Source organism: Camelus dromedarius, chromosome 19 (assembly GCF_036321535.1).
Source record: "Camelus dromedarius isolate mCamDro1 chromosome 19, mCamDro1.pat, whole genome shotgun sequence".
Classification (NCBI taxonomy): Eukaryota; Metazoa; Chordata; class Mammalia; order Artiodactyla; family Camelidae; genus Camelus; species Camelus dromedarius.
In genome coordinates this window covers 14,593,556-15,746,988 of record NC_087454.1, presented here as the reverse complement: position 1 = coordinate 15,746,988, position 1,153,433 = coordinate 14,593,556, and the positions used below count along the sequence as shown (strand labels likewise).

General features: G+C 37.4%; 2 protein-coding genes, 4 long non-coding RNA genes and 1 other non-coding gene across 9 annotated transcripts; 5 read left to right on the top strand and 2 right to left on the bottom strand.

Moving 5' to 3' along the window:
* The first annotated feature begins 471,405 nt into the window (after nt 1-471,405).
* On the top strand, nt 471,406-473,831 carry LOC116147681 (uncharacterized). The gene is made up of 3 exons (XR_010376823.1): nt 471,406-472,114; nt 472,851-472,980; nt 473,573-473,831. It is a non-coding gene; the product is annotated as an uncharacterized LOC116147681 (long non-coding RNA).
* Nucleotides 473,832-478,515: 4,684 nt separating this feature from the next.
* LOC105089123 (uncharacterized) lies at nt 478,516-993,655 on the bottom strand. The gene is made up of 6 exons (XR_010376824.1): nt 993,575-993,655; nt 970,228-970,388; nt 879,119-879,209; nt 707,803-707,868; nt 635,398-635,495; nt 478,516-478,715 (listed from the first exon to the last, which is right to left on the bottom strand). It is a non-coding gene; the product is annotated as an uncharacterized LOC105089123 (long non-coding RNA).
* On the top strand, nt 478,708-506,180 carry LOC135318608 (uncharacterized). Of its 2 annotated transcripts, XR_010376826.1 has the most exons (4): nt 478,708-482,523; nt 482,655-483,107; nt 485,447-485,606; nt 505,816-506,180. It is a non-coding gene; the product is annotated as an uncharacterized LOC135318608 (long non-coding RNA). The 2 variants fall into 2 exon arrangements; XR_010376825.1 differs by having other exon boundaries at nt 478,708-483,107.
* On the top strand, nt 521,913-534,691 carry LOC135318607 (uncharacterized). The gene is made up of 4 exons (XR_010376822.1): nt 521,913-523,774; nt 530,196-530,292; nt 532,096-532,186; nt 533,341-534,691. It is a non-coding gene; the product is annotated as an uncharacterized LOC135318607 (long non-coding RNA).
* HDGFL1 (HDGF like 1) lies at nt 744,216-745,009 on the bottom strand. Its single transcript, XM_031435127.2, is given in 4 exon segments — nt 744,216-744,581; nt 744,583-744,660; nt 744,711-744,895; nt 744,898-745,009. Coding segments are annotated over 4 exon segments (741 nt in total).
* On the top strand, nt 853,608-853,684 carry TRNAI-AAU (transfer RNA isoleucine (anticodon AAU)). Its single transcript is given in 2 exon segments — nt 853,608-853,644; nt 853,649-853,684. It is a non-coding gene; the product is annotated as a tRNA-Ile (tRNA).
* On the top strand, nt 944,385-952,856 carry PRL (prolactin). Of its 2 annotated transcripts, none has more exons than XM_031435129.2 (5): nt 944,385-944,468; nt 946,744-946,928; nt 948,002-948,109; nt 950,159-950,338; nt 952,503-952,856. In XM_031435129.2, exons 1-5 carry the CDS (start codon nt 944,441-944,443, stop codon nt 952,692-952,694), a joined length of 693 nt encoding a protein of 230 aa, XP_031290989.1. In that variant the 5' UTR covers nt 944,385-944,440; the 3' UTR covers nt 952,695-952,856. The 2 variants fall into 2 exon arrangements, with proteins under 2 accessions (XP_031290989.1, XP_010978421.1); XM_010980119.3 differs by having other exon boundaries at nt 944,426-944,468; nt 946,747-946,928.
* Nucleotides 993,656-1,153,433: the final 159,778 nt, after the last annotated feature.

The following is a 1,153,433-nucleotide window of genomic DNA, read 5'->3' as shown; positions in this document are numbered from 1 at the left end:
CGTGATATCACATGATCTGCTGAATCTGTCCCAAAATAGGTGTTTGAAGCAATACAGCCATATACTAGGGAGGTCCTGAAAGACAGTGAAGAAGGTCAGTTCTTCCAGTGGACAAAATTTCTAGCATTTCACATGGTTTCTCACTTCACTTGTAAGGGGAGGTGTCCAGACGTGCACATCCACATTAGCTCGTGGGCACTAGTTAACAATTTGGCCGAAGGGTAAAAAAATTTGGATGGGAATGTGATTGGAAAATGAGTGACAAGAGGTCTCGGGAAGAAGTATATGACTAAATCTCTTCAAATGTATATAGATTGTGAAGATTCGTACCCTTGTAATTGCTCTTAAAGACAAACATCAGCAGTTGTTTGAACATCCTGGACAAGGCAACTCATTCTGTGAATGTCAGTTAGCATCCTTCTTCAGTTACCCCTATATCTGTACAATGAGCTTGTGAAAAAAGTGGCCATGGAAGCAGGGATGAACACTGTATCAACTTAGCAACATAACCATCTATTTAACTATGCTGCTCTGGTTACAGGCACTGGTGAGTTCCCCAAATGCCAACAGCAAAGATCAGCCCTGAGCCCCCAATATGGCACACAGAGTGTAAGCCAGCCATCTGTTTGCAGGTTGGTTGTGTTGGATGATTTCTATCATGGAAAGAGCAGCATTTGTTCTCACTAGAATAGATTTTTACTGTGGATATGGATTTGCCTCTCCTGTTCAAAACACTGCTTCTAAAGAAACTGTCTGTGGACTTAGAAAATACCTTATTTGCTGTCATGATATTCCACATAGCTTGATTCTGACCAGCCACAAGACTCAAGGGCTGCAGTGGGTTTATGCTGATGGAAAGCATCAATTTTTCCATGTCGTCCATCACCTGGATCAACTGAATAGTCAGAATTATGAAATAGCCTTTTAAAGACTAGGTTACAGTGCCAGCTGTTTTGGTTAATGTCCTCAAGGCTGCAGTGCGTGTTCTGAATCAGCAACCTATTTACGGTGCCTTGTCTCCCATAGCCAGCCAGTAGGCACTGGTCTGGGAATCAAGAAATGGAATGTGAATGACTCTTCTCACTGTTACTGATAATCGACCACTAGAAAAATTTCTGCCTCCTGTTCCCACAATTTGGGGCCGTGCTGATTTAAAGATCTTGATTTTCAAGGAAGAAATGCTTTCACCAGAGGGCACATACTGTTCCCATTAGGCTGGAAGCTAAATCTGCCACCTGGCTATTTTGGACTCCTCATACCACTTAACTATGAGGCACGAGGCTGGGAAGATTGATCTTGTTATGGGGAAATTCAGTTGCTACTACACATAGACATGGGAAGTAATATGTTTGCAAGAGAGGACTAATTTTGGCACACCTCTGGTTACTACTATGTTTTGTGATGAAAGTTAAGCATAAACTATAATCCACTGCAGGCTGTACTGCAAATGGCCAGATACGTTAGCAATGAAGGTTTAGATCATACCACCTAGGAAAGAAGGCACAGCCAGCTAAGTTGTTTTCTGAGGCCAAAGAAAATAAGGAGTGGGTGTTGGAAGAAGAGCATCTTAAATACTAAATCCAACCACATGATGAATTGCAGAAATGATGACAATGTTAGCAATTAACGTATTTCTTAATATTTAACTTACAAGATATCAAAACTAGTGTGTGAGCCAGCTAGAAGAGAAATGAATACATATATGGATAAATCAACTTTGTCTATCCTTTCATGTAGAAGGTAGATGTGTTTTGGTTCTAATAGGAATGACATCATGTTAGATGCATTTTGCTATTCTCTTTATTTGTAAGTCAAATATAATAAAAAGAGGTGTGTATGAGTGTCATACGGACAGGGAATGGACTCAGCCAGATGGTGGTGGTATGCCAGTGTGGTTAAGCTGTGAACTATATTTTCTAGAGTCCTTCTTCCTGCCTGGTTCTATATTAGAAGTAAAAAGGGAATATTACTCCTGGTGTGGAAGGAGCTAGCACTCAAGCAAGGTTATTTCACTGAGATACTGTGGTGAGGAGATAGGCGGTAGACAGCAGATCCCAGTTTGTCTTCCATCTCCTCTGCCTCACATCTGGATCATCTTCCCGTCTGCAGGTTCAACTGTGTAAGAGCAGCCCTAGGCCCAGCCCCAGATCCCTGCGCAGATCCATGCATAGGCCACCCCATGAATCCCCTTTCATGATTCCATCTGGTGACTAGATAATGCTTCATTCCCTGGCTTTCCCTGCATGTGCCATCTTGCTTCACAGATGCACACATTTATATCCAGATCCCCTGATTCTGAGGTGCTTCAAATGAACAGAGTTATTTTAGAATGTTCCTTGAGCTGAGTCCTACAGCGTTGGCCCCGGGTAATTCTTTTCCTCAACTTCTTACCATCATTTATGCCTTCTGTACCCAGGCTGGGCAGACACTTAGCCAGGAAGCCTGAAACTGTTACTGAATTCAAGTTTCTGATTTAAATGGGTGACTTGAGGGTGGCTAAATACCTCTAAAAATCCTCATCCATCTTGTTTCAAAGTCCAGCCGTCTCTTTGTCTGCCTGCCAGCTGTTTCCAGTCTGAGACTCACTCCCAGATCCAGTTCACCCTAGTGATAAGGGTTGAAATAATTTAACAACACCATTCCTTCTGTAGGAAGCTTTCTGAAGCTCCCTCACTCTAGTTCCAAGGTTGAGATAAATGCTTTACAGAGACTCTAAATAAAGTGATCACAGTTCATGATATTTAAATATTAAGCATATCAAATTCTTTCCACTAGAATAAGACAGGGCTCATTCTGTCAAAGCTTTCTTTTTCCTTTTGAAAGCATTCATAAATATTTTATACTTTATATAAGCACAGATAAGCCATGCATATTGCAATCATAGGTACCAGACTTTCTTACATCTGACCAAGGCTGCAGGTACATTTAGGGTAAAATTAATAACAGAAATTGCCCTATCTTTAAACCCTTCTAGATTAACTGCTAGAACTTTAAGTCTAACCTTTCCAGAAAAAAACCCTATTGTGGCTAGCCCTTCTGAATCCAGTGTCTGATATCTTCGTCTCTGTTGCTACTCGAGTTTTTCACGGGGCTTCTCCAAGCTTTGTGTGGATTGACCTTTCAGCAGTCTTGGCTGCTGCTCCCATCACACTGTCTTAAGATTTCACTCTTCTCTTCATCACTGCTATTAACCTCATCACAGATGGCCTGGTCCAGCTCCCAAAATGGCGTCACTAAAACAGCAGAAGGAATCTCTCCCAACATCATTACAATGTTTTGTTAGGCCTCAAACAGAGCTGCCTTTTACCCCGTTTCTTTTGGAACTCCACGTGGCTGATGAGCTCTATCATTTGAATCATTTCAATTTTATTGCATAGAGTGCTTCTTAGAATCCTGGTACAAAATCTCCTGGGAGCTAATGTGAAAAACAATTTCCTTCTTGATAATCTCTTCTCTGTCTCCATCTCTTCCCACTGATACCCAGTTAGTATCCCCGAATAGAATCAGTACATTCTAACAGTTTCCTCAGAGTGAATTTTTTCTCCTTTCAGTTTATTTTAGAAGTGCAAAGATACCCTTAATTTACTCTATATTCTCAGATCCAAAAAGGTCTACCTTTAGTCAGTAACCTCAAAAAAACGCTTCAATCCTTCAGAGATTTGGTCTCATTTTCTTTAGTCTGCTCTGATATATTCTGAGATACTAAAGTGCTAACAATTGGCCCAGATTAAGACCCACTCCTGGTGTCCTAAATATATATGTTCATCAAACTATAAATTCTAACATTACCATTGGGCATAAGGCAGCCAAATACCCTGTTTTCATGTAATTTACAATGTTCTAGATGACATATAAAGAGGAAAAGACTGTACCTGGGTGTCTATATGAAATGTATAATTAGACAATAAAGTCATTTTATAATTTTATACATTAAAAAATCAATCCTTTGATTTCAATTTTCCTAGCTGACAGAATAGAAAATACCAAAACTGGTATTTTGCTTATATAAGAAAGAAACAGTAGCCAATGACCTGTTGGAAAAATAACTTCATTCCCTCAGCTTTATTATTACAATTTGGCATACTCACATTCAAGAATTCCTCCAAGGTCTGAAAAAAATTGTAACCAGCTTTAAAAATAGGGCTTTCTTCTTCTTCTTGAAGTCTACCAAAAAACTTTCTTTTCTCTCAAGACCCATTGAAATAATTTATCAGTCACTATTAAAGTTCTTCTCCATTCATTGAGTTTAGAAAGCACACAGTCATAAGAACTAAAATCTCCCAGTTCCTCTCTCATTCTGTAAATGCTAGGGAGCTGTGGGTACAACCAGATAAAAGTGGCATTATCTTAGAAGTTTCAGTAAATAATGGCTCTCAAATGCAGAGTCCAGACAGAGTCACAGTGGCTTCGATGAGTCAGCCTGGAATGGGAAGCTGCCCTTGCACAGCAGGGGGCGAGGGGCTGAGAGCGCCAAGGTTTGTGTCTCCTTTATAGAGTCCAGGTGTTCTCTTAGTTGAAGAAGGACCTTTTTGTCCATATTTCTTTCAGTGCTTTCTTTCTCCCTCCAGTAGAATCACGGGGCAGACCCTCCACATGGAGAGAGAAAACCACTTTTCTATGGGATCATAGAATTTTCTGCACAATAGGAATACACTAGCTGCAGAGGTCAATCCAAAACTGAAAAAACTAAATGAAGGGGTTCAGAAATATAAACTAGAAGTTGTGGTGCTTTGTCACCTGCTGCCGCTCTTCCATTTAATAATAGAGTAATTGCTAATTCATGATGATAAGCCAGAAGGAGGATGATTATGCATGTGCCTGTACAATGGTAAGAAGTGGCACTTTGTTTCCCGAGGCTGCCACCCAACAAAGGCAGCAGTGAGAAGCGGGGTCTGGTTACCCTGGTAGCCGTGGTGCTGAAGCTGGCCATCTTGGCATCACTCCGACTGGGTTGTCTTTGTACTCACAGACTGCCAGTGCCCTCCCTGTTCAAAGGATGAATATGTGGGCCTTTCCACAACATCGTGGCTTAAATTAGTTGGATACATGGGGCCTCTTGCAGCACCTGCTCCCATTCTCAAATTCCAGCTCTGTTGGGAATTATTATCTAGCTCTCTTCTTCTCTCACCCTCTCCCTTTGTAATTATGTTTAATCCCACAGACACCTGCTTTGGCTTTTGGGGACTCCTGATAAAAAGAGATGAAAAGGCCTTTTTTCCATTTGTATCCAAATCTACCAAATAAACACAACAGGCCCTGGCTAATTAAACATGTCTAAGGGGAAGGTGTGAGAAACCTCCCCTGAATCAGACTGAGTGCATACTCTCCTTTGGTGCTGTGGGGTCATCTTTGCCTGGCTTCAAATTCAGAAAAAAATGTAAACCGTATTTAAAATCTTCTGTCCCTGCAGCTTCTGATAGCAATTCTCCTTAGATCTTCTGTGATGATTGGATTTTCAGCAGTTTTATTTGAAAAGCATTGTATTCCTCGCTTTCTTGACTGTGGATGAGACAAGTGAATAACAGACTAGATAATCTGTTAATGAAAAATTAACTTGAAAATTTCATTATCTCAAAAGAAGGAGGTTTTCTTTTTCACATCTTCACCCCTACCTTGTCACCCAGATTTTAAAATAATTTTATTAAAATTATTTAAAAATAACTTTTTTCATTACAAATTACTTTTACTTTGAAAATGCAGCATAAATCTTCATCTATCATCCTCTGAAATACCTGTATTTGAAGTAAAACATTTTAGAAAACAGGAGAGTTTGTTCTGAATATTCATCGGCATGCTATACAGAAACAAATAGTGTTTTTTATCTTTAAACATTTATGAAAGGATCCTGGGACATTTGTGCTTTGGTGAAATTTAACAGAAAATTTGAGGGGAAAAAACAATTCAGCGAAACTGGTTGGTGGATGTGAAAAGATTATAAATAGTTTAAAATAATATCTTTATATATAAAATAACTACCGAACAGTAGAAATTTCCTTTCCCTTTTCACACGGAGTTTTGATGTAATCAGTAGAAACCTTGACAGATGTCTGAAGCATGATGCTTTAAGTTGCATAGGACGTGGTTCTTGATTGTGTTGAAGGTCTTACTGAGAAGCGGGCTCTCTTTAGTCTCAGAGTTTGCAGATAGATGTGCTCATCAGTTTGGATTATTCTCTTGTGTGGGTGAAATGACTTTTTTTTCTCGCTTAGGACCAAAGGTAAAGGAAGAACAATCTAAATATAGAAACAAGTTTACAGTAAAAATACAAAATCATACGGGCTAAAAAACATCCTGCTTAAAAAACAAGCAACCTATTGAAGTCTCCTGGTGTATAACCAATAATTGTCACATAACTTTTCGAGTTCAAACCTAGATTGAAAAGCCACACAAATGTATGCATTTATGCATTTGAGTTTTCCTTTTCATTTTATTTGGCTAAAGTCTTAAAATCTGCATAAATCTACATAAATTACATAAATAACCAAACTCTACATAAATCTGCCATAATAATGCTTATGTTTTTTGGGTGTATGTTGTTTCTAATGTGTATTAAATAGTTCAGGAATATGTCATTAAGCATCATGTGACATTTTGGATTATTTTGGGAGAGTAACTGGAACATGTTGGGAAACAAGAATATTTTCTTGGGAAAGGCAGAGCATCAGATACAGACACGAGGCATTATATTAAGGACTGTGAATGTCTTGATGGTGTTAAGGCATTGAGCTAGTTTGTGATCCAAAATGATAATCTTTATAGTTCAGTGTGAGAAAAAAAAAATGAACTTCTGTGTGTTTATTTGTATCTAAAGATAAGAAAGGAATGAGGTGTAATAAGGGAAGTATACACAATATATGAAATTATTTACTCTGGAACCCTCATTCCTTTCATCTGCTAAGCACTTCGTGTGTTTCAGAGTGGGTGAGGTATCAGAAGGAAGCATTCACCCTGGTAGAAGACTACCAGTGGTTCCTTCATGCAGGTGTCTGTTGGCTCAAAATTGTGTGATATATTGCAATCTGCATGCCTTTAGTTAACTGGGATTTTAAATGATATTATCTTATTTTAACTAAACTAAATCTTCATGAAATGGGCAAGTGGCTTAAAAAGGGTCCTGAGGAGTAAGTATGGGTCAAAAATAATATGGATCCTGTAACTGCAGTAAAGCATAAGAGATGGTGGAGCTGACACTTGTTTGTTTCCTATGAGCTCTTTCATCAACTGCTTTAGGAGAAAACGATGATATAATCAGACCTGACAAGAAATTGGTACTCTAGAATTAATACTATAGAGAAGGTTGTTTGAAATATGCTTATCCACCACGGTTAACGATGAGCCTCACGTTAACTATATATTTTGCTTCCCGATTTTAGCTAGGAATAGTGAAGCTGTAACACTTAGTAGATATTTTTTAATGTTATTCATTTCATTCTAATTCATGCTTTAATTTTTTTCTATTTTTGTGTGCAGATCATAATGCATAGATCTATTAGCACCTTATTAGTTCTGCACCATACATATGTACATTATAACATTATCTGGTCTAGGAGATGTGCATTTGATTGTTGGTTCTCCTCTATGCTCTGTGTGTTGTTGGCCGAATCATATAAACCTCCCTGGGCATCAGCTACCTCAACTAGGAAATGATGCTCAGTTACCATGTCCAAGTTAATTGTTTGGGTTGGTAAAGATTTAATGATGCCTAGCCTCAGGAATCTTCTGCCAGGGTTTTAATGAAAAGTGAAAAAGTCCCATATGCCCTTCTCCAGAATCCTTAACCAATAGCCTGTCTGTTAGACTTTGCTTCACAAAAAGAAATCTGTCGGTTGAGATCTTACCACTTAAAGGAAGCATGAAGTTATCTCCAGGCTCTGCCTGAAAAAGAAAATGAATACATGTATAGTTTCCAAGGTAGTGTTGCTACCAAAAACATATGTATATTTAGGAAATCTGCTTGAACTTTGGGTGACCTGGAATCTACCAGCACACATTACAGGCTGGGACATCTGGTGGTCGATAAACGTATTTATTTATTTATTTATTTTACACGAAGCAGCTGTACTTGAGCAGATGACCAGGGGCTGTGAAATCAGAGTGTGAATAGCTGAATTAGTAAATCATATTAGGCTTCTTAGGCACTTGTGTAAGGGCTGCATGTGCCTTTTTAATTTTCCTGTATTAAGGTCGGCCCCAAACATAGCAGTGTTAGCAGTAGGGTTATTAGTGACTTATTTGCTTCATTAAAATTTATGGCACATTTTACATCCACCATCTGGGGCAATGTCTCCCCACTTCACTGTTAAAATGTAACTTAAAACCATGCCTGGCACTGATAAATCCTGAAAAAACTACTCTATAGATGGAATTCTTTTTTTCTAATGCCAGGATTATCCTGCCAGGAACTCAGTACACAAACACCATAAGAGCAGAGGCAATATTTCCAGTCCAACCACACTCAATCACTGCTAGGACACAAAGTCTTATGCTCAAGTGTTTTGCTGTAAGTTTCTTATTTTTTGGTAAAGCAAAGAAAAAAATAGAGGGGAGTTGTTATTTTAAAGTTGTAAACTCTGTGGAAAAAAAATCTTTTCTTTTTTTAATTGAAGTACAGTCAGTTACAATGTGTCAATCTCTGGTGTACAGCATAATGTCCCAGTCATGCATATACGTACATATATTTGAAAAAATCTTAAAATGCCTTTGATAGAATAGTGAATATCTTGATCTCCTGTGGTTTAATTCAAGGATATTTGGGTTTAGGAAGTTGCAAATTATAAATAACAGTATGGATTTAAAGTTATAGACTGAGATATTGAAGAGGTGATGGACTTTCAGGGCCTGCCTGATTAACCACATTGATTAAGTTCTGAGGAAAAGTATTAGCGATGGTGGTATAAATACTACTTCCAAGCTTAACCTCTGATCTCTTGTTCAGATGTATGGGATAGAAATCTGTGTTTGGAATGGAAGACTCTTGAAGACAGAATCTGAGATACATTTCACAGTGGAGCCCATGAGATGGAAAAGATATTTGGGATAATACTTTGTAGATCCACATTCACTTGGGGGTATACATTCTGTCTATTAAACAATATTTGTTTTGTCACCAACAAATACACAGACTCTCTGTCTCGGTCTCTCTCTCTCTCATACACACACACACACACACACTACTAGAATTCTCATTATAGATATTCTCTTTGGTTTCCAAGATTTAATATCAAACTGTAAATGCACTACGGTAAAAGACTGAATCAAGGTTGTTGTGTTGAAAGAGAACATATTATGGTCCTATTTGTGTCACCTACTGGCTGTATTATCTCTGTGTTTGTTTTCTTATCTGCAAAGGGGGAAAAGAAATATTTTTTAGACTTCTTATCTAAAGTTTGTAATAATCAAATCAGAACATGAATGTTTAAAATTTTGGAAAAAGCTTAAAGCATTATTAAAAAGCAAGCTATATATTATTACTTTTCCCATGAGAAAATAAAATATTTGAATAAAAAAGTCCTTATAAGGTTAGAATCCACCCTTCCAGACAATATTTTTTTAAAAAAATCAGACAGATGAGATAATATCTGAGTATTAAAAACTCCAGAAATGAGATTGAAAAACTTCTTTGGAAATTCACTGCAAAGATTAAGTGTCCTGCTGACAGATTTTTCTTACTTTCAACCTAAATTTCTGATCCTTTATTAGAAGCTCATTTTATTTTTCCACAGAATAAAGTCTCTTTAATAAGAAATAGGAGAACTAATGGGTAAAGACCCTTCTGATCCTGAAGTGACTTTTACTAAATCTCTCCTCAGTTTTTTCTTTTCTAAGTAAAATAATGAAGTTTAATTCTTTTCCAAAAGTTCTGTTTTACACCCCAAGAATCTTCTTGACTCTTATGATTTCCCTAATCAACTCTATCCTCAGAGAAAAGAACTGAACCTAATATAACCAACTGAGTATTGGCTAAAACACCATCTTATTAGAACTAGAGTCTGTATTCTCCTTAGTAAACTCAATAATATAGTGGGTTTGCAACACACACCCAAACATAAATGAGTCTTGATTTTAGACCAAGTTCTGTAAGAAGTGATGTTAATCTAGTTTAATCCTTTCTAAGTACCAAAACCTTGACTATGATTTTTAGCTATAGTTTCAGAAGAACTTGGAGATTAATGAAGATTATAACAGGATCTATGAAAAAATGATTGAGTCCATTCTCTAGTGATGAAAATTATGTTCATTTTACTATTCATATTCAATTCAAGTTTCTCTGTCACAATAAATTTTAAAAATTCCAGATGACTCCGACAGCCTAGATCCCAGCGTGAAAATGATTTTGAGCCTATCTGTTGCCCTCCTAAAATGGACAGGTAGTGTTACTGTTATTTAAAGACAGTGATATTTTTGGTGATACAGCCTATTCTTACTGATATAGCTCTGGATTACTTTTGATGCAAACAAAAAATATATAAGCTTAAATGGGTATGTTTAATATTTACAGATTCCCACTTACAGTAAGGATGTAGAAAGCCACGTAAGAGCCACTCTCATCTTAATGATAAGAAAAAGCTGTTTAATCTTAAACATTCATATTTTTTAGCCCATCACAGAGCTCAAATTACAAGGCAACCAGGTAAACTAAATACTCCAAGGTGTTAGACCCTCCAAGGAGAGATGGGTCACATGAATATTTTACCTTTGGCAAGTATGGGAAGATGAGGAAGCTGCCATAAAAGTGAGCAAGGAAACTACAAATAAAATTTCAACTAATTATTAAAGATTGAGTAGGGGTTAAAATATTAGTTTAAAATCTTCAGAAACAGCGCTCAAAAGGGGAGTCTACACCCATTGTCAGCCACTAACCACTGGCTTCCACTGGGTGATCATATAAAATATTGGGATAAAGTCAAGAGACTTGAGAGAAACATCCTTTATAGCACAAGTGTGCAGGTCCTGTCTAGGTTTAAGGATGTAGAAGTATTACCCAGAGAAGTTTGTCTATGCTTATATGATTACAAAATGATGATTGACTGCTGCTACTCATCCCTGGACCCTGCTTGAACATGAGAACAAAAGCTATCTGATGTTGGAGAAAGGGAAAGTTTCTTCTTACTGTCTCAATCTCTACCTTGGTTTGAAGCATAGGTATGCTATCACTGAGGGGAATGTAGAAAAATAACCTCCACAATGTGCTAATGTGATTGCAAAAACATGTGCTACTGTGGAGGAACAGGACACAGCTGGTATCCAGGATCCTGCAGTGGTATAAGATGGAGACCTTCTGTTGCTAGGAGAGGGCAGGAAAATCACTATCATTATAGGTTCCCACCAATATAGAGAAGAGTTTGACTGACATGGGGTGTAAGTAGAATGCCCACTTTCTAGACCCTACTTTTGAGGAAGAGGTCATTTGCCAGTAAGGAAGGAACAGAAGTGGTGAGAAAGCTCCCCCCTTTGATGCTTTGATGCTCAGGTGTATATGGCATGCCAAAGACTGAAGGTAGAACAGAAGAATGGAGAAGTACCCTATTCCTATCACAGCTCTGCACCAAGTAAAAATCAACAGGACTATATCCTGAAGAAACAGCAAGAGTGTGGAGACAAGACTTTGCCAAAATCTGACAGTGGAGAAGGAATACAAAGAAAATTCTTTAGCTCTCCATGCCTCACAGTAAGCAAAAGTAGCAGTGGTTTATCACCGGAGGAATTAAAAGTCTGTGGAGGAATAAAAGTAACTAGAGCAATAACAAAACAATACCTAGTCCAACTACAGACTAGAATGACTGAACCAAGTACACTAATGGCTTGGCAGAAGAGGCATGCTCATTTCCAATAATAAATGCTGTATTTCTCAGTCTTTGCTGTTGTTTTACACATCAAATCTAGCATCCAATTAAAACTTATGAGAAACAGAACAAAAATAAAAGACAAGAAAAAACTCACTTTCAAAAGGCTAAAAAAAAGCAATCAACAGAAACATACTTAGAAATGACCCAGTTGTTGGAACAGTGATTTAAAACATAATTAATATGTTAAATGACATAGTAGAAAAGATAAACAGTATACATAACAGGTAAGGAATTTCACAGAGGGATTACAATTATACAAAGGAGTCAAATGGAAATACTAGAAATGAAAAAAAAAAATCAGAGATGAATAATTTCATCAGTTAGCTTACAAGTAGGCTAGACACAACACAGCCAAACAAATCAGTGAACTCAAAGACAGTTATAGGATTATAACAACTGTAACACACACACACACACACCCCAAACACAAAGAAATGGTTAAAAAAATAAATCAGATCTTACAGAGCTGTAGAAAGCTGTAGAATAGTGGGTGAATATAAAGTTGAAGTTGCAAAAGAAGAAGATAAAGAGAATGGGGAAGAAGAAAACAAAAGATAAAGAGAAAATCATGAAAGTGGCCAAAAAAAGAGAGAGATTACACACACAATTTAAAAGACAAGAACCACAATAGTCTTCTTAAGCCAGAAGACAATAGAACAATATAATGAAATTACTAAAGAAGAAATAAAAATTATGTCCAGATAAAATATGTTTCATAAATTAGGATAAAAGAAAATCTTTTTGGAAAACATAACCTGAGAAGATTTATTGCCAGTAGGCTTAACCTGCAAAAAATGTTAAAGAAATTTATTCAGTAGAAGAATGATATCCAGGTGTAACTTTGACACACAGTAAATTGAAGTGCACTAGAAATAGCAAAAAGTGTGAGTAAATATAAAGGAATTAGTTTTAATTTTTAATCTTTTTAGAAAAGACTTAATAATCCATATTTAAATTAGTAACAGTGGAACTTTATAAGATATAAAGAAATGAACTGTGACAAAAATCTCACAAAGAATGGAAGTCAGTAATGGTTCTGACATCATATGTGAAATAATATAACATCTGAAAGTAAACTGTAAAAAATTAAAATATGTCACACATGTCTAGAGCAACTACTGAAGAGAATGAAACAAAGGAATATAGTTTACAAACAAGAGGTAGAGAAAAAAATAGAATTGTGAAACGATTCTATCTAAAGAAAGGCATGGAAGAGGAAAACTAGGATACAGAATCAATGGAACAAATAGAACACAGATAGCATATAGTACATTTAACCCAACTATATATGTGATTACATTAAATATAAATGTCCTAAATAACACAATTAAAATCAGGAATAGATGAATAATAAAGAAAGATCTTACTCTACGCTACTTAGTGGAAACCCAGGTTTTTTTTTTTAAAGGGACATAGATTACAAGTAAAATGAAAGATGATATACTATGTCTATTAGCTCCCTGTGGCTGCTAAAGCAAATTGCCACAAACTTGGTGGCTTAAAACAATAGAAATTTATTGTTTCACAGTTTTGGAGGCCAAAAGTCTGAAATCAGTGTCATATCGCTGAACCAAAATCAATGTCAGCACTGGTGCCGTCCCTCCAGAGGATCTAGAAGAAAATCTGTTTCTTGCCTTTTTCAGCTTAAGATGACTTCCAGCACTCATTGATTTGTGGCTGCATCACTCTAACCACTGCCTTCAGGTCATATTGCCTTCATCTCTTCTGTCTGTGTAAAATCTCCCTCTGTTTCTCTCTCATAAGGACAACTGTGATTGCATTTAGGACTCACTCAGATAATCCAGGATAATCTCTCTCTTATTCTTAACTTAATTACATCTGCAAAGTCTTTGCCATATAAGGTGACATTTACTGTTTCCAGAGATTAGTTTATAATATCTCTGGAGGCTTAGTTTAGGACATCATGTAATTATTAATTGAAAGAAAACTGGAATGGCTATATTAGTATCAAAAAAGTAGATTTGATAAGAAGGAAAATTGCCAAAGTTAATTAGGGACATTACACAATGATGAAGAGATCAATAGTTAGAAGTTATAATAATAAAAAATGTGTACGGCTCTAATAAAAGTGCCTTAAAGTACACAGAACAAAGTTTAACAGAGATGAAATAAGAAATAGAAAAATCAACAAGTATAGGTAGAGATTTGAACAAACCTATCTCAGTAATTGATAAAATCAGTAGGGAAAAAATCAGCAAGAATATAAACTTCAAAAACACCATCAACAAACTTGACCTTTTTAACATTTATAAAACACTGACCCAACAATAGCTGAATACAAATTCATTTTAAATGCAATGGAATATTTATCAAGTTGTATGATAAAACAAAATTCAATAAATTAAACAAATTGAAATCATACTTTTGTTTTCTGACTCCAGAGAAATAAAATTAAAAAGAAAAATCATAATGATGTTAAAACAATACATAGGCTACACACACACACACACACACACACACACACACATACACATACACAATAAAGGAAAATAGAAAATACTTTGAACTAAAAGAAAATTAAACATGTTCAAATTTGTGGAATATAACTAACTCAGTCACTAGAGAGAAATTTGTAAGATTAAATGTTTGCATGAGAAAAGAATATTTCAAAGCAATTAACTTCAAGTAATACTTTTAGAAATCAGCAAAGGAAGAGCAATTAAATTCAAATTAAGCAGAAAGAAGCTAATAATAAAGGTAACAGCAAACAAACAAACAACACAATGAAGTGGAATACAGAAAAACAGAGAAAAATCAAAGTAAGCCAAGTTGGTTCTGTGAAAATATCGATACAATTGGAAACCTTTATCTGGATTAATGAAGGAAAAAAGGGAGAAACCAAAATAACCAATATGAGAAATGAAAAGAATAATTATAAAAAATGCAAATATTAAAATGGTGACATTGGAGTATTATAAACAATCTTTTGCCAATAAATTCCACAATTTAGATGCAAAAGACAAATTAATTGTAAGTCGCATACCAAAAGAGTTTACTGAAGAAGAAATAGATAGCCCAGATAACTCTATATCAGTTAAGTGAACTAAACTAGTAATATAAAACTTTTTCAAAAAGAAAATTTCAGGACAATATAATTTCACTATTGAATTATACTAAATACTTTAAAAATTTTAAAAATTATAATTCTACACAAATTTTTCCAGAATGTAAAAAAGATAATGGCAAACTTTCCAACTCACTTTATGAAGCTAGAATTACCCAGAAAACAAAATGAGACCAAGACATTACTAGAAAACTAGACTGATATCCCACAAGCAGAAAGATTAAAAATTATTTTCAAATTATAAAATTATAATCAACCATATATAAAAGTTATAACTCTTTATGTCCAAACAGGATTTATCCTAGAAATGCAAAGTTAGTTTAACATGTGAAAATCAATTTAATTCATCACATTCAGAGACTAAAAGAGAAAAAAATAAATATTTATATCAGTAGAGACAGCAAAAGTATTTGACAACATTTAATATACATTTGTGTTAAAAAAAAGAATAACTCTCAGCAAACAAGAAATAGAAGAGAACTTCCTTAACCTGAGAGAGTGCATGTATGAAAACCTAGAACTAACATCGTACATAATGGTGAAAGAGTGCTTTCTCCCGAATATCAGGAACAAAGCCAGGATATTTCACTCACCACTTGTGTTCAACTTTGTGTTGGAGGTCCTATCTAGTTCTATAAAGCAAGAAAAAAAATAAAAGTCACCCATTTTGGAAAAGAGAAATAAAACATTTTATTTGCAGCAATATTATTCTCTAACTATAAAAATCCTAAAATATCTACAAAAACTTTCTGGGTGTAATACAGGATTTTAGCAAGGATACCAGTTCAGCACACAAGCCTTAATCATATTTCTATGCTAGCAATGTCCAACTGGAAATTGAAATGAAAATGAAAACTTTGAAACATATCAAATCATGAAGTATTTAAGAGTAAATTTAACAAAACACAGGAAAGACCTATAAACTGAAAACTCCAAAATTTTGCTGAGAGAAATTAAAGAAAATCTAAATAAATGAATTGTGTACTTTTTTAATGTGTTAAGAATCTCAAAATTGTTACAATTTCTTCTTAATTATCTCTAAAGATTCAAAGAAACCACAATCAAAATCTAAGCAGATTATTTCGTAGAAAGTGAAATATTTATTTTAACATTTATATGAAAATATAGCAGTTTGACTGTCATGTGTCTAAGTGGGATTTTCTTTGTGTTAATTCTGCTCAGTGTTTGCTGAGCTTTTTGAATCGGTAAATTAATGGCTTTCATTTAATTTGGTAAATATTCAGTCATTATTTCTTTTAACTTTTTTTTTTTTTGCTTCATTATTTCTCTCTTCTCTTCTTTTGAATCATCTCACAAGTCCCTTAGTTGCTTTTACGTCTTTTTTTTTTTTTAATGTTCTTCATTTTTATTGAGCTGACTTCAAATTTATGAAATCTTTCCTATGTAATCTCCATTTTGCTGTTAATCCCATCTGGTGAACTTTTTATTTTGAATATTACAGTCCTCAGTTATAGAATTTCCATTAGATTCTTTTTTATAGTTTCTATATCTCTACTGAGATTCTCTACCAATTTTCTTTTATAGACTTGAGCATGCTAATAATAACTGCTTATGTGCTAATTTTAACATCTATGAATAGAGCTGGTTTCTATTCATTGTCTTTTCTGTGCAGAATGACTTATGTTTTCCTATTTCTTCTTATGTTGAGCTTTTTTGGGTTGTATCCTGTATATTATGAATGACATATCATTGAAACTTTGGGCGTATTACATGTTCCTCTAAAGAGTTCTGTGTTTGTTTTTGCAGACTCTTAACTTGGCTTAACTCAAACTGAAAATTCTATTTTGTTTTCCTTGCAGTTGTTTTTTCAGTTTTGCCAGGGCTGCTTTTTGCTTGCACAATGCATATAATTTGAATCATGCAACAGTCAGCCAGAGACTTAGGGAGAGATTATATGTAGAAACTGAGGCTCCTCTTCTCTGACTTTTTCCTTTCTGGAATTTATGTCCTCACTTTCAAGGGATGTGGTTGCCTCAAACTCTGTTCTGAGTCATCAATCCACAATGCTGAGATTTTTCTACTGGAATTAGAGCTATCTGACATCAAGTACTGGGGACTACTCTCAGAATAAAAGATGTAAAATAAGAAATTCAGACAGCATCATTCCTGCATTAGTTACCTAGTGTTGCCATATAAATGACCTTAAACATGGTATCTTAAAAAAGAGACTTATTTTCTCATAGTTCTGGAGGCCAGAATTACGAAATCTAGATGTCAGTGGGGCCTTGCTCGCTCTGAAAGTTCTAGGGGAAGATTCTTTTTTTTTTCCCTAGCTTCTGGTGGTTGCCAGCAATTCTTGATATTTCTTGGCTTGTAAATGTATCCCTCCAATCTCTACCTCCATCATCACATGCCATTCTCCCTGTAAACTTCATATCCAAATTTTCCTCTTTCAAAGAAACAGTCACTGTGGTATGACGTCATCTTAACTTGGTTACAACTCCAAAGACCCTATTTCTAAATCAGGTCACGTTCGTAGGTGTGAAGATAGGGGCCTGAACATATCTTCTGGTGGGGTGGATACTATTCTACTGACTGTAATTCCCTTTCTTTCAAATGTTCCTCCTCCACTCTTTGTCTCTTTTTGTTCACTAACTGCTACCTTCAAGCAGTTGGTTTCTATTTTTCCAGAATTTATAATTGCTATCTCTAGCAGGGTTGGTCTTATAGAAGCAATTGAGCAATACTTATAGTGGAATTCTCCTTTCTTACTGCTATGCCTGTCTGTCTGTCTATCTATCTATCTAATATCTATCTATCTGTCTATCTAGTGTCTCTATCTATCTAATATCTATCTATTGATCGATCGAGCGATCAATCTTTCTATTGATCTATCTATCCATCCATCTATCTATCAGTCCACCTACTATCTAGAAAGCTAGCTACCTACCTACCTACCAACCTCTATATCTGTCTACTTTCTGTCTCAGTTGCCTTGTGTCTGTCCATCCTTCGCCACCACACAAATACAAAATCTAGGCCCTTATGATTTCGGATAGAAGATTTATGATTCTGTTGGATTTAAGCCCGGATAAGTCTTAGCTGCTTATTATACACTTCCTCAATCAGAAGTTTGCTCCTTCCTTTAAAAAAAAAAAAAATAAAGCAAGCAGACAAAAAATGAGATGGAAAAGTGGGGAACCTTCCTTTTTGTCTTATATTTTTGTAGCATTTTTACCTCAAATTTTATGGAATATAACTAAAAACACATGTTTCTTAATGACTACATGCCACTCCACTGAGGTAAAAAAACAAAACAAAACAAAACAAAAAACCTTTGAAAATTTTGTTTGATTTGGAAGACAGAAAGAAAATTAGGCAAAAACCTTCTCTGTCTATAAATACTCATGCTTTTAAAGAATTATTTGACCATTTGAACCTCAATTTCTACATCCATTAAGGTTATTTGTGGGGATGAAATATATTATTTAAGTTATAATGGGTGGCACATCCAAGTCAAAATAGACCTTGTTCACCAGAATTCAGCCTTATGTTGTCATTTATATTTTTTCCATGCTTTCATTTCTCCTTAATACATTTTAATGGGACTTTAAAAATATAACTTTATATATACAACAAAATGACTAGTTGAGATGATTGGAATCCATCCGTTGGTTTTGATTTTGTTTTTTCTGAAGGCTGCCTTCAGAACCTCTCAGATCCTTGTACTACAGATAGTGAGCCGGTGTCATGCATACAATTCTAGACAACTCTCTTCAAAAATGTGAGATTTTAAAATTTTCCTTTCATAAATCTAGGATTACGTGTAGCTACCTTCTTTGTAAATTCAGCCTTAGTAGAAGGGTACAGCAAGTCTTGTTAATTTGAGTATCCAAGCTTTATAAGTGTAGATTCACTCTATTTTTTTTATCCCTAGGCACTTAACTTTGCTGTGCCTACAAAGTGAATAATAACATATGCCTTATGCATGCTTCTGAGAAATGCAAGGAAAGTTAATTAGAAAATGTCAGGAAAGCTCTCCTAGATCCTTAGAGGGAAGAACATCATGTGACTATGACATATCATTAATATAAAAATGAAATCATTCCCAATCCCATAGCTCTTAAAGGGTCTTTGCACACTGCTAGAGCATTTAAGAAATAAAATTATAGACTCCCTGAACTGGAAAGAATCTCGAGTAGTTAGATGATCCACTCAGAATAATATATATACACTGACTAAATGGATTTTATTTAAAGAGAGGGTATGTTTATGCACAGTTTAGTTTACAAGTACGCATTATTTCAGGCAATCTATACCTGTAGACTGTATACAATTTGAATTCTTTTTCATAACTTTTGAAGAAACTAGAGTTGTTCACTAGTCAAGGAATTCATTGAACACTTCTGCAAAGCAGATAATGGCCTCCCTCCCTCCTTTTACAAGATGCTTGGTGTGTCCCTGTATTATGTGTGACCAGTTCACTTGGAGCTAATCTCCTTTCTACTTCTTATTTCTTTTTTCTTTAGCCATTTTCATAATGCCTCTGGGCTCCATTTGCCCTTCCTTGGACCTGTTGAGTTTGAGAATTCCATAATTTAAACTAACAGAGATGTTAGACAGACAGTCATGAAGTGCTTCAAAATTTATTAATTCAACGAAAAGTATAGACCTCCTTACAGTACTATACCAATAACTTACAGTTTGGGCTATCGGAATCTTGTTACAACAAACGCCATTATCACACATATTTACCTAAGAAACTATACTCAAGACTTAGTAATAGCAATTGCTTTTGAGCAATTTGATACAAAAAACTAACTACAATTTTACAATATGTTACAAAATACAGAAGTTTCTTGGAGTTTACACAAGCCAGATATGACCTTAAATGTGACATTTGATCACAACTCTACTTTCTCTACCTAGTTAAGGACATTTATTCAGAGGATCCAGACATTTATTTGATTATTTCCATGCATCCCAATCCTTTAGACAAAGCACATATTAGAGAAAAAACAAAATGCAATAATTAGAAACAGCAGATCAACAGAATATTATGTGATTTTTTTTTTTTTTTTTTTTGGTGATCTGGAATTGAATTTTTGCCCAAAAGGACATCAAAATGAAAGTCAAGCTTTATCCCGTAGCACTGATTTAAACAAACATGTGCTGGGACTTATTTTTAGACATCAAGGTACACAGCCAGAGGTTTTATTCAGGATTGCTATTAAATAAACTCCCCTCAGGGCCTTGTAAAAGATGGTATTTGAATTATAAGTAGACATATCCCATTTTCCACATTCTGCAAGCCGCTGAAGATTTTTCATTGCTTAGATTGTGGCAAGGGAACTGCCCCCTTTTGTATTTCTATTGAGCCCTGTCTCTACAGTAATTATGAGTTTAGGGGATCATTAAAAGTCTGAACTTTTTCTTTTTGGTACCCAAGACTGCTTTTTTAGCTCTGTGGCTGATCAACACCATGTTCTAAAAGGCTTTTGATGCATACATGGCTCATTAAGTAAAGGTCAAAATTGGACATTGTCCTGTTAATTTCCTTTTGCTAGAGAAATCAATATGTGCATCAACATTCATTAAATTTGACAGAAGCTAGGAAAGTTAGATGTGAAATGTAAATCAATACTTATTCCTGATAGGATTAACTTGCTGTACTAAGAGTATAAAACATCAATTCTTCATACATATTGTTCAACCCAATTCTCCACTCTGGCTTTAGGGCGCCTGCATTTTGCCTCTTTGGCCTTCAACTCTAATCCGACTTTAGATTTTTGTTGGCTGGAGCTGAATGTTCTATATCTGAACAAATTTTGTATCTTGTTAATATATATTCAATGTGATCTTTCCTGTTGTATTGTTAAGTGTGCCACTTATTAAGACTAAATCATGCTCCTTCACTACCACCCCCAAATTTAGATACTTTAAGGTTTCAGAATCTATTTTATTTCCATATGAAAATTGCAGATGAAAAGTTTCATTTTTCCCCCTTGCAGTTAACAGCAGAACTCTTGATTTCCTACAAATCCCAGAAGGGTCAGTTTGGAGAAGTTCAGTTTATTTATACACCTGTCTAAGAGTTGTTGGGTTTATCATCCTAATTGTGATCTCTGAGATCGTGAACTCTACAACGAAGCCTTTCCATGAACCCAGTCTTGTTCTAGTTGACACCAATGTTCATAATGATAACTATGTGCTATTGCAAGATTCTGAGACATCTTTTGAAGTGAAGAATATGAAATGATGTGTATTGTAGTCGCAGCATTCTGTGAATTTTGTTACATTTTGGTTTTTTTAATAGAAAATTTACATATGGAAGCCATTGCCCCTCTGACTCTAGTCTTAAATAAGGATCTATGGGTATGACCCATTTGTCTGGAAGTCTGAACAAGACATTACTTGTTCAAGATTCTTTCCCTCCAAACAAATTTGGGTTTGCCAAAATTCTTGATGGGGAACAGATGCCAGCCAGCACTGCATCCTGCCATGTCCTTTTTCATCCACTGGTTCTCTGGCTGCCCAGAATTTTCTCTGTAGTGTCAGAAGTGGGCCTTGTTTGCAATGGGACAAAATCCAAATGAGCCAGAGAGAACTGGACTCCGGGGGCTGAGTGGGCTCACTCGGTTGAAGGAGGTTATCTAGAAAGGTTATAATAGAAATCAAGGGGGAACAGCCAGACCCGGGAAGTAGATGCCTTGATGTTTTTCATGGAGAAGTTAGGACATCATTTTGAAGAATAAATAAGTTTGCATCACATTCCTGCTTGAAACATTCAATAATTTCTTGGGCAATTAAAATAAAGTGCCTAATTCTTAACTTGGCTGCTAAAGTTCTAGGAAATTTGATGCCACACCTCCTTCTCTACAATTTTCTTCGACCCTTTCATGCATCACTTGCTATGTATTTAGTCTCCTTTAGTCCCTGAAGCATGCCAAGGACCAGATTTTGCATTTGTTGTTTCTCCTGCCTGAAACACTGTTCCCTTAGACCATTGCATGGTAGACTCATTACTCAGGTCTTAAGTCTTAACTCCTTAGAGACATCTTTCCTGACCATCACCTTCAAGAAAGTAATCTCCCCACAATGAGAATGTGTCTTATACTAATTGCTATTATTTTCTTCACAGCCCTTGTCACCATCTGAAATGATTTATTATGTTTATTCCTATTTTTATGCCTTTTCATTGGATTATAAACTCCAAGTGTTAGGGATTTCATATCTAGAATAGAACCTGGCATAACAAGCAGTTAAATACCTTATTGATTAATAAACAAATTAACAGGTGAAGTCAGAACCTCTGCCCAGGGGAGCCATGGAAATGGGATGCTTCGTGGGGTCATCAGGCAGAACTCCAGATACAGGAGACTCAAACAGGGAGCTAGTGACTGAACTTGGAGTAAACCTGAGTTCCACATTTAGGTTTTAATTCCTGTCTACTTCCCTGTGGCAGACTTCTTGTCTTGGAAGGAAAATCTTTGGGAACAGAGGCTACACTTTCTACAAATTCCAGCTTCATACCTTTAATTATTTTTTCTTGCAATAGACCTATCTGATTCCACATTCTGTTGGGGTGCCCAGACACCAACAACTCACTCATAGGCCTCTGAGACCCCCAGATGCCATTCCATCTTTGTGGACGTCTGCCTACTGCTGGCTGGCTTCTAAATGTTGACAAATCTCCACTGGCAATATCTGCCTCCTTCTATATACCTTTCCTATAACTTTCCCACAAGATGCCCTAAAAGATATTATCTAGCTTCCAGAGTTACAGGTCAGCCTGCCTTTGTCCATGTAGTAATGACACATGGCTTCCCAAATTCCCACTGATAGAATTGGTCTAAGAAGCCTATTTTTTTGAGTCTTGGCATTAATACCTCCACAAATATCAATTTTTAAAATGAGCAATGAGTACTTATCAACAAGTCTACTTGGCATACCTGAAAAGTCAACAGATCTGTTACATTTGGATTGAAATTTCTGGAGTGACCTCAGTATAGAACTTCCAAATATGTTATAAAACCAGAAGCAAATCTGCTGTAAAATTGAAACATTTGAGCTTTAGGGCCTTCTCTGACATCAGATCCTTCTTGTAGCCTTGAGAGGGCCCTAGAAATTTAATACAGTTACAAATTCCTATAAAATTTGAAAAAGTATGATATTCCATTCTGAATCCCCTTCCATCACATTTCCCATCATGTTGGCTGATGTAGGGGTGGTTATAAGTGTTTTAGGAGGATCTAGCTAAGGAGAAACTAATTTAGGAATACATTTATAGTGGATTTCTTGGTATATATTTATGTGGTTTGCAATCAGTTTCCTGTACACTGAGGTATTGCTAGCCATCCTGATACAGCCTTGGGCTTTCTTCCAAATGAGATCTGCTCCTTGGTTATTTAATGTTAATAACAATATTTTCACTCTAAGGAAACAAGGGTGATGCCAAACTTGGTCTTGCTTTGGTAAGATGGCTGCTGCTGCCCTGTATGGCTTTGCTGGTGGTGCAATCCACACTGTAGTAGAACAAAGATCTCGTATCTGACTGTCCTTGTGTGTCTTTTCTATTGGCTTTTCATGGACGTTCAGATAGATACATGAGATGCAGGGGCTTTTAATACATTTTCTGTAAAGATTAATTATTTTCTATAGACTACTGTCTAATATGTGAATTAAGAAACCACAGGGCATTGATTTCTTCATAATCTTTGTATAAAACCATCTCTGTTTATTAGAGAAAGTTGTCTCCTTCCAAAATAAAATTTGAACTCTGAAGTATAAGAGCACAAGGAATCTTTTTTTTTTTTTTTTTTTTTTTGGCTTGATCAAAGTAGCACACTGGGCAGACTTGATTTGTGGGTTCATCATTGATGTTGGGCAAAAGAGATGAGAAAGAAGTAAGTGATGTGCTGCTGGGTGTATCTTTGATTGGGGCTTGATTAGGGCGGTGGGAGTGCAGAGATTTTATAGCCTAATGGTGCTTCGTGGCAGCAGGCTAGGGAGTTGGTGCAGCTTTGAGCTGAGCCATCTCTCCGCCAGAAAGCTCGCCCTCACAGCTGGTACCAATCGGGGGGCACAGCCCCGGCCCAGCAGCCGGGTGAAGTGACAGACTGACTGCACTTTCACTCAGGCCGATTTGCCCCAAGCCAGAGAAGTAAGCCTGGTGTCCTGCCGCTGACCCATGTGATGCTCACCCTTTGGCTAATCAGAATATCTCTGTCTCTTGAGCTGTCAGGCTCACATCTTCCAAGATCGTTATTTCATTTAAAAACATTCCACAGGAAAATATAGTGAGTCCTTTCTACTGCACTGCCTGGCTTAAGTGGCTTTGAGCCTTCAGCAAAATGCTGAAACTCTCAACTCTGGTAAGAAAGAGGATCACTCAGGACTAAGTATTTTACAAAATGAAAGTCTTTGTTCTTAACGCTAAGAAATCTTTGACTCACAGTTGTTCAACCCTCCAGGAAATAAGATTTTATACTTGAAAGTGGTGTAATGGCCTTACATCTTGGAGGAGAAGTTGGGAGTAGTCAGGAATTAAAAAAAAAAGGAAGAGATTGGAAGGAAAGGACTTTCATAAAAAGGGAAAGGAAGCAGAAAGCATGCAAGGGTGAAGAGTATTCGAGGGATGACAGGAGTTGACAAGGAATACAGAGTGTTTTTCTGACTCAAGTACAGATGAAACGGAGGTAGAAAAATTATTCTTTGACGACTCCGGTACATGTTTAACAGGAACATTTATATCTGGACCATTGTTAGAAGATACATCTTTTTAAACAAAATGAGAGAACATACTCTAGAGTAATAAGTAGTTCTGCAGTTGAAGTATAAACTGAATGAAACAGAGATTCTAGGCTTATTATCATTAGAGTTTTATTTCATTTCCAATGGAAAGCAAAGCATAGTTTTTCCCTGTTCTACCCTCTCACATATCCTGTGGGATGAAAAAAACAATCAGAAGATTAATGAGTTCTTAATGACCTAGTTACCTCTTAATTACTGAGGCAACATGTGTTAATAATCAACAGCCTCTCTCGATAAAAGTTTCAAACATCTGCAAATATGCATTTCATTCACCCTACCAAATATGGTTCCGGCATTTTTTAAAAATGGCAACAGTAAAATATGGCACAACAAACCCATTTGCTTCTATCTGGAAGCTTCAAGAAAAATGTCTTGCTACCTTTGTGGGAAATTTAGAGAATCCAAGGCAAAAGCAGTGGATTCTTCCCATAAGCTGTGTGATATAGTGGTGTGCTCTGCAGGACAAAGACAAAAATAATACGTACTTTTTAATGGCGCACTTTTAATCCCACATGGTATTTCAGTAACTAACAGTGAACCCTAGAACGATTGTTTTTGACATTGCAAAAGATAGCATACACCTTTTTGTGTTTCTAACTTCTTATTCTTTGCTTTAGGGCATTTGAAATTGGATATGGGGGGAAACTGTGATGTTCTTTCCATTATTGTAAAAATGAATTCTTGGAAAGCTTGAGGGGCTCTGCTAGCAATTGTTAATGAGGCTCTATTAACCTAGGACACCACCCTATGGAATAATGGTGTGGTAAAATAGATGTCCTCCTAGGACTCACTTGTTTTATTAACAGTGCAGCAGGGAGGTATGCAAGGCTCTGGGGGATGAAAACGGCCCGGTGACTGAGGTATGCGGGTTTTCCTTCTAGATCAGCAACTCACCTGTGGCTCAAGTCAGACATGGCCCCAAATGTACATCTCAGTCATTAAATCGATCCTCATAGATTGTTTTCTGCTGGAACTGACAGCCTTTCTTTATAATCTAATTAGTTAACTTTAATTCTGTACCTATGTATGTTCATGGACTTTTACTTTGGAAGAAGGAATTTCTACCTTTAGGAATTCAAGATTTGGACAAAAGGGACAAAATAAGTATCCATTATGATACGTTTTGCCAGTTTTTGTGGCTTTCAATTTGAGACCCAGTTTTGTGTGTTTCCTATCTTTGGAAATTTAATAAGATCAGAGAAAGCCCGGGAAAAGAGAAATGAGTACTAAAAGGTGTTTAAGCACTAGTGTTGATGAAGACTAGATTCACCCTGGAAGCAAGTAGAGAAATGCAAGCACATGAGACAAAGGTGGGCAAGGGTGAGCAAAGAGGCACAGCCTGAGGGGAGCTAGTGCAATGTGCACATGCATGTTCTCTCAGCGGTCTGTGAGTCCTCACAGAAGAGGCTGGAGGTTTTCTGGGAGAAGAGCAGCCCCCTCCCTTAAACCAGCTAAATTAAAAACTACAAAAATGACAAACAGACAGCTGCCATTCTGGTCCTGGTACTGTTTCCTCCCAGACTGAATTTTCAGTGTTGCTCCATATTGTTGGTGTTTGGGTCTGTCTTGCCTGTTGATGACTTGGGTTTTAACTACAGCCCTGGGCTACTCTGAAGAAGCATTAACTCACAATTGCTCATTAACTCACAATTGTTTGCTGGGAAACAAACAGACATTGGAGGAGTGTGTACCAATTTGCAGTCACTGCCATCTAGTAAGAATTTGAATTGGTGACCAATTTGGATGCAGGGATTTTTCTCTGTGTTTAAATATCATTTATCCTGAGAAGTGCCCATTACTGAAATGAACAGGAGACCCCATTGGGACTTAATTAGAGAAGGCAGAACTGGGGAAGTGACAGTTTCCATGCTGTTTTGGAGCTGAGCTCCAGCCCTTGTTTCTATCTCCTGTAGTAATACAATTAATATCTTGTATCTCGTTTTAATAGAGGCAGTAACTCTAGTAAGACACATTATTGCTTCTTGGCCCAAAGAGAAATGTTCCTATATTTCTCTCCTTGCTGTTATCTGTCAAGCCGACTGGCTTCGTCTGTACCCTGAGACATTACACATTCAGGAAAGCAGTTGTTTCCATATGTCTTGGGGGGAAAGCTATCATTTTTCAGAAAGGCATGAGGTGCATGGAACATTTTTTGTACTTGCTTTCCTTCTGCATGTATCAGGTGGTAGCCATTATAGCATTCCCAGTACATACCACTGATGTGAGAACTGGAACTTCTATAACCTACACTTTGTATTTATTTCACTGGGAGACAGAGTTATAAAGCTGCTTCCTGACAGGCACCAACAGCTGCTGAGCATCTGTCCACTGTCTTATGAAAGAATTCAATGGAAGTAAGAAAAAAGCTGGGTGAAGGCTGCTACTAGGAAACTAAACAGTCATCTGGAAGGTAAATTAATGACCAAATTCTCAGTATCCTATCTTTAATTTACTTATCAACAGTAGAGAATGAAACATTTTGCTTTTATTTTTAACCAACTTTTTTATGACACTGTTTTCCCACATCCATTGTTCGTAATTCTAGCTCTATACACTACTAATTTTAAAAGCCATTTGGAACACAGCAATCATAGTGCTAGATGCTAAAGATTCTTTTTTTTTTATTTTAACTACAGACTACTTACAATATGAGAGTTTCCTATATATATATTTTTTTAATTAATAGGCAACTTTTTAGAGCAACTTTAGGTTTACAGAAAAATTGAGCTGCAAGTAGAGAGTTTCTGTATACCCTCTCAACTGCCACCCTCACACACAGTTTTCCTTATTATAAGCATCTTATGTGGTACATTTATTACAATTGAAGAGCCAATACAGATACATTATTACCAACTGAAGTTCATAATTTACATAAGATCTTGCTCAGTGTTGTATTCTGCAGGTCTTAACAAGTGTATAAATGCATATATCCAACATTACAATATAATACAGAATAAATTCACCACCCTGAAAATCCTCTATGCTTCACAAAACCTTTCCCTTCCCCCTTCCCAAAAACCTGTGGCAATCACTGATCTTTTTACTGTTTTTATAGTTTGGTCTTTCCAGATGTCATATAGTTGGAATCATATAGGATGCAGCTTTTTCAGATTAGAGCTTCTTTCACTTAACTGTATGCATTTGGGTTTTATCCATTTCTTTCCATGGCTTGATAGCACATTCGTTTTTATCACTAAATAATATTCCATTTTATGGATGCACCACAGTTTGTTTATCCATTTGTCCATTGAAGGCTTCCAAGTTTTGACGATTATGAATAAAGCTTCTATAAATGTTTGTGTGCAAGTTTTTGTGTGGATGTAATTTTTGAACTTATTTGGGTAAATACTAAGTAGCAGGATTGCTGGATTGGATGGTAAACATACACTTAGTTTCATTTTAAAAAATTGCCACTGTCTTCCGAAGTGGCTGTATCATTTTACATTCCCAACAGCAGTAAATGAGAGTTTTTGTTGCTCCATATCCTTACCTACATGTGCTACTGTCAGTGTTTTGAATTTTGGCCATTCTAATAGGTATGTAGTGGTAGCTCATTGTTTTAATTTGAAATCCCTTGATGACATATGCTATTGAACATCTTTTTATATGCTTATTTTCCACCTGTATATCTTCTTTGGTGAGGTGTCTTTTCAGGTCTTTCATCCATTTTTTTTAAATTGGGTTGTTCATTTTCTTGTTATTGAATTTTAAGTGTTCTTTGTATATTGCAGGTGCCAGTCCTTTATCAGTTGTGTGTTTTGCAAATATTTTTCTCCCCATCTATATCTTGTATTTTGATTCTCATAGTGATATTACTTTTTCAATTACTTTATGTAGCACTGCTACTCTAAGACATAAGGTTTTATGCTTATAATGTTGATTTTAACTTTTATGTTCTAAGGAAGCATGGGTTTCAATTTTCTATAGATAGCATGGACAAAAAACATTAAAAAGCAGTGGTTCTGGTCTCTAAGTGTGCAGAAACTAACTGATTTAATGGCGTTGGAAACTTTCTTTAATTTCCCTGGAATTAAGTGGAGGAAGGATTCACCACTGAGAACTCAGGCATAAGGCTGAAGGTTAAAAGAGATTACTTTAGGGTCATCTCAAGGATCATTTTAACACAAATGTTCAGTGATAATCTAGGATTTATTCACTTATTTGATAAATCAATAAATACTCATTGATTATTTATTAAATACCAGGAACTAGGTGCTAAAGTTATAGAAAATGAACAAGATAGACATGGTCTTTGCTCCATGAGGCTTACATTCTATTTCTGGAAGAAGGGTAAAGGTGGGTAGGGGTATAATAGACACCACAATTGGTAATTTAGTCACATTTCCTAAGAGTCTTGAAGAAGTACAGAATGCTGAGATGACACAGGAAGTAGAATGACTTATGAGATGATCTATGAAGGATGAACAAACAGCCGAGTAAAACAGGAAAGAACAGTCATTCTAAAAGATGAAATGGTATGGATGAAGGCCCTGAACAAGAAGAAACATGAGCTTTTTGAGAAATAGAAGAAAATTAGTAAGGCTGGAACACAAAGTAAAACACAGGAGGGGGCACAAGACAAGGCTGTGGAAGTTATTGAAGAGATTTGAGTGTGTGTGTATGTACGTGTGTGTATATGGATGGTCAGTGGGCAGGATCAATGAAAGTATGTCTTGTTTGAAAAAATATCAGGGTACATTGTTGAGAGTGGATTTGAATTTGGGGAGACAAAGTTGATGTGGGGTTGAACAGTGAGGAAGCTATTGTAGTAGTACAGGCAAGAGGTGATAGTATCTTTATAGTATGTGGTATCTGGAGATTTTTTTTTAAAAAAAGCTATTTCAGGTTAAAATGAACGTAAATTTTTGATTAATTATATTTTCTTGGGAGTACTTAAGAAAAAGTATATATATATAGGTATGTATGTATATATATATATAGCCAAATCACTACATTATACACCAGAAACTAACACAACATCATAAATCAACTTAAAAAAAAAAGAAGGTGTTAAAGATACTCATGGTTGCCTGGATCATACAACTTGGTGAGTCAGGGTGCTATTCATTGAGCTAGGAAATTATGAAGGAAGATACAATCAGACAAGGAAGATAATGAATTTTGAATATGTTAATGTTGAAGTATCTGTGAAAAACCAGTTGAAGATGTCAAGTAGACAGCTCCATATACAGGTCTAGAATTAAGGGGAAATTCTGAGCTGAAGACAGACATATTGAGAGTCATTAGTCATAAATATATGATTAATATAGGAGATTAAATCACTATTCATAAAACATCTACTTCCTCCCCTCCACACCACCATGAAAGGCATTTACGTCCCTGTTCCCAGACTTAGGGCTTACCACGTGACTTGCTTTGGACAATGGCGTGCTAACAAATGTAACAGAGTTGGAGGCGTGAAATGTGCTTATGCAGTTGGGCTTGTCCTGTTGTGCTGTATAGCCTTTCACTAGCCTTGGGGAGCTGCTGGTACAAGTAGTGTGCAAGACATGAGCTGACCTGGACCTAACTTGCCACTCGAAGACAAACCAAGTCCAGTCCAAATTAGCTGGAATCAAACTGATCTACAGATTCATTACAAGATGTATGCCACTAATATTTTATTGTGATGTTTTATGCAGCAATTGCTATCTGAGACAATGAGGTCACTTAGAGAGATAATAAAAGGTAAGATGGGAAAAGAGGCTAGTGATAAATTTTGGGGAATGCCAACACTTAAATTTAGGGTAGAGGAGGGGTGGCCAGAGAAGAAAGGGAACGATCAAGAGCTCATGAAGACATGAAAGTCAAAGAGGTAAGGATTAGTCAATGGGGGGAAAGTCTACTATAAATTCAGAAAGATAACTTAGCAACATTGAAATTATTGGTAAGATTAGCAAGTCTTTTCAGTGGTGAGAAAGGAAACTTTATGACTGTAAGCTGTAGAGTCTAATTTAAGACGAAAATATAAAAGCAGTTAGCACAGGGCAAATAACCTTGCTGATTGAAAGGTTCCAATGGAGAGAGAAATAAAAAGAGCACAGGAAAGAAAAGGCATACTCTCTAGGAGAAAGTTTCTGAGAATTTTGTAAGGGATGGGATAGGATCACAGGATGAACGATGGGTATTATATAGCTGAAGGAGCTCTCCTTTATTATAACAGGTGGGAAAGAGATTTAGCAACAAGAAGTTGGGGAAATTCCAGTCAGCAGCTTCATTTTTCTCCCCTTAAAATTGCTATATAAGCTTGACATCATTTTCTGAGAGGGAGAAAGGAAGCACGGGATTCAGAAGCTTCAGGAATGGGAAGACCATGGCCTTCCATTGTACATTGTACAAGAGGGTGAACCCTGATTGCGGTGAATGAGAAAAACCCATCTGTGCTTGAGAGTTTTCACTTAAAGTCTTGAAACTTTTTGTTTGTGTGTGTGTGTTTTAATCAGGGAAGTAGACTTTTACATGAGTGAAAATATCTGCATTAAGTCTAAGTGGGATATTTTTTTTCTCTTCACTTCTCTGTCTTCTGTTATCGGTTATTTTGCATTGCAAATGAGCACATATCAACCTTGGGTTGAAAACTTGGCTTTTCTTTTTCTTTCCTTATGGGGTACTCTTTCCAAATTTCAAACTTTAAACTCACAGAACAGACGTATAAAGCTTTCGTAGATTCACAAAGGAAGAATAAAAGGTGGCAGAAAAGGAAGAGAAAAATTTCAACATTAATGCTCTGGATCACCTTTGCAACACTGAGTTTTAACATTGAAACTCTTCCAGGACTTTCTTTTCATGAGCGTTATGGCCATTTGCCTCCTGATAGGCACACTTCTTTCTACAAATATCCTTTTAAATTTGACACCCAGGCCATATGTTATGCTGTTACACTCTGATTTTCAAGCAGAACTCTCCCCACTCTACATTTAATTATGTGGAGCACTTGGCTTGCTAAAGGCTTACAACTCTACCAGACCCCCCTGGAATTCATTATGTCTCCCAGATCAGAGAAAGCATGGATGTTAACTAGTACTGCAGTATACTGGGTAGTTACTCATAACATATGAAGATGTGTTCAGAACCATTGCTTGGAGATGATTTATGCCATGCTGACTCTAATTATTGTGGAAGACCCTGGCTACAGGACAAAATATACCCTGATCTGGCAAGTTATTGGCAAGTTTTTTTCCTATGAAAAGGTGTCAGGGTAGCTCTGCCTTACTGAATGGCTCAGAGGGATCTCAGATAGGATTTGAATGGGAAAGCTCTTTGGGCTACAGCCATCAGTCTGGGGAACAGTTTGCACCAATTACCTAGTTTTCTTTAATGCAGGAAGTCACCTGTCGCTTTGATGCCATAGTGGATACCCTGTTCTGCTTCCAAGGTCTACTCTTGAGGTATGAGACACTCATTTCCCCTGTGTCTAAAGAATGGTTTTGCTCTAAAACTACCCACCTTTTCCCACCCCACCCAAGACAGTAAATATAAAGCTGCATCACATATTGGCAGAGATTATTGCCACACTTAGTGACCTAAAGAATTTGAAGGTTACCTCCATCATGTCCACATTTAATTCACCATTCTGACCCTTAAAAAAATCCAAAAGATCTTAGAAGATCACAGTAGACTATCACCACTCAAACGATTGGTCCATTTGCAGCTGGCCAAATGTGGTATATATGTTAAGTATACATCACATCTGTCCCCACCAAGCACAAAAGATAATACTCGATAGACCTCATTAAGTTATAGATGCTGCATATTCACACTGGAGGGTACTTCCCCAATCTCCAGTAAATTTACCAAGTGGCACAAAATTCTCAACTTGAGTGGCACATAGAATATGAATGGGCATAAGTACAAGCTATGATATAAACAGCTTTACCATATTGGCAATAAGACCCAGTAAATCCCATGGCACTAGAGATATCTGTGCCAGGAGAAAAATAAATGTCATGGAATGGAGTTCCCAGGAGGCTTATTTCAGAAAAATCACATTGTGGGCTTCTAGATCCACCAAATCATAAGATGAGATGGGCCCAGCAATCCATCTGAATGTGGAAGATATTAAGATTCCCCTAGTGCAGATATCTCTAATTCAAGATTGTGCACAAACAGGCAAACAGGGTACAAGCTATACCAGTAGGTAATGCATGCCCCCATGCCACCCCCCCAGTACTGCATGGGCACCTCTCCCTCAGCAATACCTATGGGACATATCATCTGATAACCAGCTGATGGAGGAGAAGGCCAAGTTTGAGTGACAAACAGATTGACTTGGTATGTGGGTCCAAGCCAGAAACAGACTGCTTCTACACTAAAGCTCCACTCAGAGGTGGCCCTGAGAGATGATGGCTATGGACAGTTTATCTGGCCACATCCACTTCTTGTAGAAAGAGAAGTGGTGTGAGGGAAGTGCATACCCGAATTCATAAGTAATGGTAAATGGTTTTGTCAGTTGGTTAGAAGCTTTTAAAGAGAAAGACTAGGGACAAGAAAGCATGGGGAAAAGGCATGTGTGTGCATCTATGGAAGGGCAGGGTGTATGGAAATGTGTGTATCATATGCTGGCATCCAGTCATCCGGTGAAAGGCAATATACAAACAGTAAACAAAGTGACTCAGCCATCTGATATCAGCCGGGCTTTCTCTGTGGCTGTGCATATGCTGACATATGCGTGCATGAACACAGTACTTCCGGGCAGCAGGGAGTCAGGCTGTGCTTGAGCCCTACAGCATGTGTGTCCACTCATGTAGATCTAGTTAATCCTGTTGCTGAATGTTCCACAGTTTAGTACCTTCGAGCGCCTCATCTACTGAAGACACTAACCAGCCACTTGGTGGCAAGTTGATTACCTAGACGCCTTTCACCTTAGGAGGGGAAGTGTTTCATCTTGACAGGAATTGACACATATTCTAAATATGAGTTTTTGTTGACTACTGGTAGGGGCTCAGCACGACTCTTGAAGAGCTTATCAAGTGTTCCTTCCACTAACATGGGATCCCAACATTATATTGGACCAAGGAACTCACTTTACAGAAAAGGAAGTGGGGCACTGGCCACATGATCATGGGACCTACTGGTTCTATCACATACCACACCAACTAGTAGCCATTAGCCTGGGTGGGGGGAGGAACACCTATTTGGATGTGCAGTTAGATGAGATGATGCCCTAAAAAAATGGAGTGTGACCTGGACACAGTATACAAATTAAATGAACAATTGTTATGTAGTGCTGTGTCCTCACCAGGTAGAATACATGGGTCCAGAAACCAACAGCTGGAAGTAGGAGTGGCCTCACTTGACATCAGCCTTGGTGAGCCTCCTGGGTAATTTGTGCTTCCTGCCCTGCAGTTGTGCTTTGAGGGAAAGGTCCTGGTTTTGAGGAACAGAGCTTCTACCAGGATGCATCAACAGTTCCATTAAATTCTAAGCTAGACTGACTCCTTTCACTTAGAGCCCCGCTGAGAGGCCAGCAGGTGAGAGAATGAGTTACCACCCTGGCAGGGGTAGTTGACCCCAACCATCAGGAAGAGACAGGGCTGCCACTGTACAGTGGAGGCACAAGGAAATAAGTTTGGCATCAAAGCAATCTACAGGAGCATCTCAGTGTAGCCCCCTGGGCAATTCTGACAGAAAATGGACAGTGCAGCAGCCACACCGAGGACATAGTGATAAGAGTCATAGACCTCCCAGGGATGACAGGATAACAGTCTGGATCATCAAGCAACCTTAGGTCAACAGAGGTGTCAGAGAATCTAGAAGAAGCAGTAGAAGAGGGAGATGATGTGTATTAATATATTAATTATGGCCCCTAGTGCAGCAGCAAGGACTTTTTTAGTTCTACTAAACTCCCCCTTGTAAGAATCTCTAGGAAGAGAGACTAACAAAAATTTTAGGGGAGCAATTTCAAGATGTATTGAATGTATACAAAGCAAGTTGGTCACAGAAGCACCCGGGTGGACTAAGTGAACATTACTGTCTGCCAGTGAATGTAGGACAAAGCACCCATTTCCTTGGCGGCTGGGAGTGTTGTCTGCAGACCGTTCACATCTGAGTCCCTCTGAGGAATTGCCTTAGGTCCAAAAAGAGCTGCCTTGTCCCTCCCAGGAACACTGTACATCCAATGACTGCTCCATGAAGGCATTCAAAGTTCCTACCCCTCAATTCAGGCCATATTTAAAGAGCTGTGTCAGGTTTAAAGTTCCCCTAGGATTAAGTGAAGAATAGGATTCAACTGCATCATGATTATCCTTTCCTTCTGTTGAATTCTCTTCTCTCTCCCTTGTAGGTGCTATTCCTGACTGCATGCCCCAAAAGCCTATCATCCCATCTCCAAGTCTATTTCTTGAGGAAACCAACTTCAAAGAAACACTGGCTCTACATTGGCCACTGATGTTTTTCTTTTTCTAATTGCCCTTTTAATATTGTGATTTATACTATGGTTTTCCTGCAACAGTAGTTTGCTCTTGATGGGTGGAGGCACTGTTGTTTTTTCAAGGCTTTGTCCAGTAAATTTTTCTAATATTATTTCTATTTTTTGATTGTGTGCTAGTATATAACTTTCAAAATAGGAATTCCTAGGTACAGTTCTTGTTACTTGGTTACTTCTTTCTGAAAATCTGTGCCTAAAATTTGGAAACTATCACCAGGTAGTATTGGTGGTAGCCAAGTGCTTGAGCACAGTAGGAACTTAATTCAGAAGTAAATAACTAAGGTCATGGAGATAAAAAAGAAATCAGCAAAACCCAAACCAGAAAAATTATGGGAAAAAAAAAAACCCTACCTTTTTCTGCACATCAGTGTCCTTTTTTTAATCCAATATTATGCTGCTAAAACATCAGAACACTCCTTTGGGTTGTTTATTGCACTGAAGAAAATACTAAATGGCTCACTGATAATGAAGAGTGAGCTATAAAATAATGTATTAATAAGGCATAAAATAAATACCATTTCCCTTGTCATCAGTTACCATGTGAGTTAATCTAACTCTGATTTTCATTTTCATACCTATATTGTTTCTAAGCTTGACTAGTTAGGACAGTTCACTTAAGTCAGTTTAGTAGTTCTGTGGTTTTAAACTTTAATCTCTCTAAATATTTTCAGTACTTTACCTCAAAACTGACAAAACACTGAAAGGTTGTGAAATACATTGAAACTATGTCTTTTCTACCTTATAGTGTCCTTCCTACGGAGTTCAATATTCAGTATCTTTTTTGCCTTTTTTGATGATCAGAAAAGGAAAACACCATATATTCTGCAGGCAATGTCATTTTTTTCTCCCCCTTTCTTTGTTCTCTTAGGTGGTAGTTCCTCAGATGACCTCACCATTTTATCTCCACTGCTATCTGAGTGCCTAAATCACTAGTTTCATGAAGTGATTGAAATTCTTTTTTCTTTTTTACTTTTTATACCCCTCACTACTCTGCCCTTTTATAAAGAGCTAATTCATGTTCTTCCCATTACATATGTGAAGGGTTTTTTCTTTTTTTTTTAACATCTGTGATAGTTCTCTGTTTAAATAGGCTAAACCTTTCCCGTCTTTAATTTATAATTTTAATACATTTTTATTCCATGGGTTTACAAATGGAGATTTTCAGATTTGTCATTTCCATTTATAGGAGAAAACCCAGTGTGCAGAGTGAAGTCACGACAGATGGAACAGGGTCAGGCTACAGTCAATGTCTGTAATGTGAAGAGCCTTTCAGTGAGTTGACCTTTGGATCATGGGCATAAGGCCACCTATCCATTGTTTCAAGTTGTAGTAATGGCAGCTTACTTTGTTTATGAGGCAGGCTATTGGTTTGATGTGAATAGCTCCTGTTCCATGCTCATAGGCTCATAGAAATCAAAGTATTGAGCATAGTGTCCCTGACCATCTACACGGATTATAATTTATTCTAACCTGGATTGACCTTCCTTTGTATAAATCATCTATTTCTCTGCCCTCATCATCCTTACTCTTTGGGGTGCTGTTAATTAAGAACCATTGATTTTTACCTAATGTCAAGCCTCCCATTCTTCCAATTATCCTGCAAATCCCATTCATTCCTATTTAGTAGTTGCATTCATTACGGATGAATTCATTACGGATGCTACCTCTTTCCAAATCTTTCTTCTTCTTTCAGAAAAGTCTGTCCTTGACCCACTAGCTTCCTTCCCTTTCACCACATATCTTAGTGGCCTCTTTTGGCTGAATGCTTTAGTGACAATGACTACATTGACAATTCTGAAACCTCTTAGTCCACCTTTAACCTCTGTCCCAATATATATCTTCTCTGTCAATCAGAGTTAGCCTCTAGGCATTCAGATGCATACTCAGTCTATTTAAGAATGAAAGAATCTTTCATTTTGTCCCTCTTCCATCCCATCATTTAGAATCACCTTAGGCATCACTCTTCTAAAGCCTGAATATGCATTTTGATGCATGTCAAGATCAAGATGTATCTTTAAAGACAGACAGTTCCATGGTCAGAGGCCTTTCGCTGTGAGGCAATGCAGCTCACAGATGTCAAATTGTGGGAGGAAGGCTGGGTATAGGACAAGGCCTGGGAGGTGACACAGGAATGAAATTATCTCTTCTCTGCAAGTCCAGAATCTCCATTAATCAGCTTACTTGGAGGTGATTAAACTTTGGAGCACAAATTCAGGCCTAACAAACTCAAGAGGAAAAAAAAAAAAGATTTGGGAACCAGAATGTCAAAAGTATGAATATGAAGTGGAAGATAGGTCCCACAAAACGAGCCGAATCAGTCATTTCCTCTGGTCCAGAGAAAACTGCTACCTAGGTGAGTTCAGTAGGAAAAAAAATAGAGCTCTGAAGGTTGCTCACTTGAATGAGAATGTGAGGTAGGCAGGTCCCCTATGGGAAGAACTTGGACTCTGCATAGTAAACTAGAGTTGATTGGAATGTGGACATAAAGCCCCAGGTTCTTTTCTTGTAAGTCATTTCTTGTGATACTTACACAGGTTGATTTTTACTAATTTCAATTTCAGACAGTGATATTTCCTTCACATTGGTCCTTCCCCATCAAATGGAGGGTAAGATATTATAGACTCCTGCACTTACAATGAGAAGTTTCTTTCATTCTGGCCAAAAGGACCTTTTAGATAATCCATATTTCACTGTAGAAGAGAATCACATCTAAAAAGCACTTGTAACAAGTAGTCAGTCTCTTCTATCAACAGCTCTTGAAATGAGATCTTGATACTTAGATTTTTTTTTGATGACTATTGGGACCAAGATCATTTTAGGTGTAACTGATACAATCTAGGAGGAGGTAAATCCTTTCAGAACAGAAGTCACAAGTTGCAAAGTCATATTAACTCATATTAAATATAGTTAAATATAAAACTTAAAGATGCAATCCATTCCAAATAAAAGAAATGATCAGTCTGATTTAGTAAAATGCACCATTTAAAAACAATATTATCCCATTAATTACCACTTTGTGTGTGCATTTTTAAAAATTACTTTTTATTTCTTTTCTTTATGCACTGCAGATACCCTAAGAGGCATTATAGCATATGGTTAAGAATATGGTCCCTGGAGCCAGACTGTCTGGGTTCAAATTCAAACCGCCACTTTGTCACTGTGTGACTTCAGCTTGTCTCTTACTTTCCCTATGCTTCGATTTCATCATCTGTAAAAATGAGGTTTAAAACAGTATCTCTCTCATGGAGTTGGTGGAAGATTAAATCAATTTAAAATATCTGGCACTAAAACAGTGCATAGTAAACAGTAGGAACTATCAAAATACTTGCTATTATTTTTATAGAAGTGGATGAATGTGAACATTTATGTGCTTTTAAAAAATCAGTCTTTTTTTTGTGGAGAGGACTTGGTTCCCTTCCTCCTGTCCCTTTCTTCCTCTGCTCACATCAGTGCCACTGTTCACAAGTGTCCACTCACACCCCAGGTAACCCCCTGCTTCAATGTTCACATCTAATAAGAGTTTATCTGTACTCTTCTCTGTACTCGTGTAATTCAATTAAAATATGCACATATGTGTATATATGGAAGAGTTGATTGTTGTTTCATTTACAGAAGTGATAGCATCCTATGCAAGCTTTTCTACAGATTGCTTCTCTTATTCAATAACCCCTTCAAATAATCTGCTATAGGGCGAATTCATGGTCATACTATGATGTGGATATATGGTGATCATGCATTAAATCATTTGTCCTCTGATGGGCATTTATTTCCAGTGTTCTAAGCCATGATAAGCAGTGCTACAATAAATACCCTTTTCTAAAGGCTTTGGATGTATTGCCACTTTTATTGCTATGGCAGAGATTCCCACATTGAAGCTGCTGGTTTGAGGATATATGTTTTTAAATTTTAATTGATGCTGTCCCCCTGTTTTCGATAGCAATAACACTACACATTTCCACCAGTCATGCAAGAAATCATCCCTTTCCTGACATCCCCAGTAGCAATAGGTGCAGCTTTTCTAATTATTTCCAGTCTTACTGACAGAGAAGCAGCTTTGAAGGGGAATTAGAGGAGCTCACAGGATGAAGCCATCCATGCTGAACATGGGGAACAAAAGTAGAAATGAAACAAAGAAAGGAGAATAAGCAAGATGTTAGCTGAAGCTTAGTGAAGCCGAGAATGACGTACTGCTTTCTAGGGGTGAGCTGAAAAACAAACGAAATTCCAACAGAAATACGGCAGCATTGTTTTAGTGCATTCATTCCTTTATTCAGTCATTTAGAACCGTCTATTTGGCCAGATAGAAGTGATGCAAAGGGGATATAGCCATGAGGAAGATAGTCAAGTTCCATGTACTCAAGGAACATGTAGTTGGAGATTCAAATGTGTACAGGCATCTAATGTCAAAGAGATCCAATCTGGGGAAATACTTAGTGGACACCGATTCAGAATTAGTGTAACAGTCAGTTGCATACTGAGTAGGGTAGTGGAATCCACTTGACATGTGAAAGCCAGAAGGGGAATAGAACCCAGTTCTACAGCAAACAGGGGCCAGTTGAAACAAAACAGGAAGCAGGGCCCAAATAGATGGGACCCAGGCTTATTACTAGACATCAGTGTTTCTGATATGGGGACAGAGTAACTCCAAAACCCCTGAAGACTTGAACTAGAGGGATCAATTAGCTCAGTCTTTACCACAGGGCTGCTTAGTTAGAAATGGGAACATTTGCTGCTTATATAGTTCTGTTTAAGTACCTGAAATTTGTCCTTCTGGGTATAGCTCAGACTAGAACTATTTCCAAATTCCATGGTATCATGGGTCAAATGGTTTTCATTTATGATTAGCTAGATTCTCCTACTTTTCCACAGGAGTGAATGGACCTGCAAATACTCATTTCAGAGAGAGTAGGGTGTGGTGAGGTTCATTCAGTAGTGTGAGGCCAGAGGAGGATTGTCATAGTAATTATTTTTAGGTGCTCATCAGAGATCTGGGAAATTATATTGGAAAAGCTTTTGGGTTTATCAAGTAGAAAGTAACTGCTGAACTCGGAAAACAGTTTTATTGGAATCCTATGCACAGAAGGCAGAATTTAAGGGAATTTATGGAGCAATTGAGCTGTGGGAAAGAGGGGACGAAAAATGTAAGATACACAGTCTTAATTTCTTCTGGTTATATGAGGAAAAGTGATAAAATAGCAGAGAGGAGAAGTAATTTGAGGAAAAATTTATTTTTTTATTAAAAATAAGGTCTAAGCATTTCAACAGGAAGTAGAAAAGAAACATGAATATTGACAAAGTTGAATATCAAGAGGAGATGGAGCAGGTCTGAAGGAAGATGACAGATGAAAGTTAGGATCCTGAGCAGAAATAGAAGACTTAGTCTGAAATGACCGAAGGAGGCTTGGGGATCCTGCTCCTGGAAGCCTGAGTAAAAAGAGTGTTTGAAGATACACATGCATAAACACAGAAATTCTGAAAGTAAAGTCATTGGAAACATTTGTTTCTGAAAAATAGTTTGCTTGCATATAGGAGGTATCTGGAAGTTTCTACCCTACAGTGTTCATAGTGGTTACTTATGTGGAGTGAGTTTCATTCAGTCAATAATCCATGCCTCCTCTTATAAGACTCTGGGTAGTCCAGTGCTGGGAATATAGTTGTAAACAAGTCCTGACCCTTATAGAATTCATATTCTAGGAAGAGGCAAATAACTAGCCAGTATGAGATACAGTCTCTATAATAAATGCTATGAGGAGAACGTTAAGCAAGACAGGAGGAGTGGGAGTGACGGGGATTGCTATCTTGGATAAGCCAACATCTTTGAGCAGGGACCTGAATGCAGTGAGAGGATGTCATCTATCTGTGGGAAGATCTTCCAGCCGAAGGGTTAGCAAGGGTGGTGACCCTGGGCCGGGAGAGTGTGGGTGAGCTCAAGGAAGGACAAGAAGGTGAGTGAGACCAAAGTAAAGTGAGCAGAGAGAGAGTAGGAGGGGGCTGTTCATGTAAGAATTGGTTGATAACAGGAAGGACTTTAGATTCCACCTCAGTGAAGTGGGAAGCCATGGGGCTGTCTGAGCATGAAAGTAGCATGATCTGACTTATATTTAACAGATCACTCTGGCTGCTGGGTGGAAAATAAAAAGCTTTGGGTCTGAGAGGCCCCAGGGAGATAAGCAGGAAGCTGTTGCAGCAGTCCATGGGAGAGATGGTGGCACTAGTGGTAGAGGGGTTAAAATGGGATGGAAATCAACATAACAAAGATTTGCTGTTTGGGGATTTGACTTTTTTGGATGGTTGGATTATTTTCTTTGCAGTGGGAATGTATTATTTTTATAATTTAGGTAAAAAAGACCTGAGTAATATTTTAACATTGCTAAATACCAAGTTGGGACCAGCAAAGTCAGGTTAATAGCACATGAAATAACAGCAGCAACAACAACAGCACAAACATGTTGGCCACGACAGAATTCTAATAATAGGCGGACGGGGGAGGCGCAGCTCTCTTCAGCAGGGTTAAAGTTGAAAGTTAAGTCAATTCAAATTCTAGGAACCAGAGGTGGTTCTCAGAGTACTAAACCGTTTCCCTTCTAATTCTCCCAAAGTGTTGAATTGAAATGGCGGTTGTATTTTCCAAAGACCTATGGATTCTTAATCAAATCAAGTGGTTAGCTATAAAGTTAGCTTTGTGTAAGCAATTCTGGGCTTTGTTTTTGTATGCAAATCATTTGGGTTGTTTTTTAACTTAGGACTCATTAAAATCAACATCTGGGTCGTCGTTGCTAGTGAGTTTCCTGGTGTCTAAGTGTACATTCAGTTTCCCAATTTTCCATATATTTTGAGATCAGAGAGAGAAAAAGGGACATTAAAAAACATTAAAGGTCTAATGTTGCTAACATTAAAAACTGACATAAAAAAACTTATGTCATCAACAAAACAATTACAAAGCTGTCTGCTGACCAATCAGAAAAAAAACACAAAAAAGCAAAACAAGTTGACTTTTTTTTTTTGTCCTGACTTAAACTTTCCATTTGAAGATTGCTAACGGACTGATTTTCTCCCTGCTTGTGAGATGAACCCAGGGAGTGTTCCATCCTTGACAAGCCAACTGCTGCTTAAATTACAATCTGACCTTTGGCTTGCTGGTGGAACAACATTTCCCTGACATGGCTTTGTCAAACTGTCCTTTCAGACCTTTTGCAGACCTCAATATAGGACACGATGTGCCAGCAAACTCTTCCAAGAATCTCACAGAGAGTAAGCTAGTAACTTTTCTAGTGCTTTGTGGTTGTGAAAGACGAATACTAGGCATTTCAGGGAAGGGAAACATCCCAGGGCTTCGTGCACTGAATCACTTCTGAAGTGGAAATCTCCGTCTTGAGGGGTGTGTGGATTTAGTTCAAATCTTAGTTTGATGACTTGAACTCTGAAATTAGTCATTTCAAGTGGAATAATTTAGATGCCTTTCATACTTCTGTTTATAGGTTGGAAAATGGGACTAGAACTGTCGCCCATCCTAGCTCTAGAGATTTGTGCTATTATTTTCTTATTTGCATCTGCCACCAAATAGGAATGCTAATCCCATAGCTAAACCTTAAAGCTGACTCTAAAAATATGTGTGCTTACCAGTGCCAGCCCACTTATTCCCCTTACTTTAAGGGAAAAATTTTTATTTTTGTGGTCAGAACTTCTTTTTGAGCTTCCCAATGCATTTCATAGAGCCTGAACCCATATTTATTTTTAAACAGAAGGGGCTAAGCCACCTTGTATGTCAGAGATGAGCGTGCCTAACACTCCACCCTCTTGTAAATGGGGATATTTTAATTCTGGGTGGGGTTTTTTTTTTTTGCCAATATTTCTTTCCGTTTCCTTTCTTTTCTTAGACACTGTCTTGACAATTAGCATTACTGAATGCTTTTATGTGACACATACCATGAAAATAGCTTTGTTTGCATTATCTCATTTAAACCTTGCAACGACCTAAGGAGAGCTGGTGAAGGTATCATTATCCTCAATTTCTCTCTGAAGAAACTGAAGAGATACTGGTGAGACAGCAGAGTAGGAATTTAAACCCAACCTGTTTCTAATGCTGTTTTTCTATTATTGAACAAATCCACTTGGATTTAGCACATTTTTTCTAGAGCTAATTTTGTTAGTTTATTCTAAGGTTATTTTAATTTCTCAGCCTCTAGAGGGGTGAAGTGGTTTTTGTTTGTTTGCTTTTTGTTTTTTTTTTAATATATATTTTTAAGCGCATATGTGGGACATAACATAGGTCATAAAATAAAACCTAAGAAATGTAAAAGAAACTTAAGTCATACCAACTCTGTTCTCAGGCTCTAATGGAATTAAAACAATAACAGAAAAGCACAACCACTCAAAACCTATGGGACACAGCAAAGGCAGTGCTAAGAGGGAAGTTTATAGCGATACAGGCCTTCCTCAAAAAAGAAGAACAATCTCAAATAAACAATTTAACCCACCACCTGAATGAATTAGAAAAAGAAGAACAAAAGGCCCCAAAAAGCAGCAGAAGGAAGGAAATAATAAAGATCAGAGGGGAATTAAATACAATAGAGATTAACAAGACCATAGAAAAAATCAACCAAACCAAAAGCTGGTTTTTTGAAAAAGTAAATAAAATCGACAAACCTCTGGCCAAACTCACAAAGAAGAAAAAAGAGAGAGCACAAATTAGCAAAATAAGAAAGGAAAATGGAGAAATTACAACAAACAAAATAGAAATACAGAATATCATACGAGAATATTATGAAAAACTATATGGAACCAAACTGGATAACCTAGAGGAGATGGACAAGTTTCTGGAAACATACTGTCCACCAAAACTGAATCAAGAAGAATCTGAACACTTGAACAATCCGATCACTAGAAAGGAAATAGAAATAGCAATTAAAAACCTCCCTACAAATAAAAGTCCAGGACCGGACAGCTTCACCGGGGAATTCTACCAAACATACAAAGAAGAACTCATACCAGTCCTTCTCAAACTCTTCCAGACGATTGAAAAGGAGGCAATACTCCCAAACTCATTCTATGAAGCCACCATCACCCTGATACCAAAACCAGGCAAAGACACTACAAAAAAAGAGAATTATAGGCCAATATCACTGATGAACATAGACGCCAAAATCCTCACCAAAATTTTAGCAAATAGAATCCAACAACACATAAAAAAGATTATACATCATGACCAAGTGGGGTTCATCCCAGGGACACAAGGCTGGTTCAACATACGCAAATCAATCAGTGTAATACATCACATCAACAAGAGAAAGGACAAAAAACACATGATCATCTCAATCGATGCAGAAAAAGCATTTGATAAAATTCAACACCCATTTATGATAAAAACTCTCGCCAAAGTGGGTATAGAGGGAACATATCTCAACATAATAAAAGCTATATATGACAAACCTACAGCCAGCATAGTACTCAACGGTGAAAAACTCAAAAGCTTCCCACTAAAATCTGGGACAAGACAAGGATGCCCACTATCACCACTCCTATTCAACATAGTCCTGGAAGTCCTAGCCACAACAGTCAGGCAAGAGAAAGAAATAAAAGGGATCCAAATTGGAAAAGAAGAGGTAAAAGTGTCATTATATGCTGATGACATGCTACTATATATAGAAAACCCTAAAAGGTCCACACAAAAGCTACTAGAGCTGATTGAAGAATTCAGCAAGGTAGCAGGTTACAAAATTAACGTTCAAAAATCAGTTGCATTTCTTTACACTAACGATGAATCAACAGAAGAAGAAAGTAAAGAAACAATCCCCTTTAAAATAGCACCCAAAGTAACAAAATATCTGGGAATAAATCTAACCAAGGAGGTGAAAGAATTATACACAGAAAACTATAAACCATTGATGAAGGAAATTAAAGAAGACTTTAAAAAATGGAAAGATATTCCATGCTCTTGGATTGGAAGAATCAATATTGTTAAAATGGTCACACTGCCCAAGGCAATCTACAGATTTAATGCAATCCCTATCTAATTACCCAGGACATATTTCACAGAACTAGAAAAAATCATAATAAAATTTATATGGAACCATCAAAGACCTAGAATTGCCAAAGCATTACTGAAGAGAAAGAAAGAGGCTGGAGGAATAACTCCCAGACTTCAGACAATACTATAGAGCTACAGTCATCAAGACAGCATGGTATTGGTACCAAAACAGACATATAGACCAATGGAACAGAATAGAGAGCCCAGAAGTGAACCCACAAACTTTTGGTCAACTCATCTTCGACAAAGGAGGCAAGAATATACATTGGAATAAAGACAGTCTCTTCAGCAAATGGTGTTGGGAAAACTGGACAGCAGCATGTAAAACAATGAAGCTAGAATACTCCCTTACACCATATACAAAAATCAACTCAAAATGGATTAAAGACTTAAACATAAGACAAGATACAATAAACCTCCTAGAGGAAAACATAGGCAAAACATTATCTGACATACATCTCAAAAATTTTCTCCTAGAAGAAATAAAAGCAAGAATAAACAAATGGGACCTAATGAAACTTACAAGCTTCTGCACAGCAAAGGAAACCAGAAGTAAAACAAGAAGAAAACCTACGGAATGGGAGAAAATTTTTGCAAGTGAAACCGACAAAGGCTTGATCTCCAGAATATATAAGCAGCTCATACGACTCAATAAGAAAAAAATAAACAACCCAATCCAAAAATGGGCAGAAGACCTAAACAAGCAATTCTCCAAGGAAGACATACAAATGATCAAAAAGCACATGAAAAAATGCTCAATATCACTAATTATCAGAGAAATGCAAATCAAAACTACAATGAGGTATCACCTCACACCAGTCAGAATGGCCGTCATTCAAAAATCCACAAATGACAAATGCTGGAGAGGCTGTGGGGAAAGGGGAACCCTCCTACACTGCTGGTGGGAGTGCAGTTTGGTGCAGCCACTATGGAAAACAGTGTGGAGATTCCTCAAAAGACTAGGAATAGACTTACCATATGACCCAGGAATCCCACTCCTGGGCTTGTATCCAGAAGGAAATCTACTTCAGGATGACACCTGCACCCCAATGTTCATAGCAGCACTATTTACAATAGCCAAAACATGGAAACAGCCTAAATGTCCATCAACAGGTGACTGGATAAAGAAGAGGTGGTATATTTATACAATGGAATACTACTCAGCCATAAAAACCGACAACATAATGCCATTTGCAGCAACATGGATGCTCCTGGAGAATGTCATTCTAAGTGAAGTAAGCCAGAAAGAGAAAGAAAAATACCATATGAGATCGCTCATATGTGGAATCTAAAAAACAAAAACAAAAACAAATAAACAAAAACAAAGCGTAAATACAGGACAGAAATAGACTCACAGACAGAGAATACAGACTTGTGGTTACCAGGGGGGTGGAGGGTGGGAAGGGATAGACTGGGATTTCAAAATTGTAGAATAGACTACACTGTATAGCACAGGGAAATATACACAAAATGTTATGATAACTCACAGAGAAAAAAATGTGACAATGAGTGTGTATATGTTCATGAATGACTGAAAAATTGTGCTGAACACTGGAATTTGACACAACATTGTAAAATGATTATAAATCAATAAAAAATGTTAAAAAAAAAACAATAACAGAAAGGTAACAGAGAAATCTCCAAACACATGAAAATTAAATAATACACTTCAGAATAATCCAAGTGTGAAAGAAGTTTCAAGGGAAATTATAAAAAATTGCAAAGTGTATTAAAATGAAAATACTGAAATTTGTAAGATGCAGCTAAAGTAGTACTGAAAGGGAAATTTAGAACATTAAATGCTTATAATACAAAGAGAGCTGTCTTAAGTAAACATTCTAAACTTCCAACTTTAGAGAAAGAAGAGTGAATTAAATGCAGAAAGATTTTTGATAGATATAGATAAGCTGATTCTAAAATTCATAAGAAAGGACAAACAATTTTGGAAAAAGAGAATATAGTTGGTGGAATCATATCATCCAATTTTAATACTTACTGTGAGGCCACAGTAGTGAAGACAGAATGGTATTACTGACCTATAATATAGTACCATTTTGACTTTATTATATTTGATGGAAGTGCTCTTTACATGTTCACTAGCATACAAACCACACATACACATACAGTGCGAAAGTAGGAAGGTGACACAAAGTGTTATTCATTGAACATTATTGTCAAACTCTGATAGTCTGTGGGGTTTTTTAAAATATATGAGTAAGAAGACCTAGGGTCTAGTTTTGCATCTGTTGCAGACTCTGTGACTTTGAGAAACAAAGACCTCTGGTTGTGGTAGTGATCAAAGGGGTGGGAGGAGGGGGCTCTGAGAGAGGCTGATCTAGTGTCCTAATTTGCCTGGGACTAGGGGGGTTCCCAGGATTTGGGACTTTCAAGACTAAAATTGGGAAAATCCCAGGAAGCAGAGATGGATCACTCCACAAGAATTTTAGGAAGATTTTTAGGCATGCATGGCTTAAAAAGCCTATTCAGAAACATAGTGTTTTCATTTTAAGAATCAGAAAACTATGCACAAAGAAAAATTTTTGAATAGAGGAAATATGCATATAATCAGCATAACAACAAGCATTTTTACTGAATATGGTAGTTGTTGTTTTAAACAGTAAATGTGTATCAGCTTATTTAATGTTTAAGGCAACCCTCTTCTAGTTCTCCAGACTTTAAAAAATATATTTTTATTCAGTCTACTACTGAAAAACCCACATATACAAGGTCACATTATTATGACTCAGGTAGTCTTGTAATATTAAAGATTATCAGAATGTCAAAAACCCTGTGAATTAAAAACAATTTAGAAATAATTGAGGAACACAGAATCAAGTACTTACTAAAGTTCTTTCTAGGTCAATGATTCCAGGAATATTTTCAAAATCTGATGGACATAAATTAGGTAATAGTCTAAAAAAATACAATAACTTTTCCTTATATACATTTATTGAAATAAATTAGCTAAGTAAATCATATAGAGAGTAAAAATAAACTTGAAACTATAAAATGTCAAGCCCAAGCATCCAACTTCTTGAAAAAAATAAGAATGCACTTGATCACAATCCTCAAAAAAAACTATTTAGTTTTTCTGTGGAAAGAAATTAGAATGAAAATACATGTGCTCTTTATTATATGAAAAGCTTTCAGAAAAGTATAAAGCAGGACATTAATAAATAAAACAGGTAATTTTGTATCCATAAATTTTTGAACCTTTTCTTCAATTCTAGGAAATATCTGAATGATATGTTTAAGTGGAGGTCAATCTCCTGAGGTTTCAGTATTTTATTTTTGAATTTTTTTTTGTTCATTTAAAATTCATCATTAAGGAAACTAGCTTACCAAAGAAAAATGAAACTTACAAACTTCAAATAGGAAGAGGTGACATATACTGAGAACCCTGGTCCATAGTTCAATAAAATAATGTATAGAAAATTGTTTTATAAACTACAACACTATTGAGGAGTTGTGATTATTAGAAGGTAATGTATAGTAAAGAGCACAGTTGAACATTTTTTCAATTTTCCTTGACTTCTCTTTCTCTCTCTCTCTCTCTCCAGTATCCAGTTTATCAGCAAACTCTACTGGCTCTGTCTTCAAGTGTGTCTAAGTCATTGTCATGGTTACGCTTCCATACTGATCTCTCCGCTTTCATCCTTGCCCCTCAAGAGTCCATTCTAAGCACACATCTAGATTGATCCTGTTTCGATGGAAATGAGATTCTGTCACTGCTTTGCTGGAAACCTCTAGTGGCTTCTTACTGAGCTTATGGTAGAAGGCAAAGTCCTAACAATGGTCTAATGTGTGTCTCGCTCATTCCTTTTCGCTCCCTGACCTTGCCTCCTCTCTTTCTTGTTATGCACTTCTTTCTAGCAAAACTAACTCCCTTGCTGTTACTCAGACATTCAAAGTGAAATCCTCAATGGATATTTCCATCAGGATTTTAGCTCTGCTTTTTTCGGCATGGCAAGCTCTAACCTGATGTAGTTTACGCCTCTCCTCCTGCAGCTCTTCATTCAAGTATCAACCAATTGTTATAATACTCCTTGCTCGCCTTATTTAAATAGCAAGCCTTCTACCCCCAGGCTGCACTCTTTCCCTCTTCCCTGATTTATCTCCATAACATCTGTCAACACCTGACATACCAGATTATTTACTTACTAATTTATTTATTATCTTTCCTGTTGGAATAAAATACCCACAGCCGTATCCCTAGTATCTAAAATGATAATTGCCAAACAGTAGGTACTCAAAAATAAGTATTGAATGTGTTGCATTTTTATTAAAAATCGATTTGATCAATATTTCAGAAAGTAGGAATTCAAAAGCAAAGGAAATAGACAAGGTTATTCTGATGGACTTTACCTTCAAGAATTCAGATTCAGAACCTTAGGATTCACATCCAGTCCCCATTAATTCTTGCAAAAATCTGAATAGTCACAGAAACTCCCAGGTTCTCACCTTCCTCATTTGTAAAATGGGGCTCCTAATCATACTTACCTCACAGATGGCTGAAAAGAAGAAAGGAGAGAATAATGAATAACTCTGCAGACAGTGAACTACTGGGATGAAGAGAATGCTTTTAATACGTGCTTTACTACAATTTTATGTTCTCCTTAGAGAGACAACAATGACTTTTTAACTTGAGGAGGCAAAAAGTGGGTGGCAAAATATGACTTCAAAGTAGAAATAACATTGAAAGCACATGGCTAGGTTATGAGTGAGATAGACCCACCCATCAAGAGACTAGCATTTTTAAGTACATAAGGACGATGCCTATTGCGGGAAAGAAAGAGGAATTTGGAAAAAAAAAACAAATTTTAATCAAGGGAAAGCATTAAGTGCTTTTCAGGCACACAATTCTTCTCTTCCCAGAGGCGCCATATGTAGTTGTTCAGGGTGTTTACTGATCAAGACTGTCTACACAAAGGTGTGGAAAGGAGCTGAAATCCAGCCTATGCTTTGTTTGGCAAACCGCACAGTCTTGGATTGTATCTGCCCAGAGGAAGCTGACTTTTCCAAATGAGCCCAGAGACACTGTATGGGCTATCATAGCACTTCACCTTTGAGCCCCGGTGACTTTGGATAAGGTCAGCCTATAGACATCTCTCTCCCTGTTTTGAAAGCCTACAGTTCTTAAGGTCTGTACTGCTCCTGAGACATTTATCATAGGATGCATTTTTTCCTTAGTATTAATTTATTGCTGCCATTATCTGTCAATAAAATTTCTATTATGCAATAGACATTTATTGAGCATCTGCAGTGCGTGGGCTGGGATGCTAGATGTGAATGTGTTTATAACTTATCTTTCAAAGAACCTAAAATACATCTTGAGCGTAGGAGTAGTTAGAGTTTCTTGGATCTACTTGGGCCTTTTGTGTGGTGCCCTGTTTAGCTGTTGAGATTTTTTTTTAAAGACGTTGAATGATTGATTGATTAACTGAGGTCGAAATAGTCTGAGGAAAGCCAAATGGCAATGATAGCAGACAGTGAAAAATAAGAATGTAAAAAAAAAAATAACTAAAATTGGAAATGTAAATGTGGTTTGTAGCAGGTGAAAACTAAAGTCAAATCATGAAAGCTTAGGATGTGTTACTTCCACCTCCTCATCTGCTGATCATCATATTTTTAGTTTTAGTATTTTTATCTTCTGACTTTTCCTGGGATGTTAACATTTATTTTTAAAATTGGTTTTGCATTAGAAATACACTTTGAGTGACTTTGACATATTATTGAATGTGACTATATTTTTTCAAATAAATGAACAAGAAAATGGGCGTATATTATCCTAAAGTTTAGTTTACAGTCCATTTTTAGGAATACATTTACTTGATATACAGAAATATCATGCCAATTAAGACTCTTTAACAATATGAACATTTAGGACTAAATTCTTCTACTCAAAGTTCCCCTTTATTAAGACTTCCGCCCAGCAGCAGTAATTTTAAGATGCCATCCATTGTCAGGCAGATTCTGATTTCAAAAAATTTTAAATGAGAAAGTTGGATATCTTTGACTTGATGAAATAAGATAGCAGTTGAGAAATAGGAGGGGTCGTACGGTGGGAGTGGTGGATGGAAGGATGTACTCAGTCTGCAGATGTTGAATTTAGGGTACCAGGGGAGACCAAAGTGTAAGATCTCACTCTGGACCTGAACTAGGTTCAGGTGTGAGTGAGAATGACAGCAGGTCAGGAATATCAAAGGAGTGACTTACAGCTCAGAAGGTGCTACCAAAGGGGAGGGAGGAGTGTCTCTGAGGATGCAGATGTGTAAGGTGCTTACGTGAGTTAGGTATAGTGAAGTCTAATGTCACACACATGTGAATTCATTAAGACGCCTCAAGCAACCAAAGTAGACTTGGTTATTCTCCTCACAAAACCTCCACAGGAACTTAACTATTTCTCCTTAAAGGACAAAACAGAATTCAAGGTTACATTCAACATTCCCTATAGCAGTATGTGTAAAGAAGGATAGAAATGGAAAATACACTGTGCTTTAATAAAAAATAATGAGAGAGAATAAGCCAATCTCATTCTGCAGCCCTCTTCCCTAAATAGATAAGGGAAAGATTAAAAGATAACACAACAAAACAAAAACACCTTGATGGTTCTACAACAGAGTATTTATTTTCATTCTACTGCTTTTCACTTTGCCCTCTGATTTTATACAGCATAATTTGTTCCCGCTTTCATAGCCCTATCAAAAGCAGGGGTTGTATTGTTTGCCTATAGCCCTAGGGAAATGCATTAAAATAGGTTTTATGAGAATGCAGCTAGAAGCAAGGGTATTTACAAAGGAAGCTTACTGCTCAGATTATGAATATCAACTTTATATGGATGTATCAAAAAGAATACACTTTATACTGAGATATTAGATAATCATTATCATTCAAAGTGAAGTTCCAGCAGGACTGGATTTACTTCTTTCCCTACTTGGCATCAAATGATATGGATTCTTCTTCAACAGAGAGAAGTGTAGAGCTGTAAGTGAGAAAATAGGCAGATTTCCTCTCATAGGGGCCGAATGATACGAAGATGATTTACCTGTGTGCAATGTGACCTAAGGCTAATGAGGTATCATGAGCGCGTAGGAGACCTGAACAATGATATTGTCATATCATCGTGTGAAGGTGAAAGAAATTGTGTTCCCTTCTGGGATAGAGGCGGTCTGACACCTATATACATCTCTCCGGTGTCTTCAAGTTAAATCTTGACTGCATGGTTATAAGGTTATAGGTGCTATAAAGTCCCTTATAATCTAGCTTCTCAATCTTATTTGATGCCATTTCCCCATGCTCTCTCCAGTTCAGCAATTCATTCTTTAAAGATAGTGTTATGTATTAGTCATGTGATACTCTTTGTGGTTTTCCCACAGTGCTCGCCATGTCTTGTCTTCAGTTCTTTTTATCTTCCAGTTCTGCCCTGTTTCTTGGGAAATGTTATTTACTTCGCTATCGTAGATATACAGAGGGTGTCCACCCAGATCTGTGGAGTCAGGTTTCTCTAGGTAGAATACTTGCATCCTCCTATGTGCTGTCATTGTATTTGCTCATAGCTCCATGGAACCAGGGGAAGCCTCCGTTCACCAACATTTCTGTAACTAGCTCCTAGCGCAGTGCCTGGGTATTTAGTGTATATGAATAAAGCAAGCATATACGAATGAATGTTTCTCTACATATACATGTGTTGTAAGTTAGCTTTCAGTGCAGGCATTTTTGGTAGCAATTTAAAGCAATCCATAAGTCTCACTAGTGAATCTATGCATCTTTCAGAAACACACTTGTTTAGTTCCCTCGCCCCCTAGCCCTTCTCCAATAAATGGTTTTCTATTCAATTTGTTTAAGAAAAAATACCTGCTTAAAGCTATAGTTACTACAACAGGCCCCAACACTGAACACTTGTCTTAGGACAATAAAGGAAACAGTTAAATACTACAAAAGCAGTTTTCTAGAAAAAGTAATCGAGCTAATAGCAATGCCCTCTCTCATATTCATTTTAAATATTCAGTGCATTCATGGGGTAGTGAAGAAGTCATCAGTTTGGTGTAAGTTTTTGGTCCCAGTAACAACTACATTTTGTTTTTATATACTGACATCACAAAAAAGTTACAACTAAAACTGATCTAAAAATTGAAGAATGATTGATTGAATACAGGACACAAAGATCTCAGAATGGAAGCTGCCCTTTTACTAACTTACACTGCAGTTGTAATTTGTTTACCATCATGAATACACCAGTAGCCCACTTATGTTAATACTAACATTTCAAAATATCATAGGATTATTACCATGTCATTCGCAAGAGTCAGTTGTTGACTTTTCCCCAAGAATAATAGATATTTTCATCCTAAGGGGGATTCAAGAGATCATCTTGTCCACTTCTCTGCATTTAGAGAGGTAAGGTGTTAATATTCTCATCTTAGGAAGAAACCCACTGTTGAAGTCCTAAAAAAATGAATGACTTGACCAAAGTTCATAGTTAGTTAGTGGTGGAATTCTAGGTTTTACATTTTCCTAATGCAGTGCACTTGTTACTATTCTGTACTGCTGATTTCTCTCTGCAGCATTTATTACACTGAATTAACCTCATAAAAATGCTATTAAGTTGTGGTATATTAAGATATTTATTGTAGAGAGACTTGATAAGGGAGGATACATCATGACCTGACAGGACAGAAAGAAAGAAAAGAAGCAATAATTTTTAGACTCAACCTTTACACTCTAAAGATTTTGGACACCAAACACATTGACCTCTAATTTTAAAGAAAATTATGATTGTGATCTTAAATGATCATATCTGAAAAGTAAAATAGGGATCGGAGCAACGTCAATAGGTTTTCTTTATCTTTTTTCCCACCCAGAATGCTGTGAATAACCCGTAGAATCTTGTTATTCAATTTGAGTCCAGAAAGAAAGATGTAAGGAGAGATGTGCATATTTTGCTACTTGTCTTCCACTACTGATATCTTTGAGCAAGAGGTTTGCAGAAAGTATCCGTAGATTATTGCCTTTGTGCAATTTAAAAAAAAAACACAATGCATGCCCTTGTCTACTCTCTTTCTGAAACTCTCTCAACTAACAGCAACTATTTACCCTTCTTCTGTCCCTGAGAGATTTATTAATCCAGCACTACAGAACTCCCATTTTAGAGTCCAATTATATCCATCCTCTTCAGGTACCACTCCATACTCAGAACTTACTATCTTTTCTCCTGTTCACCCATCCATCATGAAAACCCCTCTCTCTTTACAACATCTAGTACTGTGCACCCTGTGGGTGTCATAGCAGCAAACATCCATCTCTGCCCCCATGTAGTTACAACACCTGTTTTAGGTATTGGTCACAATTGATTCTAGCCAGTCAGAAAAGTCCACCCTCCAGGGCAACAGGAACTGGTTTAGGGATGGTCATATATTGGAATTTGTTCAGTAAGACTCAATCTCATGACTCTGTTTCGGGGTAGAACCGGAAACAGAATGCTTACTTGCCCTCTTCACCTTTCAGTTACAAAGGCCAAAATCTGAGATGAATACAGAGGTAAGAAGCCAGTTTAAGGTAGATATCCTTTAACTTACAACAACTGAAAGCATCTGAAGAGTTATCAGGGACAATGAATGGTGGATTATAATGTATTATGCAATGTGGAAATCACTGAGCTGGGGATGTCAGGCCCAGAGCAACAAGAAACCCACTCTACCAATGAGAGAATTGGCAATTTTGTTTTGTGCCATCTCATTAAACGTGCACTCAGTTATAAACTACTGATGGTATACTTATGTGATTTTATGACATAACTCTTCGAAATTATTTGCACTTCTAAGGTCAGCCTTTTAAGTCCAAGGGAGGGATTTTCTTATGCTGTAATTTGTACAAGTTAGTTTGGGGGCCAGCAGATTTTCCTATTTGCTTCTCAAATCATACAAACTACTCCATTTGTATGTGATACATGTTGGGTGAACAAAAACAATACAACCTCACCAGTAATTTAGATAACAAAGGAAATACCATTCATTAACATACACAATAATTATTCTTATTGCTCTTTTGTACCATTGCTCTCTTTTTTCCCAAGAGTCCCACTGTGTTAAAACTTGTGCTGATTTTATAATTAAGGAATGTCTCACATGGGTTCAGTAACATCTTGATGCTCCCAAACCTCAAGTTTTTGTCAGAGTTGTTATTTTGAAAAATTTTCTTTTGGTGGGCACGAAACACAACTGAATTGCTACATAGGACATGGCCACACAGAATTTCAGTTTCAGTTGTTGCATAACCAAGGCAGATAGAAAGACGCAGCATCTGCTATACATTCTGGGTAAACATCCTGTAGCCTCTTAAGCAAATATAAATTCAAGGTGCCCTGTCCTTCTGCCAAGAACTTTGGCTGGCATCCAGGAATCATGGTGAACGATCTGTCCCTTCATGTTTATGGTGAATTGTTGAGGACATTTATGATGTTACCTTACTTTGTCTTGTTTACAAACGTGGTTCATATTGTGCACTGGGAAGATCCCTGAGCTGGGAATAAAGAAGAACAAGTTCTAGTCATTGTTTTGTGTCTATCCAGCAATGTAACCTCAAGTAGAACATTTCACCTTTCATGGTTCCTTTTCTCATCTATAAATCATGCAGTTGAACTGGATGTTCTCTGAGATGTCTTCCAGATTCTGCGAAGAGTTTTTCTTCATGGCAAAACATCCTTGTGACCTGGCACAGAGCCTGAGTACTCTGCTTAGACAAAATCCTTCAAAACCTTAAGAAATAAGTTTGGACTTATGAGGAAGCCACGTGGACTAAATAAGCCGTGATAGTGACTTCAGTAAAGTACCAGTCTAGTAGACGTTCTCCCAGGGCACTACTGGGCATCCACCCACCCATCCCTCTACCTGTCCACTCCATCCAACCTGTCTGGAGCTCTCACAGTGATGGAGACTCCTGCATTTGCTGTGTGAGAGGGAGGAATGTCAGGGATGGGCCGGGACGGTACATGGAAGGTCGTTTCTCTGTTCTCGAGATCAGAGCTCATCATCTCGTGAGGGGATAGACAGAAATAAGGGACTGACTGACAAACTTCCTGTTGTTGAGTTAAGAACCTAGGATCAGAAAGTGAAGGAGAGTAATGAAACTAAAGTAAGAAGACTCAAAAGAAGAGTAGGCTCAGAATGCTAGGGAAAGATTCTTTTCAGTTGTTCACTTCCCCCACCACAGTTAGAAAACTGCCTGAAATAAATTCATTTCATAATTGCAAGAAACTCATTAAGAAACATAGATGAATAAATAGGTACTTTATAAATCAATTTACAATGTAAACGTGAGCTCTTTAAGTACTGGATTATGACTGTTTTATTCACTGCTGCGTCCCCTACAATAGGGACACTCAGTAAAGTAGTGGGCACTCAGTAACTACTTACTGAATGGCTGTTGGATGAAATTACTTGAACTAATACTGATTGAAGTGATGTAGTTTTCTTTATCAACTGTTAAATATAAGACCTAATATGCTAAGGTGTGTGAAAGGAATGAGGCTGATTCGTGAATAGCAAGACATTACAAGCTCACTCTTAGGAAGGGAATGATGAATGAGTTCAGGCTTTGACACTTTGCATGGTCATGGAGATCTAACATTCCTATCTAAAACAGAATCTGCTAATCCTTGACCATGAGTACATTTACCAAAAAGCCCCTGCTACCCTATAAAAGCCCAGAGCAGTTGAAGGAGCTCTCTCAGTAGATGGCAGTCAGAGCCAGTGTGGCCAATTTTGAGCAAAAATCTAAGCAGCCTGAGAAATGAAGACATAGCACTTCACCCTATGGTAGGCCTTGGAAATTGCAGCAGTAGCCACAGAGCAAAGGGTGCTGAGTGTGTGGCTCTGTGACTGTCCATATTCCCAGCAATGAACCTTATGCTGTCACCCAGAGAGTAACAGCAGTAATGCGATAAAGATTGTCCCAAGTACTGTAGCTTTTATTTTTTGCAAACAATGGAGACCAATATACATTAGAGGTCCTTACATTTTACTTATATACAATAAGACATATTTTGGATGCAAACTATTACTTTTATGTAATTTTTACTGATGGGCCCTATTCTTTTGGCGAAGAAAATCACAGGCCTGGACCTTCTCAAGTGAAAATAATTTCAGCTTTTATAGGTGCAGTAGAGTCATTTGAAGCAATAGGAATGTCTTAATGACTCAAGACATACTTTTTAGTGCATTGGGGGCTGATGGAATGGCAGCCTGGTGAGATCTATGCGCGATAGAGTCAAGTGCTCAGAAGCTTTCAGAACATTTTGTGGCTTGAAGGGAAAAGCTTTCAAATCTTTTAAAATTGCTCTGCACTAAGACATTTCAGAACCTACTTCCCTTTCAAATTCAGCCATTACAAAAAATGGGAAGTATTGCAATTGTTCCAAATGGGCAGGGTGTGCAGAAGGTAAGACGAGAATTAGGGATATATTAGAGTACTTTATACTGGTATGTGCTCCCTGGGGCAGTCACTCAGCTAATCTACTGGCAATGATTCTAAAACTCTTCAGTTCCATGGTGTTAGCCAGGAATTGTGTGAGATCTCTTCATAGAAAAAAAAAATCTGAAGGAAATTATCTAGGAGAAAGAATGATTGAAGTACGATCAGATTCAAGCACTAATGCATCTGCTATGTTCATAGACAATTCACTAGTGAGCCTCTGAGTGAAGTTTGCTGAGGGAAGATGCAGCTCAGCCATCAGGAGTTAACGCTTCACCACACCACTTCACCACACCCACTCCCACATAAACTGACACTTGCTCAAGTTGCTGAATATGAACCTTTTCTTTCCTTCCAAGAGTGGACCAGTCCAACAAGCTAGGGACTAGTGTTTCACCTTGGTACATTTCTGTAGCTGACACTTCTAGTTGTCAGTCCAGAGCTGCATCATCTGCATGGACAGAGCTTGGGTCCCCTCGTGGATGGACAGAGCCTGGGTGGCTGAAGGGCCTGCACCATAGATAATAAGTTATTCCAGTGTGCCCCCAAAATAATATCATTTTTATGCTCACATGACCTTCATTTCTTTTAGGAATTACTGACCTCCCAGATATCTATTCTCCCCTTCTTTCTTAAGATCATTCTGATTTTCCCTGAGGAAGTACTGTGCTCAATGAAAATATTTAATATCTTGGTTCCCTTGTGGCCAGTGATGTCCAGGTGACATAGTCATTGCCAATAAAATGTAGGCAGAAGAAGTGTGTCTAAGTGGACCTTCTGGGAAACAAAATTTCCTAGGGTATTAGGTTGCAAAATCCCTGGACCATCAGTATCAATATATCCTGAGCAGGGGGGTGAGTATAGTTCAGTGGTAGAGCGCACGCCTAGCATGCTCCAGGTCCTAGGTTCAATCCCCAGTACATCTATTAAAAATAAATAAATAAATAAAAATAAATAAATAAATAAATAAATAAATAAATGTAGTGATGGACACACACACACGTATCTCCTGAGTATGTGTTAGAAATGCAAATTCTTTACATAGATATTTAACCAGAAATGGGGGGTGAGTCCCAGCAATCTTTGTATTATTAAGTGTTCAGATGATTTTTATGCCTGATAAAGTTTGTGAACAAATGTCTTAGACCTAGAGTAATGGATCTTAAAATGTGGTGAGAAAATTAGAGTCACCTGGGGTGACTGATGCTTGGGTACTATCCCCAGAAATTCTCCTTTAATTGGTCTGGGATTGTGGGTTGAACCAATGCCAATCTCCTGGTTACCCTCTAGTTTTGCAAATTGTCATCTTCTGCTCCGTGGGTGATTCTATAGCTTGTAAAGTTTGAAAGAGCCTGGTCCCCTAATGGTACATTCCACACTGTTCAGTCACTCAGTGATGGAGAAGACTGAAACTGTGTCTGCATTTCTGCTTCTATTGACTTATTTGTTGAAAGCCTCACTTTAAAAGTAACAAGGAGAGCAAAGCCAAGAATCTTGTGTGTTTCCTTTTATCCATATCCCCACCCCAAGTTGTCATAGAAAATGAAAAGTGGGTTAGATCCCAAAGGTACTGAAGAACTTTAAGGATGGTAGCAATGATAATACAGCGATGGAGCAATAAAAGAAACTTTGCCTTATGTTCACTGCAGGATCCTTGAGTAAAGGAGGCTATAGTTTTTACATATGTTAATGTGGTCCCTTCCCAGCATTCTCAGGAGGTTCTTAGGAAGCCTCCAGCCAAGGCTGGCAATGGATTTGCCCCAGCTTGAGGTATGCTAAGTAAGCAAAGTCAGTAGTTTAGACTTGGGGCACTGTGGTTTGTGGCTGTCCAAGTTTACTTGTTTATGGCCTCGAGGCTGTCCTAAATTGTTGGAGAAGGCAGCCAAAATGGGCACACATGGTTGAAGTAGGAATCTGAGCAGTGTTTAAAAACTAGGTTGTGGTGAATGAGCAAGACTGGGTGGAGTGGATGCGTTTAGTAAAAACACACATTAACAGTTGATGGTGGTTTTGCTTCCTAGTCGGGGTGAGCAGGCACAACTCAGGATAATGCTCAGAGAGAGAATTCAGGACATACACAGCTCAGTCTCTGGAGGTAACATAGCTGAACTGAAAAGCAATTTACTTGAATTCAGTTTGGTAAACGTGTGGAAGTTTACTCACCCTAAGTCCCCTTGGCTACAGAGAATTGTAGCAAGTTAATGTTTAGTTAGGGCAACTTTTCAAACTTGAAAGGCATACACACCAGTTTTAAAGGACAAACAAAACCCTTTATTATTTTCAGTAGTGACATAAGAGAGTTTTAAAGTATTTTTACTTATAAACAAAGAAAATCAACAACCTGACATTAAAATTGTCACCAGATTAATACGATAAATGATGTTTGCAGGAGGAAAGAAAATCATTTTCAACCACCAAGCTATATTGTATTGATTCATGTGTTAATCTGGGTCTTCTGAAAAGCAGAAGCCAAGATGAGCATGAAAGAATTTTATTAAGAGAAACACCTGTGAGAAAAAACGGGGAGAGAGCCAGGAAGCATGATGGAAGTTTGAAGGAAGAATGGAAGTTCTAGTTTGCTGGGAGGTGAAGGAAGTGTTTTCGAAGCCATTGGAGATTCTATGAGCTAAGGTCAGTCATCAGAGAATTCCTGATGTTTCAGGAAAGAACACGCTCTACTATCCCTGCTAGGATTTTTCTTGCATACTTTTGCACTCACTAGTAACAGACACTAACAAGTTAGTACATAGCTGGGTTACATTCAATAGAACTAATAACTGCTAACAGACAGGATCTTTTGAGATAGAGGTGACTGTTTAACCATGAAATGTTCAATGATTCAATTCTCCTCCACTTTCATATATTGTGAAATATTATTGGTACAACATGTTCATAAGGTCATGTGGACTTCACTTGGCAAAATTTCTTCATTTTCATATTAAATCTTTCTCTGTTTCTTTCTCAGTTGCCAGGAACGATTAAAGAGCAATATATTTACTGTGTTGCTGTTCTTGTGATTACAAGTCTAATTTTTTTTAAAAAGTCATTTGTTAAACTACAGTGTTGTTTCCATGAAAACTTTCTTTTTTTTTAAGTTGTGAATGACTAACTCAAAAGAAGTTTCATTTCTGCAACTGGAAAAGTAACTCAACATAAGTAAAGGGCTGTATTTATACAATTGTCATTTTTATAACAGAACAGAGCAGCCTAATGACAGCCAGTTACACTTACCAGTGCACGAGAAGTTAAATATCATCTTGTTCATAGATCATTTGTCACAAATAGAAGTATAAATATAGATACAACGGCAGTGCTGCATTCATGCCGTGCTGTGGGATGATTCACAGCGAGGATTCTCACTCCTGGCTGCCGAATAGAATCAAGGAACTTCTAATACATCTGTCAGCGCCTGGATGTCACCCTTCAAAGATTCTGATCCAACTGGAGCTGGGTATTTATGTGTTTTAAATGAAAACAACCCATACATTTATAGTGAGTTTTTGGATTATCTTAAAAATGAGAAAATGATTATCATAGGGAGCTTTTGTATATTTTAAAATCCGATCGTGGGAATACAGCCACCTTGGAAGACACGTTAGCAATGTCTTACAAAACTAAACATGCTCTTAACGTATGATCTAGGAATAGTGCTCCCTGGTGTTTACCTAAAGTGAATTGAAAACTTAATGTCCACACGAAAGCCTGCATGCAGACATTTTTAGCTGCATTATTCATAATTCCCAAAACTTAGAAATAACTAAGATGTCCTACAGTAGAAGAGTGGATAAATAAACTGTGGTACATCCAGACAATAGACTATTATTCAGTGCTAAAAAGAAATGAGCTATTAAGCCACAAAAAGACATGAAGAAATCTTAAATGTATATTACTAAGTGAAAGAAGTCAACCTGAAAAAGCTACATACTGTATAATTCCAACTATATTGCATTCTGAAGGGCAAAACTGCAGAGACAGTAAAAACATTAGTGGTCATTAGTGGTTAGGGGAGGAATGAATAGGCGTAACACAGAGGATTTTTAGGCAGTGAACCTCTTCTGCACTGTACTATAGTGGTGGATATATTTCCTTATGCATTGGTTCAAACTCATAGAATGTATAACACCAAGAAAGAACCTTAATGTAAAGTATGACTTTAGGTGATAATGATGTGTCATTGTAGACTCATTGATTGTAGCAAATGTACCACTGTGGTATGGGATGGCCACAGCTGGGGAGGTTTGCATGTATGGGGGAAATCTCTATACATTCTGCTCAATTTTGCTGTGAACCTAAAACTACTCTAAAAGGTAAAGTTAGTTAGTCAAAAAAATATGATCATGAATCTAACACTGCATTAGGGTAAATGAATGATGGCTTAATTTAGGAATAAAAATTTGTTGTAAATACTTTTATTTCTAGTTTTTCTTTCTAATCTAAAATTTAGATTTATTTTTAGAATGTTTAAAGTGTTTAAGGCAATTCACTGTGGCTAAAACTTCATAATGACGCAGTAGAAGAATTTGTTTGAATTCAAGAACACAACACGTCTTAGGCAAAAGAATGCCAGGGCTTCAGTGGTATTGGCAATTGGTCAGCCTGTCCCCAAGCAGATTAGTAGCTGATATCAAGTAGTTACATCAATGGAATTTGTACAACAGAAAAATTTAGGTAGCAAAGGATTGGTCATCATTTCAGCCAAGGAAGCTGGAAAATTTGTAAACCTGAAAACTGGTTAGTTTCCTTCAAGACTGGCTGTTGAAATACATTTGTTCATTCACACCTACCAGGCAAATAGACAACTTCCCCAAATTAATTAGAACCACTGAAAAATAAAACTTTAACAGTATAAAGTTGGATTTGTAGTTTTCTTTTTATTTAAATAGAATTTTGATTAAACGTTATCTCAAAGAATAGCTTGCTAGATTAAACTGATAGCTTGATAGGATTTAAAAGTCAGTGGCTTTGGAATCTTATAGACCTGGTTGCTAATTGTGGCTTTACCTGTTATTAGCTTTGTAGTCCAGGAATGAAATTAACCTCTTTTGACCTCAGGTTTTCAAACTGAAATGCAGAAGACAGTTACAACGCAAAGACTTTTATCGAAGTTAGGAGATACAATGTTGTAAAGCAACTGGCATAAAAGTCTGTATTTCATGACCTTGATTCCTTTGAAGAGGACTTGACAAGTTATTTTTTCAAATGTCCCTCAATTTAGGTAAGATTGATATTTTCTTCTGATTGGTCTGAGCTTATGCAGTTTTCTCAAAAAAAGAGCACAAAAATGATAATGGTGTCCTTTGCCGTACATCTTATCAAGGGATACATGATGTCTACATACACTGCTGATGATGTTTACAACTAAATACAATATGGGATATGGGAACAGAAAAAGGACATTAGGGGAAAATTAGTGAAATTTGAATAAGATTTATAATTAGTTAAATATGTTATATTAGCATTAATTTCCTTTTCTTAACAATTTGATATGGTTATATAAGATTTTAACATAAGGTGAAATAGATTGAAGGATGTACAAGATCTAATTGTACTATTTTTGCAATTTTTCTGAATTCTAAAATGATTTCAAAATAAAAAATTTTAAACAATGCAAAAAAAATAACAAGATGAAGAAGGAAGATGATTGAGGGGCCTGATAATCTATCAGAGAGCAATAAATTTCTATCTAACCAAATGTTGGTTGAAATTTCTCAACATACATGCTTAGCATTTTCCACTACACTAGATAAAAGCTGGCCATATGAAATATAGGAATACAACATTTGCTATCTCTGGGTAAAATGTTTAAAAAACAGTTTGATAAATAACTAAACATATTCCATTCCCATCTCCAAAACTAAAAATTTGATTACAGTAGGATTTCTTTTTTTCAGGTTTTCAAATATACTGTGAGATTACTTGTTCAGAGTTTAATGCTATGACAGTTTCAAAGTCTATATGGCTGTCCTCCAAATGAACTAAAAAATAATTTTAAACAGTTCATCTCCCTTTACCAACATTCTCTTAAGAGATTTTCTTTTGTAATATGATTCTTCTTTTGTAATGTGACTCTGGACCAACTCAATTCCATCTTAAAATCAGCAGAGTTTCAAGCAAATAGTGTAAGATTAAATCACTTTTTTTTTTTTTTTAAGGCAGCTGGAGTTTATTAAGTTGAAAGATCCTGAAGGCTTGCCTCAGTGTTTTTAGAGATTTGCATTTGAAAATAACTTAGGGAAAAAAGAGTATTTTTTTGTTTAAAAAATGTGTTGCCATTGATATTAAAACAAATGTTAAAAATAGACAAAGAGCCTTGTTTACCATTTGTGAGTTGTTTGTGGCTTTTTTTTTTTTTTTTTTGATGCTATTACTAAGTTTATGTTGCTGCTTTTTATATGAACTGTTTGAATTAAAGCAGCTGTTTTTGCTGGGACAATATGCCAATTTTGCTAGAAACTTTGAGGACATGATTTAAATAAATTCATCTAAGATGTTGCAGAAGATCTATCTAGGCTAAATTAAATAGGCCCTGTAGTACCCAAGATCCTCCTGTAGCTTCAATAAATGTCATTTATGGATAGATAGCATAAACATTTGTATATTCAAAATACAGTCCTGTCCATGTGGATGAATGTGATTAAAAAGCACTAAACAGGAAGCCCAGAGTTTCTTTTTTCTTTTCTTCACATAGACATACTTGATTTATCTCATTTTTTCAGACCACACTTCAATGATTTTTCAAGTTTTAAAGAATGTACTATTTTGTTATCTCTATGATTGTCCATTTGTCATTAAATTAATTATGGCCCTCATCGTTCATTAATTCATTCAAAGACTATTTATTCAGTACCAATTATTGTTCAGCCTTTTCTAGAGGAATTCTTTCTAAAGTGGAAGATTGTTCCTGCCTCTCTCTCATTAACGTCTTTCAATGAGTCTCTAATTTTCAAGAGAAAGCCCAACCTCTAATACAGCAGTACGGCTCCTAACAGCCTCATGTTGCTGGTAATCAATACATACCCTCCCCGCTCCCTGCCACACACACACATTCACATACAGCATTGCTATGGTTCAAGACATATCAGATTCCCTGCCTTTCATGTGACCATATTCTGTATGAAATTCTTCACCACAAAAGCCAGATGTCTTTTGCACATTCTTCAATATCAGCTTAAGGGCCACTTTCTCTGGGAATTGCTGCCCAGTAAATGCTTGTAGAATAGAAGAATAAATAAAAGAAGAGATAAAGTAATAAATGAGTTCCAGATTCTGTTTCTGATCTGGTCTGGAGGGCTTTCTAGAGACTTGGATCCTGAGGGGAATGTCTAGAGCAAGAATGGTAGATGGAGTAGTGTGTTGAAACTTCTGGTTTCTATCATTAATTTGGTAAGTTTCTAGAATGCCAAGAGACATGTGGTTTTGGTTTTGTTTTTGTTTTTGTTGTTTTCTCTCTTTGGGGCAGTGAAGATGCTAGCTTTCTCAAACTCAAGAAAGCTGCTAACTGAGAGCAAGCCATATTGGACTTGCTTTGAGATATTCTGGAATCCTTATTCAATCAAGAGTCTATTCCCTATTCTTACCTCACTAACATGCATACCTTCACCAAAGTGAAGGAAAATCATTAAAAAGATAGAATACTCTGTCCAATCAAGAATATTTCAGGACTAAAGAAGAAATCCTTCTAGAGAATTTTTAACGAAGAGCTCAGAATAATTCTTGAGCATTGAGTGAGCTCTTCATTGAGGCGAGTCTTTTTCCATTATCACATGCTGAGTTTTAATAAAGACCATTGGAGGCTTCCCTCAGACCTATAGGAGAATCGACCCATGGTTATTCTCAAGAATTACCAGTCCTTGGCAGCGGAGGTTAGATACCCTCTTACTTACCTGAATGTATTGTTGTCAAGTAGGTTTCACTACATTCTGTCTCAAACTTACTCCCCTACAAATGTTTCCTTTTTTTTTTTTTTAATGGTAACAATTTCTTTTCCCCTAAAAAAAGTAAAAACATCCTTTTCCCTTCAGCAGCAATGAGGAAGCCCATTCTGTACTCAGTAACTGATAGCCCCTGGCAGTTATAACATAACATAGTTATGTTAGTATAATTATAACATAGTTGTTACCATTGATTTTTTGCTGTTTACATAGTAATGGGGTCCCAAGTATGCTCCTATCTTAATTTACATATATTTTCTACTTTTGCTAATAATCTCTAAATATCTTGAAGGAAATACTTATATTTGAGGCAATAATTTATCCTGCACAGCACCTTGCCCTGTATTTTACAAGTAGAAATAAATAAATATGGGCTAAGCTATTGTTGGAATGAAATAAAACTCATGTTCATGTTTTAGGGAGTAGAGAGTACAATATGACTTTCTGTAGCTTTTTTCTATAGTAAAACTTCACTCCATGTTGGTCTCAACATTATATCAGCATTGAGAAAAATGTTAGTTCCCTCCCTTGGTCATAGCCATAAACTACAACAGAATAAAGAAATAATCTTAGGTTCTATTGGAGAGTATCACTAAAATACATTTTAGTATTAATCATTTATTAATTTATTAAGAAATCAATATCCTTACATTAAAAAGTTTCAGCATTCGTAATTATTTTTATTTCAGTAACTTTGTGTATTTATTTGGGGAATGGAGTACTTAGGAACATTATCAGGGTTGAAGTTGGTCTTTTGAACTTGTGTTAGCTTTCAAATGGTGTTGGAAACACACTTTGCAGTTAACTCTATTTCCTTTTGTGGTTTGATCATTTAATTCAAATTAATAGCTTCCATTTGGTCTGTGGAAAAAAATGTTATTTCTTATTGTGCAGTAGAATATATAGAGCATTTGCTATTTATCCAACATTTTAAAAACAACAATTAGCATCTTAAGCAGTTTTCTGAAACTTAATAATACAAACCCCCAGAATTAATGGAAATGGTAAGAAATGATTACATGGGAGGAAATAACTGCTTTTTTTTTCTGCATCAAGGATATTTGAAACCCTAGAAGTATTCACTAAAAGCCAAATCATTGCCTTTTCCTGTGTTGCTTTTGAAAGGTAATACTAATGTTTGACTGAGATGGTAAAAGCAAATCAAATCCTATCAGATAGCATTGTGTGGAAAGCTTTGGATACCCATTTGTTTAGCTTAGCCACTTTCATTCTGGAGAAAGCCTTGGACTAGACACCCACAGATCTGAATTCTCAGCATATCTCTGTGTTATTCTCTGAATTCATCTTTTACTTTTTCCAATTATTCACAGTCTAACATATATGATTATATATGTCTGGCGCATAATTGAACCTTAGCCAATGTTTGTTGAATAGATTAATTAATCCTTAATGCGACTTTGACCAAAATTTCCTCATCTCTAAAATCAAATCTAGTGATGTTCAAATTCCCTTGTAGCTCTGATTCTAAAGTAAGCCCTTTCCCAAGTTGCTACGAGTATAAATCTCGAAGTATTTCAAAGTAGAGAGAAGTAGGCTACTTTTTTGTTATTATTTAAGGTGTACGTTCACTTTACATCAGCGGCAATTCATCTTTCTAATTTTGTTCTAAACTTGTTTCCTGCCCACCACTAGACACTACAAACTACCAGGAACATTCTGTCTATAACAGCTCTTTTACAACAAGATTTTGTTGAGGTTTAAACAATTCTTCTTTTGGTTTAAGGGAAAAAACTAGTGAACTAATTAATGTTCATGTAAAGTAAGATCATGATGGTAGAAGTGATCTTTAAAAACTTTCTGATTTTCTTTTTAACTGTTGACAAGCCCTTTATCCCACCATCAGGGAAATACAGGGACATGCACAGAGCCTGTATTTCCCAATTCTCTTTGTCTCAAATTAGTGTCTTCAGTGAACTTAAGGAGGGGGATCTTTAAATTGTCAAATTGTGCTGGAAACAATGTGAGTTAAACTTCCTTTTACTGAGATTAGATGTTTAATCACTTGCTAGGAAAATATCAGGGCAACGTAAGCTGTCAGTTAAATACAGACCCTGTCAATACAGCCAACCTGAGTGTAAATTTCTGCTTCTCTCCTACCCAGTGATCTTGGGCCTGGGCTCTCTATACTTCAGTTTTCTCATCTCTAAAATTGAGTCAATAATAGTATATGCCTATTTGTGATATTATTTGTGGATTCGATAAATTGATACATATAAAGCATTTAGAACACTACCCAACAAATTGAAGTACACAATGGGAATTAACTGTCATTATTATTGTCATTATTTTGAAAGGAGGGTTTTGAAATAATCTTTATTAGGCACAATACCAATACACTAACCTATCCAGCATTGCCCAGCATTGAGTTTTAAATATTTGTTCTTTGATATTATATTACAATATTGATAGCATGTAAAAATCAATAAAGTACCCTTCTTTAGGAAATGGCCAGATAACTTTCATTGGTCCAATTCTCTCACAGATATTTTTAATAGTAACCCAAAGAATAAATATTTAAAACTCAGTAGTGGGCAGGCAGTGCTTGGCAGGAAAGTGTATTGATGTTGTTGGTATTGGTATGTTGAAAGACATAAATTTAAACATTCAAGGAGTTCAGCAAAGCCCAAGCAGGATCAATACAAAGAAAACAATATCCCGGTAAGCTCTGTCAACTGCTAAAATCTAAAGATAGAGAGGAAATCTTGAAAGATTCCAGAGAACGTTACAGAACGGAAAGCAAAGATTCAAAAGAGCTCTGATTTATTCTTAAAACAGTGGAGACCTGAAGCTAGTAGAATGCCATCTTTAGAGTGAGAACATCTCTAAAGAATGAAGACAAAAAATAAGGGCACTTTCATATAAAAGAAAACCACAAGAATTTGTTACCACGAGATTTGCACTACGTGAAATTCTAAAGGAAGTTTTTTAGATTTAAGGAAAAGGATGCCAGATGGAAACTCCGATTCTCAGGAAGGAATAAAGAACCCCCCAAAATGTTTTTAAAACCCACAATAATGCAGTATTTGAAAAACCTGTATAACTAGATACTAAAATGAAATGTTTTAATTTTTTCCACATCACTGTTTTCAACTATGCTTGTAAAAGTTCTACCTAATTGACCTTAAGACATCTCAGCCGACCACCCTGGCTCTTCAACTTTCTCAGCAGTTGAAAAAGTTATTTCAATCTACTTGACTTCTTAATCTCAGATCTAATTAACACTCACTTTCCCCTTTCCATTCCTGCCAGGAAAATTTTGGCTGTCAACTAGGAGTAGGGGAATACTTGTGGCCTGTTCCATCACTCCTCTTCTTTCTCTTTTCTGTGTCCCTTTCTCTTATGTTGCTGGAGGAAATGAGCAAAATGAAATAAAGGCATAAAATATTCTTTTATTAGCAAGTACTGTGATTGTCTTTTTAGGTTGCTCATCTCTGGGCCTATGTCACAGGTATTCAGACTCCAGTCATGTGCTGGGACCTATGTCACAAGGATTCAGAACCTGACCATTTCTTTGGGCCTGTGACCCATCTCATGGTTCATCTCATAGGCTGGATCTGTGATGAGTTTTTAAGGAAACTCTTCATTTTGACATTCATCAGTACCTCCTCAGCTACATTTTCTGGCCAGGTATTCTACAGCTACCTACTTCTGGGAAACCCTTTTTGCCCAGGTTTTGTAAAATACAGGACTGTACGTATCTAGACTTGGCTGGGCTGCTCAAGACTGTCTTCCTTCTTCTATGTATATTTAGCCACAGAAAATCTCTCAATCTGACTACTCAAAACTTGTAAAATTGCAGGTAATTTCGCTGCAGTCTCCTTTCTCTGCTCAGCCCTTTATCCTCACCCCTTATCTCTTCCTCTTTTTAAAAGGACAGAAGGCAGATCAGAAGTCTCCTCCCAAGTGGATGAACAATCAGGAATGAGATGACAATCTTTCTTTTAAACCTTCTTACTTGACTGTAAGGAGAGGATAAAAATACATCTCCATCTTACTACCAGGCAGGAAAAGAGAAAAACCACAGGATTTTCCCTCTAAGCCAGTATCTCACCACTCCACATGTATCCTTGAGTTTCCTCATATTTTAGAACTTTCGCTAGAAGAGATTAATGAGAAAATGACACTAAAGAATAATTTAGGCATTTAGGTGGCTATTGTTTCAGTTAAAAGTATAGAATTACAGAGTTTTTTTTGGTAACTAATATACATAGTTTATGGAAAAAACAGACTTTAGATAAATTGCATATAATAACAGCTCACAGCTAGTAAATGGCAGAGCCTGAAATAGAAGGCACATTTCAAGACTCAGTTTCCACCTATCACTAAAGATGTAAGTGTAAACTAGTCTACAAAATCAGTGTAAGTCCATATGGCTGTCTATGTAAGTTACTACCTAGTAATCCAACCTGTATTGGAGTAAAACAAGCACATCTGATTGCAAATCTGGATCAATTTAATTATCATAGGTCAACTCTAGCCCCTTAAAAAAGAACAGATTCTGGAACAGATGTGATTTAATATCTTCTAATCAACAAGTATTATGGTTATAATATGCCTTTTCCAGCCATATGCCTGAGTAGTCATCCTAAAAATATCTCCTAACTCAAAACAAATACCAAAGTATATCAAATATCTTATCTAATGTGTAGCTGAGGTCCCATGAAATAATGCAACTTGATACTCCTAATTAAAAATGTGTTTTAAAAGAAGTCATAACCTACTAGGATAAGGAAAATGAGAGAGGGAGCAACAGCATGCACATTTTGGAAGACAGGAAGCATTACACTTTGTGATAATGGAATTAACAGCCCTCTAGAAGCTGAATTCTAAGCTGGCAGTGGGGAAAGCCAAGAAGTCACTCTATTTATACCATAGAATCCTGCCCCTAAAAGGCTCAGGACTTAGCTATACCAGGTACCTAGTGAATGGGATAAAGTAGGGAATATATAAAAATACAGAGGTTCATTGAAATCTGCATGAGAAGCAGAAGTCCCAAACTTCTTCCCACACTTTGGCAGTAGGCAGGAGGTTTACACTGTGGAGTTTTAAGTCTCTGGTTTGGCCAACACTAGGCTAAGCCATAGTTAGGATGTGTGTTGAAAAACACTAAATGCTGAGAACCCAACAATTTTCTCTTAGTCAGCACTCAAAATGCTGGTAGCCAGGCCCATACATTCCCAGCAGGGTATTATGGTACTTTGTACAACCTAACCAGGCAAAGGGGAACCATGTAGAGATACCAACATGTAGAATTTTCCACTTGCATTTTTTTCTTGCACTGCCATAACAATGCAGTTTACATAACCATAACTGGGTGGTTTAAACAAAAAACATCTATTGTCTCACATTTCTGGGGTCCAAGGGTCTGAACTCATGGTCTTGGCAGGGTTGGTTTCTTCTGAGGGCTGTGAGGGGAGGGCCTATTCCAGGTCTCTCTCCATGGCTTATGCATAGTCCTGCATCTTTGCACATCTTCTTCTATACATGTCTCTGTGTCCATATTTTTCCTGTTTTATAAGGAAATCAGTCATATTGAGTTAGATCCCACCCTAACAACCTCATTTTAACTTTATTACCTCTCTAAAGGCCCTATCTCCAAATGGCGTCACATTGTGAGGTACTGGATGTTAGAACATCCACATACCTATGTTGGCGTAAACACAGTACAACTCATTACACCAACAAAACTGCTAAGCTCCATGAATATGCACAAAACTTCTGATCTTCTTATTAATGTCTCACTTTTAAATATAAGTAGACAAAAAGATCGAGAAAATAACTTTGAGGAAATAGATATACACAATGAAGGATAGCAAGAAAAAATATTTGGACAGATACAAGAAGACATTAGCAAGCAAGAGCAGGTGTTCTAATTAAGCCAGGGTTTAGCCACAATTCTCTTCCTATGTGCGTTTTTTTCCCTTCTTCTTCTTTTTCATTTTTGTAGATCTAAGAACTGAGAAACTTTGTTCACGTAAATAAGCAGATGAGCATGGAAGAGATTTTCTTGTTGCTCTTGATTGCTTGAGTTCCCTCTGTTGCATACCAAAAGCCACAGAGATCTATCACAAAATTTTTTAGACAAAAGTGAACTAACCAAAGGATTAGATCCCACTACAATTTTGTTGAAAGTAAAGCATTATGAACCACATTCCCTGCATACAGTTATGTAATGCAGTCTTTAGAGCTGTTGGTTTTCTCTAAATAAAGTATAATGTTTCAAACTGTCCTTTTGGTACTCAAGGAACTTTTATATTTTGGAGCAGTGTTCCATGGTGAGATTCTGAATGAATATACAGGTTTTTATTCTATTTTATTTTTTATTTTGCTTTAAATTAACATACAGAAACATTTATTTATCTGTGCCTACAGCTCTGTGAACTTGAACACCATGTCATGTAAACACCATGATAGTGAGGAAACAGAACAATCAGCCTCTTCCGCCTCAAAAGCATCTTTGTGTTACCTTGATGCCTTGTAGTCACACTCTCCCACACCTTACCTCGTCTTTGGCAAATAGTGATCTGGTCTCCAAACTACATATTTGTATTTTGCATAATGTTATATAAATGGATTCATATAATATGTAACATTTTGAGTATTTTTTCACTTAGCATAATGCCTTTGCGATCTACATAAGATCATTCTTTTTTGTTGCTGAGTGGTATTTGACTCTTTGAATGTACCACAGTTGTTGACCCATTCATCCATTAGAGGACATATGGGTTGTTTCCAGTTGGGGGCAATCATGAGTAAAACAGCTATCAACTCCTGTTTGTAGGTTTTTGTGTAAACATATGTTTTTATTTCTCTAAGATGAATACACAGGAGTGGGATTGCTGGGTCATATGTCAAGTATATGTTTGATGATTTTAAAAAGTGCCAAAACCGTTTTCAGAGTGACTATACAGTTTCACATTTTTTCAGCAATTTATGAGAGTTCCCATTGTTTCACTTCTCATTAGCACTTGATAATGTCTGCATTGTCTATCTTACTCATTCTAATATGTTCATGTGAAATGAGAAAAAAGGTGATTTTGAAAGGGGAAATTGGAACGGAGAAACAGCATGACACCTCAACCATAAGCACCTTCTCAGGCAGGTCACCTTAGGAAAAAAATAATGTGGAAGTTGAAATTAATTGCTTCTATTTAAAATACTTATGCTCACATGCCCTATGGAGACATTATATCTAACCCTAAGGGTACCTTTACCAAAGTCTAAAGAGCTGCTCTCAGAAAAAAAAATGTTCACATTTCTATATAAAGGTATTTGGACAGGAATGGTCATTGCAGTATTGTTAGAGCAAAAAACTAGAAATAACCTGAATTTTATGAACATCACAATGACTGAAATTGACAAACAGAATGGTTGTTTAGGTACAGAATGGTTGTAAGTGTATCAGTTGTTTACCCTCCTGATCACAAGGCTGCCTGAGAGCTATTGTACCACATATCATTAGCACAGGAAAACATCAAAATTCAGAATTGAAGTACAGTTTATACTGAATTCATATCACTTTTGCACCATTAAAAAGTCAAAAAACAATCATAAGTTGTACCATCGTATGTCAGGGACCATCTGTAAATGTATGTTGCTAACTCCAGAGAAGCCACTAAAAAAGTCAAAAAGAAGTATTTAGAACTGACATATTAAGAAAGGAGGGAAATGAAATCATGTAAAATTCTCAATTAAAATTACAAAAGGCAGAAAGAGTGCATAAGACTGCCACAAATGCAGAGGGTGAATAAACATATATATATATATATTTATCCAGGGAACTGAAACTACTCTGTGTGAAACTACAGTGGTAGAGACATGTCATTATATGTTTGTCAAAACACTTAGAATGTATGAATTCAAGAGTGAAAACTAATGTAAGTTATGGACTTTAGAGGATAATGGTGTGTCAGTGCAGGTTTATCAATTGTAACAAATGTCCCACTTTGGTAGGGGTGGGGAAATGTTGTGCATGTGTGGGGATAGGGGATATATGAAAACTCTCTCTACTTCCCGCCCAGTGTTTCTGCAAACCTAAAACTGCTCTAGAAATAAAATTTGTTCACTTAACAAAAGTAAAGAAATGTTAGTGATTGATGGGAAAGTATGAAAATGCAATCAGAGACTATTATACCTGGAATTTCTACAATTGTAATATTTCTTAAGCTCAGTGGTAAATACACAAATATTTATTACATAATTCTTTATGCCTTTTTGCTTATCTGAAATATTTAGTAAGAGATATTCAAAATGTAATCTTATCCTTTTCTTGCACTATCAGCTTTTTTTCATGTACAAATGGAATGATGCAATCCATTTCAACTTCATGTTCTTATATCATACTCCATTTAAGTCTCTAAATCTTAGAATTGATTTTCAAAAAAGGAAGCATTAAATATTGATTACAGTTTTCAAGACTGATGATATTCTTTATTTCCAGAGATTTATTTTTGGATTTAGGAAGCAACAAACAATAATTCTAAGAAATCAACTTTTGAAGCTAATCTTGATGAAATTCAAATGATAAGTCCAGTGTGAAAAGCAACTTTTCAATAACAAATTCATTATAAATATTCTTAAATTCTTAGTTGGCTAGTTCTTTATTAGTGAGCTAGGCCATGAAAACAGTTGCTCTAATTAACACAATGGTATAGTGAATTAATTGCAGCATAATATTCTTATCATTTTATCCATGTGCTATACTTTCTATGTGACTTGGATTTCTCTGAGCATTGTTACTCAATAGAAAAATTAATATAAATTGATTAGCTATGGAAAGGGTGAAGTTCCATTTCATCCTAGAATATTAATTGCTACTATGTTTACCTTTTGTATATGTTTACTGAGAAGCTAATCTTTGAGATTCCTGAGGACAGAATATCTAGTTCAGCCATGTAGCCAGCACTTTTTAGGGTTTCCCCTCTTTCCCCAAAGTAAATGGTCATTTGTTGAATGACTGAATGAATAATCAAGTGAATGAAGCTTATTGAAGCTTTTTTTAAAAAAAATCATTTGCCTTGTTTTTAACTGCAACCACAGTCACTTCTTGACCTGCTATTTTTGACGTGGATGACCCATCCCTAGGCAGCCTACTGGTCCCTCTCTCCAGGGAGGTCACAGATTGACGCCAAACTTAGCATGGACACCTGATCAGTGGAGCAGCACTACAGCCCAGATTCTTGGGCTCAAGCATCCTTCTTCCTCAGCCTCCAGAGTAGCAGGGACTATAGGCAAGCACCATTTACACCCCTAATCACATGTATAGCTCAGTATGTTACTCGTTTAATTATTTTATACCTTTGAGCATTTCTTTGTACTATTTTGGATGATCTTTCTCATTCACATTTCCCAGCTGACTTGTTTCTGAACAATTACATCAAGGTCTTGATGTCAGTTTACCCATTTGAGACATCATTTTAGACATGGGTGAGCTTCAGCTAACTTCTAGGGCTCTGCCAATCACAACCAAAAATGGCCCGAGACAGCACTGTGTAAATGCCAATAATATTATCCTAGTTTTGCAGATGTTTAGATTTATCTGTATCAAATTTGACTATGGATACGTGTCTCCATGTATAATGATCCAGAGCAAAAGCATGAAAGCTGTTCTTAAAAGAAAAAAGAGAGAGAGAAGACATTCTGAATCTGTACTGTAAATTATACACTATACAAAATCAGTCCAAATTGTTCAAACCCTTGGACACTCACAGTGTTATTATGCTCACTGCTCAGAGAACTGTATAATTATCCCAGTTAACAGCAATTTGCTAGTGCTGATCTTCTAAGAAGAGATGCAAGACTTACAGAACTAAAATAAGTACAGATGTGGGTCCCTGTTTTTGTTCTCTGACGCTGCATGTGAAAAACAACCACTTAATTCCAGGCTCTTTTCATTTCCCTAGTTAAGATGTTAAGCTAGATGGATCAAGGGGCTGCTTGGTAAATTTCAACAGTGAGCTTGAAGACAAAGTGTCTCAGCAGCTTTATGTGTCTCAAAAGCTAAATTCTCTTAATGGGACATGAATTTTCCTTACGTAATGAAGAAAATTTATTTATTCCATTGTATCTTTTTCCTTGCTCAGCATCAAAAAATCTTTTTGAAAATGCTTCAGTTTCTGGTGATGCTTTATTAGAATTTATTATAGTGTCAGAAAATAATGAGGGAAAAAACAAACTAATGGGAAAGTGGATGAGAATTAGGCAGGTCTAAAACCACATCCCTTCTTCTAAAAGGGAACCAGACCTAAAATGGTGCTTGATTGAAATAAATACAAGTAATATGAGTGAAACCAAATTGTAGCACTAATATTATTCATTATCCCCCTTTACCCTGGCTTTTTCACTGATCAGAGAAGAATTGGGGTATCCAGAAGGAAGTCATTGCAAAGTCTATAAAACCTTCTCCTGAGTACATAAACCTCACTCTCCCAGCGGCTCCTCTGGGTCCTGTAAATCAGTCTTCACTCTTAATTGTGTCAATTAACAGTGCCCTGAGTAAGCCACAGGGGCAAAGCTGAGAAGTCGGAGGAGGAGGTAAGTATCCGGCAATTCTCCTGACATAATGGAGACGAACCTAAATTACACACTTTATCATAATGGCATTACTAACCTAAATATCACTGCAGATGATTCGTTCCTGTCATAATCATGGGGGAACCCTGCAAGGCAGCCTGAAAGAGAATCGGCTCCTCAATTTTTATCGTTTAATTTGACACATTCTGTCTTAGATATAATAGCAAGTTAGGTGTGTGTGGCATTGGTCATCCACCTCCAAAGGTTGCTCTTTTAAATCTAGCCTGGATCGATGTGACCAAAAATCATGGACCTTTAAGCATAGTTAACAGGGGGTTGTCGGGAATGAGGCTGTTTTTACCCTGAGCTTATTTCTCAGTTAGTTACTCTGTGGTAACTGGAGCTAATAGGACAGTTCTCCACGGGCAAAAAGAATCTGAGAGTTTGAAGCAGTGACCTAGATAATCCAGGCAAACTGCCCACTGTTGCCTGGAGTGTCAGGAAAATTGCTCTAATTCCCCACTTCACTTTGATAGTGGAAGCCTAGTTGGTTTTCTGCAGTGTCCTATTAAGCTCTGAGCTCCTCTTCTTAGCCTGTAGGATGGAGCTGAGTGTGTCACTTGGAGCTGACTCTATGTAGCTCTGGCTTTGATTGTTATTGAACTGGATGGGACTGAAATAATAATTCTGTTGAACTCAGGGGAGCTGTACAGTCATGCTCTACAGTCCAATCACTTTTATGTCATTTAAAACGATGCTTTGTGAATAGCAATAACTGGATGCTTCAATCCTGGTCACTCTTAGTTATTTCATCCATTCTACAGATATTTATCAAGTGTCTATTACATCCCTGTTGTAGTCAGCAGTAGCCGTATGTACATGGCTAGTAATTGCTCTTTTTTTTTTTTTTTTTTTTTTGACCACCAGCCCCTGAACATCTTTCATGTGTTTGGGAAATTCCCCCCATTGTTTGCTTCCTGCTGCTCTCTCAGGAAGGCATTTTCTTGCTTTTCCAGCCTCACATTTCAGGGATGATATAGGCTAAATGTTGAAGAGGAAGCTGGTAAAGCAAAGAGTCGCATTTTGTGGGTGGTGGCAGCTCTCGGCTCTGGAGTAGCAGAGGGTCGAGGAAGTATCTTTAAGTGCTCAGCATTCTCAGTGTCGGTGGTAGAAGCTGAAGGCTTGGTGCTCAGGGTAGCTGCAGTGATATCTCTATTGAACTAGTTCTACCATGTGATTTGGGGCTTTGGTCTTGGCTGTGCAGCCATGATAACTGTTCTCTCAAATGATCCACAGTCTACATGATATTTTTTTTAATTGAAGTATAGTCAGTTTACAATGTTGTGTCAGTTTCTGGTGTACAGCATGTTTTAGTCATCCATATACATACATAGATTCCTTTTCATATTCTTTTTCATTATAGGCTCCTACAAGATATTGACTATAGTTCCCTGTGCTATACAGTAGAAACTTGTTGTTTATCTATTTTATTTTTCTGAATAAATTAGCTAGAGTTGGTTTTTCTTATTTGAGATTACATGTTCAATGGGGAACCCAAGACAGAGTGGTCATATTTCCTGAGGGAAGAAGGGTGTCAGGGATGGAATCATGCAGCTGAGGTTCAAGTGCAGTTTGACCAAGATTGTGTGGACACAGTAGAAATTTGGTCTTTGAATGTCTGATTGAAATGCAGATGCAGAGAAGAATGGATAGATGGATGACAGGTGTCAAAAGTTGTAATTTCAATTATGAATTGTGATGCTTTGCTGTTCCTGAAAAATTAGGAGATTTCAAGTTAAAAATTTGGAGGGCTGAGTGCCCTTATAGTATTAGTCAGGGTAGTTAATGCAATAGACATGCCCTCAAATTTCAGCAGCTTGACAAAATAAAAGTTTCTCAGTCATGTCAGAACCCAATGCCGGTGCAGCCCCTCCCTAGGATAGTTCTCACCCAAGAGGGAACTTGAGTCACATCAGCCAGAACACCTAGCCTCCAAAGCCACTAACGGTGCCCCTAACTGTGGCAGGGGGAGACAGGGAGGAAGGGACAAACTATGAAGATCCCTTCCCTGTGGGTATGCTAGGTATCTTGATTATGTCCTAGTCCTCTCTCTTGGAAGAGCTCCGTCCCATGTCCATTTCTTTCCAGGAACCCTGGCACATCACTTATTATTGCAACAAGAAGGTTTTTTTTGTGCAAAGAAACAGGTGCATTTCAATCTCTACGGGTAAGATTCACGCTTACAACTAGATATAGGGGAGTTACTTCTGTGTATCTTTCACTTATTCTATTCTGTGATGAACAATAACTTATGGTCAAGACACCAACACAGATTTCCTTTCCCACTGAATCAGACCAGAATTAAAAAGGTCATCCTGTCCTCAGTTTACCATAGCCCCCTGAGCTGTACAGATATTAGTTTAATTATCAATATTTGTGTTGGTGGCGATATTTAGTAGTGATCTAATTCTGTCCATTAATTCAAAATACTTTATATCAACAGTCACTGAATGTTCAATAGGCTGGCTAAAAATGTGAAAAGAAGAAAGGCTATCATGTTATTCTCTTTTCAACTCCTAGTTAAGGTATTTGGACAACACACAAAAGGAGTTTTCAGATAAAAACACTTTGGGGGAGTAGAAAATGCCATTAATTGTAACACACTGAATCTCTCCTTTTGCAGCTATGCTGCTCCCGGAAGACATCCTCACTTAGAATTGTTTTGTGTGATAAAGAAAGGTGGGGGCGGGAGAGAGTATGTTTTCACTCAATCACCACGTATACATATCTGTAGATGAATGCAAGAGGACCACACGCAGTATGTACAAAGAAATTTGATGTGGTACAGGATATTTACATCTGAGTACAGTAATTAATCACTCAGGACGGCCAAATTAACCTAACTAGGGGATGTTAAGAATAAACTGGACCTTAAAAAAAAAAAGAAAAGAAAAGCAGAGGAAAGAGACTGGAAAGCTTTGTGACTTCCTGGCATAAAATGAAATACTTTAACCGAAAGTAGGACCTGTATAGAATGTTAGAACTGCCCACTTCCTCTCAGAGCCATTCCCATCTTTACACTGGCTTGGAGTACAGTTAAGATAGTGCATGACTATGATCAGTTCTCAGTGAACACAGAATGAGACATCAGATTAAATGTTCTTTTAGAATTTGCCAAAATATTAAGTCATTTGTTTATGGTATATACTACCATATAGATTACTCAATGAGCAATTACCCAATGACAACATGGGTGCCATACTTCCTTCGCTTCTCGTGAGAGGCATAGTGAGAGGCGTATCATTCATCTGCAATAATCAGGTTGTCATTTAGGAAGAACTACTGTTTTTATTTCACAGCAGACTCCTCCGTGTTTATTTGAATCTTGATTTTTAAAATGTCCTCTCAATAACTGATTATTCTATGTTGACACTGAGTTTTCTGCTTCTTTCTTTTCCCCCTACAACCTTTGTTTAGGTATCACATCCAAGAGTTTCTAAAATAGTTTAATTTAATTTTCAACCATTAATAAATTCTAATATATTGTTAATTATTATTTTCTAAAGGTTAGCTATACTTATCTAAGATTTTGGATTGTTTACCTGAAGAACTAGATTCAGCAACTCTTATTTACTTTAGAAAAGATTTCCTATTGGTCATTCATAATAATAATTTTTATTATGTGGAATTCCTTGTTTTTTTTTCCACTTTTACATGGATTTTATTGAGAGTACAATAGATTGATACAATTTTAAATAAAGTAGTTTTGTTTCTGATAAAGCCTCCTAAGAAAATTATGTCAGTTTTTCTAACTTAATGTTCTGGTTAAGAAACGAAACAGGCAAACAAAATCTTAACACATTTTCCACTTAATGAGGCAATGTTTAAATTCTCCTGTCAACTTTTGTTTCTAGATTTTGTTCCAGTAATCATTGCCCTCAATTAACAATGAGATAGATGTGAAAATAAATTTGCCTGAGGATTTCTGAGTCCTAATCTAGAAAATGTTAGTCAGCAGTTAAAACGTATTGAGTGAAATCTTGAAGTGGTTCAACTTAATTCTTATCACAAAGATTATTTTTAATGATGGTAATTTTTATACAGCAAACATCTTACAAGACTTTAAAATTGAAATGGAATAATTGTAAATAATTATCATCCTTCTGAGCCCTTCGATTAAAAGTAATGAAGGAAGAGAAATATATTTTGCATTTTAAAATTATTTAGGAACAAGGTTTCTTTTTGTGTGATCAGTTTTTATACACTTTAAGTATCTTTAATTAATTCCTTTTCAAAATATCATCCATGAAAAATGTTAGAGGGCACAAATTATCTTAAATTAATGGAGCCCTTAAAGGGAATACGCAAATGTATTGGGTGTCTGGGAAGTGTCCAGGTAAGGGCTAGATGTTCAGTCATACTTCAGACAAACCCATCTATTCTACACCTTGTTGGAAGGACTCTCAGTTTATAACCTGGGGGGTACAATATTTTTGATGTACCCATGTACCCAGTTTAATTGCATGCCTTCCAAAATGCACTAATTTCTTCTTGCCATTTTCCAGATTGAAGTTTAACTGGCTTGTAGGACTTCCTTTGGAAATGCTGAGAGGTTAGGATAGCACAAATGGAATGAACATGAAATGTTCAAGCTGCAGAGTCTCACTGAGGAGTAATTTTTCTTAAAAATTGTTTTAATAGCCACTACCATAACAAAGGGATGCTAGAAAATGAGGAAAGGAAACAATCCTAGAATAAGGGGTTTTGACTAATGAGGGTGAATCATCAGGCAACAGTTTACCCAGGATCTAGCCTTTTCTTTACTTAAAGCCACGCAGACTAAGAAAACATCTCTTGCTCTAGCATTTTAGAGAAAAGTTCCAGGATTCCATGACATTTGAAATAAATTACACACACACACCACACACACATAGTCACATACACATACATGTACACAATACACATAGGCAGGCACCAGGAAATTGAAAGCTATTTAATAAGTTTTCAGGAGATTAAAAATGTCTTTCAGGAACTCGTCATGTATTGAAAAGAGCCCCATATTGGACATTACAAAACTTAGACTGATTTGGGCATTGTCATTTGCTAGGTGTATAACCTTAGTTATTTCATGACTCAGTAACCTCCTGATTTCCATTTCCTCAGCAGTCAAACAAAGAACTTGGACTAATTTGCTTGAATAGTCTCTCCAATTATGTACTGAAATCTGGTACTTATCCCATTTGGGTCGGCCCCTTATCTGAGAAAAATCTGCATAAATGTGAGCAAATTCAAATCAATTGAAGATCTACGCATAAACAAGTAAAAACCCACTAACATTTCCATATGTCTTAGTATTTTTCTTCATTGTGAAATGTTATAACAATAATTTAGAATCTTTTGAGACAAATTTTCATGAAATTTATTCAAAATGTAAAACTCAATGCAGAATTAAGCAAGACAACTTTGCTAAAGGACGAAGGTAGTTGCAGAGAGATTAGCAATTGATATCAAGCAATAATAATAGTTATTTATTCCATTTGAAGCTAACTACAAGGAGCACTAGTAACTACTGTTGCTTGTATGATCTAGAAAGCATGGAAAAATAAATTAAAAGGAAGGGTTTGAGAATCAGGGTGACACATTTTTGAAGTGTTTAATTCATATTTTTAAATGCCATTTCTATTAAAAATGGAGCTATCTTGAATAATTGGCAAACATCAGGACTAGTCCCTTGAGCATTATTCTGAGCTGAAATTTGCTTTGACATCAAAGAGCAGATTTTTTTTTTTTCAAGTACGTGAAAAACATTATGCACAGGGCTGACATGGAATTAATCAAGCTAGGAGGTCTGGAATATTTCCATCACCAATAAGAGCATTTATAATTTCTTTTTGCAGCTGAGGGCTAGGAATATATATGTCCAGGTCCCTCACTTGTACTCTTTGCTTGAGGGAAGCTAATTCCAGTCTATCCTTTCTTGTGTGCTGGAGGAATTCTCTCATCTCTCACTCAGAATATGAGTGTTTGGTATGTGGCTTTATGCAACAGGCCTCAGACCAGAAGAGAGAGATCATCATCTCAGTGCCTTGCTGTCACAGCCTTTCTGGTTCCCTCTGTATTTGCACTTGTTGAGTTTTGAGCTCTTTCAGGAAGAAATCTTAATCGGTCTCCATTTTGGTTTCTTAATTCAAGTGATTGGGATTTGCCTGAAAAAGTAAAATTTTGAAAATAAAATCATAAACTTAGCACTATATGTTCTGCAAGCTTTCTTAATCATCTCAGCAGATGAAAAGTATTTCCTGTGTATCTCTCTCTTCAGGATATAATGCATGGGTTTGGTAATGTTGGCAAATCTAGTTAGGCCTATACTGAGATCTCAAAACTTTCTTCCTTTGGGTGCTCTAATGTAGAGAAAATTCAATTTTCTGTACATAACTATTAAATGATAATCAAGACAAGATTTTTTTCTCCATTCATTTAAATGAAAGCTACAAAAATCGAATCTTCAAATGTTTTTCTTTTAGCTAAATGTTTAGTCTTACGTAGAAATAAAATCTCTAAGTTTTAATTTTGTTTTGTTTTGTCTTTTCAGGGGAGAGGTAATTAGGTTTATTTGTTTATTTTTTTAACTGGAGGTTATGGGGATCGAACCCTTGACCTCGTGCATGCTAAGCATGCACTCTACAGCTGAGCTATACCCTCCCCTAAGTTTTAAAATATCTTTAGTGTGTAATTATTTTAACAGAGCCAAATATCATAATGCTATGGAAAACAATTACATTTTCTTGTATGATTAACCTTCTTCATGAGTTTAACATTAACACCTAACTAACTCTCGAATAGCATGTTACTGCAGAAAAATCTGTTGATTTTCCCATAAACAACAAGGAAGAGTGTTTCTTCTCAAATGTTTTCTTAGGGTTTTGGAATATAAGCATTTTACTTTGGTTGTATTACAATTAGAAGAAATATACATAGTTTTATTTAATTTTATTTCTTAATATAATGATTCTCTAACAAACACTTTAAAGTGAGTTGTTTTCTGACTAAATAAGTATTTGATTAAGTTATTTAAAAGCAGTAAAGAATTAAAAACAATAAGTATGTACAATAATGTTTCTTAGGCATGAGCTTAAAATTATATAATCAATAATAATTTAATTGTTGTCTTATTACTACAGATTAAGTGTATAAAGTATGTCATCAATGTAGTAATTTAACATAACTCAAGATAAACAGATATTAATTATTTAAGTAAGCACTGATAATTGTTACATAAATTAACACACAATTTAAAGTGATTAAAATTGTATGCTTTTGATATAGTATCATCAAATTTGAGAAATAAAACCAGAAGGGAATTATGAGCACAAGAGGTTTTGTGGCTTTGAGATTATCTGTTATTGGTATGTGTGAATGAGTTTCCAGTGTTAGATTTTCTTTCAGTTCCCTGTGTAGTTACTCCTCATCCTCTTTTAGAGACACATCGATTTGCACCAGCTTACTGGACATTATGAAATTCTCCAGGGTTAGTTTTTTGTAAGAGTATATGCTGAATAGCCTTTCTTTTCATGTGGTGGAGGTGAAGACACAGGAGAAAGCAATCACCAAAGTGAAAGCAGCATCAGGGTTGCCTATGCTTAGAGGTGATGCGAGCTGACATTAGGAGCAGAACCAGGAAAAGCCAGGGGAACAGGAGGCAGAGTTAATCAGCAATAAGAAAGTCTTTCTTCAGGTGAAAATGCTCAGTGAGGAAGCTTGTAGTGGAAAAAAGAAAAAAAATATGCCCAATGAGGATGGCAATGTCTGAGATGAATCATTTATATCCTGGAGACCTGCTCCTGAGATGCTCACTTCACCAAATTAGGCCTTACAAATACATCTGTGGCTAATGTAGTGAAAAATCTCAATGCAGAGATGAAAACATAGTCAAAACTTACCAAATATTAATGAAAAGCCAGAAGAAAGAGAATGTCAAGCTTACTAAAAATAATGGCTTACACCCAAAGAAATAATTATTAGGAAAGTAAGAAAAAGATTTTAAAACATTAAGGAGAAGTCTAATTTTCAACAAATATGCATTCAATAAAAAAGAAATAACAAATGGCACTAGACAGATTTGAAAATCACATTGAAAAGTATACTCCATTCATATTTTGCATCACATAAGAATGGGTAACTCAAAGTAGATCATAGACTTAAATGTAAAATCTAAAGCCATAAGAATACAGAGGAGAAAACTGTGTGATTTGGGGCTTTGCAACTACTTCTTAAGTGTGGCACCACAAGCAGAACAAATAAATTGCTAATTTGAATTTTGTCAAATATATGAATGGCTCCTCTTTGAAGTACTCTAAGATAACTAAAGACAAGTTATAGAAAAAGCAAATCACATATATACAAACCACAAGTTGATTAAAGGACTAGTATTTAGAATACATACAGGAGTCTCAAACCTCAGTAAGAAAAACAACCCAATAATGGACAAAAGATTTGAACAATCACTTACTGAGAAAGATCTCTGGATGATAAGTAAATGCACACAAAAAAGATGCTGAACATCGTTAGTCATTAGGAAAATACAAATTAAAACCACATTTGAGAAACCAACATTGCCAAGCACTAACAAGGATGTGGAGCAACTGAAACTCTTACATATTGCTGATGGGAATGTAAAATGGTACAAACACTTTGGAAAACGTTAAGCATTTCTTAGAAAGTTAAGCATACACTTACCACACAACCCATCAATCTCAATCCTATGTATTTACCCAAGAGAAATTAAGATTTATGTTCACACAGACACCTGCAGCTTTAATCATATGACACAAACTGGAAACAACTCCAGTGTCTCTTAACTGGGGACGGAGTAAACAAACTGTGGTATAGCCATACAATGAACTGCTACTCAGCAATAAAAAGCAACAAATCTTTGATACATTAAACAACCGTAGATGGATCTTAAATGCATCATGCTAAGTGAAGGAAGTCAGACTCACAGGGTACATATTGTATGATTTCACTTACATGATGCTTTGCAAAGGCAGAACTGTCAGTGGTCATCAGGGAACAGGAGGGAGGATAAGAGTTTGAAACAGACAAGGGGGAATGTTTTTAGGTGACGGGTGTATTAACTGAGGTGATGAGCATCTTACATGACTAAATATTTGTCAAAACTTGTAGAACTGCTCTCTAAAAAAGGAACAGTTTTACTAAATGTAAATTACATTTTAATAAAACAAAGAACAAAAAGCCCCAAACCTTAGGGATATAAGAAAGAGTATTGGAAATATAATATAGCATATAAATAAGTGAATAAAATTAAGTAAAAAATATGGCTCTAAGAACAAGCAGTTCTTAGAGATCTTAGAATAAAAACAGTAATTGTTGATTTGTAAAATCAGGACATAGACTGACTAGAAGAATGACAAAGATAAAAGAAAATTAATGTCAGGTATAATTCAAATAAATCATCAGGGACTATATCATATTTATAAAAATACATTCTTGACAGACAAATGACTCAATAACTATGAAAATGAAAGTAAGGGGAGAGTTATATTAGTATAGATTAAATTAAACCAGATTAGGTTATTAAAATTGTGAAAAAAAAGTCATGTAGAACAGTGAGTAATGTTAAACACCGAATGAAGTTATGTGTGACGTACATGTGAAAAAAAAAAGATAAGAACATGAAAATTTCCATTGGCTTGTTACCCTGGAAATCAGTGGTTCACTCATATGACTCTATCCCCACCATGTTCAGGAATAAGGCAAAGAGAATGGCATTCCATTTTTGTTACCAGTTCCGGAAAACAGGCCACATCAATAAGAGAGCTGGCCAACGCCCTGACTCTTGATGATTATGAAATGGTTGCTTAGTATTGAGATCTCTGCTAAAGCTGCCAAGAAAAACCAAAGGCCTCCACGACTCTGCTCTGCAGCAGCAAACACAAAGGCATAAAAGCTTCACCTCCGCCTCATTTTCTCCTTGGAAATCTCACCCCACTGCATCATTCTCATAGGGAACAAAACACATCTGGACTACTAGTTCTAGGAAATGTAAGCTTTCACTGTCTAGCTTCTGCACATCTGCACATCAGGAGTTTAAAGTGGATGTTGAACAATCTGCCACACTCATCAAAAACATCGTCTGATTTGTTCTATATTTATGCACACATACACAGAGAGATAACATACATATATACATAAACGTATACATGATTATGTTGTGTTTAAACAGAACATTTCTGTGCCTTCACAGAAATGGACTGGGCATCTGATGTGGAAGGAATATTTACTTTTTATTATAATACTTGTTTGTATTGTTTACACATATGCAGGTACTTTTTACCATATGCAGGAACTCTGTTTTAATTAAAAGATTGGGCTTTGAAATAAAAACTTACACAAGATGTTTTCATGCAGAATATTTTATTTGGTCTTTATAGCAATGTTGTGAAACAGATTTGGCAAACATGTTTACTCCCATATTATAATTCAGGATGAGCTGCCAAATTGTTTGGTGTTCAAGTTCACAGGATTTGAAGCATGTGAAAACTTACTTAAAAGTTTAATATTAATGGGACAGGCTAGCCTTTTCTTAGGGTGATTTTAAAATATTTATAAAAATTAAAAATATTTGTACCCTCATTTTTAGCATTTCTACTTTTTGGATTTTATTCTGTATAAACGTTCCCACAAGTGTTTGGGGAGACATCTACAAGAAAGTTTATTGTAGTTTTCTTTGTAAAACAACCAATGAGAAGAATCTAAATACACATCAATATGAAACTGGTTGAATAATGAAAATCTACACAGTCCTTGAAAATAAAGAAGTAGATAACGTATGGACAAGTAAAATACACCATAGACATATTAACTGAAAAAAAAATAAAGTTGAAAAATAATGTTTTTGATTCCTGTATAACAGATGATAGTAATATTAATGATAAATATGTTAATACTCATGAAAAGCATTGTAGTTATATGCACCAAGTTACTTAGAGTGCTTATTTCTGATCAGGGGAATTTTCAGAGGCTTTTGTTTTTAAGCTATGTTTATGTGACATCTGTATTTAATTAAGCTTTGTGTAATATTTGCAATCTGAAAGTAAAGATATAAAAGTAAGATGATAAAATACTAGATGGTTAAAATACATGATTTGAGTGATTCTCACTATATATAATATTGTATGAGTTTGGCCTGTGAGTCTCCTAAAAGCCCAAGCAGATGTAACAGTTTGTTATCCCTGACCCTTAAGAAGAGTGGTCTAGTATAAGAGAATTTCTAGATAACTGAATGTTAGAAGATCTGCATTTGAATCAAAACTCAAGTCATTTCTTCTGCAAGTCATGTAATATAGCTGAGTAACAGTTTTTTCATTTATAAAATGGTGGTGATAAAAATACAGAGAATGCTGCTTGGAGGGTTAGATACGATGATTTAAAGATCAAATTGAAAACTAAAAGCCAGTATATTGTTAATGAGAGAGATTAAAAACTACTTTCTAAAGAGCTGTAACTATACTTTTTCAAGACCAATCCTTGAAAGTTTCCAAGAAAATAAAAATGCATAGATTCCCTGAAATAACCCTTGTGGAATGCCACTGGCCAGGCTGACCCCCAACTCCAAGGCTGAGGACAAAGAGAAGACATCCACATCATAGAAGAAAAATCCAGAGCTCCTGGGTGAAATACAAATATAGGATAGTTAAGAGACTAGCAGCACAATGTGAATCCTAAGAATTGTTATGAATATTTTGATAGTTGTTTCCAATTTATCAACTCAAGTTTTGGGATATAGGTGGTATGTTGGTTGCCTTTTACGACAATTGGGTTTTGTCTGGAGTATTGTAAGCCGTGGACACTCCATTAATTTGCATGTTGACATTCCTACATCAAGTTAACAAAAATTTCTCTCTAGAAACAAAATAACCATATATTAATGTAATTCAAATTTACACAATGCATTTCCTCGTGAAATATTTAGGGATTGGACAGGCATAGTACAATTTAGATACTTTAATAATATAAAAGAGTTTTCTATTTTATTGTGATGTTAATTCAGTTTATTTTATATTTTAAACCTTTATTCCATTTATATTAGGAGTTATTTCATATGTATGAAAAGTATAGAGAATGACAAAATGACATCTACATACCCACTACCCAGATCTATCAAATTCTGATGTTGTGCTATGGTTGTGCCAGTCATTTTTAAGAAATAAAATACTTCAGGAACACTTGAAGATCCCTATATATCCAGTAAGAATTTTCTTCCCTACTCGGAGATGATGACCACCTTGAATTTGGTGCATTACCATTATCATCATACATTTCTCCACACTACTACTACATAAATAGGTATCCACATACAATATGCACTATTGGTTGGCAAATGTTGACTTTATTTATAAAAACAAATATGCCCTGTATAGATTCTTGTGCAGTTTGGCTTTTTTACACAACATTATATTTTTATCATTATTCATATTAATTGCCGTAGTTTTTTTTCAATCATTTAAACTTTACTTAGCATCCTACTGTGTGTATGTATCAGAAATTTTTAAATTATCATTGATTATTTTAAATTATTTCCATTACTTTTCCTATTACAAGCCATGCTGCTGTAGATATTCTTTTACACGTCTCTTTGTGCATATATACATGTTTCTCTAAGATATATATGAAGATGCAGAATTATAGGACCAAAAAGTATTTGTTTCATTAACTTGACTAAATACTGCAAAATTGTTCTCCAAGGAAGTTGACCTAATGTATAATCCCACTATCAGAGTATGAAACTTCCCTTGCGCTATATCTTTTTCAACATATTTTAAATGTGCCATTCTGATAGATGCTAAATTATGTTTCAGTATTTTAATTAGCATTTCTGATTAATAGAATGCAGCATGTTCTTGTTTCTTTTGGCCATTTGAGTTTCCTCACCCAGGTATTCCTTATTCTTACTGATTTCCCATTTCCAGTTGGAATAACTCTATTTAATATAGATTTGGGGAAGATAATTATATAATCTGAATGCTAATCCTTGTCGATTAGGTAGACGCAGATACAATTTTCTGAATAGTAGCTTATCTTTTCTACTTTTCAAAATGTTCCAATGTTTTTACTCTTAATGCAGTCAAATGTGTTTATCTTTTTTTTTCCTAGTTTAAAATTTTTATGTCTTGTTTTAACAGAAAATCATCTCCTGGCCATATACATACAATATTTTTCCTATTTTTTGATAAAAGCTGAATGACTTTGCTCTTTATGTTTAGTTTTAACTCTTTCTGTATTACAGTTTTTGTATGGTGTGAGGTAGGAATCAAATTTTAATTGTTCCGTCTGCAAGACCAGTTGTCCTAGCAACATGTATCTTTTTCCTGCTGCTTTCTAATTTCACTTACATTAGACATAAATTTTCACATAATGCATGACTATGTTTCTTTGCCTCGTGTATTGTTTCACTTGTTTTTTTCCCCTCTCCCCACACTTAATTTTATATTTACTATGGTCTACTAATCTTGATATCTGACTGGAGTTAAAAATATGTTAGGAAACACAATTCTCAGGCTGACTTTTATTTTATAGTTTATTTTATTTTATAGATTTATAGTCCAATCTTTTTTTACTTCTCAGTTTTGATAAGGGTTGGAAGGGACTCCATGGATTGAGGGTTTGGGTTCTTAGCCAGAATCTTTGACACTCTTCAATGATTAACTCTGTAACAATACTCTGAAATGGTGTAATCACTTTACCTTAACTCCCTTCTCTGAACTAACCACTGCTCTCTTCTCATTATTATCCGCCATCTGCTGGCACGATTTCTGCTACACAGTGAACATGCCTTTGGGTGGGCATCATTGGTCTCTGTCTGCCCTCCTGCTCTCGCTTTTGGGAATGGTTCCACTCTATGTGAAAGTGAATAGTATCTTGCTTTCTCTTTGATATATCATCGTTAATGAATGAGAATTAGAATAACTTTTCAATTGGGTGTGCAATTTTGTTTGACTAAACAAGAGAAAAAGTAGATGAGAGGGTCTCTCTGGGAATGTGTTCAAACTGTGTTCTTTGTTACAGTGTATGTGGCATTTAGTAATGGAAAATAAGAACACCCCCCAGACACACGCACCATTTATATAAAGTAAAGAAAATGAAGCTATTTGTGCATGACAGTTTGGTATGTGTCCTATGATTCTAATGCTGTTTACATAAAGAGTGTTTACAGAGAGCCACAGTTTATGTTGAGCAGAATACAGAAAAAGGAGATATTCCATATCCTTTAGAATAAAAATAAATGTGATAGGAACCACCAACATTCTTGTCTATTTTTACATATTTAATTTATTATTGTTAATTTTTTATTTTTATTTGTTTCTTGTTTATGTTTATTTTTGTGGCTTTTTGAATTTTATATATACACACTTTCTCTCTCTCCCTTCTCCATATATATATATATATATATATATATATATATATATATATATATATACAGGAAAACTATTAAGTAAAGTATATAAAAATATTTTAGTAGTTTTTGAATGATAATATAATATTAAACACACAAAAGCAACAGTAACCAAAGTTTTAATAATTGGATACTTGAAATGTACTTTGTCCAAAACACAATAAAATGCAATTTTTTCCCCTAAACTTCCGTATAATATACTCAGGCACTCAGACACTGTAGTAAGCCTTTCAGACTATATGTTAGAACTAAGTGTTACCCTGAATTATACACCAATGACCTGGGTCAGTGAGCTTGTTGATTTGGCAAACATTCGTGGAGGGCCAGCTATATGCCAGGCACTGTGCTGGGCACTGGGGCTGCAGTGGTGCCCAGAGTAGCAAGTCCTGGATTTCCTGGAACTTAGATGCTGACAGGATACTTACATATTTTTTTAAAAGACTATAAAATTACATGTATTTGTACGTACTGATAAATACTGGGATGTGTGATGAGAGCCTGTGGCTGGGAGAATCAAGACTTTGGTGGGGAAGTGACATTTAGATGAGAATTGAAGGAGGATCAGCTTTCCAGAGATGAATGGCAGGAACTGGTCTGGGGAGAAGAACAGAACTATGCAAAGACCCTAACATGGAGAAAGAAGTTGTTATGCCAAAGAAACAGAAAAAAAAAAAAAAAAACTAGTATTGAGGGAGAGTGCAAGGTATGTGGGGTACCAGGCATGAAGGGACTTATTATTAAGGATTTGGGATATTTCTCAAGTATAATATCAAATTACTGAAGTGTTTCATGTGATGAAATATCATAATCGAAGGTAGTTTTGGTACTAATAGCTATCATTCTTAAGTCCATATTATAGATCAGGCTTTGGGCTAAGGGTTTTATCTGTATTTAATTCATATTCACAACAACCCTAAAATGACTTCCTAAATGGGGGAAAAGTGAATCTGAGAACTTGTGCTACTTTCACCGAAATCAGTGTGCTGAAATTGGCAGAGCTGAAATCAGAATTTAAGGCTCTATCTCTGAAGCTCAAGTTCTTAAGCATTCTACTAACTGACTTTCTAATGTATTAATGTATTTCTAATGTATTAATCAGGCCGCTAGTAAATATCTCAGGAGGCAGAAGAATCAGGCACTATTTACTTTCATCTAGGACTTTTCTAGAGTGGTGGCTAGTGACTGTTCCTTGAGCAATCTGCTCTAGTGTATTTAAAGACTAAGTAAAAGGATTCCTCCTGGATGACAGTCACCTTCCAGCTGTGCCCACCGTTTGGTTTAGTCAACATGAGAAAAAAATGAAATGTTAAGTTCCCTCCAGTTTGCGTGTATTTGTGTAATGAGCTGTAATTAAGTGGCACCTCTAGGGCTACTGTGAAATGGGACTGCCCCAGCTGGTTCTCAGCTTGTTGGCTTGTTTTAGGCCATTGTTCACAGCCACCATCTCTCCTCCCCAGATTGAAAAAAGGTGGGGGGTGGGGGTATGCTCATGTAGAAGCCTTTCCTCATGGCATTTACCTTCTTTATCAGCAAACTTCCTCCACATTATCCACTATTACTCTGCTTATCCAAGAGCACAACTATTTTTACATACAGTAGGGATCTTATTGTAGATAATTCACCCACAATATATGATATGGGCTCAAGTTACTCTGGCTTACTAAGTATTTAAAATACTAACCCCTCTGGTTTGGGCTTTATACCATGTATTCAGTGCCTTCCTCTGCATCTTGCTCTGCTCTCATACCTTAGCTCTTTCTCTTCCCAGAGTTTCATCACTTCCTAAATCCATGTCCACTTACCTAAGTTGACTTGACTTTCCTTCCACTAAGAAAGCGTGAAGAGGACCCAATTGCTACTTCTTTCTTGAAAACTTTTCCCTGACCTGTTATAACGACCAAAGCTTGATGAAATTTTTCTTGTCCTTAAAATAGAAGTATGAGAATTACTGCCAACCTTGTGGTCCCCAAACACAACTCTTCATCTCAGATAAGGATGGCAATAGAGAAATGTTGACCATGTAACTGTATAGGAGTGGGCGGGCTCTTTCTCAGTGTTAATATTACCTGAAATGAACTGTGAGGGTTAGAGACTTACCATCCTCTTCATCCTTCCTAATTATGTCCTGTCTCCCTGGGACACAAAGACAGTGACTGAACCCCTTTGACTAATACTTGCTTCATCTAATACGCACTCCACTGGAATTCACTCAGAATAAGAAGAGTAACCATATAATCCATCGACCAAACCAATAAACTCTGAGAATTAAGTAGCATGTTATTAATAACTATTCCAAGATAATGTATGTAAAAGATACTTTCCTGAGACAAAGAAAATATAGTTCACCTGAAAAATAACATGTCAAGAGTTCAGGGGGTAAACTGACATTTAGTTTATTCAACAGTTTAGTTTTCTTTTACTCTTTCTCCTCACTCTTCCTACTTCTCCCTGCTTTGCTTTTCCCTAGACAATACTTAAAAATTCAAATATTAACCCATACTAGCTTCACCCATCTGCTCATGGGATATCTTTTATTTTTATTAAATATATATATACTTAAATATATATTTAAAATAAATATATATTTATTTTATTTTGTATTCTCCCAAATAGCTGTCTGGATCCCTTTTCTGGGGGAAAACAGAGTAAGAAGATTTTCTTCAACTGGGCTTCTGTTTCAAAAGGGAGGAGGTGTTATGACCATTATAATTTCCTTCCCTCATCCAGGTACTATTATTAATCACATCATCCAATCATAATTTAGTTTTCTCACTTAAGGCAAATTCACTAGGCTATTCTCACTATTTTTAATTATAAATGTTAAACATTAAACTAGAAAAATATGTCTTAATTTTATAATCTGTGTCATTTCTCCCTTTTTGGAAAAGGCATCCAGATCTTAATGTGATTTATTTAATAAATACAGATAATAACAAGTATTATTAATTGTATGGGGAGAGACAACATCACTTTGTTAGACTATAAAAGTGATTTTGATGAAGGGATCCTAACAACATTGATGTACTCTGTAATTTTCAACTGGAAAAACAGCAAAAGATAAAATGAAAAATAAGAGAGAGGAGAAATATTTCTAAAATGATATTTTGGGTCTACATATAAACAATGAAAAGAATATTAGATTGGAAGCCTGGAGGTTGGTATTGTATTCTTGTCTTGGCCAATAATGTAGACAGTTAAATTCTTTGGACCTTGGTTTTCTTATTTATAAAAGAAGTTACATTTTAGCATGTGATTGCCAAAGTTTTCTAAAATTCTCTTCATTAGTATTATTTAATAAATCTATAAACTCCAATGTTTTGACAACCATGTCTCCATCTCTTAGATGTAGCTCTCAAAAGTCAACTCACATTGTGAGGCAGTACGATATGGCGGGTAAGCATAGTGACATGCTCTCTATGTGATCCTGATTGAGATGTTAATTTATGAGCCTTAGTCTCCTCAACTGTCAAATACATATAATAGTATTATCTTTTGTCATTATTGTGAAGATTATATGAAATGGTGCATTTGCTTATTGTACTAATTGGCAAAGAGTATATTGCAACTATTACTGCTATCATCATTTTTGTTTTTATTCATCTCTGTCATTTACAATTGATGGTGCATTAACATAACATTAAAATAATCCTAGAATTATAGGTCCCCATTATATTGATTCCAAAATGGAATCCTTCCCTCCACAAAGATATGCTGCTGACCACTGCTATGCCCATTCCCATATCTCTGAGTCTGCCTATGCAGATCCACGTACCTTTAGTCCCCTTGACTTTTTTCTGCCTATTCAAATCCCATCCACTTTTTGTAGTTCACCTCAAACCCCACCTCTTCACGTAAAATCTATCCCCAGTGTGTCAGCCCACCCTGGTTGCTTTCTGTGAAAAACAGTTTTTTTGCTATACAAAATAATGTCACATCTAATGAAGGGACACCTTGTGTTGTTATCAGCAAATGTGAGGGAAAGAGCTTGAGCTCTGTAGTTCATATACCTAGTTGCCATCCAAGTTTCTTTTTTTAAACTAGTAAATGAACTAAGAGATTTTGGAAAATTATTTAACTTCTCTGATTCTGTTTCCTAACTTTTAAAATGGAAACCATATTATATCCCTCCAAGGGTTGCTCTGAATTCTAAATGAAATAAACATGTCAAGTACCTGACATATGTCCCAAGCTTAGTAAATGTTTATTTCTCCCTATTGCCTGCTAGAGTAATCTGTAAGAAATGTCTGTTGAGTTGAATATGTATAGAGAAACGTCTTATCCCCCTTCAAAGAGAATATGTCATTTACAATAGGGATGATTCTTTTTAATTTTTTATTACTAAGAATAAGTTTTGAATATATCATAAGAATTAAGTAAACAATTGTAATAAAATATTGTCAGTTAGACAAAGTCTATTTGAATATAGAACAACCAAAATAGAGCAAAGCCTTGTGCGAAGAAGGGTACTTATTTCCCTAATTATGTTAAGGATATGAGATGCTTGATAACAATCTTGATATAATATAATAACAATCTTGATATAATAATGAAATAAACTTAATCATCAAAATGAATAACAGGAAATTTTATATAATTATTAATTATAATTAGACTCTTTTACTTATATTTCCACTTACAAGTTTTCTGTTGGTTTTGGAAGACTTCCTTAGGGTGCTAGGAAAAAAACGTCCTGGCATTTAAAAATCAATGATTTTTGCCCAGGCATACCTATGTGTAATGAGCACCATCTATCACGTCCCTTTGGAGTTTATCTGTCTGCTCTACTTTACAAGATTAGATCAGTCAGTAGCATTCAAGTGTGCAAAGTTTCCATGAACAGGGATCCAGGAATATACATCAAGTTTTCTGAAATAGCACTTCCGAACCCTCATGGAAAAGAGTCAAGACGCTAAACTTGTGTGAAGATAGGCAGTTCTAGAAGAAGACAACTTAACTTTCTGCCAGGATATACCAGCAAAAATCAGCAATGTCCCATTGTTACTGATCTTACTGGCTATTTTTGAAACAAGTATTGAAACAAGTATATCCAATGTGTATAGGATATGTCATTGTTTCCTTATGAATACCTGTCTCAGACTTTTTCTTCAATTAAGAAGGGTCTTTTCTCGAGAGTCATGGTTGTTCTCACTTGAAGATTCAAAGCTGTGTAGATATGACTTGGAAATAAGACTGATTAGCTAGACACAGTGATCTTATACATGCGTCTAAGAAGCCTTAGAGAAGATACAGTCAAGTTAATCAGACTCTGTTCAATTATAAGATGATAAGAATCAGAGGATAGTGGTGATTTTGAAGTGATTCAGCCCAGAATCTTTCATTTCTTCCAAACCAGCCCATAAGAATTCTGGCCTGAATTTTAAGAAATGCCATCTTAGTCTATTCAGGCTGCTCTTATAAATATCATAGACTAGATGGCTTACAAACAACAGAAATCTGTTTCTCACAGTTCTGGAGGCTAGAAGAAGTCTGAGGGTGAAGTGCCAGCATGCTCTGGTGGGGACTCTTTTTTGGTTGCAGACTTCTCATATCCTCACAAGACATGAGAGACTACGGAGCGCTGGTCTCTGTGAAGCCTCTTTTATGAGGCACTGATCCCGTTCATCAGGGCCCCTCACTCATGGCCTAATCCACCTCCCAAAGGTCTCGGCTCCTAATACCATCACCTTGGGCATTAGGTTTTCAACATGAATTTTGAAGGGATACAAATATTCAGACAATATCAAGGGCTAAGGGAAAGTGTTGCAATATAAGTAAAACCTTAACTGTTTCATCGAATTTTCTCTGTAAAACTGAAGACAAATATGTGGCCTAGTAACAAGGATGATCGATGAGTATTATCTTCACTTGGGATTTTGGGTCCCCGTATTAGACCATGGATGGACACAGCAGCCCAAATCGTGATTCAAAAGGGCTTACACATGCCCTGGAGAAGTAGTAAGGGAATGGCTTCAGGATAAAGTTTCAGAACACCAATTAAATTTCCTTGGATTTTCTTTGTAGTTGATGCTTTGACCCAGAGGTTGTTATAAATAGAATCAAAAGTAATATTATGCAGCAACTTGAGGCTTATTAATCTAAGTGGCTTTATTGTTCCTTTCTCTCCCTCCTACTTCTTAGATCTGAAGAACAGAAAGGAGAGAAGGGAGGAATGGGAGACAATTTTTACTGATCTGCCTGTAACTGGCTAGTGGAGTCCTCAGTGGGCGGAGGACGGACTCTTGCAGCTCAGGACTCAAGTCATCAAGTGAGTGGCAGGGGAATCCTTGTTGATTCCATCATGTATTCACTCATTCAACAAATACAAAATATGAATCCTGATTTTGAGTAGGCAACGGGCGATGGCTTTTGCAAGTCTAAAGAGAGATCAGTGTCTTCAGAACAGATGAGGAAAAGAGAAAAAGGATTTAGAGTCCCAATACATTCCATAAAAGGAGAAAGCTAGAAACAAATGTTGCCTATTACTTAAGCCCTTTCTCTCTCCATTTATTTCCCACATCCTGAGTCTGTGGCTTTGTATAGTCTTCCATGGTTATTAAGCATCTCAGAAATCTACTGTTCCCAAAGTTATTAATCTTTCCCAAATCATTTCCCAAGTCATTTGGTTTGCAGGGCTTTCTAAATATGGAAGTGTAAAATGGTTGTTTATTTACTTCACTTCAGGCATTTTGTTATTGGGTCATCCTTTGCTAATTCTAAATTTGTCTAAAAGAGACTTCAAACTTAATTCACTTTTCCTTTTTAGGAAGAGAGTTATAAAAAATAAGAAAACTCTCATTCTAACAAGAGAGAAACATGCTCAACCTAGAAATCAATGCAGAAAAAGGATAGTTTCTCTTTAAATAACATGGAGCATTATCTTCAGAGTTGGACCCAAATCTCTTGACTTGTTATCCATGTGCCCAGATCCTCCCTTTTGGTACCCTTTGATTCCTTAGAGAAGCCTCTTTTCCTGCTCTCACAGAGCCTTAATGCTATTTTGGTCTCTACTTTCTCCAATCTCAGAATTGCAGTAAAGAATTTAATAAATCAGAATTGCTACCTACAAATGCCAAGTAAGGTGTAATCAGCTATCTTTCTCATGGGCACTTCAGTTGGCTAGTACATCTTACATCAAAATAATGTTTCTCTAAATTGTAGAATTCTCAGTGCCAGGAAGCCATTGAGGACGTGCTTGGACTATGTGGAGGAAACTGAAATGACTGACCTCACACCATGTATTTTTAAATTTTATTTATAGGCTGGACTGATTGTCGCATTTGGCTTGGGGGTGATGCATTGAGTCTCTTTCTGAGAAACTGAAAGACAAACATACTTTTAATTTAAAAACATGTATGAGATAATTAAGTCAGTTAACAGCATTAAATAGGGCAGGATTGTAAAATGGGAAAAGTGTTGGACTGAAAATTGGAAGAACAGTGTTCTAAGCTGAACTTTCTGTGGTAAACTCTAAGACTGTAAGATAATCTTTCAGCACCCCAAATGTATTTCCCCATTCTTCAATGGAAGGCGCTAGACTGAATGATCTCAAATGCCCTGCTTATTTTCTTGTTCTTTAACTTATGCTATTTCAGAAACCAGTACTCTGTAGGGAAAAAAGAAGAAGAAATGGGGTCAAAATATATGAGTCATTCTATGTTGTTGAGAAATTTGCAAACTGGTTGGAGAGACACAATTAGAGAACAATGAAAACCCATGTATAATCAAAAGCAAATTGTATGGTACCAACACAAACTACTCTAATAACACACTGTCAAAGAGAGTCAGTGTAGTAGAAATAGGGAAGATGCAGGAAAAGATGAAGGAAAAAGAAGGACAATGAAAGATGGACAAAAGATATGCAGCCATGGAGGAGGTAAAGGGATATTCCAGTGTGTGCAAATGAAGTGCAGACCTACAGATGACACAAGCTGGGATGGAGATCCGAAAAGGCATAATCACAGGGTTTTATATCAGGGTGTGGAGTAGATAAATTAGAATGGGTTTGGAAGAACCTGATTATGAATTTCCTCACAAATAGAGGGACCATAAATTTTATCCTCTTAACTGAGATACTCTTAGAGTAAAAAGAGGCACCATTAATAATTACTCTAAAACAAGTTATCACTGGAACTATCCCAGGAAGCTTGGACTATCCACATTAAATTAGGGCATATGCTCACCTGCTTGTAAGGAGTGCACATCTTTTCCTTGAAAATGTGGAAGCTGATGAATCATAGGTTGAAGTTGCAAAGCCTTTATTTAGGTTGTGAAAGTGGAGCCTGCTTGGATATGGTCTGCTCTAAATTTTAGTTCTCTCAGTCAACTCCCTACAGACACAGACATATGATATGGCATTTGTTTTGGAGCAGATATTTCCTTTGTGGGCTTGCTAATTATACCTAAGGGAGCAGAAGACCTCCCTGAGAGTAGAAACATGATGTGCGAAAAGCGATAAACTATTGAGCGAGAACGACACACAGAGAAGAAAGATGGAAGAAATCAAGGACTGTAAACAATTCCAAAAATTGTCTTAAAAAATATACACTGACACTTCCAGATGGATCTCTTAACTCCAATTTCCTTGACATTTATGTGCTTAGTTTATTCTTCTGAAATCTCTGCATTTTGCTCTTAGGGGAAGATGTACAGCAATTCCCAGCGAGGCCGACACTCATGGTGAACACTGCTTCATTCTATGGCTCATTTGATGGACATACGGCAGCTGGCATTCTTTTATGCCCTGATCGCAGCTCTGAAAATCAGCCAGTCAGATATGCAATCATTTTTCAGCACCCGAGTGTGCAAGATGGGCACTGGGGATACGATAGAGAGATAAATACAGTCCCTGCCCATTTGGAGCTTTTCTTCTAAACAAGGAACTCATTTATACGTATGATCCTATGGAAGGGAAGTTCAGCTTCTGTGGCAGCATGTAATTAGGTGATTCCTTTAGCAAGGGCACCAGTACCCCTGGCTTATGTATTAATGGTTATAATAATGCAACAATAAAAATAACTACCATTTATTGAGAGGCTGTTATACACTGGAGCACTGTTCAAAGACCCATACAAGCACCTTGAATTCCTACAAAATTCTGTGGTAGAAGTGGTGTTATTGACAAACTACAAATGAAAAATTTGTGGCTCTGAAAGGTCATTTGATCTTCATACCATCACAGGACTGCTAAACAGTAGAGCTAGGATTAAAACTTGTGTCTGCCTGGATAGAAAGCCCTCATGTTTTCTATTATGCCGTATCTATTTTTTCCTGAACCTCAGTCTATTCATGTGTGAAATAAGGGTGTGAAGCTCTACTTTATGGGCTTGGTGTGAGGATTGTGTGTGATAATGTATTTTTTTTAAAAGCCTAGAATAGGGCTATTCACATGATTAGGTTAGATATCCTAAATGTCTTTGATGTCTACATCTCAGAACCAAGGTATCCTGGGCTATTTTCCTTCATACCTTTCGTGAATTTTCCATCTTTCAAATTGTCGCCCTGATCATGTTTAAACTTACCTCTTCCCATCACCACCCATGGTTCTCATCCTAATTCTTAATAATAGTAGTAATGATAATAAGGAAAGAAGAATATCACCTTAGATAACATTAATTAAACACTGTGTTCTACATATTATGTAAATATTATCTAGCTAAATCTGAGCAACCTATGTGACAGGTACTTTAATTACCCTATTTAGAGGTAAGAAAACTAGGACAGAGAGGGCTTAATGAGTTGTCTGCTATTCTATGGCAAGTAAATGTCAGAGCTGGGTTGGAATCCAGCATAGTCTATCTGCAGACTCCATATTCTTCATAACTTCATAACTTCATTACTTCTCTTGTCATTACTCAAGGATAACTCAAGGATCTCACAGCATCCCATGAGTTTAAAAGTCTTACACTTACATGTACAAATGATCCACAAAGTTAGACAATTAAAATCGATTGGGTGTTGGATGCTGGAAGAAAAACATTCTCTCCCTTAAACACACTCTTACCTAAATAAGCCCTGGTCCATAGTCACCAAAGTCATTTAAAATGGAAATAAGAGCTTGGGGGAATTTAAAGATGCAAGGCAAAGTTAATAATTAGAAGAACATCTCAGAGCAGAGGCAAAGATTCCTGACACGAAAGCATAAAAAGCATTTTCCATGTGTGGACATGGTAATATAAAGGAAAATAAAGGGAACCCCAGTGGTGGGAAAAGTAAGGTGATTTGATACAGGCTGAAGGGACTGTATGGGGAACAAAAAGGCAATGATAGGCATCAAGTTCCAAAGCCGTGAAGTCAGGCAGGCACCCAGGCCAGGGATTGGGTGTGCAGGAAAAGAAAGTCCATTTGTTTTTAGAGTAATTTTTTGAAAAGAGTATCATAAGTATGCCGTGCTCTAAACACCATAGTCAGAATGTTCTGAGGTGGTGGGGAATGTACTTTGATCTGAGCTTTGGAAAGTACCTGGAGAAATTAGGGTAAAACAAAGATATATTTTATTCTTACCTACTGGGGTATTTAGAAGGAGGGACAAAGAAAAAAATACTGTATTTGAAAATTTTTATTATAATAATGTATTCTATGTCAAGTCAACTGAAAGGGTATGTAACTGCGTAAGTTTCCCTAGAGTTTGTCCTTTTAAAATAAGGCCAGCACATCTCCTCCATGGCTTCAGGATTGCTGTATGCCTGCTTGAGGCAGGTACATTTAGCCCCTGGGCTCCAGAAAATTCTCAGTAATTTTCTTTCCCCTTCATCTCTCCAGTCTGGTGTGGTAGTGGCTTCCAACTACTGCTAATCTAGTTAGCTCACTGCATTCTGTTGACTCTCAGCAACTCTCACTATCTGTGTAAAGAATTTCCTGCATTTGATTCCCTCTGTTGCAACTGTAGCATCCTCAAAATGTTCCTTTGTTATGAGAAGGGTAGTTGCATTAGTTTTCTAGGGCTGCTATAACAAATTGTCATAAACTTGGTGGTTTTGAACAACAGATGTTTATTCTCTGGCATTTAAGGACATTTCAAGTCTGAAGCCAAGAAGTCAGTAGGGTTGGTTCCTCCTGGAATCTCTGAACAAGAATCTGTTCCCTGCTTCACTCCTAGTGATTCTAGTGATTGCCCACAATCCTTGGCATTCTTCAGTTTGGAGGTGCACTCCAACCTCTGCCTCCATCATCACATGGTCTCCTCTTCTGTGTTTCTGTGTCTCTGCTCTTCCTCTCCTGTTTTTTTAGTAAAGACATTAGTCATTGGATTATGAGACTGTCATAAATCCAGAATGACCTCCTCTTGAAATCCTTAACTTAATTACATCTGCAAAGACCCTATTTTCAAAGCAGGTCAGATCCATAAAAAATGAGGAGTTAGAAATTGGATATTTTTGGGGGGAGTGTCATTATTCAACCCACTACAGGTTTTCCCCTGCTTTTCTGTTTAGACAGTAAGAGACACAGAATGGTCCCCATGCTCGCATTCTAAAATGGTATTGTCCATTAGAACTTCTATGACAATGAAAATGTTTTCTGTCTGCACTGTCCAATTTGGTAGACATTAGACATGTGTGCCTATGGAATACTTGAAATGTGGTTAGTGCAACTGAAAAACTGAATTTGAAAATTTTTTTGTCTTAATTAAATTTATATAGTTATATGTGTCTGGAGGCTAATACAAATCAAAACCACAATGAGCTATAATCTCATACCTATGAAAAAGAACACAAATAACATGTTGGCAAGGATGTGGAGAAAAGGGAATCCTTTTACACTGTTGGTGGGGGTAAATTGGAGGGTTCTCAAGAAACTAAAAATAAAACTACCATATGACCCAGCAATTTCATTCCTGGGTATATATCTGAAAAAAACAAAAATACTAATTCAGAAAGGTACATGCACCCCAATGTTCATAGCAGCATTATTTACAACTGTTAAGCTATGAAAGCAATCTAAGTGACCATCAACAGATGAATGGAAAAATGAAGTTGTGGTGTATATATATACACAATGGAATACTACTCAGCCATAAAAAAGTGTGAAATTTTGCCATTTGCAGCAACATGGATAGATTTGGAGGGCATTATGTTAAGTGAAATAAGTCAGACATGAAAACACAAATACTGTATAATATTGCTTATATGTAGAATCTAAACAATAAAACAATTAGTGAATATAACAAAAAAGAAGCAGACTTACAGACATAGAGAACAAACTAGTGGCTAATAGTGGGAGGGGGGCAATATAACAGTGGGGGCAGGCACAAACTACTGAGTGTAAGATAGGCTCAAAGATACAACACGAGGAACATAGCCAATATTTTGTAATAACTGTAAATGGAAAGTAACCTTTAAAATTGTATAATAAAAATTTAAACAAATAATTGTTTTAAATGGGAGAATCAGATACACGTTTCAACTCTATATGTGCAAGCTAGTTAGTGAAAACATTGTATCCTGTAGAGGATTAAAGTCATAAAAAAAAAAACTTTTTGCCAACTCCCTAGGGAGTCTAAGGTATTACATACAATACGTAAAAAATAAATTAAAAAAATCCCCCATTGTAGTTCCCCTTCTACCCAGAATCACTTTGAAAGATGGCAGAGCTGTCCATCTTCCGGTTGTGGGCCCATTTGGATTTGGCGACAGCAGTAATTCCTCTTGTAATTCTTGACTAAAGCATTAACATTCACAGTAATTTCTGCCATTAGACAGGCTCTACCATGCACCATGACGGTTTCTACTCGGTAATTGTAAAGATCCTCATTAATCTGAAAGACTATTTTGACATTGTGAGCTTACAGGAGAGACAATTCATGACTGACACAATAAAGGCTTAAATTATGCTGCTTTTGATGATAAGAGATGCAGAGCTGCATTTTTTTTTTTTTTTAGCTTTTGCAAAATTAGGATTTAGCAGCCGTAAGACAATTTCTTGTATGATGAAAGTGGATGGCGTTCAGACACAATCAATTCCAGGCCTGCCTTGAGGACATCTTTTATTTCAGGAAGAGATTAAAATTTCAAAGCTGTTTTCTGGTGGCATTTTTATTGATAAACCTGCATTTAAAGCAGAGCTTTAAAAAATGCATGAGATGCACACAGCCAGAACATACCATGTCAGAAGCCTCTGCCTGGAGTCTGAAAACTCACAGAATTTTACAGACTGCTCTGGACAGTCTCCAAGACATGTTTTGACATATGTTAAATTTTTTACGCTCAGCTCTGCTTGATGAGAAAGAGTTGTCTTTGGAGGGTAGGTGTTCCTTTGTTATTAAGCATCTAAGCACTGTTTACTTTGTCTTTTTACTGTGCAAAAGAAGATACAGTTTTACCTTTAGAGAAAGTAGATACCAAAATAACTTCCCTCTAGTATCTTTGCTCTGTTTATAAGCTATCATCTATATAGTTCCCATAGAAGATTTGCTCTGTCTACAATCTTAAAAATTTAGATATCCTTTATTTATTTATTTTCCTTGAAGTATAGTCCATTTACAATGCTGTGTTAATTTCTGGTGTACAGCATAGTGATTCAGTTTTACATATATATATTCCTTTTCATGTTCTTTTTCATTATAGGTTATTACAAAATATTGAATACAGCTCCCTGTGCTATACAATAGGTCCTTGTTGTTTATCTATTTTTTATATAGTAGTTAGTATCTGCAAATTCCAAATTCACAATTTATCCCTCCATCCCCACCTTTCCTTCTTGGTAACTGTAAGTTTGTTTTCTATGTCTGTAAATCTTTTTTGTAAATAAGTTGATTTGTATCATTTTTTTAGGTTTCACATATAAGTGATATCATATGGTATTTTTCTTTCTCTCTCTGACTTACTTCACTTAGTATGACAATCTCCAGGTCCATCCATATTGCTGCAAATGGCTTTATTTCATTCTTTTTAATGGCTGAGTAGTATTCTATTGTGTGTATGTATATGTATATGTGTATATGTGTATATGTATATATGTATCTAATCATCCATAGTGGACACTTAGGTTGTTTCCATATCTTGGCTATTATAAATAGTGCTGCTATGAACATTGGGGTGCATGTGTCTTTTTGAATTAGAGTTTCCTCCAGATATATGCCCAGGAGTGGGATTGCTGGATCATACGGTATAGACTTCCTTTATTTTTATCAGTGATGACACTGAAGGCCCAAAAGGCAGTGACTCTTTTAAGAGCACTGTTCCTTGCCACTGATTGGTAGCAATCTAGGGGGGAAATAAGCCTGGTTTTCTCTTTTCTGGTCCAGCACTTTTTGGGGAAACATCAGACTGAAATAAATGAATCAATATTTATTTAATAGCTACTCAGTGCCTATTATCATGCTAGACATCAGAAATGGCTTTGACACCAGGAAGTTTGCAATCCTTTCTGGAAAACTAAGCTGGCACACATTAGTGATTAGTGATGTTGAAATTATGCTCAACATCACTAATCATCAGAGAAATGCAGATCAAAACCCACAAGATATCACCTCACACCTTTTAGAATTGTTATTATCAGAAAGACAAGAGATTACAAGTGTTAACGAGGATGTGGAAAAAGGGAACCCTCCTACACATTGATGGGAATGTAAATTGTTGCATCCACTATGGAAAACAGTAGGGAGGTTCTTCAAAAATGAAAAATCCAGCAATCTACTTTTGAAGTATATATCCAAGGGAAATAAAAACAGGATCTTAAAAAGATGTCTGCACTCCCATGTATTTATTCACTATAGCCAAGATATGGAAACAGCCTAAGTATCCACCAATGGATAAATGGATAAAGAAGATGTGGTACACACACACACACACACACACGCACGCACACACACACAATGGAATATTATTCAGCCATGAGAAAGAAGGGAATCCTGCATTTGCAACAACACGGACAGACCTTGAGGACATTATACTGAGTGACATACATCAGACAGAGAAAGACAAATACTCTATGATCACTTATATGTGGAATCAAAAAAGCTGACCCTGTAGAAACAGAGTAGAATGGTGGTTACTGGGGATAGGGGAGTGTGAGAATTGGGGAAATCTTTAAGGGTACAAACTTGCAACTAGTAGATAAATAAGATCTGGAAACCTAATGCACAGCATAGTGATTATAGTTAATAATACTCTATTATAAATTTCAAAGTTGCTAAGAGACTAGCTCTTAATTGTTCTCACTCCCAAAATGGAATGATAATTATGTGATGTGATGGAGGTATTAGCTAATCATATTGTAATATATAAATGTATCAAATCAACATGTTGTACATGTTAAACTTAGACAATGTTGCATGTCAATTATCTCAATTTGAAAATGGCAGTAACAACAGCAATGCTTTGCAGATATAATCTCATTTAATTGTGACAATTCTGGGCTACATTTTACAGATGAGGAAACAAAAACAAAGATATTAAATAACCTGATGAAACTCGCAAGATGGTAAATATGGTGCTAGGCCATCTAACAGCAGAGCCCAAACACTTAACCCATACTGTCTCTTGACAGCTGATGTAACGTGGGATCAGAAAGGGGAAGGTATCAGTCTAAGGTGGAATTGGGAAATGGCACAATTGCATAAGATAAGCAAAGCCTTGAAAGTGGAAAGAATTTAGATAGACAGCAGAGAGGAGGAGTATATTCCATGTTGGGAGAATGGAATGATGCTATCTGAGCCACATATTACAGGTAGAAAAGAGAATGCAGTGGGTGGGTTTATAAAACAGACTCTAGGCAAGGTAAATAAGCTAAGGCATTATATCTCAACTGTATAAACAATGCATTGATAACTGAAAATAAGGCCCTATCAGACCCACTAATAATGCATTTCTGCTTAGGGATGTGTGATTCTGTTCAACTTCTCCCATTACTTGTCAACACGAGTGCAATTTGTTTCAAATTAATGACATGTAGGGATTTCAGTGGTTGTTGGTCAACTTTCTCTCTCTCCCCGAAGGAACATATGGAAATGAGGGTCTGTGTCTCTTATCTGCATGGCTGATATGACCTCACCATATGGACACACTTACTCAGAATAAAGTCTTGAGGAACTTTGCTGGGTTCACATATTCTCAACGCTGTCAGAGTAGGACTCTAATTGACAGGACTTCTCTAAGAATAGATGCCCTCTTGCTATTCCAGAAATGTTTCATTCTCTATAGAGAAGGTCAGAAGTATTCTCCCTCACTAGTGAGTAAGTTTTGTGTTGACAGCTCCTGATGCCAGTGGGGACCTATTAAATTAGTTTCCATCAAACTCTGAATATTTCAAAACAGAGCTTAAGGTGGGCATTCCACATATACTCCAGAGATGCACGCTTGGAGAAAAGTTAATATGCTAACCCAGGCTGTATACTTATTTTCAAGTCCTACCAAATTATTTCCTTTCCAAGATGATCAGTTTCATTGAAGCTTTGTATTGTCTGCTCCTTGTCATGTGTCACACAGCTTTTATCACTGTTCCAAAGAATGGACTATATGAGCTTTCTGCTTTCTTTAACTTTTAAGAGGTCATTTTTTACCCTATATTCTGTAAGCTGAGACTTACAAATTAAAATTTTTAAATAGTGGCTTAATTTTTTATGACAGTGACCCATGATCCCTGTATTAAACATGTAAAAACACAAAGAAAGTAATATATTTTCTTACATTTCTAAAAGTAACCAATGTTAACACATGATTTCAGAGAGTTTTGCTACCTAAATAAATAGAAATAACTCCATAAAAACGAATGATACACACATGCTTTAAAAAAATAAAAAGTGGTATATATTAGTTTGCTTGCATTTAACAGAAGAAAAATAAGATAAAATGAAAGTCTAGAATCTTCAAGTTAAAAATTTTTAACTTTTTTTTTCCTGCAAGAGATATTATTGCAATAAAATCTAAAGGTAAAAGATCATGAAAAACATTAAGAAACTGAAGTCATTTTTTAAACATTATTTAATTCCAGTTAGTAGGAATGAAAGAAATTAAGGAATGGGACATCCACACTCTTACATTCGGTGTTTTAAAATTACTTTTCTACTTGTGTTTGTAATCATAATTCTTGCACTTGTTTATTACAATTGTATAATTAAAAGTTTCAGTGTTCCCTACCAGCTTCTCAATTCCTATGTTCTTTATGTTTTTATTTACCTATTTCTTGGATGAATTTCATCATCTCCCCCTTTCCAACTGTCTGCAAAGTGCTTACATATGCTATATTCTCTAAGAGTTTTTCTTATTTGAGAAAATTTGCCTATTGCCTTTCTATACTTAGAGTGATAATTATTCTAAGATCAACTGCTTGGTAGACACTAAACCATTGTCTTTTGATACTGTGTTGCTGTATATTTTCTCACAGCTTAGCCTCTCACTATAATTTACCACACTATTAATAATACCAGTTAGGCTATAATTTTATATTTTTATTGAAAATATCTTTCCTGAAAACATCAATTATCCTTTTATTTGGGCTGGTTGCTCTTCAGGACTACTGCAGAGCAATGTCTTAAGACTGCTTTTGCTGTCATCCTTCACCATACTTTGTGTTGGCGTCCCTAATGAAGGATTCTCACACCATCCTCTTTATTGGTCCAGTTTTGTATATTGGCCAAACCCATTCTGCAGTAGTGTTAGCAGGCTAAATAGACTGCATGACAAGTAGAGGACATCATGATCTTTTGGGTTATACTGCTCCAGTTTCAATTGGTTGTCCTCTGCACCTGGTGTTCGGTGCTCACCCTAGGCTCTTCCATCTTTACCAACCTGAATATCCTCGTCTCTTTTTGTCTTGGATGAATCTCTCTCCTTTTGTTGTTGTTGTTCCATTTTATATTAGTTCTTGGTTGATTCCCTCATTTTGGTAAAGTTTTCTTGCTTTCAGTGGTGCCAATAAAATCAAGTCATTCTGATTCTTTTTTTTTTCTTTTTTTTTTTTTTACTTATAGGAAAATATTTATTTGTAATACAAGAGAGATAGGAGGGATAACTATATTCAATTTCTTATTATAAAATACAATGGAAAAGAATCTGAAAAGATATATGTATGTACATGTATAATTGAATCACCATGCTGCACACCTGAAACTAACATTGCAAATCAACTACACTTCAATAATTTAAAAAAAAAATAGCATGCAGAAGGATTATTTAGAAAAAGAAACACATTAATGTACTTTATTCTGATTCTTGATCATGAGATCATGACCTAGTTTTAAGAACTTTATGAAATCTACTCCTGTTATTGGAAATCTAAAATTTCATGATGATGTGCTATTGGTGAGAAAAGTTCTTGAATTATTTTTCCACTTTTTTTCTTTTGTTTTCTCTTAGGGAACCATTATAATTCAGATATTAGACATTCTGGACTGGTTTATTATTACCGAAGTCTAATGACTTATTTTTTCTAATTTTGCAGAATGTAAGTCTTTGCTTAGCTGAATCATTGAGTATTTAATTTTTTTTTTTTTTTTTACTCTTAAGAGGTCTGTTAAATTTTAAAATAATTTTAACTGGTCATTTGATTTTTAGTGAAATGAATATACTTTCAAATAGCATTTTAGTTAGCATAATTAGACCATCTTACTCAAGAATCAATATTGGGATATACAAGGAAAATATCTTTAAATAAAAATTTAAAATATTGTTTCTCCATTTGTTCTTATAAATACTGAACACTGATTCTTTTTTTTAATACTTAATAGAATTAGGAATCCAGGAAACATGATGTACTACCATATTTTCTGTGTAATTTTAAGAAGTCCATAATATTAAAACTATCTTTATTTTTATTATCAGATATCAATTTATCTGTCTTCATTTTGTCTTTTATATACATTTTTAAAAACACATTGCTCCTTACAGAATATCTTTTTTAGAAACATCCAGCTTGAGGAGATGACAGTTTACCTAAGGAGAGAATAAGAAAGGCAATGCTTGGGATACTGGGTCAAGGAATTTATTGTTGGCAAGAATATTGGGTCATTTACCTAGTAACATAGCTTAAGATAAACAGCAGATTTAGTTACTCTCCAAAGAGATAAATACATGGTAACTGACGCCTGTAGTTTAAAATACATGATTGAATGTATTTAATAAATAAATAAGTACATTATTGTGGGATTTTTCTTAAACCTGATTACTTTTTACATGGAGAATTTTTCTTTATTTTTTTCTAAAAGGGATTCTTAAATCATAGGATTATGTTTTGAGAGGATTTTAGGGTCCAGTATAACACCCTGTTCTGCAATTCTTGTTTGTGTCCTACACATGAACTGTTTTCTCAGCATTCTTCTCACTCTCCATACATCCTCTAAGAGGGAGAAACTTGGGTACTGTTGGTTTAGCATAAAGTGTAATACATATTAATAAGCAGAGCTTTGTTTGCTCTGTAGAAGCTGTAAAATTGTCTAAAAGTAGAACCAGAAAATAAAGGGGGAAAAACATATAAGGTAAAAAAAATAGTTGAACTTGACTTACCAGGAAAAACTGCTTCTCTATTAGGAACAAAATTGCTACATAACTTTTATTTTTGCAAGCCCGGATCTGTGTCATCCTGGAATTTTTCGAATTCATTTAAGCTTAGTTCAGGAAACAAACTATAGATAGGAGTCAGTAAGATTTAGATGTGTAACAGTCCTGCCCTTAAGAAGATTAAGGGAAGTGGTTTAGGGGTGGAAAGCATGTTTACTACACATTAGGGGAATTGCAATTTAAAAAATACGAAACCATGAAGTAGTAGAGAGGAAAATGGTGGGATGTTTTCAAAAGAAATTAATGCCTGAGCTGGTTTTGAAGGAAATTTAAATAAAAGAACATGCTAAACTGATGTTTAGCGGGAGTAGGGGACATTTTAAAAAACGCAGGCAGAAGGGATAGCAGTAGAGAGGTACAAAATAACATGTTTTTTTTTTTAAATGACAACAGAAGTATTTAACTATTGAGCATAAAGTACAAAAAGAAAGTCAGTTGAAAATAAGACTGGGAAAAAATAATTACATATGTTACCACAAAAGGACACGGGTGTTATGCTAAGCAGCTCAGGCTTGCCCTGGAGGTAATGAGGAGCCACTAAATATGACAAGTAACGACATAACCAAGTTCACATCCCATGGAAAAGGAAGGAGAGAGACCTTTGACAAGGTTATGCAATAAGAGTCAGACTGATAGATTAAAGATCATGAATTGGAAGCAGTGTGCAGAATCAAAAAAATATTTAAAAGGTAAAGACAGAAGGGATTGATGATTGCTCATACATATAAGGAAGATTGAAAAGGTAATGCTGTCTTCCAGATTTATGATTTGAGTGATTGGGTGCATAATGATGACAACAATCAAAGCAGGGAAGAGAGGACAAAGCTCAGGTTTAGAGGGCATGGATGACAACTTCAACTGTGAATTCTTGGCATTGAGGTATTCAATAGATATGTAATAGGCATACACATATATATATACGTAGAGAGAGCGAGCTTGCAGAATCTAGTGAAGTCGAGATTTGAGAGATGAATATGTGTTAAAAAAATTTTTTTTAAATTGAAGTAGACAGGATTGCAGTGTTCTAACTGTGCTTTCTTAGATTCTATATTTGTCTATCTGGTGCCCATTAATTACAGAGCTAAACTAATAGTCAAAGTTGTTTACATCCCCTGCCTTTTATAGCCCATATTATGAACCTCTTTCTTAGCTAACCCACCCACCAAGGCAGTACTTCCCCTGACCTAAATCAACCCAGGGCCATGTGTGACAGATCCTCATGCCCAAAAGCCCACCTGAATTATTGAAACTAGCCAATCCTAAGTCATTTATCCTATGGATAACCCCAATAAAACTCTAACCTCCTGACTCTTGCCTCTCCCTCTTGGCAAAATCTGGTGACTGACCATCTGGTCCTGCACGAGGTGACATGTCCCTTTCTCGGAAAGTAATGAATTCTTCCTTCAAAGGCAGTTTTCTCCATATTTGTCATCTGATTAAAACAAACTCTAGGTATAAATTTTGAAATAAGTGGTCCATGAGAAAGTGAAAAGCAACCATGGATCAAAAATAGAAGCCTGGGGAACAGGGGGCATCAGAGCATCAGGGAATAGAATCAATGATAAGAGAAGGACCAGGAGAGCTCAGCCTTATTAACACCATCATTTTCAAATAAAGTTATTTTCTAAACACGTCAGTTCAAATAAGGGCTGAAAAAGTGTCCACCGGTTTGCAAAATGAAGTTGTTATGAGTAACATTAACAAGTATGTCATGGATATGGTAGAATCCAAAGCCAGATTAGAGATTATTTATGGATGTAAATTTTCCCTGCTGATCTTTCCTTTCATTAGATAAAACTCCTCAAAAGCTATGATTTCTGATGTTTAAGAACAGAACTCCAAGCATAAAATTTGTACCCTTGAAAATACTTAGGTAAGTGCACTATATATAATGCTTGCTCTTTCTATATTTAGAAACAGAATTTCTCAATTACAGTGTGATGATTAGAAAAAGAAAAAATATATATAAATTGAATCATAGGCACAAGAAAGCCTTTGGGGAGGGGAAGAATCGAGTAAATGAGTAAACTATGACAAAACATGAAGTCAAATTCAACAGATTTATTGAAATTGCCCAAATTTGCAGGTCTGGATGAAATTTAGCAATGTAATTATACTTCCTAATTTTAGAGGGGGAAGTGAAATTTGAAAAAGTTAACTTGTCTAAGGACCTACTACCCCCAGGTGTCCTAGTTATTTGTACAGTGTTTCCCCTTCACTACACAGCACATGACCTTGGAATCATTTTTCATTAATTCTTTTATCCAGTTTGCTCCCCTTCATGAAAAATGCCTGACATTACCCTGTAATTATATGATATGATAGATTAGTTCTTACTTAATATTCCATTTGGCAATAGATTCTTCTTTTCTTCTGAATAAAAATGTCTCTTCTTTTCTTTAATGACCATGGCATTGTCCTGCTTATCTGATTGTGGTTAGAGCAGCATGAGTGATGAGGTAGTGACATGTGTAGAATTGTTTTAGGATAGTAGCGGTGATGGTGAGGTAGCTGGAAAATTTTACAAGGGGTAGGAATACAATGATAATTGACCTCGGTATTTTCCACAAAACACAAATCCACCCACAGACAAAAAGGAATAAAGGATAATGTTCTAAATTTTGTAAGTAAAATAAGGCAAAAAGTGTTAGTAATATTTATTTCAGAGATTGTACATTTTTAAGACCTCACATAATAAAAAAAAATCTATGATAATTATTGCAAATGGTCCATTTTGTGCTAAGCAAATACTCAAACAAAAACACTTCTGAAATAAATTTCATTGGCCTTATCTCTTTCCTTCCCTGCTTGAGAACCTGTCCCCATGTCAACATTCTCTATTTTTATGCTCCTTTCTTGTTTTCCTCTCCATAGTGGAAGTAAATAGCTATTGATTATAGTTGCCCAAACCGTCTGAGCAGCAGAGCTAAACCAGGCTTAGAGAAAAACGATTGTTCGCCCAGTGGAAAAAAATTACTTCCAGGCTTGATTTTAATCAGACAGTTGTTTCTAGAACCCTTAGAACCTTTGTAATGAGGCCTTCAAAAGGCTTCTGAAACCACAAGATTGAACAAACGTCCTGCTATAGGATGTGTTTATTCATCAAGCACAAAAGAAAAGAGAGAGACATAATCATAGCACAATGATCAGAACCATGAAGTTGACAGTACAACACTATTACTAAACTATTTGAACCTCATCAGTTTCTCTTAGAATGCTCTTTGTTTTCTGTTCCAAGTTTCTACCCAGGATTTTACCTCATGATTAGTTATTTCATCTTTGTCTCCTGCAGTCTGTAGAGTTCCTCAGTTTCCCCTTGTCTTTCGTGACCGTGGTACCTTTGTAGACTATTGATCAGTTATTTTTCAAATGTTCCTTAATTTGGGGTTAAGCTAATTTAAACAAACTTAAACACATTTCCTAATGTGTGGCTGAAATATACAGTATCCTTTCCCTCTGCTTCCTAAATTGGGTTTGTTCAATGTTTTCTAAGCTGAGATTATGTATCTTTGGCAAGACCGTCACAGAAATGATGCTATGTCTTTCTCACTGCACCATATCATCAGACTCATGATGTTCAAATGCCTTATTACTAGTGACAATGACTTTGATTACTTGGTTAAGGTGGTTCTATTGATTTTCCCATTGTAAAGTTACTATCTTATGCTTATGCTTTGTAGTTAATAAGTAACTTGGGGAAGATCCTTTGAAACTATACGAATTGTTTCTTCTCAAACTTTTGCCCATGGAATCTAGCACTCATTAGTAGACCTTCTCTACAACAATTACTGTTGTGACGCTTGACTAATGGTTTGTGTTTCCTCTTTTTTCTATATTTATTAATTGGAATTCTGCATAAAGAAGAATTACTTTTCTCCTACATATTTATTATTTATAATAATAAATAATTTTATTTGTTATTTATAATAATTTTATTTGTTATTTATAATAATAAATTATTTTATTTGTTAATTATTTTAAATATAGTTTATGGATTAAGTTCTAACACTACTGTTATTTCTTTTGTTGCTCAGATTATTCCAGTTTGGTCTATTGGGAGCTCCTTCTGGTTGGTTCCTTTTTCTTAAACAAGCATCCTTGAATACATCCTCACTTTCTGATACCATCAAACGTCCCAAACTCATCTTGTATTGTCTTAGCCTTGGCGGTCAATCATTTCTTCCAAGCATCGTAGTTCCTTTATTGGGAGAATGGTACTTAGAAGCCTAGAACTCAGTGTTACTGCAGTGTAAATGTTTTAGGCCCTCACAGCAGGCAGAAATGGGAAATACTTATTTGCATACTCACTGCAACAATTTACCCCAAATCGCGTAGCTTAAAATGGCAGAAATTTATTCTCTCATAGTTCTGGAAGCCAGAAGTCTGAAATATTAAACATACTTTGTATTCTTGGCATGAAGGACACTTGGTCATAGTGTATTATTATTAATGTGGTATTGACTGTGTTTGCTAATATTTTCTTTAGAATTACTAAATTAATATTTGATTCTGTTTGCTGACATTTTCTTTAGAGTGTTTGAATTAACATTAAGTCTGCAGTTTTTTGTCTTTGTACTGTCTTTATCTGGTTTACATATCAGTTTTATTCTTGCTTCAAAAAAATTAGGTAGTTTTCCTTTTTTCCAGTGTTCTGGAATAACTTATAGACTATTGGGAATATCTGTTTTTTGAAGGATTTGGTAGAATTCCCCTGTGAAACCATTTGGTCTTTTTTTTAAAGGGTGGTTTCTTAACAACCTTTTATCTTTTTACTCATTTGCTTTGAATTTTGCTGTCTTATATTGAGAGTGGTATATTACAATCTCCTATTAGCAAGACTGAGACCAAGGGGAGGCGGCTGAGGTACCTTAGACAGAGTTTAATAGAACACCAAAAAGCTTAGTAATCAAGATAACTAATGTTTAATGCAATACTTTAAAAGATCAAATCAGCAACATAAGCCTATGGGACAGCCTTCTGTTTTTATCAATAAAGTTTTATTAGAATCAGGGCCAGGATCATGGTGATGAGTGAGGCAGCGTTGTATAAATGAAGAATCAGATCTTGTCTTTATTTAGCATTTTATATTTAGTCATCATGGATTTTTTAAATCCATTCTGATTATATTAGTGTAGATCTTATAGACATTTATTGAACTTTACCACACTCTCACTTTCCTTACTCTGGTCTAGCTAGATCTCCTAGTCTTTCTACACCTACTGAAATTTTTGCTTCATGAAGATGATAACTATAAAATTCAATTTTGGGTATCTCACCCTTTAAGACTCTCATACTTTGAAATGCCTTCTGTGCAGTTTTTGCTCTGATATCCCCATTTACCTTTTTCCCCCAGAGTTAGAATGGATTTACTTTTTCTGGTGATCATACCAGCTCACACCCAGGCCCCACAGCTAGTGTCTCTGCTCTGATCTCCTCAGGCTTTTTTTCTCAATCTGTGCTGCTCACCATATGGAGGGCAGAGCTGTGCAACTTTATTTTTCTATTTTTACATGCAATTATTTTGCTGTTTCTGCTTTCTCTGTCTTCAAATAATTTTGAGAGTGTAGTTTTGTTTTGAACGTTCATATATGTGAAATTACTTCATATTGTTGGAAAGGATATTTGGGGAAGTTGTTTATAATACATCTACTATGGTCTGAAGCTACCTGGAAGACTTCTGGTCATCATTATTAAGAATATAATTATATTTATAATCCTTTATATTTATAGTTCTTTATAATGGGACATGTTCCCAAGTGATATACAAACAAACTAATAAACCACTTCAGAAATATCAAGAATTGTTCATCTGAAACAGCTAAGGCTAACTGAAAAATGCAGGTAAGATCCTGGTGTCTGAAACTAGGCAGAACAGGTACAGTTTATCTGTAACAGAATAGTGACAAGACATGCAGGCTGATGTTTTTCTGGTTAGGGCATATGTTTTGAGGTTGAACATACCTCTGTTTGAATTGCCAGATGCAAAATCCTGAACAAGCGTCTTAACTCTCCCAAGTTTCATTTTCTTTCTCTATAAAATCACCAGGTCATTGGGAGAAATAATCAAATCATGTGTTAAAAGTATCTAACAAGGATGCCTGGCATAGGACGTGTTCAAAAATGTTCCATAATTTACCAGTTTCTGTTTCCCTCCCTCCAGTTTTTGTTGCTATAGTACATAGCCTGGAGCATTGCTTTTTTCTCATAGTCTTGTTTTGGAACTAAAGTCTTTCCTCCCTTTTGACACAAATTTCTCATCACTTTCCCACTCTGCCAGATATTAAGGTACCAATATTACCACATTCTGAGATCCATAATGCTCACTGCACAGAATGAACTCGTTGTGAGGTTTTTATTGCTTAAACATTACACGCAAATATGCAACCATCAGCTCAAACTATTAACACTGAATCCAGCTAAGCACAAGTTGGGATTTGTATTTAAGATCCTATCCATTTTCTCCTATCATCTAAGTGCTTCATTACTGGACTGTAGAAATCCAGAAACCTCCCTCACTGCAGTTCTGCACTGCTTCTGCTCTCGCTGAGCTTATGCCCTTTCTTAGGCAAATCATTTTTTGTTTTCTGGTTCTTCTCTATATTCTGTTCCAGTCAGTCAACTCAATCCTATGCAGTGTAACTCAAGTCAATTCAAATCAATTCAGTTAAGTTTCAGACATTCCAGTTCCCACTTACAGAGCTACAGACTGGACACTGTGCTTGTCACTGAGCAAGTTGATAAAGGAGCTAAGTCTATTAGACAACAGACAGATACACAAAGCAATACTGTCATACTAGTGAGGCAGGCCCACTTGGTGCAATAGGATCACAGAGGAAGAGTGGTAAATTCCACCTGGATTTTAGAGCTGGATCAGACAGGGAGTGATCTTAGAGCTGGTCCTTATTAAGGGAGTAGGATCTTACCAAAAATACAATAATTGGTGGTGGACATAGGTATTCTAAGAAGGGCATTATTTACAGAGATGACCTCAGGTTACATACCAGTCAGTGGTTTTTAAACAGAGCCCTTGAAGGCTTATATTTTTCCCTAAGGACTTCAGAGGCCACCAAAAGGGCTTTGCCTAAAGGGAAAGAGATTTTAAAAAAGTTTGAAGACTGAACATAGGTGAGATAGGCCAACTATTTTACATTAAAAAAAAACAAAAAACTTGACCAAATCTTAAGTTTCAAAGACCTAGCTGATCTTTACCCTAATGAAAGAGCCTCCTTTCTCTAAAATCTTACTGTTATTTAATATATTCATGCTTTATTTTCTCTTTTATCACTTTTATTATTTGTCTTCATATCCGAGACCTGGTCAAGTTTGTCTTTCATTTATTGCTTCGCTCATGTTATGCCCTTCATTTTAATCATTCTGGCTTCCCCATGTCCATCAACTATTTGCTTACCTCATATATATGAGTACTTTCAATTATGTAGACTAATTGGATTGAGAAAGCATTGTTGGTATTAAAAAAGGATATGAATGAGATGGATTATTATGGAAATTCTGGCCTAGAGCAGCTTATAAAACTTGACTTTCTCAGTCATTTATAACAAACCTTCCCCATGCCTTTTTTTTTTTTTTTTCTATTCTTTATCTTACTCTCTTCAAAAAATTCATGACTTTGTGGAGACTTTAGAGGAAGAACAACTTAGATTTCATCAGGTTATTTTCCAGCTGGATGTGAAGGCTAAATGTGACCTTAGAAGCTTCTATTTGAAGAAGAGAGAGTCCTTGTTCCCTTGTTCCTGAATGATTCAGTATATCTTCCCTATCCCAACCAACTGGGCTTAAGTGACTACGTAATAAAGTTGTGTTGTGTTAAGGCATGGAAACTTAAGGCCTTGTTTATTATAGCAGCCAGCATTATAAGCCACCAGATACTAGAGACATATACCCCTGTGTTTTTTTAAATCTATCTTTTCTTTTAAAGTCCGTTTAAAAAAGCCTTGAAACACTTCTGAGAAGACGATATTGCTAAAAAAAACTTAAACAAACAAACATATATAGCTTTAAGTAGAAATGCTATTTGTTTGCCTGTCTGTTTGTCTTATTGGGAATTATTGCCAAGCAAACATCAATATGACTTGGGTCTAGGAATGGGCCTTTTATTAAAAAAAAAAAAAAAAAAAGAAGAGTTTTTTTAAACTGCAGACTGCTACTTCTGGCAGTATGGGCTGTACAGATAAGCAGAAAGGCCGTCCTGTGAAATAGAAGTTTATTCATAATAATCATAATATGAGTAAACTATGACAAATACGCATTTTTTTAAGTGAGGAAAACAATAATGCCTTATATTTATCCACACGCTTATTATTTCCAGTGCTCTTCATTCTTTTAGGCAGATCTGTTACTATTTTGCTTCAGCCTGGAGAACTCCCTTTATCACATCTTGTTTTGCAGATCTATTGGTCACAAATTCTCTTAGTTTTAATATTTGAAAATATCTATCTTATCTTAATATTTGAAGAATTTTTTTCTGGGTGTAGAATTCTGGATTGCCAGGGTTTTCTTTTTTCTTTGTCGTTCTGCTCTTCAAAGATGTCTGGTCTTCAGTGCTTCAGTTAGGAAGCCTGTGGTTATTTACAACATTGTTCACCTGTTGTTATGTGTTTCTGGCAACTTTATTGTCTTTCTTTTATTTTGACTGCAGCTGTTTGGGGCAAATATATTTAAGTGTGTTCTATTTGTAATTTGATGGGCATCTTAAACCTGTAAATCTATGTGTCTCCCCAAATTTGGAAGTTTTGGGCCATTATTGCTTTAAATATTTAGTGCCCCTTTCTCTTATTTCTTCTTGGGACTCCATTCACTCAGACATTAGATGTTTTGCCATTCTACAGGTCCTAAGATTTCATTCTTTTTAAAAAAATTTTTCCAACTTCCTTGGAAGTTGATGCCTTTTCTTTCTTATTCTTGCCTTATTGAACTGGCTGGAACCTTCAGTACAATGTAGAATGGAAGTGGATACTCGTGTCTTTTTCCTAATGATAAGGGAAAATTAGATCTTTTGTCATTAAATATGGTATTAGCTGTAGGTTTTTCATAGCTGTCCTTTTTCAGATTAAGAATATTCATTTCTATTCCTGGTTTTCTGATAGGTTTTTTCTAATCAAAATTGTTAGATTTTGTCAAATGATTTATTTTAGTGATTATATGCTTTCTCTTTAGTTTTTAAATATTGTGAATTACAGGGACCTTTAGTTTTATTCGTAGACCTTTTATTCTAGATGAAATAACCAGGCATCTAATAAACACAATGCAGAATTAATTATATAATATGCCAGCAGGTTAGAAAAGCTATGGAAAAACAGAAAACAATGTTGATGATGTTTGGAATTGACTGAGAGCATGGTCCTTGGGATGGAGATTGCAGTGCTCAGTTTAGGGATCACTGATGGCTTGAAGGAGGAGAGAGAATTAGAGAGTTAGGCCTGCACATTTCTGGGGAAAGAAATTTCCAGGAAGATGGAAGAACCAATGCAAAGGTTCTAAAATGACATAAGAGTGTTTGAGTAAGAGTAAGGAGGCCAATATGACTGGAGGAACCAGAGGAGTAGGGGAAGAGGTCAAAGAGTAAAGGGGAAGGGTCCTCTTACAGTATAGAACATGTATTTCCCACATTAATAATATTCTAACTGGTACTAAAATAATCATTTTTTGGATATACCCTTGAAGGATATAACCATTGTCTTTAGAGCTGACCTTGTAATCCAAACTTAAAATGGGAGGAAAATGTAAATGCAATGTACAAAATTGAAAAAAAAAAAGCCAAATATCTCTATTGACATTAACCACAATATGTTTATAATTTTACCACTCAACCTATTTCCTCTCATTTTTACTATTCCTTCTGACTGAACCATAACCTTCATGTGGCATTAAGTTTTGGCTTTCTAGGGTAAATAATCAATTTCTCCATTTGAAAGAAAAGAAGAAATCAAGTTTGCCCAGATTCTGCTGAAAGATACATGGGTGTTTTTCATGGATAAAATGGAAAAGTTGGTACTTGGATGATTGCATTAATAATTTCTTTTCAAGGATCACATGAACATTTTGGAAGCAATACATTTTGTTTTCTGAAAGAATGTAAAGATTTTTGTCATTGACCTTACAAAAATGGATGCCACATAAAAATATTTTCATGGTACACCTGAGCATTGTCTTTCTAGTATTTTCTCTTTTATACAGTTTAGACCTTTTTCAGAGTTTTTGATTACTGCCAAATAAGTTGCTAAATAGAACATGATTTGTGGTGCTTTAATTATGACAAAGAATGCTGTTTAATTTCTTGCTTCTGAAAGCTGCATGTCCTTTTTAGTTTATGCCTCTATATACCCACTTCTATTCTGGAGGAGAAATAACCACGACAACAAAAACAAACACATGGAAAAGCAAGCAAACTTCTAATGATTTTTTTTTTAATTCCACACTTAAGGCAGGGTCTTCCACAGGTGGTCTTCCAAACGAATAGCTTAAGCAGACAAATAGAAACAAGACACTTCTGGGATACAAGAAGGAGAACATTTGGGCTTGCATGCTGTTTGTCTTATCCTGCTTACATCTCCCATAGTGCTAGTTTGCCAACTTTGTGCTTTTCATGTAGATATTCTGCCTTTGGACAGAGTTTTTAAAAATGGATTAAATCAATGTAAGAAATACTATATGCACAATTATTAACGTTTATCACTAAACCACCCTCCACATTGCTCTTTCCCCATAGTACTAGAAATCATGACATATTGAGTCTAGAGAAAAGTGAGCAAGTGAAAAGAGCATTCATTCACCTGAATCCATAACTATAATAGTAGTGATGGTGGCAACCACAAGGAAAAAAACATGATTAGGTTCAGTGTGGTTAAATTTGGGGAAAAACTGACATATTGTTATAACGACATTAGTAATTAATTAATGCTAGTTACATCTTACATTAAAATTTTAAAATTGTGCAAATCTCTCCAAATTAAAAATCCAGTAAACATCGGAAAGTTCCACATCTTTGGATCAAGCGAATTTTAAACAGTATGTTGTACTATTGCCACATCAGGTCAGCACTCTAGTAGGTAACTCAAAATAGAGATCACTATTGTCAGCATTAGTCTTATATGATGTGAGAGATGAAGGACGCAAGGTCCCTCTGGAATGCACGTATTGCATGGAATGCTATCCCCTCATCATGCTATCTCACCTATCATTGAAACAATGCTAAAATGTTGGTGCTACTCTTGTTTTCATCTTGTAAATAAGGACTTTGAAATTCAGAGTGAAAATGACTTGTAAATTGTCATTCAGCCATTATGTGTTGACATTAGGACGTGAACCGATGTGGTTAAATCCCGTGCGACTTCTGTTGCATCAAGACAACTTAAAGAGGGGAGGATATAGCTCAGTGGTAGAGTGTGTGCCTAGCACGTACGAGTTCCTGGGTTCAATCCCCAGTATTTCCATTAAAAAATAAATAAATAAAAATAAACCTAATTACCCCCCAACTTTTTAGCCCACTCAGATACTGGATATAACGATTGTCTTCTCTTCTTCTGTTTCATCTGAATTTTCTGACCCAAATATTCACTATTGAGTCCCAATCATATATAAATTATGGATGGCAGAGCTCCAGGCAGGAAGTTAGCTACAGACATCGGACATATCTGAGTATCTACATTGGTATACAGCTGTTTGAAGAATCTTATTTTAGGATTTCAGCATCTTTTAACATCCAAACAAAATGCTTTAGGACCAGAACTAAATATTTTGGGATGTATTTGTTTGTTCAGTTAAAAAAATTTTTTTTTAATTTCGGGTTGGGGAGGTAATTAAGTTAACTTATTTACTTGTTTTTTAGGGGAGGTGCTGGGGATTGAACTCAGGACTTTGTGTATGCTAAACTTGCACTCTACTACTTGAGCTATACCCTCCCCCTTGGGATGTATTTGGATCTTGTCACTGTACCTTGCTCTATAGGCTGTACACAGCAAGAGATGTGGCACCAGTGTAGGTGTCAATTTCCAGCAGGAAGTGGAAAGGTAGAGGTGTGTTGCTAGGATGGAACTGGGAGGTGATTTTCAAATATACTCCTACTAGTCTCCAGATCTTAAGAAGCATCTGCTCACCTCCACACTTCATCCCATCCTCCAAACATTCCATTCTACCTTAAATCAAATGAATTTCTTATTTATCTGTTCTATATGGCAAGCTTCCAGGAAGATTTATTTTTAATAAAGTCTCCAACAAAATGAAAGTTTATACACCATGAGAGGATTAAGGAGGGGATTGAGTGATCGTTCAAGAATTCCTAATATCTTCCTGATTGGGCTTTTTCTTTTGCACTTGATTGATTCATGCTCTAATACTAGATTCCTTCTTACTTCTCCCTCTAATTTCTAGGGAGGTGAGACAATGTGGAACTAATTTGTCAAAATGAGGGCTTTTAATCCAGAATTGTATATAACAGCTTTTCAAAGGGTGATCATCCAGCACTGAAAGCAATTTGATTTGGAGAATTTCGTAAGTATCTGGCTTAAGTAATGAGAGTGGTCGTTCTGCCCTTTTGAAGTACGCTATTGCTTTCAAACAACTGCATAACTTTAAAAAGCATGATTTTCCAGCATTCAAGTATACTATGAAGAGAAACAATTTGTCAACGCTCGGCAAGAATATCACTGCCCAACATGATAATGGAGGTCATTACTACACAGTTGTTGTATGAGACCTCGAGTCTATTAACATCCTACATTAGTCACCCTGAGTAAAGACAGAATCTGGCCTTTTTTTCCCCAAGTAATGCCAAGGGTCACAGAGTGAGGTGCAAAATTTGTTTGGTGGCTCTGGTGCTCTGTGAGTGTGCAAGGGCATTGCTTCTACTCTTTATTATCCACCATATCAGCTTTCTGAGCATCACCTTCAAGTTTATCATCATTCGGAAGTGATGTAAGCCATTCTGATTTAACCTTATAGGGTTGCCTTCTTGTTTCCTCCTCTTTGCATCCCAAGTTCTTTCTAGTTCCTGGTTGTAAGCTTGACATGCTGCATTTGATATTGATGATAGCAATTTCTGTTATAAGGTTTTTCTACCCTCTTTCTCTAAGCTGGCTTGATGCCAAATGTCAGTTAGGAAGAAATATGATTCCTCGTCAACAGCTAATTCTTTTTTTAAAAATGATATTACTTCCATGGATACACACTGGCAAGCATATTTAGACTTTTACCCTTTCGTTTTTTATAAAACTACACTTCCTTAACTCATTTTCTCTGTGAACATATATATAGTGCCAGAAATTATATTTAAACTACTTGCTTATTGAAGTAGTTACTGCAATTTTCATGTTTTCATTGTGAAGACATCTTAGATGTGATGTATTCAAGGGTTTAAAATCAGCAACAACGAACTTTCTTCACATCTGAACTCCCAGTAGCTATCTCAAAATTTGAAAACCACCTTCCTTCTTATGTAGAAGGACAAAGAGGTAGGGTCACCTGCCTGTGCCTTGTGCTTAAATTGAGGTAGGATAATTTATGTCTTTTTCTTTTTCTTTCTTTTTTTTTTTTCTTGAAGATAACTGCTGTTTTCACCACAGAGAAGAAAAAAAGGTTTTACTGTACATTTCTATAATGGAGCTAAGAGAGTTCAGCAGCCTGTCTAAATTGAAAGATCTAATTAGAATCTCCTTTAATGTAAGATCTTGGCTTCAAGGTACTTAACCACTAAAAAGAGAGGGCTTTAAAAGAGGAAGCTATAAAATGTTTAAATACAAGCATCTTAAGTGTATAACTAGGAAATGAAAATACAATGTATCATGTAAACTGGGATTTTTCTAATCCATTCTGAAAACTACCTTTTATGCATGTTTCCACTCAGTGCATATCCTAGTCTCATAAAGGAAACAGTGATAAAAGGAAGGAAGTTATGGAGAGAGAAGATGCCAGTGAGATCTCCAAGTTTAAAATAGAAGCAAGCTGTTCCAATATCATTAGTGATACAAAGAGATTCATGACTTCTTTCCCTGTCCCTTCCAAAGGACAGTATTCCCACATTTTACTGTAGATGAAAGATAGAGAAGTTCATTTTCCTTTTGGTTTTCTATTTTTTCCAGACTGGCCAAATAGAAACTCTTCATGAAGTTATTATTGTTAAGTAATACTTAGCCATAGATTATTATTCTATTGTCCATGTGAAATCTGGGGACAAATGTTCCTGAAATGGATCTGCATATTGAGCTTTGCACCTTGAGTTAGTCAATGATTCTGTAACTGTGTGCCCTAAAATTCTAATGCTTTGAGACGCCTCAAGAACTGGGACTTGGTTGATGCAGGTGAAACCTACAACTCCTTTGTTTACCTCCGCCACTTGAAGCCACTTAGAACAGTTGTCTTTTGATGACAGAGTTATGCCCCAGGGAAAATTAAGTGTCTCAGTCATGAGCTCTGGAATCTGGAATAATTTTCTGCCCCAGGGTTAATTTTGTAATGGAAAGGCCATCAAGAACACTTCCACTCAGCAAAATTTTAAACTCACATTTCTTGATTGATTGATTGATTGCTTTGCTCTCTTTCCTTTTAAAATATCCCATGCCTATTTTGTTTTCTTCTGTTCTGATAAGACAAAGACAAGAAAAGTTTTTTGAAAGAACATGGTTTCTGGCCTTTATGCTGTTTTTCTTTAATAGAGCTTAATTTTGTTCTTTCTCTGTTTTTAAATAAGCAGAAACTTTTAAAAAAAATTGCTTTTAAATGAATGCGTAATGATGAAGAAGTTTCATTTTATTGATGCTTGTAGCTTTTTTCCTTAACAAAATATTTTCATCTGGGAGCTTAAAGAAGGACAATCTGCTAGCATTCAGGAAATAATTATTGAGTGAATACTAGGTGCCCAGCACTCAGGAAAGAATAAATGTAATGTGAAATAAAGTCTGCTACATTGACACACTAGAACAAAAATACCTGGATAAATTGAGGCAGATTAGTGTGAGGCAGGCTAATATTTTCTGGGGAAAAAAAAATGAACTGAGTCAGGCAATTGGCCATCTTTTTTTTTTTTTTTTTTTTTTTTGTAATATTGCAGAAATATCACAGAGTGTACACCTAGCTGCCAGTTTTCTCTTTTTAATAGTACAATGTTACATTTATTGTAGCTAATGTACCAATGTTGCTATATTATTATAACTAAAATCCATACTTTATTCCAATACTACTATTTTTTCTTAAATGTCCCTTCTTCTGTCCCAGGATACCAAATTATCTTTAGGCATCATGTTACTTGAACTCCAAGAGACTGAGAATTTGTCAGACTTACCTTGTTTTTGAACAGTTCTGGGAATTACTGGTCAGGTATTTTGTGGAATATCCCTCAAGGTTTTTTTCTGATATTTTTCTCATGGTTAAACAGGAGCTGTGCATTTGAGGGAGAAGGATCACAGAGGAAGGTGGTTCTTCTTACAGCGCATCAGTGGTACCTGTTATCAACATGACTTGTTGCTGTTGATGTTTATCTTGATCACTTGGCTAAAGGTGTTTGTCAGGTTTCTCCAGTGTAAGTCCTTTCTTCTCCCCTTTTAGTGTTGTACTCTTTGGAAGGAAGTCACTACATGCATTGCACACTAAGGGGTGGAGTGTTATGTGACAACATTTTGAACGGTGAGCATTTACCAAAATTATTTCGAATGTTTCTGTATGAAAAATTTGTTTATGCCCCTCCATTTATTTATTCTACCATTGATCTCTATCCATATGGACTCATCCATATTGCTGCTTATTTAGGTTATAATTCAATCCAGTATTATTTATTTTGTGGCTCAAATTGTTCCAACTTTAGTCACTGCGAGATCTTTTAGTTGGCTCCCATATCCCTAGGTCATATAACCACTTTTTTAATGACTCCTGCTTTTGGTGTTGTATCTAAAAACTGATTACCAAGCCCAAGGTTACACAACTTTTCTCCTGTTTTATTCTGGAATTTTTATATTTTGTATTTTATGTTTATATCTTTGATACTTTTGGAGTTAAGTTTTGTGTAAGTTGTGGGTGAGACTTGTGTTTATGTTAATATTTTTTTGCATATGGACATACAAATGTTCTAGCACCACTTGTTGAAGAGACTATCTTTTCTTCACTACATTGACTTTGTACCTTTGTCAAAAATCAATTGACTGTGTGTGGATCTGTCTCTGAGCTCTATATTCTGTTCCTTTCACCAATATGTCTTTTCTTTTGCCAATACCATGCTATCTTGTTTCTGGTAGCTTTATAAGAAGTCATGAAGTTGGGAAGTGTGAGTTCTCCAACTTTGTTCTTTTTCAGAAGAACAAGAGACCTAAACAAAACTATTGTAGGTCCTTGAAAGCTTTTATTGAAGGTCAAAAGACAAAAGAGTAAAAATATCTAGAACTATGATAACTTGTTAATGGATACTAAAGGTAAAAAGATATAAATTGTGACATCAAAAACATATAACACGGTGAGGAGAGTGAAAATACAGTCAGCCCTTCATGTCTGCAAATTCCACATCCACAGATTCAATGAACCGTGGATCAAAAATATTTGAAAAAAAATTTCTCGAAGTTCTCAAAAGCAAAACTTAAATTTGCAGCACATCCGCACCTGTTTCCATAGCATCTACATTTTATCTACACAGCATTTACATTGTATTAGGTATTATAAGTAGTCTAGAGATGACTTAAGGTATTAGGAGGATATATGTAGGTTATATACAAATACTACATTATTTTATATAAGGGACTTGAGCAACTACAGATTTTGGATATCTGTGGGAGTTTCTGGAACCAGTCCCTGATGATACTGAGGGAGGACTGCATAGAACTTTAGTATACATTTGAACTTAAATTGTTTCAGAAATTTTAAAAAATAGATTCTTTAGGGATTATTCTATAGACAGTCATGCAGCCTGCAAGAGAAGAGTTTTATTTCACTGTGTGTTTTGCGGCTATAATTTACTGTTACTATGTTAGAGCCTTGGTGGTGGTGTTGTAGGATGTGGAGCAGAGAGGGGGATTCCAGAATCTTAATTAAGTCTCAACGTTTTAGTGGGCCAGTGTCTCCAAAGTGAAACTTTCACAAGTGCTTCTCTTCCTCCTCCAAGAGTGTAGTTTTTTTTATCCCCCACACTCCTACTCCCTTTCCTGACTGCAGCATACATAATCAACTTACTTGACTTCTGGTAGTCTGGTACCCTGTTGACATTTTTTGTTCCCTGAATGAGACAGGAAGTCTGGAATTGGGGCAAGATTCCCTTTCCTGAACTGGGATATGATTTTAAGTGTGCCCTCTGATGAATTCCTTCTCTCTGGAACCTAACTTTGTTAGGGTGTAGAATCTGTGTGGATTTGAAAATTACTGCTCTTCCCTTCCCCCAGCCTGCGCCGCAGGGGGCTCTTTCTCAGATCTTCACCATGAAATCGTGATGGTGTTTTTGGAATGAAGCTCACATAAATGTAGGACCTCCCTAAGACCCCAGAGATTTCTCACTCTCTCAGTAGTCTGAACTCAATGTCTATCAATCTAACAAAATAGTCATTCAAGTGTTCCTACCAGCTCTGGATTCCAGTGGCTTCTTCTCCAGAGAAGCAAACCTCAGAAGCTGTATTTCTCTGGATGTATCTGCCTTGTTAGATTTTTAGAGTGGTCATTTGTCCTGGAACCACAGTTCTTGGATCTGTTCAAGAAAAGTCATTGACTTTCAGTTAGTTCAGCTTTTTTTCTTTTTGTAAGGTTGGAAGTGACAACTTGAAAGCATTTTAAATGCTGGTACTTAAATGGAAAGCCCTGATCTGTGCTTTTAATTAGCCACGTTATCCCAGACTTGTTATTTAGCCTCTGAGCATCAGTTTTATCATCTCTTTAAAAAAAATAAGATTGGATTATGCACTCTAAATTCCCTTCAGGCAAACACAGTAGGACTTCAAAGGATAAATGGACATGGAAACCTAAAGATTGGCCTCAGCAACACTGGTGTTTAAGAGCCCCTGACAAGATATAGAGATTTAACCCAACACAGGTAAGCTACTGTCAGTATTAAAATGTCACTAACTCCTGAGCAGTCTCTTTTTCATGCTCTACCTACTGGAGGCCTGAAATCTACTGATCAAATAATTAGAATTCAAAACAGAGGTTAAAAGCTTACACCAATAATTAAAATTTACCAACCAGCCATGAATTCACTCTTTCTCCCTTACCTGCTCACTCTCAACCAATATGATACATTTAATTAATCAGTTAAAAGGTTATGCTACTCTCATGATAAAAATGATCAAAGATACTGAAGAAAAAAAAACAAAATAAAAAAGGCAAAGAAGTTTTTTCTTGCTCATTTGTATGTCAGAGGGTTCAGTGACTTGGCTTGATTACCTAAGATGATCACTCTTCCTCACAAGTGTCTAAGATTGGAGATTAATACCTCTAGGATAATGAAAGAGAAACCAAACCAAAAAACACTATCATAAACCAGATACGATACATTGGTCTACATGATTGTTTTATTTAATATTACATCATCAGATTAGACAGGGGCTTGGGAATGTTTGAATTAATCATGGACAAGTCATAATTATATGTTTTGGTTAGCCATGTCCACACAGTAATGACCTCTTCTATCCCATCATTAGACTAAAATAGAATTTGGGATGTCCTACCTTTAGTCTTTGGGACCATTTAATGCTACTTAGTGATCTCTTCAAGCTAAACAGGGCTCCAATGTAACTTTTCTACTCTGGTCCTTTGTCCCGTCTCAATTCTGGAGACAGTTCCACTGTTTTGACCAGCTAAAAACCTTTGATCTATCTTTGACTTTGTAATCTTCTCCACCTTTTATTTTATTCTATCACAAAGCCTGTTATAACTTCTGTCCAAATGTCTCTGATTCTCCCTTGCTTCTCCGTTCAGACTTGTTACCACCTTCAAGGCCAAGTACAATGAAAACATACTAATCCTCTTTCTTCCAATGTGAAAACAAATAACATTAAACTACAAAGCACAAAATCTATGGGGCAACATAAAATTAGCTTTATTTTAGATGGCAAAAACTTCAACAAATTAATCAAAACTGAAATTTACCCCATTTTTTGGTTGCTGCTGTTGTTGTTAACCCATGTGTTGCTGGTGCCCAACATATGTTTTGCCTCTATGGGCACATAATACAAATTTGTTAAGGGCTCATAGTTAACAGAGGGAAAGATAGCAAGACAGCTGGGGACATGGGAAGAGGATGAGGATACTTGCTGTGTAATCACCTCAATACAGAAGAGACAGGACACTCTTCCCATTCTCTCCCGTTCTAAGTCCTAGGCAGTGAGCAACTTTTTGTTGTTGAAAAAAGTATTTCATAGGAATATGCAAAGAGGTTTATAAGTGTAAATGAATGCACAAATGAGTGTTTGTTTCTATGTTTGAGATGTTATTACTCTATATTTCTTCCTAGACTAGTTTCAAAACAATGGCACAGCAGAGCCAAAATGAGCTGCTTTTTTAGGAAGGCTCATTAGCACATCACCAAAGTCTCATTTTAAAAATTTCTGTGGCATTTTCCCACATTAACCTTATCTGCCATAATAGATTTGTGTTTTATTCAATTGTGAAAATGGCACTTTTTCCAGTAAGAGATTGGTTAATTTTCTCTTTTACTGAAATGGCTAATTGGGAAGCTTTTCATATTGAATTAGCATGATCACACCATAGATTTAAAAACATAACTGACTCTCCATAATGCGACTGGAATTACTAGTTTATTCTTTAACTGTTTTTGTGGCAAAGTGGACCATTTCTCTCCAGGTCTGATGATTCTATAGAGATGTTCATGTTCTTTCTTTATCACTTTGTCCTTTGGTTTCAAGAACAAGTTTAGACATTTTTATTCTTACCATTCGGTTCTGATGTGTGGGGCATTTAAACCCTTCTCACTTGTGGACTCCTATGAAACATTTTGTTGCTCTTGCAGTTTAAGGAGATGTTTAAAATCAATTGCATTAACAGTTCCTTTAAGTGAGCTTTTCTGAAGGTTGAAAATAAAATCATCCAGAAACCAGTAAATTGAAACCCATTAACACTACTTTATACTTAAAAATACATATATAGATAATATTATATATATAATATAAATGATATATCATTAATATATAATTTACTTTTGCTTTTTTAAGGAAAGGAATGAATATTTAAAATAATTAACACATGGTAAGAAAAACTGGAAATATTGAAAAGCAGAATGAAGAAAATAGAAATGATACAGTTTTAACAACTTAGCACAACTGAGGCAGTTCTGGTGTATTTTTAGGTATTTTCCTTGCCTAAGATGTTTCTATAGTTATAATAATCATTTATGCAGGTGACCATAATTTTCTCTTTCACTTAGTATTAAATCAAAGGCTTCTTCTCATGATACTATTTTCTCTTAAATCCCTTTGGAGCCTCAGCAGCCCAGTCCAAGGTCATCCCAATTTAATAACAAGGTAGCTTATGAAGTGATTACATACCTATAAATGTGGAGCAACACTTACAAAGTAACATTTGTGAGTGTTCTAATTAATGCTTGAAAGTGGTCTCTCGTACATCTAAAATAACACATTTATGTAAGTAAGAGCAGAGGGTAAATGAAAGATTAATAACCCCAGGTCAGAGTCAAGTAATGGCCAAAGCAAATAATTACTGCTATTGTTGTATTATCTGGACATGGAAAATGGTCTTTGAATTTTTGACTTGTGCCTTTAATAGAAAATGATTATAATCATGTTCCTGGTCTTATAACATTATGAATTTCATACAGATAGTTATTATTACTTCCCATAATGTGTTACTAAGGATGATATGTTTTCTTAATGACTATGATGCTAGAGTGAGTTGAATAGACTATTTCAGTACAATCTCAGGGTTCATAGAATCATATTTTATGAGTGTGAATGAACTTCAACCAAAACCATGTAATATTTGCTTATTGTAGTGGACAGTCTGAGATCAAACATTTTGTAAATTTCAAACTGTTTACATGGATTGTTGTTGCTTCTAGTTAAACTTTTATATCTTACATGAGGGATGGTTTATTTTTAATATGGATAAATAAGTTTATACTCAAATTCATATGTTGTTAGAAGGAAGTATTGACTCAATTAAAATGGTACTTTGCCTTATGATTATTTGCTTTGCTCTTTTTCATAAGATTTTATTAATCGGAATCACTTCAACAAAAGTACAGTAGAAATGTATGGAATCTGCTGGAGACTTAATAAAACTAAAGAGGCAGGTAGGGGAGCAATAGCACATTCTTTTCAAGAATATGTTTTTACTCGTAAGTCAAAACTAAGTATTTGATACTCCTAATTGTCTGTTCTGAGTTCCTAGAAAGTAATGTACTTCTCACCTGGATAAACAATTTTTATTAATGACTTTTAAAAATTTGTGTCAGTAACAGAAGGCCACTGAGCTATTCAGTTAACCTAAAGTGCACTTTTTTTTCCTGGTTAATTTTCAAATAATATTATTGAGATAGATTTATGTAAGTTTAGTAAATATATATATTGCTTGGACATTAAATTATTGGCTCATCAGACATGTACCTGAGTATCAAGTGATTCTGAAGCATTTTGGCATAATGTTGTTTTTAAGGCTTAGTGTAGGTGTTCTGGGTACTTAATTTGGGTGTTTAATGACTCTAAATTGAGTTTGATGAGCTTTATAATACTTCTCTAATAAATTTCTCATAAAAATCTGATACAATGCCCTGAAGATACCACAGATTCATTTTTGGAAATAGAGTCTTCGTAGGCCATCTTACTGACTTTTTAAAGGCAGAGTCCTATAAATTATGTGATGAGTTTCATCTTTTCTGGATTGTGAGGAATAAAATGTTATTCTGAGAAGACAGTACTCCTTGTTTAATTTTCAAGATAAGTCTCCTTTTTTTCAGAAACTCATAAAACCAAGTCTGACTTGGGGAGCACCATGAACTTTTTTCCCACAGAAGTTTCATATGAGTATCTATCTATCTATATACCTATCTATCTAACTACTCTATATATAATTATGTATATAAGTTAATATAAATTTTATACATATTTAGAAAATACTATATATTTTAAATATGTTTTTTCCCAAGATTTTTCCTCCCCCTTGCATGAAGTCAGTATGGTCTGTTTTTCCCAGCAAAAACTATCTCTGGAAAGAGTTCGAAGATGGAAAGCTCTGGAAAGAATTCAGTTACCTGTTGTCTACTTTGATCAAAACTCAACAATATCTGGCTCTAGAAATTGTAATAATTGCAAATATACTGCATCAGATCTTGGTTTATGTTGACTTAAGTAGCCAATTGGCTGTTCCATTGGCTGCTTAGAACAGATATATAAAGTAGCACACACATATATCCTTTGAGGTTTGTAGCTTTAATGCTGGCAAATGTTGACCTCAGTGTCAAAGAAAAATAATTATTAAATTAACAGTTTATCAGTGGCTAATATTTATATTATTACAAAATGTTCTGTAAAACCTATTACTTTAAGATTATACTGTAAGTTTCAGAATAGCATGCAGTTATACTTTTTGTACCTTATGGCATATTTGTGATTTTCCCATGAAAAAAAAAATTATAGGAAATCAGGTTACATTTCTTATTAGCTTCCTACAAGGCCAACATTTTGAAAGAAAATGGATGCATGTTATTCACTAGGCTACATTATTTTCAACCGAGGTAAATTTGATAAGATTGTGGCCATGATCCCTTTATGAGAAAATAAGGAAAAAGATCTGGGATTTCTAATTCCCTGTAAAGATCTAGTTGCTGGCTGATTTGTGTGTGTTGAGAGGAAAGGAGAGACTGGTTTTGTTTTTTTTTTAAGTTCAATATTCCTGATGGTGCCTGAGAGTCTAGTTCCCAGTATTCGGTCTGTCTTTATCCATTTATATCTCAACCCATCTCATTTTGCTGTAAGAAATTGATTAAATTGCCTAGGTCATAATTTCATTTGAGTTTAACAGTTTAAGCTATCTTGTCACTAGTGTCATTTCCATCTAGATAGTTTCCGAACTATTTAACTGTGTATGGTTCCACGTTTTGGGGTCTAAAATTAAGCAAAGTGTTATGGTCTCTGCCCTCTAGGAGATTATAATCTTAGAAAAAAAGTGGTTAAGGCAAACTTGAAGACCTCTGTAATTTTTTCTGTGATTTAGCCTGTGATTTTTTTCCTGAATGCCCTCTTCCAAGCCTCTATCTCCAGATATATTGCCTTTAATTGAAAGAGCAGAAGGTTAGTAGCAGTGTACGTGTGTGTGTGTGTGTATGTGCACATGTACACATACAGTCATAGGTCCCTATCTTAATTAGGTGGAAATATTTTATTAGGCCATAGACCTGGCGTGCCTGATTGACTTAAGAAAAAAGATGGTAGAAACATTTTCACAATTTTTCCATTCAAATCTAACTCTATTGAAAAGACATACACCTCAATGTTCACAACAGCACTATTTACAATAGCAGACATAGAGGCAACCTAAATGTCCATTGACAGATGAATGGGTGAAAAAGATGTGATATATATATATACAATGGAGTATTACTCCCACCATAAAAAAGAATGAAATAACGCCATTTGCAACAGTATGGATATACCTAGAGATTATCATAATAAATGACATAAGTCAGACAGAGAAAGACAAATATATGATGTCACTTACATGTGAAATCTGAAAAAAAATGATACAAATGAACTTATTTACAAACCAGAAATAGACTCACAGACATAGAAAATGAACTATGGTTACCAAAAGGGAAAGGAGTCGGGGAGGGGATATATAAATTAGGAGTTTGGGATTAACAGATACACATTACTACGTATAAAATAGACAAACAACAAGGACCCACTGTATAGCACAGGGAACTATATTCAATATCTTGTAATAACTTATAATGGAAAAGAATCTGATAAAGAATATATATGTATATGTATAACTGAATCACTTTGCAATACACCTGAAACTAACAGAACATTGTAAATCAACTATACTTCAATAAAAATTTAAAAATTTAAAAAATCTAACTCTAAACTCAGTGTTTTTGCCCAGCAAACCACTCCTGACCAGAGAGAAGTGGAAACAGAGAAAGACACCTATTCCCAATGTCAACTTTGTGCTCCTGGACTAGCCTGATATTAACTTAATCCAGTTGCTTCTGTATGGGAGGCAGCTATTCCTCTTCGTCCGCAGCAGGGCGGTGTAGATCACAAGGCACTAGTGATTTCTGTAACCCCAGATCAAACAGAGAAAAGCTGAGAGTGGGCTGAGGGGCACAGGATTTCTGCTCCTTATCTCCCTGTCTTCCCAAACACAGCCACCTCCAGACTGTGCACATTATTAATAGCTGTCATTTTTCTTTCTGAACAAATCACCTCCATGCAGTTTGCACTCGAGGGTACTGGAGAGTGTCCTGCCTATCTCTGTACATTAAATAACCTTATTGTGGTGCTGAGCTTGGCCATGTCTCTCCCTTTCTCTGTGGCAGGTGTATTTATCATTTTCCCCACTCTGACATTCCTAGCTCCAGCTGCCAGACCATGCCTGGCACCTTTCTCTCTGTAGATTAGTTTGCATTCTACAGGATTAAAAAGGTTTAGAGAGCAACTGGGAGTTGGCAGGAAGAGCCTGAGTTGTTTAGAAATGTCAGAAAAGTATCAAGACTGCCAGTTTTCTAGGGGCTGGGATAGGGGGAGAAACAGAAGCACTTTTCAATCAGATTGTAGCACACAAAATACCAGGAAAAAGAGGTAGCAAGGGTCCCTAATATAACAACAAATTCTCATATTCTGAGAAGAGTAGAAAGGGAAGAGAGGGAGGAGGATGGTGCAAGGGACAAAGAACTCAGCTTTTCCACCAGGCAACTGGAAACTGACAAATCGGACAGCCCAGTACATCACACGACAATATCACTATTCAGTGTCAGCCAGCCTTGTGGGAAGCAGCCATTGGGAAGAAGACAAAGCAGGAGATGGGATGCTTGGAAAACAGACACGTGACTAACACATTTAGCAGCATCTCACTTCCCATTCCACTTTCTGCTTATATTTGAATTTGATTATTTGTGGAGGAGGGGGCTTTCGTCTTTGATGTGTTTCCTTGTAGAGAGGAGACGTTCCCCAGGGCTCAGGCAGACGCCTTGATCTCCCAAAGCATCTGTGCAGGTGACACAGGAAATGTATGAGTGATATTTTTTAATGCGGGATCTATCAGAGGCACAATCACAACTCCTGAGAACAAAGAGGAATGGTTGTATCTGAACACCCTAAAAGCTGGATTAAGCATGAAAAATGAATCAGGGGTTGTTATTACTGCACTGTATATATGGATAGATTGGCTACCCCATCCTGCCAATGTTTTGTGCCTTCACCAGGGGATGTATTCTGAGCAACCTTGAAAAGTGTATGACTCAGTGCAGCAACATAAAGGCACTAAGGCAAAGACACTTGGCAGAGAATTTCCTTGGGTTTGGCTGAATTTGGAGTGAAACACCCAAGTCAGTTGGCAGACCTCCATGGATTTCTACCATGCCATGTGGAGCTTAGCTCACCCTTTGGGACCTTCTCAGGTAGAGAAGGAGGAAGAGCAAAGTTTTTGGCTTTTTCTTCATGGAATGAAGTATGGGAACAGTCTTAAATTAGGAGGCAGAAAGTAGAGTTTTAGTCAACCTCTCGGGCTTTTTTCCTCATTTGGATTATGGGTTGGTTGATTTATTTGTAGTGTGGGTCATGGTTGGCCATATGGTTTCTAAGATTCCTTCTAAAATGAAATCCTATAATTCACGTATTAAATTCACACCCCTAGCCTTAACAGCTGGATTAGTCTAGTGAACTCACCCCTGGCCCAGCTGTTCTCTGTGCTTGGGTCCTATTTGAAGGTATTATCAAGGAAGAGGTAAAATTATCTTCCCTGCTATGATTTGCTCTTAACCAGACATTGAGAATTCAGGGGCCAAGGTCAGGGCCATCTAAACATACCAGTCAATAAGAAGCTTCCTTTTGGTTAAAGTGTTATTTTCAAGTGCAGCAAAATTTAATCACTTCTTCTTATGAAAAGCAGATTCTGAAGAGGATCTATGAGAAAAAACTGGATCTTGCCCTTTCTGGATAAATCCCTATTCCTATTAATTTCTTTACCTCCTTACATGTATGAAGACTTATTCCATCAATGTACCCCCATTCTCTTCTACACAGGATTTCTCCCCTTGGTCTCTCTTTCTTGGGTCTCCTCTTGGCTACATCTTTACCCAGGTTGCTCTACTCAGATCTCTCCATCTTATATTCTTCTTTTTTTAATTGAAGTATAGTCAGTTTACAATGTTGTGTCAATTTCTGGTGTAGAGCACAATGTTTCAGTTATACAAATACATACATAATTTGTTTTCATATTTTTTAGGCTACTAAAAGATATTGAATATAGTTCTCTGAGTTCTACAGTAGAAACTTGTTGTTTATCTATTTACATTGGTCTTTCCATTTATGCATCAGCATATCAGGAGCAAGACAGGAGACAGGAAAGCAAAGGACCTTGTTCTTGTGCAACTTAATTTCTAGTATGCTGCAGGGGTGGGGAGGGGATTTAATGAGGAGAATGATAAATGATAAGCATCTTCATAAACAAGAAACTTTAACCTAATAAGAACTTTAAAGATAATAAAATTAAATGATATAATAGAGACTGAATGAGAGTTGGGACAGGGGACTACTTGAGATCATGAGGAAGGTCTTTCTGAGGAAATGGCTTTTGAGCTGAAACTAGAAATCACAGGAAAGATCCCATCTCATAAAGATGCATGAAGGAAAAAAGCATTTAAAGCAAAGGGAATAGGAAGTCCAGGACCCATAAGGCCAGCAGGAGGTTGGGTCTGAAAGGACAAAGGAGGCCAGTGTGGCTGTATCACTGTGAGTAATAAGCAAAGATAGGCAGGGCTTTATCATGAGCCACTGAGGGCTTGGCGAGCTGTGGTTATGATCTGGAGGCTGCCTTTGCAGATTTTAAGAAGGAGGTGACATAATCTGATGTATATTTTAAAAAATCTTCCTTGCTGTTGTGTGGTGAACTGCTCCTAGAGAGGCAAGAGTAGGACCAAAAAGTCAGTTAAGAGGCTACTTCAGCAGTTCAGGTGAGACATGATGGTGGCTTGGACGTAGACCACAACAGTGGCTTGGAGATGGACAGCAGGAGATAGACAAAGACATGATTTTGAGATTAAATCAACAGCTTGGAGAGAGATACACTAAACCTGTCAGGTAAAGGAGGAGAGAGTGCTGAGAAGCACTTTGAGATCTCTGGCTTGAGTAATTGAGTATAAGAGGTTACAATGACCAAGAAGGGGAAAGCTGGGCAAGGAACAGCTTTGAGTGTTAATGAAGGATTTGTCTTTGGCCATTTTCTTTACATTCCATCCATTTCAAATAAATATTATGGTTTCTATCTTGGGGCAGAGGACACACCTCACCTTTCCTGTTCATGTGGTGGAATATCCAATCAGGTTGATACTACTGTCTTCCCTCTGTCTGGTACTTACACCTTCCCTGGGAGGAGCAGTGATGTCAAGTAACAGGTATTCTTGAATGTATAAAACACTGGTGAGTTGTTTTCTGTTTTGTTTTTGTTTTTGATAAATATGGAGCTTTCTGGTACTTACCGAAAGCTACTGATCCCCTCCCTCCTGAATAGAATGGAGCACTCTACGTATCAAGATCATGCTTTTTTTTATTTCACTTCTTGACATTTCTTGAAGAACACAGAGCTGAGCACAAACAATGGTTCTGATACCATCAAGAAGAAGGATATTGAAATGCACAGCTCCTTGAAAATGGAAACTAGCAGCATTTTTTAATACACATCTAAAGGAGAGTGACCCTGTGACTTGCTATCAATATCGCAGTATTGCTATTACTCAATGCTTTCAATGACAGAATACCATCTCGATCTCACAATAAACTTTTAGGATAAGCAGGATGGGGATTTTAAATTCATACTTATACAGATGAAGTAACTGAGATTCAGAAGAAAAGAACTAGCTCCAAATCACATTGTTAGTGACTGTACAGTGAGAACTCGAGTTACCATGTTTGAGTCTTACACGAATGCTCTCTCACCTCATGGTGCAGCAGAGTTACAAACTGGGAACTGATAGTGTCACAGACAAAGTTAATCAGACCAGGGAAAATTAGTGCAGGTTTACACACACACACACACACACACAGTGCACATGCACACACAGAGACATAGGCAATTTGCAGGACCAAAAGAGTACAGTATTCTTCTAGTTTTGAAAATTTGCTACATTTAATATTTATGTCAACTTTTGTTTCTTGATGAAATGCCAAAACAGAGGGAGCAGCTTAATGAAATAAAATACTGCCTATTTTACGGAATTTCCCATTTTTTATTTTGAAGCTTGGCATTAACTACATCTAGCCAAATGCCATATATAAGGGGAGGAAGAAACCTTTGCAGAAATATCTCATCCGTTTCTTTTTTCACTTTTGTTTTTGTCTGTGTCCCAAACTATTTTAAATGCCAAATTTGAATGTGTGTGTGTATGTGGCAGGGAGAAGGGGCGGCACTTTCCAGTGGGAAACAATTTGGGATTGAAGGTTTTCTGTCTCGTGTGAAATCAGGATTAAAGCCACAGGAGGGGCAACTTTGGGATATAGAAATGACACGGGTAGCATTTCTGGTTATCTTGAGTTCTCACAAGTCCTCCACAACTTCCTACCTAATACTGTTGCTCATCCTATCCCAGACTCCTGAAACACCTTTCCCCAGGTGACTGGTATGGTCTTAGTCTGTATTCCATGCATCAAATACCAGGTCCAATCTAAGGCTGCTGTAATGGAGTTCTACAGAATAAGTGGCTTGAACAGCACAAATGTAACATCTTGCAGTTCTGGGACTAGAAGTTCGAGATCAGGGTATCAGCAGTGCTGGTTTCTTCTAAAGGCTGGCAGGAAAGAACCTGGTCCAGGCCTCTCTCTTTGCCTAGTAGATGGCTGTCTTCCCCATCTGCCTTGGGGCATCATCTTCCCATCTTGCCTTCTTGCCTTGGTCTCTGTTGCCTCGGGGTCTTTTCCAATGCTATCTCATGTATTCTTTATCCCTGCAACTTTTATGAGAGCTGGGACACGGTCTATTTTCTTCACTCCTTCATGACCCCGTCTAGAAGGGTGCCCTCCATGTAAAAAAGGGTTCCAAGGAATCGATTAGTGAATACCCACTATGAAACTCTTTTGTAGGGTCCTTGAAAGAAGAAATGGAACCTCCTGGGTGTTTTACTGCAACTCTTAAATACTGAATTGGGCACCCTAACGTTTGAAAGCCTTTCATCAGCTAAGAGCACATCAGTATTATTTAGGTATACATGCATAGAATCAAAGGTAAGCCTTGCAAAAATATATGAGTTTGTAGCAAGGGTTGGGACTCTAGCCTGGTTTCTTTTAATTCATACTCTTGTCTTTAATTCTGATTTACCTTCAGTCAGTGCATGGACTCACCTTTTTTTTAAAGTCTTCTCTCACTTTGTTCTTTATAAGCACTTTGTTGCCTTTCTAAAAGTTATTGCCACTGAATTAGATTTTAATGGAGTTAATATATCAGCATGTTATTTAAGGTTTTAGTCTGTGATTAATCCTAGAAAAGCTAGGTGAGTGCCTTACCAGAGGGCTGTGTATTCTCCAGGTTGCAGCATTATTCATGTCAGTTACACACGGACAAATACAGAACAGCAGGAAAAATGAGGCAAGGAAACAGGGAATCTGGGCTTTGGCACTAGCAGACAAGGGCTAGATTTTTTCCAGGGAATCTCAGATTTCAATTAGAGGGTCTCTGATGAAACAGGTAGACTTTAACCCCGTGGTAACTAGGAGTAAGATGTTATGGATTTCTGATCTATGCTTAATGTTGAATTTACAGATTTACCTTCATATTGAACTATATATTATAGTTGAATCTAAACAAGGGACAGATTGTTAGGTTACATGGACCCAAGATGCATGGTTCTATTTTTACCTCTCTCTCCTTGTCAGATGAAAGGGAACTTAATCTTTTAATTTGTCTGTTTTTTATTTTATTTATTTTTTTAATTAAAGTATAGTCAGTTACAATGTGTCCATTTCTGGTATACAGCATAATGTCCCAGTCATGCATAAATCTTGATATCAGTTCTATAAATAATATTCAGAACTAGTTAAATCTGATCCCTGATTTTTACGCATGTTATCAAATACGCATTAATCTCACTCCCCAATATGTATATATTCCCTTTCACTAGGTAGCTCCCCCTCCCTCTACTTTCCTGTTTCAAAGGCAGAGAACACCGACAGAAAATTTATCTGAATTCCCCTCTGAAACATAGGTGGCTACAAAAACTTGAAAACAATCCCATTTTTCTGTCTTTTAGACATTTTTCTGTCTAAAAGATGGCCTGAGAAGTCAGAGATTCTGCCAGTCTCGGCTATGATGTCAGCATGTCCTCCTGGAAACATTTTCTCTCCCAGGAGTGTGGCTGGCAATGTTATATCCTGCTTCAGCATTTCTGGGCCCAGTATGGAATACAAGTGGGTTTTTTGGGTTTTTTTAAATTGAAGATACCTGGAGCTACAGATCACTTTTTCAACTAGTAAAAATACCCTGCAGTCCCAGGTAATTTTGACATAGGTAATGACTTAAAATTGCTCTGAGCTTAGCTTGCACACTTGTGATTCTCCATATTAGCCCTCGTATCTCTGCAGATTCCTGCCTTTTGAGCTTTTAGAGTCGTAAGTTTCTAATATAACCAGGGGAACAAAGTCCTTAGCTTATAAGGTCACAGACCGCTATAGGATAGGGTGGGGAGATGTGAGTGTATGTTAGTGGGGTTGGGGGGCGTTATAGTTAGTAAAATAAAGAATGGAAGAATTGTCCTATGATGAGTAGAATTGGTTCTGGGGACCAGCCACAAAGGCACCAGCTAATGCCTGATTGGATCTGTATCAGAACTGGACAAAATTTTATAAAGGAAGGAGAATTATAACAGGTTACAGAAGGACAGTGTTTCTTCCCTCATCTTTCTGTCTTTTTGTGTATATTCTTGTACCATGGGCAGCAAAAATAAATAAAAATATTTAGCCAGGGTTTCGTGTATCCTGTCCTATGTCTTGTGGTTAGGTTTAACTTTTAGAATCCTATACAGTGAGTCTTCACCAATATCATATACCTGTTAGCAAAAAATATATTATGAATCTCTTAGGGGTGTGAATGACAAGCATTATTTTCATTTCATATAATCAGAGGGCTTGAAAGGAAACTAGCGTGCCATCAGAACTGTCTGCCTGGCTGTGTGCAAAAGTGAGCACCCTTACAAAAAGCTGTGGACCTATGAGTATCTGGACTGTTTTCAAAGGATGTGAACCTTTCTCCCTTGAATAAGTCATTCCTGCAGTTTAACAATCTTTACAGTTGGGATGTGCCTTCTCATAAAGAACTTGCTTTTAAAATGGACCAGAGTTTTTCCATTTTGCTGGAAGAAATGGACTACTTTGTATTGTTTGATCACATACTAATGCTTTGGTAGCAAAGGGATTCATTACATGGTGAATGCGCTGGTGAGGGGGAGGATATTTCTTCCCTCCCTCTCCCTAAACTCTGCAGTTTCAGATAAGACTGTCTCACAGATACCCTTCTCCTTCCCTTTCAGGTTACAGTACATCACACTAGATGGCAGTAATACCCCAGTTTGGGAGTCCATTTTCCATCTCCCCTGCCCCCACACACAACCTTTTCTTGTCCAAAATAATATGGAATAAAACATGCAAATAAAAAATCCGTTCATTTTGTACAAGGTTCATTCAGAAAAGCTGATATACAATTAAAGCTGGTAAGGAAAAAAAATACGTTAAATGATATTGAAAACTCAGGCGCTGTGGGTTTTTTTCAAGGAGGGTGGGGGTAGATCCTATGGTTTGTTTCTTTGTTTGTTACTGTTTTTCAGATATAGTTTAATTACAAAAGGAAATTTGTTGGACCAAAAATCTAAGCTTTGGTGGGAAGGTAAAAGTATATCTCTAAGGAAAAAAAAACGAATTCAGCCCTGCCAGTGGCTTGTGCTTTTTCAAATCCTATGCTTCTTCCAGCAGATTGACTATGCTTTTATGCAACATTAACCTGGATTTTCTAGACAGAAACCATCAGATGCAAGCTCAGAGCCCTATGTGTGTATTGGCCATTAACAGCGAGTAGAGTGATTGGAAGGAAAACAAAACCAAAGCAAAAGCTCCTGGTACAATGAAGACCCCTTTTCATTGTGTGTGTAAACCTGGAGATCTACTGAGGATTTGGAGGGAGACAAATCCAGTTTCTGTAAAATATTCTTGGCCAGCTAATCCAGAGCCCGAGAGTGCCCTACTAAGGGGGAGCCATCCGAGAAAAAAATATGCCAGAAATGGCCCTACTCTGATTCCACAAATTCACTTTGCACACAAAGTAGTAAAAAGGTAAAAATGTTTTTATGGAAACAAACTTGTGAAACATTTAACTTGCTGTTACAGGAACATTATTTTTTCCCTCTCACAGTTCACAGCCCTAGGCTTTATACTGGAATTCTTAGGTACTCTGCTCTCATTTTAAAGAAAGCATGTAATCTCCTTTTAAAGGTTACTGCATAGAAAACTGAAGCAGCATCATAAGGAGCAGCGTGAATTCATAAGCAAATATGCAGAATGTTACTCAGCCTGCATGTGAAAATGCTTAATGCATTATTTATAGATGTTGTTTTACCACGGAGATGAAGGTTATGCATTGGACTCCCGGGCAATGGGTCAAGTCTTGAGAGGCCATCCTGATAATCCTGGCTGACAGTTTCTTGGATGGAGTTAGTGAACTTTAAGTAGATGTGTTTTCCAACTTGGAACAGTGAAAAAAAAAATTTTTTTAATTAGCTAACTACTCATTTATCCAACTTGATCACAACTCATTAATTTTGATCAGAAACAGTGCGTGGGGTTGGGAGGTGTTGCCATGTTCACATTCTCTCTCCCTAAATTCTATGAATCATTCTAATAAGAGAAATATGCAATTACCCTTGTCTTGTACCCTTCACCAATGATGTTTCCATATATTCTAGTGTCTGGAGTCAAGTGGACTCAGTAATAGTGTGACTTATAAAGAAATACTGGCCTTCTAGGACATTTATGTTAGAATTTCCAATGGAAAATTATTTCTAAATATTTCTAAATGATTTTCAAAATTTATGTATGTAATATTACGGAATATATTATACCTAATATTACAGAATTCCATACCTTTAAGTCGTTACCTATACTGGGCCCTTTTGTTGTATGTGCCTCCCTTGAGATCTCCTGTATAACACAGAAGATCTAGTTCTGCCTGTTCAAGTAATCTTGGACATGATATTGAGGTCCTGACCTCTTCCAGCATTAAACAGGCAGTGGCATATGGTGGGAAGATTAGGGGGAGTGGGCTACCCCTGTGCAGGCAATAAGGGGGTACGTTGTTCTGCAAAGAATTTGGAAACAATAGGAAACCTTGCTAAAAATAGGTCTGTTTTTTTATCATCATCATGCACCAACAGCTCTAAACAATGTCAGTAATAAAATAGTCCTCCTCACCAAGCAGATCCTGCCTTCTCCTTGTCTCCCCTTGGAGGTGGCTGAAAAAGGGAAGGTTTTTGATGCTATCATATGAACTCAAGGGGACTATATTTTCTACTTAGGCATATAGATAAAACAAAGCAAAACAAAAGCACAGAAGTCCTTTCATCCTTCCTTTTCATAATCTTTCCCAGTTCTAGCCTCCCTCTCTTTCCTTCAGTGTTGATTTGAAAGTTTCACCAAATTGAAGGATTCATATATTATTCTTGTGAGCATGAAGCATTTTTTGGCAATTAGTATTTTCCATGAATACTGAATATTTTTGGATTGATCTGGGCCATCCTCGAAAATCTTTCCTCTTTTCCATCTTTCCTTACATCCAGGAGCAGTAGACTGGAAAATAGTCAACATAACAGAAATCCTTCATATTAACAAAATATTACAAAATCAAGCCATTCAGAAGTGTCCCTATTTAATAGGCAGTAGAATCCAGGATAATAAGAGGTGGCAGAAGGGCTTTCTGTGGGAGGACAACTGGCAAGAGCGTATCTCCAAAGCCCATGGGACTCAGGATAGTCCTCAGCAAGCATCTTAGGACATCTCGGTTTAGATGGAACACCTCTGCATCAGGATGTTTCTAGACCAATTTAAAAGATCACTGTTTGAATTATAGTAAAACCAGTGTATGAATGGAAAGCAGTTTTGCCATCATTTGTCCATCCTGGAAAGGTATATGAGTAAAATCCATGATTAAAAGCATAGATTTTCAAGTCAGAAAACCTAGAGTTTTAGTCCTGGCCCCACCACTTACTGAATGTATGACATTGCTTAAGTTCTTTAGGACTTGGTTCTCTCATCTGCTAAACTGGTATAAAAATAGTAATAATAATGGCGTATTATGGGGTTACCATGAGGTTTAAATGATACAATGTAAGTAATATGTTTACCTCAGCTCTTGGCACAGAGAATACTTTCAGTGCTTCTCCACTATTTGATTCCACGTAGAGTGTTATGTGCACAGTGGATAATAGAATAATACTTCTCTTTGGCCTAAAACTAGCTACCAGTTAAGTCAGTTGTGGGTTCATAAGCAAATGATCACTCCTGCTCCTCATCTTACCTTTTATATTTACTTCCTTTCTCACTTATCAGTCCCAATTATTTAGTCCCACTCTGGCAAGGTATCCCATGCCCTCTCACCAGTGTATAAATAATAGTATTATACTCCTAACATGAGTGGTGAATTTTCACCAGAGAAAGAAAAAAAAGAAAGATCAGTATCGCCTAAAGTAAGAGAAGTTTCTATGAGAAGGGAAAACCTTGATGTCACTCTCACAGAAGAGACTGGGTTTGAAGAGAGGGGAGAAGAAAGATGGTTCTACTCAGGGTTGGAGGAAAGGCATGAGCAAAGAAATGGAGACAGGGAGAGACTGGGCACCAAATGAGGAAGGAACCAGCATCACTGGTGGTGGGGAGAAGTGTCATGAGTAGATCAGGTTGGATAGGGAGTCAGGGCTGATCATACAGATGATGGACAAAAATCTACGACTTAAAGCAGGAAGACACTTGGGATTTGAGATTCAGGGTTGGGGCTGAAATGCAGGGTGAAAGCTGGGGCTAGAGTCAGAGCTAGAAGTGCTGATTAGGGTTTGAAACTGCAGCTGTGGTTGGGGTTAGGTTTGGGGGCCACTCATGCAGGAAAGTGAAAATGTATATGTGGATAGATGCACACATTTCAGAGGGTGCAAAGCCCTTGGAGCTAATCAGTGGGTTTCTGTTTAAGAGTCTCAGTCTGTCTGTCTGTCAGTCTGTCTCTCTCTCCAATATACGTGTGTGTGTGTATAAATATAAACATATGAAATATAATATATGTACTCATATACTTAAAGTCAAAGCAATGACTGGTCCTATTATAGGAAATGCTGTCTATTTGTTTGCTAAACTGAATAATAAAAGTAACTAACACTTACTAAACTCAGGCACAGTGGTGAACATTTCATATATGTTATCTAGTTGAATTTAAATCTAGTGGAAAGGAAAGAGAGCGTTTATAGTTGGGATAGAAAGGAGACTGGGATCAAGGAAACCAGCTAACAATCTGTTGCCGAAATCCAAATTTGAATTGATAAAGCTCTGGAGTACGGTAAATAGAAGTAGAAATGGAAAGGAAGAAGGAAAATGTGAAAATATTAGGAAAGGAGACATGATATCACTTTGAAAGAGACCAGGTAGAAGAGTTTTTAGAGAGGGAACTTTGGAAGATGTTTGTAAATTTAATACCTTGGCAGGGTGGGCTACAGGAATAAGAGAGGTAACAAAATGTTGTAAACTACAATATGTTTAATCAAGGGCGGGGGGTGGTGGTGGTGAGAGAGTGGATTGGAGGATGTCATTGTGAGAAACTGTGATGTTGGCTCTGACGCTGGGGGAAAATGTCTGCTAAAAGCCACTGCATATAAGTTACCAGAATTGTATCATTCACATCCTTAGACTTAGATCTACAGCAGAGGTGATATTTCTCTTCGTAAAGAACTAGATAAATATTTTAGGCCCATGGGCCATAGGTTATCTGTTGCAACTGAACTCTGCTGTGGTAGCAAAAAATACAGCCATAGGTAATACATGTAAAATGGGTGTAGCTGTGTCTCAATAAAACTTTATTTACAAAAACAGGCAAGCAGCCCCTAGGCTATAGTTTGCTAATCTGTAATCTAGGGGGTTACTCTGATCTCTTTATATTTATTTCCAGGAGAATTAAGCTAAGGGGAAATAGAGAAGAAACTAACATTGATTGACTATGTATTATGTTCCAGAATGTGTTCTAGGCATTATATATTCACAGAGTTATCTATTACCCTCCCTAGTATTAGCAACTTATCCAAGACAGTTTTATCTCTCAGGAAAATAACTTCAATATCCTTGTCCCTGATTCTGCTTTGCTTGTACACCTCCTCAATTCATTCTGCCAGAATGGTTTTTAAAAACATAGTCATGCCAAATTTTTTTTCTACTAATGTTGAACATACAAGACCACTCTGGCAGAGTGAATTGAGGAGGTATACAGGCAAAGCAGAATCAGGCATGAGGCTGTTGAAGTCATTTTGATGCCAAATGTTTAAAGAAAGAATAACACTAATTCCATTAAATTTCTTCCAGAAGACAGAAGAGAAGGGGTCAGTTTCTAATTCATGTTATAAGGTCTACATTACTCTGATATCAAAACCAGACCAAGACAGTAGGAAAACAACAGAACAATATCCCTCATTAGCATAGACACAAAAATTAGCAACAAAATCTTAGCAAATTGAATCTAATAACATATAACACGGATAATACACTAATATCAAGTGGAACTTATTCCAAGAATGCAATGGTGTATCAATATGTTAAAAATCATACAAAGTAATCTACAAATTAAGATTCAAAAGAAGCAAAAGCACATGACCATATCCCTTGATGCAGAAAAACATTTTACAGAACTCAACACTCATTCATTATACAATCTCTCAGAAAATTTGGAATGGAAGGGGACACCCTCAGTCCAATAAAAGGCATCTACAGAAACCCTATGGCTAAAATCATGCTTATTGGTGGAAGCTTGAATGCTGTCTTTCTTAGATAGAGAACAAGTTAAGGATGTCCATTCCTCCCATTCATGTTTATATTAGTGGAATCCTAGCCAGAACAACAAGGCAATAAAACAAAATAAAATTCATACAGATCAGAAAGAAAAAGGTTTTGGTCACTATTTGAAGATGGCAATCGTATTTCCATATTCTAGCAATGCACAATTGTCAACTGATATTAAAATATTATTCAGAATTCCTTCTCTTATGCTTCAAATTAGCCAATAAGTGACCTTAAGAAACCCCAGACTTCTCATCCTCCCAGCCTAATTAAGGCAGAGCCCCAGGTTTGCAATCCCTCTCTCTGCCTGTGAGTTCACTACATGACTTTCAGGCATGCCAGGTATCCTCCAGAACCTGTGAGTAATAAGACTGTTCCTCTAAGTTCCCAGATGAATTTTTGCTGAAGTGCTTCTCACGATCAGAACAAGAACCACAACACTGGCCCCAGGGGGGGAAATGTCTGTGAGGGCTCACCATGTGTAATATGGGCCCGGGCATTCCTAGCTGAGAACATTACCATCCATAGGCTGAGACTGACATGCCATTGGTCAAGCCCAAAACTAGAGTCATCCTTGGTTTTTCTCTTTCTCTCCCACCTTTGCCTAATCGGTTAGAAAAACCTATCGAATCACACCCAGAATCTGACTACTTCTCACCTCCTTTGCTGTTATCACCACAGGCACCATCATCTCTTGTCTCAACTGTTACAAAAGACTTTTGAGCTGGCCCCCATACTTCTACACTTTCTTGCTCTATCGTCTCTAATCCATACTGTTACCAACAGCATTAATTTGACAGTTAAAATAGATTGTATTGATCCTTGACTCAAACTCTTCAAATGAGCTTCTCATCTCACTTAGAGTAGAAACCAAAATCATGACCATGAGGTTAAAAGGTCCTGCATGATCTGATCTGGCCTCCACCCTCACTCTGCTCTCAAATCCTCTCTCTCTCTCTCTCCTCGACTCCTTTCCAGTCCCATGTCATTTCTTGATATTTTTGAACATGCCAGATATGCTCTAGCCTCCCAGTTTTTGCACTGCTGTTTCTAGTGCTAGAAACTGTTTTCCACCAGAGCTCAAAAAATTCCTTTCTTCACTTCCTTCTGGTCTCTGCTAATACAATATCATAGCAGAGAGACTTCTTCTAACCACCTTATATTAAAAAACATCCTGCCCATCCCTGGCATTCCCAACTCCTCCTGCCTGCTTTATGTTTTCCTTTCTTTTTGGCACATACAGCCTACTAATGAATTATAGATTTTCTCCTTTATTAAGTTATTACATGAGTAGAAATCAACTTTCATGATGGCAGAGATTTTGTCTGTTTTGTTGATGGCTCTATCTCCAAAATCTAGAACAGTCCCTGCCATATCATAGGTACTCAATACATAAATGTTTAATGAATACATTTTATATAGGCATAGCCTCGATATCCAACTCAGAGTCTATAAATATACTTGAAAATCAATGAAGTTCTGCTTTCTATGAATATAAGTTTTAGAAAGGACTTTTTATAAATAATTTAGATTGTATAAAGGATTACTATTATTATTCCTTTCATGTCTTTAAGACAAGCCAATATTTTTTTGTCCATCCCTCCAAAGTTCTTTCTAGGGTAAATTCTTTATGAAACTCCAAAATGCATTGTTCATCATTTTATCTTGTATGATTTATCATGATTATACTTAGAGTCTAGATTCCATGCTCAACATGCCATCTATTTTTTTCTTAGTCCTATTCCAAAAATAAATAAATTCTACTTAAAGATTGTACTGGGTTTTGCCATATGTTCCAACTAGCCAGTTTTGATGCAAGTATGCATAATTCAAGGAGAAAACAATATTTTGGATTTTTTTTCCCATTTAACTGTCCTATTGTAGCTTGGATTGCCAAGATCATGCATTTCCTTTTTAAAAAGGAGTTGCCAAGTATTTACTACAAACACCTGTTTCTTTTTTAATAAATTCAAAGACAATTATAAAACTTAAAGTCATAATTGACAATTGTTATATTATAAAGAACTTGTGTTGAGAGTTTATAACAGCCTGGGTAGCCTTTTACTTTTATATAGCAAATCAAAATAAGACAGGGGATTAGAGTACCTAAGTAAGTTTATGTAAGAGCCATGATAGGGTTCATCTCTTATTGATAATGAGACTACTACAGTAAATAAAGACCAAAAAATCCCCAAATGTTAGCATCCATGATACATCTAATTCTGTAGGAAATTACTATCAGCAAAAATGCTTCTTAAGCAAAGAACCATACTGTTTACCCATAAGTTGTCTACAATCTAGGTCATAGGGGAAGCCAAACCCACAATTCCTACCACATGACAACAGATGAAAGAGAGACAAATTATTACTGAGTTTGGGGTTCCAAAGCCTTGTAGGGACATTGGGAACTTGCAGGGAATCCAGAGAAGAGCCACAGAGATGATTAAAGAGTGTAAAATGGGACCTTTGAGGATAGGTTAAAAGAATTGGGATTATTTAGTTTGGAAGCAAGGATATTTAAAAAGTGGTTTTATAATAGCTTTAAATAACACACAGTGTTAGCTAATTGATGATGATAACTAACTACCCTCCAGCATGAGAAGAAATGGACAAAATATACTACCTGAGAGATTTGGGTTAAACATATCTATCAGAAGGGGGAGTTTTCAAAGCTCGAAGATAGATGGTCAAAGTATGATACTGTTTTTGGCGGGGGGTATTTCATTTTTTAAAAATAGAGAAGAGATTCATATAGCTAACATGCAAAGGCAGGAAGTGAAAATAAGTAATTTTTAAGGGCTGAGCACTAGATGACTTCTCGAAACAACTTACAGGTATGTGACCCTTGGACCTTATTCAACATTTGCCAAGTTTTATAATAGGTTTAGTGCCAATTTTGAATGGAAAATCCTGCACCCTTTCCTCTCATCTTTAATTTTTATAACACTAATTATCTCTGCAGATTGAAAGTTTAAGTGCTTGGTACTTTGTATCCACTTATAATCAGGCACACCAAACTATCACGAAAGAATGCATTGTTTGTTTTCTTTAGGAAGTATTTCAAAGATCATTGGTAGATGATGTATAATCTTCTAGCATATGAAACAGACTGGCAATAAAAATTACTTCCTCAGGGATACCAATTTACCATGCATTTAGTATCTCCAAATACTTTTTGTAGAAAAAAAAAAAACTGAAGTAACCAGGCTGAATTTCACTTTTTTACTTCTTAAATACTAGTCAAAATAAAAGGAATTGTTAATGCAATGATTATGAAAATGAATCTTTCCAGTCCAAAGGCAATAATAATTCAATTGAAAAGCTCACAACAAGGGATACTCTGACACAGTTCATCTCTCTCAAAGCTTGAATGATGTTTGATTTGTTCCAAACCAAATTTAAAATAGCCTAAGCAAACCCAAATTTATTTTAAAACCCAAGTCTCATTGTTTGCCATTTCAGTGGGTTTTCTTCTTGGCAACAAAGAGCCTGAAGTCTTAATAAAGTTGGGAACTTACTTAAATGCAATGACAAAGAAATTGGGCCAATGCTTAGGAAAACTGTTTGCCAAGAAATTTTGGAACAATTGCATTTTAAGTATTCCATTTAAGAGGTAGAATTGAACTTCTGTGGAGCAAAACTGCTGTATACGCCTTATCGTTGGAGTGTGCTTTTTCACAGTCTTAAATGGAATTTGGTTTCTCATTAATGAAGCAAATAAATCTGAATTTATTTCCTGAAAAGACAAGATATGGATTCCAGTAATAGTGTTTTAAAACACTCTTGTGTACTTACCTACATTACAGTATTTCAAAGTAATAGGAATCTTGGCCATCAAACGTATCTTCATTAATTTCACACTGTGCGAATACAAATAAATAGCTAAGCTTAGTGCAGACTTTTTAAGTCTTTCAACCCCATGCATTTACCTATTATTTTAGCTTCATTTACTGTGATGTTGGAACCAGCTATTTGACCACCGTTTGGGGGCATGAATCAAGGCATGTTAGAGATAAAATTGGTATTAATGCATGAAATTGCCTTCATTTAAGCTGGAAGACAATTTTAAAAAAAAAAAAGGAAGAAAGAAAATGAAGCACCGTCACTCTCCTTTTACCTGTTTCATATTCATATATCTTATGCTTGGATGTAAAGGATAAGTAAAAGGCCACCCAGTGTTAGGGGAGTGAGCTAGTCATGGTGGTCATGGGACGGATGATGCTCCAAGGAGGAAAGTTTAACTGACTCCTATACTTCTTGTTTACAACCTTCTTTTCTGTAGTCTCCTGTTGCCAAGTTGCAAAAAGAATATTTCTAAGAAAATCGGAAGGTTTATTCAACAATACAGATCAATATTGGAGAAGTGGGACACTTTCTGGATGGAACACCTGCAGTGAAAATAACCCATTTAAAGCTACTTTACTATACATTAGTTGGGACACAAAATAAAAAGACCATATGGGTAAAATTATGATCACCAGCTTTTTACCTCTGAAGTTTTCAGAGATATGCTCTCCCCACTAAGGCTCCATTCAGGTAGAAATTAAATTTCCACCCTTATCAGCTGTGCAGGCTTCCATGGAGTCCTGCCCACAGAGCTTAATCCAGACAGCAGTGTTTTGTCATCCAGAAATCTCTTCTATTCTAATCTTTGAATGTGTTTAGAAATATGAATGTGGCATTTTCATAGGCCAGGCTGCAAACTGGAGGCATACCATGCAGCAAAAAAATATGAGCTCATAGGGGAGAAAAAGAGCTTAGGTATTTTATTCTAAATTGACAAATAGGATGTTTCTGATCTCAAAGGAATTCTCTGGCTCACTATTGAATTATTACTTTTAAAAATGTTTAACTGAGGAGACAGACCTATATTCAGATCCCCTAGGAAAAAGAATTCCAGTATATTTTCTAATATTCACAGTAAGAATTAGCACCACTGAATTCAATGTAACACAAAATGAATTAAGTAAAAAGCCTCTATCCTTGGGAAACTTCTGACAAAGGACATTGATGCAAAATGAAACACGAAGGATAGAATGTCACTTGTTCTGTAAGATACTCAGGAGAGACAGCAAGTTGCAGTAATGTGTTTAGACTGAAGGGTTCCTGAAAAAATGCCAAATATCTTTTTGATAAGATTTGATTTGGAAGTAATTCAGGTGATACCTAGATGTACAAGGATAGGAATTTAATGCATAGAGAAGAGTGGGGGCACTGCAGGATTATGGTGAAAACAGGAAGCTTGGAAGATGTATTGAAAGGACTGGAAAATGAGTAAAGGGAAGAAAACGAATGGGCACATAAAAGACAAAAGTATCCAGTCTTCTTCATTACTTCTCTTAAAATAATGCTTGTATTGTGTGTTTAATCAATGTTTTATGGAGAAGTACAAGGTGGTCATTGATATGTAGAAAATATGTGTTTTGGAGCAAGTCCTGATGGAAAGATTAGAAGTAAAACTTTCATGCTCTCATTAAAGTCACTTGGGTGGAAAAGTACACTTTAAACCATCACTATCTCCTGGATGCTTTGGGTTTCTCAATTCACTTGGCATTACCACGTTACAACATCATGAATCTTTTCAGAAGAGCAGTGTTTGTAAGTGTCCAAGGAAGTATAAGTGAGATGCACACACACACACATTTTCTATAGTCTAAGAGTTCCTTTTATGTCTATGCCACTTTCAATCACTATTTTTTATTTTCTTTAGAGTAGTTGTGTTAGTTTTTTATTGTTGTATATGAATTGAGTTATGAAGATGTAATAGTATATTTATAAGGATGGTGTGAGTATAGCTGTATGTAAAAATCTTGGAAATAATTTCTTTGGGAATGTGGTAGTTACAACATATTAAGCCTTTCAAATGCATTTACTTTATTTTTAAAGATTTCCTGTTCTATTAAATTCCTTAGGTAAGTTTGTAAAACCATTTATAATGAAGTAAGTGCATTTTAGTGGTTGTTGATGGGTGGCAACAACCATTTAATTTAATTTAATAAGCTATGCCTATTTAATCTTTTCTGTATCTATTTGATATCATTGATAACAATTCATTCTGGAAGTTCAGAAATAGAAATGAATCATTAGGGTAACTTGTCCTTTTCTGCTTTCTTTATGCCCAATACATATGCTTTGTCCACTCTTGGTTTCAAGAACTTTAGTGTTGGTTCATCCATCATATTCTGTGGGAAAGTAGTCCATGCACTAATAGCTCTCAGGGTCTAGATAATTTCTTTTCTAATAACATTAGAAATTAGTAGTTAATGTATACAACAAAATATGTTGGTTGAAGTTTGGGCAAAATATTGTCTAGGGGAATAAATATAAAGTACATTTTTGGACTTGTAAGATATTTCTGAATACCTAAAAGAACTATGGCAGTATACTTTAAATTATTTCATTAACATGATGTCTTATTGAGAATTAGATCCTTAAACTCAATTTTATTGTATATATTTGCTTTTTTGCTCAGAGTATCATATCTCTTATCAGTCACCTGGTGAGGTATAAATTTAAAAGATCACATTAGGGACCCTGCATCATTCTGCCTTCTTACATCTCTCTTTACACATGTGGCACTTTTGGATAGAAATATTGGCTTTTTTTTTTTCTATGTATTTATTTGTATTTGTCCTATCTTTGACATCAAACATTAATCACTACAAGGGTCACCCTCTCATGTTAAATAGCACAATTAGGAAAATTTTTCTTTCTCATACAAATGTAACTCACCTTAATAAAATCTAAATGGAAACAAGTACACTGAACCAAAAATAAATTTGGGACATTCAAGATGATTTATTGTCTTGCATGCTGCTTTGCATTCTTTTTGGAAAGCAATTGTACTGTAGGGTTAAAAAGTTCTACGTCTGCAGCTAGAGTCCTTAGGTTCAAGTCCACTCATGTATCCTTTGGAAAGCTAAGTACTGTGTCCAAGTTTCCTTATCTATAAACTGGAGCAAAAATTTCTGGTAAACCATAGAGTTTTTAATAAGTATTATATGAGATATTGCACTTAGAACCCTTATTAGAGTATCTTGCTCATAGTTGGCATTCAATAATTTTTTTGAAAAACCAAGAAAGAATAATGAAATAATGAATTGTTTGTAATAGACATGGAGGTGTGCCCTTCAAGGCAGGACTTTCTGGCCTCTGTAATTGTGGTCAGAAGTCTGCATTTGGCTGTCAGTGTCTGCTGAGATTGCTTTACTGCAGAGAAATACCTCCTTCAAGATCACACCCTTTGGGATGTTACTGTCTTGATTAGATGCATGGATTAACCAAGGACATGGAAAGGGTTGCAGAGCATCTTAGGGCATGTGAGTGTCCTACATTATGATATGGTCATACTGGGCCAAGTGCTATGATATAGATTGCTGTAAAATTAAATCACTGAATAATTATTTATGAAAAGAAGGGGGAAACCCTATGTTATCCATGGTCTTTGTTGGTCCTATCTTAACATTTGTCATGTCTTCTGTGAATCAAAGTCACTTTTTGTTGATTAACGTTTGAAAAATACATCTATATACTGTGATGAACTGAGCTGAAAACAGTTTCTGGTTTCCCTGCCACTGATTTGCATTAGCAATTTTCAGCTGTTGTTCTAGACATGGCTTTTTAAATTGCTTTCATATTGAATGACAGCATTAAGAAAAAGAGGCTAAGAATCAAGAAACAAAATATTTGTGGTTCAATCTCAATCATGTAACCAATTTGTGTCTCCTTTTTCCTAGCCCTTGCATTCTAGAAGAGAATAGGTAAAAATATTGTTTTCTAAATCTCTAGATCAGTTTGTAATATGAATGAAGAAAATTATTGTTGGCTACAAGCCTTCACTCATGCATTTAAATATACTGTTTGCTTTATTATAAGTGAATTTTGGGTCCAAATCTATCAAAGTGATGTTCATAGAAAATAGAGTTGTAGCATATCTAGAGTTTTATGAATATTGTTTCAACAGAACTAATGCCTATGGATTCTGTTCATTTTTTGGAGTGCATTCTCACTCTTTAATTTAAAATGCTAACTAAGAAGGAGCACAGTAATTCAGTTACCATGGATGAAATGTGTGTGTCTGGAATGAGCTTATTGGTAACTTAAGAGACAAAATTAAAAAAAAAAATGAGAGACAAAATTGATCCAACTTTTAATCACCTAAGGCATTTCTTAGATGTGAAAACGTATTTCAGAAATACCTGCACATCTTCCAGTTTCAAACAGAAGTTTTGTGGTCAATGAGACTTCCTGCCCATCAAATGTTATTTACCTTACATCTTTAAAAACTTTAACTCTGACCAAGATAGCAACATAGGTCATTCTTGACTTTGCTACCCCTCACAAGAAGAACAACTAACAACTATTTAAGAATAAGATACCACTGAGAGAATCCTAGAGCATGGGGGCGAGGCTGAAGCAACCCCCCTGCAGGGCAGAGACCACAGCAGGCTGCATTAGAGGGTAAGAGAAGCAGCTGCATGTTGACCACACTGCCCCTCCTCCAGCCCAGTTCAGCATCACATGGAGGGCTCCGCCAAAACTCCTGTTCCTCCTGTGGAGGTTGTGCCCCCTGTGGGGACAGCCAGCTCCCCCACCATCATTGTGGGTTTTTTGTGAGAGCCCCTACTATGATCTCATCCCACAAGAATTTCAGGGAGATTTGTGGGGTTCAATCACTGGGAATCTGACTGTGAAAGAGAAGAGGGTAGGGGCTTGCAACCACCTGCACACGGTCTTGGCAGACTGAGTTCCTATCTGCAGTGCCCAAGTAGTAATCCAAACCAGTGGCTTTTCTCATCTACAGAACCAAATTTGTTGTGTGCTTTGACCAGGGAATTCCGTAGGGTGCAGATCTGCCTAAATTGGACCCTCAGAGAAGGAGTTTTGCCAGTCCTAGAGCCTGGTTTGCTCACGCCTAGGCAAAGAGCTGAGTCACAGTCCTGACCACTGTGGAAAGTGGCTAAAAACTTTCCAAATCTGTGAAAAGAAATGGACATCCAGATTCATGAGGCTCAAAGTATCCCAAATAGGGCTGTACTGAAACACATTATAATGAAATTGCCATAAGTCAAATACAAAGAAAGAATTTTAAAAGCATCAAGAGAAAAGAAAGAAGTTACATAAACAGAAATCCCTAAAATTATTGATGGAATTCTCAACACAAATGTTTCCAGTTATTAAAGAATAGGATAACATATTTAAAATATTGAAAAAAGTCTCAAGCAATAAAGAAAAAAATTATTTTTGAAACTCAATTTAGAGAAAATTGGGGTATTAATTTCTTGAGGTATCATTGTTATAGTCATTGGAATTTTATATTCAATGTGCATTTACTTCCCTTTATTTATTTATTTATGTGTCATTTATTATTTAATTAATTAGTTAATTTTTTAATTTCTAAATTTCAAGCATTTCTCATCTGGATGGGTAACTCTAAAATTTCTGTATGTTAGAAGTGAAATACAGTAAATTCATATGCTAAACCTACTAGTATCATTTAGTTTAAAACTATAGGAATATGGATAAATTGGTAGAATTTCTACTGATTATGAAAGTATTCTTTGAGACAGATCCCTTCCTTTGTGATAGGTGGGAACCATAAATTAAGAATGTTCATAAATAATCAATGATGTCAAAACTTTCGACCTCAAAAATATTTTAAACTACAAACCACAAATAGATTTGAAAAACTTATTTTGCAAGCTGTTGGATTTTGCGTGTGTTGAGAGGGGAGTTGGGGGAGGGAGTATGTGTGCGCATGCCTCTGGTAAGGAAAGAAAGATGAGTCAGTTGCTCAAGCTGAAAAACATATGCTCCTCCCTTCTGCATGGAGGGCTATGTTTGGGAACAATGAAAATCTGTCACAACCGGGAAAACTAAGTAAGTGCATTAACCTGCTAAAGATCCCTTCTTAGTCCTTGATCAATTTAAAACATCAAGCTTCATTTCCACCCACTCCAGCATTCTCGTAGGTGCAAATGGCAACAAATGTCACATTGCTTGAAGGTCCCTGGCAGTGTTTATTAGGAAGCTTGGAAAAAAAAGATGCTGAAATGCATTTGTGAATCCAAATACATCATCTAATATCTGCCATAATTTATTTTTCGAGGAAAGCTGTAATTCACTTGTGAAACACAGCATTGACTTTGTCCGTGATAAAATAAATATATCCCATAGGTAACCCACATACTTTGTGAACTCATTTCAGCAGATACTGAGACTTTGATCACGTTGTATGATGACAATTTCCACCTTTCAATTTTTATTGTTACTTTTATTGGAAAATAACATAATTTGGGCTATTTTTCTATATTAAGTAGATATAACCTTCACAAATAGATCTCTGGGGTGGGGGAGGAAATGAAATGCTTAATTGGTGGTAGTTTCCCATGAAATCTGGGCTATTGAGTATAACTTTTATTAATACTTTCACAAGTAAAAATGTTTGACTGTAGTCACAGTTCTGTAGCAATAGTCTCTAAACTGTAGTTAGCTTTATAATTACCCAGAAAACTTGTGGTTATTTTAGGCATTCTAAAGATCTTAGATGTTCTCCATTAGAAAATAAAGTGTTTTATGTTTCAGAGTAGAAGCAGTGTGGGCAATTACTGTATTTCACAAGAATGGGAACTTAGGAACACACTGTCTCTGGTGTTTGTAGACTCACCTAAATACACTCATTTTTTTTTTTTTTTCATTTGAAAACGTTCATTGATTGTGCTGCATGCTGCACAGGACACAAAATTGTTCAGAAATAAATCAGTCTTTTCTCCAATGTGTAAACAATCTAGAAGGAGAGGAAAATAACGCAAACAAAACGTTATATTCCTATGCAAGGAAAACCGTCATAGGAGTGCTGCAGAAACAGGTGCGGATTAGAGAGGGGTCCCGCTAACCTCCCCTCTGAGCCTTAGACTTTTCTGTACACCCGCAACTGTGACATCTCCAATTGATGTCTAACAGACGTCTCACTCTTACCATGTGGAAAACTGAGCCCCTGATATTTTTCAAACCTACTCCTTCTCTAGTCTTCAATTCAGTAAATACCAGCTTCACCCAGTACACAATATATGGAGTCATCTTAAGCTTCTTTCTTTTTCTCGTGCACCCCATCAATCCTTCAGCAATTCCTGTGGGCTCTACCTTATCCATTGCTGAGAGTTTATTCCAACTCTTCATCATCTTTCCCTTGAATGATTTCAACAGTCTCCTAACTAGTCTCTCACTTCCGCCATAGATCCCCTTTTCGTAAAGTATTTGCAATACAGCAGCCAGAGTGAAACTGTTAAAACAGGGGACTTTTAATGTCACTACTCAACTTGAAACCCTCTAATGGCTTCCCATTTTTCTCTGAGTAAAAAACCAAGCTATTTATACATGAGGACCTACGAAATCCAGTAGCCTCTTTCTTCTGTGACCTCGTACCTTAATATTTTTCCCGTTTGAACATTTGAGAGCAAACTCACATCCTTTCTGCTTCTCATACTCTAGAGATGTGCTCCTGACTCGGGGCTTCTTCTTGGAATGCTCTTCTGGTTAGCAGGTATTTCCAAAATGCTTGTAAGACATTTGGTTCACACCAAAAGACATGTGGTCCTGTCCAAAATGTTCATGAATGTGTCTGGCCCACGCCAAATGGTTCTGGACAGGGCCAAATATCAAGGACCTTCTGGCATGAATGAAACATCTTATGAACATTTTAGACAGGACCAAACGTCCTGCAAGTCTTCTCCCAAATATCTGAATGGCTTTCTTTCCTTCAGATCTACGTTTAACTGTCACTTTTTGGGAAGTGTTGCCTTAGCTGCCCTTTCTATATTACTTAGGGTAAGCTAGTTACTGTACTACATAGACCTAAACATGCATCCTGGCTCAAATATGGTAGAGATTTATTTCTCAGTCCATAATGGTCCAAGGCAGGTGATCCCAGGGGGAAGAATTCTTGGTTAATGGAGTACTTTTCTCCCTGTGGTGATTCAGTTTCCATCCCTTCTTATGGGTCAACCATCCACTAGGTCAGGGGCCTGCCTGGTGGCCAAATCTGGGACATAAATGTAATTTCTAATTTTGTATGGCCTCCTAGAAAAATTGTTGTTTATTTGTTTACATTTTAAGCAACTGTGGAAAAAACAAGAAGAATATGCAAATGTATATTGCCTATGAAATCTAAAATATTCCATATCTAGCCCTTTATTTAAAAAAGAAAATATGACAATCCTTGGTCGAATCTAGGTGATAGGTTAGAGCCAGATTAAATGTAGTCATCTAAAAGTTTAAAGTAGCATTTTTTTTTTCAATTTCTTTAGTAAACCCTTTAAAAATTAAAAGGAAAAAAAACCCTAGTCTGTGAGCCATTAAAAGAAGGTGGAGGGCTGGATTTAGCCCAAATCCATAGTTTGTTGATGCCTGCTCTTGGTCATTCACTCACATTGGGGATAAAGTCATTTTCTAGACTACAATCTCAACAGACAGTGAATTTTTTTTTTCATTAGTAAGTATAAAAACTATCAGCTCAATACCTTCCTCTTATGTTAAAATAGTGAAGTTTGCTTAGCTAAGGGGAAGTGGAGAAGAGGTAATTATTCTTCCATGTATTTCTGTTGCTCTGACTTCTCTGCTATCCAGCCACAGTCCAGTGGCCAGTGGAACAGGAGAATTGTAGTACTCGGAGGTCCTAGGCAGGTCTTGGTGATCATTTTCACTCAAACTGAAGTTTTACTTTAATAGACTACAGGGGTAGCTATAGGGAAAATAATTATTGTACAAGTCAGGATAATGAACTTGGTTAAAAGGGGACTTTTCCTGGTATGTCCTGATAAAGTTTAAAGCACAAAGCACCTGTCACTTTAAATATATGTCTTTCTACTGTGGTCTCTGTACTCATGCCAGCAACATTCACTGTGAATTGTAACATTTCCCTACATGTATGACTAGGATGATAAAAATAACAACCTCATGCTAATAGAATTTATTTACTTTGTGTTGAATTTCAGGCATACTAGCACACAGTGAAGATACAAAATTGTAACAAGCCAAATCAGTGATGGCCATTGTTTTGAAAACAGGAGAAATAAAAATTTCCTGAGGGTTGGGGGAAAAAAATGTGTAGACAAAAGACATGGAAATTGCACTTGCCAAAATAAGTCATGAGGTGAAATTTCCCTTTGTTCTCCTGTGAATTGAGTTAATATCATGTGATATTTAACTTAACAATGAAAACATTGGAAAAGAATTGGCCACGCAGTATTAGGTCAGTTCATACCAATCTGCCTTTCCATTTTACTATATTGTACAAAATGGAGATAGTTGGAATATCTGGGATTATAATGTAGTTAAATCAGTGCAGGTAGCAAGTTTTCAGTTCAATTCAACACTCATTTGTTGAGGGCCTTCTATGTGCCAGGCATGTTTCTAGCGAATATGGATTTAATAAATATGTTACAACCCCTGCAATTAGGTACCTACAGTTTATTGGAGAGGACAGTACCCAGGAAGCCCATTGTGATGCTATGTGCTCATCTCTGCAAATAAAGCCATCATCATGGAAGATCCCTTAGGTGGTATTAGCCTGGGAATCAGCTACTGTGGGTTCAAGCTTCCAATCTGCTCTGGTGGCCCTAGGCAAGATATGATGGTTGCTCTGGTGGCCTTGGGAAGGGTATGATGGTTGCTTTGGTGGCCCTCAGCAAAGTATGACGGACTTTCTCTGCTGTATCTTCATCTATAATATTGGGGGAAAAAACACCTATCTTATAGGTGAGAGAATAAATAGGTAATAGATGTATAATAAATAGATTACTAGGGAGATGATAGGTAGGTAGATAGATAGATAGGTAGATAGACAGACAGACAGATCGATCAATCTTCTATGTGATAACATTTGGCATAGGGAGCACGCTGTAAAGAAGTGTTTCTTCTTTCCTTCACCTAATCTACAGCGGGGTTAACCTAAAATACTTCAACATATCAAAGAAAAGATTAAAAATATTCAGTAATATTTTCCCACAGATAGTATAGTTGTTTGTTTTTAACACTATTCCATGTTTTTATAGCTACTTTGTAAATTTCAAGACTATCTCACTTTTGGTACTACATACTTTCACCAACTTACCTTGTTTGACATTTCAGTAACCAGAAGGGCCCCCACATTTGTGAATTAAAGACAGTTTCCCACATTAGATTCCAATATTATTAGTCACAGGCTCATGAAATGTAATAAAAAACACATTTTGTTTTATTGTTTCATAGGAAACCTATGTCTTGAGTTCATTTATTAAAGTAATGGGAGTGTGATTATTTTCTGTCTCATCCTTTGGCTATTGGGGTTTTTTTTTAATTCTTTGGTTGATTATGTATTTGTACAGATTTAACATCTGCAAAATACCTTTTAATCAATTATTGGCTATTCCTAGTACAATAATTAGCATATGTGTGAAAATACATGGTTTGAACAACCGCTTGTTAAAATTCTGGCAAATATGGATCTTTTGTTTATTTGAAATGTCAAGGGGTTCTTGCAATGTATATCTTATTATAAATGTTTTAATTTCTATTACAGGTGTATTTTATTATACAATATTAGAATACTTGGAAATGAATGCATTATGCAATCCCACATGACTTGAATTAGCAGAAGCCTTCTAGTAGCTTGTGTAAATGTTTTCTCCCAGCTGTGTGTTTTACTGTGACAGGACTAGATGTGAGAATATACTTCACAATTATCATGAATTCAAAAGGGAAATATGAGTTGCATCTGAGTGCAAAAATAAATATAAAAGAATTTTTTAAAAACTTGTTTTATCCCATCCTTTAGACAAGTATATGCCTAAACCACCAACAAGATAATTTTCTTCCTCTCATTGTTATTTTATTTTCCTCTGCACAGTTTTAGTAAGTCTTCAATGCAATTATCCAGCATATCCTGGCTATAAAAGAGGCTGCATGGTGTGTGTGTGTGTGTGTGTGTGTGTGTGTGTGTGTGTGTGTGTTTCTATCTAATTACTCTCTTGAATAGAGTAAGACTGCTAAAACTTTCTCAAGGCTTGAGTTTTATAGGATGAGAAAATACAAAAGAATGTTACCATCTTGAAATGGGAAAGGAATGCTTGAATGCTTGTGTGCCTAGAAAGGAAAGAGCAGTTATTTCTAGCTGGAGAAGTCAGTAGCACGGCCCTAAATAATGCACCCCTGGAACCACAAGACTAGGAATTTGTGTTTAATCTTTGGGATAATTAGTGGCTGTAAGAGCTTCTTCCATAAAGGTTGAAAGGGCAGATATTTCTGCAGCATCTTCACTGTTTTTGATGCCTATAAGCCAGATAGCAAAAGGAGAATTGAATAAAGGAAATCAGGGAAAAAAATATGAAGGTTTTGCTAAAAAAGAAAGTGTCAGAAATTAGCAAGACAGCATCTCCTACATTGTGGAGAATGGGAAGTGGTGTTCCTGATAGAGGAGAAAATTGGGGAAAACAAATGGACCAGGCTGAAAGCTTCCTACTGAATTGTTATCAGTGATGCAGATTCCAGAGATCATTTGTATGGGGATATAGTTCCTCAATTTTTATCAATGAAGCCAACATACTAGTTTGAAGTCTGATTAGTGCTACTGGAAAAGGTAAACTTAGGATGCTGTGTTAACACACAGAAAAGCATCTTAGCAAGCTGAAGCTGTCAGTGAAGGTTTCCAGGAAGAGGCAAAGCCAGGACTGAGTAATGAAGGAAAAATGGGTGGAGAGGGAGGAGAAAGGAGGGGAGGGGAGGAGGGGCATGGGGGAGGAGCATGCAGGAGACAGTAAGATGTCTCAAAGACAGGAAATTTCAGCAAGTCAATTTCATGCAGCTCCATCCTGAATCCTTTTATAATAGAGGAGCAGAGGTAGAAAGAATGGAAAGGGTAGAGGGATGGAGGAAGAAATGGAAATTAAATCAAAGTAGTAAGCAAATGCTTAGCAGACTATATTAGTTCTTTTCCACTGAATGAATGATAAATTGAATGTTTTCATGCAAAAAATTATCATCACTTTCAGCACACCATTACTTTAAATTATGTTTTTTAAATATCAGAATATTCAGCATTTCTCAGTCATCAGTAGGATGATTTTTGAGTGCCTGACTCTGAATTTACCCATCAGGAGATACAGATAACAAAATTATTTTTATGCCTTTAAAGAGGAGCCTGTAATCTAGTTTCATGAGGAATCACTACTTTAACTGGATATATTTTTTAATGTATTTCCTATTTTTAAAAACATTACTAACACAATTCTTTCCAGTCCCCTGCCTCACTAGCAACAACTTACAGAATGATGCAACAGAATTTAGCAGTAAAGAACTAGAATCTTTTCAAAGCACCAGAGAATTTTCCAGACTTCTGTCAGCCATAGCAGATGGCAACCCAACGATTCTGGAAACATAAGATTTTGGAAATGTGGTTCCTAGGTGATGGTGCTTACAAGGGCTATGGATAATTTAGATTTTTTTCCCCTGTACATTTCTGTGGCAAAATCAGAGCCTCTCTATTCCAATTCGTTCAGGTCAGAAAAAACGTCAATCAGCCCCTGTAATGAAGCTGTGTTGGTAGAACCCCTGTCGGCACCTTTCTCCCACGGAGAGTGGGGGTGGCTTTCCTACAAAAGATGGGGTCCAGTCCCTTTCTACTCCTGAGATAAGGTTTTTTATTTGTAAATGTAAAATAATTGGAAGGGGTATTACAGATTATCTAATACAAACTCCTAATTTTGTAAGAAAAGAAATAGAGATGTAGAAGTTTCAGTGATTTACTTAATATCACACAGTTCGTGACAGAGTTTAGATTATAACCTACATCTTCTGACACTTGACAGAATGTTCTTTCTTACCATGCCCCACTACCTCAAGTTATTTAGTGAAGATTTGGGGGGGAAAAAACCCTAATAGTTGTCAGAATTTATTTCTTTGGTTATCAGAGACAAGTTCAAGAAAAATAGTAATTGTGAATAAAATTTGATTTAACTATTTTTAAACAGGTGCTTCCATTTTTAACAAGAAAAAAGAACCTTTCTCTAGTCAATTGAACAAGACTATTATGTGAACAGAAATGCAAATTGGAGCATCAATCAGTTGCCTCTTTCTCCCCATTCTCTGAAAAACCTTTTGTTTCCAAGTAGAAATTAGCTAAGAAAGGAGCCCCTGCGCCTGAGAGGTCAGGCTCTCACATTATCAGACTTGCTGTGCTGCCTTCCTCTCTCCTCTGCTCCTTCTTTTAGTATCTGGAAGGTACTTTTTTTTTTCCCTATTGGCATTACATTCTTAATTATGCAATTCTGCCTTTATTCTGAATAGCTGAAGGATAGTCCCAGAAAAGGGGGAAGAGGAAGAAAGGGTAAAAGACGGAGAAAGCAAGAGAAAAAAGAAAACAAGAAAAAATTGCTACCTTTTGCAAACTGCTAATCATGGTGAGAAAAAAAAACCAGAAAGGACATGGGAAAACATGGAAAATAATGATGAAGGCTAGAGGGGGAAAAAAACCCCACAAAACTCCAGACTATACTGTGTATGGGGCATCAGATAAAAAAAGCTACCAGGTTGTAAGGCAAGTAGACTGGAAAGAGTCATGGAAATGAAACTCAGGGAGGCATCTCGGCAAGTTCCACGAGGAGAGGGGAAAAAACAGATTTGGTCATTTCAGGCTGAGTGTATTGGATGAGCCAATATCAAACACAAAGTGCATGTGGCCATTTTCAGCCTCTCCCTCTGATTTCCTTCTATAATTCGGGAACTGTTCTTAGTGTTGCAACCATTCTTTTTCTTCCTCTTCTCCCCGCGACCTTCTGCAATAGCTTCATCACAACTCGAGTCCCTGAAGATCTTGTTTTCCAAATGGACTCTTCAACAAGCACCACCCTAATTAGTACAAAGGACTGCAATAGCGGCCCCTGCACTTATAGGCAGGCACGTTATGGTGACTTTTGTTTCCAACTTTAATCTCAGGTACAAACATAAAGTCGATAGCTACAATCTCAGGAGTAGATCAATGTCAAAGGTAGCAAAGGAGGTCAAACTGAATGCAAGGAGTGCTTGAGGCACTGGAAATCATATCAAGGTAGCAGGTCATCGTAATTCCACTTCATGAATATTTTACAAGGCAGGGACCGATGGTCCCCAAACCATTTAAGGCTTTTATTGCTGTCAAACATTAGCACCTTGAGGGCTCTCCAAGGTTGGTGGAGTTTTCGGTTCATTTGTTGTTCTGTCCATATAAGAGAAGCTGAGTTTATAATAGAGACTGGTGCAGTGATAACATTCATTCCTGATATCAGAGTCATGTCTGCAATGCTGCTGAAATCAGCACCTGCCTCCAGGTAGCAGAGGAAGCCACAAGGTGTGCACACAGAGTTAGCATTAGATGCATTTCGATTCATTTTACAAAGTCAACGTGTGCAATTAAGTTAATTGCCTAAAGGTACAAAAAAATGGAAAGAGAAAAGGGATAAACGAAAAATGAAGGAAAAAAGGCAGTGGGTATGAAAAAGGTAGGAGGGCTAAGGATGGCAGAAAAAAGTAAGGAAGTAAACTAGAGAACTAAATAAGAGGGTGGGAGCAATGGATTTTCTATGGAGGAGTTGAACCTATAGCAGATTCAACGATAATGACACTGAGTTGTAGAATTCGCATTTTCAACAGTAAAGTTATTTTTATAGTTATTCATGAAATGGATGTAATTGTTGGAAAAGATATGGCTAAGAAATTAATATTAATAGTCCATTTTTGTTTTTAGGATAAGCAACTTGAGCTTCAGCTTGTAAGGAAAATCAAGAGCTAATTTTCTATACTTAAAAATTTGATATGGGAGATTACAGAATAAGGAGGTGGGGCTGCCTAGGTGGGGAAAAAGACACATAATCCTGTGCAAAAAGGATTTTATAGATGTTAACAATATGGAAAAATGTTTGCTATACTAGTTCTAATTTAGATGTAATATTTTATAATAGTGAAATGGACTGTTATGGGATCTCTGTTTATAAAAGTATTATCCTATACTCCAGGTGACTAACGTCTATGGTCTTAAATCTATTTTTGAGTTAATTCTGACATTCTTTCAAAAACAAAATGCAAGATTCACACAATGAGTGCTTTAAGTATGACACTTTCCCTAAACATCACACAGACACACACACACACACAAAATTCACTACTTAATGAAGCAGTGCCCTTAATCACTTCTCTGTCTATATATACTTTATTTTTGAGATTCACCCTTTAACTGTCTAATTTTCAGTGGCATGGGAAATGCTTCCATAATAATTCTAGTAACAGAGCAGAGTATAGCCTTCTATAGTTTTTAGAATGCTGTGGAAATTAAGCATAGAAACACTGGAAGCTGATATAGAATGTATAATATTCACATTGGCTGTCTGGTAGCTGATGGATGATGGATTAGAGGTGATTTTAATTTTTTTCTTAATGCTTCTATGCATGTTGGAAAGTTCTAAAATTTGGAAATTACCTTTATAATATATTATTATTATTTAATGAGAATGTATTGCTGGTGTTGTTACTCTTAGCCAAGTGGAAAGGAAAGTAAAACCTGCATGTCATGCCACAGTGACTACTTCTTAGGGCTCTCTGACCTTAGTGCTCAGTGTGGGTTCTCCATTTTTTTTAAATTTTATATTTGCTATGCCCAGTCCAAGATTTTATCAACAATGCCTCCAAGACAGATCAGTACTCTCTAACAGCCTTCAAGAAGCTTAAGCTTCAGTACTAATTTCACTTACAAAATGTGTACAGATTCAGAAACACCTATTGTTCTCTTGCAGCCACCATTCTACTATAGTTTTAAAAATAAACCAACTCAATTTAAAGTATATGAACAGGCTGGACCAAATTAAAAATCCATAGTCACAATAATTTAATTATATACATTGCTTCCTGAAAAAAACAAAAATGAGTTTCACACCCTATGTGTCCAAAAATTGAGAATGGAAGACCTTGGGTCAGCTGTGTAGCTGAATTTTAAAATAATAAAAATGTGCCTGATAGCTAACCCATATGAACAGTGCTTCATTTAGGAAGCTATCATCTTTTAAAGTATTTATAATATTCATTAAGGTGAAAGGGACAAGGAGAGAGAGAGAAAAATCTTAAAGCATCTAAACATTCAAACAATTATTTTACTTTGAAATATTATTTATTAATGAATTTAGGATTAACTAATAGTCCTGTGAGTTGGTAAAACCAAGTAAGATACACCCATTTCTTTCTCTTTTTTTTTTTCTATTTTTTCTCTTTAAAAACTTCTATTTGTAAGAATAGTTTCTAGCTCTCAACTTATCTCAGAGCTTTTAAAAGAGACCTTATATATTTGTGTTTGGAAAAGAGTTTCTGCTATTAATCAGAAATGATCCTTTCTACTTCTTTCTGGCTTCCACCTTGGAATAAGCCAAAAATAAAACTAAAGCATCCATTTCTTGATAGGTAGATGAGAAAACAATAGATGAGATATCCTGAATTCTAGGGTTGCCTCTTGCTGGTGAAGGACATCTTCAGCTTTGTCCATTCTCCCAACCAAAGCCTGGAGGAGAACTCTAACATCTAGTCCTTTGTGGAAAAATGACCAACTAGCCACTTTGCAGGTTATAGAAAAAATTAAAAGGAAGACTCCTTTTCTCCTTCTGTCCTGGGATCGGGGGTGCCATTAGTCAAGGGAGAATGCTACAAGGCATCGCTATGAAAGATTCGCCCTCCCTCTGTCCTCACACTTGCAGCAGTGTCTTCTTGTTAAATTTTCCCCTAAGGAAGATCTCAAATTTCATTTCAGCTGGATTTCATCTATATAGTATTAGAGAGATTAAGGAGAAGGTACATCCCATGTAGTTTTCCTTTAGAATATCCTTGGCTAAAAGTCCTGTGTTAAGTTACAGAATCAGAATACCATCCTTGTAGCTCAACTATATTCAATATCTTGTAATAACCTTTAATGAAAAAGAATATGAGAAGGAATATATGTATGTATATGCATGACTGGGACATTGTGCTGTGCACCAGAATTTGACACATTGTAACTGACTGTACTTCAATTAAAAAAAAAAAAAGAAAAATCCCATCCCTGTAGCTCAGACTCTGTACACTCCTGAGAACAATGTCCACTCCCACAGTGAGCCACACCCTCGTCTGTTTAGGCGCCAGTGGTTGAGAAAGAGCTGATTAGAATCATGATACGAATTGAGATAAACAGCTAATGAGGTGAACATGCTAATCTCCTGTATTCGTATCATCCCTTGCTCACTTAAGGGAGGTGGTCCTTGTAGCCACCAGCAGAGTCTGTGTGTTAGCCTTCTCAGGGGACTGTTCCATCCCAGATAATCCTAGATAATCCCAGAAGAGTGACGATTCGGTGATTTCACTTTTTAGCCTAACTTAGTTGCATAAGATGACGTGATGTTGACAAACAGGAATCACTGGCAAATTCATTATGTAAAAACATCCTATTCTTCTCTACTTGTCTCTATAACTACTGCTATAGTTATATTAACAACCAGTAAAGGAAGATAAAAGGGGTGAATTCTTTTATAACCAGAGAGACATGAGATAAGGGTTTTTATTTTTTCCTGAAGTGTCTAAAAGCATGAGTTAAAAGCAATAAAAGTGACATACCAATAGGTGATATTCTGTTGCCACTGTAAAGTCCTTCTTGTCCCTGAACTGGCCTGTTGTTTTACTATTGTGGGAAAGAAAAATCACCAGGCAAATTTGGAAATGAATTACTCCTCCAGGTGGCTATGTCAGGATGATCTAGACATTATGCATGTCTTTCCCTTTTAAAAGGAAAAAAAAAAAAAAAACCAACATGAAAATACCATCCTCTAGCATAAGGAAGAGATTTGGGTCAGTAAGTTCCTACCTGGGCATTCTAGCCCTGGGTTTCCTAAGCCTTTCTTCAGAAACCAAGAGGATGCCATGCTTCCGCAGAGGTGGAGTGTATGCAGGACATGGGCTTTGCATTGTTATATCTGCTCTGATAGCAGCCTTCACTCCAAATCTGCCTCAGGAAGTTTTCCTCTGGAATAGATGCAAAAGTCGTTTCACGCAGATGGGAGTTTCGCAGGTCCTCAGACTCTCTTAAGGTGAATTCCAACATTCTAAGAGGGCAAGTGGGCAGTGACACTTCATTCGGCCTGCCAACCATTACCAGAGGACACACTCTATCACACGTGAATGTGTGTGTGTGTGTGTACGTGGTTTGTGTGTGGAGGTGTGTACACACCCACGTGTACCCGTGCACACGTATCCCCACCTACTCCGGGGTGGTTCCCAATAAAATATGAACATACAAACCTTGCCACCTTAGTTTTCACACATCTCTTTTAATAAATACATATTTTTTTTATTTTGGGAGGAAGGTAATTGGGTTTATTTATTTATTTACTTAATGGAGTTTCTAGGGGTTGAACCGAGGACCTCGCACATGGTAGCATGCTCTCTACCTTCCCCCTAAAATAAATATTAAGTCCCACATACAGAAAGAGGCCTACAAATAACTCATCATTATACGGAGAGAAGAGGAACAGAAGAATGTAGGTCTCCAAATGTAGTTTTGCGATTATAAGAAAAATAAGCAGAAATAGAAATGATTCTTCCTCGTGGTATCAAGCAAACAGGAATTGAGAGAGTGTGAGTCTCCAAATGAATTCTTGTAATTATTTGGCCTCCACAAATCATTATTTGAGCACAGGTTTGTCTTTAATGTTGACAAGGATTCCTTCGCTAAGTCAAATAGGGTCAGGAAGGGATTGGTACCTTACAAACCTCTGCAGTTTTTTTGTTTGTTTGTTTTATTTGTTTGTTTGTTTTTTAAGTTCATGATTTAGTACCTTGGAAAGTAGGAGGTTGCTGTCCTAGCAGGTTCCAAGACTGATTTCTTCAAGTTCTTCCTTGCCAGCCTCATTTGACGTGTACAAACACAATCGATATAGTTATACCACAGGTAATCACTCATTAGAAGGACTCCATCCATTCCAAACGCTACATGTATCAATTTATCATTTCATTTTTGTGCACATCAGAATGGTGTGTTTACCTTGCTGTGGCATCATTTGAATAGACAGGGTTAATACCAACTTAATTTTACTTTAATGGTAATTTAAATGAAAGCCTTCAATGAACATGAAGACCTGAACAGTCTGCTGAGGAAATTCAATCAAAATTTGTCTCCTAACAGAACTGTGGTTTTGATGGATGGTTGTTCATACTATTTCATTTGGTCTCCTCCCTTTTATGGAGTATAGCAGAAGACTAACACCCGTGGGGCCTGAGGCATGTCGATAATACTGACATTCACCACTGAATTGCCTTTTCTTTTGGGCCAAGACTGTTGCAAGGGATGTCAGTTTTATCACCAAGGACTTTTAATGTCCTTTCTTTGCATAATAATATTGTGGAAATGGAACATATGAATTGTTATTCCTAACGTCTTTTTGCTTACCTCTCTGGGAAACTCCTTCCATTTTTTAAACATCAGCCTCTGTTTTATTAGTTATAAGGCCTTCACCAGCTCTCCTCGGGAGAACAAATCGCCCCTCTGTGGCCCCAATAGCACTTTCTCTGGATTCCTCCCAAAATACTTTACAAGTAGTGCTAAATGGTCTGCTCAATTACCTATATCCCCGATTAGACTCTGGTCCGCCCATGCCATGATAGCTGAGTTACAGTCATTCCTCTTTCAGCACATAGAAAGCTTAGTGGGCACACAAAAATCACTCTGTTGATATTAACACTCATTCATAATTTAAGTTCAATACATTTTTATTCTATATTGAAAAAAGCATTTTTCTCCTTCTATTATTTTTCTTGTGTCCCTGTGTTGCCTTCATCAACACACCATTTGTTTTCAAGATCTGGGTCATGGGTCATCATTTGTGGAACCCTTTATCATTTAAAAAGTGCATTTGCAATAAATTAGGTCACTTAGAGCTAACATCAACCTGTGAAGATAGAAACTGTGAGCCCCATTCAGAAAAAGCCAGAAAAAATAAGGGCAGAATAGTATAGAGTTTACTTACATATTCTGTTTCTCATTTACTCCTCCACCTCCATGCGATTGACAATTTCTGGTTTTATTCATTGCTCATCCTTTAACACCCAGACAATCCCTGGGCATAGCAGATGCTCAGTCAATGCTTGTTGAGTAAGTTAATGTATAAATGAATGAACAGACAGCACTATACTTTCATTAAGGCAAATCTCAGTCAGGCCTCCAGTGCTCCCTCGATTAATTTTCCCTGTGATGTCGCTCAGTGGTTGTTCTACACATTAACCATTCTGATCAAACATTTTCCTCCCACACCTCCCTCCAGCTGATAACCTGGAATGCACCTTCACAGAGAACAGAGGCCTTGAGGTGAGAACTCTGTCACCTTCTTGCGTCCACACCTCAAGGGAGCATCGTAACTTCATCTTCATCTTCATCCTCTCCCCCGCTCTCTTCAAAGCCAGTCCTTCAACTACACTGTATTTCACTCCTGTCCATCTTCTCCTGGACTTTTTCTCATTAAGTATTCCATCTCCCCATCTTAATCTATTACCTCTCTTCTGACTTTTCTTCTTAAATGCTGAACATGATGAAGTCAGTCTCACTGTCTAAATCATATTTCTCTTCTCAGTACCAGCCTCCTTCTCCTCCACAGACAAGATTCTCCTGCTTTTATCCTTGCTCTCTTCTCATGTTTAAATCTCATATACTTCCCCCATCATTTGAGCTGGTTTCTATTCTCACCAATGCTGCTAACTCAATAATCTATGCTCTCTTAATTGCCAAAACTAGTGGACACATTTCAATTCTTGTCTTTATTAGTTTTGTGGGTTTTTTTTTTTTTAAGCCTTGGATTTTTTTTTTCACCTTTTACCAAATTTTTGAACAGGTTTTCTTTAATGATTCTCCTCTCGCTGGTTCTACCTCTATTTTGCTGACCATTTTTCTTCCTCCTTGATATGTCCTTTAAAATGGTAGCTCTTCTTATGTTTGTCCTTGGTTCTCTGATTTTTTTTGTATGATTCCTTGACAATATTATCTATTCCAGTGACTTGGTCACCACATAAATGCTAATGACTCATATGTCTAACTCCGATGACTTGCTTTATTTTTCAATTATGAATCTCAAATTATACATTTTCCAAAACTGAATTCATTATTTTCCCTGGAATCTGTTTACATTCTAAAATATTATGTCCTTTCTCAATGAGTAGGACCAGCAACACAGTGACCTAAAGCAGTTAATTCAGCCATTATTAATCTTTCTCCCTTTTTCATGATCTATATATAATTGGTTATTAATTCCTCTCAAATTATACTACTAAATAATTCTGATTTCTTTCTCTTTCTCTCCATCTGTCCTCCTGCTACTTTCATGGAAGCCTTTATGATCTCTGGTCTGGACCATTGCAAAGGTTAATTGAGGGGTACCCCTAAATCTGGTCTTTTTTGCCATCCATCTACCCTTCATATTACTGCTATAATTTTAGTACTGATACAAAAGCCTTATTGTAATATACCTCTGTTTTAATCTTTCAGTGCCTTTCTTCACCATGGAATAAATATTAAATTCCTTGGCCTTCCTTACAAAACTAAGATCTAGCATGTCCCTATCAGCCTCATCACTTAGGAGACATTGCTGTGGGTTCTCTCACCCTCATTTCCTGCTGTCTCAGTTACACCTGTTCCAATAATACTGAATCATATGAAGTCCCCTACTCATCTCATATCTTCAAGCCTTTAAAAGTATGTTTAGTTATTCTAGAAATTTCTTTACTTGCCAGTTCTTTCATCTGATAAGCTAGCTATTCTTTATTCTTTATAAAGACTCAATTGTGAACAACTCCATTATCTTTCCCTGACTCCAACCCAAGAATAATTGATGATTTAATTCCTTAAATATCTACTGTGATTTGTATATGAACTTAAACTAATGACTATAATTTTAATCTTCATATTTCTAGGGTCTTAAAAAGAACATGTGTTTCCCCCTCCTCTCAGCTCCTAGAAACACAGTTTTCTTTTTTACTTCCACCAGTTTGTTTACTTTAGTCACTTCACATTAGTAGAATCATGCAATATTTGTCCTTTGGTTACTGACATTTCATTTAGCACAGTGTCCTCCAGGTTCACACATGTTTTGATATATTATATGATTCACTTTTTTTTTAATAGAAATATCAAAAAATACTAGCATTTGAATGTTGATTCCACCACTATTCACAATAGCCAAAACGTGAAAATAACCTAAATGTCCATTGACAAATGAATGGATTAAAAATGCGGTCTTTACATACAATGGAATATTATTCAGCCTTAAAAAAGAAGGAAACCCTGCACCATAAAAATCTTCTAAAAGGGAGCACCATGAAAAATTATGGATTTGAATATGTAAAATTATGTTTTGAGGCATTAGGTAACTTGTTATTTCTCCAGACAAAATGAGTTCTTAGAAATTATAAATAAACCAACAGAATTGAGATGAATAAAGTAAAAAAGAACCAGCAACACAGATTCATTTTTCACTGAAGTTCAGAAGGACATAAAAGAGCAAAAGGGAAATTGGTAAACATCTTTCTCTCTGGGTTGAACTCCTAGTGTTTGAAAAATGGCTGTGGGTATTTTGACCAACACCCTGCAGCCTACTTTACCCACCCTTGGTTTGATTTATTGTAATATACACCTGAAAGCTGGGACCCAGCATGTCTGTGATCCCTCATATTATCGTTACATGAAATTAAACTGGTGTAAGCTCTAAATGAAGAGTTCTTAGAACCACAGCATTACATGTATATTATAAAACAATAATTCTGCAAATAAACCCCTAAGACTTCCAGAATCATGAAAGCATATTTAAATAAATTATAAGGCATAGTCAAATTTCACCTGGCTTATGTTCTATTGATGACTGAAGTGGTGAGAGAAACCTTGATACCACCTACACATGTTCCTGACATAATGATAATATTACTCTCATATTTTACCTAAAGCTTCAACTTCTGTACTGAACGAAGAGGGAAGCAATACTTACCCTTATATACGTTGCTAGAACAGTGCTATCACACAAATCTGGTGTACTTTTCTTGATAGGTAAGCAACAAGGACATATTGTGTCACTCTCAAAGATGGGGTCATATTCCTACATCTTCTACTTGTTCACATGTGGCCTCTGTCTCCTCATACACATGGCAATGGAGTGAAACCTGTTTCTCATATTTCAAGGTCTCAAGGTGGAGGTAGGGTAGGGAGCAAATGTATTTGTTGGAAATATGATAGGGCTATCAAAAAGATATGCAAGCAGCTACATAAACTATGAAATTTAAGTTCATTCTGCCACAGTGTAAAAATAAGACTTTCATGAAGAGGGAAAAATAAACACTTTGAGAAATTTGATATATAACTCAGCTAATCCTAACAACCTCAATTTTGAATTGTTCTCTCTTGATCCCTTGAGATTATTTATCAGGAATAAAAGAGGTAGAGCTTAATATTGCTTAGCACACACAATTTTAGTAGCCTTAAAATTTAGTGGTTCAGAACATACGACTTAACAGTGAAAGAATCAAGGGTTTGAGTTCTAGTCCACACCTGCTTTTGTGGGATTGCGGACAATTTATAGTTTGAGTTCAAAGTCTCTTTAAGCTGAAAAATGCATGTAATAAAAATACTGACCTCGTAAGGATTTCATATGGTAGTGAATGTAAAATAATGTTTAGTACATTTCAAAACACATGGTAAACGCAACATGGGCTTTAGATTACATATAATTATCATAGAGATTCGGTTGTTAAGATAATTAATTCCACCATTCTTTAAAGGCCAAAGTCAAGGCAGAAGCACTTCTGAGTATAACATCATGTACAGGCAGATGTTCCTTTGCTGCAGCCAAACTTCCATGGTCAGTTGGTGAGGGAGTAGCAATATAAACATATAGAATTTTAAAAGAGTTAGTTCTTCAATAGAATATCAATAAGACTTGAATTTGCAAGGAATCAACATGAAAAAGACAACTGCCGTGGATTTGCACAAATAGTGGAGACAAAATTAAGATGGTCTGGATTTCCTTCTGAGCTGGTGGAGACAGAGCTTGAGATGAACCATTCAGTAACAGCTATTGCTTGGAAGTTGGTTACAGACAAAGGGACTCAAAACTACAGGACAATCTGCTATATGGAAGTGGGAGAGAGTGAGGAGAAGAGAGCCAGAAAGTTTATTTACTTGAAGACTTTGTATTCAGTTTAGGGAGTTACTTAGAAAATTTAGTTACTGAAGAACTAGAGGCAAAAGAACTCCCAGTGCAGGGGGAACAAACTGATAGTTTCGGGAAAGAACAATTTCCCTGCAGCCATCCTCCTTCCCCCAAAGGCAGAAAGCCAGCCAATCCCGGCTCCTCTCAAGACTCACCAGCCTTCGTGCTTCCACATATGCACATTAGTTATACTATTGTCTAATAATATCTGCTTGCTTCCTATCTCACAGGGATAGAGGAAGAATTAATGGTATGAATTTTGTCAAGCACTCCAGGATCCCTAGAGATATGCAACATAAATGTCTTATGACTGTATACATTATTCCTTTGACTTGTTCTATACCTGGTATGGGAAAGGAAGATATATGCATTTATCTAGCAAACACTGGTATTTCTTTTAAAAATAAAATCAGATTTTATTGATTCCATTCTTTGGATTTTGAGAAAAGATAATTTTTTAAAATGGTTTTTACTTTTTTCATTTCCTCATCAGTGATTTATACAATATCTGTATTCTTATGACATATTCCCGTAGCTAATATATTTTAATCCTTGGAAAGAGCCGTTACAACCACTCTGTCTCAACATTAGTTTTTAATTCAAGCACATGTGTTCTCTCTCTATATTCTATAGTCTCCCATCTCTTTAAAGAAAATATAAGAAAACTATCTGAAATAAAAGATTGGAAATACGTAAGCCCTATGAATTGCTATCGGTTCTTACTTAGAAAAATCATTGTATTTTTCTAACATAAAAGAATATATTTTATGCCCAGCTAATTAAGCCAATGTAATGCCATTTACCTCAGTCAAAGACCAACAGAAGCAAAATATTTTAATAAGATGAATAGATTGCTGACCGGGAGGTCCATCTCCTTCCTAATGTAAGCCCTCCATCCTGATTCATTTCAAAGGCGCCTGTACACAGAGAGGATTTGCTTCTGCATATCTGTGTTCAGCTGTGCTGTTCATGAGGAAGGAAAACTTTCTGTAGCAGTATGCTGTGGATATACTCAGAACACCAATGAATTATTTAGTACTTGATTTGTCAAAGAAAGCTTGGCTACACTACAGTGACAGAATTATACTGTAGAAATAGAATATTGTTTAAGAAATTATTGGTGCAAAAAAAGGCAACCAAAGCAGAGGCACAGTTGGTTTTCCAAATATACATACACAGCACTCACATTTATCATAATTCAAGGGCTTTCCGGGAAAACTTCTAGCATGCTTTTCCTTTATAAAACTGTCTTTCTGTTCTGTGTGCATCTGTTGGCTGGGTTTTCCTCCCGTCCCTTTCTCTGTAGCCTTCTGTATTGATTTCTTTAAGGATCTCTTTTTACAACTTTTATTTAAGAAAAGAAGAATATTTCTTTTACATTATCTCTTCCTTTGTAGTACTTCTCAATCCCATATTGAATAGAATTACCTATATGTGTCCAATGACAAGTTTACTTTCTTTAATTTTTTTTAAAAAACTTTGTTTTTTAAATCATTTCTCCTCTTCCTCACACCTTTTTATTATTTTTAATGTATTTTTAATATATTTTTATTGAAGTATAGTCAGTTTACAATGTTCTGTCAATTTCTGGTGTACAGATAATACTTCACTTATATAGGAACATACTTTTTTATTTTCATGTTCTTTTTCACCATAAGTTACTATAAGATATTGAATATAGTTCCCTTTGCTATACAGTATAAACTTGTTGTTTACCCATTGTGTATATATATATATACATATATATATATATTAGTTAGTATCTGCAAATCTTGAACTCCCAACTTATCCCTTCCCATCTCCTTCCCCTCTAGTAACCATAGTTTGTTTTCTATGTCTGTGAGTTTGTTTCTATTTTATAAATAAGTTTGTTTGTCTTGTTTTTTTTAGAGTCCACATATAAGTGATATCATATGATATTTTTCTTTCTCTTTCTGGCTTACTTCACTTAGAATATCAATCTCCAGGGCCATCCATGTTGCTGCAAATGGCATTATTTTATTATTTTTTATGGCTGAGTAGTGTTCTATTGTATAAATATACCACAACTTCTGTATCCAATCATTAGTTGGTGGACATTTACGTTGTTTCTATGTCTTGGCTATTGTAAATAGTGCTACTGTGAACATTGGGGTGCATGTGTCTTTTTGAATTAAAGTTTCCTCTGGATATATGACCAGGAGTGAGATTGCTGGATTATATGGTAAGTCTATTTTTGTTTTTTTGGTAATCTCCATACTGTTTTCCATAATGGCTACACTAAACTACATTCCCACCAACAGTGTAGGAGGATTCCCTTTTCTCCACACCCCCTCCAGCATTTATTGTTCATGGACTTTTAAATGATGGCCATTCTGACTAGTGTGAGGTGATACCACATTGTAGTTTTGATTTGTATTTCTCTGATAATTAGCAATATTGAGTATTTTTTCATGTGCCTATTGGCCATTTGTATGTCTTCATTGGAGAATTGCTTGTTTAGGTATTCTGCCCGTTTTTGGATTGGGTTTGTTTTTTTCTTAATAAGTTGCATTAGATGTTTATATATTCTGGAAATTAAGCCCTTGTCAGTCTCGTCTTTTGCAAATATTTTCTCCCATTCCTCTATGTCATCCTTTTGTTCTGCTTATGGTTTCCTTTGCTGTGCAAAAGCTTATAAGTTTAATTAGGTCCCATTTATTTATTTTTGCTTTTATTTCTATTGCTTGGGTAGATTGTCCCAGAAGAACATTGCTGAGATTTATGTCAGATAATGTTTTGCCTGTGTTTTCTTCTAAGAGGTTTGTAGTGTCTTGTCTTATGTTTATATCTTTAAGCCATTTTGAGTTTATTTTTGTGTATGGTGTGAGGGAGTATTCTAACTTCATTGATCTACATGCAGCTGTCCAGTTTTCCCTACACCATTTGCTGAAGAGACTATCTTTACTCCATCGTATGTTCTTGCCTCCTTTGTCAAAGAATAATTTGCCAAAAGTTTGTGGGTTTATTTCTGGTCTCTCTGTTCTGTTCCATTGCTCCATATGTCTGTTTTTGTACCAATATCATGCTGTTTTGATTACTGTAGCTCTGTAGTATTGTCTGAAGTCTGGAAAGTTTATTCCTACAACTTCATTTTGTTTCTTCAATAATGCTTTGGCAATTCTGAGTCTTTTGTGATTCCATATAAATTTTAGGATTATTTGTTCTAATTCTGTGAAAAATGTCTTGGATAATTTGGTAGGGATGGCATTAAATCTGTAGATTGCTTTAGGTTGTATAGCCATTATAACAATATTAATTTTTCTAATCCAAGAACCTGAGATATCTTTCCATTTCTTTAAGTCATCTTTAAATGAATCCCCTCATGCCTTTTAAAAACTGACAGTTTTCATTGTTCAACTTCTTTGTGTCCTCAGATCCCAAAACAGAATATCCTTGCTTTGCCTGCTTATGATATTCATGGATTTCGGTCATCTCAGTTTAGTTAAGTAAGACCAGTCCTCAAAGGGCACATTCAAGTTTTAACTACCACGGTATATTAACCACAAGTGACTGCATGAAGTACAAATTTTGCTGTTAGCTCTTCAGCCCACAAATCCCTCATACATAAATAACAGATGAGCATCATCAGCAGTGACCAATAACATCATTTCTTTCAAAGTCTGTTGATGATTGGTCCTGTTGTTCAGTTCATGCACAAACAGCAAACCGTATAGTTGTGTTTCCTTCATATCTCAGTGCTAAAACCAGATGATATTGTACATAAATAGATACTTGAATTTAGAAATTTGCCAACAAAAATGAAAATTCAGTTAGGAAACAAAACATGACATCACTGAGAGTGAAATTTGAATTGAACATAGATGAAGTGCTAGAAGACAGCTGATCCCAGGGATGTTGACCTTGCAGCCCTAGACTCTAGACTGTAGATAAGCTGCCTAGACTGTAAATATTCTACCAGAGAAGCTGGTTGAAGGCAAACCTATTGACATAAATAAGAAAAGTGACTGTGATCAAAAGGATGAAGATGTTCTAGAGCAAATGACGCTGACATGAAACTTCACATAAAAGGAACTCTCAGAGGTTTTTCATGTCTTTTAAAAGATAAAATGTTAAAAGCTGATGAAGACTTAAAAATGGGTATGAAAATTCAATAAAGCATAGAAGAGATAGTCACTCCTTCCTCCTTACTGTAATTTATCCTATGAGAAAAAAGCACGCACTGTTAAAATGACCTTTGATAAGCTTCTTACAAAGAACTAAAGCACTAATTTTCAATATTTCTAATGTGTGAAATTATGATGTACTGAACAAATATTAGTTTTACTGTTTCTTGTTCCTCTAAACATTTATAACTGACATTGCAGTTTTAATGTTTTGACACAATTTTTAGAGGAAACAGAACAATAGTATTTTTTTCCATTGCTTATTCTGATCACATTGCACGATTTCAGCTTGTACAGCCGTTTCAACACAACCACACTCTTGTGCAAAATGAGGGCTGCCTGCACTTAAAAGTTTAAAAAATAAAAAAGTTGTAGTTCTGTCAATTCTGTCAAGATATTTACAATACTTAATATATCTTAGTGTCACATATACTTAATGGCACACTGACTGATTAAAATCTGGGGCTGCTTTGTTCTGAAGTAATTTTGTAGGTGTGTTCTTCATATTTGATGTTCCAGAGAATTCAAATCAAAAAGGTCACTGTCCAGGTGCTAAAATCATCATCCTTGTGAAGAGTACAGTGCTCCCATCATTTTTTGATCATTTTTATTGTAATAAATGAATGGCATTTTACTATGTAGTTTTCTTGTTTTGTTTTATTTTTAGAGTTAGAGTTGTGTTAACTATTTGTTCCTAAAGATTCTCCAGGTTTCATCTGTGAACCAAATCCCTCTTTCTTCCTACTATTTGTTTTTTTTTTTTTAAAGCTATTTGTTGTGAAATAAAATATTTTGATGAATATATTGGGATCAGTTAGGCATGTCTGATGTAATGAATATCCAATGAGTGCCTGTTAGGTGCCATATTCAGAACTGGATCCTGGAGCTATAAAGACAAATAAGATGCGGTTCCTTATAAGATGTGGGGGAGTATTTTTTTCTGCAAGATAAATAAACACATATCCTGCTTTAGGTCAGAAAAAAGAAACTTCCCTCCACTGGTCATTTCTTCTGCTGAATAAACTTTCAGTCTGTGGTGGCTTTCCATGTTAATAAAGCTTGCATATACGGGGGCTATTTTTATGATCATTTGGATCTGTCTAATTTTAGTTTGACTTCTTATTTAAATAAAGTGGGATGAGCAGAGTAAAGGAGTGATGGGAGTGTGGTGAATTTAATCAGAAGGATTTCTCCTCGAGGATGATTTAGAAGAGTTCCATGAAATCCAGTTATACCTAGCTTTGAGAAATAAAAATATATTTCAGAGGAAAGACCATCTGAAGTAATTATGCTGTTTTCTCTGCCTTTGCCTTCTTGTTGAAGAATAGCATGCTGGTTAGCAGCTGAATCTCCTAGGACTTACAGGTTTTTAATTCTGGTCCTACCCTTTCTTACTGAATGGTTTCAGCTAACTTTTTTACTTGCTTCTGTCTCCTTGTTTTTTTAAAAAAAAAAAAGATATAATAGTATTATCCATATAGTCATTTTGAAAATTAAATAAGATAAAAAATACAGAACTTTTAACACAGTACCTGGTATATATTAGGTGTTAGAAACATAATAGATGCCATTATTAGTCTCTTTAAATACATACACAGAAATGCACAGCACAGCTGTGCACACACATATGCAAACACACTCAACCCAAGTAGACAGTATCTTGAGAGTCTGAACTCATTATATTCTTTAAGACCTCTTTTAAGAATAGACCAAAGATGATCAGAAATAAATGTACATATAGTGATTAACTTACATTGGGTATCTTGGGATGAATTATGCAAGCCATCACTCAAAAAAATGAAAACAAAATTTTTATTCTTCCTTTATCCAGCTTTCCATTTGGCGAAATTCAGTTTGATTGTTTTTTACTTGAACATTCACTTCCTCTGGTGCAATAATTAATGGCAAAGAAATGTTTATGGCTTACCTTTTATTCATCAGGAAAAAAAAGATGACTGGAATAGAGTGAGTAAATACAGATTTATTTCTGACAATAGTAGTTTAGGTAGAAAAGTTATATGCTAAGTATTCCTTCCCTGTAAAAGTTATACAAATATAACTGAATTTGTTTGATAGATTCAGGTTAAGTGAATGTGATATAAATATTTATAAAACATAATTGTATTATATACATAATTTATATATTTATACACATACATATTCCATATATATATAATGGAAAATGTACTGAGGAATAAATTTTGCACATAAATCATGCTATGAGGTTTAAGTACCTTCTTCACAAAAAATTAAAAATAAGGACCAGAATGTATCCCTCAAGAATCAAAGCTAAACAAACCTAAGTTGTGCCTCTAGGATTATTGAAAGTATTTAGTTTATGAGAAGAGTCGGAACATTTCAGCTACTAAATTATATACAAATATGATCATCCTTATAATGATCAACAAAACCTTAACCCTGATACAATTTTATAGTGTTACTATCTTGTATTGTCCAAGGAAATACACCAAGTGTTATCTTAACTTTCTCTCCTTGTATTAATCAAGGGTTGATGACCATGACTTAAGGCCTGAAAATACTGTGGTCGAAAGCCTTGGCAGAGAGAAAGCCAAGGCGTATGTGCACAGGGTTATTTATCATGCTGTCACAGACCCCTTAGGGAAGTGCAGTTCCAACTAATTTATTACAATGTTGTTTTCATTTTTACTGGGCGCGGGAAGGACTGACACAGGGGCCATCGCACTGTGATCTGCACTAGAGCAGTAGCAGTGACAACGCTACTTGGCTTGCACATTTTTTATGGCATCTGCTTTTTCCTGACTCTGCTCTCTTTCCCATAACATTTAAGAGCATTCATTAAACTCAGTAGAAGCCCAGGACTGTGTACGTGTGGTGAGGACAGAGAGTGGAAGGTGAGGAGGTTGGAACCAATGAATGCTACCCCAAAACTCTATGCAGGGTACTTGCAAATGTGACTTATTTGAGCCTTATGTAGGGCAATTCAATAAACGAGACCTCCAAATGCTGTCTCTCTACCAAGATGAAAGATGGCTAAATGTGATATTGAACTGCAGAAATCACTAACTCTCTCTTTCTAATATAAAGCACACAAAAAACAGAATTCAGGGTAGTGAAAAGTGTTGTGTTGAAAGTCACAAAACCGAAGGAAGTGAAGAATTTCTTTTAATCTTCTGCAAACATGTGACTCCCCATTTCTTTTTCTCTCACATGGTCAGAAAGTAGCTCATTTCAAATATTCATTTATGATAAATCCTCCTTGAAATAATTGCAAACCAGGAATCAGTTAATCAGTTACTACAAGTTGTGGATATTTCCTGAGTGTGTGTGTGTGTGTGTATAAAGGCAACATCAAAGAGAAATGCATGCTGAATTTTGAGCTCAGTTGTATGAAGAAAGCAAAACACAGTAAAATCCTTTATCCCCAAAGTGTGGTATATACCTTATGTCAGTGCTTTCTCTCTTTACTACCCATGCACCGTTACAGACTTTATCCAAATGAGTGAGCATTTACGTGGGAGAGTGATGTTTTTGTGCATCAAATATTCATCTTCTAAGAACTTGAAAAACTATTAATAATACATGTTGTGCGAATATAAGATATATTTATACATTTAGAAGTTGTTTTCACATCTGCTATTCTATTTAATCTGTCCAAAAGTGCCTTGAAACTTAATAAGGGAGCTTATCTTTTAACAGCTAAAAGTAACTGAGAACAGAGAAGTTAAATGACCACTTCAAGTTACTACTTGATTAGCCACAGTCACAACTAGTACCCAGGACTAACATTACTAAATTGTATATTGTGCAGATATTGTAACAGGAAATTAGATCTGTACAGACTTTGGTTTCTTTTCTAACATTTCTAAATCAAATATGTTAGCAAAGACAGAGACCTAAGACAGGAACAGAAAACCATCCTGCTAGGATTATGTTGTCTAACATGGTAACCCATGGCCACGTGTTCCTTTTGAGCACTTAAAATGGGTTAAACCAAATTAAGATGTGTTGTAAGGATAAAATACACACCAAATTTGAAAAACTTAGTAAAAAAATGTAAAATATCTTGTTAATAATTTTATATTGATTACATGTTGAAACGATTTGTGTTGGACATATCGAGTTAAATAAAACATATCACTAAATTTAATTTTATTTGTTTTGTTTGAACATTTTATGTGGATATTTGAAATTTTTAAGTTGTACCTGTGGCTCACAATACATTTCTATTGTATCATACTGATGCAGATGATTTCCAAATATTTGGAAATTAAGCAAAATTACTTCTAAATGAATTTATGGTCAGGAAAGAAATCACAAGAAATATTCAGAACTATTTCAAATGGAATGAGTAGGATAATACAACATATCTAAAATTGTAGAACAATAAGAAAACAATTCTTTGAAAGAAATTTATAGAAAAGAACAAAAATGTAAAAACAAATATCTCAGTTTCTATTTTAAGAGGTGAGAAATGATACCAATTTTAGGAGGAGATAGGAAAACTTCCCAACGCATTTTTGTGAGATTTGTGTAACTGTGAAACAAAGCCTGACAACAACAATTCAGCAAAGAAAAGAATTTCAGAGTTTCAGATCAGAAACTCTCATGATACAGATGCAAAATTCTATCAGAAATGACAGCAAATAAAATCTACCAATACAGGAAAAAAAAATAATGTATTATTTTCAGGGTGTGTTTGCCCCAGAAATACATGACTTGTTCAAGATTAGAAAAATAAATTAATGTAATTCGCCATATGAGACTAGAAGGGAAAAGTCCTATGACTATCTCAACTGATGCTTTAAAAAGCCCTTGATATAATCCAACACCCATTGATAATAAAATCTCTCAGCAAATTCCAAAATTAGGAAAACTTCCTTAATGGAATGAAAGGACACCTATGAAAACCCTACAGCTAACTTTGTAATAGTGAAATATCAAAGTGTTTTCCCAAATTTGGTAACAAGAATGGATGTTTATTCTTAGACTTAAATAATGGAGAGAAATACTATATCCATGGATCTGTAGATGCAGTACTTTCAATATACCCTTTCTCCCCACATTTCTTTATAGAAGCAATGCAATCTGAATCAAAACTTCAACATGATTTTGGTAGACATTGACAAGCTGATTCTAAAATTTACATCAAAATGTAAACAAACTAGAATAACTAGAACAATTTTTCACACCTGATTTCAAAACTTACTGCAATGCTGCAATAATCAGGAGAGTGTTGTGATGGAGTTAGCATAGACATAGACAAATAGATAAATGTGACAGACCTGCATATCACAAACAGACCTACAGAACTAAATTATGGCCATAGCACCAATTCAATTTAGTGTTGCTATCTTTTAACAAACAATACTGAAACAACTAAAGACAAAGACTATGACCACTATATCACATGATACACTAATTTAAGAAGAATTATAAACTTAACCATAAAAGCTGGAAATAATAAAGCTCCTAGAAATATAGGAGAATATCCTTACAATATTGGAGTAAGTAAATATTTTTATAGGAGGCAAAAAGTACAAAAATGAAAGGGGCATATAAGGAAAATGATAAAGTGAACTTCATCAAAATCAAAATTGTTTACTCACCAAAAGAGACTACAGACTAGGAAAAATTGTGTCTGTATGTCCAGAAAATACAAAAAACTCCTACAGATCAATAATAAGAAAACAAGTTACTTGTGTCAGGCAGAATAATAGGCATGTAGCTCCCCTCAAAAGATATCCATATCCTAATTTCTGGAGCCTGTGTATACATTACTTTACAAAATGAATTTGCAGGTGTGATTAAATCAAGCATTTTGAGATGAAGAGATAATTCTGGGTTATCTGGGCAGGCTCAATCTAATCACCCAGGTTCTTGAAATCAGAGAATCTTTTCAGTACTGAGTTCAGAGAGAAAGGGAGATGTGACTTCAAAGAATGGTTAGAGGGATGGAACATTCCTGCTTTTGAAGATGGAGGAAACTTGTATTGTTTTAAGCCACTAAGCTTGTGGTAATTTGTTACAGAAGCAATAGAAAAGTAATACACAACCCACATAAAATTGCACAAAGACTTGAACAGATAATGAGGCAAAAGATAAAGGGATGACCTAAGCATCTACGAAGGTGCTTGACTTTGTTGTTCTTTAGGGAAATGCAAACTAATCCCAGAATGAGATATCATTCTAAGCCCACTAGAATGAGTGTTGTTACAAAATGAAATCAAACTTAATATACAATATCTATGTTATGGATTAAATATTCATGTTCCACCAAAATGTCTGTGTTGAAGCCCCAATCCCTAGTGTGATGATATTTCGAGGTGGAACCTAAGGGAGGTAATTAGGTCATGAAGGTGGAGCCCTCATGAATGGGATTAGTGCCCTTATAAGAAAAGGCAGGAAACTGACAACTTCTCTTTCTGCCATGTGAAAACATAGCAAGAAGGTGACAGTCTGCAAACCAGGAAGAGAGTCCTCACCATAAATTAAATCAGCTGGCACCTTGATCTTGGACTCCCCAGCCTCCAGAACTGTGAGAAATAAATGTTTGTTGTTTAATCCTCCCAGTCTATTGTATTTTCTATAGCAGCCTGCACTAAAATAATTGGCAAGAATGTAGAGCAACTAGTAGGACTATAAAGTGCCACCATCACGTGTAGAACTGTTCATATCTCCACAAGGAGACTTGTACAGGATTTTCATAGCAACTTTATTCACTAATTCATAAAAACTGGAATATGCAATGCCATGAATGAGGGAATAAACAAACAAATCGTGGCATATTCCAACCAAAAATACATTACCCAACAAGAAAAAGAAATGTACAACTGATAAAAATAACAACAGGATAAACTTCAAAAACATGTTGCATGAAAACGTCATACAATGAAATACATAATTTTATTACATATATTGTTATAAATCAGACTAACTTAAATTTGAGTTAAATTAATCTCTTGATTTAATGTGATAGAAATTAGAGAGTAGTTGCCTTGAGTTTGAGAGAATTGATGAGAAAGAGACTTGAAATTTTTAAGATGATGATACCTATCATTTCTTGTTTAGAGTGATGATTTTATTTGCAGATAAAACAGCCAACAATACTTGAACTGAAAATGATCTTAAGATCTGTACATTTCATTTTGTATCAATCACACTTTAATACTCTAGTCTTGCGTAGGTATATTTGGACTGCACATTGCCTCATTCCTCTGCTGTATCCCTTTCACTCCCTGCCCTGTGGCTCCTCTGAAATGAGGAGGTGGGACCCTGTGGGAACTTGCTCTGTTCTTAACATGTGCAACGCAGGAGTGGGTGCCGTTTGAGCATCATTGTCCTCAGGGCAGTAGGCTTTCATTCTCCAGGCATAGAGACTACGATCCATGCTGGTAGTGTCCTCAGAAGTTCCTGTTGAGATTGGGTAACTAATGCAGAAACTCACCCATGTGTTGTTGTTTTTGCCTGCTATTTATTTAATCTTACTCTCTGCACCCTTGCTCCCTTAGAACACATTCCTACATAAAATAAATGAATACAAGAATCTGACTCTCCCGCTGCTTGGGGAAAAGCCAGGCTGAGATGTCATTATGTTAAATGTATCTCTTTCTTCCTGGTAATATGTATATATTTTTTCTTAATACTCTTTCTTTGGCTCTGGTATTTTTAATAAAGTGATTGCCCTTATAGTATAATATTTATGTATAATAACTTGATTAAAACTTTTATATGTCTTTCAGCATATATAATATTAACAGTTATAATCACTAACTAATATTAATAGTTATAATCACTAACAGTTTTTTAAAGGTCAAATTTGATTCAGCATGCTTTATATTTTAGCTTGCTAGAGTAACAGCAGAAATGTTTGTTCTGTCAAATGGCATTCCTTTAATACCAGCAGATAGCTCATATCACATTATATTGTTTAGGTCCTGATTTGTTATTATAGATAACTTGAATATTCCTCTCATATTTCCATATTAAAATCAGTAGTGCAATTTACACCTTCAGATACTTTAGCTATAATAGTTATCAATTTAATACTCAAGAGATTTAAAGTTGAAAGCTTCTTCATGGCTAAAATTTACTTGACACAAACACGTTCAAATAATGTTTAATTCCTTCAGGCCAGGCTGGTGTAATGCCAATTTTGTGAAGTAGCTCAGTGTTTACATTTTTGTCTCTCTATGAACATTTATTTCCCTGAAGATGTCAAACCCCCCCCCCCCATTGAGGACAACTTCCATTCAGCTGGGGTTAATATTCTCCCACTGTTGTGTATTTTAAAGAAGGATGGTTTTGGAGTATGAGAAAGAGAAATTGGTTCTCTGCCCCACCACCTGCCAGATACGGATCTGTTAGGTAAATCTCTTGAATACTCTGGACTTTAGTTTCCTCAATGAAGCAGATTGTGTCTCCTAAAAATGTCACAGCAATATTTCTGGTCCCTCCTGCTCCTCCAGAACCTTGCTACTCCCTTTCAATAGGTGAAAAGTCCTTTCACCTTCCCCTTCTCGAAACTGGGCAAGTTTCTGACTTTTCCAATAAATAGAGCATGGTACAAATAACAATACAGGACTTCCATGGCTAGATTCAAAAGGGCAATACAACTTCCTCTTGGCTCTCTGTCCTTCTCTTGGAATGCTTGCCCTTGGAATCCAGCCATCATGCTGATAGGAAGCCCAGACTAGTTCACTTAGAGAAGTCAAATGGAGAGGCCCACAGGGAGAAGAACTCAGGCTCCTAGCCCACATTCAAAGTTAACAGCCAGATATTGAGTGAATGAGCTTTCTGCTGATTCAACTCCAGCCTTCGAGTCTTCCAGTGAGGCCCCACAACACATCACGGAGCAGAGGAAGTTATCACTGCTACATCTTACCTGAACTCTTGAACCACAAATCCATGAGCATAAGAAATGGTTACTTTATGTCATTAAAGTTGGGGATACTTTGTTATGCAGCCACAGTAACAGGAAGAGATTTGGGCACAGGCAAGTACTGAGAGGTCTGCCATTACAAAACCTAAAAGTGTGGCCATGGTTTGGGAACCAAATGGCATCCTGAAGTTAGAAGGACCTTGGAGAGTCTCCCCGGTCTTTTCCTACTCACAGCCCAGAATAATAACCAAGAACTAGTAAGAGTCCTGGTTGTGATCATGTCTGAAGTGCTTCCTGATTTGAAGGGGAATAAGAAGATGGAAGTTGGACATCCTGCAATGGTTACTGGGAGAAATAGAATTCTCATGGGCAGCATTAGTGCTAGGTTCCCACTTTGATGTAGTCCCCATTCTGCTGTTCCCTGATGTGTCTGCTTTTGGTACAGAGGTGTAGTGTCCAGCAAAGGTGAGAGAAATGATATTAATTCTCTAAACTAATCTTTATTTTGGAAAAAATGAACATGATCTTTTGAATGTTTTCTCAAATGAAAAGAGATCTCTCCCTATAGCTGATTCTACCACTTTCCCAATAAATATTTTCATCTCGCTAAAGTCTCTTTTGTTCACTCATCCTTTAAGCAAATCTACTTTAATCCAAGAGTTTATAGTGAAAAAGTAGCTGACAGGGATATAATATAATTTATCAGCTTTACCATTTTTGGCAGTTTTAAATATTTCATTTTTCTTTCTATTTTGGTAGTACTCAGCTTGACTGTTCCATCTCTAAAAGTTGAAGAAGCAATGGATACAAAATTCCCATAAGAGTCTTAGTTTCTAGACCCTAGCCTGGTGAAAAGTTTAGCTGAAAGGGACATTATTATTATGTTAGCAATAACTCAATTTTGTGAGCACTGTCTCTTTTTTTATTGCCCTCTTCTGTTTCAATTTTTTTCCCATCCTTTTCTCTGTCCCCAAAGTAAAAAATGCAATTGCTGAACTGAGGACTGGGAAAGATAACATGGCTTAAGAAGCACCCAAAGGCCTCCTGTTTTCCAAATAAACACAACGACAGCAGTCTAGAGAGATTTATCATTGCACGTGGTAAAAAAACCCCTTTGGCTGACTGATTGATTGATTGATTGATTGATTTATATTATGCCTACCTCACCCCCTTATCCTCTTCTTTACACTCTGTGGCTGCTGGTTCCTGTTTATCAGTTATTTAGGGGGTACATTTTCATCCATTCCACAAAGGTGACACCACATCTATTTCAAGTGACAGTTTCCAAATAGGCTAGTCTAGCCTGATTAAGTGAGTAAGGAGTTTCTTTTCTTTTTCCTTAAAAAATAATTATTCACATAGACTAGCAGGTAGGTGGGCGTCAGAACATATTAGTCTTCCTTGTCACAGTTAAAATTTAGTTAACGTTCAAAGCCTTATTGATTGGGGAAATTCTATATTTCCGAAAAATCTTTGCTTAATTGTCTGAAAAGTGGCAGTTGCCTTTACCAAGGCAATTATTCAGTAAACAAATGTCACAATAAGCTATTTGGAGATTTATAATCTTACCGCAAGAGATTATTGGCCAACTTATGACCAGTAACATGTGAATAAGTCAAGTGAAGATTCAGAATTAACAGGGTACATATTTTGGCAAATAAGTTATCTGCGTTCAGACAGATTTGAAGAGCATAATGGTCATGATGACAAAGAGTATGATAGTAATAATTGCTTAAGCCCCTAAAACTGGAATGTAAGACCTTCCTCCTCATATGGAATTGTATAATTTAGTTAACAATGCTAAGAAAGCAAAATTAAAAGACAGCCTTATCTTCTGTGCATTTAATGGTTAAACTTCTATTCTAAAAAATATCAATATTAAAATAATGGAAATTACCAGCTGGAGAATGGGTGCATCTTTCATGATGTCAAATGGTTCTACCTGGTTAGCTTTCTCTATACTGGGAACAATCGTAACTTGGACAAAGGCTACTGTTTAGGGCCATTGGCCTCTTGGCTCTCCACCACGCCTGGGGAGAATCATGTAATCTGCATCACTGGATATATCACTACTAAAGTTCAAAGGGATTATTTTGTTTGTTTGAACTGTTTGCTTTTACTTTTCCACCCTAAATAATTGATTGTTATAGAAGACAGTCCAAGATGCCTCTCTCAAGCCTCTCAATCCGAAGTATCTAAAAACTCATGGAGTCACACTCAGTTTAAAGGCCTGTTTTCAAAGGAGGAAATGAAATTAAAATCAATAGTAGTGGACTTGCTTACATAGCTCCCATCCTGGTGCTGTGTGTCGGGCAGTGTACACTGCAGTGCCCTTGGCAACCCAGATCTCTTCACAGGTTCTGGTGGTGCTGTAGAATTGGATGTGACAGAAACAGGTCTTTTTTTTTTTTTTTCAGTTTACATGCCCTGTTTGGCTGATATCTCCCAAACATGGTATTGCAGTAGTATAGCTGAGACCTGAGTTGGTACCAGTTTCAGACACACACTGTTATCAAGCTTTAACCATGAAATTCCAGAGCCTGGTGGAAAACCCAGATAGCTCTGCTCTCCTCACAGTGAGTTCTTCTCTGGGAACTTTATTGTTCTTTCCTGCCCCCCGATTTCAGTCATGGCCACCCAGATGCATTCACTAATTCTCAGGCTCAGTTTTGAAGCTTCCCTCCCAGAAAATCCCCTGACTCCAAATAGAATAATTACCTTGTACCTGCTGAGAGCTATGCCAACTAAGGAGAGTTAGGAATGATTACATTGGCTAAACTATACAGTTTCATTAGGGCAAATGATGCTTTCCAGATTTGCATCAATTAAAAAGGATCATTCAGGAGGTTTAGAATGAATCAGAAAAGTCTTGCACACAGATGACCTTCTGTCTGTAAAGCTAAAGAGACAAGCATTGGCAGGATTTTGAAAGCTTACCTTGTGAGACCTATTTTACTGGCCTAGTGAAGTTTGTTTCATTATTTTATTTTACTATCAAGAGCCTAACTATGTGATTTAGACAGATGCTCCTCTTCTTATAGACTCCAACTTCATAAATTAAAAAAAAAATCAATATATAAGACTACGGTATATAACTACACATACAGTAAATACCATGTGAACCAAAGATAAAAGTAAATACTTAGAAAAAGAAAAATTTTAAATACACTAAATGTTAGTAGCAACCACTTAGTTGTGAGATAATGTACAACTAATTAATCCTCTTTATTATCGTTCTCAGAAATGAATGTATATTATTTTTGTATTAGAGAAAAATACTAATAATTTGGAAATCAACACACAAGACGATAATTGTGATTTCTCTTTATTGTTTTCATAAGTAAGAAATTACATGGCCTAAAATATAGAACTGTAGATTTTTTTTGTATGGCTCCCTGGTGTTACTGTTTTAGGAGCCTAATCTCTGAAAATAGATGAAAATTTTTATTTTAATGGGAGAAAAATGTAGTTGCTCTCCCCACAATTCTCAAATATTCTTAGCTTATATTTACCTTCAGATATGAATATGTCATCCATTAATTTTATGTCAAACGTCTAAAATTTATATTTTCAGCCTATAGGTCTTTAGATGGAAACATGTTCCAGGTTTTTAACTCACAACTCTGTATAATTTTACAAACCCTAAAATTACCTCCTTTGCTGTGTCCCAAATGTTTTTAGTATTCTTGGATTTGGTAGCTTCCATAATGTTTTGTGCTGCTCGTATAATTTCACTTCATCTTTGACTTTCCAAAGTGAAAAGTGTCATTTTCTGTAGAATAGATAAACAAGATTATACTGTGTAACACAGGGAAATATATGTAAGATCTTATGGTAGCTCACAGAGAAAAAAATGTGACAATGAATATATATATATGTTTATGTATAACTGAAAAATTGTGCTCTACACTGGAATTTGACACATTGTAAAATGATTATAACTCAATAAAAATGTTTTTTAAAAAAGCAACATAATTATAATTAGCAGTAAAAAAAATAATAATAATTCTAAAACTATATGGACTCTTCTAGCTTGACTGATAACAGCAGAGAAAGCTGTTAGAGGGAGGAAAGCTTTCTTGCTTTTGGATCGTTACCTACAATGTAAAAAGATGTATGACTCCAATAAACACAGGAAAAAGAATTCACAAAAAAAAAAAGAAAAAGAAAAGTGTCATTTTCATTTTCAGTATAATTTCCTATTGCTCCAATCTCTACATAATTTTTTTTTTTTTTTTTTTGGCTTTCTCTAGGACAATCCCTGGAGGAGTGCTGAGCAGACTTGCGTAAGAAGTGTTTGCTGTGTTTTTCTCAGTTTTTCAAATTTAGGTAAGAGACTGCATCTCCTGTTATTTCTAGTGCTTTTCTTAAAAATGCCTCAATGAAAAAAATGAAAGTAGATTGTTTCCCAGGTACTTCCTGTCCCATGACCATCTACAGACTGAAATGGAGGCATATAATGCATTGCCATGGCAGGTAGGGGCAAGGGGTGGGGCCAGGGCAGCTACAGTGACTCTGGCAGCTTGGGACTGAGTACAGGTAACAGAATCATTGTGGGTCCTCAGAGCCTCTTCAAGTTGTCATTCCCTTGGCATTCTCAGTCCATTTGCAGAGTAACATTGGTGGTAGAGCAGTGGCATTTAATCAGGAACTTGATTCTACGTAGATACACTTCATGGACTGGATTACAGAATATAAACCAAAGTGATAGGCTTGTGAAGGACCTATTGATATTGGCCCAGAGTATGTGCAGGACCTGGAGAAGGGGCTTTTTTAAGCTTAAGCAAGTGCACAGTAAGGGAGATATGTGCTTACGCTATATCCTAACTTCATATTTGAAGATCATGGAAAAACCCCAGTATTGAATAAATAATGTAGTTAATCTGGTAATTTGTCCTACATAAGTTATACGATGAATCAGAAGTACCAGCATAAACATACATTTCACAACTGTCAAATGTTCTTTTAATTCTGACTCCAAATAAATTATTGAGTGATACTGGGTGTAACAAAAAAAAAAAAAAAAGAAAGAAAGAAAGAAAGAAAATAAAAGATTTATAGAAGGTTTTGTCATCATAACTCTGTTTCCCAAATGCCTTCCTCTGCTTTCATTTGCTACCCAAATAAATAATTTGGACAGGACTTGAGGAAGTGAGAGAGACAGGAAAACTATCCAGGTGATTTTTGAGCAATTTCAATGTTAGCAGTATTTTCCCATTAATATATTGATATTTACAGATGCTTTATTACTAATTAGTGCTGGTCCATAAACAATACAGCTTTCATCCCCAAGGCTTTACCCATTCCTGTCTTTGTCTATAAGCCAAAAAACAACCAAATATGTTGTTGTTGGCCTCTATAGTTTGGGTGATCCTGCAGTGGATAATTTTATGGAGAGATAAGGAATTTTATATTTAATCATTTTATTTGGCATATATATATAAATAATAAGTATTTACATATAAATATATAAATAATAAGTATTTACATATAAATAAATAAAATGAAATATATATATGTATCTGCTCAGTTATATACGTATATATAGTTGTTAAACTGTGGCAAATGAATTAACTTCGTAACTTGAACATTCTTTTGATAAAGACAACCACCAGTTACCAGTTGATGCTAAAACCGTTGGGTAAATGATGTTAGGATACTGCATATTCACTGGATTTAAAAATATCACTCACTCATACATTATTTATTATAAACTGAATGGATACCTTTATAATGGACAGACCTTTAAACACTCTAAACAAGTGACCAAATTTATCTTCACCAATAGTGAAATAAAACTAGCGCCATTTGATGTGAGGCAGTAGAAAAAATACACAACATCCCCTGTGTGGTGTTTTTGCCAAAAAAAAAAAATAATGTTAAAATAAATGCAGTCAGTCATGAGAAAACAGTCAAGGAGGGCCAGACTATGGGACAATCCCAACATGAAAACTGGCCTGAAGTCTTCAAAAATTCATATCATGTCTCAGCACTGTGGAATAACATAGGTATAATTAAATTAATTTTAATGATGTTTTCCTTGCATTGTGGGTTTGTAGGAAAATGTTCTTATTCTCAAAAAAATGCATAATAAAGTATTTGGAGGTGAATTGCCATTTTGTCTGCAAATGACTTCCAAATAGTTGACCACCACCATTAACAACCAAGGTATTAAAACATCCAAACAGAAGGAAAGCAACAGGGGCAAAATATTCATTAGTAGTGAAAATAGTGAAGGGTAGATGAATGTTCATTGTACTGTGTTTCAACTTTTCTGTTTAGCAGATGCTGAGTGATACCTTCTACCCATAGCTAAAAGATTTGAAAACAGATGAGTGCTTAGGGAAACTTATTTCCTTACAGGGTTTCTCAGGGAGCTGTGTGTGCAATTCGTTCGTAGCCAGGTGTCTATTAATGGCTTTAGATTGTTTAGAGGGTAAGCATCAAATAGATATGGCAGTGAGACATCTGGGCGTGAAATTTGTGGCATATGTGACTATAAAACTATGAATATAAATGTGCATTCATGGATAAGAGAGAGAATATATATGTATATATCAGTATATGATGTTTATAGCTGTAGTAAATTTAGAAAGAGCTATTTATAATTAAGAGCATATTGAATAGCTTTAGATCATCCATATTAGTGTGCACATTTGTAACTGTACCTGATTTCCAAAGGTACAAGAATGATAGGAAGATCAATACCACTCTCGTTGATTATAAGAGTCTGGAAAGATTAGCTTGGACATTTTCACAGACTAAATGACAATATAACAAATCAAAAACGTTGAGGTCAAATAAAAGGCAACCCTAATCCCCACACCTTTGTGAGCATTGGTGAGATCATCCCTCACACGTGGCCTAGAACCGGCAAACACGGATGCTTGCTTGCATATTTCACCTCTTTCGGCCACAGGAAGCTCTTGTCTTCTTTACCTCAAACCCTCTCTGAGTCTTTTATTTTCCAGTTCATTTCCTGTTTCAATTTATTTTCTAAGAAAAACCTTGATATTACAAAGAACCAGCACAGGAATTAAAATCAACTTGAAATTTCTTTGGATAGAGAAAGAAGCATTGCCTTGGCCATCTGTTAAATATATTTGAACAGGTCTGGCAGACTATTGCATCTGCTCTTGTCTTTCCTTATAGCTTTATCAGTTTTAAAGGTCAATTGTGATGGTGTTTATTAAAGAAAAGGACAAAGGAATTGGCTTCACCTTCAAATCTTTCACATACTTTGCATTAAGCTATCTTATCAAGACATATAACCCATTAGAGCAAATATGGCTACATTTGTGGATTATAAAGCATGTAGAGTGTTTCTTCATTACAGAAGGATTTGTTTTCCTTTTAATTACTACAGGTCAAATTAAAGTATGAGTATAATGGAAAATTGAGGAAAAAAATTAAGTACATGTATCTCTAATCTGTTTAAATCATTATAGCCATCAATGATATCCTTCTTAAAGCATCAGTTAGCCAAAGCAAACACTTCAAAATTTTGCAGATTAAGTGTCTCTCGACCAAGTCCAACAACAAACATAGAAAATGAAATCATCGGTTGATTTTTTTGCTTACATATATTTTTTTATTAAAAAGAATATGCATCCTAATTAATGTTACCCTTTAAAGTGGGAAAGGGGATTATTTTAATTTATTGAGCACTTTCTATGTCCCATGCCCAGTACTAATACTTTTCTGAGTAAATTACTTCTAACCCCAAAGAAAACTTAAACATTTAGGTACATATTTTGGGTGGTACAAACTGGAAATTATTTGGGGGGGAATTAAGGTGGATACATTGGCAAAGGAGACTGATAAGCAATGCCCAGAGACATAGGCAAACATCCAGGAGAAAGTGGCAGAGTGAGAGTGAAAAATAGAGGGTGCCTTCCAGAAATCAAGAATGCCAACTGGGTTAAATGCTGCTGAGAGAATAAGATGATCCTGGCATAGATCCACTGAGTTGACTATCATAAAAGTCATAGGTGGCCAGTTTGGAGGAATGGTGAGGACAAGAGCCAGACTAGATTGCTTGAAGAATGAGGAGACAGAGTTTGTCTCAATACTGAGCACTTCCTACCCCTCAGAACTGTCTGACAATGAAATGGATGACCTAGGAGATAACGTGTTTCCAGTCAATCAAAATGCTCAACGTGATATTCAGTTTTCAATAAAGTTATAACATTGGTTTAAACTCCTGTTGGGAGGTGAGAAAAAAGATGCTCTATTTAATATCTGAACTCTTTGGGGAAAAAGCCACTTTCTGTGAACTAGAGAAGATTTGGGAATTATGTTTAGATTTCTATACATTTCCATACAGAACATCTTGTTCTTTAAATACTAAATTAGCAGTTGTAGGTGAAGATTGAGATATACATATCCTGAGAACCTCCTATGAGATTCAATAACTAAACTCTCAGGTAATTAGAAGGCAAAAAAAAAAAAAAAAACGAAATAGCTGGAAAGTGATAACAGAAACATTATCTCCTCAAAATTATTGGGAAAAATGAGATTTTTGACTGACAAGAGATATTCTTCTAAATACAATATGGAATAATAATGCCTTCACGCTAAAGGAAATAAAAGTAAGAACAAAACAAACAGAGAAAGCAGTAAAGACTTTTGCCTTGAAGAAATTAAGGCATATCAGTAAATAAATACTGTATTTGCAGTTGTAAAATTAAACATATGTCTATATAGCCAAAAGACGGGTTGTAACAGCTTGAAGTTGGATAGCAAAGGTGTTAAGGTCATTCTGAATAATAACACATCTCACAATAGGAGAGATCCAATTTGAAACCAAAAAAATTGGAATCCCTTGTCCAAAGTTCCCCGTATCAAAGATGACACCTATTGCTAGTAGGTATATGATTATAGAATTAACTAAAAAGACTTTGTATGAGTATCTGCTGTGTCCATGACATTTTTCTGAGTACTAGAGAAATAGTGAATAAACAGACACAAGTCCCTGACTTAACAGAGCCAGTGTTCTACTGCAAGAGACCAACAATGCCAGATTATTAAGTAAAGTGTATAGTATGCTCAACAGTGATAAGCACCAAGGAGAAAGAAAGTAAAAATAAATGGGGGTATGCAGTGTCAGGGGACAGGACCAACCATTCTCTTTGAAAATAATTTCAGTGCCAAGAAATGCCATCAGAGCAGGATGGGCAGCTTTAGACAACAGAGTTTCTATCAGTCCTTCTGCAAATTTCTCCAAGTAGAAATACAATCAGTTTCTTACTGACATGCACATTATGTAAGCCCAGCCCGAGTCTCCTCTTTCAATTCCATACTTTCAACTATTTCCTACCCCTAATAACTTCCCATATAGAAATTTTGAAGCTGATGATGAGGTAGGTGTGTATGAGAAGTCAAAATATAATGAAAATGTTGCTCAGTGAGCATATATTTGGAACAAAGAGACCTGAGTATATGAAATATTTCATATATAGTCTGAGTGTATCAGGCTAAGATAGCCAGATATGCTCATTTTGCAATAGAAAGAATCTTATCAGTGACACCAAAAGAAGATTAATCTTGATTAAGGTTTTCTATAAAGGAGACAGTCCTTAGATGGGGACTGTCGTCAATTCATTTTGAGAGTTTTTCCATGCTTACATCAGGCTGACCATCCCTGTTTTGATTAAAGTTTTCTTTATTTACACACAGGTAATAACTTCACCAAAGTTACTATGATGTCTCATTGTTTCAGGAGACTTGGTTCAAACTGATTTTTCTTTGGTTTTACATTTTAATTGAGGGTAAATTGTTTTCTAAGTTCTTGGGGGAAATGGATGATCTTCTTGTATAGACAAAAAGCTTAAGCTAATAATCTTTTGTCTCTCTGAGGTCTTTTGGAAGGTCTTCCCATAATGCCCAAAGAGTAATGATGCAAGCTTCTACCCCATAGATTTTGGAAGCCCATTTTTCTACTGAGTCCTCCAGAGAAGTAACTACAGTGAACACTCAAAGTCCATGATGCTGGTCAATTGTCACTTCAGTCTCCTAATTTGTGAGAGCATTTCATTTTGAACCCTAGTAGATTAACTTCTTTGTATTTCTGCCACTTACTCTGCCAGGAATTGTTTTACCCTAGATATGGACAAAACTAGTCCCTTAATTCCCCAAAGCAGAGCTTCTGCTAATCTTTCTGCAAGACCTCTTGGTGGCTGGTGAATAACAAAAGTAAAATATAGAGAGTGATTACAACTGTTGGGACGTGATTTTGGGGTCTAGCTAGAGCAGGAGGCAATCCTTCTAGCCACCACTTCAAACTTCCCTCCCTCCTTTCCTGCCTAAAATGATTGATATGAGACTAGCCATTACCCTCAGGGGGAATTACCCCAAAACAAAGAGTTTGGAGGTAGCTTTAAATAGAAACGTGTGTATTTTCAAACATCTGCCCTTGTTCTGTCTTCAGTTACACCACACACCTGATGCCAACATTTCAGTACATCTTGTGCTGTGCTATGTCCTGTCGAGTTTCTTTTTGCAATTCTCCTCCAAGATGAGGTTTTAAAAGTTCAAGTCATCAAGATTTTTATGCACTGTACTTTTCTTCCAATTCCACCACCTAATTCTTCAGAAAAGAGTATTTAAATATAAATTTCTTCTTTAGCCTCCAGTGTTGTCACTTCCCTACAGCTGGCAAACTTCCATGTTGCTCTGACCCTCTCCCACTGTTAATCTAAGAGTGTTGCTTGGGGTCAGTCCTATATTAGCAAGAAGTCTGTCCCCTATCTATGACTATCCCTGTCTCTCACAGTCTAAATATTCCAATCCATGGCTCTAAGAATGAAGTTTGTTTGAGGGGAATCAAAAGTTATTAGGAAGACCACAGACAGCTGAAATGCCCATATGTTTTAAGCACCACTATCAAAAATGCATGTGTTGTGTGCCTGCAAGACAGAGTATAATTTAATATTTCTTTAAAAGGAAAGGCAAGGAAAATATTTTAATATCATTATACTTTACTGATGGAGAAATCATGGTTCCCTGAAATGTGACATAGCGTTTTGTGTAAAATGGGGAAATTTACCAGAAAAGTACTATGGTAATTTGGAGGCTACATACTCATAGGTTCTTCTAATTGTAATTTGTCCTTTCCTGGTAGTCAGCAAGATCCTAATGCTTTGCTTGACTACTCAAAGAGGTGATTTCTTTTCAGTAAATTAAATCAATTTCCATTTGTTCTTGGTCTAGGAAATTTTATTTTCTCTTGTCTTTATTCAATTTTCAATTCATTCTTCCCAGAGCATAAATCAATGTCTTCCTTTGATTTCATGGCAGGTATTCCTATTGCTTTTGCATTATAGTAGAGCCAGGAAAAAAATCATTATATTAAGCACCATTCCAAGCTTTGAAGCTATAGTGGTATAAAGTAATCAACATCAGGACATTTCTAACTCTATGGAAAATACCAAAAGCTTAATATTCAAGGAGATGTACACTTTAGAAGCAATAACTTGAGATTCTTGATTAGGTTTACCATTTCAGCACAATATCAGAGAGAAGATATAGCATAAACCAAGAAGAAAAATAATTATCCATATCTTAACTCTCAGAAAAACTTAGGTCATAGTGCTGATTTTAAGATTCTGTTCTTTTCCTGTGGAAGTCTCCTTGCCTTGGTTTAGATTTGGAATTGGTAGTATATTAGTTTACTAGAGCTATCAGAACAAAGTATGAGATGAGGTAGCTTAAACAACAGAGTTTTTCTCACAATCCTGGAGGCTTGAAGTCCAAAGACCAAAGTGTAATCAGGGTTGGTTTCTTCGGAGCCCTCGCTTCTTGGCTTATAAATAACCATGTTCTCCTCCCTGTGTCTTTACAAGGTCTCCCCTCTGTGAATCTGTCTCCTAATATCCTCTTCTTTAAAAACATTAGTGATACTGGATGGGGGCCCACCCTAGAGACCTCACTTAATTTAATTACCACTGTAAATACTCTATCTCTAAATTGAGTCACATTCTGAAATACTGGGGGTTTGAACTTCAACATATTAATTTGGGGGTGGGGTTGCAATTCAGCCTGTTACAGGTACAAGCATCCCTAAAGAGCGTTCTAGGTGGCCCGGCAGAGATCACAGAGATATTTTGCCAAGAAACCAAACACTGAGATGAATTTCAGATTCATCTTTTGAACCTGCCCTGATGAAAGGTAAACATATAGAAAATAGAAATACATCCTTGTAACCGTATGTATCAAAGCACTAAATGAAAACTTTAGTTTTGAACTTTTCCCCTTACATGATATACAAGTGGTTCAATCCTCTCTCCAGACCCTGATTCTCTCACAGACTCACACTCCCCTTTCAACATCTAGAACTATTTTCACGGACATTATGAACATACAGCCTTGACGTTTGTTCTATTATTAAAATGTGTGGTTTATTTTTACTAATTCAATCAATAGCCTATCAATTCCAAGTATTCTTTTCTCATTGTTTAATTTACAATTTAGTTGTTATGGTGTATAAATAAATTTTCATCTCTCTTAGAATTATTTACCCTATGCAAAAATAGTAGAGTAAAAATTACAAAATTTGTTTAAAATTATTAGTTAGCATCAAACAGAGCTCATGATTAAATGGGGTTTTTAAATCAAAATTCATTTATACCAATTGATACGTTCCTTGAGTTCTTAAAAAAGAAAAAAAACAACTAGAGTCATCACTTGTCAGAGTCTTCTGTCTGTGGGTATAATAAATTTACAAGTTTAATGCAGGTGACAGAGAGTAGTGATGAGAGGGACCAAGAGCTAAGATGTTTAGACATGTACTTCAGTAGTTTGAAAGCCACTTTAAAAGTTCTCTTAAGTAAATTTATAAATGCAGTTTTTAACTGAGACCCTCTTAGAGAAATGGCATTAAAGCACTTTACATTCACTGCAGTGAAATTAGTGGAAAGTGTAACAGTACAAAAATACTTACTAAACTCCAATCTATTTAGGTATAAAGAATATTACATGTTTATATAATATCAAATATCCACATATTTAAGAAGATCCAATGATAATTTAATTAATGCTCAATAATTCGATTGTCATTCCAGCTAGTGACAAACTTACCGATACTTAGTATTACACCAAAATATAGATGATGGATATTTTCACTTTATATCAGCAATTTCAGATGCCTTTTAAACTCACTTTTTCTTGTTTTTTAGTTTACTTCTGCAGTTGTTCTTGATTTACTTTGTGTTTGGTCTTTTTAACTTCAGATACTTGAAATGGAGAGAAACATAAACTAACGTCTAGGGAAATCTCCAAGACATTTGATTCTATGGCTTTACCAAAACATGAAAGCCAAGGACAATTATGGCTTAATTCATTTCAGTCATATAGAGTACTGTTTATATAGCTGTTGATATTTTAAAAGTACAGCAATCAAAAATTTTCTTGTGAAGCACGCTTCTAAGATGCCAGGATATTTTAAAAGAAAGATAATTTCAATAGAACTTTCATTCAGATGAAGGACAGTGTCAGACTTTAAAAACAGAAAGTAAATAGAGTAAACCAAATGGTTCTAAGCTTCTAAGTTTTCACAGCTCAATTATTAGACCTACTTGAGTGAAATAAACATGTCAGATCAAAACATTTGTTTTATTCCAATTTATGTAGATGAGAACCTGGTTGACTAATAACAGTTTTACAGTGCAGATTCTTACAAATATTTCATTTAAAGACTTTTTTAAAGTGTTATTTTTCAATATTTTGTTAAACTCATATGTATACAGAAGTATATATATTTATATATAAAATATGTTTATCTTATATATAAGATACCTTCTATACATGAGTATATATCTGTACATATAATTGTAAATACATATATAAATGAATATATCTATGTATATATATGTAATCCTACTCCTAAGAATTTATAGTCTTGACACATGTCACAAACCACAAATAACAGAGCTTATATAAAACATAAAGGATCATAATCTCTTCTTTTAACTGGTCTATTTTTTTTTAAATACAGTATTTGCTAAAAGTATACATTTCCTATAACTATAAAAGTATCCAGAATATTGTTGTATATCTATTAGCCATATACAATATATACTTGTTTATTAAGTTTAATTTGAACATATATACATACTTTGCAAAGTGACAGAAGATACTTTATTGTTTTTTTTTTTTCTTAAAATCTTTCTGACCAAAAAAAAAAAAAAAAAAATCCTTGGATAAGGACCTAAAAAACAAGAAATAGCTTCATCTTTTGTTTTATATAAATGGATGGAGCTTATTTAAGTTAGTTTGGTAGTTTTTAGTGGAAATAAAGAAGACTCATTGAGGCCTATACTTGGCTTTTTTTAAAGCTTTTTCATAAAAAAGTGAAAATGTGGAATAGCATGTAATTATTGAGCATAAGGTACAAGGTGTTGTTCAAGGTAGTATAAAAACAAAACATAAAATTCTGAAAGAAAAATAAGCAATTATACAATGTACAATACAAAGCATTCTTTTAAAAATAAGAGCTGTGGTATGTAACAAATTATCTTTGGATTTACTAAAAAATAGACATTTTCAGGTTTTCTTTTACAATTGAAATGCTAATAAATGATATTCTATTATTTTAATCTTTGTATCACATTCAAGAAACACAGCTCATCAGTTTAAAAGGTAATTTCAAAATAAAGAAGATTCTTGAATTTCTTCAACGTATAGACCATGACAATATCTAAAGTTTCTTTCCCCGTTTCATCACTGCCTTGTGAGTTTTACCATCAATCGTCTATTTACTGACTAGAAGTGCACGCCATCTTGCAGGACCTGCCCTGGAAAGTGAAATTCATACACTTTTCTTCTGCCTTTCTGAAAAGCATCTGTCCATCTATGCAAATGACCTTTTCTTTCTACCTCCACTCCTCTCTTCTTCTCTCCTCTAAATAGGGTCAAGAATTGAGAATGAAGGTGCATGGCCAGGAAGGGAGACAGGCAGGGTGACGGGACCCCATAATGTAGCATATGAATAGGAATCCAGTGAAAATATCTGCTCTTGCTAGGAGTCCTTCTTTTAAAAAGATAACAGCAACAGAAGAAAGAAACAAAAAGAAGGATCTTTTTTTGAGAACCTCGCTTAAGAAATTCCACATTAATACCACCGCTTGTCATCAGATTAATGAAGCTGATTAAGAAGAAGAAACAAATCAATCCATTCTTTCTTAACTATGACATATTTCTTCAGTGTCCAGGCAACAGCTTGACTTATTGACCTGGTTGATTTATTTTGTCAGAAAACTTCTCAAAGCAAAGCATGGGAGATTGGTCACATTTTAGAGTGAGGGTGGTTTTTTTTTAATCTGATGAATAACCCTGAATATCTTTTTACTTCAACTGTATTTAGGCGTCTTAGGTAGAACTTTGATTTTATCCTTCTGTCTCTGAAAATAAATAGAGTATGACTTGGGAATGATGTTTTTGCTCTGGATGTTCTTGAATTTCTGAAAGTCTTTGTTTATATTCAATATTTATTACTGATGATTATTTGAATGATTAGGATTATTGTGTTACTGCATTATAGTTTGAAATGTCAGGTCATAGTTTAAAAAACCCCTTCTATTTTGGTTGATCATCTAAAAGATTTTGGGACATTTCAGCTGTCCAAATACACAATAACAGGATTGTGCAACAACCAAAATTGAAACAGCATTGCAGGTTGCATATGGACATAAGGAATCACTTATTGGAAACTCAATATCTGAATTCCAACTGATGGTTAAAACGAACTCACATGTACTTAACAAGTTCAAATTTTAATATTATTTCTTAAGAAGGAGAATCAGAAAGACTGTATGATGAGAAACATTACTTTTGGAAATAGCTATTTTTTTTTAGAACTTCTTAAAATAAAAGAAAATAGTAACCTATGGTTTCATTAACTCCTGAATCTGAATGAATAAATGAACCTTTTCAACCAGACACACCCACATATGTCCAATCTCTCTGCAATAGAGAAGATACATAAATAGAGAAAGGGATTGATGTCATTCAGTTCGGCTTCTATTGCAAGTGGTGATAATCAAATGATAGTCATAATTGTCTAACAATCTCATGCACTTAGAATAAATATTGCCACAGTTTAAAGAGACAAAAGCCTTGCTCAGAATTTTACTCCTTCTCTTTTGCACTCCATCCCTTCTGTTACTTCCCTATCTCACTCTTCAAAATCAAAGCAGACTTTTTAGCAGGTCTTCACATTTGTCCAATTAATTTAGTATCAGAATGAGTGAAGAATAACATTTATTCCAAAATGGATGGGGTGAAGAAAAAACAGAAAGATTAACTTGATCTGGTAGTATAGCATATGTATTCTTTCTTCTCAATTAAAGACAAATGTTAGGTTGGAAATTAAGAAGCCACGTATTATGGGTGAATGTGATGCTTAGATAAATTCTTCTGATTTCATTTTTAGCTCCTTCCTCTTTTTTAAAATAAATAAATTATTCCAATCAGCATACAGGGAGACAAAACAAAACAGATCTGCTTTGTCTTGGATGCTTTGTGAATTTCTGGAGTGGGCAGGAAGGTTTACAGCAGAGTAAAAGTGGAGGTTATTGAAAGAAGATATATTCCAAACATAATATATAGCATAATGTTGGTAGGATATGACATTCAGGGCTACCTGTGGTGAAAAGTGGACTTCCTGGTCATGCTCTATTCTTGGGAAGAGAACAAGAAGTTGATAATTAAGCACTGTTTTCCATTTCCACAAGAATTTCAGGTTAATCTAGAACAGGTTCAATTTGAGCCCCACCATTTTTAATAGCAGTGAAGTGCTGAGTCTGTGACAAGAAATGACCTGTGACATTCTTCCAAATGTTGGTGATTCCATGTTAAGGACAACACTCATTAAAGTCTGATATCTGAAATACAAGTTTTTCTTGGATACTGGTCTTACTCTGCTAACAGCCATGATAGTATTATTTCAGTCCACATGGTCTTCACAGCTTAAAAAGTCCATTGATGTGGCAGTTACTGGAATTCGCCAAGCACCTAAGAGTAGGGGAAGGAATACTATTTAACACACTGCCACTTCATAAATCGTTGATCTCTGTAATAGGAGTGTATCGTGAAAGTCTGCCTGAAACCATCTCATAAAGCAGACTTGTCCGTCTTTGGCTTCCTCTTGTCCTCTCTTCTTTACTTCTAGTGTATGTTGTGTTTCCATCTGCTAGACCCACAGACAACCACTGAGTCTGGTGTTACTTCCTCATAGTAAATAGCAGCACAGAATCCCTTTTAAGGTGAAGCCTTCTCTGCAATGTCACATTTCCAGAGAAAAGGTTATCTTATCTGGTCTGGAAGGACAGCAATCTGAACAAATGAAAGGTTTTCATATAGTATAAGGGAGATTTCATGAAATGTTATCTTGGCAAGCAGAAGCTCCAGCTAGGCTATGGGCAGGATGAATAAATAACATGAAATTACTCTCCCTAAAGGGCTAATTTACATTAGGTAAAATTAGATCAGACCTAGTTCCTTCTTTCCAAACAGCTTACACTTTCATCTCTGTTTCAACTTTACTTACCCCAAATGCAAATCAGGTCAAATCAAAACATTTGCTTTTCGGAAGCCAGCAACATATGTCAGTTCATGGCTTCTGTGTACACTAGTGTGGATTCAGTCTACCCAATAACCTCAACATGCATTTTAAATTCAGTGCCCTTTTGGTCTATGATAGCCCCCAAAATTTGTCTTAATGAACTAAAATGAAGCAAAGTGATTTTTCCTCCAGGGAGACACCAATCAAGCTAGGAATATTGGTGATTTGGGCCACTCTTTTAAGTCCAGAGAGTACTCTGGTTTTGGCATTAGGCACTAATTCAGTTTGTTTGACTGTTAGAGTTGATCCTCCAGGCATAAAAGGATGTTTGGTCATCAAACAAACAGGATTACTGTATCTTGGATTTCTGCCACTGGAACCCATTAGCGAGGTGTATAGTGGGAGGAGGGAGCGGACGTACAGAGAGGGAAACTCAGGTTACTCTCCAAACACCCATTGCAGTGAAATAGACTTAAACTTACTAATAAACTTTGACTGCTAGCCCTCCCTTTTCTCCCCTCTCCATTAATTGGAAAGGGCCTTACAGATGTCCTATACAACTTCCCACCCAGCACAGAAAACTGCTCTACAAAATATTTATGACAAATGCTTATCACAGACTCAAATTAAAATATAAAAACAATCTTATATTGAGTAAAAATTTGCTTCTCAACATCTTTGACCTTTTGGAGATGGTTTGCAATGAAGGCCAATAAATCAAAGGCCAATATCTTTTTGACATACCTGGCAGGTGATGGAGGACAATAGTGACACCCTCTAAGTTCGCCTTTTCTAAGATTAATATGTACGGCTGTGTTATTTGCAGTTCCTTTGCGTGAACCAAATCACTTCATTTCACATATCTGTGGGACAGACTGTATTTGGAAATCCACTTTCCTGGAGAGACACTCTCAAGCACTGTGATTTAGGAGGTCACCAAGGGGGTTGTGGTAGGGCTTGAACCATGCTTCCTGGTTTCAAAGGAAACTGCTCCGACACCATTTCATGTTCTTTCTAACACACCCAACTGCCTTATTAAAGATAGCTCCTTCCCCAAACTATATCAGCCAAAAAAGAAATGAAGACTTTTCTGTAACAGTGTCTATGAAAGAAAAGAAAGTTACCAAAATAGATAAACAGTGAATGAGTCAAATGCCGAAAGCCCTGAAGCAGTTCACTGCCCAGCACTTCACTCTCCTCTCTCTGGTCCCTCAGTATGTGTTTACTTTCATTTTAACACATCATTGATAGCAGTTGTACTCTGAAGCCCTCTTCACGTGTGATAATTATATCGTTTTCCAGATTTTAAATCAGAATCCATGCCAAGAGGTACCAAGCTATGGATGGACAGCATGTTTGCTGCTAGATGTGAATTTGTAGGAAGGGCAATGGCCAGGCTGTGTTGTTATATCATCAAATTTAATAATTAAAATTATTTTCCCCATGTGTACACGCCATTTTCTTTATGGTTAATAATTATAATAATGCACTTAGATACAGGAAAGGATATTGTTAGATAATGCCTGAAACTGGAAATGGCCTCATCAACCACCCATGGTGAAGCATCGTTGTCCCGTTTCTGTGCAGTGTCAGAGAGCAGACAATGTTACTGGATGTTATTACTTAAGTGTTTTAATGTTTCATTGGATGAAGAAATTAATTCCAGCTCTCTGAGAGAGCACTCTTTCATGGGCTGATGTGTCTGGGCAGGGATGGGTCGCCGTGCTGAGGGGACCTGGGTACCTTGCTGGAAAAGGTGAGGACTTGCATTTAGAAGACATGCATTTTTCTTTTTTCCTGACATACAGAGATGTTCCTAAGTCCACATCTTCTAAGGAAAGCAAAGCTGTTTCTTTATTTCACTGAGGACGAAGCTGTAACAAAGAACTTGTGGAGAATTTGTAAAGTGGTTGTTTTACTTTTGGTAGCCGAGAACTATCCTCCTTCACTGGAAGACAAAAACACGAAGCATCTGACATGGCCACAAGTCATGAAGACACAGATGCTCTTGGCCCAGGGTGCACTTTGCTGATGCCAGACTTGTGACCAAGCATAAATTATTAAATTTATTTTCATTTTCAAAGTCCTTAGAACTTTGTCCTATTGGAAATTAGGCCCTATATATTTCTCCCAATTATGTTTCAAAAAATTAAAAATTATGCTACAAGAATTCCTTTTTACGTATAGTAAACAAAGGCCGTGACAGAAAGCAAATTTTCCAGGGCTATTGTCACCTGAATTAATTAAGCAGCGTCTGGAGTCAATACTGGAGTCCTTTTTGCAGTTAAAAATATAGTTTATGCCTTAAATGATGAACTATTAGACTAAAAGTTCAGATTGAGCTATTTGAAGTTACATGTTGCCCTTAGAAAAATTCTAAGTGATGAATTTGGGCTAATAGCTGTTGTTTTCCTAAAGATGTGTCAAATGGCCCTATAATCATTTTTTCTGAACCTGCTACTGTACAGTTGATTTTTGCTAATTAGTTTGAGCCTAGGTTTTAGTCAGATGTAAGCTTAGAAATGTTCCATTGCTAACCATGTGTACTCAGCCTCAAGGAGCTCAGAGAAGATAAATCTTAAAACATGCACTGCTGGAGGGCCATCTTTTGCTACATTTTGCAGCCTGTAATTTTATAAAGATATTCTGAGGATTCAATGGAAAGAGAAGAGAAGCAAACACCATATAGCAAATTATTTTTGGGGGAGATGCAGGGATCATTTCATGATTAGTGAAACGATCTCACTCTTTTCTTAGTTCATAAAAATGCATACTTCTTTTTTATTGACAAAAAAAATTTCTTTTAAAGTTAAGAAAGCCAGAGGTCCTAACTCAATGGATAGTAAATGTTGACTGACTACACCTAGTCCTTCTAAGGGTATGAACCAACAGTACTGACATTTCTTATGAGAACTGATTTAAAATGTCATGCCATGGTTGGTTTTGTTCTTTGTTTTTAGTCCCTATTGATAATTGAATTGCCATATATAAAAATCTGATTTGCCACCTAGTGTGGTGTTTTGATCTTGAAAGGCATTCAGTGTAGCACATTTGATCAAAACCATCTGTGGTGGAGACTGTCAGTGAATTCCCTGTTTTGGTCCCTTCCTCCTTACTGGGCACAGTTAGTAACCCTTCTTTTTGAACTGGATGGAAAGACTGGATGATATTTGTGTTAGCTCCTTGGAGGGAGGTCAGTATATTACGTATATAGAAAGATAATACACTTAATGGGTGGTGTGACCAGACAGGATGATTTGGCAGAGACTGGCTAGGACAGGGTCCGGCAGGCCCTTATGAGTAGTTTTAGCCAAATAAGGGGAAACAAAAATGACATATAATTTTGATCCAAGGGGATTAATAGCTGGTGTGGCATCTATACAGTTTGCTTGCATAGTCATATCCATGCTGAAGGATGCATGTTGGATCAAAGCCTGAAATGGATAAAGGCCCCTGCCAAATACATCAGATTCATGTAAACCAGAAATAAACTTTTGGTACGATAAGTGACTTACTGATATTTAATTGTTATCCAGACTAATGTATCACCACTAAATCACACTAGGGTCTGACTTCTCAGTCTTGTAAACATGAACTGAGCCCTGAAATCTCAAATGTGTTCTAGTTTATTTCTACATCTTCTCTTTGGAGTGAATGAAATGAACTAATGCTCTAGCTATCTTTCCTGTGTGCATAAACAATGATCAATCTAAGTAAGTTTCATTAGCATTTTTTTAAGTATTAGATGCATTCTAAGGTACCTTTAAATGGTAGGCTTTTATAATGTTTTGGATGTAATTTAATTAATTTCCACCAAGATTAGTTGTTGAGATTTAAAGAGTATCTTAAAAATGACTAGGTAGAAATTAGAAAAAAATTGACATTTTATTCATAGCTTTCTTTGAAAAGACTATTAAGTAATACAGAAACAAATGTTTTGAATACAAAAAAATAAACAATACAGTGAAACTGGTTCTAAACTTTGAATACTGGTCTAAGGATGAATTTATTGTCACTTTTTTGTTGATGCAGTTATTTGGAAATGAACTGAAAAAAATGAGATTGAGTAAAGACAATGATGGCAATAATTAAAATTTTATCCTTGACTATGAATAAAAATTAGCTGATATTTATTTATTTATAATCAATATTTATTGAATTAATTATAGTCACTCACAATGTTATGTGCTGGAAGTACAGTTGAGTAAGATCTATGCCCTCAAGGAATTCTCGGTTACTATGGACAACAGATTAGAAATACACATAGTTACAATACAAGCTGAAAAGGAATGCTGTAACTTGAGTACATTCAATAAGCCAGGGGATTATGGATATGAGAAGGTTTTCATAGTAGTGGTGTGCCCTTTGAGTGTGTAAGAGATATATAAAAAAGATCAATGTACATTAGAATTTCTTTCCCTTCAAAGTAATTAAAATAACCAAAGTAAATAGTTTTACATAAACTAGACAAATAAAGGAAAGGTTAAGATTATAAGAGAGAAAATGCCAGACCGACATGCAACTTGATAAAATAATGTAGGAATACAGGAGCATTCTTATAAAATCATTTACTTGAAAATATGTCAGGAAACACAAGATCATCTTTCACAGACAATGCATAAGAAAAAGATAAATTACATATAGAGGCTGTCTATTGATTATAGACACGTGGTTCTTTATCTGTAAGCAAATATGGAAAGTCATTTTTTTCACAGGTTCACTCCCCAAAGCTCTAAAAGTCTGAATAATACTCTACGCTTCTCCTTTAATGAAAAATTTAATTTTAACTCTGAAAAGCTAGACAGTGAGTGGAATGTTTCCATCTAAAATTTCTACTAAGGACTCCAGGCATGAGAAGTAAAGGAAGGGAAAGGGATTAAAAATGTATTCCAGTAATAACTGAAAAGGTTAAGGAGAGGGAAGGGAGGAGAGGAATGAGAACATTTCCCTGGATGTTTTAAGGACAGATGATGGAGCAGTGGTCACATTAGGGCAGCTTTGACTTGACCTCAGAAGCTAACGCATTGTAGAAATAGGTACTTAGTTTATTTACAAATGCTAAATTTGGCAAATGTATTTTGTAGGTAAGAAAACTGGAAAAATGCATACCACGTAGACTGCATGTGACATTCCTTTGCACTCTGCTGATAAATAATCTCAAGGATGGCTTCACCATTGTTAGTCAGTGAGGACAGCATGTCAAGAAAGAAAAAGGAACAGCTTCATAATGAGGAATGGATGTAACTATAGTTATTATCTCAGAGAAAATGAGGCCAAAAAGTTTAAAAGAATGAAAATATGATCCAGGATCAATTTAAAATACATTCTTATCTCGCTGTAAATACCACACGATATATCTCTGAAAAATTGTAATCACACATTAAATAGGCCTGTGTAATTTTTTAAATAGCCCTAATCCACTGCTGACCTCAAAATGCTCAAAACAGAGATTCAAATTTGCCTCACTTAGTCCTCGTATGCAGGTAGATGTTAATATTTATGCCCTGTTTTTCTTATCAGTGAAATGAGAACGATAAGCCACTGGTCCACTTCACAGTCTTAATAGTTGACAAAACTGGAATTCCAATTCAGATGCTTTCCATGTTACTGGGTTACTTTTCAAACAATTTCCTCTTATTGTAGCAGACTTAACACAATCCTTTCCAGTTTCCTAATCCTCTTCCAACACTTCAGATTGAAATAAATTTCAATTTAGTAAAAATGTGTTGTCAAAAATTATATATTCAAGAAAAAGTTAAGCTGTTACAAAATCAAATATGATTATAGACTCCCACCTCCATTCTGCTTCCACAGTAGAAATTGTTTTGATATCCTCACTCAATAAATCTGCCCCTTGTTTACAGGGGATAAAAGTGCATAAGAAATTCACCCATGAATTACCTTGTATATAGAAGAGTTTAGAAAATATTCTGGTTGAGAGCCAGTAGTCTTCTCCACCAGATAAATCCAAAGTGTCATTATTTACAAAACAGATTTCAGAGAGGGTCAAGTGGACAGAGTAAAAAGATATCAGGACCTAAGTCTGTGTGACTAAACTGGTCTGGATTTGTTTCTTTTGATCATCTGACTTGCCATGTTTCATTGGCACCATGAAGCCCAACCCAATCAAACAACAGTCACCCTGTTAAGAAAAAGTGAATGAGGTGGTCCTGATAAGCTGGAAGAGTCTTGTGTCTGAGTCAACTACAGAATGTATTTCTGGAAGAAATGGTTACTCAGGTCTTAATGACATTGAGGACATTGCTAAAATCTACTAATTATCCTGAAAGCGTTTAGTTCTCTTAGGCTGTATCCTCACGTCATAACATGCTTCATAGAGTACTGTCTTGTATTTATAGAGTGCTTTTGTTGGATTTTTATTAGCCATTTGTCACAAGAGTTCTATAAGCCATGTCAGCATCATCTTTCTATTTTTACAAGGCAGGGAGGCAACAGAGACATGGATGCATTTGGAGCTCCGATTCCTTGCTGGCCTGTTACAGTACAATGTCATTGTGATGGAGTGGGAGTGGAGGTCGTGCTGAGCCCTGCTCCAATGTGCTTACAGCCATTCTCCTGGATTACGTATCCGTGCTCAGGGCAAATGAACACATGTAACAAGGTGTTCGAACAAGGTTTGGTGAGGCCGTTCTTTTGCTTCAAGTCAGTTAGAAAGTTAAATGACAAAATCTCCTCATAGATGAGATTCAGAACTGATCTCAGACTTCCCGGGATGGTCTTTAAGTCTTCTTAAAGTTAGTGGAGAAAAATAAGTGGAGAAGGTTCCTGTGGGTCTGGAAGGCATTAGTGGTAAATCCTGAGTATACAGCTCATCTACACCACTTTCCCTTAATGAACATCTAATCCAGAAATACAACACAGTCCCTCATGTCAGGGCTGCACATCTGCTATCCCCATCCCAGCAGGGTTTCCGGTATTTTTGGAGGAAGACTAAAAGTCTCTGTAATATCCATTATGCCCTTGAATTCATGCATGGGCATTTGGAACAAACATAGCCTACTGACTTGGCTGAAGTGAAAACCTATCTGGACTTTTAGCTCTCCCTAAAATACTTCAAAACAAATCTAAAAAATATGTAAGCCAATATATATACACTTCTCTTCTTATTGTCAATAAATCTTTATTGAGCTTAATTATAGTGAAGGCACTCAGGTAAGAATAGTGAGAGTATAAAGAGTTTGAGGTGAACGAGGCATCTTTATTATGAGGGAAATCCCAGTAGGCAAAGCAGATATATGAACACATAGTCTAAAACTACTTAAATACACAACAATATCTCTCTATATATCAGTTCTATAAAACTCTGAATTTCCATGACAGTCAAGAGGACCCCTAGCAAATTTCAGGTCCTGGTATTGATGCCTTTGTGGAATCCTCTTCCATACTGAATAAGGCCATTCTGGGTAACTAATAAATATTGCACAAAAGATGAGGTGTGACCTCAAGCTAAACATAAGAGATGTTGAGGCTTCTGCCTTTCTTTCTTGTACCACACACTCCAGGATCTCCAACAGTCTCATGGGGAGGTCCACATTGGGAGGAGTGGAGGCCTCTTTCCACCAACAGGCACCAACTCACCAGGCGTGAGAGTGAGCCACTGGAAAGCACATCTTCAGCCCCTGTCAACTCTTTAGATGACCACAGTCCTAAACGACCTCTTAACTAAAACTTCATTTTAACTAAAACCCTGAGTTTTTCCTGGATTCCTCTGGATACACAGAAACTGGGCAAAACAATGATAATAAACTGATGTAAATGTCTATGTCTTAGGGTAATTTATTATGCAATAATAGGTAACTCATACAATGTCCATAGAGTAAATCAACATTATCCACACTACTTCAGTCAAGAAAAAGGCATGAGCTTTGAATTGCTATTCTGGGATTGGTGATAAATTTAGTCTAAATTCTCTCTTTGCTAGAAATCTTGTATAAATCCCCTCAATGCTAGGAATTCAAATAGATAAGATGGTCAGGCAGGATTTAGGATTTAGTCTACAGCCACACAGGGTAAAGTTGTCTGTCCTTTCAAATATTTGTCTGCTTTAATTGTGCTCTAAATGTTGGTGTGGTTTTTCAAAAGTATTTTTTATTAATAGTTACGTTGAAGCTTATGAAATTATTAAATTAGGGATAATTTAGTGTTATCTGCATAGCGTAATTCTTATTCACATCCATTATGAGTGGGAGAATAAGGGAGAAGTTACCGCAAGTGTTTGAGCAAATGGTCAGCACTCCCAGGTGTACCCTTGAGGAGTATGTCTGCTAGTAAATGTCATCATCCTATGTGTCTCCATGGAAAAACAATTTGGAGTTAATCCACTCATAAAAACAGCAGATGAGTTATACCATTGAGTGTGTGTTTTGTGAGGCATCTTTGATAACTTCATAAAGGAGGGTGAGGCTTTCACATGAGTTTACATGAGACAGGGAGCAGGTTTGATTGCAAAACAACAAGAAAGGTTGCCTAGAAATCTCAGATAATCCATCCAATGCTCCAAAGTGGGATAGAGAGGCTGGAGGAGTGTGGGTAAGTTTGTCTTGCTAGAGCTAAGGATGTTCACATGCAAGTAAAATAAAATGAGTGATGCAAAGCCTGGTGGAGCCAAGTGGAACTGAAGAAATTAAGCTGGAGGAGAGGGAAAGTGGAAACAGATGTGTGTCCACATGGTCTGATTTTATGTAAAAAGGGAAGGACACCAAAGGTATGAGTTTGGGACAAGAGAGGGAGATCAGGGCTCAAAAAGCCATTATCCCCTTCAAATCCAAAAAAGAGCAAATGTATGTGGGAGTCAAGCCATGATGACCTGGGGAAAGTAAGACAAAGAGACACACTAGCCTCCTTCCTACTCGAGAGCTATTCTTTCCTGATCCTGATCCTTGTATATTCACTGATTTCATCATTATCTCATTCAATGTAAATTCATTTAATTAATAAGGATTAATAGAGTGTTTTCTATGTAGCCAATGCTTGCAGGGAACTCAGGATACAGCCAGCACCAAGACAGACCTGTTCCATAGATTTTACTCCTCTAGTGACCACTCTGTCCTATCTTCAATCTCTACTTCACTATTAAGCCTTTAACCATAACTAAACAGCTCCCAATAAAAATGTAAATATGTAGACATGAAACTCTTCCTTGGCCCAACATTTCTGGGCAGCTATTGCTCAGTCAATTCTCCATCTCATGTGTTGGACAGGAGTAATGTTACTTTCACCTCATTTAGTTACTCAGTTCTCAGCATTCAGGCTCTATCTCCACCTATGCACTGGAGCCACACTGGACCACTTTAGGTCACTAATAAATTCCTTCTTAATGCTCTGTGACATTGAGAACAGTTTTCCACAATCTCTTTTATTGGCCTCTATAACACCATCATCGCCTAATTCTCCTAATTCCTTGGTGCTCATCCAATGCTTGAGTTAGAATTCCGTTCTACATCCTCTTTCATTTCCACTCCATGTAAGATGTGGTCTTAGCCAAACACATCCTCTTCAGCTACAATTCTGAATAATTAATCTTTTCAGAAAACATTCCCTGAATACCCACTATGATTCAAGCATGGTTCTAGATGCTGAGAATCCAGAAACTAATAAGCAAAGTCCTTGTCCTCATGGAATTTATGTCTAGTAGGGGAAGTCAGGAAATAAAGAATGTGTCAGGAAGCTAAATGTGCTGTGATGACGTGCTTCATGACCTCAACTCTTCCTCACGTTTTTCTCTCTCTCATAAGCTTACACTCTATCTTTCCAACTCTACTACACAGCCCTCAGTACTGGACTCAGTATAACCCAGACTGGATTCAGCATCAGTTTGCTTCTACTTACCATCCCCTCGGAAGTAGTCTCTCTTTAGTTCTCTTTCTCAGTGAATTAAGTCGTCATGCATCCGGCTGCTTGCATTTTTGGTATTGTCAGTGGTATTATTTTCTGAAAGAGCACTTGTTGCATCTTCTTTTGGATAGCAGAGAAAATCTTCCACAGTCTGTTGCCTGCCTCTTGTCCCTTACGTGTACTTTCTAGCTTGACCTTTCTTGCCCTCATCCCTTTGCTCAAGCTTCTCCTTTTGCTAATCAAGTCCTCTCCCACTCAATCCCCTTTCCATCTAGCTAACCCCAGTTTAGGCATTTCTCAAGACTTTGCTGACCCATTACCATCCTCTTGGAAGTGTTTACCATCTTCACCTTCCCACTTAAGATTGGCGCCCACAGTATCTTTTTATGTTCCCTCAGCATTCAAGGACTTACCTTTTCATTGACTGCAAACACATTACAATTGACCCTTGAACAACTATGGGGCAGGGTTAGGAGCATCAACCTTCTGTACAGTTGAAAATTCGAGTAAAACTTATTGTTGGCCTTCTATATTCAGGGTTCCTCTGTACCTGGGGTTCGGCATCCAAGGATTCAACCAACTGCAGATCGTGTAGTGCTGTAGTATTTACTACTCAAAAAAAAATACACATATAAGTGGACCTGCACATTCAATCCAGTGTCATTCAAGGATCGAGTGTATATGGTAAATCATTACATTCCTTGTCTTTCTCCCACATTCAGTTGCAACTTCCTTAATGGCAAGGACTGTTTTCTTCATCCTTCCCCCTACTTGAGCACAGTGCCAATTACAGAGGAAGCTCAATAAGGAATGTGCAATAATGAATGGGTTCAGTGTGTTATTTAGTCACACAGCTGACATGCCAGTCACTGAGCTGTACCTATTATATGCATACTTATATCCCGACTGACTTACAGAAATTATCCTATTGAACTAATTTCATATATTGTTATTTATACACAGTCCTGTTCTCTTCCATGATTTTAAACTTGGTAAAGTGGTAACGTAGAGGGCTATCCTTTCCAACCCAGTTGCTGGGTAAGGTGTTTTTGCTTATTCCTCAATTTTACACAAGAGCAGAGTTATGTAGATTGAATGCACAGTGATCTATTTTTGATCCCATAGAAGCTTATGAGAATATTGTACATCATTCTTCAGCAACCATACCTCTCCTTCACGTGCTGTGGTGTGAGCTTCTCTCATCTTGCTTGCCCAAATGAAAACAAAGTGACTATTGTTCACATTTTCTCTCTGAGACCATCTGTCATCTCCCGCAATGTAATTTATACTCTTTGTATTTATGGGATAAAGAAAGAGGAGAGAGGTAAATTATAGAATTTTATTTAGGAGAAATTACTCTTTAAAGCCTTCACTATTTACCCCATGCTCCACCATGCTTTGCATGTCCAAATACATTTGGAGAATTTTTTGTGTGACCATGATGTGACTCGTCTCATTAGCAGTTAAGCTGGACTTGGTCCATCAGAGGCTCTTCTTACAGACAATGGTTATGGTATCTGATGGAGACACAGGGACCCAGGTACTGTCAGCTATGGCTGAAAAGTGGATCTTGAACTGGCTTTATATTTCAGGGCATGAAATGGAGGGAAATTGTGGCACTTGGCAAAACTGAGTTTTGTTGAGATTTTTTTTCCCCCTGCTGTGAGACAAAGAAAGCAGTGTTCTTTGGAAGCCTCATGAATGCTCACTCAAAGGCATACTGCTGTGCGGCTATTTTGTAATTGCAGATAAATGGGGGATGATTATATTCCAAGGTAGCTGGAGGCTACCTGGACTCCTGACCAACCTGCTCCAACTTGGGAAGAATGATTAACCTGCCATATGCCACCTCATGGAAAAAAATGGTTGAGGCAATGGCAGTGAACCAAGTCATAAAATAAGCCAAATAATAATGTGAAAACTCACTACCACTTATTCATTATTTACTCATTCATCAAATATTTTTTGAATACTTCATGCTGAGCACTATTCCAGGTGTAAGGAATGAACTGGTATACAGAGCTAAAAAACAAAAAACAAACAAACAAAAAAAAACCGTGATGATTCAAGTGGGGGAAATACAACAGGTTATAAACATAATAAATCAATTATGCAGTGGGTTATAGAGTATCAAGTATCACAGAAACAAACAGAATAAGATAAAGGGAATCAAGAGGGTTATGGGTGAGTTTGTTCTTTGAAATAGAACCACAGAGACGGTAACAACTGAGACAGGGGTTGAAGGAGAAAAGGAAGTTGAGCTATGTGGCTGTTTGGAAGAAGATTATCCCAAGAAGGGGAACAGGTAGTGCAAAGGCCCTGAGGCAGGAGCATGGATGTAATGTTTGTGAAGAATCAAGAACAGGGTGTCTAAAGTAGCTCGAGCCAAAAGAGAGTTGCGAGAAATGAAGATAAAGAAGTGACAGAGCAGGAATGAGGACAGATTGTATAGGGTCTTGTGGGCTGCTTTAAGGACTTTACATTTTACTCTAAAGGTAATGGAGTGCCTTTGGGGAATCTTGAGTGTAATGAGATGAGATGACTTAGGTTCAACAGCAGCTATGTGCTTGTCATGTTGAGAATAGTCTATAGAAAGATTGTATTAGATCAGTCACTAAGGCACTGAAGAACATTACTTCATTTAATGCTATGAGCAAAATGGGTATCTTCATCCATTTTATAGATGAGGAAACTGAGGTACAGAGAAATGTAGTAGTTGAGCAAGGCCACATAGGGGACAAATGATGGATCCAAGATTTAAACCAGGAAGCAAGCAAAAGTGTGTATCACCCAAGCCCTATAGCAATATTGATTTGGGTTTACTAATATGTTTCAAGAAACAGTCCATAGACCTTTGGGAATTACTACTTGGACTGATTTTCAGACCATATATGACTAATGTTATTGAAAGCTTTGACCACAATTGCTGGCCCTTTAAATAGTTAATCAACTAGTTTCCATATTTAAAGAAGAAAGAATTCGCTGTCTTTTCTCACAGATACATCTTCAGGTTGCTTTGCACCTTCCATGAGGACTCCTTTACCATTGAAGAAGTACAACCCTTGTTAGGTTACTAACAGTTGCTGAGTATATATCTTACCAATTTCTTAGTAATAACTCCATCCTTTTCTAAAACATTTAAGTATTTTTCCAAAGTAAAATTCAGAAAAAATGATCAAACTGAATAAAGCAAATACCACAGTGATGATCAATGGTTTTCAGTGAAGACTTCTCATAGAAATAAACCCTCTTGGTTCTTTACTGCATCAATTTTAACATATGATACCTCTGCCGTTAGTAAAGAAATATACAGAAAGCCGTGTAGCAATAAAATCAATAAAGGTCAAACATATACAGTAATAACTGGAATCTTAAACCTTTGATACCTACCCTTAAACCAAACAGTTGAAAAGAACTAATAGACTATGAGGAGTTTCCACTTGTGAATGCAATTGGCCCTTGGTTTAGGGATAGACATCAAAGAACAAATGTAAGAAAATCTCCTCATCAAATTTAATTGATTATAAATATTATAATTACTTTGGGAGGTAATTTAGAGGATATCGTTAATTTGCCAAATTATCTAATTATTTGATTGCAAACATTAGTTTTAAAACTGTTTAAATACCAGACTTCCTGAATATAATCATAGGTAGTTGGAAATGACTTTCTTGTGTTAGGTTTGCCAGTAATATTGCCTTGTCATTTACCTAGAGGCAAATGACTCAAAATAGAGGCTCACACCATTCTCTTCAGGTAAAAGTCATATTTCAAAGGTTGTCATAACATTCAAATTAACTGAATTTGAGAAATGTTAAAGCTTTGCTTGAGGGAAGAAAATCCAAAGTTTTTTTTTTTAACCCATATAAGGCTAACAATCTATATCCACACACCATCACTATAAATGTTTTGTTTATGTGATGTAAAGCATTAAAAAAAAAAAGCAGCATCCAAATATTTGACCTTATGTGGAGAACAACATCTGGATAATTGATTAATTAAAAACATGAATCTGAATGTCTGGGTATAAAGAATAGTTCCTGCTCTTTGGTTAGAAAAGTGGCCTTGACGTCTTGAGGGAGAAGTTCTTCATGAGAAGAAATCTCATTAAACTTTCAGTGTGACCTATTTTAAGCTTGACTGGAAAATACATAATTGTTCCATTTGAAACCAGGAAGTAGAGCAAGTCAACATCCTTTATAGTCAAGTCAATATAAAAAGTGCCTGTTTGTAAATGGGTGCCATAATGGTCCATAGAGAAACTGACAGTTTTCAATTTATAGCATCCGAATGGAAAAGCACTTGTATGTGAGATTGCTTAAATCAGTCTCATTACTTTATAGTCACACTCTTCCTGGGTTTGTGTGTATATGCATTCCACTCAATTATTTTTACCAAATCATTTGATAAATTTCAAAAATCTGTATTTTGTCCTGATTCTGTCGATTTTCAGGGAAACTTTCTGTGGTTTTATTTGTATTGCCCCCTGGAAATGGCTGTCAGCAATTTACCCACCCTAGTTTATGGTATATATTTCCTCCTCATTTCTTATTGATTCAAAGCTACGTGCAGTTGTTTTCAGGTGTGCTTCTATGCTAAGAAATCTGACCCACCTTTCAAAACTATTGTACAAGGACCAGTGCTGTTGGGCGCCTGAGTTTTGATGGTATTTTGCCAGCACAGAGACACTAGCTATTTAAATTAATTGAGATTATGGCAAACACTTCTTTGTTTGATCTACTCCCGTCAAATTCCAATGAGAAGCCATAATGAGTGAGTGGCTTGGCTTTCAAGGACTGAGGTGACTAATTCATTTTATTATTCAGAAGCAGGTTTTAACCCTAGAGAAATAAAATTGTTTTCCTTGTTTCACTACACACACACCCAATACACATATAGACATATACATCCTTGTAGCCTAGGTATGCCCCGTGTGTAAGGGAATTAATTATGTTTTTTAAGAAGCACCTGTGTTTATTCTATCTATGTATCTATATATCTAAATATTATCTCTAATTACCTACTTAGCTCTAATTTATCTCTGTGTAAATTGGGACTATATAATCGTATCTAGATCTAGGTATATTATCTAGATATAGATAAATAAATTAGAGATAAATAGACCATTTCTTTTTCTCCAAGAAAAGAAAAAGATGTGAACTTTTAATAATATTAGAAATAAATTTCTATCCCTCTAAGCTAATGTGCTCATCTCATTTTGCCTGTTAGATCCAGGTGCCAGGTGACTAATAGAAATCTGTCCGTCCCAGAGACTATGGTGTAAAGCGTCCTTCAGAAAGAAAGACATATTTAAACACACCTCATCTTATTTCTATGGGTTAGCTTAAAACTGAGGCAGCATTTGTCAACAACTTTTCTTCTTCCCTCTGTTCCTATTGTGTGACAGTATCTGTGAATCACAATTTCCCCAAAAGGTCCGGGGGTGGAAAAGGAAATAAATTCTTATTATATCCATTTTACTACCTACACCTAGAAGCTCTCGTAAAGAGTATGGTAGCAAATGAAACATAGGCTCTCCATTAATTTTAATTATAATTGGCTTGAGTTTTTGCAAATAGTTCTAAAACGTGTGTACCTTTCAATACACCATGTGTCTGAATAGGCATATAAAACAAGGATCATTGGCAACCTGTTAGCTTTTTATACATGTAGCCTCTAATTTTCCATAGTGTTAAACTGTAGGAATTCAACATATATTATGTCCTGGTGACATCCTTTCAACACTGTGATTATTAAACCATCTGATTTTCCTTTACAATTCCAATCTGAAAACAATGGAATTGATTAATTTTTATTTATAGTTAATTAATAAAATTTTACATATTAAGTATAACAAATATTTTGATAATTCATAAATGTGTCTATAAATATGTGTACATGTGCTAGGGGATATGGAATAGGCATGGTGAATAAAAAGTATAAACACTAAATAGCCCCATACACATTAAAACAGTAATAACAGAAAACATACTAGTCCATAACCAAATCAAGTTGTGATGGGTATAAATGTATAACTGATTACCTTATCATAAAACAGCAGAAAATCAGTTGTCCTGTTGGGCTGTAATAGAGAAGCCAGATGACAGCTGGCAGTCACAGTGGCACTCCTGGGACACACAGAACCACATGAGGCAGTGAGCCATTGGGTCCTAATTCTATTTGCATATGGCCAGAATTGCACTTACAAGTAAGAACAGATTTCCCAATCAATGTATGTCCCAGCAAACATATTTTCCTCTGGTAGACAGCAAACAACAGCCTCTGTTAGACACTCTAGTTTTTATGAACTCTTCTAATTATTTCACTCTAAGGAAAGGTGAGTCCAAACACATAAATGAGATGAACAAACTGTGGGAAAGGAACTATTTTTCCACTATTTCTATATGGGTTGCATAAACATGCTCATTTAGGATATTAATATAGTTTCCATGAGTTACAACATTGTACGTACTCTGTCTACAGAACAAAAATACTACAAATTAGTTAGTTCTTGCCCATATGGAGGAGAATTACTGACTATTGGGCAGATTATGGAGGTAGGGGAAGGGTGAGACATTGTGGAAGATTTTTGACTGGTCTTCCACATTTAGAAAACATTTCAAAGAAGTACTTCATGAAGATAATCTAAATGTAGAGTGTGCTGGTCCCATTCCCTGAGATCTTCTAGATATTTCTCTTTCAGTGCCTTCTCCTATTGCAAAACGATACCTAGGAGAAGAAGAGAATAGGAGAGCCACAGAAGCCAGGGGATTAAGCAGAGTTTATCGGGACAGAGCCTCTTGTTGGGTAGGCTGCGTCCACAGCCTTTCCTCGTGGCGGGCTTTTCAGCAGCCCAGCTGCATTTCCCTAGCATGCCTGTAATAGGGTTGCTCTTCTCCATCACAGTTCCTCCTTTTTTATTTCCACATGAAGTCTTATGTCAGGGGCACCTATGGCCAAAGGACCTCGGAATTCATTTCAACCTGTCCCGTTTTGCTTTCTTTGACATCGCGTTCAATTACAATCCAAGGAATTTCATTTGCTTAACTGACTTTCACATTCCTGTGTGGAGACACAGATTTGACAACAAACCAGATTTAGAAGCAACGTTTAAAAACCCTCTGTATTGTGAAAAAATACAAAAAGTGCATGGCAGGAAGAATAACAGCCTCTCCAAACATGCTCATTTCCTAATCTGTGGAACGTGTGCATGTGATGGCAAAGAGACTTTGCAGACATGAGTAAGCGAAGAATTTTGAGACAAGGTAATTATCCCGGATTCTCTGAGTACCCCCAATATAAATCACGGGAGTTCTTAAAAGTGGAGAACCTTTCCTGGCTGTGGTCAGAAGGACATGTAACTATGGAAGAAGGATGATCAAAGAGATGTTATGTTTTGTGGCTTAAAGGTGGAGAAATGGAGCCACAAACCAAAGCACATTGGCAAGGAAACATACTCTCCCCTAGAGCCTCCAGGAAAGAGCATAGCCCTGCTGACACTTTGATTTTCACCCTGCAAGACCCAAGTCAGACTTTTAACCTATAGAACTGTGAGATAATACATTATGTTGTTTTAAATAACCAAAGTATGATAATTTTTTACATTACCAATAGAAAACTAAGGCAGTGTTTAATAAAACTACTTTTATATGTTATCAATCACAATTTCCAGTGCCTTTCCACCAAGCCTTCTTTCATACATCTCCCTCCTGCTATACACAGGGGTGAAAAATATCCCCATTTACCCACCTAACTTTCAGTCAGGAGATTGCCATTTTAAATTAGCCAGTGAGTTTTTTTTTTTAACAATACATCAGCTGCCATTTTAACATTATAGGATTCTTCTTTCGCCAAAATACTCCATCCCTTTTTAATGTTTCAGTCAGCATCAGGGAAGGGAAAAATAGGTCTCAAAAACTAAAACTCAAATACTAACACTCATTTAAAAAGGCACATATATTTCAAGTGCACATGGAACATTTTCTAAAACAAACCATACACTTGGCCATAAAACAAGTGCCAGTCTATTTTAAAAGATGGTAGTGACACAAACACAAAAATGATGCTTTCTGGTCACAATGGGAATTAAATTAGAAATCAATAACAGAAAAGATATCTAGAAAATCATCTAATATTTGAAAATCAACTACTTCATTTTAAATAACCAATGATTCAAAGTGAAAATTACAGGATAATTAACAAAAAATTTGAACCAAATAAAAATATACAAAGCATATCAGCATTTATGAAATATAGTTAATGCAGTCTTTTGAGAAATTTACATCATCGAATGTTTCCTTAGAACGTAAAATAATACTCTGAAACTAATTACCTAAGACACTACCTTAAGAACCTAGAAATAAATGAACAAATTTAACGCAAAGCAAGCAGAATGGAGAAAACAATTAAGATAAAATGAGAAAAACTTCTGCTTTCTAGACTTAATAGAATAAATCAGTGAAAGCAAAACTGATGTTTGAAAAGATCAGTGGATCTGATAAACTTCTGGCTAGGCAGATCAAGAGAAAAAGAGAAGACAAAAAATGACTAATATCAGGAAGGAAATGAAAGAGATCACTATAGATTCTACAGACATTAAAAATACAGTAAAGGAATATTATGAAAACTTTGAGACAATAAACTCAGTAGTTTAGATAAAATGGACAGATTCTGTAAAAGAAACAAACTACCAAATTTCAGTCAAGAAGAAATAGATAATCTGAACAGTCCTATAGCTACAAAAGGAGTATCATTCATAATCCAAGCAAACAAATGCCTCCTACAAAAAACATGCAGGAGAATTAACAAGATGAACAAACTTGGTTTCAGGACTCATGATAAAGCTACTGTAATCATGACCATATGGTATTGACATAAGGATAGATACATAGATCAAAGGAATAAAATAGTTCAAAAACACCCAAACACATATGATCATTTGATTTTTGGCAATGTTGCCCAGGTAAATCAATAGGGAAGGAATAGCTTTTCAACAAATGGTGCTGGAACAATTAAATATTCATGCTTACTCTATATTATATGCAAAAATTAAATCAAATGGATCATTTTACTAAACATTAAATTAAAAACTATAAAACTTTGAATGCGCTGGAAAAAAATTGGCATTTGGTGAAGCAAAAACTTCTTTTATAGCACAAACCAAGAGAGAAAAATTGATTTTGTGGATAGTGTAGGGACTTTGATTATTTCCATGTTTCCCACATTGAAGAAAAGATAAATATCAAAACTAATTCAGATTTTGGAGAATATCCCATTTCAAAATAATCAACCCGAAGCACCCATTTGGGATTTAATCATCAATCTCATGGTTTTTGTTTTTACTTTTATCTATATTATAACTTCATTCTCAACTAGATATAAACTCCTTGAGGCATCTTTGGTACATCTTACTGACATGATTTATTAGATGGAGGGATGTACAAGTGGACTACCTGGCATTTGTCCATTTTTTTATTACATAATATATCTTGAAAAAGAGTGGATCACTGAAAAGATAGGAAGATAAGGATGGGGGTCTTATCAATGGATAGGAGATGTGCAGAAAAAACAGAACACACTGTTCTACCTCCTTTTCCGTATATATATATATATTTTTTTTTTTGAACAGTGTACAATGCTTGGGCTCTATCTGAACTACCTGGCTCCTTTCGCTTCAGCAACCTAGGGTTATAAAACATTCTCAAAGGGACACTGAAACTTTTTAAGATGGTGATGGTGACTTGTCTTTTTGTTCATATGCATGTTGATCTGCTGCTACTTTCCTTCTTCTGATTTCTGTCATAATCCTTTACCATTATCTTCAAATGTTAGTTGCTTATACAAAGACATTTTGTCAGAGATCTTAGGACTGACAAAATGTCTTTATATCAGCAATTGATTATTAACTTTGGGTTTTATAATGACAATCGAGAGAACACCAGATTAGAAAAAAGAACTAATATTTTCTGAATTTCAAGTTTATGCAAAGCCCTTTATAAGCTTTATCTTGCTGGTTTTCAAAAATCTCATAAAATACTGATGATTTGGGTATTATTTCAAGTTTAAGGACAAGGAAATTGAGCCTCAGTGATATTAAGGGAACTTTACCAAACTCAAAAAGAAAATAGGCAGCAGAGTTTTTATTTCAACTTTAAGATCTGTCTGCATTCAGAGTCTATGTTTCTTTTGCTATTTTACCCTACATCTGGGAGAATCAAGAACCTGGACTTTCTTCTCTGGCTCTGCTAATGAACAGTGGCGAAGATGGTGTATTAGTTGTCCATTGCTGTGGAACCAGTTACCCCTTAGCAGCTTAAAATAGAAGTAAATATTGATTATCTCACATAATTGTTGTGGATTAGAAATTAGGGAGCTGCCATGTTTAAAATAAGTACTCATGGGGTATTAATTTATGTCGGCGATTCAGAGACAACACAGAGAGGTTAATTGAGAGGAGGATGTATTACCTAGATTTCCCAGGATAAACGAGTATGTCATTCCATGCAGGGTCACATGGAGAAGCTCCAGAGTCAGTCAGGAAGCAGAAGCAGGACAAGGAGAATGTATGGCACGGAGACTTTATTGTGTTTCCTGTGGGAAAGGCAAGGCAGGGCAAGGGACACAGCTTAGGGCTGACTAGTGGAATAATGTCAGTGGGCTCTGGGCTATAGAGGGTAGTCTCCAGTTGTCTGGTACTTAGCCCTGGGTTGATATAGGGCAGTGGAAATGTTGACTTGGTGTTTGGGAGAGTTACACTAAGGAGGTGGTTAAGGAGGAGGTGGTTAGAGATATGGACTCAGGATTGCTTGGTTTGCATATGAAATGTGTTTTTGTGCTTGCAGGCATGTTGTTCAATACCTCTAGGAATTAGCTAGCCCTGGGAGGGGTAGTCTCTCTCCAGCCAAATGCCCTCAAGATGTCAAAACATCATAAAATGTAAAAATAAAAAACATGGCTAGCAGAGCAGCCCAGCCTGGCTGCTTCTAGCTTAAGGCCTCTCATGAGGTTCCAGTTAAGGTGTCAGCCAGGGTTGCAGTCTTCTGAGAGCTTGACTGGGGTTGGAGGATGCACTTCCAAGATGGTTCACGCACATGATACCAGTTATTGGCAGGAGACCTCAGTTCCTTCTGTATTAGTTTTCTATTGGTATGTAACAGATTACTACAAACTTAATGGCTTAAATCAACAAAAAAGTATTATCTCATAGTTTCCTGGGGCCAGGATTCAGGGTACAGGTTAGATTGGGTCCACAGCTCGAGGTCTCTTCCAAGGCTGAAAATCAAGATGTTGGCTGGGCTGTGTTCTCATCTAGAGCTCAGGGTTCTTCTCCAGGCACATACTTATTGTTTCTCAAATCCAGCTCCTATGGCTGTAGGAATGAGGTTGCTGTCTTCTTGCTGGATGTCAGCCAGAGAGCTCTCTGAGCTCCTACAGGCAGTCCTCATGCCCTAGTCACCTGGGCCTCTCATAACATGGCAACTTACTTTTTCAAAGACATCAGAAGAATCTCTCCACTGTCTACAATGACAGTCTTAAATAACATAACGTAATCATCGTGGTAACTATCCCTTCACTTTTCCATATATCTTGGGTCATGAGAGTAATATCCAAGCACATTGCTACGTCCTGCCCACACACCAGTGGAGGGGATCACCCAGGATACGCGCACTGGCAGGTGGGAAGCTGGGGATCCATCTTAGAATTCTGCTTATCACATTCCATTGACTTTTCACTGATAAAGACTAAGAGCTTGGCCTCTTCCAGAGCAGGCAATCCAGGAGGGCAGGCACAGAGGAAATTTCACCGCCATTTCTGACCTGATCTCAAAATTCCTGTAATGTTACTCCAGCCACATTCTATTCTTTTAGAAGTAAGTCACTAAATTTTTCTCTCTCTCAATAACAGAACAATTAGGCTCCATCTTTTGAGGGGATCATACAAAAAAATAAATTATGGATTTATTTCAAAATCACCACAGATGGCACTTAAAATTTTTAGCTCTTTGTCTCATCATCTATAAAATGAAGGGTTTAAACCAGTTGGTTACTAAGATTCTTGAATATGTGTTTATGCATGTTTATAGATTTGCGTCTAAAGTAGCTTCATTCTTTTGCCTCCAGAAAGACTGTTCATTGGTAAGGGAGTGACTCTTTCTAAGGAAAAATATATGTGTTTTGAAATCAATTGTCTTGAGTTTATGTTAATGCTTTTTCAAAGTGCAAAATTTTTCTCATTTCTGCAATTGAATTAAGAGGTAGGAACTCATATTAAATGTGTGCCTGTGGGGTGGGGGGTATTGTCACAACATACTTTGTGCCATATTTCAAATTGTCATATTGTTATTTCTCCCTTCTTTGCAGGAAGAGTTTTTATAAATAACTTGTTTCTTCTGAAATAATTGGAAGTGTTAATTTTGTCTATCTTTGTGAAAGAAAATGGGAAAAGAGAAAAAAATAGTTTCAGTCTTCCTGAATCTTGACTGCTCTGACATGCAGAGAAATATAATAATCCACGTCCAGTTTTCCCATCAGGAAATTTCTGTGGTTTATGGCATGTATTTCAGACCCATTACCTCATGGATTTAGTGGATCATGGATTACCCAGCACGTATTTCAGGAACATTACCTCATGAAGAAAACGTCTTTATTATAAGACACCCATGTTTCTGAAACATAATCTTACTTTGTAGTGGCTACATGAGGCTGCCTAGGAATATACATTAATAAAAAGCCTTAATCATTAAGTCACCTGATCTTAGACCAAATAGTTTCTTGTGGAGGGCCAAATGAGCTAACACCATTTCTCTCTGACATTTTCTGAAATTAACTGGTGTTATGCAATTCAAGAGTGTATTTGCCAGAGGGAAATATTTCCTTTAGAGAAAGCAATAGCCACTTTTTTCCTCCTTTGCAGAGTTTCTAAAGCAGCAGCAATTCAAAATTAACTTCAGAGATTACGGTTTCTCAAGAGTCCATCTAACGATTACTAGATTTTAGCATTATTTATTAAATGTTTCAATTATCAAGGATTTCGAGGCTCTTACATGTCAACCAAAATTGAAGGGTGGAAATCCTGGCACTTCTCAGGGTTCCAGCATCCCAGGGATACTAAAAGTCATGGTGGTCCAAAAATATCACAAGAAATATAATGGACTCAAGAAGAAATTTGGATGACATATTCTAAAAATTTCACTTGAGGTAGAGGTGGAGGAATTATAATCATGTAATGATGTCTAATTTTTAAACAATTTACTATTTGTCAGAAAATATATGAAATGCTTTATTTATATTATCAAAATCTTTATCATCCTATGCAGAAAATACCATTGTTATGTGAAAATTAAAAAAAATAAAAAGATAAGTCTAGAAAAGTCAAGTAATTTACCCAAGATAATCTGGCTGGGAAGTGGCAGAATTAAGGCACAACTCCAAGAAAGTCTGACTCCAAAGCCTCTGCTTTTAAACACTTTTCTAAGTCTGATGACTCTTATTGGCCAAAGCGAGTCATGGCCAAGATCAAAGACGAGGGGGCAGGTAATGGCAAGGGTTGGGAGTGAACAAAAAAGTTGTAAACAAGCAATACCATTCACCATGGTTGTTGGCTTTCTTGTGATGTTTAAGTGACTTTTTGGGACTTGCTTCCAGAATAGACAGCCAGTCTTTCTTCAAATGGCATATATTACCTATTACCTAAAACTTCAACTTTTTGTTTACTAGAGCTTCTCTTATTCATTCATTCATTCACTCATTTGCTCACTGATTGGTTATTTATTTAATTCATAGAGGACACATTCTGTCCATACGAAGCCATACCATTTACTGCCAGTCCTGGGCATTCTCTATTTCTCAACCACACACGCGCGCGCGCGCACGCGCACACGCACACGCACACACACACACACACACACACACACACACACACACACACGATTCCTCTTCTTCCTCTAATGATCTAATAACCATTTGTCTGGGCAGAGTGTGCCATCGGCTTCAAATGCTGAGACTTTTCATCTTCCATTCAAATGTTCAGAAGGTAAGGGCATCTCTTTCCCACGAGTATGTCACACCAATGCCATCTTCTCTAAGAAATCTTCTTGCTCCTCCCAAGCTCTGAGGATCTGCCCCTTAAGCCCTTGAGCCAACTCTCTCTCAGCCCTCATCATACTGTACTACATCTGCTAATTTCCTCATCTGTATCTCTACCAAATTGTAAGTCCCCAGAAAGCAGGGACTTAATACATGTTGAATGTTTCGATTAGTCGTTACCACTCTTCAGTAAATGTTAATTCTTCTTACTGTTATTTCTTCCAGTTATATCCCTAGCACCTGGCACATTTCTAGCACAAAGTGTGTACTCAACATTTGCCTTGCCAAACTGTTTCTTTTTTTGTGCTTTGAATGCATTATTAATTTCCTTTTTCAAAATGTGAAATCAGTGTTTTTATACATTTGTTTTCTTTTTTCCCCAGCCATACTGAGATATGACAATTGTGTATGTTTAAGGTATACAATGTGATGACTTGATGCACATATACATTGTGAAATTATTGCCACAATAGGGTTAGATAACACATCCATCCCCTCACATAATTACAATTTCTAATCAGAGTGTAAGAACTAACAGTGACTGATGGTCCACACTGGGTCAGGACATCACATACTGCATCACATTCAACAACCACCAAAATCATGCTGGTAAGTTGCATACTTCATGAGTCAAGAGAATAATAACTTCCTCAGGATTTGACAGCATTGTGTTTGAACCAAGATGTACCCCCTAAGTCTCAGCTTCCACCAAAGAGTCTACATATATTTGATGGTTGTGAGGGTAAAGGCAGTTATAATAGTAAAAATAGGCATGCGTCCCTCAACTCAGGAATGTGAAGCAATCTTCACTCTTGGTTTATGGTATGTATCCTGCAGGACTTTCACTTTCTTTCCCTTATAGTATTGGTATACTCCTGATTTTAAAAGAAATAATCATAGGGATATACGCCTAAGTTATTTCCAACCCTAAGATTGGGTAATTCCCAAACCCTACTTACCGGCCAGGAGGTTTGCCAATTTGATTTTCTAGTAAAGACAGAAAAATCTATTGCAAATTCATCCTGAGGTTTATAACCAGTAACTATTGGCAAGATTTAGGGAGACAAACACATAAAATACACGCTCTGCAGCAAAGTACCCTCCTGAATTGCCTCTATATTTCCTAGCAAATGTACTGAGGGCTTTTATACCTGCAGTATATAGAACCGTGAGCCCAGTTCACATGGTTCAGCACACCAGAACAACATGTGTTAAGATGGATTGCCTTTGCATTGTATCATGTTTGCAATTTTCCATTGGACTAGCATTTATTTTCAATAACTCAGAGAGAAAATCTCTAATGCTTACAGAGTGATTTTTTGGCGTGCTGATGAAATGAAATAAAAACTAAATGCACAATATTTTTAGCAGTATCACTGAAAAATAATCTGAAATGCTTTGTGAAGACTGCAGTTTCAAAACCGTCTGTATTGTTTTCTTTTCTGAGATAGAGAGATAGAGATAGAAGGAGAAAGTGAGAGAGAGAGAAGGAAAAAAGAGGAAAGAAAATATAAACTTTGAGATTTGAGTTTTAAGCTTGTGCTATAGTCACAAGATCTCCCATAACAGTTTTTCTTAGTAGAACCTTGATTATGTTCAAATAGATCTTTAATAGTTTATTCTTACGTTCAGTGTTATTCTTTACATATGTTTTAGGTTATGTTCTTTTACTCTAAATACAAAATGACTTCTTCTACTAGAAAGCTTTATGAACAAAGAAAACGTTATTGTTCTGTTTCAGCACCAACTTTCTTTGCATTGTACAGCATTATGTTAAACATTTATTGACATACATATTTATTTGTAGTATAGTCTTGGTACAAAGCACGAATTCAGTCACTGTTAGTAAGACTGAATTAGATTTAATTAAGCTTTGAAGCAATAATTCTTTCTTTTCCCCATGCAAACTCATCTCTTGGTTCTTGAAACAAAGAATATCACAAGTCTGGGAAGGCTTCTTGGGCTCTGAGTGGCCCAGTATGACACGGAGAATTCAAGGTCAGATCTGAGGAAGACTTTTCTTACCCTGAGGTAGAGTAGATATTCTGTAAACACAGTATGAAGATTTCAACACATTGTCTAACAAGGGCTAGTCACCTGTCTCTGCCACAGCCCCTCACTTTTCTCTTAGTTTTGTCCAGAAAGAAACATGCTTCCCAATATTCAGGTTGGATTCATTCAGTTTTGATTGAACAATCATTTATTGAAAGCTTACTCTACCCCAAGCTATTGTTAGGCACTTTATGATGCTAAAGCAAATTAATCCTCACAAAACCACTCTGAGATAGGTAAAATTACACCGTTTCACATCCGGGAGTACTGGAGTTCAGAGAGGTTATGTGAGTTACTCAAAATAAAGCATCTAATAAGTGAACCAAACTTAAAATTCACATCTAAGTCTGCTGATTCCATGCCCAACATTCTTTTTATTTTAAATCACAACTGCTGATCAAAACAGATCGAGTTGTGTCCAGTCTGATTTGATTACTCCCATCTGTTTATCATTTTCCAAAAGTTTGGCATTAAAGATTCGGATGAAATCTATCTAGCTCAGGTTTGAAGTGCTGCTTACCACACTCTGAACAAATCATTCTAAGAAACGTAGCCCAGTTCAATGAATGGACCCCAATACACTAGATTTCAGTTCTGACTCTGGTCAGGTATACACCTGTTGAAAACCACAGGACAGTCAAGATCTCAAAATATAACTAGAGTGAAATATTTCAGGATAGTTTTCTAAAAGAGAGGTGCTACGATCCTGAATGAGGTAAGAGAAACATTTTATTTCAACCTGTTTTTTAAACTCATGAGTATGTCCTGGAATGATGCCAATGTAATATCATCTTTATCTGACTAATTAAACCCCAATGCAAGTCCAGGCATATCTGTATATTTGTTTCTTTTGGGAAAAAAAAAAAAAAAAAAAAAAAACCTCTTTTCCTACATTATTTGCAAATAAGTTTACTTGAGACAGGGCAGAAACCAGAGACGAATCTTAGACTTTTGACCCCACATGAGAGAATAACACAGTATATTTAGCAATGAAATTGGGCAGGGGGAGCAGCAGTGGTAAAATACAGTGCTGACAGCTTGTCTGGATCAAGAATATTCTCCATGTGTGCCTTGCTGAAACGTTTCAAAGCATTTTTTAACTCTATTCTGAAAGGTGTTAAGTATCTCAGAGTGCCAGAAACACATCATTCCCAGCCAATTCTAGTGAATTTTTTTGCCAATATTGCATTTCTTCCTTCCTGCCTGAAGGTACGAGGCTAACTGAGAGTTAAGGAAGTGATACATATCAAGACGGAAAGCTTGTATTTTATTTTTTTAATGTAGTTTATATGCTTTTAAAAATTGCAAGAATTCCCCAGATACCTCTGCTCCTCATTGTTCACTCATGAAGGCATGCCACTATAACCTTCAGGAAGTAGTTTGATCACAGGCATGCCCTACATCCATTTGGTAGACGGTCAAGGGTCTTGTGTATGTGCTCTGTAGCCAATAAAGTTCTCAGGGGTGGTTCTTTGCAGGAGTATTTGGAAATACAATGGAAGACTATCAGGTGTTCTGTGGACAAATTAGGAATGGGAAATTAGCATTCAGAGGGGATAAAGAAATGCAAGAAGGTTTGCTGAATATTCTCTCACCCCATAACTCTTTCAAAGCTCCAGAGAGTTCTGGGTTTTGAAAGAAGAATAGAAGCTAATTAAGTTGAGAAGATGGAGTGGGGAAAGGCATAGAGAGGAGGATAGAGAAGGCAGAGTAAGACATGCAAAGGCTCTGAAGCTCCCAGAGCAAAGAAGTAAAAGTGTGTCCTAAGTACAGCAATTTTGCCTAAAGGGACAGAAAGTTATACTATCCATGTCGTTTCCTGTTTCATCTGATCACCTAGCTTGTCCTGCCTCTTCCTTCCAACTGTGTTTCTTCAACAGTGCTTTGTTTTTGTTTTTGTTTTTGCTTGTTGGCTTGTTTTAGGAAAGTTTTCATGCTATTGGCATGCCGAGGTACAACTCTAGCCTCATCTGCTGTCATCCTCTGTCCTCGTGCTCTTGAAATACCAGGTTACTTACAGCCACCTCCCAACTCCCGCACACATACACATCATGCTGCTCTGTACACTCGTTCCTTTGCTCATGCTGTTCCCTTGCCTGCATCAGCCTCTCTGTCTGGAAAAAAGCCCTGTTGATTTTTCAAAGCCCTCCCAAGAGATCAGGTGCTCAGAGTAGTCACGAAACTTGCAGTCTTAGATGTCATCTTTCCTGTTAATTTGGAATTTTACATGTGCTTTTATTATTACAAATACACACAAATATTATGATTTTATATATATGTTTCCATGTCTTGCACATGCGTGGGAGCTTCTGTAAATCAGGGGCCATGTTTGGTCACATTTTTATCTCTTGTGCACCACATAGGAGGTGGCACAATGAAAACTTGAAATGTTTTACCGTCTTAACTTTATTAAGCAGATCTTTATTGTGGATAAGTTTTCATTCTTGTGATCATATTTATATGAAGACGTGGCTTTAACAGCTTGTCATTGCTTTGAGGATAAAGGACCAAATTCTTACCATTGTACAAGGGCCTGCCTCGTGGGTTCCCTTCCTTCTTCTCCACAGTCCTCACCATGCTTGTCCTCATCCCACCTCCTCAATCTAGTCAACTCCTACTCTTCCCTTGAAACTCATTAACCACTACTTCCTAATGGATGCTTTCCTGCCATCCTTGAATAGGCCTAGAAAACGGTTACAAATTACAACCAAGCTTGGCAATATCTAAGTTGCTCCTGGCAATGAATGCCAGATACTCCATTACCATCACCTTTTCCATTGGTAGCTGGACCTCTGGCCTAAGCCTGGACATAGAGACCATGAACTTAAGCCAAGTCTCTGGAAGCTTATACACTCATAGGACACCCCTTCTTCAAATGAAACATTTTTAAGTTAGTCTATTATGAATTATCCTCAACAGCTCTGTGCTGGGGTCACTTTCAACCCTGGGGACAGCCATCATAGGTGGCTCGGAAATGATCTAACCTGCTCATCTCACCTGCCTAACTTGGATATCAGGGTGGACAAGTCATGGGCAATAGGATGCTTCTGGCTCTACTCTCTCTTGTCCAGTGGAGATTGGGCCTTAGAGAGTAGATGATAAAGGACAGCAGGGAACACTGAGAGTGTGGGACAGGACAGGGTCCAGTCACGCCCCTGCAATCACTAGTGAGTGTGTTAGAGCATCGTCTCCTATATGTGTACGTGGCCATGAGGGCCAGAGCAGGTTTATGCAAGAGAAGCATCTCTCCTTCCGTTCCAGGACTTGGCTGGGAGGCTTAAAATCACTCTATGTCTACAATATGACTGGCGCTCTCCCTCTCACTGTCTGTCTGTCTGTCTCTCTCTCTCTCTCTGTGTGTGTGTGTGTGTGTGTGTGTGTGTGTGTGTCTCGTGTGGTAGACGCTGGGAACAAACATTTGTTGTGGCCTAGACTTGACTCTGGTCACTGCTTTCACTGTCTACTTTCTGGGATAAAGCTCCCTTTGCTTTCATCTCTTTGATAATTGCTGTCTTGATTTCCTGCCTGTTAGATCTTTAATTCACTTCTGATCACTCTCCCTCAAACTGTAGAAGTTTTTACCACCACTATCTGGCTAACTGATTCCAAACACAGATATCTGATCAGTCCTCCCCTTCTGGTGCCTGGCACTTGAGGCTGAGCAATCTGACCAGAGAGGCACCCATCAAGCAAATACACATTCATTTTTATGCCAGTGTGAATAGCTTTGGTTTTATCTTTCTTTGAAGCTGATAGTTAATATGTTTGAAGACATTTTGTTTGGGGTATAAGAAGTATTGTAATACTGTATTTTGATCGTTGGTCTTCCAACTCTTTTACTTCCTGGATATCCGTGTCTGAGGTACACTGGAATAAATTCCCAATGCCAGCTGCTGAAAAATCACAAACTGCATTTTACAATTCCTTGAAAATGAAAAATGCATGGGTGTGTGAATGTGCCAAACCTATACTTCATCATTTTCAACCGTTAAGCATTTGCTGCAGAGGTTTTTCCTAGGCAGATCGGTAGAGTTTTAACTTTCTACTCAAGAATATTGATTTAGTAAAGGGGGAGCAAGCTTGGCATTTTTTGTCAGCTCTTTCCACCTGAAGACTGATCACTTATGGGCGGTGACCCCCTAGAGCCCAGCATGTATGAACTTATTTATATAAACCAATCCATTGTCAGAGGGTTACGGCAGTAAATATAGTCGACTGTTTTGTTAATACAACTCCTCCTGCCATCTCACCACAATCAAAATTGAGAAGCAAGTTTAGATAGTAACTGAAGTTCAATAATATATCATTTAAAACAAAGGACTTTTACCTAAGTTACATACAAGATAGTATCATTGATCAACTTTATCTAAATGTTTATCAAGCTCTGCGTGGCCTATTCTGATTTAAACTAAATGTGCTTTTAATAATACTTACCCATCAGAGGTTCTAAAAAAAAACTGACAGTCAGAGGTCAGCATGAGAAAATGATTGTACTAAGTTGTAAGTCATACTATGTAGTAATGTGTGTTGTTTTGGTTTTAAGAACAGTAATCATTTTAATGAAATATTCATAAAGATTTCCCAATTGATCTTTTGGGAAATGATTTGTTTCCAGGGTATTTTTCTTCCTAGCATCAAACCTATATGCAACAAACAGAAAATACAATACAGCAAAACAAATATAATACCCAATATGGAAAGAGACAAGTGTCTCAAAAACCCTTTTGAATTGGCTGAGTGATTCTGATAAGGCATACAAATGCCCACCACATTTTTTCCTTCAGGTTAAGATTAAAAACAAGCTGGGAATGAACAATGGTGCACCATTTACAACGAAGTGCATCAAAACAATAAGAAACCGAGACAAGTAGTAAAACATAATACTGCTTAATGTCACTTTCAGAAGAAAGATAAGCCACACTGGGAACTGGGCTCCTTGCTTGTGTATATCATGTTGTATCACACAAGAAGAAATCTGCTGTGAATGCAATAACAGAGAAAAGGCACTTAAATCTATCCATTGTTGCAGGAATATAACAAATGAACCTTTACTGTATCCTCCCTTCAAGGTGGTCCAGGAATAATGGTCTAGAGGAACAGCATGTCGATACTGATGGCACATCATTTTTCTCCACTTGGAGTGGGAGGAGGGAAAAAAATCTATTTCACAAATGTATTTTAACAATGTAGTAATTTTATATCATAAGCCTCTTAAGCCAGATTGTCCCAGCACAACACAAATAGAAATTAGTTGGCAACTCTCCCGTGAATTTTGATTTCAAAAAAAGCTGATGTGGATTAATCGGGATAAAAAGTGAATTTGCCCTAAGAGAATGGAAGGATAGGGAAATTGATGAAGAGAGTTATCTCTCCATTCCTCTGGTTCAGGTCAGGCTGTCCCTTGTGGAAGGAAGACTACTTTCAACATGTCTCCGGATGAGCATCTGAATCATGGGACTTATTATCTGTGTGGCCTTTGGCGAGTTGTTTATTTACCTGGAGACTCAGTTTCCTGTGAATGAGGAGAGAACTATCTTACAAAATTGTTGTGAAGCTCCAATATAACTTATGATATGAAGTTATAAACTAATCTACTAAAAGCACAGAATCTAGGAGCAAGTAAGCATTAGCAAGCTGAAATAGACATAGAAGATACAGAGAAGAGAGAAGAAAGGAATAGAGTCCAGTGACTGTAGCATTTTTGTTACTGAAATTTCAAATATTTAATTCAATTCGGAAGTTCAACCATAACTTACACACGTAATTCAAGGGTATTTTTCTATTAATGTGCACGCATAGTGTTTTCCATCTCCAGTTCCCTACTTTTTCAACCTACGTTTGCATATGTGAGATATCCTTCCAGGAAAGTGCACTTATATTTCAGGAAAGATAGGAGGTGTGAAAGGCAGCCCTCCCTCTGTTTCAATGAAAGAATAATTTTTAGCAAGGCATACTCTGTTCAGAACCTGAGGATTCATGAGCAAAGCTGTCCAGGGCAAGGTATGGCTTAAAGTTTATAGGCATTTGTGCAGTTAACTCCTCAAGACATTTTTTTTTTCTTATGACTTAATACATTGATAGGGACTGGTTGAATGCACTAAGTTAGGTAGCATCTACTCAGGCTGTGCAAACAGCCAAATTATCCAAGTTCGTTGCATACACTTTAAAATAACTTAAAAACTGACATTTGCATCAGTATTTTTTTCTGTCTCACTTTCCCTTTATGTTAACCTCCTCTGCTCCCCAATATCTCAAAACTAGAACATGGCAATGCTGTCCCTTATTACTTTGCCAAGGGATCTCCAATAAACACACTCATCTGACTGGCAGGAACTCAGCCCAAATTCAGTAAGTGGAATTTACCGACTAAAGTGACCCTGAAACTTGGACCATGATTCTTACCCCCGTACTTAACACAATCAGACGGTCTCTTGAGCAAGAGTTTGGGTTGTATCTGCCTTTCACCATTTCATTTTTGGCCCAGTCTAAGGCCTTGACCCTTTAGTTTGTATGGACTCACTGTCATGGACTAGACCTTCCCTAGGTAATAAATGTCTTATATGCCCAAGATGTGTGCTCTTTCCAACACAGAATGGTGAGTGAGGTGGACAAGATCAAGGTCCACACAGTTTCTTTAACTATATCCTGAATTTGCTGCAAGGGAGGAAAGTAATGAGTAATTTGCAATGAAAAGGAAGGGACATCCAGAGGTTATCTTGGCCCTTTGTTGATTTTCACTACTGTTCAATACATCTTTTCTGACAACGAGGTGGGTTTTTGTTTAGCTGGTGAGATACATTCTCGAAATGCAAAGCCCCCCTCTCAGGAAATGCAGAAAGCTCCTGAGTACAGACTTCACTCCAGAGCTTTATGCAGATGCTAAATCTTAAATAACTTCTTGAAAGCATTTTTATTTTATCAATCTGTCTTAGATTTAAGTGCAAGACATTTTTATTATATATGAAAGAAAATCGAAGTGAAATTATGTAAACATGAGTTTGCTATGTTTTGCTACGTTCCTGAGAGTCCGTGCCCCCAACTATTTTCCACATGAAAAAAAAACACTGACATCCTTCTTTACCTGAGAACATGTCATGGGATGAATGTGTGGAATTGATGAAGGCATACTGTTCACCAGATTTTACTGTTTGTTCTAGAATTTAAACTTTCCAAACTGAAATAGGAGTCTTGTACAAAAGTTACTGATCAGAGTACAGATGTGTGGCTTTTGCCTCAGCCCTGTAGTGGTCACTGTTTATTAAGATTGTACATCAATATCACTATGACCATTAGTTTTTTGATGTTCTTCATTAAGAGCTCATGTATTTAAAAAATAATCTGCATCGTACATAGCCCCGAATAGAGTTCAACAAGTTAAGCAAAATGGGAGAAATGTACACCATGAAATATCTGTAAACAGTTTTAGAAATATCAACTCCTCTGGAGATTGTAAAGGAGAACATCTTCTAAGCCATTGGGCATAACTATACCTTTCTTCGGATATGGAAAAAAAAAAAAAAAAGCCCTGATCATGAATCTATTTGATTCTATAGATAATTCAAAAATTTCTTGATTGCTATAGAATTTTCAGAGGAAACTGACAATGGGTCTGCATTGAGATTTAGGAATGCTGGGGCTGGTGCCCAGAATGCTAAAGAATGGTACTATCCAAGATGTTCTGATGTGGACTATAAAAAGATTACTTACTATGCAGCATGACATTCTATCTTGCCCATTAAAGCCAGTCTTAGTAAATTACTCATAGAACCATCCATGTCTTAATATTTGGTCAAACCCTCTCTGTTTAGAGAATTTGCTAGATAATTTAATGAATGTCCCCCAATCATAAAAGGTCCAAATTTCACATCATCCCAGGTGATGTGACATGTTAGTCAACTAAAATGCAACTATGAGAGCATTAAAGCTTTTTCACAGACACTTAAAAAGCATTTCCTTTTAATCCATGTGGTAGCCTGCATGGGACTGACTCCTGGGGAATCACCAGTGAAACCAACAAGAAAACCACAATGTGAAAGTGGATCAGCTATTTTTATGTCCATCAAAAATACTTATTTCTTTACAGCTCTCTTCCAATGTTAGCTCACACAAGGACTCCCTCTCTAGGTAGCACAGCCTAGCACTGTAATTGAACATAGATGTTCATTTTTTTCTTTCTTCTTGTTTCCTTTTCATGGCTAGGTAATTAATTCAGTGAGACTCTTGCCCTTGAACTTCATGTATAAAAAATTTGACAACACATTTACTTGTATAGAAGTCTTTCACTTTTACAACCATATTACTTGTTTGGAATTTCTTCCATACCGTCCATGTCCACAGTATTATCTTTCTAGTGCATTTTAAAGTCAGTAAACAAAAGGAAAAAATCAATGTTCACAAAAGGGTCATCTTCAGGATGTATGTAAATTTCCTCTTTTCTTTCACTCGGGGTTTGTCCTTTAAAGAATGACTTAAGATGGAGGATCTAGCTAAAATGCAAGTAAGTCAGCTGCCCTAGTTTTGACCAAAGAAAGTACTGCAAATAGGAACTCTTATTTTATCTAAAGTTGAGGCAAAGAAAAGTCTCCAAGTTTATCTACAGATACTGTAATTTAATTTTCTGTGTGTGTGTGTGTGTGTGTGTGTGTGTGTGTGTGTGGCGTTTTGACTCTGTAGTAGGTGGAAGAATGTACTTCCCCCCTACCAAAGATGCCTAAATCCTATTTCCCGTACCTGAGAATATGTTATATTACATTACAGAGAGCTTTTAAGGTTTCAAGTAGAGTTAAGATTTCTAATCACTGACCTTGAGATGGGAGATAATCCTAGATTATCCAGCTAGGTCTAATATAATCACAAGGGTACTTAACAGTGAAAGAGAGAGGCAGAAGAAAATGTCAGAGTAATATGATGTGAGAAGAAACCAGCCCATCATTGCTGGCATTGAAGAGGGGCCACAAGCCAAGGAATATGGGCAGCCTCCAGAATATGGAAATAGCCAGAAAGTGGATTCTTCTCTAGAACCTCTAGAAAGGAATGCAGCCTTAATGATATCTTGATTTTAACCCCATGAGAACAATTTCAGACTTCTGACTTCCAGAACTATAAAATAATAAATTCATATTGTTTTAAGCCACTAAGATTGTGAACCTTTTCATCATCAACAGGAAAATAATACAGATTTCAGGGCATTCCATATGGTAATGTTGTTATATAATTTTGTCCTACTCCACTGGAGCAGGAGCTCCCAAACAAGGGAGAGGACATTGGGGTGGGAGTGAAGAGAGAGGAAACAAAATCCTAATTTAGCCCAGAAAAGCTTCATGCCATCAAAGAACTGTCTCGGTGAAATTTTTCTAGTTCTAATGCCCCTTTGCAATGTTAACTATGACAACAGATTGGTATCATATAAAATATGATCTATGTTTAGTTTAAGCTAAAAAAAATTAGAGTCTCATTTCAAAGGCCTTATTTTAATAAGATTTTCTTTTTGCAAAACAGAAGAATGTACTTCAATATCTCATCTAACTAAAATAAGATTAAAAGCCATCCCCAACTCTTTCTTTGTTACAAATCCATCTACTAACTGTGTGTATGTGTGTATTGTACAAATCTGCATTTATATGCCGTAAGTCATTTTCCTTGTCACTGTCACATAAATTCTTTTCCATTTTTTGTTTTAAGCAATTTCTGAAAGAGTAGAGATCACTCTGTTTCTATTTTCGAGTTAAAAGACTTTGTATCAGATTCTGCTTATGATTTATTGCTCTTGATTTAAATATGTGAAGTATTAAGAGAGATGTGTTTAGCCTGGAGATTTTGCATTTTAAGTCATTGATAATCTGAATTCTAAGATTGGAAGAGAGTTCAGAATTCACTAACTTCTCTTTATGTAGACATCTACATTAGTGTTCTAGACAAATAGTGACTTTTTTTTCCCTTTTGCTTTTTCCATCTCTCCTAGGAAGACATTTCCATAAAATAACATGAAATTGTGTTTCAAATACATTACACTGTGTTTTACAGTGTCTGACCTAAGTCCCTCCTGATCTATTTCAAATTTGCTTCCTGGTCTTAATAGTAATATGTCACAACTTTACATCTTCTGAATCATCCTCTTTTATATATTTGAAATTTTCTTATGTAATCACCATCCTCCAATAATAGTTTTGTCCTCTCCAGGCTTAACAGAGGCTAAAATGTTTTCCTGAAAGATAAGAAAAAAAAATCAACAATTACACTCATTCTTCTCCCTTGGCTGTACTTCATAGGTCAATTTTGGAACCCAAACAAGGTACTATATATTAATTCAATTGTGATCATTAATGAACTGAATATTAAGACATTCCATTTGACATCAAATTTCTTACAATATTATATTAAAGACTCACTGTAGAATTTCTTACAATATTACTGTATTATACTCATCTTTAATATAAGGCCTTCACAGCCTGGTTTTTTAACCACAATTAAAAACCAAAGTTTATTGTACCCCCAAATTTTGTAGTTTATTTTCCTTTTATTAAAGAAAAAAAATATAGTTATAATCCAAAGCCTGCTGGGCTGGGAATAAGGAAACAGATTCTACACAAATCCCTTCTCTTAGCTGGGCCTTAGTTTATTCTGTAAAATTAGAACTATATAGATTTATTGTCCCATGTTCCTCCAGCTCCTACTCCTTAGATATTTTTAGATTAATTGATGTGCATTTATGGGATTCATAGAAGAAAAATATCCCCCAGCTTGCTTTGAAGTGCTTCTTGATTTTTTTCTCATACAGGAAATGTCTCTTGTCTGTTCAAACTAGTGAATCTAGTGAAAGAATCCAAAAAGTTTATTGTTCTCTAAACTATCATCTTCTAATGATTTGACAGCTTTTTCTAATATGTTTTTGGGGGTGGTGGTTGAGTTAGCCAGCCCCTAATTTCCAAGGCTATTGTTTCTGTAACTTGTAACTTAAAGATTTTAAATGTGTTAGTTTTTATCTGGAGATATTTACCAAAAGTTCCAGAAGTTGTTCAAGAAGCTAAGTAATGCATATGTACAAATGTTCTCTTTGAAAAATTATCTGTACTTAATGAAAAAATGGAAATTAACATATTGTCAGACAAAATGAAATGCTAGGCTAGGTACTCTTTAACATAATTTTGGGAAACCCTTAGGAATACATAGAAATGTTTAAGAAACAAGTTTAAAATGAACTAAAGTAAGATAGAAGTGTCTAAATATTTTAACTGCAAATTTATAAACATATTAAACATATTTGCTGAATATATAAAAAGAGAAAAGAACAAATGAACTAAAATGAAGAACAACACTTTTCTAATTGCAAATTTGTCTTTCCTTATGCCATCTATTTAAAATTACTGTACATCATTTTCTGGAGATACCTAAACAAATTTCTGAAGAACTATAATGAGAAAATATTGCATGATAGGAAATCAAGAAATCTCAATATATTAAGCTAAATAAAGACAGCTTCTTCCCCCTCACAATGTCCTCTTGGCTGTATTCTAATTACTGGAAAATTGCTAAGTTTGGGGTTAATTAATATGTTGTGAAATAATTGAAGTTCTATCCCTTTAATGTTTTTGATTATAATTTTTTCTTCCTTTCATATTCCTTTTACGTATATCTTGCAGTCTCTAGAGATGGGGATGGAGTGGTGGTTTTCAAGCAGTAGTTAGTATTTGGCTGCAATTATTACCCAGAATAGAATTCCCTTCAAGGAAAGCTGTCTCTCTCAGCAAAGCACTCTTTCAAAGAGAAGACCCTGAAGGCTGAGTAGGTGTAATTGAAGAGGAATGAAATGGTTTTAACTATTAGAATTTACTTCTGGCTGACAAGATTTAATTAAATGTTTTTGTACCTCTTCAGTAATTTGTTTCCAACATTCAAATTGTCAGCATTTATTCTACTAACAATCAGCAGCCTCATTGTCCTAAGGTGGACAAACAGAAAACGTGTATATTCTCCTCCACGCTGAAGAATCAAAGCATAAAGCGAACATATGCACACACAAAACAGGCAGAATCGTTTGCTTCCTTTGACCAATGGTGGCTGTATATCCTTTATTCTCTTCTAAGACCTGATATCTTAAGAGCTTCTTTTTGTTGTGGTTGTTCTCAAAGCGCATTTGTCACAGAAAATTGGCCAGTGCAATATATTAACATCTCCGTGATGAAGCAGCTACTGACAAATTCAGAAGAGTTCCTTCCAGGAAATGTTGTTGAGTAATTGAAAGATGTGATAATCTTTTCTCGCTCCCAGTTTGCATGAAAATTGTTCCAGGAAAAATGGGTTCAGCTGTAATAGCGCCTGTCAGAGTCTTCCCATGGGGAGCGCGGATTCTCAGTGACACTGATACGTAGGTAGATCGCCGTCAGACCTTGAACTTCAAATTAGTGGATAGTGGCTCTGTGGAGAAACCAACTAATTTTCTCCCTACAGGAATAGTCTGCAGCCTGACAGGCCAAGAGCATCCATTATTTTTAATTGGAGAGAAAAATGACACAGGTAGAGTGACATACCACATATCCGTGGCCTAACTTTGTGATGGGTGGGAAATTTGCTAGCAAAGTGGACTTTCATTTTGTATTCAGTTCCTTTTCACACCACCAGGAAGAGGTGAGGGGAGAATGTCTAAATGTCAGAGTTAGTGAGAAGGAGACTGCTGTTTCTCAGCAGAGGTAATTAGGTGGACCTTTCTCTACCCTAGACTAGGGTGTGAAGGCTCCTTCCAGGTACAGTGCCCTTTGTTCTGTTTTCAAGAGCCACAGACCAATGTATGTTCTCAAAAAGCAGCTTCCGCCTCTGTGATTAAATATTTATCACAGCAAGAAGCTAGCAGTGGGACCAAGTGCCTCCAATTAGCCACAACAGAGGGTTGTAAGTGACTACAGAACAAGAATCAATATTTTAAAAGGGAGGAGCAGGTCAGAGCAGTGAGGACACAAATCTTCATTTCTCCCCAAAAGTCCATTACAAAGGATATTGTTTCTTAGTAAACACCAACACTCGCTAATCTTCTGATCTATTAACAAGCTTCTGGTGGTGAGTGTCAATTAAAATACAACTTACTTTTCAACTTTCTTGGTTTCCAGGTGGTCTTATGCATAAAGTGCAAAAAAAAAAAAAGTCTTCTAAGATGAGACTGATCAATTTCAATGCTACAGTATTTAGAGTTGTTTCTAAGAAAAAAGTTGGCTTAATATTCAGGCAAAGATAAGCTCCTTGAAGGCAGCTATTCTACTTTTTTGGGTTCCATCAGTTCTCAGATGGACAGGAGTTTTAATTGTAGGTATAATGGCAACATTAACACTTAGCCATCCCAAGTCAAAAAAAAGGCAATACTCATTTTCATGAAAGCACCATCTTTATATTCGTTGAGGATACAAAAATAATATAAACAGGACAAAATGACCAGATAGTGCCCAGAACAAAAGGACAGCTTCACCACCCAGAAAAGAACTGGCAGTTTGGTCATATTACATTTCAGAGTTAGAGTCCAAGTGCATTTCTGTGATACAAAGTCAATAAAAAACTTGTATTTTAAGGGAGAAATTCAGATATTTCATACTCCACCTGTCAAAAGATTTTTAATTTAATTTTATAGTGTAATTGTTTGGTCCACATAAGTCACTCCATCTAGCATAAGTCACAATGTATTATCATCCATGAACAGGAGAATAATATCCCCTACCTCACAGAGAGAGTCTAAATAATAAAGGAGACTGTGTGTGATCACAGCTAGTGCTGTGCCTGAAACTCAGACAACCGATGAATGTTTATTTATTCCCTGCCCTCCTTCCCTTAGCACAGATCTGCTTGCTTGGATGGTTAGTTTTTCACAACTATGTTTCTATAAAGATAGGTAACATAAAAGATCTAGCCTGCCCTCTAATTGCCAAAAATCTGGCATATCAGTTTATACCAATGCAATAACTGGGCAAGGATTTTCTCAATTTTTTTGAATTTTGCATATAATATTGGGCCTAGCTGTGACCAATTCAGCTATAAAAAGTTACATGTTGATGATAATAATAATAATAATAATAATAATAATAATAATAATATCAAATTCACTACTTTCAGGTCCTAGTTCCCAATAATCACTAACACTAGAATTGTGTTCTACATTTTGTTTCCCCATGTTATAATTCAAGGTTAATTCTGTGAAGTCTCAGAAAACAGTAAAGTGCATTTCCACTGTCACACAGAGAACATGTAGAAGACTGTCCCAGAGTCTTGAGAAGTTTATTTCTATTTATTTTCATTTTAGTATGCTTCTCACAAGATAGATGGTAACTTTTGGCTATGTTGTCAAACTATGCCCCCAAATGAAAAATGTCAACCAGGAGCTATTATGTCTATCTGGTCATTTATATTAAAATAATTTAGTGTTGTTTATATATGTTACTAAATATGTTACTATCAATAAACATGAAATACGTGTCTTAAATATATGTGCTAGTTAACATTAATCTCCACTAGCCAATTATTAGTTATTCTTAGCTGTTATTGTTGTATCTGAGGACTGGCTGTTCACTCAGGGAGCAGTTCCAGATGCTGAAGGCAAAGGCTTCCCCAAAGTACAGACTAGTGTGTTTGATTCCTCTGTACCTATTTACCAATAAATGTTACTGCATTTGGTAAAATTTGTAATGAGAGCTCCTTTTTAAAAAAATATACAGTACTGCTCTCTTTCTTTTAACCTTGGAGTTTACCAACATCTACCAAAAAGTAAAATAAGATTTAAAAACTGATACTGGCTAAGCAGTCGCACTGACTTAGGTTAATGCATATCAGAGACAGAGACATAGTTCCTACTTCTTTTGCTTTGCTGCCTCGTCAACATTTTTTCCTGTTTATTTTGTGTATAAAGCAGCACACATATTATGATGATGAGGATAAGGCGGCATTTGTCCTGTTTAATTGGCATCACAATGGCTACCATGTTTCCAGCAAGCATCCCTATAAATGTCTATTTGGCAGCTTTGTCCATCAGCCAGTAAGTCAGTGAGACAAGGAGGTGGCAGTGGAGCTGAACGGCTGCATCTGGTAAACAGTCAGGGGGACAGTACATGCATTGTAGAATCTGAAATGGCTCTGGTTACCAGTCCTGACTTCATGTGATTCTTGGAACAGTAGGTGAGATGCCTTTCAAGAAAGAGTGTACAACTGAAATAAATTTAAATAAAAATAGTCTTCTTGAGGTCGCAATGCATTCCCCTTAAATCACAAGTCACTACTGATGGGGAAAAAAAATTCTGTATGTAGTCTCTCACAGAGGATATAAATTGAAACTGAACTGGAAATATTTATCATCCTGAAATGCTGCAGGTTGGAATAAACCTCTAATATTTCACACATTCTCTGGTTATTTGAAAATGTGAAAATGAGTTACAAGATGAGCTCTCAGGCCCTTCCCTTAGGAACAGACTACTGTGACTGTCAGAAGATCATTTATATGGCCGCCCTCTCCTGTTACTGCATCTGTCTGCTCTTTCCAGTCACAGTATCTAAACAAAGTTTTTAAGATGAGTGGCAGTGCTTGAAGTTAGGGACATTGTCAAAGTTATATGAACAAAAGAATAGCTGGAAGACTCTGCTAGAATGTAAAATGTGGCATTGTTGTGTATCTGTGCATCCTCTGAGTGGGTGGCCCCGTAATAAGCCATGCAAGACCCGTGTGAGCCCGTTCCCAGAGATCAATGCCATGACTGCGGTCATCCATCATCTCTAACACAGGCAGGATGCAATCAATGGTAATCCATCTCCTTCCCATTGGATAATTGATTTTTTAAAAAATTTGTGGGATTGATCTTTTTTCATTTTAAGAAACTGTCATTGCATAATACAGTAGTTTTAAGGATTGAGGGGAAAAGGGTTTAGTTGTTTCAATAAAACTCTAATGTCACTGGGTTTAAATATACTCTCGTTCACGAGTAGCCCTGGGAAAAATTATGAAGCTTTGGTCTTGGGTATTTTCCTGTGTTCCCTTTTGGCTATTTTCGCCTCCTATGAAACCATGCACAAACCGTTTTAGGTGGTTAATAAGTTTCCGTTTGTGCCAATTAACTTGCATTAAGTTATTTGCTATTAATGATGCTCCCAATCCTGGTGTCTTTCACCTTCAGAGAGGTCTTTTATAAAATACTATTCCTCAAGAACCGCACCTTGGGGACAATGGCAGCTAATACAATTTTTTTTTTTTTGAGTAAGGGTTTTAAAAAGATACAAATATTACACTACCTAGCCAGACTTCCAATTTTCTCTTTCAACTTTATATTTCTCATACTTAATAGCATATGTCACATGTATTTATCCACTTGTCAAAAGGTATTAGTTTTGTATCTTCAACATGTTAGGTACTGTTCAATGCACTGAGTATACATTAATTTAAAAAGAAAAAGTAAAACGATGTCTCTTAGAGACTCTAGATTGCAATAGAAAGAAAAAAAAAGAGAAATACATAAATATCTTCTAGAATTGATAGGTTCTATAGAATATAAAATAGTCTGATCCCAGTAACTGGAGGCTGCTCTTGTTAGGGTCACCCTGGAAGGTCTCTTGGTGAGGGTGACATTCTATAAAGGGAACTAAATGTTCCAAGGTTCTACAAAGGAAATAGAAAGGGCAATTTGAAAAAGAGAAAGATTATGGGGGAGTGGGTGGGAAGCTGCCATTTTGGACAGAGTGTCAGGAGAGCGCTGTACAGGGGTGATGTTTAACTGACAGATGAATGGTAACAAGAGTGCCAGACAAAACTAAGGGAGCAACCACTTCTGAGTGGCTTGTTAGTTCAAAGATGTTAGGGTGAAACAGTTAGGCACATTCTGAAAGAATTTGATGTGTAAGATGGAAAGAAAGCCAGGGTACCCTGTGTGTAGTGAGTGGCACTCGGTTGGTACCCCCAATAGACAAATACCACTTTCCCCTATCTAAGAATACCTCTCGTGAGGAAGTGACACAATTCACAAAGCCACGCTTACAGAATATCCCCAGCCTGATGTCTCTAGTAGGATCTTACTTTGAGCTTAACATAATAAACACTGACTTCTATAAAATTCAATTGTCAGAGTGTTAATTGTGTTACTTCTAATTTTATATTAAACCTATTCAAGGAATTTTTTATTTCAGATATTATATATTCTCCAGTCCTAGAATTTTAATTTGGTTCTTTTTTAGTTTCCAGTTCTCTGATGAGATCATCATTTGTTCACTTATGTTTACCTTTTTCTTTAAATCCTTGAATATATCTATAATAGTTATTTTGTAGTATTTGTTTATTAATTCCAAAGTCTGGGTCATCCTGGGATCTGTTTTTATTAAATGCATTTTGTCTTGATTAGTGGTCGTATTTTCCAGCCTTTTAACATTGTAAGTAATGTTTTTGTTTTATGCTAGATGTTGTAGACATTAAATTATGAGAAATCTGGATTATGTTGTCTTCCTCTCTAAGGGTTGACTTTTCCTCTGACAAACAGTTAAATTACTAGTGGATTTTTCTTGATTCAGTCAGGCTGGGTTTGATCCCTTCTTTGGCCACATCTATCTTTATCTTCTTTAGCTCTGTAGTACAGATAACTACCCTAGGCAATAATCCTTACTTATAAATTTTGCCTTTCTAGGATCTCAACTCTAGCTCAGTGTGGCATTTCACTCTGACTGGGCTGAACATTCCAACATATTCCAGCACTGTGTGACTTCAGGAATTTCATTTCAATTTCCAGTCCTAAAGCCTCTAGTTTCTGTTAGACTTTGCAAACTAATCTAGGACTCAGCCAAAGACCCAAAGGGTACCACCGCATAGACACTGTCCTCTTCCTCACAGTTCCGTTTTCTCTGGTACCATGTCCTACAAATTCCATGGACCTCCGCAGTCCAGAACTCAGATTTCTGCCTGCTTAGCTTAAGTAGCCTTTGCTTAGTCACCTTAGTTAGGTTCCTGATTTCTGCTTGGGATCCATCTTCCTGTGCTATGGTTGAGAAAGTTCCCTGAGGCAGAAAGTCCTATATTCCTGTACTAGTTAACTGTGCTTTTGGAGAAAGACTGCAACATAACTGTAGTAACTGTAGTTAGGGACCATGAGGTATAAAATGCTGAAGGTTCAATGGGCTTTGCTTCCTTTAGCAGTAGATTTTAAGGAGAAATCTTGTTACCACTTTGGGGCTGGATACACACACACACACACACAGGGACATATAAATCATACACACACACACACACACACACACGTATATATACATATGTATATATATCTTAGTTACCTAAATTATAATATTGTGTTTGTAAGTAATTAGTAAAGATAATACAGGTATATAAGTTAGGTGATCTTGAATTATCTCAAAGGTATCTCCTTCCTTAGCATAAAACAAAAGTTCTAATGGCTATGTTGATATCATCAAGCTGAACCTAGAATATTGGTCAGGGATACCACATTACCCACAATAAGCTGGACCAATCAGGAACAAACCCCTGGTGCTGAGGGTGGGGCGCACTTTCCCTGAAGTATATGTATTTCGTGAATGAGAATGATATCTGCAGGAGAGTTGGAATACTGGATGTTGGCTTGGCAATAATGGTTAGTGCAAAGTAGTATGTATCTCTTCACACTAAAAAACTAAAGAAGTAGGAATTGTTTTCCTGATCTACAAATGAAGGAGCAAGCATATTATTGTTACTTTATGTATTAAAAAATAAACACAGTGGTACTTAATAATAAATATCAAATGTCATTAGATTGAATACTTGAGTTGACATATATAAATGCCCATTTATAACTATGATGTATCACAGAAGAGAGAATAATTGTTAATTAAGATGACACTGTTAAAGGTGTTCCTAAATTCTAGCAAACATGTTTAATGTTTGTGCTATTACAAAGACAATATAAGGGCATTTATGTTTTTTCTCATTAGGGAATCAATTTTTAATTTTTTTCTTCTTCAAGAAATTACAGCCAAAAATTTGAAATCTACATCAATTTTAACTTTGGAAGTAGAACAGATTTATCAGGTAAAAGAAGAAGAGATAGACATAAAGCATTGAAATAAGACAGATAAGATTTGCAGCATCAAGAAAAGAAACATGGAAATTATTCCTAAGGCACTAACCAAAGCACGCAGCCAACAAATTACAGACCGTTCTAGACAGAAAAGAAAAACTTTCTAGGAAATGAAATGATGATACGTACATAAACTTTAAACATACTCATTATCAAAGATTAAGAGTTTTATGTAAATAAAGTAAGGATTGTGACCTGGAAAATGACAGGCCCCAAGGATAAGAGCAAACTTAGATAGAATAGTCATGGTCTTGGGACCCCCCAAAGGAGCAAATATTATAGACTGTTGTTTTAACAAATGATTTCATTTTCAATGCTACTCATTAAAATTGAACTGAATTTTTATTCTTTTCTAAGGTTCATTTGACATGACAAGATTATTCATAGATATGGGTATATGTAAATTTACTCAGTAGCAAAAATCATCCATAAAGAATGTATTGAGTACTTATGAGCACAGATCTCATGAGTAGATTCATTGGGGTCAGTGACTGCATCCTAGAGGAATTACCACCACTACTATCTTACACATAGCCATAGGTTCATTTAGGTTAATTAACAGCCACCCAGAAGAGTGTGGACATTAACATTTCTTTTTATAAGATAAATTATTCCGAAGTAGTTATATTTCTACCCGATTCTGAACGCTTCCCTAAATCCAAGTACCTGCAGGATACTGGAGATCTGTAAGACACTCTCTAGTATATTAAGAAGCAGGGCAAGTTTATGTTGGTGGGCTCTAGAGATTATTTTAATGATACCTAGATCTACTCTGGTCCAGCTTTCAAATCCCCTCTTCCTGAGTCTTTGCGGTCTTCCTGTGAGACTATCAAAGATACCTTTGTTTAGAAAACATTGGGTGTCATTTATTTAAATATTTAGATCTGCTTAACTCTGGGAAAAATTCTGTGGGCACTCTCTAAGTCCCTTAATAAGTGTTTAGCATTAATTTTATCTTTATTCTCAAAAATTCTGTTTTGAATTCAGCAAAATCTATTCTAATTTTCAAGCTGGTGCCCTATCCAGTTGCCTTAACCTCCAAAGTTGTGTGATCATTTGAAAGATAATTCTTGGGCTTCTGTATCTTCATTTAGAAATTAAAAATAATTTTACTACCTTACAAGGCTGTTGTACTGTTCAAAGAATTTACTTCATAGAGAATTCAAAATATTACTCATCATGTAATAAGTGCTCAACAGGGTTTAATAAAGTAGTCACATTACTTATCATCCAAATAGAAACAGCTTTGAGCTTAAAGGGGTACTATTCATAACATACAAGGACAACAGGTATAAACTGAAACCATGCAGAGCAAATGGGGATGTATTGTCATCCTGATTATTCGCTATGATTATCTAAGAAATCATGTCCTTCAATGTAGGGCTTATCATTCAGTGCTCCCGATTCAACTTGTTTGAATCTAATACTTATTTTCTTTCCCAGAATGAATGTCCATTAACAGTAGTCAATGCCAACAAATAATCACCTACTACTTAATGAAACCCAGTACTGTTCTTGTGGTAGGAGGCTTCAGGCAGGAGATCACCGAGGTTTGAAGTAGCTATGGAAGAAATTGGGCATAGACTGGGCTTCCAAGTCTGGGCACAATTTGAACATATTAAAGGAAAAAATAGGGCATTCCTACGGAAACAGTGTCTAGGAGTCCCGATAACAGCGCACATTGTGTACACTGGACAGGAGACTGATGGGAGTAAGTTCTGTGCTAGCAGAGGGATATGTTTATCCAGTCTGACTGAAAAGGGTCTTAACAATGAAACAGAAAGGTGGGGATTTAGTGCAATAAGGAGCATAGAGTTAGGTGTCTCGATCTGGAGAGCCATATCATGACTGTGTTCTAAGAAAGTTGCAGCACTCTGCAAGAAGACAATGATTTAAACAAGAAGTCTTTCTCATTAAAAAGGCATTTTGTTATCTCAGATCTTGAATCAAGGACATTGAAATTATTCTTCTTTTGTGCATTTTCTCATAATCTACTTTCTGTTTGTTTTTGGCCAACTATTTTGGAGATTGTTCTTACTGCTTATTTTCACATGTCCTGTTAAATTATACAGCACACACTTTGTCCCTAGATTCTCAGTGCTGCACATTCATGCCACTGCGAAGAACGCTGAAAACAAAGACATTAATTTTATAAGTTCTCCATCAGCATTTCTTCAATATTCAATGTAGGGAGAGAATTTTACACAAAAATTCTGATTGAATATCCATCTGGTAAGTCTTTAGCATTATCTAATTTCTTTCCACTGCGTATGGAGCAGCTGAGACACCTTGGGGACTGTTTGTATAAGATCGTTGCTGCAGGCCATGGAAAATTCTGTGCACTGCTTTCCATACATGTTTGGTTACAGCTGGTTCTGGTTTGTGTGTTTTGGGGTTTTCCAATGCAATTACTGACGGCTTCATGTGTACCAGATAGATCCGCCTCTTCCTGTTTCAGCTAAAGTCTTTTCAACCAGAGTTTACAGTGTGAATGCACTGATTAAAAAATAAAATTACCCAGATAGACTGAAAGAAACTCAGAAAGACAAGACATGGGGAACCTCAGTCTAATGTTTTCCCAGGCAGAAATGACTACTAATACTACTACTAATAATAATAATAAAGAAAAAGGAAAAAAAGCAATTTCTGTTTCATGTCCAAGGTTGTTAGGCTCCTTTGTATGTGTACTTTTGTCCCAAGTGTTTCATTGGAGGGAATAATTATTTCCCTTTTCTGCAGAAAGAACTCTCCTACCAGGAGCATGATGTATTCTGCCTGGACCTGACAGTTCCATCCTATTCCTCCTAGATCAATACGGGCCTCAGTCTTGCGGTCACTCTGCTTTCGTTCAGTCTCAGTAATTCTCAGATTGACTGCTCGTAGATGCAGTGAGGAGAAGCCAGTGATCCCACGCAGCCACTGGCCCGCTACTGGCATGCACAATTATTGGGAGAGAGGTGTGCAGCATAAATCCAGGGATGGCACCGAAAGAAATGGCTTTTTTTCATCATTATAGTCTCAATAAAATCAGATGGTACTCTATCCACGGGCTTTTTAAATGAAAGTTTCTATCATCTTATAGAAAATACACACAAAATGCATGGACATTGACAGTCTGTGCCTTCCGTGTATACAAGCAAGATATTCCATACATGAGCTCTCTTCTTCTCTGTGAAGAAGATACTGCTGACAGCAAGTGAAATACTCTTCAAACGTATTGGCCCTTTCAATGCTCTTGAAAGAGCACCTGCAGACACAATGATGGATTTGTGTTTGGGACACGCTCTGTACTGTTTTCTGACATGCATGCTTGGAGCACAAGTGAATGCTAAACAGTTACCCATGACTGACATGGTTGGTATGTCAGTGATATTATCTTTCTGTTAATAATATAACTGTGTAGCAGGCATTTAATGTGCTTACTTCCAGATTTCCAAATAAATAGACCAATTGACTATAAACATAGAAAGAAAAAAAAAAACTTTGAAAAGAAAAAAGAGAAGTCCAAATGCCAAGAACTTTAGGACATTTCTGCTGGATCCATTTTGTTCAAGACAGTGTTGAATTGAGGAGTGTGTCATGGCTTTTCTCCTGAGAAGGACATGTGTACCAGGGAAACAAGAGGAGGAAATGCACAGAATGCGACTGGTATTTCTGAGCAATGATACTTGAAGGCTCCAGTTGTAGGGGTATGTGTCTATGTGGAGTGTGATGTCAGGAAGAGCCCGTGGCTTGGGAACACAAGGAAGTGAGTATTCAGAAGAGAAACATCTGGGTCTCGTAAGGGACTCAGGAAAGTAATTCTGGTTCTACATACATCAAGCCTGGAGGCTACAGAGACATTGAGCACAGGTTTACACATGCCATAGCTGTTTATTCTTAGCCAAACATAATGATTTACCAAGGCTGGCTATGTATGAAGGAAGCCATGCCAGGGGAAGAAAGGGGGGGAAAAAAAAGACATGGCACCAGAGAAGAAACGTTTCCACACAAGAAAGTAAAATAGGCAGCCTTTTGCTTATCACTGGTCTCCTTCCCTCCCTGCTTCTCCACTTGCTGGGTCCCTGACCAAGTCCAGGAAATACTGTATTAATTTTAAACCTCACACTACTGGCATCAGTGGGGACTGAGTTAAGAAAATAATTACACTGGCTTTATGCAAAACCTAGCTCAAAACTGTATAAGAAAATAAAATAACTGGGGTTTTTTTTGGATATATATTTTTATTGAAGTATAGTCAGTTTACAATGTTCTGTCAATTTCTGGTGTAAAGCAAAATGCTTCAGTCTTACACGAAAATACGTATATTCATTTTCATATTCTTTTTCACCGTAAGTTACTGCAAGATATTGAATATAGTTCCCTGCGCTATACAGCATGAACTTGCTTATCTATTCTATATATTTATCAGTTAGTATCTCCAAATCTCTAACGCCCAATTTATCCCCTCACACTTCCCTCCCCCCACGTAAACACAAGTTAGTTCTCTATGTCTGAGAGTCTGTTTCTGTTTTGCAACTAAGTTCGTTTGTCTTTTTTTTTTTTTTTTTTAAGATTCCACATATAAGTGATATCATATGATATTTTTCTTTCTCTTTCTGGCTTATTTCACTTAGAATGACAATCTCCAGAGCCTTCCACGTTGCTGCAAATGGCATTATTTTATTATTTTTATGGCTGAGTAGTATTCCACTGTATAAATATACTATAACTTCTTTATCCAGTCATCTGTTGATGGACATTTAGATTGTTTCCATGTCTTGGCTATTGTAAATAGTGCTACTGTGAACATTGGGGTGCATGTATCTTTTTGAATTAAGGTTCTCTCTTGATATATGCCCAGGAGTGGGATGGCTGGAGCATATGGTAAGTCTATTTTTAGTCTTTTGAGGAATCTCCATCTGTTTTACATAATGGCTACACCAAACTACATTCCCACCAACAGTGTAGGAGGGTTCCCTTTTCTCCACACCCTCTCCGGCATTTATTGTTTGGAGACTTTTGAATGATGGCCATTCTGACTGGTGTGAAGTGATACCTCATTGTAGTTTTGATTTGCATTTCTCTGATAATTAGTGATATTGAGTATTTTTTCATTTGCCTGTTGGCCATTTGTATGTCTTCACTGGAGAATTGCTTGTTTAGATATTCTGCCCATTTTTGGATTGGGTTGTTTGTTTTTTTCTTATTAAGTTGTATGAGCTATTTATATATTCTGGAAATTAAGCCCTTGTCAGTCTCATGTTTTGCAAATATTTTCTCCCATTCCTCTATGTCACCCTTTTGTTTTGCTTATGGTTTCCTTTGCTGTGCAAAAGCTTATAAGTTTAATTAGGTCCCATTTGTTTTCTTGGGGTTTTTTTGTTTTTGTTTTTGTTTTTTGGGTTTTTTTTTTGGTTTTATTTCTATTGCCTGGGTAGACTGCCCTTGGAGAACATTGCTGAGATTTATGTCAGATAAAGTTTTGCCTATGTTTTCTTCTAAGAGGTTTATAGTGTCTTGTCTTATGTTTATGTCTTTAAGCCATTTTGAGTTTATTTTTGTGTATGGTGTGAGGGAGTATTCTAACTTCACTGATTTACATGCAGCTGTCCAGTTTTCCCAACACCACTTGCTGAAGAGACTATCTTTACTCCATTGTATGTTCTTGCCTCCATTGTCAAAGAATAATTTGCCAAAAGTTTGTGGGTTTATTTCTGGGATTTCTTTTCTGTTCCATTGATCCATATGTCTGTTTTTTGTACCAATACCATGCTGTTTTGATTATTGTAGCTCTGTAGTATTGTCTGAAGTCTGAGAGGGTTATTCCTACAATTTCATTCTGTTTCTTCAGTAATGCTTTGGCAATTCTGAGTCTTTTGTGATTCCATATAAATTTTAGGATCATTTGTTCTAGTTCTATGAAAAATATCCTGAATAATTTGATAGGGATGGTATTAAATCTGTAGATTGCTTTGGGCAGTATGGCCATTTTAACAATATTAATTTTTCCAATCCAAGAACATGGGATATCTTTCCATATCTTTAAATCATCTTTAATTTCCTTAATCAATGTTTTGTAGTTCTCCATGTATAAGTCTTTCACTTCCTTGGTCAGATTTTTCCCTAGGTATTTTATTTTTTGGATGCATAAAATAACTGTTTTTTAAGTTGACTGAATACCTAATTCTGTGCATCTAAAAGCTTCTGCAATTAACAAATATTAAGGTACTTGGTGGAGTCAGCTGATAATTTTAAAAAGTTAAAGTTACATTTCACTTACATACTTTCTCAAAAAATAACTTCCATACAGGTTGAGACATTAAACAAAGAAAGAAATCATAAAATAGCAGGGAGAAAATGTACATTAACATTTAATTTGGGGGAGAGAAAATCCTTTATAAATTTGAAAGTGAAAGGGTAGACCAATTGGAAAATATTGGTAGATACATCTACATAATTGGAAATTCCAAAAATCATCTCAATATCTTCTTCAACTAAGAAATGTTTGCACATATCTAATGAAAAAAATTCAATCCCCTCAATTTATAAAGAACTTGTCCAAGATCAAAAACAGGAAATGTGTGAGAAGAAATATTAATGACTTCTAAACACACACACACACACACAGTCCCAATCTGTAATTAAAGAAACACAAACTAGAAGAAAGAAAACAATATATCATCTCTTAAAGTGGCAAAGATATTTCCTAAATTTCACTAGAGTTGGGCAGAGTGCTAAAGGAGCACTTCTGCTGGTTACAATTGACCCTATCATGGAGGTCATTACAAATGTGTATGTCTAGTCAGATATGAGCACAAACATTTTTGAGGCAGGGCTTCATCAAGGCCTTGTTGATATATAAAAAAATTATACCAAATGCCAATGGTCAGAACTTTTCCTTTAAAAATTGGTCAAAAATCCTGACAGAATATTGAATTATTAAGATCATTTCTTAACATAGTGTTTGATGGAATAAAATTATGCTCAAACAAATTCTGAAATAAAAAAGTCAGAATAAAAACATTATGTAATTTAACCCGAGTTTTTTAAAAGAAAAATATGAACAACAAAATTGCACAAACTTTAGAGGGAAATAGATTGGTAAAGTGTTTTAACAATGATGATATTATAGATTACTCCTTTGATATTAGACACACTTAGTGATTTACCTTCCTTATTTATATACAAACTTGTTTTTTTTTTAATTAGGCACTCAAAAGTCTTTAGAACCATGTTGTGCGATGCACCAATATGTGGCATCACCTACAGTCGCTGAGCACTGGAACAGTGACTAGTCAGAATGAAATGTGCTATAACTTAAAAACATACATCAATTTCAAGGACAAAGCATAAACAATGCAAAGTATCTCTTTAATACAATTTAACACTGACTATATTAAAATAACATTTTTTACATGGCAGGTTAAATAAAATATATGATTGCAATGAACTTTACCTGCTTCTTATTTCTGTTTTCAATCTGGCTGACAATGGACAATTACCTACGTGGCGCAATTTGTATTTCCAGTGGATGGCACTGTTACAGAAATTGATGATGTTTTCTGCTGACCTTCCACTTCTATCCCACACCATCTCCAACATGTTGGCATTCTTTGTTAAAGCAGCTTTCACCTCGGGGCAGGGTTCTGCAGCTAAGGAGATAGACACAGGGAGTTGGACAGGCAAGAATTTGTTAATTAAAATTACTTTTGAGAAGTTGTTACCCCTGACCTCACTGTTAGGAAGTGTTGTTTCATAGAGTTAGTTGCTCAAGAGAGTGCCAAGTAGAAAATACTGGAACGGAAGCATCACGCTTTATTTCCCTCCACGGGACCATGCCTACTAGGTTGTTTTTATTAATTTTTACTCTTTCATGTGTAACTTTTTGTCTGATGCTGGGCAAGTTATATGCCTCTGGGACTCTGGGTTTGTTTTGGTTTTTTTTCCATCTCTAAAAGAGGTAAAACAATTCTTCATTTGTAAAACAAAACAATGAAAATTTACATAGTTTTTAAGACTAAATAAGCAAATGAATGTGGATGCTTTAGAAGAGTGACTAGCAAACAGTTAAAGACATTCCAGTTGGGGTGGGGTATATAGCTCAGTGGTAGTGCTTAGCGTGCACAAGGTTTAATCCCCAGTACCTCCATTAAAAAAAGAATTACCTTTTAAACTTTGTTAAATATACTGACATAAGTTGGGAACAAGCAGAAAACATTAAATAAACTGATCAAAATTTAAGAAGATATTTATCTTCTTAAAGAGATAACCTAGGAGAGTTTAATATTTGCAGGCCAAGGAATCAGATTTCCTGGTTCCACAACCAACCCTGAATCTTAATGGCTTTCATCCAGAGCATGTGATGTAAAGTCTCTGTGTTTCTCCTGTGCAATGGCATAATGCAATCAGGGGAGGTGGAAAGATGAAATGGATAAATGCGCCTAAAACGCTTAGGACACTGCCTTGGACAGTTAGCTTAATCATTGTTCTCTATTAATATCACCATCACGGGGACAACAAATTCCCACTCCTTCAGATAAAACAAACAAACAAAAAAACCCAGAAAATATATGTAAATATCATATAGTCTACACCAAAAGTAAAACTCTTCCTGGGGATTAATGATCCTCACAGGGTTTCTGAAGGCAGGAAGATCAGTAACCTAAAGCAGTATTTTTTACGCTTTACAATGTGCAGATGGATGTCCTGGGACCTTGTTAAAATGTAGACTCTGATTCAGAAGGTCTGGGGTGGAGTCTGATTGAGATTCTGCATATTTAATCAGCTCCCCTGCGATGCTGGTGCTGCCTGTCCTCCCACCACATTCAGAATACCAGGGCTAGAGCAATATTATCTACTTTGACAGCAGGAGTAATTGAGGTGCAAGATCACAGAACCAATATCAACATAAGTACATGAAAAAACAATTCTTTTTGTTTTTCACATTGACTATGAGCACAGGGATAGATTAGCTTCTTTCTCCTTTAATTGAATTCATCTCATTAAGTTAGACAGGGGGTCAGGCAACATCCCCTTTATAGAGATTATGATTCTGTAGCACTGACAATTTATGCCATTTGCTCTGAGTTTTATGACAAATACATCATAAAGAATAAACAGGCCTTTCAAAATGTAGATTTCTGGAATAAATAATTGTCCTAACACTATATTATGAATGTTTCCTTCCTTACTGAGGTGCCTATAGGTACCAGTTACTTGGTTAAGAAAATTCCCTTTTAATGTTAGTGTGCAAATAATTCAAATTACAAGTGAGTGTTAAATAATATCAGATGCTTTTAAAGTATCTGCATGTTTTCTCCTTTAGTCTTTTAATATGGAAAGTCAGATTTATAGATTTTTATACTACTAAGCCTCCTTTGCATTCTTTGGAAAAACTCAACCTGGTCACCACATATATAAACTGCTGGAATCACCTTGACAATATTTTGTTTGGCCTGCAATGTACTTTTTTGGTTTTGATATCAAGGCTACAAAGGCCTTACAGAATTATGTGGAGGTATTTCCACAATTCTCATTCTCTGGATGAGTTTGTAAAGGATTAATCTCTAGAGCATCACCTTTTTTTCCCCTTTTGCCATCATAGGAATTTCTTCGGTGCCCTAGAATACTCTGAAGTTCATAGACTTTTGTTAAATTCTCTACTTTTTGAAAATTTGCATTTCTAATAAATTTCAGTTGCTACTATGTGTCAGGTACAATAAAACTTCATAGCAGGAGTTAGCATGACCTCATGGACAGTGAACACATATGAATGAATATGTAGTAAATATACATTTTGTAATTGCATTAAATTATAGTCATACAGAGTTTTATTTCCCATTATTGCATTAATTTAGCATTACAAAATACATGCATGATTGATCTCTGCCTTTGTGGATGTTACATATCAGCTCTCTTAAACATACCAGAGAAACCATCACAGAAGCAGAATCCTTTTATCTCAAAAGGGTAAGAAGTCAGCTGCTGAAGGGAGAAATATCCCAGGATTCCAGGCTCTCAGACCTTTTATAACACTTATATTTGCCATTATTTATTAAATTGGTCATGTTCTACAGACTTAATGCTCTTTAAATCTTATTTAATCCTCACAATAACCCTGAAAGAAACTATTGTCAGTCTCATTCTACATGAACCTGAACTTCTGAATGGTAATTTCCTAGGATCAGATAATGTATGAATGAAGGAGTCATGTTTCCAACTCAGATCTGGCTGACTCCAAAATACAGATACATTTCACACTGGTGTATTCTCCCTTACAATTTTAGTTTCCAATTCAGTGTAGACAGTGTCTCAGTATTCTCTCAGAAGCCCAGGAATCTATCTTGTCCCAGCTTACGGGGCAAAGGATCATGAACTGGAATTTTTCATCAAGTCCCACTGCCCAGCCTCACTACTCTTCTTATAAGTATTGTTTCTTGATTGCTATAAACCCACAATCAAATAAGTGAATAGATTGTTTACAATCAGGACAGTTTGCTCATTCACTGATTCAAGTACTTGGTTGTCCACTAAACACACGTTTCTATCTGACAAATGCTCCATGTTGAAATCCTACAGTCCTCTCTCCTTTATCACACTTAAGATATTGAAAGCTGAAAAGTACATTTCTCTGAGATGAATAACAGCTACATACAAAATGACAAAAGAAGCAGCATTAGAGAACTAAAGTGATTTCAATATCTAAAACTCATTTAGAATATAAGCTTGATCAAAATGAACAAAGGTATTGGTTCTACCAAGAAAAATAGCTTGAAACCCCGCAAATATTTAACCTGCCTCCTCAGTAATTTGTTTTCTAATTTCAAACGCCATTGCATTTGTATTCCAGCCAATTTCCATACTATAAATGTCAGTCAACATAGGCTGATTATGCCAAAGAATGATTTAAAAAGAACCTTAACAACAGTAAAAGTCATGTCCGTATTTTCATTGTGCATCTGAGCCTTTGGATTGTAAATATTCCCTCTGAGCTAATATTTTAGAATTCAAGGTCATATACAGGGGATTTTTTCCTTGCTAATTAGAAAATAGATTACTCCACTTGAAATTATGTAGGTGGAAATTCTTCCCTGAGGAATTTATCTCTTTCAGATGTGTTTGAGCATGTTCAATATTTTTTAACTATATTATATTTGCTTTTCCCCTAACACCTACCAAATATGATGCACAGAATGCTTAAGGATTTGACTTATTATTCTGACATTAGTAATAAAGTTATATTAAAAATAATGTACTAGAAGTCTTTCACCTGCATTCAATTTTCCTTATTAGATTTGCTTGTTATTTCACTTGTCAAATTTCATGACGTCTAATGTTCTCTTTGTATATTTATAAAAATACCTTTTTGCAGATGAGTCTAATCACTATGTAAATTAGGTAATTATTTGGTGAATATTAACATTCTTTCCCATACAAAATAATACATATATTTTGAATCTTCTTCCCTTGCTTTTGGGAGAATATAGCAATTAAAATAGTTATTGAACCCTTATTTGCATGCAAATGAGGCAAGCACAGTAGCATAACAGGATATGCAAAAGTATATTTAATTTTCAATTTCAAGTGTATTTCTTATTAGTTAGACTACATCATTTTCAATGCAATTTTCTTCTGACATGTTAGAATCATGTATCATAAAAAGCTTTTCTAGTAACTACTTGCTAGCATACATGGGCTTTCAATCTTCTGGATTCTTCTATGGCAAGACAAAATAAATATCCTTTAAAAAAGAGGAAAAATCAACATGGTGCTGAATTACATGAGTAATAGATGGCATACAGTAGGTATTTAACATTATATTGAATGGATGATTTGAACGGTAACTTTAAAGTAATAATAAAGTCAGTGCAAAGTAATTATAAAGAAATACACTGATGATTCTTCTATAAAACAATCATAAAAATATTACTGAACATAGAACTGTATCTGAAAGAAAACAATAGATGTGATCCTGGGTAAATTGTGAGGCCATTGAATAAGCTAAGGCTTTTCTTGTACAAATGAAAACTGATGTTACCGGTACTTCCCATAAAAAAAATGAGGTAGAGACAACAAATAAGTACTTAGGTTCCAAGTGTTACAACTGCATAGGAATGAAGGTAACGCTTGATATTTAAAGAAAATATTTACAACAGGAAATACACAAAAGTAGTATAATAATAAATGAGTAATAAATTGAGGAATATTATATATACCCCAAGGTGTAGTGAATATAAATATATTCAAGATGGGTGTGGTGTTTAGATCTAACTCTCGATAATTAGCTACTAAGGGGAAGTGTAGTGTGTGTCTTTCACTCTTCAAGGCTGGTGGCATGGAGTAAGTACACACACTCACACACACATTCTGCAGCTTTAAACCAGACATCAAAATCTGGCTATTGAAGTTCACTGTCTGGATCTATGTCTGTGCAGCATTCCATAGATTCTTAGACTGAGACAAAAGAGTAAGAGTTAATAAAAAATTAAAATATGTTTTAAATTATAAACTTTTTTTTTTCAAAATTGGGTGTGTGTTATGATGAACTCTCATTGTAATGACACTTACTAAGAAAGATAAGAAGTTATTTCCAATAAACTTCAGACTCTGTTTTGTCTCTGTTATTTGCCTCAAACTGGACAGCTCATTCATTCATTCATTTTACTTCTTACACCATTCTCTGGTCCTCCTCTGTGAATGGAGTGCTTTTTTCTGCCTGAGCTACTGGTCCTCCATATGACATTATTTCTGAACGCTGACTTAATTTCTGTGGCCAGTTAAAGCCTGATAGAAATCCCTGTTGGTCAGGTTAAATGTGTCTGTCTTTCCACCAGCAGGGTCATATCAGAGCTCTGCCTCTTTTTGCTCACCGTTATATTACCAGAGTCTGGCATGCACTCAATGTTGACTGAATTAATTACTCAATTTCAGTTTAAATCAATTATGTTCAAGTTTAGTATGTTCAAGTGATATTAGTTGTGTGATCTTAGTTAAGTCATATAACTACCTAATGTCTGTTTATTGCTTCACAAAATTATTGTGAGGAGCGATAAAAAATGCACAACTGAAAACACTATGGAGACGTTAGTTATTTTACTTACATAGCAATAATACACAATGTAAAGGTTAGTATGAAAGTAATCAAATACAACTTACTTATTTTTGGTTGGTCTGTATGTTACTTACTACCATGAATTTGAAACAGAGCCAGCATTCCCCCAACACATACCATACTTGCAGCCTTGCATTAACTAGGAGAATATTATGTCAAGTTCACATCAATGCAACCCTACTTATTTCTTTTGTGCATATAAGATACCGTTCTAAAGAAAGATTCAATAAATGGATACTACTAGTGTGCTGGAACAAATAAAAAGTTTTGTCTCCTAGATGGGATATTGCCTAAGAGCCCAACCTACAAAGCTACAATCAATGATCTAATTAATGTGGAAGGACCACGGGCTTGTCAGACAAGTGCAAGGACAGTAGACTCTGCCTTGAGGCAGGATTCCCAGACTGAGAGCCTGGAGAGAGATTGGTCTGTGCAGGAAAATAAGGTCTATGAAAGTTGAAGACAAAGAAAATCTTCAAGACTGCTATTGGGACTATCCTCAGAACTTTAGAGTTTTTCGGTTCTAAAATATGTGTGGAAAGTTTAGGGACAAGAAAGAAAGAGCTAACCAGGGGCAAACTGAGAGATTAGGGATGAAATAGGAATGTTTTCTGGAACAACAAATGATAGCAGAAAATAACAAATAAGAATGGAAATATATTTTGGTCTGAAATTTGTCCCCTCAAAAGTCATCTATTGAAGCCCTAATGCCCAGCGTGACTGTGCTTGGAGATAAGGCCTTTGAAGAGGTAAGGAGTACTCACTGGTTTTCATCGTTATTCTCATCATAGAGGTATAATGTGCAACAGTCAAGTGCTTCCTTAGGATTGACACCATGCAGTGTCATACAGCTCACTTCATCTCATCTACGTTCAAGGGCACACAGTTTGCTAGGTTTTCTTAGGCCTTCTTTTCTCGGCCTTAGTAGAATCCACCTCAGATGGACTTACTGACTGTCGATCATAAATCAGCCCTTTATTGGTGAAGAGGTGAAGTGGGTTAACAATGGATTTACTTGTAAATTGAGAAGAGATAAATCTCTGCTCCCTCAAGGGTAGCAGTGTATTTATAGGTTGGAAGGCAGTACTACTTTTCAAAAAGCACTTTATTGGAAGGTAAAGTCTTCAAGACTTTGGGTGTTTACTATCTCTGAAGCTTGTGTACCCGCAGAATTGTGGTAAAATACACTAATAAAATAATACAGGATGTTGCTTTATATTTGCCTATGTTACCACTTGAAGTACTTGTATATGTAGAATAGAGGCTCCGTAAAATAAACTCATAAGCTGAAATTTAATTCTTTGGGGAAATCTGCCACTTTTATTTACAGGTCTATAAGCCTAGTAGATAAAAATAACTAAGAGAAAATATTGCAAATATATTTCGTATCACCCTACAGTCAAGGTCCCAGAGTGGTCTGTAAGCATTTCCACCCCATAAACCTGCCTAGCAATCACTGTTGACTTGCATATGGAAATTAACCACCTCATCAGCCATAATCTAATCCTACTTACAGAATAAGAGAAACATGGGCTAGGCCTAGTCTTTAGCTGGTTTATGATTATATTATGACACACTGAAATGTTCTTCTTGATTGCAAAATGACAGAATAATTATTTTGGAAATCTGCAATATAGGAAGCAAATAAATTTTGGATATAAAATGTTGATAGAGATTTCAGAGCAATATTAAAATCTAAATTACATTGAAGAAAAAACATGGAGAGCTTCTTCTGACAAGACTCAAGCACCTTAAACATTTTGAAAGAACTGACTTAATCAAGTTTGGATATTCTACTCTATTTCCATTCCATCTAAGTCAGCTTTTTTGATATTGTAAGGTATTTCTATTCCATCATAAAGCATTCAAACAAATAAAAACAAGATTGGTAGAATATCAAGAATTTGAACATCAATCAGTCACTAATTATACATGTTCTGCACAAATACACTATACTGAATCATTTCTTCACATACTAATGAGATGAAGTGTGATATCAGGTGAAAGATTGACAATATGGTCCATGCTGGCAACCCTCTAGAACATCTCCTTGATATATCAAACTTAAACCATTTAGGGCTGACTTCTTGGTCTACATACTCTCTTTGACACCTACTCTCCCCAGAGTCTCCCCATCTCGGCTGATGATCTCAGCAGTTCCACTTTTCTAGTTACTCAGGCCCAATACCTTGAAGTTGTTCTTGACTTTGCTTTCTCCCTCACACCCACATTTGATTTGTCAGCAAATCCTGTTTCCGGAACCATAATGTGCTACCTTCTTAGTTCAGCCACCGTCATCTCTTACCTTAACTATCATCTTTTTTTCTTGGACTCCTTGCCCTCCAGCCTCACCCATAGATAGAGTAACCCTTTCAACGTAATAGCTGGAGTGATCTTTCTAACGCCTAAGTCAGCTTGCCTCTCTTCTTCTTAAAATACCCGTGTCTCCATCTCACTTAGACGAAGCAGCCAATGAACTGTTACCCCTTTATCTCTTTGACCTCATCACCTACTACTCTTCCTTGGTCCCTCTGATTTTCGTTCTATGCCATGTTTTTTCTGGTATTTGCACCAGCTGTTCCCTTTTCCCTCAAATATTTAAATGGTTAAATCCCTCAATCTCTGCTAAGCTGTTACCTTCTTAATGTGGCCCATGCTGATAATCATATTTTGATCACAATATAACTGCTAATCTTCATGCCTGACCTCCTTCATTGCTCTTTTTATCTTTGCATAATAATTACTATCTTCACACATACTATCCTCATTTATTTATTACTTACTTATTATGTTTACAGTTTCTGATGTTTTTCTTCTCATTAGAACATAAGCCTCTCAAAGGTTCAGGTTTTTTCCAGGGGTTGGAGGACCTTCACTTACTTGTGCTAAATGTTTCAGACTGCACGTTGAATACATTTTTTATTGAATGATAAAATAAATACTGAAATTATTTAAACCAAAGAGCTATGTTCCAAAAACAATTGATTTTTTTTTTTTACCACTATCTTGCCAGGTTCAAACCAAAAAATACCATATACTTCTAGAAGAAAAATCAGAAGCTTGGATTTTTTTTTTTTGCCTTTTTTTTTGAAGTGTAGTTAATTTACAATACTGTGTTAGTTTCTGGTGTATAGCAAAAGATTCAGTTTATATAAATATATATATTCTTTTTCATATTCTCTTCCATAATAGGTTATTATAAGATATTACAAGATATGAAATATAATTCCCTGTGCTATACAGTAGGACCTTGTTGTTTATATATTTTATATGTAGCAGTTTGTATCCACTAATCTCAAATTAATTTATCCCTCTCCCTATTTAGAAGCTTAGATTTTTAAAGATGTTCTCAAACATAATCTCTCAGTAGGCTTATAAAAATATTATGAAGGAACAAAAATTGATAAGGTCTAAAAAAGACAGTGAGATCACCCAGGGTGTACACAGATCAATGTAATGTAATGGTGCAACCAGACAGAATTCACATCTCCCAACTCTGGGATCTTTTCATCATTCCATCACACTAGCTATGCTGTAGTCACAGTGTGCTTGTCCTGATCTGTGTTTCCAGGAGAATTTTTGTGCAGGTTTGAACCCCGGTTGTGATTAGTGTCTAACTTACACATTTTCCTAGATCTCAATAATAACAAATAGCATTATACTTCACTCACCTTTTCAAGCCCAAAGTCCAGCTACTCCTGTATTCTTCTTTTATCTGCAAATACTGCCCCACCTCCAAAGAAAATATTTAAGCAGTTACAAAGCCCTATTAGTAGTTAATAAATTTTTCTTGATTGCATTCACCTTTTCCATTCTGTTTGCTATTTCTCTAATTCAAAAAGCAGGCATCTCTCTCCTAGCTTCCTGGAGAGAATGCACATTCTTTTCTTCTTCCTGTTACAATAAAGAGGCTGTGTATTCTCCAATCCAAGGTGACTTCCTCTGTGTACGAAATGGATTCCACTCCTGCCTTCTTCTCAAGTACCCTTTGCTCCTGCGTATTCCTTCCTCTCTTTGGTATCCTCTCCCTCTCAACTGATCTTCCCCATTGGCTTTGAAACAGGTATCAATCCCCCTTTTACTACAAACTAAAATAAAGTCAAATAAACACCTTTTTCTAAACTACATCCTCTTCCACTTACCACCATATCTCCTTTCTTGAAAAAGTTGTTGCTGCACATAGAATGTCTTCATTCTATGACTCCCTGCTCTTTTCTCAACCATCTCCAATCTGGCTTCTACCCGCATCACTTCTCTGAAGCAGCTCCTGCTATACTGTCACTCACAATTTATACATCAAAAATCAAACCGATATTTTCCAGTTTTTAACTTAATGGATTTCTCCTTTTTACAGTTTTGTTAGATGCTAAAGAAATTTTAAAATATGCATAAAAGATATTTGATAACTATATACCCAACACAGAGGTTAAGAAACACGATTCTACCATGGTATTAGAAGTCCCTATTGCTTCTCCCCTGAGATGCTTATCAAATAAATTAAACAAAGCAGATAAATATTATTTTATAAAGGCTCAATTCCACTGGACAATTGTAAAGAATTTCTGGTGATTATGATTTTCGGTTAAGTAATCTTACAGTATTCTTACTTTGTAACAATAATATGTTCATCCTGCTTTTTTTTTAATTTAGTAATACTAAGTGTTGCAAAAGCCTCAAAATATGTATTTTTATTGGCTGTTATTATATAACTAGTATTTCAAAAAATCTATCTACTTAAATTTGCTTGAGACAAGCTGAATAAACTTAGACTAGATGACAAATAAGAAGCTTCTTAATACATGAATGAGGTGCTGCCCTCAGGAAGAAAATTCGTATTCCTCCTATTTTAAAATACATTTTTTTTTTCTGATGAGACTAACATTCTACACTAAATTCGTTTCAAAACCATTAACATTCTATTCTGTCTGTATGTTGCCAAACATCTGGGATGAAAATTGGAAAAAAAACTTACTCATTCACATTTTCCCCCTTGAATCCAGAAAGAAGATTAGCACTTTAAAAATAAAATTGCCAAATAAAATGCACAACATTCAACCATATATTTGGCAGGATTTGTAGACACTGCTGCCATGGAAATAAGTAGCAAGACAATGCACAAAAAAACACATGTAGTTCACTGTATTAATCAGCTTTTACTAGGTTATTCTATAGTAAAAAAAAAAAAAGAAAGAAAGAAAGAAAGAAAGAAGAAAATAAAAGTTTATTTTTTGTGGTAATACAAATCCTGAAAATTCAGTAGTTTACAACAACAGTTTATTTCTTGACTACAATATGTCTTCATCATGGGTTAGTTGAGATTCTGCTCCAAAATTCTTGATTCTGAATCCATAAGTCTCAGCCCCTACCCGGTTATGTTGGCCTCATGGCAAAAGAAAAGAAAAAAGAAGAACCTGCACAATTGCTCTTAAGACATTTTGTAAAAAGTGATATGTGTCAGGTTCATTCCCATTTCACTGGTCAAAGTCCGTCTGACCACCATGTCCCAGGGGTGTAATTCACTCACAAGAAGGGAAAGCATGTAACAGGGAACAGTAATAAAATCTGACACACATCACCCAGTATAGAAGATTAGGATCATTACTTCATGTACACAAAAAGATTTGAAGTCAGTTTTTTTTTCTTGAGGCTGAATCAAAAAAGTGGGCTCCAGTAAGGCTGCTGCTGGTAATATTTAGCTCATTATTAGTAAGTGATGTTTGTTTACTCTTTGTTGAGCTAGTGCATTCCATTTACTCTCAGTACTAGAAAATTATATCCCTATTTTTTTGGTGAAGACATTGAGACTCAGAGACTTAATTTACAAAGTCAGTTTTCTGAGGAAATAACGAAAATAAATGATAAAGTCTTAGATTATACCCAGGCAGCCTAACTGTACAGGCTATTTTTCTTAATGCATCTGAACCTTAGCAGGTTATAAAGCTGAAAAAATAAAGGAATAGAACAAAATAATTTCTTTTTGTTGTTGTTGCTGGGTTTTTTTGTGGTTTGGGGGGGTTTTGCACATACATATTATATTATATATAAATACATATAAACAGTATACTGTACACTTTTTTAGTTTTCATATATGTACTAATTATTATTTCTAAGAACAGATTATACCTTTAGTTTTTTAAACTTACATAGTTATCAAAGGAATAAAGCCAACCACTTTAGTGTAATATATAATATAGTAATATAATAAATGTAATATAATAAAATAGTAATCAACAGAATGTGGTAATCCAATCATAAAGGACAGTCAAATGTGCTTACACATATTCAAGAAATCAAAATTAGTTCATTTGTGTCCTTATTATTATTGTTATTATTTTTTAGATTCTTCACATAAATGATGTCTTATGGCATTTTTCTTTCTCTTTCCAGCCCACTTCACTTTGAATGACAGTCTTCAGGTCCATCCATATTGCTACAAATGGCATTATTTTATTCTTTTTTATGGCTGAGTAGTGTTCCATTGTATATATGTACCACATGTTCTTTATCCAGTCATCTGTTTGTGGACATTTGGGTTGCTTCCATATCTTGGCCATTGTAAATAGTGCTGTTATGAACATTGGGGTGCATGTGTCTTTTTGAATTTTATTTTTCTCTGGATATATGCACAGGAATGGGATTGCTGGATCATGTGGTAAGTCTATTTTCAGTTTTTTAAGGAACCTCCATACTGTCCTCCATAGTGGTTGCACCCATCTACATTCCCACCAACAGTGTAGGAGCATTCCCTTTTCTCCACACCCTCTCCAGCATCTATCATTTGTAGACTTTTCAATGATGGCCATTATGGCTGGTGTGAAGTGATATCTCATTGTAGTTTTGATCTGCATTTCTCTGACAATTAGTGATGCTGAGCATTTTTTCATGTGCCTATTGGCCATTTGTTTGTCTTTATTGGAGAATTGCTTGTTTAGGTCTTCTGCCCTTTTTTTGGATTGGGTTGCTTGTTTCTTTGATATTAAGGTGTATGACCTGTTTGTATACTTTGGAAATTATTCCCTTGTCAGTCACATCATTTGCAAATATTTTCTCCCATTCTGTAAGTTGTCTTTTTGTTTTGTTGATGGTATCCTTAGTTGTGTAAAAACTTTTAAGTTTAATTAGATCCCATTTGTTTATTTTTGCTTTTAATTCCAATACTCCAGGAGCTGGTTCAAAAAATATATTCCTGTAATATATGTCTGCGAGTGTTCTGCCTATGTTTTCCTCTAGGAGTTTTATAGTATCTGGTTTTACATTTAGGTCTTTAATCTATTTTGAGTTTATTTTTGTACATGGTGTTAAGGAATGTTCTAATTTCAGTCTTTTACAGGTAGCTGTCCAGTTTTCTCAGCACTACTTATTGACAGGACTGTCTTTTCTCCATTATATTTCTTGCCTCCTCTGTCATAGATTAATTGACCATACGTGCATGGGTTTATTTCTGGACTTTCTATCCAAACAAGATAATTTCTAAGTTATCTTTGGTTCTAAAAATCTACATTACTGTCACACATAATACATATTTCCTTTTAAATGAATGAATTTTGAATTTATATGGTAAATATGACAAGTTATGAAAACACAAGCCATCTCTTTTGAATCTGCTTTGATGTCCAGAAATAAACTTAGTAGGAGCTGGTGAGAAAGCAACATTGATTTACCAAGTCTAGTGCATCTTTCATACACTTCACTCTCTGGCACATTTGTAGGCAAAAAGAGAAACTCGATCAATCTTTATGGAACAGAATGAGAATATGAATTAATAAATGAATGCATAATGGAATAAGTGTCTCTTTCATGTCCCAGATCTGTTTCCTTAACTCAATAGTTATTGGTGACTTAATCACTACTTAATGACTTCATTATTTTTCTGGTTTAGATGTCTTTATTATATTCAGTTTTCTAGGCCAAACCAATACTATTCAACACCAATATATGCATGCTCAGAAAAGAACTGAATTATCAGTTATGAGAGGTTTGCCAAATACACACAAAATTACTTTTTTCTTATATCCAAATACATATATACCAATGTACTATATTTATTACCATAAAACACAAAAATATATTGAAGAATTAATAGCCATTAAGAGCAATATCGCCATAGTAATTATTCTTTATCATTTTCTAGAAAATAACTGAACACTAAAAGGCTGAGAAGTAGGTCTGAAAAAGAGAATCTTTCATGAAAGGTATGTCCTAATAGTTGTAATTATTGGAAAATGAAGAGTCAGGTGGCAGAAATGTATAAAAGTAAATTAAAATTTTTATCTACAAGGTAGATGGATATAAAACATATAAAAATTAAAGTAATATAATTTATTTACTATTTAATATAAATTATATTTTGTATATTGATATATATGTATACCTAATTTTTATGTTGTATGTATTCGGATATGTATTACATAGGTGATATGTATTATATAGAGAAAAATATAAAGTATATAGGAACAAATGGAAAATGTAATTAAAGAAATGATATCTATTTATAATAGTATCCAAGGGTAACAAATATTTAGGAATATATAAAGAGTTTTGAAATGGTTCTGTAAATGAAATAATAAAATATATTAAGATATGTTAAAAATAATTGCAGAGATAAATCATGTTTAAGAAGAGAACAATATATTAAAAAGTTTGGTCCTTCTGAAAGTCAATGAAATGCAAATCAAGACCAAAATGCAATGCCATTTTATACCAATTCAACTGGTAAAAATGAAAAAGTGTGACAAGACTACCCACAGCTAAAAGCATACTCAAGAGTGAAAAGCTAAAAGCTTTTCCTTCAGAATCAGGAAAAAGGCAAAGATGCCCACTCTTGCCAGTTTTATTTACCACAGTATTGGAAGTCATAGCCATAGGAGTCAGAAAAGAAAAAGAAAGAAAAGGCATATAAATTGAAAGGAAAGAAGAAAAATTATCACTATCAGCAGATGACATGATACTATATATAGGAAACCCTAAAGTTTCCCCCAAAAAACTATTAGAATAAGTAAATTCAGTAAAATTGCAGGATACAAGATTAACAAACAAATCTGTTGCTTTTCTATACACTCTGTCTCAGAAAGAGAAAACAAACAAACAAACAAAATCTCATTTAAAATTGCATCAAAAAGAATAAAGTACCTAGGAATAAATTTAACCAAGGAGGTGAAGACCTATACTCTGAAAACTATAAAACACTGATGAAGGAACTTGAAGATGATACAAAGAAATGAAAAGATATCATGTGCTCATGGATTGGAAGAATTAATATTGTTAAAACTTACATAGTACCCAAAATAATCTATAGATTTAATGTAATCCCTATAAAAATGTTCATGACATTTTTCACAGAACTAGAACAAATAATCCTAAAATTTATGTGGACCCACAAAAGACCTCAAATTGCCAAAGCAATCTTGAGAAAAAAGAACAGAGCTAGAGATATCACTCTCCCTGACTTCAGGCTACAGTATTTTATCAAATATTTAAAGATAAAAATAGCATTAATAAAACCAGAGATAGTATAAGAAAACTGCAGTTTTTATTTTTAACAAAATTCTTGCAGATGGAATCACAAAGAAAGAGAAATGCAGGGCTGATTTAACATTTGACAATTAATCAATATAATTCACCATATGAAGACTCAAAAAGAAAATTCACCTGATCATTACAGTAGATGCAGGAAAAATATTTCACAAAATCTAACATCCATTCCTGATGAAAAAAATGTTAGAAAACCAGGAGTATAAGGAATTGCTTCAATCTGACAAAGGATATCTAGGAAAAACCCATAGCTAACATCGTACTTAACGGAGAAATATTCAGTGCTTTCTCCTTAAGAAAACTAATAACCAAAAATCAAAACTTGAATTTAAAAAACACCATTTAAAATAGCAAAAAAATTAAATACGTAGGAATAAGTCTGGAAACAAAGCACATATCTTCTAAGAGGTTCATATCCAAAATATATAAGGAATTCATACAACTCAATAGCAAAAAAAAAAACCCCAAAACCAAAAACCAAATAATCTGGTTGAAAATGGGCAAAGGACCCAAATAGACATTTTTCCAAAGAAGATATTCGAACAGCCCAGAGGCGCATGAAAAGTTTTCTCAACATCACTGATCATCAGGGAAATGCAAACCAAAACCACAAAGAGATACCACACCTGTTAGAATGACCATTATCAAAAAGACAAGAGAGAGCAAATGTTGGCAAGGATGTAGAGAAAAGAGACCGCTTGTACACTGTTGGTGGGAATATAAATTGGTGCAGCCACTATGGAAAAAAGTATGGAGGGTCCTTAAAATATTAATAGTAGAACTACCATATGATCCAACAATTCCATTTCTGGATATATATCCAAAGAAATAAAGTCACCGTCTTGAAGAGATATCTGCTTCCCCATGTTCACTGCAGCCTTATTTGCAGTAGCTGATACATGGAAACAACTTAAGTGTCCATCGGGGGATGAATGGATAAAGAAAATATAGTATATACATATAATGAAATATTATTTGGCCATCAAAAAGAAGGCAGTCTCGCCATTTGTGACCACATGAATGAATCTTGAGAACACTACGCTAAGTGAAATAAATTAGACAGGAAAAGACAAATACTATATGATCTTGCATATGGAATCTAAAAAAGAAAACAAACTTACAGAAATATAGAACAGAGTGGTGACTGCCAGAGAAGTTGGGGGCAGGTATGTATGGAGGAAGGTGGTTAAAAATTAAAAACTTCTAGTTATAAGATAAGTAAGTTCTGGGGATGTAATGTACAGTCTGTTAACTATAGTTAACAATACTGTATTGTGCATTTGAAAGTTGCTAATAGAGTAGATCTTAAAGTTCTCATCACAAGAGAAGAAATTGTAACTATCTGAGGTGATGAATGTTAACTAAATTTACTATGGTAATAATTTTACAACATATACATATATTAAATCATTATTTTGTACACATTAAAGGTACATAGTGCTATCTGTCAGTTGCATCTAAATAAAACTTGGGGGGAAAAACATGCTTTTTATATTATTAAAAATAATATAATGATTAGAAAATACCAGAGTGGAATGATTCAATGATGAGATTACATTTTAAACAATGGTTGTAATGTTTAATCTGGTTCTCTACATGTCTTCCTCAAAGTTAATAAAAATAATAACAATAATAATAATTTCCAGAGTCTATTCAAATGTTAAACCTTCACAGTAAATTACAGCAACAAATTAAGTTCTACATTGTCTTGGAGTAGAAGACAATTTTTAATTCTGTTTCGAGTTTTGTTCTAGAGAGAAATAATAATGCACTCAGTTTCCTCAAGGATATGCTTTTAAGTATTTTGGCAGATATACTTTAGGATGTTCTGGAGTTTAATAATGGTCAAGTCTAGCACAAGGAGAATGCCACATGAAAAATTGCTTTTTAAAATGGGTTGCAGGATGCTGTATCTCACCTGTGACCTATGCCATTTCTTTGTGCATTCAGACATGAAACTTAACAATCTAGTCTGCAAAGGGTGGCTTTTAATGCCCTGACTTTTGGGAAAGGTGAAAAGATATTAGTCTTGTATTGCCTTATTTTTTCTTGTAAAGGGTAAAGTGATGTGTAGATATGTGATGTTTTTCTGAGGTTTCTGGCAAGTATCACACCTCTGACCATGATCTCAACTGGAGGACTTGAGCCAAATATTCCCCTACTGGTTTTTCTCCTCTAATATATAGGCTTATAGCAGACCTTAAATCATGGGTTGGTAATATATTTAAAGCTATAACTTTAATATTCCTGAAATGTTCAGTTTTTGCTGGAAAGATAATGAAATAAACTGACTAATAGCTGCAAATTCTTCAAAACAGATGTTGGTGGCAGGCTTTTCTCATTGCACAAATCCAGGCAGAAATTTCACATAGAATATAGTCTGGAAGATGGCCCTGGAGTTGTACAACCACTCAGCCCTCAATGGCTAGAGAAAAGCTTCAGATATAACAGAAGTCAGTGTGTAATCTTTTATGTTGATGACTAAATTTTATTCTCTAGGAGTAAAATCAGTTGGTAGTTATTCGAGAGACTATTACATAGGTTTTCTGATTTTATGAATCTTTATATTTGACATTTTTAGTAAAATGACTCAGTAAAATAATTTCCTAGTAAGTTTTGAACACATACAAATAATTGGATATCTGTAATTTTCAAAATACTCAAAATCTTGCACAAGAAATCATGGCAATAAATTGCCATTTTGTATCCATCAGTGTTGTCACTTCTTCCTACCATTTTCCAAATAACAAGTGACTTAAGCTATGTTTTCCAAAATAAGGAAACAAACAAACAAGCAAAACAAAACAGAACAAAAAAACCCAGCAGCTGAGAACAGAGCTACGAGATGGGTTCTCAATGCACTCCAACTTTGCTGCTCTCTCCTTGTATCATGTATCTCCCCGTCTATCAGATGGCCTTCTGGCTGGAAGAGTGCCTAGATCTTTAAAAAGTCACAGAAAACTGTTAGTGGAGCAGATATAGTCCCCTCTGATTCAACTGGCCCTGTGCCATTCCTGACATTCACCTGCGTATCTAATGTCTCATCATATTTTTTATGATTTTATTGGGTTAAGCAAGGAAATGCTTGTTTCTATGGGCAGAATGACTATAATGACATGTATAATTTTTGTGGCATCATCTTTATATTGTCTAATTGCCCATCAGAAAAGTTATACCCATTTATACTTCATTGGTGGTAAACGAAAAATCAGTTGTCTTCAATCTAACCAGCACTAAACCTCATCCTTTTTGCCACTTCGATTTAATTTATAGAAAATAAAAACCAGAGAATTAAGTTATTAGGTAGCTTGGTTATGTATCTTCTACTACAGCTTTCATGAAAAACTCTCTAATTGACTAGTCTTTGAAGCTGAAGTTCAGTATTTATATACCAAAGTGTAATGGAAATATTTACCCAGAGTGTTCTAACACTTAGCAGAAATTCTTAGTCTAGGAGATCAAGAATTCAGCTCCTTTCTCTCTTTGTCAACTTGGCTTCTCTTATCCTTTAACATAATACTTTCTATTTTCCTTAAGAAATAATTTTTAGTATTGAGTGATACTGCATAAGTTATATGCATTATTTATAGAAGTCTAATAACTGACATGTGCTCCACTTACTAATCTGATAGCAACACACAGAGTCCCACAGTGATGAAAACTCATTAGGATATTGCAGAGAAACTGGTATTAAAATTCAGCAAGTCTAATAAAAATTCATATTGGATTAAACAATGAAAATGAAAATGATATTCAGTAAGAAACTAAACCTTAGTCTTTAAGCTTCTCAGCATGATTGATAAATTAGAATGACATGGGTAAGGAAGAAGCTACAGAAAAGAGAGACATCAGATTCCCTTTATACTAGAATTCTTACTTTAAAAATATTCAGTGAAAAATTTATGCACATGTACACAAGCATGTGCACACACATAAACTTTCTCAAAAGTCCAAATATTTTCTACGTAAGTTTTTTATCTTTTATTTGACAGAACACATATCCATCTCTTTTCAATTCAGTTCTAAGTCTTGGGTAGCTTATATACTTGATTAGCATTTTATATACTAGATAAGCTTAAATATTTATGTATCTCCATATGATTTATTCTCCCATGTATTTCACATAAATTTTATTCTTGAAATTAATTCCTTTTTTTCCACCTACCTCTTTTTATCCCCTGTGATTGTATGTTCAGTGTCTAGTTTTAGAAATCAATTCTGTGAATTCTATTTATGAGTGAAATTGCTAAGTTAGGTGCTAAATATGATTGGCTTAGAAGTCTCAGAAGTATTAACACTATCAGAAAGTGTGGCTTTAATTATATTCCTACTGACCAATCTTTATGTAAGAGAGGCTATATCATATCTTCTATGATATAGGACCTTGAAATATTTACTAAACAATTTAGGTGGATAGATAAGAAGCAGTTTAATTCAGAAATACCCCCCAAAATTTTCTCACTTCATTGCTCATATTTCTAAAGGGTTTATTATTGTTAGAATTAAAGCAAGAGTGTACATTGCAACTTCTCTGGTTCCTGGGGTACTTAAATATGCCTATAGTATTTGTCCTGCCCCAGGGTGACTTCATTTCTCAGGCTCCATTTATTGGTAGAAATTTGGGGAAAAGATAATTAGACAGCTTATAATTATTTAGAGAGCTAGGCAATCAGCCCCCAAAGATGAAATATTCTTGGACCGTTGGAGTTTCTTATGTCTCAAGAAGTAATGATTTGTGTCCTACTTCTGGAACAACCAAGAAATCTCCTACAGAGTCCAAACCTACTGCAGATAAGAATTATAAGCCCTAGACAATTAAAAAAAAATAGTGACACTAAAAATGAACAACAGAAGACAGATTCTTTCAGGAGTAAAAATCTGGGGGGAAAATGGATAGCTCAGATGATTTTCTTTTTCTAAGGCATTTAGTAAAAGTTAGCTGCACACATAGCAGCTAAAATTTTGATAAAAAACGTAAGAACTTTGTTCCTTGATAAGCCAGAGAACAGAATTTGAGGCAACAAACAGCTGTTAGGGGGATTCAATAAAAGTGAAAGAAATCCCTATATATTGTGTATACACTCTGCCCAAATTGGTTTCACTCCTGAACCACACATGCTTCTCATTGCCTCCAGCAAAGGATAAGGAGACAAAACTAAACTGAGATTTGAGATACAGAATTTTGGATTGAATTCCTACAAGTTAATTGCCTGCTAAAATAACAAATTTTGAAACAGAGTTAATAAAACAGAGTCCTCAACCTCCCCAGCAGATCAGAGCACAAAATACAAACCAAAATTATTCTACATATGAAGAACTACAAAGATTTGACCCAGTTTGAATAGAAAAGACAATCTAAGTTTGTCCATATGTTACAATTAGCATATCATATTTTTAATTGCAGTTGTAAAAATATTAAAGGACATAGTATACTCCCAAATCATGAATAAATAAATAGGTAGGAAATAGAAAAGAAATAGAAAATACAAAAAGAACCAAATGATCATTATTTACATGAAAAATACAATATCCGAAATTTTAAAAAGCAGCAAATACTATGGGTAAGAGAAAGCAAATTTGGTGAGAAAAAAATGTTTTAAATAGAACCTCAAGGCAGGGTGCATTAAGGCAGTGGTAGAGTGCATGCTTAGCATGAAGGAGTTCCTGGGTTCAATCCCCAGTGTCTCCAATAAAAGAAAAATTAAAAAGAATCAATAAACTTAATTACCTCCTCCCAAATAAATAAGTAAAATAAATGAATAAATAAAACAGAGCCTCAAGAATATGTGGAACTATATCAAAAGATCTAACATACACATAATTGGAGTCCCAGCAGAAGATAAGAGAGAGAATCAAGCAGACAACATATCTGAAGAAATAATGTCCAGCATCGTCTTCATTTGGTAAAATACATAAATTTAAAGATAAATAAAATTTTGTAAACATCAAGCAGGATGAATATGAAGAAAACCATGCCTAAGTCACATCAATGCCAAAATACTAAATGCTAAAGATAGAAAAAAAACCTTGGAAGCAAAGAAAAACAGCACATTACCTACAGAGGAATAATAACAAAGATTTCTTACCAGAAAATATGAGTGAGGAAGCAATGAACCAACATCTTGAAAGTAACTAAAGAAAAAAGGAATTCTATATTCAGAAAAATTATCCTTTGAGAAAAAATGTAAAATAAAACCATTTTTAAATAAAGAAAAACTAAGATAATTTATCAGCAGACCAGCACTACAAGAAATGCTAAAGTAATTCTTCAGAAAAGTTTAAAGAAAACATCACTACATTGTCCTGTGTGGCTTATAATTTCATATATATATGATACATATGACAACTATAGAATACAAGATGGCTGCACAATTTCTACATTTTATGTGAAAAGGTATAATATTAACATTAAGTAGAATAAAAAATAAAGAATGGTTACTGTAATCCTTAGAGTAACCACTAAAAATAATGTAAAAGGTCAAGCTAAAAAAGCCAAAAGATACATTAAAATGAAATTATAATGATACTTAAACAATCCAAAAGAATGCAGAAAAGAAAGAATAAAGAAATAGAATAACAAACAGAAAACAAATAGCAAAAGGATATATATAAATCACAACTATGTCAATAATTACATTAACTATTAATGAACTAAGCACTCCAGTTAAGTCAGTGATTATCAGAATGGACTAAAAACCAAACACAATTCAATTATCTGTTATCTACAAGTGTTTCCCTTTAAATATAAAGACATAGATAATTTGAAAGCAAATGAATAGAAAAAGGGTATGCCATGCTTACAGTATGCCTACGAAGGCTGGAGTGGCTATGGTAATATCAGATGACCTAGTCTTTAAGAGAAAAATACTTACAGAGGTAAACAGGGATATATCATAATGATAAAATGCTCAATTTATCAGGAATACATATAATCATACATGTTTATGTGCATAGTAACAGGACTTCAAAACATGAAGAAATTGACAGAATTAAAGAGAATTTCACACTTATAGTTGGAGATTTTAACACCACTCTCCCAGCAATTAATAGAACACCTAAACAAACAAACAAAAATCAATAGATTGTTTTACTAACAGTATCAGCTACCTTGCCCTAATTGATATTTATAAACACAGTACCCAACAACTAGAGAAAACATTTTTTTTCATAAGCATGTGGTATGTTCACCGAGACAGAAATTATATAAGAACATTAAGAAATCTCAGTTAATTTAATAGAATTAAATCAGGCAGAGTATGTTTTCTGGCCACAAGGGGTGTAATTATAAATTAAAAACCATAAAACATCTAGGAACACAAATAATTTCAAATTAAACAAGACACTTCTAAATAATCCACTGGTCAAAGAAGAAATCACAAATGAAATTGAATAATATTTCAAACTGAATGATAATAATGATTATGCAAATGAAAATTTGTGGTATACAGCTTAGTCAGTGCTAAAGGAAATTCTCATGTTAGAGATGAATTCTTATACTGGATGATACATGATTCTTATATTAGAGACAGCATAAAATTTTTATATTAGATATGAAATAATGATCTCTCTATCAGAAAGGAGAAATTCAACACAATGAGATGGATTTTAAATTCTCCCAAGGCTAAAATAGGTTATTTGATATTTTGGGGGAAAGGTTAACTTCTTAAATTTGGACTTTTTATCCTATCAGTATCTCTTTTCCCTCAAACCAGAAAGTCCCAATATTTAGTTAACTAGATAAATTTGGATTGAGTGTAACTGCTTCTTCCATTTCTTTGTTCTTTACCCCTCATCGCCTGATCTCAGGTCCTTGCCTGATGGTTCCTAAATAAACAAGGATGAATTGGAAGTAGGTAATATTGGCCTCCTAATTTTACATATGAGGAAACTGAGGTAGAAAGAGATTTACAAGTGATTTGCCAAGAATACATAAATATTAGTTGGTACAGTTGAAGTTTGCTCTTGGACAGTTTAGTTCAGAGACTGTATCTTAACCACAATAATATTATATTAAGGGACAGTCCTTCATAAGTTAAGTATTGATAGTCTGTGGAGAGCATGACAGTAACATTCAACTATCAGCCTCGCTAAACCGGACCCCAGATTCCTTTGTTCAGAAAATCTCCGTTACCAGGTTGTAAATCCTAGGATGAGTCACCCCACCTCTACATTGATTATTTTTCCCCTGAAAAGAATCAAGTTCTTTGAGTAAATGATTATTATTTTTAAAATTTTATTTTCTATTGAGATGTAGTTGATTTATAATGCTATCTTCAGATATATATAACAAAATGATTCAGAGATATATATATACACACATATTTTTTCTTTTCAGATTCTTTTCCATTGTATGTTATTACAAAAATTTGAATATAGTTCCCTGTGCTATACAGTAGAACGTTGTTGTTTATCTATCTTACATAAGTAATGTGTGTCTGTTAATCCCAGACTCCTAATTTATGCCTCCCCTGCCCTTTTCCCTATGGTAACCATAGTTTGTTTTCTATGAGTAAATGATTATTAAATATTTGAGTGCATAAAATTCTATAATTCTAAAAATCATCATGTATCATTTATCTAGATTTTCTTTTGATTATTATTTAACTATTTTGCATTTCTGATTTTGCATTAATACACAGAGTGAACCATGATAATAAATAAATGTACAGAGTTTTCGTCTTATAATGGGCTCACAAACATTTTGTGGGAAAGGAAGCTGATATTAAAAAAAAATTATGGCTGTAATACCACTGGTTAATTTATTCAGTTAATCCTATAGTTCTAAATAACAGTTTTAATATATAAAGGACAATGATAACAACATAAATTGAAACATTCACAAGAAGCATTTATAATAGTGACATTGAATAATATGCATTATTTTATTTATGACCAGTGTGAATTTTTTTAGTGGTTATTTCACACTGATTCTTACTGTGTACAGAGAAAAATCTACCAGAAGCAAATGAAGACAAATTACAGAAGCACATATATTTTAAATGCCAAAGCCTACCACAAAGTTATTTTCCTAAAATGAAAATCTATAACATTTTCACAATGTATGCACTTTTAAATTGTCTGTTTTAATATGAAATAGTGGATTATTTTGACTTATGTGTTTTATTAAGTCCAGTTGCCTTTGATATTTCAGATTGCAAGATGTCACTTAGAAATAGTCAACCTTGTACTATTTTATGCTCCTAAACATATTTATACATACTGAATCATGGTAAACTAATTTGACAATCTGCATTTTTTTTTCTGTCAGAAACCCCTCAAAAATTTTATTAACCATAGCAAACCTTCTTTGCTTTTTTCGTACATAGTTTATTCATACACTTCTGAAGCAACTTCTTCTTTCTACGTAGCATTCAAAAGCATGTGGCAAAGTAATGATAGGCAAATATTTTGGAAATTGCTTGCTAAGGTTAGGGGAGTTCCCTGACTAATAAAAGAACTTTTGAAGACATTCCAATAGCCAAGTTCAATTTCAGTTAAAGTGACTGAAATGCCCCAAATACCAAAACATTTCATTCGAGGTTGTCCTGATACTGATTTTAGAGTGGGATTCACCTGCTACTTTTTCTGTTCTCAGTATCCAACCATCTTCCCTCCCATTTCCTCTCTGGGCAGTTTGCTGGCCCAGCTCAATTAAAGGACAAATCCATTGCCGTCTGTAGCGTAGGAATTATAATGAAGTCAGCTGTCAAACTCCTATCTCGCAGCTGCCCCTCTGTGGGTAATCTGATGGCCACTTGTCAGCTGTTTCACCCAGTCAAGCACAGACAAAGGGCCTCTGATGGCCTGCTTTATTCTAATCAATCTACACGGAGGCAGATGTTGAAATCCCAACAGGAAAAGGTGTAATTTGATTTAGTATTCAGAACTGCCTTCTCCTATTGATAGATCCGATCTCTCTAAACTCGATATCCTTTTGCAACCATGGGGCAAATAACTTTGTGTTTATTTTCCTCATTCTGTCATTAAAAATAATGCTTTAGAATGATATTTCAGAGCATAGGACATTGCCTAATGGAACATAGCAGAATACCATAAATTAACGGGTCTTTCAAGGTGGAGGGAATCTAGATTTTGAAGAAGTCTGTAATTTTCAAAATACTCTAAAGTGATAAAGTGAGCTGGAAGAACCCGTGAGCTATTGATTCATTCTTTTTTTTTTTTATTCTCTGCCAACCAGAGTGGATATTAGAAAGAAAAAAAAATAGATCTTTTTCTTAGAGTAATTAGGCATAAGACAAAAAGCAAAATTGGATTAAGAGAAGTAAAACGAATTAACATCAATTATAATCTGTCTTCCGGGGAGAGGGTATAGCTTAGTGGTAGAATACGTGCCTAGCAAGCCCAAGGTCCTGGATTCAAAACCTAATACTTCTGTGTAAATAAATAAAGCGTAATTATCCACCCCAAAGATGTATACAGCGCTTCTGTATGTCAATTATAGCTCAATAAAACTGGAAAGAAAAAAAAATTTTTTTAACTTACAAAACATTAATAATAATCTGTTTTCCATTCTCCCACCACAAAGATTGTAGTGAGGTTACCTGTTTTCTTAATGAAGGATTTCTCTTTTTAAAACAATAACTTAAATCAACATACATACTGTTAATTATACTCAAATCTTTAAAAAAAGAACATGTGATTTTGATTATACAGATAATAGTCTGTCACTCTCTGACTACAGCAGTTTTATTTCCTAACTTCTCGAATAAGACACACATATGCAGGAAAATCTAGCTTCACACAAAATGGTTTGTCTTTGTGTTACTGAATATCTATAATTTCCATTTCTAATGCCTTTCTGGAGATGATAAATTCTCCTTGATGTTACTCAAATATTGAGTACATGGAAGTAATTATTTCTTAAAGATGTGATCATAAAATAGACTGGGGTAGCCAGATCATTTATCTTAACATCTGCTTAAAAATGGGAACAGAAATATTTGTGATTGCATATTTGGGGTTTTTTTATATTGAGAATTAGTGCCTTCCCCAACCCAAGTTCTGCTATTAATTTATTGAATCATCTTCACTTCAAGCATTTTGTTTAGATTAATTTTGACTCAAGTTGTCAAAAATATAAACTTTATTTTTATTAGGTCTTTAAAAATCAACACAATACTGAAATTCTGATGTCCAAAAGTAGTATATGTTTTTCCCACATATCAAATTGCTGAAAGATATTTTTCAGTGGCTTGGTACTAACTTTGCAGTGGTTATTATAATTGTTTAAAATATCAGTATCTTTCTAAGAGCAGAATAACATTCTAGAATGAAGCTCTGCCCTGAGTATTTCAACTGCAGATATTGGAGGAAATACAGAGAGATAATATAAAATTGTAAAATTGTAAAATCTTTGGTGACAAAACATTCAGTGACATTTAATGAGAAAAATCATAGCCAGTACTAGACAAAATGAGCTATTATAGAAAACAGTGTGTTTTTAAAAATTTCGAATTCAGTGCTACAGTGGTCTTCTCATATTAGTTTCTACAAATGCTTTACTATATTTGAAGATCAAGATAGTGTGTGTATGTGTTTACGTCAAACTTTAAGAATGACAAAAGTTTGATGTAAGAAGAAAAAATGAGAATATATAGTAATATGTATCTGTTAATCCCGAACTCCTAATTTATCCTTTTCTCCCCAGCCCCTGACTCTTTTCTCCTTTGGTAACCATAGTTTGTTTTCTATGTCCGTGAGTCTATTTCTGGTTTGCAAATAAAATTTGTATTATTTTTAAGGAAAACTCTTAATTCTGTGTTCAAAACCCTATGCTTTGGGGCCTCTATCTACCCATCCAACAGTATCCTCTAATATCCCTCAGCATTAAACCTCTTCTTTAGAAAGTAAATCTCAAATTCCCTTGAGTGCACATTACTCTTTCTAGTCTCTGCCCCGTGCTCATAAAATATTCTCACTCTATATTTCAGATCTTATCCTTCAGTTTAAAGAACTTTCTTCACTACCATGCATTATGTGGTAGCCACAAGCTTTCTTCTGAGGAACTCAGGAGTCCAGGCACTAAGCCTGGACAGGAGACATCATCTTCCATTTTTCAAGAGAGTCCAGTAGATACTATTTTGGGGGAAAAAAGAATCTGAGAAGATCCATCTTTCTTTTTTTTTTTTTACCAATTTACTATGTACTATACAGCGCTTTCAAAGGACTACTCCCTATAATCTAAAATACGTTCTCACAGAAGTACACAAGTATAATTGGGAAATTTTTTCAAAATATATGCTTTTCATCTGTGACCTCTATCTCCCTCCAGCTCACCAGTATCTCCCAGAAAAGAGCTTCTACCCTTGTCTGGCTCCGTGGCCAGTGGAGCTTATACTCATGGTTCCCACAGGACTGTAGACAATGGAGAAAGAATTCTTAAATGACTCCCACCCCGAGGGCCCAGCAAGAGGCAACAGATCAAGGAACTCAGTCTTTCTGTGAAGGTAGCCTACCAGCCTACCATAGCTGCAGCCTGTGGGGCTGGCTCCTAGTTCAATTCCAGTCAAGGGGCTGACTGTGGTCCTTTCAAAGAGATCTCAGGACGAGGACTATCTCTGTGCTCTCCCGCAGCCACACTCCAGAGCACCTGTATCTCCTGGAGATCTTTTACACAGTCTGGTACCCCAGTTTTTGTGGCTGCCGCTCAGGGGACACCTCCAGATCACCTGGCTCTGGTGGCCCGCAGGGCTTATACTTACAGTCTCACAGGATGTATATTTGCATACTTTACAAGTTGCTGCCTGAGGGTCCTGCATCCAGTCAGCCTAAATCTAGGTGCGGACTGAGATCCTCCCCTTTGGGATAGTGATGGGTCTTGGCACACTCTCAACTACTTATTAAAAATAATTATTAAAAATAAAATAGGCTGCTTCGACAATCAAAAAGTTTCGAGCAACAACCAAGTGCCAGGGCCAGGTTGAATCACAAGTTTCATCTCCTACATGAGGCCACTCCTCCAAAACTGGGAGACATGCTTCTTTTATCTCAGGTATAAAAGCCAACACAGAGTCCAGAAAAATGAGAAAACAGAAGAATATGCTCCAAAAGAAAAATCAAGATAAAACCTCAGAGGAGGGAAACCTTAACGAAACAAGGATAAGTGATTTAAGAAACACTGTGAGAAAAGATATTAGCTAAGGAGATGGAGGAGCTGCTGAGACATAAGAGGAAAACCCAGAAAAAAATGTTTTCATAGAATACAGAAGTGTGTCATGAAAAAGGGGTCAGCTCCCATAGCAAAGGCTGCTGAGAGACCATGCCCAACAAGTATAATAAAATAGATACTTTAATTACTAACCTTAATGGTCCTTGATAACCATGAGAATAGTGAACATTTAAAGTACTAAAGAGAGAATGGAAGATAAGGAAATGAATTCAGAAATTCTCTGTGAATAGAGAATTGGCTTTGGGAGGAGGATGCCCAGTCCAGTCAAGGTTTGTATATCTTGTGATGGGAAATGCTGGAGCATGTGTATATAATGATGAGAATGACCCAGTAGAGAAAGGAAAATTAATGATGCAGACGAGCAGATCCCAGGGCAGAGACTAGATGTAGAAATAGTGGTATGGCATAAATATAGAATAAGCTACATTTAGAACACAGCTTAAAAAAAACTTGTATGCTATTTTAAATTTTAATGATATTTCAAAATTTGGGATGAGTGAGAGAAAGGAGAATCAGAAGAAGAAAAATGGTCGATTTGTACAATATTGACAAATAAATACTATTAAGGTTCAAACCAGGGACTAATGGAGTACTAGCCAAGAGAAAAACAGCCATGCATGCCTGAATGAGAAAATAAAAATAATTTGTTACTAACATAACACATACTGCAACATTATATTACCTGCCAAGTAGTTGTTTAAAGTACTATAAAATCAGTTTGTTTTCTGAATAAGCTAGACATCATCTTCCTTCCCAAACACAAATTGTGTTTATACTTTTAATTTATTTTTTATATCATGGCATAGATAAACGCAGGTCACATCTGTACTTGAATTAGGACCAATCAGAGGAAAATATTCAGAGCCATTTAAATTCTTCATAAAGAGGACATTATGCCAATATAAATTACAATTATGGGGATGATCAATATTTATGTTGTCTCTGCCAGGCGCCTGAGCACATCCTGTGGCATTCTGAATGAGGGGGCTTATTTATAAGAATTGCTGTCTGCAGCAGGCTACTGAGTGAATCACAATCATAATATCATGACATTAATGCAGGCTGAGTGATGATTGGTTTCCACTTCAGTGATGATATAGTTGTGGATGGCCTGGTTTCAACAAAGAGGGGGAAACTCATTATCTTTATTTATCAGATACTGTACATTGTTGTCACCTTTCTGTGTGAACACTTTGCTTTCCTGGTGAACTGGATAAGAGGACGATTATGAAATTGACAGGTAATGCCTTTTTTTAAATTGTTGCTGCTGCTGTTGTTTTATTTTTAATTAACCAGACAAGATACTGTGAGTTTCTGTTATTTGCTAAAAAATTTATTTTGATTTGTTTGGTATAAAATTAGATCAGATCTATTAGATCAAGACCTAAGAACTTGAGGGTGAGGAAGATCTAGAACCCAAGATGACACCATCTTGTAGCCCTGGAGATGACACGGAAGTAGGGTTGAAAGGAGAAATCAGGCAGGAATTTGCACTAAGCCTAAATGGATGAAATCAGGCTTTCAGAGCCTCAGGGCAAACCAACCCCAAGCACATTTACTTGCTAAAGTTACGAAGTTAGGAAAGCTGATAGGGAAATCAAGGGGAACGTTGTTTCCCTCAGGCATTTCCCTGGTGCTTTGCTTATGCTGAAAATTCATCCATCGCTGGTAACTGAAAGGGCATTGTATCCCACACATACAGACATAATGTAGCTGTAGCTTTATTAGATACATGACATTGTATGTTGGATGTGGTCACTCGGTTTATTCATGATTAAGAATCTCAGTTTCTTCATAATTAAGATGGGAATCATTGTAATGCTAAAGCATAAAGTCACACCTAGGAGATATCACAGGCTGGGTTCCAGACCACCACAATAAGACAAATACCATAATAAAGCAAGTCACCCAAATTTTTTGGTTTTGCAGGCATATTAAAGTTATGCTTACACTATAGTATAGTCTTTTAAGTGTGCAATAGCATTATGTCTAAAAAAAAAAGTACATGCCTTAATTAAAAAATGTTTTGCAAAAAAATATATTTTGCTAAAAAATGCTTGCCATCTTCTAGGCTTAAGTGAGTCGTAATTTTTTCTTCAAGGTAACATCAAAAATCACTGATCACAGATCACCATAACAAATATGCTAACAATGAAAAAGTTTAAAATATTATGAGTGTTAGAAAAATGTGACACAGAGACATTGAAGTGAGCAGATGCTGCTGGAAAAATGGCACCATGAGACTTTCTTGGCTTAGAGTTGCCACAAACCTTCAATTTATTTAAAAAAAAAAAAAGGCATTATCTGTGAAGTCTGGTAAAGCACAATAAAATGAGATATGCCTGTACTCTATATAACAGTTTAGTTCCAGCTCTGTCACAGACAAGCTGCCTCGCTTTGGGAGAGTAGCTTGGTATTTCTGTATTTCAGCTTGTTCAGTGTAAAAAGAGGATTTATATCACCTTGCTCACAGAGCTGCTGTTGTTGCAAGGGACTAAATAATGGTTGTAAATTGGTGAACTCTGTATCTTCCAGATACTTAAATACTCAATACATATTCCACATTCATTTTTTCCTCAATTCTATAGATTTCTACCACTCTAGAAACTACCAACATAGCCATTATTTTCTCGAGTTTGTGAAGTGGACTCAAGGAGATATTGCAAGTTACTTTGATTAGTTAGAATATTAGGGAAGTGGGTGTAGCTCCCAAATATACAGAATGATCTGGTACAAATAGTGTATTTGTGTTTTAAAAATAAATAAAATTTTAATGTCCATCAGGAGATGAATGGATAAAGAAGATATGGAATATATATCTATACAGTGGAATATTACTTAGCCATCATTAAGAATAAAATCTTGCCATTTGAGAAGACATGGATGAACATAGAGGGTATTATACACAGTGAAATAAAGCAGACAAATACTCTATGTTTTCACTTATATGTGGATCTAAAAAAATGAAACAAATGAACAAATATAACAAATAGACTCACAGATGTAGTTACCAGAAGGAAGAAGGGGAGGGAGAGGGGCAAAATAGATGAAGGGGATTGAGGTACAAATTAGCAGTTATAAAATAAGTTGTAAGGATGTAATATATAGCATAGAGAATATAGTCAATATTTTATCATAGCTTTGGAGTGTAACCTATAGAAAACTAAAATTACTATGTTGTAACCTGAAACTTATATAATATTGTAAGTCAACTATACATCAATAAAAAAATAAATACAATTTTTAAAATTATATTATTTTTTCTTAGTTTTTAAATAATACATATTCATTGTAAAAAAAGCTTTGTCTTATTTCATCTGGGTTTTCTTTTTTGCATTATCTCTACTGATTTTCTGAGCTTAGCATTTTTAATTTTGTGTATCCTGATTATTTATTTTTGTTCCCCCATTATTGAGTTTTCTCCCAACATTTGCTATTATAGTAAATATTACTGAGCATAATTTCTGTTTTTATATAGATCTATCTATCTATCTGTGTACCTGAAAGGATGAATTCCTAGAATGGATATATTAGATCATATATATAAACACTTTGAACATCATCAATTTGTTTTTTAGAAAATGGCCAATGTTGTTCCCCTACTGACCTCAAACACTGTTGTCTTTCAGGTTCAGATGCAGGCCTCCAGAGTCAACTGCAGTCTAAAGGTACAGATTGAAGAGGAGAACAAGTGGAACTGATGTATGTGAATGTCACCTTTCCCCTTACTATCACTTCAGGTTAATTTTAGCCCCTTTTGTATACATAGACATAGCTTTTCTTCCATGCGATCCTGTTCACTTAGGTTATATCTGATTGTACATACAGGAGTCAGTGTTTCAGAACAGTTGTTAAAAGTGATGGTACCAGTTACTACTCACTTCTCTGCCCCAGCCATAACTACTCCTACTCCAGGTCTTAACCAAGAGATCTTCAGGAAACCTTCCCTAGATCCCTAGTGAGCCAGTTGTCCCTTTTCATGCTCCCACGGTGCCCTGTTTTCCCTTACCATTCATACTGTTTTATAATTGTTTTCAGGGTTGGATTTTCCTATCAGTAGGTAAGTTTTGAGAAGGCAGATACTGTGCTTTTCCTGTTCACTGTTTTATCTTCAGGGTCTGTCATGAACACAGTCTCTAAAATGACTGTGGAGTGAAGGGCAGAATAAATGAATATCTGGATGAATGAATATGTGCGATTATATTTAAGCCCCTTTCATGATTGGAAATTTGGAATTGCAGATGTTGAAAGTCACATGGATAGTTAAGTGGTGATAGTCATCTGACAAGAGTAAATACATAATTCCTTTCATTGGCAAAATAAAATTTGATTATTAATAGCAATTCAACTTTGAGAGAAGAAAGTCCCTTTCTATGGAAAAAAAAAACACATTAAAGTCTAGTTATATCAGATGCTTTCTTAAACTATCTATCTGATCCATACTGCTTAAAATCTTCTTGGAAAAGTATTAAATATTTGAATGCTGTTAGCTTAAACTTAGGTTCTTTTAAGAAATATTGAAGTTTGTCTTCCTTAGATAAATTCCTGCATCTCTATTATTAGTTATAGAAAAGCCTGACTTCTCTAAATGGTTTTTATTTATATGTATCATAAACTTTTATTTATATTTATTTTGGTGGTTTAAAAAAGGGAAATAATGATATTCTTGAAGAGATATAGAAATCATTATTTTCTAAGTTCTTTATAATTACTTTATACATTTAAAGTTTATTTTCTTCTGAGAATGACTGAAAAAAATGAAAACAAACTAAAGCCATTAAAGAAACCCCAGATTCAATCTGTACTTTGATTCTTTAAAAGAGCAAGAGGGGAACTCTTTCTAAGCTCAATGACCGTGAGTTTATGTTAAAAGAAATCTTTTTGTTGGTTGAGCAACTGAAGTAAACACAGACACTTTTCAAAGAAAAGATGGAAAACTGATAAAGATTATTACCAAAAAACTAATCAAAATAAAGTAAAATTCTAAATTTAGCAAAGCACTCAGTGGAACTGGCGTACTGTCGTAGTTATCATAGAAGACTGGACATTGATTATATTTCACAGCAGGGAAGAACAATGTGAAAATTACTGAACTGGGGTTTGATTTGCCTGTGTATTCTAACCTAAGATTCTTTGCAGTGGTTGGGCCAGATAATGCTAAAAACTTTTGAATTAATACCTCTTATTAGAAATCCAAATATAATTGTGAAATGAATTTCCTTATTTTCAAGGTCATTAGCAAAGTCAGATTGCCTGCCTTCATCTCTTAATGCTAACAAAAGTCAATAAGAAATGTAAATAGTATTTAATAATTAAAACGCCAAAGGTTTATTGCTAAATTTATGATCTTAGAATTTCTAAGGTTCTTCTTTGTAGACAATGAAGTTATTATAAAGATAATATGGAAAATTTAGGAAAAGCTGGAATATGAGTATTTAGAAAAAGAAAATGAGAAGTGAAAACTTTTTTTGTGATTATAATGGTGAATTTTTAAAATCCGTGTTGCCTTTTTTTATCTTTTTATTTCAGCAGTGATAGGTGTAGGGAAAACCAAAACTCAAGTATCCTGTGACCGTTCCAGTCGAACATAAAATAGGGTAGAACTGAGAGTGAAGAGAGCCGCAGAGGAAGAGCGATTCTGAAGACAGGAAACCAGTGTAGAAATGGAGTCAGGATTTAATTTACAGCTGAAGAGGAGGTTTGATCTCTACTTTAGATACTCTAAAATATTCAATCAACAACTTTAAGGGGGGACATGCATTTGTTATTTAATTTTTAATTACACAAATACAGATAAGCAGAAATCAGAAAATTGGTATCACCTGTTTCACATCTTGCAGTATAGACTTCTCTTGTATAAAATGCATTTGAATACTTTTGTGCAAAAGTGAGATAATACTCTAGATACTGTTTTTTAACTTTTCTTGCAATTGAACTACTTCTTTCTCTACTTCTTTCTGAGTCAGTACATGTACTTCTATAATAATATTCCTAATAATTTTAGAGAATTTGATTGTTTTTATGTTGTCCTTTAAATTTAATTAACTACTGTTATTTCTAATGTTTTGCTACTATAAACAAAGCTACAATGATCTGTGAACCTGGGATCTGTACAACCCTACTTTAGGAAAAATTCTTCCATGTAGAATTGTTAGATAAAAAATTCTTGTGAATGTTTTAATGCTTTTGATACTATATTCCACATTGTTCTCCAGAAAGGTGGAAATAATCTATACCCCTGCAAAAGTATGTATTAGCATCATATCTTCATTCCCATCTCCAAAACCTAAGCACACTGGGCATACAGTATTTTTTAAATTTCCAAATTGATATGCAACATGGGTACTTTCAGGGATTTAACTTGCAATGTTCGACATCTATTGAATTTGAACATGTGAGTATCTTTAAAGACACATTCATAACACGTACTCATTTGTATACTGCCTCCTCCTAAGACTAGTAATTAGCCCAGTCATATTATTATCATAGCAATAATGGAAGTACAAGAGAGCCAGCCAAACCACTCAAGGTTTCTTGAGGTTTAGGCTTAAGGTTAGCACAACATCACTACTGCCTCTTTCTATTTGGGAGGGCATGTACCCTGGCCATATCTGAACACAAGAGCAATGTAGCCTACTCACAGAGGGGGGTCATCAAGACATTTCTTAGAAGGCAGATGACATGGTTGCTGGGAAAGAAGAGTTAGAGCTAACAATCTCATCTACCTCATTAATTGTCGTGCTTATGTGTTTCTTGGAGTTTCAGTGCTCTTACCACTGTCCTTCTGAACAGATCCCACACCTAAACAGGAGGTGGGACACCCACATATCAGGGGTCAGAAACTGGCAGAAACCACAAAGTACTTTGGAAGCAGTACTGCCCACAGTCCACTGAGATGTCAGGTCTGTCTAAGGACAAACCAAACTTAATTTTAATAAAACCAGTGCTGCCCAAATTAAACATCTTTGTGGGTGGATTTGATTTGGTCCCTAGGCTGAGACCCTGATCAAGTTAAATATCTTATTTTCCTGTACTCTCATTTGCCTACATTGGTGTTTCTTGGCAGGAATAAAGTAGAATTCACTTGTTTTTACCCCAAACTCAGTGATTTTTCTTAAGTATCTTATTAAAATGTAGTGAATTTTACTGTATGCCCTTTGCAAATGTAGTAAAAATTGATTTAAGGCTCATTACCTCTTGGATTCCAATATATTTTAATATGATCTTTGATAAGAATCCAACATTCAATGTAACTTTTAAAAATTACTGAAACTTTTAGTGCCTCCTTTTAGAAACTTGAAAGTATGTAGGTAAAACTCCCCTACTGGGATCAGATTAGATTCAAGGGGAAAATGGAGTTGACTTTCAAAGTCAAAGATGCCCAGAGACCTCTCATGCTTCTATCAACCTCCCTAGGGCTTTTGTGTGGAGAGTTTCCTTTTCTCCCTATTTGTTTGCTGTCATTCTTTTTTGGCCCACATTTGTGCATTTCCAGCTGACTCTCATCCCTGGAATATATTGTAGAGCAGTTAGGTTTCTTTTTTCTTTTTTCTTTTTTTTTTAAATCCAGCCACCTAGATGAAATCTCAGCTTTCATCTACTTAATTCTCTCTTAGGACCTTTCCAAAACTGGAGGGGATCTAAAGCTTATTTTTAACTCTTGCTCATTCAATAAACACCAGGAAAAGAAAAAGTCAAGATAAAACCAATCCTCATTGCATTTAAAGCCAAGAATTTTCCTTAAAAATTTGCTCCCAGTTTGATTAAGTTAATGCATAAAGTAGCAGGATTAGGTGTTGGGTAAGAGTTCAGTTTCCTGAGTCTGACTAATGGGTTTGCAGCCATGCCATCCACCAACAGTATAGATTTGGGTGAGTTCCTTAACCCTTCTGGGCCTCAATATGCTTACCTGTAGAAATGGATCAACAACAGTAACTATCTCATGAGTAGGCTGAGAATCCAGTGATATGATAAGTTAGCTGTTTTCTCATCCGTCAGTAAGCTAAGATTATTGGTTGCTTAGTAGCTCCTGAAAGAACAGAAGCAGGCTTGTGTCATGAAAGAAGTAAGTTCTATTATTGACAGACCAAAAGCTAACAGGCTTTGCAGCCTCTCACTCATTTGCATCATTACTCTGAAGCTAAATTTCCTTCCCAAAGAATGAGCGGTTTAAATAACATGATTTCTAAAATCCCTTGCAGTCTTACACTTTGTTTAATCAGAGGTAGGATGATAGGGGCTGTTTATCCATCACAGAAAAAGTATAAAAGAAATTATTCATTTGACTCAAAGTTTTTTTGGTTTGGCCTAACTGAAGGGTTGCACTTGGAGAGTTTAAAAGTTCTCTTGATTATAAATCTATCATGAAAATTTTTAGTTTCATTTATCAGTAATAAACCTGATAGTAAAAAAAAATATTCTTTGGGAAAAAAATTGACTGGCTTTGAACTCAGGAAAAATCATCACTGATCACTCTTAGCGGACACATGCTTCTGTCATTTGTAATTGATTATTCATTTCAGTCTCAAAGTAATACTTAAGTGTCTTATGATGAACTATCAGAGTTCCAGTGCATTACAGAAAAGGAATTAAATGAAACTATGTGTAAGATGAGGAACTATCTCAAGGCTTTTCAGTTAAGATTACAATTAGTGCAGACTTTTTTCCAAGAAATATACCACTTGTGTCACATATCATGTGGTTAGTTAACTTCCTTAAATAAGATGAGAAAATAATAAATATTATAGTATCAGAAATCCAGGATCGATGACATTACCTATATATACCTATTAGTCTCTCAAACTACTAATTTTATTTAAAAATAAGAATTGACCTCCAAAATTACCTCCCTGTATTATGAAATATATTCTGTGGCAAGGTAATAATTTTATGAAAATTACTAATATTTAAAATGCACACAAGTTTAATATAATAAAGTTATAAGCAGCCAGCAGAGAAGATAGTGAAAACAAAATCCCACAGCTATTTCATTAATGAATAACAGATTAGTAACTTTAATATCAACTTTATGTCAACAAACAAATATTTTTGTATTGTCCATCATGATAGAGCAAAATAAAGACATTTTAAGACAAAACCAGAAGTGACACGTTACCACCGAAATGCTTTTAAGAAAGTGCTTTAACAGGAATTTAAAAAATGACCTAAAGCAGAAGGAATAAAATACAAGAAGAAATAATGAGCAAATAAAATAGTAGAAAATGTATGTTAAACTACATAAAAACTGCCTATACAGTAATACTCAATGAATCCCCCCCAAATGAGAGAATAAATGAAAATGGTATTAAAATTGATATGTGATAATCTTAAGTGTTGAAAAGTCCTTATATTTTTTCATAGTGGGAGTGGTGGGGTGGAGTGTTTTAAGATTGGACAATTATAGGTTCTGATAAGTATTATAGCTAAGCAATTATAGTAAATTTTCAAGAATAAATCGTAAATGATTAAAAATAGATCATTTATCTGATATATATTAGTGGTGTAGAGACCTCTCTACACCAGGAATCAAACTAGGCAAGCGATAAATTTTTAAAAATTTAAACAAAAGGAGAGATCAAAAAAAGAGATGGGGGGGAGCAGAACAGAAGAAAAACATAAAGAAAGCTGGTTAAAATAAGTTTACTTTTTGAATTATCACATGATTATATATGTGATTATTTTAAAAATTTGACTTGTTTTAGCCAGCTTTGTGTTTTCCTGTTCTTCATATATGATACATACAAATATTTTAACATTTAAATGTTAAATTTAAGATATATAAGACCATAGTATGATTGAAAATGTGGAACAAATATGAAAAACACTAGCCAAAAGAAAATCAGAACTGTATTTATATTAGAAAAAGTAGACTTCAAGGCAAAATGGTTTCTAGAGTAGAGAAACTCACCATGTGACAAAATGTTCCACACATCAGAAAAATATATGCACCTAAAAATCACTTTAAAATATATAAAGCAAAAAATGTATCAGATTATAGGGATAAGTTAAAAAATATTCTGTCAGTTATTCAGAGGTCCTGCATTTCAAAGCTCAATACAGATATGGGAAACTCAGCATTATTAACAACCTTGATTTAACTTTTTATGTTTATCATCTTCTTTCTCAACAACTTTGTTAAGATACAACTTACATACCATAAAATTCAACTGTTTCATAGGAGGAAATTATAATAGAAATTTTTAAATACTTGGACATTGTTATATGGTTTGAAATGACAAGAAATAACCTACCTGTCTGTCAGTAAGAGGATTGCTTGCATAACTATGGAATATAAAACAAAATGTCACATTAGAAATAGCTTTCTATATAAGTAATGTTCTATTTATAAATCTGGTGCCAGGCTTTTAGGTAGATTTAAAGGTATTAACGTAATTCCTTGGACAAAATGGAGTTTGTAACTATTTTTTCATCTGCATGACCAGTCTTTATAGTTAAAATGACATATCTACCTGAAGAGAGATTATGCTTTACAGATTTTTCTGGCAAATTTTAAACAAAGATTTCCAGACTAAGAAATGAAAATAATTTGACAACTGATTTATTTAACAAGGAATTGCAATTAAAACATTTTTTTGATTATTCAAAGATGAGAGCTAAATAATTTCTCTATGTAGAATTGTATAACTGGAATACTTATCCTACTGTATTAGCCATCAAGGTAACGATTATACAAAAGACCTTTAGTGCTTATTGAATAAATCATAAGAACTCATTAGAATTGGGTTATTAGAACACTAAAATCCTAACAGCATGATCCACAGATATAAAAGCACTTCAAGTCAGTTGTTTTCTTAAGAGAGGATTTACATTTTGTAACAGCCAAGAGCTTCCTCTGCTTACATGGGGCGATTTTATTGGCATATATAAGCAATCCCAGTACCCCTGGCTTAAACAGGATTTACATGTGCAGAGACCTCGTGTCCCATGTCTCCCAGTCTCACTTTGGGATTACTGTGGGACTGTGTATAATTTCACAGTAATTATCAAAAATGAGAATAAATATTGAATGCTGCATTCTATTTATATGCTACCTCAGTGAAGGCAGAAATTCCTGAAAAAAAGACATCGTTAGGTTTAACTGGCCAGTCACTGAATTTTTCAGTGGATTCTAAATTACTTTGTGTTCCATACTCTATAGAAACTATTAGGAAAACTGTACAGTTACCATTTTGGAGGAGAAATAATATGCTCTGAGTGTGTCTAACTTGGTTATCTTTTCTACTCATCAACATGTACAACAGCTGCCCATTATTTATTTACTTATCACTTTTACCCCTTTAAGAGCAGATTGGGATCTTTAGCAAAATTTAAGGTTATCAACTCAATTCAGTACATCATTTATGTCACTATAGAACACCTGTGTAAGTATCAGGACTGTTTAAGGTTATTAAACAAGAGTAAGACACAGAATAGACTTCTAATGCAATTGCTTTATAAATGTAGCAGCAGAAAGACAGTCTACACCAACACCGTAAAATCTTGATTATGTTGCATTCAAGCATGGCAGACTTCCTTAATCACCTGGCGTTTTGGGGAACCCAGGAGGAACAGGGTAGCTTTTGAATGCTGACAAAACCACGAGATCCAAAGACTGGAGAGTGAAAAACAGACAGCATTTGATTGGTCTGTTTTTATCAAATAATGATATATTGATGATGGTTACAGAAGATAAGTACATAGCTGGAAGAAGAGTGCTGTGGTTTGAAACCACTTATTTTGAAAAGACAGATACCACAATATGTATCATTAGACTTAAAACCATTGAACTTCATGGTAATAATCTATAAATGGAAAATTGTGGCTTGCTATGAAATATGCTAATACAAAAAGAATGATAGCGCCTAAAACCAGAAGCAGGAGAGTCAACATTTTAGCCTGAAAATAATGACTAAGAATTTATCCAAATTTGCCCATGTGGCAGATAGTCAAATACTATAGCTCAAAAAGTTAGTTAGGTGTTTCAATCTTGGGATATGGCCACTTCTAGTATTTCATGCATCCTAGCAAACTATAATGTGTTCACTCAGATATGTGTTTTTCCTTTCTTCCCATTCCTCCCTTTCTTCCTCCTTTTCTTTGCCTTTTTTTTTGCAGGGTGGGGGGGTGGGCAGATACATTGATTGACTTCTTAGGCTCCACTTTGTCTTTCCCCAGATTTGCACATGCAATTAAAAACAGAGAACTTGTTAGTTCAAAGGTGACTATCTACAGGGAAGGTAATTGTCTATCATACATTCCTACTTGTGTATTATACATGCTGTGCTAAGATTTTGATTGTTTAAAAGCTCTGAGAATTTCCCACTCTATACGAATATCCCAGATGCCTACCCCTCCAACAGTGCCTAACCTACAAATCCATTCAGAATTCAAAGAAGGATTTTTTAAAAAAGCATGATGTATGCAGTGCCTGATTATATTATTCAGGATAGAAGAATGAAAGAACAAATGCTATTTTGTAAGCCTCCTTGAGGCAGAACACTATGTCTAATATCCCTTTAAGAGCAGGCTGTGATATTTAGAAAGTTTAAGGTTATCAGTTCAATTAGTTGGATCATCTATGTAGCTGGGGAGCATTTGTGTAAGTATTAGCACTGTTTAAAGGTCATAAAACAAGAGTTAAAAAATATTCTAGTTCACAGATGCATTTTACATACCTGGTATAGTGTCAGACAACTAAGTATGCTCATGATAAATATCAATTGAATAAATTTATTAATCATGTCTTTGTTTCTGAGAGCAGATAATGATACTTAATATGTTAAAGTTAATTGGGATTATGTTTGAAAATACTAAATAGATATTTAAATTTTCCCTTAAATTATATACCTTTACTTACGTCAGACAAATATAAAGTAGAATATATGTGTGCAAGTGAAGATAGAAAGAGATGGAAAGACAAAGTAAATATTGATGATATGCCAAATACACAGGAAGTTCATGGAGTACTTAATGCGCGTGAAGTCTTAAATCAGAACCCATTGGTGGTACTCCTACTGCTCTTATGTGTCCTTTTTTTCAGACACTCCAGTGAAAATCATGGCAGCTCAGCAGGTCTTGGTAAACTAGCTATGTGATATGATTAGATGTATCTGCCCCTGAAATCTGTCTCTGATAGAGCAAGTTTCTGTGTTCTAGTGCCTTCATCCACTGGGATCCCTTGTGAAGTCTCAAGTCTGGTCCTCATAGTCACACCCATCGTTGTGGAAGTTTTATACAGCAGAGAAGGAGATTGAAGACCTGAACACTGTGTAAGCTAAAATTCAGGTAATGTGGGCTAACTGACTCTATTTTATTTCTCCCTTTGTGTTCTCCTTTGTGTTCCAAATTAAACAGACCATGTGAATTATTCATTTCAATTTGGCCAGCGTGCTTTCCTCTGGTTACGTGACTCAAGTGTAACTTGCCTGGTTGTGTACTCAGAAGTTACTGTGGCATCCAAGCAATATCCCACATGACAGAAGGTCAGTCCTTCTGCCAAGGTGAAATAGGAGGGATTCATATATGGTATTTGAGGGCTGAGGGGTCAGACATGTGGTCCTCACTTTTCCTTTGTTGGGGGAAACCTCAAACTGGGGGAGAGAGTAGTAATGGCATAACTCACAAAGGCTGTTAAGTCAAGTTTTGCCAGAAGCCACTTCAAAAGTAAACACCTGGATGGATGAGAGGATAATTGTGGTTCATCTGGCTTCCCAGGGTCCACATGGGTCCTGGAGGTAGATGAGGATGGTAAACTGCAGGAAAGCTGTGGGGTTAGACAAAGACGCCAACAGTTCAGGGACCTTCATGACCTAAGAGCAATGGCAAAACAGTGGTCTCCACTTCATATCACAAATGCTGCAAAAGCCACATGGGACTATTCATACCTCTGCAGGTGAGACCCAGGGACCTCAAAGACAAGGTACCAGAGCAACATATTACAAAGAATACTCTTACCCAGATTCCATAAAGAAGTTCAGGCAGTTGGGGGATTTGAAAGATTGAACACTTAAACAAGAGAGACAAAATCATTCAAGAGTCTATTAAATCCCCTGGAAATTAAAATCATATTGATTGGGCAAGTTAAAATTTTTTGTTTGTTTTTGTTCTGGCTACTCTATGATATGGGAGCTAGTAAAGAAAATAATATTGAAAAAAATGTTCTTTGTACATCTGTGTAATAGTAAATGTTTAGCCTCTTTTACATGGTTTATAAATATAAAACTTGCTCTTTCTGCAATAAAACAGAATCATTAAATTATAAATATCTAACTAATCATCTAAAGATAAGCATTCAGCCAGTACATACACCACTATTTATACCCTAAAATCTTTACTTAAACACTTGCAGTAACTTGGAATTTACTACTTCACAAGTAAGCCTGCATGACTTTTGGTTAGCTATATTGCCTAAATAGTACATTTTAATATTACCCAAAATTTACCTTTTTATGACTTCATTCCTTGCTTCTAGCTCTGCTGTACTCTGGTGCGAAGTAGAATAAATTTGCTTGCTTCCTTATCCATATTTATTCAGCAAACATTTATTGAGTGCCTATTTTATAGCACTGCATATTAGGTGCTGGAGGTTGCTAAAAAGACTTGAAAATCATTATGGGTGCTTCTGGTTCATATGCTGCTATCTCAAAAGATCATTGTTCTCATCCTTATAATTAAAACAAGCCAGACAGATTACATAAGCATAGCAAGCATATCTTTAAAACACCTTAGAGAGAGTAAGACCCATGCAAGTCCAAAGAACTAAATTCTAGAAAGTGATAAGGCCTTAATAAAAGAGAAAAAAAAAATCTTATCTGCTCTTTTTCTTTTATTAGAAAAATATCTTTTGAACTTTATTGAAATGTAATTGACATATAACACTGTATAACTTTAAGGGGTACAGTGTGTTGATTTGATACACACAAAATGCATGATTATCTCTGTGGTGTAAGCTAACTCCACCACATCACATAATGACCATTTCGTTTTTGTGATGAGAACATTTAAGCAACGTTCAACAGCTTAGACATTAGACATTAGATCTTTGGAATGTATTCCTTGCCTACCTGGAAGTTTGTACCCTTTGACTAACATCTCCCTATTTCCCCATTTTCCACCTCCCAGCACCTGGTAACTGTCATTCTAACTCCTTGCTTCTGCGGAGTTTGGCTTTTTTAGATTCCACATATAAGTGATATCACAAATACCCCACTGGTAATTACAGTGGTAATTATTAAGTTATAATGAATCACAACTGAGCATATAACACTGAACAGGCAGACTGTCTCTTTTTGTTCAACAATCTCTGCTTCTAGAAGAATGTACTTAAAGGGGCACAGTAAACCAAATGTCTTGTTTTGGATGTAATTATCTAATTAATGAGAGAACCAGTCAAATGTTACAACCAGTTTGAAAGAGAATTCAAGGAACTACACTTAAAGAGATCCATCAGGAATGCTGAAATTAACTTACAAATAGATATAGAGGTTTTTCCGTAAAGAGAAGGAAAAACAATTGTCCCTGCGCTGAGAAGAATTCATTTGCAAATGGAAAATTATTATTTACATCACTATGGGTTATCTACAACTTAGAGAGTTGGAAAACAGTTTAAACAGTGAAAGGTGCAAACTCCACAACACGTAGTAGTTTTCTGTTGAAGATACCCAGTCATCATTTTGATCCATGTCAGTTTTTTACATTTTTTTTCTGATACTCTCAATGACCACTCATCTCCTTAACTTCTCCTTATTGGTTATTTAAGATGATTATAGGTATCAGTGGAGGCAGGAATAGGGAAAACAGGTAAAGAGGGAAAGTAAAGCCAGATGAGACCATCCATGCTGGTAGAATGAGTAAAGGAGGTGGCAAGAGAAGCCTTTTTAAGTTCCAATCAACGTATCCTTCTTTCCCAATCATATATCCATCTTGCTCTCTCCATACCAGAGGCTCAGTATAGCTCTCACAAGACAAAGATCAGTGTAGTAGAGGAAATTCATACAGACTAAAAGACTATAATTCTGCTTTCCAGAAGTGACTGCAGTTCATGAAATGGCATTGAGAAAGGAAAAAAAAAAAAGACTAATTGGGTAATTAAACAACATGGCAAATAATTTTGAGGCATAAAAACGGTAGGATACCTCACCAATCACAGAATGCCAACACATGCCTGATGTAGTTTTCCAGACTGACAATGAAATGGAGATTCTTTCTGGCAGCATAATTCTTCACATCAAGACAGAACAATGACACCGGAGGAAAAAGAACCTTGGCGTATTTCTCAAGCCCCTTTCTTCCTCTCACTATATTCCCAGACTAAGCAATGCCTAGGTATTTTTCTTTCCTTTCTCCCCCTGTAGCCTGATTCATCAGAATGAGGGAAGAAGAAAGACATAATATGTGTGAGTGTTAATAAATATCTTATATGTCAACACCAGGCTACTTACATATATGGAAATAATGTGGAGAAATTACCTAAGTGGAACTTTTAATCCCTAAGATTTTGAGTTTTCCACATTCTCTCTCATGAGGTAAGGTAGACCCTGAAATGTACACTGTTCTGAAAATCAGAAGAGTGTTTTCTAACCCAGGCTGTGCCACTAAACCACGTGGCATGGCCGACCCTCAGTTTCTTATTCTATAAAATGAGCCATTCAGATTTTATTATTTATGAAGTCTCTTTCATCTTTAAAATCTAGTTATAGAAGGACATTCTATTTAATATTGTCCTGAGAATGTCATCAATGTTTTTTTTAAGAGAGTATGTCAAGGATAAGTCTAAGGAAAATAAATTATAAGCAATATGAAGAAACAGCTTATTGGAGAATTTCTAGAAACAAACAGAAGTTGCTTTTCCTAACTGGATGCATCTAAAGTCATGGAATATTGTATTTCTGTATATGTACGTGAGTGTGTGATGTTTGTGTTTGTGTGTGTGAGATGGATTTTATTTGATCAATTTAGCCTCTTTGTAAAATTTAGTTTCAATGAATTGTATTACAAACATAAAATTATATCCTTAGTATTGAGATGACAGAAATCTCCAGTGCCTTAATCAGTGAGGGCATATTTAAAACATAAAGCAGTAAACTCTGCCATCAGTACAATAAAAGCAATATCAAATGATTCAATATCAAATGAATTTCAAGGCTATAAAATTAACACAGTGGGCATAAAATCTGAACAGATGAATTATTCCTACATAGATACCACACTCAGCAGCCAAACCAAAAAGTCCCTATTACCAAATATATTTTCTCATAATGTGTGCCACTCTGTATTACTTAACAGAAGGGCTATATTAGACTAAATTAGCCAGAAATATAAGGGGCTTTAATATTGGTTCCTAATGCAAAAACTTCCCAAATGTCCTTTTTAACCACAAAATGAATACTGTAAATTAAAAAAGAAGACATGTTTTCTAGTAGCCTCTTTTATCACTAAATAGTTTTACACTACTTTTTAAACTTCTCAAAATTTTGAAATGATTATAGACTCACAAGCAATTGCAAAAATTTTGCAGAGAAGTCCCTTGTGCCCATCACCCAACTTCCCCCAGTAGTGACTTGGAAAACTAAAGTGAATTATCAACTCAGGAAATTGACTGGCTCAGCAAAAGTAACCGGTCTCCAGCTGTTCCTCAGATTTCACCAGTTTTTATATCTGTATAATGTATATCTTTGTATATTTTAATAATGTATAATGTATATCTTTTGTATATCTTTTTAATTTTTACTTTCAGAGATGGTGCACCAATTTGAAATCCTAATGGTTAAAAATTATACTTTCATTTCCATGCTATGAATAATCAGTGTGCTTTATGGACTTAAAATGAACATCTAGGCAGAGAGTGAGCTATCTGGGAAGCAATGGCTAATATGAAGCTTACTAAAATAGATTCCTAAGATGCTATAACTATCTGTGCTGTATATGGTGAGGGACTCAAGCGTTAAATTAAATCCCATTTCACATTAGAGACCATTAAGATATTCATTGATTTAAGAGATGTTTATTGAACAGCTTATTCTGAGCAAACATCACACTAGACAATATAAGGGGTAAAATATGCATAGAAGCAATTCCCCAGGCATCAAGGAGCTTGTATGATACGGCAGGAAAATACGATTGTGGGGAAAGAGAACAACAGTAGAGATCCAAAAACAGCCCAGATGGGGGAGGGGTATGAGTGGCCTTACATTTGTGGAGAGTTTGACAATCTTCCCCAGCCAAGACTACGAAGTTTGGAATTATAAACCTAATTTAATATCTCGACCCAAATACTCTCTGGTCATCCACTCTTGACTTGCAATCCCATCTACATTAATTTTATTATAGCAATTTAGAAACCTACTCTACTTTTTTTTTTTTGGTTAGTTTTCAGACCAAAGAGAAACACTGCATTGAAATTTTTTGTTGTTTTCTTCTTTTGTTGGCTGGTTCATTTCTAAGTGTTCTAACTCACAAAATGTATACTGCCTTGCAAACAGCAGAGCTGATACTTCATGGGGAACACTAACTTTGCATCTACCTTTCCTTACCCCAAGATCCATCCTTTAGTTGGTAAGACTGAATATGCTCCCGAAATTAAAACCAGCAGAAAACATAAGCACAAGGATCTAAAGAAACAAAGGAAAACAAACTTTTTAAAAAAACCTAGCTGCTGTTTAAAATTTAACTTGGCTCAGAGAGCTTGCATACACTAAAGAGTGTGTAGTGAATATTTTTCACAGTGTCATTAACTGAGTTTTAGCCAGAAGTGTAACTAATGTCACATCTAAGAAGAAAGTTATAAGTTAAGTTCCAACTTAGCATAGTAGATAATGTTTGGGTTCTGGAATCCAGTCTCCTGGTTTAAAATCTTCGTTCCTCATAAGATCCTGGCCAAGTTACTTAACCTCTGTGAGTCTCAGTTTCTCAACTGTAGAATGGGAGAAATAGTAAGTAATGTCTATTTTATGGTAGGTTTGATGACATAATGAGTACATCTCAAACGTCAGAGGCTTAATCAATTAAAACAGTACCATTCCCAGTATAGCCTAATGTACATCCCTGGTTAGATGGCTCTTCTGCAAGTGGGCTCTTTTTATTTTGTGATGTCATCCTCTTTAATATGTAGATCCCAAAGATGCCACCCTGTGTGTTTATGTGTGTGTGTGCGCATGCGTGTGTGCATGCATACATGTATGTTGGGGAAAGGGGATTGAGGATCACCGTTTCAGCCACCCAGAAGCAGAAAAGAGCATGGAAGGTGTACATGGTCCTGGACTGAAAATACAAAATTTCACAGCTGTTTACATTACATTGATCTAAAGTCAGTCACAAAGCCATAGGTAACTACAAGATCAACTAGAAAATATAGTCAGAAGACAAGAAACGAGGCTTTGGTGAATGCCTAGTAGCTCTGCCAGAATTCTGTACCTCAAAGTTTCTTGTGAGATTTAAAATAGATGAAAATTTGTGAAATCTTTGGAATTACACCTTGCAACACAATAAATATGAATCTTTCTTTACATTGTTTATTACTACTTTTTCATAATCTCAAGTGTTAGCTATCTTTCACAATCAATTCTAAAACTTGAGGTTTCTACAAACCAGCTGGCAATCCATTACTACTCAGGAGAACAAGATGCCTGCGTCATTGGAAATTCAATTAGCAAGGTATTCATTCAGCAGCTTAACTCTTCCTGTTTTAGACCTATACACCCAGATCAATTTAAAGAAGATATGACATATTAAATATTTATATGAAAAAAATAGCCAGAGTAATGTGAACCTTTCAACTCAACAAAATGGAACCTCCACTGTTATCTCTGCTCTTAGATCATAAAGGATTTCCCTTAATGGCTAGCATGTAAATTACATACATCATTCACTGGCATTTCATGAGAACTGCTTTGTGGTTTGGGGGAAATCTTTATTGCCCCCTCCAATTTTTTTAATGTTACTTGAGTTTTTTTTAATCATATCGCTCTTGTCTTGAGTCTAGCATTTTGAGGGCAGGGACCATCTAGTTTCTCACATCCAGGAGAAAAGACACTAGGTTTTGGCAAATGCCTAGTAGCTCTGCTAGGATTTTGAGGGCAGGATCTGTATTTTTTTTTTTTTTTTAACATCTAACACATTGCATTAAACATTCCAAGTGTCCTCTAAATCCTGGCTTATTTGATTCTTTGTATCCCTGCTGCATGATGGGCAAGGACAGACTTGGAGTCTGACTAACACATGGTAGCTTCTGGGACCCTGGGCAAATTACCTACACTTTCTAAGCCTCAATCTCTTCCTCAGTGAGTGAAGGAAATAGTAGTGCCCACCTGTGAATTTGCAGGTAAGTATAAAGCGAGATCAGAACTGAGCAGGTAAAAGCTGCTCACAGTATTACTTATTGTTATTATTAATGTTAAACGGCTGAGGGTGCTTGGAATAAGCAGGGTGATGAATAAAAATAGGTGGAAAAGAGTTGATATTGGAATTAAGTAACTCAAGAATGCCTGAATCACTAGCCCTGATAAAGTTAAGTCCATTAGCGAATTAAGGCAAACCATCACTTTTTATCTTTCCAGAGTCCTTTCACTTCCAAGATGCCAGATCACGGTTACAGCACATTTGAAAACTGCTAATGGGCAGGTGAACACCTGGGAGATTTTGGAAGCGTTAGGATGATTCATTTCCCTTCCCAGAGAGAGAGACAGAGTGCAGATGAAAGAATCACTTCTTTCCTTAACCCGGTTTTAAATAATCCCATGGAAAGAACAGGCAGTGTCTCTATTTGCGCTATTTTTTGGTAAAGGTAATCATTATTTCTCAGTACTATCTCAGGATATGAAACAGATCTTACATAAGTAGCCTGACTGAATCACACTGCCCTCTGTCATCCTGACCTGTCCCTGTGGATAACCTGCTGTATGAGTGGCCGTTAGGAGTCTGAGTATTATTGAATTGGTAAAAAGCATTAAAACCAGCATAAGAGTCCTGAGCCCACTGGGGAGAACGAGAAAGATAAGCAAAGTTTTCACTCTAAGCTTCGAGACTCCTTAAACTTCAACATTAAAGGCAGCCCTGAAAGGAATAATGCTTTCCTCAAAGGAAGCCACCCTTTGAATAAATCATGATTTACTCCTCCTGTTTCCCCCAAGCTGCTTTCCCCATCACATAATTTTTGATCTGGTAAAATTCAGCCAAAGAAAGCATTGTGAGCAGGGCTCGAGCTTGTCCTGGAGTAGAAATAGAAAGAGATGTGAAAACTAGTTCTAAGGCAGGGTCTGCTGGACAGGGCAGGTCTAGGATGGGAGGCTGTTCCTTTTCATAACTTGTCCTATAGGCATCTTCTGAGGCTGACTTGTCCAGCTGACTTGAAAATCCGGAGAAGCCTTTTTTGGCTAACTTATGTAGAAAACAAAATGAAGACACAAATATGATGGATAAAGGTAAATTGAGAAGATATAAAATGAGAACAGTGTGGCTTCCTTATAATAATATTTGGACCTTCCTGAATGTCCTGGTACTCTTGAAATACACAAAGCCTAGTTTATGCCTCATGCCTGTGGCCCAGGTATAGAAGACATAGGTTCTGTACCAGCTTACTTTAGGAGTCCAGAGGCATACTCTTGTGTTATAATTGCATAATGAGCATGAGAGGAAGGAGAGCAGTGTTTGCCTCCGTTGGCCCTGTGAACAGAGAAAGGCAGGTGGCTCCCACCGAGCCTAATCACGCAGGTTTAAAAACGTTTGGCTCCTGCCATCCCACGGTGAGGGAGGGTGGGGGGGCTAGTTAAATGTTGGTCATTTTTCATTCTCTCCAGAGGGGATCCTCCCGGTGCCAATCTCTGAAAAGGCTGGAAGACCCTGAAACAGATCTCCCCGGAAACCCAGCCAAAAAAAGAAAGTAAGATGTGGCATTTATCCCTTTCTGGATCTGCTTTCTATCTGTGCCTCAGCCATCTAGGCACAGGTATTGTACATCTGACTCACAATGCCCCAAGTTTGTATTGGCCCTTTCCTCCAGCCCCCATCCAAACTGCCTAAGGGCATTCTAAAAGCACCGGGTCACGCAAAGATGTAAATAATTAATACCTCTTCACAGATTTCCATTTTAATTGGTTTTCTTTACTGAATAAATGCCCAAGGAGTGGTAAACAAAATGGAGAAAAGTCAAGGACATGATATGGGGTTGTTCTGGGGATGTTGCTGAACTAAGGACCCTTCTCAATATCACCAATCCTGTTTTTATCTTTTTCATCCCAGCAAGCAGATAATGAAACCCACATATTCGTTTAAAAAAAAAAAAAGAAGAAAAAAATGCTTGTCTCTTCCCAAAATGGCATTTTCCCTGCAGGAAAGGACTGATCTCATGGATGGCATTTAAATAGGTGACATGTTGAGAATTTAAGGGCGGCAACTATAATCGGTTCCAAACCCCACAAAATTAGAGAGAAGAAAGAGACCCTGGAAGGCAAGACCCAAAGTCAAGGGCAGTGAAAGACCTGTAAATAAGCCCCAGATCACCAGACTCACAGGTCTGCGTTCTTCCCATCACATAAATGCTGGATTCTATTCTATAGGAAGCAGAGTACCCCAGGGCTCAAGAACTCTGGTTCTTCAGCTGGGAAAAAAACAAGGTTGGGAATCCAGGTCAGCCATTGTGCAAGGCGCTTCATCTTTAAAGCCTTGCTTACTCAAAAGAAGGTTCAGAGACCAGCACTGCGCCTAGCATCACCGGGGGCTTATTAGAGTGTTAGAGCTACAGGATTTCTGGCCTCACTACAAACCTACCTACTGGGAAGCCTCATTTTAGTAAGACCCCCAGGAGACTGGCATGCACATCAGAGTTTGAAAAATATGACTTAAAAATCAGTGGCTCTCATTTCTGGACTCTCATTAGAGTCACTGGGGAAGTAATTTGTTTTAAAAAATACTGATGCCTTGGCTTCACCCCAGAGGTTCTCCTTGATGATGGTTGGGCATCCGTTAGAACTCGCTTTATGGGGTTATCAGGTGATTTCAATTATAGAATGAGTAGAGGGACACCTGTGTACGCTAGCAGACTAGCAGCCCTTCCCACTCATGGGTTCTATTGAAGATTACATGGGACAATGCTTATAAAGAACTTGTTATGTACCCAGCATAGACCATGTGCTCCAAAAATGTGGTTTCTTTCTCTCTTCCTCCTTTTCCTCTCCCTTTCTTTCTCTTTCTTTATAACATAATGTATAAGTTAAAGCAAGCATTACCTCGGAAATGTCAAAAATTTTGCTATTTATTTATTCATTATTTTGAATTTTTTTAGTAAATAAAATTTAATGAGTTCATAGGATGTATCTGGCAGTGTCCTATGCACTGGCCCAACAACCCAAACCCCTCCTGTGCCAAAAGCTCTATGAAAACAGAAAATTTTGTTTCTGTTTCCACTACACACCCAGCCCTGTGTTCCAGAGTCCAATGCCTGCTTTATGACAGGAAGTAAAACAAATAAATGCTGAAATACATATCCCCAAAAAGCAATCAGTACTTCAGTCAACTATTTCTGGAGGGAGGACAAAATCTTTTTCTTTGAATATCTACAACAAAGGAAGAGTTCAACAATTTTTTCTTAGTTGGATTTCTTAAATTTTGAAAATCTGTTATGTTCCCCTTGAAATCAATAATCATAACAATATCAAATTATCACTCCCCCTCCAAAAAATAGTATTCAGAGCACTTAAGAAATCATTAAGTGGAGACCAAGCAATGTCTGGTCAGAGACCCTGCTCTTTGAGCTACCCCTCATCTCTGCACCGTCGATGTGAAGCACAGAGCAGTAAAGATACAGGAAGGGCTGCTTCAGGGTGATTATGATCAAGGGTTTACATTTTAATATCTCCACTTTTTTGTCTGATCAGAAGATTATTACTCACTGTTTCTAATTGTTCCATTTCTGGATTCGTTCATAAATACACATCACAGGAACATTTTCAAAAGATCTGTCACAGAACTGTCTCTATTTTTTTGTGCTTTTACATGTAAAAGCCCCCAAAAGAATTGTCAGCAACTCAAAATAGTGATTATGTAAATGAAAAAAAAATCCTGCTTTTAAACCAAAGAAAGGCAAAGCTATTTAGAGCAAGGACCCTCCTCTCCCCACCAGGCAGGCAAAGCAGCCCGGCTCCTCCCTCTTCTCAAATCTGGGGGAACATTCTCTCCAGAGCACACCAACTGCACCTTTCAGTGGATTAGGTGCCAGTGGCCAACCTGCACCTTCCCCCTTTATCATAAAAGGCAAACTCTTCTTGATTTTCTGGTACTTGTGTCAGGCCATTGAACGTTTGTTTCATCTTTTGTGGTTGACTATACATTTTGGTTGGAAGAGAAAAAAGCCCTCCAGATATTACAATAAACACACACACACACACATACACAGAGGCAGAAAAAAAAATTCTATCTCCATTGAGCTTAACCATCAGCAGGGCCCAAATTACCTCTTATTAACATTTATTTTACAAAAGAGGCAGGGTATAATTTGGTGATAGATTCAGATTTGGAGAGGAGCTATAATCAGCCTCCTGAAGGGCTCTGCCTGGAGTCCATGGCTGCTATTTTTTGTAATTATATTTCTCTGCCTCCCCCACCCCCCTCTTCAGGCTGTAGAGTCTTTACTCCCATCTCTGGTGCTAGAATTTCTCCCTCCTCCCTCCTCCTCTTCTTTCTTTCCTCCAGAGGGGGAAGGGCCCTTCTCTCTCCCTTTCTCTCTTTGGGCCTCTTTGAATAATGCAGACTCTTTCAACAACCCAGGCAGGCTTGAAGATTAGGAAGCCTGTTTGTGGAGACGGGGGCTGGCTGAATAGGAGCAGGAGAGGCCCCACTCCCCTGGCAAACAAGGCCCTGGGAACCCATCCAACTGTGGAGAGCATGTGCCGGGGGGGTTGAATAGGCAAGCAGCAGGCTGGCCCATATGTCGGCCTGGGCCACAAAGACTCCTCTGCATATCTACCATGACAAACAGGATTACCGAAGACAATTAATCTGGCACGCTTTATCAAAATCAAGCACTGACCCCCGACCTCTCCCCTCGGTGTGCGGCAGATGCCACGCTCCAATTCAATAGACCTTGAGTGTTCCCTTTTTCACTTCTGAAAAGAATCCAAGGCCTGAATAAGCCTGGCATGGACTAATTACAACTACTGTGTGATGGTGACAGTCCTCATCAAATAGGGTGAGTCTACCTTTTCTCCCACTTTTAATGGAGAGGCTGGCCAGAGCTCCCAGTCTGCAGCAGAAAGAAAGAGAAATGCATCAATTTTACTTTTATTCTTCGTGTCTGGGGCCAGCAGCTCGCTAGGGCTGGGAGAAAGAGACAGAGAAGTGGGTAGCTGCTATTCTGCTGCTAATTGCCTGATGTTTCAGAGTTCATTCTAGTGGGAGAAGGCCCGCTAATGACTGAAGATCATAATGGTTTTCATGAATTGGTTCATCCTTCCGTGGTACTTTCTGAGAGAGGTACTAAGGCAGCAGAAAAGTCACGGGGGCCTCTGGAATCACAAAATCTCAAATCTTGACTCCATCTAGCCCATTCCTGTAATTTAATCCAGTTTATCTGACTCTCCACAGCTGTACTCTTTTCGGATCCAGATAAGAGAAACCCCGAATTTGTTCCTGTTAAGGATATTCACAAAACTGCTTGGATCAGTTTATAAATGAGAGTCCTGTGTAGAAAGGAAATAGTTATCATTTTTCTTGAAGCTTTTAAGGTTTGAGAGACTAATGCAAGAAGGGAAGGCTTTGGCCCTATCTTTTCTTACTGGGAAGGGCCTGTGGGAGAATACGGAGGTCAGAATTGAGCAGTGTTGACATTTAAACACTTTTCTGGGCCTCTCAATTTCCTCTTACCCAGAAATTAGCCCAAATACTCTAAGAACTCAGAAGCAGAGTAGCTGTTGGTTTGACTTTGGCAATCCCTTGGGTAGATACTTGAATAATTTCTTGATTTTGATTCCACCAGTTTTTCTCTAATAATAAATGAGACATTACTGCATGAACTAATGCAGCTTTTCTTAAAAAGAAAACCTATTAAAAATACAGATTGTTTGACTTCATGGTGAGACAGGAGAGAAGTGGGCAGGGCACAACCATTAAAAGAAAGACAGGCCAGTAAGCACACAACAAAAACTGGCGGATTAGAACCAAAATGGCAGAAGCTTCGACTTCCAGTAGATCTTGAGGCTCGTTACACACTCACTGTACTAGATTAGCATGCTCAGTAACACACTCAGGAGGTGGGAGTTTCCCAGGCTGACCAGAAAAGGCCAAAAAGTGGGCGGTGGCCTAATTCCCCAAAACCCCCACCCCTTCCCCAAAGTAGTTACAGCATTCCTCCCACCTGTTAGCATGTGAAATCAGCCAGTAAAAGCTAACCACCCTCCACACCCCAGGGCCAACATCGCCTTCTGAGACGCTCTGCCTAGGGAATGTGTCTCTCTAAATAAACTCGCTTTCACTTTATTTGGCTCCTTTTGAATTCTTTCCTGCATGAAGCCAAGGACCCTCCTTGGCGGTGGACTGGCCCAAGAACTGGGATGTGACCATTCTCTCGGTCCCCTGTCTTCTGCAACTATGGGACCTAATGCCTCAGATGCTCTTACTGTGAGCCTCTGCCTACCTTGTCACCATATTCCCTAGATGATCTTAGTGAACACAAACGTGAAATAAAAATCAGAATGGTGGCTGGGACCCATTTTTTGCCTCTGAAGAAACAGCCCACATCCAGCTTAGCAAAACGTCTAACGATCTGTTTACCAGCGACACCCACTTAACCTGCAGAAGCTTGACCCTTCCTTCTCAGCTGTGGCTCCCCTGTTGTAGCCAATCAGCAGCGGCCTAAGTAACCCGCTGGCGCTGACCAATGAGAATCAAGCTCCTTGAAGTGCCTGGTGGGGCCTCATAAGCCTCAGTGTTACCTTCCTGAGAGGAGCGTCTGTCTGCTATCAGTTTTGAAGTCCTCAGTTGGTGAGTTCTTTGATTATTACTCTATAAAATATTCATAGCAAATAAGCTCTCTGAATTTTCTGATGTCTGAGAATTAATGTTATGGTGAAAAAGTCGTGGAGTGCCAGCGTTTGAAATTACCCCGCCCCTAAAAACTAACCCCCATCCGCGTCCCAGGGCAGCCCTGGCGTCTGAGGGGCTCGGTTCTGCCTGTGAAACGTGTCTCTAAATAAACGCGCTTCCACTTTACTTTGGCTCTCTCTTAACTTCGCTCTAGGTGTGTTTGTAACTAAACTACCTGTGTCATCATGGCTGAATCATTCTCTGTACTTCAGTTTCTTCATTGTAATGTCGGCACTGGGTCATCTTCCCTGCCCAGGTCTAGCTTTGAAACACCTGTTTCTCTTGATCTCGTTTTCTGAGAGTTCCCTCCTTCCTGCCTTGCAGTCTGATGAGTTACGTGTCTTCCTAGTTCCCTTTCAGTCATATAATTTAGATTCTGTGCAAGGTTGCTGAGAAGGTACTGGAGTTGCAGGCTGTATGATTCTGGGCACAGTTGCGGTATGGTTTTCTTTCTGGGCTAGTCAGTAAAATTGAGTGGAAGTGATCAAAGCTCAATTATCAAGACCGATTGTTGTTAAACAGCGTTTGAATAAAGTCAGAGCACCACCGGGAAGTAGGGCTTGTAGTCACTCAACTTGAAGAAATTGAAGATGAATTTTACTAAAAGGCCTGGGGTCTAAAAGTGGGTTGGGAAATTATATTCCCCTGAATTGTTGTGACCTTAGATCCATCTGAGATTTCCTACTTGGTGTTCCAGTATAGGTGCCTGACTCTGGGGAGGGACATTAACCCTTGAAGCGTACAAGGACTCTACCCTCAAGGAAGTTCTCTGCTGACATTTCAACCAAGGCTGGAGGGAGATTCCTCTCTGTATGCATGTCCACCATGGGATTACATAGCACCCTTGTACTGAGGTGCATTTTTCTTGAAAACAGACGTCTCCCCTAAAAATATGAAAACCTTGTTTTACTGCATTTATATGGGAAAATATTCACAATTAAGTTATTAATAAGCTTAGGGATTTGCAAGGTCCAAGATCACCAAGGTTGTCTCCAACTAATGTTAAGCATCCTAGTATATGTAAGACTCAACATACAGAGAAGCATTTCTAGGAAAATGATGCATAAGTGTGGTAAAAGTAAGGACATTAAAATATTTATTTTAGAAGGAAAAATTGGGAGAGTAGGTGATTTTTTTTTCCTATACGTCTTCAGGAAGAAAATATGTATTTGTTTTGTTATATCTTGTAACGAGACAAAACTAGATAGGTAGATAGATAATTTGAAACTGAAGAGAAGATAAGAGAGTAATCATAGATGTATAAGGTATAGGGTTCTTAGTCAATAAAAATATGGTTAGTAAGCACTTAACTAGATAGTCCTGGCGTTTCGAACTATTTTGCATTCCTGACTTTCCAGCTTTACTAAACAATTCTGGTATTTTAATGATACAGAGACCCAACTCACCCAGACCTAAGTGTATACACGTGGATGGAGGTAGTCATGTGCTAGTTATTAAGATGATTCTGGGCAAAGCTAATTTGCTGGGCTGTGTTACTGAGATAAAATGAAGCCCCGCCCTCATGATGTGGGGAGGAGTCAGGGATGGGATTTCAGGCTGGCAGAACTCAATTGACGACTCATTATACGAAGTCAGTGACCGCTATAGGGTTCTTGTCCTGGAGTAAAAAATGTCTTAATGCTGATGAAGCAAGGAGTGATTGTCCTTGAGAAGCCAGCTGGTGGACTCGCAACTTGCTGGGGGCAGGCACTCAGTATCTCTCATACCACCTTTCAATTGGTGCTGTTCCCTCGCTTAAAAATCTACACTTCTGCCCATGTGATGTTTCATTTCTTGTGAGCGTCTCAGCAGAAAATGCACCTGACTATAAACCTGGAGCCCTTGTAACATCTAGAAAACCCTGGAGTAACCCACTACCACTGGATGGATAGGAAATATCTGTACCCCCACCCTCTTTATCTCCCCTCTTTTGACTGTTTAAATGGTGAACCCCCTGCTCCCACCCCATGAATGCTGAGATAAACTGCTGCTAAGATAATTCACTGTCAAAAATACTGAGCACACTTTAGCGGGATGGCAGGCGTAATGGTCTTTTCAAGTGCTGCAGCACAAAAGCTGAGCCTATCAAGATTTTTTGGCAGGCTTGGCGTTTAACTTGTCATGTTATATATTGCAGAAGTGCAATTCGGGATCAGTATAAATCAGCTTAGAGGACGTGGGGAAGCTGTGGGAAAGCGTTGCATCAGCAAGCCTTGGGCTAAACAGAAGGTGGCAGCATTTTAACATCGTCAGGCACCTGCACATCCAGGGCACACACAGATGCCATCGCCATGATCCTTGAGTTCTTCTCTAAATCCCCGACAGGTAGTTTACAGCGTTATGCTTATTGCAGCAAGGAAACTGAACAGAATGAGGAGAGGTTTATTTGGAGCTCTAGACACTTAGAGGCTCAACTGGCAAAATATACAGCAAATAGGAAACCATGGCATTGGGCGGAAAACATTAGTGTCGGAAAGTTGCCTTTTTTTCATTCTTAGTGAAAACACCAGTGTTAAATGTAAATAATACATCAAATTAAGCCCAGAAAAGGATAGGCAGTTTCCATTGTCTGTTTCCAAGTGGAACTAATTTGTAACAGTGGGAAAACCCTGTGAATAAGAAAATGGCGGTCCAGTATGGACTCCAGTGTGAATCCTCAGGTGATAAGTAAAACCTATGAGCTTATGTTTAATGTTTGACGCCCTAGGTTAACTTCTAGCTTCTCTACTAGCTAGCTTATGACCGAGGGCAAATCTCCAAGCCTCAGTTTCTTCATTTTTAAGTTGGAGTAATAAATGCACCTCTATGATAAGATTGTGATGATTTGTGGGAGCATATATGTAATCACAGTGCCTGGTTCATACCAGGTGTTCAATAAATTTTATCTTTATGATCATTACTATTACTGTTATTTTTACTGTTCTCAACACTGTTGTGTACATTATCTAATTTTATTCTTATAGTGATTCTGAGAAGCGGGTGAGAAAGGACTTCTTCAGTTTACAATTAGGGTTAATGAGGGTTGGTTAAGTGGCATGCTATGTTGCAAGCCCTACCCTTTTTCTGGGACTCCATTTTCTCATCATTTAAGTGAAGAAACAGGGCTAGGGAAGGGGAGTTTAAAGTTCTTTCCAGTTTTAACATTTGCAACTACTTTGTTTGGGTGAACTTACAGCGTAGTAAGGAGAGAGCCAGAGAGGAAATTAATTGCATCTTAATCTTAATGGCAATTTGCTATGAATAAAGACAATACCTGTTTGTTATGGGCACACAGAGCTCTTCTGCATTATGAGGAGTAAAAGAAATGTTGGAACACAGGGCTCCTGTGAAACCCAATGACAAAAATCAACTCAGAGTATGAGCACGTCATAAAAGAAACCCTGCTTAATTTTATACACAGCCAGGCGCTTGACTGTATTCTGTAGTCAACTCTAGTCTCCACCCATTAGCTCCTTCTCTGAGGGAGTGCTTCTCCTGAAATTAACCTGACCTAAATTCATCATACATGTTCCATAGTGACTGCAGTTATCACTACACTATTTGAAAGAATGACCTTCCAGGGAGAACAAGCAAACATTAGCAGAAAAGACTCAACACAGCTTGCTCAGAAGTGGGGTGTTTTCTTTATGACTTTTGTTTTGGTAAAATGTTTAAAGTCTCCTAAGTGTCTCCTGTTAACAACAGCCACATTTAGGTTTTTTTTTTCCATAGTACTGTTATAAGATTACACCACACATGAACAATTAAGCTTCACGCATGACCTCAGCTGTCGTTAAGATTCTTGTGAATGTTTCATTCCATCACCCAGATGTGTTTTAATTGCCACATCTGATGCAATGCTATAGCTGTAATTTACAGATCTAAATTAAACCTTTTGTTATAATGGCAATATCTGCCAGAGTTCCATTATTTTGGATGTGGGGAATAAAGAAAAGTCTGTCATTCTAAGATTGTCAAAATAGAAGATAGCAAAATGGGTTTGTGAGAAAAACCCTTCTTTCTCACCAGCGCACCTATTCATGGTAAACATTGGAGCTGCTTCTCTTCTCTTCCTCTTTGTAATAGACCCTTGCTATGTAAGAGATACACCCCCGAGATTTCTGCAAATCCTAAAATTTCTAAATATTTTTGTGACAGAATTCTGCAAGTATTACTGTGGATCAGTGAGGACTAAGGTGCCAGAGACACTGGTTGTGGAGTATCGATGTGCTCCCTCCACGTTTTTTAACCACCTAAATTTTGGGATGATATGAATACATTATCTAGCCAAAGGGCCATAATTGAAACTGATGTGCTTCTCTAATGGGTGGGACAATTTAAGAACCACATTGAAATTCTCCTTTCTCTTTCACTGTCCTAGAGAAAAAGATCACAGGAAAGAAATAGCCCAGATCCCTAAGTCATTGAAAATAGCTTCCCTATGGAGCTACTAACCCCATGATAAACATTGTGTGAGTGATAAATAAACTTGTATGTTTCTTACTGCTTCAGAGCTGGCCTATCCTGACTAATACAAGTACCAAAAACAAAAAAACTAGCCTATCCTCAACATTTCATTTACTATTTCATAGTAAATAACACAAGTTCATAATCATGTTTCTGAAATTACACCTGTATATCTACTTATGTCATTTCAGCAAAATAGTAATTCTTGGGATACCCAGGTCTCTCTCAGATTTGACTAATGCAAGGAGAAAACTTGGACAATAAATCTCAATTCTATGCATGTTGTCCAAAGTACATAATTTAAACTGACTTTCTATTACACTTCTCTCAACTTCATTGAGAATCACCAGTATAGGTTAACTGGAGGAATATTACTTTAAATTGAGAATAAAGAGAGAACCCTGAGAAGTGGGTAGCTGATGGTCAACAAAGTTTATTCACTCCCAAATGAACTGTTTCCATCAGCCTTGTAATGCACACATATTCAAAAGAAGATGTAGTCTGAATCTCTGTGAATTTAGCTATTTCTTAGACTCTACCTAATACCTGTTTTTGCTTGACTTGAAAATATCTCAGCTTGCTTATAATTCTCAGATATAATCTGATACTAGATACCAAATGTGTGGGATTATCTGTTCTCTAATTTCTTCCCATCCTACCAGTCAGTGTCCGATCAAGGCATCAGGAACCATGCTTGTTGTCAATATAAGAATTGTTAGCTGAGCGTAAAGGGGTTTAATAGAGAATTCAAAACGCAAGAAAAGAGTATTAGATATAACAAAGGTACTATTTCAGGAAGCAGCCTCCATCCCTAGGGCTAGGGAACAGAAGGAAGCGGTTGGAATTAATGGACATAGAAGCTTAGAGGAAGACCCATGGAGTGGAAACACAGACTTCTGAGGAGGAGGAAGTACTGCTGATCTTGAGCTGGTGTCTCTGAGCTCAGAGGAAGGGCCATAGGACAGAGACCCAGACTTTCTCCCCTCCTAGGAGGAGGAGGCTCTGGCGGGCTCTTGCTGCTAGGAGGTGGGGGTAGGGCTATGTGGCTGGTTCTACAGGAATCCTAGAAAGTGCAGTCCTGACTCAGGATGTGCCAGGAACCCCTGCTGTTGGAGGGAAGAAGTGCTGGGCTGACACAGGGACAGGGAACAAGTGAGAAGAAAGCAGAAGACTTGGAGGAAACAAACAAGATGGTGCAGTCTCTTCTCCTTCCTCCAATTGTATAGACACCTCCTGCTGCTGCCTCCTCCTGACAAAGCCCATGGGGAGCTGGTGGCAGAGCAGAAGTGGGTTTTGATTCCCATTTCCATTATAAAAAGTTAGAAGGGTAGATTTGGGGCTGAGAAACAATAACTAAAATTTGGCAGACATATTCCTATGGAATTTATTTCCTAATTTACTTCAGAAATAGCTGTCTCCCAGTAATTAAAAAAAATTAAGTGATTCTGACAGTTGTTTTTCCTTCCTCACCTGTAGGTTAGCCATATTAAAATTTCTCTAAATTCTATGCTTTAATTCAACTTTCTTTGTACAATAAAAATGGTTCTAGCTTTAGAAATAATAAATCCCAGCATAAGAATGAGAAGACCTGGGTCCTAATTGTCTACTTATTATGTGATCACTGGAAAATTATATAACATGTCTGAGATTTGATTACCTCATGGGGATATTATTAGATTATAAAAATATACCATGATAGAATTATTTCTCTGGTCCTGTGACAATCATGGGCACAACGACAGTTGTACACACACAACTACAGATGCTCTGCTCTGCAATCCATCACAGCATTTGCACTGAAGTCATACTTCCCATGGGTTGCTCCAAATTAAAGATTATACTTGAGTAGTACCCTAAGGTTGGCCTGTTTCTGGAGGACAAGGGACTTCTATGACAGCCTACTTGATCTGAAGGATTCTCCAACAACCTGGTTGAATGTTCCTTAGACTGGATGATGTCTGGGGTGCTTCCACCCAAATCCCCTTTTCTCTCTCTTTCACTGGTAATTAAACTTGCATGTTGTCCTGATGTCTCTCCCAAACTCAATGCTCCCTGTCTCTTGGCTTTTCCCCTTTTACAACCCTTGCATGTCTGATCCTGTCTTGACATTTGCTTTGCAACATGCTTTGTGTTTCTTAAAATGTGATCCATCAACCATCGGGGCCAGAATCACCTGGAGTTAATGTCTGAAATTGACCATCCAGATCTCTCATCAGAGCTCCTTGGTCAGAATTTTCTGAGATTAGGGGAAACTTTCTGTATTTTTAAGTAGTTCCCCAGGTTATTATTGTTAATATTAAATTTTTAGCTGCACTGTCATACCAACATCTCTTTCAACACTCTAATGATTTCCCATCCCTCTTTTCTTGCTTGTTTGAAGTTCACCATAATTTTTATCCCTGTTCCTCTAGACGTAGGGTATCCCCGCCCTTTTTTTTGTCTTTAGTGTTCTGCAGTTTGAATATGATATGTTTAGGTGTATGGGATTTTATCATTGCTGTTTGGTATTCATCCTGCTTGTTGTTTTCTAAGCTTCCTAGATCTGTGGTTTGACAGTCAATAATTTTGGAAAATCCTTGGCCATTGCCATTCCAAACATTTCTTCTTCTCTATCCTTTCTTCTTCTTTTATTGCAATTATGTCTGTTACACCTTTTGAAATTGTCCCACAGTTCTTCTACATTCTAGTTTTTTTACTTGTTTTTTCCATTATTTTTTCTCTGCATTTCTGATTAAGAATTTTCTGTTGAGCTTTCATCAAGAACAGTGATTCTTTCTTTAGCTGTGTCTAGTCAACTGATGAGCCCATCAAAGGCACTCTATTTCAATCAGTGTTTTTGATTTCTAGTATTTCCTTTTCAGTCTTAGAATTTTCATGTCTCTGCTTACCTTCTTTTGCCTATTTCTCTTTCATGTTGACTCCTTTTTCCATTAAAACTTTAAAGATTTAAATTTATCATACCTATTTGAAAATCATGGTCTGATAATCCCCAAATCTGTGTCATATCTGAGTCTAATTATGATGCTGTATCTCTTTATATTGTGTTTCTTTCTTACTATTTGGAATGTCTTTTTTAATTTCATGCCAAAGGCTAAATGTTGTATCAAGTAATAGGAACTGAGATAAATAGGCCTTTAGTTTGAGGATATGTTAATATGGCAAAGAGTTGTGCTGTGTTTAATGTTTGCTGTAGATCCCTGGGGCTTCAAATTCCTCTAGTGTCCATGTTTTTTGTCTTCCCTCTTTACTGCAGTCTTCCCTAAGTGCTCCTTCTCAGAGAGAGCCTATAGTTTGCAGTCCTTTCGATAGAATCTATTTTATTAAACTAGAGTTGTGTTAGTATGGTGGGAAGGTGTGGAAAGAGTATATTCTATAATCTTGGATTAAATCTGTCTTTTCATGGGCTTGTGTCTCAGGACCATTACCTTCACATATATTTATATCTCTCTGCCTCCTACTCAGTTTCCTGGCTCCAACATTGTCAGTTAATTTCCTGACCTGTTGCCTCTGGTTTTTGTTTTCCCCTTAGTTGAGACAAGAAGGCTGGAAGGGGGCTGATTTGGAAGAAATTTTCTTCCTCTCACTGAGAATAAAGCTTTAGCAGAATCCTTTCCCCTGAAGAATAGGCTTTTGTTATGGAGAAGGCTGTGGGTGTATTTTACAATGTTTATTCATCCCCTTTCCCTGCCAGAGCCAGAGGGGATATTCCATGTATCTTCCTGGAAATAAATCCCATGCAACTGTGGACCACCCCCAAAGATCACAAGCTATACCTCTGACTCAGCCTTTGGCAGTTCGTCAAAATCACCCTGTGAGTGTTCCTACCAGTTTACAGCTCCAGCTGCTTCTGCTCCAGGTAAGAAAATCTCAGCTCTACCTCCAGATGCACTTCTCTCTCTTTCTAGATATTAAGAGAGGGGTTCTCTGTTGGGTTTAAGAAAAGTCATTGATTTTTCACTTTAACGTTTTCTTATTGTAAGGATGAGAGTGATGATTTCCAGAATCTTTACATGCTGGAGATGAAAGCAAAAGTCATAGCCACATCTCTGGTTTCAAAAATAAACAAATAGGGATTCAGTAGTTATAAAAAAATTACCATAGGTGATAGGGTAATGAACTTAGGACTCTATCTCTGCTGTCAGCATCACAGGAAACATGAGGCACCCACCACCCTCAAATCGCTATGATTTTCCCATATCTTCAGGTCCAAATTGTACTATTCCCACCAGCTCTCTGGTTTCATGACCTTGGAATGTATAACATCTCAACTCACGTTTAGACAAATCTATGAAGGCAGGAAATCTATTTAGTTTGAAATTCTAAGATAGTTTAAGATCTGGGCTGCTGCTTTATTGGAAGTGTAGCTACTTGTAAAACTTTTCCCAGAACTCTGTTAATTGTTAATATAGCATTTGTTACATTTATTATATATATGTTTGTATCTTCCCACTAACTAGTAAGCGCTTTGAAGAAAGGAACTCATTTTATTTATATTTGTATCTATAGAATATGGCAAATTCTGTCAAATAGAAGCCCAAGAAGTAATACATACATAAATCCAAGATTACTGTTATCAGGAAGTTTCTGTTTGTAAATTTCTCAAAGTATTTTTAAACTTCTTCAATTTCATATTTGACCCACTGATTTTTTTAGTAGCATGTTGTTTAGTCTCCATGGCATCGTTTTTTTATTTGTTTTTCTGTGGTTGATTTCTAGTTTCATGGCATTATGGTCAGAATAGATGCTTGAAATAATTTCTGTTCTCTTAAATTTGTTGAGGCTTCTTTTGTGCCTGAGTATGTGATCTATTCTAGAGAATGTTCCATGCGCACTTAAAGAATGTATATTTTGTTATTTGGGGATGTAATGTCCTAAGAATATCAACCAAGTCCAGCTGTTCCATGGTGTCATTTAGTATCTGTTGCCTTATTGATTTTTCTGTCTGAAAGATCTGTCCAATGATGTTAATGGGATGTTAAAGTCTCCTACTATGATTGTGTTCTGATCAGTTTCTCCCTGTATGTCTGTTAGTATTTGCTTTATATATATAGGTACTTCTATATATATAAAACATATATTAGGTGCATATATGTTAACGAGTGTAATATCCTTATCTTGTATTGCTCCTTTACTATTTGTAAATTTCTACGTGTGATTTGCTCACATCTCCTGGACAGAGAGTCCTTTATAATGAAATATAGGAAAAAGATAAATTATAGGTAAGAAGCCTCCATAATTTTCAACTTCAAAGTTAATTTAAAATTTGTGGGGTATGAAATAATGGTAATCAGTACCTACATGCTAACTAGACATTTTCATATAAGTTAAGGAATCGCCTCACCATCTTCTTTAAGATCTTAATTGTCAGCAATTTTTAATTGTCTTTCTTGGTACTTGTATTTTGATCATGCAAATCTTATGTATTTGTCATTTAATTATTCTGTCATTGGTAATTGATTAGGCATTGGTTAATAACAGTCCTCTTTTGGTTGCTGGTGATAAAAAACAACAAAAAAAATATGATCTCTTACTTTTAACCAACCTTAATATTGTCAGTATAGGAAAACTAGAAAAAGGAGAGTCACCTAAGATGGAAAAGGTATTGCAGGAAAAGCTTCACAGAGGAGGTGATGTGAATTGACGTTTTGAAAAATGTAAATGTTCCTGAAATAAGTCATACATACAGGAAAATGCACAAATAATGCTTGCACAGCTCAATGAATGTGTATAGTAAAGTGGAAACCAGTATAACAGGCATACAGAACAAAGCAAAATTTAACTGTAATCCAGAAAATAACTGCCTGTGTTTTCAATCACTACCTCCCCAAATTTACCATTATCCTGTTCTTTAATACTATAGATTAGTTTTTTTCTATTTTGAATTGTATACAAATGAAATATAGACATTTTTAAAGGTAAATCTATGCAGGTATGAAATAGAAAAGTGGGAAATTCCAACCATAGATACTAGCCTGAAAGGAGATACAGGAATCAGAAGCCTGTTTCATCCAATCATTGCATCCCAGTTCTGTGCCTGCTCTGGGTCTCTTTCTACACTTGGAAGGCCGAGAAACTTACTCTTACCTAGCTTTCTGCTCCATCCACTATCTTCTTTGGATGCTTCTCTCTTGAAAGGGAATTGAGGTAGTAATTTTCCCTCCCCTTCCTCTGTTTGTTTTCTATACATATTGTATTTATTTTATAACAACATCAGCATTTCTCATCTTGGAGTGTAAATTCCTGTAGAGCAGGCTGCAGCTATTTAAACTGACTTTTAAAGAATTTAGTAAATTACAGGCCTATGAGGTTGCTTTAAGTTTAGTAATATATTTTTCAATTATGTGATAACTTTTTATAGGGAAGTATAAATGATGAATTAAGGTTATAGCAAAAATCTCAATGTGGTGTGTGTGTATATCTGACAAGAGTCATAGTTATAGAACTTTTAACTGTTCTTCTCATAAAACTGAACTACTATCTTACACTGTACACAAAAATTAACTCAAAGTGAATGCTGAACATAAGACCCCAAACCATAAAACTTCTAGAAGAAAACATAGGCGATTAGCTCCTTCACATAGGTCTTGGTGGTAATTTTTTAATGACACCAAAACCAAAGGCAACAAAAGCAAAAACAAACAAGTGGAACTAGATAAACTACAAAGCTTCTGCATAGCAAAGGAAATCATCAACAAAAGGAAAAAGCAACCTACTGAATGGGAGAAAATATTTGTAAATTGTATCTGATAAGAGGTTAATATCCAAAATATGTAAAGAACTCATTCAATTTAGTGGCAAAAAAAAAAAAAATAATAATCTGATTAAAATTTGGGCAGAAGATCTGAATAGACATTATTCCAAAGGAGACATGTGGGTGACCAACAGGTACATGAAAAGATGCTCAATATCACTAATCTATAGGGAAATGCAAATCAAATCTACAATGAGATATCACCTCACTTCTGTTAGAATGATTGTTATCAAAGAGACAAGAAATGACAATTGTTGGTGAGGACATGGAGAAAAGGGAACACTTGTGCACTGTTGGTGAGAGTGCAAATTGGTGCAGCCACTATGAATACAGTATGGAGTTTCCTCAAAAAAAAAAAAAAAAAAAAATAGAACTACTGTATGATCCAGTAGTTCCACGCCTGGGTATTTATCCAAAGTAAAGGAAACCACTATTCCAAAAAGATATCTGCACCCCTGTGCACCCTTATGCTCACTGCATGTACAATAGCCAAGACATGGAAACACAGAAACAACTTAAGATTCCATCAATCAATGGATGAACGGATAAAGAAAATGTGATATATATGTAAAATTTTACAATGAAACGTTTTCAGCAATAAAAAAGAATAGATTCTTGCCATTTGTGACAACATGGATGGATCTTGAGGGCATTGTGCTAAGTGAAATAAGTTAGAGAAATATAAAGGAGATCATACATACTGTACTTGTCTGTGGAACCTAGAAAAGAAAAACAAACAGAAATAAGCTCATCGATACAGAGAATAGATTGGTCATTGCCAGAGGCTGGGGGTGAGGGTTGGGAGAAATGGGTGAAGGAGCAAAAAATACACATTTATTTTATAAATGATTCACGTGGATGTAATGTACAGCATGGTGACTATAGGTAATGATACTGTATTGCATATTTGGAAGTTGCTAGGAGAGTTCATCTCAAAAGTTTTCACAAGAAAAAAATTTTGTAACTATATGTAAAAACAAAAAAAGTACTAGAAGAGAAAATTCAGTCAACTGAAAAGTGAACCAAAAGAAATTACTTTGAAAAGGAAAAAAATATATATTTCCTAGAAACGTATAATAAGGCTTTATTTTTCTAATGATACAACTTTTATTCCTTTCTCCTTGTTTCAATTACATTTATGGTGCTTACATTTTTACTTCAGGCTCCGTTTTTCCTTTTCTGGGATACACTTTCCCATAATATTTACTAGTTTTAGTGAATACCAGAAGCAGTAGACCATCATATACTTCAGACTTTGCAAGGGCCTTATGTTAGTCAGAAATCCCTTCCCTCTCTCTTCCTAAAGGAATTGGGTGATTTCTGTGGATTTTCTGACCACTGATCTTGCCTGGCAAAAATGCATGTTAAAAGGTCTACATTGTTTTATAGTATGTTTAATTTAGCCAAGGAAATGGAGTTCAGGCTTATCCCATATAAAATGCCTCACTCAGTGAAGGGTTTGGGTTCTTTATTATTAGTTCCTACTTCAGCTTCTAAGGCTGAATCCAGCACTGTGATGTGTTACAGTATTGTGGTGATTTCATTATCTACATGTTAAAGAGCTATTTAGGAGTGACAATAAATGTTTTCATGAATACGAATCATCATTATAATATTTTTTTTGAGTGCCTGCATGGCTCTGGCTTTGTTCTAATTGTCTTCTTAATTCGTTTAACATTCACAGCAGTACCGTGAGGTGGGTTTTATTATAGTCCTCATTTTGTACATAAAGAAACTGAAGTACAGAAATGCTAACCTGCCAGCTTTTACATGGGAGAATTGGAACTCAGAGCCAGGCAGTCTGGTTCTCAAGTCTGTGTCTTCCACAGTGAGGCCAGGCTGTGATCAACACATCAGATTGGAGACTGTCACCTAGAAGCCATATTCAATTTTTGAAAAATCATAAATATCTTAAAGGAAATACTACCCATAGTTAAGTCCTTCTTGAGCTGCTATCATGTACCCCCGCTCTGCCAATGGAAGAAGGGCTTCATGGAATTTAAGAACAGAGCAAGGAGGCCAATGCCCCAGTGCTAAACTTTGATGTAAAAACAAAACAAAAAATTCATTGCTGTGATTACACGAAAGAGCAGAGAATTCCATACAAACACAAATCAGTAAGGGCAGTGGATTAGAAAAGGTAGCTGTTTGATCAGGCTTGAAATACTGGAAGAGTTTAAATAGGCTAAGGAGAGAGAAAGAGAGCATTTCAAAAAGACAAATACTGATGAACAGCAGTATAGCCATGATAATACTACTGGGTGTACAGATTCCCACAGCTCTGGAGCTGAGCAGGAGGGGGACATAAAGATGAATATGTACAGGATAACCAGGATAGATGCAAGATGAAGCCTCCAAGTGGCAATCACTAATTGTAGAAGTGCCAAGTTGTCTTTTTTATATAGTTAGGCAGTTGTCACATATTGAGAGCTTGAGAAGAATGCATGTAGCTAGCCTAACTCACAGCCTTTCATGAGTCAAGGGACACCACCAGGAGCCCTAGGAGAGATCCTCAAGGCTGTGTATATATCTGTTTCTAAGGGCATTTTTCCAATGTTTCTCTATTTTATTTCCCTAAATTTTGTGGTCCTTGACTTTTCTATGTTGCCTGTTGAACTTACTGAATCTATTCAGAATTCATTAATAATGAAGGTACTGTAAAGCCCTAAATTATACAACTTGCAGATTGTGGAATAAATAGGCTTTTTTCCCTTTATGCTTTTTCCTCCACCCGTCCCCACCCCTTCACTGGCTGGCAGTTGTGATGACAGTGTTTCTTCAATGGGAGCTTTCATTTTTGGTGGAGTTGGAGTAGGGGCTGGGGATAGAGAGATGATGAAAGGTGGTGCAAAGCCTTCACACATACGAATAGACCAGCGCTTGTGAATCTGCCTTCGTGAGCTACTCCAGCCTCTCACAAGCCCGGCAGCAGTGGGGGTGAGACTGCCTGTGGAGGGGTGCTGATGACCTGCTTGGCTCAGCAGATGAAAGGCCGGAGGCCTGTGAGGGAGTTACACCTGCAGTTGGAGATACAGGCAGACCTAGGGCAGGTTTCAGACAGCAGTCTAACTGGAGAAGACTAGACATGGCTGCTTACCTGGTATTTAAATCCGTGGTCTGTAATAGGGGGAAAAATTCTCTTGTTTATAGTGATATTAATACATGATTATTCAACCTAGAGCTTCTTAATATAACAGAAAGAAGTTCCAACATGGATTTCAGATATCCCTCTTCACAAAGAAAAACAGCGGACACTTCAATTTGGGTGAAAATCTCCCCCTGTCTTTTCCTCCTTTTCTTCATCTATTACTAATACTGTTACAACCCAAGGCCCTAAGACCTCCTTATTGTGGTTATTTAGTTTCCAAGATAGAGTGAATGCAGCTTAGAAGGCATTTTATGTCACTATCTATTATTCTTGGAGTTAAATTCTCATCAGTGAAGGACATCTGGTAGACTGGCCACACATTACTTTAGAATTGAGAAGGTACACATTTCTGTCCTGGTTGTCCCCTTGGGCCAGTTCCTTGGGCCATTGGCTCACCAGAGTGGTCTGGTGAGCAGTAGCATCAGCACCACCTGGGGAGCTTGTTAGAAAAAGATACTCTCCAACACCATCCAGAACCACTGAGTTAAACACTGTAGGGATGGGGCCCACAGAGGCTTCCAGGTGTTTCTGAAGCACACCAAAATTTGAAAGTTTTCGGCAGTCTCTTTAAGTTTCCTTTTAATTATTTTTTTTACTTAAAAAAAAATTGAGATATAGTTGATATACAATATTATGTAAGTTACAGGTGTGCAACATAGTGATTTGCAATTTTTAAAGGTTATACTCCATTTATAGTTATAAAATATTTACTATATTCCTTGTGTTAATACAATATACCCTTATAGCTTATTTATTATTTATTATATTCTCTATGTAGCTCTTAAGTAACATAAAGAAGATTCAACTGACTCACTTGCCAAGTTCATCTAACTCAACAACCTAAGATTTTAACCTTTTCTAAGGTCCTCTCTACTGCTGACCAAAATAGCTTTGGCTGATTTAGCTGTGTTCTTGGGGAAGCAAGCAGGGATCCTGAAAGGGCTTAACCATGAAGTCTGACTACTGAGTTGATAGATAGCACCCAGTAAATTTCATGCTAAATATTAAGACTTCTCAAGTGTTACTCATAATTTCTTTATTCCAATTATAATAAACAGACTCAGTGCTACAAAAAAGTCACCTCGTCAGTAACACTTAGGATTATGTATGCTGTTCATAATAATTCCTCTTGTGGTTGTTGTTTCATCAGAAAAAAAAAAAAAAAAGAAGAAGCAGCAATTGGCCTGCTAGTTTTTAATGATCTGGAGACCCACAGAGTTCAGGATTGTATTTGGCAACTTCTGGATAAGAATCATTGCGTATTTAACAAGCACTTAAGACACAGCAAAAAGTAGAATTAAACAATTCTGAGTATAACCATTAGAAGACCATGAAAAATATGAACAGAGAAATGACTGAAGAGAAACACCACCTTTGCACTAGTTGGAAACTACCACGTGATTTAAAAGTGGGCATTGGAGACATAAACACTTTCAGTAATGACTAAAAGCAGCTGCAAAAATAATCAGTCTCTTTATAAGCCAGTATTCAGAGGAGTTGTCAGTTTCTGTTGTCTTTGCCAGGGGAAGAGCCCATCCACCCTCTCATCAGTCCTGGGCCAGCCCAGGGTGGGGCCAGTTGGGGCCCAATGAGGGAAGGAGGCTCCAGGCAGCTGGGGAATAAATGGAAGGAAACACACAGCACATGAGGCAATCTCAGACGTACAAGCCAGTTTGCACTGAAGAAGTTCCCTATAGTCATTCTTCATCTGTACTCCTGCAAAATTACAAGCTCAGCTATTCACGCTGTCCTTTAAGCTACTTGTGGCTGTCGAAACTTACTCCGGGTGCTTCTGACCCTGTTTTTAAGCAGCAGTGAAGTTTTACTTGGATTTCTGTTTTCCATGGACTATTAATAGGTAGAGCTAATTAAACTTGGTTTCTTTACATTGATGTTTATTGAAAAAGAAATGGAAAGTGACAGGCTTATCTTTGCTTATGTTTTATATGAGCACTGATTTGAACTTGATTTTGTGTGTTGGCCAAAATATTAACTGGAGGGTGAGTCAGAATAATTCACTAGGCTTGGACCTAAGCCTTTATCGGTAAGAAAAGGTCAACACACTTGTAAAGGAATCTGCTCAAAAACTGCTTCCATTTAAGTGAGTTTACTGAGAAAAATTAAAAATCAGCATCCTTGGAAAGTAAGCGTACATTCCTATATGCATTTCTAGATTTTCATAACCACAGTTCCTTAAGATCATGGTGAAAATCATATGTAAATGAGTAAAAGGCTAAATCCTTAGTTTACTTTTGTTAAGAAAACACATGTGATGGAAAGAATGGGCTTTTAATTCAGATGGGGTCCCAGCACCATTGTGTCCCAGTCCAGAAATGGTCTGTAAGATACTTAACCTCTCTATGCATCATTGAATTCAGGTACAAAATAGCAAATAGAGCTGCTATAAGAACTAAGTAATAGTAGAGAGGGAATATTTCCTATGTGATATCTACTTAAAACATGCTCAGAACATATTAATCTTCTTTTTCATAAATAGAATTTCTTTTACACCATCTCCATGTAAGGTCTTTAGTTCAACAGAATTGTTGTAGCCATTTTTCCTCCTCCTGTTCCTCTTCTTTCTTACCCCCTCTCCCTCCCCCTCCTTCTTTTCTCTCTCTATAGAAACTTGAATGGAATACAGCTGGACACTGTTCTAGATAACAGATATCACTGATGTGAGTGATGTGAATCTGGTTTTCAAAGAGTTCAGGGACTTTTTGATTCTGATAAGTAATAAATCAGTTATTCCAAGGAGGGATGGGTGCTCTGATTGAGAAAGTGGCAGGAGACCTGGGTTAGGAGTTGACCTGGAAGAGAGATGGGGAAGAGTGTGCCAGAAACAGGAAAGAATTGATGAACAGGATAGAATAAGCAGTTTAGGACTTTGGGGAGTTTTGAATATGACTGAAGCTCATGATGCATGTTGGGAACTTAAAAAAAAACAGCAAAATGAAGAAGTAGCGTGGGATTAATGGTAATGGCCCTTTTAATTCCAAACTAAATATTTAGGCTTTATCTTGAAGATTAGCAGTAATGGAAGAACTTTAACTAGAGAAAGGACATGATTAGATCTGCATTAAAAAAAAAAAAAACAAAACTGCCTCTTTGGATAGGAGGGGTTAGAGCAAAGGTTTTTAACTGGCTCCACAACCCTTACAGGTCATTGGGTCATTGTGTAGGCTTCAGAGATCTGTAGGCCCCGTGTAATATGTGCATGACTTTGTGTGTACGTGTATTTACACTTTTTTTGGAGGATCAGTTTCACTTGAGGAGTCCCTGATATAAAAAAGTAATTTTTTAAAAAAACCTACTCACTTTAACAAAAAAGTCGGGGGTGGGGATATAGCTCAAGCGGTAGAGCGCATGCTTAATATGAACTAGGTCCTGGGTTCAACCCCCAGTACCTCCTCTAGAAATAAATAATTAATAAATACACCAGCCCCCCACCCCTGCTCCTGCCCCCAACAAAGACACTAGCAATGAGAAGATCATTTAAGAAGCTATTGTACTCATTTGGGGGTGAGAGATAATGGAACAAAATAAAGTCAATGGAAGTGGTCATCTAAGACTGCTCTAAAGAGTATTAACTTAAAATAAGGGGTTAAAATAACCTTTAGCCCATTAACCAGAGCTAACCACTGGAAAAAAAAAGTAATTGAGAAAAGTATAAATTAGAGGGATATTTCATAGAAGCATAAATCTGTGGTGTTTGGTGACCTTTTAGATGTGGAGGATAAAAGAAATGGAGGGTTCTGAAAAGACTCTCAAATTCCTGAATGGTTATTGTGTGGTGAGGAAGGAAAGGTCCCCCCCCCCCCCCCCCCGCATACACATATACATATATATATATGGTGAAATCAGTTCAGGGATATTTGATTTGAAAAAGTTAGTGTTCTATCCAGAAGATATACACATGGAAGCAAGATATAAGGATCTGGAGCAGATAAGAAGCCACATCTTAGAGACAGTAGAAACTTTTAAGAGTTTAAGAAAGAGAGATCAGAAATGAAACAAAGGAGTCATCACACAGATGTAGAGAAAATACAGTAGAGAGAAAATGTCTCTAAATGTTCTTGAGTCCGCTTACCCTTCACCCACACGGAGTAGAAGAAAAGAGAAAAAAGGAGGATGGTGGGTCTGAGGTCATGACTTTCAGAAAGTGTAAACCAGCGTGTCAAGAGCAGTGTCCTAATCAGTTGCCTTGTTTTCCGACTAACGGATTGGGCAGCTTCTTCATCGGGAGAGATCTAGGAAGTAGTAGTGTAAAAAGGCTGGAATTATCCTTCTTCCTACCTTCCCTTGCTTTCAGTCCCCACCTTTTTGAACATTTTAATCACTAAGCTTATTGTCTATGATTGTGGCTGGTTGCTCAGATGTGCAGCTGCCTCCCTTAGAGCTAGTTGCTAAAGAAGCACCTTTCTTTCACTCTCACCTACTGTAGGTCCCTTTCCATTCCAGGTAAAAATGATTTCTCTATTTTCATAATGTCTGTAAGTTTTTTTTTATGCCTACCCATATTGCATACTGGCTTAAGTCATATTTCACTGACAGTCAGGAACTTGAGTGGCTCTGGAACTGCACAGCAAGAATGGGAACCTCAGTGCTACAACTCACTAGCTGTGCCACACTGAACAAATTCTTACCTCTGTTCCTTAGTCTCCTTTGCAGTAAAATGGGAATACTGATTGCAACAATCACAGAATTACAGTGGAGATGAAATACACTGTTAAATGTGAAGTTCGTGACTGGTATCTGGCACATAGTAAGCTATCAATAAATGTTAGCTCTTATCTCAGTCAGTGTTTCTGTGTAACGTACAGTAAAAGATGGCATGCAATAAGCTCTTATTTCTCATGCATCTGTGGACTCTGAAGGAGCACTGTTAGTCTCTGCTGGGGTCCCTCACTTGTCTAGGCAGTGGCTGGTAGCTCTCTGGCCCAGGTGGGTGCCTCCAGGCAGCCCTGCTTCAAGCTGTAGGTCTCTAAATTGGCAATTTGTTACTCATCTTCCTTTGGAAGGTAGGCAAGCTGGAGTCTGTTCTTCAGAGAGTGATTTGAAGAGGCAAAAGAGGGCAAGTACAACCAAGCAGTAAACCTGTGAAGTCCTTGCTTGTGTTATGACTCTTATATTCCATTAGCCAAAGCAGCGAATATGGCTGAACCCAAAGGCAAGGAGCAGGGAAATATATCCCTTCATTAAAGTGAAGGGGAGGGTGGGCATGGATAATTTTGATTAGTAATTTAACCTACCCCAGCTGTAAGTACCACATACATCTTTAAAGTGAAATTTTTTTCTCTTTGTGCTTTATAAAAAGAACTTTCAAACCATCAAAGCATGGTTGAATCTTGCCCATAGTATAATAAGATTTGGAATTTTGAAGCTGGAAGAGATAAACAGTTTTATTAATCACATATATTTGTTGATAGTGTGATTGATTGAGCTATTTGTCATAGAAAAAAGAATGTGCTTCTACATTATCACTAGACGAACAGTCATGATTCATTTATTATCATTGTTAGTTGCTACCAAATATTAAACTAATTTGCATTTTTGGGAGAGAAAGAGAGATTTATATGAAGTGAAAATAGTATTTTTCCCTTAGATAAGACTGACATTCATTTCAGTTCTATTTGAAATAAAAAAATACCTTTCACGTATTGATGTTACTTTTCAGGTCATAAAAGAAATGTGAGATGGTATTAGAGCTGCAAGAATCAAACGGTCTAACTTTAAACTCTACTTTGCATACTTTAAAAATAATTAGAGTATAATAAGAGAAGGGAACTCAGTAACCTTTAAAAGTGGTGAGAGATAAAATAAATGATCTTGTGAAGGAAAGGGGAGTATTTTCCTTAATTAAGCCAAATCCTGGCTTCCAGAGGATTGAGTCTATCTGCACTCAGAATAGCTGATACTATTATAGTTTTTATGCTAAGAGAATTCATCTCCTTCTGATTTTAGGCAAAATTTTCACAGTTGCAGTCATTATAATGAATTAAATAATGTGTCATGATACACTATTTTAGACATCCTACTAATAAGGAAACATTTGTCCACCTTCAGCCAATATATAACTGAAACCCATTCAGCAGTCCACCAGACAGGATTTTATAAAAGTAATCTCACCTGAACTTGTATCAGTACATATTCATAGGATGCATGTGAAATGTCAAAGGATAATGCCGGGTAAAATTCTTCAAATAAAGATGGTCATATTCCTATAGCAATTCTCTTGTCCATCACTCCTTCCTCTTTGTCTGCAGTAGATCCAAAATGTAGTTTCTAATACCTATGATAAGGTAATTCAGTTCTATGAAAGTCATAATTTAGCATTATTTAGAATTGATTTTATATGCTTTTATTTACATTAAGTTTATAATCAATTTCAAAAAAATAGTTTAATATAAATCAAGTTTTTGTTTTGCTTTGGTCTTTCTGTTTTAGAAATTTTGAGTGAAGAGTGAATATGTTTTTGACAGTGAGATATCAAAACATATATTGGGACATCACCCCAAAACAATGGCAGCCTTCTAAATGTTAGAAACGTGCATATATTTATAAGACCTGTTGGATTTTAATGGTATCTATAGATTCAAATCATGGAAATAGCCACCATACATAGAGATGAGAGGTTACAATTCATAAAATTAGAGTAATTCCCTGGCTGACTTTTTCTGACTTTTGCCTTTTATTTTGTAAAACATTTTGTTGCAAATCACCTCTTCTTTTTGTTTCCTATAACTGAATCATGATTATTATTGGTGTCAGCAGGATAAAAAGGATGTGATACGTACACCTAGTGAAAGGCATTTCTGATGTTCAGTTTACATCCATTTTAGGGCTCCTTTCTAATTAGGAATATTCAGTTGATTTTTTAAATCAATCCTTCTGGATTATATTGACATGAATAGTTTTTGTGTTGGAAATTGGGGCAGTTTTTCTGTATACATACATCTTTAAAATCTGTTGCTCTTGCGGTGGGCCAAATCCCCTCAGGATTCCCAAGATTTCAGTCCCTGAGCTCCTGGAGCCCAACCTGCGTGCTTTACCTGAAGAAGAAAACCCAAGCAGATTCCCGTTCAGTCTGCTTTGTACATGTGATAAAAGAGCACTGAACAAAATAACTTTTAGCGGGTAGGTTGGTGAGTCAAGAGAGAATGCAGCTGACAAAGGGGAAGAAAGAAACAAAGTGGAGATGCTAAAATAATTATATATCTGTCAGTTCCTTTCTTTTCCCCTGTTAAACACTCACCTATTTTTTTCCCCTGTGAAAAGTTCATTTAAAGCTGTCTCCCTCCTGCTATATGAAAAAATTCACACTGCATTCAATAGTATAATACAAATCCAGAATGTTTTCAAATTTCCCTCTTTTGTGGGTTTTGAGATTGACAGCTCTATAATTAGGGATAACAAAGAAGAAGGGAATTAATAAGATTCAAATACAGGGCCGCAGTCAGAAATCTGGAATGGGAAATAAGGAGAAAAAGGAAATCAAGGGGTGTAAATCATATAATCTTGTTGCAGACTGGAAAGCTAGATGTTCAGATTTTATACAACTACTTATTTGTTTAGATTGAATACAACTAGTTAGATGTTCAGATTTTATACAAAAGCTAGTAGGTCATAGGAACCTTAAAACTGATCCTCAGACTCCAGTTTATATTTGTTGATCTGAAATACAACTTTGGTGAAATGTTCCACCAAATGCTTGGTACATTAAAATGTCTCCATTGCTAAACCTTTGCCTGGACCCCAGCTAAGTTAAAGTATAACTCTCATCATCAGAACAAGAGAGAGACTGTAACTGCTGTATATTGGGAGGGAAATATTCACAATTTTTTAAAGCAAAAATCACGGGCTTTCATCCTAGGGAGCTCTCCACATTCGTCAGGACATGCTTTTTCACTCTACTTGTTGTTTGTTTGATTAAATCACCCTGTTTGACGTTCTACAGGATATCAGTCCTATAGGATATGTTCATGTCTTTTGAGGTTTTTTTTCCCAGTATCTGCCATCCTTCTATTGTATTGTATTGATTTCTACTTGCTTCATTTATTTATTTACATCTTCTCTTAGACATCTCTGATTTAGAATAAAAGATTTCCATGTTTGCAAGTAAACCAATGGTGATAATAGCACTAAAAATTATTTAGATGTTTATTTAGTCATTCATTACATGTTAATACGAATTTACATTATGTGGGGCCTCTCTTTAAGGGAGCCTGTGCAAAACTAAAATGAGTGGTTATGGCGAAACTTGGGTTTTGGTTATCAACTCTGACACTTTTTTATACATTCTTACCAATTCATTTCAAGTATTTGTTGATAATTAAAATCTGTCATTAAGATACACACAATTTGGTGGAGGAAATTAACAACCAAGAATCTAGTAATATGCTACAAGCTCCAAGAATTCTAACAGATGTGTACATACATAATGGGCTGTGGAGGTACAGATATAAAAAAACCATTACTAATTCTATCTGTAAAAACCATTACTAATTCTATCTGGAATGATTAGGAAAAATATCAAAGAGGGAAGACCTTTACCTCAGGATTCTATAAGACAGAAATTCCTCAGATGATTAAAATTAAAATGGGTACTGCCTTCGTGCAGAGGAGTCAGCCTGGCCAAAGGCAGGACTGACAAGGAAGTACAAGGTAAGAGGCTAAGGGGGCTGGTACTTTGGGTCTAGATAACGATGCGGTTACAGAGGAAGACATCCCCGAGGATACAGAGGTATCAATGAAGATGACACTGGGAAAGCCTTGCCTAATGGGAAAGGCTTCAGCACGGAGACCGGTGGTTTTCAAACTTTAGTGTCATAAATTCACAAAGATAAATTGTGCGCTTAAAGCTATATATAGCTTCATGATTTAGGAAAGTTATTTTATTTATTGTGTTTTGCATTATTTTTTTAAATCCGTGTTTACTCTGTATTTGCAGCTTTCATATTAAGCTACCCCCTCAAATTTTGGGGAAGTAATAAACACTGAAAAATTCATGAATAATCAAATGTATGGGTCACTTCTAAGAAGCATCAGTAGCACTTTTGCTATTTTCTCTGGCTTCAAAAAATTATGAGAGAAAAGTATTTACATGTTTTCTTTCCAGTAGCTATCCAGGAGCTCTGGCTAATGAGTAAATCAATTAAGTTGCATTGACAGTGGGTAAATTAAAATAAGAGTTAGGATTGGGTTATTGACTTGTTATGGATCTGTGACCTAGTCTTCATTAAAGAATAATAAATTAAGAATCTAAATGTTCACTCACATAGATCATTCAAATGAACCCAGTTTCGTGTTCAACTCACAACACAAAACCATGAGAGGTCAAAATCTTCACCACTAGTCTTTTAGTTACTGTAACTCAAGCTAAATGTATTTATTGCTAATAGCATGTCTTTTTTAAAGTAGGATTTTTTCTGCCTCAATTACTTCTATTTTTTTTTATTGAATTCTTTCTCCTTATCAATTTCTCATTTGCAGGCTGCAACATTCTAAATCTTATTTATTTTTCAAACTCTCCTGTACTTTGTTTTTCTTTTCTTCTTCTTTTAATCCTGGATAGTTCTTTCTGCCCCTTTTATTGCCTTCTTCTTCTTTTTTTAAAATTTGGTCTTCTGAGAATTTTTAACTTATTTTTTTAGTCTATGCCTGAATAGTTCTTTTCTTTGTAGTACATTAAAAAAAATCATTTACCTCTTTTTCCTCTTGCTGCTTTATATCATCTTCAACATTCAAGCCAGCTTTTATTTTTATTTGAGGGTTTTAAAATATTTTTATGTTTATTGCTTACCATTCTTTAGTCTCTCATTTTCTCTGTCATTTAGTAACACATTGACTGAAATGATTTATTTTATGATCTTGACTCTAAATGTGAGTATTTACAAAATGTATAGGCTGAGTTTACAGGTAACTGTATTACCACACCTTCAAAGTCAGGGGCCTCTAGGCATTAGCTATGTGGTCGTTGCTTTCGCTCCCTCAACAGTAGGTCATGAGTTTATATAAAAGCTCCTTTGAGAGACACAATCAATACTAATCCCAATAAATAAGATGTAAATTACTAGAATTTAATAGAAACTAGTTGTGATTTTAATGGCTTAGGGATATTTGCTTGCTACTTGATAAGGCTACATAATGGAAAATAATGTAGCTAAGACTTTTTTTAAATTCCCTTAGCTGAGTACACAAAGTTACCTTGAACCAGTCCATCTCAGAAATCAAATTTCTGTAAATACGGGTGGAAGGCCAACGCTGCAATTCAGGCTATAAATTTGCACACAGAAATGAGGATCTTCTAAGGTTCTATCAATCAATCAATCAATTAAATGAAGGTGAACTTTCCAGAATTTTTTTGAAATTAAAGAGAATTCATTAAACAAGGGGGAATTTAACATCCTAAAAGCTAAAGTTTATAAGCAGAATATTTCTACCTACAGCAGTAAAGTAATTTATAGAATAAAATCCTACTGCATCCCAGTGAATAATATATTTTACCTAAAAACATTGTCCATATTTCTGATACCCCAACTCCTAAAACATTTGGTATATTTTTATTTTAAAGATTGAATTAATCTTCACCATATCCTAAGAAGAGGATATAGAGAATGTCATCATTTCCATTTTAAAGTCTGAGAAAAAGTAGAGTTAATGATTATTCAAATTATTTTGAGTGTATGTAGATTTTCCTTACATTAATTCAAGAGTGTCAGCAAGCCCATTTTCATCATTGGATCTCAGAAATTTCACTTTCTTACAGATATAAAGCTGCTTGAGCAAAATGCTTTGCAAATCATAAAGCTCTACTTGATTTCTCTCTTTGCAGAGCTGTTAAAAGTAATAATCTATTCCAATAAATTTTAAAGATAAGGCCAGAAAATACAACTGAATAAAAATACACTTGTAAAAGTGATATACCTGGTAATCACAAGAGTAATTCGCCTGTTGCTGAAATATCATTGCTAGCTCTTAATTCAGTTATATTTATTACTATAGGATTCATAAAACTCCTTCAAGTTTTTATGGATCTTTTAACACACCAATCCTTTGAATAGTAATGGGAATGGTTAATTTTTTTAATGGGTTACGTTTTTTGTTGTTGTTGTTTTTGAGATCAAATTTTATAATGTGCTATAATGCACCCATATTTAGGGTCTAACACGAGACATGTAATGCCTGTCATTGTCTTCCATCTGCGTTATGATCTTTCTCCCTTGGGATGTTTTACTTACCAATATAGGGTTTGCAGACATATCCCAAGGAGATTGTCTAGTTCTTTCTGTTACTTTCCCCTTGCTTCCTAAGTTGCTGCTGCTGTACAATCAATGGTGATTTTTTCATATGTATCATAGGATATGTTTAAATATCTGAGGTTTTCCTAAGAGTTGAAAAACTTTGGAATTAGAACACTACAAAACAACAAACAACAAGCTACCCATTTGCTATTTCATCAAAAGATCAAAAGTTGAACGTGTTTTAGTAAAGTACAAAAAGTAAATCAATAATTTTCTAGTAAACATAGAGACCTAACACAAAAATTAGTTAAGAAATGAGATGATCTAACAAGAAACAATAAAACATTTCATGACTAAGGAACCCATTTTAAGACAAAGCTAAAGTTTCAACATGACTACATTTCTGGGCTTCTATTTTATCCACTGCTTATTCATGTAGCTGATTCTGAAATCATAAGTTCAAGTACTCAGATCCACAGAACAGCTTACAAGGAGTTACACAGACTCAAATTACTCACACTCATACATATACCTTTCTTTTCCCCATATTTTCTTTTAGAAAAATTACACTGTCCTGAGTTTGTAACACATCTCTGCTCGTGGTTACAATCTCTACATCAGGCTTTTTCTGTTACTTTCTCCCCTTTCCTTCTGTGTGAATGATTCACTATGACAGAAAAATCAGACTATTAAAATACAGGTTATATACAGTTAAGTAATAAATACAGTATTTACATCTTCTATTACTATTCAAGTTTATCCACAAATTGATAAACTGATAAGTTTTCATTGTGTGCTGTGTGAAGGGTGGCAGGATATAACATCCCCAAATATGCTACTTTGGCATAAGGATTATTTTGAGCCAAAGTCACTTGAAAAATAGCAAATACAAGAAGAGTGTTCTGACCTCCCCCTTTGTCTTCCTGAAAGCAGGAGATAAAACTCACATGTGAAAGGTATCCTCCCTGTACCAGGAAGAAAGAGATATTCTTAATACCAGAGGTGGGAGTTGAGGCCGAGAGAAATCTGTACAAACAGACCTTGTTAAAGTAACTTTATCTTCCATTGGTTTCCCCATATCTTTTAGTTATTTTTCCACAGCAGTCTTTCCTTGTTCAACTTAATATCAAAGCATTTAGGTTTGGCACTTCCCAATTCTGTGATTTCTGTTTCGTACTTTTAATAATTTCTCTTTGTTGAAACGCTGGCTTTGTTCACGTGTTGTTCTCCTGACCTTGGTGAGCATTTTTGTGATCATTGCTTTGAATCACGTATCTCCTTTTCATTAAGATCTATTTCTGGACTTTTAACTTGCTCTTTTGTTTGTAACATCTACTACTGTGTCTTCATTTTCCTTTACTCTCTGTGTGGGTTTCTGCGCATGAAATGAAACAGCCATACCTGACAGTCTTGACAGCACTCTCAAGTCTCATACAGAAGATAAACACTACCACTGAGCCCATCCCAACCTCTTGGTCATCTCTCAAAGCTTTGATTATCTAAGCCTCCTTCTTTGTTCTTGGTGTCTCCAAGTATATGAGGGTGTGCCATGACCTTTCAGTGACCCAGAGAGGAGATCTCAGCACCTTGATGCAGACTGATTAGAAGTTGGACATGCAGGCAGCATTTTTAAAGTACGCAAAGTCAACCTCTTTCAGGGACAGACTTGGAGATAGCTGCTTCTGTCTGCTCTCTGCCCTGAACCATGTTTTGATGTGGATTATTTTTTCCCTCATTCATCTTATCTGGAGTCACTCAGCCAGTTTCTGAATTTCTTTCAGAGGAAATTGATCTGTATGTAGCTATATATTCAGTTGGTCTGTGGGAGGATGTAAGTCCAGGATTCTCCTATGTCCCTATCTTGAACCAGAATTTAGATGATTCAACTTAAAATAGGGAAACAAATATATATATATATATATATATATATATATATATATATATATATAACTGAATATATATATAACTGAATCACTCTGCTGTACACCTGAAACATTGTAAATCAACTATACTTTAATTTAAAAAAAGTCATCTAACCTGTAAAAAAAAAAAAAGAATATAAATAGATAAATACATAAATCAGTCCTCAAAATAAATAAATTTCAGTGGCCCCGAACAGGGGAAAATATAGGGAGATTATTTTTGATTATCTAGATGGGCCCAGCGTAATCACAAGGATTTGTGTGGGTGGGGTGATGGATGAGTCAAGCTGCTAGGGGGCTATAGGTAGCCCCTGACTGCTGAGGGTGATTCTCAGAAAGTGCAGCTGAGAGTGTTAGTAGCCAACACTCAAAACAGCTGGAGAAAAGTGTTACCCCCACAATGGTGGGGCTGTCTAGGACAGTCCAGAATCCCCAGGGTCGTTTAAGAGGGGGCAGTCTAGAAATCTTAGGCTGGTGATGAACCTTCTGTCCACTGATGGAACAAGTTTTGGAACTAATGTACAGAAGTGTGACTATAGTTAATAATACTGTACTGTATACTTGAAATTTGCTGAGAGTAGATATTCAGTGTTCTCATCACCAAAAAAAGAAATGGTAACTATTTTTAGTTTTTAAAATTTGTTTTAACTAACTTGATTGTGGTAATCATCTTACAGTGTGTACGTGTATCAAATCATCGCACTGTATACTTTAAATGCATACAATTTTATTTGCTAATTATACCCCAGTAAAGCTGGGGAAAATACAAATAACTGAGCAATGCCATTGTTGGTAAGAAAGAAATAAACCTTATATTTTAGTAAAGGTGTATAACTTGATTTCTACACTAGGGAGATGACTCCTATTTTTTGTCTTTTGTGTGGAATGCAAACAATATTAATGTGGAAAAAAATAACCAACCAAACAAAAAACAATCATTTGAAAATTGTTCTCATAAAAATAGAATCTTTCGTGAAGTGCAAGCAAATTTCGGTTTTTATATTAATTTCAAACTGAAACACAATACAGGAAATATTAGTTGATATTGTGCCTTCTAAACATCAGTTTCTCTATTTTTAAACAAAGTTTAAGACTGAGAAGCTGTCTATTTTAACATGGGACAGTGAGAGAGAGGATGTATATTATCTACCATACAGTCCTGGTAATAGAGTTTTAATACCCAGGTTCTTAGCTTAACCATGTGGCCTTGACATGTTGTTGTGCTGGGCATTTATCTCAGCTTTCTCTCTAGATAACTAAAGTTAATGGCAAAATCTACCCTTGTCCCTTCGGTGTTGTGATCAAATAAGGTAATTCATGGAGATTATATAACTATATACACAACTATGTTATTGGTGTTGTTAATATCATCATCATCATCATCCAAGTAGGAAGTTAAATACTATTTCTAGTATCTGGAAAGGAAATATATTGACTTTTTGAATAGATATCAAGATACAAGTGGCAAAATCTTATTCACCAAACTGTGCAGTTCCTAAAGGGAAATTATTTCAGCGACAATATAGAATTTAAAACCTCTATGCTCAGCAATACTCTTTTGATTTAAGATGCTTAACTGTGTTACTCTGTTAAACCTTTATAGTCTCGCTTATTTCTGTCTTTATCACCTTGCTCCTAAGCTCATGTATCAGATTTGCTCGTTTGGTTGCTTTTTATTTTTGACAACTCTAGAAGGAGGGTCAAAGATGAAGGGTATAATTCTTAATGCACTCCCCACTTTGCATGTTATACATCCAGCATTTCCAAATCCCAAGTCAGAGGTGAACTAGAGATTTGTTTGGGTAACATAGATCTGTCAACTTCTTGAAAGTAAGTGCCATAACTCAAGCACCATTTAGATTAAGTTATGGGGAATCTTGGAGATTTTAAATTATTTGGCAATAGATTTGAATTAAACCCATCTATTTTTCACATAAAGCCTTTTGAAAGGAAATAATTTCAGAAATACCATGTTTATTCTTTTTAAGCAAAATTCTAAATTAACCATCTAGGAATAAGATACTTCATTAATCCATAGTTGTAGATTATTATTACCTTAGTTGCTATTGTGGTTCCATCTTCAAAAGGAAATAGAACAAGACTATATTTAATGTTAACCATGGCATGTGATATAATTGTGAATCTGAAAACTTTTAGGTAAATGCTCCTTCTTAACAGACGTGCATAACATTTTTTAAAACATCACTGACCTAATGAAAGAGTTGGTTCCCCTAAACAGCTTCCAAATTGAATATCTAATTTGGATTTAGTGCCTTTTTTTCCCCCCTGAAATAATGGATTCATTTACAGTTTTTTTCTGCAATGAAAATTTTTATGAATGGTTTAGCATTGATCTTTAGGATCTAATACAGGATCAGTCCTGTCCAAGGTCTGCAAATATATGCAGGACTGTTTTTGCTCCATGAATCATTATACCACTATATACTTTCCATTCTGTTTTATTTTGTTTGTAGCATATAGATTTTAAATTCATGAGTGATATAAAATCATATTCCTAGAAGAGAAATTTTTCTGTCTCTTGCTCATGCCTTGCCAGATTCCCACATTTCCCTGAATGTTATATTACCTACTCGGTGCTAGTTTTGAGTGATATGATAATAATAGAGTGTTATTCCTGATTGTAATTCATTTTGCTTGCATATCAATCTTGCTGTATTTGAGTGTGTACAAGGAATACTAATCACTATTCTGTATGTCTTTAATCTGTGTCATAAGGAAGCATCTTTATTTGCATATGCATGATTTTCAATAGTATTTGCATAAAGAGAAAGTCAGACACTTTGATTACTAGTAATCTTTTCACAGTTTCAGGTTTTACACTTAGGAGTGATTTTTTTCCTCCCTTAATTTTTTTTTCTTGCCAAGTTGAGTTTTTCTCTCATTTTTTATGCCCATTTTGGAGGATGTATTAATAATAGCTACTACTTAAGGCAAAATAGTGAGAGAAATGTTCATTAATAAACTTTTAATTTAGGAATAAACTTCAAAGAATTCTCAGTCTAGAGAGGTAAAAACTGAATTCTTTACCCTTTTAACTGTACTAATTTTCTCATCTCCATTCCTAGATCATAAAAAATAAACTATCAAAAATCTAATGCTTAACATTCAGTACATACAGTTTTTCAAATCTTGCTTAATGAAGAATTGGAACAAAGTTTTTTTAAAAAAAAAACAAGCTACAAAACAAGTTACATTTTTAGAAAAATTCTGATTGAGTAGCAAGTCTGCATTCTGTCCCTCTTCAATTCTCTCAGAATTAACCTTATTCTGATATGTGTGAAAAGTTGCAATCACTTCATGTCTATGAAAAATGCTGTGAAACTTCTGCGTTCTAAGGCATGAAACAGTCTAAACCAAACTGTGGCTGAATTTTATTAAGGTTTTTAGCTCTCGTTATCAATCTCTACCACAGTGACGTCTTTTGAATATCATACTGCTGGAAATCTACCTGCTATTTAATTTTTCTCCTTATCACACTAAATCTCGAGATTATATGCTAGCTGTCTTTCCATCTATTTCAATCTAGCCAATAAAGTTCTGTGATCATCAGTACTATCCTTTCTCCATTTTGGTGATGGTTGTGTATCAGATTTTCATTTTTTTTCTTTTGTGTGTATATTTATTGAAGTATTGTCAGTTTACAATGTTGTGTCAATTTCTAGTGTGCAGCATAATGCTTCAGTCATACATGGACATAAATTCATTTTCATATTCTTTTTCACCAAAGTTACTACAAGATATTGAATACAGTTCCCTGTGCTATACAGTAGGGATTTGTTGTTTACCTGTTTTATATATATTAGTTAATATCTGCAAATCTCAAACTCTCAATTAATCCCTTCCCATCCCCTTCCCCCCTTAGTAACCATAAGTTTGTTTTCTATGTCTGTAAGTCTGTTTCTGGTTTTGTAAATAAGTTCTTCATAGTTAAAGACTTTGTTTAAATAGATTGCAAACTAATTTTCGGTTTAATAGGATGTTGGCAACAATAAGATACAGAAGGATTGAGGCAACTAAATGAGTAACACAGCCTACTAACACATGTAAACTACAGAGTTTGCCACTTTTTATTTTCCAAAATAACTTGGTTTTGCCTCCCTCCCGTTTTGTTGTCTCTCACGGTTTAGACACATTTCAGACTTGTGGAAGTGTGGAGGTTCTACCACTATTTTATATTGCAAGAAACCATTATCACAGCAGCATTACTCTGAAGTCCCAAAGTCAGTATTTCTGAAATGTTTTGCATTATCTTAGAAGTGTGAGAGAACAAGTTGAATACAGTGATTATCTCTATTTTGCACACGAACAAATTAAGACTTGTGAAGGTTAAATAGCTTGCCCAAGGTAAGACACCTGGGAAGCCAGGACCTGTAGCAAACCAGCCACATTCCGAATCTCACGTTATCCATTTTCTCAGTAAAGGTGCCATTCTGGCCTGCCTTAAATGGAATAGAATGATAATAACGTGTAACATTTTCTTATTTAATCCTGTTAACTCTGTTAAATGGACAGAGAAAATATTATTAGTCTCTTCTTACATATCACGATTTTGTGTTTAGAAAATTTGTGAGTAGACCAAGGCCACAAAGTTGGTTTTATGGTAGAATGGAGACCAGAATCTGGGTCCCCTGAGCAGAAATCCAGTGTCCAGAGTGTTTTCCGTAGTTATCCTGTGACATCACTGTTTCCATGCCCTGCATTTGACTTGGCACATGTTTTCAAAGTGTGATTATCATAGGATGTGTTAATATCACAAAGAATTTGCTACAATCACCTATGGGAAAAAATGAATTGAGTTTCTTATTCTGAATTGCAGGACAGTTATTTTTCAAAAATGTATTACAAAATGACAAAATCAATATTGGGGAATATATGTTGCTATTTAGTTTGATGCATTTTGAAATTAGATTTTTCCAAGTTTCAGATGTTCTTAAATCATACATAAGGGGCTCATATAATTTATCGTCCAAACTAGAACTATTAATAATTTTGCCAGGACAGGCAAACTGGGATCTATTTCATTCTAATTGTAAGGGGCACTGACAACATTCTTTGGTTTTTTTTTTTCCCCTGGAAATAATTGTCTGTCTTTAGGTCCTTATGTGTTTATCTATAAAAACTCATCATATTATCTGGGATTGGTTCTGTTATACTTTCTGCCTTTGAAGTGCCTATGATTCTGTGTAACTCATTCCAGACTGGTGGTAATGAGTATATATAACAGTTTTTTAAAAGCTGGTATTTTATAAGTGTAGACAGTTCTAATGGAAACTTCTGTAGTCTTATGAATAGATGTAAATTGTAATTTGGGAACATAAAAATTACTGAACAAATCTTGTGGCCTAATACTGGAAAAAAAAAAAGTCCCATTTTTTTTCCCTTTGAGATGAAATTGTGTAATTCCTGAATCTACATGGCTGAATACAGTAGAGTGGGATAATTTGTGAGGGGATGAGAAGCAAATTGATCTGAATTTTGAAACAACACATTTAAAAATATTTTATATGTGTATCAAAAGTTTCAGCTTGCAATGAATTTAACTGCTCTGTGTTGGGATTGAAAGGAATGAAAAACATCCAAGATTCTCTTATATGGTGGCTACCTGGAAAATTGTATCGCAGTAACCTGTCATTACCCACATATCTTCTTTTCATTTAGCATAGAAAGACATGTAGGAAATAAAGAACACTCTCCTGGAAGATCAAGTGCTTTGGCTTCTATCTCATAAACACTTGAAAGTGTGCAAGAATCAAAATCTGATTAAAAAATCAAATTAATTTTACTAAACGCTACTTATCAACTATGCTGAAAGTGTGACATGCTCTCAGGTGTTCTTAATGGGAAGGATTAATAAACTTTCTTGTATTCTGTTTCCAAGGGAGAAAAACACATAACTAAACAAAAATGCATACAAATCTCCTCACCTGTGCCCTGTGCATCTGTCATGATCATCTATCAATGCAGTGAATTTGTCTTTCAAGAAATATATTTTGAGCACCTGCTGTGTCAGAAGTACAAACTTAACGCTGCAAAGCTTACATTACAGACCTTATATTAGTAATAAACCAACAAGTAAACACCAAATTGTGGAAACTGCTATCTGGGTGAGATAATAGAGAATGAAGGGGAGGCACTAACTTAAACCTGAGGGAGGGGTCAGATGTCAGTGTGAATAGAGTTTTCTGGTTTTTAAGCCAGAAAAAGCTTGGAGGCCAGTAAGACAATCACTTTTTGCATCACAAATGTCATGTCTCAGTATAAAGAAGCCCAAACTGTTGTTTTCATCTATAAATAAGTTTTTTTGTTTTTAATATACCCTAGGCAAGTTTCAGTTATGCAGGATGAACAAGTTCTAGGGGTCGTCTGTATAACATAGTGCCTGTAGTTAACGATTCAGTATCATACACTTAAAAATACGTTAGCGGGTAGATCTCATGTTAAGTGTTCTTAACACGCACACACATATACAACGGTGGGGAACTTTTAGGGGTGGTGGATGTGTTTATTACCTTGATTGCTGTGATAGTTTCACAGATGAATGCATATCTCTAAACTCATCAAATTGTGTACATTAAATATGTCCAGATTTTTTTGTATATCAATTATGCCTAAATAAAGCTGTTAAAAAAAATCCTAGGCAATTGGAAAAGAGAATCCGAAATGTATACTGTCCAGAAATACTTATAGTACTCTGCCAACTCTTGGTCCTCAATGATTGTAATACTTTTATACTCTGTGTGTGTGTATGTGTGTGTGAGTGATGTTGCACTGAACCTGTAAAGATTCAGTGCTGGGCAGATGATTTTAACTGTAATTCTCAAGACAAGAAAAGGCGTGGGCAAGGGGTATAAAATAGCAAGTTATCATTCCCTTTTACTTTGATTGTATTTACCTCCTGACTGATTGAGAGCCTATGAATTTGAAAAGTACACTTGCAGAGATTTTAGATGTTTCTGTAGAATGCAAAATGCTGTTAGAATTCAGTCTTCCCTACCTCTCCCCGTAGGAAATTGACTGCTTAGAGTTCTTAAATGAAGACAGCAAATTGGTGGTGGAGGGATATAAATATTCACACATTAATGTCATCTAAGAGTTACTTTTACTCTAAGCTAAATAATTTGAGACTATAACTTAATTTTTTTTTAATTTGTCATTTTGTTGAAAAATACATCAGTAGTCTCCGGGAGCAGGTTTTAGTTGTCTGTGGGTTCGAATTCTGTTACAACTGTTTAGAGCACCAGGGACAAGTTCCCTGAGTTTCCTGATAATGAGGATAAACAAGACAAAGGGTAGATGTGCTAAAGATGCCTCAGTGCACTGAATGATGTCCCCCCAAACTCGTGTATTGAATCCCTAGGCCCTGATATGATGGTATTTGGAGAAAGGGCCTTTGGGGAGGTAAGTAGGGTTAGAAGAGGTCATGGGGGTAGAGCCCTGGTCCAGCAGGAATAGTGCTTTTATGCGAAGAGACCCCAGAGAGCTTGCTCGCTCTTTTTGTGCACTTGAACCCAGGAAAAGATTCAGCTGCATGTGAAAAATATTGATTCAGATGTTGAAAGAAATATATTTTATTCAGTTTACTAGGAAGGGATGCTTTTATTTTTGTTGCTTGTTCAATTTTATGGTGGAAGAGGATATATGTTGATGGAGGAATGATCATAATCTAGGGACACGAGGGCGTGTTTGTGGGACGTAGAAATGGAATGAGATGTAAATACGTACAACCCCCCTAGGTTGCCACACGAAGCCAGATCTGTATGCTGTTGTCTGCTGCAGAATGGGAAAAAAAAAAATAAGACTAACATCAATCATTTTGTATCTCCACTGCATTCAACAATTCTTTTTTTATGTATGTAGATTTGTCATTTTTTTAATTGAAGTATCCTTTACCTACAACATTACATTAGTTTCGGGTGGACAACATACTGACTGGATATTTTTATTGGTCATACTCCATTTAAAGTTATTTTGAAATATTGGCTATATTCCCTGTGCTGTACTTTATGTCCTTGTATCTTATTTTATGTATACCTAGTAGTCTATACCTCTTAAACCATCCCACCACTTGGCTGTGGGAGAATCAGTAAATGTTCCCTAAACCAACTCTACTATTTCATCACCATGCCTTCCCCACTTCTGTTCATCCTCTTGAGTCCAGAGGTTTGAAGTAAAATAAGGAAAACTTGGGAGAACAGTGAGGGGATGAACTGAATCACGGACCAGGCGTGGGCTGCTGTAAGGTGAAGAGTGGAGACCAAGGCTTTTTTGTGCAGTTGTCCTTTCTGTGAGAACTTCCTGCCTGCTGCAAGAAACAGAGAGGAAATACTGGGGCCCCTGGTATTCTCAGAAAGCCTCCAGGCAGATTGGGAGGAAAATATCATTTCCAGATACCTTGCAGCAAGAAACAGTAGTAAGATTAATTTTGTTTGGAGAAAATTGAACAGAATAAAAACTCATTTGTTTACTTTAGAGATAGGTTACCATTTGATTATATTTAGTACAAACATGGACTGTTAGCAGTTTATAGAACTGATCTATTACTGTAGCAGTAGGAGAGCTTTAAATGAGCCTACTAAAAGCCATTACTAAATGAAATACTTTGCAATTGAGCAGGAAATCTGTATTCCCTCTAATCCTGAGGAAAAGGTGGTTACACACAGGGCATGTTACTGGTGGTGATGGATTACTGCATGTAAACAAGGAGCACTTGTAAGCAAAGAGCTTTCAAAGTGATGCTGGCCAGCATCTCCAGGAGCCTACCTGGCCAGCCCCTTGGCACTGCCCTTTCTAGGACAGGGGTCCAGTTTATTTTCTCTCCATTGGCTTCCTCCATATCTCAGTCTTTTTATCACCAATCCTTCAGCTCCAGAAACACACAGACACATACACGTACACCCCTTACCTGAATTTCAAATAGAGACCTCTCATTAAAATTTACGTACCTTTAAAACAAGTAGTTCTTGAGGCTATTCTTAGTTATTGATCTCTGGAGAGAGCCTTCAGGTTTGGGATCTACTGTGTAGAAATTATCTTTTCTTTATTCTTTGTATGATTGTGTTGCCAACTGATACTTTACAATATTTTTTTCTACAGTTTTGGAACTGTATAATTTTGAATCAGCATTACTGAACAATGATTCGTATATAATAAAAGTCACCAATTTTAAGGGTACATTTAGATGAGTTTGGACAAATGCATATGATCAAGTACCCAACAACACGAGAATAATGATATGGAACATTTCCATCACCCCAAAAGGTATCCTGTGCCCCTTTGGAGTCAATTTGCTACTCCCACCTTCAGCCACTTGCAAACAAATCTACCTTCTGTCAGTATAGCTTTACAATTTCTACAATCTTATTCAGTAGTATCATTGTGTAATCAGTTATGTCGGGCTTCTTTCTCTGAGCATAATGCCTTTGACATGCATCCATTCAGTCTCATAGAGTCAGTAGCTTGTTCTTTGTATTGCTAAATAGTATCTCATTATTTGTACATACCTTACTTTATTTGTCCATTCACCAGTTGATAGCCATTTGAGTTCTTTCCACTTTTTGGCTATTATGAAGAAAGCTGCTATGAAAATTAGATTGCAAGTCTTCATGTAAATATTTCATTTCTCTCTAAGAGTGGGATTGTTGGGTCCTATGGTGTGTGTATAACTTTATAAGAAACAACCAAAGTGATTTGTACATTTCATATTTCTGCCAACAAGAGACAGTGGTTCTAATTGCTCTATAATTCTGGATGTAGTCAGGCTTTTTAATTTTATTTATTCTAACAGGTCTGTAGTGGTATCTTATTGTAGTTTTAATTCACTTTTTCCTAATGGGTAATGATGCTGCACATCTTTTCGTGTACTCATTGGCAATGCTGTGTCTTTTGAGGGAGGGGGAATGTCTATTCAAATCTTTGTTTCATTTTAGAAACTTTTTTTTCTTATTGATTTGTAAATGCTCTTTACATGTCTTGGAAATGAGTCCTTTATCAGATACGTTTTGCCAATATTTTCTCCCACTCTGCGGCTTGTCTTTATAGTCTTAATAGTTTTAAGTTCAGTAAAGTCCAGTTTATCAATTTTTTTCTTTTGTGGTTAACATTCTCTCTGTTCTAATTAATATTACTCTAAGTTTGCAAAGATTTTTCTTCTAAGTTAATGTTTACAAGTTTTATAGTTTTGGCTCTTACATTAACTCTATGATCCAATTAGAAGTAATGTGTACATGTTTGAAGTAAGGTTTGACTTTGTTTTGTTTTTTAATTTTTTTCCTTTGGATGTCCACTTATTTTAGCACTGTGTGTTGGAAAGACTATATGCTCCCTATTAAATTACTTCAGAATTTTGTTGAATATTAATTACTGCATATGTGTGAGTCTCTTTCTAAACTCTATTCTGCTCCATTAATCTTTATTTCTTTATTTCTATACTCAAACCAACGCCACACACTCATGATAATTGTATCAATATAATCAGTATTGCAATCAGGCAGTTCGTCCAACTCTGTTCTTAATCAGAATTCCTTTAATTTTCCCATAAATTTTAGAATAAGTTTATCAATTTCTACCAAAAAAAAAAAAGAGGCAGCCAATATTTTGATTGGAATTGCAATGAATCTATAGATCAATTTAAAGAATTTGTATTGCATCAGTATTTAGCATTTTGATCCATGAATATGGTATATTTCTACATTTATTTGTCTTCTTGATTTTTATCAGCAATGTTTTGTGGGTTTTACAGACCTTGAATTTACTTAAAAAATGTACCACCAAGTATTTCAAATCAAGATATGTGTGTCAGAGAAACAGCAATTCAAAAGCTCTGAAGCCATCTGAAGCTTAGAGGTGAATCTCAGCATCCCCAGGTGCCCGTGGACTGCTTCTGGGCACAGGGTTACGTGCAGAGCTCGGCGTCTTAAGTCTCTCCCCATGCAGGGCATGAGGATTACGTAAGCATTCAGGTGTTTCATGCACCACAGGCTTTATGTACAACAGAGGAAGATTATTTTTGCAAGATAGCAGCCTATATTATGGCACACATGCGTTTATATTGTTTTTGGCATCCAGGGGCCCTTTTTACTAGATTTTGTCAACCAAGTTTCCTTTCTGAACAGAGGCTGCATACAACAATTGGATGAATAATTTTGCAGAATCTCTCAGGGGGCCTCTCTTGAGGCTGAGCCCATATGAGATCACAATATGAGAATATGGCTTGGCTGGATTTTTATTTCAGTAAGTGATCTCATTCACTTAAAGCACTAATCATTTTAACAGGAGAAAAGTACAGCCTTCCAAAATCACAGCAGGAAAAAATAAGAGAAAAAACCTGTCAGAGTGATCTTGTGGAGGTTCCCATGTGCTTTTGCACTGAAAATTTTCCATTTATACATCATCAGAATGGATATACAGTCTGATATTACTGGTGAAAGATAGATGAGAAAAGTCAACCTAATGCAAACAAATGGGATTCCAGGCTGCAAAGCTGACTTACCTGGTTTGGGTTTATTAAATTTGACACAAAGAAAACCACTTTCCCCCTTTGGCAGTCTTTCCATCATAAGACACGTAACATCTGCATGAACATAATTTGCAGATGAGAGAGATTGTAATATGCTTTTAGCAGGTTTGATACTAGTTACCGGGTCTAGTTGATTACAGTATCTGGATGAAAACTGGAAATTTAAACATGGCCGTTCTTACCAGGCATCCTGATTTTACTTCATTTCTATATTCAGATTTGCTAAGTAGAGTTCTTTCATTTATATTCTCCATCTTCTCAACTTTGTATCTGTTCCTTTGCTTATTTCCAATCAGCTATGGTGAAAAGTTTTGCTCTGTAGATGCAGCAAAGCACTTTAAAACATTTCACAGTGTATGGAGTAAGATTACTTCCAGCTAAACCTAACAAGTCTGCAAAGCACATCAAACCCAGAAATAAAGTTGGCCTAATTCTGTTCTCCATCAGTAAATGTGTCAGGAAGAGATTCAGTAAGTTCATGGAATGGTTGTATTTTAAACAAAAATCTGCATCTACTGGGGGAAAAAAAGAGTGATGATCAGCATTTCTATAATTGCATATGCAGCAATCATAACACATTGTGTGACATGTCAGTTAATACAAAACTGGGGACTGTTACTGGAGACGCTCATGATCAGTGGCCCCTGTGGGTTTATAAAGCTTAGATTAATGGTGAGCTTCTCTCAGCTTCTATGATTAGGCCTCTGACCATTCGATCTCCACCTTCACTCTCCAGCACACACACTACCTTGGAGGGAGTTTCTCTGTAGGAACCTCTCACCCAGAGCCTGTCATCAGAGCCAAAGCAATCAACTCAAGTCAGAATTTCCTCACTGAGTATCCCTCCCTTCAGAATTATAGTTACCCAAGCCATGGCCGGTCTTTCCCAAATGAACAGGAAACTGTGATGGCAAATCTCGGGAGTTTGCGGCCAGTTTAGTCTGCCATGACTGGAGTCTGTTATCCTTGCTCGTTGCTCAAGATCTGAGCCTTTCTACTCATCCAAATTCTAGATTCTGATCCATGGAAATGCTTCAGGCTCCTTTTTCCTTGATCTGCCCTCACTGCTCAGTATTCACTGTCTGTGTCCCCTTGGGTGACCCTGATTCACAGGTATAAATTTCTCCCTCCTTTGTGACTTCTCCATTGAAAATCCCCACTCTTCTCTACCTTACTTGGATATTGATTCTGCCATGAAAAGCCATTTTCCCCTGCAGGACTTTCATTTGTATTCTGCTCTTTCCCCGACATCCCATGGACCTCACATCTGGGAATTGAAGTTGGCATCCTGACCTCCATTCTGGAATCTACACTGTTTCTCCTTCTCCATGGAGTAAAACTCCTGCTCCTTGGAGGCTTATGCTAAACTCTGTTCATCTCCCTCATAGATCATCCACAGACATTCTGATCACTCTTGCTTATTTACTAATATTTTGGCCCCTGGTCATAGTCTTTTTCTTGGGCCATTAAGTTGGGCCATTATTTTTGGTGACTTCAGACTTCACTTTGGCAACCTGTCTAACATAACAGCTTTTGGGTTTCTTTCCCTTTCTTGTCCTGTTCATTCACCTCCACCCTACTTCATATTCCAGTCCCCATGGTTACACCCCAGGACTTGACTTCTTCTGAAACTGTTCTACCATTGGACTAATCTTTCAGAAGTCGGGGTGAGATGGACCAAAAAAGAGAAAATGTAAAGAAAAGTTTAGGAATTATTTTACTTCTTTATTTTTACAAAGAATACCTTTAAGTACATATTCAGAAAGGGTTTAGTGGAGAGTAAGTGGATAAAAATTATGAATTTCATCCATTACTGATGGAGAAACGTGTTTAAGAAGGGTAAGGAAAAAATACAATGGAGTAGGTGGAAGAATTAAACTTGATTAGAGGAAGCACAGCTTTTCCTTTGAAAGAGATGGAAATAAGATAAGGATGAATGTTTATATTAGTGGCAAGTTTAGAGAATGCATACCTTGTGGTTTCTATTTTCCTTGTAAGAAACAGGGAGAAATTTCCTGCTGAGACTGAAAGAATGGGAGAAAGAATGAGGCGAAAGAATTAAAGAAAATTGTGAAAATTTGGAAGAGTGTTGCATATCCAGGTGAAGATCCAAACCATAAATATGTCAGAGTAGATGATATTGAAATGGTGACTTGGGAGACATTTATGGCAGAAGACAAAGAAGCTGAAATTGTCAATGAGTGTGTAATTGATGGACAAACAGGTCAACATTTGGTAGGAAGGAAGTGAAGCCACGCAAGAGAGCTAAGACATTAAGAGTAAATTGAAGGAATCAAAAGCCTCAGAAAGATCAAAGACAAAGTGTAATGAGAACAGGTGAGAAAAACTGAAATGATAAGAGATTTGAAAGAGCAAAAAACCTGAAATACCCCCCACTATTCCTTTCTCACGTAAAGGATATCGTGAGAGGAGGCTTACGTTAACAGGTCTAGGAGTATCATTTCTATGGAAAAAAGTTATTAGGGATTCATAAAACCAGAAAGGTAACAAAACACATTTTAGTGACAATCTATTTGTGATTTGGAGACTGACTCCTTGTTCAGTTTTGTCACAGCTTAAGTGAAGTGGGATTGCTAATCCAACAGTTTATTTAAAGAGGAAAAAAAGGCTAGAAAAGCTCCTTCAGTGGGAACAATAAAGACAGGAATCCATACCTAATTTATTTAACCCCAAATTGTTTCAGTCCCCTACCTTCATAGCAGACAAACAGATGACATTCATTCCTTTTAAGCAATGCATAAAGATTGCAGATTGAATCATCACACTTAAAAAAAAAAAAAAAAAAAAAAAAAAAAAAAAAAAAGGAACGTTATCACAAAAAACCACAATCAGGTTTCTACTTCATGCAGTATTTTACTTAAAAATCAAAAAGATCTTTTGACATAGACAAAATGAAGCCAACTCCAGGTAACGGTAAGAATCAATGCAAAAATTAGAGACAACCACAAGAGTAAATCGAACAAAAGTATTTTGACTTTTTTTTTTTTTTAAGGAGAATGAGAAGACAGGCCATAACAGCATTTTTAAGCATTAAGAAAAGATGTATTTATTTTGTGGGACTTAGACATTCAGGGTAAATGCACTGGATCTTCTAAGAAGGGCTTCTTTGATAAAGCCTGGAAATTCAGCATTTGGGAATGTTATCTAACTGATAAAGTATTTTTTGCAGTCATATTTTATCCCAGGAAATTGGTAAATAGCAGGTGTTTGCCCTGCATTTTCCAGTAGGTTGTGAATTCCAGGCAAATAGTTTTTAGCCAAAGGAGATAGTAGATTATATTACTGCTCTACACTGGACTATTGTTGTTCACTGGGGACTGTAACTCAAGTTTGACTTATGTTCCAAAGAGAAATATACTTGCTGGCATCAATGAAGTCTCTGGTAGACTATAATCTGCACAAAATTCAGTTGTAGTGACAAAATCATTGGCCAAAGCTATCAAAGAAAATGAAATACAGCCAAAGTTAGTCCCTTTGGGTCAACCTGGAGGCCAGTTGTTTCTGGAGTATATTTAATGACAGAGATTGAGTAGAGCAGTGATGTGTGTTCTGTCCAGATCTACTGAGAGATAATCAGAGGTGAGGGAGTCACAAATGCATTCCCTGCCCTTGAACTAGTTAGGTAGAATGAGTGACAAGGAAAGATTTCTCATACTGGAAGTATGCAATCTTAGCACTCTCTTACAAAGTCATAATTCAGATGTAAACAAGCAGATTATTTCATCTTCCAGATCTCCTCTGCAGTGGCAGTTATCATGATCAGTCTTACCTTGTTAAATAACCTCTTCCTCTGGGAGGGCAGGGAGGAGAGCAAGCAACCCAAATGCTTGTGCGTATTTATTCATTCATTCAACAAATATTTTTTGGTACCTACCATGAACCAGGTGTTGTTTTAGGTGCTTGGAATACATCAGTGTACAAAATAGACAGAGCTCCTGGACCTTACATTCTACCTGAGGGAGATAAGCAATAATAGTAAACCTTAGGAATAAAAGAAAGAGTATGTTAGGAAGTGATTGCTTTAAGAAGAATCAGGAGGACCAAGTTAGCAGAGGAAGAAGATGCTTTTAATTAACAGTGTGGTTGAAATTGAGGGTGGCTAGGAAGATGTGTAAGCCAAGTCTTGAAAGAGGTGAGGCCGTGAGTCTTGTAGATATCAGGGGTGGGAGGACTGACATAAGTACATGAGGGAGGATGAGCTTTGAAACGGAGGGACTCCAGTCTTCTGTTTCTCTGGAGAGCAGGAACCAAGGTCATCTACTGAGATTAAGGCAGGCTTGGAATAAGGAACTAATGAAAGTAATTAGAGTTTGGAAGAAACACTATGAGACATGCAAGAGGAAGGTAACTAGGGAGAGTACAAGTAAATTCTCAGCAGTCTTAGGACACTAAATCTTTGTAATGATACAGTTGGGATGGTTGCATGGTTTTCTGGACAGAGTTGGACAGAGCAAGTAATGATTAGATGGATTCTAAATTGGGAGTTGATTTGGTGGGACAGAGGGATGAGGGAGCAAACTTTGCTGACAGGAGCACATGCGGAGACAGGTCAGTGGATTCAAGTACAGTAGAAATGAAAGTGAAGCCACATGTGGGCATAGATGGAAAGAACACAAGGAGTTTCAAGGAGCTGGGCGATCGTAGAAGTGTGTAGGAAGATTAAGAAAACATGAGGCGTAAACAAAATGCTGTGGTTTCATTGGAACTTCAGATTCAAATTTTGAGGATTAGATGATTTCAGGCAATGAAAATGTATAATCTTGGGAGTGAATTATAGGCCGCTAGAGAATATGGTTGGATTGTAGAAGTCATCTAAACTGTCCCATCCAGTGTTCCTTGAGGCTAGTAGGTAGGACTCGTCATCTATCACAGCTCCAGGAGAGGACACATGAGCTTGGTGTTGAGTTTAAAGAACAGAACTTTCACTTACTGGCTCAGCAATCTTGAGCAAGTTCATTATGTATAAAAAACTCAGTTTTCTCATCTGAGAAATGGATAAAATTGAATACAACACAGGACTATTAAGAACAAATGAGATAATGCATGTAATATGTGCCTGGCACAGTGCTTGACCCAGTAAAACATAACAGACAAGCTACAGATGTTACATTTTGTCCATTCTAAGATATTTTTTCACATTGAAAACATCTGCTTTAAAGATGTCTTATAAGCACCCCCCAATAAAACTAATATTAAGTCAGTACTGCTCTCCATTGTCTACAATTGATCATGTTTTAGGATTGAAGCATATGGCCATTCTCTTTTCTTTCCTCCATCATTTATTTACCAGTGAATTATAAACTAGAAAAATGATAGTTGTAAGTGCAAGCAGAGCCTGAAAAACTGGCCGGCAGGAATCTGAAAAGAAACAGTGACTTTTCTGGAAGGTATGAAATCAAATGATCAGAAATGTCATTGTGATGATATTGACACTAGCATCTGCTAGTGAGAAATGACTTGATTTCCCCACACTTAACTTTTGCCTCTCATCTTAACCTCAGGGAGGTATTCTAAAAAGTTTCAAGAATATAATGCTGAGGGATCCAACAGTGATTGACTATAATACCAAGAAAAGATTGAGATGTAGTAAAAAGTACCCTTTCCTATGGTCTAGAAAGAAGCCATCAAACAGAAACATTCTTATTTACCCACTAAACATCTTTCCCATCCATATACAACAAGGAGGGGAATGTTAGGTTATAGTTTGAATAAAAGGAGCAAAATGATTATGGATAATGCATTAATTTGAAGGGTTAAGTGGACTTTGGACCCTCTTGTGAGAGCAGAAATGGCGGTGCTTTTATCAAAAGGAAAAGTAAGGATAGTAAAAGGAGTTTTTTTCATAACCTTACAAATATAATAAATGCAGGGCTCAGGTTTGAAGGTAGAAGTTCTATCCAGCAATTGTCTTGGATTTGAGGGTTCTCTCATCATAATGTGGTTTCTCTGAAAATGTTGTGCACATCTGTCTTGAAGGGTGGGTAGTGAGCTGCAAGGTCACAAATCCTGGCTGGATCATTCAGGTTATTTACAGAGTAACTCATGGCAGCTGAGACAAAGAAGAATTCCATCTTCTGGTAAAGGACAAAACAAAGGATAGCATTAGCCATGATGCTGAGGTTCAATCTGGAGACAGATGCACTGATAATTGGAAAGGAAGTAACAAGTTCAGAGCTCAGAAGCTTTAGGAACAGAACAGGAAATCGAAGCAGTATTGGGTCAGTGTAAGGACTCAGGGCAAAACTAAGAACAGAGGGAGTCAGTGGCCACTTTTTAATATGGTATTGGCATGAAGGCCATTCTGCTGACTGAGACAAAACTAGGTAATTGTGACACTTCTACAGGACCTGGAAGTGGTAGGTATAACCCATAGAACCTCAACGTTATTATTTTAACCTGATCATAACAATCCCTATGCGTATTTGTGTAGGTAGCTTAGCCATCATTTTATACTATTTTCAGCATTCATTCATGGAAATCCCCTTAAATCCTCTGTGTATGGTTTGGGATCAGCAATTCTGATGTTCTCATTTCCTGGTTCTCTAGCTGGTTTGCCCCTGGCCAGCTAATAGTTTTCATTTTGATATCCTGTGTAACTATGCTATTCTAGCCCTAATAAAATTATCCTGCTTTCAGATCTCCAAACAATTTACTTATCTCATTATCCCTGTCATCCTCTTTGCGCACATTTCTGGGCCCTCACGTAGAAGACACAAACCAGTCAGTCCTGGTTAGGTCACCTGGCCATCCGTCCTTGTGTGATACAAGCATCAGTAAGGATAAACCTGGCGTAGGCCCATGATGACGCCTCCCTTTAGCAGATCATTACTCATCATTAAATGTACATCTGCTTTGGAAATGGATTTTCTTTACAGAGATTATTTTCCCTCAGTTGCGTCCTGTGAAATTTATAAACAGTGATTTCCGTGCTTTAAATAGGAGAATCTATGGAGGTATTTAGCTTTAACCTTCCCCCTTTGTCCCTCAAAATGAAAACATTTTAGGTCAAAGCAAACGAACAGTAGCATTACTGGAACAATAACTTTTGTCATCCTTCTGAATTCAGTCAGAATTAAGTGACTCACCTTACAGTATACTCTTAGTAAATAAGAGGTCTAATTTATAAAATTAATAAATGGATATTGCCTCTAAGTGTCATCAAAGTGAATGTCTTATTCTGTCACTAGCAAATATTTAAATCTTGAGTTAGTGGAGAGTGGAGGGGAATACTGGGTTCCATTTCAAAATTTTAAAGCTGTTTAATATTAACAGTCTGGAAGCAATTAAGATATTTGGAAACAGAGTTGCTGACATCATCAATCCATTCATTTTTTCCCCTAAAATTTACAAAATATCTATTCAACACCCACTTTATAGTAGGCTTTAAGGCATAATGCTAAATTATACAGACAAGACACTAGCCTTTATTTCTCTTAAAGGGGAAGTCAGATGAATGAATGATTGTAATACAGTGTGTGGTGTTTTAATAGAGGCAGAACTGTTCTTGATGAGTTATTTAATATGAAGGAACCTTTTATTCAGAATCACATGACCCAGAAGGCATGCTTAAGCTTCAGTTTGAACAGATGTAGTAAAACAAAATGCAAGGTGAAATTTAACATTTGACTCAAATAATGTAATGCATTCATTTACAAATATGTGTAAAATATCACTATTTACAATCATTATATATAAATTTATTTATTTGTGTATATCTTTATATCTTCAATTATTGTAATAAGGTTTATGTTTAATTATGCTTTTTAAGACAGTCTCTCCAACTTATTTTGTGTCTAAAGAGAGGACAGGCAATCTCTCATTCAACAGAACTAGAGAGTAGTAGAGAAGAAATCATAACAGTAAAGTAGGGGATTTATCACGTCGGTTTACAATACTAACAATGCCTGGTGTATCATATAATGATATAGCTCCTTTGCATTTTCCTCTTTTGCCATTTCCCCCAGGGAGGGCAATACAGAATAGATTCATTTCTCCTTGTAGAACTGAGAATCTAGGTGGTGCTGCTACATTTTTAAAACCTATTTTCCCTTACAAATTCACCAGTATTTGAAAGGCATGCTTTGTAGTCTCACAAGTTATAAAGAGAGACTGTAAACACAAGTCATGATGAAAAAGTAGTCAATGTGCAGGCTTTATTTTAGGCAATACTTTTCTGTTCAGTTTGATTAGAAAATATATCCATTTCCCTATGAAAATTGTTTCTATATATTGGTACTTTGAAATTATTAAATATATTTATATATTAAATGCTAATTATTAATTGTGTTTGGGGAAGTTAATTATTAAACCTGAATTAGACAAATTCAACACTCATCACAGACTCCAGTAGATGACCATGTGGCAGAGAACAGACTAGAATGTCTGTTTCTTGCAGGCAGACCTCAGTCCAAAAAGAGATATGATAGAGCTGCTTCCCAGGGTTGACGTAACAAATTACCACAAACCTGACGGCTTAAAACAAGAAATCTTTCTTCCCACGCAGCTCTGAAGAGTAGAGGTCTGAAATTAGTGTGTCAGGTAGGCTGTGCTTCTCTGAAGACTCAAGAGTAGAGTCTTTCTTGCTTCCACCTAGCTTTTGGCATTTTCTGACAATTCTTACTCTTCCTTGGCTTGTAGCTGTGCCTCTTTCTATGTATGGTTTTCTTCCCTGATGTCTCAGTGTGCCCTCTCTTCTTATTATAAGGACAGTAGTCATTGGATTTAGTTCTCACCCTAATCCAGGATGACCTCATTTTAACTTGATTATATATGAAATAACTGTATCAAAAAAAGCTTTCATTGTTAGATTCTGGGTGGACATGAATCGGGAGGGAAATGGTACTATTCAATTCACTACAAGCTGGGCTAGTCATGCCCAAATATTTCTTTTGTACCTCCCTAATTATACATTTCTCTAATGAAAGATAACACGTGAGAGTGGACAGATATACCAGGTGTCTTACTTTAGTGGAAGCCCTCCTACATCAAAAAATGAGGTCAGAAAACTTGAAATTCTTCCAATTGCATTTCAGCTTGTTATTTTCTTAGTCAATAGTACTTAACTCTCGGGTCTGTGTTCCACTGGCTGGGTGGACATTCCTCCCAGAAGAGGCAAGCAACATTCTATGAAGACCATTCCATTCGTCCTTTCTGAGTCCATGCCCCAAATACCCTCTACTGCTGTTTGGGTTTCCTTTTGCTCCCAGGAGAAGTTTAGCTTTTGCCTCACAGGGTCAGTACCATATATTAAGTGAAGACCCTGCTTTTCCTTAGAGCAGAAAAGTATTCCTTATTTTCATTTTACTTATTCTTAAAGTATGCCCAGCCACACTGTATGACTCCACCATAAGTTATTCCATTAAATCAAGTGCCAGCACAAAAACATTCTAATACCAAGATTCTAATACAGAGGTATCCCAAATTTAAATATAAACACCACTCATTATCATATACCTGGGAGAAATGAAAATGCTAAAATAAGATCCTACAAATCTAAGTCCACAGAAATCAAAGATCAGAATTTTCAAGCTAATAAATATGTAAGTAAAACAAATTCCAAAACAAAATTATCTTGCCTTTAAATATTAAGTTCAAAGAAAAGTCCGAAGTCTATATTTTAGTCCGGAAATCATTTTTGCCAGTTTTTAAAAATCCTAATTCTCAGCCAGAGAGCAGAATTCTAAAGCTGATGCCAGAGTGAAGTTGAAGAATTTCAACAGCTTCAACCTATCTGTCTCCCTGGAAAGGATGTAGCTCTGCAGTGCCTCTGAGACTGGCTCATCCCTGCCAAGTCTCTATGTGCCCCAATTGGTGAAAAGTCTAAAGTATACCTTGAGAACAAAGGAGTATCTTAGCATTAAGCCACACACTAACAAAATGAAGACAGTAAGCCAATCCCTAGGCCTGAGAGCAGTTGCCCCAAACAAAAGAAAGTTTCCAAACAAAATTAAACCATACCCATATTACTCTTGCCTAAAACTTAATGATATCTGAGCAATGGAGGATAGATAAAATCAAGAACAGTCTTTATTTCAGGCTTACCACTTTGCCAATTATTCTATCCCAGGGGTCTAGCCTTCAAGACTTGTGGATTAAAATTCAATAAGGAGAAATATCTCACCATGGAATAAATTATGGCGCTATTTCAGTTCTCTGTCTTGAAGAACAATTCTTTTCTCTCAGTGGGTAGCATTAGAATAATCCTGCTATCTTGGGGAGTTCAAAATTTCCCGTGGTGGTAGGCTCATTCTTCAGGGTTGATCTTCATCTAGCACATTCAAAATATCTTAATTTTTAGTTTTTCTTTGTATGTTGACTAGCGTGTGTCCTGCTGCTGTACTGGATGTGGAATTTATGTGGTAACAACCCACCCTCCCACCACCACCTCCTCTCAACACTTTCTTGATGAGAAGGCTTTTTTCTCCAGTTTCATCATAGCTTCTTGCATCCACTGTTGCTTGCAGTGTAATTGCTTTGGGCCTCCAAGGCAGAGTCCCCGATCCCCCAGCTGGAGAAGCATCCTCAGCAAATTACTTAAAGGAAGCTGCTGTTCACGGTTATGAAACCCACACCCCTAGAGCCCTGATAACTACCAGTAAGTCAGCTATCTGCTCTTTAAGGCACTGTCTTTACTTAATTTTCTTTAATGCTTTAGGTTTTGAGCAGGATTTGGCGAGGGATACATACTTTTATGCAGTAGTGAAATGTGGCTCCAACTGTCTGCATCCCTCATAGAGCCCTTACTCCTTTGAGGAAAGCTCAGCTGCATTTTAGATAGTTAAACCTACTTTTTTAGTTTTAACCCACAAACCAGCCTCGTGTAGGGCTGACTTTTTTTTTTTTAACTAGATCTCAGTGTCTCCTATCTTTTCCTTTCTTCTTGTCTTCTGGCCCTGACATTTCTTTTGCTAACATACTCTTTTAACTTTGTCTTCTGTGATCATTCATATTGAGAGATGTAGAATAAGTGAGTCCTAATTTTGCTAAAAGCAATAATTGTTCACACAATTTTTACTGTAACATAATATCTGTTATTTCCATCTTGTTAATAGAACCTCAATTTTGCTAAACTACTTACTTCTCAGACTCTTTCACAGAAAGACTGGCCATGAGAACCAATTCTGGCTAAAGAGATGTATGCAGATATTGTAGAGTGGGGGTTCAAAGAGCTTTTAAAAGAAGTCAGACATAACACGCCTGCTCTACCTGTCCTTTGCCCATCACTATTTCACCATTTTTCTTCCTGGAATGTAGACTCAATTCCTACATATAAAGCATTCATCTTGATCAACATTTTAAATCTCCCACCACACAAGGACCAACATGGATAACCAACATCCTATAAATGCAGTAGCCATTAGACTAATACCCAAAGAGGGCTAGACTCAATCTAACATTGACGATACTCATCACTGTCCACAAACGTGTCTAATCTTCTCTATGCCTTTATAATCTTGATTCCATACATTTTTAGGGTGTATTCCTCTAGGCAATAGCTGTATCCCCATATACAATATTTGAAGCTCACAAACTAATGCTTTAATAATTGCATGCTGGTATTTGTCTTTACATCTCAAATCATCCCAGACTTTATGTAACCACTTGGAATAGGTCCCCAGTCTTAAAGAGGTAGTTTCTTGATAGCTTTTATTTTGAGTTGCCTTAAGAGACTATCCCTAAGGGGGTGAGGGTATAGCTCAGTGGTAGAACGCATGCCTAGCATGCCTGAGGTCCTGGGTTCAATAGGAATGAATAACCTAATTACCTACCCGCAGAAAAGATGAAAAAATAATAAATAAAAAGCAAATTAAAAAAAACTTAAAAATAGTTAGACAAAACAATTTTAAAAAGACTATCACTCAACTGTTTCCTGTATTTGGATTACCTCTGAGGAGTAATTCCAGGTTATCAATGGAGATTTTTTTTCTCCCTCTTGATAAATGTCTTCGGGGGCCCAGTCTCTATTCTGGATTTAATATCCACTAAATCAGCTTACCCCTGCCTGATACTCTCTTCAAGAGGAATTAAGACTTGCCTGCACTCAATCTCTACTCTGCTTTTTTTTCTGCACAGTTTTGTGTTCAAGGTCTCCTTTTTCTTTACATACCTGTTCTGCAAATATTCCCAAATCTCAAACTTTTTTCTATAGACATAGCTTTCTCCACCTTCATCAGTCTAACTTTATTTTTCTTTTATTTCGCACTTTGCTTGTGATAGTAAGACAAAAGTGTAATTTTCAAACCTCACCAACTTCTCCTTGATTTCCTTATTCTTAAAGGCAGGATGTCCAATGATCTGCATTTTAAATTGTCTTCCTAACTTCTGAATTTCCAGTGATTTCTATGAGTCATTCAGGTTATTCAGAGAGGGAATTTGCTTGGCCTTTCCTTTCTTTTTTTCTTCTAGTCTCTATCTTCAGTCTCTGGTCAGCTCATCAATTGACTGCTCTTTGAGTTGGTGGCCTTCCCTAATTTAATCAGATGTGAAAAGGAAGCTCAGGGATTCTATTAAGTTTTGCTTTATTGCAAAAATGTGGGGATCATGATTTTCTAAGTAGGATTTGGGGGCTGGCAGACACTTGACTGTTGCTCTAGTTTTAAAAAGTGAAGATCTGAAAGGGGTCTCAGGGTCCAGGTGGACACTGAACCAAGCTCTGAAACCGGGTGTTTATGGGGGTAAAGGAAGCATGTGCCGCTGCTCGAGAGAAACTGCTTTCCACAGTCATGTGTCAGTTAAGCTAGGAGATGTGAGATGTACATTTTGAATAGATTAACAATGGCAGTGGTACTCATTTACAAGGAAACAGGAATTCTAGAAGAAAGGTATTAAGTAAGAAGAAAGCAATGAAACATAAAGTCAGGAGAGACTTGGGTTAGGTCACTATGGGGATAAGAGAAAAGGAGAACATTGGTGACCCAGTACTGAGCTTACCTTTTAGACGGTGATCAAGGTTGTTAGAGGTATGAGGCTGATCAAACACATCATGGGATCATAACCTCCTATGTATCCTTAATAAGTTCAGTTTTCATTCTAGAACCTACAATCAATCCTTGAACAAATTTAATATGAGCACCTTTCTTAATTCAATATGCTGCCAGAAACTGCACCAAACTTACTATGTAGATGTTGGCCAGCATGTACATACAAGACTGATTTTAGATCAAAGGGGAAGAGAATTCAGTTGTCAGTTTCTGTAGGTACTTTATAATAATGTAGGTACTTGATGATAAACACCAGAAGTAAATAACCAAAAGCAACATAGTACTTACAATGTGCACAAAAGATTATGTTGGTGAGTGACCTACCTAGAATGCACAGTCAAGCTCTGTACAAGTGGCACTGTGGGTCAGCAATAGATTGCCTTCTGTTTACACAAAATTTATGTAAGTGTATTTGCAGTGTTAGTAATGTGAAAGCATGAAAACCAACACCAGACTTCCATTTCTAAACAGCTCAAGAAGTCTGCTTGCCTGCATGTATCTTTTAATAGATAAAATATTAGTATCAAGCTAGAAGACCAATGGGCTTATTAAGCACCTACTACTGACACGCCATTTCCCTGGCTATAATCATTTCTTCATTTAAACCATTCTGCTTAATAACAGAGCGTACTGGGAGCATAATGAGGCAGAAAACTACCAAAGTGATTGCTGCTATGAATGCTGAGATTGAATAATTGTTCCCATTTCCACAAAGCGTTGCTATAACCATAGGCAAAGGCTGAGTCAGGACAAACATTTACATTTAAACAGCCTGCTAGGAAGGAACAGCCAGACCTGCCTACAATTAGCTCTGCCCAGAATGGAGATTTTTAGATAATGCATGCAATGAAATGTCAGGAGGCAGTGCCTGTTTTTTTTTTTTTTTTTTTTTTTTTAAATAAAGTCTTACAAAAGACTTGATATATGATAGAAATAAAGGGAGATTGTTCATGGCTGGTATTAGGTGGGAGGGCAAAACCCTGTTAATTTCTTCTCCCCTTGCCCATCTGAGATGGTATGATGGTATCTCAGGAAGTTTGCAAGACTCTGGGTCTCTGGAGAAAGAGGGTTGATAAGTATTATTCAAAGTTGACAATTTGAATGGCTCCAAGTGGTTAAACGCACCATCACAATAGAAAACCCTTCTTTGATAAAGTATATTAAGGGAACAAATAGAACTGTGAAACTGAAGCATTGAAGAGGACTTAGAACTTCTGGCCAACTAACCACACATCCCAAGAATCCCATTTAAACTATTTCTGATAGATAAGTAATCCAGTTTGGGGGATGAATAGCTGTTCTCCCAGACATTCTCTTTGGTTCTCATTTTCATTCCTCTGATACAAGAGCATCCAGTTCTGGTTTCTCTCCTGTCCATCAAATTTACGTGTATTTCTTAGAACACACATCTTTGACCTTATGGCTGAGAAGGAAGAAGCAGCCCAGACATCTGGGAGCTGGCCCGGTACTATTGCTAGATCTTGGTGTTGCTGGATGCTGCTCTGGCACTCACAGCTAGATCTTGATGTTCTCCTGTTGAACAAACACAACTTCATAGAGCATTGATATCAGACAACCAGACAAGGCTGATCAGACAGGCTACTCTGGACCCTGATGGAGGAAGACAAAATCCAGACCACTTGGCAGTCTTGGCTCAACACAGAGAAAAACACTAGCATTGTCCAAACTGCAGAAATTACCAACAGCCCATATACTGGCTTAAATGTGTGACTGCTGCTTCTTTACCTATTACAGCTTTATCTTTGTTGTAATTCTGTCCTCCTAGATTGTGTTTATAAAGATACCCAATTTTACCCCGCTTCCTGACAACATTTAATCCAGAGAAAAAGCCCAACCCCCTCTCCCAAATTAACCTAGCTCACACTCAAATCTTATAAATTCTAACATTCTCTTACTGAAATGCCTCATTGTCACTCACGGCAAAAAGCTATAAATCAAAGCTATGTTCCTGGTAGTCTTTGGCTGAGATCAAGGTAATATTCTCAACTCATAAACTTTCAGCACATCAACATCACCTGTGGTGTAACATCTAGTCTGGATATTTATCATGATTTTGAAGTCCTGCCCTGATTTCATTCCAAACTTTACATCAAACCTCATTTCCGTGACTGTTTCTCATGTAGCATTTATGAAGACCCTCTTGGCACTAAGTTATATATATATATACGTATATATATATATGTGTGTCTAAATTGTCTCATTTAGTTCTAACAGCAATCTTGAAAGATAATTTAAAATTATTTTTGTTTCTTTCTTAGGGAGACAAAGGTGCAGAGGTTAACTATCTCTGGTAGGTTCTTGCAGAGAATAAATGAAAGAAGCAGGATTTGTATGAAAGTCTGTTTACAAGTCCTGTGGTCTTCCAATGCCCTTGTGCAAATAGCAGACAACTTGATATTATTCCCACTTGCCCCATTCTTTCTAGTTCCGCTGACCTTCCTGCTGCTGTGGATGTGTTTCATTCATTGCTATTTATTATCCTTCAGCGTCTAGCTCAAAATGCTAACTTTTCCATTAGATCTTCTCCAAAGCATCCCTTCAGTTGTTCTTCTACCTAATTAAAATCCATTAGACTCTACCTACGTTTACAGTAGAATAAAAGCTCCATGTTACTAACAGTGCTCCTGGCTGAGCCTCAAGTAGGCTCCTGCTGGCTGCACCACAGACCCTCTGCTTAGTCCCTCATCCAGCCCATTAGCCAGTGCTGACCAGCCTCTGCTAGAAAATCCCCTTCCACAGCCACACGGTCCTGTGGATGTTCTACTTGTTCCCAAAGAGGTGCCCACGCCCAGAGGAACCCTGCAGTGGTTCAGTGAGGCTAATTTAACTTCCCTCTGCTTTCTACTAATTTGTGACCTTGCTCCAGGTAGATGTGGTGCAGCCTGGGGAGTGGTACTACCCAGAGTTCTAAATGGGAGATGAGGAGAAGGCGCAGCCCTCACCCCTGTGACTCCCAGCTCTGTAGTACAGCTGAAGTGCAGACTGCCCTCCCATGGTCATTCCTACCTACATGTGCACGTTGCGCAAAGTCATCCTTACATTCGGGGCATGTGACAATCTAGGAGAGCAGGGACGGCACAGGAGGAAGGAGAGAACTCAGCTGAAGGACACACATCTTCTCTACTACCCTGAGATCAAATAAGCTACACCCTATACACCAGGCCATTTCAGGAAGACATGCAGCGGGGAAACCATCTGAGAGGCATTTTATCCCATGCAACCTTCACCGTCTAAAGGGATTGCTAACTATTTGGAAGGGACAGAATCATCTTAACTGAATAGGAAGATAGGTTATTCTTACTCCTTGCTTTAAGGAGTATGAGCTCTGACAAAAGGCCACATTAAATATTAGAAAAATAAGGATCACAAAATTCTTTGCACATTTTGTTTATTCTATGCCTGAACATGGCCCGAGACAAACCTTGCAGGCTGATTGAACGTTGAATTCACGACCAGTGGTCTCAGGTGGGCCTTATTGGTCCAGTGCTCACTCTGTATTTCAGTTTTGTTGACTTTTGGCCTCTTCTAAATGACTGTTTTACACTTTCTCCTCCTTTCTGAAATCTCCCCTGTCATCCTTTTTCTCAGCTGATGATCTTGCTTCCTCCTTTACTGTTGAACTAAAGCAGTCAGAGGAGAACTTCCATGACCTTTCAACACAACATCCACCCCACCCGGCAGCGTCTTCACCCAGATAAATCTGGTGCATTCACTTCAGGTAACACAGATGAACTCTTTGTGCTTCTATCTAAAGTCAGCCTCTATGTATTCACTAAGCCCTGCTCATCTACTCCAAGACATCATCCCCCCCAATCTCTTCTCTCCTTCCTTGTGCATTGAATTACTCTCATTGGCATATAAAATAGTATTATTTCACCTATATTTTAAAAAATTTAGAAACCTTCTTTTGACTCTACTTATCCCTCCAGGTAGCTCCCATTTTGAGTCATTTTGTAAAAATTCTCTTCAAAATGGTTGTCATTATTTGCTATCACCAGTTCTCTTTTCCCATTTTTTCTTAAGCCTGCTCCAGTCAAAGATTTCCTCCTCCTGTCCTCTAAAATTTTTTCATAGAGGTCACTGATGATCTCTACTACACTTAAATCCAGTGTTCAAATCTCGATTCTCATCTTATTAAACTATCAGCACCATTTCATAGAGTTCACCACATTATTCTCCTTGAAATACTTATCTTGGTGTTCTGGGCAGTGTGTTCCACTGCATTTCCTCTTATCTCACTTGTGGTTTATTTTCAGTCTCTCTCAGAATCCTCCTGTTCTCCTCCACCTCTTATCTTCATAGTGACTCAAGACTTAATCCATGGCTTTCTTCCTCTTTATAGCTCTCCTCCCTCTTTGGCTATCTCATCCAGGTTCATGGTACCATTTTATTTTATTTTATTTTATTTTTGTATTTATAACTTCAGCTCAGACCTCACTTCTGCATTCCAGGCTTATGAATCCAATGAATTGTTTGACATCACCAACAGAATGTCTAGTGAGGATCTCAAATATAATACACTAAAAAATTGAGCCTCAGTTTTTGTCAAACTTGTCCCTTTATCTCAGTAAATAGTTTAAAAAAAAAAAAAGTCCCTCCAATTGCTGGGGACAAGAACTTTAAAGTCATTCTTGATGTCTCCATTTATCCCCCACTCCTAACGTGCATTTGATCAGGAAATCCTGTTGTCTTGATCTTCAGAATGGAACCAGAATCCAACCACTTCATACCATTTCCACCACTAATATCCTGGTTGAAGTCACCGTAAACTCTCATCTGAGTGTTTTCAAAAGCTTCTGAATAATCAGTGTTGCTCTTTCTGCCCTTCCCCCTTTCCAGCCTATTTTTCACAGAAAAGCCTTTCAAACAGGTCAGATCACGCGACTCCTCTGCTGAAAACAGGCTAATAGTTTCCTATTTTCTTCAGAATAAACCCCACAATTCTTACAGTGGTCTACAAAATCTCGTGTGACATGGACCCTATTTCATTCCGATCTCATCCCCTGCTCTCTGCCCCCTCCCCACTTAATCTATCCAATCCACCCAGTTCTCCCGGCAGTATCTCCGTATTCCTAGGCAAAGTCTCTCCTAAGAGCCTTTGCACTCTGTTACCTCTGAAATATTCTCCCCTTTAACAGCCATATGGATAGTCCATCACCTCCTTCATGCCTTTGCTCAAATACTGCCTTCTTGAGGCTGCCTCCTGTGACACTCTATTTGAAACTGCCATTTCTCTACCTTGATTCCCTTAAGGCTATTTTTGTTTTTGTTTTTCCTTTTCCTGTAGCACTTCTTGGCTTTTAACATACTATTTAGATTAGTTATGTATTTTATTTATTGCTTTGTCTATCTTCTCTTCATGAAACAAATTCTATCAGGGTCAGAATTTTTTTTTTGACTGTTTATCTCAATATTATATCACAAACACTAGAATAGGAGCTGAGATAAGAATGGATGATTAAATTAAAATCTGAGCTTGTCATTTCACATATAAAATGTCTTGAATGCTGCAAATTTTTAATAGATAGTCATTTTATTCTCTCCCCTGCCTTTCTGTTTACTTCCAGCAAACATTTTATATTGTCTGTGTTATTGATGAATTACCTTCTACCTGTATAAGTATCATTTGGCTACAAAGTCCACGATTTTGTCCTCATCACAATTAGGACACACAGAACCATCTATGTACAATCCAGGCTTGAAGAATTAGGAGGAATTATCCCAGATTTGAAAGATCAGCATTCTGTTTCTTATTTTAAAGTGGAATTGATTGCAGAGTACAGAGTGTCTGTGCAGGGAGTCAGTCTTTTGATTAATTCAAAATTGTTTATCAAACTCTGCCATGGAAACATTGCAGTTTTTAACTACCCTGAGCACATTTTCAACTAAAGATAGTGTCTTAGGAATGACTAATAGTTTCATCTTAATTTGAGCCTCACCCCGACTCCCTGACTCCCTTCTTTCCATCCCTACCTTAATCAGTAGCTTTTCAATAAAATATCGTAGGCCAGTGAATGACTAAAATAACAGATAAATAGCTCTCTATACCCCAATGCTGGTTCTGAGGGCCAGAAGTAAGTCTGCTCTAGGATGTCGGACTGAATTAGTAACATTAGCATATTTGAATTTCATTGTACGTGCTTTTGACACAATTTCTTAGCAACAGCGAGAATGTTTCCACCAGTCACAGTGATTTGTAGGCTGCCAGTCCCCTGATAACAAATTTTATTTGGTTTTTGGCACAAGTGTTCTTTTATACAGTAGTGTGGGCAACATGATATAACTGACTTGTCCAAGAAATTTATAGAAAATATCGAAAGACAGTGGGGCAACAGGAAAAGAAAATGTTAGATGAATTAACTAGACAGCATCCGCCAAAGTGTAGATTATAGAACATGTTTCATCACCTCTGTTGTAATTATAACCTTGATTATCTGAGCGATGTTTCCTGGAGACAGCATGATATTTCACTCTGAAATTTTTGTAGTTTTGAAATTTGCAGTTCAAAGGGAATGTTTGACAAATTGGCCCCCAAATTAACTTGGCATCTGTTTTAGGTCATTGGCAGCTATTTGCCTGGCATGGTTTTTCTCTTGCCTTGCATTTTACCCTAATTCCTCATACAGCCCATCCTTATGTGTTTTTAAGCAAATAAACCATGTGACATTTTTGTGGCAGAAAGAGGGGTTTTATTCATAGCTTCCTGTGATCTATTCCTTACTCTGAAAACAATATAATTTGCAGACTTCCAGATTTTAGATATTTTTCTCCTTAAATTTACAGAGACTAGAGAAATGATTTTTCAGGAAGGTCCTGGATGTGATGTGTTTAATAAAAGACTAGCCTACTGCCCCACTTCTCTGCCCGCTCCAAAAACCCTCTGAATAATCTTCTTTGTTGGAAACACTAATTCATTATCTCTTCTTACCTCCTATAGAGTGGGGATTAAACTTAAACCTGCAACTTTGCACAGATTTATGCAGAGGAGAAAAAACTACCCACGCCAGCCACCACACATACACATAGACCTGCACAGAGGATCTCTTTTAAGGGGCTGCTGCAGGGGTATAATTAATGTGAGACAAATTAGGACTGCAGGGAAGATAACAGGACTCTTTTCCTGTTTAAGTTGAAAAATTTGCAGCCTCCTACTATTCCAGAAATTTCTGGCCCTCCCCGAATATCTCAAAACAGCCTTACTTCATCAATTGATAGCCAATATCCAAGAAAAATAAGCATTTAATTTGGTTAATATTAGGGTTATGATTTAAAAAACAGACCTTGAATATACAATCACTGATTTATATAGATTTCCTTTATTTATGCAGTTGAACCATTTCTAGATTAAGGCAGAGAATAGATACATAGATGACAGATGATTGATATTAGTTTTAATAATATCTAATCTTTTCAGAGTTCATTTTTATGGGAGGAATGTGGAGTTAACAAGTTACAATTGCCTAAAGGGGAAGAAGAAAAGGATTTCCACATAAAAGAAGGCAGAGCAATGAAAGAATAAGGATCAAAAATGAATTTCGGTTTATCACACTAAATTTTAAAGGCCAAGTCTTAATTATGTCAGTATTTCTGGATACCAGAACTACTTTAACATTGCCATATCTGATTTGAGTTCAGATTTGGAAATCAGAAAACTTTGCCGTAATAATAGAAGAATTGGCTAAAGGGAAAGAGAAGACTGGCTAGAAAAATAATAGAGTTTTAGATATAAAAGTGACTTTAGAAGCTATTCTTTACAGAGAAGGAAACAAGACCCAGAGTGATTAAGCTGATTGGTTTCAGGTTATCTGAAAAATTTTAAGTAATATATAGGTTTCCTGAATCCCAAACCTCACAAATGAGGGATTGTAGGGTTAAATAAAAACATGTTAATAAGTTAATAAATCATATTAGTTTAAAATTTGACCTTAAATTTAACTGATGAAAGGGCTAAAGAAGGGCCAGTGTTGAAATTCAAAGACCTACAGTATCCTGACTTTCTCTCTGTCTGGATTTTAGTTTCCGAAAGACCTTTGGAATCTATTGATTTATTTTGATAAAATTCTGTTTTCAACTAAGGGTTTAAGTGTGAGATTGAATCACTCTGACAGTTACTCCAGGACCCTTCTCTATGTATCTGTCATATTAGTAACGTCAATCTGGCTATAAAAATATATGCATGTTTGGAACTTCATTCAAGTGATCAAAAGTCCATTCTGTGAAGAAGCCCAGGCCACATGGAAGTGTTCTGACTGAAGCCTCCGAGGGGCCATATGAACCATCAGTTACAAGATGTGTTAGATGAAACCTTCAGGATGGCTGCAGCTCCAGCCACTGTCTGATGACAAGAGAAACCCTGAGCGAAGATTGCCTGGCTGAGCCCAGTCAACTCTCCAAACCATGAGGCATACCGATAAGACGATTGAAATGATTTATTACATGGGATCACGAGGCAGATGGAACTTCCTCCAGCCTCACTGGCTGCCTCGAGTCAGTCTCTTCGGCTTGCTTCTCCATTTCTGCCTGAGCTCTTAGTGTAGGAGTGCTCCTGAGTTCTGTGCTCTCTGCTCTTTTCTGGCTACATGTTCTGCTTAACTGATCCATGGCTTTAAATATCTATAAAGAGAGAACTCCCCGAAAGGTGTATCTTGCCCTGATGTCTTTAATGAGTTCTAGTTTGTAGAATCGGCTGCCTTTGAGATATTACTGACTGCATGTCTAAAATGTACCTTCAGTCGGAATATTCTTCCTCAGTCCTTCCTCAATGGTATGATCACCCACCTAGTTGCTAATGATTGCTGAATCTAGAAATAAGTTTTAATTTTGTCTTTTCCCTCAATATCCATGCTATCCAATGTATTGATACTCTCTTAACTCTACCTTCAAAATATATCCCAAGTCCTGTCACTTTTCTTTATCTCTACTACTACCAGTCTTGCTCTGTTGCATTGGCATTGTCATATTTGCCCTGCCATGAACCCTGCTATCCATTCTCCCCAAGGCAATGAGTGTGCTCCTTAGGAAAAAAAAAAAGGTAAATGATATTATGTACATCCACTTAAAATCTTTCCTTGGTTTGCAAGTGTAGTTAACATAGAATCAAGGTTGAGAGTGATCTCCCCTGAATGAATACTCAGTTTAAAGGCACAATCTTCTAATCACCCACTTGTACAATTTTTTGTTCTTCATAGCTGTTTTCACAATCTGAAACTATCTATTTAACTTACTTGTTTGCTTATTATTGTTTTTCCTCGTTACCTCCTGAAGAGCAAGGACCTTGTTCACCCTGTTCCCCACTGTATTCTACCACATAGAAGACTGACTGGCACTGAGTACGTATTCATAAATTTTGCTGAATCTAAGAATGAATACATTTGTATTTTCCAGGAGATAAATTGTCCCTGATGTGTCAGAGTTATTTCAGATTTTAGATCTTAAAAAAGAGTCGTCACATGCCCAGTTTCACCTCTTTACTGCATACATGAGAATAATATGAACCAGAAATACTAGATTTATTGGTGCTGGCAATCTTTAGTTTTAAAATAACACCAAATAGTACCATGAACATAGACAATAATATTAGGGTTATTTTCACATCTCTAATGTGAGATCTTCCATTAGATTATCTCTACTTGTAAATGGGTACATTGATTCAAACTCAGTTTGACTTTGCAGTTGGACTCTTGGTGTTAGAACAAAGATAATCAGAAATGTTTCTTGTCACGAGCTTGTTTAAATGTCACTATCTCCTTTTTGGAGAAGCTATGCAGTTTTATGTTATACAGATCATATATTGTCTGCTGATCCTCTTGGTATTCTTTCATAATTTTATAGATTTTTACCAAACATTGAATGTTTCTGTAGCTTCTGGCTTTGGGGAGCTGACAATCGCTGCAGAGTTTAAGATTCGAAGGACTGTTGACTACTAGCATCAGTCTCCAGTGAAAACAGAATTGAACTCTAAAATTCTACTTGGACATAGAAAACATAATGCTCTAAGATAGCCAGCAGTCTCTAATTCAAATTTCATTGTTCAGTAAAGGAATAGGTCATTATTGGGGCATGTAAATTTTCTGTTAAAGAATTATCTAGAGACCCAAGAAATGTCAGAGATTTCTGAAAATTAAAGGGAGGACTTAGAGACTACTCCAGCTTAATTTCTTTTAGCATAAATGGTTGATAGCTTTAGGTTAAGAATTATGGGAAAAACAAATAAGTAATGAAAGAGTGTTTTCATAAAAAGCAGATAAGTACTTGAATGAAAACAATTTTAAAAATTACAAAACTTAAAACATTTTCAAGGAACATAATTATATATATGTAAATATAAAAATACATATATAGTGATTATGCTATAGATATGCTGTAGAACTTTTAAATGCCCAACTGTATATTCCAATACAGATAATTATGCATTATGTGGCAGATTATTTAAAACAGGTTTAGTAATTTCTACCACTATAATAATGCAATGAAATGCATGACTCTCTATTCCTTGCACTGACTAGGAGAAAATTTATAGCCAGAGCTCCCTTACTCATGGGACTAAGTCAAACTGGAGATTCCAGAGTAATCATTGATATTGTCCAGAGCAGAGAGTTAGTAAGAGTTTCTTAACAATAAGTCTGAAACCATCACTACGGAAAATATATGAAAACGTTAATGAGATTAAATGTGCTAGGATTTTTCTTTCCTCTTCCCTGTTTGACCAACCAATGAGAATTTTTCTACATGAGGAAACACTCGTCACTCACATCTTATTGGTTGAATAAGGACTGTCCTGTGTCTGAGTGGAGAGGCTCCATGAAGCTCTCCAGCTGCTACAGACCTTTCTCCCTATAGCCAGCGTGGTCAGTTACATTACACTTTTTTTTATAGAGTCAATTATTTTTTCTACTTTGCCTCTTGACTTTTAAATAATTCGATGCCAAAGACAAATGCCTTTTCTTGTTTAGCATAAGTATTACAAAATGGAATTTTTACTGACACTTCAGTATCTCCTTGTCTTTTGCACTACAGTTTAGAGCACTAAGGATCACTGGGTTGTCAACTCAGGTAGCTTAATGCGTCTTCACTTACTGTGTAGTTTACTATATAAGGTCATTTCATTCTTGGCTTGTACTCATTTTGGTAAGTTCTGTTGTTGTTTGAAGTGGTTTGTAGGTTGTGTACAAGTTTTTTCTTTAATATGAGTTTTAATTCAAAGAGATCAACTTCTCATACGCTTGTTAACAGAAGTCACAGAAAATATATAACTCCTGCTCCTTTAAGCATCATATTTTTCATAAAAATGGATAATATATGTCTATAGTTTGTTACAGTTGTGTGTTGTATTAAATTCACGAACCAGAGAGAAAAATTGGCTTTGGATATTAAATGAGATTGTGGATTCATTACATGTCCTAGTTACATTCCAGGAAAAAGCATTGATTTGGTTATCAGTAGTGCATGGAAATACAAAGTTGCACATTTTACATCATTACAGGCCATTTTTAAAAATCAAAGCTCATACTGAGATAATTTTTAATACCTACTGTTTTTTGGAAGGCTTTTAAATACCTTTCACCTTAAATAAAAAATAAACTTAATAACTAAGAAATTACACAATAAATAGATTTTCTTATAAATCATGAAGACACAGGATGGACAATGAAAATAAGAGCTTACAAATTAAGGAAAGACTTGGAAATTAAAATAATTCTTTATCTTTCCCAAGTATTACATCACAAAGAGAAGGAAATTATCATTTAGTTTCATAACTACATTCCTACATTTCCGTAGACCAGAGTCTAAAAGATTAGAAGGCTACTCTGTCTAAGAAATACGCATTTTGAGTATCACATTAAAGCATTTCAGTACGTAGAATACCATACATGACAATTCAGAGCTTGAAAACATCACATCATTTTCCAGCATGTGCTGCACAAACTCCGGGAATAGTTTTTTGTTTTTCTTTTAATGTTCTATTTTTAATGTTCTGTTTAATCTTGAAGGTGATTCTTACAAAGCAAACTATATAATAAAACAGATTATCAAGTAATAATGTAATACTATTGGATATATTATTACTGGAATTAGGAATTAAAAATCCTAAAATTTTGCTAATATAAACTTCGCAAAGTTATTTTAGATCAAGTTCTAAGGTAAATTTTCCAGCTAAGATTAAGTTCCAGATTTAAGTGTTGTTCTTCCAACCAAATGAAACATGCTGTACATCTTCTGATTCTTAATCTGAAGATTATGTTTGTTCTTTCCAGTGATTTTGTTAATAAATGATTTCAGTTACATCAATAGTGTTTTTATAGTATTTACTCTTTGATATCCTTGGAAACATAATTATTTATATGCAAGATGATGATTCAGGACATCTAATCATCCAGAAAGGAAAAGACAGACTAACCTTTGTGAATTGAAAATTCGACCAGAAAAGGATTCCTTTTGAGATGGCCTTACCCAGGCAAAATTGCTATGAGAGGGGAGTATTTTACATATGCTTTTTAAAATGTATGAATTCTGGATGAGAGAGCAAAGATTCATTGCATTTGAGACACTCCTTTAGAAGTTCGTATTTTCCATTTGTGCTCAGGTTAAAGCTGGTTAACTTGATACATTCAAAGGAAGAAGCAACTTAGCATAGCTCTTGGGCAAAAATCGAACAGACATAGGTTAGCGTTATTCTGAGATAAACCAAAGTCTGCATCCTAGGTCCCACTTCAACTTGCCCTTGTTGTTCTAACTTGGTCCCTAGATTCTGTGAACAGGAGCCTGAGTGAAATGTAAGATAATTATTCCAGTTAGACTAATTTATTCAATAATCTATTTATAAAGATCCTTGAACAGACAACCAACCACGATAGCGGTCAACATGGAAACCTAAAACCTATTTATAAAGATCCTTGAGAACTTAACTGACTGGGCTGGGACTCAGTATGAAAATAGGTCCGGGTCTGTTTTAGTTGGAATTCACAGTAAAATGCAATCTTAATTTTTTTAAACTTAGAAAGAATGAATCATTCAGAATGAGAACTCAATCACAAACAGGGAGGGAAAAAAAAGGAAGACAAGCTTTTCTTGATTTCCATTATGTCTGAAATTATTTGCACAGCTTCAGCTGTACTTTGAACACCTTATTTCTGAGTAACTGCCTTCCTATATGAGAGGAAAATGAGGAGACATATGGAAACCCAAATGAAGCCTTATAAGTGTGTTTATGCCGCCACCCCCAACCTTTAATTAAGCTTATTCAGGCACTTGAGATGTCAAGCCCAGGGAAAGTTTCTTTTTGTTTGTTTGCCTAAAAGCTTTATCCTGATTTTTGTAATAACATATATCACATGGGCTAATTAGTTGCAGTGCTTTGTCATTTATAAATAGCTTGCACTATCTGGGCTGGAAATCTGTAAGTTGAACAGTAGCACAAATTTATCAGTGTGAAGGCATTGGAATATTAAGTTTTCAAATTAAAAAATAAAACATTTCTCAGAAACTACACTGAAAAATGCTATCTTTGGATGACAGTAAATCAGGCTAATTTCTGAAGTTGGTGATTATATCATGAGTTACTGAAGAAGGACAAAAAACCAATGCATCAGCATGAGAAAGTATTTCAGGATTACAAAATCCAATTAGTTCAGTCCATTGTAGGGGAAAACGCAAGTGAATTAAACACACAAAACGAGTGTTAATGATCAGTATAATGGGGAAATAACTCTATGTGTATTGTCAACCAAAAAAATAAAACATCAGGGAAATTTACCAAAACTATATAGAAAAATATATGAAGAAACTATAGAATTTATTGATATATTAAAAGTCTTAATTTAAAAAAGAGCTGTATCATGTTTAGATAGGAATGCTAAATACTTTATTAACTGTCATTCATGTCATCCTTAAAATAGTTTTTAAATAATTCTGAATAAATTCCTAAGACAGTCTTTCTTACGAAGTTGCAAAGTGTTTTACAAGTTTAATGGAAATTACAAATGGGCAGGGTTAGTAATGGTAATTTTTAAAAAAGGAATAAAGAGGTATGACCAGATATTGAAATATATAGTAATAGTTGGCAATTAAAAATTGGAAATGAGTGAAAAATATGTGAAGTAATACAAGTGAAGGGGTATCTCCGATACAGATACATATTAAAATAATGTAATAATAGTCATTTTAAGTCAGTAGGGAAAGGGAGAACTATTCAATTAAAAGACATTGACAATTAGTTCAATATTAGAAGAGATAAAAACGTTAGAAATAATTTCATAACATATCAATATACTTCTTGTGGTAAAATTGACTAAAATATCTATATAAAAAATCATAAAATAAATATATGTAGGGAACATCTTTGTAAGCATCACTACCTAATTCAGAAACCATCCTGGCAAAAGATGATTGGGTTAAAACTACATATATTTAATTAAGTTTACAAATATAGTAAATGACGCAATTAACTTGGCTAAATATTAATGTATTAATAAAAGTATCAATAGAAAATCAAGTAATTTGATTAAACATTTATTGAAATACAAGCTTTAAGAAGGCAGAAATGTTTGTTTTATTTGCTCAATAAATATTATATAAATTCAGTGATAAAGAAGTACAAATGTCCAACAGACACATGAAAAAGAAGTATTTAGCCTCACTAATATCAAACAAAAGAAAATTAAATGAAACACTAAGTTAGATCATTAAAGCAACAAACAGACAAAAGTAAAATCATAGTTATTTAATGATTGCAAGAATGTAATGACCATACAGACCATGCAGTCCTAGAACTGTGGATGTCAATTAATAATTCTCCAACTAGAAATTAATGCAGATAACTGTTTTCCCAAAATGTACATCTTGGCCCCACTGGTTTGGAAATTCTGACTAATTGTCCTTTGACTGACACCTTATCTTGCTTAACAGTCATCTTCTGTCTCAGTTGTGTTCATTTGAATTATTTTAGGAGCCTACAATTTTACTTTTGCATATTGATGAGAGTGCAGTTTCTTAAATTATTTTATTTTGATTTTATTTCCTTACATCATTTAAAAAATTTAGATTTTCAAAGAAAAAATTTAAATTTTTGTTTCAATATTTAAAGGATTTAATGCATTAAATAAAGGTGCCCAAGTTACTGTCAAATGAGAAAAAGCACTTAAATGATATAAAATGTTAATGATGCCAAGTGACCTTCTAATGCCCCATACAAATGATGCTTTGCACTAGTTCTGAAGGAGAAAAGTGATGGAGGAAAATTGAATCATCAAAGACAAAAAACAGGCAAGAGCACAAAAAGTATCATTTACTAGCAGGTAGTAACATATTCATAGTACAAATGGATGCATTGCTTGAGTTCAGTCTTGGTATATGTGAAGACCCTGTCAATATAAATAGAGCTCTTGTACTAAAGTTAAATATGGGGATTGTTTTCCAATAATAATTCTAGGGTCTTCAAGTGGTAGAGTGCATGCTTAGCATTCATGAGGTCCTGGGTTCAATCCCCAGTACCTCCTCGAAATATAAAATAAACAAATAAGCCTAATTACCTCCTCCTGCTAATAATAATAATAATAATTAGGATCTGAAATATGGGGGGAAAAGTCCAAAGACTAAGCTTAAGAGCTTCCTCTGGAAAAAAAAAGAAAACATGTGATTACTATTTTCATTTAGATTAGAAAGTTAAACACAAGTCAATTATTTCAGTTGTGTTACTCAAGATTGTTAATATATTTTGAAGCAGGAGGGTGTATATTTGTTGTTGTTCCAAGCTATATTATTGTGTACATTGTGTAAAAAAATATTACTTGTTCCCTTTTGACTGCAGCCTGGTTGTAGTTTTGTAGGTTTTAATAGACAGGTAATGACAAAATCATATGTTCAGTCAGCTTAATTTAGGTATAATTTACATACAAATAAATGCACCTATTTTAAGTGTTCATGAAATTTGAAGATGTATGCATCCATCCATCCATCTTTATACCTTTAATATGTATTTTATAGTGTCTTCTGTGTATACAGTTCTGAGTTTAAGGGTTCATGTAGATTCAGGTAGTCACCACCACAATCATGACAGTGAACAGTTCCATAGCCTGAAAAAATTTCCTCATGTTGTCTTTTTGTAGTCAGACCCTCCCTTTTTGATCCAATTTCATGATTAACCCAGTCTATCAATCTGCAGTTCATTGTATGTCATGTTTATAGTTGCAGGCACAGTTCCCAGTACTAAGGAACAAAATTTACACATTCTCTTTCCCCATTTACAAAACTATTCTTTCTAAAATAGATAAATGTCAGCCCTTAACATTTATTTTAATTACGCAACAAAATTGCACAGTATCCAGCACACAAGTAATTCTGTTATTGAACATAAGAAACAAATACCTTTGGAAAAAAGTCCTATACTTGAAAACATATGGTAGACAATCTGTAGAGCTACGTTCTGGAAACCACAATGCCAAATGAAAAGACAAATAATCAAACATTGAGCTTTACTCAGCATTTTATCCAAGGGCTTCAAACAATTTTACCAATAGAGACTATTAATCTTGACAAAACACAATATAAAGATACCAATGCATTATAAAAATCACTGGACACAGATTAAATCACATGGATTCTTTTGAAGCAACCCATTCAGATTTTTTCTCTTAGCAGGATGAGATTTCTCTGAAGTAGAGTAGGCTTTCCAGTTTGTTTTTGTGTGGGGGTGTTTGATTTTTAACAGAAGGGAAACATCAAATGAATTCTTCATTAGGATGATCTCTTAAACTTTAAAGAATGTATGCTATAGTGCTGGTTCCCCTTCACTGAGATTATATGTCTCTGGTTCAGTGATTTGAAATAAACTAGGAGCTTCTATTGGTGTCTTGTTTTGCATTTCAGTTCATTATGGTCACTGGAAGATATTAGTCTAATAGCTCTTTTGAATTGATTGCTTCCTCCATTTGCAGGAACTTTCCTGTAAATTCTTGCATTAAACAATTCCCATTTATGTTCATTAGATGATAAAATGAAATCTTACTGCAGACATGCCCTGAACTTAAGTTTAGCTCTTATAGTGAAAATGACTGGATGCAGGGAATTTTTTTTTTTAATTGTAATAGGTCACTTATTATCCCTCTGTTGTCATACCCTTTGGCTCTCCAGTAAGTAAACTGCCATGTAAGGATAGACCTAAATATCTAACATGGTGGATCCTAGTTTTATCTGCCTTTGTCACAGATCCTCTGTGACTCTCAGAGATTTCTAGCAAGTGGTAAGAAAAGGCCAGCAAAACCATGTCCTTCTTAGAGCGTTCTCTTAGCATGACATCTTTGCCTGCTGCCAAATCTTCCCTCTAGCTTGGAGAAAGTATAAAGAGACCTCGAACATTCACTGATGTCTGGTAGAGAGATTCAGCAAACAGAATTCTGGGTTTACTTTTACACCAGACAGATAGATGGATATAATTATATAGTAGAGACACAGATAGATGGATATAAGTATATAGTAGAGACACTAAATATGCTTTTTCTAACTTCCAGATAGGTATTTTTCACATAGCCATCACTGCCCTTTTATTATTCCTTGAGTATTTCCCCATTAGTCACTTACCAATATGACAGTAGATATTTAAAGGAAGGTAGACCTTGAAGGTGCAGGGTAAATACAAACCTAATTCTCCTTTCAATCTACCTAAATATTCAATAGTTCTTAATAAAAATACAGGTTAAATTTTGTATTGTTGTTATTGTCATTACTCAATATTATCATTAGCATTTACTGTTATTTGTTTAAAACAATTGTCTCTAACAGTTAATTCACTTTTTATTATAGCGTGGCCCACTGGGAATTATGAACTTGATAGTGATAGGAATAGGAAAAATATCCAGGAAGCACCTGAAAATTGCAAAGAGATGCTGAATATTTACTTCCCCATAGAGTTTATTTTTATTACCTTATCTTTCTTCTCTGTAAAATTTTAATAAAAATATATATGTAATGTGCTGTGGTTTCTTGGAACACATAAATTAGGGTGTCTATTCCTATTAGTTCCTGTTTGCGTTACCTTCATTTTGGCAAATCAGCCTGTCAGTTCTGTGGGATTGTATTGTGCACATACACCTCCAAAGTCTTCATGACTGTATCCAAATGTTTTGACTCACCCCTGAATATAATATTTTTATTTTTTCTAATTCTGTTCAGTTTTCATGATTATGTAATAATTAATGATATTCTCTAATACAGTATATTTTTATCTAAATTCCCTTGTAATTTTAATGCATAAGTGACCTAACTGGGAGCCCCCTATAATGATTTTATCCAACAAGATCTGCTCTAAATTTAATTGAAGTATGTTATGTTGGGAGACTGACAGGGGTCATGAAGATGTGATGCTAATCTGTTTTCTGCTTCACTGCTTCACCAATGATCTTGATGTAAACCATACAAGGACATATTTTCAGGCCTGATGTTGCCCTACCATCATTCCCTCTTGCATGAGACTCTTGGCCTGTGGCTTCTTTGATCTTTCTCAGGTGACTTTGCCAGTGTCTTCTCCTCTGCCAGATCCTTTACTGTTCATATTGCTTTGTCTCTGTGCTTTGGCTTTCTTCTCTTACCCTGAATTATCTCAGCCAGTCCCATAATCTTTCCATTGCTGTATCCATGTCAGTCTATCTCATATCTGTCCCTTTGAATTGTCACCTTACTCCTGAGCTCCATTATCTACAGGTAGGTATGGATTCATCTTAGAAGTTAAGAAGAAACTTGGTAGAGTCAACTGTCTAGCTGATTTTTTTTGGTAGCCATTTGTGGGTTGAGGGATAATGGTGGTTGGGACTAAGCAATGAGCCTAACGATTAATATAGTTAAGTTGAAATAAAAGAGACAAGCGCAATTCCTGATTTTACTGCCTTAGAACTTTGTTATATTATGAAAGATTGTAACCTTCCTGAGCCTTGATTTCCTCATTTAAAAATGATATTAATAACAGCAAATATTTGTTCTAACTAGAAAATGAAGTCATGCTTGGTCTGTAGTAATTATTTAATACAAATAATAACTTTTGTAATAGAGAATTTTTCCATCATGAATTCTCTACAAATTTGCTCATAAGAAAACCAGTGAGAGGGAGAGGGGGGTGTTGTCCCATCTAGGAAGATGAGAAAGAGGTCAGGGGACAGAGAGCACCTTCAAGTGCCCGGGCAGCTATTTTTAGGACGGGAACAGTGTCTGGGAAAGCGGTGGTTAAGATGTGTGGGTGGTGGTAACTGTAAGAGCTGAATAAAGCATTGTGATAATGAGAGCAGGAGAAGCCATAGAATTGGACGTCCAAGAGAATTTCTCCCGCTGTTTATAATCTCCAGCTTTGTTGAGATATGAACGGCATGTAACATTGTGTCAGCTTAAGGTGCACAATGCAATGACTTGATACAGGTATATATAGGGAATGTTTGACACTATAAGGTTAGTTAACACATCCTTCCCCTCACATAGTTACCATTTGTTGTTATGGTGAGAATGTTTAAAATCTACTCTCATAACAACTTTCGAGTATACAACGCAGTATTGTTCACTGTTGTCACCATGCTATACATTATATTCCTGGAAATTACTTCTCTTATAACTGGAAGTTTATATGCTTTTGACGAGTATCTATTCACTTCCCCCACCTCCCAGCTTACACTGTGCTACCTTGCTTCAGTTCAGCTTTTTTAGATTCCACATGTAAGTATTTGTCTTTCTCTACCTGACACTTAGCGTGTTTCCCTCAAGGTCCATCCATGTCATCCCAAGAGGCACAGTTTCTTCTTTTTTTATGGCTGGTTATGCCTTTGTGTATATGTATATACATATTTATACTACATTTTCTTTATCCATTTCTCCATCCATGGACACTTAATTTGTTTCAGTAGCTTGGCAGGTGTGCATATATTGCCAGGAACATGTAAGTGTAGTTATCTCCCCAGGTTAGTGATTTTATTTCCTTTGGCTGTATGTACACCCAGGAGTGGAATTGCTAGATTATATGGCAGTTCTATTTTTAATATTTTGAGGAAATTCCATACTGTTTTCTATAGTGGCTGTACCAATTTACATTCCCATCAACAATACACAAGGGTTCCCTTTTCCTGATTAGATGAAATAAATTTAACATTTTAATTTCCTGTTTAGATAAAATGAATTTTTCTTCATGGTATTTGGTATGAATAATTCTTCTATGTACTTATGTTACCATTTTAATGTAAGTTTTAGTCATTTTATTTTACTTTATATTTTGCATTTTTAAAATAATTTTCAGTGATTTAAAAAATAGATTATGTATTTTTATTACTCAAAGTTCAAAACTATATAGAAAAAAATTTACATAGAAGTCTTGCTTCCACTCCTGAGCCTTTTCCACATTGCATTTATCCATCCAAATATAACTCCTTGTGGGAGTGAGAAACTACACCTTATGTCTCCCTCCCAACACACACATTCCCTATAAATAATTACTTTCATTAGTTCTTTCTGTTCTTCTTTAGTTTCCTTTTCCAAATACTACCAAATCCATCCTTTCTTTTTCTTCCACAAAACATGTAAGCATATTGCATAATATGTACTATTGTGCTCTTAAGTTTTTTTTTAAATTGAAGTATAGTTGATTTATATATTGTGTTAGTTTTTGGTGTACAGCATAGTGATTCAGTGATACATATATTCTTTTTTATTATAGGTTATTGCAAGATCTTCCATTATAGGTTACTAAGGTATAAGCATAGCTTATAGTAATAAGATATTAATGTAATTCCCTGTGCTCTACAGTAGGACCTTGTTGTTTACCTATTTTATATATAGTAGTTTGTATCTGCCAATCCCAAACTCTTAATACCAGTCAGAATGGCCTTCATGAAAAAGTCCACAAACAATAAATGCTGGAGAGGGAGTGGAGAAAAGGGAACCCTCCTACACTGCTGGTGGGAATGTACTTTGGTGCAGCTGTTCTGGAGAACAGTATGGAAGTGCCTTGTGCCCTTTGTTTTTATCACTTAAGAATGCAGCTGACCCTTAAGATGCAGGGGTTAGGAGCACCGAACCTCCGCCCAGTCGAAGATTCATGTGTAACTTTACAGTCCATCCTCCATATCCATGGTTCTGCTTCTGTGGATTCAGTCAACCACAGATCCTGTAGTCCTGTACTGAATATTGAAAAAACTCAGTGTATAAGTGCACCTGCCTAGTTCAAATCCATGTTGTTCAAGGGCCAGCTATATGTACTGGAAGTGTATGCATATCATTTCATAGACATCATCATTATTTTTTAAACAAAACTAATGTGATCCATATGCAGTATGCTAAAGCATTCAGGCTTTAGCTCATTTACTTCTCACCGACGCTCTGCAGGGAGGCTGCATTGAGCCATGCCATACAGATCCGCTTCCATGATTGAAGTACTCATTCCCCCGGCTGTTTGTAGTGTTGGCAGCCTACACTTCTCAGTTAAGACCATCTTGAGGACTTGCCTTTGTGTGAAGGGATGACCCCATGTCACAGTCCTTTCCAGTACTTGGTGGCTGCACAAGTTCAAATGCAAACCCTGATGTCCTAATTTGAAAGGATTCCCGTGGGAGGGGAACCAGTCTGCTCCAGCACTCCCATTAAAATTGGCTGAGACCTTTGTTGTGACTTTATCACTCTTAAACCTGTCCCCCGTCCAGTCGTGCTTCTTTTACCCACACCTTCCTCAGAACAACACTCTCCAAGAAACCTCCGCACACAGTTCCCTTAGAGCTTCTGTTTCCCAAGGAGCCTAACCTGTGACATCTTATGGAGTACACTATTATGATCTTAATTTTACAGATGAAAAACTTGATACATACATTAGACAGTAATTGCCCCAAAACATCAGCTAGTTAAGTGTAGAGCCTGAATTCATATCCAAGTTTTTCTGTGTTGTTTGTAGCCACCTCACAGTGCTAGCTGATCCATCTAATTTAAGCAACGTTTCCCTCGCTCTGTCCTGAAACACTTCGACTTCCTCCTGATAGATCTCCTGGCCTTGACTCTTCCACCCTCTCCAGGCTGCGAACAGTGGTCTTTCAAAACCTCAAGAGATCACTACCACACCTAAAAGCCTTAAGCACATTCTTCTTGGACATAAAGACAGAGTAAAAAATACTTCACGTGGCACACAGAGTTCTCCATTTGCTAGGGACTGAATTGTCTGCTCCCAGAATTCATATGTTGAAGCCCTACCCCGCAGTGTAACTGTGTTTGGAGATAGGGCTTTGAGGAGGAAATTACCCTAAACTGAGATCTTAAGGGTAGGATCACAGTCTAGTACGCGCAAAGCAAAGTCCACATGAGCACACAGTGAGAAGGCGGCCACCTGCAAGCCAGGAGGAGGGCTCATACTAGAATCTGACCGTGCTAGTATCCTGATCTCAGACTTCTAGTTTCAAGAACTATGAGGAAATAAATTTCTGTTTAAGCCACTCGGCCATGGTATTTTTTATGGCAGCCCTAGCTGACTGAGACATCATTATTTGCTCTCTGCATCTGCTTCAAGCCTCATTTCTCTCTCCCCTCCCACTGTTCTCAGCTCAGCTGGGCTCGTGGTGCACTTTCCCTCTTCATCAGAGTAACTCTCTACCACCTTCATCTGAACAGCTGACTCAAGCGTCAGTCTCATCTTTAAAGTTAACCAGATAGAGTAGTGTTTCCTGAGCCCCTAATTAGGTCAGCCCTGTTTATTTATTGGCCCTCATAGTATCTGTCCTTACTCATGCATAACGCTCATTGCATTTGTGATTATTGGGATTTTTTGTCTTTTGTGTACTTTTTGTCAAAGTACCACCTACACAGAGAAAATGCCAGGGCACCCCCTCAAAGAATGTTCACAAAATGAACACACGTGTGTAATCAGCATCCAGATTTTTTTTTTTTAAACGGGACAGACCAGCATCCCAGAAGCTTCCTTGGGTTCCGTCCCTTTTACCATCTTCTCTCACCTGCGGTGACCATGAACCTGCTTTTTAACATTACTGTGTGGCTTTGTAATGTGTTTTTAATTGAACTGTGCTAAGCTTTGTATCCTTGGATTCTTTCTCTTAAAAGTTTTCGATTAGAGTGAGGCACAAAAGAGGTTCTTATAGGAGGCTGGGGCTGCAGAAGTGAAGTGCAGCTATTTTGTTGCTCACGTGCGTTGTTGCTGGTGAGGGAGCAGCCATTCTGTACCAGGATCCAGCTTCCCCAGCACCCCCTTCCACTTCTCGAACTTCCAGGTCAGGTGTGTGTACAGGAGCCCTGGATTCTGCAAGACCCCTGTACCACCGATGTCAGAGGCAACCAGAAAGTGACGTGGATCGCAGTCTACCTCCTGGGCTCTGACTCATCCTTCCAGCTTGTTCCCTCCCACTTTACATCCATCTTCCCTTTTCAGCTGCCTGCCCTGCGGACCTCAAGCTCCAGCATCAGACTTACAGAAGTTGCTTAAGTCTGCTCCCACAATTAGGTAAATTCATGTCCCTGTGAGAAATACCTATTTATCTATGTATGTATATATACATACAGGCACATATACACACATGTGTGTATGCCTTTATATGTATATAAAGGTTCGTCTCCCTTGATTGAAATTTGCAGTCACTCATTTAAAATTCATATTTCATCCCAGTCTGTAAGCTCCGTGATGTCAGGGATTATTCTTCATTCTCTCCTGCCTAAAATTGGCCCAAATAAGTGGCAGGGAATGCCATACTCTCCTGTTGTGAGGAAGACATGATGCCTCCATGGCCTGCCAATATTACATAACCTTTCTTCTCTGATCACATCAGCATTCAATGTTAGGTCCTCTCTCTCTTCCCTTCTCTCCCCCTGCCCACCCCTCCCAACACACACTCCAGTATAGAGAATGAACAATTGCTTTTGCAATGGAATTATTCACTAGAAGCCAGCATTGGCCAGGGATTTTCTCTTTAGAAGAACAGAAATTTTTTTGAAAATTCTGAAAAACAGCATTCTCTTCAGAGATTTTTTGGTTATCTATTCTTTAACCCTTATAATAAGATACTGTGGAAAATTAGATCAATTATATCCTTACCAAATACTTGCTTAGATTGACTTCATAAAAGTAAAACTGTGAATTTTTCTGCCCATGAATCTCTCCCAAGTCTCCCTCTCCCAATTCTGCTTTCATCTCCTTTGACTAATTCAAAGTTTTCTTGTGTTTATTGGTCTAAACCTTACCTACTTTCCCAAAGAATCTCTTTTACTCTTTTCCCTAAACTACAATAGATGGTTAACTAGATTAAATTATCATATGCCCAGAGCACTCCTATTGCATTACCACACTGCATAGTTATAGCTATTGCTTGTTCAGTGGTCTGATTCCCCACTTGTCCTTAGAGATGAACAAATTTCCTACTCTTTTTAGTATTCTCAGTGCCCAGCACATTTCTTAGAGCATTTACTTTCTAGATAACAAAAGTAAATAAACTCTAATCCAGAAAACCATCCTTAGACTCAAGTGAACATCAAGTATTCCGTATCCTCATCACCTTGAAAGAATTTCCAAGAACAAGATAAAGTAACCTTACATTTCATAGAAGTTATCCGTTAAAGAATATCCCAATATTTCCACCCACTTCTTCCCTCTTGACCTCAGTGGGGTTTTTCTGACCACTCCTACCTAATTTTTCCCTATGTTCTGGCACCCTACAAACACTGGAAGCATCCATGTCATATGAGCTATATGCTGATGATACTACTTGTTGATGTCACCTTTCGGTGTAGACAATGTCATCATTGCCAGTGACATAATGTTTCCATGTTGTGAGGTCTTTCTGAAGTCAAGCTTGTATGGTTTCTGGGGCATGCAGAATCTTAATAGCCACAGGGGTTGAGTTTGTCCTGGTAATCTCATAGTCCACTTCTAATAGTCTTCTAAGCCACTCTCCTTGTCCTCACTCCAGAAGTGGAAACCCTTGTAGAAAATAAAATTGTTCATGGTGAAGCTCTAGTCATGCTGCCCCCTCATTCCTCATGAGTCAAGATTTCTCAGGACCCCTGTTGTATTACTCTCATTATGGACACCCTACCAGTCTCCTCCCACAAAATCCAAGATGGAAATCCTCGTGTTTCTCATTAAGGTAATCATGAAGTTTATTTTCAGAATTTTGGCAAAGCCAACTTTACTTTTGAGTGAGGGTTGGATGTGGTGTAAGGATTGGTTATTCGGTTCAGACTGAGAGACAACGTAATCATGACTAAACATCAGGCTAACGTTTGCAGGTAGGGAGAATCAGTGCCTGAATAGACTGCTCCAGCGTAGAAGAACTCAAGCAGAGAAAAAGATCAGTTGAGAAAGTGTGCTCTTCAATGACAGAAGAGAAATTTTTGGAGCCTCATTATGTGGATAGTCATTAGTACATACTGTGTATAGGGCTGGGCATCCCTCTGGTCCAGCCATGTGGCCTGTTTGTCCTTTTTTGCATCTTGCTTATCTCATCCTTATAATGGGTAGGTAGAATAAACTAATATTTTAAAATAATTTTGTTGTAGAGCTAAATTCTACAGTTTTTTGGGGCAGGGGTCGTTGAGATTAGAAGCAAGAAAATTAAACTCGGAGTTGAAGCTCATTGCTGTAAAGGGTCCCAACCTCCAATAGGAAAAATACAGACATGTCTGTTTTTAACCAAAGCAGAAGAGGTGAGAGAGTGAGTAGACTGTGGGTTGCAGCAGTTTGTGTCTCACTTTCAGATGAACTGTGCATTTTACGTGCCTGTGACTCACTAGGCTAACAAAAACCACCTCACAAGCAAAATCTTAAATACAATTAGATGTTTTCCAATAGATACATCTACCCATTTTATTTTGTTTTTGTAGTGACATAGGTTATATATAGTAAAATTTGTCCTATTAACCACTTACAGCTGTACAATTTAGTGGTGCTAATTACATTCCTAGTGTTATACAACCATCGCCAACTGCCTAGTTCCAAAACTTTTCATCACCACAGAGAGAAATTCTTCACCTGTCATGCAGTAATTCCTCATCCTCTCCAAACCCCTGTCCCTGGTAACTTCTTTCTGTTTCTATTAATTTGCCTTTTTTTTTTCCCTAGGTACTTTGCATAAGTAGAACCATCCAAACAAAATTAACTATTTGTTTTTTTGTGTCTGGGTTTTTTTTTACTTAGCATAATATTTTAAAGTTCATCTGTGTTAACAGCATGATTCAGAACTTCATTCCTTTTATGGCCAAATAATATTCTATTGTATCTATATACCACATGTTGTTAATCCATTCCTCTGTTGATGGATACTTGGATTGTTTCCACCTTTTTTCTATTGTGAATAATGCTGCCATGAACATTGGCATACAAATATCAGAGTCCCTATTTTCATTTCTTTTGGATACCGAGGAGTGGATTGAATATATTTTAATTGCATGATGTTAAAGACACCTTAAAATAATTAGCACTCTGCTAGATATATTTCTAGAATTTGAAAAATAATTTTTTCATTCCTATGTATATTTTAACTTAGAAGAGTATGACATGTTTATGAAATAAAACAAGGCATTCAGAAACTTATTCTATTAAAACTTGATGCCATTAGACATGAATGCTCTATTTTTAAGGACTTCTCAGTAGTTCTACTTAGCTGCTAATTTTAACTATTGATAACTAAAAAATAATTTATGGTTACTAAAACACCCTTAGATGCGCATCTCCTTGAACTGTCATGATAAGCTAGATTTTTTTTTACAATCTTTGTTATGATCAACCCCATTATTGAGAATGCTATTGTGTAAGAGGAGAGAATGAATTTAAAATACAAACAGTAGAAATAGTTATATTAGCAAAGGAGGGTATGTGCAAATCAGTCAGTCATTGAGATAGAGAGTGAGGTTTTATGAACAATAAAGAGACAAACTTGAGACAGAAAAAATAATAAAACTGGAATTTCTTGTATTCTTTTAGCCACAAAAATAAGTAAAGACAGGAACACAGAAGGAATCTGAGCAAAGTTAGCTGCACATATTCCACTCTTGGCTGTCCTGGTGATAAAATCCCAATTAAAACAACAACAACAATAACAACAACCAATGACCATAAAATAACAGCAAATCAAATGTGGATTCCAAAAAGTCTAGCTCCCTCTAACTTATGAGACAATCTGAGAAGTATTTGAGAGGCATTTTGTTGCAGACAACTAATGATGTTATTGAATGGGGTGTGACTGGCTTGCTTAAGAAAAAGTGAACAACAACAAAAAAAGAATACAGTTGGTTCTCCCTTGTCCGTATGGATGGCTCCAGCACACAACTGGAAAAAAAATGTGATGTACAAGAAGCCTAACTTGAGCCTGTATGTTTGAAAGATATTCCAGACACGATTGGGTCTTACTTCTCCCACTGAATGCTGGGAATCCGTCTTGAAAAATGAACTTGGTTATACTGTTCAGCATCACTACTTGGAAGAGAACCCAGAAATCAGGGATCTTAGGCTGGGTGATGCACACATACTCACACTCTTCACAGCTCTGCTTCCTTCATTGCTTTGTGTGCTGTTCTCATCACCCTGGAGGACCATAGAACTGCAGGCACAATATGGAGCCAGTGTGTGTGGCCTGACTTACTATTGACAGAGTAAACAAATGAATGGAATTAAGTTCTCCAGGTTAGAAACTTATAGTAAGAATTCAAACTCAGGTCTTAGGCTTCTAAATTCTATTTATATCCACTGAATCACAGTATTGCTACTGTGTCAGATTGTACCAGACTGTTTTAATATAATGAGGAAAAATATTAAAGTGCAGGTAATCTAAAAATCTGTCAACAGAAAACCCATTATCACCAGTTCTCATAAAAAGAACTGCAGATCATTTCAGGAGTCACTGAAGTCAACTGGGGCCATTTAAGGATGGGTCACTTCAACTGCTAGGTCACATAGTGGGAACTCAAGTTCTTTCCATCTTTCTGCTCAGCTAGTCTTAGCGTGCTGATTTATCCCATGGCTGTAATTCAGCTGCAGCAGCTCCAGCCATCACTGCAAAAAGGCAGAAAATAGGGAGGAGAATTTGTCCTTGACTTAAAGACAAATTATTTTAAAGAGCAAGAATAAATTTCCTAGAAACCCCCAGCCAAGGGGCTTCAGATCATTGGCCAGAACTGTATCACTTTCCTCTCCCTAAATAACTCAGTGACAATCAGGGAAACAAATTATTGGGATTTTGTTAGATTAATCAAGATTCAGTCCTGAGGTGACAAAATGTAGGCCCCTATATTATAACCTTCTGCTATCTGAACAAATCAGGCAGTCTGTAGTTTGTGCCGCTTCAATCTTCCAACTTTGCACCCTGCCAGAGTGGGTAAGAAGTAAGCACTAGAGCAATTTTGAATTGTTTAGTCTAATTTCTTCGTAACTTTCTACTAGAAGAGTCAAAGAAGATGAACTCAAAAGGCAGGATAACTCATTGGCTTGACAGACTACACCCAGGGCATTTGAGCTTCACCTACAGTATTTAGTTTATGAGTTTGTGGTAAAGTGTTCCGCATCAAGACATCAACTTTCCCTAAGTGCAAAACGTAAGTTTACTTTGAGAAGGAAAGAAAGTTGCGCTTCCTTTTTGATTGTGTTTGTGATATTTGACACACATTAAAGAATACACAAGAATGGGAAAAATAGTGCTGGTAGTCTCTTGTCTTATGTATATAAATGTGGCTGTATTGTAATTAAACAGTAACAATAAAATGTCCTATCGTTGATTCAAAACTATGTTTCCCATTCTCACTTGTGGCCCTTTCAGTTCTTCATGTGTAAGCAACATTTCCTTCCGATGTTTTTCCAATCTCAAATGATTCTGTAATTTAGACAATAGCAAGCAGAGCACGTGATTAATGAAGCTGTGGATTAAGGATGGGGCAGCTGTTAAATCACAAAGAGATGCTTTGTGGGCATGTTTCTACCTGTAGAAAGAACTCTACGACTCAATGATTTGTTAAGCTAATTGAATCTTTGAGTGTTATTGTAACTTTTGGTTAGGCTAGGATGTAACCAAATGTTTACACCAATTTAGGACAGCTGAAGGCAAAATCATCACATGCTATTGCTAAGATGGCATTCACAGCATTCAGCAAGGCTGAACCTTAGCAAAATGATCAGGCTGGTGTACATGTCCTGTCATCCTCAGTGCCCAACTTCCTTTCCTCCGTTCCCTCTATGGAGGAGCCAGTGCCCTTTTAGAAATGTTCAGTGGTTCATGCTGCCCTCCTTATGCAGTTCCGGTCCAGCCTGCCTGATACCAGTGATCGAGGTTTGTTTTTTTGTTCCCAAATTTCTGTTCATTGGAGAAATATCTTTTCAATCAGATTCTTCACCCATTTCTTACATTGAGCTGTTAATATTTATATTATTGAGTTCAAAGAATTCTTTATTTATCTTAGATGCAAATTCCTTACTAGAAATGTGATTTGTAAATATTTTCTCCCATTCTGTTGGTTGTTTTTTCATTCTCTTGATAGTATCTTTTGAAGCATAGAAGTTTTAAATTTTGTTCGACTTATTTTTTCTACTGTTGCTCATGCTTTTAATGTCAAATCTAAGAATTCATTGCCAAATCTGAGCTAGGAAGATTTATCCTTATGTTCTCTTCTAAGAGTTTTATAGTTTAACTCTTGGATTTTGGTATTTGATCCATTTTCTGTTAATTTTTGTTTATGGTGTGACATAAGGGTCCAATTTTATTTTTATACATGTGGCTATCCAGTTGTGCCAGAACCTTTCTAAAAAGACTATTCTTTCCGCATTGAACAGCCTTGATACTCTTGTGGCAAATCAGTTGACCACAGACACATGGGCTTATTTCTGGAATCTCAATTCTATTCTGTAGGTTTATATATCCATACTTAGGCTAGCACCACACTGTCTTGATTACTGTTGCTTTGTAGTAAGTTTTGAAATAAGGAAGTGTGAGTCCTACAACTTTGTTCTTTATCAAGATTGTTTTGGCTATACTGGATCCCTTGCAATTCCAAATGATTTTAGGGTTAGTTTGTCAATTTCTACAAATAAACCAGCTGGGAACTATGTTATGAATTGCACTAAAGCTACAGACCATTTTGGGTATTCTTGCCATTTTAGCAGTATTACGTTTTCATGAACATAGGATGTTTTCCCATGTATTTGGATCTCATTTAATTTCTTTCAACAACGTCTCATGATTTTTCAGGGTCTAATTTTGTACTTCTTTTGTTAAACTTATTCCTAAGTATTTTGTTATTTTTGTTGCTAATGTAAATGGAATTGTTTATTTAATTTTATTTCTGTATTGTTTGTTTTAAATGTATAGAAATACAATTGATTTTTGTGTATTAATCTAACCCTGCAACCTTGCTGAGCTGGTACATTAGTTTTAATGCTTTATTAGTAGATTTCTTAGGATTTTCAATATGTAAGATCATGTAATCTGCACGTAGAGATAGTCTGAATTTGTCTTTTCCAGTCTTAATATACTTTTATTTCTTTTTCTTTTCTAATTGCCCTGACTAGAACCTAAAGCACAGGCTAAATTGAAGTAGTGAGAGTGACGTCCTTGTCTTGTTACTGATCTTAGAAGGAAATCATAAAGTGTTTCACCATTAACTGTGATGTTAGCTGTGGGACTTTTGTAGCTTCCCTTCATTAGGTTGAGAAAGAATATCAATGTATTATTGAGATGTCTCAGTAAAACATTAAAGTGTTGATGGAAACCATTAGACACTTAATTGATTTACATTAATTTAATAATAAATTATTTAGAAAAGAATATAAAATACAGAAAAGTACTGAAGATGCTCTAAGAGATAACCATCTATTCACCACTCTAAAACAATATTCATATTGTCATCTTTTATTCTGAAACTGATTTTGTAATATAAAATATTAAAGAAGTTGGGAGTTCCTTAGTCTTTTGTATGGTCCTATTTCTTTATCTCCCCTCCTCTCTAGATAGAGGCAACTGCTATCATAAATTTTATGTTTCCCTCCAGACTATGTTTTTACACGTGTACTACATACATGTGTAATTATTTATAAACTATAGCATTTGTTTTAATAAATTAATTTATACTTTCAAATTTTTTACAACCTGCTTTTTTCATACATTGTTTTTAAGATCTTTTCTACTTATTATGACCTAAACTTGATTCTACTTGAATCTAGTTTACTCATAAAACCTGCTTTCTGCTTTATAGTATCTCTAGTAGAACTGAAGTCCTTTTTTTAAAAAAAAAAAATTCTGTTAGAACTTATTTATGTACATTTAGGCTATTGCTAGGTTTTGTTTTTAGTTGTTTCTTTTTTGTGCTTATTATTAACAATAGTGCAGTTACTATCCCTATACAGAGCTGTCTCCTCATATTTATGTGAAAGAATTTCTTGCCCATATTTGTGTAAAGGAGAAATTACTAGATTGTTATCTAGACATATTTTTACCTTTCCCAGAGAATGCCAAATGGCTCCAAAATATTATCCCTGCTGTTTTCTTTAAGTAATTACATTCTTGCCAGATTCCTACAAGACTTATTACAGTAAAGCGCTTTAATCATTACCAATTTGGGCATGAGGTGGACTCAGTGTTCTAATTTTGTTCCCTTAATTTTAGATTCCAATAAAAGTAGAACTTGTTCAAATTTTATTGTTTATTGTTTCTGTCAATCACATTTTCTTCATGCATTGTTCTGTTGATGGACATTTTGGTTGTTTCCACATGTTGGCTATTGTGAGTAATGCTACAGTGGACATAGGAGGGCTAATGTCTCTTCAAGATCTGGATTTCAGTTCTTTAGAAGTAGGACTCGTGGATTATATGGTAGTTCTATTTTAAATGTATGAAGGAGCTTCCGAACTGTTTTCCATAGCAGCAGCATCATTTTGCATTCTCACTAAGTGTGTAAGGGTACAGTTTCCCCACATCCTCACCAACATTATTCAAGTCCTTAGCCCATTTTAAAATTATGTTATTAGTTTACTGTTGAGTTGTAGAAGTTCTTTAAACTTTGTTCAGTTTAACCCATTTTTGGAGATATGGTTTGCAAATATTTTCTCCCCTCCTATAGGCTGTCTTTTCACTCTATTTGCTAGGCAGAAGATTTTAGTTTGACATAATCCCAATTGTTTGTGCTTTTGTTACCTGTACTTTGGTGTCATACACATGAAATCATTGCCAAAACCATTGTCATGAAGCTTTTCCCCTGTTTTTTCCCCCAGAAGTTTTACAGTTTGGGATCTCATGTTTAAGTCTTCAATCACTTTGACTTTATTTTTGTACATGGTATAATAAAAGCAGTGTCCAATTTCATTCTTTAGCATATGGATATGTTTTCCCAAAACCCTTTGTTGAAGAGACTGTCCTTTCCTCAGTGTGTATTCTTGGCACCCTTGTCGAGTATCAGTTGTGTTCCATTGGCCCATATATCTGTCTTTAGGTCGGTATCAGACTGTTTTGTTCTTTGAGGCTTTATAATATAGTCTGAAATCAGAAAGTGTGAGTCTCAAGATTGATTTGGCTATTCATGCTCTTTTGTGGTTCCATATGAATTGTAGATTTTTTTTTTCAATTTCTGTGTCAGGTGTCATTGGGATTTTGAAAGTGTTGACCAAAATCAAATCATACAATGTAAGAGTTGTGAGTTAAGTTTTATTTGGGGCAAAATGAGGACCATAGCCTGGGAAGCAGCATTTCAATAGCTCCGAGTAACTGCTCTGAAGAGGCATTTGGGGGGCAAACATCAGTATTATATGTTAGTGAAGGGGGTTACATGCAATCAAGGACACATTTTGGCAAGGACTTGCGGCTAGTCATGAGGAGCAGATATAATTGTTTATTATTTTAGTGCTTATCTAGATAATAGGAGACACAAGAATTTGGGCTCATAAAATCTCCTGAAAATGGTATTTAACTATCTGAAGGCCTTTTCTGCCAGTTTTTCCTAGAGCACAGAGTGCCTCATTCCTGATCTCTACCCTGAGCTCCTTTCAGGGAGTGTTGGAGGTCGGTGGCTGCAGCAGTTCGTGATTTAATCCAAGCAGAGGTAGATGGCAAGTGCCAATTTTTAGTTGGCAACAGGGATTACACTGAATCTGTAGATCACTTTGGGTAGTGTAGACATTGTGACGATATTACTTCTTCCAATTTATGAGCACAGAATTTTCCCATTTGTTTGTGTCTTGCTTAATACACAATAGGGAAAGGCTAGGTTTTAGGTTAGTTATTCAGTATCCCTACTAGTTATAGGTCTGTTCAGACTTTGTTGGTAGATTGTATGAAATCATTTTTAACTCCCCCAAATTACTTCCTCATCAATAATGGGTATTTTCAGTCTTTTAATAAGATGGTCTGGAAAAACTTACTTGAACAAAATTTGAGGAAAAACAAAGTATATGAGGATGGTTTTATGTGACTATCAAAGGGAAAAGCTCTTTAGGCAAAGGGAACAGCCATTGCAAAGACCTTAGAACAAAGAATGCCTGGGATGTATGGAAGAGTCTGGTGTGGCTGCAGTGGAGGGAGCACAGCGAAGGAAAGTGCGGGAATGGAAGAGTCCTACTTTGTAGGGTGCTGTGGCTTTGTGAGGGCTTTGGCTTCAGAGTGAAGACAGTAACTATTATAAGTTTTGAGAATAAACAAAAGGTTGGTACTGGCTGACCTGTTGAGAAGAAATTATAATAGTGCAGAGTCGAGCAGGGTGACAGTTAAGAGGCTATTGCAGTTATCTGTGCGAGAAAAAAATGCTGCCTGGAACTAAGGTGGAGTCAGTGGAGATGGTGAGAAATAGTAGGGTTTTGGATATATCCTAATGGAACTGCAGTGTCCTGGGAGGAAAAAGAGAAACAAGACCGACCCAAGCTTTTTACCTAAACAACTGATTTTCCTATTGACTGAGACCAGGAAGAGTGCGGTTCTAGAAATTTTGGGGAGAATATCGGGAAATATGTTTTTAGAGAAGAGATGTGTTTTAGAAAGATAGTCAAGGGAGTTGTGTTGAGTAGGCACTGAATCTGAAGCTCAGAGCAGAGGTTCCAGCCAGTGGGATCATTAGTGCATAGATAGTGCTTAAAACAGTAAAATAGTTTCACGGTTTTATTCTATACTCAGGCTAAGTTTCGGGGTTTTTTTTTTTCCTTTTATGTTACATTTTGGAACCTCTCCAGTTTTCACGTCACTTCATAGAAATATACACCCTGTTTAGTAATTTATCAGCAATTACATGTTGACATTCCAGCTGTTACTTATGGTATCTTCCTCTCTCTCTCAGAATCAGACAACCAAGGATAAAATGACACCTGACAACCCTGCCAGCTCAGCACATCTGGAAGCACTAAGCATCTGACTCAGGGACTGCGCATCCAGCTTGTGGGGTAAGTACTTGTGACATCAAATGACCATAATATTTTTTTAAAGTTTTTAAGAATAATAGAAGAAATGAATTTAAAAGAATTACATTTTTAAAGGATTAAATATTCCCTTCAACCATAGACCTTTTGAAGCCTCTTTAGAAACCATGTTGTGCCCTGGCGAACACTTGAATGCATCGAAAACATCACATAGTCTAAAATGTGTATAAGGCATAGACACAGAACAGTACTGGTGCCGAGTCTGGAGCAGTCATTATAATGAAAGCTAAGTTTAGTTAACCATCCAACATAAACAAAGAAAACCTTTTCTGTCACACTCTAGGAGATTTGAATTTTAAAATCATCCTACATCAGCTGCTCATTAGTGTGTATTTATTATACTAGGCTTGCGTGTGTACAGTTGATGATGCAGAGATGAAGTCTTGCTGATAGGACTCTCTCAGCTTTCTTGACTTCATTTGTTTAGAACGGGGGGGAACTGACTGTAGCAAGATGGGTCGAGATTTCTTTGTTGTTTAGTTATATCCTGCTGGGCTTTTCTCACGTTTGAAAATACAAATTGTAGTTATTAATCGATAGTTGTTCCTGGTATTCAGGCAACAATTTGTATGTTCTTTTGTACCTCGTGTACTTGAAATAACATTCTTAACACTGTTCTAATCAATGAAAGGTGGTTGCAGGCCCTTGTTACGTGATTTGTGATGAATAAAGCAAACTTCTTTTAATGAAAGTGGGGTGGTGTACTACCCTCTGGAACAGCTGTAGATGGCTATCGACAGGAAGCCTGGTACCGTATTTTTAACATGGAACTTAGAGTTCTCATTTTCAATATCATTGAAGTAGTTGTTTTTATAGTGGCTGATGCAAAGCTTGGAAACAGATGCTTATTTATAGTTTTACCTCAAGTATGATCAGCTCTGTGAAGAGGAGTGTATTTCTGTTTTGTTTCATTTTTCTTATTATTTGATAATAATTACAGATTCACAGGAAGTTGCAGTGGTAGTACCAGTAGCCCTTACCCATTTCACTCAATAGTTGATATCCTACAGAAGTATGGTAACGGTGTAAAACCAGGAATTTGATATGATTGGTACAATGTGTGTGATAGTTCTGTTCTGTGTCATTTTATTGTACATATGGGTTCATGTAACCATCAGAGTCTGTGAATAATCTAGTTTTTTTAATTAAGAGAGTCAATGCTCATACATATAAATAAGATAATTATAAGATAATTACCTTAAAAGACTATACACTGCTTTCAAATATGGACATTGTGCTCAAAATATTTCTGAAGCTCTCTTCTCTTGCAATTGTGCTTCTAACTCATTTGCAAAACACAAAAGAAACTCACGAGAGTGTTAATCCTGTCCTGCAGTTTTACAGTATTTCCTCTTAAGGTTACTGTCTTGTTCTGCTTTGGTGGTGCTAAACCCTCAATTCTTAAATCTATGACTTTCCGATTGCCTGCTTCACTCTCAGCTAATGCTTGCTTCCAAATTCTCTGAGGAATTAAGACTCTTAGAAATGAAATCCTTTGACTGACTGTGAGCCCTGATACAATGGAAGAAGTAGCCTTCTTCTGATCCAAAACCACTTCTGATCCTGTTACGTTTGTAAGTGACAGGTGACCAGCGAGGGCTTTTCTGCTGGAGCAAGGTCCCTGATGCCCTCTCCTCCCCTTGCAAGGCTCATCTCCTCTGCAAATTATGCCAGCCTGCCCATGCCCCACTCGAACCCAAGGCATCCTGTTCTTGGTTGGCCAAAAAGCACTTCCTCTGCTGGACGTTAAAAGATGTAACTCTTTTCATTGTAAAAGGGATGTATATCATAGTAGGAGTTCATATGGGAGTTTGTGTAGGGGCCTGTTTTCACTAGTTACATGGCTTGGAGCTCTGGCCATGTGTGTCTTGGCACATGAGAGCCTGGCTTCAGAGGTGGAATTCACAAATCATGTTCTTCTGGGGAGTGACACAAGCTTAATCAAGAAAAAGTTGTCCTGGAGTCCCTCTTCATCAAATCACCTGGGTAATATAGTCACAAAATCACTTGCCTGTAATATAGTATAGGAGCAAAAGTGTTCAATGGATAGTTTATGGCTAGTAATATACCTTGAAAAAGCTTCTGAGACATAATATAGAAGATCCAGTTAGCCTTATTAACATTTGAATGCGTATGTTTATGTGCAGTGTGTAAAGACGTCTTCAGCCGTATTTGTGCTTCACCTTGCAGTCTGCATCTTTCCATTGTGTCATGAGTATGGCATATTTCAATATTTTGAATAACAAGTCAGAAAGTAGAATCTTTAATTTGTGCGAGCCCGCTATGTGTATGTATTGCTTTCTCAGAGGAAGTATGCCTATTTTGGTGACCCAATTAGAAATACGCTGAAATAAACCACAGTAATTTGGAGAGTCAGTGAACCAAGGGGTCTGTAAGTCATGGCAAAGCTGATTCAATACTAGTGTTCGCCTCAAGATTGCCCCCATTTTCTAGGCAGGTGCCGTTCAAAATTGTAAACTACCTCAGGCTAAAACCTTTTAAATCCATTGTCAGTTCATTTGCAAATTCTTCTCTCTCCCTAACCTGAAAATGTTTGAATTTGTTAATCCATTTAGTCAGCAGTTGACTGTGGAATTTTTGCTTACCCCAGGCAAACTGGAAATTGCTGACTCTTTCCAAATCCCATTCTTTGACTCACACACTGGTCATTTTGCATTTTGTTCCCAGTAATGTTTTGCGTGTGTGGGGGTGGCCACCTGCTCTGTGTGGTAAAGTCAGACTTGCTTTTAGAACATGTACTGATTTAATAGCAGTAACCATTCTGTCCAAATCTGCTGTAAGACTACGATGAAATTCTGGTTCAAATTAGTCAGGGAACCACTTATTTAGAGGTTGTTAGAGTGCTGATGCTGTGACAAAAGTCATTTCTTCTTCAAGCTCCTCAGAGACACCATAATGAAGTTTCCTTGTTGGAGTAGTGTTGAAAATCTATTTTGTGGTGTTTAGAAAAGATAATGTTGCAGGTGCCAACATGCACAAATAGAATTCTGATCATATTGTGTCTGAATAGGCAAAAAAATGAGAGAGTAAATTGTATTAAAGTGACTCCCTCATTCACAGTCATCTATTGCACCTGCTGAGTTCATATGGTCAATTAGCATCCCAAAGTAATTAGTATTTTAATAAAGGCCTGATACGTGGTATAGTTAACACTAACTTGGTTGGTAAATGCTGTTTATTTATTTTTTGAGCGTCTATCATCATCATCATCAAAGCTGTTGTTCTCTGTTGCCTGTGGTCTTATTATTCTCCTGAATGTCCTGACTTAATCTAAGAATTCAGAAAAAAATGGTCATTGCTCTTGTGTACTCATGAGAGTGAATTTTGCATAGTTTATGAAGAGAGGATTTTAAATATACTCTAAGTTGAGCAGTAGGGAGCAAATACTCCAGTAATACATCTTTTTAAAACAGGATTACCTTATGATAATCTAAGTATATCTAGGTAAACAATATAGTAAAGTACAAATATCACCTAGATTGACTCTCTGCTTTTACCATTGCTTCTTATAGTGTAGTCTCAGCAGAGCAGTGAACGTGAGTCTTTAAACATGTAAGTCAAATCATCTTACTCTCCTACTCAACAATGACTCTCCATTGCACTCAGAAGTAAAACTAAAGTCTTCAAATGCCCTACAGACTTTCTGAGGTGGATCCGACTATTTCTCTGACCTTGCCACCCTGATTCCCACCCACCTCCTCCTTACCGACTACACTCTGGCCTTACAGCACTTACAGTGACATTTTTTTTTCTCAGTTCGGGATATAATTCTGCTCTGTATTTTCAAAGCAAGTCCTTGCTCACCTCTTAATATGAGATACTTCACCACCCTGTTTAAAATTAGAATCTTCAATCAGAATGCCTGTTCCCCCTCATACAGTTCCCTTTCTTCTTTTTCCCTATAGCCTTATCCTCCTCCAGCATGGTCTGTAAGTACTTAGCATACCATATAATCCTCAAGAATTTTCAAGCTTTTATGCTATTTGCAAGCTAACAAGGCCAGCCTCCTGTCATTGCATGGTTGCTGGCAGAAGACATTAGACTGAGTCGCAGAGAAAGGATTGTTACTTACAATATACAAGCCACATGAACAGCAGCATATTTGCATCAGTTCTGCCTGCCTCCAGTCCCATGGGGGCGATATAGATGGGCCCAGATGGAGGCCTGCACACCCATGAGTTGTGTTATAGGCGATGAACTGAGAGCTTAGGGAATCCAAATTCTTTTATAATGTGCAGTAAGCCTACTTAATCTTTATTCCAGAAGGAGACACTATCTCTGTCTTCCAAATTGTTCACAGTATACATACTCTTACTAATGATGTCCAGAAAAAGGACAATCAAAGCCTCACTAGCAAAATGTATAGAAACAAGAGATCCATGAAGAATTATCTCCCAACTATAATATTTACACTTTGTTATACTTTCCCCCAATGTAAATTCCCTGAAAGATTTTATTTCTTCCCTGATATACTCAGAAGACATAGAAAAGGAATCTATACCTTGTTTTTTCAATCCCCAACCCCCAAATCTGCTACTTCCTCCCTTGGTGACTTTAGTTACTCTCTGTTAGTACTCATTTTCTCAGCCACAAAACAGGAGTAGTAAGTAATGCTTTTCTTAACACCTCATGGTAAGAATTTACTGTTAAATGTCTATAAGTGTTGGAATTCTCCAAGGGTCAGGTGTAGATAGGAAGTAGAATCTCATCTCAGGCCTCACTTTGGTCTTATGTGACTTCCAAATTTACTTTGCTAGCCCAGACCTTTTCTCTGATGCTTAGTCCCATTTTTCTATCTAATCTCATAGACATGTGCACCAAAACTGACTTCATGTTGACCTCCCCAAGCTCTGCCATCTTTTAGGTTTCATCAACATGGTAAATGCACCTCCATACATTTATTTGTGCAAGCTGTAATCCATGGCTCATTGTTAACTCTTCCTTCTCTCTCAGCCTGTCTCACCCTCATATTCAATCACTCATCACTTTTTGTTAATTTCACCTCTTAAATATTTTTGGACTCTCTCCACTTTTTCCATCTCTACTAGTAGAAACATGAATCCAAGTTCAGTGATTCCCAGCTATCTCAGATCAATGCCTCCTGTTTAGAGAAATATTTTAAAATATTTATTTAATATATTGAAATGAATTCATATATAACAAAACTTATACATAAAATTTTAAAACAAAAATCAAAATATTTTTAACTGAAATATGAAGTTTAACTAGAAGAAATTATATTAAAATAATTCCAACGTGTGACAATCAGACATGGCTAGACTAGAAAACCTAAAAATGTTGTCAGACTTTTGCACCTACATAAAGATTCATTCTGGATTTGAAACCTACAAAGACAGACAGGGACAAGACCATTGTATTGAACTCAAAGACCAGGAGCAGCATTACCGTCAGTGATAGGATTTTGCGAAATGGCAAAAACTTAGTGACTTCCCAAACAAACTAAAGTACAATGATGTCTCCATTTACATAGTAGATGCATTCCTGGAAGATTCAGTGTACCCTTAAATCATGCAAAAATACCATGTGTTTATATGTAAAATGTAATTACATTCTAGGCAGGTTTTTCATTTATATGAGTCTACACTTTTTAGTGGGCCATTCTAAACTTTCATGAGACACAGACAATTGTCCCTTTAAGTTAAAAAATCCTGCTCATTGCAAAATATGCCTAGTAGACCTGGACCCCACTTATAAGTGCCAGTAGCCAGCACTCTGCAAAAATAAAAGCAGAATATAAACATTTTTATTACTTTTCAATTGTCCCTAAAAGTGCATAGCACTTCCATTGAGGATTGCTGCTAAAGACTTAAGTTATCTTTATCCTTAATTCATTATCCTCCTAACAGATTTTGTAGTTTCACTCCTGTCCCCTCTACTTAATCATTGCCTTAGCTAGAGCTGATTATCAAAGACAGATTTGATTATTTTATCTGTATTTGCCTGGTTTTCCAGAGACACAGACCAACAAGGTATGGAGATGTATAAAAATTCATTACAAGAATTGCTTCATGCAGTTATGGAACCTGAGAAGTCCTAAGAGCTGCAGTCAGTAAGTTAATGTCCCAGGAGAGCTGGGTCCCATCTGAGTCCAAAGGCCTGGGAACTAGAAGAACTGATGATAGAAGTTCAAGTTCAGTGAGCAGACTGAGTCAAGAAGGGCCAATGTCTCGTTAAAGTCTGAAGTCAGGAAAAGATCAATATCTGAGCTTGAAGCAGCCAGGCAGGAGGAGTTCCCTCTTACTCAGGGGAAGGTCATCTTTTTACGTCCTATTCAGGCCTCCAAGTGATGGAATGAGGCCCACTCAGTATTGAGGAGGGCAGTCTGTTTCACTCGGTCTATGGATGCAAATGTTGATTTCATCCAAAACACCCTCACAGACACACCCAGAGATATGTTTGACCAGTTATCTGAACACCCAGTGATATCGATGATACTGTCAAGTTGACACATAAAATTTGCCATCACACTGCCTATTACATAAATGCCTTAGTGGCCATTTCCTTCTCTGAAGGGACAAAAGTTTGGCATGACTTCTAAGGCTTTATGTTATCTAACTCACTGTTTTGCATATTCTTCTCTGCTTGAGACACACTAACTTTTCTATTCTACGTGTAAGCAATCATCCTTCACAGCACAGGATCTGTGCACATCTGTTCTGTGTACTCCTTTTACCACACACATTTCCCAAGTTAACTTCTACTTATAGCTTAGAAGCTGTAGCTTTTTGTTTAGAACTTGTAATAAACGTTCAAAAATTATTTTATAAATTTTCAGTGGGGCTTGGGGGTAACATTAAAAATATTTAATAAGTAAGACATGGGAATTAATCAGTCAAAATACATGCCAGCTACTGGAGAAGCATTTTAGGGACACTGATCTATAAGATGTCAACCCATTAATTTTTTAATTGTGTTTTGGTCTGGGTTTGGATAATCCAGGATATTCCTGGGAGGAGAGTATAATAGTCAGGGAAGGTAGGCACTGAGAGATTTGGAGAATCAATTATTTGTCAACCCTTAACTATTTTGATATTTTAATACCAATATGGCTGTTGAAAGTAACCCACATTATTGTATTAGGATTATTATTATTTCCCAACAGTTGCATGCCAGTATTTAGACTTAGATGGAGTTTACCTATAGATTTTGGCAACATTTTCAATCAGTTCCATTCCTGTAAGTTCTTCTTATAGGACATATAGACCCGAGTCTATTCCTTTATTACACTTTGCACAATTATAATTTTACTTTAATTTGTAAAATGATTTAATTGACCTTTCTAGCACTAGACTGTAATTTCAGTGAAGGCAAACACTATATCTGTTTTGGCACAACATATTATACTACATGCCCTCAAAAAACTGTGGTGCATATTGAAGTCCATAAATACATACTGAAAGGATGAATGTAAATGTCTTTCATATAGTTAGTACTCAACACATCTTAATTTCCTTTCCCCCTCCTTCTTACCTCTAAGGATGACATAATACATGTATTTATTTTAATCAACACATAATAGCAAACTAACAGATACACAGCTACCCAAAGTTTAAGGAGCAAAAATTGAAATTACATAGTAAATTGTGGAATTTCCCTCTCATACTCGTGCCAAAAATAGGCCATGGAATGGGAGGCTTATTTTCTTGATATAATTGCTTCTATTTCTTACCTTCTGAGCTTTGGTAAACTCAGCCCCAGATCTCAACTTTTGTTTTCCCTCTCACACCAGGCCACTGTGCCTTCTGTTATACTGAACACATTGCCAAGCTGTATACTCACCCTTGAGAGATTCATCATGGAGAAACTGGACCTCTAGGCTTCCAAGGCCGAGGGGACTTAGATTTAAATAAAAGCCAGTGTAAAGGCAATTAATGACCCTAATTATCAGCTTCCAAAAAAAAAAAAAATACTTGTACAAAGAGGGAAATGTTTCTAAAGAAAATAAAAAGAAATTATTATGCCTAGGACCAAAGTGAATTAGGACACCACAAACTAAGACAAATGCTCATGATTAAGAGTCATGGCTCGTCTTCGAGTGTCATTTATATACTTGCAGACCTTGAAATTTCCAAAACAAAAGAGATCTGCACTTTTTCTTGTACTCATTATCTAGACTGTTCAATGTCCCATGTAGTTTATGCCTCTGTGAAATTGAATATAATTGGTTTATGGAAACTAAACAAAAGCTTAAATTCAAAGCACATTTAGAAATCCAAATTCATTAATTTGGTCCACATACTCATTGACCCTCATCTGGCCAACTCTACCATCCTTTGTACTTTTCTGTGATTAAACCTAAAAATATGTTTAGATGAGATTGCAAGTAAGTGTGGTGAGAAGATATTTTGATTTATTAGCCATATAATTTCCCCACTACTTCTGTACCTGTGTTCTGACCCCTCATCCCTACCATAGCCTCAAACAAATTAGATTAAGGCATTCTGCCAGAATTGTTTGCTGAAGACTGCAGTGAACAGAAGAAAAATCTCAGCTTTTGACAAATAAAAAGCCAAGACCCAAAAAGAAACTAGATTTGAAAGAATACAAGATACAAAACCAGAGCGATGTTTTTAACCCCTAGAGTCTAGATAAAATTTGCCACCAAGGAAGAAAATGATTTTTTTTTAATGGGAGTAAAAAGAGAAATAGCGAAAACTTTGTGAGAAGGTCCTTGCACCATACCCTTTTTCCCCAAGCTCGTTTGGGGTAGGAAGAATGTTGGAATTCTTGAATTTGGTTTAGAAATCTAAGAGCACAGAAGTGTATCCTCCAGCCACAGAGAATGTTCTGGAAACTGGTAAGATCTTATCTTATCGGGAAAAAAAAAAAAGTCCTGTGCACACTAGAAGAGCAAAGAAGTATTAAAGGGGTTTTCATTGCCACAGAGAGTTCACAGAGTTTTCCACGCCCCGGTCCAGTAGATGAAAGCGGCTAAACATTTCCAGTGCTGGACAGGTGGATGGTGGCAGGTGGTGGAGGGCTGAGCCTAGAAGTTTCCTGTAGTCAGAAGTGTGGGACATTCCCACAGCTCCCTGCATGGGTCTGAGTCTACAGAGCAGGGCACATGAAATACGGCTCAAGAGATGTCAGTCTGCAATGATAATAAGCAAGAATCAGATGTTCCCCATCCCCAAGCATGGCATCGTGCAGTCCTGGAAGTAGGAAAACTAATTTGACTGCGCTTCACTTTTTCCACCCAAGAAGAACCTCAGGCACAAAGTTGGAATCAAGGTGATGTAAAATATATATATATATATATATATATATATATATTAAATAGACATTGTTTCTTAAGCCTCAGAGCTTTGGGGATTTTGAATGAAAGGCTTTGGAGAGTGATATCAAGTAATTCTTGCCTCTGTTACAGACTTTGGTCTTGTCTTAGTTTGGGGTGTTTGGGGTGCTGTAATAAAGTACCATAGATTAGATGGCTTATAAACATTAAAAAAATAATTTCTCATACTTTAGAAGACTGAGATCAGGGTGCCAGCATGATTAGGTTCTGGTGAGAGCCCTCTTCCGGGTTGCAGACTACTGACTTCTGGTTTCCTCACATAGTTAAAAGAGAGCTAGTAAGCTTTCTGGCCTTGTCTTTAAAAAACACATTAATACCATTCTTAAAGCTCCACTCTCATGATCTAATCACCTCCCCAAAGCCCCACCTCCAAATACCATCACATTAGGATTAGGGCTATAATATATGAATTTTGAGGGGACACAAACATTCAGTCCATTGCATATCTGGACAGATTTATTAAGATTTAGGTTTTCCTGTGATATGCCATGATAATAGCTGACAGGACATTTTCAGGAAAAACGAAAAGCTGAAGCAGGGGAAATTTAAAGGGACACCTCATGTTGCTCTGTGACTACCATGCTCTATTTGCCGTGGCTTCAGTCAGTTTTGTGTGGACATAGACAAGCACAGACAAAGGCACCCAGGGTGTCTTCCCCATAATCACTATTTAGGCAAGTCTATAGGATTGAAGACTGAAGAGTAAAGAGGATTGAGAGTGCACATTGGTGCAGCCACTATGGAGAAAAGTATAAAGGTTTCTTAGAAAACTAGAAGTAGAGTTACCGTATGATCCAGTAATCCCACTTCTGGGCAGGTATCTGGAAAACACAAAAACTCTTAATTTGAAAAGACTTCTACACCCCAGTGTTCATAACAGCGCTACTTACAATAGCCAAGATGTGGAAACAACCTAAATGTCTATTGACAGATGAATGGATAAAGAAATTTTGGTGTATGTGTATATATATATACACATATATATATATATATGGATACTACTCAGCCATAAAAAAAGAATCTAATAACACTATTTGTAGCAACATGGATAGACTTAAGAGATTATCATTCTAGGTGAAGTAAGTCAGACAGAGAAAGACAAATATCATATATCACTTATATGTGGAATCTAAAAAACATGATACAAAGGAACTTATTTACAAAACAGAAATAGACACAGAGACACAGAAAACAAACATGGTTACCAAAGGGGACAGTAGGGGATAGGGACAAATTAGGAATTTAAGAATAACAGATACACACTACTCTATATAAAATAGATAAACAACAAGGACCTACTGTATAGCACAAGGAACTGTATTTAATATCTGATAATAACCTATAATGGGAAAGAATCTGAAAAAATATACGTGTGTGTATACATGTGTATAACTGAATTACTTTGCTATTCCCTGAAACATTATAAATCAACTATATTTCAATTAAAATTAAAAAAGAGTAAAGGAGACAGAATGCCACTAAGTAGGCAATGTCTGCTATTCAAAACAATACATGCCAGGTACATTAGAGGGACATTACATGAAAAGGAACAGTTTTTAACTAAAAAATTAAACCAGAAGTTATTGAAGAATAAAGCCACGATCAGAACATAAACTGTGTAAAAATACAGGGCATTCCTTTGCTTCTGTATTTTCTTTGCTTCCATGGGTGCATCAGTTTTGACTTTTCTTGGGAAGGAGCAAGGAAGTATGCATCCTCCCCCAGGTACTTCCTGCCCTTCTGTGTTCTTTGCCAGCAAGGACCACAGACTCACTGATCTAGCCTGGTGGATTTCCAGAAGCCTCTTATTTCCCCCACCTTGTGCTCCAACATGCAAACAACTTTACATAGACCTTGAGTTTTAAAATGAGTGATCTGGAAGAGAATGTTGAGGTAATTTGCATGAAGTCAGGTATCCAACTAACTCACCCTGGGTCTGGGTCCCTCATGGTCCTGCTGTTTTGCTGCTTCTTAAATCAGTCAAAACAGAGAGAAGTGATCCTGGATATTAACATACATACAACTCATCTGCATGGAAGCTACAGGTCAGGGGTGCAGAGGTGAAGCGGGCACATGAAGTGTAAGAAATTGGTCACTGAAAATCCCTTTCATGCCTAGTGTTTTTTTAAGGCATATAATGGTTTGCAGTACATTACTGGGGGTGTTCCAGTTGAAGCAGTTAGTTACAGTCTATCACACTTGTATTAAACTCCTCTGGAATGGGGGACAGTTTCCTTCCTGAATAAGGTTGAAAGAGTGGCTCGTTTATGCTCAGAAATGCAGGTACCTAATCATTTACTTGTTCAGTGTTTCACTGAAGGTGTCTTCTGGAGCCCTTGCCCTTGAAGAACTTGTTAAAAGGTGAATGCAGAGCCCTAGTCAAAAATCTCCTGAATCAATAGAGATGGGCTGAGCTTGAGAACTGGGAGGGGGACCCTTAGAATCTTTGCTTTTTTAAATTACCTGCTTTTTTTTCCCACTAAAGTTTGAGAAGAGCTTTTCTAGCTCTTTAGAAACCAGACTGCCTCAAACATGGTTTCCCAGGGCAAGCGTGGGCCAAGTCAAAGTGAGCCATGGTTTCTTTGGTGTGAAATGCCTCTGAGTTTCATTAGGGTGAATTGGTCCACTGGGATTCTGCCCCGTTGGGTGAGCTGAGATTACAGAGTTGATTAGTAGCCAAGAGAACAGACTGTAGCCCCCGGATACCGCTGAATAAGCCACAGCCGTGTGTGCAACGCTGAGTGTATGGTCCCATCAAATTTATGGACAACTCTTGTTTATAATCTCGTGGCATATGCTGCCGTACTATTTGTTTATAAAAGGCCAAGGCTGGGTGTATTGTGCATCACAAATGATATACTGTAGAGTTTCCCAGGATAAATGAAATATGTCCATTTTGCCCCATCTGGATCTTGTTATATTTTTTTTCCATGATTAGCATTTTGGCAGTTTTCACTCTTCTCTTCTGCTGTTCTGTGTACCCAGGGGAGGTGAAGAGTTGAGCTCTTTCCAAAATCAGGGTAGTGCTGTGTGGGGAAAAACTACAGCTGAAGGGCACTTTCTTCATGTAGATTCTCCACACTTGGGCGGAGGATGCAGAGGTTGTGATTATGATTAGTGGGAAGTGAAAGCACTGTGAGATCAAGGCTCATGTGAGTCACAAAGCGTGGAAATGTCCTTACCAGATGATAGTCAGGATACAGGAGATTTTCTGTCCCCTAGAAACAGCTGAGCTTGTGAATTCACCACGATACAGTTTCGCTGAACTGCAGAAGGAGGCCCTGTTCTCAGTGATGAATTTAGTCTGCTTGAGATAAAAACGGGGTCACGATGTTCATTTGACACCTTGTTAATTTATGCTGCAACCAAACCAAACCAAACCAGATTCGCTTGCTGCAGTAACACGACTTACTCTTTTTTAAATAATGCTAGAACAGAACCAAAGTCTGTTTTTCATTTGGGGCAAGTTACGGGAGTAGAACGCAGAAACCAAACAGCCCACAAGGGCAAAGGTCTCTTTTTCACTTGTGAAATAGACATAAGCAACTCAGAATTCAGAGTCTTTCTAGGCTGATGGCTTTGTGCTTTAAAGAGAATTATCTCTGGTTCTTTTCAGTTTTCTACTTAAACAATAATGGCCTATACCTGATATTTTTAGGTGAGACCTTATGTCTCAGATTTAAAATAGCTCGCTGTTCTATTTCACAAAACATATTTCTATTCATATTTTTATTCACATGTACAGGCTAAATTTTTACTTGCATTATACAGATTCATTTTAAATGTGTAGAATCAGGAAATGAGAGGTCAACTTATGATAAATAGGCAGCATGTAATACCCAAAGTAAGAAAATCAAGAAATAGTTTTTAGGAGTTTTGATTAAGAATTAATGCACATAGCCATCTACACTCAAAAGACTTCCCAGATTTCAGGTACCAAAATACCTTTATTTTCATATTACTGCAATTAAGTATTATACATAAAATGCCTAATATATTTTAGATATATCGTTAGAGATGATGCTGCCACTTCAAATGGTGAAAAACAGTTTTATTCAAAACAAAAAACCAAAATTTTCCAATTAAAATATTGTTCTGCTTATATTTATGTATTTCCATAATTAACTGAAACTTCTATTGGTACAAATTATTCTGCCTATATTATGTCTCTTTGTAACACATATTACATATTATATAGTATATCACCAATTGACATGTGAACTCAAAATATTAGCTCTCCCTTTCCATTTTCTGCCTCTGCAGAAACACTACTGATTTTTCTTACTTCTAGGATCAGGCGCAGGGCCAGCTCCAGAGACAACCTATTCAAAATTAGGAACCTGTGTAAAAACGTGCAGCTGCTTCTCCTCACATCCCCCTCTACTCCAGCCCTTTGGTGTTTAGTATTTGTTATACCCAAGTCAGCGGAGTTTTTTTTAGCTGTCTCCTGGAAAGCTTATAAAAAGTCCAGAGCCTTACTGGCCATCCTCCAAATACTTCTGATTCAACAAGCCCGAGATGGGGCCTGGGAATCTGCATAAGAAATGAACTCCCATGTGGTTCTGATGCAGATGGCCCTGGAATCACACTTTGAAAAACAGTTCTTTAAGACCTGTGATCTTGTAATAAAGAACGAATCGCAGGCTTTTGTATTTCATCTCAACACTCCTGGAGTGAAACTTCCCCACAACATAGTTAGGAACTTGTGATTTCTGATCTGCTCTCAGAAATGAGTATCGTCATGTTATAAAATGAAATAACCGTCGTGTCAACTTTATTTCCAACACCAGGGGGCACAATTCCTGAGTAATGACATTCCAACTACATTGATTATCAAAGTCCTCACTCCATTTCCAGCCACCTGTCCTCTGATTCCTTGTTGTTGACAATTCCCTGGGTCACATAGGAACTTGCTCTGCCTTTTTGGACACTGTGTCTCTGTGTCTGTTTACTCCTAGATAGTCACTCTGTGGGCTGGTCAGCTCAATCGTGTTCTCTCTTGGTCTAACAGGTGACATGGGCCAAATTCCAGAGCCTGCTGTACACACACGATCACCATGCCTTACAAACTAACCTCAGAGCATCGAATGTTAACTTTTCCTAGCCCTTTGAGATCTTGGGTTAGGCAAAGATTAAAGTTCTTTTAGGAGACAGAACATAGGAATTAGAAAAGCTTGCTAAATTGGACATTATAAAAATTGAAAGTTTTTATTCTTTGGAAGATACTATAAAAATGAAAAGAAAATCAAACTGGCAAAAAAATTTTACAAAACTCGTGTGGTAAATATATGATAACTAAGTGGTTTCCAGTTGTATAAAGAACTCTTAGTAATTAATTCATATTTCATTAATAAGAAAATAAACCACCACTATTTTAAAACAGACAAAAGACTTGAACAAATGCTTCATCAAAGATGACTCTATGAGTGGTTAAAAACCTGTCAAAAGATGCTCAACCTCATTTGTCATTAGAAAAATTCAAATTAAAACTTTGATATCACTTCACCTCTAAGAATGGTTAAAAAAAAAAACAAGTAGCAATATCAGGTATTGCTAAAATATGGAACAACAGAAACTTCATAAATGCCTGGTGGAAATGAAAACTGGCACAACCACTTTGGAAAGCAGTTTGGCAGTTTCTTACCAACTTAAACACACACTGTACATCCCAGCAGTCCCACTTACCCAGAAGAAATGAGGATATACGTACACACAAAAACCTGTATTCATATGTTTATGGCAACTTTACTCGTAATTATCAAAAGCTGGAAGTAAATGTCCATCACTTGTAGAATGGATCAACAAATAATGTTACGTTCAAATAATGAAATATTACTCAGCAGTAAAGCAAAATTCATGCATGTAAAGAGATTGATGAATTTCAGATGCACTAGGATTTGTGAGAGAAGCCAGACCCCCAAAACTAAATACTGTATAAATCTTTTTTGTATAGTATTCTAGTAATAGCAAAACATTAGGGACACAAAGTAGACCACTGGTTGCCAGGGTCAGGAGTAGAAAGAGAAAACTTGCATCAGGAAACTATTTAATATGATGGACATTATCCATGTTTTTATTATGATGACAGTGATATGACTGTATGCATTCGTCAAAATTCATGGAAATGTGCACCTAAAAGGTGAATTTTATTGTATATCATTTATATCAAAAAAAAGCTAACTTCAAAAAAGTGAAATTTTATCAAAGATGGCAAGAGCAAGATCTCTTCATGGAACACTCCCTGTGACTTCGCAGCATACTAGCAAGCACTCTTTTTCCTTCTACACTCTTTGAAGATAGAAGCCTAAATTTTTGCAAATACATTTCTTCCAACCAAAGTCCCATAATCTTTAAAATTAGACTTCTCCTGACCTCATAGTAATAGACTGTGAAGGAGTTGAAAATATCTTCTCTTAATAGGTTTTAAGGATCTGAAATGGAGAATGGGAATAAAGGTTGTGATAATCATACCACTTAAAAATTTTTAATTCTGTGCAATCTAATGACATCTAAAATTACTAGTTTCTACTAGAGTCGCTGTGTTTGCCTGGCAGTACAGTACAGACATGCACGTGAGACAGAGGGAATAGATTGTGACCCCAACGTACAACAGCAACAACGACCCTATCAATTTGGGTTATTTTAACGTTGAAGTCATGGCTGGTCAATATTCAACTTGCTAAAATCCTTTCAGAATCCATATCCTATTTCCAGATCCTGTTCCAGCCACCTGTGGGGTCACTGGAGGATTACTGGTGACACAGGTAATCCAGCCGTGGTGTCTAGCGCATCACGGACCTTTAGCTATCGTGAGTGTTGGAGAGACCAGCACCTGAGAACAAAACACCGTGCAGATGGGCTTTTTGAAAATCCACCATGTTCTGGCTTTTTCAATCTTCAAAACAGATGAAGTGCTTGGGCGGGGGGTACCCCTGCTGCAAGATAATGGAGCCTGACTGCAGGGGTACAGTTTTCCATGACTCCCTGTGTGAAACACAGCATCTTACCAGAAGGGCACATTTATGAAAATGAACCACTGTGGATTCTATAGCTGACACTCTTCAGTACTGTGCAGTGTAATGATTTTGTTTATTTAAATAACATCTCTAACTAATGCACTAATTTCCAACTGAAGGGATGTGGTAGTCTTATCACCCTCTGAGTTTCTCAATAAGAAGGGGTGCTTTGAGCATCGCTGAGGCTTCATTGAAAATTAAATATTCACAACTGTTAATTAAAAATGGATTTAAGGAGTGAGTGGGTTATGGATCTATCTGCTTGAGTACAGCCATGTAGGTGAGGACAGTTGCATTTTCAAGCACAGAAGAAATACACCATTTCCGGTAACTTAATGGAAGGCCGGATGGCAACCAAAGGGTAGGAAAGGTTTGACAGTCTTAATGGCTATGATCATGACTCACTAATCCAGCGGTCATTTATAGGGTGCTTACTATATGCAAGGTACTGACTTAACCTCCCAGGAAATAATAAGAACAATCCATGATTTCTAATATCTCCATAAAAACTTGTGTGACCTCACTGAAGACTAAGTGCTAGATACTTAAAATATAAAAATGCCAGGCTAGCCTCATTAAGATAATAGCTCCAATCCAACATTTGAACATTTTCACTTTAATCTTTAATAGTTAAAATATCACTGAACTGGAGAGGGAATGGGAGCAACATCCCTTTAATTAAAGGAAAAATAATGTGGCAAACATGTCATTGGGTTAAAACAAAACCAAACTTCTGAAATTTATGCCATTTTTAAGTTTTTAAAACAAGCTATAACCCATTAATAATGGCGTTTAATTAGAACAAACATAAACATGTCAGTAGAATTTGTTTAATGAGGAAATCCTTGAAGACTACTATTAGAATGTGCCTAATATATTTAATTTACAGTATGATAGAGGGCATCTTTACATCTTTTTAATGATAATAAATAAAACAATTGGAAATAAAGCTCACAGCGAGAGTAGATAGGTATATTTATGTCATTCTGTGGAAAACAAACACCGGTTTTATACATGTTGTTCTACATTAGTTGCTGTTAACTCATAATTGTCGCCAGAAAATGATCAATTTTTAGCTGGCATGACTAATAAGGGAAAAGATCCAAAAATATGTATTTATTTATTTATTGCTTTCAAAACAAATATGATGTAGTAGTAGTAGTAGTAGTAGTAGTAGTAGTAATAACAATAATAATAATAATAATAATAATAATTGGGAGAGACTTCATTTGTTTGTGATGAAAACAAACCGTAGTCGGTGTTCTATTTATGTGGAGTTCCAGAGGGACCTACTGTTTGTGGATTTGTTAGCTGCAGGAGCAGAACAGGGATAGAGCTGGGTTGCTTTTATCGGTTCAAACTCTGGCTTTTTACTGTGTTTCTTGTGACTGGATGTGATTGGGGGAGCTCTGAGAACACTACCCTGGCTGACACTGGGTGCCTAATAATGCTTGTTGAAGTCAAAATGTATATGCAGAGAATGCTAGATTTACCGCAAACTAAAAATGTCAACCAGAACCAGCTAGTTTCTGGGAAGAGCCAGAGAAAAATGTTATATTCATGCAAAGCAGTAGGCCACATATCGGAATGCCATTTATGGAAATGAATAATTAAATCTTTAATTACACTACACAATGAAAAAAATATGTAACTAGATTCACAGCATAACATTATTTCCATATCTATGAATGGTACACAGCAGGGAAAACCAAAATGTCTATATCGCCTTGATTTCATAAAGTTATTCCCTTCATTGCCATCAAACCTCTTGAAATGCTATTTGGAGGTATGAAAGTGTTGCCCCCAAAGCATATTCTTTCAACAAAAACAGAGCAGTTTTGAGTTCAAGGATTGTTTTAGAAATCTTTAAGTGAGCATAAACAAAAGTTGGGAATGAGCTAAATAAATATATATACACACACACACACTTTTTTTTTTATAGTATTTTAACATAGTAGATAGACAGATTTTTCTCCCTTCATGAGAGGTGGTTTGCACCATCCTTAAGAAATAAGCCACTGTCTTGACTTATGGTTTCACATTCAAGTCAATGATAATGTATCACTTGAGATTACAACTCAGAACTCAGTAAATGATTTCATCCTCTCCTTGAATGACTTAATTTACACCCAAGAAGGAAATACTTTTGCAGATTAATCCACTGGTCCAGTCCTTAGTGTAGAGATCCTAGGGAAAGAAATCGCCAAAGAACCAAGGATACAAAGGCATTAGCTCCAGAGCCTACAGTTTAATTCTAAATTAAAAAGAAAAGTAAACTAAAATTCTTAAACATTAAAAAGGTTAAGAAAATATTTAGTAGGAAAGCATTGTTACGCAAGCATTTTTAGAAGAAAGGTGAATGCTATCTGAGATTTGGCTGGGTACCATCAACTCAAAGAGTTACAAAATGTCTGATCAAGGCTTATTTATTTGAGTATATTAATGTCGGAAGCAGTTACGTCCAATGTTTAAAGGAAGAATTTGAAAATATATTACAGGTATTTTTTCAATTAAAAATTGTTCACAAAGTGTTCTTTCTTTGACTGAAATAATGACCTTTTTTAGATATAAAAGCTGAAGAATGTTGGCTGGTTTTTAACCTTTGTTCTCCAAGTGAAAAATGCATCCAGCTTTATTTAGATGTTTGTATGTTCCAGTAAAATGTATATGAATCCTCTTTAACAAGCCAAAGCTCAGGCATTAAATGGAAGTCTATTTGTGAGATGACAAAATGGGATTTTTTTCTTTTTTTACATAGGGGCAGCATCATTTGGACCTTGAAAAAATATGAAAAAGCAAATTGCCTTCAATGTCCATCTCAGAATTAAATTGCTTTTCAGAAAGCACTTAAAAATGTTTACACTTGGTAAAAATACTCCAGATTAGAACTACATGTAAATTCTATGAACTCACTGACAAAATAGTTACTCACATTAATGTTTCCAGGAATGCAATTAATCTTATCTTCCCCCAAATCTTTATATCAAGCTCAAAGTAATAGTACCCAGCAAAATAGGGAAACTCATTCTTACTATCTACTTAAATATAGTGAGGTTAGCAGGGGAAGGGATTCCATACATTTTATGGGATGTTTTTGTTCCTCAAGCAAGTACCTATTTTTTAAAATTTTGAGTATGATTCTAGTTGAATTTTAAAAATAAAATAAACCAAGGAAAAGAGAGAAAGGTTTCTTAGATGTTAGATTCTGTAGGATTTTCCCTTCTCAATTTTTTTTTTTACTTTCTGCTAAAAAATAGAAATTTTAGTTTTGAATTTGTGAAAAATAGAAGAGAGAAATTAGACAAGCTCATTTACATTTTCTTTTTATATAGCATTAATGTGATACTGTCAATTTTTATTAAAAAAGTAGTATGGTATAGAGTATATTGACTTTGGAAAGAGTTAGGAGTTCATTTCCCAGTCTCGGCACTTTTTATAGCCAGCTATGTGATTATAGACAAGTTACGGGGAAAACAGCATCAACTTTTTCACTTTGCAATAGAGATAATAATACTATGATTGTAGGTGTGTTATGTTGATAAAGTTGAATAATATACTTAAGGCAACAAATACATATCAGGTGGTCAGGAAAAATAATTAGAATTTTCTGGTCCTTAAACAAGCTTCACTCTGTATTTCCAACCAAATCAAAATTTAGAACACAATAAATACAATAGAATAAATTAATATATACTACATATAATGTGCAGATGAAGTAATAGTTTAGATACTGAATGTTCAGTTTGTTGATGATGATTCTTGGATGTCATTTATTACAGTTAGAAATGGACAGTTAGAATAGAAAAAAGATCCTTTAATTCATCTGCATGCTGTTTTTTGCATTCCTATAGGCAGATATCCAAGAGGAAGTTTTAAGGGGGCACCAGACAGACTAAAAAGATTAAACCTAGTCAGCATTTTATATTTAAAATTCTAATTTATTTTTAAAATATCTAAATAACAAAAGGGTATGTAAATCATATTTGTACAGTTTATAAGATAATAAGGATACTTCCAGTCTGGACAGGGTATGTAGACTCATTTTTTCTTGCTGCTCTTCACTAAGAATGATTATAAAACCTGGAAATGGCACAAGAGTCAATCAAAGGGGATTTATAAAAAGTAGTAAAAAGATTTGGAACACCACCCTTGGATGAAACTGGTTTCGGTGCTCTGCCAACCTCTTTGTGGTCCCACATTTACTCACCCCCTCACTTGGGTATTTCTTAATCACTTGCCGTGTCACCAACACTTTTAAGATAATGCTTTACATGTTTTTCCAGTATTTTTAGCTACTTTCAGTAGAAGATTGCTACTTAGACACTAACCTATTACTGGATATGGAAATCCTTTTCTTTTCACAAATAAAACATTTTCATTGTCTTGGATCTTGATGGGATTTTATTCTTTAGACTTTGACCATACTAGAGTTAGCTAATAGAAACTGAAAAGAGAGAATGTGTGTGTGTATATATGTATATGTTTTCTATATGGCTGGTACCTCAGACTGGATTAGGAGTGTTTATTGCTGATTTTTGCTGTTGATTGACTTAGTTGTGTCCAATCGTGTGCAAAAGTGAGTGAAAGATTTCAATGTAATTCTAATGGTGTATTAGGGATAATATGGTTAAATTATAACAGTTAAAAATCACTTCCCTTAATTCTACCTGTTATATCTAACCAATCTCCAACGCCTGTGTATTCTATTCCAAATTATATCTCAATACTTATTTCCACCACAGCTCATATTTGTATTCTAAGTACCAATCACCTCTCCCCTAAATAATACAATAATATCCCACTGAATTTTTTCATATGCTCTAATTAATTTGGTTTTCTGTATAGCAAATCAAAGGCTTTTAATGTTATAAATTGGTATTTCTAGTTAAATATTTTTAAATGGTGTTTCTAATGCACTATTCTCCCTGTAACTAATAAAAAAAAAAAAACAGAAAAAGAGAGAAAAATGAAAGTAATTTGGAAGCCGCAGAAATTCAAAAGACATGACAGAAAACAATATTAGTAGTATAGAAAGCAGCATGAATGAAATTAATTTTTAAGTGGAAAATGACAGCTATACAAGTTATCTAGCACACACATAATTCTTCTTTCAGAATAAGTGGAATTGCATTATATTCCCTACCATAATAGAAGCAGCCAACTTTTCAAAAGTAAATAATACCTGAATCTACAATTTGGAACATCGCACTATGTGCTAGGAAAAATTGATGCAAGGCAATTACTATGAGGTCATGTTCTTAAAGTAACTGGATTTAAGATGAAACAAATATTTTCTTGGTTATCCAGGCATTAAAAAAAAAATGATATGGAGAAGCAGAATCAATAGCCTGGCACTCAGCCTTCTCCATAGGAATAGTAAATGATAGAGAAAAGAGAAAAAATCTGTAGATACAAAGTTTCATTTTTTCCTCTAGAAATACTATAATTTTCATTATTTTTGTTTTTAATCCATAAGTCACTTATGCATTGCTGGTATGGTTGGCTATCTTTTGTTGGTTGATTTTTAATGTTATTGCCATATGAATAATATATTATTGTACTATGAACACAAAATTTACTTCATAACACCATACTATGAGAGTGCTGTAGTATACCAAATTAGTGTATTATGAACAATGCTAAGAATCAGGAGGTGGAGAGGTGAGAGGTTATATAGTTATATATGGTTTTTCTGTTACAGATAGTTATAATTTTATTTTTCAGCCTTATTGAAGTATAATCGACAAAAAATCATAAGATATTTAAATTGTATAACGTGATGATTTGATGTATATACACTCTGTGAAAGTATTTCCCCCGAAGTTAATTAACACATCCATCTTCTCATGTTTATTATCTTTGTGTGGCTGTGTGTGCGAGAACATCTGAGTTCTACTCTGTTAGCAAATTTCAGTTAATACAATACAGTGTCTGTGAGCATCATCATGTTCTGAATATATTTTAGTATATTTTCTATAAAGTTTTAGTTTTCTGTGAATTCTTTAGTTATATTTTGAATCCAATTTCTGTTGAACTGTTTGGTTTTCTATTTGTAAAAACTCATTCTTTATAAATATTAACTCTTTGTATGTCATTAGAAATTAGACTGGTTTTACAGATCAGTCATTGTCTATTGACTATATATATTTTCCATATAAAATTTTTTATATAAAATTGACTATATTTATGATACCTTCCAATATTCCAGAACTGATTTTAATGATCACCCAACCACTAATTTCTAGGTATATATAGTCTTCTTATTTATGAAGTTTTTATGGTTTTTTTGTTTGTCCATTTGTTTTTTTCATTTAAGGATTTGGTCCATCTGGAATATATTTTTGTATGTCAGGTAAGATGAAGTTCCATTTTTATTCCTTTCCAGATGGTTGGCCAGTTGTGCCTGTGTTGTTTAAAAATTTATCTTTTTCCCACTGAATTAACCACTGCTTTGTCCTGTTTTAAAGCCCTACAAACTGAAATTTTCTATTTCTGTTTCACTAATCTATTTTTCTTTTCCTACAATGATACTGTCTTTATTTCATTAAAGTGACATTATAACATATGTGATACCTAATAAGGCTATTTTTCTCTCCTCCATATATAAATAAATTGTATATTTTACAATGTAACATGAAGTCTTCCCATCCAAGAAAATGTGATATAATAAACTCTGAAGTTATTTATTAAGATTCAATTTTTTTTCTTCCTCTAGATATTATAGTGTTTTTATTAAATTTCATTCTTTGGCATTTTGTTGTTTTTGATATGATTTTATTTTTTAAATTTAATTTAATTTAATTTAATTTAATTTAATTTAATTTAATTTAATTTAATTGATTTTTCCGCAGAGGGAGGTAATTAGGTTTATTTAATTTTGGAGGCGATACTGGGGATTGAACCCAGGGCCTTGTGTATGCTAAGCATGTGGTCTACCACTGGAGCTATACCCTCCCCTGATATTATTTTAAATTGAATAGTTTTTGCCATTTACATCTGTGCTAGCTATGTCTAGGTTAGAAAAAAAGCCATTGATGAAGGTGTCCAGATAATCATATTAATTATAAAAATTTTAAACAAAAATCTCTTGCTTTTCTCCATCTTCAGTTATATCCTCAGCAAAGTAACTTTGTTTACCAGATGCTTATGTTGTTGATTTCATTGCTCATATTTATGATGAGATCAGGTGCGTTCTGGGTAGTATGGCCATAGACTTTATTGCTTATGTTTAAAATTTGAAGAACAACTAATTATAGTGATAGTGAAGATCTTTTTCTAGTCCTTTATCTTCAATAAAATGTTTTCAATTTTCACAATTTGTGTTAAGCTTTACTATTTTTGTAAATAGCCTTTGTTACACTTAAGTACTTTTCCTTTCATTCTCAATATTTTAGAATTTTAAATTGAATTGACTGCTGAATTTTATTAAAATAATTTTTAGCATCTATTAATAGTAATCAAACTTTTTCCCCTTCATCAGCTTATAATAAATTATGTTGATAGATGTCCTGATATAAAGGCCCCGTAAGTTCTTTAAATGCGAACTAGAAATAGTGAATTATTCTCTTCATGCACTGCTGAATTCTATTATTATGTGATTTAGAATTTTTGCCTCTTTATTCGTTGAGATTTGTCTGTAATAATAGTCTTTATATCAGGTAGTAGTATCAAAATAATGCTAATTTCACAAAAGAAATGAGAGTGAATTCCATTATTTTCTATAGCCTTGCATAATCTAAACAGTATCAAACTTACTTAACTGTTCTTCAAAGATTACATAATGTTTGGCTGCAAGCTCTTGTTCAGGTCCATTTTTCAGTGTTGATGCTTCTCCTCTCAATCTCTTCTCTGGTAATTGGCTCTGTTCAGTTTTCTACTCTGTCATTTTTGGCAAATTGTTCAAATAGCATTCTCTTTTTTGTCTAGCTTTTCTTTCTTTGTGGTTTTGTCTCTTTTCTCATACTTAATATTATCCGTTTTGGCTATCCACTTTTATTCTTTAAGCAGACTTCTAAGGGGGTTACCTATTTTACTGCTTCCTGCCCAGAGAATAGATATAGTTATTTATCCTTTGAATGTTTTTTTTTTCTATTTCATCAGTTTACATTTATCTCTACTAATTCCTACATCTTGTGTTTTTATTTTCTAACTTCTTAAATGGATATTTAATTTCTTCTCTTCTGTAACATCAAAGACATTTAAGGCTGTTCATTTCCCTCTGGGAAAAGAGAAATATTACAAAGATATTATTTTGCTATGTCACAGATATTCTTCTGAAATGTTCTTTTTCTTGCTTTCTAGACAGTTTTCATTTCAGTTTAGATTTTTTTCTTAAATTCAAGATTTTAAAATTATTTATATATACCTTAAAAACCAGTAAATTTGATTTCATTCCTTCTATTTTATTTTTCCTTCATTATACATTGTTAATTGTCTTTTTTTCCTTATTTTGTTACTCAGTTAATCAAGTTACTATTCGTTTCATGTTTGTCTTGTTAACTGGGAATTCTAATGAAATTTTCCAATCAAGATAGTTGCTGTTCTTATAATTAGACACTTACGAATATACAATTCATTGAAATTAAGATAGTTACTATTTTTCCCACCAAGCTGCACTTACATCTCTGCAGAGAAACCAGGGCCAGTATCTCTTTTCTATTTCAAAAGTCCTTCTTAAAAATTTCCAGGAATTATAAATATAACCCTTTATATTGCAAGGGAAATATTCAAAATGTGACAACCTGTATGGCATAGAAACCAGCCCAATTAGTTGGGACACCAAACTTTCAGAGAAGATGTCATTGTAAACTGCAAGTCTGGTTATGCAGTTACCTATTCAGTGTAGCCCTGCAGATTGCTGTACAGATGTATATTTCTGTACCCACCTGTATCTAGCTAGTGAGCTAGGTAACTAGTTATGTAGCCTACGTAACAATTTTTCATACTATATTTTCCTCGTTATTACAATTTTCGTGTTTCTTTTCTGATTCATGCTGTCACTGATGTAAATGAGAAGACTCTCAGAATTCCTGCACAACCTCAATTACCTTTCATTTTCACTGGTGAATAAGGTCTTGGCTGGTTCAGGACTCAAGACAGCAGCCCTTTATGCTTTCCCTGCTCTGTATTGCTATCTCATTCTTCTGTAGTTGCCAGTATTCGAGATAAAAAGCCTGATGATGGTCTGAAATTTTTTTTTCTTTTGGGGTTATTTTATTTCTACTTGGAAAATAAATGGTTAGTATTTTTTTTTAATCAGTTCTTAGAGTCAGAAATTTTATCAGAATTTTCCAAGGTATGTCTTTTTTTTTCATAATTGTAGTCTGGTGCAAAATCAGAACTTTTTTTATTCAAGGAAATTTTATTTTCATATTTATTTCAGTGATACCTCTCTTCCATAATTGTTGGGTTTTTTCCTTCTGGAACTTCTGCTTTTTAAAATTTCCTATTCTCCAATTTTCATCTCACTGCGTTTTTGTCTTATGCTTTAAGATGGTTGAGCATTGGGCCTTCCAGGCCTCCAATAAATAATAACGAATCTCAATTTAGAGTTATTTAATAAATTACTATGGTTGTGGCATTGCTGTTGGCCAGTATTTATTCCCCATTCTTTGTAAGAGGAAAATCCGTTCCTGCCCCATAGAATTCAGGTCTGGCTGTGTGACATGTTTGCCTAACAAAACGTGAGTTCATGTAGCCAAAGGTATGTTTGAGCCTAGACCATGAGGGGATGGGCTCACCCCTTACCAGGAGAAGGGCATTTTCCAGATCAGGACTGCTCCTTCTGCCTGGGGTACAAGATGAAAAGACAGGAGGAGTGCAGCTGCAGCTCCTTGGCAGAGATCACCACATATTATGAGCCAGAAATAAATCTTTATAACTTGTAAGTCACAGAGATTTTCAGATTTGCAAACACGATCCTGGTGGATACCTTCCTCTAGCATCTCAAATTCCCGTACCACTTACACATACACCTTCATTATGGAAATACCTGCTTCTGCAGGTCCAGCTGTAACCAGAGAGAGATCTTCAGAGGTTGTTAGAGACCCTCAGGAGCTCCAGTTCATCCCTGTGGATTCCAGCTTGTCCTCACAAGGTGAACCAAGGCGTAAGTGACACAGTGCCCTGAAGCACCCTGGCTATGGCTCATTTCTGGCTTCCAGGTCTCACACAAAATGCCTCATAGTTTCAGCTCAGCTAAAAGTGGACAAAAATAAAATGTCAAATTAGTGTTTGATAAGTGAGTGTACAAATGAACAATGAAATTTAAAAAATATTTTTCTTGATTTATTCAAATAGATAACCTTTCAGTTGCCAATCAAATGCAGATTGTTATTCTGAAGAAGAGTTTTTTTTTAATGTCTTTCTTCCAAATAACATTCTTTTTCTGGTTGTAATTATTTTATTTTACTTATTTTATTTTTTTATTGAAGTGTAGCTGATTTACAATGTTAGTTCCAGGTGTACAGCAAAGCGATTCAGTTATATGTATACATACATAAACTTTTTTTCAGATTCTTTCCCACTATATGTTATTACAAGTGAATTGAATTCCCTGCAGTGAATTTCAAGATATCTAAACTATCGGGGCTCTTATTTTCCCTAGAGAAATTAATACTTCTTTTGTTGGAAAATTCGTATATTCCCATTTTGTTTGTTTATTCGTTAGCATCAAGTCTCTCACTCTATTCCTTCCCGTAAAACATCTTCTCAGCCCGTCCAATAGAACTTGTGTTTGCATCGGCCTCAGCCCATTTATCTGTGTCATGGAAGCTGCACTGCCCTGATTAACCAAGCATCACTTTCTCGATGTTTTGATTATTCTAAATGTCTATCTCAACATGCAAGAGTAATCAAGTAGCATTTATAGAAGGGGTTCAGGAAGAGATAAAAGATAATAAAAGCTGCATCTTGTGTAATGGAGCATGCGATGTTAACTTCTTTAGATAATGAAAACGAGGAGGCAAGGAGAGATAAAGAAAACAAAGATTAGCTGCTTTCCCTCACTGCAAACCTCAATCCTAATACATTTATTATAAGCCACCATCTATCAGGGTAAGGATAAATATTCAAAAATTAAGAGATAACTGATAATTTTTCATTAATGTTAAATGATTTTCCAGCATTTGCTAATTTGGGTATAGAAGGTTAATTCATTAAGAGTAATGATAAAAATGATTCACGCTGATTTATTTGGTGCCAGAATATAGCAGCACTGCATGTCAGGGATTCTCTTATACTAGAGGCTCTCAAACTAGCATGGGAAGAATCACCAGGAAGGCTTGTTAAAGCAGATTCCTGGGCCCCACCCCCAGAGAATCTGATTCAGCTGGTCTGGGGTGGGGCCAAGAATTTGCATTTCTCACATGTTCCCTGATGATGCTGATCCTGCTGTTCTGAGGACTGAGCTTTCAGAAACATTGTTAGAATAAAGCCACTCTCACAAATGAGGGTCTGTATCTCATTTGTCAGGATCACTTAAAGGTATGTCTTGCAGGTACCTACAATTAACTCCACAATTAAAGTGCTTATTATCACAAATGGCTAAACACTAAGCTATGTGTCAAATCACTGCTCAGCACAACCTTAAGTTAAAGCATCTACTGTATGTCTTGTTATCCAGCCAATACAGAGAGTCGAGCCAAGCATTTAAAACCATGTTTAAATAGACACAGTTACTATATCTAATCAACACAGCAGCAGGGCTTGCCAAAAACCTATAAAACTAATGGATGTGCAAGAAAATTACATCACCTTCAAATCAATGCTGGTAACACAGGTGGCATTTATAAAAAGTAAAGAAATTGACATTAACATAGCCCATCTCTGCTGCCTGGCAATGAGCACTCCAGCTTTGTTAAGGAAAGATCTTTCTTCCAAGAATTATATTTAAATACGCTAACTTAAATCATTCTAAAATAATGTAGTAGAAAGGACCAGAGAATATTCTAAAATATGTTAATTGATAAGATTATTTGGGTCTAAATTGTAAAGGGCTATACTTTTCCAGCAATGGGCAAATGGTCATTAAAATCATGTTTTCTCTTCCTATTGAAAAAATTAAAGGATTAACCATTTAACTCAGACTTGCCTTGCTTCACCAGAGGCCCACAGAAACAGCAGTGCAGGTGCCATGAGAAAGCAGTGAGGGATCCAGCCCATGGCTGCATGCCCAGCCTCTGCTCTTGGGCCCTGCATTACTTAGCAGATGGAATTAAAATTCTGATAAGTGATGTAAAAGGTTTATAAGGGAGGAAACTGTTGTGTGGTCCCATTGTCCATCTTAATCTCTTTCAGTGTGTGCTACCCAGCCTGCTGTTAAGACCAACCCATGAGGAGTCATTTTCACCTTGAGAACTCCAGATGTTCATGTGAAGCTTAGAAATAAAACTCTCTGGAAAAGGCTCTCCTGGATAATCCTGAAGAAATCAGGAGGTATGTGTTGAAAGTGTGCACACACATGCACACACATACACACACACACGTGCATACATACACAGCACCTTCATAAAACACTTATATGAAATCAACATATTTCCTGGGAAGAGGTATTATGTTCTACAAATGTAATCAGCTACAAATCTCTTCAAGCATAGAAATAGTGTACATTTCACTGACTGAGCTGCAAAAATGTTCCATCTACACAATATATAGACATAGAATATTTAGATCATTTGGGTTTAGAGGTATCTGTACTGTCTACTGAGAACATTTTGTTATCTCCTCTCAGAACATAGTAATTACAGAGAGAAACTTGGAAGCATGAGTTGTATAAATGGAGGGACCAAAGGGGAAATGGTCCGTTTGACTTTTAGCTTTGGTATCTTACATAGTTTATTTGGTACATGAGGACTATAATCACCAAGGGAATGTGTGAGCAGTAATCATAATACAGACACTAAATATATGATAATTCTTCAATGAGTTGTTCTAGAAAGGGAGGTTTTAAGAAAGGACATCCATAAATAAAATTAGCTACACAATTATTTTTTTAAAATAGGAGATCATTCAAGATAGCAGAGTAGAAGGACATATTCATGAACATATTCAAAATACATCTACATTGGGGGAAGGATATAGCTCAGTGGTAGAGTGTCTGTCTAGCATGCACAAGGTCCTGGGTTCAATCCCCAGTACCTCCATTAAAAAAGTAATTACCCACCCCCCCAAAAAAGAATAGATGAACCCAGTGAGGATTTTAACAAGGAACTAGAAATTATAAAACCCAACCAGAAATAAAGAATTCAATAACTGAAAAAACAATAATGTGAATGGTGTCCTGTAGAGCAGTACTTGGTTACCATGGTAGCCTTGTGAGAAGAACGTGTAAATGCGTGAGAGAAGTACGGGTAAATGCGTGAGAGAAGTGAAAACACTTTATTGGAGGAAAAAAATACCAAGAACCAATATTTGCTAAAGTAGCATATTCTTTTGCTTTCATTAATTTACTAGAGCCTTTACATTTAATATTACTTTTACATTTAATAATGTTTAATATTTAAAAGAACCCAACACAACTTTCACAGCGATCAATCCTATGGATAATATGTCTGCATGCGTGTGGGTAGATATTCTCCATAACAATAAGAATGAGTAAAGCAGTTTGAAGTACAGAGAGAAACTCTGAACATGGGACATAAAGCATATATAACATCGTGTGTGACTGAGCTAACGCTTGTCTGGTTGTGAGTGTGTCAACACAAAGCAGATCGGAGACTAAAAGAGCGATAGTGGTTTTCATCAGCTATGTTTGCACAATTCAAGTAAAGGCACAGATGGAAAGCATTCCAATCGCAAAATTTTAACAGGCAGCATTGAGAGGAGAAAGAACAATTAAGTTGAGCCATGAGCTATTTATGACTTCAGTTGTCTTGAATCTTGAATTTTCTTTACCACCATGTAGCTGGGATTCTTTTTCTTTTTTTAAAAAATTTTATTGAAATATAGTCAATTTACAATGTTATGTCAATTTCTGGTATACAATAGTTCAGTCATACATACAAATACATATATTTGTTTTCATATTCCTTTTCATTATAGTTTACTATAAGATAGTGAATATAATTCCCTGTGCTATACAGTATAAACTTGTTTATTTATTTTATATATAGTAGTATCTACAAATTTCAAACTCCCAATTTATCCCTTTCCATCCCCTTCCCTCACTGGTAACCATAAGTTTGTTTTCTATGTCTGTGATTTGGGGTTATTTCTTGAATAAGTTTTGGCCTGAAGTATCCTGAAACGAGATTTCAATCTGATGGGGGAAAAAAAGGCTTTATTAATAACAATAATAATATAATAATAATAATAAGGTGCTATCAGTATAAATAATAGATGACTTTTTGTTATCCTTTCTTGTGTGTAGTGTCTTTTTCTCCACCTTTTTTGTTGCACAATGGCTATGAATCCATCATCTTAGTCAAATGTGACAGTCATTGGCCAGAGAGAGGTGACAAAACAAACAAAAAGTTGTAGTTTTAATATACTAGATTTTAATCTTCCTGAGGGTAGGGACCAATCCATTTATTTATAACCATAGTATCTAGCATGCTGCCCTCAAATAGAAAGTAAAAGTTTTTTTTGGAGGGGGGATTAGTTAGGTTTCTTTCTTTATTTTTAATGGAGGTACTGGGGATTGAATCCAGAACCTCGGGCATGCTAAGCACGTGCTCTACCACAGAGCTACACCCTTCCCCGCCATAAATGCTTTTTTGAATGCATGAATAAACGTGTAACATTTATATGATAGACCAATATTCAGATGAACAGAATATTATCAAATATACATCGTAATACAGTTACTCTAAATTTAATTCTGTGATTCAGGAAGAACTAGGATGTTATTTCTAGTCATAAACCGAAAGTATGAATAATAGTAGTTACAACATCAAATTTGGATTATTTTAGCTTTTGGTTATTTGGAGTCTTGGTAAGTATTGTATAATTTAGGTTAATTTCTGACGGTTTTTTAAAAAGCCTTGAAAACTTTTAAATTCTTTCCTATAAAATGGCTTAAAATCCCTTTCTTCATTGTCTAACATGGTCTGGGCTTTAAGAAACGTCTCTATCAGTAATTAACAAAGATAGAGGCACATGAAGCAACTTTTTCCACCAGAGCCATCATAGATATGTCACTCATGACAGCTTTTTGGGTTCCACATAAACTCTTGACTCACCGAAAGAGTTATCAATCTGACACGTGCCATGAGAATCTACCAAACTCAGATTGTTTTTTTTCCCTCAATTTAAGTGATATTTATAGAAAGGTAAGAACTGTAGATTAAAAAGGAGGCTAGCCTACAAAGAGGATCTGTCAAACTGAAGAACCCTCCTTTCAGCATTACTTTCTGTGGTTTATTGAACTAGAATAACTCAGCAGTAGCTGCACATGTTTGGTACATCCTTTCCCTTCTAAGACCTTTATTTAGCAACAGTAGAAGGGATTCTTTTAACATGCGCTTTATAATAACTAATAAAGGATTAATATGGGGGAAAGAAAACTACTTGTGTTGTGGCATGAACAATTTACAGTGTACACATTCCTTCCGTAAATATTTATGGAGAGCTGCCCACATGCCAGGAAATGTGCAGCTAAACAATGCACCATTCATCTTTGGGCCATACATAACAAGAAAAGTAGGTAAGGTTCAGGTATAGTTGCAACCTATTAAATGGGATTACCTCCTCACCGTAGTATTTGTGACCTCATCCAGAAGCAGTGGGACAAGGGGTCTCAGTGGGGGTCTTCATTCAGATCTTTCCTCATCTTTAAAATTCTGTGGCTCTGGCTTCTCTCACTGTCTCTGAAAGACCGGCTGTACTGTGGTGTGAAATCCTCCACGGTAACAGTGGAGCATGGTCAGTTTCTGTAATGGCAGTTCTTCACATTTCATCCGTATGTTCTCTGTGCCTCTATTAATCACAGCCCTACGCTTGTATCATTTTGATGTCTTCTGATTGCTGATTGCTGTTACCTAAATCTAAGGGATGTTTGCAACCATTACAAGGAACAAAATCTTGGTAGTGTTTTGAAATGTTTGCAAATGCATTCAAGCTTCAAGTCTGTGGTGGGGAGAGATTTATGCAGCTCCTCAAATTAAGATGTAGTTAAAGTAACTTCTGAGATGAAAGCCCAAGGCCATTTACCGCCAGGTTTTCCCTTTGGTCCTGTAAAAAGGTCACTGTCTTCTTCAATACCATAGTCACCCCCCCACTGCAGCTGCAGGAGTTGAAAGATAGATCAGACCATTCTGCTACAATGTTTTTGCACTAGAATGTAAAGCAAACCCCCCTTTCAGGTGAGCTTCTATTCATTAATTAAGGCAAAGATTTCTTCTCTATAAGGCTATCACCTAACCATCCCCAAAAGATTTCTTCTCTATAAGGCTATCAGCTAAAACCAAAAATTTTTGTTGCTGGTATGTTTTCCAGAGCAAATATTCATATTACTGCTGAAGCACTCATCATATTCCACTGTAACCTAATTTTGTGTGTCTTCTCTAAGACATTATAACCTTCTTGAAAGCAAAGGAGGTATCTTTGTATTTGCATTTCTATTGCCTCGTTCAGTGACAGATACATTGTAGATATCAGTAACAAATGCTTATAAAAGAAGTAAGTGAGTTAATTAAAAACATGACTCTGCAAAAAAAGTCTGTATTAGTGGGTTTTGCTACTTAACTCTTTCATGCCTTTTACATAAGGGATAAGTAGCAACTAAAAGAGAAAAGACAAACATTTAATTTTAATTTAAAAATCATGCTGTGATGAGAATTAAGCAGAAGTAATTTGACTTAATATCATGATACAGCTCAGGACACCATCACTGTTCAGACAATAAAACATCTTCATAGTTTCAACTTGGCATTCAAGCAAATGTGAAGACTGGTGCCCCACTTCCCTCAGCTTTTGACATATTTGGCCAGACCACGCTGTCATGGACCCACACTGAAAACTCCTGGTTAACCAGTGGGTTCCTGCAAAATGACCATCTACTCGGTCAAACATTGGTAAGTGCAGGCTAGGCTGCTATCCTGCTGATGTCCATTACAAATTGGTTAAATAGATGCAGCCCTTCTAAGAATGTACAGTCCTTACCACCACATTCCTCATTCTTATAATGTGTTGAAAGACACTTGACGTGGCATTTGTAACCTACCTAAATATGGCGATTTAGAAGTCTGAGATAGAGTCAATGTCATATTGCTTGCAGCCCCTGGGATAAATATTTTCTGCAAATATGAAATCCTGCCTCATGTGGGAGGAGGGTATTTTAGAATAATGCCAACTGAATTGTGTGGGCTGATACTCACTTTGTTTCCAACTGTGGGCATAAACAAAGGAACAGATTTATTCCTTCTGTCACCATTACCCTGACGCAAGTCCTAATACTCTAGGAAGAACTTGGCACTTAGAAGTGTGTTTTAGACTAGGAGTATTACATTTTATTTTTAAAAGAGTTTATAATAGTTGGAAGTTTGTGGATTGTGTGACTCTGGAGGTATATGAACATATGGAGAGCTCCTCATGTTTTGGGCAATGACTGGGATATATTTCACTCATAATTCAGTCAACAAATACAAAAAAATGCGACAGGAATCTCTGTCACCATTAGATATCTTTTATGGCACTCTTTGGATGGATGTACTAAATGTATTTTAATTATCTTTTACTATCTGTGGATTCTGAAGGGAATGTTTAAGCACTTTTAGACCTTAATAGTTTCTGCCACTCATTCATGGCTGTGTTTTGTAATCCTCTCTTTACACTATGTACGTATTACAGACTGCTAGAAACAAGAAGTGTCATCTTCAAGTCGGAAAATGTATTGCTATTGATTCTTGAAATTATAAAAATTAAGTTCTAATGAGTGTATTTAAAGAAAGAATGAATGGAAGGGAAACCTAGGATGAAGCACAACCCCAAGGCTGCGGAACACTGATACTTGGGCAGGATGTCAGCGCAGTTAAAAAGGGGGGCTCTGGACCCGCATCTTCAAGCTCCACTCTGCTCCTCTCCCTGCATCAATTTTCTCATACATAAAGCAGAGATAGTAATAATAACTCCATGTAGTTTTTGAAGAAATTAAATAAGTAAATTAAGGCAAGGTAATAAAAACATGCTTGGGAGAAAATAATAAGTCCTCAATTAATATGTTTATTATTAGCTTAAAGACCAAGGTAAGAACTGAGGGGGGGGATGCAATCTGCCATTTGATGTTTTGTAAGTGCATATAATGAAACAAAAAGATAAAAATACATGAAAGCATATGCTTGAGAATATATGACCATGATTATAATAATGTACTTTAGATACATGGCCATCTAGTTGCTTGAGAAATATTACTGAGTATTTAGTATGAACCAGGCCTCCTGAGGTGTTGAGAGACCTGGTCCCAGTCTCCCACCTTGGGGCTTATGGAGAAGGGAGAAGGTGAACACCAAGAGCAGTGCTCTGTATAAGCACCACGACAGAGATGAGAGAGGACAGGCTTCTCAGGCCATTTAGCACATGCTCCAGACTGTAGGGTAAAGAAGCAAGAAATGTCAGAGAGCCTTTAGTGTCATGTGAAGCAGTTTGGCTTTTATCCTTAGTCATGTGGAGCATCTGAAGAATGTTTTTCATCTCACTATCTACATGGGAGGAGGAAACGGAGGAAGGCATGGGGGGAGGCAGGGAAACCACTGGGCTTGCTATTTCAATAATCCATAATCTGGGAGGGCGCCAGTTGGTCTGAACCAAGGCAGTGGAGCTGGAGGAGTGAAGAGGCAGACGATTTGAGAGACATTAAGATGAAAGAATATATATAGCATCGTGGCCACTAATTGGATTGAAAAGTTAAGGAAGCGAGAGAAAGAGAGTGATGGGTTGCCTGATTTAGTCGGCTGGGTGGATGAATATATCACTCAGGTGAAGAACATGGAAGGATGAGGTGGAGGTAAGTAAGAAGGGGCTGGCTCCAGATTTGCATCTACTTAGAAATGTATGTCAATTCCTGCAAATGAAGTTCAGTTGATAGTAGAACATATTTTTCTGTTACACAGAAGAGAGGTCTGGATTGGAAATGCAGACTTGGGAGCTACCACGTGGAAATGGCAGTTGCGGCCAGGAGAGCTGCATTTTCACCCAAAGAGAGTGGGTGAAATGGGACAAAAAGCAAAGGCTGATGATGTGATCCTGAGGAACACCAACATGTAAGAGATAGAAATGGAAACCAGCCAAGAATTGTCAAGAACAGTCACAGGAAAATCAGGACAAAGTAGTGTCACTGATGCCAAAGGAAGCGGGGTTGTAAGAAGGAACAGATTCAGCAGAGAATCTTAGTAGGTTGAAGAATTAAACATGTTATTTGACATTAGCATCTGGAAAGCCTTGGACAGGCTTGGTAAAATGTGTCTGGGTTGGGGGGCAGAGGTGCCTGTTCGTAGGAAAGTTGTAGAGGTAAGGAAGTGCTGGGAGGGCAGGTTACTCTTTAAAGAAAGGTGAGCAGAGTAATAGCTAAAGGGAGATGGGTGGCCAAATAAATTTTTTGTTTCTGCTTTTCTTCTGGCTCTTGGATTGAAGATATTTAAACATGTTTGCCTGCTGAAAGTAAAAGGCTATATGAAAAGAGTGGACAACTTTTGGAGCAAAATGTGATAGGGTCCAGACAATAGAAGGACAAGTGTAGGAAAGGAGAGGGTGATGGTCTGGGGTACAGTTTGATGGCGATGGGTGCCAGTTTGAGGTATTCTTGATGGACTTTGTAGAAATGGAAAAGGATGCTTATCTATAAAGAACGATGATGAAGAAATCAAGTAGAGGATTTGAAAAGAGCGTTGACTAAAACAGTGGATGTAAAGAAGAGGAAAAGGAACCAATGAGCAAAGGATTGCTGGTTGACATCCAAGCCCAGATGGAATGGCTTTGTAATGGTGGCACCAATCTTCATGCTAGACTAGAACTCAGATTGTGCCTATAGGCTTAGGGTTAGAAGCCTATAATGAATGAAGAAGGTGCAGTAAAGCAACACTGCTGCCAGCTGTATGAACCGTGGGATGCTTAAGGAAGGTTGTAGAAATGGAACTGCTTTGAGGGGCGGAGTCCGTACTGTGTAGCAGAGTAAACACCCTGGGAAGAGTGGCTAAGAATTTGGGCATCATTCTTGTGGAGGAAACCACATGTCCCCCACAGAATAGACACCCCTGAATGGTCTCAGAAGAGCTGTGGCTGAGTGTACCCAGGCTACACCTTCCTGAGCCACGTGGCACACAAGCCTTTCTTAGGAAATTTCAATTGTTTCTGACTCAAAGGTATTTCTTCACTTTTGAAGGCGAGTAAGGACCATTGGTCATAACCTCAGCAAGTTGTTTTTAGGCATCATACTAACTCTTCAGTCACATTCAATCTAGTAATATCATTAATTTTGAGGATGAAGCCTTGTGAAAAATCATACTCAGTTGTAGACTTCTCACTGCATGTCTGTCTCTCAGTCAGAGAAGTCTGAATGATCAGATACACCAGCGTATGCTTTGTCTTCTGTTATTATACTGCAGATTCATATTTTTGTCCAGTTTTCTTGAACACAGTTATAAAATTTATTGCATCCAACTTTTTTTTGAGCAAGAGGCAGCATCATAAAGAGAGACAGGAACAGAGCACGAATAGAGGGGTCCTGGGTTGGCATCCTAGTCCTGCCACTTACTAATGGGTACCATCTAACCAGCCTCAGATTTCTTTCTTGTATAGAAAAGAAGGCTTGGCTTGATATTATTATAATTTCCAGTTCTGAAATCCTGTATAAAATAGAAATCTTACTTTGCCATGGTCAATTTCAAGTGTAACATTAAAAGTCAAACAGCCGAGAACATCTGCAGTCGGGGTAGGGAGCAGGCTGTGCCCGTGTATTCTAGAAGCCTAATACTGACACCAGAGTTTTACACTGCAATGGCATAATCATTCCTACCAGCGTGTTCCATTAGAGCTTGACTTACTGCCAGGGAATTCACCTGCTGACACAGTAAAACTCCTAACTGGAAGCATTAACATTGCAATGTCAGATGGGGAAAAAAATTGTTCATAAATTCCATGAACGTGCACTGCTTTATTTAGGGTCCTGGTTGCAAACTCATTATTTATTCTGTGTACAGTAGGCCATCAACATATCCCACTGGGAAATTAGTTTGCAATTTAGAATCGTTTCAAAGTACAAGTGATTCTCAAGTCATTTTCTGAGGTTAAATGAGAACTCTTATTGCTTTCTGTAGGCTCAGAGGGAATTTTTACTCCGTGTGTTCCCTCCTCCCCCAGCTTCTGCTAGACTGTCTTGATTTTTCTTTCTTAAATGCACTCTGGTGCTAAATCTTTTTTTTTTTTTCTTTTTCAATTTTTGAAAGCCAGTAAATAGAATGGTGTTTGTTGCATTTTCTTGCTTGCTGGGACTGCTTAAGTACCTCACTTTCGATTGCTGCTTTTATTCTTCGAAGACTCCTGAGAGGTTTCCTGTTCCCTCTGAAGGACATTGCTTAGCTAACATAGGAGTGATGTGGGAAGATTGGGTGGCATCCACTTCAGGGTGCAGTGACTCACAGTCATCACTCCACTTCCATTCCAGCCTTCTCACTCCAGGGGCCGTGCCATGGGACAGGGATCCAGGCAGACTGCCTCCTAACTCCAGGTGATGGAAACTGGAGGTTGAACCTTGCTTACGGGCTTCTGAGCCCATAAGTATAGAACAAGTTATTAAGATAAAAAGTATTCCACTGATCTTTTCCACTTTCATACACCCCTTTATTTGAGTCTTTCCTTTAGAACCTCCTTAAGCATTTGTTTAACTTTATTTCACATACCCTCTCAATCTCACCCCATCCCAGGAGAACTGACCTCAAACCATCTGGTAGATAATTTGTAACTCGATATTGTCCTTGGGGAATAAGTAACAGTGTTTTAAGTGTACCATTTTACCCTTAATCATTCCCCCAAAGTAGCAAATAATCCATAGTGTGAAGGTCTTACAGAAATTTTTTTCTTTTCCTCCTTTCTCAGTAAGTTGTTGAAATGCCGAAGTCTGATATTATTAGCTATAGTAAACAAAAATCAAACAGAAAATAAGTTAGAGTTGCTAAGCCCCATCAGGTAACTCCTCTCCTCCAACAGGAAGCACCAGAGTTTATCTGAAGCTGTGATTTCAACATCTATCTGGTGGATTAGGAGGGTGCTTCCACAGCTAGAGACCAGAAAGTATACAGACCAAGGAGATTGAGTGTTTAGTTTCAAAATACATGAAATCACCAGTTTAAACATAGAAACTACACACAAAGAGTGCAAAGGAACAATGAAAGCAAGAGATCAACAGAGTAAATATCACCTAGAAATACTAACAGTCCTAAAGGTCAGAAATCCTTAGTTAAACAGAAAGACCCATCCATTAAAAACAATCAATTACAAGATAACGTGAGATTACGACACTGAATTCCCTTTAAAAGCAGAAGTTATTTAGCTAAAAGCTATTAGCTAGGTGCTTTAGAGGTAAATACACAGAGCAGGTAACAAACAGACTGAAACGGAGAGAAAAGAAACCAAAAATTAAGTGCATTGGGAACTGCTTAATATCAAATTTCTAAGGCATTGAGGAAAGGCTTTTGTTTCCTGGCTATCCAGCCCTGTGGGTCAGTGTGTACAAGCTCTTTGTTGGTATTGCATGGGGGGAAAATCTATTTACTAGTTACTGTATTCTGGCGTAGTCTTTTTGGCTGAAATCAGCCTAAAATGTTTTCCTTGATTATGGATAATACAAGTCTTTTTCTACTGCTGTTTAAATGTAAACATGCTTCAAAAATAATCCTCTTTTCCTTCAGGCTCTGAAAGAAGCAGGTGTTGGTTTGATTTTCTAGTGTTTTTTGGTGCTTCTTTTCTTTCTAAAAGCTATATACACTTTATAATTTGTTAACACCTATATTCAACTCACCTTGGCATCTGCTTGGTAAGGTCATAGGTCAGGCAGGTAGGTATGCTGCTTGGCATATGGAAGCTTAACATCTCTTAACCTGTAAGAATTCTCACGTAGAGGGTGTTTATAAAGACATTGTTCATGTCTCCAGTAATTCTTTTTCCTCAACTTTCATATTGCTGTTTCCACTTTGAAATAGCATGCTCATTATTTATCATTAAAGCGCCAAATCTTCTCATATGCACAGAGACGGGCTGAGCCCATTGAACCTTCCCAGCTCTTAAGGACAGTGTCTTATTATTACAGCAACTTCAGAAATTCCTGCATTTTTAACGTTTAAGTAGTTTATTAACAACAATTTCCTACAATGTGGGGAAAAAAAAACCACAACCCAGTAGGATACGCTCTCGTGACTTTTCCATTTTCATAAACACGGTCTGAGCAAGAGAAGAGCTGGTTCTCTAGAAGCCAAGAGTCCACCTCTAGCTTCTCAAGCTGTGACCTACTTTGAGTCCGTGACAGAGACTTCCTGGAAGGCCTATAACGATTACCGAAAAAAAAAAAAAACAAAAACAGAAGATGAATATATTTTCCCTCTCTCCTCAAAGTGTTAAGTTTTGCTTGAAAGTCTTTTTTGAAACCATATGCCAAAAGGATGCTTCCCTATCTAAATTAGGATCTGAATGATTGTGTAACCGAGTCCTTGAAAATAATTCCGTGGAGGCAAAATCCACAGTAAGTCAGCGTTGTCTGGATCACTGAGACCTGCTGTTGACGCTGTGCTTGCAGATGAACTTTTCCAAAATGCAAGCGTACTGTTGAAACCAATCAAAACCCAGTGACTGCAGGGCAGCAAGAGGGCTCCAGGTGAGAGTGGCCGCACGTCAGCAGTCTGGGTGGGGGGCTGACGATGCTGGTGGTCGTCAGGAATCGTCTTCCTTCACTGAGTATCTGTCTAAATCCAGTCCTGAGTGTAAACCAGGGTCTGACTTCTCTGTTCATTAGCATTATTACAATGTACCTCTAACCTCTCGGACATTCTTTCCTCAAGTATGAATGTGTAATCCCTGGGGATTCTTTATTTTCACATTAGATGTAATCATACCTTCTGAAAGTTGGCTTAATTGTCCTGAAATTTCCACCAAAAGGAGAGAAGAGCACAGCACACACACCTCCTCCACCTACAACACACGTCTCCATGGGCCATGCATTCTTTCTCTAGTCAGTCCCGTGGTCAGGCCTCTGGAGCAGAGACGTTGTACACAAACCACCTAATTATGAAGTTCTCAATAATCAAAGTGATATTTTGAAAAGACAACATAATCAGCCTCCAAACCTGCTGTTCTGGACACATAAACACAGGGCCTTGGATCTGGAAGGAACAATGAGGTTGTAACATCTTTCGCAGCAAATTGTTGAAGCCAAGAGTCAAAAGAACACAGAGTGTCCCTGTCTTCAGCTGGTGTTCACAAGTCTGTCCGTGTCAGCAGCTCCGTCTCAGGGCAGTCAAAACAGAACCCTGGAGTTGACCTCATTCCCTCCAAAGCTTGACACTCTGCTGCGCAGAGATCAACGATTTTGCTTTTTTTTTTTAAAGTTCTATTTCTGAGGGCAGAGAGCAGAGTGGAGACGTAAACGCACTGCCACAATGATTAGTGTGACTTTCTAAGTTTCTTACAAACGTGGTGGTCCTCCCTGTGCAGATTTTTTAAGATCTTCTGTCTGAACACCCTGGGAAAATTGGAAAATATATATATCACAAAACAAAACAAAACAACAACAAAAACCAAAGTCTTAAGTGGCACATAGCCAGATTTGACTTGAGAAAGTTGCTAATTTTGGACTCACTTCCCTCCATTAGGGCAGTGTAAGAATTATGCAGACAAGGCTGAGGCTTTTCTCTGCTGAAAAAACATCTGCAGTCAATTAGAAATAAGCCTGAGTGTCGTGTTAATTCTGCAGAACCAAACAAAGTCATTTTTGTTTAAACTCTTCAGCGCTGTAAGAATGAGAGGTTACAGGAGGGGGAAGAAAAAAAAGCAATAGAACAAAACTGCCGTGTGGTCCTCGAAGGGGGCTGAGGAGGCAAATAAGAAATTACTTTTCCTTGAGAATTAGAGCTGGAAATTTTTTCCAGGAGAATTCTGTTCTCTACATTGCTCTCTTGGGGTGTGGGGGTGGGGAGCAAGCCTCCTCTTCTAAAAAGGCAACTTTTGAAGTAATGGAACATTCTCCAGATTCCCTCAAAATGAATTTGACCAAATAGTTGATGTGTTTGGCAAACGAGTGGTAGCATTTCATTTTTAATTTTGTGGAAAGCCAAACAAATCAAAACTATATTTATAGACCATTGTGTGCATTTCAGATCACTTTCATAGTTACCAAATGTGATCAGTGTTCTGACTTCACATGTACGAGAAACTATTTCTGTTGAAACACACTTCTTGCCATGAATATCAGTGTTCATGTCCACCTTTTGTTAACATCAGTAGCACGGATTCTACTAGAATTTGAGTTTATTTCTCTCAGAGAAGTCTGTGGCTAGCCAGAGATAGTTTCCACACAAGTGTGTTAGAACTACATGTTTTTTAAGACTGATAGTTCCTAAATTTGAAAAAGGGGGGATTTCAGTTATTCCTTTGGGCTGATGTATTATTTCTTCTTTATACCTTTTCTTAAGACCAGGTCCTACTGTTATCTTAGATAAGAAAGGCAGTTGAAGACTGTTTTGGTTTAATTGAGTTTTGAGGGATATGATTGAACACTTAATCTGCGTGCCAAGTAGTGCCACTGCAGGTCCTCTCAGGCAGGTGAAAATGTTTAAGTCTCTGCCATTTAATCCTTATCAAAACACGGGCTGTGGAGAATTGTTTGTACCCGTAGGCTTGATGGGCATGTTAAATATTTATTTTCGTATATATTTTGACTCTATCTTTGGGTCAAACCAAAGAGCTGGGCATTGAACCAGACTGTTTTGCAATGTTTTTATTGGTTTTCACTAAATTATCCAGTAGCTTTATGCCAGTTGCCTGTATTGAGAAGCCCCATAAGCAACAGTCCAATAAAATTGGGCCATTATACTTCCTATAGGAATATTTCTATTACATTATCCAATACCTGTTTATGAGAAGCTATGAGGGAAATTTCTCAGGTTTTTACTTTTGGATATTTTTTCCTAAATCATGGTTTTCTATTTTGTTTTCATTCTTAAGTCTTAGAAATATTGTGATTCTTGTAATTAATACTGGTTCCCTTTTTACTTTCACTGCTGAAAGCTTTGAGAGCAAATTTGTGACCTGCCTTTCTTTAACTTCAGTGTAACTTTCATATATATACTTCTTATATCCAGGGGTTTATTAGAGTATAACCCTTATGTTCCCTTTACTCTCTCTCAGGTATTTGTTTTATCTTTATTATGTTTATTTTTTTAAAATCTCTGACAGCCCCTTTGTGATAAAAGTCAGGTGTTTATAAGTAAACAAGTAAGTCTAAGTTAAGCCCTGCTGTTGAAGTATAAGCCTGTTTAACCTAAGCTTTCTCTGTGAGTGCTTGCTATGTGATAGTTTTTCTAAAATATTTAATTTTCGTATTATTTTTCTATCATCTCACTTTTCATTTTGTGTTCAGAATTCTTTAAAGAGTGAATAAGATGAATGATTTTGAATATGTGTAAGGACACTAAAGTAGAGCATTGGAAATGATTACATAATTGGCGATGAGGACATAAAAGAATGTAAAAGAAATTAAGGTTACTTGACTTTAAGGGGGAAAATGACTACAATGAAATTAAAATATAATATTCAAAGAATATGAAAATGAATATATGTATATTCATGTATGAAGCATTGTGCTGTACACCAGAAATTGACACAGCATTGTAAATTAACTGTACCTCAGTAAAAAAAAATTCAAAATGTCAACCATCTTAACAACTTTTTTTTAAATCTCTTTAGAAACCAATTCCTAAGTAAAAATAAGAGGAATTAAGTTTAAAAATCTGAAAAGAACACTGGGAGATGGTGCTATGTCCTTAAATAATATTTTACTTGAGTTTGTGCTGGAATTTCTCTGTTACCTTCTGTGTTACTCTGAGAGTAATCAAAGAATCCAAATCAATTGAAACAATGCCTTCCTCCCATAATTAAAGAAAATACAAATTTGCGAAATTGAAATTAATTTTAACACCAAAATAAAATGATTGATAATTTATATTAACCTCATTTTTATTTTTTCTCACGTTAGCGTTGATAATTGAAAGGCAAGGATGTGTTTTGCTACCATTATCACCATATTTATAAGCACAAATGAAGCAGAAAACTGAGGCACAAGAAAGTTAAAGTGTTAAAAACAATTTCACTGTCATCAGATATGAAAAGACCTATCTCCTGACCACTGGTTTTAAATTGATTGATTGATTGGTTTTCAGGGAGATGAAGATGTAAGGTTTAGTCTAAATAGAAAAAAAAAAAAAAGAAGAAAAATGGCTCCATTGTTTATATAGTGTCTTTAGATTTTAGAGTGGCGAGATAGCTTCATATTATTTTAAAAAAAGGAAGTAAGGGCAGAGAGGGAGCTAAAACTCCGGTCCACCTTGCCAAACTCTAACCCTCTCTGAAATGAGATATATTTTCATCTAGTGGCACATGGAGAGCCCAAGTGGAACTGGCCGAGCCTACGTAGCTGATGGGGAAAGGCCAGGGAGTTCCCACTATCTTGTCGGATCACAACGGATTATTCTCACTAAAAACTCCTTCTGTCTTACCACTCTCTCAATATTTCATTAAATACTGAAATGAAAAACTAAAGCAAAATATCATTTAGCTCTTTTCAAAGTCCAGAAGTGCTGGTCCTAGGCCACCCCAACTCCATTTCTATATAAAGGAGTTTTGGGATAAAGAAATAATTAGTGTATAAGAGTCATTGCACATCTTAACATGGGAAGTGGTTTTTGGCAGACAATTATTTAGATTTTCCTGGAGACGTAGATCCTCACAATAAGCTATCATGAAAATGATTTATCCCACTTTATCTCAATCACCAGTGCGGGTAACACTACCTGGTAGTTGTATATGTCCCTTTATATTTTTAAAGAAATACTTATATTTCATCATGAATCCATATTAACACAAAAGATTTTCCAGCCATGGAGAAAGGGTAGGAATAGTAGTGGGAAAAAAGTTGAGAGCCAAGAGGACATCAAATCTTTCATCTTTTTCCTAAGTGGATTTCTTTGTCATGAGTTGCTCTTAAATTTGTCATTATTTCCCACATGCGTACTACCTGGATAAATTATGGCTTACATCACCCTCCACTTGAAATGAAAAGCAGACTGCATTGCGGACTTGAATTATCCTCCAATATTGCTTGATATATGATCCATCTTGATGGGAAACTATTGTTATATATTTCAGAGTTATGATTTCCAAGGTATCAAACTCCTCATTATCTTCCCATGCTAGCCAGCTATAAATGCCAAACACTCCAGCTTCCAGTATGTGCCTTTTGAAACTTATAGTCCTGTGTTCAGTGTATGTTTAGCATTTTATGGTGCTGCATAATATGGAAATGTCATAATACTTTATCAAAAGCCCCAGCTAGGCTATTGACAGTATAGGTTTCATTTAATTCCTGATGCAGCGGACGTTCTTTGATATTTCCTATAGAATATAACAAACACAAAATGCAGGGCTTAAAATGAATATTTAAAAAAATCAATCAGGCTTGAAATTTAATTTTCTCTAATTGGCTTGCTATAGTCTAACAAAATTGAATGACATAAAATGTCACCTACCCTGTATAATTTTGTATTTTCTCTAATCATAAAAATAGATTTTTTTCTTCTCTTTTAACTTCCTTTAATTTACTAAGTTAATTTAACTCTTACACAGGTTGACAAAAGTGTGTTTCATCATCCAGGGTAATAATCATATGTGCAATATAATGTTATCGGCCTCTCTTTCCTGCTTTGCTTCTACCACGAATCCAAGATGATTAAAGTGCTTGAAGCAGCCTCTGGTCTAGACTGAAAGGACTGAGTCGTTTTTGTGTATATATTTCTGGAATGGACTGAGCTGGAAGACGATAGACACTGACCATCTCTTCTCCTCCCCTAGACCCCTCTGGAATTAGGCATCCCACACTGATTCATCCTCTGACGGGAAGGAGCCATCCGTATGACTCACACCACGGTGAACATTTTCAGTGCCTCTGGGGAAGAACAAGTAAGTCTTAATGGCAACTATTAAAGCAACAACAACAGCTGGCTTATAAGCAGACGACGGTAGGGAAATATATTTTTTATATACAGTCAGTGTGTCTGATTGAAAAATGAATATATATAAATGGAAGAATACCCATGTACAAACTCCAAAGGAATACGAAGCACATGTTTGTTTCTGATTAACTGACATTACTAAGTTAGTGGATACTGATTGGCTGTGTTTCCATACACAGTTGGGTTTATTCAATTTTCTCTTAAAGTGGAAAAAAAAGAAATCATATTTACTGAAACAATTTTATTGTTGCTATTTTACCATAATACCAAATAATTACTTTCCAGGTCTTTTCCTGCTTTTCATTTTCCTCTGATAGTTACATTACCAGAGACTTATATCCAGAAATAACAAAGTAATAAAAACTCAAACTTACTGATTCTGACCAATTATCAGATTTTGCAAACAAAGTGAACATGTTCATGACAGGTAAGAAGTGAATCAACCTGACAATCCTAAATGCAGGGAACTTTCAGAATGCTCTTTCTTAATTTGGGAACTAAGTTTTCAAGTGTCATTACTCAAAGCTCTGTTTAAGACCCTGATTAAGTGTTTTTATGTATATTAGGGATGAATCAAAATGGGGCTCAAAACTCTTCCAACCAGTTTTCAGTCATTGTCTAATACGGTCCAGCCAGTTAATTGGCTGCCACAGGGAAGAACGGGTCGTAATGTTCTTCCAAAATTGGAAACTTCTATGATGAGCCGGACAAACTAAACACAGTGAGTTTATGGTGTGAAAACAATGGCCTTAAGGTGTGCTGGTTCTCGAAGCTTTTAACATATGACTAGATAAAACACTCTGAGAAACAAAATACAGACCCCCCCCCCCCAAAGATTTTGTCCTGCCTAGCATCAACAGCTATCCTAAGTGCCGTTGTTTCTGATTTATTTAATTAAGGAAAATTCCTATTTAAGTATAAGGACCAATTTCTTCCATTGAAAATTATTAGATAAAATGGAAAGGATTGTGCATAGACCTGTGTATGAAAATTATTGTTTTCTTTTCCACTAACTGCGTGGAGCTGTTTCTGGACTAACTGGGAATGTCTCAGCTTTACCCATGTATCTGATTCACATTCAGTTTAATCCTACTGTTATGATTTACGATGCCCTCGGTTTCATATTTACTGCTCGCTCAAACTAATAAGCTCTCCCTGGACCGGTGCCATGACATAAGGTCAACGCCTAGTTAATCACGCCATTGTTTTTCCATACATGTTGCCCTCTGAATTATCTAAGTGATAATTGATTAAAAACACACTTGGATGATGTCATTTTTTAAAAAAGAACAAATTTAATTTTTCAAAGAAAGCTTGTTTTAGGTTTGTACAAGACACTCTGAACAACTTAAATCTTTTTATTAAATAGATTTTGCATTCATCAAAATATATATATATTTAGAATTAGCGTTAATCACCTTAAAGTCTCTTTTGAGTCTCCACTGGTAAAGCCACAGTGCTCAGAGTTCCATATGTGAGCAAGAACTAGATCATACCATGCCATAAAGAGAAATGGAAGTACACTCATGATTTTATTTTGATGTATTATTTCATACTACACAAATCCATTGTTCTCTACATTTATTGTAGAGTAACAGTTTTTTTTTGTAAATCACATTAAAATGCTCAAGATAACAGTATTAAAACATAAGACATTATATACACTACTGATTTTGCAGTGCTAGGACTAATTTATATTAAGTCTTTCCATATGTAGCATGTAGAGAACACTTTATTTTACAGTTTTTTCTATCCACATAGGACCATATCCAGCAGACCTTAAAAGGAGAGAGTCAGTTTTGGACTCATCTTTTCCAAGTAATCTGGATAATACCAAATGTTGCAGATATTTTTTTTAAAGTTAAACATAATGCCAAAATATTAAACCAGGAAGCAAAGGAAGCAAAAGTTTTTATATCTATTTATGATTTTATGCATCCTGACCTTAAAAGAGTTGGTTTGCTATTCCCTCTTACGTTCTTTGGAGTAAATATAATCTCTGTGTACTGACAACCACAAATACGTTACATTATGAAGTTTTAGCCACTGGCTGCCAGAAACAATCAGATCCACGAATATTGTGTGGTTTGTTTACTAAATTTATATTGGTTACATGGCACATAATTAAAAGGGCAAAAAGAACACATCCGTATTCTCTTGGCTTAGGGGTCTTCAAGAGAGCCTTGAGCAAATAGTTTTTAAATCTAAGTAAAGAAATTCTTTTTGGAAAGGAAACCAAGCATGGGGAAGATGCGAGAGAAATTGAAAAGTACGAATACAGAAGCAGATCTATCAAGGCAGTTCTGGAAAATTCCATTAGTAATGCAATGGTAGCTTCAGTATTTGCCCTCATTCTTTACTTGTTCTGCATTTTGTCCATGTTCCTATCCCCCCTGCTTATCTTTGTAGAAGCAGTAGCTGAAGTAGTCACTATTAGCATTGGGCATGCACAATGTAATCATGGGTCAGTTTTAATTACTAGTATCAATGGCTGCTTTCTCCTATTTGATTTTGTAGTATCTGCATAAGAAAAGTTAAAATGACTATAAGGGGTTGATGACTAAAAACACTGTGTGAATGGCTCCATGTCCTATCCATTGCCATTTCCATAGCAAATCTGTTTCACATTATAAAACCATTTAATTGGAGTTTCATGATATATTACCACATATACCACCGTCTACTCTCCAGGCTTCTTCCACTTTCTGTTAAGTTCTTGGTTAGCTCCTCATCCTCACTGAGAAGGAGGCAAATACCTCTCCATTTGGTTCATCCAGTCAAGACCCTAGTTATGTCATCTCTGAGAAATATTATCTCGGGACTTAAGTTTTAGTAAGTCTGAGTTCTCAGATTTGCTTTTCTGCTAATTCTATTGATTACTTGCTATTTGGAGACTTCAGTTATGTCTTAATACAGAGAACAAGCTGGGTTAAATGGCTGCTAAAATCTAGTCAATTTAAAATTATTCTGGTAATCTTCCTTGCCAAAACTTTTCTTCCTCTCTGTCTGTTTTGGAACATGGCCATACCACTCATATCCGTCCCCACCCATATTAACAATGTAGTGTCTTCCTTTCTCATTCTCTACAACCAGTCTATCACTGATTTGGTTGCATTTACTTCCAAATGTAGCTGGTACCTATGCCTAAAATAATTATGGTTGACTCTTTCACACTAGGATCAAATGAAGGGACAGAGCCCCATTTGATCTGAGGAATACACTAATACCTGTTGACCAACTGACCTACTCTCCACCAACAGCACCCTGCTCCCTGAGAGGGTCCAACTTTAAGAGTCAGAGGCATGCCAGCTTAACTTCTGAGTTTCAAGGTTGCCCCAGCATCTCACAACTAAATGTCATTACTCAGTCCAACTTCCAGAGGGCACCTGGAATAACTTTTTTCTCCTGAGCCTTGATGAATTATCAACAGTGAATATTCCAATTATCCCTTGGGTTTTGTTATAAAATTCAAGAAGTTTTTAGCAAACATGGCTCAAATATCACTCTCTTTATGAATCTTGTCCAACTCTAGGAATCTCTAAGCTTTATACTTAACTGGTCCTAGGCAGATCTTTTCAGCAGAACCTGCATGTTAATATAAACATGAATAATGTTTTTCTTCTTTAGTGAAGAATCATTTTAAATTCAAGTCATCAGTTCTTATACTTGCTCTAAAGCACTGGAGACCCCAGCACAGAATTGGACATAAGGATGGCTTAATCCACTGATAAGGCCTCAGGCCAGACTGCAGAATAAGTTAGTCAGCAGAACATCCCACCCTCCAAGACTTTCTATTTTTTTTTGCCGTTACAAATCTTGCTCAAACCAAATATTTTTCACCAGTCATTGGTGTGTTTCTTTCTGCCAGCTTCTCAAGTTTCTGTTAGCAATTAGCTTGTATCAGTGGTTCCAAAGCCTGTTTATTTGAAAATCCCACAGCAATTTCCAAGTCCCCAAGGATCCAGTTTCACTCATGGAACTAGAAGCTTTGAATTAATGCAAGCTTGGCTGCCATCAATCTTCACCACACTTCAAGAAGTGACTCTCACTCCCTAAGAGACAGGGCCTCCCTAGAGGTCGGGTTAAACACTCCCAGGCAGCAAATGCAAGAAGGAGGTTTTAAAATTTCTTTCCTCTGATGAACACATCTACAAATTTGTAAGATCTGTTCTCAGAAAAATACAGTCCCCAAAAGCACACCCTCACTTGTACAGCGATTTCGACCTCATTGTAAAGTCCATCGTGTGTTTTTTTCCCTCATCTGTGTGTTTCTGTTTTCATATGTGTGTCAAGAGGAGTCTGTGTGTATATGTATATATGTGTGTACATCCTTTCTTCTTATTTCTATTTTTTGAAGACTGCCATGGCTCAAGAAGTTGTCACCCCACTCACTCCTTTTTCTCTATGATATTTTCCCACTAATCTAAAAGTCTGATATCCTTTGCTGAAGTCTAATGTAATCATTTGAACTGGGGGTAAAATGAGAATTTAACCTCAAGTTTACTTTCCCAGAAGTTAGGCCTCATTATCTACCCAAATATAACTGAAGGGTCATGGTTATTTTTAAAGGAATACACTCTGGAAAACAAAAATTAAAACTAGGGAGGTGGGAATAGCTCAGTGGTAGAACACATGTTTAGCATGCACAAGGTCATGGCTTCAATCCCCAGTACCTCCATTAAAAAAAAAAAAAAAAAAAAAAAACTAAACACATCAAATCTTTACATAAATCTCAAGAAAATAATAAGGGATGAATGAAGTACATGTGTGTGCAACAATAACACACAGAATACCATCTCTCTCCATCACTGTGTGAAATTCATAATAAATGATTTATAGCACAAAATTTTATAAGTATACCAATGGTGTAGCATATACTTCACAAATATAAAATTAAGCCATATGTTCTATTTATTAATTTTTCTTGAATCACATTAATTTCTTGTGTCAATAGTAATATTGTCACTTCTGCTTTATTTAGGGGTGGTTATGACTGATACATCTTTGCTAGTATTTTATTTTTATTATATTTTGTTATTTGAATTGATTGTTTAAAAACTTAATGGAGGGGTGTCTGATTTCCACAGTTACCACACTGTATTTTAATTAAAATGTCAAGATTCAACAAAAAATTATAAGATGACACAAAGAAATAGGAAAGTATAGAGCCTGCCTAGGAGAAGAAGCAGTTAGTAGCATCTGTTCTAAAGAAGCCCAGACATACCAGACAGAGACTTAAAATCAGATGTTGTAAGTTCAAAAAGCAAGACAACATTTCCAGAGATTTAAAGGAAGGCTTGAAAAATATTCTCACCAAAATAAAGAACACTGATAAAGGAAAATAAGTTATAAAAAATAACTAAATAGAAATTTTGAAAAGAATTTGCTGTAGGGGCCCAGCAGCATATTTGAACTGTTAGAGGAAATAATAAGTAGACTTGGGGATAGGTTAAGTGAGATTATGCACTTGGAGGAACAGAGAGAAAAAATAATGATGATAAAAAAATTAGTAGAACTTGAGAGACCGATGGAACACCAGTATGCTAACATACGTATAATGAGATTCTCAGGAGAGAAAGAGGCAGAAGACTGATGAAATAAAGATGAAAAGTTCCAAAATGATGAAAAGCATTATTCTGAACACTCAAGAAATTCAGTGAACTCCAGTCAGGATAAACTCAATGAGATCCATACCTACACTCATCAAAAAACTAAATCTTGGAAATCAGTGAAAAAAATGACTTATCACAAAGGATCCTTAGTAAGGTTAAGAGGTGACTTCTTATCAGGAACCATGAAGTCCAGAAGGCAATGGGATGACTATGCAAAGTGCTGAGAGAAAACACTGTAAAATTTTCCATGTTCCGTGAAAATACCATCACAAATAAAGGAGGAATTAAGACATTGCTAGATGAAAAACAAACAAACAAAAAAAGAGAGACTGTGTCACTATCAGACTGTTTTATAAGAAATACTAAACGGAGTACATCAGGCTCAAATGAAGGATATTTTATAGTAACTTGAATCCACATAAAAAAATAAAGAGCACCGGTAAAGGTAACTGACTGTATAGGTAAATATAAGAGACAATATAAATGCATAAATAACTTTTATTCCCCTTTTTGATTTAAAACACAGTTGCATAAAGTGACAGTTATAAGGCTGTATTGACTTTATAATGTATAAAGATTTAATTTGTGTGACAATAATAGTACAAAGGTACAGGAAGGGAGTGGTGTTACACAGTTGCAAAGTTTTTGTATGTTATTGAAATTAAGTTTCTGTTATTCTGGACTAGATTATTTTAAATTATGATGTTAACTGTAATCCCCAGGGCAACCACTAGGAAATACCTTTCAAATATAGTAAAAGAACCAGTAGGAGAATTAAAGTGATAAAATAAAATATATCTAGGAAAGAAGGCACAAAGGAAGGCAGTAATGGAGGAACAGAGGAACAAAAGACTAAGTTATATGGAAACTTAATGGGAAAATGGCAGCTATAAATCCTGCCTTATCAGTAATTACATTAAATGTAAATAGATCGGAACTAAAATGAAAAGTCATAGATAAGAAGGATGGATTTTTTAAAAAATGACCAAACTTGTATGCTGTCTGTGAGACACAATTCAAATTCAAACACATAGTTAGGCTGACTGAAAGTAAAAGGAGAAAAAAAAAATATGCCACGCAAAAATGTACTCAAAAGAGAGTTGAAATGATTATGCTAATATCACAAAAACAGACCCTAAGACAAAAATTGTTACTATTGATAGAGTTTTCAAATGATAAAATGATGAATTAATAATTAAGATGTAACAGTTGTATACTTAACCTGTTCTGTCACAGAGCCCCAAAACACACAAAGCAAAAACTGAAGAACTGAAGTGAGACACACAATTTAATGACAGTAGTTGTAATATTTCAAAACTTTACCCCAAGTCAATAATGGATAGAATAATCAGGCAGATGCTGAACTAAGAAATAAAAAAGTATAAACCAACTAGACCTAACAGACTTCTTTAGAGTCCTCCACTCAGCAACACCACAATACACATTCTTCTCAAGTGCACATGGACCGTTTCCTAAGATACACCATATGTTAGGCCATAAAATAAAGCTTAATAAATTTTAAATGCTTGAAATCATATGAAGTATGTTCTCTGACCACAATAAAATGAAATTAGAAATCAATAATAGAAAGAAATTTGATAATATCACATGTGGAAATTAAAAAGCACTCCCCTAAATAACCAGTGGAACCAAGAAATAGTACATAAGGGAAATTAGAAAATATTTGAGATGAATGAAAATGAAAAAATATACCAAAATGTGGAATACAGCTGTATTAGTTTCCTTTTGCTGCTGTAACAAATTAGGATAAACTTAGTGGCTTGAAATAATATAGATCCATTATCTTAGAGTTCTGGAGGTCTTAAGTCCGAAATGGGTCTCACTGGGCAAAAGTCAAGGTATCAGCAGTGCTGTAATCCTTTTGGAGCTTCTATGGGACCATGGGTTTCTTTGCATTTTTCAGTTTCTAGAGTCTGCCTGCATTTCTTTTTTACCCTTTTTTTTTTTAATTTCTTTTACTCTTCTTTACTTCTTTACTCATGACTATTTCTTCAAACTAGCCGTGTAGTGTCTTCAAATCTCCCTATAACTCTGACTTTTCTTTCTCCCATCTTCCACTTTTAAAGATCCTTGTGATTACAACTGAGCTCACCCAAATAGTCCAAAATGTCTCCCCTTCTTAAAATCAACAGATGAGCAACCTCAGTTCCATCCGCAACCTTAAATGCCATGCGTCGTAACTTCTTTGCAGGTTCCAGGGATTAGGATGTGAACATCATTTGGGAAGGGGTAGGCATTATTCTTTTTGTTTAAGTTGAAGTAAAATTTATGTACAGTGTTATGTTAGTTTCAGGTGTACAACATGATGATTCAGTATTTGTATACACCTGACCCTTAACTGCACTGGTCCACCTATATACTATCTTTTCTCAACAAATAGGCACCATAGTACTGCAGAGTCCATGGTTGGTTGAACCTAAGGATGCAGAACCATGGATTTGTAGGACCGACTATAAAGTTATACGTGAATTTTCAACTGCATGGGGTGAAGGTCAATGCTCCAACCCCTTATTATTGCTAAGATGACAATTCTCCCCAAATTGATACATGGGTTAAGTATAATCCCTACTAAAATCCCAGCTGTTTTTTTTTTTTAAGCAGTTGACAAACATCCTAAAATTCATACTTGCAGCCTGGAACTCCAGAATAGCCAAACTATCTTGAAAAAAAATTTGGAGGATTCATATTTCTTGATTTCAGAACTTTCTAGCTATAGGGATCAAGACAGTGTAGTACAGATAAAATGATAGCTGGTAGGTAGGTAGGTAGGTAGATAGGTAGATAGACAGGTAGGTAGGTAGATCGATTGTTCGATCCATCAGTGGAATAGAACTGAAAGTCTAGAAATAAAGTTATACACTAATTATTAATTCATTTTTACAAAAGCCCCAGAACAATTTAAGGGAGAAGTCTTCTCAACAAATGGTGCTGGGACAGCTGGATATCCATATGCAAAAGAATGAAGTTGAGACTTTTATTTTAGACTATATGCATAAATTAACTCAAATTGGACCATAGACTGAAATTAAAGAGGTAAAACTATAATTCTTAGAAGAAAATACAGGAATAAATCTTCATGACTTTGGATTAGACATCATTAGACATAGATAGGGCAATCTAAAGCACATAATATGAAAGAAAAATTTAGGAAAATTAGACTTTATCTAAATTAAAAATTTTGCTTTAGAGGACACCATCTAAGAGTGAAAAAAAAAACCCAATAGAATGGGAGAAAATATTTTCAAATCACATATCTTATCAGGGACTTGTAACCACAATATATGAAGAACTTTTAAAGCACAAAAATGAAAGATTAACCCAGTTTTTAAAAGGACAAAAGACTTGAACAGAGATGTTTCCCAAAAACAAATGGTCAAGACACACATGAAAAGATACACAATTTTAGTCATAAATGAAAGTCAAAACCACATGAGGTACATCTTCACGCTCACTAAGATGGCAAAAGTTTAAAAAAGACAAATAATAACAAGCATTGGCAAGGATGTGGAGAAATTGGAAACCTTGTGCATTGCTAGAAGAATGTAAATGGTATAGCTCTTTGGAAACTTTTTGTTGGCTCCTCAAAATGTTAAACATAGAGATACCATATGACCCAGTAATGCCACTCTAGATATTTACACAAGAGAACTGGAAACATACTTCCACACAAAAACTTGCACATGTAAATCCATTGCAGCATTATGCATAATAGTCAAAAAGGGGAAACAGTGAAATGTTCATCAACTGAAGAAGGGAAAAACAAAATGTGATATATTTATACAATGGAATGTTATTCAGCCATAAAAAGGAATGAGGTAGTGGACACACCTTGTAAACTTTATGCTAAGTTATAAAGTCAGACAAAAAAAAAAAGAGAAAACCACGCATTATATGATTTCATGTATAGCACATGTCCAGAACAGGCAAATCCCTAGAGAAAGAAAGTAGGTTAGTGTTTGCCAGGGATTGGGTGAAGGGGCAAACAGGAGAGTAACTGCTAGTAGGCACGGGGTTTCATTTGCGGGTGATGAAAATGTTAAAAAATTATACATATACTGATGTTGTATAACTCTGAATGTACTAATAATAAGTGCAGAATTGTATAGGTTAAAAGTGAATTCTATGGCATGTGAGTTTCTCTCAGTGAAGCAATTTTTGAAACACGCAATTGTAGATCACTGCTCTTTCTAAAAACCATTATGCCAAGTTACGATTATTTCTGTAACTGTTGTAGGCATCTGGGTGTCTTCTTTTTGCTCCTCTAGATCAACTCCACCACTTCTACTGCTCTGTGCTGTAGGAGGCTGAACTGCATGGATCACATCAAAGATGTCCTTGTCCTCAGGCTTTCTGTCGAGTTCATCAGTGGAAGGCTCGGACGGGGTGATGGCAGAAAAGGAAGAGAGGGAGGTAAGGAGCGATGATCCTTGTTCATCCCAGCTGGGCCCCAGGGATTGCTCTGTCTTTGCCCCAAATGCCACCACCTACCTGCCAAAGGCGTTCTTTCCAGACCCACTGTCTGGGTTCTGCTAACCGTTTCCTGCTGTTGCCCTTTAGGCTTATGAGTGGAAAAGGTCCCTGATGTTGCTGGCTCCACAGTACTGACTTAACTTACTGATGTCCATAAACTTGCCCATACATTTTAAACAGCACTGTTTACTAAATTACCCACTTCCATCTCTCTGCTGCCAATCCCTTATTGATGTACTGTGTTTGGTTTAAATTTTTTTCATCCTGATATGTTTTAATTCTGACTCTTTGCTCTTTTTCTTCTATTTTGCTGTAGGATCTCTATCAGTTTTGTTTTCAGAAGAGACCTTCAAGGTAAGCAGTCTATTTTTAGTTCTACTTGAGAACTAAAAATACTTAGTGTCTTAATACCATTCTTAGAACCATGTTAAACTACTAAAATCTATTAAAAAATAATTTTTGATCCCTCTTTCTTCAAGATAAGGGATTTGGCCCTTTTCTCACCTCTTCTACTCTCTCTGTGTTAGTTAATTTACTCCGGGGTTGTAAAGTCTTTCTTCATTTAAAAATATTTCATTTGTTTATTTACTTTATACTGGGTTTCATGGCTATTTATTTTTCTTTCTTTAAAGTCTTTTGATGTAATAACAACAACTGAATATCAAGAGAAGCTAGTTCATGGACATCAGAGGTAGTCTTGGTGACTTCAGGTCAAAGAGAATGGGGACATGCTTAACTGACCTTAGTTTAAATAATTTCTGATTTTCTTAATAGTCATAATTAGCAAAAGTAAGAAAGAAGCAAGGAGTGGAAACTGCTACAAAGCTTGGCCTTTCAGTGATTTTTGAAGGAGGGGAAGATCTGGTAGATAATTCAGGGAAGTCTTGCAAGTTAAATAGAAACTTTAGTTTTTGTGTCATGTGTTGGTATTTTCAAGAGTGTGGGCCCATTTTTTTTTTCCTACCCTGCAATTCCATGACTTGACCATAGTGTTTTTGTTTTGTTTTGTTTTGTTTTCTCTTTTTAATGATGTAGTTTTAACTTCATTCCATGAGCGCCATTGGCTGTAGCCATTTTGGCCATCCGCCCCCATTGCAAACACATCAAACAGGGAAGTGCAGGATTCAGCCAAAGCATGGCATGTCTGAAGAAGTATAAATAGCTGTGTCTTGAAACCCAACAGTATTTCCCACAGCAACATTTTCATGAAGTTGCCTGTTTAGCCTAAAACTTTAAGTAAGAAGTGTTTTTTTTAATGTCTTTGGTTTGATTAGTTTTCATTATTTATGACATTTCTTGAGTCATTTATTTGAATTGCTCTTCAAATTCTGCATTATTATTTATTTTCTGCGCAATTATCTTATCGCTCCAAATTCATTTAAGCTTTTTGAGACCACAGACCTTTTCATTTATATTTTATATTTATCACACACCTAACATCTCAATGCTGGAGATGCAGAGATGTTCAATAAATATTTCTTAACTTGATTTATTACTGCTCTTATTAGTTCTGTCTGCTTAGTCTGGTAGTACATTCCCTTCTGCTTGGTATAAGGCAGACAGCCCTTGATACACTTTGAAATGCAGTCCAGAGTTAATAATCTCTGGGAAACCTGATATGCTTTTAAACTTCCCAGATCTCTTGTTAGGAAACTCAAGAGACTTTCACCATCGACTTTTCATAATCTGTTGGCTCGTTTGGTGTACATTCATATCTACAGCAACATCACGAAGTGAACAAGGGCTCCGCAAATCTTTGCATTTGTTTAAAATTGGCGTTTAATATATATATATTTTTTTCTTCTTTCTTTTTAAAAGCTTTTGGGGAGAGTTCAGCTGCCAGGTCCCTTGAGCAAAATGGTTTTCTTGACACTGCTTCTGTGTTGCCTCACAGCCATATATCTGGCCCTGGAACTTGAAAACAGGAAAAGGAGGGGGGAGGGAGAGCAAGCTTCTGTTTACTCCCAGTGGCAATCCGTTGGGATTCTAAGTACTTGAATATTTCCAATTCACTAGGAGGCTTGAAGCCATAATGGAAGAAAACAATATATAGAAACTCTAAAACAGTAAACCAATTTCATATAAATCATAATGTGTTCCAAATGACAGAGGTTTAAATCACAGTCTCTCTTGATAGAGGCTTAATTGTATAAATAGCTCTTTGGAATCCTGTCAAGCCGTCTTGCCCACAATCTGAGGCTGCATCTACACAATTCATATAAAATCACTGAAACTTATTTTATCTGGGTATGTTTAAATATCCAGATGTTTTGCAGTGAGTGAAACAAACATCCAGGTGACTGACAGGATTTTTAAATATTTCTCATAAGTCCTGACAAGGACAGTAAGGATGATTCCATGTCTGATCAGCTTGATTAAAGAACCATATTCATGAAGGAAAAGACCTTATGATTTTGCCTCCCATATTATTTCTAAATATACTAAAATTGTAGAGATGCTGTTCTGCTCTCCTCTTTCTGCCCCAGCATGGAGGATGCGCTAGAAAGCCAGTCTGATATATAGACGGGTAAAGAGGTGTTTCTTCTATAATTGCTGCGGGTGTACTTGTGCTAGAGTGACATCCTATAGATGCCGTGCTGATACGTGCTGTGGGATTGCACCTGGACACCCAGAGATAAGACGACTGAAAGGATATGAATTCCAAGTGGTAGCAACTCTGAGGTCATTTTGCTAGACGTCCTTTTAAATGATTGGATGATTAATAGATATAGCAATCCTAGGAACCACAGAAAGTCCATTTAGAAGCCATTTTTGTTTGGAAGGAATTCTTTCCTTTTATGAGCATTACATTTTCTATTGCTTTTTATGTATGGTGTAGCCCACTGACTTATACGATAATTGAAAGTATTAATTGATGGCATTGATAGGACTGTCGTAAAGTCTAATGGCGACAGGCAGTCAAGACTGAATGTTATTCCTATCATGAACTTTCTCAGGTTTGTCACCATTCTTTCTCCACTTCAAACTGTAATTTTCCAGTGACCTTTACACAGACTAGCCCATTGTTTCATAGCTGTCACTAAAAAGGCCCTCGTTTAGTTTGATTATTTAGGGAATTAAGGCAGGTAACTGTGAAATAACAAAAGAATGGATACCATTGATCACAGTAAATTTTTTTCCACTGTTTTTCGGCCACATGATAAAAACAGGATGCTTCACTCTCAGGGCCCAGTGGCCGGCATAACTTATCAAAGCTGCTTTTTCCCTTTCCTCTGACTTTCCCCTTTGTTTCCTTGAGGGATGTAGAAATGACATCAAACTGTTCAAAATAGCTCTGCCCTATTATAGATGACCAAAGACTTATTTGCTTTATTTTGAAAAAAAAATAGCCCTAACCTTTTGTTTTGCACAGAAAACAAACAGGACATATTTTTTTCATTGTCTCCAGGTTTTATCTCATTCTTTCCTGTTCTTTTGAAAAAGAAAATCATTTTTTAAAAGCGAAAAAGAATAATAAATAAATTTTAAAAAGAGAAAATGCATTACAGATTTCCCAGTAAGGTTCCAGTGACATCTTACACACGGTGACTGCTGATCTCATTATCCCAATAAAAACTGGATCTAAATCAGAACTATTTTAAAGACATAGGAAGAGAAAATGGAAATACCTCACACTTGTAAGTCAGGTGGGTTTCTTCCCCCCCCCCCCAAATGTTAACATTTAGCAGTGAGTTCAGTTTGCACCACGTCAAGTCCTTACTTGGCCTCTTTCAAGATTCTCTTTCAGCTTTTCTGAGGCAGTCAGGTCTAGGTGGAGTGATACTAAGATAATTTCCCACCAGCGATAAGCCTGTAACTGAGCAGAGCCAGTGCTGTAATACACTGCCCAACTTGACATCTTCCCAAATCATATCATCAAGACAAGCTGCCCCCAAAAAGGCATCTAATCATTTGTGTGGGGAAAACCCTCAACCCTGCCTTAGACGGCCCATCCTGAACAATTCTAGAACATTCCTCTGCTTCTCTGACAGGAAGAGTGTGATTCCACGTGTCTGGGTTTCATTGTGGCATCTGTCTTTAGAGCTGTGCTATTCAATTGAAATGTCTACAATGGTGCAATTTTTAAAAAAAATTTGATGGTCTAATATGCTAGTCTCTAGCCAGTTATGACTCCTGGGTACTTGAAATGAGGCTAGTGCACCTAAGAATTAGAAGCTTTAATTTTATATAAGCTAATTAATTTAAATTTAAATTTATATAGCTACATGTGTCTAGTGACTACCAGACTAAATGCAGCTTCAGAATTCCCCCAAATGTACTTCCTAGTTGTGAATCCCTTAATGTATATTTAAAGAACCAACAGCATTTCTCATCTTTATTTTGTTAAATGTGAAAAATACTAAGCCCCCCCACCCCCAGGCTGGGGTGATGAGCTCGCTACTAGTTTCTGAGCACAGTACGTGAGAAGTCTAATGCAGGGCGTTTCAATCTGGAATTCTAAGTTCCACCTGTGGATAATCATGCTACATTCCAATTATTTTCATTTTGCATCATTATAAACCATATACAATGTTATAATAGGATATTGGTAGACATATAATGTTTCAAAGGGTTATTTTTATAAATTCTCGGAAACAAACCACCAAACACATTTATCTGTATGTAAATAAGGGTGGGTACAGAGGAACATTTCACAGTGTTATTTACGTAAGAGGATGCTTAAGTGAAAGTCTCAGGTGGAGCACATTTTAAAGACAGTGCTAGTGCAGGATTGGGAAAAAAATTTTTTGATAGCAGTAAGAATAAATTAGACAATCTGAAACTTCTCATGTATGGAGAGTAGAAAAGGACTTGGATCTGGGGAATTGGGAGTACTTTTGAGGACATTTTCTTAGGACAGAGTGGTGCTTCAAATCGCTCCCAAAGGGAAGGGAAGAAATGAGAGTATATTCTCCTTATCTCGTGTCGAGGAGATCAAGGCTTTAAAGAAATCACCAAAATGGCCCCTGCATCCTCTGTAGTTCCCCGCCAGCCAAAGGAAGTTACAGAAGAGTGAAGACTGCGTCATCCTAAAGACACATAAAGGACTGGCAGAGAGAGGGCAGAGGTCGGTGAGCTGACTGTACCCCCAGCGACTGGCACAGTGAAGGATGTATAAAAGCTTCCCCCAGATAAACTCATGACCCCAAAAGGGCCGCCTGGCACAGGGACACTGGGACTGTCGCTGGATTTCTAGGACATTTACCATACCCAAGGGAACTAGATTTGAAACTTCTTAGATGAGTAGAAGCGAGGTGTGGAGGGGACACACAGAGGTCTCCAAAGATTTCACAAATCTCAGGGCAAAATAAGTTTTAAACTCCTGCCATGATCCTAGAGCGCTGACATTAGTTCAGGAGAGTTTTTGTTCAATTAAAGGCTTCCTGCCCTTCCTTCGCAGCTTCCCCTGCGCCCTAACCCCAAGGGTCAGACACTGCAGAACCATCTGAAGGCGGGAACGCTCAGGGGATGGTGGAAAGAAGGAAGGTCTTGCCCACCCCTTCTTTCCTTCATGGCAGTCTTCCCCATCTGTGGGGTCTGAGCTGAGGGCAGGGCAGACACCTTCATACCAAGTCAAGTTTGCAGTTTTGATTCTCATAGTGGGCAGGATATTTTATTCCAGAAGTGAAGTTTTATTTTGCAACTGAAAGCAGCCAGTAAGGTTCTAGAACTTCTGCCAGTTTCCATGCAGGGACAAGAGAAGAACTAGAATCTTGAATAAAATTAAAAGGATGGTAAGAAACAAAAACAAAAGAGCTTTAAGATTTTGCTCCAAGTATTGTGTCAGTTCAGCATAATAATGGCTACACATTATTGTGGCATAGAAACTGAAAGAAAAAAGACAATCGAGACTATATAAACAGCACTGTCTTCTACTTCTGTGAATAATACAAAGATTGTTAGGTTTATTAGCCTAGCGCATATTTATCATCCTGTTCAAAACTGACATCCTAAAAGTCACAGCAAGCCTGAGGTGAAGGTTTTACTATGACAGAGTTTCAGTGGATGGACATTTCAGTTTTCTGACTCAGTGCTTTTTGAGGGGAATTATAGAAGTAAAAAGTATCTTTCTTCTCATCCACATGAATAAAGACAGTTTAAAGTTAAATAGAGTTAAAACTTTAGACAAGGGGACTGGTTTTGCTAACCAACACAGTACAGTTTAAGAATGCCTTAAATAGTAAGTATTAGAGGATTAAATTAATAATGTTCAAGATTCAGATGAGTTATTACTGCATGTATTTTCCCTATTCTTAGTCATTAATTCAATGGCTTTAGTTAATGAATATTAATGCCTATAGTATTCTATGTGGAAAATGTTGTTCTAGAGCTATGTGATGCTAGGCTAAACATATCCTATAGTATGTTCCTGATGGAAAACCAGAAAACTACTCATACATATTAAATGATCTGCCTCAGACAGAAGTCTGTCTGACAAATGCAAATTGCATCCTGAACCTTAGATAAAGGATGCAGATTTCTTTATTTTTAATTTTATTTATTTATTTTTACTATATGTTTTTTCTTGAAGTACAGCCAGTTTCTGGTGTACAGCACAATAGTTCAGTCATACATGAACATACATATATTTGTTTTCATATTCTCTTTCACCATAAGTTATTATGAGATATTGAATATGGCTCTCTGTGCTATACCATATAAACTTGTTTACCTATTTTTTATGTATTAGTCAGTATCTGCAAATCTCGAACTTCCAGTTTATCCCTTCCTACCCTCTTCTCCCTCTGGTAACCATAAGTTTGTTTTCTATGTCTGTGAGCCTGTTTCTGTTTTGTAAATAAGTTCATTTGTCTTTTTTTTTTTTTTTTGGTTCCACATATAAGTGCTATCATATGGTATTTTTCTTTCTCTTTCTGGCTTACTTCACTTAGAATGATGATCTCTAGGTCCATCCTTATTGCTGCAAGTGGCATTATTTTATTTTTATGGCTGAGTAGTATTCCATTGTATAAATATACCACAGCTTCTTCTTTATCTAGTCATCTGTTGGTGGACATTTACGTTGTTTCCATGTCTTGGCTATTGAAAATAATGCTTCTATGAATACTGGGGTGCATATGTCTTTTTGAATTAAGATTCCCTCTGGATATATGCCCAGGAGTGGGATTGCTGGATCATATGGTAAATCTAGTTTTAGTTTTTTGAGGGATTTCCATACTGTTTTCCATAATGGCTACACCAAACTACATTCCCACCAATGGTGTAGGAGGGTTCCCTTTTCTCCACACCCTCTCCGGCATTTATTGTTCATGAACTTTTGAATGATGGCCATTCTGAATGGTGTGAGGTGATAACCTCATTGTAGTTTTGATTTGCACTTCTCTGGTAATTAGTGATATTGAGGATTTTTTCATGTGTCTGTTGGCCATTTGTATGCCTTCATTGAATTGCTTGTTTAGGTCTTCTGCCCATTTTTGGATTGGGTTGTTTGGTTTTTTTTCCTTATTAAGTTGTATGAGCTGTTTATATATTTTGGAGATTAAGCCTTTGTCAGTCTCATCCTTTGCAAATGTTTTCTCACATTCTGTAGGTTGTCTTTTTGTTTTGCTTATGGTTTCTTTTGCTGTGAAAAGCTTATAGGTTTAATTAGGTCTCATTTGTTTAGGTTTCTTTAAATGTAAATCATTTGTACAGACTTAATTAGGCTTTAGTTAACAGCTGATTGAAGAATCACCAAGCTTGAATGAACCTTAAAACTTATTTCAAACAACTTATACATTGTAAGGATTACTGGACTTGTTAAATTTAGTTCAATGCAATAAAAATATATTAAAGAAACAGAGTTTAAATGACTTAACTAAGTTCACAGTACTGAGAAACTGAGTAAGGAACTAAACTCAGGGCTTTGTAACTTCCTGTCCTGGATGTATGTGTCTGTCTATTAGAAAATGGTCTTTGTCATCTAATTTTACCCAATGGTTTCTTTAACTGTAATTTTTTCAGACTTGACTTTGGTTCTAATGAATATGTGTGTCAACTTTTGTGTCCATTTTAAATACATATTCAGATTTCTTTCCACTAGAATTACTCTACAGAAATAATTCATTAAAATTACTGAAAATGTTGAACTGAAAAACTATACAGTTGAACATTCCCTTCCAATTTCTTGAAAAGCCAGTATTTAAAATACCCGAGAAAACAAACTGGTATAATACTGTGAGTGAGTTTTGAATCTTTGGTTTCTTATTATTGGTCTTAGCCCACAAGCTAGGTCAAAGTTGACAGCTGTCAGTCATATAAGATTAGTATGAATTACTCCAGGTCACAAAGTACATAAATACATAGACCATTAGTTATCTTGATTAGCTGCTGGTGAAATGTTTTGACTAGTAACTTCTTTCAGAGGGGCCAGACTGGTTGGGAACTAATGTGTTGTTGAAATGGTTTCTTAAACAGCTCTACTTAGCCTTAAAGAAGACCAGAATGTGTCTGTTTTTTCCTTCTGAAAACATTTACCTTATCTCACCTACATATAGAGCAAAACATTCGGAATGCTGAATTTCTAAAAATATTAGTATCCCTCTAATTTCTTTTCTTCCAGCTACATCCTTTCTTATTTCATATTATTAAGCTTTTTCCCCCTACATTTATTTTGGTAAATTTCAGTTTTTAAGGGAAATAACTGAAAGTCTGTTTTTCTTAATTCTAAATTTTGCTGAATCTGGTTATTTCCTATTGTCACATTCCTTGACTAAATCACTAGGGGTAGTTCTAGAGGAGGAAAATACTTCACTTCAAAATTATTTCAATAGTGAGGATAGAATCTTTTTTTTTTTTTTTTTGCTTTCATAAATGCTATAGTTGCTGATAAACTTTCTCAGAAAAATCCATAAACTATCTAGACTTTCTCTGCAGTGGGCAGAAATTTTCTGTCTTCTTAACATTTGATTAAACATATTTTTGGCTCATAGACTATAGAAAAGAATGATAAAAGTTACTTTATATGAAGGGCTGTCTTGAAGCCCTTCATTGTTTATCATCTTTCTGATTATAAATTCATTTGTGCCCAAGAACTAAAAATCATTGGGACATAATGTCATGACATGTTCTTCATCACTGACACTGGTTTCTAAACTTCATAATACAAATCCACTACCTTCTGGTTTAAGAAACTGTTTTATTCTGTAAAGATGTACTACTGCATTTTATTAAAAGGACCACTAAAATACAAAACATTTTCAGTAGATAGACCAAGGGAATTCTGCATAAAAACACAGGCAACAGTATATTCCGGGTTTTCTAAGATGAGTCTACTCTTAACTATGTGGTTCTTTTTCTATGCTTATAACTAATTTCACCACCTGGAAAAATAAGATAGCTTGTCATATCTAGTGTGTGTTTATTTTATTTTATTTTATTTTTATTGGAGAAGTTTAATATAATGGTCAGGATATACTCTGAAATACAGGTTCATTCTCTTCGTAAGACCCAGTGTCCTCAGTAAATGTGCAGCAAAATTTGCTCCATCTTACATGATAGCAGTGCAAGATCTCTCAGGATGGAGAAACCTCGATTCTTGGTTGTTTCCATCTGCCAAAGGGAAAAAAAAATGCTTATATGTCCAATGTTCATTCAGTAGAGATTTTCTGATAGCTTATTTTTTGATAGTGCTTGTGCAGACACAGTGAATTTAAGAAATTTTGTTACTTTAACAATTGACTTTGCTATTATATGTCTTATACCTTGGTCTGCTAGAAAGCAGCATGCTGGCACCAAGGTAGCTTTGAGCACAAGATCTGGATTTTTGTGTCCATCCATTCTGATTTTGCATTGCTTTAATAATTTGTACATTTCCCCCGTCAAGCCCAGCCAGAACCACTGACAGCAACACAAGGGGCTCAATCCGCATAGACTGTATGTAAACAATGCCCACTGGAGTGGTAGCCTGTACAACCATTGCAACAACACTGCAGGGAGAACACCCATCTGCCACTAGACTACTCAGATACGGCCCAGTTCTGTCACTTCACTCAGATCTGTCCCTTTTCTCCATCCCCCAAGATTTGAAAAAAATTTTCACCCTCATTTTCTTCATTACCTACATTCAAAATTATCCCCTTTACCAATATTATCTCAAGTCTTTAATATGAGGAAACTATTCTGGTTTTCAGTAGACACAAATGAATTAATGACTGATGTAAGCTAAAAGTGATCGTTAATTGGTGGAACTTCCAAAGCACAGTAAGTAATTGATTTCAGGATATGTGGGGAAATATTTGGGGACCAGAAGGTCCTTGGACTCTACCTCCTGCCATTCTTTCTACTCTGGCTTCAGCCTTCTTGTTGATCAAGAATAAAATCATTTCAGGGGAGATCACTGACTTTACAAAAACTCACTGAATACTGCTCATGACAGTAAATGTTAGATTTAGAAAATTCTTACGACTTCATATTTTCCTAAAGTTTTGACCTATTCATTTTTTAAAAATATTCTGTGATTACAGAGACCATGCTTAATTTTTTTTTTTTTTTACAACAGACACTTGCTAGGAACTTCACATGATACATCCTAGGAATTCAGGATGTATTCTGAATAATAGGAGAATCTTGCTTTTGAGGAGCTTATGTCTAACTGGAGAGGCAGAAATAATTCAAGAGTTATGACAGAGCTTTGCAGTGCAATGAAGTACAGAGTTATGCAACTGTCCCAGCCAATGAAAGAGTTACGGAAGCAAAGAAAATCTCACAGAATGAGGGTGAGTCGTGACATGAGAAAAACAAGTGGAAAGGAAGATTCCACACACTCAGGATATTAAGATCAAAGGCAAGGAGATACAAAAATCTCTCTGAGTTTTGCCCAAATGTAAAATACAAGTCAGGGAGGAGTGGGAGATGGAGGCCAGTCTGACTGTAGTGGCCATTTATGCCTAGCTGACTTTTAAGCAGGGACATGCAAAACCAGCTTCCCCTTTCAGATAAGCCATGTGTTGAGAGATGTTGGCACTGGACAAGGAGAAAACAAGAGAGTTTGGGAAACTAGCCAGCAGGTTGTTTTAGATATCTAGGGGAGAGACAGTGACATTCTGAGCTGAGGAAGTAGCAACAGGGGAGCAGATGAGGGGAGAAAGTACAAAAAAAACTAAGAAGAAGACTCAGCAAGAGTTGCTTGAATCTGGATGGTAAGGGAGGGAGGATTTACATTTACAGGATCTCACAAGTTGGCTAGAGATAACCTTACCTGAGATGGAAAGTCCAAGAATGACAATAGTTTTAGGGATGGGAGTAGATAGAGACTAGAAGCTCAGGTCTGGAAATGCTGATTTCCTATCATTTGCATTTCCAAGTCTGAAGCTCATGAGATAATAAAGGATTGAAGATTTTTTTTCTTTCAGTTGAGAATTTTCAGTGTATAGGTAGTAATTAAAATTGTAAGATTGCATGGGATTGTGAGGGTTCATTTATAGAGTAAGATGGTTGGAAGGACCTGAAGGATAATCAGGGTCTATGTTTAGAAAGGTGAAAAAGCAGGCAGTACAATAAGGAGTGATCCTGAGGAAAATTCTGAAGAGGAGATGATGATATATAAGCACATTGGAGATTCCTGAAGCCATATTGTTTTTTGGTTTTTGGGGGTTTTTTTTGCTTTGTTTTGCTTCTTTATTGAAGTATAGTTGGTTTACAGTGTTGTGTTAGTTTCAGGTGTACAGCAAAGTGATTCATATCTATATAGCTATATACACTTTTCCTTTTTCAGATTCTTTTCCACTATAGGTTATTACAAGATATTGAATATAGTTCCCTGTGCATTATAGTAGGTCCTTGTTGTTTGTCTGTTTTATATATAGTAATGTGTATCTGCTAATCCCAAACTGCTAATTTATTCCCCTTTGGTAACCATAAGTTTGTTTTCGATGTCTGTGAGTCTGGTTCTGTTTTATAAATAAGTTCATTTGTGTTATTTTTTTAGATTCCACAAATAAGCAATATCATATGATTTTTGTCTTTCTGTCTGACTTCACATAGTATGATCATCTCTAGGTCCATCCATGTTGCTGCAAATGGCATTATTTCATTCTTTTTTATGGCTGAGTAATAACCATCATATCTGTATATACCACATCTTTATCCATTCATCTGTCAGTGGACACTTAGGTTGCTTCTGTGTCTTTAGTATTATAAACAGTGCTGCTATAAACCTTGGGGTGCATGTATCTTTTCAAATTAGAGTTTTTGTACTGATGCCATATTGTCAATATGCGTGAGTGCTTTATTCAGATAAATGATGAAGTCTTGATTATCACATAAAAACTTGGAAAAGCCTGGGTTAGAAACAGCTAATTGCCACTATTAATTGGAGATACCATCCTTACTATTGCATTTTAATCTTTTCAACAACTGAGAGTTTACACAGTTTACAGAAGAGAAAAAAATGGAAGCTCATGGAAATAAGTGATTTTCTTGGGGTCTCAAAGATAAGAAATTTATGAAACTGAGTTTTGAGTTTTGGTCTTTGTCACTCCAAAATACGAGTTATTAACTGATAGGGTGTTTGTCTCCCTTTCCTAGTTTTTACCAACATAGCTCCCATTTCATGTAATGATAATCAGTTCAGACATGTGTAATACCAATTAGCTGTTGAGAGATCTACTAAATTCCTTTCATTGGAGTTTAGAAAATGCCTCTGCTATCATAAACAGTTCCATGGCCTTGTGGCATGGTATCGTAAACCACTTCTTTCCTTTGAATTGCCCTTGGCTCCCTGTCTTTCTTTAAACAGACTGTGGATGAGAAAAGCACTGTCACCCTTGAGAAAGTTCTCTGTGACATAGAGCAGAAGGTGCTGGGGAAGATTAAAAAGTAAACCTGAGCTGAATAAGAGCCACAAACTGCACTTGAAGATCCAAAATCCCAGGCTAAAGTCTCCAAGAAGTCTTGATTTGGAGGTATTTCCTGTATATTAACAAGAAATCTGTTGAATCCAGGGGGCACATGAATGGACTTCAGGGTGAGGTTAAGGGAGAAGAGAGAGCTATGAACTGCAAAGGTATGTATACAGATATTTTTGAATGCATGCATATTTCTGTACAGACTATCAGCTGCCTTCATTAGCTATTCAAAGTGGTCCACCCCCCCCAAATTTAAGAAATGCCAATATTATGTATTTATTTATATTATTACAGAAAAAATTTAAATACAGAGAAGGAGAAACTCCCAAGTAGCTAACATTCAATTTCAAAAGTATAGCAACATTTTGTCAATTTTATTTTGTTATCTATTCTTTACCACTTTTTGATTTTATATTGTGTTTTAAAGGAAATCATACATGCTATTCTTGGCACACAATGACTAGTTCTTTAGCACGTATTTCTAGTTTGCCCTTGCATCCATTCAGTGCATCCTTGCTGAGTTTTCTGAATGCATCATTCTCATCACAACAAAAACTTTGAAGATGCCTGGGTTACTGGGCATCTGAGATTTCAAAAACCACTTCCAAATAATCTTTCCATTTTTCTCTCATAGGAAATCTCTAGAACCTTCTGCTCCAAACAACTTGGCCTATCCCTGCAATAGGTCTTAAATGTTTGCATGTTTAGGACTAGAATTACCCAGGGCCCCTTAGGGTTTCTTTAGTCTGTGCTTCCCATCTGTCTTAATTTAACCACCCCTGAAAGTGTAGCTGAACTCTCATTGTTCCTCTCCAGAATATCTCAGCCTAAGGGACCCAATTCCTGTGGGTTCTCAGATTCTCATTTATCTTATGTATACATTTGTCATTCTGACAGTACAACCGTACAGGGTTAATTCTGCATTTTAGATGAACTTTTAAACACCTTAGAAAATATCTTCCAAGGGTTTATCCCAGCAAGTCAAAAAGTAGCTAACTTGTCTGTCCACTCTCTGCTTTCTGGCAAGGTGTATACAGGCTAACTCTGGTACATAGTAGCCAAATACCACTCCACGGGCTCTTTGCCCATATGTTGGTCGCCCTGAACAGCCTAAATAAGTTCTAGAGATTTACCTGAGCCGCTTATTCACCCCAGGCCCCAAGGACGAGTAAACAGGAAAAAAATATGGCTATTCAAGGCAGAAATAATTTCAGACCTTGTTTCTGATACATTTTGTTACTACTCATCACAGTGCAATAAAGCAAGTATTACTTTTATCATCATTATTATTTTTCCATGTTTGATGTTACGAGAGTTTTTACATCAAGAGAAGAAAAGTCTTAAAGTTACATAGCTTATAAGAGGAATATGTAGACTTTAAAATAAGCTCTATCAGATTTCACAAAGTCTTGCTTACTGCACTTTAACACCATGAGTCTTCAGAGATTCCATGATGACACCATGCATCTCTCCTAAACTTCATCCAAACCACCGTGGTCCCTTCATTCTATCCTAGACCCACCAGCTTCCCAGGTCAGTAACAACCAATCAATCAATATTTTAATTAGTTCGTGCATTTAACCAGGTGACAGTGATCAAAGAATCAGTTCTGGTGCCTGCTTTGTAGATGACTAAGTCACTGATGTGACACCTAAGTCATAGGATTCTCTCTCTCTCTCTGGATGCTGAATAGGTTTCTCAGTGACCTATGGGTAATTACAATCTATTACAGGGTCTGTTCCGAGGACTTCTTTTGCATAGTCAAATTGAAAACAACCAGAAGAAGGTCTAAATCAGTTACAAGTTTAGTTCTAGATGGAAATATATTCCAGATAGTATGTCGCTGTCTAATACAAAGAGAATAAACAGGTAAGCACCCCCTACTTCTTTTAGTAATAAACTTGATAACTGGTATTTTAACTATTTTTTCATAACGATTGGGGTCAGGATGGTTTACATATTAATTTGCAGAAAGCTGAGTCCAGTTCCAAATGAACAGTGCAAAGTAATTTTTGGTAACTTATTAAAAATTTAAATATGATTCCAAACCCTTAGGCTACTTGATTTTTAAAGTTAAATTTTCTTCTGAAATAGCAGTACATGATGCCTGTCAAAAACCCAGAGCCGTAATAGCTGTAGGCTACATTCCAAAAATAAAGTAGCAGGCTGTCTCAGTCACCGAAGTGCCAGTGCCTGACTGTACGTGGCCTCCTTTAATGGCTGATAACCCCTGCAGTTGAAATTTGCCTGCAGTTTGACTGGAAAAGACTGGCTCTTGTGTGAAGAATATGAAACAAAGTATGCCTTCTCCATCGAGGTGACAAAACAAGAGTGGACAACCTGCTTTTGATAAGCAAATGGGTAAGAAAACAACTTACCCCTTCTGGGGGAGCAATAAAGTCATAACCAAAAGATTTCAACATGAAATGTTTCCTTACTTCCTCCTCTTGGAAAAAGGACGTAAGGAAGGAAACCTGGTGTTGATTCAACACCTACTTTGTGCCAGATGTTATTCTTGAGAATTGTCTTTCCTGTTTCAAGAAAATATGCTTTTTTATTCTAGATCTGTGCCTCTAAACTGGAGTAGTACCATCTGTGCAGGGAAGGCTTGTGAATGTGTGCATGTGTGTGGCGGGGCGTGTTCTTGGTATTCCTAATGTTGGGGGGAAGGATGCTCCAGGCACTTAGTGAGCAGGAGCCAGGGATGCTGGTTTCACTGCGTTTTGCCAGACTGTCCAGCTCCACACGTCAAAAGTACCAACCCCCTCCCCGGTGAGAAATACTGATCTCTACCATTGGTGAGTTTTTTTTTTTAATGTAAACATGAAATGGAAGAACATCTTTACTATTTCACTTATTAGATTGAGATGACAAATACCACACATTTGTAATCTTAGTGGTGGTACTTCAACATGAGTATATAAAGAAGAGAAAAGATTTATGGTATTTTCTTCCCCCAGGAATCAAACTCAGGTATCTGTTATTATCATGACTACTGCTACTACGATATCGTCAGTGTTTGGACTAGTTTTCAGGAAATGGAACGTTCCCCAGTTGAAGAAATTATACCTGTTCTGAAAGACTATGATTTCACAATTCAGCCATCCCTTCCGAAAGGTAAGTTTCTTGCTTATATGTAGCATGGTTTGCAAATCACCATTTTTATTCCTTTTATTATTTTGGTGGGAAAATAGTCATGATGCATAATGATTTGGAGAAGTGATATATCCCAGTTCAGTTACCCATAAAGTAAAATACACCCAACCCCAAAGAAAGCAGAACGCCATTATGTGGGAACAAGACCCTCTCCATTCCCGCAGTGAAATTAACCATTCGATACAGGCCTTGAAAAAAAAAAACTTGAAGCGCACTGGTGTGAACGTAAGGAAAGAGCCACGTGAGATCAATCTGAAACTGCTTACTTAATCTCTCTCTCTTTCACAAACACCCTTTCCTGGTTGCATAAACCACCAGTTCACTCTTTGCATGCTGCCAATTACACAGGCCAACTGGAAAATGCTTTGTTCCTCTTATTTTTCTTTATTTATCTTTTTTTTCCCCCAACCAAACTATATTTGTTCAGTATAAAAGATTTCACCACACTCCATGAACAGCCAGGCTCTTCCAGGCCACAGAATATCTTCAGCGAATTACAGCCAACCCTCTAATCTATTTTTCAATAAACTTTTCTTTCTTGCTTTCCTTTCAACTCTGTTGTTCACTTGTTTTTCTTTCTGAATCTCAAGGTATGTCTTTAAAGCATTTTATTCATGTTGATTCTCTAGCTTTATTGAAGGAATGAAAAAATGAAGACATTGGATACTAAAGAAAATTCCTCTCTTAACACTTACAGATCACCCCAGAATATGTAGAAACTAGTGAACTGGATTCCCCGCTGCTGTCTGACAGAGGCCTGGAGAGCTGCGCACGCTCAAGCCCGCAAGGTGCCATTTGCCTTGTTAGTATTTCTCTCACTGCTACCGGTACGTGAGCGCAGTGCTGAGGTCGCCTGCATGTGCCTTTCTCACGCATGAAACACTTCAGGAACTGTCTGATGCCAGAAGGTCTTCTTAACCATTCCTGGAAGTGACAGAAACTTTAAATTTATGTGTCATTTATGACTTAGAATTTTTATATCATCAGATTTGATCCTGTGCTCAGGATTTAATGAGGGGCTAGGGAACTGGGAGATACGAGGATACAGGATCCTTAAAGGAAGGAGGAGACACTTCTAAGGAGAGAAGGAAGTCTGCAAGATCACCAGCATTTTGTCTGTTGCCAGGATGTCCACACTACATGGTCTCTGTGGGTTAGCTATTTGACCAAGAAATTCTGAATAGACTCATATTTTTATTCAACCTTAAGTCAATTGTGTATCTTGTTAAAGAAATTCTGGAAAACAGATATGCACATATGATGTGAATAATCAGCTCTTATTTGTGTTCTGAAATGTGGATTTTTCTTGACAAGTTTACTTTATGAAAGAAGTAATTGAGTTGTTATTTATAGAACAAATATTTATCTAAAGTGAATCATGTGTGTGTTTTGTTTTCCATTACTTCCATACAATTTCAGGACTCACTCTTAGGCAGAAAAAAGTGTGACCCAAAGCCAGACACAGCAGTGGCTGACAGCCTGCACCTGGCCTCCGATGGAAGGAAAGTCTCACAGCAGGTCAGTCACGCAGAAAGCACGCGTAGGGGGCAAGGGCTGGGATCGTGCGGGACCCACGTCCTAGTTCTGCATGTCTGGGTGTGAATATGCCCTCCCAGGAGCCGCAGGGAAAAATGATAGTAGCAATGAGATGATAGTAATAATAATTCTTTTGAGCATTCAGTGTTCTGTTTGTGTCTTATGTGTATCTACTCATTCAACTGCAACAGCTCCTTCAGGAAGTATTGTAATTGTTATCATCTGCATTTTACAAAAAAAAAAAAAAGTCATATGCTGTTTCTACTAGATTACAGAAATAGAGCCTAGACATTCAGTACTTCTGAATGTTTCATGTGTGTTAGGGGTAGAGGCTGCCCATCCATTTATTCAAGGTCTTAGTATTGCTCAGTCTATTACTTTCCTGGGGCCACCGTGACTAGAAAGTACCACAAACTGGGTGGCTTAAAACAACAGAAACCTACTGTCTCAGAGATCTGGGGGTTAGGAGTCTGAAATCAAAGCACAGGAGGTTGCATGCTCCCTCTGAGATCTGTAGGAAGTCCTTCCTTGCCCCTTCTAGCTCTGCTGGTTGGTTTGTTGGCAGCTGTTAGCATCCCTTGGCTTGCAGGGGCATTACTCCAGTCTCTGCCTTCATCCTTACCTGGCATTCTCTCTGTGTGTCTTCACATAGTCTTCCTTCTGTGTGTGCGTGTGTCCAGATTTCCCCCCTCTTTAAGGGAAATATAATCCAGTTATATTTGGATTAGGTACCACCTTAATGACTTCATTTTAACTGGGTTAAATCTGCATAGATCCTATTTACAAATAAAATCACATTGTGAGTACAGGTGGTTAGGACTTCAGCATGTCTTTTGGTTGAGATTAGGGGTACACAAGTCAACCTGTAACACCTGGTATTGTGGTAAAGGAAAGTGATACAAAGATGTATGGGACATCTTCCCCGCCACGAAGCATCTCACAGTGTAATCAAATAGCCATGAGAGGAGCTGGAAATTCACCATAGGGTGTCAGATACTTGGGTTAAGTGAAGTCCCGGGTACTATATGGATGCTGTAGCAAATTGGTCATGAAGGATAAAGCTGACTTAGAAGTAAAAAAGAATATGCAAAAGACAAAAAACGTGAGTGAACGTGATGCACTGGAAACTTTGAAGAAGTTGTGAACAGGTAGCATTTAGAGAGTGGATGCAGATAAGGGGAGAAGAAACATGGTGAGAAATAAAACTGAACTGGTGGGGGACAAAACCAGGGAGGGCTTTGTGTATCATTAAAAAGGATTTGGATTTGCTTCCCTACAGTAGGAAATTACGGATGGATTTCTAAGATAGAGATTGACCTATTAAAATATGTGTGGGGTTAGATATGGGAGGTATTTAGGAAATAAAAAGAAGAGGACATAATGGATGTGATGGAGGGAAAGGAAACAATGCAAAGGAGGACCCTCACTCTCTACTACTGACAACCGGCTAGGGTACTGGGTCAATCTGAATATGCAAAATTTAGCTAAAAGATCTACTTTGAGGAGAAAGGATAAGAGTTCAGTTTGGGACATTTCAAGGAATCTGAGATGCCTGAAATATCAACAAGTTAGTTTGGGGAAGAAGCAGTTGAATCTGCGTGTCTAGGATGTGGCTCAGAACTTACATGTGGGAAGCACCCACAGGTAGGGGTAGGGAGATCACTGTGGGGGCGAGGGTTGTTAGCAGAGTGAGAAGAGGATCTTAAAGAAGACTATAACTCAAACCCGTGTGACTAGCAACTTCCTAAGCTTTAGATCACTGATTCCGAATCTTTTCAACATTATGGCATATGGTGAAAATGAATGAACATTTCTTTACATTATGCATAACCTGTAGACTCCTGTTGTTCCACACCCATGGTCAATTCTGTAGCATCACTATCTCTAGCACAACTGTATCACCTTGGAGCGCCTGACATGCCAATGGTGAAGCTCTCAGAAAAAGGTAAACCCTAATGAAGTGATCAAAGAGGAGTGATGAACTAGAAGAGTTCTAAAATGGAGAAATGATTTGCAGCGTTAATACCTCAGAAGGCTCAAGATAATGACTTTGTAGTGCCCACTGCACTTAGCAGCAGAATCCTTGATGATTTTGACCAGATCAGATTCTATGGGATGATGGATGCAGAAATCACCTTGCATCAAATGAGAAACTGAATGAGAACTGGAGTTTGAAGCATCAAGTTCAGACTACTTTTTCTAATTGTTTTGTTACTACAAGGAAGGAGAGAAATGTGTGATCATTAGATAAGAAAAATCAGAGCAAAATTTTAAGTTGGGAGTGTTCTGAGCATGATTTTATGCTGAAGGAAATAAGCCAGAGGAGAGGGAGAGGTTGTTTTAGATGAGAGGAGACAGCCAGTGAGCTGTGGAAGCAGGCGCTGACGACCTCAGGGTTCAGGTGAAGCTATTAATCTTTTTTAAAAAGTATTTTTAAAAATTTTGATTTGTTTGTTTGTGGGGGAGGTAAACTAGGTTTATTTACTTTGATGGAGTTTTGGGGGCGTTTTACCCAGGACCTCGTGCATGCTAAGCACACACTGTACCACTGAGCTATACTCTCCCCTGCTGAAAGTAATCTTGGGTGGAGGAGGAACTTCTCATTGTAAGACGTCAGGATAGGAGGAAAAGATGCAAGTGGATGCAGACATATTAATGAGTTTGGAAAGCATGATATTCTCTGTGAAATAGGATACTAGGAGTTTTTTCAGTATTTTTCAGTATAACAAAAATCCTAGTCCTAGGACAGTCAAAAAGAGAAATGAATATCAGAAATGCTGTTGTGGGGAATGGAAGCAAGAACTAAAGATGGGGCTAATATGTGGGATGTGTGAAGAAGTGTGTGATGGATGGTATCAAGATACAGGAAAGAGAAAACCATACACCAGGAGCCAGAGTCTGCAATGAATGTGGAGGAGAGACCTGGAAGTCAACAGATGACAATAACTAGGTGGAGGATGGCAACATCAAAGGAGGAGGCAGTCTTATAGGAGGGTGTGTCAACAATCAGTACAGAAGAAGGTATTAGATCTCAAAATCTGGATACTCTATTTAGTGGGGCCTGAAGGAAACAGTCACCATGCAAAAAACCTGCTGAGTAAAAAGTAGGGCGAGCAGTGTTCCTGGAAATAACCTTCCTTGGTACCCTGTGAACTATGGATGGATAAGAGATAGGTATTTGGGGAGGTTCTTCCAAGAACCAAAACAAACTGTGGTCTGAGGATCAGCAGCAATGCCTCGCATGGGAGCTTATTAGAAATACAACATACCAAAATGTATGGGATGCAGCAAAAGCCATTCTAGGAGGGAAGTTCACAGCAATAAACATCTACATTAAGAAAAAATGAAAGCGCTCTAATAAACAACCTAAATGTATAGCTTAAGGGACTAAAAAAAGAAGAAAAAACTAAGCATGAAACTAGCAGAAGGAAGGAAATTAAAAAGATCAGAGAGTATGCTTTTCTCTGTTGACTAAACTTCTCTTCCATCCAAATCACGGTTATGCTAAATTGGAAGGTAAGAAGAGAAAAACAGAGTGAAGCTTAACTTTCAGTTTATTGGTTACTTTACTTAAGGGGGAGCTTTGAGCAGGAGAAACTAAATTCAAGACCACTGTGCAAGAGCACTTTATATAAGAAGATGCATATTTAACGGTCCCAGTGATTCGCTTGAATCATGTTTTGAATGTCTTTTTTCCCCTCTAATTAAAGTTGGGCTCTTTGCTTGGGTTCTTTTTTAAAGGTTGTATGTGTGTTTGTGTCTGTATTTTTCAATGTTTTGTTTGGTTTCTGGTCCAAATGATGAGATACCTTTTGAAATACTGGTTGGACTGTCATAAGGAACAATAAATTAAAGTCAGATTCAATGACTTTAATGCTTATAGTAGAGCAACTACAATGTACTGAATACACATTCATTTAGGTGAATCCCAGTAAATCTATAGGATAGGTTCTGTTTATGCCAATGAGTGGTTTTCCCAAAGTAGCTGGTCAACTAAAGAACCAGGAGTCCAATGCAATTTTCACTATAGCAAACCTGACCAGGTAGAAGTTTCCATCCCTTACAAGTCTTTAGGCGATTTGTGTTTTTATAGCCTTAAAAGAGTTTTGAAGAATCTTAATTTGGGGGGCTATAGTGAAATACAGCAAGTGTTCAAAATAGAGTCTTTGAGGAATAGATGTGTGTGAGCGTACGCTCATACACACCTTGCCCTGGGCGTATGTGCCTGTTGGTGACCAGGCAAAGAGGAATGTTGTAAGAAGTATATGAGTTGTTTTAAAGAGTGATCACTTTGCAATAGGAAACATTTTCACTTGTCCTTGTCCTATGTCTTTTTCTTTCTTTCAAATAAAGGAGAGATTGTTTACAGCAGCTCAGCTATATTTTGTCACACATCATTAAAACGATCCAACCCAGGCTGTTCACAAGAGCCAGATTTTTAGGGAATAATGAATTTTTGATACCCAGAAGCCAGACAGATTAGGTAATTCTGCTGATTCAGTCAGGTTTTGGAGGTGGGGGGGGGTCTTTTAAATACATGGTTTTCTCAAACTAAGAGAAAATTAATAGCTTTAAAAGCATCTAAATATAAAGAGAAATATCCTAAAACTCCACACTAATGGGTGTATCTCATTCTATATTTCTCTCTGCATCAGGGAACTTAAAATGATAGTGGAAACAGACCAAAGGGCAGTGATAATTTTAAAGTGCACTGTATTCCTGGTTTAATTTGTCCAACATGTCATTAACTTTAATAATATAGATTATATTTAAAAAAATGATTCGGGGGCGGGAACTGACTATTTAAAGTGTCAACTCTAAGTTCATTTTAAATGCAACTTTTGCATGCAATAATAAAGAACATGCACCCAGACATTTTAGCATTACCACTCTAACTCAAACATTTCCTGTCTCCAGTGTTTAAAAAAAAATTGCAAATATACAGTACCTTGTGTACATTCTTTTTTCTCTTCCTGCCAGCAGATAGATTCTCCCTTGTGTTCCTAGACACCAAGGATGTCATCAGCTGTTATGAGAAAAGACAGGTTCCTAAATTCAGACCTTGAAGGAGAAAATCGTTTTACTTCACCTTTAGTAAAGATTTCATTTGTAAATGTTCCTGTCAATTGAAACATACCAAAGAAGACAGTGACTGAACATTGCAGCAGAGCAATGTGGCAGAGGGAAATTAAGCAGTGGCAGAGACTGGAGATGCTGGGATTTGCCATCTGTGTAGACATGAATCCTTTCAAGATCATAAATCGCTCTCACAATTCCATCATTGGGTAAAGGTCACCTACCTTTATGTATTCAACCCAGCCCTCATTCCATTTAGAAAACTGGAGCTCAATCACAAAATGAATGAGGATGTCTTGGAATATGACTAAATTAGATTTCACAAAGGAAAGTGGATATAAAGTCATAAAATCTACAGAGAGAGAGAAAGGTTAAAGGCAGCTATCCAAGATCAACTTGAGCTTACAAGAGATTTTTGTTCTTAACTGTCCCTGCATTTCTGTTCCCACTGAAGAACTTGAGGCAGAGAAAGAAGCCCACCGGGCAACAGGTGAGGGGCACAACAGGACCCTCCAAAAGACATAAATGTTGACCTCATTTTCAACAAAAAGAGCCTTATCCTCTTGAGATCTCAAGAATACTTCTCTGGTCCCCCCTCACCCCCTTTTAAAAACATACATAGTCACAGTCATTTCTTTAGGCTGTTGTAGCTTACAGAATTTGGGGGAATCTTCCATAAATCTGAAGGTGGAGCTGTATTTTGCTTGCTTTGTTTCCCTATTGACTAAGTTACTAGGTGACACTGGGCAAATCCTTCATATTTCCCATAAATCAGTGTCTTCATCTCCACTAATACATCTTGGGAACCAGGAACATGGTCAGCTCTACTTGCAGATAGTGACAAAGAGCATAATAATTTATAGCAAAAGAGGAAGTGTACTTTTTATTTTATTATCAATAATATACCTTTAAGTATCTTTAAGAAATTGGGATTTGTCTAAATCTAGGTTGGTTGCTTTTTGTTTTTGTCTTCATCTTGTGAGTTAACACACCGTCAGAACTGAACTGAACTGAACTGAGAAAAGTTGTTCTAGATCAATTTTGCAGGCAATGCTCCTACTTCATGTTCAGTCCTCCTCTGTTCCCTGCTGACATGACCTCAAGATTTCCACAGGGACACCTGGAAGCCGAAGTCATAAATTTGGGAAGTATGTCATTTTGTTTCTATGTAGATCTCTCAGTAGCCACCTGTACCAATGTTCCTTTGGCCAAATTTAATTTACAAGGTGAACCAAACAGTCAGCTGTACTAGTAGATGTGTGCTATCCCCGGGGGACAAGACATCATTCTGTCCTTGTTGAATTGAATCTTGGGTTTTCCAGTTTTTTCGTATGTGATTTTGTTAGTTTATTTTTAGATTGTACGGTTTAGGGAAAAACACACACACACACACACACACACACACACACACACACACACACACACAAGGGTACCTGAGGCTATTTTTAAAGAACTATCACTATAGAATTAATTTTAAAGGGAAAAATAAGGATGAGAGGAAAGGCAATAAATAGAATGTCTTGATCCCCTGGGATAGCTCTGTCTTAACTACAGTAGAGAAAGCCAGTGAAGGCAAGAATGGTTGTGAACTAGAGGAAAATGAACCTTTCCTGTGACATCTCGGGTAGTTGGAGCCCAGTGTGACAGAAGAAAGTAACATCAGTTGAAATACTCAAAGTAGTGTTGTTTCCCATGAAATTTTAATTGAAGTCCCCACTCTACTTACGTGGAAGCCTATCAGGGCTATTCAGCTATAACCACCAGAAGGAAATTTCTCATTTTTATACTCAAAGCTGGTTTACATAGCTGTGACTGCATGTTTATTTCATGCAACTTCTGATCCCGTGTGAGGTGTGTAAATGCTAAAGACTTTGCATACGATGCTTTGTGCGTGGTTGATGGTGAGGGGTCATCACTCAGTACGAGACCCCATTTCGGACAGAGAACAATGGCTAGCACTCAGGAGGGAAGAGCAATTACTTGCTCTTACATCAGGACGGTCAGGAAAGGATAGTACCAAGTCCCGTGCAACAGTCAGAAAAACTATTTTGGAGTTAAGAACAAAAGGCAATGAGTAAGAGTGCAGGTTAGCTCCGGGCTGGGGTAATAGAGTCACTTCTAAGGGTGAAAGGTAATAGGGGAGGAATTGGTAAATGCAAACTTGCCTGACTTTAAAATTTAGCCTCCGGGTGGCTTGAGTGAAAAGATTCTTTGAGATAATTATGAACTTTGGGCATTCAAAGTCTAAGTACAGTATTTATTATATTCCTGTTTTAAAAAAAAACTATGCACTGAATATTTGAAATAGACTTTAAGATACACTAAATTTATTTTAAAGTATATTGAAATGTTGAATGAAAAACATCTCTAAATTGTACATTCATTGACTCTTCTTATTTCATATTTCATTCCATATTTATGTGCTCTAAAGGTTTGAATTCAAATATTATATGTACATCTACTAGTACAGCTGACTGTTTCATAAATATTTAATTAATCCCACATCTATTTACTTTCATAAAACATAATGTAAGAAGATGAAAGGTACCGATTACTGAATATATTAACAGGGCTGAGCAACCAGTCACTTTATATTAATTCAAATCCCTGGCCAACATCAGAACTCCTCACTTCTGTCCACATGGACCACATGGTAGCCTTTGCAGTGATGAAATTCACACACGAGTATTACAGATCACTTTGAGCAAGGCTGCACGGTGGCTCCTTCAGAGAACATCACAATCAGAACGTACTTAGTCCCAGATCTCAAGATAATTAGAATGCCCAGAGATTTAGAACTGTCAGGCTAACCAAAGTGGAATTGGGAGAAACCCAGAATTTATCCATCTCCTTCTCTATTTAAAACTAAATGTTTAATGACTAATATTTTGAGCATTTGGCTAACTTTTCACTGAGTAATTTGGTTAAAATTTCCCTTTGCAGAACCCCCCCCATCTCCTTTTCAACTACAAGCTCCTTAATTTACACCCTGATAACTTCAAGCCTGTATTACTTCACAACATGATTCCTGCCTGAGCCTATTTTTCAGTGTTCAGTCTTCTCTTATATCAGGCTATCTTAAAAACCACTTCCAACTGAAAGTCTCGTTTGTTAAAAAAAAAAAAAAAGGAAAAAATTGAGTATTATTACCTGTTGAAAAAAATGGTAGAATATAGAAAAGAATAATAAAAAAGATATAATCACCCCAAATTTCACAGTAGGGAAAACCACAGTTAATATTTGGTTGGTTTCTGTTCAAACTTCTCTAAGAGTAAATCAACATTGAGAGAGAGATTTGACAAAATTGAGATTGATTTGAATATACTGCAGTCTGATTTGTCTTAATTTAGCAATACTTGAAATGCATTTTTCATGTGTTTACTATCATTTAAGATAACTTTTCATGGCTTTGAATTATCCCAGTATATGGCTGTACCTAAGTTACTTAAGTAGTTTAATTATTTAGACATAGAAATCATTTTCAGTTTTTCACTATTATAAAGAACACAGCAATAATCGTATAGGTACTTAAATTTCTAATCTTTTTTTAAGTAAGTTCTCTGAAGTGAACTATTAGGTCTAAGGTTGGGAACTTTTTTTTTTTAAGTTTTTATCTAATGGTTGCATTTCCTCACCAATGTTCCTTCATGTTTCTCTTAGATAATTTTTCTCACAGTTGCTATTCAGCATAGATGGAATACTGCCTGGTTTCTAAACTGGATTGCTTCTGAATAAGAAGACCACAGTCTCTACCTTTGGTAACATCTCTAATTACATTCGCAACATGCTAATCTCACATAAACATTGTTCAGTTAATAACTTTTTCTCCTAATAGTGCTTGCAAAGCTCTACTGTTTTTCAGACAATTCCCTTTCTTTTTTTAAATAAGGAATTTGTCCCAAAGTAAATATGCTGGAAGAAGAAATATTTTAACACAGTTCTTTCAGAGATAATTTAGTTGATGTAACAGGTTGTGGTCTGAGAATGTTGCATGGAACAAATTTAAGTTATGCCCCATGTTTGGATGAGCCCAAAGACCGGTGTTTTACTGGGAGTTCCTGTGTCCAAAAACTGGATCAGGGTAAGTTATATGCCTGTTTGACCCTTGTGCATCAAGGCTACTTCCTCATGTTTTGACGAGCTCTCATTTTTGAACTTTAATTGCCTTTAAGGGGTTGCTCTGAACTATTTTTGTAAGCACAGTTGGCATGCAAGATGACTGTAGGATCAAAGGGTTGAAAATCTGGTGAAGAGATAACGTAGAAAAGAAAGTTTCCATAGCAACACCTTCACAGCCCTCTGGCACCATTCACCGCTACCCAGCAGGTCTCTGCCTCCTACGGTGAGTACGAGAAACCTTCACTGCACCATATTTTATGTACAAAGTGTATCATTTACTTCCAAATTATCAGTGATTAGTTAGGTAAACTTGTTCAAATGAAATATTTTTCTGTTGGCAAAAATTCTTCAAATTCAATTAAGAGAAATTTGTCTTCTTAGAATGCTTTTTGACATAGCGGTGAGGTTATTCAGAAACAAATTAACCTTATGAAGGGAGGATCAACATGTGGAAGCAGGTGGAAAAAAGCAGATTACAAAACAGCATCTCCTTTATGATCATGTTTGCATGTATTTCTGTGTATTATGTTTTTCAGTCTGAAAGCGTATAAAATAAACATAAATTTCCTAGAAGTAACTAGTGTTTTACTCTAGGTACATATACCTTAGTTAAAAAATTACTGTTGTCAGATTTTGCCTAAATTATGTATGCAATTAGGACTTCACTTGTAGTCCTAAAGGTAGAGTTTGCCCAGTTAGTGAAAGTGTGACATCCATTAGGTCACCTTTAGTTACAAATGGGACACAGGCCAAATACTCTGGTTGCAACTAAATTATTTTCTTTCTCGAAGGTTCTCATACTAAAATTTTCCAAATAATTATTCCAAGTTTTAGCAAAGATTTACTGACCCTCTTAGTCAAAAATCTTATAGTATAGAAAAAAAAATGCTTTATTCCCATGCTAATCCCCCATGAAAGTACATAAATTTATAGACACAGTATCCATCTGGAGCTTCCCAAATTTGCTTTTGTCCTTGATGTTAGGAAGAATATTATCCTTATCTCTAAATGCACAGATGTAGTCTGAGGTTAGACTTTTTCTCGAACAAATGCAAGGGAATTAAAAGCATTGTCTCCCCTGATAAAAATACCAAAGCTTCTTTTTTATATAAACTGGTGATAATTAATAGTGATAACATATCTGAGTTCATATATGCGATGTTTAAAAGCATTATTTGAAATTTCCTAAGTTTGATGCCATAATAAAACATTTCATTCTTATTAGATTGTTTTAAAATAAAAATACAGGCCTAATTATTTGGTCATTTTGTTTGCCCCGGGTGCATATTTTAAATAACTCACTCGGTTTTGAGGAATTTAAAACGTCACCTAATTCTTTCTTAAATGTGAACTTACTAGTTTTAGTTCTTACAAACCACAAAGGATTAGGAGATCTTTATATCTTATTTCAAAATAAAACAGGAATTTTGATACTATCTTTTGTTTTTGAATACTGTTTTATTGATTGCCAACAATGCAGTGGGCAACATATTAAATAAAGCTTAATTTTAGATGACTAGATTTTTTAAAAAGTGATAAAAGTCACAAGTACTTTTAAGGCAGATAACGTGGATCAGTTTGAGTATGAGTAGGAAGTAATTTGATGCTTTAGTCACGGGTCCCAACTGAGTCCAAAGATGGCCTAGTTCTGTGCAGAGGAAGGGGCGGTCAACTGAGATTTGTTAATAATCATTTTAACAATGATGGTCAGTTAGTGGTTTATATATATTGTCCCACAGATTCTTTACAATGACAGTAATAGTTATTAGGACCAGGTATTAATTTCCTATTGCTGCTGTATCTAATCACCCCAAATTTAGTTGATTAAATGAGAAAAATCTATTAATCTACAGTTCTGGATGTTAGAAATCCAAGTGGGTCCCATTGGTCTATAATCAAGGTGCTGCAGGGCTGCATTCCTTCTGGAGGCTGTAGGGGCGAATTCCTTTCCTTCCCTTTTCCAGCTTCTTGAGGCTGCCCTGGTTCCTTGGCTCCATCTTGAAAGCCAGCATTCACATCACTCCTAACTTTTTTTCTGTTGTCACATCTCCTTTGACCTTGATTCTTCTGCCACCCTTTTTCACTTACAAGGCCTTAGCCTGTGATTCTGTTGGTACCTTCCAGTAAATTTGAGCTAATCTCTGCATCTCATGATTCTTCACTTAGTCACAATCTGCAAGGTGCCTTTGTTTCATTCTAGGAATCAAGACATGGACATCTTTGAGGAGCCATTTTTCTCACATGTCAAATATTTTCCCTTTATGAATAAACAACATGCATCTATTGTTAGGTTTTCTGCCAAAATAAGATTTTTCTTTTCCCCAAATATTTTGAGTATTTTATGACTAATTGCCTTTTTCACCCAACCTGAAGAACTAAAAGGAAACATTAAGAGATACCAGTGTAACATAAATAGATCATTTGAACGTAAAATTGTCACAATGAGGGTATGGATAAAAATGCCCTATTGATAATAAGTTTGATAAAACATTTTGGTAACCTTTGACCTATCACTTCATTCTGGAAATTCTGACCTTTGATGGTGTTCCCTTCTCACTCCAGGAAAGAGAAAGAAAGGAAGGTTTGCACGTTTGCCATTGCCTGTTGGGATTCAAAAATGTCTTTGGAATAACAGCTGGTTAAGAGAGCTGAGAGTTGGCGTGGCCTCTTCTTTGGCCTTGAATGATCACCATGGGGTGTTTTTCTCCGACTCTCCTAAAGGGTAAATCAGAGTTTATCAGTCTCATTAATCTGGGCTTCCACTGGGGCCCAGGTGAAAAGGTTTAGAATGTGATCAGTATGCAGCTTCCATGACCTTTCTTTTGAGTAGGGATCTTAGCAAGGGAGAGAGACCTCGTGTAAGCCTCAACCTCCACAGGAGGTGGTTTGTACATTTCTATATGGGGATGAAAGGAACTATATCGAAGTCAATTCAACAGAGATAGCGAAAAGGTCGCTGGGACTGTATTCTCATGTCAGGTCTTTCTCAATACAGCCCGAGTGGGTCCAGCTTTAATTTTCTGCTCCTCAATCTGTTTAGTCTCAGTGAAGTTTTATTAACAAGTATGGCAGATATCTTTATCATTTTCCTATAAAATAGTCTTGATCAGTAGTCAGAGAGGAAGGACTGGCATTGGAGGACTATTGAATGTCTGTAATTCACCAGAGGTGCCTTGTTTTTATACTTGGCATCTTTTTTTGGGGTATACAACAAAAAAAAGGAGTGGGGAAAATCCAAGTCTTGTTTGGGTATATTTGAGCATCATACATGTAGAATATAATCAAGGTGTTTTTGTATCTTTGCTTCCGTCTGTCTCTGACACTACCATAGCTTAAAAGAATAACTCCTTAATTCTGGTGAAGGAGAGTTGGAATGCAATAGAAATTAAAATGTCCTTTTGTGGGGGGTATGGGGGTGCAGTAAGCCAACTGCTTTCTGTCTGTGCTTTCAATGCTTCAGGAAACCATAAAGTAGGTAGGGGAAGTCAAATGATTGCACCACATCTGAACCCTTGAAACCTCTGTGAATCTTGGCAACATTTAGCATCAGATGCAGGCAGATAAAAGATGCCAAAATGTTGTTATGAATGACATTATTTTATTTTTTATGGCTGAGTAGTATTCCATTATATAAATATACCACAACTTCTTTATCCAGTCATCTGTTGTTGGATATATAGGTTGCTTCTGTGTCTTGGCTATTGTATATAGTGCTGCTATGAATATTTGGGTGCATATATCTCTTTTCAAATTAGAGTTCCCTCTGGATATATGCACAGGAATGGGATTGCTGGATCATATGTTAAGTCTATTTTAATTTTTGAGGAATCTCCATACTGTTCTCCATAAAGGCTGCACCAAACTACATTCCCACCAACAGTGCAGGAGGATTCCCTTTTCTCCACACTGTCTCCAGCATTTATCATTCATGGACTTTGGAATGATAGCCATTCTGACTGGCGTAAAGTGATACCTCATTGTAGTTCTGATTTGCATTTTTTTGATAATTAGTGAGATTGAGCATTTTTTCATGTGTCTATTGGCCATTTGTGTATCTTCATTAGAGAATTGCTTGTTTAGGTCTTCTGCCCATTTTTGGATTGGGTTGTTTGGTTTTTTCTTATTAAGTTGTATGAGCTGTTTACATATTCTGGAAATTAAGCCTTTGTCACTTGCATCATTTGCAAATATTTCCTCCCATTACATAGGCTGTCATTTTGTTTTGCTTATGGTTTCCTCTGCTTTGCAAAAGCTTGAAGCTTTTAAGGTTAATTAGGTCCCAGTTGTTAATTTTTGCTCTTATTTCTATTGCCTGGGTAGATTGCCCTAGGAGAACATTGCTAAGATTTATGTCAGAGAATGTTTGCCTATGTTTTCTTCTAGGAGGTTTATCACGTCTTGTCTTATATTTAAATCTTTAAGCCATTTTGAGTTTATTTTTGTGTATGATGTGAGGGAGTATTCTAACTTCATTGATTTACATGCTGCTGTACAGTTCTCCCAACACCATTCGCTGAAGAGACTGTCTTTTCTCCATTGTGTGTTCTTACCTCCTTTGTCGAAGATTAATTGACCATAGGTCTGTGGGTTTATGAGGGCATCATTCTTACTTCCTAACAGTTCACAATCTAGAGGGGAAACAGAAGCTTGTATATTTTTATTCTCTTATACACATTAAATGTTTATTTTACTTCAGGAAAGTAAGGAATTCTATTTTAGGGTAGCGAGGTAGAACCAGTACGTCAGCACAATCCCCCAGTGTCCCGCAATCTTTCATGACCTTTACTGCTTGTCCTGTCCCGTTTTGCCATCTGGCTCAAAACATGTCTCAGATTCTGCAAGAGTCTTGCCTTAGGATTTCTGCATGCTCCTTGTTCACAACTCTTTCTTTGAACAAGGGCAACTTAATTTTGAAACCGCTTCTGTTCCCTTCCAACTTTGCAGTTCTTATAGGGCCAACCAACACCCTAACTCCATGAAGGTTTTGTGAACCTCAGGCCTGAACAACCTGTTTCATCCACACTCTGGCTACACTAAGATTCAGGAATGGGTGCCTGGCCCATGTCAATAGGACTTTTTTTCCTGAAATTACTGGGTAAGAGGCAGCAGTGTGTTGGTAAAGCAGGGTGGTGGGGGCTAGTGGGCAGTGCAGAGATGGGAAGCCTTGATTTGCAGTGTTTGATGATTTTCCATGGAGTAAATCCTCCCACCTTGGATGAAATCTACTGAGTTGGCACCATTAAATAGAAAGTTTTCTTTGTGGTCATGCCCTGAAGAGTAAGTTTTGCTTTCCTTTTAAGCTGTTATATTAGTATGTTACTCATAACACCTCTATGCATGCAGGACCTTCCAAGGGAAATGTTTCTGCTCATTGGCCCCAAGAAAAAGGCAGCCCTGGGAAAAACAATGAAATCTCCTCCCCTCCCTCTGTAAATTGAGCAGGAGTGGGTATTGACCAAGGGCAGTCAAACTACTAGAAAATCTGACATGGTAAGCCAGGCCAATGGGATTCACCTTTTCTGGGATTTTAATTGAGAAGACAGAGAAAATCAAGCAATGGGTAGCCATTGCTGAAGGTCGAAAGAGGCATAAAGAAAGAAACCATGAGGCAGTATTGGGGCCTTCAGGTAGAGAAGATGGTAAACTGAAGCTCCAAAATAGAAACTCAGGAAAACAACAATAAAGACATTAAAATACAGTCTCATTTATCCTGAGATATACAGATAGAATAGCTGATTCCGAGAGTTGCTTCCTTTCCTGTCAGCACTCTTGTCTCAGAACTGGAGCACATATGTTCTTAAGAGAAGCTCTCTTTTTGTTGAGGCCACTCGAGTGAGTCTGTTTACTTTTAACCAAAAGACTTTAAGTAAAATTTAAATCTGTACCAGGGATCAGGTGTAATCAGGTTTACTTAATGCATTGCAGTGGCTATGACATAGCTAATAAAGTCTTGATCTGTGATTACCAGAGAATGGGCTCTACATTATAAAAGAAGTTAGGCCGCATGCTAATACCCTTGGAATTACTCATCCTCTTAAATGTCCTGCCATCCCAAAATAAATGGCCTTACAGTGCCACATGTCTCAAGGTTAGTGAACTATCCTGGAAAATGAAATATTTGTTCAGAACCAGAACAAGTGAATGGTGTTATTATAGTTCCAGGTACTGAGAAGTGAAAGTTTATTCTCATTTCCCTCCTTTATAGAAGTTGCTTATTATGTCAGTTCTAGGTTTTTACTGTTATTTTATACTAGTGTTTTAGTAGTATTTATGCAATTTACAGATGCGGAGAGGAGACAAATAATACTGGAATGTATTTCAATAGTGCTTTTTAAAAAATAGTGAACATCCCTTGTTCCAAGTATTGATTTACTTAATCCTTCCCAAAGTCTTATAGGCTAGGTGAAAAGCATACTCATTTTATAGATTAGAAGACTGAGAAATAAAAAGATTAACACAATTGCCCAGATATTAAATATCACAGCCAGATTTCATAGTCTAGCTTCAGATCGGTGGTATGGACCATTACCCAGGAGAATCTAAGATCCTCAAGCAGTTTTTGACATGACCTTTTGACATCGCTTCCAGAGGCAATAGATGGAATTGACACAAGATAAGCTGCAAGATGTGGGTGTGTGTACAATGCCTGTGATGTGTGCAGGATGGAATGTGTGCGGTGGGGGCAACTTTGCAATTTGTGTGGGTGGGATATAGACAGTTTGCTTTACCGGTTAGCAAGAGCTCAGTTGCATCAGTCATGTCAAGTACCTTGTTCACCATGGATGCATTCCTTACCAGGATACACTGCATCCCAGAAATCTTGCTGCACAGTTTGTCACCTTCTTAATCATCCCCAACTGGACTCAAGGGCAGTCAGTCTAGGAGCTGATGAGGAAACTGTGATGTGGCCTGACTCAAAATATGAGCTCAGGAGGTGAGATTCTCTTGAAGTAGGAAATTCTAGGGAAATGAGTCATTTAGCAGCAGGAACCAAAGTTAAATGTTATAGAAATCAGCTGAAAAGACAGTGATGGACTTAGCCAAAGTTATGAGGTAACAGAAACTATGACTAAGCAGAGCAGTTAGGTAGAGAAAAAATACAAAGTAAAGGGTAAAGAAACCATCTTTTCATAGGACATTAAAAGTAGGCATGTGGAGAGTATTTGTGTCGTATTGTTGGCACAGCAGGGTGTACAGTAGAGATCCCTAACTTACTGCTGTGGAGGGTTTTATGTCTTGTGCATCCAGGAATACCTTTCTTTTTGAGGCTCCTTTAGAAGTTGGCCATGTCATAGATCCTCTTTTTTACCAGAAGCTAGTTTTTTTTTTCCCTTTTTTTCTTTTTCCCTGTAAATGACAACTACTACCTAAGACAATAGAGATGAGTTCAATTGTTCAGAACTCAGCTTGTTGTCCTAGGCAGTAGCTTCTGGTAGCTATTGTTTCATAGCTTTTCCAAGTTAAGGATTAGCAGTTCACCCTGGCATTCGGTTGGTGACACCTTGGGCATTTCTTTGAATGGTATGGGCATGTGACAATATTTAAAGAGGCATTCTCTGTTTTCCGCTACTATGAGTGTGTCTGAACATCAAAGAACAGAAAACTAGCCAAATTAGAATATTTTTAGCTGCAGAAATAATAAAGAAATATGTCTTTTGCCTGAAATCAATCTTAGATACAGAATTGAAAGAGAAACCATTCGTACACAAATCTATTTTTGAAGAAACTGGAAAAATACTTGGATTGATCTTAATCTTTTCCTCAATTCCAGCTTCTCCACAGTAAATTAAATAATTAGGCAGGATCATTCATCTATTTTGTCAAAACTAATGCAACTGATATCTTATTTTTCTTACTGCTTCAGATGAAATTTCTTAAATACCATTACACCATGTTATATAGTCAATTCTTTGTTCGCCATGACTTTTCTCCTTTTACGAAGCTACACCCATGCCATTCTCTCCAAATATATATATATATTTTTTTACATCTGGCAGTTAGCTGGATGTCTATAAACATTTCTTCAGAGTTACTGTACCAATCACATCTAACCATCCTGGAATTTCATTCTGTTTTAGTTTGTGATTAACAGCAATCTAGTTTAAACACGCCTAAGTTAGGACTTATAAATACATGGTGGTATAACTTTTGAAATGCCGTGTATTACTATTTCCATTTCAGGTATATTACTAAGAATTGTTTCTATTGCAATTGACAGAAACCCAAACACAAATGGGCAAAACAATAAAGGCAATGGTAGATCTGGATTTAGGCAGTTCGAATAGGGCTCTGCATCCATCCCTTACTCTGGAATTTCTGGGTCTGTCCTCCAAATGTTGGCTTTCAATGCAGGTCAGATTTCTACATGGCAGTGAAAAGGATCCAGCAGTCAGAGTCCTGGAATCTGCTCATCTGACTGTCTGCTTGACCTAAACAAAAAAACTTTCCTTCCCCTAACTACTGCTGAAATCCTAGACCCTTCTTTGACAAGACCAACTTAGGTCAAGTGTAGACGCCCAAAAGAATCATTCAAATGCTATATTCTACCTAGTTCGGGCACGGATCCAGTTATTGTGAATATGGGATGGATTCAGGCTGAGTTGAGGAAGCTGATTACCCCTGGAGATGGAACAGGGGAGGATGATCTCAACTTAACTGCATGACTGGTACCCAGTGAGAGAGGAATAGCAGTGTGATGAAATGGCTGCTTGTACAATGTGTACTATGACAGGTGAGGAGGGAACCAGAAGTGTGGAATCTGAGAATATGGTTTAGATTTCTCCTCCCTCCATTGAAATTGTAAGACCCGGCAAGTCACTTCACATTTTTAAGACTATTTTTTCACTTGGAAACAAGAATAATACTAGTATCTGTCTTGAAAAGGAAGTAACAAATGCCTGCTCTAAGAGGGAATAACATTCCCTGTGCGATTCTCCTCTACCCTCACACTGTTACCCACTTGACTTCACTTCTGACACTGGGTATGTAGGTTTTCCACACATCAAGCCATTCTCTGTAACACCAGCTGGTTGTCCCATAATTCAGTTCAATTCTGACACTACTTCCTGGAGTTACCATCAGATCCCACAAGCTACATTTGCAGTCAGTCCCCCACGACTGCTCCCACTGCAGATGCCAGCTGCAAGTCCCAGGTTATGATCAGCTATAAAGCAGAGTTTCCATGACTCCTTCCTTGGAATCAGTAACTTGCCAGAATAGCTCAAAGAACTCAGGGAAACACTTATATTTACTGGTTGATAATAAAGGCTATAACAAAGGATACAGATGAACACTATATGAAGAGATACATAGAGCAGGATATGTGGGAAGGGAAGGGGAGCTTCCAGGCTCTCTCTGGGCACACCACTGCTCCCGCACCTCCACATGTTCACTAACCCGAAGCTCTGTGAACTGTATACTATTATTGAGATTTCTAGGAGCCCCCATCACTTAGCCATGGTAGATTACTCACTCAATCTCCAGCCCCTCTGCCCTTCCCTGAGGATGGAGGTTGGGGCTGAAAGTTTCAAGCTTCTAATCATGGCTTGGTCTTTCTCGTGACCAGCCCCCATTCTGAAGCCATCGAAGAGCCCATCAAGGGTTGCCTCATTAGAACAAAAGACATTCTTCTCACCCAGAAAATCCCAAGGATTTAGGGGCTCTGGGACAGGAACCCGGCTCAAAGAACAAATGCCAGAACAAAAGATATTCCTAGTGTTCCTGTCACTTGGGAAATTACAAGGGTTTTAGGAGATCTGTGCTAGGAACTAGGGTCAGAGACCACTTTGTGCATTTTCTATTATTTCACACCTGCCAAGTCATTTTGTAAACTATTATGTGCTATAAAAACTTGGCTAGTTTACTATGGCTGATGTTGTGGCTATTATTATTACTTAAATGAAGTTTTTTTTTTTTTTAATTTAAAGGGATATAAATACACACATTTAATAAGAACACTGAAGCTTTAAGAATTTCTTCTAAGTGAATCACATTCTTGTGTAAACATTCAGTTTCACCAGGATTTTCCAGTGTGTTTTGTAACAAAGTGCAGAAACTTATAATAGCAATTACAGAGATACAGATGATTCTGTAGTCAAAATATTTGGGAAATGTTAAATTAAAATTAAATTGGTTTCATTGCAGTAAGACTTTTTCAAGTCTTTAATACATAATACTAAATGTGAATCTTTAGGAGGGAGTTATATTGCTGCAGAATTTGCCATATAATTCCCCTGATAAGATCATTGAAGAGGGATGGAACATCTGAAAAACACTTTTCTATTGAGGTCATTTTACCCCCAGGCGGACATTTGGCAATGTTTGGAGACTTTTAATTGCCACAAATGGTTGTGTGCTGTTGTTATCCAGTGGGTAGAGCTTTGGGTTGCTGCTAAACTCTATACAATGCAGAGGACAGCCCTCTACAACAAATAATTATCCAGCCCAAAATGTCAGTAGTGCCACAATTGAGAAAGCCTTCCTTAGACTAAATTTGTGAAATTAACTTTGGTAAACACTGATTTGTAAGGATGAGGATGGATTTTCAAATTCCAAAGAATGGTGTAATCATATAATTTTCAAATGGCTCACCATCAACTTGATCTTTATTCAATATGAGGATATATACCCTAGTAACATCCGTCTACCAAAACAGAACAAGGCTAAGTCTTATATCCAAAATATGCCTAACAGAGTTACTGTAATAAAGTGTATTTATTAAAGTAACTAAGAACTTTGTTACTATGGAAAAACCTTTATCTATTATTATACCTTTTTATTTGGAATTAGTCAAATTATACTTCTCAAATAGCAGCAACTGTGTACTAACAGCTTATAATTGAAAACCGCTCAGTCTTTTCCAAGTAACTTTTAGATCTGTGTTCTTATTCTTTTCAGCATTATCCTTGACATAAATTCTTACAGTGTGAAAACATGGTAGAATGGTTCATATAGAAAGTTCTCGTTAGTCTCATAAACTCCTGTCTGATGAAGTTCTGTCAGTTGCTCTTGTTTCAGACTTTCGTCTATAGTTATACAAATATTACTTAGTGCTATATAATATTAAGAGTAAATACGTGATGTTAAAACAAAGTTTTCTAGGATTTAATCTATTAGATTAAAATAATAAAAATGTAAGAACCAGAAAAGTCGGTTAAGTTCAGGGGAAATGAGTCAGAATTGAGACTTGTAGAAAACTCTGTGTGAGTGGATATCACTGCTCTTAAGATGTACTGACACTGTAATATTACAGTGAACTTGTGGTTACTCGGCCAGTCTGACTAACTTGTCCAGGAAATTTCTGCTTCAACACAGATATAAACCTAAAGCTTTGAAGACAAACAAATAAACCACAGTACCAAAACAACAGCAGTGAAGTCCTATGACATACCAGCTTTTGTCTTCATCCTCCCAAAGTCAAATCACATGGGGAAACTGAGGGAACGGAAAACTTGTACCCAAGAGGCACATGAAGCCTAAAGGACTTGACTGACTTTTAAATGTCAGAGTCAGGTCAAAAACAGCTCTGCTGATTATTAGCTACAGCTCTTTCCATAAATATATTGTCTTAATTATGGAGTTCCTTGAGCACAAGCCTGATCTAACTGGTGAAATTTTTAAGTAAGCTGTTCATCTTTACTGCCTCGTATTACAAAGTAGAAGGGTAAATTATATGTCAGATAAGATCATTAACTGCTCCCATTCCTTTTTTTCCCTCTCTTTTCTTTTTTTCCTAGGAGAATGACATGTTTATCAGTGAGAGTAGGTCAAGTGAGGTAATTAGGAAGTAGTTTATTTACAGGGCACATCCCAGGACTGTAGTGGAAATTCCCCAACATTGTAATCTGGTAAGGCAAAGGTATCTGGCTCAGACTTATGTAATTTGCTGTATCCAGCTTTTGTTTGCAAACCTGAAAGGACAACAGTGATGTAATGTTATTTTCCTCATCGAGAGTCTCACTTGACTTTCTAAAGTGTCTGTGGGTTGGTGAGCTCAGTCTCGGGACCAGGAGAGGAAAGCCCCGTCATTTGTATGAATTCAGCTGGTTCCTTAACTTACTTATAAAGATTATATATAGACAGAGAGAGAGAGAGAGAGAGCTCACTATATATTATATCTGTCTAGCCATCCATCATCTTCATTCCAAAAAAGGGAAGAAATGTAGGATAAATTTATTATAAAACAGCATGTCAGTTTCATTTTAATTGATATTTCAGTATGTTTTTCTCTAATATCTGGACATCTTTTGAGATGAATTTCTTCTAAATTTAAATCAATTGACCTAACTGGTAATCTGAAAAAGTCATGGTAAGTATGCTGTTTTTTCCCCTGCTTTCAGAATTTGGGGAAGCTCTCTAGTGTTTATATTATGACCACCTTCTCATAGAAATTTAGTCGAGTATTCATCATATTAAGGATCTGGCAAGAAGTCATGAGTTGGACTTCTTCATGTTTGACTTTTTTGAAGAAGCAGTTTGGGATAATGGGAAAAGTTGGGACTGGACTCATACAATACAGGTCAAGGTAATCATTACAAGGCATTGTGACACGTTATTTACATGTAATACTTATAGCAGTTAGATGAGTTAGATAACATTGCCATCTCCATTTTATTGACAAGAAAACTGAACCTGCTGACTCAAGGTTACGCATGCAGGAAGGGTTAGAGTTGGTATTCCGACCTAAGTCTGTGTGACTCCAGTTTGAACTGGGAACCACTAAGCTGACCTGGGTTTATGCTGCAGTGTTGCCACTTTAATGGTACCACTTTCACAAATTACACCATCTCTTTCAGCCTTTCCTTCCTCATTGGTAGGAAAGGATGTAATAGTAACTATCCTACATGGTTATTTTAATGATAAAGTAAGATCATGTTGAGCAATCACCAGCATAGAGCATGTGTTTAATAAGTATTCATTTCCCATTGCTTACAGCTCAATCAAAATAAGAAATTGGTATAGAAAACAATTAGCAGTTAATAGAGTGGTTCTCATCCTTGGCCGTACATTAGAATGTGCTGAAGGATTTTTAAACAGTACTAGTGCCTACCGAGAGAGACATAAGAGTGGGGGTTCTAGGACACGGGTGATGGTCTATTTACCAGAATGGTGGTTACAGAGGTGTGTTCATTTTGTAATAATTCCTTATTCTGTACACTTATAGTAGCTGCATCCTTATGTATGTGTATTTTACTTCAGTTAAAATGGATACTTAAAAATATTATTTTGCACATCTCACCCCTCAGAAATTCTGATTTAATAGCTCAGTGGAGGAGTGTAAACATCAGTTTTATTTAAAAGCTTCTCAGGATATATACATATGCAACCAGCATTGAGAACTTTGTTAGAGTAGAACCAAACCTTAACAGATTTAAGAATCAAGGAAGACATGTTTTACAGCAAAAGAGGCAATACTTGCCAGATTCAGAAGTCAGAGAGCACAATAATTAGATATAGAGTATATGAAACAAGTGTCTTTATCTTATGTAGGGATTCCCCCAAAATGGGAACTGCAATATGCTAATAAAGATCTATTAGTTGCCTCAAAAAGCACTTCAAATTCTTTATCTTTCCTTCTTTTAAGAACATTTCTATTAACATCTGTTTTACTAAACCATCCTGCTTTTGTTTGGAACATCTTTGTTCAAAAAACCTATGTAGTTTGAAAAGTGAGTTAAAATGTGTACTCCTCCCAAGTGCCCACATATGCAAATTAGTCAAATATCCCTCAATGTCCAGTTAATAAGAGACAAATCAAGTGACTATGCTTGCATTGTTTTCTTCTCCTCCCACCAGACATAATCATCTTTTTTGTCTCTTATTATCGGACATTGATCTTTTAGACCATGCTAGTACCATTTGCTTCTCTCCCCTTACAACGCACTTGCACGCACACACGTACATATATATTCTGTATGTACTAGCATAGAAAAACTTTGTATATAAATACAAAAAGATTCACTGTGTATATATATATATTCACAAGCTATATATTATATACTTATATATTATATATATACATGCTATACTTTTATATATATACTTATAGGTATATGTATTAATTCCTTTGTGAGTTTTTATCAATGCTTTTATGGTGAAATTTTTAAGCTACCACTCATTTTGTTGGGACTTTTCAAAACTGTCTAGTAACAGTCTTATGAAATGAAATTTTAAGTATTTATTGTGTATATTTAAAGAACTCTGACTTGCTTTCATAGGCAAAAATGTCACTCTTCTTTTAACTGAATTGATTTTCTTGCTGGAAATAATCCTTTGTTCATCCCAGTCCAACTAATTAATAACCAAGAGGATTTACACATCTTTGTAATAGGAGGGCCATTTGTATCACTGACTGAGCCAGCATGGTTTAATGATTATGCGCATAAACTGAGTTATCAGAAGAGTAAACTTGATGATTGACATATTTTTCAAAAGCATAAACAACAGGTTTTGGGTATCCTCAAAAGATGCATATGCTTATAAATTATATTAGCTAATGGGAGAAAATGAGGAATAAGGAAGAAATTTCTAGTCTTATGCTCAATTAACAAACCTACAGTATGAATATTGATTACATAACGCCTTCAGCTGACGGGCTTTCGGCATCCATAGACCTATTATACTTACAAAACTACTGGAAAAATTTGGGGTAAGAAAACTTATAAAGGTAAAAGTAACTGAAAATATTGAAAAATAAAGATTGTTCAGTATTAAACCATCTGCAGTATTAAAGGTTAGAAGTACAAACAGATTCTGTTGAAGCTAGCATACTAACGTAAGATAATTGCAATTGGTTAAGTGTAATGTAGAAATACCATGGGATTATATGTCTCAGTTGTTAGAAAGAAAAAAAAGCATTAGGTTTTGGCATTTCTTAAATTTAATAATAACTGGTTTGCTGGGTAGAAAAATGAAAAAAATCCTTTCTCTGGTTTAGCAGAGAAGGAGTGAGTATCTTTCAGGGAATGCCATTATGATTTTTATACATGTCTCTGGTTTGGCTTAATTCACAGATTACACAGATATTACTTAAATAAGACTTCAAGAGAGAACATGGAGTTTTGAAACTGGGGACTGGTCTCCAATATTGTGGTTGCCAGGTAATGGATTAACAAGCTGTCAGTGTGAAATCCATTCAGTTGTACTTATCACTCAGGAAGCAGGTGTTCTGTCACTCTCTGCTGGCTTACTAACTTTCACAGAAAACTAGAGGCATCGCAGTGGCAGCGCCAAGTTTTATTTCTGTGTAATAATATTCTGTTCATGATATTTGACCTCTTCTATCCAACACTTATATTACCTTACTGTGTCATAGGCATATTCATGTGTTTTAATTTTATTTTTCAATACAACAGTGCTAATTTGAACCATATAAAGTTACCATTTTGTAGTTCCAAAATGATCAAATATTGACAATTTCACAATTTTATATGGTTCAATCTGTTATTAATTTACTCCTAGGGTGAGCGAAGGGGCCTGGGAGAGTTTTATGGCAAGTAGTAAAGGAAAGAAGATGTGTATGAGTGTGCGTGTGCGTGTTTACCAGGTGGCTGCTATGTGCTGGGCCCTGTCCTATGTATCAGATATACAGCAAAGAGCCAGAGAAAGCCACTGATCTCATGAAATGTATGTGTCCCTATGGAAGACAGAGTAAACAAAGATAATTCCAGATAAATGGAATAAAACAGTTTATTAAGTAAAAGGGATTATAGGAAGACAGGGTGTGAGGAGGGCAGCTATTTTAGACAAGGAAGGCCTCCTTACATATGGAAGTTGAACAGAAGCCTAAAAATAGACAATAAATTTTGCAAAGAACCCTGTTCTCTGTTAATGGGCCAGCTAGTGCAAAGGCCCTGAGGCGGGAGGTGTTTATCTGGTTTGGGAGAAGAACAAGGAAGCCAGTGTGCCTGGGGCAGTGTGTGTACACAGGACAGTGGTAACAGATGAGGTGAGAAAATTACAGGTCAAAAGAGAGATTGTGCAGGAATGTGAAAGAGAGAGGAACACAAGAAAAGTGGGTTATCTGCTTGGCTAAAAAAAATTTTGTCAGTAATTCATGAAAGGAGGAAGTGATCATCTTTGTCAAATGCTTTTAGAGGTCAGATAACAGGTGAACTTATACAGTGGTCAATTCTTAGTTTTTGAATGGTAATCAGATATTATAGAAGCTTATGAAGTAATTGTCCATGGACTTTTTTTCCTTATTTCTAAAACAAGGTATAAGTAGAGTAAAATTCATCCTTTATAGTGTACATTTCTGTAAGTCTTGAGAAACAAATACAGTTGTGTTATTGCTACCATAATCATGACATAGAACTTTTCATCAGAACCCAAAGATCCCAGTGGCTCTTTGTAGTAAACGCCTCCCCCATCCCCAGCCACGCATCTGTTTTCTGCCTCTCTGCTCTTGCAGATGTGACCTGTATATGGAATTGCACAGGATGTCGCTTTTTAAACCTCGGTGCTTTCATTGAGCGTAAAGCATTTGAGATTCATCAGGAATTTGCAAGTATCAGTAGCTCCATCCCATTTACTGCTGAGTAGTATTCCATTGTTTGCATAAATCACAGTTTGTTTATCCATCCCCTTCTTGAGTGTTGCTTTCAGTTTTTGAAGATTACAGATAAATCCACTGTAAATATTCATGTAGATTTTCATTTCATTTGGGTAAATAATTCGGAAGCGGAATGCTGGGGCCATATGGTAATTGCAAGTTTAATTCTTAAAAAAAAAAAATCTAAACTGTTTTGCAAAATGATTGAACCATTTTTCATCCCTACCAGCAATCTATGAGAGTTCTATTTGCTCCATAGTTTTTTTCTTTCTTTTAACTTTGACCATTCTAAAAGGCAATCTATCACTGTAGTGTTTATTTTCATTTCTCTAATGACTAATGATACAGAGCACTTTTTCAGGTACCTATCTGCCCTTCCTGTTATCCTCTTTGGTGAACTATCTGTTCAAATTGTTTGCCCATTTTTTAATCAGGTTGTTGGTTTCCTTATTATTGACTTATGAATGTTCTTTATGTATTCTGCATACCAGACTTTTATCAGATATGTGCTTTGCAAATATTTTCTCCCCGTCTGTGGCTTGTCTTTTCATTCCCTCAACAGTGTTTTCCAAAGAGCAGGAGTTTCTAAGTTTGATAAAGTCCAATAGATCTTTTTTTTTCCCCCATGAATTAAGCTTTTCCTGTCATTTTAAAGAAAACTCTGCCTAACCCACGTTCACAAAAGTTTTCTCCTATTTCTTCTAGAAGTTTCATAGGTGCAGATTTTACATGTATGACCATTAGATTTTGGAAGACGGAAGTCATCGGTGACTTTTACATGAGTATTAATTAATTTGAGCAAAGACCTAGGTGGAATAGCTTAAAGAAAATGAAAGAACAGAATTGAGACTGTCTTTAGAGGACTTCTGCTACAAACAGTAGGTGAAAATTGAGGTTTTAGCTGGAGAGAAATCTTACAGGTGGAGTATGGTGGCTGGTTATGTGTAGGTAAGCAAAACTCAATGCATTGGCATGTATATCTATAAATTAAAATGGTACAAATTGAGACAAATCAGAGGACAGAAAATCCAATAAAACCTCACTCGGTAGCGGGTTGAAAGTTCCAGGCCAGACAGTGGTTATTTAAGATGAAAATAACAGGGTTTCTGGGGCAAGTAAGGATAAACTTCTATGCTTTCTGCATTAGAGCCAGTGAAGTGTTTGGCTTGGAAAAAATGAAAAGAGGTGGGAAAAGAATTTCAATTTGACCTTAAACTCAGCAACTTGTCTGATTGAATCTTTTTCCACGGATTGAGCAAGAGAGAATTAGGGATTGGGGATGCCTTTTCCCTGGGCAGAACCTCTGAGGGTTTCACATTTCCTAGGGTCTCTTAAAAACTCCTTTAAACACAGTCTGTTTATAAAGTGACCTCAGTGGCTTTTGTACAATCCCTATAGTCAGGGCATTTTCTCTGCCCAGCATCCCAGAAAGTAGGTGGTGAGTCAGGGGCAGAGATTACACACATACTGGGCAGGATAGAAGATCAAGCTGAAAGAAAGGCCTTTTCAGGTAGCCCTTTCCTTTAACTGTAAAATAATTCTTCAGGCTTTTCAAAAGAAAAGAAGAGCACAGTTAAGAAGTCATGGATTCCATGGTCGTCAAAATTCATGTGTGGGATTTGATTTCTAGAACTAGATTAGATTCCATAAAACAATATGCTGGTTTTCTGAGAGCAGAGTTCTCAATCTTTTGTTCACAGCTGGTCAGATTTACACGGAGATGGGCCTCTACTGTAGCCACATAACTCAGTTACTGAGCCATCGAAAGGACACCAAGGTGTTCATGGTTGATATATTTAAAGAATTAGGAGGAAAGTATTGTGCTTTCATGGTGGTTTTCATCCTTCTTTTGTTTGCTTGCTTGTCTTGTCATAAAACTAGTTGTTCCTTTCAAGCTGTAAGTTGACCAATATATGACAACAGCTAAAATGAAGTACATATGAAATAATCTATTTCTTTTAAATACCCTATTAAGCATTACAGAGCATATTACAGAAACCTTTGATGGGCCAAATTATAAGTGAAAATACTATATAGAATGCATGTGCCATGATGGTCTTTGTGTGTGTCCATGGTCCACGTGTTAGCAAAGTACTATGAAAGGAATGGCTTTACTCTCAGACTAATGCAAATGGCTTTGCATTGCAATTTGATAAAATACAAATCCTAACCTTTAAAGTTTCTACCTTTCATTTATGTCAGGAGCAATGAAAAAAATTAGGAATAAGAGCAGCATTTCTATGACTTTTTAGTTCAATAATGTGAATATTACATTATGTCTAATTATACATGAAATTAATAGTTAGCAATCTTGAGTACATCAATGACACTCTTATTACTGTACGTAAATAATAGAGTATTTGTGATCCTTGGATAGAGAGAAGTTGAAAGTTTTCTAGTTCATCTCCTTCCTTTTAAAAGCTTATGGCCTTATTAGTGGGAATAGAACTGGACTCAGCTCAGTAGGAAGACATAGAACCAGCCCATTTCTGCCAGTACAATTATTGGCACATTTTCTCAAATTCCAGTTTAGATCACAGTTACAGCTTATATCTTATATTTTTATTATTTGTGTATCAACATGTGCTCAGTAATTTGAATGAATTTTGTCTTCATTCATTGCCATACAATGGATAAGGTTTTTAGCCATATTTTACAGATGGAGAAGTAAGTAGAGAGAGAAAAAAATAACTTTCCAAAGCTCACACATACATCATGTAAAGAAGCAATGTCTCAAACCCAAGTATTCTTGTGGGTGAGTTCTTAACCACTAAGCAATAAACATCTGCTTAATAAAAAGCAGAATGTGTTTGGGCAAAAATTTCCTGTTACGGTGACAGAGGGAAAGTAGAATCATAGCTGGAAGGGCCTTAGGAAGGGTCGTCACTTCCAGTCTGTATTTTGAGAAGACAATTCCCAGATATTGTTTGGATGGAGAATGTGTGAAGGATCAAAATCTACAACTTCTGTGTGAGTTTAGCTTCAAGCTAAGCTGGCCCAGATATCTCAGAACCGACACGTTGTGACCATGTACTCCTAGACTGCTTCCTCAGTCTTCAAGACCCAGAACTTTCGGCTTTCCAATTAACATTACTATCAGCATCATCACTTTTAAAGAAACATGCAGAGTCTTAAAACCCCAGATACTGCTGCTGCCACCCTTGAATCCTGGTGTATGTCTAAACATGGTGCAGATGCTCTTATGGGCATGCTCAGTTGACCATTTAAATCCTAATTCTGGTTAGCCCAGTCATTCTTACTATCTCATGATATCAACCTGTTTCAAGGAACAAAGTTTTCCTTTATAATTTTCAAATAATACATTCAAACAAGTACGCAAGTGAAAGCCTTGAAATCAGGGGGGAATTGGGCTTTGATATGCTGAATGCTTGCTTTGGAAAGAGAGCTACACCAAAGTTACCAGAGCTGCAGGAGTTTGGGGAAAGTCTGTGCGTTCATTCGTAAGTACGATTGCATGTGATCACCTAATTTTCACCTAGTGTATATTTACCATTTGTCAGTGTTGCCCACACTAAGTCATTCAATGTGAATTATAGCTATTATTTTATTATTATTATATGGAAGCATATAGTACTATGTATATATATGACAATTTTTAATACATAGATACACATATTTTTTTTTTTTGGATTCAGGATAGAGAACTTCCAGTGTCAGAAGGTTTGTGAAGAAGTTATTCCATGCAATAGACATTCAGATCATTTTCAGTCTGTGGCATACACAGACCCTTTGTTATTAAACACATGAGAGCTTTGCTTCCAGGAAGCGTAATGTTAGTTGTTTCCTCTGAGTCAGAATTTGAATGCCCTTCTCATGGAAAATGTAAATTGAGAAAGTGCTCTGTCTTTCTCTCTCTCTCTCTCTGTCTCTTACCCTCTCTCTCCTTCATAACTCTTCCAGCCAGCCCTCATACTTCAGGAAAATAAATCTTTGGCCAGAGAATAAATAAGTAGTTGTTATTTGGCCTATTGTCTGGTGATTCATAGATACGCATTTGTAATGTTAAATATTTATAGCATTTATACAACGGGACACATTTTTCCCATCCATTTCATTTTTTTCCCCTAAATTCCAAGAAGAGCCTTGACATTGAATCTTTACTTTGGAAAGAAACAACTACTCCAAAAATATGCTAACCATCTACCCCTTTGTTTGCATTCTATTCAGTGGCTTACATAAATATGCAAGATTTAGAGAGAGAATGTAAAATGAAGTGCTTGACATTCTCCTTGGTGCTCCCAGCATTCCTCCTGGGACCAGACCACGCTGTCTCCACACCTCGTCACTGTGGACCACTGGTGCCCGAAGAGGATGTTAGCAAGAAAAGAAGTGGGTCATACGAAACCCTCAGAGCGTGGTTGTGGGGGAGCACAAAATAGAACTGTCACTACACAGGCATGCCACAAATTGAAGAGTTTTAAGGAATAGAGAGGAGCACGTTTCTCTGGATCAACTCTCCAAAGATATTCTTAGACAAAGTTTATGTTCTCCGAGATGTAGTTGATGTACAATATTATATAATTTCAGGTTGTATGACATAATGCTTCACAATTTTTAAAGGTTATTCTCCATTTATAGTTATTATAAAACATTGGCTATATTCCATGTGTTGTACAGTATATCCTTGTAGCTTATTTATTTTATACATAATACCTTAATCCCCTCCCCCCACTGGTAACCACTAGTTTGTTCTCTATACCTGTGAGTCTGTTTCCTTTTTGTTATATTTGCCAGTTTTATTTTTTAGACTCTACATGTAAGTGATATCATATGGTATTTGTCTGTCCCTGTCTGATTTAATTCACTTTGCATAATACCCTCCAAGTCGACCTATATAGTTGCAGATGGCAAAATTTCATTCTTCAGCATTTCATATTTTTTAAAAGCCTGCTCTATTTATAGAATCTTTAATTTCTGGTAATCTCTTAAAAGTTTCATACACATTTACACATATGCCAATTTCCAAGTATTAGGAAGATTACTTGTTCGTCAGTGAAAATGATGGTCTTGTGTTAATTGGTTCCCTCATGAGTGGCCTCTGCAGGTTTACCTCTCTGTTTTCCTGAATTGAGTGCTTCCTCTCACATAGTCTGATCATCACACTCAGGAAAATAAATCATCTATGTATAAGCCAGTATTTCCCCAAAGGCATTCCCACAAAAGACACTGTCAAAAAGCAGTGTCATGGGAATTTGATACATTAGGATTCCATTTCAAACATGTTCAGAAAAATTGGGGTTACATAAAATTGAACAGGTTTCTTTAGGTAGGATTTCTCAGAGCCTTCCTGAGTTTGTGCATGACAAAGTTCCAAAAAGAAAATACCATAAACATTCTTTTTTCCTTCCTTCAGCAAAGCAGTGGCAGGGCATTTTTGAGTCTCAGTCCAGCGAAGCACTGGGCTCGACAGCGCAGCTGAATACTCCGTAACTAACTTCCAATCTTGGCTAAGGTGTATGTGGGCAAAGAGTCATAGAGGGTGTCCCCTCTTCTACTTGGTGATAGTACAGAAACCAGAAGGCTATGTTTGGTTTTTGTTTCATGTTTCTTCCTAGCGTCCAGTGCCTATTTCACAATACTTCAATAGGCAGTGTCCTAAAAGTTCTGTTATCACCCCAGCCACTTGTTGGAGGAGATTACCATTACATATTGTAAAATATTATAAAAGTTAACATAAAGGAATGCTTTAGAATTTGCATAAGCACTTGGCATAAATGAGTCAAAAGTAATTTTGTTACCTCCTGAATTGAATCAGATCCCCAATTATTTTGAGGGTCATTGTTTCGTTTTTGAAATTTTTAAAATTGATATATAGTTGACTTAAGAGTATTATATTAGTTTCAGGTATACAGCATAGTGATTCAATGTTTTTACAGATTATACTCCATTGAAAGTTATCACAAGGTAATGGCTACAAGTCTCTGCTCTACAATATATCCTTGTTGCTTATCTATTTGAGGGTCATGTTTTTGATGCCAGGTGATCTCTGGCAAAAAAGGGGGAAAATAGAAACCCACAAGCCTTGAGAGTACGGAGCCCAGATCAGGCAGCTGAAAGTGAAGGAGGATCTACTCGGAGAGGTTATGAGAAGGCTCTCTCCTGCCATTCCTTACAGAACAACACTGCCCGTAACAGAGGCACGTGAATACATGGTGTGAGTATTTGGCAGATAAGCACCAGTGGGCTAAATAGCACAATACCCGCTCTGTGAACAAAATCTATTGGGAAAAAAAATTTATTCTGGTCATTCAATTGGTTGTTTTACTAAATTTCTTAAAACAACTGGCTTGATTCATGCCTTCATTAAAGAGTTTGTCTTGATCAAATTGACTAAATTCACAAGGTGTTTTGTTTTCAGACTGAAGAACCAGACGGGGACTAATGCCTTCAGGCACAGAACAGTTAGAACATTCATTAGGTAAGTTCCCCACTCGTAGGGCCACCATGATGGCCTTACATTTGTTAGCTTGTTACAACTGGTAGTCTGTCTAGGGGACTTGGAGAAGCACGGGGTCTCTGGTAGAGGAACCAAAGAGTTCACATTCAAATGCTTGACTGACAGTTGACAGACACTAATGACTGAATTGAGCTTAGTTGAAAGTTATGTAGGAGTAACAATGCCTTTCTTAAATAATTTGCTAACATGTGTTAAGGGCCTATCAGGTGAACAGAATAGGATGAATCCTACTTCTTCGTTCATGACAGATTTTTATGGGGCCAGGCTTGGTGCTATTTGTTTGATTGCTTTAGTAATACATGAAAGACCAGTGACCCACTGGTCTACACAGAAACTAAACATTAGAAATCATTTCCATGTGATCTTCCTTCATTCATCTTACTCTCTCACTCCAAGCCTATGTAAATATATTAACACAAATGCTATTTTGGATGTGACGTCCCCACAGGTTTCACGTAACACGTGTTGATGGTGCACGCATTGCCTTCTCTTTTTAAGAGCTATCATGTCATGTCTTTACACAACTACTTGAGAAGGTAATCTCCAAGTCCTATCAGTTAGCTGGCCATTCTTGGTCTATATGTTTAGCAGTGTCCACTCAGCCAGTATTAATATCACCTACTTGAAGAGAGTACTACACAGTTTGCAAACCACTTAAATAGCTCTCATCATTTCCTACTAATTCTATAACTTAGCACGATTCATGCCTCAGGAAGGAGTATATGTGAATTTTATTCCAGTGCTCTCTTTTCCACGACATGGAACCTATGATATCTCTATCCCAGTGAAATCAGTTGGGCTAATACTGCCCCTGGATAGAATTACAGGACTGAAGCAGAGCTGTATTCCTTCTTTCATTAAATTGACCTCGATGGTAGATGATGAGACATCTATTTTGGTTTTTTTCTGTCTGGCCTTGAAGAACTTTGTGCTAAATCAAATGTAATTTGGGCCATTGTTTCTCTCCTGCTCTCAAATCTTTGTGTAATTCTGGAAAGACTTGTACAGGAGCCCAAAATCTGTTTTCAAAGTGGAAACAAATGCTTATCCCTGCTTCCCCTGCAGCTGTCTTTTCTGGGATTGTGTTGTTTTACCTCTTTGATTATAGGCTTTAAAAAATCCAGGGAAAGAGTCTAGTTGGGGAATAACCTTGAGGGATCAGATTTATGGAATTCAGACAATTGATCAGCCTTTCTATTATATGTATTACTTTGTACTGAGATATTGTGCAGGTCCAGTAAAACCACAAGCATTTGGCTTTGTGGAAATGAGGGGAGGTATATTTGAATTGATGAAAAGAAATATGGATTATGAACTATTTTTAATCTTGGTTTTATTATTCTCCAGTCCCCATAATTAGTACAAGTCTAACAAAGCATTGCTTGGTGGTTGTCTTTAAGTGACTTTTCTTAGTTAATAGCTAATAATGATTTGTAATTAGGAAATAATTTAAATGTAAATAGATTCTTCTGCACTGCCTACCAACACTTGAAAACAATTTGTTCTCTTAAATAGCCTAGAAATTACCCAGGCAGTCTTGATGATACTGTTAATTTTCTTGGAAAAAAAATTCTATATAAGAAGTACAAAGGGAACTGCAGCTCTACCTCTGCCTGAATTGTAACACATTTCTAAGTAGAGTACAAATTCATGTGGCATTACTGGCCATTGGTGTAGTAGTCAATATAGGGGGAAAAAAAGTGTGTGCTGAAAGAGAATTTAGAAAGCACCTCAGTAAGTCACTGGATGCCTCAGAAAAATACTTAAGCCTGGTAACGTCATTAATCTTCCTTACAATTTCCTATGACAGTGTTCTCAAATTGGAGGATGGAGAAGCCAGAGAAAGGGAAATGCATTAGGATATTATTAATCTGGATTGAAAAAACGAGAGACGAGTCTAGATGGGAGGTATTGAGACAGCAAAGTAAGACAGTAGCAGTGGGAATGTGCAAAGGTAGGGAAAGTGGTAAGAAGCTTTTACAAAGGGGACAGGTGGGATTTGGTGAGATGTGATGTGTGGAATTTGAAAGAGGATGAGAGGGGGAAGGTGATTCCATGCTTCCATGCTTTGGAACTGATTCCATCATTTCTCAAATGATGGCCAATCATCACAAAGAGGACTGAGAGGGAAAATCAAGATTGCTCAGCCTCAAATGTACCACACCCATGGGAAAAGAATTCAGCACAATGAGTGGTTTACCCTGTTAATTTTGTGGACAAGATCTTGATACTGATGCACTAATATTATAATTGGTATATAACTAAAGATTTTTTTTTTCAAATCTTGTCTTATTTTTGATGTTCATCTCATAAGAATAAAAAATTGCACTCAGAGAAAACCGGTATTTTAAATCCAGGTAGACTTTCTACTTGCTTCATTCTGAGGATGCTGAGGACTACATATTAACCAGGATTTGTGAGCAGTCAGTGTGGGAAACCTTCAGGTCCCACGAACCCACCCATGTCTACATAAGGTTTTGATTCAGTTTGAATGACTGAAATTCATTTTCACTCCTGCCACCCTGTTTCCATGGTGGATTTCTACTCAACATTCTAAAACCAATAGCAATACTGTTACCATTTTATGTCTGCAAACCTTCCTACCAGCTAGAAGTAATTGAATATCCCCTCATCACCACTTCCCTGGCACTTGGTATATCTGAGTTACAACATTTACTGCATATATATTACTATATTTGGTTTCTAATAACTTTTTTGAAAAATACAGTTATACAATATACACATTTAAGTGACTGTCTTCTTCTCACCTCTATTTAGCATCCAAGCAAACCCTATCTTGCCATTCCTATGCTCAGATAGTCTTCATAATTGTTTGTTCTTCCAACATTTATTTCTGAACTTAGAAACAAATTCAAATATATTCTTATTTTTTGTCCTTCCCTGACACCCACCAGAAGATAGCACACTGTCCATTCTGTTTCTTGCATCTTCACCTAACAATAGTCCCAGCAGATAATTCTGTATCAGCCTACAGAAAAGATTTCTCATTTTTATTTTCAACTGTATCCTAGTCTATGGAATGTATCATCATTTATTTAACTTGTCCACTATGGATGAATATTAAGTTGCTTCCAATCTTTTTCTAATAGAAATGGTGCTGCAAAAATTCCTTTGTATATGTAATTTCACATGTGTGAAATGTGTGTGTTTTAATATGGAAGAGATTTTTCCAAACTGACCTCCATCAGGTTGGTAAGAATTAGCACTCCTACCAGAAACACATGGAAGTCAATGATTCTGTGTCCTTGTTGACAGAATACGTTCTTTAACTTCTGCACTTTTGCTAATTTGTTACATGAAATTTTCTGTCTCCTATCCACATTTCTTTTATTATGAATAAGGTTTAACAAATCTTACTTCTTTTTCTTAATATCTCTATGTATTTATTCGGTTTTCTATTGGACTGTTATTGGTCTTTTCCTTTAAAATTTCTCGGGGTTTTTGATACATTAAGAAAAATTGAATTTTTTCTGTGATGTTGGTGACAAAAAAAGTTTTATTAGTTTATCTTTGTTATTGTTTCTTTCCCATACTGATAGGTTGGGCTATTTTGTTGTTGTTGCTGTTTACCATCTAGAAGGTTTCTATTTTTAATTTCAGTATTTAAGTATTCAAATCTATCAAGCTTTTCCTTTATGGCTTCTGGGTCTTGAGTTACAATTTAAAGGTTTTTTTCCACTCCAAGTTTACAACAAATTAATTATTCTTTGTTTTGTTTTACTAATTTTATTGCTTCTTTTTTTTTTCCTTTAAACACTGGATTCACTGGGAATTTATCCAAGTGTAAGTTTGGGTTATGAATCTAGGCATCACTCATTTTTTATTTATCTTTTCCACAATAATTTGAGATGTTCTTTGTATTTTATATAAAGTTGACCCTAAGGCATCAGAGTCCATTTCTAGACTTTCTGTTTCATTGGTTTGTCTATCCAGGCAAATTTACCACACTGTTTTAACTATTAATGCTTTGTGTTATAGTTTAGTATCTGGTAAGGCTAGTCTCCTAGAAACTTCCCACTGTTTCTCTTCCTTTTTTTCAATGATTCCCTGAAATTCTAAAATTTCTAATAAATTTGCTGGCTAAAAACAAACCCTAGTAGTATTTTACTGGAATCACATTAATTTCATAAATTAATTTATGGAAACCTGACATATTTCATCTTCCAAAACTAGAACATGGTGTGTCTTCTCATTTTTTCAAGTCTCTTGGGCTCCTTGTATACTTTTTTCAATTTATTCCTAAGAATTTTATCCTTTTGTTGCTATTGTAAGTGGGATCTATTTCTCATTATAGCATTTAAGTGAATGCCAGCTGTGTATATGAACCACTGTCTTTTTATTGAAGTATAGTTGACTTATTATATTAGTTTCAGGTGTACAATGATTCAATATTTTTATACATTATGAAATGATCACCACTATGAGTCTAGTTGCAATCTGTCAGACATTATATATACATTATATATACTATTGACTATATTTCTTATGTTTGTACATTATATCCCATGATTTATTTTATAAATAGAAAATCCACTTTCCCTATTTCAGCCATCCCCCTACACCTGCCCCCTCTGACAACCCCTAGTTTGTTCTCTGTCTCTATGAGTCTGTTTCTCTTTTACTATGTTCTTTTGGTTTTTAGTTTCCACATATAAATGAAGTCATGTAGTATCTGTCTTTCTGTTTGACTTACTTCACTTAGCATAATACCCTCTAAGTCCATCCATGTGTCAACAAATGATTCTGTTATGGCTGAGTAATGTTCCATTGTGTATATAAATATATCTCACATCATCTTTATCCATTCATCTATCAAAAGACACTTAGGTAGCTTCCATATCTTGGCTATTGTAAATAATGCTGCAGTGGACATTGGGGTGCATGTATCTTTTTGAATTAGTGTTTTCAGCTTTTGGGGGATAAATATGAAGTAGTGATTTAATCTTATACATTTTGTATCCTAATTTGTTAATTCTATTCCTGTAGCTTTATTCTCATGGTAATTTCAAATAGCCTAGGGGCTGGTACCTCCAGAACAAAGCTGAGGATTAGGGCTGCTACTGGTAGTTTGCCTCATTCCTGACTTCAGTGTGAGTATGTCCAATGTTTTCCATAACAGTGGCTTTTAATGCTGAGAGAGACATATACATTTAACATGTTAAGACATGATTTAGTGTTTTGAAACCAAAAAACTGTTATTGAAGTTTTTCAAATTCTTTTTCAGCCTATACAGAAATACTTACGATTTTTCTTTCCCCTCAGATCTATTAATGTGATTTTTAAAAAAGTTTGGAAGCTTTACTTCTTTTCCTATTTTTTAGACCAGTTTAAATGGCACTGGCATCATCTACTCTTAAAAGTTTCGGTAAAATTCAAAATGGAACCATTCTGGCCTGGGATGTTTGAGAAACTAGCTTCTCTATCTTCCAGAGAAATCTGTGGAAATTATTGGGTTTATAACTTCTAAGACTGTATCCATTTCAATAAGATTTATACGTACTTGTCAAGGGTTTTTTAAAAGTTGGCTTAAGATTGTTTCTTAAATGTCTTTAGATCTGATAGTTATTTCTACATAAAAATTCTTATGTGGCTGGTTGGCACGTTTCCCGTTCCTTTTCCCATCACCATCTGTTTATTCCTTAACTGGTTTACCAGAGGCTGTGTGGTTGTTTGTTTTCTTTCCCCAAAATTAACATTTTTACACTACTAATCTTCTGTTTTCTAACTTATTTATATATCTGCTTTTCTCTATTAATTTCTTCCTCTTGTCTTTTATTCTTTCATTTAGACCATTTTCTTTTGATTGTGGTTTTTGGCTGTACATTATCTGTTCTTACAGGTACTGTTTTCATTACTGATAATTTCTCAATATTTTGCATACCCAACTTGAATAGCCTTTCACTCAAGTATTGTTTAAATTTTCCCATGGATAAGTAAGTGTTTTTTCATGTTTTGTTATTAAGTTTTAGTTTCATTGCATTGATTAGAGAATGTTGTTCTTACAGTCTGAATGTTTATATCCAAAATTTGTATGTTGAAGCCATAACTCCCAAAGTGATGATATTTAGAGGTGGGGGCTTTGGGAATTTTTTAGGTTTAGATCAGGTCATGATGGTGGTGTCCTCATGGTAGGACCTTCTAAGAGACCAGAGAGACTACTCTGTCTCTCTCTGTCCACCATATAAAGACACAGAGAGAAGGCAGCAATCTGCAAGTCATAAAGAGGACTCTCACCAGAAGCCTAATTAAACTAGCACCTTGCCCTTGAATCTCCCAGCCTCCAGAACTGTGAGAAATAACTGTTCTTTTAGCTCCCCACTCTATGGTGTTTCCTTTTAGCAGCCCTCAATGACAAAGACAGTTGTCTCTCATATTTTTTGAAATGTATTAAGATTTTCCACATGGCTGTATAAGTGGCAAATTTTTATAATGGTTCCACGGGAACTTGTATGCGGATTCTGTATTTCAGAGTGTGCAGCATTTAATATAACAATCATGAGGACCATATTAATTACATATCAATCTTTTATACCCCTACCTGTCTACTTAATCTGGTGTGTACTAAGAGTAGTGAATTAAGATTCTCCATTTCCTGTATGTTTCTACCTCCTTCTCCGTCTCCTGTGTTTTCTGCATCATGATCTTTGCTGCTATGTTATTCTTATTAATTCTGATAATCTCCCTGTATATTATATTGTTTCTTAATATACAGACAAATCACTAGTGAATAATAACAAGTTTTCTCTCTTTCTAATACATACAGTTCTTTTCCTTTTGTGTTTCACTATCTATGCCCTGAAAAAAAGTGACTCTGGGTTTTGTTGCCAGTGTCATGACTTTAAAGGGGAATGTTTCTACCCTTTCCCATTATTATGAACCATGTGCACTACCACTGTTGGAAGATGTCCTATATCAGATTAAATAATTGTTAATCTTATCCTAGTTTAATAAAAATATTTCATAGTCTATTAAATATCTTTCTGCTTATATTGCTCTAATTATGTTTTTTTCCTAAATCTGAATATATATGATATATAGATGCAGATCTGCCCTTGCATTCTTTTTTTAATTGAAGTACAGTTGATTCCCTTGCATTCTATCTTTCCTTTTTTTAAAACTTTTCCCACCCTGCTTCCCCTTAGTCATTTGTTGATTGCTTTCATTATATTGTTTACTTATTTTTCTCTATACCATTTCTTTCTCCTTGGATTTCTTTATTTCTTCCCTCATTTTTCCTAGAGAAGCTCCTTAATGTACTACCTATAAAAGGATATGTGAGGAGTCACTGCACATCTAAGAATGCTTTTGCTATCACAGTAACTAACATTTTGGCTGGGTATAGAATTTTAATTTGAAAATAATTTTCTCTCAGTGCATTAAGGTAACATCCTCCCTCCAACACCCACTACCTGCCAAGCTGCCAAGGAGACTTCTTATGCAGCGTTATTCTCATTCCTTTGTTGCACTTTTTTTCCTTTTAAACCTGGAAACATCAGAGATGTTAATTACTGAGTATTTTCTCTGTGTTATGTCTTGATATTAGTATTTAATGCATGCATTTTTGAGCCTTTTCATGTTGAAATTGTGTTTTCAGTGTTCTGTTTTTCTCTGAATCATACAAGATGGATTTTGAGGCTCCTAGACTCTCAATTGCCATCTTTACCATTTTAAATATGACGAAACTGTTGGCAGAAAATTTAAGCAGTTTGCCCAGAGTCAAACAGAACAAGCTGCAGAGCTAGGATCTATCCTCAAGCGGACTGAAGCGTGAACAAAACAAGGGTGAGCACGTGCCCACTGTTGCATTGAGAGTTCCTCTGGGGACAAAACTGTGTCTTACTCATTTCAAATCTGTTCATTTCACAAATTCTTTAACCTGTCCCAACCTTTTATTCATTTTTCAAAATGAATAGACACCTCATCACTTTTAGATCCCTAAATTCTGTCTACAGTCTGCATTTGACTATCCTGTGCTTCCTCAGACACCCTCAGCCAATGCTCTGATCTTGGCTCCAAGATCATTTCTCTCTCCCTATTTATACTGCAGAAACTGTCAGCAGAAGTCTTCTAGTAACTGTGAAACCTCTCATCGATAGCTATATAGACATCTGAATTAAGAGATGGATATCCTCAGTAACACTTCATTGCTTCAAATGCAAGAAAGCATGAATGAGCATCTGTTGAGCTGAAATATGAAAGACCCGGAAGATAAAGGAGGAGAGAAGAGGCATGTTATTCTAAAACAGTACTGAAGCTTTTCACTAACATCATCCTCCAGATCAGAATTACTTAATTATGTACTATAACAATATGAACAAAAGCATGTTGCATAAAAGATGAAAGAATACTCAGAGATGTTAACCAGTAATAAATTCAAGTATTAAATTAGGCTACAAAGAGGTACAAGACTTTTTGGAGGTATCTGGCTTTTTTCATCATGTACTTCATTCGTTTCTGTATTAACCTCTGTACTTCCATTTCTCCTGGATTTTCTGATTACTCTTTTAGACTATTTGGCAGGTCATTTTCCTACATTTCATTCTGACATATGATTGATTTGTAAGTTCAAGGGCAAGTAAAGGAGTTTGCATCTTTACCAACTTCTAGAATCTTGAATTTTGGCTTTATATAGTTAACTGCTGCCTTATGTCAAATGGTTTTCTCACGTCTATTGGCATTACTTTTTTTTTTAAATTTATATTTAACAAGGTAGACTTCACAAGTTAAGTGGATGCCAATTACCCTAAAATCTAAGCTGACTTTTACATGCAAGTCATTCCTATCAAATTAGCATTCTCTACAGATTCCGTAGATAGCTGTCAACACAATGGAGCCTAAGCATCAATTTTAAGCAGTTTTTTTTTAAGTTTATAATATTAGTTTGATTGTGATTACATATCCCAAATTTAATTTTGTGTCAGATACTAAGGAGCTAGGTGAATTTTTTATATTATTACATTTTAATCATCTTAATTAACATTTAATTTATATCCTTTTCTGTTTCCTTTTCCATCTACAGAATTCATTTCTTTGGGTTTGTCACAGAATTTAAGCAATTTTCCTGCAATTAAATGACATTTTATTTTTCTAAGTGAATTGATGGCTAGGGTGATGGGCCCTGGAGGCTAAAGTCCTGTTTATTAATAATAAGTGCTTCCTCCCACTCACAGACTCATTTAACAGCCTCACTATTTCTTCCTTACACCATGGCTCGTAGTCTTTTTCAACAAGGACTGAGATGCCAAAGCTCAGTTTTAAAGTTGTTGAAGATACAACAAAGGGGACTTTCTGGCACTTCTCATGCAAATCCTACCCATCTAGACTCAAGATCCACCAAGTTGATGTATGGAGTTATCTGCAAAATAGTGGAGAAGGATATATAGATCTTTTAGGACTTTTTCTATTCGAAATAAACCAGGACATTGAACTAAAAGTAGAACTATTATAGTGAAAACTCCATATGCCAGAAATTGACACAGTGTTATAAACTGACTATACTTAAATAAAAATATATTTAAGAAACTCCATATGAATACAGATAAAACGTATTAGGTACCCTTTTGGCTCTTGCATTTCTCATTCTTTCCCCTGTACTCATTTCTCTTTGCAATCTATTTGCAATGATTCTACTTGAATAATAATTCTATAATAACGTCATTATCTTTAATTATGTTATCTTAAGGTACAGATTCAATCTTTTTTTGGTTTCCACTAACAAAGGGAAAATATATAGCCAGAGTTTGGTAGCAGAAATCTGGTTTTATACAAAATGAGGACCTGATTAAAGGCCAGTAAAATGTTACATATCAATTCTTGATGTCACAATCAAACATGGAATTTACATGAGGTAAGTTCACTGGGAGAATTCCCAATTATATTCTTTACAACAAATGTTTATTGAGTATTTATTGAATAGAGCATTTTTCTCATGGGGTAGTTGGACTGTTCACAGCTGTTGTGTAATCAGCTCAATTAGAGGTTGGTCTTACAACCCTTTTTTTTTTTTAAGCAGATCTACAAAAAGGTTATATAGTTGGCCAAGTTCACTCAACTAGCAAGGGATATAATATGAAAGAATTTAAACCAGGTTTATGAGGTGACAACAACTGAGTTTTCTGTCAATACTGTGAGTATGACCCCCTGGAGATATACAGGGCTATGACAAAATCATCCAGCACTATTCACAAAGACATTAATTGTCCTTTATCCTTAACCCATTCCTCTAGACATCTGATCAACCAGGTCAGAATTCTCAGATTAACTGTCCAAAAATGTCATATTTAAATTTAAGATAGTGTAATCTCACTCTCCATCTCAAGGAAATAATAACTAAAAGTAGTATATACTTCTTTGATGTGGAATGGACGGTATGAAGCTATCTAAAATATCTTTTCTCTTTCCATTTCCTTCATCAGCTTAGTCTAATTGATACAGTAAAAGTAAAAATAAAATTTCATATAAATCTTCTAGTAAGCAGACCTCTTACGATCTTTCTAATATTGGTAGTTTTCTGTTGTTGTTTTTCTTGGGAAGCTCATACTCATTCTTTTTCACAAGCCTTTACTCGTGTTAATTGCATAGCAGAGAACAGTCCAGTTGTTACAAATACTATGTTCATTAAGACAAGGCCCTGCTCTGGCATAGTTCATTTTAGCTGTAAGAAAGATTAGAGAATGGTCTGACAAAGAAATAAATGCCTTAGAACATTTTCTCAGCATTCAATAGTAATTAATAAAAGTTTTACTTCATAATAGGGATTTTTTTGAGGTCATAGCAAGAGGGTATCTAAGAGAATGATTAAATAAATAAATAGACTTAAATCTCTTAATCTATCATCCTATAACTCTATAGTATTAAAACTAGGGGAAATTTCTGCTTCCCTCTGAAAATATGGATAAAGCAGTAATTTTAAATCATTTATGTAAATAAAAATACCTACAGTGCACCAGGCTTTTGGCTTTAAAATAGGCCAAATGTTTCAGATAGCAGAAAACTTGTGATTCTCATGAAAATTGATGACAAATCTAGGCCCTAATAAACCTTTTTTTTTTAAAAAAAGAGTTCTAGGGCACAATTTCCCACAGCCATAATTGTGACCATCTGGAATCCCATGCCTAGAATTTAAATGAGGTCAAGTATTTCCCTTTTATTCTCATGAATCATTGGACTTGAGATAAATGCATTTTCTGTAAGAACAGCAAGACAGAAAAATAGAGAACAAGGTAAAATATTTCCGTTTAAATATAGAGACACCACCTATGGGGACAGCAGACAAGTGTTACCCTAATCTTTAGAGGAAGTTGCAATTTGTATAGAGCAGACACGTGAGTCAAGAGACAGAAATGCAGGCATTTCAAAAGTATCCCACATAGATAAGTAAAAAGTCTAGAAAAACAAGGGCCCCTAACAGGTCTAAATCTGCGCGGACTGAGTGGAAGAGGTATGTCCAGGAAAAAGGTTCCCGTATAGTACCTATAGCTGAAAACGGTTACTAAGGAAAATAAGTTCTATAAAACCAAAGTCGGGTTGCTCTGGGCCCCATTAATATAAACATGGGGATATCTGATGATGAGAAATTAGACATTTTGAAAATTCAAAGAATAAACAAATATAAAATGTTACGTTAATACAGTTATATTGTAGTCACAATCAGTTCACTTTCTTGGATATTATTGAAACATTAACACATCATGAAAAGTCCAGGGAACTCTTGTGAAGGTAAAAGTGATATAACTTCAGACCCTCCCCCCAAAAGCCCCTGTTAATCTTATAGTGAGTAAAAAGTTAACTAAATTTCAAGAAATGCTGAGTTTCATATTCCAAAGACAGCTTTTAGCTCTATCTGGTTTTATTTTTAACTAAGTATGTGGTAGTAAAATTCCACATTTCCGTACTCACTTTGTTCTTTAAGTGTAAAATTGGGTAAATAATATTTGTACTTCTATTTTATGAAATTCTTGTGGAGCTTGAATTAGAAAAATGGAGTTGAAAATTCTTTCTGATCTCTAAGCTCTTTTTACAAAATATTCAGTTTTCTTATATTGGCTTGTGAAATAATACACAACTAGACAGTTGAGTTTAACAACTCAATAAGCATTTATCAATACCTCTCTTGTGCCCTGCACTCTGCTAAGCACCAGACACGGAAAAAGAATAAATGTGTGCCCCATCTATGATGAATTTTGAGCCTGATTTTCATGTGATCTGAAAATACCTTAGATGTTTCCACAAGCCCTACTAGCAACATACTGAGAGATGTTCCCACAACACAGGACCCAGAATCCCTATAGGAAGTTACACTGCAGTTGGATTTTAAAGAGCAGAAAGGCACTACCAGTCGAGGGATAGGGAATGACATTTCAGGAAAACAAAAATATATGAAAAATATCATTTAAGTGAGATGTAGCTTGCTGTGTGTATGAGAGAGGACAGAGAAGCAGGTGTAACTGGACCATCACATGTTGGGTGACAGTCCCAAATGAGGAAGAATGATGCAGGTAGAAACAGCTTTAGGTAAGTAATTTTACACGTGCACTTTTCCAGTTGTCACCATGATTGACAGCAAAGAGAAAACCAGGAAGATGGAAATCTGTGCACCACATCTGCAGTACGCAACCCCAGATAGCACACACACTTCAAGCACGCTGAAAAAGAGCAAGCCCTTGCTTTTTTCTCTGATTTACATATTGGGCTCCCACAAGAGAATTTAGTCACACAAAGGGTTCCGTGGTTCCATGAGTAAAGATACGATAAAGGGACCTACGTGATGATTGTTTTATGAATAGATTTATTGTTGCATTAAATTAAATCAGAAGTCCTGATGAAGAAGTAAATCTTAGAAGATGATGAGGATTATTATTATGGACATTTTAGGTATAAGATAGCTTTAGAATGTCCAAGTGGATTTTATGTTTGGGAGTTGCTAGCATCAAGGAAAAGATAACGAGCACAATATAAAAGGCCCACAGCAGACAGAGTTGAATGAGAAGAGCAATGGACTTAAAATAGAACACTTGGAACACCACAGTGTTCAAAGGATGGGCACAAGATGATCCTAAAAAGAGCAGGAGGAACTTTTCAAGGTATAGAGAAGAACCAGAGGAGTACAGTGTATCTGAAGCCAAAGAGCTAGAACAATTGGTCGAGGCAATTTCAAGATACAACACTTGGTCAGCAATATCAAATAAAATATATGACAAGAAATGTAGAAGTGTATGAACTGGAGAGCATGTGTTAGATTTGGTGACATGGAGGCCACTGGGCCGAGGCAATTTAATGTTATGATATGAAAGACAAATTATGGTATGTTAAGAAGTCAGTGAGAATCAGACTTAATTAAAAACAAGCAAAACCTAATTCCATGTTGCTTATCAGAGATACATATAAAATATAAGGATGTTGAAACTGAAAGGGAAAATCAGATACATAAAAACTAACTTGAGGTCATTGTAGATATATGAATATCACATAAAATGGGCTTTAAGGAAAACAGCATTTTTAGACAAAGAGAGTACTTCATAATAATGAAAGGTTTAAGAAATAGAATTCTAAAAGTTACATACTATGCAACACAGCTAGTTGCTATGAAAGTGAAAACTGAGCTGTACAGAATTCTGCACTCATAATTGAAAATACACATGAAGCATTAAAAAACTGTTTTACATACTGAACCACAAATCAGGTCTCAACAATTATTAAGAATTAAAATCAAATAGTTATGCTTTCTGATCACAGTGGAATTTAGCTACAAGTAAAGAGCAAAAAGAATTGTTAGCTCTCAAATACTTAAACATTAAACAATACACTTTTGAATAAGCCACGCATCAAAGAAGTCATAATGAAAATAGTAAGTTACTTTGATCTGAATGATAATGAACACTAAAAATGGATGTAGCTAAAGCAATGATTATAGGAAAACATATAGCCTTAACTTCATGTAACTGAAAATGAAAAGAGGCAGAAAAACAAGCTAGGAACTAGGAAAAGGGAACTAGGGAAAAAAAAGTCCAGTTAAACCCAAAAATGTAGATGAGAGGACGGAGATTAATAAAACAGTTCAAAAAAATACAGTGGAGAGAAACAACCAGGCATTAAGTTGTCTTTTCAAAAAATTAATTAAAACATCATAATAAGATATAATGGAAAAGTCCACATCAATAAATTTGAAAATTTAGGTGAAAAAGTTCCTGAAAAAAGTAACTTCTCAAACTGACACAAAAAGAAATAGGAAGCTTGAATAACTATTCTTTTAATCTTTATATGTAAAACTTTTTCCAAAAGAAAATTCTAGGCACAGAGAGTTTTCCAATGAATTCTGGTAAATATTTACAGAAAAATTAACACTGAACCTGCACGAACTCTTCCAAAACACAGAAGAAGAGATAGCTTTTCTCATTTTATTTTCAGTCCAGCATAGCCTTTAAACCAAAACCTGACAAGGATACTATAGAAAGGAAACTTATGAGAAATCTTACTGAGTAACAGGGATGAAATAATCGTAAGTGGAATATTAACAAACAAAAGTCAGCAATACATTAAAAAGGCTGACAGACCATGATAAATTTGGGCTTATTTTAGAAATGCAAAAATGAAGTAACATTGGAAAATCAATCAGTACAGTTCACCAGACTGATGCAGTAAAGGAGAACAGTTACATTATCATCTTAACAGATGCAGAAAAAATTATCTGTTAAGAATCACTACCCATAGTAGAACTTCCAGCAAACTAGAAAATGACTATCAACTTCAGACATGGTCAAAGATGTGATGGAATGGAGACTCCTACGTGCTGAAGAAGTATAAATTGGCAAAACCGCTTTGAATAACAACCAGAAGTTTCTACTAAATTTAAATAGATGCATACCCTAACTTATGGTCTAGCTACAAAAATCCCATGAAAAACTGCTTATCAAGAGAATATTTACATTTTTTATCCCTGAGATTGGAAATGAGAAGACTCTCAGTATCACCTGTTCATTCAGTATTACCTATTTAATTTTATAGATCAAAATAAGCAATAATACAGTCCTTATGTGCAAGATGATGTGGCTGTATTAGTAGAAAATTAAAAAACCCACAGATAAATAATAATAACTAATCATTCTAGTTATTAATAAGAGTTTAGCAAAGTTGCTGGATAATAATTCATTATATAAAATTCAGTTGGTTTTCTATATACCAGCAGCAAGCGAAAATTTTAAAAAGCTAAGTAAAAAATGGTATGATTTACAAAAGCAGCAAAACTATCAAATATATAGAAATATATCTAACAAACTAAGAGACCTATATACAAAACTAAGACTTTATTGAAAGAAATTAATGAATATATAAAGAGATTAAGGTCCTTCTCATGAATTAGAAAACTCAATATTGTAACAGTGCCATTTATTTACAAACTGATTTAAAGATTCAGTGTAATCCCAATAGATATCCCACAAAAGTGTGAAAACTCAAAGATTTTTAAGTTTTGTAATAAAATTCAGTGTGCTAAGGACGTCTGAGACATTCCTGAAGAAGGATCATGTGAGAAGGCCTTTTCAACAAGGTATCAAGACTTGACATAAGTTACACTAATAACAGTGTGGTCTGGAAAATGGAACAGAGTAGTTATTCCAGAAAAAAAAAAAATCAAAGCTACAAGTAGACATTTAATTCATGACATTATCATTGCAGAGTATTTGGGATTTTATGCTGCTGGACAAATTGAATATCCATATTTTTAAAGATGAATCTTGATCTGTCCCTCACATAAAAATCAGTTCCAAATGGATTGAAGGTCTAAATGTGAAAGGTAAAGAAGCTTCCAGAAAGTAAAGGACAGCAAGGTTTCAGCCCTGGGCTCTAATATTTTCCTTAGTAGATAAAGAAATAATTAAGTGCATCTGATGGGACCTTACAGAGATTATTATGCAATTTGTGAAGTTAAGAAACTTTTTATAAGTGACCGTATAATTAGAAACTATCATCATAGTGATGACTTGAATTCACTAAGTCATCATAGCCAATTACATTTTGTGCTTTAATAATTCTGTTCAAAGGTAGATTTATTAAGGTGTTAGTGAGAAAGTGATATTCCTAGTTGATTTCTATTGAACAAATTTAATGATAAAACCATATGATTTTTGAGGTTTAGAGATTTTTCCACTACCTAGAGCTTGCCCAGCATTTAATTGGCACTTCACTTAATACAGAATGTATCAAAAAATTAACTAGGCATTAATTAGGAACACAAAATGTGAACTAGCCTTAAAAAGTTAATTATCAAATTGGTGTAGCTATCTGTCGTGGACTCCCATAAGCAGCCTGTTAAAGCAGTTTCATTTTTTAAAACGTAGTATGTTTCTCAGGATGTGATTACACATACAATATATGATTGTAATTTTGAGTTAATTGCATAGTAGCTAGATTAACTTTTACATCATTACAGTTTAATCAGTGTTTTTCATGATTAACGTTCATTTACGTTTAAAGCTTCCAAGCTTTTTCTTTCCCTGACTTCTGCTCCTCCCTTCTCATGCCAGGCGCTGACTTAACAGATCACTACATTAAAGCTCTCTGAGGACAAACTTCTGCTTTGTCTCACTTTAGGTACCAGGACAATTTCACTTGAAACTATGATAGCAATAGTGTCTTTACCCACAGTGTAATCCTAATGACAGTAATTATCTTAATATATAGAAAAGAAAGGGTAGAAATTAGTTGGGGAAATTGCATAGCTAATAAGGAAAGCAGTTAATACTCTCTACCACCTTGACTTCAGTTTTATTCCAACTGTAACTTCCAGAGGAAAAAGAAAGAAAAAAATTTTTTATCTTTCTTACATGTAGCCCGAACAGCATGAAATACATCAGGACCTTTTTATTACAAATTTTTAAAAATTGCCCATTTTAAGATTTAAGCTCATCTAAGGACTGACCACTAGAATTATCCAAAACATTTAAAAAAACCAAAAGGTATGATTCTTCTCCATGCTTCAAACCTTAATCAGCTTGAAAGGGGGACAATATAAAGTGAATGTAAAAATAGATACGGTAATAGGGGCTGTCTAGAATAAAGACATTCAAGACAGTTTCAATTAGATCATACTCTTTCAGAAGGTGCCTCATTTGTGTAGCTGAAGCACACTGTCTGTCTGATATAAAGGTATTCTGAGGAGTGCAAAGATCACTTGAGGTGAAATGACTGAATCTCAGCCAGGGGGAGCCTGAGAAGATCGGGTGCAAGAATCTGTCTCAGAGAACACTTGCAGAGTTGAGAAGCTCATCTAAATACACTGAGCACATTGCTGCTGACAACCCTGGTTAATAACCAGTGTGGAGAAAAGCTGTTGATGGTGAAGATCTGTCCAGTAAACATTGAAAAAGCAACCAGGAAGCTTAAGTCCAGGAGCGGCTGGTCAACGGAACTTTAAAATGAAGGACACGGCCATAAGTATACCTGGCACTTCCCATCTCTTGTCTAAAGCAAAACGTGTGGTCTTTGTCTCAGCGCTAGCCTTTGAATGTTTCTGTAGAATAGTATTCTTCTAAAACTTTTCCTTCTTCGTGAAAAATGTTAGTGAAATTACCATAAAATACTTAATGAATTGGGACGCTTTTATTTTGCCTTCTGGAGATAACTATATATATGCTATGCGTATCCCCAAATACTCAAAATAGTTAACACTAGAATTGTTTTTATCTTGGAATGATGAGATTATAAGTGATTTTTATTTCCTTCTTTCTTTTCAGGTTCTCAACACATTAGCAGACAGCACATACTACTTTCCCACCAAGAAAACAGAAGAATAAATAGCAATTTTTAAAAAGTACATTCTAAAAGTATGAATTTTAAAATGTTGGTAAGAATGAAGAAGAAACTCCTCTTCCCCATTATGAATCCATGACCATCTTGTGCTTTGTGATACAGTTCTAGAAGTGTTTTTTATAGGAGTGTATGCATCTTGTAACCATTCACAGTACTTTTGTACATTAAGCATTTTATCGTATCTTTTGTGCACCTGAATTTGGCCTGTGCTGAAAATTTTCTTCTGTGGGTATTATTATGGTCTGAAGGTTTGTGGCCCTCCCAAAATTCCTGTGTTGTAACCTTAATTCCCAATGTGATGGTATTTGGAGGTAGAGTCTTTAGGAAGGAATTAATGTTAGATTAGGCCATGAGGGTGGGGAGCTCATGATGAAATTAGTGCCCTTATCAAAAGAGGAAGAGACATGAGATCATTTCTCTCTGCCATGTGAAAATACAAGAAGATGGCCGTCTGCAAACTAGAAAGTGTTCTCACCAGGAACCAAATTGGCTGGCACCTTGATCTTGGACTTTCTGGCCTCCTGGACTGTGATAAATAAATGTGTGTTGTCAAAACCACTCAGTCTATGGTAATTTATGATAGCAGCTTGAGCTAAAGCAGAGATACCTCTGCCCATCTCTGTAACTTGTACCAGCTTCCCTTTATACCAGGAACTACCAGCCACTGAAGAAAATTTGGTACGATTTGTGATTGAACTTAATCTAGAAGCCTTAGGTCTTAAGCTATAGTAATCAATGCATTATGAAAGAACATTACCTAAAAGCTTTCACACTAAACACTAAATCAGACGTCACCACCACCAAAACATCAGGGAGGAAACACGGCATAGAAACTATACTGGATTGTGGTTTTTTATAACTAGCTGTGTAGCCCTGAAAGAAAGTCACTAAAACATGCTGGTCCCCAGTTCCCCCAACTATAAAATAGAGGATTGCATTAAATGATAAGTGAATTATCTTCCAGCTTTGTAATTCCATGATTTCAACCACATAGTTAAAAAATTTTCACTGACAACCAAACCAACAGGAGAATAAATTTAAAACTACCCTCTAGTGCTTTCCTGGAAGTCTATTTCATGTGACTAAAACAAAATGAGGGTTATGAAAAATTGAAAAGTATGGCTCTAATAGTCCATTTCACAATTGTCACAGAATGTAGTTGTGCCTGCATGTGCAACATAGACCTTATGTAAGAATTTAACAGGGAAAGTACACAGCCTGGATGATAATGGAACTCCGTTGCTCTGGGCTACATATAAAAATGAAGCTAAATTTTCACCTTAACGTCCTGCTCTGGGACATACTCTTTTATGACAGCCCTTATCTGTCATCATTGGTGTCTTTTGTGTCACATAATTGTGCAGTTTGTGGATTGGAGAAACAAATGCCTTAAGGAAAATCTCTGCACAGGCACTTCACTCCTGTTCATTCCAACCTGTTAAGGTAGATAACTTCATAAAATATTTCTGAAAGATGATAGCCTTCAAACTGCTCCCACTTTCCTGAGCCACCAGTGCACTAGAAAGATTAGACTGTGTTATGCATTTATCATGGAAAGTCATCATGATCTTTTTTCTTATATTATTTCTGTTTTTTAATCCCTCTTTTTTTTCTAACTAACCCTGCTTTCTAAGGGGGTATTATGGATAACACGCAAGCCAGTGATAAATGCCAACGGATATATCAGTTATTCAAATGATTTTGGTTTTCTCAATGACTGTACCATATGTCCATGAATAACGGATCTGATCAGTAAGTAAAGAGACAAAAAAGTAATGATTTAGAAAATAACATGTAGTAGTTGGTTATCTGCATGGTCATAGTTGATACTATAAGACAGTTCCACACAAAACATCCCCCAGTCTGCAAAGAATCACAGCTGTAACTGACAACAAACATTCTAGATATTTCCACGTTTCTACCACATGGCCTGAAACATAAAAGATGCTCAATAAATGTCTTCTGTATTAAAGAAGAAATTGCAGTTTTTGAGAACACTGTTCGTAGTAGCAAAATGATACATTCTTCCAAGAGTTAAGTAACAAAGAATCCTTCACATAATACATTACTAACTATTCCCTGTAAACGAACAGCCTGTCTTCCTCCATGTTTGAAATACGACTTCTGATGATATTTTAAAGAGAAGAGATTAAAAAAGTACAATGGTTCAGTTCTTGGCAGTTCTTAGCATGATTGTTTAATTCTCCCCTTCTGATAATATTTTCTAGTGAATTTATTTGGAGACAGTAAAATCAAACTTAGGGAATTGTTTTATTCTTTTGTTCCAAGTCTGGATTTTTAAACTTTGAATTAATATATCATTCCTGAAGAAGCTGACAAGAGAGCTTCGATCTTGTGGAATTGTTTGAGGGCAACTTCAATTTTAGGCAGATTACAATGCCTGTATTGGGAGTGAATTGATTTTAAGAGAAAGGAATAGCTATGTATATCATTTAAAAGATTTTTTAAAGAAAGAAAAGGAGACAAGCACATGACTAGAAGTACTCCACCTTATATTTAGAAAGGACCACATTGTAGGGCTTTTCTGAGCATAACTCTTGAGTTACATTGTGATGAGAGAACCCACTTTAAGGAGAAAATTTAAAGAGGCAAAATGTGTTTGAGATGTTTTTGTTAATTAATGACTCACTGTTCTTTAAACTAGGACAGAAAAGCACTGGAATGAAGGAAAGTTGACAAATTATTTTGAACAATTATGAAAATGGAACTAAAGGTAAACTCTAGGAAGAAATTTTAAAACCTAAAAAAAAAAAAAAATTAAATGAGTAGATGAGTAAACCAAAGTACTCTTTGAATCAGTATTTGAGATGTAAATTAGAGTGAGGAACTAGGAGTTAAGAAATTAGAAGGGAAAATACCAAATTTATTAACATTTATGACAGATACGCTATTTTTAAAATGTTTAAATTTTCCAATGGTATTCATAGGAATCAAATTTTTATTCGAAAAGATGTTAAAACATTGAAACAATTTGCATATCATAAACTCTAAAACTCATGTGAAGGTCAAAGAAAGTTTGGTAGTTTACCAGGGAGACAGTACGCCATCCAGTGGCCTCTTACCCATAATGTAAGATTGACGTTGTTAGACGTGATTAAGGGAAAGCCCCGGGAGGGGGAGCTTTGGCACATTGCCTTGGACCATAGTAAAACTCTGCCAGATTTGAGTTTTGACTTGGAAATTAAACCAATTCATTTCTGCATTTTAATTTCAACAAATATTTGTAGATACCCTATTACAAGGAAAACACCTTTGCTAAACACTGTGAGGTTGAAAAAGAGACTAAGACATAATTTCTATAGCAAAGGCATATATCTAGTGATTGTTTGAGATACAAATATGACAATGAAAGTTGACTATAACAAGTTCCACATAATTAGTACATGCTATGGTAATAGTTTCAGAGTTTGATGATGATGTTGGATTTGACTTTGAATCAAAGGTAATCCTTGTATACGTAGATACTAGAACATGGTAGAGAGTTCAGGTGGGCAGTAGTGAGCAAAGTATGAAGGACAAACTGTGAAAATTCTGCTGAGGACACGGTTTAACTGAATTTAGCTAGATGATAGATTTTTTTTCAGAGACTTAATGGAGATAATGATGAAGATACAGGTTGGGACAAATTGGCTTAAGAGTTTTAATTCCAACCTAAGGTTTTTCAAATTAATTCCACTGGCAATGGAAGAACATTCAGTGCTTGTCAAACTGGAAAATATCCCAGTGTGGTATTCTATGAAGATCTGGGAAGAAAGAGAAGGTGACTAGTTTGTACTGTGTGTTATTGACACAACTGATCCTTTGGTAATAGATTTGAAACCTCGGTTGCTATTGCAAAGCTTGCTCTCCATCAATAAGGGTTTTAAGTAAAATTTGCAAATAGAAACTTTCGCTTCAAGTTGACTTAGCCTTTGTCATTCTCACTTCTCTAACGGAACTGAGTTGATGGATCCCTCAATCCTTGCTTTAAAATGAGACTAGGTGACTACTGCCATCCCCGCACTGACCCATACAGAGCTTGGCATAAAGTCCTCTAGGGAATGTGTGGGTTCCAGCTCTGCCGTCTGACCACTAGTGGGCAGACACAGCCCTCGGTTCTGAGGGAAGCTCCGTATCTCAGAGGGGAAGCAGGGTCAGCTATTCCAGGGGCTGTTCCTTTCACTGCTTAATCCAACCTGGCTGGATGTTTAACAATATAAACTGTAGATTTACTGTGTCTGTCCCCTGAGCACTGAGCCACCACGTCCACTCGAAAGGTAACTCCACCTGGTAATTAACTGTGAAATATTGAGTGGCCAGTGTCTGACCCGAGTGTTTGTGCCAAGCAAAAGTTTCACTTGAGTTTTTTTTTCTTTCTCTCTTTCACTGCCAGTTTGTGTGTATGTGTGTTTTTAAGTATTAACTCTCATGGAAGCACATGCCTATTTAAAATTCCCAGACGATGAGTCAGACCCGTTCAGTGAGGTTCCTGGAGAGTCACATGATGTGGTTTGATGAAACTTCACCTTATGAAAGGTTGAAGAAAAAAAATCAGAAGAGCTCTTTCAGATTTACATATATACGTATGTGTGGAGTATATATACATGTGTGTATTATACATATAATTATATATATACACACACACACCACACACTAGAGAGAGAGAAAGACACATGCAGAAATTTTAAAATCCCTTTGTTTTTGTTCCTTTCTTTTTTCCTCTGTAGATATTAAAGAATCTGGTAATCTAATAGCTCATGGTTCTTTGTAACAAGAATAAAGCAAAGCCCTTTAACCATGCAAGGCACACATGGATTTGAGTTACTATCTACCCCCTGAATTAACAGCAGTGAGCCTGGAAATCTTGATTCCAAAGTGACAGAGACATAGCATTGCTGAGACCTAGGATATACCAGCTGTTTCACTCATTATTCTGATAATGTATCTTAGGCTTCTTTGGATCTCTAAAATATCTCTATTATAATCCATATTTTTCTTCAGATCAGTTTGATGTTTCATAGTATAATTAATATACCTTGTTAGCTTGAATGATAAAGTAGATAGCCTCTTGTTCATAAATCTAAATCATAGTAGTTTTGAAGCTTTTCAAATTAAATTTTCTATATAATTTCTCAAAGTATAAACTCATTCCAGGAGTGATTTTTGGAATGTAAAGCTTTATTTGCTAATGAGCCCCAGCTATGGGTAGGACTGAGTCAGTTCTTATGAAAATGTGTTACTTGTAGAAAAACAGGTATTCTAGAAAGCTCCCTGCCTCAAGATGAGTGTGGACAGAGGGCAAGAAGCCAAGAGTTCCTTACAGGTTCTCTTCAAAATATTGAGGGTGCACACATTTTAAAGAGTGTCTTGGGGCTTTAAGACATCAAGGAACAGAGGAATTAACACCAACTAAGTTGGCAGCATTGATTCATTCATTTAATGAACACTTATTGAGAACCTACTATGTGCCAGAAACTGCTAGATGCTAGAGATCCAAAGAAAAGTATATTCTAGTTTCACCCACAAGTGCTCCCAGTTCGAGGGGTGAGGGGTGAGGGGTTGCATAAACAAATAGTTATAGTTCAGGAATGTGGAAAGTCCTATGAAAACACAGGTGCAGAAATGACTAACTTTGTCTAACAGAATTTGATAAAACTTCACTGAGGAGGTGATACTTGATCCAGATCTTTACAGATAAGTAGGAAATGACTTGCTGAAAAACCAGGAAAGTGGAGATTAAAAAATACCATGAAAGTTGGAAAGGGGATGTTCAAAGAGAAAGGCTTATCAAAGGCATAATTTATCTCTAGTCAGAAAAGGCCTGTACTGGGGAGCCTTGGCTGTGCCATTCAACTGCAGCTTCATTCTGGGCCAGTCCAGAAGCTAACCACGTTCCAGAGAAGGGTTTGTAACCAGGAAGAAGAAAGTCAGTAGGAATCTAGGCTCTCTTGCATCCATTTATTCATTCTTCATTTCTATCTTTATCTCCCTCTCCACCCCCCTCCCTCTCCTGCTCAGACTCTCTCATCCCTAGGCCTGAATCATTCTACTTTGAAGACCAGCACCACTTTTCATTAGACACGACAATTTACATACCACCACGTCATAGTATAACCCAGACTTACTGCTAATGCTGCACCAAAATCCCAGATTCCCTGAGGGGAGACTCTCATCTGCCTAACTGATCCAATGCCCTGTGGTCAGGAGTAGAGTCTCAGCGTATATACCAGAGTTCTGGACACAAAGCTCTTTTGAATGGGGAGGGCATTCTCAGAGCAGGCGGCCTGTGGGTCGTGCGTCACCCAGGAAGTCATCTGCCACTGAGGATAACTCTGCTTTAGATGCACCAGAGGGATCTGGGGGTGTGGTACGTCACTGTGACCTTTCGCACAATGCCAGTCTACATTTGCTGAGGTTCTTTTCTATGACTTTTCCTTGTCTATAACTATTTCTAGGGTGCTTGCAGAAAAAAAAGGAAGCTGGCATGTCCAGGAAGGTGTATTTCTACATGAACAGAAAAATGATGGGCTGGGGCATGAAACTTAAGTCAAGGTGAATATTTGTGATTTTTTTCCTCCTTCCCCCATGGTCACTACCTTCAATTAAGTAAAGAAGGCCAATTATACTAGGGGTTAAGTGTGATGCGAAAGTTATATACAACTGGAAATCATTCCTTTGGAAGCCAGTTCGTTCCTGTGGTCTGAACATAAGAACTAAGTTTCAAAAAAACTCTGAGCTTTATCTATAAGTAGGGGCTGTAAGTAACTGGAATTTCTCCCAACATGTTTCCACCATGGAAGCATGAAGCGGCTGGCGGTATAAGTGAGCTCTTAGGCTTTTTTTTTTTTAATGGTTTTGTTATTTTTATTCTCAAATTATTCAATTTCCTCACATAAAGCTGGCTAGCAGGTCATAGGGAAAGTGGCCTTTTCACTAGGACTTGAGTTACTTTGTGGAAATTATTAGTAAATAACTTTGTCCCGACATTTCCATAGACATGTTGTATCCAGAATTAATAAACAATTCAGAATCGCATCTAAGTTAGTCCAAACTTGTAGTAACAAAGGTAACTCTAGCTGTTCTAATAAATAAATTCCCAAGTATCAGTGTTTTATTGCTTGCTCACTTAAAGTCCTAAATCAGTGTCCCTGATTGTTAAGTGGCTCTTATCCATGTTTCAAAGAGCTGATCCCATTCTATCTTATGGTTCCACCATGTTCCACAAATAGTTTCCAAGGTCACCGTGAAAGAGGAAAGAATGTAGAGTATTGCATGTGGGAAGTCTGTATGGGCCAAGCCCAGAAATGGTAGACATCACTTCCACCCATACATACTCAATTGGCCAACAGTCATAGAGTTGTGCCAAAAAGCCAGCATAGCCGCATTCCACCCAAGAAGAATGAGAAATAAATGGGGTGAAAAGCAGCTAGTTTCCTCACAAAGCTCTCATAGTGCTTATTTTGCAATGCGTAATAATAAAAAAGGTATGTTCATTTAATATAAACTGAATCGAAAATCACTTAGCCATATTTGTTAAATTCAGTGTATAGATAAATTACTATGACAAAGTGCTCCTTTACGATGTTGCCATTTATAATCCTAATAAGCATTAAGTAACTTTAAAAATTACATCCAACACTTCGACATTTCATTGAGAGTTGGGTTCTGAACTCTTGGGTTGTATGTAGCTGTCCAAAAAGGTGAATAGAAATGTTCTAAGTATGAGGAAATAAACGAGGAAATTATTTTCCTATAAAGGTCATTGTTTTAAACAAAACTAGTTTATTCATTGTTCCTTGTTGTATAGAGGGAATCCTACTAGAAACTGTCAATAAAATACTCCATTGTTCTTAAATAAAGTGATATAATCTTCATGCCTAATTACATCATTTTAGTTATCACTGTGCGGGTTATTTCATTCTGTTCAAACTGATGACAATACATACTTTCCCATACTGTTTCATATCATTTCAGGATAAATTTAATATTGTGCCCAAATTTTCTCTATTCTTTACTTCTGATCATTAAACTTATATTTCTTTAGATTTTCAGGTTCTATGTTTTCTTATATTTGTAAGAAATTATGGTGAAGACTTAATTTCGTAGTTGGGGAAAGAGGGAGTTTGTAAAACTATGTTTGGGTTTCTTTTGCTTTTTAGGGTTTTTTTTTTTGTTTGTTTTTAATCAGTTCCAGTCCCTGGATTTTCATCTGTACCTCTCATTACAGTCTCTGGAGAAAGTGTTTATGGTTTGAATCCTAGAAAAAGTTGTCAAATGAAATCTGGGAACACCCAAGGAATAACACAATACTGCAGAGTTAATATGATTGATGATATCATACCTTATTTTTAACAGATGTCAAAAGAAGGAAAATCAAGCTGCCATTCCACATACTGAACCTTTGTTCACATAACAGAAGACCTTTATAAGTAAATCATGATTAACGGTAAGTATTCAGTGGGTTAGGTGATGGACATTCAGATTATTTGGGAGCTTTCAAAAGAATAAGACATCATAAAAATCAGAATTTCTAGAAAAGATGCATATATATATATAATTTTCTTGTGCTGTATTTGACCACAGTGTTTAGTTTGGCATTGCTGGATGTATTCTAGTTAGGTAAAGTTTCTTTTTAGAAACAGAACCATATCTTTGGCACTCAAAAAATCTCATATGCACCCAGTCTTAAAACTAGCTTTTTAATAATTGCCAAATGGAGCCCCACTTTCCAACTGCGAGCTGACGGGGAGAGACAGTATAGGTGGTACTGTTCAACAGTGTATGTGTGTAAAAATGATTCAGGGAAAGTAAAAGAAAACAATTCTATCTGAATTTAGTTAAAGAAGATCTATTGTTTCTTTGCTGAATCCAGCCTTGTACTGAATCAGATTATTTTCTCTACACCTACTGTGGTCTGTGTTGACTGTCTCCAATAAAAGGCTAAATCAGTTGGACTTGTCTGGTAATCTTGTAGATTTAGCTTAAACTTTGACTTATCTTAAACTTACAAAATTACCTGTGAGATAGTATCCATAACACCCCTCTCCTGAGTAAGCCCTCACACCACTTTGGGGGATCTAGACAAGGGTAGGGTACACCATGATTCTTACTCAAAAGTGATTCTAGGAAAGTAAGTCCCACAGAAGGGAAAAGTACTGGTTCTCTCTGAAAGCATCTGAGGAATTTCTTACTTTTGAAACTTCATGTTCTCCCATGCTTGATGCTTTCTGACGAATTATCAGGCCCTTGCAGGTTGAGTATGTTATATTTGGCAGCGTGAGTGTATACCTCTGATTTCAATTTAAAATTAAAAACTCAGAAATTTTGTTTCTACTAAACACATACGCATGTATGTGCACAGACACAGAGAACTGCATATACCCAGAAAGAACTTTACTTGGGTCTTCTTTAAAATGCCAGTAGAATACATGGTATTCATTGCTAGATACAATGAATTTACAGGAACAAAGGGAGCAAAAGCACTTTATATATGAGGTCTCATTGTAAGTTGAAAACAGCATGCTAGAATTTAACTCTGGAAAAATCCTTGAGTGTTGACAAACATGCTAACTCAAATATTTTTAACTCTGCAATTTCCAGTCTTTAGCAGGAGTCAGAAAAGGTTTCGTATGAAGGACCAGTGTTTCACACTTTGCAGACCATAAGACTCTGTTACCATTGCTCAGCTCTGCCTTTGAATCAAGAAAGCAGACATAGACAATACATAAACAAGTGAACGTGACTACAAGCCAATAAAAATGTATCTGCTGAAACAGACAGGGGGCTGGATGCGGCTCTCGGGCCACGGTTTATCAACCCCTGGCCTTGGGTAACTCTCACTTCTTGAGTTAACTGCAGTTCCTTCCCTCACAGAGATTCTTAGAAACTATTTTCAAATTATTCATAATGTTGGCTTTTCATCTGAAATATGGACATAAAAAATTGTTGTCCCCATTTGTTATGAAGAATAAGACCCATCTGCTCAACTGAACAGACCACAAGCCTGTCATCTCCTCTGAGCCTTGTTGAGGGCCTGTAGGAACTGGGAAATAAGCTCATCTGTCAACTTACAGCCAAAGAATGTGAAGCAAGAACATGGAGTTTTGGTTCCACAAGATGCTCTACTGAAAAGGGCACCACTGAGAGGCCTCATGTTTGGCACCACCGGGGACAGTCTTGAAAATAATAACCTACTCTTCCTGAGCAAAGCCAGCTCTGAAAGAGGATGATGTCTACAAATGAGGCCTCATAAAAGAATATAATTAAACACTGATGCTCCTCAGAGAGAACGGGCTGTGAGGCAGTGACTGTGGTGGCACGCATTGTACCAACGAGAACAAGATGTCACAATTGTATATTTGCAGGTTGATTTAATCTGACAGGATTCTTAGCAACAGGGAACTTGGTCTGTCTGTGCATCACAACACCGCCTATGTGTCCGACAAATGAAGCTCTATTTGTCTTTCATAAACTTAAGTGCGTCAATTAGCAAACTTCTAAATCTAGCCGGATGTTCTTATCAGCGGAGATCCCGCCTTCACCGGCTGTGGTGCAGCCTTTTGTAAGTCATTCTCCTTATTTAATTAAAGACTTCCAAAAATTCTTTTTATAAGCAAAGGGGTTTTTTCCCCATAATTTGTTTTTTGAATGTTCTCTCATGCAAAGTTCTCATTATCTGATCTTCTGAAGTATCCCTAACAGATAAATGAGCAGCTAGTTGGCTGCGTTGTTCCCCACAGGTAACCAAGGAAAGGAAGAATGGGCTATATCAGGAGTCAGCAAACGACAGCCCTTGGGCCCAGTCCAGCCCACCGTACCCCATTTTGGACGACTCATAAACTAAGAACAATGTTTACACTTCTAAATGGTTGGAAAAAAATTTAAAGGAGGATTTTTTTGACTAGTGGTAACTATATTATATACAAACTTCAGTATCCATCAATAAAGTTATATTGGCACACAGCCACATTCAATTTTTTTTTTAACAAAAATCTATTGTTGTGTTCATGCTGCAACAGCAGAGATGAGAGGTTGCAATGGAGACAGGAGAGCCAGGAAAACCTTAAACAGTTACTCGTGGCCCTTCATAGGAAAAGTTTGTCTACCCCTGGGCTACACGGACCTTCAAATTCCTTTTCCAATCTTTTATTTTAATATGAATGTTATCACCTTCCCTTTCTAATTCCCACTTTTGCCTTGAATTTGGGGTGTGGGAGGTGTTTCAGGATAGAGACAGGGGCTCAGCCTTGGGGCTCAATTCTGTATGGTGCTTTAAAATTATAAACTGCTGTCACATACATTGTCTCACTTGATCCTACACACTGGTGTATTATTCCCTTTGAAGAGGAGGCAACTGGGGTCCAGGTATGTTAATGGACTTTCCAAAAATAATGCAACTAACAAGTGGTAGAGAGCACTCTAAACCTGACTCTGAATCTTAACGTTATTTCTTTACTACTAGTTTGCCTCAAGAAGTAAGAAATAGAAACAAAAAAACCCCTGTGATCTGACAGTTATTCTTGTCTGGGATTCATGCACAAAGCTCACGTGGAATGAAACTGGAGAGACCAGGTCTTCTCCCGTCCCTGGCGCCCTGACATAGAACCTGTACGGACTGCAGGCTGGGCTCCCTTTCTTCACAAGGAGTAGAAGAGAGCAGTGCTGTGTACTTCCATAGCCAGAGAAGCCCATGTATCCAAGAAGAATTAAGAAGCAACACCTAAAACTATCAAGATTTAGAAGGAACGTAACCAGTTACCCTGACTCCATGCTTAGCTCCCTAAGACCATGCAATGGACCTCATGTGTATGTCTGCCTAAATTTGTATGTTGAAATCTTAACACTAATGTGATGGTATTAAGTGGTGGGACCTTTGGGAGGTCATTACGTCATGAGGGTGGAGTGCTCACAAATGGGATTAGTGCCTTTATAAAAGAGATCCCAGAAACCTCCCTGCCTTCTTCAGCCAAGTGAGGACACAGTGATAAGACAGACATCTATGAAACAGGAAGTAGGTTCTCAGATACCGAAACTGTTGACTCCTTGATCTAGGATTTTCCAGCCTCTAAAACTATGAGAAATAAATTCCTGTTGTTTATAAGCCATCCATCCTATGGTATTCTGTCATAGCAGCCCAAATAGATTAGGACAGACCACTTCCAAAGAGCAGCCAGAGTGATCTTTTGAAAATCCAAATCATTAGAATAAATCAGAAATTCTTATGAGGCTGTACTTTGTTTTGCCTTCCTATCCCTCTCTCTTCTCTCCAACTCATCTCCTCCCAAAGGAAACTTCTTTCAACCCACTGTAGCCACAATGGTCTTCTTGCATTGATGATGACTGCTCATTTCCACCCTTGCTATTCCATGGGCTTAGAGTATTATTACCCGAGATCTCAGGGTCCACTTCTTCCCATCATTGGAGATCTACTCAATTGGCAACGTATCTTCAGAAACACTGTCTTTGACCACATAATCCCATCTTTCCCTTTGACCACATAATCCATCTCTCCCTATATGGTACTCTGGTTTCTTTTTAGTATTATCTTGCTCTAAAATTATTTTATTTACTTATTTATTTATTGGTACAATTCTTTAACATCCATCATCCTCCATTAGAATGTAAGCTCCTGTGGTGCAAAGACTCTGCTCATCTTTTTTCACCAACACCTAGAACCCTGCATGGCACACGGCACACAGTGAATAAATGCTAAATGGATGAATGAGTCAATGATTGTGGCCTTTGAAGTGAAATGTTGCCTTTTTGTTCATATAATCTTCCTTGTTGGTGGTAAGACAAGACCTATTATTTCAATCAAAAGACCTAATATGACAGATCTATCCATAGTAGGGTTAGTAGGGTAAGAAATTATGGAACAACATAAGATAAGAAATCATGAGTTGAACCTGGAAAGAAAAAAATGTACACATTCTGTAGGCATGTAGATTGTTTATAACAATGATAAATATTTTCACCTGTAAACACTTTTTCTACGATACACATTTGAAGCCCTCAGCTTTGCAGTGTTGTGGCCTGTCATGATTTCAACGCACCTAGACGTTAACAGGTGTCTTAAATTTCTAAACTGTCACCTTTTGAAGATAGAAAATAGAACTTTCTGAGCAGAAAGCTAAAAAGCTCTATTTGACCAGTAACTACTATGGTTCAACTCCATTGGCAAATGGGTTGACTGGCTTCAGATATCAACAATAGATACATAGTGAATATTAACTCAGAGTCACCAGTGGCAAGAGGTGGCAAAAAAAAATTCTATTTCATATGTATGTGTGTGAGTGGATGAATGAAAAGCTGCTTTTAAATTTAAAGGAGTATTGTTAAATAAATTGAAAATCCTAAAGCTGGACAGTACCTGAGAGGCACAAGATCTGAACTAAACAAACTCATTCTAAAATATCTTTTATTTTAAGAAAATATAATTTTATCAAATTCCACAACAGTTAAGAAGGATGGCGTTTTAGCAATGCATGGCTTAACTCTAAGGTGTACATGAGAATGGAGTTGAATTATGCGTGAGACACGGTGATTTAATGAACCATGGAAAGCACATTTACTTCAAGGGGACAAAATGTGCTTGGTGCATTTCATCAGGAAACTTACAAGGGGTACTTCTGAAAACAATCCACATCAACTATACCACAGTGGGATCAGCTTCAGGAAAAAGAGACCTTCAATTTATTTAACAAAAATGCATTTAAAGAGTATTAAGATATTGCTCCTTGTCACGGATGACTGGTTGACATAGTCTATGTGGAGCTGATTGCTAAGAAAAACTTCAGTTCGCATGATTTTATAAATTTTTCTGTCAGGATCATGCTAAGACAGAGCTGTGAACTTTGTCTTGGAAGTTTTTCCTAACATTCCCTTCCTAAGCATCTCATTTTTCTTTTGGCTATCCTCATTCTCACCCTATCCAGGCCCCAGATATATTTATTGTTTACCTGCCAATCTTTGACAGCGCCTCAATTGTCCCTGTGTTCTCCCTAATTATTCTTCCTTTATCTGCCACCAATATTTCTCATCCCATAGCACCTGGAATTTTGCAAGTTATTTTTCCCCTGAACACTGAAATCAGGTACTAATTTTTATCTAAAGTCATTTATTAAATGCACATGCATGAGAATATACTGGGTATGGTGTCTGGTATGGAATCTAATCAGACAACTGCATGTCTTTCCTGTTACTTAAAACCTTTGCTCATTGTCCTAGAGGAGATAACACAGTTTACATTAATGAGTAAATGGCTTATAACAGCAGAATATTGGCTTTTAAAAGATATGTGGGGATATGGAGTCTTAAAAGAAAGAAATAGTTCTTTAACAGAAAGACCTACGCTTTTTTTTTTTTTTAACATGTAGGTAGACAAGATATTCTGGAGAAAGAGATCACTTTCAGATCTCTAAAAAGCACTGTATAGGCAAATTCTCCTGCTTATGCGTGAGCCTCATCGTGCCACTAAAATTATGGAATTAAAGTTACTACACCTAGAGGTGGTAACTGGATAATGGCCCTCCCCTGACAACTGAATGCATGGACCAAAGTATGCACAAAGTAGAAGGCCCTTTTAAGGAGCAAGAATCCAATTTCATTGTCATTATTACCATTGTGCCAAATGACTTGTAAAATAAAATAAATGAGCTCTGCAGCACCTAGCAAGCTAAGACAACCCCCAGTTCATCATCCCTCTGCAAAACCACACTCTGATGATCTCACAATGCGGGTGAGAGAGAGGATTGGTTCTGACCTTCCACTGATCAGAACAAAGTGTTATTCTTGATCTCACTTCACTGCTTTCTGACTAGCATTGCATTTTTTGTATTGTCTTATTTTTCTCTCTTCATAAATCAAAGTAAGAATCTAGAGAGCTACAAGATCTGCCTCTTTGCCGAGTTTTACACAGAGCATTTCTTTTGCTGCCATCGGAGAGATCTGTTCCTGAACACATTGCCAAATACTAGGCTCTAGGTGGAAACTGCTAATTCCATAAACCCTTTGAGGACTGTAACACAATGGATCTTGGGCAGATTTTGAAAATGTCACAAGCTCATCGCTGCCTACCTCCAGATTCTGTATTAACCTCCAGGGACTGGCAGAAAAGGAGCAAGCGGCCATAGGCGAGGAGAGGGATGTGGAGGGCAGCCTTTTCCAAGGTACACAAGATGTGGAGAAACCCCATACTAAGTCTTGCCTTGGCTCCCATGAAAGCTGTCTGAAGATGTTGGAAGTAGCCCTTTCGCCCTCTCTCACTGTGTGAACCTGAGAAAAGCGCCTGGCCTGGGCATGCTATCCAAAGAATATATATTATTTTCAAAAGAAGAGTCCACATGCTGCAGTGATAATTTTAAGTCACCTGCATCTAAATCAAACAAAATTCAGAAACTATTGAGGGTTTTTGGTTCGGTTTTTTTTTTTTTTTTTTCCAAATCTATCTTGACAAAGTGACAGCAGATCTTACTTAGAGATGGACTCATCAAAGCCACATAGCCGTGCGGCTGATAGTATCGAGGGTGAACTCATTCTTCCCTATAGCCTCTTCATCTGGCCTGAATTATACCCCCACTCAGTGTGATTCAGTTGAAAGGGTTCAGGTTTTGGATGAAGACAAATCTGATTGTGAATCCCAGCTCACCATTTACTGCTTGAGTGACTTGGCGAGTTACCTAAAGTCGCTGATCCTCAGATTTCCCATCTAGAACTGTATCTGTATTTCGATCTTTGGTGTTCCTCTTACTGTTGGGGGGATTGTGTATCACACGCCAGGCAATTTTCTAAGTGCTTTACCATCGTGCCAATTAGGGCCATCGTAACACTGAAGTATTAGCCACCATCTAGATTGTAGGAAACCATCATTCAGAAGGTTAATCATCTTGTTGAGTTTAACAGCTAGTAAGCAGCAAAATTTACATCCAGGTGTGACTCCAAAGCCAGTGCTGTAAGCACTGCTGTACGGAGGTTAGGGAGATGGGACCCCAGGCACCTCCTGAAGCCCTGAACACCGGCGCTGGGCTGTGCACTGCTGCCACTCACTCTGAGCAAAAGTTGCCTAAAAAAAAGTGACACTGAGCCTTCCTTCAGTCTAACTTCACTCCCTGCACCACGCTGGCTGAAGCCATGATTTTTTTACAATACACAAAATCTGGACCCTGACTGCGTCTTACCTGGTTTCTTGGTTTAGCTTAAAGCTAAGACCTTTGTGTCTACATCTCTTAGGAGTTCAGAACCACCACTCCCAGACCAACACTTAACCCCACCCCAGGGGAATCTAGAATTCTTGTCCGTCGACATCTCATGGCAATGGGAATTCTCTGTCTCCGTCTGACTAAGCTGAGTACCCTAGACTTTAAATCTTTTTCATGCCAGAGTATATTTTATATCCCTCGTACCTTCCTGCTTTGGCTAACTTTTTGTATTAAGATTCTCTTACCTGGTTGCCTGGTTATAATACCTATCTGCTTTCCTCTGCCTTTCTAGCCTTTATGTAATATATATGTGTGTATATACATACACATGTATGCATATGACTATATATGTGTGTATGCATATATGTGAATGTGCATATATACATATATATCTCATTCCACTTATCCAGAAAACTTGTATTTCTATCCTCACCACTCCCACAGTTTCCAACAAAGCGACAGACATGTCAACCTTCCACACTCTGTTAACGCCTAATCCCAGGGCACACGGTGCCCTGCAAAACACCCTAAAGCTCATGAATAAATTATTTTCTTCTCAATCAACAAGTTCGGGTGGTTGCAAACACAACACCAATGTAATATCACCTCTGAAAGACCGTGGAAAGGCCAAAACAAAACAAATACTCCACCCTCCTTTTTAAAATCATGAACATCTTTGATCCATACAAAGATCTTTCTTTTTCTTTGACTTACCAGTGAGATTTTATTCAAAAGACACATTCTGCCACCAAAAAAAAAAAAAAATTGCTACCATCAAAATGAAACATAAAAGCAGAAAAATAAAACAGGGCCTTTTACTCTTGTGAAGGTCAAATTGTTCTTTGAAACTGTATACCTAAGTGTTTTTGAGAACCACAGATTTTAGGGTCAGTTCAATTTTTTTTTTATCAGTACCAAATATTTCACTTAAAATGTAAAGACAGACCAGTGAGCCAATGTTTTCATTACTTTTATATAATAACTCGAGTATAAAGTATTACATTTTTTACAAAAAGCAAGGAGGCTTTAGGTGGTATATGGGTTCCCAAAATATACAGGTGCATTTAAAAATCAGCCGGTTAAAAAAATCTACTGAGCACTATTTACTCACAGCCTCTTGTGTTCAAGATCTCCTCTTCTCTGAGCGTGCGGCAGTGATGGAGTTCAGCCTTGGGAAAGCTACAGGGTCAGTGATGTCTCCATCTCTCCAATGTCTGTGTGAGTGCTGATCTCACAGTTTATAACTATCATTTTAAACTGGGCTTATAACCACAATTTGAGAAATCCATTTGGAAGTGTTTTTACACCAAATAATCTGAAACCCAGTATTAATCCAAAAATGTATAAATTAAGAAAAGGAAATGATTCAAATAAATCAGGGACCTGAGGGAACCAACATGAGGGTTGAAACCAATTGAAGGAAGATGGGGCTAGAATTCCATGAGCAAGAGATCGAGCATGTGTAGCTAATTTTGGTGAAGTTCTTGAGGACTTAAAGAGGCCAACAGGAGATAAACAGATGCCCCAGTGCTAGGCTGGTTTGGAAATAGACAGATAAATGCAATATGGTCCTATGTTGCAGGACAGAAAGAACAGAAACTCTCATGTGAGTAGCAGACATTCTTATTTGATCAGAGTATAATATTTTGTTTTTTTTCCTGCTGAGTCAGAACATGACCTTCAGATCCTCCTCAACATGGCACCTCAATGCCAGTCATTGGAGGTGACTGATCAAGTGAAACTGACTTGCCACCTCTGCCTGGGTAGCTCTTCCCTTCATGGGGAGGCAACACAACATCTGTAAATCATTATACCGCATGGCAGCAGGTGGTGATTTTTTTTTTAAAGTAATATGACAGTAAAACTTGTTTAGAGAACAATGATTTCTGACTAGCGTGACAGCAAAAGGCTTCATGGACAGAGTGGCATTAGTGTCAAGTAAGCATCTTTAGAGATAGGAGGAGGTAAGAGCTGTTTTACATTGTGAACAAGAAAATAAGTTATTGGGGCTTGGATTTGAGATGGCTGCTCTATGTGCCGTCATGTTTTAAATTGAGGGGGAGAAAAATCTTCTTATAAATGGCTAAGATAATTAAAATATTCATGGAACCCTAAGAGTGATTTATAGTCTGCAAAATATAGCACTGAAGGATGAGCTCCAGAATCTGGTAATTCTCTGTTTCTAAATGTAGGCACTATTATTTATGAGAATACTAATTCTTTCTTACGGTGGTTACATAATCAAGTGTTTCCACGGTTTAAAAAAAGACAAAACTATTAAAACACTGGTCCCATAAAAACAAAATAAATCACATAAGTAATTAAATTTATAATAAACACTTTTTTGGGGGGGGCATTTGTATCTGATTTATAACTGAATCATCAAATATTCATTTTACATGAGCAGGAGGGCACTACTTGCTTCAGACAAATGTATTTATGTTTGAAGTTAAGGAAATTAAAAGCTAAAAAAGCCTAAATCTGAGCTTAGATAGGGCGAAAATACATATTTGTACTTTCAAGCATGCAGTGACTCAGTCTTCAGATAAAGCTTCATACACGGTGGACAAAATCCTTTGACCACCAGGAAAGAGTGAATTCCAGCAACTTTGGTGCTTCCTCAGGATGTCCACTCTTGCTTGCAAAAAATTCAGTTTCTAGAAGCAGACTGAGAGCCAACCCCAGTCTATCCCTCAATGCAGTTTTCTTCGCTTATTTTGTTTGTTGGTCAGGCTCTGGATGGGGCTTTGCCCCCCCCCCATTCAATCCCCTACAGTTGTCATCCTATTGTTTTCCCTGTTATTCATGTGGGAGGGATGGCTGATTCTGCCCCCTTTTGATCACGATATTAAAGTAAATTAAAAATTAACCTATGACTTGGCACAGTGAAATTCTGCTCTCTTCTGATTTTATTTGGCTTTAAGAGATGTACATTTCATACATCTTCCATCTTAGAACATTGCTCTAAATTGGAGCTTAATTTCATCTTACTTTTAAATTCCTCTAACATGAACTTCTAGCTGAAAGAAAATAAGAAATAGCCTTGTATGTATTTACTTTCAATTAATTTAGTTTTATCTTCTCCCAAAATACAATTATCTACTGAATTCTTAAATACGTTATAAAAACATTTAATGCCACAGAAAATGTGATACAATTAAAATAAAATGTAGACTTTTGCCGGTGATGAATCTGACCATGATTTGTAGCTCATAGCTTTATACTTTCAGTCCATTTGATCTAAAGTAAGCCAGTCAATCATTCTTTACTCCCTGTTTCCTCATGTAAAATAGGAACATTGATACCCCCCATGCTTGTTTATAATGAGGATTAGATACAACATAGGTAAGTCACCTAGTACAAAACCTGGCACATAATATGTACTTTATAAATGATATCTATTATTTATCTAGATTTGGTCTATAAAGCAAAGTATAAAAATGAATTTTGATTGTTAGCTTATACATTTAAATGCTGAACTGAATAGTCTCTGGTCAACAGTAGGTTTGCAGAGTGTGGTGTAACATGAGTTGCCGAAGTCTGACATTGTGTCCTAGTAATTTCCTTCCTGGATCTGCTTCCCCTTGCATTCTGATCTACTGATCTATTAGTCATGCTGGTCTCCTCACTCTCCTCTGAAAACAGGATTCTCTTTCCTGCCCATAGTCTTGCTCATGCTGTTGACTCCTTGGAACTATTCCCCCTTCTCCTCTGCTATCCATACCTATCCACTATTTATGCCCCAAGAGAGGCCACTTATTTTTTCAGTAGACTCCTTCCATGTTATTTTCAAATGTATGTTCTGCTTTGAAATTTGAAACTTTGTATGTTCTGTATTCATTTTTTCACTTGACTTATACTACTTCACATTGTTAGATTTTTTTTTGTTGTTAGAAAATGTTAAGTGTTGTTAAATCATCAAATGTAAGTTTCATGAGGTCAAAGATTCTAATTAAGTTTCTGAGTGTTTCTGGGTTGCACTCCGAGTTTAAATTGTTCTTGCAAGTTCAAGTCTCACATCAGACCCATGTTTCCTTTACAGCAATTAATTTCAACTGCAAGCTTCCATCATCCAGATTGGTAGGAAACTCAACTCTGGTAATTATTAGGGCTCCCTCCCTTATGAGGGTGATCCAGAGATCTTAAACAGAGACAAACATTTGGGTCCTCCAGTCTTTGATCTGCACTAGGTACCCCAGGAAAACCATTTTCCATGCCGATATAGTCATTGAAATCTAGAATCTCCCATGTCACATAGGATAAATGTTTCCAGGGCTGAGAGTTCCAATTCCAGAGTTCAGTTTAGCTATTTTTCTGGGATCCAACCACTACTGTATGTTATGAGAAAGTGGTTCTTGAATCCCAAATCCTCATGGATCTCAGAAATCACTATCCTTTCCTTTTGCTAGGAAAAATCTCTTTGTCTCTTCCCAAATCTCTTTGTCTTTCTCTCTTCAAAGGCATCTGCCCTTCCCTTACCTAATCTCCAGTAAAATCTCTTCATTGAGCTTAGAGTTACAAATGGCTGGAAAAGAAACTGTCTTCAAAAAACTTCCATTTTTTCAAACTTACATTCCTACTTTAGATGGGTCACACTGTTTAATTTAACTGGAAGTAGAGAAAAAAAATCACAAGATACATCACATTTTAATGTTTAAATAAAATTTTCTTTTCAGCTGTAAGCACCATAGAACATAGATTATCTTGCTATGTCTCAAAGACTTGGAGAGCATACTTAGCAATGACCAAAGTACGCAACAGCCTGAAGAATCAACTGGAAAATGAATGATTTCAAGAGAAAGAAGCTTCCAAAAGAACAGCTGGATGTGGGAATTATGCCTCCATCAAATGGAAAGACTTACTTATAATCATACTTATAATATTTGTCTCTTAGATTTGTTCTCTAGCTCAGCCCTCACGATCTGAGACTTAGAGTGAAAAGGAATTGAAAGTGGAAACAGGAAGAGGATTGTTTTAAATCCCCAATAAGATATTGAAAGCACATGAGAGTATTGCTTTAGGATCCCTTTAACACAGTTGAGAGAGAAGCTGAGTTTAGAATATTGAGGGCTCTGAACAACAAAGCATGTCTTGGGCCTGTTGAGCTTTTGGCACAATACACACACATGCCCTTGACGTGGGAGCATCCTCACTAAGCATGCCATGGTAACATTTACTACAGCCAAGACCTTAATAGATGCGTGGGAGCCTGGTGATTCCTACAGTGTTGGTAACGGTCTCAGGGCTGTGTTTCAGTGGGAGAAGGTGCCAAAGGCAGATGAAGGATTATGGTAACTCGAGTAATGATGAGAACCATGTGCATCCACAGTGAGCACTATTATCAGAACCCACGGCAAGACACATCTGTAGAGCATGCAAAACATTAAGAGGTCTGAAGAGCAGAAATATCTAAAGGGAATCAGGAAGGAGGGGAGGATAGTTTACAGGAGGTAGTTTGGATGAGTAATTTGTTAAAAATATATAGATTAATTTTCTGGACACTCAAAATTGTATGTGTGGGGATGGAGTTGGTAACACTTTGAAAGGGGCCAGAATTATAGATACATCTGCTATCAGGGTTACAGCCAGAGAAAAATTCTAACCATGATCTTTGCCCTAAATAAGTCCCTGGAATCAGGACCATGGGAGTACTGGTTATGTTAACATCTCTCCTTGGAATAACACTAAAAACTTGATTTGATAAACTATACAATTTCCCCCATCCCTTCCTTCCTAACATGGGAAACTGGAGTTTCCTGGGTGTATATTAAGGTGTGAAAATAGTTATTCAGGACCAGGAATTAAAACACTATTGACAGAGGTGCTTTTATAGTATCTTTAGCTGTAACCTATAAAATAGGACCTTCTAGTGTTTTGTAAATATCTGGTGTTTCCTGAAATATACCCTATTAAATTCCAGTCCAGCAGTCAAGATACTCCCCTGGAGCACACTCTCCACTCTTACCACTTTTAAATAAAGTTGACAATGTCTGCAGGTTACATCCTCATTTTAAATATCCATAGCACATACTACATACAAAAGACTCTAAAAAGTTTTGCAATAAATGTTTTCAAGTTATTTTTACTTGTCATACCTCAAATTAATTATCCACAGGACCCATTTTTCAAGAGATGTCTATCTGTACCCCCAAGAAATACTGCTGTATGGAATATATTTTGCAACCTGGATGTATTTCTAACTTGATCTATGTTATTGGAAATTTTGATCATTAAGTCCCTATTGAAGATATTCCATGGGCAATATAAATAATTACACAGCTATTTGGGCACACGTGATATATACAGATATGATACATAAATTGCTCATGTTATAAAGTATATATATAATATATAGTACATGTACATAGATATGTAAACGATATAGTAAGATTTGGACATACAAGATATGAACCTATCAGAAGAATTAACAGTGAGGTAGAGACTGTCACAGGAGCTAAAAAGGCAACGCGCATGAGAGTAACTGCTCACAACGACTGGGAAATAGATAGAGGTCAACATGTCCTCTGGGCATCAAGGAAAACTTCTTGGAAGAGCTTGTTTCTAGCTGGATAGTTATGGGGCATATGAGGCTAAGATTTAAGTAAGCAAGTGTGTTCCAAGCAGGAAGAAATTACAGAGAAGAGAAAGTACACGTTAAACTGTCACCTATCAAAGCAAATGTTCTCCCAGATCATTCTGTTAAGCTTGGGGCTCCGTGAACTTCTTTGGATTTTGCAAATAAGAGGTCTGTTAGCATTCCTGTATTTTAAAAGTATGCAGTGCTGTCCCTCCATGCCATTTCTGCTTCCTCTATTTACATTGGTAATGGAACTTGATGTCAGCCTCAAATAAGTTAGTGGAGATCAGAATATTATTTAGAAATGATCATTTTTTTTTTCTGTTGCAAGTGTTAGCTAAACAAACTCTGGGAAAGAATCAAGCTCTCCTTTGGTAATAGTATGAGTCCCTCTCCCTGGACCCACCTTAATTAGTTTGTGATACATAATAGGTACTCATCAAAAAATTATTGACTAAATAAATTCATATACACACACACACAGATAGATACCAGTTTGAGTTGAACAAACATCTTTATGGAAAATGCAGCAAAATAAAGATACAGTCATTGGCTTCACTAATTTGATACATGGAGACAGATAAAGTCGAATCAGGTCATCCAAGCTTGTATGTCTAACTAGCCACCTGAAGTGTTCAAAACCAGTGTGAGCCTAGAGAAGACCTTTTTAGGGAAGTTATTGCTTCTTTACCCTGGATGCTCAAGTCCTACTCAGAAATAGATCAGAAATAGTCCCAAACACTGTACAGATTTTGAGGTCACCAAAGGCAAATTTTCAGAGCAAACTTTAGCCCACTGTCTACTGTCCCACAGTCACAACCAACGAGTTTTCCACACTCGTCCCTGTTACTGACTTCGTCACTACTGAACACAGGTCCAAATGACAAACATCCCTGGGGGTGGGGGTGCCTCTGGTGTACTGCAAATTCAGCAGCGTCGCCCAGCACAGAAACTCAAGTAACGGAATGGGAAAGTAAATCCAAAAAAAGAAAAAGAAACCAACCTTGAATCTATTCCTTTGTTTTATGGAAGAGGAAACTAAGGTCTACATAGGTGAAATGACTTGACTAAGGTCAACCCGAATCATAGCCAGCCAATATGAGCGTAGACCAAAAAGTCCGGAGAAAACACAGAGATGATTCTGACTGACCAGCATTACTGCTTATCTTATTTTTAAATTAACATATAAATGATAAGAGGGCAAGCAGATGGACAGACTGAAAAAAAAGACACAATACGGTTTTTACTGGTTGAATCACATAATCTTTTTTGTGTGCTACAAATCACATTCAAAGCCATATAATACTAACGTGTAGATACATGTGTGTCTAGACATTAAAGATGAACTTTTGAGGGTTTTTTTTTTTTACAGCTAGCAAACAGACACAAATAATCAGATACACTGAGTTAGCTAACTAATTTGCTAATGGAATATTTACTCAAAGGATAGAAATGCACAGGAAAAACCCTGCAATTAACCTTTGAAAACAAGAAGAATTGTTGCCTAGAAGGTTTTTGGAGCTTAATTATTGATAGAAGCTTAAGGGTAAATCTAAATCATGACCTTAAGCACTCTTTATCTTTATAAATCATGCCTTATTTGGGAAGTAAGATGCCAGCGCCTGAACTGGTCTCAGATGGAAGGAAAAGAAGCAACTTCCTAAAGCTCAGTTAATTGATCAGGACAAACTTGGTTTTTAAAAATCTAGCTTCATTGCTCTTTAAATTTAAGAAATAGCCTTTTCTAACTTATGGACCATGCATGCATATAAGATACTTCCTTAATAAAAACAATAAAATACTTTTCCTTTACAGTAAATTTCAGGTGGAAATATTCTGTATTAAAAAATTAATTAAAACCTACCTATGTAGTTAGAAAAGCTGCCATAGTCCAACCTCTATCACAGGACAAGTACCTCTGGTTTCATGTCAATACTTAATGTAACTCAAATCTCTTTGAGATCAATGTGATAATATAAACTCTGCATTGCATATAATGGAAATTATATATAAAACTGGAAGTGGTATGGCAAAAAGAAAGAACAACAAGTTGGCAGGCACATGATAGTCTGCTGAGCATAACTGACCATGTATGTTCCAGTCTTCACAATGTCACGCTGTTGCATATTTTGTATGTGTGCCAACAAACAAAGGAAATAAAACAACTTCTACTGAGTGTGTACTACGTGTTAGGGACAGAGCAGGCACACAGTAACTATCTTTGAATGAACGAAGTTCTGGCACTATGCCAGACAATTTATATGTGTTTTGTCACTTAATTTTAATTTCACATACAGTATGTTAGAACACTCTGAAGTTAGATAATTAGTTCAATGTTCTATGAGATGACTCCAAAACTTAAACCTAAGTCTACTCTTTTGTAAACTCTAAAAATGTGCTTATCCTAAAAGTTCCATGAACACTGAATCTAAAAACTCATTTTAAATTGTCCAGTATCTTCACAATACAGTCTCTCCTTGTGTACCCAGTGATCAGAGTGGAGAACTATGGTTGCCAGATTAAAATGTTCAAGTAGGCTATTATCTAATGGTAAGATATAATGAATAATGGGAAAGACCATCTTCAAAACCTTTCTACACCATGCAGTTCTTTGCTTTGCATGCTGTCTGAACTTCTATTAATAAAAGACTAATTCATGTTAATAATTTCCCTCTTTCAAAATGCAAATATCTTTGGGAAAATCAAGCAAGTTGCCGTTAATTCCTTAAAGTGAACTGATTTAATCAAAATGCTTCCACCCGACTGAGATGAGTCTCACTGAGGAATCAGACATTCCAATTCAGATCCTTATGCCCTTAATGGGAAGATAGAAAAGGGCACTATATGTGAGGACAGGCTTGGAAAGCCACCATGAGAAGCTCTGTGAATCCAAAGAGCATCATGAGGTCAGTGGGTTCCTGGGTTTGGAAGAAGAGATGGTAATTATCTGGACAAGGGAAAAATCTAGAAAGAGTCTAGAATGTGGAAAGATGTAGCTTTTCTACTTAGTTTACTTAGGTCCAGATTTGGGGTCTACTTGAAATAACACACAAATCACTCCATCCCTGGACTTTGTAAGCTGGATACATTTACTGAATCATCTCACACATAGGCAGGTGTTATCCTTAGGTTGTTATACCCTTAACTATTACAGACATAACTTAATTACATGAAGGATTAAAATATGTGTATGTGGGCAAAATATGTATTTTAAAAGTAGGACCAGAGACAGATAAAGCAGATACTTGCTTTCAAGGAGTTTGCAATTTGATTTGTGTAGGCATTCAGTTTCTATAACAGCAAGCATTAGCTAGTAATGCAAAATGCTAACTACCCAGAACCCAATGTATCAGTTTCCTAGAGCTGCTATAACAAAGTAGAAAAGTACTGGGTGGCCTGAAACAATAGAGATTTATTCTGTCACAGTTTGGGAGCCTAGAAAGCCAAAATCTAGGTGTCAGCTGGATCACATTCTCTTTTAGACTCTCCCTTGCCTCCTCCTAGTTTCTGGTTGTGGTCATCATTCCTTAGCACACCTTGGCTGGTAGCTGCATCTCTCCAATCCCTGCCTCTGTTGTCACCTGGCGTTCTCGCTCTGTGGGCCTCTTTTTTTACATGACATCTTCTTCATTTTCTTCTTATAAGGACATCAGTCAGACTGGACTAGGACCCACTCTAATGACTTCACCTTAACTTGCTCACTGACAAAGACTCTATTTCCAAAGAAGGTCTCAATCACAAGCAATGGGAATTAGGGCTTCAGGATATCTTTGTGGGAAATGTAACCCAACCCATAAAAACCAGTTCATTTCTAAATAAATAATCTGAGATGACCACCTTGCTCTATTCATAAATGTTGAGGAATTGTATGGCCATCTGCAGTCAGGCCTTAGGAAAATCAGCCAGCAGTGATTGACCATTGTGAGATGGTGACCACGAGTTTCTCATAAGTGCTTCATGAGCTAACAAAATCGGTTATTTAAAGTAAGAACTGAGCTATCCCTAAATAGGACTGAGAGTATAACTAATCTATCAAAAGTAAAACTATTTATGTAAAATTTTAACTAAGTAACATTAATTTTAATAACCATGGCATTGACAGATGCAAAGAATAAAATTCCAACACAAGGAAAAAGAGCACTGTGGATAATACTGTAATTTACTCAATAACACTTATTTTATTTCTAAGACTGTTTAATATGCTCCTTCAAGCTCTGTGTTTTGGAATTGATTCAAAGCTTGTTATCTGCTCTTCATATGCCACTAGTTATGTGGATAGACACAATTTACCCACTTTTTGGATAAAGAGGACATTCTAATCAGTGAGCAAAAGGCCTTCTCCAACTAAATCTCCTTTAATCATGTTACTGTTTTAATTTTTGTCTAAAGTTTTCCTGATTTTTTCCATGCAGTTACTCCCAAACTGCTATCTATCTCTCACCAAATAACTATGCATTTTTAAAATTCATACCTCCCATGGGGCCATCTATCATTTTCTTCTTTCTAATGTACACCGAATACAATTTCAAAACCCATTTCATAAACATTTTTTAAGTATACATCATGGGCAACTCTCTTTTACATTTTCATTTGCATGTTTCATATTTTTAACATTAGAAATCTGAAGATAGACCACTGTATTTCTATTAAAATGGGACCAAGTGAAATTAAACTAAAGGTACAAGGTACATAGTAAGCTCACTTTAAAAGGCAGGCATTCTAGTCTTATTACTCTATAATATGATATGTTGGTTAATAGACTTTCAACTGTAGTAGTAGTATTAGCATAAATTTTCAAAACAAGTTACCTACAAAGTATTAACATAATTCCTGTTTGGAAAAAGTGTAGTCATGTGATACACAAATGGCCTTCTTGGCATGATGCCAGAGGAAGGCACAGCCCCGGACAGTCTGGCTCCTCCTGATTCATCAGGATTCAAGAAGTCTTCCTCAGGGTCAGCATGGCTTCTTCGTCTGCTCACCTCCCCTTTTCCCATTCCAAGGCACATGCTGGAACTTATCTCTGCCAGTTTCACTGTTTCTTGAGCTATGGCTGGACTATGATTTGTTCAATTTCTTGGCTCAAGTAAATATACACCCAAGAGTTAGGCAAAGCCAGCCTTGGGTCTAACCCACCTGGGTAGACTCATTCCACTCTTGAGAACAGGAGTGGTACTACAGAACTTACCTTTCATTGAAGCCCACCCATCCAAAAGCCATTAATGGTGGTTCACAAGTTGGGCTATCCTCCTTGGTTGCATCTATAGGCCCTGTTACAGGTTTAATTGTATCCCCCCAAATTTATGGAAGTCCTAAACCCCCGTATCTCAGAGTGTGGAATTACTTGGAAATAACAGTCACTCTAGATGAATGAGCTGTTAGGATGAGGTCAGTCCACAGGAGTGTGGGCCCTTTATCCAGCATAACTGTTTTCCTTATATGAAGGGGAAATCTGGACACAGACATGACACAGGGAGAACACCACGTGAACATGAAAGCAGAGGTCAGCAAATGTGCCCACAGGTCAAGGGACCTAACAAGCTCAAGTTTGCCACCAAACCACCAGAAATGAGAGGAGTGGCCTGGAGCAGATTCTCCCTCACCGCCTTCAGAAGGAGCCAGCCCTGTCAGCTCCTTCACCTTGGACTTCTAGCCTCCAAAACTGTAAGACGATCAATTTCTGTTGTTTAAGCCACTCAGTTTGTGGTACTTTGTTACAGGAGTCTAGCAAACCAAAACAAGGCTCCATGTAAGTGTAGGTATTATGGTCATCTGCTAATCACTGTAGACACATAAACATACACAACATACTATGTATATAATAGTAATATACAGTACGTTATTTAATACATGACATATGTTTATCTACTATATATGAAATATAGTTTAATGAATCTTTAAAAACACTTAGCAAATGCATAATCTTATTTTGTGAATTAAGAAAGTGAGGTCAAATTTATCTATTCAGATTAGGGGGAAAAATAAACATTATAAATGTATATCTAGAATGAAGTCCAAACCAGGCACAAACACAAACTCCGGCACCTGGCTGGGTGTCCTTTTGCCTTTACACAGATAAGCACATTGTTGTTCATTTTAAGCATGACTATCTATTATCCAAGACTTCAAATAGCAACTCAAAAGGAGCTGCTGCCTGTAAATCAGTGTTACCCGGCCTATATGTGTACTAGTATACGGGAGGTGAACACAGCGTGGGCTGGCTTGTGTGTACTTGCACATACGAGCATATGTACATGCTTGTGCACGTACTTAAAACCTAGTTTCTTGTCAAGAAAAATGTTAGTAACATGGATGCTGGAACAGACTGTGTTCACACCATTCCAAATGAGGCCACAAGTCATAGGGCCATATGCTGTGTTTTTTAGAAATCTGATTTGTTGCCAGAGCACATCAACACACATGGACGATTATTTTCGCTGTCTTTCTATTAGGCTGTCTCGTTAAGATCTGCATGTAAGAGAGGGATGGTGGGTGTGCTGGGGGATGCGGAAACTTAGTGAAGTCCAGATTACTGTGGTCTTTCTTAGCTTTCTTGTCCTTACCTTTCTTATTCCCTTGGCTGAATATATCTACTAAAGAAGTCAATGTAAATAACTAGTACATATATGGTAACAGAAGTCTAAGCTAGGAGGAGATAGTAGAGACATTACCCAGAAAAATTTCTATCAGCCCACACTAATTCAGAGCTGGCGTTAATTCTAACACAGGCTGGACTGTAATTAATTTTGCATGGTTTCTGTGCAGAAAAGGAGATGTTAAGCAAACTGACAGTGCAAAATTTATTTCTTGACTAGGTTAGACGTCTGGTAATCAAGCTTTCTACTATTCATTCCTTCACAGCAATAAAAACCATAATTCTGCATACTTAAATATAACTATAAATGTTCCCAACCTACATATTAAAACAGGTCGAATAACCAATATTTTCAAGTTGTTTAAAATGATTGGGCCTAAATTTATTTTTAAATGCTCTATAATTTAAATTTTCATTAATTGAAACAGAAACTGTGTAATTGTGCTTAAGATCTCCCTTTAGCTTTGATATGCTAATCTTAAGTAGCAACTTTTGGGATAGAGATGCCTAGGTGGCCAGCGAAGGCACCAATGGCAGAGAGAAGTTTGAGTCAGGAGTTTTCTATTGATTACTGGGGATTTTTTCATGGGTTGATTCATTTTATATGTCATAATTAGAAAAACTGGAACATGAAGATGAGAAAGCAAGCAAGCGAGCAAGCAAGCTTTTTTATCCTTAGCAGTGCTACTGAAAGAGTGCATCGTGTTCTTTTAGTTTGGTTTTACTAAAGCACCAACATCCTTGGTGCTTCATATTATCTGAAAAAAAAGTGAAAAATGAACAAGTCATGGATTTTCAGTGCTCTAATGACTTATACTAATGTATTCCTTCATCTAAATACAGATTTCTATTTAAAATTCAGTATGCAGGGGTATTATGAATTCCAGTTTAATGGATTCCAAATAATTGCCCTTTAGAAATGATGAATAGCTGTTTAAAGCCACTGATAAGAATATACTATTTCTCTCCAACAATAGGCCTTCCACATTAACCGTGTCATATATGCCTGAAATTAGTTTATTAATTTTTTATTGATATGCAAAATCCAAACTGATGACAGATGGAAAATAACCCTTTGCTAAGAGCCCCCAACTTTCCCCCTAAAATGTCTGTTGTTATTCTTGTGGGTGGTAGAGGGGAGAAAAGCAAAACTGTTTCCAAAGGAGGGAAATGCAGATGACGCCACTGCTCCCCTTCTTTGCTTTTGTCTAGGTTGTGCCGTAAAAAAGATGTGCTTCTAAGGTGGACATAATGGCCAGCGATTTCCAAACCCAATAAAGACAATGCTTGCTGAAGTTCTCTGTTGTGACACACAATGCCCTCAGAAGAGACTGCTAGGACTTGTTCTTAAAAGGCAGCAAAAGCCAAGAGAGGCAGAACTATTAAAATTCAAAATGCATTACTCATGTATCTTATTTAGTATTAGACTAGGGTTTTATTTTTTATTTTCTCCCTGATCAGCATAGATAGCTTTCTATACAAGTCAAAAAAGAATAAATAATACTCCAAAAGCCATGGCCAGAATAGATGCAATAAACACTACGCTATATGGAAGTAAAGAGTATGTGTTCATTACTGAAGTGTCAATGTTTTCTGTATTTATACACAACCATATTACATTACGCAATCTATATCACTACATATGCTGACATGTTCAATTAAGAAAAAATATTCATTCATACGAAAAAAGGAAAATCTGAGCTCTTTCTAAACCAAGTTGTCATAGATGATGTTAGGGAAAAATTAAATCAACTGTTATTCAATCCATTGACTTCTCAGCCACTTTTGATTTTATGCTTCCTCCCCTTCTAGAAAATTCTCTGGGAAAATCTGTGTTCCTCACAAAGAGAAAAAACAAATAAAATATCTTCTATGAGAACAAAAACCTACTTCAGAATTGATGATTCTTTATTCCCTGCTGTTTGATTGATAAAGTCATTGTTCTTAGTGCAGCATTTATATTTTTAGACCAATCCATGAATGGTATACATACAACATACAGGACAGTGTTCTCTCTCTCTCTCTCTCTCTCTCTCTCTCTCTGTGTATAAACACACGTAAATACAAGCAGTCTGCAATGAAATGGAGATTTCCTGCTTTTTTGCACCCAGCACACTATCTAGGAAAATATGGATTACCAAGGAAAAAACCTTCAGGTTTCCCATTCCACCCCTGCCATCAATATTCATAAAATTGACTCATTTGTTCCCCTAAGAAATGCTAGTCAGGCTACAAATGAAAAGGAAAATGGAAGCCAAAGCGTGTTTCATTTTTTGTAAGTGACTAAATAACACTCTTTCTTCCTTTCCCTAGATCTTACCTAAGAGGAGTAAAAGGTGAGATGATAGAATAAAAATAAAAAAATATTTCCCTATTATCAGAGCCACTAAAAATGAAGTAGGAAGGGTGAAATCTGTTTCTGTCCTTTCAGCACACTTGCGGGTGCAATCCTGGGCCACCGTGACGGGAGGTTTTCCCTTCTGTCTAGCAGAAGGGTGACTGCCCCTCTCCTCCAGGCCTTTTCTGTCCTCCTCTGGGGTCTGTGCCTCTCTGCACACCACAGGGACCCAGAGAAGAATGGCTCCTCTGTTTGTCAGCCTGCCTGCCTGCTGCATCCACTGCCCCATTCAGCCAGCCTTTCAGGTCTGCTAACTGCTGCTGTACAACTCAGCTTTTATGCTCTACTGACAGGGGCTTTCTGAAGCCAGACGGTTTCTGAAAAGAGGGCCTATTTGCATAAACAATGCCATGTGAGGAGGTCTGCTGGAAACAGAATCAAAATTCACTCAAGCAAATCTTCCCGATAAACTTTTTTTTTTTTTTGGCCACTAACACCTCCTATCGTTACCATCTGTATGCTAAAACGTGGCTGAGAATTTGATCAATTCCCTTCCTCCGTTTCCTGTGTCCAGTTTTATTAAACAAGCCAAAAATATATCTTATTTTCTGAGAGAGTCTGAGCGGAATCCATAAATAGACTATGGTATGTGAAATGAGAAATGCATTGTGTGTTAAATGAGGGCAGCAGGCCAGCTACGCATCAGCTAGCCAGACCCTTCCATTAGATTTGTCATGGGAGCCTCATCAAAATGCACATCCAAGCCAGGAGCTGCCCGTCCACGGGCTCCGTGATTGCAGGTCACCAAAGGCAGAGCTGCCCCAGCGCTGGGGATCACAGAGGATAACATGTGCTCTGCTCACTTCAGCTCCCTCCTTAGCATCCTACCCACAGAAAATAGACCACATTATGGTATCAAGCTTAAACCAGGCTAGAGCAAGCAGTTCAAATAAGGCTGCATAAACCAAATGAAGAGGACCATTATTAAATCAGTCACATCAGTAGGAAACCACACCTGGTTTTTTAAACATTTTCTCAAAGCAAATTCAGTTTTTAAAGAGGTACTTAAGGGCAGTATTAAGAATTTTTCACTTGATAAAAATTCTGAGGTTATAAATGTGCGCTCAGGCAAACAGAACTACTATGCTTTCTTATCTGAAACAAAGAATGTCATTTGGCTTAAATCTTTCTTGGGCTTTTTAGAAGCATGAATATTATGACTTGGTTCATAAAGCAGAAAAGTAGACATTCTTCCAACATCTTTCCTCCTGTTTTTCTTTGTCTCGTATCAAACATAACCCAGTCTTTTACTGGTTTCCTGGATCGCCCAAACTAGACTGCATGGTTTCTTCCCTTAAAAATGTCATGATTATGGCCTATAAATACTATTTTCCATAAAAAGGTATAGGCTTCTTGGAGAAACTGCTGATTCTGGGGCAAGAAAATACAAAATAAGCATGGATACCATTTTATACAAGAAAAGAAGATGCTTCTTTATCAAAAGACTTAGCAGCCAATCTGGATAAATTCTCACTAGCAAAAAAATGGAATAATTTAACCAATTTAACCATCAGTAAAGATAAAAACGGCCTTAGCTAGAAAATAAAATATGCTTAAGTTTGTGTGTTTATAAGGGTGCTTAAAAAAAACCTAATTGTTCACTTTAGATGCTAAGAAAACATTTCATCATTATATGAACCAGTAAATAAAGAGAAAGATGCAAGCAGTTATCCTGGTTTTTCTTTGTAGGTGGTACCACAGGAGAAACAGATCATTGATGAGAGGAAGTCTCTTTTTATAGAAATAATAAATTGAGAATACCCCCATGTCGTAAGCCCTTATGAAAGAAGAGATCCAGTACTAGTCATCAATTGTTGATAGCATCACCTCCTACACAATTTCACCTTTGCGGTTGTCTCATCAAAATAGACAAATCAATAAAAAGCAAAATGAACTTGAATCTTATCAGGTCTTTAGATGTAAGAAATACAAGGGACAGAGAATACGGCAGATGAAACCACAGGGATAAAATTAGGAAAATCCAGAATGTGGAAAACTCCACAGGACAAATGATCTGAATTCTTCAACCAAAAAATGTTGCCTGGTAACCATGGGGGGAAACCACTGTCCCCACACCCATGGTTACCAGGCAACATTTTAAATTGAGAGTTTAGGATTTGCAGATACTAACTACTATATATAAAACAGATAAACAACAAGGTTCTACTGTGTAGCACAGAGAACTATATTCAATACCTTTTAATAGCCTATCAAAAAGAATTTGAAAAGGAAATATATATATATATATATATATATATATATATATATATATATATATATATTTATGTATAATTGAATCACTAAGCTGCACACCAGAAACTAACACAACACTGTAAATCGACTATATTTCAACTTTTAAAAAAAGTTGCCTTTTGGCTCTTTTAAGAGAACTAAGAAACATGTATCTTGACATCAGGGCTTTATTTGAATCCCAACTCAAATGTATCTGTTAACTAATTAATAACTTAAACAACTAAACTGAAACAAAAACTGTATTTTAAGGTAGTTGATGAAATGTGAACTTGATTAGATAGTTGATGACATTAAGAAATTATTAAGTTCTAAGAGTGATTAAGGCATTGTAGCTATGTCCTTAAGTATTAGAGAAATTTACTGATATATTTACAGATGAAATAATACTCCATCTGGGATTAATTTTAAAATAATTCAAGGAGGGAAAGACTCCTGTTCCATGGAGTAGAGATGAAATAAGATTGGCTACGAATTGATAATTTATCGAAGTTCAGTGATAGGTAAACCAAGTTCATTGTACTATTTTCTCTACTTTTGTATATGTTTAAAATTATACATGATGAAAACATAAAAAAAATATTAAGGCTCACTTACGGAGTGATACTACAAATACAGGGACTATTTTCCTCACCCAAATTTCCACAAATCTTAAATTCTATGACTAAGCTGAGGGAACAGGTTAGAGATGGGGAAAAGCAGACGTCGACACAAATATTTTCCGAACTGAAAAACAAGAATTTGTTAACACATACAAGAGACTGATAAATATGTCTAAAGGCTGTGAAAAACACCATTTAGGGCTCTGGAAATAATACGAAAAATTATCAGCTTTCCTAAGCAAAATGTTTGCTTATAATATATTAATTATTAACATATCACTAACTTAAAGCACTCAATTTAAACTGCTCTAACTGCGGAAAAAACCTAACCATATTAAAATGCATAAACCCATGTATGATAAGAGGTCAGGAACTGTTTTTTATTCATATATACCCTCTTTAGAATTTTCTGTACACTAAGACTTGAATAGCATTTTTATATTCTATGGGCATACAGAGTTCTTTAAGCATCCAAAACATTACTTGCATATAGAGTTGTATTTTTCTTTATTAAACATTTTTAAACTTTTTTTTATTAAACTTAATAAATTGAAATGTCTTTAAATAATAAATTAACTCTATTTTTGAAGAATAAGTCTTCCTCTGTAAGAATTAAAATAACATAATAATGATGACTAATATTGGTTGAATGCTTTATAAGCCAACTTATCTCATTTAATCATCCCAATAGCATGATGAATTAGGTATGTGGGGAGATAACTCTCAGTGGGTCACTCTGAGAATTATCTGCATAGCTTACAAGTAGAGTCACTGATTGCTTTTTCTTATGGTTTATCTTTTCAGGGATGTTTGTACAGAGAACAGCCTAGGAAGACAGAAATTATGTCTTCCTTTTGGAGCAGGGGACAAGTTGGTTTGCTGTCTACTCTAATAAAGATAATGTCTTTTCTGGAATAAAGGTTACACGGCTTTGGGTACAGCTCCTTTTAATAGATTGAGGTTTTCTCAAGCTCAGGGTCCCTTAGCTGTGACCCAAGCCCAGTGTAGACACAGCATGCACCATGGCCCCTCTGAGTGGCTCCTGTGAGACTTCAAGGGCATGAGGAACCAGGGGGTACATTAAGCTCATGTTGTGCCACCAGTAATAAAGTTCTTTGTCTCTGACCCAGGAGTCTCATGTCTGCTGGCAATTTTCATAGAACTGTAGCAGGTTAACTCCAACCTAGAGGAGGAAGGGTCAAGGGGTCCCCAAAACTCATGTTGGACTTTGGGTGGACAGAAAACTTTGTTAAGTTCATTTGGTTGAGCCACAAGCAGTCACTGTGACTTGCTAACTGTCACAGACCTACTCTCTCCCTCAGTATCTCCTGATTAACTTCTGCCCCACTCCTTGACCTTAGTTCTTTAAGGGGAAAAAATGATTAGGGTTTGGGCTAAGGTTTCCTTGTCCTCAAGGGGGAGTAAAGAGATATGAATCGGTCTGAGTTAGTTGGCAAACCCTGCAAAGAGGAAGGACTCAAGGTTTTAGGAAACCATAGGATACAGGCACCAAAATCAAAATCACCATCTGGCCTGGTCCCTGAAGGATCTAAATTCAACTGAGGTGGTCTGGGAAGGGTCCACAGTGACACTGAAAGGCTAATGTAAGTCTTATGCCAATTCAATGTATTTTTGGTTATTTTCACATCTGAATGTTATATCCAATGAGTTATATGCTTGTATATCCTTGGCCCATAAAGAGATTCTTCTGATTGGGAAGAGCAGCATATAGAGAAGTCCTAGTGGTATAAACTTCCCTGCCATTTGCCACCAGTGGCTGGTTCAAGATTTAGCACAAGTGCCTCTGATTTCCAAAGCTTTTGTTAACATAGACAATGAATGTCCTGTTAGGAGGCAAGTCAGAAGCCTCAGTCTCAATGGCCTGGACTACAGTGTTATCATACCTCTGCCAACAGGGGTAGCTGACAAACCTTTATCAACTTCAGGGGACCACTCAACACATGAAATTTACTGGGGCCACTTGATTGGATTCACGATGTTCAGTCCTTCCAGCTATCAAACACTCTCTCTTCAGCCCCCAACACCGAGCCACCCAGGATCTTACTGGAATCTTTGCACAGTGTGTTCCTCACCTGTACTTTCTACTTGGTCCTTTATATTAGTGACCCCCCAAATCAGCATCCTTTGAATGGGAACCAAACCAACAGCCTGCACTGATATACCCTCTACCTTTGAGGCTCCATAACCCTAATGTCCTCTTGGAGATTCTCATCTCTGAAACTAATGAATCTTCCTAAAGGAGCCTCAGGAAAAGGAAGGCAGCTTCCATCTGGAAGTGCCCCTTGAGGTTTTGGACTTGTCACTTTCCTGACATGGATACCAGGTATATTGCTTTTAATTATTTTTAGTTTTTTCACTTTGACATATTGAAACATTTGTACTAATTTAATACTTTTCTTCTTCTAGCTTAATTGAGATATATTTGACATACAGCACTGTATAAGGCATACAGCATTAATGACTTGATTCACATACATCATGAAGTGAGTACCACAGTAAGTTTAGTGAACATCCATCACCTCACATAGACACAACAGGAAAGAAATAGAAAAAAAATTTTTTTCCTCGTGATGAGAACTCTTTGGATTTGCTCTCTTAACAACTTCCATATGTAATGTGTAACAGTGTTAATTATATTTTTTCATGTTATGCATTACCATCCCTAGTGCTTATTTATCTTATGCAATGGAAATTCTTACATTTGGACTATTTTCACTGCAGTCCCCCGACCCTCACCCTGCCTCTGGTAACCACACATCTGATCCTTTATTCTATGAGTTTGTTTTTAAAGTATAATTAATCTACAATACTGTGATAGTTATGGGTGCATAATATAGTGATTCAGTATTTCTATACATTTTGAAATGATCACCATGAGAAGTCTAGTTGTCATCTGTCACATAAAATGGTATCACATCATTATTGACTATATTCCCCACACCAGGTATTTCATACCTGGGACTCATTTATTTTGTTAGTCCCTCACCTGTTTCTCTCTGATTTATGGGTTTATCATCCCCTGATGGAAGATGCCAACCATGACTCGACTGCAGTTCCTTTTAACCTTGCTGAGAGTCTGCAGGAAAAAGCAAGGGGTCTCAGTTCCTGCTCCTCTCATGCAAAACATCTTCAGCTGCCTCCCTGCATCCCACCTCGCCTTTCTCAGGCATTCCATAGCATAAATGAACACCACCCGGGTAGTGACGCGGATAAACAGATCCAACTGAACTGACTCCTTCAACAAACAAGGACTAGACTCAATTTTTTGTATGGAACTAGGAATTCCAAGGTCTACCAGCTAGCTGGGAGACTACCTTGGGAGTTATGTTAATCTGTGTCTCCTGAATGATGTAGGTCCCACATAGGAAATCCCAACAATTGTAAACAACACTGTTTTTCCAGAGTTCCCATGCACAACCTTGGGATTCTCTGTTTTGTATAGAAGCCAGACATTAATTTATCTCCCTCCTCAAAACTACAATGTTAGTCATCCATTTACAAAAGTGCGTATAAAATCTGTCCTTCCCTGACTTCAGTTACGTTGATCAATTATACCACCTTGGCCCTGGAAGGAATGAGCCTCAACTCAGATGAGCCTCAACTAACTGACCAGGCTTTTATGAGTGATGTAGAGATCCTCCCTGAAGGTAAAGGCAGAGTCTGAGCCATCACGAATGCATCCTACTGTACCTGAATTATTGCACTGACTCTAAAGGAAAAGTTAACACAGAAACAAAGAGAAAGCTACCTGGATTTCTAAGTTAGATCCTGATTGTTTGTGGGATTTGTTCAGCTGGTTGGGTCCAGGACCAGGATTAGGGGACGAGGTAAAAGTCAGTACTGAATTGGCTTTAATCCTGCTTCTTGGAGTCCTGTCAATAATAGCCTTAATTCAACGCTGTATAGACAAATTGAACAGATGTGGCCAGACTCTGTCAATCAGACTAATCAGAGATGAAGTGTTGTACTCATGAGAAAATTTGCCAGAAGGCAAAACAGTATAGAAATGAGAGGTGGAGGACAGAGGAATACTGAAGAGTACCTGCTGAAATGTAGATTTATATTCAGGGATCACCCTGCTTACAAAGACTTTGTGTGTTAAAACATTTATTGGTAAGTTGATGATGTGAACAATGTAATGCTTTTGTTCACAGAAGCTGTGATGAATAAATGTTAGACTCCCAGACTAGCACACAAATGCTTATTTAACTCTGGCCATGATTTAAATAGGGGATTTCATATTTGATTTAAATAGTTTTCCGACTTCTTTTGTTGGATGCATACAATCATATAAACACACAAGTTGTTTTCAGTTACATTATATGTTAAATAAATTATGAAAGAGGACTGTTGAGATATGACCACAATACATTGCATTTCTTTCTGTGAAATTTTGTCTCTTTCTTGCACCAATGCAGGTACTCTTCAGCTTTATCACAACTGCAGAACTCAACACAAGATGAGATGGTTCACGTGGGTTTAAGAAACACGCCTGACCCTCCCCTCCTGCCCAGTGATCCTTGAGCATCTCTGGAAGTAGCAAAGAGAAAAAGAAAACTCAACTCAGAACACTCCTCTCCTTAGAGTTTTGAAAGTCTCTCTCTCTACTATGTACCAATCACACTGACATACACAAGTATTTAGCAGTTATTACTGGTGGGGAGAACTTTGTAGTTTAGAATTAGCAGAAGGATTCCAGAGTAGGAGCTCAATAGAAAGGTCAATTAAAGGAAAAACAGACAGGACTTTTTTTTTTGGAAACATAATTGCTTTAACTAAAGATTATTTTTAAAGTTCTATTTAAACAAACTCGAATTCTTTTTCTCCTTCATGATAGATAATGCCATATTGGAAGTAGGCTTCAAGGCTGAGAGTTATTACTATTTTTACTGGAACAAAATCTTTAATATGACACTGAGAGAAATTAATAATAAACGAAGGTACGATGTTAACTTTAGTGGTATTGAAAAAAGATCAGAATAATGAGTATATATATCCTCAGAGAGGAAATAACAAGCCCAGATTGAGATTTTAATTACCTCAACATGTTAGCCTATTGCCCTTCAAAAAATAATCTTTCCTGAAGTGCTCACATGTTAGTTCTTAACTCTATTTGGGGTGAGGGGGCGAGAGGGTTTTGCATGGACTCTCTTTCTAGAAAAATTCACATAATAAGAAATGTTGATCATGTTCCAGGCACTGTAGTATATGCCAGATACTCACTGAATCATTTAAGCATCACAATAATTCTATCAGATTGGTAACACTATTATACCAATTTTTCAAATGAAGAGATGGTGACACATACAGGTAACTCATCAAAGGTCACATGCTAATAAGCAGCAGAGCTGGGATTTAAACCCACGTAGCGTGGCTCTAGAATCTTCTTGGCTGGACAGCCCACTCTAGTGTCCTACACTTGGACATACACAAGTAAGTAAAAAATTACCTATACAATTTCAAAAGGCTTCCCTCAACTCTTGAAAGTCAAGATCAAAAATCTTTATTTTAGAAGTTGCTTGGCAACATTTGCTACTTTATTTTATTCTATTTTATTTTCAATTGATGTGTAGTCAGTTACAATGTGTCAATTTCTGGTGTACACCATAATGTCCCAGTCATGCATATATATACATATATTCATTTTCATATTCTTTTTCATTAAAGGTTATTATAAGATATTGAATATAGTTCCCTGTGCTATACAGAAAAAACTTGTTTTTTACTCTATTTTATACATAGTGGTTATCATCTACCAAACAGAAACAGACTCACAGACACAGTAAACAGTCTTATGGTTACCAGGGGAAAGGGGGTGGGAAGAGATAAATTTGGGAGTTTTGAGATTGGCAAATGGCAACGTTTGCTATTTTAGAATATTTGAAAAATATGATGCCATGATCACCTGTTCTACCTAAAAGAAAGAACTGGGGAAAAAAAGTTGAACAGAATGCTGTTTCACTATTTGTTTCTAATATAGAAAATTGTCTAGATGAATGGAGTAATTTCTCTTTAAGAACCAAATCCTTAAGAATTTCTAGGTAACATTATAAATTAAGAGCTTGGGATTAACAAATGCACAGTACTATATATAAAATAGATAAACAAAGACCTACTATACAGCACAAGGAACTATATTCAATCTCTTGTAATAAGCTATAATGGGAAAGAATCTGAAAACATATGCATATATATGTATGTATACGTATAACTGAATTGCTTTGCTGTACATCTGAAAACAACATTGTAAATCAACTACACTTCAATAAAAAATAGAAGAAAAAAGGATTTTGAGGTATCCTTTATTTCTCTGCTATTAAGGAAAACAAATTTTATAGTATGCCTTCATATCAGAATTTTTGAAAAACCCTCAACCTATAGATCAAACAACCTTTCTTTCCCTTAATTTCATACATCATTCAGCGGAGCGGTGTCTATTGGGCAGAGCGATGCTAATATGATGGCCATTTTCATCTTCTGATAATGTCAGGTGAGCTGGTCAAAGCATGCTGGGAATATCTTAGGGATGGCATGAGTCGCTCGTTACATTAATTTTTTACTATATATTTACTGATACTTTTAAAGTGGGGGAAAAAAGATGTATTTCCACAAACAGCTAGACTCATGACCTCATCTTATAACACTTTCCCCTTACTGTTATACTTTGAGCAAGTGGCCTTATTTCAGTTCCTCAAATATATAAGACCTCATTTCCTCCCACTGGGCTTTCTACTTGTTGATCTCTCTCTCTCTCTCCAGCAACGCTCCCTTCTCACTGTTCAGGACTCAGCTCAAATGTCACCTCCCCAGAGAGGGCTTTCTCTAGTACCTATATACTAAAATGCAAGACCTACTAGGACAGGGACTTTGGGGACTCTGCCTGTGTCATGAATCTCCATGCTTTGCCAGATTCCCATCTAGTTCCAAAACTGAGCAGTCCAGATGGGCAGCTCAGGATTCACAGGAGGATAAATTCATAAATAAATTTATGCTAATATAATCAATCAATGATAAACAATACATAATCAATAACATTCTGCATCCCTTTTTGCCACATCTAAGAGTCAGAACACGTGATAATATAGCTCATAATTTTCTCTTTCATTTCTGCTCATTGAAAAAATAATGAATGCACTTCCATTATCACCTAGTTATCCCATTTCAGAGTCCAAAGCAATAAAATATTTGTGTTTATGGACAACTTGAACACTAAATGCACATTAAGTAGGTAACATCTTTTCCCTAAAGAGTAGATTTTCTTCAGGTGTATTTTTAAAGTTATCTAAGGAAATTTCTCCATCGATATGAGACAACAGAAAATTATAAATATAAATTTGTGTTCATCAGAGCAAGTTGGGGGTGGGGGGGAGTCTGTTTGTGGTTTGATTATTGGGGCCGACACAGGAGTGAAAAGTGAATATTGCATCACAGTTGCCTAATCTCATAACCTGGGAGCCAATACGAGACATGAAGGAGAACAGACAAGTCACTGAGTGGAGCATTAAACTTCAATCACATGCTCTTGGATGCAAGAATAAATTTTTGAAACATAGTATGCAGACTTCTCTTTTCACTTTGCAACTGGTTACTTTCCATAATTATCTTATTCTGTTTTATTTTAAATACTAGTCTCATAGCCTAATGCATCTGGCATCCAACTGCAAGTTGACAAAGTATATATGATGATTCTTGAAATGGCGCTCAAGAAAAATTCTGTCATCCTATAATCATCTTATTCATGCTGAAGGCATACTACTGTCTTTGGGGAATATTCAAATTGGCGAAACATGCAAAAAAGGAATGAAATGACATTTTTGAGAAGCTACTACTCAGAGAACAATTACTTACTACAGCATTTAACCTGATGGCAATTAACAAAGGATTTTAACCTCTTTTTGTTTTATGAACAGAGTGTTTTCCCTGCAATAACACTCCCAGTCTAGTTAATTTATCAAAATAGGAGTTTAAGAAGGGTTGACTTGTTTGGGTAATTTATGTTTTCACAAATTACAGTAAGAGTTTGTAAATTCTTGATTTTAGTATTCTAAAAAATTCATTTATAACTTTCAGTTATGTTTATATTAAATATTCTATAACGATGCCTTAATGGTATAAACATCTCAAGAATCATTGAGGCAGAAAGGAATTATAAAAATCTTCACTTTCTAATTAATTATGTGTTAATTCAAGCTTAGATTTCTATCATCAACCTTTTGTTTCCATTTCCTACTTGATTTACTTCCTGGAGCCTTGGATCATAGATCTCTAAACACATTATAAAGTCAGCAAAACAGGACAACAAATTAGAAATGTCACAATCCACCTACTCGGACTCTGATAGGGTCCTCCCTTGTCTAACGTTATAGCCAAGAGAATTGGAAAAAAAGTTGAAGATGATCTACTTTAAAGCCATCATCTGTTAAAGAGTGGCAATGATCTATCACGACCAGAAGAGAAAATGGTAACGGTGCCTTGCGTTTGTGCAGCATATTATAATTTACAAAGCCTTTGGCATCCATTTTCTCACTTAAATACTATTACACTCCCATAAGACAGGCAGGACACTTACTACTATCCCTGTTTAAAAGATGGGGAAATTGAAGTGGGGAATGCTTAAATACTCCACGAAAGTGATACTCCACATCTTAGAAGATTGTGAACCTGGCACTAGGAACCAAGAGTTCTCTTTCTTAAACTCATGCCGTTTCCACCAAGTAACACTAGTCCCCTGTTATGTTAACAAATTTTTTTTAACTTATAATTTTAACAAGTTAAATGGCAATAAGGAACTTATTTTCTACGTAACTTTAAGTAAATATAATCAAATATACCAGGAGCCCAGTTGTTATAGTAATAATTTTAGTTTTAATAGTCTGCAATTTAGTTGCTGATAAGTTTGATGGTATTTATAATGCAAAGGTTTGAAATGATCCTTTAAAATATTCAACTTTTGGGGGAGAGGGTATAGCTCAAGTGGCAGAACGCATGCTTAGCATGCACAAGGTCCTGGGTTCAATCCCCAGTATCTTCTCTAAAATAAATAAATAAACAAACAAACAGACCTAATTACCTCCCCTCCCCCTCTAGCCCCACCAAAAAAAAGTAAAAAGTTTTTAAAAAATAAAAAATATAATAAAATCTTCAATTTTTTGGTATATATGTTCAGCCATGTACAAATTTATTGATTTAAAGTTACCAGATTTTTTTTAACATTGCTTAATTTATCTATATCTATTGCAACATGGATAGCATTCAAACTGCAAAATAGAATGCACTAGATATAATATCTTTTTAAAATCTCTTATCGGGATCCTATTGGGACTGGCATATAATTGAGAACACTTAACACAGTATTTCAGGGAATGTTGCCAAGGAGTGAATCAGAGAATCGCATTTCATTTTTAAATGCCAGACAAAAGTCACCGAAAATGACGGTAACAGTGGTTAGAAGAAGGAATGAAATTGGGCTGGGGGGAAGGCATAATTTACATAAGGTGCTTTTTATCTAAAATTTTCTTTCTTTTGTTGAATTTGACAATTTACCAGAGCCTTTTCAGAAGTGTCTGACATCCCTTCTAATTAAGCAGCAAGCAATAAGAAGTGACAGGCAATGTGTTTCCAGAGCATTAAAGCAGATCTTGAGTGAATGCACCCCCTCAAGAAGAGCTCTCATTCTGAAGAAAGCATTTAGTTTTGTCTCATATAAAATCTTACCTGACTAAAACTGCAAAGATATATTTATTCATTTAGGTTAAATCTCTTTCATTTTCAGCTTAAATAAGCAATATCCTTTTATGCGACAAGAGTCTCACACTTTTGTAAAAGTTAAGGAGCATGTCATGTATTTCCACTACCATTACTACAATTGACATCCAGTGATTTCATAAAGGCAAACACAAAGGCCTAAACAGTAATTCCAACTCTGAAAAGTGAGAATGCATTTCTAAGATTAGATGAGTCCCTTTAAGAGTTCTCTCCTGGTTGGTAAAACATACCAGGCTACATGCAAGAAGAAAATCCCATCAACTTTCTCTACTTGTGTAATTTGTTCTAGAACTGCCTCTGCTGCAGTCCATTCTCTCCCTTCATCAGGCTACTCGCAGTTCCTACTTATCCTTAGATTCCTTCTCAGTGTCCATTGCCCACAGTCTAACAGTACAATTGGCTTCCCTTTGGTCTCTTGCTTTCGTTCTCTGTACACACATCAACATCTCTGCCCGTCTGCATACTGAGACAGAGGACCAGAAGACGCAGAGTGGGAAGAAAGCAGCAGAACTCTGCTGAGAAGGGAGACAGCAAAACACACAGTCCTGAAACATGCAAAGAAAACTATGCTCTCCCTCTGTATCCACAGGCTCCAAATCTGCAGATTCAACCAACAGCAGGTTGAAAATATTTTTAAAAATCCAGAAAGTTCCAAAAAGTAAAACTTGAATTTGCCACCTACCAGCAACTATTCACATAGCACTTACATTGTATTAGGTATTGTAAGGAATCGAGAGATGATTTAAGGTATCCGAGAGGGTGCATGTAGGTTATATGCAAATACTATTTTGTGTAAGGGACTTGAGCATACTGGCTAAAGGTATCCTAGAATCATCCTCTTGAGGATACGAAGGGACAACTGTAGTTGTTCCAGTGTCTTCTCATAGTAAGTTCCCATGATGACTGACCACATGGATTTCAACTCCAGTGTTCTGTTGTATTATTATAATCTCCCCTCTTAGTGGCACAGTTCTGAGGGGATTCCTTGTCACTAGACAATACTGACTAAGAAAGAATGCTGGCTTACTTCCAACATGGGTCTACTAAGCAGTAGATGCTGAGAGACATCCCAACATAGCTTAGCTGGAACACTCACCGCCTCGGCAGTTATCTACCTACTGAAGCCTATTTTGGTTACTCTTAAAGCTTCAGAGAACTGGGGTTTCTGAGGAATTACCCATATTGGGTAATTTCTTTGAGCAGTGGTTCAACAAGAGATTTGAATTATGTCCTAATTAAAATGCACACCATTAATTGAATTTTTTTGTTGAAAGAGACTGTCATACCTAGAACACTGACCACAGGCAGAGCAAGATGTCAAATTGTTGGTGTTCCTGACTAATGCCAACCCTAGCCTAATATGAAACCCATGATACATGAGTGGCAAGGATTGCTGAGTGGAAGCTTCCATCCCAGCCTATCGCTAAGGCATTTGCTCTGGGGCAGGGGTGGGAAGGGGGTTGGCTTCCGTACCGCTTTATCTGTTCATTTCACAGCGGTCCATGAAATTTGCAGCTTTCCTGAACATATTGACAAAGTAGGAATTAAAGAAGTTGTTTTCCTGATTTCTATCCTTAAGTGAGACATTCCTCTCATAATGAGGGTACTAATTACATGCCGGCTCAAAGTCATACATCCAGGCATTCTAGGTACACTTTGAGAAGAACACAAGGGTTTATCCATCCATCGGGCTCTGCGTCAGACCTCGATCTTAAAATACAAGGTGCCTCTCATTTAGTCATTTCAGTTCTTCATGCCATATATTCCTAAAGTGGAAAACCACCAACCACAGCTAGGAGTCTTTTTCTTCTAGTATCAGATGCAGAATTCACCCACTAACCTATTGTTATTGACAACAATTGGGTTGCCTATGACAGAGCAAAGAATAGTTATTTAATTTTTTTCCTTTCAAGAAGGGGAGGCTTCCAGGGAGACACCACATTACACCCACTAGACAGTCAACAAGCGTTGGTTGGGATGTGAAGAAAGTGAAACCCTCTTAATATTGCTAGTGGGAATGTAAAATGATGCAGTCACTTTGGGGAAAAAAAAATGGCAATTACTCAAAATTAAGCCTAAATTTACCATGTCACCCAGCAATTCCACTTGGGTGTAAACTCAAGAGAAATGAAAACTTATGTCCACCCAAAAACTTGTCCACAAAAGTTCACAGTAGAATTACTCATAATAGGTAAAAAGTGGAAACAATCTGAATTCCATCAATCAAAGAATGGACAAATAAAAATGTGGCCTATCCATGCAATGGAATGTTAATTTGGCAATAAAAAGGAATGAAAAACTGATACACACCACAACATGGATAAACCCCCAAAACACTATAGTAAGCGAGAGAAACCAGGCACAAAAGACCACATATTATATGATTCAATTTATATGAACTGCCCAAACTAGAAGATAGAATTTATAGAGACAGAAAGTCAATCAGTGATTGCTTATAGCTGGGGCAGGGGGAAGGAAGGAGGTGACAGCTAATGGTCATGAGGATACTGTTGTGAAGATGAAGATGTTTCTTGACTGTAATTGTCAGTGTCTCTGCTGTCATGCTGGGTCAGCCTTGGATGGTGAGGAGAGGCTGGGTTTTGTCCCATGTCTGCTTCAGGCATGTGAGACATTGTGACATTTGAGGATCTGTGTTCCTGGTGGAGGATGGAGGATTCTGTGACTTGGGTTAAGTAACCTTTAACCTGTTATCCTAAACTGGTTTACTTTTTGAAAAGATCATATTTTACAATTGGAGAATAGACTGAAGAGAATCAAGAAAGGCAGCAAGAAAATCTCACTGGAAATCTATAGCAGTATGTTAGGTCAGAAATTAGGCCTCAACCAAAGTGGTCATGTTGATGAGATACATTTTATAGAGAGAATCTACAAAACTGGATGATAAACTGAAAGAAGGAAAGTTAATAAGGAGAAAAAGTCAAATCTTACTTGTGTTCTGAAACAGGGGAGCATGTACAGGCAGATATTTGACTAGTGAATCACAATATTACATTATATCTTCTTAAGTGTTCAATTTACCAGGATATACATAACTCAAAAAAGTGTATGTTTGTATATATGTGGAAACATAGATACACAAATATATTTATTTAACATATTTAACATAGAAGTATTTTTATATTATATGTAATAAAATAGATCCTATTTTATATGTTGTATAATATACTAAATTGTATATCATAATATATAACAATTATATACTAATAAATATGAATATATAAAAATATATTAAGCATATTGTTACAGTGGGTAACTGAGCAGGTGTCAGATCATTCACTGTCATTAATCCCTTCACCAGCCTGTAAGGGGTTGTGACTCAACCCAAAGACTTTCAGACACCACAAAAATGGCCACACCCTGAAAGTCAGCTCTATTTAGGGACTTGCAGCTGGAAAGTGGCTTGGTATTTGATCTTCCTGAAGGTGTGTCAAACTACAAAGAAATGACATTATGACTCAGCTGGCTTAGCACTCAGTGGGGAGGATGTGTTTGGTATGTTCTTGTTTATTTAGGTAATGCTGCATAATCCAATAAAGACCGAGTGCAAGGCAGAGCAGATGTACAAACTTCCTGCCTTTGAGGACAAACACCGCAGTCTCTCAATTATCAAAGACAAGAAAATGAGAGTGAGAGGAAATTCTCTTGAATTTCTCTTGTTAAAGACTGATTTTCCAGAGTGGTCAGGTTGTGTAAATCAGACCCCCCGACTGTTTTCAAGAGGAGTGCGTCCACTTGCCATTTGCAACTGGAAAAAGGAAGAGAAACTGATCGATACTGCATTTCTCTGTGTTAAGTAATACAGATGGATTTTCAGACTTACACATGATCCGATCTTGTAATATCCTTGCTAATTAATCATTTTTACACCAGATTTACAGATACGAAAACCAAGCCCCTGATTATGCAGCTTACCTAAGTTTGGACAGCTAGGAAATGAGACAACAGGAGTGGAAACTCAGATCTGTTAGCCATAAAAATCACTTTTTTCCCCACTACACTATGTAGCCAGGAGAGCATTAGTCCTACTGACAGAGAGAGATATCTGGAAATATTATAAATCTCTAGTGTCTTTTAAAGTTATATCTTTAATGATCTAAAAAGTTTATATTTAGATAGCTTTGGTTTAACTCTTCAGAGCTGCAAAAGAGTAGTAAGATAGGATACCCAAGTCTCCAAAGCATCCTCCTGTGTTTAAAGACGTGATTTGCTTTAATCTCAAGTAAGAGACTGCCTTTGTAGCTGTTTATAACTTCACACTCTCTTAAAATCTTATTTTACAAATGAGAGAGAGAAGCAAGATGTACCACTGGTTGTACCCAGGGAAACAGCTTCAACAGCACCGCTCACCATGTCAGTATACCTGTGGGCTGAAAGACATTCCTGGATGCAAGACAAGCTCTGTAGATGAATTAGGCATTTGATGAACATATATTTAGGTCTTTTGTGTAATAGGCACTGGGCTTAAAATGTAAGTTCTATACAGTATTTCCCTTGTCCCCTCCGAGTTGCTAAACTCGGAGGGGAATTGTGATATATATGCACACATATGCTGTATGATTTAGTATGCAATAACTGCACCCTTACAGCACTGCACGTGCATCACTCATGGCAGGGATCATTCCAGGCTGGCAGATTTAAGTAAGACATCATACAGATCATCCTTTTAGAAATCTACTTTAGTAGACAGTGGAAGACACAGGTCTTCACCGGTACTCCCTACCTAATGAAACTGACAGAACAGTCATCTTCCTTTACCAGGTACTTGTCCTATGCCTTGCTCGGGAAATCATTGTGATTTTGCATTAGGAGCTAGGATTCTAGGTTGCACCACTTGCTGTCTATTTTGCTCTGTGCTGTATCCACAAGGACTAGATGCAAGAACTACCCTAAGACTCAGTGTTGCTGGGTACAAGGCTAGTCGACTCTACAGATCAGAATGGTTCAAAAACGTGACTCACCAGAACCCTGCCTGAGACCATAGGAGCAGATTGTCCTTTAGGATCAAGGAAAGCTTTTGAATGGAGGCAGTCATATGCTAAATTAGTCACTTCAGTTTCCCCAAACGCATGTACAAAATGTCAGAGAAGTTGCAGGAGGGCTAGGAAAAGAGGTGTCAAATTTTCTGACAAGGGAATCATTTGCATGGTGGCCAAGAGAATGTTGTTGACATCATATAGGTTTCCACCTCACTTGCACACAGAAAATGCTCAATCAATTCCAGCTGACTTTGAAGGAAGTTAACACCTTTCTCCATAACAGAATTTTGCAGTCTTGTGAATACAGAGTAAGGACAGTCATGCAATATTTTAATTATATACAGATTCAGCTATAGGGTAATCATCTCTCATTTCCCTGTATCTTTGGTGAGATAAAGGTTTAAGGGCAATCACAGATAGCTTCTCAAAAAAATTGAAAAAAACTTTCCTTTGTGAAACATGAAAATTGTTTAAAGCAATTCTCACTTCAGCATTATTAGTAGAGCCACCACATTAATAAATATCTCAGTCAAGAAACATCCACCAGATTATCTGGATCACTTTGTTGTTGCTTCTCTTTTCCTTTTTTTCCTTTATTTTCTTCCCCCTGGAGAAGAATCAGTGATGGATGGCAAGTGGGGGAAATGAGGGAGTGTTCTCCAGAAGATGCTCTAGTGCTACAAAACAATTAACCTGGTGCTTCTTCCATTAGTATCAACACTGCACAATAGATGAGGTTGCATTCCCAGGATATCTCATTCCTTCTCTCTCTGAAGAAGCCCATTTTCCATGAGGTTAAGAGGAGGAGGCAGACTGCCTTGGTTTGAATCCTGGCCTCAATGCTCACTAGCTGTGTACCTTGATTCAAGTCAATTCATCTCTCTGGACCCCAGGGAAATGAGGATAAGAATAGTACCTACCACGTCGGTTGATATTCATAAAGCCCTGAGAAGAGTGTCATACACATAACGAACACTAAGGGTTAAATAAAATTAATAAAGTTTACTTATTTGGTTATTTCCCAACTGTTGGATTTGGGCAAATACTCCTAGAGTTTGGCTTTCTTTATTCTATTTTACTAGCATCCAACTGTCAATATATATGTGATCTATATCATCCCAGGGAAAATGATTCTACAGAGTCACATGCTTCGTCCATCTCTGTGAGAACAATTTAATGATAATCCCCGTGATGATTTCTTTGAGCCTTCATTTTATCACACCAGTTCTGTGTAACACAGCCCTTGCTATAGAATTATAGGAAGAAAAGAGCCCTGGAAAGGTCATTAATTTTTTCCCCTAACTTCTGCCACCCACTTTCAAGCCAGACCACACACATAAATCATCCCAGACTTTTTCTTCATCACACTGTGGTTTCTATTCGCATTTACTCTCCCCTAAGGAAACGACTTTGCTACAGGTGGGCAAGTTCAGCACTAATGGCATTACCCTATGTTTTCAAGGAAACTTCTGAGGGCAAAAGAGCCCCATTAACATTGCCAGTTTCACAGGATTTTTGTCACTGATCGAGTTTAATGATTTCCTGTGCCAATATTGAAAACTCAGGAATCAACTTCTTACTCCCAATTCACGTTCAGTTTGCATTATCTCATGGTAAATTTCTTAAACTATTTCCATAATGGATTTATCCTCCTTTTTTAAAGACAATGACTCCAAGGTGAAAACCTGCTATTTCATTGGTACTGGATCATAAGCTCTATTGAAACCCTGTGACTTCGTGAGAAAAATACAGCTAGTCAATTTAATTTAAAAAATTAAAACAGTTACATAATATTGCAGTACGTGAACTTGTTTGGAATTTTCACTATCAGTTGGTTGATTTAACTATCAAGAAAGAGAGAACCTCTGATTTAAAAAGAAAATTCCCCAAAGTTCCAAATACTGGCTTGAGACTGGTCATATTCTTTTAAGCACTGGATTTTTAGCAGCTGGTACATGAAGGATTAAGAAGAGGGAGATGGTGGTTTTACTCTAGACAAACTCTTCTTGAGAAACCCTCCTGCTACATCTGGCATCTGCTGTACATCAGAATTTGTACAAATATTTCCATGTTACTTTATGGGATTCTCCAAGAGTCTTCCTCAATTTGCCACTCTGTACATAGAGAATATGTACAGGGAGGGACTATGTAGAGGGCAGGGACTTCCCAGCTGATGGAAGATACAGTTCAATACAAATGATGCTAAGAATGCCGTCACTCCAGAAACACTTCTCCTACCAAAGTCTGAGATCGCATCATTGAGAATTCATTTATTTGAATTATGTCTCTTCAGCTATTAATGCTTTGAAAAATGTAACATTCAACTCTTTTAACTCTTGGGAGTGAGTGGAGCTCCTCACTTGTTTTACTCATGAGGAGAGGCTAGAGCAAAGCTACAGAAGGAGTCGTTAGTGTTTTCTCTGATGTTTAAAACTAGTGTAAAGAGATCCATTCATTTAACATGTAATTCTTTGGCACCCACTATACTGCAGGGTCCCAGGCACTGGAGATGTAAACAAGGAAGGAAAAAAAAGTTGAGATCCTCTAGAGGGAAGACAATATAATAAATGAATATTGTGCACACCGGTTGTAAGGAGAACATCTGACAGTCACTGTGACCAAAGTATAAACATGGTATTTGGGAAGAAGAGGGAAGGATATATGTAACACTGGCTGGAGAGATCAGAAAAGGCTGCCTTTGAATAGGAATGATTTAAACCAAGTCTTGGAAAAGAAATAGTAATACATCAAGCATCAAGATGAGGAAGGGCTTTGCAGGCATAGGGAGCAGCATTCCATGTGCACAGAGGTGATGAAGACTAAGGGACAGCTGAGGAACTAGGGATAGATCATCATCACTACTTGAGGGACCATGTGATGAATAGATAGGAGAGTCCAGGGAGAAAGCCGTCCTGGATCTGATCATTCCAGGTGAAGATTCTAGACCTTATCCTGCAGACCACCAGTTCTCATGAAAAGAATTCCCATGTGCTCCATCCTTCCACATTAATGCAGAATTGCAGGTGAACTAAATTCAATTTCATCTCAATTTTGCTTTCTTAATCAAAACACGTCTGAATCCTAGGTAGTGAAGGTAAACAAAGGAATAACCTAGAATTCTTTCTTACTCATCAGAAAACAATCTCAAAATTCAGGTCTTTAATTCCTGGGGAGGGGGGAGCCTAGCTATCTATCTAGAACAAACACACACAGAACAGCTCTCCTCCTATCAATGTGCCATGATGAGATGGTTAAGAACTACTCTCAGAGATGATGAGAAGCAGTCAAGGGATGGTATCAAGATAGTGACGTGTTCAGTTTGCATTCTGGTTAGATGGCTCTATTTATATGAGGGGTATGGATTGAAGAAGGCAAAGCATGGAGGTGGAGTGTGGTAATTACAATAGTTTAGAAAAGGAATTGAATTGTGTCCGTTTGAATAGAGAGAAGAGAAAGATGCACAGGGAGTGGAAGAGAAAGATTTCCTTATGAAGGAAAATGGATGGAAGAGGGAGAAAGGACTGCTCAGATGTCCACTTAGATGTCAAGGCAGCAGATGCAGAACATTAGGAAGGAACAAAAAGGGATGCATTCACTTTAGAAATGCTGAAACTGGGAGAGACATAGATTTAGACTTTCCAACCTTTGGTTCTTCAAAGACAAATGCAAGAAGGCAGAATACAGTTTGAGGTCAAATAATATAACCAGAATACTGGATTTGTATGGTTCAGGGTTGGCAAACTTTTTCTGCAAAAGGCAAGATAATAAATATGTTAGCCTTTGAAAGCCTTATACTCCCTGTCACAACGACTCAAATCTGCTCCTATAGTGTGAAAGTGTGCTTTCACAGTCACAGACAGTATGTGACAAATGGGACTGGCTGTGTTCTAATAAAGCTTTATTTATAAAAGCAAGCAATGGGCCATCCATAGCTGGACAAGCCCTGGTATGGGGGCAGCCTTGATACAGAAAGGATACTACAAGAAATATTTTCTATGGGATTTTACTAGCATTAAATTAGATCATTTTAATACTAAGGGCACGTTGGAAACATCCTTCAATTGTTATATTTCCTTTCAATACAAATTTCTATCATACACATATATGTTCTCATGATTAAAGACTATGGCAGGCTTCAAATACAAAGCAGTTACCAACTTATATGAAGCATGTATTAAGAAACATCAGAGTAAAGAGGAATAATTGTTTTCTATTGAGAAGTATGAGTTTGTACATTTATGTGTGCCAGTGTGTGTATCAAATAACATCCTCTTAGAAAATCTAAGACTCAACTACAAATCCTGGCAGAAAGTTTCGAAAGGCTAGCTGGCTCGTCTAATAATTAGTGGCCGCGAATACTGATAAGATTTTAATGTCTTACAAAAGTGACTTCTAATAAAAAAAGAAATGTTGCTAACTAAATCTCCAGAGATGGTAGACAAAACTGTTCTCTCTCTACAGTGACTGGCATTTACTTTTGAAAGCCAAGAAAGCTTTCCTTAGATACCCGGTAGGAAAAACCTGATTTAGTCATCAGAATAGTGCATTAGGCAACACTACTTAATAAGCAGCCCAAAATAAGTTGCTTAATGGAATATCATGTCAAAACCCTGTTCCCACTAGTTATATCCTTAATGGGTTCCTGTCAAAAGATGGAATAAAAATAATGAGTAGATACCTATGTTTCTTTTCTCATTTTCACATAGCTCTTTTTTTATATATAGCCAAAAAAAGTGCCATATGAAGGAAAGGAATATAGCATTGTATGGAGATGTAATCTGAGCCCATATTTCCAACTTTCATAAGATCTACTTAAAATGATTACAGCAGAGTGAAGAAATATGCTTGATAGACCTACAGCTCATTTTCATTGAAATATGGTTTGGTTTTAAAGTTGTTCTTTTGATCTTTGGTTGTATCTGTCTCCATGGCAGTGGTCCTCGTTCATAAATATTCTTGCTGCAGGCTTATCTGATTTTTGTATATATGCAGTTAAAAAGTTTCTCTTGACCATTTATCATTTCTCCTTGGTATAAAACTTTCATTTTGTTTTCTTTACATTAGGAATGTGGTAATTCCAGAATCCAGTGATTTGCTGGCTTTTTTCTCAGGACGTCCTTCTAACCTATGATTATTTTCTTTGTTTTCACCCTGCCGGGGTCTCCTTTGCAATCCTACTACTTGCCAAATTCTTGTTAATTTGCAAATGTTTCATGTTGTATCAGCTTGAAAACAGAAACCTCTCCCAGTTATTGGAACAAAGAGAATTCAATATTAAAAAAAAAAAACACTACATATGAAGTTGTCAACTTGGTACCTGAAAAGGTAAAAAGAGAACTCTGGAAATCAGCAAACATTTTCTACAAAGGGTCAGACAGTAGTAGTTTGGGCTCTGCAGGTCGTCGCGACTGCTTGAGACTCTGCTGTTGAGGCAAGGAAGCAGGAGCTCCAGACTAAGGACTGAGCCTGGCTGTGTCCCAATAAAGCTTTATTTACAAAAACAGGCAGCAGGCAGGATTCAGCCCCCAAGCTGTAGTTTGCCAACCCCTGCCCAAATCACTAGGGTAGCAATTTCAGGAAGCAGCCTCCATAAGAACTGAGAGAATAAAAAGACAGGATGGGGTTGTTACAATTTGGAAGCATAGAAGAGGGGCTTCACGGTCCCGAGAAGAGGGCACCAGCTGGATGCCAGGGGGGTGGTCAAGTTGGTTTTGCAAATATCAAGAAAACTGGATGCTAGGTTCAGCTGGACAGAACTGCTGCTTCCCAGGTGAAGATGCAATGCTGGGGCAACGCTCAAAGCAAGCAGTCAGCAAGCCCACAGGAAGCTCTGGGGGAACAAATAGAAACTCACAAGTTTTGGGGTTTGTTTTTTGTTTGTTTGTTTCTGTAGCCTTGCATTCTCACCCACCCTTTTTGCGTCTTTTATTGGCTGATAATCTGGCAAAGCAGAAACGTGGTTTGCAGAGTCCCAGCAAATCCTTCAAAACGCACAGAAGAGCAGGTTTGGAGCTAAGACACAATAGTTTAATTGGCACACATGTCAAAACCCAAATTCTCTTTTAGCCGATGTTTTAGGATTGATGATGACTAGGAATCTCTCACAGTATCAGCCTAAGGCCATACAGGTAGGAATTATTCCAGGTTGGAATTATATCTAGACCATCAATTTACCAAATTTGGATAATATAAAGAATGATTGGTGGTTGAGAATCCATAAAATATGTATGTATGTAACTGTGTGTGGGCATGGGTAAACATTTATCAGGGTAAGGTCTCAACTCCTCATTTTTGGAAAGGACTATAGGTTTATCTGAAGTATATCCTTATTTCTTTTCTGGTGTTAAAATAAAATTTATTTTCTTGAGCAGTGGTAAAGATACACAACACTACAAGTTTCTGTTATTTAAATTCCTCTTTGGAAAACAAAATGTTAGCAACTATATGCCAATTCTCAATTCGTATATTTTTAAAATCTCACTAGCTGATGGAGCACAAAGCCCTAGAGTGGCTGTGTGTGAGAATACTTACACCTGATTGACTGATTGATTGAATGATCTACTGATTGACAAGTGATGAAGTATGCTGGAGTCAATCAGGCAGGGCTATTCTGAGAAACATTCTTTGAAGATATTTTAAAAGTTAGACAGTTTGTCACTCAAGAGAAAAACCTCTAGAATGACACACTGAATCTCAGTGCTCGGAACTGTCAGAATGGCTTTATGTGCAGATGACCTACGTGTTTTGTGTATACTTAGACAATAAATAGTGTATGACACATAAGTCACATGGATTTCAATATGTAAATACCTACTAGCCTTGCATTAAGAACAGAGCTTCGCTCAGCTCTACCACCTCTGCTATATTCTATAGTTTTGAAATTTTCTCCCTAGTTTGTTATTTCCACCTCTTGCACACTAGATGGGCTTTAGCCCTCCCTTGAATAATGTTTTCTTGATGCAGCATACCTGCACAACGTAACTGACACTCTGTCACTCTGGTAGAGGAAATGCCAAAGTTGGATTAAAACAAATCTTCAAGCCATCTGTTATATTATGTGCTTAGTGATGGCTTCCAGGTACCTATTTATATCTCCCTTTAAATATTTCATATCTCCTCTATTACTGATAAGAGCTAATCCACAAGTTCCCCGGGGGCTTTTCGGAAGTGTACATAGGCTATCATTTCTGGTGCTGGGAATCACCACATATTAAAGTTTTTATTCCAGAAGTTGGTAGATTCTCAAGAAAAGTTACCTGGTGAAGAAATCATTGAGAAGATTCAAAATGAGTCATTCGGTGCAATTCTGCACAAGATTTCATTTTTATCTTCGTGGGAAGTGGTAGATGTGGTCTTAATACTGAATTTTTGAAATAGAGTGCTCCCAACATGTCTGCCCTCAGGACACTGAGGATATTAATGGCTTAATATTTGCAAGCCACTATATATAGTCTCAGAGCTAGGGGCAGCATATTTCACTTGTAAAACATGACTTCAAGACATAGAACTATATACAAAATAAGCCAGGCTAAAAAAAAGGTTTATATTCTACCATAAGAAGCCATTTTGCGTTATTAACTGGCTTCCAGAGTGTCAGTTTTTTTAGTAACTCTCTGACTGCTTGACCACAGAAAGAACTAAAAAGACATTTTGATCCCAATGACTTCTTTCAAGAAAAGTTGAATGTGTCTTCCCCGGGTGCATGGTTTAAAAATTCCACATAGCTGACACATTTTTCAAAGTCTTCAGCAAACATAAGTGCTCAAAATTATGAAGATTTGGGAGACCATAGTAATTTCCCAGCTGGATGAAGTGGCTAGCACTAAGTGGCCTCATAGATCATACCACGTGTCATTTATTATAATGTTTTAACATACTGCAGAATTTGTGTTGTCAAGAATATTGGGTGGGGTGATTTATTGGCTAGGATTGATTATGTTGCTAAGAGGGCAGATGGCTTGAATTTTGGAAGGGGGAAATTTCTCATCACTGAGCATGAAGGAATAAATGCTGAGTTGCCAAGAGACAAAGGAGCCTTCACTTAGAAAAGACTCATTTACCTGCCACATGTGGAGGTAGTTTTTGCTTTCCTTCACACGCACACTTTAAACTCCATCTCTTGCCTCTGGGAGCAGTGGACATTTTATGTGTGTGAAACATTTTTCTGCAGTGGAGCAAAACTTTTGTCAGCTCTCCCTCTGGGACAACGTGGGTAGTGCTCTCAGAGTTTCTCTTCAGTTTCTGCTATGAGTACCAAAACCATGACCTTGCCTGCGAGGCTTTTGCAGCTGACTGTCAAGAGCTCTGACGTTTGCATTGACTTTCAGCGATTTTCTGTAGGCTAACACCTGGAAGCCATCACCTACAGACGCCCAGCTGCCATGCGCTGGACCCTGCACAGCAGTACGGGTGCTAATGGAGAGGCACTGACCTACCAGGTGAAACAAACAAGACAGACACCAGATTGTCTCATGCAAAAATGACACTGCCTGTCCCGATCTGATCATCATGACTATTCAAAAATTCAGGTGAGAGAATAGGAGTAAGAGGAGCAAAAAAATCCATCAATAATAAGTAACTCAATCTTGCTTTTTCTTTCTAAGGGATACATATAAGCAGAAGTGTTCCCCAGAACCCCAATGACAAGTTACCCTGCCTCTCTTTTGATTCAAATTGTATCAACTCAAAAGTAGGGTTTTAGAAAACAGGTTCTCCGTCTTGGCCATCCTTAATCGACAGCCAGTACTCTGATGCTGGATCCTTCACTCCTGTGAACGATTCCCAAGTTATAATTAGAGCATCTAAACATATACAAAGTGACAGTGACAATGCCCAGGGAGAATGAGATTGCTACCCTAATTTGAAGAAGCCTTGATTTTTTTAATCAACTCTGAAGGCTGGTTTCATGTAGTTTACACTAAAATATTTTTGCTTACAGCATTGAGTCACCTATGAACTATGTATTTATTCTTCCAGCTTATTGACAGAAATAAAATGAAGCCCTCATTGTCTAAAAAGATTGGAGCACTAATTAATTAAAAATTGATGTGTTACCTGATAGATGGCTCTTTATCAGAGGAAGAACAATGCCCACACTTATGAAATGGGGTGAGCTTGAAAAATTCGTCTAATTGAGAACAACTCCCGGTAAATGAAGAGGATTTTGCAGGTCTGCTCTTGTACACAATCATTTTTCTACACAATGATATATATTCTGGGCAAATTTGCAATGCTCTATTTAAAAGCTTTTTCTTCTGTACACAATAGGGATAATAAACAGACAACTCTCTTTGAAGTAGAATAGAGGGTGACTCCAAGAATCAAGGGGCGTTGTCAAAGTATGTAAAGCAAAAGGTGAAAAACTTGACTAAGCCATTTGGGGATGAAAATGTGTTTTCCTGAGGGGGTTCCATTAACTGATCAAAGAGTGATGTGAGCACACACACATGCATTTGTACAGGTTCTTATGCTCGAAGGTTAAATTTGTCTTCTCGTGTGCTTTATCAAGTGGGCTTGGCCAACATCTTACTGCCACCAGCACTCCAATGTCACAGCAAAGCAGATTCGTTCACTGCATCTCTGTAATTCATTACCTGACTTTCCTATCTCCCAGGTGGTTCCATTGCTCACTGGCTGATGTTCACTCCTTCCAAAGAATAGCATTCTATTTGAGGAAGGAGCAGACTGGCTCGTTCAGGTTCAGAAGTGGACAACTATTTCCACTGGGGAAACCAGACCAAAAAAAGTGTTTTCCCCTCAAGGCAAGAGAAGCTTGTCTTCAGACTCACATCTGAGATCTGGTTCTAAATATTTTTAGTGCTTTATGGAGCCTAAAATCTGGGTCTACTTGACTCAACGTTCACAACTAGCAGGCGGCCATTTACTATGGAGTAGCATGGCTGGTGTGTTAGATGGTCTAATAATAATTAATTACTAAGACCCTACCATCTACCACTGACTGTGTTGGGCACTGGAGATATAATGACAAACAGAATAGACATGAATGCCTGTCCTCGTGATGTATTCATTTGTGGAAAGACAGGCATGCATTTGTTCTCAAGTCTCCCCATTTAGACATATTTGCAATCACTCAAGTTCTTTCCAACCTCAGCCAGACACGTCTATACTGCCCCATTTTCAAGGTGAGGGGTGGGAGCAGCGTGAAGGAAGCAGAGGGAGAGATGAGTGGGTCTAAAGCTATTTCTGATAGTCCCCTCCCAACATTTCCATATCTGTTCCTATTCAATGACACCATTCTCTTACAAATCCTAACTGAAATAAAATCAACAGGACCACATCCTTTCTAGTGCCCAGTGTCAGTGTCAGCAAACCAGAAGTGAGACAGGAGGGGAGGGGACAGGGCACAACCATTGAAAGAATGACACAGAAACTAAGGATAGGACATAAACTATTTAGAACCAAGACAGTGGAAGACCTGACTTCCAGGAGACCTTGAGTTTCAGTACACGCTCGCTGTAATATATTAGCACGCTAAGTGGCACTCCCACAGGTGCCGTGGCAGCTCCGAGGCTGACCATAAAAGGTTAGAAAGTGGGCAGTCAGTGGCCCAATTCCTGAAAATCCCAGCCCCTTCCCCAAAACAGTTGGAATGATCCTCCTACATGTTAGCATATGAAATTACCAGCCATTAAAAACTAACCACCCCCACACCTGGGGCCTCTCTGGCCTCGTGAGATGACCTACATTCTGCCTATGGAATGTGTATCTCCAAAGTCACTCTCACTTTTGGAGATGACCCATGCCCTGAGGCTGCCTCTCCTGCCTTTCAGGACAGTCACACTCTGTCTGTGGAGTGTGTATGTCTCTAAATAAACTTGCTTTTACTTTACTATATGGTTCATTCTTGAATTCTTTCCTGCACAACGCCAAGGACACTCAGTTGGTGGGCACATCCCAAGGACATGCCAGAGACCTAGGACACAACCATCCTCTCGCGCCCCATTTTCCTGCAACAGAAGGAAGCCAAGGCAGCCCAGCCTCCATCCGGGCAGCCTGCGTGACCCATGCTCTGACTGGGGAACACGTGGGGTGGGCACAAATGGTATTCTTCATCCCATAACTCAGTGTGCTGAGACACACTTGATTACCCTAGCAATGTTTAGCTTTGAACAGGGCTAGGCTGATTTAGGGTACAGGTTTTCTTTCTTCTATCCTTTGATCAGCTAGAAAACGTGAATGCTGATCAAGATAATAAGCTAGGTAAAGTCTGTTGTAACTCAGAGTCCAAAAATCAGTGTGTAAACATGATGATACATCCAGTACTTTGGGTCCCGGAAGAAAAAAAATTATTTTTTTCTGTATTTGTTTCTGTGCCTTTACGCATGGGCTCTTTGGGGGTCTGGTTTTATAACTGTAATGAATCAGAAATTTTTCAGTGTTGCACTGCGGTGAAGCCCTCATATGGTGAGCATTATCTTGAGACCCAGATCTTTTCAGGGAGAATTTCAATAGGTGAACTAGAAAATGATCAGTGAGCAAGGAGGACTATTATAATGGAAACATCATTTAAAACGAAGGCTTTAACATCTGTTTCGCTTTCTAATTACAAATGCAACACTCCCTCTTGACATCCAGTCTCACCATAAATCACAGTCATAAAAAAGTTAAAAAATGAAGTGATTTACATGGTTTTATGTGCTTGGTATTCAGAACCACATGCATACTTCAGTTATGTTGCTATCATGTACCAGATGAAGTCAGGTGGGATGGAGGGAAGGAAAAAATAGAAGTCTAGACTAATCACACAATTCATTTTTTCATAGATTTCCACTAAAGTCTCATGTAAACAGAAGTGGCCCTGGGAGGAGGGGAAAAAAAAAACCACAGCTGAGAAGAAATTAACTTTGGAAAATTCTCTCAGTCATTTAATAAATATTTATTAAAAACTTACTGTGTGACAAGCCTGGTGCTGGCCTCTGGGGACAAAGGAGTAAACAAAGCAGATACTCCTAGAACTGACAGCCTAATTCTTGAGACATTTAAAAAAATGACTGCTCACATAAATACATAATCACCACTGTGATGTTTCCGTGAAAGAGAACTACAAGGTTCTATGACAATGAAACTTGCAAGAAAAATCCCAAGGAGACAAGCAAAACCCTAGGGAGGCAGCAAAAAGACCACGAGAAGTATTCTTCAGCGGACTTTCAGAAACACAGGCACAACCGTATTTGCAGGATTTTTCAATTTCTGAATAATCAATAATCAGAAACAGAGAACAGCTCAGGTAATTTCAATAAAATATTGAAGATGTAATTTGTAGATTTAAATTTCCAAAAATTTCAGACTTAATGAGAACTCTCTGTAATACATGTCGGCTTTTATACGGAGAAGTAATATGCCTAATGTCTAATGCTGATTATGATTCAGCCTAGCACACAGAAATAGGGCCATCAATCACGCTGAACTTGATGACAAACGGAGAGGACCTTGAAGGGAGCCAGGGCGAACGCATCCCTATACTAGTACAGGGTTACACCAGTTTCTTGGAGAGAAGAAAATTACTGTTGAAAGAATATAGGAATGTGTGTATACTACCATATTTTGTATTATAACACTTGATATACTTTCTAAATGCATTCATATGACGTATGTTACATATCGCATTGTAGATAGTGCTTAAGTCTACAATGTACTGTTTCAGCAAAAGAAGGCTATGCTACTGTAACAAACAATTCCTAAGTCTTAATGATCTAAAACTCAGTTCTGCAACATGTTCATTTTGATTCAGCTGAAGCTGAGTTTCATGTTTTCCTCAAATAAGAACTCATGATGACAGAGTTTCCACCAGCTGACCCATTTCTGATGGTCAGGATGGTGGAAAGGCTGATGAAGAATTGCCCACTGGTTCTCATCTAGACGTTATGGTCATTCAAATTTCATTGGCTAAATCAAGGCAGATTGTTATTACTAGAAAAATCCTCCCATTTGCCTAAAAGTACAGAGGAACCAGATCTTTATTTCTACCTCATAAAATTCAGATGCTATATTTAACATACATACAAAATATGTGTGTATTTCATATGCATATTGCATTCTATCATCTATATTAATAATGTGCTATTAAATATTGATTTCTGCTCTAGGTTCATCTGATACCTACATTTTAAAATGCAGACATTGATATCAAGCAAATCTAATAAGCCGCCACTGCCTTCCACCTCTCTTTCATAAATGGTATCCAAACAGGTGAACACAGCTTACTTCTATGTGAAAACACAAGCCTTTATGCCCACGAAGTAGAAATGGGAATATCAAAGACATCTCTGCAAGGGTAGAATGTTCCTAAAAACGTCATTCATGACAGCAGTTGAGTCTGGCGCATTATGTTTGTAAGATGGAGTTAGCCATTGGGAACCTGCATTTATTGCAATTTAAAAGAGCAGAACCGGATGAGAGGTTAAGCCATACTGATGAAGTCTCATCAATACAAACTCAATTTGTTCTTTAAAAAAAAAAAAAAGCTTTCTTTCCCCCTAAAAATAGTCAGCATGTTATGCAGGAATTAATCAACAGTCAGTTAGAAACAAATGTGTTCTCAATGTGTTTTACAAGGAATGAAACATTTTAGCCTTCCTTGACAAGAAAATAAAATGTTCCTTTCACAGGAGATGTCTTTCATGTATTCTAAAAGGCTGTTGCTTACAAACCTATATTTAAAAAAACTGTATATATCTTGCTGAATGGCTCCTTTTTTTCTCCTTCTTCCAAAGCATACATCCATAATCCTTGCCCTAGGAAATCACTAAAGTTTTCATTTCAATAATAAAATATAAATATTAAAACAATAGCTAACTAAACATGAGCACTTCAAAGAGAGTCTTACAATTCATACTTTTTCAAATACTTTCATGTCTTTTTCTGTGACTTCAAGATATGAACCTTGAACACATTTTTTTTTCATCTACTCCTGGTCCCTCCCTATTTCCAGAGCTTTGTGAAAACAGTTAGTATCTTAGAGCATGAAGAAGAAACAATAGTGTAAACCTAAGTACGGCTGAGCACCTTTTCATTGCATTTCCTTAACCAGCTAAAAAGAGTTACCACTCTACCTGCTTATATGAATCATCAAATTCTATTTATGCACAGTAATTTTTTTTTATTCTGGTAAAATACACATAACCTAGAATTTAGCATTTTACCCATTTAAAAGGGTAAAGTCAATGGCATTGAATGTTGTGAAACCATCACTGCTATCTAGTCCCAGAATATTTTCATTATCCCCAAAAGAAAAATCCACAACCAGTAAATCCCCTTTCTCCCCGCCTGCAGCCCTGGCAACAACAAATCTGCTTTCTTCCTCTGTCAGTTTCCTCTTCTGGATACTTAATATGAATTAGATTATACCATACGTAGCCTCCTGTGACTGGCTTCTTTCAGTTAGTATGATATTTTCAAGGTTCATCCACGCTGTAGATATATCAAAACCTCATTCCTTTACAGAGAGTAGTACTATGAAAAGGAGGTCTTTCTAAAAATATGGGTGATACTTCCCCATGTGTCTATGCCAAGGCAGAAGAGAGGTGGAGGATGAGGGCGTTGAAGAAGTAGTAAAGGACGGTGTGGGTTACTGGAGCAAGGTCTCTGGGGAGGAGGGCAGCTGTGGGACTCAGGACCCAGGTGGAAAGAACCATTTTAGAGAGGATGAGGGCCCCTCTTCTTTGGAGATAAAAGAGGTAAGCACTTTGCAGATATGGATTTAGAGTTGAAGGACTTCAGGCCTGAGAGCCTCTTCCATTTTATATTTTTAATTAAATGAGATGAAAAACAGTTAATCTGCTGAGAGAGAAGGTAACCAGGGGGAGGAAGGAGACTCTGAGAATTGTGCAAGTTTGCCAGAGCCACTGAGAACAACTAAAGAGGCAGTTTATCAGGGACAATCAGTAATTCTGCTGAGCAACCTGATAATAGACATTGATGACCCAATGATGCTGGTGTGCAACTCTGTGTGTTTGCAGTACTGACAGACAGCAACTTTGGGGGTTCTGTCAGACTCATTATCGAATAGGCAAGGTAATGATGAACATCAGGAAAATAGATTCAATTTTTCAGTATGTTTTTCTTCCAAGTGGGATAGGAAGATGATAAAAAAGATATCAGACAAATGGCCTATAAGTCAATGGAAATCAGGTATAAGAAGATGCAATGCCACTGAAAACTTGAGTAGAGGTCTCCTGTGTGATGTGATGAAATGAGCCTGGCAAGAACTCAGTTGAGATATAGATATATAGATGTATATATGTTTGTGTGTGTATATACACACACTCACACATACACACACATACATACACATACATGCATACATACATATACATATATATACACACATACACACTGTTGGACCATTCCTGTAGGCTCTTTTTTTCCAGTTTTATTCAAATATCCCCACATAACATTCTTCAGCACCAGCTGCTTGACCTCATGCTCTGGATCCCATTTGGTAAGATGCTCTCACTTATTTGCCCTGATTCTCTGACTTGGATTTCTGGCAGGATGCTGCCCTGGTTCCATGCACCACAAACACAGACTCAAGGCACTGCCTCAGGATGAAGACAGCATGATCTAGAATTTGGAGTCTACATCAAACACTGTACAAATCTTCTGCCGAGCTCAGATCCCTAGGATACTTCCTGCCAGACCTGCTGGATTCTTCCCAGGAGGGTGATCAGAAAACTAAAACAAGTAGTAAGAAACACGGATAGCTATTCCAAGTCTGCATGGGCTCCCGAACTTCATTAGTGTCACCCACATTATATATAATATACCTTAAGGGACTGGTGCTCTCTTAATATAAATTAAGGCTACATAGTGAAGATTTAGATAGCATTTCTAATGTTGCACCACTTTTCTCTTTCTCTTTACTACTGGTTTACTGCCTTGAATCAGATTCTCAAAGTTGGATACAGTCATGCAAACTCACACATATTTTCACAGCAACGTTACGTGCAGCTTGAATTTCGTTAACTACTTACTTAGACTTTGTGCAAGGAGGTGGCACTGACCTTCAGGGACTTCATATAGTATCTTTCTGAGCAACTTCTTACACAAAGCACCCAAGGGTCCTTTAGTTACAGACCCTCTCCATCAGGACTCAAGCTTCCGATACACAGTCTCACCTCCCACCATTTGTCTTCACTGGCAGAATCAGTGAAAGTCAAGGCAAGACGCGGGGCAGTAGTGAAGGTCCCAGGACACCCCAGAGCCACACAGAGCCACCGCAGTGGCTCCTCCCCAATAAGAGCGCACTTGTCTCCTTGTACCAGGAAAAAAGGCAAAGCCAGTTATTTGTTTACCTTTCCTTTGGTCTACTTACCACAGTAAATCTGTATTACATATTATTGCTGAGAAACAGACTCAAGGAAGTATTAACTGACCCACCCGAGGAGCCTTGGCAGCGGGGAAGTTGTGCATCACGGGCTCGGCGTCACGGCTTTGGAAGTCAGGCAGATCTGGCTTTGAAAAGTGACTTCACTATATAGGGATACTAGTAATATCTCTAAGGCTTATTTTTTACATCTATAAAATACAGAGAAAAATATATTTCTCAAAAAGCTCGTATGAAAATTAAATAATATAATGTATGTAAAGTGCCCAGGATGGTACTTTGCCTGTGACAGAATTTAATAAAGGTTAACACTATTAGTTACTCATTGGTAAAGTACCCTTTGGAAAGTATATTTTGACCTAATCAAATGGGAAGTAACTGCAGGCATGGTGCAAAACCATCCATCCCCCTTCAGTAAAGTAAGTCCTCAGGGCTGGAGGGTAAGGACACGTCCTCTTGTCCTTCCACACTGACCACGGAGAAGAGCTGGTCACTTCACCTGTTCACACTTCACAGAGTAGAGATCACTGTTAACTGGCATCTCTACTTACTTTTCCCCGGGCTAAAAAAAAAAAATCCTATGTCATTTAACCTTTTCAAATTGGGCTTGTTTTCTTACACTTAATGATCTCTGTGGCTCACCTTTGAACGCTCCATATTTTCTCCCTTAATTACGAAGGCCCCAAACGGGTGCAGTGCTGGGAGCCTGCCTGGCGTTGGCACATTGTGCGAGTTAGCAGGGTGGGAAATGAAGAGAGGGAAGAGCTTCGGTTTTGCGGCCGGTTATTGTGCTGCCTTCAAACCAGCCACAAGTTGCTGTGCGGCTTTCCGAGAACACCCACCTAACACGGAAAGCTCTCTCACTGCCATGTCACTAGCTGGTCTTTTCTCTTCTTCCTAGTGACTTCTTTTTTCTACCTTAAGTTTCTTTATCCTAGTAAGGTAATGTATACACAGCAAAGGAAAAATAAGAATAATAATTTGCTACAACGTTGTGGGATGCACAACAAGGCCACTGTCACCCAAATTACATGGCTTATTGTATCTACTTTCCATTTCATACTGTCTCTTTTTATGGACTATCTTCTCAACATGTCTTCATATAATTTGGGAACCAGGGGAACAAAAAAACTAACAATAATGAAAATCAGCATTTTTATAGTACTGTGGAGAAAAAGGCTGCATGGTCAAGGTTGGGAACGTAGTACGTCATGTCAACTTCTTGGAAATTCCCATTGTTACTGGTATGTGAAAACCCGAAAAGCCCAACAGTTAATAAAACTATTCAATTCATCCGACCTGTTTCATGATGGCACCTTTGGGGGATCTGTACTTACATCCAATAGAAAGCACATTCCAGTGGAATCCATTTTGGAAATGTTAGTGACACTCAAATTTATAACTAGACACCAGAAAGCTGAGGCTTCAAGTGGTTGCTTGCCTAGTTCTCATTTCTTTTATTTCCAATCCTCTAAAAATCTTACTATTCTTCCCCATGTATGTGCCACCTTGGCCCCACAGACATTTCTTACTGCATTTTTACCCCAAATGGCTGAACATGCTTTCATCTCCTTTCAACAAAGAAAAACAGCAACAATGTAGATGTCTGTATAGAACTCATTCCCACACTGTTCCCTAAATGTCCCCTCTCCACATACTTCCTAAATACACACTGATGCAGATGCCTCTGATGGGAACGTGTATTCTTCGGCTGTAGGCTAGGGACGGTATCTCTGCTCTGTCTTTGAGTACACATTTACCTAGTCAGGATTACTAGTTTCAGGTTCTGCTAACGTGAGGAAATGACAAAGCATTAGGTCATCATGAAGTCATAAAATATCCCAAAGGTTAATCAATATTAATTTATAAATGCACGTGTAATGCATTAAATGTCATTTTTCAGCTGATGATTTCTATTACCCAGAAAAAGCCTCATGGAAGAGAATTATTAAAGTTCTTTCCTATCAGCCTTGAAACTGAAGACCAAGGAAAGCATCCATTTTAAGAAACAGGTCACTCTTTTTTATTGTGTGTGACCCCAGGGCAAGTGTCTTCATTTCTACTCTAAAGAACAACCCATTTAAAACTATGCTGCGACCCTCACATATCAGATGAGAGCAATGTACTATCAAAAACCTGAATAAGAAAGAGCTTGAGAATTGATTTTCCATGTTGCTGTGACCAATATGCTTTTCATTAGTTCCACTAACATCAGTGCTAAATACGTAGAAGCATGATGTATGTATGTGTGTGTGTGTGTGTGTGTGTGTGTGTGGCGTTTTTGTTTTATCCTAAGATCACCCCCACAAAGCTATAGCCTTCTGATGAAAGGAAAAGAGGGAAAACAAATCTTCATCATTCTCCTATTGGTCCCAGGCCCGAACGACTCCGTTTTCCCAAGTCAGCCAATGCCTTGTACATCTGAAGCACTAAACTTGGTTCCTGGAAATACTGCCTGCTGGTTAAATCACCCACACTGGATAGGTCCTTAAAGAGCCAGGCATGCCTGGAAATTTACTGCCACAAGGATATATATATATCTTTCTAAGGCCTGCAATTCTCTGGAGCCTCTTCCCCAAACAAGGCTCTGGATGTTTGTCCCTGCAGAGGGCAACCAAGAGCCACACTGCCAGCCAGATCCAGCCCCGTACCCTGAAGGAACCGTGAGCAAGGATGCTTAGCTTGGGCCTTCGTGGGACCATAACAGCTAATCCCCGTCATGTGAATGGCTTTACACTGACCCATCATTCCTTTTTAATTTAACAGCATGCTCTCAACTGCTTGGGAAAGACCAATTAGGCTGACCCGTCATCCCTTCAAAGGCCTGACTGTTCTGAGGCCTGGTCAAAGACCCCCACTACACACGCAGACATGCAGTGGAAGCCAGATTCACATACAAACCCACAGACATTCTGAGGTTCTGTGACATCTGGCCAGTTCCTTCTGTGTTTTGGTAGACATCAAATCATCTGGCACCTCAAAGTTTGTCCTAACCAATCAGAGTTCCTTTAGACCATCTTACAACTGTTTGTTTTTATTATTCACCTCCTTTGTTGAGGTCTACCAGCTATAAGCCAGAATGACACTGGTTTGGGGGCAAAGAGTTTTATAGCCATGTCGTGGTATGTTTCAATTTTCTGGCTAAAATGGTCCTGTGTGCTCTCTGCGTTACCATTTACAGCACAGCAAATTCACTTCGAAGGTGACGGCATCCTGTTCTCTTCAGCAGTCACCCAGGATGGCACCACTGAACATGCAGACAGCAAGAAGACCTGGGGGAGCGCCCCCCATCCGTTGCCCCAGTGGGGCGGATCCGGCTTCAATTCAGAGATACTACCAGCTGCTTCCATATCCAGAAAAAGAAATCAGCTCATTATCCAAGAAAACACAAAGTTTTAAAAACTTCCTTAAACATTTGTGGAGCTTCCCCCTATGACAACTGTGTGTTGTTTATGCTTCCAGCTCTCATGTAATAGGTACCTGATGAAGACCTACACTCTTGATCAATTTTCATATTACTACTGGCGCCTGTGAACTTCATTAATGGCATTTTGAGATTTTAGATCCACTGTGAACCACAGAGAACACAGGCAAACTGAGAGATGAGACCATTTTATAATAATGTTTTGGACCAGTGTTCTCAAAGTGTGATCCTGCAGTCAGCAACTTCAGCCTCAATGCTTCCTGGAACTTTCTAGAAAAGCGAGCTCCTGGGCCCACTGTGTCACCAATCCTGGGAATGGGTTTCAGCAAGGTGTGCTTCAACAAGCCCTCCTGATGAGTCTGAGGCAAGCTAAATCTTGAGAACCATTGCCTTAGCCATTTTTGCGGCTTTCGGGATTTACCTATTATTTTGACATAGAGCAGTTTCCCTTCTTTTCATAGTAACTTCACGAAGTAGGCAGAACAGATATTCATTTGTCCAACTTTCCAAAGAAGAAGACACACTTTAAAAGCGGAATTTTTTCAAGATCGTTCTGTTGCTAAATGTTAAAGCAAAATCAGATCACAGGGCTTCTAGTTTTAATTCTCATTTCACGGCAACCTCCTACCTGGGCAGCAAAATCACTATCCAACAGACCACGAAGCCAGGGAGGCTTACCTGGCTCTAGTGGCACACTGGCTGGGCTGGCCAGGTAGAGCCCCTAATGGCTGAGCACCATGAAAGTCATAAATAAATGCACAGATAAATAGATAAATAAATAGCAAATTGGATTAAGGACAGGGGACAAAGCTAAGGAATGAGGAGAGTCCAAAATCGCCAACAAATACAGTGTGGGTGGGGAGAGAACAGCCATGAACGGCTCGGAAAGAGAGGAGGAGAGATGGTTTCAAAGAAGGAAGCGGGTCCAGCCTGGACATTTTTCTTAGGCCTTGTGGCAGGAGAAAAATCGTTCAGATTCAGAACAATGTCTATGACACATATGGAAGCCACAAATAATTGTTTTGATCCAAAACACTTTCAAGGCAGTTTTCCCCCCTTTATTTATCTTTGAACCTCAATTGCCAAAATCAGTGTTTCTAAAAGTGAAAGCAGACTACTCATATCAGAAGTATCTGAGCACCTGTTTAAAATTCAGAGTTCTGAGCAACACATTATATTCACCAAATCTGGAGGTGGGGCACAGCATCACTCTCTTTAGACTACATCTCAGCCATGCTTTCTACTTTAAGGTCACAAGCTAGACCACAAAAAGTTCATAGTTTGTTTGCATTTGGAGTGTGTGCGTGTGTGTTAACTAAAAAGCATTTTGTAACTAAAAAGGAAAAAATATCAACAGATGATTGGATAAAGAAGTTGTGTTATAGATACACACACACACACACACACTGGAATACTACTCAACCATAAAAAAGAATGAAATAATGTCATTTGCAGCACCATGCATGGACACAGAGATTATCATACCAAATGAAGTAAATTAGACAAAGACCAATATCATGTGATATCACTTACATGTGGAATCTAAAAAAGTGACACAAATGAACTTTTTTATAAAACAGAAAGATTCACAAACATAGAAAACAAACTTGCAGTTGCCAAAGGGGAAGGGGAGCGGAGGGATAAATTAGGAATTTGGGATTAGCAGATACAAACTACTATGTATAAAATAAACAACAAGGTCCTACTTATAGCCCAGGGAACTATACTCAATAAATTGTGATAATCTATAATGAAAAAGAATATATACATGTATAACTGAATCACTATGAACTAATACAACACTGTAAATCAAATATACTTCAATTAAAAAAAAGGGGGGGGGGACCTTCCTCAACACCCAAGAAAGGTCATGGGAAAAAGCTCTGCTTTGCACCCAAAGTAGAAGAAAAAGGCAAGACACAGGACATAACAGAGAAGCCCTTTCGTGTGTTACGTGATCCCTACCTGAACTGAGTAACAAGGAAAGAGCGTACCTATAACTGACCTGCGTGGTCATGCCGGCTCAGAAGCAGCACTACATCGTGGTAAAGATAAATATCATTTGCTCTCTAAGCACAAATGTTATACAAATACATCAAGTTACAGTGAAAATATCACTATGGGGGCATGAGTCCATGGGAGAAATGAAGGGGGATTTATGGACCCAAGTTTATAGTCTCTGGAAAATCATCTTTCCTGCCTTACCTCAAGCTCCTACATCTTCTAACAAGCTACAAAGTGCCTGTGCTGTAACACAACTGGATCGATTTCTATTTTGGTGAGAGTCCTGGCACTGTTTCATTATGTCATGTAAAAGGTCATGATAAAAACAAATCTAAAATAAATAAATGAATTGGCCCAGCCCATTTCAAGTCAATTCAATCTGCTCTAAATTGTATTTACTATTTTTTTCTTAATTTCCATATTTCCCAACACCCATTCCTAGAGATTGTGATTTAACTGGTTTGGGATGTGATCTGTGCTTTGGATTTTTTAAAAGATTCCCAAACAATTCTAATGTTCAGATAAATTTGGGGATCATGGTCTTAAATCAATCACCTAAAGCAAAAGAAAAGTGAATGTTGACGATTTGTAGTACTTAAAGGCAATTATTTTCCCTCTTTGAAGCCTTCAATGGTTCCTCATTATGTGTACTATTTTTTAGGTCCTATACAATAAATAATAAGTACTTAGGGAAAAAAAGCAAGCCTTCCGTTATCTGATCACTGATTGTCTGTACACTTTAACTTCTACCTTCCCGCCTAACAATTCACACTCATGGAATGTGAAACTCTTATGTATCGACATATTCAACATTATCTGTCAAAAGCGAGTCAATAAGAATGAGAAAGTATTTCCAGACGGCCCTCTAGAACCATTCTAATACGGACTGGAGTTAAAGTTGGAACTGCTTTGTGGATTTGGATGAGGGGCACCTATATGATTTATTTGTCATTTACCAGGTGGTTTGCTCTCATTTTCAGTCACTGATCTAAAATATTCCAAAGCCTTTACTACTTGGTTCTAAGCCTGAGGTCCTGTCAGAGGTGGTAAGATGTGAGCCCTGATGATTCTCCTTCCAATACTGCATTTCACGCCAAATGGTCCTTCCTCTTCTGTTCCCAGCTTCTGTCGTGCGCAGCCGGCAGCCACCCTTGTGGACTTGCTGCCCTGAAGAGATGCACCCTCAGAGGAACGTACCATAGCTCCCCATTGTATATAATGAGAATGAAAGCTAAACAAGAGAGTGGTGAAAATCACTCTTCCTTTCTCTTGGCATTATACACACACTTCCATGGATGAAGACTTCAAACACAAGGGTGCAGGAATCTTTCTCTAAAGAAAGGTCTTGCATTTCTGTCATGCCCCCTCCTGGTCAGGCTGCTTTCCCTGGGAAGCCACATCTCCGTTACACCCAGCCATACCCCGTTCCGCCTATCCATAAATCTCAGTACAGCCACTCACATGCACCCAAAAAAGCAGCCTAGAAAGATCATTCCCACAATTTGAGCAGCAATGCTAACCAAAAACCTGGTCACTGTCTCATTCACATTCTGACCTCTCGTTTGTGTGTTTGTTTGTTTGTTTCCCAGCCTCCCCACTCTGTCTGAATAAAGGGCTAATTCTGTCTTCTCGAATGAGATCGGACTGAAGGCAACTGAGCTGAATTATTCCCAGCTCCCTTAGGAAAACACTGTTGCTCCAAAAAAAGACCTAAGTAAGGTTTTTTTGTTTTGTTTTGTTTTTTGCTTTTAATGCTACAATAGAGATTTATTGGTGACTCTTTAACTTAATAAAGTCACTTTAAGGGCAAAATAAAGACACTTGGGAAAAAGCATCAGAAATTGTTACCCCTTCAGAGAGCTGGCAGCTAGCCCTGTTGTCTATCCAAATATGTAACTGACATTGCCAAACCCAAGGTAGCACTTTTATATCAAATCCATAAGCTTTCTCTCAACTCACTTGATTGTGTAAATCCACTCAAATGTACTGCAAAGAGTGGATTTGAATTTTTTATATAAACAGTTCCCACCACTGGACATTATACCAAATAGAAAAACACAGACAAGGGTAAATTCAGAAATTGTACAGCGAGAGAGTATAGCTCAGTGGTAGAGCATGTGCTTAGCATGCAGGAGGTCCTGGGTTCAATCCCCAGTACCTCCATTAAACAAACAAACAAACAAACCTAATTACCTCTACTCCCCCAAGTCCCATAAAAAAATTGTGCAATAGAGGCAAGCTGGACTTATGCCATGTCACCTGACATTGTTCAATAAAGCTCAGAAGCTAATGCATTTGCTTCTGGTGACACTTGTCAATAATGTATACATGCTTATTGAAGATATGAAAAATTGATCTAGACCTGGGACGTTTTAGAAGTTGAAGTGGCTGATTATGATATTTCAAGGAAGATGTTTTTAGTTTTGTAGTAAAAGGAATAAATGCCAAAAGTGAATAGGCTTTTGTTTAAACACAATAAGCAAGCGTACTAAGATAATACTGATATTTAAAAGTATCTGGACAAGGCAAAATAAGATGAATCAAACAATTTTCTGAGGATTATGTACCCAGCCTTGAGTAAAGTGCTTAAGGCATTAACTCTACATACTGAGTTTACCTTTCCAGTTGACCTTTACCTTCTTTTTGAGAACACACTGGAAGGGCTTTGTTTAATATTTAAGGTATATTTTTGTCTTATTTAAAAATAGATAACTGTCATTTACTTTTTTTCCAGTGAAGTTTTTCTTCCTTTTCGATTTTGGGCTTTGTTTTGTTTTGGTTGCAGGTTGAGTAAGAAGAGACAAATTAAGCATTGGGATGTAGGAAAACTTACCCAATAATGAAGTCAGTAACGCCATCAGCCAACTTGGACACCCCCTAGCAAGGTACCACATAAACGTCTTTCTGAGGTTAAGAAAATTATTGGTTTTCCTCTCAAGTTAACATTTTGCAAGTAGTCTCTTTTTTCTTTAAATAGGCTATTCATGTCAGTGAGACTAGGTATGAGGACATTATTGTAAATGGAAAATCCTAGATAAGGAAGAATTGCTAAAACCTAAAAGAAGAGTGTAAATATTTCATTCAGGAGTTGGGATAAGACTACTCATTAATTTAAAGCTAGGATCTGAAAGGCCTTTGAAAATAACTAATAAAGCAAACAGGTCATTGATTACCTCTCTTAATACAATTCGAAAAAGCAAGGATCTGGTTTCCCATTTGGCCAGAAGGAAGGGATAGATTTTTTTCAAAATGGAAAAAACTTATCAGTTTCTTAAATTATAATGGTAATGATTTACAATAAAAATTTAAACACCGAAAAGCCTATGGAACACTGTCTAGCATGATGGTAGATTGTTAAGGGGTTAAGGAAACATCAGTAGGAAGCCATCGTAATAACACAGATTCTTCATCAGTCTGGAAAAAACGTTAACTTCCAATGTATGTGGGAGTGAAGGAAAATTAAGGGATATCAGGGTAGAGGGAATACAAAATTTAATGAAACAGATATGCGAACTTTACCATCCATTAAAAAATATCTACCACATATGGCTATGATAGGAATTAACTGAGACAGCGTATGTAAAGTTCTCACAGCGTGATCCGCACGATGTAAACATTAGTTCACTTTTCTCACCTCCTTTTTCACTGCCAAGAAACTGATTTTATATCCAAGCTTCTTGAGTAACTTTTAAGCTGAACTCCCAAATCTTGTATTATTTTTAAAAAAGGTGAAGACAATAAACATATGAAAACTTGCTCAACACAATTATTCATCAGAAAAATACAGATTAAGATGAGATATCACTAACAACCAGCAGAATGGCTAAAGTTAAGAATATGAAGCGTTGAGGAGGATGAAAACTCTTGAGTTTTGTTGGTGGGGCTGTTAATTGGTACAATGACGCTAGGAAAATATGAGCAGGACCTAGTAAATCTATATACTGTGACCTGCAACTCCACTACTGAGTACACATCCATCCAAAATGAATGCTTTTGCCCTCCAAAGGATATATACAATTACATTCATATAACAGCCACACTCTGGGGAAAAAATCTCCATCAACAGGCAAATAAGTAAATAAATCGTGATAAATACCTACAACAGAATTCTATACAACAATAAAAAGGAAGGACCTAATGATACACATAGTAATAGAGATGAATCTCACAGACATGATGCCGAATAAAAAAGTCAGGTACAAAAACATACATTCCGAATATACACCTCAAGTACATGGAATTCAAAAAGAGGAAAAACAGAATAACGGCTCCCTTCGAGATGCATCCTGACTGCAGGGTTGGGAGGGAGCCTTCTAAAAGGCTAGAAATGTTCCATATCTTAATATGGGTGGTGGTAAAAGAAGTTAACACAATATATAAAAATTCACTAAGATCTTCCCTTAAGCTCTGTGCACTTTAATATATATAGACATAACTTAATTAACAAAATTAAGCTGGTTCTTGTTAGTATTTCCAACAATCATGTATTTCTTTTCATCAGCATTCTCAATATTAATATTGTACTTGATCAGTTTTTAAATCCTTTGCTGTATGTTCAGCAACTTTTTCTTTCTTAAAAGGTTCAGTACATAAATGTTATTTTCAAGGGAAATCTAGTACCCTTCTCACAAAGCGTACTGTTTTTTTTTTTAATTGAAGTATAGTTGATTTACAATGTTGTGCACAAAGCATACTTTTAAGAGGTGATTTTCCCCACAGGCCAAACAAATGAGAGTGAGTCTATTCATAGCTCTAAGAGCTAGGGTGGCTGAAATTTAAATTAAGCCAGTGAGGTTTTTTCTACTAAGACTTCACCTGGACCACCAATAACCGAGTCAGACAGCATCACAGTGACAAGCATGGAACCAGGGTTAACATTAAGAGTATTCTTTTTTCTGTTTAATGAATATGAAGGCTTTTTTTTTTTCTCCTCCAATTCTCATTTTTCACTTCTAAATGATTTAAATGATTTTTAAAAACATTTATAGCAGTATTAGGTTTATAACAAAATTGAAAGAAGGTACAGAGATTTCTCAAACACCCTCCTAAGCCTTGCACATGTCTCCTCCATAATCAACATCACCCACCAGAGTGGGTTATAAAAATATGTTACAATTGATGAACCTACACTGACACTTCATAATTACCCCAAAGCAATAGTTTGCGTTACAGTTCATTCTTGCTGCTGAACATTCTATGGGTTTGGACAAATGTATGATGACATCTACCCATCATAGCATACCACTCAGGGTACTTTTCCTGACCTAAAAACCCCCTGTGCTCTGCCTATTCACTCTTACCCCACCCCACCCACCAACTCTGGCAACTAGTAATCTTCTTATTATCTTCAGAGTTTTGCCTTTCCAGAATGTCAACTTTTCCAGAGTTGGAATCATACACTATATATCGCCTTTCCAGATTGGCTTCTTTCACTTAGTAAAATGCATTTAAGGTTTCTCCGTGTCTTTTCATAGCTTGATAACTCATATCCTTTTTGTGATGAGCAATATCCCATTGTCTGGGTGTACCGCAGTTTATCTAGCCATCCACCCGCTGAGGGACACCTTGGTTCCCTCCGAGTGTGGGGAATTACGAATACAGCTGCTGTAAGCATCCATGTGCAGGTTTCTGTGTGGACATTAGATTTCAACTCTTTTGGGTAAATACCAAGGAACATGATTGTTGGATTTATGATAAGAGTATGTTTAGTTTTGTAGGGAGCAGCAAAACAGTTTTCCAATGTGGCTGGACCAGTTTGCATTCCCAACAGCAAGATATGAGAATTCCCATTGCTCCACTAAATAATTCTTAATGGGGGGAAATTTCTACACACTTTATGCCTTAAGGAACCTGGGTCTCTTTTAAAGAATATACTGTACCCCACTTCCTTTGCTTATCTAATCATTGAACCATGAACTTCACTAGTATTGATCACAACTTGTGGACCATGTTTATTTTTACCCTGTTAGAGGCAATCATTTCATGGATTTTTTCCCCTGAGGTAGTTCATTCACCATGAAGATTGTACACAGAGGATAATCTCATTCTTGTCAAAAATGTTTAAGAAAAACATTGTTTAAGAAAAATGCTAAAGTAAATAAAACAGAAATAATTCAAGAATAAAGAATTAAGACAGGCTACCTATTTTCCTGATTTTTATAGCTCTCATGCCTTGGTCTTGAACATTAACTCAGCAGGGGCCGTCTCTGCAGATGGCATGCTGTTATTCTTCACAACAAATATGAGACATCCAGGTGGAAGGAAAGAATGCAGCCTAACTTCATTGAAGCATAATCTCAGGAACTTGGGAAAATCTGACCATGACCATCAAACAGAGCAGCTTGCTAAGAGAATAGCACTTTTCCTGTCCAGACTCTTTTTCATCCTCCTCTGTATGTCTGGTTAATGCAGGGTCAGATGTCAGGACCCCATTTTCTCAACTATGAATCATAAACAGCTCTACCCTTGGCTGGTTGGAAGATTCCCGAAAGTTTGAAAGAAGGAGAACAAATGGTCATTTAGGTTTCAAAGTTGGCTGGACCCTTCCTCACCTTATTTTTTGTTTGGTTTGGTTTTAACTGGTTTGTGTCTGCCTAACACATTAGTCTACTTAGTCCTACAGGTTGAACTGTGACCTGTGACCTCACTTTGCTTTAAAACAGACCACTCTCGTGTGAGACAAGTCCAGATCTGCCTCCAGCTTGTCCCCTAAATACTCTGGCCTCCTTCTCACTCGGTGCCTACCACCATTCACGTGCAAGTTACAAAAGCCAGAGCAATCTCCAGCCTCCATCAAGGGCACAGCTCCAATTTAAGAGTAATGGCTGGAGTAGGTGTTATTTGTACCCTGTGTCAAGCGGTGATTGTTCACATCTGGCTGCAAGCTGAATAGGGCTTTAGATTATTCATAGCAGTTCAGAAAAACCAGTGGTAAAGGGGCTGGGGTGGGAGAAGGTGGTTTTGACTTATCTTGTGGTTTTCAGGCAAGTCATAAAGTCACCCTATTAATAAAGAAACATAATCAAATATGTTCTTTTTAATAATAGGAGATCACATGGACATAGACTCGTACATTCCAAGGCTGCAAATTCAAAAGAATTAGCCTGTTAAAGTATCAGAAGCTTGCCTATAAGCTTCTCTGAGAACGGTATTGATTATGATTCAACAAAGAGGTTGCTACTCACCCACGCGCACATGCACATACATGTTAATTTTGGCTATAGTTTCACATCTAATGTCTTCACACCAGGGAAACATTCATATTAAAACAATCTCTTTCTCCACTTTTTTTCTCCCTTTCCCTCTTCCTTGACCATTTAGCATAAGGTAAATCAAGAGTACATGCTTGGGGTTCCAATTCTTATACCCAAGGATTAGAATGAAGCCAAAAATAAAAGATGTGTGAATACTGACAGAGAGACTCCAAGACATCCTGGCTACTACTTTTTCTTGAAAGCAATCTCCCGGGGTGAAAAGCACACACAACATCAGATGCTATTCAAATATTTCATCTCATGCACTGTGGCAGAGCTGCATAAAAATGTATATGGAAAACTTACCATTTTTTTGTAACAGAAAAATAGAAAGGTTGATAATAATCAGAACTAAAATTTTACTATGTGGGAGGTTAGCCACATTTGAGAAATTAAAATAATATATAAAATATAATTTATAGAAAACAATTTATTCTCTCAAAACTATGAAGATCCACTTAAGATCTTTTTCCCTGAAATGTTTCTCACTATCTCTTCCAATATTAATTTGCAAAACTGAGTTAGTCCTTGAGCAACAGATAATAAAATATTTTTAAAAAGTATGAAATTGCCCTGTCATTCTTTTACTATCGTACAATGAGATAATGTAAATTCATCAAATGAGGAGATGATTAAATATGTCTCTTTCTGAAATTACACAATTGAACATTAAAGAAACAATGCAGAAAAGATTATTTTTAAGCTGTCATCTTGATAGTTGCCCTTTAAATCATTTTTAGGTAGGACCTTGCACAATACATAAGAAAACAGGAGAATAAAAGGTGTAAATGGTGGTATTCTGATGTACAAGTCTGCTTTGGGCATTAGTCTTCAGCCCTTAGCTAAAATACATAGGATTCTGTTAGGATAGCATGCCTTTTACTTCCTTTAATTTTATAATTTTTTGTGCAAAATTGGCATGAAGAATAAGAATTTTGCAGAGAGATACACATTCCTGAAATAGAGATTTCTACATTCAGAGTCTGACTTCTCTAGAGGGTAATTCACAGCAGCATGGTAAAATTCATTCTGCTCTGTGACATGGAAAAGAATGATTTCAATCAAAACAATTAATGTTCAAGATGACACATGAAAGAGTCTTTCCTCCTCCAGGGCACTTTTTTTATACTTAGTCCATCCTTGGGAGATGAGCCAGTCATGATCCTGTGATCCTCCCTCCATGTCATCTGTATATTTTGCAGGAGCCAAATGAATGTTTTGCAAGTTTGATTTTAGACTTGTGACTACAGGTGATGAGCACTAAGAATTGCACATTGTGACCTGTTCCATTGGAGCGTCACAATAAATCACACCTTCTGTATTCACACTTTTGTGTAGTGCCTTCTCCTTAAGTCTGGGCTGGGCCTGAAAGTCTGTTTAACCAGTAGAATCCTATGGCAACAATGATGTTCCAATTCCAGGCCTAAGCCTGAAGGAGGTCCAGCAGCTTCTGGATTTGCATCTCTGGGAGCCCCAGCTTCCAGGTAGGAAGCATGGCTTCCCCGTTCGAGAGACCCTGTGGTAAGACCTATGTGGAGAGCAGAAACCCTGACACTACTGGAGGACAACCGATAAACCCAGCTGAAAGAATGGAAATAAGTCCCAGATATATGACCCAAGTTGAGCCATTTGGGGGCCATACACACATCTGAGGCACATTAGTGAAAAAATCCATTTGGACACTACCACATACCATTTCCTTGTGCCATTATGATTAATGATAAAAGAGCAGTTGTTTTAAGCCATTAAGTTTCAGAGTTGTTTGCACACAGCCATACATAACCAAAATATTTCTATTGCCTTCACTGCTTTTACATTTTAAAAACTTGAATAGAATTTATTTTTCACAAGTCATAATACACAGGATCCCCCTCAATTGTGATGCTGTCTTTTCCACCCTCTACTTTGTCTCCTAGACAGAGTGTCACTAAGTTTACTGCAAACAGAGGACAGGACTCTTTAATGGCTTTAAGTCTTTTTTTAAAAAATAAGTTCATGTGATCATTTGAAGGAGCTTGCTGTTTCTTCCCTAGGTAAAGATACTTTTTTCCTGTGTTCTCTCATATGGTTGGCTTCTAGGTAAAAGAGAACAATTTACTAATCTGAAAATCCCTGAGACTGGGACAAAGCAAAACAGCCCTGAACTCAGCACAACATATCTCAATCTACAAAACACAATTTCCCTAGATTTGTTCGATCTTCCTGGCTTTAGATTAAGTATACAGATGATATTTCATTTACTCCCTTCATCTACTCATTCATTAGGCATTAAACACACTTGCAAGGAATCTACAATGTGCCAGAAATACTATTTTCCTGTCCGCTTCTTTTAACGTTTTTAGTTACTAGTAGATTTAAGGTGATCAAGTTCAAAAATAATTTACTTCTCCTAGATCTCTTGAAACCAACCAATTAAAAAAATCCATCAGAGTTAGTACATTATTTTCTATTTTGTGTTTCTCTCAATATTTAATATAGGTCTATAAATAAGGAATAAGCATAAAAAATTGGTGGATGGATTCGTAAGTGAAGATGAATGAATGAATCATGTGGAATTAAGTAGAACAGAAGGTTCAATGCTACAAACACATCTCACATTAAATGTTTATTCAGGTTTATAGTCAGAAGATAAAATAGAGCCATATTTGGAAAGTAAGAAGAATCTTAACTTAGTCCTGGAATTTTCCAAAGGTCAAGAATTTCTCTTGCTCCTTTGAACAACTTACATATAGTTAAAAGAATAAATAAAATCTTGCCTTGGCGTTGAATTTAGTGCCCCCAAATAAAATCACAATAAGTCAACCACTTGACCCTAAAACAGAATTGGAAGTATAGTAGACTTGAAAATAAAGTAAGAAGAGTGGGGTGGAAGTTTTTAGGATGGACCCTAATCTGTCTTTGTTCTAGAGATAAAACATTTCAAATCTCTCTTGCATAACAAATCACCCAAATAATTTATTTGCTTACAATTCTGCAATTTAGGCTGAATTGTCTTTGACATGGGGTCAGTTGGGGTGGTCAGAGGGTCTACTTCCATAATGGCTCACTCACTTTCTGACAAGTTGATGCCACTTGTCAGCTAGAAGCTCAGGGGCTGCCAGCAAGGGCCACAGTGTTTCCTCACATGTCCTCTTCCTACTGTTAGGGTCACCTGCCTTCTGGCCCTCCATGATTCAAGTCCTTTCTACATACAAAATATATTTACTCCCTCCAACAACCCACAAGACCACATCTTGTTATAGTATAGTCAGGTTTGAAGTCCAGATTCTCATCCCCTACATCAAATCTAGGCGCAGATGACGTTCATAAGGCATGGATTCTTTTGATTTGAAGATTTGTGAGAAAATAAGACAATTTATCTCTCCCTCATATCTTCAACATACAATTGTAAAACAGGGACAAGAAAATCATAATAAACCCTTTTATCCAAAAACAGGGAATATGGGAGGCACACAGTAATTATCAGTCCAAAGAAACTCGTAAATCTATTTTGGTAAACATAAACAGCTCCTTGATTAGGACTGGCAGCTGTTACTCCACGACTTACAGCTTCATCCTCTGTTCTGTCCTTCCTTTTCCATAATAAATAACTCATATTTGTAGATGAGCGGGTTTCTCAACCTACTTCCTGCCAATATAAAGCTGTTAATTTTGAATGATGTCTGTCCCTTTTAATTCCAGTTGGCAGTGCTTCTGTTAATACAATTATCTTAAGAGTTTTGAAGATTTCCAGTGAATCTTATTGGAGTTTATCCTATTACTATAAAATAGATAAAAGTCACAACAACAAATCTCTTCAAAAAAGCCTCCTCTAATTTTGGGTATGGGACAATGTCCTATGGTTCTTAGAAGTTCTTTTTCTAGCTAAGGATCTCTATCTGGTACATCCTTAAGATTCTCAGAAACCCTATTGTCAAACAGAGAGGAACTAGCAAACATCACCTTAGATCTTTCAAAAGAATTAACAAAGTGTCTTAAGACCTGAACCTAACGCAAACCCCACATTTTACAGACAGAAACCCCATTTGATCTTTGCCCTCAGATGATTTACTATTTTCAGAATTATTCAACATGGGAAAAGCTGAGAATAAGAAACAGCTTTATAACTGAATGATGCAAATCCTGGCTTCTTTGTCTTTTAAATATCGCTTGAAAACTGAAACTAAAATTATCGTATCTCATTCCTCCTATCTTTATCAAAGAAAGTTAATTTGTACTTTCAACATTCCGCTTGGAAATCTCCATAGCCAGACCCGTAATTTTGTTAAGAATCCTTTATATCATCCACCTTACTATTGATGGGAGATGCACTCATTTTCCTGCTGATCTAATTACTCCAGCTGCCAATGGCAATACTCTTCCTATTTTCCCAAGCCTTTAGTAGAAGTCTCCTTGAGTACATTTATTTTTCTATTGCTGCCTAAAAAAAAAAAAAAAAAAAAAAAAAAAAAAAAAAAACCACCTCCAAACTTAACAACAGCTTATTATTTCTCACAATCAGCAGTTGACTTGGCAGTTTTTCTGCTTTACCTTGTGTTGACTGATAGCTAGCAGGTTTAAAATGCCCTCACTCACAAGACAAGTTGTGGGTTGGTTGCTGGCTGGCTCTTGGGTGACCAGCTGAGGCTGTCTGCCTGGGAACTTGGGTTTCTCTGCTGGCTGGGTTCCTCAGGGCTTTTTCATGTTAGTTCTCCATGTGCTTATCTTGAACTTTCCCAAACATGAAGGTCTCAGGGTGGTTAGACTTCTACAGTGGCTGATTTCCAAGAGCAGAAAAGTAAAAAAGTAAGATAGCCAAGCTATCTGAAGGCCCAGGTCCAGAACTGGCGCAGCATCATTTCTGCCTCCTTCTACTGGTTAAAACAAGTCACAGCCACAGCCCACATCCATACACAGGGAACTGATGCCAGGAGGTGTGACTCACAGGGGCCAAATAAGTGTTCACAGTCCATCGCAGCAAAATTCGGTTACCTTTGTTGCAAGAGAACTATGGGACGGTGGCTCTAAAATGTGGTCCCCAGACCAGCGGCAACAGCATAACTGGGAAACATTTGCCAAACACAAATTCTTGGGCTGCACCCCAGATCTACTGAGTCAGAAATTCTGGGCACATGCCCATAAATCTCTGTCTATCAAGCCTTCCAGGTGATACTGACGCAGACCAAAGTTTGAGAATTCAAGGGCAAAAGAACATACTCGGTTGCATTTGTGTCGTCTGTGGAAATTGTTAAAGCATGACCAACTCGTTAACTCTTAATACGAATCAGTTAACTCACATTTTTCAATGTGATATTAGTTATAAAAAGATCGGTTTTGCTAACAATCTTCTATGACTATTGGTATAAAACATCCTATATAATATTGAAATGGCTGAGAACTAATTAATTATTCTTGTATCTACACACACACACACACACTCTTCCCTTTTTCATTTCTTGTTGCTTTTTGCTGTTGCAGTTGTTGGGGTTTTTAATAATTTATTATGTTTGAATAATAAATATTTCTGCCATAAATAGTTGCTTATTCCTGGGAATGTGAGAAATGAGGTGGGCATGGTACAGAAGGAAGCTAGTATACATGAAGAACATCACCAAAGCCATGAACAAATTTTCTGCAAAATTATTTTTGAAAACAGCTTGGAAATGTAAATTTAAGATAAAGATACTGAGTCGGTGGGGAATTAGCATCTGCCCAAGGACGTTTGGTAGAGAAGAGATTATACTTATGTCCTGATCATTCTCTGTTCTGTCCACTGAGACTAAGCATGGGCTGTAACATGAGGCTGCTCCAGAATCCTCCAAAATATTCAGGTGTTTGCAAAATGTACCTCTCAGAATCTTGAAACTGGAAATGGACTACTGAACTCCATTAATTGACTAAATTCTACATGCATTAGAACAGCACATGTTTGATTGCCAATAAAAATGAATCACAGGAAGTGGTTTGTTGGAGATGGGAAGGCAAAAATAGAAAGGATTCACATATCTTATTGGAACCATATGAAACTTGTAGTGCTGATCTCTGTGCAAAATTTCCAAGAGCAAAGGTATTTGTAGCCTGAGATACTTGATAAGAAAATCAATGAGAACAGTTTTGGTAACAAAAGCTTTGATTTTACTCTATTCTATTCTATTTTATTTCAGCAAATGCTTAATGGAGCACATTCTGTGTGCCAAGCACCATTCTACATCAGAGTCCTCATCCTGTGCTGGAGGTAGTATTACTACGCACATTTTACAAACAGGGAAACAGAGTCAAATAGCAAAATTGGGGTTTGAGCTCAGATATACTTGCCATGGACTCTACACTCCTCTCCATGGTATGAAATAGACTCTTTCCATTGACTTGATTTTTTTTTTTTTTACATTTTATTTTTTGGAGGAGAGAGGCAATTAGGTTTATTTTATTATTATTATTATTATTATTATTATTATTATTATTATTATTATTATTATTATTTTAATGGAGGTACTACAGATTGAATGCAGGACTTTAGATACTCACTTTGAAAATATTGGTTATGAACTAATATGGTGAAATCTGAAGAAGTTAAAACAACATTCTCACAGTTTAGCCATCTGAAATTGAAATAGGGGCAAGCATCATAAAGCAGGTAATAACCTTCTTTATGCACAGTTGCTTAATTTCAAAAAGTCTTGAACACAGTCCATCTGATTTAATTCACAAAATTCTCAAAAGGGATTTGTTCCAATTTTACCTTGTTAAAAAAAAAAATCAAGGCTTAGAAAGGTTAAGTAAACTTCAACAGTTCCTATAACTAGAAGGTGTCACAGTCAGAACTCTTTGCCAGTATCCCGACGTCAATTCCTGTACTTCTCCTGGAAACCTTGAGAATTCTCAAAACTCAAGTAATGGCTCCTAAAGAAAGAGAAGCAATGGGGAGTATAATCCATTTCCTCAGCCTCATGTATACAACTGACAGCAAAACTTCCAAGAAATACAGCCTTTAGATTGCTAGCATGAATTTTTCATTTCCCTTCTTCTAAATAAATTTCAAAGTTATACTCTAATACGACTCCTACTCTTCCATTTTAATCTCTTTCTTTGAGTTTGAGAGACAGTGATGGAGACAGAGACAAACATCTGGGGAGTAATCCAGATCATGTTTTATGGGTACACACATGTGAGCAGGCAAGCACAGGAAAGTGGTCTTTCCCAAGTGTGTCCTAGCAGACATTTGACTGACAGTCATAACGATGGTGACATGACATAGCTTTTCTGTCTTTAGAATACGTGCATTGGCATCTAAAGATAGGCAGCTTTTGGTGCCGTTGCCTCCTGGGTATGTCTGTATTTTAAAGAAATACTGAAGTTCCGGAACCCCATTCCCACTCTGCCTCCTTTCAACATGCTTCCTGAGCAGCTGCTAAGTATAAAGAATCTAAGAGGAAAAAGTAGAAAGAAGAAGCGAAGAGTGCACACAAGTGAAAGATCGAATATTTGGAGAGGGTATGCAGCAAAAGGGAAAGCAAAAAGTCAGGAAGCAATGTGGGTGATAAGAAAACCTGATGGATGGGGTCGGAAGGCTTGAGAAGATTCATATTATAGGGCATCAGAGGAGACAGACATTCTATTCTCTTTGACTCGGTTTATTGGGATGACCCACCATCGTCGGCCTAACTCTTGGCTGAAGCTAAGGGGAGACTTATCACCATTTGCTGTGTGAACTCATGTCAGTAATTTCTGTGACCTGAGCATTCAGGGCAAAAATTGTTTCCATTTTTTCCCATTTCATGCATCGTTTCAGAGTTGGGTAGCCACTGTGTAGAAACTGTGGGTGCCAATTTTCACAAGTAGAAAAACAAGAATCGCCAAGCCTGCTTTGCCTACATCTGCTTCTCTCATTTCTAAACCAGAGAGGATGGGAGTTAACGAGAACAACTAAAGTTAACAACAGTGGCTCCTGTGTTTGCATAAGTGTCCCATTTTAACTAAGAGGCAACTGTGCATAATCCCTTCAGAGAATCGGATTGCTGGCTGGCAGTCCTCTGGAGCCGGAACACCTGCGCGGGGGAGACGCATGACGCTCCGTGCAGGGTGCCAGCCCTGGCCTTCCCACCTCACATGCTCAGCATCTGACTGAGGGTGTCAGTTGCTTCTGAGGGCCAGTTGCTTACAGAAAATAACGACAGCTCTGTGGAGACTCTGTTCCTCTCTTTGCTTTTCTCTCTGAATCTGACTACCCTCTTTCATACTTCGCTCTGTCTCACGTGGCTTTTAAGCCAAAGCCTGAGACGTGGAACCAATTTACAAATATTCAATACAGAAAGCAGAATTTATTTGTCCCCAAAACATCAGGAGAGCTGTATGAATAGCAGCTATTGGAAGGCACTTCATGGAGATCATTTTGCTGAGAGTCAAATATTCCCAAGCATGCTAAGGGCAGGATCCCTCTCGTGGTTTGAACCCATTGCCTTACCTGACAAGTTCTGTCCTACCATTCTCCTAGCTCTTTGCACATGGCTGGAGGAATGAATGAATGACAGAACTCACCAATGAGCTGACAAAGGACTGAATGCTAATTTATATAAATGTGACTAGATCTGGATTTCCTTTTTGCTTTTATAATTTACCTACTCGGATAATTTTCAGGAAGTAGCTTATTCTTAAGTATTCTTTCTTCTCTTTTCTTTCTTTCTTCTTTTCTTTCTTCCTTCTTTCCTTTCTTTCTATCCCCCTCTCTCTCTTTCTCCCTCCCTTCCTTGCCCTCTTTCTCTTTTTTTTCTCCTTCCCTTTTGATGTACTATAGGAAGACAAATCCTTAGGTAATAGACCTGATTCTGCCTATGAGAACAAGGTTTCTTATTTTTAAAGACACATTAGGGCCATTGTATCCTGACACATATCTTTTTTTTTTTTTAATGTGCATCTCCTTTAAAAAAGAAGGAAATTCTGCTATTTGTGACAACATGGGTAAGACTGGAGGCACTACGCTAAGTGGAATAAGCCAGAAAGAGAAAGACAGACACCTCCTGGTACCACTTACATGTAGAATTAAACAAAAAAAAGAGCAAAGACAGACAGTTGAACTTGTAGAAACAGAAAGTGGAGAAGTCGCTGCGAGGGGCTAGGGAGTAAGGGAGATGCTGGGAGGACGGTAAAGGGGTTCAAGCTTCCAGTTGTAAGAATAAGGTCTGAGGATCTAATGTAAAACATGGAGACTATAGTTTTGATGATATCGTACTGTGTGACTGAAATTTGCGAAAAGAGTGAATCTTAAATGTTCTAACACGTACAAAAAATTAACACGTGATGATGAACGTATTAGTAACCCGATTCTGGGAATCCTTTCACAATGTTAAAGTACATCAAGTCATCACACTGTACACTTAAAATACCTTACGATTTTGTCAGTTATCCCTCAGTGAAGCCTTTTAAATACAAAAATAATAGAAATACGTATATTTCCTTCCTAGTGGCAATTTGCCTTCCCATCTGTGTAACGAACTTTTTGAAAAAGACAATGGCATCATGTTGATTGTCTGCTCTGGATCTAACCCGAAATTATAGTTAGGAGAGGGTCCTGCATAAGTTAATCTCCAGAAGTTCTAGAGTCTTCCAACCATAAGCCAGCCTGAGATTTGCAGATACTAACTACTATATGTAAAACAGACAAACAACAGTTTATACTGTAGAGCACAGGGAACTCTATTCAATAACTTGTAGTAACTTATGGTTAAAAATAATATGAAAACAAAAATATGTTCCTAAATGACTGAAGTATTGTGCTGGACACCAGAAATTGACACAACATTGTAAACTGACTATGTGTCAATAAAATATTTTTAAAAATAAAAAAATTAAAAAAAGAACTTTTACAGATATAAATAAATTACAAGTATGGAGATGCGGAGATTAACCTGAAAAAAAAAAAAAAAAAAAAAGACTCCAGGCAGAACAATAGCCATGCTCACTGCTAAAACCAGCACCTACTGTTAAGCGTTAACGAGGTGGCCAATCAGCAATGCACCCTTACAACTCCTATCAAACTTATCTTTGAGCTAAAGGTGTCAGTTACAGTATGCCAGACGGAATTGAATATATTCCTTTCTGGGAAATTCTCAACAGGAAAAGAAAAGTTCATCAGATCTGACAAATAGCTCAACTGGCACACGCGATATCAGTGTAGATTCTGGATATTCAATTAGCTGCAGGTGCTCTCAGACTAGGGTTTACAGTGCATCCAACTCAAAATATTAGTGTTAAACTAATTAAGAGTGAAATTTCTAGGCTTACAAATAAAATGTTATCTATCAGTGAAATTATCATATTTTCACACAGAATATAGTATTTAAATTTAATAAAAGTTACGTAGTTTTTGGCTGATCTTTAGAAGCTGTGACAGAAATTCATGCGACCTACATGTTGTTGCATTGTCATCTCCCCTTGGAAATGTCCATTTCCAACACCATTTTCCCTTTTTTTCTTAATTTTTCCTCCTTTCCCTCCATTTTCCTTTCAATCACTTTACTGAATTTTACTTATCTTATTTATTATGGTCCCATCCTTAACATCATAAGATCTAGGATGAATCCATATGAGAAAGTCCTTCCTGGTAGAAAGAAATGACTGAGATTCCGCTTTTTGGAAATGCTAGGTCAATTTTCCTCATGAAGCTAGAGGTTGGGAAGCTAATCAGGTCTGGTTAATTTCACAAAAATAATTAGAAAACCCTGCCCGCAGCTTACACGACACTACCTTCAACTATCTTCCATTTAGTGGGGGCAGGGGTGGGGGTTTAAAGGTTGGTTGTGTATAAAGCAGCAAAAAAATACACATCATGGGAACTGAAACTCCTAAGTCTCAATGTCATGAATCTGCAGCTTGTCTTCTCCCTGGTGCAAAGCCAGGTTTTATTTTCCAGTTTTGCATATGAGATTAATGCTAGGAGATTATTTTTTTAAATCTCTCCAGCTTCTATTTAGCATGAAAATCCTTTAAGACACACTGGTTCAAAGGACATTTCACAAGAAACACCAGGTACCAGAGCAATCATTACATATTTAACAATACAATCAGTGTGATTTTGAGGTTTGAAATATATAAACAGCAAGGAGCAAAATCTTTCATGTCTATGGCACTTTGTATTCGGGATAAAATTTGGTAAACTTGATATCTGGAATACTAATCAGAATGCTTGCTACCCATGAAAACAGCAAGTCAGCCATGGAAATGCCTGTCTCATTAACTGTGAAAAAACACAGAGGGGAAATATAATGTGTTTTAAATATATTCTAGCATGCAGGGAAGTGGAATGGATTTGGAGGGTCACAAGTGGTGTATCTCCCTCGCTGTTTTCTAGGATGTATTTATATAGAATCAGCATAGCCCCAAGATGAGGCACAGAAAGAATCAGTCACCTCATACTCTCGTTTGGAGAGCCTATGAGAGAGATTTCAAATACAGTACGTTATTTGTATTCTTTGGTGCTAAGGCAGTATCTTAAAAAAAAAAAAAAAAAAAAGATTTTCTCCAAAAACACATGCAAAGGGGTTACCATAAAAACTTCCTCACTATATAAGTGTGTAACATTTTCCACCCTTGAAGCTTACATCATATGTATTTCTCAAAAAGAAAAAAAAACTAGCAAACCACAAACACATATGCACACACTGGGAAAACTGGATTGCTTTTCTCAACTGAATGAATAAATGCATTTATTGACTTCTGAGTCCCTATTTGAATAGAAACATGTGAGAAGTAATCATTTTTATTAAAAAACAAACAAACAAAACCTGTAGAAATGGGAGTGGGTTGAATATAGAACTGCCAGCCAGGGCAGGTACTGCTGCTGTTGTCAGCCTTAATTAGGGTAACTCATTCTTTCTGAGTTTTGTTTGTTTGTTTTTTGAGACCCAAAAGTCCGTAATGTATTTCCACCCATTGACTGACATAGCTATCTGTCTGGTGTGAGTTATTCCACCCTATTAAGCAGAGTAAGAATATTTGAGATTTTGAAATGTTATTACAACTTTTCATAACAATAAGGATGGGAGAAACATTAGTTCAGGGCAATCTTTTTAGGTTTTACATCTGGGTGTCCACTGATAGAGAAATCATCCCACAAAGAGGCCTCCAAGGCTTTGGATTCCATAAAACTCTATGATCCACTAACTTCAAGAGTGAACTGTTACTTATCCATATAATTATTTGAGTTCTATTTGGTATATGCTTTTTCTTTTAAAATAGTTTTCAAGCTTTCTTGATGACAGAAACTTAAATTCTCCTGTGAACATCTAGAAATCTGTGTTGTAGATGTATCTGGCAATTTCCCATTTTCCCTTTCTGTGGTTATTCACTTGTCAGAGTTTCTTTTTCCTTTCTCTCTCTTATCAAAGTTAGGCGATCCGAGACTCAGTCCCACCATGCTTAATCCCACCGGCTGTGGACAAACACTTGCTGAAGTTATTCATGCAAAAGTGCTCATGGGTCCAAGCATGTCCCTCCCAAAGTTGCATTTTCTAGGAGGTTAGAAAGTAAAGGAAAGAAATGATGCTCTCATGATAGAACAGGACAACAAACACAAAATTAGGAGACAAAAATATTTTGAAAAACAGTTCTCAGAAAACTGAAACCTGAGAGCCGTGAGCAATTAAATCTAAACTAGGCCAGGAACATTGTCAGAGTAATGCTGCAGAAGTAAACTATGTTAAGAGTCTTGTAATGGGGGAAAGCGCCAGGTGTGCAGTTAGAATCTGGGGCGAGATTCAGCAAGATGTGTGTTCAGAGAATCAGACAACGAGCTGTCTAAGTCTAGAAATCTGACTTACCTAAGTTGACACAGCTGGTGTTTGTTGGACCCAACTGGATTCTAGATCTCCCCAAACCACTCCAGAACTTATTTTCCAAGTTTCTGTGTCTTGAGGCTACGGTTTTCTATCATGCAGTGGATGTAAATATTTAGTCAATAAATATTTGTTGACTAAATGAATCCTTTTCACTGGCACTACTCTTATTCTAAGCATTGTTCCAGATACGTGAATGTTTCTACACTGAGGAATATACCACATCATAGAATATCAGGGCAGACCATTCAGTCTCACTGATTGTTTAGAGAGGCATAGACAGGTAGGTAGGTAGGTAGGCAGGCAGGCAGTCAGGTAGATAGATAGATAGATAGATAGATAGATAGATAGATAGTAAAGGTTTTTAAACAGAGAACACTCCCCTACCCCAAATTGAATTTTACATAGACAGGAATTTAATAAAACATACAAAAGTAGAGCCTGTAACAGTTTTTGTGTGCAGGATACAGTTTCTTCCCTTAGTAAATCCTATGGAACTTTAACTGTTAGAAAGCCATCCATTTCTTTGGCCCAGTCAACCCCACTGATAAGTAGAGGGCACTAAGGTCTTGGGGCAATTCACCTGAATCCTCACAGGAATGTCTAAAGCTGGGGTGGGAACTCATTTCTCCAGATTTGGACCTGCTGTCCTTCCTGGAATGTTACACTGCCTATTTGCATATCTCCGAATTTAGCTCTTTTCTTTTATGTCTTGTTGTTTACTTGCTTGCTTTGGGTTTGCTTAGGTGTTTTCAAGTTCTAACATTGATAAGCTGTAATAGTATATATCCTAAGTTAGTACTTTTACCAGTCTTTATTATTATCCTTAAAAATCTAGTTTATGCTATCACTAACAAGCTTTTGGTCAAATGTAGAACAAAATAAATTCACCCATCTGAGTTGATTTGATAAAAAGTTCAAACTAACGTGGTTTGACACATCACAACAAACCACGGAGTCCCAGTCAATTTTGAAGATAAAAATCCTATAAAAACACTTTGCTGAAAGTGTTCTATTCTTGGTTTCATTGTTCTATAAGATTGAAGTCAGAAACAATAAAGTTATATTTTTTCTAATTACAAGCTACAATAAGTTGGTGGTTTTCTAAGGCAGGATCCATTAATAATGAAAGAAGTGAAAGGACCTCAGATACCTAATGTGTACTTTAAAGAGAGAAAGTAGTGGACATAGGTGGAAATTTTTAAAACATGAAATTGTTTAAACATTACACTGGTAATTAAGACAACATAAAGGTCTGGTCTTTTTTTGTTAAAACACACACATACACCATTTAATGACTAAAGGTAGACACCAAAAGATTTTATCTTCACATTTCCAAAAAATAAAGTCTTGAATTAACATCCTCTCACCTGAATAAATTCAAATTTGACACTCAGTGTTCACATTTTGGAGGCTGCTGTGAAACATCAAAGGCCTAAGCACAGCATTACTTTAAATGATTACTACATATAATTTATCACTGAGCTTTGTCATGTTTCTATGATCAAGAAGTTGGTTAGCTCTGGTCATTAGAAAAGAAGTGACAGGATTCACTGACATATAGCAACGCTACTAGATATTTGAAAACAAAAGCTCAGTAAATTAAACTGAAAGTTTACCATTTTCAAAGGCATATATATATATATGCCTTTGAAAATGGTAAACTACATTCTTCAGATGGCTCTAATTAAGATGAGTAAACTGGTGTCAGACTGAGCCAGTTTCAGCTCCCAGACTCAGAGTCGGTAAGCAATGAGTCTAAGACCTCAGGAGTCAGAGAGCCTGGTTTGGATCTCAGGTGTGACTCTGGATTAGTGGCTAAACTCTCTAACTCACGGTTCCCTTACCTGTTATACACTATAGTGTGTGCAATGTCTACACCAGTGTAAGAGTGTAGGACACTGTAACAGTAGTGAGGCCACAACTGGTAACTCACAGAGTCCCCATGAGTGTGTGAAGTGCATTCCTGATAAAATAAAGCGATGGTGATATTCATCATCACTATTTAAAAAGAATTTGATTTCCAAAAGAAGAACTACTACCTATAAAATAGGCTATAAGATATTAAGTATTTTCACTTGATCATTTAATTTGAATTTCAAAATAACCCACAAAGTAGTATAACAGGGTTTATATACTTTTTATGTATAGTTGGCCCTTGAACAATGCAGGGGTTAGGGGCGCTGACCCCCTGTGCAGTTGAAAATCTGTATATAACTTTACAGTCGGCCCTCTGTAAGGGTGTTCCAAATCCTTGGATCCAACCAATCTCAGATCATGCAGAACTGTTTTCATTGAAAAAAAAAAAAGATCTGCATATAAGTGAACCCAAGCAGTTCAAGCCCATGTTATCCAAGGATCAACTGTATTTTATTTTTACAAATTAATGATTACTGATTCATGTGAAGAGTAAAACAAAATCATCCATGGTAGGGGAGCTGCTTGAAGACCCTTTACCGTTGTTTTTGTTGTTGTTACTGGTGTGCTCATGTGTGCATACGTGTATGCAGGGAAAATTACAGAAAATCTAGAGAAACAGGAAAACAGTCTGACCTAAACCCACTACCCTAACACAACCACTTCTACCATTTTGTCGTCTTAAATTCCACCCCTCTCGCTGTGCATAATCATCACAAACAGCTGTCCTGCTGGAGTCAGGTTGTACGGCTGCTTTCACCTGACAGAGCTTAGAGACTGGAAGAGGACAGGGACTCGCTCACGTGCACCATCACCTGGTGGTCCTCCGTGGCCCAGCTTCCACCTGCCACACCACCTTCCATCATCCACCCAGGGCCAAATGACAGCGAAGGCAGAGGCTTAAGTCCAAAAGTCAGGCACAGTGGCAAATGTTAATCCGGCCAGCAAGGAAGCACTTAGTTAGGGTAACTTTTCTCCCACACCCTAACCCATTAGACGTTTCTCCAGTCCGTACTGGATGGAGATGAACTCGACTCCCACAGGCTTGGAAATGGAGCGTATCTCCCAGTGCTTTTGTCCAATAGTGTGAGCAAAGCTGGTCACAGTCTAGGACCATTACTTCCAAAGGGAGCAACACATGAAATCCGACCACCGGTCACTGAGGCAACATTTTTTAAAAGGCCACTGCTGTGGAAATGGGATGTGAGGGCAGAAACATTTTGATTCTTACGGAAAATAGCTCAGTAAACATTCCATCCTATTTCACAGCAAATATGTTCCACCCCCTTGCACACAACCCTTGTCTGCTCTCCTCTGGGGTACTTCAAGCTTTTAAAAAATTGAATAAAAATAAAAGAAAACAACAAGTAACTTCCTTCCTTCCTCTTTCCTTCTTTAGAAATTTCCATATGGCTAGAGTTTCTTTTAATATCTTTAGCCCCATTAAACCCAGTACTAGTTAATGGAAAAACAGCCACTCCCATTGCTGGAAAATGTAAAACTTAATTCACTATTAATGCTTTCAAGACACCAAGGGAAGAAAAAATCAAGGTTATTACTAGAAAGTCAGACAACTGCCTTTGTATTCATTCCAACAGCTGTTTGACATGTGCGGAGGCCAAGTAAGGAAAATTCAGGTAAATCCCTCAACGCAGCAGAGTTATCCAGGGGGCACAAAGGGGTTATGTGCTTGGGGGGGGGGGCAGTGCTACATTTACCCTTGAAAGGCAATTTTTAATGTGAAAAGTAAAGCTCCTTGTTTTACAGATATTAACACATATTTTTAGACACATAAAATGTGACCATTTGATGCCTGCTTTACACCAAAGAATCCATGACTAAATTAAGAGCCTTGCTCAGGGTCCCAACTGGCCAGTGACCCATCAAAATCAGAGGCCTGGCCCCTTTGTTAACGCCCTTAGCCCTCCCTTCCTACACCTCTGAGTCCACTTGCTGAAATTCCAAATAATATGTTTACCAGGGCAGTGATGCTACGTTGATCACACAGATTATCCATATCTATTCACCCCTCTGTACTCAAAAGTCATCCAATCGGCCTATTTAAGAATCAGATTTCAAAGATACAAGAAGTGGTGTCTGAGTGGTACAACAGATCTCTTCCTCCTCCATCTCAATAAATACCATTTTAGACAACCAAAGCAATCATTACTTAAAAAAGTCTTGTTTCTGACAAAATAGAAAAAAAAAAAATCAATGTAATTATATGAGATGTATCTTAGGCTTTAATTGTTAAGTATAGTGCCTTATCGACAGAGTTTCCCTGGATCTCAGTTTATGAGCTTTTACATTACTCAGATAACTTGCAGAGGAGAAAAAAAAAATCCATCATGTTACTTAAAAGAACTAAAGCAGCATTGTGTCCCAGTCATTACGGCCCTTGACGGCGCTCATAATGATGAATGCATCATTTTTCTTGCATGAAACTTCGGTAGCAAATAGCACAGCCAAGTCTTTTCCAGCACTGTTATTCTGTTTTAAAAAACACTGACATTTTCTTAAACAGACATAATTTACAATTTTAAGGAGCACAACAGTGCCTTGGTGTTCAAGGGCCAGAAAGCAAACAACACCCCTTTCAGTTCGATTTTTTTAAAAGGGAATCTCGTGCTTAGTGAGTTCACTACAGCTTAAGGCCAGAGAGACAGAGCCGAGGGAGAACAGAGCACCGCTGCAGCATGTGAAGGTCATGACTAACCAGTCACATTACAGTCAGGGTCAGAGCCAGGCGGAGCGCCAGGAATACGAGGAGCGCGGGAGAGCAGAGCGTGCCCGGCACGAGAGTCGGGGAGGCATCAGAGCTGTGCCATTCCCTCGTGGGGATAGAAGCGGTCCAAGATGCCCTTCTACCAGCCCCGTGAGGGAAGCAGCAGCCTCACAGATGCTCCTGCACATCAGATCCCTCAAGCAGGCTCCTCTGTAGATATCACACAAAGGGAACCTCGCCAGTGTCAGTGTGCCTGGATCAATACCTGGAGCAGTGTTCGATTTCCAACGGGGTCAGCTCAGCCCAAGCAGATAAGTGGAAATCTGTTCAGGATGCTGCAGGTCTGCTGTCTGGACGAGACCTTAGAGGCTAAGATTATGTGTAAAGTCTAAACCCCCCAAGGTGTTATGTCTAAGACAGCTGATGTGTTTTGTTGCCCTCAGTGAAGCTTTTCTTCCTATATTTCCTAATAATCTGTTACTAAATAGCTGTGTTTTATGGCTGGAGAAAAGGTCTGTGAAGGCATGGTGTACGCTTATGAATGCTCCTTGCAAACATATAATCTATGTTTCAGTATTATGCATGTGTACATATCCTTGTGTATATATACAGGTGTGTACACACATACATCTCACACATCTCATTTCCCTATGAGGATATTTTCGCTTTTTTTCTAGATGTACACGTGTTAATCTAACTTAAGACACCTAACAGGGGAGAGTGTATAGCTCAGTGGTAGAGTGTGTGCTTAGCATGCATGAGGTCCTGGGTTCAATCCCCAGTACCACCATTAAAAAATGACTAAACAAATAAACCTAATTACCTCACCCTCCCCCCCAAGAAGTCTAAAAAAATGAATAAATACATGTACCTAATAACCTTCCACTTCCCAAAAATAGTTTTAAAAAAAGGCACCAAACAGAAGTTCACAATCCAGAATGATGTTACCAACGTGCGGTATGTAGCGATTCATCTGTTTTGCCATCATCTATTAAGCCCCTACAGTGCTCCAGGCATTATCCCAGAACCTGAGTACACAGACTCGACCCCTTTCATCAAGACACTCATAGCCAAATGAACACATTACAACCACAAACACAATTCTAAACCCGTCTATGAAGTCCACCAAAATATGGAGGGGAATGGGCAGAGTGGTAGAATGAAGGAGGGGGTTGAATGGGCATGCATTAATAAAGAAGTCCCCTTGCAAGGATCTATTTTGGGTTTGGAAAGATGGGAGAGGGAAGTTTACCAGTTAGACAAAGGAAAGAGAAACACTAGGCAGAGAGACAGGCTAAGGTGACAACTTCCTGCTCACCTGGTTCAGGTAAAATGTAAAAGTGCAAGGCCTCCAGGGTTGGAAAGCCAGGCAGGATAGGCAGACAGGAAATAACATGCCAGGACATGCCCAGGGCTACAAGGTGAGCCGGCTGTCTTGTATCCTAGATAGCATTACCCAAGTGTCTGGAAATCAGTACCATAGATATTTAGTAGGTTAAACCTGAAAAGGGATTCCATGATAAACTGCATTAAGAAAATTCTGAACTGAACCAGTTTCTTCACTGTAGGATTCTTCAGAATCAGCTCTGATATAAAAGCACATGTAAAAACACATTACTATATATAAAATAGTTAAATAGCAAGCATCTACTGTACAGCACAAGGAACTATATTCAATTTCTTCTAATAACATATAATGGGAAAGCATCTGAAGAGAAAAAATATATATACATGTATGTATATGCATAATGTAATCACTTTGCTGTACACCTGAAACTAACATTGTAAATCAACTGCACTTCAATAAAAAAAAAAAAAAAGCACATGGAATCCCCAAGAGGGGGGTTCAGGACATCAGTTGTTTTTTTTTAAAAGACAGATTCAGCCATTTATTTATTTGCTAAAGTTCCTCTCTGATTCCCAGCCCTTTAGGAAATGCTGATAGAAATGTTGGATGAACAGTGAAATGATTTAAACCACAGAGCAAAAGAAAGACCTTATCAGTCTGTACTCTTGACAGTTTGGACACTATCTTCTGGTGATGACGTGAACAGGACTAGGCCTGGTGGCAGGGAACTAATTAAGCAGCTATTGGTGATCAAGAATAAGGTCCTCATCTATGGCAGAAGGAGTGGAGAGGGAAACAGAGAATAGTTTCAGGAAGTAACAGGTTGTCGCATCATCCTTACCCAGTGACTGAGCTGTGAGTTAGAACACCGTAACATGCCCCAAATGTATCCTGAAGGGCAATGATACAATTAAGACACCGTTAGTCTGTGCTTTGTCAACTCTTCTCCTGGAAAAATCAGATTTGGGGCCAAGAAAGCCCATCTCATATTATTCCCCCCAAAGTTAAGAGTAGGAAGAGCATGACAGGGGAATAACCGTCTTTTCCTGTTTTGGTGCAGAAACCAATGAGCCCAGACAAGAGCAGAACCGTGAGGCTGGTGTCCACGGAGTCCAAAGAACAGGTCACCGCACCTGAGAGGTCAGCGGAGAAACCCTCTAGCGTAAACGTCGAGTCACCAAAAGCCACCAAATCCAGAGCAGAATGGATGAGGGCACAGAGAGGTGGGAAAGCTCAATGGAAAACCAGGAGTATCCAAGTCATGTAACAAAAGAGGCAAATGAGAGATCAGATCCACTGCTCTGCAGCCAGAGGTGAAAAGCAGAAAGAGGATTGCGTATTTCCTGTGTATCCACCTTGACAAAAGGTGAATCTGCTCTCAGTGCGCGTAACTTCCAAACATCTTCCGGTATCTCGAACGTAGAGAAAGTCCCTCAAATCACCAAGGACAAGGAGAGGCTTTGGAGTGTGCAATTTGTAAGAGGCTGCGGAGAGAGAGGTGGAAAAAAACCTCTAAGGACAGATTTTAGGAATGTCCATAAAATGAACGCAAGCAAGGGATGCTTCCTCCCACACACGCTGCTCACTGCATCAGCCCTTTTCTTTTTTTAATCCCCAAAATGTGCTCTCCACTCAAAATTCAGAAATCTTGCAAGAGACAGCCTGACTACTTGTTTTCTGATTTGCAAGGTCTATGGAAACCTTCATACACATTTTGCAGATTTATCCGAACCAAGTTGTCAGTCAGAAACCCTGATCTCGAAGGCATTCGGCACACATCAAGTTATCTTGCCCTTTTCTTCAGGGATTTCTACTCTTTTCCTGCTGCCTGGATGGGTCCATTTGATCTGAGGGCCTTGTGGACCCGTAAGCAGTGTCTCACTTTCCCTTCCTCGCTGGAGGTCTATCTCTTGCCTGTAAAGATTATGGGGAATTTGAATTGAAATGAGAATTTCAAAAGTGGCGGAAGCTGCTCCGAGCCGGAGCTGTTCGTGGGAACGTCAGTCCTGAATAAGATCCCGGATCAAAGCCACAGTCTGTGTTCCATGGGAGCTTTTGGAAACTATTTAGAATAAAACAAGTGGAGGAAAACTTCGCCTTGTGCCGAACTGCAGGCCTCTGATTAAGCTCACATCAAGGCAAGGCCGTCAAGTTTTACAGTGAGCCCGGATGCTGGGCCAAGAGTTGCAGTCTTTTTGATTATATGTAGTTTTTTAATCCTTTCCTTCCCAAAGGGAATGAGGCTGCCTACCAAAAAGTCACACCTGATCCTCTCGGTTCCCTTTGAAAATGCTCACTTGCCCAGCCTATGTTGCTGTCATCTATGGAAGCTGCATAATGACGCAGTTTGGGATGAGGAAAGCGGGTTTAGGAATGAGTTAAACTAGGAGAAAATGCTTCTAAATTGAGTTTGGGCATCACCCACGAAGGGAGCACAAAAGAAGGGAAGATGTAAGGGAGAGATTTAACCAAGAGCCCATGCGACTGGCGACTCTGCCCCTTTGTTTCTATTGGTCAATTGCTTGCAAGAGGTTTTCTCCACTACAGTAAGCTGGGGGGTCTTCTCACCTGGATCTTAGCGAATCCAAGAAGGCTACTGGAAGCATTCTTCCTCAGTGTCTTCCAGATTCAATGTAGACTATAAAACCCAACACGTTCGGTTCTGCTGTACTGCGGATTTGGGTAACTAAAATTAGTGACTCATTCTGTAATACAATTTTCTAAGTAGAACAATGTTAGTGAAATGCAGAAGTCAGCTTGGTTTATATGGGATTCCTGCTCTCCCCACCCCAGGCATGAATGGGTACAAAATAGGAGAAGTAGAATTATAACCTTCAGGAGGAAAGGAAAAAAAAATCAGTTCAGCCATTACAGTACTGTACTTGGAGGAATCTGAAAGGCGAGGCCAGTCTTCTGGGCTCTTACTTCAAGCTGCCTTGGAACGCCTACCCCTCTTGCCCATTTTCTTGTCAGCCCCACCACCCCAGACCCCTCCACACCCATTAATGCTGCTCTCGTTACAGTGTTGCCAGATTTCTTCTGTAATGGTTTTGCTTAGTTTTAATATCCATGGTGGCAGCTTTCAGCAACGCTGAGCTTCTGCCTAGGCCATCTAAATGAACACCCCAGGAATAAACCATTATTCTGTTTTTTTAGTGCTTTGATTACAAAGATCTGCTGGACAGTCTCTTTCCCTGAACTCCATTTTTTTTAATGTGCATTTTTTTTTAGGAACAAACATTGTGTTACAGAAGAAATGGCTGTATTCTCTTTCTACTTATTTCTCATCATCACCTTTACATTCATTGCCATTGAAATCATCAATAACCACACATTTAGAGTGACTGCTATATATCAGCTACTATGCTGAGCATCTTACTGATCTGATTTCATAGGATCCTTATATGTCAACCTCATGAAGGAATCAGAAATCTGAAGGAGTTTCTTCCAGATCATTCTGCTTGATCAATGGTAAACCCAGGATTCAGATTAGGCCAGGGGACGACTGTGTTCTAAATTATCCACAGGGAGCAGTATCACCTTCGGATGTGGATAAAGGGTAAAACTCAGGGGAAGACAAATTCTGAACCTAGAATACTTTATTGCTACTCCAAATGGGATCTGTCTCCTGGCAGCATCAGTGTCACCTCAGAATCTGTTAAAAATGCAAATTCTCAGGTACCACCCAGACCTACGAATGCCAATTTTATTATCTTGCTCAGTTCTTAACCTGAACCTTGGAAACATGAGAGGACGTGTGGTTGTTTTCGGGAGTCATGAATCCAAAAGAGCAGCGGGCATCACCTATACAATAAACATGCGTCTTGAGAATTTAATTTGTATAAAAGTATAAAAATACCTTTCAGCCATTTTAATGTATGTATATGTGTGTGTGTGTGTGTGTGTGTATGTGTGTGTGTGTGTGTGTGTGTGTGTGTGTGTGTATCAGTAGTAGTTCTGGGTCCAAATGTTTTTCTATTGCTGTATATACTTTCTCATGTAACAGATACTAGCAGTTTTAGTATATGAAGACCCATGGAAATTTTTTTTTTAATTAAAAAGAATCTTTAGAGTTAAAAAGATAGGGAGCAACTAATATGTTTCAAACTCCCATCTAATGCTGAATTTCCTGTTCCATATACTTGTCAAGTGGTCATTAGTTTGCGTCTGAGGACTGCTACTGAAAAGAATCTTATTTCTCATCAGGCAGTTCATTATTTTTAGACAATTTAATTTTTTAAAGTTCTTTCAATATTGAGTTTAATCATACCTCATTATACTAATTTCACTTCTAGAGCTAAAGAAAATGAGGAACCCAATCTCTTATCGTGTCTTCAAATATTTGAAGACATAACATATCTTCTCTGGCCTAAACATCATAATTAGCTCTTTGAACTATTATTCATTCAACATAATTTCCAGATCCTTTTGTCTCTTTAAAATATAGTCCCCAAAAGATAGCTCAATAGGTGAAATGGGATCTTTACCAGGACAGATAAAGCTGTTTTCTTCCTTGTTTGAGGTGATACATGTCTATAAAGGCAAAGTGACTTACAATTTTGGATATTTCTCTGAAACCTAAAAATCAACCAAATAGGCAGACCTTTTTACTTTAACTGCTCTAAGTCAGATCCTCAACATCCTTCCACTTGGTTTGATTTTTTTTTTTAAACCTAAACTTAGGACTTTGACATCGGTCCCTGTATTTTTCACACTGGGTCTATTTCACGTGGGTCTATTATTTTAAAACAGAAATACTCATTCCATTTTGATCCTGACCCCAGGTATTAGCTCTCTCCAAACTTCTTGTTCCTTGAAAAAGAAAAATGAAATGACTTCCTATTAATGCATTTTTGTTAAGCCCTTCCAGTGACTGACTATTTTCTCAACACCCACAAACAAGTTGTGTAAGTAATCCACTCTAGGATTTGTCAGGAATCAGACAGAAGATCACTAACCGTAAAGGCCTGATCGCCAGGTCCTTACCATTTAGATGCCAGGCAGCTGGCACTGGACCCGTTCTTTATAACTCCTCAAAGATTCTGAGTAATGGCCCTACGATAACATCTGGAAATTATTTCAGTCTCCTGGAATAATCTAAGCCTGAAGACAGGAACTCATTTAAAGCAAATAGATGTCTCCTAAGTATCTCTCTCATCTATCTTTGGATCCAATCTCCTTTTTACCATCTCTGTTCTGCCCATTTTCAATTTGAAGATCATTCTTTTGTGAAGACACAAGAAAAATCACTGTATACTCTGTTTCACTGCGTCACTTATTAATATTATATAACATGCCCTTTGCTTACATTCTCTTTGCTCTAAATATACATTACAGAGTGTCTTCAGTTATCCTTAAAATGTTTGTGCATTCCTTGCCTTTTTCCTTCTTGAAATTATTCATGCTGCACTGTGCCATGTCTCCTTACCCATCCTGGGCCGTAGGCCCCCTTCTGCATATGTTGCCTCATTCCTAAAGCACCTCTTCATCCAACTAAACTAAGATTACAATTGGGGAGAGGGGAGTATTTTAAACTTAAATGTCAACCAAATATCCCTGATCTTTCCACTTTAATTCCTATAAAGATGAATCCTCAATGTCTGCCCACAGGCACTTCATGTCAACACATCCAAGATGGAAGCAGTTGTCTGTTTCTCCATCACAGTTCACTGTCTTGCAATCCTTATCCGAGTTAATGGCACCAGAATCTAACTGGTCACCCAGGGCAGAAACCAGGAGTGATGCCTTGACTCTTGTTTCCCCTGGTGCTCTACATTCAACCACTCAGCAAATTCTCCCAATGAATCCCTTCACATTTCTCTCAAATACATCCTTTCCCCTCCAGTTTCTCTGCCACTGAGTTAGTTCAAGTCTAATAGCACCCTTTTTTCTTAAATGTTGCAATCATCTTTTGGTGATGTGTCCAATTCCAGATTAATTCCTCTATAAAGTCTCCTCCATTATCAATATAATAATCTTCCTAACACAGATACTGGATATGGATGGATGGTATCTACACTGCTTAAAATCTATAAATGGCATCTCACTGGATACAGGTTAACATCCAAGGTGGATTTTACCTTTGCCTTGAATCTCCACCCACCTGACATCTCAGCAAAAATGTTCTCCTTCTTCAAAATTTAGGTAAATTCCCCCCAATCTCTTAACTTTTTTTTAAATGATCCATCAAGACTTAATCTGCTACTCCTTCCTTTCTCCATCAGTGGACCATGGAGATGCATCTATTATACTATTTATTAAACTCGATGGTAAGTATTTATTTGTATTTCCATTTCTGGCATAGGCTATGTGATCATGGGAGGTAGGATCATGGCTTGTTCATGTCTCAATCCACTCCCTCATACACGTATACCAGTGCAGTAGGCAAAATAATGTCCTCCTCTAAAAAAAGATATCTACATTTTAATCCCCCAAACCTGTGATTATGTCATGTGGCAAAAAGCAATTAAGGTTGCTAATCATCGGACTTTATGAAAAGGGAGATTATTCTGCATTATCTCATAAACCCAAAGCAATCACAAGGGTCAATATCAATCTGGACCTCCCATGTGGTCCACAAGAAAGAAAGGAAATGGTGGTTTAAGCCTAGGAAGTATGTTCCCTTGTTTGTGCTCTCACTCTTGTTCTCTGCTACACACACACACACACACACACACACACACACACACACACACACACACACACACACACACACACACACAAACCAGTCTGTGAGAAGGAAGACAGGCAATAAGAAAGGGAAATGACTGAATGTGTCTGGTCACTAATTTGAGACTTTCAGTCCCTTCAGGATCTGAGGTCTATCTGAGGTGTGGCTCTGACTCATAACCCTCCCCAGGCTCAATTTTGTGACTAGTCCAGGATCGTGTATCCACATCTCCTATTTTGCTTAAATCATTTGAAATTAGGTTTATGTTTCTTGCAACTCAAAGAGTCCTGACAAATATAAACTATCATCATATAAGTCAGGGTAATTACAAAAAAAAAATCCAGGTGATTCACAAAACCTGGGTCACAACACCCGGAGACAGGTAAAGTTACTCCTTATAATGGTCAAACAGCGTGATCTCTACGTAAGCAAGGACTGTTTTGTTGATTGTTGGAATGGCCTGGAAGGTCTTCAGAGAAAGCTAATGAATGCTTTTCATTGTTGCAGGTCCACAATTAGCCTTCCTTAGCCTACAGCACTGGTTTTTAAAATGTGGGCTCTGACCAGCAGTATCACCTGGAGACATAAAAGCATCAAACATTCTCACGCTCCACTCCAGACCTATCTCAGCAGAAATTCGGGGAGTGGGGCCAAATCCACTGAGATTTAACAAGTCATCCAGGTGATTCAAGTGCTTCCTAAGGTTTGAGACCCTCTATCCTGCATGCAAACCATACCATTGATTTTTTGTGTTGGTTGGTTGGTTTGTGTTATTTTTTTGCATTTAGTTTTGTTCAAAATACTGACACGAGATACGTGATGAATTCATGAAATATCAACCTCCCTTACAGCAGAGCTGTGAAATCTCTACCCAGCAACCAGGAAAGCATTAACATAAACTTCACAAGTAAGTTGGATTTCAGGTGGATTTTTTGCCTACCTTCTATAATTTTCAGTCTGATAAAGCATATACTTCATGTAATAAAAAGCATTTTAGAGATTAAAGCACTATTAGCATGCTGAATATACATACACAACTTTTTATTGAGATTAAGGAAAATCCAGTATTTTTCAGGCAGATTTCACATCAACTTGTTCTCTTATAAATTTCATTGTGGTTTTTTTCATTTCCTTAGAATTTCCTAAGAATTAAAAATATTTATTCCATGACTTGAGTTCACTATAAGAGAGAATGCCCTATATTAAAGTTGCAATTCTGGGAGAAATAGTTATTTGCCATGTATGCTGAGAATTCTTGGCTCTGGGCATCCAAGTTTTCAATGTGGCTGACTACTTAACCCCACTACCTCAGTGGGGGGCACTTGTTATAATAGGTAGGTTAAGTGGGCATGACTCTTCCAAAGTTTCTAGGTAGAATAGTGTTTGTTTTCCTTTGGGCTAAGGACTTAATTTATTACCTAGTTTTGCACTAACTTCATGGATCTACAACCTGGGATAGGAAAGAGAAAAAGTGATTATATTCAGTGAAATGGACAAATATACCAGAACAAGAAATCCTGTTAAAATGTGGGATGTATTCCCCAAGGCAAGCAATGCTATAATTATCATAATATACTACTTCTCTCATATTGCTGTGAAGTATAAAACACAGCAACTTACCTACCTTTAATTAGCTGTATTTAGTATTTTTATGGCCACTGAACGTGGTGCTCAGATTACCATGTATTAGCATATAATTTGCATACATACCTCAAGGTATTTGGTTTTATTGCTATTACCTTTTGTGGCCCTATTTCAGTAATGGTGCTAATGGAATATAACAAAGAGATTTCTGACTTAATTCACTTTACAGTCTTGGGAGTTTTACAATGGTAAGTTCCATGTTTAATATAATGCCTAAAAAAATGTCTGTGCCTTCTTAAAGTGGTCAATCGGCCTGTGTACTTATCTGGCAAATGTGACAGGTTTCCCAGTGAAGGCATTCACTTTCATTTGGAGCTCAGTAAAGACATATTTTATAAGGCTTGGGGTAAACTGTTTCACGTTTGCTTAGAAGAAAGTTGCACACACGATTTAGTGAATCCTACCAGTCTACCAGCAGCTAAAGGCCCAGAGAGAGAAAAAATAACAGCTGCAGAGACAGAATTTGGAGAAAGGTCAGAGGTCAGTGTCTGCATCTGCATTCACTGGGAGACAGAGAGGGAAAATAAAGGGTCTCTCTTTGTTGAGAGTCAGCACTATTTGAGAAAAGTGCAGATACCGACTTAATTACCAATGTTCCCTTTTGCCCTAGGGTGCTGCAGCGGGCTATAAATCAATACCTAAGGTCACATTGCTAAAAGCATGAAAAAAATCAGTCTTTCTTGCACTTGGGAGCATTGTTTTGTGCTTCTTCCTTAGTGTTACTCGCATTCGATACCAGAGAGAAACAGAGGGCTGGAGTCAAGGCAGAGGGCATCAGAATTATGAAAGCTGATGTGAGAAGCAGGCCTTTTGAACTTCAGGCAACTCTTGAACTGTGTCAAATCTCCTATCGTTATTCGATGTTTGTTGTTGATTCGCTTATTTTTAATCCCTTCACCCAATCCTTAAGCCTAACTGCAATAATAAAGTTTACTGTCAATTATGTGCCAATTTGGAAATAAAGCTAACCATTTTTTTTTTCAATTCAAAAATAATTTCAGAGTAATGTGTTTGGGACTACTGATACATTTTTATTCATCTTTCTTTCAACCAGCTATGCAAATTCTTACATCAGATTTTGATAAGTAGGAGAATGTTATTCTGTTTTTTAAAAACTGTCTTTGTTAACCTAGAGAGACTACAATACCTAGAAGAGAAAGCATGACATTTGTAACATGCAAAATGAAAAATGGTCATTTCAAGGTAAGAGTGTCTTAACATAACTCATTTTGATGGTCAAAAAAGGACTCCCTTCTTGCTTTATTGCATCAAAGGGACTCTATTTGAGAGGCAGCTCAGGTTTGGTTCACAGGACAATATGACCATATTTGAATGGGATGACCACATCAGGATTTTGATTATTGCAGTAATTTATGTGGTCATCACGGATCAGAGCAACCATGCAGCAGGGTGATTTGGTTGTTAACACAAAAGAAATACCTACATTGATTATGCTGGAGGTGGGGAGGTATGAATCACATCTTAGATCTAACATCTTTAAATACTGAAGTTTTACAGTTTAGTCTACACACTTAGAGTATTTGTAACAGTTTAATTTTCAATGTGCATTCTATACCTTAAAGAGTTTTTGGAACTAGATAAGGTGCAGATTACGGATATGTGAAAATAATAGCAATAATTCCTGTAAAACATCCATTTTTTCTTTATAAAGACATCTTCCCCAAAGCACTCTTTCCAGAACTGTTTAATCTGGTCCACCTTTCTGTCTCACTTGTACCATCTACACTGGTCCTTATGTAAAGTACATTCTTCTACAGATCTCCAAGTTAAAGAACTCTATAATATGTATAAATGTCATCTGATTGGTCTTTCACAGAATCATACTATTTTGAGCAAGAATATTAGAAGTCATCTGGTTGAACAGTTGTTTTTTTTTTTTTTTTTTTTTAATTAGTGAAAAAATAGAGAGGCCATCTCATTTTGCTGTGAGGACTCAGTTGAAAAGAACAGTGCAGTTTAGTAACTAATTTGGGTGCAGGGGAATTTTCCAATAAGTAAGACGTCCTACTCAATGCCTTGCTGTAGGGCCACAAATATTTACTTATCTAATTAGGTTTACAAAGAGGCTCACTGATAATGCAAAATCTGCTACCTTTCCCAGAGTGGACAAAAAGGAGATAAAACTTAAAATGAAATGATAGCATATAGTGGCAACTTGTATCTTCCTTGACTTCACAATCAGAGAAACAGGAAGTTAAAAGAAGAGATTCATTTGCTATTCGTTCATGAAAATGGGAGACTGATGTAAAAGGCGGTTCCTTCTGTTGCCACAGAGAGTTCTCGAGAATGAACACACATCTTATTATAACTGCTCAGATTATAAAACACAAGTCATAATTGAAGGTAGTGTCTATTCTAAACACTGAGGGCAATCTGCCCTGGCATCTAGCTATCCATCCTGCCTTCAGGGAGCCATTGAGCATATGCACACTGCATCAGCCAGAGCCTGCCAGCATCTAATGTCTCTCTAGGGTTTCACCATTACCCGATTTGAATGCTGAGAAGATGCTCATAATTGCTTATTATGACATTAGACAAGAGAATTCAAGTCCCATTTGACTGTAATGAGCTTGTGGATTCTCTCTTTTGTGGGTCCGATCACACACAGAATGGAACGTAAGGCATCTATACTGAAAGAGAATTACACTTCAACAGCGGAGCATGAGGCTTGGACCCCTGTTCATTTTAATTTTTTTTCCTGTTACTTTCCACAGCCTATTTGATAGAAACAAAAATAGTATCAATTATAAAATCTTTCAGCAAAGACCCTCAAACTTCTTTCATAACTGGAATTTATTTCCCCAGGTTTCCTCTGAAACAATTCAGACATACTGTCTCTACACTGCAGGTGAGCAAATTAAATGGTAAAAACAAAATTATTTCTTTAAGATGATGTACGGAGTAAAAGGACAGAATCAGTCCGTTTTCCATGCAGCATAAAACAATAAAAAGAACTATGTACATCATGAGCAGGTGTAACCCCTACTTAGAATTGAATTAGAATTGAAAACCTCTACTTAGAATTTGGTGAAACACCTCTGTGATTATTTCAGTAAGGAACATGTTTAAGAAATTACCAGCTTATCTGATTTTCACCACATGGAAAGTCAAAGAAGGCCTATAAAGATGACACAGAACATGGCTACAAAAAAGGGGCAAAAAGAGTGACTGGACTGAATTTGATTTCTAAGTGGAAGAACGAGGAACCACTGGATGTGCCTGGGATTTCATCGTTCTGCGGTTTGACAGAGCATCCGTGCGTCCTGCTTCCTCACAGTAGTAACCAGATGGCGGAAGGAGGCAAACAATGATGACCTGGATTCTAACAGAAAGCACATGGAGCCCCCAAGGCTTTCCATTCAAAGCTACAGCTGGAATTGTAACGTGGAAGTCCAGCGGTAGGTGTTACAGCCAAGCAGCTCGGGAAGCACGGGGGTGTTCATGATCAAGTCTGCAGGCAGGTGTAATACTAATGTCGTGCTCAATGGAAGTGGGTTTTTTTTTCCCATGATAAATTTTAAACGCAGTTGCAGCCATTCTGAAAATAGCACTAAATTTCCTCCATCTCAGGCTGGCTCTGAGTTATTAAGTCAAATTATCTGGCTGCCAGAAGAGAAAAGCTGTGAGTTGGGCTTCACTTTTTGAGGGAACTTTAAAAGCATTTTAAAAAGAATATATGTAACATGTTTCTCTCTCTCTCCTACAAATGTCAGCAGGGACTTTTCACTCCTGAAGAGAAAAATTTGGTGCAAAAGTAAAATAACTGGACCAGAAATGGAATAAAGTTCTAATTTTTTAATCTGTCGCAAAGAACTGGGTAGCCTTAGGCAAACCATGCGATCTCTTAATTTGGTTTGATTCATATGAAGCAGCCTGCATTCAAGTTCAACAGAATGTTTACTGATATGTAGCTTTAGAATGCTAGGTTGAATCAACTGCAAAGTTACTTCTTTGTAATTTCCTTATTTTTCAAAAAAAAACAAAAAACAAAAAAACAAAAAAAGACAAACCAACCGGCATCAGTATGAGTGTCAATTATCTGCGAGGCACTAAAATGCTAGAAATACAAAGAATAAATGGAATAAACTCTATTTATTTATTAGGAGTTCAAAATCTGTAAGGGAACTTTTTGCTCCCCCAGCCTCCCAGATTACACCATACCTGCAATATAGACTTCACAAAGCTGTTATGCCTGCAAAGGGCGTCTGGTCCTCTCCATTTATCAGTAATCAATTTCCAAGTCCATGAACATCTCTCAATCCCTGTTTTCTCATCCCCACAATAGAAATAATAGCAGAAGCTAGCTCAAATGGTTGCATGAAGCTAACACAATATATTCAAATAAAATAATTAGTGCCATGCCGGACCGAGAGTAAGTGCCAGATAAATGTTAAATATTAATTACTCTTATAGTCATAAAAGGTAGAATGTTGCAATAATGTATAGAGGAATACATAAAATACTCTTTAATAAAAATATAAAGGGATTTACATATTCTGTCATTATAAATAAGATAATGGAAATTGTTATGGGCTGAATTGTGCCCGGCCCTTTAAATGAATGTGTTAAAGCCTTATCTCCCAGTACTTCAGAATGTGACTGTATTTGGAAATATGACCTTTAAGGAGGTAATTAAGATTAAATGAGGTTATAGTCCTAACCCAACCGGACTGACGTCCTTAGAAGAGAAAATTTGGACAGAGGCAGAGACACCAGGGAGGCGAACGCGCAGCAAAAAGACCAGGTGAGGACGCAGCAGGGAGACAGCCATCTGCAGGCCGCGGGGAGAGGCCCCAGGAGAAACCAAACCTGCCAGCGCCTTGACCTTGGACTTCCTACCTCCAGAACTGTGAGACAATTCATTTCTGTTGCTTAAGCCCTCCCGTCTGTGGTATTTTGTTTTGGGATCCTGAGCAAACTAATAGAAAAATGAAAGTACTTTAAATAACATAAATAAATGTTCACACAACAATGATTCAAAAGATACACACAGGTTGTCTTCCCTTTTAGCTTCTGAGCACGTGTACTTATAAAAAATTAGTAGTACTAAATAAAAATAACCTTTGTACAGAGTAAAGAAATAGTCAAACAACTCAAGAGCATAAAATAAAAAAACGTTTCCCCTCTTCTATTTGAAATGGATAGATGAGGTTATCAATACATTTCTGGGCAAAATGTGTGCAACAGGAACCCTTTATTTGATACACAGATGACCACTAGTTCACATACCCTCAAGGGTGCACAACAATGCATCCAGGGTCCTCACTCATCCATTGTCACCACCAAAGGGGAACACCCACATCATTCCAGAGACCTGAGCCGGCTACAAGAGGTCATCCACACTGGTTTTTCGGGTGGACCGTGTGAGACAACAGCCAACACAGAGACTCATGCACAGGATGGCTCAACATATATCTGTCTGTTAATTTGAAATGCCTGACTAATGACGCCTCAGCTACTAACTTTTATAAAACCAGATGCTCGTGGTTTCACTGAATATAATGAAGGCTAATTTGTGGTCAGGTCTGCATGTATGCAGCTAGAAGTGCAACAGTATTTCTGTTAGTACCAGGGATTTTGCTAAACACACCTCAAGTCTTCTTGTTTATTTAGTTCACTTGATACAGCTTTCTCCTTGCACTAACTCAGGGCCAAATACAGAATTTGCTCTTACTATTTTGCTGCTCTGCAAGTGTCAGGGAATCTAAAAACAAGGATTAACTTTACATATATAATTTACCATAAAATCTATGGGCCAATGCAATTATCTAGATCCATTTACAATTTTCCTCAAATTCCTGAAGATTCTCTGCAGCTTCCTAAGAAACAGAAGAAAGGAAAACGAAATATGGAGTGTTTGTTTCCCGTCACAGTTCCCGCACAAAGTGACAGTATTACACTGAGCAAGTTGTTTCTTCTTTCTTCCCTGTTTGTAAATGAGAATAATACTGACTCTGATTTCTAATAATGAACTATGATTTCTTTTGATTCCATGTATCGGTGGGCTGGTTCTTTTGCTTACCTTGTCTGGGCACTCTCAGAAAGCTGTGTTCAGCTGGTGGGTCCTCTGGGGACCGGACTGGGCTCACCTGGGCTTACCTGGGTCATCTGGACCTCCCGCTCGGTGCCTGACAGTCCACCGGGGCTTCTGTTCTGTGATTTGCTTTTCCTCCTCGTGGTTTCTCATCCCACAGTACCTGGTGGCGAAACAGCTGGCGTGAGGGTGAATGCTGTACTTAAAAGTATCTTATTTAATATTTTGGTATTCTTTTATTATAATTTAACTTCTGCCTTTTAATTTTATAGTTAAATTTGACCTTCTGGGAGAAAAGCCTTTTTTGAAAAGACATATGAAAAATGACTTTCATATTCCATCTTTTATATTTACTTTATCATACACTTCGAGGAAAATATATCCAAAATTAATTTTTGTACACTTTGAATATTTTTAATTACTTAGATCATTACAGTCACTAGAACACAAATTATATGAAAGTCTTGATGAAAATAACAGCGATTTTGCTAAGATTAATATGACAGAATTAATATACAAAAGCTATGTATTTCATGTGTCTATTTTCTTAGTCATCTTAATATAATAAACTGTATTAGAACACTCAGATATACACAATAATACAATTTAGTTGTTTTTACTATTTTCTTGATTCATTAGAATAAAAACCATAGCTTTACATGTATGTGTTAATTCTTGTCAACATAACAGAATATTCATTTAAAAAAACAGATGAAAAGAATATGTCAACATAAAGGACATTACTTTTATCAGCTTGTTAAATTGATTTATAATTTTTATATATTTGGCTATGTGGGTTTTCATTTGTACTCTTGCCCCAAGCCCTGCAAATATTAGGGATAGGTTTGGTAATTAAAAAATCTCAAACAAGGAAGTAACTGATAAACACTGCACTCAGGCAAGATCACTCCCGTGCAGACAGTAAGACTCTCTGGGAGGCTGGTTGCCCTCTGCATGGGTAGCATTTCAACCTCTACCAGAACCTCTAAAACAACCCCACTCACGTCTTTCCACATCTCTGAAGAGGATCTGAGTCCTCCCACTGGCCAGCCAGTCCCTGGCTACAGGCCTACCCACTTTCAGACCAGCCATTTTTGACAGTTTAGCCACAAGGATGGAAGGATGAGGCAGAAGCCACCCGCATCTCGAGGCCTAAGTAATCAGTGTCACTTTTGACAAATTCCACTGGTGAAAGCAAGTCACAGGTTTATCCCATATTCAGGGGGTAGGTCAGTAGACGCCCTTTCGGAAGGGTGAAGAAACAAAGTCAAGTACATAGGAATACACAGGAAGGATGAGAGAGCGTTAGCAAAGTCCCACAAAGACCTGCTTCATAATATGACATGACTTTCTTTGAAGTCATTTAGACATCATGGCTTCAGCCTCTTCCAAACGTGTGGCCCCGTGCAGGTGCTCCAAGAGGAACCATCAGTTGAAGTAATAATAGACATGCTAGGGGTAGACCCCCAGTTCTGAAACAATCACCATGTATCCATGCATTCCTTGCCCAAGTTTTAATTTAAAATGTCATGAATTACAAATAGTACTTGACAATGAGCCAAAAATGTTTTTTGACTTTCCCCCAGATTGCATTAGGTAGGCATCAATTGTCTGGTTTCCATCCCGCTGTAGAATGGAGCACCATTCTACAGTGCAACACTACCAGAGTAACATGCTGGGGGTGGGGTGATTCTCCTGCTCAGCGAAAACTACTGCAGTTTGGTTACATGGGATTGGTGGTAGCAAAAAAACCCCAAAATGTTTCACAAGCAGCTATTTCACTCACTTTATATCTCTGTCCACCAGAGGCATGTGCTCCTGTTACCAAGAGACTGAACCCCACCGTATCTCAGCGGGAACAGCCCTTTATACAGGTGGACCCATCTTTTTGGGAAGTTGCTATCTCCCCATTAGATAACCTGGAAATTTGAAATGAGAATTCACCCACTATAGAACAAGTGTACTTTCTCAAAAATTATGTTTATTTGAAATTCAAATTTTACTAGGCACGGTTCCTATCTGAGTCCGTACCTTCTCTGAACTTGAAAAAAAATGAGAGATGATATATATAGTATATATACATATACATATATATATACATATACACGTATATATTTATTAAATGTTACTTCTTTATTGCCCAAGATTTTTCTGGTTTTAGCTCTGAACATCCCACAACCAGAAAACCCCCCACCCCCAGGCAAATCAGTACAGTTAGTCTGATAAACTCTGACTCTTCAAAGACAGTGCCCGTATTTCCATTACTATTATTTACTTAGTCCATACATAGTAAGTATTTTTTGAACACATGAATGAATGCATGAGCACATAAGAGAAGGCTGGGGAGCCAGAGGAAAGGGTGGGGGGAAGGACCACTCAAGAGATGAGACACGCTGCATATCTGTGGCAGAGCAGAGGGATAGGACTGGTTAGTTGGGGCACAGACGAGTAGCTTCAACCCTGCTGTACCTCAAAATCCTCTTAGAAGTTTTTTAAAAATACCCACACTTGGGTTCTATCAATTGAATGAAGTCTCTAGAGATAAAGCCCTGGCATAATTTTTTTTTTAAAGCTCCAGGATTTAGAATCACTGGCTTAGGGCCTCTTAAGGCAGGCAAACATCCTGCAGTGGAGAGAATCTGGGGAGAAAAATTAACTAAAACTAAAAGATACAAAGAGGTGGTATGATTCTAACACCCTTCTCCAATGACCTCACTTGGGTGAGTTTCTTATTTGGATGGTTGTTATTCCTGCTGCCACTTCTGATACATAATTTCCTTCCAAATGTGTGAGTTCTTGGCTCATTTCTACAGAGAAGCTGGGAGTCAGAGGAATGTTGTGGCTGAGTTTCCCTACGCTCTGATGTGCATGGCACATCTGTCTTCAAAGAGCTGTTTGGAAAAATAAATAGCATTCAAAGCCAGGCAAAGAAAATAGTTAACGTTAGCAATTTTGTTAACACATCCAGGAAACAGACTAGCTACTGGCAGGCTAAATAAATGTGTGCCATGCATGACCTTCAAAATCATTGATCTTAAAGATTATAAACAATACCCAACTGACCCATTGGTCTGTGTCCTCGGATTAAGAGATCCTGTCATGTACGTTCCCCCTTTGTAGTGTATCGCTGCCAATAAGGAAGACGACTTTAAAATATATATATATATATATTGAACCATGTTATGTGTGATCATTAATCACCAACTCTCCCTAGGACTACCGTCATAAATACTGCATCTGCATAAAATTCCCTGCTGAAATTACCCTGCCATCTTTTCAGCCTTCTAGGAAAGAACAGAAACACCTGGAGGGAAGAGGAAATAAAAAAGGCACAGAGAAAGGAAACAAAGAATAGGAAATGGACCACTTTTTAAACTTTATTTTAAGTTATTTAAATTATGTTTTAAAAATGATTTTCGATTTTATCCAAAGGTCTTTAAACTTGCTTTTAAATGTGCATTTTGTCTCATAGCACTGTTTGATGGTGATAGTAAACACATTTGACTAAGTTTTTTATATTTTGTTATTTCTCTGTTACCAAGTATGTCTTCATAGAGCAATTTCATATCTTGTGGCACTGGAAGCCGATACAAAGTTCAGCACAAAGGTCTGTGAAAGGGCCCTGCTGCTGAAGCTTCATTAATATCACGGTAAATCTGTTCTGGTCTGCTAGCATCATACATGGGGATGTAAATGATATTTCTTTCCTCCTGTTTCTTGTTTTTAAAATGATATCAAATCATATAGGTGTATAAGATTCCAATAATATAGAATTGCGAAAATAAAAATTGAAAGGCCTTTTTCACTGCTCATCATGTAACTCTCCAGAGGTGATGGCTTTCAGCATTTAGTATGTGAAATGTACCATTTTTAAGGAATGCTTTCAAATAGTAGTCTAAAACCTATTTTTATACTATATTTTATCTGTATATAGCAATTTATATATATAGCTACATATATATATATATGAATATATATAAAATTTCAAGTGTTCAGATAAGTATATATATGCTGTCAACTCTTGACATCAAAGGCTGCAGATTCAATTTGTAGCTTCCCTGGGTCTTTCTCTTATTTATCTTCTCCTTTAAGAGTACACTTGATTTGGGGAAGTTAAGTCTCTTAATATCACTTAACAGTGGTAAAAGGGGCAACTCAGGCATCCCAGCTGGATTTGAATCCCTGCTCAGAAATTTAATAAATACATGATTTAGGTATTAATACATGTCACTACTTTGAAATTTCCTTAACTACTTAACAATTTTGCAGTTCTCCATCTTCAAAATCAGGATAATAATAATAACCAGCAAATGGGGTTGTTGCAAGGTTTAAATGAGATGTTACATGCAAACAGCTCATCATAGTCCTGGGACATCATGCATGCAATAAATACGAGAAACCATCACATCAGCTTCAAAGTCGTCATTATCACTACTGGCTTCATTCTCATTATCAGTGAGTAGCTAAAGGAAGAGAGGTTATAAAAAATGAAATACGATTTTCACTACTTATTTGTAACTTGATGGATGCTTTTCGGTGGAAGAGTTTGAAATTACCGTCTACAGTGAAATTTAGGGTACCCTGTGGGCAGTTATCACCATGTGACCTCCAAGGACATCCACTTGTGCCTCTGTTCTCAAAAGAGATGTTCATAGACCAAATGATCGCATTGCTTATTAAATCAATTTAAAACATACAGTGAGAGAAAAGGGAAGAAACAGGGTGTTAATAATTTGGGGGTAGTGTGTGAATCTCACAGAAGGACTGCCCTACCTGAATCCTGGGTATGCAATGTTCCTATACCCTCCCTGTTGACCCATCAGCCATCCGTGTTCCTGGTGTAGCTGTAAGGAGCAGAGCAGAGACTTGAGCCAGGGGGCTCAGCAGATGGGAGATGCCTGGAGCCAACACACACTTGTATTTTCCAAAAGACACAGGGCAAGTCCATCTGGCCCATAGCATAGCTGTAACTTGCCAATTAGCCTGATGAGCAGCTATAATTTATCTGTATTTCTCAGGCAGAGGGCGCATGGGGCCAGAATGAGCACCACCCACAGGTGGCTGATTTACGGCTTCATGAATATGTATTGTCTCCTCCGTCCCTCCATCCCTTCCTATCCGTCTGCAGACACAAGATACACAAGCGCTGCTCCTTTATCTGTGCCCAACATGTCTCCCAAGTGACTGTCTCCTCTTCTTCTTTTATCTGACTCCTTGTTTTCCTGTCTTCTTTTCTATGGAAGAATTGAAAAGCCTTACTTCACAGAGAAAACATTCATTATGCAGGGTTTCTACTCGTGGTGACAGAGTGGGGTTGTTATGACCCTGCTTTCAAACCAATTCACTTGGATTCAAATTCTAGCCCATCGCTTACCAGCTGTGTAAATGTGGGTAAGTCACTTTATCTTTCTGTGCTTCAGACTCCTCCTCTGCAAAATATGGATGATAATGATACTAATAGTACCTATCTGAGAAGGCTGTTGTGTTGATCAAGTGAATTATTTAACCAAAGTGTTCAGAACAGTGTCCGGCACTTAGTAAGGACACAGTATGTAGCAGCTCTTATGATGTTTAGCCCTTCGGACAGTGTGCTCTTGGCTGGAAGCCTGACCTAGGGGGGCAGAAGGACATGTCAATGTGTTCCCGGAGGGAGAAAATAAGTCTTTCCATTTACAGGGTGCTTGCCACTTACAAAGAACTGTAAAGTAACTGATCATTTTAAGATTTCAAAATGAATCTAGGAAGCGGCTACTATGACCTCTATTTTACAGATCAAGACCCAGAAGTTCAGGAGATGAAAGGGCTTACTCAGAGACACACATTTATTAGGTATCAGGTCATGACTTGAATCCATGTCTTCCTGTTCTGTGTTCAGCCCTGGCTGCTGTCCCCAAGGAGCTGGCAATAACCTCCCCTGCCTGAAAAAAAAAAAAAAAAAAAAAAAAGGGTTTCCCTTCACACTATCTCCTTCCACCACACACTCAGACTCATGTAGGAAGACTCTCTCTGTGATCAGAGGAAAGACTTAAAAATTGCTTCTCCCCAACTCATAACATAGTGATTAGTTTACATTATTGCATAAATGCCATGTAACTGATCATCTCCCATCATGTCCTGGGGTCAAGTGTCAATAGTCGAGACGGTATGGGAGGTTAGAAGGGCAGAAGAGGCAGATCCAGAAAGGATGGGCTGATTTTGTCATATGGCTTAGAATTGCTATACATGATTTTATGTACAACAGGTACATAATAAATTTGCCTTATTTCCAGGTATAATCTATAGCACCGTGTGTTGTCATCTTTAATACTTCATTGTAATTCAATCTCTTTATTAAAAAAACAGTTTAATGATGTGAACAAAATATAGGCACAAAGGAGAAAATAGTCACATTATCTCATTAATTCATTTGCCTAAATAAAAGCAGAGGCCTGGGGAAAACCTCAGGCGCTCAGCTTCCCTCCCCCTCTTGCCCTCTGGATGCACTGCATTGAGTCCACCATCGTTAGGTGCAATGAGTGGGGAAGATACATTAATACAAAGAAATGCTGAGCAGGTAAAAGAAAATCAAGTCACTGTTGACAGAGGACAGAATCTTAATTCACACACACACACACACACACACACACACACACACACACACCCCCCAAAGCAAAACTACACCAGCTGCCAAACCGTGCCTCTGTCCTCTCACATTTGACCAACTTGGAAAGTATCCTCATATCAGAAGGACTCTCCCTTCTCTTCTCACAGAACTCATTCTTCAAAATGCCTTGGTGAAATTGAGGATTATTTATTTTCAATTTTCAAATAGTCAAACATAAAAAGGAGTCCCACACCAGCTGGACTCCTCGGCCATCCAGGCCCCAGTAGTAATCGACTCTCTGTCTGTAAGAGGAGGTGAGGTGCAATTATGTCTCAGGAATTTTAAGGTCTTTAGAATTAAAATCTGTTATCTAAAATGGAAAAAGAAAGGGACACTTTGTAGCTTGTAGAAGACTGCACCGCTCTTTTCAAAGTCACAAAAATACTCCTGAGGGTGCTGTAAGAAACATTCCATCGTCCCCAGAGGGCCTCAGTTGTGGGGAGGTTGAGTCTGGGTGAGCTGACAGAAGGTGGCAGGGGCCTCTTCCTGGGTCTTGTGACAGGACAAGAATCCAGGAACTACCTGTCCTCAAATATGTTTGACGTTCTTCCCTGTTCCTGAACTCCCAAGCAAACTTTAAGTCATAACCTCTCTCTGCCAACACAGGTCAACCTCTAACCGAAAATACTGTGATTTTTTTTAAGTGCTTTATATTACAGTGCTATAAATGGGTGCCAGTTACAGTTCAATCAGGGAAGAAGAACCAGTAGGAGGTAGACTTTAAGAGATTTCTTGCAAGGAAGTGGCTCATGCAGTAGTAGGGTCTGGCAAAGCAAGTCTGAAATCCATAGTGCGCGCCTTCATGAAATGTCGGCTAGAACTCTGGGGCGTGAACAGAAGTGGATGTTCCACGGGAGGAATTTCTTTTTCTTCAGGGAAACGTCAGTTCTGCTTTTAAAGCCTCCAGTTGATGGAATCCAGTCTTCCATATTATCTAGGATTTTCTATCCCTTACTTAAACTCAGTCGATTATGGACTTTAATAGTATCCACCAAGGACATTCCCAGCAACACCTACGTCCATGATACACTGGATGACTGGCAGCTGTAGCCTGGCCAAGTTGTCACATCAAAAAGGCCATCACCATATGTATGTGCCAAGGCACTCTTCTAAGGACTTCATACCTCACCTCATTTATTAACCTCACAACCTGACGAGGAAACTGAGGTACAGAGTAACAGAGTAAATTTGTTCAAGCTGGTGTAGTAAGTACAACTGGACCAGCATTCCAGCCCAGGTGGTCTGGTTCCAGAGCTATGCTTCCACTATGACTTGCTGATTTCCTTTGGATTCAATCTTTCAATCTTTGGATGCTTTAAAAAGTATTTCCTAGAATGTTCAGTGTTGTTTTGTCAAAGGCGAATTGCTTTTCCCATCAAAATGTCTCATCATACTCCAGAATACATTCCAATTTCTCTATCTGCAATGTTCATTTTCTTTAGGGTCATGATGTTTCTGAGAATTACTGTTGTAATTACCCTGTTGTATTACTGTTGTAATAGATACATATTAATATTAATTTCTCTGTCTTGTACTGAGTAATTTGTTTCACCCTCACTGAGAACAACTGTATTTAAGATCTATTTTATAGGTGAGTTAAGAAACACTTGGTTAATTCAAAGGTCTTAAGCTGACAGACTTAGTGGCAGAGGTAGAAATGGTACTTCAGGTGTTCAAGAAACGATCGTTCAATTGTTCTACGAACCAGATGAAGTTTCTCTTTGCTGCTTAGAAATGGGAGTGAGCAATGGAAACAACATTTCGGAAAGAAAAAAAAAGGCAACTATGATAAAAGTTCATAAATAGTCTAGAAATTATTGGGGAATTTAATCATTTTACATAAGAATTTTTTCCCATGAATAATCGCTGAGGAGAAGAAAACTCATTTGTGTCAAGACTCATGGTGGTTGTTGGCCACATGTGGCTTATTTTCCCAGGCTGTCGAAGGTGTGAGGAGTTGGGCTGTACCTGCCCGTCCTGCTGACCTTCACAAGCCTGTAAGGTAAAGAACTGAGCAGGCAGGTGTGAGGACTCCTGAATATGTTTACCAACCAGAGAGACCTGCTCTGACAGTACCGCCAAGTTGCCTTCTGTTAGAAATCCCAGCAACATCCCGGCTGTCCTGACCCTGGGGTGCACACACAACTAAGGAGGCTTGTTGGCGAGATGTCACCCCCCCCCACCTGTCACCTAGAACACATGTCACCTCCTCCATTCCTCACTGAATCCTCACTGAGGAATATTTCATTCTTCAGATGGCTATTTTAAGGGACTGAAGGATCAAATAAAACTGCCACAGGGAAGGCACAGACTTATTACAAAATTCCTACCAGTAGGTCACCTCTTTCTTACTTGCTCCCTTTTTGTTTCCTTCTTCCAAATTATTTAAAATTATTAAATATTTGAAATACATAAATATAAAGTAACTGATACCTACGTACCACTGAGATTAAACAGATGTCAGCATATTTGGTCTTACTTGCCTTAGATTGTTTAAAAGATAGCAAATATTACAGAATTAGCTAAAACCATACTCCTTCCCTTTTTCTAGCCCATGTTCCCAGGGTGTAATAATCACCATGGAGTTGCTGCCTGTCATTCCCATTCATATTGCTGTGCTAGACCATCTTTCAGTCTATCTGCCAACCTACCTATCCATCTATCGTCTCTCTATCCACATGATTTTGAGTCTTTTACTATATATTTGGCACCTGATTAGATGTATCTGTTTGCAATTAGCTTTTATTACTCAATGTTAGTTTTTTGAGATTGGTACATGATGATAGTTATAGATCTAGTTCTATTATTTTCTTTTTTGTTGTTTTTTTTTTCCATTTGTTTGTTTGCTATTACAAACAGCAGTGCAATAACCATAATTACATGACTTCCTGTGAGCATGGATTAGAGGTTCAAGAGGGAGAACATCTAATAGTAGAATGATCACGTTATTTGGCGTGTATATTGAACTTTTTAAAATACAGCCAAATCACTTTCCAAAGCAGAAAACTGAGACTTGGACATGGGAATGGAAAATGGCAGAGCCAAGTTTCCAACTCTGACCTGTCTGGCTACAAAGCTCATTCTTTGCCCCCGACATTCTCAGCCCTAGTTTTTTAACCTAAGCACTGAAGTCTCTCTTAAGTCCTTCAGAGCTCCAAACCAGGAGATGAGAGTGGGAAGGTCTGACAAGAAGGAAAGCTCTCCTTCTCTCTGCAATGCAAAACAGCCAGGACAGGAAGCTCTTCTACTGTGCCGAGCTCGTGTGTCTGCAACTGAACTGTAAGTCTCTTTCCCCTTGTTTGGTTCTTGAAGATAGCTCATTACCACTCTCAGTGTAATTTCCCACCGCTCACCATGGAAGCTGAAATGTCTTACAGTAAGCATTAAACCACATGTCACATGAAGACAGATGGAAGGACACAGAAACAAAGGAGAGAGCCTTGTGTGAAAGAAAGAGTACATATATCAGAAAAGGCATCAAAGTATGACTTTTTTAAATTAAAGAGGATTCATATTTTACATCGGGAAGATTGCAGTTTGAGCAAGGTATACCTTGCATTCTCTCTCATTCTCAGCACACTGTATCAGGCACACCTTAAGTCCCTAAACTAGGCAAGAGCCTGGCACTTGGGCTTATGGAGTTGTAATCAGGAAGAAGAAATCTGACTCCATACCAGATCTGTTTCTTTTACTTTGATCTTTATATTCTATTGCTTTTGTTACAAGTCAGTCACTAAAAGGATGTTGCCTATAGCTTAAAGTGTACATAATGGCCCATCTCAGGGAACCCTGTCTCCCATGCCCAAGCATTAAGCTAAAATACCTTTGTTTAAGCTCTCAGGAAACATCCTGATCAGATCCACCTTCACAGAACTTATCTGCATATGAAATGATTAAATCTGTAATATATTATTTTCTTCTTTTCCTACTGGTATATAATCTCCATAAATGCATGGGCCTTCTTTGTTTTAAATACTGGCATCGTCATTTCCTCAATCAGTGATTGTTAAATGAATTAATAAAATACATTCTTTTCTCTATAAAACCAGGAAAGTTCCATTTACTATGGGTGTATAAGAAAGAAAGCTACAAATAGCGCTAAAGCCATCCCCGCTCCTAAAATGCATCAATGGTTTATTGACTCACAAATACTTTTAAAAATGTTTCCCATTTCACTGTGTCACCATTACCCATTCCATTCTAAGGCAATTCAAAGAGAGTCCTTTAGAGTTCTCTTGGTCTCATATGTGCACATGAGTTCAGAAAAGTGACATATACACAAACAATTTAAGAATGAATCCAAAAAAGTTTATGCTATGGGATATACAGGGCAACTGCAGAAGTTAAAAAGAGTGTGGAATAAAATAAATAGGATTTGTTCTTTCAGAGTTAGGTTAATAACAAACAGCCAAGCATGTCAATATCCATTCCATTAATCCAAAATCTGTATTACAATCTTTATTGTAAACCTGATGTGGCATTTTTATCTCAACAATAAAATGAAGGTAGAGCACTGTACAGAGGTGGCAATCGACAAACATAATTAGCAATAAAAATTTTAGATCTGAGTAGTCTGGAGATCATTATAGGTTTAACTTAGGGAACAAACAGATTTTACTGATGGATTTGTAGATCGAATTCTAGGATTTGAAAAACGAAAACAAAAAACTCTAGTCTATTTAGTCTAGAACAAGACTAGCCCGTTGCCTTTGAGTGAAGCACAATCTAAGGTTATAGAATCTCCTCTTCCTTTATGATATTGAGGCATCTGGAATAACATTTCACCTAATGAACAGAGGGACTGTATAAATAGATAGCCTCATATTTGCATCCAACACCAAGACTGAGTGTCCTCTCTCTCTCTCAGAATACTTGTAAATTCAGTAAGTGCCTACCTCAGGCTTTACACTGTCACTTGATTTACAGTTTTCTGCCATTACACACAGAATTCCTAATCATTCCCAGCAGTATTGGCAGGCACCTATAATTGGCAGAGGAACTAAAGTGCACTGTGGATGGTAGCTCCCTGATGCTATGTGGCATCCATTTTATCAGCTCAGGTGACTGAGTTCAAGATGAGTGATGGTGTGTTGCTAGGGATTCTTGTCCACACACGTGAGTCCCACCATCTCCACAGACACCAGAAGCCGCACCTTCTCCTGCCTTATCTCTGGGTTTCCTCTCCCCGTGGAATGTCTCAGCAGCACAGCTACAGCCGTGCTTTTCAAAGCCAAGTGCTGAATTCAGGTTCCACTCCCCTGCCAGCTCAATGCTTCATTGATTTTCCTTTATGGTTTCCAAATATATTGTGTAGCTAAATGAGCGGTGGACAGGATTTTTAAAGTTTGTATAAGGATTTAGTGAAGATTAAAAAAAAAACCTCCAAATGTTTGGGTATTCATACATTGTTTATCTACTCTCTTTGGAAGCAGTGGGATACCATCCAAGAAGAATTTTATACTCTTGCCAACATTTCTTGTTCTAAGTTGGGTGAAAATTGCATGTGGTCCTTCTTTAATACTTGTATGTTTTCAATCTTAGCCATTGTCAGAAATTGATTTAATAAGTAATTTTGAGAAACAAACAGGTAAATCAAACTCAATTTGGAATTTCAAAAACTTGTGTTTTGGGCCACAAATATAAGTATGCTCTATTTTGTCCAAAATGGTCTGTGTGACCAAACTGAACAGAGTGAGAGTGAAAGTAATGGTTCAGAAGCTGTAAGTCTTGGTTTTGCAACGATTTCTTTTTATTAATCTGGGTGATCTTTTGTTTCCTTGGTTCTTTCATTGGCAAAATTTACATATCACAGCCTATGGGTTTCTCAAAAAGAATTTTAGTGCTTTATGAATATAAAAGAACATCAGAAAATTGGTGGTAGTGCATGACTTCCTCTGGGATCACATATTAAGTAAACAGAAAGATCCCAAGGGGTCCACATTATATAATGTCTGTAGGAGAACCATTATCTGTATGAGCCAAATTCCTAAGTGCCTCAGTTGATCAATAACGACTGAGCATAAAAGAAAATCAGGCCTGTTGTATCAGAAAATAGGTCTCTATTATCTTTGTGGAAACTTCTCAGACATGAGTTTTTTACTCCTTACTCCCCTAGATTCTGCTGACCATCTAATAATACTCAGGAATATCTTTCTCAAACGCTTTATTATTGTAACATTCACTTCACTCAATCACACACCTAGCGGGAGTCCTTTAGTACATACAGCATCAAAGTTACACTTAAAGGTTCAATATCAGCAGTATTTCTTCTTTCTTAACACGTAATGACACAATTTTATATATAACGGTTAGACACGTTGTTGGTTATTTTTCCCAAAAGTTCAGCCACATGTGATTTTCATAAGATTTTCACAAAGGTCACCTGGGCATCATTTATTGGCTGATCCCCCCATAAAAAATGTGCTGGCATTTACTAATCACATAAAATCATGTCAAGCTAAGCCTTGGACATATACATCTCTGAATAAATATATAAATGCTTTATATAGTCTATGTAAGCAAATATAATAGGTAGCCATAATATAATAGCTACCATTTATTGAGTCCTTACTCTATAAAAGACAAGGAGCTAAACATTTATAAGCATAACTCATTTTATTCTTACAGTTAATAACCCTAAGAGGCAAGACCATTACCATTTCTGTTTTCAGAATGAGTAAAATACGAGTCAGAGTGGGTAAGTGCCTTGCCCTAAGTTGCAGAACTTATAAGAGATAGGGCTGAGACTCAAGTTTAGGCTCTTTTTTTCAGAGACCATGTCCACCTGGCTGCGCTGTCACCAACATCCCTGACTACACAAAGCCTGGGTTTTGGAGATGGTGGCTCAACATGCTGATCACTCACTATCAGACTCCGACCATTCCATCTCCTGCATGTCTTTATGTACACTGACTGCTCCTAAACACCGACCTTCCAGACTGACAACTCATTTTTTATGGATGTGTAATGGATCTGGATGAAGCAACTGCTATGGACACAAGCCGCTGTCCCCAGAACCTTGGGGTGTCCCCAGCCCCATAAAGGTAGAGTAGAATGTTAGATTGTTTGGAGATTCAGAAACTCATCCTCACCTTTTATGTACTATAGAAATGCCTCGGTTACTTCTACCAAAAGCACAGTTGCATGTACTTTCTCACATCATTACTCCAATAAATTAATGCCTAAACAGCAAATAGCAATGCAAAAAATACCCTTATGGGTTAATTCCCAAGCAGTAACAGAAGCAATTGAAAACAGTTCAGTCAGTGACTGTTCACCTTTTTTAAAATTATACATTTCTGAGAAATTATTTATTTTGCTGCTCAAAAAGCCTTAAGTAATTCCGATAAGAAAATGGGTATTAATTCTACAATATGCATTTGTGTGTATTTTTGGGAACTTAAGAGCCTAGCGTAAGGTAGGGAGTATGTATATGCTTTTGAGTTTGTAACAGGGATGGCTTTTGGTAGAATCTGCTTGTAATGTTCAAAATCTTTATTTTGTTCTGGACAATGCCATGTTGCTTTCTCAAAATCCAAGCACTGAATTAACTGTTTTATCTGAGAATAATGAGACTGGTAACTGTGTTTCAGATAAAACATACGAATACATATATAACATTTTTAACAAGGTAATAATTATACTATTAAGATCTGCTATGTTCTGGGCATAGCCAGATTTTCACTAACTTAATATGAGGTCTTCACACCAATGATCCAACAAACTCCAGCTGAATCATAGGCATGACTTGGACTATTTGTTCTGATGGATATAACCCTTTTCCTCCTTTAGACTAAACTCTGAAGTCAGTCAACTACTTATATTTAACCCAGCAATGACTCATTGGATATCATTTTTAGTTTTGATATAAAAAATGTGTTTTCTGCTTACAATAACAATTAATTATCAGTGAAAGGAACTTATCTTTATATTATTTTGTAGGAACCCACTCAACCAGTTTTTACTGCTTCTAATTTTAACCAGGACATGCAAAATCACTTAGTGCTAACTAAGCAGTATTTAGTTCAAATGCTAAAAATTATCTGGGCGCACAACTTAAGATTTCTGTTTAACTATGATTGGTCATGAATTTCATGAATTTCGGCAGCCTTTTACGGAATTTGTAATACAGTCTTCATTCTTTTTTACCCAGAAATATACTCATTATAATGTTGGCCCTTGCAAGGCAGAAAAATGATGACGCTTGTTTCCTTTTCTCAGTTTTATGGATTGATGTTTCATTACTTAACACCCCGAGTGCATATAGCGGTCTTCTGTACTTACAGAGGATACAAAATTAGGGACCATAGATCTTTCACTGACTCTCTTTACTGATTTTTCCTTCAATGTGCTGTGGCCAATGGTGGTGCAAGTGCACTGCCCTTTATTCATCCTGTATCCAATCAGAGGACTGAGTGTCAGCTCATGGCAGCTCACAGATTGAAGCATGTAACAGGCAAAATTGACTGGCTTTAGATTTTTTTTTAATGTGCCAATAATATCAGATAACTTAAGGAGAAATTACTGCATTTTTGCTCTTTTTCTCTTTTTTTGTTCCTGTGCATGCTTACTAATTTTGATTTTAAAGAAAAATGTTAATTTCATATATGTTTATTAATGTTAAACTGCCACACATGACATGTGAAAAACAGTTTAAACTGATAATATTCTTATGTATCAAAATGTCAGAAATGCTCAAAAGAGAGTTCTGGTTAAAATTTTAAGGAAACACTTTAACATACAAAAATTTAAACATGTACACATACAGAAGGGGAAAACCAAGCAATGATTCACTATTATTTTACTCTAGCAAATGTCACAGGAAAACATCAACTTATTCTCAGATAATAAAGTCTAGTGTATCAAAGTATTAGAAAAAATGTAAATTCTAAAGAAGTCACAAATTTGCAAAACAAACAAGAAATAACTGCTTAAACAACTAAATTCTGTAGGAGACTATATAATTTATAGATATTATCATTTGACCATAATATTAAGGGCCAGTTTATCACGTGTATCTAACAGCACTTTGAAAGTTTTAGATCCAAAATACATTTCTGAGAGAAAGACATCCAGCTTCTAAAAGAAGATTTTGAGAACGCATGAAGGCGCTATTTACTGCTGTGTTACGGTCTGCAAAATACTAATCCAAGGCCAGAAGCAAATCATGCAGTTTACAAAATTTAGCAACAATAGGCTTTTCACCAAAACCTAATTTTTTCCTAGAGAATCATTTTGCTAACGTTTGAAATTCTTTTCTATTCCTCATAGAATACCTTTCAAAAAATGGCTCAACAATGATTTGGTGAAAGATTAGGATGGTATTTTTATACAATGTAAAGTGTACCCCACTCATCAGGCACCTACTACAATGATAAAAAGTGTGCTATGATGTCAACAATGACCACGACAGCATGTCACCAAAAAAGCAGTCATCATTTTCCAGGTTCAACTGCAGTGTATCCACCAGAGTATAAAAATATTCAAGATTTGTGTCACAGGCAAAAGTAGCTCATATTCTAAAACTTCAGAGAAAGCACAAGAACAAGAGGGAAAAAAATCAAATTGTTTTTATCTCTGTATGACTGAAGGGACACAGTCTTCTGTGTGTATATGGAGTAAGCTTCCATTTCCTCTGTTCCACAGATAAACACCTGCTAATTGCAGAGAGCCACAAAATGTGGAACCAAGTATTTCAACCTGGCACAAACAAGAAAGAGAAAAACAAAGCCTTGGTAGATTATACACTCTGAAATCTAGAGTGTGGTGTTTCTCCTTCTTTGTCAGAGTATACATGTATATATGTAAAGCACCCTGAGATTTTACTGTTTCTTCCTTACGAATGCACGCCCGACAACTATAATTTATGATACACAGCGACTGCTTCAACAGTTGCATTTCCTTTCAAACTGAAGCTTAATTTGTAAAGGGAGAAAACAAGTTCATGGCGGGTTCCTATCTTCACTTTAAATATTGCAAGAATAATTAATTTCTAAACCACAGTTGCAAAAAATACAAAAGTATGATGAGTTATGAGATTAGGAGTATCTATGATTTAGTATATGGGTACTGTTGGTCACATTAAAGATCTGTGTTCTCATAAACAGGAATTGTACTACAAAGCACCCTAATTCAAGGGTATAAAGAAAATCTACTTAGAAAAAAAAAAGCTGTTGACTTACTGATCTACTAAATCATAAAGAAATTCTCCTAGAGGATTCCAAAGAAATTTCTAAGTAAAGAGAATTTCCAAGGAAAAAGTTCTATTTTCCAGTGGAACCAAGGGAACTGGAAAATGGGTTGTAACGATGAATGTTGAGGACAACAGAATCCTGTGACTTACAGCAAGAGCCTGCAATCAGAACTCTTACTTTTCTTGAAGTAGCAGCAGGGATACAACCCAGAAAAGGATGCCGGCAGCCAAAGCTGCCTGAGGAGATGGTCCATGGGCTTTGGAGCATGGGCCAAGAGAAAATGAAAACCCATTCTAGGAAAGGGGTTATTAAGAACCAAGCAGGTGGTCTAAACTAAGTTAAAGAGTTTGGGCAAAAAGGCAGGTGCCAGTCCTAAGGCAACATATGCAAATCAAAGATACCAGAGTAAGTCTACCGTGTGTAGAACAGGCTGGCTCACCTGGCAGCTTTTATAGGATGCTTTTAGCCACATGCCTGGGTGGCAGGAAGATTAAGGCCACTGATCTGGTTCATCCAATGTGATGATCACATCATCTGATTTTTTTGTGGGGGGGTTATGTATGGGGAAAAAGGAAGTAAAATAAATAAAAGCTGTGCGTGAATATGTGTATGCAAACACACATTTGTAACCATAGTTAAAATAATAGCTTAGAGGGACATAACCACAAGCCCCATCAGGGAAGGGCCTGTGGGGTGTTTTTTGTTCTTTTTGTTTTTTTAATCTATTTCCAGCAGCTAACACAGTTTATATATTACAATGAATGTTTAGTTAATGACTGAATAAGGAAGAACTTTTGTCTCTTCTTTTACACTGTGCTTTGAAGTTCTATCAATCAGGGATGAACAGTTGTACTTAAATTCTTTGATTCCCAAATAATAAAATTAATAACCATACCTTATCAGAAAGTTATCACTATCTTTTTAATCTTAAGTCTGTTTTTATCAAAAAAATAAATAACTCTAAGCAAGTTGCCCTGTGGGAAGGGGGAGCCGGAGGGGACGGGAGAACCTTGTGGAGTGCCACAGAAATTCCACATCCTGATCTGGGTGGGAGGGGGTCACATGGGAACACACTTAAGTATACTGCATCACACTGCACACCTGAGATCAGCACACTTGACCGTGTGTAAATTGTACCTCCAACAACAACACTATGGAAGCCAAATAAAATGTCTTGAGGCCAGATAAGGAAAAATCTGCTTTTATCAAAAAAAAAAAAAATTACTGCAGAAATAATTTGGCTTAGCTAAAAGAGCACCATAGAGGTAGATTCCTGAATAGGCATTTGGAGATAGGAGGCAGAAAAAGGCTTTGGGTCCTAAAGCCTTCCTTGCATTCTGTCAAAGCACCCAAATAATGAATTCATTCTATAACACGCAATTAGCAAAAGAGCCAACAGCACATTTCTCAAATCTTCTCTGATATATCCTGAGCTTATGCTGTTCTCACAAACTCACCTCCTTGGGGTTTACCCACATTTTGTCTTTACTGACAGGGCAGAATTTCAGAGAGATTCTTTTGCTGTGGTTGACCACAAAAGGGCCGTGGCTGGCTATTAAGAAGTCAGGCCCTCTGCACTCATATGAGCTGTACTACACAGTGCCTGTTTTGTTGTTGTTGTTAACCCTGCTTCCCAAAGCATTTGAGATTTTCAGTGTGATCTGGAACCAGGGTCCTGTGGACTAACACCAAACTCTAAGTTTGTGTAAGAAAACTCAGCACAGTTCCTGGGACCCTACAGGCCTGGGGACAAAACTCTGTTTAGTATCTTGTACTGCTATGTGTAGAAATAGGCAATAATTTATCCAGCATCCAAATGAGTCACATAACACCAGCAGCAAAGAAAGTTATCATTTTCCTTCAGTTTACTTGTGCAGCATTAAGGAAAAAAATTAAATAAACAAATACAGATTATTTTTATAATGAATGCAATCTTCTTAGACTAATAGCCAGAGAAGGGGTATGATTGTTGTATGTCTAAAAATCCCAAATGGCAAAATATAATTAAAGTTAGAACTGCTGAACAAATAAACCTGTTAAACACATAATATTACCAGGCAAAATAGCTATGTGTTTATCACTTTGCCACTGTAATTATGTTCCCTGCAACTCTTCATGCATATATTAATATTTTGCTACCATTGGAGAGGCTAAAACATAAATTGTAGAGTGCTGAATACAGTTTCAACCAGAAAGACTGTGGTAAAAATGCTGGTTATTCAAAAGCAAAAACTTAAAAAAGATCTTTGGATTTAATGTTATTATCAATTGCTTCACTGAGAAGTAAAAGAGTCTTCTAACTACATGCATACTGGTCTCAAATGAATAATCTTTCTGTACCTCCACATGGGTATCTGGTTAGAAAATTCATAAAATTATCTATTGCAGGCCTCTTCGAGCATGAAGCACAGAAACTGTTCAGTTTAAATCGAAAAAGGAAACACCAGGAAATGAACCTACGTTGCTATTCCCATGTAAATAGAAGACAAATATTTTTAAGTAATTTTAACTAATTTCCAAAGATTATGGATAAACTGTAATTGAATAGATGTGGGTTAGAGTGGGTGTGTTAGTTATTAGGAGCCGGGTAAGGTCAGGAAATTAATTCCCCTGGGGTGAAACTCTGTATCCAAAAATAAGCAAGAAGAGACTTTGAAATGGTTTCTGGAGGCTTGACAAAATCAGCACCAAAGACTACAGGGGAAAAGAAAAAAAAATCACTTGAAATGAATAGCAAAAAAAAGGAAGAGGAGGAGGAGGTAGAGGAAGAGGAAAGGGAGAAAAAAGAGAAAGAGAACCAAGTATCTGTAGGTCCAGAACACAGAATAAATCCTATGGCCTGGGTTAATAAAATACTATTGATGCCACCAATAAGTTACAGAAACAGGGGCCGGAAAATTTTAATAAAAACCACCAGCCTTTAGAACAACAGCAGTGCCAACAGAAACCTTTCCTCCTGAAAACTTCCCAACGTGAATTGATTTACTTGAACTTAGATGTAACTAACTTCCATAAATTAATTTTTACCATTGGAAATATGGAGATTCTAGAAACAGACAGCAGAACCAACAAATCAACCAAAGGAATATGATGGTTCAAAATCTCCTTTATGATTAATATTTAACCACAAGATAACCATCTTTTGGGGGCTATTTTTCACCACAACAACTACATTTTATTCTGAAATTATTTAAGAGAACTAAATATTTTGTAAAATAAAAAAATCATATGTCTTTCCATATGATCCAGCAAGTCACTATAAATTTTTTCAAATTTCCTTCAGTTCTTTTAACATAAATGCCATGAAATGATAATTTAATTCCGTCATCATACATATTTGCTCCATGACATAATGACTACAAATGCCTAACAAGTCCAATTTAACGGCCACTGTGCTTGTGGGTTTAGAGTGTGACGTTCCATTTCCTCATATTTGGGTTTTAGTCAAATCACTCATTCAAGTCAGGCTACTGAAGAGCTACCACTGTTGAGCAACTCAAATTACTCCCATTTTGTGAAGGATTAAAACTTAAATCATTTTGATGGACATCACCCAACCAGTTAATTTATATATGGGGGTGGGAGGTTGCAAATCTGGATGCTCTCAAAATGGAAACTACTATACAGTAATTGGCCACACACCTCTGCACACATCCACGACACAGATGTAATCTTTCTTTAAACAGCAGCAGCAATGACTCAAGGTTTGCTCAGGCCTTGGATAAAGACCGAGATTTTTTTTTAGGAGGAGTTGAAAGGGTCCTGACCACCATTCTGGCCTCATGCCTTGCCCTCTCTCTCCACCACTTACACTGTGCGGCAGTGATGCCAAGCTGATTTGAATTCCCAGGTATTTAATGCTACTTTATCTTTGAGCCTCTGCTCATTCTCCTCTCTTTGAATGGAGCTAGTCTTCCTCACTGCTTCAACTTGCCACCGTCTGCATTTTTTCCATCAGCCCTCATCTGAAATATCACCTCATCCAAGAAGTCTTCTTGGATGATGGAAGCCCATGCAGATGCCTTGCTAGGGTTTTCCAAGCGTACTCTCTAGTTGGGTGTGGCCCTCCTTTGAGACTGTAAACTACTTAAAGACAGAGACCAAGGCTATTAATCTTCACAACCCCAGCACCTATGATAGGACCTCAACATGTGGTTGGAATCACTAACTCAAACCCACTGAATAAACAGGTGAGTCAACAGAAACAAAAATAGAGAAGAGGAGACAGAAAGGACAAGACAAAAGCAACAGTTCTCCTACAAGTGCAAAACCACTCTGCACTGGCACTCACGTGCAGCCCTTAAAATTCTTTCCCAAACTCTCTTACACCTATTGCCCACACGACATATAGGAGGTCTCCTTCAGGCTCATATGAGGAAGTCACAACTCAAAAAGATTCCAAAGAGTTGCCTAAATGCAAAGCAAGTGGTTAATTTTCAGGTTAGATGTAAGCCTTGTAACACTCAGTCACAGACCCCTTCCGTGTGCTATGTGCTCACAAGAGACACAGGGGAGGGGGCAGCAGATAGAAGCAAAGTGTCTCCCCAGAACCACTCTTTGGACACAGAACCTTTCATTTAATCAACAGAAAACAGCTCTTTCTAGTTTGAGTAGCCTCAACCTCGGACTAAAACTAGACAATCTCGCTGAATTAGTTGGAGGGTCAATTTTCAGGAAGAGGAGCGGGAGATACACAAGCCTTGGTTGTGGTAGCTGGGAGTCCACGTAGCAGTTCTGAACAGAGCAGGATTGAGCGAGCGCTGGACTGAACTTGAGGAATTCCCTGTGTAATCTCAGGGTGCAAAAACTGGCCATCAGAAGAAGTTTAGCTTTATCAGCAAAGAGTGAGTTCAGGCAAGGGACAAAAATCCTGGCCAGATCACTTGGCCGCTGTCACACAGAGGTGCTGTAAACTCAGGCTGTCATTGAAAAGATGTGGCTTGAAGTCTTTCCAAGGCATTGGCAGTTTCTAACGAGCCCTGTCCACAGAGGTATGGATAGAAAGGCCTGTGAGGTCATCCGGTGCAGCATCTCAAGTGTATTCAGTTATTCTTTAAACCTAAAACGGAAACCCCCAGCTCCCTTTAACATGGTACTAAAGCCCAGTTACATGGAGACCACCTTCTTCTCTGCAGGAAAGACCTGGGAACAGAAAGTCTCTTCTCACTTCAGAAGAATGGATTTCTTCTCATTTATTTGATTTTTTAAAAAAATTTTTATTGAAGTGTAGCTGATTTACAATGTTAGTTTCAGGTGTACAGCAAAGTGATTCACTTATACATATACATACAGACATATTTTTTCTTTTCATTTTCTTTTCCATTATATGTTATTATAAGAAATTGAATATAGTTCCCTGTGCTATATGGCCCTTGTTGTTTATTTTACATATAGTCATGTGTGTCTGTTAATCCCCAAACCCTGATTTATCCTTCCCTGTCCTTTCCCCTTTGGTAACCATAATGTGTTTTCTGTGTCTGTGAGTCTGTTTTTGGTTTGTAAATAGAATTTGTATTATTTTTTTAAAGATTCCACATTTGGGTAATAGCATATGATACTTGTTTATTTGAAAAAAACTCTGTTTTCCATGTAGTTTGGAGGAAAGACCCACGTGGGCTGAGGGAACCACATCAATTCCCACAGACCTGACAGGCACAAACTACAATAGTTGACCTTGGATGTTAGAACCAAACTCACCTATGACCAAATCCATGTTTGTTCCCTAACAACCACAAGAAACTTTAGCTGTAGCTCACTGAGATTCTGCCTCCCATCAGTAGCTAACTGTTATGATAATGGCCATCCTGGACCCCAAAAAGCTCATTCTTCAACCCACATATGACATTTTACAGCATTATACTACTGGGACTTTAATGTAAATAAGCCTGAGGTATTTACTTAAAATACTCAGTGAGGCATTGGAGGGAGCAGGTAAATACAGGCAACTGTGAGAAATAAAGCTCTCATGGGACCAACAACAGATCCTGGGAGACCCCCTTATCAAAAATAAAAAGAAATTAGAATTGGGGAGGGGGTTGCTGTGTTTAGGCCCATAAACATTTTATCACGTGATTGTAAATCTACCTTGAAATTTGATCAGCATCAATTCCAGCCAAGGATACTGTCTTAACAGCCTGTTGTATCAAATATTAACATTATTTCTATATCTTTAGGGATACATGACTTACATATATCTGAACCATGTTATTCTCTAAATCTCTTTTTCTAAATAAAATTTATTAAATTAAATCCATATTGTTTTGTTCCTCTACAAAGCCACAATGCTCAAAAAGTCAAAATAATTCCCCAATCACTTGCTTGTTTCCAGGGTCCTCAAGTTAAGTACTGCAAGTATGGAGTTCCCTGGCAAAATGCTGTTAGCTATTTGGAGACTGTATGCTGGATAAATCTTGCAAATAAGTGAATAAATAATATATTACTGCCCTGGGCCCTTCTTTCACCGGATTTATGCAGCACAAAAGGGATATGGAGGACTGACAGGTATTTTAATATATGTAAATACTTAAACTGGATAATTCAGGCACAAAAATATATTGTAGCTTGGTGCTTATTATTTTAAATGGATGTTTTATGCATTTCCATTGTATGAATTACAGTATTTCTTGGTTTCTACATTCTCATATCTCTTATAATACCTGTCTTTAAAGTGTTGCACATAATATGAAGAGAGCATTAATCTTTAAAGTTCAAATGCTGTGTTTGTTTATACCAACCACCCCAAAGCGGAGTTCCTCCTTATAATGAGGTGTTTCCAACAGCGTGAGAGAGCAGTTTAAATCAGCTTTGACAAGTCTGTTCTGAGACTGACTTCTCCCCAGTACATGCCTCTCTTTATCCACACGCGTTGTGGACACCACTGTGGGTTCTGGGTGGCATTCTTTAAATTTCCTCTGGTTTGACGTCAATGACCTGAACGGCTGAAAACACTCCTGAAGCTCATGGAGGAGAGTTACTGTTGACTTCCTTGGTCGGTGGGCTCTCCTTCCCCACTTAACGCGAAGGATGCGAGATGAATCCTCTTTGTGTAGCTCTACAGTGGATGATTTTCCAGCCACGTGGATGCATTCTGTTTGGAAACAGAGTTCTGGAAGTCATTTCTTGCTGTATCAACAACTTGCTTTGTATTTTCAGTTTTTTCTTTTATTCAATGCAGCTTTAGAATTAAAATGTATGTAGTCACTCCTCATCTTCTGAAGGCAAACATAAAAACCTCCATCTTGGTCACTGAACCAATTCCTCCATCATGTGGGCAATCAGCCAGGGGACAGGTGGATGATTACGTGGCAAGTGTATAACTAATGAAAACATGGCACTTTTCTAGTCACTTGGGTCTGAGGAGTTTGTGCGGTTGTCCCAAGACCTCTGGGCTCTAATACACCTGACTCTTTCTGTCTCCTTTTCTACAGCAAGGGATGATTCCCTGTAGTTATTTGAATCTCCCTGGAAATTGCAGTGGTAATAGTAGCATTACTTCTCCTTCAAAGGGTCCAGGTGGAGAGTATGTCACTGCACATGCTCGGGAGGAAAATATTAGGTAGTGATGTTTTCTAGTTAAGACAGGTTCTAAAGAATATTCCAGCTTATATTTTGAAAGACACGTCTTTAGATAGTTTATTTATCAATTTTTATTTTGCTTCTGACTCTGCATCTGATGACCATTCAGTTCCATCTTCTTCTCCTCAGTTCCCCTCCACATCCTGGACAACATCCATGTCCCACGTATCTTTAAAGGAGTCCAGGATTTAGGTAGTAGTCAGTGGAGAATATAGGCAAGCTCTTTGATCCAGAAATATTTATATTTATTTAATTAGAATAACTCCACAACTCCTTCTGCAGGAAAAATGGACGAGTTTGTGCAAGAACAAGTAAAATTAGAGCTGCTGCACAAAATGAGGAAGAAATGTTCTTTTGTATGAGGCAGAAATGTTGAAACAAAGAACATGGAAGGAGTCGAGTGGTAAATGTGCCAATAATGAAATGCACAAGCAGTTCCACAGATGAAGAGCAGTGAAGCAGAAATGGTGGTTTTGTGTTTGCAACTGTGTTTCATATTTAATTGACTCAAAATAGCATACAGGCTTTATTCCTTGCCTGAGGCTCACAATTTCAATTCATCGGAGAGTGAGGATAGTTGCACATCAAAAGGTGAGAATGAGGTGGTGGGAGTAGTGGGTGGAAGAGAGAAAGGAGACACCAAAGGCTCAAATGAACAGGATCCAAAGATGTGTGGGTCACGGGAGGCGGCTGTTAACAGCAGCTTATTTGGAATACCTCCCTTGTACTGGCACCGTTCAGGTGGGCTTTTGAGACGCCACTCATCCAGCTAGATCAGTCTGTTGTTTTCCCCTTTATCTTCACCCTCTGCTTCCTGCTTTACTTGTAGCTATTACGTCTGTGTTCTGTGTTGATTAATTATGTTTATGTACAAAGCTGCAAAGGCCTGTCAGTATTCCGTTTAAGTTGCTTGTCATCGGCTCATCAGCACCTGGCAGGTTTGTTCTTCTATCCTCTGGTGTGATCCAGGCAGATCTTTGATGCACAGAGACAGGCTCTGTGTCAATAACCAGGACCCAGGGTAAACCCAAGGGTGTCACTGTGCTGTGATTTGTAGGGAATAGGGTAGGGAAAGGAGAATGTCAATTAACTGTGACACAGCGATGCCATGGGTACGTATTCCTAGTATGGTGTGCGATTCCCAGGGCTTTTAGATTATGAGTAATTGACACTCCTGTAAGGTGGATCGCTGTAACTGTCCTCATTTCACTGAGGAGGAAATTGTCTTGCACTCTGGAAATGCTCATGTATGCTCTGTGTACCTCTTGCTGCATACCCAGGTACTTCCCAGGGGTGCTGTGAGGACCAATTACTAATTATCCTGAAGAGCTCTTATGTTCTGATGAGATTCTTTGGAATGTAGGCTTCTGTGAAACAGTGATGATACCTTCATGTTTTCTATACCAGCTGGCATCAGGCCAGGTACCTTTGGCCATCTAATCAACACTGTGAGCTAAATGGAGATAAGAAAGAGAAGACCAGAAAGAGAAAGGTGCAGGAGAGAGGATGCCCCATCCAGCCACAGTTCAGACGTCAAGACCACCCTACGAGAGAAACTAACCTCATGGCACCTTTCCATTATAATTTTTTTTTAAATAGAATGTTAGAAAATTTTAGAATTGGAAGGGTCCTTATGTGCACCAAAGGTACTAAACCAAGGATAATAAAGATTTGGTACAACAGCTATGTAAATATGAACTAGAAACACAATATCGCACTGTCTAATGAAAGCAGTGCAAATGACTCAAAAGAAGCCTGTGACCAGGTAAACTCAGTGCACTGGGATGCTCAGAGGACATGATATTTAGGGAAGAATTCCAAGAGAAGAGTTTTGACCAAAGTTCCAACAGGAAGTGATCACAGACCAAAGGACGCCCTCTGACTCTGTTCGCCGGTAGCACAGCGGTTGTGAGCACGTGTTTTAGAGCCGTAACACGGCGGGCTGGCGTAACCAGGTACGTAACTCTAGGTGGCAACTTCATCCCTCTGAGTCTCAAGTTTTCTCACTGGTAAAGTGGGATAAGTCATGGCATATATGCAATGAAGACCTGGGAAAGGTTAAATGAGGTAATACCTGTCCCAAAGCGCGACAAGTGATGGACATACAATAAACGTGTCAACAAATCTGCTCTTTTATTTTTGCCGTAGCTGGTGCTCTGCGCCTGGTGTGAAGTACCTGCTTACAGAGTATTTACTGAAAGAGTGAAAAATGATTTTTTTCCGTAGGTTATTTCTCTGCTGTGGTATAACAGTGTTGGAGAGCAAATGATGGAAATACGAATTTTACAGAGGGGCTTAAAGACAATCAAAAGGCAAACCACTTCCACATACTGCACTGTAATTTGCTGTTTGCAAGCACATTATCTCCTTCATTCGCTTCCCAACAATAGGCTTTCTTTAAAGCATCGTCTCCTCCTTGTGCTCCATGGGTTCTCCCACCACTGCAACTTAGTTTCTACCCCTTTTCTCCCAGCTGTGCCCCTCAGTGCTGCCTCCGCTGCTGGATTCAGCAGCCGCTGTTCAGCGCCGCCCCCCCCCCCCTTCTGGCTGCATTTGACACCTGGTTCGCCCCTTTTAAAAAGTGAGCTTGCTCTCTCTCTCTGCCTTTTATGACATACCCTACCCCTGTGTTCTGTTCCATGTTTCTGGCTGCTCCTTCTCCGATCCCTTGTCATGGACCGCTGCTATTATTCATATCCAGGACTCTACCTGTCCCTTGTTCCCCTAATCCACCTGACAGAGGAAGCCCCAGACTCTTCCACACATGCCCTGCCAGATCTCTGATCCCAGGCACGGTCTGAAATTCTTTTAGTTTCCTGACTCGCCCTGAGGTCACTGCCTCCTCACTTTCCAATGTACCCTACTCTCTGCTGTAATCCCCTACCCCCCTTCCCATTTGTCTTACTCTTGGTCATCCTTCTGGTCTCAGCTTAGGTGTCGCTCCTTCAGGATGGATTTCTCTGATTTTTACACAACTGAGTCACCTTGCATGAACTTTCTCGGTTATAAAACTCAGTCTGTTTACTTTTAATTACTTAGAAATGTCTGTATCCCTGTAGAGTCCCTACTGGGGGTGTGCTGCTGTTTGTTCTGTGCAAAGGTTCAGAGCAGAAGAGGTGAGCAGCCACAGAAAACTCTCCTGCACTGTGTGATCCCTGCAGTGGGACGGCTCTGCCCAGAGGCTGTGACTTTATCTAATTTGCACAAAGAGAACTATTAGGCCAGCAGAAGCCCCTATTCTCGAATAACTGGTAAGTTTAACAAAGGAAAACTGTGTCTGTGTCATTCCCCACTGAATTCTCAGCTCCTAATACAGTGCCTGGAATTGCTCAACTAATAATTGGTAGATAACTAAATTCTACCCATTACTATGTTCTAACACTGCGCTGTAGCCCAGGGAAGTCCCTGACCCACACATTATGGACTCTGAGCACTTTGAAATGTGGCTTCAGATGCATTGAGTGTATAGTACACCCAGAGTTTGAGACTTGGCCAGAAAAAATGCAGCATGTCTTGTTAATAATTTTGTACCAACTACAAAGTGAACTAACATTCTAGACCTATTTTGTTAAATACAGTGTATTATTGAGACTAACATCATCTGTTTCTTTACACTTTTATTTGTGAGTAGCTACCACAGAGTTTGCATGGGGGTCTCAAGTTAGGTTTCTCTGTTGGATAGCAGGATTATAGACTTTTCTCTGAGACGCTGTTCTATGGCCAAGCACTCACTGGACACCTCCAGCTGATGCCCACAGACACCTGTACCTCAACAACACTGAGTTCATCGTATTTCCTGATAATTGACACCTCCTCTTCAACTGTAAACGGCCACAGCTCACCCAGTCACCTAAGCCAGAACACTGGTATATTCCACTCATTTATTTCCATAAAATGACTCTCTTCCTACAGTTTGCCCTTTTTCTAATTTACCTTCATTAATTCTATGAAAATGGCCACCAGACTCTCCAGCGTAAATCTTGTGATGGATTTACGAGGCCCTTTTCGGTAAAGCATGTGTAAAATATCCTTTCATTACGACCAGACCCCTGTCTGCCTCTCACCTTTCTCCCCTTTTGACTCAGTAATCCCCTCTGCTTAATACTAATAAAAATAGCCATTTACTGAGAATGTTCCCAAAACATATCCTTACAGAACTTATCATTCTCATTTTACAAATAAAGAAATTGAAGCAGGTCGGTCAAATAATTTACCCAGTGTTCCACCTAAAGAAGTGACAGAGCGAGTACCTGACCCCAGACCACCAGACGGTGGAGTCTGGCCTCTGAGCCAGCATGCTCGGCCTCATTTCTGCAGTAACGAAGTCGCTTCCACTCTCTGAATGCATCAACATGTCTCCTGCTTTCATATCTTTACAAATATTGTTCCCGATGCTTGGGAACCTCTACCACTCTTTCATCACCTTATTCCCTATATCCATTCTTTGACAGTCTTTAAAATATGTTCCCAAAGACACTTGTGAGGAAAGCTGAGACATTACCAGGAATGTTTAGTAATTTCCTTGGCCCTCTCTTAGCTTTTAACACAATGTAACTATCATGTGTCTTCTTTACTAGGCTAATGTATTTTTCTCTCTCACTTTTCTAGCATCAAGCACAGTGCTTAACATACAGCTGGCTCCCAGTTTATTGGATTTGGGGCTGCAGGAGGTGGATGGAGAGGACAGTACTTCTGAACAGGACGACCTTGGCTAGGTGGTCACGAGGCTGCTGATTGAGTTGACATTGACCTCTTAAGCTGTCCAATTCTAATTTGAGAAACACTGGACTAGACAAGAATGAAGTACATCCTAGTCAATCTTCTAGTGTGGAGGTTTTCATCTTGAAACTGTTGCTGACAGAGTCACAGAATTCTAGGACAATTTCAGCTGAGACAATTTAATAGCCAAAGCCCCGACTGCACAAAGTAAACTGAGGCTGCATAGATTAATTCATCCACAATAACACTGCCAATTAGTATTAGAGACTGGACTTGAATCCGAGTCTCCTGCTTTCCTAACCATAGCCCCGGCTCTTTCTCATAGACACATGAAAAGTAAGATGATTTTACATATTTTCACATACACACACCCCCCTTCACTGCCAATGAACCAGTTCAATAAATCCAAGTGTTTCATAACCTACAGCCTGGAATCATTTGTGGAAATAATTAGGGCTAGTAGAATCACTATGATTTTTATAGAAAAGCTCCTTATTTACTTGTAACCTTTACAAAGAAATGCACTACTTTACTTTTCCCCAGGACAGAGAAATTTTATTCAGTCAACAAGTTTTCAAACCAAACAGTCAGCACAAAGAAATCAAGTTTATTCAGTTTTGCTGACTTACTTTTCCCAATTTTCACTACTCTCATAACTATCCCCATAATAGCAGCTAACATTTTTGTAATAATTATTCTTTACCACGATGTCTGCAAAATCCTTTACATGCCTTACTGCAGTCAGTCCATACAACAACAATCCTATGAGGTAGATCACTCTTCCAATTTCTCATTTTACATTTAAGGACACTGAAGTCCAGTGAGATGTAATAAATTCCACAGATCACAGAGCTTTTCAATGGCAGAAACTGCAGTGGTGTTTAAAGTAAACCTGGCACCAAAGCTTACACTGTTAACCACTAGTCGAATCCACGCGTCTTTGACATTATAATTATTCTTTTATTTAGAAAGACAGAATCACAGAAAAGACCGAGAAGTTCTATTAGATTCTGCTTGGTCCCTATCACTCACTGGACAGAGACCCAAAGTAAAATTCTGGAATATCAACATCTCCTGGACTTAAGAGTTCTTAAATTTTCTCCCATATTTTTCTATATCACACAACAAAGCACTTCTCATAGTCATCAATATTTATTATGTATGACTGACTCTCATGAATCCTTTCATAAATATATACCAGCATATAAACACATGCATATGCATATATGCATATCACTATCTAGTCTATGTATCTCCAATGACACAGACCCCTGGAATAACAATCAGCCTGTCAAAATACACTAAAAGGACTACATTTGGGAGGGAATTACAGTATCATTACCACTGACACGGGTAGAATAGATGAGTGTCCCTTAACTACTGCCTGTCAGGGCCTACTCCCATCTCAGCACCCAGTTTAAATAGTGCTCAGCCAGCTGCCTGTGGATTTAGCCAACACTGCATGTTAATGCAAAAGTCTGATTGCCCAGATGGTTCATTCTACGCCCTTAATCAAAAATAGTAACTGATGTGTGTCTAAAGCACATCTACTCTACGCATAGGCTAGTAGCGTCCTGCTCTTCATAGATCCTCCCTCTGCGCAGACTAGACATGCAGATAGTGGCTATTTTGAGAACCCCCACCAGAGACAGAAAAAGGGAACAGAAGGGGCTGGGCGGTCATCACTGGAATCTGTGAACATCTCTGTAACGCATTACTCCCCATATCTTTGTGTTCTTTCTTTCTTCGCAGCTATTTTCGATTACAGGGTATTCACTCTATTTGTGAACTTCCTTAAGCAAGTGTTTCATACGCCGTTACAGACCCCATAATCACCAGCACAGTGGTTTTGCACTTAAAAAGCAAAATAAAGACTTCGGGGATTAAAGTAGCCATGGAGCAGACAGACCAAACAAGCAAATTTCAAGCGCTCTTAGGGAGTGCATCAGGAGAAGTTCTAGTTTTGAGATCTGGTTAGCCCTTTGCCTGACCCCAGGAGAAGAAAGACTAGTATATTATGGAAAATCAGATCCCTAAGGACAACGCTTTTGAGCTATTCAATTTCTGAGCACTTTTGAGTGACAAGAAACAGCACGACCCTCAAAATGTCATCAAAGCCACTTTCACGAACCATGTGAATCCCTCCTATTAGAATCAAAGGTGCAGAGGTGGCGAAGACCTTGGGCACCATCTTTGTCCTGACATGGCTTGGATTTCTAGGGAGTCACCCCTGATAACAGCCCTGGAAAGAGAGAATTGGATTACCTCGTAGGAGAGGCTCTCCTCCTGTAAGTTACATTAAGTCAGGTCTTCCTCAGCCCTTCCTGGCTCTGTTTTAATAAACAAACATAGGAATAACTAGTTTTGAGCTTATTTTATTTATTCTAGTTCTTTCCTCAACCAGCTAACTTTTTACAATCTTTCCACCACCATAAGCAGAAAATTTTTACAGGGTAAAATTGTTCATTTCCATCTCAGCAAGTTTTCTTACATTGGGAACAACTTGGCTCAGCGACTCTGACCTTGAAATGCAGCCCCTCCACCTCATCAAGAAATGAGCAGGAGCCACAAGGTGGAGAACACAGAGTTTCCACTTTTTTGCAAATCCATTTTCACATGGCGAAGGCTGTGCTGGTTCCAAAGGCAAAAGGACAGCCTATCATCCCAAAGAATGATAGATAAGGATTAGGTTTAATACTGGAAAACATTTAGAAACTGAAAGAAAGACTGTATTCATGACAGGAATAAAAGGGACCATTCTTTGGCAGAACATAAAACAGCATCTGTTGAAACAACTCAAGTTCTGAGCTGCTTTGCATGGCAGCCTTTGTTGTCCAAGGATGGCAGTTTCTCTCAAGCCTTTGAGGACATGAAATGATGACAGATAAAGGTGCTGTGCCAAGAAGCAAGGGGGAAAAATTCACATTTTGATGCGCAGCTACTTGATTCTCAGCCATCTAGAAATACAGAGAGGAGGCTGTCAACTGCACTTAATGAACTGCATTGGTAGCACTGGGTGATCAGTTTCCAGTTTTGTCCTGCTCTGCTACACAGGGGACAGCACATTCCCAGAGCTCCCTGGCTTTAAGGAGAAGATAAACCCCATGTGTGTAATCCACTCTACTCCAGGTGTATCTATGTCTTTGGCTCTGTACCCCACTGACATTCTGGTGTGATATATTAGCTTCTTCTGTGTGAAATATTCATAAGAACATAGCCCAGAAAACTTCCATTCAATTCACATATTTACAGCAACAACTCATTTCTGTCAGCATTTTTTAATGTACACTTTTTTGGCATGAGACATGGGAAACAAAAACACAATCTTGGTCGATGCCTTAAACTAAAGAACTAAATAACTGACATCATCTACTATTGTAAATTATTAACAAAGTTTTTAATAAACATAACTGATTGTAAGTCCCACTGGAAACAGAGAGAATGAACTTTTTATATGACTAAGGTCATTTTCACTTGTATAGCGTAGAAAAAAGTAAACTTAAAATACAGAAATGTTTCCATATTTCACATGTACTCACAAAACTCAGATATATCTGACTAAAGAACTAGTAACATTTTATTTTCTTTATACATGAGGTAGCTAATAGATACCAGCCATGCCAAGGGGGAAAAACTGACTTTGTTTTACTGCAAGCAGATTTTATGGACTTTCCTTTTGATGTCTGAACCATGAAATATGCCAGAGGTACTCTGCTGCTGTTTACAGTACGTATGCACACTCTTAATGAGTTGCCAGTTTTTACTTCCTTTAAAGAACCCTAATAGTAAAACATTTATCTACATACTAAAAAATGCCCTTAAACATGTTCTACATTTCCAAAGAGGCAAAGTCCAGTGATCTTTGTCATTAAATACTGGTTCCAAAAATCAACCTTTTGTCTAAGACTGTAGTTCAGCTTGTTCATAATAGATTACAGGTTGAGAGACATGACACTTAATTTAAACCATGATTGTCAAAGGAGAACATGGCTTCAGTTCTTTTAAAGACGGATGTTAAAAATGAGACCAGAGACACAAAATGGAGTCACTTATGCTAAGCCCCACATCACCCAATCGAGATTTAATTACACTTTCGGCTCTCCCAGAAACAGCCTCCTAACCACTTAGTTGGGAATCATCTGATGAGTGAGTTAGGTCATCTGCCTGGTAGACCCTGTCTCAGGTTTTCACTAGACATCCATGGTCAGAAAGGCCATCTATGGTCATTAGCCAAAGCTAATCTCATATTCACACTTATAAACATTCAAGTTCAGGAGGCAAGTTTCAGAGTGAAAACTGGGATCTAGGTTTGCTTTCATCTCCAACCAACTTCTCCCTCAGGATAAAGGCTCAGGTCAGTTTCTTGAACATGAAATAGCTGCCTGATCTAGAAAACTTGTCATTAAAGGAAGTGAGTTCATCTAGGACCCAAGTTCCCTCAATCTTGGCCTCTAAGGGCAAGTCAGGGTCAGAGCAATGCTGTGGTGGATTATTTTATCAAGCTATTCCGTTAAGGTTACATGGAACATCAAGCAACGTCAGAAACCCTAGAAACATAGAAACGTATTGCCTAATCCTCTCAAACAATGGCATTAACCAAAGCAAAAGAGGCTTCATCAGAAGAAAGAGTCAACTGTTTAGCTGTCATGTCCTAACAGTTATTAGCACAAAGGGCATATTCACAGTGGAGAAATACTTCGCCTTTCTTTCAAAATAAGGGGCACCATATTTTAAGATATTTTATAGAAGTCCTTCCTCATGGGACTCTGTAAACAGTCCTGGTTCAAGAACAAAATCAAAGTTTCAATTCATGAGACTGATTCACCTTGCACTTTAGGAATTCTACTGGAATATCTGTACCGTGTGCTACAACCTGAAAGAAAAAGATATACTTCTTATTTTCCCTGTTTGCTAACTGACAGACACTAAAGGCTTACACTGAAAAGAAACAGTGATTTCATTTCAAATGTGAAATCTGAGTATCTGTTCACCACAACAGTTGCAACTGACCCATAATTTTCCTCCGATCATTATCTTCTAAAGAATATTTCCGCAGTCCATTATCCTCTAAGTTCTCAACCATATCCAAAAGCTGCTACAATTTAAACTTTTAGCCCCTGCTTTTTATGGACTTACTGTTTTCTCTCTCCTACTTTTCCATCAGTGAAATCTACAATGAGCTCACAATCATAAGTATGTTCATGACAACCCAATGCTCTGTATCATGGCATAATTTTATTTAGAGAAACTAAAATATTTGAAAGTGAGTTCTTTAAACTGTAACTGACAACAAGTGACTTACTATAAGCAATAGAGAAATTTTTAACGATTAGAACAAATGTTACAGAAGAATGGAAATTTTGGACAGAAACTTTCTGTATTGAAGAATCTCTTACCCATCTGGATAGGAAATGATGCAATTTCAACACCAGATCACCAAAAAGTGCTCCATTGTGGTCCTCTGTGTAGACTTTTTGGGATTTTGTGACAGTGTTGATCAGAGTGGAACACAATTCTACTTAGATTTCTTCTTTGATTAGTAGAAGTATTTTTAAAATATTATATGTATGCACATAACGGAGACATCATGAAATAATAATTTTGTACTGAAGTTTCAAGATAATTAAATATATGTATTTCTCCCACTTTGACTGGTCTCATTAGTTCAGGGTCTTTGGATAGAAGCTACTCTGTATACGAACTTCAAAGATGATACCCCATCAGAACAGAACGTTCCTGTATAAACCTAACTCCAAATATTCAGGTAGACAAATTTTTTTTCAAAAATACACTGACCACTGAGATTTATGTATTGTCTCCTAATGTCTGGTAGATTTCTTTATTATTTTTTGGCTACATCTGTAACTTCTGGGTATAATAAATTCCACTATTATTTCTTCATTTTGACCATCTTAACAACTGATGTGGTTTGCTATGTGATTGATTCAGCTTCAGCAAAACTGCTACTTATTGACCCAAATGAGTGGATCAAGCTCATGCTGTGTCCCAACTCACTGACAATGTATAGATAATCCTACTTTGGAGCACAATTTTGCCTTAATTATGCAATACTGTGTTTTAGATATTGACTGAAAAATGGGCTATTTCTACAAACACGAACCTAGAACTAATTTCAAAGAAAAATCTTCAGAAGACAGACACTTCAGAAATGTCATGAAAATGGAATGAATGAACCTTATCAAAGAAAGAAAGAAAATGTAAAAGTCTCCATTTTTGAAGGCATTTATACACCCTACTTTGTTATGGTCTGCTCTAAGTAAATGTATATATTTTAATTCACTCTAGCATGAGCTATCTTTAAGAACATTCTTTTGAGACTGGGTAACAAACCCTCCTAAAGCTGCCAAAGAACGATGCCAAGGAAAGAAGAGGACTCCTTGCTTCCAAATATGGGAGGAGTTCTCAGGGTCCCCTTAGTAACTGAGAAACAGAATACTCCTATTGTATGTGGGTGCTTGGCAGTTGGCCATTGTCACTCAAGCTTTCAACCATGCCAAGGCACTTCCAAGCATAGAGGAGAGCCCAGACTTAGTTGCTCTGCTCTGTTTGGGTAATCATTAGATACTGCCGCTAGAAATCTCTTCACCTTAGCAGAAAAGATCAGTTTGAATGATCATGATAGTGTCAACTTTTTTGGAAAGGGTAGAGCACACACACATACACACACAAGCTCACACACACGCACTCACTCTTAGTCATGGTTTTCTTTTTTTTTTCTTTTTTCTTTTGCCAAAATGTTTACCATCCTGGGGATAAAAATTTTCTCTTCCTTGCTCTCAAAATAAATTTTTGTTTGTGCTTTCCTTCAAAATGGCAATCTGAAATTGTTCAATGACCCCTTTGAAACAATAGAAGCTAGCTATTCTCTTGAAAACTAAATCACAGTATTACTGAAAAGGCTCTGTAGATGACAGATTTGGACCCTAAAAAGGAAAAGAATTACTTCAATAGCTGTGTGTAAATAGAAGGCAAATGGTAAGCATTCCTCGTAAAATTAAAAGGGCCCATGCCTACTTGACCTTGGGAAAACTAAAGGACCTGAAGCCTCACATCAGGAGCAACTTAGAAACACTCTTGCTACCTGTGCATCTGCATTTCAAATACAACAAAGGAAACCAGCAAAATGACTATTAATAGTCAACACATTTAAAATTATTCCAAGAATTATAAAATATCTAACATTTCACTGGCTATTCCCACCTAGACAGCCATGTCAGTTGTGTAAGGGTGGCACTGCCTTTACTAATCTCCACATCTGCAGATTATTTTAAAAGGAGTCCAGGAAGATAAGGTAAATAAAACAAATTATTAGACTGCTAACATACATTACAAAACGATAGATGGGAAGCATTGTTTTTATTAAGCCAAACATTGATGCCGAGAGGTAGTTGCACGTGTATCAAATTCTGTCCATTTATTTAGCTGTCTTTTGGTCTAGCCATTTATCTCAGTAAATCTGGGGGCTCAGTTGACTGTGTGTGGATTGCATACCATCTTGCAGCTTCTTAGGTGTTGGACTACTAGAGACTATCACTTGTCTTTATTTTTTAAATTTATACTTTATTCATGGATATTTAAAATATATGAAGTATACCAATACTAGGAAGGAATTATCTAGTTCTTTTATTTTAACTCACAGATAAGCAATACACTGAATTGCTAAAGCTCAAATTCAGATAATGTAAGATGAAAAAGAGTTAAAACCTAAAACATAACAATTGAGTTTGCAGCAGATTTATTCAATAGCAGTGGTTCTCAAAGTGTGGTCAGAGGATTCCTGGGGTTCCTAAGATCCTTTAAAGGGTCCATGAGGTCAGAACTAATTTTGTAATAAAGTACAATGGTATTTTCCTATTTTATTCTCATTCTTTCACAAGTGTCCAATGGGGTTTTCCAGAGGGTACATGATATGTGAGGTTGTAACAAACTGAATAGCAAAGCAAATCTAAAAATCTAGCTGTCTTTTATTAAACCACCCAATAAAAAAATGTTTAAAAATATAAAACAATGCCATTCATCATTTTTTGTGTTGGAAAAGACAGTTATTTTTCATAAGAACATGCATTTATGTCAACATGTAATGGTATCACTATTGTTATTTCTAAGTGAGTTAATAAATACTGAAATGTTTCCCGATTTTAATTTCTGATACAAATGCCAGCAGATATAACCCACATTCACAGAAGCTTTTCGGGGTGTTCTCAATAATTTTTAAGCAAGTAAATGGGTTCTGAGACCAGAATGTTTGGGTTTACTATTTTAGAGCTTTGGACTTTCAATTTATTTTTAAAGCCCAGTTACTAATTTTACCAGTATCAAAAATAGGGTGAACACTTGTTATAAAAGTCTCCACAATTACTCTTTGGAAGATTAGCTTCATATTTATTGTATCATTTGCTAATCAACAAATATAGCCAAAAGAATAATTTTATATATAGTATTTAATATGATTTCTTCCACCTCTTCCATTCCTGGCCAGACACTCACCCTGGACCTTTCTTTGCATTTAATGCTAGTATACAACAAAGGAGATATATTGCCTGGTGTAGGTTACGCATCCAGTAAATATCTGCTGACTTGATTAAATGAAGCTACTTCTTAACTGAAGTTTATTTGACTTCTATATAAAGATGGCACAATAAAGTATTATTAAGTCAACTGCTGCTCAAAGCAAATACATGGACACTGGTGATTGTTTTTCGGAGAAAATTTTGTTGTTTAGATTCACACACCTGAACCTTTTCATATCCATGCTTGTTTCCACTTCTAACCGTGAGTTACACTGACAATACTGCAGGGAGAATGGCAGTAAAACGCAGATCAGAACATAGACACAAAAGCTTAGAATCACGATAAAGTTAAACATGCTCAGCTAACAAAGCAGCAAAAAGATAACCACTGAAACTGTCTAACCTACTCAAGCAATACACAGGAAGTTGAGCCAAGCCATTCTGAGTTTATTTTTAAATAATATAAATGCTGACATAGTTTTTAAATTATCATTAATATTATTATCTTAATAGTGTCTTTGCAATTCAAGCTACTCTTTTTAAAGTGTATTAAAATAATGAATACATAGAATCATCTTATGTAGTCTAGCTAAGTGCAAAGGAGAAATCAGAAAATTTCTAGAACTCTCACCCCTCGATTTCTGCAATTTCATTTGGGTTGATTTTCCAACTCTATTTTCCAACAAGATAAAATTCCCCTTCTATCTGCCAGATTCTAAGTCTCAAAGATGGGGACACAATGCAGAATGGATAGACCGTACTTATCAACATTGGCGCGTATTCAGTGTCCTCCAGTTTAATTGTCATAATGCCAAATAGCCCAGTCTTTGAGCTTGTTTACAGCCAAAGGCAATGCATAAATTCCAACTTTCTTTATAGTTTGTTTTGTTATTTTCTTCTGAATTCTTCTGAATTCAAAGTATTAGAAGAAATGAAATGCATTATCAGCAAAGTTTTATTTAATTAGCTTTGATTAACTCATCTCATCATCTATTCAAATTGGGCCCAAATGGAATGAGATCAGGAGAACATAAATGAAAATAAAAACACATTTCTTTTTAATAGAAATGGTGAATTTCTCTTGAAATGGGCTACAGATTAAAATCTGCTAGCATGTTGTGACTACTCACGGAATGGTCCGTTCCATATTAAGTGGCTACACTTAATAAATAAATAATAAAAATGGCACCCTCGTCTCATTGGCCATCTCACTCCACCGAGCTTAGTGCCAGAGAGGCATGTATGACTCTATAATGATCGTTCACTGTAGGTTCTCAATAGTGTGAATATTTTATGTTTTAGATAGTCTAAATATTTAGCTATTTAGATATTTTAAAAAGCAAAGTTCTTCTTTAAACTGTCCTTGAAAACAGTGAAAATCATTTCACAATGTATAGAACCACTTTCATACATTTTTTAGAAAAAAGTATGAAATGAATGAGTAGATACATGTACCTTTTTCTTTTCTGTGATAATCAGCGTATGTCTTTCATTTACTCTCATTTATGGTCAGAGGTCCTGCCAGTCAACAGCGAGTGTTGTTCTATTTGGGTTTCCATAGCTGTGAGTTGCAGTTCTTGATGGGGTGTATGTAGCCCAGAGTGGCTCGTGGAGCAACCAGGGGACATCAGATAGAGGAGCTGCTCATCCTTTGGCTCCTGTACTGCTGCCAGCACAGCATCTGTCTCCTCCTTAGTCTTGTGACCACAATGAAATTGCTTTTTGATATAGCTCTATTTCCATGCAAGACTGTCAGTTACCCTGCCAGATTCCATAAGGAACAGGAAGCAGGCTGAGGGTGCCATTTTTGACACTGTGTGACAGGAAAAGGCCCATTTTACAAAGGAACATCATAAAACCAAGAGCTTCCCATCTGCCTCTCCCGTTTACCCTTGCTCATAAAACCAAGCTGAATTAAACCTGCAGAATATCTGCAATTTACTCTCCTTTACCAATATTATGTGAAACAGGCTTGACCACCAAAAGTGAGTAAGGGTGAAGAAAGCTATCATTGCTTTTCTGAGTAAAGGAAAAACAAAACAAAAAAATCTAAGTTACCAGGAACGGGCAAATTTTAAAAGAATTTGGCTATAGAAAAAGTAATGAAAAAATTAAATTTTAGTAAATATCTTAAATAAAAACACTGAGGGCATAGACAGAAACTAATCTATCAAACTGTAAAAGGAAAAAAAAGTAGGAACAGTCTCTTATTTCTGTTTAGCACCAGTGAGAAATTCCCTTGTAAAAAAAGTATTTGTACTCTGGGCTTGTGAATCAACTATGGGAAATCATGGAAACATTTCTGGACAGAGAAAGTTATGGGAAAAGGAGATTTTCCTCAAGCTCAACAATTTCTGTCCTCTGAATGGGGGCAAATGTTTCTGAGCACATTCAAAATGATCCTTTGCTTTTACGTTGTGAGAAAATCATATTGTAACAGCCCAGAAAGAAATGGAGAGCATAGTTACAGATGCATGAGCAGAAACTCATTTGTTACAGTCAAGAAAACGTGACTAAATGCCTAGTACAGAGAATATGCATAACAGAAAAAGTAGGCAGTTCAAGAAGGCAAGGATGTCCCTCAAACCATTTACATCTCCATCACTCTTTCAGAAGAGAAAATCTAATGTATTACTAAGACAGGTTCCTCAGAGGTTTTCTCAGTTTTCTAAAGAAACAAAAATTTTCCAAAGCACTATAGATATTTAAACTATATTAAATTCCTGATAAAATCATGAATGATATAGGAGTAATACAGATTTCTTTTGCAATAAAATTTGTATCTTTTATCAAGAAAAAGGATCTCTGATTATTGTCAACATAGTCATAGTGATAACTTAAATTCTGAAAACTGTATCTGTGGGAACAAACAACCAGATGAATGTGCGATGCACAAAGACCATTTATTTTACTAGCTAATAAAATCAGTAAAAAATACTGATTGATAAAACTGAGATTTGTTTTTACTGAACTTATCATACTCAATTGAATACGTAAACATAGTGCAAGTTTTATAACAATACAAATACCTTAATTTTATATATTTTATTGAAATGTAATTGACTTACAACATTAGTTTCAGGTGTACGGCATAGTGATTCAACATTTCTATACCTTACAAAATGATCGCCATGGTAAGTCTAGTTTCCATCTGTCACCACACAAAGCTACTCTATGTTCTCGACGCTGCACGTCACATCCCAATGACTTACTACTTTTATACTTTTATTAATTAGAACAAGTGTACTTAAACACAATAAAAAATTACCCTTATCATTCTGCCAATAAAGAAACCGAAGACCAGAAAGAACAAGCAACTTGTTCAGAGTAGCAGAAGTGATAAATGGCATACTTAGGAATAGCCTTTTAGATATTTTAGGTACTTTTTATTTTTTAAGTTTTATTTATTAATTAATTTAAGTATAGCCAGTTACAATGTGTCAGTTTCTGGTGTACAGCATAATGTCCCAGTCATGTATGTATGTATGTATGTATGTATGTGTGTGTGTGTATGTGTATATATATACACATACACACACACACATTTTAGAAGCTCTGCTATATTACATATTTTAATGTTGTTTTTCTAAGTTAAATTTGTAAGATATTTTGATCAAATAAATACCATAAAGAATTTGTATAGATACCTAACATGTCATGGAATATTTAAAGTAGTCCCTCTCTCCCTCTTTCCTCTGGTTAGACAGATGACTTACAGAGAGAGAGAGAGATAGCTCTATATCTCTATTTCTATCTGTCCATCTCTCTATATCTTACCTAGTGTAGAAAATCATGCGTTATTTTACATCAGCCTTCTGCTAGAATGAGAATAGGTAAGAATAAAACTCTACAAGGGAGAAGTATGAAGACAAAGGGAACCACCATATATAAGGGAACTTCGCTATCAAAAATTGCCTTGGTTTTCTTGAAAGTTCTGCTGTGTTAATACTCTCCAGTTCAGATGTGTTTGTCAGCAAAATACCGTTTGGATCAAGGGCCCTCAGCCTTGCCTGAATTCCTTCCAATTCACTCTGACATTAACTGACAGAATGCTGCTCAGAGAAGTTCTTACATGATAGACTTGCTCAGTCAACAGAAGCTTCTCAACCAGTCAGCGTGCAGCACATGAGTGAGATACTGTGTCCAAAATTTTAATGACCCAAATCCAGTCTTCTCACACTGCAAAGCTGTGTGACCTTGGAATGTAAACATAGCGTCAGATTTTATTGCATACACCAACACCACACTTAGAATTGACAGAGCTTTACTGAACAGTTACTTGGTCCTGAATGCAAGGCTATCTGAGAACCCTCATAGAATGACAACATTTACATTTTGTTTTTCTTTAGAGTGGACATCTTACCTTCTCTTATTGTCTCCAAAAACACTTCTGTCTTGGGTAAAAATGAAGGGAGATAAAGTATACTTCTAAAGTAACTTTTGGTTAAGTTTGTTTCTATCAACTTCATCATCCCAGCTACTTTGTGTATAACAATCTTCATATCACACTATAATATGCCAAATAAAAATGGGCCCCAAAGCAACAGCCAACATATGCACAGACCTAGAAAAGTTTTCATACAAGAAAATAACATATTAATGTACTTCATAAGCTAAAAAGTAGATAGAGACTCTTTTTGGAATAGAGTTTGAGGAGTGGAACATCACTTGAATATTAGCCTGTTTTTTGGGTCAGGAAAAAAATCATCACTTCTCTTCAAGAAGTGAAGGAGGCAGAAATGCTTTAGAAAAGAGACTATTTGACTAGTGAACTTCAGAAGACTTGAGAAACTGGGACACAGGAATAAACTGGAATTTGTGCAACCTACAGTAAGCCTGAGCAGCATATTCACATTTCCTGATAGCCCTTAGGTGACGGTGGCATTGGCTGACCAGCTCTGGCACTGGCCTGCTTCTCTGCCCTGCATGCTACTTTGGTCCTCCTGTTCTGCAGTGCCTGCAGCTGAAGCTCATGCCTGACTTCCCACTACTGTTCCCTGGGAGCTTCACCAGTGAGTTCCCCCTGTTATACCTCATGCTTTAAAGGACAAATAAAATCAACCAGTGTAATACTTGGAGATGAAAGATGCTTAAAAGTAATCTCTCAATATAAGAGAAGTGAAGTGGAAAAGATAGAGGGACTATGCACTGATCTCCTGTTTTCACATACAGAGCAAAGCTACACTGGTTACTCAACCTAATTTCAAGGCAGTGTTTCCCAGAGCATACTGCACTCAGCAACCTGAAACAATGGAAACCTTTCCCAACCCCGGGGAAAAGAAATGGCATCACTGACTATATTCCTCATGATAATTACTTTACACATATACTTCTGTTAATCCTTTGGTGTCTGCTACTGCAAGTCTTCTAGAAAATGCCAGTGTTAGTAAAATGGCTGGAGATCATATAAGAATAACAAATAGCAAAACCTCATAACAATAGCTAATTTTTTCAGAGCTTCCTCCATACTTCATGCTCTACATGCATTAACTTAAATAGAATCTTCATAATCACTGTATATATGAAGATTAAATACCTTTACCCTCATTTTAATTTATGAGAAAAACTGAAGTTTAGTGACTGTAGTATTTAAGACCATACCAGCTGAAATCTTAGCAGCTTAAACATTAAAAATTTCTTTCTCATACACAACAGTCCAACCAGAGTGCTGAGTGGACAGTCTTCCCTAAAGAGATTCAAGACTAACTACGATACATAAAATAGATAAACAACAAGTTTCTACTGTGTAGCACAGGGAACTATATTCAATACCCAGTAGTAACCTATAATGGAAAAGAATATGAAAACAAATATATATATATATGTATATGTATATGCATGACTGGGACATTATGCTGTACACCAGAAATTGACACACTGTAACTGACTATACTTCAATAAAAAAAGACTGCAAATATAAAAAAGAATTCAAGGTCTTTTTAGTTATGGGGTAGTGTAATCATGCTTTAAGGTTTGAATGAGTGTCACAAAAAGACATAATTTTCCATATTGAAAGGACACAATTTTCAGCACTTTACCTGTAAGCACTCTAGCACAGGAATAAATTAGATTAGGAAGGAATCTAAATGTACAGTTTGCCAAGTCAAATATTATTCAATTGCTTTATCTTTGTGCTATATCAGTCTTATTTGATGGGGTCAGATGTGGCCTGGACCAAAACTGTTCTTCTTATCACCAAGTTTTCTCACATAAAATTTCACAAAGTCAGAATCCTTGTAAAATTTTCCTGTTGGAAGTAACTGCCTTCTTCCCATAAGCTTTTAGTGGTGATACCTAAGCACACCAGAACAAAGAAGACCACTTGCTGGCTTCTGCCGAAAGCAGTGGAGAACTGCAGAAACTAAGATGGAAAATGTACAGAAGTGGGAAAGACAATAATAACTCCCTCCCTCATGTTCTTTAAACAAAACACCCTAACAGAATTTGCTATATATATTGCTAAGCAAATTGAGCCTGTCTAAAACTGTAAACAAATTAAAATTGCTACATAACTCTTTAATTCAATAAATTTAATTTTACATGTATTCAACAATGCAACTGAACTGGTATTGCTGACATACAGGACTTACTGATTGACAGTCTGTACTGAAAATAAACAGATCAGTGCTTTTGCTACTTTCAATCTTTCTTTCTATCAACGACAATGTAATTATAATTTCTAAATCACATGTACCAATGATCCACACTTCTTTATAAATTCATACAAGAATGTCAAAAGTAAGACCTGCAAATAACTGTTAATATGATATTCCTAAAATGTCAAAAATAGAAATATAACAAAACTGTCTGCAGAAAATGAGTCCTTTTGACAATTAACATTAACACACAGCCATCAGCTCTGTTCATGTAACATTTACTGAGCATTTAACCACGTGCTCTGCCCGGTGAAAGAGTACAAAAACATGACTAATACGTCATTTTTATTTTCAAGGTGCTTACAATGCTGCTGGAAAAATATATGCAGACATACTTGAAAAACAAAATATAAATAACGTCCACGAACACCACTCTTCTTATAGTTCACCAAATCTGGGAGGGGTCTGTATGCTTCTACCATCTTACAGAGGTCTGAAAGTGAATCACTGAACTTAATCCACTGAAAAATACACAATAACCAAAATATTAGGAATCAGGGTGAGGTTCTTTATTATCTCGATTTATAAGAATTAGATGGAGGAAGGCTCCAAACCTGCAACGGTCTCATCTTCTAATCTTATGAGATTTCAGAAAGAGCTATACACGCAAGAGACAGTGACAAATGAGAAGTTCAGTTACCACATTATTATAATTATCCAACTGTCCATAACTCCCAATTAAAGCCCATAAGAAATCTGGTTGGAATGCCTGACTTAAGACAGCAGGAGAGGCCCTTCTGTGGCTTTAAGTTCTCATCTCTAGCAAACTACTAAGTCCAAATTAATGAGAAATCCAAGACATGAAAGCAGTGGTGTGAGATTAACATGGTTCACCATCCCCCAAAGTGCCAGACCAAACTCTGCTGCTTTTACAATGTGGGTAAGAGATTGAGAAAGAGGTGGGGGCAGGCACGGTGACCTGCCAGATGGAAGCAAGAAGCAAGAATGACAGGGCTACTTGCATGCATGTTGTTTCTTAACAGAGTTATCCTCCACCAACCCCTCCGTGATTCAAGTTACACCTTTGTCCTACCTTACAACAAATTCTGAACACTACTTACAAATACCCTAGATAGTTAATAGATACTTCTAACTGGGGAGAAATCTATAAGGCTACACAAAATCCATGATAATTGTCAACACATCTGAAAGGAGAAACTTTATAATAAAGCAAATAATAACAACACATAAACCTCACCTCAGTGGAAGCTAACACTCTGTTGCTTTTAAAGCCATCCTATCAAGTTGTGACATTTCACGCAACTTACAAATAATTTCTCACGACTTTATTTTACTTTATTTCTTTTTAGAAATATTACTACATTTCCTTTTGACTAGCCTTCTATAGTTTTTCCATTTTCATAGACATGTTGCTGCCTTGGCCCATAATATAGCTAACAAATAAAACATAATTTCAGGGGAGGAACATCACCAGGGTGGCAGATAGGAGACCCCGGGCTGTTTCTCCAACAAAGAACAATAATTAGACAGCTATCCATGAATGGAGACAGACCTAGGAGAACACAGGAATTCATTTATCAAGTTTCAGCCACACAATGAATACTCCATTTTGCATTGAAGAATTTAAAGTAGACTTTTGTTGTCCTACCAACAGCCATCTCATACATTTTGTTCACCGTCTTGTGAACTTAAAGAGATAATCACCAGAATTTTCATCACCACACAGTTCATTGATTAAGACAGGATTTTAGATCTGTCTGGATGACATCTCAGCATAGTAGGGTCTGTAGGTTGACTAAGTGAGAAGCTCGGAGGAAGGATCATCACTGTTCAATTTGTCAGGTGGAACAGAAAAGAATGGCCCCTGAGCCTGAGAGAGATGAAAAGGAGAAGAAAGGGACAAGGCTATTGTCCATGCAACTCACAGTGTGGTAGAATGACATTCCTCTAACCTTAGGAATTTACCCTAGAAAGGATATTATGTTAAGGCTATTTAAGTTTCTTCAATGCATTTCAACATGTTCCCCCCACGCCAAACCTCCAAGGCTCCTCGTGGCCAGACACTTTCAGGAAACAACTGGGGTGACTGATGGCACGTCTCCGTAACGAGGTGGGTGGCAGTGCAGCGTTCAGTTCCCAAGTGGAGTCTACCTCTGCACCCCAGGGCTTTGCTCACTTGTCAGTAACCTCAACAGCACATACCTGCCTCTTACTTATCACTTAATGAAACAACAGACTGTTCTGCCTACCATCTAATAGTTGTTAATATCCTAATAATATTAACTTATGCAATATCAGGCTGAATTGTAAGGCTGACAAGAGCCTGTGTGTGTGGAAATGTAATTACAGTGGATTTTTAATGATAAATCACTGCTGTTTCCCTCTGCCTTAATAAACTGTCAGGTACCACCAAAAAAAAAGAGCAGAAGCAATTAAGGGAAGCAACAGGATCTTGGGCTGAGGGACAGGAGTGATGGAGGAAACAGACCCTCTGCCATCTGCCCAAATAGCTTACATAAACTGCTGGTACTTAACAGCTGTGAACTCCAAGCAGCAGGAAATCAGCCTCCTCATTCATCCACCTAGGATATAGCATTGTGATTTCTCATAGAAAGGTACAGATGTTCAACTCTGATAAAGTACCTTGGACATCCAAAGAGCTCATTAAATTCCACCCATTATTTCTGTGTTCCCTCAGTATCTATTCAAAGAAGATATTTATAAGACACTAACATTTTATTTAGTTTTATTCAAAGGCAGGAGATCCCTAACTTCCTAGGTCTTTAAGCTCTGATTGTTAGAATGGATAGACGAGCATACAGAGGCTGCAGTAAATCTAGGACAGTGCATGGCACAGGGCAGGAACCAAGCTGCTCAGCAGGGCACAGCAAAGGGTGTAGACAGTGATAGACCAGAGTTCACAGCCCAGCTCTGCAACTTAACAGCTGGGTGACTTTCGACAAAGATCCTTAAACCTCTTCCATACTCTGTTTCCTGATTTGTAAAGTGAAGATATTAGTCAGTAACATCAACTTCATAAGGTTGCTACGGAGAACAAATTAAATAATGCATTAGACCTCTGACTCGCTACAATTCTTGCTACCTGTAATGCACTCAGTACATTACTATTAATAGCAGTTTATTATTATATTATCAGTTGCCATGTAGATACTTATTTGCCCTCACCCTGCAGTCTCAACACACTTACTAGATTTTGTTCCTGTGGGCGGACCAAAGGATAGAATCATACAGCATCTGTACAGACAGGACTACCATAATTACACTGTCTAACCGTGTTATTAGGTACACGAGGAAACTCAGCTGAATTCATACATTTAATCACAAATCGGCCAAAGCTAAGTGTCAGGCTCTGAAATAGGCACTCAAGATACACACTTGAATAGAGCAGAGTCTTACTCATTTGAGATGCATCATCTTTATAGTGAAATAGGCAGGTGGAGGCAAGTGAGAAATGCACCAAAAAGGCGAGCTCCTATTGACACTCAAACACGGAGGAGGAAGAGCTTATCCCTGACTGGGGCAGCCTGAGGTGTTCTAGGCAAGATGGTATTTGCTCTATTGTGAAGCAACTGCATGCGACAGAGACACTAAGGAAAAAATTAGGTAAGAGTACAGGCAAGTAAATGATGTGTAAACATCATTGGTTATTAAGGAAATGCAAATTAAAACCCTAACCAGTTCCCACTACATTAGTTTGAATGGACAAAAATAAATAAATAAATAAAAAACAAACTACTGAAATCCCAAGAATCGGAGGGGGCCGGGAGCAACTTGATGTCTTCCACATTGCTGGTGGGGATGTAAAACGCTATAGCGACTTTCAAAACCAGTTTGTCAATTTCTTACAAAGTCAACCATCCACTGAACAAATGATGCAATTCCTCCTCCTAGGTACTGGCCTCAGTGAAATGAAAAATGATGTTTATACAAAAAATCCTTCATGACTATTTACAGCAGTTTATTCGTAATCTCCAAAAAACTAGAAACAACCCAAATGTCCTTCAGTGGGTGAATGGATAAACAAACCATGGTACGTTCTTACCACGGACTAGTATCCAGCAATAACAAGAAGACACTACTGATGCACAGAATGACATGAATGGATCTCAGATGCATTATGCTAAGTGAAAGAAGCCATTCCCAGTACCCTAATAATGTCTGATTCCATCCAAGTGCCACATTGGACAAGGGAAAACCTTAGGGAGAGAAAACAAATGAGTGCTTTCTATGGGACAGGAGAAGGCACTGACTTTAAATGGCATGAAGAAAACTGTGGGGTTGATGAAACAGTTCCAGATTTCAATTGTGGTGCTGGTCACTAGGTTATACGCATCTCCCAAAATCATAAACCTTTACCCTAAAAGGATGAATTTCACTGTCTGTAAATTATATCTTAATTTTAAAAAAGGCCAAAATAGTCTATGTGCAAAGATATAGAAATATAATACAGCATAGCAAATTCAGGTTTTGCAAGCACGACCAGAGTATATGGGGTATCATATAAGAATTACTTAGCTAACACCTGGCTTAGAGTAGAAACCCAATGAATAAGTAAAACATAAACGAATGGAGGGGAATTACTGTGCTGTGAGTATGGAAATAGAAGCCAACTTCCACAAAATCATGGAATAACTGGCAAAGTCAGTATGCTTATATTTGGTTTGGCGATGTAATGGATACCTTTGCTGTGAATATTATTTAGTAAGTCCTGTCTGAAAGAAAGGGAGAAAATGTAGGAAGATGGCGTGCATCAGGGCAGCCACACAGACTGACTACAGTGAGATGGTTCCCGTTAAATTTGTGCAAGAGCCACGTACACAGCAGTCCTGGGAAGCATGCGCTGGGAGACCATTTCTCTATTTTCACTTCTGTAGATGTTTGAGAGACATTTGCTAAGGAGAAATATGAGTGACAGAGGAACACGAAATCGAAGTGCAGAACATCAGGGCTACATAGTCCCACTGGCTTTTTGTAATTAGGCCGCCTTAGTCAAATGATTTTCAACAATTTTCCACAGGTATTTGTCCAGCCCATGCTGGCTATATAATACTACAGAGGACTGTATTTGAAGATAAGGTCATACAAAAATTATTCTCGTGGAGTAAAAATTCATCTTAAACGTGAGTCACAATAAGAAGTCAACGTGATGACTTAGGACATGTAGAGAAATAAGAAGCAACTGTGTCACCCCATGGAGCTAGGCACCCCACTGCTGAGGAAAAGCCGGAATTAGGGGATTAGTATAGGAAAGTGAACAGAGTTCTTCCTTCAGCGTGGACGGTAGGATTTTCATCATATTTATCATTTCTGGAGCAGGGGGTGTTTTAAGTGGCTTACAAACTGTTATTATTTGTTTCTCCAAGACGAAGACTGTAAATAAATATTAGCCTCTTGAGAAAATGACTTTAGAAGGTTAAGATCAGGCAGAAAGTCGAATGCTAAACAGGAACTTTACCTCGTCCCACCATCTCCCGCCGTGCCACTCCATTGTGAAAATATGCTTGTTCAACACCTTGAACTTCCACTTCTTTTCAGAAAAAGGACAGCTTGCAGTTTTTTGGTTTTGTTTTGTTTTGTTTTTTTTAAATAATAATACTTGTAGGTAAAGGGCCAGATGGGATTAGGAGAATGAGGAAAGAGAGCCAGAAACAGGAAATGAGATGTCAGGGGAACAAAGGACAAGTAGAGAAAAGTTTAGAGAAGTTACTCTGTGCTTCTACCAAGAATCTACACATTGGGGTTTTATCACGACTGAGTCTTTTGAGATTCATCCGTCACTAAACAGTACTAAGCACACTGTCTTTAAAGGAAATCTTTGTTCTAATTCCCCCCTGACAGGAAAAAGCTTCTGGGTTCACTCAACCCTAACTTTATCCTTTACAAAGGAAAACTACAGAGAGAATGGCCTCACTCCCGGGGGCTTCCCCACTCTCTTGTTCAACTCGCTCTGGCTCACCAGACAAGGGCTTAGACTCCCTCCATCCACCTGCTGCAGCCCTCACAAAACCAAAAGGCCTGCTTAGATGCTTTTATTTTCTTTCCTTTGGGGTTCCTCAAAGTCTAGGTGCCCCAGAGAGCAATCCTTTGTAAGCAGATGACCTAAGTGATTGATAAAAGGGCTGGAACATTCCAAAAGATAGAAAGGTTATTCCTCGTCTTCCCCCACCCCACAATAGTGGAGAATATCTGACCCAGATTCAAATCATCAGAGGATGAGACTTCCAATCCAATATTAAAACACAAAGAAATGGCAATATCTCTCGCATTGAACTTGACTGCTGAGAGCCTTGAACATCTATCATCTATGAAGAATGCAGACAAGGCCTCCTTCAAAGCAGGACTGCATTCACCTTATTTTAGAAAAATGGGCATTTACTTAATATGAAGGAGTTCCATTAAAAATAGTTACTCTCAAAATTCAAAAATTCCTTCTAACTTTTTATTACTCTGTAATGGAATTTTACAATATTTATCTCCAATCTTGTGTTTATGCTGCAGATTATAATTTCACATATATTGCAAAACTGCAGAAACATTCCCAAGAAATACTGCTAGGTTTGGGATTACAATTATCACCTCCTGTCCTAGTGATTGTACCATTCTCACCCCACGTGTATCCAGTAAGATCCTTGGTTGCAAGCAATAGAAACTGATCCTGTACATAGAAAAGCATTTATTGGAAATATAATGGGCTCACAGAATCAGCAGAAGATAAAAATTAAATTTAGGTCACAGACCAAAAGTAAAGGAATTTGTTGCAGACAAGAAGCAAGAAGAGAAACAATTGCTTTTGGCAGAAATGTCCAGTGAGCTGCTGCCCCACCACTGAACACTGATGGGGCTGGACACTGAGAGAGCTACGAATGCACCTTCAGTCTCTCTCTCTGAACTGCCTGCTCCAACTTAATACTGTGAGTCGGAAACATCTAACTGGTCAAGCCTAGGTCATGTCCTGGTGTGTTCAGACCGCTGATTCCTTGCCCAAACCCTTTCTACAAGTCACTGTTAACCACTGGAACATCTTCCTTTCAAAGGTCTTCTTGATTACAAAAATTTTAAAAAAAAGCTGAAACTTCAAAGTGGGAGAAAAAAGACCTTCTTTATATAGCTACATAAACATGAAGTAGTAGCGCAAATACCAATAGAGATACGTATGGCAATAAAAGAAAAAAATTAATTTTTTTTTTTAAAAAAGGTAACGGGTTATTAATCTGCCTCTACTTTGCTATGGCATTCATTTCAGCTGAAGTGTGCTCATGTTTGGTTACACCACAAATTCTGAAGGCACTCACTAAAACCAACAGAGATTCTTCTCCCCTATGTGGTTATTTCTTGATTACAGTGAAAGCCAGTGGCCTTAGAACAGGTGGCTTTCTTCCATCGGCTGGGCTCCCGAGAGATGAGAGGGGAGGCAGGGCTTGCAAGAGCTGTCACCAGCTGGCAGTGGCTCAGTCATCCCAAGACTCTGTGTTACTTTCTGGAAAGGGGAAATTTCAGAAACTACAAAGCTTCTCTCAGCTTTGATTTGGCCCACAGCTCACAACAGCTGTAAAAGTTGAATCTTGCAGGGGGGCAAAAAAAAAAAAAGAAACAAAAAACAAGGTCAAGACTGGTTATAATGTGTTTTTACTAGAGTGTATTGTTTTCAGAAGAGGGAAAAACCACTACGTATGAATATGCAGAGAGTGAAAAATGAGAAAAACATGTTCATTTTATTTCAAGCTAAAGAGATTGGGCCCACAACCCCAATTATATATGTGCTGCTAGAGGCAGAATGAATAACTACTTGTCTTTGAAATGCTCTAAGATATATTTTAGCAGCTTATATCTCCAAAAGCATTCACTACTTTCAGGGCTTTTTTCTCCCCAGCTCTTATGATCTGAATAATGGAGTGGGTGGGAGTAATCCTAAACATTAAGCAAGTTAGTGAAACAAAATTATTAAAAAATGAGTGACTGATTTCCGCTGTATCCTACTGATTCAGAAGCAAAGTAAAAGATTCTTCTCTCTGGACTTAATTCCTTTTATTTATTCCCTGCTGCAAAAAGATTTCTTTTTCCCCAAATAATTTAAACATTGCTCTCTCTTCTCTAGAGGTTCAAACTAGTTTTTTTTTTTTTTTTCAAAAGCAGTGGATTGGGAGAGAGGTTTTATCCCCAAATCGTTACCAGGTTTTTCATGATTCTGTTATCAATTAGCTGGAAGTGTTCACATCACTTCTGACAATACATGCCAGCAGGAAGGTAGTTCTATTTTAATTATTTAGGATAGTACTTCTCAGTCCTTGATGCATATTAGAATTACCTGGAGTGCTTAAACAAAATGGGTGTCTGGGCTTTATTCCAGACTAACTAAATCATAATCTCTACACAGGGAACCCAGTCATCGGTGTTTTGTTTCTAGCTCTCAGGTGAATCTACAGTAATGGGAGACGGGGCTAAAAACTCCTCTTCCCAGGAAGCTGCCACTTCTTTGTGGCTGAGGATCAACACTTGCACAAAAGGATTTCTATCAGGACACAAAGAAAGAATTAGAACCCCACTTTTCCTTCCTTCCTCCTACAGAGAAATAGACTCTGCCAACTTACTTTGTGAGCCCAAATGGAATATTACAGCAACGGTCACTTTACCAAACCTCACACCTCTAGTTCCTTCTCCCTAATTAGCCTCCTTGACCCAAACAGAGCCACTTAAACTTGTAGCTTCAGTATCTCAGACTCTCAGAGAACATGATTGTCACTCCATTGCTTGCTATAAATTTTATCATCCATCAGAGAATGCAGAAACCCCTTGCCAATTTCTGGAAACATTTTTAAAGCACTTTTAAAATTCTAAGGATGAGTTCCCCACTGGTATTCACTTGACGGGCATAGAAAACTCAGTTGAAAGGACTGCAGAGGAGGCTGCCATGGGGCCCAGCTGGGGCCCAACTCCCACAAAACAGAGCAACAGCTCTCCAACTTGACATTCTGATTCAGTACATCTGAGGTGAAACCTAAAGCTCGGCATTTTTTAATAGGAACCTCAGAAGATTCTGCAACAGATGGTTTGCAGACCACCCAGATGGTTTGCAGACCACCCAGGGAAACATGGCCATCGGCTGTTAAATGAAACGCTTTCAGAGAAACCAGGAGTGTGTAGGTGGGGAAAGCTAAGCTGTGTTCAAATATTTAAAGGGTTTTCTTGTTTGGAAAAAAATTAAATAGATCCTTTTTTAAAACCCTCTTCTTTAAGCTTCCAAAAGATAGAAAAAGTGAAACATGGGTGGAAAATCTAGAAAACCTGATTTGGCCTCAGTTTAGAAAAGAATATTATAGTAATCAAACTGAACTGCCTAAGAAAGTAGTATTTCTTGATTCATCCCAGAATGATGGCCACTTAGCAAAGATACTACCAAGGGGATTCAAGCTTGTGGTGGGAAGACAGTTCAGTATGCCAGATCCCTTAAATCATGAATTCACACAGAATAACAAAGTTCATTATGGGTCTAAGTTTTTACCTTTATGGTAGTTTGAAAAAAAATATATAACTGGACATGTGTGCACCATATTTAACTCATTTCCTAAAGCACCTCGATACACCTTGAGTATCTTATACCAAGGAATCATGAAACTAGCTTTTGGGTTAAGAAGCTTTAACCCAAACATTTAATAGGGCTGCAAAAAAAAAAATGTTCATCACCTCTTTATGGCTTTAGAGGCAAGCATCTAAGCTAACCCAACAGAGATAGCTAGCTAGCAAGTCAGAAAGACAGAGACACAGAGATAAATAGACAGCTGGATAGAGAGAATGAGATGAGAGAGAGAGAGAGATTCATTCATTCCTGGCTAAGATGGACTAAGCACACTCCAATCCATCTGTCCTATTGAATGCAGCTTTAAAACCTGGAAAGAATGTGCATGGAGCAGCTATTTGAGGATGCTGAAAAGAAAACAGAGGTAAGGGGGTTGGATAAGAAGACCAGAATTAAAAGTACCACCAAACAGACAGTGAGTTCACCAATTTTATTCCCCTCCAGAGTTCCATGGCCTGAATTCAAGGTGGCCCGTGAACTGGAAGGGGCCCTGGCACACACAGAAACCTAGGAGAAGCGCTCTAGTTGATGGCTGCACTGTCTATGTATAGCCAGCTGCCTCTCTGCCCTAGTGACTCTAATGGTGCCTTAACGTCAGCCCAGTGGTCAGGACTTGGCAATAACTGGGTGTATAAAAGTCGCTACTAAAATCTCAGATTTCCTAACTTTAGAGGTGAATTTAATCCATATTTTGCCTTATCTATCTACCCTCAAGTTCAAATGCATAAAAGGAATGCACAGAACAATAAATATTCTGTTCATAAAAGAGAGGGGGGCCTCCTAATGCTCAGAGAGAGTATGGAAATCTGTTTTTCTTCTTTCTCCCCCCTTTTGTTCCATTCTTTAGTGCCTTAGCCTCCAAGTGATTTTAGAGCAGTGGTGGCAATGACAGCAACCAGACCCAGCAGGACCCCATAACTTTGAAGGAAGAAAATCTTCCCCTCCAAACAAAGGAGCTATGGTCTTGAAATAAGGGAAGGAGCTCCCCCCCATCTCAGTTACTTCCCCTACTCATCCTCCTTCCCCATTTTTCCTTCCCCTCCTGCTCACTCGCCCCCCGACCAGGACATGGGTGCAGTCAAGGAAAGCGGGCAGCTGAGCAGGATGTACTAAAGCAGAATGTACTTCTGGCCAGAGGAGTGAAAAAGAGGAATCTGAAGGAACCAGGAATTACCAGGGAGACAGCAGGAGAGGGAAGAACTTGAAAGCAAGTTAAATGACTGTTTAGACTGCTAAATGAAAAGCTTTCAGAGAAACCAGGTATATGCAGTTTTGTCCACAGTACATGAATTCCTGTCTTCACCCAATCCGCACCAGTGTGGATCTGAATCTAAACAGCACACACAGACTTTGAGAAGAAACATTGAAATAGTCTGTTGCCCAAATCCCAGACTGGCTGGCTGCCTGAAGAACATACAGGACAAATTTGAACAGCACTGTAAAGGACTTTAAAACCAAATTGACATTGGGACCACAACCCAAAGAAATTTGGTCAAAATGTGACTTGAACCCAATCAAGTTGATGGCTGCTAAAGCAAAGGTATCAACATTCTCTGTAGGGCTTCAACTAGACCCAGAGATGCAATGTAATATTCAAAATGTCCACAATATAACACAAAATTACTTGCCATACATAAAACCTGGAAAATCTTAGCTTGCATAGGAAAAGAATCTGAGATGATAGAGTTGTTCGAATTATCTAACAGGAACTTGAAAGCAGTTACAAAAAATTCTCCAACTAGAAAGAGTGACAGAAACATCCTTGAAACAAGTGGAAAGACAGAAAATCTCAGCAAAGAAATAGAAGACATAAAGAAGAACTAAATGGAAATTTTAGAACTGAAAAGTGTAATCATTGAAATGAAAATCTCATAGGATGGTCTCAAGGATCAGAATGGAGGTGGCAGAGGAAAGAGTCAGCAAACTTGAAGATCCCTTGAATAGATATTATTCAATCTGAACAATGAAGAAAAAAGGGAAAAAAATTAAGAAAACAACAAATGAATAGAGCACCAGGTAACCGTGAGACAATACCAAAAAGTCTAATGCTTGTATTATCATAGTGTCGGAAGGAGAAGAGAAAAAACTGTGGACCTGCAAAGAAAAAAAAAAAAAAAAAAACTAAAAGGAACAATGCTGAAAACTTCCCAAATATGGTGAAGGACCACCTACAAAAAATTCTGCCTGCATCCTGAGCAGAGCAGCCAGGGGACAGAGAGAAAAAGCCATGGGAATTAGCCCTGCCCTCTTGTAATAGGAGCTGCTGGAAACCTCAGTTAGTCTGTCTCCCGTGGGCCTCCATGGCTGCAGCTCCCAGTGCTGCCGTGGATTAGCTAGTGGCTGGCGTGGGAGCAGGGAGGGGCAATGGGAGGTAGGATGTTGATCTTCTCACTCTTACAGTTGTTAAGTCCTATTCGTGACTCCTCGAGCCAGGTTTCTCCTGGAACTTTCTCTGACTGCACTGGTAGTGCTCACTTCCAGAGTGCTGGCTATGTTAGGTCCAGGCCAGGGAATATCAGAGGGACAAAAAAGGACCACTCACTGCGGGGTCCGGGAGTCCTGGACAACTGTACTTCATCCCCAGTCCTCCCGCTACTATTTCTTTTACAGGGCCCACAAACAGCTGCTCCCTACCTGCTATCTGGGTCTTACACCTGCTTTCCATCAGGGAGACAAGGAGTGCTTTCTCTGTGTTACCAGAACCGGAACCTCATTCTTCTAGAATAATTTCAACCAAGGATAAGAAAAATATACATTCTGGGAAAATTACTAAATATTATGAAACTTGACTTCTTGCACCTCTGGGTAATATTATTGCAGATGAATGCTAAACTAGTCACTTTTGGTTTTCTGTTTATAGATTACTCAAAGGAATCGAATTTCCTTATATTCCTAGTCACTTTTCCCATCACACTGCCACCAATATGTATTGAAGAACTAGGGGGATATTTTAATTGAGTCCATAAAAATCGTCCTTTAGAAAGTTAAAGCATTTGTCCCTAAACACTTTCTAAATTTAAATAGTCCTGATTTTGGACTATCCATACCACTGATTACCATCATGAGTACAAACAGTACTAATTTGTGGAAGGTAGCTATAGATTGAAAATATATGTACAGTGGTACTGTTACATGCAATTTCATACATTCTTTATCGTATTGTTCATTTAGCAGAGATTTGTTGAGTGGTCATCTGTTCTGGCTTTGACAGTGTGGCAGTGAATAAATGTGTTAAGGTTCTGTCTTCATCCTATCAGTGTGGATATTTGAATAAAGTATTGCAGGCTCGCCGACAAGCACAGCTGCTCTGTGTTGTTGTTCTGAATATGCACGTGTTTTTTCTTACTGATGCTGCAGGCAGACTGTGCCTCCAGTGATCTTTACAACAGGATGGAGACTGGACAGTTCACATTTCTTTCAAATGTACACCACATGGAGAGTTTGGGGCCATTACAAACTTCATGTTCAACTGAGTGATCTTAAACATAACAATGTGGTTTAGGTATGAATATTCCTGCTCGTTGAGCATAACACTCACTGTAAAATTCTTGCCTTGAAATATTTTGCAAATTTCCTAAATTGAGACAAATATGTCAGCTTTCCAAAAGACAAAAAATAAAAAATAAAAAATAAAGCCACAGGTTGAGTCCAGTCTTCTTTTTCCCCTTATTTGTGTTCCCCCAGCTGAAGTTAATAATTATACCTTTTATTGTCTTAAAGTAACTTTTTAACTTTGAGATTTTTAATGACTTGGTTAGCAGTTTAGCTTTCCCCACGTGGTTTATTGAATATCACAGTTAACAACCTCAGACCTGAAAAATTAAGCTGAATTCTTAAAGAAAAAAGAGTTTTCTTTATTCATTTATATATCATCATTTTAGTTTAGTAGCAAGACAAGGGCACTTGCTATAAATCCTTTAGCACTTGGAGGATTTTACTAAGTTAGTATTTTGTACTTCAGCTCTCTGACAGAAGTTATCATATTTCTATGTTATTAGACATTAGGCTTCTTTAATTATTTCCTTATTCCTTCTCTTTCCCCCTTCACCCTGTCCTCCATTCTTTCTTTCCATCCTTCTCCCTCTTATCATCATCTACCTTCTGGTCAACAGTCAACTTCTTGGAATTTTCTCACCCGGTACTGAGGGTATGAACGTGCTGCCACCCCTCCAACATATCCAGGCGTGGTTTACAGAAAAATGTAAGAGACTAAGGCAATTCTATCATCACTATCACACGAGGTGTGCATGAATATGTTATTTACATGAGTCCAAGAAGGCAAATAACCTTCCACTTGGCAGAACACATTCAACTAATTCAAGCTGGTGGAAACTACAAAAACTTCACTGAATTCCAGAAGTCATTTACCCTCTCAGTTTGTTTTGAGGCATTTTTCCCTAGCATTGGTTAAATAGCTATCATTTTTAACATTTGCATTCCTCCCCCAACCCCCCTAAGGGAGGATAGTACTATTGTAATTATACCGCATTCTTCTGAGGTTCCATAATGAGCTATTATTTTGCTAATGGAATATTCAAGTAGTCTGTAGTAATTCATCAGATAGTCCCAAATCCCATTTTCTCAGTGTGAATCTTTTTGTTCACAGGTAAATTGATGTGTGGGGGGTTATCAAGGCTTTTTTGTAATTCAAATTATCCATTCCACCTCCCTTACAAAAAAAAAAAAAAACAAAACATGCAATCTTACAAGAGTTTTTAGAAATGTTTAGAGTTAAAATTGTCCAGATTTTATGCAAGTAGTAATTTCTGCATTTTAATTTGTTTTTTATTTTTGCATTTTGATCTCAAATTTTGAAAATGCACCTGAATTGAAGGAGGGAGGTAAAATGTAATTCAGCTCCTTTCACACTAATATCTGTCCTTTTGTCAGCTTGAACTACTAGCAGGAGAGCCCTATTCTTATTTAGAGATCCAGGAACAGGAACCCTTCTCAGCTCAAACTCTTCCATTTTCCTCCACTTTAAAAGACATGAATTTAAACTGTGTAGTTCTTATCGAAATGGACACCACTTTTTGGCACAGAACTCTTAAAAGTATAATGGATTGTCCATGTATTGATAAATATATAAGAACCCTTGAGCAGAAGAATATGCACATAAATCCATGCTGGGAGAAGTATTTTAAACTATCTGAATAAACAACAAACAAATGCAAATTACTTGTAAAATTAACTAAGCCATTGACCTTAAGGCTTCAGTTCCTGCCATGTCAGTGACATGACTTACACTGTAGGCTCAGTTTCCTCAGATCAACCTTAAAGTCTATTTTGTAATGGTATTAATACAAGAAAACATCTTTGAGACACTAACCAAAATAACTAATATAAATAAATAAAATAAAGTAACTAACAGAAGGCCCTGAAGAGGCTGATGGATGTCTGCATATGAAAGAGTAGGGGGCTGCATCCTCCTTAGAAGAGTTGCATCCTCCCATGGAAATGCTCCAAAGATGTCCTTGAGGAGATAAAAGTGGAAAGAGCCTTTTACAGTTTGCACTTGCCTTTCTTTTATATGGTCTTTGGACAATCATCACCTTCCCGTTCACCAGAAGTCTTCTCCAGCAGCTCAGATCGCTAAAGTGGGCTCTCTGAGATAATACTAGGCAGCACAAAGCGCCTGCCTGAGTGACGAATTGTTCAAAATAGGCGAAGACTGACCAGCTGCCCCTGGGCATTCACTCTTCCCCATCACTATCCATACGCTGATGGATGTCAGCCTAGGGAGACTGCCTCCTCCCATTGCTGTGCTACCATTAAAAGTGAGACATGAATCACTGATCAGATGAAACCCTTGTGGGAGTGATAGTTAACAGCCCGGAATCCACAGAGGGTCTGTGGTGCCTCAGACTCTCTGCCCAAGGATTTAACCCCTTCTCTATTTTTAAAATTCACCAAAAATTCACACAGACTGAAGCCTCGCCTCTGGCCATTACCCAAAACACACTTCCAGAAATTCAGAGATCCCGCTGAAACAGAGCAGCTGATGCACGAGGAGAGTATGAACTTACCGAGACACCCGGACAGCAGTGCCTACAATTACCTAAAACAGAAAGAATGAACTGGACAGCAAGCACCATCTGAAGCAAAAGCATTAGAACTGATTAAGAATTAAAAATAGTGTGATAAATATAGCAATATTAGAAGATATTAGCCATATAAAGAAGAACAATAAGCCACAAAAGAAATTCCAAATGGAAATGTGATGTACAAAAATTTAGGACTTTTTCTCAGAATTAAAGAAAGATGAAAGATTTTGGATTTAAAAGGACCACTGATTGCCAAATAGGACTGACAATGAACCCCACACCTAGACAGAGTACAATTCAATTTAAGAAAATCAAAGTATGAGAGAAAATTCTGAATACTGTTAAATAGAAGGCAAAAGAAAGAAAAAGTACTCCAAGCGAAAACAATTTTAGAAGATGTGATCAAATTAGAAGAAAACAAACCTAGAAGATGATAGAATAGATATAATAACTAAAATGATCAACTACAGCGGTAACAGCTGATGTTGGTGAAGACTGGGGGTGTGTGTGTGTGTGTGAGAGAAAGAGAGAGAGAGAGAGAGGGAAAACATCAAGAGCAAATGGAGAAATACATATATAGTATAGAGTAATTCATAAATAAATTTCAACATGATTCAATTTGATGTCGTGGGCAACCTGAGGGATGCGAGTGAATTAACACAGTTGTTTTGTCAAGAAAAATGTCCTTTTGGGAAAGTTATGTTCATTGCTTTTGTTGTTAGAAGAAAAATACATAAAATTACTGTGTGTGTGTGTGTGTATATACATAATACACATTTAAGATTGTTTTTTACAAGGAAATAGTCATGATTTGGGGTCTTTGTAGAGGGCAGCTGTCATAATAATGAAATAAATAAATGCCATGTATAAATTTTAAACAGCAGATCAAATTACAATCTATCAAATAGAAAGCATAGATGCAGGAAAAAAATGTGAAGTTTACATGAAAAGTAATTACCAATATAGTTGTTGTTATGTCTGTCTAGTATTATCCATAAAAGTGAGTTAAACATTTTAGTTAAAAAGCAGACTCTAATAATGTATTTTTTAAAAAGTGTCAAAAATATGTGGTATAAAGAAAAAATATTAAGGTGTATCAAACACATATGAACCAAAAGAGAATCGACATAGTAATCTTATACCTGACAAATATAATTTACTGCCAACAAGGATGTTATGTACTGGTAAAAGAAACATTAGGAAAAGAAGATATATTTATCACTAAGTCATGTCCATTTATTTACACATTGTATATGGAATTCTCACTGCAGTGGCACAGCTGAGCAGTTGTTAACACACTAAATGACTTGTAAACACTGAAGTATTTATTATCTGGTCTTAAACAGAAAAAGTTTACCAATTCTTGATATACAAAACTGAGTCCTAGAAGCAGAGAATAAGTTAAATATAACATTTGATGAGAACGAGAATTACACAAATGATAGAAGTAGTAGACAAGAACATTAAAAAAAACTATGATATCTGTATTCTTTATGTTCAGGAAACTAGATGAGAGATTGAACATGGTATATAGAGACATAGAAGATATATTTTTAAAAATGAGTTGAATTTATACTGATAAAAACTGAGATGAAAAATTCACTGAATGGGATTCATGGCTGAAAAGATAATGAAGAAGAAAAGATTAGTGAAAATGAAAACATATCAATAGAAACCGCCTAATATGAAAGAAAGATATAAAAGATAAAGGCAAAACAAACAAACATTGGACATAGCACCAGTGAGCTCTGAACAAATGTACAGATGATTAGAGTTGCTGAAAGACAAGAAATCAGAGGTAACAGAGTATTTTAAAAAATAACGGGCACAGCAGTTTTTCTGAATTTGCTGAAAACTATATATTCCTCAGATCCAAGAAACTCAATAAACCTCAAGTGCAAGTGACATGAAAGAGACTTTACCAAATCACATTTATAATCAAATTGCCTAAAATCAGTAATACAGAAAATCTTAAAAGCAGCCATAAGCAGAGAAAAAAGTACATTTCATGTAAAAGAACAAAAATAAGTATCATTTCTCATTGGAAGTAATGCAAACTAATAGTACTAAAAGAAAAACTGTCAACCTCAAAATTATTTACCTATTGACAATATCTTTCAAAAACAAAGATTAGATAAAGTCTTTTCAAACACACAAAACCTGAAAGCAATCAAGAGCTTTGGGGATAACTATGTGGGTACATGTAAGTCTTTGTTAGAAAATTATTTAAACTTCTTTAAAAGAGAATCTGCCTTTTAAAGCAAAATTAATAACAATGTGTAATAAGGTTTATAACACATGTCAAAGCAAAATGTATAATTACATCAGTTCCAAGCCTGGAGGGGAAGAAGCAGAAATGCATCAAGTTTCTTAAGAGCATACGTGAATTTGTAGACTATCACTTGAATGTAGACTGTGGTAAGTTAAAGATGTGTACTTTAACCCCTAAAGTAAACACTAAAATAACATAATAAATAGTTATAACTAATCCTCCAACAAAAGGAAAATAAAGAAAAATAAAGAAAACAGAAAAATATAGAACAGATAGGACAAACAGAAAACAAGCAGCCATCTGATAACAGACTATCAATATATATACTGATATAGACCATCAATATATGATATATAATCATATCAAATCTAAATGGTGTAAACCTGAGTTAAAAGGCAGATTATATGACTAGATCATAAAAGATATAACTATATGTTGCCTAAAAGAAATGCATTACATAAATATAAGAATTACACTAAAAGCAAAAGGATAGGAAAAGATGCACTACCTATGAAATGTACAAAAATGACCAAGATATGAAAATATATTTTTCTCTTACACATGAATAAAAACTTGGCTAGAAATGGAATCCTTTCATAAAGCTCTGTTCTTCATGAACTTTTGACTAGGAATTAATTTAGAGACCATATTGCCTGCTGATGTGTTTTTCTTAGCCTGTAGAGTAGTAATAGAAAATGGGCATTTGTTAATGGCTTAAAAAAATCTGGAGATTTCACATAAAAATTCGCATTTCTGGCTTTTCTCAAAAGGTTATAACAGTTGGCAGTCTTGGAATAGCATTTGCACATAGCAATACAGAATGAGGGTTGAGTGGCAGCTTCTGCCTTTAGTCTGAACCAGCAATCTTCAATTCACCATCGCACACACTAAAGCTACTTCACTCTCTTGTGTTAACCTGCCTGACTTCTGATGGCATTTGGGATTGTGAGCCCTGATGTTGCTTGACTGGTTTGTAGAACTTTGCATTACTGAAGAAAATTGTGAAGCAATTCTGGCTTTTGTTGTTTGGTTTGTTGTGACTTTTTTTTTTTCTTAATGCTTTGCCTGGATGGAGTTAAAATTTCTTTAAAAGTTGAAACTACAGGTACATGAAAAAAAAAAATATGTGAACCCGTTTGTGTTTTTCTCCATTTACCTGACTGGTGAATAATTTGTTCTGCATACTAAAGTATTAGCTTAGGAAATTTGGCTTCTATTATAATTTATTTATTACTTTCATTTCCTTATTATGCTACCAGTTAAGTATATGTTGAAGTTTTTTTTTTTTAACGTTCTATTACCTTTTCTCTCATGGTTTCCATTTCCTCATTTTTTCCTTCTGTGTTCTAAGATAAACACTCAAGTATTTATTCATTATTAAAAGCTCAATTTTCTATAATGCTGATACAGCTCTTCATTATTTCTAGTAATCATTTCAATCTGCGATTACATTTTAGTTTTTGAATATATTAATACTAATTAATATTTAATGAGCACTTAACTATATGCCAAATGCCATTTAAACACTTTGAATATATTATCTCAATTAATTTTTTCCAGAAATCCTATGAAGAATGTACTATCATTATCTCTTCTACAGGTGAAAAAATAAGGCTTTCTGAGATTAACTTTTTCAGGATCAAAGAGTTGGAAAACAGTGGAACCAGGACATATAATTAGGCATTTTTAAATCTAAAGCCTGTTCAATGAACTGCACAGTAAGCTTTTCTTACTTCTGGTTACTTAGCTTGCTCCTCTTCCAATTCATTTATTTCTTTTACATTTAATTATGTTTCTTTTTAAATGTTTTAACTGTGATAAAATACATGGAACATACAATTCACCAACGTAACCATTTTTAAGCATACAGTTTACATGTGTTAGTTCACATTGTTCTGTAACCAACCTATCTCCAGAACTCTTTCCATCTTTTGAAGTTGAACTTGGTACCCTTAAACAACAACTCCCCATTCTCCCTACTCCAGCCCCTCTCATATATGCCATCTTATTTTGTCTCTCCAATTCATTCTCTATCTCAGGCTATTTTAATAATGCAAATATTAATAATTTAATGATTAGTTTGTCGTGAAGGAACTTAGTTTTCCTAAAATTTTTAGAATACAAATACAGTGATTTACAAGCTTTTTAAAATTTAGAAATGTTTCCAAAATATGTTCTTCTCTTCTGGTGCTATATAGTTTCTGTGTTTCATATAGTAGAATCACTTCATATAATACTGATTTGTTTTGAAAAGATACTCTTCTATCCTTGAAAAGAATGGTATTAATCAATCTGCTGGTATTAATCAATTTTATTTGAGCCCAGGCAGAATCACCCTTTCACAGATCTCAAGATAGAGGAGGTCTGAATGTTTCCAATCCCAGTCAACTTTCTGGTTCTGTGTTGTCTTTAGTACGGATCCGTTGGCCTGAGGAACAATCCCACAGTCTTATGATGTGATTATTTTATCACCAAAGAAGAGTCTTAGCCTGTACACTCTAGTCAAGTTGTGTGTATTTCTTGCATTGAAAAAAAAAAAAAAAAGCAGCCTCAAATAATGAAATAAGTATTCCGACATCTGGATCTAAAAGGTTACTACAACCATACTGGCCTCGGCAGAGTTTCATTCCTGAGGAATACTGAGCCGAGAGATGCATTAAAGACTGAAAAGGGGCCAAAGGGTGGAACAGCGTGTTTGCTTTCCATGCTGAGGAGCTTTCACAAAGCAGAAAGGCGGACGTATGCCTCTCTGAGTCTGCGCAGATGGAAATCCACCACCTTATGAAGAGGCATGGCTTTGCCATCCTGCCTCCGGGCTAAGCTTTCCTTAGTTGACTCTCCAACTTCTGCCTGACACATTTTTGACCAACATTTCTAGTTTCCACGGTTGTTGAAACTGCATCTTTTTTCCTATTTTCAGGAACATTGTCATGGAAAGGTTGCAGGGGGTGAATGAGGAACTGCTGATTACCAACTAAGCAGCCAGAATACCCTCTTTCACATATAAAGATGAAGCTGGTAATGGCTTTTGCCCTCCTGCGCCAGCTTGACTGAAAACCCAGGGTATGCCAACAGTCTTTTCTAAACCATACACACGGACAAAGTGCCTTTTGACTATAACTTCAGCTGGTCTCTGAAGAGCCAAGTTCTGTTTTACTATCACAGCTTTTCCATTTTCTTTTCTCAGAAGAATTTTGGCAGGAAAAGATATATATACAAATTGCACCAATCACTTATATTGAGATGCTACTTGCAAGTATTCTTCTCTTAAAAATATTCATTTCTTTTCTACCTCTTTAAGATCAGGTGTAATTCTGATGTCGTCACTTTAAATTGTCAGATAGTTTTTTCACAGTCAAGGCTGAATGACTTTCAACCTTCCAAATTCTATTTCATGTCCATCATACATCTTAGTTGAATGAACAGTCTTTCTGGAAGTGATAATAGCTAAATTATAAAAACTATTAACGATCCATTCTACCATGGTCTAGTTTTTCATGATTCGATTTAGGGAGGGAAGAACAACTCAGGAATAGAAAAGGACAAGAGTGTGAAATTTAGGCAAAAATTGTGGGCTAAAGTTTGAAATTAGAATTTCAACTAAAGCCTGGTTTAAGAAAACAAACTCAAAACAATCTGAATTTAGGACAGGATTTTTTGCATGTGTGCATGTGTCCACTATGGTGCATGAACATTCTATAAATTAGCTCATGGGCCGTGACTGCAGCATTTCTTATGGAAATAGTGGGTGGCTTGTGAGCGTGATCTCATCCATCCTCAAGGAGCGGGAGGTTGTTTATGTGAAAAGGTTATTAACAACAATAATTCTGAAGAGAGGAAGTGTTACCCACTGTTGCGAGTCAGCAGCTTAGATTCTATTTCTGGATCTATGTGAGTTCTTTTTTTTTAAGAGGTTTCAGACAGGTCATATTTTCTCAGGACTACTGTTTCTGTATCTGTTTGGTATACTAATAGTTTCCATTCATTACTGTATGGCTATTTTGTGAGTTTTAAAAACTTTAGCTAAAGTAATATGCAAAAATGTTTTAAAGTCGTTGGACAACCTCCAGGACAAAGGCGGAAGTGTGACTTCTCTGGAGAACACGTAATATCTTTTCACAGCAAGTGTCGTGTGGTCTTTTTTTTCTTTTTAATGGAAAGCCTCAACACTGCCAAGTAGATTCTTTCCAAAATTGCCACTTAGCGGCTCCTTACCAGAGCTATATGAGTTTCACATGACCTCATTATTAGATATGTTTTGTAACGGATGCCTTTTCTTATTTTTTAAAGGGGAAAAAAATCACAATGAACTTCAAAGTCACTAAGAATTTGGGGACCGTTTCTGGAACAACAGTCGTTCTTCATATTGAAAATGGACTTGTGAGGACAAGTCTACTTCTCTTCATGAGATGCCCTGGGCAGGTGTGTAGAAGCTGGTGGAACATTATCTGTTTGAGACCAAAGAGGATGCATAGGTGTGGGAGATTTAGCTTTAGGGAAATGATGAAGCAGATGGGGATGAGGGTGGGTGCAAGAATCTCAAAGCCAAGTATGTATATTTATCTCTGTCAATTAATAAGAACTTAAACTTGCAACACACTTTATAGTTTCAGATAGCACACTGTGAATGTTGTTTCATGAGAACTGTAAAGTACAGCAGTGTATTGTTTCAGGTGGAAAAGACTAAAATTTGGAGTTATTAACTGATTTGTCCACAGTGGCATATCTGGAAAGCTAGCATTCCATCTCTAACATTTTGATTCTTCCCCTAGGGATTTGTGTTCTACCCTTGATTCTCAGCTAGGGAGGAAGAGAGAGGGTCTCATACATTTCATGCTCCCTGCCTGCCTATCTGCAGACCTTGGTGTGCAATGTTCCGCCACTGGAGAACCACTGATAGCAAGCCCCCGTGATGGGTGGGTGTCCCTCCAGTGTGCTGGGATGGGAAACTGCCTGCTAACCACAGAATCTGGCCTTTTTTGGTGGGTGTATTTTTCTTTCTATGTAAATGATGAAACTATATCATGAACATGAAAGGTTTATCTTCATGTTCTCAAGCGAGAGTTTTTTAATACACCCGGATACTCGTGACAATGTTTATCGCCACTCAGAGTTGAAATCTGGCTGCTGCTTTTATGCTCTGATAATAGCTCGAGCCATCCTCCACTGCCTCTATCGAAAACTAACATTCCCCAGGCCTAATTCCCTTCACTGCTGGTGCCCTAGTTTTTCTTTTCTTTTTTTTTTTTTTTTCCTTTCTTTTTTTTTTACTAATGTACATTTTAACTGAAAACACATGACACTGGAGAGATTAAAACCTCTCTAAAACACAAGCGAAGAAACATTTTGTAACTTGACTTTCCTCTGGACTCTATCCCAATGAGATTTTCATGTGGCTGGTGTTCCTGAACGTCACACTGGCATCTCTGTTTTGGCATAAACTTGGAGAAAGAAGGAAAATGGGCTTCTTTTCTCATGAAATCTCATATCAGCCCTCAGAGAAAGGAAGAGGGAACCGTTTCAAGAGAGACATACCTTAATTTTGTTGCAAATCCTTTTCTGCCTTCCAGCCTTCAATATCAATATGTCACACTAAATTATTTCATTAAGTACTTCATCTCCTCTGTAACCTGCTTGTCTTTGAGGACAAACTTTAGATCGGCTGTGTACACGTCTGCAATATTTCGACTCAAAGGACATCTGCTGACTCTTAACCAGAAAGCTATGAGCATTCTTTTTCTCCACCCTTCATAAATATATATTGCAATTGCCACTGTTATTAAAAAAAATTATCCTTTGGTCCTTAGCGATCTACTGCGCTCCACACTCCCTTCATTCTTAAACTGACCTTGCTCCCTGAGAAAGACAAGAAGACATCCTTAAGTGACAACGAGACAAATTTCATTTTGTTGGGGACTGCCTTTTCAATTATTTCTCTCTTCTCGATTTCTCCTTGCTGACCTGGTCCAAGCTGTTACTTTGACAGGGGTCCCTAACCTCTAAATTAAAATATGCAAATTGTTATGCTTCCTACACTAGGACCAGGATGGTCTATGCACTGTAATTGCAAAAGATTGTTCAGTTCCATTTTATACCAGAAGAATATAGTTACCTATTTCTGCCATTTCCCATTATGAGAAAAAGAATACCCTGCAGACTGATATATTATAAAGCAATACATTTATGCATCAGTATATTTCTATTCTAAAAATGAAAGATTATTATATTTTGTGACCCACATTCTGCCACAAGGAAAATATGCCCAAATATATCCAAGTACTTTCAAGGACTTGGTGGACATATTTTAAATGTTTCAATAACAAGAAATAGCCAACATTAATTTGAAACATAGCTTTAAAGTACTTAAAATTTTTTAATAGACTTCATATACACAATAGTTACTACCAATGAATTTTTAAAATATTCCTTCTTTAGTAAATTTTTGGAATTGGGATGCTTCCCTAGTTACCTGATCAATCAGTACTGTTCCAGGCTGATAAACAGGTCATTTTCAAGGCCATTCTACATACGGTTTGCCTATATGTGCACATACAATATTTTCCCATTATTGTAAAAAAGTTCTGTTTCTCAGATAATAATATAAAATCAATTTATAAATACCCACTGTGATGACTAACAATATTTAGAAAGACTCAAGGCTTATTTCTGTGATGCCATCATATCTGCCAAAATTCTCCAAAATTCCTAAGTGATCATGAATTGTCTCCTGAGCATCATGGCTTTTCCTAGGTTGTCTCGGGAGATCTGGGGTGGAAACCTATTTGGAAACCACTCTATGGGAATCATTTATCTGTAGGTGAAATAACAATAATAAATAAAACTACTGTAAAATCAGAAGGTTATTTGTTACTTTGGAACATTCAGTTGGCCCTTGAACAATGTGGGGGTTAATCCACGTGTAGCTTCTGGTCAGCCCTCTGTATCCACGGTTCCTCCACATTTGCAAATTCAACCAACCAGAGACCGTGCAGTACTGGACTATTTACTATTTGAAAATACCTGCATCTAAGTAGACCTGTTCTGACACTCCTTCCAACACGGGGCAGAGACACTGTGTCACAGCCCTGCCTACTGCTGAGTGTAACCTGCGGCCCTGCTGCCCGGGAAGGCTGGCTGGAGCACCTGGGAAGCCAGGAAGCCCAGCAGCACTCAAGCAGAAAGCCTTGTCAGCAGCGCCACTCATCTGCGGAGCCAGGCGCTGACCCCTGTGGCCGGCTAACTCAGCATGCATTTCTGCCTATTTGAGACCTGAGACAATAAGCTTTGCTGGTCTTGTTGCCTGTTCTGTCATGTCACCCAGGCGGGAGAGCTCATTTGTAGCCCTGTCCACTGCTGAGTGCAGCCTTCAGCCCTGACCAACCAGGAAACCTGGGCAGAGCACCCAGGAAGTGGCATGGCCCAACAGCACTTGAGCAGAGAGTCTGGCCACTGACTCTGCCCTTCTGCAGAGTCAAGCTGGCAGCCCCGTTTGGTCATGGAGTTTCCCATACAGTTTTGCCTGAGTTGGGACCTCCCTGGAAATGAGCCTTACCAGCCTTCACGCCCATTCTGCTGCTCTCCCCTCCCCCAGTCAGGGAACTAATTCATAGCCCCACTCACTGCTGAAGGTAATACTCTGTCCCTCCCAATCACAAAGCCTGGCTGGAGCACCTGGAAAGCTGTGTGGCCCAGTAGCACTAGAGCAGAGAACTTGGCCAGTGGCTCTGCCCTTCTACAGGGCCAAACCAGCCATCTGGCTAGGGAGCTTCATGCACAGTTCTGCCTGATTTGGGACCTCAACCAACAAGCCTTGCCAGCTTTGAAGCCTGTTCTGTTGCTCTGCCCAGGCAAGGAAGATAATTCACAGCCCTGCTTACTGCTGAGTGATACCCCAGCACCCCCTGACCAGGAAACCTGGCTAGAGCACCTGGAAAGAGCCTAGCAGCTTTTGAGCAGAAAGCCTGGCCAGTAGCTCTGCCATCTGTAGAGCCAAATCGGTAGCCCTGCCTGGCCAGGGAGCTTGATGTGCAGCCCTGCCTGATTTGGCCCCCGAACACGGAGCTTTGCCAGCCTTGAAGCCTTTTCTGTGGCCCAGCCCAGGCAAGGAAGCTAATTTGTAGCCCTGAATACAGCATTAAAGACCTACCCCACCAGAAAAATTAACAAACACATTCAGAAAGCTATGTAGCCCATTCTACAGCCCTGCTTACAGTGGCATGTAGCAAACAGGCCAGCCAGTGGCTCTGCTTGTCTACAGAACAAACCCAGTTGTCCCATCTGGCCAGGGAACTCAGTGCACATATCCACCTGCTTTGGGCCCCCAAACAACTATCCATGTCAGCCTTGGGGCCCATTCTGCTGCTTCAACCAGGCGCTGAAGCTAATTCATAGCACTGCTTACTGTTGAATTTAGTGCCCAGCTCCCCTATCCCAAGCCCCACCACCCCCCTAGCTAGAAAACCTGGTTAGAATCCAGACAACTGCAGAGACGATCCCACAGCCATGCAAGGGCAGGGAAGCAAGCCAGAGGCCCTACCCAAAGTGTTCCCAGCAGGCGGCACCACTCCTGACCTCAGAGATTGGGCTGTGGCTTTGCACCAAAATAGGCCCTGATAGTAAGCCTCACCTCCCAAGGACACTATCAGCTAGCCTGTCCAGAATTCCAACCTGAACTGACTGATGACGAATTGTCTCTGCCAAAGAGAATCTGTGAAGTCTAGAAGAGGAGACCACTTACACATACATGCAGATACTAATGCAAGGAATGAAGGAATACAAAAATAAGGTAAACCTGATACCACCCAAGGAAACTAATAAAGCTCCAAAAACTGACCTTAAAGAAATGGAGATCTATGAACTATCTGGAAAAGAAATCAGAATAATCTTCTTATAAAAATAGTATAGGGAACAGACAACTAAATGAAATTAAGAAAACAATGCATGAACAAGATGGGAAATTCAACAAAGAAATAGAAGGAAAAAAAAAAAAAAGAACTCTTTGAGGTGAAGAATACAATCACTGAGCTGAAAAGTTCAATATGTAACGTCAACAGCAGACTTGACTAATCAGAAGAGACAATCAGTGAACTACAAGGTAAGGTTAGGGGAGCAAAAATTATTAAAAAAAAAGAAGCATGAAGAAAGCATAAGGGACTTATGGGATACCATAAAAGGAAACAATATATGTATTATAGGAATCCCAGAAGGAGAGGAGAAAGAGAAGGGACAGAAAATATACTTAAAGCAATAATGGCTGAAAACTTCCCAAACCTGGTGAGAGAAATGGATATTGTTAAAATATCCATACTACCTACAACATGTATAGAATCAATGCAATCCTTATCATGATTTCAATTGCATTTTTATAGAAATAGAACAAACAACCCTAAAATTCATACGAAACTACAAAGACCCTGAATGGCCAGAGCAAGCCTGTGAAAGAAGAACAAAGCTGGAGGCATCATGCTCCCTGATTTCAAACTATATTACAAAGCTATAGTAATCAAAACAGTTTTCTATTGCCATAAACACATAAACACACACAGACCAATGGAACAGAATCTAGAGCCCAGAAATAAATCTATGCGTATACAGTCAACTAACACTTGACAAGAGACCCAAGAACACTCAATGGAGCAAAGACAGTTTCTTCAATAAACAGCACTGTGAAAATTAGATATTCACATGTACAGAATGAAACTAGACCCCTATCATACACCACTCACAAAAATTAACTCAGAACAGATTAAAGACTTAAATGTAAGACTTGAAATCATAAAACTCCTAGGAGAAAACATAGGGAAAACTTCTTGACATGGGTCTTGGCAATGATTTTTGGATATGACACCTAAAGCATAAGCAACCAAAAAAAAAGTGGGTCACATCATACCAAAAAGCTCCTACACAGCCAAAAGAAAAACATCAACAAATGAAAAGGCAACTTACAGAATGATTTACAAACCACACATCTGATAAGGAGCTAATAACCAGCATATATAAAGAACTCATATAATGCAAAACCAAAAAAATTAAAAATGGGCAAGAAAACCTAAACAGATATTTTTCTAAAGATATTCAAAGGGTCAATGGGTACATGAAAATGTTCTCAATATCACTAATTATAATACCTGTATTATTTAACCAACAGGCTAAGCTGGCATATTTAAGAGACTTCAAACTGCAAGGGCTTTATAATACTGGAGTTTGAATACTGGGTGGAGATGACTGGTTTCATGTTAGAATTACCTCCACACAGTGAAAGGGAAAGGGAAGCAGCCATACCTTTAAGTAGACATCCTGTCTCTTCTGCTCCATTCTGGCCAGAATCTAGTCCCATGGCAGTCCAAACTGTAAGAGAAGACAGAAAATACAGTTCCAGTCTGGGTGGTTATGCATTCAGGTAAAACTAAGAAACTTAATTATTAAGTAAGGGAAAATGGAAACTGACAGATAACTAAGTTTCTGCCACTTAGTATTCAATTGTTATTTCTGAATAAATGTCATTTAAGTGGTATTTGTTTAAAATCCAGAACAGTAACACTGGGTGAATTTCCAATAGAATCACAATCATTTTTTCTAAGATAGTATTATACAATTTTAATCAATATTTGCATTAAGAATCATTAATGGGAGAATAGCCATCATAAATTTTTCCCATTAACAATATATAATATAATTTCTTCTTTCTGTATTATCTAATGTTGTATTATAAAATATTTTTGTAGTTAAGGAGGAAACAAAGTAAGCACATAGACGTTTGTTTGAAATTAGTAAGAGAACTCCATATATATACTTACTCCAAGACAGATAGTGAGGAAAAGAAACCAATATGCTATTGCCCATTATTACTTGTGGAGTGTCCCCCAGTTCTCCTTTTATCTTTCCAGAACAATTGCCTTGTTCTCACTGAGACCATTTGGTATAATATTACTTCCCAGGCAGTTTTAGTAGAATGTCAACCCCAGCCCCTGTACTGCATGTCTGTCTTTATTTCATAACATCCAGCAAGGCTGTGGTTGCTTAATTAATTCAGAACAGTGGTACTAATAATTAAATAACATTCATAATCCATTTTAAGATGAGTAGCAGTAAGTGATTTTTTTTTCCTCCACCTTGTTTAAATTAGCTATGTTCGTTTTCTAGTCTGTTAGTCTGCCTGAATTGAAATTCAGTTCACTGTATCTTCGTCACTACCTACACATTATGCACCACTCTGCCAAGGGCTTTCAAATACGCTTATTTATATGCGGCCTTTGGGCTTCCCAGAACTATTATAAAAGCAAGCTGACCTAGAGATGCTCACGTTTTTCTCTAAGGGACTGAAATATCTGCCTCATATAGGCAATATTAAGGGCAACGATTTATTTAAGTTCTGAAGTGGAGAGCTAACAAAATTGCATATAAGATACTGACATCAAAATCTGAACAAAGAGAATCTTAGAAAATCATAAAGCCAAAGGCAGATTATATAAAAGTTGATCAAATTTTAATCTAAAAATATCCCATGTAATTTTAATTAACATATTTGTCTAATGCTCCATAAAGTTAAATCATATATAGATGCTTGTTTGTGTGTTTTAGCAACATTATTAGTTTCTTGTATTTCATTTTCTCTGTTCACATGCTGAATTCACCCCTTTGAAGTAATTAGCATAATCACTAACATTATAAGATCATTTTCCTCACTCCAAATAAATGACCATCAAATTCCTGCCTCCTCTCTATATTCAGAAATGCTTAAATAGCTCATTACTACCCAAATGACTATGGGGAAATGCTGTGCCTAAGATGAAAGTAGTAATGACTCATACCCCCCACAATGAAGATGAAACTCTTCCACACAAGAATTAATTCACTGTAAAATATCTGAGATCAGGAAGATAATTGAAAGGACTAAAAATAAAATCAAATGCAATAGGTAATCTAAAGGTCATGAGACTTGTCACTAAACAATTAGAAGACTTTTCAATTTGATAGGCTTTATAAATATTGTTATAGGTTACATTCTGCTTTTAAATTGAGTTTTCTTATAAATGTAGAGCTAATGAAAATATCTTATATGCTATAAGCTTTCGCCTATCATTCACATAACACTGATAAAAAAAACTAAATGTCATAAGACTTATGACAAACATTAGTTTTTTTTAAATTTTGGTAAGGTTAAGCTCTGTTCTGAATTCAAAACAAGTTTTAAATGGTGCTCTATCTATCTAAATGTACATCTAATGAAAATATTTTTATACATTACATTTTCACATTTAAATCACTTTTAGATTTAAGAGGAATCAAAACACTTAATATTACCCATTTAATTATCCAACAATATCTCCTGTTGGTAATAGGTTTTACTGACTTTCAAATCCGAACCTATATTATCTGAAACAAATGAGGACAAATAAGGAAGATATTACTCCTAGATTTAAAAATACAAGTAAATTTGATATTGATTTACGTGGCCTCACACAATGGGTTAGTGATACTGGTTAACAACAGAATTCAGATTTCTTATTACTGAACTTAGAGCCCAGGTCTAAGCAAAACTGTGGAGAAAACTATTTACTCATAGCGTATCTTCTCTTTTGTATACATCACTTTTTTCTCAAATTCCTTCTGAGTCCTTGATGGTCTTAGCATCTTGGTCCCGAGGGCTAATGCACTAGCATGCATCCCTTATGCTGTAAGCCTCTTGTGGTTGGCATCCACATGAGAGACCAGTGCCTACACCAGACAGCTGATAAAATATTTTGAAAATGACTGATGGTTCACACTAAGTCACATCCTTCCTTTCGTAGCAGACTTTACTAAAAGAACTCAATGCCAGGGCTAACTTTTCCTCTCTTCAGTATCTGCTCCACTTCAAATTCTTACAGTCCTAGAAAATCTTATAAAAGATCAAAATTCCCTATTATACAAGTATAAGAACAAAAAACATTAGCTAATAAATGCCCTTTACTGCACTATGCACAGAACCTCCACCATGCTAAGTCCAAAGGGCAAGTTTTTTCAGGCAAGAGTCATTTAGTTGTATTTAATGTCACTAGGTAAATTTTGCTACTTAAGCACCCAAATGTTTTTCTCAAGCTCATCTCCCAGATCTCATGTGGCTGCATGGAAGAATTTCAAGCCACTTAAGTATAGTGTGACTCTCAGAGCAAGTTAAGAATTGACATTATCATTATTGGTCATCTAAAATTTAAAGAGATTAAAGCTTTATCCAAACTTATTTAAAGCTTTATCCAATATTTGTTTTAAGGTTATAAAACCAGAAGACAGCTATTTTTGGCCAACAATGGCCTTATGTGCTAGACATAAAGCTGTCTTCAGTCAAGTCTTTGCCCTCAAGGTGATTGTACTCTACAAAGGAGACAGACAAACCATGTGCACTTCCAGGCATGCCTCATTTTAGGGCGCTTCACTTAACCGCACTTCGCAGATAGTGCGTGTTTTACGAACTGAATGTCTGTGGCCACCCTGAATCAACAAGTCTACCTGCACCATTTTCCCAGCAGCACCTGCTGACTTCATTTCTCTGTGCCACATTTTGTTAATTCTCAATATTTCACACTCTTTCACTATTATTTATTTGTGATGGTGATCTGTGATCAGTGACCTTTGAGGTTGCTGCTACTACTGCTGCCTGAAGGCTCAGATGATGGTTAGCATTTTTTAGCAGTAACGTGCTTTTTAATTAAGGTATGTACTTTTTTTTAAGGCATAATGCTATTGCACACTCACTTGACCACAGTACAGTGTCAACATAACTTTTAGATGCACTGGGAAGCCAAAAAATTCATGACATTCGCTTTATTGAGCTACTCGCTCTATTGGGGTGGTCAAGAACCAAACCCGCAAAATCGCCAAGGTCTGTCTGTAGATAAACAAATAAGGGTATTTCCCTTACTGATGCATACTCTGAAGAAGACACAAAGGATAAAGGCTAACTGGGACAAGGCACTGGTTTCAAAAATGTCCTCAAGGACTGCCTCTATTCAGAGGTCACCTGTTCACACGCCCCTGGATGATCAAATGGAGGGAGTCAAATGGAGAGCTGGGAGAAGAGCCGTCCAGGCAGAGGGGAGCTTGGGGCAAGAACAAGACTGGCACATTCAAGGATCAACAGGGGGTCCCAGCATAGCTGAGGCACAGAGCGAGGAAACATGGGAGTTGATGAAGTAGAAAAGGCAGATGGGAACCAGATGATGTTGGACCTTCAAAACGATGATGGTAGCTTGGGTTTTATTTTAACTGAAAAGAGAACTCATCTGTAGGGCTTTAAGCAACACAAACTCAATGCTTTGGCTTTGAAAAGACTACTCTGGCACTTTGTGTAGAGGCCTACTTCCGTCCATACTGAGAAAATTTGGAAATGACATACCTTTTCAGCATCAACATGCTTATTTTCCAATAGATAAAATATTCTCTGAAGTGTTTTGTAGTTAACACCTAGCTCACTACCCTCTCCTTTACATATTCCAGTCAGCTGACTTCTTGAAATTTGATGGTTGATGGCATCACCATTGCGTTCATAGAAATCCAAGGAAAATGAGAAATAAAAAACAGTCTTATCTCAAGGTTGTCTAAAGAGAAATGTAATTATAGAGAAGTACCATAACTTAACATTGCCAATATACAATGTAAAAAATTCCTTTTGTTGCCAAAATTCGTAAAAGCATTTATGGCTTGCCTCCCCCACAGCTCCACATACTTCTAGCTGAAGAAGCGAAGAAGGGACTTCTTGGGTATGTTCTGTAGGTTTGGTGAAGATTGCCATCTCTAACCCTCCCCAAACTCAGAGACTGTTTTCTCTCTTAACCCAGATGCCTGCAGATGAAAAGCAGTGACTAGGTTGTCAGCTCACTAATTACAGGTTTCAAATATGCTCTTAATTCATTTGAAAATATGAAATGCTGCTTGTCATCTTAGTGATACATGACACCACCAGTTGCTTAGTTTCCCCAGTAAAACAAATGTTAAAAGCAACTAGAGCACTATCTCCCAGTTGGCTATGGCTTGAGTTCACCCTCAGGTGAAACGCTAAGGACTAGGAATTGGGTCAGGGATGAATCCAATTTCATTAACATCTGAAAGCTTTCATCTGATAGAACATCCAGTCCTCCTCTCACTGCAAAACAGATCCCTCCCAAGAAAGTTATGAGTCAAAAGAGCAAACTAGAGTCCCAGTGGTGATACTTCTAGTGCCATGAGTCCTAGATTAAGGGATGTAAATAATAGATGGCCTGTTCACTGGGGAATTTATTTCAGCCCTTCTCAAAAAGCAGATGGAAATTTTAACCCACTCACATCTGATTTCAGTTTGGAGCCATCTTTCTTTTCCTCCAAAGAACAGACTGAACTTCAGGCTAGTGAAATAATTTCAAAGCTATCTGATCGGTGTACAGTATGAACCTGAAAATTGTGTGATGAATCACTGCTCCGACCTTCTGCCCTGATATAGTTGACTGCCTAAGTTATTTATCTTCCAGACCCAAACAATCACGTGATAGCATTTAACCTTCTGGTGGGAAGGGTGGGGGACTCTTGGGGGAGGTACTGGTATGAGCCTCTTTTGATTTTGACTTTGTATATGTGTATGTCTATCTACAGACAAAACTACGCTGGGTAATCTTTGTTTCCTTTCCCAGATTCACTCTGGTTTCTCACTGAACTCGGCTGATGGAAAGCTCTGGTAGGACAGAGGGCAGGAGCAAAGTGAGGTCAGGGTATGTACATCCTAAGTTCTGCCTGAGCTCAGCTACTGGATGGCAGTGGCTACATTTCTATGTGGAAGGCCATGGTTCCATCTGGCTGCCCTCTCTGACATCTTCCAGTCTCCCCAGTTCTCTTAACCTTGCCATACCTCCATGAATAGTCCCTGCTTTAATTTCTTTTTGTTTGAGGGTGCCATCTCTTTCCAAAAAAAACTGATTTCAAAAATATGATATGGGAATTAAATTTTCTACGGTATTATATATTATCACTATATATTATTTTACTATAGATGATCAAGGATACAATATAATCAGTCTAAGATATTTCATTAGAATTAATTGTAAAAGAATAAGTGTATATGATTACTGAAACGGTCTACTGGCGAAAATTTGCCTTAGCACGCATCAGTCAATAAACTATGGCTAAACTTCTAAAGTAAACAGCAGATGAGGGCTAGCATTTACTGTAAGTCCTCTGTGTACCAGAGAATTTATATGTTCTACTCTTTAATCATTCCAACAACTATATGAATTAGAATTAGTAAAAATCAGAGAAAACATTCAAAAGCACAAATCATCCTGAGATATTTCCACCTTATTCATGCTGCTGCCATTCAAAGGCGCTAAGACAAACTTTCTATTTTCATTATTTGCTATGCAAAGTTCAGAGAAGTCAGAATAAAAAGGAATTTATGAAAATTAAGCAAATGCTGTCTCAAAGCATTCTCTTTGGGGACTGCCATGGTCTATAAGTTTGTGTCTCCCTAAAACTGATATGTTGAAATCCTAATCCCTGAAGGTGATGGTATGTGTAGGTGGAGGCTCTGGGAAGTCCTTAAGTCATGAAGGTGGACCCTCATGAATGGATTTGGTGCCTTATAAAAGAGGCTCCACAGAGACCTCTAGCCTCTTCTGTCACGTGAACATACAAAGAGAAGTCTTCCACCCAAAAGAGGGTCCTAACTCCGTTCTCCTTGTACTCTGACCTCAGACACTCAGCCTCCAGAACTGTGAGAAATAAATTCTGTTGTCCACAAGCTACCCAGTCTGTGGTATTTTGAGATAGAGGCAACCCTCTCCATCCCAACCAGCTTCCGTGGATTTAGGCAACAGCTTCCTCTCAGCCCAATCCTTCCGATGTGTCTGAGATGGACCACTGCCATGAGGTTGACGAGGAGGACGTCAGCTACACGGGCTAGAACAGCAGGCTTCTCTCTACAGCCTCTCTAAGAGCCCCAAAGTCTTAATGCTGAAGCCACTGGTTCTTATGTATCAGTGTAAATTAATATTATACCTTATAAAAGCAGAATGCAGAGTACATGTATTTCAGTGAAGCCACAGGATTTTTTTTAAATTATTGAGATATAGTTGATGTACCTTCTTCGTCTGATTTTGGTATCAGAGTGATGCTGGCCTCATAGAATGATTTCAGAAGTGTTCCTTCCTCTTCAGTTTTTTGAATAGTTTCCCTTGTGATTTGATGACTACCTTTAGTGTTATGTTTGGATTCTTTTTTCTTTTTGTGGGTACCTATAATAGGTTTTGGGGGGATATATATATGATTTTAGTTGATCTCTTAATTTTGAACACATTCTAACTACCCTACATTTTTACTCTCTACCCTCAGTATGATGTTTTCAACATCATATTTCACATCTTTTTGTTCTGTGTATCCCTTAACCACTTACTATAGGTAACTGTCCTCCTTTTGTCTTCTAAGCTTCCTACTAGCTCTGTAAGTGGCTAATCTACTACCTTTACTATATACTTGTCTTTACTGGTGAGATTTTTTCCTTCCCTAAGTTTCATATTTCTAGTTGCGGTCTTTTCTTTTTTGCTTAGAAATACCCCTTTAACACAACTTGCAAAGCTGGTTTAGTGGTGTTGGACTCTTTTACCTCTTGCTTGTCTGTAGAACTCTTCTTCTCACCTTCAAATGTGAATGATAATCTTGCTGGGTAGAGCGTTCTTGGTTGTAGGTGTTTTCCTTCCATCACTTTGTATGTGGTGCCACTCCCTTCCGGCTTGCAGTTTTTGCTGAAAGTTGGCTCATGGTTTTATGAAAGAAAGTTCCTTTGATTGTAACTAGTTGTGTTTCTCTTACTACTTTTAAGATTCTCCTTTTCTCTCCCATTTTTGCCATTTTAATTATAATGTCTTGATGTAAGCCACTTTGAGTTCATCTTACTTGAGACTCTCTGTACTTCCTAGACCTGCATGTCTGGTTCCTTCCCCAGGTTAAGGGAGTTTTCAGCAATTTTTTCTTCAAGTAAGTTCTCTGTCCCTTCCTCTCTCTCTTCTCCTTCTGGGACCCTATCATAAGAATGTTAGTATGCCTGATGTGGTCCCAGAGGTCTCTTGAACTATCCTCATTTAACTTTTTTTTTTCTTTTTTCTGTTTAATTGAGTGATTTCTATTTCACTGTCTTTCAGATTGCTGATCTGTTCCTTTGTATCATCTAATCGACTTTGATTCTTTCTAGTGCATTTTTTATTTCAGTTATTGTATTTCTCAGCTCTATTTGATTCTTCTTTATTTTTCTTCTTTATATTTTCTAATTCATTGTTGAAATTCTCGCTGTGTTCATCCATTCTTCTACCTAGTTTGGTAAGCATCTTTATAATTATTGTGTTGAACACTTTATTGGGTAGATTACTCATCTCCACTTTCCTTAGTTTTTTTCTGATGTTATGGCTTGTTCCTTTGTTTGGAACACACACCTCAGTCTCCTGATTTTGCCCAGTTCTGTGTTTATTTCTTGTGGTAGGTAGGTTGGTTATGTATCCCAATCTTGGAGAAGTGGTCTTGTGTAGGAGACATCCTTTGGGGTGCAGCAACATGCTCCCTTCTGTTCATCAGACTATATGCTCTAGGGCCACCCTCTCTGTGGGCTGTGTGTGCCCTTCTTCTGTGGCAGGGCCAATTACTGTGGATGCACTGACAGGTGGGGCAGGCCCCCCAGGCCTGGTCAGCTGTGAGGCCATACCTTCTGCAGGGGCCGTGGGCCAGCTGGAGGGCAGAACAAGTTTCCTGTGCAGTTGGCTGCATGGCCCAGGGTGGCTTGGGGCTGCTGCCAGCCAGCTGGAGGGCAGAGCTGGGTTCCCATGTGGCTGTGTGCATGGCCCACTAATAAAGCCACAGGTTTTGAACTCAATTTCCCTTCTGGCATATTAGCCAAAGTGCAAACACCCAGTACAAAATGCTTTCCTACCTTTCCCCCTAGTATTCCCATTAACAGATGGTTAGTCCGGCTGAAGGGTTTCCAGCCGTCCCCGGACACATTAGTGAGCCCAGCTGACCTGCATCTCTCTTCCTGCACCCCATGGTTGTGGGATGCAGAGAACCTCCTGAAGTTCAGGCTCCCACAGCTCTCTCTTCTGCCACGTCCTCCCTCCTGCATCAGACTTTTTCCAGGTCAGCGAGTTTAGAAGTAGTCCTCCAGGGCCCCACCCACAAGAGGAGAAGTTCCCTGAGCATGCCTTCCGTCCCCTCCCTGCTCCCATCACCACCTCAGCTCCCTGACATCATGCATCCGTTTGACACTTCCTTTGCTCCTCCCACAGCTCAGATCACAGGAGTGAGTGGAGGCGGGGATCCCTGTTACCCGTTAGCCTCTCCCTTACCTTAATTGCAAATGACCGTATCGATTACAAGAGAATAGAGTGTCCAGTCAGCATCCCCAGAGAAGGCTGTCTGAGAGAGTTTATTTAGGCTTTTCCACTTTCCTTTTAAGGAGTCATATTTCTTTTCTCTTGGGAATGGCTGTTGCAATTAATCTAAGTCGGTGTGCTCTCCTCCTACTTCTCTCTTCCTCCTTAACTGTCTCCCTTCCTCCCTTCCTTCCTTTCTTCTTCCTTCTCCATTTTTCCCCTTCCTCCATTCAGCCCTTTATTTTGCTCTTTTATGGGAAAAATAGCGAGGAAATAATGGTAAACACATTTTAAAAGGTGATAATTAAGAGGTGAACCCCATATGCTTGGCCTGTAGTGGAAATGTATATTTTTAAAGAAAGAAGGCACTTAATAGAAAGGACCATGTCTATGGTAGGAGGCACACTAAAGAAAATGCATAAATGTGAATACTGTATATTTGATAAAATGTGATTAATTCTTCACATATAAGGAATGACATTATAGGTTGCATACAACTGAGTAGGAGGGTTTGAAAGTTTTTTGAACCAATTCACTATCTAATTTCCTCAAACATTAGCCTTATCCATACTAAAATAAATTTTACACATCCTTGTCCACATGATGATTGGCAGAAACTTTGCAGGTAGAGCATACAGGTTATAAAGAAAGAATTGTCTTCAAAGGGGAAAACATTTCATTTCTATTTCAATTGCTAAACCTTCAAATTAGTTGCAGTATAACACTTGGAAAAATGTTAGTTAACATTCACAGGCAGAAATGTTACCTGGCGTAAAGCGTGTGTGTGTCTAAGCACATGTGTGTGTGCACATGTGTGTGTAAACTTCTGTCTAATTCACCACTGCTTACCTTCACTTTGACATTTACATGGACTTTGGTAATGGTATTTATACTTAACAATATTCTTAACACATATCCTACAATGTTATTCTCAAAAGGAGCTCTTAGTAAATATTCGTCAAGGATAAGGAATTTGTCAAGGAAGCTAATATTGGCTTTGAATTTCAGCATATTTTTTTTTCATTTCTATATAAAAAGAATCAGAAACCATTAGCATTCAGGATTTAAGCTCTGGTATATGTCTCATGAACAACCCTGGGAATATCAAAGCTATGGGAAAATCTGAATAATATCACGATAGTTTGGTGTGAGATTTGACTTACTAAAATGACTTAGCACCATCTCACATACCAGATATGCCTACTCACTAACCCTAAAATTACAGAATGGAGCCCTGGGCAGCCCAAAAAAAAAAATCACAAAGTTTATGCATTTATTTAACAAAAGCATATTTAGTGTCTCTTATTGCTAGATTGTGTGTTTCTTAGGAAGCGAACAAGATAGATAAGTCCCGTCTCACAGAGCTCACAGTTTAGTGAAGAATCCAGACAACTAAATGGCCAACAACAATACAGTGAGTTAGTGGTTACTAAATGATGATTCATGATCGTGCTGATCAGTATCACCTGGAGGGCTTTTTAAAAATACATATTCTCAGGACTCTGCTCCAGGCATCCTGAATCAGAACCATGTTTTAGTCTGGGGAAGTCCAGGGAGACAGCTCATTTCCCAGAGGAAATGAGTCTCAAAAAGGGATGAGAAATTATCAAGGAGAAGCTTGTGTGAGGTTGCTGTCAGGCGGGTCAGGGGTCAGTGCTGGTGGGACACCCTGAATAAAATGGGAGTGGGAGAAGCGTGTTACACTCTGAGGGAGCAGCACACCTGCCACCTTAAATGTGAGCAAGTATTTACTATGAGAGCGTCCTGGCATAGAACGTGGAGCGGCGCAGGGGTACAGGCAGTGTCGAGAGAAATAAAACTAGTGCAGTAAGCTCTAGTTCACGTAGGACCTCAGAGGGTTTAGATTATCTCAGAGTTTAGACTATTTCAGTAGCAATTGGCAGCAGAGAAATTTGCTCAGGATCACCATCATGATATCTCTGGGTCGAGCAACGGTGTAGGTGCTCCTAACTTTTGCTGATGTAGGGAGCACAGAAGGAAAAAGCTGTTTTGGGGGGAAAGGTGATACATTTCATTTTGAAAGTAGTTTCGAGATCCCTGTGATACCATCTAGTCACAACCAATGGCTATAAAATCCAAGGAGAAGTTAAGAGTCACCAATCACTTATTGAACAAATATTAACTGAGTACTTCCTCTGAGCTGCACCTTGTGCTCAATCTAGAGAAACAAAGGTAAAAGGAGGAGACATGGTTCCCACCTTCACAGATCACGCATATGGATGTTCACTGAAACCCTAGGAGCGCAAGAGATCACCCAAGAAGGGGGTGTGGTTAAAAGGGGTCAAGATTTAGAAGACGAGTGAAACGACTTGCATAAGATCATTTAACAATAAGGTGCATAGTCAGGAATCAAACCAGGCTAGTCGGTGCTTATAGTTTTTGCTTTTTCACACCTGAGGTTTCCAGGGGGAGCTACCAATAAGACTTGTCCGTGAGAGGTCAGTCGAGACCTAGGAGAGACCTATCCCCAACTTTACTGGCAATCACAAGTCATTTCTCTCCAGGTTTCACAGATGAGCAGTGCAAGGATTCTCCGTGAAGACCTGCCAAGCATAGACACATCTATTTTGAGGGCAGTCTAGGATCTGGAACCCCTTTCCTAATTTGGGCAACACATATTTGGACGTAAGAAAGCTGAATCCAAGGAATGTGGTCTCAGAGACTTTGTTCCCCACTCAGCCCAAAGCCTTAGTCTGTGGTCCAGTATCACAGCTCTGAAAGCTACAGCGCTTCCCCAACCTCCCCCATCCCAAGTGCCTATTTCACTTCACAAACCTCCTGGGCCAAAGATGCTGAGGCAGCAGAAAGATTAGGTAAGAGTCTCAGTAAATAGTTCTCCATGAAATCTGCTTCTTCCATTGTACAAGCTGGCAAAGAGATTTTCAAGAACAGCATAGCAACAATCCACTCTCACTCTAGCCCCTGTCTTTCCTGGAACTGCTCTTCTAGCTGCCCTTAGCCTTTACATTCTGTTTGACCCCTCAGCCCAAACCCTTCTGCACACATACACACACCACTCATTTATTTCTAAGATATCACATAAATGAGGAAATAGTTCAAGCAGCTAGGTTTAATTTTGGCAACAGGAAAATTTGGCATTGAAGGAACCTTCTAGAACAGGGGTTCTTAACCTTTCCAGTGTCATGAAACCCTTTTACAGTCTGGTGTGTCTTGTCACTCTCTTGTCCAAATAATGTCTTTTTTTTTTTTTTAAATTGAACTAGAGTTGATTTACAATGTTGTGTTAGTTTCTGGTGTGCAGCATAGTGATTCAGTCATATATATACATATATATGTGTGTGTGTATATATATATATATATCTTTTCTTTTTCATTACAGGTTATTACAAGCTATTGAACATAGTTCCCTGTGCTATACAGCAGGACATTGTTGTCTATCTATTTTATAAATAGTACTTTGTATCTGCTAATCCCAAACTCCTAATTAATCCCTCTCCCCAATCTCTACCTTTGGTAACCGTAAGTTTCTTTTCTATGTCAACAAGTCTGTTTCTGTTTTGTGAATAAGTTCATTGGGTCATTTTTTTAGATTCCACATATAAGTGATATCATGTGATATTTGTCTTTCTCTGCCTGACTTACATCACTTAATATGATAATCTCTAGGTCCATCCATGTTACTGCAAATGGCATTTCATTCTTCTTTATGGCTGAGTAGTATACCATGGTGTGTGTGTGTGTGTGTGTGTGTGTGTGTATATATACACACACACACACACACATATATATATATATCACAACTTCTTTATCCAATCATCTGTCAATGGACATTTAAATTGCTTCCATGTCTTGGCTATTATAAATACTTCTGCTATGAACATTGAGGTGCATGTATCTTTCTGAATCAAATGATGGTTTTAAATGCATAAGATAAAATATTTAGGATTAAAAAGAAAGCCAGTTATATTGAAATAAAGTTTCAAAATATTAAGAAAGCAGGTTTGTGTTATAGTTATTTATACAATTCTTTACTGAGACATTAAATAAAAAGATCCAGCAGTTGGTCTAATAACTACCATAATTTTTAAGTGGCAATGATTCTAAATGATATTTAGAGCCATCTGCAACAACTATTAAGTGATACAAGAAAAAGCTGTGATTCCCATTAGTAACAAAATCACAAGTGCTGCTAAGATGCAGTTTGTCTACATTCAGAAATGAAGGAAATAAATTCTGTGAGTGGTTAGTGAAACTACATATGTAATGTTTCACCTTCTGGGTTATGAGTCACTTAAATTTAGGTTAAGAATCCCTGTTTTAGAGTCAGAATTGTGAGATCTTCCTGCAGTGCTAGGAAGATCATAAATTAAGTGCAACTCAAATATCTCTGACTTTACCCCTCTTAAAAAGTGGTACTTAATTCTGAAACAAGAATAATCTGATGACCTGTTGCAAAGTGGTCTAAGACAGTTTGGGCAAGAACAGCCCTTTGGTGGAGAAAGTTAATCACTGAATAGTTTGAGGTGAGTGGAAGTTAGCTATAGAAACTTATTTATCAGTTTATACAGAAATTAAGTTTTAGACCAATTTCTGTCATTATAAATATACAATATATTACACAAACATTTATGTGCAATCAAACCTCAAACAGTTAATATCACCTATACTGTAAGCTTGATGAAATCTCACTTTTCTGCCTTTGTAGAAGCCCTACCCACCACACTGCAGGAAACTTTCACACCAGGTAGATGTTCAAACATTCCAGAGGTGTAAAACTGTGACCTTTATAGTCAGCATCAGACAAACAAGGACCAACCACAAAGCCATTAAGGGATCAAGCATCCCTGGGAACCCAGGCTTTGGGCCTCCCTGAATTCCTACATCCTGTCCATGCAACTATGTGCCACGTCACTAAAATATTTTAATAAGTGGCATCTTCTGCACCATTTTCATTTTATCTAATCAGAGTCCAGGTCTACCAGTGATCACGCCAAATAACAAGTCACTAATTTACTGAGCAAATCCTTGTCTGACCTTGATTATGCTGATTAGAACATCCTCAGGTATTGATTGAGCTCTGGATAGATAAAGGGCTTTTAGTAGCCACCTTTGGAATTAGCCTTTTTCATATAATGTTAAGCGCCATCCTTGGAGTGTGGATTCTTGATTAGAGAAACTGAATGACCCTAGAGTTGAAGCTTCAGCTAAGTAGCACATACATAATATTGTGTAGTGTGTGCCAAAGTGTTTTAAAGTAAATCATTACAGACACTGCAATGACAGTCTCCCAGTCAGCCTGAATACAGCAAGTGCAATATTCTAATAAGTCCTCTCACCAAGTTTTTCTGGATGCCTGACAGAATGCTCACATGTCCGCAGCTCAGCCATGCTGTCATTTGTTACTTCAGCTGACCAGCGCTGAACCTTTCTGCATCTTCCCTCATCACGCCTCACCATGCCCTGTTCTTCCCAACTTCTTACCAACACTTTAAAAACATCAGATTGAATTCCAGGATTGCAATGAGATCCTTCTTTCACAAACTCTTTAGTTTCTATTAATTATCTCACACTGTCTCATTTCATAAGATCTTGGATATATTAACATATGAGCTATTTACTTATTAGCTTAGTTATGTACTTTCAGTTCCTTACAAAAAAGGAAAATAAGAGGTCACATTAATTCCCATTATTCCTGTAAAAGTCTAAACATCTTTTTCCTACACAAGTTAGAGGCGAATGCATTAATTCTAAAGGAACTAGAAAATATATGCTCTTGGCACTTGCAAGTTATTACAGTCTAATTGTAGTTAATTTTATTTTATTCTCTGGGACAACTAATCTCTCGATAACATTTGCAGTGATTGATTAAAATCCACTCCTTGCTAAAATCAAGGTCTTGAGATAATTGATGTGCTAATAGACCCGCAATTATTTGAGGCTGTGCTTCCTCACAGGGATCAAGTCGAGGAATGGATCAAGTCCAAATCAAGCACCTATTTTGCAACAGGAGCTACGCTAATTGCCAGGAGATGGTCTGCTTATCAGTTGTGAGAGGTTCTCATCCTTCATTAATATGTAGTTCACTTGGACATGAGAGAAATCGGCCCCCATGGGAATATGCTTTGACTCTCCCATTATCACATTTTCCATACACTTGGCTTGACCCACTTTTTATCTCCGTTCACAGAGAGATCTGGCTTTTCACATATGGGCTTTTCTAAATAATCAGCTAGCCATGAACCTGAGTCCCCATAGCTCTATGCAGTGTCGGCTGCTATAAATTTGGACAAGTGTGTACACCAAAAACAGTAGTAGTTTAAATGGTCCAGACTAAATAGTTCAGAAGTTGACAAAATAAATATTCCCAAGTGCTAACCTGTGAGTCTCCCATGCTGTGTCTTGTGCCTGCGTGGGCTCACTCTGGTGACTCTCAGTCGAGGCCATAGGTCTGGATTGCCTCAGACACCTCAGAGAGCCGCCCTGTCCTGCCGGGGGCTAACTCCTGATCTCTTGTACACCAGGCTGAGCTCTCTGCTGAGTGGAAGCTTACCCACAGAGAGATTGCAAGCAAGGCTTTGAAATCTCATTTAGTGAAACAAAAACCGTTTTCTTCTGTCTTCGCCAAACACAATCCCAGTGGCCAAAATGATAGAATTGTTACTTGACATCAGTCAATCTTATTTTATCCCAGGCTTGTGAGAGAATGTCTAAGTGAGGCACAAAGCTTTATGGCCTCAGCTCTCTTTGCCTTCACAAAGAATATTCTTTCCTGGGAGTTTATAACTGAAGTTCATTAAAGATGATCTTTACAATTATAAGATGCGTGATGATAGGTTTATTTTTTGACTTCATCCTCATTATGGCTCAAAATAAATATCCAATGTAGCCAATTCTTTTGGATAAATATCAAGAAAAACCAGCTGTTCAATTATCAGTAAAATACAGTTTTCAGGTGCTACAATAATGTCTAACATATATTGTGAGCTTACTACGGGCCAGTATCTGTGCTGAGTGTTTCATTAGCTGCACAACATTTAATCCTTATGACATACAAATATGATTTCACTTATATTACATCCCAACAAGCACCATTATTCTCCCCATTTTACAGATGAGTACACAGAGTAACAAAAAAGAAAACATGACTCGGGTCCCTCATGTAGAAAGCAAGTAGCAAATCCCAGACTAAACCAGAACAGTAATCAAGTACTTGATGAGAACATTTTCTAGTATGACCTGTGCTATTCTGAATGAGATTTAGCCAGGGAGAACTGGCCATCAATCATCGTAACCAAATTCACCTTTTGTTGTTGCTATTTAAGTATAATTTTGTCCTAGAAAATTCATAGTGAGTGATCATGATTACATTTTCCTCATCTACATGCCTCTGACATTCTGGGTGAAGATGCTAATCTTGTATAAAGCTGTCTTTGGAGTTGTTGATGCCACCACATCTCACTCCTGTGGGAAATGGAGAGATGTCGTGCACAGAATAGAATAAAATGTATTAGGGCCAGGTTAAACTGCTAATAAGAGTAATCATAGTAACAGACCTAAAATTATTTTAAATCTAGTTTTAATGACATAAGCCCATTTCAGAAGTCCTACTGATGTGATTAGAAATTCATAAATTTTATACAAATTGAAAATAGAAATTACATTATTAAAATACTGTTCTGTATCTATACCATCATATATGCAAATTTATGCATATATACATAAATTATACATTTACACGCATAAACTAATTTATCAGGACTACTCGATTTCATCTCCTAGTTAATAATTTAGTACTTATTAACCTTCAATATTTCCATCAAGATATAGTTTCCTATTAATGATGATAAAACATAAAAGCACTGTAAGATGATAGAGTGTATTTTCTAAACAAAATTTGCTTCCCATTTTAGAAACTTGATGTCACCAAGGCATTACCATCAAATTTTACTTCTGTATTTTACTTCAAGACAAAAATAGAGAGGAAAGCTTTCTAAATGTGTAAGTCCAAGAAAACCTATAATTAGCATCCCTGGCTCTTGCATTCTACATCTTACTTCAGCTTGACAGTAGGCAGGAGATGTCCTCTTCAATTTCAGGTTGAAGCCAGAATGAAAAGTGCTTTGGGGAAAAAAAAACCCTCTGGTTTCTGTTCTCATAATTCTCTTCTGCCCATGAAATGAACTTATACAGAATATTTGAAATAGCATTTCAAATCCACCCGGCTCTTGTCTATTGGTCACTGAAGACGCTAGATGGCTAAGTCTTGAGGGGCCCATGGTGGATTGGTCTGGAAGGCTGCAACCTGAGAAGACGTGGGGAAACCTTGCAGACTCACCAGGGTAGTGGTCAGGCTGGAGGGTTCAAGTGCTCTAAAGAGGCTCAATTATTTTGCCACTCAGATCTGCAAGGTTTTCCCACCAATGGGTTTGCTATGGACTCAAAACATTGTTACTTGCCTGAATAGTCCCCGTGGTTAATGGCTGGCATTAGATATCACATGAGCCTTGGGTTTTGGGACTCAAGACAGGATCCTGTGAATTCTCAACTTGCTTTTTAGTTAAGGACAGAAGACCTTTGGTCCATCCATCCTGAGCTGTCAAAAATTCCTGGTCTGAAAATGGATATGGACCTATAGCTGGGAACTTGCTGGCCAGGAAACTTAGAGTGGCAGGATTCAAAACCTCTCCAAAAATATGATCTGGAAAGAAGTGAGTGGCACTGACTCAGAAGTTCAGGCTAGAGGTCAAAGTATTATCCACACAGAAGTCAGCCTCTTAACTGGTCTTATTGTCTCCATCGGACTGATCTTTCTCAAGTGAAGGGCTGATCCTACTACTCCTGTGCTGAAGGTAGTTCAGCAACCGGGGCGTGAAGGGCAAGGGGCAAGGGTACACATGGAATCCCACAAACATACAGCTAAATACATGAAAACTATAAACTGATTTAACAAACTAATAAAAAGAACACGTCCTGTGAAAAATATGCCTTAATATATGATAAAATATAGACATAACATGTAGAGCTACAGTTTTTTATATGAATGAAGTCAGGAAAACAGTAAAAACAACTAAATTGTATTATTATTGTGCATGTTTGAGTATTCTGTTTAGAGTCTGGTGAGTTTAGAATGGGTAATAAAAACACACAAAATACAGATTTTTATATATTCTGTAATATTCATTGCAACAAAATAACTCATTGTTATTAGAATCAGTATCTTCATAAAATTTATGTTCCAATGATTGCAGTGATCTAAAGGATTAAAAATATTGCAAATACACAAAAGTTTAATATAGTTGTACTCACTGAAGATGTAAGTTACAAGTACAAATGAAAAATGAGTATTTGTCGTATTTTCAAAAAGTCTTTTCATCTAAAACAGTCACAGCTATCCATAAAATTAAAAGACAAAAGACAAAGTATAATAAAACTATCAAGAATCAATAAAATATTTTAAAATAAAGCTGAAGTTTATATGTAATTTTAAAGAATTTAATATTTTATATGAATAAAGCCTTTTGAATTTTAGCATTCAATGTAAAATTATGTTTTATGTGTTTTTATCTATATATTGATATACATGTATATATAGTATGTATGTGAGCATGCGTGTATATATATAAAGAAAGAGTAATATAAATATTTAACACTGTAAAATACTCCTTAGCCTTCATGTGCAAGTTCTGGGAATACCACCCTAAGCCCCGTGTATCTCTCTGTCTACAAATTAGAACATAAAGAGAAGTAAGGAAATGGATGCTCATTTGGTCCTGTTTGAAAACTATCCTCTGTTAGGCAAGAATCTACTGCATACATCTTATCTGAGAAGCTTTCATCAATGAACACAAGTTAATAAAAGAAAATCACTTCCATTCTTCCCCCTCTCAAGTTGTTCCCATTTTTGAAGCCATGTCCATTCCCAGGGTTGCTGTGCCTCAGTCACAGACCTTCGCAAGGTGAGGACCAGTCATCTGGAGATGCAGGGCCACTGTGGAGAGGTGTTTCCCTAGGTCCCCAATGGTCGTCACGAGAGCTGATGTTTGTACTATGTGTTGACCTGGGCCGGCCATGCCTGCTAAAACCGGAGCCCAGAGGTCGTCTTGTCTGCTCTAATGACTTAGTGTGTGTGTGACTGTTAAAGAAAAGCCTTCTAGCACGTGGGCTCCACAGCAAGGGCCCCTCTAGCCTGAGACGAAGGGCAGTTACATCAATAACACTCTTGCCTTTATACTAAAATTCATGTATTTTAAATACGATGGAGAAGACAAGACTCTCTAAGGGGCCAAATACTGTTTTCTTTTTTCCACTGGACAATTTCCACATGTTCTCCTCTTCAGCCAAAAGGAAGTAACTTTATTCCTGCTTGCTTGCTTGCTTGCTTGCTTATTGATTGATTGATTGATTGATTGATTGATTGATTGTTGGGTACTTTGAAAAACTCTAGCCCCCTTGCTTTCAAATCCTTTCACTTCACTCCCTCCCTAAGGGATTGGTCATTAAAGACCCAAATCAGACATCAGATATCACCATTTCTGGGAAGCTGCCTTCTCATGCCCATCTGGGTGAGGGTCCTTTCTAGGTCCTCCTACAGCACCCTGGGTCTCCTTCTGTCATAGGACTGGCCACACTGGATTGTAATCGTCTAAGAAGAAGAAGACTCCTCCTAATTGTGAGCATGTTAAGGGCAAGAACTGCATTTAATTTTACTTTATATTTCCTCCACCTAGTACATCACCAACTGATACATCATGGACGCTTGATAAACATCTGATAAAAAAATAAACTATTAAATAAACGAAGACATTTAGCTCTGTCAGACGGTCACCAGTATACAGATGGCATCACCTCTACGGATATTCATTCGTTTGTTTGTCACCAGAGAGCAAAATACGGTCCAATCAAAGCCAGTCCCTGGGTCGTCCATCCAGAACCAGCCCTTCACAGGGTCAAAACCAAATCTATTCCCCTCAATGCACACAAACTTCCCTTCAAATACAAGCTGAGCTGGATGACATCAAGTCTTGCATATATTCACTCAGCTTACTCCTTGTAAGCCTCAATTTCTTCCCTCTGTCACCACATGTGTGAAAAGACAGCTGATGCCAGCGTTCCATGCAGAGTTTGCAAAAAGGTCAACTAGCATTCAGATTTATGCTGGTAAAATTCATTCCTTCTCTTTCAAAAATTTAATGAGAAAGGACAGCTTTGTGAAATGGAGGAGCAAGAACAATATTGCTTAAATAAATTGGAATTTGCACTTTGATTACCCGGCAGTTTCTGCCGTACTTTACTGGAAATGCTCCCTGCGGTGCAGGCTTTCTCTGGGGTGACATCATCACATGAAGCCATCCTCACTATAATTATTTCCATCCACATTTGTAGAGCACATGGCAAAAACATTCAGTAAGGAATATGTGATGCATATAGAACAATTTAAAACTGTAGAGTCACCAGAAAGCCCCATTAAAAGGTAAATGATATATCTTTATACATGCCTCTCAGATCCCAAAGGAAGTATTTCATATTGGCATTAGAAAACAGAGAATCTCTTTTGAACTATGAGACTCTGATAAGAGCAAGTACCGTATGCCATGAAATAACAAATAATATGGGTAGGTTCAGTTGCTTTTCTTGAAATAATGCTCTTAAAACCTGTGACATTGAGGGATTGGGCATATTTTAGTTCACATCATCAAATTTCAGTCCTTCTAGAATTCAGGCTCTGACAGTGCTAATCTCAAGTATTGGGATTTTAAAATTATATTCATGGTAATTCTGGTTTCCCTATTGGATAAATTGATTGTTCCTTTTTGTTTTCTTTTTCTTTCTTTTTTTTTTTTTAGTGGAGGTACTGGGGATGGACCTTGTGCATGTTAGGCATGCGCTCTACCAGTGAGCTACTCCCCCCACCCCCAATGTTCTTTTTTTGAATGTGTATTTTTCTTCAATTTTAATAAAAGTGAAAACACCAATATAAATGTATTAATTTTCCCAAAAATCAAGAAGCTCAGTGAAAAACAAGATTTTTTTGACAATTTAAATGAAATAAAAAATGTGAAAGCTGTACATGGCTTCCCTAACAATCTGTGATTTCTTCAGGCTGACTGTACCTGGGTGGGGCGGGGTAGGGGCATGTAGCCTCCCATTGCTGTAAGCTAAAGGATGTGAGCAGGTTCTTTGTCTCCTGGAAAATAAAAGCCCCTACCATCTGCTCACTGAGGCTTTGATTTTGTTTTAAGTGTATAAAAACACACTTAACTCTGCAGTTAGTGGTAAGGTCCAAATTCATTCATTCATTCATTCATTCATTCATTCATTCAACATAACAACTAAGGAAAAGAAAAACCTGTTGAACATGAGGTTAAATTGAAAAGTTTACCTAACAACTAACAGAACAGAAACATGATTCTTCTGTCATCTCTCTCTAACCACTACCGTCAGAACTGCTCGGTAAAATCCGCCTTCCGTGTCCTTCAATGTCACCTCAATCAGATTCTATCATTTTTAACTATTATCAGTTGCTTAAAAGTTTAGGCTAATTTAACTCAGTTTAAAATTTCAGTCTCCAGCCTGGGGAATGCTTTTGCTTCCCCTAGTCCATGTGACTCTCAGCCCTGTCGGCCACAACCTGCTGCTCTCTCTCCTGCCCTCCTCTCTCTTCTGAGCCCTCCCATCTCCGAGTTGTCCCACCAGGAGGATGAGTGGGACAAAAAAAGGGGAAAATTCCTTAGATGGTGCTGCTGTGTGTCATCTTTAGGCTGTATCATCAGAGCTCTGTGTCACAGGTCAATGGATACTTGCTATCATAGAGGGAGAATGCTGGTCCCTGAAGAGGCTCTGCAGAGGTACTGTTTCCCACGTGCCACATGAGTTAGTGTAACCCCCTTGACTGCTCTACTTGGCTCCGATCCGCCACAATACACCTATTCAGCATCTTAATGTTGGGGTCTCCTCACAGGGCAGAGTGACCACCTGCCTTCACAGTTCTCCATCATGTCCCCCAAACTCCTAGGGACACTATCAGATTCTCTCAAGCATCAATTGTAACTGACATCTCTTTCAGCTGCTCAAAGATTGTTCTTTTACATATGCTTGGCTTCACAATTTTACTCTGAATGATTACGTATTTAATAAAAACTCAAATGTGAAATGGGGATAGTACACGCATCTAAGCAATAGACCATCACCCATGGTTATGGCCAGCATCACATACACAACTAAACCAGTGGTCAAACACCCAGCCCGATTTATGCTGGAGTTGCAGAACATTACAGCCTCGCTTGTCTGAATGTGAGACATTCTTGGGGCTGAGCCTACAGGGTTTCCAGCGTGCTTTAATTTTCACATGGCACAAAAGACATTAGTCAAGTTGACTCTATGATAATGCTGTCAAGAGCTGTCAAATACATATATTTTCACTATTCTCACATTTCCTGTTTCTTTGATTGAAATCCGTGATGGTAAGTGGCACCAAGTGGTTCCAATTCTCAAACTTAGGAACTTAGTACTGACCTCATTTGTAGCATAATAAAATATCTCTTTTAAAATGTTTCATAGGTTCCATTGTTACTAAGGGGGACTTGTCTAACTTTGGAAAGAAAGCAAAGTCACATTGCCCTGACAGTGGATGGCTTTCTTCTCACGAGCATTTTGCTCGTGAGAATCTCGTCACTTTTTAGAGTTCATAATCAGAAACCACAAATGCTGACTCTCACAGAAAACTCTATTTCTGGGATTTGGGTAACGAGTTATCCCAGTCACTAAATAAAGTTCTACGTGCCAGAAAAGAAACAGTTACATTAAACAAGTCTGCCAGATACTTGAAGTGCAGAGGGAATATTAGGAGATTTAGGTTAAAGATGGGTGTTTTATACCGTGACAACAATAAAAACCCTGACCACCCTGTTTGAATAGAAAGGGTTTTAAATAATTCACGTACACCTACAGTTTTCATAAACTGCATGCTTCTTTCACACGTTTAAAGAAACTTAACACCTCTTCAATTATACATTGTAAATAATACTGACCAGGAAGCAAATAAGACTGTGGATAAGTGCATTAGAATTTGGTAGAAATCACTGCACTTTCTTCATTTTTCAAAGAACATGAAATTAACACTCATAGTCCATCCTTAGCTCTCACAAAATAGCCCTCTTCCCCATTAATGCAAAAATATTCAAATGTTGAGCTTTTTAAAATGTTTCTGTGAAGTTATCAATGCTAATCTACAGTTTTCAGAAATTCTTTCTTATAAATTTCCAATGTAAATTTATCACTTGCTAACATAGGAAGAAAAAAAAGAACTTCACCGTTATCTTAGAAAAGGAGGTGGAAGTGGAAGTATTTTATCATAAAGAAAGCTGGGACTCAGAAAATTTTTTTTGGAAAATGTATCTAAATGCTTGCTGCTACGTGTGTATAAAGAAATTTTGTTCTTCTTGAGTAACGGGGCATAATTTTGCATAAAAATATTCCTGTGGTTCCCCCAGATTTCTCAGGAAGTGTCTGATGGGTTTACCTGAAAATGCTGCTAGAATCCTCTGATAAGACATGATGCACAGCACAGGGACAAGGCTGAGCCGCTCACCAGAAGCCATCAGTGAGAACTGGACCTGGCCTGTATCACAGTCCTATTCAAACCATGCAAAATTTGAACATTTTGCTTGGTGCAGAAAAATTTTCCCAGATCCCCTTTTCTACTTTTTATGACAATTCTACTTAAATTCTCTTTAAATCTTTAGCTTCAATTTTTATGATTATAGCTGCTCATCATTCAAATAAGGCTTCAAAAGGTTGGCAATACTAGAAAAAGACCAAAGGTATATTTATAGGTTTGATAGCAAAGCCTAATTAGAAAATTAATTAATGATCATTTTTGTGCATATTTACATTAAAATCCAATTTGGTTCCATTTCAACAAAACTTAAATTCCAGATAAGTTATGCTAGTATATCAAAGAGTAGATCAAGAAAGCTGAATAAAGTTTTGGTTTTAATAAAAGAGCTCCTAAGACATATAGATGTTACCCAAATGAAAATGTAAACAACTCGCAAACGTTTCAATGGTTCTACCTTGCGCACCTCAATCTTAAACTTCAGAATTTATGGGATGAAGTTACTAATGTATGATCACAAATTGACATCCATTAATCTACTCTGCCACCCACCAATGTTTCCTGGTTATACTGCTAAAATGATTTTTGCCCCTGAAATAGCATCCCCGTCTATTTCCAGAAAGCCAGTGTTCAAAGCAGAGAGTCCACTTGCTAGTATTAATACCTTCTTGAGTGACAATAAAATACCTCCTGAAATGAGATCTTAGGTCAAGTGAAACTGTTTTACACATCGAGGCACCACTTACTCATTAACTAAGCAAAACACTGAAAAGGCGGCCTAGAATTTTACCTCCAGGAGAAGAGTTTCTTGGGTGTGCAAGATGAGGCAACCCTCTATTGTTTAATTTCTTTAGAAAAGCAATAATTCTTTGAAATGCCATAGACAATGTCCTTTCATTTAATCATTTATTGATTAATTAATTCATGAGGCATTTACTCTGTGCCTACTCAACTCAAGCACACATATTAGGTGTTAGGAATTTATTTCAATTTATAGCTATATGGCTGTAGCTGAAATCTTAGGAGACGGTGACCAACAGAGAGGAAGACCAGAAGATTCATCTAATATTTGATGCATTTTATCAGGCTTCAGGAGCACAACAGGGAACCAGGGTCTTTGGTGACTGACTGCATTATAATAAGCAGGGCAGCAAGGTTAAAAAGGCAGCCACGCAGCTAGAATGAATTCAGCAAACTGCATCTCACTAACACGTTTGGTTTAAAAAAAAAAAAAAAGAAGAAGAAGAAGAAGAAAGAAAAAGAAATGTATGAATTCTGAGCTACCCTGAATCACTAGCAGGCTCTTTCTAATTACTAACAATGACAAGCCTGCCCTCTCAGTTGCAGCTGGGTGCCCCAGGCATCTTTACAGCAAAACCAACAAATGATTGGAATACAACGATTAAAACTCAAAACCAAAGCACAGTTGGAGAGTTTTTTTTTGTTTTTTTTTTTTTAACAAGGCTGCCTGAAAGTCTTGTGTCTCAGGTTGACAAGATCATAGAAGACACAGAAGGACAACGCAAGGTCAAATCTACATCTCATCTACAAAGAATAAACTGGTTTTCTAATCCATCTGCTATAGCTCACAATCTAGGGGACGATACAGGATGAACAGCAGGGTCCTGAGTACAAGGACCACACCGGTGACCTCAAGTGCCCTGCTCTGAATAATGGCCCTTATTGGAGGGAGGTGGTGGCAGCAGTAGCAATATGCCGTCATCTGTTCTCCGGAGCCAGAGAGGGAAAGTGCAGGAAGAGCAGCCCTGAAGATAAATGCTACGCTAATTATTTTTGCAATATAATTCTTGGGGGCATCTATTTATCTGAACATCACAAACAGCCCTTCGAGCGTAGCATGAGGCACCTTGCCATTAACCATCTGTGGCTCAGGGTTGGTTTGTCTGTTTTTCAGATTTGATAAATATACGGTATCCATCCTGGTCCTGCCAGAGCAGGAAAAGAGATCAAATGTGCACTTGCTGTGAAAGAAGGTTCTCTTTGACTCTCTCTGATAACACACATGGCAGTGGTGTCAATGTGAAGGTTTGGGGGCTATCGGTGTCCACCATTTTTAATGTGTTTGTTTTTATTTATATTCAGTGTGGAGAGAGTCTCTTTAAGCAGTTTCTAGGGTGAACACAGCCAAGGGGCCAGAGGATTGTTCTTCTGCATGGTGGAATGTTTGTTTCTGGGAGTTGATACAGTAATGTTTTCTGGAGGAGGCAGGGAAGTGACCTCTCAGGGAAGTGGAGATAGGAGAAAGTAGACTGGGTTTTGGTTTTGGTGTGTTTGTTCCACACTTAGCACTTGGGATGTAAAATACCACTTTCACTGTTCTCCCACTCTTTTTAACCGACAGAGTCAGAAATATTACAGAGTACCTGCATTAAATGACATCTGCTTGGCATTCAAACACATATAGCAAGCAACATGATTAAAATATAGTTAGAGAACCCATTTCGCATGACAGTCACCAGAAATACGAGAAGGTGGATGCTCAGCTACCTCATTAATCGATGTGGCCCACCAGCCTTTTTCTGCCTCACCAAGGGAAACTTACTGTGGATTTTTTCCAAGGTCTGACATTCAGACCTAAAGGCAATGCCTGCTACTGGGTGAGCAGCTGTTAAGAATGTCAATCAAGTGGAAATAGCAAAACTACTGGTTTTCTCTATAGTATGAAAGGGGGCTTTTAACTTCTCGTAAACCATCTCTTGATACATTCTGCACCATCACCCAATCCAGGCTTATACTGCTCACCTAAAACACTGGCACTTCAAGGTATGTTCTACAAAAACCCAGGAAAACAAAACAAAAACAAGGCTTCTCCTTGGGAGACTGAATAGAAAACAGGACCCCTGAAACATATTTGATTTATATCTATTATATCAATTCCAAACTCTGCTCCCTCCAGGAAACAATTCAGAATCTGGACTAGAGACAGAGAGACAGAGAGAGAGAGAGAGAGAGAGAGAGAGAGAGAGAGAGAGGGAGGTTTTTTAAAAAGGAAAAGGCTTTCAAAACCTAAAATGACTTAAGACTATCAATAAATTCAACCTCTTTCTGATACAATCTAAATAAAACTTGGACCTTGAGAGTTACAGTAGAAATTTGTCTCTAAAATATTCCACACCTGCACACATACTTCCCTCCTCGCCTATGCACACTCCAGTGTGAATCACTCAGGGAGATTAGCTGGTAAAGACTGGCATGGGGAACTGTTCTGGTGAATATCCCTACCCTGCAAACCTTCATCTATGGGCATGCAGTCACAAGGTGCCTCACGAATCCTCCATCAGGTTACGCCGGCCTCTAACCCCTACCACAGCTGGTAGCTCACATGAAATTTACCTCACGTGTGCACAAAACTCTCCTGATACTGAGGTGTGCTACTAACATCTACCCACGTTGGACTCCGCTACTTTAAATTAGTTGAAAAAATGAGTCTCTATGAAGCGCTCTACTAGGTACTGCAGAAGATATGGAAAATTTCATGGTCCTTGTGATTGAGTATTTTCTATTTAAGGAGGAAAAAAAGCACATAAAATGTTAAATGATACAAAGATAAAACCTTGGTCTACACTGCAGGGCAAAAGATGCCACAGGGACGTGTTTGATAAATGTGTAAAAAGTGCAACTGAGCAACCATTTCAAGTATGATGGGGTTTGTGTGTCTTCTCTACTGTGAGATGTGCCACTAGTAATTTATCATAAATCATGAATATTTGAGTTTGTGGAGTATTTACATTTTCGTATCATTCAAGGTCACCTTTATAAGGATGCCACTATTCACTTACACTCTGATGTGACAAAAGGTGGAGGCAAGGACAGTGAAAGCCCCAGGTGCACACGTAAACTTGGCTGCCACCCTCACTGCCCTGCCTAATGCCGCACAGCTTCCTTTGTGCCGCCCTTCTTCCCTTGCTCCGGTTTTCCCAATGACATTTATAACCTTTTAACATACAATGTAACTTCTTTACTTGTTAAGTATAGTCTTAACTGCCTTTCTCAACCTGCTCAGACAGAAGCATCAAGAAGCCAGGTGCTTTGGTGACGTGGCCTCGTGATGCATCTCAAGCCCTGACACATGGTAAGCGCTCAATACATGGATGCTATTTTGTTTTTGTTGTTACTGAACACACGTAGAATGTTTACTGTATGGAAGTCTCTGGGATCTTTTTCTATGCATTAGAAAGACTGAATCACTTGTATGTATAGCCGATGGTGCTGTGAATTCACAGTAGGATAGAAATATTCTGTTCTGTTAAAAGGGTTTAAACTGATAGACATTTCTCCAAAGAAAACATACAGATGGCCAACAGGCACATGGAAAGATGCTCAACATCACTAATTATTAGAGAAATGCAGATCAAAACTACAATGAGGTATCACCTCACATCAGTCAGAATGGCCATCATTAAAAAGTCTACAAATAATAAATGTTGGAGAGGGTGTGGAAAAAAGGGTACCATCCTACTTTGCTGATAGGAATATAAATTAGTGCAGCCACTATGGAAAGCAGTATGGAGGTTCCTTTAAAAAATTAAAAATTGAGTTCCCATATGATGCAGCAATCCCATTCCTGGGCACATATCCAAAGAAAACTCTAATTCAAAAAGATACATGCACCCCAATGTTCAAAGCAGCACTATTTACAATAGCCAAGACATGGAAGTAAACTAAATGTCCATTGACAGATGACTAGATAAAGAAGATGTGGTATATAGGTACAATGGAATATTACTCAGCCATAAAAATAATGAAATAATGCCATTTGCAGCAACATGGATGGACCTAGAGATTATCATACTAAGTGAAGTCAGAGAAAGACAAATAGCATATGATATCACTTATATATGGAATCTAAAGTATGATACAAATGAACTTACTTACAAAACACAGACTCACAGACATAGAAAACAAACTTATGGCTACCAAAGGGGGAAGTGGGGAGGAGAATAAATTAGGAGTTTGGGATTAGCAGATACAAACTACCATATCTAAAATAAACAACAAGGTCCTATGCTAAACCACAAGGAGATATACTCAATATCCTGTTATAAACCATAATGGAAAAGAATATGAAAAAGAACATATATATGTGTGTGTGTATATAACTGAATCACTATGCTATACACCAGAAACTCACACAACATTGTAAATCAACTACACTTCAATTTTAAAAAGAGTTTAATTTGAAATGGGCCATAGATTCCTAAGAGCCTTACAATATCTCAAGTTTAAGTTTAATACAGTTGAAAACATATGTTCCTCACCTAGTCATTCTCTGATCATGTCTGATATTATCGCATCCTGAAATCATCATTGTATTTACTCCTGGTTTATCTGTCTGTTTTTCCCGCAGAACAGAAGCTTCCTGCGGGTGGATAGCTTGTCTGTCTCACTTGCTGCTCCATCCCCAGTGTCTCCACAGCCCAAAGACAGTTTCTCCCTCTAACAAACCCAAAATTGTGAAAGCAAAGCTGCTATTTCATTGTGGATCATTCAGCTGATTTTAATTTTTACAAGAAAAAAAAAGTGACTCTCATACCTGGAAGGGTGATGCTTATCTTTTTCTATTTTGGCTTTGTTTTAAAGGCTGTCTGAGGTGTAGTCATCAAAGTATCCACTGACTGAAATCAATGCTTTCGCCCTGACCTCTCAGGGTGAAAACAAGGACAAAAAGAAAAGAATACAAGTTGATGGTAAGCACGGGCGGAAATACACAAGTGGCCATGGAGAGGTATGTGAAGTAGCCACACCGAGGGCAGAACGAATGATGGACACTTTCTGAGCATCAGAAGAATCACAAGTGGAAGGGAAAAAGCGGGTCTTGGTGACAAGTGACAAGTGGTAAGAATGTAGCTAAGCTGAACATAGTTTCTAATAAAGTGTTAAGTAGATTACCCAGAGAGGTGGATAATAACTGCACTAAAGAGTTGGCCAGGGTGCAGGGAGGAAAAAAATGCAAACGCAAAATTAAGTGACACTTGGTAAATCACAGGGGACATGAAACCTGAGAGAGTTTCTGGAAAGAATGGTCAATCCCTCGTAACACTCCAATGCCTTTTAGTAATCGAATTGGGAAGCTCATTAAAATTATGTGTGAAGAGATAGATACTCTGGCAAAAAAGGCAAGGGAGCAGAGACATAAGCGGAGCAATACAATGACTGTATCTGCAGATGAAAAACAGCAGGACTATGCAGTACTGGAGGAGATGCACTTAAGAAATACCCACTGGAAAACGGTGAGTGAATTCTAGGGAAATAACAGGAGCCATCAAACTGGCCACAGGAGGGATGAGTCAGGCCCCAAAAGAGAAATATTTAAAATTGGATATGCTTGCATAAAATAACTCAGCCAACAGTTGGGGAATTTAAAGAAATGATTTGAAGTGAAATATGAGGAAATGCGAGGATAAGATTTCAGTTTCTCTCCATGTATGGACAGAGTAAGTATAGAATATCATGACAGGGAAGCTGCTACTTTTTTTTTTTCCTGAGTGGACCATTTTCTGTATTCATAGAGAAGAGCCACCTATCATCACAAAGGAAATACCACTGTGAAAATCGGCAATTCAGGAGTTATGGTGTTTAGTATAGTCAATATATGATCAACATTGTGCAACCACTACCAATAAGTGGGTTGTAACGCATCCAAAATCAACAAGCAAATTTAATTTACTAAGGAGTACCTATAAAATAAGTTCAAATTATGGAAGCCATACTCCTATTCTGATTTGTATTTTCTTATCTTTTCACTGAGGAGATAATCTCTTCATGAAAGACTTGAAGGTATCTAGCTCTTAGGGAAAATTAAATGAAAGTCATATACTTCTGTCATCTGACCCCCCCCCTTTTTTTAACAGTAATACTGTCCCTTAGATAAGCTTCTAATCAGAACCTGAGATTCTTCTTCACTTTTCAGGGCTGCATACTATTCCAATACATGCTCAAACTCACTGTAAATACATACATACACCCATGAACCTTGAAGTTAATTCCAAACTTTTGCTATCACAGCACTGTAATGAAAAAATCTTGCATATATGCAATTTTCCACATACAAGAGCATATTTGTAGCATAAATTCCCAGATAGATGCCCTCCATAGAACTTTGCTGAGACTATTAAGGATGGTGGAGGGTCACCAGATGGAGTATTGCAAGAACCAAAGGATAAAATAAAACTTATTCTGCCACCTTAATATTGGGAAGCAGTGGAATCATGCAAGCAAAGCAGGAAGGAGTGGTAACATCAGACAGAGGCCTCCAGCATTTCCTAAATAAAAGTGATAAGTTGAGCACTAATTATTTCAAATTGGATGGTTAGTTCTCTGGACTACATGGAAGGGTAGTGAATTTATGTGTATAGAACGCCACTTTTGTGCTGAGTACTGTTTGACATCTTAACATATATGAGCTATTTTGCTTCACACAACAAACCTGTCATATCAAAATCATTATCACAACTTTTAACTGAGGGAAACTGAGATCACATGGTTCTCAAATAGTGGAGCCAGAAATTGAATCTAAGTCTGGGTGACTCCCAATTCAGATGCCATCAAGGGGTTTTCTACACTAAAGGAAGTTGATCATGAAGAGTCAAGTTATTAAAGAGAAAACAGAATGTAAGGAGCTGGATTTATTGTGTTCAACATGCTTATTCACACTGACTCAGATGGTCACGTTGGATAACTTGGTTTATCCTTCTTGGGCTTCAGTCTTGTGAAAGTTTGTCATTTTATGAAACCAACATCTACACACACACACACACACACACACACACACACAATAACCTTATTTTATCAGTGATATACACCATTAAAAAAAAAATCCTCAGGCTCCTCTTACTGTGTTTTATTAGGCATGACAAAATTCCCTGAGTTTTCCTAGGAGGGCTCCTCATCACTAGGAGGGATGAGGGTGAAGAGGAACAGAAGGATTTAGTCATTCATTTATTTATTTCCTTATTAGCCACCATTTATTAAGTGCCTGATGTGAACCAGGTGCCTTGCTAGGTTCTTAGAATAAGCAAAATGATCATAGTTCCTGTCTGCATAGGCAGTACAACCTATTGGTTGATACAGACCAGTAAAGGGACTGGAGAGAGATGGAAGAGATGTGGATAAGAGAGTAGAGGAGACAGAAATGGAGTAAGGAAAGCCAGGGTCTTACTAGAACACAGTGGACTGATGCTTAATTCTGAAGCAGTAATTTAGGGGAAGGTCATCAGGGAAGAAGGGAATAGAGCTGTCAGCTTCCTGGGCAGAAAAACGAACTTGTGCCTGATTGTGATTAAATCAAAGTAATTAAAAACAAGGAAGAAAACAGCGCTCCCCAATGCCCCACAGTCCTCGGGCACTGACCACACCCCAGGACAGGAAGTAGGTGGAGTCTGGTATTCACTGGACCCCACACCAAAGACTTGGCCACACTATGACTAGCACTGCCCTTGATCAACATAGGCCCCAAGCAGCCCCTGGCCATCTGGAGCCTTTCACCATGACCTTTCCTGTGTATCCTCTGGCATTCTCAAGACCATTTCAGTGATGCTGAAGTTTACGTGTAAAATCAGACTGCAAAGAGAAAACTGTCTTTCTAGGTCAGTTACTCTAGAAAACCCCTTGAGAGGTCTCTATTTTAGCGATCTCAAAGCCTAACATGGTCAATCTTTCCACCAGGCGTAGGAAAGAGAAGCATTTATATATAAGCCAAAGAGCTGGCTTGTGAGAATGGGGCCATATTGTGTGGTGAATAGATCCCATTCCTTTAAGTATATTAAATTCTTAGAGATGTCTACAACAAGTGAGTTGTCGACACCGTAAGAGACTGAAGGAAGGACAGATCCAAGTTCTCCTTGGCATACTTACACTTAATTGTTGTAAATCTGGGGCTGAATGGTTGATCCGTGACTCCGGTCTGAAGAAGACATCAACCTGAGAGTTCTCCTGCCTACCTGAGGGCTGAGGCATTGTGAAAATGATGCTCCATTTTACATGGTTTAACAGATGACTCAAATATTGGGAAAACCTGAATAAAATAAACAGCATTACTTTGGCATCAGAAAGTGATTTCTCTGGCTCTCTGAGAATTGTCAATGCTCTTCAAGTCAACTGATGTAGGAAGCTACTTATGTGGACACAAAATCACACCAACCTGCATGTGTCCTTTCAGGAAACATAAAAGGGAGGTATGAACCAGAAGAATCTGCACCACGAGTGATAATTTGCAGAGCGGGTGAGAGTTGGAAGAAAGAAACAAAACTTACAAGCCTCAGTGGCATCTCAGTCCCTTGCCAAAGTGACGTGACCAGTGATGTTTGTGTGAAATATCACCTACTTGGGACAGCCTTACAGAAACCAATGCGCTAAATGTGTCTGCAGGTCATGCACCGACAGTGTGACACACGTTTACATGCGATGCTTAAACACGATCTTCAGAACCCTCATGAACACAGCTGGATCCCCCCCACACAGCACAGCATTTGCAAGAGGACAGGCGGTGCTCTTTGTTCAGTAAAGTAACGAATTCTTGATTAGTAATTTTGTCACTGAGACACATATTGTTCAGAAGAAAACAAAAAATGGCACTGGAATGATGGGGAATTTTTAAATCAAAGAAATTCTTCAGCAAACAGCATCTTTTTAGTCCACTCAAAACATCTCTTGGCCACCAGAGCATACATACAGAGTCTACTGCCCAAAGAGGGCTGAGAACACTGATTTCTCACGTTTCCCTCTCCTTACTGGGTTTTAGTTGTGCTCACTAACTCTGTGGCTCGTTCTGTAGGTGTACTATTAGCCAGATCACCACTTTCACTACCATATTATAGTCACCAAGAAAGCACATGTGTGCGATGCTCTCTAATAAACCCCAACTTTTTCTATCTTCAACATTAGAAACAAAAAGAGGAAGGAAGAAATAATACAAAAAGAAGGACTCAAATGGTAATAATTTCATTTTCTATCTTTCAGGTTATTGAATCATTTCAGAAGACGTATCTCCATAAAAAAAAAAAAACCTTATTAAATCACAGGCCTGCCTGTGGCAAACATACCAATCCACATTCAGACTTCCTATAGTCACAAACTCCTTGAAACACACTGAAGGTGCCATTGTCCTCATCATTTCACAAAGTCATTTATGACAGAACAATTCTAACAACTGTCAGGTGCCCCAAATGTTTTTTATTATTAATTTATTTTTATACACCCAAAAGCAATGTTAGCTAACACATTCTTTGCCATACAAATTTCTCAATGTTCACGTCAAACTAGGAGAGGAGAGTAAGGACTCTCATTTTATTCAGTAGGAAGTTCTAAACAATAGGAAACAGTAAAATAGAATAAAACGTAGCACCTATGATTCAGAATGAGAAAGATGTGCACCTTTGAATTTTGGTTAAACTTCTAGCTGCCTGACCTTGGGAAAATTACTTAAGAACTCTGAACTTCAGTTTCCTCAGCTTTGAAATAGAGATCATAGTAGGTACTTAATAGGGCAGTTGTATTAATAAAGACTTCAAGTGTAGAACATACTATATGGCCTGGCTCACTTTAGAGACTCAGTATTTGTTACTCTCCTGATTACCTGTTATTACTACTAAAATAACATTTTTTTTAAACTTCTGATTTCATGGTTAGTGCTTTTCTGAATGTGCAATTCAGGGGACACAGAGTAGACTTGGATCAGCAAAATTTGTATTTGAATTCTGCGTGTTCTGTAAAGTGCAAGAAAAGCCACTTAACCTCTCTGAACCAGAGCTGTTTCTAAGGGGGAAGTGTGATGAATGCCTCCCTTGCTGGATTATTACAACGACTGAACAAGGCCATTCTTCCATGCGCACGGTACACATTCATTCAACAGTAACTCCTAGTAGTAATATGATTGCAATAGCAGTAGTTGAAAAGCAAGGAATCATCTGACTTATATGCCTTGGAATAAAATAATACTATCTTATACAGGGATGGAAAAATAGGGCTGTCTTCAGTCGCCAGCCCTACTGGTTAGTGACGGTCTGGCATGTTCTGTAAGGAGGACTCAGTATTTACTACATCTCTGCATGCATACAGTGTTGGATGAATACAGAAACTGAAACCCAGCATGCAATTATCATTAAGTGGACCCAAATATCCCCAGATATTTGCACCAAGCACTGAAAAGACACAAAATATTCTGCAGATACCAATTTTAAGAACTGGAAATATAAAGCAACTCCCTTTTCTTCCTGTAAAAGGTGTTGGAGGAAATAGTGACAAGATTTGGGTTAGTGGCTGCAAAAGAAGAACCAATCCTCTCGCCCTTATTTTTCTCCAAACCTGTTGTCTGGCAAAGCATGCAGATAATCAGAAACTCAGTGACCATGCCAGGTGTCAGTATTTGAATGTTTTAAGTTGACTTATTTCTATTCATTCTGATCAGCAGCAGTGATGACTATAAATGAAGAGTAGAGTCCTTAAGATAACAAAGGTTTATCAAAAGCAATTCTAAATATCCTGGCACATTACAGAGAATTGCTTTTTAACACAGGATGTACAGAAAACAGGAGCATTACATGTAAGAGCCAATTCTTCAGAAACCAAAGGAACAGACCTGAGATTTGTTTAAAGTATTCAATGGGTTTTATTTCCTAGAACTGAAAGAATTCAGACCTAAACTTCCAAAGCTACAGTCAGTCATTTTTCATCGGAGCCCAAGGGAGAAAGGTGGGGTGGAAGGCACAACAGATGAAAAAGGCAGAGAGAGACCACTAGGAAGGGGTGGGGAGGGGCCACTTATTTCCCTCTGTCTTCTCAGTCCGTGACATGTCAGGTCCGGTGACAATACTGTGGGGAGCAGGTTGGGGGATGCAGATGGGAAATGACACTGCAAAGAAACACCAACGCCTTAACTCTTCTACTAAGCCATCAAACCCCAAATAGTAAAAGAACTTCCTAGTTCATCTCAGAAATGGAGGCAGCATGGAAGGGCCAGGAGTGGAAGCTTACGACCTCAGGGTGACCTGGAGGGTGTGGGAAGAGGGAAAGGGGTGGCCACGGGTCTTCCCAGAACATCTCAGGTGGCTCTAAAGATCTAAATGGGGACAGACGCCCCTCAACGATCCAATCCTAAAAGACGGGCAAAGCTGAGCTCACAACCTCACAAACAAATTGGAAATGCCCAAATTATGTGATGAAAAACTACAGCTCCATGAACTCCCTGGGTCAGCAAAAGGGAGGCCCTTCCCCATAAACTGTCCCACTTTCTCAGAATCTAGGCCGCTGATACAGGGGTCTGGGAGGAGTGGACAAGAGCTCAGGAAGATGCCACTCTCCCGTGCCCCACCCCCACCAACGACAGTTTGAGGGTTGCCCCCGCCGGGCCCCTGGAAGTGTCCCCTGCTCCTTATCTTCCACCCCTTCCAAAACTCCTACCCCTGAGTCCAATGCACAGCTCCAGAATGCCTGGGGGGTGGGACAGAGGGATGTCCGGATGTGGAAACAGCTGGTTCAGGCCCCAACAGAAGCCTCGGGAAACAGTTCCGGGAAGGAAGGGGCATGGTGGTCTCATCTCATCCCAGGAAGCAGAGGCCCTGACTCAGAGCCCAGGGGTATGGGCGCACAGGGTGAGGGCCTGGTGGCCTGCCCCTTCCGGGTCGATCCCCCAGGGCCTGGCGTGCAGTGGGAGAGTGGATGAGGAGAGTGCGCGGGGGTGGGGGAGGCTGTCCCAGTTTGCAGACCATGGCCAGTTTCCCCAGTTAACAGCCAGGCCACAGCAGGAACCGGGCTGGGGTTCTTCTTGAAACTTTGGTGACTACCAGCTCTAGAAGCCTCAGACGCCTGGGCCCTCCCGCCTCTCTCGGCAGCCTCTTCCTCCTGCTCCGGCTCGTCCCGCAGGCGGGGCTCGGCTCAGACACAGGGCTGTGATTCTCCGCCTCCACGAGGAGCGGCCTGGCATCCTCCACGGAGGCGGTCACCACCTCCTCCATCTCCTCCCCTTCTTCGGGATCGGCCTCTCTGGGTTTTTTGGGGATGTCCTCTGGCGGGGCCGCCGCGGTTCTCTTCAGCGGCTGAATCTCGTCCTCCTCCGCCGGCAGGTGGATGCCGGGTTCCCCCCTGCTCAGCCCCACGGCCGCCGCCGTCTGTGGGGCTCTTCGGGTCCCCGCCGTCCTCGGTGACCTAGGGTTTGGGCTTGGGCTCGGGCTAGGGCTCGGGCTCGGGCTCGGGCTCGGGCTCGGGCTCAGGCCCCTCGCGCAGCTCTTCTCTCGGGCGAACAGGTAATCGGAAGCCTAAACAGGTGGAGTTTTCTCCATCTCCCACAGCCCCTGGCTGAACCCTCTCCTCTTGCTGGGTTTGCCGAACTTCTCCTTGGACTCCTCATACGGGAAGAGATGCTTGGGGCCCAGGAAGGCCGTCTTGTGGGTCCCGAAGAAAAACGGTAGCTGTTGGCTTTGGCCATATGCTGGATCCTGGACGGCCAGTGGGCGTAGCCCTTTAACTTGGCGAACACCAGGTCCCCGCTCTAGTACCTGTTTCGGCAGAACCATGACATGGCTGAGGACCCGGCCTCGGCGACGGCAGGAAAGACCGACCCCCAACGGCGCGCGAGGACAGCGGCTGCTGGGCTTGGGTGGCACGCGGCCCCTCCTCGAGGGGGCCCCAGGCGCGCACAGCAGGGCCGCAATGCTCGGGCGCACTGAGAAGGTTCTAGTGTGAAGAGTGAAGAGTGCATTATCTCTGAGACCTGAAGCCTGTTTGGACCAACTATTCATGCCAGAGTTTCTAGAAAGATGGAGGGGAGAGCTTGGGTATCCCAGGTGGCGGTTGTGCTGACAGTGGTCCTGTGCGAATCGATCGCTAGGGCACCTGGGCCGTGAAATTGGCATCGTTTTACTGTGAGCCTGAGTGGCTCAGAAAGGGGCAGATGGGACAACGTGACAAGAAAACGCAGTGACACAATTAGCACACATTTCGGTGAAACTAGTAACAGACTAGTGCAAACCTGCAGTATCCCTTGGGACCCCTAATCTGCTCATTACAGAAAACTCCACTCTTGCCTCCGGAGGCAGTGATGAGATGCCTGGGCCAGTGGTTTCACCACTTTTCTGATCTCCTTGATATCTAACACTGGAACCCTGCAAGGGGATTCAAGACCAGAGTGGAGGCAAAGGGATAGAGTCAACAATGTTGACGGCATGTCTAGAGTGCACATCCCTTGGGAACCAGTACCCTAAACATGTAGTACTTGGGGGGTTAGGACACAAAATGTGTATAGCAGCATCATGACCATGTCAAAATCTCCTCCTATACACAGGATGCTGGGCATAGCCTTTACCCTTCTGGCGATTTTTGAATATTGTGAGAGATAATACTGTATAGCTATAAACAGAAAGTATGTCAAATGCTCTCAGGACCTACTTACAGAGGAGAAAGCTGGGCTTAAGAATTTGGTAGAGGTCTGCTCATATCAAATATCTTGTTGGTAACTAGATCTTTCTGAGGGCTACAGACTAAAAAAGCATCATCTCAGCTGCGAGACTATTTTAAGAATAGACTTTCCTCCTTAACTGATATTTATGGGAGTTTCCATGTAACTGCAGTTGTTACACAATTGTCTACATAGTTTTTGAGTCCTGTTAGCTAGCTGTAAGCTGGCACTCTGAAATCTAGCCAAATTTATCATAATACTGCTCTTGGCTATTATGACAAAGACCTTTCAATATCAATCATGCAATTAACAACAAAGTTTTTTTTTTCTTTTTTTTCCTAGTGTAACCAACAGTGACCAGTGGGGCATTAGCACCATTAACCCATTTCAATACAATTCAAATCTGTTTCTGGTTTGCTGGGTTGGATCAGCCACTTTATCTCTGGGTGGTAGAGACCTGTTCTCAGCAAAAGAAGTTACCTTCTCCCAACAAGGCAAAACAAATATGATACGTTTGATAATTTTAAACAAGTTCTTTCAGCTCTTCTGTCAAGCCATTTTCTTTGAATGCTTATCTGTCTCACAAATATCTACAACTTTACCAGTTAACTGACACCTACAATGCATGTCCAGAAAGGGTAACTAGTTGTCCCATGGGCTCAGTCCGAAGGTGTAACCAAACCTTAAAGCCAGCTGTTTAAGTTGAGAGTGATCTTAGGCAAATGGACCACATGAGTATAAGCCAAACATCAAAAACTGGTGGGTAGCTGAATCACTGCAGGTTAACAGGTATGGATCTGAGGGTTAAAGCAAAGAACCAAAAATCTATCAAAATATGGAAACCAAAAGTAGGGAAGTAGAGGGAAGAAAATCTAGCAGAGAAGGATCTAGATTTGCAGAGGGTAACAGATATTCTATTTGGCAAAGGAGTGTCATTTTTGTACCTCCACCCCTTGCCCACTGATTCAGTGTGGGTCTAAGGGCTGGCACAAAAGATACTTATCTTTGAGGACTTTAAAATATAATTTAAGAGTGAAAACTTCATTACAGAGAAATGCAAGCTAGTCTTCAAGTGCTAAGTCATGTTAAGAATCATGAACTTACATAAATACTGAAGGAAATCCAGGAGAAATTCACTTGCTTACCAGCCTTATAAGGCTGAGAATAAATATCTTTCTGAGCCTCTGTTACATGATCTTAGGATATTTAAAGTAATATTTAGAATTTCCCCCAGGATTGTTATATGTATTAACGAGATTATGAGTATGAAAGTTCAGACAATGGGTATAAAGTTTAATGATGTACTAACAAGTGTGATGTAGAATTTCATTATGGATGGGATCAGGATATTATTATTAGGCTAAGTAGAGGAATAGATGTATCAAAAGGAGACCAGCCATGAATAAGGACACTGAAGAATGAAGAAAAGTCATCTGCCTACCGAATTCTATATTACACATGAAATTATATATGGAATCATATCCACCACGACTTTTGAATGAAACAGCATAAAGGTTCTTGTTACCTGGAAATACCATTTTTTAAACAGTGTTCTTCAACTAAATTTATCACCTCATGGTAACTAATTCCAAAGAGAGGAGAATAAGAGGAACGTTGAGCACAAGTTAAATGCATTTCAAGAGTTAGACACCCCTTTCACAGACACCCCCTTCCTTTTATACCTGCATGCTCAGTGATGCAATTACAAAGCATGATCTTGGCATCTTTTACCCTTGAAACCAACTTATTCTTAAAGGTACGGTCTCTCTTTTGCTCAGTGAGGAGAGCAGTAAGTGGTGTTCATGGTGACTTGGTTAGGTTTAGATTTGACTGTTTTATAAAGAGTACTCCTGGGCAACTACAATTATTAATTTTCAGCAACTAGATCTCCACAAGCTGAAATATTTCTAACAAAATCACATGTACCAAGAACACCCATTTGTAAAAAGGACCTAATCTCAGCAGCAGCAACATACCTATCAAAACACCTCGATTCCACAACATACAATGTTTCACAGTTTCCTTTTCTGGAAAACTAATGATCGGATTTAAAAGCTGCTTGGCAACAATTATGACACATGGGCAATAAAACTAAGTAATTGTACAAGAGAGAGAATAGATATCTAATTGATGTTTTCTTGTTTAATTAGTTTTAAATTCAATTACTTTGGTGTAAACTATGATTTAAAATAAATGTAATTGTTTTCCATGTGCTTCTGTCTTCATTAGAAAATACGAGCTGCCTACGGGTTTGTACAACAGAAGTGTTTGTACAAGGCTGGTATTTGGGGTCAAGGCTTTTCTTTCTAAAATGTTCTAGCAGACATAATTATACAGAAAATAAACCCCTTGCCCCACCATGGATAGAAAATCCACCCCCCCATCCTCCTTTCTTTCAAAGTTACAGGAGGTGAGCTAGCTCTATATTTTGTCATCTCTACATTTCATCAGTGTCCACTTAGCTGAACCTTTAAAGCCTCAAGGATTTCTGAAATCCACGGGATCTGCTGGGAGTAGGGATAAACTCAGCACCAACGCGGATATCCCACAGCCAAGGGATAATGTTAAGGGATGTTCCCAAGGAACTGCAACATTATCAACGTGAATCGTGAGTCCAGTCTGTATCTACCTTTGATGATGGGGCTTGGGGAGGGAGAGATGAGAGTGCACATTTTCCAAGTGATGTATGTGTAGATGGTGATTTGGACCCCCTTGGCCAATCATAAATGTAATGGGGTAGAGAGTAGGAGGGGGCAAGTGGAAAGATCAGAGTTGTTTGCAAAAATGCTGTTTTCGTGGCCATGGAAGGAAAAAGGCCACTCTAAAATGGATAAATGTAGCTGGTTAAGAATAACTACATTTCATCATACTGACTTTTGGGGGGCTTAAATTTTTTTAATTACTCTTTGGGAAAACATTTTTAATAAAATGTGTTAAATAATACTAATATTTGCTCTAATTTGAATCTTGCAATGATAATATGTATTCAAGCTCTGCCACATGAAACTATGAGTTTTTTTTTTTCTAATCTAATCTAATTAGCAAAGTTTAAACAAGTTATCAATGCTGGTGAGTATTAAAAAAATTGGGGGTTGGATGCAAATAACAATGGTCTACTTACATAATAATTATATAATTTGATGACCATCTTCTGTGTGTTTCGAGTTTCTAAAGAATAATTTAGTGACTGGGAAAAAGCCTACAATATAAAGTTGAGTGGAAAGACAGGACAAAATATATACAACATAGGTAATTTATCAGCCTATGTGAAACCTAGTTCTTTAAAGTGTGGATAATCTTAGTACCCATTTGAGAGGACGGTTGCTTGAAATAAACAGAACAATATGTGCCAAGTGTGTTCAATTACTATTAGCCATTAATATTAAAGTAGCCTGTAGTAGCTCTATTTTGTTAAGTGCAATTTTTTTGAGTGTGTGATATACATTTTTTCTTGTTACTGTTGTTCCAACCCTGCCCCCCTGCAAATTGTTTCTGGTTCTAATTTTAGCTTGACACTTTGCCAGCGTTCCTTTAATTTTATTGTAATCATATATTTTTCCTATTATTTGGAGGAGGTATGTTCTTCGCACAATAAAAACACTTTGTTTTTTAAAGATCCAAGATCAACAACATCATATCTATAAGCAATTATGGAACTCGGCTTTGCAATTTCAATTTTGTACTTCTTGCCATTACATTAAAACATCATATAAATGGTTAAAATGACCAAAGTTTTCAGAAAGTCATGTTAAAGTTTTTGATGATGTAACTTCAGTCTTCACATCAATCGTTCCTCACTTTTATTTCCAATAGTCTCCTAGTTTTCAATATAATTACTAAAACATTAATCTTTGGGAATAAGTACTTTATACCACTTCCGTTTAAGGACGTCATCAGCAAATGTGCATGACGTTGAAAAGGAGGGAATTTTTAAGCCAAGATGGCTACTTTTGAAGTAATGAAAATGGTATGTGGAGGTGGACAATAAATTTGATTTTTTTCAAGTTTTTCCTATTTTATGATTACAAAATGACTAACTTTTCATTTAGTTTTGGTTTAGCGATGTCTGTTGAGTTGATGGTTATCTTTTAACCAAGGGATTATTGGAGGTGGATGACTTTCTCTTTTTAAACACTTTAAAGAAATATTTGGTGCTTGGAATGGGTTACGTTTTTCTGTACTAGAGAATATGTGTATTACTTGTTGAAATAAATAAATACTCAAAGGAGTTAAGTGGTTTTTATATACTTCAAAAACTCATACAGCGTGGACCAGAGATCAAGTAAAAGAAAATCAGGGCAGTAGAAACTTGACATAACTTTCCTGAACTAGCATTTGAGTTTAGGGAAACTTCAACAAGCAATACCTTTTTTTTTTTTTTTTTTTTTTTTTTTTAGAGTTTATTTTAAAATTGGAGTTGGTGATAAAAACACACTTTTACATGCCTCAGTAAAATGTCCTGTATAACACGAATGATGACTCTTTGAACAAATATCATTATCACTTTTCTCTCTGGTCACTCTTCACAGTGAAAAAAGTTTTCCTCTTTGACAAAATACAGTATTTTGGATCCTCATGAAACAGTTAAACAGTTAGTTAGCATCTTTGCTCTTCAAAGCCAGACATAATGAAAGCCTGCACCCTGTTCCTACTTTTGTCAAAGTAGAACCCCAGCAGGAATATATACACAATAAGCAAAACTACAATAGAGCTACTAATTTTTAACTACCATTTATTGAGCACTTAATGCCACCCTGATGTAAGCACTTAATCTTCTCACTTCTAAAACACTTTGCTATACTGCCTTTCTCCTTTTTTTTGGCCTGCCCACCTATTCACTGTGAGCACAATCAGCGAGGAAATACAACCTATAACCAACCAGAGAAGTTGGTTGAGAGAAAATGGAGAGAAGAATGAAGTAGAAGCCAAGAAAGCAAAACTGTGACGAACAGTAAGATACCAGAAGGATCATAAAAGTGAGATGGAAAAACTGTCAGTCCTTAGAGCAGTTCCAGTTTCCTGAGGTTTTTCCAGCTACAATTTGAGTTCAGTTTACATATATCCTTACATTAAAAACACTACATTAAAAATAGCGTTATCAGGTATGTATGTCTTTGATGATGGAGTTTGGGGAAGGAGAACTAAAGGGTGCAGATTTGATCCTAAGGGTGTCTGAGTGAGACTGTGTTCCTTACCAGAAAGTCTCTCAACTGTGTTTCTTCATTAGGAACTTCAGCTGAACCTAGAACTTTTTCACACCTCCATTAGAAACAAAACAAAAAAACCCTGAAAAAAAAGTCTCTCAGCACAGCAACAATTATACTTATGTGCTATGATTGGTAGATATTTATAAAGGTAAAATGACGTTAACTACACATCAGGAAATGTTGGTATAGACATGCTATCTATCCAATGTAAATTTAATAGATAAAATGTCAATTCTTTTAAAAATGTCCAGCCTTTCTTTTTCACCTAGGATATTTATAGCTGTAAACTAACTATGTAAGATAATTTTTTTTAAGTTTTCAAAAGGGATATATTCTGAGCTTTCTACCAGCTGCCATCTTGTTTCATGATGGCTGACCAAGTTTTTTTCTCTTTTAGTAAAAGCAAATGAATAAAGTTTTCATTGAACAGATAAATACAAAATGCTTAACTATTAAACAGAACAATGTAATATTAATTCACAATTAACTAATGACACTTCAACTGATTATAATTTTGAAATAACTGAGTTCTTTTGCCTTCGCTAATTCTGCTGCTTCACACCTTCCATATAACTGAAAAAAAAAGATGGACACATATAGCTTTTTCATATTGTGAAAGATAATCTGGTTTTATTCAGTTTTCTCAGTTTTTTCTTCAATTCACTTTACAGGACTCTCATGAGTGGACAGGCAGTTTGTAGGCTGCATTTGTAGAAAACAGCAAAAATTGAAATCTGGAATATAATGTATCTTTCAGGACAGCAGTTCACATTATCCAACATCTGAGTGCTTACTGTGTGGCCACCAGAAAGCTCATGCTGAGAGAAACACATGAGCACAGAATGTTTTAACCATACCAAGTGGTCTGTGCTATACCAAGGCTTTGATATATTCTGAAATATTATTTGTGATCTACTATATGATCTGTTTAATAATTCATACACTTTTAACATAACATTTGTTTTGTTCAGTATTTCCATATACTTGCTAATATTTTGTCTAATTATGATAAAAATATGTTAAGATTTTCTATGGTATTCCTAGATTTGTTAGTTTACTTCAAATTAGGTTTGTATCTCCTTTGTGCATTTCAAGGCTCTATTATTAAGCACCTACCTATTCTTTATTTTTATATTGTTTTGCTTCTCTTAGAATCTTCATTTTATTGGAATAAAATAATTGCCCTATTGAAGGCTTTTGCTTTAAATTCTACTTTGATAGTAGTATGCAGCAGAAGCTTTTTTTTTTTTTTTGATTAACATTTGAATGTTAATAGCTCTTAATTTTAACCATTCTATGCAGTTTTGTTTAATTATACCCTTGAAACTAGTATACAGTCCTCCCACTATATGGGCAGAAGATTGGTTCCAAGACACTTCTCATCCACCTCCCCTGACACCAAAAATCCATGGATGCTTGAGTCCATTATATGAAATGGCGAGTACAGTAAGCCCTCAGTATCCCTGGTTCTACTTCCGCAGATCCAACGCACTGTGGGTCGAATCTGCACATGCTGAATGCGCAGATACAGAGGGCCAATGGTACAAGGTAGATTGCTTTCACTCTCATCTTTTATTAAGGGAATTTAATCTTCTTAACATGCTGAGATGCACTCTATGTCTACCATCGCATTTTGTGTCGATTTATTATGTCTTCACAGGGTTTTGTTTGTTTGTTTGTTTTTATTTTTGTTTTGCTGCTTTTCTCCCTTCCTGTGGACTGATACAGTATCATAAACACCTTCATTATTTCATTATTACTGTCTTCCCTTCTGCTGGTTTGGTAACTCTTCCTTCAGCAATTAGTATTTAACATTCATAACTCTAAACTTGTCTAAACAAATCTAAAGACTTGAGCATGTTTTAAGTAGCCGTAACCCTCAACTTTTAATTGTCTCAAATTTCACATTTTTGAAATATTCTAATAGTTAATTTTTACAATTAGTTTATTACATGTATTCACAGCTTCTATCATTAATTTCTTACACACTCTTCCTTTACTTTCAATAAAGGAAATTTGTCAGAAATTGTTATAGTGAGGATATAGTTAATAGATAAATTCTCTAAGCTTTATATAAAGATATATTTATTACAATCTCATTATTAAAGAGTATATTAGTGGGGTATATAATTTATATTTAAAATTTTTAGTCCTTTAAGATTATGAAGGCATTATTCTGTACTCTTCCATCATTTATAATGGTTATTCCTTTTCAGGTATCATGTCTTTCTCTTTCCCAGCTATCAAATCTCTTTATCCTTGGTATACTACTGTAACATTAAGACAGGCATGGCTATGAACTTATTTTTATTTATTATGATTTGATACTTGGTGGAGATTTTTACTCTAAACTCATGTCAGTCTTCAATTCAGAAAATTCTTGCATTTTTAAATAGATCCTTTCAGACACTTCTTCAGTTCTCCTCTGGAACACTTACACAAGTATGATTACCTCAGTCTCTCATATTTCTTACACATATTTTATGTCTCTACCCACTGTGTTACATTCTGTAAAATTTCTCAAAACTGTATTCCCATTTATTGATTCTTTGTGTCTCATTTAAAGGTTATCCCAGTTATAATCAATATTTAAAAACAATAGTTCTCATTTTAAGAATTTCTAATTTTTTAAATATTTACCCTCCATTATTTCATTTATGTCTGTTTTGGTTTCATACTTGCTTTTTCTTTCTGTGGAGCTATTCACTTCTCTGTCCTTCAGAGCTTCCAAGCACACTGATTTTAAAACCACTGATATTTTTCTCTTATTTTTATTTAATCTGTCATGATTTCATTTCCTGCTGCCAAGTGGTGGCTTGGCTCAAGGTTACCTGGCTATAAGGCTGTCTGCTTCTTTGGGCATCTATGAGAGGCAACATTATAAACACTGTATCCCCCAAAATTAGTAAATCAGGGCTTTTTCTACCTGCCTTTTCAGTCTCAGGAAGTTCCACGTGGCCAAGCAGCGAGACCAGCTCTTGAGCCCCACTGCACATAAGGGGCCATGTTTCCTTCTACCCCGCAGCAACCACCTCTTGCTTCCAGCCGCAGATCCCAACAGACCTGCAGTGTTAGTGTCTCTTAACATTTTGCATTTCATTCCATTTCTGGTCTCTCAGTACATTTAGTACTTCGAAGTTACTTAATTGTGTATCTTTTATATTTTATCTGCTATTTGCCATATGTTGGATCAAAAAGGGAAGGTCTCAAAGCATGAATTTATAACATCTAATTAAGATGCAATTAAGGTATCAGAAAGTTATAAAATGTCATGCCTACTTTTTCCCTTTAGCAGTCTGCAAGTTAATTGAGGAGAAAAGATTCTAACATGAAACATTCTAACATGAAACACTGAGAGAATACAACACAAATTCTAATAAATACAAAAACTCGTACGCATTTATACAAAAATAGTCAGGGGAGACTTTTTGAATGGGGCAGGAGGAGTGGAGGATTTTCTTAAGGAATGAGTAAGATTTGAAAGGACAGGAAATATAGTTTAAGTACCTTGCATTAGTGGTGTTGACGGCTACCAAGATAGCATGTTAAACTGTAGAGCTCTGGGTACACAATCCAGTGGGAATATTGAGGGAGAATTTTATGGGGGTCCTAGCAGTTTCACATAAAAACTTGTCCTAGGAGTCATTCAATTTTGGAGAAGCTGATGCAAGAGGTGAATATATGTGCACCTATCTGTGTCCTCTAAGAAACATTAAAACTCTTAAGTACTGTGTTATTGCATTTAAAGGAATATTCTTCCAGGAAAGTATTAGCAACAACTAATTGGATCAGCATTGACTAATTTCCCAGAGAAATCCAGTATCTAAAGCTAAGTATCTTACTTCTCTCCACTTGAGTTTTCAGCTTTAAGGTATTCCACACACTTTTCACATTCTCAGAAAAGCCTAAAAATAATCACATTGCATGATGCTCCAGTAGACCTCTGATGCCTGCTAGTCAAGGCCCTTCCTAGCGGTTCATCAGGCATGCCAAGAGCCAGTGAAAGAACAGTAACAAGAGGCAGGACCTTGGCCAACAGAACCACTGTTTACTTAATGCCTCTGTTTAAGTCTTTCTTATTCCTGCTGCCCCTAAGTCTATCCAGCTATTTTATAGAAATAATGGATATCATTGGCCCCGTGCCTTGTTAGTTCTGACAGTTAGCCTGACCCGGACTAGTAACATTCCAAGTGAAGAAAAATATGCAGCTCTTCTAGTGCAGGGGAAGAGCAACTGCAGGCCTCAGCCACAGGCTTTGGCAACGCCTGCAAAAAGATGACTAAATCGGTTCAAAGCTGGTGATGGGAATTAGGAGACAGGAAGATTAGCCCACAAGACAGGTCTGCTTTCAGTCAGCTTGACTTTCATTTATTGCAACCCTGACATTGGAATAAACCTATTAAATGTATTTTCAAAATGCAACCAAGTGGGTAAAACATGATACCTCCCTTTAAAACTTTTAATTGAATGCACCTGGTGTGGCTCTCAATTTATGTTAATGCCACACACAAGCAAGCAGGACCTAATTACCAATTAAGCAATAAAGCTGCGTATAAGAGCAAATGTCCTCTGGGTCAAGTCCATAAAAAGTGTGTGTGTGTGTGTGTGTAACATGTATGTATGTGTATATGTACTTGTATATATAAATGTAAACATACATACATACTATATTTCTTAACCTTTGTTATAATTGTCAACACGTGTTATTGAATACCAGTTTTCTAGAGATATCTTCTATGTAGTGACCTGATCTTCCCACATGATGAGTGGAATTATTCCAATGATTATATACAAGTTTAAGGTCATTTGAAGTCTAAAACAAAGATTCCTTAAAATGCATGAAAAATAATTGTTTCTTGAATGGTCATTGACTGAGCCCTCTCATTCCAGATGTGGTTGTGTAAGACCACAGACACTGCTAAGAGATCGAGTTCTGACTAAACTACCCCAGTCCACCCAGTAACCCCTTCTCTAGAGAGCTGGTGTAAAAGCTCATGGTCAGTAAGCAGGGGGCTAACTTTACGTCCCTGTACTTGACACTTTTATCATCAAAACTAAGGCAACGGTGAGCCTGCTATTCATGGCTCCCTATTCTCTACTGATGCAGCAGCACTAAAAAGAGAGATCTGATTATTTTTATGACTTACTCTAATTTAGGAAATTTTGCCCTTAGAATCTGAACTCCGTGGTAGGAGGTAGTTTGATTTCAGCTCAGTTCAGTTTCACAAAAATTTACTGAGCATCAACAGGCACTGGGAATACAACGATGAACTCAACTCAATCCCTGTCCCCAATAAGTGTACAGCTAAAAATACTCTCATCTAACCTTCATCTTAATAGTCACTGCATGGTTACTGCCATTGTCACAGATCACTCCTGGACTTAAACATCAATGGACACTGGTTCCGAATTGGCTGCCCAGTTTCAATTGTGTGTGTGTGTGTGTGTGTGAGAGAGAGAGAGAGAGAGAGAGAGAGAGAGAGAGAGAGAGAGAGAAGGAGAGGGAGAGGGAGAGGGAGAGGGAGAGAGAGAGGTGTGGAAAGCTGAGTTAATCTTGCTCCTTAGTCAAGAGCGTCATTATTATCAGTCTGTCAAGAGCAGTATTATGTTCTCCTCTTTATCCACACTTGATGCTAACTCTCATCTCCTTCTCCCATATATACACACATTCCAGTGTCAATTGTACAGTATTGTTTTGCCTCTGTGTTTTCATTTACATAAATGCAGTGTGTCATCAGTCTCATTTTATCTCCTTTCCAGTAAATACTGTGTCTTCTTTGTCTTGGTGATCCGTCCAAGTCATTTCATATATGGACAGTTGGTGATCCCAACTGATACATGTTACTATGCACCACTAACCACAGCCACAATGTTTCACCTATTAATTTCTCTAGTGACAAACACCTGGATTACCTCCAATTCCACACATAAACACACACACTAACTACTATATATAAAATAGACCAAAAAAAGTGTATACTGTGTAGCACAGGGAACTATATTTAACATCTTGCTCTAACCTATAATGAAAAAGAGTATGAAAACAAACACATGTATGTTCATGTATGACTGAACTGTTATGCTATATACCAGAAACTGACACAACACTGGAAACTGACTATACTTCAATTAAAAAAAAAAAAGACAGGAAAAAAAAAAGTTTTCATTCCTGTTTACCTGCTGTGTGAGAATTTCTCTGGGATACAGAAACTACTCAAGGTATTATAAGCAAAGAGCCCTTTAAGACAGAAATTATATGTTTAAAAACCAGTGGAAAGGCTAGAGAAATGAGACAAGTGAAAGCTCTCCTAGATTTCGAGGATCTAGGGATCTGAGAAAATAGCAGCTCCCTTCAGCATTGAGGTGGTGATTCCCAGGAGGATATCCAGAGGCCACTGTGGAATCCCTGCCTGCCATACCCAGGCACTTGCCATACCCAGGACCACCGTACGATCAGGCATCCTCTCAGCCCTCCAGATCACCTTCAGGTGTCACTCACTGTTGAATCTTGGCCAGCAAGGAGGCCCCACAGGGAAGAACATGGAAGAAAGAGCATGTCTTTTTCCATTTTCTGGGTTGATTACCCCTAGATTTATTTTTTCTGTACTCTTTTTAAATTTATGAGAGTACTCTCCAATTCTGACTCTTCTTTTATATAGCGTTTGGGTCTTCTCTTCCCCCTCCCCCTCCTTCTCCTTCTTGAGATTTAGCTAGATTCTCTCTTCTATAATAAGCTACTACATGTCTATTCTTTCCCAAGTTTCTAAAATACTTTCTTTTCTAATGTTGTCTCCCCTCCAGTTCTTCTTCCTGGGGAATTTGTGCTTCCTTTATCTTTGCCATGTCATTTCTGTATTGTTTAAGGAGAAAATAGATAAATGTCATGTATAAATAACTTCTTCCATGCTGGCAGGTAATTAGTTAAAATGCTTAAATGGGAGCCTTCTGGATTATGATGTTCTATTATTTTGAAACAATAAAGTTGAGATAAAAATGTATGAGTACCAGTCTCTGTCTAGGAATCCATCCATCCATCCATATTCTATTTCCTATGAATTCAGCAGTTATGTTTTTTGATGATTTCCCCCTTCAATACAATAGAATGCCAATGCTATTTTCAACCCCCGTGAGTAAGACATACTGAAATTTGCTCCAACAGTAATTTTCAAAGCTGTACACTGTGAAGAAATAAGTGCTAGCTAGAGTGTGTTTCTTAGTCATCTAGGTTATTCCCATTTAAATATCTTCAACACGGCTGCAAAGTGGATCAGAAGTCTATTTTGAGTTGAGAGCCTGTCTTTGTCACACACGAATGTACTAAAATCTCCCAACTACTATGAGTTAATTTTGAGTTTATATCCAAAGGATTCTTATTTCATTCAATATTGTTCACACTTTCAAATGTCAATTTCACATACTTTCCTTCTGAATTTGCCACGGAGAGTATTATTTTGATCAGTGTTGTCAGGAGGTACCTAAACATTTTCCCTTCTTGATCAGTAGCTAACATTTTCCAACAGATTCTTTATTAGTCACAGGCTGCTTTGGTATGTGCAGGGAAGTGTAAAGCAGTGTGGGTTCTAGATCGCACTGTCTTTCCTATTCTCTAAACTACGCTTGGCCTCAATTTTTCTAATCTGGGCAAGAAGAGGCAGGGCTAAGTCACCGATTCCAGCAGGGGACGGATGTAGCACACTCACTGATGAGCTAGCATGTGCATGTCTGTCAACAGTGCCTGAGACATGGATTGGAGAGTCAATCCCAGCTGCCCCGCTTAGTTTTGCAACTCCCTATTTAATTTTCCTGAGTGTAAGATGTCGTCATGTAAATTAGGGTACAGTTAAGGTAATAATAAATGTATAACAGAATTCTCACTCATATCTCTTTATGTGAGTGTGTGAAAATTAAATGTAATGAAGTCTGCAAGGCATTTAGCTCATGCTCCAAATGCAGTGAGCACCCAGCAAACACCAGCAACAACTAGAAAATGCCGACGTTACTGCTGCATCAAAAGGGTGCACGGAGCTGCGGAGAGAAAGCTAATCATATAATTTATTCATGTATTCAACATTTATTGAGCACCTCCTAAGTGCCAGATGTTGTTCTAAGCACTGATGTGATAAAATGCCTCCACCCACAGAGTTTACTTACATTTTAGTGGGAAACACAATATAAATATGGCATGACAAGCCATAATGTGATATTGATAACATCCCGTAGAGTGAAAAAGGCCTCAAAGGAAAATGAAGTAGGATAAAGGAACGCAGAACGACTGGGGATGGTGGATGCTCTTTTACACCAGGTAGCAGAGAAGGCTACTCTGGGGAGGAGATGTTTGAGTGGACTCTGGACTAGACTGCACAGGCATCTGAGGGAAGAGCTTCCCAAGCAGTGGGACCAGGAGAGGCAGAGACCTGCACGTGGAACAAAGCTGCTTTGTTAGGAGAGCAAGGAAACCACGTGACTATGGATAGGGTGAGGGTGACTGCAAGCGATAAAGGCAGAGACAGAGACAGGCCAGGTAGGTAAGACGTTGCAGAGCATGACTGACACTTTGGATTTTACTCTAAGTGTGACTAGAAACCACTGGAGGGTCAAGTGGGGAATTAACATGATTTAAGTTTCAAGCACACATGGGCTTAAATCCTCTGAGAGAAAGTTGCTGAACCCTTTGGACTTATTTCTTCACTTGTTCTTAGAAGGGTTAAGAGAGACAATGCATTTGAAAGCAAGAGACACAAAAGCCATGCTCAGTATCCTTACACATTGGAAATTCTTTCTCTTCACCTGCAAGTCTGGGACAAGAAGAGACAAGGCCAGGTTCAACCTGTGCCTTCCCACGGGTTAATCCCACCTCCTGACATTAGCTCCGATACAGCCACTCTTTTTGACGAAAGCGTTCTTTTTCTTTCCCTTAAAAAGACTCCCATAATAACACTTGTGATACATAAGAGGAATTGGTTACACTGGCCTTTCCTAAGAAGAGTCCTAGTTCCTAACTGGTGATGTTTTGAGTAAGTGGGGGACAAGGTTTGCATTGCAATTGATAAGGCGGTAAAGGGAAGTGTATCTCAATTGGACACTGCAGAGAGAGCCTCCTTCATGGCCCACAGAGAACAGGGTTATTGCTGGTCCTGGGGCTGGCAAGAGGAACTTAGATGATGATAGCAACCTGTGGAGGATGGGGTGGAGGATCGAGAAACAAGATCCTGTCTTTAGAGAGCCCTACACTGCGGGCTGGGATGAATTTTCTTTTTCCATGCTTGAGAAGTATATGTCACATGGACCCACACAGAGAGGAACAGATACACCTACGTACTGGAGGCCAAGATTTCAGAGCCAAGGTCTTCTCAGCTTCAAGGTCTAACACCCGAGGCTTTCCTGGACTAAGTGTTTCATTTTGGAAAGAGCATTTTCCACTTGATCTTTGTTTCTTAATTTGGTCTTTCTGAGTTTCATCTTTTGTTATATTTGTATTGGGCCACTGCTTTTCAGGGACTCAGTAAGTGGATATTCAGAGCTGTGGATTTCTTTTCTACCGAAAGCAATTGGTTGTGGAAATCTAAGGGTAGAAGAGGGGCTCCACAAAATATCTACTTTCTGGTCAATGATTCAAAGAATGCCTACCTGCCTTAGACATCATTTATCTTGAGTATTACACAATATTTTAAGTGCTGGGAAAAACATTCTCCAACACAATTATACCTAGAATGCTAGTGGAGTCTGTAGCAAATTCTGATTATAAAAACGTTCTCAAGGTCTGTTCCATATAGAAATTCACATTATATTTTGTACATGATTCAGCACCTTAATAGCAGATGCAGTACCATGTTGTAAAGTTTCCACATAGACAAAAGCTCAACATTGAGTCCCTAGGTCTCCAAAGCTGAAAATGGAGGGGAAAATCAGCCCAGACGCAGTCTCAACTCTTGTCATCATCTCAACTGAAGGGGTGGGGATGTTTCTACTCTGGTCTCAGGAAAGACTCACAACTTTTGCCTTGGGATCCCAAATTATTGCTCTCAGCAAACCTATGCTAGTCTGGTACATCTGACAATGATTACAGAAGAAAAGACTGATGTTCTGCACCTCTCAGATGAGAGAGCTAAATGAAAATAAACGAGAATATAGATGATACTTTCTTTTGAATCATCTGGGCATAATCCCCAAATCTTTCCTCTTTGTTGCCTTTCCATATGGAATTCAGTGTTATCCATCTATTGTTATACATTCTCCTGCAGCTGTATCAATCAAATTATTCAGGATGCAATTTCTTGCCCTTTTACCAACATTCCACATGCTCTAATCCTTTTTACGTAATAGGTAGGAAATATGTTATAAATAAACGAGAAAACAGTTTCTATCAGGTACAATCTTCCTTTACCTTTCTTGTCTCTTACTCTTAACTGAATTTTATTACCATTCATTCTATTGTTCTCTATTCTGTTTTGAAGTGAACCATTCTAACTATACTCTTTGTCTCATAGTTCTACTACGTTCTCAGCAAACTTGTTCCATCAACTACTCACTTTTCCTTTAATTTTTCAACCTTTATCAGATCTTCCCACTCTAAGCTGTGATTAGTTTTCATATTAAAAATGTTATTCTCTCAATCCTTCCTCCTCATCAAGCTCACCCTCTCCATTTTTTTCCCATCATCTTCACCATTTAACTCTCACTCCTCTGCTCACCTCTATACCTTTCACCTCTACCACCTTACAAACTGTTTCTTTCAAAATTACCTAGTGTCTAATGTCCAGTCACCTCTCCTTGTCCCCGACCGTAAATGCCATCTCCTCTGAACTCCTCCTCACTCCTTCCCAAAAGCCATACCAACCTTGTTTTGCTTTCCACACCCCTTTAAAAACTAAAGTATCTACTGATGTGCATTACATATCAAGCAATATACCGGGTCCAGGGAATCAAAAGTAACTTAAAACAGAGTCTCAAACTAGATCAAATTCACAGTCCAGTAGGGTAAACAAACCTGCACATAAAGAGTGTACACAGATTGTTTTTATAATACCTTTTCTAGTAAAAAGGCAGACTAGATTTCCAGAAACTTGATCCTAACAAAAAACACTTAAGTTGACCCAAAACAATTTTGTGTAAGCCTCTCTTCAAATGTCCTGCTTAACAGGCAGAAAAACAAAGGAAATCTTCAAGGGCATAAAACATGTGAAAATGTGACTCAAGAGAAATAAACTAACTCTGAAAGTAGCGTTTTCCTTGAGAGCTGCCACATCCTGAAACATCCTGGTAGACGGAAACATAACTGGGAGAAAAAACATGGTACCCAATCAAAGTCGGTATCTGAGCAGAGAAAACCTTCTCCCTCTTATCTTTCTAACACACCTGTCCCTCTAATTCTACCTAAAACTCAGACTTCTGAAGGAAAACTTCCTCATAAATATTTATTATTATTATTTTTTAATAAGAGAAAGATCCCCAGATTCAGAAAACCCCAATGGAATAGTTACAGTGAAATTGATTCTTCAACATAACACAGTGGGGGGAGAAAAAGAATAATACCAGGAAGAAAAGTCATAAATGACCAAAAGAATCAGCAGGAAAAATCAGAAGGCAATGAAACAATCTCTTAAAGGTGCTAGGAGGAAATAACTTATAACCTAGAATATCATACCCAGTTAAACTATCTTGTACATATTATGACAAAGTAAAGACATTTAGAAGATTTAATGTCACAAAAATATCCTTCACAAATGTTCCTTTGAAAGGCCAGTTTAAGAAGAAAAAAAAAGTCAGAAGAAATGGTGAAAAAAGAAAATGTTAAACATTTGGATAAATATAAATTGTATAAAGCAATAACAACAATACTTTCTAGGGATAATAAAAACAATATTGAATTGAATGCTTGTAATAATATATAGCATATAAATCAGAAAGTGGTAGTTGATTTTTCAGTTTAATTCATTTCTGTTGTTATGTATTTTTCTTCCCTTTATTTTTTTGGGATTAATTTACTGTTCTTTTTATAATTTCTTGAAATAGTAAGGTCATCAGTTTCCAGCCTTTTGAATTCTCTAATACATGAATGTAAGACTGTACATTTTCTTTTTAACTCAGCTTTAGCTGCATTCTAATCATTCAATGTCTTATATATCACATTATCATATAGTCAATTTTTAAAAAATTTCCCTTTGATTTCATATTTGACCAACATATTACTTATAAGTGTATAGCTTAATTTTCTAAAAGTTGGGTACTTTTTGGTTATTTTTTGTTACTGATTTTTAGCTTAATTAGGGTCTTGGATCCTCAAGACTATAATTTTGGTCTCTAATCCTGCCAGATTGCCAAAATCTCTACTGATTATCCTGCCTCTTAGTAGAGGTTCTCTGTCCAAAGCTTGGGAATCTTCAGCTTTTTGTCCTCTATCCAGAGTCAGCAAATGTCCTGGAGTTAACAGTGGCCTCACTACTCCCTGCATGGTTCCCGTTCTCAGAGGCTGTTTTCCCATAAGTCCTCGTTGCCACAACAGTTTCTCAGTTCCCTTAAGCAGGCCATTTATAAGAAAATTTTCTCAGCTTTACTGGTTTTCTCAGTGAGAGCCTAAGTCTAGCTGAAATCAAAAATAAAAAACTTCATATTTAATTTTATATTTGTAACTTGGTGTTCTTAAAAATCATCATCAAAATTATGTGTTTTGCCACCTCAAACTTCTGTTTCAGTAACTCCTTTATTGCTAATATCGGTCTACTTTATAATGTTATTCAACTAGAGTGTAAGTTCTTGAAGGCAGGAACCAACATCTGATTACACTTTCCTGTAGAAATCTTAGTTGACATCTTTAAGGAAAAAAAATTTTTTTAAAGAGTGGAAAGAGGTACTGGAAGAGGGATGGGATAGAATAAACCCAAATGAAAACAGAAAAATATGATCTATTTTTCAGAAAAAGACTTCAAGTTATTGGAGGAAACAGTAAAATCTTATACCCCAATCTGCACGGCTCTCCACAATTTCATATGCCTCTGCTTATACCATCACCTATTGTCTGATGAATTTAAAAAAGCTGGAACATTCCTGATGACTTTTTCTCTGAATTTCACTTATCAACAACAATTCTTTCTTCCATCACTGTGTGTAACAGAAAAATACTGAATTGCATTTCTTACCAAAAATAAGTTTTTACTGGAATATTCTCGTTGGGAAGCAGAGATTGATATATTTTTATCAGCACTTCCCCAGCTAGTTACATTATGTTACTTTGTATAGTGTTCCCATTGACAGTGATGTTATGAAAAACTGTAGTGCATGCTGGGTAGTGCAGACTTCAAGCATTCACACTCCATTAATTAATTCATCACCTAAAAGCTAAGTATTGATTTTTTAATGGTTTTACAAATCTATTTAAGCTTCTGTGATGTGATTAAGAGGATGTGTGTTTACTGTAAATTATCTAACAAGTACAATGGTATTACTCTCAGAAATAGCAAACAATTTAGCTTGTGAGAAAAGAGAAAAAATGTTGGTTAAAATTTCTCCCCAAATACTGCTAATTTATTCAAGAGTTATTATAAGCCATTAAAATATGACTTTAAAAAAAAAGTGTTATCTCAAATCATGGCATTACATTTCTTGATTTGTGATAAGAATGAAATCATATTCTAAGACTTTTTTTCCTAATCCAATTGAAAATTATAGTGGAATAAATATTTTTTAATTGCTAGTGTTGGTAAGAAAATTTTCACTTTCGTTCCTTTTTGGAATATTATGGAAAATGTGGAATTATTTTGTACATGTCCATTTTTGTTCCCAGAAAATGTTTTGGCTCTCAAGCCATTTAGAAATGTTCCTGTATGTATTTATTTATAGTATTTCATCTTCTCTAATGGAAACAAAACCATGCAATCTACTTTTTAAAAGATTTATCTCATCAATTCACTAAAACTAGAAATTGTGCCATTGATACGATAAACTGATATTTAATAGCAATATGAAAAAATAAAACACTTTGGAAATGAGACTTGCAGTCAGAAAACATGATTTTACAAGTACATCTGGGAAAGATAAGAGTCCTTTATGTATCTACACAGAGCTGTGTCCTCTGCTGATATTCAGCATAAACTCACACAGAGCATGACAGTGACATGCACGGTTTGGCTTATGCTCTCAGAGGAATTTTACTGCAAAGCCCATAAAGACTCTGGAGCTATTTTACCAAAAACCCGGTCATGTTTTCCTATCATACAGTGCAATACAATCTGAAAATGAATTCACCTTGAAACTTTTCAGACATTCTAATACACACAGCTAAAGAACGCAGAGAACATCTCTTTCCCAAATTAAAATGATGAGCAAGAGCCGGGTGTGAGTGTGGGTGGGGTATGTGTGCAGGAAGAAAAGAAAAAAGAACATGGACATAATTACATGAAAGTTTCAAGTAAGAGGCTTTTTGCTTACTGTCAAAGCAGAAAAATGTCCTGTGCTCCTTTCCCAGCTGATCCTGACCTTACAACTTACCTTGGAAAAAAAAAAAAAAACCTGGTCATTAGATAATTATGTGGCTGCCCATTTTCTTTTACTCTATACTCCAGAGGAAGAGGCTGCAGTATTTTTACTAAGAACAGTTGCTGCTATTATTCAGTTTTTAGATGACACCCAACTGGTAATGGGAGATGGGAGGCTGTTTGAAGCTACTCATCCTGCCGAGATAAAAGGGCTGCAGAACATCCTGCGAGGTCTTTTGATAGCATTAATTAGCAGCAGAGTTAAGGTTGGTAGGTATCTGTGACTTTCTTAAGTCAAAGTTAGTTTTTTATTCTCAGTGTCAAAAGAAGAAAAAAAAAAAAAAACCCAACACCAGAATGCCTCATATTTTATGAATAAGAAAAAGGGACTTTTTTGTAATTAAAACGAACTATGTGCATGTACCGTCAGTTTTGACTTAGGGAAGGACATGCCCTTTTTTGAGGTTTGGTTCCTTCCTTTCCAAAGAGTGTGCATAATTAAGATTTTAAAAAGGCTTTTATAGGTTATGAAGAAATCCTCTCATTTGTGGCTAACTTCAAATACATTTTTGGACTCTCAAAATGAAATTAAGCTTACTTATTTACATATTCTGCACACAGCCTATCCTTTCTCCGTCTGTGTACTTCACATATATATAAACCCACAATTCTACTTAAGTGTGCCACCAATGGTGTGCCAGAGACCTCTCCTATCTAAGTTCCCATTTCTGAAAAGGGGCCCCATACAACATAAATTTCTCAGTGGTTAATGGTGAATGGACTTGGACAGCTACATCCGATGTTATCCCACAATAAAAATGCCAGGAAATACAATTCTTGGAGAAAAATAAGAGAATGAAATGTGATTTCTAGTATCAGAATGAGAGAAAGTCTAGTCCATAAGAATTCCAGAAGAAGTCACTGGAGACTGACATTTACAAGCTGACCCTCAGATGCCTCATTATGTAAACATTTGGAACCCTGATCACACCTCTTTATGTGGTTCATTTAGTAAGTGTATGCTCAGTGAAATCCTTTTGCATATGCTCTCTCTTCCCTACTCTGACCCTCTGCTGAAAATACCCACTTTGATCAGAATTGATACTAGGTTAGAATAAGAACTAAAGAGCATTGTGAATTGTTGAAACACATTTGTTTACTCATGGGTGTGTGGTTTTATCATCATCAGAACCTCTAGCACCTAAGCTTTTACAAAGATCTTGGCAAATGACAGCATAACTAGAAAGGGGCTGATAGACTGGCCCTTAGGAGCATTTCAGTGAGCCTCTGGGCATTGCCCTCCAGCTAGAGCAAGTACCCCAGCCTAAGGGAAATGAGAATGAGGAGTCTGGTCCAAAACTAAAAAGGTACCTACAGAGGACAGGTCACGTGATGTAGGCAAACGGGATGAGGTAACTGAAGACTTGATTCTTTTCTGGTCTAGAATCTTGGTTATTTATCTAGGCTTCTGGGAACCTAGAAAGAACAGGAAGCAAAGGGAGCAGATTCTATAAAGAGTCTAAAAGTGTGCTAGACCGCTGCCACAGCTGGGTCCAAAGATGTTTTTTGTAAAGGTCTCTAGGGTCTGGGGTGGAAGCAGTCAGGAGCCCTCCACCTAACGACTCATTAACTCCAGCTTGACAAAAAGAAACCATTCATTTGGGATATTTTAATAGGTCTACCATAATTTTAAATCATGAAAAAGCATCTTTTTATTTTTAAATTAGTAATTGTTAGCATTTGTTCTGTATTCAATTTGATAATGGATGGCTTAAACCAGATGAGTTTTTCTTGCTTCTCTATTTTCCTTGAATCAGAAAATGAATTCACAATCAAAGGCCTTTGAGAAAAGCAGCAAGTGTGGATGTATCTGTCAGATGGTTCTGGCCATTTGGACTGAATCTAGAAGTACGTGTTCTCCCTTACTGAAGACCACTCAGCAGTCTGTCAGAGACTGGACGCTGACTTCGCGCTCAGAAGCTAGCGGCTCGAGAGCTTTCACTGGGTGGTAACAATAACTGCTCGTTTAATGTGTCTCTCAGTGCATTCAGTGCTGAGAAACATGTATGTTCTGTTGAGGGAATCTGATGGTATTCCTAAATATGTCCAGTAACACATGACTGACCCTTTCCTCCAATGAGTATAGTAAAAAGTCAATTTCTTGGCAATGAAGTCATTTAGGTGACAGTACAGTTGTTTTCAGAAATCCTGGTAGTCTTGTGATTAAAACCATGATTCTTTGATTCTCAAGTATTAGTGTTACTCAGGATCTTGAATATTTCTTCGGCATTATCAACCACCTGAAGAAATTATTTTTTAAAAGTAAGTCTTCTCTTCTTTCCTCTTAGATACTTCTGTGAGTACCTGCCCTTGATAGTCAGGACACTGCAGCATAGATCCAAGTATTGTGGTGAAAAAAGCATAACTTTAGAGGCAAAATTTGATTGTGTTTTCAATTTTAATTCTTTTCTTCATCATTGAATCAAAATTAGAAGACATATCACCGACTTCCAACTGTTTTCTCTAATTAATGTGGTAAGTGGATTGTCATCTTTGGGCAACCTCTTTTGTTCATGTGACAATGCCTTTCCACATTGATCAGATAGTTGAAATTATGTCAGTTAGGAAATACGATTTCCAGTTCATATTGTTTTCTAAAATAATCATTAGTTAAACAAAAAGCCAATTGTTTTATCCAACTGCAATGTAAGACTATCTGCTAGCACACAGATATTAATTAAACCTCCAACTTGTATGCCACGGACACCATACCCAAGTATGCCTTCACATTAAAGGACACTGCCAATTGATCATCTGCTCTCTCTCTGAAAAAACATTTTTATGAAGCATGTAGGTTTTACAATTTCTTAGCCATACCATGACTTGTATCTAGTTTTGTTCTTTTGAGTGAAGCCTTTTCACACTGAGAGCATTATTTTGCCCCCTATTCTGGAAATGTTATTTGGAATATAAGAAAGGTCACTGTACTTTGAAAATGACAAGAAATCTTTGATGAATTTGTCACCCATTGACAAAGCTTCATAATAAACAATACTCTGAAGAGTTAAGGAAAATGGATTGAGTCTCCAATAAAATATTACTTTCAAATTTGTTATTGATTCCTTTTACATTTTAGTGGATAACTTTTCAGGCATTAATTTATTTTTATGACTTTGTGATAAAATCTAATACAATAATAATAATAATAATAAAATAAATTTAGCAAATAAAAAGAATAGCACTGAACTTATACCAGTTAGTTAAGACAAACTCCACCGTAAGAGTATGTTAGTCAAGATAAGCAGAGCAGGCCATGCCTTACGGCTTATACTACTGCGCCTTTAAAAATGTCACACCAGAGAGTATCTGTGGAAATCATAATTAACTTACATTTCATGATTGTGAAAGGTATAGAAAATAATGCGTTTTCCAGTAAAACCATCAAAATGCCAGCAGAGGCAGTTTACTTACTATCCAAGTATTTACTACCCAGCAGTGCATATCCAACAACATCTAGAAAGGCTTCTAGAAAGGATGGAATCTGTTTTATTCATCAATTTGTCCTTAGTGCAGATTACACTGTCTAACACATGGTAAATGCTTATAGTAAGTAACATTTAAGCGATAACAAGTAAACGTAAAATTGCATGACACTAAGAACACAATATTATGGTGTCTAAAAGGAGGACTTCCAACAGCTTGCCTTTCACATGAGTGCCTGGTTTGGACTGAGTGACCTTGAAGGGTCCTGCACAATTTGTGATCGTGTTACTGGGGCCGGACTTAATTTCCAGTATGAGATGGTCTTGGCAGCATCCAAATGAGGGTAGTCATAGGAGTGCCCATGCATTTTGAAAGGAAGAGAAACTCCTTGAGAAATTTAAAAAACGAAAACCATTCATGAAATATTATCAACATCAGTGAATATAATTAAATTAAATCCTATTGGAATCATAAAGTCAAGCAACATTTTTGAGGGGGAGTGTGGAAAATAACACACATGTACTACAGAGTAAAACATGTACTAAAGAGTAAAAATTGATCTGCCACTCCTCACCATACACATTAATATACAATGTGGGAGCAGGGGCACTAGCCACATCAAACTCCTATTTGCAAAAGGAAAAAGGAAGACACTCAGCAGTCTGGTTTGCAGTTTACTGCAGTGCAGGCATATAAAGTTTCTTGAACTGACAGTGGGGAATTTTTTAAATTAGATTCCGTTTTCTATTTATCTCTACAGCTCCGGTTCTGACTTCAGCAGGGAAGGGGTCTTCATTCATCAGGCTTCACGGCTCTATCTGAAGCGGGCATTGGAGATACACCCTCCTGAGGGTGGTACAGTTTTTGGAACATGTTCCTGTTTATAGAAGGGTAGGAACTCAAGTGTGTTTTATCTTTGAACAAAAAAAATTTTTTTCCCCAGCTTTTGGTGTTTTAGGCAACACATACCCCACAAAAAATTCATAAGCTTCTGATCCTTTCTTCCGGTTAGTTCCATGGATCAATATTTACACATAGAGTTTTTTTAATTTTAATTTATTCAAATTTATTTTATATTTGAAGGTTCAATATTTTTAATTGTTTATCTTTCTGTTATTCTCCTCCACTAGTCTTGCAAACTTCCTAATACTTATTTTTTTATTACAGTGTAGTCAATTTACAATGTTGTGTTAATTTCTGCTGTATACCATAGTGATTTAGTTATACATATGTATATATTCCTTTTCATCTTCTTTTTCATTATAGGTTATTGCAAGGTATTGAATACAGGTCCCTGTGCTATACAGTAGGACCTTGCTATTTATCTATTTTATATATAATAAGTTAATATCTGCAAATCCCTAACACAAAATTTATCCCTCCACCCCCACCCCGTTTCCCACCTAGTAACCACAAGTTTGTTTTCTATGTCCATTTCTGTCTAATAAATAAGTTCATTTGTCTCATTTTTTTAGATTCCACATATAAGTGATATCATATGGTATTTTTCTTTCTCTTTCTGGCTTTCATCATTTAGTATGACAATCTCCAGGTCCATCCACATTGATGCAGATTATTTTATTCCTTTTTATGGCTGAGTAGTATTCCATTTTATGTGTGGAATCCAATCATCTGTCAGTGGACACTGAGGTTGCTTCCATATCTATTTTTTCCCTAGATGTAATTCTCAAGTCTACTCCATTTTATTGCATCCTTCAACCCCACCACATCCCTCTCTCTACTCAGGGGTAGCTACTTTGAAGCTACAGACTTATAAGACCATAAACACAATTTGACATTCATCACAAGACTGGGATTCTAGGAGCTCTCATCTCTCAAAGATGTTTTTTCCTCTATTTCCTGCATCTAGAACCGGTAGGATTTTCTAGTCTTCAACATCTCAGAGTTCTAGGCTTCCTCCATTCTCTTTTATTTCTGGTTGCAAAATGACCATTTATTCGTGTGATCTCTTCTTTTTCCTGTAAATCTTGCCAAATGCACTTAAGAGTATCCAACTGTCACTAAGAGTTTTAATCTTCCCAGCTACTTCTAGATGTGTATAGAGTAGAGTGGGAGAGACTCACAGCTCACCTTCTCCCACAAATACACCAAGAATTACATCTACAAACCCACCAAATCGCACAGAACACCTACTGAACTCTGGCAGAACGTCTCTCATTTTGAAGTACAGGAGGATTCTCACAAAATCCGATAAACAACAAGTTTATACTGTATAGCACAGGGAACCATATTCAATATCTTATAGTAACTTATATTGGAAAAGAATATGAAAACGAACGTATGTATGTTCCCATATGACTGAAGTATTGTGCTATACACCAGAAATTGACACAACATTGTAAACTGACTATACTTCAACAAAAATATATTAACAAAACAAAATGAAAAAAGAGTAGAGTGCCTAGCTTCAATGAGAATATAATTAATTGAAGAAATAGGACATTATATATATATATATATATATATATATATGCAATTATAATTAAAAATATTAGTATCAATATTTACTAAATGGATAGCATTTGACTCAGAAATTAAGTTTTATTCCAGATCAAAGAAAGTAATGGCCACTATCTCAATGTAAACAATGGCAACCACTGCAAACTTCTGAGGGAAGGAACAGCATAATCACAGGAAGAGTTTTAGAAAATCTCTGAGTAATTAAGCCTATGTATATAACATGAAAAATGTGATATTCACAATTTGTAAATGTTTGCCATGCCCCTCCTGGGGCTTTAGTGTTGTTTTGAGATGATGCTGGCAAGGAGAGTATCAACAATACTTAACAGGCAGATATGATCCATGCAGTGATCAGAATTCTCATTTAATCTCTCATTAACCAAGAAATGTCAGATAGTCCACGGAGAAAAAAATATGGTATTCCTATACCCCGCATGTGTTTATAAATATCTACTGATACTTGAAGATGAGCATTGAAAATAATTCACTAAATGATAGCTGTAATGAACTGTGAAATAAATTATCATCTTTGTTGGTGATAAAGATTATTGTCCTGGGCAAAAAGCACATTTATCATGTAGCCTTGACAATACAGACCTGCTGGAATAAGAGAACTAAAAAACAAATGAGCCACAAGCCAAACATATGAAATTGATTTGCTATTTAAATCTATGTGGTAGTTATGACTAAAGCACCTGTCACTGGGGTCAGAAGGTAACTTTGAGCACATTTGGATTTCCAAACAGTAGCTAAGGGAGCCAATCTAGCAATGCCAACTTTCAGCTGCTTCCTTGGATCTGAGGAAGAAACTTTAAGTGAAGTTTTCTTAAGACTTGTGTCCCAAACGTGACCACTATGATGATTTGGCCAGCTCATCAAATGTTTTAGGTCATGATATAAATTCAGTTATTTTGTGGTCAAAAATTATCATACCATCTTCAGAAACTTTCTTTTAGCCATTTCACATACACCAATACATCCCCTACCAAGACTCTTGACACAAATGGTTTCTTACTCCAAAGCATTAAGTTTTTGCATCACAAAAGAGATATTCTGACATTCTGCAAAGGGAGAAGGGGATTGTCATCATGAATAACAATTTTCAAATGGCTTAATATTTCTGAGCATTTGTCTTCAATATCTAGTTTTTCCCTAGATGTAATTCTCAAGTCTACTCCATTTTATTGCATCTTTCAACCCCACAGTAAATTTTAGGACAGTAAATTTATAAGCAATACTTGTGTAATGAATAAGGTGGTACACTCTTCAAAGTAAGCGCAATATGCGTCTTGTCCACATTTATTTTAACTAAAACTGACCTCGAACTGTTCCATAATGTATTTTGGACCACTTACTACATGTTGAGTCTTACTTTTAATTAATGTATCACTACAAATCTCAGGTAAGTTGCATGTTAGTTGCCTATTATTACTTCTTTTTAATACTATTTCTTTCAGAGAGATACATGAAGAGTAAATGAGTTAATGTTTGAAAAGCATGTATAACTGTGTCAGACAGATAGAACATGCTCCATAAATGTCAGCTTTCATTACTGCTTGTCATCATTTTTATTAGCATAGAGTACGGGCGGTTTATAGATGGGTGCGCATGTCCATAGACAGACAGACTCCAAGCAAACAGAGTAAAATATTGACATCTGTTAACACTCAGTGATGGGAGAACAGGAAATTATTTCTCTACTTTATATAACTTACTATTTCCATAATACACATCTATTATTTTCACAATTATTAAAAAAAATCATTTTGAAATGTGAGAATTTTCTTGGAGAAACTTAGTTCTCTTTTCTTTTGAAAATGTAGATAGTATTTTGTTTGCCTGAAATGGTATAATACATCTAAGAGACACATTTTAAGAGCCAGGTTCTGAAGTGCCGGGGAAATACCATATACGGAAGTTTCTTCTTTGCTTTCTACAGCTGTGTCCTTAGGAGATAGATTTACCTTCTGGGTGAACTATTTTAACTTCTTGATTTATTACATCTGCTTTGAAACAGAGGCAGTCAGGCACACACTCTTCTTGTGATACTTAGTTGCAGAGGCAAAAAGAGACATGTCTTCAATATAATACACATTTAGTTGACCATATTCAGTTTTGTGTCCAAACTGCTTGGATACTTACAGTAATCATAGAATATGGAGACTCAGGAAGCTGACACTAGAGTGGTGGTTCCGGTTTGACACTGAAAGAATTAGTGTCTGTGGCATCAGACCAGACAAAGTCAAGAGAAGGGAGGTGTGTGCTGGGTCCATCCAAAAAAGACTCGAGCAGAAATGGAGTTCCTCGTTGGATGGGGACTTCTGACCATGAAGCTGTTGCTTGCACTCACTAAGACCTGATGGGAGATACACTACACTACAAGGTAGCCCCTTCTGCCTCCCTGTCAGCCCCAAAGAGGCCATGGGGTATTTTAGCTCATGAGATCTTGGGAATGTTTCCACATGCTCCAGATGAACTTCGATCAGATGCAGGGTAACCTGAAGCCACAGAATTCTGAAAGAGCACAGGCGTAGCATTTCCCTAGTTCAGAGGAAATCTTCAGAAATCTTAACCTACACATGCATTTTGATATGTAGCTACTCACATGGGTCACTGTGTTTCACTAATAAACTCTCAGAGGATGGCTACCCCAAGAGCATGAATTACACCACCAACAGTAATAATGTGTGTTAGCTCTTTGGGAAACCTGTAATAGCAACGACCCTGAGCTACCTCCAGAATCTAATTCTACTCTCGGCAGTTACGGGTCTCCAGAGGATAACTCAGATGATTTAGTAATAATTTGCATCACAATCATTCTTCTCTACCTGCAGAGGATTTTCATCTGTAAAAGTAATGCAAATGATAAGGAAGTGGCTAAGCTTCAATGTTGTCCACTGCTTTGAAACAGCGGCAGTCAGACACATTAATGGGGAAGCCCACCCTAAGGGTACCAGCTAGAGAGACTGAAGACACTTCTATGGGAACAAAAAACCCAGCAGACAATTAAGGTCCAGTAAGAAAGCCTAATTAGTAGTGGGGAGAGCTGTTCCTAGGGACTTTATTACTAAGCTGTTTGTCCCTGCCCAGATTCTACTTTGTGGAGTCACTGGAGCCTCAAAAATCTTTGATGGGGAGGGGCTGTAATTTTTTAAGGGCTATTTTTAAAATTACCATTATGGAAACGTGTAACACTATGCTGTCGAAAGGGATTCTTGAGACCACTACTTAGAATACAGCCTGCCTTTACACTTGGACAAGTCCAGAGAATTCAACAATCCTTTGGCAAGAAGCAGAGTCAGTGGGTCTCCGAAGCAGGGAGGCTTCCAATGGCACAGGAGAGGAACTGAGTAGAAAAGGAGGAAAAAAAGAGAACCACTGCATAGGAATTGACCAGATCAGTTTCACGATGTACCTGAGACACATCTTGGGTAATATTTTAAGATTCTGTAGTTCTTGAAAATGTTGTGTCTATATTGGTAAGAAGTGGGTAGAGCACAAAATCTACCAACTATAGGTTATAAAAGACTCAAGCTCTATCAGGTGTCTCACAAAACTTAGCTTGCTGCTAGACTTCTCAGAGATTGACACTGTCCCATTTGATCTACTGCAGGAAAAAAAATTCTTTCTAGACTTTAATTTGTTTGATTTTAAAATGAAAGGAACTTCCACCATTATTATTTATGGTGAAGATTATAACCAAATGTACACGTTATCCGAAACAAATTGCCTCCAAGGAAATCAAACCAAGAGTTACTATCAATCAACAGTTATATCAAGGAAGGCACTAAGAAAGGTCCTAGCTATTTTCTTTGATACAAAAGACAGAAAAAAAAAATTTTTAATGGACCAAAATCATCCAAACTTTTATTAAATCAAGATGGCCAATGAACCCATTAATCGAAATTAAGGTACATCTTGAACTTTCTACTAAATTGGGTCAAAGTCATTTCAGCTTCCTCAGAAGTTATCATGAATAGACAGAGATAAAAGCAAAAACACTTAGTTCAAACAGAGACTTGATGCCTATCTGTCAAAGTCCTGCTGCTTAAGTCCCTGCGGCTGTTAGGCTCAAGGAGATTATTTTTTCCAATAACAATTAGATTGCCAGACACATTAACCTACCCCCATCTTGTGATCTTTTAAGTGCAGGTCTACTCACCTATAATAGTTCTCTAAAAGCTACTCATTTTTAAACTATTCAATCATTTACACTTAAAATTGATCAAAATCGACAGAGGTCTAACACAACACCATGGGTGATGGTATCTCCAGCTACTAATGCTTCGTGTGAGTGGCCGGATGGCAGTGCATTGGTCTGGAGACAGAAGTGGGATTAGGACATTTTGAAAGACCTGGGAAATTTTCTACACTAAACTGCAATTATATAGTCCATTTTGCCTAGGACTCAAGAATAGTTTAATAAACAGATTTTTTTTCTCTTTGGTGGGAGACTTTTTCCAGCTCCTAATTTTTTTGCTTAATGTTATGAAGTCCTATGGTTCATTTTCCTGTATTGTTCAGGCCCCATCTTAGCTCATGCAATGTCTCATACGTACAGTTCATTTTACATTTTCTGTAGTGTGACAGTGTATTTTCAAAAAAACTAGAGATATCATTCCTTCAAGGTGATGCAAACTTCATCTGAAAATACTGCTAACTCAACCTCACTGAAAACATCAACTTTAAAAGTCTTTTGGTTCATTATTTGAAATTAAACTCCAATTGTCTGAGAAACCCTAACCATCCTTAACTAAATGGCCTGAGTCCTCAATCCTGGGCTATAATTCTTTTAGATATCAGAAACAGCTTTACACAGAAACTGCAAAAAGAAAAAGAAAAAGAAAAAGAAAAAAGACAAACCACTGTGGTTTAGTAATACAAATACTTCCTCTGTTGATTTAATCAATAGAAAACACCATACAAGAGATGCATTCTGGCAGTCACAGAAGGAAAAAAAAAAAACCATATAATTGATCTTATAAGATGATCATTTGTTGAGCTTTATGACATTGGGAAAGCAAACTAGGCTTCACAGGAAATGCAAGAATAATTAAGAGAGAAATCATTTGATTACATTACTGTTACCAAGTTTTTGTTCTTATTGAGTTTGATTCACCCTTTAATGAGGATGAGGGGCTGAAGTATGGATTGCCCTTCAGAAGAAACAGTTATTCTATGAAGAGCCATAGAAGTGGAACCCAATTTCTGTTCTGAGGGTGAAAGGGGAGCTCTGGGTATTTCCTAAGGAACATAGCTCTGTTTGGGCATCAAGGGTTAAATGAAAAGAAGATGTTGGAGCACACGTATTGTTCTCCAGGTCTCTGTTTACATCTGTATGTGCTTTTCTAAGGTTTGAAATTCACAACACGGAAAAAAACTATTCCTATATTTGTGATTTTAGCACTAATAGCAATAGGCTTTCTTTTAAACCTCTCAGCTAAGTTACTCTGGGATTATGAACATTATCTTAATAATTCTAAACTACTTTCAGGAACATGTATAGCTGGGATGTCCAACTGCCATCAACTTCAGTTTTGATCTTAAGCAAAACATTTAAAACTACGCCTCAGTCCTTATTTTCCTAGCTTTACCTACCAAAGTCAACCAGCCTGAACTTGACTGAACTGTTAATTCCTAATCCTATCTTTATGATTACCCTTTACATAAAATAATTGGTATAAAATTCACAGTATTCCTACCTCCAGAGTAATTTGGTTCCATTATTGGAATATGATAACTGAGTAGTCCCCGAGTGTATTCGGACATGCAATTTGGGATTAAGTGAGATATCCTTCCCTTTTTTAATGTAGTATGTCAAAGTAAAATCTAAAATATATTCCACTACCCCATCTTAATTCCATTTCATCTTTATCTGTATATTTGAACTTTAGTGTATAGCTGAATAGCTGAGTCATGAATAAAGGAATCTTATTTCTTTAGTTTACTACTTAAAATTAACGGCATATTGTCATACTGAACTCTAGAGCAACAAACCGCAAAATTTCGCCAGCGTGCATTTAAACATTATTTCCCAGTTTAGTCCTTTGCTGGACAGATTTCCTGTGCCTGCCTAATTTGAACACATTTAGTCATTTGTCATCAGACTCCAAATTTAATTGAGCTAACATATTTTATTTAATCTCCCCCCAAGGAAATATCTTCAACTCTACTAAAATAGCAGGGCTTTTTTGGGTAAAGAGTTTTCACAATAAATCACACACACACAGCTAACACTTTAATATCCTGCATACATGTAAGGAAAACAACTGCCAAAGTGGTTTAAAGCAGAATGAAACATCATCTTCCTCCCATGCACGTGTACTCGCGTTTCTATTTTCTTGTTAGATCTTTTTGAGGAAAGGCAAAAATATCCCCTTTACTTTAAAACCTCACTTTTCATATTTATTAAAATATTATATAAATGTAGTTTGTCTGTCCATGTATGTTGGGAATACAGGTTTCTTATGAAGGGACAAGTATTCAAAATAAGGATTTAGTAGTAACACAGGAACAGCCTTAAAAACGAAAAGACTTGACAGAAGGAGGAAAAGAAAGCAGTGAATACTGACACAAAGGGGGAAACAACCAAATGTATTTATTCTACTGAATAACTTGAGTAGAGTATTTACGTGACAAAGCTGGGACTAACATTTGCAACAGGTGTTTGACAGTCTCTAATGTTTTTATTTAAGAAACTCATTAAGTTCTGATAGGAGAGCAGTCTGGTTTCAGTCAAGGAAGACATACAGACACATATTCCAGTGATATAAATCATGAAAACAGAAGATGGACTATGTAAATAGAAGATGAGTATTTTAGAATAAACTATTATAAGAAAAAGACTTCAGCCCCAGAACCACATTGAAGGGGAAAAAGTCTGTAAGTTAACCACTAATTTTCACTCTTCAGCATAGAGCATATTTTGGGTTAAAATGGAAGCTGTTTAGTTCTAAAATGAAATGAATGTTTCATTTTTCAATACATCCTATACTGCGACATTAGTTCTTACGTGAGTTGACTCATACAGTGCTTCTGCACGTTCCTGCTCATTGATTATTATCCACTCCTAGCTACTTTCTGTAAACTTTAGACATCAAATTTTCATAAACATTCAAGCTAAACTGTCAGCCAAATAAAAAATAGTTGAGATCATTATTAATATTTCAAGTAAGAGGTTGCTATATTTGAATTTTATGATGTGACCTCTTTTCCACAATCATGTATTATTCAGGTGGTATAATGTCAAGTTTTCATCATACATATTTCGACAGATTTTCTTTCATTCAGATGGTCCTAATAAGGCATCCAGTAATCACAAGCTATCCAGTTTATTAGGCACATTAGAGGATGTAAGACATGACTCTGTCCTCACAAGAGTAGGAAAAATAGAAAATACACACCATAAAATAAACTCACATTAAGCATGATAAAACTGCTTTCAGTGCAAGAGGTACTGCGCTGATTTTTGTGATGGAAAGAGTGTTGACTTTAAGACCCAAAGACCACGGTGAGTCCTGACTCTATTACTTAGTAATTCTGCAGCTCTGGGTACGTTATTTGACTTTTTCAAAACCCCAGCCTCCTCATCTGCAAAACCAGAATACTAATATCTAAATTATAGAGCTATGGTTAGGATTGGTGACAATGTATATAATGTGCCTGACACATGGTAGTTGTTGGAAGACAATTCTCCATGATTATCTCATGTTTCAAACCCTCTGAGAAAAGGCATTTACAGTCAATGATGATAAAAGGAGATGTTCCATAAAGTAAACCTAGAGATATCCCCTCTTTGCAGACGTCCCAAGGTAATAAAGGTAAAGACCTTCCCTACCCTTCCCCAGAGATCTGTTTATGTTTCAGGGTAATAAACCTAAATATGCCTTTACCTTCTTCCTCTGGGGACATCTGCTCATATTTCAGTGTAATGGTAAGGTGTCTCTCTGTTTCTGGAGTAGAGAATAGTCATGTCACTAGCACCCTACAGAAATTCGGAGTTTCCTAATTTGGGAGTCCTTTTCCTTCGATGCACAAGTAACATCTGGCACTCATCACATCACCCCGTGGGAACCAAAGCCTTAAGGAATCCACGCAAAAGTCTTGCTCTTGTTGCTGCTGTGTTGTGTGTAATAAATGGCCTTTGTCTCTGACCCAGATACATATAGTTGATGGATGTATGGATAGACAGCCAGACGAATAATAACTTAAATTTTTAGCTTGCAAGTATCGTAAACTTTCAGACCATTTACTATTTAACAGTAGTTACTCAAAACTTAATCATTATTATTATTAAACTCCTGTATTCATAATTTAAGAGGCACTATTATTATCAAAGAGTATGTCAAAGATGAGGTAGCATTTGAGCTGAACCTTTAAGGACGGGGAGAATGAGACCATTTACAAATGGTGTGGGAAAGCACTACACATAATCAGGAGTAGCACAGACAAGGCTGTGTGCAGGAGCTGAACCACTGCTGGGCTCACCACAGACACAGCAGATGATTAATTCTGATAGAGTACCGGTAGTACAAGGAAGAGTACACAGGAACAGAAGCAGAGAAAGAGTCTGATTTGAGAGCATGCACTGCCTTACCAGGTAAGTAGCTTGAAAAACATCAGACAGCAATGGGGGGAAAACTGCACTTTTAGCAAACAGCAGAACATTCAACATCATTACTTTGAAGAGATAACTCCATTAGGCAGTACATATTAGGGAGAATTGAACAAGGACAGACTGGAAGAGACTTCTCCAGTCATCCAGATGAGAAGTGACACAGCTTAAAACCAGACATGACAGTGGAAACAGGACTGGGAGAGGCCAGAATAGCATCATGCTTGGGGTCTTGGTCTTAGGTCAGTATTTTTCTAGTCTTGGTTTCAAAGAGTCTGATCTGTTCGTGACCTCTCAAGAATGCAGACAGTGGACTTACAGTTCTGTTACCCATCATTTTCTTATGGTTTTGGAATGAACTGAGTTCACAACTCAAATTTGCAGAAGTGAATCGAGCTTTACAGAGCATATCAGAAGTAAGTTCTGCTGCACGTGACCCAAACCCGAACACAACAATGTACCTGAACTGCTCCCACCTCCCACAGTGTCTACAGCACAGCTCTCTCTTAATGGTCCAAGATGGCTGTTTGAAGTCCAGTCTTCTTACGCCCAACAGCAAGGGGGAAGAAAGGGCAAAAGAATCACACTTTAGGGATAGTTCACAAACAAAATCTTCACTTACATCTTTCGAACAAAACAGTCACAGGCCTACATGAAAGTCCAGGGAATGAAGGGATACGTACTATGTTAGCTGGTAGCCATATGTCCAGATAAAAAAGGATTTTGTTATTAAATGCAAGGGAAAGAGGAGCGTCTCCTAGACAAATATACTGAGTAGCGCTATGGAAACCCACTTTCCCACAGTCTTCCTCATCTACTTCAGATTAAAGCTCAGGGTTTGCCCCAGTAAAGATTGGACCTGCTCCAACCAGATTTCCATAATGCGACCCTCAAGTGTCCTGTGGCCCCTTGACTCAGAAGTCACCCTTATTGATTCGTATTGCCTAGAGAGATCAAAGCCATCATTTCAGCCAGGGGCATACTTCACAACCAAATAAAACAGACAGAGAAAGCCTGGAGGTTGTTGCTATCTTCATTTAATCATTTAACAAAGTTGGTTTGTTGGTTTTTCAGAATTTACTTTGCAAATGAGAAATGTCACAAGGTAAGATAGAAGGTGATGAATTATCAGAGGGAGTTATTATCAAGGATATTCCAAGGGTATTATCAATGAAGATGGATCAGGGGATGAGGAAGCCCTTTCCAGAAATATGTGGAAGTTGAGGTAGGCTCTGAAGAGTGGCAAAATTTAGAATATGCAGCGATGGGAGGGAGAGAGGCAGAGCACTGATGCTGAGCAGAAGTGCTGTGAGGGAAGAGGGTAAGAAGGTCACAAGGAACTCACGGAGCCAAGAGATATGAAGGGCAGTGGGAAAGGCAGGGTGACAGTTCAGGATGAGATCACAGAAGGCTTCCACTTCTGAGCTCCAGAGTCTGTGATTTATTCTAAGCATCAGACACCCGTTTTCTGCATAAGGTATTTCACTGCTTTCGGTTCAGAGTTGATGTGAGGACACAGGAAGAGAAACAGAAGGCAGAGTTCAGTACTGAGATGGGCAGAGAAATGGTGTGGTGGGAATATTCCGCTGACATCCTGCCCCAAGACTGCCCTTAGGGCTGGAGAAAGCGCATCACCTCCCAGGAGTGGGCAGACCTTTCTGTGGGACAGAACCTCGGGCAGAGAGAGCAGAGGGAAGCCCCAGGCTACCTTCCCTCCGCCTTAAGCAGACTGTCCTTCCAGTTCCCAAACAACCAATTTCCCATAACTAATATGACTGAAAGGACTGAAGCCCCACAAATGTTTTGGCTGTTAAGATAGCTATATGGCCACGGACACTGTGAAACCCTCAATAAAATGTTTATTGGGCACATAATGAAATCTAAGTATGTTTAAAGCAAAACAAAACTGTGTACTCAAGACCACCGTGAGCCCTTCACATAAATTTAGACCTTCACCAAGCCCTATAAAATCTATTAACTGTTCTTGGGCATGGCTAAGTAATGATTAAATGTGCTATTTTCACATAAATACCTGTAAATACAGCTTCAAATGTGTAAGAACAGAAGAAAAGGAGATGGAAACAGCCTACCTCGACACAAAATTGTATTTTTAAAATTCACGTCACCTAAACAGAATGCTAGAGTATATTTAAATGCTGGATTAAGCCAAACCACATCATTGGGAAACTTTATTTTGATTTGGTTATGTTTAATTTGGCTTTGCATTCCCTGGAATAAAATGTCACAAAGTCAACTGTGAAGAGAATTTAAAATCGTGTAGGGCCACTTTTCCTATTCGACTTTTCTGTCTCTCTCATAAAATCTTTTGGTGTCAGCAAAACCTAGAGACATGAGTAAAACTACTTCAACCCTAACCCCTTGATGTTCATCTGACATCCAAAAGTCCTTAGAAAGCGCAGAGCAGTTTCAGCCCACACTTGGACTTCAAGAGTGCTATTGATGAAGCACTGATAACGTCAGTCATAATCTACCCCCATGTTTAGTTTACAGGCATCTGTTTAAGATGCCTCCTTTTTTTTTTTTTTTTTTTTTTTTTAAGTATCCTACTCTCAGCCTAGGGGTATAAAAGTGCCATCACATTGGAAGGTCAGTGTGCCCCGAACTCTCAACATCCTGCTTCTCATATTCAAAGCTTGCTTTGTTTAAATCCAGCTCTCCAATCTCGGTTATGCTTTTTCCAATACAAGACCTACCTTTAGTTTTGAAACCCTGATTTTTGGTTTTGTTTGCTTATTCACAATGGTCCAATCACTCTGCCCACTGAACATCAATCAGTCCTCATCAACTGGCCATATTCATTTATAAATATTTATGTAACATATGTAAACAGATACCAGATGTAAAAACAGTATGTAGACATAAAAGAATATATCAATGTATGTAATACATACAGACATTTTTATACTTCCCCATATGTGAAGTATTGTCCATACCCACCCTACTTTCATTCCTTCTTCGCTTCCTTCCTTCTTTTCTCTATCTTTTTTCCTTTTGGTTTTCTAATGTCTTGTAACAGCTTTTTCTTCATTTCTTCATTATAGATAGTAATCATTTGTTGTATATGGGATAAATATTTTGAGTCTGCAAGAGTTTCTACTTAGCATTTCATTATTATTTAAATACTTTTCTTTATGGCTTTTGTATTTTGTACCTTGATACAGAATATGCTCAACCCAGGATCCAGTTTGTGAGGATGTTCTATATCTGACTCTATGATTTTTATAGATTTGTTCTTTCACATTTAGAATTCCATGAATGTCAGTTAGGATTCTAATTTTTGAAATAAAGGACAGTAAATTGACACCATGCTGTAGAATATTTCAAAATTTTCCCATTTTAATATTCTAAATTGGCAAATTAGATTCTCCTCTCAGTACCTTTTTTTTTTTTACTGTTCCTATGCCAAAATGACAGGATTATTTTTTTTCTCTTATTGAAGTATAGTTGATTTACAATGTTTTGTTAGTTTCAGGTGTACAGTAAAGTGATTCAGATATATATATCTATACACACACACACTTTTTCAGATTATTTTCCAGTATAGGTTATTATAAGATAACCTATATTTTCCCTGTATTCACAGTAAATCCTTGTTGCTTATCTTTTTTGTGAATAGTAGTTTATTATGATAATCCCTAGGTCCATCCATGTTTTGCAAATGGCATTATTTCATTCTTTTTTATGGCTGAAAAGTATTTCATTTGATTATACATATAGATATATAAAATAAAAGCACCGTATCTTTTTTATCCATTCATTTGTTAATTGTCATTTAGGTTGATTCCATTTCTTGGCTATTGTAAATAGTGCTGCTATAAACGTTGGGGTGCACGTATCTTTTCAAGTTAGTTTTCATCTTTTCTGGATATATGCCCAGGAGTGGGATTGCTGGATCATATGGTAAGCCTGTTTTTCGTTTTTAAAGAAACCTCCATACTGTTCTCCATAGTGGTTGCACCAGTTTACATGTCTATTAACAGTGTAGGAGGGCTCCCTTTTCTCTACACCCTCTCTAGCATTTATTATTTGTAGATCTTTTGATGATGGCCATTCTGACTGGTGTGAGGTGATATCTCATTGCAGTTTTGATTTGTATTTCTCTAATAATTAGTGACATTGAGTATTTTTTCATGTGCCTGTTGACCATCTGTATGTATTCTTTGGAGAAATGTCTATTTAGATCTTCTGCCCTTCTTTTTTCTTCTGTCCACTTTTGATTGGGTTATTTATTGTTGTTGTTGTTGTTTTTAATTGAGCTGTATGAGCTGTCTGTATACTTTGGAAATTAATCCCTTGTGGATTTCATTGTTTGCAAATGTATTCTCCCATTCTGTAGGTCGTCTGGAAATGACAGAATTCTCAAGTCTATTCTTTAAAATGTTTTGTTATCATGTAGAACAAACCTCTCCCTACCCTCAGCCCTGCCATTGCCTTCACCACTGTTCTTTTTCAAAACTTCCTTGGATGTTCTTGTGCATTTTCTCATCTAAATAAATTTGACTATCCAACCTATAAGGTCATCCAAATAAAGCTTCAGGGATATTATCTGGGATCGTTTTTATTAAAGAATTAATTGGGGGGTGGATAATTGGTCTAATAGATATTCTACATACAACCCATATAATCCAAACAAATCTCCTAGTGGACTTATAAATACTGTGCCCTTAACCCCAAAGCAACTGCACAGCTCCATGGCTTGGAAAGGTTAATGATGACATGTGATCAAAGCCGCACATACCAGAAATCTCTTATACTTTTATAGTCCTTTATGATCTTGTGCTATTCGATCAAAGTTCTTTTGTATGCATTACTGCATCTTGATCTGGCAACAGGAAAGGTATATGAAAATTCCCATGCTACCATTACGGAAACTGCTGTCAGCAACATTTGATGGAATTACCAGACACAAACCTAAGTTTTAAGTTTTCTGGTCACTTTTCCCACTCCACAAACCTGTTCGATCATCCTCTTAAGATATCATCAGAACAATTCATTTTCTTTTTATTGGAAGGTTGCATCAGTTACTGTGTAGAGATAACATGCATACACCACAAAATACTATCTTTAAAAGGAACATAATATTTGAACTGAAAAAACTTCAACAAATTATTGGGTAGCATTTCTTTGATTTATAGTTGAAGAAACTGAGGCTAAGAAAGTAAAGTCTTTTTCAAGATTGACTAGCTAGTTGATGGCTCCATTGTATCTGTTTTTAAGCACATGTTCTTGGCTTTGATTTGTTGGCATCTCTTCCTGCTGAAAGATACCATATTAAAAAAAATAAATCTGCCGGTCTCCATATTTAGAAACTTTCAGAACCAGAGTGACCTCAAAGTACCAAGTGATGCTCCTATACTAGTGTTGCCAAGGTTTGCATTATCCACTTGAGAGGTTCTTTCAGATATCTATTAACAATAGTACATCTTTATTCTCCATTGTCTCCAGGACTGATAATGTTTTGCTAGATTCTATCTGTAATCATTTTAAGTGGCTGTTTAGTTCCATTGTGCTTAAATTTAACTTGAAGGGACACAAAGTAGAACCTGTTTTCTACCTACTTGTAATTAACAAAAGCAAAAATCTTAGAAAATCAGATTTATTATTTTTACTCTTTGTGTTTGCTTTGGTTATAAAATATGTTTTGTGAGATGAGACAATTAGCCACAGATTATGTTCACACGTTTTTTTAAGCTCTTCTCTAAATATCTTGGCAAGTATTTCTCTGTGCATTAATGAGGTGATGTTTAAGTCATCATCCCATCTAAACTTTTATTTCCTAGCACATTCATCACTAAAAAAGTCACATTTTGTCTGGAAGCTGCTTCTCAAATTACCCAACTTTGTAGCTCTTTTAAATATTTTTGTAGACGCTGAAACCAAAAAGCCTTCAAGGTGTTTATCTTGCACACAATTTTCTTTTGATTTCTAATTGAAATGGTTTTCTACAAAGCAAAATTAGTATCATTTGACTAATGGAAGGTCGTTACAGTTATTGTTGAGTAGGGTGGTGGTTCTTCAGTCTTGGAGATATCATCCTGACTGTTAAGATGTATTGAGCAAAAGGTTTCAATACAGTGTCCTCTTAATTTTGCAACAGTTTGGTTAGATCTCTGGTCTGGTATCCCCAAATCTTGCTCAATTTTCTTTCACTTGGACCCATTCAACAACCTCAATCACGGATGAATCTAATCTGGATGGTTGCAAATGGCTAAAAATACCACAAAATTAATCCATACTGGTTCACTGTAAATTTGTGATTTGCAGTCCCACCTGGTCTTAGTTGTCTGATGCTACTCCTCTGTTTCTATACTCATCTCTCTTTTTTCTGTTCTTTGCTCCTGTAAACACTTAACAATCTCCACAGATCTTCCAATTTTTTTTTAACCCTTTCTCATTCATAGTAGGTGATCTCGTCAGTTTCTTACCTAGGAAAACCCAACTCTCAGCTTCCCCACACCAATCCTTTCCTTTGTCATGTTTCACAGCGGAAGAAGACTTCCTATCCTTGTATAAGACCAAATTCTTCACCTGAGCTCTCTCCAATCACCCTGAACTTGAAGTACATGAGCCTATGTTATTATACATACTCCTTTATATATCATTCTCTATCATCAGCTCCCTGTGAGCAGTGACACTGTCTGTCATGTTCTCACTAGCCCAAAAGAGTGTATGTCACAAAAAAGGTGCTTAACAATGCTGAAGATGGGAAATACTCAGTAACGATTTTTAAAAGTTGCATCACTGAATTCAGTGAGTAGCTACCCTTGCTAAGCAACAGTATGCATTCTCATCTCAGTATCTTTAAACTCAGAGGAAAGGCTAATACTATTCCATTCCCAACTTGTGTGGATTGTTTTGTCCACGCAATTTTACCTTGCTTGCTCTTTCCACCTTTTCTAATTTTTTTTGGACCTGATTTCTTGGCTTTAATTCTCGCTGATAGCCTTGCCTTCAGATTCTGACTTGATCTGCATTTATTATCTACTAAGGACTTAAAATGTAATGAATTCTATAGTTTTCCAGGATTTTGGCCCATTTTAGCATCTACTTGTCAAACCCATGAACACCCAAGCAGAGACTGACTCAGGCTCTTCATCTTACTGAGCTGAATTTTTCTACCTGCCACACACACACACACATCCTTAAAAAAAATATAGAATGAAACATGTAATGCAGGAAATAACAAGGGTGGTAGCAACACAACAAGTAAGTAAACTTTGGAGAAACTGAAGCTGCTCTGCACTGCAACCAGAAAAGATGGGCAATTGGTGGCCACTCTGAGAGCAGAAATACAAAGAGATGGCATCAGTTCTGTTCTTCCCTGACCTTGGACCATTGCCTTAGGACTTCACTGACGGCCCACACCAAAGTGTGCGTGGGACTAAGATATAGACAAAGCAAGGCCCTACCAGGGTAGGCAGGTGAACAAAAAATACAGGTGAAGATTGACTAACATTCAACATTCCTTTCCCTGTCCTCCTCTAAACCTCCAGAGTTGGGAGAATATAGTCCTCCCCACCCCTCAACCCCCCAGTATGTTCTTCCCTGAAGGTTTGACAGTGAAAATGAAGGAAGAACTACTTGATGGGACAAAATGAAATAGGAGATATTAGCTATGTTTTTCCATCCTGGGGATTTCCACCCTGAGACTCATCCCCTCCCCTTATTTTGAACTCCTAGCTGCCTCAGATCCGGGTCGAACCTCAGGTCCTTTCTCAATTAACCAAGCAGATTAGATGATACTCCAGCCAAATACATGTTTAAAAAGTTCCCAAACTTTCCTAAGATGGAGTATGAACTACTGATAAGTACAGGGTCTGGAAAGTTCTTCTAGGGTAGCCCAAGTCTCTAACAGTGCCTTGTCTTGCCAGAGTGCACAAGGTGAGGTGTGGGGTATGGGACATAACCATCAGGTTGTGGGTCCTCAGAAATCCTTCCTGCACAGTTCCCACGGAAGACGGCTTACTTTCACCCTGGGGGTGTGGGGCAAATATGGGAAAAAAAAAAAAAAACATATGGGAGACATGCTACAGAATATGAACAGCCCAATCAAGGACAAGAATTACGAGCTCAGCTCTTAATCGAGCCCAAACTACAAAAAAAGAGGGTTTTTCCCTCCTAACTGGTATGATTCTTTTGCAAACACAACAGGCTAAAATAATCATTTTAAAATTCTGATTCAAGACTCCTCAAATAATCTAAGAACATCAGGTCAAAGAGATGGAATAAAAATGTGATTAAGGACATGGGGCTAAAAATTGGAAAGGCTTGATTAGACTAAAAAGCCAAATACATCTGCTTGTGACGCTGTGAATTTCTTGCCTGGGAGATCTGGGAGAAGCAGGGACAAAGAGCTAAAAGCGTTGCATTTTAAAGACTTACTTTTACTGTGAAAACACCACGTGTAAGGAATAGTGTGCAGTGTGTAAAAGTACCACCCTGGTCAAAAAATAGAGTATTACCAGCCCCCCAGACACGCTCTAAATGTTCCTTCTTAAGCCAATCCCCTTCTTCCTCCTTAAAGATAACCACCATCTCCGCTTTTATACTAATCATTTTATCACGTTACTATTAAATATTCCTCTTTATACAATGTGGTTAAGGCTTTTTATCATCAAAATCATACAGTATTTATTCATTTATGCCCAGTTTCTTTGGTTCAACCTTATGTTGATGAAAATCCATGGATGGTATTGTTTATAACTGCAGTTCAATTATTTTCATTAATTCATAACTTATCCATTCTCCTACTGATGATACCAGCATTATTTTCACTTTGTGACTGCTCTGAATAATGCTTCTACACACTTTGCCGTTGCTATCTTCTGGTGCACATATGTGTAATTTCTCTAGGACATATACCCAGAACTGGAGTTGTTGAATTACACGGATGTGCCTATACACACCTTTGTAAGAGAATGGAAAACTTTTTTAAAGTGGTTTCACCATTTTGAAATTGCACCAGAAATTTCTAAGAGTTACTGTAAAAGCATTGGCAGCCTCTCTCACGTGAGCCACTCTCCTGATGGTGCGCTGTCATCAGGACTCCACCCCGACTTTCCCTGATGGTTACAGGCCATCTGGGTCGCCTCTTTTAGGAAGTGCGTATTCAAGCTATCTGCTCATTTTTCTAGAAAATTACCCACTTCTCTTACTAATTTAAGAGATTTAATCTAATTAATTTAATTTAATTTAAGAGGTTAAGAGATTTTTATCAAGAATCATACACACGGTAAGTATCAAAAATATGTATGAAATTCTGATCTGAGTCAAATATTCGTAATTGCTATCATCCTCCACAACAGCTACGGAACAACTTAGGGAAAAAGCCAAATAATTGTATTCATTAATACAGATATTAAATAATTCTGTGTTTTAAAATATTGTAAATTTTCAAGTAAAACATATTCAGTTATATGTATACACAAATAATGAAACAAATTTTCATTCATGACTTGTGAAAATAATTTCACTTACTAAGGAGAGCAAATGAGCTGTTATTAAATGTCCGTCCACTGCATACCAAGTGTGCCTTATTTACAACACTGCTAAGTGTGTATAAGCTGGCACTTATAAAGAATGGTGGATAAAAGTACAGTCCATTGAACCCTTTTGATCTCATTTGAGAATAACTTTAGTAAAACAGTTACAACATAACAGACTCATTGGCGTGAGTGAATTTTGCATTCATACAACTCTACATATGGACATGACATTGACACAAAGCCACTGCTTTTTAACAACTAATTAAACTGAAAGATAGCATGATGGGAGCAGAAAAATGACCTGAAGACTTAGTGTAAAAATCATGGGATTTCATTTAAATGAGCTCAAATATTCGTTCTCTTGTTTTCTCTCTCTTATCGTACCCCTCCCCTTTTCTCTATTTGTTTTCCTCCTGTTCTCATTCATTCTCTTCTCTTCCATTTATATAATATGGGGCTTACAAAGATGGATGTATTTCATATATTAGCAGTAAAGAGATTGCAAGAGAGTGGCTGAAGGGAGAAAGGAATAGAGAAAGAAGAAGAGATATTCTTTGGATGCCAGCTTGCGGATCCATTGCCCTCTTCCAGCTGTACACTCCTGCAGACTGTGACTGCCTCTCAGAACATCAGGCATGGGGAATGAGGCCCTATGCTCGTGCTAATAAAGAAACCAGTGCTGTCAAGGCGCAGGTGTGCACCCTCAGTTAGGAGGTGTCGTTCATCTCTGTCAACACTAATGAAATTCAGAAGCCTAAGGTGACAGGTATAGCAACTGATTTGGGAGTTTAAAAATTAATACCTTCAAATTTCATTTTTCCCATTCCTTACGGCCTCAGCTCCTTCCACTGGGAAGGGGAACAAGAAGAAGCCTCATCCTGCCAGCACGCACGTGCCCGGGAGTTGAGGCCAACATCCGAGCAGCGCTGCAGAATTATTTTGAAAAGCAAGGTAAGGGAGGGGGCCAGGGGAAAAAATCCGGGTGCCCTTTTGAACTCTGACAAGACAAATGAACCTTCAGTCATGCTATTTCAGAGCAGAACTGACAACTTCAGGAGACACAAGTTTGACTGCAAGTACAGCCTGTCCATCGGAATCCACCACAAAAGAAAGCTGAGATGAAGCAACAGACCATTCGGAACATGCTTCTAGACAAAGCAAATGGGGTATCAAGGAGCCCAATTTCTGAAAACTGTCAAAAAGTGTCTGCAAGATTTTATGTAGTGGGGCTGCATTTTTTTTTTTTTACAAGTGAAACAAACCATTACATATAAATTGCATTTCAAATAAGAAGAACGGAAACCCTCTCTAGGAAAGGAATAGTACGTGGGCTGATTTTTTAAATATATAAATATAGAGGAGATTTAAAAATGATTCCTTTTCCTTTTAAGCTTTAAAAACATGCTTTTTCAACTCCCTGTATTCGTATGTTCTCTGAGTTTAATCTGAAAGTTTCCTATAAAGGATATGAAAATTTGCCATGAATCAGAACCAAAACATTTGACAGCAAATCCCCTGCTGAAATCTGAGAGCCCACGTCGAACAGATTTCTGTAGTATAACTGAAACATTGCCAAGAATTTTTTTAAGAGCCATGATGTCTCAGAGGAGATATATAAACAGTTTCTTGACTCTTAACCCGTGCAGCCAAACTTTCCTTGATGCTAGGGCCAGCATCGAAGGTACGCTCTCCTCCCTACAGAGTCCCAGCTTCATCCATCTTCACTCTCTGATCCCTGGTTTGAACTCAATCGAATTTAGATACTGCTTCCTCTTCTCAGTGAGCAGAAGCTGAGGTCAAGCGCAGTCTAGTTGGCCCTGTGTTCTTTGAAAGCTGTGTCTCTGGTTTTCTCAAGGCATATCCAACTTTCTGCCTTTAGCCTTCCCAGTGTGGCACCTATTATAAATTCATAAACCTCAGCCCATCCTCACACTTGGCTGCGTGTCATCTAAGGGGGCTAGCAAACATGCTGAGGCCATTTCGGAGCAAACACATTTCCCATCTAAATCAGAAAATTCAGCTCATTAATAAAAATGCTTGCAGGCTTTTATTGTAGAGGAGTATTAAACGACACCTGGTTAAAATACTACAGTGTTTCCTTTTAGTTTCTGTTTAAAAAATTCATTCTTTCAGGAGGCAGTACAGGTAAAGTAACCATATAATTTATCATCAAAACCAGGACAGTTTTGAGAGTGAAAGGGGGTACCATTAATCATTAATCCAGGACGACAAGCAAAGACCAGAACCGTCCCAGGCAAACCTGTATGTATGTCATCTTAAGCGAAGTCAGTTGGCCCATGAAATGGCTCTTACCAGCAAAAAAATAAATCAGATAGCCAGCTAGTAGAAAGTCAGTCAGCTAACCTCAATGGTATATAACTGACGCCTTTTGATCTAGCAATTTAAGAGGAGTGGTATTTGTTTTCCAACAGCTAAGAATTAAATGTGACTTTTTTTTTTTTTTTGAAAAGGTGGATGAGAATGAAAAATTGAGTCTTAGGTGAGGGCATCTACAGAGGAAGGAGATATAATTGGATAAATGAGTTCCAATCATCAAAATTCAGTTAAAAGATTCTTATTAATCACCCAGTATGGTATAAAGCAGTCTTCCAGGTATTGAAAGGTTTAAAAAATACCAGGTATTACTTCTTGTTTTATAGTCAAGCTGGAGAGACAATACACAACAGTATGTACTAAAAATGCTCAGCAAAGGAAAAGGCTAATTTGAGCTGAGATGGTCAGGACAGGTGTTAAGAAGGAAGTGAGGGTAAAATTGGTTAAGTTGATCCTCAACTGAAGTATTTCCATAGGCACAGAGGATGTGGAAGGGGCTCCAGGGAAAGGGAAAGCAAGAACAAAGCACTGAGTGCTGAGGTATCAGTCACAGCCAGTTTGTGCTAAATACAACACCCAAGCCAGGGCAGATGCACTGAGGATGGGGATCTCTGCAAAAATGGTCAGCAGAGGGTACTGAATACCAGGATAGGAGTAGGTAGAATGTCTTGTAAGAAGCCATAGGAAATGATGTGATAGATGTTAGGAAACCAGTTGGGCAAGGGTATTCCTGATAAGTTACTGCCAGGGAAAAAGACTGAAGTCAGACAGACCAGTTAAGCAGTTATTCCAACACCACACAAATAAGGATGGACCTGATTTAAGATGATCATAATACAAGTGGAATATACATGTTTTAAATGTTCAAAAAGTATAATGAAGAGAATAATCCAGATTATTCTGGAGGCCTAATTACATAATAAGCTGATCCAAAGAGTGGCATAACCAGACTGAAGCACAACTTCCAATTCTCCTGAACTCAGGGATGTCATTATGCTTAGAGAGGAAGATGAGGCATTTGCTTCTGGATGTGCTAGCTTTTAAGTGGTACGTAAACACCCAGGTGGGAAAGTACAGAAGAAGACAGATGCCATGTAGGCAGATGAAAGAGTTCAATTTGGATCTTTGGAAGTCCTTATGTTGAAAGTGATCATCAACATTTGAGAAGGTGGGTGAGATCTCTATGAATAAGTAGGTATTAAACAAGAAAAGTCTTAAAATCTGTGTTTGGATGGAGAGGCGGGGTGGAATGAGGAAATAAAACTCTAAAAGAGGCAAAAAAAGGAAAAGTATGAGAGGTTAGGTGAAGAACTAGGACTTTGTGCTTTTACAAAACTTAGACAAAGAGATCTTGAACAAGAAGGAAGGTATCTATACTATTAAAAGGCAGACTTTAAAAAGAACATTGGATTTGTTAGTTGGATTATTGCTGCTCAGCAAGAATTAAGCTCAGTTAGAGTGGTAGAATTTACACGTGACCAGATATCAAGAAAAGCAAAGTGGTGAATGCATTAAGCTCACTGAACACATTTTATAATGTAAACAGAGCAAAACACAGTCTACATGGCTGCTTCTGGGGCCATCACTGTATCTCAAAACTTAGATTTCTAGAAGACACTGGAGACACTAGAAAAAAAAAGAAACACTCCTGAATAATTCATAAACAGAAGGAAGGTGACATGATTGGAAGAAGAAACCAGTTGGAATTTCCTGAAATGGAGAAAGGACATCATGCCTTCTGCATCTAGAAAGGATGGCAGTTGGTACAGATACAGAGATATTTAAGTGAGGAACAAAGGATAGTATATATGGGACTTAACAGCACATTAAAGAAGGTTCTATCTGTGTCTCTGCTTCCCTTCGAAAAAGGGTTTCAAAGTTCTTTGTTTAGTTCATATTTTTGAGGTCAATCTTTCCATTTTTCTTCCATACTTCTCTATTATGTTTATTTACTTGCTTGTTTGATTTGTTCTCCATCTTCCTTTGGTGTCCCCACCTAACTAGTGATACAGAATATTAAAATACATGGATAAACTTTTTATTTGTAGTATCACATATATTTCATGTTTTCTGTTAACAGTTTGTAATTTTTCACCTCATGGCTTTCAACTGAAAATAAAATTTTTAACCATCTCTGTTCTAGCCCATGTACAAGTTAGACAAGCTGTAAAGTTATCTCAGTAAGAAAAGGATTTTAAATATCATGACCTTTGATTTTTCTATTTTTATTTAAAAAGTGACTAACAATTTAAAGTATTCATAATTTTATGTTGTGAATACTATATAGCAAATGACATAAAGATTGGACTTCAGATAAAGGTCCATTTTAATAATAGTGAAGTGAGTTACAATTTAGTTAAATTTACATTGTATTCAAGGGAAAGTGCATGTGTCAATTATAAAGGGACCTGAGGCTGATTTATGCACTGAGTACAATTTTGAAATGGTGATACACTCACTAAATAAATAGTTGGATTTTAAATTTTGGGTGCAATTTTTTTTACACCTTTTCATATTTATTTTTACATCTTAAAAAATTTTAGCTGTGGTCAAAATAGGAATCATATAACTGCCAAGTTGATTTCTAGGCTGTGGGCTACTGACATGACTCCAAATGTGAGGATAAAAGCTAAAAAAAATGTAAGCTAATTATCTGGACATTTATGAACACCTAGATGTTTGGAACAATGTAGAAAACATATCTGTTTTCAATTTTTATTCACATATTGGGTTCCTGCAGCTCCTACAATAATAGTCTTTTAATCTCCTGTGCTTTAAAAATAAGAGTCAATTACAGAGTAATTGTCATTCTATTTTTCACATAGACACATCATACACCCCTAACTTTCACTCCCCATGACCACCAATCTCACATTTGGTGGGTAGTAATTATGCACCAGGAATTGCAAAGGTGTTTACACATACTATCTCCAGTCCTCACAACCACCCTGCCAAGTAGGATCTGTTAACCTCACTGTACACGAGGCAAAAGCGGCTCAGAAAGGTATAACTTATCAACGAAGCTCCAAGTCAACATAAGTTTGTACTTTTCAAGGCCTAGTCTTTCCACTGCTATATAAGCTACCTTTCTCCCATCACACCGGGTATAAATCCCTCTTTACCTGACACTGGATTACTTCAATAGCCCTCTAAATGGATCTCTCTGCTTTAGATCTCACCATTGGTCAACCCACTATCATATTTTAATTCTTTGGTTATAAGCCTTATAACAACTTTCAACTATCCATCAGACATAAGAAACAAGAGCCTGGCAAGATAGCTTATTCAGTACAGTAAGAACAGAAAGATGAAAACAAAAATTCTGTTGTGAAATTTACAGCATTAGATTGCATGATGCCTATTCATTGAAATTTGTCGTGACTTTTTTTTTTTTTTTGCAATTCATTTTTGTGGCCAATATTTGCAAATGTTCCATGAGCACTTTAAGAGTATTTCATATTCGTTAAGAGGACTGGGTCTTGTGAGTATCACATATCATTGGATCAAGTCTATAAGATCAAGCCTTCCAACTTTGCTGTCCCGTTCTGTTATAGCCTTATTCTGTTTTCTCTTCTTGCTTAATTCTTGGTTTTGTTGATGTTGCTATTATTTTACAAATTATTTCTGCCCCTCCTCAGCTCTTTGTCCTCACTACGGAAGCAAGTTTGAATGACTGATTGATTGACTTAAGTATGGTTGATTTACAATGTCGTGTAAGTTTCTGATGTAAAACATGGTGATTCAGTTACATATATATATATTTTTTTTCTTTTTCATATTCTTTATCTATGGGTTATTGCAGACATTAAATATAGTTCCCTATGCTAAACAGTAAGACCTTGTTGTTTATCTATTTTACATATAGTAGTTGGTGTCTGCAAATCCCAGAATCCTAATTCATCTGCCCCCTCTCAATCTTCCCCTCTGGTAACCATACCCAGAAGCAGGTTTTAAAATGTTTGGTTGAAGCCTGAGTTCTGCAGTGAGACTGAGGACATTTCAGGACTCACTGCTGAATTAGCTGTTGATCTATTTTAGTTCCTGGTCACCTAGACCAGCTCCATTATCTAGAACCAAAGACAGCAATTTGGCAGTAGTTTATTTCAGCCTTTTACATAAATGGAGGATGAGGATAAGGTACTCTGAGGGCCAGAGCCCCTGTTGGGTTCTGGCTTCTACCCGTGAGTTGAACTGCAGACTCCTTTCTTCTGAGAACTTTCAGGTTCCCTATGAGCAGAACTTCCAGGCCTACTGCCTACCTAATGACCTAAACTCCAGCAGACTCTTGACGTCAACTCCGCACTCTCTCACATTTCTATTTCACTACTGGGCCGTGGAGTTACTATTACATCTTCCAAGCCTTTGTATTTATCTTTATATCTTTTTATATCTTTATATCTGTATCTATTTAATTTTCTCCTTTCTTATTTTACCTACCCTTGATGCCAGCTTGGAGAAAAAGAGCTATGCAAAAATGCATATGATCTTGACCAACAGTTTGAATATCGCATTTATTCTACTTCTGATATCTACTCATCACAAGATGTATTATAATATATCCCCATGAGGGCAACATAACTGGCAGAACCTCCTTTCATAGTGAACTGAAGAGGAAGACGCATTCTTTTGAAAGGAGAAAGAAACCCACCCTTCAACACAGGGAAGAGATGTGACCAGCAGAAATCCAGGCAGGTATTCCCTTGGACACCCCTCTGTGGTTTCCCAGACAGAAAGGCCCTCCTCAGCTGGGCAAAGATACATTAGAATTCATATTTAAGACAGCCTCTTCTCTTCCCAGGGCAGAGTGAGGGGAGGACTGAGGGTGAGCCCCAGAGATCTTCTAGGACTCCACACACTTGAGGGCTGCCTCCAGCTCTACAATTTTATGGGTCTGTCAGTAAGGAAAGAATCCAGGTGGTGAGCATGGTGTCTCTACGCCTCACAGGACTAGATACAACAGCACAGGGAAAAGAATGTGCTCTTGAAGATGTTAAAACTGAAAATACTGTCAGAAATAAGAACAGTGTGCTAAGATCACAATCAACTCTATGAAATTTAGAACTCTTGCCAGGGCAAGAAGAATGGGCCAAACTGTGTCCAAGTTGGTAAAAACGAAAACATCAAATAAACAAACGGAGATATAGATGGTTTCCTTACAAATACTAAGTCTACATTTCAATTCTAAGATGCCACAATTTTTAAATTAATCTGTGTTTTCAAAAGTGAAATGAAGGTCAATAATCTTGAAAATGCTAAGATCTGTTTTCTGAAAGCATACCTTCAATTTAATTGGTAAAAGCAAGCAGACGTTTGGAAAAGAACTCTGTAATTAAACAACACATTATTTCCCTAGTATTTGATGAACATAATGAGTAAAATCTTAAGTAAGAAAAGTAAAAGATATTCTGTTACAATTAGCTTTTTTAATGTGGATTGGAAAAAATGGTCTCAATAAATGGGATTTTTGGAAAGAAACACTAAGGGAAAATGTGAGGAACAAAGCCAAATGAAATAAAGTTGTAGTGAAAATTTTACATGTGTGTATAACTTTCTATTTTATGGCATGATAAATATACTGATAGGAAAAAAGCATCCCCATTCCTAACATGTACATCTTAGGAAAGAATCGTATATGTTTGATCATCCTTAGATAAATGGGCCACAGAGCTTCTGACTTATTTTAAACATAGTTTTCATTTTAATAATATACATATTAATTTTTAATAGATTTTAGCTAATTCTGTGCTAATTCGTAGATAAAGAGAGTGCATACAGTAGATTTTCATCTTGATGTTCATGTTAGACATTCAATTTCCCTTTTACTAAAAGAAGCCTCCAGCTACCCTTTTCTCTGGAGAGTTATTTCATTTAATCTAAAAAAAATATCAACAATTGTCTGCCTTGTAATATCTCTTGTATAAAGTTAGTTTTCCTGACCTGGGTGTTTCCCTCACTTAAGTCTTTCAGTGAGTTTTTTTTTCCTTTTTTTTTTTTTTTTTTAAACTTTTCTCTTTAGGGACATATGACAGAGCCAACCAACACAAAACCCTTTTCTGAAGTGTGTACAGTATAGTACAAATATAGCATTCCTAATTTCAAATAAATCCCCAGCTCTATTCATCGGAACAGAATGACCATTATTTTTTGATTAAGAGAGAATGAATGATTTCCAGCAAGTAAACCAAAACACAACCTGCCTTGTTGCCAAGTTTATCATTTTCTTGTTTTAGTACAATTCCCTCAACTGTTCTTTCTGCTTAATTCTATTAAGTTCTTCTCTCTAGACAAAAGGTCTTTAATTCAATGATAGGACTGTAGGTTTCCCTAACCAAGACCTGTAAAGCTAGATATTAAATATTTCATGTCCAAATGACATTCAATCCACAATGATAATTAATGAGTGCTGGCTGGTGGGTGACTTTTAAACCTGCACCCTGACTTCTAAATGCAAAGGCATCAAGGTTGACTGAGGGGCAGACCAACGCCAAACCTTCAGAAGCCTGGACACCTCCAAGGTGATGGTATCTGATGCCTTACTTCCAAAGGGCATTTGGTAGGCAGAATAACTGCCCCCAGAGATACCCATATTCTCATCTCCAAAACCCGCAAATATATTAGGTTACATGGCAAAGTGGCATTAAGATTGTAGTAGAATAAAGGTTGCTAATCAACAGACCTCGAGAGGAGGAAATTATCCTGGATAAAGCCCGTGAGCTCAGCATAATCACAAGCTCCTTAAACATGGACAAGGGAGGCTAAACATGGAAAGAGGCCATAAGTCAAGGGAAAGTGGGCAGCTTCTAAAAGCTGGAGAAGGCAAATAAGTGGATTTTCCTTTAGAGCCTCCAGAAAGGCCTGATGAAATGCTGATTTTATCCCATAAAGACCTACTTCAGATCCCTGGATGGCAGAACTGTCAGATAATAAATTTGTCCTGTCTTAAGCCACTAAATGTGTACTAATTTGTTACAGCAGCAGTGGGTAACTAATACAGGACATTTTAAAATAAGTCCATCATCAAATGAAAATCTGCTGATGTGTAAATGTTAAATATGGCTTAATAATGTTACTTGGAGGCATATGTCAATTGCAATTTTCGTGAAAATGAATTTCAAAAGACTTTCAGAAAGATGTGTGTCAGCCAAAAGAACTAGAAGACAGCTTAGCTTAAAAGAACCCATAAAGTAAAGACAATATCTGGCACACAATAGCTTTTTCAACAGGTGAATTTTGAAGAAGGAATATATGAACAGATACACTCCTGTTGGCTACTTTAATTCAGTTTTTCTAGAATACATTATATGATGCATTAACAGTTACTATTCATTTGACATCACATATTTAGTGAGAAAATATTTAGTGCTAGGCTTTGTTCTGGTGATGAAAACAATATGCTATCATCAGAAAGGAAGATATTTCTGTGATTGGAATATTGTCTGGAAAAGGAGACCAAAACTGAGCTGGCCATTAATGCATACATAAGTGATAAGTAAATACAGAGGAATGGGAGAGGTGCTGTGGCAGGAAAACACCTCTAGCAAGTGCTCAAACTTGAGTACGTGTAACATTTCTTCCACTAGTGATGGGAGGAGGTCAGGAACAGTGGTCTCAAGTGTAATGTTACTGAGAAAAACAGCACAACAAAAAGACTACCCAGAGGGATGGGGTAGTGTATATTCACCATTTGCACCCCCAGTGTCTGCACTAAGCAGGTGCTCAATAAATGTAGGTAACTGCTAACATCAAAGAATGAGAAATGAACAGTAGTTATGAAACACTTTAGAGAGGGTCTTAAATATCAAGTGAAGGAACTAGGAATATTATACAGGGTAGAAAGTAAGATATTAATGAAGGTTTTAGGAAGAAAATTACATGATAAAATCAGAGTTTTAGAAAGGTTAACCTGGTAATGACATGCAGACTTTGTAGGAACCGAGAGGAATGGTCAGAAGCTTCATCACTTTCTGTCTACACTATTATTCATGCCTCCATTTTCCTTCCGAACCCAGTGTAGAGAAGTGAAGGCTGTTACAAGAGATCAAAAATGTGCCCCCTTCCATTGGCTACAACCCCTTATTAGTGGGAGCTCCAGATGTCTGCATGCTCCTGCCAAATTCTCACCCTTCTTCCCCTCCAGTGCCCACCATTTCACCACTGTTGTCTGCTGTGGGACCATTAGGACCTCAATTCTTACTTATGTCAGTCATAGAAGAAGCCCAGGACTTCCAGGTCACTCCTCATTCCCCAACTCTGACTGTGATAGAACTTTTTTACATCCCTTTTCTGACTGCATCTTCTGCTCCTTCCTGATTCTTAAAATTCTTCCACTGTCCCCTCTGAAACATGGGGCACTTTATCAGCAAAATCCCCTAGTATCTTAGCCACTTCTCTGAATGCCATCTTCTTCCTCTAGCTAAAATCTAATTCTCAAAACACAGCCTTCCCTGGAGCACCCTCAAGAAGTAGCTATTTTTTCTACCATGGATCTTTCACTGGGCCTGCTGTCTCTTTCACTATGTAGGACCACATGGCTATCAATCTCCTTCCTTCCTAAAACACCAGTTTTGAAACTCACAACACACCTACTTTTTGCAAACACAACACCCCTCTTCATTCCCTGTAGGTATTTATTATTGGTCCGTTGTCATTCTCTACAAAACTACTCTTGTCAACATGCTTGGTGATTTCATATTCACATAGACAATCCTTCCAATTTCTTAGCCTCTTCCTTCACTTGGTCTCCCCCCAAAAATCTTATCCTCCACACTCTAGCAGATGCTCACTCCCCTAATTAAAATCTTATCATTAATAATTCATTTAAATTCTAAACAGCCCATAACCTTGATGTTATGAATTCTGCTTCTGACCACTACCTCACATCTTTTAATATCCCAACTTCAACATCTTCTGATACCACCAAGACCTTCAGTACAGTAATCCTCCCAAGTCTTTCTGTCTTACCCCGTTTGTTACATTTATACCTCGAATAGCTCAGCCCAGAAACATTAGACTCATCTTTCACCTTTCTTAGATGCTTCCTAAGTGAAAGAACTCAACCAGAAGGTTGGGGAAGCTCTTTTCAGGTGGGATGAAATTATTTTACAAAATAAGTGGTAGGAAGTGGAGGCCAGTTACCTGCTGAGAACTGAAACTGCCCAAGTGGCTGGTGCTGGTGGTTCACAGTTGAGTCTCTCCCTGGAAACTGCCCTCAAACAAAGAACCACCTCATTCATTACACACTCTCTCCAGGGGCAGCCTATGACCACTGACTAGTTAAGGCAGAAGGCAAAGGCAAGACCTCTCACCTCAATGTGGGACAACTCTGAAGGGGATGTCAGTTCCAGAGCTTCCTAAAGGATCAGCTGAGAGCTCTGTTATGACGGCATTGCTTGCATCATAGCTCAACTCCTCTCTCTGTCCAATGCCACTTCTTGCACTCCCCAAAAATTGGTGTTTCCTAGAACACTCCTCCATGAGCCTATTGCAAATCTTGTCTTTCTTTGCCAAGGAACTGGACCTAAGAGATGTATGCATGTGTGTGTGGGTTTATGAACATATGTATATTTTTATATATATATATATATATATATATATGTAATTGTTCAAGACTAGCACTGATAGGGATGAAAAGATAAGTGATTTAATTTTTATGAAATCAGTTATGAGTGGTGGCAATGACATTAGAATGAATTTCTTTTCATGAGTCTATTTTTATCAATTCACACTAACCACAGGGGAAAAAAGATTTTTCAAAAATACAAAAGCTATTAACAATTTGAAAGCATTTAACAATTTTATATCTCAGGTATACTTCCAGAATTAACTTAGATCCTAAATAGGACAAAAATCGACTTCTACTTCATCTGAAAACAGAGCATTTTTCAACTGTCCAGGTCTTTTTCTCTTAAGACAAGTCATGTAAATTTAGTCCAAGAATATATTGACTGCCTCCAGTGTGAAATTTTTCATTCATTGGACTTTTATTAAGGACTCTGTCTTTGTCAGAAACATACTTTTAAAGTGCAAAACAATCTATATCTAGACTCTTAACACAAGGCCCAGAAATTTAATAAATGTATAAGAAAGGTACACAATTTGTCTCTAATACAGATTCAATTTTCTTTTGAATTCATTTGGGGCTTTCTATCACAGGGTGTTTGGCTGGATTTAGGATTCTCAAGTTACTTCTTTTTAGGTTATTGTCCAATGCTCGACCTTTCTATTTAGCGCCAAGCGTTCTCCAGTAAGTTCTATTGACTTAGATTTAGTGCTTTCTTCAGGGCATTTGAGAGAAGTTCATTCCTTTATACTCACAGTTTAAAGGATTTCCAAACAAGGGGTTTTCTTTCTGTTAGTGTGAGTTTAACAGCTCTTTCTAAATCTTAAATTTTGTGAAATGTTTATTTAGGCTGAAGGTAGTATTTAGCTGATGAGCTAATGAAACTCTTAATGTACTTGTCTTCCAACTCCCTATTTGAAGGGAAAGAGTGAGCTCCTCTAGAAAATTACCAGAGTAAGTAAGCTAAAAAGGCCCTTCCAGGTCATCTGTTTTGGAGATTTTCTTCTCTGGCTTCAGAGTTGAAACCAAATCAGTAAAATGGGGACTCACTGAATCCATATTGGGATTTACCCAATCACCAGAGGATCACTGCCTAATCCTTAACGAGATAAAAAGGAACTCCTTGCCTTGTTACACAGACAGATCAAATTTTTGTCCTTATCTGGCCTCTCAGAACAGAAAGTAACACAAGAGTTCCACAGTTAGTGTTGCTTAGACTGAGTTGAAAGGAAAGAGTTCTGTGATCAAAGAAAGGAAAAAGTTAGGTCAAAATTATACAGACAGGAAAACTCAGACTTTTGAACTCATGGTAATTAGCCTAAAGTTCAGAAGGTGTAGTGATAAAAATCTTGACCAGGAAACCATAAATAGGGCGAATGCGGTAAGTTTTCAACCCAGAGAATTACAACTGTGGATTCCTAAAGGAATTGGCTAGACAAAACCCGAGCAAGAACTTATTATTTTAATTTTTCAAAACCAGACAACCAACTTATTTGCTGCCAAAAAGACAAAGGTCAAATCTTCAATGATAATGTGGGCTTAATTCTGTCACTGATTCAGTGGTGCCTTTTAGATGTAATCTTTTGAGTTTAGTCTTCTGCATAGTAAGTACAAGTATCGGGTTTGCCAAAGCTATGTGTTCTTAATTCAGTGAGGGCATTTAGACATTTCAAAATGAAAATGAATAGGAACAAAATATCAAACATGATTTAAAGTTAGGTTGCAGAGTTTCTTGAAAGATGCCAGGTACTAATGAAAAAGGAACTCATGCTGTCACACATATTCACATTAATTGTAACTGAACATCACTTATGTCACAATCCAATACATCATTAGTGCTATAGGGAATTCTCAGGGTGATAAGGAAGACATGTCAGTGGCTCATTAATAATTTTAACATGCAAAAAATAAAAATGCCTTTATTATTTTTTCAGTGTAAACTATTTAAATAATTCATTTAAGGGAAATTTTTCATCATAAATTTGGTAATAATTTTTTCAATTGGGCACTGAGACTAATGAATCAATCAACAAAACAGTTTGCTATTGCTAATCTCTGACAGGATGACATATTGGGCTGTATTTAAAGCACTGCATACCATTTATAAAACAGGATTTATGTATAATTTGTTATGTTCTGACCAAACAAATGCCAGTAGAATACATAAGAAAATAGTTCCTGCCATCCTTTGGGATCAGTTATCTCAAGAAAAAAAACTATTCATGTTGGCATGAATGCAGCCATCTTACTGTAATTATGTCTTTCAAATGTCATTGAATCAGAGACGTGACCAACTACCTTGACCTACAATCTAGTTAAGCTGCATTATCACTGCCAAACCCCTGTTTTAGAATTCTTTCATTTTGCTAGTTTAACATGTCTTTGTTCTTTGTATACTGACTAAAAAGTCGTGTTGTCCATCATTGCATTAAAAAAAATTCAAGTCCATAAAAAATGAAAATGTCAATCCATCATTTGGAAGGTAAAGGTGGTAAGAGGGCATCTGGCTTCCTCAGGGCAACATGGAAAACCTAAGGAGTAAAAAGGAGAAACGATCTGGCAGAAAATCCATCCTGTAGCCTGAAGAAGGGAGCTATCTATTTTGTCTAAATCAAAGATGAAATGGCAAGGGAAAAGTCAGAAGTAATACTCAAAATACTAACAGACACAGCACAACAAATACGACCACCAACCAAGAAGAACGGATACAAGTTATGGTTGCACTAGGGTCCCATATGTCTCCTGATGTGCCAGGGCACCACCCTTCAGTTGCTGAGTAAGATGCACGCCTGGGAGTCCTAAGAGAGGGCCCAGAAGAGCTGAGGGAAGTGAGGAGCGCCTGGGGATGAAGGAGGTCCGGGACCCACAGCTCATTACCAACTGCCGGGAAGGATCTCACTGTTTTAGCAACTGATGTGCTCACACTGGTTCGAATCATCTGAATATTAATCCTAACACAAATCCTGATTTCACTAAAGTCAGACCTGGATTTCCAGACCAGAAAACTGCAGGTTCTAAGGAGCAGGAAGAATATGTCGGCAACACACCCGTGGAGAGTGATATGTGGGTGACATGTCAGTGAGAAGTTATCATCATTGGGTCCAAACACAGGACAGCAGGACCTTACACCTGGGTTGAAACTGGTTAGTACAGCTCCTCTTCCTGGCCAGGATCTCCAGGGCAGAAGGAGCTCAAGCAAGTAGTCAGGCCTGGAAGTGGGGAGTACTGAGTTCGAGAACATTCCTGCATTCCTGGCTGGTTTGCATTGGGACACCCAAATCCCAGATGGCAGAGCATGACTAATGTGACATCCCAGGAAATAACTGGTCTAGAATGAATTTAAATATGCCTTATCCAGATGGTTCAGGTATCCAGGGCAAGGCCGAGGCCTCAGATGTGGAGGTCAGTGTATCCAGTTATGAAAGGGTGATGAAGGTAAGGGCCGAGATATGGTTTGATCGATTTTCATTGGCCTGTAGAAGTTATCAGCAAAACCCTTAAAAAGCACCTATGCCTGCCTCATCCCAGAAGATTTACAATATTCATTCCATAACAGACATTATCCAAAAGAATAGATACAATAGCATATATACTGAAGGATTATTCTGAGCCTCAAATGAGACTGTTATAAAATTTCAACCCTGATACATATCAAATCCCTTTTAATTGTTATAGAACATATATAATACATGTATTATATATAAGTATATATTCATCTAGATGTTTAATAAAGAGATTGCAAGTATATGTGTATATATTTCTCTGAATGGTCATTTTTACCATACAGAACTTCTAAATATGTCATTCATTGAGCTAAATTTTTTAAATGCCATTTAAGAGAACTTATTTGATGAAATATGCATGTACTGGCAACGCGGCAGTCCCTAATTGAGTAATTCCTAGGCTCTATGCCTTTGCATCATACTGTCTACATACATTAAACATGGCAACACTGTCGTATCACTAATTCTGCAGATAATGTGTGCAGTGTTGCATGTCATTCAACTGACAAACAATTGGCAGGTACCTTTTATAATAGCAAGATGGATTCTTGTATGGGATGTGTTGATTGCTTATGTCAGTCCCTTTGAAATTTAACAGCAGTTGTAATTAGAGCTGTAAATCTCTCCAAACTATAATTAGATTACTATTTATACCCATTGCCCCACCCCTTTTTTTTAACAGCCTGATATGCTACTATGAGTGAGAAAGGTGCAGGGTTGTTTGGAGGGGAGTGGAGTGGTGCCAAGTGGGAAATATGGTTTCTTTAAAACAATAATCACTGTTACGAATTATCTGCATGCAGCTTTGTAAGTTTAAATACTGAGTCCCATGGAGAGATAGCTACATAATCTGTAGTCTCTGCAAAGAAAGCATATTCTCCAAAGCAGACCTAGTCTTTTCATAGGTTTCCCTAAGATGACCATACAATCGACAGTTATACCTCTCTGTATACATGAGAACAAGATGAACCTAGATAATGTCTGAGTTATAGAAAACTGGGCTCTGTATTTTACATCTCACTAAATCACAATTTCCTCTGAAAGCATCCTGTTGCTGTAGTCTCATCCAGTGAGACTACAGAATAATGGTGGGAAATACACTGCTCACTTAGGATGCTGTGATGTTGCTGTAGGCAGTAGATGGGTTCTCAACTCTTTACCCTTCTCTTCTCAACCTTCTTACAAGTGCTAAATAAAGACAGATTGTTTTCACATTAAGGGATATTCTTATAACTAACCCTAGACTTATCATAACCAGTGACAATATTATGAATCTGGGCAAGGAGTAAACTATATGCAATCTGACACTTGGGTTGTACTGAGTTTCCAAGCCTCCCCTCCAAAAAACTTTAAAAACCTGGAGTATATTTTATCCTCTTAAGTTAAACAAGACCATCAATAAATGCAGCCAACTATGCTGGCATTCTTTATGTTCATTTCCATTTCCCCATCTTGAAAATGAGAACATTTTACTAGATCATCTTTACAGCATATTCTTGCTCTAAAACCTGATTGTTATCTCTAAAGTCTGCAAACCCTTATTTCCAGATTTAAGATGTGGTAAAGTCTTTCAGCTATTTTAAGCAAAGGAGCTATTTGTGGTAGGATTTCTCCATAGCTCAATTACAGCAGAGGTTCCAAATACTGACATAAAAATGTAAATCATAAAAGTACTAGAAGAAAACATACATTTATTTCTAAAAATAGAATCTTACTAAAGAGAAAGCCTTTCTAAGTGTGGCATACAACTCAAAAAACATAAAAGGAAAGTTGCCAAATGTTATAATATAAAAAAAGCTGCATTCTAAAAATGGACTGTGGAATGTTAAGGCTTAGTGTTGGTTTGATTCTGGGTAGAGATGTCACACATGGATCATTTAAGTGTTCGAATTTGCTATACTTAGAATCTTAGAACCACTCATCAATACAGCCATTAGCTGTGAGATGTGTTCAATGCAATTAATTATTAATAACAAAGAATCAAAGTTAGTGAATGATATACATGTTTTAATACAAATAGAGCAATGATAAGAGTACCTGTATATTTTCATTATCGTACACTTCTATCCTTCTATACCTAACTTTCCCTAAGTAGGAAAAACGTGAGAAAGTTTCAGCTAGGCCATTGGGAATTTCACTTCAGAAAGTATTACCAAAGTAAATATCATTCAACTTGCATATCATGATGGGGAAAAAAAAAACCTAGTTGAACGCTGTTGCTTCAACACATTGTCCTGAGTGAATTCACTTAACACGAGGGAGGTTTTAAATCTAACAAGATTTGCCCACACTCATTCTATGAGAAGAATGCTTACCAGGTCTGCTTACTTTGGGTTTATTTGGTACTCATTCAGTTCAGAAGATATGCATACAAATAAACACCTCATTTTGCATTAGGTATGTTTCTGGAAATCTTATCACTACCTGACCCAGTTCTATGTGATGTCATGATAGTATATTCCCTAAAAGGATGCATTTTGTCCAGCCATAGATGCTCCCAGGTATAGTTCATATAGTACCAGGCAAATTTTTCCAGGCTGCAGTGGTATGAATGAAGCACTTTGTAATGTCACTGAACTTCTACCAGTCCCTTATTGTCTACTGATTGTTCCCTCCACATAATGGGCCATTTCTTGAAGGTATTTCAAGTTACTAGGAGACTTGAATAATAACAACCATGCTGCTAATCTCTCTGTTGTAAGTTCAGCACTATTATTTTTATCAAGTTAATGGACCAAAACTGCCAAAACATAAATCATTGGCAGAAGGAGAGGTCACAGCAGGATAAACAAACTTATTGCAAAACATACTTAACTCAGAAAATCCTTGAAAGTACTGACTGGCTGTGAGTATACAAACATAACTTAGGGATTGTTGGGGGGTCGGGGGTCAGAAATAGCTATGATGTAATGTAAATAGATGTATAAACATATTTATACATGTAAAAATGCCATATAAAACATTTATACTTTACATGTATGTACTTTTTTAGAAAAGAACACTATTTTAATAAATTCATCTTGTGTATGGCAGTTTTAAAAAGATACTTATCTTCAGTAGCACCCAAAGAACTCTATAACTGTAACAAAAGGATTGAGTATGAGATGTTGTAATGAATTATATGCAAACAGTAACCAGTTAATTTTAGTATAAAATAATTAATAGTACTCCACAAATAATGAATAGCAGGTGGATGATTTTAATTTTTCCTCTCCTTAAAATCCTTAAGTAGATGTGTCTTAAAGAAAATTTCAAATAGGATTATACTTTGACATCCTGGGTTTTCATTAAAATAATCTGAAAAATCCATGTAGATGGTACAGGTAGGAATATTTTTACCTAAGAATCTTTTTGATACCAATCAATCACATTTATTGAAAATACCTAATACATATTATCACTACGTACACTTTGATTGACATTTATATGTGAGTATCTAATGGTCATCTTAGGAGGCCACATAGCAACTTGGCAAAATCAAAACAAATGACCCCTAAACCAGCTCTCTTTCTCTCTCAATATATGATACCACCGTATTCCAGGTTGCTGAAGCCAGACCAGAGTCATCTCTGGTTTCATTGTGTCCCCACTATGCAATCTGTCAGCAAGTCCCACGGATTCTGTCTCCAAAATATAATACAAATCTGTTCATTTTCCTCTAACTGAGCTGCCAGCACCATAGGCCAAACCACCATCATCTCTTTCTAGATTGCTCCCGGAGCCACCTAACTGGTCTTGTTCTTTCTGTCGTTGCCTTTCTGTAATCCATTCTCCATAGAGCAGCCCAGTGATCCATGAAGCATAAATCAAGTCATGTCACTCCCCTGCCTAAAATCCACAAGTAGTTTTCCATGACAGTTAAAACCGAATCTAAACTCCTTCTCCAACCCAAAGGGGAACTGCACAGACCGACTCCTGCCTACGATCTCATGGTAGATATTCTCCTTCACTTTTCCTTGGTAACACTTTCCCCTCACTTCTTCTGAGCAACAACAGTAAAATCTGAATTTTGCTATCACAAAAGTATTCATCTCTTCAGAAAAGGCAAAATTCACCTGCCTATCTATAATTTTCCAACTTCACAAAAATCTTAGATGAGAAATTACCTGTGAACTAACGAGCTACATAGGTATCTTTTTCTCTGAGTCAAGAACTTTAAAAACACTTGTTTTCCCCCAGAGGATGCTCTTGGACAGCACTATGTTCTATGTGCTTTTTAAGTTTGATCACTCTAAGTAGAGCTGTAATGTCTATGTTGCCTTATCAAAACCCCTTTTAAAAACACCTGCTTCTTGTTTGTCTGTTTTTTCTTTTCCTGTCCAGCTTTATCAGATACAAATAACAGATGACATAATGTAAGTTTAAGGTGGATGATGTGATGATTTGATATACGTATATATTGCAGAATGATTACCACAGTAAGGGTAAGTTAACACATCAGTCACCTCACAAAGTTAACTTTGTTTCTTTGTTGTCTGTCTGTTTGTTTGCTTTAGAGGGGGGAGCTTTTGGTGAGAACAATTCAGATCTACTCTCTCAGCAAATTTCAACTACACAACACAGTATTATTAACTATAGTCACCATACTGACTACTTCTGTTACATCACCATACTAGACTATTTTTTTAAAACGTGTCTGCTAAAAGCAAAGGAAGTTATTACTTTTAAATGGACAAGCCTACCACTACATTCTTTAATCACTGCCCATTCAACACATCAAGTTTTAGTCATTCTGTAGTAACCTGTTTTAACAACACTAGAAAATTCACTTGTTTGGATTTGATTTCTCTTATAATCCCTGTCTTGAGAAAGTAATTGTTTGATAAGAGAAAGCAAGTATCTTGCTGCTTTGAATCTACCATATCTTTTAGGTTTCTAAGTTTGGGAAAATCAAAAAAGCAAAACTCAAGTGTTTGACCAAAGGTATCTTCTTGGTTCTAAGGAGAAAAAAGAAACTTAAAAAAGAAATCCACATAGATTAAGAAGCTTGCTGGATACCCAAAAGATCTTAGCAAACATTATTTTGATGAGTTAAGTATAAATGAATCACAAACACATGGACTAAATTTCCCTCAAAGAGCACAAAGATTTAAAATGGAAGAAGCAATGGCTTTTGGAAAAATATATTATGGTTTCTACCACAACCCAAACATTTACGTAATAACCTGAACTGTTTCACAATCTGAAAGTACATCTGGATTCATCCAACTCTATGAAGTTTTTTTCTTTCCCCCCAATAAATAAGTGCTTCGGAATCACTTAGAGTAGTTCAACGTGCAAAAATCTCTCCTTTTTCTCATCAGAAAAAATTTTCCGGTCTTCATATATACAAAAGATCTTTGCTATATCTAGTATATAAACCACTAAACATTTTTAAAAATATATGATCAAGGATGCCTGTTCACTTATTCCAAAAAAAGATAATATACACACATATGCAAACACCTACTAGAGACAAAGCTCAACCTTTGAAGGAGATGAATAGACAGGTACTACTCTAAAACACTGGGGAATGAAAAAAAAAATCATACAGAGAAAAATTAAGGGTAATTTGACAAACTACCAGATTTCAGAATTTGGACAATTTTGTTTAAATCTGAAAGAAGTGTCGATGTCAACTGTGTATAGCAAACTTAGGGAAAAAACTGGTTATAGTGGGCTAGATCACAAAATACAGAGGGTTGCCAGAAAGAATTAATCTGACATAAATAAATTTTGCCATAGTTTTTCCAAAAACTAAACAAAGTTCCCTTTCCCTCAGTGCTAATGCTCTCTGGAGTTCTAGAGAAAGACTTTGTCACTTTATGAGCCCATAGCTCATCTGGTTCTACTGAAATTCCTTGGTGGGGTAGACTTAGTGAGCCTTGAACACTCTGAGCTTTCAGCTTTTTCTGGGATGACCTCGAGAATGGAAAATAGTATCATCTACTCTCACTCATTCAAACATTATAGATCCATTTTCATACAGTATTTGCTTTTGTTTTTCCTTTTTTTTCCCCCAAAGAGTTTCTGGCCATCTTTGTGTTCTTTGCAAGAAATATACTGTATTTTGAAATATGGCAACAATGGAAGATACAATTGTTATTTATAGGCCTATCAATCTCCCAATCTACTGGAATTCCAGGATGGCAGGAAACCATTTTTTATTGTCTCACTGACCATTTTACTGTGCCCATGACAAGAAAATAATAAAAGGCTTTTGAAAGTAACCTCAAATCAGCAAGCTGTGGTAAGAGAATTATGTTTTCTTGGTTGTTTGTAAACAGAGTTATGCAGGGAACAAGACAGTTGCATCACTGTCTATTTCCCACACCTACTTCTTCCCTTCCTTTCCTTCCTTGCCTTCCAACATCAAAGACAGACATTGACCTTCTTGTCTTGTGCCTTCCTGTAAATCCATTCTTCATAGACAAATCCATTCATGGATCCACGAGAGCTTAAGGTCTGTACTGCCACTCTAATTTTACTCTCATTTGCTAGGCAAAGGGTTTGAAATATCTATTATAATGAATTCCTTGTCTTATGTCCACAGAGAAACTTGAAGTTAATCCTACTTAAAGTGCTATCTAGTAGGGTTTTATTCAAAAGATCTTCATATTTGTCAAATTAAAGACTATATTTCAGATTTTTTTTTCTTTTAACTACTTAGGTGTTAGCCCACAAACCAGAAGCAAATCTAATTTCTGTCTGGAAGAAAGTTAATTTCCTAATGAAAACCTATTTTCCCAGCAATTCTAATGCTGCTAAACTTCAAATCGTTAATTAGAATGGTGTTTAAATTTTGTTAATCTGTTTCTATTTTTAAAAAAGCTGAATTTGAGAAATCATAAAATATGAGGAGAAAGGGTTAACAATTTGTAAAGTTAGGCCATCCCCTTGGCAATTTCATGCTGAAAAGTTAGCAATCGCCAACAGAAATTGATCCTATTGTATATAAACCAACACAGAGGTTCCACACACAAATGTCTGTTAGTTGATTGTGGACGTATTTCTGTGTCTGCCTAACTTTACTAACACACACCCTGGACTTACTCTCCCTGTTCATACACACAGAGAATTAGGGTAACAAATAATGAATGCCATCTTTTACACAGTTTTATTATTAGAGAATGTAAAGGTTAACCCTTAATTCTAACCAATCTTATTTCTCTAATTATAATAGCATGTTTTAGGTGGAAAATTAATTTGAAATGTCAATAGGTTAATTAGTTAATTAGGGAATTTTCCATGGGAAAACCTCAAGAAAAAAAAAAAGACAAATACTGGTTAAAAATCAAAGAAATCATCATTTTCAGAACAAAATTTTAATAAATTTGTTGACATAAATTAAACACACATCTTTGTTTTTTCACTTTGTTAATTAACTATTAGAATTCAAACAAGCAAGCCAAATAGTTACACCTATAGGTATTAGTTCAAAGCAAAATACAGTACAGAGAAATGCAAATGAACGTACACTTCAAAGGAAAAAATACTGAAATAGGGTTAATGACCATGTTCCAGGTAGAGACGAATATAAGTAGCTCACCGTTGAAGTATACAAAGTTCCTCTTCAACCTCGTTCTTAAGTTTACATACGCACATGTACACATACAAATACGGAACTACACATTAAATATTAAAGCTACACATTAGAAATTTGGAATTTAATTCTCTCCAGATGCTTATGCCTTTATCTGACTTCCTGGTTAAGCAACTCGTTAGAGTTGAGTAGCCAGCTGCCCCACACCACACAAACTATAGACTTCAAGAGAAAGCGCCTCTTCCAGGGATTTTCAATCTAGAATGTAATCGGCCCTGCTGATTTCTCCTGGGATATACTAATTTGATCCAGGCATTGAAGATCTAAGCAAGCCCAGGTATAAGGCTTTGAAAGACAGCAAATCTCTCCCACAATACACATGCCTTGATTTTCCTAAGTATAACATATTCTTGTTTTATCAACTGTAGTACATTTTTTCCCCTTTAGTTATATCGCACACCTTCAACTATTTTGCAACTTCTTTCAGATATTTTAAGAAATGGACATTAAGAGACCTTTGTTTTGTGTTAGTAAATTTTTTAAAAAATCAGACATTCTACTGTATAGTAGGGGCCTATAATTGGAAATGTCACCATCTGTCAGCACCCAAGCTACTTATGAACCTATCTGTTCAGTTAAAATGTTAGCTGTCTATTGAATATGAAGATGCCATGTGAAGAATCATGGCCATTTCTGTGTTTCTAATGCTCATGAACATACATGGGAGAAATAAAACTTTTCAACTAAATCCATTGTTCTTTGTTACCTAGTTATTCTGGCACTGAGGAACAAAAATCAGCTTACCAAGTTACTGATACATAACTCTGAAGCTCTGCTGGATCTAGATTCTTTGAATAATTCTCAAAATAATATGCATATTATTTCCTTGAAATGATTTCTAACACTGGATTTTCATTTCTATGTGGCCTCTGGAAGGTGGAATTCATTAAACTACTACATCAGAAAGGCCTTGGCAACAACTTAAAACCATGGGTTAGCTTTGAAGTATCATTCATAGCTATTAGCTTAAAAAGCTCTCATCATTAAGTAACTTTTTTATTCAAGGTATCTCCCGGCCACAGAATATTTAAGCAGAGTATCATTTTTTCCATCCTGATGACGACTGATTTGTTACAGCCCTCCATTAAAAGGTGATTACTCAAACTATGTAATTTGGTAGTTTTTCTATAGAGTCAAAATTAGAGGCATGCAATCCTCTTTCACGCCTCAAGGGGAAGAAGCAAACTTCTGCTCGTTAGTGGTAATCCAATAAAAACAGGTAACAATATAGTTGTGTATGATACAGAAACTATGAGAAAGCGTCTCTCCTGTGATAAAAATCAGCTGAGAAAAGGAGGCACAGTGCTATTGATACCAGCAGAAACTGCATCCCTTCTAAAAGCTCATGAAACTAAGAATGTTTAAATATATTAATTATTGATATAGTCATTGGCCATTTGAATTGAATATCGTACACAATTATTTTAATTATCATGTTCAAGTAAATCTTAAGAAATGCTCTTTTCTTCTACTTATGTATGAAACATCTGTACATAATTAGTAAATCCATAGCATAACAATATATCAATCACTTATAATTCATGAAGCATATTTACATTAACTCCAATTCCAGTTTTATAATATTTCATGAACAATATTTATGAGCAAGAAAATAAGAAGTGATGTAAAATGGTCCTTATCCTCAAGGATCTGGGGTAGTCTCCATAATCCACTATAAGAGTCTATGCCTTGGCTTTCTTAATTTTGGTAAAAGCCAAGTGTAAATAAAATAGTTGGATGCTGCACTGGACAGGTACAAATATGAAGACCAGATCTGCTTCCATCTGCGAGACCATGAATAATACTTTGTGTTTTGCTGACAAAGTAAGAGACAAACATAAGTTGGTGGTATATGTTGTACTTGTATCTCTTTAAAAAACACATGCCTCGAAAGATCGTTGGGCCTATCGCGAGAGTATTTAAAAGGACGAAGTGACTTAATGTTTGTAAAGCACGTAGAACAAAGCTTGGCTTGGTACGTAGTCAGATCTCAATAAACACAAGCTGTCTTTATGATCATTACAAGGCAGAGACTACAAAATCATTTCACCTAAAGCAATTCTGTTTTGCAATAAAGGCCAAAATGGTACCATGGAAATCAGAACCTAGGAGAAAGGTCCGTATGTATTGTAGAAACATTCTTAATACACATCTCTCCCTCAGGAGCCTAACTTAATAAATAAGGGGACAATAGTCTGGCTCTTAACTCTGTCAAAGTCTATCAGGAGACATTACTTTCATATCACACATGACAGTTCACCAGTGTATAAAGACTCGGGTCCCCAAAGGACAGCGGTCTGATAGTGTAGTGAATAAGACGCATACCCCATTGACCTTCTGCTATAAAACAATTCAGCGTGGGTCAGAGGAAAGGAATAGAATTTTCATGCAGACTTCATGGAGTGAACTTACCTTGAACCCATGGAAATTTTTGAATTTCATCTCAAGAATCACAGCGTAACAGCACCACTTTAGGAATTTTCATTAACCATTCAGCCTGTATCCTCCTTTTAAAGCAGTTATTGGTGTATTATTTATGACGATCAGCTGGCATCAAAAAATGCCCTCCACTGGAGCTGGCTGACCTTGATTTAAAAAGCTAAAGCCGAAATGCTAGGGAGAAAAAGTCCCCAGAGCCCAATGCAGCAATACAATTGCTTTGACTTTAAGTTCAGAGATTGTGGCCAAAGCAAAGACACAGTTATGTTAGCATCTTCTAAAGAAGGGATCCCCATTTGACTCTGGACCTAGGTCTTTACTCCTAATACAGTTCAAAAAACCCTGCTTACAATTATTTTCAACCTAACATATAACATTCTAAAAAACTCAAAATTAAAACACAACAAGCCAAACATTCTCATCTTCCCAACTGAGAAGATAAGAGAGTAAGACTATGATAGAGCAGAAAAGGGAAGAAAGCATAAGGTGCTTAATATTTTTTAACATCTAATATCTGCAGAAATCCTGACAGGCACATACACAGGTTACTGTATGAAACTCTCTGAAACAGCTTCCTAAAAATAAACATCACAATCTTGTTTTAGAAATCAGAAAACTGAGGCTCAAATAGATTCAGCAACACAGATAATTTCACAGAGCCAGCTTGCAGCTTGCGTCTTGGGTTGAAAAAAAAGAAGTGGAGCATCCACCCCTAGTTTTTCTAGCAAGCAGATCCATCTTTGGAAAGTCAAATCATCCCTCTGGGCCTATTTCCTCACCTTTAAAGTGAGGAGGTCTGGCAAACAGACTCCTGGGTGGCCCCATGAGCAAGTTCTTGTGAGATCCTCTGCCCTGGAGTGTGGGCAGGACCTGAGACTTACTTCTCACAAGAGAATACAGCAAAGGTGACAACATGTACGTGATTGCATTCCATGGGATTATACAGCCATCTTTGAAGAGACTCTCTTCGCGGTTTTGAAGAAGCAAGCTGAGATGTGAGCTACCGCACAGAGAAGGCCATACAACAAGAAGCTGAGAGCAGCCTCTGGCCAACAGCTGGCAAAAAAGTCAAGCCCCCCAGTAGCCTGCAAAGAACCGAACTCTGCCAACCACCATGTGAGTCTGGAATTGGATCCTTCGCTGGGGGCCTCCAAATGAAGACCCAACCTTGGCTGACCCCTTGATGACAGCTTTGCAGAGGACCTGGTCAAGCCATGTCCGGATATCAGGCTATGAAAATCCTCATTCTAATGGCTTTAAGAATAAAGAAATGCATTATCTCTCATCACAAAAATGTGTAGATATGGGGCAGATTTCAGGGTTGTCTGATTAAGCAGTTCAACATCAAAACCCTCTATCCGCCCCAACTCTCTGTCCCAGTTCAATTCCCCAACTGCTTACACAATGGCTACAGAAGATCAAGGCTTCGCATCCAGACATAGGAATACGGAGAGGCAAAAGATGGGTCACCTCTTTCTTTAATTGTAGTATAGTCAGTTTACACTGTTGTGTTAATTTCTAGTGTACAGCATAGTGATTCAGTTTTATATATATATTTATATATATATATTCCTTTTCATATTCTTTTTCATTATAGGCTGTTACAAGATAACTGAGTATAGTTTCCTGTGCTATACAGTAAGACTTTGTTGTTCATCAATTTTGTATAAAGTAATATCTTCAAATCCTGAACTCCCAATTTATCCCTCCACTCCCATAGTAGGGAAGAAGCAATCCTGAGTTCTTTGGCAGATTTCTCTTATAGTTGCATTTTTGGCAATGTCACAAATGAGTTTTATGTAGTGGCCAGTTTGCTGGTTAACAGAGGCTCCCCTCTAGCCGAGACCTTTGTTGGTGAAGAAAGGTCATCTATTTGCTGCTCTGCTCTTGAGCTTGGAAGGAAATATGTAACTTACAGATATCCTGACAATGTTGACCAGTGTCTAGGAGGAGGGGTGCAGGGAGAGGATGCAATTGTTGCTTTTTATCTAAATCAGGTCATTTAAGTTAAGACAGAGTAAAAAGGGAGTCAGGACAGATTGTAGGGATACAGGAAACTGGCTGCTTGGTAGTGTCTCCATTTACTTTAATTAAGGTTTTCTATGAGATAACCATGAAGTCCGGTTACTTCTTTAGCATTGGGGAAATTCGGAGAGATATTATCAAGTCCTCTCATCATCCTTTAGTGACCCAGAGCAGGACAGGATGGAATTAAATAATTTTATAAACACAGACTTCTCAGCTCCTTAGCTCAAAATAAGGTTGCCAGTTCAAATGAGGATGCAAATGAGGAAACTTTACAAGTGACAACACCTTTTGGTCAGAGAAGCCAGCATCTTAACAACCCGAGGCAGATGACAAGTGTTAGATGAAAGTTATAAAAATAAATGCAGGAAACGGGCAAAGGATGAGGAAGCAGTGCTATGGGAAGTGGGATGCATGACACAGTAGACAAGCCCCAGTGGAAGTTTCCAGCACCTACACAGCTGCTACGTTTCCAGCCGGGAAGCATCAGGGAGACAGTGAAAGTATCTCCAAGAAGGAGAAGGAGAAAATAAATGAGTAAGCAGATTGCAGGCAGGCAGAGAGAATACAGTGAACTGTGATGCCCTCCATTTGCCACAATCTCAGGGGTTCACATTAATCCCCAATGCCCAGGCGTATCAAAACAAAAATAGAAATGGAAATAATAAATGAATCATGGAAATAAGGGGAAAAAATAAATGGAAGCCCTATTTGTTTTTATTAATTTTATCTTGCTTGTGGGGGACCAGAATTAAAACCAGGTGGAGAACATAACCAATACGTTCTGGATCTTGTTGGCATAGTTCACACTCAGGGGCTCAGAGGGCCCTTATCATCTGAAAAACAACTCAGGCTGCAGGACACTGGAAAGGTGATCTAAAGGTCATGAACTCCCTTGGTGAAGAGTGCTGCTCCAGGCAGCTTTCCACCTCTCTGTGCCTTTTCTCTTCTTTCAGTGAACTCAGCTAACCCTTGTCCTATCATGGAATGTATATCTTTACTAGAATGATAAAAAGTTTAACAATAGATTGAAATAATAACACTGATAGCAGTGCAGGCTGCCAGGGCACCTATTCAAAAACTACAATCATCTGAAGCTAGGACCAGCCCAAGGGTGTGTTTGTTTTGGCTCAAGGTCCAGCTGCAGGCTGCCTGAGGTCACCAACTACATTTCTGTCAACAGAAAGAAACTATTGTAACATAACCCATGTCGATCAGGAAGTGTGACCACAGTGAAGGACGCCAAGGAAGTGCTGTATTTATAATGCATTCTGAAAATGTGCCCTGAGCCATCGGCGGCAATAGGAAAATCCCCACTCCATCCCTGCACTCACCTGCACACCCCCTGAGCAGGCAGAGAGAAGGACAGACCTGCCTGGGGAACACTTCTTATGGGTGCATTAATATCCTCAAAGAGCTCTCAGATTTTGGGTGTGGCCAGCACTCCCTTTTCACTATCTTCTTAGTTTCCGCTCTTAGGTTTTAACTCCTTTATTACTGACTTGTTTCCCCTTTACAATTATGTTGAACAGGCCTCTGGATTTGGGTTAGATGTGGGATGACCCACATGTGTTATGAACACACTGATTAAGCTAACATACAAATCAAGCTGAAGCTAGAAAGTCTCCCTGAATTCTACCTTCCTCCAGCTTCCAGAACATTCCTTGACATCAGAGCTTCCAGACCTCTGGCCATCATGAACACGTGACCCTCTACCACTCCCCCCACCTCTTCCACTGCTGCCCACACCGTGCTGCCCTGGTGAAGTCTGAGGACAGGACTAAAAGAATGGGGTGGTCCTTGCCCTCAAGATCTTCCTGCCATAAAATGTCACATCCACAAAGGGACAGCTTGACTTGTTAGCTGAGCGGAGTCATTTGACAACTTACACCAGCATCACTGCAAGGGCTCTACCTGTGTTCCCCATTTTTATCCTTCAATGACCCTCTGTTGCCAGTTATTTCCTCTCTTTTACAGTTGTGGAAACTGAGGCTCACAGACTATGTGACTTGCCTGAGTTTACATAGTGAATATCTGACAGAAGCAGGGTCTTCATCTCTGAATTACATTCTAGCAGTGTAGACACTCACATTCTCCAAAGCAGAGCTTTTTATACTTTACTGTGCATATGAATCACTGAAAGAAAACTCTAGCTCAGCTGGTCTGGTTCAGTTGGCCCAAGAATGTTCATTTGTAGCATTCTCCCAGGTGTGGGCTGGGGGTTCTAGGCACCACATTCTGGATACCAAAGTTTTACAGAAACTTTACAAATTAGGCCTAAGACTGAGTAACCTGTGGGTGAGAAATTGCTTGCTAATTATCTGGGAAACTTTTGTACAAGGACCTGGATGCAACAACCACTCTTAAGTCTCCAGGACATTTTGACTCTCCCAGGGGGCCCCAGAGGGCTGATACTGCCTTCTGGTCAACTTGATGTCAAAATTTAGCCCTAAGATAAGGACTTGGGGCAGACATCTAATAGGAAAGGTCTTCAGTCACAAATCTCCAATATAAGTCCTACTACCCAGCAAAGGACCCAAAAGAAAACTTACAAATCACTGAAATAACCTGGATTGTACAATGTCAAGGTTAATGGACAGTTACAAGAAGAAACACAACCACTGGCCTGGTTTGTTTGCAAAGAAGCAACAGAACTTTAGCCATATTCATGTCTCTAATGCTAAAAATATTTAAAAGCAAAAGTTCTTGAGTTAGATTCCCCTGGATTGGATCTCGTGTTCACCATTAATTAACTGGTCAACTTTGAAGAAACTGATTAACTTTTGAGTCTTCAAGTTCCTTATCTACAAATGGAGACAATACTGGTACCTGCCTCAAGAGCTGTTACTAGGATCAATAAAGTGACATATTTAAAGCATCTAAGACATACTACTAAACCATTCTAGCTTTTTCAACAGACGCCAAATGTGTCAAAGCATCAAATGTCCAAATGGAAAAAAAAATCGATTACACTCACTTGATTTCACCTGTAAATTTTAACATGCTATTATGAGGTTTATTCACCTCGCATTGAATTAATTCCTCACTTTGGTTTAAGACCTTTAGAATCTGAATGACCATCTCATACAAGGAAGCTTGATGTCGAATGCTGCTTTCACTGTTTTTCTGAGAACACGAAGATTCACAAAGGACTAGAATTTCTCTTCTATTTCAAGCAAAATGGAAACAAAACAACAACTTTCATGTACAAACAGGACCAATTTCATAACCAGAGTAAAAACCAACAGCATCAATTAGTCACCAAGACTATATGTGTACAAAAACCTTATCTAAAACGTTTTAGGTAGTATCAATATTTTCACCTTATCTCTACCTTTTCTTGTCGTCCCATTATGACCCAATCCTCACTTTTCACATTGAGCATAAAGCTAGACCTTCTTAATAATACTATTAAGATAGGTATGTGCATGTGGTAACAGTAAATGTTTAGAACCAAGGGAAGCCCTGAACATGTGAGCATTTATTTTCTTCACCAAAATCTAAAATACCAAATAGATGTAAAAACATATCCACTTACCCAATTTCCTCCCCCAAGGAAACACTAAGAAAAATGTACGTAGTTTCTAAGGAGAAATGTTTGCTACAAGGGAACTCTGTAAGCTTAAAAAAAGGGGGGGGGGACAAGATAAAAGCAATTTATTGTCATGCTGCCTAGCATTACTATGTGAGATTACTACAATGATGAGAGATGCTGTCATAGTGCAAGCAGCCAAGTAAGGTGAATTCACAGAGTGTTGGGAGTTCTCCATTCCTTCTCCTTAAACACAGTCCCATCAGTCTTGAAGCCTCAGGGATGTACAAAATGTAATTACCAAGGTTTATGATAAGGAATGTACCAAACCAGCAGGCAGAGACGAATTTTAAAATGCCAGCCAGTTCTCAAAGTCTTCCCCTAAAACATTCTTCTGCACACCAATTTTAGCTTACAATGAAGAAATCATTGCCACTTCTGTGTTCTGACTTCAGCTGGAATTTTCTATCAGGCTTAACGTTAACATTGAAACTAATTTCTTGCAGGGAGTCGACAGGTATAACTATTCCATTCCAGTGAAGTTCTTAAACAGGTGCCTCTAATGAGTTTTCCTGACTTTATCTAGGGCTTATGCTGGGCTGTCCCAAACCTGAATGGAGCATGGGACTGGTCTAGCAGGCAAGAGTAGGGAGCAATACTTTCTCTAGCTCCGTGGGATCTGTGACTTTGCAAGCTGACAACTGGCACAGGTCTGACGGCTGTCAGTCGCAATTGTGGCATCTGTATGATGGACAGTTGGCAGCTGACATGAAGTGCCAGGGCATTTCATTGTAACGACGTCAACAAAGTTTGCACATGACCAACATTAGTTTCATCTGAATTATCGCATCAGTTATTAAAGAGTTCCAGTGTATGCAAATTTAATATCTCAGAAGGTTTAGTTTTATATATTCATAATTTTTTTTAATCTTCTAGTTCTAAAAGCAAAGAGGAAATAGGACTAGAAAAGTCAGATGATTCCACTGGCGTGAAGCACAGTAAATATTCTCCATTTTTGCTCAGCACTCACTAGCGTGTCATGGGTTTTCAGTTTCAAACTCAATTTAACTGAGACTTTTGGGCTCTAAGTTTCATTTACTTCAGGCCAAACAAAACTTCCTCATAGCAAAAAGAAAAAAAAGAAGCAAAAAAAGAAAAAGAAAAAGAAAAAACATCTCAGTGAAGGAAGAACATCTACACAAAGATTTCTGAACATTAAGTCACTGATAAAACAGCATCTTCTTGCAGCATGTGGATTAAAACATACAGTATAGGTAAACAAGATTATACTGTATAGCACAGGGAAATATATACAAGATCTTGTGATAGCTCACAGCAAAAAAAAATGTAACAATGAATATATGTATGTTCATGTATAACTGAAAAATTGTGCTCTACACTGGAATTTGACACAACATTGTAAAATGACTATAACTCAATAAAAAGATGTTTAAAAAAAAGAATAAAATCATGATAATTTAAAAAAAAAAAGTACGGGACTGATTAAAAATGAGAATGAATTTCTAAAGCTCTTTGTCCTAAAACTTTCTATCGAGCCTCTAATAGGACTGCCACCACATTATAAATAACTTCTCCAATCTCATTTTCCTCTCATTTTCTTCATATTACTAATCCCTAAACAGCTGCTAGCCCCTAAACAATGCCAGTCTCAGGCACAATTCATTAATTCCTAACACATTGGCGGGGGCAGCACCACCTACCAATCTGTACCCTCTTAAAACACAGATGAGTGAGGCTTTCCAAGGAAGAGGCCTGGACAGACTGAGGGGACAATCAGGCCGTCATGACTCACCAAGGCTTAGTTCAGGAGATTAAAATCCAAATGTAGGTGACCGAAGGCAAAGAAGCAAACCCAATGAGCCCAGTTCTTTGCTACCTGTTGACATAAAGCTCCCATTGACTTTCCTGAAGGGCTCGGAAGAGGGCCGAGGTGTAACGTGTGTGTGTGCTGGTATGGCTGGTATGCACCGACCACCCTTTCCTAAGCACACAGTCAAACACACTCAAGTGTCCGTAATGTGGTCCGCTCTAGCTGTTGACCTGAACTTTCCGTGAATGAGGAATCTAAAAGCATTTTGAGAACAAAGAGCAAACCTTAATCGTTAAGGAACTTTCTTTTTAATGGCAAGCAAAGCATCCTAAGATTCTGGATGAGCACCATGTATTTCTTCCAAAATCTTCCCTCCCTCACCTGTGTTCCCTATCATCTAGGTCCCTGGTCCCGTCAACAAAAACGAGATGGCTGGGGAAGCAGACAGTTTTCTTAAGTTCCAGTGATAAGCACCACGTGTCTGGATCAAAAGGGCTCAGTCCATATCTTGCCAGGTTGAACTGACTAATAGGGGCTCGACTGTTTCCAGCTATCAATGCCCTATACAAAATGCACAAAACGCCCTTCAGGTGTCAGAGGGAAAGTCTACTGGAGTAAGAGGTAGCCTGGAAGCTTAAAATGAGTTTCAATAAAGAGACAAACCAACTTTACTGTGAAAGACAAACAGCAAACAAACAAATAAGCATGAATAGGAAAGACTGAATGGCAAATCCATAAACATAATTAAATTAAATTCAGAAATGTCCCATGAAGAAAGACCAAAACTAGTATGAACAAAATAGAAGAAAAGAGATTTTCTGAAGCTTGATGGAAATTCTGAAAGATCCTGGCTTTTTATTTATTAATTTTGTTACATTCAGCTTCAGCAAAACATACAGAAAGGGTTTAACTGGCAAGCCTGCGAGTAAAAAAACATGCTGTCTCAACCCTGTGACAAGCCAAGCGTCCAGACAATACAGATCTCTGCATTGTTTTCATTTATGTTAACCAATTACTCTTTCATTCTTACCCTATTAAACACAGACAATATCCCTTTCATTTTCTTCAGCTGTCAGAATCATGATCTACCTTATAATGTTTTCCATAGAAAACATTCAGCAAAGCTTAAAGATTACAAGGTGATTATGCAAACCAAGAAAAAGAACTTATCAGGGAAGAGGCAACGATGATAATAGTTTCTCAACTCTACACTTTCTGAATTTATAATTACTGGAACTGCTATAAAAAGATTTTAAAAGTATTTTTAATCTCAAGGTTAAAAACAAGCTCAGCCATTAACCTTGAGATTGCAGATTCATTGCCTGGTTCTCAAGCTATTAGGCTTCCAGACCACTTACACTGCACTTTAGGCCCTTCTAGAACACTCACAACCTCCTTTAGCTGCTACCGGCAGGATAACTTTTGAGTCAGTGATTCTCAAGGGGTGGTGACAGGACAAGCAGCAGTAGCCTCACTGAGGACTTAGTACAAATGCAAATTTTCACACACATCCCTTCTCTCCCTGAATCAGAGGCTTCAGAACTGTAGCCCCGCCATCTGCGTTCACCAACTCTCCAAAGTGATCCTGATGTACACACAAGCTTGAAAATCATTATTTAAACAGGGAACATAGAAAGTTCAGAAGCTAAGGAATAGAAACAAAGCCAAATGAGAAGTAAAAATACCTGGAATAGGAAAAATGGAAAGGAAAAAATGAAAAAATAAAGAGCACTATGAAACGGAGAGAAGAGAGATTTATATTTTATGAAAAAAGAAAAGGACACCAAATCCTTCATTTTCACTTCCATGACCTCAGGACCTTCCATTATTTAGCCAGTTTTGAAAAAAATAAGACTCATTTTTTTTTTTTACTAGAGACCAAATAATATATCTTTTTCCTCAGTTAACACAATCTGAATAACATTGAGTCCAGATTGCTATGACCAGAGATGTTTAAAAATAAACTGCTGTGAATAAAAGCACTTCTGTTATTTGATTCTATCTATGAACCAAATTGTTTAAAATAATATACATGTCCTGTGCTCTTAGAGAATATAGATATCAAGGAATCTTCAGTCTGGTAAGGTGAATTAAGAATAATCTGGAGATATCTGAGCTTTCCCTACCACTCTAGAGCTTTAAGTGTTAGAAAGCTTTTCTCCCAGCTTAGTACTTATTTATTTGAGGAGAATGATAGACACAGTAAAAGCAGAAGTAGGTCACCCCAAATCCTACCTGCAAATCTAGCGGTCAAACCCATCCCACTATGTGTGACACTACCACAAAACCAACTAGGTCTCACTGTAAACAGTGGCAGTTACTTACTGCTCACTCACAGACCCCCAAATAACCCAGTACACCTCATCCCCACTGGATTTGGGTCCTGATTCATGTAGCGCCCTGCCAGCCCCTCATTGTTCATTCAGCAGATTATTCGTAGAGCACCTCTCTGCTTCATTCAACCACTCTATGGATGGTTACGCATACAGAGATGGACAAGATATGGTGGCCAAGCTCAAATACATCTTGTCTTGTGATAAAGCTCACAGTTCATTTCGTTGTCCATTTCCCTACCTTCATCTCACTAGAGAGGACATCATTTTGTGGTGCAGTCCTGATTCCTTGGTTTTGGGGTGCAGCCTGGCACAAATCTAAAAAGCTACATGGGTGAGGCACAGACAGTACCAGATGGTACCGTATTTAGAAGGCCTCCAGTTCCCACTTGGCTGTCTTTACCTCTGAAAAGCCTTCCCTTATCCCATAAATCTGGTAACAGTGTTTCTACGTGGGCCCATAGAGACACTTCTGGACACTATACTCCATTAGCCCGATTAACTGTCACCTCAGCTAAACTGTACCCTCTTTCAGCATCAAGCTGTGTTTACCATGTTGTAGTTGTAAGTGGCCCAAATTGCAAGACCCTTGCTCACATAGTTAAGTGAATAAGTGGATGAGTATATAAATGCATACTGAGCTGCACTGTGGTTCAGAAAATCTTTTTAAGATTAGACTCATTCAGGCTATTTAACTTGAGAGTACATTTCCAAACTGTCTTCCTAGGAGGCTGTATCACTTGACATTATCGTTGGCAATTCCAGGATATTTCCAGGTGCTCTACATCAACACCAGCACTTAGTATTTTCATTCTTTTTAATTTTAGTAGTTCCAGAATGTACGTAGAGGTGACTCATTGTAGTTTTAATTTGCATTTCATTATTGAGTAATGATGCTAAGCTTCATGTGTTTATTAACCATTCAGTCATCTTCATTGGTGAAGTATTTAATCCCTTTACTTGTTTTTTTCTGGGCTGTTTGGGGACTTTTAAGTTTTAAGTATTCTTTACATGCTCTGGATTCATCTTATATCAGATACACGTTTTCTAAATATTTTCTCCCATTCTGTGACTGGCCTTTCCACTTTCTAACTGGTGTACCACAGAGCACAAAACTCCTTAATTTGATGATGTCCAACTTATCAAGTTTCTTTTATGGTACATGCTCTCTGTGTGAGATCTAAGAAATCTTATCCCACCCAAGGTCACAAACATTTCCTCCTAGAATTTTTATAGTTTTAGCTCCTACACTTAGGTCTGTGATTCTTTTTTGTGATCCAAGAAATCTTTAACTCAAGGTCATAAGATTTTTCTCCTGTTTTCTTTCTGTTTGTAATTGGGGCACATATGTTTGGCCCTATGAGCCAAACTGAGTTAATTTTTGTATACAATGTGAGGTAAGATTTGAAGTTCCATTTTCCGCACTATGGGTAATTTTGTTCCAGCATCATCTGAAGAAAAGATTCTTTTCTAGTCCACTGAATTACAAACATGTACATGTTGCTCCATCTCTGGACTCTGTTTTATTCCATTAATCTATGCATCAATCATCATTTTGTTTTTATTTTTGTAAATTCATGGTAATTCCAGAAATCAAGTAGTTCAAGTGTTTCCATTTTGTTCTTTTTGTTTGTTTTTTCCCATTACATTGGCTATTTTAGGCCCTTTATATTTAAATACAAAGTTTAGAATCAGCTTGTCAAATTCTACCAAAAAAAAGCTTGCTGGGATTTTTTTTTTTTTTACTGGAGCCTCAATGACTCTATACATCAATTTGTGAAGAAATGGCATCTTAAAAACATTGAATCTTTTTCCATAAACATGCTATATTTGTCCATTCACTTAATCAAATTTTCTCTTCCAAGTTTCGTAGTTGTCAGGGTTTTGTCCGTATTCAGTTACATTTAGCTCTCTATTGAATGCCTTTTTATTCTAATTGATGTTATCTTTTTAATTTCAAATTCCAATTATTTGCTAATATATAGAAACACAATCATTTTCATATATTGACCTTGCACTCTGCAACCTTGCTAAACTCACTTATTAGTCTAGCATCTGTTTTAGAGGTTCCTTATCATTCTCCAAATAAAGGGTCTTGTTATCTAAGATAATGAGAATTTACTCCCTTCTCCCCTCAATCTGAGTACATTTAATTTCCTTTTAGTCCTACATTGCACAAGCTAGGACCATCACTACAGTATTAAATAGATGGCTGGTGTGAACAATCTTGCTCTGTTCCTTTTCTTAAGGAAAACACATTCAGTCTTCTGCCATTAAAGATGGTGTTAGCTGTAGTGATCTGGAGGCGTTTTTTGTCATGTTGAGGAAATCCCCTTCTATTTCTGGGTTGCTGAATTTTCACCCTGAAAGTGAATTGACTCTTCTCAAAGGTTTGATTGTTGTGTTATGTTTTCCTGTCTTGAAATGATGGCATGGTTCCCCATCTTTGTCTGTTATTGTGGTAAGTTATTTCCACTGACTTTTTAAAACAGTAAGACAACTTTGCATTACTCGGACAATCTCCAAATGGTCATAATATATTATCCATTTTACATACTGCTGGTTTTGATTTGCTATTTCATTAATAACTTTTTAGTTATGATTATGAGGGGTGTTAGTCTGCAACTTTCTTATAATGTATTTGTATCAGGATAATGCTGGCCTAACGAAATAAAACAGGAAGTGTCCCTTTTCTGTCAGCTGGAGAAGTTTGTGTAGTATTGGTATTATGTCTTTAAATTTTTGGTAACTTTACTAATAAAGCCTATTGCACCTCAAAATTGTGAGAAGAATTTAACTACAAATTCAATGATACAAAGCTATTCATGTTATCTATTTCTTTGCGGGTAAGCTTGTATCTTTGTTTTTGTCTTTTAAGAAATTTGTCTATTTCATCACAATTGTCACAGTTGGTATAAACTTCTTTATCACATTCCTTAACACAGAGTTTAAGAACCTTACAATGATATACCATATTTCAGCCCGGCCGTTCTTTAAATTATACATTCCATAATACTTCATTACCACTTTTGCTCTAGACAATATTTTTAAAAGAAATTTACAAATGAGGAAATATATACTTTGTCCTTGCCCACATATTTACCATTCTTGATTTTCCTTATTTGTGCAGATCTGAATTTCTATTTAGTGTCATTTTTTTTTTCACATAAAGAACTTACTTCAGCATTTCTTGTAATGTGGGTCTGAAAAAGTCATTATTTAAAGACATTTATACTAGGTATAGGTTACTAATTTGAAATTTTTAATATTTTTTTTCTTTCAGCACCATAAAAATGTCACTTCATTTTCTTTGAGTTTGCATAGTTTCTGATAGAAGTTTGAAGTAAATCTTATGGGGTTTTTGGCTTTCTCTTTAAATAACATTCCTGGCCGGTTTTATTATTTTATATTTATCACTAGTTTTCTGAAATTTTATTATGATGTGCATTTGTCTGTGTCGTTTAAAATATTTACTCTGCTTTGGGTTTACTGAGTTTCTGAAATATGGGGTTTTATCATTTTTATCAAATCTGGAAAAATTTTTATCATTTTTTTAAGTATTTTTTGATTCACCATCTAGGCTTCCAATTAAACATATATTATACCATGGGATATTATCCAATGGATGACTAAGACTTTATTTTTTAATCCACCATGCTTTATTTGGGATTTTTCCTATTGCTATGACTTCAATTTCACCAGTAAATTTGTTCCCAGTGTGGAATCTGCTATAATTTCCATTTAGTATACTTTTTATTTCAAATATTGTAATTGTTTTATCTCTAGAAGCTATATTTCCATTATTTTTTATACTTTCCATTTTTCTCTTCATCATATTCATGATTTCCATAAGAGGCATATTTTCTTTTCTGTTAATTTCTTCATTCTGCCATTTCTAGATCTGTTTTATATTGACTTATTTACTTATGGTTATGTGTTATATTTTCCATTTTTTTCAAATCTCTGGTGATTTTTTTTTTTTGAGGCTGTACATTTAGATTTTTCTGTTTTTGAGCAATTAATTTTGCTGTATTCCTTTAAAGAGCATTGGAATTTTCCAACAAGTAGTTAAGTTGATTGCGGGCTAGTCTGACCCACTTGTTGTATGGTTTTAAAAACCGTTTTGGCATATGCCTAGAAGGGTTTCATTTTAGCTCAAATTTAGCCCCACTTCTTAGTTAAACCTTGTGTAGGATGCCTACTGAATGCCCCAGGGTCTCTTCACTCTGGATTGAGTTAGAAGGAACACAAAAAATTCTGAGTCCTGAGTGACCTCCGAGAATTTTTTTCTTTTTTCTTTTTTGTCTTATAGCCCCAAGTAATAGCTATTTCCTTGGAAGTTGTTCTTATCTGGCCTTGTGCAGTTTTCATCACATGCATTTGCAAACTATATGTCACTGGTCTCAAGGGGTCTCTTACGCATATATCAGGACCCCTTCCTCTGTGCAGCTCCCTCCTCCCAGTTCTATGCTTCACAGATTCTAAACATTGACCTTCTGAAATCTAGTATCTGCCTCAACTCTGCAAGACTGAGAGATTCTGTTTGGATTCCTCCTCCCTGTCCAAGAATCTTCTTGAGGCAAAATGTACTCACCTTAGTTACATACAGAAATTTTATACATAAAAATATTGATATCTGCTGGCAAAGAGAATTCATCATTTTAATTACAATAAATAATATGTGTGAAGTTCATTGTTATCAAAGGTGTGGTTTTTTTGGGGTGGTGTGGTTTTTTGGGGTGGGGTGGTTAGGGGGAGTGAGGGAATAGGATTTATGTGAGAATTCTGCCGTAACACTGGAAACCATCAGATGATTTTCTGAAATTTTGTTTCTCTGCTTTCTGATAAACCAGATTCACAAACAAGATTTTCTTGCTTAAGGCAATGGATTCAAGGAATGAAAATAAAACATGAGTAAGGCACTTTTCCTGAAGCATTTAGAGCAATGAGTTAACCTTCTTCTACTGATAGGAAAACTGGCCCAGAGACTTAAAAGGCCTGTTAAAAGTCACACAGCCAATAAATTGTTGGAGTCAGGAACAATCCCAGCCATTAATTTTTATCTAAGGGTTTAAAATGCTCACTAGCTTTAATCAACAAGTGAAAAGTTTCTCAGAATGTGTTATTTTGCTGGAAGGATTCTTCCTTAAAAAAAAAATCAGTATTTTTCTATTTTCTTGATGCCGATGATTCTCTCTCTAAAATTCCGCCTTCAGACTACGATACTTACATAGAGTTTTGAATTACTAAAATACCCATTATCTTAATTGTTGAGATAAAAAAGATGCTACCCCAGTCTGTTCAGGTCTAAGAAGCCTGTAGGAAAATGAAATGTCGACCTTAATATCTGGATTTCACAGGTTCACCTCCGAGACTGGACTCTTACAGGGTCCCAGACCACTACAGAGGCGTCTCAGGTATTCTTAGAGTCCCTACAGGCACGGCACATGGGCATATCTGAGTCAGGACTGTCTCCGCAGACAGGACAGGAAACAGACACCACCCTGTCCTCCAGTTTCCTGTCTTTCCTATCTATCATTTGGAGTGAGATAATAGCACCACCCTCTCTCTAAACTTCTTTCATGAGTGCATGTGCACACACCCACACACACACTCCTCATTACATATCAACTCATGAAAAAAGCCCTTTTGGGAAAGAGACAACTTTGCATTCACTTAAACTGACTCCTCTGCTACAAATACTTTATATCAATGGCTGCAAGCCTATCATTTTCACCTCGTATAATCCCATTAGTGGCAGTTTCACTACGGAATCAGTTCTCAAGTAGGCAAGCATATTTTTTGAAACCCAACACCCAATTCAAGCCTCCTTCTCAGAGATTCTGATATCTTTCTTCTACTTCACTCTCCATCCCCACCATTAAGAACTGCTGCTCTGAATGAATGCCATGGCTAAGGACTAAACACAAAGTACTCTTCACTGCAGGGAAAAGCAATTAAAAGCATCCACTCATTCCCATATATTCTTGTATTATTGAAACTATAAATATAAAGTCTAAAGTGATTCCAGTACAGAGTTGAACTGAAAACAAGAATGGTTTAATTCAACCTTTAGTTTCATTGTTCAAATCAGGAACAGAATCCATGCTGTGACACACAGAAGTCTCTTGGTTTCAGGTGGATCAAGCTCAGGAGGGTAACACACTTGGATTTACAGAATAGACCCTTTGGTGGAATTACTCAGCAAAATGCCAGTAAGAGCCAGAATCCAGCATAAACTAAAAGATTCACTTTTAGCAAAATGTCACTCCTACATAGTCAGGTCTTAATGACTCTGGAGAGATTAGATTGAGCGAATAATTTTTTAAATAGTCAAATTATGGATTATTTTACAATGAAGTAACAGATTGTATGACTTACTAAACAATTAAAAGAAGTTTGTTCGAAAACACAGTAACTTTTTTCCTTGTGAGCAATGATTTGCCTAGAAATCTGACTACTCATAATTATTAGTAATTTTTAATAATCAGTAATACGTTTTCATCATTATAAGTTTTCTTAATATCCATCTGTGCTTATAAATATGTTTAAGTTTTCATTGTGTTTGGATTTCATACATCGATCACATATTTTAGGCAGATTCAATCAAGGTTTTCAAATGCTGATGCCTGTAATCAACTTTGTCTTAGAAAAGCACTTGACTATCCTGCAAAAAATAACAATATATTAATCGCTAATTCTCAAATCTGCAAATGGGTAGATACATTTTGTGAATTACTAGCATTCTGTCGTTAGCTGCAGTATATGTTCATGATAAATACATTAAGGTGTTCTTAAATAAATGCCCTTTCTATCCAAATCTTTTAAATATACTTTTACTGGAATTCCAATAATAGATCAGATAATCCCTCGTGGCCCGTTAGGATATTTGATTCTACCATTTACATTATTTATGCAAAGAAAAGCAGTGCTTAGCAGGTGCCATGGTACTTCCGTTCGGTAAACCAGAAATGGACACATTCCATGTAAACTTTATTCCCATAAAAGAGCAATGCTTCCATATCTTATGCATAATAATCTTATTTAAAAGGAAAACTACAGAACTTGTCACCACTAATTAAGGAAACTATCTTCTCCTAGGCTTCAAGTCTTTACAAAAACAAATCTGCCAGTTTTTTTTAACTATTCAAATCCTAGAAATACTGAGTGTACCTCCACAGTGCCCAAAGGCTACTGCTCCAAGCGAGACTTTATGGAAGAATGTGCAGCATGTCAAGTGATTCAGAGTGTAAACAGACTTAGGAAGAGCAAATACACAGAATCCAGAGGCAACACAATAGACTGACCTCCTCATCAACCTCTTTCCCTCTCCTTCCCTGGGTTAAGGAACCACGTAAAGTCGAGAAAAGCAAAAGCCTCCGAAGAAATAATAAATGAAAAATGACCCTCAGCAATTGTGGTTTCTCAGTGCCTGATGACCCCCTATCCCATCATCGGCATCAAAGACCAAAGAGGAAGGGGCACAGGGTAGAGGAGCAAAGAAAAAAGAGAAAGAGATTATTTACTGGCCGTCTGAGATCTGGTTACCAGCCTGAAAAACAAGAACAGATGTATTTGCATGATTATAAAATAAAATGCCTTTCAAATAACTTAATCTTCGGGAATATTATAGTCTATGCATTTGTTTTTAGTTCCCCAGGGATAGGCAACAGACTGTGGGATCCTTTGTCTACTCGTGGGTCTCAGGACGGGAGACCCTCACACACGTCTCTGAACGCATGCTACTGAGGAACATGTGTGGGAGCCGAGAGGATTACAGCATTATCCTGCTGTTGTTTTCTGCCCTACATCCCCTTCAATCTTCAGGAAAATGAAAACAGAAACGGGCCCAGGAGATTATAAACAGGCTGCTGCCACTCAAGTCCACTCTTCTAATGTTGATGCAGCCCAGGATGCAGGTTTGATTCTTTAGGTTTTATCAAAACCCCTCTCTGAATGGGATCAAGAATGAGTGGAGGTGAAATCACCCAAAAGGCAATTACTGCCTTCTCTCCCAGAGGAGATTCCAGCCAAGCAGACATAAAAATATAAAGTTTCCGTCATAGCTGAAGAGTTCAAAGCCAAGAGGCAGAGCACGCGGGCCGTGGAAATGTTCGTGGTTAGTGGTTGGTAATCAAGAATATAAAGGCAGCAGCTCGGACTAAACGTGAGTTTGGGAGAAAGGGAAAACTGCTCCCCCTGCACTGTGCTTCCCAAGGACAAGTGAGTGCAGGCTTCTTTTTCCACTTGGCACAAAAGCAGCTGGACCTGCCCCAGCTGGATCACTCAGAGAGCCCTCAAAGTGTTGTGTCCACAGGGCCCACTTTTGCTCTGAACTCGATGACCCTGGGCCAGCTGTCAAAAGGCTGAGCCTCATCGGGTAGCACGAGGCCACCGGGGTCAGAGAGAAAAGAAAGCGGACAGGCTCAGAGCGCTCCAATCACGTCAGGCAAGGTCGGCTCATTTTTTCCATTCTGAGCCCGAGGCTGGCCTGTAACCGTAATACTGTAATATGACTAACAACGGGGACAACCAACACCTTTCAGGGAATGGTTTCAACAGGCTTTCCAAGGAAAGGCCAGTTATTTATTCCCCAAATGACAGATAAGAAAACTCAAGCCGAAAGAAGGAACGCGATTCAACCCAGAGCACACATGTGAGTCGGGGCACAACTGAAAGAACTGAGGCCCGGCCTTCTCAGATCACGTTCCATCCTGCAGGATTATTTGACTCCATAGGGCCTGACTGTCCATGCAGACTGACTGCTTTGCTCCTGGGAGCTGCCCAGATGGGGCAAACTCTCTGCACTCGTATTGTTGTCAAGCCTTCCTATCCCATTAACTCACCTCCTGATTTAAACAGGTATAGAGGTTGTGTGTGTTTGTTTTTTTAAACATGCATTAGAAACTGGATGTCTATACAAAACAGGAACCAAAACTAAAGGCAGAATTAAGAAAATGGACAGAAATGTGTACCTCTCCCAACAGCACAAGAAGGTATTTTAATGTGTCCACATACAGACACTCATCCCAAAGGTACAACTGCTGGTGTTCCCTTGAGTAATTCAAAAACATAACTAAAATCTCACTTGATTGGGACTTATTTAAAGTCAGATCAAGTTCCCAAACTTTTGTAATCACACTTGTCAGGTATGATTACTCTTCTCCATTTTCAGTCTATGGTGGTTTTGGAACCATAAAAATATCTGGGACTTCCTTTTAAGCAATTGGCACACATTGACTAAGCACTTGCTAATATCACTGAAGAGGCACTATATCCTTGTGATGGGGAACAGGAAAGTGTGATCAGAGCAGCAATACTCTGCTCTTTATGAGCTATGTAACCTAGGGCAAGGGCTTTAACTTCTCTACCCAGTTTTCTCACCTGTAAAATGAGATTAACAAGGGTCACCTTCTTCCCATGGCTATTGAGAGGATGAGCGAGCCAACATATGCAGAAGGCTTAGAAAAGTGTCCAACACACAGTCAGCAATCACATGCATGTTTGGCCATCACAGAGCTTTCCCTTTATAGTGCAAAAGAAAAATTCTATGCAACGATTACTGTGGAGAACAGTACCAAAAGGAATAAGTGGAAAACCAAGTATGCATTTGGCATAGTATTTGTCTGTAAGAGAGTAGGCAATGAAGGTAGTTAAACAGAATAGTAGTTGCAGTAATCATGGAAGACTTCCTGGAGGAAAGGAATGAAGTTTTCACCGAAATAGGAAAAACATGCTCCCTTTATTTTCTTTGTCATTCATAGTTTCTCTTACATCATATACCCATTAGAACAGTGTTACTCTAGGGAAAGACTTCCTTCAGAAATAAATATATTTGTATAACTATAGAAAAAAACAAAACATAGAGCAATTAAGAAACAATCCAAAGGTTGTCAAGTGATGAAAAAATGGCTCTTAGATCTCAGGTAGCTCCTGGTATTCTAGGATAAGGATGGTAGTAACTATTAAGGAAACAGAATCTCTGCTTTAGTGTAACTGCATCTTAAAACAGCCTTGGCATTCTGGTTTATTAATTGAGTCCCTATTTAACCTACTGAACCCTTGTCTGAGGTCTCCTTTGTATTCATCAAGTATGTTTTTCCCCCTACAACCTTCTAAGCATTGGGTGCCAGTTGTTCGAATTTGGAAAAAAGTAAGACACACTTGTCCTCAAAGTTCTCCTAAACCAGTATATTTTAATTAATATGTTAATTTCTCTAATCATAAATTCTCATGAAATCATTTTTTAAAGTTGGAAAATCAAAAAGAGTGTGAAGGAGGTTATTAAAGCCATCATAAATCCACCATGTACTGGTATACTTCCTTTGGGTATGTTACAAGTAGATAAATGTGCATGCATATAATTATGACTATTCCACATGTGCAGTTTTAAAACTGGCCTTTTGCATCTTAATTATAAAACATTTTTCCAAGCCATTAAAGTTTTCTTTAAAGGTATCATTTTTAATGTTGTATAATACTCCATTATATGGATAGTCTATGAAATAATCATTTCAACATCACCTAAAGATGAAAGTAAATTTCTGACTACTTGATGACACTGTAAATAGCTGTATATCCATAAAGATGGTGTACTGGATAGGAGGAACTAATCTTCTTAAAAACAGGCTACCTTTATGTAGTCAATTGTCATGATCTGCACAGTATGAGCTGTGTTCAAATAAAGCAGCCCTCAGAGGTGGCCAGGACCTCTCACATGCCCCATGACCTCCTTCCACTCTATTCCCATTCTGCAACCTTTCCCCCAAGACTGATTAGGCAGTTTTCCCATCTTCTGGACTTTTGGCAAGGAGAAGGCAAGATACTTGTGAATAGCTGGGAAAAACAATCCAAATTAAACCTAAAGTTCTCTTAATAACCTCACCACTTCCTTTAATATAAACTAATCAAAAATATACGTAACATGCACACAGTGTGTGACTCTGCTGCTTGGGCACAACACCCTAATTTATATAACTCAAGGATTCCCATGTGTTTGCTCTTAGAGTCACTTCCTCTCACGGATGTGGAGTTAAGTGGTTATCCAGAATCAGCTGTCAAATTTGGCACTGCAGTCACATTTCCATGCCTAAGAAGGCAGGCACATTTCCAAAGAGTAGGGACAGGAGAAACTTTCTTTACAACTGGTAAAACTAACATGACTTTCTATACAATAAAACTTCAACCCAGCACGGCTTTGTGTACCTCTCATAATAAAGCAAATAGCCATGCTTTCTTCACAGGGCATTTTCATTTCTAGACAATAGTCATAGAGTGATCTGAATCTCTTCATAGATAAAACAAATTATATTGGGACAAAAATAAATTTTATTTTATTATATTTTATCATTTTCTTATATTTATAGAAAATATTTTATTATATTGATAGGAAAAAGGGGGAAGTTGTTTTTCCCCCTTAAACTTCCAGTGTCTAACTACAGGTATATCACACTTCACAGAAGATAAAGTCTCCTGAAAGGTTACACATAGCCAAATATCTATTTTGCAATTTTCTTACTGGCTTCCATTGGAAAATCAAATACGGATCGCTGAAGAAAATTATGAAGAGATAATAAAGTTACAACTAAGAATTTCCTCTCGTATCAGTTTTCTACTGACACAATAGTGCTGCATAATAAACCACCCCAAGACGCAGCGGCTTAAAACAATAGCATCTGTTTTGTTCCTAAGTCTCCAGGTCAGTGACTCTGGCTGGCTCAGCCGGGCTTGGCTGAACAGTTCCAGCCCGGGTTCACCCAGCTGCTGCTGATGAAGACGGCAACCCCTAGGACAACTGGGAGGATCTGGCTTTCCTCCACCTATCTTACCTTCCAAGAGGCTAGCCCGGGCATATTCTCATGGCAGAAGAGCAAAGGCAAGCAGAAACACACAAAGGCTTCCTCCAGCCTCAGCTGTCTTTGCTGACATCTCATTAGCCAAAGCCAAGTTTCAAGTTCAGCTCAGATCCAAGAAACAGGGCAAGAGACCCTACCCGGTTAGTGAGGAAAGCTGCAAAGTCATGTGACCACAGGCATCACAACAGAGAAGGGAGGATTGGAATCATTAATACAACCAATCGATCACTACCTTGCATTTTTAAAGGACAACAATAATAATCAACAAGATAATTCAAGTTTTTGAGCGGTAACTGGGTTTAACCCTCCTTAGTACTATAGAAAAGAAAAAGATGACCATAAATGAATAGAACAAAACATATTGAGAAATCAAAAGGCTTGTGTTTAAAACCTTTCTTCAATACCCTATAGCAGAATGCACACTTCTTGATTTCTTAGCCCCCTCTTTCCCTAATGGCCAATGGTAGGGGCTTATCTTCAGAAAAGCTGGTCTGAACAAAGCAGGAAAGAAGACAAAGCAATAAAACAAAAATTTTAGTAATTAAGTAAATAATTTTTAATTTTTTAATTAGTAATTTTAGATTATAATCCTTAAAACAAGCCACAGAGGTACATTTTATCTCTCGCTGGAAAAAAAAAAAAGAAAAGAAAAGAAAACTTTTCCAAGGCCACTCAGTCAGGTGGAATAGAAACTGAGATTTAACTGTAGGACTAACTTCTTGGGGATATACTACACAGCATGGTGACTACAGTAATCAATACTGTATTGTATATTTGAGTGTCATTGAGAGAGTGGATCTTAAAAGTTCTCACTACAAGAAAAAAAACTGTAACTATGTGTGGTGATGGATAACTAAACATGCTGATCACTTTGCAATATATTATGTATATATCTCATCACATTGTACACCTAAAACTAATACAACTTATGTCAATTATTTCTCAATTTAAAAAAATGTAGGACTAACAATCACAGATGTTGCTTCCATGTTACACTAGAAACGAGCTTTTGAAATTGAACAAATTCTGTTTCTTATGCCTAAAATTCTTGTCCCTCCCTGACCACCTAGTTAACTCTTCTCTTCCTTGACTCTCTTCAGCTCAAAATTCACTTCTTTGGAGACACCATCTTGATCTTCTTGACCAGGTGGAAACCCTTCTCATACCCATCTCTTTGATCCAGGGATGCCTCCCAATAGAGATCATGCCTTTATATTTGTTTATGAAATATTTGATTGCATGTCTCTTTCACTAGACTGTCAGGTCCATGAGGGAAGATGCTTTTTCTGGTTTGGTTTGGTTCTACCTTTGGACCCAGCACAGTTGCTGCCATATAATAGCTATCAATATAAATAAGGAATAAAGGAATAAGTAAAAAGCAATCAATAGGAGAGCATGTTTATTGGCTGATGAGTCCTAATAAGCTCTCCACAGTGAAGTTTTAGGTAAAACATTTCTAAATAAAGGAACTAAGTCTAAAATACATGTTTTAATATTCCTACGTTAAGCATGCAATACACGAATGTGTCAGCACATAGAAACAACGGCACTTCATGTTTTACTAGTAAGAGCCAGAGAAAGTCAGTATCAGAGAGTCAACAAGCAAATGCAGTTCCTCCCATAGGATAAGCCTCTTTTTTTTAACCCCAGCATTTTCAATAGAAGAGGAAGATGAAAGGGAAAATGTATATTTCAGACAGGAGTCACAGTCGACGGATGCAAAACTGAAGGCTTTCCTGAGATACTCTGCAAGTGTGTTACACTACCAGGAGACAATTGACAATTGGGTGCCTTCTTTCCTTACCACTTACTTGCTGGTGTTACATTACCTTTTGTATAGAACAGGACTCACCTATGGCCACCTGTCAAGTATAATTTTTTCTGGTTGCAACCAAAAACATGAAGGGGCTTCTTTTCCCTATCCTGAAAAGATGCACCTAAGATTGGGATTTTCCAGAGATTCATAACAGAATTGGAAACTGCTTCAGGAAGGACACTTCAGTGCCTGCCTGTGATGGCGACACATGGAATGATGCATCTTCTATGGCATCAGAGACCCAGATGAAGACCTCACCTACAGGAACATGCACATCTTACACAAAGGCCAGTAGGGTGTTTCAGTCATCACTTCCTTTAGAATTCCCAGTATATCAGAGTTTATGACACCAGATTAAATGCTGCAATTCTCAAGACTCAACATGCACATGGAAAAAGAAAGGCATTTTCCTGGTAGACTGAGAAAATGCCAGGATAAAATTTGAAGACCAGGCTTCAGAACTACAGTCAACACAGATGCAGAAGTGGATTGAGGCATAAGGGGAGCTGTATTGTTTACTTCAATTCATCTTGGCTGCAACACTGCTGCCCTAAATAACTAACTTACTGAACCACTGCTTTCCTGTTAGGATACCTTCACATATGTCTATCTGTAATTCAATAAGGAAAACAAAATGTCAGCATAAACTTTTTTTCTTTCACATGTACTTGGACTTATCCAATAACTGTGTAATTATGAAGAAGGCACAGTGTTTAGTATCTGGCAAATACTGAAGTAATAATTCAATTTGAGCTTAGAAAATGAGTGACAGAGAGAGAGAAAAAGGAAATGAGAGAAGCAAGGTAAGGAAGAAACACAGCAAAGAGGAAGGGAAGGAAGAAGAGAGGAGAAAGGAGGGAAGAAGAGAAAAAGAAAGGTCTGTATATATGATGCCTGTCCATCTCCCACAGTGAACACTGCAACAAAATCTTACTGATACTACTTTCTATTGGCAAACTCCACTGGACTAGATCCCAAAATATCACATTTAACTTAAAAGTTCGATTAAAATGTTAGAACATTTTGATAAAATATTTCCTCTGCCCTCTCCTACTTTGATTCCTTCACCTACCCTGCATCACACAGACTTGTGATCGGTGATGAAGTTAGAAATCACCGGTATTTATTTTATTAGCTCAAGAAACAGATTAAAGAAGGTGCTCATGTAAACAGACAATTGTATTAACAGGCTGACATGGCACAACAAATGAGATATTACAGCAGCACAACAGAAGAAATGCAGAGTGGGGAGAAAACAGAGTGAGCTCTTCACAGAACAGATCATGCTTGATACAGGTCCTAAAGGGTCGGCAGAGACTCACCAGACAGATGGCAGAGGGGGCGGAAAGCCTTGGAGGCTGGGGTAATAAATGCAAACGCATGACAACCTGAAGCAGCAAGGGGCGCCCAGGGATCTAAGATGGAAGCAGAGTTTGAACACAGAAGAAAACAGAAGATGAGCTGGGCGAGTAGACAAAGACCAAATCACAGAAGACCTTGGATGGCATACATAGATGATCCTGACTTATTCTGTAGCCAGTAAATTTGAAGCATGGAAGTAAAATAATATAATTTTCATTAAAAAAAAAACTTAACTACCAACAATGTGGAAGACAGACTTGGAGAAACCACAGCAAGAAAGAACAGTGAGGAAATCCTCTAAATAGGCCACAAGAGAGATGATGAAGACCTAAACTAGGGCAGTCGGGCTGGGATTGAAGAACAGTTGACAGGGTGAGAGATGTTAAGTGAGGAGAACCTGTAATATCCTGTAACCAAATGGATGTGAGAGATGAGGTATTGGCAGAAAGGGAGACGTTTGTAATTATGTCCAGATTTTTGGTATACACAGAATTTAAGAGCAAGAGCTGGTCCAGGGAGAAATACCAGAATTTTGGTTTCGAATATGATGGATTTTCCTGTGGGATATCCTGTTAGTAATTAATAGCAGGCAGCCAAAAAAGAAAAAGAAAGAAGAGTAGAGAGTTAAAGAAAGAAGCCTAGAACAGAGATACTGATTTGCAGTCGTCAGCACCCAGGTAGCACCTGGACTCAGTAAGCAATAGAAAGGCTGCCACGGCAGTGCAAGGAATTGAAAAGACAGAGTTGCTAAGCGGAAACCCAAGGAGATACCAACATCTGATGGGTAAATAAAAGTGGAGGAGATTATGAAAGGGACAAAGAGGGGAAACAGGAGAGAATGGTGTCAGACAAGGTAGCACAGGCAAGATTTTTACGCACAAGGCAGAAAAACTCACTAATGAGGCCACAGAATTTAGAAAATCAGCTGTATGGAGTGTAGATGTATGTTGTTTGTTTTGAGCTCTTATTTACGAACTGAATTTAGAGACTGCCTTAGAACCTAAACGTTTGGCCATCATGTTAGCCATTCCCTTTTGGTTAAATTGAATTAAACACTCCGAGAACCAGGATAGTTTCTTATTGATGTTTCTACACCTAGCAGCACCTGCCACAGAGCATAACACACAGAAAATAACCACATAATGCCTGCACGTGAATCCTGCTGAAGAGAGGAATTAACAGATACTCAGGTCTAAGGGAACTTGCATCTTCACTCTGACAGTGAATATGCTGTATAAAATGACTGTGAGAGAGACAGAGACACAGAGACACGGAGGAAGGGAGAGGGAGAGAGAGAGGAGACTTTCCAGGTCTGAAGGCACTAACTCATCCATTCTGTGTGACTCACATCCTATCACATCTCGCAGGAAAAAGTACTTCTGACAGGTCTGGGCAAGTAGAATATGCTTAGCTTCCTCTCTGCCAATAACTTGCTTCCGCTGAGCTATATTTTTGCCATTTCAAGTCTACCTCTATCTTTTATCAGTTTTAGCTGCATTTCCAGCCTCCAATTTGCTACTGTGGCAGAGCAAATGAGATTTTAAACTTGGCACTTACACATTTTTTAATTCACTCAAAGTAATTTTTTTATGGCAATTTCTCTTACCTTTTGGGTCATGTGTAAATAAAAAACCAATTGCATTGATCACCAATAGTGCTAAATAAGGATCAGCATTAGTAGATGGGATCGAGATGTTGTCTGTTCAAGTGTCTGTCCCTCAACCTGTGGCAAGTTAAGACTTACGGATACCATGAAGGACTGGGGCCAGGTTACTAAAACAGAAAAGTTAAACCATAGGGTGGCAAGTTCTAGGCCTCTCTGCTGCTCCAAAAAGAAACACAAGAACCCCTATAACGAAGAAAAAAATGAAAACAAATATATGCATCTATATGTATTACTGAAATATTATGCTGTACACCAAAAATCGACACCGCATTGTAAACTGACTGTACTACAATAAATTAAAGAATAAAATTGGAAGTGGTAAGGGATAAAAAGAGAGTTCAAGATTTACAGATACTAATATCTATAAAATAAACAAGTTCATACTGTATAGCACAGGGAACTATATTCAGTATCTGTAGTAACTTGTGGTGAAAAAAGATGAAAATTAATATATGTATGTTCATGTATGACTGAGGCATTATGCTGTACATCAGAAATTGATACAACACTGTAAACTGACTATACTTCAATAAAAAATATATATACAAAAAATTTTTTTAATTGTAAAAAAGAAACAAGAACCAATTACAAACCACATTATCTCCCTTCCCCCATTCTCAATAAAGCCATCCTCAATTATGAAATACGCAAAGACTGGCAATACACCCCTCACCAGAGTTATTGTGGGGATCAAGGGAGATAAAGGATGCTATCTGTTTATAAATTATGAAGCACTATAAAATGCCTACACGTGGAGTGAGGCAAGCTAAGGGGACAAACACAGAAGCAGACACCCAGAGGACCAAAGGGGTATGATCACCAACATGTGGCAACTTCGGCAAGCAGTTGGTGATAAGAAACAAGTAGGGAAAGTAGTTTCTGTCAGGCATGGCCCTATGGAGACTTATGGATATCCTAGTCAGGGTAAGAATTGGGTACACCTTGAAAGCAGTATCTTTAAGTCTTTATTAAACATTATTTAAAGGACTGGAAAAAAACTAATATTCTACTGAAAAATATTTCATCTTCAAAATAAGGAAATCATTACGTGAAACTCATAGAAAATAAAATTTTATTAGGAGTTGCCCTAGAACTACGATGTTGTGCAGTAGACAAATGTCTGAAAGAGCCACAAAATAGCTTAAAACTCATAATAAAGAAATCACTTATTCATGACAAATCTTGGCAAGCCAAGTGTTTGGTTTCGGAATTTCACTTGACTCCAGGTACCAGTTAAGTGGCTGGTCCCAGGGCATGTAGAATTACCACTTGCAACTCTTACTTGCACACTGAAAAGTTATTTGACATCAGGTCTGGACAGATGAAAAGCTTTCAAAATTTTTCATTAGAGGCTGTTCTAATTATATTGCAATTGTTATATAAAAGTCACACATGAAAATTTCAGTTTACTGGCATCATATTTCTGATTAATTCAGTGATGCTTAGCTCTGCTTAGAGGTCACTGCCCTATTCCAGCAGACTGTCCGATCTGTACTTCAGTCCAACTCAGCCATCAAATGGGCAGAGATGGGAAATCAAGATGTCAGAGTAACAGGTTGCAGAAATCCGCATGAATGGCCTTTGGCGTTAAGAAAAATTGTTACCAGATGTGGTCAACACACTCTAATTGACTCTCACAGTGAGTCATGCCCTTGAATAATCCTCTCCCCTTGAATCCTGTCAGAACCTGTGACTTGCTTCTAACCAACAGACTATGGCAGCAGTGACAGGATACCATTCCCATGATTACATTACATTATATAAGACTTTGCCTAAACAGACTGGAGCAAAAGACTTCCACTTACTGGCTTTGAAGCCAGCCGTCATGTTGAGAGAGGGCATCCTGGGAGGGTCACATGGCAAAGAACTGGAGATAACCTCTAAGAGCTCAGAGTTGCCCCCAGCCAAGACAGCCAGTAAGAAAACTATGATCTCAGCCCTACAGCTGCAAGGAGATGAATTCTGCCAACCACCTGGTATGGCTTAGGAGTGGATCTTCCCTGGTTGAGCCTCTGATGAGGATGCAGGTCTGGCCAATACCTAGGTGGCAACCTAGTAAGACCCTGAAGCGGAGACTTCTGATCTCCCAAAAGTCTGAGCTAAATAAAAAAAATATATGTACAGTTTTAAGCTGCTAAATTTCCAGTAATTTGTTATACAGACTAGAAAACTCATGCACCAGGTAGCAAGGTTCAGTTACCTGCTAGTACTTCATTCATGGGCACTGGTATAGAGCATTCCAGGGCAAGGAAGGTCCAACGTTCAGACAAGAGAAATGGAATAACTGGCAGAAGGCTGCAACACTAATTTAGGCAAAGGGGTGTGTATGTGTGTGTGTGTGCCTAAGGGATGAGGCAGACGACATGTGATAAGACCTCAATACAAGATGAGAACCTACAGCGATGAGAATGGAGTTATTGGAGGCTGGGGAAGACTTCATCTGCAAACAAGGTGTCTGGTTATGGGGGGATTACTGTGGTCAATTCTGAGAATCAGTCAGGGTATTTCCATACTCTTTTGAGGTGGAGCAAAGAGAATCTCCAGTTCCAAATAACTCGGGTGGCTGAAACCTTACCAGCAGCTATACATTCCTATTGCTATTCATTAATTATAACAGCACAGAATAATTATTAGGTTAGCTTATTTAATGAAACTCCAATTGGCCACTGAATGTGGGACCACTGAACAGGATTTGAGATTGGACCCAAAGAAGGAGTGGTAGCAAACACAAACTTTGACTATCTCACAAATTTAATAGTGACTTTCTTTTCCGTGAAACAGCACTATCTTTGGACTTAGAATTGGATTAAAACCCTAGCTCCTATTTTTACTAACTTTTGGATCTAGCCAAACCACTGAACTTCTCTAAGCATCAGTCTACTCAATTGGAAAAATAAGGATATTAATAACTTCTTCTCCTGACTGTCATAGGACCAAAGAGGTGACAAAGTGAGAAAATGAAATGATTAAAATAGTCTCCACCATAGTACGAAGCATAGGTTGAAGTCTTAACAAAAATTCAATAGCACTGAGGGTTTAGAACGTATGTGAATTTGAATTTGAGCTCAGTGATGTGTCGTCTCTATAACCTTTTGCCAGTTAACTCTCTGAGCATTCATTTGCTTGTCTAAAAGGCATGAAAATACCTACTCTGCTGTATTAAGCAGATATTAAATGAGACAATGTATGTAAAGTGCTCTAATTTTTCCTTAAATAGTAGGTTGCTGCACTGCCTGATTAAGATGGAGCTAGCTAGCATTTTGCGGTTGAGTACGACAACTCACCATGTGCACTTTCATCCTTATTTCCATTGCTCTTCTAATGATAACAATTAATGGGCTAAAGTGTCTTATTTCTACAATTCTGTTAATACAACTAGAATTTCCAGGGCAAAGCGCTTGAATAAGTGATTGCTGCATTGACTTAAACCCAAATTTGCTGACTGATGAATCTGTGGGGTGCAAACCATGGGCTTCCTCTCTGTAATGCTGCTTGGCCTCAGTAATATCCTCAGGACCCAATGTGTGCAGATATGATTTTCAGTGGATGAGATAATACCTTTTAGGCTAATAGAAGCAGCTGATTTACTGCAGAATGTCAGATCTGGTATCAGCCTAAATCACATCTGCACCAAGTATAGTGGGTGGACTATCCACCGCATGCCTGGAATTATGCTGCAGGCTTTCCCAGTTCCATTTAAGTCCCTCTATATCATTGCATGCGAAGCACATTAGGAGGACAAGATATTTATATTCTACATTAAATGTCTATGCCATAAAAGTGATGTACGTTAAGATCAATGCAACTGTAATTTAGTGATACAGGATGGGTCTGGGAAACTTTACGTGGATGCAAATGTGAATTTAACAAGCCAGGATAGTTACCTCAGAAAATGACACTTACATTTCTTTGGAAGGTTCTGGAAGACTTGTGGAAAACAAGCTGATATGTGACCAGTTGGAGTCATAAGTGAATTGCTAAAAGGTTATTTTAAAGTGATACTTTTATGCCCTGGCCTTTACTGAACAGTGTAACTAAAATGTCCCACACGTACTGAATTATCGCTTCTACTTTAATGGGTCTACCTGGAAGAATATTCTACTATTCTATTTTCTAATATTCTAATATTCTATTTTCCATTAGCAAGACCTTCTTGTATCTCACAATGATCCAGACACGAGATTTATCAGGTAGAGGGTTTTCTATGTGATGCCATTTTAGAGATCCTGAAATGCCCCGTCACTAACAACCCACTGTCCAGTGTAATAACTGTTAACACTTTGACAATCATTTACTAGGACCTAAGTACTACTCTGAGTCCTTTACAAATACCAACTCTCTTAATCTTCACATAATCAATTGATGGGATAGTTGTTGTTGTTGTTGTTGTTGTTGTTGTTGTTGTTGTTGTTATCATCATCATCATCATCATCATCATCATCTCTTTTTTTTACTTTTGAGGAAACTGGGACACAGAGAATCAAATAATTTGTCCAAGATCACACAGCTGATTAGCAGCAAAGCCAGTATCAAACCAAGTTGTGCGGCTCCGGATTGATGCTCTTAACCATTAGGCTATACCCTACCCTCAATGGGGATGTATCACTAGACTGGGAGTTAAAGGAACTAATTCTGAATCTCAACTTCATCACCAATTAGCTATACAAAAATTTATAAACTTTACTAAAGGAATACTGATACCCATATCAACAGGTTGGGAAGCTTCATAGATACCCACCAAGTCTCCGTGCACGGTAGCTAACTCACAGCAGGTATTCAGTGAGTATTATTTGTAACTAACCTTTGATTCCTTCAGGGTTTTCATTAGGATTCCTATTAACCTACAAATGAATTATTGGGATCTGTGATGCTTTTAGCAACAACTCCATGAGTACCTGAATATAATTTAGTTTAACTAACACTAGCCAAGAACAAAGTAATGAGAGAAACTGCAAACAAAACAGCCTATTTGGCTGGACCTTGACTACAAAGTCGATTTGAGGGCACTGGGCACTGCTGAACAGGGCAGGCCAAGGCTGGGTGACTATGGAGTTGTTTGGGCAGCCAGAGGTCACTGTCGGCTAAAAGGTGAGTGACAAGAGACAAGAGTGCCAAGGAGAGCACGTAAAGGCCTGAACCCACTTTACCTAGGGTAGAAACTTCTTTAATGTCTGCAATTTATACCATGGCCCGATGCCACACCGGAGTTGCGAGTATTTGGCTAGTGTCATGCCAGTGGTGGGACTGCCACAAAAGTTTTCTCTTGTTCCCTCCTAAAGACATTAATGATGATGTCTTTGAACTATGAGTACTTTTCCCAATTTTCCATACTGGCGTATAAAGGAAATGTCAGGGAGCAGCCACTCAAGCCTTGGCACCTCCATCTGAGCCCTGCGTGGGCCCAGCAGCTCAGCCTGAGCAGAAAGTGCTGTATCATCCCTCCTGGCACTGGCACAGGGAAAGATCCTGTGAGCAGACAGAGGACTCCGCAGGCACCCAGCACACAGGTTTAGCCCACTGTCTCTCACAGTGGCTACGTTAGGAGTTTCCACACTGTGATGAACAGAGGTGTGATCAGGCCCCACAGGTCACAAATTTTCCTGGGAGACCACTGGAAAGTGACCAACCTGAGCCATCAAACCATAAACCTCTTAGAGATGTGTTTATCACCTCTCCAAATCAGCAAAGCAAAAGCTTTATCAGACCTCCCTTCGGACTTTCATCCAGAGCCAGAACTCTGTCACATGACCCCAAAGGCCCACTCAGGGCAGGTTTGCAGAGCACATGGCTTCCTTCGTAACCATAGTGGAAATGAATCAGATGGAGCTGGAAATGGACAACTGCAAGCTAACCCACGCAGTCTGCCCAAGTAGGAGTGATGAGCATTCCCACGACATCACCACACAACTGAGGGCCTGGACAGTGAAGCAATCTGCATAAGATCTTATAGATTCTAGGTGGTGAGGCCAGGATTTGAACTCGAGAACTCTCTGCCCAAGGTCGGTGTACTTGACACCATACTCTGTAGCATCTCTCAATAGTTCTTCCAGTAACTCTCAGAGCACCCTGTAACGTTCCTGGATGGCTCCAGTCATCATTTACAATTTCATATTTATTTTGGGTGATCATTTGTTTATTGTCTGCTGCCCAATTACATCGTAATCTCTGTGAGAGCTGAAATGTTGTTTTGTTTTGTTTACATCCTGCCTATGCAATAAGGTGCATGTTTTCTCACAGAGAGCCAGTCAATTAATATGAATTGAATGAATGAATGAATTCAAATAACATGCAATCTGATGCTGACTCTGTACTAATCAAGGACTTGAGGAGTTGGGAGCAGAAGAGTATCAATGAACTGATGGAGGGCAGGGAAGACAAGACCACTGTTAGACTGGGCTTGGAGGGATGGATTTGGCTTCAAACAAGTGGAAGGGAGATGAGGAAGTGAAAAGGGAGAAGAGACAAGTGTGTCTGTAAAATATAAAGTTGACCAACTTGATGAAATTAGGGGCTACACATTGAGAAATAGGCCCAAATTAGGGTATCGAACAATCTGGAGAAAGCCACGAAAAAAGAACACAGATTTCAGTATTAATAAGGAGATCGAGACTTTTGTGAATGTAAGCAAAACCCCAACAGTGACTGCTCTGGTAGTTTCACGTAGATTTGATCGGGGCCCTAAGGAACCGTTTTAGTAGCATCAGGGAACTGTGGAGAAGGCCAGACTGGACCCCAGCTCTGGGAAGGGTGAATGAGGATGGAGAATCGATCATGCCAAGGCAGCCACTAGTAGAACCTGAGTCTATGCGGAATAAGGTAGAGAGATGTAGAGAAATAGATTTAAAGAGTTTTTGAGTTGGTTAACGGGGAGCACTGGGTATCAAGTTAGAAATTCACAGAAGGAGCTTGTTTAAGGAAGAAAGATTACAAAGCTAAATTTGGAGTTTGAGGATACAAAGATATCCAAGTAAAAATGGTCTTAGGGAGTTGGAAGTAGTTCACTGAACATTGTTATAAATAAATAAATGCATTTGTTTATTTAAAAAATACTATATATATAGACTTGGAAGTAAATAAATAGAACACATTAAGAAAGAAACAGACTCCTAGTCCTGGCGCCACGTGATTAATTCAGGCTGAGGTGGTAAAGACTATGTGATCCTTCAATTTCTGTCTTCCCCTGCCTCCCTGACCAGTGATGTCACCCTGGGTCTCTGAATGACCACTTTCCTCCATCCCCTAAATCAGCCCATAGGGGACATATGATGTGAACAAAAATTAAACCTCTATTGTGTTAAACCACTGAAGGTTCAGGTTTAACTTTTAACTGTAGCCCACCCTAACACAAGCAGAAAGCCATAGCGTGCACTAAGGTAGTATATTTCGATGAAAGGTGAGAATTGAGATGCAAAGAGCACAAAGGAGTGAAAAGCAGTGTGTAAACTCTGTGAATGGGGAGGATCAAGTGAATGGGGAGGATACAGCTGCCATTCTGGTAAAGTAAGATTGATATTCCCATGAACAATGAGTGGACAATGAACCCAAAACTTTGAGTCACCTTTGGTACTTCTTATCAACACTGACAAGACTTTTTTTAGGAAGGAATTTGAAGGAAAAATTAATTACTGATTACTCATTTTAAACGTTGTAAACAAAAATGTGAAATACTCCACACATTGAATATGGATGTGAATGTAAAATGTAAATATGTACAAATCATTTAAAACCTAATTGAATATTGATAAATAAAAATCAGCTTCCCCTGGTAGCTCATGCAATCCTCATGATTTTTCCCTGCAATTAGGCTTTCTCTTTTGTATTCTTAATATGTACTGTTAGCATCATGTCTTACCAGTGATCAGAAATATGTGTTGAATAAGTGAATGAGTAAAATGTATACATAGAAGAATGAAGAGAATGAAATGACTGAAAAAAAATAGTTTAAATAACTATCCAAGGATTTATGTATGTATTTCATTTATCCAGGGAGCAAAGATCTAGACTATCTGTTTTCTAGTTTAAGTTTCACAAGAAAAGTGTGTAAAGATTAAGAAAATAACTGACGCTATTAAGGTAATATTAAGGATATTAAGGTAATATTAAGGACATTAAGGTAATTTTGCAATTTATCCTTATCCTCTAACAATTTAAATGAGTTTCTGACCCATCTAATTGTGATAAGAAAAAAATCAATTTAACTTGAGTTCAGTACTACAGGGAAAAGAGTGAGATAAATTAAGGTTATAGAGTCTACAGATATTTATATTACTATTATATTGAATGACTTTTAATATTTAGTATATATTTTTCTAAGAATGAAGAAAAAAAATTTAGAAGAATTATGTCTGTTGTCACAAAGGGTCAGAATAAAGAAGGAGGAGAGAAATCATTCATCTGAATACCAGGAAGAATTTGCTGACAGTGGGAGATGTCAGATTGAGAAAGGGCATAATCTGCAGAGTTATAATATTAGACCAGACAAAGAATTAAAACATCCATCACTGAAAATCATCCTTCACCTCCAGAGATGCAGGCCAGCCAACATAATGGATAATAGTGATATACACTGCTTGGGTACTAGGTGAGACCAGTCAAGGCAAAGACAAATACTTTCAATTACATCACTCATGTGATACCAAGACCCAGAACTGACATAAATAGCAAAACTACCATAAACCCATATTCTTGCATTGTGTCAACTCTTTGCTTCCTACCCACATTTCTTACTGGTATATGAAAATCAGATTTCCAACAAGGAAGAAAAGCACTGAATATATTCATTTGCTAGAGTGGAGAGTGATCTGTGAATTATAGACTGCAATGTGTGATGGTATCCTCTGACAATTTTTGTGGAAGATAGATGAAATCTACTATCTATTATGATGAGCTGCCCCTCCTCTTATTTACCTACATCATTAATTTTACAAATATTTATTAATTGTTTATTATATTCCAGACATGATGCTAGAAACTAGATGTCTCTGCTCTCTTGGGATAATCTAGTAGCTGATGGAGTAGGCATGACAAAATCTATTGCTAAATTATAATCTTCTATTCACTTGTCCATCTTCCTCATCGAAGAGAGATATTTTTAGGTGAGAACAATGCCTTATTTACCTTGACATTACCAGAAACTAGCAAAGTGCATGACATATGGCAGAAATACAGGCATGAAAAAAATGTGGGATAACTGACTGAAATAAAGAATGAATGAAGAAAGCTTGGTGAGAAGGGAAGAAAGTGGCTGATGAAGTTAAGTGATTGGGGTTTAAAAAGCATGACCTCAAGTTAACAGAATGCCACTATGTCATCAGTTAAAATTAGATCTTCAGAAATCAAAGCTTCAGAAAAACAATCTGTTTCCATCAAAAGTTAACAAATACAGTTTTAGAAAAAGACCTCTTTCCATCAGAGACCAAACATATATTTACCCTTTAAGCTTAGTTTCAGGAAACCAGTATTTCATTCCTAGCTCCACTCTGAAAATATCTCACATGGAGGAACCATGTAACATTTGTATGCCAGTTTTTTCCACTTATACACAGTTAATAAGTCTTCCTAGTCATGGGTATGCAAGATTAAATGAAACATGCAAAGCACTTTAGGTGAAAAACACTAATTTCTACTTGAGTCCTATTGGTATACTCATTTTCCAAAGAGGAACATGATGTAGATATTCATATTGGGTACACTCTGGAGAGAGTTAGACAGAGTGACTCTTGGAAAGAAACAGAATCTAACTTTTTTTCCAATAGCCTGGAAATACTGGTCTTGTATGACCCTGGGCCTCCAAGACCTCAGGAAGGTAGAGAAAGAGTCCTTAGTCATTTCCTGGACTCAGTTTTTTTCCCCAGAAAAAAGGAGGACCTTGGCCAAGCCACCCAAAGCAGCCACAAAGAGGCTATTTGTTTCAAATCTACTGAAATGTAATTCTAAACTCAATCATAAAATTTCCTCAACTTTGACCTAAAACATTGATTTCGTATTTCTAAAATTACTCTGTGATCTGTATTTATGGCATTTCTAATAGCATCTTCTTATGCAATGAATTTGCCAAGGCTATTTTGAGAACTCCATCCACATTCTAAACAAGAATCCAGAAGCTCCTGCTGCCCCCAGAGGAATAAGCAGCCTTTAGAAAATGAATAGAGGAAGCTATAAAAGATCATTTGGTCTAGCTCCATTGCACTAAACAGGTAAAAATTCATTTGTCCAAGACAAAATATTTTGGGGCAGAATCTAATGGATACCAACTACATTGATGTACTGATGAAAATGATAACAGCCAACACTGCTGGGTACCCACAATGAGCCAAGGCTCAAGCACTTTTCACATTATCTCATTTAATCCTCAATACAAATATTATAGGTGAAATTTTTAATCTCCACTTTATTGATGAAGCAAATATAATACAGATAAATCAGTGGGGGTGGGGGGAACTCTGGTTACTCTAATCAGAAATTGGGCACGTGTACCTCAGTGTTCACAGCAGCACTACAATAGATAACTGGATAAAGATGTGAGATATATATATATATGAGAGAAAAGTTTTATATACACAAACACACACATACAAACACAATGGAATACTACTCAGCCATAAAAAAGAATAAAATAATGCCATTAGCAGCAACATGCATGGACCTGGAGATTGTCATTCTAAATGAAGTAAGTCAGAAAGAAAAAGAAAAAATACCATATGATATAGCTTATATGTAGAATCTTGAAAAAAAGACACAAATGAACTTATCTACAGAACAGAAATAAACTCACAGACATAGAGAACAAACTTATGGTTACCAGTGGGTAAAAAGCGTAGAAAGGGATAAATTGGAAATTGGAAATTTGCACCTCTTGGGGAGTAATGGAAATGTTAGCTATCTTGATTGTGGTGTGGTTTCACTGGTGTATTTATCTATCAAAATTCATCAGGTGGTACATCTGCAATATGTGTAGTTTACTGCATAGGAATCATACCATAATAAAGCTGTAAATACATACATACATACATATGTACATACGTACATACGTACATATATACATACATACATGAAACACTGAATAACAGAGGGGAAAAAAGAAACTGGTGACTGAAAGCATTTGTGGCAAGTGTAAAAAATTCAGGCTTGAGGAAGAATGGAGGAGGGCAGACCACAGCCCAGACGCTGCCATGGAAAGGATGCTGACTCTAGCTTCTGCTCTACTGTTAGATTCCCAACACCAAACAGTGCCAGAAAAAAATCTCTATCTGACCCTGCACCTTTGTGTCATTTCCTCAAGCTTCAGAGACCTGGGAGGAGCTGGGCTTAGGTCAAGTGTCTCTTAACAGGAGTCAGGAAAAGGCTATATCTATCCAACCCACTCATATCCACTTTTGGCTTCCTTAGTGGGAAATACGATCTTCCTTTCTTGAAATAATCTTCAGATTTCTCTCCCAAATGGGAAACCTATTTGGACAGTGAAAATGTCACCTAGAACACTCAACAGTTTATAGGCAGAAATATTAGGCTCTGTGCTTTTTAGTCGCTATCAGCACAAACTTCTAACTTACTCATGCTGCACCCTTTTTATTACACTGATTCTGATCCACAGAACAAAATGTTACTGGCCCCTAAAAGACTCTGGACGTGTGGCTAACAAGAGAAAAAAAAAAAAAAAAAAAAACTTCAGCCACTTGTTTGTAACCTACATCTTTCTTCCAGATGAAATAGTTAGGATTAATAACTTTTCTCTCATGCTCTCTGGATCTTTTCTATTCCTCAGCCAAACGGTAATTTCTCAGGAATGAAATACAATATTGCTTCTACCTGTTCATTTCCTTATTGGTAAATCACTTCGGACCTTAATGAATGATCCTCCAGCAAATTAATTATTCATTTAAAAATATTTTCTGTTCCCCACTCTACAGATTTATTATGAACTGTTGGAACTTATAAATGTTAACATGGGATGATACCACCACCCCACTTCATCCATAATGAATTGTTTTACTTTTTTTTAATGATTTTTTTGTACTACTGATTGTAAATGGGTTTATTGAAGAGCTTTAAGCTTTTTCCATTAAAAATGAAAGTAAGCAAAGGCCCAATGTGGAATAACACTTTTAAAATATATTCATGGGGGGAGGGTATAGTTCAGTGGTAAAGCATGTGCTTAATTAGCATGCACAAGGTCCTGGGTTCAATCCCCAGTACCTCCATAAAAAACAAAAATAAAACCAAACAAAACCTAGAAGTAACAAAAAATTTTGAATAAATAAAAATATAAATAAATATAAATATAAATATTCATTCATTCTGTACTGTACCCTGATGATCTTGAAGAACTGAGGTTGATGTTAACAGGCTCATCTACAGTGGAAAATGGTCCAAAAGATGAATCTGCAGATAGTGTATGAGAAATCTTTCTAAATTTGAGAGTCAGCAATTAGGAGTAATGATGTAAAATGAAAAAAACTAAGTCCTACAATTATCTTCACCACAAACTCACTGCATGACTCTGCTAAAGTGAATCCACACTACAAGTCAAGCCTAAAAAATAAACAGTATCAGAGTGAAAAAGACAGAAAATCCCACAGTAAGTCACTGTGTGTTAATAAGTTCACTGAAATAAAAGAGCATCATAAAAGTAAAACATGTTGGCCAAGGGAAAGAATGAAATGCTTGTAGCTATGAAGAGAAAAGAATCCGTGCCATTTATGTTGAGCTACTTCCCTGTGACAACAAGGTAACGTCAATCAGCCAGAAAAGCCAGTCATTCACCCACAGTGTAGGTCTTCACTCCATTTTACCTCCATTCTATTTTTTTTTAAGGGGAAAAGCAGGTAGTAAGTTCAAATTTAGCAAGTAGATATTCCTTTTATTTATTCATTAATGCATCAAACATTTATGGAACAAATGTTTATGTGAAAGCACTGGGATAACCCATGAGGGAGGTGTCGATATGGTAGTCTCTGCTTTCAGGGTACTTATAGTCAATTAGAAGAAATGTAATAGGTAAATAATTATATAAGTAGTAAAGGTATGACAGCTATATTAAAGATACAGTTATGTGCTAGGGATGTTTAGGAAAGAAAAGATTTTCATTCTGAACGGGGGTTTTCATTTCAATTTTTAAGTTAAAATCTAATTCTACATTGTATTGTGAAATGATATCCACTCTCCTCTGGAAACAATTTGGATCTGGGTTATGTATTAACTTGCAGCTATAAAGCATCAGAAATAATCAATCTAGGGAGATGGAAAAATCACATAAATTCTAAAGGTCTTAAAAACAATTCTCAAGGGTGAAATCTTGTCCTACAACCCCTGTATTACGACTTCACACCACCACTTTATGGCATGTAAATCTTAGGAACTGTAAGAGGTTATAAATCGCTCGATCCCGTAAGATAGCCAGGTGTCCTTCGGTAGACCTTTCTATGTCTCTGTTTCTCAACTGTAACATAAAGGGATTAAGCTCAGAATCTCTATGATCCTTTCAAGGTCTAATATCTTGAGATTCTAAGACTTTTTACATGGGCCATTTTTCATATGACCAATTTTCATTCCACGAATAAATGTTGTTAGGTTACCAGTTCCACATAAAGAGACCATATAGAAGTAATTGGATCCCCATGGAAAAGCAGTGCCCTGTGTGTGCCCCACGCCTCATAAGCAGTATACGATGAGCATCTGTGAAGCCCATGCAAAGTAACGACAGACTTGGAATCTCCATATTTATCCCAAAACAGTATTTTTTTCTTATTAGAGATACACAGATTATACTCATTTGCTGGCTGTTGGCACAAAATTGAGAATATATCTTAAAAACACACCACTTCTTGATGAAAATGGTACTTGTACACAAGGACTGGATGGCTATCAAGACAGCAGAATGGCCAAATAAATTTTAATAAAAGAAAATTTAATACAGAATTTAAGGTTCTGTTTATTTACAAGATGTATTTCAGTCTCCAGCTCCACCAAACCTGCAACCTAGCTGCCAAGTCTGTGTAAGTACATTGTTGCTGTGGGAATCACAGAAAGGGCTCAACCTCCTAGTGAGTTAATGATGCAGAAAACACAGCACAGCAATCTATGGAGCAGCCAGGTGTTTGCAAGAACCCTTCTAATAACCCTCACTGTTTCCTACTTTCTATCCCGTGCTATGTAGACTTTCTTCTCTTACACTCTAAGTTCACGTCTGATTTATCTTCTATCTGTCGCTATGACTCTGGTATTGCTATTTCTCAGACAACAGGTGCCCAACAAATATTTCCTGAATGACTCATTAGAAAATATATTAGAAAATTTTTTTTTGCTCTTTAAATAGACATTTTATTATATCCACAGGCGATAAAATCCCAGAGCTACTGTTAGGCATGTAAATATAGATCCTCCTAAATATTTTTTTTTTACAATTTTACATTTACATTTATTTATTTAATACAATGGAAATACAAAGGAGAAAATTAAGTCTCAATAAATAAAGGACAGGGCTAACCTTTTCCAACTTTTTAAACCTTTCATGCTTCCAGAAGAGGGAGAGAAAAAGGAGCCATTTTAAAAAATGCTAGAGCATTCTGTTCCTCTTAACAAGGCCTTCCCTCAGGAGACACAATTTAATCAAAGCCCATGCTGCTGAGGTTTTATCAGAGCCTAGCAGACCTAGGGGAAGGGATATACCCAATGCCAGAATCCTGTAGCCATCCTGTCCACTCAAAGCAGGGAGGGAAGAGAGTAGGATGGAAAAGCTTGTGTGAAGTTCACAGCCCAGAGGTATAGGTTCATTACTAGACTAAAATTTAATCTTAGAACTATAAAATGCTTTTCCTTCCCACACACCTCACCACCACATTGCTAAAGACCTATTTACAGCAGTTCCTTTTACATAGTACACCACACCTGCTTATCAAGAAAAAATTACAAGACATACTTAACAGCAAAAACCACAGTTGGAAGAGACAGAGCAAGAATCAGAATCAGACTCAGACATGGCAGAGATGTTGGAATTATCAGATCGAGAATTTAAAGCAACTATGATCAATATGTTAAGGGCACTAAAAAGATAATGTAGACAGCATGCAGGGGCAATGTAAACAGAGAAAATTCTAAGAAAAGAATCAGAAATACCAGAGATCAAAAACACTAACAGAAATAAACAATGCCTTTGTGGGCTTATTAGTAGACTAGACATGGCTGAAGAAAAGAATCCCTGCATTTAAGAACATCTTAATCAAAAGGTCTGAAACTGAAAAGCAAACAGTACAAAATACCGAAGAATTGTGGGCCTCTTAAAAAAGATGTAAAATATGTGTAATGGGAATACTAGAAAGAGAGAAAGGAACAGAAGAAATATGTGAAACAACAACAGAGAATTTTCCAAAATTAATGTCAAACACCAAACCACAGACCAGGAAACTCAGAAAAAAACACCAACCAGGATAAATGCAAAACAAAACCAAAACACAACAACTATACCTAGGCATACCACTTTCAAACTATGGAAAATAAAAGATAAAGAAAAAATCTTGTCACAACATTGTAAAATGATTATAAATCAATAAAAAATGTTAAAAAAAAAAAAAAAGAAAAAATCTTGAAAGAAACAAGAGGGAAAAGATACCTTCCCTATAAAGGAGGTAAGAATTACATCTGACTTCTCTTTAGAAGCCATTCCAACAAAAAGAGAATGAAATGAGACAAATATTTAAGAGTTGAGAGAAAGAAAACCCATCAATCTAGAATTCTGTAGCCTATGAATGTATCCTTTAAGAGTAAAGAAGAAATAAAAACTTTCTCAAACAAAAATGGAAAAAAAAAATGTGTTGCTAGTAGACCTGCCTTGCAAGAAAGATTAAAAGAAAAGTTCCTTAGGAAGATGGAAAATGATGTTAAGTCAGAAACTGGAATCTACATAAAGAGTATCAGAAAAAAAAAAACAAATAAACAATAAACCATTGTTTCCAGAGACAATAAGTGAGTAACAAAAATTGCTATGTATCTAGACTCCTATACCATTAATAAATCAAAGGCTAAAAATGAGGCCTAATGGCAATCAATGCTAGTTTAAAATATTACTATGTTTAATCTCTATAGGTTCATCAATCAAATTTGGAAAACATATACTGGTATTCTTTTTCTGTGAACCTAATGGTTTAGGCTCATTTTAGATATTAAACTTTGTATGTTGTATACTTTAAAAGATGAGTAATAATCAAAACAAGTGCAGCATATTTTAAGACTCTTCAAAAAGCAATAAAGGAAAAAGGAAAACAAATGGCGAAGAACACCTCTGAAAACATGTTTCTACAGATTAAACTTCATGACCTAAGCCATTTCTAAGAACACAAATGAAATTAAAGAAAATACTAAGTCTATAAAATGAGAGATCACAAGAGAGATAGGGATTAAAGAAAGAAATGAGGAGACAGCAGATTAGGAAATGAAAAATGATTTGGCAGAACTTGAGAGAAGATGCAAATAATAAAGCTGTCACAAAATTAAGTCTGCATTGGAAGCAGCAAAATGGAGAAGGACAGAAGAAATACTTAACAGAAGTGAACAAATACTCAATTCCTAAAGAAAATAGCATGTTATGTAATACAAAGGTGATTCAACATAGGCATAATTGGTGTCTCTAAAAGGTGAGAAAAAATAAATACCACAGAAATTTTTTTAAATGTTTAATTCAAAGAAACTTCAGAAACCAAAGATGATTAAATCTGCCATTTTAAGAAGAAAAGTTACTATATAATTAACAACCAGACTCAATAGTAAAACTATTGAACTACTAGACTTCACATATAAAGAAACCATCTGAAAAATCAAAGCAGAGAAATCAAGGTACTTTAAAGGGGAAAATAATCAGTTCTCAGAATGTCTTAGAGCAGGTAAGCTATACATATGAAGCCCCAAGGAAACAAAGTGTAGTCCTAAATTAATATACCCAGCCAAAATATCATTCAAGTATAACATGGACATTTCCAGGATATACAAAAGCAGAGTCATAGTTTTCATAAGGCTTTCTTAAAGAATCAGCTAGATTTGTCCTCCTGATAAGAAGGTAAACCAGACATGGAATTAGGTAACTTCCTCCCCCACAGTGCAAGGCTGGAGATGTCACAGAAGTGAAAGGGAAACTGATGGGTATGAGGAAGTATCATAGAAACCTCAATAATCCTCTGGGTGAAACAGAAGGAGCCCAAGTCCTGGCACCTATGCTGAGGACAGGAATAGAAATTCAGAGTGTGAAGGCTAGCAGCCACACTGGGAATGGACAGCACAGAAAGTTTTCTATTCATTCTTTATTGCCCCCTTACATCACTGTATCACACTGTTGAGCACTCCACTGGCTCTGAGGGATGAAAACATCAATACATATGTATGTACATTCATACATACATAACATAAAATAAAATCCACAGTCGTATCAAGCTAGCAGTAGCCTGGAAGTCACTTGAGAGCAGTGTCCTGACCAGTGAGGGAGTGGATAAGAACAAGTGTAGGCCCACTGTGGACCCTGAGCATTTCCACTCTGCTGAAATACCTTGAGGACCAGATAATTACAACTCATAGAACCAGCATTTGGGAAAGAGCAGTGACTGAACTCAGGTGTAAGGAAACTTCCTAGGTCAAGTTGATACAGCAGAAGGAAGGACATGGGAGGGGTCCCTCCTGATGGACGGCAATACCAAAGACTCTTCTCCCTGAAACATGTTCCCCTTCTGAAACCTTCCAGGAGGGATGCAATCTAGTATTTTGCCAGTATTTTTTTGCCCAAGAACGCATTACTAAGACCCTAGGGAAATGATCTCATGAGGAAAAATAATGAGGCATTTAAACACAAATTCTATTTTAAAAATTCAAGAAATTGAAAGAATTAAAACAGACAAAGCAGTTAATACACAAGACAGATGAAGAACTTAAAATAAGTGTAATAAATGTCTTTGAAGAGATAAAGGAAGATATTTAGATAGGATACAGAAATGGGTCATCATGTGGAAAAAAACTAATGGAGATACTGGGTATGTAAAATGAAACAGATCAAAAAATTAAAAGGCAACCTACTTAAGGGGAGAAGATATTTGCAAACCATATTCCAATCAAGGGTTAATACCCAAAATTATGAAGAACTCATACAACTCAACAACAATAACAAAAGCAAATAATCCAATTAAAAAAATCTATTCACAAGACAACATTTCTTCAAAGAAGATATACAGATGGTCAACAGGAATATGAAAAGATGTCCAACATCACCCAAACATCAGGGAACTGTTAAGTCGATTCCTCACACCCATCAGAATGGCTATTATAAAGACAAAAAATAAGCTCTGGCAAGGATGTGGAGAAAACAGAACCACAGCACACTATGGGTGGGTATATAAATTGGTGCAGCCACCGTGGAGTTCCTCAAAACATTGAAAACAGAACTATCATACAGTCCAGAATCCCACTTTCAGGTATTTTTTTCAAAATAAACAAACACAGTCATTCAAAAAGATATATGCTTCCCTATGATCACTGAGGCATTATTTACAACAGCCAAATATGGATACAATCTAAGTGTGCACTGGGATGAATGGATATAAAAAGATGTATTATACATACAATGAAATACTACTCAGCCATAAAAAAGAATGAAATCTTGCCATTTGTGACAACATGAATGAACTCTGAGGTTATTATGCTAAGTAAAATAAGTCCCACAGAGAAAGACAAATACCGTATGGTTTGTCATACAATACATATCACACATGCATTCTAAAACACAAGACAAATGAAGAAACAAAACAAAATAAAACTCATAGATACAGATGGTTGCCTGAAGGGAGGGCTGTTAGAGGGAAAACAAAATGAATGAAGGGGATCAAGCCCTAAAGAATTCCAGATAAAATGAAGTTACGGAGATGTAATGTACAGCATAGTGACTACAGTCAATAACATTGTATTGTAAAGTTGAAAGTTGCTAAAAAAGTAGATCTTTAAAAAGTTCTCATCACGAGAAAAAAAAATCTTGCAACTTTGTACAGTGACTCACGGTTACCAGACTTATTGTGGTGATCATTTTGTTCTTAGAGAGTAACTACCAAAATAAAGAAAAAAAATCAGCCCAACATTAAAAATGATGATTTAAGACAAATTCGAGTTGAGGAAGAAAGAAATATAAAACAAGGGAGAGGGTATAGCTCAAGTGGTAGAGCGCATGCTTAGCATGCACAAGGTCCTGGGTTCAATCCCCAGTACCTCCATCATCATCATCATCATCATCATCATCATCATCATCAAATAAATAAACCTAATTACCTTCCCCTACCAAAAAACAGAATAAAAGATCTATATTCATATCACTGTTCAAAAAAATAACAAACAAGAAAGAAATATAAAATAACTCTAAAAAACCCCAACAATTTCACAGTTAAATAATAAAATAACTTGTAATCATTTTCTTGAGAGGTTAGCAAATTATGGACCCACAGGCCAAATCTAACCCTGAGCCTGCATCTGTTAGTCAACTCTTACAGAAACACAGCAACACTTATTCATTCACATACTGTCTGTGGCCGCTGCAACAACAGAGTTGAGTGATGTGACAGACCCAACGGCCTGTAAGCCTGAAATAAAATAGTTACCATCTGGTCCTTTGCAGGAGAGGCTTGCTAACCCCCCAATTCACACAATGAGGAGGGAGAAGGAAGGGCAGCACTACCTAGAAAAACCTTTATGCTATAATATTACATGAAACATTCTATAAATATACCATCATAGTAAATGGGAAGAACGACTGGCAGGAAGTAGCAGTTGTATTTGGGTAGTAGTAACGTGACTCTTCTCTTTCTCGCCTCTATTTTTTAACTTGGGGGGAAACGTGATTGCAATACCTTTGTTTTACTTTATCTTGTGACATTAATTTTCTGAATTGGAAGAATATGACAACTACAAAATCATGAAAAGGCAACATGAAAGCAGGAAACAATGTGAACTAAAATTCAATTTCAAGATACGGACAAAACTATCGAAAGCATGACAAGCTTGCCTACGTGAAACTGGTTATTTAAATCCACAAAAGGAAAAGGAAAATTACCATACTCTGTGAGGAGCTACTTATGGCCACTAACAGAATAATAACACCACCTTACATTTGCACAAAATATTCTGGTTTATAGGCGTTATCTCATTGAATTATAGACTAAGAAGTAGATATTTTTATAGCCTTCTCAAAATGGAAAGGAGGTGAGACTAAGCACCTTGGCCAGAGTCAAAGAGATTTCAAGGGTGTGAAATAGGAATAGAAAGCAGAATTTTCATTAACATTATTATCGCATCCACTTTACAAATAAAGGCTTTCAGGCTTCTCTTAAGGAACTAGAAATTTAAATAGCTGATATATTTTAAATTACCAAATAGTTTTCCTTACTGGTTTGTTGAAAATACACTGAGTAAAGTGATATTGTGTTCACTTTTGTGTTATCACTTCTTCAATTAAATTAAGTAATTTTGCATTCAGCTTAACAGGTGACATTTGTTACTGAATTCCTTTCAAGTAATCATTTTTAAATAAAAAAGATTTTCAATCATTCCCTAAAAAAATAAAGTCCACGTGGGCCACGAACAAGAGAGACTCAAAAGAAAATAATCATTATTGTGGCCTATCTCTCTTGGTTTCATGTTAAGGTAATGTTTTATTTAACTACTTGCAATTTTATAACAGTGCCAGAATATGATACAAAATATCAGTTTTCAACATGACAAAACTGCTTAGACTTCAGTCATCAACTCCTCATGTCTCCTGGAAGATCTGTTTAGGGGCATATGTCTTCCCTCAGGGCTACCTTAATTCTCAGGTTCTAAAGAGCAATATGAAACTCTGTTGGATTGTCTCACACAACGAAGAAGAATCCTTTCACTCTACTCCTTAAGCTTGATAAGCACGATGCAGTAGTATAATGAACAAGGCTGCCGATACCAACAACAAAGTTTAATTATTTTGCTGGGAATATTTCTTATTGTTGTAAGAAAAAAAAAGTTAAACTCCATTTCATTGTAAATAATAGCTTTGTCCACTTTTTCCCCATCACTTGTTTTTGAAACCTCATAATGTGTCACAGGCCAGGAAACCTTCATGAGCTCTTGTGCTAAAGAGGCCCTCACGACCAAGGAAAGCAAAGGCAAAAAACCCACCGAGGTTCTGGGCACGTAGCCCTCAACATCACCTTCATTAGGGAAACTTCTCTGACATGTAATGTTTAATCTCTGCAATACACGATGCTTGTTTTCTAATTCTTACTATATACGTGTGTCAATAAAAATTTCACATTACTTAAGATGAGTTGAATTGCTGCTCAAGGAAGACAATGCTTTGGTGTCCAGCAAGTTCAAGTATCCAATAACATGTTCATGTTTAACCCTGAGGTTAAATTAACTCTGTATCAGGAAGCAAGTGCGACATGATTGAACCTCAGCATTTCAGCATGAAATGCAGAGATTTATAGTGTGACTTCCATGGTCTGCTCTGTCTCAGCTTCCTCGACCATAAAACCTACAAAGCCCCCAAATGCTTCTAGTGCCTCCCATACCCCAGGCTCTCCATCCTCCACGCCTTCATCCTTGCGGTGCCTCTTCCTGAAACACTCTCCCCACCCACCTGCTCTTAATCTGTAAGACCAAATTCCAGTGTACCCTCTGATTTTCCCTGAAGTCTCAAGTGCCTTCTCTGTGAAATATTCCCCAATCATCCAGGCAGACTGTGGTCTTATCCCCATTTCTTATTCTACTATTGCACCTTTTTCTACCATAACAATTATATTGAATTGCAATCATTTGTTTGAATGTCTGTTTTTCACGTTGCCCTGCATGACCCTGCATTTGTCAGTTCACATTTATTTTAATCCCTTCCCACATTGCCTGGTATAAAGTAGGATTCCAAAAGGCATAGGAGACAGATGAACGAAGTAAGTAAGTTCATTTAAACATGGCTTCTTTGGAACGTTATATACACCTCAGGTTAATCAGCAAAAAAGTTCTTCTTCCCTGGAATTCATTAACGATGCCAGGAAGAATTCAAGCTAAGAAAATGAGCATAGACACACTGTTGGAAGGTGCTACATTTTGTCAGCCTTTCCTGGGATAAGAACTATTAATCCATTTTACTAGGGGAGCAAAAAGAGATAAGACTTCATATAATGCTTCACTTGTCTTCCATTTTGAATTAAGTCACCCTCCAAACACAACTCAGAAGCAGCGAAAGGGGCCTTTAGCACGATTTGGCAGCATGTGGTATTAAATAATGTCTAGACTCCATGCGATTTTCTGTACTGTGTATCACAATTCAACACAGCTAAGGGGCTGAATAAATCCACAGTAATCCATATAATCATACTGCAACTTTCTCAAGAAATTTGACCCCAAAATAAAAATGAAGTCATTGCTACCTTACCCAGAACTTCACTAGGAGTTAACATTATGTAAATTAGCTTTTCTTTAATACAGCTGTGATATTATAAAAACAAGAGTCTGTTGGCCATCTTGCCTGGATCAAATCTCATTTTTTGACAGTTATGACATATAATTCTGGAGATACTTATTTTCAATTTAGGTGCTGTTGCTATTTGTTTTTGTGCAGATTAACTGGACATTACAGTAAGATTGAATTTTAGGTCTAACTGATAACATATAAATCCTTCATTTTATATATGAGAAAACTGAGGGCTGCTGAAGTGGTGATAAAATCCAGGCCACCCAGGCATCCATGTATAATCAGCACCAGGCTTTGAACTTGTGTCTCCTACGACACTTACTGTTTTTAAGATACTATGACATCCTACTCTTTTACTTAGATTTATCCTCCCTATTAAAATTTTGATCTTAAATACTAATTAAACTTTTGTCATTGGGACTGTTAAAATGATTCCATCTGTTAAATAATAAGCTAATTTTATTCTCATGTGCTATTTTAAAAAGTGAACTAGACTTTCCTAGCAGATTGTCTAGAGGCTTTAGCATTCAAGACATCTAAAGGACTCTTAGGAACCTTCCTTCTGTCAGTATGACTTTCGGTGGGCGATAAAGGGACCATGCAGAGAGGGAAATGGGTCTGGTCTTCATGAGGACAAGATATAATCACTACTGGCACCCAGAAACAAAGTATAGTGAATTCTCAGTCAAAGGGCTGGCATTCTGATTCATGAAACATTCACCAGTTTCTACAACACTATTTTTTCAGAGTTAATTGTCTTATGAATTAGATCAGTACAACTCCACTAGAGTGAAGTTTCTCACCTGGAGCAGTACTGTGTTTCCTAGGGGGCCATCAGGAACTGTGTTGCAAGGAGTGGCTTTCTGGTTGTCAGAATGCCTGAAGAGAGCTTACTGCATGTGGGGGATGAAATGTTCTGCAGTAATCAGACATTCTGCAAAAGAAGTCACTTCCTACCCACATGCCAACAGGACTTTCCCCGAGAACCACTGAGCCAGAAAGAAAGCACACCTGAGCCTTCTGTACTAGCCTTCAAAGGAATTTCAAGCTCCTGAATTGAGTAGCTGGTTAATACTGAGGAAATTTACTAATTTCTCACAAATCTTTGTTATAGATTTATGTTCCTAAACTTATTACAGGCATACCTTGTCTTATAGTGCTTTACAGGTTTTTTTTTTTTAAGTAAATTGAGAGTTTGTGGCCACCCTGCATCCAACAGGTCTATCAGAGTCATTTTTCCAACAGTATTTGCTCACTTTGTCTCCTGTGTCACATTTTGATAATTCTCACAAGATTTCAAACTTTTTCACTATTATTACATGTTTTGTGGTGGTCTGTGATCAGCGATCTTGATGTCACTATTGTAATTGTTTTGGGGGTACCGTGAACCATGCCCATCTAAGACGGCGTACTTAACCAATAAATGTTGCATGTGTTCTGACTGCTCCACCAACTAACCAATCTCTGTCTCTCTCCCCCTCCTTGGGCCTCCCTATTCCCTGAGACACACGATATCAAAATTAGGTTACTAATAACCCTACAATGGCTTCTAAGTGTCCAAGTGAAAGGAAGGCTTACTTCAAACCAAAAGCTAGAAATGATTCAGCTGAGCAAGGAAGGCATGGGGAAAGCAGAGACCAGCTGAAAGCTAGGCCTCTTGTGCCCGCTACTGAAGTTGTGAAGGAAAATTTCTCAAAGGAAATTATAAGTGCTTCACCAGTGAGCACATGAATGATGAGAAAGTGAAACAGCCTTATTGCTGATATGGAGAAAGTTTGACTGGTCTGGACAGAAGATCAAATCAGCCACAACATTCCCTTAAAAAACGGACTAATCAAGAGGCCCTAACTCTCTTCCAGTCCATGAAGCCAAGAAAGCTAAGAAGCTGCAGAAGAAAAGTTTGAAGCTCCCAGAGGTTGGTTCATGAGGCTTAGGAAAAGAAGCCGTCTCCATACGTAACAGTGCAAAGTGAAGCAGCACGTGCTGATAATAAGGAAGCCGCAGCAAGTTATCCAGATGACCTAGCTCAGAGAATTAATGAAGGTGGCTACACTAAACAACAGATTTTCAATGCAGATGGAACAACCTTCTGCTGGAAGAAGAGTCATCTAGGACTTTCATAGCTAAAGAGGAGAAGTCACCGCCTGGCTTCAAAGCTTCCCAGGACAGGCTAATTCTCTTGTTCAAGGCTAATGCAGCTGGTGACCGGAATTAAAGCCAGTGCTCATTTACCATTCTGAAAATCCTAAGCCCCTAAGAATTATGCTAAACTACTCTGCCTGTCCTGTATAAATGGAACAACAAAGCCTGGGTGGCAGCACATGGGTTGACAACATGGTTTACTGAATATTTTAAGCCAAATGTTGAGACTTTATTCTCAGAAAAAGATTCGTTTCAAAATATGACTGCTGACTGAAAATGCACATGGTCACCTAAGAGCTTTGATGGAGATGTCCAGTGAGATGAATGTTGTTTTCATGCCTCTAACACAGCATCCATTCTGCAGCCCACAGATCAAGAAGTCATTTCAACTTTCAAGTTTCATTATTTAAGAAATACATTTCATAAGGCTACGGCTGCCATAGACAGTGAGTCCTCTGATGTATCTGGACAATATAAATTGAAGACTTTCTGAAAGAGAGTCACCATTCTAGATGCCATTAAGAACACTCATGATTCATGGGAAGAATCTTTTAATGCTAAAATATCAACAGTAACAGAATTTTAGAAAAAGTTGATTCCAACCCTCATGGATGACTCTGAAGGGTTCAAGACTTCAGTGGAGGAAGTAAGTGCAGATGGGGTAGAAATATCAAGAGAACTAGAATTAGAAATGGAGCCTGAAGATGGGACTGAATTGCTGCTATTTCAAGATAAAACTTTAATGAATGAGGAGTTGCTTCTTATGGCTGAGCAAAGAAAGTGGTTTCTTGAGATGGAATCTACTCTTGGTCAAGAGGCTGTGAAGATTGTTGAAATGACAACAAAGGATTTAGAATATTACATAAACTTGGTTGAGAAAGCAACAGCAGATTTGGAGAGGACTCACTCCAACTTTAAAAGAACTTCCACTGTAGGTAAAATGTTATCAAACAGCATTGCATGCTACAGAGAAATTGTTCATGAAAGGAAGCATCAATCCATGAGGAAAACTTCATTGTTGTCTTATTTTAAGAAACTGCCAGAGCCACCCCAAACTTCAGCCACTGATCAGTCAGAAATCATCAAAATCCAGGCAAGAACCCTCAGTCAGCAAAACGACTATGACTTGATGAAGGCTCAAATGATGGCTAGCATTTTTTAGCAGTAAAGTATTTTTAATTAATATATACTTTTTTTTAGATATAATGCTATTACACGCTCAACAGACAACAGATTAGTGTAAACAAAATTTTTATGTGCGTTGGGAAACCAAAAACATTGTGTGATTCACTTTATTGTGATATTCACTTTACTGAAGTGATCTGGAAGTGAATCTGCAGTATCTTTGAGGTATGCCTGTACTAAGTAATCTTCCTTATTGCATTTATTCCATTTCTTGTGTTTTTCTTATCTTAAGGGATAAGATAATGAGAAAAATTAAAGATGGCTAATTATTAAAAGACTGTTTATTAAAAAAATTAATTTTGCTTTTTGTCAGCTATTGCTAACCAAAAAAGACCCCCCAAAATGCTGCCTTGGAGTTACAATAAACTTTGCTTTACCAAGGATTATAGAGAAACCATTGAGCAAACATGATGTAAGCATCAGATACTGATGGTCTAAGTTGAGTGACGAGGTAATGAGAATCTAAGGAGAAATAAGCCAGTGAAAAGCCTGCTATTGAGGACAAATGCACAGGGTAGCAATGGTTTCAGAAGACGGTCACTGCATGTATCTGTTGCTTTTTACATGACACTTCGATAGAACTGAAGTCAAGGTGAAAGCACAGTGGCAGTAAGCCAAAGTCTTAGAGAGGTCCTTATCATCACAGCCATCCCTGGCCAAAGGTATTCCAAGAAAGAACCCTCAAATCATAAGGGCATCCTTGGGATACAGGGAAAGGCAGGATAACTGATTGGAGTAATTCTTTCTTGTGTGTTGTGCCCCAATACCTTGATCTCTCCATGAAGAACCTAGGTGTTAAAAAGGCTTAAGTTGATGAATTTGTGTGGCTGAGTTAGGAAGATTTGGGACAATCTGATTTTTTTTGGGGGGGGGGGCTGGTCATTTAACAATTTCCCTGAGATTAGGACCAGTGCTAGAATTTAAAAAATGGAAATAATACACACTTAGGTAACCAAACACCTTGAATCTGGAAATTAACTAAAAACAAACACACAAAACAAACAAACAAAAGGCAAAACAAGACCTAGAATCACAGATACAGAGAACAGACAGGTGGTTGTCAAAGGGGAGAGAGGTGTGTGTGTGGAGTGCGTAATGAATGAAGGGGATTAAGAAGTACAAACTTCTAGTCACAAAATAAACACCTTACGGAGGTATAAAGTACTGCATGGGGAATACAGTCAATAATATTGCACTAATTTTGTGTGGTGACAGATGATAACTAGACTCATTGCGGTGATCATTTCTCACGTTATCTGAATGACAAATCACGATGTTGTACACCTGAAACTAATACAATATTGTATGTCAATCATACCTCGACAACTTTTTAAATGAGGACAGAATAAAAATGAAAACAGATGGACACACATCTTCAAATGCCAACATTTGTACCTGAGACTTACAATCTGGAATGACTCAATCAGGTAGAACGCAAAAATCTTTTCTAGATTTCATGGGCTTTGTCCAGTCTCCAAACCTTCATTGATCTTTCATTTAAACTCATTATCACACCCTCCACATTACCCTTTCCACTTCTATTCCTAACTCAAGGGCTGTAAGAAAAACTTGTACTCCTAATTAAAAGCTGCAAATCCATTAAAATAAATTTTAATTTCAAGACATGTCAAACTTATACTATATGTAACATATAAGCAACAAGATTTACTGTATAGCACAGGAAACTATATTCAGTATCTTACAATAATCCATTATGGAAAAGAGTCTGAAAAAAAAATGTGTAAGTGAATCACTTTGCTGTAATCTGAAACTAACACAATATTATAAATCACCTATACTTCAGTAAAAATTGTCAAACTTGGTTATCAGTACTATTTTAGGGATTATTATTATTTTTTGCATATTTGCTCCTCTCTGAAACAAAAGCTGGCTTTCCTACCTGTAGGAAATAGCTATATGAGAAAGGAAATACATCTGAGGAATTTCTGGCCATTGAGATATTTGGTGTCAGCAGTGCTGTGATTGTCCATCCATGGGCAAAACATTTTACTGCCCTATTTTTATGTAAAATGTGCTTAGAGTATAAAACTTGTCTAGATCCACCAGATTCTGTATCTACATTGTTCTTTCATCTTCATTCAACTTATGCCTCCATTAGAAGAGAGAAGAGGTTCTCCTTCATGTTTTGAAAATGTATACGCTTGTCACTTTTTTTATACACTATTTTTTAGAGCAGTTTTAGGTTCACAGCAAAATTGAGTGGAAGGTGTATTTCCCATAACCACACATACACAGCCTCCCCCACTATCAACATTCCACACCAGAATAGTACATTTGCTATAACTGATAAACCTGCACTGATGCACCATTATCATCCAAAGCCCTCAGCTTACACTAGGGTTCGCTCTTGGTGGTGTGCATTCCATGGGTTTTGACAAATGTATAATGACACGTATTCACCATCACAGTATCACACAGATTAGTTTCACTGCCCTCAACGTCCTCTGTGCTTGTCATTTTTGATGCTGAATTTTGATTAAAAATATTTCTGCTACTGCTAAATAAAGATATTATAAGGTAATTTTTTACTGAGATATGTTAATCCAATATAAGTTTAAGGACCATATTAAATACTGTATTGTTTTGTTTTGTGAATCAAATGTTATTACACATATACTAATAGACTCCTCATTCAACTGGTCTTCAAATTCAAGTCACATATTTAGACAGCAAACCCACAGGTATATACATACAGTCTGTATGTGCAATAGTTATTGCTGAGAAATATCTGCCCATTTGGGAATGGCAGTGTCACCTGAGACCACATTCTAGTTGCCAAAAATTAAGCCATTTTCATTATTTCCACTCTAGCAGGTCCAGATGTCATAACTCTTTCTCAGTGTTTCACAGGACTCAAGTCCCAGGGTATGTTCCCTTTAAATAGGATTCTGTGAAAAAATACATTTGAGAAATGGTGCATACTATAGTTTTCTTTGGGTGATTTACAGAGTATATCAGCCATTTAAAAATTCTCTGAAGTCCCACACCAAATAACTTGTTTAATTTCACTTAACCCAGGATTTTGCAAGCTTATCTAATGATGGAACACTAGGGATTTAAAAAATGCATCCCACAGACTAGCTGCAACAAAATTATAGGGAGAGTTTTTTTGGAAATGCAAGTTCTAATAAAACAAAATAGAAGAAGATAGCTCATGCCATTAATATTTTTTTAAAATGCATGTGTAATTTAATGTTTTATACTTTACTTTCCCCATGTTATATTTTAATATTACATTTGATATTTTGAAATAGTGAATTTGAACCACTGTATCTGATGCTTAATGGAGTTCTTCAGAAGTCTGACCAATTTTTTATTAATAGTTGCAATAAATTTGTGGTAGTACACATTTCAGAATTATGAGCAAAGACTCAAAAGCAATAACCTCAAATTCTACTTACATTAGAATACAGTAATACATACTCAGAGAGTTTATGATCACCTACAATGCATATTCCACAAAAAAAAAATAGTGCCAAATAAATGTATAAATCAATCATAGGATTTAGAGGATTAGATTCTAACTATGTATTTTTAAAATAAAGGTGATGATGAAAGATAATTAACTTATAAGCAAATTACTTATCTGCATCCGCCTTGTAATGGGAATAGTTACATACCTTGAATGGCTGTTAAGAGAATTAAGTTACATGAATGTAAAGCATCTAGTCTCATACCTCATATTTAATACTGTATCAAAATTAATCAGCTTTATTAAAATTTTCTGTCAAACAAATCATGACAAAATTTGGTTTTATGTATACTCTTAATCACATGTATATGAATATATTTAACCTAAGAAACAGGCAATGCTCATAGCGAAATAAGAATGATCAATGTATTCCCAAAGTTTAAATTATTCCTTCTCTTCCAAAATGTAACTATTCACATAAAGGCTTTGATTATAGCTTTTAACCCATAAGAGAGACTTTCTGTGGGTTATCATAAATAGGGTTTGTATCTTAATTTTCCAGTATGGTAGTAAAGCCTAGTAATACTAACAAACAAGTTCAAGTATAAATTTATGACTGTCTACAATATTTATAATCAAAGCACACATCTGTAGTTATGCCAAGAATTTTAAAAGTACACAATAGAAGAAGTTTCTTCCCTCATGCACCCAATTCATGGATACATTTCAACTGTTAATAATAAACTCAGAGTCAGGCAAAGATCATCCAGCCTCCATCACAGGATGGTAGCTACATACACACATCCCATTTCTTTCTCAACATTATACACACCTGTGGGAAACAACTAATACAACTGTAAAAACTATTGTGAGCTCTTCAGAATATTATGAAATCAAGAGAATGGTTTTTTACATATACTGGCTACCAATTTTGGACATAATTTTTCTATTTTTAATAACATAATCATTAAAGAAATGTAGGAAGTAGAGAAAGATCAATAAAAATCAGTAATAATGGTAGTACAGGTCAATGTCCTAGTAAAATTTTTGTTAACTGTGTGTATGTATCTGTGCGCACACACAGTGAAAATGTACCATATGTGCTTGTTTTTTAACTTACATATAACATTTACGTACAATCATCCCTCGGTATCCACAGGTGACCTGTTCCAGGACCACAACAGATACCAAAATCTGCATATGATCAAGTCCCTGATACAAAGTGGTGCTGGATTTTCATATAACCTATGCACATCTTCCTGTGTATTTTAAATCATCTCTAGATTACTGATAATAGTTAATACAACCTAAATGCTATGTAAAGGTTGTAAATACTATGTAAATGCACGTAAACAGTTGTAAGGGCACAAATTCAAGTATCTTATGGAATCCAAGAAACTGCTGAACTAGCAAGCTTCAGAAAGGGCAGAAATCAAGGCAATTCCAGAGGCCTCAATACTGGGAGCCTGGGGAGTTTGTGTATCTTTTTTTTAAAGCAGTGGATTGGACTCTGGCTACATCTTAGAACCACTGGATAAGATTGCTTTAAAGTACCATACCCAGGCCCCATCCCAAACCAATTAAAGCAGTTTTGGGGGTCAAGGCCTATTCAGCAGTATATTTTAAGTTTCCCCTGGGATTTTAAAGTACAATCAATATGTAACTGCTCTAAAGGGCTGCCTTTAACATAGTACCGCCGCAAACAGCTCCTAGTCTCAGTGTGCTTCTCTCAGCTCAGCATTCAGAATCCCAAGGACGGAGAAGGTGACTGATCCAATTTGACACAAATGTAGACATTGGCTCTAAGAGTCATGGCCCGAGGGGAAGCTCATGAACCAGAAGATGGCTACAGAGTAGGGTGACCAGATGTTCCAGCTGCCTGGGCCTGAGGAGTTTCCTGGGATATCAGACTTTAAGACTAAAACTGGGACAGTCCCAGTTACTTAAAAAAAAATAGATAAAACAGAGGTAAGTTTGGTGATGTAGACTACAGAAACTCTTATGAATTTAGTACACCAAGCAGCAAAAATCTTAAATCTATATACTTAAAAGAAATAACTTTTACTTCTATAAATTCTGTATTAATGCTCTAAGATACCTGAAACCAACTTCATAATCAAACCTAAAACCACAAATATATAAACGCAAAAATGTCAGAAATGTTATCTCTGACAGCCAAATGTCATTCTTTTTCACATTTTAAAATGAAAACATTACCAAAAGTAGGACACTTTAACTTAAAAATGACAGGCTATTTCAAGAGTCTCTGCTTTCTGCTAGTCAGATGTGGCTGGATGACTTTTTACTTTAATCTTAATTGTTTCTAATTCAGTAGGCCAAGGGACTGTCTGGTCATAAGGTGATGGCAAGGGGGAGGATACAAACACTTATAAGGGAGATTTTTCTGACTATAATAGCACATCTGGAAACAGATGATCACAACAACCTCAAATTATAGACCCTGTGATGAACATAAATCATCATTCAACACAATGGGCGTTCTAGAAATCTACTGCACAGCTTCTAGGAGAAGCAGAAAGATCTAGAGGTCCCTAGGACTCCCAAAACAAAATAAACAACACCAATGCGCACAAGGCATCTGGGAACACAGAATGTTATTTGTTATACACAAGAAGGCTGGGTAAGTTGAAAATTCCCTTCAGCCGTACAAAGGAGACGTCTACAACAGATTTAACGCTGAAAGTTTCACACTGACTCAAGATATATTCTGCAAAGGAAAACCAGTGTCCTTGGAGTCTAGAAGGAAGAGCTCATCAATATAATGCAGAACCAGCCTAACAATGGATGCCATCCCGCTGACAGGAACCACAGCTACACAACTCCAAGCTGAAACAAGTACAAATTACCGCCTGTGATATATACATGTTTTGGGAAATGCATTCTAAGAAATCATCTTGCTGTGGGAGTCTGAAAATGAGACAGGTCTCATGATTCTGGTGCTCCCAAAGAGATTATAATCAAATGGACAATAAATGTTAAGTTTTCAGACAAAGACTAACTACAAATAAAGAAACACAAAGGAAAAAAAGGGCAATGTTCCTCCCCACAAGACACTGGCTTTTCTGAGCTCTAGTGGTCTGGTTAGCCTACATTCTAAATCTTTCATTCTTTACTTAGGTGATGGGAAATTGTTTATATTCCTCAAAACATTCAAATGATCAAATAATATGGTAGACGAAAAAACAAAGAGGAAAATCAGGATAAAGCTGATTGTTGTTTGCTTGACTAGTTCAGTTAACATTGCAAGGAGAAAAATAAAATAATTCAGATTAAGTCTGAATTTTAAGGGCCTAAAAATAACTTGTCTGGTTGGATTTTCCCTAATCTGTACGTTTATTCCCTCAGCCTTTACACTAAGTGTACTTCTCTCTCAACAGCACAAGCCCCCGTTAAAACAGCCTTCTCACAGAAAACCAGAGGTCCAAGTTATTAGGGAAATTATGAGGCATTTTTCTATCTATTTTGGTCTCAATTTGCCTGAATGGAAGCTCTGAAGATCACTGAATCCTTTCAACATTTTGCTATTACTTTCCCTCATTTCTCTTGAAATGAGGCTTCCTGTCAGAGCTGTCATTTGAATTCTTGTGTTGGGGAGTTCCTCCCTTTTCACCTCAGTTTCTTTCATTTCTCACCATATACTAAACCCGATTCCTATGAAATCTGGGTTACACCACACCTAAAACCACCACAGCTGGGTGACACTCAGGTTACCTCGTCTCAAAACATCTGTCTCGAACCGAGTAGCACGTTTGTGACCACCTGAGGACCATGTCGAAGGAAAGGAAGGATCCTACAGTCTTAAAAGAGGTTCTGCGGAGGCTGTGCGGCTGAATGCAAGTTTTGTCTCCCTGGTTCTTTTGTACCCACACACACGATGACAACTGTTTGGCTCAAGAAGTGGTCATCAGGGTGACCACATCTCAAAACTCTGTGTCTGACCTCTGGCTGCTCAGATGCATCTGGGGAGATCACATCTCTGGACTCTGGACCCGTACATCCATAGGTGAAACTTTTCAAACTGAGAAAGCCAACAAAATGGCTTTTTCTCTTTCACATGTCTTGTTAGGTCAAAAAGAAAGGAACTGTTGGAAATCCTAGCACTTTTGTTCAGAAAATCCCTTAACTCACTTGCTTGGACAAACCTAGAGACAAACCTAACACTCCTGCATTTATGTGACCCTATTCCAAATCCCATGGGCTAACATCCGGACACTGGAAAGGAAGAGGACGACATAGCCACAGGAGCTCATTCTCCACTTATTTACAAACTTGAGTCATTTTTGCATTTCCAACTGGTCAGTATTTTGCTAACGGGGAATATAGCACGGAACCTCAGAGTGCTTTTCTAAATTTGAAAAGTAACCTCTGGAGTTTAGGCCTCTGGGGAGCCCCAAGGTGCCTCTCCCAGCACGCACACTTCTCTAGGCTGTCTCAGCTGTCCTCCCGGGGAAAGGGGCGGGCCTGGCCCCTGCCCTACAGGCTGCTGCTAACCGGGCCAGTGTGGAGCGGCAGGACTGCTGACTCCTGGGTGATCCTTGGCCAGAACTTAAATCAAAGACTCCAATCCAGGGCTCTTAAGACAAAACCCTTAAAGCTCTCAAAGGCATGCCCAAACAGAACCTTAAGACATATAGAAAGAAAAGATAAGGCAGCTTTGAGAAATGAAAGAAGTAGAAAGCTACCTGAGGCTGGGAACTTGCTGTCAGTTGCCGGGAAAAAACCAGAGGTAGATGTCGGGTCTGGGACAGAGAGGGTGCTGTTTAATCACAAACGCTATCTTCAGATGACCAGAATCAACCAAGTTAAATAAAAACAAAATCTACTCACATCCTAGAGAAAAGAAACTGAAGCTGAATAACTGAATCAGTGTTGTCATTAAGACACATCGCACTTGGCTTAATTGGCTCCATTTTCATGGTCTATCTAAATACTTAGGACCGTTCGAAACTTTCAGCTTTGCCCCATGGTAGTGATGCATTTTCATAAGGCTACATGAACTATATTTAAGGGTTGAAATCTTGCTGGCAAAATAATTAAACCACCCAAAATTCCTGAAAACGTTTTCAAAAGTGTGCTGTACAGTACCTAAAACAGAGGAATGCAGCTTGTAAAAGCTAGGCTTACCCTAGCAAGAGGCTCAGGAAAGCAGCTGCCTTCAGAACCATGAAAGGAACTGGGGAAAAATCAGAAAAGAGGAAAATATATACCAGGAAAAGATTAGTAGGGAAATAATTATTTTTTTAAGTCCAATGTCTGTATCTCAGGGATGGCAGGGCAGCATGACCTGCAGTGTCTACTCTGCCGATCTTGTCCTTTTTCCCAACCCATAGAGGACAGACCTTTAGGTCAGGTAGGACCTCAGGAACTGGCCAGGACTGTGCAGCCAAGAGGTGACTCACTTAGTGAGCTTAGGAAGGGTTTCGTTGCCCTGGTTCTCTGACCTAAGCAAGATGACTCTGCGCGGAATGGGGCAGGTGGACTGGTCCCATCTGTCCTCACCTTACTCCGTGGAAGTGAGCTGCTTTTTGGGTGTACATAAACCCCCAAACTGATAGAGTAACCCTTCACTTTTCACACATAACACTGGATGAGCCCCACTAAATATTAACAGACTTCACAGTCTGCATGGGAAATTCAAGACTACTAAATCAGGGTCACTTTTAATAAAGCTCTCCAATACAGACTCCCGCTGGAGTACTGATACACTTACAATTCCACTTTTTTGGTAGGGGAACAATGGCCTGTAGATACCAGTCTGGCATCCAACTCCAATTGTCTAGTAAACAACTTCTTAAAAAGAATCTGAAATTACTAAAGAATGTAAATAGGATTAAATCCATCCCCAAACACTGCCTGTCTATACTTTGTGTTGTAACATGAGTTGCTATAAATGAGACCGAAAAGCTCTTTCTTTCCAGTCTTAACTGGAAAAACACAGCCACCCTCTCATTGCCCTCCAAGTTGTGTGTGTTTTCTAGTTGTTAGAGAAGTTCTCACTTTCGTACATTTAATTTTCAATGCCAGGGGATGCCAATGTCATCTGGAGTAAGAGTCACTCTCTGGCTTTCAGAATGACAGATTCCCCAAGTCTATAACACCACTGGTGTATAACTGATGAAAACTCACTAGTTTCAGCAGACCAAAGCTGCGATTTCCTGTACAAAACATATTGAAACAGAGGCCCCTGTCATCACCTGCTATCACTGGGACAGATCTGCGCCTTGTGTACCTCCACAGGGATTCTCATTGTGCTGAGATCTATAAAAAAAAAATTCCAAAAAATCCACCACCTCATTTTCAAGGTGTGAATATACCCTCTCATTATCCATCAGTTATTGAGCACTGGCAGTGCACCCGGCACCTGTTATGACAGAGGGTATTTTCATAGCAATTCTGTATATAACCAGTGCCACCACTGCCCCCCCCCACACACAACAAAGGAAAGAGAAGACTACAGGATTCTACATGTGTTGAAAATGTCACTAGAATTCTGCCTTCAACCCACCACTTACCTACAGATAGGAAATGACCTCTCTAGGGCTACAAATGAGCTTTGCAAAAAAAAGAAAATTTTACTTTTATGCACTAAAAAGATCAAGTTCAACTATCTTCTGTCTCCAAATTTGTACCCCCCATAAGACTAATGGAGCTCTACCTATTAGAATGACATAAGTAAAAAATGATTAATATTACCCAGTATAATTAAGACATTTAATATTATATTATTTCTCCTACTTTTCAGATCTGCCAACAAAATGATGAACAATAACAGTCACATGTAAGATGTAGGGAGGATTTAGCAAGGACAAATGACCATTCTGACGCTAACACACATTGAACACAATTCATTGCTATCTTATTCATCTCATTCCGCCGTATTTCCTGATCTCAACCCTTGACTAGATGCTTAGGAGAATTTTTAAATTTGTAAGCATTCTTAAGTTTTGAAAAACAAAAGTTTAATCCAATTAAATCTATGTATAGATACAGGAATATCTTATTTTAGTAATAAGACATTTTTTATTTTTAATACAAATTTAAGGTTTCTGGAAGCCCTGTCTGAGCGTCTATCAGCACCATTTTTCCAATAGCATTTGCTCACCTTGTGTCTCTGTGCCACATTTTGGTAATTCTCACAATATTTCTAACTTTTTCATTATTATTGTATTTGTTATGGTGATTTGTGATCAGTGATCTTTGATATTACTACTGTGTCTGATCAGTGATCAGATGATGGTTAGCATTTTTTAGCAATAAAATCTTTTTAAATTATGGCATTTACATTGCTTTTTTAGGCATAATGCTACTGCACACTTAACAGACTACAATATAGTGTAAACATAACTTTTGTATGGACTTAGAAACCAAGAAAATTGTGTGACTTGTTTTATTTCCATATTGACTTTATTGCAGTGGTCTGGAACCAAACTTGCAGTATCTTTGAGATATTCCTGGCATATAGGTTGGTAGGTATTCAAAACGTAATCAATATTAACACAGCAATGTCAGAAGTTAAAACTAAATAGTCTATATTCAGCATACACTATTGGTAAAATAGAACTGCATTCTTTTATTTCTATTTCCACATAAGCATTGTATAAATGCACTAGAATACCACAAGCCCCATTTGTCAAGGACACTAAGAGATTAACTGGAATGGAAAATGGCAGATTTATATGTGTGTTTTTATACATGTTTCCCATCTTTGGGGAAACTCACTATTAATTGCTTTTCTAATTTTAAAAAGTATTCCATTTAGATTACTTGCCGTTTTCTCCATGGCTCACCCATAAGCTAACTGATGGGAAAAGACTGAGATATGAAAAAAACACACAAAATAAGAAACAGGGAGGAATAATCATAAATATGGATGAATTCAAAGAATCATATGAAACTAGTTTACCGAATCCTGTAGATACAAAAATATTTGAAAACAAGAATGAAATATATAATTTTCAAAAGTTCAAAATTTAGTCTAGAAGTGATAAAATAGCCAAAAAGTTCAAATACAAAGAAAAGAGACAAGAATTGCTCAAAGATCCAGTTTCCCCCCCTTATCAAAAGCACCAGGTCCACATGGTTTCACAGGGGAATTTTACAAACTTTCAAAAGCAGTTCATTCTAATGCAACTTAATCCATTCCACAGCATAGAAAAGGAAGGAAGACACATATAGCATGGTTATTAATACCCAGTAAAGATTACACAATAAAGGAATTTTCAAGCCAGTCTTACCTTGTGAATGTACGTCCTGAGTGAGTGGTAGTTATTTCAGAGAGGCAAAGCAGATTTTAGGGGAATTCAATCTAGTGGCAAGGCAAGCCCCAAAAGAATGACCAGAAGTGACAACAAAAATGCCCCCACCGAAAGTACCTTGGGTCCCTTAATTACTTACAGATTGAATCTTCCAAGCAGGGACAAAGCAGCAGCAATTCCAGGAACTGTTTTTCGAAATGCAGATTGCAGATGACCTGCACAGTCATCACCTGAAATGCAGGTTCAGGAACCTGACCTCACACTTCTGAGTGAGAATCATTTACTGCTGCGGCCCAGCGATCAGACTTTTAACAACTTTCGCAACGGATTTTTCTGACGTCTAAGTTTAACCACTGTTGTGCCTAAGGGGTGGCTCTACTCATGGACCCTACCGTGTAGAATAACAATGTTACTTGCAATACCGACTTCATCAAGTGAGGCACTTATTTGCAATGGTTATTTTTTAATAAAAATTGTATAAGTATGAACTAAAATTACTTAGTATTTTTTTTAGAAACCACCATTTAGTAGCCTTTTCTCCTACTGACTCAGCTTCATTATGATATAATACAAATAGACCGTTTGTTCATTCAATAACAATTATTTAGAAAGTACTTATCTATTTCCCTATACTAAATTGTGTTCAAAATAATGCATTGTTTCTCTGCCTACTATATTTTTGTTTTCTATTTTATACAACTGCATGAATTTTAATAAGAATCAACACTCTCAAATATAACAAAATAATCTTTTAGTCACTTCTAATACACTGTCTTAAATCAATTATAGCCAGATTAGCCATAGATGCTGGCAAGAATCTAAGGTTGTTTTGCTCACACAAAGATTTTCTGGATTTGCTGTCAGGTAGATTATACTCAGTCAGGTTTTAACAGTACAAAAACAGCATTTTCCTATACAGATTTTATAGGCAAAAATTCACATTTGCTATAGAAGTAATCCCTTATTTTGCTCATGCCATTTATTTCTTTTCCCATTTTTCATAAGGAAGTACATTCTTATTACTGTGGAGTCTTTCATTCATTTAACCAGGCATTCAACACTACAATATGCTAGTAACTTTTGACTGGTTAGGAAAGAGAAGAGAACAAAATTACGTTTCTGCCCTCATGTAACACATTCATTTTCATTATTTTTATTTTATTAGTGTATTAGTAATTTTGGTTACTTATACCATGAGCAATATTAGAAGATGCATTAGTATTGTTTTGAATATAATATTTATTGTCAAGGTGATTGGTAACAACTATCTACTCTTCTTTATCAGGACAAGAGTAAGCTGAAAACAATAAGGGAAGGCTTTGTTTCCTTCCTTTCACTTTGGGAAAGAGATAGAAACTCTGGAGTTGATCTTACCGTGAATAATGACTATTCCTTAGAGGTTGTCTTTTATTATTTCCTCACTCACCAACTTCTGAAATTCCCACCCTACCGTTTCATGGAGGACCAATATATCACAGCTGTCACTGACTCCATCTGTTGGCTTATTTAGAATGCTAGGCAGATTTTAATGACATCTTTGAGAGCTTTTTAAAAACCAATGCCTGCTCCCAATTTCCCCATCTCTCTTGAATGTATTACCATTTTCAGATTCAAAAACTCAGTAAAACCTATTAAGACATGATCATATTCACCAAAGTTAGAAAAAAATAACATGGATACAAGCTAGATTGTCTACTAATTATATTATGCTCATTCTTACCATGAAGTTATCGATTAGGACCTAGTTAATCCTAATTCTACCCTTTCTTCAAGCTCCTGATGAAGCTTCAGTCACCACATGAAGTCACTGTCACTAACTCTGGTCAACATCCCCATACACACATTTTTACCCTTTGAGTCTAACACTTCATTTAAGTAACATTTTATATTAAACATAAACTCTAGTGTTTTTCAGTGGTAAGAGTTGTTAAAATCATATTACAGAAAGTATTATATATAATATCATCTCTATTATAAAGTACTATGTATTATCTATGTATACATATATATAAAATCTTTCCATTAAGATACACATTAATAATTGGAATGACATCTATCAAAAATGTCAGCAGTGGTACATCTGAATTATGTAACTGAAGAAGGTGTGTGTGTGTGTTTTCTTTAGTTTTCTACATTTTCTAATATCCCATAATAAATGCCTCTTTCTTATTGAAAGTGGCATGAAGTATTTTTCATTGAAGATTGAGTTATAATGTTATAATGTTATATCCTGCTTGAGGGCAGGGTGCATATTATATGTTCCTATAACTCTGAAACAACTTGCACTGACAGAAATACAGAAGATATAAGTACTAAGTCAGAATTTTGAATTGTATAGATTGCAGCAGAACAGAACAGAAACTAGTCTATTTATTATTATCTACATCAATAAAGACCAAATAGTAACCTGATTATCATCTCACTAGGAAATCTACTATCTTAAGACATTAGATCTGTAGTTGTCATCTGGGTGAAGTACTGTCTGCTCTACTATAGAGAGTTTTGAAATGTTTTAGTTTGTGTTTTTATTGTCCAGTGATGTGGGTTAGGCACACATGGCATTTAGTAGGTGTTAGATACTAAATATCCTATGACTTTCAGCACATATCCACACAAAGAATTATCTCACTCAGAATGCCAGTTAAATGCTGTTAAGAAAGTTGGTTGGATGAACCATTTATTTCCTTCTTGTAAAAAAAAAAAATGAGCAAATGAAAAATCAAGGCATTATGATTTCATATTAGACCACATACTTAAAGAGTGTGTGGCAGATTAAAGATGACCTCAATTCTTCGACACTCTTCCCGTCAAGAGGAGTGCTGCCTTTGACAGCTTTGGCCAATGGAGTAAGATAGAAGTGAAGTAAAGCCAGTTCCTGGACCTAACCTTTAAGAGAATGGTACTTCTGCCCTTCTAGAATCTAACCACCAGATAAAAAGGAAAACTATTTGAGACCACCTTGCCATGAGGAGCTCAACCACACACAGAGACACTGGAAAATGAGACACCATGTGGAGAATGATAAGTCAAGGAACAAGGAGGGGCCAGATGTGACACTTCACGAAGAAGGTTCATGGAAGTAGATCCTCCAACCCCAGATGACTCACATGGATAAGGTGAACTGCCCAGCTGAGTCCCTCTTAAATCCTTGACCCCCACACAACTGTCAGCAAATTGAAATGGCTGTTGTAAGCCACTAAAAAATCCTCCTTTTATCTTCAGTGCATCTCCTTCACTTCCTGGAAATTCAAAATGGAGGACATGTTGGACTTTAACGTGTTTCTAGAGAATACATATGTTTTCTTTGTAATAAACAAGTAGACCTCAAATCTCTCAACAGAATGCTGGCAACTATTTCAAGCATTGGTTTCACCCCCAAAATGATCCTATTTTTGAGGCAGTAATCAGTTATAATTATCTACCAAACTCTAGCTAATGAAAATGGACATAAACTAGCCATTGTGCTGATTGTGACTCCATTAGGACATGAGTTAATTTAATTTAATTCTATGACATACCATTAGACATATACATGTCTCCACTACTGAATTGAAAACTCCTTCAGGGCAGGAACATGTCTGCTGCATTTTTGTGTGTGTTCCACCCTAACACGCAGTGCCATGCATATGGGATGTGGTCAGCAAACATTTGTGGATGATTGTAACACAGTCTACCACTAGAAATTAATTACATGGTCAAATTCAGCATCACCTCCTTCTAGTCTTCTATTTGAAAGCCCTAATGCTCTTGCATGATTTCTGGGTAGCCCTAGAATCCTCACCCTTGAATGACTTTATAATATGTCATCTAGTCAAATGTCATTATTTTGAAGATGAAGAAATACACCAAGAGGTGAGTGACTGGCTCAAATTCATGCAGTTATTTAGTGCATAATAAAGTCATTACAGCAGACACAAACTACTATACATAAAATAGATAAACAACAAGGCCCTACAACTATATTCAATATCCTGTAATAATCTATAATGAAAAAGAGTGTGAATGAAATCACTGTGCTGTACACCAGAAACTAACACAACATTGTAAATCAACTATACTTTGATTTTTAAAGTGAAATTAAAAGAAAATAACATAAAAATAATAAAGACATTACAAACTTTGAATGATTTCCTTTAACAGGTTGCTGGTGGGTAGACCAGGACAGCCAGAGGGTACTGGAGCTCCTGAGAAGTGGAAGATCTAAAGTGTAGGAAGTGGCAAAAATGGTAGTCATGGGGATTTCAGAGGAACCCAGTTACATGTTAATCTATCTGGAACACGAGCCAATGTGGGACAATATCACTCACAAAATTTTAAGAAAAGACTCCTAAAAGTCATAAATGCTGTGAAGGGGCTGGATGGATAGAAGAGGCAATAAAAATTTCTTTTTTAATTACTTGTATAGAGTAAATCATAAAACCAGTATCTCTACTTTGAGACTCCTCATTAACAGCTGTATATTGTGAATTACTGCAAGATAATGGATGCAAGATGCTAGCTTGATATTCGTCCTTCCACTTCTCAAATGAACCCGACTGTCTAAAACAGGGAACAAACAAGAACGGAAAGTCTGACCTCAGATACAGAACAAACTCTCTATCTTACCCTTCCTTTGGGTGTTTTTTAGTCAAAATAGATTAGGATGGTTTGAAAAACAAACTAGTGAAAGTACCAGTGTAGACGATGTGTAAAATTTCCTTGAAAATTCCAAGCAAACTCAAACTAGGTTTTTATCTCTATGACCCCAGAATCCCAGAATGAGAACATATTTGAAGGCAATTTCTCTCCATGCAGAATCCAAAATGGACTTGAAGTCTGTCTATAAAAACAGTGAATGACAGAACTTAAGCATAACAAAGGACAGTGTCATTTTATTAATCTGCATCACCACACCAAATAGCAAAAGAAACCACTCAGCTCTAAATGGGTACGGGAAACTCACCATGCCCTTAATCAAAGTAGGAGACCCAGCCCTTGGAGATACCACTTTGTAGAGTAAATCCCAAAGAGTCTGCTCATCAAGTCATGATAGGAATCATGATTTAGCATATCCCAGGCAACACAGAACATATACATTCTCCTTAATCCTTACCACAACCCCCCAGTAGGGGGAAGTAGGTATTGCTTCTACTTTTAAACATAAAAGACCCCTCATGCCTGCAAAGGTCAAGTGTCTCTCTCAAGGTTATGCAGCTTATTAATGGTGAAAAAAAAAATCCAATGAGTTTTATTTTGAAAGATGCATATGCCAACACATCCTCTCACCAGTTCTATAAAGCAGATGATATTATCTTCATTTTAATGATGAGGTAACTGAGACCCGGAAAGTAAATTACAAAGCTCAAATAAATAGAGGTAATAGGAGGCAGACTGGGAATCTTATCCAGGGCCATCTAACTTCAACATATTTATTTTTTCCACTGCAGCACCTTGTCTTCAATATGTATCTTATTCTCACTATTTTACCCTTTGATAAATAAGACTAGCACACTAATAATAAGTTAGGAGCCTACTATCCAAAAAACTCTAGGCTCCTCAGCTTAAGACAGTTGTTTGCACAGTTACAAAATAAATGAGGCATGGGGATGAAGTGTACAGCACAGAGAATATAGTCAACAATAATTTGATATATTTGTATGGTCACAGAGGGTAACTAGACTTATTATGGTGATTCTCTGGTAATGTACAGATATATCCAATCACTGTTGTGTACCTGGAACTAAGATAGTGGTGTGGGTCAATTACACTTTGATTTAAAAAAAAAAAAAAAGAAATATTACTTTTTGAAAGTTTGCACACTGTGTAATTCCATAATATATAGCACCTTTGAAATGACAACAAATAGAGGTGAAGAGGTTAGTGGTCACCAATGGTTAGGAAGGAGTCAGTGAGAGAGGAAGATGCCTGTGGCTCTGAAAGGATGACTGAAGGGACCCCTGGGATGGAACAAGCCTGTATCCTGACTGTGGCAGCAGCTACACAAATCTATACGTGGGATAAAATCGCATAGAACTAAACATTCACACACGAATAACTGCATGTTAAAGCAGTGAAATCTAAATAAAGTTAATGACTGTTTAAAAAAAATTGCTACCAAAAAAAAAAAAAAAAAAAAAGACTATCATTTACGGCCCATGTCGTCACCAGCAATGAAACAAAGATGCTCACGGGGGAGCAGGCAAGCACCCCTAGTGCAGCCCTTCAGTATCAGCTAGAACAGGCTGGGCTGATGCTGCTGCGTAAGCAAGAACCCGGTGATCTTAGCTGTTTAACAAAACAGACGTGAGGTCTGGCAGTGGGGCCAGGCCATTCTCCACGCAGGCACCCTCCACACAGCAACCCTACAATCCAAGGGACTTTGACCTTAAGGTTGTTCCATCCCAACGTGAGGCCTCCATGTTCTCCACAGCAAGGACGAAATGGACCAGAAAATCCTGCCGGGGCTTTTTAGGGCCTCAGTCCAGAACTGACAGGTGTTGCTTTCTCTCACATTTCATTAGCCAGAATCCATCATCTGCCACCACATAACTCAGAGGGGCTAGGAGGTGTGATGTGCCGTATACCCAAGTTAGAGGAAAGTCAACTGAAATTTGGTGAACACAAAGCATTGTCTCTGCCACCTCTTCAGAGGTGGTTCCAGACTATACAAGAAAACAGTGAAAATGGAAGAATTAGCAAGTGAGCTCATAGATTTATAATTAGAAAGAACTGATCTAGAGGAAGAGACATAAAGCCTCACTAGAAATTTACTGACTCAGCTAAGAAAAGAGGAGGAAAGAGTTATAAAGTACAAATGCCAGGAAAAAAAAAAAAAACCTTTTTTAAAATATGCTAATTAAAGAAAGGAAAACTGACACATAAACATGCAAGGTGATCTTAAGTCTTTTACTTAAACGGCAAAAGTGAAAGATAAATCCAGGACTATCTTTCTGTAGGGCGAGAGCTTGTGCATTATTTCAGTCATTCACTTTGTGATCCAATTTCTCAAATTCTATGTAGTATCTCCTTTCTTCACAGCACCGAACAAAGTTCTATGGCAAGGCTAAAGAAATCCAGAGAGATTCCAAACCTCTAAAAGATGACAGTGTAATAGATGAGAAAAACAGACATTCCTGAAATAAAAGGACAAGGTCACTGATGGTGGAATCTCAAAGTAAGCCATGAAAACACCAGGGCTAGAAAGAACCACTGGGGTCTCCCCCAAAGGCAGATGCTGTTTTCCCAGTGGTTTGTATTGTGTCCAGCACGTGATACATTTCTCCTGGCTGCTCCCTTTAATCTCTGCCTGGCAGTGTGGTCATTCACTCTTTTATGCTGCCTTGGAAGCCTGCATGAAATACTCCTGAGCAGAAAAATCCAGAACGAAGAAAGCAGATAACACAGAGGCTTGTCAGCCCCACTCATCACATATGTCAGTGAAAGCAACAGATAAAACCTTTAAGCTGAGCCACTCTCCGCCTGTGTCAGCCCACCTTGTAAGTAAGTGACACCTGCCAAGACTGTGTCTGGAAAACCATCTCTTCCTCGCTTGGTCCTAATGAACATTCTTATGTGAGAAACAGAAAGACCATAAAAGACAGAAATGTACTGATTAATTTCAATAAGCCTTTCAGAAGTCACAGTCTATGCTGAGCAAAGTGATTTTCAGCTGACTTTATCTTATTAGTGAGGACCCTGGGGAAATTCTGTGGGTAAATCCTTTTCAGCTTTACCATGCAGAGGAAACAGTTTCCATCTTTAAAGTATATACTTTTTTTTTCCCCCAGAGCCTAAACCTGGCCTTAGAGAAAGTTCTCCTTGGAGAGATCTAATTCCAGAGGTCTGATTTGTCCACAGACAATTTTATGGTTTATTAATTTCTGCCAGTTTCTTCCCTATTACATATAAAAAGAAAGAAGGAAAATAGGGGGAAAATTCTATAGCCACTTTTAACCAAAATCAACTTTTTCAGGGCAAGAATGAATTCTGTTCACTTGTAATGAATTATGGATCAAAGAATTATGTATTATTTTCTTTTCCAGAAAACTTAAGGAAGTTTTCTCCTTAAAGATGTTTTAATGAGTCACAGGTTTAGTGAACTGATTGCATTATTTGGGGGTGGGAGGGTGGTTCTTGGTTACTAAAAAAGACCTGTTTCTCCATCATTTGGAAGTGGGACTTTTGGAAAACTTCAGCCTTTTTTCACTGGGGTGAAAGGAAAGTAGGGGAGGAGAAAGTAAAATAGGTATTTTCCAAGCACCCAATTTTGTAATTTTTCCTCCTGTATAATAATAATTCAAATTCATGTAACTTACAGGCCCTTGTGGTTGAAGAGAGAATACAACTGGGAAGTCTGAATACAGCGTCCTCAGGTACCTTATTAAACTCAAAAACACAGCTTCCTCCAAAAGTCTGTCATCTTCCCTCCTCTCTCTCTCCCTTTATGTTACCCTCAATCATCAAGGTCTGTGAGAGAGATTTTTAATGATGCCTAATTACATGATGGATGCATGAAACAACGTAATGCTTACATCCAAGTAACAATTTAGCCAATATGATACTCCCTCTGTTTGTCACTGCCACCGGGCCTCGTTTCAGATTCTCTAAATTAATACAGTAATTTGATTGTTTAGCCTTCATAGTTTTGCCTCTTTGTAATTCACCACTTACCTAGACTTCAAAAAAGAAAGGATTTAAGTAGTATATGGCTTGATTTTGTTGTTGTCATTTGTTTTATTTTAATATTGACACCTACATAGAGGGTATTACAATCCTGGATTGCAGTGATCATTCTGGCCTTTTCTTATTTTAAGCATATAAAGAAATATATCGAGGTTCTTATAGCCTTCTTTGCAATTGTCTGCACATGCTTGTCGTGACTCGTAAGACAAGATTTACACCTCAGTGCTGTCCCCAAATGGCTGGGCCCAGGCAGACTCCGCTTCTATTTGTCTAGGTAACTGATAAGTGCAATTTCCTTGTCTTATGTGCAATGCAAATCCAGAGCCAGGATTTCTTCACCAAACAACTGTCCTCCTCTTTCTCTCCTGCCAGGTTCTCTCCCTTTAGAGCTCTATGCCTTTCAACACATAAAACACTCCCTGATACAGACTAATTATAGTCTCTTCCTATTACTGAACCAAACTTGGGTCTGCTCGTTGACATGCAGTAAAGCCAGTCTATCGACACCGAGTTGTAGTGAAGGAAAGCCCAGTGTTTTGCAGGGCACTTAACATGGTGAGGCCAAACGCTGGAGGGGCCAACGTAGGGCCAAGCAAGGAGAATGGGCAGGTCATGCTCAAATGCCCAAATCCCTGACAGCTTTCAGGGAGAATGTTTTTGTTTCTAAATTTTATTTCATTTATTTTTATTGAATGAAAAATTCTTTGAATTCTACAATGCTTTACAATTTTCAAAAGGTTCATACACATGATTTCATATAATCTCATAATAACCCCCTTTCCCCCTCAACTCTATTTCCCCTTCTCTCAAGAGGGAAAAAAAAAAAGCTAAAGCTTTTCTACAAACAAGAGGCGAGCAGACATGATGGGGAGAAGGGAGAGGTATCTGTTCCCCAGGGAAGGCCCTGTGGGGTCCTGCTCGGTTTCACTCCCTAGGGATCAAGACAAAAAATGGTTTGGGAAAGGCCCAATGGAGCCGAGAAAAGGCCCTCATACGTCTGCATGGATGCAGAAAGTGTTCTGAGGTTTCTCAGTCACACTGAGAGGTCACGTTTAGTTCGGCTGGATGATAATTTCTTGCCTGCCGTGTTCCAAGTGCCAAACTAAGATAGGAGGAAACACAGACAAAGTTGTGCCTCCGTGCTGTTATATAATCTCAAAAGGGCTACACGCACTTGGTAAACAATCTCAGCCCTGATGAAGTGTTGTGGAAGATGGGAAAACCTAGTGCATCCAAAAAAAAACCCCAATGAACAGGGAGGTACCTGGGGAGGCTTCCTGCAGATGATCAGTAAGTCAAACCCTCAAGGATCAGTGGAAGTTATCATATAAAACCCATGGGGAAAGGTTCTGCGGGCAAAGGAAACAGCACTGCCTGAATAGAGACACGCATGAAGGATGAGAGATGTTGGTACATTTCATGTTAATACAGTCAGTCCTTAGGGTAGACAAAGTTAATACTTTGCATGATCTACCAAATACTCTCTATCCAAAGGAAAGCTGTGGAAGTATTTCAATGGCGGAATGAAAGAAGAAGAATTGACTGAGCTTGATGATTGACAGATTAATTCAACAACCAGTTTTTCAAAGCCTACTGTGTTCCGGGCACTCTAAGAGTGTGAAATATAACTATAAGCTAGGTCTGATCCTGCCTTTACACCGCTTGCAGCCCAGCAGCTATATGGCACAAAGAATAGGAGGAAGGAAAGAAGTCATTGAAAATGAACACAAGGTTTCTGACTTGGGCAACCAGTAAGCAGTTGTGCTATTTACAGAAACGGGCACAGAGGGAAGAAGGTAATAACAAGTTCCGTTTGGAACATCCTTTCTTTCAAGTGCCTGCCAAGTAGCTAAGAGGAAATGTACAACAGATAGCTCAGACTGGAGATATAAATTTGGGAGTCACTGGGATCTAGGTATTTGTCTAACCAGGAGTTGGCAAACTACAAGCAGGGAACCAAATCCAGACCAAAACTTATATTTGTGTGGCCCTTGGGCCCTCACACTGGGAGCCACAGAGGCTACGCTAGGATGTCCCCTTCTACCCCAGTTCCCCCTTTTGCTCACAATGCCTACCCTCTGACTAGTGGCTACCCATCCTTTCCCATCCCCACCCCTTGAGCCCCATACACTCCTGCCAGCCCAATAAGACCCATTCCCTGGGACTAGAGAACGTCTCCAGTTGGCAACAGTTGTGAGCTGTACACCCATCACCCAGGAGGACCCAATGCATTCAACTGGACTGCAGTGGGGTAAGAGTTTTCTCTCTTATCATATAAGTAACTAAACAGTATCTTCAGTTTTGCTCTTGATCCACGAAGTCTCAAGTATTTACTATTTGGCCCTTTGAAATAAAAAAGGTTTGCCACTAAACTGTGACAATGAAAATAACTAGTCTTTGTAAGTTATGTCACTGGAATTCAATTCAGATTAAAAAACTATTTTCAACCTACCCAGAGGTTTTAAGCTGGAAATACTAAAAACTGAAAACATGCATTACACATCACAGAAGGACTTTGCTCCACTCTCCCCTCCTTTTTAATCTGGAGAAAGAAAAATAAAAGCTAATTAATCAGGATAACCAAATCCCACCTTGAAGATACTGTAACTTGATCTGAGGTGTACTTTCACCAGTGCACATGGTTTAGTGTATTTATTTATAAAGACATTGAGGTACTGTGTCTATGGCAACCAAACAACAACTTAAAAAGTTAAAAACCAACTGACTATCTCTTTGATGATTTGTTTTCTGCAATTCCAGGCTCCCAGCACAGCCAGTCTGGTCACCTGGAAAGATGGGTGGCTCTAATCCGCTGGAGAGTTCTACCAGCGGCTCTACCAGCTTACACACTTGATTAAAAGGAAAACAAAAATTTTTTTCGGACACCATAACAGCTAAGTTGTGCAGACTAAAACGTGGAAGTCTGAGAAGTATGTGGGAGGTAATTAAGTGTTATTAGAAGCAAATGGAACCTAATTTGACCAAATAGCCAAGTGCGGTGTGGTTTTTTTAAAACATTTCCAAATACAGGAACCAAAAGTGATCCTTTAAGTCCTTCTTCTCTTTAGGATGCATGTTTATTCAAAGAACAGATGGGGAGGAAAATCAGAAAAAGACTTTGGTCGACCCACATAAAACAGCATATATGAGTGTGGGCACGAAGGGAGATGAGTTTTGGAAGGATTTTCATTTGTTTGATGTGTGGAGATAGACTTTGGGAAGTGGGGAAGCACTGACTTTATTTAATCTCTCCCAGGGAGGAGCTTCAGAAGGCTCTAAAAAAAAAAAAAAAAAAAGAAAAGAAAAGCAAGAAAGCAAGCTCCCTTAGCAAGCACATACTTCTATGCTCTCAGATCTTTGGTACTTTCCAGAATAATAAAAGGAGGCATTTCCAGGACTAGAGTTACTGGGTACTATGGGATAGGAAGAAAATTTAAGAATGGACATAAATGAACTTACTTACAAAACAGAAACAGACACAGACATAGAAAACAAACTCATGGTTACCAGGGGGAAAGGAGGTGGGAAGGGATAAATTGGGAATTCAAGATTTGCAGATACTAACTACTATACATAAAATAGATAAACATCAAATTTATCCTGTATAGCACAGGGAACTATATTCAGTATCTTATAGTAACCTACTATAAAAAAGAACATGAAAAGGAATATATGTATGTATCTGTATGACTGAAACATGATGCTGTATACCAGAAATTGACACATTGTAAACTGACCATACTTCAATTAAAAAAAGGTTTAAAAAAAGAGAATTAAAAAAAAAAAAAGAATGGATATAAACTGCCATCCACAAGTTGAGCTTTTTTTTAGGTTTGAAAATTTTCAATAAATTTTCTTTGGATGAGGTCATGCCTGGGTGAGCATTATATATACTCCTAGTTGGTAAAGACCAATATGGAAATCTGCTGAGAGCACTGCCCTGACAGTATTCATGACCCACCTAATCCCACAGGTCTCCCCAGGCTCACAAGAAAACTTAGTTTCTCTTGAGATGCCCAAGTTGTCATGGCATAGCAGGAAAACTGGAGTACAAACAGGTACTTAAATCTAAGTGTAAGATTTGATGGCTACTTAAAGCAAATTGAGCTTCTCAATTCGATGAGGTGTGCTCTTTTGAAATACTGGCATCAATCTGGAGCCCGACACAAATAAAAAACAACAGGCGGAGACTCTGGATGAGGAATCATAGTGGAAAGGAACTGCCCGCTGGTTGGTAACATTTCCATATGGACACAAGCGGCAAAACAACAAAAGATCAAAGGGCACCCCAAAGAAGGGCGTGCTCTGTCTCAGAACTGTGCCTGTGTGTGAACACACAGCCCGCTGTAAGGATAACAGCAGAAACATGTTTTTGCAAGTGAGGTTCAATGTTCGCCAACCAATGGGGGTGCCTGGCTGAACCTGAATATGCAAACACCTACTCTTCATTTGTAAAAGATGCTACTGATGAATGGGATCTCAGATTTGTAGTAACAGCTAACAGATGCACAAGGGGAAAATGTTCTCAAAGAAGAGAAATTCAGTGCACTTCCAAACCTCAATTGTACTTACCTTATTTGGGGTCTAGCACTATCAACCCTTTCTGTGGCTAAAGTCCAAAGGAAAAAAAAAATTACCAACCCTTACGTTGGGTCAGAGGCTGAGCTGAGAATGAACTACTCTTTATCCCAAACTTCAAGTGTCAGTGCTAACCATGAAATTTGGTGAGGTTATTTTTTCATGAGGAACAATTTCAACCTTTGTAACAAGAGAATAGCTTTCTCTAAGCATTACTAATTCTTGAAATAATTCATTTTCCTCTTTAAAGAGAGCAGTAAGCCTTTCAAAAACAGACAGCCTCACTCTACATTTACCACAACTATCTCAACTGGAAAGTTTTAAACAAATTTAGTATTTGTTAATAATGATGTATTGTCAGCCACTGTTAACACATAGGAGAAAAGAAATAATGAATAGGAGTAATGATATTACAAAATGCAGGAAAAGCAGGGTCCATCTCAAACTATATAATTGTCCAAGACAGCCTTAGTCCAAATCACCACTTTTTAAAGTTATTCAATGACTTCCTTAGGAAAATAAACAGAACAAGCTTTGAAGGAGTCCTTTCCTGCATTCAGAAAACAAAATGACCAAGACACAACCTTCAACACCTAATTATGTTATTAGATTTAATGTTTGCAATTATCTGGGGTTTTATAGTCTCAAAGTGCTTTGTAACCTTTAATTAGTCATCTTCCCAAGTCCAGCTCCATTTTTAGATGAGAGCACAGAAGCGTGTAAGTTGTGATGCTTCCCTTCTGTGGCCCAGTAAGTCAGAAGTCCAGTTCAGAAAAACCAAGTATGTCTCTAAAACAGAATCAACACGCAGGCACTGGGTTGGGATTCGCCTTTCACTCTGCAACTGGGCTCACTGGCTTGGATTTTTTTCCTCCTTCAGTGTGAGCGTATGCAACATTTTATCACCAGATGTAGGGTTTTTTCATTAGTCAACTTTTCCTTATATTTGCCCTTGTGCTATAACTGCCAACCAAATCTAAGTACAATAAATATTCCCCCTTATTACATCCCTTACCTCCCAGTTCTCCTGCCCACTTGCCCTCATCTGGGGACAACAGTACTTTAGAATAATATTTCTTTAGCGTTTGTAGGATTAATTCGATTAAGAGCATGCATGTGAGTGTGCGTATTGTGTATGTGTGTATGTTAGAGCAAGTGTGGTTAGGAATTGTACCAAATTCAAGAACTCCAGTTAAAGCAGTTTTATAAACCTTAAAAATGTCATTTAAATCACCAATAGGGAGTTTTAAGAAAGTAGGCGAGAGAGATTGTGAGCTTTCTCACATGCCTTTTTCTGACTCACCTTCCAGCTGCTGAGCAGGGGGATCAAGGTGGGTGAGCAGCTTACCCCAGGCCTTACGGCGCTGTATCCCAGCTGCCAGGATCCTCGTAGGGTCAGTGAGCAGGCGCATAGCTCATTCCATTTGTTACCATGAGAAATGGAGTCCCCCAGGGAAAATATGCACTCTCCATATGCTGGGCCCTGTGCAACGGTCTAGGTGAATCACAGCTGGGGAGAGATTGGGACGGGGATGTGTCCTGACACTTTATTTCCTCAGAGATATCTGAGCGTCATTTCCAGGGCCAGTACAACGCCGTAAATGGACCACTAACCTGATCCAGCCAGGGAGATGGGAGCCTTGTAGGAGCTTTCTATTAAGTGCATCTGAATTCTATTGCTGAGGCTGCTGCAAAACTATCAGGAAGAAATGCTTTGATGTGTCTCCCCTCCGAGCGCTGTACACAATTGAGACACCCTCCTGACTCTCCGCTCCTGGCCTCCCCCACCCACCCCCCTTCCACCCTCGTGCAGCTCGGCCATGCTGGATGCCTTCCTGCTCATATGAACCACACTTGCTGAAAAAGTGAAGCCAAAAGAACGAGCCAGTAAAAACAGAAACAGCTGTAACAATTTTGCAGAGCATGGTCTTGATTTCCTTGAGTTTCGTCTATGCTCCTCTTTTTTCCCTCCCTCCCTCTCTCTCCTTCTCCCTTTCTCTCTCCGGGTCCCTTTTCCACATGCAACACCTTCAGTGTCCAGGCCTGAAATGGAGCAAGACCTATTTCCCCTTCCACAAACCCTTGGAATTCAGAAAGAAGGTTGGAGTTCATTTTGAATCACCAGCTCCCAAACCAGTAGATCCTAGGGGAGGCTGAAACCGAGGAAATGAGTTGAGAATCTTGCCTCCAAAGACAGGTGCAAAATTTTTTTTCCAACAAAAATAACAGACCCGGCTATCCAATTTGCTCCTGCTGAGGCTGCTGTGGCCAGCGGGGGTGCCTGTTGGCGGTGGGGCCCACAGAAGCCGCCCTTTGCATTCAGCTCTGTGTGTTTGCATTCGCCTCTCCAAATGGAACCTGTCCTGGAGTCTTGACTGGACTGTTATTTCCAGGAGCCTCACTTCACAGCTATGGCCTCAAAACCCAGGCAGGTGAAGGGAGTGTGTAAATGCAAAAACAGCTACTGGAGGAACTATACTAGTGGTTTCAGAAAAGAGAAAGAGCAACTCCAAACACTAACCAAACACAGCAGGAAAGATTAACACCAGATTGCGATCAGTGCCTTCTTTCCTGTCCATGCAGGCTCAGGAACCCTGGGAATGTTCACTTTCCCCTTAAAATGCATCACGAATCAAAGATACGCCTCTTTTAAGTCCTGTCTTCAGCAGGAGCTGAGTCCCAAACCCACGTTCCAGTTAAAATGCTTGCAGTGGGTGGCACTGATGTCTAATGGTTATAAAAGCCTCCTTTTTACTTGTTTTTTTCTTTTTCTTTTCCTAATACATTGGGTGGTATATGTTGTTTTGTTTCCCTCCAGCTGCTTCCTTTCTTTCCCTGTGTTCTGAGACCAGCCCCGGTCTGAGGCTGAGCTGGATCTGGGCTAAACAGAATGGAGGACTGGTGGAAATAAAAGTCCTTTCATGGGGGCACAGCCCTGTTTTTCAGATGGTGTGAAGCAGATCTGTAGTTTATTATTAATAATAGCACATGCGTGACACCCCATCTTCAAAGGGCTGCATGAACATTCATTCTTTTGTGATGTGAAAAAAAAAAGGCAGCAGCAAGTGTCCTTTTTTAAATCTCGCAGTCCTCTGGAGAGGGGTGAAAAAACCTAGTTTCAGCCCCAAATGAACGAATCCAGCCTCAGAGCTCTGGGATCCAGGTCCAATGGGGAAGCGTTTTGAAGAAAAAAAAAAAATCAGGAGTTTTATCTGAACTATACAGCATGTTCCAAATTCTACACTCTTTCAAACTCACGTGGAAGTCTTCCCAAAAGAAACTGCGGTATCTTTGTTGCAGGAGTAAAACAAACAGCATAAGAGAAGTGACAAGAGAGCAGTACCAGCATGCATCTTCTGTGTTGCGGGAATTTGAGCTGAGGTCTCCAGGAGAAAGAGAGAATTCTTCTCACCGGTTTGACAAAGCTTGCCCTTCAACTTCTTTTTATCTTTTTTTTTTTTTTTTTTTGGTCAAAGTCATACTCTTCTATTAAAAAGTGACAATTAACAGCCCATTTTGCAGGAATTCAAAAAGAGGCTCGAGAGGCTGTTTCTTCCACTGGACTTCCTAAATGGGCCCTTCAGTTTTTCCTATATTGGAAGGTTCTTTTCCCCCTGTGTATTCTTTCTCATTTCTACCCCCTGCCTTCCTGACAGGAGTCATCACCACCATCCTGAATTCTGTGGTGAGTGTTCTTGTAGCAGATTGATTGCATTTATAGCTCCACTAATGTCCTCCCACGGCCTCTGGCCCGTAACATTATTGTCCCTGTCTATTCTGAGCCCAGGCTGGATCACGTAACTTGCTTTTACCAACAGGATGTAAGCAAACACGATGCAAGTAGAGCTGTGAAAGCACGTGCCTCTTCCTCCTTGCCCCTTTGCAGGAATGTGCTTGCTTGTCCTTTCCCTCCGGGGCTGGCCATGAGAGCAGGGCCAGGCTAGCCCACTGATGGTGACAGACATGTGAGGCACAGCTGTTCACACTAGATCATGCTTATCTTAGCTCAGTCGATAGCCAAGCTGAGAACAGGTGTCAACCAAGACTAGCAGAACCATCTGGGTTACCCATAGCCCCCACGAAGTATGAGCAAGCCTAACCCAGATCAGAAGAGCACCAGTAGGATCAGATGAATGCAGCAGACTTGTGAGCTAGATATTAACACCTGTCTCTTTCATGAAGCCAATACGTTTTGAGGTCGTCATTTACAGAATTGTTTTGGCTACAGATTACTTATACAATTCTCTTCCCCCCCCCCAAAAAAAATCACAAATGCTTATGGTGCTGAAAAATACAGCATTTGGTCCTGCCTATTTGTCTCTCTCTTTTTTAGTTTTTTTTATAATTTTATCACACGTCCTTTCCTTTGTGACCTGTTTCTTTCACTTACCATTACACTTCTTACTCTCATCTGCGTAGTTTCACGTAGATATAGGGATTAATTTTCACTGTTACTTAATCTTTTGGTGAATATAAATTGTTTTCTCCATTCTTCTGTTGCTGGGCATTTGGCTTTTGACATTTGGGCTGTTTTCAGTTTGAAGTTAGTATAAACAATAAATCCACTCACATATGTCTCCAAAAGAGCATTTGCAAGTTTCTCCAGAGTAAATATTCTTAGGAGTACAATAGCAGGACTCTGAAGTATGAGAACATCCAAATGTTGAAGCTCTTGCCAAATTAGTTTCCAGATTGGTAGTAACAATCTGTACATCCATCAGTATCTATCTTCCAAAGCCCCCTCCCCTGCATCAAGCCAGAAGAAACAGAGGGAGCAGGTAGGAGCCCTTGTGAGAGGTCACGATGGCTGAGTCCTGGAAGTGGCACACATCTCCTCTGGTCATTGCCATTGGCTCAGACTAAGACATGTGCCACTGGGAAATGTCATTTAAGAGGAGGAATTGAAGTCCTTTATGCTTTGGCATAGCTTCTATTCCTTCTAATATTAAAATAATACCTTTTATTAGGTAAGAACTCTACAGTCAAAGTACATTCATCCAAAGTGTCTTGCTTTCACCGACTCTCTAGAGAAATACGATCAGTTATCGTTATCCTCATTTTATAAATGAGGAAACTAGGACTCAGCGTAGTTGGCTAAAAGACTTGCCCAAGGTCACAAAGTTAGTAATTTGCTAGAACCAGTGTATAATCTCAACTCTTGTTCCCCAAAGTCGTGTCCTATTTCTAGTATAATTAACCTTTCTTTTCCCACATATTCATTCAACAACTGAAATTAATTTTTGTATAACTACTACATGTCTACTGTAATGAGGCTTCCTTCCAAAAACACAAAAAACGAACATCACAAGGGCCCTGCCATTGGAATCCCACAATCTTTCTAGCTCTTGTTATCTCCATGTCCTTACTTTACACTCACAGCTGATGTTCGTGTTATGTTTATATTCATGCTAAGTTCACCAGTAACTTCCAGTTCCATAAATATAGTGGATATAGTTCAGTCCTCATATTATTTGAATGCTGTTAAATCATTCCAAATTGTGACCCCCCTCCTTGTAATGCTGTCTTCCTTTTAACTCCTGTGATCTCATATTCTCCTGATTTCCCTTGTACCTCTCTGTTTAATAATTTAAAGTACAGCTCTCTTACCCTCCTCTAACCAGTGTTGGTATATTGAGAACACCCCAACTCTGCCTACCAAAACTAGAGCTTTCTTTAGAGACCCAACTGCAATGTCATTTTCTTGGTGAATCTTCACCAGATTCCCCAGGCAAATGGAAATACCTCTTCTACTTTGCAAAATTTGACTCTCATCCCTTTCACAGCACTGCTCACATTCCACCTTATATTAGTTGTCTAGTTATCAAAAGTCTTACCAATTGAACTAAATTCCTTTAAGGTTCAATCCTGGCATGTCTTTTCTTCTCACTCTATATTCTCATTTTTGGCTAAAGATCTTTTTAAATGCTGTTTCCTCCACCTGGAAGACTCCCTCTCTCTTTCACCTGATTAATTCCTAAACGTCTTTCAGATCTCAGTCAGAATCACCTTCTCACAGAAGCCTTTCCTGACTCTGACACAGCTCGGGTCTTCTTGTTATGTGCATATGTGGCACCATGTGCTCTTCCCTCCCAACATGTGTCCCCATTGTAGTGCAACATTTAACTGTGAAATTCATGTCATGTCTGTTTTTCTATCAAAATTTAAGTCCTGAGAGTAAAACATCCCTGTGTGTACGCTTCACTGCTGTCTGTTCTTTGCACCCAGCAGGTCTTCATTAGATGTTTGTTGAATATTAAAATAATTGTATTACTGCAGTAAAATCTCAATGAAATTTCACATGCTACCTCCCACAACTGACAGTGGACTAAAATCACTGAGGTTTTTTTCTTCCACCCAAACGCTTATGCCTAATTATTTGGACATAATCGTAGAACTGTAAATGCATTTGCTTTTAATCATCATCTTAGTAGCTTGAAACCACTGGATTTGCAATCTGCTGTTCCACACACACCAGCCCGCCCGCTTTCACGTCATGTAACGTGATAACCAAGTCGCTGACGAAAAAGGCTGACTAGGGCTCTGAACCGGCCACGTGAATCCACTTCCTCCTACAGGGTTATGATACTTTACCACAGAAGTTCAATGTCTGAGCTGTATTATCCTCACCATGGCGGATACCCGAAGGAGAGTCTTCGACACAAAATCCTTCCACTATGTATGAATACCTAATCTCTCTGCTGAGGTCCAAAAGAAAGGCCACCGCCTTGATGAATCGTGACCTAATTTTTCTAGACAAAAGTACCATCTCCCTCCCTGCTGCCTCCTAATTTTGTTCTCACCATTTTTACCTTACTGACCACATTCTGGCTTATATTATAGTGAATTAATTGGACAACACCAATTCCCACTACTTAAATTCAGTTCAGGGCAACAAGAGCTACACTCGGTGCATTGAAGTTACTATTTACTGAGTATCTCAACCATGCCAGAAACTGATGTTTTACATACACTACCTCACTTCTTTGTGTGATACATCACTGTAAGCATCTCAGAGATGGGGAAACTGAATCTCTCAGAATCTGCTCTTCTTCCTACTCTTCCCATAGCATGGGTCCTTGCACATAACACAATGAATGACAAGTTGAGGTTAATGACAATTTACAAGGGAATTCCAACCTCCCAGGGACTTTGGTCCCCAAATGACATTAAATCCTGGATTAGATGATGACTGGGTAAATCTGAACTGCTATTCCAGATACAAGTTCCCTGATGCGTAGTTAATTTTCTCTTTCAACAAGAGGATGCATTCTATATAGCTTCAAGCAAATAGAGACAGGACAGGTGTGTTATTTGGAAAAACACTATTGAAGGAAACAAAAGCATGCAAATTATGCCTCTTCTGTATACTTTAAGACCCATTTTTAAACTGGTAAACGTCTTCAAGGTGACATACTGACATTCTGAAATAATTCTTCTTACTAGAGTACACTGACTATAGCTCAGGCTTGTAAATGGAAGACCAAAGAGATAAAAACAGTATCCCGTAACAGTAGAGTTATTATTTCTATCAAGGATTTTCAAGAGCGAAGCTAGACAGATACACTGTGAGATGGAGCAGGTAATGAGGAGTATAAAAGATTCAAGCAGAGAAGCTACACAACAAATCGATAATTTTCTTTTTGAGAAAGCCACAAACAAAAACTCCGCCTGAGATCACATTTTATACACAGATTTGCACAATCTTTGGAAATGTAAAGGATTTTCTAATCTAATTTCCCTTCATAGTTGAGAAAACTTAGGCCAAAAGAAGTGAAAATGAGTTTCCCAAATCAAAGAACAAGATCATACTACATAGCACAGGGAACTATATTCAATATCTTGTAGTAACTTATGGTGAGAAAGAATATGAAAATGAATATATGTATGTTCCTATATGACTGAAGTATTGTGCTGTACACCAGAAATTGCCACAACATTGTAAACTGACTACACTTCTATAGATAGATAGATAGATAGATAGATAGATAGATAGATAGATAGATAGATAGATAGATTGATTGATTTATAAAGAGCAGTTATGTTAGAACTCAGATGAGAGCCTGGTGTCGGGCTTTAGAGTCCAGCTGGTCCATCTCTGCTGCCTATCCACACTCTTGCAAATTGGTACCCGCAATTCATGACTTTACGTGGATGACTCCCTAGGTGTGACCAGCTGGCTTCTTGTGTCCTCATTTGCCTGTGTGATGTTTCTATCTTGTACAGTAATCTTACTTCACTTGTCAGGACAAAGATTCTTCAGTGCAGTGGGCACTGATTCCACTGTCTGTGCATCTCACACAGGGCTGGTCCAGTCACTCTTCCCTTCAGCAAGCCTGGCCAAGACTTTTTTTTTTTTGCTATTACATGCCTGTTTATTAACACAGCGTTGTTTAAACTCATATACGTTGTTCTACAGCTGGCCCTTTTCTATTCTATAGGTCTTTCTCATTATTTTTATTTTTTTATTAAAGTATAGTCAGTTTACAATGTGCTGATTTCTGGTGTACAGCATAGTGATTCAGTTTTATACACACACACACACACACACACACCTTTTTACATTCTTTTTCATTACAGGCTATTATAAGATATTGAGTATAGTTCCCTGTGCTACACAGTAGGAACTTGTCTTCTATTTTCTATATAGTAGCTAGTACCTGCAAATCCAGAGCCCCCAATTTATCCCTCTACCTCCTCTTCCCCTCTGGTAACCTCAAGTTTGTTTTCTATGTCTGTGAGTCTGTTTCTGTTTTGTAAATAAGTTTCAACAATATGGATGGACCTGGAGATTGTCATACTAAATGAAGGAAGCCAGAAAGAGAAAGAAAAATACCATACGGTGTCACTTATATGTCGAATGTAAAAAAATGAGACAAACAAACTTACAGAAAGATTCCTTTAACACAAGATGCAGCATGACATTGCAGGCAGGGAACAGCCTGGACTTTGGAATCTGACATCATAGATGTCAATCCTGCTTCTGGTTGTACTATCTGCATGAGGTTCACAATTTCTTTCTGATCCTCAGTTTCCTCATCTTTAAAATGGGAGAAATAATAAAGACTGTACATTGTTGTGACGGGGACCAAATGAGGTAATGCATGAATTGTGTTTACCACCTGGAAGGTGACTGTTGTCAGAATACATGCTCTCCAGAATATTGGGCCCAAGGCCTCCAGGTAAACAAAGGCAGTTTCCTCAGTGTCAACTTTTGACAACTTTTGTCAACTTTTCTCAGAGAAAACACTCTAAAGGCTTAGAGATTAGCTCCTAGGAGACAAGGACAAAGGCCAGACTTCTCTTTGGATGAAGCTGAGTTCTTTACTACACAGCTGGATAGCTGGTTTTGCATGGGGATGCTCTCCTGTTGTAACTGTGCAATAAGAAAATCTTGTAGTGTGGTTATACATGAAACAAACATTTGTTAAGCATTTATTTTATTCTAGTCTTTCTCTGAAATGTTTTTCCTCCATTGTCTCCATTAATCCTTACTTCAGCTGCATGAGGTGGACACTATTTTTAATGGCATTTGGAGATGAGGAAATGGAGGCTTGCCTAAAATTTCAGAGCTACTGACTTGTGGAGAGAGAAGACATACAAGTGCTACTGGAGTCCAGAATTCATACTTATAATTGCTATGTTGCAAACACATTGCCTTTTCCACCTAAATCAGGTGTTCACAGGCAGGTGCATAGCCAAAGAAGCAAGGTTGTTGAATGAAAATTGTCCAGTCCTGCCATTCTCTTCCATTATATATATGAATTAAGAATGTTACAACATGAAACTCTTCTTGCTATACATTTAACAGAAATAAATATAAGGCAAAAAGACATGAAGACTTAGCACGAGCTCATGGTGCCTTGATCAAAGAAGGCTTAGTCGACAAGAGTATTTCAAATGGTCTTTTTGTCTGGCATCCCAGAGGTCTGTACACCCTGGGGCATCACACAATGGTAAGATTCCAAATGAGTGAAAGGCATGCCTTTCTTTATAGAAGAGGATAAGGGTAATTCTGAAAGGGGAGGTGGGAAGAGACCTGTATTTGAGTCTTCAAATACAAATGCTTTTTCAGAGAGAAAAATTTAGAAAAGAGAGCCTGAAAATTAAGAATTTGAGAATCTGAAAATTGTTTCCCTTAAAACTCTCTACATGAGCATAACCCTTGGAAATCATGTACCCAGGATACCCTGGTTTGGTAACAAGTAATATTTGTTGAATGATCCAATGTTTTAATAATTTTTTTAATTTGGGGCAAAGCATTCATTAACTTGCCATGTAACCAATGGTGCTGACAATCAGCAAATAAATTGGGATGAGAATCCCAAAAATGGAGTGAATAGATGAGGGATTTAATCTGAAGTCCAAGTGAAGGGAGTGTGACATGCAGAGGGAGAAGGCAGTTTTAATTCTTCTGAGGAATAGCGATTGTTGAGATGTGGCCCTAGAGGTGCTGTGAGAAACAGGCCCTGCGCCAAACCAGGACAGAGGAGATGACGTAGTCTAAGCTCGGGTAGCATGATGGCGGAATGTTTCAGCCCACAGCCCTTTTTTAATGACAGAGATCTCCACTGTGGCCAGTAAGATCCAAAAGATGATGCCAACAATCGCAATACAAATGACAGATACAGGGAAACAACACAGACCAGCCCCAAACAACAAAAGGTATTCTTAATGAGAAATTATTTATGCCCCTACCTGCCTTAGTTCTACCTTTGACAGAGAAATTACTGGAAGAAGCAGCATAGGAGCTCAAACTCCTTCCAGGAAGCCAACTGGTGAGCACAAACCATGGAATTACCATGTGGGTCTAGAGTCACTTTTACGACCACATTGTGCCTCCTCACCCCTCAGGTAGGTGGCCTTGGAAACAGCAGTTACAATTGTGATTTTAAAGAAATATTAAATACAGATGTTCTTCCATCTCACTGCCTATAAACTTTATAAACAGGTAATTGTGAAATTTAATAGGTAAAACTGCCTTACTCAGAGGATTATTTTACAGTGATTAGAAAATAAGTGATCTTTAAAGAAATTTGGCCAAAACATTGTCAGTGCTTCATTGTACCCACACTCTACAAATACTCCAAAGTTGTGTTTTTAATATAACAAAAAAGGTACTAAATTCATATCAATATAATGAGCTAAAAAGTGCAAATTTTCGTTAATTAACCAACTGTACTGTTACTATTTTAAAAAATGAAAGTATTCTGGAGTTGAGGAGGATTTGTTTTGGTTTGGTGCTGATTTATCCCACTGGATTGACAAAGGCCCTTGACTACTGAGTTTTATGTTACGTTGTTGCTATTCTACTTAATGTATCACAGTCCTTCAAATCTGAGCATTGTATGGTCCAGAAGAAGCATGTACAACCTCTCCTGGTACCTTTCAAACTTTTAGAGGAGGAAGTAGGTTCCCCATTTCTAGAAAAGGAAACTTCCACATCACAGGGAACACCAGCACCAGCAGGTACAGCTCAGATAAGGTGGAAAATAAAACCAAAAAGAGGGCTGACTCATAGCATTTTCCTCAAAGGAAGAGGTGTATGTTCAGCTTCCTTTTTATCAGCACTTAGAATTAATACTTGACTAAACCCAGTCTGTAGCAACAAGTAGAGGGTAAGGAAGGGCAGGGTGGAAGAATGGGCCCTGAGGTCATGGATAAAGGCTCTGGGGAGGGGAGAGTGGGAGGGCTGCAGCTTTAGTTGAAAGAATTTGCCTTTGTCCCCATTCCAGGGCCTCCTTTAGCCATGACATAGCATAAATAGAAGATTGAACTTAAAAAAAAAAAATTAAAGAAGGCAGGATGGTTGTGTTTCTGCAAATGCCTTAAACAAAGCATGTGTTTCTGTTTAATACTGGATAAGCTCCAATTGATGTCTAGATCCTTGACAAAATGTTTACTTTTCTGCGGGATTTTTTCCCCCCAATAAGGCATTATGAAGCCATGGCTACAGCTCTGGACTTCAAAGTTGCTCAGCCTCCCCTGAAAAGCCATGGTTTTACCCCATCCCCCATCCCCATTCAAAGGAAATCTTAATTTTTAAAAAATCATCTGGTGCCTGAAAAAGATCAATCTTAGTACCAAAAACAAAACAAAACAAAACACCAAACAAACAAAACCCAGAAGAAACTTGATGAAGAGTTAAAAAAAAATTCACCAAAGCAACTACTAAGACAACAAATACGAAAAAATGGATGTTCGTTTTCATTGGGTTACTCTGCCCTGCACAATACTTTGGGTGTCACATAAAACAGCAACAGTAAAAATAACTTGTTTTATTTTTAAGCAGTTGTGAACTACTGATGTGAGTGTGCAAAAGCACTGCAGAGGAAGGTCTGAAAATAAAAAATGTTACTTTATACTACTTTGGTTATTTTATTTAACTCCATAGGCCTGTATAAAGTAAAATACATACGCCATGAGTTATAAATATGTCAAGACAATAAATGAATAAGCTTGAATGGTTTTATCTCACATTTTTACTAGAAAATTTAACCCATAATAAAAGCCACATACTATGATGCAAGAGAGTGCAGGGCAACTATAAAAGTAGGAAAAAAAAGTGCCTGTAGATAACAACTATTTAGTTGAAAAGATAAAAGAATTTTGTAAAAATTAACTAAAACTAAAGCCTCTAATATCACTGTAAAAGGATCTGATTTCTCCCTTTTCAATTTTAAAAATCCTTTCGACCGATGTTTTCCAAATCTGAGTAAACTACCCACTATTCCCCAGCATTCTCCAAGGAGTGCTGAAATTGAATCATAAAGACCTGGGTTTGGGTTCTGCCTCGAGTTAGTGTTTGCTATTGAACCAAACACCCCAAACCACAGGGCCTTAAAACAAAATTGATGATTAGTGTATGATTCTTTGGGTTCTCTGGTTGGTTCAACCCCCTTGGCTGGCTTGCTGGTGCAGGTTGATGCAGAATGACTTCATCCAAATGTCTGAGGCCTCAGCTGGGCCTCCAGGAGGCCAGCCCAGGTCCCCCCACCTCAGCAGATGAATTCTCAGCAGGAGGAAAGGGCAAGTGCAATCAATGCACAAGCACTTATCAAGCCTCTGTTTGCGCCACATTTGCTATTGTTCCATGATGGAGGAGAGCAATCATATGCATAAGCTGAGCCAGAGAAGAAGGCAACACCACAAGGAAACAGATACAGGGAGATGGAACAATTGGGAGAGGGGAGCATTGATGTAACAATCTGCCTCTCTAAGTTAGTCAGTTAACTTCCTTGGGACTCATTTTTTTTTCATTCCTAAATTGGAAAAGAAAATAATTTGAGTTTTTCACACATTTATATCCTCATGAAAAAACTTGAGGCCAGCAAGACTTAAATTCAAATAGTGACCCTTCATAAATATTTAACAAATGTATGTTAAATTAAATGTACTAAATATATCATTTATTTATAAATTGATTATCAAGCTCATTTCTCATGCTAAAATTCTTTAGGCTATGGCTTAGGTTAATATTAAATTTTTATTAATGTGAAGGAATAGAATATAGTAAACTCTAAATCAGTTCAAATATTTTCCAAATGTGAATAATTTCAAAAATTCTATCTATAAAGATAAATTCTTGACAGATAACATGACCTTTGGAAAAAACTGACAGTTATACTTAGCATGGCTTTAAACGGAGAGCAATGCCCACAACCAAAACCATGAGCAAGGAATTCTATCCGTACAGTGGGTGCACCCACTAAGTCAACCATTACTAAGCGCATTAGTAACAGAGGGCCCCATCCCAGAGAAATTCAGATTGATGTATTTACTGTAGCCTGCAGAGAATGGGAAATATTATCAGAGGAATCTCATGATTATTATTATTCAAAGCCGTTAGGGATATACCTAAATCATGTGGCATACAGTTTAAAAAAAAAAAGCTTCTCTTTTTTCTCAAAATTTCAACAAATGCATAATAGGCTGTATCTTTTGCATCCTTGACTAGATACTAGGTGCTTTTTCAGGCAGTGCACAAGTAATACATTATTTAATCCCCACAAGAATATCATGCGGTAGAAAGTGAGACTCAGAATAGTTTAGAGCCTTGCCCAAGGTCCTTATGGGAGTGGAACAATGATAGCCTTGGAGGTAGGAAGATGGAAATTTAGGAGTCACTGAAATATACATGGGGACTGGAGCCATGGGGGGAAAGTACGAGGTGCAGATCTAGACTGAAGCCAGCCTTGGTGAGCTGGTGAATGAATGGAAGGTGATCATTAGGAGCAAAGAAAGTTGAATCTTTCAGAGGGTGCTGGAAAAAAGGGCGAACACAAGGCAGAAGTTTGAGAGTGAGAGAGATAGAGGGTACAAAGTTGTCTTTAACAAGTACATATTTTCCACGTTCATGAAAGTGGAAAGTAGCCAAATAAGGCAATTTTAAATAAGAGGAAGCTTTATTTGCTCAAGACTTTGGCTTCCTAAATCTACACAGCTGAAACAAGGTAGCTCTAGATCCTTGATACTCCATGTTTGGTCAGCAGTATTAGCATTTCCTGGGAGGTAGTTAAAAATACAAAATCTCAGAACCCACTTCACCCAAGAATCTATGTTTTAATAATAATGATAAAAAAAAACCTAGTGATTCAAATGCATTTTAAAGTTTGAAAACCAAGAATCTAAATTCTACTCTAGATAGCCCAAGGGAAAACCTTATTCATTACAGTGTGGTTTTAAATTATTTTCATTTGTTTCGTATGCACACCAGAGTCACATCTAATTTATTTGTAAACATCAGCATTGCTCTTTCACAAACCTAGTAATTAACTAGTTTCAAGTTATACTTTCTATCTCGAGTAATGAACATTTCACTCTAAAATTAGAATGCTATCACATCAGCAGACTTGGGTGAGGCTCTTCCTGCCATGTGCAGTGTTCTTTATCCTCCTCTAATTCATTGCAATATCCAGTTTCCAAAGGTAAATGTATAATGGGTTTATCTCAATGGTGATGGTTATTTTCTTCAAACGTGCCCCAGCTTATGTCATAGACACACTGTAGGAGAGTAAATAAAGGGTTTTTTAGGTGGGGTGTAGCAGCAGCCATGATAGCAGAGAATGGGAAATGATCCGAGGACCAGAGAGGGGATTCTATAAAAGGAAAACACACACAGAAGCAATCCTTGTCTGCATGATTCCAATATACAAAAAGTTCAGTTACTACGGTTTAGTGAAATAATACCAGTCTCCAACAACATGGTTCAAATTTCAGTTCCCACAATGTATCAAATGTGAGCAATCGCCTGGAGTATAAACTTTGCTTCTTGCTCTTCAGGCCACAAATCTGTGTCAAGAACGGGTGTGCATCCTATTCCATGACCAATCACAGCACTTCTTCCAAAGTCTGTTGGTGACTGGTCTCTGTGTACCTGGGATTCAGTGCACGCACAGACAGAAAGGCATGGTGTTGTGTTGCCCCCTTGTCTCCCAGTGAAAATCGCACATAACATTTTACAAAAAGGATAATCAAGAGGGAAATGGCCAACAAAGATGAAAGTACAGCAAAGAAAGGAAAGGGCTAACAATGGAAGTTAAATTAGAATCTTACATCAACAGCTGACCATGGGAATGCTAACCCTGCCACTGTTCAAGAGATTCTGGTCACGTAGCCATAAAAACTTAGTGAAAGAGAACTTACCAACAGAAATGAGGAAAATAATTAATGATGAAAAGGATGAAGATGTTCCAGAGGAAGTAACATCAGTAAAAATAAATTTCACAATAAAAGAACTCTCAGTGATATTTCATGACACTGAAAGCACAAAGGACAAAATGTTGGAAGGTGATCCAAACTTAGAAAGCAGTAGAGCAATTTGCCATGACCTAGAAGATATTCACTCCATACCACTAGTTACATGATGAGAAAAAGGTAAGGCTGAACCAAGAAGTTCAAACTACTCTCAACACGTTTTTACAAAGAAATCATCACTCTAATTACTAATAGTTCTGTTTTAAGTTATAAAACACTAAATAGACATCTTACTGTTTTTTCATCTCCCTCCATATTTATGAAAAGAGCATTTTTAATGTTTTAACCAAAAATTGTAAAGGTCACTGAAGAAATTGCTTTGTACATTTCCAGTTTGCAAGGTCATTTTTACAATCCCACACTACTGTGCAAAGTGAAGACTATCAATAGATACAGATAGACGATGACAAATGGCAGGTGATGATGGATAGACAGGTACAGGACGAGTGAATAGAGAGAGATGGAGGTAGAAGTAGAGATGAGATAGAGACAGAAATGGAGATATATAGAGGGAAATAGAAGAAAATGGTCAAAATGAATTTAAACATAGGGTAATCTTGAACTATATTTTTTTGCGCCCCTAAGTGCCGGGTTCAATAAGGGAAAGTATGCTTGTATATATATGCACTGGATATCCAATCACAATATGCACATGCATATAGTATGCAGATTTTGAGTATGGGCCATTTAGGGTTTACCTTTTAACCTGAGAGTTGATTTACAAGAGAGAATTTTATGAGAGTTCTGCCAACAGCTCTTTCCATATCACAATAAGGAAGACTTCTTCGCAAGCATACTTCACTCTATGTAATACATGTAACCCTAATTTTATACAAATTCTCTTCTTCTAAACTAAATTATACTTAAACCCGCAAGAAAAATTTCTAGCAACAAAGGGTATCACTATTTAATCTACAAAATAAAAAGCTGACATAAAAATAATTATTTTATTTAAATTTCCAATGAATCTATGTATGTTATATAAATAAGTAAAAATGAGGCTGCCTTACCAGGTTGTTGTTAATTTGTAAAACATAAGGAGTTTCAATGTATAAGAATAGGAAGATAAAGATATTAATTGGTTCTTAGATATTATCAAATTACTATGTGAAAACCAATTCCCAAAAAGGTAGAAAATAACAATATATGCATGCTAAAGATGAGGGAATGCAACTAGTTCCATAAGTCACAAAACTGCCCCTTGACCATTTCATTTACTTTTTCATATAAAATTTATATTTATTTCACAGAGTTTCTCAACTACTGAGATACTGGGGCAGTTTCTCAATGCCTTCTCCTTCCATGAGACAGAGTTGCTATTGGAAAGCTTTGTCTCTAGGTGGCCCATATGACTAGCTCTCACCAATGGATTCTGACAGGAAGTTGATTTTACCACTTTCAGGTCAAGATCGGTAAGGAGTCAGTACAGCTTCTCCACCCTTACTGTCCCCTTCCAGCAGGAGAAAGCAGGACCCCAAGGACTTGGAGTGCGGCAGAATTACAAGACAGAAGGGACTGGGTCTTTACCACAGAGACAAAAGTTGTCTTACAACCAGGAGCACCCACATTAGATGCTAAATGAACAAGAAATACTCATTACTGAAATGCTGGTGTTTACTGTTGCTATGCCTAGTAGGGCCCAACTAAAAATACTGTTTCCTAGGTACCATATCTGTAAACTTTTTAATCCAGCGTGATACAAAGAACTTTCTGTGATGAAATTTTTACACTGTCCAACGTGGCAGCCACAAACCACATGTGGCTACTGAAAGGGCTAACATTTTATCTATTTAAATTTAATTCATTTAAACATAAATGTTAATAACCACATGTTGCTAGTGACTGTCCTAACAGGAAGCTCAGTTCTCATCTTTAGTAATAACATTCCAACATTCAACAGAACACAAGGCTGTTTTCAACATAACTCCCTACCTACTGGTAAGCTGTGGTCCTGAATCTTGAAAAATCTGACAAATAAGTGTGAATTTTGGATAATGGCATTTTTTTTCCCTAAAAAGAAAAGAGGGTAGTTAACAACTATCTACATCTATTAGCTTTAAAACATATTTTATTTTTCTTTGAAGCACATTTGAAGGTAAGTTTTACTGTTGATCACCACCAGGGCAAAGGGCAGGGACTTTGTCAGGAAAATCTGGAGAACCCTATTTTGTTACCGAGGGTCAACAGCGCGTTGGATAAATATTGCATCCTAGATTCTCTTCCTTTCCCCTCATCTTATCAGTAAAATTTATCAAGCCATCAAGTTATCCAGAGATACATGTAGATTGTAGATGTATTGGGTAGTAGATTCTTAGGTCAATTAATACAGTGGATTATGAGTATGAGGGACCATAAAAATGCATACGGCTAAAGTCTCGCTCTACTTTTATGGTAAATCCATAGCCAATACACTAAAAGTGCCTGCATAATTCTGAGGTATGAACTTGGAGTACTTCTACTCCCTACAAACCTCTCAAAGTAGGCACATTGTTGAGAATGTTATAATTCATGTGATTTATTCTTTACCCTTCCTTCTTGTTTGTTTGCTTGACCACCATTTTGCCTCACTCCCACCCAGGCCCGAAGGCCCAGTGCAATATCAAGCATTATTTGTACCCAGCCTGAGTGGTAGGACATGAAACAGTTTCTGTACTTTGGCAAAGACTATTACTATAAAGGGAAAACTGGAGCAAAGCAAACCAAATTTTCTCTAGAGACACAGTGTAACATATCAGTTTTTAAATCAAAAGAGCCATGCAATGAGTAAATTTTGTGGGTTTTAATGCGTCACTATTGTTTACTATTTTGTTCTTTGCAAATTTAGTAGATGTGAGAAATTATTTTAAGAAATTAGTATTTATCACTGTTTATAAAAATACAGAACAAACAAATCTAGCCAAGATATGATGCAAAATGGAACAAAACAGATGAGACCCTTGTCAATTTTTAATCAGCAAAGCAAAGAACATCACACTAATAAAACTTAATTAAATCATTAAATATTTAAAACAAATTTCTAACTCTAGCTTATTGAATGGTTCCCTTCTATGTATTTGAAGCCCTATTAGGAAGTCTACACATAAAGAAAAATCAAATGTAAAACCAAACAATTTAATGTATTCATCTCAATCAAAAATTCCATTTCATTTATCCTTCCGAAATTTAAATCACCTCAGAACACTACATCTCAATTTATATTTCCCTCACATCAGGACATGCATAATAAAATACTGTTACAAATACATCGCCTGCAAAGTGGTTGTGCCCTATAAATATAACTCATTCATTTTACACTTTTCATTTCATTTCAATAATAAAGTATAATAATACTGTCCAATTTTCAATGAATGCCAAATTTCTGGTAGACGATATAATGGATATTCACTAACTTCATTTTTTTATATCACTTACATCACTCATAACCAACCAGATATACACATAGGTGTCTTCAACAACCTCCAGACCAACATTTCTTACATTGAGGAACAGGAATTTGCCTTTCTAAGAAAGACAGAATTAGATACATAACTACTTTCTTTGGTAAAAATGCAATATATCAGCATATTATTACATGGATCTGAGTATGTCTAGAGGGTAACCATGTCTCTCACATATAAATAAATACTACATATATTAAAATCTACCAAAACAGTAACTACTGAAAAGTAACCAAACACGTTACAAAAAACACAAGCAGACTCCGGGATTGTTTTAGTCTGGCCAAGTAAGAGCGGTAGAGTGAGCCTTCACTCACTTGTGGGCATGCTGTACATGGAAACTCACATTCGGTAGCTTTAGCAGGAAGCGGGATCACAATCCATGTGAGACCCACAGCCCTGATAAGTATGGAGATCTTTTCTCGCTTTGAAACTTTCAAACTTCCTCTGAATGACAGAATGGCTTTAGACTCCTTGGTCTGGTAACAGAAACCCAAGTAGTCTACTTTTAAGCCACTGATGTCACTCTCTTTGACCTTACTGGTCTTCTTCCCTCACCATCCAGTGTGCTGCCCAAATCACAAACTGGAATCCGTTTACAACCATCCGAAAGTGCCAGTCCCAACAAAACATCTTTTGAACCTCTCCGCACGGCCCCCCTGGATTGACCCCCTTACTCCAGCCTCCGTGACCCTCATGCTTGCACTGTAAGCAGCCTCCTGGTCCCTCCCTGGGTTTGCCTTCCCCCGGGTTATATGGCATTTTAAACCCACTTAACAGCTTGTTTTAAACCTACCTCTTCTCAGTCTTCTCAATACCCTTTTGAAAACTCATGCAGAGAAAGCAGCGGAAGTCTCTGAGAGGAGAGTTGTTTCAGAGCATGGAATTCTGTTTCTGTGAAATAACTCTAGAAATGTACCACTTAAAGCAGCACTTTACTTTTGAAATGAACAATTAAAATATAAGAAAAGCTATACACAGTTTTCTTCTTAGCAGGCACAGCGGTTACACCCGAGGCAATGGCAGTTTCAATGTCTGGTTTACAACCAAAAAATTCAGAGTCTACAGCTAATATGTTAGAGCCTGCTTGTCCAGCAGTTATATTAAGAAAAAATATTTTGCTTTCATATTTTTCCTAAAAATTGTATAACTTCACATCTCCTTCAAAGTTCAACACTCCTTAAGGATACAATCCAAATGTATCAACATATCACACAGGTCCCTTGACAATCTGACCCTAAATTATTTTAAACATCCCAACTACATATGCAATGCTCCAGGCAAAATGTACTATTATGAACATTAAACTTTCAGCTGCTCTCTGGACAAGCTCACTCACTCAAAGCCATGCTTTTGACATGACATTCCTACTATTCTCAAACCACCCAGTTATTTAGGCATTTCTCAGATTTCACTTCCAGGAAATAAGAAGATATGCTTACTGCTTAAGACACTGGGATTATATTTTAAAACCAAACAGATCTGCAAAATAAAGCAGCATTGTCAGATAAATAGAAAAAAGGCCAAAAGGGAAAGTTATGAAATATTGAAATACTCAAGTGTATCATTTCAAAACTTTCAAGGGACTTTGTATCCTCCAGTTTTATAAAATGAAAACATTGATTTAAAATGTACATTATTATCTGTTTGCCCTTTAAACATCTCTATTAAGTTTTATAAAGAAATAATGGTCTTAGTATCTACTGCAAATAATGTTTTAGATGTTTTTATTTTTCTTAAGTTATTCTTTCCTCTCTTTTGAGGATCCTTACCATGGTAAGGAAAAAGGAAAAACATAATTTAAGTTTCTTGTCCAAGAGTAACCATTTCAACAAATAACCATTACGCTTATTATATACAAATATCATTTTAATAAAGTGTATTTGTAATAGGGAAGAATAAATCTGACTCCATATTAGATCTGTTCCTTCAGCTCTAACCCTGGGCTCAGTCATGCTGGTTCTGCACCTGTTGTAAAAGAAAGTTGCCTATAGCCTGAAATACACAGGATGGCCCATTCTCAAGGCTCTGACCTTTAGGGTAGAACACCTTTTCATTTACATAGAGATCAAAAGTTGCATAGAAGAGAACAACATTTGGCTTGTTGGAGGTTTACAGAAACTTCATGACCTGACCTAGGTTGACAGCTACAAGACCAAAGGATTCGGGCATCAAGAAGTGTGAAACATCCTTCATCTTTTTAGTATAAAACGAACCTGAATTCTGACTTGGGCAAGATGGTTCTCCAGGACATTAGTTTGCCATCTTCTCGGTCTCCTGGCTTTCCAAATAAAGTCATTATTCCTTGCCCCAGAGCCTCAGCTCCCAGTTTATTGGCCTGCCATGCAGTAAGCTGAACAAGTGTGGACTTGGTAACATATTCTCTAAGAATATTAGGTCAGAGTTTTGAAAAACTATCTGTATTCTCTTCTCTGGTCTTTTAATCTAATAAATTGGAACAAACTGTTAAGAGGTTTTCCAGAAACATGATTTTTCAATAAAAACCCACTTGTGCTACTCCTGGATGCTATCACATGGAAGATGAGGCTTTAGCTACCTTAGACATATATGGCATTCTGAATATTTCAGTGAGATCCCAACAAACTGGCTCTCTCTCCAGGAGAAAACATCCCATCCCAATATGGAAGGGGAGCAGGGGAACTTTGGCTTATTGAAGAATAATGCTAAAAACAAATTAAGTACTTAAAATGAAGCATACAAAAAAAGGGTACATATCACTTCTTAAACATTATTATTCCATATTCTGGAAAACAAAACTGGGGATTCAAGTCAGTCATAAAATTATTTTTATAATTCATTTCAGAGTTAAAAATAACGAATTCAGCTGAAAGCTATGGCAGCTTACTTTCTGTCAGACTTTATGAGTATCTTTTATACTATGCTATTAAACTGAAAAGAATATTAGATTTGGAGTCAGATGTATTAGGCTTCTAGTCCATGCTACACTGCCTAATTTGGTGTAAGATATTTAAACTTCTCTGTATCCCATTTCTCTACACATACAATAAACATTTTTGTATGTGTCTTACGGGATTTGTATCAGCCTCAGTATATTTACAATTAATTATGCATGTGTGTTTTTCCTACACTAGACTGCAAACTCCCTGAGAGTTAAGGTTATGTGTGACTCGTCTTTGTCTTCCTCACAGAGCATAGCACAGCTTTTAACACTGCTGATAGTTCACAAATAGTAAGGAATAGTACGGAATTAAAATTTTTGCTTTGGGATTATAACTCCACAAAATTTAAATCAGAAAAGAGCTGTGAATTCCAAAAAGTGTGTGAGATGCTGAGCCAAACAAATGAGATTCTCTCCCACATAAGTTATCAGAGCCTTAACTATGCAAATGAACATTATGATTATCCCCGAGGAAGCCACAGTCAATGGTAGAATCCCTCTCAACCTAACTGGTCAGCACCAGTAGTTTCTTTGTTAACTGAAAAAGTCCTTCAAACACATTTATTTTCCCATGCTTCTCTTCCTTTGTGGCCATGGCCTCTATGGAGAGGCCCAGCGAGTGGAGTTTCCAACATCCCCCACCTTTTTTCTTCCCCCAAAATCAAATGTATTACACATCATCTATGATTACTAAATTCAATTCCCTTAAAGTAAAATAATACAAAGACACTGAAAGGAAATCTGAGTACAAACTCCTAAGTTTTACTTTTTGAAGTGTTTACATTTGGTAGACCATTCCTAATTGGAAAGTAATGTGTTTAGACTCAAGGGTCTTATTAAAGTACTCAATTTTTGTTTTTATTGAAACAGCTCTCTTATCACACTCCTATGTCATTGATTTACATAGTATTTCATTACATCATAGAGTCATAACAGCAGGCACCATGGGCATTACCCAGTAGGAGAATTCACAAAACTGTGGGCAAGCAGTAACTCACTTGGAGGGAGCTGTGACGGGCTGGCCGCAGAGGGCTCCCGGCCCTGGGGTGACTACTCAGCCAGCTGGGGAATGTTCTAGAGGAGAACAGAAGACATCCCTACAGTTGGAGGGTTAACTAAGTGGGGGCCACTTGTGTAGAGGTTCACATGTGATGAGTTTCCATGAAAGACATTGTTGAGGACCTTGATTTGAAAGGTCATAAAGCCTCTTTCAAATCTAAAATCATTCGGGATCATTTAGAAAAAATTCTGTGAAGTTTTTTTCTCACCATATGTCCTGTTTTCTCAACGAGACTACAGGGCCTGTTTAGGTAGGAAATATGCTTTCAGCTTATTTGTGCCCCATGGATGAAATGCTGCAATGTTGTACCAAGAAAAGGTGTTTATAATATATATTTAAACATAATAAATGAATTAATGTATTACAATCTGACTGATGTAGACAAAAATGTCTTTAATATAAGATGATCCTGGCCACAATATTTTCTCTGTCTGAGCCATCCAAAGGCTTTTATCAGATATCCTGAATTTATTTTGCTTTTTTCCAATTAGGATGGAATGGTTTGGGAAAGTTCAAGGCACTGTCTCATTTATAATTAAATGTAAGCTGACCATTAAGATTTGGTAAAAAAAAAAAAAAATACTGCTCATAATTTCACTGGAAGCACTGACCTGTCACCCAAAAGCATTCAGGCAGACATGAATGATTTATTGATAAAGCATCTGCCTGGGTTCCAAATAAATTTGCAACCCACGAGGCATTTACAAAGCTACAGCAGAAAATATGCAATCTAATTAGAATTTAAATAATGATCAGGACTCCAGTGATGACTTTTCTTGCACTCCAGCCCAAGAATTTTAGACCTGTTTCTAATGTGAGTAGTAAGCAACAGACAGTTGCGTCAGATGTAGTAACTGAAGAAAACTCTAAGCTCACTCATGTTTACAAACTAAACACTGCAATTATTGTAACTGGCCAGTTTTATAAGCAAAGAGCAGTGGCATTAGGCTGAATATTCTTCAAACAACAAAATAAAAACCTTCAAAGATTGTATTCTACCGTTACACAACAGACATCACAAGTTCTACATCACAGCTGTCTAAGTTAATTTGGAAATCAGAGTGTCCATGGAAAGTTACAAAATGGATGCAGGTAACAAGAAAAATAAATAAATCTCCCTAATATTCAAGTTGTGTTGGAAAGCAAAGATCTCCACAGCTACCGTTTTTCAAACTTTCACCAATAAGAAAGCTGGGTTCACTGGATTCCAGAAAGCCTCTCTGTCCCCAAACCTCCCTCCAGATTTGAACTGGCACCAGTTAGAAGCAGGTAACTGCCAGGCAGCACAGACTAAATATCAGCGACTCCTTAAAATTTAAAACAAACGTAAATGCCCACTCTCCCACCGCTAGCCATCCAGAGAGATTTGTTTCTATGTCTTCAGTTATTCCCGTCTCATTACAAGTGCCTAAAAAAATAAGGTCCAGAAGGAGAAATGAAGGGATGCATCTATAACCCTCATTATCTATGGTTTCAGGCAATCTGTAATCTTTGTAAATTGCTAACAACGAAAGAGGTGTTTATAAATAACAGTAGAAATAAGCTAAACAAAACCAGAGCCAACGTTTGCACTTCTATTACTCACCACTGTTTGGACTGGGAATTAAGAAACTTCACTGATGAACTAACTACTGACAAACATAAACCAGACTCACTTTCCACGTGGCAAATGCTCGCCAACAAATGAACTTCTCCTCTTTATTGATATAAACAAACATAGTTATAAGGGAGCAACTTCTCTCCTCTTGTTATCACATATGCAGAAGTAAATATCCAAGTAATACTGTGATTTATAAGCAATCTTTTGGGGAAAACATAACGAAGACTAAAAGACAAAAATTTCTTTAAATCTACACATTAAGCACAAGATGAAAATTAGAAGTAGTTTACAATGGGTTTCACAGGAGGGTTACAGGTTATATAACTTCTTCAAAACATGCAGTTATCACTAAGTAGTCATTTGTCGTTTCCAAAATACCATTTTAAAGTATATGTTCTATTATGGCAAAGAACTTAGAACCTGTCAATAATTAAGACCAAATCAAAAATACCATTCCTAGGGAAGAAAATTGGAAAAGGCACACATGAACCTTTCCAATCACGCAGACCCTTCCACCGAGTAGCAGTAAAACTGGGGGACAGCTGGGCTATCTTGTTAAATAAACACACGTGGGTTCTAATCCGGGTGCTGCTATATGTATGACTTATGTGACTCAGGGCAGGCGACTCAACCTCTCAGGTGTTCTGTGTTTTTAAAAACTTTTATGTATTCAATAAATGTTTACTGAATGCTTACCCAGGGCCAGAATCTGCATTACAAGGTGAAAATACCTTAATAAACAAGACAGGTGAGATCACTGATTTCATTAAGAGTATAGAAAAAGACAGATATTTGAAGGAGTAATTGCAACCCTGAATAGCCATGTTGAAAGGGCAAGGATGGGCACATTGTGAGCATTTAACCAGGGGACCTGGTCTAAAAGGTTACAAGTCACTGTCCAAGGAGCTGCCATATAAGCTAAAAATCTAAAGGGTAAGTGGGCAAAAGCTGATAAAGTCATAGGAGGAGGCGTTCTACGCAAAGCAAACAAGAGAGAGCAAGACAGTGGAGGATCACAGTGGATTCGAGGAACTGATCAAGTCTGGTGTGGCTGGACTGGAGAGAGGACAGGGCAGGAGTGAGGCTGCGGCCAAGGCCAGGGGAGACCTAGGAAGAGCGTCAGAGGAAGGCGGAGTTTATTCTAAGGACACAGGAAAGGGTTTACGGAGCAGAGACACAATTATGTTTGTGTTTTTAAAGCGAAGTCTAGCTGAAGAACAGAGCCTATATGAGAGGAGGCAAAAGGGGATTCCAGGGGTATTAGTTAGGAGGCTGTTGATTATCCAGGAGAGGGATGGATCAGTCTGTGGTAGAAGGTCCAGAAAGAAACAGACGAATTGGTAAGAGATTAGGAAAAAGAATGGTTAAAATTTACAACAAACCATATATAGGAGGAATAAGGAAAGCAAGAGAGAAAGATTCTCCAGCTATAAAATAAGGATCATCCCTGCCACATATGATTGTGTGAATAAAAATGTAAATGTGACAATGTATAGTACACATCTCTTACACTGCCCAGTGCATAATAGAAACTCAAAAAAAAAAAAAAGAGGAAAATGCCTATTTTTGAAGTGAAATAAAATTTCATGCTTCTCACGAGTGATGCGAGTTGCATTTTTTCTCTGGGCCAAATCCCTCATCTTTGACCTCGTACGTTGTGTGCAAGAACCGCAGCCCCCCAGTGCAAGTGGAGCTGAACGTGGCAAGTGGTGCAGTGCTCAGTCACTCTGTGGAGATCACCTACACTGAGTCTACCAGGTTATGAATGGTCCACCTTTGCATGTTGGCAGGTATTCCTTAGACAGCCAATAAAGTATCTTCTCAACGTTATGAGAAGATACCTCAATCAGTTTAGTGAGATTTCTAGTTTAAATTTATGAAGACAATCAAGGCCATGAGTCTGCATTCTTTTCCAGGAAGTCTATTTTTACCACTATGGGTTAAACCTTCAGGATGAAATCCTTTGGGATTGAATAAAATCTTGAGACACCACATAGTTTCCACCCCACAATGACCAAGGCCAGGCTCTTGGAAGTGGCAGGGGCGGGAGGGGGAGGCGGCAGGGTGGCAAGCTGCAGAACCATGTTTGACCCACACACAGGGTACACGCAGACTGAGCTGGCCACATGTTGACCTCCCTGGAGGGCAGGGCACAGGAGAACAATCCCAAGGCAGACAGAGCCTGTCCTGTTTCTTGAACCAGAGACACAGACCATCACTAGCACCAAGCAGGAGGGTGGCCTTTCTATATTACAGATTAACATGCACATTTTATACCCCGTATTTCTAAGGATTGGTTCTAATAAAAGAATTTCTAAATTTGTAAGATCTGCATATCATTATGCAAAATGATTATTTTCTCCCTGAGTGTTCTATTGTGCCATTACCATGGAGTCACATCTTACTCAGCAATTAAGTCAGTGGGGGAAAAAAATGCAGAGAGAAAAAAGTTATTCTTGGACATTCTTTAAGCCACCCACAAAGAATGGTATATACGTGGTCTGGGACATACTTTATAGCCTTACTATGAGCCTCACACAGTCAGCTTTCATCCAGTATTGAAATAAACTGCTGTTTGTTCAGTGGAAAAGCCAGATGAAACACCAGGACTATGTTCAGTGGCTTTCTTGTAAAGAAATAAATAAAATAAAATGCATTTTCTGTCTGTTTTCTACTTTTTTTTCAAGCACATGCTAGTTGAGTAAGTGAAAGCCACCGCATACAAAAGTACTTTTTAAAAAAATCTATTTTCAAAATTGACACTCGAAGTCCCACTCTAACTACTCAAAGGAACTTTCAAGAATAATTTGAACAAATGTATTATCTAATTTAACTAGGAAATTAGCTAGCCCTTCTTTTCCATGCCGTTAGAAACAATAAAATAGCACTGACCAAATTACTCCCATTCTTAATGAACTGGAATGTTAAATGTGCAGAAAAATGGGGAAAAAATTTTAAGATTTCCCTCTGCTTTTGTCACTCATATATGTACATAAATCCAAACTGACCCCAAAGTCAGCTCATTCTAGTCTTTCATTGATTCTCATTTAATTTTAGAACTGGAAGACAAATTCAAGATTATCTGCTGTGCCAGGTTCCTTCTCTTTGCCCCTCCAGACATACTCTCTGCCCTTCTCTGCCCTGCTTCCTGCCTCCATGGGGTGAACTCCATGGGACACATCAACAGGCCCCCTTACCCTCAGTCTTACTCTTGGGATCAGCAAATGGGAAGCCCTGGCAGGAGATGGATGAAAGGAAAAAAGGAGAATGAGGCTAGTAACTTATTCCCCCAGCTGCCCTCTTTAAAGTTTGCCCCAGATGCAAGTCACAGCTGCTTGACAATGTCCTCCTCTGCAAGATTCCGTTCAGGTCCCAGAGATGCCCCCTCCTCTTAGGGTGATAACAGCTCATCGAATGCCATCCAGTTCCCGTAACTTGATAAACACTCCTGAAATACTCAAATTTCAGGGCGCTGTCTGCTTTCTATTCAAACTCTAAATGATAAAATTTAATTTCACAGATGAAAAAACTGAATCTGAGAAAAGTTAGGTGTCATGTCAAGGTAACATGATTACTTAGCCAGTCAGTGAATGGCAGAGTGGAAATAAACCAGAACACTCCATTGCCAGTGATAAAAGCTTCCCTGAAACAAGTTAGACAGAAAGGTGGAGATGTTCATTGGACCACAGAGCTGGGAAGTTCAATGGAACTGAGCTTGAGCATGGACAGACACAGGAATCTGACCTCTGTCATCAGGACTGTGTCTCTTTTCTCCATCCCTCTGCTTTCTCTACGTTGACTTCATTTTCAGGCAGATTGTCCCACAGGAAGGAAAATACAACTACTGGGAGCTATAAGATTACTCCTCCCCATAGTTCTAGCTAAGTCCCACAGATGAGTGTAGCTAAGCCAGCATCACTCACATTCCCACCCATGAATGAATCAGTGAATTTTGATTGGTCAGCTCCAGACAGCGGCCATCTCTTGACTAGGATAATAGTCCCCACCCAAAAAGGCATGGACCCAGGGAAAGAACAGTTGGTTTCTGAAAGAAAATTTAAAGAGAGAGAGAGAACTATTCCCCAGAAGTAGCGGTGAAAGGAATACTGTACAGGCAGAACCAACATATATCTGGTACACAGAAGCAAGAACAGAGTTACTTACTCTCAATCCCATTCAACTTATGTTTCACTATGGCACATACGTAAACCAAGTAACACTGACCCAACCTGAACTTTGTTTCATGGAAGCAAAAGAAAACAATCAAACTATAAATACCAATGACTGACATCAGTCTGGTAGTCAGAGAGGATTTTCACATACATTATCTCATTTAACCCAGTCATTCCAGATTTGGAATTCCAAATTCCTTGCCTAAAGCACTTTTCAAGGTCAGACAAATGGCTGTGAACTTCGAGAATCCAAAGGTTATTTCCAAATGCTTCAATTGTGTTCACATGTTGTTAAGAAACTACAGTGTAAACATTTGGGGAAAACTCACAGTTGTCATTTTTATTGTGCTAAGAATTGCTGTGGAAATTCAGCCAGAGACCCATCAAGATATATTTCTGGGCCAAAGGCCAAAGTTCTTGGACTGGCCATGTCTTCTTTTCTGCAAACGGCATTTTACCCAGGACCCAGGGGTCACTCTAATACTAAAAATACAGCTCCCTCCGCCCCTTCAAAAACCACTGACCAAGGCTTTTACCATAATATTGCAGAAAGGCATGGATATGTGTGCTCACTTACCCAGAAATGTGTGGTTAGTATAAGAATCTCAAACAAATGATTGAGAGGTCAAGGCTGGCAAACTCTTGTGATGGTTTTGAGACAAACTGTGGGTTTGCTCTGGTGAAATTTAGAGGTCAGAAAACTCATGAAGTATTTAATTGGGGGGGGGGACAGTAACAAATACTGTCTGGATTTCACTAAGTTTAGAGCAAAAATTAGAATTTGATTTGGAAGTTTGTGAGGAAAGATAATATAAATAACCCTTGAAAAAATATATATACATATATGTGTATATATATATAACATTTTATATATCTATAAATTATATGTATTTATATAAAACTGTTTGTATACAGTTTCAGAGATTTTTCTAAATATTTCAGTCAGGACAACAGCTGGATTCTGTGCAACTGACAGTCACATCATGTGATGTTTTCAAATGTGCTTTTTTAAAACATGATGGCAACCAGTAAGCAAACCCAGTGGGCAGACTTAAGGTCAGTAATCCCCAGGACAGAGTTTATTTGGTGCTTCAAGTTAGAAAAACTGACAGTGGTACATCTGTCAAAACTCCAAAATCTTTTCAGTGCACTTGACATGAGAGTCAGGTAGAAATACCTGCTCTCTGGAGGGAAAGCCAGGGAGAAGTGGTGACGGATAAGATATGAGGATGATAAAGGAGTGAGTGAGTGAAAGGTGACTCTAAAATCTTGAGCCTCTATCTGTGTATTCACTCATCAGTGCTTACAGAGCTCTTTTCTTTTCTACAAACTGCAAAACAGTAGGAGAGAAAGCTGCCCACGTCAGCCTGCTTTTTTATGCCAATCAGTTACTGAATAGTGTAAGAAGGAACCATTTCAGGGGATGTAATTTCTTTCTGTAGAGTTGGGAGGCGCCCCTTGGCCTAGAAACTGCATCTAAGGGAATTATCTAAAAGTAAATTCACAAGAACCTGGTGAAGCATTTTTGGAGATGGAGTTGAAGTGAAATGCAGTTCTGGTAACCCAGATTCAGTCACAGATGAGTCAGGTTGAGAACCAATTTAGACAAATATCAGTGCATCGTATCTGGTCAATCTGGAGTCTCCCCACTTTCTAAACAAATAACTGTGTAGTATCATTTAAAACCCACAACTCAGTTTTCATCTCAGTCTGCCAAATGAACTTTGACATGTTAACATTATGTATCCCTCCAACACAATATGGTTAATATTTAGCTTCTAGCAAATCGGATAATGTTTTCATGATACACACTTCGTAAGTATTTATACAATGCACTAGTTTACACGCATACATGCAAACGAGACTATGTATCCTAATGTTATCATAAAGCATGTTCAACATATAAAGGAAAAAGTCCTATCCTAGAAAGTCGTATAACATAAAGATGTAATTGTACAGTACCGACAAGAGTGCAGACAGCCATACAACAGGAACTCAGCAAATACTGTCACAACAACAGAAAAACACCTAACAATACAACCAATTTTCTGGGAATAAAAGAATCTAAAGGGCTAATTCACATTATCTCTGTGCTTCTTGTTTTATATTCTCCCCTAAAATGCTATTCCTCCCATAAAGTGTAAATGATTTGCATTCCAAAAGCACAGGGTGGAAGAAAGTTTGTCACTCTTGTAACCTAAGTGTACAAGATTATCACAGGTGCAGGCAATTAATAAGCAGATTGCCCTACGCCCAGAGTCCTGGGGGACCCGTCAAATAGCAGTTAAGAGACATTTGAGATCTCAGCTCAGTTACAAATAGAATTAAGCAGAGAAAACTTATGCACCCTGTTCTCATTTTCTCCATTTTCTTTTGAAATTGAGAACACACATAGGAGTCACTTTGAAGTTAGGGCTGCCTGAATATGATATTATTGATTTCCATAACATGTTTTCTGCTCTGCAATGCGGATGTGCATTTTTCAAACATATTAAGCAAGGCTTTGATCTGATTTGTTCCACCAGAACACTCTATAGAGGCTGAAAACCATTTCTATATAAGGGTTTGCTATGCTGAGGGGAAGATTGCTCTGCTTGAAAGAGGTTGGAAATATCCCATCTGAAAGCTCTTTTCAGTCCTCCTCAGCCTAAACATTTTACTGAGAGGGGTCAAAGGTCACCAACTGTCAAAACAAAACCAAAATTACACAGTGCTCCTGCAAGGAAGCTAAGCAGAGTGGAAACTCAGAGTTCACCAACTGGACTCCTTAATGCAGAATGTAACAACAGTAAAAATGCCCTTAAAAAGTAACAGGTACAGTCTTCGAAATCCTACTGATTTTTACAAGTTGTCCAGTAAGTTTAAAAGACTAGCCTCTTAGGTATCAATGTAGAGACTAAATTGAACTATTCTAGAAGAGGGAGTGGGGGTCAGTCCAAACTTTGAACTGTCAAAGCAACCAGCCGGCAAACTCCAAAGCACCAGATGGTTTCATAAACCGGAAAGTTCATAAATCTTCCTTGAAAGTTTCCAATTTCAAAAAAAGTTGCTTTCTTTGTGGGATTGGGGAGTGGGGAAAAATTTTGCCATTGGGTATCTGACCCACAAAACCCTAATAGCCTTTTAAGCTTTTTTGCTCTACATGCTGGAGACAACCAGAAGAGAGGCAAAGAGAACAAACTCGGAGCGCAACGTCACCTGGTAGCCACCTCCCTGTGGAGAGAAGATCAGACTTTCTATTTCTCAACCCTGACTGTCTCATTGTGGTCATCGCAGCCTAAGGAAGTTCTAAAAGTTTAAACATTGAGGGACTGAGTTAATCGACTCATCCTTCAGTTAGAAAGTTTACAAATTACTCTGATTTTTTTCAATGTAACACAAAAATCTCCAGCTTTTTAAAACATATTCAGCAGTAGCCAGAAAAAATAAAAAGTGGGGTGATGGGGGAATGACTTCTCTGAGGTCTACCTGAAAAGAGGTACACTTCAACTTTTAATGGAGCCAACTGTATCCTCAAGCTTTTAATATACAGATATATTTGAGCGTCCCATTTTCAACTGCCTACCCAGTGAGAGATGAAGCGGACAGACATAAAGACTACAGAAAATTGGAGGGAAAGAGGAGAAGACCGAAGAGCAATTGGTAGCCACAATGTGAAAAAAGAGCTCATTTCATTTATAAAGGTCTGTGCACATCTGGTGTGCAATCCATTTGTGTACCAACTTGGTCAGGATGGACTTTGACCAGGCAAGAGTTTGCAAAAAAAAAGAAAAAAAATGATGAGAGGCTTTAACTTTGCTATGAAAATTAGTGAATCAGAAGAGGGAAACTATTCTAGGCAGATCCATCTATCCTATATAGCTTGGCCATTGAAACACACAAGCATCACATAGTTTCATGCTCCCATATCCATCGCCTTTTCTGTCTGACCCTTCACTGCACATCAGTGTAACTCCATCCTCCTCCGAGATTTCTTCCTTCTTGTCTAAACATGTGAAAAACTCATCTCCCTGTTTATCACAATGTTCTTGAGAGGACCAAATAAAAGACAGCATGGATATCAAACTTCTTTGTAAACTATGAAGCTTTGTAATGATTTCAACCATGGTTATTCATTCATTTACTGAAATATACAAAAGATAAGAGTGGAAAGGAAGACATGAGAAATATTAAATGCATAAGATCGCTTACCTTAAAAAATTAGGTTCACGATCACTGAATAATCACATTCAAGTATATTAGGGATTATTAGACCAAGGAGGTTTCAAACTCTGTGGAAAATGAGAAAAAAATATGGGGTGACTTCAAGCTTCAAGGTATGTAAAATAAGAAATTCCAACAGTCTGGGTTGTTGAGTCCTGGGATGGATGAATCATTAAAGGAGACTGTGGTTGGACTTCCCAGGAATTGTATAAGGAGCAGAATGGTCACCGTCTGATGTGGTTCATACTTCGTAACCGAGCAAAAGGAATGAAAGAGACTAGGTCACCCCAACTATGTTTTCCTGCTCTAAAATGGTCAAAGTAAAAAAAAAAATAAAATTCTTATGCAAAGTCCCTCTAACTTGAATACAAATATGCACATTTTAGTAAGTAACATCTCCTACAAATTGGAAAAATCAGTTTAAAATTCCATCTATTATGCTGACAAATAATAAAAATATTTTCAAAATAGAACATGCACTACACAATGAAGAGAAACTGTAAGAGCAGCCGTTTCAGATGAGATTTTTGTGTATAAGACCCTCTAAGAGGTTCAAAATGGTACCACAGAGGCGGTAACAGCAACACAAGCGCAAGTTTCTCTGTTTTTGTCCCTAGCCTCACAGAGCCTTTACAACCTGAAGGGTCCAGGAAAAAAAACATATTTCGGCCCAAAACTGCCACCTTCTAGGGACCAGCCAGCATAAACAGTCACAAACCTGCCACATAAAAGTTAATGACATCCTTGTTACGAGATTTCCTCAGCTACACTTTATGTATATGTGTGTATGCATGCAGATGTGCATGTGTGTATATTTTTAAAGGTATTCTTAATATTCTTTTGTTTCAAAAAATACAGGAAGAAAGCTAAAATTCTCTTCTGATTTCACATTAAAATTCTCTTCTTCTTTTCTGATTCTTCTGATTTCAATCTGGTGTGGTATTTTCACTTCTTTCATTCAGATTTTACTCTGAAAAGAAGAGAATGAAGGTAACAAGACAAGGAGACTAAATTTTTTTTTTTTATCTCCGCTCACTGGAAAGCGGGATTCTACCTCTTGGCTGCATGCCATTGGCTTTACCGTGTGGTCTGTATGGCAGGGAGGGGCATGCACACACACGCATGAAACCTGCACTGCTGCTCAAGCAGCCCGAAAAACCCCAGACACCGCCGATCTCGTCCTGACAGGAGGAGCCCAGCTTGGAGAGCAGAATGCCTCCCTGAGCATTACATTACCTTAGCCTTTTTGATCACCTCAAAAATGCAAGTGAGAGAGGGGGAGGCTTTTATTCCACACAAGCTGTTTCAAATGATAAGGGACTTTGGCACCTCTGGGGACCAAGCACCCAGTTATAGTAATGATCCTTTTTATAAAGGCTGGCCTGTTAATTGGTCCTGAAAGAGTTGAAACCTATGAAGGTAAGAGAAAGATTAAAAACAGAGTCTTATGAAAACTGAAGCTGGTGGATGAGGGACTTTTTTGTCCACCAATAGCTACTTAAATATTAACCCTTTTGTTTAAATTGTACTTAAGCCATCAAAAAACTTCTGCATTCTGCCTCTCTCAGAAGATAGCGTGAAGAACAAGTTTATTTTTCCCCCTCATAGACACCAATACAAATATATCAAATGTCACAAATGTGACTAGTAAGAAGAGTAAGTGTTTTTTGAGGTATAATTGACAAAATTGTAAGATAAGTGTATAATATGATAATTTGATATATGTATATATTGTGAAAGAATTCCCCTTTCTATTGAGTTAAGTAACACTGTCATCACCTCACATACTTACCATTTATTTTTGAAGAGGACACTGAAGTAGTGCCATTCTCTCAGACAAATTCAATTACACAACACAATCTTGTTAGTCACCATGTTATATAAGATCCTCAGACCCTATTAATCTTACAAGTGAAAATGTGTAACCTTTTACAAGCTTCTCGAGACCTAGGCAATCACTTTTCTATTCTGTTTCTGAGTTCAACTTTTTTTTTTAGATTCCAGACATAAGTGAGATCATATGGTATTTGTCTCTCTCTGTCTGATTTATTTCACTCAGCATAATGCCTTCTAGCTTCATCCATGTTGCCACAAATGGCAGGATTTCCTTCCTTTTTAATGGCTAAATAATATTCTATCACACACACATATCACATTTTTTAATCTGTTCATCTGTTGACAGACATTTAAGTTGTTTCTATATCTTGGCTATTATGAATAATCCTGCAATGAACATGAGAATACAAATTTATCTTTGAAATAATGATTCAGTTTCCTTTGAATATATACCCAGAAGTGGAATTGCTGGATCATCTTGTAGTACTAATTTAGATTTCTTAAGGTACCTCCATAGTAGTTTTCTATAGTGGTTGTACCAATATACATTCCCACAAACAGTGTATAGGAGCTCCCCTTTCTCCATACCCTCATCAAAATGTATTTCTTGTCGTTTTGGTAACAGCCATTTTAACAGGTGTGATATGATAGCTCTTGTGATTCTGATTTGCATTTCCCTAACATTAGTGATGTTGAGCATCTTTTTATGTACCTGTTGGCCATCTGTATGTCTTCTTCAGAAAGAAATGTGTCTATTCAAGTAAAGTTACAGGATATAAATCAAATACAAAACTCAGTTGGGTGTCTATACACCAAAAACAAACTATCGTAAAGAGAAATAAAGAAAACAATCCCATTTACAATTGCATCAAAAAAATAAAATACTTAGGAATAAATTTAAGTAAGGAGTTGAAAGCTCTGTACACTAAAAACTTTAAGACACTGGTGAAGAATATCAGAAAAGACAAATAAAAGGAAAGAAATTTGATGCTCATGGATTGAAGGAATTAATATTGTTAGAATGTCCATACTACCCAAGGCTACCTACAGATTCAGTGCAACCTCTATAGAAATTCAAAGGCATTTTCATAGGAATAAAAAAAAAATTCTAAAATCTGTATAGAATTACAAAAGACACACAAATAGCCAAAGCAATCTTGAGAAAGGAGAACAAAGCTGTAGGCATCACGGTTCCTGATTTCAAATTATATTATGAAGCTATAGTAATCAAACAAGTATAGTATTGGCATAAAACAGACACACAGATCAACAGACCAGAACAGAGAGGCCAAAAATAAACACACACACACATGGTCAATTAACTTATGACAAAGGAGCCAAGAATATCCAGTGGGGAAAGACAGCCTCTTCAATAGATGGAATTGGGAAAACTGGATAGTCATATACAAAAGGATGAAACTGTAACCCCACCTTATACCATACACAAAAAATCATCTCAAAATGGACCTGAAACCATAAAATTCACTGAAGAAAACATTGAGGGTAATCTCCTTGACATTGGTCTTGGCAATGAGTTTTTGGGTTTGACACCAAAAGCAAAGGCAACAAAAGAAAAAAATTAACAAGTGGGATTCCACCAAGCTAAAAAGTTTCTGCACAGCAAAGGTTAACTATCAATCGAATGAAATGGCAGCCTATGGAATGAGAGAAAATATTTGCAAACTACATATTCAATAAGGGCTCAATATCCAAAATATATTTTAAAAACTCATGCAAATCAATAGCAAAAGACCCCAAATAATTCAATTTTTTTAGATAAGCAAAGGAAGAGTAAGAGTTTTGATAAATCTGAAGTTTAGATGGCATATGATAGACACAGCAAGCTTTTCCTTCTAGAACAACAAAAACTTTTTGTGTCTTCCTGGCTTCACTTTCTTTCCTCTCCACCCACCAGTTTGGTGACTGCTGTTGAGTGAAGGATGTACACTGTGGGCTGCAGTCACTCCACAGTGAGCCATAATAAAGGCCCAGAGGAGCCCCACTGGGCAAACACTAACATTTACACACTCATTGATGAGACATATAAAAGGCATATAATTTCTAGAGTCTGTCAACCCATTGTTCTCTACATCCTATTTCAAAATTGAACCACCCAGTAAGGAAAACTGACCTAGGGGATCACAGTAATATATAGGTAAAAAATCATTTTTAAATGGGAGCATTAATGGATTATAATTGGGGGGACTGATTATTACTGTTGCAATTTTATTTCTTTTAATTCTCTGGTACATCAGGTTAACAATATATTATGAATATTAGTACCAACATAGAGACACGTGGTACTGAAAGTATAGCGGATAGAGAAAGACAAAGGCAGAATACGAGGCAGGAAGTGAAATTATGGAAAGTCAGCAATGGTACCAGTACGAGGGGCAGTGTGCCCTAGAGACGAAGCAAAGTTCTCAAAATTGTTTGAGAAGCCAAGAACAAGCTGGATATGAGGAATCAGCTTAACTTGTATACCAGAAACTGCACCAGAAGGAAAATTAAATTCATAAAAATATAAGGAAGTAAAAGTCAAAATTCAGACAGTAAGAGAAGCTGAGTGAGGTGTGTGTAGACACTGAAATTCGGGAATAGAGGTAGATCTGAGAGCAAATATGAGCATCAGGAAAACCAAAGCACAAAAGGGCCTGAAAAGTAAATCATCAAGAGGCTTGGTAGTCTAATCAAAAGAAAAAGAATCAAGTTGGAAAATCAAAATACAAAGACTTGTGCAAATGGCAGAACCACAGGCTGCTCAGGAGTGAAAGCTTGGACTTGGTGGACCAGGGAATGAAAGGCTCCAGCATCAAGAGCAAAACCTCTGGGGCAGGGCGCATATCTATCCACTTCTGGGAATAACCCTGGTTTTAATGCTTGGACACTACAGCATCTAAAAGTGAAGGTAGGCAGGGAATTACATCTTGCTATGACACTGAGTCAAAGACAATAGTGTTTATCAGTTTATTCTTCTCATTAACTCATAAGGTTAATACATAGTCATCCAATGATAACTGAGGCCTTCAGTTTACAGTCTGGATGGCTCATTGAGACCCTTTTCCATGATGCATTAGCTATCTGGATATGTTACATGATCATAAAATAACATTTTAACAGAACAAAATCATACAATTGTTCATCTACCAATAAATGATTGATTACACTAGGACTTAGGGCATTCTGGTACACTTATTGCCTCATATAAAATCTAATTTAGATAAGGCTCAAAGTTCCACGTGGGGTTAAATGTGTATTTATGTTTATGTACAACACATGTGTGTCTATACCCAGAAGTATAGGGGCACAAACATGTCTGTGTTACATGAGATATTATTCCCCTTTGCTTGTCACCATAAGCTCTTAGAATGTTGAGAGATATGGTCCCACGTTCCTCCAACATATTTCTTCTTTTTGAGGGCCATTTCCTTTGTTTTCATCACCTAATTACAAATAACGATTTTGTTCTTAGATACGATGACCATTTCCAATTGACTAAGAGCAGAGAAAATCTAATAAGTGCTGATATGTTATCCTTAAATTACCATTCTTCTGATAAATTGGAAAAACCATCATGTTCAGATCTCATTCAGGATGATAAAATCTCTCTCATTCATCAGTCCTTGTCCAGGTTAAATTCTTGTTCACTTCAGTGCTGAATTCTGCTTATGTACAAAGGTCACTAGCTACATTATTCTTCCACTCTAAAATCAGGTTCCAGTATTTTTTTTTTCTAGTTTCATGGGTAAAAAGCATATCAAGGTTTATTTAAACTTGATGGCACCAGGAAATTTAGAACAGACCTGACTACATCAGATTTTGTAGACATCTTTTATAAATTCCCTTCTTAGAAACATTTTTATAATAAGATTTTTTAATTATTTAAAACAATAAGAATAAAATACTTTAGATTAAAAGGAAATTTGCTCGTCCCCTGATATCCTTTTTATAAGAAGGAAAATGAGTAAACATTTTTGAAAATACTATGAATTATTTTTTATCCAACTGCACATAATGATACTTTATATAAAACAGATCATGGTTCATCTTATAACCATGGGAATGTTTATATTTTCAGTGCAGGATATCAAAAGATTTGTGTTTCGGTGAGTTTCAAAGGAAGATTTATCATCATCCTCAAATTTACATGTACTTGAATCTTCCACTATACCTTATATCCTTCTGCTGATGACAATTATGAGCTCTGAGGAAATCAAAAATAAAGAAAAAGAGAGAAGGAGGAGAAGGAGTCGGGGGAGGGAGGAAGGAAGGAAGGAAAGAAGAAAGAAAAGGAGGAAGGAGAAAGAAAAGAAAAACAAGCAAAACCACACTTGAACATACTGAAGATTAATACCAAATGCAAGGAATTTCTAGAGGACAGTTCATGTCCAGAAGAAGGAAATGACAACAATGATTTTTCTGTATCTTCTGGTTTTTAGCCTGAGAGCAAACTGCAATAACCTTCTGTTGGGTGGTTAAAACTCTGTTACAAACCCCACAGTTATTCTGGGCAATTACAGCCACTCGAAAGTGAGGAGAGAATCTCAGAAAGTAAAGACCCAGAGAAGAGAAGTCCCAAATTCTGTGGATAAATTCTGTGCAAATTTCTGGCTAACCTCTGGGTGTGTGGCAGACTCTAGGCAGCACACCTAAAGATTAAAGAACTGAACAAAGGTCTGAGACAAGACATGGAGTTTGAAGTTTGAGTCTTGTTAAGTTACTTGCCAGCTAAAACAAACAAACAAAAGGCAATTCTCTTCAATAGATTACAACAAAATCCAAATACAGTATGTCATTTACAATGACAGGAGTGCAACATAAAATAACTTGACATAGGATTATCTTTTTAAAAGACAATTAGCAGAGTTCAATCTTGAGATGACTGAGGAACTTGAGCAAACAATAACTTTAAAATGATTTTTATAACTATAATCAATGATATGAAGATAAATATGTTCATAATAAATGAAAAGGTAGGGATCTCAGCAGAGAAGGTGAGTAAAAAGAACCAAAGAAAAAGTCTAGAAAAGTACGATATATAATCTTTTCTTAAAAAAATTCACAGAAGGGAGATGACAAAGATTCAGTCAACTTGAAGGTAGAACAATAGAAATTATCTAATCTGACGAAAAAAATAGAAGAAAAATGAGCACAGCCTTACGGACCCTGGGATAATTTTTAAAGGTCCAATTTACATTTAACTGGTGTCTCAGAAGGAGAGACTATGGGGCAAAAATATTTAAATAAATAAATAGCCAGTAAGTTTTCAAACTGGTGAAAATGATAAATATATAGATATAAAAATCTGAATGACACCCAAGCAGTAGAAGTTCAAAGAATATCATATCTCAGCATATTATAGTCAAATTATTTGAAACCCAGAATAGAAAAGTCCCTGAAAGCAACTAGAAGAAAAATAATACATTAAACACAGGAGAACAGTGATTAGTTAACAAATGACTTCTCATCTAAATTGATGGATGCCAGAACATATTTGAATGACACATTCAAAGTGCTAAAGAAAAAAGAAAAATGTGAGCTGAAAATTCCATACTGAGCAAAGCTATTCCCCAAAACTAAAGGCAAAAAAGAGAAATTTTAGATTTTTTAAATGAGAGAATTTGTCATGAGCAAATCTTTAATATAAGAAATGCTAAAAAACAAAAAGAAGAAAGTAAGAAATGCTAAAGGAAGTTTTTTTGGTCTAATGGGACTTCCAGGAACCAATTTAGAACACCAAAAATGGTAAGTTTCCAGGTAAGTATATAAACATATTTTCTCTCTTATTTTCTACGTAATACAGATAACTGTTTAAAGCAAAAAGCATAACGTTGTTTTGTGAGTTGTCCAATGTATGTACGTATAACACATATGACAATTACAGCATAAAAGATGGAGAGGGTAGAAAATGGACCTATGTAGTTTCAAGGTTTTTATACTTTATGTGGAATAAGACATTATTAATATACCTAATTTGTAAAAAGTTATAGGCATCTATTGTAATTTCTAGAGTAACTACTAAAATATTAAGAGAACTCAAATATCATAACTCATTTTCAAGACAGTGACTATCACCTCAATCAAATCTAAGGAAGTGAATAAATTTAGTTCCAATAGAATAATCACTGATATTGCAATTTTTTTAATTGAAGTATACTCAACTTAATTGACTTACAATTATACTACATTATAACTATATTAGTTTCAGGTGTATAGCAGTGATTCAATATTTTTACACATTTCAAAATGATCACCACAGTCAGTCTAGTACCCCTCTGTCACCATCCATACCTGGAGTTGCTGGCTGTGGGGTAAAGGGGCTCCCAGAACTGGTGCCAGCCTGCTGGTAAGTGGGTGAGCCCCCAGCACTAACAGGCTAGAGCAGGGACTTCAAAATGGTGCCAGCCAGCACCAGTGTCCTTGTGGTAGAACAAGCTCCCAAAATGGCTGCCAGCATCTATATCCCCAGGGGGCGTCTCAATTGCCTCCTCCCTCCACAAGAGGCTCTCCAAGATCAGCAAGTGAGTCTGACCCAGCGCCTTTCAAATTATTTCCTCCATGCTGGGCCTCAGAGCAGGAGAGATTTTGCACATGCCCTTTTAGAGTGGAGTCTCCGTTTCCTACAGCCCTCCAGCCCTCCCATATGCAAGCCCTGTTGTCCGTCAAGGCCATTCTGGGGGCTCATCTTCCCAGAGCAGGATACTGGGGCTAGAGAGCCGGATATGGGGCCAGACCCTTCACTCCTTGGGGAGCACCTCTGCAACTGTGCTTATCCTCCCACTGCGGGTCACCTACCCAGGGGTGTGGTCTCGCCCACACCACATCCTGCTCCTCCTACCCTTCTTGTTGTAGCTCCTTCTTTGTATCTTTAGTTGTGAAAAATTTTTTTCTGTTAGTCTTCAGGTCATTCTCAAAGATAGTTGCTGTATAAATAGTTGTAATTTTGGTGTTCCCCATGGGAGGAGGTGAGCTCAGAATCCTCCTACTCCACCGTCTTGGCCAATGAGAACTAGCATCACAATCCTTAATAATTTTTTTTGCGTTGTTTCTTTTCAATACATTCAGTGTGTGTTATTAATTATATTTTATGACAAATTTTAAGAGTTCAAAGGGATCTGTAAAGCACTGATTTAGTTACAATAGTAATTTGATTCCTAATTTCAACTCTATTGTGAAGAGAATTTCCTATCACCAGTTCACATAAAGGCAAGTACACAACAATTTATCACAATATTGTTTACAGTGGGAAGGGAGTAGGTATAATCTGCAAGAGTGGATAAGTCAAATGTGGGAGCGATCAAGGAAGAATTGTAAAGGCGTTAGAAACAATAGACTAGATGTACCCATAGCAGCTTAAATGCATCTTCTAGATACAAGTGAGTGAAGAAAAATCAAGACAAAGATCAGACAAAATCTAAAATCATACCTTTTAGGTAAATTTAAAATGGATGCTTACTTAACAATACACATCTAATAAAAACACTTTCAAACTAATTCATATAAACATGTTAGAATGGTTGTTTCTCAGAAAAGGAAAATAAAGGGAGTACAAAAAAGGATGGTAGGTAGGTAGAAAGATAGACAGACAGATAAAAAGAAATAATGGAGATAGCTATACACTGAGCAATAATGATGATGTATCGTGAGAGAATGGATAATCTCTACCTCTGTACTCAACTAAGGTCCATCAAAAAAAGGAAAGAAGAAAGAAAAGGAACTGAATTTTCTGAACACTGTTTTTTTACTTTTTTTTCCTCTTTATTTTTCTGCTCTTGATAGCTGGGACTCACTTCCACACTAGTTTGATAACTTCAACTGAGTGACAGGTTTTCTGAGTCTCATCAAACTATGTTGCAGTAATTCTCAGCAATTAAAATTGAAAGCATTAAGCAGAATATTTGCCGTGACCAGTGCAGACGTAAGGTCAGATTTTTAACATCTTCACATCCCTAAGACCAAATTAAAAATAATTCACAGGCTTTAAAATTTTGATTTGTACCACTGCCTAATGACCTAGGCCAGAGGCTGACAAATTATAGCATGCATGCCAACTCCAGCAAACAAGTTATTTTTATACAGCCCATGAGATAAGAAAATTGTTTATATTTTTAAGTAGTTTTATAAGTATTTACAAAATATCCTAGATTTTGCCTGTTGGCTGACAAAGACTAAAAGATTTACCATCAAGCTCTTTAAGAAAAAGTTTGCTGACCTTTGATCTAGACTGGAAAGACCAAAATGAAGTTTCTTGTATTTATTTCTTCACATGACTGTGTCTCAGGTTATAAGAAATAGTTTTAGAAACAGGTTTTTTTTTGGCCAGTGAAAGATTCTGTCACTGTCTGGCAACCCCCGAAGTCTCCTTGAATTCGGGCATGCTGGTGAACAGGAAGGAAGTGATGCTAAAAAACTTCCAAGGCCTGGGATGCTTGCTCTTACGACCCAGCCTCCATACTGTAAGGAAGCCTAGACCACATGAAGAGGCCATGAGCAGGTGTTTTGCTGGACAGTCCCTGCTGAGGTTCCTGTGGACATCCAGCATTAACTATCAGACATCTGAGTGAGGAAGCTTTTGAGATGCCTGTAGTCCTACCCACCACCTGCCTACCACCTGCATGAAAGGCCCTAAGCAAGAACTCTTAGAAATAATACACTGATTGTAGTTGTTCAAGCCACTAAACTGGGGGTAATTTTCTCACAGCAGTAGATAATCAGAGCAACCATCTATATTCTCTTTTATGAAAATGCAAAGAATATTCTTAACATTATTCAATGCATCATGAAATCAGTCCTGTACAGAGAGATCACTATTCCGAATGAGTTGTTTAACCTATCTCATGACACGATACCTTGGCAGAATTAGATAGAACTGAAAGTAAGCTTCATGAGCAGAAGAGAACATGCAAAAATCAGGAACCTCTATAAGCCATGACAAATCACATCCCTTAAATCTGGTAATAAAGTAACTATCACAATCATACAAGTACATTCTTAATAAGCCAGAAATGGAGTCAATGGTATAATTCAAAACTCCTTTCTCTTATTCAATGATTTATGCGTAGGTCTGTATAATTTCTTAATAATGACATACATACAATTTCTTCCAAGAAATGAGCATATTTTCCTTACTAAATCTTGGAGTTTGCTCTGACATAAGCCTTTCTAAAAGATAAGGCTTAAGATACAAACTTGTAATTTGGGGTTGTAATGAAAGTAAAGCAGTTTTAATGTCATTTTTATGAACTGTGCTAAAATGTGTCAGTTAAAAGGGAGAATATATAGAATTAAAGTATTTCATAACATTACAAAACATATTTTTGGTGTTATGTTGGGGATGATAAAGTTTCCTATGCTTGTGATGACACTGAAGTAAACTCCAGGAAAAGACTTTTGAGTTTTGTTTTTTTTTTGGACAAGGACAAATCCATGACATTTTACAAAGCCTTTGGTCTTAACCTTGGAAATCTGGCTGCTTAGGATAAAGGCAGAGAAAATGAGCAGGAAAGCTCTAAAGGTGGGCTGCTATTATTAAATGCAAATATATTCATTAAGGAATTGGCCAAACAGGAAGGTATATTCCATCTTCAATAAATTTTTTAAATACTCAAATATTCCACAGGTGTGTGTTTATGAGTTAATTAACCTTTGAAGGAAGTAGTGGTTATCAGTGGAAATGGACTTGGGTGATAAGACGCTATCTAGACCTAAGTTTTCACCTTTTATTTTATATACATGTTATATAAAAAATTTAAATCCATTGGAGCTGCCTTATTTTCACTTTCATAGCCTTGACTTTCATGCTAAGTCACTGAAAGCTCCAAGCAAATGCAAAGAATACAGTCAGCCCTCCACACCTAGCGATGTAGAGCCAACTGTCCTAAATGCCCTGTTATGGAAGGACTTGAGCATCTGTGGATTTTGTACACAAGGGCTCCTAGAACCAATCCCCTGTGGATACCAAGGGACAAATGGACTTACTGAAATTGCTTGAAAAAATCAGCAGGAAGAAACCTCCTGTCTTGATATTTTTGAGATGAAAGTTCTCCTTAGATTGAATCACATAAATATTACTTCATTTTTTTCAACTTCATGTAGACAAGAATTTGGAAGATAGAGTTACTTCACAGACTTATCTTCAAAAAATATTCGTAAATGGTAAAATACGTGTTCCTATATGCTTGATGTGACCTTAATGAGAAAGCTTTATATAAACCAAACATGAAAACAGTCTCACAATTTTATAGCAGTTTCCAATATATGCATCCACAATTTTCTATTTATCCAAATGGACATTATTACCCCTATTTTAAGGTGCAGCTGAAAGTAAAATCTAGCTCTTATTCTACAGTTATTAACATAAACTTATAGCTATATTCTTTTTCTTTCTTTCTCTATGAAATTAATGCCTCTTTCTGGAAGAAACACCCTATCTCTCATCTACTAAGTTAATTTATAAGGTAGGAATACAAAATGTCCTGTAAAAGAACATTCAAATGCCACATCACCTATAATGGTAATAATAATATTGCTTCTCTCAAGTAGGCGACAGATAACCTTTTGTTTTTTTTTTTAATCTACAAGAATTCTTTGACTTTCATTCTACTAATGATGTAGAATTGACAAGTGAAAAAGTTAAATGAAGATTTTATGACATATGCAAGACTCACATTAGTAAAAGAATTCTTAGAGACCAAAATGGCAGATAAACCAAAGACCAATTTGAAGAAGAAATAAAATTAATAGCTTTTCATTCCTTATCTACATAATTCATTAAGAAATATTTGAACAAATTATTGTTTTATAACATGACTTAGAATCATACTCAAATTCTCTTTGGCAGTGGCAATGCTTCCTTAAAGGCTCCAAAGTATTGAAAACATACTATTTCTCTCTCCTCTCTTTTTGGGAACCCAATTACCTTGACACTTTTCCTGGACGTAATATGTTTCTCAATTTTTCTTCAAGGTCACATCTGTATCTCCTCACCAAGACTCACTATCAGCTGTAGAAGACACTCAGTGAGCTCAAGTAGTTAACAGTACAGCAAGCAAAAGATATGGAGTCTCAGTGCCAGTTCTGTCAATAATCAATTATGCTTACCACATTTTCTTCCCCTGTCAAATGAGGTATTTGGTTAGATTTACTCTATGGTTCCTCCAATCTCAAATACTATGATTTAGACAAATTAGAGATTGTTCAGAAGCTGCCCTTCAGGATGACTAACGTTCCCGATGGATAAACAGACTGAAATTGAAATGGACATAATCAGGAGAAAATAGAAGAGAAGCTATTATAAATATCCAGGTCAAGATAACCTGGAGAGAGGAGCAAAGAAAATTTGATGGATGTTAAAGAGGCAGAATAATTGCAACATACCAACCGGTTGAGTGTGAGTCAAGGGAGACAAAAGAAAAGGAAACAAACACAACTTTGAGAGGTTAAGTGTGGGTGAAAAGAGAGGAGTTTAAGAGAAAAGCTGAAGAGTTAAAGATTTTCTTGTAATAATTCAGCATATCTTGGTTCAAAACATATTGCTTGAAATGCCTAGCGAGTAGATGGCAGCTCAGAAGTCAGGGAAAGAAAAACAGAGTTTGGATCATCTTCATGGATATGACAGGTTAAGTCATGACACTGAATATGACAGCCAGTGGGGAGAATGCAGGGTTGAATGTCAAGAAGTGTTGACAGCAAAGGAGTTATTATCGGAGTTATTTAGATTCAGGAATTAAATAATCACTGGTGACTATTAAGGGAAAGCAAAACAAAAATTGAACTACCAATAGATTTTTATTGCCCTGTGTTCTAACTTTTAGAAAATTGTTACATATTCATCACGGCCAAACGTAACATCATTTACTATAGATGTTTTACAGGTGTTTGAAATATATCCACACGTATCATCTCCTACTCCTGTGTCTCGGTTAATTTCCGCTCGAATTTGCTTAGTACATGCTTTATGTTTGGGGTCCTATTAATATATACAAAAAGATTGTTGACAGCCTTGTCTCCATTGCTGATTGTACACAATATTACAGAGCATGACCCTCTGCTTTCACACTTATTGCCTTACATGGAAACTTGCCTATTAGTAGTTTTATTAATCCAACAACTTTAAATAATTTGCTTGATGTGGTTTTTGTGTTCTTACACTTGAACTTTTCTTAGCCACTTCATTTTAGATCCCAACATTAGGTTTCTCAGCATTGGAGTTACTGACGTTTTGGACGGCATGACATTTTGTTTGGGGGACTATGCTGTGTATGGTAAGGTATTCGGCAGCATCTTTGGTCTCTATCCAGCAGATGCCAGGAGCACCCCCACCTTCAGTTATGACAATCAAAGGTGTCTTCAGACATTGGCAAATGTCCCCTGGGGGGTCAGAATCAACCCCTAACTCCTCATCCTTTGAAAACAACTGCTTTGGATGTATCACTTCTTTTGTTGGGATATATCATCTAATTGGGATTTGCCACTTTTAGGGAAACTCAGTCACTTTTTTCTTTTAATGAATAAACTTATACGGTGCTTGATGTTTTGATTCTATTCTGACCTCTAATTTTATATTTTTATTGCTTCTGTTTCCTTTCTTTTCTATCTTTTGTTAAATAGAAAATACATTTTCTCTGGGTGTGTATGTGTGTGTGTCATATTCCTCTTTCTGAGAAGTTAAAAGGTTTATAATTGGTTCTCCATCTTCCAGTGGTTGTGAAGGTAACTTTGCATCATGTGTTGACATCTTTTATTTTTTAAAAAAATCAGCTGAACTACTGCTTACCAGCTCTCAAACATGAAAAAAATAATACGCTCATACCTCCTTCCACCTTTGACAGAGGTGTAATTTTGCTAGCTTTTTAAAAAGCTTATTTGGTTGCTCATTTTATTAGAGTTAGGGAGAGTCAAGATTCTGTGGTGTCCTTATCTCATAAATCCTCATCATCACCTTGTACCTTTACTTTCCCCTACAGTTTGAAAACATATATTTTATATATATCCTAGTATATATCTACCCATCATCTACATACATAGATATATAGAGTATAAAGTATATACATACACACACTTTGTATTTACATACTATATATATTTATACACACATACATATATTTCCTTTTGTCAACAGAGCATTCCATCAAATAATTATTTATATTTCAACCCCAAATGATAGAGTTTTGCCCACAGTTGTCACTTTAGTTAATCCCTGAATATCAGCACATATATTACACTAGTGAAGCCATGATGCACTTAATGAATAAGTAAGGAAAAAGATAGATGGACATGTCACAGCTAAGATATTTTAGACATGTTCTAATAGAAAAATGTATTGGAGGATGATGGGAGTGCAGACTGGAACCAGAGGATATTACTTCCTGTGAAGAACCTGCTCTATTTCTCAATCTGAATTTGCTCATTATATTGAGAAAGATGAAGAGTGGAGAAAGGCTGGGGTGACAGTGCGTCAGCACACATATGGCTCTATGAGTTATCGCAACATCCAAATACTTGTCTCAGGATACACACAGATTTGTTTCCCTGACTCCTCCTGAAGGCTCCAGCCCCTCCTCTGGGACCCCCACTGTCTCACGACAATGGAACAATTAAAGAACTGATGCCTGTCAGTTCAGGGAACCTCAAGGACGCTGGTCTATTGCTAAAGCTTTCTGTTCTGTTTGGTGGTGCCTGTGCTAATTATAAAATATAAAAGTATCCCTTGAAGAAGACATGGCTCAGAGTCCCATTTCCTATTAGACAATCAATCTCTCCCTCTCACTGGACGTGAGCACGCTTCAGATCTACTTCCCATTAGGCAAAGAATAAACCCCCTTCCCCTCCAGACACACACACACACACACACACACACACACACAAAATACAGAAACATCAAGAATCTTTTACAAGGTAAGTTATTATCTGCAACACTCAGCATCAGTAAATAGTGAAATATCTGATGCTTTTGCTTGAAAAATAAATGTAATCTCAAAGACACATCATCCTTGGATCTGGCATTGTCTTATAGCAGGCATTAAAATTTGTCCAAAGGTACAGATGGTTCAAAACAAGCATGTGACAGAAACTCATGGGATAAGCTAACACAGAGAACTCACAGAACTAGATCAGAGGATATGAATATCTTATTAGTGAAAAAAAGAAAAAGAAAAAAGAAATTACAGGAGAAATTTCCCAATGCTTCCACTATTGCTTTCTTATTTAAGGAGCAAATGCCTTCAAGACACTGCTGACAGATTAAGAACTTGGGTTCTGGAGTCACTTAGGGAAGTTGATGATTTGCAAAGTCCTAGCAAGAGATAAGCACTGAATTTAGGAGGGGGAAATGTATACCATAATATGCATAAGTTAATGTAAATGGTAGGATGTAATCAAATCATTACTTTTGTTTATCCTGAAAACAGTGTAATTCCAGAAAGCCGCATTGTGATCATCTTTTCTGCAACGTGCCTTTTGCCTTTTGCATTTTCTGATACTTTATGTTAAAAACAACACATATTGGGGAGGGGGAGGGACAGACTGGGATTTCAAAATTTGTAGATACTGACAGGCGTATGCAGAATAGATAAACAAGATTACACTGTATAGCACAGGGAAGTGTGTACAAGATCTTGTGGTAGCTCTCAGCGAAAAAAATGTGACAATGAATATACGTATGTTCATGTGTAACTGAAACATTGTGCTCTACACTACAATTAGACACAAGATTGTAAAATGACTATAACTCAATAAAAAAATTAAAAAAAAACACATATCCTATCTGATCTATTAACCCGAGTTTTACAATTTTAAATCCATAAGCATTATGCCTTTAGTCATTTTTAAATTTCACGCAGTAGACATTTTTCAAGTCGTGTCAAGTATTTTAAGTATTTTTGCATCACTAATGACGGAAGAAAAAAATATTATTTCAAACTTAAAAACAGATAAACAAAAGAAAATATAAAGAACAAACCAGCTTCACTCCTAGTTAGGAATGAAATCCAAACTTCTGCTACTTAGTGTTAAAAATTAGAGTCCTTTAGAAAGTATGGCAAACCTGTTTATTAGTTTCAGGTACTAAAAATATCATGGAGCCTCTCACATCATTTGAGCTATTTACTCAGCTAATGGACAGAAAACAATCACGTTTAATCCTAAACCCTCAAACAAAAAACGGCAACAAGTGAATTTTTGTAAATGGAAATGGACATGTCCATTCTTAGTGAATTTCTTGATTGCTCTAAACTGAGGGCAGGTTTTGATAAAGAGAAAGATCTGCAAAAGAGCACATATGAAAACTAAGGTGAAAAGGGGGTAACGTGTGGGGAGAAAATACAGGACAACTATGACTTTTACATAAACCATGTCTTTTGCATTATTTAGATATTGCAATATCCCTTAAACAGGAAATATGGGGCTGTGAAGCAGCAAGGTACCACACAAGAAATTTTTACAGAGAAGCATGTACCTCTTTGGAGCCAAATAAATCAATTCGCCTCCACTGAAAAAACACAACTCAGGTTTTTCTTAGATGACTCTTTTCCTGGCTAGCTACAAAAGCTGCAACACCTTTAAATTTTAAGATTAAGTCATTGTTCTTGTGGCAGGTTTCCTTACACTGAAGTTTCTAGGAGAGGAGGGAAAAGTAGGGTGGCATTAATTTCTCTAACACATGGCACTGCTCTCTTAATCATTCATACTTTGTGTGTGGGGGGGGGGAATGAATACCTAGCATAAGCCTATGGACTCCTCCCCCAGCTTTAGGTCGACAGAGCCTGTACCATAGCGCTTGATTCATATGATTCAAAATCTAATACTGCTTCAGCTAAGGCAATTAAGAAGGTAGTTTTTGAGTGACGTTAGTCTTTGTTGAGATTTTTACGTCCCCATAAGAGCACTGAGTCAGATAATTGCCAAAGCACAAATGCAGCAGTAGCAACTATAGAGAAAGTAAATGCCATAGAAAGACATTTTTTTTAAAAAAAATTACCTCACCTGTCAGTTTACCATAAGAGACATATGGCAACACTGAAACTAAAGGTCACAGTCTGCTTTAGATGCAGAGACTTAACAATTAGAAAAAGTCGTCAGCAGCTTAGTTTGTATTCATTATAGTCATTCCATTCAGGAAATCTCTAAAAGGCAAGTGGAACTTTTGAGCCCATGAAAGATGAATTTTTGCAACCTTGGCTCTAGAGTGGCTCGAGGCCGGAGAAATAAAGCAATCGTAAGTTACTAACAGTTTGTCCACCCCTATCTGTGAGGGAAGTGGAAATGACTGCCGGGAGCTTTGTTTTACTGCATTATGTGCCAGGATGTATGTGTGTTTGCCCTTGAAAAATCACCAAGTCACTTCCCAGATTAGATCTCCTAACCTCAAGGGTGACGTTTTTGTTCATCTTAGATGAGGTGGCAATGTGTGTTAAAGGATGCATTTACCAGCCTTCTTCACACTCCTCCTCATTTCTCTCGAAACAATAATCCTTTCAGCATCTAACCTGACTAATTACTTCTGTATCCTTGACATTCAATCTCTCAAATCCTCCATTTTTCAATCTGTAAACGGGGGATGAAAATACAACTTTACATACATGTTAACATCGAAAGAGATAAACAAATGAAAATGTACGTTTTACCATACAGATATGTCATTTTTAAAAGGCCAAAACTGAGTGTGTAAGATCAAGAAAAAATAAGGGAAATGTATTGAGTGTGTAACAGGAACTGAAAAACTTACTCATCCTTATTCTATATTTCGGGGTATTCCCTGTGTAAGTTTTGAAATCTTGACTTCACCCAGCAATAGTGGGTGAAAAAAAGAACACCCTTTGATAATACGTGAGACACCTTAGTGAGAAATAATGCTATATTTAAGAAACTGCAGAGGCATAAAAGTAAATTTTAAAGTATATGACTTCGGTGATTTTACAGGTCCTCCAACCCAAACTAGTCTCCAGATCTCACCTTCACTATCTCTCATTTCCTTTCGGTCTAATTAATCAAAATCCTTCCAAGATGTTCATTTCTGGCCAGTATGTCTTCCTGAATATGAATAAGAAATAAAATACCATTTGATGTTTGAAATTACAGGGGTAATCTCAATGACGAAAATAGATGATGGGCAAAAGGAAGGGAATGCCTGATTAAATCTATTCATGAAGATGTCAAAGGCTTATAAAGCCAATATCTGGGAAAGAGAAAGCTGCAGGACTACCAGATCTCTGGTGGAGTGTGTTTCTCGAAATCATCACCACCATGGACAACAAAGGGTCATCACAGAAAGGTAGGTGCAGCAACTCACTGAGTTGTTGGCTTTATCAACACTCCTGCGGGGGTATTACTTTGAAATTTTACCTAATGTTCTCTTCGCAGGAGGTTTCATGATTACACAGTTTACAAAATCGATCTAATCATAATCAGAAAGCAACTGTATAGAGGGCACAGGAGAAGAGGACCTTCCAGAGACATTTGGTTAAGTCTAGAGATGTTTTTGGTTGTCTTAATTCAGGGAAGCATGCTGTTGGTCTCTAGTGGCATAGAGGTCTGAGATGCTGCTAAATATACTACAATGCATAGGACAGCCCCCAGAACAAGGAATGATCCAGCTCAAAATGCCAATAATGCCAAAGTTGAGAAACTCGGGACTGAAATAAGACCAGAAGTGTCTCCGAGTCTAATTGATCAAAACTCTAGAAGGCAGAAACTAACATTTTCTAGTTCCCAGGCCTCTTATGTGGTTTGGCCAAGATGAATCAGCCTGATAAAACTTTTAACTCTGCAGCCATAATATAGACAATGACAGCAAAGTTGTCTCCTACAGTACTTTGTCGATTGGGTTTAAGCCAAATAACATTTTAAAAGGAAAAACAGGCTAGTAATAACTAATTGCCTTCACTTTCTTGGTTGACATTTGCAAGAAAAAGAAATTAGTAACAACCATAAAATTTATTTTATGAAACAACAAAAACATTTATTTTATCTCATTTTGGACTGTGAAAATCCTTCAGATAATGAAGGTACAGATAAATGTAGTCAGAGTTAAAGAATATCTATCCAGTTATGAATTTCCTAGAACTAATGTTCCAATTTCTCTATCTGCAAAGCACTCTTTATTTATACTTGGAGATAAGACACCTAATCAGCTGTTACATGACTACAGCGTACCTAAAATAAACTCTTTGGAAACAACATGTTTTTGAAAAATTAAGTCTGTTACATGAATCATCTCACAGCATTAATATTTTTTACTTTGCAGCTAAAAGTTGATTAGTTACACTCTATACTACATCATTTTTTAAGATATTTTTAGATATTTAGGGTTAGGTATTTTTTTTAACCACGAATCTTAGCACTTCCCTAGTTTTATCTTGGACACTTCCAATTACATGTACTGAAGATTCCACGGGAAATGAGCTTTCTGATAAACACATTTTCATATTAAATATTCCTTTGGAGCAGTCTCAAGTTAAAAACTGATTTTAATACATTGTTTCTTTCCTTTTGAAAGTATAAATAATTATTTTTGTGGTTCCTATCTGTCCATCTGCTAAGATACCAAATTGGTGGCTAGTTCATCTCTGATAACTGTCAAAGATTTTAAAAATGAACAAGAAGATAAAATCAGCTTTCTAGGGTCACTGTTAATCATGTAATCAAAGGCAAAACATTGTTCTTTACAAGTAATGGCAATGATCTCTGCAAACTATGAGTCTTCACAGATAGTGACATGGTCCCTATTACACATATGCAGACAGAGCCCAGACACATGTGTGATGTGACATGAGGAAGTGAAAAGATAACAGTACTGGTGTCGAGCCACTTTCACCTGCTAATAATGGGACTTAGGGGAAATCACATACCCTAACCCTTATTTCATTAATATAATTTGATGATAATAATGAAGGTCAAGGCTATCTCACAGGGTTATTGTCAAACACAATTTTTTAAAAATTTTAAAGCTTTGGGCAAAGTATCAGGGAAATGCACAGGGTTATTAAGGTGAGTTAGCATATCTAGGCTACAGCATCCTTTGTATCTTAGACTTCTCTTTGTACTCAATATTAGCAATCAATCTGTCATGTGTTTATTCTTATCAGGCATGAAGGTAAACCAGAAAGATCAACTGTTCTCTTCTGGCTGTTTCAGCGTCTAAAATGCAAATGGTAGTCAACACAGAGTTAAAAAATGACAGCTCCTAGAGAGCCGGGCTGCTGAAAATCTGCAGAAACTCCCAACACATTAAACTATCTGAAGAGAATGACCTAAACACTTTGGCTGAGAATTAATTTAAGCTCCAAATGTTTGCAAAGCCCAGAAGCACTTCTGGGAGCAATACAAAAATGCAGGGAGCAACCTACTTCTCAAACTGTATATCTGTGCAAATATAATTATGTATCTAAATTTACACAGTGGAAGGTGTTGATTCTTCCACGCCCCAGCTATTACAGCACCAAATCATGCTGAGGGCAATGGGAAGAGATAAGGCTTCCCTGGACAGGAAGGCTTTTGATAACCTCAGCTGAACAGATCATCTCAGAGTGGCTCTGTTTTTATTTAAGCAGGGTCGCTCTTGTTCCTGCTGCTGCTGGTGTCAAATCTGCTCTTGTGCAACAGCGTGGCCTCCCTGCCCATCTGTCCCAGCGGGGCTGTCAACTGCCAGGTGTCCCTTCGAGACCTGTTTGACCGCGCAGTCATCCTGTCCCACTACATCCATAACCTCTCCTCGGAAATGTTCAATGAGTTTGTAAGTACCACACTTCTGGCTTCTTTCCAGAAGGAACCTTCATGTGAGTGGCTGGGCTACACCACACTCTAAACAAGAAAGCTACATCAGCCAAATTTCAAATAATACACCTTATGGGTAGGAGAATGCATCAGCTCATAAGATACAGAAGAAAGGGTCAGTTTTGTGAAATCTCAAAGATTCTTCAAGAGTGTACTAATTTTTTTTAATTTCCTTTAATTGAGTTTTTAATTGGAAACAATTACTCTTTTTCATGAAGGTACTTTGAAAGTTGTATGTTAACTCTTTTTAGGTCAAAGAGCCGGCAGTAGAGCAGACAGCTCATAAAATATGTGGCTCAGTGTTTGTATTAAATGTATATTCATGTAGTTCTTTTTACTCACTAGTTTTTCTTTCATTCTCCATTTTTTGACTGGCCTTTTTTTTTCCAAATCCTCCAAGTAATCTCTTTAAATTTTCACATATTTTGCTGAAGTTCAGTTTTTCTCTATTAATGTGCCAGCTAGATTTGTCTATTCTTACTCTCAGTCTATTGCTTAGTATTTCTTAGATTTTTATGCCATGTTTTTCTGACTTACCGTTTGGGTCACAAAACTGTATTCTACATCTAAGATGAACATTAAGCTAGAGGTGTGTGGACTCAGTCAAAGAAAGGTTATAATCTTATAATTTCTGTTAAGGGAGCATATTTTTCTGGCACACAGTAAGCAAGAGATTAAATGGCTAAATATAGGTACATATGCACTATACTTAGTTCAAATACTGAAAAAAATGATACTGAATAAAATATTTAACATTTCATATTTTGTGTACTTTTAGTGTTTGCTAGCCAAATAATAACTTGTGGGTGGGGGAAATTAAAAAAGGGAATAGCAAAGAAGGGATAGAAAAGTCGGATGAAAAAAATTTGTTTATACAGATGATGGAAAGAAAAAGTAGGAAAAAGAATGACTTTTTGTGCGGCTCTCATTTTAAAAATTACACACCTATCAAATGTGTTCATATTCTGGTAGTGGGTTCATTTTATTCAATACCCAAACGACTAACTAACTGCACTTGTTGACCACTTTCAGGACAAACGGTATGCCCAGGGCAGAGGGTTCATGACTAAAGCCATCAACAGTTGCCACACCTCTTCTCTCTCCACCCCTGAAGACAAAGAGCAAGCCCAACAGATCCACGTGAGTCTGAGTTTTTCACCCAAATGAAATAGTACACAGGTGTTACCAGGCTGCAGATTATTAGAGGCAGTGCTATCAGGTAACCATAACTGCACTGTATCAGGTAACGCTAACTGCACATGCAGATAAATGTGGAGGAAGAATGAGCAAAGAGAAATTGCACTATGTAGTTGACGAAGTATGAGCAAAATCAAGTGCTGACTAAAGATGTGTAGCAGCCAAACAAGTAACAGATCTACAAATTGTCCATGCATTATTTTAATCCATGCAGTAGACTGAGGATTGCATATATTATACTGTGTGAAAGCATGAACCACACTGGACTTCCATGTATAAAACATTAGATTTTCAAAATTCATGGATATGTGAGAAATACAAACCCAGGTTCACTTATTCCTTGTTACCAGTGACTCCTCCACAAGCAGCATTTAACACAACAGACCCCTGCACCATTCGAGCCATCTCCTCTAATTTTCAAGGTTCTCCTGATTCTATTTCTATTTCTCTGACACCTATTTCTTTCTTCATTCTTCACTGACTCCTCTGTCACCTCTTATTCTTAACTATAAGTCTCCCCCCAAATCAGGTCCTATAAAATATTGTTTCGCTTCTCACAGCTACAGCCATGGCCTCTCCTATGATGACAACAAAGTCTGCACACCAAGCTCTGATCATTCATCCTAGCTCATTTTATTTTTTATTATCATCATCTCTCCCTTCTGATTCTCTGCCCCAACCACAGCCTTAACATGACTTAAATATTTTCACATATATCTCTCCCTTAAATACAATCTGTTCTCTAAGACTTTGCTAATGACACCAGCATTCTGTCTGTTAAGCTCATAAATAATTATGATGATGATGACAATAAAATGAAGGAAGAAGGTGAAGATGGAGAAAACTTTTTTAATAAATTTAACATTTATTGAGAGCTACTACACTGCCATACAACGTATGTGATGTGCATTACTATATTTAATCCTCACAAAAAATCCTATCACTTAGGTACTGGTATTACCCATACTGAAGTAAGGAAACCAAGGCTCAGAGAAGTTATAGAATTTGCACCAGTCACGTGGGTAGCAAGAAGTCAGTACAGGCTTTATCCAGTTCAGAACTCTCTTAATCGTTATGCTACCATGCCCCTAGCAAACCGCCACTCACTATGCAGTCTGCATTCCCTTCCAGCTCCTTATTTTCATATCCTAGTCATGTTTCCACTACAATGTCTATGCAATTTCTTTCCATTCTTCATTTCCTTTACCACTAGACTAGTTCATGGACACCAGGAAAGCAAGCATGTTAAATCACAGATGATCAGCCCCTTGGCGTTTCATGCCTGATCCTGGTAGTAAGGGGCAAAACCCTCCACTGTGAATTCCATGAATGCTGCTACTGTGCAATTGTTTTCATCTACCTATGTCAACAACATAGACTGCTCTGGTAGCAGCATGGGGACTGGTATCCGCATAGATTGAGGGAAGCCCATTTACAAATGCCATGTCTTCTTTGTTATCTCTCTGTCCTAATCTCATAAAATAAAGCTACCAATCAAAAATGAATACATTAATGAATGATTTGATTCACTGATATGAATCAATCTTTGAGTGACAATGATGTGGGCCCTTTGCCCCTGACACTGGTGGACTCTGTCTTTCCCGAGTCAGGGTCCATCGGCACATACAGTTCCAACAAAGTGCTCAGGTTCCCCTCCGTGGACAAGCAAAGCAGTCACATAGAAAAGAATCCACTGAGGGACTGGATGGTAGAATTAAAGATGGAAAGACAAAATTCTTCATGTTATAAATTAGAACTCATTAAAAGAATTAGTTATTTAAATAAGCCAGACTTTTCTTTTTTAATTTTAGCAAACTGTAAGCTCATAGCTTACATTTTATATTTTGACAGCCTTTACCACCTTCAAAAATTTTTGCAAACACACAGGAATAACAAAGATATTTTAGGTCAGCCTCTCTGAGCAAAAATCACACGTAACTGAATCCACTGCATCGGGCTTATTTATTGCGATTGTTTCCCATGGCTGCGCAGCACGAAGACCTTCTGAACCTGGTACTCAGAGTGCTGCGCTCCTGGAATGACCCCCTGTACCATCTAGTCACAGAAGTGCGGGGTATGCAAGAGGCCCCAGACGCTATCCTCTCAAGAGCCATAGAGATTGAAGAACAGAACAAACGACTTCTAGAAGGCATGGAGAAGATAGTCGGCCAGGTGAGCAGCCTCCTGATGCCGCCTTGCTTTCCTCACAGGTGATCTCTGTGATGAGGAATGAGTTCGGAAATATCTCACTTTGCAGAAACAAGATGCAGGCATTCTACATTCTTGGCTGCTATTAAATAAAGCAAGAGCCAAGTAATTCACAATGATAGATCCTTTTGTAAGTGAGTCTTAGGATTCTACCGAGATTTTTGACAGGTGCAGCCTTCCCTACACTGCACACAAATCCACCAAAAGCCTGCCTTTTCCTGGGGACAAGTGTTTGAAATACGTTCAAGGGAAAGAAAACTACAGAATAGAATTTGCAAGATAAATGTCTCCTTCAGAGCATCTCAAGACATCTGCTATTGAGACTCTTCCCTCATCTTCTTTCTCTGTCCGCCCCAAACCCAAGGATGAGAATGGAAGGGAGAAAAGAGAGAATCAAAATCAGATTGGACGGTGTTTCTTCCTCCCAAGCCTCTCCTCTCTGCTGGAGATATCTGTCAGGGAAGGAAGGAGACTGAAAGATGAGGCTATGGCATGAATGCTGTCCCACAAGCACTAGATTTCAGTGGGTCACAAAAGATGGGGATGCTTCTTTTCTCAGTTTTTTTTTTTTTTATAATTTACAGAAAGTTTTCCCCATCCTAAATTTTGGGGGTTTTGGGGGGGATCCCAAAATCAAAACTTTTATCATTGCATTTAGTCTCCCCAAGTAATTTCTCATACTTAGACTGAGTTAATATTTGCAATATCTCCATTTAGATGGGATAATTTCAACAGGAGTGAGGTAGCATCTAAGCAGCTTCCTGAAGATCTCAGAAATAACGTATCATCTCAAGAAAAATATGATTATATGCATAATAGGAGCACTTTTATATTTCTCTTATTGTGCACAAGGTACATGTTATTGTGTGTCATTTTTGTAATTTTCAGGGGAGAAGAATATATCCAACACAAATACAAAGCACATTTTAACCTTGGGACGTACGAAATCAACACCTAGATTTTCAAGTTTTTTTTTTTTTTTTCATTCCTGTGGGACTATTTTTTGAGGTCACTCATCTGTTCCATAATACTGCATTTTGTTATTTTTCACTGGTTACTTATTTATTCTTCATATCCTTGCCTTTTGCACAGTAAATTTTGTCTTAGGGCTCGAGCACAAAAAATTAAAAAATAAATATAAAGCAAGACAACATACACATATACACACACATACTTCAAATTCCAATAAGGAATCTCAGGTTTAAAATATATCTGTCCTCTGCAGGAGATAGTTAGTTTAGCAAATCAGGGTCTACAGTTATCCCACATTTGTACATAGAAGCCCCTCCAACTTGCAGACATCCAGAGCTCCCAAGCTGGTGACTTGGTCTCGTGGTTCTCCAGGGATTCCCAGCACACTAATCAAGGCTCATCAGTATGAAGACGTATGGTGTTCTTCCCTCATGCTGCTTAGGGTTCTTTTGTTATCACAGTCTTGTTCCCCACCCTACCACCGATCCCTCACCCCCTTTTTACAGGTATTTTTTCCAGTACCTCCCAGCCCAGAGACATCAAAAGAAAGCACATATTCTTCATGGAAATTAGGGGGTTATATGTCCTGGCTAGCTTGTGAACATCTCCTGACTATTTCAGCAGAACTTCTTAGTCACAGTCATCATTAGATTATATGCCCCTTAAACCACCTAGTACAATCCTCATCATTTCTAAGGCCTTTAATACATATGCTATACAGAGAACGGTATCCATTCAAAGAGGGGACAGATAAAAGTAATGATGGTGACCTTTCAGAAGAAATACGGTTAAACATGTACATCAGAGACAAGATTCAGGGCATGCAGTAGTTCCTCGAGTGACAGGATTGTGTTCCTTTATCACACTCATATCTATATTCAAACAGCAACTTTCTGGTTCCCCATCTTTTTACTCCTGTCCAAGCAGACTGCATCTGTGATCACATACATTTAAGAAAACTTACATTTGAGTTCTGCTTCTAATTTTTAGATCACTGGTAGATTTCTGATACAGTGACTCAAAAAAAAAAATCCTCATCTAGAGAGTTTTGCATTCATGGTGTCTTCCCCAAATCTTAATGTGACAATCAGAAGGAACAAAGATAAGCAAATACTAATAAAAGTAATAATAAGTCATTATCTTTTGGGTGATATAGGTTCATCCTGGAGTCAAGGAAAATGAGATCTACTCTGTGTGGTCTGGACTTCCATCCCTGCAGATGGCTGATGAAGACACTCGCCTTTTTGCTTTTTATAACCTGCTCCACTGCCTACGCAGGGATTCACATAAGATAGACAATTATCTCAAGCTCCTCAAGTGCCGAATCATCTACGACAGCAACTGCTAAGCCCACATCCATTCCGTCCATTTCTGAGACAGTTCCTAATGACCCATCCCATAGCAACCTTCTCTTAGTTTTATAGCTTCCTAATGCATGCTTAGCTGTAATGGGTCTCATCTCAAAAAATAAAAATGGACTCTGTAGAGACGTCAAAATCTAAAAAGACAATTTATCAAAGTTTCTGCTCTTCATTTCATAGACAATCACAAGAAAATCCATCCCTACCATTGAGAAGTTCCTATTAAAATCTGTCACAAACAGCAGAGGCTAGCATTACAAATAAGACTATTAACAGCTTATTTTGGAATCACCGTAAATTATGATGGGTCAAGTCATTAGATTCAAAGAATTAGGTAATTCTTAATCATGCTAGTCACGCTCCCAAGAAGATTGAATTCTCAGGATTCTTTATGAAAGCCGGCCACATACTGTCAGCCAGCTTTCACAGCGTTAGGACAGAAAAATGTAAGTGCTAGGAAACTGCCATGTACGCCAGTAGCATGAGCTTTACTGAACTGTCTAAAAATTGTTAGGATACTGTCGTAGTCTTTCCGAGCTGCTCTACCAAAGTACCAGAGACTGACAAACAACAGACACTGATTTCCACAGCGTGGTCAGGGGAGGCCCTCTTCCGGTCTCACACTTCTCACTGAGGTGTCACATGGTGGAAGGGGGCTAGGGAGCTCTGTGCACCTCATATATAAAGGCACTGATCTCATTCATAAGGCTCCACCCTCATAACTTAATCACCTTGCAAAGGCCCCACCTATGGATACCATCACCTCTTGGGGGTTAGGATTTCAACATGAAATTTCAAGGGGGACCCAAAGACCACAGCAAACACAAACGTGAAATGGGTTTATCCTCCCTGTCTTCAGCCACGCTCTGCTGGATTCCCGTCAACTCAGTGCCATCTTGTACATATTTCATACGTTCTAGTCCCTCTGGGTTTCACAAGCCCAGTCCAGTCAAGTTTCAATTCCATCTCATATTCGACCTACTTACGTGTTCCTCTCCTCTACTGAGGCTCAAGGGACCTCCCAGGGAGAACAGATGCAGTCAATTTCTGCAAGGCTTCTTCTCCCTCCCTAATCGAGATCCTCATTCCTCTGGCTGTGCTGGAATGGGACAGAGGATAAGGAGAGACGGAAACACCCTGACGTCACAGACTTACGTAGAGCTACTGCAGCCTTCTCACAGCCAACAGTGACCCATCTGGAATTCCCTGGGAGTGACAAGCGTCTTTGTTGTGGGGCACCTTGTGATCTTCCAGGACGTTCAACAGTCGGGAATAACTTACTGCATAGTTTTTTGTTTGTTTTCTTTTTACCAGGGGAAACATTCTGGCACCTCCCAGTCTCTGCTGCTGGGCCCTCACTCTGCAAATACCCTACTGGAGAGAATTACCTGGCTTAAGGTCAGCTGTCTACTAGCTCTCTCACAGGAAAGTCATACACCATAACCACTCCAAAAAACTGAATGGCAATAATACTGGCGTGCATCTGACCCCATCCTGGGATCGCAGGACAATTCTCTTGTCTTTCTGGTCACAGAGACACAGAAAGTTGGATTCATAAAAAGACATTCATCTGAGGAGTGAGGTGCCATTCTTTGCTTCTTTTGGACCAATGAGTAATTATCTTTGTCAATTATTAGATTGTTGGCCTTAGAAACATTCCTTACAAGGACCCTGAATTGCAAAAGCCTCCTCATCTACTTAGTCCCTGTTTATTGAGATGGAGAGAGGTGACTGGATTAGGGTAGCTCAGCTTGTTCAGCTGCCTCTGCACAATCTGGAATGAGGCCCAATCTCTGCTAGCTCTCCTGGGAAGGCAGTGGTATTGCCAGGCTGTCTCTGCAGCATCTTTAAGGCTTTGGCAGGAATCCCTAGGCAACAGGCAATGGGAAATAGCCCATCCAACATCCTGATGCAGACAAAATAAAAAGGTAGACAGGAAGGAGGATGAAGAGAAAGGAAAGAGGAGGGAGATGGAAGGAAGGAAAAAGAAGTACAAGCCTTGGCTTGTGAAGGATAAGATGCTATTAGAATACTGTATTTGGTGAAGACCCAAATACATTTGCTTTCATTTTTATCCCCTAAGAGCAAATATCATCTCTTATTCTCCTTTTACTTCCATTTCCTCTTGTCTCTTCCTTTTCTACAATTTTCCCTTGTATTAGGACTATTCTTTACTGTTACTAATTGACTTGCCATAGCTCTAGAAATGAACAAAACTGGACACCTCCTAGGATCAGAATTCAAGGCAAGAAAATTGTCTTTGTCACACAAAGAAAGCTTTCACACAAGTATAGGAACACTGTCCTGCAAAACCAACCTTTTCCTTCAGAGCCAGGGTTATTCGGTCTAAGAGGCTCCTGTCTCTAGCTGTGATGACCCAAACCTTTCAGAACACAACAGAATACTATCCCCAAAACCAATCTATCAACCCCTCCCTTTGCTCCTGCATGTATGCAAAATGTCAGCTCTCTCATATTTCTGCTTTCTTCTTTTAAAAGGCAGAAGACTATGGGGGGAAAAAAACCTGTATGCACTTTCTAACTCATTTATTGATGGAAATATCTAATTCTATTGTGTTACCCACTTAACTTTCCATCAATGTCGAGATATTTCCAACAGAGAGGATGGTATTTATCAGAGGTGAAATCTGGCAATAAGGGGGACAATGCAGTTGTAGGAAACATACATTCACCACTAGCCCCCACACACCTCCATGTATTCTTCTCCTAAAAAGTTTATTCCAAGCATAAACTTAAGACTTCAGATAAACAACCGAGGTGGTGATATTGAAAGGCCTCTCCCTGCTTGACTGTGACATATAAACTGAATACTGGAGACTTCAGACAATACTGAGCAGAGCCATAGGTGTTCTGTAGAGTCAGCAAGGGGTAGCTGAAGAGAGGATATTTGGAAAGAATATAACAATCACTCTCCTGCCAACCAGAGTGAGTCTATTGTTTCCCTCTTTACAGATTTCCATGTAAGATTACATGTGAAGAAATGGCCCTGCTATAGTAAGAACAGTAGCAGTGGTTACCAAACAGACACAGACAAACGAAAAACCCTTGAAGTTCACAGATCTCACAGATGAGCAAATCACATGTGATGGATACAACAAGAACTTATATCGAGGTTAAAACAAGAAACTCAACTTTCCAAAAGTTGGCTCTCAAACTGTGGAGAGAGGGTGGCATAAACATGTAAATTACTATATTATATGAAAGAGAAAAGTCAGCATAAGAGGTGATGCCAAACAAAGTGCTACAGTGAATTAAAGGACAGCTAGAAGATATCTGGATGGGAGAACAAGGAGGTTTTTTTGGAATGACACAATTGTGGTGGCTTTATGATGGAGCTGTGATGGGATACTGGTGGGCAAAAATAGGAAGACAGCCCATCTGCCAATTCACTGAGAATCATTTTATGATATATCTCCTATACCCTGGGCAAAAGGAACTGAGATAGTAAGACTTAACAGCATTTTAAGGTATCAGTGAATAATCATGTTGGACCAAAACATAAGAAATGTTTATTTTTTTAAAGAGACATGTGATATCTCTCTTTAGTATGCTCCCATGATATGCTATACTCATTACTGTAGGGTAATAATGGGGAAAACCTTGTAAGGATGTTTTTCACATTGTGGAGGATCATTTATGCCAATTTGGAGAGTTTGTATTTATTCTACAAGGCAACAGGAAACTGGAAAATTATAGTAGGAGAGAGCAGTATGCCCAGAATTGGAAAATAAAAACATTAACCTGGTTTCAAGGGTTGTGGGAGTGTGGGACTAGTAGAGAAAAAACAGCAGTCCAGAGACAGGTAGGAATATTATTATGACACTAAAAGAAAATCAAAGAGGGCTCTGTCAAGTGAAAAGAATCAAAGGATGCGAGAGATGTGGGAAAAGAAATGGGCTTTAAATAGACATAGGGAAGGAGGCAGACGAAAGAGTCAGAAAGGCATCCAAAAACATGGAACTAGATGAGTAAGTAAAGGGGAAATTCAGACAGAAGAGAGGAGATAAATTAAGGTTTTGTCCAAGTGCATCTAAATTTTGCTTTCTCGTAGTTCACTGACTTTGCACCAGAAACCATCAAAAATGTTAGTTACGTTAGCAAATCACAGAAATAACACTCAAGAGCCCCTCCTAGATTCTATCAAATACCAGAACCAAAGCATCACTACCCAGTAATAACAAGCAGTAAGTCAGCAGTCTCTTTCACCACTTAAATAAGACACACATTGTAAAGCATAGTGGATGAATGGAAATAAAATGCAAACAATCCATTTCTTTACAGAGCCAGCCAGACCCCAAACCCAAACAGACCGTAAGTAATGTTCTCTTTCAACATCTGTCCACTTTCTCCAAGACTTTCTCATTCCTTTTTCCTGAATCCGTCCCTGTTTACTATCCCTTCATTGTCTTACTCTAAGCAGATGGTCAGCTAATCACGAATCAAACAAATAATTAAAAAGCGTCCATTCCTAAGATAATATTCATATTGAAGGACCCTTGAAACTGAAAAGCTTTCTAATCCCCTGAAAATAAAATTCTAACATTGGAATGACTCCTTCCCAGGCTCGTCCCAAAATGCCCGGTGGGTAGCCAGCTGAGAATCCGCTACTCAGTAATCTTCTGCAGTAATTATAACCTACTCGGGTAGGAAAGATAGGGAAGACAAATGAGGCACTGAAAGATATTTAGAAAGTAACGCATGGACAAGTGGAAAAGATAACATATGTTTTAAAAACAGCTACGCTTACACACCATACCAGTGAGATGGGAGCCAGGTGGGCCTAATCTGGGGGGGGGGGGGGATTTTTTCAAGAAAGCTCTATATGAATTGGCACTGAGACTTATTCAGCTCCGTTTATACATGATTCTTCGATTCTAAGACTCAGAGCCACTTGTCCCACTTAATTGCATTAAGTCAATAGAAGAATATACTTAACAGTGTATTTGAAAGTTGCTAAAAGGTCTTAAAAGTTCTTATCACAAGAAAAAATATAACCATATAGTGACGAATGTTAACTAGACTAATTGTGGTGATCATTCTGCAATATATGCAAATATCAAATCATTATATTGTGTACCTGAAACTAATATAATGTTATGTGTCAGTGTTAGTAATAAGTAATGATTATATAATCATTATGCTGTATACCTAAAATACATATATACATACACTAATATATATGTAAAGTTTTTTTAAAGGAATATACGTATATTTTGGATTAAAAAAGCAAATCAACTAATAGTTTTTTTTTTCCAAAGATACATTCTAGCTAGCATATTGGGTCTAAAACCTTATCTCCTGAAGTAGTTTATGTTTATGCTAGTAAAGAAAACAGAAAAGTGTCTAACCTTGTAACATGAACTGCAGAACAGTTTAGCTGCAGTAGCTACTAAAAACCACTCAATCCTAAAACTGATATGCCAGCCCAGTATCCTGCTATTGGTCATTTAACAAATATTTCATTAATTTCCACTTGACTCAAGCACTATTGTAGGTGCTCAGTTTACAAAAATGAGCAAAGCAGGTAGACACTTATCCATGTGGAACTTATAGTCTAGCTGGGGGAAGACAGATAACCCATCGTAAACATGAATACAAGTATATTATGTAGTATGTTAACACACTATCTGTGTTATGGAAAAATAAACAGTAAAGCAAAGTGAGGAGTTCAGGGAGTACTGGTGAAGGCAGGAAAGTGATTCTGAACGACAGGTTAGAGCCCACTGAGAGCAGCAACAGCTGACTTCCTCTGTTAAATCATGCAAACCCGTGCTCTCCCGCACGCCCAGACCCAAGCTCTGCCCTGTCCAAGCAGATGTCTTTCTCTTCCGCACAACTTAAAAAAATGTTTCCATCTCTGAGGCTCTACGCAAACTCATGCAAACATGAATGTTCTAAACATTGTCTCTCTTCAGTTGAACTGAAAGATTATATAAATTATCTTAGAGTCAACTCCCCCAAAGTAACTTTTTATGCAGAAAATTGATACTTTCCCATTTCCCAAAGGACTAATCTCCAAATTAACTTTCATTTTACACTAGACTATCAGTGCTCAAAATTAGATGATGTAAAAATACTATATACATTTACTGTTATTCTAAGTTATTGTGACATTTAAAAATATACGCAAAATGCAACTTAAATGACAGATAAAAATAAACAGAAATGCTAATATTTCCTTCCCAAAAGGATGAGGACAGTCACTTTTAAGATCACTGGACTAATGGATTCTGTACACACACACACAATTATACTACAGTTGTTTAACTCACATAATAAAATAATTTCTTTTACATACAATTTAAATCAGAGCTCTCAGAATGCCACAAGGGGTTGGGAATAAAATTATATGTGAATATCTCTCTTCATATGCATACATAAAATTTTGTAAGCTCAATTAAGTAATTACCATTAGTCCTTTTATTATTCCATCAATTCATCGACCGCTAAATAATCCAAATTTTACAATAGATTTCTTTTCTTCAAGGACTTAAATCTAAGTCATGCCAAAACCTGAGCAATGGCCTGTAAAAACAGTTCCAAATGTAATGTGGGTATCATTATATATATCCATTTGTAAAGAGAATTAACGAAGAAATACAAAGGATGTAAAGTTGGATGAAGCAGCAAGTGTACTCACTCAGAGGCGAATGTGCTTCTCATCTAGCGTAATTTCTCAGCTCCCCGTGTCTTCCAAAGAGAAAGGGGCTCCAGGACCCCCCCGCCTCCGCCTACCGTGGGGTCTTTTCCACCTTCCTCCACAACCTCCTTCACCGAAATGTCTTCCCAAGGTGTAAACCGGACCTCACACTTCTGGCCCAGACAGGATGGCCTGGATCAGTCTGTGACCACTCCGATTCTGGAAATAACCAAAGGTCACTAAAGGAGACCTCTGACAGTTGGTAAGAAGAAGGTGAACTAGTTTTGGGACCTGAAGGAGCAACACAGCAGCATCTAACAGCAGAAGGCAAAACCCAGGCCCAGACTGTCCTGACCTCCAACCTAACATCAGAAGGTAGCCTGAGTAGGGCCATTCCTCCCCAGGACTGAATCTGAACGGACACCAGGTGAGCTGGGCAAATCAGCAAGGGGGATGGATGGGGAGAAGCACTCCCCCGGGGAAGACCCTGAGGCGGCCACACACGGCACAGCAAGAGATAACACACAAGCAACTGGGTTCTGGAAGCCTATTCACCCCCTTGCCTGTGACTCCCGTCCAGGGGGCGCCTGTAAGGCGATCCCACCACCGCAAGCAGGCCAGCCTAGGAAGCACTCTTGGTCCCCCACAGCAGGGAAGATCCTGTCAGAACAAGTACCTGGCGGGGAAGCCTCCACCAGCCTCAAACTCCCTTTCACAATGGGGATACAAGGGTGAGTAGGTAGACCCAACAGATAGGACCCAACCACCCAGGCAGCAGGGCCTGAAAAGTCTCTTTATTCCCAAGAGCCTAAAACTTGCTGCCTCTGCCCAGAAACAAAAACATAAATACAGATACATACCACAGATCAGGTAAAAAAGTTGTTTAAAAAAATCAATGATTTAGATTTCTTCTCTTTGCATTTTATAGAATTTTGTAGATATTTCAGCTAATATTCTTGGCATATAAAAGGGTTTTTTTTTAACCCAGATAATTACCCACTGGGATTCATTGGATATGTAGAAAAGGAAGAACCCTGGAAATCAACTAGACGATCCTCCCATTTTAGAGATATATTTAAAAAATACAAGAATAATTAAGTCGCTTACCTAAACTCCTAAAATTAGATGGCAAAAGTAGAAATAGAAACAAAGTTTCCTAAGTTTACTCCAATATGCTTTCCAATAAATTTGACTGTCTCTTTGAAAATCTACTTTTCAAGTAAACACAGTTTTGGGCATATACTGCCGCAAATCTTGCTCTCTCTCATAAATCTATTTACCTTAAAACTTTAAGTATGCTATAAGCATATGTGATTTACACTTCAGAGGTAAAGTTGCAATGAACAAATAAATGCTATACCTTAAGCAGCCTGGAAACCAGAATTCAACAGTAGATATTGACAAAGGTCACATGTTTGCCATGGTGACCTTGGGCCCAGTAAATTGCATCTTTTGGAAATTGCAAAAATAAAAACTGAATAGTTCAGCTATTTCTAAAGTCTCATTAATTTTATTCACATTTGGTGTAAGTTACACTCCTTTAATCACCAAATAAATTCTCCTACATGACCATTAAATTTCCATAGATCCCTAATGTCTGTATCCGTGACCGTGTCTTCCTAGGTTACACAATTACCAGCAAAGCTCCTGCAGGCAGGTTCATATAGCATCCATGAACTCAGCCAAACATCACATAACACATGTCAATATTTCTGCTTACATGTCCTAAATGTATTTTCAAACAATTTTTATTTGGAAGCTAAAGTGACTATCAGACAACATTTTGCAAACATGGGCTCTATGCCTGTGTTTATAGATGTCCCTCCATAATTGAACAGAGGGGAAAAAATGTACTTTTTATGGGAGTAATTTTTTCTCTTTTCCCCCCATTTATTCATCTGGGAAGAGGAAATGAAAAAATATGAGCCATGGCATTGAACATACTGTAAACTGCATCTATTTCTGGTGGGCAGCAGACCTATGCACTGCCTTTAGAGTGGTGTGGGATAAACTCACTGCTTGCATTTGCTTTTTGCTTAGGCTAGGACTCCATGTGGTATATTTCTCTAAAGTGACAGCAATGTGCACAAAGACAATATAGAGAATAAAGCAGATGCCAAAAGCAGGGTGAACCCAAACTAATAGAATAACATCGTTATAATTTTTCAGCCTTCCTTTACAGGACTAAGCTGGCCTTGAGTGATACCTCACAGACTTTCAAATCCCATGTACTGTCTCAGAGCAAGAAACAAGGACATTCTATGAACATTGGAGGACAAGTCAGCTGCAGCCCTGACTGAACAGGAGGTGCTGTTAAAGAAGAAAGGAAAGGGACCCTGAGAAAATAAGTTCTTGGCTCCTAAAAACAGTTATCTGAACACACATTAAAAGAAGTCATTTCAACAGTGTGAAGTAAATGCGTGGTATCTTGAAAATAAAGTATTCATTTTGTATACCCAGTTATCAATTTTGGTTACTATTACAATAAAATGGAAAACAGAATAAAGGACACAGCTTTTACTGGGAAAAAAACCCGTATAACTTTAAAAGGGCCTAAAGAGAAGGGAGCCATGGGAAGGCAGGGGTGCAGAAGGCAGAGGAGAATGTGCAAAGCGGAGATCACGTCAGCTTCGAGGAATGGACTGGATCCCGTTCTGAACTCAAAGAAGGAGAGAAGTGTATCTCCTCTGTTTACTCCTTGCAAACCAAATGTGTCAGAACTTAAGGAAGCATCACTACTATAACCTTTCAGCTTCAAGAATAAAGAAAGAAATTTCTGTGAACTGGTACTTGAAACCAATCACCATGTTAAGCCTACTTCTATTGCAAATGAGTTCAAAATGGCTTACAAATGAACTTTTGGAACAAAATCTTTCCTAGGTAAGTGATTTCCTATAAAGAGCCAAGGGAAAAATTATCCCAGGAACCAACTTTCCTATGTCGAGGAAAACAAAGTTGTAGCAAGAGATAGGTTAAAATTTTAAATTATTCCAAGTCACCAAATCATACACTTTGGATAAAAAAATGTAGCCGTATACAGTGATGGTTTAATAAAGACTATGCTACATATTAACCTAAACCCCAGTGTTAACAACATCATGTGCATAATAACTACATTCAAATTTATGCAAAACATTAGTTTATTGGTAGGTAGTGAGGCTAGAGGACTGAGGCTTGGAAAATAAATTGTTTAAATGAGTTAATTACTTCCAGTATCATGAGCTCTTCCAGTTTTAGTGATTAACATTCTTATCTATAATAATGACAAATCACTGATTTCCCCATTTTAAAATATTGTGGGGACTACTCTGAAATTACTCCTTTTATTATTTGTTAATTTATTCATGTGTTTATTACCTACCTCTCTGACTAGAGTATCATTTCCATGAGGGCAGGCACTTCATATTGGGCACAGAGGAGGGAATGAATGAATAAATGGATGGATGATACAATAAAACTATTTTCATAGGTCCATCTTACTCAAAAAGTATAAATGCTAAAGCTACAAATAGGGTATCTGAATCTGTGGCTAATCTGTTAGTTAAAACAGAATAATCTGAAATTTGAATTATTTCCAAATTTCTTTTAATTATCAGTAAATCATTAGCTTGTAAATTCACTTACCAACATGGTAACTATCTCATTCTCTACAAAAAAAAAAATATATATATATATATATATATATATATATATATATATATATATATATATATATATATATATATATAAACAGGTTCAATAATACTTTTCTAAATACAACCCTATAAGGTGAATACTAAGGAAAATAAATCTAAGCCACTAGGTTGGTAACTAAAGACCAACACTGTCTAATAGAGAAAGGTCTTGGCTTGAGTCAGGAGATCAAGACTCTAGTCTAAACATTCACGTACTAGTTGTGGAACTCCTATAGCCATGTGACCTCTCTGAGCTAAAACCTCATCTGTAAAATGTCAAGACTGCATATGATTACTAAGACTTATTCTAGCTTTAAAAGTCTATCAGGGCATGAGATTATTAGCCAGAGGAAATTTATACCATGCCTATCTACGTAATAATAATAGATAACACATATACTTCTTACCAAGTGCCAATCAGTCTTCCAAGCACCTACCATTGATTAACATGCAACATCTGCACAAAAAAAAAGCCTATGAAGTAGCTTTCATCCTCCCCATTTACTTCTGGACACTGAGACCAAGACCAGTTAGGTGACATTCTCAAGGTCCCCACAGAAAAGACTTGCACAGCTTATGACCCCAAGTGACCTGCTCTCTGGCTGCCTCTCATCCTCCTGGCTCTCCACTTGTGACATTTCTGTGGTCAAACCACAAAGGACTTCTCCCTGGACCCTGAGCATGCAAACCTGCTCCCATCTCAGATCCTTTGCACTAGTTATTCTCTTTGCCTGGAGGATTCTTTCCCCACATCTCTGCATGGCTGGTTCCCTCATCGTTCGGGTCTTGTATCAAAGGTCACTGGCCTGTCCCATCCCTCTGACCAAAGTCATCACCACACTTAGCCACCTCTTTTTCTGCATAGCATCCACAATCATCTGAAATGATCTCATCTGTTTGTTTATGAATTCATTAGTGTGTTTATTATGTCTTTCCTGACTAGAATATAAGTTCCACGAGGACAGGGATTTTGAATTTTCATCACTACATCCTCAATACCTAAAAGAGCACAGGGTCCAGAGTCGTGGACAGTAGGAATAGAGGGTGAGTCAATGAGTGATAAACTGATCAGGATGATTTTCCCACATTCATCTCGGTTAGTCAAAAAGTCTGACTGCTCAGAAGTGACTCACAGGATTTACTGAATCTCTGTTACCCCATTTAAGTGAGAAGTATCTTCAGACACAGGAGAAATGAGTTTACTGACAATGTTTAGTAACAGCATTTCTCAGAATTTCTGCTTTACTGTCAACTCCTATCAAGAAAATTATGTAACATTTCATTTTTTAATTAAATGAGTGTATTTATATCAGAGAAGAGTTCAGATCTTTTACTAAATCACCCAAGAAACTGAGTGACAATTTGAGTCATCAAAAACATTAAGCTCACAGAATCTAATCCTTCCAAGATATTTATTATTTATTATTTATATTAAAATCTATACGCTCAAAGAGCACAGCACAAGTGACATGCAACAGTAACCGTGTTTCACGTCCTTCCTGGGGAAGGCGGTAAAATACCATTTTTTCAGTACAGAAAAATCCTGCAGAGGGAAGAATGAGCCAATCTTGAGCACAGTCTGACCGCACGTGGGTGCAGCTTAAAGAACACAGGGGTCCTTAGACTCGGAGGACGTGTAACAATGAAAGGTCAAGGCCTTTACTGCTCTCAAAAGTCTCACACTCACTTCCATAAATTATTTAAGGGAGCTTTCAAAATCCATACACCACACTAAGAGAAGACAAAATAAAAACTAAGAGGATAAAAAATGGAATCAAGGGGAAATGACAATAGAAGAAATGGGTTAAAGCCAAGACTAAAGTGAATACACAAGCTGCCTGTGGATCCAGACCTTTGCTAGGAGAAGGTCCTATGTTGACTCTACCTTTTCTGGCATCCAGTGCAAGGGGGCCTTGGGGGACAGAGCCAGGGAGCTGAGGATTCAGATGTGGCCCAATCAGGTACCTTATTCCTAGCACAGGTTGGGGGGGGAGGGGTGGAATGGGGCCCAGGACAGATTCTGCAATTCTTGAAATGTAAGAGAGTCTTGCCCCATGAATCCTCATAAAGATGATAACGGGTGATGAAATAAACCCAACAGCATTCTTACACTAAATGCAGGAGCGTGTTTCATAAGGCCATTTCTTATAAAATTACTCACTCCAGGCTGGGGCACTGCACTAAAGCAATTCAGTAAAGGCAATTATATGAGGGGCCAACAGCAGTAAGCAATTAACGCAGTTAATGCAGCTGGACTCATGTCCTTCCAGTGGTGGGTGTGTGTGTGTGTATGTGTGTGTGTGTATGTGTGTGTGTGTGTGTATGTATGTATGTATGTATGTGTGTGTGTGTATATGTGTATGTGTGTGTGTGTGTGTGTTTATAAATATACTTTTGTTCAACTGAGCTTTTCATAAAATTGGAGCAGCAGGGAGCTTCAGGTAGTATTCCTTGACAGTTACCTAGAGTGCAGCTGTCCCATGTTGTGCCTTAGCTTAGAAGCATATGCCTGAATTGGGATGGACTAACATTCTTTTAGGTAAGCTAATGTGCCCACCCAACAGGACATAGGGTGCATAGGAAGCCTCTCACTCCCTAGGGGAAGATGCAAGAAGTTCCTCATGATGTAATTTCATACAATACAGATGAAGGGACCAACAGGTCCCCAAAGTTCTCTAGCAAGGGTGGATGGAGAAAATTATACATGCAGGCAAACCAATCATGTGTGCTCTTTGGCCTTTTTTTTTTTTTTTTTAAAGTATAAGGAAAGTACCCTTAGAGCAGTTAATCTTGAATAGCAGGTCATTCTCTATATAGTAAAACTGATTGCAAAATAGATACCTAGAGCAACAAATGGGTTAACCTATTGCATAAGATCATAAATTATAAGGCAGTTGTATGGATAGTTTGCCAAATTAATAACTTGTTTTGGAGTGATGCACCTGAACCCCCTACTTTGGGAACAAATAGCATGGCCAGGTGTCTGTTAAAGCCCTTGCTGGTTCATGGTACTTAACACCTTGCACTTCCATAGAACCTAAGATGCCCTCTCTATTTTCTGCTTTGTTGTCATACTCTAAGAAAACATATACTTAACATGTAATATATGTATGTGGTTAATTGCTGTATTTAAATGTTAATTTACATATATTAACATGTCATATTATAATAGACAATTCTTAACTATCAAGTGTATCATTTTTTTAAAAATAGACCTTCTGAACTCTTCTGTAGAAATCTCACAGAGAATGTAGTTTACATTACCCTCATTGTTTACATTTTCCTCATAATGAAAAACCTTACATGAAACTTCTTTCTGGAATTAGTACACAAAATAATTGTGCCTCTGAAACAATTGGTCTACTTTTAAACATATAAACTCTGTGAATTATGGAACTGTTCAGGTTACCATTTTCAGTTAATTGTTAAAAAGTTTAGTGCTGATTTTTGGTCCACTTGTGGCAGTGTAGAGGTTTGTACAACATGTATTTAATATCCCTATCATGGTTTTTCTTAATCTTTTGAAGTTTAAATTATTTTTAATTGACTCAGTGATGTTATGTTTTCTTGTTCTGTTCTGAATCTCCTTTAAATCTACAATAGTAGAAGACTTGCTGACAACCTGTTTTCTCTTCAGGAACAATGTGGAATTGAGTAGCCTGCTTTGTTTTAAAAAAAAAAAAAGACAAGAAAACAAAGCTGGTGTACACTTTTAATCAGATGACTAACAATACAATCAGTCTAAGATTGGAGGAAGACAAAATAAATATATCATGGACTTTTGTTTTTATTGCTTTGGAACAGAACTGAACATGAAAAGCATAACTCCATGATATTCTTAAAAGTTTAAAAATAAAATTAAATTGATTTCTCCTAAAGTGTCAGAGATTTTTAGGGGATGAGGGAGATTGCTATTGTTGTTGTTTTAACTAAGACTATTTGTGAAAAGTTTAATTGTGAAATGGAACTAAATTCAAAATGTTTAGTATATGTACATTAAATTAGCATACTATAAGACTTCTTAAATCATTTGTTATAAAATTTGAATCTTTTGTGAATTACTTCTAATATCAATTTAAACTCTATGTCACACAGGTATCATTTTCTTCAACTACTACATATATCCCAAAATTCCCTTCAACAGTTTTATCATAATATTACTGTATGTTTTAGAGCCACTAGACCATAGAATGAATTTAAAAAGGATGTGACTATGATGGTATTTTTGTAAGTCTTGCAATATTTGGTAATTCATGTACTCCAATTTACTGATAGTTAGAATAGGATTAGTTTGAACAGAAATTTTCAAAAAAGCTTAACAGGAATATTTCCATCCCAAAATTTTCAGAGTAGCCATATTTTAAAACTGTTTATAGTAACATGGATTTTCTATTTCAATATGTTTTTATAACAAATATTTGACAATGTGCAGTGGTTTGTCTAGTTATATGTTCTCTATCATTTTAAGATTTTATTTCTTACTTCCATCAAATAGTTGGTATAACATTTTATTTACTGTCAAATACAATTTTATGCTGCATGCTGTATGTGAACATGTAGGTATTTTCAATTCAGAAAGTGAGGTACAAAAGAAAAAACTCTTTTTGGTGAAACTATCTTTCAAATTTAAAATTTGATAAATAATAATTAGCCAAACATTTTGGAAACGAGGGAAACTGATAAAGAAGAGGTGAATGAATGTGAACAAAATGAAACTAGAGGAGAAAATCAGCCTGTTAAGCAAATATGCTCTAACTTCTAAGAAGCAACTGTGGAGCCTCTTTATGCAATGCCTTCCAACAGCTTAGTGGTGGCGAAGAGATATTTTCTTCATTAGCAAAACCAAGCGTTAGGCAGCGAACTATTCTTTGTTCTCTTATGGTAACAAGAATAGTCGGCGTGTGATTTTAAGATGAGACAAATCCCACAGTCATAGAAAAATTAGGCTCACGGTCCTATAGTCATATTTTATTTAGTAAACAAAAATCTAATTTGTGCCCTAGTTTAGGACTTTCACACAGAAGTTTTGTTTTTCTGTTTTAAATACTAACCTTATACAAGAATAATATGGTTTTTTAAAAAATCAAGACTTTACTGGGTAGTCCTATAATAATCTAAACACATGCAATAAATTTGGCCTTTGTGACCCCAGAAATCAGAAGAATGAACCCTACGCAAATACATTCATCAGGCCTCAGAAAGTGAAAATACAAAAGGAAGAGACAACCTTGAGTGTCATTTGAGATCTAGGCACTCTGAGTATATAGCTTAAAAGCCCTTTATAAATAAAAATTATTATTATATTGTACCGTAGTCACTGCCAGTAAAATCAGCAAGTGTTTTAAAATAATGGACTTGCCCTGATGCTATTAATATAAATTTGAGTATAAACAATAATCGAGTTTTCCCATTGTCTCAAAAACTATGTACCTTTGCTTAGTACCTGAAATAATTACTTGAAAATTATCAGATATAGTACATCTTTCATTAACCTTTAGCCAAAAGTTATGCAACAACACAAGAACCACCTCAAAAGTGAAGAATGAAAAATTAAAATACATTTTAAAGAAAAAAAAATTGTCTTTCAAATTAGAGCAAAAATAAAAACAAACACCAGTTTTGTTTTGACTAACAGAATCTTCATCTTTCCAATTATTTCCATAGTTCCAACACTCTAACTAGACAGTTTTATGATCAACAGCAAAAAAAAAAAAAAAAAATTCCTTAATTATGTCAATTCTCTCTCATTTTCCTTCACTCTAGGATATTCAAGACAATAAGTCTAGAGGTGGAAAACTATTAGTTATCATAGTCTTGTCCACAGAGAAATGACAATTGAGAAATCAGATATTCCCCAAAGGAGGAGGAAAAGAACAGATGTTCTAGAAACGAGCATTACAGAACATACACATTCAGAAGAGAGGACAAAAAAACCAGTGAAATAAGGAGCAGTCCAGATGACAGAAGACAGCCCAGAATCAATGCCTCAAAAGACAATTGTTTCAACAATGCATGGTTCAAAATATTAAAATTTGCAGAGATGTTATGGAGAATGAACACTGAGCCAAGGCCGTCAGATATGGTTAAAAGAATGTATTAACGGTACTCTGTAACAGTCTCAAGCAAAGATACAGAATTAATTCAGATCATAAGGATATAGAGTAAACACGTAGACATGAGATGTTGACCATTCATCCTAAAAGTGTGGCAGTAAGAGAAGCAGAAACGTTAGAGCAGCAGCTACACATATGATACGAAAAAACATCATTATGAGATATTATTCACATCTGTCCTCAGTCTGGGGAACACTCATCTTTGCCCTAGATTTATCACTTATTTATTACACTGATTTTTTTCATTTAATTACTACTCTCAATATAATATTCTGTTATTTAAAATCTGCAATGGGACCTCTTCATCTAGATTTAGTACAAATCCCAAAATAGTGGGGTATTTCCTAAAAAGAGCACTTGAACTACTTTCATATAAAGGCAATTCAACATCTCTATCATATAGTAAATACCTAGCACAGGTAAATGTTAGTTAAATATTCTTCACAATTAGTTATATGATGCTTTATAAAACACTGTGCTTTGCAATCTATTGTTAAAATTCAACTTGAGTTACACGTACTTCTATTGAATTACAACAATAAATTCAAGAGGAACTGAAAAAATACATTATAAATAAAATCCTAAGAATATTAAAATTGTCCTTACAGGAATGGCACAACAAAATAAACAGCATCCATTTATACTATACTTACAAGTAAGATTAATAAGAAATGGTCCTAAAATATCTCAAAGGATCTCTCGTGCATGCCTAATATGTAACCCGGTGGTTTCTAATTTCTCCTAGTAGGGACTTTAATTTTAAAAGATTGTGAAATTTGGATTAGTGACTATTTAATGACTTTTTAAAAAATTCATAGTCACATCATTGCTGTCAGAATACACTGAGATACAACACTGTAAGACAAATACATTTTACTCTATACTTGATTGTGATGGAGGGGCAGGGAGATTGACAAGGTGGGTAGATAGAAGAAGGCACTGAAAAAGGTAAACTATCAGTTGTTACAGGGAAAGGTAAATTATAGTTGCCCATGACATTTGTTGCTAATTATAACAATCATCTTCCTCGACCACAGGAGGATAATGATACTCAATCAAGAGTGAGTACTCACAATTTCCTCCCCAGGCTCCACAGCCCCATCTGATTCAGTCTCTGTGTCCTTCTCCAAGTAGGAATCGAATTGTTCTTTCTTGAATTAGTTCTAAACCATTCTTTAACCCTTTTTCTATTCCATTATCCAAGAGCTCTTTGTCTTGGGATTGAGCAACCTGACTGTGAAAAAAAAAATGACAAAGAGAGAAAAAAAGGAAAGGGATCAATTCAAACTAACAAGATACACATGAAGAATAAAAGCAAAATATAGACATCTGAAAAAGACGTTTGTCAGATAAATAAAAGATGATAAAAGCATAGTTATGAATTGTCTTATGCTCTGCTGAATAATTCTTAAGGCATGTTACACAAGAGTATTTCTAACCTTTGCTTTGAACCTAAAATAGGCCTGAAGCCACCAATTTTGATGCTAACTTTTAAATGAAAAAACACACCTGAAAACATTACAATTGAAGACTAGACAAATAATACTCTAAATAACATTGTCCCTAATTTTCCACTACAATTTTCATGTACTTTAATATATATGTGAAATGTTTACTCAAAATAATTTCAGTTTTCATGTATTTTTATAATAAAGGCGATGATTTAAGTATATAAATAAATACAAACTAACTGGACATTTGTATAAGGCTTTAAATATCATGCTGTATAATGCCATAAATGTGTCACCCAGGGAAAAGCTGTGTGCTCTGATTTTGGAGTCATAAAACAGTCATCACAGACACTGATCACATGTAGAAATACAGGATAAATACCGACCAGAGGCGCTCACTGTGTAGTTAAGAGTATATCAAAACGGAGTAAGTTTAAACTGTAATAGGTACAATTTTGATAAGAGATAAAGAAGAAAACTTTGATGTGTCATTCAAATCTGCAAAGGTAGTTAATGCATTTAACTTGGTCTCTAAACATAAAACAGCCACCAATCATCACTGTCATCACCATCCATTATTGCCATTGTCATGATCATCACCATGTTCAGCATTTTCAAGACCCTCACATGGTCTCTGTCATCATAAAAAAATTCCATATATTGGGCAATTTATGGCCTTTCAGCCCCAGTCTGCTTTTCGTTACCGGCTTTCTGATAACGGGAGTTTAAACACTTCCTGGCAGCAAGCACAGCAATAAGCTTCGTCAACGGAAGGCGCGGGAGGGGAGGAGGAACTCGTCTTCCTACTTCCTCTTGGGAGTCTATGCTCCATGCAGATTTTCACACATGCAAGTAAAACGATGCCTAGAGATAGGGGCAGACCCAGATTGTGGGGCTCAAAGCATCTTAGGGGACACATTATAAGAAAAAAACCAAAATTATGAGTTCAAAATTAAGTGTAAATACTTGGAATGAAAAATAAATCATAACAGATTTCAACATATAAAAGCTGATAAATACCACAATCAATCAAAGGAAAATAAACATTCCTATTAATAACCTGACAGGCTCACCTCTACAATAAGTTGTGCTCATGGTTTTTGGCTTCAGTCTCTTTGATTGCCTCTTTTGCAAAGATGGTAGCTAATTTCGTCTCTCCTTGAGCATGGTTAATTAAATTTTTTTATTATTGATATATTTTTTTAAAGTTTTTAGCTTCTTGATGCATTACTAGTAATGTAATTAAAAGTTCTGTTGATAACTTACGAAAATCTCTATCAAGCTCTATCAAGACTTTGTTAAGATGAGTGCAGAATTTAGAACAATCTTCTGCAAACAAGTTCTTGGATCCATATGTTTATATATTATACATCTTATTTTTCCTCCATTAGCCACACAGGTCCATGCTCAGCACCACAGGACACGTTCATATGGCCCTGATCCTTCCTATATAGATGCTAGTGAGAGTAGGAGTCAACAGAAGTAGTTCCAGAAGCCATTCCTAAACCAGAATGACCAGCAGTGATTTAACTCCACATGAAAGTGACTATGAATCCCATAAACTGATCCCGATGTACCCACAATACCACTTGAAATGAAAAAACATTTGGGGGTAATGGATACATTCATATCTTGATTGTATAGTATGGGTGTACTCATACGTCGAACATTACAAACTGCACACTTTATAGATGTGCAGTTTATTGTACGCTGAGTGCAAATTTGTTTTCGTAAGTAACATATCAGATAGACTCTCATCAGGCGACAGAAAACACACAGTGATTTGAACAGAGAAGATTTGATAAAAAGAATAATTAACTATTGAGTTACTGAGCCCTTGTCCCGTAGCTCTGAAGGGTCACTGTACTCGGTACAAACACAAGGCATGATACACCTAATTTAAGAGTCCTTTATAAATAAAGTTCGCATTAACTATAGAAAAGAATAATGAACTTTAATGAAAGGTAACGATGAAAATATAAAGAAAACTCTATAGAATAACATAAATTTGAGAGACATTACTCAAGGAGGAACAAACTCGGAAGGGGGTCCCCTCCCCAAAGCTCAATTAAGACCTTCCTGGAAAAGGTGAACTTGTAGGTCACCAAATGGCAGAGAAGTTTTGCTGAATTGCCTAAGCCTGAGCTGGTCCACAGATGCTGAGCAAGTAGGGAAAAAAGAAAGTAAATTAAAAACCTCTTCCACTTTCAGGTGAAACAATATTGATGAATGAGGGCACAAAAGGAGCTGAGGTAGAGGGACAGCAGCCAGGGGTATGAATGTCATCGTCAGGAGGACTGTGAGAAACAAGCCTATGGGGTACAGATGGGTCAAGGCTGGTGGGACACTGTGCAGAGGAGGTTGGAGTGCTGGGAGCCTACTGACCAAAAGGGCAGAGCAACACCTGGAGCATATAGTGTCCACGTCAGCAGGGCCCCAGTGAGCACCATGGCCAGGGCTGTGAGCTTCCTAAGGAGTCGAGCGCTCTGGATGTGCTGGGGCAGTACACTGCTGACAGCCACTCAGCAGGAGCAAAGAAGTGGTGAGACAGTGGCAAACTGGGACTTTTAAGTCTGAAACTTTGGAAGATCTGAAATGTTATGCAATTTGTAAAAGCTAACGTGTGTGTGTGTGTGTGTGTGTGTGTGTGTGTGTGTGTGTGTGTGTGTGTGTGTGTGTGTGTGTGTGTGTGTAAACCTCTTGTTCAGGGAACAGTACTTTTACATACAGAGCCGTCTGTGTCCATTCCTCATGATTCAGTTTTCCCACAGGGTGATGCAGTGGAACATCACATGCTCTATTTCCACATCACATCACGATTTCCCCATGTGGAAATTGTTCCAGATGAAAATGTGCTGTGATGTGGTAAGACACATGTACCTTATGCATAAAAATCAGCTTTGCACCACAGGAAAGGAACTCCAAAATGATGAAACTCAAAGCTTACACAGGGCTGCTGGCACACCTGCCAGCTTCCTCTTTAGAGAGACCTTTGCTCCAGAATATAAACAAATCCTCTCTGGGGAGTCCATCTTCTCCCCTCTAAATCACCACCCTGGAATATAAACAAATGTAAACAAATGGCTCTGGGGAGATAAACCTGTGTATCTCTCCAGATGTCTCTATCTTTATGGTTTCAGTCAATCATCCTTTAACCCAGGTGCCAATGTTCTCTGCTCAAAGCCCTGAGCAAACATGTGAACATACACATAGAACACTGACTCCCAACAGAAAGGAGAAAGACAAGTCTCTTCTCTATAATGTCCTCTACTGCCTTCTATTAACAAACCTTACTATCATGCTTGCTGCAAAAGAGAAATGTTTAAGGCTCCCTTACTACAGAGCAGATAAAGAAGAGTGGATTTGGAGCTGAGAGGCAATAAATTGATAACTGGAATAGCTAATAAAGGAATATTGTAAACTTTATGCCTATAAATATGACAACTAGATGAAAAGGACGAATTCCTAAGAAGACATAAACTACTCAAGCTCACTCAAGAGGAAACAGATCATCTGTATAGCATTGTATCTATTAGGAAATCCAATGTGTAATTTACAGTCTTCCCACAAAGAACACTCCATGTACAAATGCCTTTATTGGTCAATCCTTTTGTATTAATTATAATTGACATAACATTATTATATTAATTTCCAGTATACAACATAATATATATTTTTGATATTTGATATTTTCACCATTATGAAATGATCATGATGCTAAGTCTAGTTACCACCTGTCACTTACTGGTCAATTTTAACAAATACTGAAGGAAGAAATAAATTCAACACAAATTCTTCTAGAAATTTGAAGAGAACGTAGTAGCACTTACCAACTCATTCTATGATAATTATTATAGCATTGCTCTAAATCCAAAATCAGACAAAGATAACTACAGACCAGCATTCCTCATGAACACAAATACAAAAAAAATTTTTTTTAACATTTTAGCAAATCAAATCCAACAATAAATAATTCTAAAAAGATAATTCATTATAACCAAGTAGTGTTTATCCCAGGAATATCAGTCTGGTTTAATATTAAAAAGTAATCAATGGCATTTGTAGCAACCTGGAGATTGTCATTCTAAGTGAAGCAAGTCAGAAAGAGAAAGAAAAATGCCATTTGATATCACTTATATGTGGAATATTAAAAAAAAAACTGGAAACAAAAGAACTACTTACTATTTATAACTTAGATGATTGATCTCTTGAATATATGTTAAGCACATTTGACTGTCCTTTATGACTGGACTACTGCATTCTGTTGACTCTTATTTTGTGGTTGGCTTTATTCCTTTGATAACTATGTAAGTTTAAGAAGCTAAAGCTCTAAACCGTTCTTAGAAACAATAAACAACATATATGTAAATTTTAAAATATGTGCAATATATTGTACATACATGTTTACATGCAATATATTGCATGTGTGCAGTCAAATTGTATCAATTTTACCTAATAAAACTGAAAAATGGAAAAAAATCAATGGAATTCACCATATTAACTGATTAAAACACTATACACACAGTTTTAATATATGACAAAAAATTCTGGCAAAATCCAAAGCCATCTCAGGAAAGTAGGATTAGAAGGAAACTTTTTCAACATGATAATGGACAGCTATAAAAAAATGCACAACTAACATCATATTTAATAGAGGAATACTGAGTGCTTTTCCCCTAAAGTCTGGAAGAAGGAAATGTCTGATTTCACCACGTCTACTCATTATTTTATTGATGGTTTATCCACTGTAATAAGATAAGAAAAAAGAAATAAAAGCCATTCAGATTGGAAACAAATAAGTTGAACTATCAGTATTCACAAGTGATAGTCATCCACGTAGAAAATCCTATGAAATCTACCCAAAAAATTTACTAGAACCAAAAATTGAGTTTAATAAGATCATGAAATCCAAGATTAATACTGAAAAATCAATGGTGTTTTTACAGACTAGTAATAAATAATCAGAAATGGAAATCGACAGAAGTAATTCCATTTATAAATGTCAAAATATGAAACATTTAAGTATAAACTTGACAAAAGACATGCATGGCCTATACACTGAAAACTACAGAACTTGGCAGAGAGAAATAAAACCTAAATAAATGGGGAGATGTACTGTGCTCATGGATTTGAAAAGTCAATTTGATTAAGATATCAATTCTTCCCAAAGTGAGTGAGAGATTCAATGCAGTCCCAATAAAAATCTCAAGATTTCTCAGAGAAACTGACAAGCTAATTCTAAAATTCATATGAAAATGCAAAAGAACTAAAATAACCAAAAATACTTTGGAAAAAATAAAAACTAATTTGGAGGATTTATATTATCTAAATTCAAGACGTATTATAAAACTGTAGCAACTAAGACAGAGAAATGTGTTTTATTGGCAGAGAACTACACCAATGAAACAGAATAGTTGTTTCAAAAATAAACCCACACATGTGTGCAACTGATTTTTAACAAAGTTGCAAGGGGAAGAAAGGGCAGTTTTTCAACAAATGGTGCTGGAAAAATTGGATATCCACAATGTGAAAAAAAAAAAAAAGAAAGAAAGAAAAAACTTTTATCCATACTTGATACCACATATGAGTTTGCAGAGAAATCACAAAGGGAAACAAGGAAACTTTTTTGGGGGTGATGTTTTGGGTATTAATTTGGTTTTGGTGAGGACTTATGTGTATATATTATATCAAAACAGCAAACTGTGTATTTAAAATATGTACAGTTTGTTGCATATCAATTATACTTGAGTAAAACTGATTTGAAAACAAATACAGTTATCTACACTTACTGATTACTTATCTTTTTAATATGCACATTCTTGTATACAAGTGCATATTAGATATATTTAACAGATACTTACATTCATAAAACAAAAGAGCTATTATCACCATTTGCTAGTTCTCGTAACAAATTTACACTAAGCACTTCGTGAAAGATGAAATACTAACACATGTGGAAATAGTGTTCCAAACCAAAAAGCACTGTTTGGTGGAAATCAAGAAGAGATTTTGTGTGTCTAGGCCTACTTTCCATATTGCTTGGCTTCATTTACTTGGAGAGAAAAACAGAGCTGACTGGGCACCAAAGAATTCCTATCATCACCAGAGATGCCCACACGGTTGTTCTTGTTGAGAATCAGCCAAGACCTTGACCTAAGTTTCAGAAATGTGAACACTCATAATTTGATCTGTGCTACAGGGACACGTTAAACAATAGAATAAACCAGACTCTCAGCTGTAAGGGATTTTAGATAGTTTCTAATCAGACCCCTTATACTATAAAGTGAAGATACTGAGGCCAAAAGACAATTCAACGATTTACCCAAGTCTTGGAAATGGAAGTCAAAACTAGAATCCCAGGCTTCCTGTGACCAAATCCTATGCCTTTTTCTTAGCATCCTAGCACCATCCTTTGAGTATTTCCCCTGAAAATACCTATTAATCACATCCTTATATAAACGCATCTTCTTACATTTTGCTTTAAATACATTTTTGTTTAACTATAATGAAAAATATCCCTGCAATCTTTTCTTTTGTCAAACCCATCTGCAGACTACAGATTTGACCTTTTGAAAAATTAGCTATTTAATTTATACACACTCGGGACAATGTCCCTTGATTTTGTTCCGATCTCCTTGTAACTCATTTTTCATTATCTGTGGTATAGACAATAGTCTCTGTCCTTCATCTGGAATAAGTGTTTTGAAATCCTCTTTTAAAACAAAAGTACCAGGTTAAGAGTAGTTGCCCTAACAATAGACTCTTTAAACACAAGAAAAATACGCAAAGTCCCAGGGACCTCTTAATCACATTACTACAATCCAGGCAGAATTAAATTAGTTTAATTTTATATTTAAATATTCATTTTTTCTTTCTGATTTCAAAAGCATTTTATGTTCACTAAAAAAACCCATAGAAAACAGAGAAAAGCTTCAAAAAGTTAAAATCAACCATAAACTCACCAACCAGGTATAGCCACTATCAATATTCGGTATTTTTTCAATTTTAATAATAGACAGATACACATATAACTAAAGACATTTAATTAACTAAAGATATATAGACAAAGCTATAAAGATAAAAAAGTCATATCATATGTAAGCAGTGTATTCTCAGTTAATATATTATAATCCTTTGCCCATCACTAAACTATTCACAGTATACCACTATTAATATTTGCAATTTTTTCAATTTTATAAATCTATACACATATAATCATAGAAATTTAATTAACTAAAGAGCTATAGACATAGCTATAAAGATAGAAATCATATCATGTAAATTTACTATATTTTCAATTAACATAATTCTTTCCATTACTAAAATTATTTGCAGTATCATTCTTAAGGAATACATAATATTCAGTCATTACTATACTTGAACAATTTATATTATAGCAATTATACTATACTATATACTATGCAACATATATCATACAATAGCAATCGTATAAATTGCTACACTGTTATTTATTTCTTCCCCCATTGCTGAACATACATGTAGTTTTTAAGCTTTTTATTATAAATAATGTGAGGCGAATTATATGCATGTTAATCTCCGTTAGCATTTCCAATTTTTTTCTCATAGGACATGTTCCTGGAAAGGCAACATTAAGCTTAAAAGTTAAAAAATTACCAGTGATAAGTGATCATATAACCTAATTCAAGCTTACATAAAAGTTCTTTAAAAAGACCGTGTGCCAAGTACACTTGGAAAGTAAGAATGGAATGCATATAAAATGTCTTTTTCCATGCATAGGCAGCTAACAGGAATAGCAGCTATCTAATTTTAAACACTTTGCTTTATTTCCCTTTATAGTAATAGTGGAATAATATTTGCACACAAATTCCCAGTATCTGGACATTATGGTGGATTTGAAACTGAAAAACTGTCATTGCCTAAAAGACTGGTTCCTAGAAGATCTATTTAAGATAAATTTTTAATAAAGGCATAAGCACATGGTGTCACCATGGTGATAAAAGGAAGCTGGGAATACCTCTGATGGAATATGGGTTGAATTAAAAAACAGGTTGGTGATACAGCAGGAGAGGTTCAGCCAAAGAAAGGATCAGAAGCAAAAGCGGAGGGTTTCTCTAATGAAGTAAAAATAAAAAATTCCAGAGGTATTAGTTTCCAATTAAATCAGGTAAATGCCACATTTAGTTTTCTTTCTGTCTACTCATCAAACCCTTGGGCTAGCTAATCAGTCCAAGGTACATATTCCTAGCAATCAGTGGGCAAATCTCAAAAACGAGAGACAAAATCATCCTTTCCAAGAATGCTTCTTACGATGGACCGCGCAGCTTTGTCGCTGCTGAATGTTAATTCTGTCAGGGCAAAGGGATGGAGATGGGTGAGTCTGGTCCTTCACCTCAAGCTGCTGGCGACACTCAGACATTCTCAAGACATAATGAGATGACTGCCAAAGAAGGCAGAGCCAAAGAGGGCTTTAAAGAAAAATAATGATTCTCTCCCCTTGCTTACTCCTGGGGCTGAGAATCTGAATGGATGTTTTTAGGCATAACTAGCTGGAGAAAATGTTCATTGTTATTTTTTCTCAGAGTAATAGGATGGAAAGAACATGGGCCTGGGTGCTGGGTTTCTCACTTTGCAGAAATGTGTGATGAGGACAAAGGTATTTAATTTTTCTGAGTCTCAGTTTCTTCATCTGTCAAATGGGGTTAATACCCCAAAGAGTTATTGTGAGGATTAAGGTACCTTATCACACACTTAGTAGATCATAAACATCTGACGAACTCTAGTATTTATTGTCAGTGTTATTGATGGATTAGCTCGGGAGATAACAAAAATATTTCCTAAGTATCATTAATTTCCATTCATACGGTATGAAGTGGGCCAAAATGGAAAACATTACGATAAATATTGGGAGAAAAAAAGATTTTCAGATTAGTCAGTGCCTTTTATTTTGTCTTAAATTTTTCAATTAATCTTGCTCTAAAGATATCTGTCAATATATACAACAATTTGCAGCCTGAGTATCCCGCTAGAATTACATTTCAGACCTGGGGATCATGCTGTCTTAGCCTAAGAGATAAATTAAGTCCAGACTTCTGTTCAAGATGATGGACTAAAGCAGCACTTCCCACACATTCATGTCCATATGAAGGCACGTAGGGATCTGGTTAAAACACAGATTTCCATTCAGTGGGTTTGGAGTGGGTTTGAGTTTCTGCATCTCTAACAAGCTTGCAGGTGATGCTGATGCACTGACAAATTCTATACACTGAGCAAGGGAGTAAATTAGTAGTTCTTGACTGGAGGCGGTTTTGTGCCTCCGGGGGACATATGGCAATGCCTGGAGACATTTTTGGCTATCACAACTGAGGGCAAGTGCTAATGGCATAAGTGGGTAGTGGCCAGGAATGCTGCTAAACATTCTACAGTGCACAGGACAGCCCTCACCCTCAAGAATTACTGGACTTAAAATATCAGTAATGCCCAAATAGAAATAGTGCCAAGGTTCAAAAACCCGAGCCTAAACAAATCTAAGAATCTTCACCACTTAACATAAACTATAGTAATAAGGAATAAAATGTGATTAAAAAGCCAAAATGAAGGAAATTTGGGGCTCTAGAAAAATTAAAAATGTGTGTTTGTATCTAAATAATGAATCACAATGGAAGCCACAGAGCCTACAATGGGCACCTCAACAACATAAGCCTTAGGGCTGGGGTTGCAGTTCTGTCATGTGGATTGATGGTTTTGAGGCTACAGGTCTCGGGCAAAAAAAATGGAGAGGGTGTGAGGTCCACAAAGCTCTCTGCTCTGAGTAGACACAGACAGCACAGGGGGATACCAGGAACATGGCTCTTGCTGATTGGAGGTGTGGAGCCGCTGTTCCCACTACCTGCAGAGACAAAGTTCAAACTCAACCCCACGAAACGGCTCTATAACCTAGACACAAGCACATTGTTTCAAATTGCGCTCTTTCAAACTGGTATTCTCTTCTACTGGCGTTTGACAAATTATTATTTGACGAACCAAGTTTTGATTGGTAGGGTGGAATCCATCAACATGTTTATGGATAGTTTTTTTTTTTTTTTTTACATTTTCTCCTAGGTTCATCAAATAGCTTATTTTTATAAGTTGCCTTGAAGATTTCACAAAGATATTTTCATTAGCAGAATCGTAATCAACACCAGCTGTATCCAGAATTTAATTGACCCACTTGGGCAATCATCATGTAACAAAATAATTTATCTTAGAGCAAGAGAAACACAAAAGACAGAGGTTGGAGTTTAAATAGGATACAAATCAAAATTAGAGAGAAGGGTTATTATTTTTAAATGGTATGGCCAAGGAAAGACAGTGAGCTGGTCTTCTAAACGCAGAACTAATCTCAGTGGCAGCTTAAGTGCCACCTTACACTGGGGGACACTTACCTGGTATCATGGGATTTTCAGGACACCCATATGTGGCAGTCTGAAAACTGGGTAACCAGCTCCCTGTCTCAGTTTCTCCATCAGAATTAGAAGGTATTTTTCTTGTGTTAGATGTCTGGTGTGATCAGAGGAATAAAAATGAACTGGTCCACACATATCTTAACAGATAGTGGACCCTATTTACTGTCAATCTTTTGGAGGATGCTATACTTTTTGTTTTTCACTTAAGATCAAAACGTTTTTAAAATATCCTCAAACAAAAGGAGAATAGCAATGGAATTCAGAAAATCAGGGGACTAATGTCTTGTTTGCGTTGTGTGTGTGTTCAATCCAAAATTTGAAGATCGTATCGATAGAGATGAACTTCAGTAAGGTCTGGAAAATACGAAAATGTTATCTCCAACATTTGCTCTGACCTTTCTCCAATTTCCAAGTCAGTTAATCAGTATTATTAAGCACATATTATGTTGCATAATAGGACCAGGTCTGTAGCCAAATGTTATGTTGGAAAAACGCCTGAATTCCTTTTAAATGACACAGAATCAAGGTCCTGGGAGTGAATCATCTGTGATGATTTTTTTAATCTACTGAGGAGGAGTGAAAGGACCTCAGAGAAGCTGTGTCGTCGACACTCTGCCTTGTGTTGTGTAATGGGAATGCAGAAAGAACCTTATTTTTAAATATTTTATGAGCTTACTCCTATTGGCTAATAACAGTTGTGGGTGGTCTCTGAAATTTATCCAAACCTCACCACAGAGAAAAGGAAGAAAAGAAATCTCCACAATTTTAAAAGTACCTGTGCCTTTCTCATCACAGGACACTGATATATCCTTGAAGAATTGGGCAAATTTAAGTCCAACCACAGAGTTTTCAGATTGTCAAGACCCTCCTCCCCTGATGGAGGCAGAAACATTTCTCTAAAGAGGGAGATTCTCTCAACCCTTTATTAAATCTGTCTCTATGTCAACTCATCCATACCTAGCTCTGCTGTAATTAAATCAAGAGACCTGGGACTCAGTCTAAGGCTATCGACACATTCTAAATGAATTCTGTTACGTGGTCTTTGTAGGAGAATGTGGGCCTTTTAAAAAGAACAATTATCGTGAGGTGGCCTCATCATATTTACAAGCTGGGAGAGAAAGCAGGTTCAGCGCTGTGTGTCAACACCAACCATTGTTCCTATTAGGGTGCAATTTTCCCAGTATTTTTTAAGAATGTAAAATAAGGTTAGTTGGAACATGCAATTCTAATCCCTTTCAGTGCTTATCGCTCTTCAAACATTCAATAGCCACCCTTAATACCATTACCTCTGGGACAACATTTCAGGAGGCCTCTGCAATCTCACAACGAGGGACCTGAGAGAAAGACTGTGGTTTAAAAGCCTGGTTAAAGATTAACACAAACAGTAATAAGAAGGTTCTTAGGAAGGAATCAGGACCTGCAGCTGAATCCGAGCTACCTGCTGAGGGTTGCTAAGCAACTCGGGCCTACCACTGCCCCAAGGGTGTTTTACTTTACAATTAGGATTTCTGAAGGGGAAGAGGGGGAAGAAGGGGGGTGATTCCTAGTGAAACTGATGTAGAGCCACATAGATAGATAGATAGATAGATAGATAGATAGATAGATAGATAGATAGATAGATACATACATACATACATACATAGATAGACAGACAGACAGACAGATAGATAGGTGGTCTTGAGTGTGTGTATGTGTGTGTGTTTTAATAGGGAAATGGTGTCACTCAGTCCTTTCAAAGGTAGAACACTCACTTATAAAAGCAGATTTTTTTATATGTAACTGACAAAAATCTAGCAATAACACGGAGTTTTAAAAGTGACATTTTGACTCTAAGGGAGGAATTATTTGCAATTTGTTTTGAACAGAAGCTTAGTTCATGTCAGATGTGAACCTCCAGACAATCATTAGTTTAAACTGCCTGCTATGTGTTTAAAAATTTCAGTCAATTTAGAGCTGATCTGAATTGCAAATGTGATGGTAATAAGCCATTAGGGAACTGCATATCTTTTTCTTTTTTTTTTGCACTTACAACCCTCTGCTTTAAGGAGCCCCAACTACACTGAAATATGAAAATACCATTTTAATCATGCGCATTGTCGACAAACCTAGAAGTGCCTGAGACTCAGAAGTGGGAAAGTGGCATTCAGAGGGTAAAAAAACTAGAAGCTGTGACAAGAATGAAGAAACACATATAACCTTTACTTCCAATTATATACAGTAGTAAGATTTTCCAAAAACAAATATTCAGTTTTGTTTGTAATGTAACACGAATCTCCAAGTTCAACATCTGGATAAAATTTACTTTCTTTGGATTTTGAAATTAGAGAAAGCCCAAACCCTTTATGAGGTCACTTGGGAAATCAAGAGAACAGCTTCTATGGTCAGATTTCACCTCTCAGTACAAATAACGAGGTTTTAAGGGTGCTTATCAATTAAAAAAAAAACAACTCTTCTCTAAACAGCCTATTTTGGTTTTCTAAAATACGATGCATTTCGGTAGTCTCAAAACCATCAACGACAAGAGGTACTGTATTCTCTCAGAGGTGTTTCAGTTCATAAGCTTCTACATTAGCACAAAAATTAGGTGATGCAAAATTTCAGTCAATCCTTAGATTTATCCCTCGGCAGCTACATGCATATTTAATTGGACAGAGGAGAATGGAATTGGAAAAGAAAAGATGAGCTTCCCATATTTTCAGTGAGTAGGCTATATTTTCTTGATTCTGAGATGCCTATTTCTTAAAAAAACAAACAAACAAAAAAAAAAAACACCATCTGACTTCAGAGCTAAGCCGACCATTGAAAAGGAAAGGCCATATCATGTGGGTATCATTCAGTGTATTTCTGTAGCCTCTGCACAACACCCATCTCTGCCCCTCTGAATCCACTCAGGTTGGCACTTGGCTTTGTTTCAGCTGTATTAACAGGATCCCTGAAGGTCCATCTCTGCCACTTGCCAGAATCTTTGGGAAATATGGAAACTTATGAGTAATGCATTCATGACATGTTTTCTCTCAACAAATTAAATATTTGCTAAGATAAAGTGTAACATAATTGGTAAATACAGCACAAAATGATAGAATTTGAGTCCCGGGGGGAAAATCTTGGTTAGATTTTAACTCCAGGGGGCCTTAGTCACCCACAAGGTCAGGGCTCTGCCCAAACTCAATGTTTGTTTACATCCTTGAGAATGAAAGATAAGGGAGTGAACTCTGTGATGTCAGTCGTATTGAGGAAAAGGGAACCTCCCAAGTGTCAGCTTTCCAGCCATGTCTGGACTCCCAAAAAGTACAAAATAAAACACTTTTTAAAAAGAAAAAAAAAAAAAAAACTCAACAATAACAGCCCTTCTTTTTCACACTGCATCACTTCACCCAATTTTAAATTATGCTTCTCCAAACCATTCTTATAATAGGGAGAGGCTCCAGCTATGTCTAAGCCAGAAAGGCCAAGTAGAAATGGAGTTAATCATGCATATGACTGACGAGGGTGAACCCAGGGATGAGAAAGGGGCTTTTCCTCTGCCTCATGCATCTTCCCTTTCTTTACTCATCCGTCCACTGCTTAATAAATATTTCCTGAGCCTCCTTTGTGTGCATGGAGTGGGCTGGGCACCACAGGATACAAGGATGAATTAGATGACAGATCCTGCACACCTGGAATTTACTGAGAGAAATAGAGCCTTTACATGAATAACTATACATGTAAAAGATGGAGGTGAAAAGTGTCATAAGAGGCACAGATAAGGTGCTAGGAGGTTGGCAAAGGCCAGTTAGCTTACTGGCAGTGCTAAGAACGGTGAAGGTGTCCGCAAACGCTAAATGCTGGACAGGGTGTGGAGAAAGGGAACCCTCCTACACTGTTGGTACGTATATAGTTTGGTGCAGTCACTATGAAAAACAGTATGGAGATTCAAAAAAAATCCTTCCTCAAAAAGAGACTTACCACATGATCCAGCAATCCCACTCCTGGACATATATCCAGAGGGAACTCTAATTCGAAAAGACACATGGACCCCAATGTTCACAGCAGCACTGTTTACAATAGCCAAGACATGGAAACAACCTAAATGTCTATCAGCAGATGACTGGATAAAGAAGTTGTGGTATATTTATATAATGGAATACTACTCAGCCATAAAAATAATAAAATAATGCCATTTGCAACAACATGGTTGGACCTGGAGATCGTCATTCTAAGTGAAGTAAGCCAGAAAGAGAAAGAAAAACACCATATGATATCACTCATATGTGGAATCTAAAAAAAGAAAAGAAAGAAAAAAGAAGACACTAATGAATTTATCTATAAAACAGAAACAAACTCACAGACATAGTAAACACAGTTATGATTACTGAAGGGGGAGGGGAGGGAAGGGATAAATTGGGAGTTTGAGATTTGCAAACATTAACTACTATATATAAAATAGATAAGAAATAAATTTCTTCTGTATAGCACATGGAACTATATTTAATACCTTGTGGTAACCTATAATGAAAAAGAATCTGAAAACAAATACATGTATGTATACATATGACTGAAACATTATGCTGTACACCAGAAATTGACACATTATAAACTGACTACACTTCAGTTTAAAAAAAAACAGAACCATGGCCATAGAATTAGAAAAATTCAAGGCTCCATTGTCCCCTGGACTTAAAAGATGTTGAGCAACTTACATGACCTCCCTATGACTCAGTCTCCCCACCTGAAAATTAAGAATTGCTCAACAAACTTCATATGTTTCCCTCATCAGCTTCCTGTCCTCTCCACAAAGATGTTTTAAATCTTCTCAACTCTTGAAACCTCTTACTTCCCCTCCCTCACAGCAGATGACCTCAACTCCCATCCTGCAGAGAAAACAGAATCTGTCAGCTGGAAACCAACTCCACTTCCTGCCACCAGCCTACACACCTAACAGTATCCAAACCCACGATTCTCCCTCACTCTTCCTGTAGAATCACGGACCCATGTATTCTGAAAGCATCCTTCTCTCCTTCGGATCTCACCAATCTCACCACATCTCTCCCAGACCTGCTCCTGGTCTTCAACTTCAAAAGCTCCTTTTTTGCTGCTTAATGCTTATCATTTTGAAAATCATTTAAAAACAACAGAAACAAAAACCTCCATCAATACCCTTCAATGAAATCTCTCTTTCTATAGATTCCACGCTCTCTGCTGTCTTCTGTGGTTGTCCCTAGCCACGAGTAGTTACTTAAATTAATTAAAATTAAATAAAATTAAAAACTCAGTTCCTCAGTGGCATTAGTCTTATGTCAAATGGCAAAAGACGACTATAGAGAACAGTGCAGATTTAGATCTTTTCCACCTTCACGTAAGTTCTATCACTAGATTTTTGTATTCTTTCCACTCCTCCTCCTCCTCTCTGGAAACTCTGCTGGAAACTTTCTCCATGCTATCTGACACTGCGTTCTTACTCCTCTTTATTCCTCAACTCACAGTAGTCTGACTTGTCCCCACTCCTGCACTGAAACTGCTCATGCCGTGTCATCAACCCCCTTCCAACGATGCAAAACCAGCCACGTGTCTCAGATCTTCACCTTCCTGACCAGTCGGTAACCTGAGATATCAATGACAATTATTTAAAATATTCTTATCCATTTCTTACCAGACCTCACACTCTCTGGCTTTTTCCCCACTTTTTAAGATCTCAAAAGTAATCGCTCTTCTCTTTTCACGCTGCAGTGCCCTTCGTGGACTTGAGTTTCTGCCCAGCACATAAATGTGCTTGTTGCTCTCTGCTGTCTGTCTGGACGTGAACAGTGGTCACAGCAAATTAAAAGAAACGCTGATCCACCACATTCCGAGCTGCAACACTCCTGAGACCTGAGCTGCTCAGCGAATCGACATACATGGAGGGTATTAACATATACAACTACCTTGCACACGTTCCCTGGGTTTAGATCTACCGTACAACCACACTTTAAACACTCAGTCTGTGAGGTCTCCAAGCCCATACTTGCCCAGCACAGCATGAAGGCTGGTCGCCCTTTGTCTAGTGGCTGCTCCCTACCACTGGAGGTCTCCTAACACCACTCACACTGACCCTCCTGGGGACCTGCTTGGTGTCCCTGACCACAGAGAAAGTAGGGGCTAGGGGTGCCTCTCAAGCCCAAGGTTGGAAAGCATGGGCTTCAGGAGAGCAGGCTTGCTGCCTTGAGTGTCTCCAGCCAGGCTTCACTGCAAACCACAAAGTAACATCTTTATTATCCCCATCATCTCAACTTCATTTCAACTCTACTTCTCAACACCACCACCTCAAGGAGTGGGCCACTCAGATGCTCCTTGCTGAAGCTCAAAGTGTCACGACCTACAACAACCCCAATTTTTTTTTTTTAATAATGGTTACTGTGGCCAGGAGAAGTTGATTTATCTCCTCCTATAACCATAGTCCTTCCTCATTTTCCCCAAGCTTTAGATTTTTTTAGCCTCCTCCACTCCACAGACATATCCATTGTTGAACAAGCCTCTCACTCCAGTCCTAATACTGAATTTATCTACTACTCCAGGATTCATCACTGCCTAGGATTGTGAGCGGTGGGGACCTTAAGCCATAGTTCAAAAAGACAATCACACACGTAATAATATGAAGCTGGCATTTAAAAAAATATATTTACCCACCACACTCCCATTAGGATGGCTATAATTTTTTAAAAAACACAGAAAATAACAAGTGTGTTGGAGGATGTGAAGAAATTAGGAAATCTTATGCACTGTTGCTGCAAACGTAAAGTGGTGCAGACACTAAGAAAAACATGGCAGTTCCACAAAAAATTAAAAACAGAATTACCACATTATCCAGCAATTCCATTTCTGGATACAAATCAAAGAATTGAAAGCAGGATCTCAAAGATATTTGTATTCTCTTGTTCATAGCAGCATTATTCACAATAGCCAAAAGGTGGAAACAACCCAAGTGTTCATCAACAGGTGAATGGATAAACTAAATGGGACATATACACAGAATGGAATACTATTCAACCTAAAAGAGAAAGAAATTCTGATACAAGCTAGGATAAAGATGGACCTTGAGAACATTATGCTAAGTGGAATAAGGCAATCCCAAAAGGACAAATACCGTATGATTCCACTTACATGAGATAGGTAAAGTAGCTAATTCAAATTCATTGAGAGATAAAGTGCAATGATGGTTTCCAGGGGCCAGGGGCCAGGGGGCTGAGGAGTTATTGTCAAGGGGTACAGAGTTTCAGTTCTGCAAGATGAAAAGAGCTCTGGAGATAAATGGTATTGCTGGTTGCACAACACTGTCAGTGTATTTAATACCACTGAACTGTGTACGTAAAAATAATTAAAATGGTAAATTTTAAGTTATATATACTTTGCCAAAATTCATATTTACACACACACACACACAGAGTTCCTAGTGGGTGTCCAGCATTGGACTAAGCATTTTGTATGAGTTCCTTCACATAATCTTCACAACGACCCTGAGAGATATTACTATCATCACCATTTTGCAGATGTGGAAACTGAAGCTGAGTGATTAAATGATTTTTTCAAGATCACATAAATAGGAAGCAGAAGCTCCTGGATGCAAACCTAGGTCTCTGAGCCCCAGGGCTCATAGGAGTCTCCACCATATTCTACTATCTCATGACCTGGGCTGTTTGGTGATATCATATGTCATCTTATTACACTGAGCAAACCAAGACTTTTAATCATTCAAATTTGCTAAGGTTGGTCTATAACTCTGGACTAGCAGTAGGGCGTTTAGAGCTATCTATCATTTTCTGTCTCTCAAAGAGCATAGTTCTTGTGGCTTATGGTGATTCAGATCCACAATATATTTTTGGTTAATATGAGAGTTCAGAATTACCATTCATTGAGGAAATACTATATTTTAGGTTTGTCTTAGGTACTCTGCATGTTTACTACAATACTTAACAACATTCCTACATGGTAACATTCTTACTTTCATTTATAAGATTAAAGGTACTGAGGCTTTGTGAAGTACATGGGTCATAGAACTAGAAAAAGTGTGAGGTGAATCTCAATTTGTTGAAATCCAAAATGTTTTCTCTCTTCCCCAATCTTCAATGGGCACATACGCAACTTAGTTTCCTATTCCTAAATTTGGACTTGGTCTCAAGTATCCCTTCATACATCATGGGAAACAAAAACATTGAAGAAAACATTTTTTTTGTCAGTTATCTTACCAGTAAAAATAGGAAGTTGGATTCATGAAGTCTCAATTCTGACCTTTTCCAAATCTCTAATTCTATAATACAACTGCATTAAGGTGAGAAGCCTCATCAGAAAGACTGAGATTGAGCATAATTCAGAGAAGCAATAAGATTCCTTACAACTCTGAGGTCTTACCATAGCTTAATAGGTCTTGCCTTAGTTCAGCCTCTTAAATATTACTTTTCACATAACATGCTTATGACAGTATTTATTATTAATGATCATCTATGAGTTATGAAGGATAAAGTCATGTGAATGGAATCCAAATGTCAAAGAACAGTCTCTCAGAAGCAACTGAACCTCATCCAACTGTAGCATAACTTTGGGAATGAGCTAGAGAGTAAGTAAGGCTGGAGGAAATGCTTTGGTTGAGCTAGTGATTTAATCTCTAAGAAGTGCCACCAGAAATGTAAATGGAGGAAAGAAGGGGGAAAAATTAAGATGTATCCATGGTCAGTCTCACAATAGGTCAGCTGTATGTATAACCCTGAACGTTAAATCACGTGAATTCTGAAGGCTTGGACGCAGGTAAGTTCTTCATCTAACATTTCCTGGCTCCTGGGTGTTGGCAAACTTAGGTTTGTGAGAGGTCATATGTGTTGAACTCCTGTCAAACTTTCCAGGGAAGGTAAAAGTCAATAATTTTCATCTTAATCTTGAGGCCACACTGTGTTCGGGTGTTTATGATACTATTTTACATAAGTTCTTAAAAGGTTTCTTCACGAGAACTCTGAGGTTTCCAAATCTTCTTGGCCTCTTAGGATTAGCTTGTTTTAACCATTAAATTATAAATAAGAATATTACTAGTAAAAAAGATAAAAATTAAAAAATAAAAACAGTGACTCTGATTGAGGGTCTAATATATGCCAGCCACCTCATTTAAATTCTCACCACCAGCCAGCAGATTGGATGACACTGTCCCCATTTTTCAGATGCTTAAGTACCAATGGATAAATGACTTCCTCAAATGTGTCCAGCTGTCATATGACCTCAGCTGAGTATATCTGACTCCAAAATTCAAATCCTTTTACTACTCCGCACTGCTTCTAAACCTGGTTTCTTTCTCCATCTCTGAAATGATAGGTATTCTGTTCAAAATGTGGAACATGCCCTTGTTTAGAAGGAAACGAAGCCAAGCAACACGTGGACTGTTACCTAGCCAGCGTCCCAGCTGACCTTGCCAGCCGCAGTGATGTCATCATGCAATTCTTCTCTACAGAAAGGGCTCTTTATGTGGGTCCTTTAAAACTGTAAACTAGTCATTCTGGGAAAGTCAAGCAGCTTGAATTCATGCCTGTAAGCGTATTTTGGAGGTTTTTTTTTTTTAATGCCATTACTTATGTTCCTTTCTCTTTAAAGTGAACTTGCCAAGCTGTTTTTGCAAGTATGCAGAATATTGCCACCGATTTAGTCCTTTCTAGAATGTAAAATTTGAACTGTTTTCTGTGGAACTAGAAAATGCTCATTTTGCTTAACACTTGGACGTTTTAAAGTTAAAATGAAAAAAAATGATGCTAAATGAGCAAAAAAGCAAGAGAAAATCACCAGAGTTGCCTTAGCCTGAACTATCAGTTGTACCCTCACTCAAGTTTCTCTTATCTGTTATCTTAAGAAAAGAGAAATGAGACTCACTCTTGGAAGACATACAAAATCAGCTTTTAAACATCTATATAATAAAATATGATACTACCAGTGAATTCTCAAGTAGAAGAATTACAAATATGAAAATGAAAATGCTAAAAGCAGCAAACAATTATGCTTATCTTCCTACTCCGTGCCAAGTATTCCACCAGGTGTTTTTATAAAGCATCTCTTTCTCAATGTAACTTAATGAAATGGATTTTATTCTCATTTTATAGATGAAGCATCTGAGGTCTTAACAAGGTCATATGTCTTGGCCAAGGTCACACAAAAAGTAAATGGAAAACCTAGAATCAGAATTAAGCTCTAACTCCAAAATTTATTCCTGTTTCGTTTTATTAAACTGCCACCTTTAATTTTAGAATACATGCCTAAGTAGTCACTTAACTATATTTCCATCTCCTAATAACTATTGTAGGGAATTCTTATAGAGTAATTCATATAGCAGTAGAACTTGCCAAGTAAATACATTTTTAATGACAATGACCGAAGCGTACTCATGCAGTCATTTTAAACAGGTGAGGTGATCGTTATATTTCTACTCTATTTAAACAAGGTTTCCATTCATTTAAGAAATATAACATGGCAGGATGCATGTTAGGAAGAGATAAGACATGCCTCTGAGCCAACATCCGATGGGGTGAAGGCAGAGACCCATGATGTGAGGGGGAAGACAGTGATGTAAAATGTATTTTATCTCAAAGAAGCATATGCCTTGAGGTCCTTTCATTGGAAGCATTAAAGTTCAAGGAAAAAAAACTACAGTCTTTCCTTATTTTCCTCATCAACCTACAATAATTTATCTTACTAGCCTTACACCATAAATAGAAAATATTAGTAAAATAACTGCACAAATAACTATTCCAAATAAGTCAGTAAAATATTATCTATTTAATCACCGTGATTCCATTAATATGGAAATGAGTAACATTACACAGATCATTTGAATAAGTTATCATTTGAGTAAAATACACAGACATGCTTCAAGATTTGGCATTTTTTCTTTTGTAAGAAAGAAGCATCAGTTGAAGAATTATAAGGACATAAACAAAACTGACCACATTAAGAAAAGAGGCGGTCCCAGAGTCTTTGTGAAAACACTCAGCTCACATTCCTGGTGCTGTTCCCTCTTCTGCCCATTTGGGAGCTCCAGTTCCACCATCCCCTGGCAGTGCCTTTTCCCCCAGAGATGCCACTAGCCCGGATTGATGTGAAAACCCACCCCAAAGCCATTACCACAGGGTAATGCAAATAGGGGAGAGTTCCTGTGCCTTGCATTTCTTGATTCTCTTATTCCCTTAGAATGTGCCATTTCCAAGAACTATTCAGGTCTGCTATGTAAGTAAAATTCTATCCAGAACTCCCACTGTGACCCTACTCTGGGTTTGCCATCCCCGAAACTGAGAGCACATTAGCCCAAGGTAGTCCCCCTTCCATCCCGGCAAGCATGAAGAGTCAGATTCAAGGTTCTTTTCCAGTAAATCAGCACTCTACCTCTTGTCCACCCCATAACTAGGAAGATTTGTTAGTTCCTCTTACTCATCAGTCTTCTTCCCACCAGGCAGCTTTGGCTGCCTCTAAAGTAGTCCTTCTGTTCAACCGGATTTTGGTCAGTCCACTCACCATGATGTTCAGCAAATGGCTTGGGTTGTCCCAGCTCCTCCCAGCAGAGTTGTGCTATAAGAAGCACTGCTTAAAATCTGTCAGCGAGCAATACTCCAGACTATCACGTGGAATCTCCTATCGTTTGATTTAATGAGGATGTTTTTCTAAGTGGCACCACTGCAACTGCCTGGAAAACTCAGAACTAATGGCTCTGACGTGTGACAGCCAGGGACTGTGACACTACCATCTTCCTCTTGGCTCAACTTTGGTCTGGGAGTTGAGTTTTATGCTCTAGCCACTGATATCCCCCAGAACATGCTAAATTCTTTTCTGTGGATTCAATTTGAAATAATGCCAAATCATATTTATTTTTCCAAATGTGCTTTTAATATCATATGTCAACTTAGAGCACAAAAATCTACCACACAGCCAAGATGATTACTGGGGAAAAAGTGTAAAGACATTGTATCATTCTACCAATCTATACTAGTGTTTCTCAGCACTGAATGTGTTATCAGAATCATCTATGGGGCGTTTAAAAAATTTTAACTGCCTTGGCCCCAGGTTGCCTGTACTCTATCCCAATATATCAGGCTATTTAAGATTTTTCTATGGTTCTGTTGCAATAATAAGATTAACTCTGAGGTCTAATAGGAATGTGGATAATTAAAAAATTACCCTGACCACCTCCACTGTTTGAGTAACTGAGGTGGAGTGGATAACTTTAAATGTTACAGTAGCTCTGAAATAGATTCGTATTCCAATCAGAGTATGTATGCCATTCCTGGTGGGGGCCGGTATAAGAGTTCCAGCTTATAAAGGGTTAAATGGAATAAACATCCATGTAAATGATAAGAAGACTGCTATCAGAATCTATCCTTTTTGGTAAGAGTTCTGTTCCCCTATAGGTCATTGCCTGAGTTATGCTGGACTCTTTCAGGTTGCAAGAATTAGAAATACGCTCAATGTATTTTAAATGAAGGATATAGTGGAAAGCTCTAAGGGAAAGGAAAGAAACTCCAAAAACTATCAGCGCAACGCCCATCAAAGATTGGAAACAGAAAGCTACTCACAATTTGTTAGGGTTATGATGTCTTAACACCAATTCTAGAATTCATCTCCTTTGAAAAGGATGAAATTGTGGTCCAGCCTGGAAAACAGAAATTACTCTAGGTAGTTCAAGTAGACGGAATTTAATAGAGGAATTGGTTCCACAAATGACAAAAGAGGTAACAGCCCTACAGGGGATGGCAGAGCTCATTAAAAAGAGCAATAATCTGCTATTATCCTGAGGACTGGAGGAACAAAGGGGGAGAATGGTGCTACTAGAATCCACAAAGCATGGCTACCTGAGGCAAAAATGGAACCTGCCTCATGGGAGCTGGGACTTTCAAAGGAGACCCTTTCAGGCAGAATGGGAATCAGGAAGGTAATACAGCCTCTGCCCGAGACATCAGTGGAGACAAGAGTGGGGGAAATGCCCTGGTTTTCTGCCTTTTTCCTGTAGTCAAATCACTTTACCAGTGCCTTCCACTGGCTTAATGTAACTGGAAGTTAGTAGCACAGATCAATGCAGGGGAGGCTTAGAGAAAGAATCAGAGGGCAAAGAGGCCACTTAGCATAGGGGGCATCATGATTCCCAGCGCCACCACCGCACCGTGTCTATGATTCAGCACTTCTGTCTCTGCTTTACCTTCTGTTTCTAACTTCTGTCTCTTTGTAGGCTATGAAGTCAAACCCACCGAAAGAAAGAGCATGTTTGGCTTGATTTTCCCCTGCTCAACTGAAATCAATGCTATTAAGGAGAATTCTCCCAAAGGTGAGCCCCCTTCATGACTATCTCTGATTCAGCCACTGAATCTGTATATTTCTTGGCAAAGGCACATAGTAAAAAGTAAGACAACTAGGACAAAAGGAAACATCTGAAGCAAATTTTCTCAGGAGGAAGACATATTACAACTACAGAGTACTTTGCATTTTTTCAGAAATGGTCAGTGTTACGAATTGAATTGTGTCCCCTCCAAAATTCATATATTGAAGTCCTAACCCCCATTACCTCAAAATGGGACTGTATGTAGAGACAGGATCTTTAAAGAGGAAATGAAAATGAGGTCATTACGGTGGGCTCTAATCCAGCATGACTGGGGTCCTTATAAGAAGATATTAGGACACACAGAGAGAAGATCACATGAGGACACAGGGAGAAGGTGGCCATGTACAAACCAAGGAAAGAGGCCTCGGGAGGCCTACCAACACCTTGATCTCAAACTTGTAGGCACCAGGATTTCGAGAAAATACATTTCTGTTGTTAAAGCCACCCAATCTGCAGTACATTATTACGGTCACCATGGCAAACTAACAGTCTGCAGAGTAGACTGAGACGTATGCCTGCATCGTCTACGTTCTGAAGTTCAGTGGTGTGTTCAGTGCATTTAGTAGTGGCGGTCTCAGTCACTCACCCTCTTTAACTGTGGCCTTCGTGCTGGCGAGCTAGGGATGCCATCGTAACAAAATACCACAGACTGGGCAGCTTAAACAACACAAATCGATCTTCTCATGGTTCTGGCAACTAGAATTTCTAGATGTAGGGGTTGGCAGAATTGGTTTCTCCTGAGACCTCTCTCCTTGGCTTGCATATCAATGCCTTCTTGCTGTGGTCCTCATATGGCACTTTCTCTTGTGCACATCTCTGATGTCTCTTCCTCTTCATAAAAGGATACCAGTCATATTGGAAAAGGGCCCACCTTTAGGACCTCATTTAATCTTAATTACCTCTTTAAAGGTACGGTCTCTAAACAGTCACACAGAGGGGTAGAGCTTCAACACCTGAATTTTGCAGAGAAACAATTCAGTCCAGAACACTCTTCAAACATATTTTTTTTTCTACTTATACTTGTAACAAATGAAAACATTTCCACATGGGCTGGGCTGGTCTGGAGACCTAGCTGGGACTCCTCTCCTGAGTGTCATTAAGCCAATCATAAACACTTTGATACTTCTCTAAAATCCAAACCCTTATCTCACCCGGTTATTGGGGAAATCTGATCAGATTGTTAGCAAGTGTATTTTATAAATAGTAGAGTATTATCATCAATAGCCCCATTGTCTATGTACCTGCCAATGCCTGCTGGTGTGAGAACTGTATCTTTCTGGATGGTCATCTTTCGGGCAAGCACCAGGTCTAGCCTATTCTTTCCCCAAAGACACATTGCCTGGGTTACATTTTCCACTGTGCCTGGGTTTTGCTTGCCCTTTCTTCTCCATTATTTCCAAGGTCACAACTATTCAGTTTCCTAACTGTAAAATAAAGACAATACCACTACCTGCCTCACAGGGTGTTGTGAGGATTAAGTAGCTGTGAAACACTCAAATGGTGTCAGATACATATTCAGTGCTATAAAATGGTCTGCTATTAATATTATTATTAGAATTACAGGTCAGTATTTTTCCTGTGTAAGATGCTGTTGCTGCTCTGAGTCCCCAGTACCAGGATTATGCACCCACTGCCCAGCTGCTGCAGGTACTAGCGGACAAGGGTTCTTACCCCTAACTTCCTACAGAAGATTGCCTGTGGCTGTGGGACTCAACCCCACAGAAGATATCTGAGAGGCTATGCCCCTTCCCCTGGAGCCACAGCAATGCCTGGCTAGTGCAAAAGGTGACCGCCCGGTCCCCTCTTCTCTGAGAAGGAAAGCTCTGCTGTATGACTCTCTCTGCAGGGTTCTGCAAAGAGAACAATCTGTGGCTGGACGTTTTCTGAAACCATACATTTACTTAGCCTCTTGCCCTGTCCTATCCCATTTCCCTCAGTCACCTGCAGGGTCCTCCTGGGTGCATCACCTGAATTACTCACTTGCACAAGATTTCCTACATCAGATTCAGAATCTAAAGAAAACAGCCTAAGAGACTCGCCTAAGCAAATAGTGGATTTTAGACTTAGACTATTTCTTACTTATTTTCTTTTCTCTGCCATAGTATCTAACAATACCAGCCTCATATTAGGTGCTTACACAAATGATTTCTGGTTGACTGGCTTAAACATCCACAATCAAAATATCTACAGGATAAAGAGCATTAAAACTTCAGTTTTAAAGACCCAGAGACCAAGAATGTAGATACAAAATACAGAAACCATGCAATGGAAAAATCTGTTCCTCTGTCTTAACAACAGATGTAAATCAGAGTTTGCTGAGAGCATTGAGTGGTATTGAATGTGAGCTCCGCCAAAATGATAGGATCAAGAGTGTCATTTGGTAACTGCATATGCACCCAGAGAGAACGTGAGGAATATTGTCACTGAATACTGTCATATGCTTTGGGGATGGATTGTGTCATCCGAGTGACAGCATATCCTGCAGAAGAGGCCTCTGAGGAAGTCAGAGGACAGGTCTTTATCTTTTCGGACCTCCTGAGATTACAGGAGCAAGTTTCAATTAAAGACAATAGAAGAATGAGAGCACCTTGCACTACAGTGAACAACCGGAAGTTTCTATCTTTATTATGCATTATGTTTTATATCATAATTAAAGAAAAACTAAATATGCTCCAAAGATAGAGACAGCCCTAAGCATCTACAGGAGAATCAGCTTGGCCCTTATCCTCACAGCTTTACCATTATGATCACATGAAGTCACATATGAAAGCACTTTGTAAGCAGTAATGTATTATGTGATTATGTGGTACTAAATCATTATTATTAACGTTAATTAAAAAATACATTCCCCATAGGTATACTTAAGTGTTTCAGTTACCTATAATGAAAAAGAACATGAAAATGAATATACGTATGTGTATCTATGACTGAAGCATTATTTCGTATACCAGAAATCAACACAACATTGTAAACTTCCTATACTACAATGAAAAAAATAAACGCCTTATATAGAACCAAAGAACTTATATTTTTAACAAGTTCCAAGGTGATATTGGTGCTGCTGCTCCTAGGACCTCCTTTGAAAAGGACTCTTCTAGAAGAGGTTAATGAAAAAGTGCAGGTGATTAACAGACAAAGAAAACCAAATGTGAAAGCCAGAGGACCTCTGTGGTCCCTCACTAATAGATCATTTCCCATAACAGGAGAAAAAAAAGAAAGAAAGAAAGAAAATGGACTAGATTCTGGCTCAATACTCAGGACAACCAAACTCTAGAGAAGGAAAATACCCCACCCGCCCAACGCAGGCTGTTAGATGAAGATCAGGACCTGTTGGGACAATGGGACCTTCTCATCTGAGATGGGGGTCATTTGGGAAAAGGACTCTCCAAATTTTGAACCCCAGAGGGCTCTGCAACTTTGGAGCCTACAAAAGTGGCCCTCACATTCCTATTAAAAGCTGGCATTCTTCCCTTGATTCAAAATAATGCAGAGACCTCTTGCCTGCAAAATAACACGCGGCCCCTACAATGTACAATCCATGGACACTGATCCCTAAAAATAGCCAGACTGCCCGACCCCATCTCAGCATCATCTTCTGAACCCAACAATGACTGTGGGCCTCTAGCTGGTGATGATTGGAACCAGAAACCCCATAGCATTAAGAATCTTCCAATATTTTCTGTCTTTCTCTGCCTATCAGCTTAATTCTCTCCCACCAAAGATGTAGTTTTTCAATCCTGTGTGTGGACAACACAGCCATGGACACATCAGATTCCTATGATAGAAATTCTGTGACCCAAGAATCTAAGAGGTATCTTTTCAGGTCCAATTTGAAAAAATCCAGGGAAGGACCCTCACTGATCTGGTTTTGTTAGTGTGCTCACATCTTGGACTAATCACTGTGCCCAGAGCCAAAAACAAACCAAAAAAACCCACACACAACTATGGCATCCTGGGTCAAGTCCTCATTCCTGGGACCAGGGAGCCACGGACTATCACTAGAAGAAAGGAGAGAAGGTGTAGAATGAATAAAAACAATAGTAAGCCATTTTTTAATGTGACTGATAATAATTCATACCAGAATCCTTCCATGTGTCCTCAATTTTGATAGCTTAAAAAGGTGTGTGGGAGGGTGGAGAAAAGAAAGAAGAAAAAAGTGACTATTTCTTCACAAATTTTCCAGTCAGATTGGGTATGAAATCAAAAGTCAGTAATTAATCTTGGTTGCAACAGACAGAAATCTAAGCTCAAACAAACGTAAGCAAAAACTGGAATTTATTGGGAGGCTCAAGTAACTGCAGGAAGTAAACTGATTCAGCTGGCCACAGACTCCAGCCCCACCAAGGCCATCTCTTTCATCTCTTGCCTCGGCTTCTCATTGTGTCACATCACACTCTCGTAGCAACTTTCTCCACTTAGCAGGAAACAATAGACTGTGAAGCCACCTGCTTCCTATTTCCCTTCATCGCAAGTGAGGAAATGCCTTTCTCCCCCCATCTTTAGTCTGAACAATTATAGGAAAAATGTTGATGGCCCAGTTTGGTCACATGCCTGTCTCTGGGACCAATCACGCATAATCAGGAGAAAAGACTCTTAAGGCTGGAGCAGCTTGATTTCATAACCATTATGAAAGAGAAGATGAAGTATTTAAACAGGGAAGAACCAAGAGAATTACAAGGCTGGGGAGGGAGCAACAGCAGTTTTCACAAGAGGGACAGCACATCCTAACAAAACCAGAAGGATACTACACAGAGAAAACAAAGGACCCCACTTCAGAGAACATACGTGCAGGGTTTGCTTTCTCTGCGAGGAAAGTCACATGCACAAGTTTGCAAAGTTTATACTACAAAAGGAAGGCAGAAGTTCCCATCCAATCTCATCCATGTTTGAAAAGATGGGCGGGGCGGGGGGAGAGGTTGTAGGAAGTAAGTACCTAAAAGGACCTTCACAAACCACTAAATTCAACCTTATTGTGTATTTGGATGAGGCAGCTGAAGTCCGCAGACAAGGGACTCATTCAAAACCACTGCCTGGTGGCAGGTACCATGACTTCTAGTCCAGGACTCTTCCCGCTATGTTGCAAGAGCCCATCCGAACCTAGTACTAATAACGCCAAGATTCTGGATAATTATTGACCATATTCCTTGATTTTCAGAGCTGCTACAATTTTAAATGATCTTCTCTGCTCACAAAAGTTTTTCAATGGAAAGCCAATAAATAAAATCTAAAATATTAGAGGAGAGTAGGTACCAACATAAATTTTTCAAAATTTATATTGAACTTAGCTTAAGCTTTAAGTGTAACACACTGTACCCAGCCTTAAGTATTTAAATGATAATTTAATTATTCAAATGGTAATCTGTCTCAAAACTGCTGACTCATGGATTTTATACTCTTTGTATGCATCCCCCTCAAGCTGTGGGGAAAATTTGGCAAAACAGAGAAAGAAAAATGAGAACCGTATCTTTGTTCAGAAAGAGAAATGAGAAGGCCTTTAGCATAAAACTTAGAAAAAGTTAACTTGATCCTAGTCTCTGACAGAAGAAACGAAACAAGTTCACCTAAGTTCAATCTTAATGCTTTTGGAATTAATTATGAGTATAATTGGTCTCTCCCCTTCTCTCAGAGTATTCAAATGTCTTAAAAACTCAAACAGAATGACTGAAATATTTTAGGGACCCACTGTACAGTTTGTATGGCAAAACTTATCTTCCTGCACTTCAATTTACAAAATGAAAAGCAAAATAAAGTACAGTGGTACTCTGTGTTCTTTATGATGAGTTTTTCCATAATTGTGCCTCTACTCTGGAGTTTGACTATCAGGTCCACAATGGAGACATATTTGGAAGTAGTGAGGATATAACTATTACTTAAAGTCATGGAATCAGAAGAGACAAACTAGGGAGTAAGGGCAGATAAAAGAAAAAAGGAATGAAAATCAAGCCCCATGTCCTGCCAACATGACACGAGGTCTACAAGATGAAAAGCAAGGGAAATCAAGAAGGAAATGACAGTGAGGTAGAAGGAACTGAGAAAGTGATGTCTGAGAATGCAAGTGTCAAAGTATTACCATGTGGATGAAGGGAGCAACTACACCAAATGATGAAGTAAGATAAACATGGAGAACTGGTTTCTGGATTTGGTGAAGCAGAGGCTGGAGGAGCACCTGACGAGAACTAATTCACTGGAATGAGGTATATAAAACTTTCATTAGAGGGAGTTCAGGAGGAAATGGGAGAAGAGGATGTGTACACCATCCCTTGTACAAACTGAGCTATAAAAGGGAGCAGAGAAATGGTGACATACTGCAGGAATGTTTATGTTGTGTGAAGTTCTTTCTAAGATAGGAGATATCAGAGCATGTTCTTATGTTTATGAGATGATTTAGTAAAAAAAAAAAAAAAGAAAAAGAAAGAAAAAGAGAGAGAGGAAATTTATAATGCCAGGAGAAAAGGGAGACAATTGCAGGATGAATAAACTTGAGTAGGCACAGAGATGGGATTCAGTGCACAAATAATGGGACTGTCCTTAAGAAGTAGCAGATGGGTTAGCAGAACAGGTGGACAAAGATGCAAACAGGTTGGGAGATATGGTAGTGAGAGTGTGTGGAAGTGCTCTTCAGCTTGCTCGTATTATCTCAATAAGAAGCAAAGTCATCAGAATGTAAAAGGGGAAAAAGTGATGGGGAGTTAAAGACAGAGGAGAAGATATGAAATGTTCATCCCAGATAGTGTGGGAGTGAAAAGACTTGGAAAACAGGATAGGAATAATTAAATAATCATTAGAATCCAGTTAGAAGTATTTCATACTTCTCTCTAGTTACATCCACTTGCCTGTTCACACAAACATGAGGGTATTCCAAGAAGGATGCATTTAACCCAGGCAGGGGTTCTGCCAAGAAGGGAGAAAGAATAAAGTAGTTGAGGGTATGTGCACAGGAATTGTCCTAGTGGTGGACACTGGAATATAGGCTAAGTCAGGAAATGAGGATATCCAGTGGGTGGAGGAGTTACAAAAACTAAGGTTCTGAGGAGTTACTGGAGGTGAGATGGCAGCAGGAATAATTTGGAAATTTAGGGGATAAGTGTTTGGAGAGTAGGGTACTAAAGATTTAGTTTCTGTGAGGGATATAGTTATTGGTGGCAACCAGGATACAAGCAAGGGAATGGATGGCTGAGGTAAGGTCAAAGTCAAGATCACTGGAGGAAAAGAGGTCCAGGAATTGAGAGTTCAGCGTACTGAAAGCATTAATTGCAGGAACAGGTGATGCGAGACTGCAGTAACAAATAATCCCGGTGTCTCAGGGTAACAAACATGCACATTTCTAACACATGCCAAGTTCTATCTCAGGGACTCTCCAAGGATGCTCTCTTCCCTGAATGACTTAGAGGGTCAGGCAGCTTTCCAGTTTTGGCTCTGTGTCTCAACATGTGGCATCTGTAATCACTAAAAGAACTATTCCCTTTCCTGCCAAAAGAAAAGAGAAAATGGAGATGTCACACTAACTCATAAATGCTTCAGCTCACAATGACACTCATATTTCCACTCATCACTTCATCAGCTAAAGCTAGTCATACAGCCCCACTACCTGTACCAAGTGTACAGGTACACATGGAATATTTAGTGAGCGATTCTGGCTGCCACAACGTAAATATTTCATTATTAAGAATTATCAAGGAGGCAACAGTGGAGAGAGAGATGGTGAATCAGGTACTTCATTCTTCAAAGAATGAGAGGAATTGACCAGAAGGCTACAGACATCAATGACTAAAACCAAAGAATGAGCAGACAGTAGAGACTGTTGGCATGAATGACCAAGGAGCTGAGGGCTTATGTTCTAGAAATTACCTCCCTGTTCTAACTAAATTCTGCCTGAAATCTGTGTAAATGATGTCAACTACCTGGATGGGATGAAATATTCAATCACCTAGATCTTTCCTAAGGCAGTAAATTTCAAGCTATTCAGGAATGGACTGTTGATGAATCTGATTAATACAGAGCTAACCATATTTCCTATGTGGACTACCAGGTTTTAAAAAATGAAAATATGGGAACAATAAAGTTTTACTGAACATAATTTACTCTCTCGATGATTTAGAAGGCACCTTTAGCTCCTGTAGTGACTTAGCGACATGCCTATGAACATCAATTATAATTGAGCCGCGGGTGTGCGAGGCTGTAACTCACATGGGCTCTCTGCATGCTGGGAGCATGAGCAGGGCAGCAGGAAGACTAATGACAGCAGGGATTGGAAGGGTCTAGAGCTGGGAAAGCAAACCAGGTGGCATGACTTGCCCCCAAGGGTAAAACCTGCAGTTGAAATAATAAAGTTCATGGAGATGAGGGACTTCGCGTTGCAATCAAGGCTGATACATCCAGGAGCTACTATCCAGGTGCAGGGAACACGAGACCACAAAATCTCTGTACTAGCAATGCAGGCAGATCATGTCTCCAGTCTAGTAGGTTAACTGGTTAGAAGCAGATGTGGAATCTCCAACTATTGGGATTTCCAGGACATGGTCCATCAACCTGAGGCTGCAGCTTTCAAAGATAAGCTGCTCATCAATGTAAGGGCCAGGACAGGGCTCTGTTTCCAACAGGAAATTGAAAGGCAAACCAGGAAACTAGAAAGTTAGGCACAGGCTGGAGAGGTGGGGAGAAGGGCCTTAGCTTAATGAGCATCCCAGATATGAGGCTTAAGTGAGCATGTTGATTTCAGAACACAGTCATCTGGGGATGAGAAGGGGCTCCTATTACGCTATATAAAAAAGCCACAGAAAGACATGGAGGAAACTTAAATGCATTTAAGCCAATCTGAAAAGACTAAATACTGTATGATTCCACCTCAGTGACATTCTGGAAAAGGCAGAACAAGGAGACAGCACAAAGATTAGTGGTTTCCTGGGTTGGGGAGGATGAAAAGGGATAAACAGGTGGAACACAGGGGACTTACAGGGCAGTGAAAACAGCCTGTATGATACCCTAATAATGAATACTTGTTATACATTTGTCTAAACCCATAAAATGTACACCAAGAATGAACCCTAACATAAACTCTGGGCTTTGGTGATAATGATGTGTCCATCAGGCTCACCAGTTGTAACCAGTGCCCCACTCTGGTGGGGGATGTTAATGATAGAGAAGGCTACACACGTGTGGGGGTAAGGGGTGTATGGGGAACCTCTGTACCTTTTCTCAAATTTCCTGTGAAACTTAAACTGCTCTAAAAAGCGGTCTTAGAATTTTTTCAAGAGATCATGTTCTTAAGAGGGAGGGTCGGGTTGGAGAATGCAGGAACTGACACACAGAAATAAAAGTGAAAAGAGAATTATGATGAACTCAATTAAAATGCCAGGTAAGAGTGCTCTCTCGAGATGCTGCGGGATGACACACCCCATCCCAACTGTCTCCCAAGGCCTGTACTTTCGCTCCCCTATTTGGAACCTAGGTCAGTATCCACCTTGGAAGGGGATTTTTGTAATGCAACTCAATTCACAGAAAAGAGTCAAAGAATATTTGTAGCGTAATAAAGGATTTGCTTAAGTTCTTATTGTCTTGTAGATGTTTTATCTTCCTTAATCCCTCCTCTGTCTTCATGGTTCTGAACACCACCCCCCAACCCTGCTCTTTCCACAATGGAAAACCAGATGGAACTGAACCTGGACCAGAGGACTAAGAACAAAGGGAAGTAGGTCCCTGCCTGTGTGGGACGTGGCGGGAGGAAGGTGAAGGGATTAATAGAGAGGAGTCTTTGAGGAACCTGTGACAGGTGGTGGGTTGTGGGGATAGGGAGAGTGTGAGAGAGAGACAAATCACCTGGGGGAGACCTCCAGACAAACCAGCAGGGGGCGACTGTGTAGAAAGCCCCTGGAATCAAGGACAAAGCCCCACCTGCTCAGGAGTGAGCTGGGTGCCCTGAGTAATGCACGAAGTACTTTCAGATGTCCACCCAAGGTGGAACAAAAATTTAAAAAGAACACCTGGAGAGGAAATTAGGCATTTTCAAAGACGTGCCAGAGTTGGACGAACTGTCAAGAGTGTCAGATGAGTTTCATCCAAGGGCTCCTCTTTGCATAAAAAGAGCTGTTTTAAATTTATTTTTGTCTACTAAAGTTAAAAAAAAATGTTGAAACATAATTTGCTTTAAATTCAACCTGCAAATCTCATCCATTTAGAAATCCAGTAAATGTTACATGAAACAGAACTTGTAGACGAAACTTTGATTAGTGTTTGATAAACTCAAGTCACACAAACTAAATTCACCTTAAAACAACCAGTCTCATTTAAAAAAAACTCAGTTAACTAAATCCCCTTAAAATTTTAAAGCTGCACTTACAAATTAAAATGTTCTACTTCACATGACTGGGTAAATTTATGATCTTAACAAGCAAAATCTTTACAGCATTCTGAAGACATCTTTAAAGTTTAAGTAAGTTAAACTTACTTCAAATATAGCAAACTTCAAATTCTCCCAAGCATTCCAATACTGATTGCAAATGTACTGCTATACATTTCAACAAGAACAAAAAAGTTACAAGAATCAATTACATATTTAAAATTGGAACCAAAAGGCTAATTACTCAGATCCAGTTCAGAGCCTTGTTATTCAAAATGCAATCAGAGAAAGAGCAGCATGGTGTCCCCTGGAGTTCATCAGAAATGCATACTCTATTTCTGATCCCCACCTAGAACTACTGAGCCAGAATGTAGAGCTCTAGTCTAAGACAGGGCAGTAGAGGGTATTTCCAACAATTTCTGAAGAGGTGGTAGGGTTGTGTGGTCCATCCATCCTTTCTTCTCTTCCTTTTTAGTTTCACATAGCAATTCCGAAAGCAAATTATATCATCAATTTCATACTAAAGTTTTGTAGCTCAATGGAGCAGAAATATTACAGTTAAAAAAAAAAAAACCAAGAGGTGCTGGTAAAAGGTGGAATCAATTCTAAGACCCATACTGGGCATAAAAGGAAGAGAAGTAATAAGAAAGTGGACCCTTCATTGAATGGACATTACTGTCTGAAGCAGCTACAAAGAATAAAAACTTCTGGTAGGAGTTTCACTGTGAGCCGAATACCAAAGTCTTCTAAAAAGTGCAATGGACAGTGTTGCAAGTTGGTAAAGATACAGTTCTTGAGCCGGAAATGAAGAATAATTAGGCTAAAAAGCACCCATGAACATAACATAAATAAATACCTGAACAAAATGAGCAGGGAATGCCTTACAGTAACCCTAGCTGAGTCAGTGTGTGGTCACCTAGAAAGAGGGCCAAGATCAGGTAGGTGAAAAATACTCGTATAAGGGATCTCACCGTGTAGGGCTCAGGGCCAGTCAGCTGACACAACAGTGCAAATGGATAGCAGAGCCCTGTCAGTATTCCCCTGTCAACAGTGGAAACATGAAAGCAAGATCCTCCCAACTCAGCATGGATGGAGAGGCGAGGCTTCTCCTATGGCTTGAGAAGGAAGAGGAAAGTGACAGAATAAGCACAGACCATCCTGGACATTTGACAGCCTCCAGGGGAAGCAAAGAACCTGGGGGATGAGGTCTGAATAAACAGCAATATTCTCTGCGGCCATGCTAGGCTGTATTCTTGTTCTCAGTATGGTTTAAAGGTGTGAGCAACTTGACAGCAAGGGAAGAGGCTACTAGGTACTGGAAAGCATGAAGGCTTTTTAGCAGAACAGGACTAATCCAATAGTCAGATGGGACTGTGCTCTTTTAGAGAGAACGTGTCCAGGGACATGGATGCAGAAGTCCAATGCCTAGAACTAGCAGGTTCCAGTCTACCTTTTGCAACCGCTAGAGCGGTTTAAGGGTTACAAATGCAAAAACACAGTTCATAGTTAGGTATATCAATGCCAACACACCAAACCAAAGTGAACCAAAATTCTCCTTGGTTTCTGTTCTGTTGAAATGCATGCCACCCCCACTGCCTTAGGTTTGGGCCCAAAGAGAATTCCTTAGGAATAAAGCCCATATTTCCCTGGCACTCTTCAACTCCTGGAGACAGAATTTCATGTTCATCCTAGAGTTATTTAAGCTCCTCTGTTTTTGTAACCGACAACAATTTCCAGGAGTCTAGTGACTCAAACTTCCCCAGGAGGTTTTTGCTATTAAATTGTTAGATTAAAATAGTTTGTATAGGAATTAAATCAAAAGGAACATTCTCTCATTCAAAGTCCAAGTGAAATTATAGAGTAAATATCCCTACAATGTCCACTAGCCAAACCGTATTCTTCCAATATCTGTTTTTCCTTTTGTGCTGGGCTGGACAGATTTATCAGAATCTGTTTGAAACCAAGGTTATGTCTATAACAGACAAGTTTATTTTAATGTCAACAATTGATATGCTTTTGAAAATCTCAGCAAGAACAAATGTAATTTTGAGGATACAGAAGTGAATTATTTTTAACATGACCAAAATTTATCTGGAGTAACAGTGAAGATTTTAGAAAATTAATTATTTTTCTATATAATGCAATATATGTGAATAGTTTCAAGCAAACATATGGGTGACTTAAATGTCAAACATCATTGTTCCTGAATGTAAAATAGTTTTCAGGCACACAAAGGAGGAAATCACTGGCTAAAAAGGAGTAATTTCTAAGAATTTGTACCAACTGGGTTATTTTATAGTCTACACCAGTGAAGAGTGTCATTGTATTTTTTCACGAGAGTTAAGGAGTGGTAACAACCAGAGGCTGAGGTTGGGGGAAGGAAGGAGGAAGGTGAGAAATGGAGAATTAGACCAGTTTCTTGAGCTTAGTACCACCAGAAAATGTTTCCTCTATATATTTGCAGGCTACAAATTTTAAAAATAATCAGTTTATTATTAGGATTACACTACCATGGGCTATGACATATATATAAAATGTTCTTCTCTGATTTAAAAAAGTTTCAACCAACAAAGATTGTTTTATTCTAAGGTCACTTGTATGTTGTACCAGTGGACCTCTAACTTAAGCTGCTACACTACTCAGAGAAGAAGTATTGCTCCCTTTTCATTTACAGTTTAGAGAATGTTGTGGAGCTCAAGCTGAAAAATTAATTTCAGATTGGTCCCAGAGGGGTTGCTTTAAATGGTTCTGTTAATTCGCTTTGAGAGAAGCCCTATTAAAGTTGATGAAAATGGCAAAGACCCATTAGCCCATTTCTAATCTAGATTTTGTTTGAGACAGACCTCATCCTTCTAATTAGAGTTATTAGAACCCATTTTAATTTTATCAATAATAATTAACATTTATAGTACTTCAGTTTACAAAGCACTTTCTTGTTATCAATTAAGTTTTTAAATCATCATAATAATCTAAAACAGTATCTGGTTCCTATTGCTGCTCTTAACAAATTACAACAAATTTAATGACTTGAAAGAACACAAAATTATGATGTTACATTTTTGGAGGTCAGTAGTCCAAAACAGGTCTCACTGGGTTAAAATCAGGGTGTTGGCAGGGCTCTATTCTTTCCTGAGACTCAGAGAAGAATCTTTTCCCTTGCCTTTTCCAGCTTCTAGAAGTTGCCTGTGTTCCCTGGTTCATGGCCCCTTCCATCTTCAAACCCAGTAAGCAGTGCACAGTCAAGTCTTCCTCATGCTGTATTACTTTGATTCTGCCTCTGTCATCACATCTCCTGCCTCCCTCTTTCACTCTTAAAAAGATCCTAGTGTTTACCCTGCCCATTCCCCAGCTAATCCAGGATAATCTCCCTCACCTCAAAATTCTTAATTTTGTCCACTGCAGAGGCCCTACAGGCATGTGAGTTAGCACACTCACAGCTTCTGGGAACATCTTTGGGGGATCTTTGATAGGCATGTATGTAAAAAATTTAAGGAACCTCTAAAAGAAGTTAAATAGAATGAATAACATCTAAGTATTCAGGGGAAAATGGAACACAAAATTCTTCAATTTTCCCTTAACAAGCAAAAATTAATGGCAAAAAAAGAAGTCCAAAAATGATAAACAGAAAACACATAATAAGATTGCAGAAGATCAGATACAGCAATAATCACAATAAACATAAAGGATAAAACCTGCTTATTGAAAGACAGGGATTTCCATACTAGATTTTTCAAAACCCAATCTATTCTGTTCCAAGCGTGACAATGACACACACACCAAAAAATGAAAATAGGAAAAAAGGAAAAAGATTACCAGGAAGTTCTAACCAAATAAAGCTTGAACAATAATTTAATATCAGATAAGACATTTAAATTTAATAAATGTATATATAAATATCCAACATTCAAATAAATTAATGTTTCCCTGAATTAAGGTGCTGCAACAGTATGTATTATTTTAAGATTGTGCATCACAAATACAGGTGTCACATTGTTAATGCAGCTAATGAGGTATTAACCTTAACCTAGGCCCTTGGGTGTAGCAATATGTTAACATGTTTCCTTATTATAAAATGCATCCTTTTTTTTTTTTTTTCAGAAAAATTAATACTATGAATATCTTCAAAACCTGAGTCTCTCTTCTGGGAAATGGTACTCCCTCATATGTCTTGTAACAGACAATGACTGATAAACAGACAGATATAGAATAGATAGATGGAAGATAGAAATTTTAAAATACATTTTTTAAAGGCTAAACAATGATTCCATTCACCCAAACAGTCCCTCGTTCTACTTTACATATGCCACACTGAATAATCTCTGAGCCAGGACCACCCTCATCCTGTTGCTGGGATTTGTTTCTTTTACACTGAATCAGTGTTCTAGCTCAAAGGAGGAACTCTTCAAGCACATTAATCAGTAGGTTATGAATCACATCATCAAATAGCTGGAGGAGGCCTCAACTCCCCCGCTAGACATCTATTTCAAAGGTTCTCTCCACCATTTGAGCTAAATGAGGAGTCCTCTGACCAGAAGCATCAGCTTCACCTGGGGATGTGTTAGAATGCAAATTCCTGGGCCCCATCCCAGATCTTCTGGCAGTGGGACCCAGCAAGCTGTTTTTTTAAAGTGCTTTAAACTAAGTTTTACTACTTAAGGACTCTGATTCTCTGAGCAAGTGCAAGATTAGCTCTCCAATTCCAACAACAAAACGTACAAACAAGTGAGATCAAATGGCAGAAAGCAGTACTGGATTCTCTGGGCTTTATTTCCTTTATTCAAATGCCTGCAAGACTGAGAGAAATATTGCACTAGAATCTTTAGAAGTCCTAGAAAATACAGCAGATAACTTCCATTTTCTTAACATGATTAGCCTGTTTACAACATGCTATTCTTAATCTGTATAGTCATATTAGAATGTCTCCACCCTAACCTACTTATTACATAGAACAAGACAAACAGACTTTTGAAATGGCAAATTCCCTAATTTATATGATCACTAGGAAGAGACATACCAAATGGTTAAAAAAAGAACTTAATATTCATTTCCAAGTTCAGGGTTTTTAAATAAGATCCTCTAATAGCCCCACGAGTAAAAGAATGGCTGAGCTGACATTTTAAAGCACAACAGAAGTTCATGTATTTGCTGTGTATGTTGTTTGGAGGAGATGCCAAGAAGCTGGTTTGTTTAGGGTTCACATTGCTTTGGGATTTGACAAATACAAGTGTCAAATAGCAACATACAAGTATCCATCTTGAGTCACAAAGTTAAACTTAAAAAATTAATGTTCTATATGAGGACATAAATTTACCAAAGCAACTAAGAGATACCCATCACTCACCTTTAATCCTTTTCTAACCTTTGAGATGATCAAGGAGCCTTCAGGCCAGGATTCAACAAAAGTTTTAGTGACAGACTTCGATTCTTTGCTAAAAATTGCAGAATTGGCCCCTCAGCAGAATACAGCCATTCGTTAAATATATCAATTCAGGCCAGAGAAAGAGGTAAGAGCCAGATTTCTTAAAACATCAAGTACTCTTTTATGTTTTGAGATATTTCAGTTGAACAGAAACCATTATTTCTTGCAAATTTAGCATAAATATTCATATATATGCTATATTATCACCAGCTCTTGTTCCACACTTAAAAGGGTTTGACAGTCCAAGAGTAAGTTAGCTGAGATGGTGAAAACTAGTGACCCATGTCATATAAGCAATTGCTGAAGAAATTATCTTTAGAGAAGATAAAACTTCAAAGATATTTCTACTACATGAAGGAAAATTATACGTTTATCTCCATAAGATAAAACTAGGATCAATTGGAAAAAATAAGGGAAACTGATCAAAGACATATTTTTTTTCTAGTAATTTGAGCTACCCTAATTTAGAGTACACTATTTCATGACGTGGTAATTTGGTAAATAAACTGCTTCATGAAGTCCAAACAGAGGATGAGTGGTGATATTCACAGAATCTCTGCACAATGTGAAAAAGAAAAATGGAAAAATAAAATATATCACAGTGAGGAGGAGCAGGGATCTATGACTAGGGGTAAACTGTTTACCTATTCTGTCCTTCAACATTCTCAACTATAAACTGGAAGAGAAATAGTTACATCTCAGGACTCTTGTTAGGTTTAAATAAAGACAGGAAAAGGCTTACTCTTTTGTCTGACAGACAGTAAGGGCTTAATAAATATAAAATGTACATACGACTAACACCATGTTAGTAACAAATCTAATAATGAGCATCGTAACAATTCAACTGCTCTCCAGTAAAAAAATCTTTGTAATATACCTCTTCTTATTGTAACTAGGATTCTGATTTTCCTAAATTGTCTGTCTTGGCAGTAAATCTGAGCATACAGGAACATCAATCCATTAGTAAGTCATCCTACCAAGTTGGTCAAGCTTCTTAGACACAATTGGCCTTGGTGTCTTTGCGATATTATTTTCCTTTATTATTCACTCCCCTCTTCATTACCAAAGTATAATACATCCCCATCCATGGCCACGTGACTTGCAGTGTCATGTAAGCGAAGCATATTTCCCCATTCTCTTGTATGAGCTGGCCATGTGACCTGCTTTGGCCAAAGGCTCACGTAATGTGAGCCACATACAAGTAGAAGCTTGAAGACACATTGATTGTTTCTGGAAGCCCTGTTGGTCTTCCTCTCTATGATACAACACGCAGAAAGAATGTATATTATGGAGCTGAAATGTAGATGGGGAATATAGAGGGTGTCCCTTCTATGAGCATCTCATGATGCGAGGACTCGTTGAGCAGAGCTGCAGCCACTGATTCACTCACTGCCAAAATGTAATGAGAGCAAGAAATAAATGTTTGCCATTGCAAATTAATGGGATTTTACGGTTGTTGCTATTGAAGCAAATCTGGAAAAAAAACAAAAGTTTGAAAGAAATTGGTACCAGAAGTAGGTGATGATTTAATAATACATAAAATACGAGGCAGTGGCCTTGGAGCCAGGTGGTAGGTGGTGAGGGAAATATTACTTGAGGCTAAGAAAAATGATGAGCGATGTTATGTGATATTGATTTAAAATGTCTTCTGTGATAGCATGGGAGTCAGCTAATATACCTATTGAACTTGTGGCTTTAGGTAAAGAGATGGCAAAGTGAGGATTTTGCTAGTGTGCCTGGGTTGTCACTATCAGCTGCCTCTGACAAGCTATTACAAGAGAAAAAGCAGCTCAACAAAATTAGGATGAAAGTAGGTAGAGAGAATCTAGGAATGAGAGGATACAGAAAATCCAGAAACTTCATTTCTAGCAGAGTTGAAAGATGCAGTTTTTTTTTTGTTGTTGTTGTTCATCTATAACTAGTAAAAGGAAGTACTGAGAAATATTCAAGCAATAAAATGAGACTAGATCTCAAGGTGAAGACGAAATCTTAAGTATGGTCATCACCTCCTCAGTTAAACACTATAAACTGTTTAAGGTCATCCACTGGAAATCTCAGTTAGGAAAAAGATGCTCAAAATACAGAGAATGTGTATGTAGCTCACCCAAGGAGGCAGTAAACTCAAAATAAATCTACAGAGAGGCATGTCTCAAAAGCAACTGTAGATACAGCTATCGACACGTGGAGCAGTTCAGAAGGCAACAGACATATCACAGCTGTACTGGCAAAGGTGGCACCAACCAGGATTAAGACAGACTATGACAACTCAGAACTTAAATCAATTTTGGTGGCCCCAACTTTCTCCAAAAGAGACATTAGGCTGAAAAATCTGCTCAGTACCCAAGGAAGACATATTCCCCAATGTTTCCTTCAGAGGTGGCCAAAGACCAAGAAAGGAAGGACATCCCAAAAGATGAAGCCAAGAGCTACAGAAAACCATGAACTGAGAGCTGTCAGACAGCAGAACTGGGGTCCATCAAGGAACTCCTCTTCTGTTCCTACAACCCAGCTGACTAATAATTCACTGTCTACTGAAAAATCAAAATACAGCTATAAATTGAAATAATTATATGTACTTAATAACTGGCTTTAACAAATATCACCCTCATATCGTCATTTTGGGTACTTAGTTGCATGCTGTATTAACCTCCAGTTATAAAATAAGTTAAGCTCCGGGAACGTAATGTATAGCATGGTGGCTACAGTTAAATACTATTGTATTACATATTGATCAATTGCTAAGAGTAGATCTTAAAATTCTCACAAGAAAAAAACATTTTGTAACTATGCGTGGTGATGGATGTTAACTAGACTTATTGAGGTGAATATTTCACAATGTACACAATTTTTTTTCAAATCATCATGTTGTACACCTGAAACTAGTGTGTTAAGTATCAATGATACCTCAATTTTTTAAAAAAAGACCATAACAGTCACATTGTGAGGTAATGTGGGGAAGACTTTAACATATGAATCTAGGGGACATATTTCAGCCCATAACAAGATTCTTAGCACAGAAGAGCCTTTTCTGGTTTGCAAGAAGCTGGTATATACACCATCTTATTTGCCACCTAAAACAACCCAGGAAGGCAGGTGGGACCGTCATTACCTCCATTTAACAGATTCATAAACACACATTCAAGCCAGGACTCAAACCCAGGACCTTTTAGTCTAAATACAGTGATTTTCCCATTGTATCAACCACCTATCTGGGATGAGGGACCGACAGTGATCAGCAAGTTAAAAGAAGGCACCAGTGACCTTTTAACTGTGTGTTGGGCAGGCAATCAATTGCTCTAAGTTTTTGTTTCATCTCTAAGTGTCAATGGCTCTTTTCATCTGTAGGCCACCTCTGCACACAGGACAGTGCCAGAAACACAGTAGCTGCTCAGTATGCTTTAGATTTAATTGAAGCTAATTAAGCTTCACTACTCAGACTATACATACTATTGAGTGCCCCTTAAAATATCCTCCAAACTACCTCTCTCCAGCCTCTTAACTCTAGAGGTCTCACAGCACTTTGCTCATAAATCCTTAAAACGGGAATGTGAAGAAGGAAAATGAAACGTAATATACCATCCTTTTAATGGGCATCATTACCAAATAAGGATATTCTCTCTTTCTCTCTCTTTCTCTCTCTCTCTCTCTCTCTCTCTCTCTCTGTCAAAACTTTAAACACAAAGAGCAATTCAGCTTTATAGAGGGAGGTCAAGTGTTCTCACTCTTCGAATCCCCAAATTTTAAGGTCCTCATTTTAAATGTTTAAGCAATTTCTATTACATCGAACTATGAAAATAGAAAGTGCTATATAATACAAACACAAATTCTTTGGGACCAGAGATTTTGGATGGATTTTCTATAATCCATGTGGGCACTTTGTAGTATGTACCTAAAATAGCAAAACCACAGCTTTTACTGCACAGAGTTTTATATCAGAAATATCAACTGAGTCAAACAGTTCAGTCTGGCTGAGGTTAAAAACGTGGGCATGTAACAGCTTTAAGAAAAATGCTCAATAAGGAATGTTTATTTGCCAAACAACACTCCACATAACCTCCTAACTCTTCCATTGCATTGGGGTTCAAAGAACCCCCAAGACATCCTCCATTAACCTGAATTTCCTAGATGTTCAAGGTCCAGATCTTCCCTTCACCTATTTTTATATCTGAAATTCACCCAATGTGGTATATGCTAGAACCAGAATAAAACAAGAATGTAAGTCTCAAAAATCTATCCTCTTCTTTATTGCATATTTTTAAATGAGACATAAAGAAGGCAATTACAGACTTTCAGAAATAATTAGTGACAGAATCAGCTCTTGAACCTAAGACTTCTGCTTGATAGTTAATACCCATTACTCTTGTCGTTCCGCTGGTGGCCAGCAAGCAGTTGGTAATAAATGAATACAATGATGTACACTGGACCTTAAAAATAAGTGGGCACTTGCACCAAAGAATTGAGTCTCATTTCAGACGGATACTGCAATAACCCAGTGAGACTCCTCTTTCATTTAGAAAACCAAGAGCATTGGCAGTTATGAAAGAGGCGGTGTTTCAATCACCTGTAACCCCCCCCCACTGTATTTTAAATTATACTTTTATTTACAACAGGACAGTATTTTGAAATATTAGCTTGTCCTCCTTGACCCTGTTCTCATTTATTCAGTTAAAGCATTTTTTTTAATTTGTTGCTTTAGAGAAGGCATAACGCAGAAGACGACTAAAGGAGAAAGACAAAGGGAGTCAAGTTTTGTTTTAACAGCCTACTCTTCAGGAAGAAATGAAAAACCTCAAATAATAAGCAAGAGTCTTGAGACTATGCTCCAGAGGGAAAGACAGGCTACTTTACTTCCAAACTGGACAAAGTTTCCCCACAGAGAAGGAGGGGAGATGGAAGGAGAGGAGGGGGTGTTTAAACTCTGTGGACTTCTCAGAAACTGCTGGTTAGATTTGGGCGTCTGGAAGGTCTAAGAGGAATGAGCATGTACAATCTTTTACCCCAGGAAGGTGGCAAGACCCCAGGAAAGAAGTATCTGGGAGGTGTGGTTAGGCAAAGAGGGTCTCCCACCCCTGGATCAGCATAAAGAAGAAGAAACAGAAGGTCTCCATGTGAACCAATACTTGAGAATGAGTCAGAAATAAAGAAACCCCCTTGCAGGAAAGAATGAAGAATCACATGGGAAAGAAGACATCTCAGTCCAGGCCAGGGTGGATAAATGTCAGCATGGGAAGAGTCCCAACGGCTGCTTGGTGCCACAAAAGAACAGAGCCCCTCTGAGCTTGCACCCCCTTCATGCTCTGGCTCTAGCCATCCCCTTAAACTTAGATGCAACCCTTAGGAAGAAGGAAGCATCCCTGAATTGAACGAAATTAAGACCCAGGGAATCGGAGGCTTAAAAGTGAAATTAGGTATAAAGAAAGAAAGATACGTTGTTACGTTTCTTGTACATCTGAGTTCCTCTGCTAAGATTTATACACATTAGCCATTTCTCACTATTTTGTTTTCATTTATGCACGTTTTCACATTTGCCTCACTTAAAACTATTATGGTCATCCTACTGTACTTGAAATTAAAACATCCAGCAACATAATTATAAAATATAAAGTTAAGATTACACACAGACGAGTAAAAAATTTATACATTTTATTCATTAAGAAGCATTGGTCTACCTAATGAAACTTACAAGCTTCTGCACAGCAAAGGAAACCAGAAATAAAACAAGAAGAAAACCTACGGAATGGGAGAAAATTTTTGCAAGTGAAACCGACAAAGGCTTGATCTCCAGAATATATAAGCAGCTCATACGACTCAATAAGAAAAAAATAAACAACCCAATCCAAAAATGGGCAGAAGACCTAAACAAGCAATTCTCCAAGGAAGACATACAAATGATCAAAAAGCACATGAAAAAATGCTCAATATCACTAATTATCAGAGAAATGCAAATCAAAACTACAATGAGGTATCACCTCACACCAGTCAGAATGGCCGTCATTCAAAAATCCACAAATGACAAATGCTGGAGAGGCTGTGGAGAAAGGGGAACCCTCCTACACTGCTGGTGGGAATGCAGTTTGGTGCAGCCACTATGGAAAACAGTGTGGAGATTCCTCAAAAGACTAGGAATAGACTTACCATATGACCCAGGAATCCCACTCCTGGGCTTGTATCCAGAAGGAAATCTACTTCAGGATGACACCTGCACCCCAATGTTCATAGCAGCACTATTTACAATAGCCAAAACATGGAAACAGCCTAAATGTCCATTAACAGGTGACTGGATAAAGAAGAGGTGGTATATTTATACAATGGAATACTACTCAGCCATAAAAACCGACAACATAATGCCATTTGCAGCAACATGGATGCTCCTGGAGAATGTCATTCTAAGTGAAGTAAGCCAGAAAGAGAAAGAAAAATACCATATGAGATCGCTCATATGTGGAATCTAAAAAACAAAAACAAAAACAAAAACAAACAAACAAAAACAAAGCGTAAATAAAGGACAGAAATAGACTCACAGACAGAGAATACAGACTTGTGGTTATCAGGGGGGTGGAGGGTGGGAAGGGATAGACTGGGATTTCAAAATTGTAGAATAGACTACACTGTATAGCACAGGGAAATATACACAAAATGTTATGATAACTCACAGAGAAAAAAATGTGACAATGAGTGTGTATATGTCCATGAATAACTGAAAAATTGTGCTGAACACTGGAATTTGACACAACATTGTAAAATGATTATAAATCAATAAAAAATGTTTAAAAAAAAAAGAAGCATTGGTCTTGCAATAACATAAATAAAGTCTGGTGGGGGTTTTTTTGTTTTTTAGGGTTTTTTTTGTTTTGTTTTGTTTTGCTTTTTGACAAGCAGCTTTTTACCTTCATAACATTCCTTTAGTACAAACGTATCTGAGGCCCCATTTTTCTCTTGGTCTATGGAGACCACTCCTTGTCTTCCTCTATCAAGTCACAGCTTGTCAAGGCATACTTTTTTTCCTTGTTAAAATATTTATTTTTGTTCTCAGATTATTGAAGATAGTTGAATACGTATGCCTTAAAATACTAGGGTTACTTGAAATGACAAAGTGCCTAGAGTCGAGCTCCAATTTTTCAACAATTAAGTAATTTTGTCAGTATTATGTAAAAACAGGCAATGCTTATGTCCATCTTTGATCAGCTCTACATTAAAACAGGAACGATGCCATCGTAATGTAAAGGTATACACAGCCCTCCCCCAAACACTGGTGATTAGTATAGTAGGCTAAATATACTAACACCCCAGCCCCTGCACAAACACAAAAGGTACAGAATATAGATGATGGTCCCATGTCAAGGTGCTGAAAGGCTACACAATTAGAGAATGCCACTGTCCTTTCTCTAGTGACATAATCACACATTCAACAAGGTCGCAAATGTACAGATGATCCCATTACGATGGCTACAAACGGCAAAGGCCATCAGTAAGCAAGTAGTAAAGTGCAAAAGACCACCTACTGGTTTGAGAAATTAGAACCAACAGCAATGGAAGAATGAAGGGGGAAGAGGAAGAGGCCAGCTCTGGAATGTTTTGTCTATTTACTGTGCCTTAACTTTATAATTCCATCACTGGAAATGTTTAAAACCGACAGCATGAGACTTTTAAACACCAGTACCTAGGCATTGTCCAACAGTGGTTTAAGGAGGTGAAAGCTGCCAAGGAGGCATTTTTCTCATTTCTAAAATCTGGAGTGACTGAATCACAGGGGTCTTTGTTTAAGTCTCCAGATTCTGATTCTTTACAATATTCTTTCACACCATGTCACCCCATACCGCCTCTCCATCACCCTCATAGGAAAAAGGACTGGTCCCTACCTCGAAAATACATGCTGCAGAAGAGTCTTGCCTGCTACTTGGGAAGCTGAGAGGGTGCTCAAGTTCACACAACGCATAAAAGAAGTGCTTGTCTCCAACCAAACTGTGTGCGGCATAATGGGTAATCTTGAATCCAGCTCTTCTCAGGTGAGGAAAATCACTTTGGAGACGTCTAGGATTTTAACTCTCATGAAGAGGCATGAGTTGAACAGGACAGAGAAGGAGATTCCAGGGCACTAACTTGTGCATTCAGGAGCCTTAGGAACAGAGCCAGAGAGTCATCAGAGAACAGACAGTAGCTTTCAGAAAGGAGTCTCAAGGGCCATCCAGTCTGCAGCCATCATTGTAAAGAGGAGAAAACAAAAAGTCCAAGAAGTTTATTGCTGAGACTAGAAACACGCATTCCTCCAGAGCAGGGTTTAGCCAATTTTTTTTCCGGAAAGGGACAAATAGTTTTTATCTCTGTCACAATTACTCAGTTCTGCTGTTGCAGCCTGAAAGCAGCCATGGACAATATGTAAATGAATGGCTGGGGCTGCATTCTTAGAAAGCTTGCAAAACAGGCTCCAGTCCACTGGCTACACCATCCCAGTCCCTGCACTATGAGACATCATGCTACATCTCAGCTCAGGGTCCCACTCGTCATGAACTAGGGAACGCAAACATCATGCTCTCAGCACTCCCAAAGTACCTTTCGTGCTGCTCTAGAATGGCTCGAAATGACCCTTTGATAAAAGAGACATTTATTAGCAGATATTCATCCTTGCTACCATATGCAAAGAGACTGCTTGAGAATTAAAAAACACAGATGATGTTCGAGCCAGTCCCAGCATTTTCCCATGTCTGAATACTGAACCACATCCTGGACTTCTCAGGTATGTGTTTCCCCTACCTAAGGTTTCTGTCACTTGCAACCAAAAATTTTAAACCAGCGGCTAACTGAATTTTCACTCACCTGGGGTTTACCACTTAAAGCACCGTCATTTCTGTGTTTTAATTTGACTATCTCTAACGCAAATCCCTCACACATTTGTTGTATATTGCTCAGAGCTTAAGTAGAGATTAACATATTTAAATGTTATTTAAAGAACAATCAGCATTTTAAACATGTAAAAGAATGATACCTTACATTTGGGTAAAACTTTTAAATGTATGATACATTTTTATTGTTAAAATTGTTCCTTACTACAATCTTGTGAGGTAGCCAGGGAAGTTATCATTGTCCCCATTTTGTGGATGCAAACAGAGATAATTGTATAATTCCCTGGAGGTCTCCCACAGCTAAAAAGTAAGACTAGAACTCAAGTCTTAATCTTTGTCAAGTGCTCTCCTAACTACACTTCCCCCTTCTGGACTGTGATATAAACTACTTCTGCATGACCATTTTCATTGCTGTTTCCCTCCTGTCGGGTGGCTGGCATCAACTTTCTGTTTCCACCATCTCTCCACATACTATCTCACCATTAAGGTTCTATCAATAATTTCTTATTTCCTAGGTGAGGGGTTCTGGAAAACCAGATGATCAAGCATGTTGAGGATTATGTATTAAATGGGTCAACTCCACACTCATGACAACTCAAGACAACAGGGGGAGTTTCAGGACAAGGGCTTTGCGGTAAACAGGGAAATGCTTTCTTTCCAGACTTCTTAGTTGAGGTAGTGCTGCATGAGGTTGGGGTTCCTGAAACACTGGCCTATGGAAATTCACAAGCCAAAGAAATCCCATCCCAACATAAGTGAGGACGCTCATAGGACTTCCCTGACCACAAATGGCAACACATTTTGAACTCTACACTTCACAGGAGCCAAGATCTACGTGCAAGTACTGATACTACACGGGGATTTATATTTCCCTTGAAAAATGGAACGAGGAATCAGTGCTTCCCAACTGCCTTTATATGAGGCTCTTGGCAAGCTTTTCATTATCCCTCCCAAACCTACAGTTCAGTGAACTGCTCCCAATACTCCAATGCTGGGACATTTCAAGCGTCCTCTCTCATGTTCGTTTCTTTTCTTTAGACATTGGAAGAAACCTGAATTTTTCACTTCCATGAAAACAATTTAATTTTACAATTCCTGGGTCACATGTACTGAGTTTCCTGGTTAAATGCTTTTTATTTCTCTGTGGGCTAAAAAGAACATAACTTACATTTACATCTCAATTTAACCTGACGAGACCTGAGGGTAACAGTTTTCTCCATATGAATCCAGAACATTCATCTTCCAGATTTCGGGATATTATGGTAGAGAGCTGCCAGATCTATTTTTCATGTGGAACTTCAGTCATTGTTTTCCTTCTCCTCCACCTCTTCCTCCTCTTTCTTCTCCACCTCCTCCTCCTTTTTATCATAATCAGAGCTAAAATTAACGAGTGCATACTCTGCTCCAGGTATTTCCTAAGTAATTCATACACTGAGGAGTTACCATCAATCTAATTTTCAGACTCCATTCAAGTTTTACCAATTGTCAGAACAATCGGTCCATTTCAGAATCACACACTGCAATGAGTTATCATGTCTTTCAAGATGCCTTAGACTGGGACAGTTCCTTCGTCTTTCCTGGACTTTACTACCTTCGACATTTCTGAGAATTAGAGTTTAATTCTTTTGTAGACTGTGCCTCCATGAGGGTTTATGATGCTTCCTCGTGATTAGATTCTGTTTATGTGTCTGTGGCAAGAATAACAGCTGTTTCTCATTGCATTCTATCAGGTGACAGTTTGGACTTACGCCATCACTGATGGTGTCCACTTTCATTACTTGGTTAAGGCGGTATCTGCCAGGGGTTCCCACTTGAAAGTTACTTGTTTCTTCCTTTATCATTAGTGTCTTATGGGGAAATATTTGAAGGTGTCTAAATCTCCCATTCATCAAATTTTAATTTACTCACTTATTTATGGCTATCACCATGGAATTACGATTTTCTTAATTTAATAGGCTATAATACATAATATTCATTTATTTTCTTGATCAAATTATTCCCAATTTGGCCTATGGGAGCCTCTTTAAGATGACTTCTAGGTCCTTTTGACATATTCCCATCACATTTTCTGGCACAAGATGCTCCAGGCTTATACTGTACTTTCTCTATCCAAACTCTGAAATTTACCATTTTTTCCAAGGGGCTCTCTTTTCTTATAATGCAAACTGATTGATCATTAGAAGCCAAGATATGGGTGCTAAGTGTGCTCACTGCTATTGCAGTGTCTTGTTCCCAGGCTCATCCAGTGGATAGAGCTAAGGAATAACACATATACACAAATCTACATACGTTTACATCTTAATGTATTATTATAGCTATCTATATTTAATTTAAAAAATACAGAGTTCACACCAATGTGTTCAACTCCAGTATTTTCTTCTTTTTCATATTTTTAAATTCTCTGACAGTGAGCAGCTTGACTTCCATTACCCTCAATGTATCTGCCTATTTGATCAGTTCATCATATGTAACCAAGCTCTCATATCCCCTTCCTGTCCCATTCACATGCAGATGCCCATTCGTCCCACTCTGGATCTGACGACCTTTGCCAGGTCACTTCCTGCGTGGATGCTCTTCTGCCCTGTATGGGTTTTGATGCAACTGCTCCTCCACAGGAATGCCCCTCTCATCTCCCTTGATCTCTGACTCCACAAGATCAGCCACCCCCTACCATATTGTAGTGGGTTAAATAGCAGCCCACTGGAAAAGAATATTATCACTGAAAATTTCAGGATGTGGCATTATTTGGAACAAGGGTCTTCGCAGATGTAACTAAGGTAAGGATTTCGAGATGAGATCATCCTGGATTAGTGATGGCCTTAAATCCATTAATGGATGTCCTGATAAGAGACAGAAAGAGCAGAGAGGGCCATGGGAAGACAGAGTCAGAGGTTGGAGTGATGTACCTACAAGGCAAGGAACGTCAAGGGGATGCTGACAGCCATCAGAACGTAGAAAGATGCCTGGCAAAGCTTCTCCTTCAGAAATTCCAGAAGGAAACACCTTGCTAATACCTGGATTTTGATGTTCCGTCCTCCAGAATGGTAGAAGAATTTCTGATGTAGTAAGCTATCAAGTTTGCAGTAATTTGTCACAGCAGCCCTGGTAAACTAATACAGAGTTTGGCACCGGGAGTTAGGACCTGGACATACCCATTTGGGACCTACATTTCAATTAACTACACACATGTGTATCTTCTTCCCCCTGCTTTATCTCTAAAACCCCACAATAGGCTGTCCCCACAAATGACCATCCTCCTGATCAGGCTGCCCTCCCATCAATGCCTACTCATCCCCAGGGGTGTGACACCCTGCTCTAAGCCATCACTGCCCCCCCTCTTTTTCCTTGCTGCAGATGGACAGACACATCATAGCTTTACGGATGAATCTGAGAGTTAGAAAGAGGAAGAAAGGAGCATTCCTTTAACACCTTATCTCAACATACATTAATGTAGGTGATGAACAGTTGGTACTGCTCACGTTTTTGACCTTCCACATAAGACAAAAGTGCAAGCACTTTCTAAAATAAAGCAAAAGGCATCAAAAATATGCCCACTGCCTCATGCAAGGAAAATACACATAATGCTCATGATAGAGAAATTCTTTTTTAAAATCACTGCCTTCTTTTCAACACAATCACTCCTCATTTGATCTAAATATGACATTTTAAAACAAAGGTACTCATGTGTCCATGTACTGAACTTAGTACGGTTTCAGAGATTAATTACTTCATCAAGGGGAAAAAAAGAAAAAAAGACAAAGTGGCTGAAGATGTCTTCTCTCCTTTAAGCTTCCGAGATTTTTTGGCAACTTCAAAAGAAACTCCAAGATATGACGGTGACACACCACCAAGATAAAACACAGGATGTTGGAGAACCGCAAATAAAGCAGGACCATCACAGGAGATCTTGGGTTGATGTTATTATACTTCAGTGATGAAGTCCTTAATTCAAACACATCCATAAGTTCAGATTATCAAAAGGCCATTCTGAAAGCTGAGAATTGAGGGAGAAAATGGAAAGTAGAGCTTGTTTCATTTTCATAGTTTCAAGAAGCACATATTAGCAAAGCTTTGAGCTTTAGCTGAAACTCCGAGGAGAGAGAGAGAGAGAGAGAGAAACTTTAAAACTATTTCCTGAAGTTTATTTTTTAAAAAGTTCTGTTTTTCTTTACATCTTTTGTGATTGGTGTTCTTGCAGATAAGTCAGCATCGAATGCAGGAGCAGAGCAAGCTTTATGGGTCCCTCTTGTTATGTAGCACTGAAAGACACAGGAAATTTTATTGCACATTTGCTGCCTTCAATTTCCCCAGATTGTTTAACAATTCTGTGCTTCTGCAACATAAAAGACAGGCCAGAAACCTGAGGCCGCATTTTTCAGCTCCAGATCGAACATGACATTACACACAGAGTTTGACAATTTGGCTTGTTCTTTGAAAGCCAACAGACTGCCATGACCAGGATGCAAGGGGGGCTGGGGGGATGAAGTCTTTAGGAGGCCAAATTTGTAAAAATGTAATTTCCATTATTCACTGGCAAGTTGTAATTACAATTAGTAAGATTAATATTAATGAAAACGGTTTGCAAGGATGCAAGAGGGACGTAATTCGTTGGGGAATGACTCATTACAGTACACTCTGTTCCATTATGCTGCAGAGAAAAGATCTGGGATGGGAAATCACACCTCATCAGCCTATTTGGACTTAGCAGCTTGCCACCTCTTGTCAGCTCTGTAGTGCTAAAGAAAATTTTAAACTACAACAGTCAATATAATCATTTCTCAAGTGGATCCATTCATCTCTCATCAAAAAGAAAAGACAAAATGAGAGAAGAGCATTTTTCTGTGTTTGAATTGCATTTAATACCTTGGGAGATATAATGATACTGAAGCCTTAAAATGTATGATGTTGCCTGCAGTGTTTGACAATACTAACTTTAGCCTGTAGAACAAATTACAGTAAAAGCCTGCATATTTGGTAGTCTTTCAGCCAGAAGCTCCTCTCTAATAGCAATTCCAAGCTTTGCCATTATGGTAAAAATCGATAACTCGTGATTATGGCTGCTTGCACGATGCTGCTGCCTTCTCAAACAAAGGTACATTTTGTCAGACAATTTTACTGTGTATTTCTTATGCTCTAGACCTCTGAAAACTGGTACTATTATAAAACAGTATTATAAACATATACAGTGTACATTATTTTAAATTTTAACATGTTATACACATGTAGAGTTGTAAATACATATTATAAATGTCTCATAATATGTATTTTCATAATATATGTGAATGACTGAATTATATGATTCTGCTTATTTACTTAATATTTTACTCCTGGTTCTTTCAGTCTTTCTTTCGCTTCTTTCTTTGTTTTTGACGATGCATAAATCTATAACCTTAGCCTCTTAGCTTTATTTTGGTCTCAGATTTTTAACCTGTTGAGTACCTCTTTTTAGCTGTCCCAATTTCTTCAGGAGAAAATGTGGTATATTTTGCATGCATTTTATATATATATAGATAGATAGATGTGTATATATATGTAATGTGTATATATATACACACACACACACACACACAAAATACATAAACATATCACCTGGTATTTACACAACAGCTACTTAGATCCCAGGTGTTACTGTGTTTAGTATCATATATACATACATTGCATCATTTGACTGTCATAATTAATGTGCACTTCAAGCAGCGTTACTTTAAAGATGAGGTGAAAGGCTTTGTGATTTGCCGAAGGCCACAAGGCTAAGAAAGCCACAGAGCCAAGACAAACTGGATCCCACCAGCATCTCAAGTGCTATTCCTTCCATTATGCATAATTTCACCATACCCATCACTCTTCCCATTTCTAGACGAGAAACCTTCAGGATAATAACTAACTTTATTTCCTTGTGACTTTTTCTTCTTCATTCATATATTCAATTTGTAATTGATTCATCAAATTTTTTTTCTTGGCTTAATTTCCATCCTTATTCCCCATCCCTCCTCTTTCCCTCATTACCTTACAGGGTTAGAATACAAGAGAATTCTATCCTAGCTTGTCTCTTTGCCTCTTACCCTCCTTCTGCATATCAATGCTGTATCCATCTTAAAACACCATTCACCATGCCATTTCTCAGTATCCTGATTATCTAGGGTAATAGTTCTCAAAAAATATTTTTTCTTGAGTAATATATCTTACATTGTGACATAATAAACATATCTTTGTGCCTATACACATACAGTTGATGCTCATTATTCACAGATTAGGTATGTGCAAATTCATCTACTTGCTAAAATAGACTTATAACCCCCAGATCAACACTCGCAGCACTTCTGCAGTCTTTCACACACGTGTGTAGAGATGAAAACTTCCAGTCTCCTGATGCTCACGCCCTCAAGGAGGCTGAACATGTGATGCTCTGCCTCCTTGCTGCAGCTCTCAGGTTGCAAACAAGGATCCTTTTCACAGTCTGTTTAATGTCACATTTTCTGCATTTTCACGCTTTTTTGTGGGTAATTTTGCTGTTTAAGAAGGGCCCCCCAAGAACAGTGCCGAAGGGCTAACTAGTGTTCTTAAGCACAAGAAGGCTGTGATATATCTAAAGGAGAAATAATATGTGTTGGATAAGTTTTGTTCATGCATAAGTTGTAGTGGTGCTGGCCATGAGTTCACCATTAATGAATCAACTGTATATATCAAATATGGTGTCTTTAAACACAAACACATGTAAAACCAGGTTCTGTATTGACTGATTGATGAAAACCTTGTAACCAGAGGATAAGAGGAACCTAACTATCCGATTCTTCACTTCACACAACTTCATTTTCACAAAACATCTATGTTAGTACCTGTTTTTACTAACTGAAAAAAAAATTTGAAGAAGATTTTCACTTTTACGGAAAAAAGTGAAGAGTAAAAATTGCACTCATCCTGTTTTACAGCTGGGTGTCAGAGAGGCAGCTTGCACCCCAAGCAGTGGTGGGAAGGGCACCTTCCCCAGAAACATTCAGCAACTCAACATCAAGTCACCGTAACTCTGAACTGTGTCCACGAGCATCTGTGCTTTATCTTGATTTATTTTGTACGCCGGTTAGCAAGTTGTGTCCTAACGTAACTGCCTCTTTGCTTTATGCCATTTCAGCTTACAGAAAGTTTCATAGGAACACTTTAGTTTCAAGTATCAGGAGAAGCCTGTACATCCCCTAGGAGCAACGGTTCCATATTTACTAATTTATGTTTTCGCCAACTCCATAGAACATAACTACCACAAATAACAAGAATCAACTGCTTGTAACTAAAACAAGTGCTTCACAAAAATCCTTATAACTACAAGCCACTGATTTCTTTCCATTCCACTCTATTCTATCCATTGCATTAAAACAAATATGCTGTGACCAAATGCATTAATTTCATAACCTACTAAGGAGTCAAGATCCAAAGTGAAAGGTGACTGATCCAGGACCTACTACTACAAGACAAAGCAATTTTGAAATGGCCTTTAAGGCCCTTCATGATCCTGATTCATTCTCTGTCTCTCTTCTTATCTCGAGTGCTCTGTTTTACCATGCTTATTTCAATTGTGGGGGGTGGTATGAACTTTGTTTACAGTCCTATCATAACAGGTCCCCCTACTTGAGCTTTCCTGCTGAAATCAGACCAATGACATAAAAAGGCAACTCAGGACCTACTTGTTACTCATTTTAAAAATAAAGTCTTCTCAGATTTCTCAGAGTCACATCGGTTTTTCATTTCTTTTAAATCTCTTAGAACTAACTGTTTCAAGTTGCAGACTTTCCTTCTGGTTGAGATGAAGATTAGACAACTGATGTCTGCCTTCTAGATGAGTAGTCTGGTTAGGAAACACAGACAATATTCTGAGTTAAGTGACTCCTCTACCACAAATAAGGTGACTGTGGGTGGCTTACTTACACATTAAAGTCCCATATATCCTCACCTGTAAAACGGGAGATATTAACACTGACTACCATACTGGGTTTCGGTGAGAAGTAAAAGAGAGAATTTATGTGCTTCAAACAATAATGGGTAGAAATGACTGCTCAGTAACTTTCAGTTATTTAGTTATCATGATTACTGTTTTTATTAGGATATTCAGGGAGCCAAGCAGTATCTTATTTTCCCATCCGGGTTTCAGCATTACTTTGGCCTCCCTATCCTTTCTTCCTTTTGGCTTTCCAACCGTATACCACTGCTATACAGTTAGAAATATCAGAAGAATAAAATCATTTAAAATCAAGTCAGAGATAAGATTCAAAACAGCAGTTTGTGTGTGGCTTTCAATAACTGAGAGATAGTGATCTTCATACCTTTCAAGGTTTAATGTGAAATATTCTTTCTGAACTCTTTATATTAGCTGTTCAATTAAAATTATTTATTGACTATCTTATCCAAATACGATTTCAATTTCTTAACTCTGAATTTAGTCGAAACTAATTTGCCCAGTACCATCCCAGTCATGAGAACAGTTGGCTGATTGGGAGTTACTTAATTTCGCACATTAAGTATTTGTTTTTAACAAATTAAAACCTTTAACAGTTATAATGTCAGTATCTATATATAGTCTCTGTCTATTGAAAATCACTGAATCGTTGCCTTGAAGACCCAAGTGTATGTATTCCAGAGCCATTCTAATATGGTAACTACTAGCCACGTGTGGTTATTTAAATTTAAATTAATTAAGTTATACAAAAACTTAATTCCTTATATCCACTAGCTACACTTCAAGTGCTCAAAGCCAAATGTGGCTGGTGACTGCTCTATTGGTCAGTGAGGACATATTTGCATCATTGCAGAAAATTGTTTTGGATAGTGATATTCTAGAAAATACTTAATTTTTGACCTCTCTGAAAAAAAGCAACTCCTTTTTAGTATTTGTTTCAGGCTGATACCCTGCACCTTCTTTTCCTTTATTCTACAGCTATTACACATCTTACATCTACATCAGTTATAAACAACTTAAATGTAAAATTCTAATTTTCCTTTAAACAACCATGCAGATTATACAGAGATTTTTTTTAAAAAGGCAAAACAAAATATTTTTAATTTACCCATATATTTATCACTTGCCATGCTTTTCATTCCTTTATGAAGATCAAATTTTCCTTCTACTATTAATTCCCTTTAGCCTGAATAACTTTTTTTTTATAGTAAATCTGCTGATAAGGAATACTGGTAGCGTTCTTTTATCTGAAAAATGTTTTTATTTTGCCCTATTTCTTAAAAAATATTGTTGCTGGATACAGAATTCTAGGTCGACATTTTGGGGGTTTTCTTTTTTCCTTCATCATTATGAAAATGCTGTTCTGCACTCTTCTGGCTCCAATTATCTCTAAAGAAAAGTCAGCCTATACCAAATTTGGGAAAACATTCACTATTATTTCTTCAAAATTTTTTTCTGCTCTATTGTTTTTCTCCTCTATTTTTGGAACTCCAAGTACATGTAAGTTAAGCCACTCAATATTACCTAACAGATCTCCGAAGTTCTGTTCATATTTATTTTAATCTGATCTTCCCTGATCTTTATATTGAATAATTACTATTAATCTATCTTAAAGTCCACTTAGTTTTTCCTTTGAGCCAACTCTATTTGGCTGTTACTCCATCAAGAGCATCTCTTTTTCAGGTACTGAATTTTACAGTTCCAGAATTCCCATTATTTATTTTCTCTATTTTTTTCTGCAGAAGATTTTCTATCCCTCCATTCACTCTGAATATATTGCATTTACTTCCTAGCAGATGGTCATGATAGCTGTTTTAAAAATTATCTGCTACTTCCAACATCTGTGCCATCTTGATATTGATTTGTTAGTGGCCTTTTCTTATGGGAATACACTCTATTGTCTGTTTTATTTGTATGTCATGTAATTTTGGATTGTATCCTTAACATTACAGATGCTAAGATGTAGAGATTCTGGATCCTGTTATGTTTCTCCTATGAGTCTTGTTCCTTCTGGTTTAGCAAACAAATATCTTGCCTCAACTCAGAACTGCAATTTTTCATTTTCGGATGACAGCAATGGTCCTGATTCAGATATTTTATCTTTAGCCAAATTGCTTTGATTCTTTTCTGTTTTTGTGAATCAGGTAAGTCAGGTAAGTGGGGAAAGAGAATATGGGAATCTCACTTACAGCCCTTTCCCTTCTAGAACTTTCCCTTATCTCCACTGGCTGTGTTTCCCCCAGATTTAGGGTTCTGGCTCTCTGTTGAGGACTGTAGATTTGTTTACTAGCACCCTCTTCCTCTGCATGCCATGTCCAAAGATTAAAAGTCATGAAAACAGGCAATAACTCCATTTAACTTCTCTTCTTTAAGATTTCTTTATTAGACTCTTTATTGTGTTTACTCTAGTGCCTTCAAGTGACTGCTTTTTGTGTTTTCCAGAACTTATAGCTATTTTCTGGTCAAAGTGTCAGTCAGCAGAACCATACTTAGTCATGACATAAAGCAAAAGTCTCCTTTCCTTTTCCTTTGACACTGTTTTTTGGTTTCAGGAGGCCCTGACCTTGAGAATTACTCTTAGTTTGTCAAAGTAAGTTTTCCTTTATTTTAGTCAGCAAACAAGATGCCCCTTTAGTATTTTTAAAGAATATTTGTTTCTTTTTTTGTTATTGCCACACTTCTGTATATAAACAAATAACTTTCCTAGAGGATTGAGGGTTTTAGATGGCTCTCTGATTTAAGAAACAAGTTGTCAAGAGGATTTAGGAGCTAGAAGATTTTGTCATTTAGTAATGTAATTTTTTTTATAAACAGCTGCTTTAAGGAAGTATATTTCCCAGGTAACACAAAAGCAGGACTTGACTCTAAATCAAGAGATGTAGGCCCCGGGTCTAGCACTATCCAAGTCACTTACCCCGTCTGCCTGCACCTCTGTTTCCTCATCACTAGAAATGCCCACTTCAGCTCTTCAGACTGCAGTGAGCTTTCAACTATACAGGAAAAGCCTCTAAGATATGATAAATCTATGTATTATAATGTTAAATAAGCAGTTGTACTTTCACAGTTTAAAGCAATATTGAAATACACTGAATATCATTAACATAATCAGTATTCTGTTCTCTCTCAAAACTTAAATTCAATACTATTTTCAAAGACCTTGTTTATGATGATGGTGGTTATCCCACAAGCTTACAATTGTTACTGCTCAAATGTTTCGTTATTACTGGCAAATTTGTAATAGCCCTTTTATGACCCTTTAGGGTATCTATTCCATCTATTCTATTCCAACTTCTATAATTTCCCTATTATCATGAATCCTCTGGGTAATTATGCCTTTTTGGCATTCTAAGAACTTCAGACTAAATCTGCTTGAAGCCAACAAACTGCACTAAAAGAGAAAAACCCTTTAAAAGTCAAGACATCTGGCACTGTGGAAATTAGAAGTGTTTTGAGAATTGATTTCAATCAGTTGATTGTGAATTGGTAGCTGATCACACTCTTCTCTAGATCACTTCACAGTGTTCCAAGTAAGCTCATCAGCATTAAAAACAGGAATGCAGGATCATGAAGAAGCTAGCAACTGCAAGAAGGAAGCTGCCACCCCAACTGTGGGAAGGTCACTCCTCTCAAGGATTCCATAGTCATCTGTCCTTCCCAAGCTCCCAGTACACGCCCTAGTGTCTCTTAAATTCTGTTCATCACAAGAATTCTGAGACAAAAAGAGCTATTCTCCACATTAAAAGTAGGCAAGCCACAGCACAGACTAGTGCTGTCCAACAGAAATACAATGTGAGCCACACATATAATTTTATACTTTCTAGAAACAACATTTGAAAAAGTGAAATAAGAAAATTAAATTTAATAACATTTTTAATCCAATATATCCATTTTAACATGAAGTCAATATTAAAATTAATCAGATACATAATTTACTTTCTTGCTATCATGCTAAGTCTTCAAAATCTAGAGCATTGTATCCTTACTATTCATGCTAGCCACTTTTCAAGTACTCAGTAGACATCCGGGGCTAGTGGCTACCATATTAGATAGCACACTGGTCAGTACTCTTTTTTGCTACATATTCATTCTTCTGTTTTTGTCTAATGTTGCCCAACTATAAACACAGGTTGAAGGTAACCATGTCTATTATTATGTTCCTGAGATTAGAAATGAGTACAAATCTGGTAGAATCTCAGATCCAGAACTCTTCTTTTCCTTTAAAATGAGACATACCACCAGGGCAACAGTTCCTTATAATACAATCTTGACTGTGGCATGTCTTTATTTGGAAGTAGCTTTCCTTTAATTCATGACAGAGTCTATAGACCATGATTGACTAAAATGAGACTCTGGTCACAGCTTCAAAAATATAGGATCACTTTTCCAGGGCACTGATAGACTGTTAGAGGAAGCAAACAGAGGAAACCTTGAACAACTATCGAAGTGCTATCCCTCTCACTGTACAACACTGGTACAACACTGTACAACAGAGAGAGAGGAATGATTCACCCAAACTCACACAGCTAGCTGACAGCAGATAAGAGACGGTAATCTCCATTTCTAGTTTTGTAACTTTCTGTTCAGTATGTTGACTGTCACAGAATCAAGCTTACTCTGTATGTATTTCTACTGCACAGAATCACACCAGTATTTCCCCATATTTTCCTATGTGAGCTCTGAGTAATACATATCTTAGGCATGAACAAGCACAAATGACTTTCACAATGGAAGAACTGCAGACTAGTTCTGAAGTAGAGGAAGGAGACCGAAGGGACAGCAGGCTTACAGAACATGCACAACTCGGGAATCAATGGGTAAAAATGAGTTCTGGTTCTAGCTCTGGTGAAAACTAGCTGTGTGACCTTGAGCAAATCTCTTAACCTCTCCATGACCCAATCTCCTTATCTGCAAAATGACTGGCAGTGGGAGGATTAGATTATTTCCCAGGTCTCTTCCAGTTCTAAGATACTTATTCTAATTCCTGCTAGACAAATGATTATATAATAACAACCTTTCTAAGTTAGTCATCTACTAAGAAAAAAGAATGCTGCCATCTGTCCTCTTTATGGATACTTCTGAGGACTGGTCAAATACTACTAACTGTAAAGAAAAGAATTACGTCCCCAGCAATAACTACCATAACACTTTTTTCACAATGAGCAAGGCTCCTATAGCAGTAAGCATCCTACAAAGTAATAGCATGGCTGAAATTACATCTTCCTTTAGAAAATTTCACTTTACTGAAATAAAAGTGGGAAATGGATGACCTGTAACAATGCTGCATGGATAGGATTTTTTTTTTTACACTTCGAACTGAAAGATGATTGATTACAAAGGCAATTTTGGTATAAGATACCTCAATACTTCTCCCACTGCTTTAAATTCATTAAATAGATACGTATATATAGCACCTTTTTTGAGCCAGGCAATAGTGAGCTAAACTGATGTAATACCTGTCCCCATGAATTTTATAGCCCAATGTATAAACATATAAAGGAAATTAAACTAATGATCCTTTAAGGGTTGAGTACATAATATAGCCACATTGACCTTCCAATATTAAAAACTGATCTTAAAAAAACAGCTCCATAAAAATATAGACCTTAATCTATGTTTACCTTTCTACCTGTACGTGTGATTAAGAAGACAGAAGTGAGTACACCAGTTCTAAAGAAAGTACTAGAAGTAGAAGCTTCTGGAAATACAGTAAGGTACGGTGTGCTCACGTGCTTCCTCAAAGTTCCAAAGGCTTCTGAGACATGAAGACTGTAAGCATATACATTTTTTGCATAGCATCACAGTCTTCCTTCTCAAGGATTTTTTAATTATCTATCCTTCCCGTGATGCCCCCAAATGAAGCCAAGCCCCCTACTCCTGGTTCCCAGCAATTAGCGACACAGAAAGTTGCTGGAAAGAGGGATGCAACTGTTCATCCTCCACCTGCTGGCCCTCACCCAGACTGGCTTCACGCGACCATTATTTTGTTATGAGTCTTTCTTTCACTGGGATGTTGGGCTTTATGCCAGAAACAGACACTTAGTAACTGACTGTATTTCAATAAAAAACAATTTTTTTTAAGATTTTATATATATATCTGGAAAAAAAAAACCCTGGGGCTTCCTTAATTCTCTAAGAGTCCTCAGATTCTAGTAAAGATTAGTGATTGCCAAATATCATCCTGCTATCACTGTATTTCTGTTGAAATAATGTGAAATGCACAATTCCCTAGAATATTTTTCCAATAAGGAAATGTAAAGAGATTCCCTTAATAAAATTACAAAAATTACAAATTCTGTTATGTCTTGCATTCTGAATACTACTATCAATTAAATGTACCAGTGGTTACTCTTAGAAAACAATATTGGCATTCCTCATTCCTACAACTAGAAGCCTAAACCAAAGAGCCTTTGCGGTATGAACGTTGATTATTATGGTCCTGGAAGAAAAAGATGAAGTAAAGGCATCCCTGTAACAGAACAAGGAAAAACATATAAACCCGTAGGTGCTCAAGAAGGAAAAATACCGTAAACCCAATGTCATCCACCTCGCATCTACAGTGTTTTGTAAGACTGATGTGTATATACCTCTGCTACCAAGAGGGGTAGGCAGAGTCTAATGTCAGAGTATCAAACACATTTGAAAGGAAAACAGGGAGAGAAAAGATCACTTGTATAAGGCACTAGCCAAACGCCAATTTTTATGTACTGGCTTCTTTCAAAATATTCAATCACACCTAATAATTGGCAGGAAACACAAAAAGGCTCTCACTCTCATGCTGTTGCACTGACTTCCCCTGGGGTACACGGGCATTTGTGGCCACTAGCAGCAGCAAGGGAAAAACCCCAGGGAGACCAGATACATTCAGTTCACCCCCCACCCCCCACATCGACACCTCTCTGCTATTAATGTCCTTCAGTCTTGTGGTTTAGGAAGGGGTTCTTAAAAGCATCAAAGTCACATTTTTCTGGGTGGATAGAAAGCTAAAGAATTTTTGTTATTAAAGAAAAATATAAAGAGAAGCCAAAATATCAAATTCAATGGATGTTTCCTGAACACTTTTCATTTAATAAGCTTCTCAATGGTTCGTTAGAACTAAGAACATGTCTCACTCCTGGAGCAAGTTACATGTTTTATGAAATCCCCACAAAAGAAGAATGATCATTCTTTTGTATAGAATGCTTGCTTTATAACATTTCCCATTTTTTTGCTACTTTAAAATTCTATTTCTCATGTTCACTATGTCAAAATAAAATGTCTAATTGGCTGGTTCTGGTTTCAGAAGTGATAATAATATATCTATTTCCTCGTTTACAAATTCCATAACTATATGGATAGAACCTTTCACCTTTTGGTGATGTCTTATGACTACTGAGATAGATTAATTCATGAATTTCACCATGAATGTATCCTGACTACATCAAGTAAAGCACAATTCCAAGTGACTTATTTAATATGAGTTAATAGAATATACAGCCTGACTCAGTAATCCTGCTCCTGGGCATATATCCAGAAGGAATCCTACTTCAAAAAGACACCTGTACCCCAATGTTCATAGCAGCACTATTTACAATAGCCAAAACATGGAAACAGCCTAAATATCCACCAACAGATGACTGGATAAAGAAGTTGTGGTATATTTATACAATGGAATACTATTCAGCCATAAAAACTGACAACATAACGCCATTTGCAGCAACATGGATGTCCCTGGAGAATGTCATTCTAAGTGAAGTAAGCCAGAAAGAGAAAGAAAAATACCATATGAGATCGCTCATATGTGGAATCTTAAAAAAAAAAAAAAAGAATGAACATAAATGCAAAACAGAAACAGACTCATAGGCATAGAATACAAACTTGAGGTTGCCAAGAGGGCAGGGGGTGGGAAGGGACAGACTGGGATTTCAAAATGTAGAATAGATAAACAAGATTATACTGTATAGCACAGGGAAATATATACAAGATCTTGTGGTAGCTCACATCAAAAAAAAAATGACAATGAATGTATGTATGTTCATGTATAACTGAAAAATTGTGCTCTACACTGGAATTTGACACAACATTGTAAACTGACTAACTCATTAAAAAAAATTTTTTTTAAAAAAAGAATCTATGGCCTGAATGAGCCTCTAATAGCCATTTGGTCCCCAAATATTTACTGAGCACTTAGCATGCACTCCTACTTACTAGGACTATCACACTAAAGACAGACACAGCTCTCCTGCCCTGTGGTACTGATGACCCACTGAAGAGTGGTGATCAGAGCACTGAAAAGCAAGAGTAACGATTTACTAAGTGTTTTGCTTGGGGAATTAAGGAGTGTTCACAGAAGCAGGTAACTGAGGCCACATTCAGGGGCCAGAAAAGGCTTCAAGGGGAACATGATTACTGAAGAGAGGCCTGGAAGGGACAGTCAGCCAGGCAATGATGAACAAATGCTTGTTAAACAAAAATCATTTGACACAAAATCAGCTTAAGACTGAGGAACGTTTGCAGACATATGTTGCTCCTAAGCCACTTAATCAGGATAAATTTTCTGTAGGAGATAAGCCCTGAGAATAATTTTCAGAAAAGGAAACTGTAGCTTTAGGGTAGAACAACAGTCTTTTGTGTTCCATCAGTCCTTGGCCTTCCTCTACACAGACAGGGAAACACACTGTGCCTCTCAGATAGTCCTAGAAGAAGATATGCTAGAGCACTCCCAGACAGTAAATATAAAAAAAAAAGTAAGAGATGAAACAGTGAGCACACAATTCCTTGGGATATTCTGGATACCTCAAGGCTTCTGTCTGCTTTGCTCTTGACTTCAGGACTTCTGATACCTGATTCACCCAAATAAATAGGTGGATCCTCACATTAAGGAAGGTGACCCATAATGATGCCATCAATATCTCCAAGCTTAATGCCAGATCACACACTTCTCTGTCTGAAGAAAAATTCTCAATAATGAAATCAAGAGCAGTCGTAGAAGTCCCAGTACCAGCAGGCAGACTCCACTGAACCCTTACAAAGTGCCAGAAGGGCTTCATGTTCAAGATCTCGTTTCAGCCTCACACAACTTCCATGAGGTGGGTACTATCACTACCATTATTTCACACATGAGGAAGTGTAAGTTTGGGGAAGATAGTTAAGGGCCTTGGGTCACAGAGCTGGTAGGTGGAGTGAGATTTAAACCCTGGCTCAAGCCTTCAGACCACTTCATGTACTTGCTTACTGCCTCCAACACCATCAACCAAGGTCAGCGCATAGTGCTGCATGACAGGGGAGAAAGAAAAGGGGCCCCAGCACAACAAGAGCGGGGACAAAAAGGGACAGCGGAGAGCTTCTAAAGCTGCCGGTTAATTTCCATCTAATGGAGAAGGGACTGGGGAGACGCAAAAAAAGGAAGATCTGACTTAGGTTGTTGAAATAACACAGAATTCAAATTGATGAAGAGAATCTGCAAACAACAGCAAAAGACGGAGCAAGGCTTCCAGGTTTACCATTGTGCATGTCTTGAATGTTCTGCCAGCAATCTGAACAGAGGTTGGGCTTCCTCCTTGCCCCTAGGTAACCAGCATTAAAAGGGTAATTTTGAAAAGTAAAAATTTTCCATTCTTCTTATGTATAGAACCATACAACAGCATTATGTTTTCAGAAAAACCAACAATCCTTGCTTTCATCTTTGAATTTTAAAATAAACCCTTCCATCTGTGTCATCACCAAGCAAATGAAATTTAGTGGACTAGCAATGAGTTCTCATCTATAGTAAATAGTTATTTGCCCCTTTGTCTTAATTGTTATTGAATTGTTTGAAATTCTCTTCTTTTTAAAATACACTGATCTTCAGGATACACATCCTGTGTAATTACACCCTCAAAATATCACAGGTAATGATTATTCCAGGGGTCAGCAATCCAAAGCTCATAAGCTAAATCTGGCTCACTGTCTGTTTTTTTTTGTAAATAAAGTTTTATTGAGACACGGCCATGCTCATTCATTTACGTATCATTTGCAGATGCTTTCTCACTACACCAGCTGAGTTGAATAGTTGCAACAGAGACATTATGGCGCACAAAGCCTCAAGTATTTACTGTCTCACCTTCAGAAAAACACATTATGGCTTCCTGCCCCTATACCATTGATAAGTCACCAGATAGGAGATTCGTTACTCTTCTCTAGAATTTGTCTTCTGGGTTCCCGTTAATTTACTCATTGATTCAGTCGTTAATCAACTAATGTCTGTGAAGCAACTAGTAGACACCTGGCACACAGATGAAGAACAGGTTAGAGACTTGTGGAGAAACTGACAAACAAAAAACCATGCAGCCTCTACTCTAATAAAGTAGGAGCACGGAGAGAAGAACGCCTGGAAGCTATTTGGAGGCAATCAGACAGATTTAAATCCAGTTTGCTGGAGAGGTGATCAGAAGGGTAAAAAGCAAGAATACATTTCGTTCAGCCCTTTGCTTGGCAAACTCAGGGGTGCGCACACAAGAGGGAAACCTAGTCATACTTAAACAAGTGGAAGGAGATTAAAGGAAAGGAGGAGGAACCAAACAAAGACAAAAACATTTAGAGTGACTCAAGCCATTCCAGGTAGTATACCATTTGGGCACTTAAAAGGTTTTTAAAATACTATTAATTGTTTAAATCATGATGTCGAAAGCCTCTGGGTTACAGTATGCCTTCATGACTTCACAAAAGACACATAAAGACCTATCCTGGCTTAGTGTTCAATCTTCAGTACTAGAAGAGTGGTCAGATGGTTGGAAAGAGATGGAGCTGTTTGTGAGATCAGGGGAGCTGATCATCTTCAAGCTTCCAGCACTGGTATCACCAGCTCTGCCCCCAGGTTATAAGAATTACATAGCATTAGGTGTCGAGCAGAGCACAGTCAGGGGAGCAATTTAACTCAAGATCTAACTGTGTCTGGTGCGCTACAACAACCAACTGCTGTTTTCCCTTTTCTGTTTATTCCCAACAATAGCCCCAAAACTCATCGATCCTTGTTTGAACCCTGTAACTGGAGAAGCCAGCCTCATGTGCAAACAGAAAATAAATACTTACCTAATGAGTAAGTGATTGAGGAAATGATGGTGACTGCACCTTTGGCTTTTTGATCAACGGCAGTGGATGAAAAGTCATACTATGAATATACATCATCAAAGCAAGTATCTAGAAGTTAAGCTTAACTACAGCAAGGCAACGTAAGTGACACTTCGTCTTGTTTCACTTTTGCTTTTGATTCACCTAATATTGCTCTCTCTAGTAATAGATGAAAGCCACAACAATGAAAAAGTCTTAACAACCTAAACCACCAAGTAAGACTTACACTGGACAATTTCAGCATGATCAATTTATGATGAATCAAACAATAAACATTTGATTCGACTGGGTACCTGGAAGCAGACTGTATTTAATTTTTATGTTATGCATCTGCCCTTTACAAATGTTAATAAACTTATACTAACATTTTCACCTACTTACGTGATTTTAAAGTGACATTTTATGTCTGTAACTTTGAACTTAAGCATTTAAACGATCATCCACTGACCCAAAGTATGTACCACAGAAGAGTTAAAATGTTCACTAATTAAAATAATAAATCAAACTGCTTCATTTTGGAAGGAGCAGCACACCAAGGTAATCTTTTATTCAACAAATATAAATTGGCATTTTATTCAGTTGATGACTGTTAGTATGGTTGGAAATCTTTACAAAAAATGTTATTTGGGGGATTCTTAAAGCTAGGAAGGGTGTGAAATATGAATTACAACATCAGAATACACTCTATTTTAGCTTAATAAGCTGTATTTCTATGCTGAAACGTAAACAATGCTGGTTTACAAAAGAGAATAAGAAGATTGATGGGTTTCTTGGCTCTGACACCATTAGAGGATTTTTTTTTGTTTTGACTGTGTGGTCTCTGGTATAAGTGGAAATCACTGTCTGAAAACATATATTGCTAAATAGACCTGAATTTTTTTTAAAAACCTAAATGAAAAGAAAAACTCACATCTAAATTTCCTTTTTTTTCCCATGTGGTCAAGTAATCTGACTTTACAAGTTTACAAGAAATCTGCATTATTCCTCTCTCTGATGTAGTCAAGCTTCATGTGTACTTGTGATATCACAGCATGTTCTTACAAAAATTAATTCCACATCAAAAAGGCAGGATAATGATTACTTTCATCAGAGGGACACTGTGGTTTAAGCACAGATAGTATATAATTAGGAACAAGAAAAATCAAAGTATTCTTGACTATATATTGCTTTTATTTTTCTCCTGATGGGCTTTCAGTTTACATTAAAAGAGCCATTAAAAATCTTCCTCTGGAAAAGATCCACTGAAAATCACAAACACAGAGACACTCGGAGAATACAGGAGCAGAAGGAAAAAAAAAAGGGTCATCTTATAAAATTGATCATGTGAACTCTCTACATGCAGGACATATGTCAGCAACCAGGAAAAACAAGATTTAGATAAATTCAACAGATATTCTTTCTTCTGGAGAAAAGCCTCAATCTTTCTGTACATTGTAAAGCAAAAGGGGTAAGGTGGGAGCAGTTAAGTTTTATCCATGAGCATAAACATCAGGCTGGCTTTTGAAAAATAAGCCAAACCCAAAATAGCCCACAAAAAAATATTTTATAATAAAAAAAAGGACTATCTATATTTTTCCCATCCAAATCTGGAATCCTTACTATCTAAATTTTAAACAAGCCAGAAATTGCAAGCTTCAATCTGTTTGGATAGAAAAGAATTTATATAAATGTTTTGTTCCAGCCCAAAAGGGAAAGAGGGTTTAAATATACAGTCATGAAAGATGCATGCCCAACTTCAAAACAGCTTAGTGCACAGAAGAGGAAAAATAATCTAACCTTCTGTTAGTCATTCGCAGCAGTCTTTGAGCTTAAATATCTTGCAATTTGCAACATCGTTTCAATGACCTGGGGATGTAAGAGATTAACCAAAATTTCCTAACTGTCTTGCTCTGGTGCCTCCTTGGTGGGGAGAACATGAGGGTCAAAGAACAAAATGGAAACAAAAATCTGTATTTTGCTCCCTTCCTCCGCACTTGAGAAAGAAAAACGGGGCAGATAAATCTGTATAATACTAAACCAAATCTCGTTAATTCCAGTCAGCTTTTATCATTCAGTCACTGAGTCTGTGTGTGGAAAAATTCATGCTAATTCCCCCTAGCAACAGCCTCAGCCTATCAGGAGGCTTTATGGACCATGCAGCTGCCAGGCAGAGAGAATAAGTCTAAGTAGGTCAGGCCTGTATTTCTAAAAATGCTACGGTCTAGTAACCCCACTGTCCCGTCTGTCTGCCCTGCCCCATAATAACCTCAATTGCTTGGTGACACAATGACATACTACCCTGGTGGAGAGCAATCGCATCATGCTACATTATTCTGCTTGGAGCATGACTGCCAGGGGAAGGACCCTCGGAGGGGCAGCATTAATCAGGCAGCCATTCACGTCCACCAGCACTTCACTCGAGAAATGGGGACTGCATTAATGACCAGCTGTTTGAGCTAACACAAACAAAATAATGTCTTCCACCCTGTTGGGTGCACAGAAGACGCTATTCTAATCTGGCAGGTTCCACTCCTTGACTAAATCGAAGATGTAAATTAAAAGGGCTCCGACCATGTCGGCTTTGGCAACCTCAGAGTAAGTATATTTAAATTATATTACATGCGATTCAAAAAAGCTATTGATTTAATATCCACGGCTTTCCCTGTGGACGGTTCCCCTAATCCACATCAAAAAAAAGAAAGAAAGAAAGAAATGCATACACAGGGTAACGCAATACATATGCACATATTACCCAGGAGCTGAACTAAAATTGACTTCGGGCAGAGAAACAAAGCGGGTGAGGAATTATTGTGCAGAGTGAACACAAATACAAATACGAAATGAATGCTGCGGGAGGAGTGCTGAAAACAAATAAGAGTAAACATCCTAAGCCTACCAACCAATCAGCTCCTCCCACTGTCTCTTTGTGGGGGCTGCAGTCACACCAAAACCTCTAAGCACCAGAGCCAAGGGAGGGAAGTGAACACAGCCTTCAAATCTCCACCCTGACTTCCCAAGGGGTTACCAAGGGACTGCTGTCTGGCTTCAAGACAGCCACGGCTCCTTCAAGGTTTATACCAGGGCTACCAATAGAAATCAGAACCCCAATGTGAGTTTTCCAATGCTGACATGGGGATTTCAGAATGTAATTGACCATATTTATTTGAATCTAATTTTTAACTCCTCTCCACAATGACTCACAAAAACAAGCAAACAAAAATTACATGTGGATGCAGAGATAAGGGAAGCTGGCAGAGCGGTTTCCAGCTAGTTGGGGAAATATCTTGTATTGATGGGGCAGGCACTGATTTTTTTCTTGCACGATTAATCTGCACTTTTAAGGGTTCATGGTTTCATTTAATGAACATAGAGTATCCCCCTGCCCAACAAACTGGTAATTCAGCCTTCAATTATGCAGAATTCAGCAAGTCTTAGACATGTAATCCATCAGTATTCGATTTAAAAACAGAAAATTCCTTAATCCATTTGCCCTTGTTTGAACTGGGTTTGATAACTTAGTTATGACTATCTTCTTCACTTTGTGGCACACATCACACAGTTATTCTTGGAGAGATACAGTCACTGACGCAACCATGAACCACTAATTACAAGCTGCTGACATTCTGCTTGTCTGTGCAGCTTTGAAGTTCTAAGTCTGTTTTTCTTCCCTATGTGCTTGCTCAGTTTCCTTCTTTCCCTCATTGCTCTCCTCTCCCCCCCTCCCCCGCCATCATTCCCCCTTTCCTTCTTTCTGGGATTCGCTCTAGAACTACCTGGAGAAAGCAGTAAGAGTGACTGGCTTCTCCAGCCTGCTTTCTTTCCATCTGCTCCCTACTCTCCACACACACAGATCTACAGTTTGGAAGTACAGTAACAAGATCCCCATCCAGCCCCGCCCGCAGGAATGCATCAACAGCTGGCCAAACATAATCCAACACACAGAGCTGCCTTTGTAGAAATAGTAACAAACAGTGGAAGGGCCAGACAGGCGTCCCAGAAGAGCTCCCCATGACAACTGGGAAAGTGCCTCATCCCCAGATTTGAGCTGACCCTACCAAGCTGGGGTGAGAGCACCCCAGCTCACTCATCTGAATCCAAAACAAGCCCCAGGTGCCTCCACCAACCTCACCAGAGGCTGTTCCAAGGGCACCCGCCTCTCCATACAGCAAGGCAGACGCACTAAGTATGACCATGCTCTGCCACATGGCACATGCCCTTGGAAATGCAACACCACGATCCCAAATCTCATGACGGCATCCGCATCTGTATCTAACCATCTACCTGCGAGTTGGTAGGACCACCTATCTTCCTTAGAAAAGGATTTTCTTTTTTTAATTAAAGACTGATCCTAGAATTCTGAAACACATGAATATTAGACTGCATTCATCTCCACTGAACATGTAGCATCTGAAGCCTGTGGTAGCCAGCTGGTCTCAAAGTCATCTGGGATACATATATTTTGATTAAATTGATCAGATTTCTATTTACAGGATAGACTTTTTCACCATGCTGAATACAGCTGTGTTTACAGGCATTTGTAGACGAAGAAGAAAACAAAACCCTACAATCAGTCCCAGGGAAGCGCAGAGCACTCAGAACTTCAAGGAGTTAAAGCTGAGGAGGGCTGCTTTCACAGTAACAGGAAAATTCTGCAGGCAGCTGCTTTGGCCATGCTTTCTAGCTCGTCAGGAAATGGGTGTTCAGCTGAAGCTGAGAATACAAGCTGTAATCAAGCCCGATCCAGCAAAGTGACAGACTTCCTGTGTAAAATGGTCAGAAACCTCTCTTTTTCTCCTGTCTCTACATGCATGCACATGCATTGAAATCCATGCTGCAAGGCTGCTCTTTTCTCCGGGGACACTGTACAGTCACCTAGCCCATCAGTTTCTTCCTTGACAGCACCGGGGACATCCAGACTACAATTTACAGCTCCTCCATCCATGTACTGGGTTATAAATTATGCCATCCTCCCTAGAATGAGAATGCAGAGCGAGCGGCAGAAAAACACAACGGCACTCGGCATCTCCTTTTTCTTCTCAGGCGCTCCCTCCTCTGCCTCTCTCCAACTCTGCCTCGTTGTTGTCAGGCAGGCAAACACATCAGATACCTGGTTTATCCATCTTCAGCTCCACTCTCAGGTAAAATGCCACCACATCTCGGCACGGGTTGTCCCCCCAGACTCATCCCCGGGAGTAGCCCGAGCTGGGTGTGCGTGGTGGGGGCTGAGGCTGCGCTTGCCTGGCAGAGGACCGGTGGGCATCGGATGGGTAGTGCTCCTCCTAACTTCCCCTTCCCCGGTCCTTGGCGCTGTCTATCCACCCCACCCCGGGTCTTCTGCTGCGTCACCCTGTCCTCCAGTCCCCTCGTCCGGCTGCGAGGGGACCCTGGCCAGAGCTCCACCGGCAGGTCCTCCTCCCGCACTGCGTAGACCAACGATTCCAGGTTGGGGTGCACCATGGCGAAGTGGAGGCCAGGAGACAGCAGGCGCAGCGCAGGTAACCAGGGGAAGCTTGGTGTGCCCACTGCGATGCATCCCTGGAGCTGTGAGGAAAGATGGTCTGGTCTGGCTTCAGAATGAGAGAAGAAGGAAAAAAAAAAAAAAAAAAAACAGGAAAGAAACACAAAACAGCGCAGCTCGGCGCCTGCGGGGGTAGAAAAAAAAAAACAGACACAAATCGTAAAAAAAAAAAAGCAAGAGTTAAAATCAAATTTCCAAAAAAAAGAAAAAAAAACCCATAGATCAGAGGACTTCATGCGACTTTTATTTCTGACGTTTCTGGGTTTATTGGCCTCCCCGCCCCCTCCAAAATCTCTTCTGCCCCTGAAAGATACTGCCCATGAGTTGCCGAGTCACAAAGGCTTTTGCTCCAAAGTGCTGCAGACCCAGCGTCACATGAGAAGCCACATGACAACTGGAGTCGGCTGCTGATGTGGTCAACTATGTTGCCGAGGCAGGGGGAGCAGGAGGGAGACAAACATTAAGCGAGACATGCTGCCAGGAAGAAATTTCCTTAAAAGAACAATGAGGAAAAGGCATCTCTGAAGAAATGCCTGGGAATGCCCATAGACTTTTACACATGCACACTTACTAAAGAGACCATGGGTGCTTGGAGACATTTTTGAGGATGCTGTACCGCAGACACTAGCTGGATGGCAGCAATATTATTTCTAGTTTGTATTAGCCAAAGCTGATTCCACTTAAGTGGATTCCTGAAAAGCACACACCATGTCTTCATAGCATGATCAGGCTTGGAAAACCAATTCTATTATCTCTCCCTGCAATCTGTATCTGAACCTGCATTCTGAATAATTTATTTTTAGACTAATACGATGCTTGCCAAGACCGCTCCCTTTCTTCGGCGAGTGGCGCAGGCAGTATTCACCCAAGTGGGAGAAGCTCGTCCCGTTGTAGGGAGAAGAGACAAGATGGTTTTCATCATTTTCAAAAAATGCAATTTCTTATTTAAAGGCATACAAACACATAATAAAGTTCTGCAAATAAGCATTAAAAACAAGCAAAATGTTTCTGCTTCGTTGAATTGACAGGTCCCTTATTTGCAGTCTGGCATCTCATGCTGGCAAATGGTGGTGATATTTTTCTAACACTGCTCAGTGGCTGCGCTAGAGCACATGGATACTGCTACTTCTCAGCAGGGCGTGATCAAACAACTGCTTTCTGGAGCACTTCTCTGCAGAGGGACTGCATTGCCAGGTATGTTTTACTAGTTTCATTAAGGCTTGTAGGAGAGAGACGGCCTCGGGGCCTTGGAGATTTCGTCACTCATCCTGGAATCAAGTGAACTGCCTCGTTGGGACATCCTGCCCACGATGTGAGAGGTATGTTTCTTTAGAAAATTAGATCATGCCAGCTAACTAGAACCAGAGAATCATTAAACAGGTGGCGAAAACTGTCTGCAACTTGTCTTATTCAACTGCAGACATCAAGGTAAGTGGCCATGAATTCATTCAAGATGCACTGATCAGCCCTCAGGATTGTCCTAGATGCTGGGGATCCACTGGGGAGCAAGAGGGCATGGTCTCTGTCATCTTGAAGCTCACAGTCTAGTAACTGCATGACCTTTTTCCCTTGGAAGATCTTTTTTTCTCTCCTTCTCTCAATTTGAATACTCCAAAGCTATCCAACAAAGAAACCCAGTAGTCACTTTTTCACTCTTTCCTGGCCAACATCACGTATGAACTCCCAAGTTCCACAGATTCTTTCCTTACAAACTACCTTTGAATATAAGATTTCCTCTCCATGGCTCTGGAGTCCATGCTCCTGCACTCATGCCCTCACACTCAACCATCTTCTCTCTGGTCTCCCTCTTTTTGTTCCAGTCCATTGGGCAACCTGCCTCTAGACGAATCCTACTAAACCATCATGCTGTCAATGTCCAGAACCCCTGTTCCTGTGGTCTGGACGGTCCTCTGTCCAAAACCAAGGATGGCTCCTTATTTCTCGCAGGCAGCTGCCACCAGTAAAGACACTGGTCTGATTGTACATTACCTATTTGTAAATTATCTGACTGGCTGCTATCTATTTAAGTAGAGTGGTCTGTTCCTGATCCTCAGAACACATCATCCACTGAATCAGGAAAAATATAATTCTGGCATACTTTTGGTAATAACCATGCATGAAGACCATAAGAAAAACAAAAGACACATAAGGCACTACCCCTGCCCTCAAAGAACCTATAATCTACAGAATCTGGGCTACTTTTCTATTAGCACTAACCATTTACTATCTTGAATTGCTATCTCTTCAAGTTTTATTTCCTATAAAATAATAAATAGGTCTAACTCTGCCCACTCAAGGAATGTTGCATAAATAACAGCAGAAGGGCTGAAAAGGCGAAGACTACTTCTACCTAAATGTCGGGAAACATCCCCAAAGAACCCTGAGATTTGCAGTGAGCTATGAAATGTCTGGCCAGGGGAGGGGAGAGGGGTTTGGGTCATAACAGTAACGTCAGAAGCCAAACACTAGCTCTTAATATGTGCCAGGGGCTCTTCTAAGCATTTCACACACAAACATACTTCATCCTAACAATCCTGTGAGGGACTTACTGCTTTAATAAGCTCTTTTCAATGACATAGGACAGAGGCACAGAGGAGAGGTTAAGTAAGCTGCCCAAGATTGTGCAGCGAGCAATTGGTAAAGCACTTCTGGCCCCGAGCACATCTTCTGGACCACTAGGCTGGACTGCCTCCAATTTGGAAAATAGTGGGAGGGAAACCAGAAAGGTGAGAACACGCAACCGTGCCTGCAGGTGCATGAAGGGATCAATTTGGTTCAAGGAGGGTGATAGTTCTGTACAAGTGAGACTGAGACCGAGGAGAGCCATGTTCTAAGGCTAGGGCGTTTACCAGCCTAAGCCATGGGAACAATCAAACTGTAGGAGAATGAGGCTGAAATAGAGGGAGGAGGAAAACCAGGTTTCAGAAGAGGAATAAAGAGGCTCCCTTCAACAGCCTGACCATAAGGGCATGGTGCCTGAACTCTGGTGGTGGCAGAAGAAAACCTGAGATGGATTCTGGAGGCTCTACAAAGAAAGAAACAACATTACTAAGGTATTCTTGGGGGACGGGGAAAAGGATGATAGCAAAGTTGACTGCACGTCTTGTTAAGCCTGGAAAAATAAAGCAAGCAGTTACTTGAGCTTAGGAGGTGTGTCATTAATCTGTTTTCCCAGTAGCAAGCACAACACTTTACAAATCTTTTTAAAATGGTGAGTGACTAAATGAAAGTAATGGAGGAAGAAATGGGAAAATTAAAAGTGCTGCCACATAGAAGGAATAACTCTACAGATAATTTAGTATTTCATAGGATATCCAAGAAGAAAGGTCCATCGTGAAATTTTAGACAGAGAAATAGAACTCATCCTTCCTTTCCACCTTTGGCCCAGATTTTCAACGATACCTGTGTTCACCCACCACACACCTCAGACACTCCTCTGCAGGCTAATTTGGATCAGGAGGTGCTTGTCCTGACCCATTCCAGCCATGTCACCCTTTGCCCATCTCCTGCAGACCCCCACCTTCTCCAGGTCCAGCCCCTAATTCAAACACTGCACTTACCAAGGCAGTAAAATCAGCATGCTTACGTACTTTACCATTCTTTTATTTTTCTGATATGAGGCAAAGCAGGCAAACCACACGAGTTTATCAGCCTTTGCATACAATTTTAGCTAACCAGAATACTAAATTAACGAATGTACCTCATTTTGTAGGCAGTTAATGAAGGTTAATGTGACATACTGCCTCTGGCTCTGCAAGGAAAAAGGGGTGTTATTGCCTCATATTATAGCTGGGGAAAAAAAGTGTTAATAATCTTTCTCATCAGCAGTAAAGAACTGGGCTTTTAATACCCAGATATATTTTAGTAAAAGGCTAGTATATCATCTCTAAGTGGAGTTCAAGAGTGACGTTAGATAACTAGGGCATTTCAAGAGCCTGCTTACACTAGAGACTGAGGGAAAAAAGAAAAAAAGAAAAAAAAAATTCAGTCAAAGCCGAATGTATTCCTCCATTCTTGAAAGAAAAAAGAAAAAAAAATGTGAATTATGTCAGGGATATTTTTATATTGCTTTCAATCAATTCTAGTAATTAATCTTTAAATATTAAGATGGAAACTTGGATCTGGCGAGTGACTTTGAGTAAATGGGTACTGTGTGAACAAGGTCATCGTTTTATTCCAGGACACTCACACAAATGTGTCAGGTGGACCTTCTAACATGAGATGGTGTATTAAGCATGATGGGAGAAGAGTAAAATGAATGAGGCACTGTCTAGGCCCCTCAAGAGCTTTGCTACTCTTTCCCAGGAAGTCACTTTGTCCCTTTGACAAAGGGGGCCTAGTGCTTTTGGTAAGAGTCAAGAATAGCAGAGATTAGTTTAAAGAAAGAAAAAAAAAAAAAAGGATATGGCTTCCTGAAAGAAGTCAACCCAACTAGGCCACTTTGAGGTCTTACCATAAAGGAAATAGGTTGGATGGCATGAATACTCAACGTGTGTGACTCTTAAACCTGTTCAGTGGAGAACGCTACGCCTTGTTTTTGCAACCCTGGGCAATATTAATGACAGTGGCGAGAGTGTAGAGAAAGGAAGGATGTAGAGGCTTATACAGTAGGTTACTAGAGTACTTAAAACTGCATACCTTGTTTTCTAATGTTCCCAAAATGGATACTGAATTAAGATTAGCTCTTCACAAGCAAAATGATAAAGTGACTAACTGCTGGCCCCTGGCAGAGCCCTGGTTTCCCCTCTTTCTGTTACCCGGTATTACTACCCTGATCCATTTCACGGGGGCCAAATGGCAACTTGAAGGTGGAAGGACTGTGTTTGTTCACCTGTGACTGCTTTGCCCTTAGACTCTGCAGAGCACTGTCAGGAAGTCAGTTTTTCCATGCTCTTTACAGTAAACAAAGACAGTGTGGCTGGGCTCCAAATGTTACAGAAGGTCAGGGACCAAACTGCCTCAAAGACAAAGACCGCTTCCAGAAATTGAAACACAGAATAGATGTGAGCGCCATCAACATTCCAAACTGTGCTCCTGTCCAGTGTTTGGTTCAAACAATGTGACACATACCCAGCATCGAAGCATAATAGAAACAGAATCATAAAACCCCAGGTGCTGGAAAGCACCTTAAAGGTCATCTGGTCCAACTGCAGATCTGAATTGTGAATGCGGCCCTTTAAAATATCTTTTCCATGCAACCGTCCAGGCTCAGAGGGAACACCTCCAGTGACTGAAAATGCACTGCCCGGGGAGGGAGACAGGACATTTCATCTTTCGAAGCCTTGACCCAAAAAGGTCAGGCTCACCGGAGCTTCTATTCATTGGCCCTCAATTGAGAGATTTGGGAGCCCAAGTCTAGTGTGCTTTTCACATGATGATCCTTCAAATATTAGAGGGAACCTATCATCAACCACTCAGATGGTTTTCCTCTAGATGAAATATTTGAGTTTCTTTAGCCGCTACTCTGTGACATCTACTCCATTCAATATCCTCTTTTCCAGCCTACGAATACATTCCAGTGTATCAGTAACCCAGTGAATGATGTGTCACATGCAACACAACACAAGGTCCCACAGTGTGGCCACACAGAGTAAACAGAACTATCACCTGCCTCCTTCTAAAAGACCAGATTTCAGACAAGGTGACGTAATCTGCCTCTGCTTTCCTAGTGGGCACATCACAATGCGGACTCACTGGGCTCACCTGTGCCCGTTCATACTAAATCACTGGATAGTGACTTTATGCAATTCTCTGACAGTTTTTCTTTCATGTTTGGTTGACATACACGATCAGATTCTATGGCGTTAAAAACATAAATAAAAAGGAAAGGAGAAGTAGTAAACAATCCTTGCAGGAAACATAAATGGGTTTGTAAATACACATACTGTCTCTTCCATGGGAAGAAACAATCCCCATGAGGGCACAAGTTCTTAGAAGGTGGCAAGGAGTACACCTCCTGTTTTCCCTGTGTCACAATCACACTGCAGAAAATGAAATACCTCCCACTATGTAAGACAGCCCGGACCAGAAGGGAGACGTCTGGACTGGAAGTCAATAGCTCTGGGTTCTGCTAACCATTTGGCCACTAACTATCTCTGCATCTGCTATATGATCATAGGTAAGCCATTCATCTTTTTCCAAACCTTCGTTTGCAAAGTGACAACCTCAACAATAAATGCACCCTGAGCTGCCCAGCGTTTCAACAGTTTACGTGAAATTTTAATTAAATTTCTAAAAACCCATTCTTTAATACAATGGTGTAAATAAAATATTAACCCTTGGCTAAAATTCCCTAAAGACCTTCATTGAAATTAGGTTAAGTTTTACATTAAATCGTCTCAAAACAAGTGAACGGCACATTCACAAATCAAAGAGCTCATGTGTCTAGAGTTGTTTTTAAAAGAAGATGCCAATTAGATAAATTAGGTGAGTCCAACTAGGGGTCCTGGAATCTTTACCCTTGGATAAAATAAGTTTTGAATAGGTGAACCAATTACTGAGATTCTTGGGGTAAGGAATGAAATAAATGTCATAATGTGGTATCATCGCTTTCCCATAATCCAAATGTCTTCTGAAAATGTCTTTAATTAACTATCCAGAGAGAACCTTTAGGTTGAAAAGACCTCGTTTCCTTCACATTTTTTAACTAGCACCATGACAACAGAGTTGCTTGATGTCCATCAGCAGTTCACATGATGGGAACACTATCACATTCTCAGTGATAAGGGAAGGAGTGACGGCATACAGTCATTACAGGACACCAGCTCATTTTGAGATCCTGCGTTAAAATAAAATTCACTCCACAATGAGATGCTAAGAAGCACCCAACCCTCGTAACATTAACCCTAACAGAGCACAGTCATTAATCTTTTGACTCCATATACTATTAAACTGTGCAGTTTTCCTCTTAGATCAAAAAACTAAAAATGAAAATTGGAAAGATTTAAAATCCAAGCCCAGTTTTGGGCTTATCTTTTTGGTGATGTCCCTTCACCATTCTGGGCTCAGTATCATCCTCTGAAAAGCCAGGAGTTCTGTGAATGTCTGTGTGTGTATGTCAGAGCTTTTTCCCCCCTTTTTAAGGTCTTCCGTCCTCCACATGTAAACTCTCCCAGCTGTCTATGACCTTGGACATCCCCACGTTATACTGTCTCATACACTGCCTCATCCTCAGAAGCCTCATGGCAGAGCCCCAGGTCCAATAATACTGTCTCAGTTTCCAATAACCACCTGTGAGTCAGACAGAGTTCTCCAGCTAAGATCCTGGGCTCAGGTAACAAGTGTCGCCCGGCACACCAGAGAGCCTGATGAGAAGCCAAGACTACGCCATGCCGTGTATTCCATACACAGGCAGCACTGAAGAGAGAGACGGATGCTCTTCCATATTTGCAAAGAACAGCTAGGCAGTAAATTTTTACATCATTAAGTGTCTAATGGTACTTGATGTGAAAAGTTGTAAACATTAGTGTATTGTCACCCATATTATAGAGACTCTAAAATCCAATTAGCACAAATGACCACATCTCCATTCAAGTCATGAGGCAGACTTTGTAGTGGCAACTTTAAAAATAATTAAAATGACCATGTTTAGGATGCCAGAGGCATACAGATGTATCATTCGCTGTTAAAACAGTGCAGCCTTCTCAAGCAACAGGGTTAGGCATACACCTGAAACTTGCAGTCAGGCTGAGCATCTCTTAGGAGCATGGTGCTCCTGCATGTGAGACCCTTTTCTGCAGGTCTCCCAAGATTGTAACTATAGTATCATGGTGTCCATAGGAATATAAAGACATGGAAGGAGATAAGAGAGCCAGAATCAGAAAGACCAGATGTTTATTTTTTTCCCTCCATTTGTCTGAATGCATGGTTTATATAAGGTCAGAAACTCAGACTTTCTTAAAAATTTCTCGAGGTTTGTCATATATAGCTTTTTTAAATGAACTGTGGCTCAATGATGAACTTTCTCTTCATGAAAATAATTCAGCTTATGTTAAACATTGGTTTTTGATACTCTTCCTTTCAAGTACACAGACACACACATTTTGTGTACAGATGGTATTATGTCTATATATTTTAGTAATATAAATTTAGGTAATTTATGTAATTTCACAAGTACATGAAATTACACAAATATACAGAAGAGACTGTCAACCTAGATTATTCATTTAAATGTAATAAAGTTGGCTCTAACTTTTGATATTCTATATTCAGAAGGCAAATATGTGTCATTCCTGAGGATATTCAAGAGAATATTCTTTTTGAAAAATCTGAAGAAAAATTTTAGGTAATTTTAAAGTGTTTATACAGCAACATAAGTATAGTACCTCTTCACATGAGTACTCTGAAAGGACAAACTTCTTTGTGTGAATATACTAAAAAGATAAAGACGATCTTATCACTTTGAAGTTACTGAGGCTGTAACAAACCATACATACCATCAGTAAGATTATCTGATGTAGTAAATGTTGTGAGACATCGAGAAAAGAATACTTGTAATAATACCGAACACTTAATTATTACTTAATACAGGCTAGGCGGTGTCTTGAGCACTCCATATTTAATCGTCACAAGGAAACCCATGAGTTAGACACTATTTTTATCTTCATTTTACAGATGAGGAAACTGTAGCAACTGAGATGTGAAGTCACTTGACCAAGGCCACACAGCACACAGGTAGAGGAGCCAGGCTGCGAGCTCAGACAGTCAAGCTGCGGAGTTCTCACACTAGAGTTCACCACTCCGCCTGACGTATCTCCATCCTTCCTCTCCTCTCCCTCCAGACCCCAAGGGCGATCTTAGGCTGGTCTTGCTCTTGGGTCTGCCCAGCTCTTCACATTATTATGAAAACAACAGACAGCAAAATTCAAGGAAGAAAATAAAACATTTCTGTGGACGTGTTTACCTAGTGACAAATAACCAATGACACCCCAGAGTTAAGGGAAATTAAAGCAGGGCACAAAAGTGGACAGGTTTGCTCATAATACCACAGAGATAGTGACTAGAAAAGCATGTGAATGTATAACTAAACACAGGGCGGGGAGTGGTGGGGAGCTAAGACGTGGCTGGGAATAGTAGACAGCCAGGCAAGAAGAGGAAGATAAACCCAATTAAAGAATTTTATTGATGGCAGCAAGTGTCTGTTATGCATCCAAGACACAGAATCAGGCTTTCTACAAGAGCTTTAGAACCATTTAATCTAATTTTTAAAACAGCTCTCCAAATCTTATTATTATTCTCATTTTACAGATGAGGAAACTGAGACTTTTGGAGATGGAGCAACTTTCTCAAGATCAAAGAGCTAACAAACCTTTGAGGCAGAATTCACACCTTCTTCTATTTGACTCCATAGCTTGTGCTCTTGAGATCAGTTTCATTATTATAAAAGGTCAAGTTCAAAGCATTATCTAAATCAAAAAAAGACCAATAGGGAAGTCCAGGCAAACAGGATCAAACCCCAGGCATCTGGGTCATTAAGATGGCACCACTGAGATCAGACAGCAGGACTGCAGATCAGACGTGGCTTGCTGTTTGGTTACAGGCTTCAGTCTTGTGCCCACTGAAAGTAAACGCCATCTGATTGGAATCAGAGTGGCCTGGATCCTCTCAGAGCCAAACAAATAAAATTAGCTGCTGCAAAGTCTTTGGGGGAATTAATCAGAGTGTGGGTAAACACATAGCCATGTAATATGAGCCCTGTTATAGTCTGAAAACAAGGGAACTTGGAGTAGCTAAGAGAAATGACCAAGATGTAAACAGGAAGCCCAACAAAATGGGACCACCTACAGGATAGAGCCACAGATGCAATGGACTAAGTATGAGGAGCCACTGACAGACGGTGAATTCTGGATAATAAGAAATGCAGATGAGATGGAAGAACCACCTGCTTTATGTAAAGCTCCAAATAACCAGATCACAGTGGACAGCCACTCAAATCATGCCTTCATAATACAGAGTATTATTGAGAATAATTCAATTCACAGGGAGCTTAAAGAGGCCAGGACTGGACAGCCTGCCAGGGGAAACAGAACCATAATTACAGAAAAGAATCATATCCTCAGAAAAACAAAAAAATCAATCAAACTAAGTTTGTAAAGTCTATCTTACAGACAAATTGTCTGGACTCCTACTCTCAAAAATACTGTTTCTGATTTTATGCCAATGCATTTAGCTAATTTAATGGTTCTGTCCTAAACTGGATATACTCCAACACATAACATCTTTGACTCTTTCCAATTTCTAAAAGAATCTTAAGAAATTCATAGTCACAAAGGATGGAATTCATTTTCCAAAAGTTCAACAATGATGTAATGATTTGTCTGTTATAGAAAAATCAATCTTATGACAATCACGTTAAAAAAAAAAATCTGAGTAACTCCAGTCAACTTGAAGTAACGCCTCATCAAACACAAAACTGTTAATTTCATTGAAAAGCACTGAGATTGAATTGAAACACTATCACAAAATAGAATTTTCTATCTTTTAAAAAATTTTTAGAATAGCTTTGAATATGGGTAAATGTAAAAAACAGTGCAGAGGGTTCCCAGTATTCCTTCTTATTAACATCTTATATTGGTCACAATGAAAAATTGATACAGTATTAACTAAAGTCCATACTTTATTCAGAGTTCCTTAGTTTTTACCTAACGTCCTTTTTTCTGTTCAAGAATTCCATCAAGGATACCCTCTAACATTTATTTGTCATGTGCCCTTCAGCACCTCTAGGATACCAGTTTCTCAGACTCCCCTTGATTTTGACGACCTTGACAGTTTGACCTTGATCACTGGGCTGTACTAGTGCTTGGCACTCCTCTCCTGGAAAACTACTCTTCCTCCCGCACCCCACCCAATTCCCCACACTGCGCTCTTTGGAGGGACCTAAGTGCAGTCCACCCTGGAGTGTGGGAAGTTACATCCCACCTACTTGTGGGCAGAATAGCTACACAAATTACTCGGAATCGTCCTGCAGGGGAAAACTTGTCTCTTCTCTCCCATTCATTTATTTATGCAACTCTTTTATATCCGTATAGATTCATGGATATTTATTTTATACTTTGGGCTATAAATCCAGTACTACCATAATAAAGAAAATCTGAAAGGAGATTTATTCAAATTCATTGGCCAAAGTGGACTTGCCACCTTTCAACTCCTGGCCCAGCAAAAGGACTAAGTGCAACAAAGCCCTTGGATGTCTCATGGACCATGAAGATGAAAATGCTGATGATCATCAGGAGGACATTCTCTCTATTCCATCTCACAGAGACAATGGGGACACACGTCCTTATTCCAAGGAAGTTTCCCCCTTTATTTCTGATTCAGCCAGGACAGAATTCAATGCAGTCGTTGGCTTCAATTTGAGCATGACTTGGTTACTGAAATTCTTAAGGCAAATGCTGGATCAATACCTCACTCTCCTAGAGATAACTCTGATGATGTAAGTGGGTATCACACAATCCAATATACTGACTACATGTATTTCAGGGATAAATGTGAAAAACATTTGCCCTTTGAAAATTGTTTTTAAAATACAGGCCAGTAGCACTTGGAAGTAGAGGAATACAATTGAAGGTTAAAGGTATATAGTAAATATGTTAGGTGCTCACTACATATCTTTCATCAGCACGAAATAACTTAAGGCATAAAACGCATGACAAGACTCCATAATAAAGAAAAAGGACATGAAAACATTGAGATAGAAAGATACAGAGCACAGTATGGACTGAAAAGAAAGAAAGGCAGTAAGAAGTAGATTGTATTCATTCATTCAACAAATATTTATACAGCATCTGCTATCAGTCAGAAGCCATGATAAAAGCTGGGTATATTATGCTGAGTGAAAACAGTTACAGACTTTGCTCTCATGTAGTCTGTTAGGAAGATAGACATTAATCAGATATCAGCACTGCTGGAATCATGCAGGAAAGGGAAAACTAGGAGGCCTGGGCTGCTTAAACCCTGCACACTCCCATCTTCAGGAGTGTATCCTCGGCTTGGCACCTGGGAAACAGCCTCCTAGTCCTTGGAGTATCTCTACCAGGTACAACTGCCTGTATGCCCGAGGCTTTGGGCCACACTGTATCAAATCTGACCTCTGGGGATGCTGCAGACTTGAGCAGCTAGGGACCTGCCTGTCTATATAACTGATCCCCAATAGAAGCCCTGGACACCAAGGCTCAAGTGAGCTGCCCTGGCTGGCAATACTTGGCAAATGCTGTCATACATTACAGCGGAGAGGTAAGCTCTGCACCTGTGCCTCCAGTGAGAGGGGACAACTGGAAGCCCATATCTGGTCTCTCTTGGCCTCCACATATGCACCTTTTCCCTCTGCCAATTTTAATCTGTATCCTTTCACTGTAATTAACTGTAACCATGAGCGTAAGAGTTTCTTTGAGTCCTTATGGCAAACCAATGGGCCCAAGAGTGGTCTTGGGAACCCCCAACATTCAACTACAATGAAAAACTGAGGCACATACTCTGAAAGAAGAATGTGTGGGAGCTTATAACATAGTTACCTATGGCGTAGGTCAAGGAAGGCTTTCCTGAAAAATGATGTTTGAATTGAAATCTAATGGATGCGTAAGACTTCATTAGTGAGGTAGGAGTGGGGAGAGGCCTCCAGCATGGGGAAGTGCATGCACAGAAGGGTCTGGCAGGGGAGAGCAGGGTGTATACAAGCAGCTGAAAGTGAATGGGCGTGGTTGGACCACAGGGAGCAGCAGGAGGCTGGATGGGTGATGGGCTAGAGAGTCCTCAGAGGCTGGGACGGGTAGACCATGAGTAGAACATTGGTCATCATCTTGAGAGCAATGGAAAAGCCATGGAAAAGTTTGAAACAAAGCAGGATCATCAGGTTGGCCTTTTGAAATGAGAACTCTGGCAAGAGGGTAGAGAATTTGCTGTAAGTGATGAGCAGATAGAGTGAAAACAGAGAGGCCTCTTTTTATAGTACTTAAGATGAGAGCGATTATGTCTCTAGATGGGTTGGTGGCAGTGGAAACGCTGAAAAATGGAAGCTTTTAATAGAAACTTAGTGGGTCAAGTTGACAGGGCTTGGTGACAAGCTGGAAGTGAGAAGAAAGAGTCACGGGGAATGGGATCTATTTTTCCAGCTTGTGTAAAACAAGAGGATGGTTGAGCTACTTACTGAGGCAGGAAACACTAGATGTGACCACACATTTTTTTTTCTGGGGATGAAGCACCAGAATCCTATGCACTTGATCTTGGAGGCATTGAGTTTGATGTGTCTTTAAAGCTGCGAGTGGAGATGTTTATAGGCAACTGAATACCCGCATATGCAGATAATATAAATTTAAGTTTCCTTCACAAATTAGAACTACAGCTAATCCTGCCATTTGTCAGACACTGCTTTAAGCATTTTACATATATGAACTCATGTTATCCTCACTACAACTAGATGAGGAAGATATGATCATTACCTTATTTAACACAGAATGAAGCTATTAGAGATTAAGGTGCTTGCCTCAATCACACAGTCGGGATATAAACCCAGGCACTGTCCCTGCTGCTTGTGCTTCTTACCTATCACACGAGGCTACCGCCTCTCATAATAAGCCAAGGAAGGGAGTGAGACTAACTTTGGAGAGAGTAGGAGTAAAACAGAAAAGGGACTTTGAGAGCACTAAGACTGAGTAACTCATTAACTGCAGAGCTGATTGAGAAGGTACCGCGAGAAATATTAAGAAAAAGAGGAGACTGAAACACCCTGGAAGCCCAGAGGAGTTAGTGTTCAAAAGAGAACGTATTCTTTTAATGCTATTAGGAAGTTTACTAAGAGGAGGACCACGGGATGGAGAACCGAAGGTCATCGTAAAGCTGTTCTGACACAGTGAGGAAGATGGAAGCTAGGGAGGGGTGAATGAAAAGTAAGTAAATGAAGACAGGAACACTTTCAACAAATCTGGCCATAAAGGGGAGGGGAGAAAACAGTACTTGCGGGGGTATGTGGAGTCAAGGAAGGGTTGTGTGTGTGTAAGATGAGAGAGCTTTTACCAAGCTTTAATGTCAGTAGAAAGGATCCAGTTGAGACGGAGGAGATGAGTATACATGAGAGAAAAGGGCACACGGACGGACAGTGTGAATTCTTCAGCAGACAGATGTGAGACAAATAGTCATGTGTCCTCAGGCAGAGCCAGAGGCTGAAATGATGCTCTACGTAATCCACGCCACGGAAACCAGCACCAGACCTGGGTCCTGCCTGCTTCTCCAGGCTGCTCTCCTACCATCCTCGAGTCAGCTTCCTCGTCCTCCTTTGACTATCTCTGCCTCCTTCCATAATTCAGTACACCAAGTTCTCCTCACTTCACATTCTTCACACATGTCTTCCTTTTGACCGAGAAGGTTCTACCCTCCACCCGATACCCCACCTTTTTATCCAGCTTCTGTCCTGGTAAAGATGCTCAATATATAGCTGTTGGATGAATGAACTGTGCTCAAGACACATGCTGAAACTAAAAGCCCTCTGCAACTCAATATGATTTTGGATGTGTCTCAAAACAATTCTGCTTTTAGTAACCAATATAATCTTTTTTTTCCCAATATAAAGCTGAGTCATATTTAAAGAAGATGTTGGCATGTACCAGGCATCTTAACTTGATGTATGAATATTTTTAGATCCAGACTTGTATTTATCACTCCCACAAATACAGAAACATACATATGTCATTTTATTATTCTATCAAAAAAGAGTAATTTCAAGCAAACACATGCCTGTACATAGCACGTCAATGAATTCTCTCTTACTAAGCAAGCAATAATAGGAAGCCAAATTCTAATCAGAATGACAATCTATTAATTTACAATGAGACATGAAACTGTCACTTCAACCAGATGTTCCCGTCAATCTGAACAATTCCCTATATTTTATCCCAGACAAGCTATAGCTAGCTACAGGTTGGTGGATCTCAGCTAGAAATGTGGATGGGACCAGAAAACAGACCAATGGCTGCCAGGACCTTGTGGCAGGAGTAGCGAGTGTTTTCAAACTGGCATGAAGGATTTTGAGGGGTAGGGAAGTAAGGAATTTTATAACTTGATGGTCTTGATGGCTACATGATTGTGTTGTGTATTTAGAAGATCTTAAGATGTTTCTTTTGTTTGTGGGAAATAACCTTGGTCCAAGAAAGTCACATAGCACAGCTGGTGAAAATGGGCCTTGGAGCCCCTGAATCTGAGTTCAACTCCCAGTTCTAGACCTGAATTGTTGGTAAGAAGCCAACTGCTAATCCCTGAACCTGCCTGAGCTTTATTGTCCTGATCTGTAAAATGCAGATACCTCAAAGGAAAAGGGTCGCTCAAAAGACCTTCTGAAGATTCATGAGAACAGTGACGAGAAAGCTTTTAGCCCATAATTCATGCTCAGTTATTCAGTTATTCTGAGAATGTTCAAGTCCTTTATCCGGAATTCCTCTCCACCAGACTACACTTAAATAGGCATCAACATTTGCTTCTGTGACTTTCCTTTTCTACCCTTTCTTAGTCACTAACTCGGTTATGTTTACACAGCCTTTTTCAAAGGAGGATACAGTACTCTGATTATGCTTCTGATTAGCAAATTTTTCTAGAGTCCACCTTGGTTAGAATCTAGGGGCTTTGTAACATCTTAAGTCATGTATTTATAGAAAATTCTGGGTTAACTGTTACTTATAATAAATCATACCATTTGGTGGGGGATTTACCCAATTTAACTCTTAACATCCAATCTTGTATCCAAGTTACTAGGGTGTACTTTCTCATTATGCCCATATATTCACAAAATTGTTTAAATGTCTTCAGAGAACTACTAAGGGATCTTTGAACTGATACATATGAACAAAGACCCAAAAGAAAATACTCTTGCACAAATATTGCTTAGAACAGCAAGCTTCTATCTGGATTGTCACTGGTGAACCAGGACTGAGCAGAAAAAATGGGTAACATGTACACAGGGCCTGTTCTGGAAGGCAGCAAGCAGGGGGCTGGTTCTGTGTGTAATCTAACTGGCAGCATGATGAAGGCAGAGAAGATAAGCTACTGAAAGTTCAAGGGAGAACTGTGAGCAGAAACCCAAGAGGTACCAAACGCCAGAGACAACAGTCCGAGGAGAACACAGGGATTGGTAGTCTGTATCCAAAGGACACGCCTAGTTTTCAGGATACTAGCAGGGGGCCTCTGATCAATTTGTCCTGTAATGAAGCAATGCTAAAAAGTGTGCCCCCACAGTTTATGCCCATTATGTCTTAAATTTGCCAATCAGCCCTTGCAAAGGAGAGTATTAATGATCATAAAGCATACTTTAAATTATGACATGTGATATTCAGTAACCTCGGATATGCAGGAGTTTCACGGACATGGTCAGACAGGTTGAGAAGTCCCTATATGCTAACGTTCTCCAGAAACAATGGTTAGAGCCTAAAAATCCTTCCAGGAAAAGAGAAAATCTAGCTCCTAGCCTTAAAGCATTCATGTAACTAGCTTCCATTCTTTTACAAAAGAAAATAACACAGGAGGGTGGCCAAAACAAATAAAATCAGTTTCAGACCATAAGGAGACTCATAACAAACCTGAGTTGTTGGTGACAAGGTAAGAAAGCAAAAATATATACGCACACACATACACACACAGATATATATATATATTAGACATTCTCTGCGTGATTGAACAGAAAGAAAAAACCTTTCAGCTGTAGATAACAGTAGATATGGAGGAGAGAGAAGATGGAGGAGATTGGACTAGATGGCATTTATGTTCTCTGTAAATTGTAAGGAAAGGAGAGAGGATGTTATATGGTTAACTGTAGAGGTGGGAAAGGTAGGCTCATGTTATAGACACTAGTGCACTATCTTTTCTTCATCACAATATGCTAAATACTTAGCACAACACACGGAATACAATAGATGCTCAATAAATGCAAACTGAATGAATGACTGCCATTTGAGTAACTGAGCACACAGCGAAACGTAGAACAGCTGACATGTCAAATGAGAATAAAAGCTAACCATGGAAAAGGAAAAGATGTTGTGAGTATTTTTAAGGTGTCCTTAAAACATATACGTCCTAATGCAGAGCTCTGAATGACCTGCAGTGATCTTAGGAAGAAAAGATACACAACCTTCTCAGGAGCTATTCAACGCTGCCATCCTCATACATCCTGAGAAGACAGGTATCCGTTTAATAAATAAGCAATTACTGACCACTGGCAGGGTAAGACATGTAACTTTCTTATCCAACACCCAATACTCTGCAGCAGAGACGGATAGCACAGAAAAATTAATTACACTGTCAGCCGGTCACCTGGCTCTGCAGACCACACAAAAGTAAAAAGCAAGCAAGTGGGGCCAGCAGACTTCTCTGCAGCCCCCGTCAGTTCAGACAAACAAGAGGGCTAGGTAATACATGCTTTGTAATCCACAGCTGACTTTCTCATGTCTAAAACCATTCAAATCCAAAAACAAAAATCTCTCTCAAATCCAAAATAATGGGCACTGAACAACAGAGAGTGGAAGGCATATTATTAAATCTCTTCTCATGAAAGGCTGTTGAACTGAATTCCCAGTGACTTGGGCACACGATGGGTTACAGATGCCGTGTTCAGGTGCCATTTGAATTCACATGATATCTAATAAATCACAGTACGTTCACTTGTCCTATTAAAACTGTATTCTACCTTACCAGGTCTGAATAATTTGTATAAAATTGATTGCTACAGTTCTCACTAGAAGCTCTAATTGCATTCCTGGTATAACTTAAAATGATAACCTTATCTTAATTAGTAGCATGATGCAGAAATGCTTTTGAAAGCCCCTGAGAATTAACTTGCATTTTTTAACAGAAGCCTTGGGGCTTTAAAAAAAAAAAAACTAAAAAATATTCCTATTGAATACATGAGCCAATGTTAACTTATCAAAATAACAAAAGAAAATAATCACACAGTAAGAGACTAAGCAACACGGCTAACACCTCCTCTGATCAAGCAGTTTGTATTTCTCTTTGCAGAATCATACATGACGTAATTCTAAAGACTAGACCTCTGTGGCATCCAGTGATTCTTGGCACCCATAGAAGAGTCTCTATTTATTCTAATGAGACTCACCATCCACAATTTAAGGGGAATGCTACATTTATGGGACTAAGTAGATAAACACATTGGGGATAGGTACTGACTTCACAGTAAATTAATCACTGTACAGATCACCTAGAGTACTCCCTTAAGTTCCCATCCCAGGCTTTTCTCCCAATTAATACTAATTCAATTAATCCTGGCCTTCCTTATCCCTATCAAGCTTTCTAACATCCCTTCCTGGCCCACTCACATTTGCAAAGCTCCAAAAGAAAGTGGTTTCCTGTGGGAGAGGTTATCCCCTGTATCTTTTCCACATCAGCACTCTAGTAAAGAGACGTGCACTGGCTCACCCGTTATCTAACAGAGCACATTAGGACACATAAAAATTAACACTTCAACCATCTCCAACTGTAGGACGGCCAGATTAAAAGACTCTGCAGTGAGTCATCATTGTAAAAACCCAAAGAAGAGGTTAAAGTGCCTCCAAATCATGCTTTCAAATTGAGGGTCCTACTAATAAACACTATATAGCTTGGCTTATATCCTCAAATGCCCAGCCAAAGAAATATATATGGTAGAATTTATCATCATCCAAAACTCTAAGTATCACCACTTCCCATAAATGTTAAATATATAATGTTATAAGAGAACTACTCTCCTAAGATTGGCCCCTGAGGTCTGGGTTTCTTCCTCTCAACTGGTACCACTCGGGGAATAACTGTCTTCCTATAATGCAATTTGGCATTTTCTATTTAAAAATGAATATGGTTCAATTTTCTTCAAATATTTTCTCCTTGCTAGGAATTAAGGAGTTTTGTCTAAATGTAAGAGGTCAGATCTAGTAGAGATTATTATAAGATTATCATTAGAACTGAATATAAAATTAGTAGAAAGCAAAACTTCACATATTTGAGATAGTAGATTAAAGTTCCATCTAGGTTAATTTATGAGCATAGAAAATAGTAAAATTAAACACAGAAGAAACAGGTATACAGTAATACTAGTTCAAAAACAATCTTTTAAAAAGTTGTAAATACCTTCATTAACACCATTACAACACTTTTAAAATGTCTACTATGTGCAAGGAGCTACTTGTTATAAGATATGACAGTAACGGCTCTTATAAAATATAAAGCGTCCTTTTAATTTACGTTCAGCTTCTCCTCAGTAAGAGACGGCATTTCAGAGAAGTACTATTGTGTGGTACATACAGGCTTATATTTACATAAGCAAATTATCCATATCTTGAAGGTCTTGCAAATGTGTAGAGGACTGGGCACATTTTCTCTTATTTAAAACTCTATCCCCAGGCTTGAGAGTAAGGAGATTAAAGACTAAACATATATTAGCACTGTGAAAATTCAGCCTGAAAAACCCTGGTGGAAAAGACATTTTAATCAACGGATATTTCAAACTGAGTGACCCCAAATCTGTTCAACGAGACTGTTGTTCTAAAGAAGGAAAACCTTCCGATCATTTAACTCGCTCTTCGTTTCACTGGTGTGACAACCACATACTGATGGCATCTTGAGGTTGCAAAATCTAAGTCTTTTTTACCATGGCAGTTACAGTCTCATTTACAACATTAATGTGCTAAACAGGGACTGCATGAAAATCTTCAATTACTTTCAGGCAGCCTACGTAACACTGCCCTAATTCTAATGCCCAGCAAGCATAATCATCATAACCTCTGCTGTGATCCCAACAAGGAATCTTCAAGCTCCTTATAAATGCATTAATCAGCCCCTATGAAAGTCACTGCTTGCTTTTAACGAATGAAGATAATGTATGTTGCTGGGATTATACCACCGCATGCAGAATCATTAAAGAAAGACCAGAATTTATGATTAAGCCATTGGATGGCAGGGTACTATTTTAACCATAAAAATCACAATCTGCAAGGATAGTGGCCAAAGCAGAGGAACCATTAAAGACTAATAATTAGCATTAATCAAGGTGACATGACTTGATATCTTTATTACTTTAAATACACTAATCAAATACTTCTGCACTGACATGGAGAGACTGACAGGAAGCTGGGCATAAAAAACATCCCTATGGAGAACCATCTAAACTGATCTATTCCAAAGGTAACAAGAAAACCATAGGTGTTGGTCAAGTGGGATCCAAACACGCAGCTCTGAAATGGAAAAACTCAAAATGGACCTACTGGGTTGGCAGCGTTTAAGTGTATGCTTTATCACCAAGCATTCCTCCAAATAAACACATATTTGTGTGTCCCTTCTGTGCAAGCCACCAGATGTGCTTAATTTGGATGAAAAAAATTACTCAGAGTAACGTAAGCTTCAGGCTACTCTGCCAGGTAAATAAATAGCCCAGCACTCCAGCCCAGCATTTGCTTTCTAGCCCTTTCCTTGCACATGTATGTGGAAATGGAAAAAAAAGGGAGACCTGAACTTGGTACTATTTACCTAGTTCCAATAGGGGCTGTCAATACTATCTAACTGCATCAGTGCTCAATTTCACACCACACAGACTCTAAAATATGATGCTATTATTACTGCTCATATAAATATTTCAGCCTTAATGAACTAGAAGCTGCTCACCCTCTTTGCCACCCCTTGGGCCCATATGGCATTATACCTTAATGACTGCAATTTTTTTAAAAAGCACTCTTCTCCTATTTACAGTTTCTGGCTGTTCAATGTTCACACGCTGAATCCTTGAGGTTAAGGGAATAGAGCATGAAGAAAGCATGTGAAGTAGTTTTCAGACAACAGTGGGGCCTGGCATCCATTCAGAATAAAGGATGAAAATTTGGCAAGGCATTTCCCAAGGGGGTCACGGCATTTTTGCCAAATGAGATTATAATGGCAAAGATGTTCACGATGAAGATGGCGAGCCCTGACAATCATTTTGGCTCCAAAGTTCAACCTCATTTATAGGTTCCTTAATTGGTGTATCTATCACTAGGTTCAAAATATGTATTATATTTTCTCTGAATAAGATACCAGCTTTTTTTTAAAAAAAAAAGTGTATGTCCATCAAAAACTGGGCAGAGAAGAGTCAATGGAAATCCCCCACTGCTTCTCTCCAAGCAATGAAGAAAGGACTGAGGAAAGAGGACGGGTGTCAGCACAGAAACAGCTGTAAGGAACAAATTACTCAAAATATACTGCCCACAAGTCACTGAAAGAGTAGCAGCTACCTCAAACCCAGTTCCATTTTTAATTTCATGGTTAAGGGGAGAAGATTTTTCCAATATAGCATAGTAGCCTTACAGACGCAAAGCAAAAAGTGTTGCAATCAAGCTATTGAAAAATCCTGCTAGTTTCAGCCAATATTCATCACATCGCTCCTTCTAAAACAGTATGCTGCAATTTCTAAGAGGTCCCAGTACCCCAACCTTCTCTCAAGTAATGACAGAAAACTCTTCTGGCTCTTAGATAAATAGCAGCCCATTTCGTTTAAATAAGTTTTTACAATTTGCCAAGTTATCTTCCACACATTAAATTCAGCATCATCCCTGTGAGGTAGGTAGAACTATTTCCGTGGTACAGACGAAGTCACAGACTGAGTGAAAAGTTAAGGGTCCATGCAATGAGCACCTGCTGACTCAATACCCTGTTCCCTACACTGTGCTGACCCTGAATAGCCTTCAAATGTTCCATAACTTTATTAAAGAGGGAACCACAAATTCTAGATGATGACTACCTATAGCAAAGACAAAATTTTTAAGAGTCCTTTTAGCAAGAGAAAGCTCTTGACAGAGAACCAGTAAAATGCACAACGAACACAAGAGAATACTTCTAGTCTGAACATTGGTTTGCTTTATTTAGAGATTGGTCATCTTTCTATCCTACTCCAAGATTTTGTTTTTCACTCTGAGAGTCATTTGATTCTCACTGACGCACAAGACAAGGGGGAAGGTTGTGTAATATTGTATGAGGCTGACCTTACCACTCATGGAAAAATTGCCAGCCAGACACAAAGTGTCAGCTAATAATGAGTCAGGGATAGGCCCCACAGTATCAAAGACCTTTATGTTGAATCTGTAACAAAGGAGCTTGGTGTAAACAAGACTCCAGGGCTGGGAAATGACATAAGAGGAGGACAGGCACTTCCTCATCGGAGGACATGGCTTTTGCCAAAATTTACTGAAGTGTGTATGCAATCCTTCCAAATAGACATGATTAGGGAACTCGTATCAATATGTTCTATGTCCTAGATCCAGATGTGGAAATACGTGAGGCCGGGGAAATTCTCTCTCTTCCCCTCCTTAAATAGTTCAAAGCTATTTACAATTTCCAGTTAATGCCCTTTTTATGTCAGAAAGAGGGAGAAAAGATGACACCACTGAAAGAGCTAACTGGAAATTGGAGAGCCAAAGAGAAAAGATCACTGCATGTAAAATATGAAATAGATAAAAAGAAGAGAACTCTCTTCTAATAATGGCAGAAGTAGGCTCATTCTAAGCACATCACTACGTGCCCTACTCCATTCTCCTTCCCGATACTCCAGGCATCTCTTAGGTTGTGCCTCTATCTATAACTCAAGTTATGTAACGTCAGTCCTGAGCTTACTACATAATTCAATCCATGAAAATTAAAGTGGGTTTTTTCTTCAATTTTTAAAATTACAGGTAGAGGTATTTTTGGTTATATTTATATGTTGCAAAACAGAGTGATTATCAGTAGAAAAAATGAGCTGTGGCTATTGAGAATAATGACTTAAACATATAATATGGAAAACTGTGATAAATCAAACGGGCTTATCCGTAGAGATGGCTGTCCAATCTAGCCAAAAATATTTCAACAAGTCATTTTAAACTGTACACATGTTGCGTTGTCATTTTTCTACAGTGCTGGATAAAGAGATTTAACTTATTCAACCTAAGCATTTTTTAATTAGTTGTCCTCTGTATCAAATAGTGATTATTACAAGGATGTAGCCAAAAGGTGCACAAAAATAGGGATTTGCTCCTCTTGCCTTCTTTCATCAGTGATGATAAAGCTGGGCGGCAAAAACTCTGCTTGGTGTGAAGACTCTAAAAATATGAATATAACAAGAAATTCCAAAGGAATTTAAGAGGTGAATTTACAACATTCTAATGGCAAATTCGGTCTGATTTAGAAAATACAAGTTATACAGAAGGACAATGCCTCAATAGTGAGAGCAAGTTGAGCGACTGGCATGGCCCTGTATGGCCCACTGAACTCTGATGGGAAACAGAAATTCCTCAGCAAGGAGGAGAAACCTGCTTTGATACGCACCTCTCAGAGAACTCAGACTGGGTTATCCATAAACTTGGCTGGTTACAAAATACATTAGCAATGAAAAATATCATTGAAGAAAGCCCTGTAGATCTATTTCTATGACCGATGGCTCAACAAATTCAACTAGACTGAATATGGAGAATAAAAACCTTACAATGAAAGGGGACATACAGCACATAAACATACAAAACAGAGAGAAATTCCTGAAATGCCAAACTAGAGCCTCTCTCTCAATTCTAATAGTACCCATCTACCTAAGATCAGAGTTAAAGATATCTAACATGTGACGTACAATCACTCCTCTGAAATATATCTGCTGAAGCACACGTAGCACTTCAGGGCTCAGGTCAAGGTTGAGAACACAAGCTATAAATTCACTAACGCTAAAGATGGATGAATAGCCAAAGAGATGAGATGGTCTCTATTACTTATATTGAAGCTCATAAGAAGCTTAGATTGTCTTACAAAATACATTTGCTCTCTATCCTTCGTATTGTTTGTTTCTGTCCATTACATGGCTAAATCCACTACACATCAGATAAAAGTGGATCATTTTTAATTTAATAGTGACACAAATCCTTTGGAACGCATACACTATAGACATTGACATAGAGTGCTGACCTTGAATTTGTAACATATTGACTTACTTCTGTTGTTCTCTGCATTTTTCCTAGATATAAAATGATCAGAACGAGTTTCCATAGGCTGTTTCATCTTCCCCTGATATACTCATAATGTGCCACCTACAAAGACCCTTCTGAAAGGCAGACTACAGCAACCAAATCCAAAAAAGGTAAGTGACAATATTTCTTTAAATTTTGTATGTGTGTGCATATTTTTTTTTCTGCTAACAAATAACCACAGCATTGCAGAGTGCAGAATCCCAGAGAGAAACATAATGAGGCCCAGCAGAGTAGCTTTGGGGTAGTTTCCAGGCTTGCAAAGAGGGCCTGATTTGTAAGCCATTCTCTTTCTTCTTTCTCACCAGGTATCTGCTCTTGGACAAATCTTACAAAACATAAGCACAGTAAATATTGACATTATCTCATCGTGTTATGGTAAGAAACAGAGAAGAGGGTGGATGTGAAAACCTTCCATAGGCTATAAAATGCTACAAATACCTAAATTATAAATGAGAACACTATACACATGGTTAAGTTATAAACAAAGGGAGACAGACTAGTGTGGTTGATTTGAAATGTACTCAATATAACAGATGGACAAAAACTAATTTAAAAAAAAATTATTTATCCTGTCACATAACTGACCTAATCTTGCTCAAAAGACTTCATTCTCACTTGCTGGTAAGGAAAAAAGAAAAAAAAGAAAAAGAAAAACAAAAACTGAAAATTTGTTCATTTGGTCTAACTCTGGTTCTTCAGAAAATAGTCAATTTGGGGTCAACTTTTAGCCTTTCTAGGTTTTCTCTCCCTTCCTCCCTCTGCTGACATCCTGGCTTTGCCTCAAAAAGAAGCTGGTGTGATGTGTGGTGACAGCGACGGAGCCTCGTCTGGGTGGGCAGAGCTGATCTGGCCTGGTCTTTGAGTTTTGGTGTCTACTTTCACTGTACCTGTTTCGGAAGTGTCTGGGGTGGTTCTCTCAGCAGAAATATGGAACAAACCTCACTTCTGGCCATCTTTCCTGACCGGCCAGAATTGGCTCTCACCCCTCATCTCAAGAGACTTGGCTGTGTCTGCTGTCAGGACCCCAGATGTGGAGGGGCACCCTGTAGTCTCTGCCACAGATCCCCTTGCTCTGTGTTTCTGGGACCCCTCCCTGTAGGGCACACTGACTCTTGCTCATAAGCTCTGTTCATGAAACTGGCCCCATCAGAACGACTCAGTCAATTCTAAGAGATGAGGTACCAGGAGGAAAGGTGGTCTTTTCTCAAGAGGCCACTTTTCAACTCTACTGCCCATGCCAAGGTGGCTTAGATATTCCCCAGAGGTGTTTTCCAAGGTTCCAGAAGGGAAGGCAGACTCCTTTGCTTTCATCTCCCTCCTCAATCTGCCTGTTTTCTTTAAAAATCTCCCCACTATAGATCCCAATCCCCTTTCCGGCATCACGCTGCAGCACAGAGGGGGGCTTCCCCGGTGGGGTCCCACTTTTATAAGATCTAGGCTTAAGTCCTCAGGCTTTCTTCTCAATATGTAAAAATGGAAGGTTTTGCATTTTTAACAAACGCTGGCTTGCGTAAGAACATCTCTGCCAACCACACAATGACACATTTGTTCTAGAATCCAGACTATCTGCCCTACGCTTACAGCAATAAAGGCCATTGATTTCGTGGGTGCGGCAGCTGCAGAGCAGCAAGATTTACAGGGGATTTTGTAAAAGCATTATTCCATATTTCAAAATTCTACTCTTACTACATAACCTGGGCTGTTTAAGATTATGGGAGATTTCAAGAGCTTCTTGAATAAAGGAAGAAAGGTAACTTTGTGAAACAACCATCGTCAGCAGCAGATGTTATGAGTCCTCTTTACAGACAAAGAAATGAAGGTTTGGGGAAGATAAATGTTTTCCCAGGGAGGCCCAGCAAGCGAGCAGTGAAGCCAAAAGTTGAACTCAAGCATCTGTATGGCAGCTCCAATATTCTTTTCACGACCAACACATAGAGCACAGATAGAAGTTCCTTGACAACGCCAGCCGACCCAAAAGGGGGTATACAGGGGTGAATCCCTGCCACCCACCCAAGCAAAAAAGTACTTGACTTCAGCAAACTACCAAAGAGAGAAATCCTGACGAGACAGTGAACTTCTTTCTCCACTGTTTTCTTCGTTAAACTAGCATTTATTGACTACCTCTGACATAACAAATACTGGGCTAGAGGTTGTAAATCTTATGATAACTGCCTTTGCTCTTAATTAAATCACAATATAGAGGGGCAGACAGACAAATGCAATTATAATGCCCTGAAGCAAGTTCAGGGATGTGCGGATTTTAGGTTATCATTAGGCTCTCGGGGTTTCCAATTTTTTTTTCATGCTTCAAATGGTTCCTAGAATTTCACAGTAATTCTACAGGTAGAAGTTTCATTATACATGTTGGGATGTGAGGAATTACTCAGTGGGAAGTGCCTGTTTCAATAGATCTGGAAATCACAAAGGGAAAGACAGACATGGAGAGCATACGGCGACGTGGAAGCCACACCGACGTCCACTTTCTGCCCATTTATCACTGGCCATTTTATTTTTCAACAGTCTCAACACATTACAAATAGCTCCTCTCTGGATCAACTGTAGTGTACTACAAACACACACAGACACACACAGCATTAAAGAACTAAATTTGTTCAACTTCATTCAAACACTTTTCTCAAATGAAACAGACTCAGAGAACAAAGTAGTGACTTCCAGAGGAGAGAGGAGGGGGTTGGGGGGATGGGTAACACAGGTGAAGGGGATTAAAAGGTACAAGCTAACTACTGGCTATGAAATAAGTAAGTCATAGAGATATAATGCATAGCACAGGGAATACAGTCAGTGATGTTACAGTGACTTCATACAGTGCGCAATCTATAAAAACAATGAATCAGTATGTTGTCCACCTATAACTAAGTCACTATGCTTCAAAAAAATTTTATTTCCTCGCATATGATGTTTTCCAGCGATCTGAGAAGAGTTTCAGGGAGACTCCCTCCACAGGTATGTTGTCACTGAGTTCGTGTTTACGCATCTGGTTATATGAAGGTTTTATGAGACTAACGCACAATTTCCTTTGGTATCTAAAGAGTATTCAAATGCCAAATGTGGTGAAGGGAAAGTAACAAACATATCAGAATTCTGTTCTTCCTAGTCCTGGAACTGGGACACCTTCCCTGAAATATTAAGATCCTTGACTTAAAAATGGAACTTACTAGGCTGCTGCATCACTTAAAAAAACTATTCATTTCAATTAAAAAGAAAAAGTACACATATTCCCAAAATATTAAGTAGTCTGGAGATATAACAGTAAGGAAAATAAAAATCCATACCCATTTGCCTCTTGTGCTAAGGGGGATCATTTACATATCCCACTATACAATTATATGCTAATTACATGCTAATATAAATATGAAAAAAACACTGAAAATTGCAAGTTGAAGAACCACCAAAAAACATACAAAGGCAAAAAAAAAAATCTGCTTGAAAGCAATTTCTGCCACCTTGCTTATTCATGTGTAAATGCCCAATATGCTCAAAGCTTTGACATCTCTATTCATCTGGGATTTGAATCAGCTATAAATATATGACCTTTAATTTAATGATTGATTTGTCAAAGTTTCTGAAATATGTTACATATGGGACTAACTTCATATGTATACAAATGTTTTCACGCTGTCCCATTTTAAGGGATTGTGACTCCTTAAATAAAATATGTTTGTCAATTTACTTATCTGTCAACCACTCATATCTAAAACTGTAGTTTTGGCCACAAACCTCATTTTTAAAATCTTTTTTTCACCTGTGCCCCCATAAAGGCTGAACAAGAGCATTCTACGAAATTCAATAGCTGACGAAAGGCAAAGAGAAGCACTGGACTTCTATTTATAGTCTCCTGGTACAATCAAACCTCTCTAGGCAAAATCTAAGCAAAAAGAAAGACACCCAATGGATTAAATGGCACAATTTTCAAGCCTTTCCTCCAGGTTTCTGTGCCCTCAAGCAATAAACTGGCTTTTGCATCTGGCAAACATATGCAGAAAACAAGGCCAAATACAGCTGATAAACTTGGCCAAGTTCTTCCATGTGACCCACTGTGACAGCCAACCTAGAGTTCTCAATGTCAATTCAATTTCCAAATGAAAACTTTACTTATTCATTAGTATGTGTTAATATTTAAGATATAGATATAAGAAAATTCATCTCATGTTTGGTATAAATAAAGCAATGCATTTAAAAAAATAAAAACATACTGTATTGGCATTATTGGAAGTAGTGAATATTTAGAATAAGATGGATATTACGGAAATGGACCTGACCACATAATCTTATCCACACAGTCAAGGATTTAGAAGCATAAAGGAAGAATGTTTCCAGTGGTTCTGCCAGGCGAAATGCCTTCTAGATTGACCAGAGTAATTGGCTATCATGACTAAATCTCTAAAGTCAACTGAAACTTCATGGCTGTAGTTGAAATTCCACAATTTCAAGAGGTTCTATGAGTTGTCAGAAACAAGATTTAAAATGTTGAAGTAGCCATATGTTGATAACAATAAACTCAGCATAAATGTATACTCTCTTTCAATAGATCAGGCATTTTGAGGCATCTACTCTACTAGGAATGAAGGTAAAGACATGGAAGTTTACACAACCCTTGTCCTCAAAGATGCTAAAACTCCTGCTACCTGGAGTTTCAACCAGGTTCTTTGGGTTGTCTTTTTTATAAGCCACTTTCTATTATGTCAAGCAAGATGGAATGATTGAGTTATTGTGTCTGCTACAGACTACTACATCAGGGTGACAGTTGTTTATTGCACCATTACCAAAAAGCTGTGTTCTGACAGAGTGCATATCAACACACATCAGTGAAGATGAAATAACTTTTTCCTGGCTAACTCATTCAAAAAAAATTACAAGGAAGATATGTGAGATTAATGCCTGTGTCTCTAAGAATGGATAAGTCTTTATCTGACATAAGGAATATACTGAAACTGTACAAATTATACATCCTTTAACACTGTACATAAGGGATTTATACTTCTGGAAAACTCCCTCAATACATATCCCAGACACAGCAACAAACTTCCTGACACTACCTTATTTATTTTTCTTTTTTCTGGTCTATTTTTCTCTCTTATGACAACAAACTTCCCTATTCTGTCTCCTTCCCTTTGTCTTGTAAGTAAGCTCAAATCATTTTCATCCATAAAAACCACTCCTGTTGCCATGTCACCACCTATGCACCAATCCTTCCCTTCTCATCCAAACTTAGGGGAAGTGAGGGATTTTTTTACTGACCCCTCTTCTTCACTATTCATTTCTGAATCCAACGGATTCTGGTTTCAATCTTTAGCATTCTAGTGAAACAACTCACTGCTCAAGTTACAGGTAATTTTCTAAACTGATTAGTCCAATAGACACTTTATTCCTCAAGTGGGGATGAACCTGGTCTTGCTGACAGCACCCCTTCTTAAAGCTCTCTGTTCCCTGGAGCACCTCCCTCTCTTCTGGAACAGCCCACTCTTCTGATTTGCCTCCTTCCTCTGACATTGCTTCTCCTGCTTCTGTAGTACTGCACAGTGGGTACGAGGACTCGGGAGCCAGACTAGCTTGTCTCAAATGTCAGCTTTTCCATTTACCAACTGTGAGATTTGGGGGTACCTCATTTAATTTCTGCCCCTAGTTTCCCATCTGTAAGTTGGGAATCATGCTAGCATTAGCCACTCAACACTTGCTGGCCAGGTGGTGGAGGCTGGGATATATTCTCTGTTGTTCTGAGTAACTGGGCAGTACCCTGGGTCTCGAAACGGGACCTCCCCCTGGGTTTGGCTCCACAACAACCTCTCAGTCTGGCCCCAAGAAGTATTTGTACACCTTACCCAGGGACAGATAGGGTTTTTTTTCTATATCCTCTTTTCAGCTGTAGTGAGCTTTCCCCAGTGCCCTACAGACAAGAGTTTGTCGCTCTTTGCCATGTGGTTTAAGGCTTTTACTCTACAGGAGAGAGAAGAAAATGACACAGGTGGGACGTCCTGCCTTTTCCCCAGCTGTAGCTGATCCACTCTCCCAAGTCTGCTCACAAGAATGATTTCTCTGGATGTTTGGCCCATCTTTTTTATACACAACCTATGCATCAGTAGAAGAGCCTGGAATGACTGCAAATTTCCCTAGCATCTACAGTCCTCAAGAGTTTTACCTTCTCTGGCCATCCCACACTTGACTTTTGGCAATTTGTTAAAAATGTTAGTTGAATTCTGACCACTGTCCATACACATGTGCCTCTGGTAAGCAAGTGCCTGCACCTCACTTCTCCTTTGTTCTTCAGATTCTAGGTTAGGTCATTTCCTTGAGACCTCAGCTCTTCCATGGGTTCGAGAAAAGTTACGCATTTGCAAATTTTCTACCACTTTGTTGTTGTTGTTGTAAAGGCAGGAATATTGCTCTTTTCATCTTTCTACATCCTAAATTTAAAGCTCAAAATACTGATTTTCCAACCAAGGCATTTCTATCAGAAAATCTTACAGAAGATAAATATTCTCAACCAGTGATACTAGGACAATTGACTAATTATTTGGGGTGAGGGGGGATGAAACCTCACATTATATACATCAATGTATCCTAGACTATCATAAATCTAAACATTAAAATTAAACTATAAAATTTTTTAGAAGATGGTAAGAGTATCTCTGTGATCTTCAGGACAGCAAAATTTTCTTAAAGAACAGAAGAAGATATTCAAAAATGAAAACAAAATTTATAAAATGGAATTTATCAGAATTAAAATGTCTGTTCTTTGAAGAACATCAGTAGAAAAATAAGTAGGTAAACCCACAGACTGGGAGAAAATGTTTGCAAGACAGAAGACTTCTATATAACTCCTACAATGCAATAATATAAGGACAAACAATGAGCAAAAGACTTGAATAGGCATTTCACAAAAGAATATATACATATGTATATAGCCAATGAGCACATGAAATACCGCTCACCAACATTAGTCATTATGGAAATGCAAATTAAAACCACATGAGACACCAATATACACCCACTCAAATGGCTAAAATTTAAAAGACTGACAACACCAAATATTGATGAGAATGTAGGGATAAAAACCAGAACTCTCTTACAATCTCTAAAATGGTACAAGTGCTTTTGAAACTGGCATGGAAATTACTTATAAAGTTAAACCTACCCTCTGGTATTTACCTGAGAGAAATATAAACACATACATTTAAAAATCTGATGCAAAATGTTCCTACCAACTTTATTTATAATGGCCTCAAACTGGAAACAACCCGAATGAATGCATATCAGCAAGAGACCAAAGAACAAATCGCTGACAGGTCCAGGCAATGGAACACAATAAAATGAATGATCACAATAGAGCAATGGCATGGATGAACATCAAAAACCTTAAGAAGAGGAAAGAGTGCACACTGTATGATTTTACTTATACAAAGTTTCAGAAGAGGCAAAACTAATCTATGGTGAGTCAGAACAGTGACTCCTGGGGAGCTATGATGACAGAACTATCTGGGAAAGGTGACAGAAATGTTCTATATATTGATAGGGTAAAGGTGACCTAGGTGTATACACTTAGCAAAACTCAAACTCTACGCATAAGATTTGTGTAATTTCAATCTGTAAACCGTATTTTAATAAAGCAAAATGCAAAAAAAAAAAAAACATACACACAATTATAGACAGACTTTCTCCAATCACTCTACATGAAGTACCACTTCCTTCTCACTCGCTGACACTTTGACTTGCCTTAATATTTGTGATAATATCTGACATTTGACATTCTAGCATATATTTGTCTATTTATTTTCTGCATCGCCGATTAGGATGTAAGTTTCTTGTGGGTCAGGACTTTTTTTTGTAGATTGCCATTATATACCCAATGATAAGGACTATGACAAAAAGGCAACAATCAACGAAACTCTGGATGCTGAACTTCGATTTGTTTTCTTGCTTATTTCAATTTCTTCTCTGCTTGCTGAATGCAGTGGGTGGGTTATTAAAACATCAAAAGAAATGAAGCATGAGTAAAGCACTTTGAAATCCACCAACACTATACAATCTAAAGGATGATTAAATACAAGAAATGAGCTTGTTCATGGAAAAGTTCATGGAAGACGTTCTACGTAAGATAGCTTAAAAACTTCTACAGAACTGCTCCTTGTGGTTGTAACCTGTCTTTTGAGAGCTGCCACCCCAAAGCAAGAACAAGTCAGGGGAAGCAGACAGCACACTGGCAAAGCAGAGCTTCCTACTAACTGATTAAGTCACAGGGTTTCCTTGGTTTCCTCAAGTTCATGACTTTGCCTGAACTCCATGGCTAATAGGAATTCATTATAAGACAGCTTTCTGGGTTTAGAGTGTTGCAGTGGTATCAGTCAGATGGAGAATTTCAACCTAAGCCTCTGTTCAAGCATTTACAGATTTATAACTAATTAGATCCTGTCTACACCTCACCTGAAATCATGTTAGCAAGATCCACGCTCAAATACATTTAGAGTTAGCTGGCGTGTAACAGTCCTTAGGCCATCCTGGGCAGCACTGTAACAAGATTTTTCTATTTCAAGGTTCCTTTAAAAGGAGTGAATAAATGAGCTGGTTTCAAGCAAGCCCCAGATAGAGTGCCAAGCTTCCAAAATTAAGGTACTTTGGCCACCTGTCAAGCATTTAACCTTATGGATAATCTCTCTCTCTCTCCCCATCTCCCTCACAGAGACACACACAATCTCATCTGTGGACATAAGTACAGAGGTTCTAAAAATTTATATATATTTATTAAGAAAGAAGACAATTAAAAAGATAATAGAATATCTAATGGGATATGCACTACAACATACATTAATTTCATATGTGTTTACTCAATATTTAGGTAAACGATTGACCAGCTAACTGTTAGAGCCTGGATTTTAAAGTGCCCTATGGTGGTTAACACTACAAAGTATCTAAATCAGACTGAAGGAATCTCTTGAACTGATCCAAACATAATTTGAATAAAACCACTCAATATTATTGAGAGAATCTGGAACAGCACAATTTATTACACATATGTATAAGCAACCACTGACTCCCAGAACACAAGAAAATATTTAAATATAAACAACTTGTATTAGTAAATTATTGCAATCATGTTATCATCTACTTATTACATAAACAGAAATGCTATTAACCAGCAGAGCACAATATTTCAGTTTAGTTCAGGGTACAGGAAAGGCATGGAGTATTCTAGGCTTCTCTGTTAATACCGAGTGATAAGTTACGACAGCTCAGTAGAAAGAGTGTGATAGTTTTTTTGTTCCTATACTTATGATGGACAATTGTTTAGAGACCCACAGACACATATTCCTTACATAAACTCTCTTGTGCTATCAAATCTGGGACTTAGCTCAGCTGAGGAGAGGACACAATATGATCTCTGTGAAGCTCTAAGTCTAAAGAAACTAAATAAGGAAGGAAGGAAAGAAAGAGGAAAGGAAGGAAAGGAAGGAAAGGAAGGAAAGGAAGGAAAGGAAGGAAGGGAAGGAAGGAAGGGAAGGAAGGAAGGGAAGGAAGGAAGGGAAGGAAGGGAAGGAAGGGAAGGAAGGGAAGGAAGGGAAGGAAGGAAGGAAGAAGGAAGGAAGGAAGGAAGGAAGGAAGGAAGGAAGGAAGGAAGGAAGGAAGGAAGGAAGGAAGGAAGAAAGAAAGAAAGAAAGAAAGAAAGAAAGAAAGAAAGAAAGAAAGAAAGAAAGAAAGAAAGAAAGAAAGAAAGAAAGAAAGAAAGAAAGAAAGAAAGAAAGAAAGAAAGAAAGAAAGAAAACCTCTCCACTCAGCATACAATTTGACTCATTATTGCCTTTTATTCATGGTCACTGCCAAGGCTCCATTAGGAGGATTTACCCAGCCTCATCTGTTTACTCCAATCTGGTTTCAATCTAAAATGAAGAGAGTCACTTGTAAAGCAGCAAATTCATGTACACATTTTTTTAAAAAAACGAGTATGCGCTGATAGCTCAGAATTCAAAAAAAGACTTTTTCCTTTCCCTTTAGAAAGACTAGCAATTTCATGAAACTATTTTTTAATGCTTTGGTAGAAGATATTATAGTTATTGTATTCAAAATGTTATCATTAGTCCAAATTTTAATCATGTGGTATCCTTAGGAATTCCAGAAGATGACAAGATGTTCAATAATTTAGACAAAAATATTTGGTTTAAGGATCAAGACACAGACTGTCTATCTCTATTTCTCACTTCCTTGTATGATTTTGTGCAGAAAGAAGGACTTTGGGGAAACTGAGTTATATATTTCAAAAGCAGGTAAACACCTATGCGACAATACTATTTCCTAATTCTGCCACCTTGATCTTGAGAACAAGCTGACTCCCGGGTCCCGAGGACCCTGTGCACAGTGAAACAGAGAGGACATTTTCTCTCAAGTGCTTTTACAGACCCACTGGCTGCCTCCTACCCTTATTGTTAGTCTTTAACCATTAACTTGTCACAATGACCAATAGCTGGTCCAGCTCTGCATCAATTCAGAGATGAGTTGGGATGCCGAACACAGTACTGGAGCCCACAAGCTGCGAGGACAAACTGACAGTCCCTGACAGTTTCTGCCTGGGCCAGGATCTGAACCAAGATGCAGGGCAAACTCCCATCTGCTGCCCATCTGCCATCCTGCCCCTATCAGAAAAGGTTATACCATGAACCACAGACAGATGGGCATTGCAAAGATCTATTAGGGGAAAAAAGAGGAGCCTGAGACGATTAGAATAATGACCTTTGATTCAACACAGAAATCCTAGTATAATGAAAATCATGCATAATTTCAAGGTCTTTTAATTGTCTAAGACAGATATTGGGTCTTTTGCCAATATTAAAAAAATATAAATAAAATGTGCATATTCCATGTACTAAATATATCATGTACTAAGTAATATATACCTAAAAGCAAAGATGAGTTAAGAATCTATCTATATAATGTATGTATATATGTGTTTATGTGCATATACAGAATGTCTTCACTCGAACTTGTTTTTCTCAATGACCTATCAGTGAAGTTTAACATAATGATATTAAATAAATCAGAAATCTTTTATAGGTTTTTGGTAGTGTGTATTTTCGTCAAGAGTCTACTCTGTATAAACAGGAAACTGGGAAAAGCCTGCTCATGTATTAAACCAGACTTAAGACATAAAGGGTATAGTAAACTCCTGCGTTAAAGCTAAATGTGTGTTATGTTTCCATAGCAAAGATGACTTTTGCAAGGCAAATAAACACTCCAGACAAAAGGCAGTTATTCAGTTCACTCAATATATAATGTGTACCTACCATGTGCCAGGCAAAGTGCTAGATGCTAGGAACAGAAGAGTAAGTCACAGATGGTCTTTGTCTCCAAGGAGCTTATGGTCTCATAGGGAGATAGTATACGATAAGCAGTTTATGTGTCCAACTACAGTGAAACAGCATAACAGAGAAAAGATACAGAACCATGTGGCTGGTCCTTGGGGTGGTGAAATAGTCATATAAACTATTTGGAAAAAAAGATAAGAATTTCATATGTGGTGCATTTTAATTTTCATATGCATCTAATAGATTTACAGAATTTATTTTTTCTTTATAGTTTGTAGAGCAGAATCAAATATGGACCATCCATGTTTTGAAAAAAGGGAAAATAGTCTTTCAAAACGTGTTACAGTCTCTTAGTGTAATTTTTACATCTTGGGACCAGTTTTTCATTTTATAGAAGAATATCTTCTACAAATTCACAAGAAAAAGAAATTCAACAAATTGCTATATTCAAAATAATTTATAATGAACTTATATAATATGAACAATGTAAACTATATCCACAAAAAGATGAGTACAAGGAAGATCTAAGTACTTCTATTCATAGTAGCCCCAAAATGGAAGCAAGCAAGCAGGAGAAAAATGGATAATCAAGCTGGGGCATACTGATAAACTGATTACTCCTAAACAAAAGAAATGAAAAGACTACTGATGCACACAATATATATGCATCTGAAAACATCATGTATAATCCTATTTATATGACATTTAAGAACAGGCAACTAAGATGTGCTGGACAAAGATCAAATGTGATTAACTCTGGTTGGAAGATACCGAAAGGAAAAAAGTTTCAGGGATGAGAGAAATGTTAGCTATCCTGACCTGGGTTACATATATTAAAAATTTATTTGTGCAAGCATTACACAAGATTTGTGCATTTTACTGAATGCTAATTAGATCATAATTTTTAAAATGCAAAACATCAAGGTAATCTGATACAACAGAGATTAGTCAGGTAAATATCTTTAAAATTCTGGTCACCATATAAGAAAATATCTAACTAAACAGTGCATTTTACAAATAAGATAAATTCAGAAAATTGCTATTTTTATACCCACAATTTCAAGAAGCCCACCAGAATAATAAATGCTTGGAAAGTGCCAATTAGGAAATTCTTTCACCTGAACCGTCATGTGCTACTTAACTGAGCCCTATTTAAATAACTTGATCTAATTCAGGGTCAGAAGGGTTTCTTAAGGATATGGAAAAATCTTATGCTTTATCACAAATCCATACATTATTTTTTTCAACCACAATGTAATTTCATTGTTACATTAAATGGCCTTGCTGCCCTCAGTCTTCATTTCCTTATGAGTCACTAAATGATTACCAAAAAAAAGTAGAAATACATAACACACAATTCCCATCAGCCTCTGATCATTCTGAGAAATGAAAAAAAGAATATTGGAATATTGTACTATTTCCAAAATACACATCATTCAGAAATAATAACTTATCCTTTGATTTTTATATTTTATAAACTTTGTATTTCATAAAAAAGGTGACCTATTATACACATTTCACAACAGGAAATACTGTCACCAACATTAATTCCTAAACTCTTTAATTAAAATAGATGTAAATCACCACAAAGAATTGATCCTAAGGAGCTATACCAATATCTAAAGGATTAGTTGTGCAGTAAAGTAATAACACCACTTTAATTTATACAGATTTTGATTCTGATAGCTCCAAGCACTTTACATATGTAATCGATTTTATATTTAATAACTCAGGGGAGGAAGGAAACAGTATTATCTTCCATGTCCTTGAAATCACAGTATATGCAAAGAATAGCTGGACTGTACAATCTAAAATATAATAGAAACTATATTCTTCAATTGTGTGTGTGGGTAATGGACACAATTTGACAATCACTTCTGCTCTACTCTACACAGCTTACACATGAAGAGAATTTTGTCACAACGGTTTGGCTAAGCTTATTGGGTAAGCCCAGTATCACCCATTCCTCATGCTGATTACAACTAAAAACTTTAAATTTTACACACACACACACCTCAACCACCTGGGAACTCTCAAAAGCTGGCAGATTATGGAAGAGTCAAAACTTGGCAAAGTGACCTGCCTAGTGATGGCTCTCATTTGGTTTTTGCTTTTATGTTTTCTCTTGTGCAGTGTGACTCCAAGGGTAAAGCCCCCAGTTGCAACATGGTGAGCAATGGCAGCTGCACGAGTAGATAAACCCTGTTTTTCCGGCAAGATGAATCAGAAATAAGGATTCTTGCAGGCCAAAAAGTTCGGGGAGACTCTTTAAGAGATGAAAAAGTGAAAGAAAGGGATCCCTGAATTCTATGCAACAAATATCACCTTAATTCCTGAGCTAAGCATGCATGACACCAACTCAAATGAGAGTATCAGAGGCTTTGATGGCCGCAGAGAGATGTGAGCCTTCCGTACAAGTCTCACTCTAATCCGAGTGCACATGCACCAGGAAAACTCGAACCAAGACCGGAACCACCTCCCAACAAAGGTGAGAAACAACTTACAGTCTGAATCTGACTGGCTTAACTGCCTACTAAAATAAGTATCATTCTCCAGATGGTTATAATAGGAGTATTATAACAGACTCTAGCCAACAGAATATTCACAATAGCCAGAATACAATCTGAAACCACGCACAACCAAGAACATGTTTCTTCTCAGGGGGGGAAAAATAGAATCTAGGTGATGGGATCAAAGACATTTTAAGCAGCTATTTTAACTATGCTCCATGGGGAAAGGAAAACACTCTTGAAATAATGAAAACAACAATCCCAGAGAAAAATAATTTAAATCAGGAAATTTTTGGAAGTGAAAAATACAGTGCTTAAAATGAAAAACTCACTGGAGGAACCCAATAGCAGTATGGAAATGCAAGAAAGGATCAGGAACTTTGAAAAAGATCAACAGAAATTATCCAATCAGAAAAACAGGGTGAAAAAAAAGAAGGAAATAGATGAAAAGAGCCTTGGAGACCTATGGGACAAATTCCACAGATTTAACATATGTAACGGGACGGGACCCCCAGAAGTAAAAGAGAAAGACTGAGAAAGAAAAAAAATTAATAAAAATTATACACAGGGAAATGGGTTAAAATATTGAAGATTTTCATCTGAAACCATGGAGGCTTGATTTAACAATGTGCATGTGAAGATTATTATTAAAAGTTAGTTCTATAATGATATATTAGTGGCAAAAAATGGAAAAGAATTTTTCAATTCCTTTTACAGGAGTGGGAAAACAAGAACATCTAGGAATAAGCCCAGGAAAAGATATCCAATACCTTACACTAAACTCTGAAATACTGCTGAATTACATAACACATAAATAAATGAAGAGATGCACCATATTCATGGATGGCAATTCTCCCCAGACTGATATATAGATTCAATGTAATTCCAAACAAAATCAACCAGGCTTTTTTTGTCTTTTGGTAGAAACTGAGAACATGATTCTAAAGTTAATTTGGAAATACAAATAACTTAGAGAGCTAAAAGCTGGAGAATTCGCTTTACATAATTTAAAGATACACTATAAAGCTACATAATGAAGGATGTAGGTTACTGAAAGAAAGACAGATATAGATCTACAGAACAAAACAGACTGTACAGAATTAGATGCACATATACATGGTTAGCTGATTTTTGATTACCATGTCAAGGCAATTCAATGGTGAGAAGAAAATCTTTTCTTCAAATGATGCTGGATCAACTGGAAATCAAAATTCTTACCTCACACTCAACACAAAAACTGACTCAAATCATAGACCAAAATGTACAACCTTAAACTACAGAACTCCAAAAAGAAAACATAAGAAAATATTTGTAATCTTATGGTAGTTTCCGTAGATAGAATGAAAGCAAAAAATACAAAACATTAAAGCTAAAATTGGTAAATCAGACTTCATCAAAAATTAAAACTTTTGTTCTTGGAAAGACACCACTTTAAAAATGAAAAGGCAAGCCACATTCAGGAAGGAAAGTTTCTCAACACAATCTCATCATCCAACAGATGAAGAACTTGTATTCTAAATACAGAAAGAACTCTTGCAAATTCAATAAGAAATAACCCAGTTTAAAAAAAATAGACAAAAGATTTAGACAGACATTTCGCAGAAGATATGCCATCAACCAAAAGTGCATGAAAAGATGTTAAACATCATCAGTCGTCAGAGAAAAGCAAATTAAATACACAATGAGGTTACAATACACATCCATCAGATTGGCTAAAATTAGAAGACTGACCATACCAAGCACTGACAAGTATTTTGAACAACATGAACTCTCATTCACTAATGGTGGAAATCCAAAATGGTATTACCACTTTGAGAGCTTCATAAAATGTTAGGCATACACATATGTAACCTAGCCATTCCAGTTATAGGTTTTTACCCATGAGAAAGGAAGATACATATCCACACAAAGATGCGGCCATTTTGTTTGTAAACAGACACTAACTGAAAATAAGCCAAATGTCCAACGCACAGAATGGACAAGCCACCCACATAATGGAATACTACTAGGCGAAAAGAAAAAAGGGAGAAAATTCTTATATACAATTCTATTACATAAAATTCTAGGGGATGTAAACTAACTTATGTGGGAAAAAAGGCAAGTCACTGGTTGCCTAGGGATGAAAAGAGGGAGAGATTGCAAAGGAGCTCTGAGCAAGAGATTGACGGAGATTTTCTTCATCTTGATTGTAGTGATGGTTTCACCGGTGTATGAAGATATCAAATTAGATCAAACTATAATTAAATATGTGAATGAAGTTCACTGTACTTCAATTATACCTCAATCGATATATAAAAATTTATATAATGCTTCTGCATTAAGTCTACAAAACACAAACATAACCCCAAATTAAAAAGCTGCCAATACATACCTGCCTTCAAGAAATTTCATTTAGCCTCTTTTACCTCAAAACGGTTTTTGGCTTTTTAAGGATTAAAAAAATAATGTATTTGAAAAGATGCCATTATATTTAGTTAGAGTGTTGCCTAAATCCTATTATTTCAAAATGCAATACTGTACAGTGTTTCTATTTCCTTTTTATCAACCATGTCCCAGTGGAATATCTACAATTGAAATAGTGAATCTTTTAACGTATTACATATATTGACTATTACACTTAAGAATAATCTATAAAAAGGTCCAGCATAGTGATCAGGGTATTAAACAAAAATGATGAATTTCACCAAAGGGACCACTTCCCTACAGATAAACTATTATTTACATATGGCTTTCTAGTTACAAATTTAACATAAAATCATAGTATATATGTTAAAATCCACAAGACTTTTTTATTCTCTAAGAAAAACTACGCACCCAATATTTACGTCTATCGTAAGAAATACCACCACCACCAACACTCTGCATTCCTACGGTACATTTATCTTGGAGTGCTTTCATAGCGATTGAATGGAGGTAATTATGATGGGGCAATTACACAAACCTGTAAGTCAGGAAAAGACTGTTTTAAGGCATGGGCTTTGCTTCTATCAAAGCTCCATTACCTTGAACAAATCAGTAGGCTTCAATTTTCTCACCAATAAAACAAGGAGGTTGGGTTTGAGTATCTTTCAACTCTTTCAACTCTGCAACTTGCTTTATTTTTATCCTCACACTAATAAGGAGAGCAAGATCAAAGGATGGCCCTGAGAAAGGTTAGGGGAGTTATACAAAGTCACAGGACTCATTAAGGTCAGACCTGGGATTAGAGTCCCAGTCACTGCACACCCAGCTCTGCACTGTTTCCATGGCCACAGGCTGCTCTAAGCAAGCCTGCCAGAGGCCGTCCTCTGAACAGAAGACTGGCTTATCACCTCCAAGACTCCACTGAATTTTGGCTTGAATTAGGGAAAAAATACATACAGGCTTGGTTTTATAATTCTAAGATACCTGGAATTTTATTTCTGTATCTAAAATTCCCAGTGTAAGAGCGCAGGAGGAAAAGTAATTCTTTGAGAAAGCAGACTTATTTATAACTGATTATATCTGAATACTTATATTTAGATGGGTATTTAGTTAAGGTGTGTTCAATAACCTGACTACTACTGCCATCATTTCTCTCAAGAATATCTTTTTTTAAAAAAGGTCAGTTGATTAAAGACTTAAGAGTAGCCACAGGGGTTCAGAGGAAAGCAGGTTTCATGCCTACTCTCATTTTAACGGATGGGCTCTGGGCGTTTGGACTTGGAAAGTGGTGCAGTGAGACCAGAAGAATACCGATTGTAGGATTAGAGGACCCTGCAATTTAATACCAACTCTATCGTTTAACAACTCTGGATTTTGAGGAATTAGATTTCAGTGCCTTAGCCTGTAACTTAAGATCTTTTCTAACTTTGGATGCTGAAACAGAAAACCTGCCTTCTCCCCCAGTACTCTATTATGAAATTTTCATACATACAGAAAAATTGAGAGTTACACAATCAAAACCCACACTGGCTCCACCTAACACCTAGAGCCAGATTTCCATCCCTCTATCTTTTACTCACTCTATCTTATGTTTTTAATTCAAAGTTAGTTGCAAATGTCAATACTCCTTACCTCTAAATATGGTTTCACTCAGCATGTATGAGACAGACTTCAAAATCCTTATAGCACCTGATAACATACAGTGAGATACATAAAATTTAAATGTACTATTTAATAAGCTTTGACAAATGTATGCACCTGTGTAACACAAACCTCCGCCAAGGTAAAGAGCATCACCATCAGCCCCCAAATTCCCCTCATGCCTCTTCCTGATCAATTCCTGCCCCCACGCCTTCTGTTCTCTTTGCATCATAAATTAATTTCACCTGTTTAAGGACTTCATCTAAATGGAACCACACAGGAGACACCCTCTCGTGCAAGGTTTTTCACACAGCATAAAGGTTTTCAGGATTCATCTAAATTGCTGCATCAATCAGTTTGTTCTTTTTAAGGCCCAAGAGTATTCCACATAGGAAACCCTCCCCTCCTGACGAACAGCTGGGCTATTTCCCCTTATGGTGATTCTAAATAGAGCTGCCATGAAAAATTCTTGGACAAGTCTTTTTGTGGACATACGTTTTATCCTTGGAAAACACCTAGAAGTGAAGGTTCTGTGCAATCAACCATGTCTTCTATAAATACGGAGAGTTTTACTGCTCCCTTTTCAATCTGTATTTCTTTTCTTTTTGTCCCATTATACTAGCTAGGACCTCCAAAAGAATAATAACTAAAAAAAGTGAGTACACACCCTTGTCTAGTTACCAATGTTAGGGTGAAAACATTCAGCATTTTACCATGAAGTATGATGCTAGCTGTAGATTTTCCACAGATTCACTTTATCAAATAAAAGTTCCCCCATTTCTACTTTTACCAAGTTTTTACCATAAATAGGTGTTCCATTTTGTCAAATGATTTTTCTGTATTTATTTATGTCATCATATGATTTTTCTCCTCTGTTTCGTAGCTTTGGTGAATTACGCAGATTAATTTTCAAATGCTTAACTTTGCACTCCAGGGATAAACCCAACTAGTTTGTGATATGTCATCATTTTTATGCACTGCTGCATATTTACTTCACAGTATTTTGTTAAGAGCTCTACTTTTTAAAAAAATTTTGTTTGTCATCAGGATTACAATAGCTACATAAAATGTGTTCTCACTTCCTCTCTTTTCTGCAAGATTTTGAGTAACAGTGGCGTTACTGCTTCCTCAGTTGTTTGACAGAATTCACCAGTGAAACCATTTGGGCCACAACTACCTTCTGATAATCACTGTATCCAAGGCACTGTGTAAGGTATTTTATTTGCATTATTTCTATCTATAAAAGCAGTTCAAATGATATAAAACTTCATTTTATACTTGTCAAAATTGAGGGTTGACAGAAATTAACTTACTTACCCAAAGACATGTAGCTAAAATGTCAGATATAAACTTGCAGGTACAATTAGCTTTAAAGTTTTCACTGTACCACAGAAAGTCATGACAGATTATAAGCTGCATAGATAAATATCACTTAAACTGGGGTAATATATAGCACACATAAGACAAGCAAGTAACTCTAAAAGCAAGTAGTAATTGCTTTTTCAAGACAAAAATTTATTTCTGTACAATACATTAGATTCAAGGTCCAATTTCAGACATGCCACTAATCTAATTCTTAAAAGAAGGCATATCAGACAATGACATTAGTTACGTTTCATATTAGCCATAGATCAGAACACATTCACTCCATCCCATTTTTGTTTCAAACATTTGATGATGCAATTGTGTGTACCTAGAGCCTACAAACGTTAAATGAGTCATTGGCTGTTTATTCCTTCACTAGGAGTTTCTCATCATAGAAAGGACCTGAGAAGATTATAATGCATTAGACAGTAGAGTGCTAAATAGTAAATAAAAGAACCTTATTTTAAAAAGCACATTTATGTGGCATAAATTGCCTTCCCCCAAATCTAACATTTTTATTTGGTCTGACACTGAAAACAAACACCACAGATCCCTAGGTTTTTATGATGCCCTGGTAACCCAAAAAAGATTTCTCAAGATTGGTTATTTCATTGCCTAATGAGTTTAGACCACGTGTCAAACAAACAAACAAAAATAAAACAAAACCACCACCAATGTTATCAGGCATACAGATAAATTAAATGTGCACTGAATTTTTAATGTGAGAAAGAGGATACAGGCACATGATCCCAACATAAATTTTCTAATATTATTTCCTTCCTTTAAACTTACCACGTAAGCAAAAAAGAGCTACCTAGCTACCTAGTGTTTCTTTCAGCAACTAAATTTCATCCATTCAGTTTTCTCATTCATCTCATAAATGTGAATTAAAAATACTCTACGTTTCTCAGCACAACAGAGCTAGGGAAAAAATTAGGTTGACAGGGTTCATTTCTGACAGTATATCCAGCTGTTTATAGCTTTTCATTTTTTCCATGAGCCTAACGGGTATCACTATATGTAAAGTTCCTAACACTTACTGCTAGGAAATACTTCATAGAAGAAATATGCTTTCCTTGGAGTTTACAAATGCCATTTGGTTTAATTTTTCAGCAAGGGTTCGTCTAGTTAGATTATGAGATTTTTCCTGGAGAGCAACAGCAAGAGAATGTCTCCCATGCTGTCAGAAAGGGAGAGTTACATTTTTGTTCCTTGGAAGAAACATGTAATGGGCAAAATGTCAAGTGGGTGGGGAGCCATTGGCCCAAACAAATCTCCAGAGAGATCTCTAAGAAAAAGGAATTCTGAGTAAGACACTGCACTAGCACATTTGGTTTTAAAAAATCGTCCATGAAGGCAGATGGGGTTGCTGTGTTTTACGGAGGCAGGACCCACACTAAAGGTTCCTACCCAGACAGTGATTGTGAGGGTCTAAGAGCTGATGAAAGTCAGGAGCTATTTAGGGAAAGCTGAGTTTCAAACACTGGAAAGACTAACTGCGAAAGAAAAGAAAGAAAAGAAAGAAAAGAAAGAAAGAAAAGAAAGAAAAGAAAGAAAAGAAAGAAAGAAAAGAAAGAAAAGAAAGAAAAGAAAGAAAGAAAAGAAAGAAAGAAAAGAAAGAAAGAAAAGAAAGAAAGAAAAGAAAGAAAGAAAGAAAGAAAGAAAGAAAGAAAGAAAGAAAGAAAGAAAGAAAGAAAGAAAGAAAGAAAGAAAGAAAGAAAGAAAGAAAGAAAGAAAAGAAAGAAAGAAAGAAAGAAAGAAAGAAAGGGAGCCTAGAGGGTCAAGGTAGTATCAATACTGGGACTGCAAAGTTGTAACTCAGGAGCTGGGTCAGAGAACACAGGAACAAAGGACATCCTAGGTGATTTCTGCAAGTCTTCCTGCCTGTCTCATCTATCGCATGGGTGTGTCTATAGGAAGTATCAGAATGGCTTAAACAGCTAAAAGCAAGACTTAGGTCAAGATTCAATTTTTTTGTACACCAGAAATTGATATACTGTAACTGATGGTACTTCAATAAAAGATATATTTTTTAAAAGATTCTATTTTTTACCTAGAAACTCTACATTAGACCAACTATCCTGCCTTACAATATTCTATTCCTTTAATTATTTATTTAGTACATATTTCTTGAACAGCTCAAAGTCTTTTCTTTTTCTGTAGATGACCTCTATTTTAGGTACTATTTAGCCTGATTTTTTTTTAATTTATATTTAAAACCTGCTAATGTAAGACTGCCCCCAATGTATGTCATTTTCACAAGGCTTCAGTGGAGGACTGCATTATATTTCAAACTCAAAGCATTTAATATGAGTTGATTTGTAAAATATTTCTCAGGGATCCATTCATCATGCATAAGGATATTTACTTAGTGTGGTGATTAAGAACAGGAACTGGGAAGTCAGGTGGCGTAGGCTCAAATCCCAGCTTCACCAGCTACAAGCTGTGTGACCCTGGGCAAGTTATGAAGACTTCTTGGAATCAGCTTCCTCTACTCTACAATGGGGAAAAGAGCAATACCTACCTCACACGGTGGTTGTGAGAATGAGTTTGACAGAAAGCATTTTAAAATTGTGCCTGGCCAGAGGAGGTGATATCTAAGAACCAGTCAGAATATAAATACTGTTTTTTCTTCCCCTTTTCCCCTAGATTAAAAAATGTTCTATTTCAAAAAAATTCCAAGAAGCAGGTGGCCCCGTCCATCTCAGTATCTGCCAAGCTCCTTCCTTTAAAAAACTGAAATTATTTGGCTTAAGGTAAAATTTAATGACAAAGAGGGTATCTACAAATCCACAAGGACACGGACAAGGAAGGGCCCTTTTATAACTGACAGTTACTATTTCAATTGCCTGGTTGTGCCTGAAAATAACTGAAGCAAGACACCCGGGCCATACCTCCCTATAGTATCAACTGTGGTTTCAGAAAGCCTGGATAACTCAAATTTTCCTAGCCCTTCCTTATCAGCATGTCTCTCACCAGATCCCAAGCCCAGTTCTCTCTGTGAGGACCTTGTGCACACCACTGGGCACTCCCACTACGGCGTGGGAATCCTCACAGGGATAAAGCCTGTGAGGCGGCCTCTGCAAGAAGAGGAAGGCTGCTTTTCCTGGTGTCGAAAGCCACAGGAGGAGCCTGCCATGGGGCTGCAAGCTTCTCTCTGTCTCAGAATTGTCAGTCTAACAGCTCTGTAGGTTTATATTAATAGGCTTTCTGCTGTTTCCCCCATCTCCCAAATCCTACGTTCTCATATGTTCATCAAAAATTTTTTTAACGATTTAGGTGTTTCTGCAGTTTATATTTCATCTTTGCTACTTACCCAAATTCCAGATAAATGTGTCATGGGGAGGGGGGAGCAGTTACAGATAAGTAACTGTGCAAATATTTCAGTTGTGCACATATTTCAGTTGGGCAGAACGACTACTAATAAACTGTACATATAGGTTAGGCCATCACCACCCTCCACCTCTGAGTTCTGTTTCACTTTGAAACAACTGACAAAGGACATAGAAGATTCCCGTCAAAGAGGGAAAGGTACAATCCATGCAGTTCTAAAGAATTACCAAATCATGTGAGAATCAGTTGTTGAGCGGAGGGATGGAGGTGGGGATAGGGAGGTAGCCAAGAGTTGACTTTTGCTATTTTTATGTTTACAGCCAGTTGTCCATAAGCATATGAGAAATTTAAATGGAAAAAATAAGATTTAGGAAAAGAGAAATACACTGAATATCAGAATTCCCCCTTACGTCATACTTTGCTGTTACTCATTGCTGATTAACCCAAGGACAGCAATAAGGACTTAGATCACACCATTTCTAAAGTGGTCCATATTTATAATCTTTCAAGGAAAAAGTAAACTCCTTTCGTAGGCTAGCTTTATGATTATAATAAGGTTTTCAATGTTGTTAGGGCTTTTACATAATGACATTTAACATCAAAGAAGGTTGAGTTCTTAACCTTCTCCAATACCTACAGTTCTGCACTGTCCAATACAGCAGCCGCTAGCTACATGTGGCCATGGAGTGTTTCCCATGTGACTTGTCCAAATTGTAAAATACATACTGGGATTCAAAGACTTTGTATGAAATCATGTAAAAATATATTATTTTACAGTGATTACATATTACATTATAACACTTTTGATATATTGGTTTAAATAAAACAATATTTACTTGTTTCCCTTCACATTTTTTATGTGGCTACTAGAAATTTTAAACTTCTTGATGTGGCTTGCATTTGAGGTCCACGTTACATTTCTCTTGGACAGAACTGGGCTAAACCAATGAGAAGAGTGAATAGGGAAGAAAGCTCTCAGCGCAAGTAGGGCTCAGAATAATCATTACAATGAATTACTACAGAACAGTCTCAGATAGCCAATTCCTTAGAGTGATATAAAAACACTAATACAGAAAACCTATGTTCTTCTAACCAGTAAACACTTATTAAATTATATCTATGGCTTTGAAGTGATAACCAATGAATTATATAGATGGGGATATGCACAAAAATTATCAATTGATGATAGCCTGTCCTGGGTGTGTTACAGCTGATAAGTGATACACAATCATTACCAGCTCACAGACGCAATTCAAAACCACTAGGCAAATGGTCTAACGCAGTGATTGGCAAAACTCGCAAGTAAGCCAAATCCAGCTGCCATCTGTCTTTTTAAATAAAGTTCACTGGAAAACAGCCATGGCCATTCATTTATGTATTATTCATGGCTACATTTGCATAAATAAATAAATAAATAAATAAATAAATAAATAAATAAATAAATAAATAAATAAATAAATAAAAGAAACAGGAAGTCTGTAGTCAACACCACCCATTTTACTTAAAGAGAATGAAGGCAGAGTCCCTCCCCACATCCCTGGCCTCATAGCAATTAGCTCCATGTTCTTCTTGCTTCTCCTGGAATATACCAAAAAAGCTCTTACAGAAAGACTTTGCATTTATTGCTCCCTCCACCTAGACGTTTCTAACCAACAGAGCTACCAAGTCCCCTCCCTCAGGTCTTGTGTGTATGTCAGTGAACCACGGGGTATTAAACAGTCACCTCCTTCCTTTTGCTGTTCTTTATTTCTGCACAGCACTTTTCATTAACTGACCCACTGTATATTTCACTTCTATGTTTACTGTTTTTCCTCCAACTAGAAAGACGCTCCATGAGGTCACATATTTTTATGTTTTCTTAATGCTATATCCTCACTTCTAGAATGGTGCCTGAGTCATAGGTACACAGGGGAGTGACTGGTGAGTTCATTATGATTGTAACTGCATATGAGATAATGAAATGTGGGCAAGATGCATTTCCTGCCCTAAGTGGTAAGAAATATAATTAAATAATATAAAAATATATGCACATACATAAAGGAATAGACAAATGGAAGTAACTGTGTGCCCTTCCTTCCATCCTTTCTTCCTATCCTTATGTGTCCACCCATCAATTTAACCACCCACCTACCCTGTAGCAGAAACGTTTATGACACTAGGGGAAGCACGAAGGTCTGAGAAAAGTAGCTCCAGCTATGATTCACGTCAAAGTGCCTTCTGCAAATGTGTTGTACAGTGCAGAAAACAACAGCTGTCCATGCTGGGCTACTGGAGGAAGGAAGAAGTTTCAGAATTTATGGTGACCTAGACTAATGGTTTTCAAACTGGATTCAGCAGTTTTTCTAAAAGGAATTTTATAGAAGTCCAATATATAAGAGACCTGGATGAAGTCTTTTCTTTCTGAGAAGCTCAGAGAGATGTTATCTTCCTAGTCTCTTCCATCCTTTCAGAGGCATCTTTGTACTTAAGATTATTTAGAACACAACTTGAAAGAGATCTACTTCTAGAAATGGGATCTCAGAGTTTTCGTTAATTTTACTATTTCAAAAAATTATAAAAAGGTACAAAAAATAGGAAAGAATTGGCAATGTGGCTTGATAAAATTATTAATTTACCCCATCACAGACATCGCAGGTGATATGACAGACTCAAACACTAATAAAGACTCTCAGCTGCATTCCTACCCTCACCTTAACCATTTGTCTTGGGTTTTTTTTTAATTAAATGGCAGCCAAGGTAAATGAAAATGTAGACACCAGGAGCAGTAACCTGATCAAGATCCAGATACAAGATCCAGTGCTGCTGACAAAGAGATAGAGAGGCAGGCATGAGAAGGAGCTCTCCATTCAGTTCTGACTGTAAGGAACACTCCCAGAATAATCCTTAGACCAGTTTCCTTCCTCATCTTCACTCTCCATTGTTAATATTTAGACATATGCTTCTGGGAGAACAGAGAGGTCCACTGTTCTATCGAATAGGTTAGTTCCTTACCATCATTTCAGCCCACTTAAAAGTAAAGTGATAAATCATTGTCATTTATTACCATCAATTAAGAAAAAAAGCAATCGTGTCATTCATCAACATCATCCTACAAATATTGTGGCATAAAGTGACATGTAGTACAGGAACTTGTTTACACGAAGTTTGAGGGTCCTATATTGTACTGACTGCTTTAATCAAAGAAATTAAAAGCTACATTGATACAGACTTTCCACATTTACATTGTACCTGAATAATTCTATTCTTCTGTAAGTCATCTAACTGAATTAAATTTGTCTCCAGGATTCTTGTCATCTGTACCACATGTCCTTCTGCCAGATGGTGCTCAAAGAAGCAACAGCAGTATTTTCAAGACTATATACCTTCGTCCTGAGCTCTGACCATCATCACAGTGTTTAAATGTTAATTACCTACTAGCTTAAGGTAATTCTTCTGGGTTAAATAAAGCAAGCTATTTTTCTCTCTTGAATGTGAAACTTGGTATGATAAAAATCTAAGTATTATAACATACTGTGCAATTACCAATACTCTACACAGAGTGGTTACCCTGCTACTATAGCTGCAGCCTCGTTTCTCATCCTAAAAATCCTATTCAAATAGCTTTACTCTAAATATCACATAAGATGCATTTATGTTTTCAGAATTGGTGTACCCAAGAAATAAGACTTTTCATCAATAGTTAATTGACATACCACTTAATTCCAAATGATACACTATTTCTTGAGTTTTCTTGAGCCAAAATATACTGACAGCCAAACTTCAAAACTTTTTTGGTGATAGAAACTTAGATATTTTAAGTAGGGTCAATTACTGTTTTCTTCGAATGAAATCATTAGACTTTGTAGAAAGCTGTCAGAAAAGAAATAACACCATGAGGAGCTGAATCAATTAAATCCCTCTCTAAGGCCAGGTTAGAATCCAACTCCTCAAACACGGTTCTTGCATTCCATGTGAAGATAGCCTTTAAACAAATCATGAAAATTAACATTCAGGAAAAAGTTTAAGAGCATAAACAAATGTCTGCCACTCTCCAATTCAAGTCCTAACTCAACAGAATCCATATTTACATTTCCTACTGTCTAAGAACAGATGGCCTTACTGTTATTATTAACACTGTCCCTAACCAGTAGTATATGTAACATACATCAACCACTTCTTCGGGAAATAATCCTATGTCATCATAGCACTGAGTAGAAGACGTGTAGAAAATACTCAGACACAAGGCGGACAGGTATATTCTTGTATCCATACTATAGGTAAGACTGAACAAGCAGAAGACAGAGAAGATGAGGAAGAAGAGGAGGAGGAGGAAGAGGAGAAAAAGATAATATCTTTTGCGTATAGGTATACTATGATTTATACATAAATGTCAATGAATGATAAAAGGTAGCAATACAGCAATTAAATAATTCAGCTAATATAATAAAATGCCACTTTCCGTGCATAATAAGTAACTCAGTTTTTTAAAAATTACAACACCCACTGCTAGTAAGATTTGGGTAAATCTGATGTTGTGATAGATAGATGGCCCTATAAAAAGAACACGAACTTATACACCAAAAGCAGTAGTCTCCATCCAACAATCTGACTTTCTGTATCTCCCAATAAACAAGAAAATCCAAAAACTATGGGTACAAAAGTGTTCATCTTAGTTTAAAAAATAAGCTTTCCTGGCTTAAAACCCCATACTGCATAATTTGGCATTTTCTTATTCTTAAGATGCTTCTGCTTTTTGTCTTTTCTTTCAACTGGACCATAAATTCCTTGAGGGCAGCAACTGTGTGTCTTTTATCTCTCACTCTGTATTGCTGCTGTCCAGTACTCATTATCAGTAACATAAAAGTCAAATCAGACAGCCAGTGAGAACCTGATATTTTCTTCTCAAGTGGACAGATTACAAAACTAAAGGGTAATTCTAGATGCCTCTTCAAATACCCACAGGGAATTCTGACTCCACAGCGTAGATCTTCACAGCAGGCAAATCCCTGGTAGAACGCTGGTGCTTTACACCGCTGCTTTAATGAATTTCAAAATACAAGCCAAACAAATAAAAATAAGAAGTTAAAAATTTGATGAGCTCCTAGAAATTAAAAAGCCATGGCTAACAACCACTAAGGATTGGAAGATAGTTAAAATAGTTCACAACATATGGACAAAGACAGAAAGATGGAAAATGTGAAGGAAAGATAAGGAACATAGAAGATCCACTCAGAGGATCCAACATCTGACTGACAGGTAGACCACCCTAAGAAAGAACAGAAAAAGCCTAAGGAAAACATATCAAAATAATAAAAGAAAATGGCCCAGGGCCAAAAGGAGATGTAGTTTCTAGATTACTCCAAGTACCACTCAGAATTAATAAAACCCGAACATCATTACAAAACCTGAGAACCAAGCTTAAAAGAGATCCCAAAAGTTTAAGAAAACAACATTGAATCTAGAAGCAAAATCTAACTTACTTTTTTTAAAGGCTTGTATTTATTTCCCCGCCCAAAAACAAAGATCTAATACTTCAGAGTTAACAAATTGTCTGGTAAGTTTGGAGGTCACATTTGAAGCAAACTGAATGTTTTATGGTTTCAATGAATTGATACAATTAAATAAGGAGTCTTCATTTGACCCCTTTCATAGAGATCATGAAACTGGAAAAGAATACAATCAGAGTATCTTACTTGGTCCTATAGTGGACATTATTTGCATACATACAGCATAAACACTGATGATTGGTTTTCAATTTTTAGTAACAATCTGAATGTGTACCATGGGAGACTTCATAACAGTTACAGAATTGTTAACTTTAGCAATGGGAAATGTACAGTTGATACATGTTTGAAAGTAGAAGGCTAGAAGAGCTAGGGTAAAGGATAAAATGCCTGTATCCTCAACTCATGAAGTAGATTTTTAAATGTACTACTGTAAACTTATCCAAAGAAACCAGGGTTTATTATTTTTTTCCAAGTGATACACCCACTGAAAAATCTGTATTGAGAACAAGTATAGGACACAGAGACATTCATGTCGAATGAAACTGGTGCTGGGATCATGCTTGATTTTCTGTTTTATATTTGATTCAAAGTCACTCCATTAGCAATTGACAATTAAAAATCAAGCAATAAGGGGAAAAAATGCTGTATGTTAGTCTAGTTTCCAGAAGGCATTTTTAGAAACACATGAAATACCACTTGGGGACACATTGTGCAGGAGATAGAAACTGGCATTTAATTGACAAGCCAGATAACACCATTTCCATCCAAACAGTATATCCCACAAGTGATTTCTGAGGATCATGAAGGCCTATTTTGACAGGAGCGCATCTTTAAAGTGCCTCAGTACCCAACACGTACCTTCTCATTTCAAATAAACAGAAAACTAATGCAGCAACTCTGCCAGAGTGTCCCCTTCAAAAGGTTGGCTCTGGTGGAAAGGGAACAGCTTTCACTTGGTACTGTCTCGCCAGCTCAAATAGCTGGTAACCCCATTTCTTTTCAAACACTTTTGTTCTTCCATATAAAATAGTCTTCCTCTACCTCCAGCTACCTATACTTCTGCACGATTTTTCTTCCAAAGACTCAGGCCACTTTATCATTTTGATTGCCCTTGTGTGAAGAAATCATTTTGCAACTCCATGAAAACAGGAAAGGGGAGCACCATCTCAGTGTTTAAGTGGATAAGCAGGAATAGATGTTAAACAGTGACACCAGCACGAGGTGGTAGTATCAAAATCCTTCTAATTTATAGGTAGCTTCCTTTTGAGCCACAATAAGGTTATCTTACGTCATTTTAATGACATTAGCGCAGAAGTTCACAAATTCAGACCAGAACAGTTCACACAACCAAGAGAACACAGTCATAATGGAATTCTAGTCCTTAGCTAGCTTAATTTAACCAACTTGAAAAATTGAAAAACTTCTTATCCAAATTTAAATATATATATATATATATATATATATATATATATATATATATATATATATATCCATCTTCCTTGAAGTTTCCCTCAAAAGAAAAGTGGGTATGTTTCCATTAATATATGACATAAAGTAGCTTTTGCATTGATACTGAAAAGGAAATTAAGAGAAAAGAGGAGGCAGAGGTGTATTTAGAGGCATCCTCATACTGTAAAACTACTTCTTTCATAAACTTCCTGGGTTGATCATGAACTCCCTAACACAGGAGGAAAGTAAATTTACACAGGATAAGGAAAAGAGGAAAAATTGAAAATGAAAGTACAAGTAATTGATAATAACTCTATATTCAAGTTTCAGGATTTACTGGGTATTTGCCCTTCCAAAGATTCTGAGGGTTACAAAAACACATCAAGGGAAAACAACAAAACCCAAATGGATGATGGGTTTTTCCTTGAGGTGAAAGGTTTATTGTAAACAGAGCTGTTCGGCTGGGAAGAACAAAAGGGGGCTGAGAAAGTGCCTGTCAGGAGGCTCTCTCACTAATGAAGCATGAAGTCATCTAGAGTGGTGGCACTGGCCGTCCCTGTCCACCCAGGAGTCAGGAGGGCCCTGAGGGAATGGATTGTCCCCGCCAGAAGAGTCAACCTGCCCAAGCAGAAGGTACAGCCTGGGAAGTGGCCCCCAGAGCAGTGGGCTTGGCTTACACTTCCTACCAGCAAGCAGACGGGAAGCATTTTCAGCCTGACAAAGAGGCAAGGAGAAGCCAAGGCTAAAAGTAGATCACATTTCTGAGTTTCGAACATTGAAAGGACGGAAACCATATGGGAATTTATTATTCAACTGCAGCCTTCAGGTGGCTTTAAACTAAAAGGAATATTGTCAACCACATCCCTGGGCCCTTTTTTTTTTTTTCCCACTTCTCCACCCCCTCCTTCTCTTTTCAAATTTTACAAGCTCTGTGATTTAGCAGTGGAAATTCCCTAAATATAAATTAAGCATTATGTCCACCCAAGAAAATCTTCCTGGCACACAACCAGGAGTTTGGCATTAACATCTCTCATATGACTCTTGGGAGGGTAAGTTAATGTATGTGTGTGTGTGTGTGTGTGTGTGTGTGTGTGTGTGTGTGTACAGTTTCATTTTTCCTTCCTTAGAATTATGCTCTATTAGGTAACATATTTGTTGAGAAGTATACACGCCATGTCAGAAGGTCAGAAGGGTTGTCATCTCTCTGCAGAAATGTAACAACTATACTGAAATGTAGGACACACCTCTCAGAGCATAAACTGGGCACTCAGTTTTTGTGTCACAGGAACTACCATGAGTACAGTTTCCTAGCACTGTCACCATCACAGCTGTGAATACCCCTCCCAAGTCAAACATCTAGGACTCAATTCCCGTGACTCTAAAGAGATAACACCAACAGCATTAGTCAGGACAGTGACGATACCCAGCAACACATCACCCGCAAACCCTGACTTGTAGTAACCGAAGCTTACTTCTTGCTTGCACCACAGTCTGACCTAGGTCCAAAGCTATTTCCTTCAGGGGCCCTTTGAGACCAGACTGTGAGGGTTCCGACCTCCATGTGTTCTCCCACTAAAGTAGGTGGGAGGGAATGACTCTGAAGCTTCACCTGGGAAGTAACAGAGGTGACCTCTGCTCACGTTTCATGGGCAAAAGCCAGTCATGTGGTCATACTTAACCCAAAAAGAGGCAAGAAAGCGCAACTGTACTCAGTGTCCCCAAAGAGGCCCAGATACATTTGTGAGCATCCTTGAAGACCACAGGAGTCCTACAAAGGCTTAAAGCAATCAAAAACCTCCTAGAGCTCATGAAGATTATCAGCTGTTATTGAGGTACAAACATCCCATCTTATTTTTACTTACATCCTCAGCCCCCAGGCCAGGGAACTCAATGTCTGCTTGAAGAGAGAATAAAAGAGACTGGGTAACGTACCTATGACAGTTTTTACTCCTATGGACCCCAACACTAATTTGGCAGGTTAAGTAAAAAACTTCTCCCTGTTGTTAACAAAGATAGCAGAATAAACGATGGATGCCATGATTGTTCTTCAAGTGCTCCCTGCATTCTTTGCAGGACAGGAGAGGGGTACTCAGTCTCAAGTAACCTTGTCAAGACAGAAACTCACAGATACATGGAAAGAATTTCCTTGCTAATCATTTAAAGAAGACCAAGAGAATATTTCACCCATCTACCCTTAATGCAGATGTAAATTTTCTCCCCACAAAGCACTCAGGGACAGGGTATTCCATCTTGATACAAATACATCTCTTCACTTAGTACATACAGACCAGTAAAAGAATGTCTGCATAACTCTTGCTTTCCTAAGAAACAGCCCAAATAATGTCTTATCTAAGAGAGAAGCAGAAGGTCAAGAATACATAGAAGAGAAACCTTATTCCCTCCAGCTCAGAAACACTTGCCTAGCATTCCTTCTCTGGTACGTTAACCCTGCCCCACACCCTGAAATTCTAAATGGGGAGGAGTGAAGGAAATGTATCGGAAGGAGACTTGGGAGGCTTTTAGTAATGTTAGAATACTGCTTACTGTTTACTAGACACATGGAGAGACTTAAATAAAAAATTCATGCCAAACAGTATCTGTACAGGAGACCAGCTGTGCCTATTTACTCCAACAGACATGGTTACACAGGACTCTGAGCTCTATTATCCAGGCTCAGCAAACTACTCTAGCAACAATTGCAAGGGCTTTGAAGCAACTCAGGTCACAGAACAAGGCCTTCATTTTACAGAGAAGTGCTGAAGACAGTTTTTTCTAAGAACTCTAAATTCTACCTGAAAGCAATCAAATTTGATCATGAGAGAGAAGAAAAAAAAAACAAGCCTCACCATACTGTGGGCTCAGCACCTAAATTACTTTCCTTCTCCCCATAATGCCCAAGACTTGCAGGCACCATTACCCCCACTCCCCCACCTCCATGCTCATCCCTGACGACTGACACCAGCCCTTGAAACAGGGCGACATGCTGCTGATCCCCGCTGAGCACAGCCTTTCAGCAGTGAAGCCTGAGTGAATGCATATACCCCCATCCACGAGTGCCTTGGAGCACAGACATCTCACCTGAGAAGTTTGCTGAGAATTCATTTCTTTTTATTTTTTGATCGACATCAATAAATGACTGAGAATGGTATAACTACGAGGAAGATGCTTTAAAGACTACCAGCTTTTAAGTACTGAAGGGGAAGACTAGTACCAAAGCAACGACTATGGTCACAACCGGCATTTAACAAGGGTTTTCTAAGTACCAGATTCTGTGGTAAGAGCTTTAGCATCTTTAACCTTAAAACAATGCTATGAGCTATGCCTAGTCATCTCCTTCCAAAAAGTACAATATGGAAAAGGGGGAAAGGAGTAACTCTACAAAGGAAAGGCCTGGCCACCATCATCTCAGCCACGTGAACAAGGTCAACCTCAACAGTAACGAGCCATGTTGAGGGTATATACTCTTGACATGACGAGCTGGGAGTAATGATTCACCTCTGAACCCTTTCTCTCAAAAACCCATAATCCAGTCCTATCATGAGAAAAACATCAGACAAACCCCAACTGAGGGACATCCTACAAAATACTCACCTGTGCTCCTCAAAACTGTCAACGTCATCAAAAACCAGTCTGAGAAATTGTCATAGATCAGAGAAGCCTAAGCAGACATGATGAATAAATGTTATATGGTATCCAAGATCAGACCCGGGAACAGAGAAAGGACATTAGGGGAAAACTCACGAAATCCAAATAAACTGTAGAGTTCAGCTAATAATGAAGTGCCAGTGTTGGTTCCTTAGCTTTGACAAACATCCACAGTAAGGTAACGTGGTAAGGACAAGGGAGACGAGGTAAGAGTGTATGAATACGCTGCCTTTCTTGGCAACTTCTCTGTTAATCTAGAACTATTCTAAAATAAAGTCTAATTTAAAAAACCCTCTGAGGTTGATGCTCTTGTCTCTCTTCTAGAGATGAAACATCACAGGTTACATAACTTCCCGAAGTTATAAGCTAAGGAGCAAAAGAACGTGGTCAGATACGTCTCCTCTCCCTTAAGCACCAGTGCAGTAAGGCTGTAACGTCCTACGTTGTATAAGCTCTATTAAAACGGTTTTATGCCAGATACATGCTGAGAAACTTCAACTAAAGGGATCTGTGTCACTTGCATTCCTCAGAATATACTTTTATTTTAGTACACTTTTAAATAGAGGGGCCATAACACTACTTCCTGAATATTCCATTTTTATACTCGTCACAAATTTAAATTACTCCATCAATGTCAACGCTGTGTGATAAGCTCATTTGTGTTTAAATGTGATCAAGATTTTGCCAAAACCTTTTTTTCTTCATTTATTGAAGTACAGTTGCTGGACAATATCGTGTAAGTTATAGGTGCAGAAGGTAGTGATTCACCATGTTTAAAGGTTATACTCCATTTATAGTTATTATAAAATATTGGCTATATTCCCCATGGTATATGTTTCACAGTATATCCTTGTAGCTAATTTTTTTAAATTAATTTATTTTTTAATATATACCTCCTCCTCCATCTCGTCCTCTTCTTCCAACTCCGCACCCTCCTCAGGCCGGCTGCCCTAGGCCTCCAGCTCTCGGGCAGCCGGGAGCCCTGGCCTCGGGCAAAGGCCCAGGTTCTCCTCTCTTGCCGCAGGCACGGGTCTCAGGGCGGGCGGGACGGCACCGCTAAGGCTTCCTCGGCCTTGGCAGCACCTGGTCACATGTGGCTACCACAGGGACCCCCTCCCAAACAGGCGGTGGAGACCATGTGAGGCAGACAGAGCAGCTGGATAGCGCGGGAATTCCCGTGCCTGCCCCAGCTGCCAGTGCACAAGCGCGGAGACCTGCAGGACCCACTTCTTGTAAGCTTATTTTACACCTAACAGTGTGTACCTCTTAATCCCCTACCCCTATATTGAGTCCCTCCCTTTCCTGCTCCCCACTGGTAACCACTAGTTTGTTCTCTACATCTGTGAGTCTGCATTTTTGTTATACTCACTAGTTTGTTCCATTTTTTAGATTCCACCTGTAAGTGAGATCATAAGAGTGTATCTTTCACTGACTTACTTCACTTAGCAAATAGTCCTCCAACTCTATCTGTGTTGGTGCAAATGCCAAAATTTCATTTTTATGGCTAAGTGGTATTCCACCATACCATATACACACACAACTTTATCCATTCATCTGTTGATGGACACTTAGGTTGCTTCTGTATCTTGACAATTGTAAATAATGTTGCTATGAACACTGGGGGGCATGTATCTTTCCAAATTAGGGTTTTTTTTTTTTTTTTCAAATATATACCCAGGAGTAAAATTGCTGGGTCATATGATAGTTCAATTTTTAGCTTTTCTGTTTCCCACAATACCAAGTTACATTCCTAGCAACAGTGTAGAAAGGTTCCCTTTTCTCCACATCCTCACCAACATTTGTTATTTGAGTGTTTTGTTTTGTTTTGTTTTTTATGACAGCCATTCTGCCAGGTGAGAGGTAGTATCTCATTGTGGTTTGGACTTGCATTTCCCTGGTGGTTAGCAATGCTGAGCATCTTTTCATGTGCCTGTTGGCCACCTGCATTTCCTCTTTGGAAAAATGTCTATTCTGCTCTTATGCCCATTTTTTAATTGGGTTGTTTGTTTTTTTATGTTGAGTTGTATGAGCTGTTTATATACATTGGATATTAACCCCTTATCACTCATAACATTTATAACTATTTTCTCCCATTCAGTGGGTTGTCTCTTTGGTCGATGGTTTCCTTTGCTGTGCAAAAGATTTGAAGAAAACTAAATGCCCTCTGAGTATAAATTCACACAGTCTTATCGACTAAACCAGTTTCCCATGTGAAGCCAGCCTCTCTGGGAAAACTCCAACATCCTCCAGGAAGGCTCAAGCAGTCCAAGACATATATTCTTTTTTTTTCCTTGGGATTTGCCAAAATCAGACAGTAGGATTCAATAAATATTTCTAAACACTGCACTTAATATATTGTTCCCTGGGAGAATATACAGTGGAAGGGGTCCAGCAAGTAAGAAAACAGTCTGCCTTCTTGTGTGATTAGATTAGCTTGCCTAAAGACATGTTTTTCACAGTCTTGTTCTATTTACCAGTCTGTTTGTTGTTCTTTTTAAAGGCAAGTGATCCCTTAAATTATTGATTTTACCACTCTGGGCTTGTCTCAGGAATAGCTCAAAGTACACCTCCCCACCCCCACCCCTTACACTTCAGACTATCCCAAGGCAATTAATTAAGGACACTGTATCAGTTTAACAAGAGAAGGATAGAGAGAAAAAAGAGGAAGTGATTATGACAAATTTTCCCACAGCAGTAGAGTAACAAATGGAGCTAACTCTCCTGATTCACTGGATAATGGAAATAGAACCAAAGCCAAAGTTAAGTTTAATTTCTTCCCTTCACCAATGGGAAAGAAATGAACCAAGTTAACGAAGCCATAATCATTCCCCCAGACACACACAGACACACACACACACACACACACACACACACACACAGAGCAACTTGGCAAACTGGTACTCATCCAAAACAAATCCTTCTTATTGAGAATCTTTGCTATTTTTATATCTGTATTCATGAAAAAAATCTTTTTATTTTGGAGCCTTGGGTGGTTCAGACTGGAATTTTTAAATTTCTAAAGTCGAACTAGGATTAGAGGCCAAGGTGTTGAGAGGCCACAGGGAAAGTTACACTTCTAGGATCATCATGGTGAGAAAGAAACTGAACATCAGAAGCAGACCACCTTGGGGCAGAATCCTGGGTTCTCAAAAAAGCACTTAAACCCTCTGGATGAGTATCCCCAGTCTGCCCAAATCCTGATCCTCCTCCAGGCAGACATCCCTAATCTAAACCTATTTATATCCTCCATCATCTCAGCATTCCAGATGGATGGACACCGAATTCATCACACTAATCTGCCACCTTTCAAATCCTGTCCTAACTCCACAAAGGACACCTGCTGAACATTAAACCGAGACTGAGTTTCAAAGCCAAAACCTACAAAATAAGGAGAGGTCAAATTTTTCAAAGCACTTGCCGATAAGCTTTTTTGTATCCCTTAAATTGCTCATGAATGGTGTCAAGTTTTCTCAGTGATTTTCCATTCTGCCTTTGGTTCACCAAACGTCGAAGGTTGCCAACTATCCACATGGTAGGGAAAGTTGAACCACATGGGACAGTACAGAGCAGATAAAACATGTAAAAACATGAAGCAAAAGGTCACTGTTTAACCTTAACATTTACATGTCCATATTACAACTTTTGTATTGATATTATTAACTCTTAGTAAAGCCACATTAACCAGTATATCAAAGAGAACCAATTAAGCCATCTGCCATGTGAAAGCACAGAGCAACATCACAGCATTGTACCTGGTGCACACAGGCACATATATATTGTTGAATTAACCAGTAGTCTTTGACATCTGCTAAACATCTAGGGGGAAAAAAAGGAAAGCTCTTTCCCTTCCTGGTCTTCACAAATATTTCTAGATAGCTTTTATGCTTAAAATGCTGTTTCCATGATGGCCCTATGCTGCATTTAATACGTAGGTAATACATATGAATATTAGCAAACAGATAAGCAAAATAAAGGCATTATCTCTAGGTGATTTGAGAATAATTAAATAACTTTTAGATTCATATATAACCTCCTAAATCATTTCAGTGCAGACCTGCTCATGTATGCCTGCAGAGCAGGCTGGGGTTTTTGTTTTTCTTTTGTTTTTTAAATAAAATCACAGAAAAATCTACAGCATTATTTGAATGCTTCATTTGGTATTTAATTGTTTATTTCTACTATAACTTATTTGAACACCCTAATATGTTTAGATATTAATAACAAAATACATCAAAAAAAAGTTTGTGATAAAACCTTCTTGAAGTCCTATCTTTCTACACATGTTCCATCATAGTTTTGGGACAAATCTGCCTGGAAGCCATGCTGCCAGGAGCAAGAATAAACACATTTTGTGACCTCTGATCTTATATACTACAAAATAACCTCCAGATACCATATACACATTTCCCCCCAAATAGTGTGTTTTTCCCATACCTAAGTGACACTGGATTTTATGATTATTCTCAAACTTAGCCAGTCTTGATAGTTTAAAAAAACGTGTTGTGTTTTGCTTTACATGGCTTAGAGAAAGGCTGGTTGTTCACATATTTGAATATAAATAACACGCATAGTATTTCGAAGCAACTCAATAAGAAGTACAAGAAGCTTTGGGCACCTAATACTATTTAAAAGGTACAATATATATTGAAGTCCTGGGGTTAAATGTTTCCTTTTTTCTTTTTCTTTTTTTTTTTTTACAGAATCATCCAACACTTCCGTAGAAATTTCCTAAAGTTCAATACAGATCAGAATGGTGGAACTTAGGGTGACAATGTCTCTTTTTTAAAGTATGACCTTCTCTTCTCATCAGATACTGAAGAATATGCTCAGTGTTCATATTCTCTCTTTATCTCATGGCCCATCTGAGTTTTGCTTCAAATGGCGTGCATGCATGCACACAGGGACGTGTGTATACACATGTGTGCGTACACACAGACCTACGTATATATGTGTATGCATGCATCCATATACATATACTTGGTATACACCCATGTATGTACAGACACACACAGATACTACACCTTGCACTCTTCCCCTTAGTCTCAGTACACCAGCTACTGAGATGCCAAGAGCTATACTTCCTCTGTCCTCCAAGTAGGACAGGTTTGTCTTGGCTCTGCGAAGAGCAGGGACAGCTCCACGTACCCATCGTAACTGACATCTGTGGGCAAGACGCCGAGGTACACCTCAATCCCGTGTGCCTGCTGGGGATGCTCACTCACACACCTGCTTCAACGGTGTGAGTGCAGCCTGTGGGTTTTCCTTGATTGATGTTGGTGTAACTGCTTCACGGTCTCTGTGGGTGAAGGGAAGTGGGCTCGGTTCAAATCAGCTTGTGGTGCTTTGCACTTCCACTTGCTATTACACAAGGAACAACAAGTTTCAGAGGTGGGTGCACATGCCCCTGGGCTCACCACACCCTCACTGACGGACTGAAAAGGCACCCAGACTTAAAATAAAACAACAAAGAAAGAGGCTTTGAAAACCAGGAAACAAGCAAGCAAAGGAAGCATCTGTTTCTTTCATTGAAAAACCACCCACCCCCAGGAATCATACAGATACACACACACCCACTCACCACCGCAACCGCGACCACCACCACCATCTGAGGACCATCGATTTCATCACCTCCAGGCCTTCTGAGAGACTTAATCTTTCTTGACTAAGTGAATTTGTTTCTGGCCCGAACTGTAACAGTATTCATGGAATCATTCTGAACCACAAAAATAGAGGGAAAAGACACCTTCTTGAACAAATTTCACAACTTTGAACAAGGTTCAACCTCCCCTAGCATGGACATGATGTAATAAATCGAGTCCATGCAGATAGCTTTTCATCTTTCACACCCATCTCTTATTTTCAAAACAAAACAAACATAAAATCAGCTAAGTGAAAAACCCAACTTTGGATCTTTGGTGCCCCACAACCAAACCCCCACACGTCCCCAGGTGAACAATCAGGTAAGATTCCACAGGCTTTGGTCACCCCTGACACCATGCTATTCTTTGTCTCTTCTACTATGAGATTTGAAGCAATAACTATAATTTTAGAAAAAACTGGTAAGAAAAATCCAACCAGAAAATACCTGTACATTCTAGCAAAATATATGCAAAAGAAAAAATCACCAATTGGATGCCAAAACATTTCTGGCTTCTGAAACCACTCCATACACCCAACTGGGGGATAGAACTGTAGAAATTCTAGCAAAAATGTAATAACTATATTTAGTTGAACTATGTAAACTGCCATTTCTATACAATTGAAATACTGACAAGTTCCGATGGATCAACCTATTTCCTTAGATTTCTACATGCCACAATACCTCTGGTGATCTGGACAGAACGTTTATGAAGTGCCAGAAGCTTCATTATCTAAATCCTCCCATTTTCAGCCATATTCTTCCCTCTTTCTCTCTTCATCCCCTTCGCTCTTCCCCTGTGTCTCTTCCCTGAACAGATGGAGGCGGGATCCTGAGTAATTACCTGGAACCAGATCTGGGTTTGAGCCCAATTTCCAGTTCCAGAGGTAGACCTGTACATCCATTCATAAAGTTTTTAAAAGTAGGGCTCTAAAAATGTCTTCTCCACTCATGCCTTCTGTTCAGGGACCATCTATCCTAATAGTGACGTTCACTCATCCAAGGTGAATTTAAAACAACCCTTGAAAACCTAACTGGTTACACACACCACATGGTTTGGGTTTTGAACTCTCTAACTGAGCTCGTCACAAATCAGTTTTCACCTTTTACATCAATTTTCTCCCACTGGTCCAGAATTGCCTTGACATTTTCTAGTCACCTTGCTTTCTCCAAGAAGCTTCCCACTGGAACACAGGAGAGTTTGCCAGATACCTTCACCAAGTACAGTAAGATTACTGCACTGGTATCCTTTACCACTTTGAGAGAAGAGTATGCATTTAAGTCAAATATCCACATCTAAAGGAAACCCATCCTTGCAGGAAACAGAAAAATTAACAGAAAAAAATTAACTACATATACAATAATCAGGAAGCCCTCACACCCCTACCTAGTGTAGCTGCCAAAAGTGTGCTAGAACCTTTGGACAGATGTCAAAGGTCACAGATTAGAGAGAAAAGATGCCAACTGAGTGCAATAATGTATGAAAAAATCCTTGGAAATTTTTAAAGAATCCATGAGCACAAAGTACTGATAAACGGCTGTCTTCAATAGGTTACAAGCCTAACAAAGACTAAATTCAAGTCCCACTTTTAAGAAAATGTATTAATTGATGTAGTGCTCTCATTTCTGTATCTTTCCTTTCATGACGATTCTGAGTATCTTCAGTCCTCAGGGTTGTCACCAACCTGATTCTGAATGTAACTGCAGTGGGGATGGGGAGACAGAAACTTAAGGGGCTTAGAACAAAAGCACAAAGTCATGATTCAGTCAAAAGAAAACCAAGTGTCTACCTAATATGAATTAAATTATACGATTTTTCTCTCTTCAGATTATGCCACCCCCAAGAACTCAGTTTCTACAGTATGGTTTCCCTAAAGACAGTAAATTCTGTATTGAAATACACAAATAGAAATATGGGAATCCCAGACACAAGTCCTCCCATTTTACTGACTAATAGAAGCATTAATAGAATAGTAATAGCATTATTATAATATTATATATTACTGTGAGTACTATTATTGTTATTAATAATAGAAGTAATAGCATCGTCAATGTGACTCCAAAGAATTGCTATCAATTCACCTAAGAAACATAGCAACCAAAAATTACAGTGACGGCTCATGTGTGTAGCACGTGTTAGGCACATACATAGCTCTTTTTTAAGGATGTCGAGTATCCTATCTCACTAATGTTCTTTCCAGCAACCCTTGAGGTGAAGAATCCTCCTTCCACTTTACACATGAGGAAACCAAGATGTAGAAACTAAGTAACTTGCCCAAACAGACAAAACAGGTGGTGAAGCTCAATGTCAAACCCAATTCTTCCCCATCCCACATCTCTATCTATTCTCTCCTGACTTCTCCTGTGGAGGCCCATGAGGGAGCAAGCGTGAGGGTGGGAGGTGGGACTCTAAGGAGCTGCCAAGCCCCTGCCCTGCCTACTCAAGGCAGGTACAGCATAGCTAGTACTTATTCTAACGGACATTTACCATGGGAGACTACCGTTCTGCAGAAGCCAGATCTTTTGGCTTTTTTGTCAAGATTAACCAGATTTTTATGTAATTAAAAAAATACTAGCAGCTAGTTCTTTAAACACACACACACACACTCTTCCTTGCAGGGCACACAACGCGTCTGAGGGCTGGCTCTGCTCTGTGGTCCACCAGTTTGGAGCACCTGCCTAGCCCGCCCGGTGCCCATAGCCTCTGTCCATCAGGAGCCACACTACAGTCCAAGTCCGGAAGCCCCTTATTAGCTTACATTAGAGTTCCGTACACTTTGCAAATCAAAACCCTCCTTAAAACTACCAATGGTTTCAGTGAACTGAAGAGAGGCACGAGCTTTAAAGACACGAGCTTTAACAACAGAAGCATCCACCTTCTCCCATGGTCAGTACCTGCAAAAGGACAGTCAGATCCCACCCCAGCCACTAAGCAGGCAACTCCAAGAGTGGTGACGGCAGCCTCTGGGTTCTATTAGCCTGTGCTTTGCCAGAGCCACAGACCAGGGGAAATTTCAGAAAGGCAGATCACAAAGGCAAAAAGCACCGGCAGGAACCGCTCTCCCCATAACCTTTCTTGTCCCTCTCTCCCCTTCCAGTTTGATGATTTGGCAGTTCTGGAATTCTTCCGAGAGGAGTCAAGACTCACTCTGCCAGCCCCAGCTGTTCAAAGCGCAGCACAATCTGTTCCATACAGTTGGCTGTATTATAGCAATAATGTGGCTAGAGTTCACCTTCATTTGCTGCGAAGATCATTAACTATCCCTCGGAGAGAGACAGCATTAAAGAGAGAGAGGGCCCGAGACATAATAAATGGAGTCTCTGGGTAACACAGCCCCCCCCCCCAAAAAAAAAGGTAGGATGATGCCAGCCAGGCTACCTGACAGTTTCCATACTCAGAGAAAAGGGTAGAAAACAAGGGCAGGAGGGATGGAAAATAAGAGAAGAAAGGAAAAGCAAGAACGTGCCTGCCAAACATGTATTTTCACAGGAAGGGAGAATAAAGAGGAAAAACATTTTTTTGAAATAAAGACAGCAGGACATATAAGGTTAAATCACAGTAGGGATATGATCCTCCTTGTCTGGCAGCTCAAACATTCTAGCACAGAGGTGGAAGTAAATGTGGAAGGAGATCGAGTACAGAGAAAATGAATCACAGTCTAATACAGGAAGAATGTAATATTCAGGACAATTTCAGTGTAAGTAAAAGACGGTGAATTCGGTGAAACGTGTCTAAATCGTGTATCTGGCCTCCCATTCACAAAACTGAAGTCAGATGTGGAGTGGGTGTGTTTCTTCATTCAATTCACACATTCAGTTAAAGTTTACAGCGCGCCTCTTTGGAATCTTGTTCGCCAACCAGTAAGCTGGCACCTTTATAAAAGCACGAGGGATCAGGGTGCCCCTTCAAAGAAAGGACTCCAGGATATATAACCACCTGGAAGTTCTTCAGTTGATAATGAGGGCATCAAAATCAACACGTGTTCTAAGTGATGTGCAGTTGTTGTATCCATCTAAACCAAATTTCAGCCAACAAGGGATAGATAATTGGTGGAGAAGTAGGAATTTTAATGGCAGACTTCAACTGCTAAAGAGGTACCTTCTTCGGAACCACACGGGTAACGTATTTTAAGAGCAAAAACAGTAACTCCATATTCTACATCTTCACTAATTTCTTTTCCTTCTTTTCTATAGTTAAAGTTATCCCTAGAGCAGCAGTTCTCAACTGGGAGCAATAGTGTTCTCCATGGTGCTTTTTGGGCTGCATACAGGGGTATGAAGTGTTATCAGCAACTAGTGGGTAGAGGCCGGGGTGCCACTAAATTCCACGATACACAAGAAAAAAACCCGACAATACAGAATTATCCAGTCCATACTGTACACAGTTTTTAGAAGTAGGAGAACAGGAGGTGTTTCTATATGCATCCTGCTATTATTAAAAAACCTTCCCTCCACGTAATAGTAACATTTAACATAACTGCAAAGGAAAGCAAGGGGAAGAAATTTAAAACTAATTTAGAATCACAATGGAACTCTGGAAAATCCTGTTACAGCATCAAATTTTGTGTAAGGCTCCAACCAGTGATGTCATTAATACAAGGCTTAAAAAATATAGCACAGTCTAACTCAATTCACCTAGAAGGTAGCTTCAAAACATACAGACTCAAACATAGCAAAAAAAAAAAAAAGAAAAGATAAAGATTTACAGAGGGAAAACAGCCTTGGCCACCTCCTGTGGAAATACACAAACTCACACACACACACTCACACCCCACCCACAAGCACAAACACACCCACACCAATACCTTCCAAAACCAGAAGCCTCTGTGTTAAAGCTCTCATACTGGCTCTGCACAAAAGAACCTGCTCTCAAGGGAGACAAAAAGTTGGGATTTAACCTTCTCCTGCAAGAAGAGAAACACTTCCTCAGTCACACCTAGAAACGAATGAGTCGTCTGTGATGTTTTCATCTGTAGTCAGCCCAAGAGCTCAGCGGAGTCATCCTAACATTTATAATGCCTGGTAAAAAAAACCAACTCACTGTGAGGTAATTAGTGAAAGCTCAGGTCATATTCCCATCTTGCCAAATAAACAGAACTGCCCAGGAGAATTCCTGCTGCTTCAGCCCTCAGACTGATGCTCACCTGGTCGGCTCTCTCCTCCCCACTGATCCTCGCTCAGGTCCTCGGGGTCTGTGTGTGGCTGTGGGTAGGTCTGACATGTGTGGGCTCCTGGGCTTTTCTGGACTCCTCTTGGCAGCCACACTTGGACTCAACTCCTGCGAAGGGAAGAAGCACAAGGGAGGTGTCATCTTGAACAGGGATAGAGCTGTGACTTCCCAGCTCGAGGAGAACATGTTCTGCCCTGTCAGGATGGGGAAGTCGCTTTAGAAGTCGAGCCCAGGACTTCCCAGCACAGACCGTCCACTAGCTATCGTGCGGGTGCAGACTTCCACTCAGCAAGGCAGGGACGCAAGGGCAAAGGAATTCATTCCCTGACTCCTCACCATACACAAAGTACTGGGAGCAGGGAAAATGGACTGGGAAAAGGCATGTGTCCTCAGAGTAGAAGAAAAATACTCCAAAGGAAATTTTATTTGAACAGATTTCTTTGGCAAAATGTTCCCTCTTATGTGAACAGAACACAGAACGTAATTTGGTAATTCAATTTATGAAACTGTCCATGCGTAACTTAAGAAAAACATGGATCCAGTTTTGTTTCCATCCTGGCCTCTCCCAGGGTCTAACCCCAAAGCTGCTTTTGTAAACCACTGTTGGCAGAATTATCAAGGTGATGGAGGTCACAGCAGGTCATTTATCTCTGGTTTTAAGGAGAAAATGTAGGGACAGGGGACGGGACCATTTCTACTGTAACCAGGTTAAGGAAATCCTTATTAGACAATGTACTTACACCCACTAGAATGTATTTAAAAACCAAACTCCTGTCCAGTTCAATCCCGGAAGGAAAGCATGAGGACAACAGTAGTATTCAGCAATGGACAATGGACACCCAAAGTACTTTCCAGTCTGGGAAGAACCCAAGATGTTACTAAATCAGCCAGTGATGTTACATTGAACCCAACTCTCATCCTAAATGTCATTACATTAAAATGCCTAAAGATTTCTTCCTCAAAGTGCTTCTCCTTTGATCAAAGGAAATTAGGGTGAGAAGAAAGGATACATGGATAGAGCTAGAAGACCAGGAGGAGGAGAGGCTCCTCCAAAACCCTATCCATGTCTACAATTCAGGTGTTCATTCTGTAAACTGGTAGCTCAGTAGATCAGTCATGTACTTTTTAACTCATAAAACTAAATTTACTTATTATCCAACACTACCTTATGTATTAGATTTATTGAATAAACCATAAAAATTTAAATCACAAAATGAACTATATGACAAAATGTGGGGCTTTGTTGCATGCCAAGAGTGCATTTTCTCCCCAAGTGAAATTTTCTGGAATAAATGTGACATTGGTCATAATAATACCTCCAAATCATCTTCTACTTTTGCTGCATCAGAACATTGTAAACAGTGTATTCAACGGTATGTGAGTGTGTGTATGTGTACATGCATGTATTCATCTGTCTTACACAACCATGGTTGGGACACCAGTTAGTTTACTAAGCCAAGTGAGCAACTGAAATGTTTAAAGTTGCTTAACTACAGCAGCCAGTATCAGGGTAATTTTATTTCTTTAAGAATATATTTTTCTGAATAAATATGGTCGACACTACATTTTTGTGAGTCCTCTTGGAGAATATAAACTACTGATGGATACCTGTCAATGACAGTCCTCTGTAGTTTGTGGCATTTGGGATTTATGACAGGAACATCACTCATTTCCCTAGTGATCATAGAGAAATCTGCTGAATTTTATATAATGTAATTGAAGAGACAGTAAGTCAAAACATATAAAACATTCTTCATGCTTATCTTAGCCATCTGCAAAGCTTCTTATATGCACGAACTATTTAACATCATGTCAGGCAGTTTTATGAGTTTCCCAGGAATTATGAGTTACTTAAATACGAGCATTTTGCTGTCCCAGTATAAAACCCCAAATTAGCCAGTCTCTCATTCTAAACAAAGGAAGTCTCCCCATTGACATGCCACACTTATCCAGGATGGCTCACAAAAAACCCAAGAGAAGCAGGAATACAGGCACTTAGTGATCAAAGAGAAATTCCAACAGTAGAAATGCAAAACAGAATTTCCTGAGAAAAAGAAATATGAAATGACATAGAAACAAATGGCAGAAAACCTTGTATTCCATTGTACGACAGTAGGCAACTTGGTTTTTTTCCCCTACTTCCTTGGCCTAATGTGGGAAATGCCTATACCTAATTCACATCTATCGAAGGGGGAGGGGGAGGAGAGGGGAAGGAGGAGCAGCAGCCCCATTTTATCGTTTTATGCAGTAATGAATGAAGACTGGCTAGGGAGATCCCTGAACCCTGGGTGCTGATGGTGGCATTTCCTTCACCAGTAACCCAGCTCATCAGTGTTCAGTTTCCTAGCTGTGAGATGATGACAACTATTCTGGTCCTCCCACTGTTCTAGGCTTCTGAGCAATCTAGCCTCCCACACCCTCCCTGCCCACCTTCACCTACCCAGCCAAATACTCTGCATAGACTGAGCTCAAACGTCTGCTGAAAACCACAGAAGGAGTGGTCTCCTCCCTCCTCTGTACCCTTACAGAACTTTTCTTTCTGCTTACACCCCACTTCCTCATCAGCCCTGATTAGCTGGGCTCAGGACATTTTCTCCCACCAGAGTTCAAATGTCTCGAGGACAGATTCAGCATTTTATTGATCTTTTATCCCCAGAGTCTAGTAGTGAGTCTGGAATACAGCAAGAGTTCAACAAACATCTGCTGAATAACTATGCCAGTGACTCAAGAAACATGGAAAGACTAAAGAAAAGACTAAAGACTTTAGTCACCCCAAAGACTAAAAGAAAAAAGGCTAGGAGGAAAAGAACCTAGTTCCCCTATTTCTGCCACTCCAATCATTATACTGAAAGGATTCGATACTTTTCAATACAAAGGGAAATATATTTCCAAACAGAAAAAAGATAAGCATCTCATGTAAAATATCACAAGGACAGTAGACATTATAAATTATACCTGAGAAATGCTAGTCTTTCAAAACCTATGTGGGATTTCCTTCAGTCCTATCCTTTCATCTTTACCCTCGATTTATTTTTCCATCACTGAGTGGTTCAGACTGAACACCAAAATAACACAGGGACACTTAAGTGTGAAAGCACAAAATCTCCCACTCTCTGCAAGCATTCAGAGTCCTAAGGCCCAGCTACCACCCTGGAAAGGCTCCCAGAGAGCTTTTCCCAATCATTCCCAACGACTTACTCCTCCTCCACCCTCTAACTATGGCTTGGGGGTACATTACAACTGCTATCCTAAAAAGTGTACACTACTTATAATTAATGAAAAAATAGGGTAACAAATGATAAGTGCTGGAGAGGCTGTGGAGAAAAGGGAACCCTGCTACATTGCTGGTGGGAATGCAGTTTGGTGCAGCCACTGTGGAAAACAGTATGGAGATTCCTCAAAAGACTAGGAACAGACTTAGCATATGACCCAGGAATCCCACCCCTGGGCATATATCCAGAAGGAACCCTACTTCAAAAAGACACCTGCAGCCCACTGTTCATAGCAGCACTATTTACAACAGCCAAGACATGGAAACAGCCTAAATGTCCATCAACAGATGGCTGGATAAAGAAGATGTGGTATATTTATACAATGGAAGACTATTCAGCCATAAAAATGACAACATAATGCCATTTGCAGCAACATGGATGTCCCTGGAGAATGTCATTCTAAGTGAAGTAAGCCAGAAAGAGAAAGAAAAATACCATATGAGATCACTCATATGTGGAATCTAAGAAAACAAAAACAAAAAAATGAAGAAGACAAATGAACTTAACTATGAAACAGAAACAGACTCATGGACATAGAATACAAACTTGTGGTTGCCAGGCGGAGGAGGGTGGGAAGGGACAGATTGGGAGTTCGAAATTTGTAGATACCGACAGGCATATGCAGAACAGATAAACAAGTTTATACTGTATAGCACAGGGAAATACATGTAAGATCTTGTGGTAGCTCACGGTGAAAAAGAATGTGATAATGAATATGTGTATGTGCATGTATGACTGAAAAATTGTGCTCTACACTGGAAATTGACACAGCATTGTAAACTAACTGTAACTCAATAAAATAAAATTTTAAAAAGAGTATGTATTTACCGAAAAAAAAAAAAAAAGATAGTCTTGGAAATACACACACATGAAATCATTTCCGAAGTCAAGTGAGGCCAAGGCAAAGCTCCTAGAGAGCCACAGCCACTAACACACCAGGCTAAAGATCCCACTGTAGGGTTGCTATGGGGCAAGAAGGCTTGGATTTGAGTGCACGTTGGCTGTGGGACCCTGATAAGTTAGAAATCCTATTGAGCCTCAGCCTCTTCACCTGTGAAAGGAAAAAATAATGGTGCCTACTGGCCAGGAGCGTGATGCAGAGCAGCGGAGTCAACAGAGATGAGGCCAACAGACACACACGCGGCACGCGTTAAACAGCCTAAATAGCAGAGCTACTGCTGCATGGTCATCTTCAAATGTTCCTGTCCTTTAAATGATTGCTGTCCTAGAACATTCCCAGAAGACAAGAAAATGCCCCACCTCAGCAAACCTCTGCCATAACGTCTCTGCCATTTTGAGCCTAAGGCAGAGTTGACAGTATAAAAACCTGATTCTATAATATTATGTTCCTATAGGGTATGAAACCATGGAAGGTTTTAAACGGAAATACACAGTACTGGTTGCACTACAATCCATATGATTATACACAAAAAAAATCTTTCTGAGCCACACACAAGAGAATAAAGAAGGAAAACCCTACAATGCTTAGTAACAAAATGTTTTGGGCCAGGTTACTTGCCTCTGGGAGCCTGTTTCCTTATTTGTCCAATAACATTAGTCATTGTCACAACCTTCACCATAGCTAATGCTTTGATAAAACTTAAATTATGTCTAGAAGAGCATCTAATATACAGATGATTCAGGCAGTCTTTATATTTTTTTTCCTCCCAGTTTCTATCTAAACCTGTGGACTTGCTGTGATTTACATCAGGTTTCCAAGATTCTCTTGTTCCTCTCTCCTTTCCACTTTGGATCAGGTCTGTGAGAAAAAACAAACAAAAACCCAAAAAACTAAAACTAATAAACAAACAAACAAATACAACAATTTTCTGTTTCTGGAAGAACCCAATCAAACATTCCTGATGAATAAGTTCCCTGTTTCCTTAAACCAAGGATATCTGTTGTAGTAAGTGTGTGACGGAGCCAAGAAAGGGTAGTTACCATAAAACTATACAAAGAAAGCAGACCAAGAGACATGAAATGGGCATATGAAGTTAGTTGTAAACAGAATAAACAGTGACTTCTTTCCCCTGAGTTTGGACTTAGAAGACAAAAGGAAATAAAGGCATAATACGATGCTCATTTTTCACTTTGAGAACAGATGGTGAGTAGTATCTGAGAACACTGAATTGTAGATCTTCCCAGGTATTTCTGCAAAATTAGATAAGACCAAAATATATGATACAGTGCATGTAAGTTATCCAATAAAAACCACCTTTTATGTTCTCTCTCCCCTTTATAACTGAGCAACATATTTTAAAAAATTGGACATAAATTTCAAAAAGATTTGTGTAATAGCCTTTTTATTAACTTTTAAATAGCTTATTTGTGCCCCCAAATCTATTATTTAAATGATCTTTGTTTGTGGCCAAAGATTTTGATATTAGATAAAAGGAAAAGAAGAATTTGCCACCTAAATAAATGACAAGGAAAGAATGGATTTTCTCAAATCCACATATACTATGTTTATATACTGCAACTACCAGCCACAATAAGTAGTTCAAGAAACAGATCTAAATTTCTGACCCTACACGATACTTACTTACATGGCATCACAGATGAAAGTAAATTATATATATTTAGCCTTTGGAAGACTAAGATTCAGAGGGGGTTGTGATTTAATCAAGTTCACCCAGCTTCTAACTGCAGCACAAGGATTTGAGCTCAGAGTTTCCTAAAGCCAGCATCTTTCCCTCCCCATCAAATTATGCCTCCTCTGAGAATACACATTCACAACAGAGAGCTGTGGAGGCCACTCCTGGAAAGGCAGATTAGAGTCAACTCGTGGTGGCCATTGAGTGTTTTTGTCTTTTATTCCATAGTTATAAGGAGCCATTACAAGTGTTTATTAGGAAAATGACATGTTTAAGAGGAAGAGATATGGTATGTTTTATAGACAGTTACAATTTTTTTTAAATAACTGAAACCATTCTCTCCCAACAGTGCTTTCTGGTCTGTTGAAAGGTTGGTCAACAAGTCATTTTTTCCAACCATCCAAATTTCTAGGATATACCTTAGTTATCACGATTATCTCCTACATCCAGACTCTATCTGCAAAAACAACACTGTTCTAGATTGTGAAAACCCAACGTCAGCTTTCATGGAATCCATTAAACACATAAAAAGGAAATGAAATAGCCTAGCACAGCCAGAAGGAGAAGAAGAAAGTTGGAGGAATACCATTAGCTGACTTCAACACTTATTATAAAGCTACAGTAACCAAGACAAAAGTGGGACTGGCAAAAGAATAGGCAAAGAGACCAATGGAACAAAACAAGAGGGCCCAGAAATAGACCCAGAAGAGTATAGTCAACTGATCTTTGACAAAGAGGCAAGGCAACACAAGGAAGCAAGGACAGACTTTTCAACAAATTATGCTGGAACAACCGGACAAGACATGCAAAAAGAAAAAGAATTCAGACACAGACCTTATACCTTTTACCAAAAAAAAAACTCTATAAATGGATCACAGACCTAAATGTAAAACATAAAATTATACAACTTCTAGAAGATGACATAGGAAAAAAACCTAGATGAATTTGGTCTGGCAATGACTTTTTAGATACAACACCAAAGGCACAATCCATGAAAAATAATCAATAAGCTGGACTTCATTAAAATGCAAAATCTCGGCTCTGCGAGAGAAATTCTCAAGAGAATGAGAAGACAACTCACAGAATGGGAGAAAATATTTGCAGGACATCTCAAAGTATTTTGTATATCCAAAACACAGAAAGAACTCTTAAAATAGTAAGAAAACAAACACCTCAATTTAAAAATGGGCTAAAGACCTTAACAGATGCCTCAAAGAAGATACACAAATGGCAAAGAAACAGAAACAGATGCTCCTCATCATATGTCATCAGGGAAATGCAAATTAAAACAATAAGATATCACCACATATCTATTAGAATGGCCAAAACCCAGAACTTGTTCAATGCCAAATGCTGACAAGAATGTGGAACAACAGAAACTCAACCACTGATGGTGGGATTGCAAAATGGTATAGCTACTTTGGAAGACAAGGTGGCAGCTCTTTATAAAACTATTCTCTTACCACACAACAATCATGCTCCTTGGTATTCACCCAAAAGGGTTGAAAACTTATATCCACACAAAAGTCTGTAAAGATATTTAGAGCAACTTTATTCATAATTGCCAAAACATGGAAGCAACCAAGATGACTTCAGCAGGAGAAAAGATAAAGAAACTTGTACATTCAGACAATGGATTTAGTATTCAGCACTAAAAAGTAATAAGCTATCAAACCATGAAAAGACATGGAGGAAACGTAAATGCATTTTACTAACTGAAAAAAGCCCATCTAAAAAGAGTATATTCTGCATGATTCCAATTCTATGGCACACTAGAGAAGGCAAAAACAAGACAATGCAAAGATTAGTGGTTTGCAGAGTTTGGGAGGATGAGAAAGGATGAACAGGTGGACCACAGAGGATTTATAGGGCAGTGAAAATACTCTGTATGATACCATAATGATGGATACACGTAATCATACCTTTGTCTAAACCCATAAAATGTACAGCACCAAGAGTGAACTCTAATGTAAACAATGGACTTTGGGTGGTAATGATTTGTCAATGTAGGTTCATCAATTGTAACAAATGTACCAATCTAATGAGAGATGCTGACAATGGAGTAAACTATGCATATTTGGGGGCCAAAGGAAATATGAGAAATCTCTGTAGCTTCCTCTCCATTTTGATGTGAATCTAAAGCTGTTCTAAAAAATAATTTTTTAAAAAAGGGAACCAAAGAACAAAATATAGTCATACTGACACTTTTAACTTTCATCTTCTTGAAAAAAATGCACAGAATTCCTTATCCTCTTAAATATAGATTATATATTCAACAGAAAATATATTCATGGACAACCAAGCTCCATAAGACCCTCTACAGAAACAAATTCAGGATGAGGACAAGTAAAGATGAGATATAAATGAGTGAAAAACACTTCCTGGTTCCTCAACACAAGTATTCATTTAAAGGGTATACCTGAATACATAGGCAAACAATTGAAATAGCTTTTAAAAAGTACTGATGTGAGCAGTGGTTATGATACAGTAATGGTACAGTATGATATAGTAATAAGTACTGTCCCTTGACAAGGAGAAAATAAAGTCAGTGGGTACTTTTTTAAAAGCATAAAGCTTTTTTAAAGCTGTTTCCATTTTTTGCTTCAATTTTCAATACAAATTTGGAACATAAAAAGATAACCTAGAATATCACCATCAGGGAATATGAATGCCTAGCTAGAAATCCAGATCAGACAAAAAGTAAAAGAAAAAGCTCGCACATGTTATATATAAACCAACATAAAAATGTTTTACTTAAGAGATAGTGTTTATGTTGGAAAGGTACACAAGGCTATAAACAGCTTCTCAGTTGGTTCAATACCAAGGCAGAGCTTATGCCTTAAATGGCTCCATGAACGGTCACCAGGAGCCAACTACAAGTCTCCAATATGTTTATTTTAAAACAAGAACAAGGACAGGCTGGTTCATTGTTCGTGCATCTTTCTGAGGAACAGGCTCTCCTATAAAGCTTTCTACATGAACACACCTACCTTCCAACTAGAGTTCTGTTGGCTTTCATAAGCATCTATGTATTTTTTTCTAAATGTCTCCTGAAAAGAAACCATCAACTATCAACAAAGGTTGGTGTTACAGAGAAGCATCTGAACACTGGTCAAGGCTGAGACTCAATCTTTAAAGGCCAATTAAAATTTTCCAATCTTCAGAATCGTTTGAGATCCCATTTTTAAAGGAGTGATTCCAAAAACAATAAATATCTAGTCCTGAACTCAGCTCAGCAGATCTTTTAGTTACACAGAGTCTCCTTTCCAAAGACCCAATAAAAGGCATGACACCAAGCTGTCTTCACCTCTCTTTCTTTGGATCCTTTTATGAGGTAATAGTCTTTGACCACTATCCATGTCCCACTGGGTAGACAAGATTAGTCAGTCATAGAGAACTATATTATATCTCTAATACGCTTTGAGTGTTGAACATGTTAATGGAAATGACCAACTCTGAATAACATATAATATTCTTTAGGTAATATAAAGTACAAACATTGTAATCCTTTAGAAAACAATTAACCTATAATCAGAAGTATTAGAAAACAGACAATTACAATGCTGAGAGAAGTGTTAAAGATAATTCAGACTAAAATCTAATTTCATAAATTCAAATAGGAAATAATTTCATATTTGGGCATGAGGTTCATAAAAATCAAGTTCAAGTTATTCCACCGCATTCACAATTCTAATTAGTGGCAAAAGCAAGACTAGATCTCCAGTCCTGACTCCTATTTCTCTTTATTATGTCACTGAATGAATTTTTATACTGTCTACCATTTCTAATCAGACCACAGATTCACTCCTTTCTCATGGCTGAATGTTAATAACTGGTGTTCAGAATTTACCAAGGGTCCTGGGATCACCACATACATGCTCATGGCTGGACATAGGCACACCCTAGGAGAGATGAGAGCACTGGCTACTGTATGGAGTGTGGAGCCTGCGAGGAGATGCCAGTGTGCCACATCCCCAGCACATACACACAGGGCCACTCTTCAACCCTGGTTAGGACCAAAACCAGTTCAGAGAGAGATGAGATCTTCATCTCACTCTTAAATGAAGAGAAGGTTTAAAAAACCCATAAAGTAAGGCAGAACTATTAGAAAAGACTTACTTCTATAAGATTATAATAAGGCCAAGATGATGGAGCATAGAGAGAAATTTTCTTAACCTAAGTCCCAGATAAACTAAGTAGAACAGAACCTTGGAGCAGAGATACTACAAAAGCCCTGAGCTCTCAGGCTAAAGGAAACTGCTACTGTTCCATTTCTTTCCCCGGAGTTTCAAATTTTGTTCCCTAGGCTATCCATGTGAAAGAAGCAAGAAATAGGAAAAAACAAATCTGTAGCTCCCACAACATATGAAGACTGAAACTGATGGCAGAGGATCTCCAGAGAGGATGAAAAAAAAAAAAAAAAAAAGAAAGAAAAGAAAAACCCTCACTTATTTAGCCTCCTAGGTCAGAACAAAGTAAATACCCACAATCGACCATCATGGATGAGGAAGAATGAACAAGAAGGATGCGAATCTTATTTTACTGATTTTTATCTTACCAATAGCAGCTCTTAGGCTGGGGCAATTACAGCTGTTGGAGGTCACACAGTGAAGGTTGCTGGTTTACAGTCCACTCTTGATAATCCAGGGTGAATGATACAAAACATGCAACTCAGGCAACTGGTTGTGTGAGCCTCCTCCTCGTCTCTATCAAGTGAATCAAGAGAGAGATAAAGAGTGTCCAACAGATAATCCACTAGCTTGTCTAATAAAACCACCACAAACAACAAGCATTGTAAACATGTCCATCTGACAAATGACCAAAGGAAAACTCAGAGAAGTTACAAACACTTCCCAGTGTTTACTAGTAAGATAACTGGAACAGGCTAGTTTCTAATCCAGAGTTCCTGACTCCAAGTGCGCTAAACCATGGGCACTTACTGAAGATAGTATTTTATCTCTTTCCTCTTCCATCCTTAAAGAGCTGAGCAGTAGAGAGGTTTTTGAAGGCTGTGTTTTCGGAGAATTTATAGATTTCAGTTCTCCATGTTTTTCTGACCCAAACTTATTATTGATAATGTAAAGTTGGCTTTATATTATCTCTTGGGTCTTTGGAGGGAAAAACAATCCAATTTTTAGAAATAAAAATATGAGCTGAATGTACACTGGGGCAGGGGTGGGAGGAGGTGGAGGCTAATAGGTTTATCTGTCTTTGCTCTAGAATCAAGAGGACCAAATCCCCAGCAGAAAAGTCAGTCCTATCTTCCAATCAAATAAAGTCATCTACCTTCGTAGAGGATACCAAGTGAATGTACATAAGATTTTATAAATTTTATAAATGTTGGAAAAGGACACCACCTGTTCACTGAAAACTAGTGATCTTGGTTCCACCCAGGCTTAGTTGGTAAGTTAATGTGAGTCTTTTTGAAAGAAGGGTTAGGATTCCAAAGCAGTAATATTCTTTCTTCTCCCTCAAAAAAAAAAAACAAAAAAAAAAAACAAAAAAAAAAAAAAAAAAACCACCAAAAATCTCCAGATAATTGGGATTTGAAAAGAATGGTGTAGTTTTCTAAATCTTCTGGCATTGTAAACATGTGCTAATTAGCATTCACTATTAAAGCTATAAAGCAATCCCTCTGTTATTATTCAGAAGCCTTGGCTCCTTATTTTCAGATTAAAATGAAGACTAAAAGACTCAGCTTCAACCACGTCTGAATGTCTGTGGCCTGATTTCCCCACAACCAACAACCTTACCTAAACTCCCAACTTTTAAACTTTTAAAACCATGGAAACATTAATAAAGACCCTTCTTCATTAAACCTCAACTTCCCCTCCCACTTGCACTTTTGACCAATTTACTCACTTCAAAGCAAGCAACAGCATCCTGTTCAGTTACTCAGTAGGACCTCTGTATCTTCACCCAACACCTTCAATCAAAAGAAAACCAAAAGCCACACACACACACCAAAAACCCTTCGTGATCTCCCCACTTCCAAGTCCAGTGACGCCACTTACGTAACCTCTATTTTTTATTTTTCAGTTGCCATGGGAAAGACTGTTTGGGCAGCCCCATCTGCAAGAGATAATTACTGGCCTTCCAAACACACACACACACCATGCAATGCTACAAAGAAAAAGTATACACAATTAAAGAATTTTTCAAAGAGTGCAAGCAAATAGTAACCAATGTGTTGCTTTGCTATGGGCACAAAAAAAAAGTTAAAAAGGCAACTTAATTACCAACTATACTCCACATTTTCAGCTAAAGTATTAATAGCAATTAATATTCCCTCACAATTTAGTCAGGCACTTAGTCCACAGTCCATGAATCATTTTTCATCAGTAAGTGCCATGAATATAAATTTATAATTCTGATTTTACAGATAAAAAAAGAGGTTAAGAGAGGCTGAGTAATTCACACAGGGCTAATTAGTAGCGGAGTCAGGATTCAAACCCAGAGCCCACAATCTTGCCACACTGGCCACTGTTCATGGCACTTGACCACAGCCCACGTCATAACCACAGCTAGCTTCTGGCCTGGTCTACTGACATGCTGAAGGGACTCCAGCTTCTACTCCATCCATCTAGTAAAACAGAAAAACACAATTTACTTTTGGTACCAAAATGCATAGGTTCCCAGGCCATAGTAGTAATAATGACCCTCTTTTGTTATTCCAGCAGAAAATAAACATGCACATGTGACATTCAAATAGTGTAGTCTTTCCCTCTTCTTAATCAGTTATAATTTTCCCAGAGTTAACTCCTTAACTGAATACTTCTTGCACTTCTTGTGCATAAAAATCCCACCTGCTAATATACATATAAAGCGAACATTGAGTTTTAGGAGATTCAGAAGTGCAGGCTAGTGAAAGGAGTGGCTGTTCTGTCATCTATTGTATTTCTCTGGGAGAAGCAGTACTTTTACTTTGGCCTCCTCTTTAATTTAGATAATCATTTAAATTGTTATGATCTTTACAACATGGTTCTGATTCCTAAGAGTGGAAGGTTTATAGACCTCCCAGAGCCATCTATGTTAATAGTGTAAAAAGTTTAAAGTATGATTAAAAGAAATTAGGCATTGTCAGAAGCAGAGCCTAGACTGGCAACATTACTTGCTCCACCTTATAACACATCAACATAGACCAGCAGCATCTGTGAAGGGCCAGGCTCATCGCTGCCTCCCCTCCAGCCCAAAGTCCTCCCTACCCTCCTTGACTCCGCCAGTCGGTGGAGGAGTCTGGATAGTGGACTGCGTGGAGCTCCGAGGCCTCCCCCTTTCCTCAGCACAGCATGCCAGGCAGTCACTATGCTGCCTGACAGAGTCTGGTAAGACTCTGGCTCCAGTCCCTTGGCCTCATCTGACCCTGCCCTTCTGCCGTATCACTCATCTCCTGGAAAGAAACTTATTTCCAAACCTCTTCCACATCAGCAATAGGAAAGGAATTTCGAGTCCCTGCGTGTGAAGTGACACAGGTAGGAAAAAAAGTCCAGCCCAGCTTCCTTAGGAGGGAGATGAGCTAGAGAAGTAGGGAAATACCTTCGTATACGTTTATTTTGCCAAATTCCCATCCCTTTTTTGGCCTCAGGCAAGGCGGGAGGGGAAAGCCAAAAGAGGTGGGAGGATAAGTGGAAACAGCTCCTCCTCTTCCCCTGTGCTTCCTGTCTGTAAACACAGCTTGGCCACCCTTCCCCAGCGGGCGCCTGGGGAGACTGCACAGGCTTGCCTGACCGCGGGAGCCCTGCCACCCGCACCGGGCGTGCCTGGAAGGCCCTGAAAGGCTGGGCATGGAGGGAGGTCAGGGTGGGGACAGGCTGGATCCAAGGAAGCCCTTTCCATTAACAACCAGAGCTCCTGGGGTCACTTCTGAGAGGTGAGCAGAGGGGTGTCTGGACAAAGAAATCAAAACATTTTCTTCCTTCCCATCTCTTAGCACCACACTGTGAAGCTTTCCTTAGGTGCTGCAGCCCAAAAAGGTGAGGGGGTGTGCCTGGCCGGGAAGCAGTCCCCCCGAAGGATAGGTGAGTGATTCTGCTCATGGGAATGAAAGGCCGGCCCCGGGGAGCGGTGAGGTGGTGGTACTGAAATCCCAGCTCCCAGACCCATGGCCAAAGCAAAGCATGTAATTAATGTAAACTTGCCAGCAGCTCTCTTAACACATAAGGCCAAAAGTTCATGTCTGATGGACTGGGGCCCACACCAAACTCCAGCTCAGTGCCCTCCTGACTGAGGATGAGTTCAAAGGAATGAGAGGTAGAGGCGGCAGTATGACCCAGGTCGGGCTCTTCCGGGCTCCTGTGACATTCTGAGCACTTCTCACCACCATCATTAGTGCTTTATTGATGCATCTTGCCCACTAGGCAGGGTGGAGGGCTGACCATTTCTGGACTTTGTGTCCTTGACTGAATACGCTAGGTCTGCACAGTCTAATAGGATGGCCACCAGAACCACGTGACTCTTGAGCACTTGAAATGTGGCCAATCCAAACTGAGAAGTGCTGCAAGTTTTAAATGCACAGCAGATTACAAAGACTTAGTATGAAAAACAAAGCAGAGTATCTCATTTTCTTAATATTCATTGCATACTGAAACGGTAATAGTTTGGGTCTACCGGGTTAAATAAAATGTATTGTTGTTCACAGCAGCACTATTTACAATAGCCAAAACATGGAAACAGCCTAAATGTCCATCAACAGGTGAATGGATAAAGAAGATGTGGTATATTTATACAATGGAATACTACTCAGCCATAAAAACCGACAACATAACGCCATTTGCAGCAAAGGATGCTCCTGCAGAATGTCATTCTAAGTGAAGTAAGCCAGAAAGAGAAAGAAAAATACCATATGAGATCGCTCATATGTGGAATCTAAAACAAACAAACAAACAAACAAACAAAGAATCAAACAAACAAAGCATAAATACAAAACAGAAACAGACTCACAGACATAGAATACAAACTTGTGGTTGCCAAGGGGGTGGAGGGTGGGAAGGGATAGACGGGATTTCAAAATTGTAAAATAGATAAACAAGATTATACTGTATAGTACAGGGAAATATACACAAAATCTTATGGTAGCTCACAGAGAAAAAAATGTGACAATGAATATATATATGTTCATGTATAACTGAAAAATTGTGCTGAACACTGGAATTTGACACATTGTAAAATGATTATAAATCAATAAAAAATGTTAAAAAAAAGTATTGTTAAAATTAATTTCACCTGGTTTTCTCCATTTTCTTAAACATGGGTACTAGAAAACTTTAAATCACATTAAAATTTTATACTTAGGTAACCATATTTGCATTATATTTCTATTGGACAGCATGGTTCTGGGTATCCCATTGATTCTGTTGAATGAAAGAAAGAATGCTGACTTAAGATCAGCATTAGTATTTTTATATCAACATAGAAGCAGTCAATAGAAATGGTTAAAAAAGAGTGAGGCACAGTTGTTTTTTGAAATAACTTTTGTATCTGGAACTACATTTCACTCTGAGTCACTTGCTGTGAGAAAATGCTTACTCATCACCCAGGACTCCAAAAGGATGAGAGGGCGACAGACTGTCGGCCAGGCCACACCACCAAGGCCAAACGACCTTCAGTCCTATGACGGAGACTTAGCAGAGCAAGAGACCAAGCACACGCTCTGAGAAACTGCCAGACAGACACGAAACAGCTCTTCTGGGAACCCCACAGTTTTCTAAGCTTCTCCTCATCCTAAACATAATGGTTCTCCCAGTCCAATTATTTGCCTCTAAGATATTCTTTAATTCTGTTTTAAGAAAACTCATTGCAAATCAAAAGCACTATGAGTTATCACCTCACACACAGGATGGCCACTGTAAAAGGAAAATAATAAAATAGAAAGTGTTGGTAAGGATATGGAGAAACTGGAAACTTTGTGCAGTTAAGTCGGACTGTAAAATGGTGCAGCCACTATGGAAAACTGCACGGGGGTTCCTCAAGAAAAATGAAAGATCCAGCAATTCCATTTCCAGGTATGAATCCAGAAGAACTGACAGCAGGATCTCAAACAGCTACTTGCAAAGCCATGTTCACTGCACCATTAATTACAACAGCCCAGAGGTGGAGGCAACCCAAATGTCCATCAACAGATGAGTGGATAAACAAAATGTGGTTTAAACATACACCGGAAAATTATTCAACCTTAAAGAAAAAATGCCATATGCTACAAACTGGGTGAATTTGGAGGACATTGTGTTAAGGGAAATAAGCCAGTCACAGAAGGACAAACACTGTATGATTCCACTTACATGAGACATCTTAAGTAATCAAACTCATAGAAACAAAAAAGCACAACAGTGAATGCCAGAAGCTGAGGGGAGCTGAGAAAGTTGAGTTGTTGTTCAGTGGGCACAGAGTTCTAGTTTTGCAAGATGAAAATGTTTAGAGATCTAATGCACAGCAATGTAAATATATTTAACTGAACTGTACACCTAAAAATGGTTAAGATGGTAATTTCAGGTTGTTCTTTTTTTTACCACCACAAAGAAGAAAGCATGCCCAGCATGATCAGTTTTACTGCTACCAACGAGTCCACAATGTAGACCATAATCCAGCATAACATCTCAGCATCCTTTACAATAATAAAAGAAGAAAATGTGCTCAGATATTGGTAAACCAATTATTATAGTAGTATTATTCACAACAGGCAAGAGGTGGAAACAAACCAAATGTCCACTGACAAGTGAATCAACAATATGTAGCATATCCATACAAAGGAATATTACTTGAAAAATGAAATTCTAACATGCTAGAACCTGAATGAACACTGAAGATATGATGCTAAGTGAAATAAGCCAGCCACCAAAGGGCAAATACTGCCAGATTCCACTAATATGAAGTATGTAGTGTAGTCAAGCTCACAGAGACAGGAAGCAGAATGGCGGTTGTCCAGGCAGAGGGGAGGAGGAACAGGGAATTATTGCTTAATAGGTAAGAGTCTCAATTTGGGAAGAAGAAAAAGTTCTGGAGATGGATGATGATGATGGCTACAGAACAAAACCAAAGAACTTAATGCCACTGAATTACAGATTTTTAAATGGTTAAAATTATATATTCGATGTTCAGTATATTTTACCATAACTGAAAAAGAAAATATGACAAGAGGAAAGGTAAGGAGGTGAGAAGCCGGACGGGGCAGGAAGATTAGAATGACCGTTGCATCGTCCAAGTAGGAATTCACACATCTACCCGTGACTGCCTTCAAGTGTTGATTGAGCATCACTGCTTCTGAACCAGATGGTCTCTATGACAGCACTCTGTCTTCCAAGAAATGCACTTCCTTTTCATTCTGCTGCTTCAACTGGCAATGAGATTCAAACATCAGACGAAGGGCACACAAACAAGCGAGAGAAAGAAAGGGAGAGTGGGTGCACATGCTCTCTTTTGGGTAAGAATGATCTATTTCTTTTAACCCACTGTTCCTATTCTTGGACCCCATCTGTCCTCACCTCTGTCAAAATCAGCGACAACAAAAATTGGCCATACTTGATGGTAAATATACTTTCAGATGCTATAAGTGATTCCTAAAATGATCTAGCAAGGTAGTAACAGCAGACATTATGCAGCAGACATGGCCCAAAGTACTTTAAAAGTTTTAATATTTTCGACAGCAACTTTACACTATTAAGGCTATTTCACAGACGAGGGAAACTGAGATTAACAAAATCATCTGTCTGAGAGCACAGGGAAGATGAGATTTTTTTTCACTCAGGTCTGGTTGCTCCAAACTAGGGCTCCTGATTGCTGGCGGTGAGGGCACACTTCAAACACAGAGGCCATCCAAATCAGAGGAATATTAATAAATCAGAGGAAAGAGAAAAGTCAGGAGGGGTAAATCTAAGCAGGCACTGGCTAGCTAACTCCACTGCCAAGATGTGAGTGGTACCGAACTACACTGCACACAAGGTTGGAAACTTAATATTTTATGAGGGCTGGTTACCATGTTAATTTGAAGGGTTTTTTTTTAATTTCTGAAACTCGGCCTCAAACTTAATAATCTGCTCTCCTACAGTGTCCTTTTCTCTAAGTTACATATGTAAGCAGAGGGAAACATCAGAGGGAAAACAAAAAGACTGCAGCAAGTGTGTAGACGCTTAATGAACAATAACGTCCTCAGTTATTCGTGCTTTCTAAAACATAACACCGTACATAAAAGTCAAGCCATGTTTAAGCAGCATCAGAGGACTTGATTAATACACAGCTGCCACTGATGGTTTGCCTAAACCCAGGTTACAACAGGAGCGTGTTCATCACAAAGCTCCGATTGGACCATCTGCTGAAAATGGGACAAAAACTCACTAAAGAGCAACAGCTCCCTAAATCCCTTGTCCTCACTTCCTCTCCCCCCAGAAACCCAGAAAACCACTTTCAGACGTATCAGAGGATCAAAGCCTTTCCTGCCATGAGAAGCTTAAAACTACACAGACTTTTCCATTTGTTCTTCTCCTCCCTTTACAGGTATTATTTTCTGAAACTCCCAAACTTCTGCCCCTGACAACAAAGCTTTCTCACACAAGGCACTTCCACCGCCCCCCACCCCCATCTCTCTGTATCCATTTTTAAGCGTCTGGAAAACACCAGAAGGGGAAACAAAGGGCAAATGCCAGTCTGTGACCTCTGTCTGGACTCAGCCAAGCATGATGTGTGAATCAGGTGTGTGGAATGGAAGTTTCCATAGCAACGAGACAGCCAGGCGGGCAGGGGAGTCACACACTCTTTCTACGAAGGTAATAGAAACGGTGAGGCCATCAGTGGGCCCTTGAAGGGGAACGCAGCAAGCCCAGAGCTCTCCAGGGACTGTATGGACCTAAGTCCTCGGTGGCTCCTTCCCGTGCACCCTGCCCCGGGTGCCTTCCCACCAATAACTTGGGATACTCTACCAGCTCTTTTTTTGGGAAGAAAGAGGGGAAAATCAAGTATTATCTCAAGGGAGTTGCTCATGAGAAAAATGCAGAAAGGACTACAAGAGAAAAATGCTTTCCTTACGTAGAAAAAAGGCTTCTTCGCTTTCCTTCGCAGTGTGCTCTTAGTGTGAGCCCAGTCCACAGTGAAAAGTTCTGGACCCACACTTTCTATTTTACAGATTTTTAAGTTATATTTGCTATAGATATTTGAACAATCTTCTAAATTTTTAGGAAAATGTGTTCATTTTTAAAACAGCTTGTGTTTTAGACCCACATCTTGGAAGCAAAAAAGTATACAATTTTAATGGCATCAAAGTTGTGCTTGGTTATCGAGCTGGGAAAAGGTAGTCTGAATGCCAGCTCTATGTGGACACTATGGCTTTTTAGGCCATTTCCCTAACTTGAGGCTCACAGATGTTAACAAGAACTGGAACAAGGCCCGTGCATTTGGATCCAAATCATGTAAGACCACAGACTCCGCTCTTGGTCTCGTTTACTGATAGCTGTGCTCTGGAAGAGGCCGTTCAGTTCCACCAGGTTGCTACTCCGGAGTCCAAAGAGAATCACGGTGTGACCTCTGCTGACGGCTATCCTCTAGCAGGGGGTCCCTTCTACACCACAGACGGGATCATGTCATTCAGTCTCCAGACCCTTCAGTACCTCCTTACTATGCTCTGAGAAAAGATACAAAATAGTGTATGAACAGTGCAAAACGAGCACTGTGGAGAAATGAAGGACAGCGCACTGCACGCTGACGTCATCCCGGGGAGACTGCTCTTCTTAGAAGATTAAAGAAGGGCCTGGGCTGCCACGTCAAGTGATGGAAACCAGCGCAGAGAGGAAGTGAAATCTGCAAGATACACGGGGTGAAGAAATAACGCTTGGTTGGGATAGCGGTAGGACACGAGTCTGGGAAAGCAGGCTGAGTAAGTGCGGTAACAGATCACGTAGAAAAGGAAAGAAACATGCGAAGGGAATTTAGGTAGAAAGAGAAAAGAAAGAAGGATCAAAACTAAAGGAAAAAAAACTAAAAGGAAGAAATAAAAGTGATGTTACAAAGCACTTATCACCAGATAAAACTTAAATTTTAGATCCCTGGATGTGAATTAAATGTAACAAGTAAAGATTTTTCCTGATAGATTAGGGAAGTGTTAAATTAAAAAAACAAACAGGGAGGTCAGTATTGGCTGAAGGGCAGCAAGGTGGGCAATCTGAAATGTTATGGTTGGGAGGAGGATACAACTTCCTTGGGAAGCAGTTTAGCAATGCGGGCAGGGGTCCTTTAATAGACACAGTAGTTCCCATACAGAATGCTAACTTGGTAAGTAATCAGGAATACGGAAAAAACCACTCATGCCCAAAGATGCTCTTTATAGCACTGCTTACCTAACAAAATAAACCACCACCAACACAATTAGTACAGCAGAAAACCCAGAGGGAGCTTGTGAAACACACTGTGATACAGTCACATTAAGAAATGCAACTCAACCGTTAAATACCATGATAATTTTGCTGTTGCAGGAAGAAAGTCAGAATTCAAAATGTGTGTGACCCTACCTATGTAAAAATGCGTGGAAGACATAAGCACATAAAAATCAATACTAAAAGGCAATACATTCAAATTCTCTCCAGGTTATATAATTATGGGTTACTTTTATTTTTTTGGAGGTATGTCTATATTTTCCAAATTTTCTACATTAAGCATAGATCACTATATAATTCAAAATTATATCTGGATACTGAAAGACGAAACGTTTTCATTGCTAACAACATTTAGAGAGAGCTGTCCATGCCACGTGAAAATAGTTCCCCCTCTGAGCTGCTTAGTGACAGAGCCTTAATCCTGCTAAACCAGTGACTATGCACGACTCTAAGGGTGACGTGCAGGGCTGCTCCCCTCACGTTCTGCTGTGCACGAGAAATGACTTACACAAGTTATTGCATCATTGCTTTTCCCTAAGGAAGTATTTATACAAGTAAATGTCAACTTTATTTTGGATCTTGATTTTTGAAAGCCTAAACCCCATGGAATATCCTAACCCTTCTCTTTCTTTTGTTCTTCCCCGCATCCCGCCATCTCCTCCCTCCCAACATCCCTCTTTCTCTTTCACAATGTAGAGGCAGGCCTCTTAAATGCTGCCCTCAGACCAGCATAGTAGCACTGTCTCTGATTTCTTCAGTTCTTCAGATAATGTTCAGAGTAGCACCCTCCACACAAAAACAACTTAGAAGTTTCAAAAATGCAACTCAATTTCCGTTGTAGTTTAAGGATATTTACAAGCACCACAGAAAACAACTGCCTGTGCGGTATCACAAAAGAAAGAAAGAAGGAAAGAGGGGAGGGGAGGGGAGGGGAGGGGAGGGGAGGGGAGGGGAGGGGAGGAGAGGAGAAGAGAGGAGAGGAGAGGAGAGGAGAGGAGAGGAGAGGAGAGGAGAGGAGAGGAGAGGAGAGGAGAGGAGAGGAGAGGAGAGGAGAGGAGAGGAAAAAAATACCCGGTACATCAGAAGCCAACATGATACTCATTTAAAAAGATATGAGAAGCACTGCCCTCTCAGAGCAAACCTTCAGTCTGTGCTGGGGCAGGAAGCAGAAGTCAGCAACAGCCCACCGCTGGAGAGGGGGCTAAAGTGGTGGTAACTCTAAATCAAAGAGGGAAGCTTGAAATTTTTCTACCACCAAACCAGGCAATTAAAACATTAAATGTGAAATGTGAGGCACTGTAAATTTCCTAATATGGTCGAAGTGCTGAGTTTCCCAAATGATGTTTTCTCATCTTTCAACATATCAAAGAGCGTGCCAAAGCCCCAAAGAAACATTTCAGTTTTGAAAACAAAAATAAACCACACACATCCACATTCTATTAATAGCATTGTCTTGCCTTAAAGACCTTGCATCCTTACCCCATTGTAGTTTACATAAATTTTAACATTACTGAAAACTTCCATCCAAAATAAACTGGACTTAGGAAGGAATGGGGCAAAAGTAATCAAATCCCTCCCTTATTTTCCTTACTGGAGACCAAATGTTATGTTCCTCATCGTCACACCTGAAGACTTTGTAAGTATGTTGTACATCTTCAGCGCCATTTCTTAAAGAGTGCAAAGAAGGACAGTTGGTGTCAAATACACAAGTTCAAGCCAACTCTACAACATTTGGAGACCTGGGGTAGCAGAACACAGCTTGGATCCGAAAATCCTGGCAGAAATTGTCCGACAAAACAAAGGACAGGTCAAAGACCCCAAAATCCAGACTATAAACTCTTGATCCCGTCACCATGAAAAGGAAAAATGCTGTCTCATGGCATTTTAAGTTTAGAGACAGGAAGCAGCCATTAAATGTGGTGCTTTCCTTCTTCAACTCAAATACCCACAAGCTGCTGCCTGTGCGCTCAGGGGGAGTGTATCGCGCAGCACAGGACACAGAAGCCGCCCACAAGACACTCCCATGTTTGAGGGAAGAAAACACATTAAAACAATGGGAAACAACAAATGATCATTTACTCTACCCTGAAAAATTGACCATGTAATTAAAATGTCAGTTCAATTCCAGTCTTTTTGGACCGCCTTGACTGAAGCAAACCCTAGAGCGTCTCTACAAGGGCAAGCAAAAGGGAAAACCAGAGCGATGCAGGGACCACCCCTGATCAGGTGAGGAAGGAAGAGGACGGACTCAGAACACCAACTCAAATGTAACCAAAATGGAAAGAAAGGAAGTACAGAGGGTGGTGAGATGAAAAGATCACCTCTTTAGAACCAGCAGATCCAAGTTCTAATCCTAACCCAGCCACTTACACACACCGGACAGTTTGCTGACCTGTGTTCCTATCCCATTATTTAACATTTACCTACTACACTATGGCAGATGCTCTTCGAAGCACTTTACAGCTTTTATTTATCCCAAACAGGGGAGGCTGGTTTCATCATGATCCCCACTTCACAAACGGGGAAACTGAGGCACCAGGTGGTCACAGACTTTGAAGGTAGCGAAGTTAGGATTCAAAGCAGGGCAATCTGGCTCCAACATCTGACCTCTACACTGTCTCATTATGAACTACTTACTTTTCAAAGTCGTGGTCCAGACATACTGGCATGAATGTCCAGCACCCAGGGCAGTGCCTGACTTAGCAGAGGCTGAATCATCTCCCTCCTCCCACTTCTCCCTGACTCTCTCCCCCCTCCCACTTCTCCCTGACTCTCTCCCCCCACACTGTGGGAGGCCGCAGGCAAGATTCTGCACACAGATAAAGGCAGCTACATCAATTTGCAGAGGCTTGGGGGCTCCAAGGGCAAGCTAGGAAACAACCCTCTGTCTCTACCCCCTGAGGCCTGGAACAACAAGAGCTCCAGCTCAAGCAGAGACGCCCCGTACTTCCAGACAGAGCCTGCCTCTGTTTGTTACCATCTGCATTCAAGGCACAAGCACTGGAGACAAGTCTTAGGGAAAGTGAAAGACTTCTGATTTTTGACATATCCATATACAGCTCCTAGCACAAACACAAATACCACATCACACACGTGACATCAAACAGTTACACTGTACCTACCAAGGAGGGGAAATGATCTACTTTCCAGAACTTTCCATTGCCTAGAAAATGGCAGAGTGTCTGTATCAGGCTGCAACTTGCTTTAAGACAGTCCAGACACCGACACTGAGCTAAAGGACAGAGTCCTATTTGAAAATTACTTAAGAACAAATTAGGCCCAGGGACCTTGACGAGCTGTGTTGTAAAACCTGAGAAAATTGTGTTTTCCAGCCCTTTGGCAATTTTCATGAACTGGTAACAATAAAATAGAGGACAGACACTATTTTTTTAATCTTGATCTCAGTCTAAATTATCACTGAGAAAGGTGAACATGTTATCAGTTAAATGGCCTATATAATTGGGCAAGTCATGATCTAATACATTTGAAAAGTCCCAAGTGCGGAGCCAGTACCTGTTACTAATATAAGAAGTTTATAAATGCTACCAGGTAGGAATGCTGTCTACACACTCTTCCAATTTTTCTTCAATTCATAAAAATTATTTTATTGCACTAAAAAATACCACTACAGTGAAGGACTGAAGCTGTTGTTTTGACCCGGAGAATGAGCTAACATAGTTTAAAAGTAATTAAGTAGGAAAGCTGACTTTGGTCTCCGTGGCTCCCGGGTTCCTTGGCGCCTGCCAAACCTTGCGAAATGACAGTGCTCGTCACCACGTGGTTTCTAAAACCATAAGCTTCTCCTGTGAGTAAGCTTGATTTTCTGCTTTAGAAATCCATCACCTGCCAGTGGCTCTCACAGCAGATTGCTAAGAAAGACGCCCCAAAAAGCCCAGGTGCATGCACCAGGGATCCAGATTTCTGTTCCTTTCCACTACAGGTCGGCACAAGTGAGAGCAGACAGTGAAGAAACCGCCTTCCTAAAATGTTCACTAGCAGTCTTCCGGTTACCAGTGGAAAGGGGATGGGAAGGGATCAATTTGGGAGTCAGAGATTTGCAAATATTAGCCACTATATATAAGAATAGAATTTAAAAAAAAAAACAAGTTTCTTCTGTATAGCACAGAGAACTATATTCAGTATCTTGCAATGACCTTCCAAGAAAAAGAACATGAAGATGAATACATGTATGCATATGCATGACTGGGACAATGTGCTGTGCACCAGAAATTGACACATTGTAACTGACTGTACTTCAATAAGTAAATAAAATGTTCATGAGAAATGGCCATTTTCTATCGGGGAAACAAAAATAGCACCCTTCAACATACATCTGCACAAACCCCCGGTGTGCAGTATGCCTCTGTCCTCACATGCCTGCCACACTGATGCTTGTGGTTCAGCCCAGAACGCTGGAAGGGGGAGACAGGAACAGAGACGCTAACAGCAATGAAAGAGGAGGACGACAGGAAATTTTTCAGACGTTTATGAACCTGTGTGAACAGTTCCTTCTACTTACTATTTAAGTTCTTACCCTCCCCAAGCAGGGAGATTTGTTATCTCCTTAGTAACTTCAAAAGCCATTAAATGGGAATGAAGAGGGGAGTGAGGCAAGCACGGTGTGTCTGTGTGTGTGTCTGTTGTGACTCAGCAAAAGCCGGAAGCCTTGCAAAAGGACTTCAAACAACAAGCTGGAAAGGAGGACAACAGCTCCCATCCCCAGACAGTGAGAAACTGCATTATCCTAAGGGATCACGGCCACCCGTGCTCAGCGCAGATAAGTGAGAACCGTCTCTGCTCTGGCCAACAGGAGCCGTGCAGCCACAGCTGCTCACAGAAGCTCTGGGTGGCCTCCATTCCAGCTGCTCCAAATGGTTTCAAGGCAAGAGCACTGCAGCTGGGTGGTGCTCCAAAGGGCAGGGGTGGGAGGGCAGGCCAACAAAGTGGAGGCTGGCAAGTTGCATCCCCTCACCAGGTGCTCTAAATCCCCTCTCTGGGCTGAGGGAAATCACACAGAGGTCTCCAGACTGACCCTCAAGGCAGCCGTGTCAGAATCGGCCTCCCCACCATTCCATGGCAATGAACTGAAACTGTGCCTCCAAGACTACAGAAACTGTGGGGCAACTTTCCTGCCAGGCAGTTCTTAATGCTCTAGGAGCAACAGGATAATGAATGCCACTTGGCCAAAGAGAGGGGCATTCCGAACACAGTCATCAGGGAGATAGAAGCCTGGCCACACACCCTCCACCGCAGACACAAAGCCCCTGGAGACATTCCCTTTAAAGAATCAGGCAGATCTGATCAAGAACTTACAGCTGCAGTAAAATTTTAAATTAAAAGAGAACAAACAACAACAAATCTTAACATTTGTTAAGGAAAAGTATGTGAAAGTGACAGTAGGGGCTCACTTTGGGGATACTATCATTTGCAGGGAAGAATTATCTAAAAAAAAAAAATATTTCACTTATTAAGTACCTACAGCACAATTTTGGAGTATTTCTTGTCATGGGTTACATTTTACAATATTTTCACATCCATGTAGTATGTTCAGCTGCCAAAAACTTAGGCAAAAGTATCAGGTAAGCTGATGATGCTGGAATCTCCTACTTGCATGAAGACCCCATACCAAGTAACCTTTCTGCAGAACCTAATTTTGTATATATTTCTTTTGAAAGAAATATATACACACGTCATTTTTTTATTATACACTTGTGTGTGCATGTTAGTGAACGAGAAGTGCTTAAGACAGAAAAATACGAAAACTGGAGCACTGGCTACCATATGAATGCTGACAGTAGTACTTCATGCAACACCAAAATGGGTAGAGGTGTTAAAAATTATAATTAAGTCATCTGGCATCTAGATCACTGCAACGGAAGTTGAAAGACCCAGGAGACATTTTCCACTCAGCTCCTGATTTGCTATGGGGCCCACATCAAGTTGTGCTGTGCCTCTGTTGTAGCACTTCACACCACCTACCTCAGAGAGCTGTTAGAAGATTAGATACCAAAAAGGAAAATCCTCAAAGCCCTCTGAGTTTCTCATAAATGTAAGACACGCAATTTAATAAAATACCATCACCCTCACACAACTCCTAAGAGGCTCAAGGATATAGGAAACAGGAAATAGACACCAGCAACTCAGCAGGGCAGACACCTCACACATTTAAGATGAGGGAGGCGGAGGGCAGTTCTTTCCCCAGCTTCTAGTGAAAAGGTGGGGGAAGTAACTCTGAAATTCTGATCTCCTCAGTCAAAACAAAACAAGCAACATGACACTCGCAGTTTTTCAGTTTTAGTAAAGTCTCATATTAAATTGGTTCCATAGAGGAGTAAGTGTAATGATATCCTCACACTGAATGAAATTTAAGCACAGAATACATGGGGTATTTTTAACCCATTTGTACTGGAAACAAAAAACAAAGTGGACTGTATGTAGCCACCTAAAAGAAACAATTACATTGGGGCTCATAAGGAAAATCAGGAGAAAAGTCTTAAACATATACTGAGAGTCTGGATGATGGAAAATTTGAAATTTGAATTGATTAAACACATATTCGTTCTATAGTATTGTCAAGCACTTATTGTGGGCCATGTGTCAGGCTAAATTTAAAAAAGGTAAATAATATCCTATTTCTGGCTCTCATGAACCTCAAAGTCTAGCAAGGAGACGATGCAAACACAATAAAGCAGAACACAATGTGGTAAGGGTTAGAGGCAAGTACAAACAGAGGGCTGAGGAAAAAGAAAGAAGTAATTGATTTTGCATAGAGAGAGGGAGGGAGGGAGAAGGGGAGGGAGGAGAGGGGTTCAGAAGAGTCTCAGAGACTCTGACACTTGAACAGGACCTTACAAGATGAACAGTACTACACCAAACACAGAAGAAGAGAAAAGAGCATTCTAGGTAAGCAAACAGCAGTCCCTATTCTCACGGCCTGTCCCATACATACACCCTCGTTAGGTGAGCAGCAGCGGAGACAATCTGGGAGGGCCTGAATTCCCAAGTCTTCATGGGAGAAAGAGCACCCCAGGAAGACATTTTCAAAGGACTTGTTATTTCAACAACTCAATATAGGAGACTGAGGCAAAAGGGACAGGAGCAGGGGAGGTGGTGCCGGCCACAGGCATGAGACAGACCCCAGGAAAACTGGCAGCATTGCTGAGACCAGTTCTCTAGGGAGAGATGAAGTGCGTAAGGAGGCAGAGAAGCCAGCAGGCTTGGCAAGCGTAACCATGACTCAGGGATGGTCAGGACCAGGGTTTCCAGGAGCAGGCAAGCAGTCATATAAGGTGGGTAAAATACAGTGTAACTGGATGAATAATGCTCTCCAAAGACAGCAGATCCTAGTCCCTGGAACCTGTAAATGTTACCTTGTAAGGCAAAGACCTTGCATATGCAATTAAATTAGGGATCTTGAGATGGGGAGGTTATTCTGGATTATCCAGTTGAGCCCTAAATGCAATCACAAATCTGTTTCCAAGAGGCAGACTGGACTACAGATAGAGGAAGGGAGGGAGGTAGATGCTGGAGTGATGCAGCCACAAGCCAAGGAGTGTCAGCGGCCACCAGAAGCTGGAAAATACAAGGAGCAGAGTCTCCCCTAGGACTTGGGCAAGAGTGTGGCCCTGTGAACACCTAAATTTGTTGCTTTAAGCCACCAAGTTTGCAGCCTTGAGTAAGGAGTCATAAGAAACTAATGCACACAGTGGGCAGAGAGCCAGCCCCCAGGTGCTCTCAGGTGTCACACTCACCAGTCTTGAGAGGAATAATTCAGATGGAAGGCACCTCACTGATCGAGACGTTGAGGTCCAACCTGAAGTCTTAGAGAAAGTCTAGAATATTACACTGAGTAACTAGCAAAATTTAGGTAATGGGGCCCCAGTAAAGTCCAGAGTAGGTGAGAACAAGACGGGTGGGAGAGCTGCAGAGCACGGACACTATGTGATGACACACAGAGGAAGGAAACTGGCCACGATGACAGTGATATGGATGACAGGTGACTCAGAGGGCATCACAAGGCCACCACATTTCTGGTCTAGGGAAAGTACACATTGCATACAGGAAGAGTAAAGAGATGGAAAAGACTTACCTGCACCCTGGCTCAGTCAGGACTGACTCAGGAACTAGACCAGGACTAGACCATCAAATCAAAGGCAGCAGTGGATGCAGGTGTGGGAAGATTTTGGAAAAGAGGCCAACGGGATATGAAATGCTAAAAATCTTGCAATGTACTCTTTGGTCAATAAGGGAAATAACTCAGTAAGATCTATTTCAGGAGGATGGGAGCAGGGTGGGATACCCACAGGAGACCAGATAGCCCAGTAAGAAAGCGCCTGAACCAGCCAAGGTTGGAGATGATAGCAGCCAGATGTAAGAATGGGAAAACGGTGGTGGATTAGAAAAGTATCTGGAGCACATGGTAAGTTACTGAAATAAGGAATGAGTGATTGATAGGGCGTGGGAGCAGCAGGCAAATGACAACCACCACCTTTGAAGCACAAAACTCAAAGGAAAAGGTCAGAGCAGAACAGGCAGAATGAGCTGGTCTCTGGCTATACTGAGTTCAAGGCATTGGCGGGTCAGGCCAAGGGTGACAGCCAGAAGCTGACAGAACGCTCAGATCGAAAACTCAATGCCAAAAATACTTGAATACTTGCAAAAGTTATCTGTAACACGCTCCTTCAGTCTTCTTCCTCCTGCTTTGTCCTTAGGAAAGGAATCTAAAAATGGTTCCTAACATTTTAATATCGTAAACACAACATTTTTGAACTATAGTCATACCACCCACTCATAAGAAAAACCTTGCATTGGCAGCACTTAAAAGTAAGTCAGAAATGTTCTAAGAGGTGGGGAAACCTTACCATTAGCCATCCCCCTTTTCTGTTAGTTTTAAGGAAATCTAGTAAAATGCACAACAGAACAGCTATCCATGGCTCAGAAGCAGTTAAAGATGTTCAGTGATGACCCCAGGGGTGACCTGATGATGGAAAAGTTGGCTCACATTTTATATTTGCAAAAGACATCAAGTTAGACACCGCTAACGCAGTAAATACAGGTCCTACAAAGAGAAACCAGTATGTTTACTAACAACCACCTGAAAAGAGATGAGCGAAAAAAAAAAAAAATACAGATTTTCTGCGGAAGAAAATGCAAACTGATCAGGTGCCCCCTCCCACAAAAAAACACCTCATTTGTTTCCTAGAGCTACAGAAACCATATTCCCCTTCACCAAAATGCTCAGGTATACAGCGATCTGTGGCAGAACACAGGCAGCTCTCGCCGTTAGCCTGCGATTTCTCACAGCTGATACGACTGGGAATGTGGAGATGACTTCCAGGGCGCAGGGTCTGAAATTCCAGATTAGATAATGCGGTAAGGGTGACAAGGGGAGGGCAGCAAGATATAATGCAAAGATGCAGAGGACTCTGATAGAACCGCTGTCCCTGAGCAACTGTGTGTGTTCACATAAATAAGGTTCTTGGTCCTACAGTGGAGAGACCAGAGCAGTACAGAGGTGACAATACAACAGTAACTTTATCTTAGTAGGCTGTTGTAGACAAGGCAGACCAACAAATATCCGTAAGTGAGCAGATAAACGACCAAGTCAAATATATGTAGGTAAAAAAAATATGAGCAAACAGGGCTGTATTTGCAAGACCTATTATGGAAACACATCTCATTGTCTGCAAATAAAATTTGAAGGTCATGAGAAGTCAGGAGGAATGCTGTTATTCCAGAATAAAGGACGTTGTCAGCTAAGCCCAAAACATGTCCAACCATCACACCACCTTGCGTCCGCATTTTATTTGTATGAACGCTGCTGCTTCATAAGTATCTTGTCTGATCCTTGGCACACCCATGTGTACGTTGACTTCCCCAAGTTTTGACCACGAATTCACTCCACATTTTTAATTTAGTGCCCACTATAAAAATCATACTGAGGTGACATATAATATCTGCCCCTAGGAAATTAGAAACCAATTAAATGAACAATATAAAACACGGAATTATAGCAATGGATAACATAAAATGGAAATAAAAATGGACAGTTAAGTGTTCATACAAGGCAAGAAGTGACAGAAAAATATAGGTCATAAGTCTGTAAGTGAGGTGCATACATGCAGGACAATGGAAAGCTCCTGAGGGGAGAATAAAAAGATACATGAGGAGAAAACGGGTGAAGAAGATTCCAAAGGATTGGATCAAAAAAGTTATAAGCCTCATGTGACTGAAGTTATGACACTTAAGCATAAAAAAACATCCTGCTGCAGAATAGAAGATGTTACGAGCAAATGACAGTAAGGCCAAGTGAAGACAAGTGGATTGAAGGGTCTAGGCTCTACCACCGTAAGTTTTACATCAGGAGTGAAATAAAACATAAGAGCTTTAATCAGAAAACTACGCAGGGAAGAGGACTGAACACCTGCGTCTTAGAGACTAGCTAGAAGGCCATGAGGGCCATCTATAACAGACTGTAATCATCTCTGGTATATCATAGTATATAGTAAGCTGTTCTGGTACAGGAGGCATGAAGTCATGAGTTCCTCACCAGGGAGGAAGCAAGGAAAATGCTGAAAGAGGGATGGTTACGGAAAAAAAGAGAATTAAGGAAAAATTCTAAGGTTTCAGTGACTGTAGATGGAGAGGATAAGGAATGGCGGGAAAGGTGAGAAATTGCTTGGGATTACAGCTCAGTAACCAGAAGAGTAAGGATACCACTAATAAGGCACCAGGAAGGAAGACGGACATAGTTTGAAAAATGATTGTTTTGAAGACATGGAATTTGAGGTGCAAACAGTGTAACTCACATAAAGTATCATCTGTAAGGGTAACAGCAACTGTGAGTACTGTGGACGGAAGATCCCGGGTTAGAAGTGATCACTCTCATGGGATATTGAGATAACAAATACAGGCTTAGAGAAACCATTTAGACAATGAATTCAGGGGCTATGGGATAAAAAGGTTCGGGAATTTCTCCAACACATCACAACTTCTGATTTTAGTGACAAACTATTAAGCAAAACTTTAAATTAAAGAACTTGGAAATACTTCGAGATGAGGTTGGACTTACAAAAGGGACCATATTTCTCAAAATATTTCAAAAGACCAGTATCTAACAAGCAAAAGTCACCCTAAAATATCATACTGTCAATTCTATAATGAGTTCAAAATTTAGTAATGACATTACACTGCTTTCTATGGAATTTAACTACATAAATAAATTATGGTTAATTACTTGATTTTAATCACTTCACACTGCGACCAAAAAAAGTGTCACCAATAGGTACATAGGGTCTGGTGTTTTTAGCACCCTTTCCCTCTTGCCGTTGACAACACGGTAATAACCATTGACCTCCATGTTCATGGTTTCTTAGGACCTTAAACTCTGTGAGCTTCCATGTCTAAGAGCTGCAGAAGGTTTCTGAAAGTAGGAAGGTAAACTAAATATTCTCTTGGGTTATTTTCAAGTTTCTGGCAGAGAACTCAAAGCTCGAAGAGATTTCCACAGCCGCATAGACCATGCACAGAGGGGTCTGGAGCTTGTCGTTAATTGGAGGGAAAGGACACAGCTCCTGCACAGAAAGATTTAACCATCAAGTCCTACCTTCCAGTTAAAGATGTCCTAGTCATCATACAACAAACAAGAAAAGGAAACTGCCCTCCTGTCTCATTTCATCTCTCCTCCTGAAGTTATCCACCGACAATAGGAGGAAAATCTAAAAATGATGCCTCTTTGTTACTAGTTTATTTGGCAATTAATAGCCAATATTTATTTAACACTTGTTATGTATTTGGTATTGTTCTAAGCCCTTCAATATCCACAAAGACCATGTGAAGTAGGTACTGCTATCACCAACCCCATTTTATACAAGGAGAAACCAAAGCACAGAGAGGCTAAGTTGACCAAAGTCACATCCTTAAATGTAGTAGAGCCAGGATTTCAATCTCAGCAAGATTCCAGTGTCTCACACTGAATACCCACACTGTCTATTCTTTTTCTCAAATACATGAGCCAACACCTCAACTCCTATTTTTAAAAAAAGTAAACCATTGTTTAAAGACAGTAAACACAGTCTATGACATAAGTGTTTTCTGATTATTGCAAAAACCTCCAAGAGTACCAGTGCAAACAAACCAAATGAAAATAGCAACACACACTTTCTGAGGATACTTTAAATAAAATTTTAAAGATTCCACTTGGATGTAGTGAAACTGCTGACCATTAAGGGTGGCAAGGAAAAAAAATAGAGTGAGCCTCACTAAAAGACAAGTTGGAACCATCCACTCCTGAAAAAAGTGATTCTCCCACAGACATTTGTCCACTTTTTAAAGTAGACTTTGGACTCAATGCAGTTATTTCTCTTGAGATGACTTCACTATGCACTTCACTCTCCTAATTTTCTCATTTTCTCTAACTGCAGTCTAAATCTGAGTTTAAAACAATTATATAAGCATCTCACACATGATCCTTGGTAGGCATGACAACTTTCATTTAAAATTGATTTTTAACCTGTATTCCTGAAGAACAGATTTTAATTGAAGGCCTTTGTAACCAACAATCAAGCTAATTGTATTTTGATTCTCCTTCCATTTCTCTGGCTCAAACGTTCTCATCAGGAAATTTTTCTTTAAGACATTTATTTGCTACCTTATTTCAAAACTTAAGAGGAGAAAAGGGTCCTAATGAAAGGCAGAGGAAAAAGCCACCAACGATTTCTCGATGAAATGCAATTTCTTATGGGACTCTACTTCAGATATGGGTAGAGGAGGAAGTAATTTTTCGATTCAATCTTCTGTGATCCTGTGATAATCCAGCGTTGACAACATAGAACATAAAGTATTAGATAAATCATATGGTTATATAAGGCCAGATCATCACAACAGTTTTAGAAGCAGAGTGCTAGAAATGTCATTAAAAGCTTTATTGACAGCTGCCAGGGAGAGCAGGGACAGCCCCAGGCCCACCAGGTCCTCATCCATGACCTGAGGTCCTAATGAATCCTTCCTCCAACACCACCAGGGTGTGGACAATGTTACAGGAAACGTGGGTGCTCATGTTTCACTCTCCCTAACCACACACCTCTAACAGTACCCAATGCCCAACGTAATGCTCATCTCAACGGAGAAATAAGATCCACAAAGAAAAAGTCTTTTAACCCCAGCGTCAGTAATGAGAACCACAGAAGCCAGAAGTTCAGCATTCAAATTAATAACACTTCAGTAACTAAATTTTTTAAATGCTGTGAAATTAGTTTATATAAAGGACTTGGGGATTCCATGAAATTTTAGGAATTCTCTCAACTTCTTAAATCTTAGCTTAGATGTATTTATGCCCCTGAGAATAAAAAACTGTAGGCAGGCATAAGCAGAATAAAACTTTAAATCATACTTTATTACTGCCCTCTTCAGAGATGGTTCTTAAGGCTTCATCCTACACAGAACAGTCTGAGCTAGTTTTTCCTTAAGAGCATAAAACTAGCACCCAAGGTAGCTGCTCAGGGGTGTTCCAGGAAACTAAGATTCTGTACTTAAAGTGTGAGACCCATGGCATGCTCTGAGTCTTCCTTCTTGGGAAGGTATAGCATACGTTAGTAAATTCAATACACTGAGAAACTTTGTGAAGTGTTGCCTACTCTTATTTGATCAGGGAATGCATTTTCACAAAATATAGGGTATCAGGGCTGCATAAAGTACAGTTTGGAAAATGTTGCTCTCAATGCCTGAGCTCAGCACTAAGACTTAAGAAATTGACCCCAAATTACACTTCATCATAATCAGTAAGCTACACTGACAACTCTGATGATCAATGCTGATCTCACATCCCAGTTTCGCCAATAGAAAGAAAGCTTCTCCTCTGGTCCAGTCCATCACCTCTCCCTGTCCCCAATAGAGATTTGCTCCACTGTTTTAATCAGACCATTCCCTGTGCTAGAATTTCTACCATCATTTTATTCAATTTAATCCTTTGACACTGGAAATAAAGTCCCACCTCCCATGTCTCTTCCACATAATGTTGTCCTACCTCCCCCTGAAGAGGCCACCTCCAAGTAAAACAGCACTTTGTCAGGACTCACCTACTTACTACCTGGATTAAGGGCTCCATATTTGCTGCATAGATGTCTGGTCCCCCAACTATCCAAGGATTGGCTGAAAAGAGGCTCTGAGCTCTTGGTTTCTACTATAATATTTAATATAGTATTTTGCTCCACCAGAGCAGACACTATACACAAATGCTGATGAACTGAAAACCCCTGCCAGTAGCCACTCAAATGGTACTGAAACGCCAAGCATGGCTTTCAGCATTAAGTAACAGACTGACACTAGGAAGACTCCAAACACTTAACTGGGCATATTTTTAATCTCTGGAAAATCTTTTGGCCTGTTTTAGAAATTACCAAAAGGACACAACCTAGGTCTGCAAACTGACATCTCAAACGAATTCTGTAACAATGACTTAATGAACACGGAACATACTCAGGCCTTTAAGAAAATGAGCAGCACTGGGATTTCTGTTATCTCTGGTGACCACGAAGTCCATTCCTTACTCTCTACGTTGTACATCTAAATTTGTGACTTCTAATATATTTATGTGGTGCATACAAAAGTCTTATTTTATTTCCTCTCCAGAATATCTATGTAGCTTTCTCTCTCTCAAGGAACCTCAGATGATAGCCTATCTAAACACCATAGTGACTACAAGGGTATACTCATCTCTATGGAGGAAATAAATTCATACCTAGCAGTATCTGATTTTGGCAAGTCAAACCAAGAAAAGTAACGGAAGTCTGAAGGGGCAGAATATTTACAAAGAATTCTGGACTTCAAAGTAACTGTATGATAACCTGGTGAGAACACAGTTGACCCTTGAAAATAGGAGGATTGGGGTGCCAACCTCCACACAGTCAAAAAAAAAAAAAAAAGTGTAACTTAGTTGGCCCTACATGTCTATATACAGTTTCTCTGTATCTGTAGTTCCACATCCATGGATTCAACCAACTGTAATCCTGTAGGCTCCTGTAGGATCCTGTAGTATTATCTATTGAAAAAAATCCACATGTAAGTGAACCCACCCACACGGTTCAAATGTGTGTTGTTTCAAGGTTAGCTGTACAATACACACTGACCACCTGAAAAACCGCTCAAGATAGGAAAATGGCCAGCCTAAGAGGTTTTCTTAACTGGTGAAAAAAATATATATATGCCAATAAATACAGAATGACTGAGAAAACACTACAAAAGCAGTTTTTCATGTAATTCCAGAACTAGAATTACTGTCCTGTGGCAGAGATTACAGAGCATGCAAACTTGCCCTTGGGAAGCAATCAAGAGGACAAATTAAAAGCCCTGGAGCAAGTGGTCTAGGTTCAAATCCTGGCTCCATTTCTTACAAAGCATCTGGCAGTATCTATTTCTTCTCTGAGCCTCACTCAGTTTTCTCATCTGACAAACAGATGTAAAATAGTTTCTACTCCATTGTGCTGTTGTGACATTTCAATGTGATAACACCCATGACACTCCTACAACATTGCTGAGTACAAAGAAAGCACGCAATACATGTTACCATTATTACATCCCTGTAATCTAACTAAAGGACTTATCCTGAAGGCTGGTACTGCAATTACAAGATTAGCACAAAAACCTCCACTGTGCTCCCTTTAATGCTATTGCTATTGAGTGGATTACTACATGCAAGAGGAACAGAAAAGGCTTGCTGTGGGAGTTACAAATATTTACAGTCCCTAAATCCTACCTACCTCCTATAGGGGAGATAAAATACAACTTTAAGCAAATAATAATCATCACTGGGCAATCCATTAAGCAATCTAAATTACAATTCTGATATTGCCGTATCTGTGGAAGTTGTATGTTTGTGTTATACTGTCCTTCATTTACATATATGTAACCATGTTTTTACCTGCACATTGGTTTTAGCACCAGACAGAATCACTTCAAACATGAAAGATACTGTTTTCTTGTTTCCTTGATCAAAGGAAAAACTCACAAAAGAAAAACCTACATCTTACTGGTTTTTTCATTTCACTGAACACATTCATGAATCTTGTATGGAAAAAGGAGGAGCACACGTTTTCATTTTATTGCTAAACAATCCAAAATAACACACTCAGAAATCTTTCATTATCAAATACATGTTTACAAAATGATAATAAATTAATTTAACAAAGTCTTAATAGGTGTCATTTAAGGAAAGATCTGAAACTCAAACCTACTTGGTAACATTCCAGGTATTTGCTTTTTGTTCTTTCTTTCCTATCTCTATTTCTTCAATCTTTTCCCATACCTCACACTCGACATCATTTTTTGCTTTGTTTTTTTGGTTTTTTGTTTGTTTGGGTTTTTTTTTTTCAGGTCTCATACTTCTTTCAGGTCTTCTAAGTTATCTTTTATCTTTTCATTAGGTAACAATTTTGTTGTAGTTAATTTCACATAAATATTTTCAGCACTGTTAGTTTCTAAAAGTCGAGTCTCATTTCTCCCTTTGCCCCTCCCACCCTGCTCTTTCCTTTCAGAAGGATTGCTTTTTGGTGTTTGATGTTGATGTAAAGTTTAAGTGACAGAGAGCATAAGCTGCCAACTAAATCCAGCTTCAAACCCACTTGCTGAATGAGGTCCACGCTCTCCATGAGAACATGGTCTCCTACTCCTCTGAAGGTGGAAAGATTTGATTTCCAGTCAAAGTATTTCTCTCCACAATGGGGAGAAACATGATAAATACACAAAACAAAAATAGTTTTCTACACAACATATATTGAGTTTGTCACTGCACAAGCATACCTTGGAGATACTGCAGGGTCAGTTTCAGACCACCAAAATAAAGCGATTATCACAGCGAAGTCAATCCCACAAATTTTTTGGTTTCCTAGTGCAAATAAGTTATGTTTACACTACACCGTACTCTAATGAGTGTGCAATAGCATTACGTCTAAAAAACAACATATATACCATAACTTAAAAATAATTCAGTACTAAAAAATGCTAACCATCACCTGACAATGCAGGGTTGCTACAAACCTACTTGGGAAAAAAATGCAACATCTGCAAAGTGCAATAAAGCAAAGCACAATAAAATGAAGTATGCCTGGAAATGGAATATATAAAACATGTAAATTTCTCATGACATAATGAAATGTTAATATTTATACATATATAGAAGCTTAAACAATTTTACATCCTCTCTAATGTAATCTAGTGGTGATTCTATTATTTAAGAAAATAAGATTCTTTGAGATTTGCAGATACTAACTACTAGATATAAAATAATAAAGAAGTTTCTTCTGTATAGCACAGGGAACTATAAGCAATATCTTGTAGTAACCTATAATGAAAAAGAAAACATGAAAATAAAATATGTATATATATGACTGAAACATTATGCTGTACACCAGAAATTGACACATTGTAAACTGACTATATTTCAATTAAAAAAAAGAAACGAAGATTCTGAAATTTTATTTTGGTCTCATTAGCATATGTTTAGTATAAAAATGCCTGAGTTTTGGAGGATACCTGCTCATCTAGTACACTATAACATGCCAAAAGGCCCAGAAATCATAAAACGCCATGTTTTACTTTGCACTGTCATTGTTATTTCTATGCAGAAATGTTTCAGACAGAAACAGCAAGATGTTAATAAACATAAGTTGGGAACTTTTTTAAAAAACCTGTGTGTTTCTATTTATACTTAGGGTTATGTTTCTATTAAATTAAAAGGGAGTATGCAGTCATTTAGCTCAGGCTCCCCTCCTGAAACTGTGTTTCAACCACAGGAGAACCTGGGGACACAACTCCCTTTCTAGGAATTTGATGTAAAGCTGGCTCATCTTTGAATCCACCAGAGGGATTAGTTAATGAAGACCTACAAAGGACATAAAAATACAGTATTATTTCAAAAGCAGTTTAAACACAGGAATTGAGCATTAGCAATGAGGCTCCACCAAACACGTGGGGCATGGGGTTCAGCCCTCGGGCTGTCTGCTTGCCCCCCACCTGCCTGTCTGCTGCTGACTCCATGTGCTCCCCTGTGCCAGCCAAAGACCCCACATGTGGCCTGGGGACCCGCTAGTAGCTAAATGGAAAGGGTCTGACACCACTTCACCTTTCTCTACAGAGGTCACTGATCTCAATTTTCATAATGAATTGCTTTAGAAATGCATTTGTTTTTGAAATAATCCAGAAGAGAGATGTCAGATTTTTCTGAGCTAGCTCTTCCATTATTTAATAACTCACCAAGAGTGCCAGTTGTAGGTTAAATTGCAAAGTCAATCAAGATTTAGGGGACCTTCTAAAATACTTTTCCAGTTCCCCTGTGTTCAACCAGGACACCTACAAAATAATCTACCAAATGTCCTTCATCCCCAAGCAGCCCACCCCTCATCTTAACCGCCTCCTCCCTTCACACACTTTCCTCAAGATCCCCCCTTACAGCACCCACCCTGTCCCGACTCTCTGCTACGCATCAGGCTAGCATTTCTTAAACTTGAGTAATCTACTAAGGTTTCCTCAACCTCCCAGCACTGACCTATTTTATTAGATTTTAAAAATATGTATATAAGCACAACTAGAAATAAACTCCTTAAGCTTGAGCGCCTAAACAACTTTAGAGCCAAAATACATTTATAAGAAAAAGACAAAAAGAGCTATAATAACACAATTTAACACCATGAATTGAATGTGATGGTTGAGGCCTGCTACTACTAACTTGTCACCTGCAGCCTGACTATGGCACTGATGCTCCAGCCAAGGCTCGTTTGTGCTAGGAGCACTTGCACTGCTCTGGGCAGCAGGGTGGTTCAATTCTCCCACCTCTTTTTCCACTAACCTCCATCAGAAAAGGATATCATCCAGCCTAAACTTGCTAGAAACTCATCACTGAGAAATCAGTCATTAGCCAGAAACAAAGACTACGACTCAGAGGCTGGCACAAATGTTAACACAGGTGCTGAGTTTCATGGGATGACCTTGTTATAACATGACCATTCAGATGATTCAGGATGTGTTTATATCAGTGTATTATTGTTATCAAAATAGAAACACAAAGTTGAAACGCCTTGGTAGAGAAGCAAATTCCCTGAGGGTATATGCTCTGGACAGATGACTGCGGAGGCAACTGATGGACCTGTCTCCAGACAGGCTCCTCCATCCTTACTCTCGGTCCAGCTACCATATGGGAAAGCAGTATGAGTCAGCTTCTCACATGGAACATCTTACTGTCCAAGAATATTCATCACATGAAAATAAATTCTTGGAACAGACAGTAACATCTTTAATCCACAGATCACCTTTTTAAAACTATAGAATCCCATGCATGATGTGGAAAGAGAGAGAAAGAGAAAGGGAGGGGGAAGGAGAGGGAGAAAGACTTATTTAGGGGGAAAGTTTTTGGAGAAATTGCTTAATTCTCATTGCTCTCTAGTAACACCACACTCCACCTACACTTGTTCTGATCCCCCATCAACAGCACTGTGACTACTAACATTATCCCCACATCAAATGTAAATTTACACATGCCTGATGTTAAGTATACATACGTGCACATGCACACGCACACGCACACATGCACACCAGCCTGTGTGCCTCTCGGTCCACAAACTTGAGTCTAAGTAGCTCAAAAGCTCCCTCGTCTTTCCTGATTTCCAGTGGAGAAGGTACAGACGTAGCCCTAAAGGCAGAAGCAGTCCTGGATCAAGAACTTTGTCTCACTGTCTTGCTGCTGCTGACCAGACCCAAAAAAGCAGAGAACAGTGTTCATGTTGGAGGCAGAACGGTCTGTCCCCAAGAGTACACTCACAGTCTCACTCCAAAATGTATTTAACCTCAGGCCAGCGAGAAACAGCAACATAAAAAAAATTTTTAAAATATGGACACTGTATTAGTCAGCTAGGGTTGCCATAACAAAATACCACAGACTGAGAGTCATGAGAGAACTTGATTCTCTCACAGTTCTGAAGGCTGGAAGTCCAAGATCATGGTGTCAGCAAGGTTTGTTTCTTCTGAGGTTTCTCTCCTTGACTTGGAGACATCGCCTTCTTGGTGCCTCTTTGACAGTTGTCTCTGTGCTTTATGTCTCTCTGTGTCCCTGTCATCTCTAGTGTGTCCCAATTTCCTCTTCTTAAAAAAACACTGGCCAGATAGGATTAGGGCCCAATCTAAAGGCCTCATTTTAACTAATCACCTCTTTAAAGACCTTATCTCCAAATAATGAGGTACAAAGTGTTGGGCCTTCAGCATGCATTTTGGAGGAACACAATTCAACCCATATCAGGCACCCATATTCCACATAAGGTAAAGAAACTGAACACTTGCAGCCCCTCTGTGGGTCCCTCCCAGATCACAAACCCCCTATCAAGGGCAACTGCTCTTCTAACTCTAGTTTTGCAGTTCTCCAATATAATTGCTAAAATTATAACGGTTTTCGAAGTCTTAAAGCTATAAATTTCCCTCTAAGTGGTCCTTTAGCTGTATCTCCTACAGACTATGATATGTTGAGTTTGCTTTATTACCATTTCAAAATATATAATTTTTTTTACATATGGGTTATTTAGAAGTGTGTTGTATAATTTCCAAATAGAGATAATTTTCTAAACGGCTTTCTGTTATTAACCTCTAATTTTGCTGTTATCAGAGAATACACTTTATGATTTCAATTCCTTTTAAGTTACAGAGACCTATTTGATGTCTCAGCATATAGTCTCCCACTTGGAATTAAAATAAAATAACATACTTTAACATAGCTGTAGTCACTGTGGCTATGTTGCTTCAAAATATCCTAACGTTGCTTAAGGAGAAGCAAGCTAAGAACAAATTTTAATTTATTAGGTGAAAGTTTGATTGCCACCTATGGAAAATGGACAAAGTATTTATTTTTAGTGACATAAGTATTCTTTTTTTACCTAAAGCATTGACGAAAAGAGGCTGAAAATAGTATAAACATATCTTAGAGTTACACCATTTTTTAAAGCCCATCATGAAATATCTAAACCAGATCCTAATCATTTACCCTACCTCTAGGAGTCAAGTACAAGCAATAAAGAGACCGAGAAATCTTAAAATTTATCCTAGGGCAAAGTGAGCTGGGCTGGAATTTGAGACTTCATTAAGAAATTTCCAATAAAAGACTGTCCAACAAGAAGCTTTATACATAAAAGTTATATACAGTAAAAATGTGAACCTTTTCTCCAAAGACTTCCGGATGTGTTATAGGAGAAACCACCATACAAAACTACTTCTACATTTCTAAAAAGGATGGTAACTTAAAAATACTGAGAAAACAAGATTTAATGAAAAAGCAAACTACTCAATGTTCACTATCTTACTTTAGGGAAAACCATTTAGGGGTACAGTTCCCCCAAAGCTATTTAAACACTGAGATTCAGAAGCAAACCTTATTTAGCAGAGTTTCTAGTCAAGGACTTGACCTACATAATTTAAATTATATAAATCAAAACTCAAGGCAATATCCTCAAAGGAAGGGGCTAAAAATGTTTTAAAAATTTTCAGCCTGGGGATAAACATGAACTAGAAGAAGCAAAAATGTTTCCTGAATACTTTGTATCACACAGTTAAGTAGACAGGATTTTTAATGTCTAATTCTTAAACTTCTTTAAAAATGAATTTCCGTAAGCACTATGGAAATAGCATGCCCTAAATTTTGGCCAGAATCATGATAACTACTCACATGTTGCAATCTTTCAAAGTAAGACTCCACAGATGCAGCTTCTGGGGCTGCTACAAGCCAATATGCTGTTAGTACCACAGTGCGCACAGAGCTGTTAGT

What these genes read in the sequence shown, in the direction of transcription:
- PRL (XM_031435129.2), top strand. Translation starts at nt 944,441, where the DNA reads ATGGACAACAAAGGGTCATCACAGAAAG. An exon ending in CAAAGGGTCATCACAGAAAG is followed by an intron (nt 944,469 to 946,743) that starts GTAGGTGCAGCA and finishes TTTTTATTTAAG; the next exon opens with CAGGGTCGCTCTTGTTCCTG. An exon ending in AGCAAGCCCAACAGATCCAC is followed by an intron (nt 948,110 to 950,158) that starts GTGAGTCTGAGT and finishes ATGGCTGCGCAG; the next exon opens with CACGAAGACCTTCTGAACCT.